The sequence below is a fragment of the Schistocerca cancellata genome, chromosome 3, assembly GCF_023864275.1.
Source record: "Schistocerca cancellata isolate TAMUIC-IGC-003103 chromosome 3, iqSchCanc2.1, whole genome shotgun sequence".
Taxonomy (NCBI): Eukaryota; Metazoa; Arthropoda; class Insecta; order Orthoptera; family Acrididae; genus Schistocerca; species Schistocerca cancellata.
Window position 1 is genome coordinate 830,054,338 of NC_064628.1, and position 1,153,433 is coordinate 831,207,770.

Consider the following 1,153,433-nt stretch of genomic DNA (forward strand, 5'->3'; position numbering starts at 1 on the left):
GAATGTAGCTTTCGTTACACGTTTTGTTCAACATTAATCACGTCAGTAAAAAAAAGAAACAGAAGGTATTAAATTAAAATAAAGCAATAAACCTATTAACGTGATACGATGTAAAGCTTTGCAAGTAAGTATTTCTTGTGCATCTATTTGAGTGATAGCGCTTTTTATTGGTTATTTTTGTCTATATTCAGGAAAGATTTTCTCTGTCTGTCTGATTCCCCTTCTGTTGAAGATATTTTCAGCGTCAACATAACATTATAGGCATATGAATAGCAATATATTTTGTGACTAGTACCCATATTTATTTCCTCAGTCGTGGGGTACCCTTGAATTAATTTTAAGATAATGTAATTTCAGATCATTAACTCAAAAAGATGACACCCATAACCACGTTAAAAAAAGTAGTCCCATACTCAGGGAATAAGCGTAGGGAAGGGGATGCGGAAATCCTACGTCGTCCTTCTAGGCAAGGTCCTAGTGGAGATGTTTTACTGTTGCCTTCTTGCGATCTCTTGTAGAGTCCCAAATGTGCATCTGTGTCGTGTGGATGACTATGACGAGTGCTTGTGCAGTGTAGAGTTGGGATTTGTGCTGTTTTCGTTTAAGGGAAGGAGAGCGTCAAACTCACTTCCGGCACATAGCCTGGATCTCTCGAATAGCACCAAGGGAGCCGCTGAGCATAGCGTCCCCGTTCGAAGGATGAATCACTCTTAACAGTGTCACATGCCCTCACTGCATGAGGCACTGGGAAGAGGTTTAGAATTTAATCCAGGACATTGGTGCCAAGGATCGGTAATCTGGAAGTTTACGCCACTATCCCTCCTCCTCACGTCCGCCAAATACTGACAGTGAACGTTTTCCACCACCAGGAGTCGAGTGGACGTGCCTCCAAATCGGGCGCCACCGCACAAGCGTGCGTTAGTGGGCTCATCTGTGGCGACGGTTATAATTACGATAATAATATAAAAAGTAATTTTCACATACTAATGAAATGGGCTTACGCTTTGGTTATCAAAGTAACTGACCTTAAAAAATTTACCGGGTGAATAACTATCGGCTGTATAAAGTACAATACCTTTATGGTACTTCCTATTATATTTAGTTATTGAGGCACCATATGTCCTCATACCTTCTGAATCAGTTAGGACTATATCAAAAATGACTATTTTATAATCTACATCTACATAGGCTACATACTTCGTAAGCCACCGTATGGTTTATGGCACAGGGTACCCTGATCCACAACCAGTTATTTCCTTTCCTGTTCCACTCGCAAACAGAGCAAGGGAAAAATGACTATCTATATCACTCCGTACGAGCCCTAATTTCTCTTATTTTTGTGGTTCTTAAGCGAAACGTACGTTGGCGGCAGCTGAATCATTCTGCATTCAGCTTCAAATGACGGTTCTCTAAATTTAATCAGCCTCAGTTCCACAAATTTTCTGGTCTTTACCAGGTTTCGACTAAATTAATCTAGCCTTCCTCAGTAATTGTGAGTAATTAATATGCGTGACCTATGTCGCTCGTTAGCATAGATGAATTTAACAATTATGTAACAAAGTAGAACTTAGCTACTCTAAATATTTCCCTTGTAATAATAACGGTAACGTTACACGTGAATCGCGTTACTCACAATGTTACCTATAGAAAATTTTAATGTTATTCAATCTGTATATTGAGCAAGCAGTAAAGGAAACAAAAGAAAAATTCAGAGTACGAATTAAAATCCATTTAGAAGAAATAAAAACGTTGAGGTTTGCCGATGACATTGTAATTCTGTCAGAGACAGCAAAGGACCTGCAAGAGCAGCTGAACGGAATGGACAGCGTCTTGAAAGGAGGATATAAGATGAACATCAACAAAAGCAAAATGAGGATCATGGAATGTAGTCGGATTAAGTCGGGTGATGCTATGGGAATTAGATTAGGAAATGAGACAGTTAAAGTAGTAAAGGAGGTTTGCTATTTGGGGAGCAAAATAACTGATGATGGTCGAAGTAGAGAGGATAGAAAATGTAGGCTGGCAATGGCAAGGAAAGCATTTCTGAAGAAGAGAATTTTGTTAACATCGAGTACAGATTTAAGTGTCAGGAAGTCGTTTCTGAAAGTATTTGTATGGAGTGTAGCCATGTATGGAAGTGAGACGTGGACGATAAATAGTTTTAACAGGAAGAGAATAGAATGTTTCGATATGTGGTGCTACAGAAGAATGCTGAAGATTAGATGGGTGGATCACATAACTAATGAGGAGGTATTGAATATAATTGGGCAGAAGAGGAGTTTGTGACACAACGTGACTAGAAGAAAGCATCGGTTGGTAGGACACGTTCTGAGGCATCAAGGGATAACCAATTTAGTATTGGAGGGCAGCGCGGAGAGTAAAAATCGTAGAGGGAGACGAAGAGATGAATACACTAAGCAGATTCACAAAGATGTAGGTTGCGGTAGGTACTGGGAGATGAAGAAGCTTGCACAGGATAGAGTAGCATGGAAAGCTGCATCAAACCAGTCTCAGGACTGAAGACCACAACAACAACAAGAACAACAACAGAAAATATTTCCCGTCTAACGTACATCGTAGACGATATTTTAGTGTACTTGACCTTGTAACCTCCCCACAAAAATACATGAAAATAAAAGGAATGGAATTAAATTGCAAATAGTGCCAAATGTTAGCTTCCCACAGTAATTAAACTCAATGATAATAAAAATGTGCAAAAAATGTTAAGTCCCCACAAAATTAACGTTAAGATCAACCTGATAAATTTATATAAGGGCAGCTGCGCTGACCTTAGGCCCTGTGCAATATTTAATCTGATAAATTGATTCAGGGAGGAAAAGCATAGGAAATATCGTTTCAATTGTAATGATTCTTTTCTTAAAAACGATTGCTTTGAAAAGGAAATTATTATTGGGGCATTTCTTGAACAAATTAATTACAATTACCACACATTATTAGCTGAGCGCAACGCTGCTTCATTACCTTATTTAACAATATACCTCGTCCTGAATCGTGACCAGAGACCCATGTCGACGCCCGCCGACTCCTCACACACGACTCCCTACATGCAACTCGCAACTGAACTACATGCTCTCGCGACTCGCTACGTACAACAACTGCGTCCAACTCGGAACTGCACACTCGCGCGGTTAAGCGCAGACTAGCAACGATAGATAAATAACTCTCTGGTCAGAGATTCTGTCATGCCTCGCCATCGCTGGTTGAAACGTTCGCGTTTCATAACCCTCCACTGGGGGGTCAAAAATTTAGCAGCGATGGTGAGTCATTTGGACTTGCCATGAGCAACAATTTTTTTCATAATTAATTAACTTTACAATTAGAGAATATACAGATGTAGAACATGAAGTAAATATGGTGCATATGCACCAAGTACAAAACATATCAGACAAAGACAAAATATATACAATGAGTACAAAACATATTCACAAATGGCAAAGGTGCACACGCACAGTAGTACAGAATATATCAGCAAATGACGAAATGTATATACAATGAGTAACAAATGACATAAGTGCATACGCACTGAAGTATTGAACATATCAGGAAATCACAAAATGTATACAGAATGAGTACAAATCATACTAACAAATAGCGAAAGTGCACACGCACTGTAATACAGAACACATCAGCGAATCAAAAATGTATAGACAATGGATAAAAATCACATAAACAAAATGACACAAGTGCACATGCACTGTAGTTTAGAACATATCAGCAGATCACAAAATGTAAAGGCAATGAATACAAATCATACTAACAAATGACACAAATGTACATGTACTGTATATACTTTTCTTCACTATGTTACAAGAATTAGGATAGGAAAGGGAAGGATTGGATCATGGTTGTAGCACTTTAGCACGCAACTGCACTGAAAGTCCATATCTTTCCACAGACGTACAACACCAAGTGAGACAATCCGAAGTTCTTTTCCCAGAAGTGTTTATCAGCGTAGCAAGACACTGAAATGTCGTAGTAATATTCCATGTTATCGTTTTGGCAGTACATCAGGTACACCAAACAGTGGGACCATAATAACGTTTCCATCGCTCACGGTGGTGGACAGCATGTCGTGTCAACACCACGCTCTTACAAGGCACACCAACGTAGACTTAGTGCAAAAACCAAATATAGTGCTCCATGATCAAGAGGATATACTGGACAAATGGATATTGCAGTAATTCAGGGTAGTTAGGTCAGAAAGTGAAGGACATTAAGTCACATACTAGTCTTCATTGGGAATTACATTAGTAGTCTGCGGCATTCATAGCCCAGTTATTGAACATTTCTGTACCATGTATGTAGTATTACAGAAAAATGTTCATTAATTGATTTACAGACAACATTGTCATTGGTCATTTCAATACCGTAATCAGTAGCATTCTTTTCCCAGTTACAAAGCATAATCAGGAGTATTCATTTCCTTGTTACAAAGCATTATTAGTAGCATTCATTTTCTAGTTACAAAACATTATTAATTAATCATTGGTCATTTAAATACAGTAATCATCTCAATACAGTAATCAGTAGCATTCTTTTCCCAGTTACAAAGCATAATCAGTAGCATTCATTTCCTAGTTACAAAGCATTATTAGTAGCATTCATTTCCTAGTTATAAAGCATTATTAATCATTGGTCATTAAATACCGTAATCAGTAGCATTCATTATTCAAGTGACATATTATTCATAGCTAATCAGCATTACTCAGAACTCTCTTAAACTGGTATCATTATTTGGGACTGGTAATACATTCTTTTTTTTTGTGTTAGCAATGCATTGCTTTCGGTAATTATAGGGGAAAACAAGAAAAAAATTGCTTCTGGGTTGTTGCTGCAAATGAAAATGTGTAACGTCATTCGTCATGAGTCCGCTGTTGCAAGATTATGAAACAAGTAGAGTATATGTAATCACATTCATAAATGATATAGATTTAATGAACAACTGCTATAAGCACATTAATCTCATAAATAATTTCTCCTGCGAAAATATATTAAAAATGGATCATTAAGCTGAAAGAAGAAATGCATTTTATGCTGAAAAGTAGTGAACTTCGAATTAACAGGTAGTGAAATATGTATAAAAAAGTGTTCCATAGCTATCCCTTCCAAAACCTTCATTCATCCTACTAAGCAATAAAATACCTACTGTCAAAACAACTGCAACAAATACTTAAATAACTACATAGCATAAATACATAACTTCAACATTATCCTCATCTGTAAAGAAAAAGACTTCATTATTCATCACTTTATTATCATAACTCCATTATTATCATCACCTGTAAAGAAAAACTTCATTATCCATATCGTCATCTGCAAAGAAAAACTTCATTACCCATATTATCATATTCTTCATCATTATTCATCAGCATTCATTATCATCTGCAAAAAAATCTCTTCATTACTCATTATACAACTGTTCCTTATCTCTAGCATATTTCATCACTAACACTAAGATGTGTAGTTCTGTCTGACAGCCTGCATCAATCGCCTCGTATTCTGAAAGAAAAAATTAGATAAGACTGCTATTCTACGATGTGTATTGTATATTCTTGTTAATGCTTGTTAATTCTGATCCATTTACTCTTCCTCATAAGGTTTTTGCATCTTCTTTCGTCTATTCCGTAGGTGAAATTCCCATTTCTGTTTAATTTATTTCCTTTACACGTTATTTCTTTCTGAAAATGATGAACAAAGATTAATGTCTTGCATTTAAATCATATATCCATTAGATAATGACTGGTTTATGGTAACATAATTAAGCATACAGCATAACATGACAGAAAACGTAATATGTCAAAAACATCGACAGTGTTCAAAAGCAAAAACGTACACAGAATATCACAATGCAGCAGCAAAAATGTAAAAATAGTCACGATGTTGAGATATCATAAGGCAAAAATGTCAAAGTCAACTGGTGTTTGCTATGTCTTAGTTATTTCATAATGCATACAAACAAAACAGGAAAACAATCATACATACAAAAAAATGAAAATGTGCACGGTCTGATGTGTAACGACAAGTAAAGCGACCTGCTAACCTTATCTTGCCGGGCACTTGCCAAGAAAAAATACAATCATCAGTAAGTAGTCGCATAAATATAATTGCATAAGTGGTCATAAAATGTGTAAGTTCGTCTGGAAAAATATGCACGGTCTGATGTGTAACGACAAGAAAAGCGAACTGCTAACCTTACCTTGCTGGGCACTTGCCAAGAAAAAATACGACAGTCATCAGTAGGTAATCACATAAATATAATTGCATAAATCGTCATAGAAACGTGTGAGTTCGTCTGAAAAAATATGCACGGTCTGATCTGTAACGACAAGAAGAGCGACTTGCTAACCTTACCTTGCCAGGCACTTGCCAAGAAAAAATGCGATAATCATCAGTAAGTAGTCATGTGAGTATAATTGCATAAGCGGTCATAAAAAAAATTAGGAAATGGCATTACACTGTGATAAATCATAAATTATCTTTATTCAATAAAGGGTTTAATATTGGATAAGTGGTGGTTTCCTTTGGATTTTCTGGTTCACAAAGTTTCGACGTGTACAACATTGGGGTGAGGAATGCTGCGAATCCGATATGGACCTGCGTATAGAAGTTCAAATTTACTGCAGCTACCTTTTATTTTGCTGCATAAATAGTGTGTACGTACTACTATCTTCTGTCCAATGTGAAAGTCACGGGGTATACAAACTTGTTTTTGCTGTCTTCTCCGGCGCTCTGCGACACGTTTGATGTTGTTCAGCGCAATGTTAATTATTTCATGGTGTCGTAGTCGACGAGATGTAGGAAAGTTTACTAATTCTGTAATTTTGTTAGGTGGTTCAACATTTTTCAGTATAACAGACGGAGATAGCATAGTGGATTCATTTGGAATGGAATTAATTACATCTTGGAATGAGAATATGTGTGTGTCCCAATTAATATGTCTTTTGTGGCAGTATATTCTACACAGTTTACCAATTTCTCTCATTAATCGTTCACAAGGGTTCGAAGAAGCATGGTACCTGGATATATAGATCGGAGAAATGTTTCTAGTTCGTAACATACGTGTCCATATAGCAGAACGAAATTGTGATCCATTGTCAGAAATTACTTTCAACACATGCCCTACATGAAATAGAAAATGCTTTACAAATGCTTTCGAAACGGTTTTAGCAGTAGCTTTGCGTAACGGAGTGAAAGTAACAAATTTTGAAGTGAGTTCAACAGCGACAAAGATGTAGTAAAAACCCCTATTAGTTCTGGGAATCGGACCAAAAATGTCTACAGCGGCCATGTGTCTTAATTTAACAGGTACAATGGGATATAATGGAGGAATATGTGAAGTGGTGTCTGAATTAGCTTTCTGGCAAATTTTACATGACGCTAAAACTCGTCGAATACGTTTCTCCATGTTGGCAAAATAACAGTTCTGTTTCAGTATAAGAAAACATTTTCTAGCTCCGTAATGTGCGTAACTTAAATGAGTATACCAGATTAATTTGTTAACCAGTTCGTTGGGAATGCATAATAACCAATTGTTGCTGTCAGGATGAGAGCGGCGAAACAGAATGTCATTGCGTACAGTGTAATGGTTTCTAATCGTAACATTATTCTTATCTTGCCAAAGGTGTTTAATTTCTTTCCACACGTTGTCTTTATTTTGCTCCCCCGCTATGTCCTGCAATGACGACGAAATAAAATTTTCAAATGCAACTTGCTGAATGTACATGACGCTGAAATTTGCTTTACAGAAGTTGGTTGCGATTTCTTGCTGATTGTTGCTGAGAGAACGAGATAGTGCGTCTGCTATAATATTTTGTGTGGCGGGAATGTGAACTATTGTAAAATTAAATTCTTGTAAATAAAGTTTCCATCTACTTAAACTGTCGTGAGTAAATTTAGCTGAAAGTAAAAATTGTATTGCTCTGTGGTCTGTGTGGTATGTCTTCCATAAAGAAAATGTCGAAGTCTCGTAAAAGCCCAAACAACACATAATGTTTCCAGTTCTGTAACGGAATAATTTCGTTCAGCAGGTGACAGAATGCGGCTTGCAAATGCGATGTTTTTAATTACTGTACAGCCATCTTCTTCAATTTCCTGAAAAATGTGTACGCCTAAAGCGGTGTTAGAACTGTCGGTGGCAATGGAAAAATTTCTGGTAAGATCTGGGTGCGATAAAAGTGGTGCATTCAACAAAGCATGTTTCAGGTTCATAAATTCAGAATGTGCTTGCTTATCCCAGGACCAAATAGTGTTTTTACCTGTCAATTGGCATAATCTAGGTGCGTCTAAAGCAGAGTGATGAATAAATTTACGAAAAAGTTAATTAAACCCAAAAAACTGCGTAGTTCTTTCTTCGTCGTAGGAACAGTAATGTCACGTAGAGCTTGAAGTTTTTCCGGATCAGGCGCAATGCCTTCTGCTGAAATTACGTGTCCAAGAAATTTTATAGAAGTTTTGCCAAAGTGCGATTTACTGAGATTAATTGTGAGTCCTTGCGCATGAAAAGTTTGCAACAGTCGTTCAAGAATCATATTGTGTTCAGACCAGGTAGCTTCTGCAATAAGAATGTCATCTACGTACGTCGTGATTCTGTCTTTAAGTTCTGTCGGAAGTATTGTGTTCAAACCGCGAATAAAAGCAGCAGAAGAAATTGTTAAGCCGAACGGTAATTTACGAAATTGATAACAATCGCCAAAACAGAGAAAAGCTGTATATTTTCTGCAATTCGGATGAAGCTGAATTTGCCAAAATCCCGATTTCAAATCTAGTGTGGAATAAATAGCCATACCATGAAATTTCTGTAGTAGTTCTTCTAGTGTCTGTGGTCGATCTGTTTCATTAATAATTATGTCATTGATGTGACGTGAATCAAGTACAAGGCGAAGTGAGCCATCCTTTTTCGTAACAATATGTAGCGGGTTTATGTACGGACTAACTGCTGGTTCAATAATTCCTTGGTCAAGCATATCCTGCAATTCTTTCTTAACCTGTTCTCTGTGGATACATGGAATGGGATAATGCTTGGCTTTAAATGTATCGTGCTGTTTGACTTGAAATTCATACATAAAACCGGACATCGTACCAAGAACATTGTCAAAAACTGGAGCTTGCTGTAAAATAATTTTGTGTAGTTGCGTGCGTTCGTCGTCTGTATTTGCACTGCTTTGTTTAACTTTATCAGAAATCATCTGTATCATGTCATAGTCGGCTTCGTCTGGAGTATTATAGTTATGTACGTACGTATCCGTGAACAATGTGGAATTACAATCTATGCTACGTGATACGGAAATGACCTCTGTGCGATTAATTGTCTGTTCTTCTGCAGATAATGAGTGCTGAAATTCCAAATCCAATTGTACATTCTCGTCCTTCAACATTAAATAGGAATTTTGAAAGTCTATAACTGCGTCGTGTTGTACCAGAAAATTAGTACCTAAAATAACGTCTGTTGTCAATAAAGGAACAATCCAAAAATTTGAGTGAAAGGTATGACCTGCAATACAAAATGATAAATGTGTCTGTAATTTAACATCTACTCCTTTACTCGATACTGCTCCTTTCACTTTCATTTTGCCTAATGGTAATGTAGGATAGGTATTCTCTTTGTTACACTCGTTAAACGTTTCTTCATTTATTACTGACATAGGTGATCCGGAATCAATTACTGCTGAAAATTTCGATGATCCAATTTTAATTTCGATGACAGGGTGTGAAATGGTTTTTTGCGCAATTGGTCTATCCTGCAAAAGAGTATCTCTGATATCGTCAAAAGTAATTACATTTTCGTGAACAACATTCTGCGTGTCTAAAGTAGTGCTTGTGTTATTGGAAGATGCGACCTGCACAGTATCTAGTCAGATTCTATCTGACGTGTTAGTATTATCAGGAGGATTCTGTGGCATTTCCACTATTTGAACTGTTCTGTTATTTCTTCCAGACGTATTACTCTCTGGATGATACCTACTGTCGGGTTCATTCATGAGAATATGTTGTTGCTGATCATTCTGCTGCTGGTAGGACCGACTGTTAGTAAACGTATGCTGAAAATTGTGTTCATTATTTTTACGTCTGTCATTTGTATACGGTACATTACGATAGGAATTGTAATAGTGTGTCTTCTGTACGTACTGATTTCCTTCTTGCTGTGCGTTACTATTTGTTGGGACTGAGACTATACGTGCACGCGGCGAAACATTAAAGTTTGGTTGACCTTGTAGACTGCATTGTTGGTTAGGTATGCTAACCAGCTGGCTTTGATGCTGTTGCGGAGAAAAACCTATATTGTTGCCAATATGCGTTTGCTATTGCTGATAATTTTACACATACTGATGATTACGATTTTATCTGTTATTATAATTACGGCGGTAGTTCTTGTAATTTCAAGAGTGTGTAATGAAACTGTCTCTTTCGGTAAATTTTTCACATCGGGTTTTTATTACTCTTTTCTCCTAATTCTAAGCAGAGCAATAGTTAAAGAGCTGTTTTGATAGATATAAAGGATAGTAGAAGAGAAGGCAGCAGTGCAGAAAACTAAAGATGAAACAGCACTACTACAGCTCGGGGCCCTATGCACGCTACGGCACATATTCATTAAAGCGTAGTGAATCCCTTGAGGTCTATTATGCGCTGCAAATAAATTTCAGCTTTTGTGTTACAGGCAATGTCGTTGAAAATTCGAAAGAAAATTGTAGTATCCAGTCCAAAGCTAGTTTCTGCATTACAGGTAATACTGTTGAAAGTACAAAAATAAATCGACGTATCCAGTTCAAAGCGTGTACCTGTGCTCTGTCATTATTAAATACCTTACATTTTATTACAGATAAAAATTGCTTATAATCAACGTTCTTGTCACTGAATGTGTGAACAGGTTCACGACTACATAAGAATCTGTTTGTCTGTGTCTTTTTCAGATTTTAAGTCGCGTAGCTTTTCGGATTTTAACTCGCGTATTCTCTGTAAATTGCTTAAGTTATACTGGCTATGAGAGTGCGACAAACGTTCAGAATGTGCCGCACGCTGTGACGCGTTAGCAACTGAAACCTTTTTCATTTCTGTTACTTTAATACGTTCGTCAATTTGGCTGATCTGTTGTTCAAATTTCTTATCGTTTTCCGTATCCAGCGTGTGTGACAGTTCTGGTGACTTTAAATTAAACTCGTCGTGTACCTGTGTTGCGTTTTTAGGACATTGTTCAGTGACTGCATTAACTTCGTCTCTATGTGATTCTGTTGTCCCTACACGTGTACTACTTGATTCTAATGCAACAGTTCCAACTTCTTCATTACTGTTGCTAGCACAAGCCTTAGTTGTTGTTGTTGTGGTCTTCAGTCCTGAGACTGGTTTGATGCAGCTCTCCATGCTACTCTATCCTGTGCAAGCTTCTTCATCTCCCAGTACCTACTGCATCCTAAATCCTTCTGAATCTGCTTAGTGTATTCATCTCTTGGTCTCCCCCTACGATTTTTACCCTCCACGCTACCCTCCAATACTAAATTGGTGATCCCTTGATGCCTCAGAACATGTCCTACCAACCGATCCCTTCTTCTGGTCAAGTTGTGCCACAAACTTCTCTTCTCCCCAATCCTATTCAATACTTCCTCATTAGTTACGTGATCTACCCATCTAATCTTCAGCATTCTTCTGTAGCACCACATTTCGAAAGCATCTATTCTCTTCTTGTCCAAACTACACTCCTGGAAATGGAAAAAAGAACACATTGACACCGGTGTGTCACACCCACCATACTTGCTCCGGACACTGCGAGAGGGCTGTACAAGCAATGATCACACGCACGGCACAGCGGACACACCAGGAACCGCGGTGTTGGCCGTCGAATGGCGCTAGCTGCGCAGCATTTGTGCACCGCCGCCGTCAGTGTCAGCCAGTTTGCCGTGGCATACGGAGCTCCATCGCAGTCTTTAACACTGGTAGCATGCCGCGACAGCGTGGACGTGAACCGTATGTGCAGTTGACGGACTTTGAGCGAGGGCGTATAGTGGGCATGCGGGAGGCCGGGTGGACGTACCGCCGAATTGCTCAACACGTGGGGCGTGAGGTCTCCACAGTGCATCGATGTTGTCGCCAGTGGTCGGCGGAAGGTGCACGTGCCCGTCGACCTGGGACCGGACCGCAGCGACGCACGGATGCACGCCAAGACCGTAGGATCCTACGCAGTGCCGTAGGGGACCGCACCGCCACTTCCCAGCAAATTAGGGACACTGTTGCTCCTGGGGTATCGGCGAGGACCATTCGCAACCGTCTCCATGAAGCTGGGCTACGGTCCCGCACACCGTTAGGCCGTCTTCCGCTCACGCCCCAACATCGTGAAGCTCGCCTCCAGCGGTGTCGCGACAGGCGTGAATGGAGGGACGAATGGAGATGTGTCGTCTTCAGCGATGAGAGTCGCTTCTGCCTTGGTGCCAATGATGGTCGTATGCGTGTTTGGCGCCGTGCAGGTGAGCGCCACAATCAGGACTGCATACGACCGAGGCACACAGGGCCAACACCCGGCATCATGGTGTGGGGAGCGATCTCCTACACTGGCCGTACACCACTGGTGATCGTCGAGGGGATACTGAATAGTGCACGGTACATCCAAACCGTCATTGAACCCATCGTTCTACCATTCCTAGACCGGCAAGGGAACTTGCTGTTCCAACAGGACAATGCACGTCCGCATGTATCCCGTGCCACCCAACGTGCTCTAGAAGGTGTAAGTCAACTACCCTGGCCAGCAAGATCTTCGGATCTGTCCCCTATTGAGCATGTTTGGGACTGGATGAAGCTTCGTCTCACGCGGTCTGCACGTCCAGCACGAACGCTGGTCCAACTGAGGTGCCAGGTGGAAATGGCATGGCAAGCCGTTCCACAGGACTACATCCAGCATCTCTACGATCGTCTCCATGGGAGAATAGCAGCCTGCATTGCTGCGAAAGGTGGATATACAATGTACTAGTGCCGACATTGTGCATGCTCTGTTGCCTGTGTCTATGTGCCTGTGGTTCTGTCAGTGTGATCATGTGATGTATCTGACCCCAGGAATGTGTCAATAAAGTTTCCCCTTCCTGGGACAATGAATGCACGGTGTTCTTATTTCAATTTCCAGGAGTGTATTTATCGTCCATGTTTCGCTTCCATACATGGCTACACTCCATACAAATACTTTCAGAAATGACTTCCTGACACTTAAATCTATACTCGATGTTAACAAATTTCTCTTCTTCAGAAACGCTTTCCTTGCCATTGCCAGTCTACATTTTATATCCTCTCTACTTCGACCATCATCAGTTATTTTGCTCCCCAAATAGCAAAACTCCTTTACTACTTTAAGTGTCTCATTTCCTAATCTAATACCCTCAACATCACCCGACTTAATTCGACTACATTCCATTATCCTCGTTTTGCTTTTGTTGATGTTCATCTTATATCCTCCTTTCAAGACACTGTCCATTCCGTTCAACTGCTCTTCCAGGTCCTTTGCTGTCTCTGACAGAATTACAATGTCATCGGCGAACCTCAAAGATTTTATTTCTTCTCCATGGATTTTAATACCTACTCCGAATTTTTCTTTTGTTTCCTTTACTGCTTGCTCAATATACAGATTGAATAACATCGGGGAGAGGCTACAACCCTGTCTTACTCCCTTCCCAACCACTGCTTCCCTTTCATGTCCCTCGACTCTTATAACTGCCATCTGGTTTCTGTACAAATTGTAAATAACCTTTCGCTCCCTGTATTTTACCCCTGCCACCTTTAGAATTTGAAAGAGAGTATTCCAGTCAACATTGTCAAAAGCTTTCTCTAAGTCTACAAATGCTAGAAACGTAGGTTTGCCTTTCCTTAATCTTTCTTCTAAGATAAGTCGTAAGGTCAGTATTGCCTCACGTGTTCCAGTATTTCTACGGAATCCAAACTGATCTTCCCCGAGGTCTGCTTCTACTAGTTTTTCCATTTGTCTGTAAAGAATTCGTGTTAGTATTTTGCAGCTGTGGCTTATTAAACTGATTGTTCGGTAATTTTCACATCTGTCAACACCTGCTTTCTTTGGGATTGGAATTATTATATTCTTCTTGAAGTCTGAGGGTATTTCGCCTGTTTCATACATCTTGCTCACCAGATGGTAGAGTTTTGTCAGGACTGGCTCTCCCAAGGCCGTCAGTAGTTCCAATGGAATGTTGTCTACTCCAGGGGCCTTGTTTCGACTCAGGTCTTTCAGTGCTCTGTCAAACTCTTCACGCAGTATCGTATCTCCCATTTCATCTTCATTTACATCCTCTTCCATTTCCATAATATTGTCCTCAAGTACATCGCCCTTGTATAGACCCTCTATATACTCCTTCCACCTTTCTGCCTTCCCTTCTTTGCTTAGAACTGGGTTTCCATCTGAGCTCTTGATGTTCATACAAGTGGTTCTCTTATCTCCAAAGGTCTCTTTAATTTTCCTGTAGGCAGTATCTATCTTACCCCTATTGAGATAAGCCTCTACATCCTTGCATTTGTCCTCTAGCCATCTCTGCTTAGCCATTTTGCACTTCCTGTCGATCTCATTTTTGAGACGTTTGTATTCCTTTTTACCTGCTTCATTTACTGCATTTTTATATTTTCTCCTTTCATCAATTAATTTCAATATTTCTTTTGTTACCCAAGGATTTCTACTAGCCCTCGTCTTTTTACCTACTTGATCCTCTGCTGCCTTCACTACTTCATCCCTCAAAGCTACCCATTCTTCTTCTACTGTATTTCTTTCCCCCATGCCTGTCAATTGTTCCCTTATGCTCTCCCTGAAACTCTGTACAACCTCTAGTTCTTTCAGTTTATCCAGGTCCCATCTCCTCAAATTCCCACCTTTTTGCAGTTTCTTCAGTTTTAATCTACAGGTCATAACCAATAGATTGTGGTCAGAGTCCACATCTGCCCCTGGAAATGTCTTACAATTTAAAACCTGGTTCCTAAATCTCTGTCTTACCATTATATAATCTATCTGATACCTTTTAGTATCTCCAGGGTTCTTCCATGTATACAACCTTCTATCGTGATTCTTAAACCAAGTGTTAGCTATGATTAAGTTGTGCTCTGTGCAAAATTCTACCAGGCGGCTTCCTCTTTCATTTCTTAGCCCCAATCCATATTCACCTACTACGTTTCCTTCTCTCCCTTTTCCTACACTCGAATTCCAGTCACCCATGACTATTAAATTTTCGTCTCCCTTCGCTATCTGAATAATTCCTTTTATTTCATCATACATTTCTTCAATTTCTTCGTCATCTGCAGAGCTAGTTGGCATATAAACTTGTACCACTGTAGTAGGTGTGGGCTGCGTATCTATCTTGGCCACAATTATGCGTTCACTATGCTGTTTGTAGTAGCTTACCCGAATTCCTATTTTCCTATTCATTATTAAACCTACTCCTGCATTACCCCTATTTGACTTTGTGCTTATAACCCTGTAGTCACCTGACCAGAAGTCTTGTTCCTCCTGCCACCGAACTTCACTAATTCCCACTATATCTAACTTTAACCTATCCATTTCCCTTTTTAAATTTTCTAACCTGCCTGCCCGATTAAGGTATCTGACATTCCACGCTCCGATCCGTAAAACGCCAGTTTTCTTTCTCCTGATAACGACGTCCTCTTGAGTAGTCCCCGCCCGGAGATCCGAATGGGGACTATTTTACCTCCGGAATATTTTACCCAAGAGGACGCCATCATCATTTAATCAGACAGTAAAGCTGCATGCCCTCGGGAAAAATTATGGCCGTAGTTTCCCCTTGCTTTCAGCCGTTCGCAGTACCAGCACAGCAAGGCCGTTTTGGTTATTGTTACAAGGCCAGATCAGTCAATCATCCAGACTGTTGCCCTTGCAACTACTGAAAAGGCTGCTGCCCCTCTTCAGGAACCACACGTTTGTCTGGCCTCTCAACAGATACCCCTCCGTTGTGGTTGTACCTACGGTACGGCTATCTGTATCGCTGAGGCACGAAGGCCTCCCCACCAACGGCAAGGTCCATGGTTCATGGGGGGAGGAAGCCTTAGTATCCTCACGTAATTGTTCTTTCGTATCGTGACGTTTCACGGTAACATCTGTAATCTGTTCACTAAGTTGTTTGTTCTGTTCGTTAAGGTTGTCGTGTTTTTCATTCGTCAGTTTGAAACTTTCATAGCACTGTGTGAGTATTTCACTAAGTTGTGTGAAATACTTGTCTATTATTTCATTAAACTGTTTCGAATTGTTGTCTATCATTTCATTCATCTTTTCGGAAAAGTTGTCAGGTTTTTCATTAAATGGTTTATTCGATTCTTTAAAGTTATCTTGTTTTTCATTTACCAATAATGCCTCAACTCGTTCCGTGCCAAAATTACCTAATCTATTCTCTGTGCTGTTTAATGGTGAATCTACAATTGTCACGCTTTGTGTAACCAGTTGGTTATTCTGTGATTCTTGAAAATGTTTGCCAATCGAATGTACACTGTTAGTCACTAAATCGGAATTAAATACATCCGACGCATTCTGATTACACTGTTCATTTTCATTAGAAAAAATTGTCTGTTTATTACGTAAATCCTGCAAACCGGGTGTGTCAAGCTGGGCAGCGCTCGTTGCAACAGAACGCCCCGCGTCATCAATTGTCGTCAAATTAACAGAGGACACAATTGAATTCGTCTGTTCATCATTAATATAAAAATCATCATTAGTGGTTGGAACGCACTGATTGTCAGTGAACGCACGATTGTCATCATTACACCGCGTGTCACAAGTACTATCGGTGAAGTTGTTTAAGTCGGTAATTTCATTCATTATACCTCGCGATGCACTATTAATAGACTTTCGCGGCATTTTAACACAAATCACAATTATTCACAAATGAAATAAAGACAATGCAAAATTCAACAAATACAAATACAACAAAGAGCAACGAATTGCCGATGATCTTTGGGAGAAAGTCACAAAATTAGTAAAAGCGTTGCGCTAAATGCTAATTATATTTAAGTAAACAAGAGCAGATATCTGACTACTTTTCAGAAGATTCTCAAAGAAATACGATCCTGGTCCGGATGTCGCCAAGTGTAACCTCCCCACAAAAATAAATGTTAAATATTTCATTGTTAATGAGAATAAAGCCAAAGTGTAAACTTCCCGTGAAAATAAAAGAAAATATTTAACTGAGCATTGGACATCATGCTAAGTGTAACCTCCCCACAAAAATATATGAAAATAAAAGGAATGGAATTAAATTGCAAATAGTGCCAAATGTTAGCTTCCCACAGTAATTAAACTCAATGATAATAAAAATGTGCAAAAATTGTTAAGTCCCCACAAAATTAACGTTAAGATTAACCTGATAAATTTATATAAGGGCAGCTGCGCTGACCTTAGGCCTTGTGCAATATTTAATCTGATAAATTGATTCAGGGAGGAAAAGCATAGGAGAAATCGTTTCAATTGTAATGATTCTTTTCTTAAAAACGATTGCTTTGAAAAGGAAATTATTATTGGGGCATTTCTTGAACAAATTAATTACAATTACCACACATTATTAGCTGAGCGCAACGCTGCTTCATTACCTTATTTAACAATATACCTCGTCCTGAATCGTGACCAGAGACCCATGTCGACGCCCGCCGACTCCTCACACACGACTCCCTACATGCAACTCGCAACTGAACTACATGCTCTCGCGACTCGCTACGTGCAACTGCGTCCAACTCGGAACTGCACACTCGCGCGGTTAAGCGCAGACTAGCAACGATAGATAAATAACTCTCTGGTCAGAGATTCTGTCATGCCCCGCCATCGCTGGTTGAAACGTACGCGTTTCAACCTATGTCGGTCAATAGCGTGTAAGCGTGATGACGGAGACGTTGTACCCTCCGTCACACTTTAATTAATACCCTCGACCTATGTCGGTCAATACTAGTTAAGTGTGATGACAGAGGCGTTGTACGCCCAGTTACACCCTAGTTAAAGTATAGATAATGATTAAAGTTTTAAATAAGTGAGACAAGTAAGGTCCTCGCTATTAAGCTTGTTCGGTGGGGATACTTTACACGATGACCATATGTGCTTAAAGTCGTAGAGGTTAGCCTTAAACTTTATATACCCAATTAAGTAAATCTCCTACCATTTAATACAATTTGCTTATAGTTAATACACATAGGGACTTCATCTACATAATGCCTAGTTTGCTTACAATTACGGTTTTCAGTTCCCAACACCTGCTGCTATACAACCTTGACTCTCCGTGTGCGCAAGCGCACGAGTCGCCATGTGCTCAGTGCAATTCCGCGTGCAACCGTCAGTGCCAACGTTAGTTGCCGCTGCCAACTGACCGCGTGGTGAAGAGGTGCCGCGGCTGGACTTCAGCTGTGTAGTTTTATTCGACATGGTACCACGGTTCTATAGGTTTTAATTTTAATGTTGACTGTGCCTTACTCTGGCATCTTATAGTAATGTTATGCTTCTGAAGAATGCTTGATTAATTTAGCCGAAACCTGGTAAAGACCAGAAAATTTGTGCAACTGAGGCTGGCTCCTGAAACTTTAGTCTATCACATTTACTGACGGGGCTGCAATATGCTAAAAATTCTTAGATTACTTTGTAGTGTTGCACCAGTAGAATGCCGTCCTCCCTCCAGGGACGCCCATTTGAGTTCCCGAAGCATGTACATAACACTTAGGAGTTGTTCGATCCTACCGGTAACAAATACGATAACACGCCTCTGAATTGGTTGAATGTCTTCCTTTAATCGGACCTCGTGGGGATCCCAAACATTCGACCAGTACTCAGCATTGGATCGCACTAGTGTTCTATTCGCAGTCTACTTCAGAGACGAATCCACTTTCCTAAAATCGGCAAATAAACCAAAGTAAATCATGCTGCTTTCCTGGTACCATTCTTACTTGCCTGTTCCCCTCCGTACCGCTTTGCAACGTTACACCTAGATGTTTAATCGACGCGACTGCATCAAGCACCACACTCCTAATACTGAATTCGAACATTACGGGATTGTCTTTTCTATTCATCCGCACTACTTTACATTTTTCTACATTAAGAGCTACTTGCCATTCGTTACACCAACTATAAATTTTGTCTAAGTCATCTTGTATGTTCCTACAGACACTCAACGACGACACCTACCCGTACACCACAGCATCATCAGCAAACATCAGACTGCTGCTCACTTTGCCCGTCAGATCATGTATATATTTATAGACAACAACAGTAATCCTGTCACACTTGCCTGGGGCACTCCCGATGATACCCTTGTCTCTGACGAACACTCGGCGTTGATGAGAGCGTGCTGGGTTCTATTACTTAAGAAGTTGAAACGTTCCCTTAGAAAAATTAATTAATTACTGTGCTGATAAACCTCTTACATTATTTGATTTTCAAATAGCTGAGCAGAACTGAACACACTCAGACATTTCGCTCTTTACCTATTCTGATCAACACTAAACTGACACAATATTTTTAGTGCAACGCAATCTGACTTTCAAAAATCCCTGGAAATGAATGGCCCTGACTAACATTAACCTATACCTTTCACAAATCACTTACCTCACCAAAAATCTTCGTTACTCGAACTACTGCAATACAGCGAGCGCCACTACTGCCAGCTAAATAAAAGATTCAAACTACTGAAGGCACTAACTACTGATAGGCATAGTTAGCAAATGAAAGATTTTGATAGAGAACAAACAAAGTATTTACCTTAATAGTGTTCAAAAGTCATAATATATATAGCAGTTCGTGACATCCAGTATTACAAATTTCAAAACTCCGCCATTTCTCTCCCCACGTCCACCACTGCTGGCGGCTCGCCTCCAACTGCGCAACGCTACGCGCTGTTAACATCCAGCTGCCCAACACTACAATGGCAGACAACAATGCAAACTAGCCACAGACTGCACACAGCACAGCCAGTGATTTTCATACAGAGCGCTACGTGGCGTTACCAATAAGAAAACCTAAATAGCCTACTTACATAGCCCCCATGCTCCCCACAAAAAATTTTACAAATTGTTTTGGGCACTAGCCAATACATATTTGTTAAAATTTTTTTCACAATTACAATAACAAAGAAATCAAATGCACACACTTATTGATACAATGTTGGTCAAAAGCTAAAATTTTCTCACAGTCCATAAAGACAGTCCTGATCGTTTATCACAGTAAAATAGCAGTGTTTTTCTCAAAGTCTGAGCAGTAAAAGAAAATGCACACAGAAGTAGTGGATTTCCATGCAGTCTTGAAGAAGTAGTGTTGTCCTTCCAACCCGTAGTCCTGGTAGAGAGTATGGTATTGGTGGGCCACCAGAGGTGCAGACCCACTGCAGTCCTTGTAGAAATAATGGTATTGGTGGGTCATCAGACATGCAGACCCACTGTAGTCCTTGTAGAGATGGCCAGCAGCCATCTGTTGCGACTGTGCAGGTGCACAATCACCATCGAAGAGTCTTGCAGAGAATACAGCAAGTCCATAAACCACCACTTGTGCACGCACAAAGTTTTTGAATTGTTCTTAGAAGTCTTGCAGACAATATAGCAAGTCCATAAACCACCACTTGAGCACTCACAAACTTTTTTGTGTGCCCTTAGAACCAGCAATGCTGTTAACCAGTCCCTTGCTGAATTATTAACACACGTGCAAACACTAACAGTCCTCTTTTTTTTCACATATTGTGCATATACTATGACCAACAGAAATGTGTGCAGTGAAATGAATGCTTACAAGTTACTTAATTTGATGAACTGGTGTCAATTACAATTTTATAACATGAGAATACAATAACAAAGGTACAAAATACATCATTAAGGAAACATAACAATACAGACAACATTTGTAGTAATACGGGATTTACAAAAGAATAGAAATAAACATATACATCAGTGTTACAGGAATTATGAAATAAGTAAATATATAAAATAATGAGAATAGTTTTCGAAATATTAATATCACACATGAGCATTGAAACAGAACAGAATTAATAATGTCTAAACATTTTTACAAAGTAAATAATATAGTATTTGAAAAATTCTACAACATAACTCTTATTAGCTAAACACATAAAGACAGGAAAAACACAAATACCCAAGGGTACATAAACACATAGGGGGATAACACAAAAGGAAGGGACAGGGTTCGTTTTCAGTGTAACATTTCGTACTGCAGTATTTTGCAAACAAAACTTTTTTTCCTTGGAGATCTCCCTTCATTCATCATTATTCCCAAAAAGTCCTATCTATACCTGCTTTCTGTACTTTTTTCGTATAACTTTTCAATGCATTTCTTGCAATTCATCGCAACTCATTCTCTTATATAGTCTACCCCCTCTTAAGCAACTTAAATCTACTGAGCTCAGATATATATACTAAGGGACGAGGCAATGCAGCAGTACAAAACAATTAACACAAACAGCAATGACAAAAAAATGGAAATTGGCAAAGCAAGCTACAGTAAATCTAAATTACCATGTAACTGCAACATTACAACTAATATGAGCCAATGTGCAGCAACAAGAAAAATAAATCAGTAGTAAAACTGGCTTAACAGAGTAATACAAAGTGAAATTTAGTAGCACTATGCCTGGCAAACAGCAGCAGCAAATGCACTAACTTATATCTAAACATGACAAAGCTCAAGCAGAAAAAATATTACACTAAAGACAACAATGCAGATAAGGGAAATGTCTATTAACATATTAATATCTATGTCATTAAAGTGGTGCACTACAAAAACTTATTCTATAAAAAATTACCGAGTAGTTAAAATGAAAATTATGTATGCAGTTACTGTTATTAATCTCTTCTTATTGTTCTTTCCATTCCAAGTGCTCCTTTTTCGAAGAATGTGGACCATAAAATTATTATTTAATACATCTGTTGGCAGAAAGTGTTCACATTAGCAAATACATTTAATTTTATTTTATAAAATCAATGCTGCAACACAGCTGGAAACCAGATATTAAACAAAATGAGCAATCTCTCAACTAGAAAGATAATAGATGTAAAATGTTTCTCAACATTTCATTAGGCATTTTAGTAAATATCATAAATTAAGAGCTCCACAGTGTAATCATATGTTTTCAAGGTTGAGTGTGTCGTATTTGCGATGCTTTCGACAAACAAATGTCAATAGCGAGGATAATGGCCTCCTATTTTTTCCACCTGTACCTCTGAAAGGCACACCCTAATGGCTTTTTTCCAGGCGACTGTCACGCAGCTGGGTGCCCACAACGCATTACGTGAATGTGGTCACTTAACTTTCTTACCGAAATATTTACGACACCAGTTTGCACTACAGTGACAGACTCATATAAAAAAATTCACAGGTCGAGAATTTGCGTTGCAAATGTGTAGAAACAAAATCCTATGAATATAACAGTGTCCAAAAAATTTTCGCCGGCATTGTGATACATTCACACATTTACACACATTTCATAACTCGTAAAGTACGATTCTTGGTTCCTAACATCCTTTTTCACAAGTCAGAGTCCCTAACCACTATTCATTACTCCTTACCTTATTACACATATACATATTCGTCGACACGTCAATCTAGCGACTCTTTCATCATAATAAATACACACCATAATCAGATTCCTCATATAGCATCATCACATTGATCATAAACATACCTCAACAGCATAATACACATCATCATCGTAATAATATCATAACAGATCAATCACATCTCAAAATGATTGTAGCTTTCAGAATATTTTAAAACCTAAAAAAATTCTCTGCTCATTTAAATAGTGTCATCTACCTCAAACATACTTTAAAAATCATGATCCCATTATCTCTCATATAGCAAATACATCATTCAAAGCTCTCATTGTATCACAATGGTTCTGAAAAAATATGAAGAGTTCACAAAGTACAGACAAAATACAATTTCATAAGTGTGAAGTTATCCAACTGTGTAACTGCGTAAACATCTGTCACTGACGTAGTATAAAAAATGTTTTTCTCTCTCTCAGTTAAATGGTCAGATAGCTGTGTAATTCTGTGTTACAGAAATATGGTACCGATGTGTAAAGTTGTATAAGCAAATACCATATTAGCTAGGGCTCCTTATGCTTGCCAAACACATGGTACACAAAGTAAGCATGTACCCCCCTGAGGATTTATGTTATTATACCCTCAGGTGTTACAGATTACAGCAATGGAATGAAATGTATCATGGAAAACCTTTGCATCATTGTACTTCAAATATCTTTAAAAATAAATGTTTTAAGTACAAAATCAATCACTCACATACATGTACTGTAGCGCTAAATTGTGCGTCTTGTTGTAAGATAATCTCTGTGGAAGTGTCGTAGTTATTGTCCTCCGAAAGCTAAGTTCTGCAGAAGTCAATGTACTTACCTCATGATAAACAAAAGCGAAATGCTTTGCGTATAGATATCTTAGTTATTACACTTATTGCCGTGATGAAGAAAGTATTGTGCTGTAATGTATTGTTGTGCCACGGAAAAGGCTGTCTCATTGTAGCTATACCACAAAAGTTACTACTAAAACACGTTTTACTTTCCAGAAGAATTCAGAAAAACTGTGCAGGTATAAAACAGATACACCGCAAAAGCAACATTGTAAATTGTGTCACACATTAGTAGCATCGTGATATAATCATGTAGCTGTCAAAGAAACCAAATGCTAAGTCATCTTTAATCTCACAGAAAGTACTTTAAATCCAGAATGTATTTTCAAGTAAACCAAAATGTTGCATTAAAATCTCATTAGCAGTACCAGTATATGTTCTAAGTATGTAAGCCTGATAGTCGTTATGTAATCGTGCAACTAACAAGCAAGAATGTACAAATAACAACATTGTGTTGTCTGTTCACTATAACAATGCATTCGTAATTTCTGTTTAAAAATGTTCCCTAGGTTCTCAACTAGATAGTTAACTTCACAACATTGTTGCATATTAACAGTTTCTCAGTGTGACAAATTGTACTAGTAGCGTGAAGTGAAAAGTTTTATGGCAAAGACTAAGTTAAAAAGCAGATTATCTTTCAATTAACGGTTTTACATGTGAAATGTGGTGTAAACCTTTACTCTTCCTAGTATGCAGAGTTTCAACTCCAACGCAATTATCATGTGGTATACGTCGGTACAGAATACTGGAATTTTTCTCAAGGTTAGCATCTATGTTATTTTTCTCTGAGCTAGCCGGCGCACGCGGCTGTCTGCGGTGCGAGTCATTGTCTGTCTCTTTGTTGGTGCGCGTCGTTATTAGGATTAGGAGACCTAACTTCTACAAATTCACCTTGTCGAGTGTGCCCTGCTCTGTTTGAATCCCGCCAGTTCTGATGAAATTCAGGTCTGTCCTTTTGTTGGTAGTTTAGATAGTTTCTTTTTTGTTGGTCATGTGGTGGAGATAATAATTGTTCTGGTTGCCATATTTTCTGTTTCTATGATTGTCTCTGTCATATTCATTACTATGGAAATGCGATCTTTCTCTGTAACTATTACTCTGCCAGTGGTTGTCATACGGGTGATGTTTGTTTTGGTCACGATTTACGTTGTAAGAATAGCCTTGTCGTGTCCAGTTATTATTTCTGTCGTCATGGATTGCGACGCATGTGACCTGTAATTGTTGTGCTCCTGTTTTCGCATCCCGCGACTGCCTGTGTCAATTTCTAATTCTAGTAAGAGTCCCTGAAAAGCTTCAGTGTCGTCTTTGCAACGTCCTGCCAAAATAATATGTCGTAAATGTTCAGGTAATTTGGTTAAGCAAATGCGGATGAGTTCTGAGGGGCTGTATTGGTTTGACAGGTACTGATTCTTGTGCAACATGTCTTCGAAATATTTGACAAGACTAGAAAATTCCGATTGTTCGAAATGTTTCATTATTATGATGCTATGTTTTACTCGGTCTTGTGTAGCTTGAGACCAATATGCTGAGAGGAAGGCATGATAAAATTCTCCTTCACTGTGACGATCGTGAATGACCGATCGCATTCTTACAGCTGGTTCATTCTCTAAGTAGCCACACATAAATTCTAATCTGTGCTCTAATGACCAGTTGGGAGGAAAACAATGAGAGAATTGATGGATCCACGCTTGTGGATGAATGTCGTTGCCAGAATTCTTAAATGTTTTGAATCTATGTGTAGTAATGAACAGCTTATAGTCAAAATCATCGTGTCGGCGGGTAGCATATCGGTCATTGTTACGTCGTGTCGGCGGTTCCATCTCAAAATTCGGTTCACCTTGCCAATTTCTTTCATAATTTCCGAAATGCCCTGTGTTATTATTTTGTAGCTTTTCCGTATTTCTAAGTCCCTCTTCCCGTGTTGGAGCGCGAGTGTCCTCTGAAATATGTAATTTTTGTATTACATGTGCCAACTGATCTTGTACTTCCCAGATTTCTCTTTTGTGTTGCGTATTAATTTGATTCTGATTTTGTTTGAATTTCTTAATTTGTTCATACTCTTCTGTGTCAGTGATGGCTACAGGTCTTGTGTCATTCAGATCATCATCTACCTTTGCAGATAAGTTAGTGAACTGATCCGAAAGTTCGGCTACTTTCTCCGATAGTGTACTTATTTCCTCAGTGTGTTTTTCTGAACCATTTGTGTTGAAATCGTATGTACTGTGTCCTTTAAGTTTTCCTGAGTTTTTGCAAGTAGCGTAACCGAATCGGTAGATGCAATTGAGTCAATTTTAGCCCACAAGGTCTCATGATTTTCATGAAAAATGGTTTGCAGTTGTTTTATGGCTGCTTCGTGATTCTGTAATGCATTTTCATGCCGCGAAAAAATAGGTCTAAAATGCTCACTAATTTGTGTTTTTACGTCATTACAGACTTTTTGACATTTCGATTCAACGTTATGTAACTCAGTAGTTAAATCTTCACGTGTTTGTTCAAGTGTGGTGTCTAACTTTTGAAGTTTTTGCTGTGTTTGTCGCTAATTTGGTTCCAGTGTGTCTAATGTTTGAAGCTTTTGCTGTGTTTGTCTCTGATTTTGTTCCATTGTGTCTAACTGTTGCTGTGTTTGTCTCTGGTGTTGTTCCATTGTGTCTAGCTTTTGAAGATTTTGTTCCATTGTGTCTAACTTTTGAAGCTTTTGTCCCATTTGTTGCATTAATTGTAATAACAATGCACTGGTGTCTGAAACAAGTTCCTCAGTGCTATTCGGCAATGCATTTGAACCAGCAATATTCGCATTTTGAAAAGCAGAAAATGTGTCTTGACTTGTTTGAGAAAACGGCGAGGACGCAAAACCTGAATCTATAGTATTTGCAAGATTGTGTCCTGTCATTTCGGATTCCTGAGGCAAGCTGTTGCCAACCGATCGATCGATAATGCTTCCCTGTTCACTAATTGTTTCACTGCCTACACCATTATTTGCAGCCCACTCCATTTCCCTATGCACAGTTACCAAATTACAGCTTTGAACATTAGTTAATTCATTACACGGTGGCGCTAACACACTGCTTTCGTCTTCACTGTCATTTCTCAGTTTACTTTGGAGCCTAGTATTATGTTTTTCACACACCATTATTGTCACAATATTTCACACAACAACACAGAAAACCACAATTTGAAGAGCAAAATAAGTAAACTCATTAACATAACATTGAAAATAATATATTGTTAATTGCAAGCGCAGCTGCAAAATACTTGGTGCAAATCTACATACATGCCACAACTGTTTTACTGTATGAGAATGAATAACCACAACTACAAAGGAAATTCTCTCTACAATTAAGTGCTAGCAATAAACAAAGGCTGCACTAATTACACAAACTACAAGAAAAAATCAGAAGATTCCAGTGAGGTATCCTGGCAGGGTCGCCATATGAAACGTCCCCTTAGAAAAATTAATTAGTTACTGTGCTGATAAACCTATTACATTATTTGATTTTCAAACAGCTGAGCAGAACTGAACACACTCAGACATTTCGCTCTTTACCTATTCTGATCAACACTAAACTGACACAATATTTTTAGTGCAACGCAATCTGACTTTCAAAAATCCCTGCAAAAGAATGGCCCTGACTAACATTAACCTATACCTTTCACAAATCACTTACCTCACCAAAAATCTTCGTTACTCGAACTACTGCAATACAGTGAGTGCTATTACTGCCAGCTAAATAAAAGATTCAAACTACTGAAGGCACTAACTACTGATAGGCATAGTTAGCAAATGAAAGATTTTGATAGAGAACAAACAATGTATTTACCTTAATAGTGTTCAAAAGTCATAATATATATAGCAGTTCGTGACATCCAGTCTTACAAATTTCAAAACTCCGCCATTTCTCTCCCCACATCCACCACTGCTGGCGGCTCACCTCCAACTGCGCAACGCTACGCGCTGTTAACATCCAGCTGCCCAACACTACAATAGCAGACAACAATACAAACTAGCCACAGACTGCACACAGCACAGCCAGTGATTTTCATACAGAGCGCTACGTGGCGTTACCAATAAGAAAACCTAAATAGCCTACTTACAAAGTCTTCGAACCACTCTGATATCTGTGAATCTATTCCGTATGATCGTACCATCGTTATCAGTCTGCAGTGTGGCACCATGTCAAACGCTTACCGGAACTCCAGGAATATGTAATGAGCCCATTACCCTTCATCCATTGTTCTCAGGATATCACTTGAGAAAAGGGCAAGCTGAGTTTCGCATGAGGCCTCCTATTGGATATTTTTCTGTGGAAACCCACCCTTACTCGTCTCCTAATCGGTGAATTGTTCGTAATAGTATCTTTAGCTAGCCATCAAGACCTTCGGACTTAACAGCGTTAGATTTGGCGCCTACTCGTATGTGCAACAGAATGGTTGAAATATTGAATGAATTTTTCTGTGGACACAATTGCTTCAAAAAGGGACGGAGATATGCACTGAGACAAGCAACACAATATATTATCCTGAGAGCTTACTCGTGGGATTTTAAAAATTTATTGCAGGTTGTGGTTTCGGACACAGATAAATGTAACATGTAAGTCCATATGATGTTTTTTAATTATCAATTCTGGCCGCGCGGAGTGTCCGCGCGGTTTTGGGCGCCATGCATGGGCTGCGCGGCCACGCCCGGCGAAGTTTCGAGTCCTCCCTCAGGCATTTGTGTGTGTGTTGTTCTTTGCATAAGTTAGTTTAACTTAGTTTAAGTCTAGGGACCGATGACCTACGCAGTTTGGTCCCTTAAAAATTCACACACATTTGAACATTTATCAATTCTGTCACCTCCAGGTGTCCAAACTTTTTCACCTTTCCTCCTCGGACACCTGAAGGAACAATAAGTCGAATAGAGGTATATGCAGGTCGTGGTTTGTGAGGGATTGTTTGATTTCAGAAATGATGATGTGTGACTAGGGCTTCCCGTCGGGTAGACAGTTCGCCGGGTACAAGTCTTTCGATTTGACGCCACTTTGGCGACTTGCTCGTCGATGGAGATGAAATGATGATGATTAGGACAACACAACACCCAGTCCCTGAGCGGAGAAATCTCCGAGCCAGCCGGGAATGTCCAGAATGAGTGTTCGAAGAAAAAAGTATAACGAACCAACCAAATTATCAACTGTGAAGTACTAGAATAAGTTACACGTTTTAATGTCTTGGATGTGAACTCTCTTACAGGTAAGATTCCGGCACTGAAGAGAAGGTACAGCTTAATCAGCAGCTTGCTGGGCTCCGATACAGGAATGTGACAAAGAACCGGGGCGTCGGGAAAAGTACGCTTGGTATGGTGCTGCAGCCAGCCTGAGTGCGGTTTCTGGCTTTCCCAGACTTGTCTAGTCATATGCCAGATATGTGCTCGTTTCCACTTCTGAAACACAACACCAACAGTTCCTAATACACACCACGCAGAACAAAGTTCATATGTCTCACAAGCTGATGCAGTGCACAATTTTACTACCTCAGTCTAACAATCAACTGGTACGATAATAAGGACACCTGCACTCAGATTTACATAAAAATGATTTCCACATTGTTTGTAAGATATTTTCTGTAACTAGTCAACTGTTCAACAGGTAGAACAACAGTAGAAGAAGAAGGAGAAAATTGAAGCCGAGGAACTGATTTTTCTTGCAGCGAAAAAAGATTTAAATTTTTAAAATTATGTCGGTCCAAAAATCGGTTGTTATATAGGGCTGGAACCAGTACTGAAAAACAAATACGAATCCTAGGTCAGAGTAAGAAAAATAATACTCCTGCGCTGTAACGGTGATCCAAATGAGACCATACAAGAAATGATGACATGAGAAACTAATTAGACATTTCTTAGGTAAAACAAAACGTAGACAGTGGCTCTAACATGTATTAAGTAAGTACGATGATCGAACCCATGACATGAGCTACCGTTTCTTTCTTTTTTTTTTAATTTCGGCTCTCCTTATTTCAGTAATGCGTAGTTTTCTGGCCGTAATGTTTAACTTTCGTTCACGTCACTACAACCGATGCCGGTAGGTCAACGCGCGGAAACGTTAGGAGATGCTTCCCACACTTAGGCACACCTACTGCAGCAGTTAGTAGGGAGATGGTATAGAGTGCGGTGAGGCTGCAGCGGAAATTTATGAGCTGCAGAACAGCAGAGGAAAGACGCTTCTCTTGTGCGCGCCAAACGCCCTGTTTCAGGTTATAAGTAAAGTCAAAATGGAAATTTTTCGAACTACACTTGAATGTCTCATTATATCATTACGTTGTACACTTAGTGTCAATATAAACAAGAAAGTAATATTTTCTTTTCCACAGAAAGCAATTGCTGACACCCGAATCATGGGCTTCATAAGTCAAGGTTTCCAAATGCTGAGAGGAACTGTTTACAGAAAACTAGAAAGTCAGGCGGAAGACGACCTCGAAGAAGACCAGTTTGCGTGTCAGAGAAATGTACAGAAGGTACGTTTGAAAAAAAGGTAACCTACAATTACAGCGTTTGTAGATTTACAGAAAAAAATTGGCGTCGTTGACTGGACTATACTCTTTGAAACACTCAAGCTATCGGGAATAAAATACGGAAGAGAATAAAAGTTTTTCAGATATGGTGCTGCAGAAGAATGCTGAATTTAGATGGATAAATCAGATAGCATAAAAAGGGATACTGAATGTGATTGGAGAGAAAATAAATTTGTGGCACAACTAGACTAAAAGAAAGGATAGATTCGTAGGACACATTCTGAGGGATGAAAAAATAGATTGGTTGGAGGGAAATATGGGAAGAGGGGCGGGGGTGGTAGGGAGAAATATGCAGGGAGACCAAAGCTTGACTATAGTTGGGAGATGGATGTAGGTGGCAGTAGCTGCACAGAGATGAAGAATCTTGCACAGGATAGACTAGCCTAGACAGCTGGATTAAATCATTCTTCAGACTAAAGGCCGCAATAACAGTTTATGTCATTAAGAGGTTTTACAAGGAAGACAACAAAGGATTTTTTTTAACGAAAACGAATCGAAGTCTGAGTTCTGCGACATCAGTTTCGTCTGGTGTGCTGGAATGACAGGTCATGCTAGGTCAGGGTACGCAGACGTGTGCAATAGTCAGGCCTATCAGGATCATTTTCTTTTTGTTAAATTAAGTCATTTTTTCTAAAGCTGGCCCTGTTGTGTAAAACAGTGGGTAACATATATATCTACATGTCTATATCTACATGATTACTCTGCACTTCACATTTAAGTGTTTAGCAAAGGGTGCACAGAACCACTTTCACATTATTTCTCTGCCACTCCACTCTCGAACAGCACGTTCGAGGACTGGACATCTCAGTCATTCCATGTGAGTTCTGGATTCTCTTATTTTACCACGATGGTCATTTCTCCGTACGTAAATGAAAGACAACAAAATAATTTTGCACTCGGTAAAGAGGGTTAGTAATTGAAATTTCGTGAAAATACCCTGCCGCAATGAAAAAGCAATGTTTTAATGGGTGCCACAGCAACTCGATAATCAGATCCGTGCCACTCTCTTCCTTATTTCGTCTTGAAACAACAAAAAAATCTGACCTCGTCTGAAGTTTCCGATGTCCTCCGTCTGTTCTATCTGGTAACGATTCCATACCGCGCAGCAATATGCCAGAAGAGGAAGGACAAGCCTGAGTTGTAAATATGTTGCGCCTTCTAAGTTACCGTTGGTTCGCCTTCCCCACAAAATTTTATGTGTAATGATCCCAATTTAACTTGTCCGTAATTGTAATCCCTGGGTGTTTAGTTGACCCGACTACCGCTAAACTTGTCTGATTTATCGCTAACTGAAATTTAACAGAATTTTTTTAATACTCATGTGGATGACCTCACACTTTATACTGTTCAGAGTCAATTGACATTTTTCCCGCCATGCAGATATCTTATCTAAATCATTTTCTAACTGGATTTGATTTTACGATAACTTTACTAGCCGGTAAACGACAGCATCATTTGTAATCAGTCTAAGATGACTGCTCAGATTGTCTCCTAAATCATAAGCGGATCAAGAACAACGGCTTCCTTGGGAAACCAAAGATATCACTTCGGTATCAGTGGATAATTTCCCTTCAGTTACAACGAACTGTGATTTATCTGACGGGAAATTGTCAATCCAGTCCCACACATGAGACGATACTTCAAAGACACACAATTTGATTAGATCCTGCTTGGTAATGTCGAACATCTAGTACCCTGGTGTATACGGGACGTCTACCTCCGGCTGTCAATCATGCATGATCGTTTTCTGCTCGTGGCGATCCAAACAACTATACGATGAGATCACAGAAGGTGTACCGGTCGAAGGGGCAGGAGGGTGCTCATCAAAAAACGCCATAGACCACTTACATAAAAAAGGAACAAATGATTGGGGACTGTGCAATGGGAACCGAAGCAATTAACATGTCAAATTTATTGGACGATTATTTCGGCCACAGGAGTACAGCATGATATGCACGCACCTTGCAGGCGCTGTGGATTTCCCTTCCCACTGTCACCTCCACCCAGCTCCGCCCCAAATGCATCCTCCACTAACATCCAGAGGGAGGGGTGGGGAGGGGAGGGAGAAGAGTGGCCGGCATTCATTCCGGCGTTCCCGCGGGGTTGCTTGTAACAATACCAGAAAATTACTCGCGGATTAGTTTCCCTCCCTGCCCGAGCGGGCGCGCGCTAGTGAATAATTCCCAGCAGTACACGCGGCGTGCGTGCGGCGGCCTTCAGGGGACACACTCCACCCAGCCAGTGCGAAATGCCGCCCGCAGTTTCTGCTCCAAACGGCATGCCGCAGCTTCCCGCTACAGGTCTCAGGCGGTAGTCGCAGGCGAGGAATCCTAGTAACAAAGTGGTCGTCCTAGGGCGAGTATATAAAAATCTCTTTATGTTCAAACAGCATCATATTTGAGTAGGAAATCGAGCTCAGGAAATATAACAGTATGTCCATCCACAGGAGATGTGTGCCTTTTATACAGGATGATTCTGGAAATGGAAATGAGCGTTTGGCGTCATTGGCCGGGAGGCCCCTTACGGGGCAGGTCCGGCCGCCTTGGTGCAGGTCTTATTACATTCGACGCCACATTGGGCGACCTGCGCGCCGGATGGGAATGAAATGATGATGGAGACAACACAACACCCAGTCCCTGAGCGGAGAAAATCCCCGACCCAGCCGGGAATCGAACCCGGGTCCCTTAAGACGGCAGTCCGTCACGCTGACCATTCAGCTATGCGGGCACAGGATGATTCTAATTAACATTTACAAAAACCCATGAAACGACGTAGATGACATTGAGACAAGTAATTTAATATGAGACACATGCTGTCGCGAATGTCGATAAGCACCCCAAAAATAGATGGGAAATGTTGATGGTTCAAATGGCTCTGAGCACTATGGGACTTAACATCTGAAGTCATCAGTCCAATATAACTTAGAACTACTTAAACCTAACTAACCTAAGGACATCACACACATCCATGCCCGAGGCAGGATTCGAACCTGCGACCGTAGCAGTCGCGCGGTTCCGGACTGCAGCGCCTAGAACCGCTTGGCCACCGTGGCCGGCGGAAGTGAACATGTGACGTCAGCAGATGACGCACCTCACCGCACGTGAAACGCTTGCGCCTGGGCGTGAAGGGCTGAGTGATGGAATTGTGTGTGTACTTTGTGTGTATTGAACCGGGGACCTAGAAACGACAGAGAGGCTTCGTTCCGCCGTAGCCCTCAGTGGTTCACAACCCCACAACAAGCCACAGCAGTCCACCCACCTCACCGCCTACCCACACCGAACCCAGGGTTACTGAAGTGATGGAATGCTTACATTCGAGCAAACGGTGCAAATTTCGAACACCTTTTGTAAGTGTGATCTGTTGTAAACGTAGAAGTTATAAAACTATTGTCCTCGCTGTTAACCAAGTGAAAGCTGTTCTTATTTTGTGTTTCTTTCCGTTTTTCCCTTCGTTTATCGCTTACTGACTTTATTTAGTAATGAAAACGTAGCTCATTTACTGGCAATGATGCAATTGGGAAGCTTATACTCTACTTGTGACGCAATACGGTAGGTTTTTGTCGTACTGTACTTTGCAATAAGCCAGTGGAGACAGGAAGACCGGTAAATAAAATAATAAATCTTACCTCAAAGTAAATACGTAACTGTCTTACGCAATAAAAAAATATTACCTGGCAAACGCAAGTCTCGAACCCAGATATGCACGTGCTGAAGTCGCGCACGTGGTTCCCAGAACCATCAGTGACGTTAATAGCTGATTTGGGATTATATAGGTGCGACAGACCTGGTGATGTCACATTTTTAACATTTTTCATCCACTTTTGGGATATTTCCCGACCTTAGCGACCCCATATATCTCAGATTTAATTACTTGTCTCAGCGTCATCTACGTCGCTTCGGAGGTTTTTAAACGTCAGTAAGAATAGCTGTGTATGGTGGCGCTCTGTCTCGCTGGAGGCCAGGGGTGGGTGTGGAAAGGATCACATAAATAGATGAATTGGGAAAAGGGGAAGTGCAGGAACATGCCCGGGGTGCCGCGGATGTTGGCAGGCCGATTCCGTGATTCGGAGATGCTCGCAAGCCCCCGATCGACTCCACCCAGCGGATTAACGACGTGGGTGTGGGTGTGATTCTTAGGCGGTTTCCTCCATGTGATGATGTGATAACCGAGCTGGTACCCACGTGCCGCCTCAGTTACACGATTTGCAAACATTTCGAAAACGTTCGCACACTTTCACGTGGGTTAACATTAGATGAAAACAGGTGGGGTCCGTCACAATTGGGTGACGAGGCGGAGAGGGGTGGTGGCAAGCCGGCAAAATGGGCACACAACCATCTTCTACCACTAACATGGCCAACTCTCAATTCCAGATTAACATCCGACCCCGTGAAGTCATGGGATAAGACCAGGAAAAGTAGAAAGAAGAATGGTGGCATTGAAGCCTTTCCCAATCCATACACACGCATCCTTTCCCTTGGTATGGATGGAATGATGCTGCACAAATTCTCCCCCTTGACATAAAATTTGTGGTCAGTTATCATGAATGCACTGGTGGGAGGATATAAGGGAGGTTAAATGACTGTAAAGGGCGTAGTAGAAAGTGCTTAGAAGATAACCACTTGAAGAGGTCAATATTATTGTCCCTTACTGAAAATTCCAATCAAGAACAACCGCCAAGATGAGAGACGTAGAAGTAGATATACTCGGTGTCGCAAAGCAGCTTAAATCGCTTAATAAAGGTAAGGCTTCTGGTCCAGATTGTATACCAGTCAGGTTCCTCTCAGAGTATGCTGATACAATAGCTCCATTTCAGCGATTACATACAACCGCTCGCTCACAGAAAGATCCGTACCGAAAGACTGGAAAATTGCTCAAGTCACACCAATAACCAAAAAGGCAAGTAGGAGTAATCCGTTGAATTACAGGCCCATATCACTGACGTCGATTTGCAGTAGGGTTTTCGAACATATACTGTATTCGAACATTATGAAGCCCCTCGAAGAAAAAGATTTATTGGCACATAGTCAGCACAGAGTCAGAAAATATCGTTCTTGCGAAACACAACTACCTCTTTATATTCACGAAGTAATGAGTGCAATCGACAGGGGATGTCAAATTGATTCCATATTTTTAGATTTCCAGAAGGCTTTCGACACAGTTCCTCACAAGCGTCTTCTAACCAAACTACGTACCTATGGAATATCCTCTCAGTTTTGCGACTAGATTCGTGATTTCCGGTCAGAAAGGTCAGAGTTCGTAGTAATAGACCGAAAGCCATCGACAAAAAAACAGAAGTAATATCCGGCGTTCTCCAAGTAAGTGTTGTAGGCCCTCTATTGTTCCTAATCTATATTAACGTTTTAGGAGACAATCTGAGTAGCCGTCTTAGATTGCTTGCAGGTGATGCTGTCATTTACGTTCTTGTAAAGTCATTAGATGTCCAAAACGAATTGCAAAATGATTTAGATAAGATATCTGTATGTTTCGAAAAGTTGCAATTGATCCTGAATAAAGAAAAGTGTGAAATATTCACATGAGTACTAAAAGAAATCCACTACATTTCGATTACGCGGTAAGTCACGCAAATCTGAAGGCTGTAAATTCAACTAAATACTAAGAGATTACAATTACAAATAACCTAAACTGGAACGATCACGTGGATAATGTTGTGGGTAGAGCAAACCCTAAGACTGCGATGCATTGGCAGAACACTTAGAAGGCGCAACAGGTCTACCAAAGAGACTGCTTACACCACGCTTGTCCGCCATATTCTCGAGTATTGCTGTGCGGTGTGGGATCCGCATCAGGTGGCACTGACGGATGACAACGAAAAAGTAAATAGAAGGGCGGATCATTTTGTACTATCGCGAAATAGGGGAGATAGTGCCACAGACATGATACGTGAATTGGAGTGGCAATAATTAAAACAAAGTTTTTAGTTGCGACGGCATCTTCTGATGAAATTTCAGTCACTAGTTTTCTTCTCCGATTATGAAAACATTCTGTTAGCACCCCTCTACATAGGGAGGAATGATCATCACGACAAAATAAGAGAAATCGCTGCTCGCACAAAAAAATTTAAGTGGTCTTTTTTCACGCGCGCAGTTCAAGAGTAGAACGGTGGAGAGAGACAGATTGAAGATGATTCACTGAACCCTCTGCCAGGCACTTTATTTTGAATAGAAGAGTAATCATGTAGATGTAGATGTAGAAGTTGGTAACATAGACTTAGCTGACACCAAGGTGTCATTTCGTCCATGTATGTGTCGGACAATTTATATCGGCCATCCACCGGAGATTGCACGGTGTAGGCACGTGACGATGTCAACTTACATAGGCAGCTGAGAGAGCAAGTACTATGTAGACTAGGGGGATTTTCCACGTGTTCATAGAAAATGATATATATTGCAGAAAACGTAATGTCAGTTACGAGGTGCCGCTACTGATGAAACGTTCGGTGAAACGAGAAACTGGCCACTAGTTGCCACTAGTGGCGTGCAGCCGACAGCCGGGCGAGAATGAGGCAATCGCCAAAGAGACGATAACGTCGCCGCGTTCAAAATTAAATTAACTTAAAATGTTGGAAGTAAAATCCTGTTGTGGTCTGTATGTGACTTTGTAAAGATCTCAACGCCCAGTGAACCTTGAACTATACTAAATTTAAAGGGATTTTTCCAGAATGAGATTTTCACTCTGCAGCGGAGTGTGCGCTGATATGAAACTTCCTGGCGGATTAAAACTGTGTGCCCGACCGAGACTCGAACTCGGGACCTTTGCCTTTCGCGGGCAAGTGCTCTACCAACTGAGCTACCGAAGCACGACTCACGCACGGTACTCACAGCTTTACTTCTGCCAGTACCTCGTCTCCTACCTTCCAAACTTTACAGAAGCTCTCCTGCGAACCTTGCAGAACTAGCACTCCTGAAAGAAAGGATATTGCGGAGACATGGCTTAGCCACAGCCTGGGGGATGTTTCCAGAATGAGATTTTCACTCTGCAGCGGAGTGTGCGCTGATATGAAGCTCAGTTGGTAGAGCACTTGCCCGCGAAAGGCAAAGGTCCCGAGTTCGAGTCTCGGTCGGGCACACAGTTTTAATCTGCCAGGAATAAATTCGAGGCAATATATTTGTGTAGAATTCAACCTGTAGTGGCTGATATTAGTGGTTGAGACTTTAACGGTGTTCGGATGGATTGATACAGCGATCTGTGAGACAGTTTAGAGTCAGCATTGAGTGTAACCGTACTTATAGAGAGGCTATGAAAGTTATATTGTGTTTATTCTACTTAAAGAGTTATTCTTAGAGAGTGGTGATTTATCGTAATCATTTATCCTCATGCGAGGAGTCCAAATCCCTTCTTTCAGACACCTAGTTTCCCTCACGAGACAATGTTTTATTTAATATGAGTTAACTGAAACATCGACATGGAACTCATGATTGCTTATCATACAAACAGGCTGGGAAAAATACTATTTGAGATCATATTGTTTAGATGAAATAATAGTGTATGAATATGTATAATCATCACATTCCATTTAATTTTTATTTAGATAACATTATGGTACCAATGATGAATTCTTCTCGGGTTATCAGCCGAGTGGTGGCGTCGTCTTGTCGCAACGTTTCAATGAGTTACGTACCCATCATCATTGGAATATGCCGAGGAAGACTGCAATCGCATTTATGGTACCACGTGTTTAAATTTGCGGCACTCGCAACTTATGCGCTACCGATCGAGTACATGTTGTAGGCCTTAGGAGATGCCTCACGAATATGTGGCCGAAATAGTAATAGCCGTAACATTTGCTGTCCCACGATGGTAATACTTCAGTCACAGTGGTATGAATAAAGAACCCCTATTCTGTGAGGGTCCCCGGTTCATATAATTAATCACTGAATTATGTTGTAAATTGGCCTTCAACTATGTTAACAGCAGCGTGGTTTGAGGCGCCATGTCACGGATTGGGCGGCCCCTCCCGCCGGAGGTTCGAGTCCTCCCTCGGGCATGGGTGTTTGTGTTGTCCTTAGCATAAGTTAGTTTAAGTAGCGCGTAAGTCTAGGGACCGATGATCTCAGCAGTTTGGTGCCTTAGGAATTCACACACATTTGAACTATGTTAACAATATATTACGTATCTCTTGACAGAGGAGATATGTGCTCATTATAACATGTTGCCCGATTTGTGTCCTAAAAGGAACATCACCAGCCACAGATATACGTATACTATATCATTAGTGTTATCCGGATACCGCTGTATAATGTGTAATTCACCACTATATGTCACGAGAGCGGATAGTTGTGTTGGCAGTGGGGGAGCAGTAACAGCAGAATCGAACGTCAGGGTACCGAGCGAAAAAAAAAAAAAAAAAAAAGAAAGAAAAAAAAAAGAAAAAAAGAAAAAAAGAAAGCTAGGTGGCGCAGTGGTTAGACACTGTACTCGCATTCGGGAGGACGACGGTTCAATCCCGCGTCCGGCCATCCTGATTTTGGTTTTCCGTGATTTCCCTAAATCACTCAAGGCAAATGCCGTGATGGTTCCTCTGAAAGGTCACGGCCGACTTCCTTCCCCATCCTTCCCTAATCCGATGAGACCGATGACCTCGCTGTCTGGTCTCCTTCCCCAAACAACCCAACCCCAACCATCGAACGTCAGGAGAGCTCAATGCCTTCGGGCGTGGGCTAGTTATAGGATGCCTCCTGAGCAGTAATATGATCAGGGACATTTCAGACCCTCTAAAGCTGTCCAAGATGACTTTGGTGATGTGATAGTGAAGTGAAAACCCGAAGGAACAACCATAGCTAAAAAAAGAACAGGCAGACCTCACGTACTGATGGGCAGGGACCTCAGTTCATAACTGAGGATGGTTGTAAGAAATCGCATGAAATCGGTGAATCACTTGAGAGTTGTAAAGTGTAACTAGCAGTCGAGCTAGCTCAATGACTATACGTGTTAAGGTAAAAAGAATGTGGTGGAACGATCGAGCAGGTCCTCACAATCCTAATCAGATGAATAGATTTGAATGCCGGAAGAACGTTGCTTGCGATATGTGTGGTGCCAACAATGAAGTGCGGAGGAGGTGGTGTCATGGCATGGGGATGTCTTTCGTGGCTAGGGTGTGATCACTTTATTACACTTAGGAAATCGTTAAATGCGGAGTGATACGAAAACATTTCACAGCAATGTGTACCGCGTACAGTAGAGGACGAGTTTTGAGTAGATGATCTTTTGTATCAGGTTGACAATGCACGCTGCCATAAAGCAGCATATATGAAGCCAGTGGAACACCTTTGGGATGAGTTAGAATTTCGACATCGCTCCAGACTCCAGCGCTGAATAAGACTCCTCTGGTTTCGGCTCTTGAGGAAGAATGGGCTGCCATTTCTCCACCGACATTCAAGTATCTGATTGAAAGCGTCCACAGCAGAGCTGTAGGCATCATTTAGGCGAACGGTGGATACACCCCATATTAATGTTCGCTAATAGGATTCTCTTTCTCAGATAGTGTATCGTTAATCACAAAATTATGTTCTAAATTAGGCTTCCTCCTAAATTAACGGTACATGATGTAGGCATACTTCTTGACAAAGTATTTTTGTCATCATTATTACATACAGCCCGCCTTGTGCCCTAAAAGTGACAACTCCAACAGCAGACATAGAAAAAATTAAATGAAACAACAAGTTTACTGTGAATGGTAAAAGTAAACTTGTTGTTTCATTTAATGTCAATAACAGTCACGGTAAAGCCTAGCCTAAAATGTTCGCATTTAAAGACATAGAAGAACCTAGTCCAAGCCAAGGAGTACATGCTTCCTAGACGATGTTGCAATGAATATTACTAATGTATCAATGCATCAAAGTTTTTATGTTACTAAGACTGTTGACTAGCCAGTCAAACAAACTAATCCGATCTGCTGCCCATGTTTATATGTAGCTATGAGCATAAATTAATAATTGGCTCAAATGGTTCAAATGGCTCTGAGCACTATGGGACTTAACATCTGTGGTCATCAGTCCCCTAGAACTTAGAACTACTTAAACCTAACTAACCTACGGACATCACACACATCCATGCCCGAGGCAGGATTCGAACCTGCGGCCGTAGCAATCGCGCGGTTCCGGACTGAGCGCCTGAACTGCTAGACCACTGCGGCCGGCTAAATTAATAATTATCTCAAGATGGGTGGCATGCTCGGCATTCAGTACTTCAGTACATACCTGCAGCCGTGAGGGGTGTTCTCCTTGTATCCCCCCCACCTCTCCGTCCTTGGGCGGGGCCGCCTCTGTGTTTGGTAATGGAAGGCAAAATGAAGAAAAATCATTATATCATTATAACTTTATTGTATCTAGAAAAAGTCTTCATCAATTTAATTTCGAATTGTAAGTCGACAATCCTAAGAAAACTGGGATTAAAGTTGAGAGACAGACGAATAATCTACAACATTCGCAAATATAGTGTGTAACTGGTATAAATGTACATTTTTTATATGTGGTATCTTAATGTGTACATAAATCAGCGTGTTGGTTCTTTGTTCTCTGCGTCGAACAGTCTCCCCAGAAATCCCTAACAAACTTTATGTTTTCATGTTTCCTACACGGTCATAACTGCACCACTAAGTCGATTATGCTCGTCAGTGTAGATTAACCATTTTAGCGTGTACTCGTACATACTTCAACACCAGACCTGCTGCATTACTCTTGCCACACATACTTGGAGGTGCTAACCAACCTAAAAACATATTACTCTTAATAGCTATAATTATTAGTCTACAAATGAAGTAAATACTCATGTAATTTTGTTCAGTACATCGTCCTCAGTCACCAGTAGAAATATCTGCACTTACATCTGTTACATCCTACAGTAAAAGTATTTAAAATATGTCTTTGCAACTAGGAAAAAAGGCGGGTCTGCCGGCTGGAGTGGCCGAGCGGTTCTAGGCGCTTCAGTCTAGACCGCTACGGTTGCAGGTTCGAATCCTGCCTCGGGCATGGATGTTGTGATGTCCTTAGGTTAGTTAGGTTTAAGTAGTTCTAAGTTCTAGGGTACTGATGACCTCAGATGTTAAGTCCCATAGTGCTCAGAGCCATTTGAACCAAAAGGCGGGTCTATATCGCGATACCCGTTTCTTTTTATTGGTATAAAATATCGTCAGTGACCTGGAATGAAAAATATTTACAGTTTTGATTTTACATCTAGATCTAACAGATTTAGTTACAAAAGAAACTGAGGTGTGCTTTTTATTTACGTCGTTTTTTGTGTGATTTCCATTTACATCTGGAAATCTCATCTTCTTTCACATTTTACAGGCATTCCTGTGTGAGACACGGATGTTTATAATTAAATGTCATGTTGATTGGCGACACAAAACATTTCTTGACAAGATTTAAGACGAAATATAACATGACTTTCACTTGGCAAAAGACGTATCTTTGTGTGTAATATTGCCAACTTAATTGTCAGTTGTGGTTTAAGATAAGTGTTGTATTGATATGTGATTTGCCATACGTCTGCTTCGTCACTGTTTTTATATTTATGTGTATTTATTTAATGTATTTATATCTGCATCTATTTATTTAATATGTACCTGGGCGGGAGGAGTACTTTCAATGTTAAAAATCGAAATGGTGACTGGCAGTGGGGAAGCAAAGATAACTAAAGACGGTGAATAGTGAATGTGGAGTAGGGCGGTGGGAAGAGTACGAATGTAACGATATGGCGGAGGAGGGGTGGGTAGGGTGTGGATGGGACGCTGGAGGTAGAGCTGAAGGGAAGCGAGGGTGAAAAGGGTTGGGTGGAAAACACGGGGAGAGAGAGAGGGGGGGAGAGAGAGAGAGAGAAAGAGAGAGAGGAATATTTTCTTTATTTTTTAGCTAAAGAGTCCACACTACTCCTTCATCCAATTGCATATTAAATAAATATACATAAAAATAAATGAAATGAGGTAACACACATGTGGCAAATCACGCTCCAATAGAATATTTTAAGGTAAATCGTGAACCACATCTAACAGTTAAGTTGGGAACGCTAGAGAGACTAAGACATCTCGCCAGGTGAACGTAAACAAACACTGATTGTGTTATATTTCGTTATCTTCTACGTTGTCCTACAAACCAATACGAAATTGAGCCGAAACCATCAGTGCTGTTGACGGACGTACAGGGCAAATGTAAGCGGAAATCGGCGAAAAAGTGATATCAGTAAAAATCAAGTGTCAGTATCTTTTGTGACAGTTTTAGATCTAGAAAGCATACTAAAATCATAAGTAGGTATCATTCCAAACTCTTGACCATGTCTGATATCAATAAATCCATCGCGTATGGCTATAAAAACATGCAGTTTCTTACCAGTTGCAAGATTTTCAACACCTTAAATAAGTATTGTGAATTAACTATGATCACTATAATCAGGCAAATGAAGAATTAAGCATCTGCGAAACCCATGTAAGAGTAGCAAAAGTGGAATATCGAGATGGACAAGTTGGTGTTTAGTGAGGTGCGGGACACGGTTGCAGCTTACCCACCACCACAGTCGTCCAATGTATACGTGGAACAATAATAAAGGAATTGTAGGAAAACGTTGGGAAAGATCGTGGAGAACAGGAGCCAATATTACGGCTCACAGACGACACAGCTCCGTTCTGCATGTACATAAATGGTCCACCAGCCAGGGCGGACAGCAGCCTTATACTACACTGGTGTGTAAACCCTAAGGGTGATCGTAGCTTTCGCATAATGTGCCACACTGAAGTAACACAGATCGATGAAACTTAGAGCATGCATAGAAAGAACCGCTACAGTCTAGTACAGAAAGCATCTGAAACGAATACGCAATCAGACGAACAGAAATGACATTTTTATTCAAGGACAGTAACTACTCTGAAGTCGCCGCGAATTATTATGCGCCCCTGGGAATTAGAAAAGACAGAGGATGGTCCTTAACAGGGTATTTGATTGCCATGGACGGCACTGCAAACTTTCCTGCGTGCTCCCGTGTTGGCTACAGCCAATGTTTTTTGCTCGGTACCTCTTACTAGTGACTGATTTTAGAATAACATTATGGACCGCCCCCTATAGACCACAGTAAGCAACTTCCACCGTTTCCTACAGTTTTTGTTGCTGTTCGACATAAGACAGTGTTTTGTGTATTATTTGGAAATATTTCGCGTCTACACATGTACATGCTGCATATGAGAACTCGGGGCGGAACGGGATACTTTGTATTTAACAATTTGTATAAAATAAGGGAACACAAGGAAACACTTCCTAAAGTTATAAAAAAAATACCTTGTAGTGTAACCTAATGTACCTTATTTTAAAATATTTTAAAATCACTTAAAACAATTAATGTTGCATTTTTTACAATTTTCCAAAGGAAGTCTTGTATATTTCCCGTTCCACCCCACCCACTGTGCAGAATGGGATAATACTATTTTTTGTTAAATTATTGCATAAACGTTGAATTTGAATTACGAATATCGTATTAATCTATGACAAAATGTTGTTATAAAAGGCAATTCAGACTAAGGAATGTGTAATTTAAACAATTAAGAAGTCATTCTTCAAAATAAGGGAATATTTTAGTGTCATTCTCAAAAATGTACAATGCTTAATAACCACCAAACCAATAAATACTAGTCCTTTCGACAATAGTTACAGATCAGTATTTCCTCTTCATCTTCACTGTCTGTACCAGCACATGAACTGTGTGCCCACTTGAAACACCTTTGGCATGCGACCCAGCCCTCATTAGAAACGGAGTAGAGCTCCTCACAGTAGAGACACTCAGCACCCTCTCCCTCTGATTGTCTCTTCTCCATCATCTTCTCCCTTTCATTTTTCTTAAGGTCTTTGGTTTCCTCTGTTTTGGTTTTTTTGGGTGTACAGTTTGCTATTTTTTCCTTAAGTTGCATTGCACCTGACGTCTCTATCCCGACATTGTCCATATTTGTGCACCCTCCTCCTTTCTGTAGGCCTACATTACGTGCGACAGAATTCTGCAGTTCCTTCTTGTAAGGAGTATCTGTTAAAAATACTGTTTTTTCTTTTCGTCTTGTAGTCCGTCGAGTATTTAGACGTATTAGTGGGATTGGAATGACAGCCTCGAGCGATACCTGGAAAGCTGAGTTGTTCGGCGAACATAGCTGGTTGGGAGAGAAACTGTGAAACTGCTACTTTGTTTAATCCCTTTGCTCGAGCACCAGAAGTATTTTCTGGCTTGCGAACAGACAGTGTAGGATGCCTCGTAATAAATCGTTTAATCCAGTCTTGTCGAACCAGACAAGTTTGTCTGTCAAATCTGTGTGGTAAGCCATTTCTTTCGGCTAGTTGATAGGCTAGTGATCTGAGACCTTTCATTGTTAGACCAAAACGTCTGCTTTCCATTGACTTGAGATATGTTACCAGCTCACGCTCTTGTTCTGCAGTGAGCACCTTTTTATATTTCCCATCTGATTTGTCAATTATGTAGTCAGGATTATTCGTAGCTTTAGGCACATATCTTTCCAATGTTGATTTCGGCACGTTGAACTGCTTAGATGCTTTTAAAAATCCCATTTGGGAAGATGAAACGGCTGAAACTACCATTTCCATCACTTTTACGTCCCATTGCTGTCTATCAGTCTTTTTCATATACGTTAGCACCATCTGGAACAGCAAGGGGGAAAGAAAAAAGAATACAGTTTGCTTTCTACTTGCATCAAAATATGACAGGGCAGAACGGGACATTATCCCATTCTGCCCCGTTCTGTTCCGCCTCAAGAGCACTTTTGAGATTAACAACATTTATGGAGTGTAATAACTGACGTATTAAATAACTGAAGTATAACAAATGCCATGCACTTTAAGGGAATGTGTCATTTTAGGGTGTACAATTAACAATTAACAGCTTACCTGGCGTTGAAATTCACCAAACATTAGAACAACGCAAGCGGTAACGTGACAGGCAACAATTAACTTATTCTCGCACTTCAAACCAAATAAAAACGGCTGCCCTAACTTCCCTTCCATTTTGAGAAGTAGTTACGTGCCCATACAACAGGTTACAGCACTGTGCAGCCTAGAAAAGAACAATTTTCCATTGCGCCCCGCTATTCCGTTCTGCCCCGAGTTACCCTATTTATTACGGCTGCATCGAATATACTGTTAATTCTTCAGGTACAGAATTTTGTAGTGAGTAAAATCCTATACATCGTTAGGATGTTTTATATAACATATCGACAGTTCAGCTCTACTTCGTCGGTATCACGGAACGTGTTATAATTTCAAATGAACTGAGATTCTGTAATGTCTTAAAAATTGTACCTGTCTTAAAAACCGAAATTTGCGTTAATTTCCAATTGTTCCCATTTTAAAATGTATTTCACTTGACACTGTATTTCATAATACTTCTACTTAATTTGATTTAACTTAGTGATTACTAGCTGAGTATCTCATGTTGCCTGGGTATGTATTTATCTCAATCTTCTATTAGTCCATCTCCTCCTCCCCTCTCTTTGTGCAGTTCCTCCTCCCCCTCTCCTCATTCATCTCTTCCTCTTTCCTTTCTCTGTTCATCTCTTCCTCTCAGTTTTCTGTTTTCCCCTTTCTCCATCTCTCTGTCCAACTGCTCCTCCTCCTGCCTTCTCCCTTCCTCTATTAGTGTCCACCTCCACTCACTGTGTCTCCCCCTCCCCCTCCTCTCTCCACGTTATCATGCTCTCTCCATTAAGTGGCTTGTGGTTTTATACCCACAGTATTTCTTTCCACATTGTGACTAACCTGTGTACCAAATTTCGATGAATTCGCTCCAGGAGTTTAGGATGAGGTTTATACTAATGGATTTGCCCATGTACATACTAGTCAAAAACATTTCACATATATTTAGCTTATTTCACACGCATTTGTACACATATACTACCTGTATTTCAAGTGAATTCCACGCTGCAGTTTCATTTTCACTCATCTCAATATTTATAACACTGTATCTCCTAAACTATCTGCTGCAAAATGATATCATTTTCTTGTACATGCAGTGGTATCTTTGAATACTATCTGCAAAATGTGTCACAAACACAATTTGCGGTAAAGAAGTAATTAATAGTCATCCTTCATGCAACAGTCTTACTGCATGAAAATGGAGAAGGTAGTAAGCGGTAAACTTTTTTTCCTATTGTCATTTTTTTGGGGCTGTCAATGAGAAAAAAATTCGTAAACGTTTAAATTGGTGTGTAAAATTTGTTACTAGTTTCCAAGTGCTCTCATTCTCAAGTACTGGGTGCCTAAAATATGGGTATTCATGCATCATGGGCTACACTGCATTTTCCCTCCTCCCCCACCCCTCCCTCCCCATTGCTTTGAGAGGTAGTTGGTTCTTACACTCACAGCAATGACTTGCAGTCAGTAATTCATATGTGTCCCAAGTTTGGTTGAAACCAGTGCACTGATATATATATATATATATATATATATATATATATATATATATATATATATATATATAAACTAAAGTATTGTCTGATTTTCTCAACTGCAATGCTTTCAAATTTAAGTTTGGTTGAAACCAGTGCACTGATATATATATATATATATATATATATATATATATATATATATATATATATATATATAAACTAAAGTATTGTCTGATTTTCTCAACTGCAATGCTTTCAAATTTCAACCGAATATTTGTTCCTTGTTAGATGATCATGTACTTTGGAACATGATTTCAAGGTTAGAAAATTCTTAATTTTTCAGAGGAATTTTTGTAATTCCTGGAAAAGACTGCAGCACATAAAATGCGTATGCCATCATTTAAAAATGGAATAACAAAATATATTAAACTTCTATTATAGGATTTGTTGCAGATGCAACTGAACAAAGCAAAAAATAGGAAGAACAAAAACGTCTGCAACAAAAATCTCAAAGTGTTGTATAAATGTTCTCCCAGCGAAATTCAATTTTGACTTATTATGGCTGAGATTTTGGAGAGTTATGAGAGATCTAATTAGCATGCTGATACTCTTTGAGTATTATCTCAAGCAAAAGCTCTTCTTGCACATGCAATTGCTCACTTGCTCCACGGCCATGCAACAGTGATTACAGTGCGGTGTACATGAACAGTGTGAGCACAGTGTAGGACGCCAGGTGTGCAGATGTCTTCGACCCTTTTGTCCACAGTTCGTGAGCATTTAGCTACCACAATAACAGACTACGGCGAATTTCAAACAGCGAGCACGCTCAATTCCCAGTCATTTAACTTCTGGCCGAATTACAGGTAAAGATTACGCTAAGCTCTTGAACTTGAGATCAAATTACAGAAGTAATTCCCCGGCGGGAAAGGCCGTCATTTGATGAACGGGTATAAAGCGGATGGCAGAGCAAGAACAAGAGGGAACGTCCCGGCCCGGCGGCGACGTTATTAAACATATCATCTGGCCCGGTCTGCGCGGCCGCGAGTCATTTAAGGGGCCGGGTAATTGCGGGGCGCCGTGATTGGGCGCGCGCCTAATTCCGCTGTGGTGGGGGAAGGGGCGGGCTCTCGCGGCCCGCTCCCAGCGGACGGCGCGGGTACTAATAATTCGGCTGGTCCACCCTCGCTGTCGGACACCGTACTGACCTCTCAGTGCAGGTGTGCCTAAAGGAAGGGTAACGCGGGTGCCACTGTTCACATTAGAGGTAAAGGATTTGGGCATAGACACATGACTTTGAATACTGAAAAGCAACATTTTGGTGCAAGACTTTCTAACAGTCAGCATATCGGAATGCCACACAGACTGACGCACCTCGAATTCCGATACTGACAAGTACATTTCCTTCATGAGGGTACTAGAACAGAAGACCCTTATGAGAAACGCCAAGGAGATACCTAAGGATTAGTAGTGTCTCCAGTCCGGAAAAAAATTGGAAGGTGCTAGTAGGACTCACGCACTGAGTATTCTGAGCAAACTTACGAGTAATTATGTATATAGGCATATCATTCAGTCGAGGTACCGAGAATCTCAATCATTTTTGCCTGCTATCGCAACATACAACGTCAAACGCAATGTCTACATGCAGTAGTCGCTCCTGTATACCTGATTATAGATACATTCCAAAACGCACTGTATGGGCAATAAAGTCATTGCTTGACTGATGTCACCTTGAATCTGGAACTACTGATTGTTTTAATTTCAAGTTTGACATCGGATAATAAAAGTTAAAAGAAATATTTTTCATGTGATACAATTACAAATTAACAATTTCTCCTTTACTTGTACTCTGAAACCTTGCTTCTTGTCAAATTTCATGATTCTAGGCCAACGGGAAGTACGCCATACGTTTTGATGACGGAGTTTTCGAATGTCTAAGTAAGTGACATAAATGGCGGTATCTTTTGACTGTCTTTGCTTAGAAGCTTCAGTTTTTTACACTGCTGAAGGCTTATAGACCTTAGTATGTGAAATTTCAACATGATACATCGACCCATTCCTGAAAAAAATGATTTTTAACAGTCGGTCGGACAGACGGACAACAAATTGATCCTCCAAGGGTTGAGTTTTTTCCAATTTAGGTTACTTGTAATTGTAACCCCTAAGTATTTAATTGAAATTACAGCCTTCAGATTTGTGTGACTTATCGCGTAGTTGAAATTTAACGACTTTCTTTTAGTACTCATGTGGATTACTTCACACTTTTCTTTATTCAGGGTCAATTGCCACTTTTCGCACCATGCAGATATCTAAATCGTTTTGCAATTAGTTTTGGTCATCTGATGACTTTACAAGACGGTAAATGACAGCATGATCTGCAAACAATCTAATAGGGCTACTCAGATTGTCTCCTATGTCGTTAATATAGATCAGGAACAATAGAGGGCCTATAACACTTCCTTGGGGAACGCTGGATATTACTTCTGTTTTACTTGATGACTTTCCGTCTGTTACTACGAACTATGACCTTTCTGACAGGAAATCACGAATCCAGTCGCACAACTGAGGCGATACTTCGTAGGCACGCAGTTTAATTAGAAGACGCTTGTGAGGAACGGTGTCGAAAGTCTTCTGGAAATCTAAAAATATGGAATCAATTTGATATCCCCTGTCGATAGCACTTTTTACTTCATGAGTATAAAGGGCTAGTTGTGTTTCACAAGAACGATATTTTCTGAATCCGTGCTGACTATATGTACTTTATAATGTTCGAATACAGTATATGTTCCAAAAACCTACTGCAAATCGACGTTCTTGATATAAGCCTGTAATTCAGTGGATTACTCCTACTTCCCTTTTTCGGTATTGGTGTGATTTGAAGAATTTTCCAGCCTTTAGGTACATATCTTTCTGTGAGCGAGTGGTTGTGTATAATTGCTAAATATGTAGCTATTTTATCAGCATACTCTGAGAGGAACCTGGCTGGTACACAATCTGGACCGGAGGCCTTGCCTTTATTAAGAGATTTAAGCTGCTTTGTTACACCGAGGATATCTACTTCTATGTTTCTCATCTTGGCAGTTGCTCCTGATTGGAATTCAGGAATATTTACTTCGTTTTCTTTGGCGAAGGAGTTCGGAAAACCGTGTTTAATAACTCTGCCTTAGTGGCACTGTCATCAGTGGCTTCACCGTTGTTATCGCGCAGTGAAATTATTAAAAGCATCTCACATTGAAGTACGCGCTATATTTCGAACTTCTGTAAAACTTTGCCAATCTTGGGGATTTTGCGTTCTTTTAAATTTGGCATGCTTTTTTCGTTGCTTCTGCAACAACGATCTGACCCGTTTTCTGTACCGTGGGGGCCGGCCGGGTTGGCCGAGCGGTTCTAGGCCCTACAGTCTGGAACCGCGCTACCGCTACGGTCGCAGGCTCGAATCCTCCCTCGGGCATGGATGTGTGTGATGTCCTTAGGTTAGTTAGGTTTAAGTAGTTCTAAGTTCTAGGGGACTGATGAGCTCAGCAGTTAAGTCGCATAGTGCTCAGAGCCATTTGAACCATTTGTACCTTGGGGGATCAGTGCCATCACTTACTAATTTATGTGGTATATATATCTCAATTGCTGTTGATACTATTTCTTTGAGAACATTTCACAACTTTTCTACACTTACATGATCAGAAGGGCACGTCCGACTTCCTTCCCCATCCTGCCCTAATCCGATGAGACTGGTGACTTCGCTGTTTGGTCTCCTCCCCAAAATCAACCAACCAATCCTTGGTCATCTCGTCGTTCTGGAAGACGCAATGGGTCAACAGTAGTTTGCATCCATCCTTGGGGAGCTCGCCCACCCCTACATGCAGTTTGTTTCTCCTGAGCACGATGTCATTTACCAGCAGGATAATGCAACGTCTCACACAGCCCACAGTGTACGTGTTTACTCCGAGGAGCACCAGGACGAGTTTATCGTTTTCCTCTGGGCACAAACTACCCGGATTTAAACCCAATAGGGAATCTGAGGGATAACCTCGATAGGGCTGTTCGCGCCATGGATCCTCAACCGAGAAACGCAGCGCAGCTGGTCACGGGAATGAAGTCGACAGGGTACCACATTGCTGCCGGTACCTTCCAGAACGTCACTGTTTTTTTCTCCTTCACGTCTCGCAGAGGTCCGTTGAAAGCTGGACGTTAACACTTCTTCGCAAGGTTGACCAATGATACTGCTGTGGTGTGCATAGACAATCTCTGAGTCTGAGATAATATTATAGGGAGTAGTAGCGAACGAAGGGTTGTTGAGAGGAATCGGAAGTGGTCAGACGCAGCGTGCGGTGGAGAGAAGCCGCGCGACGTAAGATGTCGCAGCCCGCCGTGATCGTGCTAGCAGGGGCTGAGGAGGCATTGGTATTAACAGAGGATTTTTGGTAATTTGCCTTTTTGTTGCACGTAGTTGTTGCTCACTTGCGCACTGGAGGGATTTTGTCAGATTGGTGTATGCATACATTCAGAGTAACATTCGTATCTTTGCTGTGGCCGGAAAAGTGTTTATTGAGTGTAGACTTTGAGGAATAATTAAAGTTTGTGTAATGTTTGTCAGTGTTTAAATAATCTGTTTTACGAATATAGCAAATCAAAATCTTTAGGGGTTTCTTTCATTATTTTACACCGCTTAAGGCTAGTTTGATCATTCAATTTATATATAAGGCAGTATTTGTTGCAGTTATTATGAGCAGGCATTGCACTCTGCATGCATCGCAGTATTGCTTTTGAAATAATTTTGGCATGTTGCTGATCACGCTATTGCAAAGGTAAGATTAAGGAAGTTGTCCGTTGCGTATGAGAGCATTGCAGTTGTTAGAGATTGTTAAAGAATATTTTTAAACTCGCAGTCAGATACTTGAGAACTGATTTCTTTACGTCCGCCTGCGTAAGGGTGGTGACATGTCTTTCACGAAAGTCGGCGTTCAAGTAATCTAAACATTGTATCTACACTCCCGGAAATGGAAAAAAGAACACATTGACACCGGTGTGTCAGACCCACCATACTTGCTCCGGACACTGCGAGAGGGCTGTACAAGCAATGATCACACGCACGGCACAGCGGACACACCAGGAACCGCGGTGTTGACCGTCGAATGGCGCTAGCTGCGCAGCATTTGTGCACCGCCGCCGTCAGTGTCAGCCAGTTTGCCGTGGCATACGGAGCTCCATCGCAGTCTTTAACACTGGTAGCATGCCGCGACAGCGTGGACGTGAACCGTATGTGCAGTTGACGGACTTTGAGCGAGGGCGTATAGTGGGCATGCGGGAGGCCGGGTGGACGTACCGCCGAATTGCTCAACACGTGGGGCGTGAGGTCTCCACAGTACATCGATGTTGTCGCCAGTGGTCGGCGGAAGGTGCACGTGCCCGTCGACCTGGGACCGGACCGCAGCGACGCACGGATGCACGCCAAGACCGTAGGATCCTACGCAGTGCCGTAGGGGACCGCACCGCCACCTCCCAGCAAATTAGGGACACTGTTGCTCCTGGGGTATCGGCGAGGATCATTCGCAACCGTCTCCATGAAGCTGGGCTACGGTCCCGCACACCGTTAGGCCGTCTTCCGCTCACGCCCCAACATCGTGCAGCCCGCCTCCAGTGGTGTCGCGACAGGCGTGAATGGAGGGACGAATGGAGACGTGTCGTCTTCAGCGATGAGAGTCGCTTCTGCCTTGGTGCCAATGATGGTCGTATGCGTGTTTGGCGCCGTGCAGGTGAGCGCCACAATCAGGACTGCATACGACCGAGGCACACAGGGCCAACACCCGGCATCATGGTGTGGGGAGTGATCTCCTACACTGGCCGTACACCACTGGTGATCGTCGAGGGGACACTGAATAGTGCACGGTACATCCAAACCGTCATCGAACCCATCGTTCTACCATTCCTAGACCGGCAAGGGAACTTGCTGTTCCAACAGGACAATGCACGTCCGCATGTATCCCGTGCCACCCAACGTGCTCTAGAAGGTGTAAGTCAACTACCCTGGCCAGCAAGATCTCCGGATCTGTCCCCCATTGAGCATGTTTGGGACTGGATGAAGCGTCGTCTCACGCGGTCTGCACGTCCAGCACGAACGCTGGTCCAACTGAGGCGCCAGGTGGAAATGGCATGGCAAGCCGTTCCACAGGACTACATCCAGCATCTCTACGATCGTCTCCATGGGAGAACAGCAGCCTGCATTGCTGCGAAAGGTGGATATACACTGTACTAGTGCCGACATTGTGCATGCTCTGTTGCCTGTGTCTATGTGCCCGTGGTTCTGTCAGTGTGATCATGTGATGTATGTGACCCCAGGAATGCGTCAATAAAGTTTCCCCTTCCTGGGACAATGAATTCACGGTGTTCTTATTTCAATTTCCAGGAGTGTATTAATATAAGGCTTGTACTTGATGGTTCAAGTTCCACGAATGGGGTCTTCGGCCATCGATACCATACGCTCATTTAATTTGATCATTATATGAATTGTAGGAGTAGTACATAATATCTATTTTATTTTGCTCTCAATCAGAATTCTTTTACTGTCAGATACGCAGCGTCATTTGTTTCCTAACGTCTTTCAGCAGAACAAACAATAATTACAAATATACACGAGTTAAAAAAAACTACGAACACGTTTAACCGTGCTGCAAAAGGTGGTTATTCAGATTTTCGTCTCGCTGTCACATTAATGTGACTGGACAGTGTAGATATTGCAGCACATGTTGTCTCCGGAGGGAATGCGAGTGTCTCTGGAATAAAAGAAAGAAGGAAGATCAAGATTTAACGTCCCGTCGACAACGACGTTATTAGAAACAGAGCACAAGGTCGGACTGGAGAAGGAAATCGATTGTGTGCTTCTAACAGAACCATACCAGCGTCCGAGTTCCAATTTAGGGAAATCACGGGAAACTTAACTCTCGATCGGACGGGGATTGGAAGCACCGTTCTCCCGAGTAAGAGTCCAGCACCTTGGCCTGTTCGCCGCCTCAGTCAATCTTCGTTCACATTTTAGACCGCAAAAAGCTTTCATCAGCAAAATGTATTGCTTGATGAGCAATTTGACCAGTGGGATTCCGGAGAGTTAAGCGTAGTTTAACTTGCCTCCTTGAGATCTGTGATACGAATGGCTGAAACTAAAAATTCTATTTGAAAAAAAAAAATGCGGTATACCGACATGTCAATAGTTTTCGGTCCCTCACTCTTGAGACACTGTGGGAGATCCAGACTGATCACTGATTGGTGTTGCAGCTTTAGGCGACATTCCAGATTTTCACGTTGTTGCTTCAGTTCCATCAACCGATTCTTGGTCTGCTTGATCAACAACATGTTTCGTAGTAGCTACAAAATCTTCTTTGGCGACATTGCTGTCACACGGCCACAAGCCTGTTGCCGTAAATCCATTTAGTGCTATGTCCGACCTGAATTATACATTGAAGCACCAAAGAAACTGGTGTAGGCTTGCGTATTCAAATACAGATATATGAAAACTGGCAGAGTACGGCGCTATATAAGACAGCAAGTGTCCGGCGCATTTGTTTGATCGGTTACTGCTGCTCCAATGACAGGTTATCAAGATTTAAGTGAGTTTGAACGTGGTGTTATAGTCGGCCCTCGAGCATTGGGACATAGCATCTCCGAGGTAGCGAAGAAGTGGGGATTTTCCCGTACGACCATTTCACGAGCATACCGTGAATATCAGGTATCCGGTAAAACATCAGTCTCCAACATCGCTGCGACTAGAAAAAGATTCTACATGAACGGGACCAACGACGACTGAAGGGAATCATTCAGTGTGACAGAAGTACAACCCGTCCACAGATTGCTGCAGATTTCAAAGCTTTGCCATCAACAAGTGTCAGCGAGCGAGCCATTCAACGAAACGTAACCGATATGGGCTTTCGGAGCCGAAGGTCCACTTGTGTACCCTTGATGACTGTACGACACAAAGATTTACGCCTCGCCTGGGCCCTTCAACACCGACACTGGACTTTTGATAACTGGAAAGGTGTTGTCTGGTCGGAGGAGTCTCGTTTCAAATTATATCGAGCGGATGGACGTGTATGGCTATGGACACAGCCTCATGAATCCGTGGAGCCTGCATGTCAGCAGGGAACTGTTCAAGCTGGTGGAGGCTGTGTAATGGTGTGAGGCGTGTGCAGTTTGAGTGATATAGGTCTCCTGATACATCTAGATACTCCTCTGACAGGAGACACGTACGCAAGCATCCTGTCTGATCACCTGCATCAGTTCATGTCCATTGTGCATTCCGACGGACTTTGGCAATTCCAGCAGGACAGTGTGACATCCCACATGTCTAGAATTGCTACAGAGTGACTCCAGGAACGCACTTCTGAGTTTAAACTTCCGCTTACCACTAAACTCCCCAGATATGTGCATTATTGAGCATATCGTGAATGCCTTGCTACGTGCTGTTTAGAAGAGATCTCCACCCCCTCCTATGGATTCATGGTGTCCATTCCCTCCAGCACTACTTCATAAATTAGCCGAGTCAATGCCAAGGCGTGTTGTGGCTCTTGTGTGTGCTCTCGGGGCCGTACACGATATGAGGCAGTTGTACCAGTTTCGTTGGCTCTTCAGTGTAGAAAGCCATGTACACTCACTGCACGTGGGATGTCTTTAACCTAATTTCGAATATAATTATTCCAAAACATTTAAATTTACTGTCTCAGATAGTTTCTCACCATTTTAGACATTACTTTACACAAATACTAACAACAGGTGTTACCACTTTACAGCTTCTAAACATCACCGGTTTCATTACTACAGTTGAATTACTCCTTGCCCCTTTTCTGAAAAAGAGGTGTTAAAAGGAGAAGGTTAAAACACCTAGGATACGATCTAATGAAGCAAAATTGGTATTCTCCAAATAATTTCATTTTTAAAATTTTTAATATCGTATTTAAATTTTGTAGTCTTTTTACTAACGTACAGTATTACAAAAATGATTCGTTAGAAGGTAGATGGGAGCAACAAAACGCTAATCTCAAAATTCAATTTGATTCTTATGTGTTGGTTTTGAGAAAGATGTCTTATATAAACGAAGCTGTTAGTTGGGGATACAGGCATTCAAAAAATTTACAAAATTTGAACATGAACTCTAAAAAAAAAATACCGTATTCATTGCCCATTGCTGAAAATTATCTTTCTTGTACCTGTTATTTCTTTTTCTTCTTGCAATGCCTTCTTTAGATGCTAACATCAAAATTTTTATTCACCTAACATTAAAGTTTTCTAGTGTTCAAAGCACCAAAACCATGCTTCCACTCTAATTCCTTTCAGAATTAATTTAGAAGATATATAGCCATAGCTGAAAGCAGAAATTGGATCCAACACCCGAGGACTTTATCCATATAACTGCACTGGGTGACTCATTTGTGTCTGAGGGTCTTCGGAATTTGACGGCAGCAGCGAGACGAAACTGTTGAAGCGGAATATGAGCACTTCGACTTTCATGTAAGACCCTATAAGCGATACGTACTTCACAGCAAATAACAAGTGTAACTAGTAGCTTCAACTCCCTTACTGTGAGTGTCAGTACCATAACTCAAAAACTTGAACATTTCCTGATTCAAGATAATACAAACTTTTCTTTTTTCATACATGGGCAGTATGATGCCTAAGTTCTGTCCAATATGCTCAACAGACACTGTGTAAGTGAGTAGGACGTTTGCTATGGTGACGATAAACGACGAAGAAGGTAACGGTTTTACTCTAGAGCCATTACACAGTGCTAAACATAATCAAATAAAACGTCGTCACAGCACAATTAGCTACAATCGTTGAGTTAGAGCAAATTACGGAGCCGGTAGGCAGGTACCGCTAGTTGGGAATCGCTGCCTCTCGTAAGGAAATGAAAGTTCTGGGAAGAATTAAAAAAAAAGGTTCATCGCAATTACAGAGGGGAAGTGTAGGGCTGCTGCAGTGCTATTATACTGCTGGGACAGCGGATAGGAGCTTCTTGTGAAGAACTTCATAAGATTGTTAGTTAAAACCACACACATCAATTTTTGTATCTTCCGGCCGACGGAAGTAAAAGAGAAGTTATTTTAAGAGACGCTACAGCAGTGAATGTCGAACTCTTTGGATTTTGATTAGCAATATCCTTTAACTCCGAAAGTAGCACAATTCGTTTTTGTACCAATGCGGACTGGATAAAGCAATGTTAACTTCCTGGTATAATGACGTAATTTCTAGAACTTATTCTCAGACTTATCATTCAAGCAGTAGTTTTCCACTTGTACTGTGATACACTGTCGGAAAAAAATTAGTACACCAGGAAAGGCGACGTCAATTTTGATCCAATGACGGCGTATGCCACGTGACGGGTAGCAGATGTAGTGATAATAGTTCCAAAGTCGTCCACCAACGGATAGCTTAGTGGGATAGCTACCAGGGCGCCATCTGTGTCTATCATTTAAAGGGGAATGCTCGTAGCCAGAAGGCTCTGTGTGGTACAAATGTGTATGGCAAGCATGCAAGCGGGCCACAGAGACACATTCGCGTTTCCTACAGCCAAATGAGCTAGTTTGAAATGGGTCAAATTGTGGCCTTCCGAGTGGCGGGATGCTCCTTTCAGAAAATTGTCACACAAGTTGGACCTCCTGCGTCAGTTGTGCAACGATGCTGGTATCAGTGATAATTCAATACTTCGCTTTAAACTTGCTACACCAAGAAGAAATGCAGATGATAAACGGGTATTCATTGGACAAATATATTATACTAGAACTGACATGTAATTAGATTTTCACGCAATTTTGGTGCATAGATCCTGAGGAATCAGTACCCAGAACAACCACCTCTGGCCGTAATAACGGCCTTGATATGCCTGGGCATCGAGTCAAACAGAACTTGGATGGCGTGTACAGGTACAGCTGCCGATGCAGCTTCAACACGATACCGCGTTCATCAAGAGTAGTGCCTGGCGTATTGTGACGAGCCAGTTGCTCGGCCACCATTGACCAGACGTTTTCAATTGGTGAGAGATCTGGAGAATGTTCTGGCCAGGGCAGCAGTCAAACATTTTCTGTGTTCAGAAAGACCCGTACAAGACCTGCAAACATGCGGTCGTCCATTATCCTGCTGAAATATAGGGTTTCGCAGGGATCGAATGAAGGGTACAGCCACGGGTCGTAACACATCTGAAATTTAACGTCCACTGTTCAAAGTGCCGTCAATTCGAACAAGAGGTGACCGAGACGTGTAACCAATGGCACCGCATACCATCACGCCGGGTGATACGCCAGTATGGCGGTGACAAATACACGCTTCCAATGTGCGTTCACCGCGATGTCGCCAAACACGGATGCGACCATCATGTAAACAGAACCTGGATTCATCCGAAAAAAAATGACGTTTTGAAATTCGTGCACCCAGGTTCGTCGTTGAGTACACCGTCGCAGGCGCTCCTGTCCGTGATGCAGCCATGGTCTGCGAGCTGATAGTCCATGCTGCTGCAAACGTCGTCGAACTGTTAGTGCACATGGTTGTTGTCTTGCAAACGTCCCCATCTGTTGACTCGTGGATCGAGACGTGGCTGCACGATCCGTTACAGCCATGCGGATGAGATGCCTGTCATCTCGACTGCAAGTGATACGAGGCCGTTGGGATCCAGTATGGCGTTCCGTGTTACCCTCCTGAACCCACCGATTCCATATTCTGCTAACAGTCATTGGATCTCGACCTATGCGAGCAGAAATGTCGCGATACGATAAACCGCAATCGCGATAAGCTGCAATCCGACCTTTATCAAAGTCAGAAACGTGATGGTACGCATTTCTCCTCCTTACACGAGGCATCACAACAACGTTTCACCTGGCAATGCCGGTCAACTGCTGTCTGTGAATAAGATATAGGTTGGAAACTTTCCTCATGTCAGCACATTGTAGGTGTCGCCACTGGCGCCAACCTTGTGTGAATGCTCTGGAAAGCCAATCATTTGCATATCACAGCATCTTCTTCCTGTCGGTTAAATTTCGTGTTTGTAGTACGTAATCTTCGTGGTGTAGGAATTTTAATGGCCAGTAGTGTATTTCATACCGGCCGGCCGAAGTGGCCGTGCGGTTAAAGGCGCTGCAGCCTGGAACCGCAAGACCGCTACGGTCGCAGGTTCGAATCCTGCCTCGGGCATGGATGTTTGTGATGTCCTTAGGTTAGTTAGGTTTAACTAGTTCTAAGTTCTACGGGACTAATGACCTCAGCAGTTGAGTCCCATAGTGCTCAGAGCCATTTGAACCATTTTTGTATTTCATACCAGTAGAAGAGGGTCTGGACAGAATCCCGCCATATCGTCGTATTGTAAGGGCAGCAGTGACAGATCGTACAGCTAGAACAGCGGAGATAAGAGGGCTTGTGAGTCCAGACGTGTCAACACGAACCGTTGCGAGCTGTTTATTAGCACCGGGGCTACAGGAAGCACACCTCTAGCCCATCTTCCACTCACGCCACAGCATCGACGAGCAATGCTCGAGTGGTGCCATCGGAGGATCACTTGGAAGATGGAATGGCGCGCCGTGGTCTTCGACAATGAAAACAGATTATGTCTGCATGCAAGTGATCGTCGTTTGTGCGTACGAGGTAGACCTGTAGACCTGGTAGGCTCTGTCTCGTATAGTGCATTCGTCCAGAGTCACTGGCCCCATCTCACGATTTACGGTCTGGGACGCGGTAAGCTACAACTCTCGTTCACATTCGGTGTTTCTGGAGGGGACGCTAACGAGCCCTCGGTACGTGTAGAATGTTGTTAGACCCGTTCTTTTGGCATTCTTGCTGCAGGAAGGTAATGTGTTGTTCCAACAGGATAGTGCTAGCCGACACGCTGCCCGCGATCTCAACGTGTTCTGCGAGACATACAGCGGCTTCCCTGGGCAGTACGGTCTCCAGACATGCTTCTAGTCGAGCACTTGTGATTTATGATGAGACGAGAAATGACTCGTGCGGCACGTCAACCAACAACTCTTAAAGAAGTAAGTGAACTGGTCGAGCAGGCCTGGTATGACGTATCCCAGGACAGAATTCGCCATCTGTACGATCGACTGGATGCTAGAGACACGGAGGCTATACCACGTTCAGAGTGTGTCGATACGTGGAACCATATAACCGCTTGTATTATTAATCTGTAAATGTAATCATTTCATGTACTCCATAAGCACCGTTGCAGCAATAAATTGTTAGTGAATTGAAAATCTCTGACCGTATATTTTACTTACTTAACGCTGTACCTGTCTACCTCACGGCATGCAGGATAGTTTTTAGTACCATGTACCTACACTTACCCCTGTGATTACTGCCTCTCTCCTCTCCTCCAATACTTCTTCTGTTACTCCCAGCCATGACCTTCGTGGCCAGTCTCGAACTCCTTCACGTTCTACCCTTACCTCCTTCATTAGCCTAGGCAATCAGTTTTGCTAAATTTACTGTGTATGTCCAGATAACTTCATGTGGGTGCCTTCTCCAGCGATCCTACATTAAAATTTTCCAAATCACTGTGTTTCCGATCTTGCTCTGTCAAGTGTTGTTTTCTGCTTTGCGGAATTTTCTTATCTTTGCTGTAAGTAAGTAAAAACTACAATACTGAGCCGTGGTAAAATTTGCTGTTTTGAAGAGCGCGCCACAGCGCGTAAAGCAGTCGTCTTCCGTTTCTGGCGGTGGCGTCGCTGTGGCAATCGCAGCTCTGGAGTCTCCCTCTGGTGGGATAGGGGAAAGGATGCCTGTTCAAGTGCATTTAAGGGACGCTATGAGTTCGGCAAAGGGTCAGTCTGAGTCGATCAGTCGGAGTGGGTCTGTGGGCACTCTGTCAGTCTCGGCGAGTCGGTCGATTGGTCAGCCGGGTCAGTGTGGGGCAGTCTGTCTGTCTGTCGTCCGGAGTGCTAGTATGTGTTAGGCCGCCAGTCTGCTCGAGTTTGTTCAGCCAGTGGTCTTTGGCGGTAGGATTGATCGGAGGTCGGTCTCTTCCCGGGGCAGGGATGTCGAGTAGCCTGAGGGCATGTTTCCTCTGCAGGGGTGGGTCCGACCGAGTGATCGCCTAGTCAATGTCAGTCTGCCGTCTGGAGTGCCAGGATGTCTGTCGTTCGGATCGACCTTTAAGGCCGGTTGGATCGATCGGTTGGTCGGTCGTGCACCGAGACACAAGATGCCTTGTCCGTCTTGAGCGTCGGCGCACGTGAGGTCGCCACGTGAGTCCAGTGGGCCACGCCGTATAGCGAGGGGTAGTGGCTTCGCGGCCCACACGAGAGCAACAGGAGCCAACCCACGACATCTGTCTGGCCGGGGCGAGCTGAGACGCCGTGAGACGGGAGATCGGCGCGCCTTCCTGCGTCCTTTGAAGCGGCTGGCAGCGGACGGTGCGGGAGAGCGTTTTGGGGGTGCTGCACCAGGTCTTCGCCAGCAATCGTAGTTATTAGAAGTTAAGTGATTTGTGATATGTTGTTTAATTTACTTGTTAAATTCTACTTGTTTTCTTGGTCAGTCTCTCGTCCCCAGTCCTTGCTCGTTTGTCTCTCGTCCGCATTTGTTAGGCAGTTAGTGACTGTCTGTCGGTCTGCCGTACGTTAATAGCTGCCTCTGTCATGTTTGTCGGATTCGGTGTTAACGAATTTATTGCTTAAGGTGTAAAGGCCGAATTCCTGAAATATGTTTTTATCTGGCCTATCATGTTGAGAGGCGGTATATGTGTAATGTAGAGCATGTTTGTACATTTTTTGGAAGACCGCATTTCTTGGGTTTTTATTTAAAAGGCTCATTTTAGTATATAAAGTTGCCACCCTTCCACCGTAAGAGTTTTCTTTAAAAACAAGTTGCACTTTCGGGTGACAAGTACTTTTTAATGTGAGTGTTTTGTACCATTTCCATCCCTCCTACGGGGTGCATAGTTTGTGTTTTTTGTGAGTTGTTAAAATTTCTGTTTTAAAGTAATCTGGTGTGTTGCAGATTTGCACCAGTGCAGTCTTTCAGAGATTGTTGTGAGCGGTCGTGACTACGGCCTTGTTAAAAGGGAACGGCAAGCTTCTCAGCCCGAAGGCTCTTACTGTCATAATAAGAAAAATTGTTATTCCTGCGTCTGAATGAATTGTAAGCTTATGTTTACAGGGTGCTTTCTGATTATAAGTTTAAACCTGTTTTTTTTTTTAAAAAAGGATTTTTGGAATAAAATTTCCATTTATTGAAAAAAAATTAATTTGTTTCTTCAGTTACCATTGGTAACTACTTCCACGCTCACATAGTGTGATTAAATGTGTTAATGTTCTTGATGAATCGGTAGTAAATAAAGTAAATTCTTTAAGAAAGGATTTTGAAAGTAAATTCACGGTTCAAATACATTAAATGACCAAAAGTATTCAGACATCCCTATGTAATGTGTAATTGACTACTAGATTTTACAAGAGACGGAACGACCATGATAAGAGAAGGCATGGTGTTTTGGCGGTAGAGAAGCAGTAACCTCAGAATGGGTCGGTGAGAAGAGCTCAGTGGCTTCGAACTTGGTGTGGTCAGTGGAAACCGACCTGTCATAAATCCATAGGGCACGTTGTAGCCCTTATAAAGTTCCCCATATCGACTGTGGGTAACGTGAAGTGGAAATGCGAAGGAACAACCACAGATAAACCAAGGCCAGGCGGATCTCATGTACTGACGGATAGGGACCGTCGAGTATTGTGATTGGTGGTTATAAGAAACCGTATGAAATCAACGGAAAGAACCACTCGTAAGTTCCGAAGTGTTACCAATTGTCAAGCTGCTGTGGGTAGGGATTTATAAGACTAGGTTACAGTGGTCGAGCAGCTCCCCTTAATATACAAATACAGATAGTCAGTGCTAAGCTACACCGAAGGTGGTGCAAAGAACGACGCTACTGGACAGTGGATGAATGGAAACGAGTGATTCGGAGCGATGAACCAAGCTGAACACTGGAGTAATCCGACGGTACTTGTGGGTTTTGCGAATGTCTAAGGACCGTTTCTTGCTACCACGTGTCGTGACAATTGTGAAGTATGAAGCAGCTGGAGTTACGATATAGAGTGCTCTCTTTGTTAGGGTGTAGTTCCATTATCAAGCTTAAGAAAACGTCAGTTGCGGAAGGATATGAACACATTTTACAGCATGGTGTAATGCGTACACTTAGGGGACGTCGACTATTTGCATCAGTATGAGACTGCTGCATCTGTCAGGCAATGGTTTGTGGACAATAGCCAGCCGCGGTGGTCTCGCGGTTCTAGGCGTTCAGTCCGGAACCGCGCGACTGCTACGGTCGCAGGTTCTATTCCTGCTTCGGGCATGGATGTGTGTGATGTCCTTAGGTTAGTTAGGTTTAAGTAGTTCTAGGGACTGATGACCACAGCTGTTAAGTCCCATAGTGCTCAGAGCCATTTGAACCATTTGATTTTTTTGTGGACAAATGGTTCAAATGGCTCTGAGCACTATGGGACTTAACATCTGTGGTCATCAGTCCCCTAGAACTTAGAACTACTTAAACATAACTAACCTAAGGACATCACACACATCCATGCCCGAGGCAGGATTCGAACCTGCGACCGTAGCGGTCACGCGGTTCCAGACTGAAGCGCCTAGAACCGCACGGCCACACTGGCCGGCTTTTGTGGACAATAAGTTCCTGAAATGGACTCACGTACCCAGCGTCCCAATGGAGACTTTGGGATGAGTTACAACATAGAGTTCGCTTCAGACCCCAGCGTTTAACATCACTTCTCTCCCTGGTTTCGGCTCTTGAGAAACAATGGAGTGCTATTTCTGCACAGGCACTCAGACACATCGTTGAAAGAGCCGTCAGCAGATGAACTCTGCTGGCGGCTCTTTCAACGTTGTGTCTGAGTGTCAGTCGTAACGTTAAGAGTTGGTATGCCCCATATTCATGTCCACTAACAGGTGTCCAGATACTTTTGATCAGATTGAGAGGTGCTCATACCGCTCATATAGGTATCGTCTATTTTGCGTTAGTACCTTGATCCAAGAGAAACTAGACAGTTCCCATTACGAAGAAATCATTTACCAAAATTTTCTGCGTTCCGCTGTCGCCAGGGTAATTATTTTTTCCATTCTTCTGTTAGTCCACATCCTCCTCCATCTCCTGTCGATCTCCTCCCCTCTCCACTCTCTGTCCACTTTCTGCCCCCCTCCCCCCACCCTTCTTTCTCGGACGCTCCGTTAGCACCTCCACTACCACCGCAATAGGAAGTTCATGGTTTCTAACCACACAGTATACCTTTCCAGATAGTAAGTAGTAAGTGTACCAGACTTGGTTGAAATCCATCAAGGGGCTTAGGAGGAGATGAACATTCGCTTATGTCACATATTGTGTCGTATATTATGATTCTCTGCTTTACCACTACAGTATGCAGCCTATGCTCCAGAAACACTGTGACAAAATTGTGTGTTGATATTGCTCGTGAAATGTGTTGCGAACAGAGTTAGTAACATATCTCGTGAACTACACTCCTGGAAATTGAAATAAGAACACCGTGAATTCATTGTCCCAGGAAGGGGAAACTTTATTGACACATTCCTGGGGTCAGATACATCACATGATCACACTGACAGAACCACAGGCACATAGACACAGGCAACAGAGCATGCACAATGTCGGCACTAGTACAATGTATATCCACCTTTCGCAGCAATGCAGGCTGCTATTCTCCCATGGAGACGATCGTGGAGATGCTGGATGTAGTCCTGTGGAACGGCTTGCCATGCCATTTCCACCTGGCGCCTCAGTTGGACCAGCGTTCGTGCTGGACGTGCAGACCGCGTGAGACGACGCTCCACCCAGTCCCAAACATGCTCAATGGGGGACAGATCCGCAGATCATGCTGGCCAGGGTAGTTGACTTACACCTTCTAGAGCACGTTGGGTGGCACGGGATACATGCGGACGTGCATGGTCCTGTTGGAACAGCAAGTTCCCTTGCCGGTCTAGGAATGGTAGAACGATGGGTTCGATGACGGTTTGGATGTACCGTGCACTATTCAGTGTCCCCTCGACGATCACCAGTGGTGTACGGCCAGTGTAGGAGATCGCTCCCCACACCATGATGCCGGGTGTTGGCCCTGTGTGCCTCGGTCGTATGCAGTCCTGATTGTGGCGCTCACCTGCACGGCGCCAAACACGCATACGACCATCATTGGCACCAAGGCAGAAGCGACTCTCATCGCTGAAGACGACACGTCTCCATTCGTCCCTCCATTCACACCTGTCGCGACACCACTGGAGGCGGGCTGCACGATGTTGGGGCGTGAGCGGAAGACGGCCTAACGGTGTGCGGGACCGTAGCCCAGCTTCATGGAGACGGTTGCGAATGGTCCTCGCCGATACCCCAGGAGCAACAGTGTCCCTAATTTGCTGGGAAGTGGCGGTGCGGTCCCCTACGGCACTGCCTAGGATCCTACGGTCTTGGCGTGCATCCGTGAGTCGCTGCGGTCCGGTCTCAGGTCGACGGGCACGTGCACCTTCCGCCGACCACTGGCGACAACATCGATGTACTGTGGAGACCTCACGCCCCACGTGTTGAGCAATTCGGCGGTGCGTCCACCCGGCCTCCCGCATGCCCACTATACGCCCTCGCTCAAAGTCCGTCAACTGCACATACGGTTCACGTCCACGCTGTCGCGGCATGCTACCAGTGTTAAAGACTGCGATGGAGCTCCGTATGCCACGGCAAACTGGCTGACACTGACGGCGGCGGTGCACAAATGCTGCGCAGCTAGCGCCATTCGACGGCCAACACCGCGGTTCCTGGTGTGTCCGCTGTGCCGTGCGTGTGATCATTGCTTGTACAGCCCTCTCGCAGTGTCCGGAGCAAGTATGGTGGGTCTGACACACCGGTGTCAATGTGTTCTTTTTTCCATTTCCAGGAGTGTATATATCGTACAATGATATAATTTCGCAGGAACATTTAGTGATACATGTAGATTCAGCCTGCAAAATGTGTTTCGAAGAAGTAAGGAATTAAAACGTTATGCCTGATACAGTTTCACTGCATGCACATGAAAAAGATATTAAGTGATAAACTTTTCTGCTTTCAGCATTTAGTGGGGGTTGTGACCGAGTGGAAGTTTCACTAAGATCTGCAATTATGTGTACAATTTTGTTGCAAGTCGCAAAGTTCCATCATCCTGCAATATTGGATGAATATAATCTTGGTATTTGTGCCCAGTGCGTTATGCTTCTTTTTCACCCCTACCACTTTGACAGGTAGGTGGCTCTTACCCCAACATCGCTTTTTTTTACAGATAGCAAGCGATGTTTGTGGTAAGTTTGACTGACTGATTGATTGTTGTTGTTGTTATTGTTGCATCAGCGCCCGTACATTTACAATATGAGACGAATGGGGCTAGAACACACAACGCGACGATAGCCTAAAATATAAACAACATAACACAACACACGCTCCCTTGTACTCTTTTATTACATGATCACACTCGACTCCTCCAGCAATTGGCGGATCATGAAAATAATAACAGGATGAGCCAATCGTCCTCTAACATACTAAAAGCTTTGACCTAAGAGTATAGGTAGAGGGGAATACGAAACACAAATTTCTAAAACACGTGCCACGTTCAGCTCATTGTCACCTAAACTTCAGAGCAGGTCTATCGCTAAACCATCTCACCGGTATATAAAATACAATTGGTGAGTATAGATAGAGGGGAATACGAAACACAAAATTCTAAAACACGTGGCACGTTCAGCTCATTGTCACCTAAACTTCAGAGCAGGTCTATCGCTAAACCATCTTACCGGTATATAAAATACAATTGGTGAGTATAGATAGAGGGGAATACGAAACACAAAATTCTAAAACACGTGCCACGTTCAGCTCATTGTCACCTAAACTTCAGAGCAGGTCTATCGCTAAACCATCTCACCGGTATATAAAATACAATTGGTGAGTATAGATAGAGGGGAATACGAAACACAAAATTCTAAAACACGTGGCACGTTCAGCTCATTGTCACCTAAACTTCGGAGCAGGTCTATCGCTAAACCATCTCACCGGTATATAAAATACAATTGGTGAGTATAGATAGAGGGGAATACGAAACACAAAATTCTAAAACACGTGGCACGTTCAGCTCATTGTCACCTAAACTTCAGAGCAGGTCTATCGCTAAACCATCTCACCGGTATATAAAATACAATTGGTGAGTATAGATAGAGGGGAATACGAAACACAAAATTCTAAAACACGTGGCACGTTCAGCTCATTGTCACCTAAACTTCAGAGCAGGTCTATCGCTAAACCATCTTACCGGTATGTAAAATACAATTGGTGAAAACTTGATGAACTGTAATCAGTACACCACATCCATCACAAATAGGTAGTTCTTCACGTCTGAGAAGAAAGCCTTGGTCATGGGGCTGTGTCTTATGTGAAGTCGTGTTAAACAAACTTCATTAATTCTAATTGGCCGGAAGGAGATGCGCCATGGCCCCATAGTCTCTTTTATTGATCGCAACTAATTTTCCATTGTTTGGTTGAAACGGATCCGGTAGTTTAGTAGGAGAAGTTGAATATATACACATTTTAGATATAAGACCTGCATTATTACACTACAGAGCCAAAGAAACTGGTACACCTGTCTAATATCGTGTAGAGTCCGCACGATCACGCATAAGTGCCGCAACACGACGTGGCATGGACTTGACTAATGTCTGAAGTAGTGCTGGAGGGAACTGACACCATGAATCCTGCAGGGCTGTCCATAAATTCGTAAGAGTATGAGGGGGTGAAGATCTCTCCTGAACAGCACATAGCAACGCATCCCAGATATGCTCAATAATGTTCATGTCTGGGGAGTCTGATGGCCAGCGGAAGTGTTTAAACGCAGAAGAGTATTCCTGGAACCACTCTGTAGGAATTCTGGACGTGTGGGGTGTCGTATTGTGCTGCTGCAATTGCCCAAGTCCGTCGGAATGCAGAATGGACATGAACTGATGCAGGCGCGCAGACAGGATGCTTACGTACGTGTTACCTGACAGATTCGTATCTGGACTTATAAAGGGTCCCATATCACTCCACCCGCTCACGCGCTTCATAATTACACAGCATTCACCAGCTTAAACATTCCCGTGCTGACACCCAGTGTCCATGGATTATCAGGTTGTCTCCATACCCGAACACGTCCATCCGTTCAATACAATTTTAAACGAGAGTTGTCCGACCAGGCAATACGTTTAGTCATCAACAGTTCAATGTCGGTGTTGACGGGTCCAGGCGAGGCGTAAAGCTTTGTTTCGTGCAAAAAATGGTTCAAATGGCTCTGAGCACTATGGGACTTAACATCTATGGTCATCAGTCCCCTAGAACTTAGAACTACTTAAACCTAACTAACCTAAGGACATCACACACATCCATGCCTGAGGCAGGATTCGAACCTGCGACCGTAGCAGTCGCGCGGCTCCGGACTGAGCGCCTAGAACCGCTAGACCACCGCGGCCGGCTGTTTCGTGCAGTCATCAAGGATACACGAGCGGGCCTACGGCTCCGAAAGCCCATACCGATGATGTTTCGTTGAATGGCTCGCACGATGACACTTCTTGATGGCCCAGCATTGACTCTGTAGCAGTTTGCGGACGGGTTGCACTTCTGTCACGTTGAACGATTCTCTTCAGTCGTTATCGATCCCGTTCTTGCAAGATCTTTTCCCGGCCGCAGCGACGTCGGAGATTTGATGTTTTAACAGATTCCTGATATTCACGGTACACTCGTGAAATGGTCGTACGAGAAAATCCCCACTTCATCGCTACCTCGGAGATGCCGTGTCCCATCTCTCGTGCGGCGACTATAACAACACGTTCACATTCACTTAAACCTTGATAACCTACCACTGTAACAGCAGTAACCGATCTAACAACTGCGCCAGACTCTTGTCTTATACAGGCGTTACAGATCGCACCACCGTACTCTGCACCTTTATATAGCGCTCTATTTGAATACGCATGCCTATACCAGTTCCTCTGGCGCTTCAGTGTATAGGGTACAATGATGTGGCGACATTTGTCAGTGTAGGGTGTTACATCAGCAAAGACCGTAACGTGTTTGCATACAACACTAACAAAGGACAAAAATGAACAAACAAATATCGAAATTACGAAACTTAGCGATTACAGTGGTACACTGAATCAATATAGAGAGACCAAATAACGTGGCCCCTGCGCAGGAGAGCATTCCCGTTCTGAGCGCTGGGCGAACCCACCCCTCTGTTCCAAAGGGGCGGCTGCTTCAGTCGCCTGTCGCTTGACGACATGTGCGCTTTCGGCGTTCTCATTGCATCACATTAACTACACAGCAGTAGCATAGTCCTTGAGCAGCATAGGTCCAGGAAAAGTGATTCATAATCAGGCCTGTGTGATTATACGCAAAGCCATTAAATTTTGGTCGGTAGAGGCAAATGGGAAAGCAGAAATTTCATTAAAAACTGTGCGGTCACACAATAAAGAGAATTGAGGAGGAGGGGGAAAACGGAGCTACAGATACTTGCCAAGGCTTCACGACCTCGGGAAACATGTGTAAAAAGGAGAACAAAATTTTATTCACTGATCAGCCACAATATTACGACCACTGTCCATCGCGTCATTGAACGCCGCCTGGTGGCGTTGAGGGCACGTGGCAACGTAACAAAAGTGTGTAAGTGGAGCAAACACGGACGAAGAATCGACCTACCGAATATGTGGGCTGTAAATATGGAAATCCACTTACAAGGGAACATCCCCATCGCATCCCCCTCAGATTTAGTTATAAGTTGGCACAGTGGATAGGCCTTGAAAAACTGAACACAGATCAATCGAGAAAACAGGAAGAAGTTGTGTGGAACTATGAAAAAATAAGCAAAATATACAAACTGGGTCGTCGATGCGTAAGATATGCAATATTAAGGGCGATGTGAGACAAGGAGCTCCGTGGTTCCGTGGTTAGCGTGAACAGCTGCGGAACGAGAGGTCATTGGTTCAAATCTTCCCTCGACCGAAAATTTTAACTTTTTATTTTCAGTTTATGTGAAAAACTCTTATGTTTTCATCTCTTTTTTTGGAGTGATTATTACATCCACAAGAAAACCTAAATTGGGCAAGGTAGAAGAAACTTTTCACCCATTCGCCAAGTGTACTAGTTAGGTGGGTCCACAACATATTCCTGTCATGTGACGCACATGATGTCACCAGTGTCGTATACAAAATATCAGACGTGTTTTCCTGTGGAGGAATCGGTTGACCTATGACCTTGCGATCAAATGTTTTCGGTTCCCATTGGAGAGGCACGTCCTTTCGTCAACTAATCACACGGTTTTGCGGTGCGGTCGCAAAACACAGACACTAAACTTCTTACAGTGAACAGAGACGTCAATGAACGAACGGACAGATCATAACTTTGCGAAAATAAAGAAAGCAAAATTTCCAGTGGAGGGCAGATTTGAACCAAGGACCTCTCGTTCCGCAGCTGCTCACGCTAACCACGGGACCACGGCGCTCCTCGCCTCCTATCGCCCTTAATATTGCCTATCTTACGCATCGACGACCCAGTTTGTATATTTTGCTTATTTTTTCATAGTTCCACACAACTTCTTCCTGTTTTCTCGATCGAGCTGTGTTCAGTTTTTCAAGGCCTATCCATTGTGCCAACTTATAACTAAATCTGAGGGGGGTGTGATGGGGATGTTCCCTTGTTAGATAAGCAACTTTGACGAAGGGCATTGTTACGCAGAGTCTGTGAGCGAGTATCTCGAAAACGGCGAAGCTGGTCGAATGTTCGCATGCTGCTGTCTTGAGTGTCTATGGAAAGAGGTAGCATTACAATGAAACTTCTACTAGGTGCCAAATGGCTGGATGTCAACGATTCTTCACAGGACTTGTAATTCTGAGGCTTGTCTCCTTCGTAAAATAGGATAGGTGGTGATATGTGGCATCTCTACCGAAAGAGCGCAATGCTGGTGCACGCAAAACTGTTTCGGGGCACACCGTTCATCACAAGTTGTTAAATTTGGAGCTCCGCAGCAGACCACCCCCACGTGTTCACATGTTGATCCAGCGACATCGTCAGTTACGACTGCTGTGGACACAGGGCCATCGGGTTTCGACCATTGATCAATTGAAACGTGTCGGCTCTTCTGGTGAATGACATTTTTATTATACTAGGTCGATGGTCGTGTCCACAAACGCAATCGTTGAGGTGAACGGCGGCTCGAAACGCTATGGGAGACATTCTCCTGCGCTTGCATGGGACCTGTGGCAGTAATCGAAGACACGCTGACAGCTGTGAAACAGCTAGATCTCTTCATGCTTGATCTTTTCCTCGACGACGATGCCATCTTCCAGCGGTATAATTGTCTGTGTCTCGGAAGCATAACCGTGATACAGTGATTTTAGGAGCTTTATAGTGAACTCACGTTGATGTCTCGACGATCAAATTCGCCTGATGTAAATCCTATGGGACCCATCACGGTCGTTATTGGATGCCATGAGACGGACGCAAATAAGTGACAAGTTATTTACGCAAATTACATGACTTGTGCTGGACATCAAATGTCAAATAGCTCCACAAACCTACCAACAAACGGTCGGGTACCTGTTAAACAAACAGGTGGTTCAAAATGGCTCTGAGCACTATGGGACTTAACTTCTGTGGTCATCAGTCCCCTAGAACTTAGAACTACTTAAACCTAACTAACCTAAGGGCATCACACACATCCATGCCCGAGGCAGGATTCGAACCTGCGACCGTAGCAGTCCCGCGGTTCCGGACTGCGCGCCTAGAACCACTAGACCACCGCGGCCGGCTTAAACAGGTGGTAATAATTTTTTTAATGTTTAGGTAATATTTCCGAACATGCTGTCAGGTGGCTGAAACAAAATTTTCTTGAGAAACGTGTACTTTATTTCACATTGTCAGTATCCTAGTAATCGACATTACCCCTATTTTGTTTTACGAGAATTCCTTCTGCTAGTGTGTGGTCGCGAGTGTTTTGCATTGGTTGATCTACTGTTCGTGTGACTATTTCCTTTTCGGTACTCTAGTGAGAAGCAGTTGAATTTGAACATCTACAATCGTCAAATCATTGCTCGTATTGCCATACTAACGTTTGTAGGCTCACTAGCTATAGTTTATGTGAGACCGCGTTTGTGTATAGGCTTCAGCTGTCGAACTGCAACTGCCCTACCACGCGGCTGACCTCTCCCGTATAATGCCGTAGGGACAGTTACAGGTCAAGTTATTTTGGCCCATTCTACAATCGGTATAGAAAGGCTTTTGCGACAGTGCTTGTGTTACAGATGTATAGATATATTTCAGATACTTAGTAGACGTCTTTAGAAAACAATAATGAACATGTTTTTCATTGCGATAGAAATGAGAGGTGTTACAATCTTCAACATATTTTTCCAAATTTGTAATGGCAGTCTTAACTGACACGAATAAGAACAACACCGTAAGATGCACTGAGTTGCTAGTATTTATAGTACTTTTTATTAGTCTATTGTCAGTGCTGTCGTAGCTTATGACAGTTGACTCACACTGTGCGGTCGTCACGATTAAGCTAGTATTTTAAAAAAGTTTCTTAAAGCTAGCTTGTAGTACATTTTTTATTTAGCAACAATATTTTAGGGGTTGGATAACTTGGTGGCTTCTGCTCATGCGCACCAAGTGAGCCTCACTGATTCAGTATACTTCTCTAACAATCACACTCGTAATTTTATTACTTCTCGCTTATTAACTTTTTCATCGTTAGTGTTGTATGTATTCTTTTCAACCACAGTTTGAAAATTACTTAAAAATCTGGACTGACAAATAGCGAAATATAAATAATAATGGCAAATGAAGATGGCAGGTATCCTCGTTCCACGTATTTTGTGCGACTGTGGTTACTGCCAGTAAAAAAGTGATTAAATTATTTGACGTGGCATATTAGAGCGCCTCTTGTCACTCTCAGTAGAATTAGCTTTTCTTCCACTACCGTGTTTAGCTGATGAAGATTTCCCGTGAACTAACGGGATCACAACACTACAGACAGTAACTACACGTACCTCCAGGGATTCTTGAATGTCCTTGCGGATATAATAACAAAACCAGTATCAAAAATTTGTCTTGGTTGGAAACTTCTAAAGGTTCCACATGACGATAGATGAACACGACTAGACAAACATCGCTGACGTAACGGCGGTTTCCAACACTTCCAGAGATGCCATAGTGCAAAAGACGAAGAATGAATCTTTCTTTTTGAAATAAAGTTTTATTACCTAGCTTCAGGCCTGATTAAAACTGTGTGCTGGACTAACGTTTCTCAACCGCCGCGAATACATGTCAGGAGTGTTGCGGGATTTTGAGTCTCATCTGATCTTTCGCAGATAAAATATCTAGAACATAAAAAAAATGTCGGCAAATCGTTTCTTGGTGTAGTCCAATTTGCAAGAAGTCACCCGTCATTATGCGTGATTATATCCATAATGATGAAAATAAACAAACTGTATGTAGTTGATATGTTTGCGGTTTTTCATCTATGAGAAAAATAACATGTAGAAGTGTCACAAAAGTTTGAAACGTACTTTTAAATTTTCGAAAGGAAAAAAAAAAAACACGATGCTGGACCGATTCTGGGACAGTTAACTGGCCTCTCGGGGCCAAAGCTCTTTTTTATTTCAGCAAATAAAGAATTACGCAAAATATCTCATATCTAATACAACGAAAGCACAATGAACAACGCATGAAAATTATGTAGTTGCAACGGTGTCTCTACATTCCAGAAAACTTGCATTGAATAATTAACATTCGTCGCTTGCCCTAGGGTTGTTCTCCCGGCCGCATCACTGAGAAACATCCGGTAATACCGTTCAGTTGTACTCGTAGATCTTCATGTTTGCCCTTCTACTTCCATTACAGTACAAGCTTTAGATAAATAATGTACATAGTAGAGCGGAACACAGCTTTGTCTTCGTTAGTGTTCGCAATAACTGTGTTTTCATAGGTGCCATGTGTTTCATACCATGAGAATTTGTTCTAAGGCTGGAGGTTGTATTCTATCACTGTTGCATCAGTTGACTTGATTATTGTGCTAGGGATAACACTGACTGTGATCAGGTGGCCGTCATATGTAATATATTGCCAAATGTTATCTTGTAGTTACTTCTTCCAGTTATCCGCCAAAATCCAGGCCTTGTATGAGACACACATTCAGCAAATGAAGCTTTTCGATTTGCAATGATATATGTGGCAATCTACTCCAGGATCCAAAGGGGCCGGCCGTGGTGGCCAAGCGGTTAAAGGCGCTACAGTCTGGAACCGCGCGACCGCTACGGTCGCAGGTTCGAATCCTGCCTCGGGCATGGATGTGTGTGATGTCCTTAGGTTAGTTAGGTTTAATTAGTTCTAAGTTCTAGGCGACTCATGACCTTAGAAGTTAAGTCGCATAGTGCTCAGAGCCATTTGAACCATTTGATCCAAAGGGCATCATTATGCTTTGAGCGTGGGTATCGCACACGGTCGGGTCGAATCAGTTCCCTTACACGCAGAGGGTAGCTAGGAAACGTCCGCACTAGTGATGCTGTTCCATAAGCAAGTTTGTGTAATAACGACTCATTGTTTCCACATATTTCAAAGGAGGCACTGGCAACAAGATGAAAACTGTGGAGTCATTAATTTGTGGATATTTTGTCATTCACAATCGTGTACCACAAAGAGCAGACCCATGGGCGACCAGTTGACTAGTGGTTCCTTCTGCTTGACCTGGTTGGCAGTGGCTTTACGAGTCATAATATCATATGTCATTTTATTCGAAAAATGATTTTTTCGCTGCCACAGCTATTCGCGTGTAACTGAATTCTAGATAATACTTAGAAGGAAGAGAGATATCGGCAGAATGTTAGCTACGACGTTGTTGCGCCTGGTTATCACAGTCGGCTATACTATTAAATGTTATGGAAACGGTTCGAGTTCGATTCCCGATCCAGAACACAGCTCTAGTCTATCAGCCAGTAATCTATTAGTGAAATCATATTATTTTGCAATACTCCTGTTAGAGTGCTGCAACGCTCAGTGTTTGACCGGTCACGGCTCGCCTGTTGACGGGGGGACCGAGCCGCTCGTGTCCGGCCCCACACGACTCGGCTCGGTCACGTACTCGCCCCATGTCTGATGTCCGGATTCCGGACACGCGGATAACCGAGCATGACCGGTCACCGCTGACGTCTCACCTCGCCTCGCCCCGGCTCGCTGCTCTGTACTTTACTGTACAAATGCAACGCCTCTCTTTCTCTCTCTCTCTCTTTTAATACAAAAGTAACATTTCCAAGAACGGGTACGTTACACAGCTAAATTCATAGAGCACTTTATTTTATAATATTTGCTCCCGTCTTCCTAACGTCCAGGAATTTTGTTGTAAATAAAACATTGATCACAAGAGACCAATCTGTGTTAATGTAATGAAATGTAAGCGTCAAATAGTGCACCTGATTATGCGAATCAGTCCACATATCAACTGTCGCAGCACATGTGTTATTAATAACTTCCGCAATAACAGAAGGCATTATACTGTTTCGTATTGCATCAGCTTGTTCTTTGACATGTCTGCTTATAGTAGAGGGATGTGGCATGGCATCTGCCACGTTAACTTTTCCATAATGCGCACCTAGATGTATTAATTCTTGGCCTAGTTCTCTGAAACCTTCACCGCAAACAGCATTAAAAGGTCTCATATCTTTAGCACACATTGCAACACACTTTGCTGTAATACTATTTTTTATTACTGCCGGTATTCCTCAAGGAGCTGTATCTTTGTGAGGTTTCTTGCAACTGTGTTTCTTTAAAAGAGTGGTTCGCGATTGGAAACACAATAATGTGGAGCAGTTTATGCACGATACGTACCCAGCAGACGCACTGTTTTCGTCTACAACCACCAAAAATATGCTCCGTACTTGGCTTTTTAGACCTTCCCGTCTCTTCAACGTGTAAACATTGATTTCAATCTTACGTCTTACTGCACTGGTTTCCTCGCACTGCATGATTGGAGAGAGAGAGAGAGAGAGAGAGACACCACAAATGAGAAGCCCGTACTGGCTGCAGTCTCACACGGATAATGACACGTGTAATGTGTTTGAAGTTGCGTGCTACGTATTCGGTCACGGCTTCTATGCTCGGTCACTAGAACTAGTGCGGGCAGCCTATCCAGTTAGGGTGTGCTCGCCCCATCTCGTATTTTGTGCTCGCTTACTCGGTCATGCAGGACTCTAACTCCTGTATATATAGGGTGAACATTAATAAAACCGACAAACGGTAGGGACGGATTCCTGGTCGAAAATGAAAGAAAAAAGGTCCTATGAACATGTGTCCGGAAATGAACCGTGTACGTGCAACGACAACAAATAGTCCCGGAGCAAAGTACAGAACTGCACCATACCCACGTCGCAACAGATGTTCAAAGTGGCCTCCATGGAACACAATGCACGCTCCCACACGGCGTATCATGGGTTGCTGCACTCTTTCGCAAGTTCTGGCCTCTCCCCGAACAGTGTCACAGCTGTTGTGAACACGCTGTTGGACGGTCTGCATAACAGGAACTGGTTCAGCATACACAATGCTTTTCAGATGCCCTCAGAGGTAAAAATCAAGAGATTTTAAGTCTGGTGATCTAGCAGGCCATGCTACGGGGCGTCCGCGTCCTATTCAACGTCCGGGGAGGACGTTGTTGAGGGGTCGGCGAACTGTAATGCGGAAGTGGGGTGGTGCTCCATCGTGCAGAAACCACTGCCTGTCGTACTTCCAAAGCCACATTCTCAAGCAGTCCAGGCAGAGTATTGCGCACCAAGTCCAGGTACGTTCCTCCGTCGAGGCGTTGTGCAATAGTAACCCGTCCATGTGTATGGTCACCAAGAATCCCTGCCCACACATTGTTGCTGAACCGATACTGATGAGACATCTCCCAAAAAATTGTCTCTAGCCCACAGATGACGATTCTGCAGATTGATGTGCCACACCTGGTAAAGGTTTCTTCGTCGGTAGAGTGGATTGATGACAAAAATCCCGTAATTGTGATGGTTTGGTGCAAAAACCATCGACGAAATTCTTCCCGTAGAGGGGAAACCGCTGCTGATTATCCTTGCAGCCGTTATAGGTGAAAGGGATAGTAGCAGTTGTCATGCAGGATACACGTAACCGTCGGCGGGCCATTTGCCTGGAGCTTGTACTAGGTTTCGTCTAGTATCCTATAGGACTCCGTCGTCCAAATCAAGTTTACGCTCAGTACACCGCCTTCCTGCACGTTCGCCTGTCAGAATGGACCCACGATCACACAAGCGCCCAAACAGGGGTTGAAGTGTTGTGTGATGTGGTTGGTGTATGTGAGGATACCTCTTTTGGTATAGTCATGCTGCCTCTCGATCGTTTCCGTCTGTTTGGCCGTGTACAGACACCATGTCGGCTTGTTCCCAACATGATTACCAGACCATTCTGCTGGTTACGATACGCTGTGTCAACGGCACAGCCTACAACACACAAGGAACACACGGCACATGGTCAAAGGAACTTTCATTCGTTAGCGCTATCTACCGCGGAAACAATGCATTTTCGGACACATGTTCATGCGACCTTCTTTCCTTCATTTCCAGTCAGAAATCCGTCCCTGCAGTTTGTCGGTTTTATTAATCTTCACCCTGAATATAACACAATTACAACCGTAGTAAGTGTGAACATAATTAGAGGAAAAGAAGCAACGAGGAAAGGATTTAGCGTCCGATCGGCGACGAGGTCATTGCACCCGTGTCTACATACTCTGTAAACTCGTGTGAAGTGCGTGGCATAGGGTTCCTCCTCATATTCCACGCACTTGCGTTTCTTCCCATTTTAATCCAGACTGAAGCGCAAGTAGAATGAACTCTTTAATTTCTTTAATTCCACTGCGCGCGCTGTAATTAAATATCGTCTCCGCGACCCCTCACTTAATAGTGGTTCCTGCGACCCAAGAAGTTTTTGTGGGATAGTTGGCTTCTATCTTCCCGCGTCTGCCAGTTTAGGCTTTTCAGCATTTCAGTAACGCTCTACCCTAGGTCAAACAAATCGATGACCTTCCGTGCAGCCATTCTTTGCATACGTTCAATCTTCGCTGTAATTAGAGACAATCTAAGCAGCCCTCTAAGATCATTCACAGACGATGCTGTAATTTACCGTCTCGTAAAGGCATCAGAAAGTCAAAACCAATTGCAAAATTATTTAGAAAACATATCTGTACAGCGTGAAAATAGTACGTGACTCTAAATAATGAAAAGTGTGGAGTCATCTACACGAGTACTAAAAGGAATACGCTAAATTTCAGTTACTTGATAAATCACACAACTTTAATGGCTGCGAATTCAACTAAATACGTAGGGATTACAATTACGAATAACTTAAACTGGGAAGATCACATACATAGTGTTGTGGGAATGAGAACCAAAGACTGTGTGTTACGGGAACAACACTTAGAAGATGCAACAGGTCTTCTAAAAGGGGCAGCCTACTCTACGCTCGTCTGTCCTCTTCTAGAATATTAGTCCTCTTCTAGAGTATTACTGGTCGATATAGTACCCACATGACATAGGGTTGTGAAGGACATCGAAAAAATTCAAAGAGAGCAGTTTCTTTTGTATCGTTGAGAAACAGAGAAGAGAGTTCACGGATATGATATGCGCGTAGGGTGGATATGATATGCGCGTAGGGTGGCATCACTAAAACAAAGGCGTTTTACGTTGCGGCGAGATCGTTTCACGAGTCTCAATCACCTACTTCCTCCTCCTAATGCGAAAATGTTTTGTTGGCGCTCACCTACACAGAGAGAAATATCGTAATAAAGTAAGAGAAATCAGAGCTCTCATGGAAACATTTAAGTGCTGGTATTTCCCACGCGCTGTTCGAGAGTGGAACGGTAGAGAAATAGTTTGAAGGTGGTTCAATGAACCATTTGCCAGGCACTTAATTGTGCATTGCGTAGTAGTCATGTAGATGTTGATGTAGATGTAGATGGAGTGGGGCAAGATTCCAGAATGGGTCACACGAGTGTTTTGACAGGAGCCTCCTTTGTACTCGCAGACTGATTATATTTCCTCAATAGCCTACCAATGAACCGAAGTCGGATATCTGCTATACCTGGAATTGATTAATAATTTCACTTCATATCCCCACAAAGTGCTATACCCAGGTATTTGTAGGAGTTGAGTCATTCCACATATGACTCACTGCCCTTGCCCTTCTTTAAGAGCATGGTTTTGGTTCAAATGGCTCTGAGCGCTATGGGAGTTAACTGCTGAGGTCATCAGTTCCCTAGAACTTAGAACTACTTAAACCTAACTAACCTAAGGACATCACACACATCCATGCCCGAGGCAGGATTCGAACCTGCAACCGTAGCGAGCATGGTTTTACTTTCACTAAAATTTAAAGTGAATCCGCAATCTTTGCGCCAATTTGAAATCTTATTAAGATATGACTTCATATTTATGGAGGTTTGTACAGACGGTAGGACGATGTAGATAACTGGATCCTATGTAAAAATTCTGTCCGGTTATTAACATACAACATGAGGAGAGTCTCAGTGAAATTTGTAGAGCACACCTGAAGTAGTTTATGCATGATTTCCCATCCACGTTAACATACTGCATCCGTCCTACCACGAAATTCTCAATCGAATTACTAATCCCGATTCATACGCCATATTTTGTACTTTACTTTAATAAGCATTGGCCTGTAACGAATCAAATGCTTTTCGAATGGCAAGATATATTGCGTCTACATCTCTTGCAAGCTACGATGTGAGAAATGCAAGTGTTGGGTTCCGCGTTACCGATGCTTCCACAATCCTTGTTGATTAACATGAAGGTGGTCATTCTATTCGGTTATTTCACAACGTTTCAACTCTCAGTATTATATTGGTGCATAAATTCGTAGCATTTTCGTTTTGAATGTTGGTATTTCAGTAACTATCGGTTTATTTATCGAGTGTCATTTTTTTATTTGTAGTTCACTGTTGCTATTTGAATTTACATATTGTCACTTTGTCATTTGTAGATAGTGATTGGTGCTGTGGTCGTTAGAAAATGGAGTACCAAGAGGAGAAATCGGAATCTTTTCGACATATTCTTTTGTTTGAGGTCAGTAGGGGGAGATATCAGTAGAGGCAGACAGAAACGTTTGGGCCGTCTAAGGGGATAATGCCATTGGACAGAGCATGATAAGAAAACGATTTTCTCTTTTTAAGGAGGATCTTGTTGACATTAGCGACTCCACACGTTCAGGAAGATCTTCGAGGTTTGATGAAGCTCGTTTAAACGCATTAAACCACAACGATCCACGTCATTGTAATCGAGAACTGGCAGATGTCATGAACTGTGATCATTTTACCGTCATAAGTCATTTTCAGGAAATGGGGAAGATTCAAAAATGGGGCTTAGTGGGTGCCACACGCTCAAAACCAATATTTTTTTCTTTAAAAAAGAAAGAAAACAGCGGGTGGCCATATGCGCAACTCTGCTTGCTCGTCATCAGTTGGCTCGTGAACGGCACTGACCATTCCTATCCTGTGTCGTTACTGGTGACGAGAAATGGCGTCTTTATTGTTACGACTTCTCACTACTTGTTACGTCTTCTGTAGCTCTTGTTAGCAGCAGACACAGTGGCTGCACCAAAGACTGAGACGGCGTGGAGTTTTACAATTATTTATTGAACTTTATTTACAATTTCTCCCTCGTCGTCGCTGCCCAGCCCTGTGGATTCCTCCGCCTGGCTGCTGCTGTATAGATTCTCCGACAATGCGCGCAACGCGCGCCGCTGCTGCACTCGGGAGCCCCAGGCCACCAGTGCTCCGCTGAAGCCAGGACGCCCTGTGGTTGATATGAACTCGTCGCCGTGACGTCAGCTGCTGACGCCTGCTGCACCGGCGGCTGGGAAGCCGTCAGTCGAGATGTCCGTGAGGTCCCGTCATGGACGGACCACGCGCCGTGGGCCGGGTCGCCGTGAAGTCCTGGCGTCAGTCCCCGGCGGCGCCTGTCACCAAGACCGCGCTGCGGCCGGTGTTGCTGGAAGTTCTCGCTGTAGTTAGTCAGCCATGGTGCCGACCGAATTCGGGCCGATCTCCAGAGCTGAAGTTGACATCTGGCGGCGAACGGATGACTCCTGCGAGCTGGAACAGACTGCCGGAATCGTCACCTACGAAGATTGAACATTCGGACACGGACAACGTCCGTTCGCAGATCCGAACTGCTTCCTAATGGCTTCTGTCTGTTGCTGCCTGCGGTCCACTATTTATATCCGGCAGGAGGACGTTTTTACCCTCGGTGGTAGCTTTTTGTCATTACTCCTGCAGTATACTGCAGCATAACTTAGCGTGCTGGCCTCACTTCTCCTTACTCAGCACTCTCCATGCTTCGCTCGGCGCTCGGTCTGTGAGCGTCCTTGCATCAGCTTGTTGGTAGATTGCAACTGTCACCAAGGCTATCTGTGCCGCGCTTACTTCGCAACGCCTCGATCGCCGGCGTGCGTCTGTTTTGCCATTCTCCACTGCGTGAAGCAACGCTTACTACACGTGGCCGCAACATTATGCTCACATAGAAAGAAGTGGTTGAGCCCAAACAAAGCAGTAAGTCTCTGTACGAAGACCTGCGGGCAACCACAAAGGACAATTTAAGCATCTAGTGGAATATCGAGGGTATTGGTGTACAATGAACTGCTTCCACAGGATGTAACCATCACTGCCAACATTTATTGTCAACAACTGAGAATCCAGGAACGACGACCAGGAAGACTGCGTGAAGTGACGCTACTCCATATAATGCCCGCCCTCATTCTGCTAGACTGGCTACAAAACATTATTCTGGAGTTGGATTGGGAAGTCATTCCATACCCAACTTATCCTACTGATATGGGCGTTCAGATTTTCACCTGTCCCACTCTCTGTCGAACAACCTTCAAAGAACTTCTTTTCCGTATGAAAATACGCTCCGAATATGACTCATGATTTCTTGGCTTCAAAACAGTTGTGGAATCAAAACGTTAACCCAGCGTTGGCAGACTGTTGTAAATAGTGAAGGAGAATATGTTATTGATGACCAAAGTCTCTGTTTTGTGTATATATTGTATTAAACTTACAGAGAAACGCAACGAACTTACGCACCAACCCAGTATGTTGTAGGGTTCTATAAGAGGAGGACGTGAACGAGACTGGGCGATAGTTTTGCATATCGTTTCTGCTACCTTTTTTGTAGAAGGCTGTACCTCGGATTGGGGACAGATGGGGAAGAAAATCGGTCGCGTCCTTTCCGGCATTAGCTTTAAGCGCTTCAGAGAAACTACAAAAATATAAAACCGGATTGCCGAACAGAGACTCGAACTGTCGTTCTCCCGAACGTGTATCCAATGTCTTGCCACTACGGTAGCTCGTTCCATGTGAACACAATTAAAATAGTTACTGTTAATGAGGCAGAACAGCCATTAAAATATCCAGTACGTATTTACAGTCTTACTCTCGTCGTCAGAAGGCAGCGATTTGGGTTGGAATTGCACCCTACAGGCGCTCCGCCACAAAGCTAATATAAAGAGAAAACCTTCGCCGACAGAAGGCCCTTGCCGCGTATTATGTTAGACTCTTCCCGTGAGCCCATCATGGGTCATAAACAGATTCGTTCCTAAATAGCAACCAGCTACCGGCACGCCATATAACAATAAAATTCGGGGTACTAATCGGTAACTGTAGACACGCAATGGAAACCTTAGCAGTGTGCGTGAGTGTGTGGTTCGTGTGTGTGGTGCGTAAACACATTTAGTTGCCCGGCTGTTAGCGTTCAAATTTGAAACGAATAAAAGTGACTTAGTGTATTTTATTACCGTGCTACTCAGAAAAAATGCGGAAAAGGAACTATGTTTTACATATGCTGCTACGAGATTAAATAAACATGCTACACTTCTTTCCGAAAATGAAAAACTAACTATATACTCGAACTGTTCATGAGGTCATGCACTATTTCTCAATGGTCGAGATTATAGGAACAAATACTTGGATATTCTGTAGTATTTGTTTATTTAGTCAACCAGTTTTCACCTTACAAGGCCACCATTTATATCGTCAAAAAACAGGATACAGTCCTAGCGAACCACGTTGGGAAAGATATTGCATATGGAGTGTTAGGTTAAAAAAAAAAGTTAATGCCATCTTTTACAGAAACAAAATTGAAAATTTTTAAGCTACTCAGTAAATGGAACGTACCAGAAAACAATAAGGCTATACACTGACTTAATTGTGTGTGTGTTGTGCGTTTATGATGCGAAAGAGGTTGGTACGCAACACGAGCAAAGAATCACATTCAGCAGGAGAAAATATGGACATGTGATAAAACATCAGAAACATCAGAACAGTTTCAATTAAAGTGAAACAAAATAAAATTAATACAAGAGTATTGGAGACCAACTTGAAAAGGTATCACATGTGGAAGCTGATGCAGAAACAGAGTAAAAAGTATCATTAAGAATTTAATATGTTTGTAAATACACTCCTGGAAATGGAAAAAAGAACACATTGACACCGGTGTGTCAGACCCACCATACTTGCTCTGGACACTGCGAGAGGGCTGTACAAGCAATGATCACACGCACGGCACAGCGGACACACCAGGAACCGCGGTGTTGGCCGTCGAATGGCGCTAGCTGCGCAGCATTTGTGCACCGCCGCCGTCAGTGTCAGCCAGTTTGCCGTGGCATACGGAGCTCCATCGCAGTCTTTAACACTGGTAGCATGCCGCGACAGCGTGGACGTGAACCGTATGTGCAGTTGACGGACTTTGAGCGAGGGCGTATAGTGGGCATGCGGGAGGCCGGGTGGACGTACCGCCGAATTACTCAACACGTGGGGCGTGAGGTCTCCACAGTACATCGATGTTGTCGCCAGTGGTCGGCGGAAGGTGCACGTGCCCGTAGACCTGGGACCGGACCGCAGCGACGCACGGATGCACGCCAAGACCGTAGGATCCTACGCAGTGCCGTAGGGGACCGCACCGCCAGTTCCCAGCAAATTAGGGACACTGTTGCTCCTGGGGTATCAGCGAGGACCATTCGCAACCGTCTCCATGAAGCTGGGCTACGGACCCACACACCGTTAGGCCGTCTTCCGCTCACGCCCCAACATCGTGCAGCCCGCCTCCAGTGGTGTCGCGACAGGCGTGAATGGAGGGACGAATGGAGACGTGTTGTCTTCAGCGATGAGAGTCGCTTCTGCCTTGGTGCCAATGATGGTCGTATGCGTGTTTGGCGCCGTGCAGGTGAGCGCCACAATCAGGACTGCATACGACCGAGGCACACAGGGCCAACACCCGGCATCATGGTGCGGGGAGCGATCTCCTACACTGGCCGTACACCACTGGTGATCGTCGAGGGGACACTGAATAGTGCACGGTACATCCAAACCGTCATCGAACCCATCGTTCTACCATTCCTAGACCGGCAAGGGAACTTGCTGTTCCAACAGGACAATGCACGTCCGCATGTATCCCGTGCCACCCAACGTGCTCTAGAAGGTGTAAGTCAACTACCCAGGCCAGCAAGATCTCCGGATCTGTCCCCCATTGAGCATGTTTGGGACTGGATGAAGCGTCGTCTCACGCGGTCTGCACGTCCAGCACGAACGCTGGTCCAACTGAGGCGCCAGGTGGAAATGGCATGGCAAGCCGTTCCACAGGACTACATCCAGCATCTCTACGATCGCCTCCATAGGAGAATAGCAGCCTGCATTGCTGCGAAAGGTGGATATACACTGTACTAGTGCCGACATTGTGCATGCTCTGTTGCCTGTGTCTATGTGCCTGTGGTTCTGTCAGTGTGATCATGTGATGTATCTGACCCCAGGAATGTGTCAATAAAGTTTCCCCTTCCTGGGACAATGAATTCACGGTGTTCTTATTTCAATTTCCAGGAGTGTAATTAAGCTTAAGTACATGTCACTCAATTACAGCGACAAACTCAGCAGAGAAGATACGTTCCACTGTAGCGAGGATGAACAAGGGCTCTACCTCTACATCGACATCTACATGATTACTCTGCAATTCACATTTAAGTGCTTGGCAGAGGGTTCATCGAACCACAATCATACTATCTCTCTACCATTCCACTCCCGAACAGCGCGCGGGAAAAACGAACACCTAAACCTTTCTGTTCGAGCTCTGATTTCTCTTATTTTATTTTGATGATCATTCCTACCTCTGTAGGTTGGGCTCAACAAAATATTTTCGCATTCGGAAGAGAAAGTTGGTGACTGAAATTTCGTAAATAGATCTCGCCGCGACGAAAAACGTCTTTGCTTTAATGACTTCCATCCCAACTCGCGTATCATATCTGCCACACTCTCTCCCCTATTACGTGATAATACAAAACGAGCTGCCCTTTTTTGCACCCTTTCGATGTCCTCCGTCAATCCCACCTGGTAAGGATTCCACACCGCGCAGCAATATTCTAACAGAGGACGAACGAGTGTAGTGTAAGTTGTCTCTTTAGTGTAGTGGACTTGTTGCATCTTCTAAGTGTCCTGCCAATGAAACGCAACTTTTGGCTCGCCTTCCCCACAATACTTTTTATGTGGTCTTTCCAACTGAAGTTGTTCGTAATTTTAACACCCAGGTACTTAGTTGAACTGACAGCCTTGAGAATTGTACTATTTATCGAGTAATCGAATTCCAACGGATTTCTTTTGGAACTCATGTGGATCACCTCACACTTTTCGTTATTTAGCGTCAACTGCCACCTGCCGCACCATACAGCAATCCTTTCTAAATCGCTTTGCAACTGATACTGGTCTTCGGATGACCTTACTAAACGGTAAATTACACCATCATCTGCGAACAACCTAAGAGACCTGCTCAGGTTGTCACCCAGGTCATTTATATAGATCAGGAACAGCAGAGGTCCCAGGACGCTTCCCTGGGGAACACCTGATATCACTTCAGTTTTACTCGATGATTTGCCGTCTATTACTACGAACTGCGACCTTCCTGACTGGAAATCACGAATCCAGTCAAACAACTGCGACGATACCCCATAGGCCCGCAGCTTGAGTAGAAGTCACTTGTGAGGAACGGTGTCAAAAGCTTTCCGGAAATCTAGAAATACGGAATCAACTTGAGATCCCCTGTCGATAGCGGCCATTACTTCGTGCGAATAAAGAGCTAGCTGCGTTGCACAAGAACGATGTTTTCTGAAACCATGCTGATTACCTATCAATAGATCGTTCCCTTCGAGGTGATTCATAAGGTTTGAATACAGTATATGCTCCAGAACCCTACTGCAAACCGACGTCAATGATATAGGTCTGTAGTTTGATGGATTACTCCTGCTACCCTTCTTAAACACTGGTGCGACCTGCGCAATTTTCAAATCTGTAGGTACAGATCTATAGGTGAGCGAGCGGTTGTATATGATTGCTAAGTAGGGAGCTATTGTATTAGCGTAATCTGAAAGGAACCTAATCGGTATACAATCTGGACCTGAAAACTTGCCCGTATCAAGCGATTTGAGTTGCTTCGCAACTCGTAACGTATCTACTTCTAAGAAACTCATGCTAGCAGCTGTTCCTGTTTCAAATTCTGAAATATTCCATTCGTCTTCCCTGGTGAAGGAATTTCGGAAAACTGCGTTCAATAACTCTGCTTTAGCGGCACAGTCGTCGGTAACAGTACCATCGGCACTGCGCAGCGAAGGTATTGACTGCGTCTTGCCGCTTGTGTACTTTACATACGACCAGAATTTCTTCGGATTTTCTACCAAATTTCGAGACAATGTTTCGTTTTGGAACCTCTCATTGAAGTCCGTGCCAAATTTCGCGCGTCTGTAAATTTTAGCCGATCTTCGAGATTTCGCGTTCTTCTGAACTTCGCATGCTTTTTCCGTTGCCTCTGCAACAGCGTTCGGACCTGTTTTGTGTACCATGGGGGATCAGTTCCATCTCTTACCAATTTATGAGGTATGAATCTCTCAATTGCTGTTGCTACTATATCTTTGAATTTGAGTCACATCTCGTCTACATTTACATATTCAGTTCGGAAGGAATGGAGATTGTCTCTTAGGAAGGCTTCTAGTGACACTTTATCCGCTTTTTTAAATAACATTATTTTGCGTTTGTTTCTGGTGGATTTGGAAGAAATGGTACTGAGCCTAATGGTACAACGACCTTGTGATCACTAATCTCTGTATCAGTCATGATGCTCTCTATTAACTCTGGATTGTTTGTGGCTAAGAGGTCAAGTGTGTTTTCGCAACCATTTACAATTCGCGTGTGTTCGTGGACTAACTGCTCAAAATAATTTTCGGGGAAATCATTTAGGACAATCTCGGAAGATGTTTTCTGCCTACCACCGGTTTTGAACAAGTATTTTTGCCAACATATCGAGGGAAGGTTGAAGTCCCCACCAACTATAACCATATGAGTGAGGTATTTATTTGTTACGAGACTCAAATTTTCTCTGAACTGTTCAGCAACTATATCATCGGAGTCTAGGGGTCGGTGGAAGGAGCCAATTATTACCTTAGTTCGGCTTAGTTCCACCCATACCAATTCGCACGAAGTATCTACTTCGACTTCACTACAAGATAAACCACTACTGACAGACACAAACACTCCACCACCAATTCTGCCTTATCTATCTTTCCTGAACACCGTCTGAGACTTCGTAAAAATTTCTGCGGAACTTATTTCAGGCTTTAGCCAGCTTTCTGTACCTATAACGATTTCAGCTTCTGTGCTTTCTATTAGCGCTTGAAGCTCAGGGACTTTCCCAGCACAACTACAACAATTTACAACTACAGTTCCGACTGTTCCTTGATCCAAGCACGTCCTGTATTTGCCATGCACCCTTTCAGATTGCAGCCCACCCCGTACTTTCCCGAGGCCTTCTAACCTAAAGAACCGCCCAATCCACGCCACACAGCCTCCGCTACCCGTGTAGCCGCCAGCTGAGTGTAGTGAACTCCTGACCTATTCAACAGAACCCGAAACCCCACCACCCTATGGCGCAAGTCAAGGAATCTGCAGCCATCACGGTTGCAAAACCGTCTGAGCCTCTGATTCAGACCCTCTACCCGGTTCTGCACCAAAGGTCCGCAGTCGGTTCTGTCAACGATGCTGCAGATGGTGAGCTCTGCCTTCATCTCGTAAGCAAGACCGGCAGCCTTCACCAAATCAGATAGCCGCTGGAATCCAGAGAGAATTTCTTCAGATCCAAAGCGACACACGTCATTAGTGCCGACATGTGCTACCACCTGCAGCTGGCTGCACCCTGTGCTCTTCATGTTATCCGGAAGGACCCTTTCCACATCAGGAATGACTCCACCCGGAATGCACACGGAGAGCACACTGCATTTCTTCCCCTCCTTAGCCGCCATATCCCTAAGGAGCCCCATCACGCGCCTAACATTGGAGCTCCCAACTACCAATAAGGCCACCCTCTGCGATTGCCCGGACCTTGAAGGCTCAGAATCATCCTCTGAAACAGGGCAGGCAGCTGCATCTGGCTCAGCCAGAGACAGTGCCTGCTCATAGCTCTTAAGGTATCCATTTTAGAGGACATGTTTACTGGACTTTTTTTCTTGTTTGGCGGCTTACTGCCACATCTGAAAGTTACCTGCCCTGCCATCTTAACAACAAAAGTAACAGTGTACCTAGTCCACTGTCAGAGGTATCAGAACGATTTTTCGATTCAAACTTTCGACTTGTTTGTTTCCGGACCAGGGTCCCTTAACTCAAATTGATACATTTATCTTTCTCTGTCATCCCTGAAAGTTTGTAACATCATCACGGAAGACCTGTAACGGGACACTTGTATCTTGGTAAGCTCCAGATGTGAGTGATAAGGAAATTTGAAGAAGACTCGCGAGATTTGAATTTCCAACAGGATGGAGCTCCACCCCACTTCCATAAAAACGTGGAAGGGCATCTCAACGAATATCTCCGTAGTGTTGAATGCGTCACACTGATTCTAATGTTAATGCGTTCTTTAGATGGTCCCCGAGGTCTCCAGACATGATACCACCACATCCTTTTATGGGGCTTTGTCAAAGACGTTGTTTTTGCCGACCCACTGCCTCGACATCTGACGGGGCTGTGAGAGCAAATTACAGAAGCATTGGCCGCTGCTACAAGAGACATGTTGATTAGAGTATGCGAGGAAATGAGAGATCGACTAGATATCTGTCGTGTCACTTGGGCGTTTTGTTATGATTTTTATGTCTGGGGGGTGGGTTGGGGTAAGCAGGGAGGTTACAATTAAAGAAGTGCATTTCGGCACCTAAAATTACACATATAAAGCACTGAAGGCATGTAAAACAACTTCGATACATTACCTTACATTTTGCTACAAGGTGATTGAGCTGCCGCTACGGCTGTCGTTATATGCAACCCGAAATGTTAAATCAGGCCTTCAAACCCAAGCGTGAGATTTTCATGATCTCTTGGTCACCACGATCAAACCATTAGTCCTACGGAAAAAATGAACAGGGCTTTTTGTGCGAAATTTAATATGGTTAAATTTTTTACGGGGATACGATTTTACCAGAGGCCACGGTTTTCGAGTTATTCAAGGAAAAGGTACAAAAGTGACCTTTAAACGCACCTCCACCACCACGCTCATCCCCCACTAGTCAGGATTCCTCTAGAACGTTGCTCGTGGCACTCCCTCCTACCACTGTACAAAAATTTCCATCTACACGAACTATTCCCCATAATCGACCTTTTCTGGTTTCTATTGATTGGTCTACTACAACACCAGCATATTCGGCTGTTTCTTTAACATTCCTAATTTAAACGTGTGAGAGATTATAACGAAGGAAAAATGACTTTTGACGAATGCAGCGATGTAATTGTTTATTTTTGCTGCTAATGTCCACAGCACTGTTAGGTAAACTTTACAGAAACATCAGTTTTACAATCTGTAAGCGCTCGACTAAGCCGGTGATGTAATAAGACCAGTCAATGAAGACCAAAAACGGTCAAATGTGGGAAATAATTTGTGTAGTCGTAATTTTTCGCACTGTGGTAGGACAGAGTGCCATGAACAACACACTAGAAATCCTGATCGGTGGGAGCTGAATGTGGGAATGGATACGCGTTTGACGTCGCTTTTGTACTTTTTCCTAGAATTACTCGAAAACTGCGGATCTTAGCGAAAAGGTATCCCGGTACAAAATTTAACTTCGTTAACTTTCTTACAAAAAAGTCACGTTTTCTCTGTAGAACTTGTGCACACAGCGAGCGAGAGAACATTAAAATCTCGCCCGTGCATTTGAAGGCCAGATATGACATTACGTGGGTTTGAAGGCCAGATATGACATAGACACAAAATGACAGCTTTAGGGGCAGCTGAATCGCCCTGTATAAACCATTCTAACATCACATCGGGAGGCCCGAGAACATATTTGTTTTTAAAAAAAGTACATTCTTTTTCGAACATCCTGTGTCTGATATTAGTAGAGGTCTTTTGCTGAAGAAGCTGTCTTTTTTTTTTTATCCAGTGCCAGCAAGTACTGATAACATTATCGCTTCCTTTTCTTGTGTCACCATATTTCCTAGACAGGAGCCTCCTTTCGCTTCTTCTCCTACTGTATATATCTCCCTACCAATGTGCATCACATTCTTCTTACCCTTTCTTGCCGTTTACTCGCATTCTACACTAAGCGCTAAGTATATTGTCTATGCCATGCTACGGGTAACGTAAATCTGCCTTGGTTTCAGACAAGTATGTTGCCTGAATGTTGGAACACCCGCTGATGTGCCAAAACAATACGACCTCATGCTTAATAACGTGGTGGTATATCTCAGGAAGGCAATATGTGCGTACCATGGATTCGACAAGTACTTGGTAGGTTTCCCGAGGTATGTAGCACCAGATGTCTGCGGACAAGTCACCCAGCTCCCGTAAATTACGCCCCCGTGATTTGTGGGCACAGGGCTGGCACCAGGTAGCGCCCAGATATGTTTCATCGGGTCCAGATCAAGAGACTCTGATGGCCAAGACTCGAATATCAGTTCACTGCTTTGCTCCTCGAACAACTGTGTCACGATTATCGCCTTGTGACGACGCCGTCGCCGTCAGGGAAGATACCACGCATGCATGTGGTCCGCAGTAATGTTCAATCTAGCCATACGTCAGTAGATTTACCTATTTGCTGCCGGTATCGTCTCTTGATTGATTATGCTTATGTACATTTCTTAGAGCGTCATGTACCCGCAACGCCAGGCAGTGTATATTCCACTGTGTGTTTCCATTTTAATTTATTCTCATTTGGGCTCCATGGGACTGCTTGTCCTCGGGGGGACTGGAGCATTCTAATTCAACGTGATTACTCCGCAATTCAAACTTAAGTGTTCATGAAACCACTTTCGGACTATTTCTCTATAGTGCCATTCTCGAATGGTACGTGGCAAACAATGAACACCTAAATCGTTCGATGCTAGTTCCGATAAAACGAAAAATGGCGTTGGTTTGATGATTGCCACCCCAACTCGCTTATCATGTGAGACTCTTTCTCCCATTTCGCGATACTACAAAACTATCTGCCTTTCTGTGAACTTTTCTGATGTTCTTCATCAATTCTGCCTATCAAGGATCCCATGCAGTGCAGCAGTATTTCGGAACAAGATGTATAACTGAAGTTTAGTCAGTCGTTTTAGTAGATCTATTGCATCTTCTAATTGTTCTGCTAACAAAACACCGTGTTTGGTTCGGCTGCCGTACAACATTTTCTACGTAACGCTTCCACTGTAAGTTGTTCGTAACTTTAATCCTTAAGCATTTAACTGAATCAAAAACTTTTATATTTGTGTGATACATCATGTAATCGAAATTTTGATACATTTTTAGTACTCATGTGGAGGACCTCACACTGTTTATTGTTTAAGGCGAGTTTTTACTTTTTACGCCATATAGGTATCTTGTCTACATCATTTGGCAGTTTGTTTTGACCTTCTGATGACTTTACTGGACGGCAACTGATAGTATCATCTACAAACAATCTAAGAGGGCTGCTCAGATCGTGCATTAAATCGTTTAGATACACTCCTGGAAATTGAAATAAGAACACCGTGAATTCATTGTCCCAGGAAGGGGAAACTTTATTGACACATTCCTGGGGTCAGATACATCACATGATCACACTGACAGAACCACAGGCACATAGACACAGGCAACAGAGCATGCACAATGTCGGCACTAGTACAGTGTACATCCACCTTTCGCAGCAATGCAGGCTGCTATTCTCCCATGGAGACGATCGTAGAGATGCTGGATGTAGTCCTGTGGAACGGCTTGCCATGCCATTTCCACCTGGCGCCTCAGTTGGACCAGCGTTCGTGCTGGACGTGCAGACCGCGTGAGACGACGCTTCATCCAGTCCCAAACATGCTCAATGGGGGACAGATCCGGAGATCTTGCTGGCCAGGGTAGTTGACTTACACCTTCTAGAGCACGTTGGGTGGCACGGGATACATGCGGACGTGCATTGTCCTGTTGGAACAGCAAGTTCCCTTGCCGGTCTAGGAATGGTAGAACGATGGGTTCGATGACGGTTTGGATGTACCGTGCACTATTCAGTGTCCCCTCGACGATCACCAGTGGTGTACGGCCAGTGTAGGAGATCGCTCCCCACACCATGATGCCGGGTGTTGGCCCTGTGTGCCTCGGTCGTATGCAGTCCTGATTGTGGCGCTCACCTGCACGGCGCCAAACACGCATACGACCATCATTGGCACCAAGGCAGAAGCGACTTTCATCGCTGAAGACGACACGTCTCCATTCGTCCCTCCATTCACGCCTGTCGCGACACCACTGGAGGCGGGCTGCACGATGTTGGGGCGTGAGCGGAAGACGGCCTAACGGTGTGCGGGACCGTAGCCCAGCTTCATGGAGACGGTTGCGAATGGTCCTCGCCGATACCCCAGGAGCAACAGTGTCCCTAATTTGCTGGGAAGTGGCAGTGCGGTCCCCTACAGCACTGCGTAGGATCCTACGGTCTTGGCGTGCATCCGTGCGACGCTGCGGTCCGGTCCCAGGTCGACGGGCACGTGCACCTTCCGCCGACCACTGACAACAACATCGATGTACTGTGGAGACCTCACGCCCCACGTGTTGAGCAATTCGGCGGTACGTCCACCCGGCCTCCCGCATGCCCACTATACGCCCTCGCTCAAAGTCCGTCAACTGCACATACGGTTCACGTCCACGCTGTCGCGGCATGCTACCAGTGTTAAAGACTGCGATGGAGCTCCGTATGCCACGGCAAACTGGCTGACACTGACGGCGGCGGTGCACAAATGCTGCGCAGCTAGCGCCATTCGACGGCCAACACCGCGGTTCCTGGTGTGTCCGCTGTGCCGTGCGTGTGATCATTGCTTGTACAGCCCTCTCGCAGTGTCCGGAGCAAGTATGGTGGGTCTGACACACCGGTGTCAATGTGTTCTTTTTTCCATTTCCAGGAGTGTAGATTGAGTACAGCAAGGGGCCTGTGTAGTTTTCTTTCGAAACTACAGATAAAGCTTCGGCTTCTCGAGATCATTTCCCATCAGTTACTACGACAGGAAATTATGAATCCTACAATGTAGACATACTTCATAGCAGGAGATTTGATTACAAACGCGCTTGTGTGGATCAGTGTAAGAAACCTTCTGGAAGTATACAGATATCGAATGTATTGAAACCCTCTGTCGATAGTAGGGGAGCGAGGGGCTTGTTGTAACAGTTTTCATGAAAACTAATATGTCTTGAGATCCATTGATGAAATTGCTACTAAATAAAGATGGATGGATGCTGTAACTCTTCCTCTACCAAATCAAGTAAAAATAATACCATAACTATTGGTCATTATTTTACAATCAATTATTTGCTAGAAGAAGTGCTGTGTTACAACTTACCTCATGCTTGGGGCACGTTGTAACGTCTACCGGGGCAAGTAGTAACGACAAAAAATAACAACAATAATACCTTTAATCATTTATTCTTTGTTTATTGTTAACACAAATGACATCTTTCTAAAGTAGGTATTATGTAATTCTTATCAAAAATCAACTTAAATACACTTTTTAAGTAATAAACACCTAAAACGTAAGTAATTAACAGTTCTATTTAGTTAAATACTACTTATAACCATCATGGCACTTTTCAGTCACAGTGAGTAATTAAATTATTTATATCTAAGGTATGCTTCGTAATTATCTCTTTTTAATATCTATCTAACAAAGTATTGCACTTATATACGAATCAACATTTGGTGGGTTTCATTATAATTAAATTCAGTCTTCATCTGAGCTACAATTAATACAAATAAAAGATACAGTGTCTCCTGTAACACATCCTACATGTGCCCACATCTTACAAATGCAACACTCGACCCAGTCTTCTTTATTTGAATCTGTGTAAGCGTCACCACATACCAGACAATACCATTCTTCTGATTCAGATTCTGAATCTGAACATAAAATCCTTTTTTTAGCTCTGTCCACTCCGGTTTTATGTTTTCTTGATTTACCTTTGCCTTTCCCCTTCCCCTTTCCTTTACCTTTTCCTTTAATTTTGTCATCTTTTTGCTGTTTTTTCTTCGTCTTTTCCTCATATTCCTTTTGTAAAGCTTCTATTTCAGGAGTGTTCGTCAATACTTTAGATTTACTTTTGCGTCTGCTATTTGTATTAGTTTTTCTTGGTGGCGCCTTTGGTAGAGGTCTAATCTTCGATGACGAAAAAGGTTTTTGTAGACTGGAGCAACTCGGTGTTGGTTCGTTCGCAGTTTCGATTTGGCTTATAATTTCCGTGGTGCTGATATCTAATTCAGGGGCAGAATCTAATAGTTCTGGATTTTGAAGATTCAATGATAAATTTGCTGTGGCAATTACGATATCTGGCTCTTGTGTAGGATCTGGACGATCAGTAACATAAGATGGCGCAAAATCTGAGTCTTGGAAAACATCAGCATTCAAAGGCCACACACCAGAAGTTTTAAATCCACTCATAATATTAGCAGGGTTTAAGGTAAGCGGTAATGACTCTTTCACAATACCTGGGATGTCATATATTGTCATAGTTTTCCCCGGATTGTTGTGCATCCATGCTGTCTGTGCCCTATTTATGTAATTTTTAAAAGGGACGTACACTCCTACGTCCAAAGGTTGCAAATTATACACCCTCATTCTAGAAGCAAGGAAAAAAATAAGTAGGTATCTACATCATAACGTGGGGCATGTTGTAACACGCTACAACAAGCCCCGGGATTTGGTTACAACTAACCCCACGGCATGATTTTTAACATTTATCAAGATAACTATTAAACCAATTTAGCAATCTGAAAAACTGTTACACATTATCAGAGGCAGATAAATTTGAATGTAAATAAGATATAGAAAGTTTGCAATTAGCCGATAATATTGACGCAAACCAAAATGTTACGACAGTACAATTTTATATTACCTGGCAAGAGTGAAGCGCGTGCACACTTCCGCTCACGTCGCCGGCCGGCGGGACACTGGTTATGGCAATATGATGCGGCGCGGTTTATAGGTCAAATCGAGTCAAAGAAATACGCTAATAAAGTTTAAGATCCTAGTGAAAAGAGCATGTTACTACTTACCCCTGTTACAACAAGCACCTCGCTCCCTACTCATTACTTCGTGCGAATAAAAAGCCACTTACGTTTCGCCGGCCGGAGTGGTCGTGCGGTTTTAGGCGCTACAGTCTGGAACCGAGCTACCGCTACGGTCGCAGGTTCGAATCCTGCCTCGGGCATGGATGTGTGTGATGTCCTTAGGTTAGTTAGGTTTAATTAGTTCTAAGTTCTAGGCGACTGATGACCTCAGAAGTTAAGTCGCATAGTGCTCAGAGCCATTTGAACCATTTGAACTTATGTTTCACAAGAACGATATTGTCTGTAACGTGGTTGATTATGCGTCAAATAGATCTTTTTTGAAGGAATTTCATAATCTTTGAATGTCCGCCCCCGTAGCTGAATGGTCAGCGTGACGGATTGTCAATCCTCTGGGCCCGGGTTCGATTCCCGGCTGGGTCGGGGAATTTTCTCCGCCCAAGGACTGGGTGTTGTGCTGCCATCATAATCCTATCATCATCATCGACTGCAGGTCGCCGAAGTGAAAGACCGACACTCGGCGAACGGGTGCCCGGCGGGGGGCCCTTGCCATGCGATTATATTAAAAATAATCTTTGAACACAGTGCATGTTCCAAAATCTTACTGTCGCTGATTGGATCAATAACTGAGCGGATAACTTCTGTTTCCTTCCTTGTGTACTGGTGTGACCTGTGCAACTTCCCAGTCTTTAGGTACGGACATTTCGCCCATGCTAAATATGGAGCTATTTTGTCAGCATACTCCGAAGGGAACCTAATTGCGATACACTTTGGACCGGAAGACTTAACTAAGTGACTTAAGCCGATTCGCTACACCGAAGGTATCTGCTTCCAAACTACTCACATTGGCAGCTATCCTTGATTCAATTCTGGTGGTGGATTTTCGCAAAACCCGGTTTAGCAACTCCGCATTAGTGTCGCTGTCATCGGTTACATTGACATTGTTATTGCCCAGCCTGGTTACGCCCCTGCATCCCATTGGGGGGAGGGGAGGGGGCGGGGGCGGAGGGACTAGCCAGGCACAAAAGACGAGGCACATCTCCCTGTGAAGTAGTCAGTAATCCGAAAGGCACTGTCCAGCCGGTTCTGTTCGAGTACATTAAATTGCGGAGTCCGCCTCCGGTAGGTGAGTGGTCAGCGGGACAGAATGTCAATCCTAAGGACTCAGGTTCGATCCACGACTGGGTCGGACATTCTCTCCGCTCAGCGACTGGGCGTTGTCCTAGTCATCCTCATTTCATCCCCATCGACGCGCCAGTCGCCGAAGTGGCGTCAAATCGAAAGACTTGCACCCGGCGAACGGTCTACCCGACGGGAGGCCCTAGTCACACGACATTTACATTTTAACGGCGGAAACTGTAAATCATATACTAACTCGTCACAAATAGCTCACTTGTCTGTAGACGTTCAGATGCGTAGATTAGTGTTAACGCTGCTGCAGGTCGCTGTCTTCCTCCCGGACGCCTCGTGTTCTCTCCCCCCCCCCCCCCCCCCTTCCTTTTGAGCCCGGACTCCTGCCGTGGCGCTGGTGGCATCCGGGGACAGGTGTGTACGCCCGAGCAGCGGTCACCCGCCTCCTGCGTCCTTTTTTACACGGCCTGCACCTTTTATCGCTATTACCGCACCGCAGAAGACCCTTTACTCAAATTGCCTCGAGGACTCTTAGGCGTATGTCATTACTGTGCAACGTGCCATTATGTCGTAGGAGGGGACCGGGGCGGTCCCGGCTGGATTTCGGAAAAAAAGTAAAGTCGCGCCAGGCGACGTCGAAATAAAATTTCGGCTTCCCCGGTGGAGCGAGAGTGAGGGAGGAGGAGGGAGGAAGGCCGGGGGGGGGGGAGAGGGGGCGAAAGGCTCGCTCTGGTTTGTTGGTTCTTGCGATGGCCGGCTGTTGCCGTGCGACGCTCTGTTGATTTACGGAGCGAAACGGAGCGTCTCGCCCGGGCAGAATTCGGCGGTCGGTGAGCGCAGCGTTTTTGCGTCCGGTGTCCGGGTGTCTGCGGTCCACCGGAGGAACGTGCTGATGGCTGCCGCGGTATATAAAATGGTCTTCATGCTTTTGCTTTCCGGGGGCGGACGACGTCGATCTCGTCCCGCAGCCCGCTGTTGTCTGCGAGTTCGTTACTCTGTCTTCCAGCCGCTGTGCATTTTCTTTTTCTTTTACCCTGAGATACAGTCTCTGTAGCGAGGAACGTTTCTTGTGGAAACCGCACGCTCTTGGATTTGCCCGTGTTAGCTCCTGCCTGCGACGCTCTAGCGTCTATCATTACAGTGCGGTATTTACTGTCGCTTCTCTCTGTACTTCTAACAGATCACTTAGGCAGTAGCGTGGCAGTTCATTTCGTCCGCTACTAAGTGTGGCTCTTCTCCTGTAGCTTAACTACATGACTGAAATCGCAAACAGATTTTTTTTTTTAGTAATGGTCACTGTTGTAACTGTGGTTCACGACCGTCATCTATATATTGTTATGAAGCGGCATCATTTAGCCTACAGATAGTTCATTCAAAAGCAAGTGTTATGCTGGCTAAGAAAGGAGATGAAAGGCTGTTGCATACAACTTCTGAGTTAATTCTTAACCTTGGAAACAACATCTCAGAGGACAGGAGCGAATTGGATACTCTATTTAGTGGCTATTAATACAGTCATTGCTTACGTCTCGTAGCTAGAAACATTACACCATGGGAAACAGGAATGGGTAAGAAGAAGACGAAGATAAATCTGAAAACAAGGAAGAGGAGAATAATAATAACAACAGAACGAAAGAAGAAAGTAAGATGAGCAGGATAAAGGTAAGTGTAAACAGTAGAAACACGAAACTGTGAAGAATAAAATAAGGTGGGGAAACAGGAGGAGAAATAGAAGCAGAAAGAGAGAGGGAGATGGAAAAGCTGAAGCAGAAGGACAAGAAGAGAAGCAGAAAGTGAAGGAAAAGGAGATGCAAGACGAGAAAGAGAAGGTGAAGATTGAAGAGGAGAAGGAATTGTTAATATTAGTTCAATCATAAAAGGAAAAGGACTCATCATGGAGTATATATCCGAAAGTAACGAGTACACTTCGTGCACTTCCGTGATAATGATGTATATGTAGAATGTGTAAATTCGGGTGTTGGGAACAGGGTTATACTCGTGCCTCCCACCCAGGGCAGAGGAGAGGGGGGGGGGGCAGGTGTGGGGCGGGGGCAAAATGTAAAGATCAGAGACCATGAACATCCTTTTTTTTTTTACAGAAATACTATTTCGACGTCGCTACAGGTGAGCCGAATCTGTGGCGGTCGCTTCCGGCCAGCATCATGTAGGACGTTGCATTTCGCGACTCGCTCTTACCCAATATCGCTACTATACCTCCGAAGGACTTAAAAATGTGTGGCCCCTATACGTTTCTTATATAGCTGTTTGTGATCAGTGATAGCAAATTGCTAATTAATTGACTTCAGGGTTGGTCCCTTAGGTTTTTTCTTTCCTAAATTTGCTCAGTTAGCAGAGTCCCAATACCCATGTCCTACCATGGGACACATTAGCCCCGCAACCTTCAGTGTTGACCAAGAGCAGACAAATGTTGATCGCTCACAGCCAGAACGGTACATTAATGCAGTGGTTGCTGTCCGTAAACAATATGCTGCCGATCAAGTGTGCTGCATGAGGTATATTGTCATTTGCATGGTCATCTATGAACATCATCTAGCCTTGCTCTTGGCTTGAATAATTCGTCATATTTCACACGTAATGGCTTTCTCGTCGTCCACTGCTTGATACCGCTGAGGAATTGTATCATCCCCACTGTACACCAGAATCTCTCCAAAGGATTACGCACAGGCGCCATTTGTTTATTCGATACAGAGGGATGTTTGTTTCATATTATATGTTTTTTCACAACAAATGTATCACCAAGCACATTCCGGTAGGAATACATGGTACTACAGTTTGTTCATTGTCTAGACCTCACTACCAACGCATTGTAGATCACTACATCTGGACCTATACTCCTCAAGCCACTTTATGGCGTGTGTCGAAGAGCGTCAACCACTGTCTTTTCCCCCTTTCACGAATACTTCATGGTAAGAACGAGTGTTAATGAGCCTTCGTGTGAACTGGAATCTCACTGACTCTTCTAGGAATGTAGCTCTTGGAATATTAATCTTGAATCTCTCTTGTAAGTCTGCCACAGGAGTCGGACGGACGTTTTCTCCGAGATGCTTTCAAGCTTATTAAATGAAAGTGTGATGAAACGAGATGGGTTTTATAAAATCTTCTCTATTTCCTCTATCAATCATTCTTTCAATGTATTGAGTGGTTACAATTAAAGTGCAGATACTCTCGAAGGTCCATTGTGGGCTGTAATTATCGCATGGCAGTGGAACTTGGTATATATGCTAATGCGTTAATGCGGAACCAATTTACACTAGAAATAAATTAATTCCAATTTTGGCCACCAGCTGCAAATGTAGCGCTGTACGGCGTCTCGCAGACGTCTCCGGTGCTCATGTTGAACTGTATAAGCAGCGGTTAGTAAAAAAATCAACATTATGCCTTTCTCACGTATTTGACCTTTTGTTCCTGTCCTAATACATTACATATGGAAACATTTTTATGCGTTTTCCTTGCATTCACAGCGGCAGATTTGCACCTGGTGGCCAAAATTTGTACTAATTTTTTTTCAGAGAAAATCCACCACTGTTGTTGTTGTGGTCTTCAGTCCTGAGACTGGTTTGATGCAGCTCTCTATGCTACTCTATCCTGTGCAAGCTTCTTCATCTCCCGGTACCTCCTACAGCCTACATCCTTCTGAATCTGCTTAGTGTATTCATCTCTTGGTCTCCCTCTTCAATTTTTACCCTCCATGCTGCCCTCCAATTCTAAACTGGTGATCCCTCGATGTCTCAGAACATGTCCTACCAACCGATCCCTTCTTCTAGTCAAGCTGTGCCACAAGCTCCTCCCCAATTCTATTCAATACCTCCTCATTAGTTATGTGATCTACCCATGTAATCTTCAGCATTCTTCTGTAACACCACATTTCGAAAGCTTCTATTCTCTTCGTGTCTAAACTGTTTATCGTCTATGTTTCACTTCCATACATGGCTACACTCCATACAAATACTTTCAGAAACAACTTCTTGACATTTAAATCTATACTCGATGCATGCCACTAATGTATTAGAATATCTAGCAAGTTTGCTGCTATAGGATAATTACAGCCCTCAGTGGACCTCTGTGAGTAGCTTTACTTCAGTTATAACCACATAGAATCTCAATCCGACATCTGCATTTCTTAGAATTAATTTTATGTGGTCGTTGAACTTTCAACCGACCGTACTCATATATTCGGATACTGCTTCCAGTGGTTGTTCGACAGTCGTGTAATAATACTGCAATGCATCTTTCCACCCACTTGAGCGCAGTCCGCTACATTTGTTTATGTTGAGACTCAACTACTAATCCCTACGCCATGCGACGATTCTCCGCAGGTCTTTCTCGATTTCGCTACAATTGCGATTTGTATATAAACCTAAGAAGAGACTCTGCTGTTTTCATCCTAGGAATCTCTTATTGACGGTTGCTACAAGTGCTTAGAAATACCCTGATTATCACATACGAATTGACATCAATAGTGTTTTATGCTGTCACCATGTAAGACCCTCCACTGGCAAAATTATGATAACGAAAATTTCTTCAGCCATCAAGAACCGAACCACATCGCCGACCTCTTCGTCGGGAGCCACTGCATTTACGAGGAACACATTGTAATAGTAGGCGAAGGAACTTACACTGAGTGCTGAACTACACTTCAAGATGAGTCAGATTCAAAATAGTCACCCCATTTTTGTGAAGAACGGCTGGAATGTTCTACCAGTAGTTCAGTTCCTCGGCGACAGATATCCACTCCTTGATCTTGGAGCCATTCGAGAAACGCTGTGTGAACGTCGTCATCGTTGGAAAATGTCTTACCACACCACCCCGTCCCAGATATTCTTTCAGCTTGCTGAAAAGATGAAAATCGCATGGGGCAAGATGTGGACTTCTTGATCAGCATCACCCACGTCTGTGCGGCCTTGGTCAAATTGTTGGCTCCATTTCACTGAGGCTGGACCCGACATTGCATTTGGTCCACATATCGCTACAATTTCGAGATAAATTTGTAGAAGTTAAACGTTTTGGTCGCAAAAATAGTACTGTCCAGCGTACATGAACGTCGGATCATGTTTCCAGTTGCCGCGCCACTTCACTTCCACAATGCGACACGCTTGTAACCGTACCACAGCTGAAATGTCTCTTCAGCAAACCCACAAAAGATGTAGTTACCTTCTTCCGACAATGCGCCACTCTTGTTGCGCAGCGATCTTAGGGTGGGACGACGTGTTGAATAAGGACTGCCAGCTGCGGTGGCCGAGCGGTTCTAGGCGCTACACTCTGGAACCCCGCGACCGCTACGGTCGCAGGTTCGAATCCTGCCTCGGGTATGGATGTGTGTGATGTCCTTAGGTTAGTTAGGTTTAAGTAGTTCTAAGTTCTAGGGAACTGATGACCTCAGAAGTTAAGTCTCATAGTGCTCAGAGCCATTTGAAACATTTTTTTCAATAAGGATTCCCTCCTTTAGATATATGACGAATGATTGTTTAAAACCACATTTTATGCCCTCTACATATGTCATCAGCATATATGTAGCACATGTCAGCAATTTGTGGAAGTACTTCAATTTTAATATTTACAATATTTCACTAAGCTTTTTCTGAAAGCTGTAGTCAGCTTCTCGTTGTCAGAGGGTTAATATGAGGTCCACACACTTTTTATAAAGCATGAAATAACACAAATTCTAATTTCAGAATGTGAACAATTTCTTCCGCTTGAATCAAGTCCACCGTATCACACATCATTCCGCCATCTTATCTATGCCTTATTTCACATACACCAAACGTCATCTTTACAGACACTCCACTTCTTTGACAAATGCGCGACACATAGTTAGTATATATCAGCTGTGACAACGTGTAGACAATACTGGACTGAATCCAGTTGGTTTCTCGAGAACAGTTGATACTGCTACTTATAACTTCACCAGAGATTCCAACAAAAACAGACATTCTGTAGTCGTCAGACGATTAAAATTGCAGTTCCGTTCTTTATCTGTGGTATTGTACGAAGCGTATTCCGAAAGTAAGGTCCGATCGGTCGCAAAATGGAAACCACAGTGAAATCCGATAAAGCTTTGCATAGGTGTGTTACACAGTGTCTCTAGTATGCCTGTTGATCGCGTCACGTCTGACTTTCCAGTTCTGATCGCACAGTGAGCACGTAAAGACGCCTAGAAAACAGTGTCTCCCGCCAAGTATGAGGGCCAGTGAGAGACTTCACCTGATCTGATGCAGCCTACACAACATAACTGTCATGCATTTCCTTCTTCACGACAGATCTCTGCCGCACTCTGCAGGAGCAATGAGAATGTCCCTGCAGTTTTTTCGACGGGAAGTGTTCGGTCGCTCTCCATACAGCCCGGACTTTGCTCCCTCCGCGCAGGCTATGAAGTCAACGTTTTGGCACACACAACGAACTGCAGATCAGAGTAGAGGATCGGCGAAAAGTGCAGGCGGTCGCCTTCTATGACGAGGGTATTGAATAGTTGGTACAACGCTACGACAAATGTCTCAGACGGAGCGTCGACTATGTAGAGACATTGCTGAAAGGTGTAGCTAACTGTTGCAGCCGGCCGGAGTGGCCGAGCGATTCTAGGCGCTTCAGTCTGGAACCGTGCGACCGCTGCGGTCGCAGGTTCGAATCGTGCCTCGGGCATGGATGTGTGTGATGTCCTTAGATTAGTTAGGTTTAAGTAGTTCTAAGTTCTAGGGGACTGATGACCTCAGATGTTAAGTCCCATAGTGCTCAGAGCCATTTGAACCATTTTTTAACTATTGCAAATAAAATACTTTTGAATTTCACTGTGGTTTCTATTTTACGACCGATCGGATCTCACTTTCGCAATACGCCTCGTATTCCAAATCAAATACAGCGTTGTGAATTAACATAGCTGTGAATACTTATTTCAGTCATGAAATGTATATGGGTTGCAAAACTGATATTCAAAGTAAATCGCTATTTTGATTTACTATTTTTTTACATTTAACATATCTAAAAAATATTGCATCAGTCTGAGTGCACTTTTTAGTGTTTAGTGTTTTTATGAATGAACTGTGCCGCGCGGGATTAGCCGAGCGGTCTCGGGCGCTGCAGTCATGGACTGTGCCGCTGATCCCAGCAGAGGTTCGAGTCCTCCTTCAGACGTGGGTGTGTGTGTTTGTCCTTCGGGTGATTTAGGTTAAGTAGTGTGTAAGCTTAGAGACTGATGACCTTAGCAGTTAAGTCCCATAAGATTTCACACACATTTGAACATTTTGAATAAACTGCAAAAACTGATACAGTGTATAATAAATCCTTCCTGGAATCGTAGCAATACAGAACTGGATATTTCGTGAGTAACAGCATATTTCTACTCACTTCTATTCTCGAATGTACGAAAAGTGCTTGTTTTAAGAGCGGTGTTAATGTCATTAATGACGTAATTAATCATGTAAATATTGTGAATAATAATGTGAATAAAACTTCCTGGCAGATTAAAACTGTATGCCCGACCGAGACTCGAACTCGGGACCTTTGCCTTTCGCGGGCAAGCGCTCTACCATCTGAGCTACCGAAGCACGACTCACGCCCGGTCCTCACAGCCTCACTTCTGCCAGTATCTCGTCTCCTACCTTCCAAACTTTACAGAAGCTCTCCTGCGAACCTTGCAGAACTAGCACTCCTGAAAGAAAGAATATTGCGGAGACATGGCTTAGCCACAGCCTGGGGGATGTTTCCAGATGTGAGGACCGGGCGTGAGTCGTGCTTCGGTAGCTCAGATGGAAGAGCGCTTGCCCGCGAAGGGCAAAGGTCCCGAGTTCGAGTCTCGGTCGGGCACACAGTTTTAATCTGCCGGAAAATTCTCATTCTGAATAATGTGAATAATTTTCTGTCTGTACTTGTGCTAAATACTGATAAATGTTATGAAACATCTGTAGACATACAAAGTAATTGTTTATAGTCCGATATCTTTTGTAAAATTAAATTTTATATCGGATATCGTAGTTTGCCTTACATTATTCCCCTTGATATTATCTTTTAGAATGTGTAACCCACTTTCTGGACTGCCTACAGAGTATGCATGTGCAGCATCAGCCAGAGAGGCTGGATTCTCCCCTGTTCGTGATGAAAGCTGAGTTAGTATTTCGTCCATAATGACGAAGGTATCGTGGTAACATGAAGCACCCAACACCGTAAGCATAGCTAACTCTCATACGCAGTTACGTGGATCAACAAGAATGTCGACCTGAATGTGGTCTTTTTCTTACAAGGCTCGGTTCTGGTCCAATTCAGCGAAACTGCTTGGCCCACCGAAAACAGCGTGGCGGAACTGACGTGCCAATAGAGAGCGGGCAGTCATGCCTGCAAGTTAGGGTAAGCAGAACACTACGCGCTGTGAATCTGTCCGCGTGATCAGCAGTGGTGAAGCGCATCTTCTCACCTCGCCACCAGCGAGGAAAACCAACTTGTTTAAATTTAAACATTGCACTGAGTCAGAGGCAGCTTTTCTGTCATCAGTAAAAATTGTTCTACGTCGCATTAATCTGAACGTTAAGCCAACTTTTCAATGCATCTCTTTTTACCTAAGATAGTGCACATTACCGAATAGGAACAAACCTCGAAGTGGAGCGTGAATGTTTATTTTTTGTACCACCCATAATGTCTTGTATCTCCTCTACTTACTGACTGCACCAAAACTCAATAGAAACGCTTCAAGGGTGCTCTTGACGTATTGACAGAATAAGAAATACACTCCTGCAAACTGAAATGAGAACACCGTGAATTCATTGTCCCAGGAAGGGGAAACTTTATTGACACATTCCTGGGGTCAGATACATCACATGATCACACTGACAGAACCACAGGCACATAGACACAGGCAACAGAGCATGCACAATGTCGGCACTAGTACAGTGTATATACACCTTTCGCAGCAATGCAGGCTGCTATTCTCCCATGGAGACGATCGCAGAGATGCTGGATGTAGTCCTGTGGAACGGCTTTCCATGACATTTCCACCTGGCGCCTCAGTTGGACCAGCGTTCGTGCTGGACGTGCAGACCGCGTGAGACGACGCTTCATCCAGTCCCAAACATGCTCAATGGGGGACAGATCCGGAGATCTTGCTGGCTAGGGTAGTTGACTTACACCTTCTAGAGCACGTTGGGTGGCACGGGATACATGCGGACGTGCATTGTCCTGTTGGAACAGCAAGTTTCCTTGCCGGTCTAGGAATGGTAGAACGATGGTTTCGATGACGGTTTGGATGTACCGTGCACTATTCAGTGTCCCCTCGACGATCACCAGTGGTGTACGGCCAGTGTAGGAGATCGCTCCCCACACCATGATGCCGGGTGTTGGCCCTGTGTGCCTCGGTCGTATGCAGTCCTGATTGCGGCGCTCACCTGCACGGCGCCAAACACGCATACGACCATCATTGGCACCAAGGCAGAAGCGACTCTCATCGCTGAAGACGACACGTCTCCACTCGTCCCTCCATTCACGCCTGTCGCGACACCACTGGAGGCGGGCTGCACTATGTTGGGGCGTGAGCGGAAGACGGCCTAACGGTGTGCGGGACCGTAGCCCAGCTTCATGGAGACGGTTGCGAATGGTCCTCGCCGATACTCCAGGAGCAACAGTGTCCCTAATTTGCTGGGAAGTGGCGGTGCGGTCCCCTACGGCACTGCGTAGGATCCTACGGTCTTGGCGTGCATCCGTGCGTCGCTGCGGTCCGGTCCCATGTCGACGGGCACGTGCACCTTCCGCCGACCACTGGCGACAACATCGATGTACTGTGGAGACCTCACGCCCCACGTGTTGAGCAATTCGGCGGTACGTCCACCCGGCCTCCCGCATGCCCACTATACGCCCTCGCTCAAAGTCCGTCAACTGCACATACGGTTCACGTCCACGCTGTCGCGGCATGCTACCAGTGTTAAAGACTGCGATGGAGCTCCGTATGCCACGGCAAACTGGCTGACACTGACGGCGGCGGTGCACAAATGCTGCGCAGCTAGCGCCATTCGACGGCCAACACCGCGGTTCCTGATGTGCCCGCTGTGCCGTGCGTGTGATCATTGCTTGTACAGCCCTCTCGCAGTGTCCGGAGCAAGTATGGTGGGTCTGACACACCGGTGTCAATGTGTTCTTTTTTCCATTTCCAGGAGTGTAAGTGTGTCATGTTGGGTCCAGAGAAGCAAAACTACAAAGTTGAAAGGGAAGGGCGGCCGGGGTGGTCGAGCGGTTCTAGGCGCTACAGTCTGGAACCGCGCGACCGCTACGGTCGCAGGTTCGAATCCTGCCTCGGGCATGGACATTTGTGATGTCCTTAGGTTACTTAGGTTTAAATCGTTCTAAGTTCTAGGGGACTTATGACCTCAGCAGTTGAGTCCCATAGTGCGCAGAGCCATCTGAACCATTTGAAAGGGAATCTTCTACTAACATGCGTTTGGAAATGCGTGGTTTCCAAATTATGAGACGGATAGTTATGCCTGCAGTCTTTTGCAGAGCGATGGAATTAAATTATTTATGACTAGTATGTGGAGGATGGCTATATCCTAATGAAAGAGTAGACACTTCACGTCAGCATACTCCATCAATAACTGGAGCCAATATTATGCCAAACGTTCTTAAAGGGTGAACTACGGACGTTCCTTGGGCAACAGTTTGTCTTGTTTTAGAACGACATGCCGTTAGCAGACCATCGAGGATCTACATCTACAGTTTTAGAACACAGCCGGCCGTGGTGGCCGAGCGGTTCTAGGCGCTACAGTCTGGAACCGCGCGATCGCCACGGTCTCAGGTTCGAATCCTGTCTCGATCATGGATGTATGTGATGTCCTTAGGTTAGTTAGGTTTAAGTAGTTCTAAGTTCTAGGGGACTGATGACCTTAGAAGTTAAGTCCCATAGTGCTCAGAGCCATTTGAACCATTCTTTTTTAGAACACAAGCCACCTTGCGTGGCGGGGGAACTCTATGTTCCAGTGTCGCTTCCCATCTTCCAGTCACGAGTGGGTCATTGGAAGAACGATTTCCGGCAATTCTCCTTGTGACCTCAAATCTCTCCAATTTTATCTTCAAGGCTTTGCGTTAGAAACACGTAGGAGGAAGCAATGTATTTGTTGACTCTTCTTGGAAAGCACGCTCTAGAAACCACACTGCGACGCAGAACGCTTATCTTACAGCGTCTGCCACTGTAAAAGTTACTACTGGACTGAATATCGCAGTCGCGAACCATGTCAGCAGCAAAATAAAACGAAGGGAGCTAGGTGAGCAAGTAACTACTGCTCGATCTGGAACTCCAAAACCACTCATCAGTGATGTAAATGTCTGTGACACGAGAACGTGGTGCTGAAGCCATGAAACGCGGTCTCTAGAGAAGTGGAAGAATGTAATGTGATCGGACGTGTCTTATTTCATACTGTTTCCAACTTCTGGGCGAGTTTACATCCCAAAAGCGAAACACGGGGGGGTTGGGTGGTGATTTGGGCAGACATATCGTGCCATTCCCTGGCTCCAATGGTTACTCTCCAAGGTCGCATTGCAATCAAGGTTTATGTGACCATTTTAACTAGTCAGGTCCAATGGTACAATGTTCGTTCCCCAAAGGTGATGCTTTGTACCACAGCGACAGAGTTCCTTTTTACACAGCTTGCTTCGTCCACATTCTGTTTGCGTATGAATTATCATTCACGAGCCATGTATCTTGGTAATATGGATTACTGGTCAGTTTTAAATCATGATTGGCTCAGAGAAGTGCATAAACAACGATCATACTGGCCTTACAAGTATCGTGTCATTGCTCCCTATTTTATTGACGTGTTTCGAAATGGCCACAGGTATCTACAGCTCCTAACAGATGTGCTGCACGAGATAGGACTGTCACATCTCTCTGACTACCACAGTTACCAGCTTTCAATATTATTGCGTTTTTGTGGTGTACTCTGAAGTGAAGGTTACGTGATCGCTATCCACCTCTATCTACGTCACCTGAACTTGCCACTGTTTTGCACGAAGAATGGTACAGTATAAGATTCACTTGAATATCATGTCGTATCTCTCCTCAGCCATTTAGAGACGACCGGAGGCTATTTCGAACGCCAATGTGTACCCTACACCACATTAGGCATGTTAATACACTATTGGTCATTAAAACTGCTACACCACGAAGATGACGTGTTACAGACGCGAAATTTAACCGACAGGAAGAAGATGCTGTGATATGCAAATGATTAGCTCTTCAGAGCATTCACACAAGGTTCGCCTCGGTGACGACACCTACAACGTGCTGATATGAGGAAAGTTTCCAACCGATTTCTCATACGCAAACAGTAGTTGACCGGCGTTACCTGGTGAAACGTTGTTGTGATGCCTCGTGTAAGGAGGAGAAATGCGTACCATCACGTTTCCGACTTTGATAAAGGTCGGATTGTAGCCTATCGCGATTGCGGTTTATCGTATCGCGACATTGCTGCTCGCGTAGGTCGAGATCCAATGACTGTTAGCAGAATATGGTATCGGTGGGTTCAGGAGGGTAATACGGAACGCCGTGCTGGATCCCAACGGCCTCGTATAACTAGCAGTCGAGATGACAGGCATCTTATCCGCGTGGCTGTAATGGATCGTGCAGCCACGTCTCGATCCCTGAGTCAACAGATGGGGACGTTTGCAAGACAACAACCATCTGGACGAACAGTTCGACGACATTTGCAGCAGCATGGGTTATCACCTCGGAGACCATGGCTGCGGTTACCCTTGACGCTGCATCACAGGCAGGAGCGCCTACGATGGTGTACTCAACGACGAACCTGGGTGCACGAATGGCAAAACGTCATTTTTTCGGATGAATCCAGGTTCTGTTTACAGCATAATGATGGTCGCATCCGTGTTTGGCGACATCGCGGTGAACGCACATTGGAAGTGTGTATTCATCATCGCCGTACTGGCGTATCACCCGGCGTGATAGTATGGGGTGCCATTGGTTACACGTCTCGGTCACTGCTTGTTGGCATTGACGGCACTTTGCACAGTGGGCATTATATTTCAGATGTGTTACCACCCGTGGCTCTACCCTTCATTCGATCACTGCGAAACCCTACATTTCAGCAGGTCCTGTACGGGCATTTCTGGATACAGAAAATGTTCGTCTGCTGCCCTGGCCAGCACATTCTCTAGATCGCTCACCAATTCAAAAGGTCTGGTCAATGGTGGCCGAGCAACTGGCTCGTCACAATGCGCCAGTCACTACTCTTGATGAACTGTGGTATCGTGTTGAAGCTGCATCGGCAGCTGTACCTGTACACGCCATCCAAGCTCTGTTTGACTCAATGCCCAGGCGTATCAACGCCATTACTACGACCAGAGGTGGTTGTTCTGGGTACTGATTTCTCAGGATCTATGCACCCAAATTGCGTGAAAATGTTATCACATGTCAGTTCTAGTATAATATATTTGTTCTATGAATACCCGTTTATCATCTGCATTTCTTCATGGTGTAGCAATTTTAATGGGCAGTAGTGAATGTTGTGTTAGTCATGTCCCACGTCTTTCTTCATCCCCTGTACGTATGGTGAGAATGCAGGCCACTCTGCTTCTCTGAATAGCCGATCTGTTGATCTCCAAATATTCTTTAAGAAGTCTGTAATTATCTGTGCGGGATGGGTGCAACATCCGTCATTTTGGTACCACGTGTATTTCTTTAAGCACAGTGAGATCCCTTGCAACAAATACGGCATCACATCTGTTACAACCGTAGATAGCTGTGGCCATTTCGAGTCATGTCAATAAAAAGCCCTCACAACGCTGAATGACTAAGATAGTTGTTTATGCACTTCTCTCAGCCACCAATCATTTTCAATTGACCAGTTGTCCATATTGCCAAGATCTATGGTTTGTGGATTATACTTCATACGTAAACAGAACCTCTTATAGAATCATCACAATGGTTGATATTGTCGTAAGCACGCTTGGAAAATTGTAACTGACTTTGGAAATCATTTCCATGAAGCTGTTGATGGAGCGAAATGTGTATGGGATGAAATGTATTGGAACGCAGAACACTCGCACGTTCGAACTGCGTCGTAGCCACCTGTGGGTTGTTTGTTACCGCTGCTGAAATATTAGCTGTATTTTTCTCATCAGCTGCTGTTCCCATTGGTTAGGTTATTTAATAGATCGAACTTCCAGTTTCCTGACCTTTTCTTATATGTTTGCAGATTGAAATTGTGATTGTGTGGCAAGGTCAAAATACCTTACAATATACAAGTACAGTCGCACCACTGCTCTAACGACTTGGCGACGTCCGTCACAAACGAAAACCATATCCTCTCGTTCGACTGACGCGTACATTGTGAAAGAGAAACAGGTTGTCTGATCGCAACAACAGCAGAGCACAAACTGGTCAGCTTGAAGCGTGCAAGTAAATTCACGTATAGGATCTGAGGTACGTATATGCTTGCACTTGATACGTTATTCAGGCGTTTGTGGGACCCCTTCTGCAGAGGTTGGACAGCGGTTAGCGCTCTGTCACCTTGTTACTATTTGAATACTTTCCACGCATTGAAAGTTGTCTGAGTAAAGTTCCTAGTTTATTTTTCGATACTCAAAGAAGATTATGTGAGCTCCATATTTTCATTTGATGCGTCATACTTGTCATTTGTACTCTGGACATTTTTCAAACAGAAGTTTTCAATAGCCGATATGTTACGGCACGGACGTTCTGACAACAAGCGACGTGATCTTTGGCTGTCAGTAGCATTGTCGTTGCAGTAGCATTCTGTGAAACGTAGGTGAGGGTGTCGGGAGTTAGTCACACTAACGAGTGGTCTGGAAGTAGCTTGCTAGCTTGCAGAGCATAGAGTTAAAGAAACAGAGGAAGATGAATTTTGGAAATATGATTTGGTAAAGATTAATGTGAGACGCGTGATGATAACAGGTAACACTGTTGTTGCATTGCTTTCCTGTGGGTAATTCAAGATGTGCTTATAAAACGGAAAGTTTTTAGTGGGATTTTGCTTTATTAGTTCTAGTAAGTTAGTTCTATTCTTTAGACGTGGTAAGTAAAGTTATCTGTTCACATGGCTTGCACTGTGAAGTTATAGATTTGTCACTCCTTTACCACTTCAATAATTAATTTCATGACAGAGTGATATTTTTAATCAGAAGTACTTTTTGTAAAGATGATTGTATTAGTCAAAGCATGAGTTTCAATATTTCAGTATACTTTTTCAGTATTAGTCTCTTTTACATAATTTAGTAAACGCAATCTCGTCCACTGTTTCCTCACAAAAATTTGAGTTTTTATTGTCTGTCGCCGCATTGCACTGAGTGGAGTACAGTTGCAGAAAAGTATAGCTGCAGCTTAATGTACTTAGCTAGGTTGCATATCCATGCATTGCATTCCGCAAGGAATTTCTTTTATTTAGCTGGTATACTACTGCGCTGCATTTTTCACATGAATCACTTTCGAGCAGTACCAAGTTTCCATTGCTAAAGGAAGACACATAAATTTGTCAGGGGCAGTTTAAAATTGCAGACAGGACACAGTTATATCATTCACAGTCAAGCGTAGCATTTCAGAATTAGTGGATTCAATTTACGTACAGATCAGGTTAGATTCCATTTCTTATGCAGACAGGCTTATTCTTAGAGTGCAGTGTTACATTCGCGTGTGTATTATCTAGCGTTTGTAATTTTATTTAGTCAGTTCCTTACGTAAAATCACAGGGCAGTTTTTGAGGAACGTTTTTGATTATTTATTCTTTCAAAATTCGTTTTTAACTTCATGAAGCATTTTTATTCTGTTAGGTTTGTGTTTTGGAACTTAAAGTCATGTGTTGTGACAACACGTACAGTAGGACTGTCCACAGCACTGCACAGTACAGAGTTTCACCGGAAAGTTTATTTATTATACAGTTTTACGTTTTAATTTGGCTAATTTTAATTCAAATATAGATATACACTCTGATATAATTTTGGCGACTTATTCTTATCAGCTATTGTTTCCGCGATTAGACCACTTGTATTGTGCAGCATTACAGTACAGACACACAAACGAAGGTAAAGATGGGAAACCAGATCAGTTCAAATGGTTCAAATGGCTCTGAGCACTATAGGACTCAACATCTGAGGTCATAAGTCCCCTAGAACTTAGAACTACTTAAACCTAATCAACCTAAGGACATCACACACATCCATGCCCGAGGCAGGATTCGAACCTGCGACCGTAGCGGTGGCGCGGTTCCAGACTGATGCGCCTAGAACCGCTCGGCCACACTGGCCGGCACCAGATCAGTCCATTTCGGTTTTTTAACCAGTTCACAACATTCACTATATTCATTTTTGTTCAGAAAAGTAAAATAGGTTATATTTTGATACGTTCTAAGAGACTCAGTTTGTTTAATGTTGATCAAGAATGACCTTTGCTCTTTCTTTGAACTCTCTGATGGACTTTCGTTACGGCGTCTTGAGGTTTTTTGGCGCATGAGTAGTTGGCCAATGAGGCACTTAGTTCACCATCCCTTGGCCATGCTTTTGAAAATTTCGAAGGAGAATAACGATGCCTTTTTCCTATTCGGGTTCGTGACTGTGATAGAGACAACACGGTATTTCTGACGGTACAAAATGGTGTGACTTGTGACGACTCTGGACAAAAGGTAACACTTTAGCATTACTAAATGCGGGCGAACCGTATTGGCGTACCAAAATTTACACGGTTCAAATATTGAATGTTGTGGCAGAGTGGCTCTCACGAATACGATTCCGTAGAGTAGTTTCCGGTCGGTTTATTAATTTCATTTATGTCTTCATCGGGTTTAGCAAGTTGGAATTTCATTCATGCGATAGGCTGCCTTTCACACGACTTTCCAAATTAATTGAAGGACTGATCTTTGTGTGGATGTGTACATGTTTCGTGTCAATTTAATCGATGTGGGCTATCTAGATTTTCAATCCATGAGGCTTGGACTATAACGGGGCTTGGATTATTATCCAAGTTAACATAAATCTTATGCCTGTTATTTTGAATCCATGCCGTTCGTAAATTCAGTTAAATGGAGTACTGTTCTTGTGACATAATACATGGGAGAACCTATAAGACCTTGGACGCAATCTTTGTGCGAAAGTGAAGAACTACATATTTTCATGGCCAATTCTATTTTTACTTCATTCAGCACCACTTTTCCTCTTAACGAAAATTCGGAAATAAACCACTCTTTGCAAAGTTTAGTTACTACTAGATCAAGCAAGGTAAATCATATCGCAAACTTCGAGAGGGCAGCTGCACCACATTCTGATTACATGCTTTGTGGTTAGATGGTATTACAATATCGCCAACGCGTTGCAAATGAATGCACAAACTTATATCCATGTCTCATTAATTAGAAAAAAAACTAGATGTTACGAAGATTCAGTCTGGTTTCAGTAGCAGAAACGTTAAGTAGTGGGCAATATTAAATAATTTCAGGTATCAAACATAGCTTCCGTTGCGCTATTTAAGTATCGGTGTCTGAGAACCATGGCCGAGAGAAGCCAGATTGCACTATATTAATTACGGCTTCTTTATTTTTGCAGAAAGGGCAGCCTTTATGTGGTACTTAATCAGCAGCAACTGTTGCACCTTAAAATACACGCGGACACCATGCTTGTTATGTAATTATTGTTATATTTCGGCCATTATAGAAGTTAAAAATTTATATTTGATGATGAACTGCAGTGTCAGTTCAGTGAAATTGGCTTCAGTATAATGGGTATATATGTATTGCCTGAAGCGACATGTGAAAATTTGTGCCGAACCAGAAATCAAACCCGTATTTCGCGCTTATCGCGGGCGGTCGCCTTACCACTTGGGATATCTGAGCACGCTCACCGGACCGACCTAAACTTCCATACGTCACACACCTATCTATTTCTCCTCACAGATTATTGATTCATTTACCTACACTCGTGGTTTTAGAACCACGACAACGACAAGTGATAGACTTTCGTTATCATTTTCGGCGCTTCCCCATCTTCCCTTATATATATTTATATTTGATGATGAAACACAGTTACAAATGCTGAAATTTATTCCTGAAACTATACTTAACTGTAATAGGAAAGATGTCGAAGTCCGACTGGTTTGGGTCGAGCCTGTAGCGCATCCACTGAAATAAGGTACCGGCGGGTTGCCTACAACACAGGTACCGCAACCTGCTGCTGCACTCCGCGCAGCTTCGGAGCCGTTGAGGTTAGCGAATTCCACGCATTGCTTCGTTCGAGAAACGGTGTCAAGATGGAGTATGGTTTATGCCAACCGAGTTTAAATCACTTCTTTTGTAATCGTGTTCCGTAACCCTCACGTCAGGGATATTCCTTAGTATAAGTAATGTACGACGACGTTATATCTCCGTTTACTGTTCGGCAACTGTAAGCTCACATAGCTGCCAATGGCGTATTTCCACAGTGCCAAACGAAGCTGTAACGATCGTCTAGCTAAATGTGCTACAATTTTGCAACATTATCCAACTGCGTATGAGAAAATAGTACGAAGGTGAGTCAAATGAAAACCTTAAATTTGTAATAACAAATCGAAATTTCGCGCCGTTATCCTGTAAGTTGGTAAGCGTGCTACAAACAGCGTGCAGAATTGCCTGTTGGTGACAGGATAGTGCAGATGCACACATACCGTCGCAGTATCAGTATAAACATGGTCGCCCCACTAGCGACTTGCACCAGGGAAGAACAGCGTTCTGTTATTCGGTTTTTGCGTAGTGAAGGCGTAAAACCTATTGAAATTCATCGACGACTGAATGTTCAGTACGGTGACGCATGTTTGTCACAGTAGCAAGTCTACGAATGGAGTAGGAAGTTCGCAAATGGTGTGACTTCAGTGGAAGATGCTCCTCGTCCAGGTCGGGCACAACGAGTTGTGACTCCACAGAACATTGCAGCAATTGAAGCCATAGTGAAGGAAAACCGCCGAGTGACACTGAATGACATTGCAGCATGTTTACAGATTAGTAATGGGTCAGCACCACATTGTGCATGATGTGCTTCAGTTTCACAAAGTGTCAGCAAGATGGGTGCCACGGCAGCTGACTCCTGAAACGAGAGAACGACGTGTTGAAGCTTGTGAACAACTTCTTCGGCGTTTTGAACGAGAAGGTGATGGCTACCTTGCAAGAATCGTTACTGGGGACGAAACCTGGGTTCACTTCCACCAACCGGAAAAGAAGAGAGCGAGCAAGGAATGGCGCCATTCCTCATCACCAAAAAGTAGATTCGAACAGAACCATCAGCAGGGATGGTTATGCTGACTCTCTTTTGGGACGAAAACGGCGTCATTTTGGATCATTACATGCCTAGAGAGACCACTGTCACCAGTGCATCATACACAGATCTCCTAAAAAAATCATCTGCGGCCTGCAATGAAATCAAAGCGACGTGGATTGCTGTCAGCAGGTGTCCTTTTGCACCATGACAATGCAGGGCCCCACACTGCCCTACAACAGTTGCAACAATCACAGACCTGCATTTTGAGAGTCTTCCTCATCCACCATACTCACCAGACCTTGCCCCAAGTGATTTCCATATGTCTGGACCACTCAAAGACGCAATGGGAGGAAGGAAATTCCGTTCTGGTGAAGAGGTACGCCACGTGGTGCATAAGTGGTGGCGCGGACTACCAAAAGAATTTTTTTCTAAAGGAATGTATGCACTTTGTAAGCGCTGGGGGACTTGCATTGAGCGTGGGGGAGATTATGTTGAAAAATGATACAGCTTTGTACCACTTCTGCACAATAAACTATATTTAAAATAATATTTAAGGTTTTCATTTGACTCATCTTCGTATAACAAATTCAACTTGATGGAAGACGACTTTCTGCCGAGGTGGCATTTGTAAAATCTTTGTTTACGATGATCGGTTTCGGTAAACAGAGTTACCATCACCTGGTCTGAGGATAGTGTACGTAAAGTGTAAAGCGTATTAGATTGTGAAAAATAGCGAAAATGTCATAAATATAATACATAGGGTCAATTATTATTACACATACCCCGATAAAGGTTATTAGAAGCGCCCATTTAAAGCTATAAATGTAACCCATATCTTAATTAGCTGGGTAGTTGACGTAGGATGCACTGGCATGCCAAAGTTAAAATCAGTATTTCCAATATGTTTCGTCAAGTGCATCCGTGCCATATTGCAGGGTGACAATTATTGAACTATATACAAAACGTAAGTCAGTTACAAACTACGACTTGCACACACTTTATTAAAGATGTAAATTTCACTACAGATATTCGGATTTAGTTTATGACATGTTCGATATGCCTGCCATCATTGGTGATGATATGACGCAGACGAATAGCGAAATTTTGCCTGACCCGCTGAAGTGCCGGAACATCGATGCTGTCGATGATCTCCTGAATGATTTTTTTTCAGCTGAGCAATGGTTTTGGGTTTATTGCTGTACACCTTGCTTTAATGTAGCCCGACAAGAAGGAGCCGCATATATTCAGATCCAGAGAATATGGCGGCCAATCGAGGCCCATACCAGTGGCCTCTGGGTACACCAGAGCCAGAATGCAGTCCCCAAAGTGCTCTCCTGCTTCGATGGGGTCAAGCTCCGTTTGGCATGAACCACATGTTGTCGAAATCAGTGTCACTTTGGATAATGGTAATGAAATATTCTTCCTAAACCTTCACGAACCATTCGGTAGCCACTGTGCCATTAAGGAATATCGCACCGATTATTCTATGACTGGACATTCCACGCCACTCAGTCATCCATTGAGGGTGAAGAGATTTCTCTATCGCGAATTCTCAGTCCCCCAAATGCGCCAGTTTTGATTACTGACGAACCCATTCCAATGAAAGTGGACATCGTCTCTAAACCAAACCGTGCATGCACATGCCAGTTTCCATCATGCCCCGCGGCTAACCGTGCAATTTGAGCGTCCTAACGCAAACTGTTCAGAACGATTTTATTTCATATAGTTCAATAATTTCTACCCTGTACACGTCACAGAGTAGATCACTCATACAGGATCGCCGGTGAATTGACGCGCAGTGACAGTTACCAGAGAACATGATGACATTTAGTGCCGCTAGAGGTTGCTTGTGTAATCATCTCTTAATCAACTACAAATATACACCTATAAAAAAATTTTCTGGGTAGAAACTAAAATATTTTCTAAAATATTTAACCATACGGTGGCAAAACTACAAGTCGAAAAAGACAGCATGTCGTTAACGCTGCATCCTAAGTCAGTTGCAAATATAAATACACAATTTCACTAAAAATGTGGTAACTGGGACAAAAATTTTACATTTTTTTGCAGTTAAAATGCTCTAGAAAATATTTAAGGTTCTACCTGCTATAGTTTTAATGTGACATGAAGTTTCATAAGAGCCCGCACTCCGCTGCAGAGTGAAAATGTCATTATGGAAACTTCTCCTTTAATATTTTAAAACATTTCGTTGGCGATTTTAAAATTTCACAAGCAGTTTGAGGTTAATGTTCTGCTTTACTTTTACACAACGATGTCCTCTGCGACCAGTGCCCAAAAGCAAACGACGTAACTGGAGTTGACAGTTCCGAAAGTATCAGGGTCACATACACTCTAACACTATCCTCGTCCGTTGTGGCTGTGATGTAGGATACGCGAAGTCTCGTTGTTTATTTGCCGCTCCTATTACTTTGTTGGGTGGGATACTGATTGAGACTATGTTTTACAACTATCAAAAATTGCGCAGATGTCATTCAAAGTTAATGTTTGATCGTCAGGGGCACTGCTTACTTGATTTTGCGATAATATAGGATATAACAACGTAATGCACGTTCTTTAGAAAAGCATAACAGCGCAAACTGATTCCGAAAACACAGACTTTCTCGGTATGATGTGCCTCGTCAGAATAATACATTCCTTTAGTCATGAAACCACTTCCGATTGCGAGACCAACCTTGGTTACCGTCTGCAATTGAAACTGTGCGGCGAACAATTACGTTCCATAGACTAAAACATCCCAAAACACCGACAACAGTGCCTGCCAATAAATGGCGCGCCTTCAGAAGGATAAAGAAGCTAAAGTGGTAAAGCAGCTTCACACTTACATTGGTGTACACTCATTCTGGTTTATACTTAATGTCTTATGATTAAACTTTATATTGTTCTTTAACTATTCCTATACTATTAACTATGTAAATACAATGTTAAAACAATGTACTCGTGTTAGAAAAAGCCTGTCTGGCAATCCAAATTTGTTTCCCTAAATCGCTTAACGTAAATGTCGGGAGAGCGGCCACGGAAAATAACACCGCCGATTTTCTTCCTCATTCTCTCCCAACCCAATCTAGTGGTCGATCTCTGATGACCTCAACACCATTCTATCACATATGGTGTAGAGATGTATGACTGATCATAACAAAATAAGCGCAGTTCTCTGCTACTCGGACTGTCTGACGTGTTCGTGGTTAGTTGGATAGTGTTAGCTCAACTCTGGAATCTCTTTTTACACTACAACACTTGACAGCAATAAACAGAAAGGAAAACACTCTCCTACAATGTGGTCTTAACATTTTCATAAAGTTTTGGTTAAAAGGACATCCGCAACTGAGCTTCATGGGAGAATCGGATAATTAACAGCTTCAGCTGTAAATAGTTTTGTTGGTTCAACCATGACCGGGTTCGGGAGATTATGAGTCCATCTTCAGAAGCAAGAGGAAGCGTTAGGCTCGTGGCCGCCGCACTCTGACCACGTGTCACACAGATCGCAGTGCACGTGCACGGTTCGAAGAGCACCAGGACGAGTTGGCTGTTCTCCTCTGGCCGCAAAACTCCCCGGATGTAAACCCAAGCCAGAATCTGTGGGGCAGCCACCGGCCCGCAGCCCCGTGTCCAGAGTCAGGGGACTGCATGCCTCACTGTTCCTGGACATCTGAGTATGGGCTTATCATCGCCCGGAAACGGTCGTGATTGAACCAACAAAACTATTAAACTATCTCCAACTCTAGCGTCTATTGATCTGCTTTTATAAAGAGTTACAAATTCCGTCTGCACAAAATTGCACCACTTATAATAAAGGGAACTAGGAGTAATCCGCTGAATTACAGTCCTATATCACTAACGTCGATTTGCAGTAGGGTTATCCAACGTATACTGTATTCGAACATTATGAAGTACCTCCAAGAAAACAATTTATTGTCACATAGTCAGTATGGACTCAGAAAATATCGTTCTTGTGAAACACAACTAGCTCTATATACTCATGCAGTAATAAGTGCTATCGACAGGGAATGTCAAATTGATTCCATATTTTTGTATTTCCAGAAGGCTTTCGACACTGTTCCTCACAAGCGTCTTCTAACCAAACTGCGTGCCTACGGAGTATCGCCTCAGTTGTGCGACGGGATTCGTGATTTCCTGTCAGAAAGGTCACAGTTCGTAGTAATAGACGGAAAGTCATCGAGTAAAACAGAAGTAATATCCGGCGATTCCCAAGGAAGTGTTATAGGCCCTCTATTGTTCATGATCTAGATTAACGACATGGGAGACAATCTCAGTAGCCGTCGTAGATTTTTTGCAGATGATGCTGTCATTTGACATCTTGTAAAGTCATCAGATGATCAAAACGACTTGAAAAATGATTTAGATAAGATATCTGTATGGTGTGAAAAGTAGCAATTGACCCTGAATAAGGAAAAGTGTGAAGTTATTCATATGAGTACTAAAAGAAATCAGCTAAATTTCGATTACGCGATAAGTCACACAAATCTGAAGGCTGTAAATTCAACTAAATACTTAGGGATTATAATTGCAAATAACCTAAATTGGAATGATCACATAGATAATATTGTGGGTAGAGCAAACCAAAGACTGCGATTCATTGGCACAACACATAGAAGGTGTAACAGGTCTACTAAAGAGACTACTTACACCATGCTTGTCCGCCCTATTCTGGGGGATTGCTGTGCTGTGTGGGATCCGCACCATGTGAGACTGACGGATGACATGGAAAAAGTACAAAGAAGGGCAGCTCGTTTTGTATTATCGCGAAATAGTGGAGATAGTGTCACAGACATGATACGTGAATTGGAGTGGCAATCATTAAAAAAAGGCCTTTTTCGTAGCGACGGGATCTTCTGATGAAATTTCCACCACCAGTTTTCTCCTCCGGTTGCGAAAACATTCTGTTGGCACCCACCTACATAGGGAGAAATGATCATCACGATAAAATAATGGATATCACGGCTCGTACAGAAAAATTTAAGTGCTCGTTTTTCACGCGCGCCGTTCGAGAGTGGAACGGTAGAGAGACAGTTTGAAGATGGTTCAGTGAACCCTCTGCCAGGCACTTTATTGTGAATAGCAGATTAATCACGAAGATGTAAATAAAGAGGGAAATTCTTTTGTCGTAATATCAGGTCTGGTACCCCTCCGACACAAAGTTTTATTCTGCCAGAAAATTTCAAATCAGGACTCTGAGAGATTGAATACTGATTCAACATGTGCGAGAGAAGACTGCCAACCATTTGTACAGCAAAGAAAGGTCTATTCAGTGGCATCTGAACCCCCGTATAACGATTCATGTGAAATTACTGAATTAAAATCTAAGAGCCTGCTGTATTTTAAACCAGGCTACGAGCACTTGTGATTTATAGGAACATAAAAATCAGATGATGACCCAATCGTCTCAGAAGTGCCGCAATTAGCTGAGCATAAATACCAAAGCTGTACGCACTAAAGACGTAATAGTTGATGTGGATGTGGAGCTGTACGAGTTTTGTGACTTCAGTTCCTGTTAGTTCATGATGAGAAAGCATTGCCGCGACGTGAAACGCGAAATTAGTTCTGCGACATTTCGGCAGCGTCCAACGAAACGTTTAACTAATAGGAGGCAAGGACGCTCTCTACGTCACGAGCAGAACTTGGGAGACGCCACATCGCAGTTCGTCGTTTTCACTTCAAGCCCATTTTGGAGGATTTTATATCGCAAATTACGTCCTATAAATTTATGTGCAGTTTCAGAGCATCCGCACACTTTGGCTCTCTCTAAAAAACGTCGTTATTAGTACCATTTGTAACAAAATGCTAGGGAACTTCATTTAGTAGATTAAAGAATTTTCGTAGATGATTGTTTTCGCATTATAACTGGCGTGTTATGAAAGTATGCCGTTTCAAGGCAATGGCACTTTAAATATCCACCATAAACGCTTTGTCGTTGGTACAGTTTGTTATAATTACACTTCCAGCCACATTAATGTGACGATCTGTCAGAAGCCTCAGAAACCAAATTTTGCAGCGCGTACAGCTCCGAGACGTCGAGGAAGAGAGTCAGTGAGGATCTGGAAGGTACCGACAGGGCTGTGGAGCCACGCCGACTCCAGTGTCGTGCCAGCTGCGCTCGGACCCAAGTCGCGAACTGCCCGAGCGAGGTGTCCTACAGATTCTCCATCGGGTTTACATCCGGGAGTACAGTAAACTCATCCTGTTGGTCTTGGAAACCACGCATATACACTGAGTTGTGTGATACGTTGCATTGTCCTGCTGGAATATGTCATCGTGCCGAGGAGAAAGAAACTGCATGTAGGAGTGGACATGGCCCCCAAGAATAGAGGGTACTTGTGTTCATCCATCTGCCTCCACGAATGACGAGATCATCCAGAGAATGCCAGGAGAACATTTCCCAGACCATAACACTCCTTACTTCGTCCTGGACCCATCCGATGGTTGTTTTAGGGTGTCTGCTTTCAGAGGTTTCACATCGTGGACGACAACAGCTATCTGCCCAATGGAGCATGTAATCTGATTCATCTGAAAAGGACGTCTGTCGCCACTCAGTGGACGCCCAGTTGCAGTATTGGAGTACAAATTCAGTCTTTGTTTTTGATGAGCAGCAGTGAGCACGGATGCATGAACCAGGCGTCTGCTGTGGATGCTCATACGTAGCAACTTTCGCCAAACAGTCGTGAGGAGACACGGTTGGTAGCCCCTTGATTCATTCGGGTGGAGAGTTTCCCAACGGCTACACGTCTGTTTCGCCGTACACACCTCTGCAGCCGTCATGGTCATTAGTGCACCAAAGTGCAACCGGTTTTCGATAGCGGCATTTTGCCATGACCGGTATACTTTAATAACTGAGGCACGCTAACAGTTTACGACCTTAGCGCTTCCGGAAACGTTTCCACCCTTGGCCCGAAAGCACATAATCATACCCTTTTGGGCGTCAGGTGAATCGCTCCATTTCCGCTTTACAACAACGACTGAACTGTTCTCAATGGTCAACCCCGCCCCCCCCCCCCTCTGCCCCATCCGCTAAGCTTTACGTAGCCTCCACTGTTAGTGCTGTGAATAAAAATGTCGTGTGACTAGGGCCTACTAGGGTAGACCTTTCGCCGGTTGCAAGCCTTTCGATTTGACACCACTTCGGCAACTTGCGCGTCGATGGGAATGAAATGATGATGAACACAACACCCACTCCCTGAGCGGAGAAAATCTCCCACCCAGCCGGGAATCGAAGCCGGGCCCTTAGGATTGACATACTGTCGCACTGACCACTCAGGTACCGGGGGCGGACACTGTTAGTGCTGTCACAAGAAAGCATGATGGGGTTTGTGGGCGGACACTGTTAGTGCAGTCACAAGAAAGCATGATGGGGTTTAACGTGCCGTCGACATAGAGGTCATTAGAGATGGTAGTGCTGTCGCCTCCGTGTACGAGTTTTATTCAACACTGACGTCGAACATAGGCGGTGTGACGGGACCGTCTAAATGTCAGTTTATAATGTATGGAGGAGTAGAGCCTTCAGGAGACCGCAACATAAAAGTACATTACAGACCTTCTGCGTATTGCAGTGTAAAAAGTCATGAAGACAAAATGGTTCAAATGGCTCTAAGCACTATGGGACTTGACACCTGAGGTCATAAGTCCCCTAGACTTAAAAATTACTTAAACCTAACTAACCTAAGGACATCACACACACCCATGCCCAAGGCAGGATTCGAACCTGCGACCGTAGCAGCAGCGCGGTTCCGGAATGAAGCGCATAAAACCACTCGTCCACAGCGACTGGCCATGAAGCTACAAAGTACTGCTCACGCTCTTTCTATAGCAGAAAAATTGAAAAAAAAATCACTTTGGCGTTTCCTAAAAGATTCTGGGCCTTCGTTATTAATTTGGTATAAGTATGTTCCGTAGTATTCGATGTTAACTAATATGAGTGAATTCTCTTTCAGGAGTAAGTTGGTTTGATTTTGTGAACATGTCAAGAACATGGACCTGCATTACCGCCTGATTCACGCCGGCCGGGGTGGCCGAGCGGTTCTAAGCACTACAGTTTGGAACCGCGCGACCGCTACGGTCGCAGGTTCGAATCCTGCCTCGGGCATGGATGTGTGTGATGTCCTTAGGTTAGTTAGGTTTAAGTAGTTCTAAGTTCTAGGGGACTGATGACCTCAGAAGTTAAGTCCCATAGTACTCAGAGCCATTTGAACCGCCTGATTCGCAATAATTCGGCGTTTATTTATTTGTTCATCAAAAAACATTCAAGAATTTGGAATGCATGATTCCTTGATGAATATTGTTATATTGTTTATGATTGTTTTCCAACAGGATAACACCAACACACACACACACACACACACACACACACACACACACATATATATATATATATATATATATATATATATATATATATATATATATATATATATACACAGACACACACACACAAAACATCTTTTATATATATATATATATATATACACTCCTGGAAATGGAAAAAAGAACACATTGACACCGGTGTGTCAGACCCACCATACTTGCTCCGGACACTGCGAGAGGGCTGTACAAGCAATGATCACACGCACGGCACAGCGGACACACCAGGAACCGCGGTGTTGGCCGTCGAATGGCGCTAGCTGCGCAGCATTTGTGCACCGCCGCCGTCAGTGTCAGCCAGTTTGCCGTGGCATACGGAGCTCCATCGCAGTCTTTAACACTGGTAGCATGCCGCGACAGCGTGGACGTGAACCGTATGTGCAGTTGACGGACTTTGAGCGAGGGCGTATAGTGGGCATGCGGGAGGCCGGGTGGACGTACCGCCGAATTGCTCAACACGTGGGGCGTGAGGTCTCCACAGTACATCGATGTTGTCGCCAGTGGTCGGCGGAAGGTGCACGTGCCCGTCGACCTGGGACCGGACCGCAGCGACGCACGGATGCACGCCAAGACCGTTGGATCCTACGCAGTGCCGTAGGGGACCGCACCGCCACTTCCCAGCAAATTAGGGTCACTGTTGCTCCTGGGGTATCGGCGAGGACCATTCGCAACCGTCTCCATGAAGCTGGGCTACGGTCCCGCACACCGTTAGGCCGTCTTCCGCTCACGCCCCAACATCGTGCAGCCCGCCTCCAGTGGTGTCGCGACAGGCGTGAATGGAGGGACGAATGGAGACGTGTCGTCTTCAGCGATGAGAGTCGCTTCTGCCTTGGTGCCAATGATGGTCGTATGCGTGTTTGGCGCCGTGCAGGTGAGCGCCACAATCAGGACTGCATACGACCGAGGCACACAGGGCCAACACCCGGCATCATTGTGTGGGGAGCGATCTCCTACACTGGCCGTACACCACTGGTGATCGTCGAGGGGACACTGAATAGTGCACGGTACATCCAAACCGTCATCGAACCCATCGTTCTACCATTCCTAGACCGGCAAGGGAACTTGGTGTTCCAACAGGACAATGCACGTCCGCATGTATCCCGTGCCACCCAACGTGCTCTAGAAGGTGTAAGTCAACTACCCTGGCCAGCAAGATCTCCGGATCTGTCCCCCATTGAGCATGTTTGGGACTGGATGAAGCGTCGTCTCACGCGGTCTGCACGTCCAGCACGAACGCTGGTCCAACTGAGGCGCCAGGTGGAAATGGCATGGCAAGCCGTTCCACAGGACTACATCCAGCATCTCTACGATCGTCTCCATGGGAGAATAGCAGCCTGCATTGCTGCGAAAGGTGGATATACACTGTACTAGTGCCGACATTGTGCATGCTCTGTTGCCTGTGTCTATGTGCCTGTGGTTCTGTCAGTGTGATCATGTGATGTATCTGACCCCAGGAATGTGTCAATAAAGTTTCCCCTTCCTGGGACAATGAATTCACGGTGTTCTTATTTCAATTTCCAGGAGTGTATATATATATATATATATATATATAGTGACAGTAATACTGAGGTAAATAAATATCTTTTTGCACTTTTTCCCTTCATTTTTAAAAGAGCTTGCACTAATCAAATTGCAGTAGGATGCTATGCTCTTTCTTATTTCATGTCTTATGTTTCAAAAAATTTCCAAATATACAGAAACAGTGATCGATTAAGAATGACCTTACAGTTTTGATGAATAGTGAGAATGACGAAATATACTGACGGAAAAATAATCGCAACACCAAGAAGGAATAGTGCGACATAAACAAAAGTTGGTAGGCTTGTTTCTACATCTGAAATACGACGTCCATTGAAATTTCGTGCCATTCACATAATAGTGGCACTTTTAACACCACAATGAGGATGAAAATCAGGTTTGCTTTAAGTACACGCTATAACGGTCTTGAGCGTTAGTTTCCTTTGGGAGTGGACGTGGTGAGTCGATGTTAGTGAAGAATGCCTTTAAGGCGACAGAGACGCTGTTACGGTGCTCGCTTATTTCCAAGTCCTTATCGATCTTAGTGCTGAGTTTTCACTCAGACGGCGCTTTGGCGTTAGGCGGTTGGTTCCGTGTGCAATCGCTAGCCGCAGCTTAGCTGGAGGCGTGTGAGGAGGAAAGGGGTGGCTGCCTTGGCGTGGAGACACTTCGGCTCGGCTGGGGTTGTTTGCGTCTGGACGCCGAGTGGGGCCCGATGGGAAGACCGCACCGTGATTTTACGGTTAATAGTGTGGACAGCGGCGTGGTGTGCCGTTTAACTTGATTCGCAAGGGGAGCAAAATCTCGCCTGTTGTAGTTTGTCGAGCCTGAGTTTGAAAGACCTTCTATGTGCGGCGGGATGTCATTTCGTCCTCCTGTCTCTCCGTCGCTGGGATTGCTATCCTCGTTTACCGTCCCACGGATGTATATCGATGAAGTACGCTGCTCTCTGTACACTACTACGCGCTGGTGATGGAAGTGCGTCGCTCAGCGGCAAGTTAGTCTGGGTGCTTTATGTTTGATCTTCAAGTGCATAGTCTTCGAGTGGCACTCCTCAGAGTTTGCCTTGCGCAGTTATATTGGAGTTTATTTTGTCTTGTGGTGTTTCCGCTTTCCGTTAACGAAGGTTAAGCTTGATTCGGCACTCCATACGACGCTTGGCACCTCAGCAGGCGGGTCGGAGCCACCTTCGCGGCTAGACGGAAGCCTTTGGACTGAGAGGTCTTGTGTTTTGCATATTGTTCATAAATTGTTGTTTTGATATTAAGTTGGCTGAGTTTTTTTATGGATTTCCCGGCATTTGGTCTGTTATCCGGCCCGGGCTAGGTCTCGTTATTTTAAAAGTCGGTCTTTGTTTTGGCTTAGTACGATTTTGGTTTATTGCCTGGTGGTTCTGGTAGTACGCCGGGTCGCTGTGGTTGTGTTGCATTTTGTATGGGGCTGTGTGCGCGGAGCCGTGGAGTACCACTTGTGTGAACTGCTTCACTGGGGAGTACTGATCGGGCCATCCTGGTCCTCGGCTGTATTAAATTATTTTATTATTATTTTAATCACTTAAATGATTTAATTCTTGTTGGGTTAATTGCAACTTGGGCACTGAGAAATTTAGTAGTGTAATTACGGAAGATTTAATAGTGGCAAGTGCCCTTTACCTGTTTCGTAATCTGTTAATTACCGAAAGACCTTAAGCTCATAGTCTTATGATGTGATTTTCTTAAATTATCGTATTTTTATGTCAAGTTATTGTTTTTTTTAAATTTGCTGATCACTGGTGTACTGTTCCAAGCATTAAAATGTTTCAGGTGGCTATTACTTGGGTGGAACGCGCGGAACCGCAACGGAGAGAGTAGTTGCGCGCCTTACGTGTCCGTTGTTGGCGCGGCCTGGTGTCCGTTGTTTGTTTTGGTGCACCTGAGTTAAGTATTGTGTTGCCTCCTCCTTTGCGGCCCCGTCGTGTTCTTCTCATAAACATATCTTTCAAGGTATTTTAGTTAATTTTATGCTAGTAATATTTTAATTTCTTACACTGGTAAAATTGTGCGGCCTTCATTATGCACACTGTGGGTCATAGCGGAGTTGATGTGCCATTGTAATTTCTTAAACTCCACTGTGTGTGCCGTTTGTGACACATATCATTTGTCTTAATAGATTTGAGTGTGCCAATTGTAATGTTTCATATATCAGGATGTGCGTGTGTAATGGTGCAATAAATGGATGACTGTTATTTCTGTTTTGGCGCCTTTCATGCTTCCTTTCTTGTCCCAATTGGTACGCTATACTTGTACTTGTGTTGGTAACCCAATCAGACGCCATTGTCGACTTCTCACTGGATTTGAACGAGGCCGTGCAGTAGGCCTACGAGAAGCTGGATGTTCCTTCTGTGCTATTGCAGAAAGACTTGGCAGGAATGCAGCCACTGCACGTGACTGCTGGCAGCGGTGGTCACGAGAATGTACGGTCGCAAGGAGACTGGTGTCTGGACGACCACGTCTCGGTACCAGAAGGGAAGGCCATCGAGTTCGGCGTTTGGCTCTGGGGGATTGCACTAGAGTCTTGCATGACCGAGTAAGCGAGCACAAAATACGAAATGGGGCGAGCACACCCTAACTGGATAGGCTGCCCGCACTAGTTCTAGTGACCGAGCATAGATGCCGTGACCGAATACGTAGCACGTAACTTCGAACACATTACACGTGTCATTATCCGTGTGTGTGTCTCTCTCTCTGCAATCATGCAGCGCGAGGAAGCCAATGCAGTAAGATGTAAGACTGAAACCAATGTTTACACATTGAAGAAACGGGAAGGTCTAAAAAGCCTAGTATGGAATAAATTTCTGTTGGTTGTAGACGAAAACAGTGCGTCTACTGGGTACGTATCGTGCATAAACTGCTCCACATTATCGTGTTTCCAGTCGGGAACCACTCATTTAAAGAAACACAGTTGCAAGAAACCTCACAAAGATACAGCTCCTTCACGGATATCGGCAGTAATAAAAAATAGTATTACAGCAAAGTGTGTTGCCATGTGTGCTAAAGATATGAGACCTTTTAATGCTGTTTCCGGTGAAGGTTTCAGAGAACTAGGCCAAGAATTAGCACATCTAGGTGCGGATTATGGAGAAGTTAACGTGGCAGATGTCATGCCACATCCCTCTACTATAAGCAGACATGTCAAAGAACGAGCTGATGCAATACGAAACAGCATAATGCCTTCTGTTATTGCAGAAGTTATTAATAAAATATGTGCTGCGACAGATGATATGTGGACTGGTTCGCAAAATCTGGTGCACTATTTAACGCTTGCAACACATTACATTAACACAGATTGGTGTGTTGTGAACAATGTCTTATTTACAACAAAACTGCCGGGAGTTAAGAAGATGGGAGTAAATATTATGATAGAAATTTAAGAGAGGATGGGTGATTGGGACATTTCGCCGGACATGTTTGCACAGTTTTGTTTTTGTCTCCGACCAGGGTGCCAATGTAATAAAGGCTTTGGAAAATCACGAAAGGATTCCTTGTGCTGCTCATTGTATAAACACACACTTAGCCATAGTTTCGATGAAGATAACTTCTTGCTAAATCATACCCCGAACTTCGCATCAACAATAAATACTGCAAAATGCATTATAAGGTACATTAAGAGAAGTATCCTCTGCTCGTCTTTGAAATCATCGTTGAAACTAGAGGCCTACACACGCTGGAACAGCTTGTGCACTATGCTGGAATCCTTACACACTCTACTATCATAGATCCTTCAAGTACTGTGTCATCACCACCCAGAAAGAGAGTTTGTTTCAAGGAATGGAGGAACAACAGATCATCCGCAGCAGATGAAGTAGATCTCTACATTTTAACGTACACCGGTGATGATGATGACATCTTAAAGTGGGGGAGCAGACATGAAACAGATCTACCAGGCCGGGCTGCAGTTGCACGACGTATTTTATGTATCCCAGCAACAAGTGCACCTAGTGAAAGATGCTTTAGTAAAGCCGGCATGTTACTAACAAATCGCCACAGCCAATTAAATGCGGAACGCGTAAGTGATTTACTGCTGATAAACAATAACTATAATTTTGTTTCTGTTGCAAACATGTGGCCGGCCGCGGTGGTCTCGTGGTTCTGGCGCTGCAGTCCGGAACCGCGGGACTGCTACGGTCGCAGGTTCGAATCCTGCCTCGGGCATGGGTGTGTGTGATGTCCTTAGGTTAGTTAGGTTTAAGTAGTTCTAAGTTCTAGGGGACTTATGACCTAAGATGTTGAGTCCCATAGTGCTCAGAGCCATTTGAACCATTTTTTTGCAAACATGTGAAAAGTACGACAAGTCACGTCTGTAAATGTTTAATGTTCTTTGTATGCTTTCTTTATGAAGATGGTTGTCTTCTAGATTACAGGGACAACACTTATTTAATGTTTCCTATTAATGAAAGGAAAAATATATCTTCTGTTTGGAAATGAGACTCTTCTTCTATCCACGATTGTATTGAAATATCATTTTACTTCCCAATTGCTTTATGAATTTAGCTGTGTCTCGTACCCGTTCTTGGAAACGTTACGTTTGTATTAAAAGAGAGAGAGACAGAGATAAATACATTGTGTGTGTGTGTGTGTGTGTGTGAGAGAGAGAGAGAGAGGGAGAGAGAGAGAGAGAGAGAGAGAGAGAGAGAGAGAGGCGTTGGATTTGCACAGTAAAGTACAGAGCAGCGAGCCGGGGCGAGGCGAGGTGAGACGTCAGCGGTGACCGGTCATGCTCGGTTATCCGCGTGTCCGGAATCCGGACAACAGACATCGCGCGAGTACGTGACCGAGTCGAGTCGTGTGGGGCCGGACACGAGCGGCTCGGTCCCCCTGTCAACAGGCGAGCAGTGACCGGTCAAACATTGAGCGTTGCAGCACTCTAGATTGCACTGCATCTGCAGCAGCTATCTGAACAGCGGTTGGCACCACAGTGACGCAACGGACTGTTGTAAATCGGTTACTTCAATGACAGCGCCAAACCAGACGTCCTGCAGCTCGCATTCCAGTGACTCCTAACCGCCGACATTTGTGACTTTAGTGGTGTCAAGCGATAGTAAACTGGAGGGCAGGTTGGAGGCCTGTCGTGTTTTCTGATGAAAGTTGGTTCTCAATCTGTGCCGGTGATGGCTGTGTGTTGGTTAAGAGGAGGCCAGTTAAGGGCCTGTAACCAATCTGCTGGCGTGCTAGACACGTTGGACCAACACCTTGAGTTATGGTCTTGGTTTCGATTTCGTGTGAAAGCAGGAGCACTCTCGTAAACACGCACTCTGCCCCATATTTGTACGTCGGTCTGGTGTGATTTCCAACAGGATAACCATCACCCACATACCGCTGTTGTAATCCAAATACTCTGCAGAGTGTCGACATGTTGTCTTAGCCAGCTCAATCACCAGATCTGTCTCCGATCGAAAACATGTGGGGTGTGATCGGGCGGCATCTCTAGTGTCATCGACAAACAGCATTAGCCGTCGCTGTATTGAGGGACCAGATCCAACTATCTGGAAAGCCATCCCACTAAGTGACATCCCGCACCTCTACAACACAAATCATGCACGTTTGCATGATTGCATCCAACATTCTGGCAGTTACACCGGTTACTAATCTACCAGCAGTCCACATTTCCACTGGTTTATCTCGCTCTTACATTAACATGTGATCTTAATTACGAGTGTGTTACGTAGACAAATATATGCCCGAAATTTCATTACTCTACATTAACTATTTTTTGGCGTTTCCACTTTCCCGTCAGTGTACTTTTTACCTTATGTGGGCGAGTAATGTAAATTTGAATGTAAATTTGTGCCGCACTATCTGCGACTTTTCCTTTATATACTTTTATGTCCGAAAGGAAAGACACTATTGATGTCCTGTAGCCGTCTAGAATGAAATTAGAATTATATTAGTACCGTCAGCTGCTCACGGGAGTTGATATACATCAACGGGGACAAGTGAAAATGTGTGCCCCCACCGGGGCTCTAACCCGGGATCTCCCGCTTACACGGCAGACGCTCTATCCGTCTGAGCCACCGAGGGCACAGAGGACAGTGCGACTGCAGGGACTATCTCCCGCACGCCTCCCGCGAGACTCACATTCTCACCTTGTATGTCCACACACTGCATTCGTAGTGTCCCACCCCAACACACTCATTACTCGTGGAAGACATTCTTCCCAAGTCCCGTAAGAGTTCGGGGAATATGTGTGCATCTGCACAGAAGAACAGACACCATATCCAGATAAGTATATACACTCCTGGAAATGGAAAAAAGAACACATTGACACCGGTGTGTCAGACCCACCATACTTGCTCCGGACACTGCGAGAGGGCTGTACAAGCAATGATCACACGCACGGCACAGCGGACACACCAGGAACCGCGGTGTTGGCCGTCGAATGGCGCTAGCTGCGCAGCATTTGTGCACCGCCGCCGTCAGTGTCAGCCAGTTTGCCGTGGCATACGGAGCTCCATCGCAGTCTTTAACACTGGTAGCATGCCGCGACAGCGTGGACGTGAACCGTATGTGCAGTTGACGGACTTTGAGCGAGGGCGTATAGTGGGCATGCGGGAGGCCGGGTGGACGTACCGCCGAATTGCTCAACACGTGGGGCGTGAGGTCTCCACAGTACATCGATGTTGTCGCCAGTGGTCGGCGGAAGGTGCACGTGCCCGTCGACCTGGGACCGGACCGCAGCGACGCACGGATGCACGCCAAGACCGTAGGATCCTACGCAGTGCCGTAGGGGACCGCACCGCCACTTCCCAGCAAATTAGCTCCTGGGGTATCGGCGAGGACCATTCGCAACCGTCTCCATGAAGCTGGGCTACGGTCCCGCACACCGTTAGGCCGTCTTCCGCTCACGCCCCAACATCGTGCAGCCCGCCTCCAGTGGTGTCACGACAGGCGTGAATGGAGGGACGAATGGAGACGTGTCGTCTTCAGCGATGAGAGTCGCTTCTGCCTTGGTGCCAATGATGGTCGTATGCGTGTTTGGCGCCGTGCAGGTGAGCGCCACAATCAGGACTGCATACGACCGAGGCACACAGGGCCAACACCCGGCATCATGGTGTGGGGAGCGATCTCCTACACTGGCCGTACACCACTGGTGATCGTCGAGGGGACACTGAATAGTGCACGGTACATCCAAACCGTCATCGAACCCATCGTTCTACCATTCCTAGACCGGCAAGGGAACTTGCTGTTCCAACAGGACAATGCACGTCCGCATGTATCCCGTGCCACCCAACGTGCTCTAGAAGGTGTAAGTCAACTACCCTGGCCAGCAAGATCTCCGGATCTGTCCCCCATTGAGCATGTTTGGGACTGGATGAAGCGTCGTCTCACGCGGTCTGTACGTCCAGCACGAACGCTGGTCCAACTGTGGCGCCAGGTGGAAATGGCATGGCAAGCCGTTCCACAGGACTACATCCAGCATCTCTACGATCGTCTCCATGGGAGAATAGCAGTCTGCATTGCTGCGAAAGGTGGATATACACTGTACTAGTGCCGACATTGTGCATGCTCTGTTGCCTGTGTCTATGTGCCTGTGGTTCTGTCAGTGTGATCATGTGATGTATCTGACCCCAGGAATGTGTGAATAAAGTTTCCCCTTCCTGGGACAATGAATTCACGGTGTTCTTATTTCAATTTCCAGGAGTGTAGTTCTGGCAACACCGGCCATGACCTTCTTCTTCTGTGCGGATGCACACATATTCCCCGAACTCTTACTGGACTTGGTAGCTTACTCTTCCACGAGTGATAAGTGTGTTCGGGTGGGACACTAAGAATATAGTGTGTGGACATACAAGGTGAGAATGTGAGTCTCGCGGGAGGCGTGCGCGAGATAGTCCTTGCACTATCCTCTCTGCCCTCGCTGGTTCAGACGGGTAGAGCGTCTGCCATGTAAACAGGAGATACCGGGTTCGAGTCCCGGTGGGGGCACACATTTTAAACTGTCCCCGTTGATATATATCAACGCCCGTGAGCAGTTCACGGTATTAATATAATTCTGATTTTCTTTTATAAGCTGATGTCCTTACTGCCTGCACGCGGAGCTTTCCATTGTTGCCTTACCACATGTTTATGGTGCTGAGACGATATTACTAGCATGTAAGCAAGAGAGGAGATGTGCAATTTTGTAAACAAGACGCTGCCGAGAACTGCCGCTGGAGAGCGCTGTTGGAGAAGATCATGATAAGAAGCACGTTTCGTGTGATGCACCAGATTGTTTCTAAGCGTGCACCAAACACCACGGCTAGCGCGCTCAATGGCGAGAAACAAGCGCCGTGTGAGCACGGCTTAAGCGAACTCTGGTTGTGAAGACAGTTTCAGCGGCTGGGGTTTGAACCAGCTACCTCGGTGTCCCAGCGCCAGGGTATCAGAGTGATTTAAGGGGGCTGTCCACACAGGCGTGTCGCGATCGTATCTAATAACACGGGATGCACGGACAGGGTTTTCCAGGCCGCTGTGGAGCGCCGGCTTCCGAGGTACAACTGGCGCCTTATCAGCGACCACTCTTTGCTCCGCTCGCGCTATCCGGGACGAGGTCGCCGCACGTCGCGGCGCTTGATTTAGGCGTTTTCACTCGGCCCGTTGTCCTCGCAGGCCCGCCGCCTCGGAGAAGTAATTAAGAACTCGCCGCTCCCCAGAAAGAACTGTTAATGGCGCCAATTAGCCTGCAGCGATCCGCGCTCCGTTTTATTCCGGGGACGTTCTGTTATTTTCTTAAGAGGAGGAAAATAAAGAAGCTGGGTGGGGGGTGGGGGGGGGGGGGGCGATGCGAGATGGCCGGCGCTCCCGGCGGCGACAAGTGTTTAGTGGTCTCCCGGGTAGCCCGGCCCGCGGGAAATATTACCCCCCTAATTGGCTTCGTTAAACAGAATCGCTTTTAGTGCCTCTTCACAGCCGCGGAAATGAAAACTTCGGTCCTTTTACATTATGCGGGGAAAATCTTTGTCCTGTAAGCATTTAAGGGGCGGGTCGTTCGCATCTTTATTGATCCTCTCTTGTAATCCATTATTTAAAAAGATGGCTGTTGATCAACATCGAAAGTGGCAAGTTCCAATCTCGGAACATCTATCTTCCGATAGATCATACGACGACAGCCGATACTACACAAGGTAATTCAGCTGCCCCTACCTGTGGGATTTATGCAACGCACAACGCCTTCAAAAGCCTCATGAGAGATTTTCATATTCTCTCGCCCAGTACATGCTAATTATTAGTCCCACAAAAAATGAACAGGGCCTTTTTGTAGGATATTTATTGTAGTTAAATTTTGTACTTGGATAAGTTTTCGCTGGAGGTCATGGTTTTAGAGTTATTAAAAAAAAACACCATTTGATGGTCATTTTTGCACATTTTTCTAGAATAGTTCGAAAACTATGGCCTCTAGCAAAAACGTATTTCAGAACAAAATTTAACTACATTAAATTTCCTACGAGAAAGTCCTGTTCATGTTTTCTGTTGGAGTGATAGTTTACAAGTACCGAAGGAGAGAATTTAAAAATCTTGCACATGATATTTGGAGGCGTTGCCGGTTGCGTAAAGCCAATCGGTAGGGGCAGCTGAATCACCCTGTATATTTATGCAGTACTTTATTTGTAATCGATTTCGGTGTTAAATTACATTATCTTCATGTCCCTCTACGATACCACATGATCATGTAAAAGCAAAGGTTCCCAGAGTGACCCTGACTGACTATTCAGTACCCAATGGTCGCCGTGTTGTTCTTTGCCAATACCGAAATTCAGATGTGTATGGAGAAGTATGGGGCAAGCACACTGCTGTGTGACCATTACAAATTTCCCAAACCATCGAGCCGCTGCTGTCGACGGGTTGTTAGACACTATTATCCTCCTCCTCTCGACCCGCGTGCTCGACATAGCAGTAGGCACGCTAGCGCTGACAGTTTTCCGAAAGCCCTTCATCAAAGAAGACGAAGTAAATATTCCAGATTTAAAATCAAGAGCATTTTTGAATATGAGTAACTCAGAAGTAGATGTCCTCGTTGTAGCAAAGCATCTTAAATCATTTAACACAGGTAAGTCTTTCAGTTCATAATATATACCAATACGGTTCCTTTCTTAGTATGCTTATATAATGTCTCCATACATAGTAATTATGTACAAGCACTCGCTCAATCTCAGATGTGTACAGCACAGTCTAGGCGCTACAGTCTGGAGCCGAGCGACCGCTACGGTCGCAGGTTCGAATCCTGCCTCGGGCATGGATGTGTTTGATGTCCTTAGGTTAGTTAGGCTTAAGTATTTCTAAGTTCTAGGGGACTGATGACCACCGATGTTAAGTCCCATAGCGCTCGGAGCCATTTGAATTATTTTTGAACAGATGTGTACTTGAAGACTCGAAAGTTGTACAGGTCTCATAAATACTCAAGAAAGGAAATAGAAATAACCCGCAGAATTACAGATCCACAGCACAGGCGTCGATTTGCAGTAGGTTTCTGAAACATACACTGTGTTCTAACTTTATGAATTACCTCGAAGAAAACCATTTATTGCATTTATTGACACACAGGCAGCAGGGATTCAGGAAAGATTATTTTTGTGAAACACAACTAGCTCTTTACCCACATGAAATAATGCTACCGACAGGGCTCTCAAGTTGATTCCATATTTCTACATTTTAAGAAGGCTTTTGACAGCGTTCCTCACAGGCACCTTCTAATCAAATTACGTGCCTATGGAATATTGTCTCAGTTATGTGACTAGATCCGTGATTTCCTGTCAGAAAGTTCACAGTTAATACTAAATGAGGGAAAGTCACGGAGCGAAACAGAAATGATATCTGGCGTTCCTCCAAGGAATTGTTATAGGTCCTCTGCTGTACCTAATTTGTATAAGTGATTTAGGACACAATCTTAGCAGCCCTCTTAAATTCTTTTCAGATGATCCTGTCATTTACGTCTTGAAAAATCAGGAGATGAAATCCAATTGTGAAATGATTTAGACAAGATACATGCGTATCGTGAAAAGCCGCAGTTTCCTCTAAATAACGAAAAATGCGACGTCATCCACATATTAGAAGAAATCCGTTAAATTTCGATTACACACAAACTAAAGGCTTTCAGTTCAATTAAATAACTAGGAATTACAATTACGAGTAACTTAAACTGGAACGATCGTTTGGATAATGTTGTGATGAAGACAAACCAAAGAGTCCTTGTTATTTGCGGAACACTTAGAATATGCAATAGATACTATAAAGAGATTGCCTGCACTACGCTTGTCCACCCTGTAACCTCCCCACAGTAAAATAATATAAATAATATTCTAATTTAGTGTAACCTCCCAAAAAAAAAAAAAAATCCGAAACCTCCCAACAGTAAAATTTCGTAACCTACCAATAATACCTTAATCATGGACCTCTTACAACCCTCATCTGGAGTATTGCTGCTCAGTATAGAATTCGTACCAGAGAGGATTGACGGAGGACGCCGAAAAAGTATAAAGGGCATGTCACTTTGTATTATTGCGATATAGGGGGAGGATGTCACGGATAAAATGCGTGAGTTGGAGTGAAAATCACCAAAAAAAAAAAAAAAGAGATTTCTTGTTGCCTCGAGATGTTCTGATGATATTTTAATCTGCAAGCTTCTCCTTCGAATGCGAATCTATTTTGTAGGCGCCAACCTCCATGCAGAAAAATGATCGTCGTAATAAAATAAGAGCTCGCACAGGAAGACTGAAGTGTTTGCTTTTCCTGAGTGGTGTGACGGGTGGGGGGGGGGAGGGGGGGAGTTATAGAAATAGTCAAAAAGTGGTTCGATAAACTCTCTGCCAGACACATAAGAGTTTTAATAGCTGAGTTTTAATAGAATGCCCAGGCGAAAGAAAAATCGATTTCCGCCATCCAGGACTTTCTTCCATACTTATGGTGTGAATGGCGGCAAGACATCGACTGAGGTTAGACGTCAACCGAAGATGGTGTCATGTAAAACCGAAATCAATGTCAAATTAAATAAGGCCTGTAAATAAAGCTGCATGTGCCATCCCTACTACATAAGGGCAAGTTAAATTGCCTTGGTCATGCTACTAACACGACGTCTTGCAAACAATGGACGCAAGTAAACAGGTAGATTCCATCTCCCTAGATGGACACTGACTTACTTCGTCGAGTACTAACGAAAATACGATCTTACGTAGTATCTTCGAAAAAATGTGATAGGTTCGATGGACACCTAACTAACGGTGTCTAACACGTTGTAGGGGGCGGCAAATATTTTACAGAAACCAAAGTACCAACGGGTGTGCCCCGAGCAGGAGTAACAGGACCTCTAATTTCCACAAAATACGTAAACCATTCATCAGATAGGATCACAAGCTCAGTAAAATACACTCCTGGAAATTGAAATAAGAACACCGTGAATTCATTGTCCCAGGAAGGGGAAACTTTATTGACACATTCCTGGGGTCAGATACATCACATGATCACACTGACAGAACCACAGGCACATAGATACAGGCAACAGAGCATGCACAATGTCGGCACTAGTACAGTGTATATCCACCTTTCGCAGAAATGCAGGCTGCTATTCTCCCATGGAGACGATCGTAGAGATGCTGGATGTAGTCCTGTGGAACGGCTTGCCATGCCATTTCCACCTGGCGCCTCAGTTGGACCAGCGTTCGTGCTGGACGTGCAGACCGCGTGAGACGACGCTTCATCCAGTCCCAAACATGCTCAATGGGGGACAGATCCGGAGATCTTGCTGGCCAGGGTAGTTGACTTACACCTTCTAGAGCACGTTGGGTGGCACGGGATACATGCGGACGTGCATTGTCCTGTTGGAACAGCAAGTTCCCTTGCCGGTCTAGGAATGGTAGGTCGATGGGTTCGATGACGGTTTGGATGTACCGTGCACTATTCAGTGTCCCCTCGACGATCACCAGTGGTGTACGGCCAGTGTAGGAGATCGCTCCCCACACCATGATGCCGGGTGTTGGGCCTGTGTGCCTCGGTCGTATGCAGTCCTGATTGTGGCGCTCACCTGCACGGCGCTAAACACGCATACGACCATCATTGGCACCAAGGCAGAAGCGACTCTCATCGCTGAAGACGACACGTCTCCATTCGTCCCTCCATTCACGCCTGTCGCGACACCACTGGAGGCGGGCTGCACGATGTTGGGGCGTGAGCGGAAGACGGCCTAACGGTGTGCGGGACCGTAGCCCAGCTTCATGGAGACGGTTTCGAATGGTCCTCGCCGATACCCCAGGAGCAACAGTGTCCCTAATTTGCTGGGAAGTGGCGGTGCGGTCCCCTACGGCACTGCGTAGGATCCTACGGTCTTGGCGTGCATCCGTGCGTCGCTGCGGTCCGGTCCCAGGTCGACGGGCACGTGCACCTTCCGCCGACCACTGGCGACAACATCGATGTACTGTGGAGACCTCACGCCCCACGTGTTGAGCAATTCGGCGGTACGTCCACCCGGCCTCCCGCATGCCCACTATACGCCCTCGCTCAACGTGCGTCAACTGCACATACGGTTCACGTCCACGCTGTCGCGGCATGCTACCAGTGTTAAAGACTGCGATGGAGCTCCGTATGCCACGGCAAACTGGCTGACACTGACGGCGGCGGTGCACAAATGCTGCGCAACTAGCGCCATTCGACGGCCAACACCGCGGTTCGTGGTGTGTCCGCTGTGCCGTGCGTGTGATCATTGCTTGTACAGCCCTCTCGCAGTGTCCGGAGCAAGTATGGTGGGTCTGACACACCGGTGTCAATGTGTTCTTCTTTCCATTTCCAGGAGTGTAGTTCGCTGGCGGTGTCGTCTACAGGAAAGCCTCGCCGTTAGACCATTTTAAGACAATGCAAAAACACATGGGAAATTTTTCATTTGATGTAGTGAGAAGCAGCTCTACTTAAATGTGACGAAGCCAACCCGAATCCTAACCTCATAAACTGACTGTGGTAACGGACCGAGCTGTAAGGTACTCCGAGTGGTAGTTCAGGAAGGAATGTGATAAACTGTTGTGGGGTGGCGAAGCAAACGAATGTACGCTGGAGTCCACGTTAGTCGCTATAGTCACATCTTGTGCGTTTTAGTTTTGAATCTGCCGAGGACGTGGTTAACTTGGAACTCATAGCACTAAATACGAGCTAACGTCAGGAAATTACGATTGGGTAATGTGATTGTCTACCCACAACCGAGTCATGATTTCTAGGGCTTCACTTCTCGTCATTCATCACGCAAACCGTTACAAAATCCCATTTCACACGTAACAGTAAGCTTAAGTTTCGCAAATGATCTGCGAGAAATAACACAGTCAGACAAGCTACAGAGATAATAGGGATTTTAAGCTACAAAACGTTTAATTATATTAACTGGTATATAATATAAAATATTTTTATGCCTAGCTATCCGTCTATCCAGCTGTGCATGGTTGTGTAGTATAATATTTTTCGTTCTGTTACACAGCTGCGTTGAATAAAGACTTTACCTAAGAATTTGTAGCGATATTCGAGAGGCGCAAATCATTCAGGTTAAGTGAAGTCAAAACAGGAGTTATTGTCATTATAAGTACAAAAATACTCATGTCATCATATTTTGGTGATCAATATTCTGAAGCTTGTGTCGGAGTAAAGTGTTTGATATTGTTATCATATTGTCATTCCATCAAGCACCAACGGAAAATTCAGTTCATTTTCTATGTTAAACATAATTTAACTCCACTTTCAATTATTGCACTTGAACGCCTCTGTCCCATCAACGGTTTGAAAGATAGATCACAGTCCTTACAATAACGGGCAAAAATGAAATGTGGAATGGAGCAAATGTTAATTCATTACCTTTCAGGCGAGGCTGCAAGCTGTCGATGTAAGGATGTCTGGTTCAACTCAATGTAAATTATTACCGTTGCTCTGCAAGACGGCAATGCGTGAATTCGTCATTTTCAATAAATTCACCCGATTCAATTCTGCATGCCTCCGTGCCTCCAGGGACCCACAATTCTCTGTTCCGCATTAACGGAAGTCGTCATCAAACAGCATTAGCGTGAGCCAGGAAAAATAGTTTTATTGGTTCACTGGCGTAACGTACGTAAACTTATGGAAAGTTTACCGACACAAGTTTTGTTGTAGGGCACCGCGAGCTTATTGACACAAATAAGAAAGGCACATTAGTATACGTCAGTGGCATAACAGATACTCTGCCGAGCATTACAAAAAAAATGGTTCAAATGGCTCTGAGCACTATGGGAGGTCATCAGTCCCCTAGAACTTAGAACTACTTAACCCAAGGACATGACGCACACCCATGCTCTAGAACCGCTCGGCCACCACGGCCGGCCGCCGAGCATTACATTTCCCGCCCTCTATCGATGGTACACTCAGCCAAGTTTTCTGTTGTCCGTCCGTTGGGGCTATCGATTAATGTCGTGCTACTACAATTTATTCCTTCGTGTTCAAAGTTTTATTTTTTTCCAAAGCATTACATTTAAAAAGGTGATTAATGCATGAACAGAACCGTAAACTCACCAAGTTTGCATTTTGTACTCTACAAACTTTCTATGAGGACCTCTTTGGTCAAACGACACACGTCCAAGAGATAGTCAAGTTCGTTCTATACCTTATGTAGCAATGTCCTGTCAGTGGTCACCACGAAAGTATTGATGCTCTCTCTGAGCCGTTCCACTTTTATTAGCAGTGGAGCTACGTAAACAGTGTCCTTAATGTAGCTTCTCACAGTAGTTCAGTTCTTCAATAACTATTAATTGTAACTTTAATGTGGGCCAGATGAAACGAAAAAAAAGCTGCACAACCATCTTCAATAACTAGATTTAACAAGTCGCACCTATATTGCCTAATATCACTGATAGTCAACCAGGCAGCCATACTGTGCTCACGAATCGCGTGGGCGATCCATTGGATTGCCATAGATTTCTGTGCGATCTGTGATCAGCGATTAGCGACCGATCGCTGCGATTTGCCCACACATGTGGGATATACGAAGCGATGGATCGCCAATGAGACTGACCACTGAGCTTTTTTCACAGTAGATGGCACTTGTGTCTGCAAATCGCAGGTCGCAGCGATCGATTGTTCGTAGTTCTGAAGCAGTCGGCCGAACTGCTGGCGACGTTTGTGGGAATTTGTGTGACTGACTGCAATCCGCTTGTCTAGATGTCAGGCGTCGATGTTTCATTTAGCTACGGCCATGTGGAATAAGGATATTACATTAGAATTAATAGCGTCGTTCAGAAAGCTCGTACCACTTCGATTAGTAAAGTTAAAGAAAAAGTTATCTTTAACATGTTAGAAGGCATAAAAAGCAATAGTACCGTCAGATTTCGTAGTGATCAGCGTTCTGAAGCTTGTGCCGGGGAAAATAGAAATTCATGGGAAGTTAACAGTACAAGGCTGATGATTTATAGGTTTTCATGGAACAAATCTGCTCTTTATTAAATTTTTCAAATTATAAGCATAATAAAGTAACATTAAGTGAAGGTTCACATTTAATATTTAATGAATGTTTATTCTACGACTATACTTAAGTCTCTTGCATCAAGGATTCGTTGGAATCAGCAGTGGTGCTTTTGATAACATTTTTACAGGCTCATCGAGGTTACGTATACAGTGTATAAATACTTGCAGTTAAACTACAAACCTAACATATCAAAAAGGAATTAAGGCCTTTAAGTTTTCTCTGCGAAATAAAGTCACGTATTCTGTAACGCAGCCTACACTTCCCAAGGAAAGCGCCGTAATACAAGTTTAATAAATTTCAACTCCAGCCTAGGCAAACCACCTGTGCGTGACGGGTCTGATGGGAGCTACCGTTGCACACGGTATCACTTCCGACGCTGTCAGCGCATATTGCTCGTATTCTGTTCCACATACCTGCCGAAATTCCCTTACAAATCATTACCACTACGACATTATTCTCAAAATAGTGACATTTTACATGTGAATCATATTTACAGTTTGATATCTGTAACTACTATGTTGGTGCATAAATTCGTAGCGTTATTCCATAAGTTTCATAAACGCAACAGACACACATTACAGAGACTTTAGACATCTATGATATACACTCCTGGAAATGGAAAAAAGAACACATTGACACCGGTGTGTCAGACCCACCATACTTGCTCCGGACACTGCGAGAGGGCTGTACAAGCAATGATCACACGCACGGCACAGCGGACACACCAGGAACCGCGGTGTTGGTCGTCGAATGGCGCTAGCTGCGCAGCATTTGTGCACCGCCGCCGTCAGTGTCAGCCAGTTTGCCGTGGCATACGGAGCTCCATCGCAGTCTTTAACACTGGTAGCATGCCGCGACAGCGTGGACGTGAACCGTATGTGCAGTTGACGGACTTTGAGCGAGGGCGTATAGTGGGCATGCGGGAGGCCGGGTGGACGTACCGCCGAATTGCTCAACACGTGGGGCGTGAGGTCTCCACAGTACATCGATGTTGTCGCCAGTGGTCGGCGGAAAGTGCACGTGCCCGTCGACCTGGGACCGGACCGCAGCGACGCACGGATGCACGCCAAGACCGTAGGATCCTACGCAGTGCCGTAGGGGACCGCACCACCACTTCCCAGCAAATTAGGGACACTGTTGCTCCTGGGGTATCGGCGAGGACCATTCGCAACCGTCTCCATGAAGCTGGGCTACGGTCCCGCACACCGTTAGGCCGTCTTCCGCTCACGCCCCAACATCGTGCAGCCCGCCTCCAGTGGTGTCGCGACAGGCGTGAATGGAGGGACGAATGGAGACGTGTCGTCTTCAGCGATGAGAGTCGCTTCTGCCTTGGTGCCAATGATGGTCGTATGCGTGTTTGGCGCCGTGCAGGTGAGCGCCACAATCAGGACTGCATACGACCGAGGCACACAGGGCCAACACGCGGCATCATGGTGTGGGGAGCGATCTCCTGCACTGGCCGTACACCACTGGTGATCGTCGAGGGGACACTGAATAATGCACGGTACATCCAAACCGTCATCGAACCCATCGTTCTACCATTCCTAGACCGGCAAGGGAACTTGCTGTTCCAACAGGACAATGCACGTCCGCATGTATCCCGTGCCACCCAACGTGCTCTAGAAGGTGTAAGTCAACTACCCTGGCCAGCAAGATCTCCGGATCTGTCCCCCATTGAGCATGTTTGGGACTGGATGAAGCGTCGTCTCACGCGGTCTGCACGTCCAGCACGAACGCTGGTCCAACTGAGGCGCCAGGTGGAAATGGCATGGCAAGCTGTTCCACAGGACTACATCCAGCATCCCTACGATCGTCTCCATGGGAGAATAGCAGCCTGCATTGCTGCGAAAGGTGGATATACACTGTACTAGTGCCGACATTGTGCATGCTCTGTTGCCTGTGTCTATGTGCCTGTGGTTCTGTCAGTGTGATCATGTGATGTATCTGACCCCAGGAATGTGTCAATAAAGTTTCCCCTTCCTGGGACAATGAATTCACGATGTTCTTATTTCAATTTCCAGGAGTGTATTTTCCTTCATTATTTGCCAACGCTGGTGCAACTTTTCGATTCCGCTTGTGTACAAATTGTGCGGTTTTGAACGGAGAACTCGTCGAACTCTGTACGGAGCGCATTTTCATCCGGAAAGGAAGTTCCTTGAAGGTTGTTCGATAGAGAGCCCAAAAGGTGGAAATCTGAGGGTGCAAGATCAGGTGAGTAAGGTGGGCGCGGAACGGCGCTCCAAACGAAGTATTTTTGTCGGTCTAACAGAATGTGGGCGGTCGTTGTGGAGTAGCATCGCTTCACACAGTCCTCCTAGTCGTCTTTCTTGGACAGAATCTTCAAGACGCCTCAGTTGTCGACCGTAAATGTTACCAGTGACGGTCACACCTCGGGGAAGCAATTTTTAGTACATAGCACAGTCACTGTTCCACCAGATGCATAATATTTTGTTGATGCGCGCAGGTATTTGTACGGGAAGTTGCTGCTTTATTTGGGCTCAACCATTCCTTTTTTCATTACGTTAGCATAAAGACAGCATTTCTCCTCACCAATAACGATACATAATGGGAGTGGTCGGTGTTGTTCACTAGCAAACTGACGATGAGAAAACAGAGATGCACATATGGTCATCTGCTGATTTTTGTGATTTTGGGTTAGAGCATCCAGTACCGTTCAAATATCGAACGATGCTGGAATGATCACAGTCCATTACATTTGCCATTTCTCGATTACACTGAGGTGTATCATTGTAGATTAATCCTTTTAAACGATCTTCATCAAACCCCGAATATCTTCCTAAAGACGGAGAGTCACTGATGTCGAAACGATCCTCCTTAAAACGAAAAAAAAAACATTTTCTTGCCGTGCTCTGTCCAGTGGCATCATTCGCATACGCGACGCAAATGTTTCTGACTCCGTCCGCTGCTGTCACTCCTCTAATAAATTCAAATAGAAGAATACAAGTTCCGCTATGTCCGTCCACCTGGCATTCTATTTTCAAGCGTCCACAGCTCCACCATATCAAAATGACAAAGTGTAAATTCAGAATGAATAGTGAACTACAAATAGACAATCGATAAATAAACGCACAGCAACCAGAGTCCCGACATGCAAAACAAAAACGCTACGAGCCTATGCAGCAACCTAATTATTAGAAACATTTGGGTCAGATTATGCTGTCGACCTCACTATGCCTTGCACGTTGTGTAGTTCAAATAGTTCAAAATTATATCAGTTTTTCATTCTGAAAATCAGTTAACACAAACGCAACACTGCCGATCGGTGTAGTCTTTTTGCAATACCAGCTCTACGTCAATTTAAAGTATACTTTACGCACACTGCAAGGTGGTTCGAAATGGTGAGGAAACGTTAACACATTTACTTTTTGGGTGGTTAAAATGTCAGTTTTTGACTGTCCAGAATCAGATTTTTATGTGACTATAAGATTGTATTTGGCTCAAGAATTTTTAACTTGGTCCATTTGTTCTTATACTCGTATTATCGTTTTTACGCATGCATGACAGACTAAGTGAATTTTTTTATTTTAATTTCACTGTGAGCGACGTTTGAAACCTTTTTTAACGAAATTTAAGTAATCCGATTCCAATATGAGTTGCCAAAATAAAAATTCTTGAGTATCATACTGAGATTATATTACCTGCTACTGAATCCCGGTCGTTTCACACGCACCACCACAAAAAATACGCGATAAAACCGGAAAAAATTAAAAGTATTGGTGTAGTAAACAAGTTCCCAGGTATGGTTCCGCATTGACACACAGCACTCTCATTTTCCTTATGCAGTTGTATTTCATCCACTGTAGTGAATAGTTCCCTCTCTCTTTTCAAAGCCGTCGTGAAACTACAAAAGGCGAGAGAGTAATGTGCATAAGTTCGATCGAGCTACGTAAGTCAAATGGGAGAGTAACAGACTGCAGAAAAAAGAATTGTGAACTTGAAGAGAGAACTGTAACAGCCTCAGGTAAACATGGATGAGATCCAGTACTTACCTGGGGTTGCATGAGTGCAAATGCTTTGGGAGATTTATGTTTTATTCATGTAATCATGGATTACAAGATTTACATAAACATCCTAAAAACACCTATATCCGAAGTGTGAATAATATGGCTCCTTCTGAGAACCGTATTTTTACACACGATAATGATCCAAAAGTACAGCTCTAGATGCAAGATTGTAGCACTCCGCGCTATATGCCAACATCACCCTCATCCCCAGATGTTAATCCCATATAAAAATTTTGGGATGTATTCGACAAAAATATGAGGAGTCATCAGAATCCAACAGAAACCATCTAAAGATCGCTCTAGTAGAGGAATGGTGTATAAGTACAGTGCATACAACAGAATCTGTGGTGAAATCTACGACAGGGAGAATGCGAGAGATTATAAAGAGGAAAGTAGGGCCTACTAATTACAAACCATAACATGATATGTTCGGAATGTCATTCTGAGTGTTGCAGACGAATACTTATTTTGTATCCGAAATTGCGTATCTTTACTTTCGAATATTTAACTATGTTCTTATAATATATATCTTTGTTCCTCTATTGTAGTCTCCTTTTCACTGATTGATAAGCAAATCCATGTCCCTGCTGTAGTACATTTTGACAATTTTCCACTTTCTGTACACCGTTAAACATAAAATAATGTGGTACACGAATATCTTTGGCGTAATTGTACAGCTCCGAGGCGGCGTGCCGTTCGCCTACAGTCGTGTTTGCGCAAGGCCTCGGTTGTACAGGATCCTCCGTCCTCTCTTTCTGTCTCTCTCTCTCTCTATCTCTGTCTCTCTCTCAACAGCGTTCCGAGGTACTGTCGACTGCGAAAGACTTCACGTGGTCGCCAGCATGCCCCCCCCCCCCCCCCACACACACACAAACGATGCTGTTTGCAAGTGAGACCAAGTAGAGAATCGCTGATACTGAAAGATATTGAATAAAATGTTTTCCTGGACGTCTGGGTGTTTTTTGGTGAATTCAGCGAGTTCCCAAGAAAGAGATGCACAGATGTTTCCCAAGATATTTTTCAAGTCATCAGTCTTTCACTTGTTTTGGTGATATCCTCCAGCTTTTCCTGTTTTAATGCTAATGTTCCAGTCTTTACGTAACTACATGTTCTTAGCGAAACGATGTTAAATAACTGGAAAATGTGATGAAAATGAAAACGACACACTGGCTTCTCTAGTGGTGCGTGAATATAACATTAAGGAACTGAAACTGAGAGGAAGTAAAGATGAAATACTACAGTTAGCTACGTAATCTGGGTCAAGCTGACATTGTTGGGTAGTAATCAGTGACCTGACATAGCTCTGTGTTTTTTTAAACCAAAGCAACAAAGCAAATTTGTTCTGGACAAATCCCGGTAACATAACAGCTAAGGTTATGAAGCAAAAACACGTTTTTAATTTAAAATTCCTTAAGCCTTTCAGAGCTGACTGCACCCCAGTGATTATGAACTGACACGAATCAATTAATCTACTGTTTTAGTCTGTCTTACGCTTCAGTCATGATCTATCTACCCTTCCAAAATATTTGATTCTGAATGCAACTGGGTGTTAGAAACAGAGCACACATCCTGCGAGAAGACATAACAAATTTTGAACTGTATCTAATATTCGCAAAACCAAATATTTCAGAAACTGTAGCGATGAAAAAAAGACGTAGCACACCTATAATAAAATCAGCCAGTATTTTGTTGTAATTTAGGTATAATCAAAACTCGACGAAAATAGTAAATGATGTAAGCGGTGTGGCGAATGGAAGAGAGATAATAGGTTTAAGTATTTTTAGATTAAAAAATAATACTTTGCACTCTTCCGCCCCGTGGATGTACCCTTCTCTTGTTCACAGCTATAATAAAATCAGCCAGTATTTTGTTGTAATTTAGGTATAATCAAAACTCGACGAAAATAGTAAATGATGTAAGCGGTGTGGCGAATGGAAGAGAGATAATAGGTTTAAGTATTTTTAGATTAAAAAATAATACTTTGCACTCTTCCGCCCCGTGGATGTACCCTTCTCTTGTTCTGTTGGTACACGCCCAGTTAGAATTGAGTCAGAAGTTTTCTTCAAATCTACGAATATCAGACAAAATTTACGTCCTGAAAATGGTCCGTTGCGGTGCCCTACATCTACAGGCAGACAGCAGTAACTATATTTAATGTCATGTACGTACATTAAAAAAAAGAGGTTTTTTCGTTTTACCTCTCTGTTTTCTTGTGAAGTAAAATGTTGTGACAGGAAGCATTCTGTGAACAGTTCTGCAAGTTGCTATTGTTTGACAACCGTGATAATTCGACAATAGCACACCCTGCCATTTTGAAGGCAAAATTGCCCTGAAAATGGTAGGGTGTGCGCCTGTCGAAATATGGACGACATCACCCGCATGCATTCACGTAAGTTATTTGAACACTGTGTGCGCCGGGAGAAACTAAGCTCTCACATTTTCATCTTTGGTAGACTTTCCTTTCTTCTTCCTCGCGAATGGCTTCTTACGTGTCACATGGCATTAATTATGAAGTGTAGATGTGCAAATATAATAGTCTAGTTATAGAAAAGTACGTAAATTACATGTTTATTCATCTTATGAAACGTGGTTATCCAGAAATATAATCTCCCTTTTATGCCGGTAAAGCATAACGTTTCCACGGCACCTGATAGCAGTATGATGTACGAGACAGCTGTACTCTTCACAAATCTGGCTTAACGTGCGGCGCACGGTTACGTGGGTGTTGCACCCGACGTCTGTCGTGTTGTTGCAGATTTACGACTGCTCCAATATTTTCTTCATGCCAAGCAGTACAGTTGAAACATTGGGGATGCCAGAATTATCAGTTTCGATGAAAAATGCAGTAATACTACTGTGCGAGGGACTATGGCGGGTAAATGGAGAAAACTGATTTCTGAACAGAACTATGCAACCTTCGGATTCAAGGCACTTTCATCGCAATCAAACAATTATCTCCACGTTGCGTGTAATTTCTGCCTCGCATGCTCTCTCACCTAAACTTCCGTAAAATTTTTACAACTATTCTTCGAAGTGACCGACAGGCGTCTTTTCTGAAATTCAGTATAATCTATACTGTTCACGTCAATTTTTTCAGCGCAGGAGAATAATAGAACACAACTATTCACCATCATGAATTGGAACGCCAACGGCGTTCTACAACGTCGAACTCTCTATTAATTCCTGAAAGCGCATATAGTGGACGTCGCTTTAGTCAATGAAACACATCTGCTACGACGACAACAGTTTTGAATTCTAAACTACATCACTTACAAGTACAATCGAACAAAGAGCCCCGGTGATGGTACTGCAATTCTAATCGAAAACCGAATTGAACATAGAGAAATAGACCGCCCCCCACCCCAAACTTAACCAGAGCAGAGGCTAAAGCGACAGAACTACATACTCACACCACCGTAGTACTCTTGATAGGTGCCTATAATCCACCGGCAGAGCCACGAATACTCAGAAATGATCTGGAAGCCCTCGGAGACCTTAGGCGTAATGTGATACTTGTCGATGATCTAACGACGAAGCACCCTTCCTAGCAATTCAGGGAAACAAACAGGAACAGGCTGCTACTTAAATATTTTATTCAAACATCTGGGAACATAACAGTCGGTATTCCGGACACACATACCGTTTTCACCACAAAGATCTCCTTCACCCAGAGATTGTAGATATAGTTCTGTTCAAGAATACTGGATGACATCCAAACGACTTGGACTCGGATCACAATCCCCTCCTCCTTACCTCGGGAGGGAACGCACAAGAAGATGGCGTGGAGAGAACCATTAAATCGACACACATACCAACAGGAGCAGCGTTTTAATACCTTGGTTCCATACAGAACTCCGGCGATACCTGTTTTAAACTCCAAAGCAGCCACCAATCGCGCCATCACATCATTTACAGAAATCACCACTGATTGTAGCAGAAAAGCAACTTCTACCATCACCCAACACAACTGCAGGAATTCACTCCCACATCATCTCCAGGAGCTCCTTTTCGACAATCGCTGTTACAGAAGACAAGGGCAAGTATGTAGAGAGCCAGCGTACACCCGCGCAGACGCGTGGACCAGCTTAGTCAATAGACCCTAACACAGCTCCAACAATACCAGAGTCGGTGTTGGGAGGAATCCCTCCACGAAGTCGCTCCTGCAGCATTTTCGATGGGAGATGTTTGATCACTCACCGTACAGCCAGAAATTGGCTCCCTCTGATTCTCATTCCTGCTCACATGAACTGGTGGCTATGAAGACAACATTTTGGCACAGACAACAAGCTGAAGACCAGCGTAGAGAATTGGCAGAATGCACAACTCTTTCACTATAGTGTACACCCATTTGTCTGAGAATTTTACATTGTCTAATTTTTTCCTAGATTGACAAATCCTTTGAACGTGTGTTGATTTGCTTCCATTATCAAGCACTACGTCAGAATTGCCTCTCTAGCGCCTTTATTTTCCCTAAAGCCAAACTGAACATCATCTAATAGATCCTCAACAATTGTTTCATTGTTCTGTATATTATTATTTTATCCATGAGATGATAAGCTGATAGTACAATGGTTGTCGCACTTATCAGCCCTTACTATCTTCGGGAATATGCGGATGATGGTTCAAATGGCTCTAAGCACTATGGGACTTAACATCTGAGGTCATCAGTCCCCTAGACTTAGAACTACTTAAACCTAACTAACGTAAGGACATCACACACACCAACGCCCGAGGCAGAATTCTAACCTGCGACCGTAGCAGCAGAGCGGTTCCGAACTGAAGCACCTAGAACCTCTCGGCCATAGCGGCCGTCTATATGGGGATGAAATTTTTCCGAAAGGCAGATGGTATGTATCCAGCCAGACTCATAGATTCTACAAATTAAATTGAGCAGTAATGTGGTTGCTACTTCCCTTAATGATCTGAGAAATTCTGAAGTTGTGTTATCTATCTCTTCTGCATTATCACTCCGCAAGCCTTCCAAAGCTCTGTTAAACTCTCGCTCTAATACTGGATCACGAATTGTCTACCATGCCGATTACCATTGCTTTTGCTATCACGTCCTAAGACAATGTTCCCCCTCGTAGACACCTACAATGCACTCTTTCCATCCGTCCGCTTTCTGCTCTGCGTTTATCAGTGTAATTCTTCTTGCACTTAATATTAACACCTTGGGCTTCCTATTTTGCTGACTGTTGTTTCACCTTTTCTATATGCTGAGTCAGTCCTAACAATCATTCCCTTTTTCTATTTTTTTCGTGTTTTTCCTGCGGTTATTTTTCCCTGGCTTCCCTACATTTCCTACTCGTTTCATTCATGAGTGACTTATATTGTTGTAATCCTGCTTTTTCCTGGACATTTTTGTACTTCCTTCCTTTGTCGATCAATTGAAGTATTTCTTGTGTCACCCAAGGTTTATTCGCAGTTACATTTATTGTACTTATACTTGTCTGTCCAGCTATTGTTATTGCCCGTTTTAGATGTATCCACTTCGCTTCAATTTAACTGCCCATTTTGTTATTTAATATCGCAGTATCTATGGCCTAAGAGAACTTCAAACACACCACATTATTTGTCAGTAATTCACTATACCACTTCATTCTACAGTTATTCTTCGGGACGATTCTCTTAAACTTCGATCTTCATCATTACTAAATAGTGATTTGAGTCTATATGTGCTCCTGGGTACGCTCTGCGATCGAATATCTGGTTTTGATATATCTGTGTAACCATGAAGTGTCCAAATGTAAGTGTACAATTTTAATTCTCTATGAATTTTTATGAGTTCCAAAAGTTAAATATTATGACTTCTCGTAATTGTTCTTTCCTCAATGAAATAAAACTGTTCAGTTTATTAAACTTCAATTCAAAGAACCGCACTGACTTACAAATTATAGAGTGTAGTAGTCAGTCGTCTTTTTTTTTAGATTTTATTACGCAAATCCAGATTTCGGCTAATAGCTAGTCATTCTCAATGCTAAAAATATAAGAAGTACATAGTCAGATGATATAATAAAAAGTTACAACTAATGGCATAACTTATAACTTGAGTCTTATAAATAATTTTAAAAAAGGGTTTACCCATCTGACATTATTTAGATGTTTAAAGAATAAAACAACTGATTCACAAGGAGTGAACCTGGAAATTTCCTTATATATATTTTCTATATTTACTGGCAAATATGAAATAAGTCGGACAGCAATGTAAAGAATTTTACTTATGTTTTGTTTTATGTAATTGCTACATAAATTTGAAGTGTTTTACTTCCCTTAAATATTATATATGTAGTTCATATAGAGGGCGCCATAGAACCAACCGATGTGTTCTCCAGACAGCCTACATTCTTTATACAATAGTATTCAAAAAACTGTGACTGACGCCCGAACAACAGGAGCTTACATGCACTGACAAGAGAAAATAGTGGTATGTAATATACAAGTCATATAAGTTATGCCGTTAGTTATTATATCATCTGACTGTGTACTTCTTGTACTTTTAGCATTGAGAATGGCTAGCTACTAGCAGAAATCTGGATTTGCGTAATAAAATCTAAAAAAAAAGACGACTGATTGCTGCACTCTATAACTAGCAAGTCACATAACAGTCGTTGAGTGCACCCACTTTCCGAATGAAAGGTACCCTGAATCGCACTGACATCATTTCACTTAAACAACACCCATCTAGATATCATAAAACGGTTAAATTCTGTAATGCAGCTCCGGTAAGTCATGAAAAACACATATTACAAGTAACGCGCCGTATTTCTCATTCTCTATCTTGAACGCATATATTCCACTTTATATATAACATTAATTACGAAAAAACTTTGTCTGGAACAGTATCAATTAATTACGTCTCTTGATCATGAATATAAACATAAGACTGGCGGTAAATAATTCAGTTCATTATTCTTTGTTCAGCAGCTGCAGAACCTCGACACTCCATGGTTGCCGGAGCATTGTTGCCTTGCTGTCGTTGCTCACGCAGTCCAGGGAAAGTAATTTTATCTTCGGCAGCACCTGCGGATACTCTGCGGCGTCGCAGTGTTCCTCCTGTGACGGTGTTCACACACATATTAGCGCATGACACATTACCGTACCTGTGACTCCCGTCAGGACGCTCGGCAATATTGTTCACTGCATACTCCTGTCGTAATTATTTGTACGAGGATTAGAGTTGCCTTCTACCAAAACTACTGTTCGGTACTTTTGGGGCGGTGCATAAATAGCGGTGCATAAATAGCGTAGTAAATGGTAATGCACTGAAGAGCCAAAGAAACTGGTACACCAGCCTAATATCGTGTAGGGCCTCAGCGAGCACGCAGAAGTGCCGCAACACGACGCGGCATGAACTAGACTATTGTCTCAAGTAGTCCTGGAGGGAACTGACACCATGAATCCTGCAGGGCCGTCCATAAATCGGGAAGACTGCGACGGGGTCGCGATTTCTTCTGAACAGCATGTTGCAAGGCATCCTGTATATGCTCAATAATGTTCATGTCTGGGAAGTTTGGTGGCCAGCGGAAGTGTTTCACTCAGAAGAGTATTCGTGGAACCACTTTGTAGCAATTCTGAACGTGTGGGATGTCGCATTGTCCTGCTGTAATTGCCCAAGTTTGTCGGAATGCACAATGGACATGAATGGATGCAGGTGATCAGAAAGAATGCTTACGTACGTGTCACTTGTCAGAGTCGTATCTAGACGATCAGGGGCTCCATATCACTCCAACTGCACATGCCCCACACCATTACAGAGCCTCCACCAGCTTGAACAATCTCCAGGTGACATGCAGGGTACATGGATACATGAGGTTTATAGTGCTCCGAGAATTTCGGGGTAAATTCTAGAAACACTTGGCTCTCCAACGTTTCGAACACCCGATATTTTAATGAAAAGACTGAGAGAACCTTTTTACTGCACCACACATGTCTGTGTGTGCCGGAAGGACAAATGGTTGCCGGCCAAGGTGGCCGAGCGGTTCAGGGCGCTACAGTCTGGAACCGCGTGACCGCTACGGTCGCAGGTTCGAATCCTGCCTCGGGCATGGATGTGTGTGATGTCCTTAGGTTAGTTAGGTTTAAGTAGCTCTAAGTTCTAGGGGACTGATGACCGCAGCAGTTAAGTCCCATAGTGCTCAGAGCCATTTGAACCATTTTTTGACAAATGGTTCAAATGGCTCTGAGCACTATGCGACTTAACTTCTGAGGTCATCAGTCGCCTAGAACTTGGACATAATTAAACCTAACTAACCTAAGGACATCACACACATCCATGCCAGAGGCAGGATTCGAACCTGCAACCGTAGCGGTCGCTCGGCTCCAGACTGTAGCGCCTAGAACCGCACGGCCACTCCGGCCGGCCAGGAAGGACAGCCAGGAGTTGCGTGAGATGAGCGGCCACGACAAGTGGTTACAGGCAGCGCCCTAGAAGTTATATCAGAAAGTCAAATAGTATCTGGATAAGTTCCATGGTGTGTGGTGTCATTAGGATTGCTAAAGAGACAGATGAAAAGTGTGTTATGTAGAAATTCTTACTTTATGTCTTGGTTCTGTATGGGGCAGAACGTATCTAACTGTATAAATGTATAGCAGATTCTAACATTTATCTTGGAACCAATTGGCTTGCTGGAGTTTGTACATAATAATTGTTACTTTGGGACTAGAGTCAAAAATATATTGTTGTTTAACTGACAAGAGCTAACGAGTACATAATTCATTACAAGAATATAGAGCTGGTTAATAATATTCCACTTAACCTGATACAGTCTTCGGAGAAGAATTAAACGGCGAGAGTGGCGTAGTTGATAACCCAAAGAAGAGGATCTGTTGCACGCACAATGTGTAAGTCAACTGGAAGAGACGTGTGAGTCATGCATCCCAACACCGCACTGTCTCTTGTCGTCCAAGAATGCGTTAGAGGTTGTCTCTATACCCGTACACGTCCATTCGCAGATACAATTTGAAGCGAGACTCGTCCGACCAGTCAACATCTTTCCAGTCATCAACAGTCCAATGTAGGTGTTGACGGGCACAGGCGAGGTGCAAAGCTTTGTGCCGTGCTGTCATTAAGGGTACACGAGTGGGCCTTCGGCTCCAAGAGCCCTTATCGATGATGTTCCGTTGAATGGTTCGCACGCTGGCATTTGTTGATGACCCAGAATTGAAATCTGCAGCAATTTGCGGAAGGGTTGCACTTCCGTCGCGATAAACGATTCTCTTCTGTCGTCGTTCGTCCCGTTCGTGCAGGATCTTCTTCCTGCGGCAGCGATGTGGGAGATTTGATGTTTTACCGGATTCGTGATATTCACGGTACACTCGTGAAATGGTTGTATGGGAAAATCCCCACTTCATCACTACCTCGGAGATGCTGTGTCCCATTGCTCGTGCGACGACTATAACACTACTTTGAAACTCACTCGAATCTTGATAGCCTGCCATTGTAGCGTCAGTAATCGATTTAACAACTACGCCAGACACTTGTTGTCTTACACAGGCGTTGCCGACTGCAGCGCCGTATTCTGTCTTTTTACATGTCTCTGTATTTGAATACCCTTGCCTATACCAGTTACTTTGGCGCTACCGGTAGTGTTAGTAGCGCTGGAGAAAAGAAACATAAATGAATGTGTGAGAGAAGAAATACTTTATGTTTGTTTGTTTGTTTTGTACGTAATTATTACCGCATATTGTTCAGTGTTAGTCCAATGTATATTTTATTTATAAATTTATAAATAAAGTAAGTTCTCACTTATATTCTACGCTTTTGTGTAACCAAAACATTTTCTTTTGATGCAAGAAGAGTTTAATTGCACAACAAAAAGTCTATATGATTATTGTTGTCATTTTACGCTCAGTAAAACTCTATTCATCGTGATCAAAGGCAAAAGTTAGAACCGATCAATGCGCAAGTCGTTTAACAACTTTTTATAAGCTGGACGAAATATCGAAGCAATGTTTTGAATTTTTTAATTTTAACTCCTTTGTGGAAGTTGCGTTACCTAGCGCTGTAAGATAAATCTGTACTGTTTTTATCATTATTTTTACTACAACATCCGACTGTTCCAAGTTACAAGTTAGCAGTACTTGAATAATACCTGAATCAAACAACGATAACAATAATGTTCTGTAGATTATGCAGCAATTTATATACTCATACTGAAACGTCTCCTTAGAAAAATTATAAATGACTGTGCTGATAAACCTCTTACGTTATTTGATTTTCAAACACATGAGCAAAACTGAACGTACTCAGACATTTCTCTCTTTACTTATTCTGATCATCACTAAACTGACACACAATATTTTTAGCGCAACGCAATCTGACTTTCAATAATCCCTACAAATGAATGGCCCTGACTAACAATAACCTATACCTTTCATGAATCACTTAGATAAAAAATCTTCGATACTCGAACTACTGCAATACAGCGAGCGCCAATACTGTCAGCTAAATAAAAGATTCTAACGACTGAAAGCACTAACTACTGATAGGCATACTTAGTAAATGAAAGATTTTGATAGAGAATAGCCGGCTGTGGTGGTAAAGCGGTTCCAGGCGCTACAGTCTGGAACCGCGTGACCGCTACGGTCGCAGGTTTGAATTCTGCCTCGGGCATGGATGTGTGTGATGTCCTTATATTACTTAGGTTTAAATCGTTCTAAGTTCTATGGGAATGATGACCTCAGATGTTAAGTCCCATAGTGCTCAGAGCCATTTGAACCATTTTTGATAGAGAACAAACAATGTATTTACCTTAATAGTGTCCAAAAGTCGTAATATATATATATATATATATATATATATATATATATATACTCGAATATATATATATATATATAGTTCATGACATCTAGTCTTACAAATTTACTCTTTCTGATGGACACACATCCAGATCATCGGCTCTCAAAACTCCGCCATCTCTCTCCCCACATCCACCACAGCTGGCGGCTCACCTCCAACTGCGCAACGCTACGCGCTGTTCACATCCAGCTGCCCAACACTACAATAGCAAATATTCCAACATTGCAAACCAGCCACAGACTGCACACAGCACAGTCAGTGATTTTCATACAGAGCGCTACGTGGCGTCACCAACATAAAAACCTAAACAGCCTACTTACATAGCAAACAGCCTACTTACAATACTAAGTTTCCAGACAGTTCACCGCTGGTTTCTAGAAGAATGTAGTTAGACACTGATAGCATAGGCAGACAAAAAGATCGGAATGAGGCAACGCCCGATAGGTATGCCACACACCTAACATACAGGTTATGCGGCTACCGTCTTAACCGACTAAAGCTACTAGGAAAACTACCACAGCCTGCACTTATTTACGATAATCTACGGTAGCCTACGGCAGTTTTACAGCTCTAGCGAGGTGTGAATTTACGTAATAATGGTCTTCATAGGCGAACCGTTATACATGTTCAATACCATTATTTACCTTGTTTATCTCTTCATCTTGTGCTTATGACATCGGCAGGTGCGCATGAACTATTGTTGATGGCGTTGGTTTGCGGTCGATTATGATGAGAATCAGTCTATCAGTGAAATGTTCACTGCAGAAGAGATTAATCACTTAATTTTATTTTTTCAGGGTGGTGATTATAACTGTCTGATCACCCCCCGCAAATACGTACCCAGAGCTACCTGCATATAAAAGCAGAGAATGTGCATCTTATTTACAGAGTGCGGAGTCCTACAGTGCTATCGACCATACGTGTAAGCTAGGTCGGCACAGTTTTAAACGACCACGTTTTTGACTACGGCGCCGATCGCAGCAACAGAATAACGTATCGGTGGCCAGCGGCACTTACCGCCAGGAATATCAGATGGACATTCTGGCTGTCACCAGCGCACGGCTGGACACACCGCACACCCACACCAGGCCCTGCGCACTGCAGTTTTTATCCCAGCTAAAAACGCCGCACCGGACTCTCCGCGCAGTACGTCGCGGGGCGCAGTTTGTCATTATTAATGGTTCATTTTTTTCGCGTTTTAATTTGGTTAGTCTGCAATCAGAACGCGAGCGCGCGGGCGTGGCACACAACCTCCCAATCCCTCCCCTCCCCCACTCTAAAAACCAACGTTTACCCCCTCTATCTCTCTCGTCCCCCTCGTTGTTCTACCTCGGCCTCTCTCACTCTCTCTATCTCTATCTCTCTCCCTCTCTCACTGCCACGCGGGCTACAAGCTGAAGCCATAACTCGCAGCTTTTATTGGCCAGAAGGCTGCAAAACTCCCTGGCCCCACCTGAATTTGATTATATCAAAATAAACTTTGCTGTCCGAAGCGGGCAATAATATAAACTTGCGTTACGGCCTTCATCGGGAGTTAAGATATAAGCAATTTACGATTTCATTACCTGCACCCGGATGTTCACCGCTTTTTTTTCCTAACCCCTTTTTTCGCGCTTTTCGCCTCGCATTACCAGTCCTGGACTCTCTCTCTCTCTCTCTCTCTGTCTCCTTCTCTCCCCCGTGGTCCGTCGGCAGCCCACCGTTTCCTTAGCCCGGCTGGCCCGTCTGCCGTTAAATTAATTACCCGACTTAACATAATACTCGAGCCCGCGACCGCACGGCTGCCCCCGTAAAGACGCCGCCCTTATTACTTAGCCCGACTTGCCGCGGGCGCTTAATCCTGATTTACGCCCCTCCAAACTCGATTAGCGAAATAAATGATTACTAGACTTTAATTAACGTTGATTATGCAATAGTTAGCCTCGGGGAAACAAATGACCGGCCTGACCACCGCGGCTGGGCCTGCGAGAGAACAGCTTGAGCCCGTGTCCGAAGTCACACGCGGCAACCATACAGGCGCGTTAATGAAGCAACGAAGGAAGCGAGGCTAGGCTTAATTTAGCGACGATATGCAGACTACTAGAGCAGGGATCGTGAAAATGCGGCCTGCCGTCCACATTCGTCCCGAATCAAGCATTCGCGCGGCCCGCTTTTTTTCCGGGAGGTGGAGTCCCTCCACGCCCACACGGGCATGATGGCCAACACAATAGGTCTACTGACATCTCTGCACAAGGGTTAGTATTTACTGAAGTGAGGTGTCGCAGGATGTGGGTATTGCAATGTTTGCATACGTCTGGTTAGGGTTAACCATTAATACGCGCTCATCTGGAGATACACTCCTGGAAATGGAAAAAAGAACACATTGACACCGGTGTGTCAGACCCACCATACATTCTCCGGACACTGCGAGAGGGCTGTACAAGCAATGATCACACGCAAGGCACAGCGGACACACCAGGAACAGCGGTGTTGGCCGTCGAATGGCGCTAGCTGCGCAGCATTTGTGCACCGCCGCCGTCAGTGTCAGCCAGTTTGCCGTGGCATACGGAGCTCCATCGCAGTCTTTAACACTGGTAGCATGCAGCGACAGCGTGGACGTGAATCGTATGTGCAGTTGACGGACTTTGAGCGAGGGCGTATAGTGGGCATGCGGGAGGCCGGGTGGACGTACCGCCGAATTGCTCAACACGTGGGGCGTGAGGTCTCCACAGTACATTGATGTTGTCACCAGTGGTCGGCGGAAGGTGCACGTGCCCGTCGACCTGGCACCGGACCGCAGCGACGCACGGATGCACGCCAAGACCGTAGGATCCTACGCAGTGCCGTAGGGGACCGCACCGCCACTTCCCAGCAAATTAGGGACACTGTTGCTCCTGCGGTATCGGCGAGGACCATTCTCAACCGTCTCCATGAAGCTGGGCTACGGTCCCGCACACCGTTAGGCCGTCTTCCGCTCACGCCCCAACATCGTGCAGCCCGCCTCCAGTGGTGTCGCGACAGGCGTGAATGGTGGGACGAATGGAGACGTGTCGTCTTCAGCGATGAGAGTCGCTTCTGCCTTGGTGCCAATGATGGTCGTATGCGTGTTTGGCGCCGTGCAGGTGAGCGCCACAATCAGGACTGCATACGACCGAGGCACACAGGCCAACACCCGGCATCATGGTGTGGGGAGCGATCTCCTACACTGGCCGTACACCACTGGTGATCGTCGAGGGGACACTGAATAGTGCACGGTACATCCAAACCGTCATCGAACCCATCGTTCTACCATTCCTAGACCGGCAAGGGAACTTGCTGTTCCAACAGGACAATGCACGTCCGCATGTATCCCGTGCCACCCAACGTGCTCTAGAAGGTGTAAGTCAACTACCCTGGCCAGCAAGATCTCCGGATCTGTCCCCCATTGAGCATGTTTGGGACTGGATGAAGCGTCGTCTCACGCGCTCTGCACGTCCAGCACGAACGCTGGTCCAACTGAGGCGCCAGGTGGAAATGGCATGGCAAGCCGTTCCACAGGACTACATCCAGCATCTCTACGATCGTCTCCATGGGAGAATAGCAGCCTGCATTGCTGCGAAAGGTGGATATACACTGTACTAGTGCCGACATTGTGCATGCTCTGTTGCCTGTGTCTATGTGCCTGTGGTTCTGTCAGTGTGATCATGTGATGTATGTCACCCCAGGAATGTGTCAATAAAGTTTCCCCTTCCTGGGACAATGAATTCACGGTGTTCTTATTTCAATTTCCAGGAGTGTAGATTGGGTCGAAATCGAACGAAGGGTAGCGGTTTGAAGGGCAGAGGAAAAAAAGTGCCAAGGCAAGAGCCAAGTGAAAAAAAAAACCTTTGCGATAGTTAGGTCGGGTGGTAAGAGCAGTAGCGGTTGTCTTGCTGCCTGCGATAGGTCGTGCAAGATTAGGCTTTGTTAGTAGTGGGTATCATGCATGTCGATACCTTGACGTTGTGCGGTTGCGCTGCTCGGCGGCTGGTGCAGAGTCCTCGTTCAGCGTCAACAACCTGCAACAGTTACGTTTATTATCGATCTTGTGTCAGATAGGTCATATACCGGAAGCACAGTGTGAGGGAATGTTGGCTGATTGTGCGTCTGTGTGGGCGAGCTCGTCGGTGTCCCTGCTGTGACCTGTTGGTCGGCTCTAATAGCAGCTGGTAGTTGCGAGTCAGTGTTGCCGGTATGCAGGGGCTTGCCGACGTTTGTCGCTTGTTTGCGTATGTTAGCTTACCATAGGTGGCTATGCCCTAGCTAGCAGTGTCTTTGGCCGCTTGTGCTTCCACCTGTGGTTGTGATGGTTCGCGCGGCCCGCGGTTCTCAGCGCTACTTTATTCTAACTGCAGTGCCCAGCGTTACCCTGCATGCATAATTTCAGTCACACAAAGTGGCTGAACCTGTGACTTCTTGATAATGTGGTGTCACCGCCAGATACCACACTTGCTAGGTGGTAGCCTTTAAATCGGCCGCGGTCCGCTAGTATAAGACGGACCCGCGTGTCGCCACTGTCAGTGATTGCAGACCGAGCGTCGCCACACGGCAGGTCTAGAGAGACGTCCCAGCACTCGCCTAGTTGTACAGCCGACTTTGCTAGAGATGGTTCACTGACGAATTACGCTCTCATTTGCCAAGACGATAGTTAGCATACCCTTCAGCTACGTCATTTGCTACGACCTAGCAAGGCGCCATTTATCTTTTGCTGGTTATCTTATAAAGCCTGTACCGTCAGACCGATGTTCACCAATTATGGATTAAAGTTATTCTACCAGTTACCTCCTTTTTGCTAGTCTCATTCCCTTAACTGTTCCAGACCTCACGCCAGCCTGCGTGAGCTTAAACGCGTGCCCTTCGGCCTCCCGTCCTAGTGGATTGGCTGTCTTGCCAGTCCACAACACATAACGAATGCAAACTGCATTGGAAACTGCAATCGCTTTAAATCGAAGGTTATACTTGAAACATTGGGTATCAGCGGAATGCGGCGAACGAATACGTCTTCACCAACGACATTCATACAAATCAAGTACCAGGCTTCCGAGTCTAGCTTTTACAAACTATACACCAATTCCACAAATAGAGCTTCGATATTTCTGTTAAACACCGATAGGAACTTAATGATTTTCTGTTAGTATTTTTAACTGATTTCTTCAAATACATTTTCGCAAACAATATATTTTCCCTGTACGAAAAGGCGATTATGTGCACCATCTGTTAGATTTTGCGATACGTGCCTCATTGTGTTTTTAGAGTATTCGTCTTCTATTGTTCCAGCTCAGTTTGCACTGTTTCAAGTGGGTTTGTGCTTGAACTCGACTCGAAATGTGCGAACAGTTTGCGTTACTGTTCGGGAAATCTCGGTTTCTGTTCGATCTTTTGATGGGCCAGTGATGTAGTGACTTTTGTTGCTACTGTATCCACGACCTGCCTTAGTGCTTGTATGGTGCTGTGGATTTTAATAATAAAAATAATTGTGAAACACAGACTAAAATAACTTCGAGGGTTCACATTGTAAGTAACAACGGTAACTATTCAATAAATAAGAGTTTGCAGTCATATTTTTTTTTCAAATTCGTGAGCTTTCGCTCGTACCGCGATCTACTAACAGGCGTCTTCTAACCAAACTGCGTGTCTACGGAGTATCGTCTCAGTTGTGCGACTGGATTCGTGATTTCTTTCAGAAAGGTCACAGTTCGTAGTAATAGACGGAAAGTCAGCAAGTAAAACACAACTAATATCTGGCGTTCCAGACATAGGAGACAATCTGAGTAGCCCTATTAGATTGTTTGCGCATGATGCTGTCATTTACCATCTTGTAAAGTCATCAGATGGCCAAAACGAATTGCAAAATGATTTAGATAAGATATCTGTATGGTAGGAAAAGTGGCAAATTCACCCTGAATAGAGAAAGGTGTGAAGTTATTCACATGAGTACTAAAAGAAATCCACTAAATTTGGATTACACGACAAGTCACACACATCTGAAGGCAGTAAATTTAACTAAATACTCGGGGATTACAATTACAAATAACCTAAATTGAAACGATCACATAGATAATGTTGTGAGTAGAGCAAACCAAAGACTGCGATTCATTGGCAGAACACTTAGAAGGTGCAACAGGTCCACTAAAGAGACTGCTTACACCACCCTTGTCCGCCCTATTCTCGAGTATTGTTGTGCTGTGTGGGATCCGCATCACGTGGGACTGACGGATGACATCGAAAAAGTACAAAGAAGGGCAGCTCGTTTTGTATTATTGCGAAATAGGGGAGATAGTGTCACAGGCATGATACGTGAATTGGAGTGGCAATCGTTAAAACAAAAGCGTTTTTCGTTGCGACGGGATCTTCTCAAGAAATTTCAGTCACCAGTTTTCCCTTCCGATTGCGAAAACATTCTGTTGGCAACCACCTACGTAGGGAGAAATGATCATCACGATAAAATAAGAGAAATCGGGGCTCGCACAGAAAAATATAAGTGCTCGTTTTTCCCACGCGCTGTTCGAGAGTGGAACGGTAAAGAGACAGCTTGAAGGTGATCCATTGAACCCTCTGCCAGGCACTTTATTGTGAATAGCAGAGTAATCACGTAGATGTAGATGTGCTGACGTCTGACGGTAGTATTTCGTAGACTTGTACTGCTATTGCAATTTATCTCGCGACAGGAATTACTGACAGTTTGCCAAAATATATTTATTTTGTTTTAGGCACTTAGTTTTTCATTAATTTTTTTTTTCATAGTTTCACCTGAATGTAATAACTTGAAATAAATCAGCCAATAACTTTGAAGTAAATCGGTCGAGTACTTTTCGAGATGTTTGGTGACGTTTCTGCTTTCGCCAAAATGTTCATTGGGAGATCGTGTGGAAATCTGAAATAAATCGGCGCCACGAACTTTCAGAAATTTTTTGTAACAGCCTTTTCCCTTGATATACCCGTATTACATACAGATATGTTTAAAGTCAGATTGCTAAATCTTATCTAGACAGTGAAGATCCTCTTCTCTTGTAGGTAAAGTGTTCAAAATTCATCAAGATCGGAATAAAACTAGATCTACGACAATTACGAGCAAATAAACCAACAAACGGACACTCTTCTTTATATGGATAGATAGTGGATTCTAGTAACGAACAGCCGAATGCAGAAACGTCAGCTGACGTTAAGAGCTTCCTAACGGTACAGTTTTCCTGCTCAGTAACAAATATGCTTACAGAGACACTAATATTTTAATACGTGTTTAATTTTAATTGACGTTTGTCAATTCAGCCGTGAACTAAGTAACGTAGGACGCCTACCACAGGTGCAGAGTTTTTAATAACACGGTCACCGCGGCGTTAGAGTATGTGCGAAGTGGAATGTTTTATTCTTTGTCTTCCAGTCCCGGCAACTCAAGGGCGTGCGCGATTCGATACCTGTTATGGTATAGATTTCGAAAGGAACTAACATGGATTCGAGAATGCGCATTATAGAGACGGTCATCTTCAAATGCTCTACTTATTTACCAAGGATCATTAAATTAATTAATGCTGTTGTAATACAAGATATCAGATAGATTATTTAATGGTAAGACAGAGATTTAGGAACCAGGTTTTAAATTGTAGGACATTTCCAGGGGCAGATGTGGACTCTGACCACAATCTATTGGTTATGAACTGTAGATTAAAACTGAAGTAACTGCAAAAAGGTGGGAATTTAAGGAGATGGAACCTGGATAAACTGACTAAACCAGAGGTTGTACAGACTTTCAGGGACAGCATAAGTGAACAATTGACAGGAATGGGTGAAAGAAAGTAGAAGACGAATGGGTAGCTCTGAGGGATGAAGTAGTGAAGGCAGCAGAGGATCAAGTAGGTAAAAAGACGAGAACTTGTAGAAATTGGATAACAGAAGAAATATTGAATTTTATTGATGAAAGGAGAAAATATAAAAATGCAGTAATTGAAGCAGGCAAAAAGGAATACAACGTCTCTAAAATGAGATTGACAGGAAGTGCAAAATGGCTAAGCAGACATGGCTAGAGGACAAATGTAAGGATGTAGAGGCTTATCTCTCTAGGGGTAAGATAGATACTGCCTACAGGAAATTTAAAGATACCTTTGGAGGAAAGAGAGCCACTTGTATGAATATCAAGAGCTCAGATGGAAACCCAGTTCTAAGCAAGGAGGGGAAAGCAGAAAGGTGGAAGGAGTATACATAGGGTCTATACAAGGGCGATGTACTTGAGGACAATGTTCTGGAAATGGAAGAGGATGTAGATGAAGATGAGATGGGAGATACGATACTGCGTGAAGAGTTTGACAGAGCACTGAAAGACCTGAGTCGAAACAAGGCCCCGGGAGTAGACAACATTCCATTAGAACTACTGACGGCCTCGGGAGAGCCAGTCCTGACAAAACTCTATCATCTGGTGAGCAAGATGTTTGAGACAGGTGAAATACCCTCAGACTTCAAGAAGAATATAATAATTCCAATCCCAAAGGAAGCAGGTGTTGACAGATGTGAAAATTACCGAATTATCAGCTTAATAAGTCACAGCTGCAAAATACTAACGCGAATTATTTACAGACGAATGGAAAAACTGGTAGAAGCCGACCTCGGGGAAGATCAGTTTGGATTCCGTAAAAATATGGTAACACGTGAGGCAATACTGACCCTACGACTTATCTTAGAAGAAAGATTAAGGAAAGGCAAACCTACGCTTCTAGCATTTGTAGACTTAGAGAAAGCTTTTGACAATGTTGACTGGAATACTCTCTTTCAAATTCTAAAGGTGGCAGGCGTAAAATACATGGAGCGAAAGGCTATTGACAATTTGTACAGAAACCAGATGGCAGTTATAAGAATCGAGGGGCATGAAAGAGAAGCAGTGGTTGGGAAGGAAGTGAGACAGGGTTGTAGCCTCTCCCCGATGTTATTAAATCTGTATATTGAGCAAGCAGTAAAGGAAACAAAAGTTTGGAGTAGGTATTAAAATCCAGAGAGAAGAAATAAAAACTTTGAGGTTCGCCGATGATATTGTAATTCTGTCAGAGACGGCAAAGGACTTGGAAGAGCAGTTGAACGGAATGGACAGTGTCTTGAAAGGAGGACATAAGATGAACATCAACAAAAGCAAAACGAGGATAATGGAATGTAGTCGAATTAAGTCGGGTGATGCTGAGGGAATTAGATTAGGAAATGAGACACTTAAAGCAGTAAAGGAGTTTTGCTATTTGGGGAGCAAAATAACTGATGATGGTCGAAGTAGAGAGGATATAAAATGTAGACTGGCAATGGCAAGGAAAGCGTTTCTGAAGAAGAGAAATTTGTTAACATCGAGTATAGATTTAAGTGTCAGGAAGTCGTTTCTGAAAGTAATGGTATGGAGTGTAGCCATGTATGGAAGTGAAACATGGACAGTAAATAGTTTGGACAAGAAGAGAATAGAAGCTTTTGAAATGTGGTGCTACAGGAGAATGTTGAAGACTAGGTGGGTAGATTACGTGGGTAGATCACGTAACTAATGAGGAGTTACTGAATAAGATTGGGGAGAAGAGAAGTTTGTGGCACAACTTGACTAGAAGAAGGGATCGGTTGGTAGGACATGTCCTGAGGCATCAAGGGATCACAAATTTAGCATTGGAGGGCAGCGTGGAGGGTAAAAATCGTAGAGGGAGACCAAGAGATGAATACACTAAGCAGATTCAGAAGGATGTAGGTTGCAGTAGGTACTGGGAGATGAAGGAGCTTGCACAGGATAGATTAGCATGGAGAGCTGCATCAAACCAGTCTCAGGACTGAAGACCACAACAACAACAATACAATGCAGTGAGTAGAAGACAAATGACATTCGCGACTATTGTGTAATACATTTTCATGACATACTAATTTATGTATGTTAACAATTAATAATAAGATCGGTACATATGCAACCATACAGTGACAGTATCGGTCCCTGAGCAAACACGTTTGACGGCCACTGCACTAGACACTGAGTACAAACCGAAATGGGCAAGGAAGAGCACCGAGTAGGTGGAAAAAAAGAACAGTTCATCCCCATCTTAAGACGGGTCCTCGGACAGAAGCACAAAAACTTTGGCCTTCAGTCGCTCAGTAACCATATTGGTACCTAAACTGAACATGACAGATAGAAGGACGAAATACTGAATTTCGTCTTCCGAAATTTTTTCACCCTCCAAGATCTTGAAACAATTATTCCTGTCAATTTTCGCACAAACAGCTCAACAGTGGAAAGACATCTAGACAGGATAAGATACCTGTGAGTTTCGAAAGAGATTACAAGAAATCACTTGTTCCCCTTGTAGCGTCAGCTTACCCCAGGAAGTACTACAAGGAAGCTTCATAGACAACTCTGTTTACAACATATATAAATAATCTATTGAATAAAATCGGAAGCTCCAAGAGGGTATTCGAAGACGATGCAGTATGGGAAGGTATCGACGCAAGGAGGCTGTAGCGATTTCTACGAGGGCTATTCGTTATTAAGGTACGATCAGTCGCGAAGCTGAAACAACAACGTAAAGCAGAAACGTTTTATTTTCAGCAGCTGCTTTTCTACACAGTCGCCACTCTGCCTAAGGCATTTATCGTAGCGCTGTACCAACATTCTAATGCCTTCGTCATAGCTTTCTGTCAATTCTCTATGCCGGACTGCAGCTTGTTGTCTGTACCAACGTGCTGTCTTCATAGCCAGCGGTTCATGTGAGCAGAGATGAAAACTTGATGGACGCTCTGTATGGTGGGTAATCAAACACCTCCCACAGAAAACGCTGCAGGAACGCCCTTAGTGGTCCTTCAGTGTGCGGCCGAGAATTGTCATGGAGAAGGAAATACCTGACAGTTACGCTGTATGGGCTGCATTACATTTGGCGAAACCTCTCTCATGCACTCATAGTTGACGGAAGCCATTATTTTCTAGGCATCTTTACGCTCTCACTGTGCGCTCACATCTATGCAAAGCTTAAATGGATTTTCACTCTGGTTTCTATTTCGCGATCGATCGGGCCTTACTTTTCGAATAGCCCTCGTACGTGTACATCTGCATAGCAGGAGGAGACTGGTGTTTAACGTCCAGTCGACAACGACGTCATTAGAGACAGAGCACAAGCTCGAATTAGGGAAGGATGAGTAAGGAAATCGGCCATGCCCTTTCGAAGGAACCATCTCGGCATTCGCCTGAGGCGATTTAGGGAAGTCACGGTACATCTGCCTACGGGCTCCGCAAGGAACCGTAAAGTGTGTGGCTCACATTATGCCACTACTATTCATTCCCTTTCCCGTTCCTCTCGGAAATGGAGCGAGGGGAAAACACCTTTCTATATGCCTCCGTACGAGAGCTACACTCCTGGAAATGGAAAAAAGAACACATTCACACCGGTGTGTCAGACCCACCATACTTGCTCCAGACACTGCGAGAGGGCTGTACAAGCAATGATCACACGCACGGCACAGCGGACACACCAGGAACCGCGGTATTGGCCGTCGAATGGCGCTAGCTGCGCAGCAATTGTGCACCGCCGCCGTCAGTGTCAGCTAGTTTGCCGTGGCATACGGAGCTCCATCGCAGTCTTTAACACTGGTAGCATGCCGCGACAGCGTGGACGTGAACCGTATGTGCAGTTGACGGACGTTGAGCGAGGGCGTATAGTGGGCATGCGGGAGGCCGGGTGAACGTACCGCCGAATTGCTCAACACATGGGGCGTGAGGTCTCCACAGTACATCGATGTTGTCGCCAGTGGTCGGCGGAAGGTGCACGTGCCCGTCGACCTGGGACCGGACCGCAGCGACGCACGGATGCACGCCAAGACCGTAGGATCCTACGCAGTGCCGTAGGGGACCGCACCGCCACTTCCCAGCAAATTAGGGACACTGTTGCTCCTGGGGTATCGGCGAGGACCATTCGCAACCGTCTCCATGAAGCTGGGCTACGGTCCCGCACACCGTTAGGCCGTCTTCCGCTCACGCCCCAACATCGTGCAGCCCGCCTCCAGTGGTGTCGCGACAGGCGTGAATGGAGGGACGAATGGAGACGTGTCGTCTTCAGCGATGAGAGTCGCTTCTGCCTTGGTGCCAATGATGGTCGTATGCGTGTTTGGCGCCGTGCAGGTGAGCGCCACAATCAGGACTGCATACGACCGAGGCACACAGGGCCAACACCCGGCATCATGGTGTGGGGAGCGATCTCCTACACTGGCCGTACACCACTGGTGATCGTCGAGGGGACACTGAATAGTGCACGGTACATCCAAACCGTCATAGAACCCATCGTTCTACCATTCCTAGACCGGCAAGGGAACTTGCTGTTCCAACAGGACAATGCACGTCCGCATGTATCCCGTGCCACCCAACGTGCTCTAGAAGGTGTAAGTCAACTACCCTGGCCAGCAAGATCTCCGGATCTGTCCCCCATTGAGCATGTTTGGGACTGGATGAAGCGTCGTCTCACGCGGTCTGCACGTCCAGCACGAACGCTGGTCCAACTGAGGCGCCAGGTGGAAATGGCATGGCAAGCCGTTCCACAGGACTACATCCAGCATCTCTACGATCGTCTCCATGGGAGAATAGCAGCCTGCATTGCTGCGAAAGGTGGATATACACTGTACTAGTGCCGACATTGTGCATGCTCTGTTGCCTGTGTCTATATGCCTGTGGTTCTGTCAGTGTGATCATGTGATGTATCTGACCCCAGGAATGTGTCAATAAAGTTTCCCCTTCCTGGGACAATGAATTCACAGTGTTCTTATTTCAATTTCCAGGAGTGTAATTCCTCTTATCTATCTTCGCGGTCCTTAAGCGAAATACACGTTGGCGGCAGAAGAACCGTTTTGTAGTCAACCGCAATTGCTGGTTTGGTTCAAATAGCTCTGAGCACTATGGGACTTTACATCTGAGGCCATCAGTCCCCTAGAACTTTAAACTACTTAAACCTAACTAACCTGGCGTGAGGTCAGTCGCTTGACGGCGCGTTTCGGCGCGGGCCCGCCCGTTGCCGGCGCGCCGTAAGGCACGTAAGCTCGCACTGGGCCGTATCGCTTTCAGTCGAGCGTGCCGCGGCAGTCCTCACTCGGGGAAGTGATGCGTCTCTTATAGCCTCTCCTTCCCAAGTGGCTCTTTCCGCCTTCCCGTGGTGCCAGACGTCAAGCTCGGCATTCTGTCTTGCGTCAAAAGGGAGAGCTGCGACCCAACCCGATGCGAAAGCGAAGGGTGCGTGGCACAGGGGGAGCTGTGTCAAGGGACCGAACACCAGTCCCTTTCTGTTCGCAGGGCACAGTCCAGCAGGTGCTCTGCATGCCGGCGATCTCGTTTGTCGGCGTGGGATCGCGGCGCGAGTCGGCAAGGGTGCTTCGCCGCGCCCCTGGGTAACCGGGGCGTGTTCTGCCAAACCCAGGAGGTGGTGACATCGCCTGGGCCAGGTTAGATGGGTCCAGACCGCCGAACGTCTGGGGGACCGGCCCGCCACCTGAGTAGGAGTGGGTCTTCGGCCGAGAGGTGGAAACTCGGGCAAGTAGGCGGCGAAGGGCGAGAGGTGCATCCGCCTCTCCGGAGTGCGGGGTGCAGTTGCCGAGGAGCGTCGCGTGAAATCGTCGACGACGGAGTCACCGAGGGGGACCAGTGCACTGGTGACGGTGCGCTGAACCCAGCAGCTCTGAAGTGCCCTTGACCTAGGGGCGAGGTCGGTGGGCGAGATGCATGAGTCCTCCCCCCCCCCCCCCCCCATGCCAGAGGAGCCGGTCCGGGGTAAGAGACGGGCACCCACTTCTTTTCATCACTCGTACATAATGGCGACAACAGAGACGAGTGATATTAGTGCGCCTTCGAGAGCTTCTTTTGCGCCTGATCCCTCTCCACAGGACGAGGCGGGACAGGCAGAGGAGGATTACTCAGTAATGCAGAGGCATTCAAAAATTACGCTGCTCCTGGAGCAAAGTATTAAAAATGGTAAGATAAGTCAGGCAGCAATCTTGCAGATAAAAAACGAATTGGCTGCATGGGCAATTGCTCATGCTAAATTTGAAGGAAGAGTAGAGGAGCTGGAGAAAGAAAACACCCGGATGAGACAACAGCAACAACAACCGAGTAAGACCTGGGCGGCGGTGGCAGCACAAGCCCCCACCAGACAAAACAACACGAAAGAGGCAATAGACAGGGTGACAAAGAAACAGGAGACGGCAGTCTTCCTTAGGACCCTGCCTGGAAAAGATACGAGCGTCAAAAGGATCCAGGAACTTCTGACCACTACAATAGACCCAGTAAAAGATAAAATAAAGATAAAACGTGTCAAACCAAGCCGCAACTCGGTGATTGTAGAAATTGCGTCTGAAGAGGACAAGAACAAACTTCTCGAAAATCCTAAACTGAACGCAGTAGTGAAATGTGAACCCCCAAAAAAGAGGAACCCCTTGGTCATACTATATGACGTTCCTACTGTAATGACTAATGAAGAGCTATCTGAGGCAATCAGAAAGCAAAATTTTGAGGATATAAATGAAAATGAGTTTCAAAACAGTTTTAAACTAACATTTAAGACGGGTCCTCGGGACGGTGATGTCGTACATCACGTCGCCGAGGTCTCCGCAACAATGTGGAGAAAAATAACAGTACTGGGCAGACTATACGTTTGATTCCACGCTATAAATACTAAAGATTACATCGTGGTACCTCGTTGTCATAATTGCGGCGACTTGGACCACATTCTAAGGCACTGCACCAGGGGGTCGGCCTGCTCAAAATGCGGTGACAACGGACACACCCGGAAAGACTGTAAGGCCACAGGTGTCTGCATCCCGTGCAAGAGTCGTGGCAAGAAGTCTTGTGGAACCACAGGACGAAACTGCCCTACCTACAGGATGCTCGAACAAAGATTGATTTCTCGAATCGATTATGGCTGAAACCGGCATACCATGCGGGATGCCAAAGCATAAATCCCCGAGCAAAAGGAGGAGGGATGCTATGAGAGCAAGTAGATTCAGGAATTTCCTGAAGTCGCTTATCAGCGCCGACGTACTAACAGTCGACAAATCCATACAAACTGAGTCCCCCACCAGGGACATTGGCATTCAAACCGTGCTCCCCTCAGAGGTTAGAGCACCCTCCTCCCAATGCCGGGACACGCTGCCGACTAAAAATCCACAACGGCAAGAGCATCCTGTGGTAGTGACAGATAAAGTTGCAAAACCCGTCCAAGAAAGCACGATAACGAGCTCCACCGCCAACACCAAAGACAGCCCGGTGGTTAGGTTGCCGCCCGTGGACCCGGTGAGGGTGTACCCAAACCTTGAGTACACCATGCAACTAGCTAGACTGGAGCAGCCGACTACCCTGACCACTGCCTTACGTCACGTGGTCCGAGTAGGACATGAGTACGGACGAAGGGTAACCTTCTCGGTGATGGAGGCTGTGGACAGAATACAATTAAAGTCGGTGAACCTCCCCACTGACTTCAGAGCACTGCGGGACTTACTAAAAAAAGTGTTTGAAAGACGAGGTGAAAAATTTGACCTGGATGACATTTACCATCAATCAGTGATAGCAAACGGACGACTGGCATATGATTGGAATAAATCCTGGCCACATGACCACATACATACTTACTTTCCATGACGACCAGAATAAAAATAGGACAACTCAACACTCATAACAGTCGACTAGTGATGCAGGAGCTCCGAAAGGAAGTGGTGGAAAAGAGACTGGACGTACTCTGTTTACAGGAGCCGTACTCTCTGGCTGGAAAAGTCGCGTTCACTGCCGCAACATGGCAAACTGTTAGCAGTGGGGACATCCCCAGAGCGCCCATTCTGATAACTAACGCTGCACTGCGTGCAACACCATTGTCACAGTTCTCCAACAGTCACTGCAACGTCGTGGAGATACAATCTCCTGCGGGAATTGTTATCATTATTAACATGTACTTTCAGTACGGAGATAGAATTGAGCAACACATAGATCATCTAGTGAGAGTGGTCACGGCGTTGCGGGGGCGCAAAATCATTATAACTGCTGACATCAACGCCAAATCTCCCCTATGGTACAGTGGCAAAAGGGATGAAAATGGTGCAAAAGCAGAAGAAATGATAATGGCTCTTCAACTAGTGGTGGCAAACAGACCAGGTAATCCCCCAACCTACGTAGCTGGAGGAGGACAGGGCACCAACATTGACGTGACGTTGGTCACGCCAAACGCAGTGAACATACTCCAAGTGTGGAGAGTGGAAGATAATGCCACCACTAGCGATCACAATCTAATCACCTTTATTATTGGAGGCAGAGAGTGCCGCTGGGCCATGGGGTGGGAGGTGCAAAGGAATTTTAGGAAAACAGACTGGGAACGCCTAGCCAGAGAGTGCGACATTCCTCCATCACCAGAGGGAGACGAACGACAGGACCTCAACGTGGACGACAGAGCCGAAGAGCTGTACATGCAATAACAAGGGCGATTAAGGCGGCCGTGCCAACCAGGAGGAGAGCCGTGGCGCCCACACCGGCACCATGGTCAGCCGAACTGCAACAACTACGTCAGTCTGTTAGGAGACTGAGGAAGCACTACCAGCGCAGTGTCGTCTGGTGGGAAAAGCAAAGATGGCTGCAGCTATACCGGGAGGCAAAAGACAACTTCCAAAAAGAATTACATAAGACCAGAATAACTAGTTGGGAAAAGTTCGTTATCGATCAGCTGGCCCTCGATCCTTGGGGTGTGCCATATAGGTTCGTAAAGGAGAAGATTCGCTCCCCAACAATGATATCATCGCTCAGGCACGGGGACAGGATGACGGAATCCTGGCAGGAAACTGCTGAGGTCCTCCTCCGGTCGCTGTTGCCTGACGACGATAGAAATGACGACACCGAAGAGCAGCGTCAACTACGAGAAGAAGACCTTCATAGGTATGCAAATGACGTGGCGGTCCTCCCCTTCTCTGAGGAGGAAGTTGCTGCTCATATCAAGTCTTTAAAGAAAGGAAAAGCCCCCGGGCCAGACGGCATTGTGGCGGAGGTGGTGCAGTTCTTAGCCCCACAGCTAGTCGCACCGCTTACACATATCTTTAACGCATGCCTCAGGCAAGGCAAATTTCCAGAAATATGGAAAGCTGCAAACGTGGTGATTATAAAGAAAGGCCCCGAGAAAGACCCCGCAGAGGCCAAATCCTACAGGCCCATCTGCCTGCTGGATGGCTTTGGCAAACTTCTGGAAAAGCTATTAGCGGACCGCATGCTGCACGGGATGAGCGACAGGCAATTTGGTTTTAGGTCGGGGCGATCGGCATCTGATGCTGTCGCCCTGGCAGCCGAGGTCTGTGGCTCAGCCCCGTGTAAGTATGTTGTTGGCATCATGGTGGATATCAGTGGCGCCTTCGACAACCTGTGGTGGCCTTCGCTCTTCACCTGCCTTCGGGAGAAGGAGTGCCCAGGGCTGCTATATGGGTGTTTGAGGAGCTCTTGTGAAGATCGGGAGGTACAGCTATCATCCCCTAGCGGAAATGTCCGGAAAACTATCACCAAGGGTTGCTCCCAGGACTCCGTGTTGGGTGCCCTATTTTGGGACATCCACATGGAGCCTCTTCTGGATAGCCTGCAACAGAGCGAAGATGTGCTAGAGGTGATAGCCTACGCTGACGACCTCCTCCTGCTGGTCGGCGGCCGAATTCGCGAGGACATAGAACCGAAAATAGAGGGAGCAATAAACAAATTACAACTATGGTGCCGAAAGACCAAAATGACTATCTCACCATCCAAGTCGACCTACCTACTACTTAAAGGACAGTTAATAAGAAACCCGACTGTGAGAATTGACGGTACGCCCGTTCTTCGGAGACGAGAAACGCGCTACTTAGGAATCATCATCGATGAAAGGTGGAACTTAGCAAAGCACATAGAAACAGTAACCCAGAAAGCACTACAATTACTAAATAATCTAATTTCCATAGGACATAAGAGATTCCAACTCCCACCTCATTTAATCAAACTCTACCATAACAGCATACTGACGTCAATAGTGGGTTACGGCTCGGGAGTCTGGGCTCACAGGCTCACGAGGGTGGTGCCTGCTGTGGCGGTGAGAAAAGTACAAAGGAACATGATATTAAGGTCCGTGGGAGCATACAGAACATCTCCAGGGGGAGCCCTGTTACTCATAATGGGGCTCTGTCCCCTAGATATAAAGATTAGGGAACAGGCTGCGTGGTACTGGGCTAAAAAGGGTTTTATCACCAAGGTAGAAGAAATTATGGGGGCACGAGTCAGGGAAAAAGGGGAGATTAGGGAAAGAGGGGTAGATCTGTGGCAGGAAATATGGGAGTCGGATGAAACTGGTAGAAGAACCTTCCAATTTCTACCAGATGTAAAGGACAGACTGAAAATGAAGTACTTCGAGCCAACTCGGGGATTGTTCCACTTTCTCACCGGTCATGGCTCCCATCCGACTTATCTTTGTCGGTTTGGGAAAAGGGCGACGCCTGCGTGCGACTGTGGCGCACCGGAGGGTACTCCCGACCATGTGGTTTACGAGTGCCCCCTTTTCGATGATGTAGCCGGGACATTGAGACGACAACTACCACGCACAGACACCTATGACCTTTTAAGACGGGAGGAGACATTTCAACTACTAAACACGCTAGCAAACGAGGTATCACAAAAAGTATTGACAACTTTTTTGAGAGACCTTCATGCTTAAATAAATAGACAACACCGAATGCGACCACTGCCCCAATCCCGTACCGCTGTTCGTGGATAGGTCGACTTCACAGTTGGAATCCGCCACGACCGGGACCAGGGGGACTGGGGCGATCCCGAATTAGGAAAATGCACCAATTATGACATAGAATAAGAATTAGATTTAGTTAATTAGAATAGGATAATAAGTTAGGAACCTGCAGCGATGAGTTACCCCTTGCCTTCCCTGTGCCAGGGGCTTGCTCATAGGGATTAGCTCTATGAGCAAGGCATCTAAGTAGGTTTATATTATTAAAAGTGGCACACTTGTAACGCAGCAGGCAGTTCATACTAATCAATCGTAGTAACTAGAAATTATGTTAGCTAGTAAACCAGAAGTAGTCTGCCTAGTAGAACTCGTAGAACTGTCTGTGGTTAAGAAAAAATATTAAAGCTGCTGAGTAAAAATTTCTCGGTGTACATGCCGCGTCAAATCAGGATAAATCTCCGAGCTTTCGACCACTACCTCCATGGTCGTCGTCAGGGCTAAAACTGACTGTCGTGAACTAGCGAGGTTCCCACTTTTATATGCAAATGACGGCTTCTTATTGGCTGGAATACGTCAGCGATATGGCGCGTAGCGAAGTGGTGCCCTCTACTTCCATAGATGTAGTTGCTATCCCGCGTTGCTTGCAGCGCCATCCCTTAAAGCAACGCGGGATAGCAACTACATCTATGGAAGTAGAGGGCACCACTTCGCTACGCGCCATATCGCTGACGTATTCCAGCCAATAAGAAGCCGTCATTTGCATATAAAAGTGGGAACCTCGCTAGTTCACGACAGTCAGTTTTAGCCCTGACGACGACCATGGAGGTAGTGGTCGAAAGCTCGGAGATTTATCCTGATTTGACGCGGCATATACACCGAGAAATTTTTACTCAGGAAATACGTCGCGAAAGACTTCGTAGCCACATTAAAGCTGCTATTGTAAATTTAGAAATATAGGACCTACTAATCACTAAGGTGGTGGGTCATTATTGTATAATTATGAAATGAAATAAAGATTTTTGTTTAAAAAAAAAACCTAACTAACCTAAGGACATCACACACATCCATGCCCGAGGCAGGATTCGAACCTGCGACCGTAGCGGTCGCGCGGTTCCAGACTGAAGCGCCTAGGACCGCTCAATTGCCGGTTTGCTATAGACCTTTTTTCTCAGTAGTGTTTCGCGAAAAGAACATCGTCTTCCGTCCAGACACTCCCATTTGAGCTCTCGAAGTATCTTCGTAATATTCGCATGCTAGTCGAACCTGCGGCTCCTTTGTGGGAGAGCTACCGTATCTTGTATTCTCCCAAGTCGACTATTCGCTTTTACTGCTGTTGATCTTACGTGATCGTTCCATCTCATATCCCTTTGCAGCGTTACGCCTAGGTATTTAATCAACTCTGTCACACAGCACACCACTAATACTATATCCTAACATTACAGGATGGTATTTCCTGTTCATCTGAATTAACTTGCATTTCTACATTTAGAGCAAGTCGTCATATATCACAGCAAACAGAAACTCTGTCTAAATCAACATGCCGGCCGGAGTGGCCGAGCGGTTCTAGGCGCTACAGTCTGGAACCCCGCGACCGCTACGGTCGCAGGTTCATATCCTGCCTCGGGCATGGATGTGTGTGATGTCCTTAAGTCAGTTTGGTTGAAGTAGTTCTAAGTTCTAGGGGACTGATGACGTCAGCAGTTAAGTCATATAGTGCTCAGAGCCATGTGAACCATTTAAATCAACCTGTATACTCCTACAGTCGCTCCACGACATCCTTTTCCTGTACACTTTCATCAGTTATGGGCGACGCAATTTAAACTGCCTTATTATATTCTTAGTAATAAAATGAAATATTTAAGGTCAGTAGTATTTAAATACATCTACTTCTACATCTACACCTACATGATTACTCTACAATTCACATTTAAGTGCTTGGCAGAGGGTTCATCTAACCACAATCACACTATCTCCCTACCATTCCACTCCCGAACAGCGCGCGGGAAAAACGAACACCTAAACCTTTTTGTTCGAGCTCTGATTTCTCTTATTTTATTTTGATGATCATTCCTACCTATTTAGGTTGGGCTCAACAAAATATTTTCGCATTCGGAAGAGAATGTTGATGACTGAAATTTCGTAAATAGATCTCGCCGCGACGAAAAGCGTCTTTGCTTTAATTTCCATCCCAACTGGCGTATCATATCTGCCACTCTCTCTCCCCTATTACGTGATAATACAAAACGAGGTTCCCTTTTTTGCACCCTTTCGATGTCCTCCGTCAATCCCACCTGGTAAGGATTCCACACCGCGCAGCAATATTCTAACAGAGGACGAACGAGTGTAGTTTAAGCTGTCTCTTTAGTGGACTTGTTGCATCTTTTAAGTGTCCTGCCAATGAAACGCAACCTTTGGCTCGCCTTCCCCACAATATTATTTATGTGGTCTTTCCAACTGAAGTTGTTCGTAATTTTAACATGCAGGTACTTAGTTGAATTGACAGCTTTGAGTATTGAACTATTTATCGAGTAATCGAATTCCAACGGATTTCTTTTGGAACTCATGTGGATCACCTCACACTTTTCGTTATTTAGCGTCAACAGCCACCTGCCACACCATACAGCAATCTTTTCTAAATCGCTTTGCAACTGATACTGGTCTTCGGATGACCTTACTAGACGGTAAATTACAGCATCATCTGCGAACAACCTAAGAGAACTGCTCAGATTGTCACCCAGGTCATTTATATAGATCAGGAACAGCAGAGGTCCCAGGACGCTTCCCTGGGGAACACCTGATATCACCTCAGTTTTACTCGATGTTTTGCGTCTATTACGTCTACGATTTGCGTCTACGATCTGCGACCATCCTGACAGGAAATCACGAATCCAGTCGCACAACTGAGACGATACCCCATAGGCCCGCAGATTGATTAGAAGTCACATGTGAGGAACGGTGTCAAAAGATTTCCGGAAATCTAGAAATACGGAATCAACTTGAGATCCCCTGTCGATAGCGGCCATTACTTCGTGCGAATAAAGAGCTAGCTGCGTTGCACAAGAACGATGTTTTCTGAAACCATGCTGATTACGTATCAATAGATCGTTTCCTTCGAGGTGATTCATAATGTTTGAATACAGTATATGCTGCAAAACCCTACTGCAAACCGACGTCAATGATATAGGTCTGTAGTTCGACGGATTACTCCTACTTCCCTTCTTAAACACTGGTGCGGCCTGCACAATTTTCCAATCTGTAGGTACAGATCTATCGGTGAGCGAGCGGTTGTATATGATCGCTAAGTAGGGAGCTATTGTATCAGCGTAATCTGAAAGGAACCTAATCGGTATACAATCTGGACCTGAAGACTTGCCCGTATCAAGCGATTTGAGTTGCTTCGCAACCCCTAACGTATCTACTTCTAAGAAACTCATGCTAGCAGCTGTTCGTGTTTCAAATTCTGGAATATTCCATTCATCTTCCCTGGTGAAGGAATTCCGGAAAACTGCGTTCAATAACTCCGCTTTAGCGGCACAGTCGTCGGTAACAGTACCATAGGCACTGCGCAGCGAAGGTATTGACTGCGTCTTGCCGCTTGTGTACTTTACATATGACCAGAATTTCTTCGGATTTTCTACCAAATTTCGAGACAATGTTTCGTTGTGGAACCTATTAAAGGCATCTCGCATTGAAGTCCGTGCCAAATTTCGAGTGTCTGCAAATTTTAGCCAATCTTCGGGATTTCGCGTTCTTCTGAACTTCGCATGCTTTTTCCGTTGCCTCTGCAACAGCGTTCGGACCTGTTTTGTGTACCATGGGGGATCAGTTCCATCTCTTACCAATTTATGAGGTATGAATCTCTCAATAGCTGTTGCTACTATGTCTTTGAATTTCTGCACCCGGTGACACTACTAGGACGAAAAGAACCACGAAAATCCCAAGAAAGAAATTACAAGACCTACTGCCAAATACGACAAGACGAGACTAAACCGGCTTCAGTAGTCTCTAAAATTACTAAGCAAAGGAATGAAGGAATGTTATGTCTAGATTGCTTCGCACACGACATGTTAACTCACTTCTTTTTCTCGCTAGCTCCAGTTATTGATAGCTGTTGTTGCTAATATATGATTATTTATTTGATTCCTGGCATGTTAACTGAGACGGCTGTAAAAGTTTTACTTATTTGTGATGTGTAAAGAAAGTAGTGAAAGTAAGACAAAGTTTATTTTAAGCAGTGTGCGTTCTTCAACCAAAGATATCCTTGCGTCAAGTGAGCGCTAAATTATTACTTCTCAAAGTTGAAACTATGGAGAGAGAGAGAAATAGTCATTTAGTGTTTATTAAAGGAGAATTCATTAAGAAGTGGCTTTCAACTACACTCCTGGAAATTGAAATAATAACACCGTGAATTCATTGTCCCTGGAAGGGGAAACTTTATTGACACATTCCTGGGGTCAGATACATCACATGATCACACTGACAGAACCACAGGCACATAAGCACAGGCAACAGAGCATGCACAATGTCGGCACTAGTACAGTGTATATCCACCTTTCGCAGCAATGCAGGCTGCTATTCTCCCATGGAGACGATCGTAGAGATGCTGGATGTAGTTCTGTGGAACGGCTTGCCATGCCATTTCCACCTGGCGCCTCAGTTGGACCAGCGTTCGTGCTGGACGTGCAGACCGCGTGAGACGACGCTTCATCCAGTCCCAAACATGCTCAATGGGGGACAGATCCGGAGATCTTGCTGGCCAGGGTAGTTGACTTACACCTTCTAGAGCACGTTGGGTGGCACGGGATACATGCGGACGTGCATTGTCCTGTTGGAACAGCAAGTTCCCTTGCCGGTCTAGGAATGGTAGAACGATGGGTTCGATGACCGTTTGGATGTACCGTGCACTATTCAGTGTCCCTTCGACGATCACCAGTGGTGTACGGCCAGTGTAGGAGATCGCTCCCCACACCATGATGCCGGGTGTTGGCCCTGTGTGCCTCGGTCGTATGCAGTCCTGGTTGTGGCGCTCACCTGCACGGCGCCAAACACGCATACGACCATCACTGGCACCAAGGCAGAAGCGACTCTCATCGCTGAAGACGACACGTCTCCATTCGTCCTTCCATTCACACCTGTCGCGACACCACTGGAGGCAGGTTGCACGATGTTGGGGCGTGAGCGGAAGACGGCCTAACGGTGTGCGGGACCGTAGCCCAGCTTCATGGAGACGGTTGCGAATGGTCCTCGCCGATACCCCAGGAGCAACAGTGTCCCTAATTTGCTGGGAAGTGGCGGTGCGGTCCCCTACGGCACTGCGTAGGATCCTACGGTCTTGGCGTGCATCCGTGCGTCGCTGCGGTCCGGTCCCAGGTCGACGGGCACGTGCACCTTCCGCCGACCACTGGCGACAACATCGATGTACTGTGGAGACCTCACGCCCCACGTGTTGAGCAATTCGGCGGTACGTCAACCCGGCCTCCCGCATGCCCACTATACGCCCTCGCTCAAAGTCCGTCAACTGCACGTACGGTTCACGTCCACGCTGTCGCGGCATGCTACCAGTGTTAAAGACTGCGATGGAGCTCCGTATGCCACGGCAAACTGGCTGACACTGACGGCGGAGGTGCACAAATGCTGCGCAGCTAGCGCCATTCGACGGCCAACACCGCGGTTCCTGGTGTGTCCGCTGTGCCGTGCGTGTGATCATTGCTTGTATAGCCCTCTCGCAGTGTCCGGACCAAGTATGGTGGGTCTGACACACCGGTGTCAATGTGTTCTTTTTTCCATTTCCAGGAGTGTATGTAGGTTGTGGGAGTTTAAAGAGTGATTTTAATTAGAATTTTTTAGCGTGAACGGTTTGCTACGAACCACAAAGATATTAACAGTAACAGTCGTATGTTAACTTCAAAGTCCAATACGACGCAGATAACAAAATCTCTGGGTAGATTAATCGGAAATTTTTCTGATAATTAATTAAATCATATTTCCGGGCTTTGCATATCGGGAAAGATTAGAATGTTTAGCATGATAAAGTTATTTAACTGAATCTTAACTCTGGCCATCTTAAATATTCGACGCAGTCCGTTATACAGAGTGTGAATAAACAGTGCGTTAGGAACGCTTCACACGCAGTGCATATTAAAAACTATTAAAACAATATGCCATAACTAACCGTGCTGCTTACGTGACGCATCAAGATCGCTGCACCCGGTGACACTACTAGGACGAAAAGAACCACGAAAATCCCAAGAAAGAAATTACAAGACTTACTGCCAAATACGACAAGACGAGACTAAACCGGCTTACTCCACATACGTCTTGTGAAATGACCCCGATGAGAAAATCGTACACATACGGAATTTACGGACGGTCGTTTTTCCTAGGTACCATTCACGAGTGGAACAGAAAGGAGGTGGTCCCTACAGTACCATCCTTCGCACAGCATATGGTGACTTGCAGACAACAGACGTAGGTGGAGGATAGGTTAAAAAACCTGCCATATTCTCTTCGGTGGAAGCATCTCCAGCATGCTTAGAAACGAATTAAGGTTGGCGCAGAAACCTAAATCTAAATCGTTAGACATGGGTTTCCAATCATCTCCTCAGGAACGAGATCAAACAACTTCTCTGTTCAACTAAGAATCTGAAGTAGATCTCTAGTGACCCCTCAGGAAAGTTAATGAGTTTTTTAACTACTCCAATACGAAGCCCTCTGAAAGATGAAAATTCTATTTTGGACAGGGTTTCGAACCCAGACACTGGCTCTTCAGTCTGGGACCGCGCGACCGCTACGGTCGCAGGTTCGAATCCTGCCTCGGGCATGGATGTGTGTGATGTCATTAGGTTAGTTAGGTTCAAGTAGTTCTAAGTTCTGGGGGACTGATGACCTCAGATGTTAAGTCCCATAGTGCTCAGAGCCATTTGAACCAGACACTGGCTCTTAACTAGGCAGCCGTTAGTTACACTTGGAAGGCTCCAGATGACAAGTATCGGCCTTATTCTTGTCGAACATTTGGTTTTAATCTGAAATGAAGTAACGAAACATATAAATATTACAATGAATAACTGAATAACGCAAGTATCTCCCCCCCCCTCTCCCTTCCCAGAAAACTGTGGTTGTTCACTTAAGACTAAATTGCCTCATGATTTACTCGTTTCTAATATTTCCAACAGTGTCGTCATCCTGCCTTTCTTAGCCGTGTGTAAAACACCAAATTTTGCATCATAAACAGGATTTTTCAAATTTAGAGCTGAAACTTAATCAAGGTTTTTATTGTGTCCAGCTTCTGCCATGTTCAAGTATCCGACCACCATATCTTTTGTCTCACGAACCTTGTAAACATCCTTTGTTCATGACAGCATTTACTTATTGAGCAGTTTATTTATTTATTTAATTATTGATGTAGTCTATTAATGTTGCGCAGGAGTAATCCAGAACAGCAGCGGGCGAGCGAAATCAGTATCCACTGTTAACAATACGGGCTACTTTTATACAAAAGCGGCATCTAGACGGCCAATATTATTGTCCAATATTTCAGGATGCGCAATAGTGTTAAATGTGCAGTGGAGAGATTGAAACGTTGCATATTAATATTTAGCACATGAAAAAATTTTGAAATATTCTAACATTCTGCGTGGTGTCTGTTGTTCTAAGTCGTGTCTCCCTACCACTTTCACGCAACGACGCTCTGAGCGTGTTTTTTAGGGAATTGACTAGTTTGAACCTGGGACCTGTTGCTGGTAAGGAGACGCCAGACCACACATGACATGTAGAGTTGAGAAGAGTTCAGTGAGACTAGCGATGATATAACCAAATACTTAATGATTTCAGCGTCAGCTCCACTGCACTCTCTGTAAAGGAATCTTAATACTAACTAAATTTAGTGGAAGGGGTTCAAGGCTATCCTATTTTTAGTGAGCTGGTAAAATAACGTCGAAAAAGCAGTTAAGTTTACCATTGGAAATTTTATTCTACTCACAAAACATTGTTTATAAATTGCACTATTGATAAAAGGAAATGTTTTAATACAGGATGATAAAAACCAACTGCGTTCAACAAAAATGTGAACGAATATTCCCTGTATATGGATCGAAGGATGACCTATGCCATATCACATCTATAATCTAGGTTTAAATTAAGTTTCACAAAAGAGAAAACTATCAAAATGGTCTACAGTGACCCTCAATTATCTTTAATTACTTATCTAACTTGTCGTAAATTACAGTGGCTGATGTGGCTTCTCAATAATTATATAACAGAAAAATCATCGTGTTTTAGTTTTTAACTTACGTAGCAAATGTGAATACCATGAGCTTCAATTGACGATCGACACTAGTGTTATGTAAAAAGGGGATGTAACAGATGAGACTTCTGCAGTTCTTAGTGAAGCCTTATGCGCTCAAAAATGCGGCATCGCGTGCGTTCATTACCTTGTCGGTGTTCGTCAGGGGGCGACAGGCAGCACAGCTCCGCTCACCTCGCCGTCTCGGAAGCAACTCCTCTCCTAACTTCTCCTTACTACAATTTACCGAAGTTGGTTTAAAAAAACTATCTGGCTGTGTTTTCATCTGACCAATCAGGATCTCAATGTTAACCTTAAGCTCTGCCTACAAAAATTCTGTCTATCCAATGAGAAACGCTATACTTTTCGTGGTGGGGCAATGTTTTTAACGTTTGCAACGTAACAGAGACGCGAAAAAGCCTCACGCTAAATCTTGCGGCTGGTGTGGCCCTTTTAGTGTTATCGTAAGATCTATACTGTTCTTCTGGAGGGCTCTAGCTTTTAACATGGGCTGGGGGGTGGTCCTGTCGGTTAGCTGGCGACGTGCGTGTCCGTCCCTTATCGTAGGGACTTCTAGCTTAACACGGTTCTGCTCTCGGCTTCTGTTCTCGTTTCTCTCCTCGGAACTGCGTCTGTCTCACGGTGGGAAGGTATGACATGCATTTAGGCATTCTTGTGTTAGTCTGTGGTATTCCATTTGCCCACTCATTACTCGTATTACTTTGGTTAATTTAATGTCACGATTTATTCGGAGCTATGTGACATACTACTGGATTTGCTTATCATGTCAGGTTTTTCATGGAAGGTGTTGGATTTGCCTGACACCTTACAATATGTTGCATTGTCTCGAAATATTGTGCCATTTGTGGCCAGTACTGACAATACACTCGCCTATCTTTCCCTCGCTACAGTCTCTGGATATCTTTGTGTTTGCTGTTCTTTGTTGTTTTGTTGAAAATTGAGTGCGTTCTTATTAGGGTGCATCGAAATGTATAAATCATTGGCGGCATTGTGGGGTGTTAGGCACGTGAGTACAAATACAGAAGCGTTGATAATGAATAGTATGATATGTCGCTCAGAAAATGCAGGGAACGGCACCATAGAACTAAGAAGGATTTTGTCTTAATAATTTAATTAATGTAATGTTATGAACGAAAGTATAAGTAAATATTTATAGGTGTTTATACATTTATTACCGGAATATAGTCCTTTAATGCACGCATTACTGCATGACACGTTTCCATGTCACAGATACCTCGACGGAACCTGCCACTTACAAAAACCACAGAAAACTTGAATCTGCTTCGCAGGACGAAGATTTGAACCCTGTTCCACCTGAATTGAGTCCTTTGTCTCACCACTCCTGTGCCTTCTCTATGTGGGTTACAGGAGATATTTCAACCGCCTGACGAGCAACTTTAAGGTGATGGGTGTTCGCGTTCCTCCTCTTTCCCACGGGGCGCTTCCTCTTAAATATTCTTTGAAAATAAACTGTTTCACGTATGTTTGCATTCAACGTTTGTCACAAAGTGACTACCTCCACTCTAACAACCACAGAGAATTAGCTATTATTATGTGTGTGCGACAAGCAAACGTGAAGTATGCAACTGTTCCTTCACGGGTAGCGTGACACAATTTAAGGGAATAATGCCGCAACAGCAGACCTGGAAAAGGTCGACATTAAACTCAACAGCTCGTGCACAAATCAATTCGGCTATAAACCACGTAACATCAGACGCTTGCTATCATCTTTGCGTGCCTCATCTGATTTAGTGCTTGGCAGCTGCAAACAACAGACGCTGGTAACAATGAAGCAGCACCCTATAAACGAACCCGGTTATATTCATTTTTTAAGGCTTACCGAATTGTGGGGAAGTTGTGGGAATTTCGTGATCTCAAAAGGCAAGTCAAAATTCAGATGCCTAGTTTCATTTTTCCTGTTCAAGTGAATAATTCACCATAATAAAACAGAACAAAGTTTTTAAAAAATGCAGTAAAATGAAATGATGCTAACCACTGTGGGATTTGCGCCCAACTGGAAGAGTGCAAGTAGAAAAGTGAACCCGACTTCCACATCTGACCAGCTCACAATTCGAGATAAACAAGACACATATTAAATATGACAAATTTGGCATACAAAATGGTTCAAATGGCTCTGAGCACTAAGGGACTTAACATCGATGGTCATCAGTCCCCTAGAACTTATAATTCCTTAAACCTAACTAACCAAGGACAGCACACAACACCCAGTCATCACGAGGCAGGGAAAATCCCTGACCCCGCCGGGAATCGAACCCGGGCGTGGGAAGCGAGAACGCTACCGCACGACCACGAGCTGCGGACATTTGGCATACAAGATGTGCTACAGCTTGAGCGAAACTTACATCTCCCAATAACAGCAAGTGGGTACCAGTCTGGACGAGATGAGTGCCAGGCAGCAACTGCCCAGACTTCACTTTCTCTCCAAGCCAACTGACCATTTTCCAAGCTTGACTTGGAGAGGGAAAAATGAATGCTGCTGCCAATGTGATGAATGAGTGAATGAATGTTGTGTGACTAGCGCCTCCCGTCGGATAGACCGTTCGCCTGGTTCAAGTCTTTCGATTTGACGCCACTGCGGCGACTTGCACGCCGATGGAGATGAAATGATGATGATAATTAGGACAACACAACACCCAGCCCCTGAGCGGAATCGGGAATAGAACCCGGGCCCTTAGGAATGACATTCTGTCACGCTAACCACTCAGCTACCGGGGGCGGACAATGTGACGAATGGCAACGTGCCTTAAGACATGCAAGAACAACGGATCATAAGCAAAACTTCCCACTGACGTCGTACAGAAATCTATATTACAATTCATTAGTTTGGTACTGGTTTAGAATAGTCTCTTCCCATTGGTTAGCAACGTGTGTACCAAGTCTGAAGTGGGGGCAATACTTTGATTATACAGACTGTAAATATTGGAGGGAAAGCAACAAACTTCCTCGTGATAACGTAGATTTTCCCGGCGTATCAAATACTGATGATTTTCACGGGTTTGCAGCCGGGTTCCATCGTCCTGACGACAACACGATATTTCGGCGGACCATCTGGCTGCCATCGTCACGTGAGATTGAGTTCCGGGGTGATTGTGCACTCAATCTCACCTGAAGATGGCGGCCAGATGGTCCGCCGAAATATCGTGTTGTCGTCAGGACGATGGAACCCGGCTGCAAACCCATGAAAATCAACAAACTTCCTCGCCGGCCAGTGTGGCCGAGCGGTTCTAAGCGCTTCAGTCTGGAACCGCGCGACAGCTACGGTCGCAGTTTCGAATCGTGAGTCGATCATGGATGTGTGTGATGTCCTAAGGTTAGTTAGGTTTAAGGAGTTCTAAGTTCTGGGGAACTGATGACTTTAGATATTAAGTCCCATAGTGCTCAGAGGTGATGCAGATACTGCCTTCGTTTCAGAATGGCATTAAAGTGTGCCGAATAGGGCTGGAATCACAGCGCTTTATAATGCTTGTGCGCAATTTCTTCTGTCCCGCGGTTGACCGGTACAGTTTTGTAACATCTACCTCAAACTCTGCGAACGTTGTGCACTGTGTTTATCAACGGTAGGACTCGCACAATTCCTTCGCCGCTTATATGGCGGCTCATAAATTCCAATTCCCGTTCTAATGGCCAGGAATTTCATAGGCAGTCCTTGAACTGTTTGATCCTCGTTTTTATCTGCAAATTCCACCTGCAGTGTACGATAGAAATTTTCTCAATGAAAATACATTTTTGTCGTCGAAATCTTGCCTGGTGATGGACACGAACTCAAAGGCAACACCTGTTTCTCTTGCCATAGGTCTTGCCTGCGTTGGCGAACGTTCTTCGCTGCACTGCGAACTTTCGCAAGTGCGTTCTTTTGTTTGTTACCGTGGAGTTCTTTCTACATCCCTCACCATTAGCGCCGTGATTTAGAGTCTGGCCCTCTATTGTTTTAATTTGTCCACGTCTCGTCGAAGTGTAAGAAATTCTTCTGTTTCTGAGAAGTGAACTGCTTCTGTGATATCGGATACAGTCCACTCCTCCAAAACCTCCACTCTTAGCAAAAGCGAGGTGACGCTTCATCGACTTCCACCTCTAGCGAGTCTGATTCCTTCCACTCCAGCCTCACACGTTATTCTCTACCGTCTTTGTTAATTCGTCCACGTTATTGTTTGTAGAATTAAAGCTGGTATCGAATTTTCTATGTAGTGTCTCCATTTTTTCCCTGAATTATTTTATGTCAGCCTATATTTCGTTTCCATCTGCTTCTGTTTGTTTTTCTCGCTCTTCTGTTCCCTTTCTGTCTGCTTCTACTTTCTTCCTATCTGCTTCGCCTCATTTTTCCCGGCCGCTCATCCTTCATTCTAACCACTGCATGGTCCAGAGTAGACTGTCCGGCGGGAATACGCTTGTGGCAAGCGGATTAGCACCAGGAACTGACCACAAAAACAGTTCGGGGAACAGAACTTGTTCGATTTTGTGAATCCGCTACCAATGTCCTTTTATAAAACAAAGTGTATCTCATATATAAGTAAATTTTAAAACCACTGACAATTATGCGCCTGACGGCTTAAATTAAGACACACAATATTTCTGACTAGTCTTCGGACACTGAGAACTGATGTTTTCAAAAAAATTTACCTAAATAACAACCTGCTAGGGATGCACCCAATAAATAGCAGGATGAAGTTAATACAAAGGCACTTATTTCACTCTCAAGAGTCAGTCAGTATCACTAAGGCTTACTAAGGTTTCAAACTTCACCACCAAGGCCCAGTTAGACAATTAGTCAGCGTAAAGACTTACTAAGAGTCGCACAGCAACAAACTTTCACAGTTGTATGTTGCCCTTGACACAAGGTTTAATAAATACAATAAATACCCAAATAAATATAATTAGCTCCAGAATTAATGAGTGAGGAGTGACGTCAGGTCGCTAGAAGGCAGAACGAAAACTTAACTTGGAGAAGCCAAGGCGAAAGGCGGAACGCGGCAGTTCGTACGAGACCCACTTCTCGAGCTTCAAGCCGGAGTCACCGCCCGCTACCCAGGATTTCACAGCCCCGGGTACTCACAGGTGGAAAGGTAGCAGCCCGCCGCTGTGGCCGAGCGGTTCTAGGATCCTACGGTCTTGGCGTGCATCCGTGCGTCGCTGCGGTCCGGTCCCAGGTCGACGGGCACGTGCACCTTCCGCCGACCACTGGCGACAACATCGATGTACTGTGGAGACCTCACGCCCCACGTGTTGAGCAATTCGGCGGTACGTCCACCCGGCCTCCCGCATGCCCACTATACGCCCTCGCTCAAAGTCCGTCAACTGCACATACGGTTCACGTCCACGCTGTCGCGGCGTGCTACCAGTGTTAAAGACTGCGATGGAGCTCCGTATGCCACGGCAAACTGGCTGACACTGACGGCGGCGGTGTACAAATGCTGCGCAGCTAGCGCCATTCGACGGCCAACACCGCGGTTCCTGGTGTGTCCGCTGTGCCGTGCGTGTGATCATTGCTTGTACAGCCCTCTCGCAGTGTCCGGAGCAAGTATGGTGGGTCTGACACACCGGTGTCAATGTGTTCTTTTTTCCATTTCCAGGAGTGTATTTAACACCTGTATTAAACCCATTAACTCTTCATAGGCACACATTTACTTCCATGGCAATACCCATGCGCTTACAGTTACCAGAAGTGACGTAGCAGCCCTCAACCTCTTCACACACGTGTCGTAAGTACAACCTCATTTAACTCTTCGGTGGACGACCGATATGGCTTGCGTCGGCTACAGCAGGCGGCAATAGGTCAGCGGACGACCGTAGACAGCCGTGTCCGGAACTGGTAGTTCGCAATCCAAGGCAGCAATGAGCCTCCTCACAGGCGACAGGAAAGGTTCTCCACCAAGCTGCCCCATACACGGGTTCGGTTCCCGCTCCTCTACAAGCGCACTTCGGCCTCGGGTAACATCGAACGCCAACTGTCCACGTCCTTGGCGAGTGCTTCCAGTTAAATTTTCTGACAAAGGCGTAAATGGCTCTGACCACTATGGCACTTAACATCTGAGGTCATCAGTTCCCTAGAACTTAGAACTACTTAAACCTAACTAACCTAAGGACGTCATACGCATCCATGCCCGAGGCAGGATTCGAACCTGCTACCGTAGCGGTCGTGCCGCGCGGGATTAGCCGAGCGGTCTGGGGCGCTGCAGTCATGGACTGTGCTGCTGGTCCCGGCGGAGGTTCGAGTCCTCCCTCGGGCATGGGTGTGTGTGTTTGTCCTTAGGATAATTTAGGTTAAGTAGTGTGTACGCTAAGGGACTGATGATCTTAGCAGTTAAGTCCCATAAGATTTCACAGACATTTAAACATTTTTGTAGTAGTCGCGCGGTTCCAGACTGAAGCGCCTAGAACCACTCGGCTACACCGGCCGGCCACAAGCAAATAGCGCCAAGGCGAGGTACATGCAAATACGTTTGCTCGCCAGCAAAACTCCACGGCTCACGGTGAACTAATCTCCACCCAGACGACTTCCGTTCGCCGTTTTTGAGATTCAATGAAAGCCTTCTGCAGACACTGCAGTGAACTGATACACAACAGTGCACTAAAAAATGTAAATGTCGTGTGACTAGGGTAGACCGTTCGCCGGGTGCAAGCCGCCGATTTGACTTCACTTCGGCGACTTGCGCGTCGATGGGGGTGAAATGATGATGATTAGGACAACACAACGCCCAGTTACTGAGCGGAGAAAATCTCCGACTCAGCCAAGAATCGAACCCGGGCCCTTAGGATTGACATTCTGTCGCGCTGACCACTCAGCTACCAGGGGCGGACAACAGTGCACTGCAGACCACTCAGCCTCACTCCCTGCCTGCGAGAAATCGAATAACTCTTCGCTCCCAGTAAAAGTACCAAGCTCACAGAATAAAGTATTGAGTAACCGTAGCAGGGCTGAAACAAATCGTGGAATGATATCTGACAGTCAAGTAACACTCCATATGACATTTACACGGAGGACGGGAGAGCGCTATTGATTGCAAAAGTTCAACTTTTTGCGTGGAATGCCACATCGTGAAATACGCACTTCAGATGCATGGCGAAAAATTCCAAGTATCGCTCTTCTACATTGTCACAGTATACAGCACATGATCGTCGGTTCCTTGCTCATACAACTTTGATGCTACGTTGATTGATACGAAGAAATGAACTAATTGGCAGTTGGAAGTTATTTTTTAAGTTATGATTTCGCATGGCAGATAGATATTTTTATTGAGCGTGAGAACGTCTCAAACATCTGCTGAAATGAATAAAACCGTTGCCAAACATCGTGACGACTCGTATAACACGAGTAATTGACAAAATGACAGTATATTATGCAGTATAGTTATACGCGATGAGAATACTTCTACGCTTTGTTCGCACCAAACACTAGGGCTGTTGATATATTTTAAAACATCTGGAATCCGATATATCGATATTTATACATATATCATTATCGGTCCTCAAAAATTTGGCTCTGAGCACTATGGGACTTAACATCTGAGGTCATCAGTCCCCTAGAACTTACAACTACTGAAACCTATCTAACCTAAGGACATCACACACATCCACGCCCGAGCCAGGATTCGAACCTGCGACCGTAGCAGTCGCGCGGTTCCGGACTGAAGCGCCTACAACCGCTCGGCGACCGCGGCCGGCTATAGGTCTTCCATTTATCGAAAAAGCGTCTATTTATCGACAGAATAAATATCGACGTACCGAACAATTAAAGTATTGGCTGTACATTGTGAATATACTGCAGGTTTTAAAGCTACAGATTTAAGTACTGATTTATTATTAGGTATTCTGTACACCAACAAGGTAGCAGTCGGCATATACCCCACAGAGCAAAAGTTGAAAGGAAAACGATGCACATTTACGCTCGCCGATAACCACTTTCCTAACAATAGTAACAGCATGTAAGTGACACGATAAAAGGTGTCCGACGGGTCCGTCATTCGGTTTCGTCATATATCGAACTTGTCGGGAACTCTTTACGTCGTCTTCCCCGTTTTTTCAGTTCTGCCAATGCCAACAACCTAGCAGTCGTAGTGTCAGAACTTCATAAAGTTAAACGTTGCAGTTTCTGTTGGCAGCGCCGATTATCTACATCGATATATCGTGTAGAAAAGTATCGCCGATGTATATTGATATCTTTTTAAATGAATGTCGATATATCGATATATCACCAGTAGTTCTACCGAACACATCCGTATCTGTGGCCGACGAACTTGTTACGTGCATCGCGTTTCATCAACTTATCAGGAGTCTCTGCTGTGTCTTACCAAAGCAATTAGAAGCCATGAAAAAAGCCACACTACGTTACAAGGTAATGAGGTACGTCTTTGTTACAAGGTAATATGTCTTTCTTTGTGCCTTCGAATCTGCCAATGGGCTGCAAGCAAACGTGTTGTTATTTTAATCTAAACCATGTGTTTCACTAACCTGAAAGCTCGTGATTGCGAGTAGAAGTCTCAGTGCAAAATTCTACACCTTAAAGGCGGTTACACACAAACTCAAAGCTTGACTAGGATGCATGCGCAAGCCTGAACAGTTCCCTTTTGCCCTCACCAAATCCAAATATACACTCCTGGAAATTGAAATAAGAACACCGTGAATTCATTGTCCCAGGAAGGGGAAACTTTATTGACACATTCCTGGGGTCAGATACATCACATGATCACACTGACAGAACCACAGGCACATAGACACAGGCAACAGAGCATGCACAATGTCGGCACTAGTACAGTGTATATCCACCTTTCGCAGCAATGCAGGCTGCTATTCTCACATGGAGACGATCGTAGAGATGCTGGATGTAGTCCTGTGGAATGGCTTGCCATGCCATTTCCACCTGGCGCCTCAGTTGGACCAGCGTTCGTGCTGGACGTGCAGACCGCGTGAGACGACGCTTCATCCAGTCCCAAACATGCTCGATGGGGGACAGATCCGGAGATCTTGCTGGCCAGGGTAGTTGACTTACGCGTTCTAGAGCACGTTGGGTGGCACGGGATACATGCGGACGTGCATTGTCCTGTTGGAACAGCAAGTTCCCTTGCCGGTCTAGGAATGGTAGAACGATGGGTTCGATGACGGTTTGGATGTACCGTGCACTATTCAGTGTCCCCTCGACGATCACCAGTGGTGTACGGCCAGTGTAGGAGATCGCTCCCCACACCATGATGCCGGGTGTTGGCCCTGTGTGCCTCGGTCGTATGCAGTCCTGATTGTGGCGCTCAGCTGCACGGCGCCAAACACGCATACGACCATCATTGGCACCAAGGCAGAAGCGACTCTCATCGCTGAAGACGACACGTCTCCATTCGTCCCTCCATTCACGCCTGTCGCGACACCACTGGAGGCAGGCTGCACGATGTTGGGGCGTGAGCGGAAGACGGCCTAACGGTGTGCGGGAGCGTAGCCCAGCTTCATGGAGACGGTTGCGAATGGTCCTCGCCGATACCCCAGGAGCAACAGTGTCCCTAATTTGCTGGGAAGTGGCGGTGCGGTCCCCTACGGCACTGCGTAGGATCCTACGGTCTTGGCGTGCATCCGTGCGTCGCTGCGGTCCGGTCCCAGGTAGACGGGCACGTGCACCTTCCGCCGACCACTGGCGACAACATCTATGTACTGTGGAGACCTCACGCCCCGCGTGTTGAGCAATTCGGCGGTACGTCCACCCGGCCTCCCGCATGCCCACTATACGCCCTCGCTCAAAGTCCGTCAACTGCACATACGGTTCACGTCCACGCTGTCGCGGCATGCTACCAGTGTTAAAGACTGCGATGGAGCTCCGTATGCCACGGCAAACTGGCTGACACTGACGGCGGCGGTGCACAAATGCTGCGCAGCTAGCGCCATTCGACGGCCAACACCGCGGTTCCTGGTGTGTCCGCTGTGCCGTGCGTGTGATTGTTGCTTGTACAGCCCTCTCGCAGTGTCCGCAGCAAGTATGGTGGGTCTGACACACCGGTGTCAATGTGTTCTTTTTTCCATTTCCAGGAGTGTATTTTACAAGCGCCAGTTTGTGCTTCGAATACTTGGAGCTGGGACGACTACGATTCATTCGTTGTGTTGCGTAAGCATTGGTTAATGAATTAAACTTTTTCTCGGTTACGCCACTCTGCGAGTTGAGGAATTGCCCACATATTTGGTTGAAATGTTACAGCACCAATGGAAAAACGTAGTTGATCCTTCTACCATTATTAAACCGCTGATTAAAATGCAATATATAATCATGAAACAAATTGTATTAATTTTCTAGGCTCTAGGTCGATTACAAATTTAATTCTGAGCCCCCATTCACAGGCGCCAGGAATCTATCTTATGGATTTCATCAGAACTAACGATGAATTAAACTGGTTGCAGTCTTTTGCAGAAGTTTGGTGCAAGGGTCCTCTTACTCTACGCGTTATGTTCCATGAATCGATCAGTAAATCAAAACATATCTGCATGTTACAGCATTTGTTATGTGCGAACTGTTCACGATACACATTCACGGTAACAACAGCACCTTTGGCCATGTTTTCTCAATGGAAGATGTTCATAGAAATAGAAGTACTGTAAGTGTACACGACCTGCCCCAAGTTACCTCACTCTGAACTGCCGTTTGGCGCCTCTCAGAAATCTGTTTACAGACATGCTTCTCCCCACCAGGTTAAGGAATGTGAGGTCTCAAAAACGAAGTATAAATATGTACATCAAAGAAGACTTCAGCTGCCTGACGGCTAGCACTATTTTAATTTACATTAGTTTTAACTCAGATCGTTTTTCATTCGTATATTAACTTACTGGGGACGTACATTAATGTGATAGCGAACACGTTTGTTTCCAATAATCTTCCCACAACTCGTCCTGCCATCTTAGCAAATCTTTACGAAATTTAAAGCGACTCCAGAATGATGTGTAAAGTGCCTTATCTTAAAGAGATTTTATAAATGACTCTAAGCACTATGGGACTTAGAACTACTTAAACCGAACTATCCTAAGGACATCACACGCATCCATGCCCAAGGCAGGATTCGAACCTGCGACCGCAGCAGCTGCGCGGTTCCGGACTGAAACGCCTAGAATCGATCGGCCAAAGCGGCCGGCCGGATTTTATAACTGATTCCAGAAGTAGTCTTAGATTTTGCTAGTCTACAATATTTACGAGGTTATGGAACATTTAATAGAATGGTTAATATTCTAATTAGCAGTCTTCGAAAGGGAGGTAAGAAGGAAATGACAAGTATTTTGGACAGGTCAGGAAAACTGCTGGTGAACCTGTGGATGCCTTGGGCAGATGGAGGGAATATTTTGAAGAGTTGCTCAGTGTAGGTGAAAATGCGATCAGTAATGTTTCAGATTTCGAGGTAGAATGGGATAGGAATGATGATGGAAATAGGATCACATTTGAGGAAGTGGAAAAAATGGTCAATAGATTGCAGTGAAATAAAGCGGCTGGGGTGGATGAAATTAAGTCGGAACTCATCAAATACAGTGGAATGTCAGGTCTTAAATGGCTACACAGGATAATTGAAATGGCCTGGGAGTCGGGACAGGTTCCATCAGACTGGACAAAAGCAGTAATCACACCAATCTTTAAACATGGAAACAGAAAAGATTGTAACAACTACAGAGGTATCTCTTTAATCAGCGTTGTGGGTAAAATCTTCTCAGGTATTGTTGAAAGGAAAGTGCGAGTATTAGCTGAGCACCAATTGGATGAAAATCAGTGTGGGTTTAGGCCTCTTAGAGGTTGTCAGGACCAGATCTTTAGCTTACGGCAAATAATGGAGAAGTGTTATGAGTGGAACAGGGAATTGTATCTATGCTTTATAGATCTAGAAAGGGCATATGACCGGGTTCCTAGGAGGAAGTTATTGTCTGTTCTACAAGATTATGGATAAGGAGGCAAACTTACGCAAGCAATTAAAGGTCTTTACATGGATAGTCAGGCAGCAGATAGAGTTGACGGTAAATTGAGTTCATGGTTCAGAGTAGTTTCAGGGGTAAGACAAGGCTGCAAGCTGTCTCCACTGTTGTTCATATTATTTATGGATCATACGTTGAAAACAATAGACTGGCTGGGTGAGACTAAGATATGTGAACACAAAATAAGCAGTCTCGCATATGCGGATGACTTAGTTGTGATGGCAGATTCGATTGAAAGTTTGCAAAGTAATATTTCAGAGCTAGATCAGAAATGTAAGGACTATGGTATGAAGATTAGCATCTCCAAAACGAAAGTAATGTCAGTGGGAAAGAAATATAAACGGATTGAGTGCCAAATAGGAGGAACAAAGTTAGAACAGGTGGATTGTTTCAAGTACTTAGGATGCATATTCTCACAGGATGGCAACATAGTGAAAGAACTGGAAGCGAGGTGTCGCAAAGCTAATACAGTGAGCGCTCAGCTACGATCTACTCTCTTCTGCAAGAAGGAAGTCAGTACCAAGACTAAGTTATCTGTGCACCGTTCAATCTTTCGACCAACTTTGTTGTATGGGAGCGTAAGCTGGGTGGATTCAGGTTACCTTATCAACAAGGTTGAGGTTACGGATATGAAAGTAGCTAGGATGATTGCAGGTACTAGTATGTGGGAACAATGGCAGGAGGGTGTCCACAATGAGGAAATCAAAGAAAAACTGGGAATGAACTCTATAGATGTAGCAGTCAGGGCGAACAGGCTTAGATGGTGGGGTCATGTTACACGCATGGGAGAAACAAGGTTACCCAAGAGACTCATAGATTCAGCAGTAGAGGGTAGGAGGAGTCGGGTCAGACCGAGGAGAAGGTACCTGGATTCGGTTAAGAATGATATTGAAGTAATAGGTTTTACATCAGAAGAGGCACCAATGTTAGCACTGAATGGGGGATCATGGAGGAACTGTATAAGGGGGGGCTATGCTCCAGACTGAACGCTGAAAGGCATAATCAGTCTTAAATGATGATGATGATGATGATGGTTAATATTTTACTAATATCGTATTAATTCAGCTGATGGCTTTTGGTTACAGTCGTGCGTGTAAGACATAATCTTCTGTCCTCTAGCATTAGCTAAATGCACGCTACTTTTAAAAACGATTGTTTAATTGAATTTTAATATTGGTCCACAACTTCATTCATTAATACGTGACGCAGTATTAGAATTAGCGAAATAAACATGTCCTCACATGAAACCCATTATCCTATCATTATCCTTAGTTACTATAGATCCTCATTACGTAGTTACATACAATGGCGTGATAAGTGTAAGTGGTTACAACATTGGAAATATGGATTTATTATAGAAATCCTAAAATACAATGTCAGTATGATTGTATGCTACTTAAGGAACCAGTAAGCAATCAGCCAAATTGTGTGTAATTATAAATACGTCTCATAGATAAAAATGGAATTTATATGGTATCAATTTAGATTAGGGTCAAAGAGACTGTTACTAAGTGTCGTTATCGAAATAGCTTCAATAATTATAATCGATTACGAATTTGTATGTCAAACTCCACCTGAAAGACTGACGGCAAGTTGAAGAGACTAAGAAATCTGTGTATGAGTATATCTCTTGTAAACATGCATAACTGAAAATCGATCAAGCTTCAAAAAGTAGAAGGGTCCTAATGCTTGAACAAAGTTTTGCAATAGACGATGAAGCACGCTTGCACATAGTGCTTGATCATATAGGCTTGTCAAATTTGCACCTACGTGCGTGGTCGCCTTAAAAGATAAGCTTACTCGAGAAACAGTTCTAATTAAGAATTAACGTACAGGGCTAATTAGCTATGAACATTACACTACCACTATGTAACTGATAGGAATTGCAGGTTGTTTTCAGTCTGGCAGGCGTATGAGTGATTTGTTCGCATGACATTTCCACTGAGAGCGTTTGACCTTCAGATCAGGAGCTAGCTGCTGACCTCAGCTGTGAAAAGCGGTGGGGTCTGTGCGATACCTGATTCACAGCCCAAATACGCAGGGGTACAATTACGACTGATGATGGGGTATTACTATACTGAAGAGCTCGCAGATTGCTGTTACGTCTTTCTGATAACGCTGAAGTCAACACGTTGTACCCGCAGGAATTACATCTTTTTATTTTAGCGTTGCTAAGCCTTAAGACTTCTTGTAATGAAACTATGCGCTCAGCTCTCAACGAATTGTGGGTTTGCGATAATGGATGCAAACAGCCGTGCAATTTAGAGCCACAGAAAGAATTGTGGAAGGGAAAACAAGCGACGCAAAGAACCACAATAGATGATGATGATGGAGTCCCATACTCCTTGCCCGCATCTCGTGGTCGTGCGGTAGCGTTCTCGCTTCCCACGCCCGGGTTCCCGGGTTCGATTCCCGGCGGGGTCAGGGATTTTCTCTGCCTCGTGATGGCTGGGTGTTGTGTGCTGTCCTTAGGTTAGTTAGGTTTAAGTAGTTCTAAGTTCTAGGGGACTTATGACCACAGCAGTTGAGTCCCATAGTGCTCAGAGCCAGCCCATACTCCTTGACAGAGCGTAGGGGACGAGGCGGGAGACCCGCACCGCTGTACTAGGCAAGGTCCTAGCGGACGTGGTTTGCCATTGCCTTTCTCCGACCGTGATGTGGATGAATAATGGTGATGAAGATGACACAATAACACCCAGTCATCTCGAGGCAGGTGAAAATCCCTGACCCCGTCGGGAATCGAACCAGTGACCCCTTGCACGGGAAGCGAGAACGCTACCGCGAGACCACGAGCTGCTGACAACCACAAAAGAAGAAAAAAAAAACGCGACCATAACTAAGAGGAGAATAATTTACTCTTTGAGTATAACGTTGCTATAAACTGAGTTTCTTTGGAAGCACTCGGTATAAATCAAACCTCCATAGAGTGGTAAATGGTTTATTTGAATGTGGGAAGCCGTCAGGGAAGAATATTTTTGAGATTACAAATAAATGTACTTTTATATAGATGGGCTAACCACTAACGTCGTTGGTTTCCTCAAATATGCACAATGCAGTGGCTTGCGAATTGTATACGCGCTATGCACAATTGCTGATGCACATTTATGGAAGTTGAAGAGGGGTCTTACTAGTGCTTTTTTCTACATCGGAGCATGTAATTAGAAATGGCAAGGAGAACAAAATCAAAACTCTCACGCTGTAATTATATTTCTTACGTATGGTGAGAGAACTTTACTTTTAAGACTAGCAGAGTCACACCCAGGCTGATATGAGGACCAACTGTGGGAAAACAGGTGTTACCTAAGGTGAACAAAAGAACACGTGGGTTCAAACTCACTTCACAAACGATAAAATAGAAAATTTAATAACCGAAGGAGACGGTAAAATAGCCACATCACGAATAATTGAGTGGGAGACTTTGTTCATAGGACAAACCAAAGAATGATGAAGAGCATCGCAATGAAGCCATTATGCCTCATTCCACACGCTGCGCTCCTCCAGGACGTCTGGTCGGGTCGGTAAACAGTGGCAGAGCGCCTAGTCAGCCACGCTGGAGTCCAGATTCATTTGCTCGTATCACTAAACTGCAGTTTCGCTGCTTCTTGGCGAAAATACATGGAATGGACAAAAATGTGGAGGCTAGCCAAGTCTGTAAGTTGCGCTGTTGTTACATGTCCACGAAAGGCATTTTTGCAGTGATGTCAGTACGTTGAAAGTGTCAAATCGGATCAGAACAGTATTGTATGTAATGCTGGGTGCATTATGTCGGAGCTAAGTGACTTCGGACGGGGGAAAACTGTTGGTGCTCGTATGTTGGGTACTTCCGTAGCCAAGGGAGCCGAAGTGTACGGTGCTTCAAGAGCCTTCGTATCGAAGATTTATACCGCATAGAGGGAAAGCGGAAAATCGCCATCCACTAAGTTACAACGCCGACGAAAGTGTGTGTTGAGTGATCATGTTGGACGGTCATTGAAGAGGACTTGACGAAAAGTAAGACGACAGCTGCAAAAGTCACTGCAGAACTGAATGTCGCACGCTCGAATCCTGTCAGCACGAAAACAACACGAAACGAGCTCCTTAAGCACGGAATTTCAAGGCCAACTGGAATACCAAAACCACTCATTAGTGATGCAAATGCCCGTAATAGCAACATGTGGCGCCGAAACTACAAAACGCGGACTAAGGAGTAACACAAAATAGTCGTTTGGTCGGATGAGCGTTCCTACACAATCTTTCCAATTTCTGGACGAGTTCATGTCCCAAGAGTGAAACACTGCTGGCGTTAATAGGGATGTGGCGATTTGGATAACCACATCGTGGTACTCCATTGGACCAAGGTTATTCTGCCATTTCACATTACTGCCAAGGGTTATTTGTCCATTTTGGCTGATCAGGTCCATTCCATGACGCAACTAACTTCGATTTGCAGTAGGGTTTTAGAACATATACTGTATTCGAACATCATGAAGTACCTCGAAGAAAACTATTTATTGACATATAGTCAGCACGGATTCGGAAAATATCGTTCTTGTGAAACACAACTAGCTCTTTACACTCATGAAGTAATAAGTCCTATCGACAGGGGATGTCAAACTGATTTCATATTTTTAGGTTTCCAGAAGGCTTTCGACATCTTTCCTCACAAGCGTCTTCTAACAAAACTGCGTGCTTACGGAGTATCGCCTTAGTTGTGCGACTGGATTCGTGATTTCCTGTCCGAAAGTTCACAATTCGTAGTAATAGACGGAAAGTCATCGAGTAAAACAGAAGTAATATCCGGCGTTCCCCAAGGAAGTGTTACAGGCCCTCTCTTGTTCCTGATCTATATTAACGACATAGGAGACAATCTCAGTAGCCGTCTTACATTGTTTGCAGATGATGCTGTCATTTACCGTCTTGTAAAGTCATCAGATGAGCAAAACGACTTGCAAAATGATTTAGATAAGATATCCGTATGGTGCGAAAAGTGGCAATTGACCCTGAATAAAGAAAAGTGTGAAATTCTTCACATGAGTACTAAAAGAAATCAGCTAAACTTTACGCGATAAGCCACTCAAATCTGAGGGCTGTAAATTCAACTAAATATACGGGGATTACAATTACAAATAATCTAAATTGGAACGATCACATAGATAATATTGTGGGTAGAGCAAACCGAAGACTGCGATACACTGGCAGAACACTTAGAAGGTGCAGCAGGTCTACTAAAGAGACTCTTTTACATCACGCTTGTCGGCCCTATTCTGGAATACTGCTGTGCGGTGTGGGATCCGCATCAGGTGGGACTGACGGATGACATCGAAAAAGTACAAAGAAGGGCAGCTCGTTTTGTATTATCGCGAAATAGGGGAGATAGTGCCACAGACATGATACGTGAATTGGAGTGGCAATCATTAAAACAAAGGCGTTTTTCGTTGCGACGGGATCTTCTGATGGAATTTCAATCACCAGTTTTCTCCTCCGATTGCGAAAATATTCTGTTGGCACCCATCTACATAGGAAGAAATGATCATCACGATAAAATAAAAGAAATCAGGGCTCGCACAGAAAAATTTAAGTGCTCGTTTTTCCCGTGTGCCGTTCGAGAGTGGAAGATAGAGAGACAGCATGAAGGTGGTTCATTGAACCCTCTGCCAGGCACTTTATTGTGAATAGCAGAGTAATCACGTAGATGTAGATGTAGAATTGTTTCTTTGACACTGGTAATGCTGCATTCCAAAACGACACGGCCCGTGTTCACACACCACGCATCGTCCAGAACTCCAGAACTGGTTTTGTTAGCACGAGGATGATATGTCGCATCCCCCAGTATCACCACAGTTCCCAGATCTCAATGTTATTGAGCATTTATGGTCAACTCTGGAGAAAAGCGTGCATGATCGCTATCCACTTCCATCATTATTACCTGAATTTGCCACTATTTTGCGGAAGGATTGTATAAGATTCACTTGAAAACCATACAGGACTTGTATTTGACCATTTAGAGAAGACTGCAAGTTGTTTTGAATGCCGATGGGTTTTCTACACCCTATCGAGTATGATAATGTGTTGTGTTTTTTGGTGTTTCCATATTTTTGTCCAAACCATGTATATCGCCGTCTGTGTCCAACAAGTCGTGAAAGGCCCATCAAATTACATGAAGTGAACGCTACTGGGGACCAAAATTAATTTGATTTAGTGGGTAATCAGTGAAAGATTCCTGACTGGTTATCCTTCACACCGAGAGGGCAATACTCTGACCTTCATGTCCTGTGATGCGTGCATGCTCACCGAATGCCGCCCATAGCACCTGAAGATAGTCATTGTAGACCGAAACCGTTATGATTGTGCAGTTGTGTTATGTATAAATAGTATAAATAGAACTTTGTAATTAGTCAGTCACTGTCTCCTTAAAGGAAATGTGTTTTCTTTCTTTTTTTTTTTTTTTTTTTCAAAAGCATTTTCACCTACTCGTGGGTTCAACGTCTTTCAAACACCATCCACAGATGTTCAAGCGAGAAGACGACCAGCTTCGACGATGCTCGTTCGAAGGCACCGATCCATAACATATGCCCTCGGTCAGAGTCGGCAATGTAATGAATTTCTCCACACGCGACTCGCATTGTTTCTAGAACGATTCCGCATTCGTCTCTACTCGAGGGGCGTTCAATAAGTAAAGCAACGCGTTTTTTTTTCTGAAAATTTCGTTAGAAAAAATGCGGAATTTGTTGTGGGACATCATGGAATATTCCTACTTCAGCCCCCCGTCTGTAACGGAGGTGCGTTCCTAGCAGAGAGCTGACATTAAGATTCATTTGGCGGAAAACCAGAGCATCGCAGACGTTGTCAGGCGTTTGCAGAATATCTACGGAGACATGGCAGTGAAAAAATTCACTATGAGTCGTTGGGTGAGGCGTGAGTCATCTCCTGCGTGTGACCGGCAGCACACAGATGTGACTCTGGCAATGTTGGAACGAGCGGACACTATCATTCGAGGTGATCGACGGATCACAATCAAAAACCTGGCTGCACAACTTGACGTCTCTGTTGGTAGTGCTGACGCAGTCGTCCACCAGCTGGGGTACTCAGAGGTGTGAGACCGCTGGGTTCAACGTCGCCTGACGGAAGACCATAAAGAGCAACAGGTTTGGCCCAAAGATGGAGCACTTCGCAGGAAGTATGTGGATGATGAGGAGGTTTTGATCCAGCAAGACGTTGGCTCCGACGTAGATCAGCAGAGAGGGCGTACAGCCCTTTCTAGTAAGACGGCGTGAGGCAGTCGGATTGAATGGAAACTATGTTGAAAAATACGGTTTTGTAGCCAAAAGAGTGGAGTATAATATGGTATATTGGAATCCTGACTATGACCAACCTACTTTCAGTAAACAAGTGTGTTGTGTTACTTATTGAACGCCCCTCGCACATTCCTTACCTTGTCGACTTTCCTTGCCTTGTCGCAAAGCCAACAGGCAGCGTGCAACCTCGCCGTGGGCAATGGTAAATAAGTTTCGGGTCATCAATGCATTAGACAGTTTATGGTTCAAAATGGTTCAAATGGCTCTGAGCACTATGCGACTTAACTTCTGAGGTCATCAGTCGCCTAGAACTTAGAACTAATTAAACCTAACTAACCTCAGGACATCACACACATCCATGCCAGAGGCAGGATTCGAACCTGCGACCGTAGCGGTCGCTCGGCACCAGACTGTAGCGCCTAGAACCGCACGGCAATCTCCGGCCGGCGCACAGTTTGTGTAAAATATGTTTAAGTGGAATCCTCAAAATACACTACTGGCCATTAAAATTGCAACACCAAGAAGAAATGCAGATAATAAAGAGGTATTCATCGGACAATTATACTAGAACTGACATATGATTACTTTTTCACGTAATTTGGGTGCATAGATCCTGAGAAATCAGTACCCAGAACAACCAACCACCTCTGGCCGTAATAACGGTCTTGATACGCCTGGGCATTGAGTCAAACAGAACGTGCATGGCGTGTAGAGGTACAGCTGCCCATGCAGCTTCAACACGATACCACAGTTCATCAAGAGTAGTAACTGGCGTATTGTGACGAGCCAGTTGCTCGGCCACCATTGACCAGAAGTTTTCAAGTGGTGAGAGATCTGGAGAATGTGCTGCCCAGGGCAGCAGTCGAACATTTGCTGTATCCAGAAAGGCCCGTGCAGTACCTGCAACTGCGGGCGTGCATTATCCTGCTGAAATGTAGGGTTTCACAGGGATCGAATAAAGGGTAGAGCCACGGGTCGTAACACATCTGAAATGTAACGTCCACTGTTCAAAGTACCGTCAATGCGAACAAGAGGTGACCTAGACGTGTAACCAATGGCACCTATACCATCACGCCGGATGATACGCCAGTATGGCGATGACGAATACACGCTTCTAATGTGCGTTCACCGCGATGTCGCCAAACACGGATGCGACCATCATGATGCAGTAAACAGAATCTGGATTCATCCGAAAAAATGACGTTTTGCCATTCGGGCACCCAGGGTCGTCGTTCAGTACACCATCGCAGGCGCTCCTGTCTGTGATGCAGCGTCAAGAGTAACCGCAGCCATGGTCTCCGAGCTGATAGTCCATGCTGCTGCGAACGTCGTCGAACTGTTCGTGCAGATGATTGTTGTCTTGCAAACGTCCCCATCTGTTGACTCGTGGATCGAGACGTGGCTGCACGATCCGTTACAGCCATGCGGATAAGATACCTGTCATCTCGACTGCTAATGATACGAGGCCGTTGGGATCCAGCACGGCGTTCCGTATTACCCTCCTGAACCCACCGATTCCATATTCTGCTAACAGTCATTGGATCTCGACCTACGCGAGCAGCAATGTCGCGATACGATAAACCGCAATCGCGATAGGCTTCAATCCGACCTTTATCAAAGTCGGAAACGTGATGGTACGCATTTCTCCTCCTTACACGAGGCATCACAACAACGTTTCACCAGGCAACGCCGATCAACTGCTGTTTGTGTACGAGAAATCGGTTGGAAACTTTCCTCATGTCAGCACGTTGTAGGTGTCGCCACCGGCGCCAACCTTGTGTGAATGCTCTGAAAAGCTAATCATTTGCAAATCACAGCATCTTCTTCCTGTCGGTTAAATTTCGCGTCTGTAGCACGTCATCTTCGTGGTGTAGCATTTTTAAGGGCCGGTGGTGTATAAGTAGCTGGACAATGATTACGACGTTGCCATCTTACAGTCCTGTTCCATTACGTTGTATCAGAGACTTGGGGAATGTGAGCACCGTGATGTATTTTTATTCGTCATTCACAGTGTTACGTGAAATGGCACCGTTGTGGGGTGCTCCGCTGCCCAGAGGTGCGTCTCCGTGTTGTCAGGCGGGGAACAACAGCGGTGCTCCGTGCTCCGGCTTCCAGGAGGAACAATATCTCCAGCGCCAGCTCGCGTTTCGTGGTGGCGCTCTGCTGGAAGAGGAGCCGGCAAGGAAGCGCGGGAGGCAGGGGAAAGAAAAGGCGGCCGCATGTATCTTACAAATGGTGATAGGCCGTAACTCGGTTAGAAAGGAGGCCGGGGGCGGCGCGGGCCGCAGCGCAGCCCCCCGGGGGCGCGGGGGTGCTAAGCCAATTACGGCGCAACTCGCTGCTCGCTGCCCCGATTTGTATTCCGCCATTGTCGGCCGCGTCCCAAGATTCCCCACTTCTCCTCCGCGGCATAAATTCTACAGCGCGCCGCCTCCGCCGCCCCCAGCTGCTCCGGCTGTTGCGGTCCGCCCTCTGCACGGGAAAAACACAGCAGCAACAGACTCGCCCTGATCGACCGCGTGCTTCGGGACTGCTCAGCTGGTCCTAACGTGCTTCAAGCTAACATTACTGTCTCTATGCTCACATTGTACTGAAATAATTGTATTGTCTCAGGTATAGGAAGGTTGTACAATAAGGAATGCTCCAACAAATCTCTGCCAAAACTATCAGAGGTCTCAAGAGAAAATATGAGAAGGAACCCTTAACTCAAATAGGACTTCCGAAAGAACAATACACGGAACTTTTATAGAGCTTTCGAGACGGACTTGAGTAGATGTGACCCTCAAATCTCAGCTTTATTAGCGAAGAGGGAAAGGTAGTAGGTGGAGGCATGGAAAAGAGTGAGATCTTAGCTTAGTACTTCGAAGAGCTCTTGAATTTGTAACACGCCCGGGAGTACAAAAGGGTGGGGTACTTTTAAACTGGTTGTCGTTTCGCGACCGTGCGCCCTATCCACACCGCGTACCTGATAATCCCGCGGCGGTCGTACTGTTCTGCTCCACACTGCCGCTTGCTTGCCTGAAATTATCCATCGAAATTCCAGGCTGGTTTAGGGGAGCCACTCATAGTCAGAACACAACACTGTTCTACGTCTCGTATGATCCACTATATTCTGAGACGATTAAAGAAAATAGCAGGTTGCATTGTTTACATTCTAAGTCGTAAATATTTATCACAATTAACAATCTTGATGATTATCTGTCCACAATATCACTCAGACGAGCGTACGCGTAACCGACACGACGCGGGTGATGGTTGATGATGTGGTAGCCGAATGATCGAATGAAAGTTCTTACGCTCGTCACACATACAGATATCTGGTAATAGTCCTCCTTGACACTAGTAATGATATAACACTGTTCGTAAAGTTAATTTTTCAGTTCTCAGTTCTCACTTCTACGTGCGTGAGCGTAACCGTTGCGGCGCGGCTGTTTGTTGATAATGCGGAGATGCGATGATCGAACGAGCGTTCTCACGTTCGCTACAAGGCACTGACACTTGACTGCACTCTTTTAGGGTAACTAATTTCTACTGATTCACATCAGTTCATTCTGGGAGACCGAACACGGCGCGGATGATTGATACAGTACGGTACGACACGCAGCGAGAGGATACACAAATACGTTATCAGCAGCACTGCACATTTTTAAATTACTTCTTCACGCACTTTCCTCTGAATCATTTGCTTATTTTATCACTTTAGTGTAATAGCATTTGTAGCAACACTTCAACTTACGCACTAACAATGCCTCTCATATGCAGAGCTACACACTACACAACATAACAGTTCCGTGTCCCGTGCTCGACTCGACAGACGCGGCTGCCCGCAAAGATACTCCACGACTAAGTCAGCGATATGACAATAAGCTTACAAAAATTGTGAAGCGGCACCTGAGACAGTCGGCTACAATGAGAAAGGACGAAATCCTGATTCAGAACCACCAGCTGTAGAACAGGTGAAAAGCATCAGCAATATCTTGAAGAATAATAAAGCTCCTGGGGAAGATGAGATCACTGGAGATCTCTTTATTTTGAGTATGTGAACAAGAAAACGATCATATACAGAAATAAGGGGGCGATCAAAACTTTCCCATTTAAGGGCGTTGCTGCAACATATATGCAATATGGGTATACAGGGTGTTACAAAAAGGTACGGCCAAACTTTCAGGAAACATTCCTCACACACAAATAAAGAAAAGATGTTATGTGGACATGTGTCCTTAAACGCTTAATTTCCGTGTTACAGCTCATTTCAGTTACGTCGTCCACCTACGCTCAATGGAGCACGTTATCATGATTTCATACGGGATACTCTACCTGTGCTGCTAGAACATGTGCCTTTACAAGTACGACACAACATGTGGTTCATGCACGATGGAGCTCCTGCACATGTCAGTCGAAGTGTTCGTACGCTTCTCAACAACAGATTCGGTGACGGATGGATTGGTAGAGGCGGACCAATTCCATGGCCTCCACGCTCTCCTGACCTCAACCCTCTTGACTTTCATTTATGGGGGCATTTGAAAGCTCTTGTCTACGCAACCCCGGTACCAAATGTAGAGAATCTTCGTGCTCCTATTGTGGACGGCTGTGATACAATACACCGTTCTCCAGGGCTGCATCAGCCATCAGGGATTCCATGCGACGGAGGATGGATGCATGTATCCTCGCTAACGGAGGATATTTTGAACATTTCCTGTAACAAAGTGTTTGAAGTCACGCTGGTACGTTCTGTTGCTGTGTATTTCCATTCCATGATTAATGTGATTTGAAGAGAAGTAATAAAATGAGCTCTAACATGGAAAGTAAGCGTTTCCGGACACATGTCCACATAACATATTTTCTTTCTTTGTGTGTGAGGAATGTTTCCTGAAAGTTTGGCCGTACCTTTTTCTAACAGCATGTATAAGCACGTGAGATAAATGCAGTAAAGTGAACTGTGGCGACGTTATTACCAAATGCATCCAAATTCAAGCAACGTGATGTTAATTCTTTTCTTGGCTGCCGAAGGACAAACACCGTTAGACATCCATCGGAGAAAGAAGAATCCGTATGGGGCAGCATGTCTGTGAGAACCACCGTTATGGAATAGTGCGCCAATTTCCGTGCTTGTCCCAAGACGCCGGTCGACCTGGTAGGCAACAAGCGGGCGGTTGACGTTGGGATTAGAGCGAACTGGCGCATAACCATTCGTGCGCTAGCGAAGTATCTCGACATCAGCTTCGGTAGCGTGCAACACAATATCCAGCACAAGTTAGGATACCGTAAGGTCTGCAGCCAGTGGATACCGCGGGTGCCGCATGCCGAACAAAAAGTTTGACTGAGGCACCTGGGAGTGTTAAATTTTATTATTTCGGCTAAAAAAAGAAGAGCAGATACCTTCTTATTCACCGTCATGCTTTGAGACATCCAGTGTATATAGGAAGACTTTAAATTTTACTGTTTCTTCTGCACCTGCGCCAACTCCCGAACAATTCCTACAGATGGCGAAGCCGTAGTGAACTATCAAAACGGCGTCTACGCAACGTGCTTTAATTCAGTTATTGGTTCCGGGATAAGAAAATGTGATGGACGTCCATAAATGTTTGTGTGCAGTTCATGATAATGATTCAGTAGCTAGGAGGACTTTTAAGTGATGGGTAAGAGAGTTAGAGCGCCAGAAAGCGCAGAAACTTATTTCTATAATCGATCACGTTCGTAACGCACTGTCACACTGCTCCCGACATGGTGAATCGTGTCGATTCCTTTATTCGTGCAGACTGGCGTGTTACAGCTAGATAATTTCCTCTACAGCTATCGGTAAGCACTGGATATTCAAAGGAGGGCTCAAGACGGGTTTCACGAGTGCTTGCAACAGACCACAAGATGCATAGACAAACCATGTCATCTGAACTGCTGGTGTAGTTTGAGGCTAATGGACAGGGCTTTCTGTCAGCTTTCTGAAACCTGGATGCTTCACTTTGAGCCAGAAACAAGAAGGCACTCACGGGGGTGGCACCAGCTGCAACCAGCAGAAAAGAAGGAATTCAGATGAGCTCCCTCTGATAACATAGACATGATGACAGTCTTTTGGGATAACGATGGCATCATTTTCGCAGATGTATTACCAAAATGGTTAGCTATTAATTCAGAGGAATATGTGAAGACTCTGATGAAACTCCAAAACCGCTGCCGATGTGTTCGGTCTGACAAGAACCTAAGACAAATCTTGCGTCAACACTTCAGTACACGGCCACACACAACTCTCAGAAGTCGCAGGACACCCCATAACTCAGATTTAGCGCCCACGGACTTCGACCCGTTAGCGCCACGCAAGTATCTACGTGGGACACTTTTTGAAGATGATGAGAGCGCAGGTAAAGTAACATGGCTATGAGCAATGTACAAGAAGTTTTACCAACAAAGAAATACATGTTCTCACACAACCCTGTCCTAAGGCAATAGAATGTTATAGAGGCTATGTAGCAAAATTGTACATGCGAAAGAAATATTGACTGACAGTGTAATGAAATTCCAACAATCACAAAAAGAAGAAATTCTAAGGCCTTTTTTATTGATCATCCCTCGTAATCATTATATATACTGTTTCTCAAGTCAACATTCCTTTTTCCCAACTCATATTAATCGTACAAGAACGAATGAAACATCGTTATAAAGCATTTTTATCCAATTTCTGACATTGCATGCTGATTTTAAGTTAAAACTTTTATTCGTGGGAAATTTTGACATGAAAGAGACTTTTAACTATCATAGGCAAAAGGGCATGACGGATGCCCACATTCATACCTATATTTTACGAAGTTAACTTATGTTCGCGAATAAGAGATTCTCTTTTCATATTTTCTTATTACAAATACCGTTTCATAAATTTTAAAGTACCTATTAACTGGATAATTTGAATACAGCGTTGTCATAGATAATAGCCGTGACTACTGGGGTAGTCCATAATCTATGTCTGTCGTACAAACAGACTTTTCTGAAAGAATATGTTTTCCGAAACGACTAAAATATTTGTCATTGTCACCTTTAATTTTGCTTTACCTATTGCTACTATGACCGAACGTGCTTACATAAAATACGATGTACAATTAAAATTTCAAAATACTATGAGAAGTTACTGTGGTCTTAGTGATGTACCAGGGAAGAAGCAAACACTACGTTTTCACCTACACATTTCGCATTGATCTACTTCTTCGTATTTCTCTTCAACCGGTCAATGGAAATATTACGGTCAAAAGCTAAAAATTAGAAGCATACAACAATCACCAGTATGGTCGTCAGCTGAAAAACGATAACTTACTAGAAACATGCGCAAAGTTGATCGAGAACACAGTACTTGGCTCCTACAACTAGATAACAGACAACTTGACATCCAACAAACAGTTCACCGAACAATGTCAAGATTCCAAAAAAATTCTACTGCGAAGAAGAGAAAATTGTACAGAAAGTATTTGCACCCAACGGCATTAATGCCGAAAATGTGAAGGAATTCATCAGCACATCAATATCATGGCCAAAAAATTAAGATTGCATTAAAATGAATGAAGAAACTGTGAAGAACATTGTGGAGGGAAATGGACAGATTCACTACAGTTGTTACTCCGCACAATCCGACAAGAGGACTGACAACCACTTGTATCCTGCAGAATTCTAACATTCATTAGATCCGTCAGGATTACCGCTACATAAACTTATAGTACAGAAAAACGCTGTTGAAAAGGAAAGTGAACGCTAATCAGCGCTTAGACAATGAAACACGCATGTTTGTAAAAAAAACCTCAATGAATTTACAGTTAATGCTCAGCGGGAAAGGTGTTGCAATAGCGCGGATAAACTTAACACTATCTGATCCAAGCATGCATTTTCAGTTGACAAGAAGACAGTCGTCAACTAAAATTGCATTTGCTGTCACTATTAACAAATCACAGGGACAAACGCTTCAAAGAATATTGCATCTACCAAATCCCATCTTTCTTCAAGAACAACTGTATGTAGCCTTTTCAAGGGTAACTAATATCTTTGTATCCCTTAAGGAAAATGGAAAACAAAAAGTACATTAAGATTACATTCTCAAGTCAAATATCGTTTACACTGAAGTATTGTAATACTCTGTAATGGATTTTGTTCAATATTATTCGCATGCAAATATATGTACAAGGATGTATCATTAATTTATGGTTATTATTTCACGTTCAGTTTTAAAGATGTTTTCCCTTCATTCGCAAAGTACCCTTATCTCAGCGATTACACTTATTCCGTATACTGTCATTATTAACTATAAGAGTGCGAAAGTTTCGCACGTGCCGCTTGGTTTTACTTGAAACGGCTATAAAAAACATATAAACGTTTGTAGCCAACGACATAGTAAATCTGTAACTTTGTTATCTATTTATTTGAGCAAATAAAGTACTGTGAGAGCGTGAAACTACCTTTAAAGAAATTATTCGCTATGTGCTTCGATAAAACTCTAATTGCGGCAGACAAAGTTCGTTGTTTATTTTTCTTTCAGCCGGACCAGTACGGTGATGTATGCCAATTTTTAACGGTTCTACGGAAGACACACAATAATACAATACATAAACTATATATTGTGGGAATTCGGATGTGTTCAGAATTTTGCATTGTTTTTTCCAACACTTCCATATTATTTATTATTTTGCCTTCACGGAATTTCTGTAGTTGGTCCTGAAAATTTAATTTCAATTTTTTAGTTGATTTCCAGCTCGTCCTCGTTGTATTATATGAGACAGCGTACTTTACAATACCAGCGACGTATTTCGTCTTCAAAAGTGTTCAAGCGTATTTTTGCTGTGATTTAGGTGATGTGTATAGTCGTTTTATTTAATAACTTTCCTAGTTCCTTTTATCAGTAATACAGTACATGATATAAAAGACAATTATACAGAATTGCATAAAATATAATTGGTGAAAATTCTGTTGTGTTTAGTTTGGAAGGTTGCTTCATTCATAGACGAGTATACGCGTAAAATCTACGAAACTTCTATAGAATTTAAACGGAGCTATAATAATAAATTACAAGAAAGTACTAGGCGGATTAACACAAATCAGTGAACACATACCTTAAGTCCCTTAGTATACAGAATTCTGTATCCTAATATTGTGTATCTTCAGTAGAACCGCTAAAGAGGAGCATGTAGGCCGATATTTGTCCACCTAAAACAAACAAACAAACAAAAAGCAACTTTGTCTATATATAAATATGTTATGTATCGTCCTTTTACCGTCTTATATTTACTAGGTTAGGATCTAAAGGTACAGCCATAAAAGACTTCGAAATCGATTGCAATTAAAGTAAATTTCAAACACACCACAAAGAAAGTTGTTATGAAAATGGACTGCTTGCTCCATAACTTACAGCTTAAGATCGTTCATGTAATTTTGTCCACTCCAGGCGCCCTAAATGTGAATCAGAAAGACACAGCTGTGACTATCGATAAGTTCGAAAATTATGTTTCAGAACTTCTTTGGCTATGATTACATTTCGGTTTGGATTAATTGGAAGAGCTACAATTAACGTAGGAGCCGTTACTTCCCTTCCTAGTTCGTGTTCTTGTTCCACCTTCCCGTGTCGCCTCCTCCGCCTTAGCTTCCAGGCGGCAGCAACCACAGCTGGGCCTTTGCGCGCAGGAAGAGGAGGAGAGGAAGGGCCGGGAGATATATGGCATTGTTGCGGCCGTACGGTATTGTTGCCGCTGTCTATTTATCTGCCGTGCGGTTGGTTGCTCCGTCATTTCTTTTACTCCCCTCCCCTCGCCGCCCAGCGCGGCCGCTGCGGGGTTTCTGAACGCATCAAAGTTTCAGCGCGCGCCGCCAGGGGCCGCGAAACAAATGAAAGGCAGTAAAAAGGAGACTGCGCGCCCGGTGATGTTCACTTGTCTTGCCGCTCCACGAATAATACAGCAGCATCAATGAGCAGTAAATAAAAGTCGGCTTTCGCACGGCGCCGAGGCTGGCGAAAACCCCCTCTGGCAGCTTCTTAGAGATCAGTCCGAGTCAGCCGCACGGACGCCGCCAAGACCCTGCCGCGAAGCTGCAACGTGGTAGGCAATTTACGCTACAAATTCATTAAACTGGTTGGAAACACAGCATAGAATTCTGGAACACAAGTTTCGCTTTTAGTTTGGGCTATTGAGTTCATCTGCTAAGACAATTTCTGTATTAATTTCGAATCTACCAAAATCCATGCACTGCGGCAAGCGGTTGTAAAGTAAGCTGTTAAGAGGAAATTAAATTAATAACAGTGTGCAGATCAGCAAGCAATGAATAATCATTTAACTACATTTTAAATTTTCACTATTATAGTGCAATATATGGGTTACACCACAAAAAAAAAAAAAATGCGAAGAAACGAAACTGGCAGTTTTTTTGCGCTATTCTTGTAGCATCGTTCATAAACCACGCATTCATAGGATGAATATATGCATCAGAAATTGAATTTGGATACCATCGACGCAGTCCTGTGTCCAGTCAGTTTCTTTCCTCAGTCTTTGCACAAGATGTAGACTGCCGTAGGAACAGCTATGCCTAGAATTCAGTGTGCCCGAATCCATAAATGTGATTGATGTGTATGATATTTGCAGAGACTGCACGAAGAGAAGAGATACGAAAACGTAAAGTCTTCATGGAGTTGCATGTACCAGCCGACAGCGTCAGAACTCAACTAACAGAAATATGACATTACAAAGCTTAGCTAACACAACTTGCCGTCATGTGGCGTGAATGCATGAGAACAGTGACGTCGTATTGCGTCCACAGAAATAATTAAACAACCTGACATTGAAACCAAAAAGTGCATAATAGGAACAAAGACCTAAGTGTGAACCTAAAAATATTTTAAAACGTGGGTGTATAGAACAGTGCATAAAGCACACAACATACAACTAGCGGCTTTACAAAATTCAGCTGATTGGAACGGCAGCGAGACGGTAACCTGAATTGGAACACTGACGCTGTATACAACCACATAAGTAAATGGACAAGTGAATTAAAGTAAATAATGGCCAAGAATAAACGGTGACTTAATTCCGAATCTACATATACTTAATGAGAACAAGAGTGTAACAACAGTACATAAAGCATGCAACATACAGTAAGAGCTGGGTAGGGAAAGTGAAGAAAGGATAGAGAGAAGAGAAAGAGGTGCAGGAACAAGAGTGCTAAAATTACACACCACTCTTAACACAAATTTTGAAAGTATTGGTGCTCCTTACCAGGCGTCAAAAGTACTGAAACCTATAAAGTTGCTATTTCATTGTAGGAAGAATAGACATTTTTGCTAGTATAACTAGTAATAGTTTTGTGCAATGATCAGTCAGAACATCGCTACCACCGACCTACTATCGATATAAGCCCGTGTAGGTGATAGCAGAGTCACCTGGTAACTCAGGGCCGGCCAAACGCTGCACAGTGTGCAGACGTGCGGAAGTGCTGCACATGTGCGCACGTGTGCGACAGCGACATCTGTTATTAGACATGCGTCCTAAATGAACGGCGGCAGCTCCACTTCCCTGTTTATGTGGTACAAGCAAGAGCGTAACATACCCAGTCTCGTTTACCCCTGGTAACCGTAACCTTAACAGAAAAGTACTGGGAAGTGGCAGGTACTGTGAAAAAGCAAAGGACGGGAGATCTATGTTCTCAGTCTTTTAAGAATGACTGGGAACTGCAATTCTTTTTTGTAGCCGTTGGTGAAAACTCAGTGTTTGCTGTGCCGCCGAATAATAGGCGGCCAGTGTAAGTTTTCAATTGAAAGACATTACAGTACATATCACAAAGACGAATGTAGTGTACTCAACAGCGAAGAACGGCAAGCAAAATTAAATGTCCTTAAGAAAATGGATGAGACACATCAACTCGATTATCATTTCTCATGACGAGTGATAAACGTGTTTGGATTTATTCCTTTCATAATTAAAAATTATTGTTTACTAACTGTGCATTATTGCCTCATTCTGCTCCATGTTACATTATTATCAGGAAAGTTGGTCATTAAACCGATTGTTCCAATGTATACTTACATTTAGGGTGCTTTTTTGGTTTTTTTTAATGTGTGAAGGGCTACGCTCAGCTGAAGTCGATAAAACGTGACATTCATCTAATTGTCGGTTATTATGCAGATTTCAGACGTAACTGATGAAAGATGTAGCAATAATGGTATTGAAATAACAGGTGATCATCGAGAGGTCTGCGGTTATGATTCTGTTCAGAGGTCAGTGAGACAGAAATTATGTGGGTGTAACTGAGGGCACCGAGAATTAGTTATAGGAAACCTTGCATTAGTTTAATGTTATTTGAAATCATGAATAAGGTTCGTTGGAAGTCGCTAAGTGCTCTCTTTCTTAAATACTAGATCAAAAACATTACGCGTATTTACGTGCCGTCAGTCAAGCTGCCTTAATAAAAACCCACGGTTGTTAAGTGTATTACTTGTCTCACTGGGTTAAACTGTTACCATAAAAGTAGACGTCTCAATGAGTAGACTGTGACAGTATTTTAAATCTTTGATACGCGAAATACCTTCCCATGGTTGGCTTGAAAGCTGTGGAAAGAGCACTAGAATGCGCCGGTACAGAGTATCCCAGCAAATGGATAAAGCGACATCTGTGCGTAGAAACATGCACTACATGAACGCTGACGGCTGCGGGGTGCACACTATGACCCGGAAGTTGCACGCGTGCAGGAGCACCGCACGCGTGCAGAATTTCTGGCCGGCCCTGTGGTAACTTATGACTGATAGAGGCACGGTGCATTTAATTTCAGTGAGCGTGCTCTCTCTGTGTAGAATGGGGAAGGCGCGCGGTGTGTCAGATCGTCATGGTCCGGAAGCTCGGCATGAGCATTATGTAAACTGCCTCCGCAGCCGGATACCCATCTATGCGCCAATGTTAATGCCACAACACCGGCAACTACTTCCGAAATGGGCACGTGACCATCGGTACTTGATTTGGCGCGGTGGCAGAGCGTTGCAAGGTCTGATGAATCCCGATACCTTCTTCGTAATGCCTATGAGAAGGGGCGAACCGTTGTCTTCCAGGGAAACTGATTCTTGGCACCTGTATTGCGGGCCGGAGACAAGTTGGTGGCATCTCCATTATTCTCCAGGGAACATTCACGTGGGCATCCATGGGTCCAGTGGAGCTCATGCAAGGCTCCATGACGACCAAGGAGCGTTGTACACTAGTCGAAGACCATGTACGCCCCTTCATGACCATCATGTTTCCTGACGACAGTGGCATTTTTCAACAAGATAATGCACTATGTCACAAGGCCAGGAGTGTAATGGAGTGGATCGAGGAACTCAGTGGCGAGTTGCACTTGATGAGCTGGCCCTCAAACTCGTCGGATCTGAACTCGATCGAACACATCTGGGATGTGACAAAGTGGCGTCAGAGCTCATCGTTCCCCTCCCCGGAATTTACGGGAATCAGGTGACTTGTGTGTGCAGATGTGGTGCCAACTCCTTCTAGCGACCTACCAACGCCTCATTGCTTCCATGCCACGACGAGTCGCTTCTGTTATTAGGACCAAAGTTGGACATATCGGCTGTTAGATAGATGGTCATAATGTTCTCGCTGATCTTTGTATACTTCAAACACTTAATGATGAGAAACAGTGGTTCGAAAGAAGTAGAAAAAAACATAAATAATGACACTTAAACTTTGTGAGATCCTGTAGGGAAAAAAATAAATAACTTTCTTTATAATACAGTCATGAAAACCCAACGCTGTCAATATGATAAATGCTAACTACTAAGCGATAGCCACTGTGTTACAGTTTTCATTTTTTCTTTAGTTTTCTTGCAGTCTTGTTTAGAAAATAGAGTCTGAGCATAATACACGGGGGAATTATTCTCAACAGCTTTCAGTATTTACATGTATGAAATCTTAGCAATGGACAGGTAAAATATTATAAGTATTAAATTGCGAAGACTATCCCACCTATTTGACGTTAATGAATCTTTGACAACGCTAGCCTCTCTTGCTGACGAAGCTTCAGAAAAACCGCAAAGCTACCTTCGGCCGAAAATCGCTAGACGAGCCCCAACAGGCAACAGGTCAAGTCGATTAGGTAATAAACATAACGGGAAAGTGGAAAGCTCTCGACGTGCGAAGTGATGGGTTTGACAAAATGAGTTTTTATTTGTGTTGCGTTGGTAGATGCTGCGTACTAAATTAATTGTCGACGTGATCAGTGAAATTTTTCCTATTTATTTAACACAAGACCTTTTTTAAGTACTCATGGAGTATGCGTTCCAGTGAAAACGTTCAAATTGAAATACCGTGTCGTCGTCTGTTTCTGTGTCTTCTGCTGTTTATCCTCAACGAACATTCACCTAACGTTATTAAAATGTTGTAAGGAATCCCTTTCTTCAGGTTTAAGAGTTAACATAACAATACTTGAGATCAAAGCTGGTTACACTTCCCTGAAGAAGATGCACATGAAAAGGATATCCCAGAATGCAATCCCAGGTAAAAACGTAGACAATGTGAACAACGTGGTGCTGGGGGATAGGCGATTAAACGTGTTATATTGACAGGCTAGGGTACTGACAAGGATATTTTGGGATTCAGAGTTATTTGACATATCGTAAGCACACACACAAAGATATCAATACGCAACATAACAGGTTTACACGAGAAAAAGGAAAATAAGTTGCAATATTCAATATTCACTATAATATATACTACAATTGTCTTTGAACGTCGCATAAGTTCATTCGTATTAAGAATACTTTTACTTTATATGTAATCAGACACATAGTCCGCAAATCACATCTATATTAACTTTCTTTTGTGTAGATATGAGATTTTATTCATTCATCCTTGTCTTGATCTTGTCTCGTGGAAAACCTGGGAAAACCACAAGCAAAACCTTCAGCCTTATGTGATACTTGATTTTTCAGTATATTTCATATTCACCAAAATACTATTGTTTTTGGTGATTGGTCTCTTTCATAACATCAGATAAGGGGATTTTTACACTTTTTTTATCTGTATGTCTTTAAAGTATGGTTCTTTTCATTTTACAAATCATTTAATTTGGTCAGTTTTTCTCAATATTACAATTAATATTTTTCGGGTAGTTTTCCTCCACTCATAACATCCGATTCACTTTTCATGTAACAAAAAAAACAAAAGTTGTAATTAAAAATCAATTTACATTCTTAGAAGTGCTGTATTTCAACTTATTTTCTATAACTTACTAACGTCCTGTCCTGGTTCCCAAATGTATTGTGAATATTTGGCTGTACTACCTAATGACCGATAAAAATGAAATATAAATAATTATGTGTAATTTAAAGTTAGTATAATCTTCAGAAAATTGTCATGATGATGAAGGTTAGTAAATATGTTGAAATGAATAACGAAGGAAGGAGCATTCGACGTCTACATTGGTTTTATTGTCAGACACAAGTATTTCGTCACACCTGTACTCTCAAAGTCGATCGTGAAACAAAAATATATATGTTAATATCAGTTGAATCAGTTCAAGGAAGTAATGAGAATGTTAATGGATTTAGCTGGTTCACCAACCGAGATGAATAATTTTGTTTTTACAGTACACACTACAGTATGGTGTATGAAGGTGCCCATCATACATACATGTAGACTCTCCAACTCTCGAAGACAAAATCGGTGTTTTCTCATACATAATTAGCTTTTATATGCTTCATAACAGTGCGACAAGAAAAAGAAAAAAGAAAAGAAAGCTGACAAAGATTGAAAACTTGCGCACAGAGCTTCTGTGGATTATTACGACCACTGCGTCGCAGATTATTACTGTCTCAAGATTCCGAGATTTAATTTAAGTGATATTACAGTACATAAGATAAGAAAGTGCAAAGGTGTACCAGTGAGAAGGTATGGAACTTTTACATAAGGGTTTAACTGTCAGAAAGACTTCTGTTAGATGGATGCCACACTTGAGTGTTGACCGAACCCAAATGTGTAAACGATGTTATCAGTTAAGTTTGGAACAATTTATATAGAATTCACTTGACTTTATGTACCGATTTATTGCTGTGGGAGAGACGTGGATTGATCACTTCGCCCCAAAAAGGAAACAACAAAATTTCATGCAATAAAAAGGCTACTTTCATTGCTTTTTTTGTACTTATTACTGTGCAAAATGAGGGACAGCTTACCAAACCGACTGAATGAAAGAAGTACGCAAGAGAAAGAAATCATCTTTCACCAGGGTGATGCACTTGCCCCTAAAGGTTCATTGAAAATAGGGAAGCTGGGGCATTTGAAGAGGGAAGTGTTGGGACATCGATCCTGTCCACCACATTTAACACCCCCTGACCACCTTCTAGCCCCATGTCGAGAGGAATATTGTGGCTGGAAAATAATTTACGTCCAATGAAGAAATTACAGCAACCCCAACCCCCTGCATTGTTCACTTTCCAGGGTCACACTTTTGGATGGGATCTGAAATTCGATTAAAATAACTTTGTGAGGGACGCAGCAGAGAATCGAAGTTAGGGCCAGTCGTCAGATTACTGAAGTTCTTTCTCAGGTGCCAAGCGATCACTGTGTTGTCTATCACGCCGAATAAAATTTCACTTTGCTCTTACAAATGAATTCCAGTTTATAATTTAGTGTTTCCCTTTACAATTCAAATTGCACCAACTTCAATGCTGTTTTGAGGTCTTCTGGAGTAATGATGCATTGTTAATCGGATCTGTGGTCTGATTACATATTAATGAACACATAAGCGTTTAAAAATTGAATACGTTGTTACCTCTTCCTTTATAATTTTTGCCCATCGATTTCATTCTTTCATTGACCTTAGATCTAATGGCAAAGCAGGTATGGATGGAGGAGAAATTCTAGGAGTATGGAAAAATAGACATGATTTGGCCGAGCGGTTCTAGGCGCTTCAGTCCGGAACCGTGCTGCTGCTACGGTGGCAGGTTCGAATCCTGCCTCGGGCATGGATGTGTGTGATGTCCTTGGTTAGTTAGGTTTAAGTAGTTATAAGTCTAGGGAACTGATGACTTCAGATGTTAAGTCCCCTAGAGCTTAGAGCTATTTGAACCATTTTTTGAAAAGTAGTACTGCTTAAAGGAAAATTAAAGAGACCGATGGAGGAAACAGAGAAAGCTATTTAAACATCATGAAATGAGAAGGCAAGCCAGTAGTAAGCAACGAAGGGACGACTGAAAGTTGTAAACAATATATAGACGGTTGATACAAAGAAAATTAACTCCAAGACAATATTATGAAGGAACAGGACGTTGATAAAAGTGATGCGATACAAGGGAGGAATTTGACAGACCACTGAAAGACCATTGAAGGCTTCTGGAGTAGATGTCATTCTCGCAGAATTATTGACTGCTTGAGAAAAAATACCACAATAAAACTATTTCACCTGATACTCTCAGACTTCAAGAACAATTTGATAATTCCAATTCCAAAGAAAGCAAGTGCTGACAGGTGTGAATATTATCTAGGCATCAATTTAACAAATGAGGCTGCAAAATAGTGACACGAATTATTCACAGAGAAATTGAAAGATCAGTTCTGGCTCCGGTGAAATGTAGGAACACTAGACGGTATTGAACCTTTGACTTACCGTAGAGGATAGATGTGGAAGGGCAAACCTACATCTACATTATTTATAGATTTAGAGGAAGCTGAAGAAAATCTTGAGGGGAATAAACACCCTAAAATCTGAAGGTATCAGCTGTAAGCTTCTTTTTGGTTTGTATCTTTATTGTTTTGTCATACACGATGGCACATGTTGTCGCCGAGAGTAACACCGCTGTGCGTCTCCAAAGCGCTGAAAGAGTGAGATATCCCGCTAGGTCGACGCTACACTCGCCTCATAGGGTGTAGTACATAACTGCGAGTCTTCGCTAAACACAGTGCGACGCCATTCCTCAGCAGTCCATGCTTCCTGGTGACGGCGCGACTTCAAACGCAGCTGTTTGTGTTGTGGCGTTAACAGCAATCCACAAATTGGACGTTAATTCCCTAGTCTGGCTGTTGCTAGTCTCCAACCAATGACGTGGGAAGCCACAGAATGTTGTAGCTAGTCCATTACTTGTGCTCGGATGACAAACGCAGATGTGAACCACTTACGAATTGCTTGGTGCGCACTACAGCTGACGAGTATACTCACTCCTGCGTTCTCGTGAAGTCGAACTTCGAGTCACTTTCTTTTTCCTTTATTGAGTTTCGATTCCCCCCGAAGGGGATCGGCTAGCAGCAGCTTAGTACGCCGCTCTTCAGCCTACAGAATTTTTAAAACGTAAGAAGAAAATAATAAACAATAAAATCAGGCGATAAAAACGGTGACTTAAATTGTAAAATGGCGGAAAATTGTGGAAGTTAAAACATAAAACAAAGGTTTGGCGATGCAAATAAAATACACAGGAAACAGACAGGTAAATTAGTAGACAGACAATTAAAAAAACACGGCGCAGTCTAGTTTCTTTTCGCAAGAGATATAAAAAGCACACCCAGCGACAGTGTGATTTCCGTTCGCAACACTTAGGAAAAGACGCACAACACGTAACACTGACTTGAAACACTGCACTAAAAAGTTGGCAGCGAAGATGACATACCATGGCCAAGGGCAGATGGGGGGGAACTGGACAGATGAGAGGAAAAAAGGGAGGGAGGAGAGGAAAAACGAAGTGGGGGGGGGGACCAGCGGAGTGAGAGGACTCATAAGGGGGGCAGGGCAGATGCGAGAGGGAGTGGGGAAAGGCAGAGGAGGGGAATGCAAAAGGACTCGGGGGAGAGAAGGGAGGCAGAGAGAGGGTGGGTGGGGAAAAAACAGGATGGAAGAGGGGGGAGAGGGAGCCCAGGAAAAGGACAGAGGAAGGGGAGGTGAGGATCAGAGTTGATAGGAGGGATAAATGGAGGGAGAGAGGAAATCATCCAGGAGGGGGAGTTGACGGAAGCCACACTGGGAAAGGAGATGAAGGGTGTAGAGGTGGACAGTATGGGGGATGCAATGGTGAAGGCACGGCAGAGGGCAGGGGTTGGAGATGAGAGGAGCAACCAGGGGATGAGGGGGATCAAGGCGGCGGGAGGTGTACAGGACATGGAGATGTTTGAGGAATAGGAACAGATGGGGGAATCAGGTCATAGAGGATCCGCATGGGGGACGGGGGGCATATATGGAAGGCGAGGTGGAGTGCATGGCGCTCGAGGGTGGGTGGATATCCAGGTGGGACTCACGTAACAGAGGATGGGATGGATTAAAGATTTGTAGGTATGGAGGATGGTAGAGGGGTCCAACACCCATGTCCGCCCAGAGACGAGCTTGAGGAGTTGGAGGCGGTTGTGCACTTTGGATTGGGTAGAGCGGAGATCAGGGATTCAGGTGAGGTGACAGCCAAGGTAGATGAGGGTAGGGGTGAGGTGGACAGGACGGGTGCAGATGGTAAGGGAGAAATCAAGGAGCAGGAAGGAGCGAGTGGTATGACCTATGATGATTGCCTGGGTCTAGGAAGGATTGATTTTCAGGAGCCACTGGTTACACCATGTGGCAAAAAGGTCAAGGTGATTCTGGAGAAGGCGTTGAAACCGTTGAAGGGTAGGAGCAAGGGCAAGGAAGGCGGTGTCTTCGGCATACTGCAGGAGGTGTACTGGAAGGGGGGGAGGGGGAGGGTAGGGTCATGTCTGCCGTGTACAGGATGTAGAGGTGAGGGGAGAGTAAAGAGCCCTTTGAGCCACTGTCACATCTAAACGTCCGACAGCTGTTTATTTTGCACAACCAGCCTGCTAAATGGGGAGGCATAGAGAGACCCTTTTCAAACCCTGTTTGGCGCTGTTAATGCTGTCTCACGTGAGTACACGGTAGCTCTATATCACTCAGAGTGATCACTCGACATCTGATGCTATTTATATCTCTTATATACCCTACCAGACCTAGAAAAACACTAACGCATGCACTCTGGCGGCCGTTCTACCTGTTACACAGAGTTGTAACTCTTTTTATTTACATACCCGCCAGTGGTGTGTAGGGGAGAGCCGGAAAAAAGGGCCATGATGGGCAAACTGGCCATTAGGGTCCTGGGGGCTTTAAGGTGCTGAAATGGTGCGGGAAATGCTTTAATTTAATTCTCCATTGAAGGCCCCATGAAGTCTAACTCGTTTGCTGTGTCGCTCCTCAGAGTTATAATATTTTTTGTGATCTTAGTTATCCTGCTGTTAGGTAAGTGCTCAGTTTGTGGACTTGAGAGAATGCGATTTGTGTATTTTAATGAAATTGTATTGGAAGTGTCGTATCTCGACACTACAATCCTACTTTAGCATTTGTGTATAGGCGTCAATGCCGGCAAAGTGTTCATCTCGGCGGTGGCTTCTGTAGGGGGAAAACGTAAAACCAGCTGCCGAAAGAAGGGCTCAGCGTTTATACTTAAAGCAAGTCCTTGTAACAGTGACCTAGAAGCGGCAAACAAAGAAAGAGGAGAAGAATAAAAAAAAGAAGGAAAAACGGGAAGCAACCGAAGAGAAGAAAGGCAGTAAAAAGAAAAATGTGAAGAGCAGGAAACCCAATTCTAGAAGAGATCTTTTTGACGACAGCGATGACTACATGGAGTGCATGTACAGCGAAGAAAAATTTTCAGATTGAAGGCGAGAAGAGCAGTGGATTAAGTACCAATTGTGTTCCCTCTGGATCAAAAAACTCTGTACAGGCGTTGAGGAACACATTTTGACTTTCATTTATGAAAAGTGTAATTAGAATCGTGTACCACAATAAAATACATTTACTTCTTTCTTAAAACAGTTTTTATCCATTTTGTTGAGTTTAAAAGCTAAGTGATCACTTTTCCCGCTCACGTGGTGAAAACTGAATTGTTTAAATTACTTAATTTGATCCTAAGGTAACATAACTATTCGATATTACACTTCGATAATCACAGATTGTAATGATTTATATGTGCATTCGTCTATTGATACTCAGTTTAAAAGGAAGAAATACCTTAGTGTGGCCACTTTGCCCGACTATCCCCTACATGTACGAAATTGCATTGACCTCCGACCATTTTCTCTGAGTGCTTCACATTTTTTGTCAGGTAGTCTTGGTTCAAATGGCTCTGAGCACTATGCGAATTAACTTCTGAGGTCATCAGTCGCCTAGAACTTAGAACTAATTATACCTAACTAACCTAAGGACATTACACACATCCATGCCCGAGGCAGGATTCGAACCTGCGACCGTAGCAGTCCCGCGGTTCCAGACTGCGCGCCTAGAACCACTAGACCACCGCGGCCGGCTGTCAGGTAGTCTATTCTATTTCTTTACACAAATCATTTTACAAAAATTTAACTTTTTTCAACTCATTTTGTCCGTATTTAATAAAACTGACTAATTTCACTGAAGTATCGTAATATACAAGGCTGTACGAGGTGTAGTTATGAAGTTACAGTTATCACGTTCAAAAAATGAAGTTACGTAATTAATTTTAAGTATTTGTTTGTATGCAGATACTTGGCAGTTTTAATATGTGTTGAAATCCACGCGACACAGTGACGTAGTAGGTCCTTAGAACAGCCGAAATAAAATGATATTTACTGATAATATGGGATATCGTGCGATAATTCGTTTTCAGTATTTGAGAAGCAACAACGCAGCTGAGTTGATGGAATGGTACAGCAACAACTTGCTGTCATATAAAACAGCAGTTAGCTTGTTCAGACTTTTCCAGCGTGTTCGCCGGTGTTTGAGGCCGAGCGGTTCTAGGCGCTTCAGTCCGGAACCGCGCGACTGCTACGGTCGCAGGTTCGAATCCTGCCTCGGGCATGGATGTGTGTGATGTCCTTAGGTTAATTAGGTTTAAGTAGTTCTATGTTCTAGGGGACTGATGACCTCAGATGTCAAGTCCCATAGTGCTCAGAGCCATTTGAACCATTTGAGCCAGTGTGTTCAGATAAGTCTCAGTGACGAAAAACGAGGTGGCTGTTCATCCCTCTCGATCAGTTTCAGTACCTTACACTCCATGTTGAACGTGACAATGGTCACCAGCCCTTGGGTTCCACGACTACTCACTCCCATTTAAAATGTCCGCCGAGCAGAGGTTCAAATGGCTCTGAGCACTATAGGACTTTACATCTGAGGTCATCAGTCCCGTAGAACTTAGAACTACTTAAACCTAACTAACCTAAGGACATCACACACATCCATGCCAGAGGCAGGATTCGAACCTGCGACCGTAGCAGTCGCGCGGCTCCGGACTGAGCGCCTAGAACCGCTCGGTCACATCGGCCGGCCTGAGCAGAGGCAACAGCGGAAAAGTCATAGATGTGTGAAGCCAATCCATGTGACTTCTTTAGCCACGGACGAATGCTGAGTCTGCCACTGTAACCGCTGATAACCACGCAGTTGAGCGCCCCACAAACCAAACCAAACCACTGTAACGACGAGACGAAAGAGCAAAGTTAGTAACAGAAAAATGTGGATTTACCAGCTCCTAAATAGCCGAACACAGAACCAATGTGTGGCAAGGTGCGTTGAGCGTTTTCTAGGACTTCCATGGTCTGGTATTAACAACTCATGTTCATAACAAGCCGGCTGTTATACAAGGAGTATACAATTGAAATGACCTGATGATGTTACAGGAAACTGGAAAGATGAAACAGGAAGCGTTCCAACAGGGTATTTTTGCTAATTCTGCGCAGTACACTATCACAAACGCTGCTTCTTTGCGCAATAAGATTTTGTCCCATTTTCATGTATTCTCCTCACAAGGCACCCTTCCTCTTTCGTCAGATGAAGAAACATGTGCATGGCAGGCATTTCCAAGATAGCGGCGAGATAATTTTCAGGGTGGAACGTTTCCCGAACGGCTGAAATGCAGACTTTTACAACAAAGGTCTCTGCCAAGAGATCCATCTTTGAGAAAAACGTGCTATTTCGAGGGTTGAGTATGTAGGAAAGACGAAATACCATCACCAAATTCCAGATTGCGGCTTGATTTTTGTTTGTTTGTTTGAGGTGATAGTGAAATTTCTGAACTAGTGGGACATTATTTTAAACTTTACATCCTAAGACGGGTGCTCACCGCCTGCTCTCCAATATTTCTCAAACGATTTTAAAGGAGGTAGTCAGTAAAGAGCTTGATTCCCTCCCATCTCAAAGCCTCATCCGTCAGCTTCTTGACGAAATCCCAATCATTTCGTTAATGGTTTAGTTATTACGATATTTCGCTATAAGTAAACGCTGTACAAGATTCACGTAGTCTGAAATGAAAAACTAAGTCGATATGAGTTTTCATGTTAGATCATACACCGCTACGTAAGAACTGTGATAGCATATTGAAATTTTCTGCAAATTTGACTCGAGAGCCACATCTATAGACACAACAGAGCAGTCTCTGTATTTTACAGTTCCTGTATAGTTCAATACATGCAGTCCAGAGCAAAGCAATATGACGAGTAAAAGCAATGTCTCTCCCTGTGTGGGAATCATACGATTTGTATTCGAGCATTATTGAATAAAGATACTAGAACAGATGGTAGTTTGGATCAGGCCATTAATCTTTCACGGATAGCCAAATCGGTTATAGGGACCGCTCGCATAAAGCGTGAAATCCGTGTTCCAGTTCTGGTCCGGCACAAATTTTCGTGTTATTAGTAAACTGTATAGCCGGTGTACAATTGTATTTGCAATTTGCGAATACATTTCATAACCATGTATATCTCCAATCTTGAAAAAAATTGATTGTATGTAGTGGACTCATTTCCATTCACATGCACAAACCATAGAGTGAAAATGTATTATTCATAAAGTCCCTCAAATCTCACATATTGTCCGAAATATGGAAACAAGTTTTCGACAAATGATAGCACGTAAAGTGGAGAGTATTTTGCCGTACAATTATCATGCGAAATTTTGTTATGTAGGTACTGCTATACAGGGTGTTACAGAAAGGTACGGCAAAACTTTCAGGAAACATTCCTCACACACAAATAAAGAAAAGATGTTATGTGGACATGTGTCCTGAAACGCTTAATTTCCATGTTAGAGCTCATTTTAGCTTCGTCAGTATGTACTGTACTTCCTCGATTCACCGCCAGTTGACCCAATTGAAGGAAGGTAATGTCGACTTCGGTGCTTGTGTTGACATGCGACTCATTGCTCTACAGTACTAGCATCAAGCACATCAGTACGTAGCATCAACAGGTTAGCGTTCATCACGAACGTGGTTTTGCAGTCAGTGCAATGTTTACAAATGCGGAGTTGGCAGATGCCCATTTGATGTTTGGATTAGCACGGGGCAATAGCCGTGACGCGGTACGTTTGTATCGAGACAGATTTCCAGAACGAAGGTGTTCTGACAGGAAGACGTTCGAAGCAATTGATCGGCGTCTTAGGGAGCACGGAACATTCCAGCCTATGACTCGCGACTGGGGAAGACCTAGAACGACGAGGACACCTGCAATGGACGAGGAAATTCTTCGTGCAGTTGACGATAACCCTAATCCCAGCGTCAGAGAAGTTGCTGCTGTACAAGGTAACGTTGACCACGTCACTGTATGGAGAGTGCTACGGGAGGACCAGTTGTTTCCGTAGTATGTACAGCGTGTGCGGGGCACTATCAGCAGCTGATTGGCCTCCACGGGTACACTTCTGCGAATGGTTCATCCAACAATGTGTCAATCCTCATTTCAGTGCAAATGTTCTCTTTACGGATGAGGCTTCATTCCAACGTGATCAAATTGTAAATTTTCACAATCAACATGTGTGGTCTGACGAGAATCCGCACGCAATTGTGCAATCACGTCATCAACACAGATTTTCTGTGAACGTTTGGGCAGGCATTGTTGGTGATGTCTTGATTGGGCCCCATGTTCTTCCACCTACGCTCAATGGAGCACGTTATCATGATTTCATACGAGATACTCTACCTGTGCTGCTAGAACATGTGCCTTTACAAGTACTACACAACATGTGGTTCATGTACGATGGAGCTCCAGCACATTTCAGTCGAAGTGTTCGTACACTTCTTAACAACAGATTCGGTGACCGATGGATTGGTAGAGGCGGACCAATTCCATGGCCTCCGCGCTCTCCTGACCTCAACCCACTTGACTTTCATTTATGGGGGCATTTGAAAGCTCTTGTCTACGCAACCCCGGTACCAAATGTAGAGACTCTTGTGGACGGCTGTGATACAATACGCCATTCTCCAGGGCTGCATCAGCGCGTCAGGTATTGCATGCGACGGAGGGTGGATGCATGTATCCTCGCTAACGGAGGACATGGTGAACATTTCCTGTAACAAAGTGTTTGAAGTCAGGCTGGTACGTTCTGTTGCTGAGTGTTTCCACTCCATGATTAATTGATTTGAAGAGAAGTAATAAAATGAGCTCTAACATGAAAAGTAAGTGTTTCCGGACATATTTTCTTTCTTTGTGTGTGAGGAATCTTTCCTGAAAGTTTGGCCGTACCTTTTTGTAACACAGGAATGAAGATATTTGAACGAAATTATTTTAAGGGTCATCAGCAGTTGATGAAATGAGTACTGTTACGGGTTTAGATCAACATAAATGAAAATATCGTGCTTGCGAAGTCGTCATGTATCCCTGAACTGTTGTTATCGATGTAGGTTTGCTGTCGATTCTGATGCGAACAACACTATCATTGAACTGCTAACAGTAACTCACTCTCTGTCCTGCTTTCCCATTCGTAAAGAATTCTCCTTCCGTTATTGCAGTTTCTGCTGGTGTTGATATTACCCTATACACCTCTGAACAAAAATCATAGTCTTCTTTCTGTTTCACTTCACTGACACCCACTGTATCTAGATTGAGTCTTAGCATTTCGCTTTTCAGATTTTCTACCTTCTCTATTACATTCAAACTTCTGACATCCGTTCTCTAACTTGTAGAACGTTACATGCTCATTCTTATACTGAGTATGAGCATTTCATAAGCTGCTGACCTGACTTGTCCTCAATTGTTTGTTTAATAATAGACTGTTTCAGGATTCTGTCACAAATGCAGCTGCATTATCATGTTAGTGAGGAGTGAGGTGAGACTGTGTAAATGTAGCTGTGTTTTGCAAAAACAAGCTAATTTTAACTAGTCACGTAAAAATAAAGCGCTTCTTCTGTTGCACTTTCAGTGTAATCCTGTAACCGATCGTGTCTTTAATATTAAATGGCTGACTTGTCGAATTATTGGTCGTTTGCAGTCCTGCTAATTGTAATTTACAAGTTGTGTGCGATAAGAGTTTGTATGAAAGCTTCAACTGCAGAATTAAACCTCCCCTACTACGCTGCACTCGTCTGCAGATAAACCCCCACCACTACCGCAGCCCCTCCTCTTCCGCGCTGTCTGTATAGCTAGGAGCCAAGTAGTTTTGTACGCGCTCTACAGTAATGTATCTTTGCAGTAACCCTGCGGTACATAATACACCTAATAATTATGTACTGAAAGCTGCAAATATAATGGACAACTTCCAAAGTGTCAGTACTACCGTATACGAAGTGTGGCTATAAATAGCGGAATTGATGCTGCACAGAGTAAGTACGTATGCGCCGAAGTTCAACTACCATTAGCTGTGAAGCGTCAAGCCTTCTCAGTCGATTGTTGCATCTCTGATGTCTGTAGACAAATCAGTGTGGTCTTCGAATGTGTAAGAGCTGTTACTTTGTTTTGGCAGAAAAATTATAAGCGTAATACTAGAGCAACGAAACTGCTATTTTGCTAAAAGGAGTGTATGGCGAAAACTGATTACCACGTATGCAAGTTTTTTGCTGGTTCAAGCGTTTCCAAGAAGGCCGAGAAGACGTTGAAGATGATTCACACATGGGACACCATTCAATATAAAAAACGGATGAAAATGTCGAAAACGTAGGCAATTTGATTCGATCTGACAATCGGTTGAATATTCGATCGATTGCTGGAACTATAGGACTTAACAAAGAATGCGTAAGACAAATTTTACGTAGCCAATTTAATATGAGAAAATGTGTGCGAAACTGGCGCCGAAAATTCTCTCAGTCGAACAAAAAGAAGCTGGTTAAAATGTTTGCACTGTCACTTTGAAGACCACTGAAAACACTTGAGAGAAGATAAACTTGTTTTCCAAGATCGCCAAAAATATCCTCTATTCTCTGTAACTGGTTTCGGTAATAACAGTTACCATCTTCAGATCTCGACAGACAGATTATTGCATATCTGTTGAAATACCAGTAAGTGTACTCATTCTCATGACTTGGCAGGTACGTAACTGACCAGAAGACTGGTGCATTGGCATGTCAAAAGTAAAACAACTATATACACGGCTCCTCACTACACACATCTGTCTCATGCCACTCACAACAAAGCACATCATTGCAGTGGTGTCCCTGCTGCCATGATGTGCTCTGTTGCGAGTGGCATAAGACAGATGTATGTAGTGAATAGCTGTGTATATAGTTGTGTTAATTTTGACATGCCAATGCATCAGTTTTCTAGTCTGCTGCGTACCTGTCAAGTCATGAGGAAGAGCAGTCTTACTGCTGACTGAAGAATTATGCAATAACCTGTGTGTCGAGATCTGAAGATGGCAAAATTGATTACCGAATCCAGTTGTCGAGAATAAAGGTTGTTATTAGCGATCTTGGCAAAGAAGTTTTCTTCTCTAATCTGTTATCAAAGATCGCACATTGCGGCTGAAAACGAATAAACTAAAACCATTGAAAATTATCTCAGTTTCTTGGAAAGGGTGGTAACACCTGTCGAAGCTACGTTTTTTACTTATGATCGAGAAACTAAGCGGCAATCCAAGCATTTGGAGGGGCCGAACTTCACCCAGACCGAAGAAAGCTCGAATGAGCAAATCAAGTTTCCAAGTGACCATTAACTTTTTTCTATATTAATGGAATTGTATGTCTTCACTGGGTTCCTGAAAGCAAACTACTAATCAACATTACTATCTTGAGGTTACGGCTCAACGCAGTGATAAAATCAGGAAAAAACCACCATAATTGTGGGTTTTGGATCACTACAACGCAACATGTCGTATTGCATTGTCTGTTACGAGGTTTCTAACGAAGGTCAGTGTCTCAGTGATAGACCACCCACCTTATTCGGCTGACCTAGCACCGCGTGACTCTCACCTACTCCCGGTCAAACTGCTTTAAAAGGAACAAGATTTTAGTCCGCTGAAGCAGTGAAAGAAGAAGCGACACGCGTCATCAAGACAGAAGGAGACTTCCAGCACTGTTTCCATCAATGTTAAATTCGCATGGAGCGTTTTATGGATAAAGGAGGTAGGGGTGTATGTTGAGTGCGAGAAAAACTAAATATGTTTATTTTTTAAATAAACAGTTTTACAGCAGTAACCCGTTGTTTTATTGCCAAATCTCGTATAACGGGTAATGCACCGCTGTCAGTAATAGCGCATCATTCGGAAAATTCGTATATGCCCAGTGTAATTCAGAGCTGATTGGAGTGACAGCTGACGTTGTAGCCAGCCGCAGCACAGGAATACAGGAGGAGCTGCTTAATTGCCCGGGCCGCGCGTGGCGAGCGCGATAATTCCTGCCAGCCGCCACTGCCCCAGCTAACGACAACGCCGGCAGCCGACTGGAGGACCACCCCCGCCGCCGCCGCGCCGCCACCGCCACCGCCACCGCCACCGCCACCGCCACCGCCGCCCCCACCCGGAACGGACGCGTCCGGCGCTGCGACTGCATTATTCACGCGCCGCAAGTGGCATTCCTAATACCGGCGCGCCGTCAATGTTTCAGCGACAAGAAATCCCCGCGGCTCGGCCCCGTTTGGTGACGTTGCGCTCTCTCAACCCCTCTTAGCGGGGTCAAACGGCCAATCCGGCTGCAAATCGACTCTGCGGCCAGCGGCGACCCGCGGCAGCCACCCGCGCAGCCTGCGGTCTGCTAAAACGCCGGCGCGGCCGGAGTCGATAGGCGGGCGCGGACGCTGCGACATCATAGCGGGGCCCACGCGTCTGGGTAGCTGGATGTGGCTGGACACGGTTCTTCCATAATGGAGGACGTCAGAAGAGCCAAGTTGCCTCTCATCCGGATTCTGAGAGCTTCATTCACGTTTCACGTATTAGTTATCACCAGTATCCTTGCAGTCGTGACATTCAGGTAGCTAACTGCAATGCATAACATTCGTATGTTTAGAGGTAGGTTCGACAGTGTTGACTGGAATACACTGTCTAAGATGCTGGAAGTAGCTTGGATAAAATACAAAGAGCAAAAAACGAGGGTGTAAGACGTCGTGGTCTCCTGACCCTCATTGCTTACATATTCCCCTTCACAATCATATTCCGCACGTCAAGACGCTTCATCCGAATCCAAACTCAATAAGATAAAGTCATGTAAACGATATGCAATTAACAAGTAAGCGCACCGTGGTTGAAATACTCGAGGCTGGCGTACACACATAGATTCCAGACACGACGGTCACAGGAGATTTTAGTTCAGGAGAGAAACCGCACAACGGGACGCCGGTCCCTTCAGAGGACGACCCAGCCTATGTCGGCCGGTAACCGCCAGTGGAGCAGACAGCATGGGCCTGAGTGAAAACGGGGAACGACCCTGTGTTTAGCTTAAAAGCAAATTCCGCTACATTGTGTGGGAGTGGCCAGCCTACGCATTCTTAACACACAGCATGCAGTTTCAGAGATTTTCACAGGGAGACAGGAAACGGCAAACGCCGATGATACAGGTTTCCGGATTGGTCGCCTTAAATGAAACGTCATTCTCCCATTTTAGAAGAGCAATGCTGATTGGCAGACGATGTTTCTGACGCCTTGAGCTGAAGGAATAATGGAAGAGACCGAAAGATATACTCCTTCACATCTGGCGTGGAGAGGCGCCGTTCCGTTGTCGCTCTTGGAGCGAGGAACAAGTCTCTCCTCAGTACTCCACTGGGAGAGCACCTCTGTCGAGAGCGAATCGAAGTGCTACTCTATATTGAGTCCTTGCGATTAAACGTTGTTCACTGTGTTGGCTGACACACTTATTGTGTGTTGTGAACGGACAGAGTTATAGTTAAACGCCTGCGAGCGAATTTTTGAGTGGCATCGTGGTGGACTGGTTATCTGACCGGTGTACCACACCAATAGTTAGACTAGGGGCGAATAGGAATCCTTGACTTCATCAAGGCGTAGGGAGAGTTTGATTGGCGAAGGTCAATCCAGATAGAACGAGAGTTATCTTATTTGACAGCAGCGAGCGGCACAGACAGCAGTCATCCCAGCTTACGGTATTGTGCGCTACAGCTATTGTGAGCCCCATATTTCCTCCACAACAGTACACTTCGCTGCATTTCACACGCGACAGCCTCGACCGTACCTAGCAACATTCTAGAGGGAAATTATTCAAGTTGAGTAGGCGCGCCTCTCAGCCATTCTGCCAAGTCAACAACAATCTTAAACTTTGTATAGAAATTTCATTAGCGAATCCTATCCTTGAGAGGTAACTTCACATTCCGAAAAGAACCAGGATATATAACTTGTTCAATTCATAACTAAAAGTGCCATTGTGATTTCTCAGAATTTTTGCAAAAATAAATAATAACTTTCGTTAGTTTCATGTTTTTCTTACACTAACTAGCACTACTCCAGTACCCAAGTATCCCTCTAGTTACGTAAGAATTTTTGTGAATTTTTGTGTCATTCTCTTACAGCGGGCGACTCCAGAAGATTTTTACTGCTGAAAGTTTTTCAGGCATTTCTCTTTAGAACGTTAGGAGCGTCTGTCTGACTTCTGTAGTAGTGTGGGGTTGGAAATTGCATCTTGCAGGAGCCACAGGGTAAAGGGTATATCTCAGATTAATCCGTTGCGCAGAATAACAGAATAGCAACCCCACGCTCACAAGGGTCACTCCAAAAGAAATGCACACTATTTTTGTAAAAATACAGTTTTCATTCTGCATGTGTGAAAGTTTTACAGTATGTAGATACATCCTTCCCGCTTGTTTTCAAACTTAGTTCAACCTGTTCCCGTGAGTGGCGCCGTCACAGCATGTCTTCAAGATGGCTGCTACACTTGACGTTCGTCAGAAGCAACGTGCTGTCATAGAATTCCCGTGCTGTGAAAACGAGACAGTGGGAAACATCCATAAGAGGTTGAAAACGGTGTATGGAGATGCTGCTGTCGATCGCAGTACAGTTAGTCGGTGGGCAAGCAGGTTACGTGATGAAAGCGGGCACGGCAGTGTTGAGGATTGTCCTCGCAGTGGCAGGCCTCATACTGCACACACTCCAGACAGTGTGCAGAGAGTTAATGAATTGGTGACTGCTGATAGACGCATCACAGTGAACGAATTGTCACGCTACGCTGCGATAGGGGAAAGTGTTGCGTTAAAAAAGGTTTGTGCTAGGTGGGTTCCCATGGTGTTGGCAGTGGCTCACAAAGAAACAAGAAAAACGGTATGCAGCGAACTTTTGGAACAGTACGAGAATGGTGGAGATGAATTTCTAGGAAGAATTGTGACAGTGATGAAACATGGCTCCATCATTTTTCACCACAGAGGAAAAAACCACACCTTCTGCTGGAAAAGTTATGGCTACGGTGTTTTTCGATTCCGAAGGACTCTTGCTTGTGGACATCATGCCAAGTGGAACCACCACAAATTCTGATGCATATGTGAAACTTCAAGCTCGACTGAGTCGTGTTCAACGACATCGGGAAAAGTAGGATGTTTTGCTGTTGCACGACAATGCACGGCCACATGGCAGTCAAAAAACCATGGAAGCGATCACAAAACTCGGATGGACAACACTGAAAAACCCGCCTTACAGTCCTGATCTGGTTCCATGTGACTATCTTCTCTTTGGGAAACTGAAAGACTCTCTTCGTGGAACAAGGTTTGAAGATGGTGACTCCCTTGTGCACGCTGCCAGACAGTGGCTCCAACAGGTTGGTCCATAATTTTACCGTGCGGGTATACAGGCGCTGGTTCCAATATGGCGTAAGGCAGTTGAGAGGAATAAAAATTATGTGGAGAAATGAAAATATTGTTCCCAAAGGATGTACCTACACACTGTAAAACTTTCAAACATGTAGAATAAAAGATGGATTTAAAAAAAATATATATTGTGCATTTCTTTTAGCGGACCCTCGTATTATCTGTAACTGTTATAACCCGTAATAACACAATAAATACATCACACTTCTACAGTTTATTAACACAACACTGACACAAATAACTCTGTTGTCAAGCACCAAGTGGTAGATTAACACTTTATGAAAATGATACAAATTGATGGGGTTTTAATAATGTCCAGTAAGTCCCAGTGGAATGTGGAACTCCGGCGGAGATCGTAAGTCCGTTGGCATACGAAGCCTAGTGAACATTGAAGTTCAAGTTCCAGTATGGCAGCCAGATTAAGCCGAGGGAACGTTGAAGTCCAAGTTCCAGTAAGGCAGCTATATTCGAAGTCTAGAGCGCTGCATAGTCAACGTCGAGCAGCAGGTACACCAGTCCACGAGACAAAACAGTCCACCGCAGCCTAGCCCTTCCGGGTTGTGGAGTAGACGATAACACGACGAGAACTGGCTCTTAGACGTCGGTGGCAGCGTTAAATAAGGCTCCATAATTATTGGAGCCGGCGGCTGGGGTCGCTCTGTATTCTGGGCGGTCAATCGTTGTGTGTTCTGGATGGCCAATAGCTGTTGTTTGAAGCGCGCGCGCGAAGGCGGTCTGCGATGTTAGAAGCGGGCCGCGCATGGAGAGCGGCCAACGATGAGTTTCTCTCGGTGCAGAGAGTTAATATTGCCGTGTACCACAGCAACTTCTACAGACTAAATTTATAAGAGTCGGAAGGCCTCATGGGGATTATTATTCCATTTGTAAGTTGAGAAAGCAGTAAGGGAAACAAAGGCGAAATCTGAGAAAGGAATTAAAGTTCAGGGAAAAGAAAGAAAAACTTTGAGGTTTTGCTGATGACGTAATTCTGTCAGGAACAGCAAAGGGGCTGTAAGTGCAGCTGAACGGAGTGGATAATGCCTTGAAGAGAGGCTATGTAGTAAACATCGACGGTAAAACAAAGGTAATGGAATGCAGTCCAAATAAGTCAGTCGATAATGCTGAACGTGGTTCAGGAAATGATACACTGAAAGAAGTAGACAAATTTTATAATTTGAGCAGCTAAGTACATGAAGGCGGCTGCAGTAGAGAGGATATAAAATGCAGACTGGCAATGCCAATGAAAGTAATTACGAAAAGGAGGATCTTGTTAACATTATATGTAAATTTAACTGTTAGGAATTCTTTCGTGGAGGTATTTATTTGGTGTATAGCCTTATATATAACTGAAATGTGGACGATAGCATTTCAGACAAGAGGAGAGCAGAAGTTTGTAAAATATGGTGCTACAGAAGGACACTGAAGATCAGAGGTGTAGATCGAGTAAAGGTGAAATGGTGAAATGCTTCGGTACTGCGCTTGAATTTAAGTCACCTTTACTTTAGGAAGAATATGAATGCATAATAACGTGAATACCTAAGTTTGCACTGAGGAGCACATAGGTGCGAAGCCGGATGTATCAAAGCTCATAAAAGTTACACGGGCAAAATCTGTAGTGACTCGCCCACTATGAAATAGAAAAAATGTTGCTTGGTCGTCTACTCGGAATCAACTGGCTGAATCCGGAGCGGCGCTCATAGAGCTGCACAGCGCCGGCTAGAGGGCGCTGTCGTCGGTATCGGTGTCTTAGTGCCAACCTAGCAGAGCGCACCTACGTTGTGGCATCGTAGCTATCGATTTCACATAATTGATGGTAGCACATGACTAAAAAAAGGTATCACTTGACAGAATAGATTCTTAGCCATCAAGGAATCGTCAGTTTGATAATGAAGGGAAGTATGAAGGCACGGTGGTGGTAAAAATTGCAGGAGTCCAAGAGATGAATACAGGAAGCAGGTTCAAATGGATGTACGTTGCAGCAGTTTCAAAGGGATGTAAAGGTTGCACAGGATTAACTAGTGTGAGAGCTGTATCAGACCAGTCTGTGGACTGAAGGTCCCGACAACAAATGTAATGCATTGGTACATATCCGATCATTCTCTTGAGTCCTGCTACTTCTGGAGGGGGAAGAAAACAGGAAAAAATTACTTTACAGATACTGAGCCATTGTAATTTACATAATACAGTAATCTAAGTAATAGATTTGCAGCCGGCCGCGGTGGTCTAGCGGTTCTAGGCGCTCAGTCCGGAACGGCGTGACTGCTACGGTCGCAGGTTCGAATCCTGCCTCGGGCATGGTTGTGTGTGATGTCCTTAGGTTAGTTAGGTTTAAGTAGTTCTATGTTCTAGGGGACTGATGACCACAGATGTTAAGTCCCACAGTGCTCAGAGCCACTTGAACCATTTGAATAGATTTGCAGACTAGGTTCCCGCATATGTCATTTTCAATAAAAACTTCTTGGTCGTGTGACAACATCGTCAAGCTGATCGTCAAATAAGCTGTTACATATTTCCTGGATTCACTTGTGAGCTCGACCTATTGCTAGAGCTGCAGGTTACGAGCCAGTATTTCCCTAAACTTCCTAACAGGCTTGTGGAAGGAGCCTACTTGGCTGGCTTGTGAATTTCCAAGGGTCCTAATGGTTTTCAGCACCTGTCGTGAGGTGGCTAATCACTCTGGCAAATCACATCTCATCTACGTAAGCAGTATTGAACGGATTATTATGTTAATGAGAATTAAACCTGCTAACTGCACTTAGCGTCTTAAGGAGTGATATGAGAGAGATTGTAAGAGCAGTACGAACTCTCTGTGCTTTTCAAAATGGTTCAAATGGCTCTGAGCACTATAGGACTCAACATCTGAGGTCATCAGTCCCCTAGAACTTAGCACTACTTAAACCTAACTAACCTGCCCGCGGCAGGATTCGAACCTGTCACCGTAGCAGTCGCGCGGTTCGGGACTGAAGCGCCTAGAACCGCTCGGCCACAGCGGCGGGCTGTGCTTTTCTATTCTGATCGGTTTTTATGCATCTGGTACAGAATTACGTACGGAAGGACACTTGTACGTCAGGGACGAGCGAGTGCTAAAGAGAATAAAGAGCTGCCATGGGTATCATTCCATTTGTATACAGGGTGAGTCACCTAACATTACCGCTGGATATATTTCGTAAACCACATCAAATACTGACGAATCGATTCCACAGACCGAACGTGAGGAGAGGGGCTAGTGTAATTGGTTAATACAAACCATATAAAAATGCACGGAAGTATGTTTTTTAACACAGACCTGCGTTTTTTTAAATGGAACCCTGTTAGTTTTGTTAGCACATCTGAACATATAAACAAATACGTAATCAGTGCCGTTTGTTGCATTGTAAAATGTTAATTACATCCGGAGATATTGTAACCTAAAGTTGACGCTTCAGTACCACTCCGCTGTTCGATCGCGTGTATCGGAGAGCACCGAATTACGTAGGTATCCAAAGGGAACGGTGATGGACCTTAGGTACAGAAGAGACTGGAACAGCAAATTATGTCCACATGCTAACACCTTTTTATTGGTCTTTTTCACTGACGCACATGTACATTACCGTGAGGGGTGAGGTACACGTACACACGTGGTTTCCGTTTTCAATTACGGAGTGGAATAGAGTGTGTCGCGACATGTCAGGCCAATAGATGTTCAATGTGGTGGCCATCATTTGCTGCACACAATTGCAATGTCTGGCGTAATGAATGTCGTACACGCCGCAGTACATCTGCTGTAATGTCGTCGCAGGCTGCCACAATACGTTGTTTCATATCCTCTTGGGTTGTAGGCACATCACGGTACACATTCTCCTTTAACGTACCCCACAGAAAGAAGTCCAGAGGTGTAAGATCAGGCGAACGGACTGACCAATTTATGCGTCCTCCACGTCCAGTGAAAGGCCTGTCGAACATCCTGTCAAGGGTCAGCCTAGTGTTAATTGCGGAATGTGCAGGTGCACCATCATGCTGATACCACATACGTCGACGCGTTTCCAGTGGGACATTTTCGAGCAACGTTGACAGATCATTCTGTAGAAACGCGATGTATGTTGCAGCTGTCGGAGGTTTCAAGCGTCAACTTTAGGTTACAACATCTCCGGATGTGATTAACATTTTACAATGCAACAAACGGCCCTGATTAAGTATTTGTTTATATGTTCAGATGTGCTAACAAAACTAACGTGGTTCCATTTAAATAAACGTAGGTCTGTGTTAAAAAACATACTTCCGTGCATTTTTGTATGGTTTGTATTAAACAATTACACTAGCCCCTCTCCTCACGTTCGGTCTGTGGAATCGGTTCGTCAGTATTTGATGTGGTTTACGAAATATATCCAGCGGTAACGTTAGGTGACTCACCCTGTATAGGAAGCGGTGTCCTTTGCGAGCTCGACAGTGAACCCGAGACTGATGAAAAGCAGAAGAACGGGACTTTGTGCTGCCGGCTGGGCCGTCGTCAAGCCAGCGCCACGATGCAGACTGGCTGGCCAGAGGACAACACAGCGAGACGCGGTCGTGGTGCTAACAACGCAACCTCCACTGTTCCCCCGGTATACCCTCTGGACGGTGCAATTTTCCCTCAGGTTAACGACAGAAACACTTCCGGCAGTGTGAGGAGTTTCTGTGAGACGCTAGTCTAAGTGTGCAGAGGCGTAGGATCTGATCGCAGATAACATCTTTTGAAAATATACCAGAAATAAAGCGTGCTGTAACGTCATTGCTTGGGTGTTGGTTCGCCATACTGACGCCGAGAGAGAAGGAAGTTTTAACCTTCTTCGCAAAGATTCGAGCGCAGAGTGCAGAATAGGACGTTTTGTGGAGATTCCGTCTTGAGTCTGGAACAAGATTTATTCTGAGTCAGTGTTTTGGATCCAGAGATTCGGAGATGGATGGATTCAGAGGATCACACACCCGCCTGGCAGAGACGAGACCACCTTTGAGTTACGCCCACGCCTACCACCACAACATATGGTAAGAATACATTGCATCACCAGCGCGACAGGGATGCATAGCAGCAACAACTACTTAATCTGTATGGGAATGGTGAACAGTCTATCGGTCGCTATGCGCCAGTAAGACGCTTGTCTTTATTTACTGTCATAACTTGCAATCACAGCATACCTCTCATGCAACTCTGCCATTTAGTACCATGATAGTGAATCATCGTAACCAAACTGCCACCTCTGTCTATCTCACAACCTTGACAACAACTTACTGTCATTACTATAAGCACCTATGTGCTTCTGGAATTGAAACTATTTGCAATGAATGTCTAATACCTTCGAGATTTAATGTATCAATAATCTATAATTATAATTATCATTTACATTTCATAGTCCATGAATCATATATGCATGCTTAGCAGTAACAGACAGTTCAGTAAGACGCTCTTAGGATACTGAGCTCAGGGCCCCACAATAAATCACGTTATATGAAATTCTGTTGAGTAACTTAGTTAATCAGCACTGACTCCTGCGGAGTGATCTGTCACCGTAACTGTATTGGTCAGTCAAGTAAGGTCTAAAATCTGATAACTCATGTCATCTCGCATTTTTGGTGTACTCTGCTTAGGATTTGATATCATGTGGTCGCAGTCAGAAATTTAGAAAGTAATATAGAGAGGCAGGCAAGTGTTTGCTCCGTGAGAATTTTAGACAGTAAAAAATAAGAGCAAATAGTAATTTTTTCAGTTACAGTATAAGACAGCAATTTCGAAATAAATAACAGGTACACTCCTTCTTTGCGACTTGAATTCCACTGCGTGGATATGTTTGTGATGGATTGTGTTGGGACAACTACCTGTCGATTTTAGTACGGCGTTGACCACCATTGTCATATTTTGGAAGGGTATACTAATATATGTGTGCATTATGTAGAAAATAATCTGAGAGCTATCTCTTAAGAAATATACTGTGGCAGTGAAAAAAACTGGTATTATTTGGGTAGTAAGTTACACAACAAATAATACAAGAAGCTTGATACGTATGTTAAAAATCGTTGCTACGGGCAAATCAGCAGAAAAGATAGATGGAGAGGGAAATACGAGAATAGAAGCAAAGATGGACAACCTGATGTGTCAGATTGCAGTGAAAATAGAGAATATCGTAAACAGAGAGGATAATGAATAAAGGAGGGAAATAGAAGATAGGCATTTCCATCAACATGATGAAGATGAAATCAGTTTTGGCGAAACGGGCCGGCCGCGGTGGTCTAGCGGTTCAGGCGCTCAGTCCGGAACCGCGCGACTACTACGGTCGCAGGTTCGAATCCTGCCTCGGGCATGGATGTGTGTGCTGTCGTTAGGTTAGTTAGGTTTAAGTAGTTCTAAGTTCTAGGGGACTGATGACCACAGATGTTAAGTCCCATAGTGCTCAGAGCCATTTGAACCATTTTTGGCGAAACGGACATTTACTTTACAAATTCAGAACATGGCGAATATGTTGAGAAGAATCTTCATGAAAGAATGGAGACAATTGATTGTACTAAGTAAGTCAACCAGAAAGACAGAAGAGGGAAACGAAATGGCAATGCACGAATACATGGATTTTATTGCAAAAATGGAAGCTATAAAGAAAGGGACCCATCATAAAATGAGAAGGACCTAGACAAGAAGGATAGGAAGAGAGAAAACGAAACAGCCGAGGAAACAAGTGTGAAGAAATTAGAGGAGTGGATGGGGCAACTATTGATGTAACGTTAATGTAGTAGAGGTTAGGCAGAAAGAACAGAAAAAGAAGATAGAAGAGGTGAAAAGATGTATAAATACAGAACAAAATCGCGTAGGCAGAGGTGAAGATCGTACTAAACTACAGCTGTCTAAGGCAAAGGATGATTTGCATATAGTGAATAGAAATTTTGTTTGGAGAGAAGTTCCTAATGAGCGTACAGAAACAGAGAGGACAACCTCGGTTCGAACAGGCGAGAAGCAGAAAGTAAGTTTGGTGCAGGAATTCAAAGATAAGCAGGAGGGAATTAACAAGAAACAACAGAGACAAGCAGAGCAGCTATCAAAACTGTACAACAGATTGAAAACACTAGAGATGGGCGTGATGGCTACAAACAGTAGAATGGAGCAGATCAACTACTGCGCGCCACATAGAAGAGTTACTGATTCTGAAGAAAGCTGAGATATAGGACAGGAAAGCGTGGAAAGACTGATCATATTGAAGTTGCAAGGAACAGTGTAGAGTATGAAGCAGAGTCATCCTGCCAGGCACAGAGATACAGGCTTAAGCAGTCTGCTTACAAACACTACATGTCAGTACGTAAGTACCATGTGTTCAGGAATGAAAGGAACATGCTCAGTCCCAAGGTTTGGACTGAACAGTTAAACAATTTAAATCTATCTTCATGAACCTTATTCGAGGGAGAACTTAACCATGAAGATGGAGCCAACAACACTAAAGTGCCCATCATATCGCGAGTACAAGGAGGCGTTTTTGGCAACTACTGGCCCAAAGAGAAGCAAGCATGAGTAAAAAATGAGATTGTTATGAGATGTGACAGTGAAGGGTCAGAATTGTGGCGTTCGGTGAAATTTTTCGAAGAGATACTGCTAAAGAATCAGTTCTTTGATATACCTTGTTGGGTAGCGGAGATGGTTAGGTTTTGTTCCCAATGACTAAACTGACAGTACCAATATATTCTGATTTAAGGCCACAAGAGTGACATATACGAATATGAGGAGCTTCTGCAGGGCATTGAACGTATCGTGGCGATCACAGATCAAATCAGCCAGTGGCTCAGGGATGTAACTTAATCAGATGACAGCTACCTCACCATGAACGGAGAAATAACAGTTACATTCCAACAGAGGCAGACATTTCAGGCCTTATCAATTTAGCGCTGGAGAATAAATTCGGGTGGCCAATGAAGGGCCAGCCGCTGTCGCCGAGTGGTTCTAGGCGCTTCAGCCCGGAACCCCGCTGCTGCTACGGTCGCAGGTTCGAATCCTGCCGTGGGCATGGATGTGTGTGCTGTCCTTAGGTTAGTTAGGGTTTAGTAGTTTCTAAGTCTAGGGGACTGATAGCCTTAGATGTTAAGTCCCATAGCGCTTCTAGCCATTTGAACCATTTTTTTTGCCAATGAAGGAACGGTTGCAACAGTTACAGTGACAACAGTAATACAGATAACAGATGGAAAGTATGGCCTTGTCAAGTGGTGGAAATCATAGGACTGTAAGAACCTGACCCATGCATGAACGCAATTGCGAGCTGTCATCACAACAAAGACGAGACTGATTCAGGATTCATCAGTGCAGTGGAACAAGTTGCCAACACACTTTGACAAAATGTGGCAGAATAAATTCTCCGGGAGACCTGCACGACACTCAGCAAGACAAAGCCTCCAAAATCTAACATCTTAAATGACGAGAGGCTTGTACTCAATAGGCCTTGGAAAGCATCGTAGGGTTCCCAGCAGACAAAGGGAACTCTAATACCGTTTTGCAGCAGGCTTCTTATGATGAGAAAGTGCACCAACATCTATAGGAACTTGCTTACAGACTTTTGGAATGTGACCCTACGGAAAAAGTGGACAAGAAGACCAGTGCTGTCTTGAAGGAAAGCGATTTGCCTGATAAGGTCATTAAACACCAATTCCACCTAGACTACACTCCTGGAAATTGAAATAAGAACACCGTGAATTCATTGTCCCAGGAAGGGGAAACTTTATTGACACATTCCTGGGGTCAGATACATCACATGATCACACTGACAGAACCAGAGGCACATGGACACAGGCGACAGAGCATGCACAATGTCGGCACTAGTACAGTGTATATCCACATTTCGCAGCAATGCAGGCTGCTATTCTCCCATGGAGACGATCGTAGAGATGCTGGATGTAGTCCTGTGGAACGGCTTGCCATGCCATTTCCACCTGGCGCCTCAGTTGGACCAGCGTTCGTGCTGGACGTGCAGACCGCGTGAGACGACGCTTCATCCAGTCCCAAACATGCTCAATGGGGGACAGATCCGGAGATCTTGCTGGCCAGGGTAGTTGACTTACACCTTCTAGAGCACGTTGGGTGGCACGGGATACATGCGGACGTGCATTGTCCTGTTGGAACAGCAAGTTCCCTTGCCGGTCTAGGAATGGTAGAACGATGGGTTCGATGACGGTTTGGATGTACCGTGCACTATTCAGTGTCCCCTCGACGATCACCAGTGGTGTACGGCCAGTGTAGGAGATCGCTCCCCACACCATGATGCCGGGTGTTGGCCCTGTGTGCCTCGGTCGTATGCAGTCCTGATTGTGGCGCTCACCTGCACGGCGCCAAACACGCATACGACCATCATTGGCACCAAGGCAGAAACGACTCTCATCGCTGAAGACGACACGTCTCCATTCGTCCCTCCATTCACGCATGTCGCGACACCACTGGAGGCGGGCTGCACGATGTTGGGGCGTGAGCGGAAGACGGCCTAACGGTGTGCGGGACCGTAGCCCAGCTTCATGGAGACGGTTGCGAATGGTCCTCGCCGATACCCCAGGAGCAACAGTGTCCCTAATTTGCTGGGAAGTGGCGGTGCGGTCCCCTACGGCACTGCGTAGGATCCTACGGTCTTGGCGTGCATCCGTGCGTCGCTGCGGTCTGGTCCCAGTTCGACGGGCACGTGAACCTTCCGCCGACCACTGGCGACAACATCGATGTACTATGGAGACCTCACGCCCCACGTGTTGAGCAATTCGGCGGTACGTCCACCCGGCCTCCCGCATGCCCACTATACGCCCTCGCTCAAAGTCCGTCAACTGCACATACGGTTCACGTCCACGCTGTCGCGGCATGCTACCAGTGTTAAAGACTGCGATGGAGCTCCGTATGCCACGGCAAACTGGCTGACACTGACGGCGGCGGTGCACAAATGCTGCGCAGGTAGCGCCATTCGACGGCCAACACCGCGGTTCCTGGTGTGTCCGCTGTGCCGTGCGTGTGATCATTGCTTGTACAGCCCTCTCGCAGTGTCCGGAGCAAGTATGGTGGGTCTGACACACCGGTGTCAATGTGTTCTTTTTTCCATTTCCAGGAGTGTATATGGGCTGCCAAAAGTAGACAAAGAGGGAGTGCAATTGCTCCCAACTGTAAGCAACATTGGTGCATCAACAAATACAACAGTCAAATACCTGAAGAAACTGCTGTTCCCGTATGTGGGGAAGTCTATTCACGCATCTGAAGCAACTTGGGGGACTTCTTGCAAAGTCTCACTCAACTACATATCAAATAATCTGATGTAATGGTACATTTTGGTGTGGTATCTCTGTTTACCTGGGGAGCCACTGAAAGACTCTTTGGAACTGAATGCAGAGAAATTTGACGATGCTCTTCTGGGCCTGTCCAGTCATACACTGACCTCAACCTATGTGTTAGGGCCAATATTACGAGGAGACAGACGGCGTAGCCATCGGCAGCCCTCTGTCCAAAGGCACTGACTCCATGGAGCCGGAGGGGGCCCGAGCCCCCTCAGAAACTCGATTTTAATAAAATTATCAGTTATATTATGCTTTGTAAAATCACAAAATCATGTTAGATTTTTTTTATTTTCCTTGTTTGACGATAGTTACCTTTCAAAATACATCCAGTGACGACTTAAAACAAATTATTTTTATGGTAGGAAGCAGGTTAACTGAAAACGAATGGTGTTACTCATGATAGCGTTACCGTACTGCGGGCGCACTTAGAATTTGTCCCGGTACACGAACCTTTGAGTGAAGTCTGGCGCCGGCGGGCCAGCTATGCGGCCTTGGCGACATCAAAAGGACTGGAGTAGAAGCACCTAGAACCCCCCACCTCGCGTTGCCTTGACGCTTCGAGACATTAAGACGCCGCGGCTATATAAAGCCCACCCTGCTCTCGCAGTCATTCAGTGTAGATAGTTTCGTTCAGTGCATGCCGCACACGTGTTTAGTGTTCCGACTTAAGTGTCTAGTGGACTATTTTGTATGACTACATTTTATTCGTTTACTTTAGTCTCTTAATGTATTGTGAACTACGTTTGCAATGGATAAATTTGTTACTAAAAAGACGCGTTTGGAAGTTGATGATACTACAAGTCAATCTCCAACAATCACTGTGTCGTCAAGAGCTTCGTCGTCTTCAGGTGAGAACCGTTCACAGCCGAAACCTGGACAATCCGGTAAGGGAAGACCATTCCAGAAGTCTTTGTTGATCAAATATACATGGCTAGAATATGAAGCATCTACCGAAAAAGTTGTTTGCAAAACCTGCAAAGAGGCATATGCAAAAATCTATTACAATTTTGTTAAAAAATGCATTTACTTCCGTAGTACTTTCTAACTGGAAAAAGGCTTTGGAAAAATTCCGTCTTCATGAAAATAAGTTTACCCATAAAGAAGGTATTCTGAAACTAAATTCTATCACTGACGAAAGTGTGGCCTCCCAATTGAATGAACAGTTAGATAGTGATATGATGAAAGGCCATTTAGCTCTTCAGACAGTTTTTACTACCCTGCAATTTCTATGCCGACAAGGGCTAGCAATTAGAGGGCACGAAGATGTAAACTCAATTTTTTTTTCAATTGTTCGAACTTCAAAAGAATGACATGCCTGAATTTAAAGATTGGTTAGGGCGTTCGGGGTATAAGTGGACGCCCCACGTTATTCAAAATGAGATCATTGATCTACTGTGTTGAGAAACGTATTAGCTTCAATCAAGAAGACTGAACTTTTTCTGTTATGGTTGACGAAACAAGTAATTCTTCGATTCACGAACAAGTGTCATTTTGTATTCGTACTGTCGACGATTCCTTAATCATCAACGAAGACTTTGTTGGCTTATACGAGACCCCCAACTATAAATCACAAACTCTGTTTAGAATTTTAAAAGATGTTTTCTCGTCCTGATTTGTCAGTGGATAACTTAAGAGGACAGTGCTATGATGGTGCCTCGAATATGAGAGGTAAGCTAAAAAGACTAAAGAAGTTAGTTTCGGATATACAACCAAAAGCACGTTATGTGCACTGCACTGCTCACAGTTTAGACTTGGCAGTCTATGAGGGATATTATGGCTTTAAAAATGGTTTAAATGGCTCTGAGCACTATGGGACTTAACATCTGAGGTCATCAGTCCCCTAGAACTTATAACTACTTAAACCTAACTAACCTAAGGACATCACACACATCCATGCCCGAGGCAGGATTCGAACCTGCGACCGTAGCGGTCGCGCGGTTCCAGACTGAAGCGCCTTTAACCGCGTGGCCACACTGGCCGGCTATTATGGCTTTAGCCAAGGACTTAATAAACACCGTAACGGAATCCAACAAAAGGATGGGACTTTTCAGAAGCATACGCTGTGAGAGCACCAACGACAAAGCTAGTCTACGACCCCTTTGCCTGACTCGATGGACTATGGGAGCTTCTAGTATCTTGAGAATATTGAAAAACTTTGAAGAATTTCTAGAGTTGTTTGAAACATTTTCTGCAGAGGACAAAACAGAGGCAGGTTACAAATGTGCAGGCTACCTTGAGTCAATGTTACAATTCAAAACTTGTTTCTTTTTACGTCTTCATTGCCATGCAATGAACCCAGTAGAGGATGTCAATGGAAAAATTCAGTGTCCTCGTCTAAGTGTTGCTAATCCATAAAAAAATATATGAGGGCTTGATTTGTATATTGAATGGAAGGCATGGTAGTTTTGAACACTTTTGGGAATTGTGTATAGAAGAAAAACCTTCACAAGTTGACGATCCTTCGCTTCCTCGGAATCGAAGTATACCAAAAAAGTATGAAAACAACGAAGACAGCTCACCGCATACTTTCAAATCACCAAAGGAATACTACAAAGCGACTTTCATTGAAGTTTGTGAAACGGTGCAATCTTACATTACTGAGCGGTTTGCTTCAACTGGACTCACACAGGTCATTTCAGCTGAACAAGAGTGCTTGCTTTTAGTAAACAGAGGTGAAACAAATTTGGAAAAGTTAACTGAGTTCTTCATAAATGACCTAGACATTGAGTGACTTTGAGAGACTACTCTTACACTTGAATATGTTAGCCGATATCGCTAATGAGAAACAACTGGTCTTAAAAAACATACATGATGTAAGAAAGTACATTACATAAGAGCCTGCAGTTGGAGTAATGTTATGTGAAGTAGTGAAGTGCATTAAGCTTCTCCAAGTAGTTCCAATACGACAGCAACAGCAAAACGTTCATCTAGCGTCCTTAGACGTCTGAAGTCAAATCTCCGATCAACAATGGAACAGAAGCGGTTGAATAACTTAGCTGTTCTTCATGATCACCGAGATGTTTTGGATGAATTGGATATCCTACCAGTCATCAGCGACTTCATATTCAGTAATCCAGTCAGACGGCCGACATTTGCACCTTTCTAAAGACACTAGTCCTAATAATGGCATTTAGAGCTCTATTAAAAATCTTTATAAACTAGAGAATTAAATACGTACATAATGTTAAATTTTCAGTTTCGAAATATTAACACTAGTTTAGTACTGTATTACTATATTAATACAGTACTGTATTAGTTATTTTCAAATACTTAAGTATTTTTAGGGTGTAAGACCCAATTAAAACCCGCTGTTTACATACTTTTTGACTGAAAGTATTAGGCATAGTGTATTAATTTTATTAACTGTATTAAAGCATTAACTTTGAGATATTGTTTTTATTTAATGAACCCTGAGCCTTATTCAAGGTAAGCTTAAATTAGCTATTTCACTTATTAATCAGAGTGCTATTACTGTGCGACAGAAATATTTTATGTTTTATTCTTTTAATGATAGTTTAGGTTTTATTTAAATATAATTTGAGTCTTTTCAGTGCTATATATTCACTGCTCTGTAATAGTCTAATGATTGTTACTGTAAATTAAATTAGCTTTTGACGAAAATATCGGGTGTGTCTTGTTTCCTTTTTCAAAGCCAAGAAATGTGTCAGGGTTGTGGAGTTTCCTGGAGTGTCGAGTTATCGAGAGTCGAGTTTTAGGGGTTCTAATGTTCATCATATGACTCTTAAATGCTTAAAAGACTGTAAAATTCACTATTTTTCATCTAAAATTTAGAAAATTTGTCGGGCCAAGACCCCCAGTATGGGCGCTTCCAATATTTTTTATAAGTCGTCGCCCCTCAGCTAGACCTCGAGCTAGACCACAGATGACTATCTGCACCGTCAGTCTTCGACTACTAACGACTGACTGACGTGAAACTTAATCATTCTACACCCTTACACTTTCACCTTGAAACTGATTGGATACGCATCTCACCACTGAACACACACACTTACGAGTACCTAAGGCCATGCTTACACTGCCCAATTACAATCGTGTTGCGAGTATTTTCTATGTTTGATGTTAGTTCTTTTGCTATTTGCTTATTTGGAGTTGTGCACTTGGTCTTATTGCTGGTGTGGGATGCCGTGTCTAATCCTCCTCTATTTGAGGTGACATCATTTGCAAAAGCAAAACATAGATCTAAACTTGTCATGATTGTAAGTGCTGTAAATATTGTAAACTTATGTAAAGCTACATGAAAAATACTACTATGTGACCAATCATACTTGTGTGAATACAAGAGAAATATGTTTCTATGTTTATGTAAAGGCAATATATAATATGTTTGTATGTATTTGTACCTATGTTAAAACCTATATGTAACATGTTTTATGTATTTATCTGTATTTTGCTAAAGCTAAATGATATATGCTCATTTGTATATGTTATCTGTACTTGTTACATGTGGCCATATGGGAAAAGTTATGAGACTTGCATAACCTGAAACTATTTGTGGACGTTTACTGTACGTCGCTGAACTTGCAACTACGAGGAAACTGGTGTGCAAAACCGCATAATTGAAAAAGCCTATTCACGATATATTGCTATGTATATAGACGTTATGAACTATTTATGTTTGAAATTTGTTTACAAACTGTTAATGTAGAATCGTGTTACGAATTGTTCGCGTATAGACTTGTCAACGGACATTTGTTCTACATCACAGCTACTTGTGTACGAATATTTGTACATCGCTCGACAAACTGAGTACGTGAAAAAAAAACTGACATAGTGAAGTGCTCCGACACTTCTGAGCGCATCGCAGATTGACATTTACTGCGCTGCATCTCTTTATCTCTGCAAGTCTGTGTACTCCACCTACGGTCGCTTTGTTCCAAAACGATGAAGACCACTCGACGGGTGGAGGAATTTTGGACGGGTCCTTAGGGAGCAAAATGTTCTCAGAAATGGCAGACACTCTTACCTGGTCTAAACGAGGATCGACGCCAGCATCCTGCCGTCCGAGGTCCTGCTTCCATGCCTTCACGAATTTATGCTGTGGAATGGGGATCCACCAGTCTTCTATCAGGCGATGTACGACCTAGGGCAAAAGACAGTGACATATCTAAATAAACAGTGTAACCAGTGCAAAAACATAAACTGTGCCAAGAGTGATCGCGCACACGCATCTACAGAGTGTTACAAAAATGTACGGCAAAACTTTCAGGAAACATTCCTCACACACAAAGAAAGAAAGTATGTTACGTGGACATGTGTCCGGAAACGCTTACTTTCCATGTTAGAGCTCATTTTATTACTTCTCTTCAAATCACATTAATCATGGAATGGAAACACACAGCAACAGAACGTACCAGCCTGACTTCAAACACTTTGTTACAGGAAATGTTCAAAATGTCCTCCGTTAGCGAGGATACATGCATCCACCCACCGTCGCATGCAATCCCTGATGCGCTGATGCAGCCCTGGAGAATGTATCACAGCCGTCCACAATACGAGCACGAACAGTCTGTACATTTGGTACCGGGGTTGCGTAGACAAGAGCTTTCAAAAGCCCCCATAAATGAAAGTCAAGAGGGTTGAGGTCAGGAGAGCGTGGAGGCCATGGAATTGGTCCGCCTCTACCAATCCATCGGTCATCGAATCTGTTGTTGAGAAGCGTACGGTCACTTCGACTGAAATGTGCAGGAGCTCCATCGTGCATGGACCAGATGTTGTGTCGTACTTGTAAAGGCACATGTTCTAGCAGCACGGGTAGAGTATCCCGTATGAAATCATGGCGGTGAATCGAGGAAGTACAGTACATACTGACGAAACTAAAATGAGCTCTAACATAGAAATTAAGCGTTTCCGGACACATGTCCACATAACATCTTTTCTTTATTTGTCTGTGAGGAATGTTTCTGAAAGTTTGGCCGTACCTTTTTGTAACACCCTGTATATCAAAACTGCGAACTGTGACATTGAACTGCCATAAACAATGCTCACCTTTATAATGTTATTGTATGTTTTCGATTCATGGGACTGTGAACGACGACACGTCATGAAAAGACGTTATATCTGAAACAAAAAGACATTTCAAGGGCAATATTGTGCGAAAGAGACTATAAGCAGTAAGAATTTGTAATTTCATGTTAACGAATGTTGTAACTTGAGGATTTTGTACCTGTTTTAAATTTTAATCCACATTTGTGAAATTCATGATGATAAATATTGTCTCTGAGACGTCTTGTGCACATGGACACACGTACTGAGTATAGACTATGTATCTGTCGTGTGATGAGCTCACTTCGCAACGGCGGCGCTAGTACTTAAATTTAAGCGACTGCGCATGAACGTCAGGTGCCACATTCAGACATTGAAAATCTGATTTCTGTAAATATAATGTTATGACATGTATGTTATATATGATATGTATGTGTATTTGTAGAGTTATATATGCAATGTGCTTTAGAGTGAATTGCTCGCCTGCAAGTGTGTCCTTTCGCCTCGCAAGCGGGCAGTTTAAAGACACATTTGAATGCTGAACTTTTATCAGCCAAAAAAAGTTAATTATAAGTAATGGAATAAACAAAAATTTGAGCCATATATATAGTCCACGGCTGTATAAATATTGTATGCAGCCGATGGAAACATTTGAAGATTTTTGATCGTCATACTATTGGCGAAAGAGGAAGAGAGTCACATTTTGTTCTTTAGGTCTTGTCCAGATCGGACGTATGTGGCACTCCGCCATTAATACTAAATTATTTTATTTACATATTCACGAGTTGCAACCAAACGGCTCTCGTAATTCAAGTCACAATGTAGGTGTAGTAATTTGAGTTTTATTTCAGAATATATTGTTACTATTAACCTAAGTATTTTTCATTTTGTGTCATTAGTCATTGTAAGATTGTTGGGTGACTTGAGATGGCAGTAGGTTCCGTACCTTTAAGTAAAAAGTCGTCCAGCTCGAACCACCGTCGTCTTCGGGTGCTGTTCGATAATAAAGTCCGACTTTAGTGAAAATACAGAGAGGAAAAACACGGTTAAAAATACATGAACGGACCTTTAATGAAAATGCCATGCTCAAGCGCCGAGATTCTCTATGAAACATATTTTACCAGTGCCTAAACTTGATTGATATCTATATAATATTCATTACTATAATTCATTGTATGGTCTCGATCCAGGAACGAATGAGTTAAAAAATTAATTAAAGTATGTAAGCATAATTGATCATTTTATTTGTCATAATTTGCCGTCAAATGAACAGTTCTGTTCTAGAAGTGGTTTAACAACTGAAAATGCTATGTTCTTTTTCCTCTCTGAGGTACTCGATGGATTAAACAAAACGTTTCGAACGCTAGGCATCTATTTTAGTTTAACTAACGCGTTTGATTATTTTGATCACAAAATATTGCTCCAGAAGTTGGGCCATTATGGAATACAGGGAGTAGCTCACAACTGGTTCGCCTCTTAAACAACAAACAGCAAAAGAATATTATCGACAATGTTAAGAATGGCTATGATGTGGGGTCTCAGTGGGGCACGGTTAAATGGGGGATGCCCCAGGACCAGCGCCAGGGCCACGCTCGTTCCTTATTTACACAAATGACATGCCCTCTAGTATTACAGGTTATTCCAAAATGTTTCTGTTTGCTGATGACACTAGCTTGATAATAAAGGATTTTACGTGCAACACTGGCACCGTTTCAAACAGCGCAGTTCATGACATAAGTTCACGGCTTGTAGAAAATAAACTAACGCTAAACACAGTAACGCTCAGTTTTTACAGTCTCTAATACACAACTGAACAAAGCCCGTCGTTTTAATTTCACAGGATGGATATACGATTAGTCAAACTGAACAGTTCCAATTTGTAGGTGTTCAGATAGATAGTAAACTGTCGTGAAAAACCCACGTTCAGGAACTTATTCAAAGACTTAATGCTGTCATATTTGTATTCCAGCGGTATCCGAACTAAGTGACAGTTCGACACGAAAAGTAATCTACACTCCTGGAAATGGAAAAAAGAACACATTGACACCGGTGTGTCAGACCCACCATACTTGCTCCGGACACTGCGAGAGGGCTGTACAAGCAATGATCACACGCACGGCACAGCGGACACACCAGAAACCGCGGTGTTGGCCGTCGAATGGCGCTAGCTGCGCAGCATTTGTGCACCGTCGCCGTCAGTGTCACCCAGTTTGCCGTGGCATACGGAGCTCCATCGCAGTCTTTAACACTGGTAGCATGCCGCAACAGCGTGGACGTGAACCGTATGTGCAGTTGACGGACTTTGAGCGAGGGCGTATAGTGGGCATGCGGGAGGCCGGGTGGACGCACTGCCGAATTGCTCAACACGTGGGGCGTGAGGTCTCCACAGTACATCGATGTTGTCGCCAGTGGTCGGCGGAAGGTGCACGTGCCCGTCGACCTGGGACCGGACCGCAGCGACGCACGGATGCACGCCAAGACCGTAGGATCCTACGCAGTGCCGTAGGGGACCGCACCGCCACTTCCCAGCAAATTAGGGACACTGTTGCTCCTGGGGTATCGGCGAGGACCATTCGCAACCGTCTCCATGAAGCGTGGCTACGGTCCCGCACACCGTTAGGCCGTCTTCCGCTCACGCCCCAACATCGTGCAGCCCGCCTCCAGTGGTGTCGCGACAGGCGTGAATGGAGGGACGAATGGAGACGTGTCGTCTTCAGCGATGAGAGTCGCTTCTGCCTTGGTGCCAATAATGGTCGTATGCGTGTTTGGCGCCGTGCAGGTGAGCGCCACAATCAGGACTGCATACGACCGAGGCACACAGGGCCAACACCCGGCATCATGGTGTGGGGAGCGATCTCCTACACTGGCCGTACACCACTGGTGATCGTCGAGGGGATACTGAATAGTGCACGGTACATCCAAACCGTCATCGAACCCATCGTTCTACCATTCCTAGACCGGCAAGGGAACTTGCTGTTCCAACAGGACAATGCACGTCCGCATGTATCCCGTGCCACCCAACGTGCTCTAGAAGGTGTAAGTCAACTACCCTGGCCAGCAAGATCTCCGGATCTGTCCCCCATTGAGCATGTTTGGGACTGGATGAAGCGTCGTCTCACGCGGTCTGCACGTCCAGCACGAACGCTGGTCCAACTGAGGCGCCAGGTGGAAATGGCAAGCCGTTCCACAGGACTACATCCAGCATCTCTACGATCGTCTCCATGGGAGAATAGCAGCCTGCTTTGCTGCGAAAGGTGGATATACACTGTACTAGTGCCGACATTGTGCATGGTCTGTTGCCTGTGTGTATGTGCCTGTGGTTCTGTCAGTGTGATCATGTGATGTATCTGACCCCAAGAATGTGTCCATAAAGTTTCCCCTTCCTGGGACAATGAATTCACGGTGTTCTTATTTCAATTTCCAGGAGTGTATTTTGCTAATTTTCTTTCGCTTATGACGGATGGCGGTATATTTTGGGGTAATTCTTCCCACTGCGTTAACATAAACTTAGGGCTTGTCTTTTTTTGGGTTTATAAACATTTATTTTATCTATTATTATGTTGTAATTTCCTGTACTGACACGTTCCGTGACCTTTTAGATTTGCTCGTCAAATCGGTCTTATGGAACTAGACGTGTAAAATAAAATAAAATAAGAATCAACCGCCTATGTTTCCGGTATATTTGTTCTTTTCAATTTTCACCCCATTTTGTTAACAGTATTACAGCTTATAATTGTGCAAACAACGAGAATTACGTTCAGATAATCAATTTAAGTACACTAATTCAGCAAAAGGCAGAGGAAACAGAGAATTGTGATCAACATGGGAGGAAAAAACTTGGCGAAATTTTACAAGAACGTGCGGTAGTGTTTACACATTGACCTAACACCATCAAGGGATTTCAGTACCACTTTCAGGTGCGAGAATACAACAAATTCTGTGTAAGACCTTATGTAATATAGGTTCATTACCGAGAAAAGGTAAAGGATGAGATACAGTCGATGTTAGAAAACGATGCTATGGAGCCAGCTGTCAGCACCTACAACAGTTCATTGCACGTCATTGAAAAAAGAGAATGATCAGTTAGGTTGGTCTTGGATTCGCATCAGATCAATACTATCATTCTTCTGGAAACCGAGAGATCCCAGACACTTGATGAATTGTTATAAAATTTCTGTGACATACAATCATTGTCATCTGTGGATTTACGCTACAGGTTTTGGAAAATAGAGTTACATACCGATTGCAGGAAGTGCATTGCCTTTTTATGCTTTAGGATATGTTACCAATTCTGTAAATAACCTTTTGGTTTAAACATTTCATCAGCAGCATTTATTCATGGAGTAAACACTATTATTCCAGGCCATCTAAAGAGACACATCACCACCAACGTCGATGATATGTTGATAATGGAACTAACTTGGTCAAAACATAATAAAATCTTAGACAATTTATTGGACGTTTTTGAAGATTCAGGTTTGACAGCAAACTTAGAAAAATCATATCTTGCTAAGACGAGTGTAAAATTTTTAGGACATATAATTTCACCAGAACGTAATGCATCTGACCCTGAAAAACTTGAAGCAATCCCAATACCTATTACTGAATGACAAGGCAGAAGCTTCTTAGCAGTAATAAATTTTTACTGTAATTTTTGAAATTGAAAATTTTGATTACACAGGTGTTAGGTTTCTTCAGAGGCAAAACACCATTTGGCATTGGTATGATCAAGCACAGTTCGAAATGCTGAAAGAGGCACTGCTCACTGCACCTACTTTAGCTCATCCTGATCTCTCAAAAGATTTCTACTTATCTACAGATTCTTCCAAAACAGGACTCGGAGCTCATATTTTCCAAGAGTACATTGAGAATGGAATCATTGTTCAAAAGAGTATTTCGTTTGCCAGTAGAGTGTTAAGTAAATCAGGAAGTAACTAATCACTCGCAGAATTAGAGGCCTTAACCATTGTCTGGGCGTTTTTCGAAAATTGTGTACTACTTACTTGGCAAGCACACAAACGTTTATTCAGATAACAAAGCCTCACAGTTTTTAATGACCTCCAAGTCAAACGATGAAAGATACGTCATTGGACACTGACCATTCTGGAATATAATTGCTCTGTCTGCTACATTCCAGGAAAAGGCAACATTATTGCTGATGCGTTATCTGGTACCCCAACTGGTTTAGCTGATAACAACAGAGATAACTTACAGGATACAAATTTTAGCTTGCTTTATCTGCAAAAAGTAACTTTCGAAAACTTTATCTCAAATTCATTACTTCACATATCAGAAGAAAAAAAAATAAAGATCCCATTTGGAATAACGTTAAGGAAAATGGAAAGACAGGTGAAATCCAGCAATCTGACAGTATTATTTGGTCAGAAACGGTATCCTCTTTAAACGTAGTGCTGTTAATTGTACACTTTGGGTGCTGTGTATCCCAGAGCAATTTGTCACTAAGATGATATGGTACACGCACTTGAGTTACTCGCCTTTCGGGCCACAGAAGTATTTTCACAGATTACAGGACCACGTGCTATTTTAACAACAAAGAGAAAAGAATATGAAATGTACTTGTGAAGAGTAAACTCTGTCAAACAGCCAAACTTTCGATCATCTCACGTTGTACCCTAATATCCAGTCATACCATCCAAGCTAAAAGAATTAGCAGCCATAGATTTGCTAGGACCACTAGTTACATCCAGAAAAAAGTTTTTCTTATGTTTTCTTTGCAGAGGAATTGACGTCTCAATTTGTATCACTCACCTCTTTGCATAAAGCTTGTGCTCAAACAGTGTCCAAAGCTTTCATTAAGAACTTTTTACACATTGTAGGACTTGTTAATAAGGTTATACCAGATAACGGTCCTCAGTTTCGATCCAGTGTTTGGCTATGCCCATTAAAAAGATACAAGGTCCCCCCAATATTTCATTTCGTTACATTCTCCACATTCAGACACATCAGAACGCATAATGAAAAAGTTTAACAAGTTGTGCAGATTCTGTTGCCACCGTCGACATAGAAACTGGGACAGAAATATCACATTATTTAAAAGATATCTTAAATCAGCTTCCTCACGACTCAACTTATTTGCCACCAGTCGTAGTATTAAAGAATCAACAACTGCCAGACAAAATCAAAGAACACCTGCAGTTTCCTCAAACCAAAAAATTATGTCACAAAGACATAATACAAACAGCCTTATTAGATATTGCAAATACAAGTGGAAAACGTAGGAAATCTCATAATATGAAAGCACAAGTCAGGAAATAGGACAAAAAAGTTTGGCCAAATCTCATCCAATATTCAGTAAAAGTAAGTCTTCTAGTCAGAAATTCTTCCTTCTCTACAACGTACCCCAAAGAATTAAAAGAAGTGTTTGAGAATGCAATTGAAGTTGAAATACCATGTACATGAAAATCCAAAGAAATACACCACGTATCACACATAAAGCGATTTGTTGAGTAAATACTATGTTGGCAGTATCTGATACTGTAGCTAGTGATATATATGGAATTGTATGTAACTCATGTAATGAAATTTTGTTTTCTTCTAATCTGGTACCTGATAAACAAGTATATTGAAAATGTTGTATACAATTCCATGAAGTATGTAAGATAACAGCGGTAAACATTATTCAGATTTTTAGGCTTTGATTGAAGAATGGAAGCAGTACTGTAAGTGATTTTCTTAGTAAGCAGCTAATGATGTAGTTATTCTTATCTGCCAATTTGTGAAGACTAAGCATTATACTGGAAATGTAATGAAGTTTTATGAGATTTGAGGATACTTGTGCATTGAAGCCATTTGTGCTGTACTCTGATGATGTATTATGAAGTTTATTATGAGTAGTATGATGATATATGCTGACAATGTTTGAGGTAGTGATGAATAGGGATTGTTTAGGGACTCCGTTTTGTGTTGACAAATGTTGTATGAAGAAGATTACATTTAGTAGGTTGCAAGCTAAGAAGCATATGAAATTCTGGCTATTCTTGAATTATATGAAGCGATTTACACACTCTATATGAAAATTTTTCCTTGAACACCTGAAAGAGTTAATGTGTGAGTTAGTAAAATGTTAGATGGAATACTTTTTTCCCCTTTCTTGTTTTTACTGACCATCAGTACCACATTTCTTCTGAATGATTTTTGCATGCATGACAGCAGCATTTCTTGTAAATTTCCTTTAGATACTATTGGAACTTTAAAATAGTTTTACCACTTTGTACCAATCTTTAATCTTTTTTGTTCACCAGACCTCTTAAAAGTTCATGATGAGAAATTTTACATTCTGAAACATCATCGGGAGAGACTTACTCAAAGACTATGAGAAATGAGAGGGGAAATCTTTCACAGAGAAGAAAGAGCAGAATTCTAATAATTACTAAGAGCCTTTTTCAGCAGACACTTTTAGCTTATTATGTAGCACATATTTAGTATAAGCAGTACCATGGTACACCAGTCTAAGTAAGCTAGCGTAGCTAATCATATATTTATTCTTGTTTTGCGTTTCAATGTTATATTTCTTCACTTGACAGACAGGTTGATTTATATTGCTATGCAATACATTTTGCACTGATTAAACCAATGTTTGCTAGGATGTTATGCAGTGTAGCATGTTCTATGACAACTTACTTTTCTATGATTTTGTGTTTTCAATGTTTCTTTGTGTGCAACTGCATTAGTGATGAAATTTCTGTAAGATGTCATGTTGCATTCTTTTTGTCTTTTGTTCCTATGTTGTGTGAATGACTGTGATATGCTACACTAATTTTAGGGAGGTCTCCATACTTTAAGTAATAGAGTTAGCAATAAGTTTCCAGAAGTATACGTTTCAGCTGGCGCTATTTCATCAAGCTGTGCTGTTGCTGCTGATTATGGTGTAATTTTTCAGGTGAGATTCTTTTCATAGTCTGTTGGTTCTTTCATTTCTCATCTCACGTTTGCATTGCGCAATTTCTAAACATTTTTCTCGTAATTCAGATTTTTAATGCGCTAGTGAACAGTGTGTGTTTCATAGTGTTACCACGTAATTTCAGTGTTTCAATTTTTTGGGCAGTACATAGTTTGACTTTGGTAGTGGTTTTAGAGTAACGGTTTTGCTTTAATTTCCTGCACAGTGAACGCCAGTTCAACGTAAATCTGTGCACTGAGACATGGTGTTCGCAACAGTAAATTCAGTTCAACATTTTTATAACAGAGGACAGTACATTCAATTTTATGGAAAAACCCGGCAAATATTTTAGCGCCAGCCGAAGTGGCCGTGCGGTTCTAGGCGCTACAGTCTGGAGCCGAGCGACCGCTACGGTTGCAGGTTCGAATCCTGCCTCGGGCATGGATGTGTGTGATGTCCTTAGGTTAGTTAGGTTTAATTAGTTCTAAGTTCTAGGCGACTGATGACCTCAGAAGTTAAGTCGCATAGTGCTCAGAGCCATTTGAACCATTTGAACCAATATTTTAGCGCTCATGAACGAACGAACGAACGATCGAGTCAGAAATATTGTGCAAGAACGACGCTGATATCCTACAGAGCATCTGACAGCTCAAGAAGTCACTCGAGAACTTCATGGGCGCAAGAAATGTGAGATCAGTTAACGAACTCTGAACAGAAACCATAAATTATATCGTACATAAAGAAAAAAATGGTTCAAATGGCTCTGAGCACTATGGGACTTAACATCTGAGGTCATCAGTCCCCTAGAACTTAGAACTACTTAAACCTAACTAACCTAAGGACATCACACACATCCATGCCCGAGGCAGGATTCGAACCTGCGACCGGAGCGGTCGCGCGGTTCCAGACTGAAGCGCCTAGAACCGGTCGGCCACACCAGCCGGCTGTACATAAAGATCTATGGAAAGTATTATTAGAGGAGAAAGAGACTACATGGACGCAAAATATTCGTCTGGCAGAAAAAAATATGTTAGTAGGGGAAGTAGGTTATTAAGCCATTCTCGATAGTGTCAACCAAATTTCGGCGGTGTCGGGCGGCGATTTCAACAGTGTAAACAAGAAAAGAAATGGCTAGTACCAAATTTACACAGTATGAAAATAAAAGATGCGTCAGAAAGAAAGAGCACAGATGTGGGCACCTAGTGTGATAATAGTGTGTGTGAAGGCATTGCCGCGGAGTGAAATTTTTGATCGTACTTAACCTCCGCAAATCTATGATTTTAGAAATGGAATTTATGCAAACGTATCACGTGGTGATGGACCTACGTAGAGATGAGATCATTTTACAGATGGACCAAGAAATACACGTATGTTTTGAAGTACATACAGTATGGGAACAACTACCGCAGAACTTTTTAAAACTGTGTCGAGTCACACAAAAGAGGGGAAGCAGATTTTCGACTTTACCTCCACAAAAAAAGAAGACGACATTAAGGGACGAATTGTGGAAAAGCTGGAAGGGGATATTGGTGGTGGAGTTGTGTACCAAAGGTGAAATAGAAAACACTCTAAACCACGATGCGGAGGTATTTTTACACGAGGGAAATACCTTACACAATTTCCAATGTAAGTTTTTGGTGAAGTCTCACACCAAATTTTTTGTAAGACCCACACCATTCTACTGATGTACAAGAACCAGGTACGTAATTAATTAAAGCGGACGACGGAATTAGGAATAATTCACCTGGCGGTATCCTCATATAGCAAGCCCTTGGGAGCAGTAGATAAAAAGAATGGGACAATTCGTCGGGTACTGGACGCCACGTAAATTAATACAGTTATTTAAATGGAGACAAAATGGCCAGAAATTGTAGAGAGGTTGCTACATAAGTCCCATGTCGTGAGAGTGTTCTCTTCCATGAACTTTTGTGCCAGTTATTGGCAAACTTAGTTGGAACGATCATGCCGACAATATAACAGATTCTCAGTTTTGGTCACCGTTAACAGTTCAGGTGCCTCCCTTTCAGCCTTAATATATCGGTAGTTGCATTTATTAGAGCTTTAGACAGCATCTTGGGCGGCTTTATACAGCACTGCACCATGAGTTACGTAGAGGACATGTTAATACCAGAGTCTTCACAGGAAGGGCATAACCGTGCACTGAATGTCCTGTTCACAACATTAAAATACCTTGCAATAACAGGCTGTATTGACAAATCACAATCTGGAGTTGCCACAGTCAGTTTCTTAGGACAAACAATAGGCAGCAATAGCATTTCACTATATCTGCAGACGTTAAATATAGTACGATGTTATTTAGTTTGCGAATTCAATGACAGCTAGAAAGATACCATGGCCTAGCAAATATCCATAAGCGTTTTGTGGACGCTGAGTAGCTGGAAACACCAAAACTGTGTGAACTGACACGGCAAAAGGCGAATTGGGTATACAGTATGGATTCTGAGGAAGAATTCGAGGCACTAAGGAAGGCACTGGTAGCGGCGCCGATTTTACCTCCCCCCCGCCGCCGCATATCTGTCCAAAGAGGTTTGCATGATACCTGACCGTTCAAATACAGGTTGTGGTTCAGTATCCCGAGATATCGAAAAAGCGGGGGGATGAGACAAAAGATAATATCATTTGTCAATCGGGTGCTTATGGATGAAGAAAGAAATTATTCAATGATGGAACTAGAGGCATTCACCGTGGTGATTTAAGAAACTTAGATATTTTGTACATGGAAGGAAGATGTGTGTGTTCCCAGACCACAAGGCATTACAGTTTTTAATTAAAGGAAAGATAATGTGTGGATGGTTAGCGCGATGGGTGCTATAATGCCAGGAATTACAATTCACCATTAGCACTGTCTTATGCTCTGGTAGGATTAACATAAACCAAAGAGGAGGAATTAGAAGAAAAAAAATACCGGTTTTACTAGATGATCAAGTAGCATTTATTATGTCGTCTCTGGAGGACATCGTGATGGAAAAGGACTGTGTCCAGATATTGAAGGAGGTAAAAGGCGGTCAAAGACAGGGAACAGACAGCTGTATGACAGTTTTACTTACTTACTCCGAGGAGCGTATGGAACGATGCGGGAGACCCTCTCCGCAGACTAGGCAAGGTCGTAGAAGAAGTGGTTTACCATTTCCTTCCTCAGATTGTAATGGGGATGAATGATGATGATGAAGACAACACAAAATCCCTGACCCCACCGGGAACCGAACCCGGGACCCAGTGCGCAAGAAGCGAGAACGCTACCTCAAGACCACGAGCTGCCGACCTACTTAAGAAAGGAGTACTGTATTGGTGCCAGAACTTCAATGCGACTGGATAATTATTGTGCATACTGGAATTCTAACTCCTCTGATGTCTCTAATATGGTACACTTATGTGAGTCACGGACATTACGCAATTAGTAAGTGTTACTTGAAATTACAGGTGACATGTTAGTTCAAGAATACAGAAAAAAGAATCGGAAACATATCACCAATTTGTAAACCGTGCCAAAAGTCAGAACCGTTAACGATGCTGAGCAACTGCACCTCTTTTCCATTGTACCAAACAAATTAAGGTAATTTGTGGTAACAGACATCATAGGACCATTACCTCATACGAGAGGGAACTATAGTTACTTTTTCGACCAACAGATCTGGCCTCAAAGTACACGACCTTGGTGCTATTGCGGAAACCAACAGCCAGGGCTGTTTTGGACGTGTTCCAAAAAGTATTCCTGAAGCAGGCTGGGTGAGTGGAAAAGGCTGTTTCTGACAATGGCTTCCAATTCAGGTTGCATATATGGAAAGGAATATTAAAGAAGCACAATTTCTGGCCGATACTTACACCAACTGACCACTCCTCGTCAAATCTGTCTGAAGGATTATGATATAATTGGGATCACTCTGCATTTACATTTCAGTAAACAGCCTGCATCATGAGATATCTTCTACAACGACTTTCAGGAGGCGATGAACAGTTTGCTAAATAGTGGAACTGCGTTCACACCAATAATGGTACTAAGGAATAAGGTAGCAGCAAATAAAATTACAGAGATAGCAGAGTTCCTGGACAAACAACTCCAGCGACACTGGGAAGTGACCGAGTCTGCCCTGAAGAATATAATAACAGTGATAGCGAAGTGCAAGGAAAGAACGAATAGAAACACGAAGATAAGAAACTATGAAATAGGGCAGTTAAGGTTTTGATACGGTCACAAAGAATATAAAGCGGACGAAAGGCAGTTTCTCATTAATTCTTTATTTTGTTTTGTGGATCAGCGAAGATTCCACACATTATCCATACCAATGCTGTGGAGGTGGAAACACAAAAATCAGGCATATATGTTGGAATCACCATATTAGCAACATTAAACATTTTAGAGTATGACATAAGATGGGAGCAAAGCCTTTGGGTGATGAGACTAATTGGAACCACGTAGGTTAAAAAAGGAATAATTAATTGGTTACCCAAATGTGTGCCATTCATATCCTATTACATTGGTGGAAGTAGAGTTGATGTGAGAAAAGATTAGACCAACTTGGGAATTTGTTGTGTGATTTCAGATATCTTATAAAAGAAGTAACAATATAAAGAAAGAGGAATATTAATTAAGTTGGTATAAGTTGCAAAGAGGATTATAAGATTATATATGGGATGGTAGATGATACAGCAAGACAGGAGATAAAAATCTCGGATGTAAAGGAAAGCACATGTGTTCAGGCAAACTTAGAAAGTGAAATGGAGAAGAAATGGCATATGTGTACACGTGAAGTGGATATGAGGACGTGATACATGAGATTAAATAGAATGGCTCATATCCAGAGTGAGTGTGGTAAATTGTTGTTGTATAGCAGAAAGAAGGGGTGATGTCGTTTGTGACGCATATTTAGCACCAATGTAATTGTAGATGGTAAGAGACAAATGTTTTGCATTAAAAGCAGTTGAAGGAAGTGGAGGATTAAATGATAAGTGGACTTGTAAGTTATGTGCATGAATGGACATCCAACAAAAGGAGTAAGATCTCTGAACATGACGATAATTTCTTGAAAAATAAATATTTTTCGTTACGTGTAAGTAGAAGTGGTAATGCCCACCGTGGCCAGAAGAGAAAGAACTTATAGAGACGGGAGAAGAGCACACACTGTCCATGACTCCCCTTATGGCTACAGAAAAATGTAAGGAGGCCAGCAGTAGCCGACATCAGAGCGTGAACTGAACCCCTTTTCAATATCTACAAGTGTTGCTGTAGCTTCAGCCATTTCCTTTTCATTGTAATTTCTGTGCATAAGCCATGTAAGTAAGAAATGATTTTATATTCCCGTCAACTTGGAGTCTTGTAAGGGACTTAGAAACTATCTCATCTGTCTTAATTACGGACTTCTTTCTTCTTTTCCCACCTAGATTTAAAACTAGTCGGTGCTCATGATATTCTGCGTCTTCTCTGAGAATTTTTACTAAGAACAAAGAATTTTGATGAACCTTCGAAATTAATGTATTTATCCTCCGATTCCATCCTTCTGAAACATTGTTGGTGTGGTGACGCCTTCCTGCGCAGTTCCATGTATCTCTTGGCATGTCTTCATTATCCAGCCATTGTTCAACAAAATAGTCGTAAAAATCCTGCAGCTTTTCATTATCTGGCGTGCTCTCCTGAATGCATAGCCACCCATCGTCTAACATGTCCAGGGGAATGTGAGCCAAAGCGGAACACAGTCTTATGTGAAAACGAATTTCTTCGTTTTCCTTGTAGGCCGCAATTCTGCACTTGCCTCCACAAGCACTGATTGAAATGGTAGTTGCAGCCATTAATCTTTGCGTCAGGAAACAAATGTGTTACTGATTGGACGATTCCAGCTTCAAAATCCATCTTGATAGCTGTAGGATTCCATCCAGGTACGTTACTCTCAACAGCTGTGAAAAAGTGATCGTACGTTTCTCGCTTTTAATTGGGTAGCAAGGCCTACACGGTTGGAAATGTGTTTGTTTTCTCCTCATAACTAGAAATATCGGCATGAATAATAAATAACTGTCCAAACTGCTTGCTGGAGCTTTTGAACGTTCCATCGACAAAGAACAAATTGCAGTCTGTTAAACAGAATTTTTCCCTTTCTCTGGCGAACACCAATATCCTGTCATTTGGTCCTCTGTCGGCATCTGCAAGTAAAAATTTGCTCCCATCATTCATTAGCAAATGATGTTCTTGCAGGAACATTCCTGCAGCGTCGGTCGGATCTTGTGTAGATCCCATGCTTTTTGCCTGATGCGTTGCAGCGATCGTTTTGCACTCCTGTGTGACGGCAGTGATGTGGCGATGCAGTACTGAACTGCGGTGTGTTACCTGTTTGGTGTCCCTGTGGACCCCACGCTACCTATTCGGCCGGGTCTCCTCACAAATGTCGCTCCTCACAAGTATCGCAACCCCGAAGCTGGGCCATCTAGTGTGGGTAAACACTAAGGAGAGTAAAGAGCTACTCTAGGGGGAGAGCGGGCGGGCAGGGTAGGGGGGGGGGCAGGGGAGGAGGTCAAATCCTTGGGACATGGGAGGCAGTGTCCTTTAGAAGCTCGACACTGAACCCATGGATGAGGGGGGTGGGGGGTGGGGGAAGCAGAAGAATGGGGCTTTGTGTTTGTGGCTGGGCAGCTGTAACGCTCGCGCCATGCTGCAGACTGCCTGGACTGAGGACAATATAGCAGGCCGCCGTCACACTGCTGAATATACGAGCTCCACTGTTCCCGAGTATAGCCTGTGTGCAGTACAACGTACCCTGAGGTTAATGATAAAAACTAAGGTGGTCTGAGGGATTTCAGAGAAACGCTACTCTGGGTGTACGAAAGCATAGGCTCCAGCGACAGATTACATGTTTAAAAAGTGTAAAAAAAATACCACTAACTATGACTTTATTGTGTTGGTGGTGGCCCGACAAGCCAATGCTGAGACAGTAGGACTTTCTTTTTGTTTCTAATGACGGCTAAATCACGTGTAACGTCCCCTTAGAACAATTGTACAAGACTGTGCTTAAACTGACATACAATATTATTTAGCGCAACGCAATCTGACTTTCAAAAATCCCTACAAAAGAATGGCCCTGACTAACATTAACCTATACCTTTTAGAAATCACTTACCTCACAAAAATCTTCATTACTCGAACTACTGCAATACAGCGAGCGCCACTACTGCCAGCTAAATAAAAGATTCAAACTACTGAAGGCACTAACTACTGATAGGGATAGTTAGCAAATGAAAGATTTTAATAGAGAACAAACAATGTATTTACCTTAATAGTGTTGAAAAAGCATAATATACATAGCAGTTCATAATATCCATTCTGTACTCAAAAATCCGCCATCTCATTTCCCACATCCACCACTGCTGGCGGCTCACCTCCAACTGCGCAACGCTACGCGCTGTTCACATCCAGCTGCCGCTGCCAACACTACAATGGCAGACAACAATGCAAACTAGCCACAGACTGCACACAGCAGCCGGCCGCGGTGGTCTAGCGGTTCTGGCGCTGCAGTCCGGAACCGCGGGACTGCTCCGGTCGCAGGTTCGAATCCTGCCTCGGGCATGGGTATGTGTGATCTCCTTAGGTTAGTTAGGTTTAAGTAGTTCTAAGTTCTAGGGGACTTATGACCTAAGATGTTGACTCCCATAGTGCTCAGAGCCATTTTTTTTTTTTTTTTTTTTTTTTTTTTTTTTTTTTTTTTTTTGCACACAACACAGCCAGTGATTTTCATACAGAGCGCTACGTAACGTTGCTAATAAGAAAACATAAACAGCCTACTTACACACGCTTGTGGGAGAAGCACAGCTTGTCGTTGGTAAATGTGCTGGACGTAGGACCTGAGTTCCACGTTTTAGATTGTGAAGAGCCGTAACGAAGTTTATTTGGAGAGGAGTTCTTATACAGCCACTGAATGTGGGATGAAAAACACTACAAAATTATAACATTGGCCAACGTTGGCGGGAAACTGGGTAACTGGCCGAAAAATTTAGGTGCGCGAGAAACTGTCGCCAAGCATGGAGGAGTGCATTCTGGGGACTCGCAAAGATTTGAGTATAGAGTACACAGGAGGGCACTTAGCACACATTCAGCCTTGGAGCCTGGAACAAGATTCATTTGACGTCAGGCTTTTGGACCCAGAGATTCAGAGACGGATGGATTCGGAGGAGCACGCACCTGACTGGCAGAGATGGAGACCACCCGTGAGTTACGCACTGCCGACAACTGATGCATATGGTAAGAACGTTGCATCACCGGCATCATATGGGTTCACAGGCACGATAACTTGCTAATTTGTACAGAAGTGGTGATCTCTCTCCCTGTATTGGTTGCTCTTCCCCAGTACGAAGCTTATGTTCATTTACTGTCATCTTCACGCCTTGCGGTCACAACATATCTGTCATATAGCTTCGCGATTTTGTAACAATGATAGTGAATGATCGTAACCAATTTGCCATCCGCGTCTATCTTAGAACCTTGTGAACAGCTAGTTACTGTAATTATTGTCACCATCTATGTCATGTACTAACGAAACAAACTGCTGGCGATGAATGTTTAATCTCTTAAGGATTTTGTTTTTCAGTTATGGAATAAACGATAAATATATTTTACTGAACGACTTTCTTTTCATAGCCCATTAATTACAAGTCAATAGGTAAGAGTAGTAGAAAGTTCGGTGAGACGCATTCAGGATGCAATGTCAAGGCTTCAAAATAGGTCGTGTTCTATTAAATTTTGTTGCATAACTTACTGAATGAGCACAGGGTCTTGAGGAGTGATCTGTCGCTGTAACTCTATTGATCATACCAGTCATGAGTAAAACCAGAATTCTCGTGACATCTTGCACTTGCAGAAATAAACTTCTAAAAGGATTAGTCAGAAGCGTAACTTAATAGCAGGTGCTGTTAGCGTTAGCATGAAATGGCCAATTCTAGTGCCTACATTCTGCTCGGGCGGGTGACTCACTGAAAGGCCTGAATGTTAAAATAATTTTGTTGATCGTTTTTGGAACTCATGAAATAGGATCGCTCGAAGGGTTGAGGTGCCAAGTCGTGGGCTCAATGTGGTACGGTTGGCATGTGAAATTATTAAGTGGTCAGGAGTTACTTATCTTTGGTGACAAAGAAAGTTATTTTTCAAGTTCATTCTCGTGCGTGTGCGCTGAATGCTGCTTGGACTTCTTCCGACTTTTCTAGGCGTCCTTTGCCCTTCGTTGAAGCAGCAAGTGCTCTATAACAAGAGTCATCTTGCATCGGTTTGTGGAACCGAGTAGGTAGCCGAACGGTGCTGTTTTAGGAAATGATACGGACTGTACAAGGTTCGCCGTGCATGGCGCTACTGAGTTGCTCTTTTGCCTGACCGTCATCGGCGCTAGTAGCGCGTATCGATATATCCCCTCTGATAGGATCTTTGCTCGGCTGCTATTACTTCCCGGTTGTCATCTGTCGTGGAGATGTTCCTTAAACCTGGCAAACCGCCGTCCGCCGTCTCCTCCTACCGTCCCATCAGCCTTACCTCGGTCCTCAGCAAGGTCCTGGAATCTATCCTCACCCGACGCATCCACCAGCATCTCCGCCTGCATCGCCTCCTTCCCGTTACCCAGTGTGGCTTTCGGCCGTCCTTCTCTTCCGACGAGCTTCTCCTTCACCTCACTCATCTCCTTTCCGACCAGCTTAATTCCCGTCGCTCCGCAATCTTCCTCTCCCTGGACCTCGAACGTGCTTATGACCGCATCTGGCATTCCGGTCTCCAAACCTTCGCCCTTCCCATTAACTACGTCCGTCTGATCGGCTCCTTTCTCTCCCACCGTCCTTCCTACGTCACCATCCAGAACACAGATTCCTACACCTTTTTCCCCTCCGCCGGTGTGCCCCAAGGCTCCGTCCTCTCTCCCCTTCTGTACCTTTTGTATACGGCGGACATGCCGCCGCCGTCACCCCCCGTCCACCTTCTCCAGTTTGCCGATGACACCGCCTTCCTTGCCCTTGCCCCTACCCTGCAGCGCTCCCAACACCTTCTCCAATCCCATCTTGACCGGTTCACCGCTTGGTGCAACCAGTGGTTGCTCAAGGTCAATCCCTCCAAAACCCAGGCGATCATTGTAGGCAAAACCACCCCTACCTTCCGCCTCCTTGATTTCTATCTCACCATCTATGGCCGTCCTATCGCCCTCACTCCACCCTTAAGTACCCTCGCGTCACCCTGGACTCCCCGTCTCCGGACAATCCAAGCTCCTTTCCGGCCGTACATGGGGTCTGGACCCCTCCACCATCCTCCACACCTATAAATCCCTCATCCGCCCTATCCTTTGTTACGCCCATCTGGCCTGGATCTCGGCCCCCCCTAACTTTTATAAATCTCTCCAAATCGTTGAACGCCATGCTCTCCACCTCGCCTATCGCATCCGTCTCCCCTCCCCCACACGGATCCTGTACGATCTCATCCCCTTCCCCCACCTCCTCCTTTTCCTTGAAAGGATACGGATCCTGTGCACCTCCCGCAAACTCGATCCTCCTCACCCGCTTGTCTCACCCATCCTCTCCCACCCCCGCCCGCTGCCGCGCCTGTATTCGCATGTCCCACCCGATCTCCATCTCTCCACCCTCCTTACCCTCTTCCAAGGTGGCTTCCGCCAGCTCCCTCTCCCTGATGATGCCCTCCTCCCCTCCATCTACCCCTCCTACCAAATTTGATCCTCCCTCCCTCTTCCTGTTTTTGCTCCTTTGGGCACCCTCCCACCCTTCTCTCCCTCTTCCCACCCTCCTCCATTTCTCCCCACTCCTCTCCTGGGCTTCCCCTCCCCTGTCCCTCTCCTCCTCCCCCCCCCCCCATCTCCTCAGCCATTGGCATCTTTGTTCTACCCTCTCCCCCACCTCCCCCTTCTTTCCCTCTTGGCAGGTCCCCGGACTCGCACACGCCAAGTGGACATTCGCGCGCCGGAGATCATCGCCATCAGTGTCTCGTGTGTGCCGTCGTGTTTAGTGTTCAGTGATCACCGTCACGCTCCATCGTTCACCTGTGCCATCGCCATCTTCAGTGTTAGTGCATCGTGACAACAGTTTGTAGTGTGGATTATCGTCGAGTGTGAACGGCTCCGTGTTTGTCTTTATGTCTACTGTTTTATTACACACCGCTATGTAACTTATGTGTATTCTTTCTGTTGTTCTCCCATTGTCTATTCTATGGCTGAAGAGCAGCGTAGAATGCTGCTGACAGCCTGCCTGTTGTACAGGTTTTAAAATAACAATAAAGAAAAAAAAACTGTCGTGGAGTCAGTCGGAACGTGCGAGGAGGAGAGTTCACGGCGGCAGTTCGGGTCGTGAGTTGGGCCCTGGCAGCCAGTTGAAACGCGTCTGGAGCGCAGCCCGGGCCAGCCAGTCACCGGCTTGCAGCAACAGTGAGCCCCACGTGTACATCGCCCGCCCGAACTTTGCCGCCACGCATCACTTCAGCCGGGCCTGACTTTGGGCGGGTTGGTGGTCGGTCGGTTGGTCCTAGGACATCTCCGTGCGGCGTAGTCGACTGGGCCGCTGGCGGTCTTTGGGCAGTGTCGGAGTCTGTCTGGAGCTGTCCGATCAGTACGAGCATCGTCGCTCTCGGGCCCAGGACGTGAAGGTTGAGTGGTTTTGAGCATTACGTTGTTGGTTCCGGCGTTGCTGTGGTGGAGGTTTACCTGTGAGCAACAACGAGTGAAGTGTTCGAGATAGCTGCCGTCAGGCGGAATTGATCAAATTAATTTACCCATAGTCAAGTGCACCAGTGGAATTCTCTGCCTTGTGGCCGTTAGTGTTCTGGTTACTTGCCCTGGCCGCTATCGCAGTTTCAGGCGGTGTCTTTTCCTCACCTGTTGTTCCTGCCCAACACGGTGTGTAGTTGTGGCAGCTCAGTTCACTTACACGTTTGTTTGGGGATAGTGAGACTTGTAAATCTTTTGGGCCCTTGAATTCTCGCGTACTCCGTCGGTCGGTAGTTCGGTCCGTGACTGTCCCTTGGTTGGGTTCGCACGAATTAAGTGTCGCCTAAGTGAACGAGGACAGACCGATCCACTGGAGGCTCCTGAGTGCCGTTCTCTTAATTATCCTTTTGGCAGTGTTAATGTTGATGTAATTTAACTGAATTTTATATTTTTAATTTAGAAAGGTTAGTTGTGGGACTTCAGCCCACGAAACATGTTCTCAGAGTTTCCTTAAAGTCGAAACATTATCGGCTCCTGCTCTTGAAAGGTTATTGTAATTTCCTCTGAAAGATTTTACAAGTTAATGTGGCCCTTCCGCAGTTGGTGTTGCTAAAAGGAAATATTAAAACTTAATGTATTGTTTTACCGATTGTTGCAATATATATATTTCCTTAATTTGCAGAATTTAACCTTGCGGCCTTCAGCCATCTTATTGCGTTTGTTTATCTCTTTCTGTGCAGCTTGTGGGCCGTCAGCCCTGTTAGCATCTTAAAACATTGCGGCCTTCTGCCTTCAGTAATCATCATAGTATATACGGAATTTTGAAGATTTAATCTGGTGGCCTTAAGCCGCTCTGCGTGCTGATTTCATGTATGCATACGATTTATCTTATTCGTAAATTTAACTGTGTGTCCTGTCTTTTCTAAATTGAACTTATTCTAAAGCATCTGTTTGGAGGCATTCAGCCGCTAAACAAATTTTATTCTTTCAAAAGTGTATTTGTGAACTGTTGTTGTTGTGGTCTTCAGTCCTGAGACTGGTTTGATGCAGCTTTCCATGCTGCTCTATCCTGTGCAAGCTTCATCATCTCCCAGTACCTACTGCAACCTACATCCTTCTGAATCTGCTTAGTGTATACATCTCTTGGTCTCCCTCTACGATTTTTACCCTCCACGCTGCCCTCCAAAGCTAAATTTGTGATACCTTGATGCCTCAGAACATGTTCTACTAACCGCTCCCTTCTTCTTGTCAAGTTGTGGTACAAACTCCTCTTCTCCCCAATTCTATTCAATATCTCCTCATTAGTTATGTGATCTACCCATCTAACTTTCAGCATTCGTCTGTAGCACCACATTTCGAAAGCTTCTATTCTCTTCTTGTCCAAACTATTTATCGTCCATGTTTCACTTCCATACATGGCTACACTCCATACAAATACTTTCAGAAACGACTTCCTGACACTTGAACCTATACTCGATGTTAACAAATTTCTCTTCTTCAGAAAGGCTTTCCTTGCCATTGTCAGTCTACATTTTATATCCTCTCTACTCCGAACATCATCAGTTATTTTTCTCCCCAAATACCAAAACTCCTTTACTACTTTACGTGTCTCATTTCCTAATCTAATTACCTCAGCATCACCCGACTTAATTCCACTACATTCCATTATCCTCGTTTTGCTTTTGTAGATGTTCATCTTATATCCTCCTTTCAAGACACTATCCATTCCGTTCAACTGCTCTTCTGTCTCTGACAGAACTACAACGTCATCGGCAAACCTCAAAGTTTTTATTTCTTCTCCATGGATTTTAATACCTACTCCGAATTTTTCTTTTGTTTCCTTCACTGCTTGCTCAATATACAGATTCAATAACATCGGGGATAGGCTACAACCCTGTCTCACTCCCTTCCCAACCACTGCTTCCCTTTCATGCCCCTCGACTCTTATAACTGCCATCTGGTTTCTGTACAAATTGTAAATAGCCTTTCGCTCCCAATATTTTACCCCTGCCCCCTTTAGAATTTGAAAGAGAGTACTCCAGTCAACATTGTCAAAAGCTTTCTCTAAGTCTACAAATGCTAGAAACGTAGGTTTGCCTTTCCTTAATCTTTCTTCTAAGATAAGTCGTAGGGTCAGTATTGCCTCACGTGTTACCATATTCCTACGGAATCCAAACTGATCTTCCCCGAGGTCGGCTTCTACCAGTTTTTGCATTTGTCTGTAAAGAATTCGCGTTAGCATTTTGCAGCTGTGACTTATTAAACTGTTAGTTTTGTAATTTTCACAACTTCAACACCTACTTTATTTGGGATTGGAAATATTATATTCTTCTTGAAGTCTGACGGTATTTTGCCTGTCTCATACATCTTGCTCACCAGATGGTAGTTTTGTCAGGACTGGCTCTCCCAAGGCCGTCAGTAGTTCCAATGGAATGTTGTCCACTTCCGGGGCCTTGTTTCGACTCAGATCTTTCAGTGCTCTATTAAATTCTTCACGCAGTATCGTATCTCTCATTTCATCTTCATCTACATCCTCTTCCATTTCTATAATATTGTCCTCAAGTACATCGCCCGTGTATAGACCCTCTATATACTCCTTCCACCTTTCTGCTTTCCCTTTTTTGCTTAGAACCGGGTTTCCATCTGAGCTCTTGATATTCATATGAGTGGCTCTCTTTTCTCCAAAGCTCTCTTTAATTTTCCTGTTGACAGTACCTGTCTTACCCCTAGTGAACTAAATAATAATAAATTGCAATGCTGAAATGAATGAATGAGCGCAACTCCCTTGGCCCTTTCCACAATCCTAATTTCTTGTTAGCCCTGCGTGTTTTAGCTGGAGTTTCACAAGGTTTTAATAGAAGTCAGTAAGTTATACTTGATTCTGTGGAGATTTGAGTGTGATGTTTTAGTGTGGCTTATTTCTTATTTCCGTTTATTGTTGGAGATTATCAGCGGAAGTGGGTAGGAACCAGCTGAAGGTAGAGTAGCAAGTGTTGGCTGTGTATGCAATGTACCATTTGGACAATTTATTATGGCTCTGAGCACTGTGCGACGTAACATCTTAGGTCATCATTCTCCTAGAACTTAGAACTACTTAAACCTAACTAACCTAAGGACATCACACACAGCCATGCCCGAGGCAGGATTCGAACCTGCGACCGTAGCGGTCGCTCGGTTCCAGACTGCAGCGCCTAGAACCGCACGGCCACTCCGGCCGGCTGACAATTTATTAACTCCTCTCAAAATGACGGCAGACAAGGCGTTCTTGGGAGGATTCGTAACACGATGTGTTATAAGGTAACAGGACAGGTTTGCATCCTGGAAGTGGGTGGGGAAGTAGCAGAGACGGGTGCGGACCTCTCCGCCGGCACGTGTCTGAACCTGCGCTGCCACTTACTGCGCCGTTCCAGCCCAGACCGGGGGTCGATGCGAGCGTCACCGGCGGCGTCCCGGAAGCAGATGCCAGCAGTTTGCGCGGTTTCTGCCGCCCCACGCCACCCAGCGCCGACTCCCCCCCCCCCCTCCCACCCCCGCCTACCCCGGCCTGAGTGCGGCCTGCCGCCGGCGGAAATGAAAGCGGCCCGCCTAGGCGACGCTAATTGGCCTCGGCTCTCCGGGGTGCGCGTGAATTTTTCACCAGGACTTTGTCACTCCAGGGCCGGGCGGCCGTTGCTCTCGCCTCGCGGCGCCACTTAACCGCCAATCCTCTGCGCACGGCTTTCTTCTCTGCTCCCCGGCGCCCCTTCTCAGCCACCCCTTACCCCTCCACATACACACATACTCTCTCACCACTCTTTCATTTTTCCTCGCGTTTCCTTTTTTTTCCCCCACTTTTTTTAATTCTCCCCGCTCTGTTGCGGGCGTCGGGTCTTTTTTAAACGCCTGCCCCCGCCGCAGCCGGCGTCTGAATGTTGCAGTGCCTGTCGCGGGTTCCCGGCGCCCTTTCGCGGTGCTATTATTAACCCATCCGGCAGCCGTCCCCCTGCGACTTGGCCGCTCTGATTGAGACCTGCCGCCAATATATTTAGCAGCGCCGCCGAGGAACGGACTGCACGGACATTATTCACAGGCCGTTTGACAGCGCGTCGCGGCGCACCTTCGGCAGCAGCCACTGTGCACTGTGCTCCACCGGCCGGCCGCGGGACGTTTTGTTTCGTGTTTTATTCCTCGCTGCCAGGTCGGTGGCAGCGGCCCTCCCTTGGCCCACCGGCGGCGGAGCGAGACAGCCGACGGCCGCTGTCAGCTCCTCGGCCCTCCGCCGCTAGCTGTGCGCTGCGCCCCCATGCGGAATAAACGTACCCCGCATCTCGTTGGGCAGGGCCGGCCAAACGCTGCACAGTGTGCAGACGTGCGGAAGTGCTGCACATGTGCCCACGTGTGCGACAGCGAGTGACAGCGACATCTGTTGTTAGACATGCGTCCTAAATGAACGGCGGCGGCTCCACTTCCCTGTTTATGTGGAACAAGCAAGAGCGTAACATACCCAGTCTCGTTTACCCCCGGTAACCGTAACCTTAACAGAGAAGTACTGAGAAATGGCAGGTACTGTGAAAAAGCGAAGGACGAGAGATCTATGTTCTCAGTCGTTTAAGAATGACTGGGAACTGCAATTCTTTTTTGTAGCCGTTGGTGAAAACTCAGTGTTTGCTGTGCCGCCGAATAATAGGCGTCCAGTGTAAGTTTTCAATTGAAAGACATTACAATACATATCACAAAGACGAATGTAGTGTACTCAACAGTGAAGAACGGCAAGCAAATTTAAATGTCCTTCAGAAAATGGATGAGACACATCAACTCGATTATCATTTCTCATGACGAGTGATAAACGTGTTTGGATTTATTCGTTTCATAATTAAAAATTATTGTTTACTAACTGTGCATTATTGCCTCATTCTGCTCCATGTTACATTATTATCTGAAAAGTTGGTCATTAAACCGATTGTTCCAATGTATACTTACATTTAGGGAGGTTTTTTTTCTTTTTTTTTAATGTGTGAAGGGCTACGCTCAGCTGAAGTCGATAAAACATAACATTCATCTAATTGTCGGTTATTATGCAGATTTCAGACGTAACTGATAAAAGATACAGCAATAATGGTATTGAAATAACAGGTGATCATCGAGAGGTCATCGGTTATGATTCTGTTCAGAGGTCGGTGAGACAGAAATTATGTGGGTGTAACTGAGGGCACCGAGAATTAGTTATAGGAAACCTTGCATTAGTTTAATTAGTTGGAAGTCGCAAAGTGCTTTCTTTCTTAAATACTAGATCAAAAACATTACGCGTATTTACGTGCCGTCAGTCAAGCTGCCTTAATAAAAACCCACGGTTGTTAACTGTATTACTTGTCTTACTGCGTTAAACTGTTACCATAAAAGTAGACGTCTCAATGAGTAGACTGTGACAGTATTTGAAATCTTTGATACGCGAAATACCTTCCCATGGTTGGCTTGAAAGCTGTGGAAAGAGCACTAGAATGCGCCGGTACAGAGTATCCCAGCAAGTGGATAAAGCGACATCTGTGCGTAGAAACATGCACTACATGAACGCTGACGGCTGCGGCGTGCACACTATGACCCGGAAGTTGCACGCGTGCAGGAGCACCGCACGCGTGCAGAATTTCTGACCGACCCTGTCGTTGGGCCTACCGGGAACGGTTGGCATGCCCTACTGCGTTTTGGATGAGGGCTACCATCGTGGGCGGGCTGTGCAGCCAACAGCCCTTTCATACTTCGGTTCGTCCCCGGGACGCTTCAGATATCTACGAAAAGAGCTCTTGAGCCGTGTATTGACTCGTGCTAAACCTTGTGTTTAAATTGCATTGGTTTTCCTTTTCTTCCCCTGACGTGTTTGTTTGATATGCTGTCAGTCATTAAGTGGCTGCTTGGTTGTCTTTTCCCTCGGCTATCGATATCTGCGATTTTGCTTCCGGGAAACTGCTATGGAGGAAGTGAGATCTTTGACCGGTGGTGACTTCGTGCGGTGGCGCGGAAGTAGGAGCGTGCTCTCAGAGTCTGGTGGACACGGGAGGGCAGTGGGGCTCGCCAGCGCGGACAAGACGTGGTCGGTTGTACCGAGTCGCCACGACCTACAGACCTATATCATTGACGTCGGTTTGCAGTGGGGATTTGGAGCATATACTGTATTCAAACATTATGAATCACCTGGAAGGGAACGATCTATTGATACTGTAAGTAGGCTATGTAAGTAGGCTGTTTATGTTTTCTTATTGGCAACGTTACGTAGCGCTCTCTGTATGAAAATCACTGGCTGTGCTGTGTGCAGTCTGTGGCTAGTTTGCATTGTTGTCTGCCATTGTAGTGTTGGGCAGCGGCAGCTGGATGTGAACAGCGCGTAGCGTTACGCAGTTAGAGGTGAGCCGCCAGCAGTGGTGGATGTGAGGAGAGAGATGGCGGAGTTTTGAAATTACATATATTATGACTTTTGATGATATTAGGGTAAATACATTGTTTGTTCTCTATTAAAATCTTTTATTTGCTAACTATCCCTATCAGTAGTTAGTGCCTTCCGTAGTTTGAATCTTTTATTTAGCTGGCAGTAGTGGCGCTCGCTGTATTGCAGTAGTTCGAGTAATGAAGATTTTTGTGAGGTAAGTGATTTGTGAAAGGTATAGGTTAATGTTAGTCAGGGCCATTCTTTTGTAGGGATTATTGGAAGTCAGATTGCGTTGCGCTAAAAATATTGTGTAAAGACAGTCCTGATCATTCAACATAGTGAAACTGCCGTTTCTTTTCTCAAAGTCTGAGCAGTAAAAGACAATGCACACGGAAGTAGTGGATTTCCATGCAGTCTTGAAGAAGTAGTGTTGTCCTTCCAACGGAAAGACAGTGCTGACTCTTGACATATAGACAGGTAATGGGCCACAACAGAGCAAACCCACAGCAGAGTCATTCGACGTTTTGAAGAAGACTGGTAGGCAGGTCATCACAGAGTAGACCCACTGTAGTCCTGGTAGAGAGTATGGTATTTTTGAGCCACCAGAGATGCAGACCCACTGCAGTCCTTGTAGAAATAATGGTACTGGTGAGTCAGCAAAGGTGTAGACCCACTGTAGTCCTTGTAGAAATAATGGTATTGGTGGGTCATCAAAGAGGCAGACCCACTGTTGTCCTTGTAGAGATGGCCAGCAGCCATCTGCTGTGACTGTGCAGGTGCACAATCACCATCGAAGAGTCTTGCAGAGAAGATAGCAAGTCCATAAACCACCACTTGTGCACGCACAAAGTTTTTGGAATTGTCCTTAGAACCAGCAATGCTGTTATCCAGTCCCTTGCTGAATTATTAACACACGTGCAAACACTAACAGTCCCTACTTCTCACATGTTGTCCATATACTATGACCAACAGAAACGTGTGCAGTGAAATGGAACTTACAAGTTAATAATATGATGAACTGGTGTCAATTACAATTTTATAACATAAGAATACAATTACAAAGGTACAAAATACATCACTAAAAACATAACAATACAGATAACATTTGTAGTTTGAAATTACATATATTATGACTTTTGATGATATTAAGGTAAATGCATTGTTTGTTCTCTATTAAAATCTTTCATTTGCTAACTATCCCTATCAGTAGTTAGTGCCTTCCGTAGTTTGAATCTTTTATTTAGCTGGCAGTAGTGGCGCTTGCTGTATTGCAGTAGTTCGAGTAATGAAGATTTTTGTGAGGTAAGTGATTTGTGAAAGGTATAGGTTAATGTTAGTCAGGGCCATTCTTTTGTAGTCAGTTCTTTTGTAGTAGTTCTTTTGGAAGTCAGATTGCGTTGCGCTAAAAATATTGTGTGTCAGGTTAAGCACAGTCTGTCAGGTTAAGCACAGTCTGTCAGGTTAAGCACAGTCTTGTATAAATTTTTCAAAGGGGACGTTTTAATACGTAATCAGCATGGTTTCAGAAAACATCGTTCTTGTGCAACGCAGCTAACTCTTGATTAGCACGAAGTAATGGCCGCTATCGACAGGGGATTTCAAGTTGATTCCGTATTTCTGGATTTCCGGAAAGCTTTTGACAACGTTCCCCACAAGCGACTTATAAATAATCAAGCGGCAGGCCTATGGGGTATCGTCTCAGTTGTGCGACTGGATTCGTGATTTCCTGTCAGGATGGTCGCAGTTCGTAGTAATAGACGCAAATCATCGAGTAAAACTCAAGTGATATCAGGTGTTCCCCAGGGAAGCGTCCTGGGACCTCTGCTGTTCCTGATCTATATAAATGTCCTGGGTGACAATCTGAGCAGTTCTCTTAGGTTGTTCGCAGATGATACTGTAATTTACCGTCTAGTAAGGTCATCCGAAGACCAGTATCAGTTGCAAAGCGATTTAGAAAAGGTTGCTGTATGGTGTGGCAGGTGGCAGTTGACGCTAAATAACGAAAAGTGTGAGGTGATCCACATGAGTTCCAAACGAAATCCGTTGGAATTCGATTACTCGATAAATAGTACAATTCTCAAGGCTGTCAATTCAACTAAGTACCTGGGTGTTAAAATTACGAACAACTTGAGTTGGAAAGACCACATAGATAACATTGTGGGGAAGGCGAGCCAGAGGTTACGTTTCATTGGCAGGACACTTAGAAGATGCAACAAGTCCACTAAAGAGACAGCTTACACTACACTCGTTCGTCCTCTGTTAGAATATTGCTGCGCGGCGTGGGATCATTACCAGGTGGGATTGACGGAGGACATCGAAAGGATGCAAAAAAGGGCAGCTCGTTTTGTATTATCACGTAATGGGGGAGAGAGTGTGGCGGATATGATACGCGAGTTGGGATGGAAGTCATTAAAGGCGCGTTTCGTCACAGGGTTATTTGGTAACCGTGATAGCGTTACGGAGATGTTTAACAAACTCAAGTGGCAGACTCTGCAAGAGAGGCGCTCTGCATCGCGGTGTAGCTTGCTCGCCAGGTTTCGAGAGGGTGCGGTTCTGGATGAGGTATCGAATATATTGCTTCCCCCTACTTATACCTCCCGAGGAGATCACGAATGTAAAATTAGAGAGATTAGAGCGCGCACAGAGGCTTTCAGACAGTCGTTCTTCCCGCGAACCATACGCGACTGGAACAGGAAAGGGAGATAATGACAGTGGCACGTAAAGTGCCCTCCGCCACACACCGTTGGGTGGCTTGCGGAGTATAAATGTAGATGTAGATGTAGAAAGACTTTTTCGTCGCGGCGAGTTCTATTTACTAAATTTCAGTCACCAACTTTCTCTTCCGAATGCGAAAATATTTTGTTGAGCCCAACCTACATAGGTAGAAATGATCATCAAAATAAAATAAGAGAAATCAGAGCTCGAACAGAAAGGTTTAGGTGTTCGTTTTTCCCGCGCGCTGTTCGGGAGTGGAATGGTAGAGAGAGTATGATTGTGGTTCGACGAACCCTCTGCCAAGCACTTAAATGTGAATTACAGAGTAGTCATGTAGATGTAAATGTAGATTATGTATGTCGGTTGTGTGTAACGAGCGGGCGAGTTGACGGAAGAGCTCCCTGCGGGTTGCTTGTATACAGAATCGCCCCACGAGTAGTTGCTGTTCATTTCACCTTGGTGGGACGTTATCAAGCTTCGTTAAGTCCTCCATTTCAACAGTGCAGTTTAAAAAGGAGACACCTAACATGAAGGAGCGGTCACTATCCGTCAACGTTGCAGAGAAGACGTGAAATCCGGTGACAGAGTATGTTGTCGCGTGACCGTGGCGTGTTGGGTACACTGGCGACGCGTGCGCGGTCGGATGTGTGGATCCTTGCCATCGGTGGTCATGTACTACGTGTTCGAGCATAATTGTCCGCAGCTCGTGGTCTTGCGGTAGCGTTCTCGCTTCCCGCGCGCGGGGTCCCGGGTTCGATTCCCGGCGGGGCCAGGGATTTTCTCTGCCTCGTGATGACTGGGTGTTGTGTGTCTTTCATCATCATTTCATCCCCATCGACACGCAAGTCGCCGCAGTGGCGTCAACTCGAAAGACTTGCACCAGGCGAACGGTCTACCCGACGGGAGGCCTTAGCCACACGACATTTCCATTTTTCTTTTTCGAGCATAATTGCAAGTTAAGTTAGTGGAAGGTTTAATCATTAAGTAATAAGTTTGCGTAACCAGTGTCTCTTCTGCCTTGTGGCCTCCAGCGATCGGGTTTCCTGTCCCCGGCACCGGTGTAATTGAAGACAGTGATCTTTCCTCCTCCTCTCGTTACTGCCCCATGGGAGGTGTAGTTTTGGCAGTGTAATTGTTTCGCTATTCTGTCGTGTGTTATGAGTAACCTGATGCTTCTTGTTGGTTGATCATGTGGTCGCTCATTCAGGACTGTGTGGTGCAATGTTTCCTTGCACGAGGTTAGCTCTAATTCTGTCAGCAAGTTCAGCCATCTTATTACAAGTTTTCGCTGGCTAAAAGTCGGTGCAGCGACCAGGCTGAGAGTGGCAATTGTGTTTACGGGCGTATTTAAATTGGTCAGTATTCTGTCTAGCCTGAGCATCCCTGAGTTGGTGACTTGTGGCTGCCTTACACGGGTCCGTCATATCTGTTATGTTCTAATGATATTCCAGGACACTTTTGTTTAAAAACTTTTTTTAAATTCCTCCATTCCTTTATTGCCATTAATCGTGTGTTTGCTGAGACCTTTGATTTTTTTTTTAATGGCGATCTTGGTAGCTTCACTACCTCACCGTACTTTATTAACAAATCTCTGTATTTACTTTAGTAGCCTGTTTACTAATGTTCTTTAATTTTTTTTTAATTGTTGTATTGCTATGAATTACTTGATTGCCGTTAGCGGCGTGTTTAAAAGGCTGTTTATTGCCGTACTGCTAGTTTCTGTAAGATATGAGTAAAACATTTCTGTGTGAAAATCTCAACTCGACAGTAAACTACTAGAAATTTGGCCCCGTTTCCCAACTTGTGGTGTGGCTTGTAGTAACCGTAACCACTGTGTGTGTCAGCTCTGTTTCTTTTACACGTAATGTGACTGCAGTTTCGGTCGTCCACAAGATGGTATCGTATATACTGTATGGGGTGCATGTCACCTTGGTCAGTACAGAACTGTTAACTTTTTACGAGGGACTTCGTAAATAATGTACAGGTTGGTATCACTGTGGATTGTTTGATGCCACAACAGTGAAAATTACGTCAGATGTACCTTGATCAGCCTGAACATTATGACCATCTACCTAATAGCCGGTATGTCCAACTTTGGCACGGATAACAGTGGCAAGGCGGCGTGACATGAAAGCATTGAGGCGTAGGTAGGTCGGTCGAGGGAGCAGGCAACACAGTTGTACACACAAGTCACCTAATTCCCATAAATTTTGGGGAAGGGAGGGGGATGAACTCTGAGACCACGTTCAGTTATATCCCTGATGTGTTCGGTCATGTTCAAATCTGGCGAAATGGTAAGCTAGAACATCAGTTGTGTAAGGTGCCAGGATATGGGCACTTACACGTTAGCCTACCAACATTAGTATTAATGATAAAGGGACTGGCAAGGGCACCAGATCATGACTCTATTGAACTATGGTAAATATGATTCATTCTCGAGCAGTATTCCCTGCATGGCTGCGTGATTAAGTCACTAACTTAAAGCGTTGGTGAAAAATGTCGGAAGATAAGAATTGTGGAATATAAAGTCTGCACTTGGTCGTAGCTCGCCGGGCCGCCGTGGGCGGCAGGTAGCGGTCACCGGAAACGCGGGACAATACGGCGCTTTTGGGGATAGCCCGACATCCGGAGCCACCTGCGCTGGGCAACACGTGGCGAAGACGGAATTTCGTTTGCCTAGGGGCGATATGACCTACTCGAACATTGAGTAAACCTCAGAAATGCCGTTGCAGGGATTTCGGCAATGATAGAGCGTTAGACATTGGCCGAAACTGAGTATTCTTCAGCCGCGTTTCCGTACGCGTGGGACACGGGAGAATTGTGGAGAGAGAGGTCTTCGCCTTCAGTCATCGAGCGGTACGGACGTGGAGACGGCGTCTTGGCCATCGTCTTCGAAGGGAGGTACACGGTCTGTATCGCAGCACTGCACCAACGCGTTTTCCGTGCAGAGTTCTGCGGTTAGAGCTCTTTGTGTGCTCAGAAGCGAGATTTTCACCAACGCTTAACCACTTCCAACAACTTACCTAATATTCTTGATCTGGTAGTTATCCTTGCGAGGTGCAGAATATTAATCAACGTAGCTGCCGGTAACAGGGGCGCGTAATTGCAAATTGTTAATGTAACATTCTCAGGAGTGTGTGGGTGGACGAAGAAATTCACTTTTTTTTTGTAAATTTTGTCAGTTGTGGGGAATATCAAATTAAAATGCCAGTATTACAATCGAATTATCGATTTCATTGTAGCTAGCATTTACCCTGTCCCAGCAAGCTTTACATGTACTCTAGTCACTGCACAGCTTGCCCAGACTGGAAGGAAGGAAAGTTTGCGGTCTTCTATGTCAGCGACGGACAAATAAGCCTACAGTTGGAATTCGCCAAACCACTCCGTCACACATCTGACCTTGTGAGAGAGCGAATTATCTTGCTGAAAAATGCCACTGCTGTCGGGAAACATGATCGTCAGAAAAGTATATACTTGGTCTGCAACCAGTGTACGATTCTCCTTTGCCGTCATGGTGTCTTGCACGAGCTCCGCTGAACCCATGTATGTCCATGTGAATGTTCCCCAGGGTGTAACAGAGCTCCGTCCTGCAGTATAGATGTCAAGGAGCTGTTCCTCTGGAAGACAACAGATTGCCGTCTTCGCATCGGCTTGATGAAGGAGATATTTGGATTTATCCGACCCTGCAACGCTCTGCCACTGCGCCAACGTCCAGTGCCGATACTCACGTGGCCATTTTCGTCGTCGTTGCCGATGTCATGGTGTTAACATTGGCACATGCATGGGTCGTCGGCAGCGGAGGCCGATCTTTAGAGGTGTCCAGTGCACTTCGTGTTCAGACACACTTGTTCTCTGCCCAGCATTAAAGTCCGATGGGCTGGCCGGGGTGGCCGAGCGGTTCTAGGCGCTATTATCTGGAACCGCGCGACCGCTACGGTCGCAGGTTCGAATCCTGCCTCGGGCATGGATGTGTGTGATGTCCTTAGGTTCTAGGGGACTGATGACCTCATAGTGCTCAGAGCCATTTGATTTGAAAGTCCGATGCTATTTCCACCACAGTAAGCCGCCGGTCCTGTTTTACCAGTCTGCCCAGCCTATGACGTCTGAAATGTAACGAGGGGTGGCGGCCCAACGCCACCGACGTCTGGACGTAGTTTCACCTCGGTTGAAGACACTCGTCACAGAGCTTGGTTCAAATGGTTCTGAGCACTATGGGACTTAACTTCTGAGGTCATCAGTCCCTTAGACTGAAGGGCCTAGAACCGCTCGGCCACTCCGGCCGGCGTCACAGAGCTCCTCGGACACCCAACAAGTCGTGCAGTTTGCGAAATGGCCTTAGGGCATTCACAATCTGCCCTCTGTCAAACTCAGATAGACCGCGCGCCTTCACCATTCTACACGTGGACAGCAAGCTCACTGATACTTCATGCACCGTGTGTCTGTCTGACTAACAGTCATTCTCGCTAGATGACGCTGCCATCGCCTGGACGGGTTTATATCGATAGTAGGTCAGTGATCATAATGTTCTGGCTGATCAGTGTAGCTGGGAGATTGAGATTGAGGGAGAAGCATGCGTTTTTGTTTCTTTCGCCACGTAAAATTGCCGAAGATAGAAATGGACCTTGTGGGTTTCTCGCGTACAGTGATTATTGAAGATCAGGGGTCGTACATCAAGATTTAAACTCTACGCGGTAAAAACCGACATAAATCCACAGGGCGTTAAGTGAAGACTGTGGTGAATATACAGTAGGCCGTAGCACAGTTTAACGTTGGTTTAATTGCTTTCGTGGTGGTCGGATGAGCATAGACTATAATCCAATACCCGGAAGGCCAAACGATGAACGATATGTGAAACTTGTGACAGATGCTGTTGAAGATCGCAGTGTGACTTGTGAGGAACTCTCTGAAACCGTGGGAATTACCCAACATTATTGTTCCATATTCTTACAAATGATTTGAAGAGAAATTTTCTGCGGGATGAGTTCCACAGTGTTAGGCTGATGAAGTGAAGCAGAAACGCTTGGGCATTGCAACCTTGATGAAATAACAATTCGACCGTGAAGGTCAAGCATTCTTGTGTGGAATTGTCGCTGTTGATGAAAAGTAGATTAGAGAGTTTGAACCGTAGTTGAAGTTACAATCCAATGGAGCTTCAGATTCTCCACGTCCAAAAAAATTTCGACGCTCTCCATCAAAGCTCAAGCAAATGTTGACTTTTGCTTATCATCAAGGAATCATCTTGACAGTCCCATGTGGAACAAATGTCACTGCAGTCCATTATCGTAACTTTATGCAAAATCTGAGCAGAAAAATGACAAAAGCCGATCTCAGTTGCTCGAGACTGGACCACTTATTCTCCTCGACAGTGCTCGCTCGCACATCCGAAGTTTTGTAGCCCAAAAACTGCGCGAATGCCGATGGGAACTATTTTCGCACCCACCCTACAGCCCGGACATGAGTCCACGAGACTTCGAATTGTTCCTGAACTTGGAAAAAACCTATGTGTGGATGTCGTTACGTTTCTCTGGAAGAGCTTTCTACCACCGTTACCCACGCCATTCCTGGATGGAATAATAGAGTTTCCGAGACGTTGGAATTCAGTCATAGAGAAGCAAAGAGACTATATTGAAGGAATATAAAGAGATATTGAAAAAATTAAAGTGTAAATAAAAAGTGTGCAGTATTTATGAATTGTCCCTCGTACTTTCATACATCGATATACTCACATCTGAGGACAAAGAATGTGGATCCGTGATCTCTGATGTGTTGTTACACTGTGTCTGCATGAGTGATATGCGCCAAAAGCACCTAGGTGGAAGGGCCGAACAGCTGCCTGAGCTCGAATTTGCGACGTCAGCGACAAGCGACGAAAATCAGTAGCTGCCTTACGTTGTATCAACAACGTGTTGGGCACAAAAAAGCTCGTTGTGCTGGGTAATCCTTATGAGAGAGTTATTTAAGCACACAGAAATCACATTGTGCGACTTTGACTAACATAATGGCTCTAAGTACTATGGGACTTAACATCCGAGGTCATCAGTCTCCTATACTTAGAACTACGTAAACCTAACTAACCTAAGGACATCTCACAATTCATGCCCGAGGAAGAATTCGAACCTGTGACCGTAGCAGCCGCGTGGTTTCGGACTGAAGCGCCTAGAACCGCTCGGCCACAACGACCGGCCTAAACGTAATAATCGTTTATGCAGTTTCATCTTCATTTCGGTTATGAAGTGTTGCGTACCAAAAGCTAATGGAAATTACACAGCAGGAAACAAGGTTCGTGTTTTGAAATTTTCTAAAGACGATGTAATGGGACAGAAACGGCTGTATTCAATTCAAAGGCAGGATTTCACAGTTAATAATTATTCATTGATAAGTTTAGTTTTGAATGTAATTAGTAAACATATTTTAATTTATAGTAACTTATTCTTCGCCCTACCTTGGCTTGAATGTGTTGTTGTTAATATACTTCACTCATTTTTCAGCCGTATCACAGGCATTTCAAAGATAGCGACAATATCTGGTAGTAAGTGCCATAGACGGAAAAACCATACCTACTCCACTTTCAAAAGTATGGCGTGACTGAAGCGCCTTGTACACACTACTTCAATATTTAGAGCAACCACAGTCGAAATATTCCATGACCTGAATGAACAAGACCGCTGCGGCCGTTAGAATTCTTTATTGGAGAAGACGATCGATTTTGCAAATTAAACTTGCATCTCCAAGTGCTTTACTGTAAACAAAGGGAAAAAAGAACTTGAGAGAAATTTAGCCATTCCAATTAACAAGTAAAAGTGATAAGATCTATGTTTATTTACAGTCAAAAGATTTAAGGTTCTATTTAAACATGATAAAGCTACTCCCAACATTTAACCACCTGGATATGTCTTCAAATTTATACAGTTGCTGAATCGCAGCCATGATTAAGATTTTGAAATCTAACAAATATTTATAGTATCAGAATTTATGAGCGCTCTTCAAATTATAGGACCATAGATTTTTGAGGTTGTGGTTTTACTTTAAATTTTTTCGGTGTACTTGGTGCTGTGTAAATGACTAAGGACGCACGGAGATTACCCATTGCAGTGTAGATGTTTGTTACAACTACAGCTGGATTGAAATTACTTTGCACTTGACAGTTAAGCGCCCTTGTTCCGTGATATCCGACTGGACAATAAAATGTTGCGGTCTGGCGTATGAACGCAGTATGGTTGCCATCTGCCTAACATGCACTCTGTTCCAGCTGAGCAGCGCCAAGTGACAATGCAGGGCGTCCCTTTCGTTGGCTGTCAGTCGGTAAGTAACTTGAATCACTCGATAATGCTTGTCAATCGAAAACAAGGCCGGCACATATGCGACCCAAAGTGGCACCCCACAATGCCAGTATTGGCTCTTTAACATAACAGCTTGATGATCACTGGTATGGAGCAGTGCCCTTTTGATAACCGAATTCCAGAACCCGTTGGTGCTGAGAAGCACCTCTGTCTATTTATAAACGCCCATGTATTGTTTTTTGATGCTTTACTCTGTCACTGCAGATTTTCCGAGTTGACTGAGGCGAATGCTCCTCATTTGTTCTGAACATTGTTACGAGATGCACGCCTAGAGATGCGTTCTACCAAAATTACGGTTCGGTAGTTTTGTTACACTATATAATCGACGTAGTAGATTAGGGGGGAAGGCGGCGGGAGCTAACTAGTAATGGGGGAAAGAAGCCAGGTTATAACGTTGTTGCTTTATTTTACTATGAAAGCGGTGCTGATCGCCAATAAAAGCGGTTTAAAAGCTGTGAGCTGTCTGGGGAAGTTAACCTTGCATTACTGCGCAACTGTTTCACCAGGTATCCAGTCTAGCTTACCAAATTCCCAACCAGACTAACATTAATTATAATCTTTTAATAGTCATACGACAACCGGTGATGTATATATACAAAAAAAGAGAATTTAAATAAAAAGAAATAAATCAGTTTATATTTGGAAATTTATTTTAACATTGATCATTGAAATTTCAGCATATTAAACTTGATTCCTAACTAAACTGGTGTCTTATTTAGGATTGTGAAAATGTGAGATTGTAATCTTACGGAACACATCAAATATGGAGCCAAGATTGGGAGACTGCATACAACACTGCATTCATAAAACAACACACAAAGAACGTTGAAACATATGCAAGAGAAAATTAACCACTACCAACGGATTCAATTTTCACCCAAAGAAGTTACGTTCGTAGCACAATCCTGTCCGTCATGTAATTACCACACACTGGTATACTAAATTCATATTAACTCTTTGTGAAATCTTCGCGAAAAGAATAGCTGAGGGCTACTTTGATTATTACACGACATGCTTCACGTGGTCAACTTGGTTTACACAAAGAGTGTAACTCCACAATAATTTTGATAATTAAAATAAATTAGATCGAAAAGCAATTAACAAAAGAAAAACCTCGAACTGGTTACTATCGTCTTACTATTAACCTGATGGGTCAAACAATTGTATAAGCACGTGGTACTGGTTTCACAAAGTACACCCCACATGGGTTGAACATAAAGAAAAGTTGCTATATTGAAAAATATTGTGAAGACGAGACGTTATAATCTCACGCACATTCGCATTTAAGATTGATGATCTTAGTTAGAGTTACTGATCAACACGTGGTTCCACTTTACTCACAAAGTAGTGACAAAGCAACTACCGGAAAATAATCTGAACTTCACACTCGAATTACACTGCGTTGCAATTTAAGATAACATTAGATATTTTAGAGCTAAACCTGAAATAAAGGTGATTAAATTTTCAGTTAGGCTGAACTTAAGAAATCTATTGTCCTACGGACTTAGCAGACACGCGCTTAGCCGGAGATCTTACCACTTCAGACACTCGCCACGGACAGACTGACCTGGTCCCTTCCTGAGGGTGGCTCACAAATACAAACGGAAGTGGCCAGAGGGGCAGCTTCCTAAACCAACGTGACAAGCGACGGACAGGACCATACTAAGGATAGAAACCTCTTTGCTTTTAGAAAGCGTAGCTACCTGTTTCGACGTTGGTCCTACTGTTCTCTAGCAGACAGGCTTGTCTGCTACCCTCAAACATGCAACTAGAAATACATTTGCTCATTCATCCTCTCACACAGAAGGGAAGGGGGATGACAGTATCTTATCATATACAGTATATAAAAGAAAGCGGATGTAGGTTCCGTATGAGACTGTGTGACATGAATTACATATAAACTGTGTTTTAAAGTGTAGTAGTGTGACAGATCGTTCTTGTTTATGTGTAAAAGTAACACGTTCCACTACTCAGTCTCCTCCCAGATAGTCAGAAACGCCACAGTAAATTTAGAAGAGGAATTTATGCCGTAAATGGCAACATGTTTCAGAAATCAACGTGAAAGGAATCCAACAGAGACCTTTCAAGGTTAACAGAAATTCGTGGAAGGAATAGGCCCCAGTTTATGACATCATTCATTATTTTCAAATGATTCACGTTTGTTTAACATTCTTCTAAAGCAGCAATAGTGAAACACAATTAAATAACCTTTTAGAAATGAGTGCCAACGGTCTTACCGCATTAGTAACACCGGTTCCCGTCAGATCACCGAAGTTAAGCGCTGTCGGGCCGTGCTAGCACTTGGATGGGTGACCATGCGGTCTGCCGAGTGCTGTTGGCAAGCGGGGTGCACTCAACTCTTGTGAGGCAAACTGAGGAGCTACTTGATTGAGAAGTAGCGGCTGCGGCCTCGGCAGTTGACATACGGCCGGGAGAGCGGTGTGCTGGCCACATGCCCCTCCGTATCCGCATTCAGTAATGCCTATCGGCTGAAGATGACACGGCTGCCTGTCGGTACCGTTGGGCCTTCAGGGCCTGTTCGGGATGAGCTTTTTTGTTTAGGTTTTTAGAAATCAGTAGCTCTTAAAACAGTGAGTGGAATACTTTAAATTCAAAGGAGCGCAATGGTTTAACCAATTTAACAATGAGAACTTTTTAAAGAAATATGAGACTTCAAATGTCCCAGGCTAAGACAGTGGTATGAAATCAGAGACCCAACATTTAACACTGTCCTTTAAGAGACCTTGCAAATTTAAACCAAGATATTTGAAGGTGAGATGAAACAACGACTAGCACAAATTTAGTAACAAGTAAAATACTTAAACAAATTTAAGTGTCCAAAGTAACAGAATGGTTTCAAATTACAGATCAGTATTTATAACACGGTCCTGGAGCTGACATATTTAAGCAAATACAAGGGCCAGCAAATGGTCCGGCTGACTAGGGAAAACTTGATACAGAAAGCGTACAGCACCAAACCGGATCCAAGCTAAAAGGCAAGATTTTTTGAAGGACATCATCTTTACGCCAGTGACTGTTATAACTTTTTATTACACTATTGCAATTTCGGCCTTAGGCCATTATCAAGTACTGCTGAAAAATACAGAATGTTTAAAAAATTATTTTACAGATTGATTATGTATCTCGACGTTGTGCCAATTATACAAGACATTTTGTAAGCTGTCAGCTTACACCAGTAAGTAACATGGCTACATAGTAAAATGTCTTGTATAATCGACACAACGTCGAGATACATAATCAATCTGTAAAATAATTTTTAAACATTCTGTATTTTTCAGCAGCACTTGATAATGGCCTAAGGCCGAAATTGAAATAGTCTAATAAAAACTTATAACAGTCACTGGCGTAGAGATGATGCCCTTCAAAAAAAATTTTATGATAAGTTTAAAAATACGCGAACTCTCAAAAGATTTAGTCCCACGTGAACCAGTCAAGAAAAGACTTACACAGCAGTCATCGTGCCGTAGAGGAACTTCACAACGGTAACGGCAGCGGCGAATCCCAAGTGCCGGCCAGTAATGTCGTGCCTCAGATGCGCTCACCCATGTCAGGCCGGGCCAATTGCAAGCATAGATTGCAGAAACAGTCGCTGACCTATCAGATAATAACAGGGTGCTCGTAACATAAGCCTCATGCGACAAGAAGATGACTAGAAACACCAACATATTATATAGTACGACAACACACTTCCAGCAATTGCTTCCTGAACAAGCAATCCAGAATAAGGTACAACAACAGCCGGCAAACGGCGATTAACACAGTAAACTTAGAATAGTGTAACTTAAACACTGGCGTGAACCAGAAATAAGTACACTACTGGCCATTAAAATTGCTACACCACGAAGATGACGTGCTACAGACGCGAAATTTAACCGACGGGAAAAAGATGCTGTGATATGCAAATGATTAGCTTTTCAGAGCATTCACACAACGTTGGCGCCGGTGCCGACACCTACAACGTGCTGACATGAGGGAAGTTTCCACCCGATTTCTCATACACAAACAGCAGTTGACCGGCGTTGCCTGGTGAAACGAAGTTGTGATGCCTCGTGTAAGGAGGAGAAATTCGTACCATCACGTTTTCGACTTTGATAAAGGTCCGATTGTAGCCTATGGCGCTTGCGGTTTATCGTATCGCGACATTGCTGCTTGCGTTGGTCGAGATCCAATGACTGTTAGCAGAATATGGAATCGGTGGGTTCAGGAGGGTAATACGGAACACCGTGCTCGATCCCAACGGCCTCGTATCACTAGCAGTCGAGATGACAGACATCTTATCCGCATGGCTGTAACGGATCGTGCAGCCACGTCTCGATCCCTGAGTCATCAGATGGGGACGTTTGCAAGACAACAACCATCTGCACGAACAGTTCGACGACGTTCGCAGTAGCATGGACTATCAGCTCGGAGACCATGGCTGCGGTTACTCTTTACGCTGCATCACAGACAGGAGCGCCTACGATGGTGTACTCAACGACGAACCTGGGTGCACGAATGGCAAAACTTCAATTTTTCGGATGAATCCAGGTTCTGTTTACAGCATCATGATGGTCGCATCCGTGTTTGGCGACATCGCGGTGAACGCACATTGGAAGCGTGTATTCGTCATCGCCATACTGGCGTATCACCCGGCGTGATGGAATGGGCTGCCATTGGTTACACGTCTCGGCCACCTCTTGTTCGCATTGACGGCACTTTGAACAGTGGACGTGTTATAGCCCGTGGCTCTACCCTTCATTCGATCCCCTCGAAACCCTACATTTCAGCAGGATAATGCACGACCGCATGTTGCAGGTCCTGTACAGGCCTTTCTGGATACAGAAAATGTTCGACTGCTGCCCTGGCCAGCACATTCTCCAGATCTCTCACCAATTGAAAACGTTTGGTCAATGGTGTCCGAGCAACTGGCTCGTCACAATACGCCAGTCACTACTCTTGATGAACTGTGGTATCGTGTTGAAGCTGCATGGGCAGCTGTACCTGTACACGCCATCCAAGCTCTGTTTGACTCAATGCACAGGCGTATCAAGGCCGTTTTTACGGCCAGAGGTGGTTGTTCTGGGTACTGATTTCTCAGGATCTATGCACCCAAATTGCGTGAAAGTGTAATCACATTTCAGTTCTAGTATAATATATTTGTCCAATGAATACCCGTTTATTACCTGCATTTCTTCTTGGTGAAGCACATTTAATGGCCAGCAGTGTATATTAATGTAACCAAGGTTAAAAACAGTTAAATTAGATTACAAATAACAGTTTTGAACTTCCCTTCCGGATTGAAATCCTGATTTTATTAATAATATAACGGTCAGCTATCAGTACAAGACGGCCCACAGGCCCAATAAAGCTTCAAGAACCAGGTAAGGAATCCCACCTTACTTCACCCAAGGGCGCCAACACAGAAAATAATAGAGCTCTCTGACTGTGTACCAGGTATCCTAATATATCTGGTCAGATGAGAACCTAAAACATAATTAAAAGTCCACATTAATCATAAACCTACATGACAGCGCCAGTAGCCGCTGTGACGGCCATCACATTCACTCTGCTTGCACGGGTGGTGACAGTAATAATGTTAGCCATCGCTTGGCAAGCAGAAACACACTATTAAGGGAGAATGTTCGCCACGGCTCAAATAACTCTGCTCTCGGAGGTATCTTAAAACCAAGCAGTAAAAAACTGTCGCTGTAGGATCACAACTAAGTTACTTTTCAGGAAAGCAAGACAGGGGGTTTAGCGAACACCGAGGAGGGCAGCCTCAAACAGTCTTAAATACTCGTAGTCCATTGTGTATTTTATATACTTAACAAATATGAATTGCATTTTGTAACTAACAAAAACTTGTGTGATCGCGTACCTTCTACGCTTTTGTGTAACAAAAGCAATTACTTATGATTAAAATACAGTTTACAAGAACAAATATGTCAGGTTGTTGTTATCAGTTTTGTTACTGGTAATATTATTATATAGCAGACGCGGAAAAAATTGGCCGTTGGCCACAAACTACTGAACGCTACATGGCGCTACCATTCGAAATACTTCGTGTTGATAGTGGTCTGTTTCAGATTGCTGCTAAGCTCAGCGATCTAACAGTTGCGACACCGTAGTTGCGTGTTGAAGTGTTGTTAGTTGTACTACGTGTTTCAATGACTCTGATTAATAATAGTATTTGTACTTATATTTAAATGCACTATTGACTATGACACATTCACGAAAGTTTAATAAACGTGTTAAATGCCAGATTTCTTCTACTCACTGCGCCGTTCTACCACAGCCTAGATTAATTTGATGTTCCTTGTTTCAAATAAATATGCACTTGTACGTCTTTATAATGCACAGTCACGAATCTAAGTTACTTTTGTGTAAAAATATATATTACAGCATCTGATCGGTACGACTTATACACAGCTGTGACTTGTCGGTACTGGAAGAATAACAACGAAACATCCCCCCCCCCCCACCTCTCATATCGTCCAGCCCATTAGTGGCCGCAATGCTTACCCCTCTGCCCTCGAGGTAAGCAGCCAACTTTTCTCTGCTCAGGGACAAATTCACCAACGTCAATTAAAATTATGCACATCTTAAAGTATAACTGTCTTTGAAAGTATTTTCATTTGTTACTGACAATGAGAACACGGCAAATCCTATAACCCGATTTCCAAGGAATTTCGCTCAGCATAAGAGGGGTCAAAATAAGCCAACACGTGTCTCAGCTTATCTATAGATACTGAACCGTTTCTGAAAAAACAACGGTCAATTTTTTCGAGGTTCTTACTGGTACTTTATGTGCCCCCAGGAATCATGGACCTTGCCGTTGGTGGGGAGGCTTGCGTGCATCAACGATACAGATAGCCCTACCGTAGGTGCAACCACAACGGAGGGGTATCTGTTCAGAGGCCAGACAAACGTATGGTTCCTGAAGAGGGGCAGCAGCCTTTTCAGTAGTTGCAGGGGCAACAGTCTGGATGATTGACTGATCTGGCGCCGCCCGCGGTGGCCGAGCGGTTCTAGGCGCTACAGTCTGGAGCCGCGCGGCCGCTACGGTCGCAGGTTCGAATCCTGCCTCGGGCATGGATGTGTGTGATGTTCTTAGGTTAGTTAGGTTTAAGTAGTTCTAAGTTGTAGGGGACTGATGACCTCACATGTTAAGTCACATAGTGCTCAGAGCCATTTGAACCATTTTGACTGATCTGGCCTTGTAACACTAACCAAAACGGCCTTGCTGTGCTGGTACTGCGAACGGCTGAAAGCAAGGGGAAACTACAGCCGTAATTTTTCCCGAGGGCATGCAGCTTTACTGTATGCTTAAATGATGATGGCGTACTCTTGGGTAAAATATTCCGGAGGTAAAATAGTCCCCCATTCGGATCTCCGGGCGGGGACTACTCGAGAGGACGTCGTTATCAGGAGAAAGAAAACTGGCGTTCTACGGATCGGAGCGTGGACTGTCAGATCCCTTAACCGAGCAGGTAGGTTAGAAAATTTAAAAAGGGAAATGGATAGGTTGAAGTTAGATATAGTGGGAATTAGTGAAGTTCGGTGGCAGGAGGAACAAGACTTTTGGTCAGGTGAATACAGGGTTATAAATACAAAATCAAATAGGCGTAATGCAGGAGTAGGTTTAATAATGAATAAAAAAATTGGAGTACGGGTAAGCTACTACCAACAGCATAGTGAACGCATTGTTGTGGCCAAGTTAGACACGAAGCCTATGCCTACTACAGTAGTACAAGTTTATATGCCAACTAGCCCTGCAGATTACAAATAAATTGATGAAATGTATGATGAGATAAAAGAAATTATTCAGATAGTGAAGGTAGACGAAAATTTAGTAGTCATGGGTGACTGGAATTCAACAGTAGGAAAAGGGAGAGACGGAAACGTAGTAGGTGAATATGGATTGGGACTAAGAAATGAAAGAGGAAGCCGCCTGGTAGAAATTTGCGCAAAGCATATATTAATCATAGCTAACACTTGGTTCAAGCATCGTGAAAGTAGGTTGTGTACATGGAAGAACCCTGGAGATACTAAAAGGTATCAGATATATTATATAATGGTAAGACAGAGATTTAGGAACCAGAATTTAAATTGTAAGACATTTCCAGGGGCAGATGTGGACTCTGACCACAATCTATTGGTTATGAACTGTAGGTTAAAACTAAAGAAACTGCAGAAAGGTGGGAATTTAAGGAGATGGGACCTGGATAAAGTGAAAGAACCAGAGGTTGTACAGAGTTTCAGGGAGAGCATAAGGGAACAATTGACAGGAATGGGGGAAAGAAATACAGTAGAAGAGGAATGGGTAGCTTTGAGGGCTGAAATAGTGAAGGCAGCAGAGGATCAAATAGGTAAAAAGACGAGGGCTGGTAGAAACCTTTGGGTAACAGAAGAAATATTGAATTTAATTGATGAAAGGAGAAAGTACAAAAATGCAGTAAATGAAGCAGGCATAAAGGAATACAAAAGTCTCAAAAATGATACCGACTGGAAGTGCAAAATGGCTAAGCAGGGATCTCTAGAGGACAAATGTAAGGATGTAGAGGCTTATCTCACTTGGGGTAAGATAGATACTGCCTACAGGAAAATTAAAGAGAACTTTGGAGAAAAGAGAGCCACTTGTATGAATATCAAGAGCTCAGATGGAAACCCAATTCTAAGCAAAGAAGGGAAAGCAGAAAGGTGGAAGGAGTATATAAAGGGTCTATACAAGGGCGATGTATTTGAGGACGATATTATGGAAATGGAAGAGGATGTAGATGAAGATGAAATGAGAGATATGATACTGCGTGAAGAGTTTGACAGAACACTGAAAGACCTGAGTCGAAACAAGGCCCCCGGAGTAGACAACATTCCATTAGAACTACTGACAGCCTTGGCAGAGCCAGTCATGACAAAACTCTACCATCTGGTGAGCAAGGTGTATGAGTCAGGCGAAATACCCTCAGACTTCAAGAAGAATATAATAATTCCAATCCCAAAGAAAGCAGGTGTTGACAGATGTGAAAATTACCGAATTATCAGTTTAATAAGTCACAGCTGCAAAATACTAACGCGAATTCTTCACAGACGAATGGAAAAACTGGTAGAAGCCGACCTCGGGGAATATCAGTTTGGATTCCTTAGAAATGCTGGAACACGTGAGGCAATACTGACCCTACGACTTATCTTAGAAGAAAGATTAAGGAAATGCAAACCTACGTTTCTAGCATTTGTAGACTTAGAGAAAGCTTTTGACAATGTTGACTGTAATACTCTCTTTCAAATTCTAATGGTGGCAGGGGTAAAATACAGGGAGCGAAAGGCTATTTACAATTTGTACAGAAACCAGATGGCAGTTATAAGAGTCGAGGGGCATGAAAGGGAAGCAGTGGTTGGGAAGGGAGTGAGACAGGGTTTTAGCCTCTCCCAGATGTTATTCAATCTGTATATTGAGCAAGCAGTGAAGGAAACAAAAGAAAAATTCGGAGTAGGTATTAAAATACATGGAGAAGAAATAAAAACTTTGAGGTTCGCCGATGACATTGTAATTCTCTCAGAGACAGCAACGGACTTGGAAGAGCAGTTGAACGGAATGGAAGGTGTCTTGAAAGGAGGATATAAGATGAACATCAACAAAAGCAAAACGAGGATAATGTAATGTAGTGGAATTAAGTCGGGTGATGCTGAGGGAATTAGATAAGGAAATGAGACACTTAAAGTAGTAAAGGAGTTTTGCTATTTGGGGAGCAAAATAACTGATGAAGGTCGAGGTAGACAGGATATAAAATGTAGACTGATAATGGCAAGGAAAGCGTTTCTGAAGAAGAAAAATTTGCTAACATCGAGTATAGATTTAAATGTCAGGAAGTCGTTTCTGAAAGTATTTGTATGGAGTGTAGCCATGTATGGAAGTGAAACGTGGACGATAAATAGTTTGGACAAGAAGAGAATAGAAGCTTTCGAAATGTGGTGCTACAGAAGAATGCTGAAGATTAGATGGGTAGATCACATAACTAATGAGGAGGTATTGAATAGAATTGGGGAGTAGAGGAGCTTGTGGCACAACTTGACTAGAAGAAGGGATCGGTTGATAGGACATGTTCTGAGACATCGAGGGATCACCAATTTAGTATTGGAGGGCAGCGTGTAGGGTAAAAATCGTAGAGGAAGACCAAGAGATGAATACACTAAGCGGATTCAGAAGGATGTAGGCTGCAGTAGGTACTGGGAGATGAAGAAGCTTGCACAGGATAGAGTAGCATGGAGAGTTGCATCAAACCAGTCTCAGAACTGAAGACCACATCAACAACAACAACATCTGTAATCACTACATAATGCAATTATCGTATAACATAAAACAGACACGTATCACCGGAAACTGAAGATGCGTCACAAATAAAAAGAAGCGAAACGTATATGGCACAAAACAAACAGACCTACATTTAGTTTGAATATATTTTAGATATTAAGTCACATCATTATAAAAAGTTGAAGGTCCTGCAGTGTGGAAAATGGTTGTGGAGAGAGGAAACCAGATGGTATTCTTAAGAGGGACTGGCGTGGGTGCAAAAATATAGGCTCCTGGAACATGTCTGTGGTAATGGAAGTAGATCCAAGGTTGGACAGTATGAAGACGGAAAATGAGAAAGAGTTTGCTGCATAGACAAAAACGTGATATCGTGAGGGGAAGGGATGGAGAGTGATGGAGAACACTGATGTGGGTTGGGATAGTTGGTGAAGAGTTATAGTCATTAGAGGGGAAGTAATAGTGTTATTGGAACCTAATTTGTGGGTAGTGTTTGACAGGGGCAGGTAGGGGTATGAATCTGATGAGATGGTGTGTGTCTAGGGGGAGCGGGGGAGGTAAACTAATGCAGAAAGCAAGGCAGAGTGCATGACGTTAAAGGATTTGGAGGAACTTTTAGAAATAATCACCAAGTTCACGCAGATAGTAGTTTTATTTGTGTTAGTCTATTGTGGATATTCTGTTAGATATTTAGTGGGTGAAGTTTTCGTGTTAGCCGCCAGTCAAGGTTTAGTCAATAGTATTTTAACGTATTAGATTACCGGATAGGAGGGTCGGAAATGGTAAGGTAAAAATCATGGGTATGGGAGATATTGGGCGTTCGTCCTACAACTATTGCCTGGGTTTTGGAGGGTTGATAGTAAGGGGCCAGGAAGGATCTTTTTGATTTATGGGGTGTAGTGTAGACAAGGAAAGCGATGTCATCAGCATACTGAAGGAAATGTATTGGCGGAGGTACTTTGGCATATCAACGGGGTAAATGAGATAAAGGAGAGGAAAGAGGATGGAGCCCTGGGCCACACCTGCAGTGGGGTTGAAGGTGCAGGGATTGGTATTGTTAATAATGACAAAGGATGGGTGATTAGATATGGAGGATGCAGTAAGGCAGACAAAGTTAACTGGATGTGAATATGTCGGGAGTTTGAACAGGAGACCAGAATGTCACACACAGTCATATGCTTTCTCAGTGGCATGTGAGTGTATACTGGTCATGAGTTCATAGTAAAGTGAGGTATAAGTGAAAGGATGTTCAGTGGCGGAGTAGGGCTAGTGGAGGGAGGGAGATATGATGAGGATATGTAGTCTTGTTAGGAATGTGGGAGCATAAAAGGTCTGCTGTAGGAAGGACATGAAATGAGGGATATTATCAGCTGGCTCAAAGGTGAGTGGGTGGCCTCCAGTCAGCGTATCTATGGATTCCCTGTAGGCCTTCCAGTTGATGTGGGAGATATCTTGTATAATCCTTGGATACCAATTTAAATGGGGTGCATGGACAAAGGTAGAGTGAGGACGATGGTGATGAGAAGAGGTTGATGGCCACTTCCAACTGTATCGAGGATTGCTACATTGATGCATCAAAGTGAGTTGGGAGAAGCTAATATTATAACAGGAATTGTGTGCTGGGGGATGCAGACAATGTCACCCTGGAGAGAGTCTGTAAACTGAAGTCACCACTGGGGTTCTGCAGGGTATTGGCTGTGGTTTTTAAGGTCAGTAGCAATAACAAAATGGTCAAGGTACAGTCTAAATGGGAAAAGAAGTCTTTGGCGATGGGATCATTAGGCAGGGCACATGCACAGGCAGTGGCTAAGATTTTGAATGTGTTTGGTGGGAGTATTGTGTTAGGGTTGTGCCTAAACAGGGATGTCCTTCTGGTGGACCATTGCAACTTTACTCTGGCCAGGGGAATGGTATTATCTGTGCAGTGTAGAATATAAACAGAGGTTTGGATGGTGTGACAGGGTTGGAGGAAGGTTTCATTCAACTGAAAAGCATGGATTTTGTATTGGGATGAGTTATGCACAAAGAGGGGTTTGTTTGTTAGGAGGGAACAGATGTTGTGGAATAGAATGATGTAGTGCTATCACACCATGATAAGAGACTGGGGTTGTTTGTGTGGGTGATAACTAAGGGGGGGGGGTTAGACTAAGGTATCGAGGTGGGTGCAAAACAAATCGACCTGATTGTAGGAACAGGTGGCTTCAATGTTGAGGTGGAAAATGGAGCAGACAGCAACGGAGATTAATAGAATGGTATGTGGGTTTTGAGCTTGCTCGACAGTTTCAAGGAATTTTACGATATCTTCATCATTGGGAGGAGGGTTGAGGGAATTGTTAGGACTTTTCATTTCATGGAATATTTTAGGAAGGAGTCGCTGCTGGTGTCGGAGATATGAGGGAAAGTAAGGTTAGGAAATTTCTTAAGAAAATGAGAGGCTTTACAGTGTGGACAGGTGTGTGGGTTTTGGTAATCAGCTGTGAAATGATAGTTGTAGTGGAGATACTTTTGGCAGTGGTAGGATTGACAAAGGGATTTAAAAGGGTCAGCCTCGTGGTGATGATGGAATGTCAGGGACGTGATCTGTGGTGTAGATGAATTCAGTAAAAACACAAACAAGGTAAGTGGGAGCAGGTCATTATTGATCCAAAGGGCGGTTTCAGACTTCTAAATCAGTTCAGATTCCACTTCCTCATCAGTGATCTCGAGGTTGGCCTTGGTGATTACAGCAGTGAGGGTGAGAGGACGGCAGCCAGGTTTGGGTTGTTTGGCCAGAGATGTGGTGGCGAGATGCGCAAGGGAAGCTTCAGAAACTCAAGTAATGCAGTGGATTTTGGTGGGGAGGGCAGTATGGAATTTAGGATTCTGGGACTTCAGTAGTATTGAGGCTTTTGCTGGGATGGTTTGTTCAATTTTGAGGTTTGGGAGGTATTTTTTGATTTCGAATGTGAAAGGTTTGGGTCTGCATTGGAGAGGACGAAGGTGCAAAAGGCAGGGGAAGATGCCGCATGATGAGGAGTTTTATCTATATTCACACGGTTGTCAGATTTGAGTCTGTGGTTTTTTTGGTGTGGGACTGAGTACTTTGTTGGTTTCTTAATAGCTGTTGGGGCGAAGAACGTTTGTGGGATGGTGGGATATGACATTGTTGATGGTTACTTTTAAATTGTGCAGGTCGTTCAGCATGACTTGCATCATTTGGTGCAGTGCAACTTGTGGAAGGGATACTCCTGATGTATCTGTTGCTACTGTTGCTCAGCAGGTTGTTATGCAATGGTAGATGTATTGGCTGATGAATCACAGCTGAAAGAGAAATGGCAGGGAGATGTGGCAAGGGAGAGAGTTGCATGTGTTGGAATACTTGTTTATTTTGGAATACGACACAGCACCTTGCCCTCATTTTCACTGATGCAACAAGAGGCAGTTCTTCTCTTCCTATTGGATTTCCAGCTATTCCTGATTCATATATCTCTTCGATTACTGTGTTTTGGTTTTCTTCCTCCAAGAGCAAGACAGTACGCAGCGCAAACCTTGGTGGTTGTTCAGCCGAGGTAGCCTTCCGCGAAGGAACTATATTTCCAACATTCGTTAATAGTGATGCAGCTCAACAGAAGAAGAGAGCACGTCACAACAGTGGCGCAGTCAGTTCTGTGACTTGACACCTATGCTTCAGTCAGAACTGGGACAAGGTACCAATGCATCAATTGCATTTCTGCAGGTATTTGGCATATTTATGGACAGCTACTGAAACAGTTATACTTCAGTGTATTTTGGACGTATTGCTATGTCATGTAGCAAGTATATGGAACAGGGTAGTTTTAGATCTTCTAGTGTTTACTTCAGAACTTTCAGCGTCTTTTGGACATAGTGGCTGACACAAATTTTTCTTTGAACTCTGGTGGTCATTAATTGAATCTGGTTTTTTGTCGGACATCAGGCCTGGGGTCGAGCATATGTTTTTTTTGCGAATTATAGTTGTGTATGATCTCTTCCTGATGATGCAACGAACTCATTTCACGATTCCAATAACTAACGTCCTCCAGAACCCTTCTTCCTTGGAAAAGTGCGGCTCAGGAACAGTTGTTACACTAGATGGAGGATTGGGAACAGCACCACGTAGATGTTTGGCGCCCGCCAACATGTTCTACCCCTTTGTTCCGGCACAGGAACAATGGCCCATTTACATGGAGCGACTGGAAAAACACTGTATTGCACACGGAACGTCAGGAAATATAGGTAAACGTGCAGTTCTCTCATCTAATGCTGGAGCTTATTTCTGTGGACTGGTTAAAAAACTTTTCCCAAGGACTTGAGATGTTAAGGGCAGGTCAGATAAATCTTTTCAGAGTAAACTTGTTGCGTCGGCGTGCCATAAATATTAACGTTCTTATAAGAATCCAGACTAGTCGTTTAATGACTGGGTTGCTGCTTTGCGAAGCCTTACCTGAGGCTGTCATTTCCGGCTGAAAGCTATGCCAACAATGCGGCTGCAAAGCCGTCAACACCCAAACAGAATCCAGTAAAAGAGCTGCAACCTAAAGTCCTAATGATAAAACCAGCAGAAGAAATCCAGAAAACTGAGAAGGAACTTGAAGAAACTGTAAAGAACCTCGTTGCAACATCACTGAAAGACGTGCGGATATCCAAATCCAAGACAATAATGGGCAAAGGTATTGTTCTTGAAGTCCCAAATGATCAGGACGACGAGAAAATAATGAAGTGTGATGACATTTCACGATCAGGCATCGCTGTTTTTGACCCAAAAATAGAACCCCGAAATTATTAACCCAGAAGATTATTAATTTTGGTGTAGCCAGAAATACAAGGGAAGATGAACTGAAAATAGAACTGTTTGAGAGAAATCTCTCCAGGATGATTGTGACGTAGGGAGAAGCTATGGATGGCATAAGGGTGCTGTTCAAGATTGGCCCAAGAAATCGTGAAGAAGTAAACCTGGTACTGGAAGTGTCATCAAATCTACATCTACATCTACATTTATACTCCGCAAGCCACCCAACGGTGTGTGGCGGAGGGCACTTTACGTGCCACTGTCATTATCTCCCTTTCCTGTTCCAGTCGCGTATGGTTCGCGGGAAGAACGACTGTCTGAAAGCCTCTGTGCGCGCTCTAATCTCTCTAATTTTACATTCGTGATCTCCTCGGGAGGTATAAGTAGGGGGAAGCAATATATTCGATACCTCATCCAGAAACGCACCCTCTCGAAACCTGGCGAGCAAGCTACACCGCGATGCAGAGCGCCTCTCTTGCAGAGTCTGCCACTTGAGTTTGTTAAACATCTCCGTAACGCTATCACGGTTACCAAATAACCCTGTGACGAAACGCGCCGCTCTCCTTTGGATCTTCTCTATCTCCTCCGTCAACCCGATCTGGTACGGATCCCACACTGATGAGCAATACTCAAGTATAGGTCGAACGAGTGTTTTGTAAGCCACCTCCTTTGTTGATGGACTACATTTTCTAAGGACTCTCCCAATGAATCTCAACCTGGTACCCGCCTTACCAACAATTAATTTTATATGATCATTCCACTTCAAATCGTTCCGCACGCATACTCCCAGATATTTTACAGAAGTAACTGCTACCAGTGTTTGTTCCGCTATCATATAATCATACAATAAAGGATCCTTCTTTCTATGTATTCGCAATACATTACATTTGTCTATGTTAAGGGTCAGTTGCCACTCCCTGCACCAAGTGCCTATCCGCTGCAGATCTTCCTGCATTTCGCTACAATTTTCTAATGCTGCAACTTCTCTGTATACTACAGCATCATCCGCGAAAAGCCGCATGGAACTTCCGACACTATCTACTAGGTCATTTATATATATTGTGAAAAGCAATGGTCCCATAACACTCCCCTGTGGCACGCCAGAGGTTACTTTAATGTCTGTAGACGTCTCTCCGTTGATAACAACATGCTGTGTTCTGTTTGCTAAAAACTCTTCAATCCAGCCACACAGCTGGTCTGATATTCCGTAGGCTCTTACTTTGTTTATCAGGCGACAGTGCGGAACTGTATCGAACGCCTTCCGGAAGTCAAGAAAAATAGCATCTACCTGGGAGCCTGTATCTAATATTTTCTGGGTCTCATGAACAAATAAAGCGAGTTGGGTTTCACACGATCGCTGTTTCCGGAATCCATGTTGATTCCTACATAGTAGATTCTGAGTTTCCAAAAACGACATAATACTCGAGCAAAACACATGTTCTAAAATTCTACAACAGATCGACGTCAGAGATATAGGTCTATAGTTTTGCGCATCTGCTCGACGACCCTTCTTGAAGACTGGGACTACCTGTGCTCTTTTCCAATCATTTGGAACCTTCTGTTCCTCTAGAGACTTGCGGTACACGGCTGTTAGAAGGGGGGCAAGTTCTTTCGCGTACTCTGTGTAGAATCGAATTGGTATCCCGTCAGGTCCAGTGGACTTTCCTCTGTTGAGTGATTCCAGTTGCTTTTCTATTCCTTGGACACTTATTTCGATGTCAGCCATTTTTTCGTTGGTGCGAGGATTTAGAGAAGGAACTGCAGTGCGGTCTTCCTCTGTGAAACAGCTTTGGAAAAAGGTGTTTAGTATTTCAGCTTTACGCTTGTCATCCTCTGTTTCAATGCCATCATCATCCCGGAGTGTCTGGACATGATGTTTCGAGCCACTTACTGATTTAACGTAAGACCAAAACTTCCTAGGATTTTCTGTCAAGTCGGTATCTAGTATTTTACTTTCGAATTCACTGAACGCTTCACGCATAGCCCTCCTTACGCTAACTTTGACATCGTTTAGCTTCTGTTTGTCTGAGAGGTTTTGGCTGCGTTTAAACTTGGAGTGAAGCTCTCTTTGCTTTCGCAGTAGTTTCCTAACTTTGTTGTTGTACCACGGTGGGTTTTTCCCGTCCCTCACAGTTTTACTCGGCACGTACCTGTCTAAAACGCATTTTACGATTGCCTTGAACTTTTTCCATAAACACTCAACATTGTCAGTGTCGGAACAGAAATTTTCGTTTTGATCTGTTAGGTAGTCTGAAATCTGCCTTCTATTACTCTTGCTAAACAGATAAACCTTCCTCCCTTTTTTTATATTCCTATTAACTTCCATATTCAGGGATGCTGCAACGGCCTTATGATCACTGATTCCCTGTTCTGCACTTACAGAGTCGAAAAGTTCGGGTCTGTTTGTTATCAGTAGGTCCAAGATGTTATCTCCACGAGTCGGTTCTCTGTTTAATTGCTCGAGGTAATTTTCAGATAGTGCACTCAGTATAATGTCACTCGATGCTCTGTCCCTACCACCCGCCCTAAACATCTGAGTGTCCCAGTCTATATCTGGTAAATTGAAATCTCCACCTAAGACCATAACATGCTGAGAAAATTTATGTGAAATGTATTCCAAATTTTCTCTCAGTTGTTCTGCCACTAATGCTGCTGAGTCGGGGGGTCGGTAAAAGGAGCCAATTATTAACCTAGCTCGGTTGTTGAGTGTAACCTCCACCCATAATAATTCACAGGAACTATCCACTTCTACTTCACTACTGGATAAACTACTACTAACAGCGACGAACACTCCACCACCGGTTGCATGCAATCTATCCTTTCTAAACACCGTCTGTGCCTTTGTAAAAATTTCGGAAGAATTTATCTCTGGCTTCAGCCAGCTTTCTGTACCTATAACGATTTCAGCTTCGGTGCTTTCTATCAGCGCTTGAAGTTCCGGTACTTTACCAACGCAGCTTCGACAGTTTACAATTACAATACCGATTGCTGCTCGGTCCCCGCATGTCCTGACTTTGCCCCACACCCGTTGAGGCTGTTGCCCTTTCTGCACTTGCCCGAGACCATCTAACCTAAAAAACCGCCCAGCCCACGCCACACAACCCCTGCTACCCGTGTAGCCGCTTGTTGCGTGTAGTGGACTCCTGACCTATCCAGCGGAACCCGAAACCCCACCACCCTATGGCGCAAGTCGAGGAATCTGCAGCCCACACGGTCGCAGAACCGTCTCAGCCTCTGATTCAGACCCTCCACTCGGCTCTGTACCAAAGGTCCGCAGTCAGTCCTGTCGACGATGCTGCAGATGGTGAGCTCTGCTTTCATCCCGCTAGCGAGACTGGCAGTCTTCACCAAATCAGATAGCCGCCGGAAGCCAGAGAGGATTTTTTCCGATCCATAGCGACACACATCATTGGTGCCGACATGAGCGACCACCTGTAGATGGGTGCACCCTGTACCCTTCATGGCATCCGGAAGGACCCTTTCCACATCTGGAATGACTCCCCCCGGTATGCACACGGAGTGCACTTTGGTTTTCTTCCCCTCCCTTGCTGCCATATTCCTAAGGGGCCCCATTACGCGCCTGACGTTGGAGCTCCCAACTACCAGTAAGCCCACCCTCTGCGACTGCCCGGATCTTGCAGACTGAGGGGCAACCTCTGGAACAGGACACGCAGCCGTGTCAGGCCGAAGATCAGTATCAGCCTGAGACAGAGCCTGAAACCGGTTCGTCAGACAAACTGGAGAGGCCTTCCGTTCAGCCCTCCGGAATGTCTTTCGCCCCCTGCCACACCTTGAGACGACCTCCCACTCTACCACAGGTGAGGGATCAGCCTCAATGCGGGCAGTATCCCGGGCAACCACAGTCGTAGTTCGATCGGGGGATGCGTGGGACGAGCTGGTCGTCCCCGACAAACCCCCATCCGGACCCCCACAGTGATGCCCATTGGCAACAGCCTCAAGCTGTGTGACCGAAGCCAACACTGCCTGAAGCTGGGAGCGAAGGGATGCCAACTCAGCCTGCATCCGAACACAGCAGTTGCAGTCCCTATCCATGCTAAAAACTGTTGTGCAATGAACGTCTGAACTAATCTACAGAGAGCGCAAACAAAACGACACAAAATTGAAACGGTTATTAAAATACAAGATGGCCTAGTAAATGCAGTAATGCTGCCACTTGTGCACTGCTGACACACTGCTCGGCGGCGGAAGGAGACTACGCGATTTTACACTATTCGAGTACTAAAACGCGATGCTACAACTCTCAAATACTATAATACGCCCGAAATTTATGAATTAAACAATGCAAGTACCAAAAACACGCAAAGAAATTAAGAATTAAACTATGTAACAAATGAGTGAGCTAGGAGTATACGACTTGCTGCTGCAGCTGCTTATCCAACGGCGGCAGGGAGCACACTGACTGTGACCAACCGACACTGGCCGTTCCAAACAAAAACAGATGACAGACGACTACGCGAATTTACACTATTCAGGTACTAAAACGCGATGCTACAACTCTCAAATACTATAATAGGCCCGAAATTTATGAACTAAACAATGCAAGTATCAAAAACACGCAAAGAAATTAAGAATTAAACTATGTAACAAATGAATGAGCTAGGAGTATACGACTTGCTGCTGCAGCTGCTTATCCAACGGCGGCAGGGAGCAAATCTCTGGAGCAACCTAATACAACGGGGTCGGGTCTACATCAAATCTTCTTCACACAGGGTACAAAACTTCAGCAGTGTAAGTAGGTGCTTCAAGTGCCAAGGTCATCGCCACACAGCAGCAAAGTGCAAAAATGTAGAAACCATCCGTGGCCACTGTGCAGCACCTGGGCATACTTTTAAGAAATGCTCAAAGAAGGGCCAACCAGCCCAATACACAAACTTTAAGCGGGCAAACAAGCCACATACCCATGCAGTGATGGACAGATCTTGTCAAGAGTACAACAGAATAAAGGCCATAATAAATAACAGAATTGACTATGGACTGTAACAACAACGCAGCAGTACAACCTGGAAGAAGACCACGGAGAGTCACACAAAATAATGCAATAAGGATCCTTCAAATAAATGGGCAAAGGGCGAAAATCGTCCCAGATCAATTGGCACAGCGATTCAGAGAAGAATATATAGATGTGCTATTGATTCAGGAACCATACCGTGTAAATAATAAAGTATTTAGACATCCTACGAACTTCCAGCTGAGCTGCAGCCCCAAAGATGAAGCACCTAAGGAAGCCATAGCAGTTAAGTCAAAAACAGTACCGGCTATGAAGCTGACAAGCTTCTGCAATACGCACATAATTGCTGCCAGCATAAATGGAGTCATTTGTGAGATTTACACAGTGAGCACATGCTGCCAATATGGATCACCCATTGTCCTATTTCTCCATCAACTGGAGATTATCTTGGACAAACTCCCAAGAAAACCAGTTATTATAGGGATGACACAAATGCCAACCCACCAGTTTGGCACAGCTCAATGATGGACGCGGCAGGCAGGATGCTTGAAGACTTAATCTCACAACATGGACTCATAATAATGAGAGGTCAGAGCTAATAACGTTTTCTGGCCCAAATGGGGAGAGCAATATTGACGTCACAACTTCGCCTGGGGTCAGTTGCCTTGCAACAGCCACTGCCTGTCCGAAGCCCTGATAATGGAGGAGGGTTGGGCATTGGGCTAACAACCCAGTCCTTTAAAAAATTCTTTGTTGCGAAACACAAATTTTCCTCGGACATGGATGGATACAATGGAATACGAAAACTGCAAAGAAAAAACGGTATACGATTCAGAAATTTTAATTTTGGGTATTGGAATGTTCAGAGCCTGTATAGGCCAGGAACCAGCCAGACTATGGTCTCAGAAATTAACCGATATAAACTGAACCTGGTGGCGGTACAAGAGACAAGATGGCTAGGAGGAGGAAAAGAGGATGGATACACACTATTCTACGGCGGACGTGTAGACAAACACGAATTCGGCACTGGTTTTGTAATTCGATTAAAGAATTCAAAGCTGTTCACAGGAGAATATCCTACATAGTACTTGGAATCCAAGTGCCAGACATCACATTCATCAAAGTTCATGCCCCGACTGAGGATAAAACAGATGAGGAAAAGGAAGAGTTCTATGACCAACAACAACAAACAATTGAGAGCACACCAACTAGAAATATCAGGATAGTGCTGAGCGATTTTAAAGGAAAAGAAGGAAACTATAGTAAGGCACAGTTTGCATAATGAGACCAATGAGAATGGTCAGAGTATGATCAACTTAGCTATCTCAAAGAACCTGAGAGTAATTTCGACTTACTTCGAACACAACAGAATACATCAGGGAACATACTGTTCACCGGATGGAAGAACCACCAACCAGATAGATCACATCTTGGTGGAACAACGCTATAGCCATAGAGTCATGGACGTCAGTTCGAATAGAGGATCCGACTGTGCGTCAGACCACTTCACCATTTTGATAAGTCTTAAATTCATGGTCACCTACGTGCATAAGAAGAAGGGGACACTAGAAACTGCTTTGAATGTTGAGAAACTACGAGAAAGTGCCATTAAAGAACAATATGCTATAGAAATCAAAAACTATTTTGAGGTCCTAGAGACGCTGGAAGTTAGAGAAAAGGTGGAGAAAAAGTGGAAAGAAATAAAGTCCACGGTCCTAAGTCTAGCGGAGGATATATTGGGAAGAAAGGAGATAATGAAGAAGAGGAAATGGTTCAACGATACATGCCAGAAGGCTACAAAAAAGAGAAGGAAGATGAGGGAGAAGCAGCTAGCTGACAGGGAGAATGAGCAGAAAAGGGAACATTTTATGAACGTCAGAAGGGAGACAAAGCGAATCCTAAGAGGAGAGAAGAGAATATATCTAATCAGTTTGCTAGAACAAGTGGAGGCTGAGAGCCAAAACAAGAATTCAAGGCAATTCTTCCAATACATAAAAAATCGGAAACGTGGATTTCAGAGCCGAACTGTTTTCATTAGAGATAAGAACGGCAACGTGATAAATGTCAAGGAAAGCATTGTAGAAAGAAGGAAAGAATACTCCTCAGAACTGTTGAATCGCCCAGACCCAGATGAGATGTTACCTGCAGACACTACGGAGGAAAGGAAAGATGAAAAATGCGGAGTTAGTGAAGAAAACGTGAAAATCGCAATCAAATTACTCGGAAACAACAAGGGGAGGACAGCGTAACATCAGAATTAATCAACGAGGGAGGTTAGAGCTTACGCTTAGAGATATATAAACTGATTCAGTTGATACAGGAGAAGGAGACACTGCCAGAAGAATGGAAATTGGCTATAGTATGCCCAATATACAAGAAGGGAAGCAAAATTGAACGTGGTAACTACAGAGGAATCAGCTTGATGAATGTAACGTATAAGGTACTGTCCATCATTATCCTCAGAAAATTGCAGCCATTAATAAAGAACAACATACAGGAGTACCAAGCTGGCTTTCGACCAAACCGATCGACAGTAGACCACATTTTCACACTAAGACAATTGACTGAAAAACACTGGGAATATGATGAAGATATCTACAGCCTGTTAGTTGATTTTCAACGTGCATATGACAGCATCCATAATGCAATGCGTTACTTCAGAGTCCCTGAGAAGCTAGTGAGAATGGTGCAGACTTGTATAGAAGGGTCAAAGGCAGCAGCACGTTTCCGAGGAGCCACGTCTGAAACATTCGAGATTGAGACAGGCCTCAGACAAGGGGATGCTCTCTCATGTGTTCTACACATTACCATCTTAGAGAAAGTAATAAAAGAGTGTAGGCAACAGAACTTCAATTGTCTCGCATATGCAGATGACATAGTACTTCTAAGTGAATCAAAGCATGAATTGAAAGGAGTGTAACAGAAAATGGAAAATTATGCACAGAAGGTAGGGCTCAAAGTGAACCAAGACAACACAGAGTTCATGCAATTAGGAAGGAGACAAGTTCAGGAAGAATTTCTTGAGATAGATGGCAAGAGGTTCAGGAGAGTACACCAGTTCAAATACTTGGGATCTAGGTTTACCACGGACAAAAAAAAAAAAAAATGGACATCAAGGAAAGAATACCAGTGTGAATGAAATGCTTGCATTCCCTCAGAGAGACGCTCGGCTCTAAATCGATCTCAGTGAACACTAAGATGTAAATCTACAACACAGTGATATGCCCTGCCGTAAAGTACGGTTCACAAACATGGAGCATGACTAAACGAGAAAAGGAAAAACTATTAAAATTTGAAAGGAGAATAATGAGTAAGATATGGGGACCCGTTTTAGATAACTGAGAATGGAGGAGGAGGAAAAACGAGGAAATCAGCCTTCTGATGCAACAACCAACTAACCTACAGAAGAAGAATACAATGGGTGGGCCATGTAGCCCGTATGCCAAGTGGAAGACAAGCGAAGATGGCACTAGAGGGGAAACCAAACACCAAACCAATGGACGACCAAGGCAGCACTGGATGGACGACCTGACGGAGGACCTAGCAGCCCTGGGGATTGAAAACAACTGGAGGAACCGGGAACAAAACAGGAAGGAATGGAGGCAGTTTGTGGAAGCAGCGCATGGTCTGCAGGACCTGTGATCGCTGCATACCTATCTAATATTGACGTCACACTCTGCACGCCTTCTGCTGCCAGAGCGGTGTTAAAATGGATGGTTTCATGAAGAATGGGAGGCAAGTAACCACAGGGAAATAACATATGAATTCATGGCACCTCAATGATGGAGAGATACTGTGGAACTTGTCACTTACAATACAACCTTCGCAAAGTGGCCCACTTCTGACCGGCACCTCATCAGATCCACAGCCCACTGGCCACACAGCCCAAATGAAGGAGTCAATGAAATGTTCACAAGGCTACAGGGGGCAATCCATGAGAGCTACAGCCGATCGATGACAAAGAGGACACAGGTACGGAATCCAGTGCCATGGTGGAGTGCAACACTTGCTTACCTGCGACGTGACACCATGTCAGCACGACGAGGATTGCAACGTGCACGTAGAAATAATAATGAGACTGACCTAGAAGAAGCAAAACAAACTTACAATAGAATGAAAAACAAATACAAAAAGGAAATTGGGAAAGCCAAAGAGGAGACCTGAAAAAATGGATCATCGACTGCGACCAGAATAATCCCTGGACCATAGTGAGAAAGATTATCAGGCCAAAATATAGTACGGAAAATGTGCTCAGCAACTTAAAAACAGAAGACCAGACTCCTACAATGACATGGGAGGTGACTGTACGATAATCACTACAGAGCCTGCCTCCTGATAATAACCCAGCACAGGACACAGATGACCAACAATCTGTGAAAAGTGAAAACAACAGTTACGACAACAGGGAACTTGACCCAGAACTCAAACCAAAGGAAATAGAGACCGCTATAAAGGCTTGCAAACCAGGGAAAGCAGCAGGTCCTGATGGTATTGACGATGCAATTATAAAAACAGTTTGGTACACCAGTCCCCATATTCTCTCAGATTTATATAATAAATGTCTGCAACAAAGAAGGGCCCCAGATATGTCGAAGAAGGGAAACGTCTGCATATTGCTGAAATCAATGGACAAACCTAGGGACGAGCCAAAATATTACTGCCCGATATGCCATCCCTCTATTCTAGGGAAAGTTCTGGAATAGCTAGTAGTTGGTCGTCTCGAAAAACGTTGTGATGATTCAGACCTCAAGGCTCACAACCAGTTTGGGTTCAGAAAACGTGCATCAACAGAAATGGCCATCAGGCAAGTGTTGGGTGGTGTGAATTGTGAAGAGAAGTATGTTGTGGTAATATTCCTGGACATAGCAGGAGCCTTCGATAACATATTGTGGCCCAGTGTTATGAGGTGACTGAGAGCAATACAATGCTCGTGTAATCTGTCTGACCTAATGCCAGATTACTTTAAGGACCAGAAGGTGATGGTCAAAAATAGGGCTGGCTCTGTGTAAACAATGGTCACAAAGGGTTGCCCATAAGGCTCCATTTGAGGCCCATTCCTGTGGAATCTTGTCTTTCATGAGATTGTAATTGAAAAAGAAGGCGATCAAAGCAAAAGTGGCATATGTGGATGACCTCGCAGACCAGCAACAATCCAATTCGAGGTAGGGAATATAAAGTTCGTTTCAGAGTTTACATATTTCATTGTAAGTCTTGATGAAAGACTCTGGTTCACACCTCACATGAGAAACATCCATAACAGACCAAGTGCTGTCTCAGGTTCCCTGCTGAGGGTAAATAGAATAGAGTGAGATCTACAGAAAAAATCATTAGGGCTAGTTTATCAGGGCTTGTGTGTGTCTGTTTGCAAAGCATGGTGCAGCAGCATGGGCAGATCGGACAAAGCACCGATATGTTAAACGAATAATCGATACAATTCAAAGGCCATTTTTGCTACAGATGACCAGAGCTTGTAGGACTGTATTGACAGAGGCGCTGCAAGTATTAACAGGGTGCATGCCGCTTCACCTGGGGACAGTGAAGGCAGCCTTGCTGTGCTATACGCGACATGGTGTGGCTGGCATTGTCGCTGGGTTCCAGGCTCCAAGAGTCACTGCTGGGAAAAACCCTATATGTGACATTCGTAAACAAATATACATCATGTTGCAGCAAGAGTGGCACAAGAGATGGAGCCAGACACAGAATGGTAGGGACACCTACAGCTGGAGACCAGAAGTGGGAATATAGCAGGCAGGTTGGTGGAGGGCGACACTTCCGCCATACTCCCTAACGTGCCTCCTGACAGACCATTGAAGAAGTGCCAGATGTACATGTGGTGAGGAAGAGGATTCCAATCATATACTCTACACTTGCACGCAATACACAAAGCCCAGAAGTCAGCTCATAGCAGCAGTTGGACCTGTATCCTACCAGAGAAAGGAAACACGGCTCCAAACAATAGCTAGCTTCTCAGCAATAAAGGCATTTGCTGAGGAAGCGTTTGAAATCAGGGAAGTAGCAAGGATAATCAGTGAAGGAATCCAAAAAGCTACGATTGCGACCAAAAACAGCAACAAGTACCAACTGGAAACAACACAGTACTTTCCTTGAACCAATGATTCCGAAACAACCCTCAAATCGTGCGCACTTTGAGGAATCATGACTAATTGTGGGGCGGGGAAGAGCTGTCTCTCAGAACCACCGATGATGCCTCTACATGGATCCTGGGACACCAGTGGCGAGAAGGGTATGTTGGAGGGCAAGAAAATAAGCATATGTATAGGGATTGGCCACGATCCTAGGAAACTGGTGATCGACAGCATGTAGGCGTGGCCAGCCCAGAGACTACAGGTTGTCCCCCTGAATAACTCCGTATTTACGAACATGCTGTAAGCAGATGCTATACTGCTGGCAAAAGGGTCGCTATGTGCAGTGGCGGCACGGCCTCCATATGGGTACCTGTGAGCAGCCAATAGGGTGGCTAAAGGCACTCTTCAATTGGAAGGTAGGGGGTAGTTTTTCCAAGCTGGTTCCCTTCTTGATGGTGGAGTTTGGGTAGGGGATACATGGGTGGACTTGAAGGGACTATGATCGAAAGCTTGGGGAAACCCAAAACAGACAAGCCGTGTACAATACTGTCATTTTCTGTGTGAAAATAACGAGATATTCAGATACTGGTGTGAGGGGCATGTTAATTGTCCATGCTCAAGACCTATGGCTATGTAGGGATCTTACCTGTTCGAATAATCCTGTATTACATGAGTGATTAATATGTAGTTATTTAGGCTTTCGAACAGACCAAGCAAATAGAGCAGGTACTTGACTAAGAGGTAACTAATCTTCTTCAGGCAAAATTTTAGAGGTTGGATGTTCATAAAGAGAAATAGAATGGTAAACATCGCCAGGAACCTAGACCTCGGGCTGCACCTCAGAACAAGGATACATCTTGAGCTGGTAACTCTTACCAGGTTAAATATTACTTTTAGTGTTTCCTGACCCACAGCAGACAGTCCTGCAAATACCAATGCATCAAGTGCTTATATTGTCAGAAGCTGGATCACCTGGCTGAAGTTTGTTAGCATCAAGTCATCCACTTGTACTTGTGACACAAACTCTGGATCTAAGATTAAGATTGTGATACTCCAGTTAAGTGTATTACTACATTGTACTTCCACAGAACGAGGTGGCGCATTGGTTAGCACACTGGACTCGAAATCTGGAGGACAACAGTTCAAACACGTGTCCTGCCATCCTGATTTAGGTTTTCCGTAATTTCCCTAAATCGCTTCAGGCAAATGCCGGGATGGTTCCTTTGAAAGGGCACGGCCGACTTCCTTCCCCATCCTTCCCTAATGCGATGAGACCGATGCCCTCGCTATTTGGTTCCCTCCTCCATATCAACCAGCCAGCCATTATACTTCTACTAGTGATGGTTCTAAAAATAATGTATATAGTGTTCTCTCACCTGATCAGTTCGATTCTAATTATGATGAATTTTAAAATAGTATGTGCATGGTTTTTTCACATAACAACAACGCTGTGGATGTGACTCTCATAATTAATGGTCAAATGGTTCAATTTCACATAGACACTGGTTCATTTAAATCTGTTATCAATAGAGACGCTTACGCTTTAGTTGGATCTCCATGGTTGTTCAGATTCCACAGAACTCTGAAATCTTACAATAGACAGTCAGTGCAAATCGAAGGACGTTGTCATGTGCATGTTTAGTATAAAGACAGTCAGGTGGAAGCTCCTCTTTTAGTGACACAGCGGGGGCAGCGGCCAATATTTTGGGACTAGGTCTGTTTCAGTTTTTGCATTTCTGGTTTCACGATTGAGATGTCCACACCTTGAACATGGATGTGGTCTTGATCGTAGCCACTATAACCCTGGAGTTGGCGCCACCTGTGTTTCGTTGGTCTTTCCTGGAAGTGCATTGGCTCGTACTGCTGAATGCCCACTAGTAGTACCCCTTTGTGGTACAGTTAAACAATGCGGGTTGGTCCCACAAAAATCTGGGCGTTACAGCGTATCTTCACTGTTGAAGGTGTTCCTTGTGGAACTGTGACGAATTATGTTGTCCCCGTTGTAACTCAAGAATTTTTCTCTTTCTGCATACAGCACCTCCAAAGTACGACCAAACGGCCCACCAACCACTTAATCTAACATTCAAGGGGCAAATACGGAAGTTAGTGGCGGAGAACCCTCGAGAGGAAGCTCTCATGTTTCTCTTTGCATACACAAGTACCACACATAAGGATGCGTCCCCAGAGGAAACGTTGCACAGCCGTCAGAAGAGCAACCGTCTGTATTGGTCAGCGTTCCACCTCAGGGACACTCCAGTATTACCGGACTGCGTCATGGGAAATGGCAGCTCAGCATCGGGGCTGCAGTCTCCAAGTTTCTGACTCGATTGGGATAGCACAGAAACACAAGCTGATTTCATGTCATCAGAAACTGATGACATGAAAGCGCTTTTTCAGATGCATGTATCGCTGACCCATCTTCTCATTTGCTAGAAGTGGGAGGTTCAACACAGCATAGTCCTTCTGTCATTAACACCTGGCCATCACTGGTGCAGTCGGGATTTAGTAAGCGCAGCGACAGCATGGAGGCAAGGATGCAGATGGAAGCCATCCACAACCTATGGTAGTGTCCAGAAAAGAAGAGGGTTCACCGCCCACTCTCTTGGGGGCGGGGGGGGGGGGGAGGTGAAGGATGTTTGATCTCCCTCATCGATACATCCCTTCCCACATCACTGTGTTCTGGCAATACGTAACTCAAATCTCAGCGGCTGATCAACGGAGATCAAAGGAAATATTTTACGACACCTCCCACCCACACGATGTTTTAACCTGAAGCCCAGGGCCTGTAGAGGCTGTCACTGTCGCATTCTGGAGTCGCATCCTACAGCCAGCGGTCGTGTCCTGGAGTCGACGGTCGCAGTTACGAAGTTACATTCATGTGCGGTGGACTAGTGAGTGATGTCGTACCGGAATACGCCATTTTCATAACGCTGCACTGCTGCAGACGTTAATAGTGACGTAACTCAAGATAAGTAGAGAGCACGTCACAAAAGTGCCCTTGTCTGTTTTATCTTCACTGTACCTCATATCTTGTTGAATGTTCTTGTTGTTATATCCATTAACACGGAATTTTGTGCAGAGCTCGTTCAGTATAAGGCATGAAAGCGCAGTGCATTAGTAGAGCTGTCATTTCTACTCTGGGATGAGTCATGTGGAAAGGTATTCGACGTGATAATGGGCGTACAACAGCAATTAACAGATTTTGAATGCGGAATAGTAATTGGAGCTAGACACATGACACATTCGATTTCGGAAATCTTTAGGCAATTCAGTGTCCCGAGATCCACAGTGGCAAGAGCGTGCCGAGGATACCAAAGTTCAGGCATTACGTCTCACCACGGACGATGCAGTGGTCGGCGGCCTTCTCTTAACGATCTAGAGCGGCGGCATGTGTGTAGAGTTGTCCGTGCTAACAGACAAGCAACACTGCTTGAAATAACTGCAGAAATCAAAGTGGGAAATCCGACGAACGTATCCGTTAGGACCGTGTGGCGAAACATGACGTTAATTGTCTATGGCAGCAGACGACCGACGAGAGTGCCTTTGCTAACAGCACGACATCGCCTGCAGGACCCCTTCCTCCACCCCCCCCCCCCCTTGCCCCTCGTCTCGTGACTATACCTTTTGGACTGTTAGACGAGTGGAAAACTATAGCCTGGTCAGATGCTTTCCGATCTCAGTTGGTAAGGGCTGATGACAGGGTTCGACCGTGGCGCAGATCCCACGAAGCCATGGACCCAAGCTGTCAAAAACGCACTGCGCTAGCTGGTGGTGTGGGCTGTGCTTACGCAGAATGGACTGGGTCCTCTTATCCAACTGAACCGATCATTAACTGGAAGTGGTTATATTCGGCTACTCGGAGACCATTTGGAGCCATTCATGTACTTCATGTTCCCAAAGAACGATGCAATTTTTATGTATGACAATGCACCATGTCAGCAGGCCACTGTTGTTCGCGATTGGTACGAGGAACATTGTCGACAAGCGGGCGAAATGAGCACCCAGATAGTCCGAACTGAATCCCATCGAACATTTATGGGATATAATCGAGAGGTCAGTTCGTGCACAAAATACCGCACCAGCAACACTTTCGTATTATGGACGGCTATATGGCTCAATATTTCTGCAGGGGTCTTCCAACGACTTGCTGTGTCCATGCCACGTCGAGTTGATCCACTATGACGGGTAAAAATAGGCCCGACACGACATTAGAAATTATCCCATGACTTCTTTCGCCTCAGTTTAGTCTGTTTTAATTAGAACGAATATTTTTGTTTAGAGTACTCAGTCACGCACGTGACTCATGGTTTTACCGGCAGAAGACAAAGAGGGCCCCAACTCCACCATCGTACATCCCTGAAATACTTTTCTGTTATCTTATAACGTGTTCTCCCGGCAACTATCCGGGGATATTTTCCAACTCGTTGACACGATAGTAAAAGGAAATGATTTTTTCCTTCTAGGTCAGTTCCCTTTGGCGTTCTTAGTCTGTGTTGATATACGAAATGAAAGCAAGTTGTTAAATATCGCCAGGAACTCAGGAAACGAATGCGCTAGGAGCAGGCTCGGCAACCACCTTATCAACGCCCAGACACTAGAAGGCCGTGGCCTTGAATGACGCAGTCAGGTCGACATGTAAGACACAAGGTGCCTCTCACCACGCATGAAGCGTCACCATAAAGATCATAATATCTACAGAAGTTCAATACAATAAACACATCAGGTTGGTGCGCAAGTTCGTAGCGGGTTTTTTTGCATGTTGGTATTTCGGTTAGCCGCGCGGGATTAGCCGAGCGGTCTGGGGCGCTGCATTCATGGACTGTGCGGCTGGTCCCGACGGAGGTTCGAGTCCTCATTCTGGCATGGGTGAGTGTATTTGTCCTTAGGATAATTTAGGTTAAGTAGTGTGTAAAGCTTAGGGACTGATGACCTTAGGAGTTAAGTCCCATAAGATTTCACACACATTTGAACATATTTCTGTTACTATGGGTTTACTTATCGACTATAATTTTTTATTTGTAGTTCACTGTTGCTGTTTGAGTTTACATATTGTCATATTGTCATCTAGAGATAGTGAGTGGAGCTGTGGACGCTAGAAAACGGAATGCAAAGTGCAGGAATCGGAACGTTTCCGACATATTCTTGTGTTTGAGTTCAGTAGAGGGGTGATAGCAGCTGAGTCAGCCAGAAACATTTGCGGCGTGTATGGGGATAATACCATTAAACACAGCGCAGCGAGAAAATGGTTTTCTCGTTTTAAGAAGGATCGTTTTGACAGAGAGACTTTCCACGTTCGGGTAGATCTTCGGGGTTTGATGAAGATCATTTAAACGCATTAATCCACAATGACCTAGTCAGTATACTCGAGAACTGGTGGATGATGAAACGTGATCATTGCACCATTGTGCAACATTTGCGCTAAATGGGGAAGGTTCAAAAACTGAGTGTATGGGGACCGCCAAAATAACAAAAATCAGTGGGCGCTGGTCAATAATTAGCTATTGAACAACAGAGACCTTTCCCGTCCTGTATCGTTACTGGTGGCGAGAAACGGTGTCTTTATGTTAACATAATGGAAAGAAAGCAATGATGGTGCCCAAACAAAGCAGCAACCCCCTGTGCAAAGGTCTGCGCGCATCCACAGAAGATAATGCTGGGCATCTGGTGGAACAGCGACGATGTGGTGAACTACGAATTGCTTCCGTGAGATGTAACTATCATGCTGACATTTATTGTTAGCAACTGAGACGTCTTGCACATGCGGTCTAAGAACAACGATCAAGAAGACTAAGTGATGCTACTCCACGATAATGCACGCCCGCCCTAAAAACAAAAAAAAACAAAAAAAAACAAAAAAACAAAAATAAAATAAAATAAAAATAAAAACTACACAGCCATAGAGTTGGGACGTCATGACGTCATACCGCATCCACCTTAATCACCTGATCTTGCACCCTCAGATGTTCGTCTTTTTCGTCTTTTCACTCTCTCGGCTGGTCCCGGCGTAGGTTCGAGTCCTCCCTCGGGCATGGGTGTGTGTGTGTGTGGGTCCTTAGGATAATTTAGGTTAAGTAGTGTGTAAGCTTAGGGACTGATGACCTTAGCTGTTAAGTCCCATAAGACTTCACACACATTTCACTCTCTCTCAAACAACCTTGAAGGAACTTCCTTTCCAGATGAAAATACGCTCCGAACATGGTTCAGGGAGTTGTTCGCTTCAAACTCATATGATTTCTACAGTCGCTGAATCGGAAAGGTACCCAGCATTGGCAGACTGTTGTAAATAATGAAGGAGGATATATTACTGATGACTGTAGTACCTGTTGCCAACGGTCTTGCCACAGTGGTAACACCGGCTCCCGTCAGACCACCGAAGTTAAGTGCTGTTGGGCTTGGCTACACATAGATGGGTCACCGTCCGGTCTGCCAAGCGCTGTTGGCAAGCGGGGTGCGCTCAGCCCTCATGCGGCCAATTGAGGAGCTACTTGACTGAGATGTAGCGCCTCCGGTCACGAAAATTGACAAGGCCAGGAGAGCGGTGTGCTGACGACATGCCCCTCAACATCCGCATGCTGTGACGTCTATAGGCTGAGGATGACACGGTGGTCGGTCACTACCGTTAGGGTCTTCAGAGACCTGTTAGGATGGAGTTTAGTTCAGTTTAGTTTCGTAGTATCTGTTATGTACATCTATTGTGTTTATTAAACTTATGGAAAAATACTACAAACTTAGAGCAGCGTTCTTGTCGCTTTGTGACAGTTTCCGATAGTTAGGCAACTATGTTCACGCAATCAAAATACACTCCTGGAAATTGAAATAAGAACACCGTGAATTCATTGTCCCAGGAAGGGGAAACTTTATTGACACATTCTTGGGGTCAGATACATCAAATGATCACATTGACATAACCACAGGCACATAGACACAGGCAACAGAGCATGCACAATGTCGGCACTAGTACAGTGTATATCCACCTTTCGCAGCATTGCAGGCTGCTATTCTCCCATGGAGACGATCGTAGAGATGCTGGATGTAGTCCTGTGGAACGGCTTGCCATGCCATTTCCACCTGGCGCCTCAGTTGGACCAGCGTTCGTGCTCGACGTGCAGACCGCGTGAGACGACGCTTCATCCAGTCCCAAACATGCTCAATGGGGCACAGATCCGGAGATCTTGCTGACCAGGGTAGTTGACTTACACCTTCTAGAGCACGTTGGGTGGCACGGGATACATGCGGACGTGCATTGTCCTGTTGGAACAGCAAGTTCCCTTGCCGGTCTAGGAATGGTAGAACGATGGGTTCGATGACGGTTTGGATGTACCGTGCACTATTCAGTGTCCCCTCGACGATCACCAGTGGTGTACGGCCAGTGTAGGAGATCGCTCCCCACACCATGATGCCGGGTGTTGGCCCTGTGTGCCTCGGTCGTATGCAGTCCTGATTGTGGCGCTCACCTGCACGGCGCCAAACACGCATACGACCATCATTGGCACCAAGGCAGAAGCGACTCTCATCGCTGAAGACGACACGTCTCCATTCGTCCCTCCATTCACGCCTGTCGCGACACCACTGGAGGCGGGCTGCACGATGTTGGGGCGTGAGCGGAAGACGGCCTAACGGTGTGCGGACCGTAGCCCAGCTTCATGGAGACGGTTGCGAATGGTCCTCGCCGATACCCCAGGAGCAACAGTGTCCCTAATTTGCTGGGAAGTGGCGGTGCGGTCCCCTACGGCACTGCGTAGGATCCTACGGTCTTGGCGTGCATCCGTGCGTCGCTGCGGTCCGGTCCCAGGTCGACGGGCACGTGCACCTTCCGCCGACCACTGGCGACAACATCGATGTACTGTGGAGACCTCACGCCCCACGTGTTGAGCAATTCGGCGGTACGTCCACCCGGCCTCCCGCATGCCCACTATACGCCCTCGCTCAAAGTCCGTCAACTGCACATACGGTTCACGTCCACGCTGTCGCGGCATGCTACCAGTGTTAAAGACTGCGATGGAGCTCCGTATGCCACGGCAAACTGGCTGACACTGACGGCGGCGGTGCACAAATGCTGCGCAGCTAGCGCCATTCGACGGCCAACACCGCGGTTCCTGGTGTGTCCGCTGTGCCGTGCGTGTGATCATTGCTTGTACAGCCCTCTCGCAGTGTCCAGAGCAAGTATGGTGGGTCTGACACACCGGTGTCAATGTGTTCTTTTTTCCATTTCCAGGAGTGTATATTACAGCTATTATTTTCAAAGTGACGAAAAAGAAATAATATTTATTTAACTTCGAAACAAATAATACCCATTTTTGTAGGTTATTATTAGTAAAAGAGTGAGTAAGACTGTCTGTGGTACTTATATCTGACCTTTTGTTCTTTGTATCTGGTGTCGGCCAATGAACATTGTAAGTCTTTTTCCAAGCTGAAACAGGGCTGTGTACTGTGCAACCTTCCATTTATCTCGTTGTCGGCAGTAGACGATAGTTTTCCAGTTTACCGCACAAATAAATACCCTGTCTCATCAAAAGTATGCGTACACGTATTAATGGACACTAATTTGGGGCGTGTCCATCCTTCGCCTTTATGAATCGTTTGAACTCTCCTGAGGACACTTTCAGTGAGATATTGAGAGGTGGCATGAGCCCCCTCTCATATTTCTATCTTACTCTGAGTAATTCGATTTTCCTCTCTAATTGCATGCGGTGAAAAGTTGCTATTCCTTCACACGCAGACTTCCCAAGCAGCGTCTCTCGTCACCTGAGTGGTCTGGTGACAGGCGGGTTCTGTTGAAAGGGTTAAGCCGACGGGTGTGAGGGAGTCGAGTGGATGCTTTCCAGACGCCGACATTGTCATAAGAGCGGCGGCGACACGCCCACAGGGGCCTGACGGAGCAGCTGAGCTAGAGATTCCGTTACTTCGCAGAAACTTAGTGAAAACACTTCACTTTCTGGCGGGATACCAGCGACGCATGGGAATGACTTGTGTTCCCAGCCAGTCTTGGCGGGCAAATTCCCGCGTTTTCTGCAAAATCATAACTGTGATTGGCTTGCTCAGGGCATAGCTCCGTGACGTAGCAAAATCGGCGCAGAAACTGGCGCCAAGTATCTCGATTGGTGGAATAGTAGTGCGTCGGCAACAGAGTGGAATTTTCCGCCGGTTTTCGAGTTGCTGATTGGAACGTTTAACCACGGCCACTGTCGTTGGGGTGGGAATGTTTTGTGTTTGGTGTGTACGGGGGCTCTCAAGGGGAGTCGGCTCTCGCCTTTCGGTCGGAGTAGGTTACAAGACTGAGCTCTCGCTGCTCTGGACAGCCTGCCTTCCGTTGGCTGTCTAATATACTTTTATTTAATTGTAACTGTTTATCAAAGTTGCTGAAGTTTCGACTTCAACGTAACTTTCTGAGTACAGTTGGCAATTGGGTACAAGCGACCTATGTTGTCCGTCTTGAACAGTTTTGGCTAAAGTTGACTGTATCGGAGTTACTGTGTGACTTAGCTTGTTAAAATCACGCACTGTACCATCAGTGATTGTGTAGCGAGCCTTCTTCGTCTCCCTCAGAGGCGCATTTGTGTTGGTAGGAAGTTTTTAGCCTGGAACAACCAGACCAGGATAATTTGTTTCAGGCTATACTCGCGACATTATCATCACCACGACGGGACATCGGAGCAACAAGCCATCGCTTCCGGTATGCCAGATCGTGTCCTTGCAGTTAAGAAGACAGCTTGGTGATGTATGTCCGCAGCACTGGCATATTAGGACATTTTACTAGGTAATAATCAGAGCTCAGCAGAGCGCGCCTGTTCGTCTTTTCTAACTTTGTTCTGTCTTGGGTGTTCATTGTCTGAGTTCTCACTACTGTAGCAGCAATTAATGTTCACCTTCACAGCATTTATTTGCGTATCCAATTAGATCCAATTTGATGTATTGTAAATGTTTCATGTATTTTTTTTTTATTATTTTGAGTTTAGTCATAATAAACCAAATTGTTATTTTGGGCAGAACTTTCATTCTGTTAATCGGTAGAGCAACCCTTTCATTTCTCACTACGTTAATGAAACTTTCCTTTACCTAAGTAATTTTTATCCAATTAAATTATTGCAGGTGCCAAACTCTTTTTCTACTCCACTTGCAGGGTCGATTACAGTCAGTTCGCGTTTCTTCTTAATCCATGTGCAACAGCAAAAGTCGGAGTTAGAAAAGGGGGGGCTTAGAGCATCATTTCCATATGAAGATTCGAGAAGAATTTAGTGTTAAATACACTGCTAGCCCAGGCACCTCGCAAATCTGTAAGTCTGTAGAGGAATGGCAGGCCGTTGTTCCTCAACAGCTGAAGTCACAGAAGGTACGAATGTTGGAAGTTTACGTCTGGAGCTAAGTCGAAGTTCTAACTCATGTCAAAGGTGCTCCAGTGGGTTCAAGTTGGGACTCTGAGTAGGACAGTCCATTTCAAAAATATTGAAGTTCACAAACCATTGCCTCACGGACGCTGATTTATGACATGGTGCGTAGTTCGTTCTGATACGGTCACAGCCTCTGAACACTCCCTTTATTGTTCGCAACGCATAATGCTGAAAAATGTTTTCATATACTTCAGCATTTAGCGTTCTCTTAAGCGCAATAAGGTGACCACACCCTAACCACGGAAACCACCCTCATACCGTAACACAGCCTCCTCCGTCCTTCACTGTTGACACTACACCTGACGGCAGGTAACGCTCTCCAGGCTTTCGCCAATTCCAAACCTTACCATCAGATTGCCACAAAGCACAGCGCGATTCATCGCTCCAAATCACTCGTTTCCATTGTCCAGAGGCGTCGCATTTTAACCCACCTCAAACGTAGCTTAGAACTGCCTACAGATATGTGTGGTTTATGAGGAGCTATTCGACCATTACACCTCTCTCCTTTTCACTACCTACGCGTAGTTAGTATGCTAGCTGAACTGCTAGCAGCACTTCGGAATTCACGAGTGATCCCCTGCGCTGATTTCGTGAGTTTCCTTTTGCAACTACACTGTACAGTGCTCAACGGTCCCTGTCCACCAGTACATGACGTGTGCCTGGTCTTGATTTAGCAGTGGTTTTACCTTCGCGTTTAAACTTCACAGTCACATCACCACCAGTCAGGCAGCACTGGAAACACTAAACTATCAGCAATGGGTCTCTTACTCAACTGTCCTTCAATGACTATTCAACTTTCGAAGTCACTGAGCACTCCCGACAGATCCATTCTGCTGTTTCTGCCACTCTACTGACAAAACAGTATAAATAAGGATGTGCGCTTACGCTTGATCATCCTTCCGCCTGCCGATATCGGCTATCACGACAGGTGTCAAGCATCTTTGCGAAGTTCACAGTTTACAAGTTACGGTGTTCGGTGTATGCTTTGCCCGTTGGAAGAGACTTCGTGGGGCTTCCGAGTTCAATCCGTTATAAAGGCGAAGGATAAATAGACTCCACCTTAATGTCCTCTAATAGGTTTCCGGATACTTTTGATCTGACACCGTATTTATTTGTGAGATAAACTGGAAAACTATTGCCTGCTCCACGACAACGAGATAATTGAAAAGTTTGGCAGTATACAGCCCTATTTCAACTTTCAGTAGCAGTTACAATGTTCATTGACAGACACCAAATACAAAGAAAAACAGGACAGGTACAAGTACCACCGACGGCCTTACTGGCTCTTTTACTAATAATTTACAAAAATGCGTGATCATTATTTGTTTCGAAGTTAAATAAATATTTTTATTTTCGTCACTTTGAAATCGGAAGGATTGCCATTAATATAGGTCTACCCGGAAATCCGCATTGGTATTGTTTCAATGTTAAATAAATATTACTTATTTTCCGTCACTTTCAAAATAGTAGTTTTTGATATATTTCGCTCCGCCTGAAGTGTTGTTAGGCGCGAAACTTTGTTGTGAGTACTTCGGCAAGTAAAGGGGCCTATTTATGGCCACAGAACCACAGATAGTGGCAGAGGTGGTTGCGCGTTCCTATGTCCAAGCACAGATAATGAGGAATTGGTTTCACTTCCCAGCGATACTTATACTTCTTCTGTTGACACTACTTGCAGCTTTACAATACTTGAAGAACCACACAGTAGAAAAAATTACTTTGACGGATTCTAGAAGCTTGCTCCTTGCTTTGAAACTCCACTACTTCAGGAGAAAACAAATCCACTGGTCACGTGCAGCGTGAAAGTGTAAATACCAAAAAGGAAATCGAAAATTTCAGGAGAATGGTAAAATTTATGTGGATTAAGGAACAAGTTTACACGAAATATGAAGTGAATGGGTTTTTTCTTTTTTTTCTCGGGACTGGAAACAGATAGAAACATGCTGTTTGTTTTAAAATTTTCTTGCACCACTCGTCGCGAATGCGTCACAGAGATGACAGAACTGTACGGCACGCAGGACTCTAGCGGCAATGATGAGAGTGAGGATTGTTTCTGATGCTTAAAAGGGCGGCGTTTCAGTAACGAAAATGGGGTGTATTCGTATGTTTTGTCCATTTGTGAGGTGTGACACCGACTGAATTTCAACGCCAGGTGAGTGACGCATGTGGTGATGGTGTCATGGATGTATGTAATGTGTGTTTGTTGGGTTGCAACAGTTAAAAGAAGGCAAATATGTCGTGCGACATCAAACCAAGACAACCTCGGCCTCGTACAAACCGGTCTGACGACATGGTCGAGCGAGTGGAGAGAGCTGTTTTGGGCACCCCCAAAGTTGGCATTTCCCTGCGATCTGTACACACAATCCAGCACAACGAGCTGAAAATGTGAAAAATGGCCTCGAGGTCGGTGTCACGAATGCTGACATGGAACCTAAAGGCTGCGTGGGTGCCACATTGCTAGGCAATGCTGACGCATGATGACGGCACGAATGGGACTAACTTTCCATCGATTGTCACAATGGATGAGACATGGATGTCGTTTTCAGTCCTGAAACGAAGCGTAAGTAATACCAAATGAATATATGTATGCCAGTAATGGCCAGTGCTGAAAAAATTACGGTGGTCGTTTCATGGGACAGCGATGGCGTAATCCTTGTTCATTGCGTTCCAAGGATACTACAGTGACAGTTCTTTTGCGAAACAAGCTTCTTCCAGTATTCTGTGAAAAACGGCTTGCAAAGGCTGTACTTGTGCTCTTTCTCCAAGACTGTGTACCATCGCACCGGGCGAACACGACACTACAGTTTCTTCTTGACAATAGCTCTGAAATAATGTCCTTTGCTTCCTATTCACCTGATCGAGGTCACAACAAATTTTGGCTGTTCCAAATGATGAAAGACAGTCTTCGTGGCCCCACATTCACTAGTCGTGCCACTACTGCATCAGCGATTTTCCTGTGGTTAAACCAGACTCATAAAGAAGCGTCCGTAGCTACCATGGAATCATAGTGTCCACATTTTAAAGAATGTGTACCGCTGCAGGATGATTACGTCGAAAAGTGACACAAGTTACACAGTCTTCGTGTGATTAGCTTGTGAGAAAAAAATCAGAGGTATTATGACTTGTATGAACCTCGTACAATGAAATAACCGTTGACTTAGCGTAGAACGCCCTTCGAAATTGAACATTTAAAACATTATTACTGCTATACGACCTGAAGGCTTTATTATATAGATGAGCAAGACGCCAATGAGAAGACCTGATGCCACACAACAAAGGGAACTGAAAAGTTTAAAAATGCCTTAATTCACATGAGATTTTACAGTTCATTTCCCAGCCATCTTCACCAAGTAGACCTGCGAGATAATCCTTTCTGTGAATGTGATGGAGTGCTTAACAATAGCCAGAAGCCGGCACTGGGCAGACTGACAAATAGGGTTTCAGAACGCATTTCTCACATTAACAAATGCTGGAGATGAACTAACTGATATGTGACAGATAAAAGCCCTAGACGTGACCAGGGATCGAACCAGAGACCGTTCCAGCAACAAGTTAGCACTCTACCACGTTACTGATACTACCATGTAAACAAGCTACCATTCAGACTCCGATTTTATCAATTTTTCTGTTGCAGTCATAGGGGAGAGTTGTGCAGTATCAGCTGGCTTATGTTTTGTAGCGTTACTGTGTAACTGTGGTGGTTAATCGGAATATTAATATACTCTTCTCCTATCTCAAGACATGTTCTATGAATGGCTCAGTGTAATGATTTTTGTTTTTAATTTCTAGTGCTTAATTACACAGAAGGGCAACGACCTTACCGCAGTGGATACACCAGTTCCCGTGAGATCACCAAAGTTAGCGCTGTCGGACGTGGTCGGCACTTGGATGGGTGACCATCCAGGCTGCCATGCGCTGTTGCCATTTTTCGGGGTGCACTCAGCCTCGTGATGCCAATTGAGGAGCTACTCGACCGAATAGTAGCGGCTTCGGTCAAGAATACCATCATAACGACCGGGAGAGCGGTGTGTTGACCACACGCCCCTCCTATCCGCATCCTCCACTGAGGATGACACGGCGGTCGGATGGTCCCGGTATGCCACTCGTGGTCTGACGACGGAGTACTACTTCAATTACACAGAAAGTAAAGGAACTACAATTACAAAACTTCTAGAAACTGTCTCGCACTATTGGCCATTGTCTTTCTTGTGATAATTTCCGTTGTTAACGATACAGTGCACTGATACTTATACAGTAATAACAGAACAAATGAGAACGGAAACTTACTGTACTAGTTCAGCTCATTTCACCAATGTTTAGCTCACCGCTTTAGAGAGATCGCAAATAAAATGGAAAATATTCTCCTGATCCACACACCTACCATCCGTCAGCATGGTACACAGCAGCTAGTCTTCGAATGACGCTCTTTTCAGTCTCCTCTGTTGATCCATTACTTAGAGTAAATTTCAGGTCTATTCGCCGCTTTGTAATTGGCTGTCCACAGCCACAATTTGGGAGTTTATTTTTTGTACAAGTCTGTTTCAGACTTTATTTTTCTACTTTTACTCTCTTCAGTGACTATTTTATTCTTTTCTAATTGTTAAAAACGCTTCAGCTACCTCTTTCGTGGTCTTTTGTTAGACATAACCTTGCTTACAGCCATTTTCATGCACTCTTCTTTCCATTTTCCTCTTGCTCTTTTCTCATTTTCCGCCATTTCAATCAGAGAAGAAATAAGAGAAGAAAATACAATTTAAAAGTTGAAATTACTTCTGATCGATACTGAAAGACAGTCGGGTGGCCGGTAATGCACGACAAAACACGCAGCAGGATCTAATCACATTGTACGTTCTTATTGTACGTTCTGCTTTAGATGGATGCCGAGTTAAAACATCTAAGGCAGGCTTTTGAGAAAAATGGACGCTCTAGTAAGGAAATAAATAGAGTTTTGAGACCGAATAACATGAGGCCTAATGACAACGATAGGACACAGCGATGGGAAAACACGGTTTCTCTACCCTTCATCAAAAAAGTAACGGATCAAATCGGCAAGATTTTAAGGAAACATAACGTTCGACAGATTTTCAGACTAACTAAGAAAACAGGCCAAGAACTTCGTTCCGTTTAGAATAAACGTCCCCCTCTGTCTGCAAGTGGTGTATACAAATTCCATGTACATGTGGTAGGTTCTACATTGCAACTACAAAGAGAAGTGTGAATACATGGTTGAAGAAACATAAAGTCTTTGCCCGACGAGGGAAAACAGACAAGTCAGCCGTGGCGGAACATGCTCTTCAGTCGGGTGATCACGTAGTGAAATTTTCGGAAACAATTTTTATGTACTATGACGAACTGTTATCCTCGGCTATATAGAGAAGCCACCGAAATATATAAACACGTGGATAATTTTAACAGAAAAGAAGAACCTATGAAACTCAGCGATATATGGACAGTGGCGCTGCAGAATCGATGAGAAGTTTTTATCTTTGACATACTTTGATCAATAGTTATATTTTATCTTTGACAAAGTTTATCTCTGCTATCACGTGAAATCCAGACCACACCCATTTTCCACAGTATTTAGGCCGTTCTTCGACGTCTGACTCGTCAGTGGGCAAGACTCAGCACAATCAGGAGCACCTCCGAAGATGTCCAACGTAGCTTTGGACGAAACGTCAGGGATAGAAGAGTTCCATGGACCACGGCCATACAACCCAGAAGAATTCTCGGCAGCTGAAACATCCGGTCATGAAAGCCCAATCTCAAAACGAAACTTCACACAGACACGCTACTCTTTCAGGTCAGCCATTGCAAAAGTTCGAACTCGCTGAAACATGGCAGTGGAAATATGCTCACCAACATCTAACCGATTCACTCAGCTCGCAGCCACATGACACACTGATTCAAGAAGGACGTATCGCCAGACACCTACAGTATTTGAGTGCATCCTTAATCATTTATAATTTCTGGAAATTCTAGATACCAGCTGGTAAGTACGGTGTAATGGATAAAATAAATCAATAGAGAAAGCTTTGAGGTAATCATTTAATCATTTTGACAGCATCGAACGGAGTAGCGCAGTGGTTAACACGCTGGACCGTCGTGTGGGAAGATAACGGTTCAAATCCCTGTTCGTCCACACAAATTTAGGATTTCTGTGATTTCGTTATATCGCTCCAGGCAAAGGCAGAAATGGTTCCTTTGCAAGGGCACGGCCGATTTCCTTCCCCAATCCCACTTCGTGCTCTGTCTCTGATGACCTCGTTATCGACGGGGCATTAAACTCTAATCTCCTTTCATTTTGACAACGAGTCTTTTCCATGAGAAGTTTTGGAGTTAGCGACCTACCACAAAAGTCTAGTGCAGTTCTTAGTCATTACAGAACTTAACCTCCCATACAACACATTGCTTGTCTTCATAGAATATGGTTTGAGTACAGACATATACAATGATTTTAATGTTCTCCTATGGCTGGGAATCAGGTAAGGAGTTTCCCTGTCAGCAAAATTGTTTTCAGTGGTCCTTCTCGAAGTTTACAAATACTTAAACCAAGAAGACGAAGAATTAATTCATGTTTACGGAACACTTCAGAAATATATTTCTTTTGCTGATGACAGTCTACTGTTTGCCCCTAGTGCAAATAAACTTCAATAGCAAATGCAAAAACGTAGCACAGGCATTTAGGAAATACACCTGAAAACCAATTGCAATAATAGAGACATTTTAAATTTGAAAGTTCTCTTTAAATAATAAAAATATGGCTGACGTACTCTGTTTTGAATAATAAGAGCTGTGCAGAAGTAATAATGAATCGTAATAGAAACTGTCTTAATGTGAAAACACAGCTGTATTGTAATAATAATTAATTGTTGTAATGTAAAGGGAAGTCTTGTATACTGTAAAAGTTGGCAACCTGACTCCAAGAATTTTGAACAGTATAAACTGCATAAATAATGAACTTTGACATAAAATCTACGATAATTACTTTTGCAAAACTGATCCCAGAACCAAGAACTAAAATTGATACACAACACACTGTCTCCGAATGACATAATTTGGCCCTGACTGGAAAAAAAAATCAAAATATTTAGTCGTTACCTCTGTTCTGCGCAAATCTGGATAAGGCGTTGCAGTACTGCTCTATATTGCGCGCCGCTATGCTAAATCGGCAAATTACTATATCTACACAGAGATACTAGTGACGTGCAATGAGTTCTCTGTTAGTTGTAAATCGAAATATTTTCCGAACACACTTGGTTCCTTTTCTACTTCTGAAAAACCCATGATCGATTAAAAATTGTAAGAAAAAGGTGAAAAATGGAATATGGGCATAAATGACAACACTAAGTTTTCTTGCATATTGTGAAAAACTGCTCAAGGCTGATTTTAAAAATGGTTCAAATGGCTCTGAGCACTATGGGACTTAACATCTATGGTCATCAGTCCCCTAGAACTTAGAACTACTTAAACCTAACTAACCTAAGGACAGCACACAACACCCAGCCATCACGAGGCAGAGAAAATCCCTGACCCCGCCGGGAATCGAACCCGAGAGGGCTGATTTTAAATTTAATGAACATCTTAACACACAAACAATACACTTTCGTATCCTTCAAATGTAGCAACTCGCAGTACAATAACCAAGTTAGTCCAGTGGCGTCTTAACATCCGAACAATACACTTTCGTATCCTTCAAATCTAGGAACTCTCAGTACAATAACCAAGTTAGTCCAATGGCGCAGCAATAATGAAAAAAAAAGTAATAACGTAAATATATTTACTTCTGAAATTACACTTCTGCTATACACTTAGATCAACTGAACTTCCTCCTCCACAAATCAGTTTCTGTTACAATCTTGATATAATCATGTTCATTAATCACGTTGATAAATTGAGACTTTACATTTAAAACGTAACATTACAGTTTCTTCCTCACTCCAACATAGCTTAACGTTATGTGACCCTGCGCCTCCGCGAGCACCAAAGATAATTACCTAACTTCTGATACAGCTTTACATCACCGCTGCTCGCTCACGATCGATTCAGATACCACAGTTATACATGAAACCTACGAAATTACCATCACATTACAAATAAAGCACAAAAATTTGACGGTGAACTATAAGAACCAGGCAACGAGTTCATTTATTTCGGGTGCTTTAAGACAATGCTGCTCGGACAGCAAAATAAACTTACAGAAGAGTCAAAATCAGTGGCAGTGGCGTTGGTACACCACTCTTCTTTTTCCTTGGCCCTTATCCCGTGCCTTCACATGGCCAACATGTTAATGTTATTGAAGTTGGCAATGTTAGTGGTAGCGGATGATCGGATGCTCTTCTTGTCGCTACCCTATCTGCCCCCCTCCCCCCCTCCAAATAACCCCTATCACACCCCCATGGGATAGAATTTGTGAATCCCATCAGTCGTCTAACATTATCTCATGTGAAAACGTGAGAACGTTCTCTAAATATTTGTGAATCACGTAACTGAGGTGGGAAGTGGGAACGAGCACGGCATTCACCTAGGCTGGTGTGGCAAATCGTCAGGATGGCCTACGCCCCGGCCTTCGTCGAAACAGCGCCGGGCGGATTCGGTCCAAGATCGGCGTTTAAGTCCTGGAATCCCGAAAGTGGCACATCGGCGCGCATCGCTTCTTGACCTTTTGGCTAAGATCAAAGCGTAGACAGTAGGTACTTCCCGGGCGGATCGACTGGTGTTGGTACATTAAATACAGTATCGACAAGCTTTTTCTCGATATTAGAACTTCTAAATTTAAGTGGAATATTTGTCCCCAGGTACATAACCACTTCATACCCTGGATGAGTTTCTGATATTTGGGAAACCCTTACTTTTTCCGAGTAATTTTTGTAATAAAAAAATTCAGCACACATAAAGCGATTGCTACCACTTCAAAATCTTATCAGAAAATGTACCTAACGTCTATTGCAGAGCTATCTAGACGCGAAGGTCCGAAAAGTGTTAAATTATATAAAACTTTCCCCTAGTGTTTGCCACAATAAAACTAATATTTGTCCTAGCATTGGGCTGCAGCATTAAAAATACAGCCCGTATTTTCTCACTCTAAAGATCGAGCAAATACACTAGTTAAGACAGAGACTGTTTTTACAAAATACTATTATTGGTGCCAAAGGTATGAACTGAATTTTTCATCCAACTCGGCATTGTTACCTTTTTCCGGCGTCAGTATTCATTATACTTCTAAAGGAATGAACCAAATACTCTTATGTGGATAATACGCTGACAATGGGTGAGTGTTTTGCGTACCGCAGTTTCATTCGCATTATGTACATTGTTGAGTCTTTCACTCCAGTCTATCTTCTGAGCCAACTGATTACTTCCTTGTTCTGTCATTAATTAGCAACATGCATCTAGAATGAAATTTTCACTCTGCAGCGGAGTGTGCGCTGATTTAGAAACTTCCTGGCAGATTAAAACTGTGTGGCGGACCGAGACTCGAACTCAGGACCTTCGCCTTTTGCAGGCAAGTGCTCTACCACTGAGCTATCCAAGCACGACTCGCAACCCGTCTTCACACTCACTTCCGCCAGTACCTCGACTGCTACCTTCCAAACTTCACAGAAGTTCTCCTGAGAAACTTGCAGGACTAGACTACTAGAAGAAAGAATATTGCGGAGACATGGCTTAGCCATAGCCTGCGGCTGTTAAGGTGCTGAACTCTCACTGCGGAGGTGCAGCATTCAGATCTCTGTTCGGCCATTCAGATTTAGGTTTTCCTAAGTAGACCGAGGTAGCCGCCGTGACGATTCTTTTGCAAAAGTCACGGCTGGTTTTGTTCCCCATCCTGGAACGATACGGAATTGTGTTCGGGTACTAACGATCTCTTCGTCTACTGGATGTTAAATCCTAGTTTTTTGGGCAAATCATATGAAGGGAAGGATATTGTATGTCGACGATATTGAACCTAGAGACACATGACATTTCTTGGCTTGCGTCTCAATAGAGTGACCGATTTTAGAAGTGATGTGCCCTAGAGAGCGCCATAAGCAGATTCTAGCATGTTCTGCTGTTCCCGTTATGAGGCGTGAGTCTGTGTTTTGTACAGTGTTCGTAAGTACGAAAGTCGTCCAATAAGTAACGGAACACCTTTTTTTCTGAAAACGGGTTGGTTTTATTGAGGATTCCAGTACACCATATTATTCCCTACTCTTTTGGCTACAAACCTGTTTTTCAACATAATCTTCACTCAATATGACGACCTTATGTCACCTTACTGGAAGGGACTGTACTACTCTCTTGGTCGACGTTGGAGGCAAGGTCTTGCTGCACCAGTCACCTTCGCATTATCCACGTACTACTTCCCGCAGAGTGCAAGATATCCCATAAAGGTGGTCCTTCGTTGCTCTTTGCGGTCTTCTTTTAGGTGGCGAGGAATCCAGCAGGTGCACATCTTTGAGCAACTGAACTGATTTATGAGTGTGTCAGCACAACCAACAGAGACATCCAGTTGATCAGTGAGGTGTCTGATTGTATTCTGTCGATCACCTCGAATGAGAGTGTTCGCACGTGCAACATTGCAGGAGTCACAGCTGTATGTGGCCGGTCGGCATGCGGGACTTCGAACAGATTTGCGCGACGTTGTTGCAATGATGGCAGACAATCTGCCCAACGACTCACCGTGCTTTTGTTCACTGCCTGGTTTCTGCAAACATTCTGCAAGCGCCTATGAATATCTGTGTTGCTTTGGTTTCCTGGAAAAAGAAACACAATGACAGCTCTCACCGAATGCACCTCCATTACAGACGCCATTTTGAAAGCTACCTAGAGCGCCGCCACCTGTCGTATCTTCATGAAACTTTAGGGAATGAAGCGAGAAATTGGACGAGAAAAGAATGTATTGCTTTACTTATTGAACACCCGTCGTAGTATGAGTCCTACATATTTAAATGCCTTATAATATGTTAAATATATTTGGAGGACTTTGTTAATTCTTCAATTACGGATTTTTATAGTGAGTAAAGTTTAGTATATTTTTAAAACAAGTTGCGTAAGGTTTGGACGGTTAAGCCGTTCTTCGTCAGTCGTGCGGCATCTTAACAGGACGTTTGTTTAACATGGAATACGTGACATTTGCAAACGCATTGAGTTTCTATAATGTCTTAACAATTTACCCTCTCTCGAAAACGGAAATTCGTCCTACTTTCCAATGGCTTAGATTTAAAAATGTTTTAACTTGTAACTGTATTTTGGTAATAGTTCCCTTTAATTTGATTTCACTTACTCTTTATTAGTACCTAGCAAAGTAGTAATGTTACACATAGATTACTAAATACAGTATTGACAAGATTTTTTCGATTGCAAAACTTTTAAATTTGAATAGCGTATTTGTCTCCAGGCACATGACTATGTCGTATCTTGTAAGACATTTGGAAAAGCCTAATTTTTTCGGAGTAATTTTCGTAATTAAAAAGAAGTCTGCGGCACACATCTCACATGAAGTGAATGCTATCATTTTTAAGTGTAATATGAAAATATATTAAACTTCTATTCAACTGGCTACAGGGGAAATTCTGAGAAGTTTCCAAGTTACAACATTCTCTCCTGTTACGCAGAAAGCACATACGTTGGTGCGCCGTACTTGTTTAGTGGGTAAAGTAGAAGTATTTCAGTATATCAGTTGTGTAGTGTCAAAGAACTGGATTTTTTTTCGAATAATAGAATGTAATCAGCTGTATAATGGTTTAGGAAGTTCCCTTGACTGCAGAACGATAGACTAATATTCCGGAAAGAGCAGATAATGGTGACCGTCAACTAGTGTTGAACCTCTCATGTCTCATACTGACAGCTCTACGTTTTCCTTCTCTCTTTTCCTAAAGCCAACTTTCATTGTGAGATTAACGTTATCGGTCTCTATCAGTTGGTTTCATGGTCAAGAAAGTAAGGTTACAGTTTAACGACCCGTTGACAACAATGTTTTTAGATAAAAAGAACGAATTCGGATTTTACGAGCATGCGGAAGGAAGGTGTTCGCCTCAAGCGATTTATGAAAACCATGAGGAAGGTAAATCTAAATGATTGGGATGGAATTTGATAGTTCATAGGTGTCTTAACTACATTGTTACTTCTCTTGGTGTATCATGGCCAAGATAATATAGTAACGTTGATGACCAATACGGACAACTTTTTATTGTAAACTTCGGAAAGCTTGTAAATTGGCCTTCATAGTAGTTCCAGCTCACAGACTTGAAGAAAGTACAGCTTTTTTAAACTAAATAAAGAATATTCAGTGTGTACTTAAAACGAGATGAAGTGGTATTTGGTCTCAAATAATATTCAATTCTTAATTGCGTATAGTATAAAAGAAACAAAAATTATTCCGCTGGAAAGGTAACCAATGCATAAAAGTAACTAAAAGGAAATAACAACGTTATACGTATTAAAAGAATATGAGGCAAAGTATGCCCACGGTTCCAGACAAGGGTACTTACGAACATAATCAGCATAAAGGCACGGATATCTGTAGGAAAATTAACATTTTCGGTTGGAATAGTTGCGCACACTGTATATGCAATAGTATAAGATCCAATGTACTGACAAAAGCAGTCATCAACGATTCAGGTGGTAGTGGGTGGAATTCGGTATAAATGCAGACGGCTTTGTTCGTCGTTAGAGATAGCGTTCGTGCCTTTTTGCGTACGTGCCTTTTGTGCAGATTGGAAAACACATCATTAGTGACATAAACTACTATTCTGACAATGCCACATGGGAAACAGTCGTCACGTGATGAAAAAACAAAAATAGGTGCGTTGAAGGAAATGGGACTCTCTCATCGTCAAATCCCTAAGAAGATGAATCATCCAAGTACAGTGTTTTATAATTTCGGCGCATGATATGGACAGAATGGAAAACATGTGAAAAGTAGTAAATTATTTGAGGCATCGAAACGGATAATTTTGCGCAAAGCAAGGGCCCAAAACCGTAATTCTTCTCAATTTGTTGCCGATTTTCAGTTACCGATAACTGCCAGACGTGTACGACAAATTTTGTTAAATGAAAACATCTTGCATTCAAGAATCGACGGCAGAAGCCTGCTCAAACACCCAAACAAAAATAGGCTAGATAAACATATGTCGTGGACTAGAGAATGGGATAAAGTGAACTTCAGTGATGAGAGAAGATTAATCTGAATGGTCCGAATGGATTTCAACATGATTGGCATGATCTGAGAGCAGAGTAACAAGCAAGAATGACCAGAAATTTTGGTGACAGAAGTCTTATGATTTGGGCAGCATTCTGTACTAAAGGTAAGTCATACACGGCTTGGGTGAATACCAGAGTGAACTCTAGTATGTACACTGAGGTACTAGAGGCAGAAAGGATTAGAATGTATAAAGACTTATGGCACGAAAGTCTAATGTTTCAACAAGATAAGGCATATGTGCAAGTTTCTGCACAGCAAAAAGGTGGTTTGAAGATAAAGTTATCGATGTATTGCCCAGGCTTGCACTTAGCCTGGATCTGAACCCCATGGAAAACCTTTGGGGAATACGTGCAAGTCGTATTTATAGCAATGGAAGGAAATTTGAGGCTTTATGTGGTATTGAAACAACGATACGAGAACAGTGCGCTACAATTTAACTGCAAGAACTGCAAACATTCACATAATCAGCGCCAAAGAGAATTTCTAAGGTAATTAGGAAGAACGGAGGTTGGAGAAAATACTAACGATGTAATAACGCAACAGGACAGTGAATGTCTTTATACTAATTTCCATTCAGGACATGGCTGGCTCTGAGCACTATGGGACTTAACATCTGAGGTCATCAGTCACCTAGAACTTAGAATTACTTAAACCTAAGTAACCTAAGGAAAACACACACATCCATGCCCGAGACAGGATTCGAACCTTCGACCGTAGCGATCGCGCGGTTCCAGACTGAAGAGCCCAGAACCGCTCGGCCACACCGGCTGCTTAATGAAATGCAAAGCCCTTATTTTGTTGCCGACCTGAGTGGCCGAGCGGTTCTAGGCGCTACAGTCTGGAACCGCACGACCGCTACGGACGCAGGTTCGAATCCTGCCTCGGGCATGGATGTGTGTGATATTCTTAGGTTAGTTAGGTTTAAGTAGTTCTAATTTCTAGGGGACTGGTGAGCTCAGAAATTAAGTCCCATAGTGTTCAGAGCCATTTGAACCATTTTTGAACCTTATTTTGTTACTCGTGTTTTGGAGGAAGTTATGTAATTACATCATGATTGTTTATGTATTATACTACCATAATAAATTCGATACCTTTTTACTTCAGACCTCGTGTATTACGTTCGTAGGAACCCTGTCTTTATACTGATTTCCATTACTGTAAACATGTGGAATATGGTACTAAGTAGAGATAAGTTTAGAGAGTTATGAAAAGAGTGGATAACGATATCAGCAACCAACAGTATATGGAAACGGAACAACGAAACAGAAACGTGGCCAAGATGACCAGTACCCAGCCCGGCATTGAAAAGGCTTTGATTTGGATGGAACCGTTGCTGAGCAGTTTGCCTCCTTAGCAGACAGCCTATAGCAGCTAAAGAAGGAAACAGAGGGAATTTGCACGAAGGCCTGAAAATCAATTACAATAAGACATAAATAATGTTATAATCGCGACATTGAAAAGAGGAGTTGTACCACTTGTACAGTTGACAAGCCGTATACTGCCAGTAAGAACAATATACACAAAAGCTTAAGATACTTAAGTCGAATCAGAATGTGAAAGTTATTCAGGAACACATATTTTCAATAATTTTTCAGAAATTAAACATTGTTTACTTATTTATTAGGCATAGTTCGGAAGAAACCTATTTGATTCGTTAATGGCTCACTCCACCTGTCAGTCCCACTTTCTCTTAGCAGAACTATTCGATTCCCGGATATCATTAACATCACGTAATATGAGTTCCACGTGATAATCGACTTTTGCACAGCTTAAGTACAGTAGGACATCCAATATAAGAAAGCACTGTGAAGTAACATCTTTTGACAGTGCTTGGTTACAACGCAGTCAGTATAAACTACACCGTGCACTTCCGAGGGTTGCTGCACCACCTTAGACGTCAGCACCCTCTGATTTACTGCCTATATGAACATGGCCAATTTGTAACGCTTACTTGCGATATCGACTTACCTCTTTAATGTAGCTTATGTTTTGTCTTATGCATATGTGATATTTGTGTCACTATATTCTTTGGTTTACATCATATGTAAATATTTGTTCATATTCTCAGTAAAGTTATCTAACAAGAATTAATCTGTGCATAAATTAAAGAACTAAGTTCTGTTAAAATACAAACTTAGTATGATAGTATTTATAGAACTGGTTAATGCACGTAGGTTTATACTTATATAGAACCTGGAAGAAAGCCCCTCCGCTACGAGGCACGAGGCACGTTAGGCAGGAATAGAGCCGGCCGCGGTGGCCGTGCGGTTCTAGGCGCTCCAGTCCGGAGCCGCGCTGTTGCTACGGTCGCAGGTTCGCATCCTGCCTCGGGCATGGGTGTATGTGATGTCCTTAGGTTAGTTAGGTTTAAGTAGTTCTAAGTTCTAGGGGACTGATGACCACAGCAGTTGAGTCCCATAGTGCTCAGAGCCATTTGAACCATTTGAAGGCAGGAATAGAAAAGTTGGATTTGGTAGTAGAAACGCTAGGAATGTTTGTGGCACGATACAGTCGGAGGTTAGCTTTCAAATTGTTCACATCCCCTATGTTGAAGGAGGCAGGGAAAGCAGCAAGACTGAGTATTATGGCCCATATGTGGAAGGTTAGTGGGTAATTAACCACAAAACCCAGCTCTTGTGTTCCTGCCTATCGTGCTTCGTAGCGGAGGGACTTTCCTCCAGGTTTAAGTGCAAACCTACGTGTCCTGTGTATTAAGTAATGGCATTTATTGGTTAACTCTGAATCATTAAAATACAAGGCCAAGAAGATAATTTTCACAGAAATTATACTTCAAGAGCCATGATTACCTTTGCCGCCTTTACTTTAGGTACAGAGGATCGCCACAGCCACCACCTGCAGTTTAAGTAAAAGTTTTGTATTATATTTGTTTCCTTCGACCAGTTATTTGCTTCAGATATAAATAATAAGCTCTTTACTTCCAACTTTTTGTTGATAACATTGATTCGTCTCTTCTCATTTTACCTGCACAGGAACCATATTCTGGTAATGCAGTATATCCTAGTGTCCTATTACTGAAGCGTTGATTATGTGCAGCAATATAAGTGATCATTAACTTTTGTGGAGTCGCAAATTTCTTAAGCCTTCAGTTGGCTTTGTTTCTGAAATACTCCATGCGATTTACATAGGTGAATAGCTAAAGTTTTGCAAAAGAGTGAAAGCTAATTACTTTATTTGATTTCCATTATTACCAAAATATTACTTATCTCTAAAAGTAGCTCGATACAACAGTAATCATCAAAAGTGATTACAGGTCATCACAGTTTAAGGACCTACATGATGATTACCTGCCTCACACGGTTTTAAAAGTGCTGTTTTATTCACGTATTTGTGTTTATATGTGTGTGTTTAGTGCGACTTGCCAGAAGTATTTGTTCTCACTCCTTTCAAGAGACAGAACTGTTTCTGGTCCCCATGTTAATGCGGCACCAGTATTACAATCAGTATTACGCTGAAAGTGCTAGCGTAGTGCAGCAATAATTTTAGTGAATGTTGTGTTCCTTAAAGATGAACCAGCTATAATTTGTTCAGAATTTAATAGTTTCAGTGCCCTCGTGCTTCACTTATGCTCTACTAAATGAAAAATGTGCTACCTTTGGAAACATAGTAATCACATCATTCAATGCAACAATTTAAAGATTATTTTTATGTCAGTGTTTTGCAATGTTAAGTGGTAAAACCTTCTCATGTCCAAATTAGTTGTGTTTCTCCTTTATGCAGTGACCTTGTGTAATGAATATTAGCTTTCTTGCTTTGAATATTATATGTTAATGAGAGATAGTTTGTTGCCGGAACATACTTGCTAGATTGTGGTACTTTTCCGTATCTTATTTGCAAAAGGGATTTGATTACCAAGTAAAGTCATATACAGCATTTTCGTAACAAACATTATAACGACTCGGTACCACTTTACCTAATTCAGAAGACAACTGCTTTCCTTTTTGCAAAATTTCTGTTTGCTTAAAACTTCTGTAGCCTTTGTTCCATTTCCGCTAATTCAACTACTGCTCCGTGTCAAAAGTAACTTTTGAGTAACAAAAAATAATCCGATATCTTAACCTTTACCACACGTTACGCTCAACTACAGATCTTCCTGTAGGAGTAAGTAACATTATAGGCGAATCGCTCATGTGGTAATAGCCGGTAGTGTTATACACTGACCGGTCACATGTTCGTTTTCGATATCAAATACTGTTCATAGTCATAAACAGGCAAAGAAGTACCGGCTGGTCTTAATTAAACTGCAGCTGCTCACATAGGTCCAGTGTAGGATGTAATTATCGAATGACAGAGAAACTTGGTAAATGCTTTAATGTGGAACCGATTTACTCCGGAAAAAATTAGTTCCAATTTTGGCCACCTGGTGCAAATCTGGCGCTGTACAGCATCTCGCAGACGTCTCCGGTGCGGTGCTCATACTGAACAAATTGTTTTAATGATAAAATCGACATTATGCCTTTCTCACTTGTTTCACCTTTTCTGCCCATGACCCGTTCCTATTTCATTACATACGGAAACTTTTCTATACGTTTTTCTTGCATTCAGACGGCTATGTTTGGACCTGGTGGACAAAATTGGAACTAAAACAGCGTAAATCGTTTCCGCATCGTTTCCACAGTTCGGAATATCTACCAAGTTTCGCTGCCACAAGATAATTACAACCCGCATTGGACCTATGTAAGCAGCTGCACTTTAACCCTTAACTCACGAGGTGTGGTCTCTGAAACCGCGCAAAGGTTTTCGAACTCGCTTCCCAATGCTACTTGTGGTGGAATGCTTCTATACTCCCCGTACCCTCCTTAAACTGCCAAGTCTACGGTGTTTTGCTGTCGGTTGCGTTATCGCTTTCTGTGTTTATTGGTGACACGCGTTATTGATAGGTGTTGGAGTCTCCTAGACCGCGCCTCGTGAAGTACCTACCTGTTTTCTTCAGTACGGTATCCTGTAGCTCAAAATGTGTTCTCACAAATGTGTCAGTTTTAACTTTCTCGAGTTTGATGAAATTGTTAATCGGTCTATGGAGGAAAGTGTCAGTGATATGGATGAAAGAAATTTGGAAATTTTTGGTACGTTCCTATGGGACCAAACTGCTGAAGTCATCGGTTCCTAGGCTTACACTACTTTAATCTAACTTAAACGAACTTACACTAAGGACAGCTCGAGGGAGGACTCGAACCTCCGACGAGGGGAGCCGCGCGAACCGTGGCAAGGCGCCCAAGTCCGCTCGGCTATCCCGCGCGGCTATGGATGAAGAAATAAACGAAAAAGACGACGAGTTTTCATTAGCCAGTGATCACAGTTCTGCTATCGAACAAGAGTATCATTCAGAGGAAGAACTTCATGAAAGTTGTGTTGGGCATCTGTCTGTTTCTTCAATGAAAAAGTGTCAATGAAATACTTAAAGTGTGTTCTGAGTGGTGATAAGAAAAACGTAGTTCCCAGCAATGATTGTCAATTTCATAGACTTTCTTTTTGTACCTATCGTGTAGGATTTGTATGCGCAAATTTAAACCCTGGAATTTTAATTTATTTGAAAATTTATTTGCTACAGAGATTATATAATTTTTCAGAATGTAAAATTCAGAACTATAATAGTTCATTTATGTGTACTAATTAAAATAACCACACAAAATTATGTGCTTTTGTGTGATAAATATTAAAATGCTGCAGGCCTTCTTTATTGCGATAAAATAAACTAGAATCACACAAACAACACTTAAATAATTATGAAAATAAATGTTAAATAGCATAAATTGAGAATTTCATATTCACTTTGCCTTAAATCTCGGTTTAAACATAGGGGTCACAGAGATCCGACCTCAAGGTACACGTTACTAAAAAGTCATCTCGCGAGCACCAGGTATTACGACAGCTGTATTCGGACCCTGCCGTTTACGGCCGCGTACGGCCCACGCTACCTCTCCGGACTTCTGGTGGTGTAGTTGAACTACAGCTGTGCTACGCCCACGTTGTACTTTTCCCAACGTGCACATTTCTTATAATGGGTGTTAATTATCGTCTGACGAACAAAAATTTTGTTATCTAGACGCTACTATCACGAGCCCGTTTGCAAAACCGAAGTTGCTCTATTAGAAAAATTTCAGTCGTCAATTTCCGATGCTCAGATTTTCAACGTCCTGCTACGTAATTTCATTTACTATCATTCTGCCTTATTCAGCGATGAGTATCGCTTCAGTTTCTTGCAGTTAGACCGATAGGAAGCAGCTAGTCCTCTCCAACACCTGGAATCACGGTGTGTGCAGTTACTGGATTTGCAAAAATCTATACATATACATAAATACACATATACATATACATCATTATTCATCAATTAACAGTGAAGTGCTTGGCAGAGCATTCCACGACCCACCTTCAAGCCATTTCTCTACCGTTTGAACACCACGCGAGTAAAACAAAACTTAACCTTTCTCCATCTGAGCACTGATTTATCTTATTTTATTATGAGATCATTTATCCCTACGTAAGTGGGCGTCAACAAAGTACACTACTGGCCATTAAAATTGCTACACCTCGAAGATGACGTGCTACAGACGCGAAATTTAACCGACAGGAAGAAGGTGCTGTGATATGCAAATGATTAGCTTTTCAGAGCATTCACACAAGGTTGCGCCGGTGACGACACCTACAACGTGCTGACATGAGGAAAGTTTCCAACCGATTTCTCATACACAAACAGCAGTTGACCGGCGTTGCCTGGTGAAACGTTGTTGTGATGCCTCGTGTAAGGAGGAGAAATGCGTACCATCACGGTTCCGACTTTGACAAAGGTCGGATTGTAGCCTATCGCGATTGCGGTTTATCGTATCGCGACATTGCTGCTCGCGTTGGTCGAGATCCAATGACTGTTAGCGGAATATGGAATCGGTGGGTTCAGGATGGTAATACGGAACGCCGTGCTGGATCCCAACGGCCTCGTATCACTAGCAGTCGAGATGACAGGCATCTTATCCGCATGGCTGTAACGGGTCGTGCAGCCACGTCTCGATCCCTGAATCAACAGATGGGGACGTTTGCAAGACAACAACCATCTGCACGAACGGTTCGACGACGTTTGCAGCAGCATGGACCATCAGCTTGTAGACCATGGCTGCGGTTACCCTTGACGCTGCATCTCAGGCAGGAGCGCCTGCGATGGTGTACTCAACCACGAACCTGGGAGCACGAATGGCAAAACGTCATTTTTTCGGATGAATCCAGGTTCTGTTTATAGTCTCATCATGGTCGCATCCGTGTTTGGCGACATCGCTGTGAACGCACATTGGAAGCGTGTATTCGTCATCGCCATACTGGCATATCACCCAGCGTGATGGTATGGGGTGCCATTGGTTACACGTCTCGGTCACCTCTTGTTCGCATTGACGGCACTTTGAACAGTGGACGTTACATTACAGATGTGTTACGACCCGTGGCTCTACCCTTCATTCGATCCCTGCGAAACCCTACATTTCAGCAGGATAATGTACACCGGGTGTTGCAGGTCCTGTACGGGCCTTTCTGGACACAGAAAATGTTCGACTGCTGCCCTGGCCACCACATTCTCCAGATCTCTCACCAACTGAAAACATCTGGTCAATGGTGGCCGAGCAACTGGCTCGTCACAATACGCCAGTCACTACTTTTGATGAACTGTGGTAACGTGTTGAAGCTGCATGGGCAACTGTACCTGTACACGCCATCCAAGCTCGGTTTGACTCAATGCCCAGGCGTATCAAGGCCGTTATTACGACCAGAGGTGGTTGTTCTGGGTACAGATTTCTCATGATCTGTGCACCCAAATTGCGTGAAAATGTAATCCCATGTCAGTTCTAGTGTAATATATTTGTCCAATGAATACCCGTTTATTATCTGCATTTCTTCTTGGTGTAGCACTTTTAATGGGCAGTAGTGTATTTTCTGGTTCAGAGGACAGACCTGGTGATTGAAATTTTATGAGTACTTCATGCCGCAGTGAAAAACGGTTTTGTTTTAATGATTGCCACCATAATTCGCGTATCAAATCCATGGCACTCTCTCCCCTATTCCGCGATAGTAGAAAAAGAGCTTTGAACCTTTTCATTGTTTCCCGTCAAACCTATCTGATGCAGATTCTACATCGCACAGCATTACTCCAGAAGAGGACGGACAAGTGTAGTTAGGCAGTTTCTGTATTAGATCCTTTGCATCTTCTAAGTGTTTTGCCAATAACATGCAGTATTCGTTTCACTTTTCCCACATTTTATCTATGTGATATTCCAATTTATATTATTCTTTATTGTAATCTCTATTTATTTAGTTGAATTCACAGCCTTCAGATTTGTGTGATTTATCGTGTAACCGAAATTTAGCGGATTTCTTTAGTACTCATGCGAATAACTTCACACTTTTCATTATTTATAGTGAACTGCCGCTTTATCCATAGGACAGATAATTTGTCTAAAGCATTTTGCAATTGGTTTTGCTGTTCTGATCACCATACTAGACGGTAAATAACAGCAGCATCTGCAAACAATCTAGGAGGTTGCTCTTATTGTCTCCTAATTCGTTTATACAGATCAGGAACAGCCGAGGGCCTATAACACTTCCTTCGGAAACTCGAGATGTTATCTCTGTTTTCCCCAATGCCTTCGGGTCATTTACTACGAACTGTGACCTTTCTGATAGGAAATCATGAATGCAATTGCACAACTTAGACGATACTCCATAGGCACGCAATTTAATTAGAAGTTTGAAAAATGACATGATTCCACCAGATTGTATTATAAATTACTCTGTTGACTCTACTAATTTCAGACAGTGCCCATTTTCCAGTGCATCTAATAGTTACTAATGTGGAGACCTCGTCGTCAGTTGGTTAAAAAATCGTGTGACATCTATATTTGTGCCAGCAAACTAGTAGTGTCAGTAAAGTCTTTTAAAACACATCCTGGTGGAATAATATTATTTTTCAAATTTATTGACGCTGTGGGACCCACCCAGAAGAAAATAATTGATTAGAAAACTCTTCTTAGGAACAGTGTCAAAAGCCTTCTAGAAATCTAAAAATGAGAAACCAATTTGACATCCCCTGTTGATAATGCTGATGATTTCGTGTCAAAAAGAGTTACTTGTATTTCACAGAACAATGTTTTCTGAATCCGTGCTGACTACGTGTTAACAGACTGATATGGTCGAGAAAATTTAGGGTGTTCTAGCACACTATATGTTCCAAAATCCTACTGCAAATCGACGTTACTGATATGGATCTGTGATCAATGGATTACTCCCATTTACTTTCTAACCTATTCGTGTGACCTGTACAACTTTCCAGTCTTTAGATAAGGATTTTCCCCCCCCTCCCCCCAAGAAATATGGACCTTGCCGTTGGTGGGGAGGCTTGCGTGCCTCAGCGATACAGATAGCCGTACCGTAGGTGCAACCACAACGGAGCGGTATCTGTTGAGAGGCCAGAGAAACGTGCGGTTCCTAAAGAGAGGCAGCAGCCTTTTCAGTAGTTGCAGGGGCAACAGCCTAGATGATTGACTGATCTGGCCTTGTAGCACTAACCAAAACGGCCTTGCTGTGCTGGTACTGCGAACGGCTGAAAGCAAGGGGAAACTACAGCCGTAATTTTTCCCAAGGTCATGCAGCTTTACTGTATGGTTAAATGATAATGGGGTCCTCTTGGGTAAAATATTCCGGAGGTAAAATAGTCCCCCATTCGGATCGCCGGGTGGGGACTACTCAGGAGGATGTCGTTATCAGGAGAAAGAAAACTGGCGTTCTACAAATCGGAGCGTGGACTGTCAGATCCCTTAATCAAGCAGGTAGGTTAGAAAATTTAAAAAGGGAAATGGATAGGTTAAAGATAGAGTTGGTTTAATAATGAATAAAAAAATAGGAGTGCGGATAAGCTACTACAAACAGCATAGTGAACGCATTATTGTGGCCAAGATAGACACGAAGCCCACGCCTACTACAGTAGTACAATTTTATATGCCAACTAGCTCTGCAGATGACGAAGAAATTGAAGAAATGTATGATGAAATAAAAGAAATTATTCAGATAGTGAAGGGAGACGAAAATTTAATAGTCATGGGTGACTGGAATTCGGTAGTAGGAAAAGGGAGAGAAGGAAATGTAGTAGGTGAATATGGATTGGGGCTAAGAAATGAAAGAGGAAGCCGCCTGATAGAATTTTACTCAGAGCACACCTTAATCATAACACTTGGTTCAAGAATCATAAAAGAAGGTTGTATACATGGAAGAAGCCTGGAGATACTGACAGGTTTCAGATAGATTATATAATGGTAAGACAGAGATTTAGGAACCAGGTTTTAAATTGTAAGACATTTCCAGGGGCAGATGTGGACTCCGACAACAATCTATTGGTTATGAACTGTAGATTAAAACTGAAGAAACTGCAAAAAGGTGGGAATTTAAGGAGATGGGACCTGGATAAACTGACTAAACCAGAGGTTGTACAGAGTCTCAGGGAGAGCACAAGGGAACAATTGACAGGAATGGGGGAAAGAAATACAGTAGAAGAAGAATGGGTAGCTTTGAGAGATGAAGTAGTGAAGGCAGCAGAGGATCTAGTAGGTAAAAAGGTGAGGACTAGTAGAAATCCTTGGGTAACAGAAGAAATATTGAATTTAATTGATGAAAGGAGAAAATATAAAAATGCAGTAAATGAAGCAGGCAAAAAGGAATACAAACGTCTCAAAAATGAGATCGCCAGGAAGTGCAAAATGGCTAAGCAGGGATGGTTAGAGGACAAATGTAAGGATGTAGAGGCTTATCTCACTAGGGGTAATATAGATACTGCCTACAGGAAAATTAAAGAGAACTTTGGAGAAAAGAGAACCACTTGCATGAATATCAAGAACTGAGATGGAAACCCAATTCTAAGCAAAGAAGGGAAAGCAGAAAGGTGGAAGGAGTATATAGAGGGTCTATACAAGGGCAATGTACTTGAGGACAATATTATGGAAATGAAAGAGGATGTAGATGAAGATGAAATGGGAGATACGATACTGCGTGAAGAGTTTGACAGAGCACTGAAAGACCTGAGTCGAAACAAGGCCCCGGGAGTAGACAACAATCCATTAGAACTACTGACGGCCTTGGGAGAGCCAGTCCTGACAAAACTCTACCATCTGGTGAGCAAGATGTATGAGAGGAATAGAGGAAGATGGAGAGGAAAGGGGAAAGGTGAAGTAATAGTGTGGGTTGGAACAAATGTGAAAGAATCATACTGGGAGGTCAGAATAAAACGCTTCTGTAAATATGTCATGCACCTTAAGATATGCAACCCAGCTTTGATCATTCAGCCCAGGTGTGGAAAACGTAAATTGGGTTTTCTATCTTAAAGCGCATGAAATATTTTCCAAACCAATTTTACTTTGTCCACACTGTATTTCAGGGTCGGCCATGGCGTACAAAACGTCTTGCATGCACCATGTACTGCACGCGTGTGGTCTGAGTTTCACCATGCTCAGCACTCTACGGAACAACAGTTTTAATGGAAGTGAACAAAGAGCATGGGGACGATTTCTACATAAATAAAAATGTTAATGTTCGTTTGTTCAAAATCATGTATTTCACCAGTTGTTTGACAAACGTTGAATAATAATACAGTTATGTTTGCAAGTATCTATTTATTTAATACATACATACATTTTTTTACAGTTATCAGTCTTCTGACTGGTTTGATGCGGCCCGCCACGAATTCCTCTCCTGTGCCAACCTCTTCATCTCAGAGTAGCACTTGCAACCTACGTCCTCAGTTATCTGCTGGAGGTGTTCATATATGTGTCTTCCTCTACAGTTTTTGCTCTCTACGGCTCATTGTAGTTGGTTCAAATGGCTCTGAGCACTATGGGACTTAACATCTATGGTCATCAGTCCCCTAGAACTTAGAACTACTTAAACCTAACTAACCTAAGGAGGCAAAGAAAATCCCTGACCCCTCATTGTAGTACCATGGAATTAATTCCCTAATGTCTTTAACAGATGTCCTATCATCCTATAGCACTTCTTGTCAGTGTTTTATATATACTCCTTTCCTCTCCGATTTAGCGCGGAACCTCTTCATTCCCTACCTTATCAGTCCATCTAATTTTCAGCGCGCTATATATTTCAGATTATTTGCAACGTTTCCCTATTATTAAATTTCTAAAAAAAGTGTCCAGATTTCAACGCATTGGTCAAAACTTTTCAATATTTGCGGTTAGGAACAGTTACAGTTTCTGTGAGAAAATTTGGAATACATTTCACATAAATTTTCTCAGCATGTTATAGTCTTAGGTGGAGATTTCAGTTTACCAGATAGAGACAGGGACACTCAGATGTTTAGGACGGGTGGTAGGGACAGAGCATCGAGTGACATTATACGGAGTGCACTATCCGAAAATTACCTCGAGCAATTAAACAGTGAACCGACTCGTGGAGATAACATCTTGGACGTACTGATAACAAACAGACCCGAACTTTTCGACTCTGTAAGTGCAGAACAGGGAATCAGTGATCATAAGGCCGTTGCAGCATCCTTGAATATGGAAGTTAATAGGAATATAAAAAAAGGGAGGAAGGTTTATCTGTTTAGCAAGAGTAATAGAAGGCAGATTTCAGACTACCTAACAGATCAAAACGAAAATTTCTGTTCCGACACTGACAATGTTGAGTGTTTATGGAAAAAGTTCAAGGCAATCGTAAAATGCGTTTTAGACAGGTACGTGCCGAGTAAAACTGTGAGGGACGGGAAAAACCCACCGTGGTACGACAACAAAGTTAGGAAACTACTGCGAAAGCAAAGAGAGCTTCACTCCAAGTGTAAACGCAGCCAAAACCTCTCAGACAAACAGAAGCTAAACGATGTCAAAGTTAGCGTAAGGAGGGCTATGCGTGAAGCGTTCAGTGAATTCGAAAGTAAAATACTAGGTACCGACTTGACAGAAAATCCTAAGAAGTTCTGGTCTTACGTTAAATGTGTAAGTGGCTCGAAACAGCATGTCCAGACACTTCGGGATGATGATGGCATTGAAACAGAGGATGACAAGCGTAAAGCTGAAATACTAAACACCTTTTTCCAAAGCTGTTTCACAGAGGAAGACCGCACTGCGGTTCCTTCTCTAAATCCTCGCACAAACGAAAAAATGGCTGACATCGAAATAAGTGTCCAAGGAATAGAAAAGCAACTGGAATCACTCAACAGAGGAAAGTCCACTGGACCTGACGGGATACCAATTCGATTCTACACAGAGTACGCGAAAGAACTTGCCCCCCTTCTAACAGCCGTGTACCGCAAGTCTCTAGAGGAACGGAAGGTTCCAAATGATTGGAAAAGAGCACAGGTAGTCCCAGTCTTCAAGAAGGGTCGTCGAGCAGATGCGCAAAATTATAGACCTATATCTCTGACGTCGATCTGTTGTAGAATTTTAGAACATGTTTTTTGCTCGAATATCATGTCGTTTTTGGAAACTCAGAATCTACTATGTAGGAATCAACATGGATTCCGGAAACAGCGATCGTGTGAGACCCAACTCGCTTTATTTGTTCATGAGACCCAGAAAAATTAGATACAGGCTCCCAGGTAGATGCTATTTTCCTTGACTTCCGGAAGGCGTTCGATACAGTTCGGCACTGTCGCCTGATAAACGGAATATCAGACCAGCTGTGTGGCTGGATTGAAGAGTTTTTAGCAAACAGAACACAGCATGTTGTTATCAACGGAGAGACGTCTACAGACGTTAAAGTAACCTCTGGCGTGCCACAGGGGAGTCTTATGGGACCATTGCTTTTCACAATATATATAAATGACCTAGTAGATAGTGTCGGAAGTTCCATGCGGCTTTTCGCGGATGATGCTGTAGTATACGGAGAAGTTGCAGCATTAGAAAATTGTAGCGAAATGCAGGAAGATCTGCAGCGGATAGGCACTTGGTGCAGGGAGTGGCAACTGACCCTTAACATAGACAAAAGTAATGTATTGCGAATACATAGAAAGAAGGATCCTTTATTGTATGATTATATGATAGCGGAACAAACACTGGTAGCAGTTACTTCTGTAAAATATCTGGGAGTATGCGTGCGGAACGATTTGAAGTGGAATGATCATATAAAATTAATTGTTGGTAAGGCGGGTACCAGGTTGAGATTCATTGGGAGAGTCCTTAGAAAATGTAGTCCATCAACAAAGGAGGTGGCTTACAAAACACTCGTTCGACCTATACTTGAGTATTGCTCATCAGTGTGGGATCCGTACCAGATCGGGTTGACGGAGGAGATAGAGAAGATTCAAAGAAGAGCGGCGCGTTTCGTCACAGGGTTATTTGGTAACCGTGATAGCGTTACGGAGATGTTTAACAAACTCAAGTGGCAGACTCTGCAAGAGAGGCGCTCTGCATCGCGGTGTAGCTTGCTCGCCAGGTTTCGAGAGGGTGCGTTTCTGGATGAGGTATCGAATATATTGCTTCCCCCTACTTATACCTCCCGAGGAGATCACGAATGTAAAATTAGAGAGATTAGAACGCGCACAGAGGCTTTCAGACAGTCGTTCTTCCCGCGAACCATACGCGACTGGAACAGGAAAGGGAGGTAATGACAGTGGCACGTAAAGTGCCCTCCGCCACACACCGTTGGGTGGCTTGCGGAGTATAAATGTAGATGTAGATGTAGATGTACAAGTACAGACATAGATGTTCCTTTCTTGGAGATCTCAGAGCTCCTGAAGTCCTTCATGGATTGCTTCGAAATTTTGACACGCTGCATTCGAGTATACAAGTGTCTGATATACCTGCTGGAAAACCATCTGGTATGTATGTGATAAAAGGGAAAACGTTATAAAAATGTAAATGGTGGTTTGTTGAAAATCGTTGATCTCGGAAAGTTTTTGACCGACTGCTTTGAAATTTTAACACAACATTGAATTCTAGTATGAGCATGTTTTAATATATATTATTTAATACATATTGTATAGTATATGTATACGTAATTTCTTGAGAATTTTTGTAAGAACGTTTCCCTGTTATAAAATTTATATAAATTTACGTATTACATATATTTAAAAAATAGGCAAATAAAAACATGCGCGGGGTAGCCGCTCGGTTGGGGGCTCAGTGTCACGGTCCGTCGGAGGTTCGTGTCCTCCCTCGGGCATGGGTGTGCGTGTCGTCCTTAGCGTACGTTAGTTTAGGTTAAGTAGTGTGTAAGCTTAGGGACCGATGATCTCAGCAGTTTAATCCCAAAGGCCCTTACCACAAATTTCCAAAATAAAAACATGTGCGTTTACCAATGGAACGTTGTATCAAAATTTCAAAACAATCAGTCAAACACTCTCAGAGATTTGCTGTTAGGAACATCTACATTTTCTATATAAGCACAAATACAGATGTTCGTTTCTTCAAAATCTCAGATCTCCGAAAGTAAGACATGGATTGCTGTACAATTTTTACACAACGTTGGATTCCATTTTATATACCTACAGGAATGCCATCCGGTCTCTATTTGTCGGTTTGTTCAAAATCGTTAATCTGCAAAAGTCCTTCACCGATTGCTTTTAAATTGTAACACAAAGTTGAATTGTAATATGGGCGTGTTTTTAGGTACCTATTTATTTAATGTATGTATATTTTTAAGACATACAATATATAAATATATGTGTAATATACTAGGGCTGACTGGAAAGTAATGCTTCCACCTTCGTAACTCTTCAACAGTTGGCAGCATTGGTATGCGGCAGGTACTGGCTTGTTCCATAGTCTCTTCTCTACAGCTACAGTTGGCGAGAAGCCTTAGCATTGAACAATTGTGTTGTTACAGTGTAAAGCATGGAACCCTTCACAATCGGTCGGTCAATGCGATTTAAGCAACGTGCAGTCATTGAAATCTTAACGGCAGAAGATGTCACGCCAAAGCAGATTCATCAGAGAATGAAAGCAGTTTATGGTGATTGTGTTGATGTGAGTACTGTGCGAAGTTTAAAGATGTTGAACGGGAACATCTGACCAGCGTGACAGACAAAGATTTGGACGTCCTGTGACAGCAACCACCGAGTTTCACAAGCAAAATGTTGACAGATTGATTCAGGACGATCATCGTATCACTCAGGGAGAAATTGCGAGCACAATCGGCATTGCATAAGAACGTGTGGGTCACATTATTGCTTTGCTTGGCTGTCGGAAGATCCTGCAGCATGACAATGCCAAACCACACACTTCAAGTTCCACCACAGCAGAATTTCGGAGACTGAATTCACCACTGTATGGCTTTCTCCATACAGTCCAGATTTAGCACCGTCTGACTTCCACCTGTTCCCGATAATGAAAGACGATCTGCAGGGACATCATTATGCTTCTGATGAAGACGTTGAGAGAACTGCGAGACTGTGGTTGCAGACTTCTTCCGTGACGGCTTCAGAAAACTTGTTCATCGTTGGTAGAAATGTATCCAACTGGCTGGTGATTATGTAGTAAAGTGAATATTGATAATTAAAGATTACATTCTAAGGATTATTTCTGCAATTTTTTTTTCTTTTTTTTTTTTTTTTTAATATTCGCATCCAAACCCAATTAACGAAGGTGGAAGCATTACTTTTTTCAGCCCTCGTGTAAGGGGAAGACATTGTTACCAAAAATCTCAAACTGTACCATTCCAATTAACTTCAGATTTTTACGTGTTACTGTAATAAACGTTTAGACACATACAGGCTACATACTTTTTAATATATAAATATACATGTCAATTATACAATAATGAGATATTGTTCCCAAATATGAAATTTGTATTTATGGCTTAATGGTTTATGATTAGAATGCTGTACCAGAATCTGAACTTGCAATAACAATAAACAAGGCTCAAGGTCAGAGAAAGTGGGGAAGAGGAGATGGACAGAGGGATGGGAGGAAATAGACACAGAAATTCGGAAGGAATAGGTGGACAGAGAGAGGGGGCATGGGGAGATCGAGAAAAAAGAGGAGAAGAAAAGGACAGAGAGAGAGGGCAGGAAGAGATGGAGAAACAAGAGAAGAGGAAAAGAAGGACAGAGAGAGGGGGCAGGGGGAGATAGAGAAACAGGAGGAGAGGAAAAGATGGACAGAGAGAAGGGGCAGAGAGAGATGGAGAAACAAGAGGAGAGGAAAAGATGGACAGAGAGAGGGGGCAGGGGGAGATGGATAAACAAGAAGGAGAGGGAAAGATGGACAGAGAGAGGGGTCAGGGCGAGATGGATAAACAAGAAGGAGAGGAAAAGATGGACAGTGAGGGGTCAGAGGGAGATGGAGAAATGAGAGGAAAAGATGGACAGAGAGAGGGGGCAGGGGGAGATGGAGAAACAAGAGGAGAGGAAAAGATGGACAGAGAGAGGGTTCAGTGGGAGATGGAGAAACAAGAGGAGAGGAAGAGATGTACAGAGAGAGGGGTCAGGGGGAGATGGAGAAACAAGAGGAGAGGAAGAGATGTACAGAGAGAGGGGTCAGGGGGAGATGGAGAAACGAGAGGAGAGGAAGAGATGGACAGAGGGAGGGGATGGACGTGATGGACACTCAGAGGAGAAAGGAGGAGAAGATGGACAAGGAAAGGAAGAGGGGGATATGGAGAGGGACAGGAAAGAGATGGAGATTAGGACGTATATCCAATATCCATGTGTATTACAAACGAGCGCTTTCTCTTTTCATTCCTTTCCCGTTAAACATCTTGAGCCACAGCAGAGTGGGGCCAGCTGCAGCTAGTGTATTACTGGAAGAACGTGGGTTAAGTCAAGGGAACGATTTTCCGATTTAAGACTCCTATTGCGAGTTCCTGAAGGGAAAAGGAAAGCAGGAACGAAAATTAGAGTATCCAGAGTCGATTGCAGATTTCTCATTTTAAATGGACTTGACTGCACACATTCCACAGTAAAACGTTGCAAAGTGAGAGGCAACTTATTTCTGATTCGTTGGGAATGAATTTAAAAAAGACGAATTGGTTTGTGGAGCGTGGAACTTGTGACAAAAAACAGTCCACTTCCCTGAGCTCACTGGCGCTAAATAAAATACAAATTTTGAATTGCTCGCTTTGCGTTGAAACAACTACGAAGATAGTTTTCTAAACATTTTGAGGACAATGTTATTTTATTATATCTCATTCTGAGCCATTTTCGAGACTGTTTTCTGATGCAGTACAAAACTTCCTTTTTTATGTGGAGATGGAACTGATCGATCTGCAATATAGTTCCTTTTTAAAAGACACATTCTATTACGTTAAATCTGTCCGAGGAATTCTACATTGTTTTCCTAGAGAGGAATTTCCACATCTTCATAACGAGGTTGCAAATGTGAAACCGTATTTCGATTAATATATGTACATGAAAGGATTTTTTCGGCTATGAAACTAAGTGAGTCACAATTATGTCGCAAGTTGGTTGACGCAAATCTGCGAGATTGTCTGCATCTGTGAAATGGCGACAGTTTGTACCAGGAAAAAATTTAATTATTTCTTCAGCATGCGAAAAATAACTAAAAAATACTAAAAATTTGTTTTGTTTGATCCATGTTGTTGAGGAATTTTAAAGCAAAGCCACACACAAGCTGTTCCACGTACTTTGCGAGAAGGCAGTTCCATTTAAACACGGTGAGCTACCACTTTCCCCGTTTTCGCCATCCGTACAGAATGGTGCGGTAGTGGGGGAAGTGTGCAGTTAGGCGACAGAGCTCCGCACGAGGGTGAGATGACTGCATGTGTGCAGAATTGTTGGCCACCCCTGCTGTAGTTGATACGCTGCATAAATGTTGGTGTAGATTTCATTATCCAGGAGAGGGAATCAGTTGAAGTTTTGTTTGCCCTTGCAGCTATGCATCACGCTTGAACAGCTACAAAAGACGAAAGAAATTATGCAGAAACTGAAGGCATGACACTATTGTGTACAAGAGTGACGGAATAGCAGTGCTCTGTATAGAGTAGGCTAAGTCGTCTCTCATACAGAATTTCAGCGCGTCCGAAGAGACGCATAGCGGCTGCAGGGCAGCAGGACGCCAGCTTTCTTCGAGTGAGAGACTTGTGGCGCTCCTGGCGGCGGGCGCAGAGACGAGAACAGGGGCCGGTAAACTGCGGGAGGGACGGCGGCCATTGTGGGGGGCATGTTTCATGCATCGCGCGCGCCGGCGGTGATGGACTGGAGCACTTCAATCCGACTTTACGGCGCCTGCCGCTCTGCGCCCATTCAAATATTTCCGCCGTCGCGGGCGCGGAGGAAGGCAGTGTCACTCCAGCTGCCGATACGTCGCTGAGTGCCTGCCCAGACACCGAGGAGGCCGATTTCTGACGCGCGCCTCCCGACTCACAAGCGAGCGCGCTTAGAGGTCGCTTTGTTCAAAATTTACGCCCTGCCTACACTCCAGGCTGACGCGGATTTCGAGTCCCTGGACACAGCGTCTACACTTTCTGCACCAGCGTAGCACTTCAATTCCAAAAGACGATGGGCTACAGCTGTCCTGTGTTTAAAACGCAAATACTCAAGTTACTACAAAATCCTATTATCAGTCTGCCAAATTGTAGGTGGCTGATTAAACACGATTACTGTAAATGAAACTGTTAATAACTAGCTAATATAATTTCACAGTTCGCTCCATCTGCGTTTCTCTTCTTTACCTCTCCTACCAAGCACATTTTCGCATACATACTAACCATCTGTTTGGTCATATGAGTGTACTTGTCCATTTGTTGAATTTGGCCTACTGCGGAAGACATAAAACCATTGCGTAGAAGAATTGTTCGTTCGAACGAAGTTCTCTGTACCTGCTGTTGTTTTTGTTTGTTGGTGAACATTCTTTCACGTTTCGTCTCGTTTTACTGAATACCCTAGAGATTTTTCATTTTGATTTTGAAGTTTTCTCCGTTTTTAATGTTTACTTTAGCTAAGTTCCTCCCTCGTAAATATTTCTAAGTATCTCTGATTCTTGCTTTTTTTTCGTTCTTGAAATGTTGGATGCTACTTTTAGTCAATCTCTTGTGCATTTTTTTTAATTGTCATTTCATCCCCCTCGCCTCACATGCGCGGGAGGATGGGTTGTCAGCAGATACAAGTCGCCGCTCTTGAGCCATATGAGAGTAAAAGTTCTAAAAAATAACATAAATATGGACATGGTGGTTGACAAAATGAAGATTAACGAATTAAAAAAGACAGACTTTCAGTTGCATAAGTTAAAATACAAAAGGCTGATATGCTGAGTAAGTAAAATATTTACATACATGAAATGGTAACTGAGTGTTTCACAAAATATAAAATGGACAGCTGCATAAGTTAAAAGGTAAGAACCGACGTGTTGATTGATTAAGATAGACACACACATAAGTGAAGTGATACATGGGCCTAGACTGCCAGAGAGAGGAGTATCAGCGGAATGTAGCAGTTAGGGTAGTGCTAAGGAGGTGTTTGTGTGGGCGAATGGTTAGAGCAGGGATTTGGGAGAGTGAAGGGCGGTGCAGTTACCGACCAAGCCTTAGGATGTGGGTGGAAACGAGTGGAAACGAAGGGAGCACAGACTGGGGAAGTGGGGTGGGTTCTTTTACGTCTGGTAGGATCAGCATATATGGTATATACCAGGACGGACTTGACGGTCGGGTAAGGGAAGGCGATTAAAAATACATTGGGAGAGAACGTGGAGTGTGTGGAGGTGTATGGGCGAGTTTGGTGGTGGAGGCACGACAGGGTACCACGACCAGTGAGCAGGCGGGATGGGTAGTGTCGGTAATGTGTTCAAGATGGAAGGAGGGGAGTCTTATAAGTTCGTATAGGATGCGAGTGGGACGAGGTAACAGGATCCGAAAAGCTAGGCGGAATGAATGGCGTTCGGGGATATGTAGGGCGTGATAAAATAAGGTAATACTTGGTGTTCATGTTACTAATTTAAAGCGTGAGAGAGAGGTTGTACGTTAACAGTGATACACAACAGTAAGGATAAGTTTACTAATCGTCCGATATGCATCTCGTCTAAATGAAGTTAATTCTGGTAACAAAACCAGTCAAGTCATAATTACATCATTACCTTGTAACGAGCCACCGGAGCCACTGTTCTTTATACCAAAATACTCAGAAAATACGTCTGAATAAACTCAGAAATATTGTCAGTGGAGTTTTGTTTCATCCTTTAGAGATGACATGTGTTGTACATAGTTTCATCTCCCAAGCCCAGTTCTACACGTTCCCGACTTCTATATGTGATTTACAATCATAAAAACAATTTTCTTCATAATGACAACTTTACATTCATATTGGGCAAACCACTGTTAAGTGTATGGCAGTGAGTACTTCCCATTGTACCAGTTATTAGGGGTTCTTCCCGTTCCATTCACGTATGAAACGCAGGAAGAAGGACTGCTTAAACACGTCAATGGCGCTGTAATTAGTCTAAATTTGTCCTCACGATTTCTAAGGGACCGATACGTGGAAGGCTGTAGTACAAGGGCGCCCACACCCTGGGGTAACAGCAATTTCTTTAATGGAAGCAAATTATACAGTGTAGCCAGGTGTTTTCCTGTCAAGGAAACGATTTAAAAATTTGTGTTATTTAGGTTATTTAGGTAACAGTGTCGCAACTGGAACTTTTCTGTGGCTACTTGTAAGTCGCCATTCGTCTTCCAGAACATTAAAATTAGTTGGTTCCCTTCCTCCCTACAAACTATCCCATGAGCGCTCTTGTTGTACTGTATTCACAGATTCATTAGTTAAAGCTGGGGAAACTTACTAACTAGGCTTTCTCGGTATAGTTTGCCAGTGTCTTCAAGTGCCTGTCACTTCAGTTACATCAGCATCTTCGTGACACTCTCCCACTGGTCAAATGAATCTTCGGCCCTTAGTGCTGCCTTTCTTTTTCGTGTAATATCCCCTGCTACTCCTGCTTGGTACGGTATCACACACTTGACCAATATTCTAGGATGGATCGACGACCGATTCCAATTGTGAACTGCACAGTTTTACATTTCTGAACATTTAAAGCAAGTTATCATTCCTTGCACCACTTTGCAGTCTTATCAAGATCTAACTGAATATTTTGTAAGTAGGCTGTTTATGTTTTCTTTATGTAAGTTTGCTGTTTATGTTTTCTTATTGGCAACGTTACGTAGCGCTCTCTGTATGAAAATCACTGGCTGTGCTGTGTGCAGTATGTCGCTAGTTTGCATTGTTGCCTGCCATTGTTGTCATGAACTGCTATAGCTGGATGTGAACAGCAGATAGCGCTGGGCAGTTGGAGGTGAGCCGCCAGCAGTGGTGGACGTGGGGAGACAGATGGCGGAGTTTTGATAATCTGTAAGACTGAATGTCAATTATGAATATTAAGGTAAATACATTGTTTGTTCTCTATTAATATCTTTCATTTGCTAACTATCCCTATCAGTAGTTAGTACCTTCAGTGGTTTGAATCTTTTATTTAGCTGGCAGTAGTGGCGCTCGCTGTTTTGCAGTAGCTTGAGTAGCGAAGATTTTTGTGAGGTAAGTGATTTGTAAAAGGTATAGGTTAAAGTTAGTCGGGCCATTGTTTTGTAGGGGTTATTGAAAGTCAGATTGCGTTGCGCTAAATAATATTGTGTGTCAGGTTAAGCACAGGCTTGTATAATTGTTCTAAGTGGACGTTTCACATGTAAAATTGTTCAAAGGGGATGTTTCATATGTCGACCCTTAGCCTAGGATACCTCACTGGAATCTTCTGATTTTTTCTTGTAGTTTGTGTATTTAGTGTAGCTTTTGTTTATAGCTAGCGCGTAATTGTAGAGAGAATCTCCTTTGTAGTTGCAGTCTTTCATTGTTGTACTGTAAAACAGTTGTGGTATGCATGTAGATTTGCACCAAGTATTTCGCAGCTGCAATTAACTAGATATTATTTTCAGTGCTATGTTAATGTGTTCTCCTATTTTTGCTCTTCAAATTGTGTTTTTCTGTGTTATCGTGTGAAATATTGTCACAATAATGGCGTGTGAAAAACGTAACACTCGGCTCCAAAGTAAACTGAGAAACGACAGTGAAGACGAAAGCAATGTGTTAGCGCCACTGTGTAATGAGTTAACTAATGTTCAAAGTAGTAATTTGGTAACTGTGCATAGGGAAATGGAGCGGACGTCAAACAATGGCGTAGACAGTCAAACAGGTAGTGAACAGGGAAGCATTATCGATCGGTCGGTCGGCAACAGCTCGCCTCAGGAATCCGAAATGATAGGACACAATATTGCAAATACTGTAGATTCAGGTTTTGCGTCCTCACCGTTTTCTCAAATAAGTCAAGACACATTTTCAGCTTGTCAAAATGTGAATGTTGCCGGCGCAAATGCACTGCCGAAAAGAGTAGAGGAACAGATTCCAGACACTAATGCATTGTTATTACAACTAATGCAACAAATGGAACAAAATCAGAGACAGATGGGACAAAATCTTCAAAAGTTAGACACAGTGGAACAAAATCTTCAAAAGTTAGACACAATGGAACAAAATCTTCGGAAGTTAGACACCACACTTGAACAAACACGTGAAGATCTAACTACTGAGTTACATAACATTGAATCGAAATGCCAAAAAGTCTGTAATGACGTAAAAACACAAATTTGTGAGCATTTTCAGCCTATTTTTTCGCGGCATGAGAATGCATTACAGAATCACGAAGCAGCCATAAAAGAGCTGCAAACTATTGTTCATGAAAATCATGAGACCTTGCAAGCTAAAATGGACTCAGTTGCATCTACCGATTCGGTTACGCAACTTGCAAAATCTCAGGAAAACTTAAAGGACACAGTAGAAAGACGCATGGGGGAAATTAGTTCATTATCAGAGAAAGTAGCCGAACTTTCGGATCAGGTCACTAACTTATCTACAAAGGTAGATATTGATCTGAATGACACAAGACCCATAGCCTTCACTGACACAGAAGAGTATGAACAAATTAGAAAATTCAAACAAAATCAAAATCAAATCAATACACAGTACAAAAGAGAAATCCGGGAAGTACAAGATCAGTTGACACAGGTAATACAAGAATTACATATTTCAGAGGATACTCGCGCTCCAACATGGGAAGAGGAACTTAGAAATACGGAAAAGCCACAAAATAATAGCACAGGGCATTTCGGTAATTATGAAAGAAATTGGCAAGGTACACCGAATTTTGAGATGGAACCGCCGAAACGACGTGACAATGACCGACATGCTACTCGCCGACACGATGATTTTGACTATAAGCTGTTCATTACTACACGTAAATTCAAAACATTTAAGAATTCTGGCAACGACATTCATCCACAAGCATGGCTCCATCAATTCTCTCATTGTTTCCCTCCCAACTGGTCATTGGAGCACAGGTTAGAATTTATGTGTGGCTACTTAGAGAATGAACCAGCTGTAAGAATGCGATCGGTCATTCACGATTGCCACAGTGAAGGAGAATTTTACCATGCCTTCCTCTCAGCATATTGGTCTCAAGCCACACAAGACCGCGTAAAACATAGCATCATGATGATGAAACACTTTGAACAATCTGAATTTTCCAGTCTTGTCAAATATTTTGAAGACATGTTGCACAAGAATCAGTACCTATCAAACCCATACAGCCCCTCAGAACTCATCCGCATTTGCTTAATCAAACTTCCTGAACATTTACGACATATTATTTTGGCAGGACGTTGCAAAGACGACATTGAAGCTTTTCAGGGATTGTTACAAGAACTGGAAATTGACACAGACAGTCGCGGGATGCGAAAACAGGAAAACAATCACTACAGGTCACATCCGTCTCAATTCCGTGACGACAGAAACAATAAATGGCCACGACAAACCTATTCTTACAACGTAAATCGTGACCAAAACAGACACCACCCATATGACAACCACTGGCAGAGTAATAGTTACAGGGAAAGATCACCTTTCCGCGGTAATGACTATCACAGAGACAATCAGAGAAACAGACAATATGGGAACCAAAATAACTATTATCAAGGGAGACAGAATAACTTTAGACGCAACGGTCCAGCGCGTAGTTACGATTCAAGGAGAAATTCTCCACCACGTGACCGACAAGAAAGAAACTATCGAACCTACCGACATGACGACAGACGATATGATCGTAACGACAGACCTGAATTGCATCAGAACTGGCGAGTTTTAAACAGAGCTGGGCCCTCTGGGCAAGGCGAATTTGTGGAAGTTAGGTCTCCAAATCCCAATAACGACGCGCGCCAACAAAGAGACAATAGGCGATGACTCACACCGCTGGCAGCCACAATATGTACTTATGAAACTGATGACGCTGCTGCCGTAGCTAGTAATTACGTAAAAATGGAAGACATTAGAGACATCTTACTCCAGGAACACGACGTAAAACATAACAACATTGCATATCCTGTGATCCACATTACTGTAAATGACGTAAAATTTACGGCAGTACTTGACTCTGGCAGTCCCATTTCAGTAATTAGTGAAACAGCTTTTAGCAAATGCAACAAATCGAACGATTGCCCCACACTTCCGTTACGTAAGATTAAATTACAAGGTGCAATCTTTGGAAAAAGTGTAGATGTACGCCAACAAACCAATTTAGAATTCTTTTGCCAAAGCCACAGCTTCTCTATGAACTTCCTTATTGTTCCATTATTGTCGACGGAAATTATACTGGGAGTAGACTTTTTGAATGAATATAAAGCAATCTTAAGCTTTCACGATGCTGAAATAAGTTTAGAGAAAGAAGGTATGTCAATAGCTTTGAAATTTGAAGACTGGCTCTCAAACCATGATGTGGAAATTAATCGGCTTTACCTTCTGTTAGATAACAGTTCGGAATTTTCTACGGAACTAGACACTAACAATCACTCTGCAAGTACTGACAGGGATGACATCGACGGCATATTTGAAATTAATGAGTTAATTCAGAATAAAATTCAGACAATTGAGAATTGTAATGACACTGATAGGCAGGACCTTTTTGAGATTTTACAAGCACATTCCACAGTTTTTACTCACAAAACAGGAACAATCAAGGGGTTTCAATACCAATTTCGTGTTCGTGAGCATACTAAATTTTGTGTTAGACCATACGTAATTCCAGCACATTATAGGGACCGTGTTAGAACAGAAATACGATCTATGCTTGACGAGGGCATTATTGAGCCTGCAGTAAGCTCATACAACAATCCGTTACATGTTGTTGAGAAGAAAAATGGATCGATCAGACTTGTCTTAGATTCGAGACAAATCAATACTATCATTATTCCTGAAACAGACAGGCCGCAGACGATGGAAGAACTTCTTCAAAATTTTAATGGTGTAAAAGTGTTGTCTTCCATTGATCTCAGATCCAGCTTTTATCAGATCGAACTTCATCCAGAATGCAGAAAATACACAGCTTTCCTTTGTTTCGGCGTTTGTTATCAGTTTCGGAAACTTCCTTTTGGGTTGAACATTTCTTCAGCAGCATTCATTCGCGGGTTAAATTCCATATTACCTGAGTTCTTAAAACGTCACATCACCTTATATGTGGACGATATTCTAATAGCAGAAGCTTCATGGGAACAACATAACCGCATACTCAACAGTTTGTTACGTATTTTTGCAGAATCTGGAATTACAGTTAACTTGGAAAAGTCTGAATTCGGTAGGACAAAGGTGAAGTTTTTGGGACATATTATTTCTTCTGAAGGCATTCAGCCGGATCCTGAAAAGTTAGAAGCAATTAGAGCCATTCCAGTTCCATCCACAAAAAAACAAGTCCGCAGTTTTCTAGGTCTCGTAAATTTTTACCGTCGTTTTCTGAATATGCAAATTCTAGTTACACCAAAACTTTGTTCTCTCACTGGAAAAAATACTATTTGGAACTGGGACGAACAAGCACAGTTGGAATTCAATTCTTTGAAAGAAGCGTTACCTCACGCGCCAATACTAGCTCATCCAGATCTGTCACAAGATTTCTGCCTTAGCACGGATTCTTCCAAAGTTGGTCTTGTTGCCCATTTATTTCAAGAAGCCATAGAAAATGACACTACCATACAGAAAACCATTGCTTTTGCTAGCCGAGTGCTAACAAAATCTGAAAAAAATTATTCCGTTACTGAATTAGAAGCTTTAGCTATCGTTTGGGCATTTAACAAATTTCGTTTCTTTCTTTCTGATAAGCACGTAAAAGTATACAGTGATCATCGTGCATTACAGTTTCTTATGTCTTCAAAATTAAATCATGATAGGTTAAAACGTTGGGCATTGTTTCTGCAAGAATTCCGCTTCACAATAGTCTACATTCCCGGCAAGGAGAACATTGTTGCGGACGCGCTGTCACGCGCACCGGCTGGGCTTGAGAAAAGTAACACAGAAGGCAACCTCGAGAAAAATTTCAGTATTCTTTACATTCAGAAAGTCGCCTTTGAAAACTTCATCACCACATCTTTAAAGGACATTGCTCATGAACAAGATAAAGATCCGATTTGGAAAGATATCAAAAGCAAATGGCATGAAAAGACACACACTCAGATTCGGCATTATTACCTGGTTAGAAACAACATACTTTTCAAACGCTGCACTGTTGATGACAAGCTATGGGTACTTTGCATTCCAGACGATTTTGTTAATAAGCTCATTTGGTACATTCATTTCAGCTACGCACATTTTGGTCCACGAAAATGTTATCATATTCTTCGAACGACTTGTTATTTTAACAATATGGAAAAGCGAATTCGAAGAGTCTTGTCTATTTGTAAACTTTGTCAAAAGGCGAAACCATCTACTATCTCACATCGTGCTCCGTTGTTTCCTATTATTCCTTCCAAATTAAAAGAATTTGCTGCTGTTGATCTCTTGGGACCCCTTGTCACAACATCGAATGGATTTTCGTACGTTCTAGTCGCTGTTGAACTTACTTCAAAATTTGTTTCTTTCACTCCGTTACGTAAAGCCACTGGACGGTCTGTATCCAACGCCTTTGTTAAAAATTTCTTACGTGAAGTGGGACACGTTAGTAAAGTCATTTCAGATAACGGACCGCAATTCAGATCTGCTGTTTGGTCATGCATGCTTCGGAATCATAAAATCAAACCTGTTTTTATTTCATTGTATTCACCACATTGTAACCCGTCTGAACGGATTATGAAAGAAATCAATAAGCTTTGCAGACTTTATTGTCACAGAAAGCATCAGCATTGGGACAGATATTTACACTTATTTCAAAATGTGCTGAATGAAATGCCTCATGATTCCACTGCTTTACCACCTACTCTTGTACTGAAGAATGTAGAACCTCCGAACAGAATCAGAGAGCTTGTACCTTTCCCGAATACACGTGAACTTCGACACAAAGACATAATTGATTTGGCTCTTAAAAATATAAAATCTGCAGCAGACAAAAGGAGAAAACTACACGGTAAAGCAAATGCAAAGAAATTATGTATTGGTCAGAAAGTTCTCATTAAAGCTCATTCATTGTCACATAAGAAGAAACACTTGAGTCACAAATTCTTTCTAGTTTACAATGGACCTTACAGAATCCGACGTATACCACATGATAATTGCGTTGAAGTTGAAACTCTGCGTACTAGGAAGAGTAAAGGTTTACACCACATTTCTCATGTAAAACCATTTATTGACAGATAATCTGCTTTTTAACTTAGTCTTTGCAATTTTCACTTCACGCTACTTGTACAATTTGTCACACTGAGAATCTGTTAACATGCAACAATGTTTGAAGTTAAATATCCAGTAAGAACCAAGAGAAGTTATTTAAACAGAAATTACGAATGCATTGTTATTGCGAACAGACGACACAGTGTAATTGTGTGTGTACATTCTTGCTTGTTAGTTGCACGATTAGAACATTTACCAGCACTGCTAATGAAATTTTCATGCAACATTTTGGTTTGCTTACGAGTGGATTCTGGATTTGGTGCTTTCTGTGAAATGCCAGATGACACAGTGGTTGGTTTGTGTGACAGCTACACGATTATATCACGACGTTACTAATGAGTGACAATTTACAATGTTGCTTTTGCGGTGTATCTGTTTGATATCTGCACAGTTTTTCTGAATTCTTCTGTAAAGTAAAACATGTTTTAGTGGTGACTTTTGTGCTATTGCTACAAGGAGACAGCCTTTTCCGTAGCACAACAATACTTTACAGCACAGTAATTTCTTCATCGCAACAATAAGCATAATAACTAAGTTATCTATACGCAAAGCATTTCACTTTTGTTTATCATGAGGTAAGTACATTGACTTCTGCAGAACTTAGCTTTCGGAGGACAATAACTACGACACTTCCCAGAGATTATCTTACAGCAAGACGCTCATTTAGCGCTACTGGACACGTATTTGAGTGATTAATTTTGTACTTAAGACATTTATTTTTAGAGATTTTTGAATTACAAAGAAAGTTTTTCGTGACACATTTCATTTCATTGCTGTAAGCTGTAATACCTGAGGATACAATTACAATAAACCTCAGGGGGGTACACGCCTACTTTGTGTACCATGTGTTTGGCAAGCACAAGGAGCCCTAGCTAATATGGTATTTGCTTATACAACTTTACACATCGGTACCATATTTCTCTAACACATAAATTACACACCTATCTGATCATTTAACAGAGAAACAAACATCCTTTTACTACGTCAGTGACACATGTTTACGCAATTACAGAGTTGGATTACTTCACACTTAAGAAATTGTACTTTGTCTGTGCTTTGTGCACTGTTCATAATTTTTTTGAAACCATTGTGATACTATGAGAACTTTGAATGATGTATTTGGTAAGAGAGTATGATTTTAAAGTACGTTGGAGGCAGATGACACTTTTGACATGAGCAGAGAATTTTGTTAGGTTTTGAAATTATTGGAGGAAGCTACGACGTTTTTGACATTTGACTGAGGTGATATGATGTTATTTTTACGACGACGATGTGTATTATGCTGTTGCGGTAAGTTTATGATCCATAAGCTGATGCTATATGAGTTATTTGATTATGCTATGTATCTGTTATGATGAAATATGGAAAAAGTGTCGACGAATAAGGTAAGGAATAATGAATAGAAGTTAGGGACTCTTGACTTGTGAAAAAGGATGTTGGAAACCAAGAATCGTACTTTAAGAGTTATGAAATGTGTGTGTAAATGCGTGAATGTATCACAATGCAAGCGAAAATATTTTGGACACTGTCATATCAATAGCATTTTGTTTCTACAGATTTGTAACGCAAATTCTTGACCTGTGAAATTTTTCTATGAGACTGTCACTGTAGCGAAAACTGCTGTCGTAAATATTTCCGTAAGAAAGTTAAGTGACCACCTGCACATAATGGGACGTGGGCACCCAGGTGTGTCAGACACCTGGAGAACAAGCCTTTTCAGACGCTCAGGTAGAAAAGAAAGCCATTAGGGTGTGCCAGAGGCACAGGTGGAAGAGAAGGACAAAGAGAGGCCTATACTACTGTTAATGACATTCCTTTGTAGAGGGCATCGCTAATGCGACACGCTCGCTACTTGAAAACATATGATTTTTGTAATGCGTTGTGGGCACACAGCTGTGTCAAACACCTGGAGAATAAGCCATTAGGATGTGCCTTTCATCGCTAATGCGACACCCTCGTTACTTAAAAATTTATGATATTTACTGAAATGCCTAACAAAATGACAAGAAATATTTTTACATCTGCACACCTGATTATGACAAGAGTCTTTGTACGAGAGTTGAGAGCAATTAACTTATGAAATGAAATGTCACATGACTACTGAATGACATTTTTATGCTTTGGTTTGCGTAATTGCTTATTTCATTTGATATCTGGTTTCCAGCTGTGTTGCAGCATTGCTTTTATAAAATGAGATGCATTTGCTAATGTGAACTCTTTCTGTCAACAGATCTATTAAATGATAATTTTGTAATCCACATTCTTTAAAAAAGGAGCACTTGGAAAGGAAAGAACAATAAGAAGTAATTAGTAACAGTAACACTTAATTTTCTTTTCAGGTACATGGTAATATTTTTTTACAATCAGTTGTTATGGTGCACCACTTCAATTACATAGACATTAAGATGTGAATATGCATTTCCCTTGTCTGCATTGTTGTTTTTACTGTAATATTTTTTCTGCTTGCGCTATGTCATGTTTAGGTATAAGTTGCTGCTGTTTGCCAGGCATAGTGTTATTGAATTTGACTTTTGCTAATTTATGCTGCTAGCTTTGCCAATTTGCATTTTTTGTCATTTCTGTTTGTGTTGATTTGTTGTGATGCTGCATTGCCTCGTCCCTTGGTATATATATCTGAGCTCAGTAGATTTAAGTTAGCTTAAGAGGGGGTAGACTATATAAGAAACTGACTATGGAGAATAGGTAAAGAATGCATTGCGAAGAAAGATTTGGGCCCCAATGAGTATTGTACAATCAGAAATAATTATTTTGAAAGAAATATGAATAGAATACAGGAAGGAGGTATAGGTAGGATTATCTTGGAAATAAATAATGAGGTAAGAAATATGTGAACACATAAATACAGAAAGCATGCTTGGATAGGATTTTTTTGGTGGAAGCAAAGGTTGAAATAAGACGAACGATCTATGGAATGAAGGGAGATCTCCAAGCAAAATACTGCAGTAAACCAAACCCTGTCCTTTCCTCTTTGCTGCTTTTTCCAAATATGTAATTGTGTGTTGTCCTTTCCTTTTGGTGTTATCCCACTATGTGTTTGTGTACCCTTGTGTATTTGTGTTTTTTTCCTGTCTTTGTGTGTTTAGCTGATGAGAGCTATGTTGTAGAATTTTTCTAATACTCTGTTATTTTCTTTGTAAAGATGCTTAGACTTTATTTATTCTGTTTTGTTTTAATGCTCATGTGTGAAGTTGACGTTTCAAAAGTGATTCTGATCTTTTATGTATGTACTCATGTCATCATTCCTGTAACACTGATGTATATGTTTATTTCTATTCTTTTGTAAAGCCTGTACTACAAATGTTATCTGTATTGTTATGTTTTTAATGATGTATTTTGTATCTTTGTAATTGTATTCTTATGTTATATAATTGTAATTGACGCCAGTTAATCAAATTAAGTAACTTGTAAGCATTCATTTCACTGCACACATTTCTGTTGGTCATAGTATATGGACAATATGTGAGAAGTAGGGACTGTTAGTGTTTGCACGTGTGTTAATAATTCAGCAAGGGACTGGATAACAGCATTGCTGGTTCTAAGGACAATTCCCAAAAACTTTGTGTGTGCACAAGTGGTGGTTTATGGACTTGCTATCTTCTCTGCAAGACTCTTCGATGGTGATTGTGCACCTGCACAGTCGCAGCAGATGGCTGCTGGCCATCTCTACCAGGACTACAGTGGGTCTACACCTTTGCTGACTCACCAATACCACAATCTCTACAAGGACTACAGTGGGTCTGCACCTCTGGTGGCCCGCCAATACCAATACTCTCTACCAGGACTACAGTGGGTCTACTCTGTGATGACCTACCTACCAATATTCTTCGAAACGTCGACTGACTCTGCTGTGGGTTTGCTCTGTTGTGGCCCATTACCTATCAGCATGTCAAGAGTCAGCACTGTCTTTCCGTTGGAAGGACAACACTACTTCTTCAAGACTGCATGGAAATCCACTACTTCTGTGTGCAATTTCTTTTACTAATGAGACTTTGTAAAAAAAACTGTAATTACTATTATGATGAACAATCTGGACTGTCTTTATTGACTGTGAAAAAAATTTTAGCTGTTGACCAACATTGTATCAATAAGTGTGTGCATTTGATATCTTTGTTATTGTAATTATGAAAAATTTTTTCAAATCTGTATTGGCCACTGGCCAAAAACATTTCGTAAAATTTTTTGTGGGGAGCATGGGGGCTATGTAAGTAGGCTGTTTATGTTTTCTTTATGTAAGTTTGCTGTTTATGTTTTCTTATTGGCAACGTTACGTAGCGCTCTCTGTATGAAAATCACTGGCTGTGCTGTGTGCAGTATGTCGCTAGTTTGCATTGTTGCCTGCCATTGTTGTCATGAACTGCTATAGCTGGATGTGAACAGCAGATAGCGCTGGGCAGTTGGAGGTGAGCCGCCAGCAGTGGTGGACGTGGGGAGACAGATGGCGGAGTTTTGATAATCTGTAAGACTGAATGTCAATTATGAATATTAAGGTAAATACATTGTTTGTTCTCTATTAATATCTTTCATTTGCTAACTATCCCTATCAGTAGTTAGTACCTTCAGTGGTTTGAATCTTTTATTTAGCTGGCAGTAGTGGCGCTCGCTGTTTTGCGGTAGCTTGAGTAGCGAAGATTTTTGTGAGGTAAGTGATTTGTAAAAGGTATAGGTTAAAGTTAGTCGGGCCATTGTTTTGTAGGGGTTATTGAAAGTCAGATTGCGTTGCGCTAAATAATATTGTGTGTCAGGTTAAGCACAGGCTTGTATAATTGTTCTAAGTGGACGTTTCACATGTAAAATTGTTCAAAGGGGACGTTTCAATTTGTGCAGCTCTTTTCAGATAGTATCTCATTACAGACAACTTCATCATTTGTGAAAAGTCTGAGGTTGCTGAAACACTATCTGGAAGGTCATTCCTATACATTATTAACAACAGGTGTCCCAACAAACTTCCTTGTGGCGCACTCGAAGTCACTTCTACATCTGTTGATGTTACCATCCAAGAAAAATTGCTGCATCCTCCCTACGAAAAATTCCTCAATCCAGTCGCGAATTTTGTTAGATACCACCATACGATCGTACTTTTGATAGTAAGCGTAGACGTGGCACTGAGTCAAATAATTTATGGAAATAGAGAAATACTGCATCTCTCTCACTGTTCTAATCCATGGCTTTCAAAAAGCCATGCGAAAATAAAATGCGAGTTGAATTTCATTACGTTTTAGCTCAGAGTATATTCTAAGATTCTGCAACAAATGGATCTCACGGATTCTGGACATTATTTTTGTGGTTTACTTCTGATACGCTTCATTTAGATTGATGTGACCTGTGGTTTTTCCCCTGAGTGGGCACATTTTTTTGTTCGATGGGTCTACATTATTATGGTTTTTCATGGGGCTAACTCGGACGGAAATCTGGTAAAGAATCTGACAGTGATTGCTTCGGCAGCTGAAGTTTTGGAAAATTTTAGTTATTTCATCTGTTTCTCAATGTCACTCACACCAATATGTTTGTATTACTTCTCTTTGCAGTGATACGACAACTGTGGAAGAGCAAACGTTCTGGATAATTCTGCATATAATTGTCGTTATTGTGGAGTGGAAGATACATGACCACTACAAAGTTCTGTATTAAGTAAGATACTCTTTAATATAACAGAGTATTCATCATAACTTATGTAAGATCTTAACTGGCGTAAGAAATGAACCAAAAATTTTTTACGTGACAAAGCAAAACGATTTTTCGCATTTGAACAGTGAATGCATGGTAATATTGTCGACAACAGTACCACTAAAGCAGAGTTCATAAACATGGTTTTCCAGAATTCCTACATCGAAGAAGACGAAGTAAATATTCCATTCCGAATCATGAAAGCTGCTAACATGAGTAACTTAGAAGTAGATATCTTGGGTGTAGCGAAACGACTCAAATCACTTAATAAAGGCGAATCTTCCCGTCCAGATTGTAAACCAATTAGATTCTTTTCAGAGTAAGCTGAAGTAACGGATCGGCATATTTAGCAGTATATACAACCGCTCTCTCGACGAAAGATCCATACGTAAAGACTGGAAAGTTGCACAGATTACACCAATATTCAAGAAGGGAAGTATGTGTGATCTGCTGATTTACAGACCTATACGACTGGCATCTGTTTTCTGTAGGATTTTGGAACACACATGAAGCAAACGATATATTGACACGTAGTCAGCACGAATTCAGAATAATTTATTTTCATGAAATAATGAGTGCGTCGACAGGGATTTTTAAATTGATTCCATATTTCTAGATTTCCGGAAGGCTTTTGATGCCGTGCTTGTCACAAGCGACTTCTAATTAAACTTCGTGCCTAAGGAGTATTTTCTTAGTTGTGCAACTGGATTCCCGTGATATCCTGTAAGAAACATGACAGTTCATAGTAAGTGACGGAGAGCCATCGAGTGAAGCACAAGTGATATCTGGAAGTGTTATAGGCCCTCTGCTGCTCCTGGTCTATACAAAATATTTAGGAGACAGTCCGAGCAGCCATCTTACGTTGTTTGCGGATGATGCTGTGATTTACCGTCTAATAAAGTAGTCGGAATATCAAAACCAACTGCAAAATGATTGAGACAATATACCTCAGTGGTGTGAAAAGTGATAACTGGGTGACCCTAAATAATGAAAAGTGTAAGGTCAACGACATGAGTTCTAAAAGGAATACGTTAAATTTCAGTTGCACGATAAATGACACAAACCTAAACGCTGTCAATTCAAGTATACAACTATGAGTAAGGCTTACGAACACCTGTAACTCGAACGATCACATAGACGTTGTTGTGGGGAAGGCGAACTGCGTATCATTCTCGGAACGTTAGAGGAAGCAACAAATCCACTAAAGTGACTGCCGACACTACTCTTGTCCGTCCTCTGCTAGAGTATTGCTGTGCGGTATAGGGTCCTTACCAGATAGGATTGATGGAGAACATGGAAACATTTCGAAGGAGGGTAGCTTGTTTTGTATCATCGCGAAATAGGGGAGAGAATGTCACGGATGTGATGCGCAAGTTGAGGAGGCAGTCACTATATTTATTTATTCATTTTATTTATTTATTTATTTAACCTGAACAGATTAGGGCCATCAGGCCCTCTCTTACATCGGACCAGTGTTCCACACATGCAGCATTTCACAGATCAGAGTTACATCAGACAGTAGTTTAAATACGAACATTAGATTAGTGACAATATGAATAAAGAGTAATGACTAAGACCTAATTAAATAATTGCTGGCAGTATTTTTACGTACATACAAATTCTAATAAAAGCAATAATAATAACAGTAAAAAAATCAAATAATAATGATAAACATGAGAAAAATTGGCAATAATAATGAAGATTTGTGCAGATGTACATTAATATCTTTGTGTGTAAAGTAGATGTTTACTAGTATAGCGAGTTTGGGGGAAGGGTGATTTAAGGAGGGGGAAATAGGGAAGTAATGAGGTGAAGTGCATTCATGTACAGAGGAAGGCATTACTGTTGCTTAAGAAGATACGTCATTAACTGTTTTTTGAAGCCGGACATGTTTTTAAGTTCTCTAACATAACGAGGGAGGTTATGGTTGGTTGGTTTGGGGAAGGAGACCAGACAGCGTGGTCATCGGTCTCATCGGATTAGGGAAGGATTGGGAAGGAAGTCGGCCGTGCCCTTTCAGAGGAACCATCCCGGCATTTGCCTGGAGCGATTTAGGGAAATCACGGAAAACCTAAATCAGGATGGCCGGACGCGGGATTGAACCGTCGTCCTCCCGAATGCGAGTCCAGTGTCTAACCACTGCGCCACCCCGCTCGGTGAGGGAGGTTATTCCAGAGTCGGGTTCCCGCTACTGTAAAGGACTTGGAGAAGGTGACTGAGCGATGCAGTGGAACAGAGAGGATTTTATTATGATGGGGACGTGTGTTTCTGTCATGTTGTTCCGACTTAAGCGTTAAGGACGAGGAGAGATATGAGGGCAGTGTACATTTATAAGGCAGTAGATGAGACAGAGTGTATGGAAATCTCTGCGTTTGTCTGCACGCAGCCAGGACAATTTTGCATATGCTGGTGAAATGTGATCAAAAAGTCGTACGTCACAGATATATCGGACGCAGGCATTCATGACCAGTTCCAGACGTCGCGAATTTTTCTGAGAGAGGCCTTGTCGGATAATATCGCTGTAGTCAATGATTGGGGGTATAAGCGTTTGTACTAATTTCTTTTTCAGATCGAAAGGGAAGAGTATTTTATATTTTGTAGGACATGAAGAGATGCTGATGCTTTTTGTACACTGCAGTTACGTGCTCTGTCCAATTTAGATTTTCATCTATATTTCTCCCAAACCTTTTGCTGACGTAGAGAAGTTAATATTTGTTCCATTTAGGATAAGAGATGGAACGGATTCCCGATGTTTTGGGCTAATGAGCTTAGGGTGATCAACAAGTACCGCTTGGGTTTTAGTTGGGTTTAGTTTTAGTCCTATGTCCTGTGCCCATTTTGATAGTGCATCGAGGTCAGTACTGAAATTTTAATAGCTTTCTTAAGATTGCTTGGTTTCGCACTTAGATACAACTGAAGGTCATCAGCATACATATGATATTTGCAATAGGTCAGAACCGATGACACATCATTAACGTACAGAGAGAAGAGTATAGGACCTAATACTGAACCTTGGGGAACGCCTGACACTACCTGCCGCCATTGTGATTTTATATTCCCGGACAGGACGCGTTGCTGACGAGACGTCATGTATGAGCGACACCATTGCACTGCACTTGGTGATAAATTTAAACCGCTAAGTTTGGCTAGTAAGATGTCGAAGTCGACAATATCAAATGCTTTGCTGAAATCTAAGAAGCAAATGATAGTCGCTTCTTGTCTCCGTTTCAGTGAGGTCTTCTCATGAAATTTCAGTCTCCAACTTTCTACCCCGACAGCGAAAAGGTGGCGCCTACCTGCGAAGGGAGAAAGTAAGGCTCGCACGGAAAGATTTAGGTGTTCGCCCTTCCCGCGCTCTTTGTAGAGTGGTACGATAGAGAAATAGATTAGAGGCTCATATTCGTAAATCGCTGAGTAGTCAAGCAGATATAGATGTAGAAGTGCACATGCATCATAAAAGAAGGAAAACAAGAATATAAACTTGAAAACAGGTGGAAACAGTAACGTATGCGTATGTTAGAGGGATTGTCGTAGACCGTTATATAGGCAGTTGATGGCGTTCTTGATCTTCTTCCGGCAGTAGGATAATTTAGTTCACGTTGGTCATTTGCGTGGCGGCGTCGAGATAGTTCAAATGGCTCTAAGCACTATGGGACATCTGAGGTCATCAGTCCCCTAGAACTACTTGAACCTAACTAACCTAAGAACGTCACACACATCCATGCCCGAGGCAGGATTCGAACCTTGCGACCGTAGCAGGCGCGTCGTCGAGATGGCTGTGACAGTCGCGCAGCATAGCGAGGACTCGGTGTGGAGGTAGGCTGTGACTTAGTGAGTATATAGCTTCCAGGTAAGCTGGGTGCAGATTTCATCGATATGTGGTTGCGTGCAAATTTCACTGGGTACAGTTTTCATACATCTGTCGTGTAAACAGGGCGAGCGTAGTAGGCGCGACCTTACTATTGCGACGCGACCAAGCTACTGAAACGTCCCCTTAGAAAAATTAAGAATGACTGTGCTGTCAACTTCTACGTTATTTGATTTTCAAACAGCTGAGGAAAACTGAACGTTCCTCTTTACTTATTCTGATCATCACTAAACTGACACATAATATTTTTAGCACAACGCAATCTGACTTTCAATAATCCCTACAAAAGAATGTCCCTGACTAACAATAACCTATACCTTTCATGAATCATTTACCTCACAAAAATCTTCGTTACTCGAACTACTGCAATACAGCGAGCGCCAGTACTGTCAGCTAAATAAAAGATTCTAACTACTGAAAGCACTAACTACCGATAGGCATAGTTAGCAAAAGAAAGATTTTGATAGAGAACAAACAATGTATTTACCTCAATAATGCTCAAAAGTCATCATATATACAGGGTGAGTCACCTAACGTTACCGCTGGATATATTTCGTAAACCACATCAAATACTGACGAATCGATTCCACAGACCGAACGTGAGGAGAGGGGCTAGTGTAATTGTTTAATACAAACCATACAAAAATGCACGGAAGTATGTTTTTTAACACAAACCTACGTTTTTTTAAATGGAACCACGTTAGTTTTGTTAGCACATCTGAACATATAAACAAATACGTAATCAGTGCCGTTTGTTGCATTGTAAAATGTTAATTACATCCGGAGATATTGTAGCCTAAAGTTGAATTGAGTACCACTCCTCCGCTGTTCAATCGTGTGTATCGGAGAGCACCGAATTACGTAGGGATCCAAAGCGAACGGTGATGGACCTTAGGTACAGAAGAGACTGAAACAGCACATTACGTCCACATGCTAACACCTTTTTATTGGTCTTTTTCACTGACGCACATGTACATTACCATGAGGGGTGAGGTACACGTACACGCGTGGTTTCCGTTTTAAATTACGGAGTGGAATAGAGTGTGTCCCGATATGTCAGGCCAATAGATGTTCAATGTGGGGCCATCATTTGCTGCACGCAATTGCAATCTCTGGCGTTATGAATGTCGTACACGCCGCAGTACATCTAGTGTAATGTCGCCGCAGGCTGCCACAATACGTTGTTTCATATCCTCTGGGTTTGTAGGCACATCTCGGTACACATACTCCTTTAATGTACCCCACAGAAAGAAGTTCAGAGGTGTAAGATCAGGAGAACGGGCGGTCCAATATATGCGTCCTCCACGTCCTATGAAACGCCCGTCGAACATCCTGTCAAGGGTCAGCCTAGTGTTAACTGCGGAATGTGCAGGTGCACCATCATGCTGATACCACATACGTCGACGCGTTTCCAGTGGGACATTTTCGAGCAACGTTGGCAGATCATTCTGTAGAAACGCGATGTATGTTGCAGCTGTTTGGGCCCCTGCAATGAAGTGAGGACCAATGAGGCTGCATTACCCATCATGATTTGATTCACGAGACAACTATATTTAGGTAAAATGGAAAATTACTTTGAGTGCGTGTTATCGTAATTTTAGCAAATGTTGATATACGTCCTCAGTCTTTGCAAGTGTCTGTTCTGGTCAGAACAGTGTTCTGAATAGTTGTGAATGCATTATGTACGAGCTAAGTGACTACTAACGTGGGCAAACTGTCGGTGTTCGTACAGTAGTGCTCCCCAAGATACACTCCTGGAAATGGAAAAAAGAACACATTGACACCGGTGTGTCAGACCGACCATACTTGCTCCGGACACTGCGAGAGGGCTGTACAAGCAATGATCACACGCACAGCACAGCGGACACACCAGGAACCGCGGTGTTGGCCGTCGAATGGCGCTAGCTGCGCAGCATTTGTGCACCGCCGCCGTCAGTGTCAGCCAGTTTGCCGTGGCATACGGAGCCCCATCACAGTCTTTAACACTGGTAGCATGCCGCGACAGCGTGGACGTGAACCGTATGTGCAGTTGACGGACTTTGAGCGAGGGCGTATAGTGGGCATGCGGGAGGCCGGGTGGACGTACCGCCGAATCGCTCAACACGTGGGGCGTGAGGTCTCCACAGTACATCGATGTTGTCGCCAGTGGTCGGCGGAAGGTGCACGTGCCCGTCGACCTGGGACCGGACCGCAGCGACGCACGGATGCACGCCAAGACCGTAGGATCCTACGCAGTGCCGTAGGGGACCGCACCGCCACTTCCCAGCAAATTAGGGACACTGTTGCTCCTGGGGTATCGGCGAGGACCATTCGCAACCGTCTCCATGAAGCTGGGCTACGGTCCCGCACACCGTTAGGCCGTCTTCCGCTCACGCCCCAACATCGTGCAGCCCGCCTCCAGTGGTGTCGCGACAGGCGTGAATGGAGGGACGAATGGAGACGTGTCGTCTTCAGCGATGAGAGTCGCTTCTGCCTTGGTGCCAATGATGGTCGTATGCGTGTTTGGCGCCGAGCAGGTGAGCGCCACAATCAGGACTGCATACGACCGAGGCACACAGGGCCAACACCCGGCATCATGGTGTGGGGAGCGATCTCCTACACTGGCCGTACACCACTAGTGATCGTCGAGGGGACACTGAATAGTGCACGGTACATCCAAACCGTCATCGAACCCATCGTTCTACCATTCCTAGACCGGCAAGGGAACTTGCTGTTCCAACAGGACAATGCACGTCCGCATGTATCCCGTGCCACCCAACGTGCTCTAGAAGGTGTAAGTCAACTACCCTGGCCAGCAAGATCTCCGGATCTGTCCCCCATTGAGCATGTTTGGGACTGGATGAAGCGTCGTCTCACGCGGTCTGCACGTCCAGCACGAACGCTGGTCCAACTGAGGCGCCAGGTGGAAATGGCATGGCAAGCCGTTCCACAGGACTACATCCAGCATCTCTACGATCGTCTCCATGGGAGAATAGCAGCCTGCATTGCTGCGAAAGGTGGATATACACTGTACTAGTGGCGACATTGTGCATGCTCTGTTGCCTGTGTCTATGTGCCTGTGGTTCTGTCAGTGTGATCATGTGATGTATCTGACCCCAGGAATGTGTCAATAAAGTTTCCCCTTCCTGGGACAATGAATTCACGGTGTTCTTATTTCAATTTCCAGGAGTGTAGGTAGTTGATGTGTTTCAAGAGGTAGCACATCGAAGATTTTTAATGCATACAGGGGAAATGGAAGGACATCATCTGCTAAGTCGTAACACGGACGAAAGTGTGTGTTGAGTGATCGTGACAGACGGTCTTTGAAGAGGATTTCAGGAAAAATATAAGAGGAAAACAACTGCAAAATTCCCGAGAACTGAATGTCGCACTCGCGAACCCAGTCAGCACCAAAATATTCTAATGATGACCATAAGCAGGGAAATGGAAGGCGAGTTGGAATTTAAAACCTACTCATCGGTGATGCAAATGTTAACAGGAAAACGTGGTGCCGACGCCATAGAAGCTATACTAGGCAGTAATGGAAGAAAGGTATTACGAGGGCAGTTCAATAAGTAATGCAACACATTTTTTTTCTGAAACAGGGGTTGTTTTATTCAGCATTGAAATACACCAGGTTATTCCCCAATCTTTTAGCTACACAACACTATTTTTCAACGTAACCTCCATTCAATGCTACGGCCTTACGCCACCTTGAAATGAGGGCCTGTATGCCTGCACGGTACCATTCCACTGGTCGATGTCGGAGCCAACGTCGTACTGCATCAATAACTTCTTCATCATCTGCGTAGTGCCTCCCACGGATTGCGTGCTTCATTGGGCCAAACATATGGAAATCCGACGGTGCGAGATCGGGGCTGTAGGGTGCATGAGGGAGAACAGTCCACTGAAGTTTTGTGAGCTCCTCTCGGGTGCGAAGACTTGTGTGAGGTCTTGCGTTGTCATGAAGAAGGAGAAGTTCGTTCAGGTTTTTGTGCCTACGAACACGCTGAAGTCGTTTCTTCAATTTCTGAAGAGTTGCACAATACACTTCAGAGTTGATCGTTTGACCATGGGGAAGGACATCGAACAGAATAACCCCTTCAGCGTCCCAGAAGACTGTAACCATGACTTTACCGGCTGAGGGTATGGCTTTAAACTTTTTCTTGGTAGGGGAGTGGGTGTGGCGCCACTCCATTGATTGCCGTTTTGTTTCAGGTTCGAAGTGATGAACCCATGTTTCATCGCCTGTAACTATCTTTGACAAGAAATTGTCACCCTCAGCCACATGACGAGCAAGCAATTCCGCACAGATGGTTCTCCTTTGCTCTTTATGGTGTTCGGTTAGACAACGAAGGGACCCAGCGGGAACAAACCTTTGAATATCCCAACTGGTGAACAATTGTGACAGCACTACCAACAGAGATGTCAAGTTGAGCACTGAGTTGTTTGATGGTGATCCGTCGATCATCTCGAACGAGTGTGTTCGCACGCTCCGCCATTGCAGGAGTCACAGCTGTGCACGGCCGGCCCGCACGCGGCAGATCAGACAAGCTTGCTTGACCTTGCGGCGATGATGACACACGCTTTGCCCAACCACTCACCGTGCTTTTGTCCACTGCCAGATCACCGTAGACATTCTGCAAGCGCCTATGAATATCTGAGATGCCCTGGTTTTCCGCCAAAAGAAACTCGATCACTGCCCGTTGTTTGCAACGCACATCCGTTACAGACGCCATTTTAACAGCTCCGTACAGCGCTGCCACCTATCGGAAGTCAATGAAACTGTACGAGACGAAGCGGGAATGTTTGAAAATATTCCACAAGAAATTTCCGGTTTTTTCAACCAAAATTGGCCGAGAAAAAAAATGTGTTGCATTACTTATTGAACTGCCCTCTTAGGTCGCGTGAGTTTTGTTTCTTATAGTTTCCAATTTCCGGCCGGGTTTACGTCGCAAGAGTGGACCGTGCTGGGGATTCGATGATGATCTGGGTAGCCACATCGTGGTGTCCCATAAACCCATGGTCGAATTACTGCCAAGGATTATTCGACCATTTTGACCAATCAGGTCCATCTCATGGTACAATGTTTTGTTCCCAATGGTGATACTGTGGTCCAAGACGATGCGCCGCTATTGACACAGCTCGCATTGTCCATGACTCGTTTTGTGAGCACAAGGCTGTATTGTCGCATCCCGTCTGGTCGCCACAGTCAACAGATCTCGGTATTATTGAACCGCTGTGGTGCACTTTGGAGAGGAGTGCGCGATCGCTATCTACTTCCATCAACGCCACCTTAATCTGCCACTATTTTGCTAGAAGAATGATATAAGATTACCTTGAAAACCATAAAAAAAGCTGTATTTACCGATTTCGAGACGTCTGGAAGCTGTTTTGAATGCCAACTGAGTTCGTACACCGTATTGCGCTTTTTGGTGTTTTCATGCGTTTTTATCCAACCCCTGTAGTTCATAGAGCCACCGTTGCCAGCCCGGAAGTGCAGGTAATTCCTTTGGCTTTTAGCCGACCGGAGTGGCCGTGCGGTTCTAGGCACTACAGTCTGGAACCGAGCGACCGCTACGGTCACAAGTTCGAATCCTGCCTCGGGCATGGATGTGTGTGATGTCCTTAGGTTAGTTAGGTTTAAGTAGTTCTAAGTTCTAGGCGACTGATGACCTCAGAAGTTAAGTCGCATAGTGCTCAGAGCCATTTGAACCTTTGGCTTTTAGCCTTCGGGGCAGCAAGACGCCCTGTTGTTAAGGCAAGGTAACCTGTTGTGGTGCCAGCAGAACAACCACGCGAGTAAAGCGTCTACATCCGCGACGAAATGTGCGCAGTCCTCATCTGATCGCAACGGCTAAATTCAACTGATCGATGAATATTAAAAATGACCCGTCTCCACCATCCGATCGTCCTGCACCAAGACAACACATCCGCGGGTCCAGATGGCTGACGAAAATTGATATTAACGGATAAATTCGCCAGTTAAATTGTTACCTTCCTCGTTATTACCTTTCCTTTCTCTCTCCCAATCTATGTTAGAGCGTGCCGGATTCGTGTATGCCAAGGCATCTCATATACACGCTGCTTACCCGCTTGATTGAATGCTCGAAAGGATTCATAGGACCGGCTCGAAGTTAGTATTTGACTGCTTAGGTGATTATCAGATTAATGTTTCGCAACGGACAACGAGGGGGAGGGTTCAAGAAACCAAGTGGGCAAGTAACTAATTACCACGCTCTAACATGATAATGGTCGTAAAAACATGCTAACTACACTCCTGGAAATTGAAATAAGAACACCGTGAATTCATTGTCCCAGGAAGGGGAAACTTTATTGACACATTCCTGGGGTCAGATACATCACATGATCACACTGACAGAACCACAGGCACATAGACACAGGCAACAGAGCATGCACAATGTCGCCACTAGTACAGTGTATATCCACCTTTCGCAGCAATGCAGGCTGCGATTCTCCCATGGAGACGATCGTAGAGATGCTGGATGTAGTCCTGTGGAACGGCTTGCCATGCCATTTCCACCTGGCGCCTCAGTTGGACCAGCGTTCGTGCTGGACGTGCAGACCGCGTGAGACGACGCTTCATCCAGTCCCAAACATGCTCAATGGGGGACAGATCCGGAGATCTTGCTGGCCAGGGTAGTTGACTTACACCTTCTAGAGCACGTTGGGTGGCACGGGATACATGCGGACGTGCATTGTCCTGTTGGAACAGCAAGTTCCCTTGCCGGTCTAGGAATGGTAGAACGATGGGTTCGATGACGGTTTGGATGTACCGTGCACTATTCAGTGTCCCCTCGACGATCACCAGTGGTGTACGGCCAGTGTAGGAGATCGCTCCCCACACCATGATGCCGGGTGTTGGCCCTGTGTGCCTCGGTCGTATGTAGTCCTGATTGTGGCGCTCACCTGCACGGCGCCAAACACGCATATGACCATCATTGGCACCAAGGCGGAAGCGACTCTCATCGCTGAAGACGACACGTCTCCATTCGTCCCTCCATTCACGCCTGTCGCGACACCACTGGAGGCGGGCTGCACGATGTTGGGGCGTGAGCGGAAGACGGCCTAACGGTGTGCGGGACCGTAGCCCAGCTTCATGGAGACGGTTGCGAATGGTTCTCGCCGATACCCCAGGAGCAACAGTGTCCCTAATTTGCTGGGAAGTGGCGGTGCGGTCCCCTACGGCACTGCGTAGGATCCTACGGTCTTGGCGTGCATCCGTGCGTCGCTGGGGTCCGGTCCCAGGTCGACGGGCACGTGCACCTTCCGCCGAGCACTGGCGACAACATCGATGTACTGTGGAGACTTCACGCCCCACGTGTTGAGCAATTCGGCGGTACGTCCACCCGGCCTCCCGCATGCCCACTATACGCCCTCGCTCAAAGTCCGTCAACTGCACATACGGTTCACGTCCACGCTGTCGCGGCATGCTACCAGTGTTAAAGACTGCGATGGAGCTCCGTATGCCACGGCAAACTGGCTGACACTGACGGCGGCGGTGCACAAATGCTGCGCAGCTAGCGCCATTCGACGGCCAACACCGCGGTTCCTGGTGTGTCCGCTGTGCCGTGCGTGTGATCATTGCTTGTACAGACCTCTCGCAGTGTCCGGAGCAAGTATGGTGGGTCTGACACACCGGTATCAATGTGTTCTTTTTTCCATTTCCAGGAGTATATATATATATATATATATATATATATATATATATATATATATATATATATATATATATATATATATACACGGTGAGTCACCTAACGTTACCGCTGGATATATTTCGTAAACCACATTAAATACTGACGAACCGATTCCACAGACCGAACGTGAGGAGAGGGGCTAGTGTAATTGTTTAATACAAACCATGCAAAAATGCACGGAAGTATGTTTTTTAACACAAACCTACGTTTTTTAAAATGGAACTACGTTAGTTTTGTTAGCACATCTAAACATATAAACAAATACGTAATCAGTGCCGTTTGTTGCATTGTAAAATGTTAATTACATCCGGAGATATTGTAACCTAAAGTTGACACTTGAAACCTCCGACGTTCAGTTGCGTGTTGTAACAAACACGGGCCACGGTCGGCGACCAGCATGTGCAGGCACATGTTTACGATGACGACCGTGTTTACGAGTGTGGCTGTAGTGCACTGTTGTGGTTTGGCCTAGCTGTCGCAGTGTCCGCATGTAGCGCTTGCTGCTATTGTTATTTTTGTTATTCTGCATTCGTCTCCGCACGCAGACCAACTGTAGTACACCGTGTTACCAGACGTCTGTGATAGTGTAGTGTTGTAGGAACTGTGACCATGTTGTATTCGAACTCTGAAAAGGCGTAGATGATACTCATCTATGGCGAGTATCGACGAAATGCAGCTGAAGCCTGCAGGGTGTATGCAGAACGGTACCCGGACAAAGAGCATCCAACGTGCCGCACATTGCAAAACATCTACCGCCAACTGTATGCAACAGGTATCGTCGCAGCACGCAAATGGGTCCGTAACAGGCCCGTCACAGGAGAAGGGTTATCATTTAAATGAGTAAACGCTGATAACCCATGGTACACCATCCCCCTTATATCGAACAAGAGGAGTTTCGTGAGTACTTCACTGAAGATGGGACTCTTGATTACTGTAATACCATTGAAGGAGTAGCATAAACATGTAGAATCACATACAACAAGAAAGAATGGAGGTTATTTATCGATGGAACCCAAATAGGTATCAAAGCTGTACTCCTACACATTACTAATAAGTTTGGTTTGATACCAGTGGTCTACCTTTACGTCTTGAAGAAAAACTACGAAACCCTTGCAATGGTATTAACGGCAATAAGGTATTCATTGCAGGAATGTGTTGTGTGTCGGGCTCTAACGGTTATAGGAATGCTTCTTGGACAACAGTCAGGCTACACAAAATATGCCTTCATCCTCTGCCTGTGTGATAGTCGTGGACCTGAGTTGCAGTGGGTTGGAAAGGAATGAGCAGGTAGAACATATCTGAAACCAAGAGACAAGAACGTTAGCAGAAAAAGTTTGGTGATACGAGAGAAAATCATTCTGTCACATGTACACAAAAAAATCAGGATCATGAAATAATTCGTAAAAGGAGTGAATACAGACGGCGAATGTTTTAAGTATATCTGTCAGAAATTTACTTCCTATGTGTTGTTAAACTGAAAGGAGAAATCTTTGAGTGACCATTAATAAAGAATCTAATGACAGACGTAAGATTTGAAGATTTGGTCCGGGTAGGATTCAGGATTTGCGATAAACCATTTTCTGGGAAACAGAAAGCGCCCAGATTAGAAGAAATCTGTGGAAGATGCGTTGATGGCTATGAGAAATTTAGGTTGTAATACCGAGTATCAAGCTGCACTTTCTTCACAGCCATCACGACGTTTTCCCTAAAAAGTCGAGAGATTTTAGTGAAGAACGAGGGAGCGGTTCCCCCAGGACACGAAAGAAATAGAAAGGCGTTATCAGATGGTAAGGATTTCTGTGACGTTAACTGTGTATTGCTAGACTATGAAGAGGGACAATATGGTCGCAACACATAAGGAAATTTCGAAGATTGCATTTCTGTACAAAAGGAAGCGAGTTTAAACCATTAAATGTGTATCCTTGACTTAACCACGCGCCGAAAATAATGTCATATGTTGAGAAACAATTTCAATATAGTAATGCTTACTTTTCCACGCTAAATTTCCTAAACTGATTTTATATACTGATCAGAAAGAACATTATGACCACGTACCCAATAGCCGGTATGTGCACCTTTGGTACAGATAACAGCGGTGATGCGTCGTGGCAGGGAAGCAATGAGGCCCTGGAGCGAGTTGGCACCACTTTTGCACACACAGTCACGTAATTCCGGTAAATTCCGGGGAGTGGGGCAATAAACTCTGACGCCACGTTCACCCACATCCCAGATGTGTTCGAACGGTTCAGATCTGGCGAATTGAGGAGCCAGTGCATCAACTGGAGCTCCCCACTGTGTTCCTCGGACCACTCCGTAACATTCCTGGCCTTGTGCCATGTTGCATTATCTTGTCGAAGAATGCCACTGCCGTATGGAAAAATAATCGTCATGGAGGTGTGTACGTGGCTCTGCAACCAGTGTACGATACTCCATGGCCATCATGGTGCCCTGTACAACTTCCATTGGACCCATGGATGCCCAAGTGCATGTTCCCCAGAGGTTAATGGAGCCGCTGCCAACATGTCTCCGTCCCGCAGTGCATGTGATAAGGAGCTGTTCCCAAGGAAGACGACGGATTCGCGCAATCCCATCAGCACAATGATGGAGGTATCTGCATTCACTAGACCATGCAACTCTCTGTCACTGCGACAACTTCCAGTGCCGATGGTCACATGCTCATGTCAGTCGTTTACCGAGCGAGGTGGCGCAGTGGTTAGCACACTGGACTCGCATTCGGGAGGACAACGGTTCAATCCCGTCTCCGGCCATCCTGATTTAGGTTTTCCGTGATTTCCCTAAATCGCTTCAGGCACATGCCGGGATGGTTCCTTTGAAAGGGCACGGCCGATTTCCTTCCCCATCCTTCCCTCACCCGAGCTTGCGCTCCGTCTCTAATGACCTCGTTGTCGACGGGACGTTAAACACTAATATCCTCCCATGTCAGTCGTAGTTGCTGATGTCGTGGCGTTAACATTGGCACATGCATGGGTCGTTGGCTGCGGAGGCCCATCGTTAGGAGTGTGCGTTGCACTGTGTTCAGACACTCTTTTAGTCTGCCCAGCATTAATACACTCCTGGAAATTGAAATAAGAACACCGTGAATTCATTGTCCCAGGAAGGGGAAACTTTATTGACACATTCCTGGGGTCAGATACATCACATGATCACACTGACAGAACCACAGGCACATAGACACAGGCAACAGAGCATGCACAATGTCGCCACTAGTACAGTGTATATCCACCTTTCGCAGCAATGCAGGCTGCTATTCTCCCATGGAGACGATCGTAGAGATGCTGGATGTAGTCCTGTGGAACGGCTTGCCATGCCATTTCCACCTGGCGCCTCAGTTGGACCAGCGTTCGTGCTGGACGTGCAGACCGCGTGAGACGACGCTTCATCCAGTCCCAAACATGCTCAATGGGGGACATATCCGGAGATCTTGCTGGCCAGGGCAGTTGACTTACACCTTCTAGAGCACGTTGGGTGGCACGGGATACATGCGGACGTGCATTGTCCTGTTGGAACAGCAAGTTCCCTTGCCGGTCTAGGAATGGTAGAACGATGGGTTCGATGACGGTTTGGATGTACCGTGCACTATTCAGTGTCCCCTCGACGATCACCAGTGGTGTACGGCCAGTGTAGGAGATCGCTCCCCACACCATGATGCCGGATGTTGGCCCTGTGTGCCTCGGTCGTATGCAGTCCTGATTGTGGCGCTCACCTGCACGGCGCCAAACACGCATGCGACCATCATTGGCACCAAGGCAGAAGCGACTCTCATCGCTGAAGACGACACGTCTCCATTCGTCCCTCCATTCACGCCTGTCGCGACACCACTGGAGGCGGGCTGCACGATGTTGGGGCGTGAGCGGAAGACGGCCTAACGGTGTGCGGGACCGTAGGCCAGCTTCATGGAGACGGTTGCGAATGGTCCTCGCCGATACCCCAGGAGCAACAGTGTCCCTAATTTGCTGGGAAGTGGCGGTGCGGTCCCCTACGGCACTGCGTAGGATCCTACGGTCTTGGCGTGCACCCGTGCGTCGCTGCGGTCCGGTCCCAGGTCGACGGGCACGTCCACCTTCCGCCGACCACTGGCGACAACATCGATGTACTGTGGGACCTCACGCCCCACGTGTTGAGCAATTCGGCAGTACGTCCACCCGGCCTCCCGCATGCCCACTATACGCCCTCGCTCAAAGTCCGTCAACTGCACATACGGTTCACGTCCACGCTGTCGCGGCATGCTACCAGTGTTAAAGACTGCGATGGAGCTCCGTATGCCACGGCAAACTGGCTGACACTGACGGCGGCGGTGCACAAATGCTGCGCAGCTAGCGCCATTCGACGGCCAACACCGCGGTTCCTGGTGTGTCCGCTGTGCCGTACGTGTGATCATTGCTTGTACAGCCCTCTCGCAGTGTCCGGAGCAAGTATGGTGGGTCTGACACACCGGTGTCAATGTGTTCTTTTTTCCATTTCCAGGAGTGTATTTCATGTTAATTTAGCCCCAGTTCGCCGCCTGTCTTGTTTTACCAGCCTGCCCAGCCAGCCTACAACGTGCGACATTTGTAATGAGGGGTGGCCGCCCTGCCCCACGACGTCTGGACGTGGTTTCACCTTCTTTTGGCCACGTGTTGAAGAGACTCACCACAGAACTCATTGAACACCAGACAAGTCATCATACACTTTCCGAAATGCTCGTGCGAAGCCCCAGGACATCACAATCTGCTCTCGGCCAAACTCAGAATCAGATAGATCGCGCGCCTCCCGATTCTACACACGGACAGCACACTCACCGATACTCCGTACACCGCGCGTGTGTCTGACTAGCAGTCGTCCTTGGCGAGGTGACGCTGCTGTCGCCTGGACAGGCTTATATCTATAGTAGGTAGTTGGTCATAATGTTCTGGCTGATCAGTGTACATTAAGTAAATACAGGGCTATTACAAATGATTGAAGCGATTTCATAAATTCACTGTAGCTCCATTCATTGACATATGGTTACGACACACTACAGATGCGTATAAAAACTCATAAAGTTTTGTTCGGCTGAAGCCGCACTTCAGGTTTCTGCCGCCAGACCGCTCGAGAGCGCAGTGAGACAAAATGGCGACAGGAGCCGAGAAAGCATATGTCGCGCTTGAAATGCACTCACACAGTCAGTCATAACAGTGCAACGACACTTCAGGACGAAGTTCAACAAAGATCCACCAACTGCTAACTCCATTCGGCGATGGTACGCGCAGTTTAAAGCTTCTGGATGCCTCTGTAAGGGGAAATCAACGGGTCGGCCTGCAGTGAGCGAAGAAACGGTTGAACGCGTGCGGGCAAGTTTCACGCGTAGCCCGCGGAAGTCGACGAATAAAGCAAGCAGGGAGCTAAACGTACCACAGACAACGGTTTGGAAAATCTTACGAAAAAGGCTAAAGCAGAAGCATTTCTTGAACAGGAGATTGGAAACCGATGGATCGGTCGTGGTGGAGATCATGATCAACAATTCATGTCATGGCCTCCACGCTCTCCCGACTTAACCCCATGCGTTTTCTTTCTGTGGGGTTATGTGAAAGATTCAGTGTTTAAACCTCCTCTTCCAAGAAACGTGCCAGAACTGCGAGCTCGCATCAACGATGCTTTCGAACTCATTGATGGGGACATGCTGCGCCGAGTGTGGGAGGAACTTGATTATCGGCTTGATGCCTGCCGAATCACTAAAGGGGCACATATCGAACATTTGTGAATGCCTAAAAAACTTTTTGAGTTTTTGTATGTGTGTGCAAAGCATTCTGAAAATATCTCAAATAATAAAGTTATTGTAGAGCTGTGAAATCACTTCAATCATTTGTAATAACCCTGTATTTAAATTGAAATTCCGTAAAATCCTAGCGTGATGAAATCTGACTTCAGATTCATGAACAGGAGACAAAAATACATAAAAATCACCCATCATAAATAAAAGCCCTGACAAAAAACTAAATTTTGTAACTCTGTGTTATTATTATTATTCAGCAATGTGATACAGTATGGAATGCCTTTCAGAAATTTAGGAGGACGGAATCTACCTGTTGATCTACATCTCCTATTTCCAAGACATCACTTGTAAACCATGCAAGGTTTGCCTCACACTTAAGCTCTTTCATGAATCCGTGCTTATTCTTTCAGCTAAGTTTCTCTTCATCCAGAAACGTCGAAGTATTTAAGCCTAGGGTATGCTCTAGGAGAAGAATATTTAATCACGAGCCGTGATGATCACATTCCATTATAATCTTTACATCGCAGTTGTGTTGTTACTTTCTTGTACACCCCGGTGAACCCAAAGAATAGTGTAAGACGATAGATACATCAGCAAAATCTCCCTCAAACTTCGCTGGATGACCTATAGTACAACAACAGAAAATTATTTCGTTTGGCTCTTTGTCATCTCAGTATTGTCCCCCTTATAGCACTCAGTGAACGAGACAGACTTTATGCACGCCAAGTTATTAACTTCTTGTTTGCCCCCTTGATCCACGTCTGACCGCCACTTAAAGGCACTGAAAAGGCTGATTATGCCATAATATCTCGAGTTGAAATGACATTAATCACTGTCATTTTTCGAGCGTTATATGTTATCAGTACTGTAATTCTCTTTCTTCGTAATGTTAGCTGGTTCGTGCTCTTTCGACAGGTTTTGTAAACCTTGTATGGCGTTAAAAAAAGTCCTCCAAATTATATATTCATTTCAAGATCTACTTAAGCAAACTGTAGTGCTTGCAGACTGGTATTGAACAGTATCTGTCTGACGATAGTACGTATCTGGGAATTTCGCATAGACATTCTTTACGTTTTGAGTCGAATTTTATGCGCACAGAGAAAAAGAATACAATGTAGATTTATCACTTTATCGTTGGAATGCTAATTATCTGAAAAGCGTTGTCAATACACTGTATTAGTTAACCTTGTGCTAAATTTTCGTCGAAGCAAAAGCTAAAGACTCGATTCCGTGGACAGTACACTGATAAGGCTAGGTAACTGAAAAGGAGTTGTGTGCTTTGCCAGACAGGTTTTCGAATCTTTCGTTGCGGCAAGTGAACCTCCTCTGAAACCCCTATAGTGTGACATACATCAGGCTTTTGTCTTTGACTACTAATCGGCTGCTTGCATGTAAATGCCGCTAATTATGTATTCAGTTCTCATTTGGCCTCATAGGGTTGAGCGAAGCACATTCCAGGCTTCTCTATGTGAGAAATATTTAGAGTGATAACTGGGAAACGAACACGGAACATCAGTATCGGTAACCAGAGATGCTAAGGACAAGAAAATAGTAGCGCGTACCTTAGCTACTTATATCATACTGAATTAATATTAGACTATGTCGTACCTTTACTTAAAACTGCGGAAACTATGGAGACGAGTATTATAATTTTTGTGGTTCTAGAAGATTTTTTTATGAGAATAAAGAAGACTAGTTTTTAACGCACTGTAGACAATGAGGACGACAGAGAATGAAGATTGTGTTGGACACAAATCGAATAATCACAGCATTCCTTTGAAGTCATTTGAGGATACCATGGAAACTGTGATTCTACATAGTCTGTCGGATATCTGAATCCCGCTTTCCATTGTGTTACCACTGCGTCACCTCGGCCATACAGTGCTGGAAGACCATCTCATTGGTGATTTTCTGTCTCTAAGAGAAAATGATCTATCGTTCACACAGCTCACTGTTAAGAATTTCTCTTACAAGAAGGTTCCATAGCGGTACCTGTCCTGTTCAAGCATGAAATTTCCGTCATAGTCTCGGAATTAGGGGAAAAGACATCTATATTCCATCAACGGAAAAATTCAGTTTACAGTGGAAAGAGAAAAGGAGGGATGCCTTCAAGTTTAGAATATTTTGGTATGTCAAAAAGATGGTGGCACCTTGGGCATTCAGTATACTGGAAGTCGACTGGTACGAACTTACGTTTACGTGCAAATAGCTGCCACCACCCTTCCGAGGCGATGAGTTTTCTCAGAACTTTGATCACAGAGCGCATAAAATTGCTGATGAGAGCACTCTGAAGAATGATCAGCTACGCTAAAAGGGAGGTTTTTAAGCAAGTAGGTGTTATGCACAAGTGCGCTAGGCGCTAAGAAGAAGGAACATAAGGAACGAGGAAGAAGACATAAAGCGATTTTAATCAGTGACTTTCCTGTAATTTATGACAATCCTTTCGACAAAAATAGGTCTGATCCTCACCAAGAACAAAATTCCAAGTGATTTTTCGTTCTCCGCTGAAGACAGCAATACATTTCGGTTCAGTTTGCAAGCTCCATTGAGAGAGTAGCCTTTCGCACATCGGGCGGACGACTCGTACAGTCCATGAAAGATGCACAGAACTCCCAAGGTACATAGGCTATTACAGCTCAACGAATGTACTGTGATAGGGAACTACATCAACACCGGTTACTCTATGCAGTATGAAAATCTCGACGTTCTAGCGTTGATTTCATACTATTAGGACTCAGTGATGAAAGACGCAATTTAGAAATAGCGTTTTCAACCTGAACAATTCATAGAATACGGCGCTCTCTTAACTAAATCGCAAAGACGTCGCTACAACGCAGGCTGAGAGGGTGCCTGAAGGCCGTGGACGATGTTCCGATAAGTCATAGTATCGACACCGGGTTATGCTGACCGGCGGTCCAGATCAGCATCTGTAAAAGTCTGTACGGGTTGCTGAGACAGTGAGAAGGCTTAACGCGACCTGACGTCCTGTCTCTACTCTCTGTCTTCGCTCTCCGGCAGTCCAGAATAGAATCCACTAGGAAATTCAGTTCTCTACACAAACTTCAAAAAGTTGAGATGCACAGACGGCAGCAAGCTGCATGACTGCCAACAGTAGCTGGTCGAGGATGTTAGCGCCTATCACTCCTATATGAACCGCTACGCAATCACCCTTCCGGAACCCTACGAAAAATCCTACCCCAATTGCGGGGCTTACGCAAAAATTAGCAGCTCCGTCTTACCTCAGCAAGTACCGCCCATTGTCCGCCAATCGGTTTGCTTTTTAAAGTTGTGCGTGGGAGGACCTCGGTGTGAGAGGCGTATCCAACATAGAAAACTCTGTGAGGCGCCAGCTTAGCGGACACCCTGCTGTCACCGAGTGGCGATTCTAAGAACTCATCGATACAACACCCGTCTGCCCTAACATAGGCACTTCGGCGTCGCACTGGAAGATTCGACGCTCGCTCGGGATGACAGCCTCGGGTTGTAAATCTATTAATACAGCGCCTTGTTGACGCGCTCAGCGGTCCATGCAATCATCGTTGCCTTTCATCTGGCCAAGAGAAAGCCGATGGTGACCGGCTGCTGAGGACGCCTTTGATATAAACCACCGCTAACCATCACCACTGTCACTTGGACTCGCTTTCCTGGAACTCGGCGGAGGAGTTCGCTTAAAACTTCCCTGTCCCGCGTACCTCTCCCAAAAACATTGTCCACTAACAGACCTTGGAGAGTAGAACAAATGAAGTACGACTAACCTAGTGATTAAATTCGAGCAAAGAGTAACTAAAGCCCTCGATATTCAATCACCTTCCTTGTGATACCCCTGATAGGATAATTAAAAAAATAAATGAGAGAGAAGAAGCTAGAATGGTTTGGCATCTATCATATCCTCATCCCCCCCCCGCCCCCCCTCCCCCACTTACAACAGATTTTTTTCTCCCATTGAATAATTCACTTAGGATTCAGTTAGTGTGTTATGACCACAGTGAAACATCTGAACAATCTAACATCTAAATGAGCCATCAAACATTAGAGTAAAGCAAAGAAAGGGTGGGTTGCTTTCTCCAGTGCCAACCCATTATTTTTACTAAAACTAATACAGCTCATCGGACACAGAAGCAACTCAGGAGAACCTCCAGTCACACCCACATATTCTCACTCACTTACACGATGGTTGGGCTTGAGGCTGACATTAGTGCTGAAGTTGGTGATACTTTAAATCTCAGTTCTTGGTCTCAGGAAACCTCAGAAACGAACTATACGATGATAAATTAACTGTTAAGTGCCCGCCGGCCGCTGTCGCTAGCGGTTCTAGGCGCTTCAGTCCGGAACCGCACTGCTGCTACGGTCGCAGGTTTGAATCCTGCCTCGCGCATGGATGTGTGTGACGTCCTTAGGTTAGTTAGGTTTAAGTAGTTCTAAGTCTAGGGGACTGATGACCTCAGGTGTTAAGTCCTATAGTGCTTAGAGCCATTTGAACCATTTGATAAGTGGCCCCAACTCAACAACATTTAGGCTTTTCTGTAAAAATAAACACTAATAAAACGGTTATCTCAGAAATATTCTGTGACTATCATGCAAACTGTACTCCTGACCAAAACCGAGGACATATAACAATTAGTGAAATGACAGAAGGTCCTTTCATCGGTCATTCAAACTTTGTAATATGATGATTTGCACGATCTTACTGTTCTCATACACGTAACAAATGAAACGTGTTTATGAAGGTGAACTGTAGTGTGACCTACTGGCACATGTTATTTAAAGGTGTTCAAAAATGGTTCACATGGCTCTAAGCACTATGGAACTTTACATCTGAGTCATCAGTCCCCTACACTTAGAACTGCTTAAACCTAACTAACCTAAGAACATCACACACATCCATGCTCGAGGCTTGATTCGAACCTGCGACCGCAGCAGCAGCGCGGTTCCGGACTGAAGCGCCTAGAACCGCTCGGCCACAGCGGCCAGCCGTTAAAGGAGTTAAAGGAGAACGAAATGAGAAAGATGTGTACCACATTGAGTATGAATTATTTCACGTTCAAACACTGCACAATGCACAAAAAGTATGTGAAGATCATTTTGTATTGTATTAATTATAACTATGAGTCACTGAACATGTGTAAAGCACAATAATGGAAAAACAACTACAGACACCGCAATTGCTTGAATATCATTACAGCAGTACAGTAATGAGCAGAAAGTAATGTAGTACTTATTCTGCAACACCAAAAGAAACCACGTCAATTGAAAGCGTTGAGGCTTGTCTGAATGCCAGAAGCAACAATAAATGAGAAGACAGAAACATTTTATGAATAGTGTACACGTTGCCAAGATGTAGTGTGTTGACAGTGGTGTGATAGCAATAATTGGTTTCTTATTCAGGTGAGACTTATATACACTCCTGGAAATTGAAATAAGAACACCGTGAATTCATTGTCCCAGGAAGGGGAAACTTTATTGACACATTCCTGGGGTCAGATACATCACATGATCACACTGACAGAACCACAGGCACATAGACACAGGCAACAGAGCATGCACAATGTCGGCACTAGTACAGTGTATATCCACCTTTCGCAGCAATGCAGGCTGATATTCTCCCATGGAGACGATCATAGAGATGCTGGATGTAGTCCTGTGGAACGGCTTGCCATGCCATTTCCACCTGGCGCCTCAGTTGGACCAGCGTTCGTGCTGGACGTGCAGACCGCGTGAGACGACGCTTCATCCAGTCTCAAACATGCTCAATGGGGGACAGATCCGGAGATCTTGCTGGCCAGGGTAGTTGACTTACACCTTCTAGAGCACGTTGGGTGGCACGGGATACATGCGGACGTGCATTGTCCTGTTGGAACAGCAAGTTCCCTTGCCGGTCTAGGAATGGTAGAACGATGGGTTCGATGACGGTTTGGATGTACCGTGCACTATTCAGTGTCCCCTCGACGAACACCAGTGGTGTACGGCCAGTGTAGGAGATCGCTCCCCACACCATGATGCCGGGTGTTGGCCCTGTGTGCCTCGGTCGTATGCAGTCCTGATTGTGGCGCTCACCTGCACGGCGCCAAACACGCATACGACCATCATTGGCACCAAGGCAGAAGCGACTCTCATCGCTGAAGACGACACGTCTCCATTCGTCCCTCCATTCTCGCCTGTCGCGACACCACTGGAGGCGGGCTGCACGATGTTGGGGCGTGAGCGGAAGACGGCCTAACGGTGTGCGGGACCGTAGCCCAGCTTCATGGAGACGGTTGCGAATGGTCCTCGCCGATACCCCAGGAGCAACAGTGTCCCTAATTTGCTGGGAAGTGGCGGTGCAGTCCCCTACGGCACTGCGTAGGATCCTACGGTCTTGGCGTGCATCCGTGCGTCGCTGCGGTCCGGTCCCAGGTCGACGGGCACGTGCACCTTCCGCCGACCACTGGCGACAACATCGATGTACTGTGGAGACCTCACGCCCCACGTATTGAGCAATTCGGCGGTACGTCCACCCGGCCTCCCGCATGCCCACTATACGCCCTCGCTCAAAGTCCGTCATCTGCACATACGGTTCACGTCCACGCTGTCGCGGCATGCTACCAGTGTTAAAGACTGCGATGGAGCTCCGTATGCCACGGCAAACTGGCTGACACTGACGGCGGCGGTGCACAAATGCTGCGCAGCTAGCGCCATTCGACGGCCAACACCGCGGTTCCTGGTGTGTCCGCTGTGCCGTGCGTGTGATCATTGCTTGTGCAGCCCTCTCGCAGTGTCCGGAGCAAGTATGGTGGGTCTGACACACCGGTGTCAATGTGTTCTTTTTTCCATTTCCAGGAGTGTATATATACACTACTGCCCATTAAAATTACTACACCACGAAGATGACGTGCTACAGACTCGAAATTTAACCGACAGGAAGAAGATGCTGTGATATGCAAATGATTATCTTTTCAGAGCATTCACAAAAGGTTGGCGCCGGTGGCGACACCTGCAACGTGCTGACATGAAGAAAGTTTCCAACCGATTTCTCATACACAAAGAGCATTTGACCGGCGTTGCCTGGCGAAACGTTGTTGTGATGCCTCGTGTAAGGAGGAGAAATGCGTACCATCACTTTTCCGACTTTGGTAAAGGTCGGATTGTAGCCTATCGCGATTGCGGTTTATCGTATCGCGACACTGCTGCTCGCGTTGGTCGAGATCCAATGACTGTTAACAGAATATGGAATCGGTGGGTCCAGGAGGGTAATACGGAACGCCGTGCTGGATCCCAATGGCCTCGTATCACTAGCAGTCGAGATGACAGGCATCTTATCTGCATGGCTTCAACGGATCGTGCAGCCACGTCTCGATCCCTGAGTCAAGAGATGGGGACGTCTGCAAGACAACAACCATCTGCACGAACAGTTCGACGACGTTTGCAGCGGCATGGACTATCAGCTCGGAGACGATGGCTGCGGTTACCCTTGACGCTGCATCATAGACAGGAGCGCCTGCGATGGTGTACTCAACGACGAACCTGAGTGCACGAATAGCAAAACGTCATTTCTTCCGATGGACCCGGGTTCTATTTACAGCATTATGATGGTCGTATCCGTGTTTGGTGACATCGCGGTGAACGCACATTGGAAGCGTGTATTCGTCATCGCCATACTGGCGTATCACCCGGCGTGATGGTATGGGGTGCCATTGGTTACACGTCTCGGTCACCTCTTGTTCGCACTGACGGCAATTTGAACAGTGGAAGTTACATTTTAGATGTGTTGCGACCCGTGGCTCTACTCTTCATTCGATTCCTGCGAAACCCTACATTTCAGCAGAATAATGCACGACCGCATGTAGCAGGTCCTGTACGGGCCTTTCTGGATAGAGAAAATGTCCTACTGCTGCCCTGGCCAGCACATTCTCCAGATCTCTCACCAATTGAAAACGTCTGGTCAATGGTGGCTGAGCAACTGGCTCGTCACAATACGCCAGTCACGACTCTTGATGAACTGTGGTAACGTGTTGAAGCTGCATGGGCAGCTATACCTGTACACGCCATCCAAACTCTGTTTGATTACAATCATCTAGAAAAAACATAATTGTTCATGACGCTGTAGCAAGAGTTAATATTTTGGTGGGAACTGATTGATTTTTCACGAACAGAAATCGGGCTCAACACTGAAGGTGGTGGATCACTAGAGCGTCACATGCTAGCAGTGAGTATTTCATTAAGACTTATCACACACAGGTCTTCTTAATCAGACTCTGCTGATACGGAGGCGTGTTGGCGTCAGTGTGTTTGCGTGATCGCTGGAATGTGCAAGCAGTGGCAGGTGGTGGGAGGGAGGCGGGGGGGGGGGGGGTGCAGCTCAGTGGTGTACCACATGACATGGAACCAGGAGAAATCAGCAGTAGGCAGCACCCAGCATCCCCTGTCACGGCCATTGTGGGGACAGCTGGACCACGTGACTGTCGTGGTTGGAAGACGCCAGGTAATAGTAGGTCACTCGACAGTGACATCTCGAGAGGCAGTCATAGATGCATATAAGGGTGACTCTTTCTGGTATGTTGGACGGTAGATGCACTCCTACTAAGGTCGACCACATAATTGTCGGCCCTTAGTCAACTCTCCAGAGGCAATGCCATCCAGGGGCCACAGAAACTGGTAAGCTGATCTATCCATATTCATGGTCGATATCACGGGTGTGCTCTCTCTAGGAGAGGAGAAAGACAATAAAACTTGGGGCCCATAACTGCTGAGCGCAGAGCTGCATTATGCTTGCAGTCTGGATGGTTGCCTAAGTACTTTGACTCGAAAAAGGGTTTTTTGATGCACAGGTCTTTGCGTGACAGTAAAGGAGTAGTTGCCGCAGACGAAGTACGTGAGATTATCAGAGAAGAGCATCTTCCATCCGTTTGTCTTCGTCACCGTGATGGGGCATCTCTGGATTGAGTGCCTCCAGAGGCGCCAAGCAGTCTGTCCCATGACTGCTTGTGATCCGGCCATTCGCCACTGCAGGAAGTCCTTTCCCGTCAGCTGCCTTGGTCATGTAGACTGGTAGACAGACGTGGCTGCCCTCTTAGGGGCCCCTGGTGCACCACGTGCCGGTGAGTCCCATCAGAATGTGGGGTGGCTCTCCGCCCACTCATCTCGACCACTGCCCGTCCTTGACCACCGATTCGGCGCATTGCTTGCTGCAGACGACATCCGAAATTGGTTCCCACGCATTGTGCTGTGCTCCTCAATTCACCACCTGTACGTTACTAATGCGAACCCTATCGGTTGTCTTCCCAAAGTGTCGACTGATATAACAATTGTTCAACAACACTGCACAAAAATTATTATTGCAAAGACATACGGGAGTTTTCTTTGACTTTATAGAAATCCCAACTGGTTTACATAGAAAAATAAAATAAACAATGGAATTCCACATTCTCAGGGATTATATAATATCTAGAATTCTTTCTCTATGAGACATAGGACAGATAACTATTCATAAACGATTAATAGTCTTATGAACTTCCAATGACGTATAATTATTTAATGGCTCTTTTAGACAACTAGTCACGTGTATACAGACTTTTGGAAATTATACTGTCGCGATTACCACCACCAGATAGAAAGAAGAAAATAAAGAACATGGATATGACTGTGTATTCTAAAAGAAAAACTGATTTCAGTGCAGGTATTTATCCTAGCACACACACTAGTTATTGAAAATTTTAAGAAACTGTACCCATCACCAAATCTTCTGTCTAACTACAAGCATTGAATCCGATGGCTAACTATTGTGCTTAGTGTGCCCTCTGTTTCAATGAGGTCGTCAAGGATTTCCTGCACTCGTCCTGTCAACATTTTGAAACCAAACACAAAACTTAAGGCGACAGCATGATAGCTACATATCTCACGAGACTGAACAAAAGAAACGATAGAGAAAAATACTGGCAACACATATACTTTTGGGAAGTACACTTTTCGCTGTGTGTGCTGACGTGCTGATGCGGTGTCTCGCCGCAGGGCTTGTGGCAGCTGTCAGTGGGGGTATGTGCTCTGGGTCGCCATCTTGCTTCTGAACGACCATTTTATTGTACTGTGTGGAACTGGGGACCTAGAAACGACGGAGAGGCTTCGTCACCGCTGTAGCTCTCTGTGGTACACAACAGGCTACAGCAGTCCACTCACCCCACCGCCGTCCCACACCAAACCCAGGGTTATTGTGCGGGTCGGCCCCCAGTGGACCTTCCTGGGAACGTCTGACACAAGACGCGTGTAACCCCAATGTTTGCGTGGTAGAGTAATTATGGTATACATGTACGTGGGGAAAGTGTTTGCGCAGCAATCGCCGACATCGTGTAACTGAGGCAGAATAAGGGGAACCAGCCCGCATTCACCGAGGCAAATAGAAAACCGCCTTAAAAACCATCCACAGACTGGCCGGCACACCAGACCTCGACACTAATCCGCTGGGCGGATTCGTGCCGGGGATCGGGAAGCCTTCCCGCCCGGAAAGCAGTGCGTTTGACCGCACGGCTAACAGTGTGGGCTGAACGATAATTACTGAAACTTACAGATATCCGTTAGACGATCGCCAGGCTTATACAAAACAACACATCCTCTCCCTATTAATGTATCACCTTTTGGGCGAGTTTACAGGAAGACCTTGTTTTGCTTCTGCCTCTTAGTCGACTTCTAGTCACGACGTTATCGAAGAGATGTAATTCACACGCACCCACATGTATTCGCTGCATGATGTCACTCTATCGAACAGTCACGTCCGCAGACGAAGCGCTGTTGCGAATAATTCTCGATTGAAACGAGGATAGACCCAACGCTACAGTCCCGTGGGACGGTACAGTGGCCTCTTTAGCATCATAGTCTTATAAAATAGGAGTACAACGCTACCCACGCGTGGCCACGGCAATGTGAGACTCTCTCTAAAACTGGCACAACGCAACAGAGGCGTGCCCAAATTCACTCAAAAGAGCAAGCTCCTCCCCAATGTCATCAACGACTCAAACCTGTCCGAGATTCCACACACAATAAAGCAAATCTGGAACCTTCATACTTAGATAAGATGGCAACGCTCCCATGTAACAGTAAGCCGTTAGTTGGGAGTGATAAGCCATCCCACAGATACTTATGTATACCGCACCACTAATGACTTCTAAGTCTTGAATAACAACATGTTGAGGATGGCCGTTATTGTCGACCGTCCGAACAGTAAAAATATAACTCACATAAAAATGTAGTACTACTTATACTTCATTATTATTTAGACCTATTTGCAAAACTAATTAATTTAATCCTAACATATTTCAGCGAAGAAAATCTTATTGTATGACATTTTTATATGTGATGTCTGGTCTTCGCCGACTCGACACCGCATATAGCTTGATCTGACAGCGCAAAAGAAAGTTCCATGCGGCTTTTCCTTACTAGTCACACACTAATAGTGCCTAGAGAAACGATCAAAGCATCGTCCCTTGTCACGTCCATCGGACACGCTCCAGTCTCGCCTCCTATCCGAGTCCTGTCCACTATAATGTCGTCCTCCAGCACAGCACCATCTTGGTAGGATGTAATTGCGCATATGCTCTCTGTTGGTTCCACATCATGTACCCTGCTGCCAGTTTCTTTGCGGGAAACTCTTGTACATCGTTCCTTCTGACGCTGCCTCAATTCTGTGTGCGATCTGTCCCTGTATGGGCTTGCTAGTTTTTATGTTACTTACACTGAGAAATAAACTGAAATAGTGCTACATCAAAATGCAGTGACTTGTACAACAGGTGCTATCTTCCCGAATATTTGGCGAAATGATTCGTTAAGTGAGGTTTACTGCCAAACTGCGTGATGACAGGCAACTTCTCATGAATGTAATCCAAGTCTGTTATTCTATAGAAATTTTAAAACAACCATATAATTACAAAAATGCGACGTCTATAACGTGTTCAAGATGCCGACAAAATTGCTTACACCGTTTTTACGACGAATATCATCCCACCATTTGTAGCTCATCGATTGTTAAAAAAAAAAGCATTTAATTTTATATACAGAGTTCTCATCTATACCCTGTTAATTACAGTCGATTCCTGGAAATTTATTTGCAATTCCAAATTTTCCTGTGCCTTTCCTTTCCGTTTCTTTTATGAAAATATTGATAAGCACAATCCATTGAGCAGTATTTCGGTTCTTCCTTGGTGAAAGGCGTGTATGAAGCGTCTCTCGTGCACTACTATGGTATGTGTTCGCCCTGTCTGCAATATTTTTACGCTGTGGCGGTTCACTTTCCCACTTACATGATATGTAGCCTAATCACGGAACACTAAAGGTGAAAGCAAATCACTATCATCGATCTCCACTCCCAGAACGATTTCACAAAGCTCTACACGTTGTTATTGATCGCCATCATGAATGGTTTGGAGTAATTTCAATACTGTATAGATTTAAACAGAATCGCTGCCACAAAAGCGCCAGAAAGGCACTATACTATTGGTTAAATGTGGACAATGTGCAACTCAGTTTGAGCTCACTGAGTGTCTTAAACGACGACATGGGAGCGACCTGTGATTTCCTATTACACCAAACAATCAGTGCCTAGGAAGCTGAAACTCCCCTGCTGATGCCAACGACGAATGGTCTGAACTGCACAACTTGTAGTGCTGTACTTTCAACGAAATTCGTACTGCACGGTTACAACTGAGTTGTTCCAATTGAAAGAGAGAAAGAAAAACGCATTTTGTTACCTTGTTATAGTCATCTAGACTCGACGCACAGAGGGCAATGAACGAGCGAGCAAGCTAACTGCGCCAGGGAGACTTCTACCGGCAACCACATGAACCGGAAACTTATAACTTGCGCCAAGATAAACTTTTAGCTACTATACCTGGGACCATTGCCTTTCTCGAACAAGTGCTCTACAACTTTATCTACCCAAGTACTACTCACGACCCTTCCTCACATCTTTACTTCCGCAAGTACCTCATCTCCTACCTACTTTGGTAAAGCACTTGGTCGCAAAACGGAAAGGTCCCGTGCTCGAGTCAAGGTCTGACACACTGTTTTAATTTCCAAGAAGTATAATATCATTGTTTACACCGTTCAGCGTGAAAGATTCAATCTAGAAACAATCCCACGTGCTCTAGCTGAGCTATGTCTCTGCAACAGCCTTCTTCCAGAGTGCTGGTCCTGCAAGTTTCGCTGGATAACTTCGGTGAAGTTTGGAAGGTAGGCGATGAGGTAGCCGCAAAAGTAAAGCTGTTAGGACGGGCCGTGAGTATCGCTAGGGTAGTTCATTTAAGGAAATAGCAGTAACTTATATGCTTTTCTGCACGTAACAGAGTTATGAAAGTTGTAAAATGAAGTCAATGGAATTTCGAACAGAATTCTGGAGATTTCTTCTGATTTAATAATTAATGTTATTAGTGATACATTTAACATTTTATTAGCAAAACCGGTTTTCCATCCTTATTAAAAATCCATCTCAGTTTGAAAACAATAGCAGCATCCTCACATGTAGCCTGTCAACGGCCGTGGATACACCGGTTGCCGTCAGATCACCGCAGTTAACGTCCGCCGGGTGTGGCCAGTACTTGGATGGGCGACCGCCCGAAACGTCTCGCGCCGTTGACAATTACTCCTTTGCCTTTGCGACAGAGGGGACAGGGCGGGTGGTGGTGTGAAGTCTCTGACCACCAGTCTTTGTGCCAGTGTTCTTTATTGAATTCCAAGCACCTCCTCGGAGTCTCAGGATGCGAGCGCGTTCGACACTATTGACAGTGATCTGTCCGTCGGATGGGGACGTTAAGATAGGCCGACGCGTGGTGTTCTTCGAGTGCCTGGTTGCACCTTCTCCTTTATCTTATCACCTTCGACATGGACATGACACTACATTACGCACACACAATTACAACCATCTAAACGTAACAGATACGCTTCGCAGGCGCAAAGGATAGGGAAAACCTTTCCAGTTAGGCAGCTAAAACCTGCCGTTCGGGTGACTGATGTTATTCGTGCATGAAGCTGTGAATAGCTCAGAAAAACTCTGAATATGTACCCACACAATTTTTCCTATTTGCTCAGTAACATCAAATGTGTGGCACGTACTAAAATAAATTTTAAATGTGAATTAAAATAACGTCTTCTTGACAACTCATTCAATAACAGAGGTGAAATTGCGAGGTGCCGGGGCTAGTAGTGTATTTAACACTAAATTCTTCTAGAATCTTCATATATAAATGATTCTCTAAGACCCCCTTTTCTAACTCCGACTTTTGCCGTTGCACGTGGATTAAAAAGAAACGCGAACTGACAGTAATCGATCCTGCAAGTGGAGTAGAAACGAGTTTGGCACCGGCAATAATTTAATTTGATAAATAAGTTAAATAAAGGAAAGTTTCATTAGCGTAGTGAGAAATGAAAGGGTTGCTCTACCGATTAACAGAATGAAAGTTCTGTCCAAAATAACAATATGATTTATTATGACTAAACTCAAAATAATAAACAAAACACATGAAACATTTACAATACATCAAATTGGCTCAATTTGGATACTTAAATAAATGCTGTGAAGGTGAAGTTGGCCCTAAACTAGATTGTGACATTTATGACGAAGTGGTATATGGAGCCAATTCCTTGCAACTCAAATATTAAGAGAAACACACAGCCAACGCAACATTAACTGCTGCTACAGTAGTGAGAACTCAGACAATAAACACCCAAGACAGAACAAAGTTAGAAAAAAGACGAACAGGCGCGCTCTGCTGAGCTCTGATTATCACCTAGGAAAATCCCTAATCTGCCGCTGCTGCGGACATCCATTACCAAGCTGTCTTCTTAACTGCAAGAACACGATCTGGCGTAGCGGAGGCGATGGCTGTTTGCTTCGACGTCCCATTGTGGTGATGATAATGTCGCAAGTATAGCCCCAAACAAATTATCCTGGTCTGGTTGTCCCAGACTAAACGCTTCCTAGCAATACAAATGCGCCTCTGAGGGAGACGAAGAAGGCTCGCCACACAATCACTGACAGTACAGTGATTGATTTTTAACAAGCGAAGTCACACAGTAACTCTGATACAGTCAACTTTAGCCAAAACTGCTCAAGACAGACAACATAGGCCGCTTGTACGCAGAACGCTCAATTGTCAGCTGTACTCAGAAAGTAACGTTGAAGTCGAAACTTCAGCAACTTCGTCAAAAAGTTACAATTAAATAAAAGTATATTAGACAGCCAACGGAAGGCAGGCTGTCCAGAGCAGCGAGAGCTCAGTCTTGTAACCTACTCCAACCGAATGGCGAGAGCCGACTCCCACAAGAGCACCCGTACAAACTGAACACAGAACATTCCTGCCCCCACGACAGTGGCTGTGGTTAAACGTTCCAATCAGCAACTCGAAAACCAGCGGAAAATTCCACTCTATTGCCGAAGCACTACCATTCCACCAATGGGGATTCTTGGCGCCAATTTCTGCGCCGATTTTGCTACGTCACGGAGCTATGCCCTGAGCAAGCCAATCATAGTTACGATTTTGCAGAAAACGCGGGATTTTGCCCGCCAAGACTGCCTGGGAACACAAGTCATTCCCACGCCTCACTGGTAGCCCGACAGAAAGTGTTTTCGCTTAGTTTCTGCGAAGTAACGGAATCTCTAGCCCAGCTGCTCCTTCAGGCCCCTGCGGGCGTGTCTCCGCCGCTCTTATGACAATGTCGACGTCTGGAAAGCATCCACTCGACTCCCTCACACCCATCGGCTTAACCCTTTCAAGATCAGCATTGCCCGCCTGTCACCAGACCACTCGGGTGACGAGAGACGCTGCGTGGGAAGTCCACATGTGAAGGAATAGCGACTTTTCACCGCATGCAATTAGAGAGGAAGATCGAATTACTCAGACTAAGATAGAAATATGAGAGGGGGCTCATGCCACCTCTCAAAATGAAACTAGAAGGTAGTTATATGTCTTATTACAAGACATGTTTCCTTTTATTGGTAAGTTTCCGAACGTTTCTCAGATAACGTCTCTAATGCCGAAGTCTAATACGTTCAGCTTTAAACCACTGTCCTATCCACTAATCTGTAGAGGAGCAGAACAGATAGAATTCATGTAGACACAGCTGAATGAGTGACTCAATCTACAACATTTCAATAGATACCGTACAAAATATCTGTGGAACACATAATTAAACAGTTCAATTCCTTAACGTCAACGTAGTTACTAAAGATAAGCAAGAGGCATTGTAGTCAAACAGCACACCAGTGAGCCCACTCTATCCTAAGTCTGAGTGATTTCTGTTTATTTTCTAGGGTGGTGTTCAGAGCGAAAGGACTGTTTGTTGGTCTAGCTAACTGGCAGAAAAGTCACCAACTGAACTTTGTGACAGATGCTCTCTGTGAACCCAAACTGTCGTTCATCCTAAAGTGTAAGTACCACTCAATTGTGAAATGTGTGATAGGGAATTCCTCAGGAAAAATAAAACGACTCTTTTATTCGGTTTCATAGCATGCGGAAGATCTAATTTCAGTTCTTCGTAAGGTTTTTAAATGGTTAAACCTTATATCAGTACTGATCAAACGAGTAGGCTCCGTGACCGAGAAAACGGACTCGTATTATAGAGGACAGAGGTTAAAAGTCCGATATAGCCATTTTTATTTATAGCATTGAAGTTTTGCTTATTGCATGAGAGATTTTTGCGTCAAAAATACCTCGGCCAACAATCCCTCGGCCAATTCCTTTCGTTGCTCTTTCTTTTCCTGACCTAGAGGTTGGTCCCTAAAGTCCTCGATTTCGACAGGATTCTTGATCTATCGAAATTCTGTGCCTAGTAAAGTGGCGCAGTGATTAATGCAATGGAGTCGCTTTCGGAAGGAGCAAGACTGTAATCCTTGCTTAGTCATTAGTCCTGAACTGCTTAATGTCTTTGTCGGTATGGTTTAACTGATAAGAACGTAGACTGTTTTCTTCCTCAATCCGAGTTAGAGTCGCGTCGCTAAAAACCTTATCGTCGCCAGGACTTTAAACCTTTATCTTCCTTCCTTTCGAAATTTTGTATCACATATTATAGTATTTGCTTTGTAACGAAGATAGAAACGTAAATCAGCAGTGCATATGCACCGGTTCTGGTATCGCACAAAACACTTTTCCTGCCTCTGATAATGAACAGTACTTTACACATTCCTTGTCTAACGAGATAGCTTTACTGTTTGCATAAGTTACCAGGTTTTTCCTGTATATGTCTACCGCGACAATGCAAGTTGCAGTGCTGTGAAGACCACTTGGCCAGCTCAGAAAGAGAACAGGTTACTGATTAGTTACACTTGACCCCACGATGTATCGCCACACGTGAATATGAAAGAAGCTATTAACACTAAGTTCAGATTATGATTTCTTCGACTCCAACAGACACGTTCACATAATATAAAAAAAGTGGAAAATATCAACGAATAAGTGCAACGTGAAATGCGCAAACACAATATTGCTAAAATATTTACCAGTGAAACTGTGAACTGTGCTCGAAAGACTCTCCTTTCATCCTGTTCCCTACTGCAGATGTTTTTACAATGCTACACGCCCCTAATTAAAGTATTATACTCCTTCTCGCTTCTATTCTTATGTCTCTAAGGCTTCTCGAAACCGTTTCCTTCTCATTTACTATAAAGAAGTTTCTTCTAAACCAATTTTCTGCTTCTTCTGTTGTCGCAGGAACCATCTACCGGGTATCAGCATCACTGTGTCTTTAACAAAAGTGATAATATTATTTGCAAACACCACTGCCCTTGCTTCTGACGAGTGGTATGATAAACTACTTCCGAGAAGTGGTAGGGTAAATTATTTATAAAAATGAAGATTGAAAGAGGGAGTAACACAGAACCATCACGTACCAAGTAAAATAAATTTTAAATATTGCTATGGCAATTCTTCTCATTGCAGACGTGACTGTGAGTTCAGTTCCAGAGAACCCGGACGAAGAGGCGTTAGTCTCGTTCTGCCGTAAGTTGTGTAGCTTAAAGAATCTACATGTGAAATACTCTGATTGCTCACAGACTGGAGCCGATAACCCGAATCAACCAGACGTTACACGACGTGAAACGGAGCTTTTAACATGCTCGACACAAGTGAACATATCGTGCAGGCAACTAAGCTCTAGGGAGTCTTCTGAACACCTATTCATTCGAACTTACTATTAATAAATCAATTTTAATCAATTCCCAGACTCTCAAGCACATAGAATGCGTACAACTTATAAGCGACTAGCCAAAAGGTATATGTTACCTTAACAATAAAGTCTTACTGTGCAAGATCTGTCTTCCGCAATGTTTGGCAATGTGGTCCTTCAGTATCCTGTATGCCTGAAGTCGTACATAGCATTTTCGTTAGCGCTTTTGGAGAGAAACTGAAAGTGTAGAAAAAATTCAAAAGATAGTAACTCCTAATCCATAAACTTTCCTGATAATCACGCATTCCAAAAAATCACAATATTCCGACAACTATCATCAACGTGTACTAACATTGCATTGTCATCAGTCTTACATCCTGCTCATTTTATTAGATTTCCTAACATTCATAAATAGGCACTTTGAAAAAAATCCAACTTCGTTTCAAGTGATAGTGCTGTCCATAACTGGAAAACGTCACAAAAGAAATATTTGTTTCCATATGGAACATTTTACTGTTGTACAGAATGGGTAACAGTTGTGTAGGTTTCCTTCTGTTGACGTTTATTTCTTAGTGGCTGTGCTTCTTTTATTTAGTCTAGTATCTGTAACAATGTAATCAGGCATATCACTTAAAACTATCCCCAGTTTTTCTTCAACGGATCTTCGGCATGTGGTGGTTACAACTGGAGGTAACTCAGCTACGAATTCCGTATAGAATCTGACAGGAATCCCGTCAAGTCCTGAAGCTTTGTTCAATTTCAGCGATTTTAGTTGTTAGCGCCACTGGTAGTAATATCTATATAATTGATTCCCAACCTGGGAGTAATTAGCCTGCCTTCTGACAGATAAAATTAAATTTTGTAGGTGGTGAAAACAAAATAGTTCAGCTGTGTTTCAATCGGGAAAAATTTTTTTTTATTACTGTTATCACTATTTCGTAGAACTCTAATACTGATTAGATAAATTACATTTTTTACAAATACCAGCATTAACACAAGACACTTTGCACTTCATAGCATGAGCCTATGATAGCAAAATTGAGATACATACATAACGTAGGCTTAAGGAGGAATACAACGGGAAATATAAACATTTATTTAAAAAATCTTTACAGCCGTATTTATTAATATAAAAACTAAAATTTTGCATGCGTCAAGCAAAAGAGCTGTGTTTTAACGAAAAAATACAAGAAAATATCCAGGATTAATATTTTGCCAGAAATTTGAATTTTTAATGTTTTTATCGTCTTTTTTATAAAAAGCCATAACTCAAATTCTAATCATGAAATTAATCTGAAACATTTATTGTAGTGTTCTGAGAAGGTTATAAGACCAATGAACTATAGTTATTAATTTATGGTACAAATTGTATCATTAACAGAGCTTTTAATTTTGCAGTCCAAAATTAATTTTTTAAACATAAAATCATCTAAAAAACAGAATGTAATTGCAGGAAACGTATTTTTTAGTTCCAGGGAGACAACAACATGTTGCGAACAGTTCCTGAAAATTTCATAGCATTAGCGCATATACTTTTTGAAAAAAAGGTTTCTAATAACGTAAAAAATGAAAAAAAATGAGGTGAAAAGATTTTCTTCTCATACTTCTACATGTAATAAGCTTACCTCAGTTTTAAAATCCTACATAATGATACTCTTCATCCTCCAGGTTTCTCTTCTCTCCTCTTCTAACCTGCTTGGCCTGCCGGACGGTGTGGTCGTGAGGTTCTAGGCGCTACAGTCTGGAGCCGAGCTACCGCTACGGTCGTAGGTTCGAATCCTGCCTCTGGCATGAATGTGTGTGATGTCCTTAGGTTAGTTAGGTTTAAGTAGTTCTAAGTTCTAGGGGATTGATAACCTCAGAAGTTAAGTCCCATAGTGCTCGAGCCATTTGAACCTGCCTGGCCTGTATTTGCAGGTAAGACACCGATCTATTAGCTTTCTTGGTCCTGCTTTCGTCGATGATGTAAAATGCTTTTGTTGTAAACACACCAGGATCTATACTAACTCTCTTCAACAATTCTGCCATTATTTCGTTACTATAACATTATCACAGACACCTATTTTGAGTAATTTAAGTCCACAGAATGTCCTTTTTGACCATCTAATCCAAATTAAATTATTGACGCTTTCATTTGCATTTTGTGTCTTCCCGTGAAAACATTTCCACAGTAAATCAGCCTTTGCAAGAAACCTGAATGTGGGCTTCATTGAATTCGTAACATGTTCTGGTAATGAGTGTTAATGTGAATACGTTTCATTTCTGTTGTTGAACTTACATAATCGTCTTTCGGACACAGATTCTACGTTGGTGTTTGGTCAGTGGACAGTTTGTGGAAAAAAATTGCCCACACAGCACGCCTCATTGCCTCTAAATTATGTGTTTTTCTCCTGATAGCTCCCCATAAAATAACTCAAGAGAATCAACTTATTTCAGAGTAAGCCTGCCTTTTTTCTTCTCCTAGCGATTTTCCGTTATCAAGTACTTCACCTTTCTTCTCTTTCAGCAAGCGACGAAGCCTACCATCAAATCTCTTTTGGATGTGGTCAACACATTACAACTTTTCTATTGTTGTATTGTACGGATTTTTATCTGTTACAGCTCTGAACGAAGAGGAGTCCCCATCACCAAGGTATTTAGTATATCTAAGACCATACTGGTCCTCAGATCTGGAGAACATCATCACAACTGCAGCAGTCTCCATGCCCCCACTTGAGCCACTATAATTTTTAGAGCATGCTACTGCATACTTTTCTCGTCACAGTTTCTCACTGTCTTCATTGTTGAACATTTTCCTTGTTGCACACTGGTGGCAGTATTTAGACAGAATTTCTACATGTAAAACTTTACCTAGGTCAATACCAATAACAGATGCAACTCCATACAGAGATGTGTGACCCCTTTTCATCCACATCCCATCTACAGACACACACAGGTCAGTAACATTTGTAGGAGATTCACTGTCATGAATATCTACCCCAGGATCTGTTTCTTTTTGGTTTATTTCCACCAGTTCCTTCACTGCTTTCTTTATAGAAACTCTGTCTGTATTGCATACAACATCAGACATTTCTTTATTTATTTTTCAAACTTTGCACAAGGTAGAGAGAGGCACGTTCAGAAAACTACACAATATATTACCTACTTCCCTGTCCTGTACAAGGCAACTCAGAGCATACGCTAACGTGAAATTGCTTTCATAGGTACCAGCGTCAGTTTTTTTGGAGGAGTAAAATGAAAATTCATAGCCACGAATTGCAGATTAATAAGTCTGAATCCGATGGAATCCATATCAACGTCATTCACGCACCTGTACAATTTTTGAGCCACAAGTTTCGATGCTGAAGCTGAGAACTTATGTTCTTCATTTCGAGCTGTTTCCTCTTTTTTGTTGGTAAACCTATTTCCATGAAACCTCCGTTTCCTAAACACAGTTTTTCCACCACCCATTATGCATAAATCTTGACTTCCACGTAAAGGTTTGCGAATTCAACCTTCCCCCTACTAACATGTATTCGCATTGTCAAAACGTAAATCAACCACATGCAAGAAGGTTTTCAGGCAGAGATAAAGATGTTAATCAAAGATATAGAAAGAAAATAGCCTTCAAACTGACAGAAATTCAGCTAAAGCAAGCAGGTTCCCAAATGTCGGAAAAGTCCTTCAAAGCAGAGTCAATCAGTTTAACAATTTAAAGGCATTCCTAAAGCTGCTATCAGGATAAAATTCACACACAACATAGATTAAACTGTGTAGATCAAGAAAATAATATTTTTGAAAAATCGATTTTTTGGACCAAAGTCCATTACATCCCCCCTTAAAAATCTCATGAAAATATCTTCTCCTGGTTGTAGGCAGTTCCCACAATAGTCCCGAAAATGCTTCGTAATTCATTTTACAACAAAAACTGAACCAATTGACAGCACAACAAAACACAATTAACCTGCTGCAAGGCCTATACTGTATTATTATTATTATTATTATTATTATTATTATTATACCAAGCAGGACATGCATACTCTGCTGCAGAATAACCTAGTGCCATTTCAGAGGTTCGTAGAGTTTCAGGTTGACTACCCCACTGTGATCCAGCCAGTTTATGTAGAAGATTGTGTCTGGTGGAAAGTTTTGACTTCCAATTCATTTAGTGTTTCTTGAAAGTAAGAGATCTGTTAAGTATGGTTCCTAGATATTTTGGGGCTTCATAGTGTTCCAGTTCAAGACCTAACCATACTATTTTCAATTTGCGACTAGCTCTCCTGTTTCTCAAATGAAAAGCACACACTTGTGTCTTTTTGGGATTTGATTTAACATGGTTTGTGATGTATTGTCTCAAAAGTTGTTTAAGGGCATTCGTGAGGTTGTTTTCCAGTGATTCAAAATCTGTGCTCTGGGTGGCTAGAGCAAGTTCATCGGCATACAAGAAGCTGCTAGTATTGAGTGCTTTGGGTTAGTCATTTGTGTATATGCTGGATAGAACAGGACCCAGCGCACTTCCCTGTGGGAGGCAGTTTTCTCTGTAGTCTCCATCGGCTACGCTGATCTTGGCAGTCGGCGAAGAACCTGCTTTTCTCCAAAAGAGTGTGTGTGAGCCTAGTTAGATTAGAATCGTTGGTCAGTTTGTAGACCCTGGCTAGTAATAGCTGGTAATAAGTCGAAAAATACCACTCTTGTCACCTTACGAGCTTCAAACCCAACTTCTATACACAGTGTGAGGTTTAGCAGCTGTCCACTACAGCTTTCGCCACGCCGAAATGCAGATTGCTGAGATATATATATATAAGGGTTCAGTTACAGGTGATAAGTGATTTAGAATCAATCTTTCCTGTTTCGTATAATTCAGCACATGCCAAATAGGTGGACATGTCAAATAGATGGACATAACTCTCAAAGACAACTGCAGAATCATATCAGGGTGTTTCACACCTATCGAACGGCTTTACCACCTCATAGGAATAGCACCACCTCCCGTTTGAAGAGAAATGGCCGTGAATAAGGAAAGAAAGAAAGTGGAGCAGGAGAGAACGTATCCTCTTTATAGGCACCCGCAGCGAATGAAGCGAAGGAGGAGTGGCCTGAGAACATCGATGGCATTTGGGACCATTTCTGGGAAAGCTAAGCTGCAGCTACGAAACGCTACGACCTGGCTCCCCTCTTGCTGGAATAGAGTTTCAGAAATCCTGCCTCATGACTACGGTGAGAAATAAATGATTTGGAAGTTCCTGAACATAGTGAGGTTTGGAATTGGCAGATCCAAGGCAATTTGGCAAGATAAGGCTGTGTTGATCAACATGATGTTCAGTCCAGCTGTCGAGAAGACCAGATTGTGCATCACATGCTTCAGTGGCAATTGTGTCCAGCATCCTGCACAGAATATGAACTTCATCAAGGAGCAGAAAATGTGTTGGAAGTGGCCAACAACTTAGTCATAACTGTGTAAATAATATGTATCTTTCTGATACGAGAATAAATAATAATAATAATAATAATTATTATTATTATTTCTCTTCCCTGGCTCAGGCGTTATGTCTGGTCAAAAATGGAGAGTGATGCAGACCTTGATCAAGCGTGACTTCCTTTTAACTGTACGGTATATGTTACATTGCATTTAGGAACTTTTGGGTAATTGAACATGTATCAATAATTACAGATTTCTGTAGTTGTATATATAAGTTTGGATGTAGCTGTATTGCGTTGATGTACTGGTGGATACTGTGTGGTATGACTCCTGTAGTTGATAGTATAATTGGTATAATGTCAACTTCATCCTGATGCCCCGTGTCCTTGACTTCCTCAGCCAGTTGGATGTATTTTTTCAATTTTTTATCCTGTTTTCTTCTATTTTTTATAAGTTGTTTTATAAGTTTATGTTGTAAGGCAAGCTGTTGATGTATTATTCTTGCTACATTGTCATGTCTTCTGAGGTATTCTGTATTTGCTAGTATTGTACATCCGCTTGTGATGTGATCTACTGTTTCTATTTGTTGTTTGCGAAGTCTGCATTTATCTGTTGTGGTATTGGGATCTTTAATAATATGCTTGCTGTAATATCTGGTGTTTATTGTTTGATCCTGTATCGCAATCATGAATTCTTCCGTCTCAATGTATATACTGCCTTTTCTTAGCCATGTGTTGGATGTATCTTGTTCGATGTGTGGCTGTGTTAGATGATACAGGTGCTTGCCATGTAGTGTTTTCTTTTTCCAATTTACTTTCTTCGTATCTGTTGATGTTACGTGATCTAAAGGGTTGTAGAAGTGGTTATGAAGTTGCAGTGGTGTAGCCGATGTATTTATATGAGTGATTGCTTTGTGTATTTTGCTATTTTCTGTTCGTTCTAGAAAGAATTTTCTTAAATTGTCTACCTGTCCATAATGTAGGTTTTTTATGTCGATAAATCCCCTTCCTCCTTCCTTTCTGCTTAATGTGAATCTTTGTATGTGATGTATTCTATATTTGTGGCATTGTGATCGTGTAAGTATATTGAGTGCTTCTAGGTCTGTGTTACTCCACCATTTCACTACTCCAAATGAGTAGGTCAATATTGGTATAGCATAAGTATTTATAGCTTTTGTCTTGTTTCTTGCTGTCAATTCTGTTATCAGTATTTGTTAGTCTTTGTCTATATTTTTCTTTTAGTTCTTCTTTAATATTTGTATTATCTATTCCTATTTTTTGTCTGTATCCTAGATATTTATAGGCATCTGTTTTTTCCATCGCTTCTATGCAGTCGCTATGGTTATCCAATATGTAATCTTCTTGTTTAGTGTGTTTTCCTTTGACTATGCTATTTTTCTTACATTTGTCTGTTCCAAAAGCCATATTTATATCATTGCTGAATACTTCTGTTATCTTTAGTAATTGGTTGAGTTGTTGATTTGTTGCTGCCAGTAGTTTTAGATCATCCATATATAGCAAATGTGTGATTTTGTGTTGGTATGTTCCAGTAATATTGTATCCATAATTTGTATTATTTAGCATGTTGGATAGTGGTTTCAGAGCAAGGCAGAACCAGAAAGAACTTAATGAGTCTCCTTGGTGTATTCCACGCTTAGTCTGTATTGGCTGTAATGTGATATTATTTGAACTTGTTTGGATATGAAGTGTGGTTTTCCAATTTTTCATTACTATGTTTAGGAACTGTATCAATTTAGGATCTACTTTGTGTATTTCCAATATTTGTAGTAACCATGAGTGGGGTACACTATCAAAAACGTTTTGGTAATCAATGTACGCATAGTGTAGTGATCTTCATTTAGTTTTAGCTTGATATGTCACCTCTCCATCTATTATCAGTTGCTCTTTACATCCTCGTGCTCCTTTGCAACAGACTTTTTGTTCTTCATTTATAATTTTGTTCTGTGTTGTATGTGTGATTAATTCCTGTGTAATGTCTGAAGTTAATATTTTGTATATTGTTGGTAGGCATGTTATGGGGCGATATTTAGCTGGGTTTGCTGTGTCTGCTTGATCTTTATGTTTCAGATAAGTTATACCATGTGTAAGTGTATCAGGGAATGTGTATGGCTCTGCAATGTAACTGTTAAATAATTTAGTGAGATGTGAATGTGTTTGAGGCGAATTTCTTTAGCCAGAAATTTGCTATTTTATCTTTTCCAGGGGCTTTCCAATTGTGAGTAGAATTAATTGCTCGGGTGACTTCATGTTGCAAAATTATCACTTCAGGCATTTGTGGTATCATCTTGTATGCGTCTGTTTCTGTTTGTATCCACCATGCATGCTTGTTATGCTGTACTGGGTTTGACCATATGTTGCTCCAGAAGTGTTCCATGTCTGTTATGTTTGGTGGGTTGTCTATTTTAATGTGTGTGTTATCTATTGTCTGATAAAATTTCTTTCGGTTTGTGTTGAATGTTTGGTTTTGTTTCCTTCTATTTTCACTTTTTTTGTATCTTCTAAGTCGTTTGGCCAATGCCTGTAATTTCTGCTTTTTGTCATCTAATTGCTCTATCGCTTCTTGTTGTGAGACTTTACCTAACCTTTTCCGTTTTTTGTCTGATATTTAATTTCTTATAAACTGTGTTAGCTGTCTGATGTCTTTTCTCAGTTTTTCTATTCTGATCTGTAGCCTGTGTTGCCATGCTGGTTTTGTGGGTTTCATCTATGTGTTGGTTTGTTCTGATCTCTGCCTAGTGTGTATATTAAGTGTAGTGAGAGCTCCTACATAAACCAGTAGTTGTAACTCTTCCATAGTTGCATTTTCATTTATTTTGTTGTGTATGATTGTGTTGATAGTTGTTATTGTTGTTTCGACTTGTGGGTTATTTGGTGATCTATGCAAGAATGGTCTAATGTCTGCATTTGTGTCTTTTTATTCTATATATGTTAGCTGAAATTTTTCTTCTATATCTAACATGTGTGTCACTTCATGTTCTATTTGTGCTTGTTCTGGAGGCTGTCTTAAGATTTCGTTTTCCTCTGATTGTTTAATTGATGCGTGGTGTTCTTTGTTTATTTGTTCTGGGATGTTTGAGTCAATTACTGTATTTTCTTTTTCTTCTGATTGCACATTATTTTGTTCCAGTATTTGTTATACTTGTTGTTTGATGTTTTCTAATTCTGACTGGGGCATCCTGTTATTTTTTTATTATTACACGGATCTGATCAGCTAGTTGTTGTTCTGTTAAAAATTTTAATTCTGGGTATCTGGTAATAAATGTTGTGTATACTTGTGATCTGTATCCAGTTGTGTTGGTTGCTAAGTTTGTTGCTTGGTAATAACAGAACATGAGGTGTCGGTTAACTACATCTGACGATCTCATCCTCTGTCTTTGCTTTCCTTCTAGGGTGGTTGCAGGAAGAGGAAAACACCTCTATTTGGATTTAAATCATTTTCCGTGTGGCTAGCAGTGTCGTTACCATTGTGGACGGGCATAGGGTTCAAGTGTCGTCCCCAACCATGACAGCGCTTGTCCGAGGCTTCATTAGTTCTATCACACTAAAAGGGGGGTTAGCCCTATTAGTGGTTTGTTCCTTTCGTCGCCTTTTACGACTGGCAGAACATACAGAAGGCCTATTCTTTTCCCGGGCCTCCACGGGTTTTATTATTATTATTTCATCATTATTACTGGCAGTGGTCAGACATAAAGCACTGGCAGTATGAAGTCTTCCAAATTCCACCAGTCTCAAAGTAAGGAGTCCAGAAATTAAATGATGTTTAATGCACACATTATAACGTAGTTAATTTTTAATGGGGGTGCTAAGCATGGGTGAAATAACTGTCACTAGACACCGGAGTGGTGCAGAGGATGCATGTTTTGTAGCAAGTGTGTACTCCTTTCTGAGAAGGAATTGTAAGTAGCACTCGCGATACACTGAGAATTACTTCATCATTCTGTAAAACAGATTGCTATAAATAAACACCCCCCCCATGAACCATGGACCTTGCCGTTGGTGGGGAGGCTTGCGTGCCTCTGCGATACAGATGGCCGTACCGTAGGTGCAACCACAACGGAGGGGTATCTGTTGAGAGGCCAGACAAACATGTGGTTCCTGAAGAGGGGCAGCAGCCTTTTCAGTAGTTGCAGGGGCAACAGTCTGGATGATTGACTGATCTGGCTTCGTAACATTAACCATAACGGCCTTGCTGTGCTGGTACTGCGAACGGCTGAAAGCAAGGGGAAACTACAGCCGTAATTTTTCCCGAGGACATGCAGCTCTACTGTATAATTAAATGATGATGGCGTCCTCTTGGGTAAAATATTCCGGAGGTAAAATAGTCCCCCATTCGGATCTCCGGGCGGGGACTACTCGGGAGGACGTCGTTATCAGGAGAAAGAAAACTGGCGTTCTACGGATCGGAGCGTGGAATGTCAGATCCCTTAATCGGGCAGGTAGGTTAGAAAATTTAAAAAGGGAAATGGATAGGTTAAAGTTAGATATAGTGGGAATTAGTGAAGTTCGGTGGCAGGAGGAACAAGACTTTTAGTCAGGTGATTACAGGGTTATAAATACAAAATCAAATAGGGGTAATGCAGGAGTAGGTTTAATAATGAATAAAAAAAATAGGAGTGCGGGTTAGCTACTACAAACAGCATAGTGAACGCATTATTGTGGCCAAGATAGACACAAAGCCCATGCCTACTACAGTAATACAAGTTTATATGCCAACTACCTCTGCAGATGATGAAGAAATAGATGAAATGTATGACGAGATAAAAGAAATTATTCAGGTAGTGAAGGGAGACGAAAATCTAATAGTCATGGGTGACTGGAATTCGTCAGTAGGAAAAGGGAGAGAAGGAAACATAGTAGGTGAATATGGATTGGGGGGAAGGAATGAAAGAGGAAGCCGCCTTGTAGAATTTTGCACAGAGCGTAACTTAATCATAGCCAACACTTGGTTCAAGAATCATAAAAGAAGGTTGTATACCTGGAAGAATCCTGTAGATACTAAAAGGTATCAGATAGATTACATAATGGTAAGACAGAGATTTAGGAACCAGGTTTTAAATTGTAAGACATTTCCTGGGGCAGATGTGGATTCTGACCACAATCTATTGGTTATGAACTGCAGATTGAAACTAAAGAAACTGCAAAAAGGTGGGAATTTAAGGAGATGGGACCTGGATAAACTGAAAGAACCAGAGGTTGTAGAGAGTTTCAGGGAGAGCATAAGGGAACAATTGACAGGAATGGGGGAAAGAAATACAGTAGAAGAAGAATGGGTAGCTCTGAGGGATGAAGTAGTGAAGGCAGCAGAGGATCAAGTAGGTAAAAAGACGAGGGCTAATAGAAATCCTTGGGTAACAGAAGAAATATTGAATTTAATTGATGAAAGGAGAAAATATAAAAATGCAGTAAATGAAGCAGGCAAAAAGGAATACAAACGTCTCAAAAATGATATCGACAGGAAGTGCAAAATGGCTAAGCAGGGATGGCTAGAGGACAAATGTAAGGATGTAGAGGCTTGTCTCACTAGGGGTAAGATAGATACTGCCTACAGGAAAATTAAAGGGACCTTTGGAGAGAAGAGAACCACTTGTATGAATATCAAGAGCTCAGATGGCAACCCAGATCTAAGCAAAGAAGGGAAGGCAGGAAGGTGGAAGGAGTATATAGAGGGTTTATACAAGGGCGATGTACTTGAGGACAATATTATGGAAATAGAAGAGGATGTAGATGAAGACGAAATGGGAGATAAGATACTGCGTGAAGAGTTTGACAGAGCACTGAAAGACCTGAGTCGAAAGAAGGCCCCGGGAGTAGACAACATTCCATTTGAACTACTGATGGCCTCGGGAGAGCCAGTCATGACAAAACTCTACCATCTGGTGAGCACGATGTATGAGACAGGCGAAATACCCTCAGACTTCAAGAAGAATATAACAATTCTAATCCCAAAGAAAGCAGGTGTTGACAGATGTGAAAATTACCGAACTATCAGTTTAATAAGTCACAGCTGCAAAATACTAACGCGAATTCTTTACAGACGAATGGAAAAACTGGTAAAAGCCGACCTCGGGGAAGATCAGTTTGGAATCCGTAGAAATGTTGGAACACGTGAGGCAATACTGACCTTACGACTTATCTTAGAAGAAAGATTAAGAAAAGGCAAACCTACGTTTCTAGCATTTGTAGACTTACAGAAAGCTTTTGACAATGTTAACTGGAATACTCTCTTTCAAATTCTGAAGGTGGCAGGGGTAAAATACAGGGAGCGAAAGACTATTTACAGTTTATACAGAAACCAGATGGCAGTTATAAGAGTCGAGGGGCATGAAAGGGAAGCAGTGGTTGGGAAAGGAGTAAGACAGGGTTGTAGCCTCTCCCCGATGTTATTCAATCTGTATATTGAGCAAGCAGTAAAGGAAACAAAAGACAAATTCGTAGTAGGTATTAAAATTCATGGAGAAGAAGTAAAAACTTTAAGGTTCGCCGATGACATTTTAATTCTGTCAGAGACAGCAAAGGACTTGGAAGAGCAGTTGAACGGAATGGACAGTGTCTTGAAAGGAGGATATAAGATGAACATCAACAAAAGCAAAACGAGGATATTGGAATGTAGTCAAATTAAGTCAGGTGATGCTGAGGGAATTAGATTAGGAAATGAGACACTTAAAGTAGTAAAGGAGTTTTGCTATTTAGGGAGTAAAATAACCGATGATGGTCGAAATAGAGAGGATATAAAATGTAGACTGGCAATGGCAAGGAAAGCGTTTCTCAAGAAGAGGAATTTGTTAACATCGAGTATAGATTTAAGTGTCAGGAAGTCGTTTCTGAAAGTATTTGTATGGAGTGTAGCCATGTATGGAAGTGAAACATGGACGATAAGTAGTTTGGACAAGAAGAGAATAGAAGCTTTCGAAATGTGGTGCTACAAAAGAATGCTGAAGATAAGGTGGGTAGATCACGTAACTAATGAGGAGGTATTGAATAGGATTGGGGAGAAGAGAAGTTTGTGGCACAACTTGACTAGAAGAAGGGATCGGTTGGTAGGACATGTTTTGAGGCATCAAGGGATCACAAATTTAGCATTGGAGGACAGTGTGGAGGGTAAAAATCGTAGAGGGAGACCAAGAGATGAATACACTAAGCAGATTCAGAAGGATGTAGGTTGCAGTAGATACTGGGAGATGAAGAAGCTTGCAGAGGATAGAGTAGCATGGAGAGCTGCATCAAACCAGTCTCAGGACTGAAGACCACAACAACAACAACATAAATAAACAATACCAGTTGTGTCACAGAATCATTAGTTTGTGGTTTAATAAAATACAATAACTAATAATCGCTTATCTTTCATCATTTCAATAATAGAAGTGTTCAAAGAAAATTCTTTTTCTTTATAACGTTTAGTTATGCAGTAATATTGATGGTAGGGAGGGAAGAGGGCCGTGAGGTGCCAGCTAATATCTGGTTGGTCTTAGGGATAATGGTCTCTGAAAGGTTGAGAACCACTGCCTATATCACTCACCTTTACAGTGGTACGAAGTGTAAACTGAGGCAATGCGTACGTATCTTTCTTAGTAGATGGACATTTAAAAACGGAGTGCACTTTTTCTTCTACGCTCAATTTTAGTCACTTTTGGAAGTAGGTTGACAAAGTCGTTGATTATTAAACTCAAAGATAACAACCTTGGTGCATGGATTACGAATAAAGGTTTATCTCAAGAATCAATATTAGGTCTGCTAATCTTCAACATACAGCTGGTAGTAAAAAATATGTCCCGTATCTTTACAGGACATGGCAGAACTACTGGTCAAAAATAGAAAAATCCAGGAAGCCAGTATATCTGGAAACATGGGCCATTTTGTCCAATGAGAGCCACCTGTCTGTTGACATTACAGGAGATGCTGAATGTGGTTACCATTCATTTTTCAAGATCATCATACCTCTTACAGAATCACGAACTCGTGCGAATGTACCTGACAGTCATATTTTGCTCAAATGCATGCGTGGGGACACGCACCTTTAACGTGTGCTTGTTGTCCATGAATGCGGAATATATGTAATTCTTTAAAAGTCCACACGAGGAGGAATTGAGGTCCGGTGAGCGGAAATGCAGCCCGACAATATACCAAAGATCCCTCAAACAAAAGAATGTGCCCAGTGGTCAGAAGAAAACACAGGTCACACTCATCTACAAGAAGGTCAGTAGAAATTCCTTGATATACATTTGTTGTACAATCTTAGAACATATCCTGGGGTCAAATGTAATGAATATCTCGAACATAATGACCTCCTCCATGCCAACTAGCATGTAATCCACAAACATCGATCATCCGAAAACCAACTAGCGCCGCTCTCACATGGTATTCTGAAAGCCATAGATCAAGGCCGTCAGATAGATGCATTTGTTCTTGAGTTCTGAAAAGCATTTGACTCATTACCACACCTGCGCTTATTATCCGAAGAACGACCTGTGTCGTATCAAGTGAGTTTGTGACTGGACTGAGGATTTCTTAGTGTGTTTATTTATTTTTTTTTTTGGGGGGGGGGGGGGGGGGGGGAATACACGGACATTTGTCTTCGATGGAGAGTCAGCGACAGATGTAGATGTAACTTCAGATGTGTCCCAGGGAAGTGTGTTGGGCCCGTACTTGTTCACGCTATTTATTAATGACCTTGCAGACGGTTTTAACAGTGACCTCAGAATTTTTGCAGATAATGCAGTTATCTACTGTATAATGTGATACTGCCTGAAAAATGTAGCCGAAATATTCAGCTAGATATTGATAATATTTCTAAGTGGTGCAGTGATTGGTAACTTGCTTTAAGTGTTCAGGGATGTAAAATTATGCACTGCACAAAACGAAAAAACTTAATATCCTACTATTACAATATGAGTGAGTCTCAGTTGGAATGGTTCAAGTCATACAAATACCTATGTGTGACGGTTTGTAGGGGTATGGAATCGAACGATCACGCAGGCTCCGTCGTAAGTCAAGCAAGTAGCAAACTGGTCGACTACTAGGGAAATACAATCGGCCTGCAAAGGAGATTACGTTACAAACCCTCGTGCGAACACTCCTACAACATTGCTCAAAAATGTAGGATCTGTACAATGTCTGACTAAGAGGGGATGCTGAACGTGTACTGTACAGCGAAAGGCAGAACGAATGGTTGTAGACTTGCTCGATCCATGGCATAGTGACACAAAAACGCTGATGAAACTGAACTGGCTGGCAGCTGAAGATAGACGCATACTATCCTGTGAAAACCTACTTACAAAGATTCTAGAATCAACTTGAATAGATGAATCTAGCCGTATACTACATTCCCCTAGACATCGCTCCCATAGTGACCACAAAGATAAGATTAGATTAATATCAGTAGTCACTCTTCCTGATATCCATTCGTGAATGTAACGGGGAAAATCCCTAATAACTGGTACAATGGGCCGTAACCTCTACCATGTTGTTGTTGTTGTTTTTGGGGAAGGAGACCAGACAGCGAGGTCATCGGTCTCATCGGATGAGGGAAGGATGGGGAAGGATGTCGGCCGTGCCCTTTGAAAGGAACCATCCCGGCATTTGCCTGGAGTGATTTAGGGAAATCACGGAAAACCTAAATCAGGATGGCCGGACGCGGGATCCTCTACCATGCACTTCACAGTCGCGTACAGAGGAACGTATGCACTTCGCAAAACTGAAGCTTGGTGTTACAATTTGTGGAGATATGGAATTGGATGATTACAGAGACTCCGTCACAGATAACACAAGACTACCGTTCACTGGTAGGGAACTGGGAAAATGCAGTGAATCTGCAAACTAAATCGCTTGCAAGTCACTTGCCCCCTAGATCTCAAATATTGCTCGGTTGTCCTAGACCAGGGCGTATACGCGGACAAGTAAAAAGAAAATCCCCGATTTTTCCCGGATTTTCCGGTCAAAAATACACATTTTGCCAGGAGAAAATACGCATTTTCCCGGGTGAAAACACACTTTTTCCATGTTCTGTGATACTATACATTCCCTCGGAACTGTGGAACTTATCAGTCCATTGATTGGTTAAGTTTTATACACCAGCGTTAAACTTCCCGGCACTTTAGGTAACGAAACCCAGCAAAAAAAAAAAAAAAAAAAAAAAAAAAAAAAAAAAAAAAAAAAGTCTCACGTCACGTGATCTCGCCAGCCAATGACAGCAGATATTCGGAGCATGTGACACGTGATGTATTCAGCCAATAGTGACATCACTATTAAGTAGTTCGAACATTCAAATAGGAAAAGTTAATGGTTTAAATTAATATACATATAGTATAGCTACAGGAAAATCTAAGCTTTCACATATAAATTGGCCTCTCTTTGCATGTGTTACCGTTTAAGATATATCGAATACGAAGGTGCCAGCAAAATTTTAAAATATCATAAATGTCTGGTCTTCTGAGCCCGAAATTTTTCTAAGTGGCTGGCACTCAAAGTGTTAAGTTTTGAATGAGAGTCAAACGGTTTGTGATTTAAGAATTTCATCGCACATTCTCACATAAAGATAACTCATGTTGCGTAAAAGCAAATTTAGTTTGAAAGTAACGCTTCTCAAACCACCATTCGCAATATTTCCTCGCGACCTGTTAAACAATTGTGACGTCACGCTCATCGGAAGCAGTTTGTGTTACGAAGTATGGCATAGTCTTCGTCCTAAGGTATTTGACCTTTTTGCGGTGTGCGCCCTGTGATTTGTCTTTGTAAGTGACGCATTTTCTTTGCAGCTTAAGTTTCATTTTGGTGTGTTTTACTCGTTTATGTTTTATCGTTCCAGTATTATTCTGCAGTTGCAGGCCAAAGTAAAATTATTTGTTAGAGTATCTTCCAGTGAAAATTACAAAAATTTAACTTAAAGTAAAATAACGAGAAATTCTTGGAATTCTAAAAAATCCCCGGTTTTTCCCGGATTTCCCGCTTGCCCCTGGTTGTATACACCCTGTAAGCCCATACCACGAAGGACTAACAGGGGATATTGAACGTATAAAAAAAAGGGCGGAACGAATGGTCACAGGTTTTTCTGACTCCCGGCAGAGTCGAAAATCCCTAATTGATATATGCTTGAAAATCTATTCAAATTATCCTGCATAGGACAACTTACAAAATATCAAGAACCATTATTATGTGAACAATCTAGAGACAGACTCAAGCCCTATGTGTACCGCTCCCGCAGGAACTGTGAAGATAAAATTAGACCAATTACTGCATGTGGCGACGTTTTTAAGCAGTAATTGTTCCCACTGCCGCACAGCAAATTTAAACCCTGGTGCGTGCATAATTTTTTTAGGTTTCTGCTTGGCGCGGATGACAGGGAAACAAGTCTGACGCATACCATGTGTCACAATTGGTATCTGCAATACGCAAGGATGCTGTGTAATGGAAAGCAGGCCGCCATACGTAACACATTGGCACATCGAACTGTGCCGTACTCGAGAACCGCAAACGGGCTATTATGACTGTATCCAGTACATCATTTTCAGAAGCTTGCACTACGGAGCCATCTCATCAAAAGTGTCAGGACACTCCTATGTAACGCAGAATTCATCACTAGATGTCACAAGAGGCGGATCCGACATTATTAAACGAGGTGGAGTCAGTAGCAAAAGGGGGAGAAGAGTATTGTGTTGTCAGCAGAGAAGCGGTAACAGGCGGATGGATAGTCCAGGATAGCTCAGTGACCTCGAACGTGGACTAGTCACTGCATGTCACCTGAGTAACAAATCCAATAGGCGCATTTCACTCTCCTGAATCTGCCAAATTTAAATATAAGTTATGTGATTGTAAAATGGAAACGCAAAGGAAGAACCACAGCTTAATCAGGACCAGGCCGACCTCATGTACTGACGGACGGATCGTCGAGCATTTTGGAGTGTGGGTCTATAACATCGCATCATGGTTGACAGGTCTTAAGGGTCCAACAGGACGACTCGCCAGGTGGGCACTACGTCTTCAAGAGTATGACATTACCATAGTGTACAAAAGTGGAAGAAAACACCAATATGCCGAATGTCTCTCAAGAAACCCTGTGCAAGACCATCAAGACTTTGATGAAAATAGTGACAGTCTCGCTCACTCATGAGTTCAAAAGAGCTACCAGCAGTCCAGGCAGCACGATGACTGTGCTTAGGTAATTACAGGAAAGCGGTACAACGGTTGAACAGCCCCTGATAAGCCATACGTATCTGTAGTCGATACTAAATGCCGCTTGGGACGATGTAAAGAGGGATTAGGAGTGATGAATCACGCTGTTTCCTATGGAAAGGGTTTCGGTTTGGGAAGTTCCTAGAGACGTTGCCTGCCATCAAGTATAGTGTCAACAGTGAAGTATGGAGAAGGTTATTTTATGATATGAGGATGTCTCTCGTAGTTAAGGCGTTGCCTCCTTACTGCGATTAGTAAGACGCTAAATGCAGAAGGATATTAACACATTTTGTAGCACTGTGTACTGTGCACAGTTGAGAAACAGTTCGGAGACGATAACAGTCTTTATCAGCATGACAGTATACCCGGTGATAAGGCAGCATCTATGAGGCAGTGGTTTGTGGATAATAACGTTCCTGAAATTGACCTGCCTGACCAGTGTCGTGATCTGAACCCAATGGAACACCTTTGGGATGTGCTGGGACATCGACTTCACTCCAGACCCCAATGTCTAACATTACTACATTCTAAGGTTTCAGCTCTTGAGGAAGAATGTGGTGCCATTCCTCCACAGATATTCAGAGATATCACGGAAAGTGCCCCTAGCACAGATCAAGATCTCATACAGCGAATTAAGGGTGGAAACATCCCATATTAATGTCCACTAATACGTATCCGGATAATTTTGATCAGACGAGGACCGTGTAAAACGGCTGGTAATCAGGAGCAACAAGAGCGATATTTCGATGGCCCGGTCAGTGACGAGCGAGCCGCGCGCTCCGCTGTCGGGAATCGGGCCTTTTTGCGCGGAGAACAACCGCAGCCGCAGAAGTATTTATCACCGTCCATTTGGGCGGCAGACTGTTTCTTACCGGCGCGCCGTTACCGGGAAGCTCCGCCCCTGGCAGCGCGCCGTAGTGCCTCCATCCGTCATTAAGCCCGCGGCAACGGACGAGCGCGCTCGCGGCCAAAAAACGATCCCTCTAGGCGCGGATGGCGGCTGCGCTGTCTTGAGCGCTGGACCAATGAACCCTGGTAGTGGATCGAATCATTCAGGCAAGAGCCGCAGACAGCATCGACGGGAAATTCGGAGTTCAGCGGCTGCCCCGACCGGGCTGCAGCTGTATCAACATGGCTGGTGGCAGTGAGAAGCAAACACTGCTGTCGTCTGTAACGTATTATTTCCGGCTAGGAGTGGTCACAAATGTGAGCGACTGCGCCAGTTTTACAGCTTCTGGGAGACAGATTCTCCAGTCTGGAGATATTTTCCCACCCAATGGCTTGTGTCTCGTAATACGGTTCGGGAACAAACTATTTACAGTGATGGCAACCAGCACGACATTGCAACAGTACTATGAACTTTATTAGGTTGTGGTCAGTCGAAGTGTCTACTGTCTGGTCTGGAGTCTGTATAGTAAACGTCTGTATAGTAAAGTAATTCGTGGGGCGTGCTGGGAGCTGTTGATGTCTAGTGGAGTCAGTCAGTAGTTCTCGCGGAATGCAGGCGGCTAGTTTTGGGCCCTCTGGGACGGTGGGGTGTGGCAGTGTGTATTTCTGAATTTGGAATCAGGGATCAATATACATTGAAGCACGAAAGAAACTGGTATAGGCATACGAGATACAGAGATACGTAAACAGGTACAATACGGCGCCGCGATCGGCAACGCCAATATAAGACGACAAGTATCTGGCGCAGTTTTTAGGTCGATTACTGATGCTACAATAACAGGTTATCAAGATTTAAGTCAGTTTGAACGTGGTATTGTAGTCAGCGCACGAGGGATGCAACACAGCATCTCCGAGGTAGCCATGAATTGGGGATTTTCCCGTACGAACATTTCACGAGTGTACCGCCATTATCAGGAATCCGGTAAAACATCAAATCTCCGACATCACTGCGGCCGGAAAAACACTCTCCAAGAACGGGACAAACGACAAATGAAGACAATTTTTCTACGTGAAAGAAGTGCAAAGCCTTCAACAAATTGCTGCAGATTTCAGTGCTGGACTATCAACAAATGTCATCGTCCAAACCATTCAACGAAACATCATCGATATGGGCTTTTGGAACCGAAGGCCCATTCGAGTACACTTAACGACTGCACGACACACAGCTTTACGCCTCGCCTGAGCTCGTCAATACCGACATTGGACTGTTGATGACTGGAAACGTATTGTCTCCTCGGACGAGTCTCGTTTCAAATTGTATCGAGGGAATAGACGTGCACGGGCATGGAGACAACCTGATGAACCCATAGAATCATGGGGACTGTTCAAGGTGGCGGAGGCTCTGTAACTGTGAGGGGCGTGTGCAGTTGGAGTGATATGGGACCCCTGAAACGTCACTCTGACAAGTGGTGGTGGTGGTGGTGGTGGTGGTGGTGGTTAGTGTTTAACGTCCCGTCGACAACGAGGTCATTAGAGACGGAGCGCAAGCTCGGGTTAGGGAAGGATTGGGAAGGAAATCGGCCGTGCCCTTTCAAAGGAACCATCCCGTCATTTGCCTGAAACGATTTAGGGAAATCACGGAAAACCTAAATCAGGATGGCCGGAGACGGGATTGAACCGTCGTCCTCCCGAATGCCTCTGACAAGTGACACGTACGTAAGCATCCTGTCTGATCACCTGCATCCATTCATGTCCATTGTGCATTCCGACAAAAATGGGCAATTCCACCAGGACAATGCGACACCCCACACGTTCAGAATTGCTACAAAGTGGTTCCACGAACACTCTTCTGAGTTTAAACACTTTCGCTGGCCACCAGACTTCCGAGATATGAATATTATTAAGCATGTCTCGGATGCCTTGCAACGTGCTGTTCAGAAAGGTACCCCCTCGTACTCTTGCGGATTTATGAACAGCCCTGCAGGATTAATGGTGTCAATTTCCTCCAGCACAACTTCAGAGATTACTCGAGTCGTGTTGCGCGGGGGCACTACACGATAGTAGGCAGGTGTACCAGTTTCTTTGTCTCTTCACTGTAGATATAAATCTCCTCCCAAGTTGAAAGAAAAATGCAATACTCGACTTAGATTTCAAGAGGCTGTGGTGCTCTAGCGGATAGAGCACTAAATACCGACCCTAGAGGTCCTGGTTTCAATCGTGGGCAGTAGGGAAGTTCTTTTATATTCTGGTCCCTACAGGATGGCCCCAGGTCAACTCAGCCTGCTATCAGATGAGTACCGTACATCTTTTCCTGGGGTAAAAGGTGGCCAGAGCGAAGGGCACACCACCTCCCCGTTCCCAATGATGCAATCAAACAAGGCTGGACTAACAGGCAGTTGGGTCAGTAGCTCATTCGTAGGTCTGTGCCACAGATTTTACCTGTTAGCTAGTAACATCCAGTAAACGTAAACTTATAAGGACTCTAGTTTTCCTATGGGAACTATTCGAATTTTCTGTGATGGATTACTTATTTTCGAAATATCACATTAATTATGACCATTAACGAAAAGACAGAAAGTTCACCAGGCAAATGAGACTATAAGAATCGAATAAATCGTTTTTACTTTACCAAACAGTTCCTTTAAAATCATTTGAGAAACTGTTTTAAACAGAGAAACTTTTTTAGCCAGGTGGCACGTATGCGACTTTCTACGCGTACCGCCACTGCTTCACCTTATTTGGTAGATTAACTAGCAGTCTCTGTGTACACCTGCAAGAACATATAACTGTTCTATCGCGGTGGAATCGGCAAGCCGACTACTGCCTGTCTTTATGTTATTATACTCAGCTAGCCAGCAGTGGGGACACCTGACTTCCCTGCTAAAGCTGTTACAAGATAAAAGTCTGCGGTGAATTGTTGGTGGCAAAATTCTGTTTCGAATGCGAATACTTGTTCTAATGATAGGGAGTTTGCTCAGCATATAAACACTACTCTTCACAGTAAGCATCAATTGACGGTATAATGCGTGCTTTATACCATTGTAAAACTATCCGTGGCAATTAAAAGGCACTGTGTCGTTAAGTTTTAATCGAGTGCATCCTTCGCCTGATCGGACTAGCGGCCTGGCCACACCTTGTATGTTGTGACATCAGAGGCCAGCAGGATTTCAGATTGCCCAGTGGAGGTAGTGTCTTAACACTCTTAGAAGGGATACACCACTGGAGAAATCACCCGAAAACGTGCGAAACTCCCTACAGACGGCTTAGCAGTCAACGTTTCCTGCTTAGAAGTCGTCACACGAGCCATCAGGTAAACTTACAACAATACCACTACCTAAGACACGGGTTAAGCGTTCACCAGAGCGCGCCGCAGAACCTGAACAACTGTTCTGTCTGAGAGGGGAGCGCTAACTGACCAACATCAACAGCTCTGCTTAGCGAGCGGTTGCTCCGTTCTCTCGCCATATACAGTTTGAAGCTAGACGTGATTTTTTACTTCAGTACTGTGTCACAGTGAAGAAATGAGTGATATTGATTAAACTACAATATTATTACTTGCATGCTGTTTAACCAACAGTATAATAATAATTTCAATGGCCTATTTAACCCGCCTCCACACCTGATATCGCTAATGCACTCCTGCGGTGGCGCTCGATTCGGGTGTCTGTCGGTTCGAATCCTGACGGTGGAAAATTTTCATTGCCAATATTTGGTCGGTAAAGTGAGGAAAGGTGGTCGCGTCAGGTTCCTAATCGCCAGAATTTGCGCCAGTGTCCAGGATTAATTCGAAATCTTTTCGCAGTGTGTAATGAAGAGAGACCATGTGATACCCCCTAGATGCTATTCAGAAGGAGCAGACTCTTTGCAGGCATTGTGTTTCACCTTCTGCCTTCCCTTTATCCATTATACTGTGCAATCGCTCACCACAGCCATCCACACGACAGAGATACACACTTAATACTTCGTTACTGGTTGGAGGAAGGCAACAACGAACCAATTTCACTATGTCGTTGCCTAGAACAGCGATGTAGGATTCCTGCCTCTGCTTTCCTTACTCTCATTCCCCGAGAGTTGGACTACTTTGATTATTGAACAATACGCTCTTAGACAAAAGAAAAACGACACACCACGAACGAATTATATGATCGAGAAGGAAATCGCTAGATGTGATGTACAAAACGATTACAATTTCAGCAAACTAGTATGATTTATACAAGAGAAAAAAAAGCGCTCCGTCTTCAGACCACGAGTGGCCTACCGGGACCATCCGACCGCCGTGTCATCCTCAGAGGAGGATGCGTATAGGAGGGGCGTGGGGTCAGCACACCGCTCTCCCGGTAGTTATGATGGTATTCTTGACCGAAGCCGCTACTATTCGGTCGAGTAGCTCCTCAATTGGCATCACGAGGCTGAGTGCACCCCATGCAAGAGAACGAGCTTCACAAATTGAGAAAGTCAAGAAAAGTCAATAGCTCGTTGGTCCAGCTCTAGCTCTTATACAGGCTATTATTAGGCTTGGCATTTATTGATAGAATAGTTGGATGTCCTCCTGAGGGATATCGTATCAGTCTCTGTCCGACTGGCGCGTTAGGTCGTCAAACTCCCGAACTGGTTCGAGGGCCCTGCCCATAATGCCCCTAACGTTCTTAATTGCTGAGAGATCCGGCGATATTGGTGGCCAAGGTAGGGTTTGGCAAGCACGAAGACAATCAGTAGAATCTCTCGGTGTGTGCAGGCTGGCGTTATCTTGCTGAAATGTAAGCACAGGTGGCTTACCAAGAAGGACAAAAAAACCTGGAGTAGAATTTCGTCGACTTACCGTTGTGCTTTAATGGCGCCGCTGATGACAACGAAATGGGGGTCCTGCTATGAAAAGAAATGGTAACTCGGACCATAACTCCTGGATGCCGGGACATATGGCGGGTGACAGTCAGGTTGGTATCCCACAGCGCTCCAGAGCATCTCCAGACTCGTCTTCTCTGCACATCGGGGCTCATTTCGAAGCGGGACTCATCACTGAAGACAGTTCTACTCCAGTCAATGAGAGTTCAGACCGAATGTGCCCGACGCTACTGCAAAACGGCTTTTTGACGTACAGAGGTCAATGGTAGTCGGCAGAAGGGGCACTGTGACCTCAGCTTCCTTTCTATTAATGGCCCTTGAAGCATCAGTTGCACGTCGGATCGATGATAATGATGAACTCGGGATGTCTCTCTGACGATTGTTCAGTCCCTACGTTCTGTCGTCTCTCTAGGTTGACCGTTTACTTCTTGGCGCTATGTTCGGCCATGGTTCACCCATTCCTGTCAACATTGTCGAATAGTGGCATTGCTCCTCCTCAAATGTCAAGCCATTCGCCGATTTTTCCAACCGGCTTCTTTGAGCACATCTACACGTCCTCTCTCCAATACTGACATCTGCGTATATTGTTTATGCGCCCGTCTGCGAGGCATGGTGACTGTCCAACTGAGTACACGGGATGAAATTCGCAAATACTTTATGCCCTGTTATCGACATGTCCCCAGTTTACCATCCTTACCAGCTGCAAGATGAAATTTCGCTGCAGCGTGACACATTAATCCATCGGCGGCCATATTTACAGTTCTGCATTTTCCGTTGATACCTATATGAATATGAGTATGAATTTGTGACCAAATTTCATAACTCCTTCGTGATGCCTGATTTTGTTTTCATACACTTGCTTTTGCCTGATCTAACTAGTTAGTTAAAATTTCATTTGACCCAGTGGCAGAGTGCCAGTCTTTCAACTGGACACCAATTCGGCATCTTACGTGTCCCTAATCTATCCCACTTATCCAATAGGGGGAAAGAGGATCTGCAGTTTAACGTGGAATACGAGACACTTGTCGTTCCTGGCGGATACTCTCGTATCTGAGAGGTGAAGGCTAGATTACAGGCACACTGAAAATTTCCATGGTCTGACGGATTCCATACCGCAACTGCTCGGTTGTCAGACATACGATTTACCAATAGACCACCTAGCCCAACATCCGACTGGTCCTAACAAGTGACACAGAAAGGATGCTTCGTCAAAAGAAAGATCATTAGATATGTATAAATACCAACAGTATAAATCGCAACTTTTGCTTTCTATTGATGGTGCTAGGTTTCGGTTATTATAGCCATCATCTATTCAAAATTAATTTAGACAGACAACATTATTACTTACTTTAAGTTAGATATATTCGTTAGGTACTAGTAATTATATTTCACTTTCACATGGAACAGCTTATTGCATGTTTATTTGCAATCACTCATCATCATAAACTAAAGGCTATGCCTTGTCGATTTAGCCACGTCCCTCTCTCCATTGTCATCCTCTTCAATTCTTCATACGATTTTATCCCCATATATTATTTGATGTTATTAAAATACGTTGCTCTTGGCCTGCCTCTTGGTTTTTTCCCTAAAACTTTTCCTTCAAATACATTCTTTAGCAAATGGTTGTGTCTTACTATGTACCCTATCGCTTTTGATTTTCTTCTCCCTATATAATTTAGCAGTGTTCTGTTCTCATTCACTTCTCTTAAGACCTGTTCATTACTTTTTCTATCTACTCAGCTTGTTTTTGTCATTCTTCCCCATATCCACATTTCCATTGCTTCCAGTCTCTTTTCCTCTTCGTTTCTCCTTATGTTAAGACACTCCAGACAAAAGTTTTGGCAAACTTTTTCCTACTTTCTAGGCTTATATGATTGTCTGTTAGTAAATTCCTTTTATTTTGGAAAGCTTGCTTGGCCAAGGCTATTCTTCTCTTTATATCTGTGGTACATTTATTGTCGTCAGTGATTGTGATTCCCAAATAACAAAAGTTCTCAACCTGCTCTAGAACATCATCTTCTAGTATAACATTAACTTTACCATTTTCTTTTGTCTTCTCTACTACCATAGTTTTTGTTTTCTTTTTATTTATTTTTAAATTAAATTCTCTTAGGATTTTTGGCAAATTTTAGTAACATAAACTCAATTTCCTTTACTGAGTCAGCAAGCACTACTACATCATCTGCAAAACGGATACAGTGTATTCGTTCCCCGTTAACTTTAAATCCTTTGTTTATTATTTTCAATTTTTCATTTTCAATGGTTTTTCAATAAATAAGTTGAACAAATATGGTGATAACGTACATTCCTGCCTTACTCCCCTCCTTTCACGTTAAATGTAAAAATTCATTGGAACTATTTATGATTTAAATGAATAACCAGTTATTTTCGATACATGTGATGCTACAGAAAGTACCACCTTTTATTAAGTCTTGTAGCTTTCTTGCAGCTGCCACTTCTACCCAAATGCAGTCTGATGATTCTTTACCAATCTCTATTTCTGTTGCAATTACTTAGGCAATAACCTTTCGTTTTATATCAATTTGATTTCACATTTGGAAAATTTGACCGTTGTACTGACGAAGGTCATATACTTTTCACTTTCCAAATATTCTCAAAGAACAGCAGATATGAATTTTTAATCTTCTTCACGGCGTGGGCTTTTGTATTTCCTGAAGTATTGATACCTGACGGAGTGGCAATATTACTAGGTACGTCGCCGGCCTGAGTGGCCGTGCGGTTCTAGGCGCTACAGTCTGGAGCCGAGCGACCGCTACGGTCGCAGGTTCGAATCCTGCTTCGGGCATGGATGTGTGTGATGTCCTTAGGTTAGTTAGGTTTAATTAGTTCTAAGTTCTAGGCGACTGATGACCTCAGAAGTTAAGTCGCATAGTGCTCAGAGCCATTTGAAGTAGGTACGTCGCCGTACAAAGGTTTTATTTTCAGTTTATGGGACGAAGGGGACGTATATTTTAATGAGGAGCACATTCTTCTCGGAAAAAAGAGATATAAACGGCAATTCCTGCTCGAAATTCAAAGCCGAATGCCTCGTTGCTACATAAATTATTTTTTAAAAACCACAAAACCTCTCGTTGGTTGCCTCATTATCGTTGCTATATCTTCCGTGATATTGCCTGCTCATTGATGATGGCCATCTTCTGACTCTTCAGATATAATTTCGCGGTTCGAGATGGTATGTTATGTTATATGGGTGATTACAAAAAGGAATCAAGTTTACAAAGAAATTGGTAGTATGAGCCACCGTATCAGTATGACTTTGCACCCCCTGTGGCCTGGATGTATGTACTGATTCGGTTGGGTAGGCTGTAATAAAGAAGTCGTATCCTGTTCTGAGGCACTGTGGCCCGTAAGTGTTGTGACTGGTCCTTGGTATCCTGGATTCACACTCTGCTACCAAATTTTGTGCCGGCGGTTAGACTAAGCACCATGCGCAAAATACAGTGGCTCACTGCGGCTTTAGGACAGCACTACAACGCAAACCAACTACATGACCGTCGAGTCAATGAGACTGACGAAGAGAGTAAACAGCGTTTGGAGGCGAATCGAATAAGAAACTCTCAAGCGCGATCTATATGTTATGACTCTGGAACAATTGATACATTCGACTAGCTCAGTCGGAGCTTACGCACAAAATACTTTGGAGCGTCGACAAAACAGAGGGACAAACGGGTGACACCGGTGGTGATCCAATCTTTGGTGTGTTGCAAAGGAGGAGTCGTAATATCGGACGGCATACGGGCAAAGCAAGCCAACTACACGAAGGTCGAGTCAATTATCCAGTTGAATTCCTGAATTCATTGTTTTTACAGGAATTACACAACACAATTTGCAACTCGGCTCGGAGACTGTGGTGTCACCGCCAGACACCACACTTGCTAGGTGGTAGCTTTAAATCGGCCGCGGTCCATTAGTACATGTCGGACCCGCGTGTCGCCACTGTCAGTACTTGCAGACCGAGCGCCACCACACGGCAGGTCCAGAGAGACGTACTAGGACTCGTCCCAGTTGTACGGACGACTTGCTAGCGACTACACTGACGATGGCTTTCTCTCATTTGCCGAGAGGCAGTTAGAATAGCCTTCAGCTAAGTCCATGGCTACGACCTAGCAAGGCGCCATTAACCATTTCTAGAGAGAGTCTCACTTGTATCATCAAGAATGCTGTATACAAATGATGGATTAAAGTTAAGTATTCCAGCAGCTACGTACTTTTCTTTATAGCATTCATTACGTATCCTGTTTCAGACCTAGCGACACCTGCGTGCGTTGACGCGTGCATTTCGGCCTCCTCTTGCAACACAGTGTTGGCTCTTCTGCCAACACTACAGAGACCAACATGTTACACATTCTGAACCTCGCCGAAACTACTCAATGGATCAAGACTCGTTGTTAATATTCTCACGAACAACGTGATTTGACGAACGATAAATATAGGAAAATTCAAAGGCGAGGACGTTCTGATTCCAAGAATACAACTGATTCCGACCGACTGGCCGTTTCATTTTAAGCGTGTCCAGTTCGCGGTTCGCCTTGCATTCGCTATGACGATTGATAAATCACTGTCCGCAGCTCGTGGTCGTGCGGTAGGGTTCTCGCTTCCCACGCCCGTGTTCCCGGGTTCGATTCCCGGCGGGGTCAGGGATTTTCTCTGCCTCGTGAAGACTGGGTGTTGTATGATGTCCTTAGGTTAGTTAGGTTTAAGTAGTTCTAAGTTCTGGGGACTGATGACCAAAGCTGTTAAGTCCCATAGTGCTCAGAGCCATTTGAACTATTTTTTGATAAATCACTAGGCCATTTGTTAGAAGTGTCGGGAATAAACCTAGAATTGCCATGGTTTTCCCATGGGCAGTTGTACGTGGCGTGCTCGAGGGTTGTAAACGTCGACACTATTACTTTTCTTTCCGGATGGAAAGACAAAAATACCGTTCATCACCAAGCATTGTGATGAACGAATAAAAAACACCAACTAAGCTGTGGTGTGATAATGTGCACCTTTGTTTTCCTTTTCGCAGTCATTTTTAACAGAAAACGGGAAAGTTGTTTTCATTCCTAACTTCATAATCCCACGTGTCTGTAGATTAGACCCATGAGAAATACTGTCTTTAAAGCTACTATCCTAACAGATCCAGCAGCTGGAAAGATGTCTCTCATTTCCTGTGTACTAATGATTCCAACCAATTTACCCATTCATTTTGACTTTTATTCCCAGTCAGGGTTCCGTGGCGCAGGGTAGCCGTGTGGTCTAGGGGCGCCTTGCCACGGTTCGCGCGGCTGCCCCCGTCGGAGGTTCGAGTCCTCCCTTGGCCATGGGTGTGTGTGTTGTCCTTAGCGTAAATTAGTTTAAGGTAGGTTAAGTAGTGTGTAAGCCTAGGGACCGAAGGCCCCTCCCCCCGCCGGCCTCTGTAGCCGAGCGGTTCCAGGCGCTTCAGTCCGGAACAGCCCTGCTGCTACGGTCGCAGGTCCGAATCCTACCTCAGGCATGGATGTGTGTGATGTCCTTAGGTCTGTTAGGCTTAAGTAGTTCTAAGTTCTGGGGGACTGATGACCTCAGATGTTAAGTCCGATAGTGCTCAGAGCCATTTGAACCATTTTGATCACCCCCGCAGTTTGGTCCCATAGAACTTGCCACAAATTTCCAATTTTCTCACTCAAGGTTCCGTTTGTAATTACAATAAATAATATCAGACAGAGGGCGAAGGAGGCAATGGGCGGAGAAGGGGGAAGGAAATATTTGTAGAGAAGGGGGAATAGGATATGGACAGAGAGATGAGGGAAGGTTCAATCCATACCAACTCAGGTAATTTCCTTTAACAGCACCAGTATAACTCTCCGATAAAATTACCAAAGTACCTTTTATTCTTCACGGAATTCCTCTTTTTGGATATCAACTTATCTTCTCAGCTAGTTAAGTTTTTCTGTTGGTGACCTAGGCACAAATCATGAGTTATGCAATCCTAACATCTGTTAAACATCCACTACATCTCCTGTCTTCTGATGTTTCTTCTCTACCTGCGTCCCAATATAATATTTTTGAAAGCTACGCACCTGCCAAGTACCCTCCGTTTTAAATATAACCATATTATTCACCCGGGGAAAGAAAAGGAGTTGCTGAGACACTACTGAACACATCAACTAGAAGACGTTTCATCGTCTTTGTCTAATAATTCACACTTACATAGATTAACAAAACATACGTATAGGTAACCCTCTAAAAGTTTCCACTCTGATTTAGCAACGCCGTGAAACAACAGACTCCACGAAGAACACCATAATACAAAGACAGAGAAAAAATTACACACATGGATAAAAGAAACTCACATAGCAAGAAAAAAACCTGGGAAGAAACATATGATTACCTGATGCGCGCCAGAAAATAAAATTTTGAAATTTTTTTACGCTATTTGCCCTATTACAAGCCGCGACTTGCCCTCAGAAAATTTCGCGCAGTCGAATCGACATATCGTGCAAGTTCCAATCGAAAATCAGAAGATTCCAAATAGGTGAATCCTGAGCAGGGTCGTGATATTACGTGAAAGACCGATGTAGACCTTGACTTGACAGGTCGGTTTATGGCTGATCCCGTGTGGACTGTTGGAAATCAGAATACCCCGCCACCCCCATGTGTTCAGATGCATATCGTTAAAATTTTGCTACAGATAACGCAAGAAAGATCTCACAAATAAAAAATGAGTGCCTGTCTTGCACTAATTATTTAAATTATATGGGGCAGGGTGTCTCTAGCTTTGGAAAAGATTCCATGAGTCTAGATTTACTCAGTTCAGCATATCACCAGTAAAAGAAATCTACAGGATATTCACATACGCTGGACAAACGAAACATGGTAAAGCATCACTTGGATTAGACATTAAATGCTTATGGGTAGGCAGCTTCGAAACGGGAAAGGAACGGATGAATGTTAACAACTCTGAGGATCTCAATCTGTTTTTCGTTCATCGGTGGAGCAGGAGCAATCGGCGCTACACTATTTCCAAGCATCCGCAAACATACAACACTGAGGAACTATAGTGCGAAGACAACAATAGGATGACTCTTGTTACTATAATCAAGTCTTGGTCTCCCTCTGCAATTTTCACCCCCCACTGTTAGTCCCATTACCAAATTACTATTTCTTGATGTTTAGGGATATGTCCTATCACCTGATCCATTCTTTTAGGCAAGTTGTGTCATTCACTTATTTTCGCTCCAATCTAACGCAGTAACTCTTAATTAGTTATCTTATCCACCCATCCGATTGTCACCATGCTTCTACAGCACTGCATTCTCTTCTTGTCTGTACTGTACATTGACTGGATTTCGCTTCCGTATAAGGCTACTCTCCAGACAAATATTTTCAGAAAATAATTCTTATAACATAAATTTAAATTCGACGTTAAATGTCTCTTTTGCAAATAAGTCTTTCCTACGTTGCCATACTGGATTAAATATCTCCTCTAATTCGGTAACGGTCAATTTTTTGCTTCTTAGGTAGCAGAATAGATATACTTAGTGTCTCATTTCCTAACCAAATTCTCTCAGAACGCCTTGATTTAATACAATTACATTCCATTACCCTAGGTTTATTTTTGTTTTTCTTACAAGCACTTTTCAAGACACTATCGATTCCGTTCCAGGATCCTTGCACACTCGAAGGAATATTCGCCAAGAAGAGGCCGCTAGAGATCATAAATGAGCTCCGCGTACTTACTTCAAACTCGTAAGACGTAATCTTAGAACTCTGCATCTAAGTACGCTGGCAAGTCTCCGGTGCTGCCAACGTAGTACTAATCTCGTCGCTTTAGTCTTGCCGAGTGGGAGTAGACTCGCCCAGCGCAGTAACGAGAGGGAGTAAACGTGTTCGCAAGTATAACCAAGGACTTGTTATATACACTGAAAAGCCAAAGAAACGGGTACAGGCATATTCAAATGCAGAGACATGTAAACAGACAGTGGCAACGCCTACATAACACAACACGTGTCTGGCGCAGCTCTTATATCTGTTACTGCTGCTAGAATGGCAGATTATCAAGATTTAAGCGAGTTTGAACGTGGTGTTATAGTCGGCGCACGAGCGATGGCATACAGTATCACCGAGGCAGCGATGAAGTGGGGAGTTTCCCGTATGACAATTTCACCGTGAACATCAGGAATCCGGTAAAACATCAAATCTCCGACGTCGCTGCAGCCGAAAAAAGATCCTGAGAGAATGGGACGAACTACGACTGGAGAGAATCGTTCAAAGTGGTTGAAGTGCTACTCTTCCGCAAGTTGCTGCAGATTTCAATGCTGGACCATCAGCAAGTGTCACCGTGTGAACCATACAACGAAACATCATCGATATGGGCTTTCGGAGTTGAAGGCCCACTCGTGTACTCTTGACGCCTATCCGACAAAAAGCTTTACGCTTCTCCTGGGCTCGTCAACACCGACATTGGACTGTTGATGACTGGAAACATGTTGCCTGATCGGACGAATCTCGTTTCAATTTGTACCGAGTGGATTGACGTTTATGGGTATGCAGAAAACCTCATGACTACATAGATCCCGCATGTCAGCAGGGGCTGTTCAAGCTGGTGGAGGATCTACAGTGGTGTGGGGCGTGTGCAGTTGGAGCGATATCGGACCCTGGATAAGTCTAGATCAGACAGGTGACACCTACGTAAGCATCCTGTCTGATCACCTGCATCCATTCATGCTTATTGTGCATCCCGGCGGACTTGGACAATTCCATCAGGACAATGCGACAACACAAACGTCCAGAACGGCTCCAGAGTGGCTTCAGGAACGCTCTTCTGAGTTTAAACATTTCCGTTGGACACCAAACTCCCCAGACATGAACGTTATTGAGCATATCTTGGCTGCCTTGCAACGTGCTATTCAGAAGAGCTCTCCACATCGTCGTACTCTTACGGATTTATGGACAGCCCTGCAGGATTCATGGTGTCAGTTCCCTCCACCACTACTTCAGACATTAGTCGAGTCCATGCCACGTCGTGTTGCGGCACTTCTGCGTTCTAGCGGGGGCCCTACACGATATTAGGCAGGTGTATAACTTTCTTTGGCTCTTCAGTGAAGCACTGGTGTAACAGCGGCGTCTTCATTTCTTACGTACTGAGCCCTCAATATTGGACCCATACTCTTTCCATTTCTGATCTCTAGGATAAGAGGTGGCAAAGTGCGCACTTAACAATTTTCTAATTTTCCCTTCTGCTTTTTTGGTTACATAACATTAAAAATCACACGCAGTTCATTTAGGATCATAGTTTAGTCGATATCATATGTTGCGTGTATGACGTATTAAAATTATACTTAACAAAATGTTACAAATGAAGAAAACAAATCTTTACCGCAGGCCTGACCTAAACAAAATGCTGTTATTGATCAAAATTCCACACAAAAGGAATTATTATAACAGAGTACGGGAGATTTACAGTATTTGTTATGTACTATCATTATCAATGTGTATAATGTTTACTGTATCAAAATCATCACTTTCATCACAATCGTCATCATCAATGTCTCTATCATCGTTATCGTGTTAAACACTCAAACATGAGACTAACACATCACTTGTTTAAATACAAAACATTTTAACACATGGAAACCAACTGTATTATTATTATTATTATTATTATTATTATTATTTCTCTTTCCTGTCTCAGACGTTATGTCTGGTCAAAAATGGAAAGTGGCGCGGACCTTGATCAAGCGTGACTTCTTTTTAACTGTATGGTATATGTTACATTGCATTTAGAAACTTTCGGGTAATCGAACATGTATCAATAATTACAGATTTCTGTAGTTGTATATATAAGTTTGGATGTAGCTGTATTGCGTTGATGTACTGGTGGATATTGTGTGGTATGACTCCTGTAGTTGATAGTATAATTGGGATAATGTCAACTTTATCCTGATGCCACATGTCCTTGACTACCTCAGCCAGTTTGATGTATTTTTCAATTTTTTCTCCTGTTTTCTTCTGTATATTTGTTGTATTGGGTATGGATATTTCGATTAGTTGTGTTAATTTCTTCTTTTTATTGGTGAGTATGATGTCAGGTTTTTTATGTGGTGTTGTTTTATCTGTTATAATGGTTCTGTTCCAGTCTAATTTGTATTGATCATTCTCCAGTACATTTTGTGGTGCATACTTGTATGTGGGAACGTGTTGTTTTATAAGTTTATGTCGTAAGGCAAGCTGTTGATGTATTATTTTTGCTACATTGACATGTCTTCTGGGGTATTCTGTATTTGCTAGTATTGTACATCCGCTTGTGATGTGATCTACCGTTTCAATTTGTTGTTTGCAAAGTCTGCATTTGTCTGTTGTGGTATTGGGATCTTTAATAATATGCTTGCTGTAATATCTGGTGTTTATTGTTTGATTCTGTATTGCAATCATGAATCCTTCCGTCTCACTGTATATATTGCCTTTTCTTAGCCATGTGTTGGATGCGTCTTGATCGATGTGTGGCTGTGTTAGATGATACGGGTGCTTGCCATGTAGTGTTTTCTTTTTCCAATTTACTTTCTTCATATCTGTTGATGTTCTAAAGTGTTGTAGAAGTTGTTATGAAATTGCAGTGGTGTAGCCGATGTATTTATATGAGTGATTGCTTTGTGTATTTTGCTAGTTTCTGTTCGTTGTAGAAAGAATTTTCTTAACTTGTCTACCTGTCCATAATGTAGGTTTTTTTCATGTCGATAAATCCCCTTCCTCCTTCCTTTCTGCTTAATGTGAATCTTTCTGTTGCTGAATGTATGTGATGTATTCTATATTTGTGACATTGTGATCGTGTAAGTGTATTGAGTGCTTCTAGGTCTGTGTTACTCCATTTCACTATTCCAAATGAGTAAGTCAATATTAGTATAGCATAAGTATTTATAGCTTTTGTCTTGTTTCTTGCTGTCAGTTCTGTTTTCAGTATTTGTTAGTCTTTGTCTATATTTTTCTTTTAGTTCTTCTTTAATATTTGTATTATCTATTCCTATTTTTTGTCTGTATCCTAGATATTTATAGGCATCTGTTTTTTCCATCGCTTCTTTGCAGTCGCTATGGTTATCCAATATGTAATCTTGTTTAGTGTGTTTTCCCTTGACAATGCTATTTTTCTTACATTTGTCTGTTCCAAAAGCCATATTTATATCACAGCTGAATACTTCTGTTATCTTTAGTAATTGGTTGAGTTGTTGATTTGTTGCTGCCAGTAGTTTTAGATCATCCATGTATAGCAAATGTGTGATTTTGTGTGGGTATGTTCCAGTAATATTGTATCCATAATTTGTATTATTTAGCATGTTGGATAGTGCGTTCAGAGCAAGGCAGAACCAAAAAGGACTTAATGAGTCTCCTTGGTATATTCCACGCTTAATCTGTATTGGCTGTGATGTGATATTATTTGAATTTTTTTGGATATTAAGTGTGGTTTTCCAATTTTTCATTACTATGTTTAGGAACTGTATCAATTTAGGCTCTACTTTGTATATTTTCAATATTTGTAGTAACCATGAGTGGGGTACACTATCAAAAGCTTTTTAGTAATCAATGTATGCGTAGTGTAGCGACCTTTGTTTAGTTTTAGCTTGATATGTCACCTCTGCATCTATTATCAGTTGCTCTTTACATCCTCGTGCTCCTTTGCAACAGACTTTTTGTTCTTCATTTATAATTTTGTTCTGTGTTGTATGTGTCATTAATTCCTGTGTAATGTCTGAAGTTAATATTTTGTATATTGTTGGTAGTCATGTTATGGGGCGATATTTAGCTGGGTTTGCTGTGTCTGCTTGATCTTTAGGTTTCAGATAAATTATTGCAATTGTAAGTGTATCAGGGAATGTGTATGGGTCTGCAATGTAACTGTTAAATAATTTAGTTAGATGTGAATGTTTTGAGGCCAACTTCTTTAGCCAGAAATTTGCTATTTTATCTTTTCCAGGGGCTTTCCAATTGTGAGTAGAATTAATTGCTCGGGTGACTTCATGTTGCAAAATTATCACTTCAGGCATTCTGGTATCATCTTGTATGTGTCTGTTTCTGCTTACTATTATTATTATTATTATTATAAGGCTTTTTCTTGTCACACTTTTCTGCAGTTTTCCCGCTGTGGTCGGTATTCCTGTTTCGTCTTCATTATAGACACGATGGGAAGGGAAATTATACTTAAACTGCAAAGTTTCGAAGTTGCAGGGAAAAAATTCCATTTGTGTTTTTTTGAGCCCCATTATACTCCGAATACTGATTTTCTCCGGTTACCTCAAACTTAAATTATGACGAACGATGAATGAGCGACCCCAGTTTTCCCTGCCACTTGAGTTTCTTTCTTCAACGTGTGGTTTACGCCATTACTTTCGCCAAATGGATACGCTAAATGCCGGAAGTGTTTAAACGTAAGGCTATAGAACACACATCCAGACCGTTACAGTACTCGGTCAATTCAGTTTCCTCTGTCTCAGAACAAACTCCTTTGAAACTCAGCAATGATGCCATTTCAAAGCCTGCTATAGTCTACTTCAAATCTTTTGTGTAGTGTGAATTCATTAAATCCAAGCCTTTTAGCTGTATTTCTAATGGAAGGTCCACTTTCTATTAGAGTCTTAGCCCCCTCTGACGTTTTGGAAGACAGCGGCGTGGAGGACGTTTTTCTCACGTATTTTCTGTAACATGAAGTTGAACTAGCATTATTAAATACTGAATCAGTCGATGCGAAATAGTGAACTATAAATTAAGATCCATTAACTGTGTTGAACAAACATACGCGTTCAGCTGTGAAACGGAAGAAAGGAAAGACAAACGTTTTGGGACAAAGGCACGGCTATGGACATTTGCCCCAGCTATGTCGTAGGAACTTTGCACCGTGCCACTGATTTCTGAACTTCTGGTATCAGCTGTCATATATGGCAACTTGTTTAACTAACAGCTAAGCTTAAAGCGTGCGTTAGGTTGTATACTTACATACAACATATCGGTAATTCCTTGGGATTTTGTAATAGCAGACATACAGTCATCAACTACTTGATAAACACTTAGTTCGAAAGTACCAAAGAAGTAATCCACCTTATATCTCGAAAGCTTCAAAGTGCAAACCACTAACACAACACACCTGAATCTTCCACCGTAAAATCTCTCAACTGAAGATGCAGGGCTGCCACTCTCCACTAACAAGCAGGAGAAATGCTAGATTCGGGCCGGCCGCGGTGGTCTAGCGGTTCTGGCGCTGCAGTCCGGAACCGCGGGACTGCTACGGTCGCAGGTTCGAATCCTGCCTCGGGCATGGGTGTGTGTGATGTCCTTAGGTTAGTTAGGTTTAAGTAGTTCTAAGTTCTAGGGGACTTCTGACCTAAGATGTTGAGTCCCATAGTGCTCAGAGCCATTTTTTTTGCTAGATTCGGATCTTCGCCCCGTGCGAGTCTATGTCGCCCTATCCCCCCACCTCCCTTCCTCTACTGTCCACATTCCCACTGCTACGCTCCGAAGAGTCGACGGGAGCTTCAGAATTCAGAATTAGAATAAATCAGACGAAATTTTCCAGATATCATTATTAAAAGTACCTGCCTTCGTAGCCGAGGTCGTTAACGTACGCCGTTGCGGTGGAACTCGACTCGGAAGTAAACCGGTTCTAATTCCTCCAGTAGTTGGCGAGATAAGCCGTTGAAAATACGAAATGCTGCTGCATTAATAACCGGTGTAAGCACCAGAATGTTGAATGCAAGCATGCAAACGTGCATGCAAGGTGTTGTACAGGTGCCGGATGTCATTTTGTGGGATGGAATTCCAAGCCTGTTGCACTTCGTCGGTCGATGCAGCGGCGGTTAATGCTGTGTGTCGTCCGATAATGTGCCATATGTGCTCGTCTGGAAAAAGATCTGGTGACTGAGCAGTCCATAGTAACATGTCGACACTCCGTAAAAGCGGTATGTAGTCTAGCGTTATCCTGTTGGCAAAAACCCCCTGGAATGCTGTTAATGACGGGCAGCACAAAAGGTTGAATCACCAGACTGACGTACAAATTTGCAGTCAGGGTGTGTGGGATACTCACGAGAGTGTTCCTGAAATAATACGACTTCGCACACCAGATCATAACTCCAGGTTGTAAGTAGGCTGTTTAGGTTTTTATGTTGGTAACGTCACGTAGCGCTCTGTATGAAAATCACTGGCTGTGCTGTGTGCAGTCTGTGGCTGGGTGGCATTGTTTGAATATTCGCCGTTGTAGTGTTGGGCAGTTGGATGCGAACTGCGTGTAGCGTTGCGCAGTTGGAGGTGAGCCGCCCGCAGTGGTGGATGTGGGGAGAGAGATGGCAGAGTTTTGTAATTTGTCATGAACTGCTATATATATTATGACTATTAAGGTAAATACATTGTTTGTTCTGCATCAAAATCTTTCATTTGCTAACTATGCCTATCAGTAGTTAGTGACTTCAGTAGTTTGAATCTTTTATTTAACTGGCAGTATTGGCGCTCGCTGTATTGCAGTAGTTCGAGTAACGAAGATTTTTGTGAGGTAAGTGATTCATGAAAGGTATAGGTTATTGTTAGTCAGGGCCATTCTTTTGTAGGGATTTTTGAAAGTCAGATTGCGTTGCGCTAAAAATATTGTGTGTCAGTTTAGTGATGATCGGAATAAGTAAGGAGAGAAATGTCTGAGTACATTCAGTTTTGTTCAGCTGTTTGAAAATCAAATAACGTATGGCGTTTATCAGCACAGTAATTCATTAATTTTTCTAAGGGGACGTTTCAAGGTGTAGATCCAGTGTGTCCAGCACGCAGACAAGTTGGTTGCAGGTCCCCAGCCTGCCTTCTCCTAACCAAAGCGCGACCATCACTGGCACCGAGGCAGAATCAGCTATCATCAGACCCTCACCATGCCCATCAATGAAAATGGTTCAAATGGCTCTAAGCACTGAGGTTATCAGTCCCCTAGACTTAGAACTACTTAAACCCAACTAACCTAAGGACATCACACACATCCATGTCCGAGGCAGGATTCGAACCTGCGACCGTAGCAGCAGCGCGGTTACGGACTGAAGCGCCTAGAACCGCTCGGCCACAGTGGCCGTCTCCCACCAATTAGATCTTGCTTGACATCACTGAAGTAGCAAATGGTGGTGGTTTGCAGTCTACATCTACATCTACATCTACATCCATACTCCGCAAGCCACCTGACGGTGTGTGGCGGAGGGTACCTTGAGTACCTCTATCGGTTCTCCCTTCTATTCCAGTCTCGTATTGTTCGTGGAAAGAAGGATTGTCGGTATGCCTCTGTGTGGGCTCAAATCTCTCTGATTTTATCCTCATGGTCTCTTCGCGAGATATACGTAGGAGGGAGCAATATACTGCTCGACTCTTCGGTGAAGGTATGTTCTCGAAACTTTGACAAAAGCCCGTACCGAGCTACTGAGCGTCTCTCCTGCAGAGTCTTCCACTGGAGTTTATCTATCATCTCCGTAACGCTTTCGCGATTACTTAATGATCCTGTGACGAAGCGCGCTGCTCTCCGTTGGATCTTCTCTATATCTTCTTTCAACCCTATCTGGTACGGATCCCACACTGCTGAGCAGTATTCAAGCAGTGGGCGAACATGCGTACTGTAACCTACTTCCTTTGTTTTCGGATTGCATTTCCTTAGGATTCTTCCAATGAATCTCAGTCTGGCGTCTGCTTTACCGACGATCAACATTATATGATCATTCCATTTTAAATCACTCCTAATGCGTACTCCCAGATAATTTATGGTATTAACCGCTTCCAGTTGCTGACCTGCTATTTTGTAGCTAAATGATAAAGGATCTATCTTTCTGTGTATTCGCAGCACATTACACTTGTCTACATTGAGATTCAATTGCCATTCCCTGCACCATGCGTCAATTCGCTGCAGATCCTCCTGCATTTCAGTACAATTTTCCATTGTTACAAACTCTCGATACACCACAGCATCATCTGCAAAAAGCCTCAGTGAACTTCCGATGTCATCCACCAGGTCATTTATGTATATTGTGAATAGCAACGGTCCTATGACACTCCCCTGCGGCACACCTGAGATCACTGAGTCAGTGAAATGCACGCTACAGGGGATCTGATTCGGAGATGTCTTTGAAGTAACCGATTTGAAACAGGTCGTTGTGTCACTGTGGTGCCAACTGCTGCTCAGATTGCCGCTGCAGATTCAATACGATCTGCCAGAGCCATACGCCGAAAACGATGATCTTCCCTCAAGGTAGTGCCAAGTTGACAACCGGAGTCCGGTCTTCTTGCGACCGTACATTCTCGAGATCATCGCTGCCAGCATTCTTGTATAGTGGCTAAATTTCTGTCAAGTTTTTCTGCATTATCGCAGAAGGAACAGCCAGCTTCCCGTAGCACTATTACACGAACTCATTCAAACTCAGTGAGGTATTCGTAGTGGCGTCTTTATCACCTTAAAGGCGTTCATACATAACATCGACTCACCATAACCAGTCTCAAAGGTAATGAACGCCCACGACCGTTACAGCGCCCGTTCAAGTAAACCTGATCTGCGTCTTCATGGTGGCTCTACTAACACCACACTGATGCGACTGGTCCGAAATCTGAATGGGCATCATCTTTCAGGTGCAGGAGCATGCCTACCAACTTCCCTTTATGTCACACAAGTCCTTGTTGATGTAGAGATTTTTTTCCGTCAGTGCGTTAATGAAACACAACACTACACTATACACGCATCCATTACACTCACTTTCACTCCACAAATACACATAAGTCACAATTCTCACATATTCTCAAAGCAAGGGAGGAGAACACCTTTCCACTGGGTGGCTGAACCCGTCCGGTGAGATTTTTCCAGCCAATAGTGTCAAACGACATATGCATTTAACGTTATTACAGACTTGTGATTCTAAATTCCAGTTGTTTAGAAACACAAAAAAGAAATTAAAACCACCATCAAAAATACTTTTTGTGTTTTCAACCCATCAAATCAACAAGTTTCATAACCACACGGCGTAGCAGGCGTTTGTTATGGTGTCACGGTAGAAATGAAAGAAATGCAAAGCGGTAAAAAATCAGGGAGAGACTAATGACTAAAATAATGTAAAAAATGACGATGATGACTTCCTGACTGGTTCCACGAAGATCCAGCGCACGCTACGACCATACCGAGGATAGGAGCATTGGGCTAGGCAGATCGCCTGCTGCTATTGAGGACGGATTTGGCTATCTAGTGGCTGCAATTTTCTGCCTCTCCAGTCATTCAGTCTGAGTGGTAATTTTAAATAAAACCAACCGTACATGGCAAAAGTCAACCTCGGCACGCACTTTGACGAGGAAGGAAGCCAAACCCTCCTCCTTCAGAATTTCATAGTTTGATAAGAAAAGGCACCAGTAAGAAAAGGGAATCATGTTAAATAATTCTGGAAACGTCGGCAATTAATCGCATGAAGCCCTGTGGTGCAATTGGTGAAAAGCATAGCGTTCGACGCAGGGACGGCAAGTTGCAGGAAGCGACGCCAAGAAAGCGTCACAATACAACACGAATGTGTCCTCGTCGTCGTCGAGAGAGGTAGGCGTACGTGCGAACGACGGCTAAAAGTATGGGAGTGCTCTAGAAATATTGAGACAGTTAACAAATCTTAGACAGAGTACTGAGGACACGAGATCGGAGTGATTACTGTAAATGTATGTACATACAGTGTGATAGGATGATGGAGAAAGGTAAATGTACCAGTTTGAAGTAGGGGTCTCTATACTGGAAACGAACGAGTAGAAAGTTATAACCGAAAACCGTTCTAATACCTCTGACAGTGGAATACATGTACCGGTGCTGTTGTTGCCAAGATTGTAGGGTGGGCTACTTCCAGAGGTGATAGTGTGGACCGAAACAAGGAAAAATTTTCAGTAAACGTGGGCTCTAAAATGTGTACATGAGGGACTATGAGCATTTGTTCGTCTTAGCTAGCGTGAAACCCGTCGCCGCTATTGAAGATGTGCTCATAGCTCTTATGGTATGAATTTTAGAGCCCGTGTTTACTAAAGCTTTTTTCTTACTTTGGTCTGCACTATCAGTTACGAAAGTTGCTTACCCTTCATTCCTAGCAACAACAGAACCGGTACATGTATTCCACTGTCAGAGGTATCAGAATTATTTGCCTTTGTTACAAGGGGGTTTAATTAAAAAGAAATAACTAATATTAATGAATAAATGCAATAATTTTTCTAGCTGTGTGACCGGTTACGAAGTCGCGTAACCGGTTGGCCCTGACTAGTATTAGCACGCAATCTGACTGCATAAAATAAAAATAAAGAATGACAAGGAATTTCCATTACACAACTGATTAATTAAGTCCCCTGCAACTATAAAAGCTACGAAACAACAACGGACAAGTGTAACTGTTCTGTGTGTGGTAGTGTGACTCAACGAACATGTATCTGGCTCGATTCTTTCTCAATACGACAAAATATTTTAAACACCATTTAAAATGAACTAATTGAAAAACCAGAAATACTATAGTTGCACATAGAAACCAGAATTACAAGTCTAATAAATGAACACGAGCCAGATGCTTTGCCGGCTGGTGTGGCCGAGCGGTTCTAGGCACTTCAGTCTGGAACTGCGCGTCTGCTACGGTCGCAGGTTCGAATCCTGCCTCGGGCATGGATGTGTGTGATGTCCTTAGGTTAGTTATGTTTAAGTACTTCTAAGTTCTAGGGGACTGATGACCTCAGAAGTTAAGTACCACAGGGCTCAGAGCCATTTGAACCATTTTTGAACCAGATGCTTTGTTGGCTGTACCTGTGAGCAAGAGGGGTGTTATTAAAGAAAACTGTAATACCTTTTTACCTCATTATATATTCCATTACACCAGCTTCATAAATCAAAAGCTCATCTCCTTTCTCAAATATATTCTGACAATTGCATCTTCTTCCATCTATACATTACACCAACTGAACAGTACATTTCAGTCAACACTCAGATCGTCTATTCTCTCGCCCAACAGAACAATGTCTGCTCTCGACATCCTCTGAACTATTACTGCGCCCAGTGGAGGCGGCAGAATAATAATCTTTAGCGCAATCTCTGGCGCTGTGACTCAGTGTAGCCACCTTTCATTGTAACTTTCGATTCGTTCATTCTCGAACCAGGGACCCTTGCCTCAAATTTATACATTTATCCTTCTCTATCATCCTTGAAAATTTATAACATCAACACGGAGTCAACCGGTAGAAACATACATTTACAGACGCCGGCAGCTGTAACTCTGACGCTCAGTAGCGTCGTTTGATAACGTTTCCGTACATGGGCTCGTAAGTAAAACTTGATCTAGTAAATCACCTCTACAGCCTCTAGAAGTGTGTAACATGAATTGTGAAACACCCTACATAGCAACCCTTCTACATCCCCTACCCTCCTTAAGGGAAGTTAGAACGGAAGATTTTTTTTTTTTACATTTTCGGATTTTTATCTCATTATAAAATTTGGAATTTTTCGAATAAAGTGATACATATATCACTTATAAACTTACATGGAAAGTATTTTATCTTACTTTTTTAAATATAATCTACACTGGTTTAAAATGTTAAAATTTTTAAGTGTCTAACTTCAGAATCTAATAAAATCGGTATTTTTATGTAGAAAGTTGTGGATTTTTGTGTTATAAAGGTCATGTCCAGAAGAGGATGGGCACCAGGTTGAGGAAGTTGAAACAAAGTTTGAGGGACAAGAAACTTTCTGATGGTAAACTCATAAGAGGCAGGCTGACAGACAAAAAAAAAAAAAAGGTTCAAATGGCTCTGAGCACTATGGGACTTAACATCTATGGTCATCAGTCCCCTAGAACTTAGAATTACTTAAACCTAACTAACCTAAGGACAGCACACAACACCCAGTCATCACGAGGCAGAGAAAATCCCTGACCCCGCCGGGAATCGAACCCGGGAACCCGGGCGTGGGAAGCGAGAACGCGCTGACAGACAAAAAGGTTGATGAATTACAACAGTATTACGGGATGGTCATTAGAAATAATACTGAGGAGTTGTAGAAAATGAAGCAGGCAGTATGGGCTACCTTCTTTCACAGACTGTCAACTCATGAAAAACCAGTACACCACATTTGCTCTCCTGGACCTGATTCATAATGCAATTACCGCAATGCCCAGTACTCAAACAGTTCATACATCCATAAACATTCCATCCCAGCAGCAGTCATGGATATCATAAAACCTCTTTACAGAGACCTGGCAAATCCTAAATTACTGAAGAAGTGTCTGCATGGTTAGACTCAAAATCCCAATGAGTCATTCAATAGTTTTATATGGACTCGATTACCAAACAATGTTTTTGTTGGAATGAAGACACTAAAGTGGGGGGTCAGTTATGCTGTTATTGCTTTTAATGATGGCAACATTGGTAGGGTGAAAGTGCTACAGCACATGCGAATTAATCCTGGCGCAAAATGCATCAGAGAACTAGAACGGATAGACAAGTTTCGCAGTGATAAAGCAGAGTATGTAGCACAGTTGGCCACTAACGAGCCCAGAAAGAAGAAAAGAAGAAAAAACTTGGAAAAAGATCACGAGGATGATATACAGTATGGTGCAGGGTGCTTCTAAGTGACTAAAAATAAAAAATTAAGCATATATGAAGTAAGTTACAGTCTTCTGAAACTTTAGAAGCCGTTCCTGAAAATTTACATTTTCTGTTGCATTTTTTCCTAAATCTCGGAAACCACTTCGAGTAGAGTTTTCAAATTGTCATGGAGTAATAACATACATGTACCGAGTCTACTGAACTAAAAGAAAAACGTAATGTTATATATAATTAAAATTATTTACGATAACGTACAGAAAGTACACAAAACTTTAACCGTGTAATTAAAAAATTGTATTTCCGAAAGCAGTTATTGTATGTCATTAGACTCAGAACATGCAGTTTCATGTCCTGTAAAAGTTTCATGTAAATGGCTACAGTGGTTCCTGAAATATAGGGAAGCCAAGTCACTAAATTTAACTTTGTTACCAAATTTAACGTTTCAACTCACCCTAAATCGCATGCCCTACAACGTTTTGATATCTATTGCATTATCGCCTTCTACGATTGTTGTTGACACATGTAGTTCTCACATGCTGGGGTTCCCAAAACAGCGACTCGTGAATTACGCAACTGTTTTTCTCGGTACAGTACAAAATGTATTTGCAGGAACGTGTCAGTTTTAAGGATCCTAAGTTTGACGAAACTGTTAGTCAGTGGATGGAGGAAGATGTGAGTAATCTAGATCAAGAAATAAACGAAAAAGGTTACGACTTTACAACAGCCAGTGATCATAGTTCTGCTAGCGGGGTAGAATTCAAAGGAAGAACTTCAAGAGGTTTGTAAAGGGTACATACTTTTTCTCTAATAACATATTTAAACTGTTAGTTCAAATAAAATGTGTTCTGAGCGGCGATATAGATAACTGTAGATCCGAGCATTGAATGTCAGTTTTGCGAAATTAGTTGCTACCTACAAAGATTTCTGTAACTTTTCAGAATGTTGAATTTCATTCTCTAACAGTTCGTTTATATGTACTGTTTAAAAGACCGTGCGAAAGAATGTGATTTTGGTGATGAAAAGTAAAACACTCTACGCTTAATTCAGTGCAATAAAATCAACAAGAGTGTTTAAATAACAACATTTAAATAATAATTTAAATAAAAGTTAATTACCTTAAATTAAAAATTCAAATTATTTGCGCCTTTATTCTCAGTTTAAACATGAGGCTCCCAGAGACCACATCTCGTAGTTTACCTTACAGAAAAGTCATCTCGAAAGTTAAAGGTTAACAAGGTGATAAACTTAGTGAAATAGCAGGATGCAATAGATGTCCAAAATGCTACTCCAGATGGGTGTAAAAATGAATGTGCGAAACGGAAAATACTGAACGCGAAAATGAAGATTTTGCCTCGTCTGAAGCAGATCTTAGGATCTCTTAATGGTGACATTATTTCCTCCTTCTTGCTCTTTAACATATAAATCATAACATAAACATAAATTAATGATTAAGGGAACTATTTTTGTTTCTGCTTATACAATTATTGTAGATTAAAACCCCTTTATATATTACAAACGTTTATATATCAATGTGAATGGCATAAAGAGATACAAATGAATTTCCTAACTAATCTTACTGAAAAGTTGTCCAAATCTGCCCCTTTTTATGGCTACGCGATCTAATATAAATAACGCGACATGACTAACATCATCTACGTACGAAACAGTAGAAGACGCTACTTTCAAAGATGGCCTACAGTGGTGTGCAACCTCAGTGGAAATAAAACTTACGTGATCACAGCCGTTTAGCTTTATAGACTAATAAGCCGAAGCAATTAGCAATATCACCGTATGTACTGCGTCCGGTGCGTTGGAGTGATGGTTCTCGTACACGTCTGCGACGATGGAAGAACTCCAGCCACAAAATAAAAACTCATACACTAGGACAGCAGAAGGCGGTCCTCTGACTAGTATAATCTAATACTGTCTTCTCCTTTCTGTGTTCTGCAAGCAAGAAGCGCGAACTGCTAGCCACAAGGACGGAATTTAGATAACGTCTCAACGTGAGTATAGACAGAAGAAGTGCTCTCAATCAGTGAACGCTGCGTACTCAACGCTTTTCGAAATGTGTACATCTACCTCGTTCTGGGGTATTAAACGTAGCTGGAACAAGTCGCTTTTCTCGAGAATTCTTGAGAGTTGCATCGATCTGGCATGAAAGAGGTATATTTGAGTTTTGAGCTTCACGTCTCATAAACACAAAAAATTACAAAACTGCGATTGTCTTCTGGCCCCCTTGTCAAAGAAAAACAGCCAATGTGCTCACATCTGGAGTACCAATTTGATTCTGTTCCTGGTAAGTTTGATTCATAACTCAAACTTCCTTGGCTCGTCTTAGGAACAGGTATATGCTGCCTTGAATCTGTATCAGTACATCGAAACGCGCCGCCATATTAATACCGTATGCTTATAAAAACCTGGTCATCTCGAGAAAATCCCGCGCGGTCTGGGCGCCTTGTCACGGTCCGCGCGGCTCCCTGCGCTGGAGGTTCGAGTCCTCTCTTTGGCATGGGTGTGTTTATTGTCCTTAGCGTAAGGCAGTTTAAGTTAGATTAAGTAGTGTGTAAACTTAGGGATCGATGACGTCGGCAGTGTAGTCCCATAAGATCTTACCACAAATTTCCAATTTCTCGAGAAAATCACGATAACATTTAACTGCGGTCAGCTCCCTCGTTTAAGTGTGATCGAGATTGATGCACCAGAATTTTGCGTTGAACATCATTAAATGCTGACTTTGTCTTGTATTGTATGGAACTGGCGACCTACAAAAGACGGAGAGGCTTCGTCCCATCCGTAGACCGCAGTGGCACACAACCCCACAACAGGCTACAGCAGTCCACTCACCCCACCGCTGCCCCACGCCAGACACAGGGTTATGGTGCGGTACGGCCCCCAGTGGAAACCCCCGGGAAAGTCTCACACTAATCCGCCGAGTGGATTCGTGCCGGGGACAGGCACGCCTTCCCGCCCGGAAAGCAGTGCGTTAGATCGCACGGCTAACCGGGCGGCCAAATTACGACTTTACAACAGTCAGCTTTTAATCAAGGTCGTGCAGTCGGCCATGAGTCTACTACAGTCTGTCTACTACAGTGGTACAGTGAACATGGCAGCCCGTCACGAATTAACGAAGTATGAACGTGGTATGATTATGGGTGCTGGATGCCCGTAAACCGCAGTACGGGACGACGCAAGTGATTCACTGACGGGTATCTCGTCGCTTCAGCAGAGCGATACTGGGTTATCGACTGTCTACTGTGATTCAGACTGTCACCTGTTTGAATGTGGGGCGTCAGGAACCTCTCCTACCAGGTTATTACGGAGACGAATGTACCGCATAGGCTTCAAGGGGCGACAATGGACACGAAGGCTTTTTGGTGACACCTCGACACAGAGCTCATCAACTGACATGGCCCGTCAACATCATCACTGGAGCATGGAATGGTGAAAGCGTGTAACATGGTCCATTGATTTCCGGCTCCAGTTGTAACGAGTTTATGGGCGCATCGGAGTGCTGGCGATTCGCTTATTCAATGGTGTTGAAGCGATTGGGTTTAATAAACAACTGTCCTAACTTCCCGTTCACGAAAACTTCACATTAAAATTCTGTCCCGGGTGAACTGTCCACCACAAAGGGCTCTGCCGTACGAAATTCCCAATACCGTACGTCGGATGAAAGTCTTTTTGTGGCTGTAGATGTTTATGTGACTGCCTGCGCACTCGTGGTTGCTACCAACGTGAGTATTCAAAAGTCAAGGAGTAAGCTGTATTTTCCAAGAGTAAATAATTCTCTTCATTACAAGATCTTCATCAAATGACTGAAACGCTGCACTGCGCTTTGGATTAGTAAATTGATCATCATTTATCAGTCGAATACCCTCGTCAAATAAAAGCCCTATCTGGTAACAAACCTAGTGACATGTGTTCTGGAACAATAGAAATGCGCAATGCGCCTCGTAATGCCCAACTGACTTTCAGATGATTTACTCAGTATTATTAACAAATTCAGTCAATGATTCTGACCTTGCGCAACCGTTATAGCATTACGTCAGTCTCAGAAGAATACAATGCTATAAACGACGTATTACGACATATTTTTCATAGACGCTCTCTTCTTTGCTTTTCGGCCTCATTTTCCGCAGTCGGAGTTATACGAGTAACATACGTCGACATCGTCTTTTGCGACTGTAATAAAAGTCTTATTAACGCCATACGCTTTTCATTTTATTACAAACCAACTTCATTGGTCAGCATTTTTTGTTTCTTACGCATTCTTAATGTTCTTCTTCACCTATCTGTTATATTTTTGTACACAGCACTTACTCTGACACAGAATGTATTTACATTTTTATTTTGTGTAGGTCCACTGTCATCTCGCCATATCGTGTACGATAAAGAAAGTACTGTGTACAAAACTCTAACACATATGAGTAGAAAAATATTAAGAATAAACTAAGAATCTAAAAAACCTGACCACTGAAGATGCATTAAAATAAAGCGAAACACTTATAGGCTTAATAACAGTTTTATTTCAGTATTAAACTGTATATCTTATATATTTTCTTTGTTCATTAGTCGTCCATGGCTTCAAAACACTCTTTGATGGTCGCCCAACTGTGGGATTTCCGTTACCACTCACGCTGCTTAAGACCAGCCACTCCGTTCCTGGCTGATTGAATTACTACGCTGCGGTCGCTAACTCATTGAAAACAATTTTACAGACACATTAAAGGAAATATTGTCTCCCACTTGCAGCTTAACTCCATCATTCAGCAAGTATTTTTTCCAGCATGGCCTCTTTCCAAGGAGAAAAAAAAGGCGCATATACGGCCGATATATTCGAGGATCCTAAGTCTCAACATTATGTCCAGGCAATTGGTTTCTGAGTTATGATCTGAAGGTCGAAATTAAACCCAATGTCCGGCTGCAGGTACCAGTGAAAGGCGTACGTTATTGGACAGCTGTTTCATTTTCTCGATTTGGGTTATCATGATGGAAACTCCATAATTTTCATTTTATTTACATTCAACGAAGGCTGGACTTACGTCAAATATGGCGAGCGGTTCTAGGAGCTTCAGTCCGGAACCGACTGCTGCAGGTTCGAATCCTGCCTCGGGCATGGATGTGTGTCACGTCCCTAGGTTAGTTAGGTTTAAGTAGTTCTAAGTCTAGGGGACTGATGACCTCAGATGTTAGGTCCCATAGTGCTTAGAGCCATTTGAACCAATTTGATGTCAAATATCGGGAAAACTAAAATTATTCCAACTACGCCTATTACTTCATGCCACGTGGGAGAAGAAACAATGGAAGTAGTTTCTACTTTCAGCTATCTTTGCTCCCAGATTTCTGCCGACAGTGACCAGTGACTGCAGCCACGAAATCAAGAGACGCTTGTTATTTTGTAGAGAGGCCGTCTCTAACACTAACAATGTTTTAAAGCGTACAGGCATAATTACCTTATTGTAAGGGCTACCGTCTTTCCTGTGGTGATGTGGGGATGTGAGACGACCATACCAAACGCTGAACGCCGTAGAATACACTGCTTTGAACTGTCGTGCTGGAAGAAACTCCTTAGAGTTCCACTGACAGCAAAAAGCACGAATAGCTCTGAATCACGATAAATGAAACCAGACTCTACCTGTCAATGTCTCATACTGAAACAAAAAATGACCTGCTCTGGGCACATCACGAGAGGGCATAATTCCGTGCAAAAAACCTTAAATGTTGGGCAAGGTCGAAGGTTTTGTGCCATCTCTTTGTCACTGTAGGCTTGTACCATGGAAAGCAATGAGGGGATGTTGTTTGGTGGCTGATATCCTCTTCCTACAATACAACTTCAGGCACGTATTAACAGGGTTCTTTATCAACGTAAACAGGAAGGTAATTAACTTAAGGTAGTCCAGGTGTTGTGGCACAAGCTCTTCCGTAATATTCCACGAAGTACAAGTCCACTATGTATACTGCTCTGGTCGCTGTGTGGTGCCTGAGACTGAGACTCTGATTACGACTTGGCTCTTACTGGGCTGCGACTGATGACTCGACTCGTTGACTCACTGGATGACTGACTAGGTCCTCCGGTCCGCGGCAGCGATCTAAATATTTTCGAACGAGGGGCGTTGGCGGCACGTTCCTTGCGAGTCTGTCCTTGGTCTCTCTCTTGATAGGCTCGCTTGCTCTGGCGTCTATTATCGATCTTCTCGCAGCCTCTTTGCCGATTAGAGTGCTGTTGACAGCTTACACCAGAACAGAAGGCAGAAGGAGAAGAGGGTGGCAAAGCATAACATGGATCGATAGCATCACATAAGTAACGGAGAGGGAGAGAGGAGGGGGGGGGAGAAGATAAAGGGAGATGGAAATGTCCTGTTTCAATAGACCAGTGTGATATGTCACCACTCTTTGGTTACACACATGTGGCTTGATGAACAACACAATATACGACCATATCTTCCCCACTCCAGCCCCATCCCTCCCCCAGTCTCCCAGATCATCTTGTTTTACTCCAAGTGCACATTTATGATATGCTGTCGATTCCCTAGTGCTCTCGATTATCCCAACGCCAACCAGGTGGGGAGCCAAGAAGGAGGTCAGGAGGTCAGGGGGCATGTTGACCACGCCATAGAACGCTTCACTTAAAGAATTATTATTTTGGAATGTAGGCCTATCATTACCAAATTTTTCAGCCTACTTTCGAAGTATGAAGTAGCGTCAAAACTAAGAGTCTAAAAAGTGGCAAGGAATTACAGATTATAACACAGGAAACTTTCTAGTTGCCTTGTGGTTGGGCTTTCGGCGTGAACCTCGTTCGATCAGTACTTGAATATTTTTTATCAGTCTGAGATCCATACCAGACAGGATTGTCTGAGGAAACAGGTTTATTCAAATAAGAGCAGCACGTTTCGTGTTAGGTTCATTTAGTAAGCACGAAAGCATCACGGAGATGTTTAGCCAACTCCAATGAGAGAATGTGCAAGAGAGGCGTTCTGCATCACACAGTGATCTACTGTTCAATGTCTGAGAGCGTAGGCTCCTGATATCATCACCAAGTATCTGAAACAACAGTCGGATCATTCGACCAATCGCTCCAGCTCCTCTAAGATGGAAATCCGGTCATTGGTCAAGCAGCTACACGAAAAACGCTCTGTGAACGTCCTCATCATCAGGACTGCTGTAACTCATTTCCTCGATTGCTGCAGTGTCGTCCGTGATGGCCTTTTATCCTGATCTGCATCGACCACATGTGTTCAATCTTAGTTAAATTGTTGGCACGATTTCAATAGGGCAGAACAGGACATTGCAATTTAGACATTTTGTCGGCAATAGTCATACTTCCTTACATACACAGAAGCGCCATAGAAACTGATATAGGCATGCGTGTTCAAATACGAAGATATGTAAACAGGCAGAATACGGCGCAGTGGTCGGCAGCGCCCATATAAGACAACAAGTGTCTGGCGCAGTTATTAGACGGTTACTGCTGCTACAATGGCACGTTATCAAGATTTAAGTGAGTTTGACTGTGCAGTTATAGTCGGCGCACGAGCGATAGGACACAGTATCTCCGAGGTAGCGATAAATGGGGATTTTCGCGTACGACCATTTCACGAATGTGCTGTGAATATCAGGAAGCCGGTAAAACATCAAATCTCCGACATCGCTGAGGCCGGAAAGAGATCCTGCAAGAATGGGACCAACGACGAGTGAACGTTGAACGTGACAGAATTGCTACACTTCCGCAAATTTCTGCAGATTTCATGTGGTGCCATCAAGAAGTGTCAGCATGCGAACCATTCAATGAAACATCATCGATATGGGCCCATTAGCGTACCCTAGATGACTGGACGATACAAAGCTTTACGCCTCGCCTGAGTCTGTCAACCCGACATTGGACTGTTGATGACTGGAAACACGCTGCCTGGTCGGACGAGTCTCGTTTCAAATTGTATCAATTGGATGGACGGGTACGGGTATGGAGACAACCTCATGAATCCATGGATCCTGTATGTCAGCGGGGGATGTTCAAGCTGGTATGGGGCGAGTGCAGTTGGAGTGATATGCCTAGATATGTCTAGATACGACTCTGACCGGTGATACATATATAGGCATCCTGTCTGATCACCTGCATCCATTCATGCCCATTGTGCATTTCGATGGACGTGGGCAATTCCAGCAGGACAATGCAATACCCCACACGGTCAGAATTGCTACAGAGTGGCTCCAGGGACATTCTTCTGAGTTTAAACACTTTCTCTGGCCACTAAACTCCCCAGACATGAACATTATTGAGTATATTTGGGATGTCTCGCAACGTGCTGTTCAGAAGACAGCTCCATCGCCTCGTACTTTTTCGGATTTATGGACAGCCCTGCAGGATTCATGGTGTCAGTTCCCTCCAGCACTGCTTCAGACATTAGTCGAGTCCATGCCACGTCGTGTTGCGGCACTTCTTTGTGTTCGCGGGGGCCCTACGCGATGTTAGGCAGGTGTACCAGTTTCATTGACTCCTCAGTGCATTTAAATTCTGGACTCCGTTTCCAGTTGACCCACCAGTTCATTCCCACTCTGCATATCGCTGCAGAACAATGTCTTCAGGAAACACGTAACATGTACTCTCTTCTGACAATACGCCATTGTTGTTGGACAGTGGTCTTAGAGTAGGATGACGTGTGACTTGCTTCTTTGAACCACCTCGTATATCTCTCGAAAATACCATGGAGCTCAGACGGAGGCTTACGAGCAATCGTTCTGCCCGCGATCTATTGCAACTGGAACAGGAATCGTGGGATGTGACAGAGGCACACAAAGTACCCTTCCCCACCCACCTTAAGATGTCTTACAGAGTATAGATGTAGATTTAGATGTAGAATCCGCAGTCCGCCCCCTTAGCTGAGTGGTCAGTGCGTCTGCCACCCATGCAGCTGGCCCGGTTCGATTGCCCGCTAGGGGACTTGGTGTCATGTTGGGAGAGACCGATAGCCAGTTGCGCCAAAACCTGTTGAATAATTTGCTGATGGGTTGGCTGAGAATGATGGACGCAACATGTGATCTTCAAGCACTGAACGAAAGGCGTCACGACAGTTGAACATGCCATGATCCGATGTTCGAAAAGAGTTGCAAACAATTGTGAAATGGTACACGCACAAACTATGAGGTTGTCGTGGACGCAGATGGTTGTCACACTTGGAAACATTATTAGCCTGGAACGCAAACATGGGACTCAATCAACAAATGTTACCCTCTCATGGGGAAATTACAATGTGTTCCTTTGAATGAGCCGGCCGGGGTGTCCGATCGGTTCAAGGCGCTACAGTCTGGAACCGCGCGACCGTTACGGTTGCAGGTTCGAATCATGTCTCAGGCATGGATGTGTGTGATGTCCTTAGGTTAGCTAGGTTTAAGTAGTTCTACGTTCTAGGGGACCGATGATCTTAGAAATTAAGTCCCATAGTGTTCAGAGCCATTTGATCCATTTCAACCTTCGCATGAGTTATTCGTTATTTCTCTTCCACATGTCTTTACAAACGGTCCCACGATATTTCATTGTCCTAAGATCACTCTTTTTTCATAAGGGCCCCCTCAAGCAGCGAAAGTTTAATTACAATCAATATTCATTTTAAAATCTCCCCTATAATTGCAGAACTGAACCTGGGCACCGCGTCTGACACCAAATACACAAGAAAAATTTTGGGTAGCTTTGCAAGAGGAGTGGACCAATGTCAATGTCTCTCCAGAAAGATTCCAACACTTCGTACTACCCATGCCTTGACGAGTTATTACAGTTGATGACTCGCGGAGAAGCGACTCACAGTAAACATAACATGCATCACAACTTCATGTCTTTTGGACAGTCAAGGTAGAATCTATAAAATCTTTGCAGCATCGGCGGGCTGTGTAACAAGCAACACTCGTTATGTTAACCAGTGGCTGTAAACTGTAGCCGCAGCAAACCTCGAGATGAGAGCAGAATTTTTTTTTTCCAGGAGCTGGCTCTTTTACGCGCTGACGTGCGTAATTCGTCAGTAAAGACGACGGTTTTATCTCGTTACTCGCGACAGCGCTTTAGCCTCGGCGGGAAGAAAGCAGGCAGCATCATTTCGTAACGTCGGCTAATGGAAACTGCTAATTAAATCCTCGTTTTACAGCGCGTCTTTAACTAGCGGCCCAGCTTCCGCCGTTGTGGCGGTTTCTGGCGAGCGGCTTACAAGCCTCTTCTCCCGCTTTGCCAAAAGAGATTCTAAGAGACGCGGGTACATGGCTCCACCGTTGTTAAAACAAGCGAGAGCCGCTATCATGCCTTCCTTTTTCTTTTGTCTGCCTGCTTTCCGGAGTGGGAGAATGTGAGCGGAGAAAATAAAAAGTAGAGCGAGGAATAAAACAAAGAAAAGCCGCAGAGTAGGAACAAAGGAGAGGAGTAGGAGGTGGGGGCAGCCGGGGTGTAAAAGGGAAAGAGGGGCATAATTAATTCCCGACGTAATCCGACAGAGCGGCGCTGGCGTCGTCTTTTCCCCAGTACGGACTTCTCCTCCAAGTTAAATGTGTTTCAATTTGTGTATCTTTGACGGTGCAGGTTTTTCCCGGAGCCAATGGGCGCCGCGCAGGGGCGTGGGCGCGGGTCGCAGTGGCGCACCGTGATTGGCGGAGAAAGCGCCTACGTGGTGGGAGGCGGCGCCGGCCCGCCCAGCGCGGACCGGCGCTCCACCCCACCACCGCCGCTGCCGCCCCCTCCACCGCGCGTACACACAGCTGAGCGGCGCGGCGCGTGCATTGGCGCACTGTCCGTCCGTCTGTCGGCTGAGGCGGGGCGCAGCGTCGGCAGGAGAGCGTCCAGAGCTACGACCACGCGGCGGCGCAAACAGCAGCTGACGCTTTCGTAAGGACATACTGATGGAAGCGAGGCATCACACAGCTGTTAATTCATCTTTAACGAATGTCAAGGAGCAGAATATAGCTTGAAGGTTGTAATACCCGTTGGCAGACTCCACTGACTCAAAGAGTGGTTGAATCTACGCAGTGAATGGAGTGCTGTTTTGGTAGTGTTTTACTGAGGGACAAACGATCATAATAAATATGTCTGTTCACTAGTGGTAAAAAGAAAGTTCTGTACCACTGTACATGTTATCACAGTATCGTTTCTTCAAAGGACAACGTTGAATTTGGACGGGTAAAGTGACAATCGTCTGGGATGTCACGTGCGCACGTCATGGCAGAATATCCGCACGTAAACATTTATGAAGAGTGATTTAGTAGTTGGTTAATTGTGACGGGGAGGTACGTTCTCCTGTGTGTTGTGACGTTCGTAGTAGTGAGGATGTGCCACTGAGTTGCCCCTGCGTAAGAAGCGAGCAGACACTATGAGCACGTCGGACGTGGAGGAAGATCGCGAGATCAACGTAGACACGGACAGCCGGTGCAGCGGCGACGACGACAGCTACCGCAGCAGCGACGGCTCGTCACCGCCCCCGCCGCCCGCGCACGCGGCGCCGCTGCCGCCCCCGCCGCCCCCGGCGTCCTCGTCCCCGCCGCCGCAGCAGTCGGCGCCGTCGCTGCCGTTCAGCATCTCGCGCCTGCTGGGCACGGAGCCGGCGCTGCCGCTGGCGCTGCCGCCCCCGCAGTCGCCGCTGCCACCTCCGCACTCGCAGCCGCCCCCGCAGCCGCAGTCGCTGTTCCCGCCGCTGGTGCGCGTGCCGGCGGCGCTGGTGTACGCGGGCGCGGCGGGCGTCATCCGCGTGCCGGCGCACAGGCCGCCGCCCCCGCCGCCCCCGCACGCGCACGCGCCGCCCTTTCCCTGGCTGGACGCCGCCGCCCTGCAGCGCAGCGCCGCCGCCGCCGCCTTCGCCTCCCACGTCGTCAAGGAGCGCCTCACAGGTAACGCCTTCTGCCCCGTGTTCCTAATATATATACCGCAAAGGAACAACGGCTCTAACAACGAGAGATTATTTCAGTGTCGGAAGTATGCACAGTGATATTTTTCTAAAACTTGTCATACAGTCTTGACACACGGTGTTTCAAAAAGAACGACGTGATTTCAAAACTCCATATTTATTGATCAAAATACACTAAAAACATGGGATAAATAGCAAGATACTCACAAAAAATTAAAGTTTTAGCTATGCTATTACAAATGCCCTGTGTGTCCACCAGCTGCAACACGAACAGGGAAGATGAGCGCACTTTCCTTCACATATCCCCACATGAAAAAATCGCATGGGGTCATGTCTGGCAATCATGGTGGCCGAGAATGAAGTGCAGAGTCTCGGCGTCCCGTGTGCCCTTATTCAGGCAGAGTATCACTGAGAAACGTTGTTATGCCAGTGCGATGATGCTCCATCATGTTGGAAACCAAATCATAGGAGTCCTCCTGAAGTTGTGGAAAAAGTCAGTTCTGCAGCATTTGAAGACAGCTCAACACTGGACAGTGGGCATGGGAACCCGAGACACTGCCCTGCACTCTTTGCCTCCAACGTCGCCAGATGTGACCCCATGCGACTTTTTCTTGTGAGGATGTGTGAAGAAAAGTGTGTTCATCTCCCCATAACCTAGTGACATAGAGAAAGTGAAGAACAGAATAACAGTTCTGTAAATGTGGATACGTTGTGTAATTTATGACAAATTTAGCTATCGTCAAGACGCTGTTCGTTGCTACTGCTGGTGGACACGTAAGGCATTTGTAATAGCATAGCTAAAACTTAAAGATTTTATTAGTATTTTGCAATTTATTGCATGTCTGCAGTATGTTTTTATCGAGTATTGAAATCAGGACATTCGTTTTGAAACACCCTGTAGAATTGGCTTTATTTTTCAAAATTATGAAGTACCAGTAAATTCCCACCACCTATTCTTTAAAGAACCCAAATCCGTCGTATAAAACGTCATGTCTTCTGAAATACACGTCGTACAGTGACAGAACTCCCTAGCATAAAAGTCGGATCTCACGAACTATCGATGTTATTTCACAAGTACATTCAGTGGCAGGAGCGGACTATGCCAAATTTGTTGCGAATGGAGTTAATACTTAAGAAATAACAAATTTTAAACATTGAGTCTGGTAAAGCAGTTTTACTGCATGAACAGTGACAATGTAGCAAGCAAAAAACTTCTCTCCTTTTGTTATTTTGTGCGGGGTGCCGGCGAGAAAAAATTTCACAAAGGTTCGAAATTATGTGTAAAGTTTGTTGGAAGACGCTAAGTGTTGTCATGTTGAAATACTGGATGAATGTATTCTGGATAATGTGCGTGCCTTGAATTACGTTGCCTCAAGATATTTACAAGTTTATAACTGTAATAATTGACTTACTGTACTAAATCTGTAATGTAGGCGTATAGTATCAGTATTATATTAAGTTGCTGAATTCAGTCAAGAACAGCGTCAGTGTAGTAAGCTACAGAATTTTTTCCTTCCATCATTTTGTGAGGGAAATCAGCGAGAAAAAATTTCACAAAGGTTAGAAATTATGGATAAAGTTTGTTGGAAGACGCTAAGTGCTCTCATTCTCAAATACTGGATGAGTATATGCTGGATAATTTGTGCGCTTTGAGTAAAATTGCCTCAAGATATAAACTCTGTCCGAAAAGACCTCGGAAGACCCAAGGGTACCGACCGACCGCCGTGTCATCCTCAACCGATAGGCATCATTTAATGCGGGTATGGAGGGGCATGTGGTCAGCATACCGCTCCCCCAGCCTTGCCAGTTTTCGTGACAGTAGCCGCTATAGTAGCTCCTCAATTGGCCTCAGAAGGGCTGAGTGCACCCCGCTTGCTAACAGCGCTTGGCAGACCCCCCACTCAAGTGCTAACCAAGCCCGACAGCACTTAATTTCGGTGATTCGACGGGAACGGGTGTTACCACTGCGGCAAGGCTATTGGCTGCCTCAAGACGTATATCCAGTGTGTAGCTTTAATACTCGACTTATTGTTTAAAATCTGTAACATAAGATTTTAGCTCTTAATGAGTGGATCATAATATCATTTTAAAGTTTGAATTCGTCAGGAACTGTATGAAATATTGAAGATCAATTTTTTCTCATCATGGAAATCGGTAGACAGGCAAGCTGTAACGGGGACTTTGCCCAAAGTTAGCCGTTTAGTTTTATAGGTAGGCCTATGATGATTAGTCATGAACACGCAAATTTCAGTTGAAACGACAAGCTACCGTAACCAGTCACAAATTATTTAAACTCCGCTATAAACCAACCACAGTTGTTTTTTTTTTTAAAATTTCCGTTACACGTTTCGGTAGGTTAAACTCCATCATCAGGTCTTTTTCATTTGCTTTTTTTTTCGAAATATTGCTACCTAACTGGTTACCCAAAAATAGTACACAAATAGTGTTTTGTTTTGTTTTTGCTTTCTGCTACCACACGGTGCCACAGGCTACCTATAAGTCACATGTCTCAGTCCATCTGATAGTGGAGGTTTCACCCTCCGAAACGCATAGTGGTATTTAAATAATTTTTTTTACAAAGCAGTTGAGGCTTTCGTGGTCACTTATTGATGTTTTGCCTGTTGGCTTCTGCGTCAGTATCTTCGCCCGAAGTTGGTTTAACAACTTTTCTGACGCTTCGCCAAGACGAGCAGCTGGCATTGTCAAAGGTTCGTACTCAACTCATGTTCGTGGATGGATAATGAATCTTTGATGATGTCAGCCACTCCTGCTTGCGAAACTTCAGAAAAATTATTAAACAAACTTCGGCCAAAAATCCCGAACAGGCAATACTAGGTACACTCACTTGTAGACCCAAATGATATTCATAACAGTCGTAGTAAAGGCGAACCTAAAGTGTTCGCATTTAAAGCTACATAAATTTATCGAAACAAATTTTTACACACAATGTTCAAAATAAAGAGTTGATAAGTTGTACAAAGTAACATATCGAATTACATAAATTTATCAAAGTACAAATTCTCACGTAAATAAACAGTGGATAAGTTGAAGGATGTAACGTAGGAGCCTTTATAACTAAGGAATAACTCGGTAAGTAGTTACCCCGTTTACCACACAGACAATAATTATCTCGCTCCAGTTTACATGTTCTTGAACTATACATTACGCTTTAGTATAATACACGATTGCACTGGTTAAATGTTCCGTCGGTCGTTGATAGAATATTTTACACATTTTGAATAAAACACACACAACTGTAATGTTCTACAATATTGGTTTTTCATTCAAAATGTAATACACAATTCTATTAGTTTTACGACTATAGCCACGTGAACTTTCAAATGACATTTTCGTATTAACAGTACTGTTTATTATAATTTCCACAGTTACAGTTGCGGCTTTTCAGTCATTTTCAAGTGGGTAAGCTGTAATAATTTATTTTTTTTCCGTCAGTGGTCTGATTGGTTTCATACGGTCCGGCACAAATTCCTCTCCTGTGCCAACCTCTTCATCTCAGAATTGCACTTGCAACCAATGTAGTCAATTATTTGTTGGATATATTCGAATCTCTGTCTTCCGATAAAGATTTTATCTTCTATACCTTCCTCCAATAATATGGAAGTTATTCTCTGATGACATAACACAAGTCTTATCATCTTGTCCCTTCTTGTCGTCATTGCCCTCCATATTTACTTTCCTTGCCAATTATGCGAAGAACTTCCTCCTTTCTCATCTTATCATTTCACCCAACTTTCAGTATCTGTTAGTACCAACATATTTCAAACGCTTCGATTCTCTTATTTTTCAGTAGTGAACACTAAAGTTAGAAATTTCGCAGGCAAAAAGATTACACGTTTAACATTGCTAGTTATTTTACTAATCTTGATAACTGCAAGTGTTTTCAGCACGTGAGTATATTTTCTCGATTATTAATCCAGATTATTTTATGAAAATGCTGTAAAAACTTATATGTTTTTTGCCTGTAGAATGTCTAACTTAAATGTTTTTTACTGACTGCAGCTTAATTTAAATTAAAAATGACCTAAAAATCTAATATCTAACTGTGAAAAATCTAACACATACCAGTACAAAACTTTAATACAATGTTCTTGCTTCAGGAGCTTCGTTAAATTTACTATCACATGCTTATCTCAGTGTGATGACGCTGGTAGTGATTTAGAGTGGATTTCCATCGATAATTATGTTTCGGCAGTTGCTTTTGTGAAACCCTTCTCGTTCTCAGTGCGGATTTTTTGAATAGACAGCAATGTAACTTTAGGAAAGGCCCTAATTTACATACTCAACGATAACATGTACACAATCTCTTGTCTGAGCCGGCAGTAGTAGCATAGCAAAGGCCAAGAAACATTTAGGTTCAAAAGCCAGTTCGACTTTTCTTTACGTAATGATATTTTTTTAAATTCACATTAGAAGAAGTAACTTATCAATTAATCGATTTGGAACTCCCATTGACCAGATCATTGTTAATTTTCATTTTTATCTGAAGGCGAGCGGGTGAAGTTCTTAAGAAGCAGTCGGCGGGTTTTGTGATTTGTCATATAACGTCTATGTGAAGCACACAACTGCACCAACTTTTTTAAACTAATACTAACTGCAGTACCACGAAAGTGATATGAACCGGTCAGCTGAATGGACTAAAAATACCTTTACTTATAAAATAATTAACTTTGCATGTCTTATTTTCGGCTATTGGCTGATTATAAATTTCGAAACAAATGAAGTTGCGGGACGACGGTCTGCTATTCGCTAACTCCTTCTCTCTCCTCTCAAATGTCCCAGATATTAGTATCTTCAGTGCTCTTTCGTTGAAGAAATTATAATGTACTGGGCGACGATGTTTCGCTTTTGTTTAGCTGCTCTAATATTCCAGGAAGCGGTTCGTGTTCTGTGCTGTTCGTAAACTTTATTTATCTTATTTGTTTCGTCTCGATGTAACGTTACGGAAATTAATGCTCTTTCTAATGCGTTCTTGTAACAAATTGTGAACATAAGCGCATCCTCACACTGATACACCCATTACCTTTACAAGGATTACTCCTTCATGGGCATGTACATCTCCTACTACCTTCCCACCAGCGTCTGTTGTGAGAAGCTCACATTTTTAGTTGGAGAATAACTTATTTGCTTCGCTGATTTTAGATCAAAGCATACGTCATCCTCTATTAATGTATATTTCGTGTTCACGTGCCTTTTCGGTCAGCTGCGCATTGTTTTGGCTGTAGCTGTTTTAAGACTCTCATTCGTCACACTGTTTAGCTGTTGTGTCCGATAGAAGCTTTCCTTCAAAAACGTTTCCCTTTACATCTTTACGAGTGGTGAAGAGACGTTATACCAATTATTTTCATGGAAAGTTTAATTCTTTGTAACCTTAGTTTTAGATTGTTGCCTACATGCAGTGCAGCATTAATTTTCTTTCACCTACTAGTGCCAAGTATTGGAAAATAATATTTAAGAGTGAAACTGTTCTTGTATCTGTACTGTAGATCGGATGTTTCTGTAAAACTTTGTTATCGGAAGATTACCTTCTCTTAACAGATGAAATAGAAGCGCTGAGATTTGTATCATATGATTTCATCCGTTTGGCTTTTGCAATCGTGTACACAGTTTTGGCATTGCTAAATTTTTACTACACGCAAACAAATACAGCGGATGTTGGTAGCTATATAAATAACTCATTACTACTTAGTTGCTGATTTAGAACAATATACTTCACAAACCAATATTGCAGTGCTTGTGTTATTCAGAAATACGATGCAATGTTCCTTCGGACATGCGCGTACTTCCGAAGGAACCGGCAACGCGGCGGCTACAGAAGTTATTTATTAAATGTATTCGCAGTTGCGAATATGGAAAGCCATTAGCTGTATAAATGGAAATACGGCAATGAAAATTTGTCCCGATAAGGAACTCAATCCTGGATTTCCGTCTTATCGCGAACCGTACCATACCATTAGGCTATCCGAGAACGACTTCACGGCCATACCCAATCTTCTATAAGTCGTCGACCATGTGTCTACAACTGCACTCGTACATTAATATGTATAGCCCTGTACAGGGAAGACAGTTTTAATTGAAAGTCGCTTGCCCGGTGTGGCGGGTAAATACGGTATTGCAGTGCCTGTGTTACTCAGAAATAAGATGCAAAGTACCTTCGGACATGCATACACGCATGCATAATTGATGTACAAGCACAAGTTGTAGACACGTGGTTGACGGGATATGGAAGTTTGGGTCTGGTCGTGAGTCGTGTTAAGGTACGGCTCGCGACAAGTGGGAAATCCGGGTTCGAGACCCGATCCGGGACAAATTTTCCTTGGCCTCATTGCATTGTACAGCTGATGGTTGTTCATATTCGCAACTGCGAATACATTTAATGTACTTGCCAATTCTCAACCCCAACCTTATGCACAAGCAGGGGCAGTGGCAAGGGAGGTGAGGGGGGGGGGGGGGGGCTATGGGGGCTATAGCCCCTCCTAATGGGCTACACAGTATAAAATGACTTCAGAAATCAGCGAATATATTACGCCAACAGATTCAATCTTTTTTTATAATTTTGTAGCTGTATAGGTTGCAATGTATTTTAAACACATTTCAATAAAAGAATAACAGCTGCAAATAGCTTACTGTCTAAACCAATAAATATTATTTAACTTAAAATGGGCGTCTTATTATTTTTGATACACATTTTTTACGCTGAACTCCAAAACAGTTACCAAAAACTACTTTAAGCAAATCCAAATTTTACCAGTTTGTCGGTGGAGGACCCCAACTATCCTTTTGTTAAGCGATATTCCACTCCCCCAAAAAACACTCCCCCCCATTAGCCCCCCCCCCCTCTTGACCGACTTCTAGAATCGCCCCTGTGCACAAGCCATTTGGTTAAATTCCCGGGTGCGATCAGAAATTTGACTATCCAATACCATTGGGAACTCGTGAAAAAGCAAAATATAAGAGGAGATCACACATGTTGGTGCTTATGAACCCGCGTAGGACTCGCACTAGGTTGCATAGGCCTATACTCTCCTCTTACAAGATAACTGTGATGCAAACGTAATTTAATGAAATGTATCTGTTACGGTTCCTGTTACCAAAAGGCAGGTCGTTCTGATCAAGTGATTTAATTGCTGACAACCATATACCATTACACCGGAGTGACTCCTAGGCATCCGTCAATGGAGGGCAGTGAATTCGCAAGACAAGACAATCGTACCGGTGCTCACATGTTCAGCAGTCCCGTCGCTACAGACCCTGATACCTCAAATATGCTTAACAGCGTGAGTGAACATGCCTCAGCTGGAGACAGTTTCGTTTTGTCCGCATATTAACAGCATTTTTTTTAACTTTTGTTTGCGTTTATTTTACGTACCTCGCAACTTGTAAAGTGTGTCGGCGTCCGGAATACATTTCAAATATGTTCTTACGTAGTGCTGTAGATATTGTTTGCAAATACGACTCTGTACAATGTGAGAATGTTAACCCCTGTTTTGTGATTGCCAGCACCCGTATATACACCACTGGCTACGACGATTAAAAAACTACTGTGAAATACGATCTCGTTTGTTTTATTTCAGGAATATTGTCTTGAAATATTACTCAGTTATATGCTGCGTTTTTCATGTCCACAGTATAATGCTTTGGAACTGGATGTAACAATGTAATTACAGAAATAGGCTAACACACTTCCACAGAGATTGATATTTATGTTTACATTAAACGTAAAAGATTACTACGCAAGCGTAACTTCTTTTTAAAATTATTCATGTTGTTCACAAAATCTTCTGTTCACTATCAAAGTAGCCGAACATTTTGTTGTGTGCTTAAGATTACGCCGAAAAAATTGTGGTTTAATCTAAGCGTTAAATGTATGAATGCGATAGTTGTTTTCAAACCAAATTTGCATGCTGACAGAAACTTCGTAATAGCAAAACTGTTCTGTTATCATGTTCGTAGCAAGCCTATTTTTTAGACTGCTGTATGTAGCGTGTTTCACAGCGTATTCTTAGACATATTTTTTTTTCCTTCAGAGCAGCGAGGTTTATATGGATTGTGGTGTATGTCATCTTTCTCTAAACTTTCAGTATTTCTTAACAGATGTCACACTTCGTGCTGTTCGCTGACATCGTTAATATTTGATTTAACATGCCTATTTTTCTTCTCCTTGCCAGGAACTGATACCTCCGGATGCATGCATTTTTACAACAACTACCTATCCGTTCCTTAGTTTTTTGTTCAACATAAATTTATTTTTAGTATCGAAGACCCGTGCGAGCTGTTGCAATTTTTCTCAAGTACATCTGTACTTGCATTTATTAACCCACGTGCTACTTGTTTCTCGAATAATATCAGAATATCAATACTAGTTAAAGAACAAGTTACAACTTATCGCTATAAATGCCAGCTTTTGCGAATTTTTTAGTAGTAAAACCATGATGAGCTAATATGACACATGACACATCTCCATGCAGCAGTTCTTGTGATGGATATGAGGGAAAGGAGAAATGTGCGTCTCAGATGATGCAGAAAGACGAGCTCTACGTTCACTAACTCCGTAATTGCAGAACACAATTAATCTAAAACCGACGCTTCACATATGGTCCAGGAGCGTTTGTCAAATAGAATAGCAAGAGCTTCTTATTAGCTTTAGCGACATTGCGCACCACGTGATGGAAAAGGATTCTTGAATCGATGCGCTTCCGTCTCGCATTCGAACATCAGTACTGACGAAATGGTAGGTAAAATAAAAGCAATCGTACAACAATCAATGTGTAACGTGTTCCATAAAATTCTGTCATTACCTCTGTCACACTGCTTTTGACATGCTGAATTAGGAGCAGTTATTCACAGATTATTACGTTACACGACAGACATCACCAGCAACTAACGCGGGGGAATACTCGTTGTATGCACTAACGAACTAGCGTATAAATTGCACAGTATGGTGATGGACTATAATTATAATTTCTGTGTAAAGAGCATTCTGGAGCGTCTCATAAAGTCATTATTCATTTTTGTTGTCGCACTAAATTTCCTGTTAGAGCAACTACATTCCGTCTGAGTAGGTATCGTTTGCAGTATCCCCTACCTCGAACGGTCATTACCTCTGTCTTTGGTAAAAGCGTCTATTTTTCTTGTGAAATACGCTTTAATTGCGAAATATTTCTGATAATTAGACTTGTTGCGTGACTAAGAAACTATTTGTCGTAGCGCGTTTGTAAGCTACTTCCTCACTTCTTTCAACTGTCTCCTTCAGTAATAACAAGTTTCAGCTTTCTCTAGTAAACTGAGTAGAGGTGGACGATCACATTACAATAGACGGAAGATAAAAGCTCATGAATCACGGCGCGCAGAAATGTTTTGAGCAGCGGCAGGAACGAATGCTGATATATGTAGACTTAAGTAGGTGATCTCCACTAAATGAACACATTTACAAGCATTCCGAATTGAATATCAACTTAGTTTGCAGTTTTACAGACATATTATTAGCTTTATCAGTTTACCAAACTTTTTTCTCTATATCTTATAAGATTCTGGATCTTCGACGTACTCGTATTGACCAAATATCCAACTGATCCTAATTCGTGGGGAAGAGTGCTCCAACTTCTCTCGAAGCCTGTATCACTTGACAGTCATTCCTCGGGCAATGCAATATATATTTATAATTTTACTACTCTAAGCAATGTTTTTCTTAGAGCAACTACACACGTTCTTCCAGTGCTCTGTACATCAGACGTGATCTGAAACAGCTTTTTTACATTGTTCTTATTGCTTTTGTCTCTCAGTCAGAATGTTATCTCCTTTACCTCGACGATACTAAAAGAACGGAGATTATGGCATAACGTCCCATCGACTGGGACGTTATTAGAAGAACAGCACAGGCGCGGATTTGTGAAGAACGGGGAAGTAAAAGGATCGTGCCCTTTCAAAGGAACTATCCCAGCACTGACCTTAAGCGATTTAAGAGACCTATAGGAAATATGGATGGCCAACCCGGGATTTGAACCGCCTTCCTCCCGAATACGACTCCAGTGTTCCCATATGCCATCTCACGTAGTCTGTATTACTTATTGTCACTTATGATAACTATTATGGAATGGTCGAATGCTACTTCTGAAAGCTCAACAGAACGGCGAGAAATGGTGCACCGGGGACTTTGTTTTATCTGCCAGACAACAACCTTACGCACACAATGCATCACACAGGAACTGTTTTGCTCCGCAGGATCGATGGTTTGGACGCATCTACCGAGCAGCCCAGCGACTGCCCGTTGTTTATGCAGCTGGAGGAATAAGTAGTGGACGTGCGACAGCACTGTGCCACCGTTGCAGCGTCGCAAATTGCAATGGAGCAACGAACGGAACTTTCTAAATCAAGTGTTAAGCACATTCCCCGAAATGTTCTGAAGAAGAGAAAACAGAGTGCAAAGTTTGTCCCGTACACTTTGACTTCCGAATGAAAAGCAACGATGCATGAACACCTGCCGCGGCTTAACTGAAATGAAAAACGCAGGCCGTTCTTTTCTGAAAAAAAACACCACTCGTAACGAGGTCCGGTATTATCAGAATGCATCTACCACAAAACGACAAAGTGCAGAGTGGGCCTCTGTTCGCCAAGACCGAAGAAGTTGCGAATGTGACGCGCGTGATGAGAAGAACTTTCCTGGCAGTTCCACAAGGTTGTATGACTGTTCTGTGCGTAGTACTCAAGTGGAGAGTGAATTTGTAGAACACCCGAAGCATTAGAAACCACCATCTTAACTTTTCTCAATTTTTTATTAATTCGGTCTCGAAACAGTTTGGACTGAAGGTTCGCCGCATAAGCATATACCATACTCACTGTGGTAAAGACGGCGCCAAATATACAGTCTTCGACTGAAAAAGTTACGTGAATTCACGAATGCTCCACTGAGAGATATTCTAAAACTGCACTATCCCTTTAGACTTCTACAGTGGCGTCAATCAAAATGTTCAAATGTGTGTGAAATCTTATGGGACTTAACTGCTAAGGTCATCAGTCCCTAAGCTTACACACTACTTAACCTAAATTATCCTAAGGACAAACACACACTCCTATGCCCGAGGGAGGACTCGAACCTCCGCCGGGATCAGCCGTACAGTCAAAGACTGCAGCGCCTCAGACCGCTCGGCTAATCTCGGGCGGCGTGGCGTCGTTATGACAGGGAACTACTAGTTTTACGGTCTCTCATATTCGGAGGGCGATAAAGAAAGTAACGGGATTTTTTTAATTTCGCGGGCTTTATACATCAGATTTTCAAAATTCTTCTTATTTTGTTGGTAAACATGATACTGATGTATGTTTACATTTTCAGCTGTTTTAAATATTTGATTCATCGTTGACAGTTGGAAAGATTGTATGTGTTTTCGAGCGCTCGGCGAATTTTTACTTTCGAAAAAGATGGATCAAATAATCTGCATTAAATTTTGCTTGAAAAATAAAGTGCAGCAACGCATTCGAAATGTTGACTGTGGCTTTTGGTGAATCTATTACGAGTAAGACAAGAGTTCAAGAGTGGTACAAACGTATCAAAGAGGGTCGAGAACACTCTGAAGATCATGACCTTCCTGGACGCCCTAGCACGTCGATTACTGACGACGATGTGGAAGAAGTCACGAAAATAGTTCTGGGAAATCGCCGAATCACCATTAGAGAGATTGCTGATGATGTCGGCATATCCTTTGGCTCATGCCAAGCACTTTCTCAGTTGTTTTGGGCATGAAACGTATGGCAGCAATGTTTGTTCCGAAATGGTTGAATTTCGACCAAACGGTTTCGCATAGACATCGCTCAAAAACTGTTAAATTAAGTCTACAACGATCCCGAACTTAACATGAGTATACGTTTATGACGTCGAAACCAAGACCCTACAGCCCCAATTAAAACTGCCTGAAGAGGCAAGACCGAAAAAATTCGACAAGTTCGATCACATGTGAAGGTTCTTATTGTTGTGTTTTTCGATTACAACGGGTTAATGCATCATGAGTTCCTACCTTATGGTCGTGCGCTCAATAAGGATTACCACCTAGAAGTTATGCGCCATTTGCGGATAGCAATCCGAAGAAAGCGACCAGAAATGTGACAAAATCACTCGTTGAAAATGCATCACGATTATGCTCCCGCCCACACCTCAATGCTTGTTCGTGATTTTTTTGGCAAAAAAGAAAACTGCCATGTTTCCTCGGCACAGTATTTTCCGGAATTGGCCACATGCGACTATTTTGCATCCCGAGGCTGAAGAGAACCAAGAAAGGACGTCGTTTTGCCACCATTGATGAGATAAAAACAGAACCGCTGAAGGAGGTGAACACCATAACGAAAAATGAGTTCCAGAAGTGCTTCCGAGATTAGTAAAAGCTCACCCAAGTGTACGAGGTGCATTCAAGTTCTAAGGCCTCCGATTTTTTTTTCTAATTAACTACTCACCCGAAATCGATGAAACTGGCGTTACTTCTCGACGTAATCGCCCTGCAGACGTACACATTTTTCACAACGCTGACGCCATGATTCCATAGCGGCGAAGGCTTCTTTAGGAGTCTGTTTTGACCACTGGAAAATCGCTGAGGCAATAGCAGCACGGCTGGTGAATGTGTGGCCACGGAGAGTGTCTTTCATTGTTGGAAAAAGCCAAAAGTCACTAGGAGCCAGGTCAGGTGAGTAGGGAGCATGAGGAATCACTTCAAAGTTGTTATCACGAAGAAACTGTTGCGTAACGTTAGCTCGATGTGCGCGTGCGTTTTCTTGGTGAAACAGCACACGCGCAGCCCTTCCCGAACGTTTTTGTTGCAGTGCAGGAAGGAATTTGTTCTTCAAAACATTTTCGTAGGATGCACATGTTACCGTAGTGCCCTTTGGAACGCAATGGGTAAGGATTATGCCCTCGCTGTCCCAGAACATGGACACCATCATTTTTTCAGCACTGGCGGTTACCCGACATTTTTTTGGTGGTGGTGAATCTGTGTGCTTCCATTGAGCTGACTGGCGCTTTGGTTCTGGATTGAAAAATGGCATCCACGTCTCATCCATTGTCACAACCGACGAAAAGAAAGTCCCATTCATGCTATCGTTGCGCGTCAACATTGCTTGGCAACATGCCACACGGGCAGCCATGTGGTCGTCCGTCAGCATTCGTGGCACCCACCTGGATGACACTATTCGCATTTTCAGGTCGTCATGCAGGATTGTGTGCACAGAACCCACAGAAATGCCAACTCTGGAGGCGATCTGTTCAACAGTCATTCGGTGATCCCCCAAAACAATTCTCTCCACTTTCTCGATCATGTCGTCAGACCGGCTTGTGCGAGCCCGAGGTTGTTTCGGTTTGTTGTCACACGATGTTCTGCCTTCATTAAACTGTCGCACCCACGAATGCACTTTCGACACATCTGTATGTCCATCACCACATGTCTCCTTCAACTGTTGATGAATTTCAACTGGTTTCACACCACGCAAATTCAGAAAACAAATGATTGCACGCTGTTCAAGTAAGGAAAACGTCGCAATTTTAAGTATTTAAAACAGTTCTCATTCTCGCCACTGGTGGTAAAATTCCATCTGCCGTACGGTGTTGTCATCTCTGGGACGTATTGACAATGAACGCGGCCTCATTTTAAAACAATGCGCATGTTTCTATCTCTTTCCAGTCCGGAGAAAAAAAATCGGAGGCCTTAGAACTTGAATGCACCTCGTATTATATCTGAGGGGGATTACTTTGAAGGGGACGAAGTCGATGTTGATGACTAAACAGGGATTTTTTTAAGAAAAACAAAAATACCTTTTAATTTTTTGATCACACCTCGTACGCTTTTATCGAACTTGGATTTCCACTTTCGAGATGAAGGTGCTAGTGGAAGGTATGCAATTGCTTTACAACTGCCAACATGTCAGTTAGTTACTTGACTGCAGTGTATCATTAGATACTAGTGTCAAAGCGCTGCCTGAAAGTGATATTTCAGTCGAAAACAAAAAAAAGTCTTGAAGAACACGATGAGGTGAAAATCGAGATGATAGAAGCGGCTAATAGAGCAGATGAAACACTTTTACGACGTTTAAATAAAATAAAGCTCTTACTAAGGCTTGCAGCATGACGGACATCATATTAATTATGTTCGAGCCACGTAACTTAATACCGAAACAGCATTTCCGAAAAAACTTTTTTCCGTCTTTTTCCTCTGCTTCGGACTTCGCTTGCAGCGAGATTTACGTACCATTAAATTTGATCTGTTTTGTAAAATCACTCATACAACATCTTTTTTCCCTTTTTTACCTTACATATCAGACGGCAAAGTTTCCAGTTGCAAGTATACTGGCGCATAGAAGCAAGATCTACCACTACTACTACATATTGAAAGTGCCTGTCAAGATTTTCGTTGTTGTGCAGGTGTTTTCCGTGCAGTACAAAGACAAATGTGGGTAACATATAAGTTGAAATGCAGTGGTATGTCCAAGGGCGTCCATACGATGGTCTGCAGTGAGCAGGATGGGGGGGGGGGGGAGGAGGAGGGGGGGAGGACTGGACCTGGAGGTATGGAGTACTTTTAACATTTTGGAAGACGGATGGCTACTTGTAATTACACATAAAAAAGTTTCATTTCCGATCCTGTTAAAAACATGCGTAATGCCGACTTTAAATCATGTTCTTGAAAGGAAAACTATCTGATGCGCAATTTTTTTTCTTTCCCTGAGAGCTACGGGGTTTGGGATCGCGCTCTTTCCCCCGAGTATGGATGCCCTTGATTAGTCCAAATCTGAAACGAAACACCGAAGATCTCTGATTCCTTATATTAAAATACTCAGAAAATATCCCTGAGTGGCGTTAAAAATTTTGTCGGTGCATTTCGAGTTCTTCCCGAATATGTGTTACCTAATAATGACGACGAAAACACTAGGGAAATTAAGATACTTCTGAAACTTCCGTAACAATACGCAAGCGAAATTGACACATGATACGTGCAAAAGTTGCCCTCTGCCAGCCACCGTACGCTGGCGTGCTAGCTGCAGACGCAGGTGAAGACGTAATTATCGCTGTCACCGTTTCGTTCGCAGAACACAATCAGCCGGAATGGCCGAGAGGAGAGCGCCCTGTTGGTGTGTGTCGGAGCTGCAGCTGCTGCGGCCGCGACCACACAGATTGCAGCGCGTTGCATTGGCGGTTTTCCATAATTACGTGTGTAGCTGTGAGCTGGTGCCCCGTGCCCTCCTGGAACAGCCATTTCATAAACGTAATTAACGTGATAAAACGCCGTTAGCGCGATTCATAAAGGGATGGCGGAATCGCCGCGTTTCAGCAAATCGAGATTAAGCGCTGCGCAGGACGCGATAGCGGCAGGCCGAACTGCCAGTCCGTGGTACGAGCAGTACGGGTCGTTACGTACGCCTTACAGCGGCACTCAGCGGACTGCACTTAGCTCGCCGTAATGGAACTCGCTCCCGTTCTTTCTTTTCCCTTCTGAAAAGCTGCAGTGTGCAAAAGAATGAAAAGTAGCTGTAAGGACGCTACGAGCAAGTACCCGTCACATGACTGCTCTAGTTGCCCCATGAACGGAACGGTGAAATGTAATATTCTGACGGGTAAAAACAAAAGGATTCAAATGTGCTGCGATCACAAAACTAAATTATCTTTAAAATATCACAATCACGGAAGATCCGTACCTAAAGAATAGAAAGTTGTCCGAGTCACACCAATACCCAAGAAAGGAAATAGAAATAAGCCGCTGCATTACAGCCCCACATGCCTCACGTCGATTTGCAGTAGGATTCTGGAACATAAAATGTATTCGAACATTATGAATTAGTTCGATGAAAACTATTTATTGACAAACAGCCAACACGGATTCAGAAAATATGGTTCTTGTGAAACACAACTAGCTCCTATTCTCACGAAGTTGTGCTATCAACGGAGGATGTCAACTTAATTCCATATTTTTAGATTTCATGAAGACATTTGTCACCGTTCGCCACAAGCGGCTTCTAATGCGTGCCTATGGTGTATGGCCTCAGTTGTGCGACTGAATTCGTCAGTTCCTGTCAGAAAGGTCACACTTCGTAGTAACTGATGGAAAGTCATCGAGAAAAACGGAAGTAATGTCTGACGTTCCCCAAGAAAGTGTTACAGCCTCCCTGTTGTTCCTGATCAACATAAATGATCTGGGAGACAATCTCAGCAGCTCTCTTAAATTGTTTGCAGGTGATGCTGTCATTTACCGTCATATAAAGTCATATAAATTCCAAAACGATTTGGACAATATGTCTGTATAGTGTGAAAAGTGGCAGTTGACTCTAAATAATGAAAATTGTGAATTCATCCACACGAGTGTTGAAAGGTATCTGCTTAATTTCGGTTGCACCACAAAACACATAAACCTAAACGCTGTAAATTCACCTAATTACTTAGGAATTATATTTACGAATAACTTAAACTTGAGCTATCACATAGATAATGTTGTGAAGAAAGCAAACCAAAGGCTCCGATGTATTGGCAGAACACTTAGAAAATGCAGAAGGTATACTAAGGAGACAGCATTCAACTAGCACTTCCGCCCTCTTCTGGGGTAATGCCGTACGGTGTGGGATCTACATCAGATTGGACTGACGGAGGACATCAATAACGTTCAAACAAGGGCAGCTGGTTTTGTATTATCGCGAAATAGGGAAGAAACTACCACGAACTTGATACGCGAAGTGAGGCGACAGTCATTAAAACAAAGAAGTTTTTCTTTGCGGCAGGATATTCTTCTGAAATTTCAATCACCAACTTTCTCCTCCGATTGCGAATATATCCCGATGGTGACCATTACGTAACGAGAAATGATGATCATGATAAAATAGGAGAAATCAGACCTCGCACATAAGTGTACGTTTTTCCCGTGCACCGTTCGAGTGTGGAACTACCTTGAAGGTAGTTCTACGAGACCTCTTCCCGGCACTTATTTGTGAATTGCAGAGTAATCATTTAGATGTAGATTATATTATCACTATTTCGTAAGAGTGCAATACTGGTTACATTAGTTACCAATAATCACACTTCTTTGCAAATATTAGCATTAACGCGACGCAATGTGGAGGATATTACATCTTGTGAAACTAATTTATCAATATCTTCCACAAATAGTCATCCCACAACAATTTACTTTTTAGTTTGTATCATGTATCTATGACAGTAAAATTGAAACATGGATATCACATATGCTTAAATAGCACAACAGTGATTATGTCATGGCTGCCACGCTGATGCACGACCTACACTGCAGAGGTATTATTATGATTACTATTATTATCATTATTATTAGTGGCGGTGGTCAGACACAGTGCGACGACAGCCTGAAATCTCCTAAATTCGGCCGATTCAGAAGTAAAGAGTCCAACAGTCAAGTGATTTACGAACTACAGGCCCAAGTGTAGTTCACACATTTTAGTTTGGTTGATTTCAAATAGGGGTGCAGGATGTGAGCGAAGTTAGTGAAATGGTACAAAGGACACGTCTTTAGTAACAAGTGTCTGCCCTCTATGTGAATAATTGTCTTTCTTTTCTGAGGAGGAGTTGCTAGTACCACACGTAATACACCGAGAATTGCTTCATCATTAAATAAAGACATTATTAGCAATAAGTTGCACCAGTTGTCTCATCGACTCATTAGTTCATGGTTTAGTAAAAAATTACAAAAATTGAAAGTCGTTTATCTTTCGTTATCTTAAAAACAAAGTGTTCATAGAAAATTATTTTCATTATAAAATTAAGTTGGGCGCTAACGACTGGGGTGTGAAGCTACTATCCAATACCTGATTGCGTTCAGGGGTAATTGTCTCAGAAAAGGAAGGCACTTAGCGCCCAAACACAAGGATATTTCCAAGGGCATGTGCAGGAAAACTTAAGAAACGTGCAACAACAATAAATAAATGGACGACTGAAGTGCAAAAAAATACAGTACGAAAATGATGAAACATTATTATCAAGCAATATAAAAATAGAAGACGCGATGAATGGCAATGTAATAGACGGGTGCTTGTATAATTCACATTTCACCATCTAAATCAGCGATGGACTCACTTGCTGCAAGGACTGATTCAGTATTACTGCTCTTTCGGCGAAAGAATGTTGAACACATTGAGTGTTGAGTACATAAGTAGTGTATAAGGTAAACAAACAACGTAGATTCCTGCTACGCGTAAAATGGTTCTTATTTTGATTCAGTGTTTAAGTAGACCAAACAGCTATGATCAATAGTCCACTGTTCATCTCCCACGACAGAAGGAGTGTGCATTATCTGTCTGCATACGGAGCAAATTCTATGTGCAATAGCAACAGAGTTTTGTAAATGTTTCTGTGACGTGCATCTGAAGCACAATATGGGAACCAACCCCCTATTCACCTAGCGGGATGTGGTAAACCGCCCAAAAATCACATCCAGGTCGGCCGATACGCCGACCCTTAATCGTTTATCCGCCGGGCGGGTTCGATACGGGGCCGGCGTACCTCCCCGTCCCAGGAGCGGTCGCGATAACTGGCGAGGCTATCCGGGCGGGTAAGTCATAGGAAAGGTTTTCAGCAAAATATGTGTATATGTTATAGAAGAGACCCACTGTGTGTCAGTTCAATTCTTCTATGATCCGTAACATTTGTTTATGAAGATAGAGTAGTGGGCTGGTGATGACATAAATGTAGGCCACTGCAGAGACCGTTCTGCAGAATTAGCAGACTAAATCGACCAGTTTTATGCACAAAAGTTCACGAAAAATTAATGTTGTAAAAAAAAAATACAGAGAACTGTTTCCGTGCTACACTGATGCTTTCTTTAAAGAGAACGAAAGTCTGTCGACTAAACAAATGTTGTAGTTATATCTAAAAACCAGGACAGAAGCAGTGTATCCATCCATCTGCGTAGAGCGTAAATTCTCTCTGCAAGTGTGAGAAAATGTTCTAAATGTCTGCGTAACGTTTACCTAAGGCGGAACATAAAAAAAATGGTTCAAATGGCTCTGAGCACTATGGGACTTAACATCTGAGGTCATCAGTCCCCTAGAACTTAGAACTACTTAAACCCAAGTAACCTATGGACGAGACACACATCCATGCCCGAGGCAGGATTCGAAATTGCGACCGTTGCGGTCGTGCGGTTCCAGACTGAAGCGCCTAGAACCGCTCGTCCACTCCTGCAGGCTGGAACATAAAAAGTTCCATATTATTACAGTTCATTGTCTCTGACACTGTAATTTTGCAGCAGGTGCTGGCAGTCACCTATCCCCAAAACGGTAGTAACTCCACTTTACTAATAAGCAGGATTTAGATAATGTTTTCGCTTCAGTAGGAGACCAGCTGTACTTCTATACAACCACAGCCACTTGACGCCAGATTTCTGCACGGTAGAAAGCCAACACAAGGATGTAATAACTCAAATATGAACTAAAAATCTTTGAAAATCTATGATAACATCTGTACTATATTCCTCCTAAAGGGATGCGATTGTGTCTAAAGGAAACTTCTGTTGCCGGCCAGTGTGGCCGAGCGGTTCTAGGCGCGTCAGTCTGGAACCGCGCGACCGCTACGGTCGCAGGTTCGAATCCTGCCTCGGGCATGGATGTGTGTGATGTCCTTAGGTTAGTTAGGTTTAAGTAGTTCTAAGTTCTAGGGGACTGATGACCATCGCTGTTAAGTCCCATAGTGCTCAGAGTGATTTGAACCATGTTTGAAACTTCTGTTATTTTTTCCTTTGTGTCGTATCTTGACAATCTTTTCTACTCTTGTAGTACTTACTTCTGGGAAACACCATCGTAGTTTATTCTTAAACTTCCGTTACTGATGTTAGTTACCATGCACCTAATAATCTGTGAGCAAAACATTCTTATATTCCTTGCCTGAGTGTCTTTCCTGCCTGCTCTGGCCTCGGCAGTTGCAGTTCCACTGGTTGAACTATACACGTTCTCGCCGCTCTGCAGATCGGCCATCAGCAAGCCGTGTTCGGAAGCGTGCATCACGCCACGCCATCGGGCGATGTGCCTCGTGAATATGGCACAGGAAATGCAGTAATTACTCTTGCGCTGGAAGCTCGCCACCTCAACAAGTGTACATTCGCATTTCTATCTGTGGATCTTTTGTTGTCGGTCAGTTTTCCTTTACTCATATTATTCACCTTACTCGCACGCATTTTCTTTCTCTACAGAAAAAATTTGACCTTCACGTTCTGTCTCAGCGGCTAGTTACCAAGAAAGAAAATTCTTACGTTTTATCACCATTCTGCGCTGTTAGATAACAGCAATGCTTTCTCTGCGAAGAACGGGGAGCTAGTGATTAAGGTGCAGGCCAGCGTGTGTTGTTGGCAGAGAACAGGGTAACGCAGCGGAAAATTAGCACGTAAAATCAGAACTGTTGGTAATGGTGCCTTTCTCCATGCTACAGTGAACATCCGTTGCAAGTGCTTCAAGGGGAAGCAAATACAGCACTGAGTAAACTTTCAAAAAATGCGAATCAGTGTCAAGCTTACAGTTGTCTATGACCGCGTTCAAAAACGTTGCAGAACTGACTCCCACAAGATCTTTGCTGCCTACTGTTATTTTTGTACTCTCTATACCTCAATGATTCGCAACGGAAATTAAAGAAGAGCGTCGGCATATCGTCGCTTTTTAGGATTCCGTAGCTCAGTCGGTAATAACGGAATCCTTATAGGATCACATTGTCAATAAATTCGTTTTCCCTAGACTAGAAGTAAAATATAAATGAAGTAGTTTCGACAAGTTCTTAATACACAAAGCGAAATCAGTAACCCCTATATCCTACTCAAAGAAGTTAAATATTGGTATTGTGTTGGTGAAGATGTGGTTGTGGCGCTTATTTCTCTCACGTAAGCTCTCGAAAATACTTCTGTAAACTAGCTAAAAAAATTAAGAGAGACATCTTTTATTTCTTTCGTGTAATACGCCTCCACTAAAGTAAACATCCGAGTTATTAAATCAAACAATGGAAACTCCATGTTGAAATATCAGCGATATTAGGAAAAGGATAGATTGCTACTCACTGTAAAGTTGACGCATTGAGTTGCAAACAGGCCCAACGAAAACACTGCCACAAATTATAGCTTTCGGCCAAAGCCTTCTTCAGCAAAGAAAATACACACACATAAATCACACAATCAATCACATCTCAGACACAGATGATCGCTACCACCGGAGCTGCTGGTGGTAGCGATCATGTGTGTGTGTGAGGTGTGACTGTTTGTGTGAATGTGTGTGTTGTCGTTGCTGAAGAAGGATTGGACTGAAAGCTACATAATTAACTATTTTTTCGTTCGACGGACCTATCTGCAACTCAACAGGTCAACTTTACGGCGGGTAGCCATCTACCCTTAATATACTATCGGCTCAGGAATTTTTTAGTGAATAGTTAGATGCACCGACAGAAGAGGGTTAGTTCATATTTTTATGGAACGGTAAAAGTGGCGGTGCCACATAGGGGTAACTCTCATTTTAGTCTCACCTTTTTAAAGATAAAACTTAGATAAGTACAAATAAGTAGATACTAAAGGGAAAAAGAATAAAAGTCTCGTACACATTATGATAAAAAAATAAAAAAGTTGCGAAGCGCGTGCTTCGAAACCCTGAGGCAGCCGTATCGAATCTCGGTTGGTCAGGATTTTTTTCAGTTTTTGTTTCAACCTGGTCTTCACCTCTCGACATCGTGAGGAGTCGCCGAAAACACGTGGTTCTGATTCCACGTTAAACTGTGTAGTCCCTTTTCCACAAATGGGTAACTGGGGTAGCTTAGTAACACGCAAGTCGCCTAAGTGGCGTCCAGATGAAAGACCAGCACCAGGCCACTGAGTTACACGAAATTGTTATTATTGGCAATCAAGCTACTATAACGAAAAATTTTATGATAACTTGCTGTTGCAGTTAGTTCAACACTCAAACACAAATATTTTCGAAGTCTTATAAACGAACTACTCGGCAGATTAGGTTGACACTTAAATTTCTTTATTGTGTAACGCATACTATCACAACAAAAGCCACGTTTGGTACATTCAGCGCCACCTCTGTTCAGTAAATTCGAAACACGGGACATAGCGCAGTCCTAATGTGACACTGGGTACTCGCCTTTTCTGAATCCTCTTTTCTTTTCTGCTCTTCCTAAAATTTGTAGTCGAGCTAAGCTACATTCCGTGTTGCCTTTATCATGCATGAGGCTAGCTGTATTTGTCACATCGTAGAGAAGGCTACGCCGACAAAGTTCCGATTGCGTGGGGAAAACAGCACGAGGAACGCGTCACCGGCAGCTAGCTGTGTTAAGCGTGAGTCCGCCCGCGGCGCCGCCAGGCACTCGGCGACAGAAGCCGCTAATTTGTGCGCGATAGCCGTGCACCTCATTTTCGACACGCAGCTATTACTTGCGGCCTGAACTACATACGTATTTTAAGATTAGATTGCGCCTGGCTACGTTTTAAAGCAGAAAATTTACTGTTCTAGACTGGCCATTAGCAACGGCGACACAAGTACCAAATAGGTGTATGTTGTAAGCTGAACACGCTTTAAAAGCAACCCACGAGTTGTTGTAGCATTGTTTTAGAATGTTGTCGGCAACATATTAATAGGAACTAATAATCAAATTGAAATTAAGTACTTCATATTTATCATTAATTACATGTTTTAGTTCTCGCTGCGAGACTGCTAAATTTTTTGATAAACTTAATGTTATTTTTCAGTTTTCGCCTTGTGTGCAATCAAATTTCAAGCCTTTACATTTAAGATGTTCATTTCTCCCCTCTATTTATCTTCAGACATTAAGGTAAGCAAAGTCTGCAACTTCCATTCCGCTCCGCGATCAGACCCTGGAGACTGGTATGGAAGGACATGTGGTTAGCACTTAGATCCCGCAGTCGCCAGTTTTCTGAACCTAGGAGCCGTTACTAGTTATTCAGATTTCTGCTCAAGTGGACCCAAAAGGCTTAGATCACCCTGTTACAATCCTCCCACCAATGAAAAATCCTTGGCGCAACTGAGAACTCAACATAGGTCTTCCACGCGGCAGTCCGACACGCTGACATCTCACATTCGCTTTTTCCTTTCCTCACGGAATATTTTCCTTGTGTTCCAAGAAAACCGCTTCTGGCCACAGCATTTCTTAGTTACATCTGTTTGACATAATCTTAAATGTTAAATTGAAACTTATTATTAAAAGAAGGAAATAAAAACAAGAAACTGTTTACTAGCGTAGTTACGGAATCAAACTAGCGTAAGCGCTACTTTGTTACATTTATAAGTCAACTGTTAACTTCGCTGTGCCGGCAGGGGTGGACGAGCGGTTCTAGGCGCTACAAAAAATGGTTCAAATGGCTCTGAGCACTATGGGACTTAACTTCTGAGGTCATCAGTCCCCTAGAACTTAGAACTACTTAAACCTAACTAACCTAAGGACATCACACGCATCCATGCCCGAGGCAGGATTCGAACTTGTGACAGTAGAAGTCGCGCGGTTCCGGACTGAAGCGCCTAGAACCGCTCGACCACCGCGGCCGGCCTCTAGGCGCTACAGTCTGGAACCGCGCAACCGCTACGGTCGCAGGTTCGAATCCTGCCTCGGGCATGGATGTGTGTGATGTCCTTAGGTTAGTTAGATTTAAGTAGTTCTAAGTTCTATGGGACTGATGACATCAGAAGTTAAGTCCCATAGTGCTCAGAACCAACATCACTGTCAAATTTTCAGTGCTGATTTACTACATAGCAGAATCCACTAAACATGTGGCTTATAAGGCGCTTGTTCGTCCGATTCTTGAGTATTGTTCATGAATCTATGACCCCTGTCAGGTAGGTCTGATAGAGGAGATAGAGAAGATCCAATGAAGAGTGGCGCGTTTCGTCACGGGATCGTTTAGCTGGCGAGAGAACGTTACGGAGATACTAAGCAAACTCCACTGGCAGACGTTACGAGAGAGGCGTTGTGCATCACGGAGGGATTTACTATTAAAATTTCCGGACAGCTCATTTCAGGATGAGTCGGGCAACATATTACTTCCCCCCACATACATCTTGCGTATTGACCAAGAGAAGAAAATTCGAGAAATTAGAGCCAATATTGAGGCTTACCGACCATCGTTGTTCCCATGCACTATTCGGGCTTGGAACAGGGTTGGAGAGATCAGATAGTGGTACTGAAAGCACCCTCCGCCACACACCATTGCGGAGTATGATGTAGATGAAGACGTTTGACTGGCAACGAAACAGCACCAATCTAAAATAGTAGCATTCACGGTGCTTCAGAAGATACTCTAACTTGAATACACTTGACACTTCAAACAAAGTGTTCAAGACCCCGAATCAGTTTCATATTAGCCAGCGAAGGGAATGTTTTTTTCCGCGGTTCATTTTTCTAACTTTTGGATCTACTGAAAAATGTTTTCTTAAAATGGTTCGAAATTCTTTTTTCTCGGCAATAGAGAGCTCTTTAAGGGTGGCTGTTAAACTTCGAAGCGATTTCTTTAAAATAAGTACTGGACAAAAACGAAAAAGACAGTGGATGAGAAGTAGCAAAATACTCTCCTCTTAGCGTGCTATCCGCCATCGAAAGCTTTCTTTCTGTATTTTCCTCCAATGACAATGTATCAGGGATCTTCATGTAACGTTAGAGCCCCTATGCAAACCAAAACGTGGCAACTACAGAAGTAAAGGTTCTCGTATACAGCAAAACACTATCGAAACAGTTTGTATTATCTGTTTGTACCAGTCACATTACACAACACTAATTTGTGTAATTCGTCTTTTGATTTGTTTAGTCTCCAATCGTTTAGAGCCAAGTCATATTTCTGGTAACCGGTCAGTAGGCTTCAAGTGGCCAACGTATTATCGCTGCCTTTGTCTAAGCTGATAAATTTCATTCGTTGCTCATGTTTTTTAAGTGTTTTCTGAAGATGGTCTTAGGTTGGAAACGCTAGTGACGTAGCAGATCTGCTGTGCAATACTGTGCTGAGAAAACTTATTAGTTGATTCTTCTGCCGTAAATGCGCATGTCTTACCGACCTACTCTCATCGCTGTAAATTTGGGTGGACCCAAACACGTCAACATGCGAGAGAATAGCCTGCAGATGGAAAATTTGTGATAAATTAGTATTTTGCCACATCGTTACTGGAGCCGAGATCCTTATCTTTCGCGGAGTTCGATCTAGTAGTTGCGATGCTCAAGCACGCTTCACGGACCGACTCAGAACTTGAACTTGAAACTTTTTTCTCACCATACATAACAAGCTCCACAGAGCTTCTCCTTCTAGCGACGCGAGGAGCAGCGATGTGAGAAAGCATATTGCGGAGGGGGCGACTTAACCACAGCTTCCAAGCTGTTCTTCATTTTTCTGCACGTTCGCGGTCTGCTGTTCTTGTTACTGGGAGTCGTTGACATTATTAAGAGTGTGTGAAATAATGCTACGTCATTGACAACGTCTGCGGCTGTCAGAATTGTGACACAGCTAGCGAAATGATTTACGACATATTAAGCACACACAAGAATTTTTTGAAAGTATGAGTTCTTTGGGAGTCAGATCTTGGTATGTGCCTTTTCAGAGAGAATTATTTTTTTGACAAGCACTAGCTTGCTAGCGGCATAAAAGCATATCCTTGTACATTTTTCGATTATGGTGTGGCATGCAAGGGAAAACCGAAAGGGGTGTAGGTCATTAAAATGTAGAGCACGAGATCGAACTGGGGAAAAATAGGAAAGGAAATAAGCTTTGTCGTTTCAAAGAAACCATCCCTGCGTTAACCTTAAGAAATTATGGGAAACCACGGAAACCTTAAATCTGGGTGCTCGGAAAAGGTTTGAAACGCTGTACTGGCGAATACGACAGCACTGTCTTAGCACTGTGTCACTTCGATCTGTGCGACGTACGGGTGAGAAGTAGAAAAGTGGACTATTCCTTTCAATTTTAAATGCAGTGTTTGAAAATTACGTTAAAAAGTGGTACGGACAGACGGTTGATGACAATATTACCGTACTGAAAGGAGGAGGAAGCAGCGTTTGGACAAAATCCGACGCCTCCTTAGGTTAATTAGAAACTGGAGGAAGCAATGTACGAGAAGACTTGGAAGCTTGGAATTAATATTACTGAGAACGTTTGGACTTGAGTATATGGAAGTGAACAAGAAGTAGAATTAGAGGACGCAAGAAGTTGATAGTCTTGAGATTAATCAACAAGTTTGACAAAACAGTTTAGCACTTATCTGTAGGAGTGCTGAAAATCACTTCACACTCGTATCACGGCTGCCATCACATCGGTTCTGTCTGCTTTCCACTCCGCAGTGCTCATATGAGACAAACTGGGCTGTAACAAGGAAACTAGGAGTCGGCCGCAACATTTGTGTGTCACGAACTGCGTGGGACGCAAACTCATCAAAGGGCGGTGGGGTGCGGTGCCCCGGGCGCATCAAGTATTAACGCCCGCGTCAGAGGACTGCGCTCCTGTTGATGACTCGGTCAGCACCAGGGGGAGCTGCGCGCCGCTCACAACTGCCCCTGCAGTCTGCAGTCGGCCGCAAGTGCACTGCGTCCTGCAACGCACTCGCGAAACTCATTATCAAATATTCTTCTCTTATAGTCTTTGAAGAGGCTGGCCGACAATCGCACTGAATGGAGAGCTGCTGCAAATCAATCTTAGGATTGGCAACTTAAGAAGAAGAAGAGAATGCTTACACGACCTTGTATTTGGTTTTATTTTACAACAGGTTTTCGTCAGAGACCTAAGCATGTTTCTTACGGAATTCAGTACGGTGATATGCGACGTCTGTGGCACAGCCGAAGAAGCATTTAGAGGACAGATTCACAAAACGTACGTTCTTGTGCAACACAGCTAGCTCTTTATTCCCATGAAGTAATGAGTGCTGTCGACAAGGGATCTCAGATCGATTCCATATTCCTAGATTTCCAGAAGGCTTTTGATGCCGCTCCTCACAAGCGACTATCAATCAAATTGCGTGCATATGGAGTATCGTCTCAGTTGTGTGACTGGATTCGTGATTTCCTCTCAGAGAGGTCACTACGTAGTGATAAACGGCTAATCATCGAGGAGAACAGAAGTGATATCTGGCGTTCCGGAAGGTAGTGTCATAGGTCCTCTGCTGTTCCTGATTTATATAATGATCTAGGTGATAATCTGAGCACACCCCTTAGATTTTTGCTGATGACGCTGTAATTTACCGTCTAGTAAAACCATCAGACGATCAATTCCAATTACAAAATGATCTAGAGAGAATTTCTGTGTGGTGCGAAAAGTGGAAATTGGTACTAAACAAAGAAAAGTGCGAGGTCATCCATATGGGTACTAAACGAAATCCGATAAATTTAGGGTATACGATAAATCGCTCAAATCTAAGGGTTGTCAATTCGACTAAATACCTTGGAATTACAATTACGAGCAACTTGAATTGGAAAGATCACATAGATAATATTATGCGGAAGGCGAAACAAAGACTGCGCTTTGTTGGCAGAACAGTAAGAAGATGCGACAAACCCACTAAAGATACAGCCTACATTACACTTGTCCATCCTCTGCTGGAATACTGCTGCGCGATGTGGGATCCTTACCAGATAGGATTGACGGAGGATATCGAAAAAGTGCAAAGAAGGCCAACTCGTTTCTTGTTATCGCGCAATATGGGTGAGAGTGTCACTGATATGATACACGAGTTGGTGTGGTACTCACTGAAACAAAGGCGATTTTCTTTGCGGCAAGATCTATTTACGAAATTTGAATCACCAACTTTCTCTTCCGAATGCGAAAATATTTTGTTGACACCCACCTACGTAGGGAGAAATGTTAATCATAATAAAAATAAGTAGAGAAGTAGTATGAAAATGGTTCGATGAACCCTCTGCCAGGCACTTAAGTGTAAATTGTGGAGCAACCATGTAGAAGTAGATGTAGGTTTATCGTTATTAAGTTTTAATTCTCACCTCAAAAAATAAAATCACGAACTTATTTATTTATTTTTTGATTCCGTGCACGTACACGTCTGCTTTCCTGGTATACTTTTAAAATTCCTTCGCCCCTCTATTGAAGTTCGACGCTGGAAGAGCCAGAACACAATGGAGCAACCCAGCTCCACTTTGCGGGAGAGCTGCGAGTGCGTGCGTGTGCTTGCGTGTGCGTGCTACGGTATTGTGCTGCAGGAATTTTAAAGTGTACCAGGGAAGCAGAAGTGTACCTGCAAGCAAGCATACAATTAATTATGTAATTTCGACTATCCCTTTCGTAGTCGACTTTTTTTGTCTTCAGGTAGAAGACGGCTAGTGGAGAATTGAGAAGATTTATTCAGACATCATTGTAGCTGATGAAAATTGAAAAAGAAAGGTTAACGTGGGCCCCTGAGAACGCCCAATGCTTTAATTTTTTTGAATAATTCGCTGAACTATACTGACGTCCCTTTACTGCCGGATAATAGAACATATTTTATTGTCAAGTTACAAATCGAGAAGTTCAGAGTTGACTCTTGGTTCGCCCTAGAATTTTCGCACTCGGTTATTGCTCCTTTTACCTCTCACTGCGATTTTTCTGTGTGAAAAATATTGAATTACACCATTTGGATTCCATATTAAACTGTAAGTCTCCTTGTAACTGGCTAAGTAAATGGGTTTGCAGGTTGCAGGAAGACAAGAGTATACCACTCCCTAGAGGAAAGTACTGTGGTGTTGAAATCAACCCAAGGATCGAGGACAGCTTCACTTTCACGCTGTTTTGTACTCGAATGATCTCACCATTTTGTAGAGCAAACAAGGCCTGAAACTCAGCTCTGTTCGTTTGCATAACGGAGAAGGCTGTATATAGCAGAGTCCAGGTTAATGGAAGGTTTCATGACTCTCGGAAAATATTTTAATACTCTCCCACATGGTCGCGTAATAGACAAAGTTTGAGTGCAAATGGAAAGAGTTGGTGTATTTGCTGAAAGACAGCGAACAAATTATTGATTAACACAGTTGGTACCTCGCAGAGATATTATCGAAACAAATACCTTTTCTGCAAAATATCTGAATAGACATTGGAAAGAAGGAAGATTAGAATTTAACAGCCTGTCAATATCGAGGTTATTAGAGACGGAGCACGGTTACGAAAGGATGGGGAAGGAAATCGGCCAAGCTTTTTCAAAGGAACCATCACGGCATTTGCCTTCAGCGATGTAGGGCAATCACGGAAAACCTAAACCTGTATGGCCGGACGGGAATTTGAGCCGTCGTCCTCCCGAATACAAGTCCAGTTCAAATGGTTCAAATGGCTCTGAGCACTATGGGACTTAACATCTTAGGTCATCAGTCCCCTAAAACTTAGAACTACTTAAACCTAACTAACCTAAGGACATCACACAACACCCAGCCATCACGAGGCAGAGAAAATCCCTGACCCCGCCGGGAATCGAACCCGGGAACCCGGGCGTGGGAAGCGAGAACGCTACCGCACGACCACGAGATGCGCCCGCAAGTCCAGTGTGGTAACTACTGTGCTCATATGTTGGAGTAGAGTGGACAGTGCCCAGCAAGGAGAAACCACTACGCCGTTCTCAATGGAGACACGTCATCAAAGCGAAAGTATCACCGGTCGTGTCAGAATGAAGTTCCTACTTATGATACGTGCAAATTAGGTTGTGGTGAAAGTCAACAACCCAATGATGCTGTTTACAGACTACTCAGTACTACATAAGTGGTCGCATCATTAGCAAATTTTATAAAATGCAGGAAGAGACGCAGTTGATTATTGTCTCGTGCAAAGGCCGGTAACCAACACTCAACATTATCAAATGTAATATAATGCTAGTGATGGGACAGAAATTTCCGATCAGTCGGGGAAACCAGTCACAACCGTAAAACATATAGGAGCATCTATCAGAAGCTACTCAAGGTGCAATGGTTGGATGGATCTACTAGTGAGGAATGCAACTGCCAGAGTAATATTTGCGGGATGAATATGAAACGGATCCTTATAAAACCTTCTTCCGAGCGTTTATTAAGTATTCGTCGCTTTCAAATACCTTCCAAGTTGGCTTTGTGGAAGGGATGGAAGCTATTGTAAGAAGCGATGCACAGTTTGTGACAGCCAACAGAAGAGCATCACAGAATAGCTTAACAGATTCCAGTGAGATATCCTGCAGGAAAAGTGTTCATCACTTGAAATATTATTCTTAGAAGTCTGTGGCCTCATAATACGAGGAGAGTGAAGTATCTTATTACTTCCTCCAAGATGCGTCTTGCGGAGTGAGTAGCGTGATATATTTTCTTTAAAATCTAGTTTTTACGAAGGCTTATGTCCAGTCTCTGTTGCTTTACACTATTTATGGAGTATGAAGAGCACGGAATGGTTCAAATGGCTCTGAGCACTATGAGACTCAACATCTTAGGTCATAAGTCCCCTAGAACGTAGAACTACTTAAACCTAACTAACCTAAGGACATCACACACATCCATGTCCGAGGCAGGATTCGAACCTGCGACCGTAGCAGTCCCGCGGTTCCGGACTGCAGCGCCAGAACCGCTAGACCACCGCGGCCGGCAGCACGGAATGATGTTTGTACAGAATGTGCCTTCCGGTGTGAGCACTCTGGTGGATTGCGGAGTATAAAAGCATTCATATAAATGTAGCCATTCGTCTACATGGATAGCAAATTGTAGTTGCGCTGCCTACAATTGCTTTCAAAATCTCGACGTAACTTGATTTCTTCGGATGATTTAGTTACTGATAAAAATATTAGTAAGTTTTATTTGTGATATAGTCCGCCTCCATAGCTGAGCGGTCAGCGTGACGGATTCCCGTCCTACGGGCCTGGGTTCGATTCCCGGCTGGGTCGGGGATTTTCTCCACTTAGGGACTGGGTGTTGTGTTGTCTTCATCATCATTTCATCCCTATCCGGCGCGCAGGTCGCCCAATGTGGCGTCGAATGTAATAAGACCTCCACCAAGGCGGCCGGACCTGCCCCGTAAGGGACCTCCCGGCCAATGACGCCAAACGCTCATTTCTGTTTCATTTGTGATATAAATCAAATTATTACAAGAAAAGAAGATTGCTGCAGTTGCACAATTTGGTCAAAAAAAATCGTATTAGGAGCAGGTTGACACTATAGGCGTACAAAATAAAAGGGACGATCAAAAAATTTCAGTTCTACGGTTGTACAGTCCAGAATCGGTATGCCAATCAGGCAAACTCGCCGTCAGCATTGCGGCAGTCATCCCATCGATGCACCACGTTGAAGATACCCATTTGGAAAACACCGTGTCCTCCTACGTGAAGAAGTCCGTAACTGCCTGCCGCACGTTCTCGTCCGACAGGAATCGCTGACCCTTCAAGGTTTTTTTCAAGGGACCGGAGGCGTGACTATCGCATGGGGAGAGATTAGGACAGAGGGTGCTCGAGTGTATCCCACTTGAGTTGTCTTAACTTTTGCGTTACGACTTTTGCAATATGGAGACGTGCTTATCATGGATCAGCAGCTCCCCTTGGCTGCCATTCCACGTCAGTGGTTTTCGACATACATGGTTTCCCAGACAAATTCTTCTCACGTGGGTAACATACGAATGCCACACGAATCTCTTGACTATATGTTGTTGCTTATATACACGCCTCGGATCTTTTTGATCGCCCCTTATAAGTATGCGACGAAGTAATCGATGTATTATTGAGTAACTTCCTCCGTAATTAAGTCTGTTTTTGCTTCATCTCCTGCCAGAAAAAGTGTTCTCCATGAACTACTTGACATATTACTCCATAATTATAGAAGAAAAGACTGTTGTGAAAAGCACCTGATAGTATTTGAAATGAAGTACATGAGGAGGAAAAATTAATGACTGGCTTCAGAGAAGGTAAGAGTAATATGAGCGATGTTTTTTTTTTGCGAACAGAAGAGCGTTGTAGCACATACCTTTTTTGCGCCAGTGGTTGGTTGTTTTGGGGAAGGAGACCAGACAGCGAGGTCATCGGTCTCATCGGATTAGGGAAGGATGGGCTAAGGATGTCGGCCGTGCCCTTTGAAAGGAACCATCCCGGCATTTGCCTGGAGCGATTTAGGGAAATCACGGAAAACCTAAATCAGGGTGGCCGGACGCGGGATTGAACGTCGTCCTCCCGAATGCGAGTCCAGTGTCTAACCACTGCGCCACCTCGCTCGGTTTTTTGCGCCAGTGCTATCCTGTTGGCAATAAGAACGGTTCCGATTACAGTTCACAAAAATAACGTACTTATGATAAGAATTTATTCAAACAAAATATCTTTGGAATTGTAAATGTCGTGTGACTAGGGCCTCCGGCCGGGTAGACCATTTGCCGGGTGCAGGTCTTTCGATCTGACGCCACTTCGGCGACTTGCGTGTCGATGGGGACTGAAATGCTGTTGATTAGGACAACACAACACCCATTCCCTGAGCGGAGAAAAATCTCCGACCCAGCCGGGAATCAAACCCGGGCCCTTAGGGTTGACATTCTGTCACGCTGACCACTCAGCTACCAGGGACGGATATCTTTGGAATTATGGTGAGCAGTTCGTTGATTACTGTTCTCTTTGCATTCTGCTCAACGCAGAACCGTTAATTACTCTTTGAAATCATTTTTTTCCGAAAACTATTAATCCTACTTCCTCACTGCTTCACACTGTTTGCCCACTGTTTAATATACAAACTTGTATGAGGGACAACCGTAACCGTAAGCAGACATCTTGAATAATAACCGCTTGGCTGCTCTTGTAATTTATTTACAAGAGCATCCAGGCCGTTATTATTTAAGATGAACCCTTAAAATGTTGTAAGAAGTATGTAAATAGCTTTATCTAATACATAAAGAGTTTATTCTTCCTCCGTTTTTGCAATATTCGATTGTTTGTTGTAGTGATCTGATCGTTTTGTAGAGAAATGCGGTTCAGTCTGCACACCTGTGAACACATGTTCTTTCTCGGAGAAACTGAAGATCTCGAGATTTTCTAGTTTGCAGTCTAGTTAATGTTGTCATTTATACGAGGTTTCGTCACTTCCATAGTAATATACTTCAGATGTGTTGAGTGCGTATCAGGCAGCGACGAATAGGGTGAAGCTTTGTGGACACACGTGAAGACATTGCGATAACTGTTGAAATATAGTGTAAAATAACTTCATTAACTTCGCTGCGAATCTGAAAATGTGGAGATAATCTGCAGTTTTTACATTTTCAAAAATTTTTTATGTTAAAATAACTAATGTAGATGCGGCGAATTTTGAGCGATTTATCCAAACGTAAGTATAACAGATAAAGGAGAAAACTCGTTTTTCCCAATTTGTGGTACCTTCTTTTTTCTGTTGTGTGATTGGGATGCCACAGTTCAATAGTTCAGTTAAGCACCTGTTGTGTAAGAAAAGTGGACTCAAAATCTCCGTTCCATTTCCAAGTCACATCTAGGTGCCAGTGCACGTTTCGTGGTTCAGTTTCTATGCGCGAAAGGGAATACAGCTGCTGTATTTAATCACCAAATCGTTTGTCTGCTTGATGAAAAAATTATAGACGAAACGTTACTACAAACTGCCGCATAATTCAAGAGTGCAGAAGGACTGACGTTTCTGAAGTAATTTTCTAGAGAGTGAAAAATAGGTCTTCAAATTTCAACGAATTTCATGGCCGGAATGCAGAAGTGTCATGAAATGTGTTTCTTGAAGCGGGTTCAGGATTGTGTCTATGCTATGCGTGGCATGGTGGAACTGCTGTAGCAAGAACGCCTCATCGATGACGAAGTCATTATAGACTGGCACAGAATCGAGACTGCAGTTTTGGCGGGTCCATCGCACAGCTTAGTTTTGCAAGTCTTTCACTTGTCTCTAAATTTGAAAAAAAAGAAAATACCTGAGAGTAAACACTTTGGCAAAAGATGATAAGATTCGAGGGATAAGAGCACGGTATAAATAGCAGATACAAAACTTCTATGATATTCGTACAAAATCCAGCATGTATAAAAAATTAATACGGAAGGTAACACTTCGGAAATATTTTCATTCCTTTCTATCTTTATTTTCTAGTTCTTAAATCTGTTATCTTCGTCATATTTGCTATAAAGGTCTGAACGTGCGCAAGAAGTAATCTATTTCTATGTCCTACCTTTTACGGCATTCTGAAATGTGTAATCGACCTGAAAAAAGTATGTAGTGCGACAACTTTTTCTTCAAATTATGTAATCAGTAATGTTTTGCCCATCACCCAACGCTGTCTGTAAGTCGTTCTACGTCACATGACAAAAAATTGATAATAATAAATGGGCTAAACTGTTGAGATAAGTAGCACTAGAAAGTAATATCTGTTAGGTAATTCGCGCTTAATCATTTTAGCCAAATAACAAAACCGCGTACATTTTATTTTCGCGTAAAATTAGCTTATTACCGAAGTAACTGTAAACAACATGTTCAAACGGTGACTACGGATCACAGGCACAATTTTAAGTCCATAATTATCTCTTGCTTTTTCTACAAGTGTTTCGTGCTCACGTCTTATCTACTGGAAATTTTCTTTGTCTGCTGTAAAAAATGACAGTGTTTCCATCTGTTTACGGCTTCAAGTTAAGTTACTTTTTGCTATCACTGTTCATATATCCTTTTACGCGTCCCTATTAGACACTGGAAACGGAAAGTAAATTGGATACCCCGGGCGGTGGTTACGAAGACAATATAAATTATTCATCTTCAGGTTTTTATTTATTGGTTTTTGTTGTGTTAATACCCACTGGCCGGACTGATTTATTAATATGCAGTGTTATAGAATGATGCATTGTAACTCATTAGCTACTGCTTTAATTCTGTTTAGGCCTTATAGCAGAACTCGGGCTTTGTCATTATCTTTATAAAATTTTTGTCATACATTCCGCCCTGCTGCTGATCCCGTTTACGCGCCCCCCTACCCCCCTCCCAATCCACTCTCTACTGCGGCACAAGTGTCATTACTAGGAGCTGATTCCAAAGTAATACTCTCCATTCTTGTTGAGGACAATGCCCGATAGATCCAGCAGTTTGTAATGTATCGTGTAATGTGTTTCACATATCATGAAGCCTCATGATATCTGAAATACGCTACACGGTGCGTCCTCAAATTTATAATCCCCTTCGAAATTATTGTTGTTGTCGCTGTTTTTGTGGTCTTTCGTCCATACCTACTGCAACCTACATCATCTATTTGAACCTGTGTTTCAATATTGAACCCTTCAAGGTTTTCACTGTTTGCTGCCCCCCGCCCCCAAATCCCGCCGCTCCACACCCACACACACACTTCTTTCGATGCCAGATTGACATTTACTTGAAGCCTCAGAATGAGTCGTATCAACTGACCCCATTTTTCAGTCAAGTTGTGTTACAAATTTCTTATCTCCCCAATTCTATTTAGTAGCTCAACACTTTTTACGCGGTCCACTCATCTAATCTTCAACAATCTTCTGTAGCACCACATTTAAAAAAGCTTCTATTCTCTTCTTGTCTGGTTTATCGTCCACGTATAATTTCCGTACAATGCTACACTGTAGAAATGCCTTCACAAAAGACTTCCTAACCTTTAATCTCACATTCAATGTCAGTAAATTCTTCTTTTTCATAAATATTTTCAATACATTAACCATTCTGCATTTGCGGTCATCATCCGTTGCTTTGCTGCCCAAATGTCAAAACTTATCTACAACTTTAAGCGTTTCATTTCCTAATTTAATTCTCTCAACATCGCTTGATGTAACTGGACTACGTTCCATTACCCCTGTTTTGCTTTTGTCTATAACCTTCTTTCAAGAAACTCGCCATTTCGTTCAACTACTCTTCCATGTCCGTGACAGGATTACAATGTCATCGGCAAATTTCAAAGATTTTATTTTTTCTCCGTGAACTTTTATTCCTTCGCCAAATTTTTCTCTGGTTTTCTTCACTGGTTTCTCAGTGTACAGACTTGATAATACCAGGCACTGGCTACAACCCTGTCTCACTCCCTTCTCATCTACTGTTTCTCTTTCACGTCCTTCGACTTTTATAACTACTACCTTTAGCTTATTTGCTTATGTTCGTTTTTGACCGATATCCAACCTGATTTTTCTATAACGATCTCGTTGGTGTTGGGATGTTATACACTAATATTCGTTGAGTCGAGTCTCATTAACTCATCGTTTCAATTTATTATCCTTTTTTCTTTGATCTTACGACAGAAATCAACTTTAGGCTATTCACTTTCCTCTGTGCTGTGCTTCTCCCTTAATCTGCTGGTAAGTTCGTCCTTTTAGAATATCATACAGCGTTCCAAGTACTCCTCTTTCTCTCGCTGTCCCTGCACTGGAGTCTTTCCTTCAATGACTCTTCCGTACAGGCAATTTCTTCGCAGTATCTGTCTTCATTCTTAAATTTTCCACTTGTTTTCTTTTCTCTCCTATTCTTAGAAATACTTCTCCTTTTGTCGACGAACTTACAAGTCGATAATATTAGTCACAGGTCAGAGGTTCAGTTATTTGAATGAAGCAATTATAATTACGTAGTTACTACTCTTTTTGCGTTTTTGTGTTCCTTGCGAACTCCGGGCTTACTCTGAAAAGTCTGGTGAGCCTATAACTTAACGGGACTTTTTCACAGCCACCGCGTCTTTTATAAATAGCGATCAAGATGGCGCAGTGGTTATTTACAAACCGTCGCCTGGCCACCCAGATGTACGTTTTCCATGCTTTCCCCCAAGTAGTATAAGGCAAATTCTGAGATGATTCTTTTTAAAATGACACGGTCAATTTCTCTCAATATCTTAGCATCCTTCCCCAACCCGAGCTTGTGCTCCATATTTCATAGCCTCGTCGTGTATGGGATCTTTAATCCTAATCTAACTTGCTCGCATTTTCAAGACGTCTTTAGGGCGATAAGTTTCACACTTGCTCTGATTACATTAGCATCCTACAATAATTGCAGCACATGTACACAGCAGAGAAAATGGTCCAGCTGATATATAGTCAGCTGTACGTCCTACAAAGCAGAGGAAGCAAGTATCGTTCCTCTGGGTAACAAGGCACGTGGGATTTTGAGGAAATGAACTAACGGATTCAAACCGCGTAGGAAGCCTGCAGGGAACATGATGTGACACAATGTGCCAGTAACTTGTAGGTGTCATTTCCATGGTGAGTCCGAGAACCACGCATTTGTGGGAGAACAAGAGGCTGGGAGTGAGGGATAAGTAGGTGCAGTTGGTGCAACCAGCTATCCGACGAAGCAGCCCTGAACCGCCTCCGAATTGGGCACTGCCCCCTAACAGGTTGCTTCCTACCCCACTGTCTGTGATGCCTGTGGCGCGCAAACCACTGCATATCACATTTTAATTAGTGCATTTTTGATTATGATAAGTGGACACAAGTAAATTTAGCTGATGATCTGCCTTCTACTTCAGCTGATGACGAGACGAGTGTGGTAAAACTTTTAAAATTTTGTGAATTGTCAGAAATTTGGCCAGAGTTTTTAAGCTATCTGCTACATTATTTTAGTTCTTTCGAATGCTTTTCCCTTTTTATTGTAAGTTTCAAACCTGGCAAAGTAATTTTCGTTGTGTGCGCGCGCGCGGGCGTGTGTGTGTGTGTGTGTGTGTGTGTGTGTGTGTGTGTGTGTGAGCATGTTTTTAGGACATTATTTATGTTTCTCTCTGCAGTTCAGGTTTTCATAATTTTGGAACCTTAACCGACACTCGTTTCATAAAATTTTAGTGTGGACCCTAAAGACCTTATTGTCATGCGCCCATGATCAATACTGTTTCATCATGTAATCATCATCGCGGCTCCTCATAAGCCGTAGTCCGTGCGAAGCGACGTTGCAGATGGTGTAAAGAGAGATGTCACTGAATGCGAGTGAAATGGAGTGATGAAACTCGCTATACCGTGTGGCAATCCGATGGTAAGTTTTGGGTCTGGGGCATGACTGGAGAGCGTTACCTGCCATCGAGTATAGTGCCAACAGCAAACTGCTGAGGATGGGAATGTTTCTCGTAGTTAGGGTAAGGTGCCTTTATTGTGCTTAAGATTAAAATAACTGTTGGGGAATGAGAAAATATTTTACTGCGTACATGATTGTATCGGCGTCATAATGGATCCTGTCATAAAATAGCATCTATGAGGCAATACTTTGTGGATGATAATGTCCGTGAAATGTTCTAGCCCACACAAATTTCCGACCTGAACCCAGTGGAGCACCATTAGTATGAGTTACAAAGGCTTCGCTCCAGACCTCGGCGTCTCACATCATACCTTCTCTGGTTTTAGTTCTTGAGGAAGAGTGGGTTGCCGTTCCTACAAAGATATTCGGCACCTCACTGAAAGTGTTCCCTGCTAAATTCAAGTCCTCATAAAAGCGAAGGCTGGACACACCGGATATAAACATCCGCTCACATGCGTCCAAACACTTTTCGTGAAATAGTGTATACCGTATTAGACTAACGTTTAAAACGCTGAAGTCTTACTTCGGGATCTTGAAGACGTTGGCCAATGATTTCTTTGACATCGAGGCCACCGCAGCCGCAGCTGGGTTTGAGTTTGCAGGGAGTAATCATTCCATATTTCACTGATTACTCGCCTTGAAAAGATACCGCATGGTTCTACACATATGAGCACGATACGGGATGTACCGAGTCTTCATTCTTGTTGTTGTTGTTGTTACTACTACTGTAGATCCATAATTCTGAAGTCCATACATTTTATTACCATACTCTATGTGCAATTCATCGGCTCCGCAGTGCGCCTGTACCCCAGTACCATACATGAGAAAATAAGTACCTCTCGGTTCTTCGTAATCATAACACTAGTTCTCACTCCTCTATTTTCCTAGCTGTGCTCCTCGATTAAACAAAACCATACGTAAGCTCTTTCGCTATTGCTGCTGTTCGTCTGTGAATTAATGAAATGTCGTGTGGTTAGGGCCTCCCGTCGGGTAGACTGGTCGCCTGGTGCAAGGCTTTTGAGTTGACGCCACTTCGGCGACTTGTGCGTTCATGGGGATGAGAAGATGATGATGACAATACAACATCCAGACGCTGAGCGGAAAGAATCTCCGTCTCAGCTGGGAATCGAGACCGCTACGGTCGCAGGTTCGAATCCTGCCTCGGGCACGGATGTGTGTGATGTCCTTAGGTTAGTTAGGTTTAAGTAGTTCTAAGTTCTAGGGGACTGATGACCTCAAAAGTTAAGTCCCATAGTGCTCAGAGCCATTTGAACCATATTTTTGTCTATCCCTTTACGTCGTGAGTCACGGATGTGGAAGTAATGTATTTACAAATTAAGAAAATGTTATTCCGATAGTCGCTTACATTGTGTGGACGACAAGCGCCGTATTACCGAGACCAGTCCGACTGCAAAAAACCGGTCGGATCGGCCTCTTTTTGCACTGCGGAAACGACAGCGCAGCTTTCGCTGCTATCTACGGATACGCGCGCTCGTCTCAAAACTGGACAAAGTTGCGAATGCCTTCGAAGAAAATGACTGAGCGTAGTCTTGCATCTGAGGTAGATCTCGCAGAGTTGCCTACACTTTGGCCCATTTGATACTGGGAAATGTGTTAAGCATCACAGTTTCATATGGTTACATAGCACGCGACAACTCTATATTCCAATATAGAGTCCCTTCACTGATGAAATCGACAGCTGGAAATATGATGAGCTTTTCAGATTTCAGAGTTCTTACTAGCGTAAGTCCAAGTAGAAAACTCGATTTGATTGTGCAGTTCATCACAATGGCGTACCTGAGTGAATCCCTAAATGAATGTTTTCGTCAACCAGTACTCAATATTTAACATCGAGGTTACTTTGAATTGACGGTTTAGGCTTGTTTAATATCATCAAATGGTTCAAATGGCTCTGAGCACTATGGGACTTAACTTCTGAGGTCATCAGTCCCCTAGAACTTAGAACTACTTAAACCTAACTAACCTAAGGACATCACACACATCCATGCCCGAGGCAGAATTTGAACCTGCGACCCTAGCGGTCGCGCGGTTCCAGACTGAAGCCCCTAGAACCACTCGACCACACCGGCCGGCTAGTATCATCATTAAACTTTTTCGATCGCTCCTCTGCAGCGTCACGATGCAACTTCATAACAATGTAGCGTACTTCCAGAAACTACGAGCAGTTGGAATTGTTTAATTCCATACGGGTGTCCTTGCTATAAAAATGTAATTATATGAATAATCACACACTCCAGTCGAGCCGAAAGTAACGGTGTATAAATGGCGTTTGGAAGCTATTTCTACGTGTAATATCTCATTTTACGAGAATTCTCCGTCCTAGAGAGTCATAATAAATTACAAAGATTTTGTGCTACGAAAGACAGAATTTCCGATTGTCACAACTTCATTAGTACTTAAGTTATAACTATCACTAGAAGTCAGAATTTAGTTATGCTACGCAAGTCATTGGTTATAGTCACAAATTTATTAACAAACCTGTCACTGAGGTTCGATGTCATCTGTGTCTAAGTATCTTTCTTAACAGTCTAAAGTATGTAACACGAACAGATGTAAAAAGGTAAATTGACTGGTAGGTTTGTCACACTACCATCTAAAATGATAAATTTTTGTTTTGGTTTGTCATTTGTTATTATTTCACCAAAAATAAACGATACACTCTTATGAGTGCTGTTACTGAGTCATATTGTCTGTTGATTTCATCTACTCTTTCGGCTGTCTTTATTAGGTTCAGCAATTTTGTCGTCTTCCAATTTTTAATTTCTGTTGAAACGTTTTTCACCCGGGCTACACACGTCTGTGTCACAAATTTTGCAGAGCCATAACTTCATTATTAAGATTACGCTGACAAATGCCGTTGCAGAGAGTCGCCAAGTCGGGGGTATGTTGCACGGTGACTAAACAGGAAAACTGATTTCGGACAGTTTGCTTAAATTTCTCAAACGGATAGCGGATGATTCATCATTAAGGCGAGATCTCATTTCTTGTGCATTCCTTGTTTCAGCGCGTTAGTGCTATGGATAACGTTCTCCAAGTAAAGACGGCCACGACAAATCGTAAACAAATTAATGATTGAGTTTCCAGATTCAACCGACTAGACGTTAGTAAATGCCTCTGATAACGTTTTTGAGCTTCTGCTTATTTAAAAACAAAAACATAAAAAACTGGCTACTTCATAAAAGCTTATTATTTATGATTATTTGTTTCTCAGAATTACCAAATGTTGAGCCTGACTTGCAGACTCCGCAACTCTTAGTTGCTCGGTAGACACTGATATTATATTACGTTCATTATGTAATAAGATGATATACGCTTCCCCTCGTATATCAGATAAAATCACTCCCCAAATATCATACATATAGCTTGCGATTATGTTCTACCTTTCGTTCTATTACCTTTATTATAAAACACTAACTCATTCCTTTCACCATTTAAAGCTGCGTGGACTTCATTCTACATACAGATGTTGCTTTTAATTAGGTATTAAGTTCTTGACGCAAAACGACTTACACCCATTCAGAAACATGACAGAGACCAACTAAGTTACTTGAAACATGTCGATGTGTGGTTATGTAAGTACTTGCCGCAACATGCGAAAGAAAATTCCATACACATTAAACAAGCCAACGTTTTAGTACTCTGAAAAAACCTGTTAATTAAGCTTTCAGTTTTTTTCGCCTTGTGATGCGACTTCTAACAGAAACATCATATTACATCATGGCTTACTGTTAATGAGTGATCCGATGAAGTTAGGAAGAAAGTATTAAATTATCATACGTTATTACGAAATGATGTAACACAATATGAATTATTTACATGTTCAGAATAAGGACATAAAATAAAGGAAATTTTGATTAAATATTCAATTTTATATTTTTGGAGACTGATTTTACTAAGTTTACTATTTTAACGCAAACATACTGGTGCCAATAGCACTATTTGAGTCGACCAGTTGTTCAATAACTATTAATACTAGTTTAAGGATTTGTTATTATATTACTTAATTTTCAAGAAAGGGATATACAGTCTCTCGATAAGCAGTTGGTTTTGAATAGACTAAAACGAAACTTTCGTTCGTCTCTCTTGATATGTTAAGTTTTTACCTGTAACTAGTTCGTCATCTTCATTTCCTTGTATTGAGTGAGCTCTGGACCGAACTGACACATTGTGGGCTTGTATAATCTATAGGGGCACTGGGTGGATATAATTAGGCTTTAAACGATAATTAGTTGAGTTCTGTACCGTAAGACAGCGGAGTGGAAACTACCACCGCTGATCCATGTATTGTAGGCGTGTTGTAGTTTTCAGGGTAGCCGGAAAATGTCCAAATTGTAAGTCTTTATATAACAAAACGCTGTCACCTGTTGCGAAACAGATCGCATGGTCATGACGTTTGTGCTATCTAAATAAGGAACATGTAAGCGCAGATAATTTGCATAATGGCGTTGTGCCTGTAATTAACTACGTTTGTCGCCGATAACCTCACGCATGTGCCTCTTCGTTGAGCATTGTACACGTTCGACTCAGTGACAGACGAACAGAAGCAGTTACAAAATACGCAAACGGAACCGGTTCATTCAACGTACGCAAATGTTTCTTTCGAGCCTAGTGCTCGCCCGAGAATTTTGCCGACGAATATTACAGGCGATCCAGTTCGACGTAGTCTCCGGAACAGAAACCGTACATAAAGCCCTGCCAGCTGGTATCTCACCAACAGCGTACTTATCACGGCAGCGATCAGTTTGGACGTTTATGTTGGAAATCAGTGAGAACAGAAAGAAGACAGGCTTTCTACACTGTATTTGGCAATACGTCGACAGACATTTCGTGATCTTGGCCGTAACACTTCGTCACAAAGTAAAACCGATCCTGATAATTATATTATCCACATTTTAATTCTTTATCGAAATATATAAAGATAAGATAAGATAATTTTCTGTTTCCTTGCCTATCAACCATAGTTTAATCATGGGCTCATGACAAAATAACTAAAATAGCAACCCGTCAAGAATATTTAATGCTTTCCACTCCCTAAAAAAAATGGTTCAAATGGCTCTGAGCACTATGGGACTCAACTGCTGTGGTCATCAGTCCCCTAGAACTTAGAACTACTTAAACCTAACTAACCTAAGGACAACACACACATCCATGCCCGAGGCAGGATTCGAACCTGCGACCGTAGCGGTCGTGCGGTTCCAGACTGTAGCGTCTTTAACCGCTCGGCCACTCCGGCCGGCTTTCCACTCCTACAAACCGCCTCTGCAAAAGCTGCCATTCATGTTAAAGTGCTGTCTCAACCGCACTGGTGAAGTATTTGAAATGCTGTATGTGCGGGAGATGGTAATCAATGACTGTGAAATTTGTAGTTGATCTATTGTGTCCAAATGCGTTGTACTTTAAGGTCTCGTGAATGAATGTATTACTTGCGTAAATGGCAAGCGTAACATTAAAATGCTTGAAAAAGTTCATCACATATGCCCGAGAAACATTTGATTATTCTAGAACGATTTTTTCTTTCTTCAGCGGTGTGCGCACTGGTATTAAACTTTCTGGCTGATTAAAACTGAGAGTTCCTATACTTCGAAGAGCTCTTTCCTAGGCTGAGCTGTCAAAAAAGACTGCTTCCCATCTGGTAGTTGTTGTGTTTTGAGCTAGCTTTGAACAGACTTTCCAACTGTTCTTCCGACTTTCATCTCGAACTCGGGACCTTTGCGTTTCACGGCTAAGTGTTCTACCAACCGAACTACCCAACCACCACTCACGAACCCTCCTCACAGTTGTACTTCCACACGTCCCTCATCTCCTACCTTCCAAACTTCTGATTATTATTTGGCACAAAAACCACACATATTTCTGCCCAGCGGTTTTGGTTGTCTTTATGGTCTGTGAACGTACAGTACCGCCAACTAACCAGCAGTGATCGCCTTGATGAAAGTCGGAAGAACAGTTGGAAATTCTGTTCAAAGCTAGCTCAAAATACCATAACTATCAGATGGGAAGCAGTCTTTTTTGACAGCTCAGACTAGGAAAGAGCTCTTCGAAGTATAGGAACATCGTACCGCAGTGGTAATGTCATACAAAGAAAATTCAGCTAAAAAGAGGGAAGAAATAACATTGTCCGTTAGCCCCGTCATATTTACTCGGTAACCTCCGTGGTAGAATGTGTATGTATTATCTCCTTTTTGGAGAACGAAAATCTCCTCTATTAAAATCAGCAGTGGTTCCATAAACAGCGATCTTAGGATGCTCAACTAGCTCTGTTCGTTCTTGATATCTAGAACGCCCTAGACATTGGCTTTCAGGTTGATGCCGTGTTGCTTGACTTCAAGATGGCATCCTATACAGTTGCGCACTGTTGTTTGGTAAAAAAAAATACGAGATTACCGAGTATCGGACCAGATTCGTGACTGGATTCAGGACTTCCTTCCATATAGAATTCAACACGTCGCTCTTAAAGAATCAACGTAAAGGTAACTTCAGGAGTACTCCAAAGAAGTGTGATAGGATCATTTCTGTGTACAGTATACATAAATCATGTAGTGGATAAAGTCGGTGAGGATGTTGGCAGGTGATGCATTTGTCTATAAGAAACTAGCAACACCACAAGACAGTATCGATTAGCAGAAAGACCTAGAGAGGATTAATCAGTGGTATAGGCTCTGGCAGTTGACCCTCAAAGTAAATAAACGCAGTAATTTATATAGCTCATAAAGAGGCAAAGAAGCCGACTACTATACATTACATTATTGTTTTCAAGTCACTGGATGCACTAACTACATATAAATACCTAAGAGTAATGATCTGGAGCGACCTAAAGTGGAATGGGCACATCAAACAAATAGTAGGAAACGCAAATGCCGAAAGAAAGGAAAACCAAAACACTTGTGCCTTCGGTTCTTTGGTATTGTTCATCAATATGAGACACTTACCATATTGGATTAACGGAAGAAATAGAGAAAATCCAACGAAAAGGGGCGCGTTTCCTCACGGGATCGTTTAGTAGATGCTCCACAAACTTCAGTGGCAGATGTTACATCACGGAGAGGTTTCCGATTGGAATTCCCAGGGAGTACAATCCGGGAACATACTACTTCCTTCCACATACACTCGTCAGCCCTAACAAACATAATAGCCGGTATGTGCACCTTTGGCCGGATTACAGTGGCGACGCGTCGTGGCATGGAAGCAGTGAGCCCTTGGTAGGTTTCTGGAAAGAGTTGGAACCATATGTGCACACACAAGTTACTTAATTCCCATAAATTCCTGGGAGGGGGAGATGAGCTCTGATGCCACATTCAGTCACATCCCAGGTGCGTTCGATCCGGTTCAGATCGGACGAGTTGGGGGGGCGAGCACATCAAGTGGAACCCCCCACTTAGCCGGCCGGAGTGGCCCAGTGGTTCTAGGCGCTTCAGTCTGGAACCGCGCGACCGCTACGGTCGCAGGTTCGAATCCTGCCTCGGACATTGATGTGTGCGATGTCTTTAGGTTAGTTAGGATTAAGTAGTTACAAGTTCTAGGGGACTGATGACCTCAGATGTTAAGTCCCATAGTGCTCAGAGCCATTTGAACCATTTGAACTCGCCACTTCATCACACTCCTGGCATTACGATGTAGCGAATTATCTTGTTGAAAAATGTCACTGCCATCGGAAAACGTGATCTTCAAGAAGGGGTGTACGTACTCTGCAGCCAGTGTACTATACTCCTTGGCCGTCATAGTGTCTTGCACGAACTCCTCTGGACCCATGGATGTCCATGTGAGTATTCCGCAGAGTATAATGGAGCCGCAGCCAACTTTTTTTCCATCCTGCAGTACAGGTGTCAAAAAGCTGTTCATCTGGAAGACGACGGATTCGCGCCTTCCCGTCGGCATGCTGAGTTACCAGACCATGCAATGCTCTGCCACTTCGCCATCGTCCAGTGCCGATGGTTACGCATCCATATTAGTCATAGCTGCCGATGTCAAGCTGCTAACATTCGCTCATGCATGGTTCGTCGGCTGCAGATGCCTATCGTTAGACCTGTTCGGCGCGCTGTGTGTTCAGACACTCTTGCATTCTGCCCAGCATTAACATCTGATGTTACCTCCGACCCAGATCGCCGCCTGCCCTGTTTTACCAGTCTGCCCAGCCCACGACGTCCGACATCTTTAATGAGGGGTGGTCGCCCAACCCCACGTCTGGACACATACGGACAACACCATCGCATGCACCGTGCGTGTCTCTGACTAGCAGTCATTCCTCGCCAGGTGACGCTGTTATCTACTGAACTGGTTTATATCGATAATAGGTCGGTGTTCATAATGCTCTGCCTAATCAGTGTACATCACGCGACGTGCCCACAACGAGAAAATCCTAGAAATTAGAGAGATCGTTAAGATTTATCGGCAATGATTATTCCCACAGGTCATTCACGAGTGGAATTGGGAAGAGGTAATCAGAAAGTAGTTTCAAAAGTACCCTTAGTCTCACATCGTAAGGTGTGTTACGAACTATAGATGTAGAGCTGGATTTTTTTGATTGGGCTAGTCAAACACAAATTTATTTACAGAGAGACACTAAGCTTCTTCGTCATAAATCACCCAATAAAATGAAATAAGAGCGAACTGATAGTGCGTGGGGCAGAAGAAAACATATTAAATTACACACTGACTTCGTAAAGGATGAGTTCCACCCAAGGAAGGTAATTATTGAGTCTGAGAACACAACTTCAAGCAATGAGAATCAGATATTCAACGCTATGTTTCACAGTAGAAAAATGTAAAGCCGTGTACTTTATGAAACGTGAAATTGTATCATAATCCTTTGACTCCACAGTTAAGAAGTCTCAACTGAAAGGCAGGAAGGTTAGAAATTAACTCACGGCAGATGTCAAGATCATTATAGACGTCAAAAGAGCTCATTCTGGCTACGGATAGGGAAAGTGAACGGTTGCGACTCTTTTGGTGGAAAGCCTAAATGGGGAAGATTGATAGTATTTCCACATACGGCCCAGCTTCTTTACTAGGCCGCCGCGTTGGGTTACGACTTGAGGCAGCCATATCATGCAAATGTCAGGAAGTTGCAATGCGTTATACACTGGAGAACCAAAGAAACTGGTACACCTGCCTATAGTCCCCAGCTAGCACGCAAAAGTACCGTAACAAGGCGTGGCATGGACTCCAATAATGTCTGACGTAGTGCTGGAGGGAACTGACATCTTGAATCCTGTAGGGCTGTCCATAAATCCGTAAGAGTACGAGGCAGTGGACACCTCTTCTGAACAACACGTTGCAAGGCATTCCAGATATCCTCAATAACGTTCATTTCTGGGGAGTATGGTGGCCAGCGGAAGTGTTTAAACTCAGAAGGGTGTTCCTGGAGCCAATCTGTAGCAATTTTGAACATGTGGATTGTCGCATTGTCCTACTGGAATTGCCCATGTCCGTCGGAATGCACAATGGGCATGAACAGACGCAGATGATCAGACGGGATTCTTACGTACGTGTCACCTGTCAGAGTCGTATCTACGCGTATCACAGGTCCCATATGACTCCAAGTGCACAAACGCCTACACCAGCGTGAACATTCCGCTTCTCACATGCAGGGCACATGGATTCATGACTTTGTCTCCATACCCGTACACGTCCATCCGCTCGCTGCAATCTGAAACAAGACTCGTCCGACCAGGCAACATGTTTCCAGTCCTCAACAGTCCAATGTCGGTGTTGTCGGCCAAGGCGAGTCGTAAAGCTTTGTGTCGTGCAGTCATCAAGGGTACTTCGAGTAGGCCTTCGACTCAGAAAGCCCACATCGATGATATACCATTGAATGGTTCGCACGCTGTCACTTGTTAGTGGTCCAGCATTGAAATCTGCAGCAATTAGCGGAATAATTGCACTTCTGTCACACTGAACGATTGTCTTCAGTCGTCGTTGGTCCTGTTCTTTCAGGATCTTCTTCCGGCCTTACCGATGTCGGGGATTTGGTGTTTTGCCGGATTTCTTATATCCACGGCACTTTCGTTAAATGGTCGTACGGTAAAATCCCCACTTCATTCCTACCTCGAGAGATGCTGCGTCCCATCGCTCATGCGCCGACTACGAGCGCCACGTTCAATCTTGATAACCTCCCACTGTAGCAGCAGTAACCGATCTAACAACTGCATCAAACACTTGTCTTATATAGTGTAGGCGCTCCGACCGCAGCACCGTATTCGAGGTTTCACCAACATTACATAATGAAGTCTTAAAATCACGGGAATAATTCTTGTGATCACTAGGTGGTACTGTCAGTGTGCGTCGAACAGGTCAGTGGCGGCTTTTTCACTGCATGTTCAATCGGAGTTAGTGTACCCAGAAATGTGGCTAGAATTGAAAGTGCAGAGTTGAAAGCGTGTGCGGGATTGAAATGGATCGAATTAAATGACGAACATGAAATCCAATATAAAAAGCTTCACAAGATAAAATATTAGATGAACGAATGAATAAATCCTAATCAAGCGGATGCGTAGCAAAAGGAATATGCCAACAGGGCACTTGCGAAGAATATCGAGCGCATTCCACATGCTATCCTTTCTTGCTCATCGAAAGTCGTCTTGGAGGAGTACTCCAAAAGCTACGTAGCCACAAGATTCAGCATAGGCGCGAGGTAAAGGCTGAGGAAAGATCACAGCGACTTGAATTCGCAGTTTGATGCCGGACAAAAGACGTCATTATTATGATGTTAATGATGACTATAAAGACGAAGAAGAGGAGGAGAAGGAGGAGGAGGAAAATAAAGGCTATTGCAGCATATTGTTTTCACTGAGAAGCCGACGTTTCTTACTAGCGGAGGGATCAATCGGCCTAAGGCCTTATTTATGGAGTACAGTAACCATAGGAAATATACCGGACCATCTTAGTTTCCCCATAGTGAATGTTTGGTGTGACCTACTTCACGTTGACGTAACTTGGTTTCACTTCATCCCAGAGAACGATGAGACCTGAGACTTTATTTCCTATTAGTTTTAATCCCCTCGAACTGAAGATGAAGATGCTATAACTGGGAATAAGTTTATTTGGATGTGGTAATGAGCTCCACCATATATCACCCTAACTTTGGATGCAGTCTTAATGAGAAGTCTACCAAGTCAGGGACTGAACTGGGTGTTTTAATTCTGTATCCCCCACAAAGCCGTGTTTACAATTCTGGATTGCTTCTTCTTGCGAAATTGCCTTAAACTTCGAACCATAGCTGCAAATGAAACTCCAGAGATACTTCACTTTATATGATCTCAAACTGACTATCGTCTTGACGTATATCTAGCAGTTACTGATACGTACATCCAGACGTACTGAAAAGGATGTAGAACTACGTACCTTTCTGAATACTGTAGTAAAAAAGCTCTTGGCTATATTGAGTGCTATTTTTCATAATGCAGTTTTGTAATCCAAGCATCCTTTTTTTTTTCGATACGATCGAAGCAAGATTACAATGCGCAGAAACAGAGTAAAGCCGGCCGCGGTGGTCTAGCGGTTCTAGGCGCTCAGTCCGGAACCGCGGGACTGCTACGGTCGCAGGTTCGAGTCCTGCTCGGGCATGGATGTGTGTGATGTCCTTAGGTTAGCTAGGTTTAAGTAGTTCTAAGTTCTAGGAGACTGATGACCACAGATGTTAAGTCCCATAGTGCTCAGAGCCATTTGAACCATTTTTTTTAAACAGAGAAAGAAACAAAATAAATACGTAGTCTTTACACATTAAATCCAGTATATTTGCAGTTTCTTTCGCACAACTGCGCTCCACATAATCGAGAGTTTGCTCTAAATTCTTTGTAACTCTGACAAATCTTTCCTACCTATTCCTAAAACATATCTTTTTATGGCAGTTTTTACAAACGGTCTACACTTCACTTCGCTTCGCTTGCATGGGGGCTGTGACAATAAAATTAGGCTAACGACGGTTCACATACACATTCATCCCACAGGCCATCTATGTACGACACAAGAATAAACTGCATTACTTAGCTCAAGGAAGATATAACCTTACGTGCATTTTGGAGGACGGATGTAGATGTTATTAATCGTTGACAGAGAATATGTTTGCTAGAGTTTTATTGAGAGTGCACAACACGATTGGTGGTGTTATTTTTTTTATATAGCACGATCTTTTTGTTGCCCATAGATTGCTGCAAACGTCTCAGGCTTCCATTGACACTGAGCCCACTTCATAACTTTTGGAATCAGGCTGATTCAACAGACGCCGACATCTGTGAGTGTTAAGACTGTCCATTTTTTTACTGTTATTCTATTCAGATATCACAATCAACAAGCCTATCTAACGATTAAACATTAAGTTTTATCCATTGGGTTTTCGTGGGAATGTAGATTCATCCATTTTGCTGTCCAATAGAAACAAACTACTCTTTCTTCAGTCTATATTCTAAGACAAGTCATTCGGTCAGTATTGACTTGTATTTTCCTGCATTTCTCTGGAACCAAACTGATTTTCCCCGAAGTCGGCTTCTACCTGTTTTACCTTTCTTCTGACAATAATACTGTCATTATGTTGAATTAATGGTTGGGTAATATTCACATTTGTCAGTTCCTGTATTATTTCGGAGGTAAATACGCAGATATGAACCCCTCTTTTAAAACAGGTGCATATGCTGCAATCTTATTTCTTCTTTGGGGGACATTTGAATTAGTGTGGTCTTAATTTACGGCTTATGACGACTTTTCGCTTATTTCAGAGATGACTCATTGTGGGTGCACTAACCCCGACAGGTTTCATGTTGGAAGTTGCTATCGTTACGACCATAAATGGGTGGACAAACAAACAATTTTCGCTTCGGGAAGAGCTGGAAAAATCTACCTCGAGAATTGTCACTATCTAAGTTCTTACACAGCGCAGTGGTTACGTTTTACTGAAATTTTTGTTGACTTCTGAAGTAATGTTTGAAATGGGGCATGCCACAGCGTACAAAATTAGAAGACAGTGGAAGATTGCATATCGTAGCTCGCCTAGGAGAACTGAAGTAATGCAAAGTACAAACTAAGGAACTACGCTAAGTGCTTCTTCTAAACTTACATCTGGTAACCGGCGGGGGTATCAGCATGATTCTACTGATGCAAAATGAGGTGAGTTGCAGAGCCAGAGACGTTTGTTTGTCGACTTACGGTCTTAGACAGTCAGAGACATTCTCTGCTATTGGATAAGAATGTGTCAACTACAGTCTGGTTTTCTGCTGCCCGAAGTTTCTATAAGCGGTGGCCGTGATCTTTCGTGTTACTCGTTTGCAGAACTACTCTATTGACGAAAAACCTATAGTTGAAATTACAGCTATGGCTGACGTTTGAGTACATGGCGAGAAATGAAAGTGATTACTATTTCAAAAAAGTTTTTGATTCACCTCAGAAAACTTGGTTTAGTCAAGTATCACACCCTCTTCTACGTCTCAGAAGACTGTTTCTTAAAAGGATAAACCACACATGGAATAAAGTCCTACTTTACTAAATATGGTAAACAAACTATTGGAAATATCAGTGTAGGCTATGTTAGAGATTTTTTTCATTGTTCAGTAATGCAGTATATGAAGAGCCCTAATGTTTCACTGATATTTCCGGATTCACAAATAATGTTTGCAACAAGTGATAGACGCAAACAGTTGTTTTTGCAGTATACATAATACTCTCAACTTTCTTATCTGTCAAGCTATTGCAGCAACTAAGGTTTACATAAATGGAACGATGTGTCTCCGTTAAACCACTAGCGTGTCGGTCAAACAGCCTGAAAATGTACTAGATGTAACGTAGAACTCTGCTAGCACGTCTCCATTACAAGCTAAACTTTGCGTAACATTCACTCGCGGTAGTCTTACTTCTTAAGAACATCTGAATGCCGCTCAGAAATTTATCATTATATCATGTCTAAATAGCATAGTCCTGTAATTTCAACATGTCACAACTCCACCAAGATCTGCCTTTATTTTGTTTCTTTTTCGTTTTCGTTCAAGCTGTAGACAAATGTACCACTGTGGACTCAATTCTACATTTGTCTTATCCATCTTCTGTCTAATCTCACAACCTTTCTTCTCCCTTGTGTGCAATGTAGAGCATTATTTTAGATTACCTACATCAACTAGATATTAGCCGGCATTCTCCGGTTACATTTACCCTACTCTGTCATTAGCTAGAGAAGGGAAGCGTAAAAACAAACTAAGTTCATTTATATCAGTAAAAATGTAAATACATTTTCAAACTTAAAAAGTAATATCCAATGTAAAATTGCTTTAAGAAAAAACTTGATTATCCCTCTCTTAAGGCCAGCCGCTGTGGTCGAGCTGTTCTAGGCGCTTCGGTCCGGAATCACGCGGCTGCTACGGTCGCAGGTTCGAATCCTGCTTCGGGCATGGATGTGTGTGATGTACTTAGGTTAGTTAGGTTTACGTAGTTCTAAGTCTAGGGGACTGATGACCTCTGATGCTAAGTCCCATAGTGCTTAGAGCGATTTTAACCATTTGAACCTCTCTTAAGCAAGCAACATAAAATGGGATGAATATGACGAACAAATCCATTCAACACTACTTGATAGAGTGCTCCTCTGATTTGATTCGAGACTAGTAATGTTTATCTTACATTATTTTTGGGTTGGCTCGTCCTGACCCCTCAAACAGGCTAGGTGTGAGATCCCGGAATTACTTTTTACATGTGGTAAACCGTACATTGCAAAATTTGATGAAAACTGTTCCTGGAATCCCAGAATTATGATCATGTATCATAACTTCTCCTCTACACTCCTACCCCGCAAGTTGGGTTCTAAGGGTGTTGTGCTATCCCAGCAGTTATTGTCTCGTAGAATTAAGTAACTTGTGTACCAAATTTGCTTGTAATTGCTCCAAGTGATCCACATCCATTATGGGGCACACACACAAACACACACACACGCCAGAGAGAGAGCGCACGCGCGTATACACAAGCACAAACCATCTTTTTATACATGTCGATATCATTGTGGATGAAAAGATTGAACGTTCAAACACGCTGCTAAAAATTTGCTCCTAGCGTTATCGATTTATCATAAATGTAATGTTGCTGTGATATTACGAACACTTTATTAAGTGTTACTACTCACACGGTAAATAGCAGTTGTTAAAAAAGTAGGTTTTGAAATGCGAAAATGAATAGTAAATTGTGTATATATTGTAGCCACACGTAAACCTCAGACCATGAAGTGCCATGCAAATAAATTTCTAGTCTAACATTTGAGCGAAAGGATAGAAATTCATCGTTTACAATTATGATGCGCAACTATACTTTAAAGGTTGCACTATGACTCATTTTAAAACAAGTTTCTTCATGTTTCTAAAAATTGTGCGTCCTTATTCAAATGAATTGCTTCATACAAATCACCACATGCAGTTTCCTTCCATAAATTTGGTCTTTAATAACATTCCTTCTTATACTAAAATGTAGACTTTCACGGCCGGAAATATCATGTCCATTATAATTATCCGGGCTGTTATGCCGTGGTCGGTTGACGAATTCTGTGGTGATTCCCAACGTTTCGTCTCCGACTGCGGGAGACATCTTCAAGGGGGTCCGTAGCTTGATGGAAGGTCCAACACACACACTGGCTCGCTACTGACTGTCAGTAGCGAGCCAGTGTGTGTGTTGGACCTTCCATCAAGCTACGGACCCCCTTGAAGATGTCTCCCGCAGTCGGAGACGAAACGTTGGGAATCACCACAGAATTCGTCAACCGACCACGGCATAACAGCCCGGATAATTATAATGGACATTCCTTCTTATGCCGCAACACGACGTGGCATGGACTGCACTAATATTTGAAGTAGTGCTGGGGGGAATTGACGCCGTGAATCCTGCAGGGCTGTCCATAAATCCATAAAACTTCGAGGGGGTAGAGGTGTCATCTGAACAGTACGTTGTAGGGCATCCCATATATGCTCAATAATATTCATGTCTGGGGAGTATGGTGGCAAGTGGAAGTGTTTAATCTAAGAAGATTGTTCCTGGAGCCACTCTACAGCATTTCTGGACGTGGAGGGTGTCACAGTGTCCTATTGGAACTGCCCAAGTCTGTTGGAATTTTAATGTGCAAACTAAATTTTTGATTCGCATGCTTTCTTACTGTTTACCTGCAAATAGATAGCCGTTTCATCAAGCTATTCCATCAGATTGAGATTTTATAAATGGGCACCACGTCTGCACACAAATCACCTAATTCCCGTAAATTCCGGGAAGGGTGGTCATGAGCCCTGACGCCACGTTCAGTCACGTTCTAGATGTGTTCTATCGGGTTCAGATCTGACGAGTTGGGGGGCCAGCCTCGAGCCACTCGATCACACACCTAGTGATGGCGCATTGTCGTATTGGACAATGCCACTGCCGTCGGGAAACGTGATCGCCATGAAGGGGGGTACGAGCTCTGCAACCAGTGTGTGGTACAATCTGGCCGTCGTAGTTCCTTGCACGAGCTCCCCCGGACACCCGGATCCCCGCTTGAATGTTCCCCAGAGCATAATGGAGCCACCGCCAGCTTGTCTCTGTCCCGCACTACAGGTGTCAAGAAGCTGTTCCCCTGAAAGAGACGGATTCACGCCCTCCCATCGGCATAATGAAGAAGGTATCGGGATTCACCAGACAATGCAACGCTCTGCCACAGCTCCATTTCAGTCGTAGTTGCCGATGTCGTGGTGTTAACATTAGCACATTCACGGGTCGTCGGCTGCGGAGGCCCATCGTTAGAAGTGTTCGTTGCTAGAGATGGGCAAAACTGTTCTTTTCAGAGATTGGATCTGAACTGTTCACTCCCTGAAATGAATTAGCTCTTTTTCATGACTCACCACTCATTTACAATAGAAAATAAATGGAAGGCACATTGCCCTTTAAACTTGGTTTATTCCAGTACTATACCTGTATTTTGATCTTATTTGATCCTATTTTGAAGTAACACAGATAATGAGTAAGAATTTTGTATTGTTTATTGAAATTTCCACGATATGACAAAGTTTTTGATTATTGATTTATTTTGCAGTATCGTGGTTTTTTGGGTGATCAGAAAATGTTGTAACTTGAGATTTACATTAACAATATATTTGGCTATAACGTATTAAAATTTCATTAACCTCATACAAATACATCGCAAGCCATATATTTTTAAAGTGAACGTTTCCTTCCGAAGACGCCTAAAATCGCAAAATCCGTACCAGAATAAGAAAAAAATATATAAATTTGACTGTAAAACGAAAGTGCTGCATATAGCCTTACGCAGAATAAAACAAGGAAAATATTGGTGTATCACATTTTGCGATACGTTTATCGGTTCGCTCGTAATTAAAGCGTAAATTCGAGTGTCCATAATAAAAATCCTATAGTAAGAGGAGTCATCAGGAACCTAATCTAATCAGTTTAAACTAATAAAAATAAAATAAAAACCATTGATGTATACATAACATAATAATGTAATATACATAGCGGTATTACTACGAAGAACAATATCCAGTAGGGACGAACTCCGATGCAGAGGCGATGAGTCAAGCAGGTCGAGCCGCGAGCTGTATTACTGCGTGAGCTGAGACCGCAGAGACCACAGTGACACCTGAGTCGCTTTGCTCAACGCTCTGGCTAGAGTCGAGACAGTGGGGTGAGCGTTGAGTGGGCGAGTTCCGAGGGTGGGGGGAGCGGTGAACTCACCTGCTCCGAGACAAATCGTCCGTTCCCTTGCGAGCAGGTTGTTGCAAGTAGTTCCTATGTTATCCGCTAGGTGGCTCTCTGTCCTATTGCTCGCATCAACTGCCCAGAGGGCAGGACGTGCGACTGAAACGATCGCTGACAGAGTGTGATGCGAAGTTACGCTGCGCCAGACACTGCACGGCAGATGACGCACAGAGAGGGCACGGCATATGTGAAACACAAAATCCAATGGGGCACTGCACAATGCAGGCAGCCAAGGTAGAAGCTGGGCAGAGGCCGGCGCTGGCTGTGTTGTGTGGCGTGCACTGTGCTCTGACTAGCAGAGGCGCTGCTGATATGCTCCGTCTCTCTCTCTCTCTCTCTCTCTCTCTCTCTCTGCCGTGGGAAACGTTTGGAGCTACTGTTCTTTTTTTCTGAATCACTGATTGTTCACTCCTTTGAAAGATTGAACTCCATGAATTAGTTCAAGAGCGGATCCCCCATCTCTATTCGTTGCACTGTGTGTTCAGACATACTTGTACTCTGCCCAGCATTAAAGACACATGTTAGTTCCGCCCCATTTCTCCGCCTGTCCTATTTTACCAGTCTGCCCAGCCTGCGATGCCCGACATCTGCCTAACCCCACGACGTCTGGACGTAGTTTCACCTTGATTTCGCCACGTGTTGAAGACACTCCTCGAACGCCCGACATGTCGTGCAGTTTCAGAAATGCTCCTGCCGAGGCTCCAGGCCATCACGATCTGCCCTCGGTCAAACTCAGACCGTGCGTCTTCCCCATTCTACACACGGACAGCACGCTCACTGACACTATATGCCCCGTGCGTGTGTCTGACTTTTGAAGTGAGTAAGCCTAAAATTTGGAAAAATGAGGAGTTGGTGAAGAATCTCTTACATGATGTTTGGAAATGGGTGAAAGAAGCAAACAAAAATACGGTCAGAAATCAAGCAGAAATGGGCAATGTGCTGGTGAATTAGCTGAGTATAGTACTAGCCAATGGGTCATGCTGGCGAATCCATACACGCCAAAGGGTTAAAGATAAAACGTCCTTTTAAGATACAATGGCATTGTCAAGTGATAGAAATGACACCACCCATGAAATCTAAGTTGCAGTTATCAACAGGAACCTCTATTATTCATGTAGGGCACAAGGAACTGCGCATGCTTTGCCAGAAGTGCCATTGTCAGTACCTGTAAAGGACATTAAGGCTAAGAAGGGAAAAAGTATAATGGGAGATGATGATTTTTTTTCCTTTATTGAATTTCGGTCCTTCCCCCCCCCCCCCCCCCCCCAGAGAGATGATGCTGATTAAAACACATAGTAATTAGACAGGCACAATTTAAAAAAACATGGCGACAGTCTAGTTTCTGTTCGCAAGAGTTAAAAAACACACCTAGTGACAGATGATTTCTGTTCAAAACATGTAAAAAAAAAGAAAACGGGACACACAACACTGCCACATCACTGAAACACTGCACTATAAAGTAGACATAAAGGCAGTTGGGGGGGAGAAGGACCCAGGTAACGCCGCTACCGCCTGGACGGGTTTATATCGATAATAGGTCGGTGTTCATAATGGAGTAGCTGATATATATGTTTCCTAAGACAAAAAAAGACGACGAACCATAAAGGAGTTATCCGAATGGGACAGAATGACGTGATTTATATGTACACACAAACAAATGTCTAGAATTTCATTAAAAAAATTATAATTTTTTCACGAGAAACAGCTTCACAAATTGAGCAGACCTCGTTGGTGCACCACTGCCCCTTAGGGAAGCAGTTATTCGGGTTTGCACTGATTCATGGAATTGTTGGATGCCTTCGTGAGTTATATTGTGCCAAGTTCTGTAGAATTGGCGCGTTAAATAGTCAATAGCTCAAACTTGTTGGAGGACCCTTCCCATAATGTTTGGGGAGAGATCTGGTGACTTAGTTGGGCATGTTAGGATTTGGCAAGCGGAAAGATAAAGAAATGGAAAGTCTCACTGTGTGCGGGTGGGTATTATATCGCTGAAATGTGAGGCCAGGATGGCTTTCTATGAAGGGCAAAAAAAACGGGGTGTAGAAAACGTCGAGGAACTGCTGTGCCGTAAGGGTGCCACGGTAGACAAGCAACGGAGTCCTGCTGTGAAATGAAATGGCAGCCCTCACCATCATTCCTCGTTGTCGAGCTGTACGGCGTGTGGCAATCAGTTTGGTATCCCACCACTGTCGGGGGCGTCTAGAGACATATCTTCTGCCTGTTATGTCATTGACTGGAACAGAATTGTCTTCAGTGATGAGTCCATCTTCGGACTGAGTTCCGATGAGAGTGAAGAATATTATGGACAGGTCCCTCCAACCATTTGGGGATTCTGACGATCTGACGCACCAATTGGACAGAATCTAGCAAAATTGTTCAAATGTGTGTGAAATCTTATGGAACGTAACTGATAAGGTCATCAGTCCCTAAGCTTACATACTACTTAATCTAAATTATCCTAAGGACAAACACACACACCCATGCCCGAGGGAGGACTCGAACCTCCGTCGGGACCAGCCGCACAGTCTATGACTGCAGCGCCCCAGACCGTGCGGCTAATCCCGCGCGGCAGCACTATATCCCTCAGAAGGATATGCAACTAGTCTGTCAAAGAACGCCAAGTCGGATAACTGCTTGGATAAGGGCCAAAGGTGGACCAACACGTTGAAGCTCTTTCTATTAACTAAATCATCGATTTTTTCTGGAAGTGTAATCATTTTTTTGAACATGTGCATCACATCTACTATTTTTCGCCCCTTTGGATAATTCCTTAGTGGTGCGTCGCTTTTTCGCTTTGTCTTAGTTTAGAGCATAATTTTCTCCTGAACACCTCTGAAATGGGTGATCTCTTGTTGTCGGTAATGCGATGCGCGCTGTCCAGCTATATATATTTTTATCACTAATAGTTTGTTTTCTGCTGTCTGAATGAATGTCATATCAGTGAAGTTATGTTTCTCTTATATAATTCAAAATATGGGGCATTAGTTAACTGAATAACAAATATCGCAAAATTTCATTGGGGTTTTACTCGATAAGCAGTCCCTAAATCAACCTGCTGATAATAATTAATTAAAATTGAATTTTTAAGTGGCTCGCTTGTCATTCCTGCATCTCAAAACGACAATGTCTAAAAATTTCAAACGGCATCCTGTAAACTTACAAAAATTTAGCTGCCCTATGCTCGCTGATCCATCGTGTCCTTCTCTTTCGATCAGCGAGAGCTTACAATGGTCACAACCTAAGTGTTCTAGACTAGCTACGTTTTTGTTATTTTTCTCCTCACTTCCGTAACGAGCATCCTGTCATCAGCATTGTGGCGGCTGCTGTTAATGTGGCCAGACGACAGAAGGCGCGCCGAGCAGTCCCCCGCGGGGCGGCGTCCCCGGCTGCCCCTAGCGCGACGCGGGCGCGCGGTCGTAAAGCACCGGCCACACCTCCGCCGTGGCCGGAGGAGCTGGAGGGTGGCCGCCGGCCATAAATTACCCGCCTGATTCCGCTTTTCGCCACACGGGACCCGCGACCCGCGGCCCGTAGCTCACCAGCCCCGGGCTGGGGCAGGCGGGCTATCGGCGTGGGAAAGCCGAGCGGCCGCCGATACGGAAGAGCAGAAGCGTGTCACCCGACCGGGGTCCAATTCCGAGGCGCCCCATAAAGATTTCACCGGCGAGTCGGATCCCGTTGCCCAGAACTGTTAAGTGTTCTGCTATAACAAACTTATTACGAGCTCCAAAGTCCGGCAATTGCATTCCTAGTAGTAATCAGCAATGCGCGGTGATGGCTAAGACTCCGCACTCGTGAAAGGACGGAAAGGGGTTAAAATACCTACACGGCCTTAGTGATTTAGGTTTTTCGTAGTTCTCTGTGTGTTCCATAAATCACTTCAAGCGAACCGCGTGAAGACTTCAGAGGTAATCCCAGAGCCGATTCGCCGGCCGGAGTGGCCGAGTGGTTCTAGGCGCTACAGTCTGGAACCGCGCGACCGATACGGTCGCACGTTCGAATTCTGCCTCGGGCATGGGTGTGTGTGATGTCCTTAGGTTAGTTAGGTTTAAGTAGTTCTAAGCTCTAGGGGACTGATGACCTCAGATGGCCGGCCGCAGTGGCCGTGCGGTTCTAGGCGCTACAGTCTGGAGCCGAGCGACCGCTACGGTCGCAGGTTCGAATCCTGCCTCGGGCATGGATGTGTGTGATGTCCTTAGGTTAGTTAGGTTTAACTAGTTCTAAGTTCTAGGCGACTGATGACCTCAGAAGTTAAGTCGCATAGTGCTCAGAGCCATTTGAATCATTTTGAACCTCACATATTTAGTACTGAGAGCCATTTTGAGACAGAGCCGATTCACTGCTTAATCCTTACCCAACTGAGATACAACTTTAACCACCGACAGAACTTTGGAAAAAATGGTTCAAATGGCTCTGAGCACTACGGGACTTAACATCTGAGGTCATCAGTCCCCTAGAACTTAGGACTACTTAAACGTAACTAACCTAAGGACATCACACACATCCATGCCCGAGGCAGCATTCCAACCTGCGACCGTAGCAGTCGCGCGGTTCCGAACTGAAGCACCTGGAACCGCTCGCCACCGCGTCCGGCGGGAACAACAGGTACTAGTGTGTTAATTCTAGATGCAATGTCAACATCACGTCACGTGGCTCCGCCCCGGACCGAACGGTGAAAGAGAAATTATGAGGGATGGACAGTTGCTGATATTTGCCACATAAGCCATAACGTCATTAAATAGCCAAAAGTCTTAATGTTTTCTCAGTCAAGTTACATTTTGACTAATTACAGCATGTTCTCAAAACCTCTAAAATTATTAGAGATGAAACGGATAGCTGTTTGGCCGGATACCGGATGTCTCATCGTCCTATAAGCCGTACAGGCGGACATTCGGCAGCAGGAATATTCGGCCGGACTTTGACACGGATCATGTCATAAAGTATCGGTCCAGTCTGACGTAGCAGGAATGATCACTACTGACAAACATGTTATTACGCTCTACCTAGAGAAAAACTATTGGCTGTTCAAAAGGAGCTATACTTACCGGAGGATCACTTGATACAAGATATCAGTATGGGGTGGAAATCCTCCTTCTATATGGTAGAGCGCCTGTTGGAACAAAAACGGTCTATGTCACTGTACGCTTATTAATTTAACATCTCATCAGTAGCCTTTGATACAACATTGCTTTAAGCTTTTGAAGTCCTTTGAAGAAGTGACAGAAATAATTTCTGGTCTCTGCTGCATACAGGAATAATATCACGTGCTGCACCATTAATTAATTATTTAGATCATCAGAGAGCACAAAGGTCCCCTGACGTAAAACGTATGAGAGGCTCGTTGAAAGCTGACTTAGAAAGTAGTTTCAGCTTCTTAAATAAAGATCCAAATTACTTCATTGCATCGTTTCTAGACCCAAGATTCAAGACAGAATCACGTGTGCTATAGAGGTTTCGCTGAGAAGCCCTTACACATCCTCCATACAGTCCGGATCTCTCCACATGCGATTTCCATATTTTTGGAACCGTGAAGAAAAATATTCGCGGCGGCCCGTTTGCTTCGGACGATGAGATGCACGTCACAGTTTTCCATGCGGGCATTGGCCGTCTTATCTCATAGTGGGATAAACGTATTAACAGTCATGGCGATTACTTTTGCAATAATGAACAGTTTAACCTATATTTTTCATCTGTCTCGATTTTCCTTGACTGCCCCTTATATGAATAACTGTTTCAGTAATGAAACAATATCCGCCAATGAGGGAGAAAAATACAGTTTCTTGGTTTTATTTTGGAATCTGAAAGAGAACGTGACACAAAGAGTAAAGTAAAAAGAGGCAGCATACTGTCTCCTAATTACTGTCGTTCCATGTGTCTGTGTGCATATTTTCCCAGTGAAGGCAATGCTTACACTCAATGCGTATTACCAGAATTGGCTTAAGGCAATGAAATGTGGAATGCAGAAACCATTCATAAACTTTGGACGGCTCAGTCATGAATGCAGGAACGCTTGTTGCACAGAGGAAAACGAACTAATGAGTCAGGGAACAGAGTGAAGTGGGAGAATATTTTCTTTTTACTGTTCTGAAAACAAATTTTAGTGGGTGGTATATGCGGACGTAGAGGGAAGGAAATTGTTTCTCGATTCGAAGCGATAAGAGAAGACCGAGTCGGCGACCTAGTGGAAGATTGGTAAATAACGTCCGCCTGCTTAGCTGCGTGGTAACGTGCTTGCTTCCCATGCAGCAGACCCTAGTTGGATTCCCAGCCGGGTTGGAGATTTTCTCCGCCCGTGGACTGGGTGTTGTGTTGTCCTCACCATCTTCTCATCATCACCGACGCGCAAGACGCCCAATGTGGCGTCACCTGCAATAAGACTCGCACCTGGCGGCCGAACTTCCCCGGACAGGGCCTCCCGGCCAACAGTGCCATACAGTCATTTCTTTTGTTGGTAAATGACATCAGAAAACATATTAGAACTGAGTGTATGCTTATTACCGGAGACCTTAGATCACAGAACAGTCTAAAGCAGGTCTTTATCCAAGCAGTGGTTCTCACATGGCTGCTGGTGTTGTGGATGATGATGATGTGATGATGATGACCATGATGACAGTGATTCTCTAGAAAAAAAGTGTCACACATTCCACGGAAAACAGTATTGGTCAAAAGTAGAAGAAATCCTCCTATAATTATATCCGGAAACCACTGTCCATTGAAATGTGAGCTGCGCTACTTGTGACGATTCGCCGTTCACAGACTACATTCAATTTACAGACGAGGTAGGATTCACAAGAGATGGAATAGTAAATTACCACGGCACTTACTTGTGGACAGCTGCAAATCCTTGAGCAAACATGGAAGTGAGGCATCAGGATCGCTTCGGTAACGTATGGGTTGGAAAATCGATGACAGACTCGTAGGGCCACATGCTTTAGCAAACAGATTAACAGGTGCTCTTTATCGCCGAATTCCGTGCAGTGAATTACCAGAACTATTGGAGAACTTACTGGTGCAGAAAGACAACGACTGTCGTTTACGCACGACGGGGCACCGTCCTATTTGCTACGGATCGTGCGACAGTACCCCATCACAACGTTTCAAGGGCGACGGTTTCTTTGAGGATATCCGGTAGCGTGGCCTTCCAGTTCACCAGACCTGAATTCATTGGATTTCTGGTTATAGAGACATTTAAATGCACTTGGTATACTACCCACCCCTCGATAAAGTGCAGCCGTTACAAGAGCTCGTGACAAACGCCGTGTGACGCTATCCGAATGGTGCCAAATTGATTGTTTTTAAGGAAAATGGATAAACAGAGAAGCAGATTCGTTGGGCTATGAAGTTTGGACCATCTCTGGAGGTGTACGAAGAGGAACATAGATCTGTTGCCTTTCTTCCTTATGCTGGCGGCTTATCGTTTAAGATTGGACGAATTTTAAGGAATTTTAACATTAAGAGTGTGTTCCGTCCACCTTCTAAGATTAGGGCTCTGCTCGGCTCTGTGAAGGATGATTTGTGGCTTAGGAAACCCGGGGTGTACAAAATTCCGTGTCAATGTGGGAAAGCTTACATTGGTCGTTCTATTCGCACAGTGCATGACAGGTGTGCGGAACATCGTCGTCATACGAGGCTACAACAGCCGGAAAATCGGCGGTAGCAGAACACTGCCTAAATGAGGGACACAATATGAAATTTGAGGAAACTGTTGTGGTTGCCAACATTTCAGGTTTTTGGAACAGTGTATATAAAGAGGCGATTGAAATTAGGTTGGCTGATAATTTAATTAACAAAGACAATGGGTTTCCTCTTAGCAAGACGTGGAATACTGTATTATCTCGCATCAAAACTGAACGTTCTTCGGTGCGGCCTTGATTGCGATATATCGTTGGCAGCAGTGTTTCACTAACGGCGGCGCCACCTCCCTGTTTTGGAAGGCAGAAACCGTGATGGGCGGCGCATGCGCCATGTACTGAACGGTGGCCTATATAGGACGTTGATTTACAACCTGGCGTCAGTTCTCAGCGGGACTCATCAGCAGAAGCAGCATTTTCCTGAAGATGGCGACCAGTTGGATCGCCGAAATATCGAGTCAAGTTGATTTTAGGATCCGGCAGCAAACCCGAAGAGACTTTCAAGGCTTATTACGCCGGGAAAGCCTACGTAATCATAGGTGCCAAATTTATTTGAAAGAATGCGAGATGCACTGCGAGGAAGGGCTGGGGATGTGTCAGGATACGTGCTAAGGTAATCGCATGCGGCACTGGCTAAAGAGACTACTTCTCGACAGCTATAGGTTTTCGGACGAATCACCGTAAGGAGCATTTCTTCTAGTTTTGACCAGTTTCCTCGATAAATATGAGACAGTTTCTTTAAACACACTGTATATCCTTTCAATCCCCTGTATTAAGTAAAGAATTTAACATACGACGTCAGTCAAGAACACTACACTGAGAAGTCAAAGAGACTGGCACACCGGCCTAATATTGTGTAGGGTTCGCGCGAGCATGCACAAGTGCCGCAACACGACGTGGTATGGACTCCACTAATGTCTGAAGTAGTGCTGGAGGGTATTGACACCATGAACCCTGCAGGGCTGTCCATAAATCCGTAAGAGTACGAGGGGGTTGAGACCTATTCTGAACAGCACGTTGCAAGGCATCTAAGATATGCTCAATATTGTTCATGTCTGGGGAGTTTGATGGCCAGTGAAAGTGTTTAAACTCAGAAGAGTGTTCCTGGAGCCACTCTATAGCAATTCTGGACGTGTAGGTTATCGCATTGTCCTGCTGGAATTGCCCAAGTCCACCGAAATGCACAATGGACATGAATGGATCGAGATGATCAGACAGGATGCTTACGTATGTATCACCTGTCAGAGTCGTATCTAGACGTATCAAGAGTCCCATATCACTCCAACTGCACACGCCCCATACCATTACAAAGCTTCCACCAGCTTGAACATTCCCATGCTGACATGCAGGGTCCATGGCTGCACGAGGTTGTCTCCATGGCCGTACACGCCCATCCGCTCCATACAATTTGAAATGAGAATCGTCCGATCAGGGAACATATTCCCAGTCATCAACAGTCCAATGTTGATGTTGACGGTCCCAGGCGAGGCGCAAAGCTTTGTGTCGTGCAGTCATCAAGGGTACAGGAGTGGGCCTTCGGCTCCGAAAGCCCTATCGATGATGTTTCGTTGCCTGATTCGCACGCTGACACTAGTTGATGGCCCGGCATTGAAATCTGCAGCAGTTGGCGGAAGGATTTCACTTCTGTCACGTTGGTCCCATTGTTGCAGGATCTTTTCCCGGTCGCAGCAATGTCGGATTTATGATGTGTCCCCTCAGTCGTGTGCCGAATGAACACCACATTCAAACTCACTTAAATCTTGGTAACCTGCCATTGTAGCAGCAGTAACCGATCTAACAACTGCGCCAGACACTTGTTGTCTTATATAGGCGTTGCCGACCGCAGCGCCGTATTCTAGATGTTTACACACCTCTGTATCTGAATACGCATGCCCATACCAGTTTCTTTGGTGCTTCTGTGTATATACTGACATTTTTTTCTGTATACCGACATTTTGTAAGGCGGGCGGTCGGTTGAAACCTCGCTTTCGTTGTTCTCTATGACATTATGAAATGTTGATGATACGTCAGTGGTGAGCTAACGGATAAAATTTTACAAAGCATCTGAGATTGGAGCCTAGCGATCGGTGTAAAATGTTAAAAATCAAATAAAAACAGTCTCGACCACGTTTTCAGAATTTTGTATTTGTTAGCACCTGATTTCTGCCCTTTCCTCAGACCATGGCTTTTCACAGGCATTATGGCTGTTGCTGGCGGCAGACGGAGCGTCATCGGTTAAGTACGATTGTCGCTGCTCACACTCTACGGATCTCGCTACATATGCCGCCACCGGCAGCCATAATGGCTGTGAAAAGTCATGGTCTGAGCAAAGGGCCGAAACCGGTTGCTAACAAATAAAAAATCTGAAAACGCGGCACAGACTGTTTTTATTTGATTTTCAGCTAGCAGATACTTCAGACATTTGAAGAGACGTTGCTATTACGTGACGTATTGCTGCATTTACGTCCAGTGAGAATTGACATCTGGCGTGTAGCAATTTCGTCTTATGGGAGGCTCGAGAAGGGAAGGGTAGTAGCTTTCGGAAAGTACTTCGCACCTGCGACGCTGCGGCCGCGGTGAGTGCCGCGTCGGCTGCGGGTAGTCCGCTACTCGCTAGCCCGAAGCAGTCGATTGCACTCGGCGCGGCTGGCTGCGAACTCGCCGTGTGAGCGGCAGCGCTTGGCGGCCGGTAAGCGTGTTTAGCGGCTAATCTGGCGTGTTTAGCGGCTGTTAGCCGCCGGAATTTACGGCGCCGGGGTCGCGCCGAACGCGCTACGCACGCGCTTCGCTGCCGCAGTACGCACGCACGACACGCAACGCGCGCGTGTTGGCGGGGGAAAGACCCGCGTCCACGTTCCTTGCGCAACATCACACGGGACAGCTCCGTAATTACGCTGAAAGTCGCCCGTGTCTTCCGCAGTGTCACTGATTAAAAAGGATTCTGAGGAAAAAATCCTCAACCTCCACACAGGCCAACGGCTAGAATTTACAGATCAAAAAGGTCTCAAGATACAGTTCCACTAACTGCGTGCAAGAATATTAAATCAAAGACCTAAATCTATTATGGATCTCTAAATATCTGGAGTGAGTCTTTATTTATTTATTTATTTTTCCAGGGAAGAACACTGCCATCAAGCCTACTCGTACATCACATCGGGCATTTATCTGTCTATTTATCTATCTATCTTAGACTAATACGAAAAGAATAGTTGCTACTCACCACACAACTGAAGCTGCCAGAGACTATGGTCATGTGCGTGTGAGCTGTGCTTGCGTGAGTGTGTGTGTCTCTGTCGTCTATTTTTGACAAAGGCCTTGTTGGCCGAAAGCTTATTTTGTGACAGTCCTTTTGTTGTGCCTATCTGCGACTCAGCATCTCCGCTGTATGGTGAGTAGCAACTATCCTTTTCATAATATTGTTACATTCCATCCTGGATTTTCGATTGCTTGATTGTATCTATCTTTCTATCTTCTTCTTCTTCGTCTTCTTCGTCTTCTCCTTCTACACATACGTAAGTTAAAGTCCTTCGCTATACTTTCTCTCTCTGTATGGTCAAACTAATCTCAGGATCTACTGCAGGGATTTCAATAAGGTCTTCACTAAGACATAGACTGATTCCCGAGAAGTTTTGTGTATACAATTAATCAGGGAACCCTTTCGAAACTTCGTACTGTTACAGTTTTAAATAAGGACAGTATTTGGAATAAATGTAGTCATTGGCCTAAGAGTAGTTGCTGGAATTAAGAGAAAACATTCTTGTAACTGAAACATCCTAACAACGTGAAAGAATTTTTAACATTCTGCAGCCTTGACAGCAACTGTGATAAATTAATATGTCAAAAATCCGCCTCAATTACGAAATGTTACTGGTCTTTACCCAGGTTTCAGTTAGAGTAATCTAGCCTTCTTCCGAAGCATAAAATAAACTAATACATGCCAGAATAAGGCACGGTCAAACATAAAAAGCTAAAGTACCGTGGTACCATGTCAAGATACGTTACTTAGCTGAGGAACAGCCTTCTATGTTTGACCGTGCCTTATTCTGGCTTGTATTAGTTTATTTTATGCTTCTGAAGAAGGCTAGATTACTCTAACTGAAATCTGGGTAAAGACAGTAACATTTCGCAACTAAGGCGGGTTTTTGACATATTAATAAACATGAACTTGTGATACATTCTTGTACATAGATTTCCATTTGTCCAAAAATTTGTTTTACATTCGGAATGTTTGTGCTGACTTGCACAAAGGAGAGAGATCAGGAACTGTCAGTAGGGGCACATAACCTGTTGTCAATATGAATGAAATTCTTCAACAGCCGTACAACTAAGGTGTTCTTTTATTTCATTTTGACGGCAACCAGTTTTGGCATTCCACTATGCCATCTTCAGGTCCCATATGCATCTTTCAAAATAAACGATAATGCCATACAGTGCCATATATCCATGGATTTCGTGAATTCAAACCGTTTCACAAGTACTTCATTCGAAGACCTGATAGAAAAAAAAAACTGAGGCATATGCGGCCTGAAGATGGCGTAGTGGAATGCCGAAACTGGTTGTCGTCGAAATAAAATGAAATAAAATAACATCTTAGTTACACGGCTGTTGAGAATTTCATCGATATTGACAATTACTTAACTAGCTGACCTCCCCTGTCCACGATGAATCAACGGAGACATAACCTGTTGGTTGGTTGGTTGATTTGGGGGAGGGGACCAAACAGCGAGGTCATCGGTCCCATCGGGAAAGGGAAGGATCGGGAAGGAAATCGGCCGTACACTTTGAAAAGGACCATCCCAGCATTTGCCTGAAGCGATTTAAGGAAAACACGGAAAGTCCAAATCAGGATGGCTAGACGCGGGTTTGAACCGTCGTCCTCCCGAATGCGAGTCCAGTGCGGTAACCACAACGCTCGGTCACACAAGCTGTAATTTTAACTCTGCAACAAAAGGAAGACAAATGGAGGAATTTCGATCAAACTTTCATAGCAGGACCAAAAGAGCCTAACAATAAAATAAACGAGGACAGAAGTCAGTATGAACAATTTAAGAAAAGTTATGTTAGCATCGCGGATAATTTTGACTTACCCTCGTATATTTAAGGTTTGTAGGTAAAAAGTGTTTTGCTCCACTAGTATGTTTTTATTATTTTTTAGACCATAACCAAATAACAACTCTCTAGCATCCGCAACAGACACTAGCATGTAGGAAATCAAACCTTTGGTAATGTCTTTAGTTGTCATGGTATGGTTTCTTGCACATTAATGTCTCTTGTGAGACAAAACACAGTTTGTTTACGTTACAACCTCATTAATATGGTGCCTAATGTGGTTTCGTGAGCTGCAGGTATTGCTCCTGCTTGTACCTTTGCGTGTTTTCTCTCATTTTTTTTTATATCTCTCCTGTGGGTGACGTGACATTTTTGTGTTTTCTTTGGCGCTGTGTTGCTTAAATATCGTTCAGTTTCACCAATATTACGAACTATAGAACATGTTTCATGGGCGACTTTGTAATCTAATTTTTTTATGTAGTCTACGTTGTGATAGTTGGCGCTCGCAGTGAAACTTTCAGCGTCTCTTTCATGGTGTAATCTCGGTTCACATTTTTTTTTTTTTTACATTACTTTCACTAGCAACTAGTAGTGCCCTACATTTCGCAGACATATTACATCACATTGGTTGAAGCACCGTTGCTTTGTAGAGCGTTAATGAGATTTTGATTTTCAAGTCATCGTTGATGAACAATGAAATCAGCTACAGCACCACTGCTGCGTAATATTTCCTTTTCTGTGACACGTTTTTGATGTACCGTCTTTTTGTCGACATTAGTTTACTTCAAATGCGAAAGTTTCAGGTTACGCTCGGCTGTACTCACTATGAATATCAATTGAAAATACAAGTTAGTATAATCTCACATTGCCGGCCGGAGTGGCCGAGCGGTTCTAGGCGCTACAGTCTAAGTTCTAAGGGACTGATGACCTCAGAAGTTAAGTCCCATAGTGCTCAGAGCCACCATAATCTCACATTTATTGCTCTCCCCACTACGTGTTTCGGGGGACTATTCCTCAATCATCACAAAGCCGTGTTTCAATTAATGAGGGATAGACGATTTGTATGCACGAAATAGCTTTCAACCTTGTACTGAAATAGTTTTTATTTCTCGTGTGGTACCAGAGAGCGTCACACAGGTCGCCGACAAAAGGCTGAACATACAAACCATCAATGGCTTGGTAAATAAAACAAAGCCTCCTCCCGTACGCAGCTCGTGGTCGTGCGGTAGCGTTCTCGCTTCCCGCGCCCGGGTTCCCGGGTTCGATTCCCGGCGGGGTCAGGGATTTTCTCTGCCTCGTGATAACTGGGTGTTGTGTGCTGTCCTTAGGTTAGTTAGGTTTAAATAGTTCTAAGTTCTGGGGGACTGATGACCACAGATGTTAAGTCCCATAGAGCTCAGAGCGATTTGATTTTCGATTCGAAAGCCTCCTCGCGCCTCGTAAAGCGTAGGCGGAAGAACAATGAATGTGACTGGTTCCACTAACGTATATTTTTACAGGTAAGTTACTTCGTCAATGCAAGACAAATTTTGTGCATTGATTTGAGATAAGTATCACAATATTGGTCTTTTTCTTGTGAAATTCACTTCTAGGTTTCCGCCGTTGATAATATCATTTTACAGTCTTCAGCAAGTTTCAGATGAAGGTCCTGTCAGGTACATTAGCGCTGGAATGTCTCGGACACGTACTGCCAGAAACCACCGACATCAGTGAGAAGTAAAGATAGCCATGTTGTGGAATTTACATCTTTTTTTCAATGAATTGTCAGTTTGCGAGGTCATTTCAGGGCAGACTAGATGGGACGTTTAGAGCCAAGACCGTTCTGCAAGATATTAACTTTAACGGTTACAGGTTGTTGATACGCCTAGACTGCCACAAACAAAGAAGGCAGAATTTGTATGCAGTGGCTGTTGTGTGCGCGTGACTTTCCACTTAGTTGCCGGCTCTTGTCTCCGTACGTGACACAGATAAAACGAGCGCATAACAGGTTTTTCAACTCCACATCACTGTTCGCAATGCTCGCTATTGCTGGAAAAGAACTCAATGTCAGCAGAGCCTCTTCAGTCAGCTGCCATTTGTTTAAAACGTCAGTTCCGTTTGATTAAGGATTACTTGTCGCTGCTTGTTTAACACCGGAGTGGAAACCCGTACTGCGCCTCCTCTTTCAGTCCTGCTGCCACTAATCTGGGGCAACGTGGTCGTTAGAATCTATTGCGCAGCACTTCGATATCTATATGTCGAAACAGCTTTGTAAATCGTCGCTCTTTATTGCCCGTAGCAATGGACAGTCATAAGAAACAAGTTAGTACTTTGTGTTACACCGAGCACTATAAACGGAACAGTACATTCTCTGAAGCCAACGGAATACCAACACTGCAATAGACACTCTTGGGCCTTCAGATGCTGGGTGAAGCCGAACATAAGCGCTGTTTATGAACTGGACACGCCATTGATGCTTCCACACTACTCGAAATTGGGGGATGATTTTACAGTCACATCGTAGTAGTCCCCATTCACAGTAATTCGGCTTTCGGTGCCTACTGTCAATCTATAATATCTAAGGAACTTCGGCTTGAGTTATTTAACACACAAAGTTGTATTGTAAGGCCAGCTGTGGCAGATGCTACAGCTACCACAGCATAGATAACAGCGTTTGTGAGCGCAGGCGAGGGAATGCTAATTGTTGTGAACCGGTTATTAGCAGTCGGTCTGCAGGCACGCAAATCTCTAACCCGTCTTCCACTCAGGCCACAGCATCGACGTGCAAGGCTCGCCTGATGCCGTTAGCAGACCACTTGGAGCATGGAACGGTGTGCTGTGGTTTCCAGCGATGAAAGCATATTGTGCCTGCACATAAGCGATATTCGTTTGCACAAACCACGGGCACCTGGTGAGCCCTGTCTCGTAGGGTGTATTCGCCCACGTCACACTCGCCCATCCCAGGCCTTATGGTCCGAGGTGCAATAAGCCACAACTCTCGTTCACCTTTGGTGTTTTTGGAGGGCCCGCTAATCAGGGCTCGATACGTGCAGAATGTTGTTAGACTCGTTCTTGCAACAGGAAGGTGATGCGTTGTTCCAAAAAGATAATGCTCGTCCATACATTGTCCGTGAAGTTCAAAGTGCTCTGCAAGACGTGCAACAACTTCCCTGGCCAGAATGATCTCCGGATCCGTCTCCAGTCGAGTACGTGTGGGATATGATGGGACGAGAAGCGATTCGTGCGCCTCGTCAACCAACAACTCTTACAGAACTACATGAACAGTCGAGCAGGTGTGGCATAACGTAGGCTTATCCCTGCTGGACAATATTCGCCATTTGTACGATCGACTGGATGCTAGTCCACAACTACACTGCCGTCCGTACAGTCTACACCACGTGCTAATATGAATGTTTCTTGGTTCCTCAAATCAGCTTGTGATATTCCTCTGTAAATGTAATCATCCAATGTACTCCAACAGCACTGTTGCAACAATAAAACTTGAATGAACTGTAAACCTCTAAAAGGGTGTACTATTTTTTCCGGCAATGTAGCTTAAGAACAGGAGATGGTCTATAATGTTTCCTTGGGCACTATCAGATATAAAATCATACAACTTCACGGCTGTTCGGTGTGGCCGAGCGGTTCTAGGCGCTTCAGACTGGAACCGCGCGACCGCTACGGTAGTAGCGCTAAGTAGTTCTAAGTCTAGGAGACTGATGACCTCAGATGTTAAGTCCCATAGTGCTTAGAGCCATTTGACCCATTTGAACGTCACGTCAGTTACTACCAACTGTGACCTTTCTGACGAGAAATACGGTGTCGAACACTTCTCTTGGCTGAATCAGGCTACAAGTATGTCACTCTCTGATAATGACTTATAGAACTCTGTTCGCTTGCTATATGAAAATCCTAACCCAAAGTGGACAGTTCTTCGACGTATATTTTATACGACAAGAAAAATTTATTCTAAATCAAGTAACACAAATTAAAGGCTTGAAACACAATGTTATACAAAAAGGCTCCATTGAAACGTACTTTTCCCTTGCTCTCCCTTGACTCATCGGAGCTGGTGTTCTATGCGTTAATGATCTCTGCTTTTTCTTCAATAATCAAGTCTCAAGTAACATCATCGAAATAAATGAGAGCGTTACCCTGCTTCTGCAGTACGGGAATGATGTGTGCCAAACGCATACTGTTGCGTTGGCAGAAGAGCCAACACCGTGTTACTAGTGGAGGCCGAAATGCACGCGTTTTAGCTCACGCAGGCTGGCGTGAGCAGGTGAGGACTATACTGACGTGAGGTCTGGAGCATGACAAGGAATTAGAATTCAGAAAGCGGACGTAATTAGTTTGATACTTAACTTTAATCCATTAATGATGAACGTCGCTCTCGAAGGTACATGATTCACAATATTAGGTGTTCAGGATAGTAACTGAATATGGCGCCTTGCTAGGTCGTAGCAAATGACGTAGCTGAAAGCTATGCTAAACTGTAGTCTCTGCAAATGAGAGCGTATGTAGACAGTGAACCATCGCTAACAAAGTCGGCTGTACAACTGGGGCGAGTGCTAGGGAGCCTCTCTAGACTAGACGTGCCATGTGGCGGCGCTCGGTCTGCAATCACTGATAGTGGCGACACGCGGGTCCGACGTATACTAACGGACCGCGGCCGATTTAAAGGCTACCACATAGCAAGTGTTGTGTCTGGCGGTGACACCACACATACAATACCTAGACAATAGCAGCAGTGCATTCAAGAACTCTGTCGACATGCATTGTTGCAGCCACACGAAACGGCATCGTTCTGGCGCCTCATCTGTCTCTCAGGATCTATGCTGCCCTGTCACAATTACGTCTGCATCAAACAATGTTTCTTCATGGAACTGTAAGAGACTTTTAACTTACTGACTCGAGTCGCTACTACGACATTAGCAGAGAGAACCGCTGCACTTCGCACGTATAGCAGGCGCCCTCGTCTGGCAGCTGTACCTGTCACTCTACGATAACGCCCGCACGGAAGTGGTTGGTTCGCTTTGTCCCGGTGCCGGGTAGGCGAGCTGCTGGCACCTGCGAACGCGCCTCTGCGCAGTCCATTTCATGCCGACGTTTCGGAGAAGCTGTGTGCTGCGCGGGGGACGCAACTGCGGAAAAGCACAGAACACAAACGACAGGTTCGATGTCGAGCTCAGTCTTTCGATGTTACGAGGGCAAGGTGAAAACTGCTCGGCCTGGCATAGTTTTTCGACGTATGTTTCCTCCAGGCAAGTCATAAATCAGGGGTCAGCAAACATTTTAGCAACCGCTAGTCGCATTCTCAAAACCTGAACATACAGTGAGCCACACATATTTCCAACATAATAGTGCGAAAGAGCTGTCTCATTTTAGAACTAGTCCAACTTGATTTCCTACCATATTTCTAACTCCATTAGTAATCACATTTTTTAAATTGGTCCAGTACAGTTCTTCTTGTCAGTTTAGCATATTTTTAGGCTACCATACGTGAATCGGTCAAATACAACCCTTACAGCACTGGTTTGTTGTCCACCTGTCTGGTTGTCCAGCAGTTTAAAACCCTTATAGCAGGAACTTGTAAACGTATCAAGTTGAAATTTATGTCACATATTAAAGTGTACGGTACCTTGGCGACGCAAAAAAATGGAGGTTCTAGGTAAATAGAATTAAAAGATACGGCCATATACACTCCTGGAAATGGAAAAAAGAACACATTGACACCGGTGTGTCAGACCCACCATACTTGCTCCGGACACTGCGAGAGGGCTGTACAAGCAATGATCACACGCACGGCACAGCGGACGCACCAGGAACCGCGGTGTTGGCCGTCGAATGGCGCTAGCTGCGCAGCATTTGTGCACCGCCGCCGTCAGTGTCAGCCAGTTTGCCGTGGCATACGGAGCTACATCGCAGTCTTTAACACTGGTAGCATGCCGCGACAGCGTGGACGTGAACCGTATGTGCAGTTGACGGACTTTGAGCGAGGGCGTATAGTGGGCATGCGGGAGGCCGGGTGGACGTACCGCCGAATTGCTCAACACGTGGGGCGTGAGGTCTCCACAGTACATCGATGTTGTCGCCAGTGGTCGGCGGAAGGTGCACGTGCCCGTCGACCTGGGACCGGACCGCAGCGACGCACGGATGCACGCCAAGACCGTAGGATCCTATGCAGTGCCGTAGGGGACCGCACCGCCACTTCCCAGCAAATTAGGGACACTGTTGCTCCTGGGGTATCGGCGAGGACCATTCGCAACCGTCTCCATGAAGCTGGGCTACGGTCCCGCACACCGTTAGGCCGTCATCCGCTCACGCCCCAACATCGTGCAGCCCGCCTCCAGTGGTGTCGCGACAGGCGTGAATGGAGGGACGAATGGAGACGTGTCGTCTTCAGCGATGAGGGTCGCTTCTGCCTTGGTGCCAATGATGGTCGTATGCGTATCTGGCGCCGTGCAGGTGAGCACCACAATCAGGACTGCATACGACCGAGGCACACAGGGCCAACACCCGGCATCAAGGTGTGGGGAGCGATCTCCTACACTGGCCGTACACCACTGGTGATCGTCGAGGGGACACTGAATAGTGCACGGTACATCCAAACCGTCATCGAACCCATCGTTCTACCATTCCTAGACCGGCAAGTGAACTTGCTGTTCCAACAGGACAATGCACGTCCGCATGTATCCCGTGCCACCCAACGTGCTCTAGAAGGTGTAAATCAACTACCCTGGCCAGCAAGATCTCCGGATCTGTCCCCCATTGAGCATGTTTGGGACTGGATGAAGCGTCGTCTCACGCGGTCTGCACGTCCAGCACGAACGCTGGTCCAACTGAGGCGCCAGGTGGAAATGGCATGGCAAGCCGTTCCACAGGACTACATCCAGCATCTCTACGAACGTCTCCATGGGAGAATAGCAGCCTGCATTGCTGCGAAAGGTGGATATACACTGTACTAGTGCCGACATTGTGCATGCTCTGTTGCCTGTGTCTATGTGCCTGTGGTTCTGTCAGTGTGATCATGTGATGTATCTGACCCCAGGAATGTGTCAATAAAGTTTCCCCTTCGTGGGACAATGAATTCACGGTGTTCTTATTTCAATTTCCAGGAGTGTATGTTCCATATTTTGATATACGGAAATTCACTCATCAGAACCTACAGGGGACTTCTCGTGGACATAGAATCATGAAATTTAGAAAGAAGCGAGGTTTAATCCTACAATCCAAGAAAAAAATCCCAAAATTGATACTCTGTAATTATATCACACACAAAAAAAAATTTTTTGTCGTTTGTTATCATACTGTCTGTCTGTCCGTCCGCCTATCAAGACCCCTTTTTCTCAAAAATAGGACCCGTATAAAGTTGAAATTTATAACACTTACTGTCGGCCGTTGTGGCCGAGCGGTTCCAGGCGCTTCAGTCTGGAGCCACGCGACCGCTACGGTCGCAGGTTCGAATCCTGCCTCGGGCATGAATGTGTGTGATGTCCTTAGGTTAATCAGGTTTAAGTAGTGCTAAATCTAGGGGACTGATGACCTCAGATTTTATGTCCCATAGTGCTCAGAGCCATTTTAACCATTTTTATAACACTTGCTGAGGTCTGTAGTCCTTTGGTGGTGTAAAAATATCAAGCTTCTAAGTCAACGCAGTCTAAAGATACGGCCATTTATTCATTCATTATTCATTAAAACGCCTGGGATAATATCCCTTGCCGTAGACTCATGAAATTTGCACAGTAGAAGTAAAGAAAAAATCAGAAAGTTACTAATTCTTAATTATATCACACGATACATTTTTCTTTTGACATTTGTTATCCGACTTCGAATTTGAAATTAACATATTCTCAAAAGTCATAGTATCAGTGGGACCGAGATTTTGGATGAACTGTGTATATACATAATTATGTTTGTACGGCGAATTTTTTTCAAATAATCATCCTCACTTGGCTGTTAATTTCAGACTCTGAAGAGCTGCCTACTCTTCAGTTATTACAAAGTTATCGCCAATATCAAACTTGTCAATATATCGAGAGAACAAGTTGATGTTCATGTATGAAATGATGTAGGTTTCAGTGGCTGGATGTAAAAATACGTACTTAAGCTATATACTACGTGAATGCATGATAAACGTTCTGTTCCTATTTGATACTGATCGTGTTAATGTTCATGTCAAATGAAACTGTATGCTCCTAGACACCATTTCAAGTGTCGGGCATCTAGCCGACTGAAGCGACAAATGAAAATTTGTACCAGAGCCAGGATTCGAACTTGGCACTCTTGCCCACTACACAGATACGCTACCCACTATAAAACCTGGACACAGGGGCTTTGCACAACTGCGTGAACTACTTTAGCACACTTCTCTCCTCAATCCAAATTTCAGTTCACACCTCAGCCCTCCAAAACTCGAGCAGCATTGCAGAGGCTCTCCAGCTGTATTGGAGTAGCACTTCATTGTCGAAAGAAACGGGGATCCTACCTGAAACCCAGACATAGGTGCTTTAAGTTCATGAAACTATATGGAGCCAGAGACCATTTCAAATCTCAAACGTCTGTGATGTACATGCGCATACTGAAGCGACAAATTAAAATTTGTACCAAGGCCGGTATTCGAAATGTGGATCTCCTGCTCTCTAGCAGATGCACTGGCCACTACGGCCCCTTTTGTTCGATGCTGAGGTGTTATTCCAGTACAGCTGGAGAGCCTCTGCAACGATGTTTGAGTTTATGGGGTATACCGAGCAGGACGAGGCGTGAATGGAAATTTGGATTGAGGAGGAAGCCGTGCTAGGGTAGTATGTGTCGTTGTGCGACGCCACTGCGTATCTGCCAAGTGAGCAGGAGACCCGGGTTCGAATCCTGACCTTGGTACGAATTTTCATTGCTCTCTTAATTCTGCATATATACATCATTAATGTTTGTAAGTGGCTCTACATGTGGTCCGATGGATTTATTTGTATGTTACATATGTTGCAACGTGTTGCATAGAGATATCTGAATGTTGCTCTAAAATGACTAAAAAATCGAAATTGACCAATCATAAATAAAGTTTACAACCAATAACCGACAATGCTATATTTTGAAACGTGAAAACATACTGCTGGTGAAGCACAAAGAAGAATAAACGAAAAAGAACCATGTCACTGTCGTGCAATGCCTTCTAAGAGGTCATGATTTGATAAAGCAAAAGCTAGCAGCCTGACGAAGCCCAAAGAAAAAGGATTATGAAAAAGTCGTACAGAGATACGGACAGGTAATGCAAAAGAAAATTGTAAGACTGTCTTGGTAAAATGATAAATGATAAAGAAGATGATGTCGTAGAAAGATTCTAGGGACGGCTTCGTGGATTGCGGGGGGAGGGGGGGTAGGGGGGGGAGAGGTAATGATGATAAATGAGCAAATGAGCCTTTGTAATTGCTTTATTTATGTTTGTCGGCCGATAAATAACTTTAAAATGGTTGACTTGCTTCTGTGCCCGATACATTATTTTATTATTTGTATTGCCCGTTTATAAGGCAATGATGACATGAAATCGTGAATTCGTCCAAGTCTACTCGATAGCTGCCATTGCAGCTATAGGTAAAACTGTTCTCTTGCTAAGTACGTTTCTTATAAAGTGTAACCTGATTTTCTTTTATAGCGGGTAAAACTGAAGAGTACTAGTTAATTGACGTTTATGTTCGTCTCGTTATTAACCAATGAAAGAGCAGTAACTGTTATAACTAATCTACGATGAGTCTTTATAGCGTCCTTGTTGCAATAAAAGTGGTACAACAAGTCTAAAAAGACCAATGAAACCAATGGACAGTGATCAATTCTTAAGTATTCTATATGGAATCAGTGCAACTACAAGAAATGGTAGAGACATGCCTCCTACACCAACTTCCGTTGGTTTTAATACACTGGTGGCCATTAAAATTGCTGGCTGGTGTGGCCGAACGGTTCTAGAAGCTTCAGTCTGGAACCGCGCGACCTCTACGGTCGCAGGTTCGAATCCTGCCTCGGGCGTGGGAGTGTGTGAAGTCCTTGGGTTAGTTAGGTTTAAGTAGTTCTAAGTTCTAGGGGACTGATGACGTCAGATGTTAAGTCCCATAGTGTACAGAGCTATTTGAACCATTTTTGAACCATTAAAATTACAACACTAGTGAATCCATGAACGAGACATGAAACAAACGTCGAACTGGTATGAAGTGTACGAAATGCTTTGATAAGCAATGATTAATGTTTCGATGTAACCGCGCGAAGTACGGGGGACGTTCAGTAAGTCAACACTTTCTTCTGAAAGCAGGTTGGTTTTACACATGATTCCAGTGCATCATACTCTTCCCCATTCTTTTGCCTACGAAATCGTGTTTCACACATAATTCCGTTCAATGTGACGGCGTTACGGCACCTTATTGGCACGACCTGTATGCCCGCAAGGTACCACTCTACTGATCGACGTCGGAACCAAAGTCTTGCTGCGTCAGTAACCTCCCCATCAGCCACGTACCGCTTCACGCGGAGTGCATCCTTCAGTGCGCCAGATAGATGGAGGTAGGAGAGTACGAGATCCGGGTTGCAGGGTGGGTGAGGAAGAACAGTCCAATGAAGTTTTGTGAGCTCCTCTTGGGTGTGCAAGTTTGTACGAGGCCTTGCGTCGGGATGGAGAAGGAGAACTTTGTTTGCTTTTTTGTGGCGACGAACACGCTGAACTGGTTTCATCAGTTTCCTGAGGGTAGCACAGTACACTTCAGAGATGATAGTTGCTCCATGAGGGAGGACATCGAACAGAATAACCCCTTCAGAGTCCCAGCCGACCATCGCCATGAATTTACCGGCTGATGGTGCTGCTTTCAAGGTTTTCTTCGGAGGAGAGGTGATATAGCGCCACTCCAAGGGTCGCCCGCGACGATATTGTACAAAAAATTGTCACGATCAGCCTCGTAAAGCGCAAGCAATTCTGCGTAGTTGGTCCTTCATTGCTCTTCATGGTCTTCTGTTAGGCGGCAAGAAATCTTTGAGTAGCCTGACTGGTGGACGAGCGTCCGCCATCAGGACTAAGCGGAAAAATTGGTGTGTAGATAAGACACCATACTTTCGTATGTGTGATTCTTGTAATGTTTAATAAAGAATAGTTGAAGAAAAAAATGCGGTGCATTACTTTCTGAGCAACCATCGAACTTGTGGACTCTCTCCCTCACCAGATGTAGGTCATTATAAGACCAGTGTTACAAGGAATGCCGGACTTTTGCCACGCCGGACATTTGCCACACTTGCCCCTTCGCCGGGTAGCGATCCCTCAGGTAAGGGACGCCCTTCCTCGTACTTCTTCTGCCCGCTTTCAAACCGCTGCCTCCACATCTTACTCGATACAACCAGTACGTAAGGGACCTTCTTCTTCGACGTCTTGACGAAATACAGAGCTTCTTTTCCGAAATCGAAATATTTATATCTTTTGGGAAACGAAAGCAATTCCGACGATTATGTCAGTATTTAATTAGTTCTGCCAAGTATAAATATAGATCCCTCTGTCTGTACGGTAGCTTCCTTTCACGCTTACTGATTGCGATAGAAACAGTCCATCGCCATGGGAGCAACAAGAAAGGTGTAAAGAGAATGCGAATGTATGCTAATCATTTCTTTTTAATCGCTGCATTTGTGCCTACTTTAATTACTACAACTGCATGCCCAAAAGACAATAAGGAAAGAAGAAATGGGTATGTGAATGTTTGAAAAGAAAAACGACATACTCCATATAAATTTACTATCTAAAATCCGATATCCCTTCCGGCGAAACATTAGTTAATAAAGTGTAGCGGGACAATGTTAAAAAAAAAAGTTGAAAGTACGTTCATAAACAGAGATAAGAACATTTGTGATTAACGTGTCATCTAATGTCGATGTACAATTTTAAAATATTAGAAATAAGGAAATGAAGTAATACAGAATGCTATGCTTGTAACGTACGTTGTTGTTCTGCCTTGTTTAGCTCTAGTATTAACAGGGTCACAGAGAAAGCATCCTAGGTTTTGGAGGGAAAAGCCGTAATTGTAATGATCTCCACTACAACGGAAACAAGAAGCACAACTTAAGGAAAAGTAATGTAATGTGTGTTCCAGCGACATTGAAGCAGGTAGTTCCTGTGACTTAGTATGGACAGAGGTTATATTTGGCAACCAGAATAAATTAATAACTTGCTCCTTTTACCAACCCCCGGTCTCAGATGAAACAGTTGCTGAACATTTCAAAGAAAAATCGAGTCTCATCGCAAATAGGTACCCTACTCATACAATTATAGTTGGCAGTGACTTCAGTCTACATTCCATATGTTGACAAAAATACATTTTCAGACCCTACTGTAGATAGAAAACAACTTCCGTAATTGTTCTAAATGCTTTTTTAAAAATTAATTCAAACAATTAGTTCACGAGGCCATTCAAATTGTAAATGGTTTAAAACACACTTGACCTCTTAGCCACAAATAATCCTGAGCATCATGACGGATACAGGGATTTGTGAACACACAGTCGTAGCGAGCCTCAATTCAGTAACAAAGAAATTCACCAAAACTAAACTCGAAATATATCTGTTTATAAAAGCAACTAAAAATTCGGTTGACGTCTTTCTAAGAGACAGTCTCCAATCCTTCCAAACTATGTAAGTGAAGACCATACGTGGCTTAATTTCAAGGAAATAGTATCAACAGCACTCGAGAGATTCATATCAAATAAATTAGTATCAGACGGAACTGATCCCCCACGGTACGCAAAAAACGACAGAAAGCTGCTGCAGGAGCACCGAAAAAGGCACGTATAATTTATACGAGCGCAAAATCTCCAAGATTGGCGAAGTTCTACTGTGGCTCGAAATTTGGTGCGGATTTCAATGCGAGATGCATTTAATAGTTTCCACAACGAAACTCTCTCTAGGAATGTGGTGAAAAATCCATAGAGATTCTGGACCTATGTTAAGAAAAGCAGCGGAAAGGCTCAGTAAGTACCTTTACGCGGGTCGGGGGGCGAGTGAGGAGGAGGAGAAGGAGCAGGACGATGGGGAGACAAGGGGCCCAACCATTCGGAGCAGGTAAAATCGTGGCAAATGTCCGCCGTGGCAAATATCCGCACACCGTTACAAGATCTTAGCGAGATTTTTCCTAGGGATGACTAATTTGTTTATCGAATTTACGTGTTGTTGGTGTCGCGTTTATATTTACAGCGGATTTTGACTTCCAGCGCCGAGTATGCCCCTCATGCGCGTGTTGTCTTTCCGTACCAGTTTCGTTATTTGTGAAAAGCTATCCCTTCGACGCTTTCGACGCATCATGTGACGAATCATTTAGTGAGGCTTTATTCTGAAGACATCGATAATCTCCACCAGCTACCTTGACTGTAAGCAGATTATCTCCTTGGGTAACGGTCTTCGGCAAAAGAGTGGGAACGACGCATATAATGCGCATACATAGGGGCAGAAATCCATTCCAGTACGATTATGCCATAGGTGGTAAATCATTGGAAGCGGTAACGACCGTAAAATACTTAGGAGTTACTATCCGGAGCGATCTGAAGTGGAATGATCACATAAAACAAATAGTGGGAAAAGCAGGCGCCAGGTTGAGATTCATAGGAAGAATTCTAAGAAAATGTGACTCATCGACGAAAGAAGTAGCTTACAAAACGCTTGTTCGTCCGATTCTTGAGTATTGCTCATCAGTATGGGACCCTTACCAGGTTGGATTAATAGAAGAGATAGACATGATCCAGCGAAAAGCAGCGCGATTCGTCATGGGGACATTTAGTCAGCGCGAGAGCGTTACGGAGATGCTGAACAAGCTCCAGTGGCGGACACTTCAAGAAAGGCGTTACGCAATACGGAGAGGTTTATTATCGAAATTACGAGAGAGCACATTCCGGGAAGAGATGGGCAACATATTACTACCGCCCAAATATATCTCGCGTAATGATCACAACGCACAATTCGTGAATGGAACAGGGAAGGGGGGATCAGATAGTGGTACAATAAGTACCCTCCGCCACACACCGTAAGGTGGCTCGCGGAGTATAGATGTAGATGTGTAGATGTAGATGTCGCGTGCCTGGGAAGCTAGAAGACTGGCTTGCGTAACGCTGGGTGAAGGTGCTCTGGGAATGCCGGATACAGCAAACCTGACCCGTTCTTGGCAACGTTTGGTACGTAGCCTACACGACTGTTATGGGAACTCCTAGGCTATGTTGAAACATCGAACGGAGGTGAGTCGGCAGCTGCAAAGTGCTCTGCTTTCCAGACGATAGCTGTGCTGAGCAAGTCACCTAGGAGGAGCTGGCAAGGCGGCGGGGTAGCAGGGAGCCGTGTGAGCAATGTGACCACGTCTCTATCGATGTTTGTGAGACAACCGATCAAAACAAGGAACAGTATCGGGGAACGGGAACTGGACGGGAGTGTAATCAGTGGGTGCTAGGATGGTGTTGGCCGCCGAAGGAAGGACGGGGCAGCGTGGAATGCGACTGAGGACATTCATGCGCCGAAGGGTATGTTGCACAAAAGAAGCGACCGGGAGTACGCAGAGTGGCTTGAAAGCGGGGAGATGCCATCTGCGTAACTCAAGGTACAATTCTAAAGGGAACTCGCAGTTAGTTTACAGGCGGGAAAAAGTAATTCAAAGAACTCGAGGAACCGTAGTTTCTGTTAATGCGACTAGTTTCCAGAAGAACATGTGAGTTGCTAAGGAAGTTACTGAGACTTAGCAAAGATTTAGCAACTACCTGAGTTAAGACAAAATGTCAGTAATTTCTTGACATTACTCTAAAAATGTAACTTTGGATTTAAGTTTAAAATCTATTACTTTCTTAAAAATAGTTACAGGTATTTTTGTTGTCTGTGCATTTCAGCGTGTCCTGTTGTATTTGTTTGTGGGAGACGTAAGTGAACAGAAGAGTTGGTCATTTAACTGGGTTTATTGTTGTGCAATTTCTGGCGTTTCTGTTCCTTTGCCGGCCGTTGTGGCCGAGCGGTTCTAGGCGCTACAGTCTGGAACCACGCGATCGCTACGGTCGCAGGTTCGAATCCTGCCTCGGGCATGGATGTGTGTGATGTCCTTAGGTTAGTTAGGTTTAAGTAGTTCTAAGTTCTAGGGGACTGATGACCTCAGAAGTTAAGTCCCATAGAGCTCAGAGCCATTTGAACCGTTCTATATTCCTTTACATTGCAGTCCTTTGAACGAATGTTGAGTCTTTGGTAAATGAGTCGTTAGAAGAGTCTGATTTGTCACAGGTAGTAAATTTCTCTTGAATCTCAGAATCAACATTTTATCGTGAGTCTGACAACCCAGTTTTGAGGGGCGTTCAGTAGATAATGCAACACTTTTTTTCTGAAAGCAAGTTGGGTTTTATTCAGGATTTCACCACACCATGTTACTCCCCACTCTTGTGACTACAAAACCCTATTTCTCAACAAGAACTCGATCTGATGTGATGACCTTAGTTCACCTTGCTGGCAGGACATGTATGTCTGCATGGTACCACTCTACTAGGAGATGTCAGAGCCAACGTCTCGTTGCATCAACAACTTTATCATCATCCACATACTGTTTCCCACGGAGTGCATCCTACATTGGGCCAAACAGATGGAAGCCGGAAGGTGCGAGATCCGGTCTCTAGAGTGGATGAGCAATAACAGTCCAATAAAGTTTCGTGAGCTCCTGTCGATCTCGCAGATTTACGCTGTCGTGGAGAAGAAGCTCGTATGAATTTTTGAGGCGACGAACACGCTGAAGTCGTTTCTTCAATTTCTTGGGGGTAGCACAATAAACTCCAGAGTTGATCGTTGCATCACGATGGAGGACATCAAACAGAAAAACCCCTTCAGACTTCCAGAAGACCATGGCCGTGGCTTTACCAGCTGAGGATGCGGCTTCGAACTTTCTCTTCGTAGGAGAGGTGATGTGGTGCCATTTCGTGGATTGCCATGTTGCTTCTCGTTCGAAGTCATGAACCCGTGTTTCGTCGCTTGTGACGATGTTCGACAAAAATTGTCACGATCAGCCTCGTAACGTCCAATCAGTTCCGCACTAAAGCCGGCCGGTGTGGCCGAGAGGTTCTAAGCGCTTTAGTCTGGAACCGCGCGACCGCTACGATCGCAGGTTCGAATCCTGCCTCGGGCATGGATGTGTGTGTCGTCCTTAGGTTAGTTAGGTTTAAGCAGTTCTAAGTTCTAGGGGACTGATGACCTCAGATGTTAAGTCTCATAGTGCTCAGCGCCATTCGAACCATTTGAGTTCCGTACCTTTATGGTCTCCTGTTAGGGGACGAGGAACCCAGCGGACACACACCTTTGAGTGCTCCAACTGAGTGGACGATTCTGTCACCACTACCAAAACAGACGTCCAGTTGCGGAACGAGATGTTTGATTGTGTTCCGTCGATCACCTCGAATGAGGGTGTCCGCACGTTCCAACATTGCAAGAGTAACGGCTGTGCGTGGCAGGCCGGCACGCATATCGGACAGGTCTTCGTGATCTTCTTGCGGTGATGAGAGACTTCTCACCCAATTAATCACCGTGCTTTTGCTCACAAACAAGTCTCCGTAGACATTCTGCAAGTGCCTATGAATATGTGCGATGCTCTGGTTTTTCACTAAAATGGAACCCTATGACAGCTCTCTGCTTTTAACGTACCTCCATTAGAGACCCCATTATGAAGGCTACGTATAACGCCGCCACCTATCGGAATTTGATGAAAGTATAAACATTAAAGAGGGAGTATTCCAAGTAATTCCACAATAATCTCCATATTTTTTCAACTGAAATTGGCCACAAGAAAAAAAGTGTTTCGTTACTTACCGAACGTCCCTCATATTTACAGTTATCGGTCTTGGAAAGGCAACAAAAGCGGTTAACTTTTACATAGCTCAGTATCAGGATGGTACGTCACAAGCTATTTTACCAAATGTGGCTACTGTCCACTCGTAGAGGATATGGTAATTTATTTCTTGTAATGCATGGTTTCTTGCGACTGCTGTTGCCGCGTTGCGAAGCTAGCAGAGGACGGGCGGTACGCATCAGAGAGTAGACCGGCCAGCGTTTTGTGCGTCGCGCCGCTGTAAAGAGCGTGTCGCGCATTAGCGCGCGCATGCTCGCGATAAGTGGCGCTGCCGGCCGCATACATCGGCTGCGTGCGGGGCGGCGCAGAGGGGGGACGGGGACTCCCCTGCCAGTGTACGCGGGTAACTCGGCAACTTGAGGCGCAGTAGCGGCGACTTCTGGCGTTCTGTCTCTTTTCGATAGTGTAGGCGTGACCAGTGCTTGGGGCGTGGAGAGGAGGCGGGGCACGGAGCGGTATGTGGAGGATGAGGACAGCTAAAGAAGCCATTTGAATTGTCCTGACTCGGCTGCAACATTCCCATTGATGCCGGAAACGGATCACCACATGATACTCCACTTTATCAGTCGGCTGTGCCATGTTGATTAGGCCCTTCCGATGACATATTATGGTACTGTGCCGCAGTGATTTTATAGTCTGCTGTGCTACAGACACATAACCTGCAAACAAATTAAAAAATTGGCTGCGTAATATAGTATTATACAGTCCTTTGCGAATTGGGTGAATGAAGAAGAGATACGTGTTAATGGAATTCGTTTGGATATCTAGATTTTGTAGACGACACTGAACGATTTTATGTAAATTGAAGGTGAAGAGGGGTAGAATGGAAAGGAAAGGAGCCATTGATGTCAGAGATGCATCGGAACCTTACGTAGAATCAGCGACATCCAATGAAAATGTGTGCCGGCCCGGGACTCGAACCCGCGGTTTCATGCTTACTGTGTTATCGAAACTCGCGGACTATCTGGGCACGCCCACATGGTGCCATCTCTGGGCACGCCCACATGGTGCCATCTACCCGAAATCACCGTCCATGTCCTCCATGCTCGTTTCTTTGAGATTCCCACAAGAGCTCAAATGTATTTGTGCACCCGCACTGAAGGTGGTGAAGTCATTCACCATCGAAGCGAGTAAACTATATGAATGCATGGTGTCTATTATTTGGGAAATGTCCGAAAGAAAAGACACAACGCCTTCATATAACTGTGTGATTTGCTTCTAGAATAGATAAACTTTATGCAACGACTGTAATAAATTAATACATAAAATTTGATAATAAATTTTAAAATTAATTGTAGTAATAAACCAAAATAATATACAAACAGCATATCGAAAACTAAATTGTACAAATTAATATTTAAATCATCGAAACAACTGAGGAGCTTTGTAAATAAAATCTTATTTAGACCATAAGCCTTCCGTTAGTTTCAAAGCATCTTCAATGGTATTGTAACTGGTCTACCCAACTTAACAGTGAGTTCATCTGTCGGTCATCCCTTGTCTCTTTGAATCCAACGAATAATTTCCTTGCTCCACCTACTATCTGTCCGCTTATTTACATGTCACAAATCATTTTCATTATAGGCATTATCAATCAAGTTTCCACTCCACTCAGTTCCTTAAGGCTTTAGTTTGTTTTCCTGTCTCTCCTAATAATTACCAATGTGCATCTCTCCAAACTAGCTGTGCAACCACAGCTTTTTTAATGGTTTTCCACATTAAAAGTCCGTGATTGACTACCACACATAAAAAATGATAATACATTCTCATTGCTGAGTTTTCCTTTCAGACACGCGTTGGCTGTGCAATCCTTGGATTTCCGTATTAATAGTCCATGTCTTAACATTACATGTCAAAAACGGCAATACCCATTGATAGTTAAGTTTCCGTTTCAGACCGTAAGGAAGATTAGTTCTCAGAACTCTTACTTAGTTTACCTAAATACACCAAAGCGTTGTTTCTGTTCGACCAGTTGTTTTAAATTGTCCGAAATACAAAATCTCATCGACTGATTCAACGCTTTATACAATTTAATTTTCGATTTGCTGATTATATATTACTTTAGTTTCATTATATTAATTTTAAAATTTGCTTTCTAACTTTATGTATTTATTTCTTTCATTCGTTGCATACATTTTGTTTTTACTAGAACCAAATTGTACAGCGTCACCTACAAAATCAAGTTGATCCAAATGTGAAACTTCCTCGCAGATTAAAACTGTGTGCCGGACCGAGACTCGAACTCGGGACCTTTGCCTTTTGCGGGCAAGTGCTCTACCAACTTAGCTACCTAAGCACGACTCATGCCCCCTCCTCACAGCCGTACTTCTGCCAGTACCTCGTCTCCTGCCTTCCAATGTGTTCCAGCAACACGTATTCCTTCTTCATTCTCCCAATCTACGCATCTAAATACTACGACTAGGTCTGCTGAGATTAGTTTTGATGATACGAAATCTCCCAGGTTGACTCCCCATACAATTGAGAATTTGCTATAATCTTGACGACTGCAATGGAATGTTGACGTATTTATTCTTTGGTACTCTAATATAGATTGAATCGATTCCATGCTTCTCAAAGGGGGTATGAATATCTTTGGTCGAAACTGATTCGAAAGCTTTTTTTTCCTTATCTTTTTTAAATCTGTTAATCTTAGACAAAGTGATAATGGATACTCGTTGCACTGGTCCATACTTTCATTCGCGGCTTGCAGATAGTCCTTGATAATGTACTCGTTTTAATATCTGCTTCGTCCTTTGCTTCACTAAAATTCAATATCTTTTCTTTGTTTGCTGATAATTTTAGTGAACATCTTGTACGTATATGTACTCTCTGACATCCAATTACAAAGAAGAGAAATTTTCTCTAACCTGTCCAGATTTTGTTTTTAGGTCCAAGGAATGAATCTACTAATTTTAGAGTTCCTTTTTCGAATCTAAATCCCTAACTGTTATCCAATTTCATTCGGCTACATTTCATTACCTTTGTTTTACTTTTTTTGACATTCACCCTGTAACTTCTTTTCAACGCACTGTACATTCCCTTCACCTGATCTTCCACGTCCTTTGTCGTCTGTGTCAGAATTATAATGTCATCGGTAAACCTCAAAATTTTTGAGGTGTTGACTTTTTGTGGAAATATTGCATCACGAAAAGAACGTGACATTCTTTCTGCAGACTGGAGCACTCGGACGAAACCAAGTGGAATGCACATTCTTCTAAGTTACTACGCGAGCGCAATCGCTACACAGTCTTGGCTCGGGGTTAATTAGCGCATGAGTGTTATCCCTGGTATTTCTATTACGGCGATACCTGTGGCGTGGCTTTGTACTCCACGGCGATTTAGATACGCTTGCCCGGCGTTATCTCTCTTTGTTCCGGAAGAATTATGGCTTTACCGCTCACCATTTAAACATAAATTCCCTTTTACAGTGGTTTCTACTTTGCTGCGCACATTACAGATATTTTAAAGTAAGAGAAATGTCCTTTCAGATTATTTGGGAAGAGATGGAAGATTACAATTGGAAGCTGCTGCACATTTCTACATCAAACAAACGACGTACGGTAATGGTTATTAAGCGTCACGGGCTTGTTACAGATTTCCTTTCGTAAATAGCATTACGCTAACCGCTACAGTTAAATAACAGTTTGAGACTATTCCTAAGTTAACTGTTCGAAGTTAAATAGATTTTTTTAAATATATTCAGTACGCTTTGGCTTGTTCAATCAGATGATCAAGACTTTCAATAAAAAGTCCATGGTATCTATAGAAATGCTAGAAATACAAATTTTATTGCTAAAGGAAAACAACGAAATAAGGGTATAAATTAAGAATAAGTACCAGTGTATGTTGGCAATGGTAAAGAAGGAATCTTCCCAGCATTCACATATAGTGGTTTAAGGAAACTATGGAAAATGACAAGCGGTATGTTAGGTCCTTTTTGTATAAAATGTCAGCACCAGTTGCACCGTAATTTTTAGTTTAAAACCAGGACCTGATTCGATCCCCAAGGCCATTATCCAGTGGTATCTACACTCCTGGAAATTGAAATAAGAACACCGTGAATTCATTGTCCCAGGAAGGGGAAACTTTATTGACACATTCCTGGGGTCAGATACATCACATGATCACACTGACAGAACCACAGGCACATAGACACAGGCAACAGAGCATGCACAATGTCGGCACTAGTACAGTGTATATCCACCTTTCGCAGCAATGCAGGCTGCTATTCTCCCATGCAGACGATCGTAGAGATGCTGGATATAGTCCTGTGGAACGGCTTGCCATGCCATTTCCACCTGGCGCCTCAGTTGGACCAGCGTTCGTGCTGGACGTGCAGACCGCGTGAGACGACGCTTCATCCAGTCCCAAACATGCTCAATGGGGGACAGATCCGGAGACCTTGCTGGCCAGGGTAGTTGACTTACACCTTCTAGAGCACGTTGGGTGGCACGGGATACATGCGGACGTGCATTGTCCTGTTGGAACAGCAAGTTCCCTTGCCGGTCTAGGAATGGTAGAACGATGGGTTCGATGACGGTTTGGATGTACCGTGCACTATTCAGTGTCCCCTCGACGATCACCAGTGGTGTACGGCCAGTGTAGGAGATCGCTCCCCACACCATGATGCCGGGTGTTGGCCCTGTGTGCCTCGGTCGTATGCAGTCCTGATTGTGGCGCTCACATGCACGGCGCCAAACACGCATACGACCATCATTGGCACCAAGGCAGAAGCGACTCTCATCGCTGAAGACGACACGTCTCCATTCGTCCCTCCATTCACGCCTGTCGCGACACCACTGGAGGCGGGCTGCACGATGTTGGGGCGTGAGCGGATGACGGCCTAACGGTGTGCGGGACCGTAGCCCAGCTTCATGGAGACGGTTGCGAATGGTCCTCACCGATACCCCAGGAGCAACAGTGTCCCTAATTTGCTGGGAAGTGGCGGTGCGGTCCCCGACGGCACTGCGTAGGATCCTACGGTCTTGGCGTGCATCCGTGCGTCGCTGCGGTCCGGTCCCAGGTCGACGGGCACGTGCACCTTCCGCCGACCACTGGCGACAACATCGATGTACTGTGGAGACCTCACGCCCCACGTGTTGAGCAATTCGGCGGTACGTCCACCCGGCCTCCCGCATGCCCACTATACGCCCTCGCTCAAAGTCCGTCAACTACACATACGGTTCACGTCCACGCTGTCGCGACATGCCACCAGTGTTAAAGACTGCGATGGAGCTCCGTATGCCACGGCAAACTGGCTGACACTGACGGCGGCGGTGCACAAATTCTGCGCAGCTAGCGCCATTCGACGGCCAACACCGCGGTTCCTGGTGTGTCCGCTGTGCCGTGCGTGTGATCATTGCTTGTACAGCCCTCTCGCAGTGTCCGGAGCAAGTATGGTGGGTCTGACACACCGGTGTCAATGTGTTCTTTTTTCCATTTCCAGGAGTGTATATTGTATCGAACAACAAAATTTATCAGGATTAGCCAGAGGGAGAAGAACATAGTAGCAGGCATCGTTAACAACATAAAAGCAGCAAATTAAAACGTAATGTAATGTCAGCTTACCTTCTATTAAAATAGATACATGTTACGTAAATCCAATAATGTTGAAAAATAACTTGTCACTAAACATCGTAGTAACATGGATACTGTATTGTATGAAGTTATTTACAATTAACTGACATATGTCACCTGAACTTACATGTCAGGTGTCCTGAAGGGACACAGAACTACTGCTGAGACGTGCCAGGGGGTGACAAATAGAGGAGAGACAAGTTACAGGCGGGACCTGCAGGGGGTAAGTAGGTAAGCAGGCGGAGGAAAGTGATGACACAGAAGCTAATAAAATGCTTTAAAAGTTAAGTAAAGTAACAAATACTTAGGAATTTATAATACTGACATGAGCGAATAACGGAAAGACGTCGAAAAAGTATTATTACCAAAAGAGACAAAACTGTAGACGACTCTCGCAGACCTTGTGACAAGCGAACGGTTGATCTGGAAACCAACGATAGTACACAAATATAACCAGCAAAGGAATATCTCTACACGCAACACGATCTTAATACGACGTGATGAACTGAGCATGGCCTGCTGTTTACATTAAGAGAACGCTGAGGATCATCTTTGACATCAGCAGCATTAGTGGCTAACTGGCATTCTTTGATGAATTAAGGCAAGCTCTAACTTTAACATTAATTACGTTCTTCAGCGATACGCGATGATTCCAGGCTTATAAGTTTTGTAACGTCATTTATCCACCTTCCATTAAGTCTACACCTAGATCTTTTCTCTTTTCTTGGAATTCAGCAGACAACCTTGTCCCATCTACTGTCCTTTCGCCTGATTACATTTTCCTTAATAAATCTACAAATGCAATTTTAATTAGTTTTGAAAAGTCTGGAAATAACTAAACAAACCTTTGCAGTGTCTATATTTAAATTTCTTGGGACAGCTTCTAGGCCCTTCCGTATTGTATCAGGAGTCTCATCATCACCATCATTTAAGACTGATTATGCCTTTCAGCGTTCAGTCTGGAGCATAGCCCTCCTTATACAGTTCCTCCATGATCCCCTATTCAGTGCTAACATTGGTGCCTCTTCTGATGTTAAACCTATTACTTCAAAATCATTCTTAACCGAATCCAGGTACCTTCTCCTCGGTCTGCCCCGACTCCTCCTACCCTCTACTGCTGAATCCATGAGTCTCTTGGGTAACCTTGCTTCTCCCATGCGTGTAACATGACCCCACCATCTAAGCCTGTTCGCCCTGACTGCTACATCAATAGAGTTCATTCCCAGTTTTTCTTTGATTTCCTCATTGTGGACACCCTCCTGCCATTGTTCCCATCTACTAGTACCTGCAATCATCCTAGCTACTTTCATATCCGTAACCTCAACCTTGTTGATAATGTAACCTGAATCCACCCAGCTTTCGCTCCCATACAACAAAGTTGGTCGAAAGATCGAACGGTGCACAGATAACTTAGTCTTGGTACTGACTTCCTTCTTGCAGAAGTGAGTAGATCGTAGCTCAGCGCTCACTGCATTAGCTTTGCTACACCTCGCTTCCAGTTCTTTCACTATGTTGCCATCCTGTGAGAATATGCATCCTAAGTACTTGAAACCGTCCACCTGTTCTAACTTTGTGCCTCCTATTTGGCACTCAATCCGTTTATATTTCTTTCCCACTGACATTACTTTCGTTTTGGAGATGCTAATCTTCATACCATAGTCCTTACATTTCTGATCTAGCTCTGAAATATTACTTTGCAAACTTTCAATCGAATCTGCCATCACAACTAAGTCATCCGCATATGCAAGACTGCTTATTTTGTGTTCACATATCGTAATCTCACCCAGCCAGTCTATTGTTTTCAACATATGATCCATAAATAATATGAACAACAGTGGAGACAGGTTGCAGCCTTGTCTTACCCCTGAAACTACTCTGAACCATGAACTCAATTTACCGTCAACTCTAAGACCTTTAATTGCTTGCAAAAGTTTGCCTCCTATTCCATAATCTTGTAGAACAGACAATAACTTCCTCCTAGGAACCCGGTGTTATGCCTTTTCTAGATCTATAAAGCATAGATACAATTCCCTGTTCCACTCATAACACTTCTCCATTATTTGCCGTAAGCTAAAGATCTGGTCCTGACAACCTCTAAGAGGCCTAAACCCACACTGATTTTCATCCAATTGGTCCTCAACTAATACTCGCACTTTCCTTTCAACAATACCTGAGAAGATTTTACCCACAACGCTGATTAAAGAGATACCTCTGTAGTTGTTACAATCTTTTCTGTTTCCATGTTTAAAGATTGGTGTGATTACTGCTTTTGTCCAGTCTGATGGAACCTGTCCCGACTCCCAGGCCATTTCAATTATCCTGTGTGGCCATTTAAGACCTGACATTCCACTGTATTTGATATGTTCCGACTTAATTTCATCCACCCCAGCCGCTTTATTGCACTGCAATCTATTGACCATTTTTTCCACTTCCTCAAATGTGATCCTATTTCCATCATCATTCGTATCCCATTCTACCTCGAAATCTGAAACATTACTGATCGTATTTTCACCTACAATGAGCAACTCTTCAAAATATTCCCTCCATCTGCCCAAGGCATCCACAGGATTCACCAGCAGTTTTCCTGACCTGTCCAAAATGCTTGTCATTTCCTTCTTACCTCCCTTTCGAAGACTGCTAATTACACTCCAGAATGGTTTTCCAGCAGCTTGACCCATAGTCTCCAACCTGTTTCCAAAGTCTTCCCACGATTTCTTCTTGGATGCTGCAATTATCTGTTTGGCTTTGTTTCTTTCTTCAACATAACTTTCTCTGTCTACCTGAGTTCTGGTATGTAGCCATTTTTGATACGCCTTCTTTTTCCTTTTACAGGCTGCCTTGACTGTATCATTCCACCAAGCTGTTTGCTTCATCCTACTTTTACACACTACTGTTCCAAGACATTCTTTAGCCACTTCTAGTACTGTGTCCCTGTACCTTGTCCATTCCTTTTCCAATGACTGTAATTGACTATCTTCAACTAACTGGTACCTTTCTGAGATCGCTGTTATGTACTTGTGCCTGATTTCCTTATCCTGAAGTTTCTCCACTCTTATCCTCAAAAATGGCTCTGAGCACTATGGGACTCAACTGCTGTGGTCATAAGTCCCCCAGAACTCAGAACTACTTAAACCTAACTAACCTAAGGACATCACACACATCCATGCCCAAGGCAGGATTCGAACCTGCGACCGTAGCGGTCGTGCGGTTCCAGACTGTAGCACCTTTAACCGCTCGGCCACTCAGGCCGGCTCTTATCCTCCTACATATGAACCTGACCTCCTGCACTTTCGGCCTCACAATCCCAATTTCACTGCAGATTAAATAATGATCAGTGTCATCAAAGAATCCCCTGACTACACGTGTGTCCCTCACAGCCTTCCTGAATTCCTGATCTGTTATTATATAGTCAATGACAGATCTGGTTCCCCTGCCTTCCCAAGTATACCGGTGAATGTTCTTATGTTTAAAAAAGGAGTTTGTGATTACTAATCCCATACTGGCACAGAAATCCAAGAGTTGTTTCCCGTTCCTGTTTGCCTCCATATCCTCTCCAAATTTACCCATAACCTTTTCATACCCTTCTGTTCGATTTCCAATCCTGGCGTTAAAATCACCCATGAGCAGAACACTGTCCTTGTCCTTTACTCTAAAAACTACATCACTGAGTGCCTCATAAAAACTATCCATCTTATCTTGATCTGTCCCTTCACAATGCGAATATACTGACACAATCCTAATTTTCTTACTAGACACTGTCAAGTCTATCCACATCAGTCGTTCGTTTACATACCTTATTGCAACTACGCTAGGTTCCATTTCTTTCCTGATGTAAAGCCCTACACCCCACTGTGCTATTCCTGCTTTGACTCCTGACAGGTAGACCTAGTATTCTCCCACTTCCTCTTCTTTCTCACCCCTTACCCGAATGTCACTAACAGCTAAAACGTCCAGCCCCATCTTACTTGCAGCCTCTGCCAGCTCTACCTTCTTCCCAGAGTAGCCCCCATTGATATTAATAGCTCCCCATCTCATTACCATTTGTTTGCCAAGTCGTATCTTAGGAGTCCCTGGTTTGTCAGTTAGAGGTGGGACTCTGTCACCTCCAAAGGTCCGAGGCATTTTGCTCTGATTGTTGCCAGCATCATATTTAAAGTATCAGGGAAGCAGGTTGCTAGCCTTACTTACCCCGAGTCCCATTGGGTTTTACCCCTAACGGCTGAGGGACTAACCGGTGGATTTGATAGTCTTTGCCGTATGAGCACAAAGGTGACCACGACTCAGAATATGTCCGAGATGCCCAGCCTTATTCCAAAGTAACTGGTATCCCGACTGTCGGGACCACTTACTTGGCCACTCATACATTGTCCGTGGTTCATGAACTAGGACATGACTACAGGAACCCACACCATGAACCATGAACACAGGAGTCTATATTATGTAAATTTAAGGAGAAGGGAGAACAGAGAAAAGGAAAGGGAAGGGACAATTGCTATCAGCTGCATCAGGACTTCGTGCAGCATCAGCGGCGACGAGCACAGATTCCGCACAAAACCCTGATGAAGCTGATATCAGTTGTCCCTTCGCTTTCCTTTTCTCTCTTCTCCCTTCTCCTTAACTGTACATAATACGTAACACAGCTGAGGATTCGGAGTGGTGTCTGTTCTTTCGGAAATGTCCGAAAGAACAGACATGACGCACTCATATACACTCCTGGAAATTGAAATAAGAACACCGTGAATTCATTGTCCCAGGAAGGGGAAACTTTATTGACACATTCCTGGGGTCAGATACATCACATGATCACACTGACAGAACCACAGGCACATAGACACAGGCAACAGAGCATGCACAATGTCGGCACTAGTACAGTGTATATCCACCTTTCGCAGCAATGCAGGCTGCTATTCTCCCATGGAGACGATCGTAAAGATGCTGGATGTAGTGCTGTGGAACGGCTTGCCATGCCATTTCCACCTGGCGCCTCAGTTGGACCAGCGTTCGTGCTGGACGTGCAGACCGCGTGAGACGACGCTTTATCCAGTCCCAAACATGCTCAATGGGGGACAGATCCGGAGATCTTGCTGGCCAGGGTAGTTGACTTACACCTTCTAGAGCACGTTGGGTGACACGGGATACATGCGGACGTGCATTGTCCTGTTGGAACAGCAAGTTCCCTTGCCGGTCTAGGAATGGTAGAACGATGGGTTCGATGACGGTTTGGATGTACCGTGCACTATTCAGTGTCCCCTCGACGATCACCAGTGGTGTACGGCCAGTGTAGGAGATCGCTCCCCACACCATGATGCCGGGTGTTGGCCCTGTGTGCCTCGGTCGTATGCAGTCCTGATTGTGGCACTCACCTGCACGGCGCCAAACACGCATACGACCATCATTGGCACCAAGGCAGAAGCGACTCTCATCGCTGAAGACGACACGTCTCCATTCCTCCCTCCATTCACGCCTGTCGCGACACCACTGGAGGCGGGCTGCACGATGTTGGGGCGTGAGCGGAAGACGGCCTAACGGTGTGCGGGACCGTAGCCCAGCTTCATGGAGACGGTTGCGAATGGTCCTCGCCGATACCCCAGGAGCAACAGTGTCCCTAATTTGCTGGGAAGTGGCGGTGCGGTCCCCTACGGCACTGCGTAGGATCCTACGGTCTTGGCGTGCATCCGTGCGTCGCTGCGGTCCGGTCCCAGGTCGACGGGCACGTGCACCTTCCGCCGACCACTGGCGACAACATCGATGTACTGTGGAGACCTCACGCCCCACATGTTGAGCAATTCGGCGGTACGTCCACCCGGCCTCCCGCATGCTCACTATACGCCCTCGCTCAAAGTCCGTCAACTGCACATACGGTTCACGTCCACGCTGTAGCGGCATGCTACCAGTGTTAAAGACTGAGATGGAGCTCCGTATGCCACGGCAAACTGGCTGACACTGACGGCGGCGGTGCACAAATGCTGCGCAGCTAGCGCCATTCGACGGCCAACACCGCGGTTCCTGGTGTGTCCGCTGTGCCGTGCGTGTGATCATTGCTTGTACAGCCCTCTCGCAGTGTCCGGAGCAAGTATGGTGGGTCTGACACACCGGTGTCAATGTGTTCTTTTTTCCATTTCCAGGAGTGTACATACATGAAAAAAAGTTTCGCATCACGCCAGTTCCCAGAATTCCTGAAGACAGACGCTGACTGTGGATATTTTATCACAGACACAGTCCCTTTGACTGTGCAGAGATGCCACTAAACGCTCCCAAAGATGTAAACAACCATGCATGAGCAGCGCCTAGTAGACGGAGGGGGTCCGACAACAGATCAGTTCCAGTCATTCCACCAGGAAGGGGGTACACAGCTCGTGTTCTCTGTAGTTCAACCGTGCCTAGACGGTCAACACCGCGGTTCGATCGCATCCGCATTGTTACTTTGGGCCAGGAAGGGCTCTCAACAAGGAAAGTGTCCAGGCACCTCGGAGTGAACCAAGAAGATGTTGTTTGGACATGAAGGAGAAACAGAGAGAGACAGGAACTGTGGATTACATGCCTCGCTCAGGCCGCCCAAGGGCTACTACTGCAGTGGATGACCGCTGTCTGTGGATTATGGCTCGATGGAACCCTGACGGCAACGCCACCATGTTGAATAATACTTTTCGTGCAGCCACATAACGTCGTGTTACGGCTCAAACTGTGCACAACAGACTGCATGATGCGCAACTTCACTACCGACGTCTGTGGCGAGTTCCACCTTTGCAACCACGACATCATGCAGCACGATACAGATGGGCCCAGCAAGATGCCGAATGGACCGCTCAGGATTGGAAAAACAGTATATATACACATAAGAATGAAAAATAAGCGTTTAAAATAAGAGCTGAACAACTTACAAGTTTACTCTTTCAAATTACCTGTATCTATATATCTTTGTAATGCTACTCATTCGGCTACAATAAAGTTTTTGAAGTGTTACCGGACTTTTTAAACACGCTGTATTTAAGTAACATGATGAAAAATGTCGCTACAGCTGTGTGACAAATATTTATTTGTAGTCCAACTAGTTTGGCGGCGTAAAAGCCACATCTTCAGGGATACATATTTATCTCATAATTTAGCTCAAGCTGTAACCAGTAGATGAACCTACATTCTCTGTGAAATTATGATAAAAATGTTCAACCGCCAAGAGGTCGGTAGTCCAATTTAGAATACAGCATAAATATTTATCATACAGCTGGAGCGGTGTTTTTCATCATGATACAATTCTACGGCTGTGGATACCCAAAAACAGAAGTTGCTGCAGTAATATTTAAGACCAAGTTTGAATAAATTCGTGAGTATACATCATGTTGTATCAAGTGAAGCGTGTAGTCGCGACATTCGTAGGTGTAGCTTTGGTGCGTCAAGACACGTTCTATACGAGACTCGTCAATTGCATCCTTTTTTTTTTGTGGAAGCCACAAAGGAAATAAAGCAGCTATGAAAGAATAATTTTAGATTTTTATTGCCGATAGTCTGTTCTCTCCGATGTAATTTAGGAACGTAAATGGAGTCGCTTGTAATGGAATACAGCGAGTAAAGCCATTAGCATTGCGGCCACGCCTTCGCTTCTTATCTGAATAACAAGAGACGAAAATTGCCTTGCTCGTTCCCCTACTGTGCGGTCATTCTACGTGGTCCTTCCTGCTGCGGTGCTTCCGCTGCGCCTATCAGAGGGAACGTGGGAGGCGTGCTGATACCTCGTGGAACGGACCGAGAACACGCCGCACCGCGTTAAGTGGCCCTCGCCATGCGAGCGCAAATCACCGTCTCAAATTGGCCGTCGGCTCTGGTAGGGAAATGGCCTCTTGTACTGCAGACGACTAATCCCGCCCATCAAACACTGTCACAGACAACCGCATGGAAGGCAGGCATCGATTAGCTTTGAGCAAAGATGGGGCAACAGCATATAGTATTAACTACAGTGGCGGATAAAAATTAGACACAACGGAAAGATGTTCCTCAACTGTTTCGTAAATGCCACTGCAGTACATAAAAAATTATGTATATTTCAGTTTCTCCGTGGAAAAACTAAATTTCCCTAGAGAACAACGGACTGAAAACGAAGGTGATGAACCATACCAGAGATTCTTCATGAGAACCTAGTTCTGAAGTAGATTCGAGACGATGCGCTATTTACGAGTTATTTAAATACATCCTGAAAAGGACCTTCTTCGCTTGGTCGTTTCTTATATGTTTTCTGAACTGAAAAAAAATGTAATCTCATTTATATAACACGTAACTTAATCAAAGCATATTCTTATAAAGTAAATCCGGAGTTCTGCTTCCGGATGCAAAGACGAATTAGTTTTGTACTTGGCCAAAATGCTGCGTATAATATCCGTTCGACAAGCTGGATTTTTTTTTAAATTCACTCCACAACATTGGAATGTTCACCCTTGGGCTTTACTGATAGTAATAGGAGTATTATACACTAACCTAACCGAATTGTAAATTTGTTGAAATGAGTGACATTCGCGATATGAATACTTATTTGCCCTTTTCCTTACAGGTAATACTTCCGTTTCGCTGATGTACAGGAAGTTTTTTATAACGAGGGCATATCAGGAACATCGAGAGAATTTTCGAATTCTGTTGCATTAATGAATTTAAATGTTTTTTCTCCCCCCAGTACCATATTCTGTATTTTCTGATTTATTTCTCGACCTGTGCCTTCTTTGTCGCTAAAATTATTCTATCGCACAAACATTCTTTGTGTACGTAATTTCTCTCAATAGGTAGATATACTTTTTTGATTCTTGTTCATCTATCTTTATTACGTTGCGCAACACATCGAATCAGGTGCTTTTGTCGGAATACGGATCAATGCGATATGTGTTTTTTCCAAGTTGTACTTTAGAACATTTGAGAATATCTAGAGCTTTCGAAAACATTCGTTGACATTCGAAAATATTCGTAACAGATGGAGAATAATGTAACAGTCTAGAATTTTTCCCCTTGAAAAATTCATTGGTGTGAAGGAGGCAGATATGATGGCTACCACTTCAGACGATCATATCACAACTACCATCGTACAACCATTATAATGCGCAAAAGGAGGACCGAGGATATGGCTCAAATGGCTCTGAGCACTATGGGACTTAGCTTCTGAGGTCATCAGTCCCCTAGAACTTAGAACTACTTAAACCTAACTAACCTAAGGACATCACACACACCCATGCCCGAGGCAGGATTCGAACCTGCGACCGTAGCGGTCGCGCGGTTCCAGACTATAGCGCCTAGAACCGCTTGCTCACCCCGGCCGGCTGGACCAAGGATAGCATCAGACACAAAAATCAGGACGGACGGAGGTTTCGGAGATATCATCAACTTCAACCATAAACTCACCCGTCAAGACTGTTAGTGTTCTTCACAAATAATCTTTGGCCGAATGTGTTTTTGAGAGGGGGGGGGGGTATTTTTTCTGAGGTTAATATACTTCCTCCAAAGTAACACCGCGTTCAGACCGCTGGGATAATGTGAGTTGACTTACCTCCTTAATTTATCTTCTGGTGAATAGCTGATAGCAGAAGACATTTGCTATTTTGTTACTAGATTATTTTTAAGAAAATGGGATTTCAGAAGGCATTAAGTGACAAATCATCAGCAAATCGTACTGTTGCTTTGATCTGCTTGTAGTTCTGCTTTTAACACTACTCATGAAACTTTCGCCATATATTGCCTTATCAACTATCAAAAATACAGCTGACAAAACTTGCAGAACGACAACTTGCAGAGACATGACTCTGTTGATAAATTACACACGAAGAGTTTGATTGATCGAGATACACTATGCTTTATTTTATCCAGTAATGAATGAGAGCCACAGGGGCCCACTTCACTGCATATTATGAACACGGCAAATTAATTACCGCTCAGAATTTTATATTAATAAATATTCTTGTAGTAAAAGAGCACTTAGGTGTACCTAGACTTTTACCGGCGCAATAAGTTATTCACAATTAACAAGTAATTTATTGAAATGATTGTCAAGTGAAATAGCTACCATGCCGGATGTTGGTTTCAACATCACATTGTTTTACTAAGCTCTGTTCTGTTTGAGATGGTGTGTTATTAGTTTCATTTAATCCGATAACAGCCTCATCCAGCCAGCTAAACTCTCAGTTTGACGTGGAACCGCAACTACGTTGTAATTATTTGTTATTCATTGCCCTCGGCATTTGTCCCCTTTGTGGCAGGGTCCGCTAGCTTGGAAAATGGTTCATTCGTGGTTTGGCAGTTAATTTTAATTATGGGGCCACAAGTCCTTCCTGTCATCTCAAGCGTCTATTTCGCGAAGAGTGGAGAGTTATGTCGGCCATCTGTCAATGAGTCGTTTCACTGTAAAACAGATTTCTACAAGCAACATTTGTAAGGAGTTAAAATTATACGCCCGATCAGTAATCGAGAAAAGACATATGTTGGCCTACTGCTTTCGAAATCATGACTCGCTGTTTCTCGTTTCGGCCTCCTTCCTTCCCTTCTACATACCTTGCACCCGCCGTAAATGAGCATAAACTAACATTTGTGTCGTCGTTGCTACTGTAGATTCTTCTACCATGAGAATGAAGGGATAGTATGTTGTTTGATGGCCGATATCCTCTTTCTACAACACAACTACACACATGTATTAACAGGGTTGTTCATTAACCGCAACAGAAAGCTACTTATCTTTAAGCTAGTCCATGTGTTGTGGTATAAGCGCTTCCATAATAGTCCACGTTAGCTTCACTGCTGGTGAAGTACAAGTCCCGCTATAAATACTACACTCTCGTAGCCAGTGACGTGAATTGACAGACGCCAACTATAGCAGTTGAGCTAGTCACCGAGACTCCAGTCCACGGCGGTGATCTAAGCATTTGCGGTCGAGAGGGCGTTGGCGGTACGTTGCTTGCGAGTTTGTCTTTGGCCTCTCTCCTGATATGCACGCATGCTCCAGTGCCTACTATTGATCTTCTCGCAACCTCTTTGCGACCGGTGTGCTGGCGACAGCTTACACCAGCACACTAACCATCTTGTCTGGCAAAAAGAGGGATATTTATTGACAGTGGTTCATTGTTTGCACGTTGATGATGATGATGATGTTTGTTTTGTGGGGCGCTCAACTGTGCGATCCTCAGAGCCTGTACAAAGTCCCAATTTTTTCATAGTCCAATTTTTTTACACAGTCCAATTCAGCCACTGTCACGAATGATGATGATGATGAAATGCTGAGGACAACACAGACACCCAGTACGCAGGCAAAGAAAATCCCCAACCTGGCTGGGAATTGAACCTGATACCCCATGATCCAGAGGCAGCAACACTAGCCACTAGACCACTGAGAAACTTGAGTAACTACAATGAGCTTTACTGTCCACATTCTAAAATTCTCTTTAAAGTGTAATTGCAGGTTATGATGTAACAATGCTTGTCCGAGTTCATATTAATTTTCTGTGTGAGAACAGCTTTCAATACACCTTAATGAAGAAGGCCATCCAGGATTAGTCATCAGTCAAGATTCATATACTTCTCTAATCTCAATAAATGTTTATTCTCATTGAAGAAAACAGGATGGAGATATCGGTGAAGCTGAATTTTTCATTGCAGAGTCGAAACATGTGAAGTCAGAAACATCTGCATGTAGAAACGTACTCTGTAAACCACTGTGACGTGTTTGGCATAGGATGGTGTGCTTGTATGGCATATTATTATTATTATTATTATTATTATTACTATCATTATTATCATTCTATTCCATGTATGGAACGCGGATAGAATGACTCCCTACATGTCTACGTGCGCGCTGAAATGACTCTACCCTAGTTTTCTCGTGCCCTCCGGGAGCGATACGCAAGGAGCTGCAATATGTTACTAGACTCTCCACTTAATATTGGCTCTTGAAACATTTATACTAGTATTTTGCGGAATAATTGGCGGCCACCATTAGACATCTGCAGTTGACGTTTCTCGGCATATCATTGACGGCCTCGCGAGTGTCAAACGGACCCGTGTCTATTTGTTCTGTCCTTCTTCGAATATGTTCAATATCCCCTGTTGGACCTACTTGTTATGGGTTCTACATACTTGAGCAGTTTTTTTAGGATTACGCACGGATGTTTTGTGAGTAGATTGACTACATTTTCCCAGTTTCCTATCCATCTGCTGTATCTACGGTTGAGTCTGTGTCATCATTCCATTTCATATCATTCTGTGACATTATTGTCATAATGTGGCGTTACTGTCGTATATCTCTATACGATATTACATGATTTTTTGCGGCTATTTCGCAGTTATGTAGTGAGTATTCTGCAGCAGTGTGTCTGAGAAGGTAGCCCTGCACTGTCCACCGTGGGCGGTGTGCCGCCGGAAGAGTCTCTAGCCTCCTTTGTCAGCAGACAGGCAGTCGCTAAATCTAATTAGGTCGAGGAGTCTACATTGGGGAGGGGGAGGGGGGGGGGGAATGGGAAGTTCATTGAACTCGGGCAGTGGCACGCTCCGCGGCTATTGAAAGCTGGGCTGCCGGCAGCACACGTGGGGTCAATGTACGCCATAGGCGCACCGCAGCCCCAGAGGGTAATGGAGCGCAATATTCTTTCTTTTCTGCGCGACTTCAAAGGTTCAGATGCCGCTACTACACCTCGCCAGCTTGGGAGAATCTGTTGCATTCGTTGAAAAAATTTTGTGCACCCAATGGTATTGCATTGCTCTGGACAGAGTTCTTGGCACATAAGATTGACCAATCAGGAAGACACTGCTTCATCAGAGTGCCGACTTTGTGTCTAAAAATGTGCGTCTTGTATGCAAAAGGAAGAAAGCTGTGTGCTTTCCCCTGCTTTTTCATAAAATTAGGAAGAGTTATCGCCCATCGCATTGGCAACAACATCCCCTACTCTTAGACTTCTTTTAGAGAATGGAGAGTCGAGGGTTGTCTTGTCTTCTGGGCATTCTGTTCCGGGTCGTCGTGAGGAAACCGTTCTGGGCGGATAGAGAGGGCATCATCTCTGGCCGCTGATTGGTGATGGTCGGCGCTAGGTAGCTGTTAAAGGGAATGTAAGAGACATAATCGGTGCACCTCGCTATTTGCTGACTTTGTCACGCAACTTGTCATGCTTATTTTGGTTCACTCGCAGTTTCTTGCTGTAACGGTGACTTTGATTACGCGAGCTGCCCAGACAAGCATATCACGTCGCGCCAACTCCATACAGTCTTCCACAGTTTCTGGTAACTCCCACAGTATTAGCGCCATTTTGTAATTTCATTTGAATTATACAGAACATCGTTATCTGTTGATATGGCTGTGGTTTATGTCAAGCATCAGGCCAGATAAATAGCTGTTAATCTCCGTCTTTAGTTATATTTCAAGACCCTTTAACTTCTGCTATAAGTTGTCCTGATTAGGCAACCCATTAAATAAGAGATTTAACCGGTTTTATTCCCAGTTGATTGACTTCATGGTATCGGCATTGTCCTTGTACACAGTGGGCTGCCACAAGGATAACTTAGTTATTATTTTGTCAAAGCGACGGGCTATATCAGTACGACTTAGTTTCTCCTGGCACTCAGTGTAAAAGCAACGTGAATTGCACTTGCTCGTCTTGCATCTGTACACCGCACTCTTAAGTGTTATTGTGCGAAAGCAACGAGCACTGCAGGGGCCGGTACAGAAGCTACACTACAGGCCATTAAAATTGCTACACCAAGAAGAAACGCAGATGATAAACGAGTATTCATTGGACAGATATATTATACTAGAACTGACATGTGATCACATTTTCACGCAATTTGGGTGCATAGATCCTGAGAAATCAGTACCCAGAACAACCACCTACGGCCGTAATAAGCCTGGGATCTGAGTCGAACAGAGCTTGGATGGCATGTGCAGGTACAGGTGCCGACTCAACTTCAACACGATACCACAGTTCATCACGAGTAGTGACTGGAGCATTGTGACGAAACAGTTGCTCGGCCACCATTGACCAGACGTTTTCAATTGGTGAGAGGTCTGGAGAATGTGCTGGCCAGGGCAGCAGTCGAACTTTTTCTGTATCCAGAAAGGCCCGTACAGAACCTGCAACATGCGGTCGTGCATTATCCTGCTGAAATGTAGGGTTTCGCAGGGATCGAATGAAGGGTAGAGCTATGGGTCGTAACACACCTGAAATGTAACGTCCACTGTTCAAAGTGCCGTCAATGCGAAAAAGAGCTGACCGAGACATGAAACCAATGGCACCCCATACGATCACGCGGGGTGATGGCGATGACGAATACACGCATCCAATGTGCGTTCACCGCGATGTCGCCAAACACGGATGCGACCATCGTGATGCTGTAAACAGAACATAGATTCATCCGAAAAAATGTCGTTTTGCCATTCGTGCACCCAGGTTCGTCGTTGAGTACACCATCGCAGGCGCTCCTGTCTGTGATGCAGCGTCAAGGGTATCCGCAACCATGGCCTCCGAGCTAATACTCCATGCTGCTGCAAACGTCGTCGATCTGTTCGCGCGGATGGTTGTTCTCTTGCAAACGTCCCCATCTGTTGACTCAGGGATCGAGACGTGGCTGCACGATTTGTTACAGCCATGCGGATAAGATGCCTGTTATCTCGACTGCTAGTCATACAAGGCCGTTGGGATCCAGCACGGCGCTCCGTATTATCCTCCTGAGCCCACCGATTCCATATTCCGCTAACAATCATTGGATCTCGACCAACGCGAGCAGCAATGTCGCGATACGATAAACCGCAATCGCAATAGGCTACAATCCTGGTGAAGGTACGCATTTATCTTCCTTACACGAGGCATCACAACAACGTTTCACCAGGCAACGCCGGTCAACTGGTGTTTGTGTATGAGAAATCGGTTGGAAACCTTCCTCATGTCAGCACGTTGTATGTGTCGCCACCGGCGCAAACCTTGTGTGAATGCTCTGAAAAGCTAATCATTTGCATATCACTGCACCTTCTTCCTGTCGGTTAAATTTCGCGTCTGTAGCACGTTATCTTCGTGGTGTAGCAATTTTAATGGCCAGTAGTTTATAATGGTTCAGTCGTGTTTCATGTACCACAAATTGCTATACCAAAGTATTTTTATGATTCCATTTGTGACGTGTTGTTGTCATGCGCTACTACGTTTCTACTTTTTTAAAGTGCACAAATTTACATTAATGAACATTTAACGCAACTTTTTAGTTGTTGAATCCTGCCTAGTCGTCGAATATGGGGTGTCTAGGAAACACGCTTTCTCGGATCGCTAGACAACAATTCAAGCAAATCGTATTAATGAGTTATATTACGAAACGTAGTTGTGTTAAACAGATGTGTCGCAAACAAAGGGCGACAGACAAAATGAGAAACCCTTTCAGTATAACAATTCCAAATTTGAGCTACATAGAATGTACAAGGAAAATAATGAACTTTGACGCTTCTATCTAGTTACTAGTTTTCAAGCTGCTGCAGATGTGGCCGCGAGGCGTCGGCGCGGTACTTGTGTCCGCTTCGCATATAGGCCACTGCCACCGCGTTGTCGTCCTGGAGAGGGGTCGGTAGCGTGCAATTGGTTGACGTCTACCCCTCAACCCTCTCTGCTCTCCTGTTTCCGACTGGCGTGCCGGCGCTTGAGTTTACGCCATAACACTAGTATTTGTACGTATTTGAAATCTTTTCAGATCTGGCTGAATATTTATGTAGATCCTTTTTTTCTATACAGATAACTCTATCATCTGCAAAAAGTCTGACGTGACTATTAATATTGTTTCTAGGTCATTAACACACAACATAAACAGCAAAGGTTCCAACATAGTTCCCTGGGTCACAACTGAAATTACAAGGGCCTTTCAATAAGCGACGCAACACATTTTTTTATCTGAAAGCAGATTGGTTTTATTCAGGACTCGAATACACCATATTACGCGCTACTCTTTGGCTGAAAAACCCTGTTTTTAACATAATCTCCGTTCAACGTGAGGCCTCACGCCACCTTACTGGACGGACCTGTATGCCCGCATAGTACCACTCTACTGTTCGATGTCTGAGTCAACGTCTCGCGGCATCAGTTGAAAGCTCCCAACGACTGGTATTTAGATCGTAAATGTCGTTAATTCTCCCTGTCTGTGGCAGGATGAGAAGGGAGTTTGCTTAACTTTATCAGCAGGGATTACCTTTATTCATTTTTATATAAGCCCGCTGTGGGGAAGGATCTTATGCACACTTTTTCCCTCTCGGCAGCGTGACCTTCCATGACCATTCTGCCAACTTCAGAATTGATGTTTAGGCCCATCAAAGTTCAGAATACAATCTTATCGATTGAATTTGAAGTAGCAACGGATAACGCAATTGTAATTTTTGGGATGGTCAGAGAAAACTACATCCTGCACGAATCTAGTCTTGTGCCCTCTTTTCTTAGGCATGGTTTAAATGAGCAAGCCGAGAACGAAAATTACTTCGAAAAACAAAGTTAATTTTATTTTAACCAACATTAGACAAATTTACGAAGTTTCTTCTTAACAATCTTTTGAATACACATTTCACTAATTCTGCTTTGAATTTTTATTTAACTATGAACAAAGATTATTTAACTATGCACTTAGATTATTTCTCCTTAGAAGCCGTGTTGCCTTTGATTTGCATCGTCCTGTGGGGGCAAGGAAAATCTTGGAGAGCACGTGGTCACTACTACTATGCTGATACATGCACATGCACTAAGTTATCACTGAAATGCAAATATCGTAACTATTTCTCTATGTAGATTTTCTATGTGCAGTGACTGGCATCGAGCAGGACTCGTGGCTGGTATCTCCAGCGCTAAGTGCTTGAATACGAAACGATTCATCTTAGAAAAGCTACACTCGTCACTAAATTTTCAATAAGTTGTTAAACATCGACACACGCTAGCATAAATGTTGAGCAATCGCAAAAACTGGCTACAACTCCCTCTATTAGCTTTCTCGGCGGTTGCAGTTTGAAACTATGCACCACGTGGCGTAACAGAAATATCGAACGGAGAAGATTACTCTTATACCGGATAAATTGAACAAAAATCAATAAATGGTTCTTAATTAATCAATCGCGAAAAAGTCTCTGATAAATAAACTGTTAACATTAAACATATTTAAACATTCAAATACCTTTGTCCTGATTTCGACGCAGCGTTCTGAAGGAACGTTTGGTCGCTTACCTGTCTTCCAAAAAACTCCCCCTAACCGTTGCGCGGCTCTTTCTCCTGAGCAGCGCGAGGTGCTGGGGGAGGCCCATGACCAACCTCTGGTAAGAAAACTTTTTTTTTTAGACTCTCGCACCTCTGGTCGAACCATCCTGTTCCTGCTCTTTGCCTTCCACTGACTGTTAAGGTTGGCAGAAGATTCTGAGACCCACTACATCTCTGGTTTGTCTGCTACCACACTCAAAACATTCACACATGACCACGTGCTTTAAGGAGAGGTGGGGAAATTTAAATAGGGACACAGGACGTGCATATTGTAATGAGAATAAAAGACTTTGATCCGTAATTGTTTCTACATGCATGTAATTTGGGGCTGAGATTATTTCACTGTTCATTAATTATGTAAAGTAATTGAATTTACACTGATAATGTCATCAGCTGACAGCAACATAACACTGATTTTAACTTTGTAACGAAACCTATTGTGACGTTACACATTAACCTCCCCATCATCCACGTACTGCTTTCCGTGGAGTGCATCCTTCGGTGGGCGAAACAGATGGAAGTTGGGAGGAGCGAGATCCAGGGTGGACGAGGAAGAACAGGCCAATCAAATTTTTTGTGAGCTCCTCTCAGGAGTGCAGATTTGTGTGTGTCCTCGCCTCATTACGGAGAAGCAGAAGTACGTTTGCATTTTTGTGGCGACGAACAAGCTCATGTCGTTTCCTCAATTTCCTGAATGTAGAGCAGGTGTGTGAGAGAGGCCGGCACGCGGGAGATTGTGAAGATTTGTGCGACGTTGTTGCGGTAATGACAGACGCCTCGCCCAACTACCCACCGTACTGTTAGGTCTCCGCAAACATTGTGCAAACCCCTCCAAATGTCTGGTTTTCCGCCAAAAGAAACAAATCACCGATTCAAATTGGTTGTACGCGCGGCACTGTTAGGGAAATGGCCTCTTGTACTGCAGATGATTGATCCCTCCCATCAAGAAATCTATAACAGCTCTGTGCTTGATAACCACCTTCGCTACAGACGCCATTTTAAGGTTTTGTAGAGCGCCGCCTCCTATTAGAACTTCATGAAACTTTAAGAGCTGATGCGGGAATTTTCGTCGATGTCCCACAACAAACTCCGCATTTTTAAACCAAATCTGACCGAGAAAAACCTGTGTTGAATTACTTATTGAACGCCCCTCGTAAAATTGTCAATGTCTCTCAGTCCAACGAGGCATCCTATGTCGTTCTTACGAAGAAATTCTCAGTCGAGTCACAGATTTCGTTCGATACTCACTGAGGAGCAGCAGCTCCAGGGTCTGGAAATCTGGTGTGCTAACCCCGTGCCCACTCACCCGATTGATGCAATATGACAGACAGGAAAAGAGGGAGGTTTTCTAGGACTGATCGCAGAGTTACTTTTTTTGCCCCATACGATATTACATTCCTTAATAAGAGCTGGTGTGATAACGAGTCAAATGATTTTCAGAAGTCACTCTATCTGCTCGCTCCGACTCATGACTTTCAGGCTTGGGGTGAACGCGCTATTCTCACCAAGGAAAAACTGAAGTGCTTTAGACCCTGGGAGTTTTTTCCAGGAGAACAACACGCTTGACCAACCCAGCAGGTCGATGTAGCCTCTGGCTCGTGACAGTCGGAGTCTAAGAAACGGTCCGCTAGCCGCAGTCGAAGATCTATCAAGAGTTGGCTACACAGTTGCTGTCAGAAGACGAGAAACCACCGAGGTTTTCTATGTTCATCATCGTGCTCACACACCGTGGACGGCAGCAGTTTTGTTAGGGGAAGGTACAATGACACTATTAACCGATGCTACTGATGCGAGACAAGTGTTCAGTAAAATCCACCTAGACAGCGCTTACTAGACAAAGAAATCCGTCGGCCACGGACGGACGGAGAAAACAGCTTGCCCGCAAATAAATTGAGCCATTCACCGGATGGAGATGATGAACCTTATGTCTGTCCACTTGCAGACGGATCACAGACAGATGCGGAATTAGCCGCTAATGCTTCTTCTCTGTCTTCTTTCTTTTTTTAGGCAACAACGAGCGTTTTCGGAGGTTCTACCCTTACAATTGCAACCGAACAGTGTTTAAAACAAAAGTCCCGTATTCGGCAGGAACAAGGATCAGATTCAGTCCTGCCACATGTATCTAGGGTATTTTATGAACTCTACCCGCAATTTTGAGGTAAATTATAGAATTATTGGTAGAACTCAAACACTTCTACTTTCAGGTGAGACAGTTATCTCTAATGATAGTGACAGTAGGAGGAAAGTAAAAATTTTTGCAGTGCGCCATAACAGGTACAAATCCGCATTGGCCTACCTCGATGTCAGCACACACTAATGATTAAATGACAATGCCACAATGCTGTGAAAGTATACAAAGAGAGAAAGATCGCCCGCATCTCGTGGTCGTGCGGTAGCGTTCTCGCTTCCCACGCCCGGGTTCCCGGGTTCGATTCCCGGCGGGGTCAGGGATTTTCTCTGCCTCGTGATGGCTGGGTGTTGTGTGCTGTCCTTAGGTTAGTTAGGTTTAAGTAGTTCTAAGTTCTAGGGGACTCATGACCATAGATGTTAAGTCCCATAGTGCTCAGAGCCATTTGAACCATTTTTTTAGAGAAAGATCCCTTAGCGGACCAAAACGAGAGAAAGATTTCACAATTAAACGGTTTCACAGTGAGTTGTTTTAGGAGATTGTAAGGTCACTGCTGCAATTCGGAGGAGTGAAGTTACACATTAACATAGGATCTACATTAAATGCAAAAGTGCACTTAGGATGTCCGCTACTGTTCGTTGCGTGTCAGTGTTGGTATAATTCGCGTGTTCAACAATGGGAACTAAACACGACGAACGGTAAGCAGGTCGTCGGTAGCCAGTCAGTAAACTCGTTCATAATTTTCAATGGTTCGTAAGCAAAGTTAGCTGTTATTTTCTTCTACTTAAGTTAGAATTCAACAACGTCGTCGGAATTTTCGTGAAAAAACATACAAGTATGTTATTGCTATAACGAACATGTATATCGCGCTGCGCTACGTATCAGTCTATTATGGCAAACGTATTTTAGTTCTGAGATTCGTTGGCTTCGTCGACTCAAAGTAAATTATCGCATTCAAACCCAGTCTAGGCATCGGTCTACGCTGCAGAACAGTCTGTTAGCATGTCTAGTTTTCTTCCACTCTCATTAGCTACCTTCCCAACTCGCAACCAAACTGTCACATTCCAACCTAACCTAGATCTATGGCTACGTAGTAAATCTGTCTGTCAGACCTTTTTCCAGTCACCAAAAAAAGTATGAAAATCAGTAATCAGTGAAAAAATTCACAATAACCAGTTCAGCAAAAGTTATTCTGGCGCTCTCCATATCGAAAAAAAATCAATTCGTACCTTCTCCCGAAATGAAGCAGCAGATTCAACAATATCACACGATTGGCTACGACCAGCGCCACCAAATTCTCACCTCAGCATGAAACACAATAGCCGCCGTCACCGTAGGAGTACTTTAGCAACACGAAGCGGTAGTTGAGTACACTCCTCAGATTTTAGGTAACATGAGGAAACCTCTAGCCATAATACACTATGTGATCAAAAGTATCCGGACACCTGGCTGAAAATGGCTTACAAGTTCCTGGTGCCCTCCATCGTTAATGATGGAATTCAGTGTGGTGTTGGCCCACCATTAGCCTTGATGGCAGCTTCCACTCTCGCAGGCATACGTTCAATCAGGCGCTGGAAGGTTTCTTGGGGAATGGCAGCCCATTCTTCACGGAGGAGAGGTATCGATGTCGATCGGTGAGGCCTGCCACGAAGTCGGCGTTCCAAAACATCCCAAAGGTGTTCTATAGGATTCAGGTCAGGACTCTGTGCAGGCCAGTCCATTACAGGGATGTTATTATCGTGTAACCACTCCGCCACAGGCCGTGCATTATGAACAGGTGCTCGGTCGTGTTGAAAGATGCAATCGCCATCCTCGAATTTCTCTTCGACAGTGGGAAGCAAGAAAGTGCTTAAAGCATCAATGCAGGCCTGTGATGTGATAGTTCCACACAAAACAACAAGGGGTGCAAGCCCCCTCCATGAAAAACACGACGACGCCATAACACAGCCGCCTCTGAATTTTACTATTGGCACTACACGCTGCCAGATGACGTTCACTGGGCATTCGCCATACCCACACTCTCCCATCGGAACGCCTCATAGTGTACCGTGATTCGTCACTCCACACAATGTTTTTCCACTGTTCAATCGTCCAATGTTTACGCTCCTTATACCAAGCGAGGCGTCGTTTGGCATTTACCGGCGTATGTGTGGCTTATGAGCAACCGCTCGACCATGAAATCCAAGTTTTCTCTCCTCCCGCCTAACTGTCATAGATTTTGCAGTGGATCCTGATGCAGTTTGGAATTCCTGTGTGATGGTCTAGATAGATATCTGCCTATTACACATTACGACCCTCTTCAAACGTTGGCGCTCTTTGATAGTCAACAGACGAGGTCGGTCTGTACGCTTTTGTGCTGTACGTGTCCCTTTGCGTTCCCACTTCACTATCACATTGGAAACAGTTGACCTCGGGATATTTAGGAGTCTGGAAATCTCGCATGCAGACATATGTGACCTGACCACGTTGGAAGTCCGTGAGTTCCACGGAGCCGGCCGAAGTGGCCGAGCGGTTCTAGGCGCTACAGTCTGGAACCGCGCGACCGCTGCGGTCGCAGGTTCGAATCCTGCCTCGGGCATGGATGTGTGTGATGTCCTTAGGTTAGCTAGGTTTAAGTAGTTCTAAGTTCTAGGGGACTGATGACCACAGCAGTTAAGTCCCATAGTGCTCAGAGCCTTTAGTTCCACGGAGTGCCCCATTTCGCTCTCTCACGATGTCTATTGAGGTCGCTGATATGGCATTAGGCGGCAGAACAATGCACCTAATATGAAAAACATATGTTTTTGAGGGTTTCCGGATACTTTTGATCACATAGTATATGAAGCAGGAATACAAGGATATACGAGAATAAATTGGTGTAATATGAAAAGACATCTGAGTCAGGACACTATTCATACACTTTGCACGCTGAAATAATGTAGCTAATCTACGGAACACTTCGCCGTAGTAACAACTAGAGAGAAAAGGGAGCCTTCGGCAAAAATTAATTATGGAAGGAATACCCCTGGGAATCAAAACTGCAGACGGTAGATCATATATGGCTGTATCGGGATAAATCAGTTTTTTAACTCACGAGGAGAAATACAAATTAGTTACCTCAGTAGCGAAGATATCTGAAAAAACCTAACACCCCGTCGATATGCTGATCATTACAGGTAGATTCGAAATAGGAGAAGTAGAGCGTTGGAATATATTCCTAGATGCATCACTTGATACTGATTCTTGCAACTTTGTACCGAGGCTGTCTTCGACGTCCGCCAGTTCGTGTTTTTTTAACATTTCCGTGATGCTTGTCCGTTGATCAGAGAAAACTGTGACCATTCGTAGTTCCCCTCTTTGTTTACGTTTAGTATCCTCAATACGTCCTGTTCCTTTTTGCAAATCGCATAGAATACCCATGTGGTCGGTAACTTGGCTGCCACCAGGTAAAACAACTTACCTAGAGCTCCTGGAAGTTCTTAGTATTCACAGAAACGGTATTTATGCATATTTACGCGAGGTAGCTCAGGACCTGTGCTATCTGCCTGGTTTTCCCCGTGGCTTGGCAGCAGGGGGCGCCAGAGGCGTGCTCTGCATAGCTGGATAGGTCTAAACGGGCGATAAGGGTGTCCCATATGTCGCGTGAAAGTGGGCCCAATGCTGACAAATGTGTTTGACACTATGCCAACGAAAAAGCCTTTGTTCCTACTCCTGCATTATCTACCACGATGCCGCCCTTCCCCCGCCCTCTCCTCAAACTGTCAAACCCACACACTTCGTCAAGTGTTACCAGTTCCGACCCTGAGCGGCATAAACAATTTGTTTCGTATGATAAAAATTGCTTTGTTAATGGTACGATAAAGGGAACGTGCTCAGAAATATACAGCAACAGACTGTTGCATTATCTGTCGACAAAAATGGTGTCGCAGTGCCGTGGCAGGCAATATTTTGTACTTCCAAAGATAATTTCAACGATGAATTGCTTTCCTGGAAGCTACAAAATACGCCTTTCCCCTCCTAAACGCCTTTATTTCTGTTCTGTGGAGGCAAAGAAGAACGTCTTACTTTTAAACTGCTAGATGAAAAATGAACTTCGCATCTGTGAGGGGAATATCTGAAACTCGTAAATTTTATGACACGTAAGGCTACTGTTACAGATATTAGGATCGAGTCATGCAGCTACGTTACTGCTAAAAAGTGGATATTTGTGATGCAGCTCGAGCTCCTGTTCGATTTCCTGAACCTTTGGGGATATTCACATTTTTTTTTCGGTAAATGCATGTTGCATACTTGCTCATCCCGGATTTGTCAATTATAGTCGAACTTCGTTTATGAATCGGGATCTCTGGCTCATCCGAACCATTATTTTTATTATTTTATTTTGTACAGTGACTGTACAGTATCTCAACTCCAGAAATAACAATGGAACGCTCGACGGAGGCAGTGAGTATATTTAAATGGCGCAGTGTCAGTCAACAAGTTAGTATTGAGTTGCTCTGTACTGTATTGCCTCCGTTTGTTGCCACTGTGAAATTTCATCAACGGGAAGCAAGGTGGCAGTCTCCTAAGACAGCAAGTTAGATGCACTATGGGCAGCCATTTCTGAGTCCCCTATCGCATTTTTAACATTAAATAAAGAAACTGGCGACAATTTCGACCGTCTGCATCCGATGAAGCGTTTGCAAACTTTCCACGATGCTCGGACATGGGTGTCAACCCTGTTACGCACGATTTTCTCTGCAGTGAACAGCTTTCAGTGGTCACTTCTCTGACGTTTTCGGCGAGTCATGAGGCAGCAAATACACGCAGGGAACAACAGCAATAGGGAGTGCCTACTGCAATACACTGTGTGCATTTGCAGCGTCGGGACTGATTGACTGACAACAAAGCGACCATTAACGGCTGTCCACTGCAGCTGACGCTATGCGTCACAAGTGACGGCATGATTTCTGATGATGAAATTATCACTAGTTGTTCATCTGGGCAAAGTGACGGTAGTGACGGTGGTTTAGCTGACGAAGTTTGAGCTCAGTCTGAAGACACTGAGACACGACGGAGGCAACAAAGTAATGATTTATTTGGAACGCCAGGCGGAAATTACTTCGGCCGAAATAACGCTGGGCAAATGCCTCATGATAGTGATGCTCATAAACAAAATACAAATGTGGCTCGAAAGAAAAGGAAACTTTCTGCAAGATTAAAATTGTGTTCCGGACAGAGACTGGAACTGGGGACCTTTGCCTTTCGTGCGTAATTGCTCTACCATCTAAGCTAACCAAGCACGACCCACGACCCGTCCTCACAGCTTCAGTTTTGCCAGTACTTAACCTCACTCCGTCTTCAGGCCACAAGCAGCCCATCGGGACCATCCGATCGCCGTGTCATCCTCAGTTGAGGATGCGGATAGGAGGGGCGTATGGTCAGCACACCGCTTTTCCCGGTCGTTACGATCGTTTTCTTTGACCGGAGCCGCTACTGTTCGGTCGAGTAGCTCCTCAATTGGCATCACGAGGCTGGGTGCACCCCGAAAAATGGCAACAGCGCATGGCGGCCAGGATGGTCACCCATCCAAGCGCTGGCCACGCCCGACAGCGCTTAACTTCGGCGATCTGACGGGAACCGGTGTATCCACTGCAGCAAGGCCGTTACCTTCCAAACTTCACAGAAGCTCTCCTGCAGATCTTGCAGAATTAGCACTCCTGGAAGAAAGGATATTGCAGAGACATGGCTTAGCCACAGCCTGAAGGATGTTTCCGGAATAAAATTTTCACTTGGCGGCGGAGAGCACTGGTCGTGAGTCATGCTTGAGTAGCGCAGATAGTAGAGCAGTTTCCACGAAAGGGAAAGGCCCGAGTTCGAGGCTCGGACCCGCACATTATTTCAATCTTCCAAGAAGTTTCATATCAGCACACGCTCCGGTGGAGAGTGAAAATTTCATTCTGTAAACATCCCCCAGATTATGGCTAAGCCATCTCCCCGCAATATCTTTTCCTCCAGGAGTGCTAGTTCTGCAAGGTCTGCAGGAGAGCTTCTGTGAAGTTTGCAAGGTAGGAGACTAGATACTGGCGGAATTGAAGCTGTGAGGACGGGTCGTGAGTCGTGCTTGGGTAGCTCAGATGGTAGAGCACATGCCCGCGAAAGGCAAAAAGGTCCCGAGTTCGAGTCTCAGTCCGGCACACAGTTTTAATCTGCCAGGAAGTTTCATATCAGCCCACCCACCGCTGCAGAGTGAAAATTTCATTCTCAAAAGAAAGTAACTGTTTTTTTCAGCGTATACAATCATTGTATGCACTGAATACCTCGTAAAACGATATACGGTCATAATACGTAAAAATAATGTACAGTTTCTGTTTAAGTAGCAATAACCATAACAAGTTTGATTACGGCATCGTCTGGTTTATCCGGATTTCTGATAATCCAGATGATCTAGATCCCAATGTATTTTTTGCGGTCGTGTTGTATAGCGTTCCGCATCTTGCGAATTTTTTAAATATAACACGCTAAACTTCTAAAATACGAGTAGTACAGGGACTTTCTGCCAGCATTAAATTACCTTTTCTTTTTGTTGGGGCCAGCCAGCCAGTCGATGCAGTATGCGTGGCCACCTGTAACTCTTAGTGCAGGGGTCGGCAAACGACCAGTGACCCCGAGACCTGAATGTCTGCTGGGCCGCACACGTTTCCAAATTCATCTGTTTTAGAGGCTTAGAATAAAGAACAAGTTAAAATTCAGCAATTTTCTTGTAAGGCTACAAACGCTGTTAGCCTGGTTGGTTGGTTGACTTGTGCGGATGGACCAAAAAGCGAGGTCATCGGTCCCATCGGATTAGGAAAGGATGGGGAAGGAAGTCAACAGTACCCTTTCAAAGGAACCGTTCTGATATTGCCTGAAGCGATTTAGAAACGATACGGAAAACATAAATCAGGGTGACCAGACGCGTGTTTGAACAGTCGTCCTCGCGAATGCGAGTGCAGTGTGTTAACCACTGCTCCACCTCGCTCGGTAAACGTTGTTATAAATTAACTAAAATGGTATATACATAGCAATTTACTGTAAGAAACATACTGAATGTTTTTAAAGCACAATTTTATGCAAGATATTAAAGAACAGGCATTAGCTTTCTTTTAACTATGCAAAGAAGATACACGTTAAGTGTAAGGAAGTATTATTGCAATTAATAACAGACGAACTTGACAATTGTGCAGTTCTGAAAATGTTATTCCGACGCGGCATGAATACGGGAAGTACGTACCGCACAAGAGCATGGTACTAGAATATAGACAGTGTACTAAGATTATTTTGCTGTAGTAACGTATTTTACTATTGACGGCAGTTTCAGCGAATCACGATGTTTTATGTTACCTGATGATGACAACTACGTAGTACGTGATAGTGAATAAACTTTTCTTTAATTAGGAGCTCTTTGTGCTTGCTCGGATGACTTCCTGCAAATATTTGCGATCTGTGAGGAATCACCTGCGCAAAATTGGTCTTGTAGGTTAGAGAAACCAGTTATAAATTAAACTCAGTGGCAGATAAAAACTGTATGCCGGACCGAACCCGGAACCTTATGTTCCGCGGGCAGTTCTCCTCCGAACTGAACTAGTGTGTATCAAGGAGTTTGAAAATAAGTGTGCCTTACGCTGCAGAGTGAAAGATTCATTTTGTTTGATGTCTGACCAGGGGATAGGTAGTAAACCCATAGAAATGAAGTGTTACTTCTTTTTAAATCATGACTATTATTCCGGAAACACTGTCGGTAACTGTGTCAACAGAATAGTTGCAGCTGACGTTTCTTTCCTGAGCCTTTGTCCGTTATGTTTCAGCTATCCTTCGGTAATGATTCGACTGTTGTTTTTATTGTAGATGTGATGTAAATGCATAGCTATACTCAAGAAGTTGGACGTCATGTCTTCATGTAAAGAACGAAGAATAATGTCGCAGCTGCAATCCATTTGCCACGCTTTCTAGCTTCGACGAGCACTTACAGGAGACGTCTTTATCACTCGCCGTGCTGGTTTCTTCTCCGTCTTGTCACGGTGGCTGCGTTGCACAGAAACCACAGCTGCAGCTACCAACGCTTCTTACAACTGTCACAGGTAATCTCGCAAGGCAACATAAAGTAATATACGGGCTATACCAGAAGTACTTTAACGAACCTTTGAAGCAGATTTGTCGCACCAAACCAAAGAAAATCTATGTAATGTTGTTTCCTAAAATCCCCCGTTCTCGAGTTATTAATGAAAGCACATTTCACAGGGTTCTCACAATCTTCTCCGCTTGCTGCTACACACGAAAACACTCGGCTCATGAACTCCTACGGCCGGTTTCGAATGATTTCGAAAGCTTATGTCACATGCTGATGAAGCGTCTCTGCATTATGAATGTCTCTGCATTAGAAAAGTTTGCTACATAAAGTATCCGTTTTAAGTGAACCCCAAACATAAAAACCCATGAAACATAGTTCGTGGGAATGGGCAAGCCATGACACTGCTCCTTCCCTATCTATCCAAATCTCATGATAGAAGTCACTCAGTGCATCTCGAAGAACGTGACTGAAATGTGTTGGAACCCCATAACGTACTAACTATACGCCTCCTTTTATTTTCAGAGATACGTCGTGTAGCAAATCAGGAAGTGTGGTGTTCTGTGTGTTGGGAGTCACGTCAACTGCCACAAGTTACTGCAAAATGCACTAATACCTGCACAGGATTATCGCTTTTTGGCAGAGATTGGCAATTGACACTGGACGTAAATAAACGTGACATATTACACATAAAATTATCAAACGATAGGTGATAAATCACTGGAAACAGTAAAAACCGTAAAATATCTTGGACTAACAGTCTGGAGCGACGTCAAGTGAAACTATCCCACAAAAAAGAAACAAATGTCCCGTAAAAATGAACTCTAAAGAGGTATGAGAACTTGTTCGTCTTCTCTAGCGTGCAACACATCTCTTCGACTGAACAAGTGCCCAAAGCTCTTAAGGTATGCAAGTTAGAGCCCATGTTTACTAGACACCTTTTTTATTTTGGTCCATATTACCACTTTTGTAAGTTTTCGGTGGAGTTCTGCTTCACCCTGTCCAGAAATGTATGTGACGTACTGTGTTGTCCCTAGCCTTATATTAACATGACGTTGAATTATCGCCTTATGATAAAAGTAGATTCAGATTATTCTAGATGTCACGATTATATGCATGTGTGTACTATTGCTTAACGATGTGACTGTTCCCCAGTTACACAGCTACCGTCACGATATCATCTAATTCTACGCCGTGTCGATTGTATTGAGCAGAACTATCGTTTTTGTACAACAGCAGAGCTGGTGGATAACGAGAACATTATTTCTCGGGTCTGCACCAGCATCCCATGTTGACAGAGGCGTAAGTTTCCAGGTCGATGTTTTTTGCCACCTAGGGGCGCCACCGAACTGGTTGCACTAGACGCGATTAGCGCCGCAACTGATTCCGTAACCTAAGTTTGTTAGGTCCACAGACTGGTGCATTCTGGGCGGCGCGATGGGGTAATGGGTTCGTACATCCTGAAACAAAACTATCCTTCCGGCTGTTGCCTATTACAAATATCTCTGTACGTCCCTTATGACATTATTAAATTATTATACACAGTGATATCTGTTACCAGCACACGACCTTCGTTACTGAGGGCGCCACTGTATACGACAGAGACATGCAGTTCAATTCTTACTTGAAAAACAATTTTACTGTCGGAACTGGAACGTAAAGCAGAGCAGAGTTGACGATGACTATTCCTAATCAACACATCGAGCACGAATGTCATGGTTTAAATTCCAAACCTCTCTACTTTGCCTCTTAGTAAGAGAGTCGAAGCCACGCTTGTTGGTTGTTTATTCGTCCAATGACAGCCGACCTTAGACTATTCGAGAAGATCGATCTGTGTGGCGCAAAGTGTTTGCCATCTCTCGTCTCCCTGTTATCAGCTCTGCAGAAAGGAAGATGAAAATTCAACGTTTCACTGACAGCGAAGTCTGAAGAGACAGAAGAGAATCTTAGATTGCTGAGGAAAGCCTTGAGGACAGTAATGTAACAGCGGAAAGGTTGTTTAAAGTAATTATTTCAGACTCTGTCAGAGAACTGTACATAACCTGAGTAGACAGGTTTAAGCATTCTCCCCCCCCCCCCCCATCCTCCTCTCTCTCCTTTCTTCACCATTACGCCGCTTTGCTCGGTGACGTCACTACAGTCTACACGCACAACTGTCATCTGAAATCAACAGAAGCACACAAAAGAAAATATTAATACTTGGCTAGGAAAGGTACTACAGAACGCTTCTTCTTCCTCCTTAGAGGGCTAAAACAAAATACCTGATCCTGTTTCATATGATATTATTTTTACTAATCACTTCATCGCTTCCACTGGCGTAGGTGATATTTTTTTTCTAGGCTGATTTGCATATCAGCATTTGCCTGCTCTAGCTCAGATGCTCCAGTCTATCGATGTGGTCCTTCCAGTCCTCTCTGTACTTCAAAACCCTCACATTTATGAAAAAGAGGTCAGTTCCAGTTTATTATCCAGTCTGGACACCCCTAAACTATTTCCTAGGAAATCTCGGGTAACTAAATCGTCGATTCCATTTTGCTGAGGGAGCCTCGTTCTTACTGTCGTACAGTCGGACAGAAACAGCCATTACTTAGTAAAATTGAATTCTGTCTATGTGTTACATTTTAGCTATAACGATGGATAGTACAGCAAATGTGTTCGAATGTCTTAAAATTTTGACTTCTTTACGTTGTTAGCTGGGATCACAAATCAATAATGAGCCGAAAAAGATCCCTAACGACAGAAATAACCAATGAACACAGCCTAAGTGGAAATTTGAACCGCCAAGGTCTCGTAATGCGGCTCAGTTTTGCTTTTCCTTTGCTCCTGTCAATCAAGCTGACAGATCCAAGCAGTTACACTGTCGGCCAAAAAAGTGAAGTACCCAGCAGGAGAGAAGCAAGCAAAATGATACTTCACAGATTGAGACAGTACGTGCAGTTACTGAAATGGTTACAAAACCGAATCCAATCTACAAAGAACTTGGTAGTAAGTGTCCAATACCAGTATGATGTTACATCCCCTCTCGTCTGGATGCACGCACTGATTGGGTTCCGAAGGGTGTCATTAACGCGTCTAATCCTGAGGCAAGCCATTCCACAACTGTTGTAACTTGTTGATTTCCTCGACTTGTCACTGGGACAGAGTTGACGCCGCTGGTGACCCACACGTGTTCCGTCGTAAGCAGATACGGGGACCTTACTGTCCACAGGGTATCTTAACATTATGCAGACACTTCATAGATATACGTGCCATATCTGACAGGCATTGTCCTGTTATAAAATGGCATCATGATACCGTCACATGAGAGGTAACACATGAGGATGCAGGATGTCCGTGACGTAGCGCTGCCCCGTCAGAAATCCCTCAATTAGTGACAGCCTTTACCTGAAGTTATACCCGATGGCTACCCACTTCTCGACATCTTTGGTACCACCGCTGTGCCTCTCCAAAACATCAGAAGAGTGGTACCTCTTCCAAGATAATTCAAAGAAACGCAGAACTGCGGTGCGTCTCTGAACACAATGCGACTCAAGTCATCAGCAGTCCATGCTTCTCAGACACGGCGCCACTCAAACGAAGCCGGCCGGCCGCTGTGGCCGAGCGGTTCTAGGCGGTTCAGTCCGAAACCACGCGGCTGCTACGGTCGCAGGTTCGAATCCTGCCTCGGGCATGGATGTGTGTGGGGTCCTTGGGTTAGTTAGGTTTAAGTAGTTCTAAGTCTAGGGGACTGATGACCTCTGATGTTGTTAAGTCCTATAGTGCTTAGAGCCATTTGAACCATAAACGAAGTCATTTGTAATGTGGTTTTATCGGCAGCCTACGCATGGGACGGTAATTTCCTAGTCTGGCTAATGGCACTCTGCGACCATAGGTGCGGAATGAAGCAGAACGTTGCAGGCAGTCGGTTACGTATCCTGAGATGGCACGTACAGATGTGAGTGGGTTACCATGTAATTGGTACACAGCACGGTGATCCTTACTTGTGGTGGTCAGACGTTGTCGACGGGAACCTTGACGAAAGGTATGCTAGCCCTCACGTTTCCTTGTAATCCACCATCGAGCCATTGTCAGAACAGAATCCTCAAAAAATCTCAATATTGCGTGATTTCATCTACAAACCAAATGGAGACTCATAATGATTCTCTTTGAAACTCTGTTATGTGCTGATGACGCTGTCTCAGTACGCAGCAACTTCGTGTCCACCATATTGATTACTTAAGATCTGGCGCCGTTGACGTCCCTTGAATATTCTAACATGTCTTGTAACGAAACACGAACAACAGTAGTGCACTCTTGTGGACATTCTACCTTTCGCAGAGTATTGCAGTTATAATCCTTTAAATACTTGCTGATGGAGTGTACACTGACACCGACCATGTTCTCTGGATGCTTCAGTTTATTGTCAAGCAATGCAGTTACAAAAATAGGAATCATGCACCAATGAGCCAAAACATTATGACCACAAGTTTAACAGCGCGTTGGTCCACTTTTTCTACAAGTCCGTCATAGGTTTCCAGAAGTATGTGGCACCAGATGTGTACTCACAGGTCACTAAATTTCCACAAATTACGGGACAGTGATTTGTGGGCGCGCAGTTGGCGCACGATTTGTGTTCCAATAGATACAGATCAGGGGCATTTGCTGTCTAAAACATCATTGTGAATTGACCATCATGCTACTCAAGCCACTGCAGCACGATTCTGGCCTTGCAACACGGGCAGTTATCCTGCTGAAAGATGTCATCTCCATCAGAGAAGACTTCAGCCATGAAAGGCCCGCAATTATGTTCACGTAGTTCACTGCTGTTATGGTGTCTTCGAGTAATACCACAGGTCCCACAGAAGCCCGCAGCGTAATTTTGCCCTCACCGTCCTACCTATGTGGCGCGGTACACATTTCAAGCAGTCATTCGCCTGAATGGCGGCGTGTAAGGACTCAACCATCGAAGTTGTATCACAAGAAACGCGATTCATTCGACAGGCAACTCGGTTCTATTGATACACGGTGAAAAGTCAGTGATCTTGTGCTCACTGCAGTCGCAGCTGACTATGCCGATCGGTCAACACAGGAACACTTAGGACACGTGTGATGTGGAGCAACCAAGTTGAACAATGACCTTTGAACGGAGTGCTCAGAAACATCTGTTCCTGCACCAGCACTGTACTCTGTCGTTAGATCTGCCTCAGATCGCTACCTATCCCGCATTACACATACATTTCGTGATGTAACGTGGGCGTCCAGTACTACGCCTTACTCCGCCATCCTTTAATCAGTTTCCATAGCTGCTAACGATGGTAGAACGCTAACAACCAACCATCGCCTCCATTCTCTTTTTCCAGCCGCAGCGCCACAACGACGTGCCCTTTGTCAAAACCGCTTATATCAATGGATTTCCGTGTATGTCGCCAAACACGGATGCGACCATCATGATGGTGTAAACAAAACCTGGATTCATCCGAGAAAATGACGTTTTGCCATTCGTGCACCCAGGTTCGTCGTTGAATACACCATCGCAGGCGCTCCTGTCTGTGATGCAACGTCAATGGTAACCGCAGACACGGTCTCCGAGCTGATAGTCCATGCTGCTGCAAACGTCGTCGAACTGTTCGTGCAGATGGTTGTTGTCTTGCAAACGTCCCCATCTGTTGACTCAGGAATCGAGACGTGGCTGCACGATGCGTTTCAGCCATGCGATCTCGACTGCTAGTGTTACGAGACCGTTGGGATCCAGCACGGCGTTCCGTATTACCCTCCTGAACCCACCGATTCCATATTCTGCTAACAGTCATTGGATCTCGACCAACGCGAGCAGCTATGTCGCGATACGATAAACCGCAAACATGATAGGCTACAGTCCGACCTTTACCAAAGTCGGAAACGTGATGGTACACGTTTCTCCTCCTTACACGAGGCATCACAATAACGTTTCACCAGGCAACGCCGAACAACTGCTGTTTGTGTATGAGAAATCGGTTGGAAACTTTCCTCGCGTCAGCACGTTGTAGATGTCGCCACCGGCGCCAACCTTGTGTGAATGCTCTGCATATGACAGATTGCTCTTGCATATCACAACATCTTCTTCCTGTCGGTTAAATTTCGCGTCTGTAGCACGTCATCTTCGTAGTGTAGCAATTTTAATGGCCAGTAGTGTGTTTGTAGTTATTCTCTATCTCAATTATACGCGAAAACAAACAAGTATTACATGTCACAGCAGATGCTTCAAAAGTAAAAAGAAGCGAAACGCGTTGCTACGATAAAAGAAAAAAGTCTTTCATTTCGTTGCATTAGACGAACCACGTAGCATGGATATAAGAGTCACTTACGAGATAAAAGGGACGCGCCAAAGAAGAAAGATCTCGATACCGCAAGGTAGAGAAATGAAGAGTAGCCAGATTGAGCAAGATATAGTCACGAATGGCCGGGCAGTATTGCTGGGCGAAGCAGGCGGCTGAAGCCTCGGACGGCGATCCGTGTCTGGATGCCAGGAGGTGGCGCCGGCCGCAGGTAGCAACCGGGCGGGCCCGGCGTGCGTGCGTGCGGGGCGCTGGCGGCTCGCGTGCGCCGCCCGGGGCCGCTGCTACCGGCCTACGCGCTCACCTCAGCTCAGCCCAGCCTCCCTGCCGCCGCAGACGCCGTACAGGTAGCGACGCGGCGCCCCGGGCACACGGCATCCACTGCCGTCTTCATTCACCACCTCATTCGCTAGCGTGCTTCCTGCCCTCCTACATAGAGAATCTACCACAATATTAAGTTCAGAGAGCGTCCAATTGCTCCACTAGCTACAAACTAAAAACTGCAGAAGCTCAGCTTGTCGTACAGGCTGGGACTGTTGATATTTTTTAAAATATCAGGAATACGATATATCGATATTTAAAAACGTCGCTTCTGGCCATCATCGAAGAGCTGTGTCGGTATACCGGCGGAATAAATATCGATGTACTGGCCTATAAAAATATGGGCTGCACATTGTAAATATACTGTCGGTTTTAGAGCTGTATGTTTAGGTACAGATTTATCATTAGACTTCCTGTACATCAACTAGGTAGCAGCCTGCCTATGTCCCTTACAGCAAGAATTGAAAGAAAAACGATGCGCTTTCACGCTTGATGATAACCACTTTGCTAACAATGGTAACTGCATATAAGTGGCACAATAAAAGGTGTCCTACGATGTAAGTAGGCTGTTTATGTTTTCTTATTGGCAACGTTACGTAGCGCTCTGTATGAAAATCACTGGCTGTGCTGTGTGCAGTCTGTGGCTAGTTTGCATTGTTGTCTGCCATTGTAGTGTTTGGCAGCTGGATGTTAACAGCGCGTAGCGTTGCGCAGTTGGAGGTGAGCCGCCAGCAGTGGTGGATGTGGGGAGAGAGATGGCGGAGTTTTGAAATTTGTAATACTGGATATTATTACATTCACTATGATGAGGAATACTGTTATCCTCAAATATAATTGGCATTAATAATATGTTATTTACCTTGTAAATATGCTTAGACATTATTTATTCTGGTTTGTTTTAATGCTCATATGTGAAGTTGATGTTTCAAAAGTTATTCTGATCTTTTATGTATTTACTTATGTCATAATTCCTGTAACACTGATGTATATCTTAGTTCGATTCTTTTGTAAAGCCTGTACCACAAATGTTATCTGTATTGTTATGTTCTTTAATTATGTATTTTGTACCTTTCTTATTGTATTTTTATGTTATAAAATTGTAATTGACACCAGTTCATCACATTAAGTAACTTGTAAGTTACATTTCACTGCACACGTTTCTGTTGGTCATGGTATATGGACAATATGTGAGAAGTAGGGACTGATAGTGTTTGCACGTGTGTTAATAATTCAGCAAGGGACTGGTTAACAGCATTGCTGGTTCTAAGGACACACACACACACACACACACACACACACACACACACAAAAAAAGAAACTTTGTGAGTGCACAAGTGGTGGTCTATGGACTTGCTATATTCTCCGCAAGACTCTTCGATGGTGAATGTGCACCTGCACAGTCGCAACAGACGGCTGCTGGCCGTCTCTACATGGACTACAGTGGGTCTGCATCTTTGACGACCCACCAATACCATTATTTCTACATGGACTACAGTGGGTCTGCATCTTTGATGGCCCACCAATACCATTATTTCTACAATGACTGCAGTGGGTCTGCGCCTCTGATGGTCCACCAATACCGTAATCTCTACCAGGACTACAGTGGGTCTACTCTGTGATGACCTACCTACCAATATTCTTCAAAACTTCGACTGACTCTGTTGTGGGTTTGCTCTGTTGTGACCCATTACCTGTCTGCATGTCGAGAGTCAGCACTGTCTTTCCGTTGGAAGGACAACACTACTTCTTCAAGACTGCATGGAAATCCACTACTTCTGTGTGCAATTTCTTTTACTAATGAGACTTTGTGAAAAAAACTGTAATTACTATTATGATGAATGATCAGGACTATCTTTATGGACTGTGAGAAAATTTTAGCTTTTGACCAACATTGTACCAATAAGTGTGTGCATTTGATTTCTTTGTTATTGTAATTACGATTATGAAAAATTTTAACAAATATATATTGCTCAGTGCCCAAAACAATTTGTAAAATTTTTTGTGGGGAGCATGGGGGCTATGTAAGTAGGCTGTTTATGTTTTCTTATTGGCAACGTTACGTAGCGCTCAGTATGAAAATCACTGGCTGTGCTGTGTGCAGTCTGTGGCTAGTTTGCATTGTTGTCTGCCATTGTAGTGTTGGGCAGCTGGATGTTAACAGCACGTAGCGTTGCGCAGTTGGAGGTGAGCCGCCAGCAGTGGTGGATGTGAGGAGAGAGATGGCGGAGTTTTGAAATTTGTAATACTGGATATTATGAACTGCTATGTATATTATGATTTTTCAACACTATTAAGGTAAATACATTATTTGTTCTCTATCAAAATCTTTCATTTGCTAACTATGCCCATCAGTAGTTAGTGGCTACCGTAGTTTGAATCTTTTATTTAGCTGGCAGTAGTGGCGCTCGCTGTATTGCAGTAGTTCGAGTAACCAAGATTTTTGTGAGGTAAGCGATTTGTGAAACGCATAGGTTAATGTTAGTCAGGGCCATTCTTTTGCAGGGATTTCTGAAAGTCAGATTGCGTTGCGCTAAAAATATTGTGTGTCACTTTAGTGAATGTTTGAGTACGTTCAGTTTTGCTCAGCTGTTTGAAAAGCAAATAGTGTAAGAGGTTTATCAGCACAGTAATTCAGAAATTGTTCTAAGGGGACGTTTCAACGAGTCCGTCGTTCAGTTCCTAACATATCGGATTTGTCCACAACAGTTCATATAGACTTCCCTGTTTTTTCATTTCAGCGAAAGCCAGCGTCCTGGCAACTGTAGCGTCAAAATAAAATTGCATACTGAAGTTAAACGTTGCAGTTTCTGTTGGTAGCGCCAACAAGTACGTAAACATTTCCCCTCATACATCTCCGCCCACCGCAAAAACCAATCTTGCCAGTGACATTTTTGTTCATCATTTTCAATAATTGTTTTCCAAGAAAGCCGATATGAAGAAAAAGCACACTACTTAGTTAAAAAAAATTTTTTTTGACGCCACTGGTGTGCTATTTCTTCGCATCGGATGTTTTGTTATTCCATTCGCATCGCCTATTAGTTTAATATAATACAGACCGCGAACACAGCAGTGGTAGTACACGGAAAGGAAACAGCTACACAGTTAGTGTGAAATGGTCATGTACTGTTGTCATAAAACCATGTGAAGTCTCTTACTTTCAAGACACCTTATTGTGTTCAAATGGTTCAAATGGCTCTCAGCACTATGGGACTCAACATCTATGGTCATAAGTCCCCTAGAACTTACAACTACTTAAACCTAACTAACCTAAGGACAGCACACAACACCCAGCCACCACAAGGCAGAGAAAATCCCTGACCCCGCCGGGAAACGAACCCGGGAACCCGGGCGTGGGAAGCGAGAACGCTACCGCACGACCACGAGATGCGGGCTTTATTGTGTTACATACTACATCTACATCTACATGGTTACGCTGCAATTCACACTTAAGTGCCTGGCAGAGAGTTCATCGAACCATTTTCATACTACTTCTCTACCATTCCTTTCTCGAACGGCGCGTGGAAAAAAAGGAACACCTAAATTTTTTTGTTCGAGCTCTGATTTCTTTTATTTTATCATGATGATCATTTCTCCCTACGTAGGTGGGCGTCAACAAAATATTTTCGCATTCAGAAGAGAAAGTTGATGATTGAAATTTCGTAAATAGATCTTGTCGCAAAGAAACCCGCCTTTGTTTCAGTGACTACAACCGCAACTCGCGTATCATATCAGTGACACTCTCACCCCTATTGAGCGATAACACGAAACGAGCTGCCCTTCTTTGCAATTTTTCGATGTCCTCCGTCAATCCTACTTGGTAAGGATCCCATACCGCGCAGCAGTATTCCAGCAGAGGACGGACAAGTGTAATGTAGCCTGTCTCTTTAGTGGGTTTGTCGCATCTTCTAAGTGTTCTGCCAACAAAGCGCAGTCATTGTTTCGCCTTCCCCACAATATTATCTACTTGTACGATACTAACACTGGTCGATCCTTCCAGAATGAGATTTTCACTCTGCAGCGGAGTGTGCGTTGATATGAAACTTCCTGGCAGATTAAAACTGTGTGCCGGACCGAGACTCGAACTCGGGACCTTTGCCTTGGTCGATCCTTGTTATTAAAGCAATTTATGCAGGAGACAGGAGTGCGCATTCTGATCTTAGGAGTCTTCCTCTCGCTTCAGTGACTGAAAGAAAATTGGATCACCGCAGGGCAGCAGTGATCGCCGACCGCGGCGGTCCTCCACTAGGAGTCCTGCATGAAGAATGCAAATATATGTCTAGCATATTATAAGCTGCATACGCTGAGGGCCCAAAACATTACAATCACTGCCCACAGCGAGGCTGAATGCATTCCGGTGGTTTCGCGGCCACGGGATGCAGTAAGGGAAGAATGTAAGCTGAAGAGAGACGAATAGGCAGTCATAATAGCGAACGCACATTGGAAGCGTGTATTCGTCATCGCCATACTGGCGTATCACCGGGCGTGATGGTATGGGGTGCCATTGGTTACACGTCTCGGTCACCTCTTGTTCGCATTGACGGCACTTTGAACAGTGGACGTTACATTTCAGATGTGTTACGACCCGTGGCTCTACCCTTCATTCGATCCCTGCGAAATCCTACATTTCAGCAGGATAATGCACGACCGCATGTTGCAGGTCCTGTACGGGCCTTTCTGGATACAGAAAATGTTCGACTGCTGCCCTGGCCAGCACATTCTCCGGATCTCTCACCAATTGAAAACGTCTGGTCAATGGTGGCCAAGTAACTGGCTCGTCACAATACGCCAGTCACTACTGTTGATGAACTCTGGTATCGTTTTGAAGCTGCATGGGCAGCTGTACCTGTACACGCCATCCAAGCTCTGTTTGACTCAATGCCCAGGCGTATCAAGGCCGTTATTACGGCCAGAGGTGGTTGTTCTGGGTACTGATTTCTCAGGATCTATGCACCCAAATGGCGTGAAAATGTAATCACATGTCAGTTCTAGTATAATATATTTGTCCAATGAATACCCGTTTATCATCTGCATTTCTTCTTGGTGTAGCAATTTTAATGGCCTGTAGTGTATCTTACTATACAGAGTGTATCAGAAAGAATCATCCGACTTTGCACGTCTGTATTTCTGAAACTAATAAACACATACAAGTTATTTTGTGTTCTGATGAACGGGAAACTCAAAATATTTTTTTTCTTTTTCATACCTTTTCGTAGGTGTTCAACATGCTCCCCTTGAGATGCGCGGCATATCTCAATGCGGTATTAAAATTGTTACCACACTGCAGCGAGCATGTCTTGAGTTACAGCTTCCGAAGCTCTTGTTATGCGATGTATCAGTTCATTCATTTTTGTTGGTAACGGAGGGACCTAAACAGAGTCTTTTAGAAACCCCCACAAGAAATAATAACATACGGTCTGGTCCGGTGAACTTGCATCCAGTAATGTAAGGCTGAATCAAATGATCCAGTGGGACCGATCCATCGTTCAGTAACCCTTTGATGTAAAAATTGCAGCACTTCCAGATGCCAGTGTGGCAGTGCCCCATCCTGGAGGTAAAGTTGCTGATTCCTTTTTTCTAAACCATATATGACAACAGACCGAGTCTCCTTTGTCGGATATAGCAAGCTATGGCATTATACGTTTTCACTGTCTGGACTCCTGCCACACTACGAAGTATTGTTTGTGTCGTCCAATTTTCTGCAGCCAAGTTCGTCACCCTGCGAACGCTGCTCCATTTGTTGCTCAGTCTTTTTCTTTTCTTTTTTTTTTTTTTTTTGAAGGCAGCGCTGGTATTCCGTAAAAGGTATATTCTCTCGGCACTTTCCAGCTCTGATGGAATTAGTGGCTGGTCAGATCTTAATAAATTGGGTGCCGAATCTCAAGTATTGTTTAAAATGAAACTTCCTCTCGGTTTCTTAGGTTATCGGGACCTGTATTTCGATTGAATACTTACTTACGCTGTTCCCAGGAAGACAACGAGACCGGTATCACGGTGCAAACACCACGTAAGTGTCTGCCGCAGTGTAGTTAAGGAGTTGATCGAAATAAATATGTCGAAAATGATAATAAAGCGGGATGGGGGTTTCAACTTAAGCAAGGCTTCTGACCCGCAAATTTCATCAGTGAGAGATGGAAAACGCTAAGAGAACGTGCGTTTCAAGGAGTACTAGTGCGAACTCGGAAAAATCAAACGAACAGCACATCAGCTTTAAATGGCGTGGCTTATACGCCAACCAAGGGTGTCTGCAAGGGTGGGGAGGGAGAAAGGAGGGGCACAAGAAGGAGCAAAGGCTTCTTCCTGGAATCTGCGGGTACAGACTTTTTACATTTACTACAAATTCTTGCTCATTTCTGCAGTGACTGTCTGCCATTCTTACAGATCGCATATGCCGACTGCGATGAGAAATATTGAATTTTATAAATCTTATTTCTGCTTCTCCAGTATAGGAGCATTAATTCGACATTTTCATTTGTTTTTTTGTTGCTATCCAGCAGGAGTTTCTCAATTTTCTTTTTGTGTTTCAGATTTTTAATTTTCAGTGTAAAACTAGCATTATCGTCTTACGAATACAAATTTTTTTGTGAATAACTCGTTGCATTTTCATGATCATAAGCAGGTAATTTCGGATCGTTGAATCAAAACTGTGGCGTTCATACAAACTAATAATATAAAAAATATGTTCTTAGTGTACATTAATCAATTATGCTAACAATTTCGGTGTCGAAATAATCTACCTGAAACAACGAGTGGACAGCCATTAATCGTTTGAGACACAATAAGTTTTCTGTGATTCCTGTCAAGTTTGATTTTCGGGCTACTCACGTTTTCAGACACCGAATCCCTTGTATTGAAAACGACGATTTGAGAGTCTTGCCCCTCTTGGATAAATTTCTGGGGACGCTCATGACTTCAGCAGACCATACTACCGACCATCAGATGCACTGTTGACGAAGCCAACCACTACCTTAGTGTCAGTTATTTTCAATTATTCTCATTTCCGGAGGACAGCATTTTTGTGGCGCAATAATTTTCCCTTTCAGGAAATAACGTACGGCCCGTCTCTTTCTCAGAAGCGTTCATTGCGAACCTATTTCGTAGGAGGAAAGACCCGAGCGGAGAACTGCTCTTTCGCGGAAGGCGTGCGACTTCGCGTGACTGCCGCGGGCGAGCCGGCCGAATTGCAACGGCTGGAGTCCAGCGTTCACCCGGCTCCAGAGCCGTGCTGGAGGCCTTGCGCGTGACGGCCGTCGTGCCGCGCTGACAATCAGATCCCATACGAGTGCGCTATAAACCCGGGTCGCGCAGTCCTGAACGTGTAATTAAGGCGATTACCGGACAATCTCCTCGACCGGCGGCCTAACTCCATTTGTTCGCTTTACAGCGGCACTTACACCCAACGCCGTCAGCTCCCTTTCTTTGAAGGGTTGTCTTCTCAATAGCGGCGGAGCGTGGTGGCACGTTTAGAACAGGGCAACGCCGGGTTAACGCGATTCTTCGCCACTCTTTACTGGAGATCATAAACGGTGCTCTGCGTAACTCTACATGTTCAATTAATACTCTACAAGCCCTATACATGAGACGAGTAAGATTCCTCTTGTCATGGCAACTTTTATCACCTACTTCCATAATTTCGATGTACCTCGTTTTTTTCTGAACGAAATTACACCAATCTTGCTTCTCATCTGTCTTGTTTCCTTCTCACAGCAAAGAAATACAGTCCTAAAGTCAAACAAGTAATATGTGCCGAGAATCCAAGCGGACTGTTGGTTCCCATGTGGTAATTTTGTGTATCACTGTGTTGCGTCACGTGTAGAGGGTGGGGACGTGCAGCCCTAAAACAGTAAAGAACAGTGGCACAACTTTAAACGAACTTTTTATTAATGAAGAGAAACCCCCAATTCGTATAGCAGATGCGATCCTCCCGTGGGACGGTACAACAGTGAGAGAAAATCCACTATTAACACAAAACACAGTGTCCAGTTCACTGGCAGTACAGTACAGTGATTAGGCAGAGACACTGCAAATAGACTACACGGACAATACTTTGTCTATTTTGTGTCGTCTCATTGTCGATGTAAGCTTGTACCATGGGAAGCAAGGAGAGGATGTTGTTTGGTGTCCAGTATCCTCTTTCTAAAACACAACAGCATGCATGTGGTGACAGGGTTTTTTATTCATAAGAATAATAAATTACTTATCTTTAAGCTTGTTGTTGTGGTACAAGCTCTTCCGCCTTTAGCCTCACTGCTGGTGAAGTACAAGTCCGCTATGTACACTATTCTGGTCGCTAAGTGCTGCCAGATTCTGAGCTAGAGGCTGAGCTAACTGCGACTTTGACTTCCACTGATGGCTCGACTTGTCGACTCACTGAATGACTCACTGGAACTGACTGGATCCTCCGGTCCACGGCGGTGATCTAAATACTGGCGGTCGAGAGGGCGTTGGCGGCGCGTTGCCTGCGAGTGTGTTTTTGGCCTCTCTCCTGACAGGCGCGTTGCTTGCGCCTACTATCGATCATCTCGCAACCTCTTTGCCGCCAGGAGCGCTGGCGACAGCTTACGCCAGCACAGTCCCCCGACACTTGCTGACACTATAATGCTAGACTCGAGACCAAAGACAGACTGAGCTTAGAATTTTAAGGCTAAATGTAAATAGCAGCTGGCTGCAGTTGTGCTGCAAAGCTTCCTCGTAGATGTGGCCCTCGGCCACGTCGTGGTAGACCACGCTGGCTGGCTGCTATGCTTCTAGTAGTCTCTGTGGTGGTGGCAATGCTGGTGACAACCTTGAGCCTCACAATGCGAGATATCAATGACACAACACACTGTTGCACGACGAGAAGCCAAAAGTCGTGCGAGTCCCTTGGACGTGAGTCCTCAAAACTGCAGTAAAACGTGAGACAGAGACTCTTACGTGTTGTCGGCATCGTTCTAGAGAGATACTGATCGACGCGATTTGCGTTGGTACACCTCAACTATTGTGTAGTTATGACAAAAAGTTACAGCACAACTGCATCTTGTGAATGTCTTTATTCTACCACACGGCTAGTTTATGCGGCACACTATCGCCATCCTCAGGTCCCACCACTGCCAAAAGAGTATTTGAGTTCCCTGGCGTATTTACTGTGGGATTCATGTCACTAGAACACGTGGGATAGCTTTCATCAGGAGTTTATACTCGATACCATTTTGTCTCCAACGCCGAAACTAGTCATGTGATAGAGTAAGGCCATTCTCAAGATACAGCTATGGTGTACTTTTTGTCATGTACAGGGGTCCCAAAATAATGTATACACTCTTTGAAACTGAACATCTCTTTAACTAAAGGGGTTAGAAATACAATTTCAGTGGTGTTAGGTGCCTCATGGTCCGTCTTAAAGTGATAAATGTTCAAACTGGCGTCCGTCCATCGCAATACACCGTCGACAACGACTTACGACCGAGCGACGTACCAACTTTATTATTTCCATCGGGATGACAGCACAGGGTTGTTCAATTTGCTCTCTAACATCTTCCACTGTGTGTGGTCTCGCAGTGTAAACTGTGTTCTTGAGAGTACTCCACAGAAATAAGTCTAGAAGAGTCAAATCTGAAGATCGAACGGGATACTCCACACTCCCTCTTCGTCCTAGCCATCTGGCAGGGAATGTACGATTGAGAAATGCCCTCACATCCGAGTGAAAGTGAGGTGGCGCCCCATCCTGTTGAAAGTAATAATCTTCATTTCCAAACACAACTTCAATGCCAGGAGTTATTTCCAACTACGAGTCGCCTGTGACAGTGTTGGCAAAGATGTACGGCCCGATTAACACTCTAGAAGACAGACCACGCCAGACTGTTACTCCTGGTAGATTAACATGCCTTTGTTCGGTTACGTATGGATTCTCCCTGGCACAGTTCACGCAATTATGCGGTTAATTGTTCCATCAAGTTTAAACGTCATTTCACCTGACCAAAGAATTCGATCTAGGAAATGTTGCTCTTCTTCACATCTATTAACGAACCAGTCACAAAATTTGCTTCGCCTATCAGGATCATCCTCATTAAGAGCGTGGAGAAGTCTTGGAATGTAAGACTTAAAGTTCTGAGACCGCAAAATTCTATGAACACTGCTTCTGCAGATTCCAGTCTCACGAGAGTATTGCCTCACAGATTTCTTCGGGGATCGTGTGTACGCCTGGACTACTGAATCAACACTCTCATTGTCTGTTGAACTTCTCTTTCGTCCGCTATGTCCCTTCATCATATCGCGCACCGTTCTTTCGACTTCAAACTTATCTCTGATGGTTGTAATTGTTACTCTTGTCGGTGGTGGTGTTCCACATTCAATTCTCCAACTTCGGCGTACCGCACTCACATTCTCTGTTTACAAGTAACACTTTAGCACCCGTTTCCGTTGTTCAAAGGACAAACCTGAAACAAAAGAAAGCATTGTTATGTTTTTCACCGCCTTCTAAATTATTACGCATAAGAATTGTATTTCTGTCTACTTTAATTAAAGAGATATTCTGTTTCAAGGAGTGTATACATTATTTTGGGTCACCCTGTATATCATCAGCAGAAGTCCGTCGTCCATGCAATAAGATAGACATCCATATATTGTGTAGCTGGTGATGAGTTCATCGAAGGTATACAAGTATGGACGGCATCTCATGAATGCTCTATTGGGTTAAGGGGTGGTGATTTGAGGGACCAAACCACACTCGCTAATTCACTGAAGTGTTCATGAAGCAACCGTCTTTCAAGCAGAGTGGTGACGTGTAGCGTTGTCCCGGTCAAATACGGCATGTCAATCAGGGTACTCTAGTGCCAGAAACGGACACATGTACTCTGCAAGAATCAATATAACGTGCATCTGTTATTGGTCCCTGGAACCATAATGTGACTACACAGCCCAGAAGATCTCCTGTATGGGCACAACCTTGTTGACACGCAAGACTCATAGCTTCATGCGACGCCAACCACACTGTCACGCGTCCAGCAACTGGGAATTATCGGACCGTGCTACACGGCCGTCAGTGTTTCAGTGTCCAATGACGATGATCGCAGGCGCACGTCAGCTGTTGAGCTCCGTGTCGAGATATCAGAAAGAGAGCGCCAGTCGGCTGTCAGTTATTGGAACCTGTGCGGTGCTCTTGTCGTCGTATAATCCTGTTAGAAAGTGGTTCTTGTTGTACCATCACAGGGTCGGCTCTATGGGGGGTCGGGGGGGAGGGGGGGCGAATTGTGTTACTGCCCAGGGTGGCAGGTTTTTGGAGGCGGAAAAACGTTAAATTTTAATGTGGTCCGGATGAATGACAAGACAGTGACATTTTTCAATAAGTAATGGCGTTTCAGAACAAGTTTGAGGTACAAATCATTCATAAAATCTAGTGTCTTACCGGAAATTATCTACGATGTAGTTGAACAAATGAAAAATGAAGCGCTCGAGATTTTCACCTTGGCTGCGTCTTTCAACATACCAAAACTTGCTAATGGCATAGTGGGCAATTCATTTTCTACCACGCACCTACACAGCACTGAAATGTACCTACGTCTACTTGAAAGGCCCTCCAGAAGAGCAAAACTTAATAATAAAGATAGACGTCAGCACATGATGGCTCAACAGTCCCTATTCAGCAACTTTAAACACCTATAGCTGCATAGCTAAAAAAATACTTTCTAAGAAATAAATACAAAATAAGTAAAATATGCTCCGCCCGTCACATACCATAGTCTTTTGAATCCAGACACTGTGATTAATCAGCGTTTTGATGTGACAAGACGCATGGAATCTTTCGCCCCCACTCCTTCCGATTTGGATCTGCCACTGATACAATTTGCATAACTCTCCTCCTTGCCACAAACCTGTAAATTATTTTTCTGCTTTGTCTGTAACTTCTTTTTAAAGTTACGTCATTCCCTTTTCTGTCTCGGTATCGAAATCGTAGTCAATAGACATTAATAATAAGATCATGTCTATCAGCCCTTCTTTTGTAGCTGAAGCAACTAAACTGCACCACATTGTCTCCTGTCCTGTTGTATTTCACACCGTTTGCTTTTCAACAACTTTAGGATTTAACTATTACTTCTTGCTACAATAAATAAGAGTGTTTTAAAAACTGCCGGAAAGCACATTTTCTCGACAACCCACCTTAACTTTTTTTCCTGCATGTACTACTGATACAGTAAATAGGCACTGGCGACTTATACACTTTTTTTCAACAAATAAATCATTTATATTTAAGTCACTCGCAGTCCTTTAACTTTCCAGAGGTAACGCCACTGATACGGCTGACAAGTTCTCAGCTGTGCTAGTTACTACAGGTCCCTCCGCACAGCACGCTCCCCTCTAAACAGGGAACGAGAAGAACTGAAAAGATTTTGCTTATATACTCTGCGAGTAACATAACTTATTGCGGTTGAGGTAACTGATTTCGAACTATAACTCGGAATTTGTTACACTGGAAACGTTTCACTTCTGTTTCACTGACGGGTGATCCTTCCCAGGCTCTGGTGTTAAAGACGTATTCATGCCAAAAAGACGTACGAATAAATATGATATACGAAAACAAGACATCATGGATGAAGGATATTCTGATAAAGGTTGACTGAGTCTGAAAATGGAAGAGAGGAATGGGAGGGGCCCGGCGCTTCAAATTTACACACAAGGGGGATAAAATCCTCGGATTAAAAAGTTCGCCTCACATGGTTCAGCGCGGATGACGTACCTCCGTTCGTCATATATTTGTGGTCGTCCTGTATGATTGTATCTCTGAATGGAAACATTATCTCTGCAGCAATGAAGCTCACTCTTCACACTGCTGACCTAGGAAACTCAAATTCTTGTTCAATCTCAGATACAACATGAAACATGCGTTTTGCTGCGGTCGTAATCCTACGTTCGAAGTCGGTTAACGAGCGACCTGTTGTCTTGTTTACTATATACTTTCAAACCTGTCTACCCAAAACTTATGCTTTGCCAAAATATAATTTTGTAACAAACCTCGCAAATTATTTCTTTGCATATCACTGTGTGATATGTTCTCCCACTGAGAGCAAATACGAGCAAAGGTTGAATTATTCATAAAATAAAGATTGTGATAAGATTTAATTTGGTAATTTTCATCACTTAATTTATTGTCTTCAGTCAATGGATTTTTTCGTCACTATTGGCTCAACAACAAGAAGTATATTCCTGCTTGCAGGAGGATATTCGGGATTTAGTTCAAAATACACTCCTGGAAATGGAAAAAATAACACATTGACACCGGTGTGTCAGACCCACCATACTTGCTCCGGACACTGCGAGAGGGCTGTACAAGCAATGATCACACGCACGGCACAGCGGACACACCAGGAACCGCGGTGTTGGCCGTCGAATGGCGCTAGCTGCGCAGCATTTGTGCACCGCCGCCGTCAGTGTCAGCCAGTTTGCCGTGGCATACGGAGCTCCATCGCAGTCTTTAACACTGGTAGCATGCCGCGACAGCGTGGACGTGAACCGTATGTGCAGTTGACGGACTTTGAGCGAGGGCGTATAGTGGGCATGCGGGAGGCCGGGTGGACGTACCGCCGAATTGCTCAACACGTGGGGCGTGAGGTCTCCACAGTACATCGATGTTGTCGCCAGTGGTCGGCGGAAGGTGCACGTGCCCGTCGACCTGGGACCGGACCGTAGCGACGCACGGATGCACGCCAAGACCGTAGGATCCTACGCAGTGCCGTAGGGGACCGCACCGCCACTTCCCAGCAAATTAGGGACACTGTTGCTCCTGGGGTATCGGCGAGGACCATTCGCAACCGTCTCCATGAAGCTGGGCTACAGTCCCGCACACCGTTAGGCCGTCTTCCGCTCACGCCCCAACATCGTGCAGCCCGCCTCCAGTGGTGTCGCGACAGGCGTGAATGGAGGGACGAATGGAGACGTGTCGTCTTCAGCGATGAGAGTCGCTTCTGCCTTGGTGCCAATGATGGTCGTATGCGTGTTTGGCGCCGTGCAGGTGAGCGCCACAATCAGGACTCCATACGACCGAGGCACACAGGGCCAACACCCGGCATCATGGTGTGGGGAGCGATCTCCTACACTGGCCGTACACCACTGGTGATCGTCGAGGGGACACTGAATAGTGCACGGTACATCCAAACCGTCATCAAACCCATCGTTCTACCATTCCTAGACCGGCAAGGGAACTTGCTGTTCCAACAGGACAATGCACGTCCGCATGTATCCCGTGCCACCCAACGTGCTCTAGAAGGTGTAAGTCAACTACCCTGGCCAGCAAGATCTCCGGATCTGTCCCCCATTGAGCATGTTTGGGACTGGATGAAGCGTCGTCTCACGCGGTCTGCACGTCCAGCACGAACGCTGGTCCAACTGAGGCGCCAGGTGGAAATGGCATGGCAAGCCGTTCCACAGGACTACATCCAGCATCTCTACGATCGTCTCCATGGGAGAATAGCAGCCTGCATTGCTGCGAAAGGTGGATATACACTGTACTAGTGCCGACATTGTGCATGCTCTGTTGCCTGTGTCTATGTGCCTGTGGTTCTGTCAGTGTGATCATGTGATGTATCTGACCCCAGGAATGTGTCAATAAAGTTTCCCCTTCCTGGGACAATGAATTCACGGTGTTCTTATTTCAATTTCCAGGAGTGTACGTACGCGAAGTAACTTGTAGCAGTCACTTTATCTTCTACAGAGCATTTGACTCTTATCGTTCCGTCACAGCACCATTTCAAAATTCAAATATGTCTGAAACTCAACATATGACATGACACTCACAGTACAGTAAGTTCCCGTCAACCACAAGCAAGAACTTCAAACTATTACCCAAGAAGAACAAAGATAACACATACATCAAAAAAAGTCTTTTATGTATCTGAGTTCCTTATCCGAATAGCTTTCTGTGGAGGGCAACCACAGCTCAGAGACATAATGAATAATAGTAATAACAACACGCAATAACCATTCAAATTATCATAAAAATTATGTTTGTTGTTATGGTCTTCAGTCCTGAGACTGAAGAATTAAAAAAATCAAGAATGATGAGGCGTTTACAAAAGCCGCATACCTGTATGAAAGTGTATTATTCGCAACTACAAGTTTCACGTCAGTATAGACGCATTTCAGGTGCATCTGTCAAGAATAGAAATCGTTGTGAGAAATTTTTGAAACGGTAGGCTGCGCGGACTGTCCGCGCGGTTTTAGGCGCCATGTTCCGGACTACGCGGCTTCTCCCGCCGAAGGTTCGAGTCCTCCCTCGGACATGGGTGTGTGTGCTGTTCTCAGCGTAAGCAGTTTGCTCCCTTTGGAATTCACACACAACTGAACATTTTGAAGCGGTAGATATAGAGAACCGTGGTGTTGACATTCAATAAGAAACAGTGACGATACTCACAATGGTTATATTTCCATAATGTAGATGGACAGTTACGGAGTCTCAGGTTTCGGGAATTTATCCCCGTTAAGAGTAAACACAGAACAGTAGGTTGATGATGTCCCATACTCGTTGCCAGAGCGCAGGGGAACGTACGGGAGACCCGCACCGCTGTACTAGGCAAGGTCCGAGAGGAGGTGGTTTGCCATTGCCTTCCTCCGATCGTAATGGGGATGAATGATGATGATGATGAAGACGACAACAATAACACCCAGTCATCTCGAAGCAGGTGAAAATCGCTGACCACGCCGGGAATCGAACCTGGGACCTCGTGCTCGGGAAAAGAGAACGCTACCGGGAGACCACGAGCTCCGGACAACGGTGGGTTATCATAATAAAATTGAGTACACCCGATAGATCGCTGGCTCTGAGCACTATGGGACTGAACTGTTAAGGTCATCAGTCCTCCAGAACTTAGAACTACTTAAACCTAACTAACCTAAGGACATCACACACACCCGATAGATGCTTATTAAAACGTACAAAGCATGAATGCTGAATGAGCCAGGCGTAGAAGAAAGCAGGGGAAAAAACTAACAATGAATGGGACACTACTGTGAAGGGGGATAAAATGCCCAAAAATCAAGCAAGGTCTGGGGAAAGTGCTATAAGTGCAAGGAAAATACCATCCAAAAAAGTAATACTCTAGTGTGGAACCAAAAAATAGCTTACCGGATAACACCCCGTAGGATATATTATAAGACCCTGTAGACACCAACAGTATAAAACCAGTGAAGCAAATCTTAAAATTCCGTACTTCCGCTTTATTGCTAAAGTGACCTGCACTCTTGACAAAAAAATCTGAAGGTGCCTCAGTACTGACGTAACCAAGCTGTTGCGAATAAAGCACCTTCATATAGCTACGTGGCTATTGGAAAAGCCTCATTATTGTTGACTTTTTAACTGTTGTAATTTTTACGATAAGTTGAACGGTTTTTGAGTGTTGAGTGAGAAGTCAATAATATTTGCTAACTTTATTTTGAAAATCTATCATTAACAATTTCAATATCAGTGACTTCAAGTATGGTTACACTTGCATAGCCAAATTTTGAATAAATCCAATGCATGAAAAAATAATTAAGTTTTTTGAAAAATAATGAAATTAATATTACATATGTTATACTTACGTTTGAACACATATTTTGTATGTAAGTGTAAAAAATGTTTTATTTGTGACATTAAAACTGTACGAAATGTGAGATTATAGCCGGCCGGGGTGGCCAAGCGGTTCTAGACGCTACAGTCTGGAACCGCGCGACCGCTACGGTCGCAGATTCAAATCCTGCCTCGGGCATGGATGTGTGTGATGTCCTTAGCTTAGTTAGGTTTAAGTAGTTCTAAGTTCTAGGGGACTGATTACCTCAGAAGTTAAGTCCCATAGTGCTCAGAGCCATTTGAACCATTTTTTGAGATTACAACTTTTAACTTACCTTTACCGTATAGTAAATTTATGGAGTGTAACAGATTGTTTAGTACATAATGAAAGTGGTTCATTGGTCCGTTCCATTACCATCTGTCTATAATCGACTGTGTAGCTTCACCGGCGCTCTACGCCACATCTAACGCCACATCAGAGCTTCGTAGGTGGCACATTTTCAAACCTGACAACCCATCCGTAACTTTTGGCCACTCAGTTTAGTAACCACGTATTCAACTGCGGTATCTGTTGTGTGGTTCGTAGGTGTCTTCTCACTTCGACCATAGATACTAGTAGACTGGCGTTGCTGTGCAGAAGCTATAGGGCTGGCGTGGCTCCAACATAAACCACGTGACTATTGGCAAAACGTGGCGGGATTTCAAATCAGCGGTCTGCCATCCTATGTTTGTATCGTATTTTACCCACATTTCTCAATTGACTGTCAAATGCTTCAACAAAAATTAATTTTTTATTTGCGAAAAATTATGTCAGAACTACATTTGACCTGGATTTGTTCACAGTACCATTTACAAAATCTAACAAATACATCGAACGCCCCTCTGGTGGGCACCGGGACGAAATTAGTATAAACTATCAATTAAAGTAAAAGTCGTTAAAATTCTTTTAAACAGTAAGAAGGGGCTCGTGTCAAAACTTTAAACATTGGATTCGCCGCGTTTTGAGCTCTACTCACTTTTAAAAGAAAATGTGATATGGGAATTATGTCAACTATAGGTGCCAAAATTCTCGACTTTAGGAGCAGGTCCATTTTAAAGTATCAATTTTAGGTGAACTTCAAAGGTTCAGTTCCTACTATTTTTACAAAAGTTTAAACTATCAGTTTAAAAAAAATTATATTTTAGATGAAAGGTGAGACTTTGAAGTTCCAGAAAATAATTTTGGAGCCTACATTTATTTAATAGTATTAGAAGTTAGAAAAAAATTATCTTCATGTGTCGACTATAGGTGCTCTTCCCTTATTATAATCTGAGTTGTATATACAAAACGGCGCGTATGTGCAGATGGCTTAAAGTTTTTCCGTTTCAGGGCCCGTATCCAAAGCTGCCTTCGGTTTTCATCCTTGGGGAACCTATGAGTAGAAACGAGAAACAATTATACTTACTTCTGTAACCGAATTATCACAGATACCTTCCAAAATGTAATATGAGTCTGACTTTACAGGCATCACTTTCAACACTTTAATTTACGTGATACTCTTTTCAAGTGTAAAAAACATATAAAAGTCACGTCAGCAGATTTCAATAAACGCATCTACACTATCATAGAAACAGTTACACGTGAAATGTAATGCCATTTCCCCCGACAAAACGCTGAGTACAGGCATAAGCGCAACACGAAACAACGATGTTTTGCCAACATTCACGTGACTTTAGCCCAGAGATGTTGGAGACACGAAAATGACGTCAGGGCTAGTCTATTATATTTATGGTCGAAGTCTTGTCATTGCTGGCTGATCGACGGGGAACACCTGCAGAAGGGCTGCAACTCCCCTGGGTTAACATAACAGCTACGGTCGTGGTGGGCGCTCTGTCGCCCTCTCAAGGCCGGCAGGCCTGGCTGGCAGGGGCGGCGCTGCGGCCACGGCTGCTGCCAGCCGCTCGCACGCACGCTGCCGGGGAGCATCGGGCGCCGCCACCGCCGCCGCTGTCGTCGATGCGGCCACCACGCACGTACCACATAAATCTGTTTACGAGCCGCGGTGCACAGTTTTTTATCGCTCGCGCGCGCCCCCGTCTTTAAGAAATTCATTGTGTGCCCAGGGGAGAGCGCAACGGTGTCGCAAACCAATCGTCGCGTCCTCGTGAGCCTACGGGCAGGCTGGTCCGCGACAGGACTCACACCATCTCGCGCTCTACCCTATCCACAGACACTCTGCACTTATTTGCCCTGTACACAAATGAATTGGAGTAAATAATGTTCAGGCAGCAGTATAAGAACAGCTGTATTTACGACATACACGGTGATTCAGCTGCCCCTACTCATGTCGTTTTATGCAATCCTCAGTTCTACACTGAAGAGCCAAAGAAACTGGTACACCTGCCTAATACCGTGTGGGGCCTCCGTGAGCACGCAGAAGTGCCGCATGGACTCGACAAATGTGCTCGAGAGAAGTGACACCATGAATCCTGCAACGCAGTCCATACATCCGTTAGAGTACGAGGGGGTAGAGATCTCTTCTGAACAGCACGCTCCAAGGCATCACAGATATGCTCAGTAATGTTCACGTCTCGGGAGTATGGTGGCCAGCGGAAGTGTTTAAACTGCGAAGAGTGTTCCTGGAGTCATTCTGTAGCAATTCTGGACGTGTGGGGTGTCGCACTGTCCTGCTGGAATTGCCCAAGTCCGTCGGAATGAACGTTGGACATGAGTGGATACAGTTGATCAGGCAAGATGCTTACGTATGTGTCACCTGCAGGGTATCTAGACGTATCAGAGGTACCATATTACACCAACACCACACGCCCCACACCATTACAGGGCCTCCACCAGCACAGCCACTGCTGACATGCAGTGTCCATGGATACAAGGTTGTCTCCATACCCGTGCAAGTCTATCCTCTCGTTACAGTTTGAAACGGGGCAACATCTTTCCAGTCGTCAACCGTCCAATGTCGGTGCTGACGGGCTCTGGCGAGGCGTAAAGCTTTGTGTCGTGCAGTCATGAAGGGTACACGAGTGGGCCCTCGACTCCGAAATCCAATATCGATCATGTTTCGTTGAATGGTTCGTACGCTGACACCTGATGATGGCCCAGCATTGAAATCTGCAACAGTTTACCGAAGGCTTGCACTTGTCTCACGTTGAACAATTCTGTTCAGTCGTCGTTGGTCCCGTTCTTGCAGGATCTTTTTTCGGCCGCAGCGATGTCGTAGATTTGATGTTTTACCGGATTCCTGATTTTCAGGGTACACTCTGAAATGGTCAAACGGGAAAATCCTCCCTTTATCGTTACCTCGGAGATGCTGTGTCCCATAGATCGTGCGCCGACTGTAACACCACGTTCAACCTCACTTAAATCTTGATAACCTGCTATAGTAGCAGCGATAACCGATGTAACCACTGTGCCAGAGACTTGCTGTCTTACGTAGGCGTTGCCGACCGCATCATCGTATTCTGCCCGTTTTACATGTCTCTGTATTTGAATAAGCATGCCTACACCAGTTTCTTTGGCGCTTCAGTGTATATAAAGCATTTAAAAACTAAGCACGAGATTTTCATATTCTCTCGCTCACTAGATTCAAACTATTAACCCTGCAGAAGAAAGAAACGGACAATACATTTTTGTACGAAATTTAATACAGTTAAATTTTGTACTAGGATACCAGAAGCGGAAGTTTTCAAGTTATTCAAGAAAAACGTACAGAAGTGACATTCAATCGCACCTCCGCTCCCACACTCAGCCATCATCTGCCGGATTTGTAGTACATTGTTCATGGCACTCCACTGTACAAAAATTTTTGACTGCGCAAATTACAGTCACATTTTTTTCTTGGTCTTCATTGATTGGCCTTCTTATGCCAACGGCTTAGTCGAGCACTTACAAATTGTAACTTGGACGTTTGTGTAAATTTTACCTTACAATTGTCCCACTGGTTAATTTACAGATAGGTCCTGCATTGTGTATTGTGTGTGTATTGAACTGGGAACCTAGAAACGACAGAGAGGCTTTGTTCCGCCGTAGCTCTCAGGGGCTCACAACCCCACAATAGGCCACAGCAGTCCACCCGCCACACCGCCGCCCCATACCGGCCCCCAGTGCAGTCGCCCTTCCCCAGGAACGTCTCATGCCAGACGAATGTAACCCCAAGCGTTCGGGTTGTATAATAATTATACTGTACGTGTACATATGGACATTGTTTAGACAGCAATCGCCTACATAGTGTAACTGAGGCGGAATAAGAGGAATCAGCCCGCATTCGCCGAATCAGATGAAAACCGCCTTAAAAACCATCCATAGACTGGCCGGCACACCGGATCTCGACACTAATCCGCTGGGCGGATTCGTGACGTGGACCGCCACGCCTTCCCGCTCGGGAAGCAGCACGTTAAACCGCCTGGCTATCCGGACGGGCTGATAGCTCCTGTAGGTTTCATTGTTAACTCTCTGTTCCGCTCCGTAATCACTAAATTAGTTTGCGCCTGCAGATAGGCAACACAGCGAGCAGACTTGCTAAGCGGGCTGCTGTTGCATTTTCTCGGACAACTCGTATCAGTTAATTGCACGCATGTGTGACGTTTTGGGGGACTGGAATTCGATAGTAGGAAAAGGAAGAGAAGGAAAAGTTGTAGATGAATATGGAATGGGGGTAAGGAATGAAAGACGAAGCCGCTTGGTAGAATTTTGCACAGAGCATAACTTAATCATAGCTAACATTTGGTTTAAAAATCATGAAAGAAGGTTGTATACGTAGAGGCCTGGAGACACTGGAAGGTTTCAGGTAGATTATATAATGGTAAGACAGAGATTTAGGAACCAGTTTTAAATTGTAAGACATTTCCAGGGGCAGATGTCGACTGACCACAATCTATTGGTTATGGACTGTAGATTAAAACTGAAGAAACTGCGAAAAGGAGGGAATTTAAGGAGATGGCCCTGGATAAACTGAAAGAACCAGAGGTTGTAGGGAGTTTCAGAGAGCGAATTAGGGAACGATTGGCAAGAACAGGGGAAAGAAATACAGCAGAAGAAGAATGGGTAGCTTTGATAGGTGAAGTAGTAAAGGCAGCAGAGGTTCAAGTAAGGAAAAAGATGAGGTCTAGTAGAAATCCTTTGGTAACAGAAGAGATGTTGAGCTTAATTGATGACAGGAGGAAATATAAAAATGCAGTAAATGAAGTAGGCAAAAAATAGTACAGACGTCTCAAAAATGAGATCGACAGGAAATACAAAATGGCTAAGCAGGGATGGCTAGAGGACGAATGTAAGGATGTGGAGGCATACATCAAGATAGATACTGCCTACAGGAAAATTAAAGAGACCCTTTGGAGAAAAGAGAACCACTTGAATGAGTATCAAGAGCTCAGTTGGAAAACTAGTTCTAAGCAAAGAAGGAAAAGCAGAAAGATGGTCTGAACAAGGGAAATGTACTTGAGGGCGATATTATGGAAACTGAAGAGGACGTAGATGAAGAGATATGATACTTGCTGAACAATTTGACAGAACACTGAAAGACCTAAGTCCAAACAACTCGCCGGGAGTAGACAACATTCAATTAGAACTATTGATAGCCTTGGGAGAGCCCGCCCTGACGAAACTCTACCATCTGGTGAGCAAGATGTATGAGACAGGCGAAATACCCTCAAACTTCAAAAAGAATATAATAATTCCAATCCCAAAGAAAGCAGGTGTTGACAGGTGTCAAAATTACCGAACTATCACTTTAATAAGTCACGGCTGCAAAATACTAACGCGAATTGTTTACAGGCGAGTGGAAAAAGTGGTTGAAGCCGGCCTCGTGGAGAATTAGTTTGGACTCCGTAGAAATGTAGGAACACGTGAGGCAATACTGACCCTACGACTTATCTTAGAAGATAGATTAAGGGAAGGCAAACTTACGTTTCTAGCATTTGTAGACTTAGAGATGGCTTTTCACAATGTTGACTGGAATACTCTCTTTCAAATTATGAGGGTGGCAGAGGTCAGATACATGGAGCAGAAGGCTATTTACAATTTGTACAGAAATCAGATGGCAGTTATACGAGTCGAGGGGTATGAAAGGAAGCAGCGGTTGGGAAGGGAGTGAGACAGGTTTGTAGCCTCTCCTCGATGTAATTCAATATGTCTATTGAGCAGACAGTAAAGCAAACAAAAGAAAAATTTGGAGAAGGAATTAAAGTTCATGGAGAGAAAATAAAAGCTTTGCGGTTTGCTGATGACATTGTAATTCTGTCAGAGACAGCAAAGAACCTGGAAAATCAGTTGAACGGAATGGATGTCTTGAAAGGAGGATTGAGATGAACATCAACAAGCCGGTCAGAGTGGCCGGGCGGTTCTAGGCGCTACAGTCCGGAACTGCGCGACCGCTACGGTCGCAGGTTCGAATCTTGTCTCGGGCGTGATGTCCGTAAGTTAGTTATGTTTAAGTAGTTCTAAGTTCTAGGGGACTGATGACCTCAGAAGTTCCCATAGTGCTCAGAGCCATTTGAACATCAACAAAAACAAAACGAGGATAATGGAATGTAGTCGAATTAAATCAGGTGATGATGAGGGAATTGGATTAGGAAATGAGACACTTAAATTAGTAGATGAGTTTTGCCATTTGGGGAGGAGAATAACTGATGACGGTCGGAAGTAGAGAGGATATAAAATGTAGACTGGCAATGGCAAGGAAACTGTTTCTGAAGAAGAGAAATTTGTTAACGTCGAGTATAGATTTAATTATCAGAGAGTCGTTTCTGAAAATATTTGTACAGAGTGTAGCCATGTATGGATGTGAAACATGGACGGTAACTCGTTTAGACAAGAAGAGAATCGAATCTTTAGAAATGTGGTGCTACAGAAGAATTTTGAAGATTAAATGGGTAGATCACGTAACTAATGAGGAAGTACTGAATAGAATTTGGGACAAGAGGAATTTGTGGCACAACTTGACTAGAAGAAGGGATCGGTTGGTAGGACATGTTCTGAGGCATCAAGTGCTCACCAATTTAGTACTGGAGGGCAGCATGGAGGGTAAAAAGGGAGACCAAGAGATAAATACGCTAAGCAGATTCAGAAAGATGCAGGTTGAAGTAGTTACTTGGAGATAAAGAAACTTGGGGAGGATAGAGCAGCATGAGGGGCTGCATCAAACCAGTCTCTAGACTGAAGACCACAACAACAACATGACGTTTCCCGCGTCACAAACGATGCCCATACTGAACACCATTAGTTTTGAGTTACAAGCTTGGAGAGGTGCTCTATCCACAGATGTATGTCTATTTTCCGTATGTTTTGTAGCTTTTGCGCATTCATTTTCTGAAATCGCAGTTGTTCGTAAAAATAACCCTGTATGTGCCTCCCCTCTCCGCTATGGGAGATTTCTTTTTTTCATACTGTTCGTTCTACTACGACATTACATCAAAGAATACTACATTAATGTCTTTCAGTCTGAGAAAAAGGTAGTCAAAGGGTTAAGTTGCTGCAGTGTGCGACTTGCAGGGGAGGATGGGGGAGATTTCCCCCCCTCTGCTTCAGACCATCCCCTCGTCTGGTTTTAGTTTATGCATCCCAACCTGGAATGTTTTTCCCACGCACTGGAGTAAAACTTTACATGTAATTTAAATTTGTTGAGCCGAACACTGAAAGTTTTTAATAAGTCTTACTATTAATACTATTAATATGTTTCAGTTTTCTATCATCAGAATAAGTACAACTTTTCACAAATGTGCCTTATAATGTACTTTTAAAGATATAACAAGGGATGGCTTATCTGATAGTGCATACGCGTCAATAGTGAGTTTCGGCATTAACATCTATTTATAAATAGCTGTTTAACTATATGTAACGCCACGGTCCAAGCTAGTAACATATATAATTCTACTGACCCCCTAAGACATCTCCCCCACTGGTAAAAGCACGAAACGCACCCTGAGTTGCTGCCACCGCTCACGCTTCTTCCGTCCACGACCTCTGTCGCCTGGCTAGTAGAATTACTGCGTGGTGGCTCCTTGTTCAAAGCGAAACAGATTGTTAAAGAATTAACATAATAAATTTCTCGTTCTTGCAGACCTAATTCTAACACCCATCAAATAGCTTTATTGCATCAGCCTAGTGTTACTACTTAAAGGGGAAAATAAAAAAGCGAATGAACGTTCGACATAGCCACACCGTTATACCCTCAGGGCGATACGTCGCGTAACTTGCCTCGCGGCGGCAAGTGAGATATCGCGCGACGCGAAAGACCCTTTCACTACTTGCGCTCAGCGACCGGTAAGCAGGTACTCCTCGTCTTTGCCACGCGTTCTCTGACTAGAAGTTATGAAGCCGTCTTTCTGAGAGAGCAACTTGGCGAAATGTTAAAAAGATAGGAATCTCGGTAGGCCAAAAGGTAATCGTACCGACAGCATAAACACGTTCGCTGCGCGACCATTTCGCCCGTCAGCCTGAAAGCAGTTACAAGCCCGGTTAGTACCCGCCCCACTGCGAGTGAGTCGTAATGCCAAAGAGTGAGCCGGTGCACTTTTACAGTTACGGCCGGCGCTGTTTAATTACGCGCCTTTTAAATGGCGGAGCCCATTCCGAGCCCGCTTTCCGCATTAGCCGGCGCTAAGGACCGCTATTCCGCGCAGGACCACCGCCGCCGGGCGCACGCACCGCGCCGCGCCGCGCGTATCGCAGCAGTTGGCAAACCTGCGACCTCAGACCTTCCGAGGCGTCACGGGTTGTTTACAAGACGCCTCGTTTTCTGTTTGGCTTGCTTCGCCTTTTTGTCCCGCCGCTCAGCTCCCGCGGCTGTGTGGGAGCCGTTCATTTTACACTAATAAGTATAGCCCAGCGTCCCGCTCTTTCTTCGAATTGTTTCTTTCTTTTCCCTTTCTCTTCCCTCCCCGTCGAAAGTTTTTTGCCTCCCCAGTCTGAGTGTTTTAAACTGTCGCTCTCTCTCCAGTCCGTGTGTGTGTGTGTGTGTGTGTGTGTGTGGTGTGCGTGTGTGTGTGTTTGTGGCCTGGCAGCTCTCGAAATGACCAAAGTTTTATGGGCGGTCTGTTTAAGGCGCTGATAAAGAGCTATTAAATCGTGTCCGCCGGGATGTGTTTTAGCCGTATCGGGCGCAGAGTGAGACGGACGCCTCTCGGGGGCGCGTAGCCCCCCTCATCCTGAAGACTCAGTTTGTGGGACGAGATCTTTGCTCGGACGCGATAAAGGGCTGAGTACCGCCGTGTTCCCGTATTAATTGACGTCCGCACCGTTCACGCAGCTGGGCGCCTGACTTTTCGCCGTTTCCGTACTCGGCACTCCGCCCGAATTAGGAACGCGGCTAGGAGGATAAGGACCAGACCTTAAAACAAGCGGAGAGCTGTAAAACACCGACGAGAGTGGACGGTCCGAGTTGTAATTAACGTTGTAGAGGAATCAGACAGCCGTCTTTCTACTCGGGTGCGTTCAATAGGTCGAGCCGTAACGCTAGACCGATGTCGCGATAAGCCGTCGAAATGTCTCTCGCTACCAAATTCGTCCGGCACGAGCCTATAAAATCGCTCGACGATGCGGGCGCATAAGAGCCGAAAGATGTCTGTGTTAATTGATAGCTGCTGAAACGTTATTAACTACAGCTCGAGCACCACCCAGTATCGCTGAGCGGGGCTCTTAAGAATTGTCCACCAGTTCGTCGCCTAGAAGAATGGGCAATTCCGCTGTTGGCTGTGTCGTTCGCGCAGCTTTTATTGGGCTTGAAATCGGAACAAAGACTTTCTTCTGAAACATATTGTGGAACAAATTGATAGTTTTATAGTCAACAGGTTGTCAGGCTCGTAATGCCTTCATGTCACTGTGTTCCACTTTCAGGACTGTTAAAGATAGGAACGTGCATCTCGCGCATACTGAACTCAAGCAAATCTAAACCTTATTTTACACTTGAATTGTATGATATGCGAAAGACAGGGCGTTCAAGTTACTGAGATTGTGACACGTGTGTGTTCTTGCCTTTTGTCCATGTGTCTGTCTGAGCACAGCTACTTACCTAGTCGTACTTAATTTCTTTCTCTTTTTGGAGTAACTAGCCTTCTGGTTGGTCTGATAAGGCGACGCCAGCCCGAATTCCTCTTCTATGCCAACCTCTTCATCTCAGAGCAGTACTTGCATCCAACGCTTTGATTTATTCCAATATATGTCCTCTCCGACAGATTTTGTTCTCCACAGCTCCCTTCAGTACCGTGAACCTCCCGACGTCTCAAACCACATGCCTTACCTCTCTGACTCTTCTTCTTGCCAACGTTTCCTACGTTGTTTTCGCTGCCGAGTCTGTGGAGAACCTCCTCATTTCTTATCTTACTAGTCCACCTAATTTTCAGCATCCTTCTGTGACGCCATATCTCAAAACGCTTCGGTCGTCTTCGTGTTCCGTTTCACCCCGCTCCATGATTCTCTTGTATTCAGTGCTGAGCTCCAGACGTACATTTACAGAAATTCCTTCCTCAAATTAAGTCCGACGTATCATACTCATAGTCTGCTTTTGGCGAGAAATGAAATCTCTGTCTGTCCTAGTCTAGTTCGCATATTCTTGTTGCTTCGTCTGTTATGCGAAATTTTACTTCCAAGGTAGCAGAAGTCTTTCATTTCATCTACTTCGTGGCAACTCATTTCCCTTGGTCTTCTTTATTCTCCTTACTCTCAATTCACTTTCTGTGCTCATTAAACTGTTCACTTCAATAAACATAACCTGCAATTTTTCCTCACTTTTATCGAGGATAGAAATGCCATAAGCAATTCTTATCATTGATATCCTTTCACCCAGAATGTTAAGCCCACTTCTGAACTTTTTTTATTTCCGTCATTGCTTTTTTGATGTACAGATTAAATTGTAGTGGACAAGGACTGCATCCCTGTCTTACACCCATTTGACTGTAGCACATCATAGGCCTTCCATTCTTTTTGCTCCGTCTTGGTTCTTTTCATCAGATGGACAAAATGATCAAGCTCGTAGAGCAGAGAGCCCCCGGAGGGAAGCGAATGATGGGAAGCTCATCAGTAAATACTTATAGACTGAAACTTTCCGGCAGATTAAAACTGTGTGACTGACCGAGACTCGAATTCGGGACCTTTGCCTTTCGCGGGCAAGTGCTCTACCATCTGAGCTACCCAAGCGCGATTCACGACCGTCCTCACAATGGTGAGTCGTGCTTGGGTAGCTGAGATGGTACAGCACTTGCCCGCGAAAGGCAAAGGTCCCAAGTTCGAGTCTCGGTCCGCACACAGTTTTAATCTGACAGAAAATTTCATATCAGCGCACACTCCGCTGCAGAGTGAAAATTTCATTCTGGACTTACAGATTTTTATTGTACATAAATTTCAATTAATAGGGCGTAGTGTAACATGTCGTCACGTGGCCACAACAAAAAATGGGCCAAGAATATTACGTGGAAATTATCCGCGTCAAACCATTAAAAAGAGGCTAGCAGAAATAACTATTGTACGAAAATAAGTTGTAATGTAAGGCAAATCTTTAGGCATTAAGTCCAGACAACGTGTTCCATCAGCATGACTACGAAATAAACTGCTTGACACACAAAAGTTTAAGAGATGACATGCAACTTTCGAATACATTTATAGTTAATATAAGCAGAGGAGATTTTAAGCCCCAGACGCAGCGAGGAAAATTAATTCTCTCTCTCTCTCTCTTTGTTACTCAGTGGACCAAATAGTTATTAAGTTTGCCAAAGTCAAATTACGGGTGAAGAAAACCTAGGAAACGACGAGATTCGGCAGGAACAAATAACTGAAAATACGGTATGCATGTGCTTCTAAACGTAGCATACTCTATTGTAGTCGCCGCATGATGTTGACAGAAGTAGGAAATACTGAGACCAAATGTGTGTTCACTGAGCACGCATCGGAAACAAGGACCAATGTTACCCTGGCCGCAATGTAGTTCTGTTACTAACATTCGGTATGCCTAGGCGCAAAGTGTATTCAGTGTAAGGACATGAGTCACGTCGACAGGAGATGGAATAGACAGAAAGACGTTGGTCGAGAATATACAAGTCGTGTTAACCTGTAGCAAGCATTTCTTCATCACCGACGAGCGAACGGACTATTGTTATGCGTTTGGTCATAATGTAGTCATATCATGTAATGTCGTTTACTTCACTGGCACAAAACCTGAAAAATTACGAAACGTCAATAAGCGATTAATGCACCACAGGTATCAGATGAAAACTGACACTTGGGTTGCTAGCTGAGCGCTCTTTGCACTTTGGCATTTACTCCATGAAAACCTAATCTTTTATATAGCCTAGACATTGTAATTTTGAGCTCATGTTCACTTTATGTAATTACTGTGAACTAATTGCGAAAGAAATTTCAGCGAACCGTAGGGCAAAAGTGTACTGCTTCTTCGAGAATACATTTTGTTATTATTCGACAAGGTGTGTTGGAGTTCTAATTGCGTAGATCAAACCTTATGTATCGTACGCAGTTCGGCGATACATAGACATTGAGGATCGGTGAAGAATGGGTGGATTGTCAGAACCCGCAACACCGTCATAGTTTTGAAGAGTATTATTATTTCTAGGATTGCTTAGCTTACGGCAATATGACGAGTACCATCAATTCTCCATAGGGAGTGCCGTATTAGCACTCGTGAGGACGTTCTATGAAGGTGAAAGCAACTGTTTTACGGATATTCTAGTAAAAGATGATATAGTTTCAGAACGAGACTGCAGAAACGCCGGAGAATGAACTACGAGACTTCCTCAGAGAAGTTCAACAGTAAATCAAGCAAACTATAAGTAGAATTTCTCCTGAAATCGGAATTAATATCTTTTCAAGCAACAGTATTAAAAGCAATAAACAACAGTTGTAACTTCGTGAATCAAAGAAGCCTCGACAGTGCGCAGTCGTGAAAAAGAATAGCCTCCAGCTTTAGTCGCTGCAATTTTCAATTCAAAGACATTAAGTATTCAAAGCTTTCATAATATTCCTCTTTTAATTAGATGTATTATTGTAGTTTATTGATCTATGACCAGTAGGGAGAATTACATGTGTTAATGTAATATACTGCTCTATGGCCAGTGGGGAAATACTCGTATTTCACCAGTACCAGATTCATAAAGGATAAACGTTGGAATAGACGGTTTTTGGACAATGGAATTGTGTGTAAACGTATAAAGGAGGACGGCACATTTATAACAAACATCTAGAGGATGGTCGAAGAGACGCGCAAACCTGTAGTCCTATATTGCTGACGTCAGCATGTTGCACGCATCTGGAACACAGTTTATCGCTGGCGTCAGTATGTTGTAGAAGGTTGGAATGAGGCTTATGGTCACGTATTATGACATCTCTGGATACCGTAAATCTCCTCTGTAGGAAACGACATGGATTCCGCAAATGACGATCGTGTAAAATCCAGCTCGCTCTGCTCGTGCACGAAACCCAGATGTCGGTGCCCAGGTTGATGCCATGTTGCCTGACTTTCGACGAGCGTTGGGTACAGTTCCTAATAGTCGGCTGTGCCGGCCCCTCGCTAGCGCAACCCAGGGGGCGGCTAAATAGCAAAACCTGCTTCTCCCAGCTAGCGGAGGTGTTAAAGCTCAACAGGCGTCCAGCAATATGATTATCTCTTCAGCCTCTGACTGTTTAAGGCGCAGAAAATGTTACTGATTGCAGAATGCCCTTGGTTACTTGATTAGTGTTAGGTTTAACAGAGATTGTAGGTTCACGATATTCAGCAGTTCGCTAATGGTAAGCATTACTAAAGAAGTTTAAAACTGTAATGGAGCTTCTCTGTGCCTCGACTTTTGTTGCATACTGTATCACTCGATACACTCCACAAATTTACTGTACGATACAGATAATTTCAAAATTATAACATTGCATTTTGCCAGTTTTAATGATATAAATAAAAAAGTTTTGTATGTTTATATACGGAATATGTGTTCAAACATCAATCTAACATAAATAATATTAATTTTATTATCTTTCAATAGAATTAATTATTTTTCATACACTCGATTTATTTCAAAATTTGCTTATCTGGCTTTTAATTTAATTTCAAGTCACTGTCAATAAAATTGTTATTTATAAGTTTTCAAGATAATTTCACAAAATACAATCGATATCTAACTGATTTGTTGTGTAAAAGACTCTCATTGATAGATGTATTACATTAGCACTTCTTGGCTAGTTGTTGGAAGTCATTTGTCGGAGTGAAGTTGTGAGGTAGCGGTTGAGCTCTTTAGCATACCCATAAGATGCTGCAGATCCGGCTCCCGGTGACCCACACGACTGTGAAGCTCCCATACAATCACACAAGTTTGAAAGAAACAAGGTCATGCAATTGATAACGCCTTATTAATTGAAAATTATTAACTGTGGTCCAGTTAAGCCTGAAAGTACTGGTATCACATGAACGTAATAATGAAGGGAAAGGTAAAAATTGGGCACTATAATAATATGATTTATTGCCAAAGGCTTTAAACACATGATTTACCCACTGAATCAGGCATATAAACATTTAATATTTGGACAAGCCATTGCAGCTACGATCTACAGCCTCGGCATGCATGGGTGGATACGCAAAAGCATAATCTGAAACTATGTCACAAACACAGCCGATTATTGTGTAAAAGATTAGTGATTTAAAGAAATTTTTCCGAAAAAAAATGAACGAACACCAATAAACTTGGTTAGGGGCATGCTAGGTGCAACTAGATGGCTCTTAAAATTGAATTTCAGAAATGAAATACTGATGTTAATTAACTACCTTTGCGCTCTCATCGTCTCGGTGGTTGCAACAACGACGCATGCTTACCACTCTTAAACAGTGCGAGTGTAGGAGTTGGCTGCATAACGGCTCAAATCTCTAAGTTAAGCTCGGCCTCTGTAATCTGCTTTAAGTAGGAGACTTCTCTCTCTGCAAGTATCTTCTACGGCTGCCTAAAACGAAGCATGTTCTCAGTGACGACCCAAAGCGAAGTGTGTTTCAACTTTACACTATAGAACTTAGCTGGTTCTGCCAGCGTTAAAATCTTGCTTGCCAACTGCAGCAGAGGTTTGGCAGTGACAATTTTATAAACAAGTTTAAGAATTTCCTATTCTTGGGGATACCGTTACTGTTAACCAGTAAGGCGTGACACAGGAAAGAGGGCAGAAAATCTCTCTCATTACATGTAAGACTTTCAGTCAGAGCCGAACAAAATTCCTGCACACATACACACTTGAGGACTTGCCCTTTCTACCAAAATAATTACTATTAGAACCTCTTATTAGCATGTGAACATACATTCCACTATGCCACGCCAAGGCTTAATGGCTGCTTTCATGATATGAAGGCTTCTGTTTGCAACTGGCCTTCAGATTCTTATCTTAGTTAAAAAGGATTCCTTTACGCTTCTCACACGTGGCATTTTTAAGGCACATCAATAGGCCTTCTTGACACCCCTGCCAGTTGGACACAGCATGCTCTTTACCTGTGGGGGAGCAACTTCCAGCACCAAACAGTTTTATGACTCTTCTGTTCCCGTAAGTCAACTTTCCTTTTGTGAGCTAGCTAAAAGCTCCCAAGGCTGCCGAAATAACAACACTACGTCACCGTATCAAGAGGGAAAAAAATTGAAATAATTAGTAATGTATCATTGGAAGTAATGGATATAGATTGGAGTTTTCATGCAGCATTAGTGATTTAACTTGGCTGACTATTGGGATTTATTTATCAATAATTTGGCTCGAGCTTTAGTCCATACTAAGATTGTCGCATTCATTTCTTATATAATTTATTACCCTTCTCACGTGGGCAGTTACCGTTTATCCGTCCGAAGCGCCACACTGACTCTCAAGACAGCCATTGATAAAATTCTTCCACTGCCGCAGCCATGAATAAAATATTTAACATACCCTATGTGATCAAAAGTAACCGGACACCTGGCTGATAATGACTTACAAGTTCATGGCACCCTCCATCGGTAATGCTGGAATTCAATATGGTGTTGGCCCACCCTTAGCCTTGATTACAGCTTCCACTCTCGCAATCATACGTTCAGTCAGGTGCTGGAAGGATTCTTGGAGAATGGCAGCCCATTTTTCGCGGAGTGCTGCACGTCGGTCGGTGAGACCTGGCACTAAGTCGGCGTTCCAAAATATCCCAAAGGTGTTCTACAGGATTCAGGTCAGGACTCTGTGCAGGCCAGTCCATTACAGGGATGTTATTGTCGTGTAACCACTCCGCCACGGGCCGTGCATTATGAACAGGTGCTGAATCGTGTTGAAAGATGCAATAGCAAACCCCGAATGCTTTTCAGCAGTGGGAAGCAAGAAGGTGCTCAAAACATCAATGTAGGCCTGTGCTGTGATAATGCCACGCAAAACAACAAGGGGTGCAATGCTCCTCCATGAAAAACACGACCACACCGTATCACCACCGCCTCCGAATTTTACTGTTGGCACTACACACGCTGGCAGATGACGTTCACCGGGCATTCACCACACCCATACCCTGCCATCGGTTCGCCACATTGCGTATCGTGATGCGTCACTCCACACAACATTTTTTCACTGTTCAATCGTCCAATGTTTACGCTCCTTACACCAAGCGAGGCGTCGTTTGGCGTTTATCGGCGTGATGTGTGGCTTATGAGCACCCGTTCGACCATGAATTCCAAGTTTTCTTACCTCCCGCCTAACTGTCCTAGTACTTGCAGTGGATCCTGATGTAGTTTGGAATTCCTGTGTGATGGTATGGAAAGACGTCTGCCTATTACACATTACGACCCTCTTCAACTGTCGGCGGTCTCTGTCTGTCAACAGACGAGGTCGGCATCTTGCGTACAGACGTATTGACACATATGACACACAGTCACCTGACCACGTTCGAAGTCCGTGAGTTCCGCGGTGCGCCCCATTCGGCTCTCTCACGATATCTAATGACTAATGAGGTCGCTGATATGGAGTGCGTGGCAGTAGGTGGCAGCACAACGCACCTAATATGAAAAACGTATGTTTTTGGGGGTGTCCGCGTACTTTTGATCACATAGTGTAGATAGGTCTGCGTTTCGAAAACGTTATCAACCACAAAATTGATGGTATATTTTTAAAACATTTGAAATACTCTAAATAGAAATGAAGTTTGAAGGCAAACTCAAATTAAAAGGAACGTGTAGGCCTACTTAAAATGAAACTTGAATTTCCCGTGTAGCACAAAGTACGACGATGATGTAATTTTCATTGTATTGCACGCTTTTGGAGCTAAAATGCATGTACACTTACGCAATGAACAGTCTGGTATTCATTAACACTTCATGTTTTAACATGCACTGACAAAAGATAAAGATGCTACACTGTAAAGATATACCTTTCTTGCATTAGGCTTCATATACAGACTTTTATGGACCAAAACAAGAAAGAAATAAGAAATGTCCAGTAACAAGTGCCCAAAGCTTTTAAGACATTTTGGAGCTCATATTTAGGGCGCAGCCTCGAATCCTCCCGAAACCAGGTAGGTAAGCAGGTAACAGGACCGAATCCTCCCAAACTGACAAAATGCGACACAGCATTGTGTTCGCTAGTGACCACTGCTGCCTGCGGCCACTTCGCAGTTCACGGCAGGTCGTTGTAGAGTGAACACGTCCTCAGACGAGCTTACAGTTTCAGTAAGTAGGAAGGGAAGGAACATGTTGGTTTTGAAAGGTAACACCTTCAGTTTTCAAAAACTGCTGAAACGTGGTCTAGCGCGATGTACGTGCAACATTAATGGCTGTAGAAGTTTTGTTAAAACTATTTCTATTGAGGAGCTGGATGTAATGGAGTGTCAAGAAGAGCACAATCATGAAGAAATGCCTCATAACAAAATTCGGAGGCAAGAAATCATTTGTGACCTAAAGAGAAAAGCCATAGAAGATATTTGTGAGAGACCGTCAAAAATAATTTACCAAAAGTTAAAAGGTGAAGATACGCAAGATATAACTACGAGAGATGTCAACAATTTTCGTAAATCTGTTTACAAAGCTAGGCACAAAATTCTGCCAAAACTGCCCACGAATGCTGAAGATGTTCATGATGTTATCAACACGCTGAATGTGGAAACCACAGACGGGACAAAGCGTTTATTAGAAAATAACATCGAGAAAAAAGTGATCGTATTTTGTGACTCTGCAAACCTTAAAACATTAACGTCGTTTGAATCTATATATGTTGATGGTACGTTCAAGTGCTGTCCTGAGTTTTTTTGTCAGCTGTTTACAATACTTTGGTTACTTAATGGCTATTACATTTCATTGGTCTTCTCTTTATTGAAAGACAAGAAAACTTCGTCGTATCAGTATGTATTGCAAAGCGTTGTTGATAAATGTAGTAATATTGGTTTGAACTTTCCGCCATCAACAATGTTTTCTGACTTAGAAGAGAGCATATCTCAATAAGATAAAAGATAAAACTTTTATACATACAATACACGCGAAAATTTCTTACATCTTCTGCTGTAACTCCATATGTTTTCCTTTGCCTGTTTGGAGTATTCATAACTTTTAGAACTGCTACCTGCTTCAAACGGGGGGATTCGGATTCGGTCCCATCGTTTTTCAGAGCTTTGCAGGATTGGGAGGATTCGCTACCATTTTTCTGACCGCGGGAGGATTCGGGGCTGCGCCCCATATTTACTGGCCTTTTTCCTTGTTTTGATTCACACTTCTTCCTCCAAAAATATGGAAACCAAGAGCTTGCAGTAGAAGAGATGTGTTTCGCAGCATTGAAGACGAAGAATTGCTCATACTGTAGCCAATGTTTACTTGGCTTTTTTTTCTTGTTTCTTGTTTCATAGAATGGATGGGTAGTTAGGGACCCTTACTGTTAGCCAATAAACAGATTATAATAATACTAATAGGGTGTTTTTTGTGCAAACTTACACTTTTTTAAATGGTACAATGCCTATTGACATTAACAAACTAAAAGTAGTGTAAATTAGAATATCAGTGGTGTTTGTTGCATGATTCTAGTGCGAGTCGTTTGTGAGATATCATATTACGCAAAGTTTCCACATCGACACTTCTTTGTGCCATTCAACCTGCGTAGTTGTTTGGTACGATATTGTTATGTTTACTTACAGTGTACTTGTGTGTTCCTTTAGTGGACTGCGACTTATAAGTCAGTTAGTGCGTGACAGTCTAAGCAGCAGATTGCGAGTGGACAATGGGATTTGCCAGAAAAAGCCGACATCCTCATGGAGCCTGCAGAGTGTAGCAAGAATGCAGTTAGCTTTTGTATGGTGTATGCGGCAAGATATCGCAATAGACGTCAACCATCTCGCCGATTATTTATCAAACTCTCCAGCCATTTATGGGAAAGTGGTAGCATAACATCCGGTTAACGTAACAGAAGGAAACAAGTGACGGTAGAAGAAGGGGACATTAATAATCTTGCTGCTGTTGCCGTTGATCCGCACGTTGGCTCCAGCACAACCGTACAAGAAAGTGGTATGAGTCAGGAAAGTGTTCCAGGCATTCACCATCGACATCGATTTCATCCCTTTCACGTCTATCTCCATCAAGAGGTGCATGGAAACCATTATGGGAATCCTTTTAACTTCTGTACGTGGACATTAATACAGTGTACGCCAGATGTATCATGTATCTCGTCTAGTGATGAACCCACGTTTACAAGTCATGGCCAGGTAAATCGCTGAAACATGCGCTATTGGTCTGTTGACAATGCCTGTTGGCTTCGACAGGTGGAACTTCTACGTCCATGGAGTGTAAACAAGTGGTGTAGGATAGTGAACCATCGTCTCATACCCCGTTTTTCATAGACGGAACACTGAACGTTCACAAATATTGTAGCCTCCTAACTGACCATCTTCCACGGCTGCTAGAAGACATTCCTCTGCAGACTAGGAGGACCCTGTGGTACCAACATGACGCCTGTTCAGCCCATAGTGTACAAAGTACTACGGTATGTCTTCACGAATTGTTTCCAAATCGTCAGATTGGACGCAGAGGACTTGTACCTTGCCCAGCTTGTCCGGATTTGACGAGTGTAGACCTTTCTTCTGTAGCGAAAGCTGAAAGACGTTCGCTTCAAGCACATACCAACTACACCCGATGATATGCAACAACGTATTACTGCAGCCTGCTGGGACATCTCCGCTGAAATGCTAGCACCTGTGCAGCAGTCGTTCCATACCAGACTGGAGGCGTGTATTACCTCAGCCGGGTGTCATTCTGAACACGAGCTGTGATTGTCAGTTGTCTCGTTACTGGTTAGAATCCACACTCGTGTTGCTCTTCAGCGTGTGTTACCACAGATATTGTACAAGTGTCGGTGTGGGAACTTTTCAAAATGCGGTACCTCGTTCCCGACTCGCACTAGAATCATGCAACAAACACAAGTGATATTCTAATTTACCCTACTTTTAGTTTGTTAATGGCAATAGGCATTGTTCGATTTAAAAATGTGTATGAGTGCACAAAAACACACTTTCTAAGCATCATTACAATCCGTTGATTGAGTAACGAGCCCCTGACTACCAATCCATTCTGTGAAAACCACATATCAACAGCACTTTCCATTTCCACAATAGTTGTGCTGCAAGTTTTAGACGATTCACCCCGTATAGTGTAACACCATCGCTAAATTTTGGGCGTTACTAAACTGTATAAGCACCATAGCAGCCGTGTGTGAGGCAAACAGGAGGGAACAGAGGCACTAAAATGTAATTTCACAAGCGTGTCTATTTGTACACCGAGCGAGATGACGCAGTGATTACCATTCGTATTCGGCAGAACGACGTTTCAAACCCGCCTCCGGCTATCCAGATGAAGTTTTTTCGTGATTTCCCGAAATCGCTTCAGGCAAATCGCGGGAAGGTTCTTTTGATAGCGCACGATCGGTTTCCCTCTCCATCCTCGACACAATCCGAGCTTATGCTCCGTCTGTAATGACCTCGATGTCAACGGAACGTTAAACCCAATCTTCCTTCCCTTCCTTGCTTTTGTACACGGCGAGGCGGCCAAGTTAAGCCGCGCAATCATGGTGACATCGCAGATAGGCTTTGCAACACGGCCTGGACTGCGGCATATTTCAACACTGTTGTAACACCGAGATTTGATCTGTACGTGCCTGGAACCAGTGTAACGGCATAAGAATGCTACTAGTCGCCACAAATACTCTCTGATTCTAGCACAGCTATGCGCAGTCTGGGAGCTCCCTCCACAACATCGGGTCCTCGTTGGTTTCCAGCATGCTATGGGCCAGCCAACAGCCAATGCCAGTCTGGGCAGCCAGCTCCACAAGACCAGCTCACGATTCCAAGTCCACTGCCGCGGATTTATGCGACAAAGGGAAATCATCCTTTAGGGGCCACAACAGCACCGAACTTGTGCCTGGGAGCGCAATGGTTCGTAGCCAAGGCGGTTCTTCCGCCTTCCCTCCACACCAGGATTCAGCGGAGTTACGTGTTGCTGGCATTGCTCACTTGGGGCTGCATAGTGCTAACTCGGGCACGCACCGCTGGGTGAGGTAAGCAGTGTCAGCAAAGCTGGGCGCAGACGTCAATCAGTCATCACAACGCCTCGGCTTTCCAATGTCATGTGCATTGCCTATGGATCACGTGCCTGCAGAGGGTGTATCAAGGGGCGAAACTGCAGTCCGATATTGTAATTTAGGACAAGTAAAATACCTCGTGGTTATAATTAAAGTACAGCTACTCAGGTAGGTCCATTGTAGGCTGCGATTATTCTATGGCAGCGAAATTTGGCAGATGTTCCATTGCGTTAGTGAAGAACCGATTTGCACTACAAAAAATTAGTTCCAATTTTGGCCACCAGGTGTAAATCTGGCGCTGTGAATGCATGAAAAACTTATAGAAATGTTTCCATATGTAATGGATAAGGAACGGAACGCTGGCAGGAAAGGTCAAACAAGTGAGAAAGGCATAATGTTGATTTCATTATTAGCCACCACTCGCACAGTTTGTTCAATATGAGCACCGGTGACGTCGACGAGATGCCATACAGTGCCAGATCCGCAACTGGTGTCCAAAACTGTAATTAATTTCTTTCCAGCGTAACTCATTTCCACATTACGGCATCAGCATATCTACGAAGTTTCACTGCCATACAATACTTTCATCCCACACCCAGACTGGGCCCGCTTGAATAGCTGCACTTTAATTGTAACAACCTGATATGTTGAACCTTGCAGCGGAGTTTCCCTAGCCATCTGCGACCAGCAGTTCCGCCTCTACAACCCGCCAACCCACCACCTCTGCAGTCCCATTCATCCCCGGGTCACTATAAAAGTATGTAACGGGAGGAAGAGGAAGAAAGAATAGGGTACACTCATTCCGCAATTTGATTTATGAGGCACAAATATCATTGTCACTCTTTTTTAAAGAATATACGTTATACCTGCATATATCATCATCCTCCCCATCATTCCTGAAAGTTTGTCATCACAGAATCATCAGATTTAATAAGGAGTTCAGTGTATTTGCGTATACTACGATTTCAGGAGTGCATCCAAGACCTGAGCTAGAAAGGACAACTCGTGTTATCTTCGCGACGAAACAGTTTTGAGAATCTACCGCAAATGGATCCGGGTACATTTGCTTCTATTCAATGTTAATTGCATGTCCTGGCTTTCTACAAACGTAAATTGAACTGTAATGGGGTCGACGATACGGTCACTGATTAATTGCCAGGATGGCCATCTCTGAACCCAGGGTGGCGTGTGGAAGGTCATGTGTTGCTGAACACCATCAACTATGCCGTCGTGGAATCAGAAGAGCTCAGTCGGAAAGTACATTGTCGTGGTTGGCAGGAGAGCCAACACCGTGTTACTAGAGGAGGCCGAAAGGCACGCGTTTTAGCTCGCGCAGACTGGCGTGAGATCTGGAACAGGACAAGGAAATTAGAATTTAGAAAAACGGACGTAGCTGGTGGAATACTTAACTTTAATCCATCAATGATGAACGTCGCTCTTGACGGTACATGATTCACAATATCAATAGTAACTGAATATGGCGCCTTGCTAGGTCGTAGCAAATTACGTAGCTGAAGGCTATGCTAAACTTTCGTCTCGGCAAATGAGAGCGTATTTTGTCAGTGAACCACCGCTAGCAAAGTCGGTTGTACAACTGGGGCGAGTGCTAGGAAGTCTCTCTAGACCTGCCGTGTGGCGGCGCTCGGTCTGCAATCACTGATAGTGGCGACACGCGGGTCAGACGTATACTACCGGACCGCGGCCGATTTAAAGGCTACCACCTAGGAAGTGTGGTGTCTGGCGGTGACACCACATACATCCTTTTCTCAGTAGGGCGCTCACACGGTGGTTGATGCCAGTGACTCGACGGCGTTCATTGATCCCCAAGCAGAAGTGACTACCTCAGCATAGCACAAGGCGGTCTGTTTGGCCACAGCAATGCGTGGTCGCCGGGCAGTAGTGTTGGCTCGGCGAAGTGGCATTGCTGGTGCGGGTGAGTTTCCTTTACTTTGAGCTGCACTGTCCCTCATGTTTTCCCCAAAGTCTAAGATATTTATACTTGTTTACATGTGAGACATGATGCGAGTGGAGATGACTAATTAAATGTATTGAAAAATCCCTTTCAAATATGTATTAGATTTCCAAGTGATACCGAAGGAAGAAAAATATGAGCCATAAACACCGGAGAGACGACTGACAATCAGGACCAGGCGGTCATTTGTGTATTGTAGATATAGGATAGTAAAATTAGTTACAAACATGAAACCAAATACATACAATTGCGTCCCCCCCCCCCCCCCCCCCCCGTCGCCCCTCCGGTCGAAGACCATACTGAAGCAGTTCGTATCAAAATTGTTCGATTCCTGAGATATTTTTTCAACTGGCAAAGTGAGGAAGAATATTTATGATGTAGTTATACGTCGTTATCATACACATACAAACACAAACTGTATAATACTAACCACATCTCTTGTATAGATACGGTAGGACGAGTGATAATGAAGATATTTTTATAGCTGATTCGTCATTGTGAAGGAACCTGCACAAGTGACGTAATCTATAAAGACTAAAGTTTGATAGACGAAACTACCAATAAAAATTCGTTTCACTGTAACATGAAATTGTACTTTCTCCCCTTCGTACAATAAAAATGCTGCATTTCTTAAAGTTCCTATTTATGCTTAAAGAACAAATATCACTTTTACAGGTGCCTATATATGGGCAAAAACTAATACATAGGCAAAGATTGTTACGGCATAACAGCAATATTTAAGACACTGGTACAGAGTTCTTAACTCATTGTATTTCTATAGCTGTGCAATACACTGAAGAGCCAAAGAAACTGGTACACCTGCCTAATAACCGACCTGCCTAATAACCGCGAACACACAGAAATGGCGGACCACGACGTGACATGGACTCGACTAATGTCTGAAGTAGTGCTGGAGGGAACTGACACCATGAACCCTGCAGGGCTGTCCATAAATCCGTAAGAGTACGCGAGGGGGGGGGGGGGGAGATCTCCTCTGAACTGCACGTTGCAAGGCATCCCAGATATGCTGAATAAGTGTTTAAACTCGGAAGTGTGTTCCTGGAGCCATTCTGTAGCAATTCTGGACTTGTGGGGCATCGCATTGTCCTACTGGAATTGCCCAAGTCCGTCGGAATGCAAAGTGGACATGAATGGATGCAGGTGATCAGACAGGATGCATAAGTACGTGTCACCCGTCACAGTCGTATCTAGACGTATCAGGGGTCCCATATCACTCCATCTGCACACGCACCGCACCATTACGGAGCCTTCACAAGCTTGAACAGTTCCGTGCTGATACGTAGGGTCCATTGATTCATGAGGTTATCTCCATATCCATGCACGTCCATCCGAGAATCATCCGACCATGCAACATGTTTCCAGTAATAAACAGCCCAATGTCGGTGTTGACGGCCCAGCCGAGACGTAAACCTTTTTGTCGTGCAGACATCAAGGGTACACGTGTGAGCCTGCGGCTCCAAAATCCCATATCGATAATGTTTCATTGAATGGTTCGCTCGCTAACACTTGTTGATGAACCAGCATTGAAACTGTCACGTTAAACGATTCTCTTCAGTCGTCATTGGTCCCGTTCTTGCAGGATCTTTCTCCGGCCGCAGCGATGTCGGAGATTCGATGTTTCACCTGATTCCTGATATTCACGGTAAAATCGTGCAACGATCGTACGGAAAAGTCCTCACTTCATCGCTACCTCGGAGATACTGTGTCCCATCGCTCGTGCGCCGACTATAAAACTACTCGCAGACTCACTTAAATCTTAATAACTTGCCATTGTAGCGGCAGTAATCGACCTAACAACTGCGCCAGACACTTGTTGTCTTATATGGGCGTTGTCGACCGCAGCGCTGTATTCTGCCTGTTACATATCTCTGTATTTGAATACCCATGCCTACACCCGTTTCTTTGGCGCTTCAGTGTATAACATTTCATTTTTTATGTTAGATGAAAAGAGCATTATAAATATCTCTATACACAGTAATTACTCTTCGTATCAAATACGAGGGCGGTTCAGAAAGTAACCTCCGATCGGTCACAGTGCGGGTTGTGGGGGGAGTAGCGACGCCATCTGTGCGTTCACGCACTCAACAGGACAGTCGGCATCAAGCCGTGGTCGAGTGAACGTCGTACCTGCGCTAGTTTAGTTTTTGTGGCAGTTTTAAATGTGTGCTGCAATAGAAAACCCCGCCAAATGTGAAGTGCGTGCTGTCATAAGGTTTTTTACAGCCAAAGGATATTCTGCAGCAGCTATTCATCGTGAGCTTTGTGCCGTGTACGGACCAAGAGTTATGAGTGAAGGAGTTGTCCGTGAATGGGTACGTTTATTTAAAAGTGGACGAGAAAACGTTCATGATGAAGAGAGGAGTGGTAGACCATCATTGGTGACTGACGAACTCGTTCAGACAGTTGATGCAAAGGTTCGTGAAAATCGACGTTTCTCAATGTCGGAGTTGTCTACTGGTTTTCCACAGATTTCTAAGACTCTCTTGTACGAGATAGTGACAGCAAGATTGGGTTACCGTAAGTTCTGTGCACGATGGGTGCCCAAAATTCTTACCGACCACCACAAAACTCAAAGAATGGCCTCTGCATTAGACTTTCTGTCACGTTATGAGGACGAAGGAAAACCATTGTTAAACAGAATCGTGACCGGTGACGAAACCTGGATTAAGTACGTGAACCCTGAGACAAAAGAACAATCAAAGATGTGGGCACATTCAAATTCGCCTACCAAACCAAGAAAAGCCTCGCAAGATTTTTCTGCCAGAAAACTGATGGCAACGGTGTTTTGGGATGCCAAAGGGGTGTTGTTGGTTGAATTCATGGAACGTGGTACGACCATTAATCAAGACGTGTACTGTGAAACAATAAAAAAGTTACGACTGGCTATACAGAACAAACGCCGTGGTATGCTGACTTCCGGTATCGTTTTTTTGCACGATAACGCCCGTCCTCACTCTGCTCGCAGAACAACGGCCCTTCTTGAGTCCTTCAAGTGGGACGTTATCAACCATCCACCTTACAGCCCAGACCTGGCGCCAAGTGATTATCACCTCTTCATACATTTGAAGAAATGGCTCGGGTCACAGCGGTTTGATGACGACGAAGAGCTCAAAGATGCGGTCACAGGCTGGCTCCAGGCACAAGCGGGTGATTTTTATGCAGAAGGAATTTCAAAGCTTGTGAAGAGATACGATAAGTGCCTCAATCGCTATGGAGACTATGTTGAAAAATAGTGCAAAGATGTAGTTGTAAGATGTATATATTAAAATATTTTTATTTAACTTGGTGTATTTTTTTAAATCGACCGGAGGTTACTTTCTGAACGGCCCTCGTATTTTATGAGGAATACTGTAAAAAAAGTTGCATGGTTAGGTTAAGCACACACAAAGTAAATACTGCCGAATCTTCAGAATTGGGGAAGACATGGCAGACGACTCAGCTTGCTATATAGGAGTTCTAGGTGCGGGGCTGACGCCGGGGATCGGTAGGCAGAAGGCGCGCTTGTATATGGCTAGCCAGCTTCTCTGACAGTCGATCAAGCACTGGCTCTGAAACAGATGCCCCTCGGAGACCTGATGAAATCACCCTGAAAGTGCACCGTCTTGCTGGCTTCGGCTCAAGCACCGGTATCCTTACGTCTAGCAGTAGCTCGTGGACTGGCAGCTATCACACGAAGCGTTTAGATGTAAGCAAAATTGGCTGGCCCACATAGGATCGCCGGCTGGCGTGGAATATGTCTTTGAGCCGGTAGTAGCCGAAGACAAGATAATGTTAGGTCTGGGGGGGCGAGTGTTTACAGTGGCTTTGCGCAGCTTTGTTATGATCAGGCCCCACCTTCAGTCACGTACGGGACCAAGGCAATGCCGAGTCATACCACCGCATGCAGGTAATTCTGCCCCACACTGCGACGAACTGTGGTCTTGCGCCATGCTGCCTCAGCAATATTCTGGCCCCGGAAACAGGATTTCATAGGCATTTAGCTTGCCAGACCCATCTACGTGGAGGAGCGTTGCCGCAACAGACTGATTCGACTGTTTGTTCGGCGATACAGAATGTGATTTCGGTTAGGAAGATCTTTTCCATGCACTTATCTGCAGACGCCTTTGTACGAATGCTTGGAGTTTATTCTTTTTGAAAAATCTTATCTAAGTTTTAAGAAGACTGGCTGTCTTGCAAGAAATGCCGGCCGATGTGGCCGAGCGGTTCTAGGCGCTACAGTCTGGAACCGCGCGATCGCTACGGTCGCAGGTTCGAATCCTGCTTCGGGCATGGATGTGTCTGATGTCCTTAGGTTAGTTAGGTTTAAGTAGTTCTAAGTTCTAGGGGCTGATGATCTCAGATGTTAAGTCCCATAGTGCTCAGAGCCATTTGAACCATCTTGCAAGAAAGCCTTGCTAGAAATGGCTATGGTCACAAGTTTGTGATGGCATCGGCAGGTTCTGTTGGTGACATGGTGGTGGTACACATGTTCTTTCTGTTGAGCCTCGGATAGTCACAGCAGTAATTTGTAGACTAGGAAGCAGGAGATAGACCACAGATAGACCAGAGATAGACTACAGATTATCAGTTCTGACTGGAGATCTTTTTATTTTTGTACAACTGGCAGGCTCGTTTCTCATTTAAAATTTATGTGAGTTTTTTTTAGACGTTCAAAAGACATAAAACCTGTAGCTCCGAGAAGAATAGTCATTCAGGTACTTTAAATTTGATTTAAAACGAATTTGAATAACAACAGTCATTAAATATATCAACACAGTTGTGAAATAATGCATACATTTATACCTTTTGACGTATAAAAATTTATATCACAGTTTATATTTTTTCATACCAACGAAACGTCTTGGAATCCAATCTTTGGTATAAGGCTATCTTTACTTTTTGGAAGCTGAGTCGAGTGTACATGTTTGTAATGAAATATGAGCAATAAACTGTATTAGCGTGCTTGTAACTCGGGACTAATTGATTTTCGGATGAGAACAGTTGTTGGATTATAAAGAAAAAAATTTGATTTCACTGTTTGTATGATGAAAGTGGAATTTACCGTCTATGTCAAAAATATACGAAGTGACTTTTCTTGGGTCGAATAAACAGCAAGAACCTTGGGCTCTGAGCACTATGGGACTCAACTGCTGAGGTCATTAGTACCCCAGAACTTAGAACTAGTTAAACCTAACTAACCTAAGGACATCACAAACATCCATGCCCGAGGCAGGATTCGAACCTGCGACCGTAGCGGTCTTGCGGTTCCAGACTGCAGCGCCTTTAACCGCACGGCCATTTCGGCCGGAAAAAAAATAAATAAAAAAAAATAAAATAAAAAAAAGAGAATCTTATGTTTTATTCAAGCAATTGATGAAACTCTGGACCATTATTGACACCAAGTCAATAGAAGAAATCATCCTCGAGACAGTGTTGCCAAAGTTAAGTATCTGCAATCATTTATTGGATGCACTCCTAATTAATCCGAAGTGCAAAACAGATGCTGTATGCTTTAAAATGCCTTTAGTAACTAACTGTTCTCAGTAATATCATTCTGGGAGCGGGATGCATTTGACCTTCTACTCCGAAAATTATCGGTTTAAAACTGTTTTTCTCTGAAGTCCGCCGTGGCACATAAAATATATAATGGCCTTATTTCAATAGTGGTACACCTCCAATTTTATTCATGAGTGATGGCAATAGAAAGAAATGGTGATCCTCTGCAACAAGCAATGGACTGCAATATTTCAGGTATCACAGTCAGAGAATTGTCATCACGCAATTATGTTTAAGCCTCAGTATCTCGAAATGAACAAAATTAGAAGTGGCCCACTACTGAAATAAGGCCTCCATATATTCTAACGACTGGTTAGTAGTTCGTCTCGTAAATGCAATGCAGTCCACTTATGAAAATGTTCGAAACCAGTAATGGCAAGAAATATCTTTAAAAAATTTAGTGGTCACCGGCAGTAACTTTTTAAAACGTATCTTACTATACAACCGCATTATCCTCATAATATAATCTATTGTCAAACTGGCTGAATAACTGATAAATCTTCAATATTGTCGTATAATCCAAGTGTTGCCACTTGCAAACCATATGTGTAAACAGCACAGAGTATTTGCTTCATGCGGCTTCATTACACATGAAGTGATCAGACTTCTTATGCTACATCGCCTTAATCTAGAAAATGATGCCCCCCGACGATTGCGAAATACGCTACTCCACATGGTGTACAGGGGCGTCTTTCGAAACACACCCAATAAATTGCAGTACACTGAATGTAATACAAATAATTTATAATTGAGCTCGTTACCCTTCGATTCAGACTTTTACAGCACTCCGCCACATGTTCACATTCAAAGAATGATCGCCGGGGGAACGTTAAACTAATCAACGAGGCTTTCGGGCTCCTTTTTAGCCTTGTAGCTGTAAAATCTCTTTCGCTTTCAAAAATTGATGTCAATCAATCGCGTGCATTATTCGGCGACTGCCAGAAGCGGCCGATATGTTCTGTAGCGAACCCTTCACTGGCCCGTCCCCCTCCCCATCCCCCTTCACCTTCCCCTCCCCCTTTTCAGTGTTCGACAGGCGGGCGCTAGCTGTCGCGCTGATTTTGAGGGCGACGCTGGCGCCGCCGGCTGCTGCGGCGGTTCTCGCAACTGCCGGGGGCGCCGACAGTCGCTTGTCAGCGGCGCGGTGTCCCTCGTCCATAATGCAGACGGGACACGCGGCGCGCTGCTCTCTTGTTTAATCCAGCGCGGGCACGCCATGTTGGATGCGCGGCAGGACACGCTGTCGGGCCCGCTCGTGAAATATTCGCGCGCTGCGCCTGCGCACAACGCTTCTCGGCGCCGCACCGGGCATCGCTCGCTGGTTCTCCGCGTAATCAATCTGCTGCGCAAAGGGCATTTACCGGCTCTCCGTCAGCGCCGAATTTCATTCGCCCGTGTTGTTCTGTTCGCGGGCAATCTGTGAGCAGCTGTTCGAGAGACCAGAACAGCATGCCCACGCAAATGCAGTCTACGTACCGCAGAAGAACTTCCCTCGGGATTCTCATTTTAGCAACCCGCTTCACGGAAATAGGGGAGCGGTTTCGTGTTTTCCATTTGAGACATTAATGATATCCATATCAACGAAATGAACGTCGTCATTGTCATACATTCCTATCATGGAACAGATTCTAGGGATGTAATAACATGGAAAGTCTCTCTAGAAACGGTGAAAACTTCAAGAAATGGTAATATAGACAGTTCATAATACAGGGCATTCAAAATGAATATAACGTCTTCATACGGCTAGAAACTGCTTAATGTGTATGCAGTGGTCCCCATGGTCCCAAACCTGGTGATAGTTACCCCCTGATAGGTAGGCTAATTTGTGATTTTCTGAGATGTACAGACAAAAGAATTCAATTGAATTTCGGTTACGAAACTAAATTATTTTGAAATTACAGTTTTTTTTTTCGAATGCTAGCATTAACCACTGACACAAATGGTAGAGGTATGGTAGAGGTTACAGTTTTTGAAACGAATTTGTGAACAACGTCTTCCTCACATAGTCCACCCACTGCGCACATATCTTGTGCTATGCATCTACGATAGAAAAACTGAGACAAATACATCACACATGCTTAAATATCTCATGAAAATGGTTTCTCCGAGCTGTAGGCAGTTCCCGCAATAAAACTGAAATTCGTTCACTATTCATTTCGCAATAGTAAACGGACTAATTGACAGCACAACACAACAATAACTATGTAATGGCTACTACACAGCTGTTGGACCCACACTGTATATTATTATCATTAATGGCAGTGGCCAGAAACAAAGCATTTGCCACCTGGAGTCTTTAAATTTCTGACAGGTCAGAAGTAGTTTCTCCAGCATTTCATTTGATTCCAGCAATCAAGAGGTTTACTGGTTGTAGGACTAGTTTGTTTTTTTAATTGCCTGATTTTTTAAATAGGGTTGCGCGGTTTGGGTGAATCAAGTATCTAGGGAGGGGAGTGATGCAGGGGAAGCATGTTTTCTGAAAGTCTCTACCCTCAATGTGGTTAGTTGGCTTTCTTTTCTGAGAAGTCGTCAGTAGCAATCGTGATGCACTGAGAATCGCTCATCGAAAAAAAGTACTAATTTTGCACTGAATCATTAGTTCGTGGTTTAATAAAACATCTACAAAAACTAAATATCATTTATCTTTCGTCAGATTATAAATGAAAGTCCTGAAAGAATTTTTTTTTTTTTTTTTCATTTTAAAGTTTAGTTGGGCGCTAATGTTAATAATGGTTGGAGGGGAGATGAGGGTGTACCAGCTAATATCTGATTTCACTAGAAAAATGGTTCAAATGGCCATGAGCACTATGGGACTTAACTTCTGAGGTCATCAGTCCCCTAGAACTTAGAACTACTTAAACCTAACTAACCTAAGGATATCACACACATGCATGCCCGAGGCAGGATTCGGAACTGCGACCGTAGCGGTCGCGCGGTTCCAGACTGTAGCGTCTAGAACCGCTCTGTCACCTCGGCCGGCTGATTTCACTCGAGTAATGGTCTTTGAAAGGTTGGAAACTACTTGTTTAATGCACAGCGACACATCGATGAGAATAACAAAGAAAGTAAAATAAATTTCAAACGCAGTGCATCGAATGTCGACGCATATGCGGTGACGCAGAAGTGAAAATTTCCGTCTCATAAGTAATGACAGCAATGCCGGAAGCCATAGGGTAAGAAACAATTGACACACGTCTCGTTTTTAACGATGACGCTACCTCCAGTATATGTGGTCAGGTTGACCTGCAAAACATTCGCATACCTGTGTAAATGAACACGAATTCCAGCGAGACTCACCGAAACTTAATGCTGCGCAGTGTCGGCATAACAACTGCATAGCACATTTTTCGTCATACAGCAAAATGTTGCAACAAACGTTTACCTGGATATGCTTGATGAATGGCTCATACCACAGCTTGATACAGATATCACGATATATCAGCAATATGGAGCAGCTCACTATTGATGTATGGAGGTTTGCACATTTTTAAATGAAGATCTTCCAAATCGTTGGAACGTTCGTACTGAACGTGACGCCACTGTGTTCTGCTTTTAGCCACCTAGACATTCGTCACTGAGACCCATCAGTTAGTTATGTGAAAGAACCTGTGTTTGTGCCCTCTTTGCTGAAAACAAAACCAGAATTCTAATGTGCTAGAGTCGATCACTCAACACATGTTTCAACATGTATTATCGCTTACTTAGAAGTAATCCATGTGATCTAATGGCTTCAAATGGCTCTGAGCACTATGGGACTCAACTACTGAGGTCATAAGTCCCCTAGAACTTAGAACTACTTAAACCTAACTAACCTAAGGACATCACACACATCCATGCCCGAAGCAGGATTCGAACCTGCGACCGTAGCGGCCGCGCGGTTCCAGACTGTAGCGCCTAGAACCGCTCGGCCACTCCGGCTGGCGATCCATGTTATCAAACGCAGTCATACAGAACATCTATAAAATGTGTAAAAAAGTTGTGCTTTTTTTTAGTCTCTTATTTCTTATCGAAGTATAGCTATGCATAAAATGCAGCCCTTTGTAATCACTGTATTTATTATGAACTGCCTGGTCTTTAAAGAATATAACTAAAGAAAAAAAAAAGAAAAGTGATGTCTCTCTCGGCACTTATTCTTGTTACTGATTGCTAGTTGCATATAAAAGAACTTTAGACAGTGTAAAAACACAAAAATTATTTTTTAATGGCAAGAGGCTACTCGAGAGCATAAGACATAAAAAACGAAACTGCCCGGCAGAAGATAGAAGTAGAGCCAGTAAAATAATTAAATGTTCCAGCAACTGATTCGAACACGTAAAGAAGTTGGGCGACACACCGATTGTGGTGTCACCGACAGACACCACACTTGCTAGGTGGTAGCCTTTAAATCGGCCGCGGTCCGTTAGTATACGTCGGACCCGCGTGTCGCCACTATCAGTGATTGCAGACTGAGCGCCGCCACACGGCAGGTCTAGAGAGACTTCCCAGCACTCGCCCCAGTTGTACAACCGACTTTGCTAGCGATGGTTCACTGACAAAATACGCTCTCATTTGCCGAGACGATAGTTAGCATAGCCTTCAGCTGCGTCATTTGCTACGACCTAGCAAGGCGCCATTACCAGTTACTATTGATACTGTAAAACATGTACCGTCAAGAGCGACGTTCACCATTTATGGATTAAAGTTAAGTATTCCACCAGCTACGTCCATTTTTATAAAGTCTAATTTCCTTGTCCTGTTCCAGACCTCACGCCAGCCTGCGTGAGCTAAAACGCGTGCCTTTCGGCTTCCTCTCATAACCGGTGTTGGCTTTCCTGCCAACCCACAACACCGATTTCCCATATTGGCATTTACAAAGCGCCTATTAGAAGATAGCTTGGAAGATCTAAGAAAAAGCGGGAGAGACTTTTTTTTTCGTAGCGTTCCTGTCACCAACCCCCTCCCCGACGCAATTTGTGCAACCCAACTGTAAATGACTAGTCTTACCTTATGTGAATGCGTGCGAACGTTTCCTAAAGGTTTGCATGTAGTATAGCATAGGAGCGACGCGTACGGGAATGTGGGAAAATGCCTAAAGACAGCATCCAGTCATAAACCGCCAGGCGTATTCGATCCGGGGTCTACGCGCCTCCCGAATCCTGTATGAGGCATGTTAACGTGTGCGGCAAAAGACGTTAATTCTTGAGAGAAAGCCATGACCTACAATTTTCAGGGTAACTCTGTTCGTAATTTGTGCGACTGATTCGTCTCTTCTATTAGCATCGACTAGTAAAACTTCTTTTTTGATCCATTTTCAGAGGCAGTAATTTGTGGAATAGTCCGGGAACGTACGTGGTCAGTGAATGTAATAAATACCTCGCTGACAGAATGCTGGAGTTAGGTAATGTATAACATAAAGCCCCTTTAAACGAACCACTTTTTAGTCACAGTAAACAGCTCGTGATTAGCAAGACTATCGCAGCGTCCCTGCGTTATTATTCCATGCTGACTTTCGGAGTGATCGTTTTTGTTTACATATCGCCGCCAAAATTGCGTGTGTTGTGAGTGCTGTCTGCTGTGCAGTTCGGCTTCCGAAAGGTGAGTTTATGAGGAACTACCCTCCTCATCAAAAGCCGAAATATAGTAACAGAATAAAGGAAATAGCAATGACAATAGAATCTGTTAACGACAGAAACAATATTTATAGTGGATTTTCTTGACAAAAATCCTGTGGTAAATTCTCCACACTGCTAAGAACTGAAAGAATTGTAAAAACAGTCGTCGAACCATATCAAAATATAAACATTTATTTGCTCTAGAAATTACACTCTAAGAAAAAAAGAAAAAGACACGCACCACGAAGGAGATATGCAAACTGGCCACAGAGTGTGAAACTTCTTTATTTAAATGTGTGTGTCTGTACTTAAATTGCTGAATGACTGAGAAAATGAAACTTCTACGTTATTTGATTCTTAAACAGCTGAGTAAAGCTGAACGTACTGAGTCTATTTTCTCTTTACTTTTTCTTATCATGTCAACACTGACCCACAATATCCTAGCGCAACGAAATCTGATTCCTCAAAAAAAAAATTACAACCTGACTTCAAATAATTAATAAAAAAGAATGGCCATGAATAAGAAGCAATCCTGACAATAACCTATACATTTCATTAAGCTCTTACCTCACAAAAATCTTCATTACGCCAACTACTGCAATACAGCGAGCGTCAATACTGCGAGCTAAACATAGATTCTAACTACTAAAGCCACCAGCTACTAATAGGCATGTGGTTAGCAAAGGAAAGATTTTGTTACAAACCAAATAATGTATTTTTTACCTTAATAATGTGACATCCAGTTCAAACACGAATATAAATCGTCATTGACATCCAGTAGAAAGATATACACTCCTGGAAATGAAAAAAAGAACACATTGACACCGGTGTGTCAGACCCACCATACTTGCTCCGGACACTGCGAGAGGGCTGTACAAGCAATGATCACACGCACGGCACAGCGGACACACCAGGAACCGCGGTGTTGGCCGTCGAATGGCGCTAGCTGCGCAGCATTTGTGCACCGCCGCCGTCAGTGTCAGCCAGTTTGCCGTGGCATACGGAGCTCCATCGCAGTCTTTAACACTGGTAGCATGCCGCGACAGCGTGGACGTGAACCATATGTGCAGTTGACGGACTTTGAGCGAGGGCGTATAGTGGGCATGCGGGAGGCCGGGTGGACGTACCGCCGAATTGCTCAACATGTGGGGCGTGAGGTCTCCACAGTACATCGATGTTGTCGCCAGTGGTCGGCGGAAGGTGCACGTGCCCGTCGACCTGGGACCGGACGCAGCGACGCACGGATGCACGCCAAGACCGTAGGATCCTACGCAGTGCCGTAGGGGACCGCACCGCCACTTCCCAGCAAATTAGGGACACTGTTGCTCCTGGGGTATCGGCGAGGACCATTCGCAACCGTCTCCATGAAGCTGGGCTACGGTCCCGCACACCGTTAGGCCGTCTTCCGCTCACGCCCCAACATCGTGCAGCCCGCCTCCAGTGGTGTCGCGACAGGCGTGAATGGAGGGACGAATGGAGACGTGTCGTCTTCAGTGATGAGAGTCGCTTCTGGCTTGGTGCCAATGATGGTCGTATGCGTGTTTGGCGCCGTGCAGGTGAGCGCCACAATCAGGACTGCATACGACCGAGGCACACAGGGCCAACACCCGGCATCATGGTGTGGGGAGCGATCTCCGTACACCACTGGTGATCGTCGAGGGGCCACTGAATAGTGCACGGTACATCCAAACCGTCATCGAACCCATCGTTCTACCATTCCTAGACCGGCAAGGGAACTTGCTGTTCCAACAGGACAATGCACGTCCGCATGTATCCCGTGCCACCCAACGTGCTCTAGAAGGTGTAAGTCAACTACCCTGGCCAGCAAGATCTCCGGATCTGTCCCCCATTGAGCATGTTTGGGACTGGATGAAGCGTCGTCTCACGCGGTCTGCACGTCCAGCACGAACGCTGGTCCAACTGAGGCGCCAGGTGGAAATGGCATGGCAAGCCGTTCCACAGGACTACATCCAGCATCTCTACGATCGTCTCCATGGGAGAATAGCAGCCTGCATTGCTGCGAAAGGTGGATATACACTGTACTAGTGCTGACATTGTGCATGCTCTGTTGCCTGTGTCTATGTGCCTGTGGTTCTGTCAGTGTGATCATGTGATGTATCTGACCCCAGGAATGTGTCAATAAAGTTTCCCCTTCCTGGGACAATGAATTCACGGTGTTCTTATTTCAATTTCCAGGAGTGTATAATCATGAATAATTTTCAATCTCCAAGTCGGATACTTCCATATCGTTAATCTACGCTAACACTACAGACCTGTACCCTCCATCACTGCTAACTTCTCACATTTAGCCCGCATCTCGTGGTCGTGCGGTAGCGTTCTCGCTTCCCACGCCCGGGTTCCCGGGTTCGATTCCCGGCGGGGTCAGGGATTTTCTCTGCCTCGTGATGGCTGGGTGTTGTGTGCTGTCCTTAGGTTAGTTAGGTTTAAGTAGTTCTAAGTTCTAGGGGACTTATGACCACAGCAGTTGAGTCCCATAGTGCTCGGAGCCATTTTCTCACATTTAACATCCCTCACTGCTGGCTGTTCATCTCCAACTGCGCACCAGTACGTCGATCACTGCTGGCGACTAACTTCCAACTGCCAAATACCACTGGCGATTAACTTCCAACAACGAGTCCAACCAGCCACAGAGTCTCTTACAAAGAAAGCGCAGTCAGAGATCCAATGCAAAGCGCTACACAGCGCTGCCAACACATAAGCAGCTGACTTACAATTGATATTCGTACAGGTATGGCTACAACGTGCAAAACTGTAATCTTCGGCGGCCCATGGAAGAATGTGTGACGCTACAGCGCAATTTCACCGCACAGCTGGCGAGGATGGTAAATGGGACGTGTTGATACCAGGGCATAAAGTCTTACGAATTTCATTGGTGCACTCGGCTGGACAGTAAGTGTGCCTCGCAGACTGGCGCATGAACAACATTCGCACACGCAGATATCCTCATTTGAAAGAGGACGTGTAGTTGAGCTCAGAAAACCCGATCGGAGTAAGTGTGCGAATCGCTCTACATTTGAACAGTAATGATGCCCCTATTCGACAAAGTTGGCAGCAATGAGTGAACTATGGTCGAACAGGGCGTCAAGACGGAAGTGGTCGACCTAGAGGAACGACAGAAAGTGAGGACCGACCAACCGTCAGAGACGTACTCAAACACCTGACTTATCATTATCATCGATCCAAAGTGACAGCGGTGCCTCAGTGACCGTGAGGACCTCAACAGGCGTCTCACAGAGAGCCCAGCCCACAGCGCCCCTAGCGCTGACTTCCAGTGCTCTCTGTATACCAACAAGCGCGTCCGCAGTGATATAGGGCACATTTGGCGTAGAATATCACTATCTGGAGTAGAATAGTCTTCAGCGATCAGTTGCGCTTCGAAATAAGGCTGAGAACGAGCGAACACGCGTCTGGAGATGACCCGGACAGCGATAAGATAGCAACATGACTGTCGTCCACCATACGGTCCGATAACCAGGAGTGACGGTTTTAGACGCCATTTCTTTTCATATCACGATTTTCGCTTTGGGAAGGGTGTGTTGCTAGAGGTATGGCAGTCTCAACGCTTTGCACAGCGTAAGTGGCAACGAGATGCGAGCCGTCAATGCTGGGCTCCAATTGGTGTACTTCTGGCGAAATTTAAATCGAACAACAGTACTTGGGCTACGCTGTGGATCAGTTTGTCATCACACTTAACATTTCATTTCAACGGGAAATCAGGGGACGGTGACGGGGGGGGGGGGGGGGGGGGGGGGGTTGTATAGCTAGAGAAGGCCGAAATGCACGCGTTAAAATCAAGCAGGCTGGCGTGAGGTCTGAAACAGGATACGTAGTGAATGCTATAAAGAAAAGTACGTAGCTTCTGGAATACCTAACTTTAATCCACATTTGTAGAACATTGCTCTTGATGATACAGAAGTATTATAGTAATTGAATACGGAATACGGCGCCTTGCTAGGTCGTAGCAACTGTAGCTGAAGGCTATGCTAACTATCTTCTCGGCAAATGAGGGCGTAATTCTCAGTGAACCATGGCTAGCAACGTCGGCTGTACAACTGTGGCGAGTGCTAGTACGTCTCACTAGACCTGCCGTGTGGTGGCGCTCGGTCTGCAATTACTGACAGTGGCGACACGCGGGTCCGTCGTATACTAGCGGACCGCGGCCGATTTAAAAGCTACCACCTAGCAAGTGTGGTGTCTGGCGGTGACACCACGGGGGGGTTAGAGGAAACATGAAAGTATGCTGCTGATCCAGCTCCAGCTCATTCGAGAACGACGAATCGCCGGTTCCTTCGCTGTGCCTTCTGCACCATCTCTCGCTCCGTCATCAGCTGGTGAATTACTTCCCACGACTGTCAGCGGTAACGATTCGTAAGACGAGCTAACCAGACAGCGAAGCGGTGAGATCGCCCGGTGGCTGGGTCGGTCCTCGTGTATTTCGGACTTCCCCCCCTGAGTGGTTGGGCATTGCGCCCCTGCTGTGCTCAGATGGTATCAGAAGCAATCCTGGCGCGATTAGGCCGCAGCCGCCGGCGGGCTCCGCGGGCAGAAGCAGAGACACACAGCAGGCCGGTGCCGTGTCTCTGGCTTTGGCCGGACCGGGCCGGTCGGGCGCGGCTGATTGAGCGGCTCGCTGATTGCAGCCGCGTCCTGCACAATTAGGCTGATGCCCATCTTCATTTAGCGGCGTTACCCGCATTAAGGGACCGGCCTCAATTTTCCGGTAATTCCATTCGCGGGCGGCCGCCGCAGCGCGGTGGAGCGAGAGCGCTTGCGTTGTGGGCAGTGCAGCCTATCGCATGTACTTGTACTGTACTGCGGCAGCGACCCTCTGAACAGCAGCGTGTCCAACTTCGCGCGTACGTCGCTGCGCTGCCTGTGAGGGCCCTGCGATCTGTTGCGAATTTAAAACTCGAGCTTTCCATGTTCTCTTTGATATGCCCACACAGCGAAACCCTCTAGGCTTATAGCGATTAGTTATAATTAAAGTGCAGCTACTCGCCGAGCTTCGGTGCGGGCAGTAATTACCGTACGGCTTCGAAACTTGTAGATATTCCGATGCGTCAATATGGAACCGGTTTAGGCTAGAAAAAATTAGTTCCAATTTTGGCCACCAGGTGCAAATCTGGCGCAGGGATTTCAAGAAAGGCGTACAGAAATATTTCCATATATATATATATATGGGTCGAGGTTTTGGCTCATCTTCTTCATAGTTTGCGTTTTCTATCAGTAGCCTGAAGTGATTCCAGTCACGTATTATTTCTTCTGTAACACCTATTTTGTTGGCGTCTTTCTTTACGGCTTCTATCCATCCTATAGTTTCTTCAGCTTACTAATATATATATATATATATATATATATATATTAGTAAGCTGAAGAAACTATAGGATGGATAGAAGCCGTAAAGAAAGACGCCAACAAAATAGGTGTTACAGAAGAAATAATACGTGACTGGAATCACTTCAGGCTACTGATAGAAAACGCAAACTATGAAGAAGATGAGCCAAAACCTCGACCCAAGAGAGTGTGGACAGATGAGCAGAGACAAGCAGTTGGCGACAAAATGAAGAAGTACTGGGAAGAACGGAAGAAAAAGAAACGCCATACGTCTTGAGTTGTATGCGGTCCATAGCTGGCCAAATTCATATATATATATTACGTACAGGACGTGGGCAGAAAAGGTCAAACAAGTGAGAAAGGCACAATATTAATTTTATTATCAACAGCCGCTTACACAGTTAGTTCAATACGAGCACGGGGGCGTCCACAAGATGCTGGAGAGTGCCACATTTGTACCTGGTGGCCAAAGTTGGGACTAATTTTTTTCCAGCGTAAATCGGTTCCGTATTAACGAATTATCATGTCTACCAAGTTTCGCTGTCATGCGATTATTACAGCTCAAACTGGATCTCTGTGAGTAGCTACTCTTTAATTATAACCACCCAGTTCTTGTAGACCGATTTTGGTGGGGTTGAAACACTTCTGCAGAGGAACGTTCCTGCGTAACCTGGGGCACTTAGTTTATCCCGACGTTCGGTTAGGTAGGAAGGCGTAGATGCTTTTGTTTATTGCTAATTGAACGTGGCGATATGGGTGGTGATTTACTGCAGCTGCTTGCCGTCTCATTCCTAATTAGCTAGACCACTTGGTCTCAGCATGTAATTTTCCTGTCGTCTTGACCATAGCTGTAAATGCACTTCGTATCATCTAGCAGGTGTTTCTGATAGCTAAAAAGAACATTTATAGGAGGCAACGTTTCATCTAGCAGGGGTTTCTGATAGCTAAAAAGAACATTTATAGGAGGCAGCTGGAGAAACCTCCATACCAGAATACAGACGAATTGGGTAAAAATAGAAATATTTTGTTTCAAAAACACATAAATTAAAAAATTTAGAAACGGTCATTCCACCCGTCATCAAATCAAACCCGGCATTGAAAATCTCTTGCTTCAGGTCGAGACAAATAAAACAAATAACTGAAATACGCACTAAGATCTGAATAACTCGTCCATCCCCTGTTCAGATAGATACTGCATGAGAATTACACTAAAATGATTGGTAGCCAAGATAATTGAGATGACTGAAGCCCAGGCACAGACATCACAAATTACGTATAGCGAAACCATGCTCAGCTTCATCACGCCTACCGATCGGGATAATAACAGTTGCATCACCATGGAATCACAGCTGAAATAATAAAAGCCATGTTACTTATCAAAACTTCACTAGCAAGGCGGCGAGATTTTCCCACGATCATTCTTTTCGATTTGTGTTCACATTAGATCATTGTTTATGGTGCGCAATCGAATTATTAATCATTTTGTTGGCTGATACTGGCTAGCACGACATACTAACAATTTCTATAGTACTGCATATCTGGGAGTTAATTAGAGCTGAGCACTGACAGAAAGGACGACATTGGGATCCGGCCGCGGTGGCCATGCTGTTCTAGGCGCTTCTCGGGCATGGATGTGTGTGATGTCCTTATGTTAGTTAGGTTTAAGTAGTTCTAAGTTCTAGGGGACTCATGACCTCAGATGTTAAGTCCAATAGTACTCAGAGCCATTTTAACCATTTGACGACATTGGCCATGGATTCCTCAGAAGCTGCTGTCGGCTAAAGATGGGCTGGGAAGAGAGTTGTCATGTTCTGCAGTAGAGGACATTTACTGTCCGGAGAGAGTAGAATGAGGAGCCGGGATTTATAACGCTGGAGGCTGCAGAACCCCAGAACCCTCGTAGTGCGTACAATGTGGCCAGGAGGTTGCAGTTCTGTGGAACGTAAAAGTGTCAGAATAGTGCACTTAGAGAAAGAGCGTTGTGGGGAGGCACAAGGCGCAAACACATCTTTCTAGTGTAAAGGAACGCACAGGATCACAAACGTTGGTCATGAGCTGGCGTCTGGGGAATCTTTTCAAGGGAAGCACGGGCCACGCTCCCAATCGAAAAGCAAAGACGCGTATTTGATTGGCAGAGTGCTAAGGATGTAGGAGGAGAAATGGAAACTTTCAGAAAATCGTCTGAGTAACTACCGTGATTCGTCGCCTGAAGCCAAACATAGGTTCCACACGTGCAGGAGGGAGCTGTTTAGACGTAGAGAGGCGCCTCCCTGCAGGGTTAATCGAAGACACTTCCCTCGAGGGATCGAACTAGAGGCTTCGCTGGCGAGAGTCACAATGGAGAATCCAGCAGTTAAATTCTGAGAAGTGTTCCTCGTGACACTTGGAGTGCCTGAAGTCGTTTCTCGTTGAACGAAGTTGTTATTCTGTTTACTAGAGTGACGATTCTTAAGCTCTCACTGGAGTCTGATACACACTGAAGTGCTTCTTTATGGGAGAATACTTGAGCGTAATAACTGTTCTTGGATAGTGAGCGAACAGAAACCATGACTCGTGTTCTGTCTTTCACTGAGATAATTTCAGCCTTAGGAGTTTGCGAACGGCATATTGCGTGCACTGTGTAACCAGAGAAGTGCAGGCACACAACGCACGTCATCTGCACGGCGGCCAATGCCGCAACGAGCAAGTCATCGGTGCCGTACACTGCTGTCCGTACTCCAATAGGGGATCTGCGCACTCCGGTTCGGCAGATAGGGAAACACTCAGAGTAAATGTGTTGAGTTCCATTTGCTTGACCACTAGGTCTTTTTCTGAAAGTGCGATCCAGGGTGTAGGTCTTACGTTACTCGCCGCTAACCAGAATCAACCAACTTTATGTCCATCTAATAATGGGGGTGATAAGGGGAGGGCGCGGTCTAAAGAAGGTCAAACACATGTTCTGCCAACCTCGAAATTACATGTAGGGTAGAATCCGACATTTTGTATTTCATACTTAACCAGTTTCTTGCAACCTACTTTTTTAAAATAAAATAAATAATTTACGGTACCAAGTTCTGATTCATTCTAGTAGCATTCCGATAGGAATGATTGGTTTGATGTGCTAAACTACAGTGGCTCAACCTAAGCGCCACCCCTCTATGTGTTTGTGGAGAGGAAGGAGATCCAAATGATGTATTTCTACATTATCCTCGGAACGCGTGTCACAGAGACGCCCTTGCAAGGATGGATCCTTGGTCATCAGTTCCCAAGCAGCCTTCAAACCCTGTTAGCATCCAGCGATATAACAACAAATAAACTATAGTACGAGTTCGTCAACAGTGCTAACATCAAGATACCTGTATGTCTCCCTGAACTGCTAATGTAATGTTCTCGGTAATTGGAATTCCCTGTGTCGCTGTTTTTCACCTGTATGTAGTGTAACTATACATATGGCTGTAATACCCAAATTTGGTTCTTGTAAACTGTTCTCTTGTGCTGTCTGGATGGTACTTGTAAACCTACACAAATATTCATTTCTCTCTCCGCAGTTTTTAAAATAATTCTTGCAGGACGTAGAAAAGAACATTTTACTGTTAATTTAGATATATGGTCATTACTATGGATTGAACTGGTAATATCACAAATGTCTGTCAAATTTGTCATTTCTTATTGCGTTACCGGTAGGATTTTTATAGCATACTAACTTTCCTTTTCCTGTGCTACATTTTCATCTTGTTTAGTCGTTTCAGTATAATGTGGTTGTAAAACTTGTTTTATGTCGGAATCTGTTCTGTGTTACACCTACGTAACTTCGTACCAGGGTACGACTTAAACTATTGCCTACTTCGAGTTGTCAAAATAAACCGTAATCTGTAATACAACATTTCCAGTGTTGAGATGGCTGTATGAGCACGTTCCGAAAGCCATATATATATAAGAAAAATAAAAAAGAAGTGCAGAATAATTGACTCCTGTGTGTTCGTTCTTTGGCTGTTCAGGATGGTTCTTTTGGTGACCTTAGATCTCCAGTATTTCAAGCGGTGACAGTTCCTTCACACTGCAACCAGATTGCAGGATTTTTACACGTATCACATAACTGCGTTTGATTTCCAGACAATGCTGCACCATGTTGGAGTCTTTTCTACTGCTTCCACTCCTGCGGTGTTCTTTTAAGTCTGCTGCACACTGATCTAAGTGTCTTTCCTATGTAGTACAAGTCCCTCTCTTTGCAATAATAAACGCATTCCGATCCAGACAAATTCAGTGTGTTGCCCAAGTGCTAAGAATGAGCACCGAGCTCTGTAAGGATTTCTCCTCCTACGTAGTGGCGAAAGACTTTTGAAAATAGACTTTCCTCCAGAAATCTGTTTTTCAAGTGTACTTCACGAACGTCCCCTTTTCGGAATACCCCGAAGTCCCTTGTGGTGCTGTCAAGACCTATTGTCATATAGGACTAATTTTGCGCGGTACGCATTACAGTATTTTTCTTTCTTTCTGAAACAAGAGTAAAATAAAGCACCGCAGGACTCTCTACTATTTAGTAGCAGGCCGCGATTCGTACGAGACTTTGCTACTGGTCGCTTAAAAGCATAATTTGTCGCTCATTATGCCTCAGCGACCACGATTAATATCCGAGCGAGGACGAGACTGCGCGCTCTCCTAGAGGGGACATCGGTGATGGCTCATTAACGACCCGTCATCTCCACTTATTACCCACAGCGCCCTAATCTCTGAACAGGCGCAAGTTTTCACATCCGCGCCGGGACGCGTTATCGAGACGAAGATTAATGGCCCCTGTAGTCTCATGAAAGCGTTTTATCAGCTTTAAGCGTGATTAAACGGGTTATGTATTCCGCCACCAGTTTCCCACCGGTGAGCAGATGGATGGACCTTCTGGATAAACATCGTAAGGAAAAGGTTACTTTATAAACGACTATCTGGTCCACCCGCACTTATCCTTGACAATCGTGCCGTAAAACTCGTTCTGAAGATATATATGTTCCGATTAAAGATGGAGGGCTGTAGCGAAATGTGTCTGATAGGGTCCGAAGCAAGGTAAATAATGATATTCACGAGTGTTTTCACGCAACGAACTTCACACTTAGTCACTTTATCAAAGCTGCGGCATGATTCCAAACAAGTTTTGCGTACCGGTCTGAGTGGGAGTTCCATTAACCTCGTTGCTTCTAAATAGTTGCTTTGTATTTTTCGTTTCAGTGCGCTATGCCCTATCTAAGTGGGTAGCTCATTCACTCAAACCAGAAATCGCAAGTTTCTCGTTCCGTGAATTTTTGTATGGTTTAAAATTACTTCAACCTCTGTGAAAACTCCCAAGCTGCTTTGTGACCTGCCTTACAGTCTGCTTATACAAAATAAGATGTACACAGTGCGATCCATACGATGAGAGACACTTTTTACGATCTCGTACCTCAATCGCTAAAATATTAACTGTTACAGCATCATATTGTTATCCATCTGTCTGTCGGTCCGACTCTTGAGACTCCTTTCCGTCAGGAACTATTAGCGGTATCAAGTTGAATTAATGGTTCATATTGAGATCTACCGTTCCTTGGTGGTGTAGAATGCCTCTAACTGAATGCAACCAAAAGATACGGCCATATAAGTCGCATATTTTGACACTCGCAAATTCTCTTAACAAAATCTATAGATCAACTATTTACATGCGTGTAGGGCCTGGTAGTCTAGCGGTAACACCGAGCGGGGTAACGCTGTGGTTACCAGACTGGACTCGCGTTTGGGAAGACAGCGATTCAAACGCGTGTTCGGGCATCCTGATTCAGGTTTTCCATGATTTCCCTCAATCACTCAAGGCAAATGCAGGGATGGTTCCTTCGAAAGGGCACAGCTGCTTTCCTTCTCCATCCTTACCTAATCCGAGCTTGTGCTCCGTCTCTAATGGTCTCGTTGTCGACGGGACGTTAAACGCTGATCCTACACCCGACACAGGAACCAATCTGAGTAGCCCTCTTAGATTATTTGCAGATGATGCTGTCATCTACCGTCTTGTTACGTCATCAGATGACCAAAACGAATTGCAAAATGATTTAGATAAGTTATCTATATGGTGCGAAAAGTGGCAATTGACCCTGAATAAAGAAAAGTGTGAAGTGATTCACGTGAGCACTAAAAGAAATTCGCTAAATTTCGATTACGCGATAAGTCACACAAATCTGAAGGCTGTAAATTCAACTAAATCCTTATGGATTACAATTACAAATAACCTAAATTGGAACGATCACAGATAAAGTTGTGGGTAGAGCAAACAAAAGACTGCGATTCATTGGCAGAACACTTAGAAGGTGCAATAGATCTACTAAAGAGACTGCTTACATTACACTTGTCCGCCCTATTCTGGAGTATTGCTGTGCGGTGTGGGATCCCCATCAGGTGAGACTGACGGATGACATCGAAGAAGTTCAAAGAAGGGTGGGGAGATAGTGCCACAGACATGCAACATTACCGCCATCTGTATATGTGCATATCGCTTTCCCACGACTTGACGCTTCAGTGTATGTTTCCTTTCTCCGTTTGGAGACACGCAAGACCCAAGTCGCCAAAATGGTGCCCAAAAGAAAGACTTTCACCACGCCATTAAACGAAGCTAAAATATTATTATTGTTATCATTTATATACCCTCAGAGCGCGAGTTCTGATTGCAGTTGTCCGTATTTTCATTATTTATTTATTTATTTATTTATTTTCCTATGACTCTTATCAGTATACTCCTTCCAAATACTTTGACCCGCTTCGAACATACATGTTGAGTGGTATGAATCTACTCTTTATTACTGAAGCGCTGGGGCGTAGATTTTTATGTATCTATGGGAGGTTTTGTGTGTGTGTGTGTGTGTGTGTGTGTGTGTGTGTGTGAGTGTGTGTGTGTGTGTGTGTGTGTTTGTGTATCAGACTCGGGAACAGAATTTACTATTCCTGCCACGTACTAGCGAATATTCAGCTTCCCTTCAAGAATTACCATGTCAGTCCTGTTGTTATAGTCAATAGCTGTCCTCGCTCCACGATTCCAGGGATTGAAGAGGTATGGATCGTGAGACTCGAAACTTCTTGTGGTGTGTGACTAGGTCGTCAACAGACACTGTGACGTCGATCTCATCGCCAGAAACAGACTGAGAATCGTTGCTGAACACAAAGAATGCAACTCAGTATCCACTTGACTCTGGCTCTACTCCATAAAGACCCCATTATGTGTGGTATCGTCTCAGCAGAAAACAACAAATCACAAACTGAGACCTCACCCCAGCTTCCAGTCATCTTTTCCGACGGTTCGTGGTGACACTCTGCCCGTAATCTCTACCAAGATTACAGCTATTGTCGTCCGTCTGTCGGTCACATTCCTTCGATCAATCACGGGATGCTTATGTGGGTGTGCCCGTGCCTTTTCACATGGCCACACAGTACACGTACGTCATCTCGTGAGCGTCGTCCTGCAGTTATTGCACAACAATCAACTGTCTTTACAGTCTGTCGGTGTGATGCTTAAGGCCTCCCTGCCAAAGATTTGACCGTCTCAGAGTACGAACGAGGATGATAAGCTGCATGCTGTATTGCTAATGTTTGACACAACCAATATTCATCAAACTTCCTGGCAGATTAAAACTGTGTGCCGGACCGAAGTTTGGAAGGTAGGAGACGAGGTACTGGTGGAAGTACAGCTGTGATGAGGGGGGCGTGAGTCGTGCTTGGGTAGCTCAGATGGTAGAGCACTTGCCAGCGAAAGACAAAGGTCCAAGGTTCGAGTCTCGGTCCGACACACAGTTTTAATCTGCCAGGAAGTTTCATATCAGCGCACACTCCGCTGCAGAGTGAAAATCTCATTCTGGAATATTCATCAAGCACTCATACCGTCCTTTATTTGGAGAAATAGGATTGAAATACTGGAGAATCAAGATATTCGTGGTGTAGAACCTTTCATTTCCGTCAGAGTACCAGGCGCCACCAACATTTCCGAGAGTTTCAACATTCCGCCCAGTGAATTAAAAGTATAACATTCCGCGGCTAGTTGACTCCAGTTGAATCTTTCAACTGCCAATCTGTCATGCGAAGTCACTGTAAGTGCAGTGGTGTAAATGTTGTCGTTGATTTCCTTAGACAGTGTGTTACTGTGTCTGCGACTTTCGAAATACACTGAAGAGCCAAAGAAACAGGTACACCTGCCTAATGTTCTGCAGGTCCCGCACGAGTGCAGCAGTACGACGTGGCATAGACTCGACTAATGTCTGGAGTACTTCTGGGCTGTCCATAAATCCATGAGTACGGGGGGGTGGAGATAGGTTCTGAATAGCACGATGCAAGGCATCCCAGATATGCTCAAAAATGTTCATGTCTGGAGAGTCTGACGGCCAGCGAAGTGCTTAAACTCTGTAGCAATTCTGGATGTATGGGGTGTCGCATTGTCCTGCTGGGATTAACCAAGTCCGTCGGAATGTACAATGGACATGAATGGACGCAGGTCATCAGGCAGGATGCCTACGTACGTGTCACCTGAGAGAATTGATTCTAGACGTATCAGGGCTCCCACATCACTCCAAGTGCACACGCCCCACACCATTACAGAGCCTTCACCAGTTTCAACAGTCCCCTGTCGACATGCAGGGTCCATGAATTCATGAGACTGCTCCATACCCATACACGTCCATCCGCTCGATACAACTTGAAACGAGACTCATCCGATCAGGCAACATATTTCCAGTCATCAACAGTCCAATGTCGGTGTTGACGGGCCCAAGCGAGGCGTAAATCTTTGTGCGCGCAGTCATAATGGATACACGAGTGGGCCTTCGGCTCCGAAAGCCCATATCGATGATGTTGATGGCCCAGCACTGAAATCTGCAGCAATTTGCAGAAGCATTGCACATCTGTAACGTTGAACTATTCTCTTCAGTCGCATTGGTCCCGTTCTTGTAGGATCTTATTCCGACCGCAGCGATGTCGGAGATTTGATGTTTTATCGGATTCCTGATATTCATGGTACACTCGTGAAATAGTCGTACGGGAAAATCCCCACTTCATCGCTACGTCGAAGATTCTGTGTCCCATCGCTTGTGCCCCGACTACAGCACCACGTTCAAATTCACTTAAATCTCGATAACCTGCCATTGCAGCAGCAGTAACCGATCTAACAATTGCGCCAGACACTTGTTGTCTTATACTGGCGTTGCTGACCGCAGCGCCGTAATGTATACCTGTTTACACATCTCTGTATTTGAATACGCATGCCTACACCAGTTTCTTTGGCAGTTCACTGTAGTTGTCTTAAAGAAACAAAGAATCTGTATTAAATTTTGCTTCATGCTGCGCAAAAGTCTAAGGAAAGCTTTTGGTGAGCAAGCGTAAAGCCAAGCAAGAAAACCTGAATGGTTTAAGCTACTTAAAGATGGTAAGGAATCTGTCTAGAGTGTCACACTTGGGCAGACTCTCATCATACATAACTCCAGAAACGATCTCGAACGTGCGTGAAGCGATCCACAAGGATTGTCGCAGACAATACATGATGTTTGTGAAATCGCTGGCGTTTCATATGGGACATGTCAACACATTCTAGCTGATGAACTGAACATGAAGTTTGTTCATCGTTCTTTGATCGCCGACCAACGAGATCGTCGCGTTCGGTGTGCACTGAACTGCAGACAACAATTAGAGATAATCGAAATTTCCTGTTCAGGGTCATGAAAGCCGACGAATAATTAATGTACGGTTATGACACTGAAAGATGGCTGCAACGTTCGCAGTGAAAGACGACATCCATCCGCTACAAATTCGCAGCAACATGAAAACGCTAATTTTTTTCTTTTCTTTTTATTTAATTCATGGAACTGTCCATAAGCAATTTCTTCCGAATGGTCAGGCACCCTCAGAGAAGTTCTAGTGCGATACTTTGACGGGACTGAGGGAGGATGTTAGAAGCAAACTGCCTGAGATATGGTTTCTGCATCATAAGGGAACCCCTGGAAAAAAGCAACTTAGTAAAAAATAAATGTGTGTGAAATCTTATGAGACCTAACTGCTAAGGTCATCAGTCCCTAAGCTTACGCATTACGTAACCTAAATTATCCTATTGACAAACACACACACACACATACCCGAGGGAGGACTCGAACCTCCGCCGGGACCAGCCGCACAGTCCATGACTGCAGCGCCCTAGACCGCTTGCTAATCGCGCGCGGCAAGCAACTTAGTAACTGTTCCACACCCACCCTGTTAACGTGAGCTAGTCCCTTGCGATTTCTTTATTTTTCGAAAGTGAAACTGAAGTTGAAAGATTTACGTTTTGACTTCACAGAACAAATTCGAACTGTTTTGCAACTAATTTTGAATACGATGCAGCCAGAAGACTTTCAGCACTGCTTCCATCAATGGGAAAATAACTGGAAACCCTGCATACAAGCGCGAAGAGACTACTTGGAATGTGACGGAGAAAATTAGAATTTGAAGCAAGTTTTATGGCTTTTACGGTGACATTTTCGGAAATTTTGGGTCACATCTTTTTGGGTAGCTATCGCTGTAGTGATTATCGCTGTGCAGGGCCGTGCCCAAAGCATCCAGCTGCACTTCGCCCTTCGTTATTGCCATATCTACCGTGACCATCATTCGCACTTAGGAGTTTCCCCGGTCGGGAGACCGTCATCCTGGCGTGCCCTCGTTCCTTGTCTGGAGCCAGCAGCGGCCGTGCAGTTGTGAGAGGCGCCGGCACGCCCTGGGGACAAGGAAAGGCTCTTCTGCCGCTGCAGCCCCCGGCCGGGCCTCTGATAACGAGTCTCCTGAGGCCGACATCCATTTCTCTTTCTGCCCGGAAGGCGTTGGCATTTCCAGGTAGAGCTTCCTCCACACGCCAGGCGTGTGCTCGCCCGCCGTCCGAAAGAAGCGAGCCCTATGGCGCAGCGCTAGAATCACTACACACGTACGTTAACTAGGCGCACTGCCAGAAGAAAACTCAGTGTTAGGGACTGGGTGTTGTGTTGACCTCACCATCGTATCGTCATAATGGACATTCCGCTATTGATATGACCATACCGGTGCGTCCAGAAGCCAATACATTAAAAAAAATGTAGCAGTCTTGTAAGCAAAACTGTTTTATTGTATTTCCAGCCTCGGGCAACGCAACTGATTTAGACTTCTTAGAAACATGACACGATATTTTGGTTTGAATTATTTCCCGTCTGACACTTGAGGTCTGAAGTTACAACGATGCGATAATCAGGCAGCTACCGCCGCACTCCGTTTTCTCTGATAGAAAATCGCTTTAAAATCTTTATATTCTACAAATATTACGTAAAAAACTGAAACTGACGTACAGTATATAGAGTGTTCGGAAATTCCCGTTAGAAACTGCTAGAACATGTAGAATGGAGTGAGTACATAATATTTTGAATAGGAATCCATATCCGTACAGCCGGCCGGAGTGGCCGAGCGGTTGTAGACGCTACAGACTGGAACCGCACGACCGCTACGGTCGCAGGTTCGAATCCTGCCTCGGGCCTGAATGTGTGTGATGTCTTTAGGTTAGTTAGGTTTAAGTAGTTCTAAGTTCTAGGGGACTGATGACCACAGCAGTTAAGTCCCGTAGTGCTCAGAGCCATTTGAACCATATCTGTAAAGCCATTTGAAAACATGTTTGCTGCGTTGGTTTGCAACAGGGCAGTCATGGTAGGGAGTGGTAACGTCAGGTCGGCTGATGTCATTTCACTTCTGTCTTACCTCTCTGACCTGGTTCGAGCCTCATTCCAGTGTCTGTAATTATTAGAGCAACAAGTCTGAGTACACGTTTGCAGAATACACCGAAATGACCCTTCTGTATGGCGAAGCTCATGGCAATGGAAAAGTTGCTCGTAGCCTTTATCAAGATCGTTCTCCACAACGTCCGACACCATTGCATACCTTTTTTGTCTCAATTACGCAACGCCTTCGAGAAAGGGCACCTTCACCGTCAGCAGGCGCGACTTTGGTGCTCCAAGGGCAACCGCACTCCCCAGCTGGAGGGGCCGTACTGTGCATGTTGAAGAGAACCCGTCAATGAGTACACGAGCAATTGCGCGTGCAATGGATGTTGCTCCCATCACCGTTAGGTAGGTTCCTGATGACCAACAACTACATGCATACCGCCTCCAAGACTCGATACCACCTCTGAGACCCAGAGACACTTGAATGAGGCTCGAACCAGATACGACAGACGTCAAATGACATCAGCCCATCCGACGTAACCATCCCTCTCCACCCCACCCCCCTGCCCCACCATGACTACCTTGTTGCAAACGCACCTGGCAAACATGTCTTCAAATGGTTGCAGCACAGAAATGGTACGTTTCCGGACATGCGTTCCTGTTCAGAACATTATGTCCTCACTCCCTTTACGAGTCCTAGATGGCTGTAACGGGAATTTTCGAACACCCTGTATATCTGTATGATGTCTCCAAGCATTTCAAAATCGTATTTTAGCAGTTTCCTACTTCAGAACTGACAGACACAGCGCTTTGCACTGCGGAAATGGTAACACAGTGGGACCGACGTCGCCAGGCTCCCATTATGTAGTGCTGGCTGGTGCAGTCCAGCTTGCTCGCTGTCAGTCTCCAACTAATTTAAATACAAATACAGGAGCGGCTCAAATGGCGCTTCCTACAGACGTGATATGTGTAGCTGTAGATCGCGTATGTAGTATCATCAGATGGCTTTAAAGAAATCTAAACCGATTATGTTAGTATTTTTGTGACGTGAGGCTAGAGATACAATAAAATAATTTAGTTGAACACACTTATACACCAGAAACGTTCGTAATCCATATAAGAACCCTTTTGTTGATACAAAGCGTTTATTTATCAGATATGGGTATCTTTTGTTCATATACAGTGTAACCACTCGCCGCCCCACCCGATTATTTAACGAATCGAGCTCCCATATATGAAATGCTATAACTCCAAAACTATGTGCAGTAAAATTATATAATTTTGCATGTACGCGTAGTGGCATATGTCTGTGCTGTCCAAAAAATGAATCACGAACGTCATGCCTGAGGCTGAAACTTTACTGTACGAACAGCGAATATGTAGCGAGCGATAAGTTTTTTCCCTTTCATTATTTTGTTGGCGTGTTTTGTTGGGGGTGGGGACAATGTCAGAGACAAAAAGTTTCTGTGGGTTTTGAAATGGGTTATGAGCAAAGTTTGTTGGAAGTCGCTAAATACTCTCATTCTCAAATACTGGATGAATGTATTTGGGTTATTTGCGGGCCATGAGTACACTGTCTCAAGACGCATACGTAGTGTCTAACTTTAATACTTGACTTAATGCGTAAAACCTTTTACGAAATCTTATACCTCTTAATGAGTGGGCTATAACAGCATTTTAAATTTTTTTATTTCGTCAGCAATCACACAGGAAATAATGACATTTAAATTTTTGTTGCCCCTGAAAACCATTAGACAGGCAACCTGCAACTCGGGCCGTGAACAGTCTTAGCCGTTAAGTGACATACATTTCATTACTTTACTGTACGGAGGTCATAGTAAAAACCGTGAGCAAACCTATGTTACTCCTGCAACTCCAACATGTACAAACCTTACGCTGTACATCAATACAGTGAGACGTCATTAACTTTTATCGCGGTGCCAAAGGGTATACTTTCAAAATGACGAACATCAATGATTCGTTTCGTAATACCATTGAGAACCCTCATAAGGAGGTCAAATCTGCTGTTTAATTTTATCGAAAACTTTAGCGTACATATTGAGAAGTGTATATGTGAGGGAGAAGAAAGATTCTGTTTAAGCGGACGACGAGTTCCTTACGTGTGGTACACAGACTCGGATTGACGATGGATGAGGATGAGAAACTGTCGCGTTCTTTCAAAGGAACACTCTCGGCTCTTACCTTAAGCAGAGTAGGGAGATCACAGAAAACCCGTCTGGGTGACCAGGTGGGGATCTGAACAGCCGTCGTTCCCTATGAAACTCCTCTGGCAAATACACTTGTCAGATTTGCCGCACGATAACATTGTGTAAATCCTACAATATGTACACTCCTGGAAATGGAAAAAAGAACACATTGACACCGGTGTGTCAGACCCACCATACTTGCTCCGGACACTGCGAGAGGGCTGTACAAGCAATGATCACACGCACGGCACAGCGGACACACCAGGAACCGCGGTGTTGGCCGTCGAATGGCGCTAGCTGCGCAGCATTTGTGCACCGCCGCCGTCAGTGTCAGCCAGTTTGCCGTGGCATACGGAGCTCCATCGCAGTCTTTAACACTGGGAGCATGCCGCGACAGCGTGGACGTGAACCGTATGTGCAGTTGACGGACTTTGAGCGAGGGCGTATAGTGGGCATGCGGGAGGCCGGGTGGACGTACCGCCGAATTGCTCAACACGTGGGGCGTGAGGTCTCCACAGTACATCGATGTTGTCGCCAGTGGTCGGCGGAAGGTGCACGTGCCCGTCGACCTGGGACCGGACCGCAGCGACGCACGGATGCACGCCAAGACCGTAGGATCCTACGCAGTGCCGTAGGGGACCGCACCGCTACTTCCCAGCAAATTAGGGACACTGTTGCTCCTGGGGTATCGGCGAGGACCATTCTCAACCGTCTCCATGAAGCTGGGCTACGGTCCCGCACACCGTTAGGCCGTCTTCCGCTCACGCCCCAACATCGTGCAGCCCGCCTCCAGTGGTGTCGCGACAGGCGTGAATGGAGGGACGAATGGAGACGTGTCGTCTTCAGCGATGAGAGTCGCTTCTGCCTTGGTGCCAATGATGGTCGTATGCGTGTTTGGCGCCGTGCAGGTGAGCGCCACAATCAGGACTGCATACGACCGAGGCACACAGGGCCAACACCCGGCATCATGGTGTGGGGAGCGATCTCCTACACTGGCCGTACACCACTGGTGATCGTCGAGGGGACACTGAATAGTGCACGGTACATCCAAACCGTCATCGAACCCATCGTTCTACCATTCCTAGACCGGCAAGGGAACTTGCTGTTCCAACAGGACAATGCACGTCCGCATGTATCCCGTGCCACCCAACGTGCTCTAGAAGGTGTAAGTCAACTACCCTGGCCAGCAAGATCTCCGGATCTGTCCCCCATTGAGCATGTTTGGGACTGGATGAAGCGTCGTCTCACGCGGCCTGCACGTCCAGCACGAACGCTGGTCCAACTGAGGCGCCAGGTGGAAATGGCATGGCAAGCCGTTCCACAGGACTACATCCAGCATCTCTACGATCGTCTCCATGGGAGAATAGCAGCCTGCATTGCTGCGAAAGGTGGATATACACTGTACTAGTGCCCTTGTCTATGTGCCTGTGGTTCTGTCAGTGTGATCATGTGATGTATCTGACCCCAGGAATGTGTCAATAAAGTTTCCCCTTCCTGGGACAATGAATTCACGGTGTTCTTATTTCAATTTCCAGGAGTGTATTTGAAGTGCTGTCCGACATCTTCAAATTAGATCTGAAAAAAGTGCAACAGTTACTTGGAATAAATATTGTGTGACTTGTACAACGCTATCTGGCTGCATCCGGACGAAGCGTTTTTGCAACAGATCCACCAACAGAGACTGGGAAGTGACACGACTTCAGCACCTCGCCCGGTATGTGCATGGGCCCCGCTAGTCTCAGACACGTTAGAGACAGCAGCACGAGCATCTAAGATGAGACTCATTACAGAAGACAGACATGCCACAGTGAAACAAGTCGCAACAAAACTGTAGAATGTAATGCACTGCACGAAACTATTCAGTGCTTGGATTATCGAAAGGTTAATGCTCGTTGGGTCCCTTTTAGTGCCACAAAGATCGGGGTATACCCGTCATCAAAACACTTCTAGAAATGAGGACAGGATTTTTTTATGAGTGTCGGCAGAGTATTATAAGCCTGATACAAAACGACAGAGTATGGAATGATTCCATTTGGATTCGCCATCAAAAAGTAGGCAAGGACAGCGCGATCTGTTGGGAAAAACAGTCATCCTCATCTGGGATGCAGACATTCTAGTGAGTTTTCTTGGACCTGGACAGACCATAAGTATTGTTCACTAGGTCCAGACTCTCTCGAGGCTCCGCCGTGCACCGCACGATAAACGGCGCGGGGATGAGGTCATCCTGCAGCACGGCGATGCGCATCAGTATGGGGGAAAGAAAGTTATGATTTTCGCAGTTCCGAACCACATCCTCCACTGCCACACGGACAAAGGTATCACTTGGGTAACATTAAGGCCTCAACATGTAATAGGTATCTACATCTACGTTTATACTCCGCAAGCCACCTAACGGTATGTGGCGGAGTGTACCCTGAGTACCTTTATCGGTTCTCCCTTCTATTCCAGTCTATTGCCTAGTAGACAGTGTATTCAAAGCTATCTGTCGTGAAATACGTATCGAAACTATTTTGCGAGTCGCCATTATTTTCTTTAGAACTCAAAATGTGGAATGACACTAGGTTTTAGAAGCTTCCACCAGTGTTACACCTTCAACTCGCTAGATTTTTTTTCTGTCATGTTGCTGGCCAACCTAAAAAAATTACCAAAAGCATAGATATAGGAAATACTCGCATGTATTTGAATGTTACTTGCCTGATAGCAAAACAATTAGTAGGAGTCTCATACGAATCTCGCACAAACCAAGCACTGTCAGTTAAGTACATTGTAGGTAGTAGGTATCTATTTCCGAGTCCTAGCATTTTTTTGTGGTAAATAAACATAGTTTTTCAGTAGTTTTGAGTTTTAGGGAAAAAATACTTTCTGTAGTCTACTCGTATTTTATCAGACGACTGCCGGTTTCGATACCAAGTACCATCATCAGCCCATGCCGCTATCATAAACATCACAGTGAATAATTAAAATACGCTTAAGGAAATAGAGGTATACAGTATTTTTCTCTATGAAAGCTAAAGTGTGATACAAAGTGCAACCTTAAAAATTATGGTGCTCTCTCGTAACTTTTGACGGCAATGTTCATTTATTTAACACGTAGCATTGACCTTTACTTATTAGTAAAATGTGCTACGTACTTGGGTAAGCGACATCGACTAGTGCGCGGCACTTTGTATCATATCATATACATTCCACGTCACTGTTTTCTAAGGAGTATTTTTACTGTAAACTGTGATTTTTTAATGGTAGAATGGTCTGATGACAGTACCTGGTGCCGAAACCGATATCCATTTGACAAAATATGAGTCCAATTGTACATTAATGGAAATACAAAATTCATCTACGTATGTACTTCGCAAGCCACCATACAGTGTGTGGCTGGTGTTCCTTGTACCACTGCTAGTCATCCCCTTTCCTGCTCCACTCGCAAACGATGCAGGGCAAAAATGACTGTCTATGTGCCTCCGTACGAGCCCTAATTCGTCTTATCTTAGTGGTCCTTAAAGGAAATGCACGTTGCGAGCACTACAACTGCTCTGCAGTAACCCGCGGAAGCAGGGTCTTTAAATTTTCTCATTTGAGTTTCGAGAAAACAACGTCGTTTTCCCTCCAAAGATGCATTTCCATATTAATCGCATATTGATCTAACCTACCAGTAACAAATCTAGAAGCACGCCTTGACCTGATGGTGATCTTAAACATTCGAGCAGTACTCAAGAAAGGGCGGCAGTAACGTTCTGTATGTACGTGGTCTCTTTTGCAGCTGAACCACACTTTCCGAAAATTCTCCCAGCAAAGCGAAGTCGACCATTCGCCTTCCCTACTGCCGTTCTTACGCGCTCGTTCTATTTCATACTACTTTGCAATGTTACGCCTAGATATTTAATTGAGCATCCTCCTACAGCACTCAACAATAACAGCTTCCCGTACACGATAGCGTCATCCGCAAACAGCTGCAGTTTGATGCTCGCCCTGTTGGGTTGGGTTGGTTTTTGGGAAGGAGACCAGACAGCGAGGTCATCGGTCTCATCGGATTAGGGAAGGATGGGGAAGAAAGTCGGCCGTGCCCTTTCAGAGGAACCATCCCGGCATTTGCCTGGAGTGATTTAGGGAAATCACGGAAAACCTAAATCAGGATGGCCGGACGCGGGATTGAACCGTCGTCCTCCCGAATGCGAGTCCAGTGTCTAACCACTGCGCCACCTCGCTCGGTAGTGCTCGCCCTGTATTTCATATCATTCATGTATACATTGTGGTCTCTCCTGTGAGTCGTCAGGCTTATTTCTTCTGGTGTTTCAACAGATGCTTGCAGTTTCGTTTGTGCACTATGTAGCCAGAGTCAACCGAAACAAATAGTGCTCATCATGTCTTTCATGCGACTCCCAGTGTCAATAGGAAGCGTAGGTTTGTTTCCCGTTACAAACAAACTGATTTTTATAGTGGAATTTTATGTGCCCATTCCATAGAGTGGTCCCAGATTAGTCTCGTGCAGTATTCGTTTTATCAGTATACATTAACAGGGACAGTAAAAGCTCGAAGAATAACCAGCACTTATCGCAGTACTCGGGACTGGCAGTTTTGTTAAATTCTGTAGACAGAGTGATTAATCAAAAAAATAAATACAGAATACTGCAATATTATTCACTCTGTACTGCAATATTATTTACTCTGTTAAATATTGTGGGCTAGCATGAGACTCTGAAATAACCCAATATAACGATATCATTCGTATGGACTTCAGCTATTCCGAAGTTCGCACGAAAAAATTTTTCATATACAGCGCGCGACTCACCGCCTTCTAACAGATAGTTCGGGTGAACGCTGATATTATGGAGAGAAAATATGCGTGCTTCTACGCAAACTGCAATGATTAATTTGGTTCTCAGGGGCTATTGGTCATTTACGTACCAGCTTTCACAAAGAAACTGAGATATTTTTAAACTTATTAAACGGAATATTTTTCTGTATTTACAATTCGTTATCTGCAAGGCAAAAACTGAGGAGAATCTCATCTGTCGTTAAGCGGCCAATCTTGAACATATTGAACTCGTTCAGTACGAAAACATTAATGAATGGAATTTGTCTTTACTTTACTAGCTTTGAAACTATTAAAAGATCAAAATAGAGAAGTCTCCCACATTTACATTTAATATTACAGACTGAATTTCTAACTAAAAATATCGTCAGCATAATGGCCGACTAAATACTGCTAGGGAAAGAGAGCTCCCCGCAACACGAAGTTCTGAAATAGAGTTATTAATTACAATTAATGGTGGCTATTATGGGAGGTGCTCACTACTTCAACAACCAATACTTTCTAATAACAATGGGACATACATTCTGATAACTTACAGTCAGACTTACATTAAATATCAGACTGTGATACAATGGCGGCCTTCCGTTAGACGAAACAAGCTAGGAAAAAAAGTCTAACCCAAAAAAATTATCTCTGTTCTTCTTCATCTAAATTACACACATACTATAAACTAAAGGCTGTTTGCAAGCTTTACAGATAATAAACTACACTTTTTAGGATTTGATATTCATAGCGCACACGGACGCAGTCTTTCAGTAATTTATAATTCACACATCACTATTTTTTAACAAACAGGGACAGTAAAAAAAATGGTTCAAATGGCTCTGAGCACTCTGGGACTTAACAGCTGAGGTCATCAGTCCCCTAGAACTTAGAACAACTTAAACCTAACTAATCTAAGGACATCACACACATCCATGCCCGAAGTAGAATTCGAACCTGCGACCGTAGCGGTCGCGCGGTTCCAGACTGTAGCGCCTAGAACCGCTCGGCCGCCCCGACCGGCAGGGACAGTAAAAACTCGAAGAATAACCAGTACTCCAGCAGCGACAGTACTGCCCTGCTATCGCCGAGCAAGCAGCGCTACTGACTCGCCGCTTCATTGCTGTTAGTTCTTCCGTGTTTCGCTGTCCCTGTTAATACCTATCTATGAAACGAATATCGGACGAGAGTAATTTGAGAGCGCTCTATCGAATGAGCACGTAAAATTCCGATCTAAAAGTAATCTTACATTTAATGAGAAACAAGTCGACGCTTTCTATTAACACTGAGCGTCGCATGAAAGACGTGACGGGCAGTAATTGTTTGGATTGACTCCAGCTACACAATGAAAACACGAAACTGCAAACATCTCTCGAAACACAAGAAAAAATGTGCCTGGGGACTTTTAGAAGAGAAATCGGGTACAGAGGATATAAGCGGACCTTTTGCACTTTCAGGGCCAGTCCTAATGACTTCCTTGCCTCCAAAATGCATTCGCCGTCGAGGATTCTATTGCTTAAAAAATATTCGACTCGAACCTTCGTTAACATTATGCAGTGATTCTGACTGTTCCTGGTCGCTGTTGCATCCTACAGTACCTCGGGATTATTGTTGTGAGTTTTGTACTATAAGTAACGTTATATCTTTTCCTTCACACTTCCCCTTTTCACCAAACAGAGGTTCTCCCTCCCCCGCTACCCCACCCTCCTCCCCTTTACACTGCTGAAAGTCTGATCCTGGATACGCTCTTGAAAGTAGGAGCCGCATAACAAAGTCGGGTCAGTCCTTAATGGAGCGTTATTTGGTAGTGAATGTTGGCGAACTACAGTGCAGCAGGTCCGGCTGGGAAGCCTCTTCGATTGCTGGTAGCTTCTGGGACTGTGAGGAGGAAACCGTGAGCCTCGTTTGTGAAGAACGACGGCGAGGGAAAGGTGGACGCGCCGTTTTGTGTTTGGGCGCTTGCCGTGGTGGACACGCCGCCGTTGTCGCGCCTAATGGTACACGGCCGCGTACAGTCCGCTCCGACTAACACGGTCTGGGGCGCTGCGCTTGAATCCACGCTCTCCGCTCGCCGCTTCCACATGACTGGAAATAACCTTACTCCCTACAAGCCTTCAGTGTCTCTCCGGGAGGATACCAGTAGTAGCCTAGCTCGTTCGTGACTACCTCATTCGTCGTGCCCTGTTACCCAGTTCAACCAACCGCCCTGTAAATGAATTCCTGCGAAATCTGAACCACCTTGTCTGGGTGCCGGATGGAGAATCCAGGTAGTAGCGTGAGTACTGCCACGAATTTCTCCTTGGAGGAAAAACATGGATGTGGCCAATCTTCTTCGCGAGGACAGCTCAGGAACTATTTAAAATTTTGAAGGATGAGTAGGTACTCCAGTTACAAAACCCCACATCAGCTACGGAGATCGCAGCGTGTTAAACACATACCACTCGAATTCAAAGATGAAGCATAGGTATGTTGATAGCGCGTGGCCTCACTGTTCCAAATCCCTGTGTTTGTGTGTGTATGTGTGTGTGTGTGTGTGTGTGTGTGTGTGCGCGTGTGTTTGTGTGTGTGTGTGTGTTTGTTTTTGCGTGTGTGTACCTGTGTACAGTCTGACACATTTTTATTGTGCTAGCAGAAGTAGAATAGGACAGCTACTTGTCTTTTTCTACCTAAGAAATTAATAAAAGCCGCTTCTTAAGAGACAAGTGGCATTCATCACGAATACTCTACAACGAGATATAAACCTACGATGGGTGTTCAATAGGCAACGCAACACATTTTTTTTTCTGAAAACAGGTTGGTTTTATTCAAGATTCCATTACTCCATATTATTCCCCACTCTTTCGGCAACAGAGTCCTATTTTTCACAATAATGTCCGTTCAATGCGACAGCCTTAGGCCACCTTACTCGGAGGGCCTGTAAGCCCGCATGGTACCATTCTACTGGTCGAAGTCGGATCCAAAGTCTTGCCGCATCGATGATATTCAAATCGTCCATGTACTACTTTGCGTGGAGTGCATCCTTCATCGCGGCAAACAGATGGAAGACGGGAGATGCGAGATCTGTTGTACAGGGTGTAAATTTTAAGTTGACAAACCAGAATGACTCGAAAAATAAGCTCCACACGAAAAAAATGAGTAGAATCCAAAGTTGATTATTTTCGATTGGGACATCTGCAGGTGCTAAAATTAGCCCGCCACCCAAGCCCTCTGGGGATGGGGCGGGAGGCGAGGCAACTATAAAATTTCAAATGGAAACCCGCATTTTTTATTGGAGAATCAGATTCTACATAAAAAACTACGTATATTTTGTCCTAAACATTTGTTTCGATTTTTGGTAGTTGGCGCTGTAATTCAAGAAAATCCATGTTCTGATTTTTGGGTGGAAAATGGTTACTGATAAATAAAAAATACTTATTTCCTTCGAAAATTTTAATTCCCTAAAATTAAAACTCCCCCTCTCTCCCCATAGAGTGGGGTTTGCGAGAGAGGAGTTAGAGTTTTACAAATGTTGACCCAAATATTAATTTTTCCGTGGATTCGGATAAGTTTTGTTTGTTGCGTGGTCATGAGGCCACACAACTTTTAGTTATCAAGCAGATCATCTGACTAGCTAACTAACTAACGAAACATCCTACTTACTAACGAGTGAACTCATTAACTAAAAAACTAACTTCCTCACGAACCTAATGAGAACATGGATTTTCTTGAATTACAGCGCCAACTACCAAGAATCAAAACAAATGTTCAAGACAAAATGTACGTAGTTTTTTATGTAGAATCTGATTCTGCAGGGGGCTGGGGTGGCGGGCTAATTTTAGCACCAGCAGATGTCCCCCTTGAAAATAATCGAGTTTGGATTCTACACATTATTGCGTGTGGAGCTTATTTTTCGAGTTGTTCTGATTTATCAACTTAAAATTTACTTCTTGGAGTGTCACGCACTAACAAGTCGTCATGCACTCAAGGAACACGCAAGCATATTGTAAGAAAACATAACAACATCGTACCTAGCAACTACGCAGAGCCGGCCGCGGTGGTCTAGCGGTTCTGGCGCTGCAGTCCGGAACCGCGGGACTGCTACGGTCGCAGGTTCGAATCCTGCCTCGGGCATGGGTGTGTGCGATGTCCTTAGGTTAGTTAGGTATAAGTAGTTCTAAGTTCTAGGGGACTTATGACCTAAGATGTTGAGTCCCATAGTGCTCAGAGCCAACTACGCAGATGGAATGGCACAAAGAAGTACGGCTGTGGAAACTTTTCAAAACACGATCTCTAATAAACGACTCGGACTGTAATCCTGCAACAAACACCATTCATATTCTCATTTTTACACTTTTAAAGTATTATTACAATCTGCGTATTGGCTAACAATACGAGCCCCTCACTCCAATCCATTCTGTAAAAACGGCAAATCAATAACACTTTCCGTTTCCGCAATGTCTGCGGTGCATGTTTTAGGTGACTCACCACTTGTATATGTGTGACTTTGGGAAACATGCTAGATACTTGTGACGGATAGTACAATTAAATGTTTCAATGTATCGCAATATGTTCTGTTGCAGAACGTGAGCTTGCATAAGTACGACGGTGCGCGGAAAAACAAAGAAAGCTTATCATAAACAGGAACATAGACACCAGATTTGTTAATTAGTGCTATATTAGGAAACCACTCCTTTTACGGAATAAGCAGATTACGCTGAAGCTCATTAATCAACTTCGAAATTCAGACCAAGTACAAAATACATTAATCACTTATCAGGATTGATCAAATAATGATATTAAGGGATAAAATTTATTTCTTACTGAACGAGAGAGTGGATTTAGTATTCAACATGATCATGGATGGTCTACGATGCATGGATATTTTGGTTCACATGGGCACACGACTCGAATGTGTCCGAAAAGAAGTTCCATTTTCAGTCAGAATGTCAAGCAAAAGTGAATGATTTACTTCAACAGCTACATCGGAAAAATAGTTTGTCGTACATGAATGTAGCAGACCATGTTTGAAAAGCGTTGCTGAAGCCTGTAGCATGTAGCGGTCTCATCAGTATATTTGCAGCAACATAAAGTGAAACAGCAAGCGACTATCGCATCGTTGAATACATACAAGACAGGCACAAGAGTATCACAGCCAATCCTCGCGGAAAGCGCCTGACGGAAGGTCACATACCAAAGACCTTCCTGTGAGACAAGTCACTAGCCCGACTAGGTCAAAAAGCTAAGCAATACAGTGCACTATCGATGTAAGAGTGTCTACGAGAAAGCAATTTACGTATCTTAATAATTAAATGTCAAGTTATATTTAGCTTTTCAATAACAAGGGAAAACAGCTTTCTGTAATACAGTTTATTTTCATAAACAGTTTTTATCTTACACTGATTATACAAGGTGACTTATCCACCGTGTTCAAAAAAATGGTTCAAATGGCTCTGAGCACTATGGGACTTAACATCTATGGTCACCAGTCCCCTAGAACGTAGAACTACTTAAACCTAACTAACCTAAGGACACCACACACATCCATGCCCGAGGCAGGATTCGAACCTGCGACCGTAGCAGTCGCGCGGCTCCGGACTGAGCGCCTAGAACCGCTAGACCACCGCGGCCGGCACCGTGTTCAAACTCTAAGTATTGATACGTGAGACGATATTAAACAAAAAAGATCTAATGAACTTATGCTCGGAAATGCATGTTTTCCATGAGAGATAATTTATTTAGTCATACTATGTTACAGAGACTGCGGTCTAATACGCGCTGTACCATGCAGCCACAGTTACAGTAAGCATGGTTTCCTCCTAGTGGTTGGTGCTGTTCCTCATACGTCAGGCCCTAGCGCCCTCTACTGTCACAGTAATTGGTAATGTTGTGTCCGATTCATTTCTCTTGCTAGCTCACCTTGTAGTGGATGTGATACAGCGTTGTACACATTGGTTCCGTATTCCAATCGTGCTTGCCGACATGGTGTTTACTTACGGAAAGGCAAGTGGCAACGGGCGGCGGGCAGCAAGGTTGTATCGGGAGACCTATCCCAGCCGACAACAACCATTCAATGTCTGCAACACTGTTTCGCCTTTTGTCTGAGACAGGGTCGTTTCAGGAAGCAGGAAATCATGAAGGACGTATCTGAAATGGTCGGACACCAGACTTGGAGGAAAATGTGATTAACTCTGTGGAAAACGACCGCCGGGTCAGTACCAGGCAGCTGGCCCGCCAGTATGCGGTATGCCAGACGACAATGTGGAGCGGCCTCTACACTCCTGGAAATGGAAAAAAGAACACATTGACACCGGTGTGTCAGACCCACCATACTTGCTCCGGGCACTGCGAGAGGGCTGTACAAGCAATGATCACACGCACGGCACAGCGGACACACCAGGAACCGCGGTGTTGGCCGTCGAATGGCGCTAGCTGCGCAGCATTTTTGCACCGCCGCCGTCAGTGTCAGCCAGTTTGCCGTGGCATACGGAGCTCCATCGCAGTCTTTAACACTGGTAGCATGCCGCGACAGCGTGGACGTGAACCGTATGTGCAGTTGACGGACTTTGAGCGAGGGCGTATAGTGGGCATGCGGGAGGCCGGGTGGACGTACCGCCGAATTGCTCAACACGTGGGGCGTGAGGTCTCCACAGTACATCGATGTTGTCGCCAGTGGTCGGCGGAAGGTGCACGTGCCCGTCGACCTGGGACCGGACCGCAGCGACGCACGGATGCACGCCAAGACCGTAGGATCCTACGCAGTGCCGTAGGGGACCGCACCGCCACTTCCCAGCAAATTAGGGACACTGTTGCTCCTGGGGTATCGGCGAGGACCATTCGCAACCGTCTCCATGAAGCTGGGCTACGGTCCCGCACACCGTTAGGCCGTCTTCCGCTCACGCCCCAACATCGTGCAGCCCGCCTCCAGTGGTGTCGCGACAGACGTGAATGGAGGGACGAATGGAGACGTGTCGTCTTCAGCGATGAGAATCGCTTCTGCCTTGGTGCCAATGATGGTCGTATGCGTGTTTGGCGCCGTGCAGGTGAGCGCCACAATCAGGACTGCATACGACCGAGGCACACAGGGCCAACACCCGGCATCATGGTGTGGGGAGCGATCTCCTACACTGGCCGTACACCACTGGTGATCGTCGAGGGGACACTGGATAGTGCACGGTACATCCAAACTGTCATCGAACCCATCGTTCTACCATTCCTAGACCGGCAAGGGAACTTGCTGTTCCAACAGGACAATGCACGTCCGCATGTATCCCGTGCCACCCAACGTGCTCTAGAAGGTGTAAGTCAACTACACTGGCCAGCAAGATCTCCGGATCTGTCCCCCATTGAGCATGTTTGGGACTGGATGAAGCGTCGTCTCACGCGGTCTGCACGTCCAGCACGAACGCTGGTCCAACTGAGGCGCCAGGTGGAAATGGCATGGCAAGCTGTTTCACAGGACTACATCCAGCATCTCTACGATCGTCTCCATGGGAGAATAGCAGCCTGCATTGCTGCGAAAGGTGGATATACACTGTGCTAGTGCCGACATTGTGCATGCTCTGTTGCCTGTGTCTATGTGCCTGTGGTTCTGTCAGTGTGATCATGTGATGTATCTGACCCCAGGAATGTGTCAATAAAGTTTCCCCCTCCTGGGACAATGAATTCACGGTGTTCTTATTTCAATTTCCAGGAGTGTATATGACAGTTATTACTACCCTTAACGCTCAAAGCGTGTGCAGGGCTTACTAGTAACAGACTTTCCATATCGGGAGCAGTTTTGTCATTGGTTTCTTCACCAGGCAACGATTCCGGGATTTGTGTCATTCACCCTGTTCACAGATGAGGCCACCTTTACGCGGAATGCTACCTTCAACTTCCATGACAGTCATCTGTGGGATACTATGGAGAACCCCCATGGCGTGGTGACAGCAAGTCATCAGCACTGGTGCAGCCGGAATGTGTGAGCCAGGATAACTGGCGACTGTACTTTGGGATCAGGCTTCCTTCCATGTTGCCTAACAGGCCGGAACTATCGGCGTTTCTTGCGGGTGACTTTGCCTCCGCTGGTGGAAGAAGAGCCATTGACGATTCGAAGGGTTATGTGACTGCTACATGATGGTGCTCCGGCCCATTCGCCATTAACATCCGGACGCATCCCAATCGTGTGTTCCCTGTTCGATGGATCGGACGAGGGGCCAATTTGTATGGCCTGCTCGTTCACCGGATCTCAATCCGTGCGATTCTGGTTACGAGGCCATCTCAAATGTATGCTCCCACTACAGATTTGGGGACACTGGAGCAGCGTTTTCATGCTGCCTTTGATACTGTTGGGACGCAGCTTGGCCGGTGCGAACGTACGAGACATAACGTGCTACGGCGCATTCACGCATTCACATGTAAACCATTTTCAACACATACTGATTGTGGCTGCATGATACAGCGCGTTATTAGACTGCAATATCTGTAAGAAAGTATGATTTAATAAATGGACTCTAGCATGGAAACCATACATTTCCGGATATAAGTTCATTAGACCTTCTTTGTTCCATATCATCTCATCGATCAATCACTAGAATTTGTACACAGTGGAAGAAATCACCCCTTATATTTTCCTTCAAGTACCGATAATTTTAGGTTTGATTTTTAGAGTGAGTGAATTGATACGTATGATATATGTGATATGTGAATATTTTTATTGGTATTAACTGAGTACATGGTAGCGTGGGAATATGTCTAAATCAGCTGTGTGAATCGTATACATAGGAGAAATCTGTGCCATGGGATCCGCCAGTTTATGGTACTGGGGAAATGAGGAACATACTGCAGTAGTTCAGTTACGCAAAGAAGAAATTATTTTGTTACTATTAGCAGAGGTTGAAAATACCGCTTCAGTTGTAAGTAACTTTATTTTCACAACTGAAGCGGTATTTTCAACCTCTGCTATAATGCTCAGTTGTGGATGTTCCTCCAACAAGATTGTTTGTTGTTACTATTTGGTTTTCCGAAACTGCTCATTGAACACAACGTCCTAAAGTAAAATTTATAATGTGAGGAGAGAGCAATCGCGCCCATTTTGTTAGGAACAGAATTGCTTTTTGGACTCTGAAGGAATTCTGAGCTCAGACATCATGTCGATCTGTTAACATTGAGCTCTGGACAGAGTTTTAATTTTGAGTAATAGCGATCATAAAAAGATCGTGGAGTGTCATGAAGCATTAACGAGCGAACTGTAAAGACAAAAGTGCGAATTTCGTTTTTTATGTGTGAACTTTCCCTTTTTGAATAACTTAAATCCGTGTAGGGTATTGTACAGAACGTGACCTAGAAGTGATAGTTCAAAGTGATCGACCCGCAGAATACTGATCTGTCAGCTTACGATCCGTATGTAACTTTTCCGTCAACAGTTTAGGGTTTATAACGTAAGCTACCTATTTTAAGTAATTGTCCTTACACGTGACTGCCATAATGTAACTTCAAACTTAGTCGGACCTGGTAGTCGACATTGCATTCATGGTCTCCTTCCCCAAACAAACCAACCAACCAACTGACGACATATTGGAATTTTCATACGATGAGTTTCTCTTACTTAACAGTTAGTAAAACCTTGAACTAGAAAAATTAATTTTGCACCCTGTGGTTATTTTCGCGCGGCTAGTTTCAACGACAGTTTCTCTAGCCGACCACCATTGGTGATTTTCTTCAGGGAAGGTGTATGATGCAGAAGAATATCAGTGTAAGGTGTGCGGAACATTCTTGTGTACGTCCGAGATCGCATCATCGCAACTGTTCATTTGGAGCAGTGGAAACCCACAGCAAATCTTGGAACATGTTCGTGACAGCCCAAAACTCTAAATATTTTGCACATTGCTGGCCTAGACCTGAGGGTATGGAGTATTTTAATATTTTGAGAGATGAATGGCAACTTGTAAATTGCCATAAAAATTGCAAGTTCAGAACCTGTTAGAAACCTGTGTAATATCGAATTTTAAATCATTTTCTTGAAATAAAAACACCTGACTACACTATATATTTTCCTTTCTCTGAGAGCTAGAGGGGGTGGGAGGTGGCCTCCCCTCTTCAGCCCCGAGCTTTGGCACCCTTGTCTCCGATGACCGGGATTTCCTTAGTTACCGCTTCCCAGGTAAATGGATTAGTGTGTGTGCGCCAATTGCACGGTTTCAGCGTTTACAGGACCTGTCACCTCTTGATATTTGCTTGTGGCGATACATTGAGAATACTTTGTAGCACCCTTACAGGAAAAGCTGAGAGCGAGAATATACACCGCAGCTGAACAAATTACGCCTATTGCAGTGCAGTGAGTTTGGCAAGAAGTCTACTTCATATGGGATGTGTGCGACATAACCAATGGCCGGCTTTTGGGTGGTCGAGAGGTTCTAGGCGCTACAGTCTGGAACCGCGCGACCGCTACGATCGCAGGTTCGAATCCTGCCGCGGGCATGGATGTGTGTGATGTTCTTAGGTTAGTTAGATTTAAGTAGTTCTGAGTTCTAGGGGACTGATGACCTCAGAAGTTAAGTCCGATAGTGCTCAGAGCCATTTGAACATAACCAATGCAAGCCACATTCAAACTATTTAAGTATAACCTGAAACATCTGACGTATTTTGCTACAAAAAAAATAGTGTCGTCCGTAAATCATAGGAACAAATCTGCATAACAAGTGTGAAAGTCCGATTTACGAACCTGTATAATTTTTTAAAGTTGTTAAGTCCTTTTAGAAACACCCTATACTAACATGTCATGAAACTTTACTTTTACTAATAGCGATGTTATGATAGTAAATTGTATGCCATAGGATATACGAATTTTAAAGATTGTGATATTAAGATCTCAGGACAGTGACAGCAGTTTAGAGAATGCCATTGGCTTAACATGTACAATTTAACGAAAGAATGGAGCAGAACACATCACTCCTTATGTAGCAAGAACTAATTACACGCGCAATGGCAGCCGTACCGCAAGTGTTCATCATTGTCAACATGATGCTAGCTGAAAATATTACTTGTTGTTCGTATTTAGTTATTCCAATTACAAGTGCGCCGTATAAATGAATATCACGCCATTTATGGCAAACCCTCATGAATGTTGAAGCACTCATCAGACGTAAATGTCAGACAGCGGCACTAACTTCGAGTTGCATTACGCTGCTTGTTGTATCATTGTCCTTACGCGGCGAGAAATCGTTAATTAACAGTGGAGAGGAGGAAATTAAAGGGGCATTTTAGCTTCGACTGTAGCCAAGTGTTTCATTATTCACCGCACCCGCAAATGTTACCATCTTCACTGCTCAACCAACTACTTTACTTGCTTGGTAGAGCACTTGCCCGCGAAAGTAGAAGGTCTCGAGTTCGAGTCTCGGTCCGGCACACAGTTTTAATCTGCCAGGAAGTTTCATATCAGCCTACACTCCGCTGCAGAGTGAAAATCTCATTCTGGAAACATCCTCCAGGCTGTGGCTAAGCCATGTCTCCGCAATATCCTTTCTTACAGGAGTGCTATTTCTGCAAGGTTCGCAGGAGAGCTTCTGTAAAGTTTAGAAGGTAGGAGACGAGGTACTGGCAGAAGTAAATCTGTGAGGACGGGTCGTGAGTCGTGCTTGGGTAGCTCAGTTGGCAGAGCACTTGCCCGCGAAAGGCAAAGGTCCCTAGTTCGAGTCTCGGTCCGGCACACAGTTTTAATCTGCCAGGAAGTTTCAACTACTTTACTTGTCGGTACTGGAACGGAGTTTGGCTCGGTGACCAAGAGATTTAAGATCACAATACAAACACAAACGTTTGGGGTACAGTACTTTGTCAGTCTCACGAGTTTTTTAGTTACTTACCACTTCTTTCACCCTTCCGGAGACCCATGTTAGCAACGTGCTGAGGTAACGGACGTTATGGAATATCTCCTGATATCGTGCCGGACCACCTTTTACCCGGCGTAGTGCAGCGAATCGACGTGGCATGGACTCAACAAGTCGCTGGAAGTCCCCTGCAGAAATACTGAGCCATGTTGCATCTATAGCCCTCCACAACGGCGAAAGTGTTGCCAGTGTAGGATTTTATGGACCGCTCGATCATGTCTCATAAATGTCCGATGGGATTCATGTCGGGCAGTCTGGCTGGCCAGATCATTCTCTCGAATTGTCCATAATATTCTTCAAACCAGACGCGAACAACTGTGGCCCAGTGTCATCCACAAAAATTCTATCGTTGTTTGGGAACTGAAGTCCATGAATGCCTGCAGATGGTCTCCAAGTTGTCGAACATAACCATTTACAGTTAGTGATCGTTTCAGTCGGACCAGAGGACCAAGACCATTCCATGTAAACACAGCACACCATTATGAAGCCACCACCAGCTTTCAAAGTGCCTTTTCACAACTTGGGTCTATGGCCTCGTGGGGTCTGCGACACACACTCCAACCCTACCATCAGCTCTTACCAACTGAAATCGGAACTCATATGACCAGGCGACGGTTTTACAGTCAAATGGGGCCCAAGTGATATGGTGAGTAGCCCAGGAGAGGCGCTACAGGCCAGGCCATGCTGTTAGAAAAGGCACTCGTGTCGGTCGTCTGCTGACATAAACCATTAACGCCAAATTTCGCACTGTCCTAACGGATACGTTCGTTGTACGTCCCCCATTGATTTATGAAGTTATTTCACGCAGTGTTGCTTGTCTGTTAGCACTGACAACACAACGCAAACGCCACGGCTCTCGGTCGTTTAGTGAAGGCCGTCGGCCATTGCGTTGTCCTTGGAGAAAGATAATGCCTGAAATTTGGTACTGTCGGCGCACTCTTGAAACGGAGGATCTCGGAATACTGAATTCCCTAACAATTTGCAAAATGGAATGTCCCTTGCGTCTAGCTCTAGCTACCATCCCGCGTTCAAAGCTCTTAATTCCCGTCGTGCGGCCATACGTCGGAAACCTTTTCATGTGAATCAATTGAGTACACATGACAGATCCACCCATGCACTACCGCCATTTGTACATGTGCATATCGCTATCCCATGATTTTGTACCTCAGTGTGTCTCTAAAAGAATATTCATCAGACGGCACTTTTGTGATATACACTACTGGCCATTAACATTGCTGCACCACGAAGATGACGTGCTACAGACGCGAAATTTAACCGACAGGAAGAAGATGCTGTGATATGCAAATGATTAACATTTCAGAGCATTCACACAGGGGTGGAGCCGGTGGCGACACCTACAACGTGCTGACACGAGGAAAGTTTCCAACCGATTTCTCATACACAAATAGCAAATGACCGGCGTGGCCTGGTGAAACGTTGTTGTGATGCCTCGTGTAAGGAGGAGAAACGCGTACCATAACACTTCCGATTTTGATAACGGTCGGATTGTAGCCTATCGCGATTGCGGTTTGTCGTATCGCGACATTGCTGCTCGCGCTGGTCGAGATCCAATGACTGTTAGCAGAATATGGAATCTGTGGGTTCAGGAGGGTAATACGGAACGCCGTGCTGGATCCCAATGGCCTCGTATCACTAGCAGTCGAGATGACAGGCATCTTATCCGCATGGCTGTAACGGATCGTGCAGCCACGTCTCGATCCCTGAGTCAACAGATGGGGAAGTTTTCAAGACAACAACCATCTGCACGAACAGTTCTACGACGTTTGCAGCAGCATGGACTATCAGCTCGGAGACCATGGCTGCGGTTACCCTTGGCGCTGCATAACAGACAGGAGCGCCTGCGATGGTGTACTCAACGACGAACCTGGTGCACGAATGGCAAAACGTCATTTTTCGGATGAATCCAGGTTCTGTTTACAGCATCATGATGGTCGCATCCGTGTTTGGCGACATCGCGGTGAACGCACATTGGAAGCGTGTATCCGTCATCGACATACTGGTGTATCACCCGGCGTGATGGTATGGGGTACCATTGGTTACAAATGGCTCTGAGCACTATGGGACTTAACATCTATGGTCATCAGTCCCCTAGAACTTAGAACTACTTAAACCTAACTAACCTAAGGACAGCACACAACACCCAGCCATCACGAGGCAGAGAAAATCCCTGACCCCGCCGGGAATCGAACCCGGGAACCCGGGCGTGGGAAGCGAGAACGCTACCGCACGACCACGAGATGCGGGCATTGGTTACACGTCTCGGCACTTTTGAACAGTAGACGTTGCATTTCACATACGTTACGACCCGTGGCTCTACCCTTCATTCGATCCCTACGAAACCCTACATTTCAGCAGGATAATGCACGACCGCATGTTGCACGTCCTGTATGGGCCTTTCTGGATACAGAAAATGTTCGACTGCTGCCCTGGCCAGCACATTCTCCAGATCTCTCACCAGTTGAAAACGTCTGGTCAATGGTGGCCGAGCAACTGGCTCGTCACAATACGCCAGTCAATACTCTTGATGAACTGTGGTATCGTGTTGAAGCTGCATGGGCATCTGTACCTGTACACGCCATCCAAGCTCTTTTTGACTCAATGACCAGGCGTATCAAGGCCGTTATTACGGCCAGAGGTGGTTGTTCTGGGTACTGATTTCTCAGGATCTATGCACCCAAATTGCGTGAAAATGTTATCACATATCAGTTCTAGTATAATATATTATCCAATGAATATCCGTTTATCATCTGCATTACTTCTTGGTGTAGCAATTTTAATGGCCAGTAGTGTAAAAAAGTCATTCGTTCTAGCTCCTCTGTGTGCTGAGGGGAGGCAAGAAAAGCTGTGCGAACAACTGATAGCGGCGGCCGGACGGGAAACGAGCCACTCGCCTGCTGCGCTACGCTAGCGCGACAAAAGCTAAAGACTGGTTCCTGATCGCATTCCTTATTTATCGCGGCTCCTCCGCTACACGGCTTGGGCTTCCCTTGTCGGCGCCGCTGACTCTGGGCCCAAACAGCCGCAAAATAAAAGTCGCTTCTCCTCTGCTCCAGGCCTCTGCTCCCCCGGCGGGGTTCTGTTGCCTTTCTCTACAAAACGAGACACTCGTCTCTTCGCACAAGACCTCTCACATCGTTCTTTTTATCCCACCCGAAAACTGAGAAACGCCCGTGAGAGACCTTCGCTAGCGATTTATTTCTGCTTCCTCTCCACTGTCGCGAAGGTAACATCAAAATCCGTCTCTTCTTGATATTTTCTTCGTTCTTCAAAGTTTATTTCTCATAATCTTAACTGTCTAACTAAATACTAACCTTTTCTCACAAATTCACGAGCTAAGAAAGGTCAGAAACTGGTGCAACGAGCGAAGTACAGAGACGACCAAATATGTAATCACAGAAGTTGCAAAATCTGAGCAGCGGTTTACAGCTTTCGGAATTACTTTGGGTTTTTTGGAATTTAGTTTTCGCCAGACATGCATCTTATTCTTACAAGGGAACCTCCCCATCGCACCCCCCTCAGATTTAGCTATAATTTGGCACAGTGGATAGACCTTGAAAAACTGAACACAGACCATTCGAGAAAACAGGAAGGAGTTGTGTGGAACTATGAAAAAAATAAGCATAATATACAAACTGAGTAGTCCATGCGCAAAATAGGCAACAACAAGGATAGTGTGAGCTCAGGAGCGCGTGGTCCCGTGGTTAGCGTGAGCAGCTGCGGAAAGAGAGGTCCTTGGTTCAAGATTTCCCTCGAGTGAAAAGTTTACTTACTTTATTTTCGCAAAGTTATGATCTGTCCGTTCGTTCATCGACGTATGTTCACGGAAAAATTTGAAAACGTTAAAAACATATGTTTTGACAGAGCATAGCGAAAACTGTGCGACTGTGAAACTGTTGCATTCATTTGTTGCAGTTTATGTGAATGCGACTGTGAAACTGTTGCATTCATTTGTTGCAGTTTATGTGACAAACTCTTATGTTTTCATCACTTTTTTGGGAGTGATTATCACGTCCACAAGAAAACCTAAATCGGGCAAGGTAGAAGAATCTTTTTACCCATTCGCCAAGTGTACAAGTTAGGTGGGTCGACAACATATTCCTGTCATGTGACGCACATGCTGTCACAGTGTCGTATAGAATATACTAGACGTGTTTTCCTGTGGAGGAATCGGTTGACCTATGACCTTGTAATCAAATGTTTTCGGTTCCCATTAGAGAGGCACGTCCTTTCGTCTACTAATCGTACGGTTTTTCGGTGCGGTCGCAAAACACAGACACTAAATTTATTACAGTGAACAGAGACGTCAATGAACGAACGGACAGATCATAACTTTGCGAAAATAAAGAAAGTAAACTTTTCACTCGAGGGAAGACTTGAACCAAGGACCTCTCGTTCCGCAGCTGCTCACGCTAACCACGGGACCACGCGCTCCTGAGCTCACACTATCCTTTTTGTTGCCTATCTTGCCCATGGACTACTCACTTTGTATATTTTGCTTATTTTTTTCATAGTTCCACACAACTTCTTCCTGTTTTCTCGATTGATCTGTGTTCAGTTTTTCAAGGCCTATCCACTGTGCCAACTTATAACTAAATCTGACGGGGGTGCGATGGGGAGGTTCCCTTGTTAGTAGTAGACCATAAAGTTAATTTCTGTCTTATGTATCAATAATTCACCTTCTACGCTTATCGTGTTGGTGTTAGATACGGATGTCTACAGCAACAGTATAGAAAAATGTTTCTACTGTTCTCAGGTGTCCAGTCGTAACATGATATTTCGACAGCGTACCTTGCCGTTATCTTCAGGTAATACCTGTGGAATGAGCGTCATCGCCACATCTCGCCTCTTCTATACTGTGCTCCCTCTGGGGTGGGTAGATCATGTTTCTAGATCAAAGGAAAGTACCGTGTAGGTTTTGACGACTGAGTTTGGGAGTATCAAAACATGTGGCATATATGGCCGTATCTTTTGAATGCATTGACTTAGAACATTTTTTTATGTCGTCTAGGACCCGAAGTCCTTAATACCTTACATAAATTTCACTTTGCCGGCAAGTCCTTGAAGGAAACACTTGAGGTACGAATTCACAACAACCAGAAACATACGGCCCAGTATTCCAACATCGATTATTTTTGAGAGGTGCATATTGGGCCTGAAGATGGCATAATGAATTGCCGAGACTGGTAGCGAAAATAAAATAAGTTCTCAGTTGCACTGCCGTTTGGCGAACTTCATTGTTAAATAAATATGGATCCAAGCTGTCAACAAGGCACTGTGCAAGCTGGTGGTAGCTCCATAACAGTATGAGCTGCGTTCACATAGAATGGACTGGGTCCTGTGGTCCGACTGAGACCGTTTGCAGCCATCCATGAACTTCATGTTCGCGAACAACGACAGAAGTTTTATGGATGACAATGCGCCAAGTCATCGGGGCACTATTGGTCGCGACTGCTTTGAAGAAGATTCTGGACAGTTCGAGCGTATGATATGGCTACCCATATCCCCCAACATGAATCGCATTGAACAGTTATGGGACATAATTGAGTGGTTTGTCCGTGCACAAATTCCTTCACTGGAAACACTTACGCAATTATGAACGGCTGTAGGGGCAGTATGGCCTAATATTTCTGCAACTGGCTTTAAAAGACTTGTTTTCTCCTTGAAACGTCGAGTTGCTGCAGTTTACTGGGCAAAACGAGGTCCGACACGCTATTCGTAAGTATTCCATGATTTGTATCACCTCAGTGTGGATGCCACATTTCATTACATGTATTTTTGCAAGGGCGTTAAACGAAAACGCCGTTTTGTTTTCCTTTGTAGAATCGTTGCCATTGTGATTTACAAGCTAAGCAAACCCATGTCTGGTGCATGTACCGCATCGTATCTTTGGACGTTTGACGAGCATCTGTCTTTACGTGTCTGGCTTCATAGCACCAGTGCTTACCAGGCTCAGAACATCTTGGACTCTCAAGCATAACTGTAATCATAACTACTTTTTAACGCAGTTTACGGTGCGTGGAGCAGATCGCCATCTCGTCTCGGTAGCTGACTGTTCAGCGTAAATAACTGCCATGCCTAGGGCGTCGGTTCAAGGCACGGTACAGCTAGGGAGTGTTTCTTGGTTAGAGGACGGGGAAAGGGTCGACTCAGAGAGGCAGCTGATTCAAGGTCTATAAAGCGGACAACGACGGGGACTACGGTGTGCCGACCCCTTGCCATTCCATAAGGCACCCAAATGACGCCATTGTCTGAGGATGACAGGGTGGTCGGTCGATGCCAATTGAGCCGTATGTGGCCTCAACAGCGGAGCTTTCCTTTTTTGTAGCAAATAGTGTTAAGTAATTGTTTTATTACTTGTCAGTCACAGGGTTGTTCGAGTAATGACCCGTTGAAATGGCAGGGAATTTTCAGCCAAATACCAGGCGAGATGGTACTGGCACAGAGATAATACCAGCAGGGAAATTTTCCAAAGGATTGCTAGTTCTGGAATTTGCCTTACTGCGAAGAGTAGCCTTCCGAAAACTTTGGTCCGAACTGGTTGTTGAGAATATCTTTAATTTTATTCTGGGACGTTATGCCCAGACAACAAATAGGGAAGCCCAGTGTTTGTGGAAGTGTATTTTTTTGTGCATACAGAGTAAATTCTATGACTTGTTTTCATATATGTGGCATACTTAACGAACGATGTAGATCCATGCCGAACATAGTTAACTTGCTAATGTTTTGACTACCACTTATATTTAGGTATATCAGTGTTTTAGAGTGACTGCGATTTATCTCGTACAAGTAGTGTCAATACAGTTATTTTATTATATCTTTTTACGCGTATCTCTCTATCAGGTGTTTTTCACATGCAGCAGCGCATAACACGGTTGATCTATGACAGTGTAGAGTACACTGGGAGCCTCATGCTTGGCATTTACCACGTTCGCAGCACAATACTCGCTAGCCCTCGCAGCTTGCTTTTTGTGCAACTGTTAATTCCCGCTCTGTTCTGTCATGATACTACCACCTACAAATTATTCAGACTGATGGAATTGATCGCTGATGCGTATTAGTCAGAAATCTGAGGCTCTGTTTGGTGCCTTCCCTGCACCGAGGTAATTAAACGTGTCTGCATTGTCATTCGACAAGGCAACGCCAATTAATCGGAGCACAGTGGAACCATGTTTAATAGATTAAATAGGGATGAAACGTTCTTTAGTCTCCTCTGTGTTTCAGTTTATGTGTATATCAATCCACCTACAACTGATGCAGGCCGCTGTCACTGCCTCTGTTCTCTCTTCTGTTACCCCTTTTTCTGAATCTTAGACAGAGTTTTAATAAAGCATATGATATCATTTAGTCAGAAATCAACAAAGCAGGGTTTCCTTGCATATCCCAATATAGAAAACATGCTTAAGTAAACGACACTTAATTGATTTTCAAAAATGCCACATGAAGTTTTCTCCAAGGAAACGCATGAAATTTAATTTTAGAAGTACACTGCGGAACAGAGATCCCATAATTACCAACCACTGCGACGCATAAGCCTAAACTCGGGCTTAAAAGTGCCTAAAACCTTCCTGTGGAATGGTGTAAAAGTAGTAGTGTTACCCTCGATTCGACGACGCTTCAGACAACAGTGTGTCGACACATGCGAAAAAAAGACCTCAGCACGGACATCGACATTACCAAATCGTGAATAGAACGGTAAAGACTCTCTCTAAGACCTTCTAGTCCGGCTAAACTGTCGGTGACACCCGCCCACCTTTATTGAGAATATTAAAAATGTACCTGTACACACAGAACCCGTGAGGAGATTACCGGACGCCTGCAGGCACGCTACGCTGCTGCGCTTTCGAGGCTACAGTGCTGCTCTTGCGCCTGATAGTAGGCCAGCCGGAATTGGAAGGTGTCGAAGGGGTTGTCTGTGATCCTTTAATTCTGTTGCACATTGTATATTCTACCGCTAGGTGGCTGTACAGACACTTGATATTTATTAGTAATTTTGCTGCCTATTGACAACACTTTAAATATACCAACAATAACGTCTTCACAAACAGTGTGACGAAAATCTGGAGCATATAAGTTCACATCATTGTGAGAATGAATGAATCATCCAACCTGATTTCTGTTGAGAGAATTATTTTACAGTCATTTCGTAGGTGCGATTAGGCCATACATCGTTTAAGCAATTTTTTTGTCGGTGTGGCTGCGATAGTTGTTCAGCAGTTCTCAGCTGGAAGATGTACCAGGTCCCATCAAACAAGGTAACGGTACTCATTATATGGGCATCAAATGTCAATAACACTCACCAGCCACCAAAAACGTACAGTTGATGCACCTTTAGATGACATAACCATAAGTGTACTACATGCTTGGGCATGAAAACTACCTAGAAGCATTCAAGCAGAATAGTGCACAGTGTGTAAATGTAGTGTCATTATGCAGGGTGATTCAGCTGCTCCTACCAATTTTATATCTGTCCCGAAAATATCTGTTTTGTACGGTCAGCCGGCCGCTATGGCCGAGTGGTTCTAGGCGCTTCAGTCCGGAACCGCGCTGCTGCTACGATCGCAGGTTCGACTCCTGCCTCGGGCATGGATGTGTGTGATGTCCTTAGGTTAGTTATGTTTAAGTAGTTCTAAGTTCTAGGGGACTGATGACCTCAGATGTCAAGTCCCATAGTGCTTGGAGCCATCTGAATTTTTGGAACGCTCAGCAAACACAAACTTGATATACACAATCTTGATATTTACCACCTTATCAAAATAAGAAGCCATAATGTTATAACATTATTAAACAATGGAAATCATGAGTGTGCTCTCTGGAGAACATGACACTGAAACGCCGGCAAAACACTAAGGTGATAGCGTGACTACGTTGAAACTAATACGTGCTATTATCTGCACCATTTGTGTCGAACTCAACTGTAGCGTAGTTGGTAAGGGCAGACCGAGCGATGTGGAAAGACTTCCGTGTGAGGTGCAACCTTCCAATCCAGGAAGAGGATTCCATTTATTTTTTATGTTTATTTAGTTTTTAACACACATAATGTACGTGAAATATCCTCTTTTTAGGAAGATTGCCTGTGAATGGAAGTGTTTGTGGCCCTAAGAAAGAATGATTTGTCAGCAGATCGGAAAAATGTGTGACAGATCAAGGGAAGAAAACTACACTGACTGCGTTTACTGTGTCAGAAAAGGCTCGAAGCGATACGGTTTTCGTTTATGCACATTTGGGCCCGCTGCTGAATAGATCTTATTGCGCGTCGAAGCATTCCCGGTGTTATTGGCCTGCAGGTTTCTGTGATGAGTTGCTCGAGGTGGTCAAGATACTTGTTCGAAATTTCCCCACAGGAAGAAGTCTAGTGGTGCTAAATCCGGTGATCCGACGGGCCAAGAGGTCCTCCTCTTCCTATCCATCTTCAAAAAAAATGGTTCAAATGGCTCTGAGCACTATGGGACTCAACTGCTGTGGTCATAAGTCCCCTAGAACTTAGAACTACTTAAACCTAACTAACCTAAGGACATCACACACATCCATGCCCGAGGCAGGATTCGAACCTGCGATCGTAGCGGTCGTGCGGTTCCAGACTGTAGCGCCTTTAACCGCTCGGCCACTCCGGCCAGCTATCCATCTTCCTGGAAGTTCCTAATTTAGATGGTTACGAGCAGGTGAAGTTGAATATGGCGTAGCTGCATCCTGTTGAAAACACATCGTCAAACGAATAGCACAGCATCCAGCAGCAGTGGCAGTTACTGACATAGAAAGTGCAGGTAGCTTGTGCCCGTGAAATGGCCCTCGAAGATATACGGTGCCGTGAGGCGATCACCCAACACTCGACACCGAACATTCACTCCTCATCGCACTTTGGCTGCCTGTCGTGCCCAGAAAGTATTGTCGGTACTCAAATAATGGACGATATATCGACTGATGGGCCCATTATTCTGGAATCGCGATTCGTCCATGAACAAGTTGTACGATAGGGACGCTGCGTAATTTTCCAGATTTTGTAACAGCCACTGACAGAAATTCATTTAAGCTTCGACATCCTGTCCGTGGAGCTGTCCGTGTAGCCGTAGATGATATGTGTAACATTTATGTGACAGCAGTATCTGCCATACGGACGACTAGTTGTTGTTCATCTGTTGTGCAACTGTTCTTGTACTCGTCTATGGATTAGTACGAGCTGCATTGAGGAAGGCGCCTTTATATTCTTCAGATGTTACAGTCCTCTCTCGGACAAGTTGTACTTTTTGAATCATGTCTGTTGTCCCCACACGTCTTTCAACACTACAGAATGTCTCTGCAGTTGGAACTCGTCTGTCTGGAAACCATTCCTGATACATAAGTAGTGCCTCTGACGCATTTTGCTTGCTTCCCCATAAATAAGGAGCATGACAACGTATTCTTCAGTGGAAAACATGACGACTGACAGCAGAGACTACATTAAAGACGTATACCAGTGCAGTTTGCGCACGGCATAACGTCAATAAAAATGTCATTCTCATGCTTGAATGGGACAAACATTGGCCTCCGCTTACCTATTAACACTTCATACCGACGCAAAAATTTTTGAACGATGCACGAGTCGAATCATCGATAACGCGTTTAGTTGACTGGCTAACGCCTAACCACAAGTGCCACTCTACACTATTGGAAACATGCTCGTATTACGAATAGATTAGAGTACATAATCCGTCAGTTCGGAATTAAATACATTATTTACTTCACTGTTACCTCGTTTTGAGCATTGATTTCGCTCTTCGTTACGTCCGACCACTAAGCACGACATATTAACACAGTTACATGGTTGACGGCCGTAGATAAATGATTTAAAGGATTGATGTTTTGCGAAAGGACTATACCACTTGTCAGGTGTGTTCAGAAACGTTTGCAAGATGAGCTTACCGGGAATTTGTACCATACAGTAAGCCATCAGGGGATTATCGACCTTATGATGACTTCACACGTTTGTAGGGTTGCATCAGACAATTTCGGTAGGGGCAACTGAATCACCCTTTATAGATTCTGGATATAAGGAAAAACAATACGTAGTTGGTTTCTTATTCAGGAATCACATTTGCATTTTTGTAGTTTGTGAGAAGATCGTGTTATGCCTCGGGCAAGAAGGAGATACATTCATCAGTAACCTACGTGTCGAAACTCGACAGTGCAGCAATAGATTCGTGGCCTATCGAGTGTTTGGTTTACAGTGATCTTGCTGCCCACGTTGGTCGGCATCTCACAACTGTCACGCGCACATGTAGCCGATGTAGAATATCAACGGCGCCACTCGATTAGCGCCCGAGAGGACACACATTGTTCACTCGACCGCGCAGGATCGCACAGGCACGTCACGTACCTTATGTCAAAAAATTGCTTGTTCGCACGGACAGTGAGGCATGAGCAGTACCACAGCCTGCCATCAAGTTGAACACTGTTGTGGGTTCCTTTGAGACGGCAGCAGGGAGCAGTGAGACGACAGTGGTGCACCCACTGACATTTGATGCGGGAGTGACTTCATGACGCCTTTTCAGACGATCCCCCGTTCTGCATACAGAAACACGATGAACTTACCCTACAGCTGCTGTGATAGTTCAGGGTGTCAATGGATTATCTACAGTAACACCTTCGATCGGCCTAGCAGGTAATTTGGGCAGCAGACGTATTTCTGAAATATGAAAGCCCTGTCTTCAAGGTCTCCGTGACATTTAATTTTCGATGAGACACTACAGGATCACATGTTACCCTTACTGCCGTGATCTACCTCAATACAATGTTTTGACATACTGACTTACACGTTCTTCAGATGTATCACCCGAAAACATCTGGTCTTGGGTTGCCGAGAGACTGGCACAATACCACCCACCAGCCACTACGATTGACGCATCTCTTGCATAGAGTTGATGTAGAATGGAATGATGTACTCGTATCTGTCGTAAAAGCTCTGTTGGATGGCTAGGTGAGTTAGAGCCATTATTGCTGTGAGGTGTGGCATCCTGTACTCCTCAAAGTACCTACAAATTAAATGATATATACTTCCTGCTGTACTGTTTAAGTACGATAAGTGAAAGTTCGTTATTTTTAATCTTTCCTGTTGTTGCAGTTTTTATGGCAGTGTATTTGGACTGCTTTTTCGATTAACGTAAGTATATCTTTCTAACAATTTTATTTGTTCGCCTCGGTAGTTGCAGGATCAGTAAGGCACCCAGGCTCAGTTCGTCGCCGGGTTGGAGATTTTCTCCGCTTGGGGACTGCGTATTGTTTTTTCCATACCTTCGTATTGTCATAAGTGGGACGAAAAGCACCTGCATATCGTCAAATGACAAGCCAAAGCTTATGTAACTTCGTACCAGCACACTACTTGACCCTAATGAATATCATAAATTTTCGAAGTACAATGTCGTATCGTATTTCCACTGTTCGGATGACCACACGAGCACGTACAGGAGACTAATAATTTAAAAAAAGTTTTACTTAACTTTTATTTTTTATTTTATTTTACAGTATTTTTTATTCTAACCACTGGCAATTTTAGGACCGTAAGACTGAAGACACAAATAATAAAAACAGATACTGGTAGAGCAGACTGTCAGCTGTAGGAGCAATGGATGTGGGAGAACATACTGATAAGCCAAAACATTACAACCACTGCCCACCGCGACGTTGGATGCCGCCTGGTGGCGTTGCGGGCACGTGACGCGGTAACAGAAGTATGTAAGCGGAGCAGACACGGACGGGGGATTACCCTTGCGAAGACATGGGCTGCAAAGGAGGAAATCCATTGAGATAGGCGACTTTGACAAATGGCAGATTATTATTACGCAGAGCCTGTGAACGATTACCTGTAAAACGGCGAAGGTGGTCGAATGTTCACGGGCTACTGTAGTGAGCATCTACCGACGGAGGTAGGACGACAGTGGAGCTGCCACTGGGCGCTAACTAGTTGGACGGCCACGACTCTTTACAGAGCGTTGGGTTCGGAGACTTGTCTGCTCTGTGAAGTAGGACAGATGGTGGGTGACCTGCGGCATGTCTTCCGAAAGAGCACGATACTGCTGCACGCAAAAGTGTTTCGGAGCACACCGTTCATAGAACGCTATTGAACAATGAGCCTCACATCAGATCACCCCTAAGTGTTCACATGTTGACCCAACGATTGCAGTGAACACGGGACCATCGTGATTCGACCGTCGATCAATGGACACGTGTCGCCCCGTCGGGGGAATCACATTTTTGCTACACGAAGTCGCTGGTCGACTACACAAACTCAGTCATCGGGGTGAACTACGGCTCGAAACGTGCAGCGACCAACGGACGCAGGCTGGTGGGAGCAGTATTATGCTATGGCAGACGTTCTCCTGCGCTCGCAAAGAATCTGTGGTAGTAATCGCAGGCACGCTGACAGCTATGAACCACATGCATCCCCTCGTGGTTGACGACTTCCCCAACGGTGATGTCATCTTTGAGCAGTATAGTTGTCCGTGCCGCGGAGTCAGAACCGTGCTACAGTGGTTTGAGGAGCATTATAATGAACTGTCGCTGATGTCTCGGTGACAAAATTCACCTTATGTAAATACACTCCTGGAAATGGAAAAAAGAACACATTGACACCGGTGTGTCAGACCCACCATACTTGCTCCGGACACAGCGAGAGGGCTGTACAAGCAATGATCACACGCACGGCACAGCGGACACACCAGGAACCGCGGTGTTGGCCGTCGAATGGCGCTAGCTGCGCAGCATTTGTGCACCGCCGCCGTCAGTGTCAGCCAGTTTGCCGTGGCATACGGAGCTCCATCGCAGTCTTTAACACTGGTAGCATGCCGCGACAGCGTGGACGTGAACCGTATGTGCAGTTGACGGACTTTGAGCGAGGGCGTATAGTGGGCATGCGGGAGGCCGGGTGGACGTACCGCCGAATTGCTCAACACGTGGGGCGTGAGGTCTCCACAGTACATCGATGTTGTCGCCAGTGGTCGGCGGAAGGTGCACGTGCCCGTCGACCTGGGACCGGACCGCAGCGACGCACGGATGCACGCCAAGACCGTAGGATCCTACGCAGTGCCGTAGGGGACCGCACCGCCACTTCCCAGCAAATTAGGGACACTGTTGCTCCTGGGGTATCGGCGAGGACCATTCGCAACCGTCTCCATGAAGCTGGGCTACGGTCCCGCACACCGTTAGGCCGTCTTCCGCTCACGCCCCAACATCGTGCAGCCCGCCTCCAGTGGTGTCGCGACAGGCGTGAATGGAGGGACGAATGGAGACGTGTCGTCTTCAGCGATGAGAGTCGCTTCTGCCTTGGTGCCAATGATGGTCGTATGCGTGTTTGGCGCCGTGCAGGTGAGCGCCACAATCAGGACTGCATACGACCGAGGCACACAGGGCCAACCCCCGGCATCATGGTGTGGGGAGCGATCTCCTACACTGGCCGTACACCACTGGTGATCGTCGAGGGGCCACTGAATAGTGCACGGTACATCCAAACCGTCATCGAACCCATCGTTCTACCATTCCTAGACCGGCAAGGGAACTTGCTGTTCCAACAGGACAATGCACGTCCGCATGTATCCCGTGCCACCCAACGTGCTCTAGAAGGTGTAAGCCAACTACCCTGGCCATCAAGATCTCCGGATCTGTCCCCCATTGAGCATGTTTGGGACTGGATGAAGCGTCGTCTCACGCGGTCAGCACATCCAGCACGAACGCTGGTCCAACTGAGGCACCAGGTGGAAATGGCATGGCAAGCCGTTCCACAGGACTACATCCAGCATCTCTACGATCGTCTCCATGGGAGAATAGCAGCCTGCATTGCTGCGAAAGGTGGATATACACTGTACTAGTGCCGACATTGCGCATGCTCTGTTGCCTGTGTCTATGTGCCTGTGGTTCTGTCAGTGTGATCATGTGATGTATCTTACCCCAGGAATGTGTCAATAAAGTTTCCCCTTCCTGGGACAATGAATTCACGGTGTTCTTATTTCAATTTCCAGGAGTGTATTATGTACCCCATCTGGTTTGCTATCGGGCGCCACCACTGCGTACGCAAATCAGTGTCCCATTATTTACGCCAGTTACGTGACCTGTGCATAGACATCTAATGCTACATACCTCCACAAACCTACCAACGAACTGTCGGATCCCTGATACGCAGAGCGACGTATTTTGTTCCAAGGAGGAACAAACAAGCTATTAAGCGGGTGGTCATAATATTTTGGCTCGTCAGTGTAGGTGGGAGGGAGAGAGAAAGATGGAAAAAATGAAGTGTGAAGTGATAGAGCACAAGTAGTGAAGCAGAAAAAAAAGGTTTGGTCAGACATAACTGAGTGGAAAATGAAAATACAAAAAGGTGGCTTGGAAAGGAAATGAGACTTTTCTGTGACATAGCTTTGGTTTACCTGTGCTCCAGCTACTACACTGGACAGATCAACACGTACGTATAACATTTACGCGTTTGTCTAGTTTGTTACTGAATTGTGAGTAATTCTTCGCTTCATGAGGTTGTGAGTCGAGATCCCGTTTTAAGTGACTTCCTCTCTGTGACATAAACATGCAAGCACACGTGTTTCGCCAAGTAGAGAAACGGCCTGTGATCCATCATTCGAATGTGATAGACGCATGGCTTCAGAGACGTAAGTTATGACGAAACCAAATGTGATATTGTTAAGGGTAACATCTCCAACTTTGTCGGGACATGTACTGGAAGTGTGCTTGGTTTGTGACTGACAGCAGGGTCATCAGCACAAACTATTTGCAACGTCTTTCTCCTAGACATCTGTTTACCTTGGACGCGTCGAAAACTAAGGTAGGAAAAAAGTTGCAGGAATTCGGATTTCTTGAACACAGATGGGAAATCTATTTGTTTTTACGCTTAAAAAGTCGAAAGGATTTGTCTCAGAAATTTTTTATGAAGTGGGAGGCTTCAGAAACGTCTCACGTCCTTGTGCGTGAATCACTAAGCTATGCGATTTTTAAGAGAGTAGCCAGGGTGACGCTCGATTTTAAAATCTATATCTGATCTTTTCCGATAAAATAACAAACAAATCATAAAACTGACTTTATATCTTCATTGTACCTTCTTAAGATTATTTTTTTAAGTAATAAACTTGCACCCGGAGGACACTACACGACATCGACGAAAGGCATTGGCGGACTGCACGGGCGATTGGTGGGAGCTCTGAATGTCACTGTTTTCAACCTAAAACAAAATTTCAATAACTGCTTCAGAACTTATGATATTGTCTAAAAAATACGAAGGGATTTTTAAAAATGCTTTTAACAAAGTAGCGGGAATCTAAAATAAAAGTCAATATGTTCGACAAAATTATCGTTGTAAAATCCTGCACCAAAGATCGAATTTAAAGCTTATAGCAAAAATCCTACGTACTACCATAGAAAAAACGTCAACTCACTCGTTATAAAAAGGTATAACGTAATTTCATGTTATAGCACTCGTCAGTTGGAAAAGATGTTGTTTTGAAAAAGCATGCGGTCAAAGTTTCAACTTGTGTTTTTTAATACTGAAACTGAACAAACCTTTAATCGGCAATGCCAGTACCGTACAGATGGCCTTTGTTTCGCCGATGTCGAAACGCTCTCACTTTGACGAAATTATATCGATTAACTTTCTTCTGCCAACCAGCCGAAGCGTTTTCTTTTTCGCGATTGAGGTTACCTTTCGAACCTTTTCTGTTCATATAAATACGTTTGTTTCAAGCACTCACGTTTTGCTTCGTATAAAAAACAAACGAAATGACTAGTTAAGCAGACGTGAGATAAGCACGTGCTTTCAGACTGTTTATCGTAGACGAATCACGTTACGAAGAGAAATATTGTCGCGAGTAGTATTTTACTTGATACGAATGTCCTCTCTGACACTATCCGAAACTAACGGGACCACTATTCCGTTCATTTCTGTTACAATATTACGCCGGTTGCATTCGAACACTCGGAACATCGCGGTTTTAACATATTTGAATATATATGGCACACTTTACACTAATGAATCTTAAAAATAGACACTAAGTAACATTTCAAGCCAATAAAAAAATTAGGCTCAAAAAATGTTCGACGCAGCCGCAATCACGTACTACTTCAACAAAGCGACATGACGTAAAAGATTCCCACCCAAGAAACAGTCCAGTGATATCTTTATAGGAAACGCTGCTTCTTATGCATGTGTGAGATGCAAGCGTTGAGCTCCCAAAATACGCAACTTGTACTTATTGACGAGCCCATCAACATGGAAATGTGCTCCGTTTTGATTGACGGCAGCATCACCAGCATCAATTATTCGCTGTGCGTTTCTCGCAGAGGCCTGTCTGTCTTGCACAGCTGATGCCGCAAGCGAGTGACGCGTTTTGCATTGAGAATAGGAACAACTCCACACACGTCATCAGAGGAGCGCGCGCGCCGCGACTCGCTCCAGTTGGGGGCTGGTCGCAGTCACTCTGATTGACTGCTGACGACTTCCGTCATTTATTCAGCGAACAATCTGCACATACGGTACTTCACTGGCTGACGACCGTCAACTGGCTTTCCGAAATACAGCATGTGCGACACTTCCTACCCATACCCAATCGAGTTTGCGCGGATAAGGTCGTTGTCATCTTCTGGTCAGCAAAAATGGCTCTGAGCACTATGGGACTTAACATCTGAGGTCATAAGTCCCCTAGAACTTAGAACTACTTAAACCTAACTAACCTAAGGACATCACACACAACCATGCCCGAGGCAGGATTCGAACCTGCGTCCGTAGCGGACGCGCGGTTCCAGACTGAAGCGCCTAGAACCGCTCGGCCACTGCTGCGGCCTTCTGGTCAGCAATTCGGGCCTCAGCAAATTTGTGTCTGGGTTGCTTCTGTGCCTTCTTCGGTGTATCCTCATCGTTGGAGGTACAGAGCGATGAAAGAGTACAACGCGTTTTGTGTCAATTTCGCTCATATTGACATCAGCACAGTCGAGATTTTGATGGGTTTTTTTTATCCGTCAGATAGGTCGTACGCCTTTTTCTTCTACTTCATGATAAGCACTGTGCTACCTGTGCCAAACTGTGTCTAGTTTACTTCATTACTACTTCTTATACACACATCACTCGGATTTTTGTAATTTTTTTATATTTATGGTACGTGAAGTTTAGAACTCAAATATCGGTCAGTCAAAGTAGTTGGATGCAAGTCTAAAAAATTGTCGAGGAAACCACATTTGAAATTTTCCGACCTTCTTTAATAAGCTGAAGTAAGGAAGATGTTTCGACAAGCAGCGCCTCTCTTTGGTAAAATGGTCGCTTACCTTGAGAGGCCTAGGTTCGATTCCCAGCAGGTTCAAGTTTGTAAACAGAGGTTTATGTTTTACGATCATTTCCGTGAAGATTAGAATTTTTATTTATTTATTTATTTATTGTTCCGTGGGATCAAATTAAGGAGAAGTCTCCATAGTCATGGAACGAGTCAATACATGAAGTTATAACACGATAGTAGAAACAGATAAAATGAAATATAAAAAACATATTCAGGTGAGAAGTCGTAAGTTTAAATGAAGAAAATCAACAAAGTAACACTGGAATTTACTTAATTTTTTAGCTCTTCCAGGAGCTCCTCGACAGAATAGAAGGAGTGAGCCATGAGGAAACTCTTCAGTTTAGACTTAAAAGAGTTTGGGCTACTGCTAAGATTTTTGAGTTCTTGTGGTAGCTTATTGAAAATGGATGCAGCAGAATACTGCACTCCTTTCTGCACAAGAGACAAGGAAGTGCATTATACATACAGATTTGATTTCTGCCTAGTATTAACTGAGTGAAAGCTGCTAACTCTTGGGAATAGGCTAATATTGCTAACAACAAACGACATTAAAGAAAATATATACTGTGAGGGCAATGTCAGATTTCCCAGATTTTTGAATAGGGATCGACAAGAGGTTCTCGAACTTACACCACATATAGCTCGAACAGCCCGTTTTTGAGCCAAAAATACCCTTTTTGAATCCGAAGAATTACCCCAAAAAATAATACCATACGACATAAGCGTATGAAAAATGCGAAGTAGACTACTTTTCGTGTTGAAGTGTCACTTATTTCAGATACTGTTCTAATGGTAAATAAAGCAGCATTTAGCTTCTGAACAAGATCCTGGACATGGGCTTTCCACAACAGCTTACTATCTATCCGAACGCCTAGGAACTTGAACTGTTCCGTCTCGCTTATAATATGCCTATTCTGTCAGATCAAAATATCGGTTCTTGTTGAATTGTGAGTTAGAAACTGTAAAAACTGAGTCTTACTGTGATTTAGCATCAAATTATTTTCCACAAGCCACGAACTTATTTCATGAACTACATTATTAGTTACTGTTTCAATATTACACACAAGATCCTTTACTATCAAGCTGGTGTCATCAGCAAACAGAAATATTTTTGAATCACCTGTAATACTAGAAGGCATATCATTTATATAAATAAGAAACAGCAGTGGCCCCAGCACCGACCCTTGGGGAACACCCCACTTAACAGTGCCCCATTGGGACTGAACATCACTACCACTCTCAGTATTGCGGAGAATTACCCTTTGCTTTCTGTTCTTAAAGTAAGAGGCGAACCAATTGTAAGCTACTCCCCTTACTCCATAATGGTCCAACTTCTGCAGTAATATTTTGTGGTCAACACAGTCAAAAACCTTCGTTAAATCAAAGAAAACACCTAGCGTTCGGAACCTTCTATTTAATCCGTCCAAAACCTCACAGAGAAAAGAGAATATAGCATTTTCAGTTGATAAACCATTTCTAAAACCAAACTGAACATTTGACAGCAAATTATGTGAATTTAAATGCTCCAGTAACCTTGTATATACAACCTTCTCGATAACTTTAGCAAACACCGATGGCATGGAAATAGGTCTAAAATTGTCAACATTATCAATGTCTCCCTTTTTATAAAGTGGCTTCACTACCGAGTACTTTAATCGGTCAGGAAACCGACCACTCCTAAAGGAAAAGTTACAGATATGGCTGAGAACTGGGCTAACATACATAGAACAATACTTCAGTATTCTGCTAGATACCCGTCATATCCAAGAGAGTTCTTGGTCTTTAGTGATCTAATTATTAACTCAATCTCCCTCTTGTCAGTATCATGGAGGAGCATTTCAGGTAACAGTCTCGGAAAACTTTTTTCTAAGAGCGCTATATGATTCCCTGTTGGGACTAGGTTTCTATTTAGTTCACCTGCTATATTCAGAAAGTGATTATTGAATACTGTACATATATGCGACTTATCAGTAACACGGACATTCCCACTACGCACTGATTCTATATCCTCGACCTGTCTCTGCAGACCAGCAACTTCCTATACGACTGACCATATGGTTTTAATTTTATCCTGAGACTTAGTTATTCTATCTGCATACCACATAATTTTTGCCTTCCTAATAAAATTTTTAAGTACCTTACAATACTGCTTGTAATGGGCTGCTGCATTTAGATTTTGACTGTTTCTAACGTTTTGATATAATTGCCACTTTGTTCTACAAGATATTCTTATCCCTCTAGTCAGCCACCCAGGCTGCCTGTTTGTGCTAGTACCCTGTTTTAAAAGTTCTAACGGAAAGCAACTTTCAAAGAGCATGAGAAATGTCTTGAGCAAAGCATTATATTTATCGTCTACTGTATCGGCGCTATAAACATCTTGCCACTCTTGTTACTTTATAAGGTTTACAAAGGTCTCTACAGCAACTGGATCAGCTTTCCTGAACAGCTGATGACTATATTTAACACGTGTTGCAGCACAAAAATCTTTTAAAGTTAAAATTTGTGCATCATGATCTGAAAGGCCATTCACCTTTTTGCTAACAGAATGCCCTTCCAGTAATGAGAAATGAACAAAAATGTTGTCTATGGTTGTTCTACTGTTCCCTTGCACTCTCGTTGGAAAGAATACGGTTTGCATAAGATTATATGAATTAAAGAGGTCTACCAGCATCCGCTTCCTTGCACAATCACTTATACAATTAATATTGAAGTCACCACATATAACTAACTTTTTGTATTTCCTATAAAGTGAACCAAGATCCTCCTCTAGCTTTAGCAAAAATGTTGTGAAATCGGAGTCTGGGGATCTATAAATAACAACAGTTAGAAGTTTAGCTCCGTTAAATTTAACCACACATGCACAACATTCAAACACCTTTTCAGTGCAGAACTTTGAAACATCAATTGACTCAAATGGGATGCCGTTTTTCACATACATGGCTACTCCCCCACATCGCAAAGAGCTCCTCGAAAAGCTGCCAGCCAACCTGTATCCTAGTAAAGGAAGCCTCTGAATTATCTCCTTATTTATGAAGTGTTCAGATATACCAATAATTTCAGAGTCAACATCTATAAGCAGTTCACTAACTTTATCTCTAATACCTTGTATATTTTGATGAAATATTCCCTCATTACTCGGATACCTAAGCTTTGTCAAAAGTGATTCCCTTGTTAGAGAGACTTTCCTTAAGCAGGAATACCTATCAGCTGACTTCAATCTAAAAAAGGTGCAGCTCTAACACCCACTACTGCAGGAATTTTCCCATGAGTGATCCCACCAACCCCACCTATGCTGTCACCTATTAGCTTTGCCAACCTCACCTTCCCATACCTGTTGAGGTGCAGGCCATGTCTAGTGAAACCCGTCCTGCTGATAGACTCCACCGACACCACTGAAATGTGACCCATGCTTTCTGTCATCAGCGCACCCCCAAGTCTCATGTTATTACGCCTGACGGCTGTATTAAGATGAGGCCGATCGTGACGCTGAAACAATTCCACGAAATGCACATTCGTGTTGCCAGTCTGAGTGGCTATCTTTTCCAGGTCACCATCTATGTTATACTCCCCATCCCTATCAATACTATTACCAGCCCCACCCACAATCACTACCTGATCCTCTTTAGTAAAATCCGTACATAACCCCCCTATGTTAACAGTCACCTGAGCCAACCCTGCATTAGGCTTCACAATGCTGGTGATCTGGTACTCACTCCCCAGCACTTCCTGCAACTGCTGGCCTACACCTCTGCCATGAGAACTACCTAACAGCAGAACCTTCTTCTTCCTCTTCGACTTTGCAACTGTTCTAGGCACAGTAACTACTGAGGTCTGCTGCATACTTCCTACATCTACAGCTACTAGAGATTCCTCTCCACTAGACTCTGACAGTTGGTCATATCTATTGTAAACACCAATGGTAACACTATCTGAAAATCTTCTTCTCTTAGCAGATCTCTTGCCAACAGCCAGCTCCCATTCCCCAACCCCCTTCTTCCTCCTCATCCTATCTAGCTCCTCCTGTGCGTTTTTCAACTGCACCTGAAGGGCACAGATCTTACGCTCCTGCTCCTCTATCAACTTACTCTTGCTACATAACCTGCAGTTCCAGGAGAGAGTCTCACCAGAATGCCCACTGACTTCCCCACTGCATTCCCCCCAGTGAAAGAACTTCGAACAAGTCTCGCACCGCGATCCACTACTCACGAACCTACGGCAAAGCCCACACTTCTCACTCATGGTAAAATTTTACTTTTTCTAAGTTCCGCTACTACAATAAGAAGATGTTAAAAACCTGACTACAATAATCACAAACTTACTCTACAAGGGAAGTAACTACTATTATTAACAGTATTAATAAACAACAAATGTGAATATAACAAAAGACTAATACAGAAAGAGAATCAAACGTCTAATGACACAGTAACGAAGCTGAAAACAGTTCCCAAAAGGTTCTTCTGAAATTATTTCACCAGAAAACACCAGGAACACCGGTTGAAGACTACTAAAGTTCCTAAATAAACCACTATACACCAACAATTAATTAGTACTTAGCTTTCGATGCGCCGCTACAGCTGCAACTGGTCAGCGCGGAATGTAAACACAGGCAAGAGGTTAAGTTGCTCGATACGAAACACTCACAAATTTCAGGTCACAACACAAGAAAGGCAGAGGTGAATGAAGCAACCACTAATACGTCACTTATATAGTAAATATTATCACAAAAACCGTTAAAATATGTATCTGAAACCTGAAAATATATGAAAACTTAGAGAGCGATCTCACACGCAGTCACTCGCTTATGACGTCACACCAAAGACCCAAAGCCCCAGGTAGCATATTACAAGAATACATACAGATACTAAAAAAAGATGGGTACCACTCGAGACTGGCAGTCGGTGGTTCGAGTCGGTCACTATTTTTTTTTTTTTTCCTTTCAGTTCGAATACCTACGTCACTTAAATACGTTGGTCCCATTCTTGTAGGATCTCCTTCCGGCCGCAGTGATGTCGGAGATTTGATGTTTTACCGGATTTGGAACGGTCGCTCGAGAAAATCCCCACTTCATCGCTACCTCGGAAATACTGTGACCCATCGCTCGTGCGCCGACTATAACACCACGTTCAAACTCATTTCAATAATCTAGAATGATATTTTCACTCTGCAGCGGAGTGTGCGCTGATATGAGAGGTACTGGCAGAAGTAAAGCTGTGAGGACGGGGCGTGAGTCGTGCCTGGGTAGCTCAGTTGGTAGAGCACTTGCCCGCGAAAGGCAAAGGTCCCGAGTTCGAGTCTCGGCCCGGCACACAGTTTTAATCTGCCAGGAAGTTTCATTTCAATATTGATAACGTACCATTGTAGCAGCAGTAACCGATTTAACAACTGCGCCAGACACTTGCTTATAAAGGCATTGCCAACTGCAGCGCCGTATTCTGCCTGTTTACACATCTCTGTATTTGAATAAGCATGCCTATATCAGTTTTTGGTGCTTGATTGTACTAAGAGGTTGAAACCGGTCGTGATAGCATTTATCTAGCCAGAGGTAGATGTATAGAATAAAAAGGTTACGTAGCATGTAATGTGTCTTGCAACTGCTCCGCATTTCGGAAAACTTAATATTATTTTTCTAAAATACGCGAATCGGTTGTATAAGGTAAACGTCCGGCAGCCAAGAGGCCCACGAGCGCATCGGGAAGTAAGCAGCCAGCTACGTCTATATTAGCCGATACGAATGCGGGTTCCGGCGGCCCGAGTCCATTCCATCGTCAGTAAGTAACGAGGCAACGGCGGGCCGCGAGTTACTGGAGACGGCGGCGCGTGTCGTCATATTTACGAGATGCGCCCAGACGGACGCGGCCGGCGCGCACTAAATCAATATAGCGTTTAGCAGAGGCGGGCCCGCGCTGCGCCCCGAATAAATTTCTACCGCTGCCGCGGCGAGCGGAACACTTTGCCTAAGAGCCGGGCCGGCGCATTTTAAAATTCATTACTGCCTAAGCCGTAACGTTACAGCAAGGGGGCGCGCGCTCGCCGCCAACGACGTCGCAGTTAGTGCGCTCGAAACGGTTTACGGCGCGGCGCGGCTCGGCAGCGCTAGCGCGGACGCGGTCGTAATTGTGACCCGCCCGCGCCAGTGCGTCCCCCTAGGGAAAGGTCAAGTAGCTCGCTCTAGCGGGGCAGTCTCGTTTGGTTATTTCATCGTGGCAAGCGGCTGCCTCTGTGCTGTGGGAACGCTTCAGGGGCGTGCCCAGAAAAAATAAAAGTCTTAAGTTTGTAGCACTTCAGACAAAAAATTAGTCCGCAGCCGAGATGGCTAACGAACGCCTGTATGGTGGAGCACGACTGGGTGATAAGCCGGTTTCAATCCTGGTCGTGAACTAAAATTTCACTGCCAGCATTTGGACGGTAAGGGGAGAGGTTCTAAGTTCCTCATCAACAGTCGGCGCCACTGTACTGGATTAAATTCCAAACCTCTCCATAGTGTTTCATGAAGCGAGGGAATAGGACTTCGCGTCGGGTTCTACATGAAAAACAGACGTCCAGGTAGACTGTGAGCAACACGTTTATTGAAACTTCCTGGCAGATTAAAAAATGGTTCAAATGGCTCTGAGCACTATGGGACTTAACTGCTGCGGTCATCAGTCCCCTACAACTTAGAACTACTTAAACCTAACTAACCTAAGGACATCACACACACCCATGCCCGAGGCAGGATTCGAACCTGCGACTGTAGCGGTCGCGCTGTTCCAGACTGTAGCGCCTAGAACCGCTTGGCCACTCCGGCCGGCGCAGATTAAAACTGTGTGCCGGACCGAGACTCGAACTCGGGACCTTTGCCTTTCGCGGGCAAGTGCTCTGCCATCTGAGCTACCCAAGCACGACTCACGCCCCGTCCTCACAGCTTCACTTCTGCCAGTACCTCGTCTCCTAGGCTGTGGCTAAGCCATGTCTCCACAGTATCCTTTCTTTCAGGAGTGCTAGTTCTGCAAGGTTCGCAGGAGAGCTTCTGTTAAGCTTGGGAGGTTGCCCGCGAAAGGCAAAGGTCCCGAGTTCGAGTCTCGGTCCGGCACACAGCTTTAATCTGCCAGGAAGTTTCATATCAGCGCACACTCCGCTGCAGAGTGAAAATCTCATTCTGAACACGTTTATTGATGGTAACTTAGAAGCTTCTCTTCTACACAGGAGAGCCAAAGAAACTGGTACACCTGCCTATATCGTGTAGGGCCCCACGAGCAGAAAGAAGTGCAGCGGGATGACGTGGCATGGACTCGACTAATGTCTGCAGCAGTGCTGAATTGACACCATGAGTCCTGCAGGGCTGTCCATAATTTCGCAAGAATATGCCTGGGTGGTGATCGCTTCTGAACAGCACGCTGCAAGGCATCCCAGATATGCTCAATAATGTACATGTATAGGGAGTTTGGTAGCAAGCGAAAGTGTTTAAACTCAGAAGAGTGTTCCTGTAACCAAGGACGTATGACCTGTCACATTCTCCTGCTGGAATTGCCTAATCCGTCGGAATGCATAATGGACATGAATGGATGCAGGCCATCAGACAGAATGTTTACGTAGATGTCACCTGTCAGAGTCGTACCTAGAAGTATCATGAGTCCCATATCACTACAACTGCACATTTGTCACACCATTACAGAGCCTCCATCAGCTTGAACAGTCCCCTTCTGAAATGTAGGGTCCATGGATTCATAATTTTCTCTCCATACCCGTTCACGTTCATCCGATCGATACAATTTGAAACGAGACTCGTCCGACCAGGCAATATGTTTCCAGCCATCAACAGTCCAATGTCAGTGTTGACGGACCCAGGCCCTCAATCAGGCCTTTGCATTAACGTGGTTGACAGCCGGTAAGTCTGGTGGATCGTCAGCTACTGAGACCAATTTAAATTTCTTAAGTTACAGTTAATGTCTCACGCAGTGCACTAATATCATCTATTTGCAGAGACACGGCAAAGCGAAATAATACAAAAGTTCTGGAAGTCCAAAGTGGTTTAGGGCAAGTCTTGGTGCAGCACGGCAAAGTCTGCTGGCGGCTGCACGTAGTGTTGGGGGGCCAAGGTGTGAGGTTGGCAGACTGTTTGGTATCGGAGAGCAGGCCGCCGAATATATAGCCTACAGCAGCGGTTGGATTAAGGCCCAGAGAACACATCCATGGAGAGCTCGATGTGATTTGGCGTTGGCGTTCCATCTTTGTGCGCTGGTATAAATACTGTCACAGTACATACATATGGTGTGATCTACTTGCAGGCACTTGAAACACAGAGTTGAAACAGTGCCCACTATTACATCGTCATAGTCGCGGATGCGCGTACTGCTGTCAGTGAACGAGGTGGCTGCTGAAGATTATGTGGACGATAAACCAGCCCTTTTGGTTGCTGTCTGGGATACTCGTATTTACTAGCACGGAAGACAGTTGCGGGACAGTTTTGGGCTCACCAGCGTGAGATCTGGCTGCAAAGTATGTCACCTAACGCTTTGCCATCCTTAGGACTTAGCTGTGTGATTGGTTTCTGTCTTTTAGGCGGCTAGCCACAGAAGCGGCATGTCCCTTGGCGCTATCCGAGAGGATGTGGCTACGTGCCAGCTTTGTGTATTCCCTTCATCTATGACAACATCACACTGTACAAACACTCATCATATTCATCCATGGGACACAGATACACACTTGACGCTTTATAACAGGTCGCAGGAAGGCAATGGCAAACCACTCCAGTAGGATCATAGCTGGAATGGCTATGCAGGATACCTCACCTCCTCCCTGACATTAATTGTATGAGTGTGGGACTGCTTCGACATGAGACAACACGCTAATACCATGAAACACCGCTTCCAGAATAGATAATGGCCTAACTTCAGTGAGGAAGACAGTCTACAACTTTCTTCAGATGTGACGTAACCAGGAGAAGCCACTCATTGGTGATTAGGTAGAGGCACCATATTGCGAGGACGTTAATATGAGAGGCGTTCAATAAGTAGAGCAACACATATTTTTCTCTCGACCAGTTTCTGTTGAAAAAGTAAAGAAATTGTTTTGAGACATTTTCGAATATTCCCGCTTCATTGTCTATCGCCACATAAAGTTCTGATAGTTGGCAGCTCTGTACACAGCCTTCAAAATGGCGATTGTAAGAGAGGTGCGTTCCAAGCAGAAAGCTGTCATTGAGTTTCTTTTGGTAGAAATCCATCACAGACGCTTGCAGAATGTCTACGGCGATGAGGCAGTGAACAAAAGCACGGTGAGCCGTTGTGCGAGGCGTCTGTCATCATCGCAACAAGGCCACACAAACCTGTCCCATCTCCCGACCGAGCGAGGTGGCGCAGTGGTTAGCACACTGGACTCGCATTCGGGAGGACGACGGTTCAATCCCGTCTCCAACCATCCTGATTTAGGTTTTCCGTGATTTCCCTAAATCGTTTCAGGCAACTGCCGGGATGGTTCCTTTGCAAGGGCACGGCCGATTTCCTTCCCGATCCTTCCCTAACCCGAGCTTGCGCTCCGTCTCTAATGACCTCGTTGTCGACGGGACGTTAAACACTAACCACCTACCCATCTCCCGCATGCCAGCCGGCCGCACACAGCTGTAACTCCTGCAATGTTGAAACATACGAAGACTCTCATTCGAGGTCATCGATGGATCACAAACACCTCACTGCTCAACAGGACGTCTCTGTTGGTAGTACTGAAACATCCATCAACCAGCTCGCAAAATTTTGTTGGAGTGTTCTTTCTTGCCCACTCTACAGCCCAGACCTAGCACATTCCGATTTACATCTATTTGGCTCAATGAAGGATACATCCCACAAGAAGTGGTTTCTGGATGATATGTAGGTTACGGGTGCAGATAGACGTTGGCTCCAACGTCAACCAGGTACCGTGGCATACAGGCATTCCCAGAAAGACGTGGATTGAAGGGAGATTATGTTGAAATACACAGTTTCGTAGCCAAAAGAGTGGGGAATAATACGGCGTATTGGAATCCCGAATAAAACCAACCTGCTTCGAAAAAAAATGTGTTGTATTACTTATTAAAAGCCCCACATAGTATCATTGCATTCGTCTTAGAGGTGTTAAAAGATACTTCCATTTCTTTCTCTTCTTTCGACTGAAAGTATTTTGTGTATCACTGCTAATTCAGTTATTGAGCAGTATATGGGAAGAATAATCATTGGTAAGCATCTGTATTAGCTGAAACCTCTTTTTTGGCTTCACTGTTGAGTCACCCCATGGTTCTCTTGTGACGGACTCGGTAAAACGACATCATAAGGTGAGGTATCGCAAGATGCCTCACCAACTATGCATTCTGCCACAAGAACACAAATCCAGTGAGCTGATGTTGCTGCAGATGCCATCCAGAGCCTCTGAAAAGGAGGAGTTGCACATTACGGTACCATCAAGAATATTGGAGCTGGTGACATGACGGGAAACTAGGACAACTAATGTCATGATTGTCCAACGATTACACCTGGTGCCAGAGTCCAGGACTGTTGCCATTTTAGTAACGCTAGCTGAACAGACTAGTACATATACTCTCTAATTCAGACTGACATTATGTAACTTCCTGGCAGATTAAAACTGTGTGCCGGACCGAGACTCGAACTCGGGACCTTTGCCTTTCGCGGGCAAGTGCTCTACCAACTGAGCTACCCAAGCACGACTCACACCCCGTCCTCACAGCTTTACTACTTCCAGTACCTACCTACCAAACTTTACACAAGCTCTCCTGCGAACCTTGCAGAATTAGCACACCTGAAAGAAAGGATATTGCGGAGGCATGGCTTAGCCATAGCCTGGAGTATGTTTCCAGAATGAGATTTTCACTCTGCAGCTGAGTGTGCGCTGATATGAAACTTCATGGCAGATTAAAACTGTATGCCGGACCGAGACTCGAACTCGAGACCCAGGCTGTGGCTAAACCATGTCTCCGCAATATTCTTTCTTCCAGGAATGCTTGTTCTTCAAGGTTCGCAGGAGAGCTTCTGTAAAGTTTGGTAGGTAGGAGACGAGATACTGGCAGAAGTAAAGCTGTGAGGACGGAGCATGAGTCGTGCTTGGGTAGCTCAGTTGGTAGAGCACTTGCCTGCGAAAGGCAAGGGTCCCGAGTTCGAGTCTCGGTCCGGCACACAGTTTTAATCTGCCATGAAGTTACATATCAGCGCACACTCCGCTGCAGAGTGAAAATCTCATTCTGTGACATTATGTAGTCATCACCAGTTGTTAACCGACGGCGGGTCCACATCCCTCGTCAAGCCAAAGTGAAGCAAGCTGCCTCCCTCGGACTGTCTTCAGTAACTGTAGTGCTAACTCCTGTGCTAAATCTAGATGCTACTGACTTCGCACCTTTCCACTGATGGGTCTGCCGCTATGTGACTGTATAGTGCTGCTGGTCACCTTCTGGTAGACCGGGATTCGAGCCTAGGTGAACTAGCTATCGAGCCATCACTGCTCAAACAGGCGAACAGTCGCTGTTCATGGCCCCATGCAGGAGAATGCTGTCGCTATTCGCTATTCACCTATGCGAGGACGCACCACCATCATCATCCATGCAGGGGGTCTAGTTCTATCCTGTCTGCCCCAGCACACTTTGTGCAGAGCAACGGGATCTGGCCAGCTGCTTCAGACCACGCACCGTCCATCGGACATGCATCACGTTATTCCTTTCCTGAGTCAGTGCTGCTGCCGCCGTGCTGACAGGAGAACTTCGCCGGCTGTCTCCATTGCCTGAGGGAAGACGTAGCGCACCATCCTTCCGACAGTCCACTGCTGATGCCAGCAGGTTTCAACTGGCCGAGGTCACGTGCATCACAGAGGGCTCTACCCCAGTATCGTCCACTGCTCCACTTGTTGTGAAATAAATGAATCATTCAACCAGAACTGTTTTCTTGATGGACCATTGCTGATGCCTGAACCGCATCTTACAGCTACACCCAGGGGGGTGAATCGCAAACATCCCATCGCAGCCAGTCTCATCAACCGCCATAGTAGAGGTCACAACCCAGAGCTCTACAACAGTTTCGCAAGATATACGTAGCAGGAAGCAATTTCTAGAGGCGCATGCTATCGGAATTTTAATATTAAACCACACCGTGGTGCATAATCCCTCTGCCGACGGCGCTGGCTGAGCATCTTCATGGTACTTTCGCTCTTACTAAACGAATCTATGAAGATACTTACTCTTATTCATTGAATCTTCTCTATTACCTCTATCAATCCTATCTGGTATGGGCCGCAGACCGACGAGCAAATTCAAGCAGGATTGAACGATGGTTTTCTGAGTTGCGTGAAGTACACTTTCTGATGATATTTTCAGTGGATGTCATTCGGGAATCTGCCTTTACTGCGATTAGTTTAATAAGGTAGTTCCCCTCTAACTCAACAACACTAAAGGGGGGAAAAGTTACATTGCTACTCCACATTTTATCCAAAGGAAGTCATAATATATAGGTTATGCATTAGTTAATTACCACTATTAGATCTCCAATAGTATGTTACACACCAGATTAAGTACAAAATATTCTACTCAATCGAAAATTTTGAGGGTTTGGTACTCAAGGGTTAAATCACTCCGGACGCATACTCAATCGAAAATTTTGAGGGTTTGGTACTCAAGGGTTAAATCTCTCCGGACGCATACTCCCATATACTTCATGGATATCACTGATTCCAGCGATTTTTCACAATCGTGTAGTCACACAGTAAGAGCCTTTTCCGCGATACCTCAAGTTTGTTTAAAAATGGTTCAAATGGCTCTGAGCACTATGGGACTTAACATCTGAGGTCATCAGTCCCCTAGAACTTAGAACTACTTAAACCTAACTAACCTAAGGACATCACACACATCCATGCCCGAGGCAGGATTCGAACCTGCGAGCGTAGCAGCAGCGCGGTTCCGGACTGAAGCGCCTAGAACCGCTCGGTCACCGCGGCCGGCAAGTTTGTTTATTCTGATGGTAGCTACGAATTTATGCATCAAGTGTCGACCCTCTGGAAACCGTCCTTTCCTGGAATTGTCTACAGTTGCGACTTCTCAGCGTGTAACAGGGCAGCAGCCATGAAAAACCTCATGGAACTTCCGACTTTATACACTAGGTCATTTACATAAATTGTGGACAGTAATGGTCCTAAAACACTTTTATAGGGCACATTCAAAGTTATTTTTAAGTCAGAAGATTTCTCTCCGTTAACAGTTGCATGCTGTATTCTCTTTGTTAGGAATTCGTCAATCCTATCACAAAGTTGGTTTGTTACTTTGTTCATCACATGGCTGTGCGAAACAGTATCGTGCGGTTTCCTGTAGACAGTAACACAATATAAACCTACTGGCCCGTATCTACTGACTTCTGGGTCCTAAGAATGAGTAAAGTGAGATGTGTTTCACACGATCCATGATTGCAGAATCTATGTTAATTCATACAGAGATGATTTTTCAGACTCCAGAAATATCATAACACACGAACATAAACTGTGCTCTAAATTGTACAACAGACTGACGCCAGTGATTTAGGCGTATAGTTATGCGGAACGCCTATCTTAAACAGGAGTGACCTGTGCAGTTTTCCAATCGCTAGAAAGTCTTCGCTCCTCCAGCTGCTCAGTACAACCCTTTACTCGTGTGCTACATCGACCCTTCGTCGAAGTGCACCAAAGTGAAGTAGGGCTGTCTCCTGGTTACACCATAGTATTAACTCATTCGCTTACGAATGGTGGTCGGTAAGTTCGAAGCCTATCATCAACGACACTGTCTGCCAACGACTGTATTGTCGCGTGTTGTGCAACAGATAAGAATGTTTTTCTAGTTTGCGGGAAACAATTAGTTCTGTAAATGCTTTCAAAGAGGTAATAAGGTAGTTAGCGCACACACACTCGTCTGCACTATAATTATATTTTAACAGTTTTCCAACGGCAGTTTGTTGCTGAAACAATGTCGCAAAGCCAGCGGGAACACGTGCATAGCCTTCTACTACATATGCATGAACGTTACGTAGTGCGTTCACCCATTTCAAGTGAGTGTAGGACGTTCCTAGTTATAATGCCGACAAGTGTTCACTGCAAATGAGAAAGGCTCAAGTGCATTTAAATCGTTCTCCAGTCTGATAGGATGGGCTACGTTTCAATTTGCTGCTCCTCTCAGCGTCTAGAGATTTTGAGTATAAATAACATGAACACTTTCACTGCAATCGTTTTCACTTTCGTGTATTCGATAAATTGTAGACGAGCTATTTATGTACAAATAAGATAGCTCAAGATGGCTGGTTAGTTATTTAACAACATTCTAACAATACAGGTAAATAAATACCTGACCATTCTCTCTTTTTAATGATAGGTTGTCCCTTTAGCATTCGTGCTCAACCTTTTTAAGAAACATCATGGCGTTAGTGTGTACCTTATATTAGAATTATATACCGTGTTTACGAATAATCTTATTACATATCTGAGCTAAATAAGCCGGCAGGAGTGGCCGAGCGGTTCTAGGCGCTTCAGTCTGGAACCGCGCGACCGCTACGGTTGCAGGTTCGAATCCTGCCTCGGGCATGGATGTGTGTGATGTCCTTAGGTTAATTAGTTTTAAGTAGTTTTAAGTTCTAGGGGACTGATGACCTCAGAAGTTAAGTCCCATAGTCCTCAGAGCCATCTGAACCATTTTTTGAACTAAATAATAAATAATAAACTAGATTTTTGGAATTGTAATTGACAAAAAGTTTAATTTTGCTCGCTCTTAAGAAAATAAGCAGTTGGAAGAAAAGTAATAGCCAAAATACACAAGAAAAATAAATTATAGAATGTTCTGTTCTTTTTACTTTTTACGACATACCAAAGAGAAACGTAATACATGAAAAATTTTCTCAATTGTACCGGTACTTATTGGATGTGACAGGCCCAGTACGTTTACCATTAATCTTGCAATCAGATACTATACGGTTGTTTCGTTTTGTTATAAATATTATATTACAATTAACGACATTTTAAAGTGGTTGCCATTCAGTACACGAAGTGTGCGGAACAGAAACTGTGATGAGAAAACGTTCCTATAACTCGTTTAACCTCTTTCGGGTTGGAAAGAAAACTGTTGTAGATGCACGAGTTTCGTGTCGACTACACAAAACAACGAGTACGTTGGACAGGTCCTTACACAAAATGAGTTAATGTCTCTGAAATTCATGTCGCCATTCACAAAGAGGCTTGTCTGATCCTGATGCGTACTGTGTAAAGTGATTCGCAAATAGATACTAATATGGAAGGAGAGTGTTAGAAATTTCATGGAAACTTAGGACCGAAAACAATCTTTTCTGCAAATCATCATCACTTTGTAACAGACGTGGCGCTGACAGTTCGATTCTGTGTACGGTAAGCAACCCTCAAATTCGCAGATCGCAGCTGTCTGCATAAGACGTTTGACATTAACACTTCCACAAGATGCCCTCGCTAACACATTCCACCACCGTTATAAGCATTACTAAAAATAATTTGTAGTCAATTGAGATTCCTTTGAGCAAATATACACGTATTTAGTTAGTCTCTTGTGCTTTATTTATTTTACGGAATCTCTCAGTGAACTTCTTAGACGCTCCTTGTATTATGAAGGCCTCAAGTACCAAGTCAACGACAGTAACAACGATTGTTATTGTTCCATCAAATGGACAGAATTTCTTTTTTACATTGTGTGCGACTTTTTTGTAACGTACAAACTGCCAGCAAGGCGAAGGATTTAAGTGCCTGCGACGTCCGAGGTATTCTGCTTTGAACAGAAAGTCTTGAAACGAATGTTTTCGTTTGTTTCGCAGATAAGCGGCTGTCATGTCGCCTTCAAGCACAGTATGAAATATTTATCGACGCATGTGACACGTATCAACTGCAGAACCAGTTTACTTCCTTTTTACTTTCTTATCTCTGCTCATTACCCAGAGAAGTCTCATTTAGCACTGTGTTTATCAAGGTGAGTTACCTTACTGCTTACAGCGTGGTTAAAAAAAAAATTAAGCGGATTTTCATACTGTCAGCGCCCACTCGGACAATGTTTGCTATCCTGTTTAAACAAAGTGGACTCTTCATGAGTCTCTTGTGTATGAGGTTAAATATGTTCGTATGTGGTGCAGATGACTGTAGTGACTGCGTATTTCTGTGGAAAATATTGTACGTTACTGTTTATAATATAATTTTTTGTAACCCAAATATTAATGTGAAGTATGTTATTCTTCTTGTGTTCGGCTATTCTCACGATACCAAAAATGGTCTAGAAGTTGAAGAAGTCATCGACGCAATCTTCATACGTACCATCGTCGTTAAAAAATGTTCTCTGGCGATTACTGAGCATAAAATGGATAATGCCTAAGTGCACGGGCTTGTCAGATTATGCGGGCTGTGAAATCACTTCCCAGTCGATTCCAGGATAGCTACTCTCATGTTAGCGGTACACGGACATGAAATATTGTGTTCCCTCGAAATGCTCTGACGGAAAAAAGTCGCAACACTAAGGAGGAGTTGTGAGACATAAATGAAAGTTGGTTAGCGTGTTTCTATACTCATGCTCATAAATTAAGAATAATTGCAGAATGTGGTGCCACACAACGTGGCACTACACAAAACTGGCGCTAATAGCATAGGCACATAGGGAACACACACGTCACAGATCTATAAGTCCACGGTATTGGTGATAAATTGCGAAAAACTTCCCGAAACACATGTGCTACAAATCGCCACTGTTTCCTGCTCATGTACCCCGATATCAATATGAGATATGATCACCATTCACACGTACACAGGCCGCACAACGTGTTGGCATACTCTGGATCAGGTGGTCGAGCAGCTGGTGGTATATAGCCTCCCATTCTTGCACCAGTGCCTGTGTGAATTCCTGAAGTGTCCTAGGGGATTGAAGACGTGCAGCGATACGTCGACCGATAGAATCACAGACGTGTTGGATGGGGTTTAGGTCTGGAGAACAGAGAGGCCACTCCATTCTCCTGATATCATCTGTTTCAAGGTACTCCTCCACGATGGCAGCTCGGTGGGGCCGTGCGTTACCATACATCAGAAGGGCCCCTGAAAAGGCGGACATACTGGTGCAAAATGACGTCCCGATATACATGACCTGTTATAATTCCTCTGTCAAAGACATGCAGGGGTGTACGTGCACCAGTCATAATCCCACCCCACACCATCAAACCACGACCTCCATACAGGTCCCTTTCAAGGACATTAAGGGGTTGGTATCTGGTTCCTGGTTCACTCCAGATGAAAACCCGGCGAGAATCACTGCCTGGACTCGTCTGCGAACATAACCTGGGACCACTGTTCCAATGACCATGTACTGTGTTCTTGACACCAGGTTTTACGGGCTCTCCTCTGACCAGGGGTCAGTGGAATGCACCTTGCAGGTCTCCGGGCGAATAAACCATGTCTGTTCAGTCGTCTGTAGCCTGTTGTCTGGAGACAACTGTTCCAGTGGCTGCGGTAAGGTTCCGAGTAAGGCTACCTGCAGTATTCTGTGGCCGTCTGCAGGCACTGTTAGTGATATAACGTTCTTCTTGTGTTGTGGTACACTGTGGACGTCCTGCACTGCAGCGCCTGGACACGTTTCCTATCTGCTGGAATCGTTGCTATAATCTTGAGATCACACTTTGCGGCACACGGAGGGCCCGTGCTACGTCCTACAGTGTTTGACCAGCTTCCAGTCGTCCTAGTATTCTACCCCTCATAAAGTCATCAGTATGTGTTCTTTGAGCCATTTTCAACACACAGTTACCATTAGCACTTCTGAAAACGTCTGCACACTTACTCGCTGCACCGTACTCTGACATGCACCAGCACACCTCTGCGTATGTGGACTGCTGCCAGCGCCACCGTGCGACGACCGCAGGTCAAATGCACCGCATGGTCACACCCCGAGGTGATTTAAACGCTCAAATACCGCCCACCACAGCGTTGTTTCACCATGTATCAGCATTATCCTTAATTTATGAGCGTAAGTGTATATCTGAAAGATGCTATCCATTCAGATTTCGCGCCAGTCGCGGAAGAGTGGCGCTAGTAATGCCACTTTGAGGACACAAATCAGGTTTGCTTTAAACATACCCTGTAACGATCGTGAGCGTTAGTTACCTTTGACATTGAACGTGGCGAGTGGATGTTAGACGAGAATGCCTTTGAGATGACAGAGACGCCATTATCAACATCTCGCTGAGTTCGAACGAGGTCGTGTAATACGGCTACGAGAAGCTGGATGCTCCTTCTAAGATATTGCAGGAAGAATTGTCAGGAACGTTACAACTGTACGTGATTGCTGGCAGCGGTGGTCACGAGAATGTACAGCCGCAAGAAGGTCGGTCTCCGAACGGCCTCATGGCACTACCATGAGGGAAGACCGTCGTATTAGGCGTATGGCTATGGCGCATCATACTGCGTCTATTGCAAAAATCTGAGGAGCAGTTGGCAGCACAGTGACACAACGAACTGTTACAAATCGGTTACTTCAAGGACAGGTCCGAGCCAGACGTTCTGAAGTGAGCAGTCCACTGACTTTGGTGGTTTTAAGCGAGAGCACATGGGAGGGCAGGGTGGAGGTCTGTTGTGTTTCATCAGTTTGGTGATTCGACTTGTCGTCCTGCCATTTGTTTTCCAACAGGATATCGCTCGCCCTGATACCACAGTCGTAACCCAACATGCACTATAGGGTGTCGACATGTTGTGTGTCGGCCTACTCGATCACTAAATCTGCCCCCAATCGAGCATATATGGGACATCATCGAACGACAACTCCAGTGTCATCCACAAATAACATTAAACGCCTCTGTATTGGCCGACCAAGTGCAACAGTTACTGAGCTCCATCCCACAAACTTGCATCCGGCACCTCCACGACACACAATGCATGCACGTTTGCATGCTTGTATTCAACATCTGGAGATTACAGCGATTATTAATGTGCCAGCATTACACCTTTTCAATAGCTTATCTCGCACTTATATTAACCTGCGATCTTGCAATGTTAATCACTTGAATATGTTACCTAGACAAATGTATTTCCGAAATTTCATTACTCTACATTAATAATTTTTTTGTGTCGCGATTTTTTTTCCGTCAGTGTATTATTCAGTGTCCCCAGTGTCTTTCCTTCCACTGTGGCTGGAAAATATCTCAGTTGATGTACTTACTATTTTATTCTTAGTACTTACTATTTTATTCCCGGCAAGCAGTTCGTATTGCATAACTATTTCGATACACCTCCAGAGACATAATATTACGTCCTTTCTTCATCTTCATCATCATCATCTTCTTCTTCTTTTCAATTGTTCGGTGAAAGTCACTAACTTTGGTCACCAGTAATCATACTGCGAAGGAGGAGTTAACAGAGTGCGAAAAACTATAACGTGCTAATTTGTGTAGTTCGACTCGACATATGTAGTAGTCATTGACAAAAAATTTTAATCATAGTTTTAAAATTCACTAGTCGCACAATGATTTATCAGTTAATACTAAGTTAAGAAATTTAATTGAGCAGAATCATCGTGGATTAAAACGTTCAGAAGATCTCCAACGCTGATAAAAGACAATATAAGAAATAAATATAAACTATGCTTTGCAAAAGTGACTTTGTTCATATCTGCGACTACGGCAAAATAGAATTAATGAAACATATTGTCTCCGCCATAAACCATGAAAACCTTGTACTGTAGATACGACGTGCACTATGTCGATGTCCGTTGAAAAGTAACTGTAAACTCCCAAGAAAATAAGTTCATGCAAAAACATCTTCTTCAGATACATGTTAACTAACAATAAAACGTTATGCTACGAATCACACATACGTTTCTCATACGTTTAACGCCAACAAATTGTTGTAAAACTAAGTGGTAGCAGTTTTATTGTGAAACAGTACGAAATTTACCCTTCATATACAGTAGCCACATACCGATAAGAATGAGTGCCTTCGCTTCGACAGACAGAAAGTTTAATTGGAAGAACTCTCACGAATTTGGAACAGTTTATAAAACCCTCGTATGATACATAAGCACAAACCATAAGGCGTCTTGCAAAGGATTGAGCTATCCACCATGTAGAGAGTCTATAAATATATATAGAGAGAGAATGTGACCAATGATGGTATCGATGTGAGTGGGTGAAGCTTAGGACGTCATGTTTATACGTGTCTCGTGCTCACTGTGGCTGGAGTAGCGTGCGCGGTGCTGTTGCAGGCCGATTTTAACGCTCCAAACACCTATTCCGTGGCATAATTATTTCATCTGAAATTGATTTCTTGGCAGAACCGCTGCAGCATGTCAGGCGTAACTTGTTCAGTTGCGAGGTATATTCTAGTTCTGAGCTCTGACAGAGAAGTTGGTAAGGGTGGAACAAAGAACGTACCGTTAACGATTCCGCAAAATAAAAAGTCAAGTAGTGTCAGGCCCCGTGAACTTTGGTGCCGTACAACTGGCGCAGCTCGGCGTATTTACTTACGTTGAAAACGGACATTTACGAAATCCCGAACGTCCTAACAAACGGTCAAAATTTGATCTATTTTACTTAAAGATAACACCAAGACTAAGTCTGTTAGTCATCTGAATAAGTTTCTACGAATTTTCGAAGTTGTGAAGTCCTTTTTGGTACACCCTATATTTGCAGATAACATTAAAATAGGTCTTGGTACACATCTGCATATCAATTGTCGGTTCATTTTACATAATTTAACGTCGATAAAAGAATCATATTGTAAGTCAAATCTACTGCTATGATTGTCGCATCTGATTTCTCACCATCTGTTACAGCTTAAATTTTGATGCATGGAGGATTTAATTTACCCTAGAAAACTAAAGGCGGCAAAATGTTACATTGCTAGTAAACCACCGTAAATTTTACGACTCTTTATTTTATTCAAAGGAAGTCAGAGTTTATAGTCTACTCATCAGTTAATTACAATTAAAAGGTCTCCAATGATATATCACATACAAAGTAGGTACAAAGCGTCCTATTTTATACCTAACACTGACAAAACCAGATTGACGGAACCGTGACTTTGTACCAACTGCATACTAAGTTTTACGAGGGTTTAGTAATCTAGGGTTAATGAAACTAATACGACTTACGTAATTTTTAAGAAGATTAAAGTTTAATTTTGAGTGGCTGCGCTATTGACTATAAAAATTGTACTGTTGTTGGCTTCTTGACAAACTTCCGATAAATGAAGTAAGAGTCAAACAGTGGGCAGTTAAAAGTTTACCCGGACAACGGGAATCGTAATGGCGGTTTGTGGAAATAAAGACGGTTTGTAGAAATCGACAAATTATTTCTTTGTATATTAAATACGTAGTTTGTGCTGTGATATGCCACTGAGTTGCCTAACCAATTAAATTTCTTTGTATGTACTATATTTCGAAGAATTCTTTGTTGTATATAGTTACACAAGTTTGGTAGTGGGAGCGCTAGCTGGGTGATGAAGTGCTGATTGACTGCTCAACATTTATTGAGTATTACGAAATTCTGAGAATCAAAATTACAGACCTTCCTGCCACAAAAGTACTCAAAACAACTAACTAAGTTAACTAGGGAGTTTACATTAAATGCCATGGTAGTCGCTTTCTCTTCTTGGATGTGAACGTTGCTCCACAGTTTATATGTATATGATCCCAGCCAACAAGCTACCAAAACATTATGCAGGACGGAATATCTGCTCGTCTGGAAAATAGGTCACATTAGAATCTGGGAAAGATATAAGATTACAGTCCCAATCGCATATCTTGCTCTCCGGCTTGTAATATACGCGGTAAATAAGACACTCCCACATGGGAGATAAAATTTAATAAGCCATGCCAGTCAATAAACTTATGGTACTCTTCATAAATTAACTAACGTGAGTTGCACAACAAAAACTTTCAGACCCCGAGAGAATGACACATATCATTCAATAAACGCTTAAAATATCTACTTAAATTGTTAATGACAGATCTGTTAACGTTTCCTGGCCACTCTGCGATCCAAAATTTTGAGGTTTAGCTCTTACCCAGTATACACTGCCTTACAAGTGGGCACTGCAGCCTTCACTCACGACACCCACACCGACAACAAGTTCCTTCGCACAACTGACATCAGTGCGACGCTAGCAGCGTTTGTTATAAGCCCTGTGCGGGGCCGCTTGCGAGCGCTGATATAAACCCCTTGAACAAACAACACCAAGAGACTGGTAAAAAAGTCCGGTCCACCCAGACAAATCCAAATTCATATCTGCAAAGAGGGGACAAGCCAGAAAAACAGTCCACAATTAAGAACTCATATGAAGAAAACAGCCAGAAAGTACCAATAGCGTTCCATATGCGGTTTAGTGGAAGGCAGCTATTCACGGCATATTTCCACCAGAAAATTAGAGTAGACTCAATTACATGACCTAAGATTAACGTTGAATAGCTTGGTTTGAGACATCCACAGTGCAGCTTACTACGCCAAACTTCAAGGCAGATGAACACAAACGACGTTCAGCAGGTACCGTCACCGTCTCGCACTACGCCACCCCTCTTCCTACATACAGAGTAATTTTTTCCACTGTGTACAAACCCTAGGGATTGATCGATGAGAGGACACGGAACAATAAAGGTCTAATGGACTTATCTCCGGAAATGCATGGTTTGCATGCTAGAGACCATTTATTCAGTCAAACTTTGTTACAGAGACTGCGGTCTAATGCGCGCTGTACCATGCAGCCACAGTTCGGTACTCTCCGTACCATCAAGGAATATCGCACCAATTATTCCGTGAGTCGACATTGCACACCACGTAGTCAACCGTTGAAGGTGAAAAGACTTCTCGATCGCAAAATGCGGATTCTCAGTCGTCCAAATGCGCAAATTTTGCTTACTGATGAACCCATCCAAATGGAAGTGGGCTTCGTCGTTAAACTAATCCATACAACGCATACTAATTCTCATCATGTCCTGCAGCCGACCGTGCAGTTTGAACGTCCTAACGCAAACCGTTCAGAAATTATGATTCAGAAGTTATGACGATTTTATTTCATATAGTTCAATAATTGTCACTCTGTCTAGCCGCATACCAAACAATATGTTAGATGTGCTGCTGTGATGTCATCTGTTAGACAGACGCCTTCTTACAGTCAATAGGTGACTTCTTTTCACAATATCTAGTTATACATGTTTCACATCCTGTGCACAGTCTAAGGAAAAAAAAAAGACTGTTCCCTCAGAATTGGCCGGTCTCTGTCTACACAGTCTGACAAAAGGATGAAGCACGCAGTAGGGGAGCAAGAAACGAAATGGAACTTCATGGGTTGAGAGGGTATGTGATGTTATTTCAGCGATTACAAAATCGAGTCAAATTTATATACAACTTAGCGATATGAGTCCACTTATCAGTCCCATATGAACGCCCTCTGGCCATGATACATGCAGTCATTAGTATGAGGAGGGTGTCATAATGGCATTCTACTCTCTTATGGTGGAAGCTGACCCACAACTGCTGCAACTGGTCATTGATATGACTGGGACGAAGATGATGTCGGAGCTGGTCCCACACATGCTCCTTCTGTGACAGTTCTGGGGAACTTGCTGGCCACGGGAGTAGCACAACATCGCGCATGTAGTTCATAGAGACACTGGTCACGTGTGGAAGAGCTTTGTCCTGTTGAAAAATCATGCTACAGTACTGTCGCATGAGAGGTAACACCTGAACACAAGATGTTCATGACGTACTTTTGCACCGTCAGAGTATCTTCGATCAGTACCTGAAGTCATACCCGACAGCTCTACAAGCAATGAGGACAAGAGTAACACGCTGCGCCTCTCCAAATCATTGGAAGTTAAGGACCTTTCCTCAGGTCGCAACCATATTCGCCGACAATGGTCGTCTGGGGTTGTACAGAATCGCAATTTATCGCTGAACGCAATGCGATACCATACGCAAGTAGTTCATGCTTCCTGGCGACAGTACCACTCCAAACGCAGCCGCCTGTGTGTGGGACGGGAATTGCCTAGTCCGGCGGATGTTAGTCTCCGACCCGTAGTGCAGGATGACGGTGAATGTTGCAGGGAATCCATTACTTGCTCTATGATGGCAGCCGCAGATGTGGAGTTACGATGTGTTTGGTGCTCAGTATGCTGATCGTCCCTTTTGGTGGTCAGACGTAGTCACCGGAACCTTCCACCGCGCGGGGTAGCCGAGCGGTCTAGGGCGTCTTGTCACGGTCCGCGCACTTCCCCGTCGGAGGTTCGAGTCCTTCGTCGGGCATGGGTGTGTGTGTTGTCCTTAGCGTAAGTTAATTTAAGTTAGATTAAGTAGTGTGTATGCTTAGGGACCTATGACCTCAGCAGTTTGGTCCAAAAAGACCTTACCACAATTTTCCAATTTCACCAGAACCTTGACGACGAATATGCCCATCCTCAATTTCCCATGCAGTCCAACTTTAGGCGACCGTCCCAAATGCCCCACAAATCTGGATATTGCGCTATTCGAACAGCCAGCCAAATGGAGATCCACTGTGTCACTCCTCTCAGACTCCGTCGGTGCTGATAACGCTGTCTCACACGTATACGCTGCATCTCCATGTCCTTCGCAGAGATCACTCAACCCCTAAAGCTGTTCATGCCCTTAAGTACTCTCATAACAACGCTAGACAGCAACAACACTAATGTAATCTGGTGGCCGTTCGACATGCCACAATGAATTGCAACTCTTTATCATTTACATACAATGGTGAGTATGTGTACGAAGTTACATTGACATCCAGTTGTGTCTGCTGATGCTTCACTTTTCTTGTCAGGCAGTTTATACAGGCTCTCTACCGCTGTGTGGCACGTAGCAGTCTTCGGGCCGGAGCGGCCGTAGTATGAAACATTGAGCAGACCGCGGCGGCGAGGCCGGCAAATTAATAACGCCGGCGACGCAAAGTAGTTGCAGCTTGCACACATCTGCATTATTGCTTATGAATATTTGAGCGCAATGTTTTTAGCCGCGCACTTGTGCGACCCTCGCCGCCGCCTTCCTCTCCTTTCCCCGAGCAGTTATTCTCTCTGCCCGCGCCGAGCGCGCAAGGGGCAGACGGCGCTGGATGCCGCAGCACCCTGTAACAGGCTGTTCCACGGGTAGCGAGTGGCGCGTCTGGAGGCACTCGCGTCCCAGAAACTGGTGTAACGTACTACAGTAAACAGCTCAAAAGTTCGTGTACATACCACGAGGAATGAAATGCCTCGAAATGATACGGTTTTACGTTCACCCCAAACTATGGCACTTAGCCAATAAAGCAACAATATTCATACTTCTATAGCTGAAATGGAGGACAGTGGGGCGTCAGCTGGTACAAATTTATATTAAAAATTAAGAAATTCCTCCAGCTGTATTTAAGGTATCGATTTTATTTTGGTAACTAGTTTCAACGTTGTAACAACATCACCTTCAGGCCCATACACTTGTTGACGTCAACTGCGTGCGGCTGATACTAGAAGTTAGTGGTGTGAAACGAACGTGCTCCGTGTGGAAGGTGGTTAGTAACTAGTTACATATGACCACATGCTCACAGCGATTCCGCAAGAAGCCTTTGACAGTTTCCAACAGCTTTACAACCGATGTTAGAATTGTGTTGTAGCTAACGGTGACCACTTGTAAGTAGGCTGTTTAGGTTTTTATGTTGGTAACGCCATGTAGCGCTCTACATGAAAATCACTGACTGTGCTGTGTGCAGTATGTTGCTGGTTTGCATTGTTGGGATTTCCTTTTGTAGTGTTGGGCAGTTGGCTGTTAACAGCGCGTATCGTTGCGCAGTTGGAGGTGAGCCGCCTGCAGTGGTGGATGTGGGGAAGAGATGGCAGAATTTTAAGAGCGGACGATCTGGACTGTGTCCGCCAGAAAGAGTAAATTTGTAAGACTGGATGTCATGAACTGATATATAATGACTTTTGAACACCATTAAGGTAAATACGTTGTTTGTTCTTTATCAAAATCTTTCATTTGCTAGCTATGCCTATCAGTAGTTAGTGCCTTCGGTAGTTAGAATCCTTTATTCATCTGGCAGTATTGGCGCACGCTGTATTGCAGTAGTTTGAGTAACGAAGATTTTTGTGAGGTAAGTGATTCATGAAAGGTATAGGTTATTGTTAGTCAGGGCCATTCTTTTGTAGGTATTATTGAAAGTCAGATTGCGTTGCGCTAAAAATATTGTTGGTCAGTTTATTGTTGATCAGAATAAGTAAAGAGAGTAATGTCTGAGTGCGTTCAGTTTTGCTCATCTGTTTCAAAATCAAATAACGTAAGAGGTTTATCAGCACAGTAATTCATTAATTTTTCCAAGTGGACGTTTCACACTTTAAAGACCAGTAAAAGAATTGTGTGTAACACTCGTTTCTTTTAAATTCTGAGATCATTCACCAAATGAACCTCTAATGCATCTACATCTATAGTCCACACCTTACAGTGTGTGATGGAGTTACTTCCGGTATTAGCGTCAGTTCTCCACTTCCCTCTTCCGTTCTCTAGTGGCGCTAGGAAAGAATGATTGTCGGTAATGCTCCGCATTAGCTGTGCTTTTACTCGTTGCGTTCATTTCGTACTATTTGTGTGGGATGAAGAAATATGTTTTGGTACTCTTGCCGGAACGTACTCTCTCGGAATTTCAATAGTAAACTTCTCCATGATGCGCAGCGCCTCTCTTGTAACTCCTATCACTGGTGTTTGCTGAGCATCTCCGTAACGCTCTCGCGCTGACTAAACAAATGGTTAAATATTTAAGCGACTGGCCGTGTCTACCAGTTTTCAGAATTTGCGTCCTTGCACAGTTTCTGAGACACCCTTAAACGAATAATGGTACCATAGCGTAACAGAGAAAAATGTTCAAATGTATGTGAAATCTTGTGGGACTTAGCTGCTTAGGTCATCAGTCCCTAAGCTTACACACTACTTAACCTAAATTATCACACGGACAAACACACACACCCATGCCCGAGGGAGGACTCGAACCTCCGCCGGAACCAGCCGCACAGCCCAGGACTGCAGGGCCTAAGACCGCTCGGCTAATCCCGCACGACGGTAAGAGAGAAATCATTCTTGAATTACAATGCGGCTGCGTGTCAGCTTATAAGGTCTCTCCTTTTACGGGAATGATTTGACTTCGCATTACTTTTTTCTACGTTCTGGCGTCCCGCCGCTTGATAACCGTGCACCTAGTGCCTCTGTACAGCACGGGTTCTTCATTGTCCGTGCACAGGCACCAAGTCAAGTTGATTTTGTCTCGTGCTTGCACCGATACAGTGCAGGAACAGGTAGGCGAGGAGTGATTAGTGCACACGGAGAAGAGTGAGCGACATCTTTAGGCAAATACGAGGGCTATTCAGAAAGTAAGGATCGATATGTCACGAAATGGAACCCACAGTGAAAATCAAAACTGTTTTAATTGCAACAGTTAACTACAACTTCCAGCTACTTAACTCCATAGTTGCCGATCCGACTTAGACGTTTGTCGTAGCGTTGTACCAACTTTCCAATACCCTCGTTATAGAAGGCAGCCGCCAGTGATTTTCGCCAATTCTCTGTGCCGGCCTACAGCTCGTTGTCTGTGCCAAAATGTTGTCTTCATAGTCAGCGATTCTCGTGAGTAGAGATGGAACTCAGAGGGAGACAATTACGGGCTGTATTGTGGGTAATCAGACATTTCCAATTGAAAACGATGCGTGAGTATCTTCATTGCCTCTGCAGAATGCGGCTGAGAATTGTCTTGAAGAAGAAAGCGCACGACAGTTATGTAATGTTGGCTGCATATCTTCTGGCGAAATTTCTCGCCAGGCACTCGTACTTGGCGGGAGACACTATTGTCTTAGGTATCTTTATGTGCTCCCTGTGTGCTCAGAACTGAAAAGAACGATGTAACGCGATCGACGGGCATACTAGAGACACACCTGTGCACCTGTGCAAAACTTCATCGGATTTTCACTGTGGTTCCCATTTCGCGACCGATCGTTCCTATTTCCGAATAACCCTCGTACATCGTCATTTTTAAAGGCCACTGGACACTAAGGATCCGGTAGGTCAAACGGCCTCACGCCGAGTTAATGCTCCTCATACATCGGGAAAGTCGGATGGACACAAGACTCTATTACCAAACGTTTTGTTACATTAAAAATAATACTACAGCTGCCAGTAGTATTATCGAGGGACAATTTATAAGCAGCGCATAAAAATGAATAACACACACCCACACACACACACACACCCACCCACACCCACACCCACACCCACACACACACACACATATATATATATATATATATATATATATATATATATTACATGGTCAGCTTTGAACACTTATATACAAGATATTTTTCATAGAATACTTAGTTGAGATTTACATAAAAACACATAACAGTTGTAACACTTCTGTTCAAAATACTAGTTCGGATCAAAGGAAACATTTAACTTAAAATACTATTGACATTGACTATGTCACATAGTATCAACATAATACATGAATATAATTATTTGCTACTAGGTCGAGGGAAATACTCGTCTACACTGTAACACCAGTTGGTCATTAAAAACTTGAATATTGCTTTCTTAAATGTAAACAATTTTTTGTATATGTGCTGGATGTTTGTTACATAGTTTTGTACCTTTAACATGTGTTTGTTCCTGTGCAACAGCCTTGTTTACTCTTTTTACATGGATATCATCGCCCATTCTTGTATTACGTGAATGCAGATTTGAGTTGGAATTGAAATTTTCACTGCACTTTTTTTTATGTTAATCACACTTTTTTGAGTGTAGGGGTGTGGTAAATGTAGAATAATACTTAGTTGTTTCAAGAATGAGATTTTCACTCTGCAGCGGAATGTGCGCTGATATGAAACTTCCTGGGAGATTAAAACTGTGTCACGCAAATCGATAAAAATGGAACCCTACTAGTCTCACATTCTTGACCGTCTATCTGTCTACCCAACCTTTAAAACCCGTTTACCTCGAGTACAGGTGTACACAATAAGCGGAAATGTATCGCACTTCCTGCGGTACACGGTTCCTTGGTGGTGTGAAAAAGTGAGCTATGTCAATGCAATCTAAAGATACGGCAGTTTATGTAAAGAAAATTTACACGAAACGTCAAAAAATGGCTCTAAGAACTATGCCGCCAAACTGCTTAGGTCATCAGTCCCCTAGATTTAGAACTACTTCAACCTACCTAACCTAACACACGTCCCTGCGCGGGGAAGGATTCGAACTGACGGCGCAAGGAGCCGCGCGGCCCGCGATATGACGCCGTTGAGCGCACGGCTGACCCTCGCCGGCAAGCTGTTAGTATCATCTGGTGTTACTAAAAAGTTATTCACTTCTGGTGAATGATTTTATGCGCAGTCCATTTAAGAAAGAATAACTAAAATATATTTGACGTTACGGAAGAGGAAGGACGCCTAATTCATTTCCCCTTGTCTTTAGTCATGATGTTAGATTCCCAATCTGAGCATATGTACTATCCATAACCACACTTTAGATCCAAGTCATAGTCAACACATTGGCTTATACTTGAGGTATTTCGTTTCCCACGAAATGGTGGCAGACGATGCTGTGGCGTCTTCGAAGTTCGAGTTTCTCCAGTGCTAGCTATCTCAGCACATCAGCTGAGCGAACTTGCATAGTATGTTGGTAGCACTTCGTCGCCTTGCCTGTTATGCTGTGTAGCAGACTTTAAAGCTGTGCGGATCAGCATAACGAAAAGGCGAGGGGTCCCTCTCGTTTATTCCACGACTGTACCTACTGACCTCCAAATATTTTTAAACTTTACACTCACCGGTCAGTGTTATTGTGACACTGTGCTCCTTCCCCGCGTTCGTCATTTCAGGGGTTACTTTATTTAAATTCTGCACAACGGTGTACGATGTTTTGAAGGTTCTGGAAATGTGGAGGGGAGGGAGGAGGAGATTAGTGTTTAACGTCCCGTCGACAACGAGGTCATTAGAGACGGAGCGGAAGCTCGGGTGAGGGAAGGATGGGGAAGGAAATCGGCCGTGCCCTTTCAAAGGAACCATCCCGACATTTGCCTGAAGCGATTTAGGGAAATCACGGAAAACCTAAATCAGGATGGCCGGAGACGGGATTGAACCGTCGTCCTCCCGAATGCGAGTCCAGTGTGCTAACCACTGCGCCACCTCGCTCGGTTTCTGGAAATGTGTTAGGTGAACAGCGTAGTTGAGTCACCCTGCATACTATGGAAGCAGTGCTATGCGGTGATTATATGGAACTTCATGTGGACACAGTATGGAGCTACGTCGAGAAATAAATACACTTTTTGCCTAATAAACGCTGTCCTGTATGGTAAAAGTAAAACCTCGCTGGAGTAAAATAAAAGAAGCAACAGAAAACGTTTCGAACATTTGCTGTTTGGCTCGAAAACGATGGAACGAGCATTGTCCTTGTCGAATCCTTGTAGAGGAGAAGAAACAGCATCAACGACGCCTTAGCGCACTGACCGCCCTTCCTATTGTTTCCAATCAGCGCTGTTTGACAGTATGTGTGTGTGGTGCCGTCCACTTGGCGGCGGAGTTAATTCTGCGTAATGCAAAGTTCCATCACTCCCCTCCCACCCCCACCCCTCCCACTGCCCCCTCCCCCCCACAGATTGCATAATGGGTGAGAGTGATAGATTAAAAAGTCTGGGCGCCAAAGTGGATTGGGTTAACACATCCCTTACCACTCTCTCCTCCTCCTCCCGGTTCTTGTTAGCGTGTCACGCTTGCTCTTCTCCTTCACCCCCCCCCCCCCGTCTTCGCCCCCTTCGTTCACGCACCTCTCTTAGTATTCCTCCTCTCCCTTTCTTCGCGTACGGTTCTCGCTTATCGCACCGCGCAGCGCCAGCAAGAAGCCGACCAGGCCCGTACGGAAAAAAAAAAACTTGAGGCCATCAAATTGGATTTGTGCACGCAGCCGAGTTCCTCCCCCGGCTTTTTATACGCGTATGTGCGCGCGCGTAACTCCGCCGCGTCCGTGTCTCGCGGCGCGGGGTGTTTTCGGCGAGGGAGGAGATGGCGAGGGTACTTGAGGCCGGTTTAGGCTGCCGGAGGGTGTGAGAAGGCAGAAGTTTAGGGAAATCCCAGGTGCCTTATGAATGATACGCTCTCAATCCAAAATGAAAAAGCCGGCGGCTGGAGGCGGCCGCCTTGCGGGCACGGGCCCGGCCAATGAAGTTGAGTATGGGGACCCGCCCACGCGCCTGCCCGCCCTACGCCACACTTTTCTCTCCTCCTTGAGCCGCGCGCGCCGCCCTTGGGGAAATAAAAACGTACGGCGAGCGCTTTACTTCAGCCGCGCCGCGCCGCGACACTTTAAATGATGGCGGCACAAGTTGAGCCGCGCCCGACAACTTTCCCCACAAGAAGCGGGCGAGGGCGCTGCGCTGTGCAGACTGCAGGCACAGCAGCAGCAGCCGCAGCCTACGCGTCGCGTCAGGAAGCACGAGCGGTGGTGGCACACTCGCTTCCTAGGCCATACAGGGTGTTACAAAAAGGTACGGCCAAACTTTCAGGAAACATTCCTCATACACAAAGAAAGAAAATGCTATGTGGACATGTGACCGGAAACGCTTACTTTCCATGTTAGAGCTCATTTTATTACTTCTCTTCAAATCACATTAATCATGGAATGGAAACACACAGCAACAGAACGTACCAGCGTGACTTCAAACACTTTGTTACAGGAAATGTTCAAAATGTCCTCCGTTAGCGAGTATACATGCATCCACCCTCCGTCGCATGGAATCCCTGATGCGCTGATGCAGCCCTGGAGAATGGCGTATTGTATCACAGCCGTCCACAATACGAGCACGAAGAGTCTCTACATTTGGTACAGGGGTTGCGTAGACAAGAGCTTTCAAATGCCGCCATAAATGAAAGTCAAGAGGGTTGAGGTCAGGAGAGCGTGGAGGCCATGGAATTGGTCTGCCTCTACCAATCCATCGGTCACCGAATCTGTTGTTAAGAAGTGTACGAACACTTCGACTGAAATGTGCAGGAGCTCCATCGTGCATGAACCACATGTTGTGTTCTAGCAGCACAGGTAGACTATCTTGTATGAAATCATGATAACGTGCTCCATTGATCGTAGGTGGAAGAACATGGGGCCCAATCAAGACATCACCAACAATGCCTGCCCAAACGTTCACAGAAAATCTGTATTGATGACGTGATTGCACAATTGCGTGCGGATTCTCGTCAGACCACACATGTTGATTGTGAAAATTTACAATTTGATCACGTTGGAATGAAGCCTCATCCGTAAAGAGAACATTTGCACTGAAATGAGGATTGACACATTGTTGGATGAACCATTCGCAGAAGTGTACCCGCGGAGGCCAATCAGCTGCTGATAGTGCCTGCACATGCTGTACATGGTACGGAAACAACTAGTTCTCCCGTAGCATTCTCCATGCAGTGACGTGGTCAACGCCCTGTACAGCAGCAACTTCTCTGACGCTGACATTAGGGTTATCGTCAACTGCACGAAGAATTGCCTCGTCCATTGCAGATGTCCTCGTCCTTCTAGGTCTTCCCCAGTCGCGAGTCATAGGCTGGAATGTTCCGTGCTCCCTAAGACGCCGATCAATTGCTTCGAACGTCTTCCTGTCGGGACACCTTCGTTCTGGAAATCTGTCTCGATACAAACGTACCGCGCCACGGCTATTGCCCCGTGCTAATCCATACATCAAATGGGCATCTGCCAACTCCGCATTTGTAATCATTGCTCTGACTGCAAAACCACGTTCGTGATGAACACTAACCTGTTGATGCTACGTACTGATGTGCTTGATGCTAGTACTGTAAAGCAAAGAGTCGCATGTCAACACAAGCACCGAAGTCAACATTACCTTCCTTCAATTGGGCCAACTGGCGGTGAATCGAGGAAGTACAGTACATACTGACGAAACTAAAATGAGCTCTAACATGGAAATTAAGCGTTTCCGGACACATGTCCACATAACATCTTTTATTTATTTGTATGTGAGGAATATTTCCTGAAAGTTTGGCCGTACCTTTTTGTAACACCCTGTATAAACCCACAACGAGTGCTACGCAGTTTATAATCTACCAGGAATTTTGGAAACATTAATCATCTTGCTGGAGTTAAAAGCTCCCGTAGGCATTTTTTTTCTGTGTTTGCGAATTCAGACTGGGTTTTCAGAGCTCCATCTTCTGAAAAACGTATTTACATATCGTCATTAAAATGCCGTAGTATACTCCTAGGCTCTTCGATAAACGAAAAATATTCACGCGAATACAGAGAAAAGAATTATTATTGAGCTATAGTGGAGCAAACCACTAGGGTTCCCTTTATGCAGAGCAGAGAATATACAAAGGAGTTGCACCTCCATTGGATATGAGTGCTGAACGGAAGTCGTCACTTGCTGTGGTGAACGTGTTATTCCGTGCAGCCGCTGACGGAAGATGTTACGGTGACCCGCCACAGAGCCTGTATTAGCAATTAACGTTATGTAAAATGTAATGTATTTTGGCTTATTTTGTTGGAGTGCATACCGACCAGAGAGAAGGAAGGATCTTGTGGTCATCGTAAAGTACATTTTTTCAGTGGTTAATTTGACACTATGTGGTTGAAATGACGGAATGCTTTACGCTGTTTGAGGAGAGAAATACACTCCTGGAAATGGAAAAAAGAACACATTGACACCGGTGTGTCAGACCCACCATACTTGCTCCGGACACTGCGAGAGGGCTGTACAAGCAATGATCACACGCACGGCACAGCGGACACACCAGGAACCGCGGTGTTGGCCGTCGAATGACGCTAGCTGCGCCGCATTTGTGCACCGCCGCCGTCAGTGTCAGCCAGTTTGCCGTGGCATACGGAGCTCCATCGCAGTCTTTAACACTGGTAGCATGCCGCGACAGCGTGGACGTGAACCGTATGTGCAGTTGACGGACTTTGAGCGAGGGCGTATAGTGGGCATGCGGGAGGCCGGGTGGACGTACCGCCGAATTGCTCGAACACGTGGGGCGTGAGGTCTCCACAGTACATCGATGTTGTCGCCAGTGGTCGGCGGAAGGTGCACGTGCCCGTCGACCTGGGACCGGACCGCAGCGACGCACGGATGCACGCCAAGACCGTAGGATCCTACGCAGTGCCGTAGGGGACCGCACCGCCACTTCCCAGCAAATTAGGGACACTGTTGCTCCTGGGGTATCGGCGAGGACCATTCGCAACCGTCTCCATGAAGCTGGGCTACGGTCCCGCACACCGTTAGGCCGTCTTCCGCTCACGCCCCAACATCGTGCAGCCCGCCTCCAGTGGTGTCGCGACAGGCGTGAATGGAGGGACGAATGGAGACGTGTCGTCTTCAGCGATGAGAGTCGCTTCTCCCTTGGTACCAATGATGGTCGTATGTGTGTTTGGCGCCGTGCAGGTGAGCGCCACAATCAGGACTGCATACGACCGAGGCACACAGGGCCGACACCCGGCATCATGGCGTGGGGAGCGAACTCCTACACTGGCCGTACACCACTGGTGATCGTCGAGGGGACACTGAATAGTGCACGGTACATCCAAACCGTCATCGAACCCATCGTTCTACCATTCCTAGACCGGCAAGGGAACTTGCTGTTCCAACAGGACAATGCACGTCCGCATGTATCCCGTGCCACCCAACATGCTCTAGAAGGTGTAAGTCAACTACCCTGGCCAGCAAGATCTCCGGATCTGTCCCCCATTGAGCATGTTTGGGACTGGATGAAGCGTCGTCTCACGCGGTCTGCACGTCCAGCACGAACGCTGGTCCAACTGAGGCGCCAGGTGGAAATGGCATGGCAAGCCGTTCCACAGGACTACGTCCAGCATCTCTACGATCGTCTCCATGGGAGAATAGCAGCCTGCATTGCTGCGAAAGGTGGATATACACTGTACTAGTGCCGACATTGTGCATGCTCTGTTGCCTGTGTCTATGTGCCTGTGGTTCTGTCAGTGTGATCATGTGATGTATCTGACCCCAGGAATGTGTCAATAAAGTTTCCCCTTCCTGGGACAATGAATTCACGGTGTTCTTATTTCAATTTCCAGGAGTGTATTTCCAGCTAATTCAAGAAAGCTTCGGAGAAGAGAATACGAACACGGTGAAGGAGATTACTAGGTGGGACTGAACATCAAGGTCAGTTCTATAAGACAAATTTATCCAGAAGATATTGGCAAGCAAATCGAATCTACAAAAGTCGTGTGCTGTTCTGGGAGAAAGTAACTGGTAGGTTCGAGGTCTCCCTGCGAGCACTACACACAAGACACACTATTGATGCAAACGTGTTTCAACACATAGTTCTCATCTTCAGTGGGACTCGTTCTATGTCTGTGAAGTATTGAACAAATATTTAATTACTTTTCTATTTTAAGCCTAAAAACTATAACATATGCAGCTTTATTTTGTATTGGTTGTTTACCTGAATCTCTCCCTCTTCTCTCTTGTCTCTCCCTTCTCTCTCTGTCCGTCTCTCTCTCTCTCCATTTACATACAGACACATGCACACACACACACACACACACACACACACTAATATCTTTGCCTCTAGCCGATGCACCACAAAACTCACATCAAGCATTCAAAACTAGCGCCACACTGGACAAACAATGAAGAAGTAAGCAGCGACTATACGCTATCTGATCAAAACTATTCGGAGAAGTGTTAATCGGCATTAATATGGGGTTTGGCGGCCTTTCGCCTTTATGTTCTAACTCATTCCGAAGGCGTTCCACTGAATTAACATTGGGATTCTGAGCAGACCGGTATATTTCAGGAATGTTACTGCCCACAAATCTTTGCCTCGCAGATGCTGCTTTATGATAGGGTGCATTATCATGTTGATACAAACAGTCGCCATCTCCGAACTGCTCCTCTGCTGTACGCAATACACAATCTTGTAAAAAGTGTTCATAACCTTTCACATGTAGCATTTCCTTAAGCGCAATAAGGGGACAACATTCTAATCACGAAAAACACTCCCATATCGTAACACCATCTGATCCGTATTTCGCTACTGTAACTTACAAGTACATTATGTACACGGATGCTCTGCAAATCACGCTTAGAGCCTGGCAGAGGTTTCATCGAACCACCCTCACAATAATTCTCTATTATTCCAATCTCGAACAGCGCTCTGATTTCCCTTACTGTATTATGATGATCGTGTCTCCCTATGTAGGTTGCCGTCAAGAAAACATTTTCACATTCGGAGGAGAAAGATGGTGATTGAAATTACGTGAGAAGATTCCGCCACAACGAAATATGCCTTTGTTTTAATTATGTCCACCCTTAATCCTGTATCATGTCGGTGACACTCTCTCCGTTCTCGATAATAAAATACGTGCTGATCTTCTTTGAACTTTCTCGACGTACTCCGTTAATCCCATCTGGTAAGGATCCCACACCGCGCTGCGTTACTCTAAAAGAGGCCGGACAAGCGTAGTGTATGCAGTCTCTTTAGTAGATCTGTTCTGCTAATAAAATGTAATCTTTGATGCGCCTTCCCCACAACGAGTGCTGTTGGCATTACACATGATGGGAAGTAATTTTCCGCAGACGTTCGCCATCGGACCATGATGGCAGGTAACTTTCTCTAGACATTCACCAAAACAAAATCCTGCCATCGGATTGCCACAGGGTATAGCACGAGCTATCAGTCCACATCACTCGTTTCCAATCATCCACTGTCCAGTGGCGTCCCTCTTTACACTACCCCAAGCGTCACTTAGCTATGACCACTGGAAGCAACGACTAAGAGAAGCTGCTGGTCCGTTGTACTCCACCCTTTTCAAATCCCTGAGCACAGTCACTGTGCTCGTTGGACTGCTGGCAGCACTCTGGATTCCTTCCGCTGGTTTTTTATAAACACTCTTCAGCAAGCCTCGACGGTCCCTTTACGTCAGCTCATGAGGCCTGTCTGGTCTTGGTTTAGCTGCTGGTGTTCCTTTGAGTTTCCACCTCACAGTCACAGCACCAATAGCCGGCTTAGGCAGCCTTAGAAGGATTTAAAAGTCGTTGATGGAGTTGTTACTGTGTGAAGTGGTCGCTCAGACCATGGATTGTTTGCTTGAAAGGGCGCGACCGAATCCCTTTCCAATCTTTTCTTAATACGATCTTGTACACTATCTCTAATGACTTTATCGTCGACAGGACTCTGAAGCCCTTACCTTCCTTCCTTATTTTCCTAAACTAGTTCAGGTATGTGTCGTGATGGTTCCACAGGCAAGTATCTGACCCATCCTTACCAAACTCGGCCTATAAGATAATATGCCTAGCTAAATCACTACTCAGAACACGAGTAAGGCCGTTCCCTGGAGCCAGTTTCAGGTTGCCTGTCCAATGGCTTCCAGGAGCAACAAAAAATAATTTTCAGTGTTTAATATAACTATTGACCGAGTTTAAAAATTTAACATGCTGTCATAACTTACTCATCAAGAGGTAAAACCTTACAATAAATCCGGGCGGAGTGACCGAGCGGTTCTAGGCGCTACAGTCTGGAACCGCGCAACCGCTACGGCCGCAGGTTCGAATCCTGCCTCGGGCATGGATGTGTGTGTTGTCCTTAGGTTAGTTAGGTTTAAGTAGTTCTAAGTTCTAGGGGACTGATGACCTCAGAAGTTAAGTCTCATAGTGCTCAGGGCGATATGAACCATTTTTTTGAACCTTACATTAAAATTTTAACAAAATAAATCACGTATTAAAGTTAGAAATTGTGTATACATCTTGACGCCGACTACATTTTTCCACTACTTCAGAATGAGGTCACGTAACGATTCCCAACAAACATTACACATTATTTCAAACCATTTCGAAAGTTTTCCTCGCTGAGATGACGAAATCGGTGAGATAGGTGGTGCAGGAGGGAGACGGAGATGGCCGATTCCCATGCCAGTTGTTGATGAAGTTGTTGTAGTAGCTATAGCAGTCCGTGGAGCATATCCCTCGACTTCTGCAGCCAGTGCTCGAGTTGTGTCACTGGTGTTGTTTCTCCCCTGGTCAACAGTTCAAAAGACTTTGCGGCGCACTTTACACTGGCGGTGAACAGTGTGGCGTGTTGATCACCGCGGGAACAACACGAGTCCACATGAATATGCCAAGTAGGAAAGCGAAAGGAAAGATGGGAATATGAATCAAACTCAGATAAGGGACTTACCAGCGCAAAAAAATCGGAACTGAGTTAATGAATGCCGACAATTGCTTTTCATGGGATGAACACTGGAGCTGCGAAATTGAAAAGTGATATTATGATTAGCCTTGCGAAATCCCGTCAGCAAAGAAGAAGCAAATATTTCAAAATTAGAATCAAGAACAGTTGCCAACATGAGTAACTTAGAAGTAGACATCCTTGGAGTAGTGAAGCAAATTAAATAACTTAATAAAAGCAAGTCCTCCGGTCCAGACCGTATACCAATTAGGTTCCTTTTAGAACATGCTGATGCAATAGCTCCATACTTAACAATCATGTACAACTGCTCGCTCGACGCAAGATGCGTACCCAAAGACTGAAAAGCTGCACGGATCAAGCCAGTATTCTAAAAAGACAACAGGAATAATTCACTGAATTACAGGGCCTTATCATTAATGTCCATATGCAGCAGGATTTTGGAAGATATATTGTGTTCGAACATAATGAATTACCTTGAAGAGAACGGTCTATTGACAAACAGTCAACACGGATTTAGAAAACATCGTTCTTGTGAAACACAATTAGCTCTTTACTCGCACGAAGCGTTGAGTGCTATTGACAAGGGATTTCAAATTGATTCCGTATTTCTAAATTTCCATAAGGATTTTGACACTGTACCACGCAAGCGGCTTGTGGTGAAACTGCGTACTTATGGTTATGCGAATGGATTCGTAATTTCCTGTCAGAGAGGCCACAGTTCGTAGTAATTGAAGGGAAATCATCGAGTAAAACAGAAGTGATTCCTGGTAATACCCAAGATGGTGTTATACGCCCTCTGCTGTTCCTTATCTATATAAACGATTTACGAGACAATATGAGCAGTTGTCTTAGGTTGTATGCAGACGATGTTGTAGTTTATCGTCTAGTACAATTGATGAAAACCAATTGCAAAACAATTTAGATAAGATATCTGGTTGGTAAGAAAACTAGCTCTTGACGCTAAATAATGAAAAGTGTGAGGTCGTCTACATGAGTGCTAAAGAGAATCCGTTAAACTTCGGTTACATGATAGATCAATCAAATCTAAAGGCCGTAAATTCTACTAAATACCTAGGAATTACAATTACGAACAACTTAAATCGGAAAGAACACACAGAAAGTGTTGTGGAGAAGGCGAATCAAAGACTGCAATTTATTGGCAGAACCCTTAGAAGATGCTACAAATTTACTAAAGGGGCTGCCTCCACTACGCTTATCCGTCTTCTTCTGGAGTACTGCTGCTAGGTGTGCGATTCAGATTATCGGAGAACATCGAGAAGGGCAGCACGTTTTGTACTATCGAGAAATAGTGGAGGAAGTGTCACGGACATGATACTGGATTTGGGATGGACATAATTAAAACAAAGGCGTTTCTCGTTGTGGTGGGATCTTTTCACGAAATTTCAATTACCAACTTTCTTCTCCGAATGCAAAATTCTTTTGTTGCCGCCGACCTACATAAGGAGGAACGATCATGAAAATAAAATAAGGGTAATCAGAGCTCACACAGAAAGATATAGGTGTTCGTTTTCTCCGCGAGGCGTTCAGTAGTGGAATAATAGAGAATTATTGTGAAGGTGGTTCAATGAAACCTCTCCCAGACACTTAAGTGAGATTTTCAGAGTATCCATGCAGATGTAGATGTATATCTAAGAGTTGTCCGTCTGACATAGACGTTAAAGGTGGCAATCTCCTTGTTGCTGCAAAAACGAGTTAAAAACGTGCCACCACCCTGTTTGCCCTCTCTCATCTTCATCATCACAACCGCCGTCAGAAGCTGCACGAATACACAACTACACAAGCCACGCAATCGTCAAAGCCATTTATACAAGACTGTTTCAGTTAACACATTTGATGTGAAAGACGACCAACTGGCAGCATCTAAAACGACTTCCAGTAGCCCGTGAACCACAGATGTAAATCGAATAAATAAACTGAACAAACTGTGCATCATTACATTTCAGTCTGATAAGATGTTGTTTGAAAAATCCTCATATTTTGTGGTAATCAGATGTTGGGTACAAATGTGATAAGGGACTGCAGGGGAAAGCATAAAATTTTTAACATAATGAATGTGAAACTTACGGCCACATGATAGGAGCAGAGGCTCTCAAGATTTCCAGATTATTTACGCATGGGCCAACGGAGTAGGATTTAAATCCAAGGAGCTGCAGATAAAGGCACTCAGTTTTACGTCGTGTTCAGGAAAACATTCGACACGTTCCGCGGTGTTGTATCGGACCAGCTTTGGGAATGAATTCGGAACTTTACACTAGACAGAACTCAATATTAGTCCGTGCTCGACAGTGCAGTACACGCTACCAATATGTTCCGAAGACCCACGCCTGAAAATGCGACTTTTCAGGGGATCATATCTCTGCTTCTGTTGATCACAGAATTAAGGGGTCAAATTTCTGGTATAGCCCTTGGCCTAGCGACCATTTCTACACCTATCGGAGAACGAGCGTACCGTAGCGATTCTACAGTACAGGGTCAAAATTTGAACAATATACACTTCCTACAACCCAGGCAAACTGAGCAAATCGATTCGTTCTTTTGCATTGGTGGACCTCAGGCGCATTATAAAAGGACCATTTGTTTGCGAACGGTTCCTGAAAAAACCTCGAAAAACCATGATTTTTGTGTACGGGAATTACAAGTTGGGGTGATTTGCCACTTTTGTAATTTTATATTTATGGCGGATCGTCCATATTATTACCGGGTGTTTTTAAGATGATATTCTGGCGAAAATTAGATACTCTTTTTGGTATAATTATCCTTCAACAATGTCACAGCACTTACGCACGTAAAAGATGTACGTAACATCTGGTCTGAAGCATAAAATTAGATTTAACTGACGTACTGAACATATGCAATGGTTCTAGGCTCTTCCAATCGTTCTGACGTCACCAAACTGTGTTTTAGTCAGAATTTTTTTCACCAATAAAACTTTATAGCGCGCTTCACATGTAAACAAATACGCCCGAAGTGATCTTTCAGTGACAAGAAACGAGCTAAAAAGGGTCTTCATATGCCTGAAAACAACTTATAATGACTGCCAAAAATCATGTAAAACTAGAAAGACTACAAATTCAGTAAAATATTTCTAACAACATGTTTACTCTTTTAAAACACAAATAATAAGCCGAGCAATTTCGATGAACTGCGATCTATGAGAAAAGTATTCAGCAAAAATGAAAAGGAAACGAATTTGTGTCAGGGTTATATTATGCCTTCTCATTTGTTGTTTACATGAGTCAAAATATATAAAAGCGTCGATGTATATAAATAAACTGTAAAAACTTTAAGAACCTGTAGAGTTCATTTTATACAAGTAACACACACAGGTGTAGCAAGGAAAAGAAAGGAACCAGCAGAAAAATGCTGCTGTCAGAACACGAAAACCTCGAATATGTTCCTCTTTAAAAGACTCCGGCAGAACCTAAAGCCGCCTTCCTCACCAAAAATTTTGGAATGCGAACATATTCTCACTTTTTTGTACTGAAAGAGCGTAGCTAGGAGACAGTGACGGTGGAAAAGAGAAGAGACAGTACCACTGGCGGAGAAAGGCAGAGGGGACAGCGATGGTAGGAAAAAGTGGCAATGAAAGAGAGAGAAATGAATGACAACAATAGCAGTGGGAGCCAAAATGACAGGAGATATTGTGGTCAGTGAGAGACGGTGGCAGTAAAAGAGAAAGAGAGATGGATGTAGACAGAAGCAATAGTAGCAGAAGAGACATGAGTGGAGACCATACATAGACTTGGGGTGAAGGAGGTGGGGAGGAGGGGCAGATTTGGACTCTCCCAGACCAGTGAACTTTTAACGTTTATGTACAGGGAAGGACGCAGTTTTGACCGAAATTTTAAATAAGTAGGTATAAAGGATAAAGTAAGTTGGACGCTCTCCCCCCACCGTCAAATGGTGGAGACAGTGGCAGTTGGAAGAAAGGCAAAACAAGACGAAGCAAGTGAGAGAGTAGACAGTGGCAGAGGGATATACTGTGAATCAGTGGGAGAAAAAGGACACAACGGGAAGGAGACATATTTAGACACTGAGAGCGACATGCTCATTATGAAGACTTAACTACAAAGAGAGACTGAGTAAAATGTTTTAGAATGATCTGTGTTAAAAGAGAGCAAATGTGTTCGTACGCAAAAATTTTGGTGAGGAAGGCGACCTGAAGATGGAGGCAGCTGAGCTGGTTCTCCACTTTTCTGTCTGAGTTGTTTAGTGAGGAACACATTCGCCTTTTTTGTGCACGAACAGGTGTATTTTTCTGCTAGTATTATCCTTAACGCAGTGGTAGCACCGGTTCTTGTCAGATCACCGAAATTAAACACTGTCGGACTGGGCTAGCCCTAGGTTGGGTGACCATCCGGTCTGTCGAGCGCTGTTGCAAGCGGAGTGCACTCAGCCCTTGTGGGGCAAACTGAGGAGCCACTTGATTGAGAAGTAGCGGCTCCCACCGTGCGGCCACAATCACGTCCGAATCCTTTTCGCATGAATCATCTGAGTACAAATGACAGATCCGCCAATGCACTGGCCTTTTATGCCTTGTCTGCACGATACTATCTTCCTCTGTATAAGGGCGTATCGCTGTCCCAAGACTTTTGTGACGTGATTGTATTCATAGTAAATTTAGATACCAGCCTGCGATTCATTGGAGGAATTCTCAGGAATTATATTCCACCCACAAAGGAGGTAGCTTACAAAACCCCTGTTCGACCAATACTTGAACAATGCTCCTCAGTGTGGTTCTCGTACCAGGTCGGACTCATAAAGGAAACAGAGAAGATCCAAAGAAAAGTAGCGCGTTTGGTTACAGGTTCATTCAGTAAACGCGATAGCGTTGCGGGGATGCTTAATAAACTCCAGTAGCAGACGGCGCAAGAGAGGCGTTATGTAACGAGGAGCGTTGCACTGCTGAAATTTCGAGAATGTACGTTCCACGGATAGTCAGGCAGCAAATTGCAGCTTACACTGAAGTGTAGCATAAGCAAAGTCGGTCTTTCCACGCACCATTCGCTAATGGAACAAAAAAAGGCAAAATGGTAATGGTAAAAGAGGTACCCTCCGCCACACCCCGATGTTGGGTTGCGGAGTGGAGATGTAGACATACATCTACAGCTGCACCCTGCAAGCCATCATGCGGTGTTTGGAGGAGGACACTTCGTATACCACTGTTAATTCCCCAGTTTCTTGCTCCAATCGCGAATGGTTCGTGGGAAGAACGATTTCTGGTAAGTCTCCTCGCGGGCTCGAATCGCTGTAATTTTACGCTCATAGTCTTTTCGCGAGATACACGTAGAAGAAAGCAACATATTAGCTGACTCGTACAGGAACGTAAGTTCTCAGAACTTTAACAGTAAATCAAACCGTGATGCAGAACGTCTCTCTTGCAGCGTCTGCAATAGGTTGACATCTCCGTGACGCTTGTGCGTTATCTATATGAACCTTTAACGAAATGCGCTGCTCTTATGTGGACCTTCTCTATGTATTGGTCGAACTAGGGATTTGTAAGCTACCTCCTCTGTTGACGCATCGCATTTCCTTAAGAATATTCTTGTGAATCTCATTTAGCATCTGCCTTCCCTGAGAATAGTTTTACACGGTCGTTCCACTTTGAATCACTTGTACGCTTACTCCCAGGTATTATTTTGGAAGCAAATGCTTCCAATGAGTGTTCCACAGTTGTAACATCATACAACAATGGGCCCGTGTGTCTATGTATACGCTATGCGTTACATTTATTTATGTTGAGGGTCAATTGCCATCCTCTGCACCAAGCGTCCATCTTCCGCAGGCCTCCCTGCATTTCGCTAAAATTTTCTAGAAGTTTCTAGACTTCTCTGTATACAACAGCGTTATCCGCGAAAAGCCTGATGGAACTCGACCTGTAACACTCCCTTGGAGTGCGCCCTCAGTTGCTTTTACTGCTGAAGACTTCTCTAGGTTGAGAATGATGTGATGAGCTCCTTTCACGAGAAACTCTTCAATCCAATCACACAGTTTGGATGGTATTTCTCACGTTCGGAGAAACTAAACCTTCGCAAGCAATCTTTATAGTTCACCATCGAAGTCTTTCGACACATAGCACTTGGGAATACAGAAATCTTTTTCCGTTCCTCAGGTGTGATATTGGATAAAGCCTTCACTTGGACTAAAAATACAGTTCTTGCGATGTGAAAGGTAAATGTCGCACTTCGTTTGGAAATTTGTGGTGAGATCTTATAGGACCAAACTGCTGAGATCATCAGTCCCTAAGCTTACACACTACTTAGACTAACTTACGCTAAGGACGACACACACGCCCATACCCGAGGGAGGACTCGAACCTCCGAAGGGGGGGGCCGCGCGGACCGCGACAATACGCCCAAGACAGCGCGGCAACCCCGCGCGGCGCACTTCGTTTCTTATAAAAGCAGAGATCTAGCTTTTGGAAACGTAAAAATGACAAAAGCGTGTTATCACTCACATTCGATTACTGTGATGCCCTAGCGTAAGGTTTTATCATGTTCATCGTATTCCTAGAGTATTTACGTACGCGACACATTCCCTTGTGATCACACTTGTTGTGTACATAGTTCCGCGTAGTCAGCGTGTACACAACTTTCCCAACAGAGCGCGCCCCGCTAAGCACAACAGCTCAGGCGCAGCGCTCGTCCGTCTCCGCACTACGAGATGGCGCTGTCTTAGAGACGGACCAAATTCTGCTTCCGACGATCAGCGTATTAATATGTAACGCAGCCAATGAGATTGCTGCTAACGTAGAACCTTCTCACCTCGCGGATCACACTCGCGCAGTGATACCTGAACGCTCGAGGTATTATAACGAGTGTACAGATCTCCGATGAGTCAGTCTGCATTAGTCTGTACCAGTCTACATTAGTCAAGTTTCAGTCTGCGCCTAATAAGATTATCATATTCCTGTACATAGCCATGAAGATAAATGTACAGACACTTTGTCAAGTATCAGAGATATGTGAGAATAAGATTAACGTACCAAGACCAAAGGAACTTCAGATTGTCAATTGTGAATAGCATCCAGAATCAAGTTAAGTAAGATTTATGATTATTATTATTTTAATAAATGTGTGTGCAAATTAATCAAGTTCTGTTTAAATTTGGTCACCGTCAATCTGCTACTCTAAGCGTGCAAGTGGCATTTCTATCGTCTGACCTAACGGCAGAAGATAAACACGCCACGATAAGACCACGAGACATATTGCTGACACTCGCTTACTTCGTTAGAGCGACAAGTCAAATCTGATCAATTCAAATCAAATCTGATGGTGTGTGTACCGAAGGTCTTACAGTACGCACACCACAACGCTACTACTTCTTGCAGAGCATTATTGTAATTACATACAGTCCAAAGGTGTCAGTACCACATGCTACACTTGCTCTAAAGTATTCTGACTACTTACTTTAAAATATAACCCACAAAAACACATGTTCTCAAATACAGGGTGCGGGTATTACATCTGCTTGCACAACAATACAATCGTAGTGGAAGGAAACCCTTTGTTCTAAGACTTCCAGCAAACTTATTCACTGTTTGTGGTCTGTTCTCCTCTATAGAAGCAACAGGTCTGATTTAGTCGTATCTTACTTGAAATTACTTATTTTTCACCTTTGCTTTAACTGAACGATGTAGTAACTTGAAAACCTGCATTTTTTCGCGCATTTGCGAATGAATCCATGTTTCTTCGACCTGCCTACAAGACAGATTTTTTATTATCATACCCCTGGACAACATGCTCTTCGTCAGGACGACATTTTACTATATTTTTTAGAGCAGGAACTAATCGATTTCACAGTAGTCCAGTTCTTTTTTCTCCTTATCATTAATCCAGATTTATTTTAGTCAGATAACGTGCATGTAGTTTAGTGTCTTATTTCGTTCAGAGCGCCACAATATTCTTGGAACTTAGCCTAATAGTACACTTATTCGCGTCACATACTGTATAAATATAACTAAGTGGAATTACCCTTCTTTTTCTGGGATGTATGATCTTTAATTGAAATGCACAAATTATGCAAATATGTGTGAACAATCTTAAGGCGCCATGTTAGTTCCACTGATGAACAGTAGTGAAAAAGCAAAATGCGCTTCCTTCATCGTTAAGTTAACGCTCCGCTGGTAGAACACGACACATTTATGTTACCATTAGCGGTTCTTCCGCCTCGGCTAACAGGGTGCCGACCTCCCGCTGAAAGCCTTCCGCTGACGCCGGCCATGCGTCACCCGTCGCCTGCAGTCGTTCATCCAGAGCTGACGTGCGGCTCGCCGCACACCGCACCTCATCGCCTAATTGAACCGCAAGATGGCAGGCGCGGCGCCAGCGCGTCCAATATGGCGGCCGGAGCTGGCGTTTTTTCCCCACGAGTGGAGGGGAAGAAGCCGTGTTATATCGCCGAGGAAGGGCAACAACATCGCAGTTTATTGAATTAAATGTCTTTCAGCCTACGCTCCCGCCTTTCAACAACTTCAATGTACAGAGTCTCTGGCGTTATGGAACTCTATCAAACAAATTTGGATCTGACAGAGGAAAGGAGATACACTCACACGTTACAATCTTCTTTAGTTTTTTTCTGCAGATTTCAATCAGGCTGAGTGCTAAGATGCACGACGCAATATGTTATATATCTTTCCTGGTGTGGTGGGGTAACTGACATGGATGGCAGCTAAAGGCATTTCATCATCTTTGCAGAACAGCAGCTTTGCGCTACATCTGCGCCATAGCCATTGAAGGCAATTAGCGTTATTCACTGGAATTGTTCACTGAAATTCATAACACTTCACAGGAACTATTTCTTAGCGGAAGACATATTAAGAAGAACCGACAAAGACCGTTCTTTTGATATTTGAAATCATGGAACACAGTAAATCTTAAATTCTTTTTTAGAAATTTAACCAACGAAGCTACTGAATGAATAGCATTGGCCGATTGTATATGGTCTGACCAGTTCTCTGAAACAAATTTACCTTTGGTTTTCATAACTCAATATACTTCACCTTTCAATGATTGAACAAAGTACCGCGCACATTTTTTATGGATAACAGTCAACTGACACAAAACTGATGACACAATTTCTCTGTGTCCCTACGGATGATTCACAAAGACAAGAGTATGACTTGAACATTTGGCTGGTAAAACACGTTGCTCAAACTAGAAAATTCTCCACAAATATGACAGTGCATTTTTCACTCTTTCTTCCATCTTTAATTACTATATGAATAGTGTCTTTCTAAACATTATTTTCTCATTTGCTTGAACACTCTCAATACTGTTATTATATTCAGCGTATTTCTACTCTGCCGCATCACTGTCCATTGCCACTTCTTCTGTTCAAATTGAGTAACCATGGTTTATGTTTGCCAATATTTATTGTTCAAAAATGGTTCAAATGGCTCTGAGCACTATGAGACTTAACATCTGTGGTCATCAGTCCCCTAGAACTTAGAACTACTTAAACCCAACGACAGCACACAACACCCAGCCATCACGAGGCAGAGAAAATCCCTGACCCCGCCGGGAATCGAACCTGGGAACCCGGGCGTGGGAAGCGAGAACGCTACCGCACGACCACGAGATGCGGGCAATATTTGTTGCGATTAGGCATTTATCTCAAGCTATAGGGCAACATGTTAAGCTCATTTTTTGCCTAAATTTGATTCCTCTTCACTTACAGTGCACCAATCTTTTATTTCGCTATTGGGAACTCCATAGTGTAATAATATTTACATGTATTTACATCAAATCTTTCTCTTATTGCTCCGTTCAGCTCAAATAATAGTTAAACAATCATTCTTATATGTTAGTGTGTAAATTATTTTTTTATCATTTTTTACTTAGCATTCGTTACTTCCACGTCATACAGCCATCGCAATGACAGTCATCGCAATGACAGAGAGGAAGCCGAAGTCTTTCGAAACTGTTTTATCGCGGAATATTGTAATACGGTGCCTCCTTTCAATCACAAACGCCGAAATAGCAGATATAAGTGTTCACAGAATAGAAAAGCAACTATAGTCGCTTAGTAATGGAAAGGCATCTGAACCGGATGAGATATCTGTAAGATTCTACAGAGGTCATGCGAAAGAACTTGCTCCTCTTCTAGCAGCAGTTTATCGTAGACACTGGATCATCGAAGGGTACCTGGCGTCGGCGATATACCGCAGATAATTTCCGTTTTCAAGATGGGCCGTAGGGCAGATGAACGTAATAATAGGCCTATTTAGCTCAAGTCACTCTGTTGTAGAATTATGGAACATGTTTGTGCCCACGTATTATGATGTTTTCAGAGAAGTAAAATTTCCCCTATAAAAACCGTCATGAATTGCGCAAAAACAAAGTTTTTGCGAAACTGTACTTGCTAAGTTCTTCCATTGAATCTAGAGCGCTGTAGACGTCAGCGCTCAGATTTATGAAGTGTTCCTTGTGAAGGAGTTTGATGCAGTTCCACACTGTTGTTTAGTGAGAAAAAAAAAGCGGACCTACCGAGAATCGGACCAGATTCGAGACTGTATCGAACACTTCCTTCCAGACTGAACACGTCGCTCTTAGAGGAACAAAATCGTCAGACGTAAAAGTAATGTCAGAAGTGACCAGGGAAGTGTGGTAGGAGTGTTACTGTTTACAATTTATATAAATGATCTAGGGCATAACGTCGGCAGATCCATGAGGTTGTTTGCAGATGATGCAGTTCTCTGTAAGGAAGTGGCAATGCCAGGAGGCTGTAGCAAACTGCAGGAAGACCTGCAGAAAATTGATGACTGTTGCAAATACTGGCAGCTGACTGTGAACGTAAATAAATGTAACACATTGTGCATAGATAGTAAAATAAAATCACTACTGTGCAATTACACTCTCGGGAAAAAATTGCTGGAAGCTGTAGCTACCGTAAACTACCTAGAAATAACCATCCGGAGCGACATTAATTGGAATGAATACATAAAACCTATGGTAGGAAAAGCAGATGCCAGAATGAAATTCGTAGGAAGAATCGTAAGGAAATTAATCGGTGAAAGAAGTGGCTTACAAAGCAATAATTCAACCGATTCTTAAGTATTGTCCGTCAATGTGTGATCCTTAGCGGGTAGGGCTGATAGAAGAGGTACACAAGACCCAACAAAAGCGGCGCGTTTCGCCACAGGATCGTTAGTCGGAGCAAGAGCGTTATGAAATTCTCAACAAACTCCAGCGACACACACTACCAGAGAGGTGTTGTGCATCACGGAGAGGTTTACAACTAAAATTACAAGACGGTACTTCCCTCCACATACGACCCGCAAAACAATCACAGCGTGAAAATTCCAGAAATTAGAACTAATACGGAGGTTTACCGACAGTCATTCTTCCGTAGCGCCAATCTTCGTGGACCAAAAATGGGGGTATCAAGTTGGGTTGGCTTCAAATGGCTCTGAGCACTATGGGACTCAACATCTTAGGTCATAAGTCCCCTAGAACTTAGAACTACTTAAACCTAACTAACCTAAGGACATCACACACACCCATGCCCGAGGCAGGATTCGAACCTGCGACCGTAGCAGTCCCGCGGTTCCGGACTGCAGCGCTAGAACCGCACGGCCACCGCGGCCGGCTATCAAGTTGGGTTCAAATGGTTCAAATGGCTCTGAGCACTATGGGACTTAACTTCTGTGGTCATCAGTCCCCTAGAACTTAGAACTACTTAATCCTAACTAACCTAAGGACATCACACACATCCATGCCCGAGGCAGGATTCGAACCTGCGACCGTAGCAGTCCCGCGGTTCCGGACTGCGCGCCTAGAACCACTAGACCACCGCGGGCGGCTATCAAGTTGGGCACAAGAAGGATCCACCGATACACATTGTACAGTGTCTTAAGTAGTATTTACACTGAAGAGCCAAAGGAACTGGTACACCTGCCTAATATCGCGTTGGGCCCCCTCGAACACGCCGAAGTGCCGCAAAACGACGTGGCATGTAGTCGACTAATGCCTGAAGTAGCGCTGGAGGGAAATGACGCCGTGAATTCTATAGGATGGAGATCTCTTTGACTATCACGTTGCAAGGCATCCCAGATATGTTTAAATGGCTCTGAGCACTATGGGACTTAATATCTATGGTCATCAGTCCCCTAGAACTTAGAACTACTTAAACCTAACTAACCTAAGGACAGCACACAACACCCAGCCATCACGAGGCAGAGAAAATCCCTGACCCCGCCGGGAATCGAACCCGGGAGTGGGAAGCGAGAACGCTACCGCACGACCACGAGATGCGGGCCAGATATGTTTAATAATATTCATGTCTGGGGAGTTTGGTCGCCAGTGGACGTGTTTAAACTCACAAAGGTGATGCTCCAAAAACGAACAGTAATACTGTGCACTGACGGTCTGCCGTGGAGGATAACACCATCACAGTCGTACATGAGAATCACCAAACTTTCACCATACTGAGGCTCTGACGCGCTTTCGGCTTTCGCGGCGACCCATAATGACGTCATTCGTTGGATTGGCGTTTCAGTTTTAGCTCGTACGATGTGGCTCATTTCCCATCCAGTGTTACGATACGGCGTACGAAAGCTTCTCCTTCGCGCTCATAGCGCTCCAAGTGAGTCTGAGCAGCGTAGTAACGCATTCATTTCTGCATTTCCGTCAAGTAATGTGGAACCCACCGTGATGCAATTTTTCGCATGCCCAGGCGTTCCTTCAGGATGCGAAGCACAGTCGTATGCACTAATCCCGTTTCGTGGGTGAGCTCACGAATTGTATGGCGTCGATCACTGTCCACTAATGCGGCACTTCTTCTTCAGAGACGCTAGGACGACCTGCCCGATGCATGTCTGCCACAGTTTTCCGACCTTCGTTGAAGGCTTTTACCCAACGTGCCACTGTTCTGTATTGCAATGCCAGATTCCCCGCAAGCCTCTTGAAGACCTTGATGACACTGTCGTGCTGTACGACCTCTGGCACATTCAATCTTCATCCATCTCCGTTGTTCCTGTTTCTAAAACATAGTGACAGCGTTACGTTAGACCGCTCGCTCACAAGTGACTGGATGATGATGATGATGATGTTTGGTTTGTGGGGCGCTCAACTGCGTGGTTATCAGCGCCCGTACAATTTCCCAACCTTTGCTCAGTCCAATTTCGCCACTTTTCCTGGATGATGATGAAATGATGAGGACAACACAAACACCCAGTCATCTCGAGGCAGGTGAAAATCCCTGACCCCAAGTGACTGGATTTCCCCCGATTGTGCGCACGCCCGTGACGTGGGGCGGGCGAGTCCATTTGCTCGGAGGTAAGGTAGGTATGCCAACAACGTGTGCTGTGAGCGACAATAGTAGATTCCACTGCATAATGTCTCCACAGCAGTGTTGCCACTATTTAAGTTCCAACGTACGTAAAAATATCCAGTTGTTTGAATTAAAATTTACCCCCCCCCTCCCCTCCCCGTCTTAAAAATGGCCACATATACTCGATGCCGTGGGATACCTATCTTTACCTTACTTCACAATTGCAACCTCTTGATGTCTCAAGCCATTTGAGGTGTAAATCGATGATGGATGAAACCCCCCCCCCCCCCGTTTAGTTGCCACGTTTAGTTGGTTGGTTGGTTGGTTGGTTTGGGGAAGGAGACCAGACAGCGTGGTCATCGGTCTCATCGGGTTAGGAAAGGATTAGGAAGGAAGTCGGCCGTGCCCTTTCAGAGGAACCATCCCGGCATTTGCCTGGAGTGATTTAGGGAAATCACGGAAAACTTAAATCAGGATGGCCGGACGCGGGATTGAACCGTCGTCCTCCCGAATGCGAGTCCAGTGTCTAACCACTGCGCCACCCCGCACAGGGAGCTTTAAAATGTCCTAAACAGGTGTTTTTTAGTGGATAAAACAGTCATGATCTAGAGTGAGAAAAGACATTACTGTTAAATATTTCAAGAAGTGCGGCGTAAATTACGCTCTCCATGGCAGTGAAGACCGTCTTATAAATGAAGAGGACAACGATGACGACGAAGAGGAAGAAGAAGAAGAAAGTTCAGACGACGATTTTCAAGAATTTTAAATGTCAGGTCGGTTTTATAAACTAATAATTCACTTTAGACTGGCTTTGCAATCTAATAATAAAAAAGGTAAAAACGTTATTTAAAAAAATTGCTTAACAATTAAGATGCTTCTTATAGTACATAGCGTCTTATACTCTGTAAAATAGGTGATCATTCTATAATGTTACACTTTAGGCCTCTGTAGCTCGATTCTGGTAGCAACAAATATTTCAGAAAAGACTCGGTCTGTATTCCACACTTTTGGACCAACCAGAGTTAATCTGTTACTGGAACATAGAATAAAAGAAGTAGACGAAAGTTTGAATTGTTACTGCCCGAGTAGCTCTTGAATATGCATTAATTTGCTCTTGTAGGACATTTTCGAAGATAGTGGTACCTAAATTCATGAACAATGCCAGAAAAATCTGAAAAAGAAGGAGATACAAAAACAATGAAACTGGTTTAGAGCGACAATTTACAAAGATAGTTTTGTTGCTTTTGCCGGGAATGCTATGTTAATTCACTGGGGTTCGAATGAGAACAACTTATTTTACATCCACATACACTGAAGCGCCAGGAAACTGGTATGGGCAAGCATATTCAAATACGGAGATATGTATACAGGCAGAATACGGCGCTGCGATCGACGACGCCTATATAAAACAAGTGTCTAGAGCAGTTGTTAGATCCGTTAATGTTGCTACAATGGCATGTTATCAAGATTTGAGTTTGAAGGTGGTGTTATAGTCGGCGTACGAGCGATGGGACACAGTATCTCCGAGGTAGCGAAGAAGTGGAAATTTTCCCGTACAACTATTTCACGAGTGTACCGTGAATATCAGCAGTCCGGCACAATATCAAATCTCCAACGTCGCTGTGGTCGGCTTGCAAGAGAATCATTTAACGTGACAGAAGTGCAGACCTCCCGCATATTGGTGCAGATTTCAATGCTGGCCATCACCAAGGGTCAGAGTGCGAACCGTTCGACGTACGGGCTTTCGGAGCCGAAGGCCAACTCGTGTACCCTTGATGACTGCACGACACAAAGCTTTACGCCTCGCCTCGGCCCGTCAACAGCGCCAATGGACTGTTGACTACTGGAAACATGTTGCCTGATCGGACGACTCTCGTTTCAAATTGTTTCGAGCAGATGGATGTGTATGTGTATGGAGACAACCTCCTGAATCCATGGACTCTGCATGTCAGCAGGAGACTGTTCAAGCTGGTGGAAGCTCTGTACTGGTGTGGGGCGTGTGCAGCTGGAGTGATTTGGTACCCTGATACGTCTAGATACGACTCTGAGAAGTAACACGTAAGTAACCATCCCGTCTGATCACCTGCAGCCGGCCGCGGTGGTCTAGCGGTTCTAGGCGCTCAGTCCGGAGCCGCGCGACTGCTACGGTCGCAGGTTCGAATCCTGCCTCGGGAATGGATGTGTGTGATGTCCGTAGGTTAGTTAGGTTTAAGTAGTTCTAAGTTCTAGGGGACTGATGACCATAGCTGTTAAGTCCCATAGTGCTCAGAGCCATTTGAACCATTTGACCACCTGCATCCATTCACGTCCATTGTGCATTCCGACGGACTTGGGGAATTCCAGCAGGACTATGCGACACTCCATATATCCACAATTGATACAGAGTGGCTCCAGGAACGCTCTTCAGACAAGGGAACCTCCCCATCGTACCCCCTCAGATTTAGTTATAAGTTGGCACAGTGGATAGGCCTTGAAAAACTGAACACAGATCAATCGAGAAAACAGGAAGAAGTTGTGTGGAACTATGAAAAAAATAAGCAAAATATACAAACTGAGTAGTCCATGTGGGAGATACGCTACATGAAGGACAGCGTGAGCTCAGGAGCGCCGTGGACCCGTGGTTAGCGTGAGCAGCTGCGGAACGAGAGGTCCTTGGTTCAGGTCTTCCCTCGAGTGAAAAGTTTAATTTTTTTATTTTCAGACAATTATTATCATCAGCTTTGCAAAAGAAGCGGCGACACATTCTGCGCAACCCACCCATTATTTTGCACGACAATGCGCTGGAGCATACAGCGCAAGTTGCGACTCTTTTGTCCGGTCAATGGGACTGGGAAGTACTTACCATCCACCATACTCCCCAAAGTCCTTGTGACTTTGATTTGATTCCGAAGACGAAGGACCACTTCGTGGCATTCGCTTCAGAACTGTTCCAGGGATTCGACAGGCAGTGACCGCTCCAATCGCACCATCAACAGAACAGGCTCTGCTAACAGTATACTATGCCTTCCACATCGCTGGCAACAGGTTTTACACAATGCTGGTGACTACTTTGAAGAACAGTAACAGGTGCAAACATGTAACTCTTTTGTATCGGTTGTGAATAAATAGTTGCCACTATTTAAGTCCCAACCCTCGTATATTAATTTCGAGTATAAGACGCACATGAATTTTGGAGGGAACCATTTGAAGAAAAAAGGGCGTCATAGTGCGTAAAATACGGTACCTGCAATGCGCAAATCTGAAAGTCAGTTTCAACGCCGCATTGCATTAGCAGGGCTGGTCCTACCGGGAGTAGCATGTCCTTGTCTTCCTCCGATCTTTAAACTGACTTAACCAGTTAATTCTAGGGAAGACTGCAGTTTAACGTGGGCTACAAATCACAGTGGAGCATGACATTCTTGACCTTAAGAAATCGCAGAGAGACGAAAGAAGCAGTAAGGAACAACAAATGGTGGACACCCTACTCTGACACCCCTCAGAAACACCTAATGTACGTGTATGCCGCTATATTATTGTTTTAGTCATGGCACCACACGTTTTTCGAAGAGCTACCACACGTATTTGAATCTAATAAGAAATTTCTTCAGTTACAAAGCGACCACGTTTGTAAATGCGAGATGGTGCAATAGTTGAGATACTGGAATCGCAAGTTTATGTGGCACAGCAAAGTGAATTAGAGGAAGATATAAATGAGTTTAAAAGGAGAACTGCGTGGTCGACACGATTTCAATTAATTAGCATAAAAACGTCACACAAACGTTCAACAATGGGATACTGACATGGTAAACCGAATTCCACCAACAAAATTTCTAAGACTGTTCAGGGAGAACCATGGTCTCTCGTGACTCGATACAGAGTATCAGGGAGACCCATGGTGTCTGTTGGCTCGATACATGTTACTGACATTTCGTTTGCTAACTATGGATCGATCGAGGTGGACGTGTTCAGTACCTGTAAGGGAACAGCTCGCACTGTTATGTATTGTATTGTACACTGAAGGAACGCACTGAACATATTGTGATAAAAGTGTGCGTGTGTAGTCAGAGCCCTGAAATGGCTCTGAGCACTATGGGACTGAACATCTTAGGTCATAAGTCCCCTAGAACTTAGAACTACTTAAACCTAACTAACCTAAGGACATCACACACACCCATGCCCGAGGCAGGATTCGAACCTGCGACCGTAGCAGTCCCGCGGTTCCAGACTGCAGCGCCAGAACCGCTAGACCACCGCGGCCGGCGTCAGAGCCCTGAGGTTGCTTCATTCCTCTGTGGTTTGTGTGAATGTTTTGGTGATAGCACATCACGGGTTGTTTCACCGTTGTGGAAGAGTCTTCGCCAAAGCAAATGTAACTGGAGTAACTGAGCCATTGTAGCAAAAAACTAAAAAAAGTGTTAGTGAACGATCTCCACAATTTTCTCAGCAAGGTTGACCTGTAGAAAAGACGTCCTACGTTACTTAATGGTTTACTGCTAAAACTATCAAAGCATACATTAGAAGACGAGACAAGAAATACACCCACGCACCGTGTGCAAATGGAGTAGGAATGGGATTAAGGAACTGATATTGAAACGCTAAGTGCTCTCTGTCACAGAGCGTATGGTGTCCTGTGATATACAGATGTACACAAACACTGAAGTGACGGAAGTCATGGGATAGCAGTATGCACATATACAGATGGCGGTAGTTCCACGTACATACGGTGTAAAAGGTCAGCGCATTGACGGAGCTGTCCTTTGGACTCAGTTGATCCATGTAAAAAAGTTTCCGACGTGGTCATGGCCGCACGACGGGAATTAACAGACTTTGAACGCAGAATGGTAGTTGGAGCTAGACGTATGGAACATTCCATTTCGAAAAACGTTAGGAAATTCAATATACCGAGATCCACATTGTGAATAGTTTGCCGAGAATGCCATGGACAACGCAGTGGCATATGGTCTTTACCTAACGACTGAGAACAGCGACGTTTTCATAGAGTTGTCAGTGCTAACAGACAAGCAACACTCTGTGAAATAACCGAAGAAGTCAATGTGGAACGTACGACCAATTTAACGGTTAGTACAGAGGGGTGAAATTTGGCGTCAGTGGGCTATGACAGGAGACGATCGACAAAAGCGCTTTTGTTAACAGCACAGTATCGCCTGTAGCGCGTCTCCTGGGCTCGTGACTATATCTATTGGACCCTAGACGAATGGAAAACCGTGACCTCGTCGGATGGGTCTCCATCTTAGTTGGTAAGAGCCGATAGTAGGGTTAGAGTGTGGCGCAGACCCCATGAAGCCACGGACCCAAGTTGTCAACAAGGCACCGTGCAAGCTGGTGGAGCCTCCACAATGCTGTGGGCTGTGTTTGCATGGAATGGACTGGGTCCTCTGATTCAACCTAACCCTTCATTGACTGGAAATGGTTATGTCCGGCTACTTGGAGACCACTTGCCATTCATAGACTTCACATTCCCAAACAACGATGGAGTTTTTATAGAAGATAATGTGACTTGTTGCCGGGTCACAGTTGTTCGCAATTGGTTTGAAGAACATTCTGGACAGTTCGAGTGAATGATTTGGCCACCAAGCTCGTCCATCATCAGTCCCTTCGAACATTTATGGGTCATAATCGACAGGTCACTTCGTCTATAAACTCCTGCACCGGCAACACTTTCGCAATTATGGCTGGCTATAGAGGCAGCATGGCTCACTATCCCTACAAGGGGCTTCCAACGACGTGTTGCGTCCATACCAAGTCGAATTTTGCACAATGCCGGAAAAAAGGAGGTCCGAAACGATATTAAGAGGGATCTGATGACTTTTTCCGCCTGAATTTAAGCTACACTTACTAGACTGTAAATTTGTATTCAATGCTAACAAATTTCTCTTTTTCAGGAGCACATTCTTTGTTACTGATAGTGTACATTCATATCCTCCCTATTTCCGCCATCGTCATTTATTTTGCTGCCCACGTAGCAAAACTCGTTCACTACCCTTAGTGTCACATTTCCTAATCTAATTTCCTCTTCGTCATCTGATGCAATTCGGGTGCATTCTGTTACCCTTTTTTCAAAATGGTTCAAATGGCTCTGAGCACTATAGGAATTAATATCTGAGGTCATCATTCCCCTAGAACTTAGAACTACTTAAACCTAACTAATCTAAGGACATCACACACATCCATGCCCGAGGCAGGATTCGAACCTGCGACCGTAGCTGTCGCACGGTTCCAGACTGAAGCGCGTAGAACCGCTCGGTCACAGCGGGCGGCTACCCTTTTTTACTTGGGTTGATATTCATCTGATAACACCTTTTCAAGACACTACCCATTTGTTTCACCTTATCTTCCATGTTCGTTATTGTTACTTTCAGAAGTACAATGTAATCGGTAAAACATCGAAGTTTTTCTTCCTACTCCTTGAACCTTAATTCCCTTCCCAGTTTTCAGTTTGCTTCCCTTACTGCTTGCTTCTGCGTACTAACTGAATAAAATAGGGTTGGACGCAAGCTTGTCTCCCTCGCTTCTCAACTACTGCTCCCGAAAAATGTTTAAAATTATGGATCCGTCACTGAAGCCCACCTCTCCCGAGACCGATCGGAAGAGATGGTGCGATGACGTCAGAACAGAAGCGTTTCCATGTCCCGAAATCTCAATAATTCTCCGGCCCTGGGCACATCTCCTTTGCGTCGAAATTCCGTACGCTCCCTTTATTTATTTAATTTCAGAAAAAAAAGGTCCAGCTGGTAAAATTGCCCGTCCCTTTCCCCGTTTGTCATCTAACAGTCGCCCTCTCATGACAAATCGAGTAATTGCCTCTTCACGCTCCGGAAATAATACGCGTCACTGCCGGCCGGAGGAGCGAGGCGGCAAATTAAAAAAGCGCCGTTTCTGGACTGGGCTGTGCTGTGCGCGCCTTCACACACGATCCGGTTCGCCTCCGCCCCAGCCGTACACAAGTTGTGCAAGCGGCGCGCAAGAGCGGCCAAATGAAGTCACCCCGGCAGGCGAAGGACGGCGCGTTAATAATTCACCGGCTAATTTCCAGTCCTTTCTCCCCCCCCCTCCACTCCCACTCTTTACCCCTCACCCCCGCTCGCAACCCCCTCTAGACCGCCTCCTCACGCGGCAGCAGGCAACGCGAGCGAGAGTCTCTCTCTTTTGATTCGAATTAAACCTTAATCTGAAAGGCTGCGATTAAAAAAAAAAAAGTCAAAAGAGGTAGAAGAGGAGTTAGTCGTGATGGGTTTTGACAGTGCTCCGGGGGATAATTCTATCTTTAGGTAAACTGATTACTTTCCAATAAAGCAAAATGGATTTTCCAGAAGATATTCTTTTGTCTGGACGGCTGCACCGCCTCCCCGTTCCACTCTCCCTCCTTAGCCCCCGTACCACCCTGCGTCGCTCCCCCTCCTGCCCGCCCTCCCCATACCGATGCTAATGCTGCTCCGCGTTTTTCGCAGCTGATTAATTTACAGTCGGACGCAGGGAGGGAACGACCGCTCCACCTGGCGTGGCGAGGATTAGAAGGGCGTGTTGTTACTGCGTAAGACAGGCGGCAGAAGAGGCCCGCTGCCGAAGCCTGGCGTCACAGCGGATTTTTCCAAACTGGTTTTCCGCTCGTCGAGGAGGATACGGTCGTAACTCGTGTGACACGCAAATAATTCGCGTCTCTTCGTGTTACGTCAAAACATCCGGAAATGAAACCGTATCAGACTGTTTTGCGCAGAGTGTGCAGAGAAGCACCAGGATTCGCTTCATGCAAATCTGCACCCTGCAAGCCAGTTTGTAGCGCTGGCTACAAAGTACAACAGTACAATTTTATCCCCTCCTTGTTTCCTTCGTGGATACTGCACCGAAAAAACTATGTTTGGAAAAACTTTGCGTAAGCCCCAGTACACGGGGTGATCAGCTTCTCCTACCGACGTTATTTTATGCAGCCCGCAATGACGCATCTAGCTTCCAAAAATGGCGCGCGGGATTTTTCACGTTCGTTCGCTACGTGCAAACTATTACTCCAATAGAAAAAGTTAACTGGTTCTTTTTCTAGGAAATTTAATATGGGAAAACTTTACGTTTTCGCTAGAGCCCGTAGTTCCCGAGTTATTCAAGAAAAAAATACAAAAATTACCTTCAAACGCAGCCCAACTCTCGCACTCAGCCCCCACCGGTAAGGATTTCTAGTAGGCTATGTTGTTCATGGCACTTCCTCCTATCACCGTGCAGAAACTTGCGACTGCACGACTTATTTCCTACATTCGACCGTTTTTGGTCTTTATTGACTGGCAGTGTTACCCCATCGGCTTATTCGAGAGCTCCACGTTGTAAAATATACGTTTGCATAAATTGTATCTAACAATTTTGTGAACTTCAATAGCATAAAATAAACAATTACATCGTTGTATTGGTCACGACTTCTGACTACTAAACTATTGCGCTTGTAAAAGTTAAATTTTCAACGTAATTCGTTTTAGTGTAACGTTTACACAGGACGTTTTTCTTTCATTTTCCTCAAAGGCACGTTAAAACTAATAATGTTAACGAAACAGCAGACTGTTGATGACGTAACGTCCCAACCAATACAGACAAAATTCGTTCGGATATTGGGAATGGTTCATGTACTTCCATGAACAAAATACTGGAATTCCTTTTTGAAGGTCACTTTTGTTCGTTTTTCTTGAATAACTCGGAAACAGCGGCTTACAGATAGGACGAATTTATTTTTTCTGTAGTACTAGTAGTTCGCGCCTAGCGAGCGAGAGAATATGCAAATCTCGTACCTGGTTCTCACAGGTTCAAAAATGGTTCAAATGGCTCCGAGCACTATGCGACTTAACTTCTCAGGTCATCAGTCGCCTAGAACTCATAGCTAATTAAACCTAACTAACCTAAGGACATCACACACATCCATGCCCGAGGCAGGATTCGAACCTGCGACCGTAGCGGTCGCGCGGTTCCAGACTGTAGCGCCTAGAAACGCACGGCCACTCCGGCCGCCCTCACAGGCCAGATATAACTTTACAGGTTGCATAGAACGGTATCGATAGCGACAGCTGAATCATCATGTATATAAATTTATCGTTAATGTCATTACGTGATTTATACTGTTGACACGAAGTGAATGTGAGATGGCCGTTGTGTTGCAGAGTAAGAGATCCTGTAGCTGTGCACATTAGTGTGTCAAGCGACTGGAATGACGTCAGACACTGTATTGGCCACTGTCAAACCACTCCAGCATAACGAGCGATATTTGCGCATTTCATCGATGTCAGATCTTAGAGGTCGTGCAGTCATTGGTCTTTTAATGTGTACCATGAGTCAGAGGATTCGGTGAAGGCAATCGGTACTACAGGTAACTACCGAGCAATTCGACGTATTAATAACAATATCGTGGTCATCAATTATTGCACTTTGAAATAGTGGGTAGAATGACCACAGTGCAGAAAATGACTCGTCATTTCAGTTAATAACCCGCCATTTCAATTATGGAAGTGAACAACAACCGCTTAACATCCATACTATTACCGAGCGAGGTGGCGCAGTGGTTAGACACTGGACTCGGATTCGGGAGGACGATGGTTCAATCACGCGTCCGGCCATCCTGATTTAGGTTTTCCGTGATTTTCCTAAATCGCTCGAGGCAAATGCCGGGATGGTTCCTTTGAAAGGGCACGGCCGACTTCCTTCCCTAATCCGATGAGACCGATCACCTCGCTGTCTGGCCTCCTTCCCCAAACAACCCAACCCCCGTCCATACTAAGCAGAATCACCTCATCACCAAGGGGTACAGTCGCCCGAACCATGAAAATCAGTCGCCTAGAATGATAAGATCCCTCCTGTGTGTGTGTGTGTGTGTGTGTGTGTGTGTGAGGTGTTAAACAAAACATCAAATAATCGCGTTTTCTAAATATCTGCCGATGTGCCAAAAGAGTGTGACCACTCCCCAGCAGGAGATTAAATGCCACCTGATGGCGAAACTGCGCAAGTTGTCAACTGTTTGCGTGCTACTGCCGTAAGCATCTATGGAAAGTAGATGAAGGCCTGTTAAACCACGAGTAACGGGTTGGACATCCATGCCTCATCACAGAGCGTTGAGATCTGAGGATTATCCGTTCTGTAAGGCAGGATGGGCTGTGATGTGTGGACCTCCACGCCTCGTTACAGGACGTGGCCAGCGCAGGCTTGCCCGCTCTACAGTGTATAACAAAAATGTATGACTAAACGCTCAGGAAACGTAGAGGAAGAAAATACAAAGGACGTTCAATAAATAATGCAACTTTTTTTTCTGGAAGCAGGTTGGTCTTGAAACTTCCTGGCAGATTAAAACTGTGTGCCGGACCGAGACTCGAGATCGAGACCTTTGCCTTTCGCAGGCAAGTGCTCTACCAACTGAGCTACTTAAGCACGATTCACGACCCGTCCTCACAGCTTTAATTCCGCCAGTACCTCGTCTCCTACCTTCCAAACTACACAGAAGATCTCCTGCAGACCTTGCAGAACTAGCACTCCTGGAAGAAAGGATATTGCGAAGACATGGCTTAGCCACAGCCTGGGGGATGTTCCAGACTGAGAGATCCCTTTACAGAACCGTAAGGAAATAATTTCTTCAGTATTTTTCTCTCATTTTCTCGTTCAAGCCTTACCGACCTGCAGAGAGGAGCCGGTTTAACACTATGACGTACGGATTCTGTGGCCATAAACAAGGCATCAGTATACGTGCCGGTTACAGTCTCTAATTCTCGTGAGGGAACCCTTACCCGTTAGTGCACAACAGAATCAGAACAGTAGTTCACCATTTGCCTGTGAGAAAATCAAGACCAGGAAGGCTTGCTGATTCTCCTCTAGTTTTACACGACATAGCTACTGTGGCTGACTCGAAAGGATACAGCCATGCTGTACTGCAGATCTGTACGTCAGTACTTAATTCAAAAAACATCAATCAAACCAAAAAACTTTTTTGCGCTAGAACAAAGAGAAAAAAATGTGTGCTCTAGGATAGGGGCCTTCTCAAAACCCATGGGTGTAAACAAAGCTCCGCTCACAGTCATAGAGCTACAGCATTCTACTTCCCAGTTGGTATGCTTCACAGTAATGTGACGAACTGGAGACACGAGGATTATGGTGGTGCAGTCCTAGGCTGCTAAATGTTGGTTCCATAGGCCAGTTTGAGGATGATCTTAAGAGGTTTCCCACACTTGCCTAATCGTATACTGACCGTGGGCTACACTTTACCTAACCAGCACAAAAAAACGTAACTTTAAAAATACATTTTGCTCAACTCGTGCTATACCAGCGGATATTAAAAAACATAAAACATGATACTAATGCAATAAATCCATTAACTAGACAGAAGCGAAGTATTAAAAGCAAACAAGGCGTTGTACGCATCATCAGATTTGAATAAGCCTTTTTAAAATTTATCTCCTGTTTTGCCACTTTGAGGGGTATTAATGTGCCACTTTTTTAGATGTCCAAGAGGATTTTCTTATATAGTCTGATATTTTTTCCTGCTTCAGATCTTTAGTCTTCAGTTTCGACCTATAATTATGAGAGAGTTAGTAAATTATTTTTTCGAATATTTTGTATCTTTATGTCATAACTCTTTGGATACCCTGGAGTCAATCATATGAGAATGTAATTTTAGATCGTTTAACCAAAGAGGTGGCTTATATGTTCATATAACGTAATAAGATGTAGTTTGCATATACCAGTGAAATATTACTGTTTAAGCACTAAATTAATATACCTTTAAAATACTGACTAGGTAAATATCAACGACTAGGTAAATATCAACCTTTTGAGATAGAATTAATTTTGTGCACTTCTTGTTAAATTTAGTTCTCAGAGCTTGACACTCTTTTAAACTCGCCGTATGAGCTTTATTCAAACTGGCACTTCTTGAATCTTGGCCGCTCCAGGAAAAATTTCTGCGGATGTCCCTGTAGCTGTATGATAACCGTGTTGTACTTCTTTGAACAGACTGCTAGATTTCTTAACTATACGACCCTCAGCTGAATGCTCAAGCTTCAATACTCAGTCATTAAAAGTTTTTCGAGGATCACAGACGCCATTAAGCTACGCGGCTTTACCTAAATCTAGCGTCCATTATCCACATTAGCAACACTGAAGTTTTTACTTGCGACCACTTCTTCAGCACTCATGCGACCAACGCAGGGACCTGGATTACACGGTAAACAGTCGCACAAATGACAAACCACATTTAGTGTCCCTGTTTGCTCGTTTTGTTGCGGATCTTAACGCGCAAAACGAGCCGTGTGGTGTTATCTGCGGCCAAGATCTAACGCCGTGTGCACTCTTGACGACGTGTTTTGCTCGTGTGAAACATGACATTATGCTTAAATCGACGACACCGTGTGTTTGTTGTAGTAACAATGCCTACAATGATGGCCACGGCTCGCTAATGACCAGATGGTATCAGCTCTAGGCCACTGATGAGTTGCAAGTCATCACGGACGCCCGTTTTTCCCAGTGCTCTAAATAGCATTGAGAGGTGTACAGCACAGATATGAGTGAAATGAATAATTTCCACGCAGCATGCAAGCAGACATTACGTCCTCGAAAAATATTCTTAGCACGATAACATCTGCTAAAAATGGGTGTGGAAGAACTTTCATCGTTTGGTAAGTGAACGACATTCGACCCGGCACCACACTATTGACTGATAACAAAACTACGATCATACAGAGTTGCTTCGCGAACATGGGATCAGATCGAAGTATATGTTACTGCGAGAACCCAGTGCGTCGTTACAGAGGCAAGCGTTCAAGGAAAACGAAAGTAACACAGGATATCTCTTAAGAATCTCCAATGTTCTCTGTTGCAGCACGGTGGAACATGCTACGTGCAAACCCAGTATAACGTTTTGGAGAACGAAAATCTGCTCTATAAAATCGACATGGATTGCGCAAAACAGAGATCTTGTCAAGCATATCTCGCTCTGTCTGTCTATACTCGATGCACTTCTGCACTGTGGCCTGCTCAACGAAACAATCGCTTACAGACTACTGGACCTTATTTGTGACTCAATTCAAGTGTTGCTAGCAGACAGAACCCAACACGTTATAAGGAACGATATCGACACACGTACAAGTAATTTCGGCAGTACCCTACGGCAGTGTTACTGTGCCGCTACTTTCTTTTATATATGAAGAGTGGAAACGCGTTTTCAGTACTGTTGTGTTCTCGATACAGTATTACATGTCCCTAGACTTGTTCCAAGTGTCAAATCAGGGAGAAAGTGTAAAGTGTTTCAAACATTCAGTAGTAGAAGGTGCATGGTTGTTGCGCCGAGCAGTGTTCTTCACCCCCCCCCCCCCCTTATCAATGCGGTCAACTGACTTCTTTGATTTTAAAGATGCAATGTAGACGTGTAAGATCTGCAGATGTAGTATAATCAAGTATAATCTCAAATAGCTATTAAAATTTATTACTTTGAAACAGAAAAATGGAAAAAATGTCAATGTAGTCCGTCGTGGACTCGCTTATAGTGTCCATCTCTTCAGTGGATGTAGGCCCCTACTGTAAAGAGGAAATCAGTGGCGGATGTATGCCACGCCGTACCGATACGTCATTTGAGAAATGAGCCAGGTTACCAATTGCAAAAACAGAAAGACCTGTTGGAGATGATGTTGTCGTTTCTTCCTCAACAGCACAAGGGTTTTACACTGAAATTCGCAACATCTGATCCCAAGAATGGATTTGTGCAAGAAACGGAAGTCAATAGGGAGAGATTTTTTCATGAGTTTAATTTTGTTCTTCTCTCATAAAAAATGTGAAGGAAATGATAAAAATATCATAGTTTTTGTTGCCTACAGTTCTGCTAGTTAAAATATTTGTGCTGTATTTCTGTACTTACAATCACAAATAAAATAAAACCACTTCTGTATTAATGGCACTTGGAACAAAAACTTTCTTATTGGCAATTAGAAGTAGTCAAGTTTCCTGGTACATTACTTAGAACGTTTTCAATAAATTATTTGTATTCTAATTTGTCAAATTATTCTTTGGAGTGATAAGGTGGGAAACGTAATTCTGTTGTATCACCCCTTCACAATGAGTTATGCACAAAAAGAGATACCTAGTTTGATTCTGTGGAAAATGTGAGATCTTGCAGTTTGAACGTTTTCCTCTGTCACTCTTCATGTATAAATGATCTAGCGGATAAAGTCGGAAGCTTACTGAAGATTTTCGTAGAGATTCTCTTGTCTATAGCAACGTTGAAACGCCAGAAGACAGCACTGGAATTCAGAAGACCTATGGAGGATCGATGGTTGGCGCAAGAACCGACAGTTAACCCTGAACGTAAATAAATGTAGTATATTACGAGTAAATAGGCGAAGAAATCCATTAATTTTCGATTGTGGTATCAAGTAGAACTCACTGGAATCAGTAACAACTGTAAAATACCGAACAGTAACCGTCGTTAGTGACCTAAAGAGGAATGACCACCTAAAACAAATTGTAGTGTCAGCAAGTGCCAAGCTAAGACTCACTGGAAGAATCTTACGGAAATTCAGTACCTCTACGAAGGACATGGCCTTCAAAACGCTCCTAAAGGCAATTCTTAAGTACTGTTTATCAGCCTGAGAGCTTTATCAGGTCGGATGAATAAAACAGAGAAGATCCAACATACAGCAGCACGTGTCGCCACAGGATCTGTATCAGACAGATGTGTAAACAGTAAGTTCAAATGGCTCTGAGCATTATGGGACTCAACTTCTAAGGTCATCAGTCCCCTAGAACTTAGAACTACTTAAACCTAACTGACCTAAGGACATCACACACATCCATGCCCGAGGCAGGATTCGAACCTGCGACCGTAGCGGTCACGCGGTTCCAGACTGTAGCGCCTAGAACCGCTCGGCCACACCGGCCGGCAAACAGTAAGTAAACTGATTATCATTTCAAAAGTAGATGCCATAACTGTTAAACCATTTATACCACTGTGAAACAAGATGGTCAGTGAGTTCACGGAAAAATGTTTGTTATTGTCTACGTAACCATGATTGTAGGCACGCGTTCACTTGTTCGTCCGAAGCAAACGAATGACTTCAGGGCTCCAAAAATATGGAAATCGTACCGGAGAGAGATCGGGACTGTATGGAGGATATGCAAGGGCTTACCAGTGAAGTATGTTTTCTATCCAACGGTTTCCAGGGGCAACGAAAATCGGATTTTCAATATTTCATATAATTATTGACCGAATTTAATAATGTAAAGTGGTCTCATAATCTACTCTTCAAGAGCTATAATCTTACGTTAAAAGTTTAACACTATAAGACAAGTATCACAGTTAACAACTCCGTGTTTCTCTCGAGAAAGCTTTATCGACGGCGCGCAAAAACCCGGATTTTATTCATCCAGTGTTTGAGGAAGAGAGCACACGTAATTTCAGACCTTTGCGAAACTTTTCTGCGCGCAAAAACCCGGATTTTATTCATCCAGTGTTTGAGCAAGAGAGCACACGTAATTTCAGATCTTTGCGAAACTTTTCCTCTCTGACGCCCCCCCCCCCCCCCCAATCAAAATGATAAAAGGATAAAGGTTTATTGCTTACTACATTTTAGTTGTTCTTCCAATTCAGCTTCAGCATCAGACATGAGTTTTAATTTATTACTTCTTTATTACTAACGCTACTTGCAACGCAATTTATGTACAATATCTATGTATATCACTCATGTACATGCAAAATCATATCTTTGTACGACACATAGCTCAGAAGACATAAAGTCATCAACATTGAGATCCGTGAAAAACTAAATTTTCCTTAAAATAGAACGCAAAGTACACATACTATATTCTGCCAGTGCTTCATAATGAGAAGACTTAGCGACTTCCAAGAGGCTTTGAGAGTAATTCCAGACCTTCCTCAATATTTTTCTCACTTACACGCTTAGCGACAAGTATTTAACGCATTACCTCATTTGTTAAGTAATCAAAGTTTGAAACTATATTATACAAAGGGTCTACTGGTCGCTTACTAAGCGCAAGAGCGTTATGGAGATGGCGTTATGGAGATACTGAACAAACTCTAGCGGCAGTCGCCACAAGTGGCTCTGAGCACTATGCGACTTAACTTCTGTGGTCATCAGTCGAGTCGCCACAAGTCCAGTTGTGTATGCGTATTGCGGAGACGTGTATTAAACTGTGAGAACGTGCGTTTCGTGGATTCTAAGGCAATACATTACTTCTCCCATATCACGACGAGAAAATCAAACAAGTGCTCATACTGAAGTTTATCGACCGTCGTTCTTCCCATGAATCATTCGGGAATTGAACACAGAAGTGTGCATCTGCTAGTGTACCAGAAGCACTCTCCGCTACATGCCTTTTAGAGGCTTGCGGAGGGTGGATGTAGATGTAATATTCATAAATGATTTATCAGACAGGATCTGTGGCGATGCTGTTGTGCACAGAAAGGTGCCGTAGCTGTGTAGGGGTAAGGAAACGGGATAAAATATACACAATATTTGCATCTGGTATTGCGCTGGATGACAGCCTTATCTGCAGGGCTTTTGTTGAATACTGAAGGACCTTCATTGCGTTGTAAACGAGACTGAAGCGCGTGCCTGTGGAACACTATCGCGAATATTAAATGAAGACTTCTACAAACGCCTCCTTACAAATGACACCGTAATGTGGCTTCTACTTCTTCTCATTTCTGTTGGAGATGAGCTGCTTTTGTACAGTGTTTCCAGATACGAACTTGTTCTCTAATTCCCGAAACTATAATACATTTACACGATCTTACACACAACTGTGCATATTTTTGCGATCAGCCTGTAACTCAACATTCTTCACAGAGTCGCACCTGGTCCGTGGTTCTCCTCTTCTCGATTAGTGCAAGTACCATGTCTTTAGTATTACTCGTCATTCTGGTACTCACTCCCCGTAATATTAATAAACAGAGTAGATTCAAAGAAGAGTTGCGCGTTACGTCCTGACGTAATTTAATCAGTACGAGGCCGTCTTGCGGACGCTTAACTACGTTCGGTGTCAAACGCTACAAGAGAACCGTTGTACGTCGTGGAGAGGCATGTTGTCTACGTTCGCAGTACGTATGTTGCCCGTAGAGACAAGTAACATATTACTTCCTGCAATATACGCAGTTTTCAATCGTTATGCTTTAATCTGCAGTGAGTAGACTCTTTAAGAAAAGTGAAAAGGCAAACACATGCACATTATAGAATCTAAAAGCGGTTTTACAGGGAGCTATTACATTATAAGGAGCTGTCTTGGAATGTGATATTCAACGATACATTGAGAACTGTTTGCATTAAAGCAACCGGTTCACACAGCATACACAGCAGTAATATGGGTTCTCCAACTCCTAGGCAACGAGCTATTCGTTTTCCACATAATACATGTGAAGTCGACGTTGCCGTTTACTATGCGTTTACTTTTCTACAGATCTCTCTCTCTTTCTTGTCTCCGTTTTATTTATTTATTTTTTTCTTGCAGTTCCCTTGCTCGTCTCGTAAAATCTTGTTAAGTCCGGAATTATAAAGTTATAAGCAATTTTAGGGGGTAAAATCCTATTTAATGCACAAGGTGTGTGTGTGTGAACGTTTACCAAAGAGTAATCCAGGACGATTTATTTTTATTTATTTATTGAACCTGATTTTATTAGGGCTATCAGGCCTCCTTTTACATTGTACGAGGGTTTCACAGATATAGTACCTTTTTTACATCATAGTAACCTAATAAATAACAATTTTAATGTGAAAAATAGTACATAAATTTTTTGAGTTTGTGTAGTGACAATATAAGTAAATAACGTTGTCAATTAAATAATAAAGTTAATAATGTCAGTGCTTGTGCTACTGCTGCTGCTGCTACTGCCGCTAATAGTGATAATAGTAATGATAATAATAATAATAATAGTGACAGATATAAAAAGAATTAATAGGTGTACAAAATAGGTAAGTGAAGTCTGTGTTATGGAAATTTAAGGAGACTACACCAGTTAAGAATACTGGGAAATGATCTGTTTCTGATTCCTCCTTGGTTTAGTCGTCCTGGTGTTGCATCAGTTACAACCCTAGTGCAGGTACTGGTTAGGAATGTAATACATTAGTAATTGATTAGGAAAGTAATACATTAGTGGTTCTAGTTAAAAGTCAGACTTCTGTATTTATAGATAGAATTGTTCGAAATACATCCATTCTCTGTCTTGCATTATGAAAGTACCGAATTCCCCGTCTACAAAGCCCGATTATTCAAAACATCAGCATCACTGTCGTCGACTGCAAAATCAGAGAAAATGAAGTCTCTGCAGTGGTTCACCGACAGTAGCGTTTAACGGGCACCATTCTCCTCTGTGGTAGGAACGGATAAAAATGACGGTAATAATTAAAGTACGCTTGGCTACATTTCATTAACCGTGTATGATAACTTGCGGTATTGAAGCGAAAAAGATGTAAAAAAGAGTTATATAATCACAATGGACAAAAAAATACACCAATGCTGTAAAATATGCCGGAAAACGTGAGAGAAAAACATTGACTTTTGCTGCTGTCGGAAAAGTACGAAAAAGTGATTACTCTTTGAAGAAAGAGACATATACTTACGATTTCTCTGCAGATAACGTTCTGTCAAGCCATAAAACGAATAAAAGCAGGCCAAATAATACGAAACGTGTTTAAAATTAATCGCAACAAAGTTAAAAATGCACATATTACAATTTCTTGGTCTAAACTGGAAAACCAACCTAATGTTTTGTATAATATTTTACAGAAATAAAACGAGAACTACTGAAGATGACACACTGGTATCGAAACATGTTCGGGTAAAGATAAAAAGATGGGAAAAAGCGTTTTGAGTTGCAGAATCTGGAGGATATAAAAATCACACCGTTAAGATGGCATGACGTACGTACATGCATATGTAGATTTTTTAGCCGTCACACTGCATATCTACTAACAATGGTTTAAGCTCTTTAGATTGCCATCTCAGTCTAGATCTGGATCTGTATTCTGCAAACTACTGTGAAGACAAGGCAGAGGGTACTTCCCATTGTACCAGTCATCATGGATTCTTCCAGTTCCGTTCGCGTGTGAAGCACGGGCTGCTTAACGTCTGGCCGTGCAGTAAATAGTCTGTTATTCCTAGATTCCTCACTTAAAGCTGGTTCTTGAAACTTTAAAACTAGGATATCATGGGATGGTTAAGTGTCTGCCAGACCAATTTCCTCTGATCTTCTCGACGTTCTCCTATTCCTCAAACCAGCCAGTGATAATTCGCGTTGCCCTTCTTTGTGTAAGTTAACGTGCCACAGCAATGCCTCGGCGACATGCATGGCGACGTCGCTTGCGGCACAGCGTTCCTGTGTATTGTGCATTGAAGGCAATTGGTATTGACTTGTCTGGACAGTTCAATAAGCAACAACTGATTGGAGGTCCGAATGTGTTTCGAGGACTCCGCCTGAACTTCACATGTGATGTACAAGCTCTGTTTGGAGGTAGTACGTGGCTTACACTTGCTGTAGTGTGGGGCAATCACTGTGATTATGGTGGCCTTGAAGCGTTTCCAGATGCTAATATATTAGCCTGGGAAACATGGAGTATAGCTGAGACAACAGGACTCTTAGCTAAAGTTCCATATGGTACACTTGTTCCCAGTATGCCATTTGTGTTGACTACTAGAAGAAAGAAGAAATTGAATGCTGACGAGTACTTGTTTATATGGGCTAAAGTTGGTAATGGAAACTGTAAAATAAAAATCAATGGTGACTGTATGTTGTATTATAGACAATAAAGTTTCAATCCTAATTGATGCGGATCCCACGCATTTTTCTGTAAGCAATCGCTCCTGTAGACTGCCTCCAATCTCGTAGTAACCTAACAAGGATGCAAAGTCTAATTGAACTTGCGTGGTCGTTCGACTACAATCAATATTCCTAGACATTGTTAAACTATATATATTATATGGTCTGATTGTTTGTTCAAAATGTTCAAATGTGTGTGAAATCTTATAGGACTTAACTGCTAAGGTCATCAGTCCCTGAGCTTACACACTACTTAACCTAAATTATCCTAAGGGCAAACACACACACCCATGCCCGAGGTAGGACTCGAACCTCCGCCGGGACCAGCCGCACAGTCCATGGCTGCAGCGACTCAGAGCGCTCGGCTAATCGCGCGCCGCTGATTGCTTGTAACTGTGCCTCTTTGGTATTATAATCTTTCGTTTTATGAGGTGAAAACTTTTAATTCCTAAACATTTAAAGCAAGTTACCAATTCTTGCATGACTAAGAGATGTTATTAATATCTGACTGAAAATGTGGGCAGCGTTTTTTCAGAGAGTCCTTCATTATGGATGACTCTATCATACGCAACACGAGCAATTGAAGCTTCTTCTATATTTAAAACGTTTATACATTATGGATGTGGAACACTGCAACTGAGATGAATAGAGGTTGCCAGATGTTACTGCAACCCGTCGTCTTTTCTTTTATTTTTCAATTTTTATTTTCCACTAGCTTATCTACCGCTGCTTCGCTCGTTTAGACTCTTATGGTCTGCACAGATTTATTTTTTTTTCTTTAACCGAATTTTTATGTTTTTCACAAACTGCAACGCCCTCTAAATTTTTCACGCTAATTAAAGCCATAGAAGCATGGTCTTTTGCGAATGCACTTCTGGTCAAAAGGCGATTCTGGTAGTTGGAGTCCATTGTTTTTGTTAATCATGATTTTTGCGATCTTGCGGTGGTATTTCCATTGAAAATTTCATCCCCTAACACATATTTCTTTATATCTAACCGAGAACTGAAATACCTGTCTTCATAGACTTAGCTTCAAAAATTTTTTAATATAACGGAATATTATCTTAAAAATTTTTATCTCCTATTTCATCCTCTTTGGAACTGAATTTCCAAAACCAGTGAAACGAATATTTTTCTGTTTCTAACAGAGAAGCCAAATACAAATTTTCATAGATTTAACTTTGAAAATGCTTTCATAATGAAATAATTTCATAAAATGTTTCATCCTCTATTTCGCTGCTTAAGGAAGCTGAATTTCCAAAAACACCGAAACAAGTATTTTATTTATTTCTGGGTGAGAAGTCAAATATCAGTTTTCTCAGACGTCGCTTAAAAATGCTTTAGTAGTTTTTTAATAACGATTTATTTTCAAAAAACTTTCACCGACTATTTTATCCAGTTAGAGGTTGAATTTCCGAAAATGTTGAAACACCACTTCTTTTATTTCTCTCTGAGAAACCAAATACCAATTTTCGTAGCTTCAAACTTGTCTTAATAGCTACATAGTTTCAAAAAGTCTTTCATCGTCTGTTTCACCCCCTCAGGAGTGGAATTTCGAACAATCCCTTCTTAAACGATGTCTAAAGTATAAGATCAGCACCATGTCCAAATCTCAAGTTTCTATCCTTAGCAATTTGGGCTGGGTGATGATGAGTCACAGAATACGTCTCTCCCTATTTCACCCCTTATAGGTTGAATTTCCAAAAACAAAGACACGCTTTCTTTCATTTCTAAACGAAATATCAAATACGAATTTTCAAATATTTAATATTAAAAACGCTTTCACAATTAAACATTTCCATACAACATTTCACCACATGTTTCACCCCCTTACGGGTTGTATTTCCAGAAATAGTGAAATGTGTATTTTTCTATTTCTAACAGAGAAGCCAAATACGAATATTCGTAGACGTGGCTTCAAAAATGGTTCCATAACGAAATATTGCCATGAAAACTTTCATCACCTATTTCTCTAGATTAGGAGCTGAATTTCCAAAAACAATGAAATGTGTATTGTTTTATTTCTAAACGAGAAGCCACATTTAAATGTTTATATGTTTACTTTAAAAATTCTTTCATAAAGAAATTGTTTCACAAAACATTTCATCGCCTGTTTCACCCACCTATCGGTTGAATTTCCAGAAAAATGTATTTCTTTATTTGTAACCGAGAACTCAAATGCCAATTTTCATAGACTTAGCTTTCAAAAAGCTTCATTAGTTCTTCAATAATTTATTTCCACGATACCTTTTACCCACTATTTCATCCCCACTGGGGTTAAATTCCCAAAAATACTGAAACGCGTGTTTCTTTATGTCTGACGGAGGAAAAATGGTTCAAATGGTTCTGAGCACTATAGGACTTAACATCTATGGACATCAGTCCCCTAGAACTTAGAACTACTTAAACCTAACTAACTTAAGGACATCAAACAACACCCAGTCATCACGAGGCAGAGAAAATCCCTGACCCCGCCGGGAATCGAACCCGGGAACCCGGGCATGGGAAGCGAGAACGCTACCGCACGACCGCGAGCTGCGGACTCGGAGGAAACAAATACCAGTTTTCGTAGGTCTAGTTTCAAACCTGCCGTAACGACGGCCTATTTTCAAAAATCCTTCATTTTCTATTTCACCCCCTTAGGAGATGAATTTCCAAAACACCCTTCTTGAACGACGCCTACAGTGTAAGATCAACACCCTCTGCAAATTTCAAGTTTCTGGCTTAGGGGCTAGTTAACGAGGCCTTTAGAGAAAAGAGAACCACTTGTATGAACATCAAGAACTCAGATGGGAAACTAGTCCTAAACAAAGAAGCGAAAGCTGTAAGGTGGAAGGAGTATATAGAGGATCAATACAAGGGAGATAAACTTGCAGGTAATATTATAGGAATGGAAGAGGACGTAAATGAAGATGAGAAGGGAGACATGATACTGCGAGAAGAATTTGACAGAGCACTGAAAGACCTGAGTCGAAACAGGGCTCCAGGAATAGACGACGTTCGGTCAGACCTACTGATAGCCTTGGGAAGGCCAACCATGACAAAACTCTTCCATCTCGTGTGCTAGATGTATGAGACAGGTGAAATATTCTCAGACTTAAAGAAGAATATAATTATTCCAAACCCAAAGAAAGCTGCTGCTGACAGGTATGAATACTACCGGACCATCAGTTTAATAAGTCATGGTTGCAAAACAATGAAGCAAATTCTTTACAGAAGAATGGAAAAACCGGTAGGAGCCGACCTCGGGGAAGATCAGTTTGGATTCCGGGAAAACGTAGGACCACGCGAGGCAATACTGACCCTGCGACTTGTCTTAGAACAAAGGTTGCAGGAAGGCGAACCTACGTTTATAGCATTTTCAGACATAGAGAAAACTCTTGACAATGTTCACTGGAACACTCTCTTTGAAATTCTGAAGGCAGAAAGAGTTAAATACAGATAGCGAAAAACTATTCACAACTTGTACAGAAACTAGGCGGCAGTTGCAATTATAGAGGTGCATGAAAAGGAAGCAATGACTGAGAAGGGATTGAGACAGGGTTGCAGCCTACCCCCGATGTTATTTAATCTGTACATTGAGCAAACACTAAAGAAAACTAAAGAAAAACTTGGAGTAGGAATTAAAGTTCAGGGAAAAGAAATAAAAACCTTGAACTTTGCCAATGACGTTATAATTCTGTCAGCGACAGCAAAAGATTTGGAAGAGCAGTTGAACGGAATGGATAGTGTCTTGAAAAATGGATGTAAGATGAACATCATTAAAAACAAAACATGTAGTCGAATTAAATCAGCTGATGCTCAGGGAATTATATTGGGAAACGGGACAGTTAAAGCAGTAGATGAGTTTTACTATCTGAGCAGTAAAATAACGGATGGTGGCCAAAGTAGAGATGATATAAAATGTAGACGGGCAACGGGAAGAAAAGCGTTTCTGAAACAGAGAAATTTGTTAACATCGAATATACATTTAAGAGTTAGAATGTCTTTTCTGAAAGTATTTGTATGGAAGTGAAGCATGGACGATAAATAGTTTATATAAGAAGAGAAAAGCAGTTTTTGAAATGTGGTGCTACAGAAGAATGCTGAAAGATGCGTAGATCACATAACTAATGAGGAGGTACTGAACAGAGTTAAGGAGAAAAAAAAATTGTGTCACAACCTGACTAGAAGAAGGGATCGGTTGATAGGGCACATTCTGAGACATCGAGTAATCACCATCTTAGTATTGGAGGGAAGTGTGGAAGGAACTCGTAAAGAGAGACCAAGAGGTGAATACGTTAAGCATATTCAGACGGACTTGGGTTGCAGTAGCTATTCGGAGATGAAGACGCTTGCACAGGATTGAGCAGCATGGAGAGCTGCATCAAACCAGTCTTCGGACGGAAACCCACAACAACAACAACAACATCCTTAGTGGTTTTGGCTGGCTATAATGAGTCAGTCAGTGAGCCGGGACATTGCCTTTTACAGGGTGTTTCAAAAATGACCGGTATATTTGAAACGGCAATACAAACTAAACGAGCAGCGATAGAAATACACCGTTTGTTGCAATATGCTTGGGACAACAGTACATTTTCAGGCAGACAAACTTTCGAAATTACGGTAGTTACAATTGTCAACAACAGATGGCGCTGCGGTCTGGGAAACCCTATAGTACGATATTTTCCACATATCCACCATGCGTAGCAATAATATGGCGTAGTCTCTGAATGAAATTACCCGAAACCTTTGACAACGTGTCTGGCGGAATGGCTTCACATGCAGATGAGATGTACTGCTTCAGCTGTTCAATTGTTTCTGGATTCTGGCTGTACACCTGGTCTTTCACGTGTCCCCACAGAAAGAAGTCACAGGGATTCATGTCTGGCGAATAGGGAGGCCAATCCACGCCGTCTCCTGTATGTTTCGGATAGCCCAAAGCAATCACACGATCATCGAAATATTCATTCAGGAAATTAAAGACGTCGGCCGTGCGATGTGGCCGGGCACCATCTTGCATAAACCACGAGGTGTTCGCAGTGTCGTCGAAGGCAGTTTGTACCGCCACAAATTCACGAAGAATGTCCAGATAGCGTGATGCAGTAATCGTTTCGGATCTGAAAAATGGGCCAATGATTCCTTTGGAAGAAATGGCGGCCCAGACCAGTACTTTTTGAGGATGCAGGGACGATGGGACTGCAACATGGGGCTTTTCGGTTCCCCATATGTGCCAGTTCTGTTTATTGACGAAGCCGTCCAGGTAAAAATAAGCTTCGTCAGTAAACCAAATGCTGCCCACATGCATATCGCCGTCATCAATCCTGTGCACTATATCGTTAGCGAATGTCTCTCGTGCAGCAATGGTAGCGGCGCTGAGGGGTTGCCGCGTTTGAATTTTGTATGGATAGAGGTGTAAACTCTGGCGTATGAGACGATACGTGGACGTTGGCGTCATTTGGACCGCAGCTGCAACACGGCGAACGGAAACCCGAGGCCGCTGTTGGATCACCTGCTGCACTAGCTGCGCGTTGCCCTCTGTGGTTGCCGTACGCGGTCGCCCTACCTTTCCAGCACGTTCATCCGTCACGTTCCCAGTCCGTTGAAATTTTTCAAACAGATCCTTTATTGTATCGCTTTTCGGACCTTTGGTTACATTAAACCTCCGTTGAAAACTTCGTCTTGTTGCAACAACACTGTGTTCTAGGCGGTGGAATTCCAACACCAGAAAAATCCTCTGTTCTAAGGAATAAACCATGTTGTCCACAGCACACTTGCACGTTGTGAACAGCACACGCTTACAGTAGAAAGACGACGTACAGAATGGCGCACCCACAGACGGCGTTGTCTTCTATATCTTTCACATCACTTGCAGCGTCATCTGTTGTTGAAAATTGTAACTACTGTAATTTCGAAAGTTTGTCCGCCTGAAAATGTACTGTTGTCCCAAGCATATTGCAACAAACGGTGTATTTCTATCGCTGCTCGTTTAGTTTGTATTGCCGTTTCAAATATACCGGTCATTTTTGAAACACCCTGTATATATAGAGATTATCGGTTTCGGATCAGCTAGCGATTCATCATCAGATAATCTATACATTTATTGCGTGGTTGCAGAATTGTCGGGGTCGTGTAGCTGTGGCAAAATATGTAAACGAAACATGTAAGCTCTGAATCTGGCAATAATTATTCACATTTGGCAGCGTTACTAAATAAAATTGAAGAATAAAAGTAAAAAAGACGCCTGGTTGCAGTGTAGGTTTTACTGCTACAACTGTTGACGACCTTCTATCCAAGATAACATATTGATTCATCCTTACCAAGAAATACTTAGTCCAGTTGCGAATTTCGCTTTCCGTGTAACATCGGCTGTTTATCGGCGTTTTAGTAGGTGCTATGAGGCCCTTGCGTCATACGACGACAAAGAACGAAAATTAATACATTGGATTTCAACAAGAATCAATGGGTCTGCGCTGCTTCGGGGTTTTTCTTTTCCAATTAGTACCGAGTTGCGTTTAGGTTTTTACGAGGTGTAACCGAAGTAATGAATTACCGTCTGCGCGGATCCTGTCGTTCTTGATGAATACGCAGGGGGATTTGAAGAGGGTAGGGCGCGTTAAAATTTTTACTGCGCCGCCGTCTCTCTGATACCCTCATCACCGAGCGACCACACGCGAACGGCCGTCCGCACTGAAGCACAATTGTCTCAGACAACGGCCGGAAAGATGAAAGTCAAGGTTGGGGAAAAAGATCCCTTCCATTTCCTCCTCTCCTCCCGAGCTCCGGAATTAATAACGCGATCTGCGAGATAGCAGGCTCTCTTCTAGACGTGGAAACGGCGTTATTGCGCTTCTGTAAAGACGGCGCGACCGAATATTAAAATGCGGGAGGAGGAAAGCGGGGACGGGCCTTCCCGAAAGCTCGGAGTTGCCGGCGTCACGAGCGCCGGTAATTAAAATGGCCTTGGCAATAACCATTACCAGCGCACCCCGCACGGCGCATCATTTTCCCCGGGATGGGCGCCGGCTTCTAATGATGGGTTAATCTACTCCCGGCCTAAACCTTCCATTTTCGTGCCACCTGCCCCTCTTCCTCCCCTTTCCGTAACCCCCTCCCACCACTCCCACGCCAGGCAGAGGCGCACTCGGAGTCCCCTCCGACCGCCACAACATCGTAATGTCAAGGTGCACTAGCCGTGCCAGAAGGATGGGAGAGGCGCGGTAGGACGCGAACAACAGTAGGGAGGGGGAAATAAAATTATATTAATGAGGTCTTTCCCTCGCGTGCCCTCTCCCCTTGCCTTCTCTTCTGCTTCTACTGCCGTCGCTCGTTCCGTTGCTTTGAAAAAGAAAAAAGAAAAATCCCTCCAGGCACTCTAGCCAATGGTGGTACGTTTGCGTAAGCGAGCCTTCTCGATAGCAATCAGGGGAGAGAGAAGGAAGATGCGACGGAGACAGCGGTAGACAGAGAGTGAGAGGGAGAGAGAGAGAGAGAGAGAGAGAAAGAGAGAGAGAGAGAGAGAGTCATGGCCGACAGAGTACAATGTAGCGAGTCCGTGTCTGGGGCAAATGATAGAGGCGCGGCTGGGCGCGACCAATAGGGCACCGGAATTAAATTGGGTTGCCTTTTTTGTGGAGCGGGTGGGAGGGCTTGTGTAATATGCGGCCGTCGTCGCTGCGGAAGGGGGCGCCTCTCGGACAATGCCGGTGCGCAGAGTCCTGCACAACAAAGCCGCGTCTGTCATTACCGACGGCTCTTTGCGGCCACGCGATAACCAATAACGCATTCCGCCGCCGCTTCTAGCCATTAGGGATCGAGCGGCGGGCGAAGCCGCCGCTGAGGCTGTCGTATTACTGCCTCCAGACCATCTATAAGGCGGTGAGCGCGCCTTCGGTCTTCAGCTGAGAGCATTACTTTCGTAACCACTGGGCAAGTGATGTGTCTCGTTGCCACAACGGGAAGAAGAAATTGAACATCTCTATGGCGCCGTTTCTTTTTGTGTTTATTGTATTCACTCCTTGCTCCATTCTACATAACAGGTGTGTTCCTTTCTCTAACAATGCCATGCACAATCACTAACGTGGCTGTTCCTTCTATGCTCTTCTCTACCTTTTAAGCGACTGACGTCGAGGCATGAAATTGCAAAATGCTTTCGGAATAGTCACATCAACCATGTTGTTTCTACCCACAAAAGAGTACGGCAATTGCTAGCATGTCACTTAGACAGTGAATTGACAACACTTAGCTCCAGTAAGATGGCCATGGAATTACGGGCAAAATTTAAATAGATTATAAATCGTAGCCTGGAAAATTATGCGACTAGGAAGTGGATTAAAAAATGGTTCAAATGGCTCTGAGCACTATGGAACTTAACATCAGTACCCTAGAGCTTAGAACTACTTAAGCCTAACTAACCTAAGGATATCACACACATCCATGCCCGAGGCAGGATTCGAACCTGCGACTGTAGCGGTCGCGTGGTTCCAGATGGAAACGCTCGGCCACACCAGCCGGCTGGAAGTGGATTAAGGACGGAAGAGATCCGTCATTGTCTAATGACGAAATTCGGAAAATGCTGACGAAGCAGAGGCTGTTGCACTTTCGATTAAAAAAAGACAGCGCAAATTACGATAGTTAGTAGAGGCTCGTGCGTCTGTGAAAAGACCTACGCGTGAAGCATACAACTACCACTGTCATTCTTTAACAAAAGATCTGGGAGCGCCGGCCGCTGTGGTCGAGCGGTTCTAGGCGCTTCAGTCTGGAAACGCGCTGCTGCTACGGTCATAGGTTCGAATCCTTCATCGGGCATGGATGTGTGTACTGTCCTTAGATTGGTTAGGCTTAAGTAGTTCTAAGTCTAATCGAATGATGACCTCAGATGTTAAGACCCATAGTGCCTAGAGCAATTTGAACCATTTTTGATCTGGGAGCGACGAGAGAAAATTTTGGTCCTATGTAAAACCGCTTGTTGACCAGTATGGTGTGACAGTTGAAGACAGCAAAACGAAGGCCAAAGTTTTAAATTTTTCCTCCAAGAAATTGTTCACGCAGGAAACTCGTATAAACATACCGTCGGTTGACTGTCGAACTGACTCCCGTATGGACGACATAGTAATAAGCAACCCTAGCGTAGAGAAACAACTATGAGAGTTGAAAACGAGTAAGTCACCAGGTCCGGATGGAATCCCAATTCGGCTTTACGAAGAGTACTTTACTAAGGCATTGGCCCCTTACCTAGCTTACATTTATCGCGAATGTCTCACTCAGCACAAAGTTCAATGCGAATGGGGAAAAGCACAGGGGACTCCTGTGTATGAGAAGGGCAAACGAAAGGACCCGCAAGATTACAGACCAATATCCCTCACATCGGTTTGCTGCAGAATCTTGAAACCGGGAAGCTTAGTTTCCCGAATCAGCCTGGTTGTAAAAAGCATCGCTCATATGAAACTCAACTTGCTCTTTTCTCACGTGATGCAATGCGAACCATGGATGAAGGTTAACAGACAGATTCCATATTTCTAGATTTCCAGAAAGCATTTGACTCTGTGCCCCACTGCAGGCTGTTAACGAGAGTACGAGCATATGGAATAGGTTCACGGATATGCAGATGGCTCGGAGATTTCTTATATTATAGACCCAGTATGTTTCCTCCCCGGCGAGTGTTCATCATATACAAGCCCATCGTCAGGAGTAGCCCACGGAAGTGTGATAGGGCAGATATTATTCTGTATGTACATAAATGATTTGGCGGACGGTGTGGCGAGCAAGCTGCGGTAGTTTGTTGATGCTGCTGTGATGCCCAGTAAAGTGCCGAATTTGAGTGACTGTACAAGGATACAAGATGACTTAGACAAAAAAATGTTCAAATGTGTGTGAAATCTTATGGGACTTAACTGCTAAGTTCATCAGTCCCTAAGCTTACACACTACTTAACCTAAATTATCCTAAGGACAAACACACACACCCATGCCCGAGGGAGGACTCGAACCTCCGCCGGGACTTAGAGAAAACTTCTAGTTGGTGTGGCGAATGCCAGCTAGCTCTAAATGTAGAAAAATGTAAGTTAATGCGGATGTGTAGGAAAAACAAACCCGTAATGTTCTGATACAGCATTAGTAGTGTCGTGACTGACACAGTCATGTCGTTTAAGTATCTGGGAGAAGCGTTACAAAGCGACACGAAATGGAACGTCCATGTGAGGATTCTGCTAGGAAAAGCTAATGGTCGACCTCGGTTTATTGGGAGATTTTTAGGAAAGTGTGTTTCATATGTAAAGGAGACCGCATACAGGACGCAAGTGCTACTCGATTGTTTGCTATCAGCACCAGATCAGATTAAAGGAAGACATCGCAGCAGTTCATAGGCGGGTAGGTTCGAACAATACGTAAGTCTTACGCAGATGCTGAATCCCTGGAGGGAAGACGACGTTCTTTTCGAGAAACACTGTTGAGAAAATTTAGACCAACGGCATTTGAAGCTGACTGCAGACCGATTGTACTGCTTCCAACATGCTTTGCGCGTAAGGACCACGAAGATAAGATACGAGAAATTAAAACTCGTATGGAAGCGTATAGACAGTCATTTATCCCTCGCTCTGCTTGCGAGTGAAACAGGAAAGGAAATGACGAGCAGTGGTAGAGGGTACCCTCCGCCACGCACCGTACGGCGGCTTGCGGAGTATCTATGTAGATGTAGATGCTCGGACTTCCCTCGAAGTGAACATTCGCGGATCACGGGGAGGGGGAGGGGGGCTGGTCACGACACCTCTCTTTCTTTATTTCGTTGGATCCATGTAGAACACGTATGAAGTCTCATTACATTCGGCAGTGAACTTTAATTTGTTTGTAGCCCAGATCTGCTTCATACTCTATGGGTGGCCTACCTACGCTCATCAGTCCAAGGGGTTCCGCGTCTTCTTTTTGGCTGCTGGTCCTGTTGTAGCCCATTTATCATGCGCTCTGCAGAAACTTTTCCAAGCGGGGGCAAAATTTTGAAATAACCATTTTCTCGTGTAGGTCATTCGGTGATTTACGAAACATGTTGTGCCCCGTGGCAAAAAGTTGCAATACTTATTATACCTCTGACGACTGATAGTTATCTAATTTTTTTAAGAAATATTACTTTGATATCTTAGCGGTAAGAACACTCAATTGTATATGTCAACTGCATGTTTTACCATCAACGAATTTTTCGCTCTACAGCGAAGTGTGCATTAATATTAAACTTCGTCGCAGATTAAAACTGTTTGTTGGACACAGGAAGTTACTTTTTACATTTTTATGTTATTAATATGAATATGGATCCCACCTTTAGGATTCAATGGTACAAAATTTCATCCTCATAGATTTAATCCAGCACATCCAATGAGTTATGAAATATAGCTTGAGACTGTTAACAAAAAAATTACTGCTAGCCTTATAATATGTTATGAAATGAAAACTAAAAATCTGAAAGAGAAGAAAATCAGAACGATTGAGAAAGTTCTGTTGAATGTCTGTAAAATAACCAACATTAATGCTCCACAAAGCAGAGGAACAAGTTATAAACTTTTGAAAAAAAAGTAAAAAGCTCATTAGCTTTGACGTCATCTTCAATACTTTCTCCTCTGACAAAACTCATCTAATCCGCTAATGGCTTCATTTTATCATTTTCAAGCTTACTTTTAATTCTGATTGGCACAAATAAAATTGATCAATTTCTGTTCTGAAAACTACAGTTTTTGGTTAGGTGATGTAAAGTGTAGATTAGGGCCTGTAACCGACTGGATCAACGAGAGAAATCTTCGAAAATCACCCTCAGTTTGGCCAGTAAAATCGACTTTTAACAACCTAACACTGAACGAAGGCAGTCCTCATCTCTCCAAGTTGTCACACTAGTATGCAGTCAGGCCAACTGGACAGCACAATTCGTAGCTCTGTGACTACATTTAGAGCTCTGTTACACCTCATAGAGTTGAGAAGGTTCCATGTCCTGGAGAGGATATTTTTTTGAACTGCAAAACTAACACTTTTTTATTCTCTTCTACGGGACAAAATGGGATCTCCTGCTTGAACTGAAGCGTTCTGACTCACAGATTACGCAAAGCCTTATGTGTCATTCAGAATCTACTGCAACAGTTCTGCAACGTAAAACTGAATGCCTTTTTTGCAAGCCATGAAGGGTCCTCTTTTTGCCCAGATAAACGATAAACTGCTATTAAAATTCCATTGTGCAACAGGGGGTTGGGGAGTTTTTGACGAAGTTGGCGGCAGATGACGGACATGCATACTGCTGCCGTGGTTTTTTTCTGGACTCCACGCTCCAGGGTATTGGATCGAATGGTTCAAATGGCTCTGAGCACTATGGGACTTAACATCTGTGGTCATCAGTCCCCTAGAACTTAGAACTACTTAAACCTAACTAACCTAAGGACATCACACACATCCATGCCCGAGGCAGGATTCGAACCTGCGACCGTAGCGGTCACGCGGTTCCAGACTGAAGCGCCTTTAACCGCACGGCCACACCGGCTGGCGTATTGGATCGGATCTTTTCTGCAGCTCAAGAAGAGTTTTATGCAGAAGAGACACGGAAAAGATCAGTGACAGTAATTCAACACAGCCCTGTAAACCTTCGTATCCATTTAGATTACAAAATAGCGCCGAAAACGCCGCCGTACAAGGAATTGCCTTAATTTCTAGTGAACGGCGTGAAAACCTAAAAATTAAGTCACTGTATTTACCGTCGTGCCAAGTAATATTAATCTGCAGATCTCCAGTTAATAACGCCGCAGACAGTTATTGTTAGAAATTCGAGAGTCTTCAGTGGTGAATAACAGCCTGTACCCAGTTTCCAGGAGGGGGAGATGTAGCCCTCCCTCCTCCCCCCCCCCCTATTTTAGTAGGCTCCTATACCGTCCATAGCTATGTTATTGTGGTGGAAGAAACCCTTGTCACAGACGTCTTCGGGTTTGATTTGGAGGAGGTGGAGGTTTTCTTTGGCATGGCATTGTGGTTTTGGGTATGGATCATAAAAGTGGAAGATCTTCTTTGTCAAGCAGTTCCAGTCATTGGAGATGACAAAAGAATCGCACACGTCTTTTGCGGATTGTGTCTGTGATTTTATCTGTCCTCTCGAAGTGTAGTCTACTCACGAAGAACGTAGCTTGCAAAACCCTCGTTCGATCAATACTTGAGTATTTCTCGTCAGTCTGGGATCAGTACCAGAGACGATTGATTGAAATACAACAGATCCAAAGAAGAGCATCACATTTCATCTCAGGTTCTTTCAGTAAGCACGAAAATGTTATGGAGATGCTCATACAGCTTCAGTGGCAGACGCCACAAGAGGCGTTATGTATAACGGGATAGTTTACGGCTGAAATTCCGGGAGCGTACGTTCCTGGTAGAGTCAACGAATATGATGCTTCCTCCAAGGTGTATCTCTTGAAAAGACAACGAAGTTAAAATTGGATTCGAGACTTACCAAAAACCGTTCTTGCCACGGACCATTCGCGAGTGAAACAGGAAAAGGGGTCGTCCGTTTCTCCGAGGCTTCTGTACCAGAATGTGTTGCTAGCGGGACTCTCTATAACTTCTACTTTACCCGTCTTCTTTCTTTTGTTTTCTGAAAATCAAACAGTTGTTAATTCAGTACCTGTCTTACATTTCATTTACTATAGTTTTCATAAAATGTTACAAATAAAAATACAGTTTTAAGATACATCTACATCTACATCTACATCCATACTCCGCAAGCCACCTGACGGTTGTTTAACGAACAACGAATCAAGATGAGCCTTACGAGATGTTACCTGTAAAATTTACAATCTGTTCTACAACGCGCGTAACAAATCGTAAAACTTCAGCAATAAATAAATAAATATGCAACGAACTGCCTGAAACTACTTGAAAAAATTGCCATAGTTTAATGCATTTGGCGACTGTCAAAATGCGCGCAACGACACAAGCCTGATCACACAAACCGTATATACACTCAAAAAAAATCTGTTCGAGGACGTTGGCAGGAATTTCTGAGTCAGTGCCGAAGACAGCGTCTTGATGGAAGCAGTCGACCTAGTGAGATATCAGAACATGAGGACCGAGTAATTGTCAAAGATGCACTCAGAGTCCTGGAATCATCATCATAATCGATCCGACGTACAACTGGTGCTTCAGTGACCACGAGCTCACGGCGCCCTATGCGCCGACTACCATTGACCTCTGTACACCAACAAACCCATTTGCGGTGGTATTGGGCACATTCAGCCTGGAATCTCGTTGACTGGAGTAGAACTGTCTTCATAGTCGTGTCCCGCTTCGAACTGGGCCCCAGCGTCCAGTGAAGATGTGTCTGGAGATGCCCCAGACAGCGGTGGGGTGCCAACTTGACTATCGCCCGACGAGTAGGACCCTTTGAAAAGATAATGTACGCCCTCAGTCGGAGAAAGTTTCTACTGCTTGTCTTCGTACTTGCCAAAATCTACCTCTGCCATCAAGGTCGCCTGTTTTTTAACATTATGGGCAGGGTCTTCCAATCACCTCGGGATTTTGACGATCTAATACGCCAGTTGTACACATTTTGGCATGCTGTTCCTCAGGGGGACATTCTAAACACTCTAACAATCAGTGCCAAACCGAATAACAGAATTGCTTACGTATGTGCTCAATTCGTGAAGTTCTTTCTCTTGAATTCAAATCATCCAATTTTCTGAAACTGCAATCATTTGTTTGTCTGTACATGAGCGTCTATATTTGTTTCCTTAGGGGGTATCTGAATGGCTTAAATAGGCTCGAGACCAGTGGACTATTAAAAATTAAGTTACTACGAAACATTCAAATTAGTAGAGGGGACATAAGCTAACAGAGGAGTTTCGCGAAACATATATTTAGCATTCCATTGAAAGTAGAACTTTTAAAATTTTAAAAATATGGTTCTGGAAATGAAACAACTCAACATTCTAAGACAATAGTCTCACCAGAATAGTAGTATGCTTAATATGCCCTTGTCTTAGAATCGATGGACGGAGGCGGAGAGAGCTGTAGAAAAGAAAGAACACCAGCACAAATAATGTCTGACGTCGACAGAAACGTATGTCTTGTATTATGTAGCAATTATCGTCTTATGTAAGGCTTATGTTTAAATGCAGTAAGCAGCTTCATAGTAACACCTTTCTACACAGTTCTATCACCTTTGCATATAACATCAGTAATGGTTTTATCGCGTAGTGTCCTTGGACTAAGTGCTGCTGTTTGGAACTTTGTTTCTAGAGGCTTCTTTTCACGCTGAAAAGTATGCCCTCGACAGTTAATAATAATCAACTATTTATTTTCATTTTACACATGTTCTACATACGCCGCAGTTTAAAGAACAAATGTAAATACTGTAAAAATGTTAGCACATGAGCATATAACCACAGAATAGGAAATGTCATCGTGCATAATTTACAATGAAGCTGTCGTTGTGACTGAAGGCCGAATTCACACGTTCAGCTATATTGCGTATTGATTTCTTTAGGGCAGTTCGAAATTAATTTATTTATTTATGTGTTATCTTCTTTTAGTTTGTTTACTGGCTACAAATGTAGACCAAATGCAGCACATGAATTAGAATGAATACACCGAATAATATTTTAATGCAATTTCAAATGTGTTAGCATAACTTAGTTTCCAGTTAAGCTAGCGAATCTAATAAAATCGACCACGCTACACCAAACAGTAAACAGCGCGATATGATCATGTCACGTTCCTCTGTCGTTATCCGAAATGATTTATGTGTTGCAAGTTCCTTGGAAAGGTTAGCTTAACCTTCTAAGTCCCCTTAGAACAATTTATACAAGACTGTGCTTAACCTGGCACACAATAATTTTAGCGCAACGCAATCTGACTATCAAAAATCCCTGCAAAAGAATGGCCCTGAGTAACATTAAACTATACCTTTCAGAAATCACTTACCTCACAAAAATCTTCGTTACTCGAACTACTGCAATACAGCGAGTGCCACTACTGCCAGCTAAATAAAAGATACAAACTACGGAAGGCACTAACTACTGATAGTCTTAGCAAATGAAAGATTCTAATAGAGAACAAACAATGTATTTACCTCAAGATTCATAATATATACAGCAGTTCATGACATTTTTCAAAACTCCGCCATCTCTCTCCCCACATCCACCATTGCTGGCGGCTCACCTCCAACTGCGCAACGCTACGCGCTGTTCACATCCAGCTATAGCAGTTCATGACAACAATGGCAGACAACAATGCAAACTAGCCACATACTGCACACAGCACAGCCAGTGATTTTCATATAGAGCGCTACGTGGCATTACCCATATAAAAATCTAAACAGCCTACTTACATAGCCCCCATGCTCCCCACAAAAAATTTTACAAATGGTGTTGGGCACTGGCCAATACAGATTTGAAAAAATTTTTCATAATTACAATCACAAAGATATCAAATGCACACACTGATTAATACAATGTTGGTCAAAAGCTAAAATTTTCTCACAGTCCATAAAGACAGTCCAGATTGTTCATCACAATAGTAATTACAGTTTTTTTTTTCACAAAGTCTCATTAGTAAAAAAAATTGCACACAGAAGTAGTGGATTTCCATGCAGTCTTGAAGAAGTAGTGTTGTCCTTCCAACGGAAAGACAGTGCTGACTCTTGACATGCTGACAGGTAATGGGCCACAATGGAGCAAACCCACAGCAGAGTCAGTCGAAGTTGATGAATATTGGTAGGTAGGTCATCACAGAACAGACTCACTGTAGTCCTGGTAGAGATTACGGTATTGGTGGGCCGCCAGAGGTGTAGACCCACTGCAGTCCTTGTAGAAATAATGGTATTGGTGAGTCAGCAAAGGTGTAGACCCACTGCAGTCCTTGTAGAGATGGCCAGCAGCCATCTGTTGTGACTGTGCAGGTGCACAATCACCATCGAAGAGTCTTGCGGACAATATAGCAAGTCCATGAACCACCACTTGTGCACTCACAAAGTTTTTTGGAATTGTCCTTAGAACCAGCAATGCTGTTATCCAGTCCCTTGCTGAATTATTAACACACGTGCAAACACTATCAGTCCCTACTTCTCACATATTGTCCATATACTATGACCAACAGAAACGTGTGCAGTGAAATGGAACTTACAAGTTACTTAATTTGATTAACTGGCGTCAATTACAATTATATAACATAAGAATACAATTACAAAGATACAAAATACATCATTAAAAACATAACAATACAGATAACATTTGTGGTAATAGGGGCTTTACAAAAGAATAGAAATAAACATATACATCAGTGTTACAGGAATGATGACATGAGTACAAAAATAAAAGATCAGAATCACTTTTGAAACGTCAACTTCACACATGAGCATTAAAACAAAACAGAATAAATAATGTCTAAGCATCTTTACAAAGTAAATAACAGAGTATTAGAAAAATTCTACAACATAGCTCTCATCAGCTAAACACATAAAGACAGGAAAAACACAAATACACAAGGGTACACAAACATGTAGTGGGATAACACAAAAGGAAAGGACAGGGTTTGTTTTACTGCAGTATTTTGTATGGAGATCTCCCTTCGTTCATCATTATTCCCAAAAGTCCTATCTAAGCCTGCTTTCTGTATTCTGTTCACATCCTCTGTCAAAAATAGTTTTTCTCCACTGTACAGTATCGTTTTTTTTTTTTTTTTGCCCAAACCATTTTCATATAGCTTCTCAATACATTTCTTCCAAGTCATCATAGTTAGTTTCTTATATAGTCTACCCCCTCTTAAGCTAACTCAAATCTACTGAGCTCAGATATATATACCAAGGGACGAGGCAATGCAGCATCACATAACACAGTTAATATAAACAGCAATGGAAAAAAACGCAGATTTGCGAAGCAAGCAGCATTAAGAAATTAGCAAAAGTCAAATTCAATAACACTATGCCTGGCAAACAGCAGCAACTTATACCTAGACATGACATAGCTCAAGCAGAAAAAATATTACAGTAAAAACAACAATGCAGACAAGGGAAATGTCTATTCACATCTTAATGTCTATGTAATTAAAGTGGTGCACCATAACAACTTATTGTAAAAAAAATATTACCATCTACTTGAAAAGAAAATTATGTGTTACTGTTACTAGTTCCTTCTTATTGTTCTTTCCTTTCCAAGTGCTCCTTTAATTAAAGAATGTGGATCATAAAATAATTATTTAATAGATCTATTGACAGAAAGAGTTCACATTAGCAAATGCATCTAAGTTTATTTTATAAAACTAATGCTGCAACACAGCTGGAAACCAGATATTAAATGAAATAAGCAACTATGAAAAGCAAAGCATAAAAATATCATTCAATAGTCATGTGGCATTTCGTAAGTCAGTAGCACTCAACTCTCGGAGAAAGACACTTGTCATAATCAGGTGTACAGATGTACGAATATTTCCCATCAATTCATAAGCATTTCAATAATTAGCACAAAGTGCGAGTAATCATATGTTTTTAAGTAACGAGGGTATTGCATTAGCGATGAAAGGCACACCCTAATGGCTTGTTCTCCAGGTGTTTGACACAGCTGTGTGCCCACAACGCATTACAAAAATCATATGTTTTCAAGTAACGAGGGTGTCGCATTAGCGATGAAAGGCACACCCTAATGGGTTGTTCTCCAGGTGTTTGACACAGCTGTGTCCCGACGACGCACGTGCAGGTGGTCAATTAACTTTCTTACGGAAACATTTACGACAGCAGTTTCCGCTACAGTGACAGTCTTCACAGGTCAAGAATTTGCGTTACAAATCTGTAGAAACAAAATCTTATGAATATAAGTGTCCAAAAAATTTTCGCCGGCATTGTGATACATTCACGCATTTACACACACATTTCATAACTCTTAAAGTACGATTCTTTGTTTCCAACATCCTTTTTCACAAGTCAAGAGTCCCTAACTTCTATTCATTATTCCTTACCTTATTCGTCAACACTTCTTCAATATTTCATCATAACATACGTAGCATAATCAAATAACTCATATAGCATTAGCTTATTGATCATAAACATACCTCAGCAGCATAATACACATCGTCGTCGTAATAGTAACATCATAACACCTCAGTCAAATCTCAAAAACGTCGTAGATTTCTGCAATAATTTCAGAATCTAAAAAAATTCTCTGCTCATGTCAAAAGTGTCATCTACCTCAAACGTTCTTTAAAAATCATGATCCCATACCAAATACATCATTCAAAGCACTCATAGTATCACAATGGGTCCGAAAAAATATGAAGAGTTCACACAGTACAGACAAAATACAATTTCGTAAGTGTGAAGTTATCCAACTCTGTAATTGCCTAAACATGTGGCACTGACGTAATAAAGAAGATTGTTTCTCTGTTAAATGATCAGATAGCTGGGTAATTTATGTGTTAGAGAAATATGGTACCGATGTGTTAAATTGTATAAGCAAATACCATATTAGCTAGGGCTCCTTGTGCTTGCCAAACACATGGTACACAAAGTAGGCGTGTACCCCCCTGAGGTTTAATGTAATTATACCCTCAGGTGTTACAGATTACAGCAATGGAATGAAATGTATCACGCAAAACCTTTGTATCATTGTACTTCAAATATCTTTAAAAAGTAAATGTTTTAAGTACAAAATTAATCACTCAAATACGTGTCCTGTAGCGCTAAATGTGCGTCTTGTTGTAAGATAATCTCTGTGGAAGTGTCGTAGTTATCGTCCTCCGAAAGCTAAGTTCTGCAGAAGTCAATGTACTTACCTCATGATACACAAAAGTGAAATGCTTTGCGTATAGATTTCATAGTTATTACGCTTATTGTCGTGGTGAAGAACGTACTGTGCTGTAACGTATTGTTGTGCTACGGAAAAGGCTGTCTCATTGTAGCTATACCACAAAAGTTACTAATAAAACATGTTTTGCTTTCCAGAAGAATTCAGAAAAAACTGTGCAGATATAAAACAGATACACCGCAAAAGCAACATTGTAAATTGTCACGCATTAGCAGCGTCGTGATAAAATCGTGTAGCTGTCACATAAACTAACCACTGTGTCATCTGGCATTTCACAGAAAGCACCTCAAATCCAGAATCCACTCTCAAGCAAACCAAAATGTTGCATGAAAATTTCATTAGCAGTGCTGGTATATGTTCTAAGTATGTAAGCCGTATATTCGTTACGTAATCGTGCAACTAACAAGGAGGAATGTATAAATAACAACACTGTGTCGTCTGTTCGCAATAACAATGCATTCGCAATTACTTGTCTAAGTTACCTGTGTTCTTGACTGGATGGTTAGTTAGCTTTAAAACATAGTTGCATGTTAACAGTTTCTCAGTGTGACAAATTGTACAAGTGGTGTGAGTCATTGCCTATTGTCTCTTTGTTGGCGCGCGTCGTTATTGGGATTTGGAGACCTAACTTCTACAAATTCACGTTGCCCAGAGGGCCCAGCTCTGTTAGAAACCCGCCAGTTCTGATGAAATTCACGTCTGTCGTTTTGTCGGTAGCTTACATAGTTTCTTTCTTGTCTGTCACGTGGTGGACAATTTCTCCCTGAGTCGTAACTGCGTGCTGGACCGTTGCGTCTAAAGTTATTCTGTCTCCCTTGATAATAGTTATTTTGGTTCCCATATTGTCTGTTTCTCTGATTGTCTCTGTGATAGTCATTACTGCGGAAAGGTGATCTTTCCCTGTAACTATTACTCTGCCAGTGGTTGTCATATGGGTGGTGTCTGTTTTGGTCACGATTTACGTTGTAAGAATAGGTTTGTCGTGGCCATTTATTGTTTCTGTCGTCACGGAATTGTGACGGATGTGACGTGTAGTGATTGTTTTCCTGTTTTCGCATCCCGCGACTGTCTGTGTCAATTTCCAGTTCTTGTAACAGTCCCTGAAAAGCTTCAATGTCGTCTTTGCAACGTCCTGCCAAAATAATATGTCGTAAATGTTCAGGTAATTTGATTAAACAAATGCGGATGAGTTCTGAGGGGCTGTATGGGTTTGACAGGTATTGATTCTTGTGCAACATGTCTTCAAAATATTTCACAAGACTGGAAAATTCAGATTGTTCGAAGTGTTTCATCATCATGATGCTATGTTTTACTCGGTCCTGTGTGGCTTGAGACCAATATGCTGAGAGGAAGGCATGGTAAAATTCTCCTTCACTGTGGCAATCGTGAATGACCGATCGCATTCTTACAGCTGGTTCATTCTCTAAGTAGCCACACATAAATTCTAACCTGTGCTCCAATGACCAGTTGGGAGGGAAACAATGAGAGAATTGACGGAGCCACGCTTGTGGATGAATGTCGTTGGCAGAATTCTTAAACGTTTTGAATTTACGTGTAGTAATGAACAGCTTATAATCAAAATCATCGTGTCGGCGAGTAGCATATCGGTCATTGTTACGTCGTGTCGGCAGTTCCATCTCAAAATTCGGTGTACCTTGCCAATTTCTTTCATAATTACCGAAATGCCCTGTATTATTTTGTGGCTTTTCCATATTTCTATGTCCCTCTTCCCGTATTGGGGCGCGAGTGTCCTCTGAAATACGTAATTCTTGTATTACCTGTGTCAGCTGTTCTTGTACTTCCCGGATTTCTCTTCGGTGTTGCGTATTAATTTGATTCAGATTTTGTTTCAGTTTCCTAATTTGTTCGCACTCTTCTGTGTCATTAAAGACTACCGGTTTTGTGTCATTCAGATTATCATCTACCTTCGTAGATAAGTTAGTGACCTGATCCGAAAGTTCGCCTACTTTCTCTGATAATGAACTAATTTCCTCCATGTGTCTTTCTGAACCAATTTTCAGAGTATCTACTGTGTCCTTTAAGTTTTCCTGAGTTTTTGCAAGTTGCGTAACCGAATCGGTAGATGCAACTGAGTCCATTTTAGCTTGCAAGGTCTCATGATTTTCATGAACAATTGTTTGCAGTTCTTTTATGGCTGCTTCGTGATTCTGTAATGCATTTTCATGCAGCGAAAAAATAGGCTGAAAATGCTCACAAATTTGTGTTTTTACGTCATTACAGACTTTTTGACATTTCGATTCAATGTTATGTAACTCAGTAGTTAAATCTTCACGTGTTTGTTCAAGTGTGGTGTCTAACTTCCGAAGATTTTGTTCCATTGTGCCTAACTGTTGCAGCTTTTGCTGTGTTTGTCTCTGATTTTGTTCCATTGTGACTAACTTTTTAAGATTTTGTTCCACTGTGTCTAACTGTTGCTGTGTTTGTCTCTGGTATTGTTCCATTGTGTCTAACTTTTGAAGCTTTTGTCCCATTTGTTGCATTAATTGTAATAACAATGCATTAGTGTCTGGAATCTGTTCCTCTACGCTTTTCGGCAGTGCATTTGCACCAGCAACATTCACATTTTGACAAGCAGAAAATGTATCTTGACTTATTTGAGAAAACGGTGAGGACGCAAAACCTGAATCTACAGTATTTGCAATATTGTGTCCTATCATTTCGGATTCCTGAGGCGAGCTGTTGCCGACCGATCGATCGATAATGCTTCCCTGTTCACTACCTGTTTCACTGCCTACGCCATTGTTTGACGCCCGCTCCATTTCCCTGTGCACAGTTACCAAATTACTACTTTGAACATTAGTAAATTCATTACTCGGCGGCGCTGATAAGCTACGCTCGTCGTCACTATTATTTCTCAGTTTAGTTTGGAGCCTAGTGTTACGTTTTTCACACGCCATTATTGTCACAATATTTCACACGATAACACAAAAAAGCACAATTTGAAGTACAAAAATAGGAGAACACATTAACATAGCACTGAAAATAATATCTAGTTAATTGCAAGCGTAGCTGCGAAATACTTGGTGCAAATCTATATGCATGCCACAACTGTTTTACTGTACAACAATGAAAGACTGCAACTACCAAGGAGATTCTCTCTACAATTACGCGCTAAAGCTACACTAAATACACAAACTACAAGAAAAAATCAGAAGATTCCAGTGAGGTATCCTAGGCTAAGGGTCGACATATGAAACGTCCCCTTAGAACAATTTATACAAGACTGTGCTTAACCTGGCACACAATAATTTTAACGCAACGCAATCTGACTATCAAAAATCCCTGCAAAAGAATGGCCCTGAGTAACATTAAACTATACCTTTCAGAAATCACTTACCTCACAAAAATCTTCGTTACTCGAACTACTGCAATACAGCGAGTGCCACTACTGCCAGCTAAATAAAAGATACAAACTACGGAAGGCACTAACTACTGATAGTCTTAGCAAATGAAAGATTCTAATAGAGAACAAACAATGTATTTACCTCAAGATTCATAATATATACAGCAGTTCATGACATTTTTCAAAACTCCGCCATCTCTCTCCCCACATCCACCACTGCTGGCGGCTCACCTCCAACTGCGCAACGCTACGCGCTGTTCACATCCAGCTATAGCAGTTCATGACAACAATGGCAGACAACAATGCAAACTAGCCACATACTGCACACAGCACAGCCAGTGATTTTCATATAGAGCGCTACGTGGCATTACCCATATAAAAATCTAAACAGCCTACTTACATTATTTGCAAGAACTTTCTGCCAGAGATATGCGAGGAATATTTATGAAACTGGTTGAGATGGAGTTGCTTTCAGTGACAGCAGCAATACCTGTGGGATTTTAAACCGACTGTCCTCGACAAGACGTGATACACATCTTCGGTCCGTGTCGGTTAACATCCTTTCACCATCACTGTTCTTACGCTGTCCTATATTGCTCCAAGTGTTACACCGTTCTTTATATATATGTTCGACTTTGGTACACCAACAAATCGACAACTTTATGTACGGTATGGTAATGGAGATGTCGAAACATGATAGCTTCTTTCTGTCGCGTCTCGACGTCGACCTATTTTACAACGCTGATTACATAGTTGTATAAACGAATGGTGCATACACCACCACTTCAGTGCAATGACTTACGTCAGCCCCTAACTTCTGCATCATCTTCAGCAGTCCAGAATGTCAAGCGCGCTCTTTTAAGGGCTGACAAATATTTTGTGAAGTGAGTTATCTTTCTAGGTGTCACAGCAAATGCCACTGTACGAATTTACTTTTTAATCTATTCTATTTCAGGTCTGAACTTCGGAAATTACGACTCTCCTATTGAAACAAACAAAAAAATTCACTGTTGGCTAAGTAGGATAAACGTATGCGAGGGGATATCAAAATATTTCGGGACTATTCGCGCATCGTAGTTCCGGTCGCTTTCGCTGAATGTCCTCACTCAGACACTTTAAAACTTGGCAGTAGTGGCTGCTGTTGACAGTCACATCCCTGTGGACGAATTCGTGATGCATTGTGCCACGAATGTCGAACAAGACGATGAACATGCACTTGGCCTCGCTGCAGACCTGCTTAGCCTTTTGCGGTCGTGGAGATGACAGGTTCTTCACTTTTGACGTCTGCTGGTTTGTCTTAGGGTCGTGCCCGTAAACCCAAGTTTCGTCACCCTTGACTTTCCTCGACATGAAGGACCGGACATCCACGGCACGCTGAACCGTGTTCTTGGTAGACATCGACGCTGTGCTCCTTCTGCTTCTCGGTCAGCGGCCTAGGTACGAACACCCCGCGTGTTGGAATCACGCGTCAGTGTTGACTGCACTGTTCCGTACGATAAACGGACAATGGCAGTATTGTTGTTGATTGTTGTCCTACGGTCCTCCTGCACAATGTTTCGACGTTCCCGGGTATTTTGCTCGTGGGAGGTCGTCCTGATCTCTCGTTGTCATCCAATGATGATCGTCCCATCTCGAAGCACGCGTGCCATTCAGAACACCTCGCAGGACTCACTGCAGCATCCCCCTTCGCGTTTTACAGAGCTAGTCTCGAAACGTGTCGATACCCCGCCGTACATGTGTGATGTAAGCCGCAGTAGAGTAGGAAACAAACGCTGATAGCTCGCACCCGTGTGTGTTGCAGCGACGTTCCCGATCACCAGGCGGATCGGCCACCCGTACCAGAACCGGACGCCGCCCAAGCGCAAGAAGCCGCGCACTTCGTTCACGCGGCTGCAAATCGCCGAGCTGGAGAAGCGCTTCCACAAGCAGAAGTACCTGGCGTCCGCCGAGCGCGCCGCGCTCGCCAAGACGCTCAAGATGACGGACGCGCAGGTCAAGACCTGGTTCCAGAATCGCAGGACCAAGTGGAGGTGAGTCTCACTTCTGGCTCGGCCAGCACCCTGCACCACTCGGGATAGTTCTACATCTCAATGTAACTTTACAGTTTCATGAGGTGCCCACTTACATCGGGTGAGAAGGCTCCCCACGCAGCCCACGTTTAACGGCTCCCTCCCAATCCAGGAACGTCGTGCACTTCAACTCATTTCCCGTATCTGACTATCTTCACCCACACACCTCCCATAAACTTAATCACAACTCCGAAAACTCTGTAGGCTCTCCTAGTCTGTCAACACATTCCACCTTCCCTTCTTCTCTGAACACTCCATGTCCTTCCTTGTCGTAAATTCAGTCACCTTCCCTACCAGACCATGAACTCATCCCTGAGATCTACCCTTTATTCCAAATGTAACCTCTCCTACCTATTCCAGTCCACCACAAATGACAGCTCAAATCCACTCTTTCCTTCTCCAGCTGGTATCCCAGTCATCTCTAGCACCTCGTTCCTTCCCATATAGAAATTCCACATAATATCTTCCCCATTTCTTTACTGTGTGACTACATCACTAAAAATTAATATTCACAATTATCTCAGATTACGAACTAATATCCACGCCCCTCATGTAATCTATTGATCTCTGCGTCATTATCACCAGGGGAAGCCAGCAGAGGACATTTTTGAACCAGATGCTAAACTGTCTGCTTTTCAGCGCTGCAGTCGCAACTAGGAGAAGTTATTTTCTTGCACTTGGCTAGACAATCGGCAGACGTGCCGGTGTTGGTTGTTATTAAGTTTAAACCCGACGAGATCTTGCGTGGCAATTCGATGCAGGTAGCTTGGTTGATATATACAGCATCTTAAGCTGTTCTGTCGCAGCATTAATTTACCATATATGTCTCCAGCAGTCAGTAGTATTAAAGCCGTTGGCAACTAACATCTTTGCACTTTCCAAGGGTGGGTGACGAGAGCAAGGTCTTCGTTTACTGATGGTTGGAATGTCTGCGTGAACAGCAGGGCACGATTTGAGCTTTTAGCAGTGGGGGGGATGTCTTAGGGGGTTAGTAGAATTATATATGTTACTAGTTTGGACCGTGGCGTTACGCTATTTATAAATAGATGTTAATGCCGAAACTCACTATTCACGCGTATGCACTATCAGAAAAGCCATCCCATGTTATATCTTTAAAAGTACATTATAGATAAAGCTTATTAACAAAATCATCTACATACAGGTATACGAGGGGAATTCAAAAAGTAGAGGGACATTTGTGAAAAGCTGTACTTATTATGATGATAGAAAACTGAAACATATTAATAGTATTAATAGTAAGACTTATTAAAAACTTTCAGTGTTCGGCTCCACAAATTTAAATTATATGTAAAGTTTTACTCCAGTGCGTGGGAAATAAACATCCCAGGTTGGGACGCATAAACTAAAACCAGAGGAGGGGATGATCTGATGCAGAGGGGGGGAAATCCCCCCATCCCCCCCTGCAAATCGCACACTGGTGAACAGTGAGGTAAGGATTTTTCTGTAGTTTTTTGTTCTCCCGTATAAGTGTATATTCCGGCCATAGACTTGGAGGTGGTACGTGGCTGAAAATGGACAGTCACAAACTAGGGTTAGGTATGATTGTATCAGTTATAAGACCCATGCTACGGCTGAGCTGTGTGTCACACATCTTGTGTGAGATTTATTCACTCAATCTGGGCATCAATATTCCGTAACAGGGTAGACCAATCCCAGATCTGAAGTACGGAGAGTCGATGCAGAGGATCCTCATGATGTGCCAGAGTTTCTGGACAATGTTATATCGGGATCTGATTTTGGCAGCTTTTCTTAACAGATGTTGTTGTAACTGGGCTTTCTATCAAGCGCTTTCCCTAGATATTTCGATTTTCTGTTACGTATAAATACTCTATCTTCAAAATAGAACGTGAGCTCTTTGCTGGACAACATGTTGTTTAGGCTCTACAAAGAGTTAACAGGAGACCACATCATATCACCCTCACAATATAGAGAATATTACTTTCTAAATCGTTTTTACGAAAATTGTATAATGTTATTATGATACGACTAAACAGTGGCAATTTGGCGCTTAGAAGACTGGTAAAAAAGTAGAGAGATATGCTCCCTTCATTGTGATGCATATGTGGCCATTGATGCTTCTATCAAATGACATGTGCTATCTTTTCATACATAGAACGATTACCATTTAGTCGTAAAGGAAAAATCAAATTATCCCGTACTCGATGTCTCTCTACATCTAATGATTTCAGCTTCTGTACGTATTGGATTTTACTAAGTGCTCGTTATGGGTCATTGTAAAGTATTCCACACAGTCCTTCATTGCGTTCCTCGAAGTGCGTAAACTACAGCTTGTGTGTTTGACTAGTGTTCGGCTTCGCGCACAGCTTCAACAATTTTTTGAGACTTCCTCTTCTAGCATGTGCCTCCAGATGCCCGTATCTTGAATACTTTTGATAAACTCTTTTAATAAAGGACTAAATATTAATCCAGTTCCATAACTATATGAGTAACATGTCGTGCTTAGGACGGCCGTTCAGAGCGTGGTAGTGAAAGACTAGTCCACAACTGCCATACTTCATTTTGCAAGAAATGTTTTTTAGCGACAGTTGCAGTTATATATGGGAATGGGTTAATAATTAGTATTCAAGGTTCCTCCGTTTTGCCATTTCTAAAGGACTTTTGTGTGAAAAACGCCTTGCTCTCATGAAATATTTCTTTTGCATCCCAGTCCTAGAGAACACTAGACCTAACGTATCCAGAAGCGGAAATCCACTTCTCGATGTTTTGTGTACAGCTACAAGCTTTCACTCACTGTCCTCACTAGTGCTTCTTCACTGGTATGAAGCGGTGGACCTGTTTATCATCCACAGTAACAGGCTGACGTACAAAACGGCTTACGCATGTATGGCAAAGAACACATTTATCCGCATCCACCCTTCTTCTGATATTTGCATTTCATTCTTTAAGTAAGTATTATTATACTCACTTTGACCCCCTGCACAAGGTTAAGGAGTCTCTTCGCACCTATTATTTGCATAAACTCTGTTACTGTCCGACTGCATTCAGAAAACAACAAAAGCTTGGCGGTCAGACACCACTTGCCGTCTCCACTTAACCAGCGACTGGTTTCGGTCAAGATCCGTGATCTCTGTGAAGAAAAACGCTAGAAAATAATTAAAAACAAGAGAATTCACTGTAACTCGCATGTAAACTCGTTAGTATCAATGGGAACCACGCAGTTCATTGCCATTTTCATCAATCTCGGATAGTTCGTTTTTCAACCAAATCCTCCTCCAGCCAGTTGTTAACTTTTCCTCAGTCCCTGGAATTCTCACACAAAGCTCACTCAGTTCTCGAGTCGAGAACAGCTTCGAAAGGCTACTGAACATATGACCTTTCAGAATGAATTTTCACTCTGCAGCGGAGTATGCACCAGGTTTTAAACTTACGCACACTCCACTGGAGAGTGAATGTTCAGTGTGGAAACAATCCCTAGGCTGCGACTACGCCATTTATGCGCAACACCTTCTCTTTCAGAAGTGTTAGTCCAGCAGGGTACGCAGCAGAACTTCTGTGAATTTTTGGCAAGTAGGAGACAGGTAGTGGCGGAAGTAAGGCTGTGAGCGCGGGTCGTGAGTAATGCGTGTATTCCTCAATCTGTAGAGCATTCGCCAGCAAAAGGCAAAGACTGCGTGTTCGAGTACCGGTTCGGCACACTATTGTAATCTGCCAGGAAGTTCCATTTGTCGTCTCCATTCGGAACTACCACTTGGTGGAAGTGTTTGCCGCTATTATTTGCACCTTAACGGCCAATGGAATGTGCGGAAGTTTAAGGCCTGAGCACACTACGGTGCTGAGTGGAAATTCATTCCAAAAATTCATATATTCAGCAGACTTTGTAACTGTTCTCGCCTCAAGAATTTGGCGAGTTTCTTACAGGAACTCCAGAGACTGAGGCAAAGCATATCTGGCACCATGATTCCACGCCCATTAACGTCATGGGAACCCTCTTACCTTTATATGCCTTTATATGTTTTTTCGGTCCTATTACAGCGATATTTTATTTCTTCGCGTTACAAAAGCTCCTCTCTTAGACCTTGAATAATTGATCATTAAAATGTCTCGAGTGGTTACACGGATAGTTTTGCATGCGAATATAGTATATTTTCGTGCGATTGTGTGGTGGGTATTTCTGTTTCTGTCTAGCCTCACAGAACTTCCTGCGATGTGGTGGTCCCACCTCGGAGTTCATGAACCACGTCAGATATGCTTTTAGTAGCATGTCAGGTCAAACTGTTGATGGTTGCTTTTATCTGAGAGGTGTGTTACCTGCAGGCTGTTAGGCGGGAGGCCCAACCATGTAGGCTGTGTTTCAGTCAAGCACTGTAAATTATGCTGGGTTAAATACCGCTTGTAATTTTCTATAACTCCCTGCCATTTTCGAGATCTGTTTTCATGTTACCATCTCCTCCGAAAGTTAGCTGAAAAATCTGAAAGTGATGTACGTAAAAATACACTAAATAACCAAAGAAACTGGTACAACTGCCAAATATCGTGTAGGACCCCTGCGAGCACACATAATGCCCCAACACGACGTGGCATGGACTCGACTAATGTCTGAAGTAGTGCCGTAGGGAAGTGACACCGTGAATCCTGCAGAGCTGTCCATAAAACCGTAGGAGTGCGAGGGGTTGGAGATCTCTTCTGAACAGCACGTTGCCAGGCATCCCAGATATGCTCAATAATGTTCATGTCTGGAGAGTTTGATGGCCAGTGTTTAAGCTCAGAAGAGTGTTCCTGGAGCCACTCTTTAGTAATTCTGGACGTGTGGGATATCGCATTGTCCTGCTGGAATTTCACAAGTCCGTCGCTATGCACAAGAATGGATGCAGGTGATCAGACAGGATTCTTATGTACGTGGTACCTGTCAGAGTCGTATTTTGACGTATCATGCGCCCCATATCACTCAAATTGCAGGCGCCCCACATCGTTACAGAGCCTCCGCCAGCTCGAACAGTCCCCTCTTGACATGCAGGATCCATGGATTCATGAGTTTGTCTCCATACCCGTACACGTCTATAAGCTCGACACAATTTGAACGAGACTCGTCCGACAAGGTAACATGTTTCCAGTCATCAACAGTCCAGAGTCAGTGTCCACAGGCCCAGGCAAGGCGGAAAACCATGTGTCGTGCAGTCATCAAGCATACACGAGTGGGCCTTTGGCTCCGAAAGCCCATACCGCTTATGTTACATTAAATGGTTCACACGCTGACACTTGTTGATGATCTAGCATTGAAATCTGCAACAATTTGCAGAAGGGTTGCGCTTCTGTCATGCTGAACGATTGTCTTCAGTCATCGTTGGTCCTGTCCTTGCAGGATATTTTTCCCGTTGCAATGACGTCGGAGATTTGATGTCTTAGCGGATGCCTGATATTCAAAGTACACTCGTGAAAGGATCGTACGGGAAAATCTAAACTTCATCGCTACGTCGGAGATGCTGTGTCCCATCGCTCGTGCGCGGACTATAACACCACGTTCAAACTCACTTAAATCTCGATAATCTGCCATTGTAGCAGTAGTAACAGATCTAACAACTGCGCCAGACACTTGTCTTATATAAGTATTGACGGCAGCAGCTCCGTATTCTGCCTGTTTACATATCCCTGTATTTGAACGCGCATGCCTATACCAGTTTCTTTGGCACTTCACAGTAAAGTAAATGTAAATGTCGTGTGACTAGGGCCTCCCGTCGGGTAGACCGTTCGCCAGGTGCAAGTCTTTCATTTTGACGCCACTGCCACTTCGGCGACTTGTGCGTCGATGGGGATGAAATGATGATTGGGACAACACAACACCCAGTCCCTGAGCGGAGAAAATCTCCGATCTAGCCGGGAATCGAACCCGGGCCCTTAGGATTGACATTCTGTCCCGCTCACCACTTTTTTTTTTCCTCGTTGTTGATCGTTGTGTTTGCGGACGTCACATTACATCCGTTCAAGTTCATTTATTGGTCCTTCCACTCAGTTTTTTTTATTGCAAAGGCCAACCAGCTCCCTGACCGAACACGCTGAGCTACAGTGCTGGCGTTCGCTCAGCTACCAGGGGCGGACGGCACTTCAGTGTATAAACCATTTTAGTGAAATGTTCTTTGGAGGGAGTGGTCATGATCCACATTATTACTGCCTCCTCCTGCTTGGTCCACGCCCTAAGACCCCCCCTACCCCTACCCGCCCCGTCCCCTGTTGCCCCTTGCCACCTCTCGGTTGGTAAGCGGTTGACAGTGCTGTTATCTGAGTCACGGATACACGAAGACTCCTAAACAGCATCCGTTATGTTTTTGAACTGAGGGAGAGACCTTAGTATGCTGCCACGAAAGACTGTAACGATGGCCAGAACTCAAAGCTCGCTCGGCGCCTGGGAAGGCGTGGTGGGAGCAGGGCAGAACAGAGCGGCGCGGCCGGCGCGCCTTGTCTTTTAATTAGCGCCGCCGAGATGGCGGTTCCGTGTCGGCGGGTGGGCGCGGGGCCTGGAATGCGGCGCCGCTCGCCTCCGGCAGAACGCTGCCTCCTGGAGTCCAGGCGTCTGTCTCCAGGCGCTGACGCGTGTCACGCGGCTGCTGCGGCGAAACACCGGCGTAAATACCGCCCTCCGGCAGTAAACTATCCCACACTGGCTGTTCTAGACGCAGCCCGCTATCCGCTGAGCGATTCAAGTCGTGGGACTCAGCTATGCCTCCGACCAATTCTCGACAATTTTCTTCAATCCTGGAAAAGCCCAGGCAACAATGATAGGAAAAGCCGCACATTCCCTCCCAGAGACCTGTACCTGAGAATCCACAATCGTCTAATCCACCTGTCTACAAAACCACAACATTTTCTATTAACACTCGATCAAAACCTAGGCTGAAACACTCACCTAATAACCATTCATAAGAAAGCGTACGATAAACTAAAACATTAGAACTACTGACTGGTCTAAGATGGGGATAACATTCCACGGCCATTATCCATACATACAGGGTGATTCATGTGGCCCAACCTATGGGTTTTACGCAGCCTGCAATGCCTCCAAATACCACGGGCAAGATTCTTATATTCTGTCCCTCAATAAGTGCAAACTATTAGCCCTACAGAGAAAATGAAGACTTTTTCATAGGAAATATAGTGTTGTTAAATTCTACAATGAGATATATTTTCGCTAGAGACTGCAATTTTCGAATTATTAAAAAAACGCAAAATAGTGACCTTGAAACGCGTTTTTCCTCAATAACTCGAAAACTGTGACCTCCATCGAAAACGTATCTCACTACGATATTTAACAGCATTGCATTTCCTACAAAAACATCCTGTTCATTTTTTCTGTAGGGCTAATAATTTTCACATAGCGAGCGAGAGAATACAAAAATCTCGCATGTAGTTTTTGAAGGTGTTGTGGGTTGCATAAAACCCATAGGTTGGAGCAGCTGGATCACCCTGTATAAAACCCTCACCTGTCTTAAGCTTACCTATGCCAATTTAGCATGGACACCCCCTCCTCCCAAGTTTCATCGCTCTCTAACAACGGCATGCAATCCTCCTCTTTTTCAGTATCCAACTACCTCCTCCCACTTGTGTTCTAAACCAGCTCATAATACTGCCATACCTCCTCAAATACCTAGAACACCTTCAGTTTACCTACAAATCTCATAAACTTGAGTCAGAACAGCCTGTGATCTCCTTCACCCTTGAGAGCCCGACCTATTTCCACTCCTCTATCAATACGTCCCATTTTCCCTCATCTGCGAACATTCACTGTCCTTTCAGAGTGTAATTTTCATCACCTTCCCCTCCCCAACCGTGAACTCATCCCAGAAATCTTCTCCTGCTTCCACCCATAACCTATCCTGCCCATCCTAAATGAACTGTTCCTTCGGACAGCGGCGCTGATCGCATCGCCTGTGATCAGGTGCCACTCACGTACACTGCACATGCGGAGCACGTCATCTTCTTTGTATATAGAAACAAATACACTTACACGTACATAAGCATCTAATTTCTTTGTGTGCACGTCCGTGTCTTAGCCAAATTGCCCGAGAATTAATACAAGTTAGGTCCCATAGGCCGGTTCTTACCGATGTTTTCGAGAGGTATTCCTTGGTTGTAAGGCAAATACCAGAAATGGATTTCCTCTCACAAAATATTCTCTCATCTGCGACGCCCATATGCCCCAGTACCAGGTGCCACGCGGGGTAGCCGCGCGGCCTAGGGCGCATTGTCACGGTCTGCGCGGCTCCCTCCGTAGGAGCTTCGAGTCCTCCTTCGGGCATGTGTGTGTTGGCCTTAGCGTAAGTTAGTTTAAGTTAGACTAAATAGAGTGTAAGCTTAGGAACTGGTGACCTCAGCAGTTTGGTCCCATAAGATTTTACCACAAACTTCCAGATTTTCCCCAGTACCATCTCGCCTAGTGTTTGTTTGAAAAGACCTTGACTTACAACGAATCAGCACTGGGGACAACCCGTTTTGCCTTTAGGAGTAGAGAACGAAATGTATTAATGGAAAACAAACTGTCACTTTCCTCTGTGTGGTCCAATAGGTACGCTGGCGACCTTCTACAGCGCACCGCGAGCTCTACCTCCGGCAATACCGAGCGAGTTGGAGTACTGTAGAACACTTAACTCGTATGTCATTCCGGACACCTGTATTTGTTTGTGTTTTCAATGTTTTCCCTAAATCGCTTAAGGCGGATATAAAGATGTTTCTCTTGAAAGAGGACAGCCAGTTTCGTTTCCCATCCTTTCCCGAATTGGAGCATCATTGGAGGACCTGTACTAGAAATCAAAGGAATAAAGCTCATATTCTTGGAAGGAGTCAGAATAATTACTGTTACACAATGTATGTCGTTACTAGCCTGAAGCTATTCATGGAGGCTGCACTAGCATTTGGTATCATTAGAAATTTGCTACGAAATTAAGCCAGAGCTATAGATGACAAACGCTTTTTGCAGAAACTATCATGAGAACCTCAAGGTTAATAAACGCGATGTAGTGCATATAAAGAGACAAAAGGTCTCGATATTTATTATTAGATACCAGTCCTCGGAAAGAAGGAACGTACCGTCGACTCCAATCGTCAGATATGCAGCGAAAGCTCCAATTCGGGCAAAGACGAGGGAAGGAAATCAAATGTGGATAAGATCTTCACAGCTTTCTCGCCGTATAAGATCGCAGCGTGAGCGCCATGTTCCGCAAAGGTACTCTACCCTTCCACTTTGTAGCGAAATACTCGTGCTTTTTTTCATATTTTCGTTCCCGTTGTTGGAAGTCGCATCACTTCCGTGTGCTATACTTCCTAGGTGGCGCAGTAAGTGATTTAATTCTCTTTTATTAGTTTCTTAAGGTGGGCTTTAGAGGCCACGGAGTCCGCAAGTCGTTGTTTATTGAATCGTGTATATTTTCTGCATTTGTAGTAAGTCGTGTTGTTAGACCAGCAGCAAGATATTTTGTATCTTTGCCAAAGTCGATAGCTCCGACGTCGTGAAAATGTTTGATTGAAACTTCCTGGCAGATTAAAACTGTGTGCCGGACCGAGACTCGAACTCGGGACCTTTGCCTTTCGCTGGCAGAAGTAAAGCTGTCAGGACGGGGGCGTGAGTCGTGCTCGGGTAGCTCAGTTGGTAGAGCACTTGCCCGCGAAAGACAAAGGTCCCGAGTTCGAGTCTCGGTCCGGCACACAGTTTTAATCTGCCAGGAAGTTTCGTATCAGCGCACACTCCGCTGCAGAGTGAAAATCTCATTCATGTTTGATTGAGTTTCTAAGTTGAAATAATCTTTTGTCTATTGTGATGGTTATCTTCTAAATATCTGCTCTATAGTTTCTACGTTGGTTTCTGTATATAAACCTATTATTCTAGTGTACCTGGATTCTCCCAGGAGCCAGCTGAGACACTTGTTCTGTACGGCTTGCATGTTTCTTCTTTACGTGTCTCTGTCCAGATCCCAAGAGGTGCTACCATTTTTGATTGGGGAGTAGCACGGTATAATAGTCCTTTAACCTTGGAAAGAAGTTCAGTTGTTTTGCCGTCCCTGAAGCCTTGTGCTAGAGGTCTTGTACGTGGTTATGAAGTAAGAGCTGTCTATCCACAGTTAATCGCAAATATTTGACTCTCGGATTCCATGGTATCTTTGTCCTCAGATAGTTGTTCGGTCAAATTTAGGGCGTTTCCTCTTAGAATGTAGAGATTTTTTCTTTTGAGGGTTACCAGTATGTCAAAATCCGCTTCCTTATGTAAATATCGGCGGTGGGCATTAAAATCTCGCAATGGCTGCTGCACTACAGTTTAGCAGCAGCCCTGCCGATTGTTTCCGCTGCTGGTGGTGTCTCGCGTCGATTGTACGCCGCTTCTACACGCCAAACGTCTTGTATCCCGCCTGGATAGACGGCACGTGGATCTGCTCTTGTGAACCGCTTCTGCAAAATAGGCCGAGAGTGAAGGACGCGAGTAGGAGCAAAAAAAGGTGAAGTACTTCGGTACTGCAAGTAAAGTTAAAGCACCTTTACTGGTGTATAAACATATACAAACACATTACTTAACGTTTGGTACAGATGAGCACGTAGCTGCGAAGCCGTTCATGTATCGAAGCTAACAGTTACTAGAAGTTAAAAAGGCAAAGTGTATAATGGCTTGCCCCCCTACCAGTAGAAGCTAAGTTGCTAGGTCGTCTGCTCTTGATCAAATGAACTGAATCTCTCCACAGTGTCGGCTAGAGGGCGCTGTGGTCGGCGTTGTTCGTCCGCTCTCGTAGTGCCAACCTACGAGAGCGCACGTACGTTGTGGTACCGAAGCTATCGATACCACAAAACGAACTGCTGCCTCTCCCGGCTTATGGCTAGAAATGCTGGTTGTTAAACTGGGTTAAGGGCGAAACCCTTACCTCGGCTGACGAGATTCGTCGGCGGTACTATCTCGATTGCCTCCTTAATAACGCTGTCAGAGAAACCATGAGCTGAGCAGATGACAGTCGTCTTTTCAAAATCGAATATACGCTTTTCCGTTAATTTACCCTTTGCCAGTGCAGACTTATTTTACTGCCACGGTCCTTCGTTGTGTATTATTTGGTGCAACATAGGGAATTTGTCCGGTGAAAGATTTTCTACATTCGCACGCAATGTGCTAGACTCCAGGAGTACGATGTCCAAGGTTATCTCTCATGCTGCCCAGAGTATTCATTATTTTTGCAGGCGGTCAAAACATGGTTGGTTGGTTGGTTGTTTTGGGGAAGGAGACCAGACAGCGTGGTCATCGGTCTCATCGGATTAGGGAAGGATGGGGAAGGAAGTCGGCCGTGCCCTTTCAGAGGAACCATCCCGGTATTTGCCTGGAGTGATTTAGGGAAATCACGGAAAACCTAAATCAGGATGGCCGGACGCGGGATTGAACCGTCGTCCTCCCGAATGCGAGTCCAGTGTCTAACCACTGCGCCACCTCGCTCGGTCAAAACATGGGTTCGATACCTTTTTTAGACAGATGTCGGTAGGTTCTTGGGAAGCTGCACCACCTTACGTCAGGAATGCAACCTTCTGTTCTCTTTCACTGTTTTCTCCTTCTTTGCTCCTTCCTCTACGCATATGTGCCCCCAGCACCTTCTTCATTTCTTCACTTAGTCAGCCGTTGGAAGCAAAAATCTCTTTTACGCGGTCCAACCCTGTCAGTAAGTTGCCATCATCACATATGGTCCTCACTCTGTGCACCGGCGTCTTCAGACAGGAGTACCGCTGCCTTGAATGGTGGCAGCTAGTCGCTGAGACATATGGATCCGTGTGAGTTGATTTCCTGTATGCGAGATGCGTGAGAAAAGAAATCAGACTGATTTTTTATATACAACAGCTTTTTCTTTCAAATAACAATTTGTCCCCTTAAAATAGTTGCATTCGGCAGTTACGCACAGGGGGAGTCACTGTTCCCAGTCATGGTAGCAGCGCTGAACGGCTTCAGCCGGTAGGTCCCTTAAAATATCAGTTACATTCTTTTGAATGTTCTCAAGAGTCCCAAAATGACGACCTTTTAATATACTTTTCTATTTCGAGAAAAGAGAAAAGTCTCAGATGAGATGAACAGGAGGCTGGCTGTGTAACGACAGAAATGCCGTTTGAGGTCAAAACACCTGCGATGAAAATGGTCGAGTGACATGGGGGATTGTCATTATGCAGCTTCCACTTGTCTGAAATGTCCGGTCTCACTCGATTCACCTCTTTCCTGAGCCTTTCAAGGACATCTTTGTACAAGACTTGACAATTTGTCCTGGTAAAACAAATTCTTTATTTACAATACCCATACTCTCAAAGAAGCAAAATGGATTTGTTTTGATGAATCATTTGCTCATTTGGGCTTCTATCAGTCGATGAAATGTCTGAGTATGCCGTTCCTTACTTTTCTGCGCTAAGGATCGTATTAAAAAATTCCGGATTCATCACTTGCGATCACAAGACTGAAGCACTCGTAGTCTTTGACAGTCCTCTCAAGAAGATCAACACACACGGTTCTTCGATTGTCCTTCTCTTCAATTGTGAGGTATTTCGGCACCATTTTGTCACAAACGTTTGACAGGTGCAAAACTTCGGTCAACATTTGATGTACGGCGAAACTGTTAAAGTTGAAAGGTCATCCATCATCCTTACTGTTAAACGTCGGTCTGATCTCTCAAGAGCACGCACAGTTTCGACGTTTTTGTCTGTTTATCAAGTTGGAAGTCTCCCTGAGAGAGGTTCATCTTTAACGTGTTCTCAGCCGTCCAGAAGCGATTTGTACCGGCTAAAAACTTGTGATTTTGGTAAGCAATGTTTCCCATAGGCCCGTTTCAACTTTTCAAAGGTCACATTCGTGGACTCCTCAAGTTTAATATAAAACTTGAATGCAAAAGGTTATTCCGAATTCCGATGATCCATTTTCGTAAAACACAAATTCGCTGAAGGCGCTCTCAAAAATCACGTGATGGCTGTAAGGAGATGAAACTCGGACTGGGCATCTACAAGCGATGAACACTCCGGTCAATACAAGCAGACCAACACTGTGGTGGCAGATCGCTAACAATGTTGTCAGTCACTTTCGTCACACACCTGTTACTCCATGCCCCAGAATGCCAACAATGCTGTCATTTGTACTCAGGTGATTCATGTGGAAATGTTTCCGACGTGATTATGGCCGCAAGACTGGAATTAAAAGACTCTGAACTCGGAATGGTAGTTGGAGCTAGACGCATGGGACATCACATTTCGGAAATCGTTAGAGAATTCTAATTCCCAGATTCACAGTACCAAGAGTGTTCTGAAAATACCAAATTTCACGGTTTACCTCTCACAACGGACAAGGAGGTGGCCGACGGCCTTTATTTAACCACCGGGAGCAGCGGCATTTGCGTAGAGTTGTCAGTACTAACAGACAAAGAACACTAGGTGAAATACTCGAGGAAATCAATGTGGGACGTACGACGAACGTAGCTGTTAAGACAGTGCGGCGAAATTTGGCGTTAACGGGCTATGGCAGCGGACGACCGACTCAACTGCCTTTGCCAACAGTACAATATGGCCTGCAACGCCTCTCCTGGGCTCGTGACCATACTGGTTGGACCCTAGACGAGTAGAAAGCTGTGACCTAGTCAGACGAGTGCCGATTTTATGTAGTAAGAGCTGGTAGTATGGCTCGAGTCTGGTGCAGATCCCATGAAGGCATGGACTCAAGTTGTCAACAAGGCACTGTGCAAGCTGGTGGTGGCTTCATAACTGTGTTGCTGTGTTCACATGGTATGGGCAGGGTCCTCTTGTCCAACTGAACCAGTCATTGATTTTAAATTGTTATGTTATGTTGTATTGTATGTGAACCGGGGAGCTAGAAACGACGGAGAGCCTCCGTCCCCGCCAGAGCCGCAGTGGTCCACAACCCCACGACGACTACCGGAGTCCACTGCACCCCTCCGCCGCCCCACACCGAACCCAGGGTTATTATGCGATTCGGCCCCCGATGGACACCCCCGGGAACGTCTCACACCAGACGAGTGTATCCCTGTGTTTGCGTGGTAGAGTAATGGTGGTGTACGCGTACGTGGAGAACTTGTTCACGCAGCAATCGCCGACATAGTGTAGCTGAGGCGGAATAAGGGGAACCAGACGGCATTCGCCGTGGCAAATGGAAAACTGCCTAAAAACCATCAACAGACTGGCCGGCTCACGGGATCTCGACACAAGTCCGCCGGGCGAATTCATGCCGGGGACCAGGCGCTCCTTCCCACTCCGGAAAGCCGTGCGTTAGACCGCTCGGCTAACCGGGCGTACGTTACGGTATGTTATCTGGAGACCATTTGCAGCCATTCATGGACTTTACGTTCCCAACGATGATGGAATTTTTGTGGATAACAATGAGCCATGTCACCATGCCACAATCGTTCGAAATTGGTTTGGAGAACATTGTGTACAATTCGTGCAAATGATTTGGTAACCATGATCGCTCGAGATGAATGCCATCGAACATTTATGGAACATATTCGAGAGGTCAGTTCGTGCAAAAAATTCTGCACCGGCAATTACGGACGGCTATAACGGCAGCATGGCTCAGTATTTCTGCAGGGGACTTCCAACGACTTGTTGAGTCCATGCCACACTGCGGCGGGAAAAAGGAGGTCGAACAACATATTAGGAGGTATCCCATGACTTTTATCACCTCAGTATGTATTTTAAAGTACACTACTGGCCCTTAAAATTACTACACCACGAAGATGACGTGCTACAGACGCGAATACTAACCGACTGGAAGAAGATGCTGTGATATGCAAATGACTAGCTTTTCAGAGCATTCACACAAGGTTGGCGCCGGTGGCGACACATACAACGTGCTGACATGCGGAAAGTTTCCAAACGATTCCTCATACACAAACAGCAGCTGACCGGCGTTGCCTTGTGAAACGTTGTATGATACCTCGTGTAAGGAGGAGAAATGCGTACCATCACGTTTCCGACTTTGATAAAGGTCGGATTGTAGCCTATCCCGATTGCGGTGTATCGTATCGCGACATTGCTGCTCGCGTTGGTCGAGATCTAATGACTGTCAGCAGAATATGGAATCGGTGGGTTCAGGAGGGTAATACGGAACGCCGTGCTGGATCCCAACGGCCTCATACACTAGAAGTCGAGATGACAGGCATTTTATCCGCATGGCTGTAACGGATCGTGCGGCCACGTCTCGACCCATAAGTCAACAGATGGGGCCGTTTACAAGACAACAACCATCTACACCAACAGTTCGACGACGTTTGCGGCAGCATGGACTATCAGCTCGGAGACCATGGCTGCGGTTACCCTTGACGCTGCATCACAGACAGGAGCGCCTGCGATGGTGTACTCAACGACGAACCTGGGTGCACGAATGGCAAAACTTCATTTTTTCGGATGAATCCAGGTTCTGTTTACAGCATCATGATGGTCGCATCCGTGTTTGGCGACATCGCGGTAAACGCACATTGGAAGCGTGTATTCGTCATCGCCATACTGGCGTATCACCCGGCGTGATGCTATGGGGTGCTATTGGTTACACGCATCGGTCACCTCTTGTTCGCATTGACGGCACTTTGAACAATGGACGTTAGATTTCAGATGTGTTACGCCCCGTGGCTCTACCCTTCATTCGATCCCTGAGAAACCCTACATTTCAGCAGGATAATGTACGACCGCATGTTGCAGGTCCTGTACGGGCCTTTCTGGATACAGAAAATGTTCGACTGCTGACCTGGCCAGCACATTCTCCAGATCTCTCACCAATTGAAAACGTCTGGTCCATGGTGGCCGAGCAACTGGCTCGTCACAATACGCCAGTCACCACTCTTGATGAACTATGGATCTATGCACCCAAACTGCGTGAAAATGTAATCACATGTCAATTCTAGTACAATATATTTGTCCAATGAACACCCGTCTAACATATGCATTTCTTCTTGGTGTAGCAATTTTAATGGCCGGTAGTGTACTTCTTTTTAATGATGCGGAACAACATGCAGAACAGTTTTAGTTATCTTGCAACTTCTGATGGTTGCACATCACTCTTTTAGGTAGGAATTTATGTCGTTTTGTCTATGCGTAGAATATTTAGCGGACGCTACGACATCAGGCTACTTAAAGGTGGTGTGGGAACAAGCAGAGGTTATTTTGAAAGACGTTACTTAGACGCTAACGTAAGGTGGGTCCGACGTATGGCGTAATCAGTCTTTTAACCAGCTGCATTCTTCAGAACGAGGACTAAACCTCGCCGTCACAGGACACACGCTCTCTCTAAGAGGGTGGAACAGGGGTGAGCGAGTGCGGGCTGGATGGAGTGTACGGCGGCTTTAGAAAGCCTCCCCTCTCGCGTGCGGGCGGCGGTCGTCGGCTAATCTGACAAAGTAGCGGGCCCGTTAATGAAGACGACGGCGCTGCGGGACCGGAGAGCGCGGTCGCATTAGCGGAATGGCCGGCAGGGCGCAGCAGCCGGCCGGCAAGGAGAAGACAATTCAGTTAACTAAGTGCTCCCTGCCGCGGTCGCGCCGCTTTATAGCGCACCGACAATAACGACGCTCTTTTATTAGCGGATTAGGGAGGGTACGGCGTGGACCTTGCGGGTACGAGGCAGTGTCCAGCTCTAAGGGACACTCCAGCTGGACCGCCGTTGAGGGCTGACCACCGAGACAGGTGCAGCACGCTGCGGGGTCTGTCTGATCTCTGGAAGTGACTAGCTAGGAGTGTTTAAAACGTTCCGTGATGGAGCGATAGCTAAGCGACAAACTGTGCAAAGAATATGCATGTGTGCATAATGAGACACGTCTAGACTTGCAAACTGTCATCGAACAGAATACGCAGAAACGGATTTGCTGCTGCGTTCAGTTGAACGCAAAAAGTGTGCGTCTTCGTGCCTTGCTGCAATGTGCAGCACATTTCAAAAAGATCCATCCGATTTAAAAAGGGTACGTCTTCTACATGAATGAAGATAAAAAATCAGTTTCAGTTTTAACTTAGCGATTAAAATTACACTGAAGAGTCAAAGAAACTGGTACACCTGCGAGCACGCAGAAGTGCCGCAGTACGACGTGGCATGGACTCGACTAATGACTGAAGTAGTGCTGGAAAGAATTGACACCATGAACCCTGCAGGGCTGTCCACAAATCCGTAAGAGTACGACGGGGTGGAGATATCTTCTGAACAGCACGTTGCAAGGCACCCCGGATATGCTCAATAGTGTCTGGGGAGTTTGGTGGCCACGGAGCCACTCTGTAGCAATTCTGGACGTGTGGGGTGTCGCATTGTCCTGCTGAAATTGTCCAAGTCCGTCGGAAAGTACAATGGATCTGAATGGACGCAGGTGATCCAACGGGATACTTACGTACGTGTCACCTGTCATAGTCATACCTAGACTATCAGGGATCCCATATCACTGCAAATGCACACACCCCAAACCATTACAGAGCCTCCACCAGCTTGAAAAGTCCCTGCTGACATGCAGTGACCATGGATTCATGAGGTTGTCTCCATATCCGTACAAGTCCATCCGCTCGATACACTTTGAAGCGTGACTCGTCCGACCAGGCAATATGTTTCTAGTCATCAACAGTCCAATGTCGGTGTGGGCGGGTCCAGGCGAGGCGTAAGGCTTTGTGCCGTGCAGTGATCAAGAGTACGTGATCATGATGTTTCGCTGAATGGTTCCTGCGCTGACACTTGGTCCAGCATTGAAATCTGCAGCAATTTGCGATAGGGTTGCGCTTTTGTCACGTTGAACGATTCTCTTCAACTGTCGTTCTTCACGTTCTTGCAGGATCTTTTTTCGGCCACGGCTGTCCGGGATTTGATGTTTTACCGGAGTCTTGATATTCACGGTACAATCGTGAAATGATCATACGGGAAAATCCCACTTCATCGCCACCTCGGAGATTCTGTGCCCCATAGCTCGTTCGCCGACTGTAACATCACGTTCAAACTCACTTAAATGTTGACAATCAGCCATGGTAGCAGCGGTAACCAAACTAACAACTGCGCCAGACACTTGTCATCTTATATAGGCGTTGCCGAACGCAGCGCCGAATTGTGTCTGTTTAAATATCTCTGTATTTGAATTCGCATGCCTGTACCACTTCCTGGGCGCTTCAGTTTAAAAGTTTACCTTGGCGCCATTTATAAGTTACCGTTCCTGTGGTTTTCTACAGTACTGCACGGCACCTCCTACATCTCAAAGCATTCAACGATGGCACCAGCGGTGTCAAGACACTGCTTATTGATATAGGTTAATTCAAATGTAACTGTTCACACTTCGTGGGTTAATGCACGGATCAAAATAACAATAAAACGTTACATCAAGTTTGGTCTCAAACTGCTTTATATTCGAGTTACGATGCATAATGTGATTCGTGGTAGGCATTACACAATGGGTCAGTACAGGCCTTTGACGTGTCTTGTTTGCATGCGTATCGACTGATGTTTTTTCGACTGTGTCACTGCACGTTTCAGTTTGGAGGCAAGAGATCGTCTCAAAGCTGCTTATCTCGATAAGTGGACAGGTCGCCAGATCTCCGGATTTCAACTCCTGGACTTCTACCTTCGGGGCCGTCTCTAGCAGCTCGTGTATGACGCTCCAATTAAGAGTGTAGCATAACCACAGCAGCGAACTGTAAATAGCTGCGCAACTGTGCAGAATGAGATGAACGGAGCCTGGACCATTCCGAGACCACGTCACTGTCTTCATCTACACGGACATCATCTAGACACGTCCTGGATAAACGTACGGTGCATGGCTGAGTTGAATTTCGTGTCCCTTCGTGTCGTTGCTTTCTGAGAAGAATTAATTTTGTGTTGTTTCTGTTGCTCAGTTGGTTCCAATGGCTCTAAGTACTATGGGGCTTAACATCTGAGGCCATCAGTCCCTTAGACTTAAACCATCACACACATCCATGCCCGAGGCAGGATTCGAACCTGCGACCGTAGCAGCAGCGCGGTTCCGGACTGAAGCGCCTAGAATCGCTCGGCCACAGCGGCCGGCTGTTTCTGTTGCACTTGTGACCCTAATCTACTGCATAAATATGAAATAAGGCAATTTCATACAGAATTTTTGTAACGTTTTACTCTTACTTCGTTTGATACATACATTTGATTTGAATCATCCATCCAGTTTTCCACGTACACTGTCTGATGCAAAGTACACTACCGGCCATTAAAATTGCTACACCACGAAGATGACGTGCTACAGACGCGAATTTTAACCGACTGGAAGAAGATGCTGTGATATGCAAATGATTAGCTTTTCAGAGAATTCACACAAGGCTCGCGCCGGTGGCGACACCTACAACGTGCTGACATGTGGAAAGTTTCCAACCGATTTCTCATACACAAACAGCAGTTGACCGGCGTTGCCTGGTGAAACGTTGTTGTGATGCCTCGTGCAAGGAGGAGAAATGCTTACCATCACGTTCCCCACTTTGATAAAGGTCGGATTGTAGCCTATCGTGATTGCGGTTTATCGTATCGCGACATTGCTGCTCGCATTGGTCGAGATCCAATGACTGTCAGCAGAATATGAAATCGGTGGGTTCAGGAGGGTAACACGGAACGCCAAACTGGTTCCCAACGGCCTCGTATCACTAGCAGTCCAGATGACAGGCATCTTATCCGCATGACTGTAACGGATCGTGCAGGTACGTCTCGATCCCTGAGTCAACAGGTGGGGACGTTTGAAAGACAACAACCATCTGCACGAACAGTTCGACGACGTTTGCAGCAGCATGGACTATCAGCTCGGATAGCATGGCTGCGGTTACCCTTGACGCTGCATCACAGACAGGAGTGCCTGCGATGGTGTACTCAACGACGAACCTGGGTGCACGAATGGCAAAACGTCACTTTTACGGATGAATCCAGGTTGTGTTTACACCATCATGATGGTCGCATCCGTGTTTGTCGACATCGCGGTGAACGCACATTGGAAGCGTGTATTCGTCATCGCCATACTGGCGGATATCCTGACGTGATGGTATGGGGTGCTATTGGTTACACGTCTCGGTCACCTCTTGTTCGCATTGACGGCACTTTGAACAGTGGACGTTAGATTTCAGATGTGTTACGACCCGTGGCTCTACACTTCATTCGATCCCTGCGAAACCCTACATTTCAGAAGGACAATGCACGGCCGCATGTTGCAGATCCTGTATGGGACTTTCTGGATACAGAAAATGTTCGACTGCTGACCTGGCCAGCACATTCTCCAGATCTCTCACCAACTGTAAACGTCTGGTCAATGATGGCCGAGCAACTGGCTCGTCACAATACGCCAGTCACTACTCTTGATGAACTGTGGTATTTTGTTGAAGCTGCCTGGGCAGCTGTACCTGTACACGCCATCCAAGCTCTGTTTGACTCAATGCCCAGGCGTATCAAGGCCGTTATTACGGCCAGAGTTGGTTGTTCTGGGTACCGATTTCTCAGGATCTATGCACCCAAATTGCGTAAAAATGTAATCACATGTCAATTCTAGTATAATATATTTGTCCAATGAATACCCGTTTATCATCTGCATTTGTTCTTGGTGTAGCAATTTTAGTGGCCAGTAGTGTAGCTGGAAGTCCTTTTGTAGAGCTGCAATTGACCACTGATGTCAGGAGGGGCGAATCCATCAGTATTCAAGGAAGCGAGGAGTACTGTGTTGTCAGTAGAGGAGCAGTGGCAACAGAATGAGGCGGTCACGAGAGCACAGGAACTTCGAACATGGACTATTCATTGGATGTGACTCGACTAACAGATCAGAGTAATTTCAAACCGTCCAAAGCTGCTGATATCGACTGTCGATGACGTGTAAACGCGAAGGAACAACCGAAGCTAAACTAAGATGAGACAGACCTCATGTACTGACGAGCAGATACCGTCGATCATTGCGGAGGGTGGCTGTAAAAAAATTCTATGAAATCAGCGGAAGGAATCACTCGTCAGTTCCAAACTGCTGCCAGCGGTCCAGCTACCACAATGACTACGTATAGGAAGTTAACGTTTTCGTGATTGATGGGGTACACAGGTTCCACTAAAGTAACACGGAACATTGGGCGTTTGGACGTCTATATCTCATATCTGTTTAATGCTAGCAACTAGCGCGGTGTTTTCGTAACTTGAAGGAAGAAAAACAAACTACGGACCACGGGATGGATATAAAGAAGCCTGTGAGCGATTAAATAGAGCAGCCTGTGTTTATAGATGCAACAGAGTGTCTGTTTCACGCAAATTAGATTAAATCAACATCTTCTCCTTCCCAAGAATGACTTACCTAACTACTTTTGTTTTCTTACACAACACAGACATTGTTTTGAAACATCAGTACCCACTTCAATAATTCTGCTAGTTTGTACATAATTTATATGGATTTTGACGAATATGCTGCAGAAAACTTCACAAAATGTAGGAAACATTGGTACACTATGTGATTAAAAGTATCCGGACACCCGCAAAAACAACCGTTTTTCATGTTAGGTGCATTGTGCTGCCACCTACTGCCAGGTGCTCCACATCAGCGACCTCAGTAGTCATTCCACATCGTGAGAGAGCAGAATGGGGCGCTCCACTGGAACTCACGGACTTCGAACGTGGTCAGGTGACTGGGTGTCACTTGTGTCATACGTCTCTACGTGAGATTTCCACACTCCTAAACATCCCTAGGTCCACTGTTTCCGATGTGATAATGAAGTGGAAACGTGAAGGGACACGTACAGCACAAGAGCGTACAGGCCGATCTCGTCTCTTGGCTGGCAGGGACCGCAGACAGTTGAAAATGGTCGTACTGTGTAACAGGCAGACATCTATCCAGACCATCACACAGGAATTCAAAACTGCATCAGGATCCACTGCGAAAACTACGACAGTTAGGCGGGCGGTTAGAAAACTTGGATTTCATGGTCGAGCGGTTGCTCATAAGCCACACATCACGCCGGTAAATTCCAAACGACGATTCGCTTGGCGTAAGGAGCGTAAATATTGGATGATTGAACCGCATAAAAACGTTGTGTGGAGTGACGAATCACGGTACACAATGTGGGGATCCGATGGCAGGGTGTGGGTATGGCGAATTCCCGGTGAACGTCATCTGCCAGCGTGTGTAGTGCCAACAGTAAAATTCGGAGGCAGTCGTGTTATGGTGTGGTTGCAATTTCATGGAGGGGGCTTGCACCTCTTGTTTTACGTGGCACTATCACAGCACAGGCCTACATCGATGTTTTAAACACCTTCTTGCTTCTCATTGTTGAAAAGCAATTCGGGGATGGCGATTGCATCTTTCAACAAGATCGAGCAGCTGTTCATAATGCACGGCCTGTGGCGGAGTGGTTACACGACAATAATATCCCTGTAATGAACTGGCCTGCATAGAGTCCTGACCTAAATCCTATAGAACGCCTTTGGGATGTTTTGGAACGCCGACTTCGTGCCAGGATTCACCGACCGACATCGATACCTCTCCTCAGTGCAACAGTCCGTGAAGAATGGGCTGCCATTCCCTTAGAAACCTTTCAGCACCTGACTGAACGTATGCCTGCGAGAGTGGAAGCTGTCATCAAGACTAAGGGTAGGCCAACACCATATTACCGATGGAGGGCGCCACGATCTTCCAGTCATTTTCAGCCAGGTGTCCGGATACTTTTGATCACATAGTGTATGCGGTACGTCAAAGCCATCTTCAAATGTTCTGTAGAAAACTTGTGTATGATACTTCATATTTTTCATTGTCAGCAAAATAAATGTGTTTCGGCACTAATTCGTCATACTTCTTTCCATAATCGACATCCTGCTGAAATCATTCTAAAATTAAAACTTAACTGTGAAAATCCTAGGTTCACATGAAATCATGGATCTAGCTACATTCGCGGGACACTAGCAATTTTCAAAATCGGTTAGCTTAAAAACTGTTTGGTAGTGAAAGTGTATTATTTACCACAAATGAAGACAGTTTTTGACCCTTCGTTTTTCAGATATATGCAAAATAAATTTTATCTGTGAAAGAGTTACAAAGAATAAGGTACAATGGTCAAACAGCTAATCATAAGCCACACATTTCTGCAGTCAACGCTAAGCGACGCTTGGATCGTGTAAAGAGTGCTTCAGATGATGTTAAATTGGTTACCTGTCTTAGGGAGCATGAAATATTTTCCAGACCTGTTTCATTTTGCCGACCTTGTAATACGGTATGGGCTTCATAATGAAAGCTAGACATGTTGGTCCTCCCTAAGACCACAGAGGTACAGGAATGGAGCATTGGCAGAACGAAAACATGTTCCGGGTTTCCTGCATATGTAGTTCTGCTGCAGTACAGGTAAGAGTTGCATCGCAGTGTGGCAACGAAATGGTACGGCAGCTGGAAACGTACTTTAAAGTTTGAGTACGTGATACAGTAAGATTCTTATAGGTAAAACTTCGAAATTGCACACAGACTCTTCGCACAATTCTGGCGTTGTGTGCACAAATGGAATGGAGCGAACAGTTTTAGTGAAATGGCGCCAAACATTTGACAAGGCCGCACAGATGTGGGCGATGCTTTTCGAGTAGTGAGACCATCGACATCTACTACAGACGGCAATGTCCAGACAATTGAGAGACTGGGGGAAAGAGATTTACAACAGTGAGGACATCCACACAGCGATTCCCGAATCGCTCCTTGACCAAAGAGCAGATTTCTATCGTTGAAGGACAGAACGAATGGTAGAACGTTCCGATCATTGTTTACAGAGATTCTGTGACTACTTTGAAAAGCAGAGTCATTTATCAGTTTCACTTTGAGGTGTGGTGTGGCATTCAATAAATGTTAAATGGCCGATCATAATAGTGAGTATCCTACTTTCTGATGTCCTCTCGTATACGAGTACATTTATTGTGGTGTATTAACGAGTAAATGACAGCCTGTATGGACATACAGGGCTAATGAAAAATAAGGAAAAGATTTAAAACATTTATAGCTTCCAAATTACAAAAAAAGTAACACAATTGCAACATTCCTCGAAAAAGAAAAGTTCAAATTTTTCATGCATTCAATGTGAGCACCATATGTTACAAGAGAAATTTCAAAACGGTGGCTCATTTTCTGCCACAAACGAAGCAGCTGGTCTCTCGTTATCGAATTCACAGCTCCATCCATGCGATGTCACAGACTTTCAAGAGTGTCAGGCATAGGGAGGACAAAAACGCGGTCTTTTAGGTAACCCCACAGATAAGTCACAAGAGACTGTCAACGCTACACTTGTTCGTTGCCGCGCAGGATTAGCCGAGTGGCCTAGGGCGCTGCAGTTACGGACTGTGCGGCTGATCCCGGCGGAGGTTCGAGTCCTCCCTCGGGCATGGGTGTGTGTGTGTTTATCCTTAGTATAATTTAAGTTAAGCAGTGTGTAAGCTTAGCGACTGATGACCTTAGCAGTTAAGTCCCATAAGATTTCACACACATCTGAACATTTTTGAACTTGTTCGTTCTCTTTTGGAGTACTGCTGCGCGGTCTGGGATGCTTACTAGATAGGATTAATGGAGTATATCGAAAAGTGCAACGAAGAGCAGCACGTTTTGTATTATCGCGAAATGGGGGAGAGAGTATCACGGACATAATACAGGATTTGGGATGGAAACCATTAAAACAAAGGCGTTTTTCGTTACGGCGAAATCTTCTCACGAAATTTCAATCATCAATTTTCTCCTACAAATGCGTAAATATTTTGATGAAGCTGGCCTACATAGGGAGAAATGACAGCAAAATAAAATAAGGGAAATCACAGCTCACACGGAAAGATACAGATGTTCGTTTTTTCCGCGTGCTGTTTGAGAGAGGAATGACAGAGAATTATTGTGAAAGTGGTTTAATGAACCCTCTGCCAGGGACTTAAGTATGATTTGCAGTGCATCCATGTAGATGTAGACGTAGATGTAGGTGTGAGGTCGGGAGACCAAGGAGGCCGCCGGCCGATGTGGCCGAGCGGTTCTAGGCGCTTCATTCTGGAACCGCGTGACCGCTACGGTCGCAGGTTCGAATCCTCCCTCGGGCATGGGTGTGTGTGATGTCCTTAGGTTAGTTAGGTTTAAATAGTTCTAAGTTCTAGGGGACTGATGACCTCAGCAGTTAAGTCCCATAGTGATCAGAGCCATTTGAACCAAGGAGGCCACCGGCGATGAAGTTCATCTTTTGCTCCTCCTCGCCCAATCCACCCTCCTCAAATCGTGTCATTCAGGTCACGCCAGACGTTCTTAGAGAAATGAGGCGTTGCACCATCTTGCATGAAGATGAAGTCATCTGACTCATCTACAGGTTGAGGAAATAACCAATTTTAAAGCACGTCGGAGTAGGTTAGCCATGTCACAGTTTTCTCCATGAAGAAGAAAGCAACAGCACCAATAACGCCGTGACTGGAACGTATACCGGGACTGTTTAAATTTTAAACTATTCTCTGTCCAGGAATGTTGCAATTATGGTGCTACCTTTTACAATTTGGTGGATATAAATATTTGAAATCTGTTCCTTTTTTTTTAATAGCCCTGTGTTTGGTTTCCAGCAGGATTTATCCGAGTTGGAGATGGGACAACCACCAACTTTCGGACAAAAGTTTCGCTTTACTACGTAGATCATCAGTGACTGTCTTTTGTACTCAGTGTCAGCGGAAATCGAAATCAGTACGTAATAATCACAGTCAATTGACATTATACTCGGCATGCACCTCGATACACTGGCGAAGGGTTCACAAAAACGACTGTGATGAGTGATAGTTATCTATCAGATCCTGTAAGTGTTGATTTCAGTTTAAACTAAATAAAGAACTGGCGTCGCAATTCATCCTAACTGCTGTTCCACTGAGTGCTATATTCGTAAACTGTACGTCGGCTAATACTCACAAAGATGACAAATCAGTTTCGCTCAATTAACTCCCTGTTCATCGCATTTAGTGATTTGTTACGGCATATTTTAACAAGGTATTGTAAATATGAATTCAGTTTGCTGAATCATATACTTACCGGCAGGTCAGTCAAGCTGAGTTTGAATGGCAGAGAAGTACGAATTTCCCTTCGTCACGTCGAATTACCTGCTGGAGCTAAACACCCAGTATATCTCAATAGCGACGACCGTAAATATTTTACGCCAGTGTTTATAACGGAAGACGTTAACCACAAAACCACCTCATTAGTGCTGCAGACATCCTCTCTCCTCTTTTTCTCTTTACACACTGGTTCTGACGGCGAATAACGCAATTAAACATGATCCCCCGCAATATTTTTACGAGCGCCAAGTGTTGGGAGCGAAAAGAAAACGAAGTCATTAGTAAAACAAATGGCCGACTAGCGAATTTACGATAATGAGGCCCGCGAAATCCGCCTTATGTGTTTTTAATTGCCGCTGCGAGATTTAATGACTGGTTTGTGGTAATCTGCTGGAATATTTGTCAGGCGACTGGAGGACGACCTTTTGTCTGGCCAAGTCGGAGCGGTTTTGATCATTAGCCGCCGACACCCACGCAGAAACCAGGAAACGATCCGTAATGAGGTCATTATTTTTATCTTTTCTAGGTGAGCACGCGGGAGGAATCGCTTCTCATTGACCTGGGTACATTCGCTCTGAAGGGGTGTGTATGGCACAGGTGAATCACCTCAAAAAATTTGAAAAACCGTAAGGCCAAGTCCTTCTTATAAGTGTCACCTGACATAAAATTAGTCACCCTTAGGAGACATCACGCTATTACCGTGCAACGGCGCATCTAGAGACAATAATTTATTTTTATTTATTTAACTTGATCTCGTTAGGGTCACCAGGCCCTCTCATACATAGGACCAGTGTTTCACATATACAGTATCTATTACATCATAGTTACTTAAGAAATAACGATTCTAATATGACAAGTAGTATTAAAATGATTTGAATGTCTGAAGTGGCAGTGTGAGTAAATTATACTGACTATGACCTAATAAAGTTAATAATGGCAGTACATGTACTACAGCAGCTTCAGCCACTAATAGTGATAATAATAATAATAATAATAATAATAATGTAATAATGATAATGGCAGGTGTAATAAGAATTTGTTGGTGTACAGATTAGATGTTTTCTAACATAGGGAGTTCTGGGAAAAGGGAATTCAAGGAGACTACATCGGCCAAGAATACTGGGAAATGAAGAAGATCACGTTGGAAAGAGGTAACTAGTGCGTACGGGGACAATGTGATCTTATTTTTGTTTTAGCAGGTATGTCACTATCTGTCTTCTAAAGCTGGAGATGTGGGATCACGTAAACGCAGCCCACACCATTACTGAGGCACCACCAGTTTGCACAGTGCCTTGTTGACAACTTGGATCCATGGCTTCGTACGGCTGCATCACACTTGAACCGTAAAATCAAATCTTACCAACTGAAATCGGGATTAATTTGACCGGGCCACGTCTAGGGTCCAAGCGATAGGGTCATGAGGCCAAGAGAGGCGGTGCAGCCGACGATATGCTTTTGTCAAAGGCGCTCTTCTCGGTCGCCTACTGCCGTAGCCCGTTAACGCCAGATTTTTCCCCTCTGTGCTAGCAGATACTTCCCACATTGATTTCTGCGCTATTTCTCGTCTGTTACCACTGACAACTCTATACAAACGATGCTGCTCTCGGTCGTCAAGTGAAGGCCGTCGGCCACTGTATTGTCCGTGGTGAGAGGTAGTGCCTGAAATGTCGTACTCTCGGCACACTCTTAACACTGTGGATCTCGGAATAATGAATTCCCCAACATTCCAGAAATGGAACGTCCCATGTGTCTAGCTCCAGCTACCATTACCCGTTCAAAGTCTGTTAATTACCGTCGTGCGGCCATAATCACATGGGAAACCTTTACGCATGCGTCACATGAGTACAAAGGAAAGCTCCGCCAATGCACTGGCTTTTTTTGTACCTTGTGTACGCGATACTACGGCCAGCTGTACAGGGTGAAAAGTATTTAAACCGACAAACTGTGGGAGGTTGTAGGGGACATCAAAACAAATATTTTTCCCTAATGTCATTTTTTCCTATGAGGAGTATTTAAACCGGTAGAGGAAGATTTCTCTGGCGGCAAATTAATTAAACAAACAAACAATTTTCTATTTTTTTGACCAAGGGACAACACATTAACACAATCCAATTTCAATTGCAGTAGATTTTCAAAAATGCCTCCATTGACATGTAAACAAAGATTACACCATCGGATCATGTTTTGTCTGACACGGGCAAAAACCCTAGGAGTATCGTGAATTGTTCCTGCTGCAGTTACTATCCGGGTAAACAGATCCTCTTCTGATGCAAGATGAATTGCGTAAACAAGGTTGCGCATCTCTCCCCACACAAAAAAGTCCAGAGGGGAGGCTATGGTACAGGACCACCTCTGCAAATCCACGTTTCTGGGAACCGTCGGTCCAGGAATCGACGCACACGACGACTGAAATGTGCCGGCGCCCCGTCATGTTGGAACCACATGCGTTGTCTTGTAGGGAGCGGGACATCTTCCGGCAATTCTGGCAATGCTCTGGCGGGAAAATTGATATTGCCTGCCATTTAATGGCCTAGATAGCAGATATGGCCCAATTAAACAGTCCCCAACACCGACCTACACATTAACAAAGAACCGCACTTGATGAGCGCTAGTAACTGTGGCATGTGGGTTATCCTCACTCCAAACATGCGAATTGTGCATGTTGAAGACTCCATCACTCCCGAACGTTGCTTCATCAGTAATCTACACAGAGGATGGAAATGTAGGATGCATTTCACACCGTTCCGGGTACCACTGCGAAAACTGTTCTCTGGGTGGATAATAAACTGGTTCCAGGTTGTGGACAAGCTGTACGTGAAATAGACGTAAGAATTGCTCTCGAAGTACTGTCCTTACATTCGTCTGATTCTTCCCCATGTTACGTGCAATTGCACAAGTGCTGATTGAAGGATCCCGCTCCACATGCTGCAAGACAGCTTTCTCAAATTGGAGCGTTCTTACTGTGCGACGGCGTCCCTGTCCAGGTAATCTGCTAAATTACCCGGTCTCACGCAGACGCTGGTACACAGCAGCAAAGGTCGTATGATGCGGGATACGGCGACTAGGATATTATTGTTGATAAACCCGCTGTGCAGCTCGTCCGTTGTGGTGCGTTACGTAGTATGCACCAATCATGTCAGTGTACTCACTCCGCGTGTATCGCTCCATTAGTAAACACAGACAATGCACTACAAAACAGGTGGACAGCAGTTGCCTACAACTGAAGAGCGTAATACGCCCTCTAACAACTGAAGATCGTAATACGGCCTCTAACAACTGAAGAGCGTAATGTGACCTCCACCGGTTTAAATAATCCTCATAGGAAAAAATGACATTAAGGAAAAATATTTGTTTTGATGTCCCCTACAACCTCCCACAGTTTGTCGGTTTAAATACTTTTCACCCTGTATATGTGCATATCGCTATCCCACGAGTTTTTCCGCCTCAGTGTGTACAGGGTGTTACAAAAAGGTACGGCCAAACTTTCAGGAAACATTCCTCATACACAAAGAAAGAAAATATGTTATGTGGACATGTGTCCAGAAACGCTTGCCTTTCATGTTAGAGCTCATTTTATTACTTCTCTTCAAGTCACATTACTCATGGAATGGAAACACACAGCAACAGAACGTACCAGCGTGACTTCACACACTTTGTTACAGGAAATGTTCAAAATCTCCTCCGTTAGCGAGGATACATGCATCCACCCTCCGTCGCATGGAATCTCTGATGCGCTGACGCAGCCCTGGAGAATGGCGTATTGTGTCACAGCCGTCCACAATAGGAGCACGAAGAGTCTCTACATTTGGTACCGGGGTTGCGTAGACAAGGGCTTTCAAATGCCCCCATAAATGAAAGTCAAGAGGCTTGAGGTCAGGAGAGCGTGAAGGCCATGAATTTGGTCCGCCTCTACCAATCCATCGGTCACCGAATCTGTTGTTGAGAAGCGTACGAACACTTCGACTGAAATCTGCAGGAGCTCCATCGTGCATGAACCACACGTTGTGTCGTACTAGTAAAGGCACATGTTCTAGCAGCACAGGTAGAGTATCTCGTATGAAATCATGATAACGTGCTCCATTGAGCGTAGGTGGAAGAACATGGGGCCCAATCAAGACATCACCAACAATGCCTGCCCAAACGTTCACAGAAAATCTGTGTTCATTGCACAATTGCGTGCGGATTCTCGTCAGCCCACACATGTTGATTGTGAAAATTTACAATTTGATCACGTTGGAATGAAGCCTCATCCGTAAAGAGAACATTTGCACTGAAATGAGGATTGACACATTGTTGGATGAACCATTCGCAGAAGTGTACCCGTGGAGGCCAATCAGCTGCTGATAGTGCCTGCACACGCTGCACATGGTACGGAAACAACTGGTTCTCCCGTAGCACTCTCCATACAGTGATACAGTGACGTGGTCAACGTTACCTTGTACAGCAGCAACTTCTCTGATGCTGACATTAGGGTTATCGTCAACTGCACGAAGAATTGCCTCGTCCATTGCAGGTGTCCTCGTCGTTCTAGGTCTTCCCCAGTCGCGAGTCATGGGCTGGAATGTTCCGTGCTGCCTAAGACGCCGATCAATTGCTTCGAACGTCTTCCTGTCGGGACACCTTCTTTCTGGAAATCTGACACGATACAAACGTACCGCGTCACGGCTATTGCCCCGTGCTAATCCATACATCAAATGGGCATCTGCCAACTCCGCATTTGTAAACATTGCTCTGACCGAAAAACCACGTTCGTGATGAACACTAACCTGTTGATGCTAGGTACTGATGTGCTTGATGCTAGTACTGTACAGCAATGAGTAGCATGTCAACACAAGCACCGAAGTCAACATTACCTTACTTCAATTGGGCCAACTGGCGGTGAATCGAGGAAGTACAGTACATACTGACGAAACTAAAATGAGCTCTAACATGGAAAGTAAGCGTTTTGGACACATGTCCACATAACATCTTTTCTTTATTTGTGTGTGAGGAATGTTTCCTGAAAGTTTGGCCGTACCTTTTTGTAACACCCTGCATATGCAATCACTAAAATGTTATTACTCAATGTCCTTCCTTGTGTTGCAGCTGCGTATTGTTCCGTATTTCACAGTAACCGGAGCTCGAATAACTTGCTATTTCCGCAACCGCAAGTACGTAGTTGTGTCAAGTGTCTGGATAGGCTGGATTCCCGTCACCAAGAGAGCCTGGCGGCCAAACGAGCGATCGGTAATTACTCGCTGGGCACCCCGTGGCTTGTGAGCGGGGACTACACGTGCCGGCGTCTCCTTGCAATAACGGAGAGTGAGACGGCGCACGCAGCACGTGTGACGTGGTGTCTCGCCTGCCGCAGCGCGACGGATTTATGGCGTCTTCCTGCGCCTGCCTGCTACCAACGGCCCTGCTGTTCTTCACAGACCTTCTCGCCCCATCTCAGCCTCTGGTATTAATACAACAGCGCACATGGTGCCTATGATTCATCCGCTAACAGGCCACGATAAACGGCCCGACGTCATCTCCTTTACCACAGCGTGTGAGTCACTGCAGGTCAGTACCCTTGCGGCAGAAAGGTAAGACGGAAGCGAGTGGTTCGCATTCCATAAACGTGTTATGTCTTGATGACGGGAGATACAGTCACTATCTTGTGTATACGGTGTATTTTCCAGCGAATTTATGTGGTCCAGTCACATTTATGTGACAGCAGCCCATGTTTGACGTTAACGTGCAATAACTACTCACAGACGACAGGTGGCAGCACTTGCAATGGACAGTACATACGCAGAAAAGAGTGCAGTCGTTGTCGTAAGCGGAAACGAAACGTTTTATCTGGCGTCCAAAAGGGCATGACCATTGGCTTTCGGATCACGGTTGGAAGCATTTCCGAAACAAGTTTGTAACCTGTGCGCGTGCCACTGTCGTTAAAGTATGCCGCGCACGGCAAAGTGCTGCTATCCAAAACTGAGGCCGAGGCAACTGCGATGCAGCACAGGCCATAGATGACACAGGTAAACGACGACTAGAGCTGTGTACGGGCAAGTAGACGTGCAGCTGTCGAGATTAGATTAGATTAGATTAGATTAGATTAGATTTTCGTTCCATAGATCCGTGCTGAGGAGATCCTCGTGGATGTGCAACATGTCATTTTTTTAAGCTGAAATAACAATACTAATAGTATGAATATATACAATACCTCATTTGTTTCTATTAAAAAATTCGTCAATGGAGTAGAAGGAGTTGGCCACTAGTAAGTCTTTCAGGCTCCTTTTAAACTGATCTTTATTTGTAACTAATTTTTTTTATGTTTGCTGGCAAATGATTGAAAATGAGTGTTCCTGAATAGTGGACCCCTTTTTGAACTAAAGTAAGAGCTTTTAAGTCCTTGTGCAGATCATTTTTGTTCCTGGTATTGTATGTATGAACTGAGCTGTTTGTTGGAAAAAGAGATATATTGTTTAGGACAAATTTCATTAAGGAGTAAATGTATTGAGAGGCAGTAGTTAGTATACCCAGTTCTTTGAAGAGGTTTCTACAGGACGTCCGTGAATTTACTCCACAAATAATAAGTATTACACGTTTTTGGACTCTGAAAACTTTTGTTTGACTTGAAGAGTTGCCCCAAAATATTATACCATATGACATTATGGAATGAAAGTAGGCAAAGTATGCAAGCTTTTCCATTTTTATGTCGCCTATGCTGGGTGGAAACCTCATACAGGTTCTGAACTGCATATAGTGAGTCTTTTCGAAGTTTAATGTCAGTGAGTTGGCCTTAAATCTTTTGTTAATATCCATGAAAATATCATTAGCAGATGTTTCTAGAACTACACTCGACATACTATTTATTGCAATACTTGTGTCAGCTGCAAACAAAACGAACTCTGCTTCTGGCAGTGTAACTGATGAGAGATCATTAATGTACACAAGAAAAAGCAATGGCCCTAAGATGGATCCTTGTGGGACACCACATGTAATTTCTTCCCATTCTGATGATGACTGATGACTTAATTCACTAGTCCCTTGCACTGACACCCTTTGTTTCCTGTTAGCGAGGTATGACTTGAACCATTTTGCAGCACTGCCCGTGACACCATAGAATTCTAATTTATTTAAAAGGATCGCCCAGATGAACTAAGGGGTTAACAGCAGCGTCCCATCAATGACCGTTCAGAGAACATTGCTGTGTATGGTCCTCCGTAGGAGGCCCTGGTAGATGAAATCATGCTGCCTGCCGCACAACGGCGACGACGCCTGGAATTTGCACGCCAGCGGTGCAAGTAGACTTCCACTGAGTGGCGACATTTTGTCTTTCAAGATGACAGATAGCCGTCGGCGTGAACAGTGTGGAACGTCTGAAAGCAAAGACTCTGCAACAATCGCCAGAAGCGTCCAACCCGGAGGAGAGAACGCTATGGCCTGGGGAATGTTTTCGAGGCATGCCTTGGGTCATCTAGTTATCCTTGAAGACAGAATGGATCAACACAAGTCTGCAACTGTCCTTCGGGACCATGTCCACCCCTACATGCAGTTTGTTTTCATCAGCGTGATAGCATCTACCAGCAGGACAGTACCACACTGCTCGCAGTATACGTGTGTGGCCCGAAGAGCACCAGGCGAGTTTATCGTATTCTCCTTATCACCAAATTCCCCAGATTTAAACCCACTCGAGAATCTGTAGGACCTCAATTGGACTGTTCGTGCCATGCCTCCTCAACCGAGACACCTAGCATAGCTGGCCACGGGACTTGAATCTGCGTCGCTCCACATCCCCACCGATACCTTCCAGAACCTCCAGTGACTCTCTTTCTGCACGTCTCGCAGCAGTGCGTGTCCCCAAGGACAAAAATGGTTCAAATGGTTCTGAGCACTATGGGACTTAACATCTGTGGTCATCAGTCCCCTAGAACTTAGAACTACTTAAACCTAACTAACCTAAGGACATCAAGCACATCCATGCCCGAGGCAGGATTCGAACCTGCGACCGTAGCAGTCGCGCGGTTTCGGACCCAAAGGACAGTCGCACACTTGTTCAGGCTCTTAACAGGTCGTCACATTAATGTGTTTGGAATGTGTAGTATTCGGATTTTCAGACGGCTGCTTTATTTTCACGATATTTTGGCTCACAACTAGATATACCCATTGTCAAATGAGATTTTAGCGGACTCTGCGCAAAGTGAACACGAACCACACCGACAAAATCTGGCAGTTTGTTTTTCTCGGAATTTTCATACGAGGGACTCTTGGTTTCCGGAGGTCCATTACAGAGTGATTGAATTTCATATAGACACCGAGAAATTGGTCGTTGTAATACAATTCCATGGTCACTCCAGTCAACAGACATAACACCACATTCTTCTGGGGGCACGTGGAGACCCTAGTATACGAGACTTGCTACATATTGTACTGTACACTGAAAGAACAGAGTGAGCTGTAAGTGCGCTAGCCAAGACTAAGGCTCTTTTCTGCTAAGCGTACTATTCGTCACAAGACGCTGGCGCAGCCTCACACCGCACCATCCGAAAAGGAGCTGCAGCATAATTGTCCGGTCAATGACCACTGAAGTTACCTTGACCTGGTATGCTTCGGCTGCGGTATGGTGGGCGGTGTACTGACACCTGTGGTGACCACTCAACAACAAACCTGATGTGGTTGACTAACATTCTACAACAGTCATTCTGACTTGACCGCCTGCCCGGGGAGTTCAGCTGCACCACTGATGGACCGAGGGTCGAACTGACGGACTCACAGCTGCCCAACCACTAGGAATCCACCGACGCCAGACGTGGCCTGCCAGACTTCCAAGCCAGGGTTTGCACCCCGAATGTCTATGTTCCTTCCATTCGTCACGGTTGAGGCAGATTGCCAGTATACCCTGCTCTCGGCTTAGTTGTGCCAATCTGAGATGCCATCTGTTGACACGTTCTCGACGCCTAGTCAGGAATTGTAGCGTCTCAAGGTCGTGCCGCTGTCAAGCTGAGCTGGACTTAGCGACAGATGTTTACTGTAATATCTCGTTCGATGTGACTTGCGTTTACTGACTGAACTACTCCACTTGGTGTGCATGATGTACGAAAATGGTGAAATACCCTCAGACTTCAAAAAGAATGTACGAATCCCAATTCCAAGGAAGAGAGTTGTCATCAGGTGTAAACACTATGGCACCATATGTTTAACAGGTTGTTGTTGTTGTTGTGGTCTTCAGTCCTGAGACTGGTTTGATGCAGCTCTCCATGCTACTCTATCCTGTGCAAACTTCTTCATCTCCCAGTACCTACTGCAACCCACATCCTTCTGAATCTGCTTAGTGTATTCGTCTCTTGGTCTCCCCCTACGATTTTTACCCTCCACGCTGCCCTCCAATACTAAATTGGTGATCCCTTGATGCCTCAGAACATGTCCTACCAACCGATCCCTTCTTCTCGTCAAGTTGTGCCACAAACTTCTCTTCTCCCCAATCCTATTCAATACTTCCTCATTAGTTATGTGATCTACCCATCTAAACTTCAGCATTCTTCTATAGCACCACATTTCGAAAGCTTCTATTCTCTTCTTGTCCAAACTATTTATCGTCCATGTTTCACTTCCATACATGGCTACACTCCATACAAATACTTTCAGAAACGACTTCCTGACACTTAAATCTATACTCGATGTTAACAAATTTCTCTTCTTCAGAAACGCTTTCCTCGCCATTGCCAGTCTACATTTTATATCCTCTCTACTTCGACCATCATCAGTTATTTTGCTCCCCAAATAGCAAAACTCCTTTACTACTTTAAGTGTCTCATTTCCTAATGTAATTCCCTCAGCATCACCCGACTTAATTCGACTACATTCCATTATCCTCGTTTTGCTTTTGTTGATTTTCATCTTATATCCTCCTTTCAAGACACTGTCCATTCCATTCAACTGCTCTTCCAAGTCCTTTGCTGTCTCTGACAGAATTACAATGTCATCGGCGAACCTCAAAGTTTTTACTTCTTCTCCATGAATTTTAATACCTACTCCGAATTTTTCTTTTGTTTCCTTTACTGCTTGCTCAATATACAGATTGAATAACATCGGGGAGAGGCTACAACCCTGTCTTACTCCCTTCCCAACCACTGCTTCCCTTTCATGTCCCTCGACTCTTATAACTGCCATCTGGTTTCTGTACAAATTGTAAATAGCGTTTCGCTCCCTGTATTTTACCCCTGCCACCTTTAGAATTTGAAAGAGAGTATTCCGGTCAACATTGTCAAAAGTTTTCTCTAAGTCTACAAATGCTAGAAACGTAAGTTTGCCTTTCCTTAATCTTTCTTCTAAGATAAGTCGTAAGGTCAGTATTGCCTCACGTGTTCCAGTATTTCTACGGAATCCAAACTGATCTTCCCCGAGGTCTGCTTCTACTAGTTTTTCCATTCGTCTGTAAAGAATTCGTGTTAGTATTTTGCAGCTGTGGCTTATTAAACTGATTGTTCGGTAATTGTCACATCTGTCAACACCTGCTTTCTTTGGGATTGGAATTATTATATTCTTCTTGAAGTCTGAGGGTATTTCGCCTGTTTCATACATCTTGCTCACCAGATGGTAGAGATTTGTCAGGACTGGCTCTCCCAAGGCCGTCAGTAGTTCCAATGGAATGTTGTCTACTCCGGGGGCCTTGTTTCGACTCAGGTCTTTCAGTGCTCTGTTAAACTCTTCACGCAGTATCTTCATCTTCATCTACATCCTCTTCCATTTTCATAATATTGTCCTCAAGTGCATCGCCCTTGTATAGACCCTCTATATACTCCTTCCACCTTTCTGCTTTCCCTTCTTTGCTTAGATCTGGGATTCCATCTGAGCTCTTGACGTTCATACAAGTAGTTCTCTTATCTCCAAAGGTCTCTTTAATTTTCCTGTAGGCAGTATCTATCTTACCCCTAGTGAGATACGCCTCTACATCCTTACATTTGTCCTTTAACAGATTATGCTTGCAAAATACTGACACTGCTTATTAACAGATATATGGCAAAACTGGTAGACGCCAGCCTACGGAAAGATGAGTTTGGATTCCGGAGAGATGCAGGAACACAAAATGCAATGCAGATCCTACGACTTTGTCAGAAGTTAGGCTGAAGGAAGGTAAATCTATGTTTATAGCATTTGAAGATTTAGAGAAAGCTTTTGGCAGTGTTGACTGGACCAATTTCTTTGATATTTTGAACGTAACATGAATAAAATTCAGAGAATGAAAGGTTACTTACAACTTGTACAGAAATAACAGTCGGAGGGTAAGAAAGGGAAGCAGTATTTTGGAAGGGGTTGAGACAGGGCTACACCCTCTCCCCACTGTTGGTCAATCTCTACATGAAGCAGGCAGTAAAGGCAGCTAAGGAGAAATCTGGAAAGGGAATTGAAGTTCAGGGAGAAAAAATCAGAACTTCGAAGTTTGCCGACGACATCGTAGTTCTGTCAGCGACTACAGGATTTCGAACAGCAGTTGCACGGTACCGATAGTGTCTTGGAAGGATATTGTGGATTAACATCTACAAAAGTAAAACATTAATGGAATTAATTCAAGCAATGCTGAGGAATTTACGTTAGAAAATGAGACACTAAAGCTAGATGATGGCGTTTGCTATTTGAATAGCAAAATAACTGATGATGGCCGAAGTGGAGGGGATATAAAATGCAGACTAGCAATAGCAGGAAAAGCATTTCTGGAAAAGAGAAGTTTGTTAACGCCTGACACCAATATAGGATAAGGAGTCTTTTCTAAACGTATATGTCTGGAGTGCAGCCTTATACGGAATTAGCAATTCAAACATGATGCGAATATAAGTTTTTGAAATGTCGTGCTACAGTAGATTGCTGAAGATTAGATGGGTATACGGGGTAACTAATAAGAAGGTATTGTAGCGAACTAAGGAAAAAAGGAATTTATGGCTCAACTTGACCAAAAGATTTATTTGGTTAGTGCGACACGCCCTAAGGAATCAAGGAACAGTCAGTCTGTTAATGGAGGATAGTTTAGGAGGTAAAACTGTAGAAGGAAACCTAGGTGTGTATAAAGTAAATAGGTTCCGGCGGATGTAGGTTGCAGTAGTTATTCGATGAAAAAGAACCTTACTCAGGATAGACTAACGTGGACAGCTTGTAGACAAAACAGTATCAATAATTCAGTAAACGACTCGTAATGGCGTCTAAAGTTTACAATGAGAACGAACTACAAAACGAAACGCTCGAAAACAAGTGATTGCTCATGTACTTTGGGAGACTGTGTTTCGTTTGCGGCGCAGAAAGATCCTACATTAGCCTGCCTTCAAAGACCAACATAGTTTCCACTAAGCTGTTAATTTAAGTGACTAATTTATTACTAGCCGTTGCAGTTGAAAGCACGTTCTCATTCTCAAGCGCATAATGCATTGATATTATGTAAAATAAATCATGAGCCATGCAGAGCTACTCATGTCAGCACATACTGTGCTCTTGAGTATGAACAAGGCCTTTAAATTGGCTAGTAGTATCTAAAGCAGTACTCATTTAAACGATGTTCTGTAAATCTATCGGAACAGCGGTGCCCATTCAGAAGAAGTAAATCGTCTGCATTCTTTCATGAACTCTTCTAAAATACCGACTTCATCGTTTTCACATAAGGCACTGTGCACTTGACGTCCGCAGCACCCACTTCAGAATCGCGACAGTTCAGTCCCACTCACATCTACGTCTATAATCCGCAAGCTACTTATGGTGTATGCCGAGGGTACTTCTGGTACGGCCACCATTTACCATCTTACGTATACTATTCGCGAAAGGTACGAAAGAATAACATCTTACGATGAAATGAATACCCCTAGTTGCATACAGGCGTTGATATAAGTCAATGGGGACAGATGAAAATGTGTGCCCCTACTGGGCCTCGAAACCGCGATCTTCTGCTTACATGGCAGACGCTCTATCCATCTGAGCCACCGAGGACACAGAAGATAGTGCGACTGCAGGGACTTATCTCAGGCACGCCTCCCGTGAGACCCACATTCCCAACTTATTGTCCCGCACTATATTCATAGTACCCCTGCCCTTTATACTCATTACTAGCGGGTTTTTGCCGATTCCCGTGAGAGGAGTTCGGGCACTGTTTGTGCATCCGCACAGAATAAGGTGGTGAATGCACAAATAGTGCCCGAACTCTTACTCGAATGACTGTTTCTCTGACCAGGCGCTGTGTGTTCCTTTGTGTTGCAGGTGATATGGATAGTAGCAGTTGTCACGCAAGATACACACATTATCGTACTTAAGCTTACACACTGTTGCCGGGCCACTTGCCTGGAGCTTGTGCTAGGGTTCGTCTCAATATCCTGTAAGCGCAGTCCACCGCCTCCCTGTACGTTCGTCTGTCTGAAAGGACCCGTGATCACACAAAAACCCGAAAATGGCTTGAAATGGGGTGTAATGTGGGTGATGTCTTGGTACAGCCGTGCTGCCTGTCAGCAGTCTCCATCTGCTTGGCCGTACACAAACACCATCTCGGCTTGTTCCCGACATGAACACCGGACCATTCTGCTGCTTACAGTATGCTGCGTCAATCACAGCCTGCAACACACATGGTTTTGTATCCCGCCTGGAAGGCGGCGCGTGGGTGTGCTCCTGTAAACTGAAGGGTAGGCCGAATATAGGAAGTGAGTAGGAGCAGGAAAAGATGAAAATCTCTCGGTACTGCTCTTAGAATTGGTTTTACTACACTCCTGGAAATTGAAATAAGAACACTGTGAATTATTTGTCCCAGGAAGGGGAAACTTTATTGACACATTCCTGGGGTCAGATACATCACATGATCACACTGACAGAACCACAGGCACATAGACACAGGCAACAGAGCATGCACAATGTCGGCACTAGTACAGTGTATATCCACCTTTCGCACCAATGCAGGCTGCTATTCTCCCATGGAGACGATCGTAGAGATGCTGGATGTAGCCCTGTGGAACGGCTTGCCATGCCATTTCCACCTGGCGCCTCAGTTGGACCAGCGTTCGTGCTGGACGTGCAGACCGCGTGAGACGACGCTTCATCCAGTCCCAAACATGCTCAATGGGGGACAGATCCGGAGATCTTGCTGGCCAGGGTAGTTGACTTACACCTTCTAGAGCACGTTGGGTGGCACGGGATACATGCGGACGTGCATTGTCCTGTTGGAACAGCAAGTTCCCTTGCCGGTCTAGGAATGGTAGAACGATGGGTTCGATGACGGTTTGGATGTACCGTACACTATTCAGTGTCCCCTCGACGATCACCAGTGGTGTACGGCCAGTGTAGGAGATCGCTCCCCACACCATGATGCCGGGTGTTGGCCCTGTGTGCCTCGGTCGTATGCAGTCCTGATTGTGGCGCTCACCTGCACGGCGCCAAACACGCATACGACCATCATTGGCACCAAGGCAGAAGCGACTCTCATCGCTGAAGACGACACGTCTCCATTCGTCCCTCCATTCACGCCTGTCGCGACACCACTGGAGGCGGGCTGCACGATGTTGGGGCGTGAGCGGAAGACGGCCTAACGGTGTGCGGGACCGTAGCCCAGCTTCATGGAGACGGTTGCGAATGGTCCTCGCCGATACCCCAGGAGCAACAGTGTCCCTAATTTGCTGGGAAGTGGCGGTGCGGTCCCCTACGGCACTGCGTAGGATCCTACGGTCTTGGCGTGCATCCGTGCGTCGCTGCGGTCCGGTCCCAGGTCGACGGGCACGTGCACCTTCCGCCGACCACTGGCGAAAACATCGATGTACTGTGGAGACCTCACGCCCCACGTGTTGAGCAATTCCGTGGTACGTCCACCCGGCCTCCTGCATGCCCACTATACGCCCTCGCTCAAAGTCCGTTAACTGCACATACGGTTCACGTCCACGCTGTCGCGGCATGCTACCAGTGTTAAAGACTGCGATGGAGCTCCGTATGCCACGGCAAACTGGCTGACACTGACGGCGGCGGTGCACAAATGCTGCGCAGCTAGCGCCATTCGACGGCCAACACCGCGGTTCCTGGTGTGTCCGCTGTGCCGTACGTGTGATCATTGCTTGTACAGCCTTCTCGCAGTGTCCGGAGCAAATATGGTGGGTCTGACACACCGGTGTCAATGTGTTCTTTTTTCCATTTCCAGTAGTGTATATCACAATATTAACTGAATACATAATAGCGTGAATACCTAACTTTGTACTGAGGAGCACGCTGGTGGGAAGCCTTAGACCCGTCGTAAGTAGTGCAAAGTCTCTATATGAAGCGAAACTGAAGCGAAGTGTCCCGGCCGTCTGCTCTTGATCAAATGGGCAGAATCTGCAGCGGCGCTCTTAGAGCTGCAAGCGCCTGCTGGAGCACGCTGTCGTCGGTGTCGGCGTCGTAGGGCCAACCTATGAACTTGCACCTACGCCGTGGTATCGTAGCTATCGATACCACACATGGAACTCACAGCACGTGGTCAGTGAAACTGTCTTTCGTCAGCGGCATCTACTATGGCAATGATGCATTTCCGGACACATGTTCATAGGACCTTCCTTACTCCATTTACATTCAGAAATTCGTCCCTACGGTTTGTCGAAGTGCTGCAAGCAGGATATGAATTATGCTCATACTTGTGTTATTAACATGGGCCGGCCGGAGTGGCTGAGCGGTTAAAGGCGCTACAGTCTGGAACCGCATGACCGCTACGGTCGCAGGTTCGAATCCTGCCTCGGGCTTGGATGTGTGTGATGTCCTTAGGTTGGTTAGGTTTAAGTAGTTCTAAGTTCTAGGGGACTTAAATGACCACAGCAGTTGAGTCCCACAGTGCTCAGAGCCATTTGAACCATTTTTTTTATTAACATGGTGTTTAGTTTCATGCACGTGGTTAGCTGATGAGTGATTTTGTTTTCTTAGTGCTGTCAAGTGTTTCTGAAGGCTGTCTGCAGCATACTTATTCCAAGCGTTCTTCACACTGAATGTTTCTAACATACTATCCTGATGACCATGGCGTAAATGTGTACGATCTATTAAGTTATTCAGACTCGACAGTGAAGAATCTCTCCGTACCGGAGATATTTAGATTTATATTTCTGTTCATCGATGCAACCAAAAATCTTGACAACCCTTTGTGACTTATTCCAAAAGTAATTTTTCACCTGCCTAGAGATGACTGGGTGTTTGTGATGTGCTCAACATTTCATCATCATCATGAAAGTGGCGAGACTGGGCTGAGCAAAGGTTCTGAATTTGTACTGGCGCAGATAACCGCGCAGTTCAGCGCCCCACAAACCAAACATCATCATCATCGTCTAAAGTAATGTCTTGTTTTGTTACTGTTGTATTCTACAACCCATCTTTGTTCTCTTGTAAGAGAATCTGAAACTGTTTACCCAAGAAAGTAGTTAAATCTAATTATAAGAAACTATGCAAAAAACCTTGGCTTACTAAAGGAATAAAAATATCTTGTAACCACAAAAGGGTACTGTATCTAACAACAAGAAAGAGTAATGTCCCATAAACAGCCAAATATTATAAAAACTACTGTGCTACATTAAGAAAGGTTATTAAAAAGTCCAGAAGCATGTGCATCACGTCTGAGATTAATACCTCTGATAACAAAATCAAAACAATTTGGAACATTATTACAAGGCAGGCAGGACAACCAAGAGAACAGGATGATGGCATCACCATCAAAGCGAATGGAAACTTGATAAACAACAAGCCGGAAGTCGAAAACATTTTGAATAATCATTTTTAAATTTTGTAGAGAAAATAGGATCTAAATGTTCATCAGAAGAAGCAAGACAGTTAATGGAAGAGGCCTTATCCACACCATTTGATACAATTGAAATTCCACCCACCTCTCCATCTGAAATTAGGAAGATAATAAACTCTCTCAAGAATAAAACCTCATATGGGATTGATGGCATTTCCAGCAGGATAGTAAAAGCTTGTTCCCAAGAAATAAGTGGGATTGTTAGCCACATATGTAATAGAAGTATGCCATTGTTATACCACTACATAAAAAAGGGGATACGTCTGATGTCAACAACTACCGCCCAATCTCTCTTCTGATTGCCTTATCCGAAATTCTTGAAAAAGTAATGTATTGTAGAGTAGCTTCACACCTTTGTAAAAATAAAGTGTTAACAAAATGTCAGTTTGGTTTCCAGAAGTGTTTTTCAACGGAAAATGCTATATATACTTTCACTAATGAAATATTAAATGCTCTGAGTAACCGGAAGTCACCCGTTGGGATTTTTTGTGATCTATGAAAGGCTTTTGATTGTGTAAATCATGGAATACTTCTAGATAAGCTCAAGTACTGTGGTATGAATGGGACAGTACTCAAATGGTTTAAATCATACCTAACTGGAAGAGTGCAGAAAGTTGAAATGAACAGTTCACATAATATGCAAAAAGCTGGTGATTTCTCAAACTGGGGAACAATCAAGAATGGGGTGCTGCAAGGTTCGGTCTTTGGTGCTCTGCTGTTCTTAATATATATTAATGACTTGCCATTCTATATTCACGAAGATGCAAAGCTGGTACTTTTTGCCGATGATACGAGTATAGCTATCACACCCGACAGACAAGAATTAACTGGTGAAATTGTAAATGATGTTTTTCAGAAAATCATTAAGTGGTTCTCTGCAAATGGGCTCTCATTAAACTTTGACAAAACACAGTATATACAGTTCCACACAGTAAATGGAATGATCCCATTAACAAATATAGACTTCGATCAGAAATCGGTAGCTAAGGTAGAATATTCAAAATTTCTAGTTGTATGCATTGATGAAGGGTTGAACTGGAAAAAACACACTGAGGATCTACTGAAACGTTTGAGTTCAGCTACATATGCTATTAGGGTCATTACAAATTTTGGCGATATACATCAATTAGCTTAGCACGCTATTTTCATTTTCTGCTTTCGCATGGCATCATATTCTGGGGTAACTCATCATTGAGTAAAAGAGTGTTCATTGCACAAAAGCGTGTAATCAGAATAATTGCTGGAGCTCATCCAAGAACATCCTGCAGACACTTATTTAAAGAGCTAGAAATCTTCACTGTAGCCTGACAATATATATATTCACTTATGAAATTTGTTATTAACAATCCGAACGAATTCAAAAGGAATAGCAGTGTACATGGCTACAACACTAGGAGAAAGGATTATCTTCACTACTCAAGGTTAAATCTAACTTTGGCTCAGAAGGGGGTAAATATTATGGTGCCACAAAATTCTTTGGTAACTTACCTAATAGCATCAAAAGTCTGACAGATAGCCATATAGCATTTAAAAGGAAATTAAAAGCATTTTAGTAAGTTGGTAATTTCCCAACCTCCACAAAAAATTATTGAGTGTCATGTAATACTTTGTCTAATGTAATATCTTGTATAGACACCTTTTATTAACCTGACACGTTCCACATCATTACGAAGTGTCGTATTCATGATCTATGGAACAAGTCCTAATCTAATCTAATCTAATCCCTTCAGTGTTCTCAAAGTGTGATGGGTATGTGATAACCATGTGACCGCTGGATGCATTTTTACATTTACATGTGTATTTTCGCACATCCTTTCAACCAAAGGCTTCCCAAAAATTTGAGCTAGGTAGTGAAATAGTGTTTTGTTTTTGTCTTCTTCTTCTAGAGAGTGCCATGGGCTACACCAAAGTCTTAACACAACCTACATATGTCGTGTAAATCCACATGAGTACATCTGATGATGGAATTTAAACCGATGAAACGCGTCTTGGAAATAATTAAACAGTAGCTAGCAACGGTAAACTCGTTGTTTCATTCAGTAAGCATACGCCTTAGAGGGATGTCTAGGAAGTAGCTTTGGTGTACATTGAATCTACAACGTACCAGCTGCTTATGAATCGCGAAGTGATTTAAACTTTAATAGAAATAACTGGTAGTAACTAGTTGTGTACGAAGATAATGGCTACTCTCCGTGTTACAAAGACTGTTATCTGGACATGAGAATTTCTTTTGTGGATTTCTCTCGATTGAGTCACATTAAATATTTTTCAATGTAATACAGAATTACTGCAGAACGTTGAAGAGGGGGACGTTATTGGCCAAGATTAGGCTCTAATCTCGTTTCGCGGATCTTTAAATATTCCGTGTTGTGCTGTGGCCTGCTCGTTGCTTTAGCCTGTGTTTTGAATTAAACTCGCTCCTGCTGCAAATCCGGGCCTTAGCGCCCGCCCCAGGCGCCGTGTAAACCAGCGGGACGCAGAAACAGGCAGCGAACGACTTGCTTTGTACTGAACTGCGCCAGGCCGCGGGGTGAAGCGCACACCGTTTCCCAGATACTCGTTTACCGATCCCCGAGATTAAACATTTAATTCCACAGCTCAGTCAAACTACAGTCACTGTGCTTAAATAATGATGTTCACCCAGAGAATATCTTCCTTTCATAGCAGAACTGCTTAAGCAGGTAATTCTGGTGCTCCCTTTCCCCGTCTTCTTTTTCTCCTTGTGTACACGTCACCAAGATTTTATGGTTTTTGACAGTGTCATATTTACGAGACAAATGAAATGTGGACCTTCTTCCAGTGAAATTTTCTGCTAAATTTCGCGATACTGAAATGAGCAGATTTGTAAGTCATTTCACGTTCTACTGTTGACCTTAAAAGATTTGTGGTAAGATCCTATGGGCCAAACTGCCGAGGTTATCGGTAACTTACTCTAAAGCCGACGCGCACACCCACGCCCGAGGGAGGACTCGAACCTCCGACGGGGGCAACCGCGCGAACCGTGACAAGGCGCCAAAGACCACGCGACTCTGTTGACCTAATTGTAAGTTTTGAGCTCCTTCGGTACATAACTAATGTGTAGTCATGGAGGGCACATACAAGGTCGTAAGCGTGTACGAGGGATATTGTATTCTGCGATAGCCTTTCGAATTTTTAAAAAAATTTAGTACAGAGCCGAACAGTGCGTGCTAAACTCCACGCATGCAGCGTGCACTCGCTGTAGAGGGCCAAGGCCGGCATGTTAATGGGCTTTGCTCAGTCCTTCTCAGGAGTATACGGAACAGTGCGACATTTCACTTAGGTCGGCCCAACTCTCCAAGTTGGCAGAATCGCGCTGCCAGCGTTGCTTAAGCTTCGCTATTTGTTCGTGATATGAAGGACGTTCACAGGTCCAGTGGCTGTTTTCACAAAAGAAGCAGTCTATCGATCTATTGCCGTAATCCTTTAAAATGAATGGGAATGACAGACGAGAGGGATGAGAATTCTCAGTTCACATAAGCGGCAGGTACTTCATACTTGCTATGAAATGACCTTACAATATCATGCAGAAAGAGTTTAGAGATTTAGTTGACAATGAAACAGCAAAAAATTAAAACGATCGACAGACGGTATTCGTATATTTATTATGGTACGGAAGCAAATAGCTTCCGAATGCCATCTTGAGGAAATTCTTGCCTTACCTGAAAGATACGCTGTGTCAGTTCATGAAGATTGCTACCTGGGGAGTGGTATGAAACTAAACGTCATCCCATCGTATCACAGACATTCTGTAAAGTTGACAAATCAGGGGAGAAGGCAGGCCCGTCAAGGCTCAGTACATAACTGAGGCGATTGTTGTGTTAACTGCATGTGGGGTCTTGCAATACCCTGGTGGAATGTGCCAGTATTTACTCTAGCCATGAATTGTATAATATCATGGTTTACCATATTCCCATATACTGGTGCGCATTTTGCCTCGCTTCCATAGTTACCAACTCAGCCCCGTTTTAATATCCAATACCTCACCACACCATAATTCCAGTATTTGGGGAAGTATGCGTTTCGAGAACCACTGCTTCCCCTGACTTTTAATCATGTCGTCTACGGAACAGTTGGCGTCGATTTGACCGCCACAAGCAGAAGCAAGACTCATTGTTGAACACCTCAGAAGGCCACCCAGTTTTCCAGTTGCCGCTGGCCCTACACCATGCAAGCCTCTATTGTCTGTGGTTGATGTAAACGACGCATAACAACTCGAGATCTCAACGCAGTGTCCAGCAATTTGTTCTCGACGGTTCATGATGAGAGTCTGTCCGTAGCCGCCTCCCAAATTACAGCTATCGTCATCCATCTGTTCATCAGAGCCATTCGAGAAGTCCTACGATATTCTCGTAGTGTAGTCCTTCTTGAAGGGCACCTGCCTATCATACTGTTATCCTGAAACTTTCTCATTACCACTCGTTTTGGAGTGACTTGCACTACAGCCAACTGTCTGTATGATCCTTCGGTATGACTTCCCTAAATCCCTCATGCCAAAGATTCGACCCTTCTCAGAGTCCGAAAGACAGCAATAAGCTGCACCTCCTCTGAACAAACTGTGTTCCGATCTGCACATTAGGAGTTCTAGTAATGTTAAACACTCGGAATAGCCGTGTTATACCATTCTTCATCCGTAGTGATGGCATTTTTCAGTACTCAAAAGAAGCTCGCATCAGGATGATATTTCAATCAACATAATCCACAGGAGTGGCGATACTGGAGTATCTGTCATGGAGTTCATGGTGTAACACTCTCCAATTACGTCAGTCTATGTGCTGGTGGGAATTTAAGGAGTTGTGATCTGGACAAACTGATTAAACCAGAGGTTGTACAGAGTTTCAGGGAGAGCATAAGGCAACAACTGTCACAAATGGGGGAAAGAAATACAGTAGAAGAAGAATGGGTAGCTCTGAGGAGTGAAGGCAGCAGAGGATCAAGTAGGTAAAAAGACGAGGGCTAGTAGAAATCCTTGGGTAACAGAAGAAATACTGAATTTAATTGATGAAAGGAGAAAATATAAAAATGCAGTAAATGAAGCAGGCAAAAATGAATCAAACGTCTCAAAAATGAGATCGACAGGAAGTGCAAAATGGCTAAGCAGGGATGGCTAGAGGACAAATGTAAGGATGTAGAGGCTTATCTCACTAGGGGATACTGCATACTGCATACAGGAAAATTAAAGAGACCTTTGGAGAAAAGAGAACCACTTGTATGAATATCAGATGGAAACCCAGTTCTAAGCAAAGAAGGGAAAGCAGAAAGGTGGAAGGAGTATATAGAGGGTCTGTACAAGGGCGACGTACTTGAGGACAATGTTCTGGAAATGGGAGATACAATACTGCGCGAAGAGTTTGACAGAGCACTGAAAGACCTTAGTCGAAACAAGGCCCCGGGAGTAGACAACATTCCATTAGAACTACTAACGACACCGAGCGAGGTGGCACAGTGGTTAGGACACTGGACTCGCATTCGGGAGGACGACGGTTCAATCCCGTCTCCGGCCATCCTGATTTAGGTTTTCCGTGATTTCCCTAAATCGATTTAGGCAAATGCCGGGTTGGTTCCTTTGAAAGGGCACGGCCGATTTCCTTCCCCATCCTTCCCTCACCCGAGCTTGCGCTCCGTCTCTAATGACCTCGTTGTCGACGGGACGTTAAACACTAATCTCCTCCTCCTCCTCCTCCAATTCCAAGTTCTGGATAAATCCGATTAGATTCTACAATCATTGAAAGATTCTACTTAGAACTACTGACGGCCTCGGGAGAGCCAGTCCTGACAAATCTCTATCATCTGGTGAGCAAGATGTATGAGACAGGCGAAATACCCCTCAGACTTCAACAAGAATATAATAATTCCAATCCTAAAGAAAGCAGGTGTTGACAGATGTGAAAATTACCGAACAATCAGTTTAATAAGCCACAGCTGCAAAGTACTAACGCGAATTCTTTACAGACGAATGGAAAAACTAGTAGAAGCCTTGGGGAATATCAGTTTGGATTCCGTAGAAATATTGGAACACGTGAGGCAGTACTGATCCTACGACGTATCTTAGAAAGCAGATTAAGGAAAGGCAAACTTACGTTTCTAGCATTTGTAGACTTAAAGAAAGCTTTTGACAATGTTGACTGGAATGCTCTCTTTCAAATTCTAAAGGTGACAGGGGTAAAATACAGGGAGCGTAAGGCTATTTACAATTTGTACAGAAACCAGATGGCAGTTATAAGAGTCGAGGGGCATGAAATGTAAGCAGCGGTTGGGAAGGGAGTGAGACAGGGTTGTAGCCTCTCCCCGATGTTATCCAATCTGTATATTGAGCAAGCAGTAAAGGAAACAAAAGAAAAATTCGGAGTAGGTATTAAAATCCATGGAGAAGAAATAAAAACTTTGAGGTTCACCGATGACATTGTAATTCTGTCAGAGACAGCAAAGGACTTGGAAGAGCAGTTGAATGGAATGGACAGTGTCTTGAAAGGAGGATATAATATGAAGATCAACAAAAGCAAAACGAGGATAATGGAATGTAGTCGAATTAAGTCGAGTGATGCTGAGGGAATTACAATAGGAAATGAGACACTTAAAGTAGTAAAGGAGTTTTGCTATTTGGGAAGCAAAACAACTGATGATGGTCGAAGTAGAGAGGATATAAAATGTAGACTGGCAATGGCAAGGAAAGCGTTTCTGAAGAAGAGAAATTTGTTAACATCGAGTATAGATTTAAGTGTCAGGAAGTCGTTTCTGAAAGTATTTGTATGGAGTGTAACCATGTATGGAAGTGAAACATGGACGGTAAATAGTTTGGACAAGAAGAGAATAGAAGCTTTCGAAATGTGGTGCTACAGAAGAATGCTGAAGATTAGATGGGTAGATCACATAACTAATGAGGAGGTATTGAATAGAATTGGGGAGAAGAGGAGTTTGTGGCACAACTTGACGAGAAGTAGCGACCAGTTGGTAGGACATGTTCTGATGCATCAAAGGATCACAAATTTAGCATCGGAGGGCAGTGTGGAGGGTAAAAATCATAGAGGGAGACCAAGAGATGAATACACTAACCAGATTCAGAAGGACGTAGGTTGCAGTAAGTACTGGGAGATGAAGAAGCTTGCACAGCATAGAGTAGCAAGGAGAGCTGCATCAAACCACTCTCAGGACTGAAGACCACAACAACAACAACATGTGCTGTTAATTAGATGTATTCTCGAGGATTGCTGCTACATTTTGTCTAGACCAACAGCGCGATTTCGGTCACACTTGCGCGCGACAAGTTCCCGCCCGAACCCCAGCAAGGAGCAAGCCCTGCCAGGGGACCACCCACCATTAGGCTAACGCGCCGGCCGCCATGTGGGCTGCGTTGTGTCCCTGCGCGGTTAACAGGCGCTATTACCGTAATTGGGCCGAGTGGATGACGCCCCGCGTCCTTGAGGCAGGGAGAGCGGGCCGAAGATCACGGCCCGGCACAAGAGCCGCCGCCTCCGAGCCGCGCGTCCGCCGAGTCACAGCACTGGGGACCAACAACCCAGCTCCGTCGCAACCACAAAGTGTGCGCACTAGTCTGCTGCAGCCACTCTTATCTGTCCTCTTGTTTAGTACAGGATTACCTGACTGTTGAGTGCACCATGAAGTGATTCGTCCCTCTCAGTTGATGGACAGTTCGTTATTTCAGCTGCCTGATTTACCGGCATCAACAATGGCGCAGTCGTTGAGGCACTAGACTCACGAAATGACGATAACTGTTCAACGACTCCATTTGCATACATATTCCGTAAGCCCTTCTGTTGCTATCGAGCGAGGTGGCGCAGTGGTTTGCACACTCTACATCTACATCTACATACACACTCCGCAATCCACCATACGGTGCGTGGCGGAGGGTACCTCGTACCACAACTAGCATCTTCTCTCCCTGTTCCGCTCCCAAACAGAACGAGGGAAAAATGACTGCCTATTGCCTCTGTACGAGCCATAATCTCTCTTATCTTATCTTTGTGGTCTTTCCGCGAAATATAAGTTGGCGGCAGTAAAATTGTACTGCAGTCAGCCTCAAATGCTGGTTTTCTAAATTTCCTCAGTAGCGATTCGCGAAAAGAACGCCTCCTTTCCTCTAGAGACTCCCACCCGAGTTCCTGAAGCATTTCCGTAACACTCGCGCGATGATCAAACCTACCAGTAACAAATCTAGCAGCCCGCCTCTGAATTGCTTCTATGTCCTCCCTCAATCCGACCTGATAGGGATCCCAAACGATCGAGCAGTATTCAAGAATAGGTCGTATTAGTGTTTTATAAGCGATCTCCTTTACAGATGAACCACATCTTCCCAAAATTCTACCAATGAACCGAAGACGACTATCCGCCTTCCACACAACTGCTATTACATGCTTGTCCCATCTCATATCGCTCTGCAGTGTTACGCCCAAATATTTAATCGACGTGACTGTGTCAAGCGCTACACTACTAATGGAGTATTCAAACATTACGGGATTCTTTTTCCTATTCATCTGCATTAATTTACATTTATCTATATTTAGAGTTAGCTGCCATTCTTTACACCAATCACAAATCCTGTCCAAGCCATCCTGTATCCTCCTACAGTCACTGAACGACGACACCTTCCCGTACAGCACAGCATCATCAGCAAACAGCCGCACATTGCTATCCACCCTATCCAAAAGATCATTTATGTAGATAGAAAACAACAGCGGACCTACCACACTTCCCTGGAGCACTCCAGATGATACCCTCACCTCCAGTGAACACTCACCATCGATGAGAACGTACTGGGTTCTATTACTTAAGAAGTCTTCGAGCCACTCACATACCTGGGAACGAATCCCATATGCTCGTACCTTAGTTAGGAGTCTGCAGTGGGGCACCGAGTCAAACGCTTTCCGGAAGTCAAGGAATATGGCATCCGTCTGATACCCTTCATCCTTGGTTCGCAAGATATCATGTGAAAAAAGGGCGAGTTGCGTTTCGCAGGCCGATGCTTTCTAAAGCCGTGCTGATGCATGGACAGCAACTTCTCTGTCTCAAGGAAATTCATTATATTCGAACTGAGAATATGTTCGAGAATTCTGCAACAAACCGATGTTAAGGATATTGGTCTGTAATTTTGAAGATCCGTCCTTCTACCATTCTTATATACAGGCGTCACCTGCGCTTTTTTCCAGTCCATCGGGACTTTACGTTGGGAAAGAGATTCGCGATAAATGCAGGCTAAGTAAGGAGCCAATGCAGTAGAGTACTCTCTGTAAAACCGAATTGGAATCTCATCAGGACCTGGCGATTTATTTATTTTCAACCCATTCAGCTGTTTCACAACCCCAGGGATGTCTATCACTATGTCCTCCATACGGGACATCTAGCAAGTGAGAACCCTGCACTACATCTACGACTGGCAGCGCCCTCGGAGTCCGGTTTCTTTTGGGTCTCCCCTCGTATGTCTACGAGGGCATGGTCTAGAAATAAAACTAAAACAGCCTGAATAATCGTAGTCACATTTTAAAAATGCGGTACATAGGTACGAAGTCACCACCAAGACTTAACTTAAGCTCCGGCGAGCGGCTCGTCTCCATGGACGCCGTGCGGTGTGCCTCAGGAGCTCACGTGAAACGAAGTAGACCTAGATGACGCGCTGCATATCAGCGTGTATTTGCAGCAAACCTGGTTTGCATCCTCATAGTGGAGCTACTAGCGCGACTGGCGCGAAATTTGAACAGAGATCGTTTTTCAGTTGTAGTAACACGCCTACGAACTTTCGTTTATGTCGCACAATTCCTTCTTGGTGTTGCGATTTTTTTTCCGTGAGTTTATTTTATTCATATCTGTTTCCTCTTCATCTGTTTTTGTACATACCAACATTCAGACATCTTCGACAATCAATACGAGAGTGCTGTGGTTGTGCAGATGATATTGCGACCTTCATTGACAGAGAAACCATATTAGGGTGTTACGCCGGCTCCTGTTGTGCACGTGATCCCTGTGCATGCAAAAGAAACTCCTGGGCCGTCTATCATTTTATACACTCGTTGTACAGCCGTGGGCGGCGCCTTGTCGATAGCAGCTGGGTGATTACCGCGGCGCTAACCCCTCCCTAACCCCCTTCCCGGTCCTATACCACCGCTTTCTCCCGCCACGCCTACACAGCCACTTCCTCCGCGACTGTTATTACGAATAATTGAGCTAACTTTACATAATGAACTGTAATAATCCATTACCATGAAAGGTCCGTAATGGCGCAGGGGCATATCTGAGAGATTTGTATTTGGAACTGGACGGCAAATTGCTCTCCGGCCTTCAGGTAAATTACTTTGTCCCGGCTACAGCAAGGCCCCTTTCATATTTAGTGCGACTGCTGAAGATCGAGTGTTGAAATGGTATGAATAAAACAGGAGCTATTTTAAGATAGATCTCGTAGAATAAGTATCGACGTGAGCTAAAGGTGAAACAATATTTATCACCGGGCAACAAGCTTATTAAATAATTGTAGTTTAAAGGTCAATGCGCTATGTGTAAAGATAATGTCTTGCTTGTATTAATCAAAAACCTTGTGAACAAGAGAAACATAGTACAGTGGATCTAAGGGATAGAAAGTGATCTAGGAAACAATGATTAACAACACTGTGAATTTCAAATAAAATATCCAGGCTGTCATACGTTTCAGGGAGAGATTTAGTCCCAGGATAAATCGTCATTGCAGTGTAGTGTCTGAGGCATTGCGTTGACGATCAGCAGCCGCATCCAGTTTAGAATGACACCGCATACTGCGATTATGATTCCACATTAGCTGTACTATATTTCAGAACAAGTGTAAGTTTGTGGCGGAGCTGGACTCGAACCCCGATTTCTCGCTTGCCGCGAGTGGTCACCTTAATAACACTGGCTGTCCGAGCATGCTTCCGGGAGTGGCCCAAACCTCTATTTCTCCAGGTGCCTACACTCCCAAGTGCTCGCACTATATTACTGTGTTTTCTCTCGTCACTGCATTGGTATGGCATGAAATACTGCAGTGCAGTGCCTGAGACACTGTGTTGGCGATCCACATTTGCATTCAACTAGACACCAGGGCAAATGGAGATGTAGTCCACTGCTGGAAGCAGGCCCAGTTAAACACAAATTTTCATTTGTTCTGAAATATTCTACAGCTGATGCGGAACCACAATCGTAATTTGCGAGTTCATTTAAAAACCATCATGAACAGAAAAGCGAAGAAAATGGCAAAGTATGAGAATGGAAAAATATTGAACAAAGATAAAGAGCAGAAGAGACGAAGTGAATCTGAATTAACGTGGCTCTCAGATGGCCAAAAAGTGAAGAAGTAAAAAACATATATTTTAGGAACAGAATGCACTGATGTCATGAAAGTCACATTTACCTGTTTATGATCATTTTATTTAGAGTTATATCCTTATACAAATTTGTTCACAGCCGTTTTGAAAAGAATCCCTGAAAAAATATTTTCGGAAAACACTAGGTTATATTGGTAATGTGCTCAAAAGGAACTACGTTTTCGGAGAGTTGACTTTGCTTCTTATTGAACTAAAAAGCCAGGTGTACAAAACGCATAATACTCTTACTCCATAATTTGCCTACAACAATAGAACTTTCAGTGCCTTCACAAACCTTGAAGGAATGTGCTATTTTGCTACTCTTTTAGAGGTTTCCAATTCACTGACGATTTATTCTCGCAACAGTTCGTATGGAGTACATGAAATGTTTACACTAACAGACCAACAGCACAAACGGTTCTGAGTTACCAGGTATCGGCCTATGCTGAAACACCCACATTAGTACGTGGTGATCTCTACACGGGCGGCAATGCAGGTGCTGACCCTGTCATGCAGTCGATCGTACAGATAGCGAATACTGTCCTAGCATACGTCATGCCACGCCTGCTTGACATGTTCCCGTACTTCATTAAGAGTTGTAGGTTGACAAGTCGCACGAGTCACCTCTCGTCCCATCACATCCCACACGCGCTCGATTGAAGGCTAGTCCGGAGATCATGCTGGCCAGGGAAGTTGCTGCAGGTCTTGCAGGTAAGAAAAATTGGATGATCGCGTAACCAAGGCCATTACTTTTGATGTAAGTGCAGTTTATATGCACAGAAACAAAAAGGCTGTATAGTTATTGTTATTTTGTAACCATTGAAACGGTCTGCATCATGATCAATGGCAATAGCTTCCTGTTATTCTTGATAAGTGCTAAAGTTTTTTATAAATAACAAAAATATGTTTTATATAAGGTGAGCGAAGTATTGAAGCGATGTTTAATATGTTTTCGTTTTGCACTTTTTTAATTTTTTGTTTTGTTTGGAAATGGCGTTTTCTTGCACTACGTGATAAATTTGTATTGTCTCTTTTTTTTTTTAATTTTTGCAGCAACATCTCTCTGTTTCAAGTTACAAACCAACAGTTTACGACTAAAGCCTGAATCAAACATTGAAAATTTCGACTTTTCTATAAATACTGATTATTTTTAAGTAACAGGCAGGAAGCAAACTATGTAGCGCAAAAATGTTCCATAGAATGTGCGGCTCTTTATATATCCTCACTCAGTTTCTAGACGGTTCACCGCTTCTTGTTTCTAGGGCAATCTAGTAAGACACTGATCGCATACCCAGACAAAGCTGAATAAATGAGGTAACGCCAGATAGGTATGCAACACTCTTAACGTACAGGTAACGTGGGTAGGATCTTAGTTGACCAAATCTACTGGGAAAATTACCGTAGTCTACGCTTATTTATGAAAGTCTAAGGTAGCTTGCGGTAGCTTTTCAATTCTACTCGTAGCTGTCCTCCCTGTTCGTACTGTTGTAGTTTATTTATTTCAGTAACCTCTCTTATTTTCAGATGCTGTGCTTACGGCTATCGAGTAAGCACATGAGATTCTTGAAACCCGACAGAGCGGCCACAACATACTGCTGTTCAGCTATAGCAGATTTATTGTGTTTCCTCATTCGTACATAGCTTTCATGCTAAATGGTCTCAGGTTTCACCAATGCTGATGTCTTCGCAGTCACATCCAAGTACGTAAACGCCTGCAGAGTAATTAGCATATGCGGAATCCTTGCTGGGCCTCAACAGATCTCGGATCTTGCGTTCGCTCTCAAATCCTGACTTAGTTTTACGTGACGCAGTACATTGTCCGACGCCTCTCTCGTACGGTAAGCGGCAGAGAGCTGTTATTCTGTTCCTATACATCTATCTTCGCTGTACTTCTTAGCTTGTCGTTATTGCTGCACCCATTCACACGGAATGCCGTTCGAAGCTCGAATAGCTGATGATGTAAATCTGCCAGGAAGTTTCATATCAGCGCACACTCTGCTACAGAGTGAAAATGTCATTCTGGAAACATACCCCAGGCTGTAGCTAAGCCATGTCTCCGCAATATCCTTTCTTTCAGGAGTGCAAGTTCTGCATGGTTCGCAGGAGAGCTTCTGTAAAGTTTGGAAAGTAGGAGACAAGGTACTGCCAGAAGTAAAGCTGTGAGGAGGGGGCGTGAGTCGTGCTTGGGTAGCTCAGTTGGTACAGCACTTGCCCGTAAAAGGCAAAGGTCCCGAGTTCGAGTCTGGGTCCGGCACACAGTTTTAATCTGCCAGGAAGTCTCATATCAGCGCACACTCCGCTGCAGAGTGAAAATGTCATTCTGGAAGCTGATGATGTAATTTTTTACGTCGCTCATCCGGTGAGATCGGACTGTCAGAGTACGCAACACTGCCCTCTTTTGCTCTGGATGATGGCGCGACTCTATGTGTAGATACGTGTTCGTTTGATTTCTTTTTTATGTACGATATATCCTAACTCTCTGCAGGGAGATTTGTACATTTTTTGCATCCAGGAAGGAAATTGTGCGAGTCTTTTCTACTTCCAGCGTCAATTGCATGTTTTTATGTGGGTTGTTGAAGTGTTGATGAAACTTTCATGGTTCTGCTTCTCCATGCGGCCATATAATCTGAAAGTGTTGTTCCATCAACACAAGAGGATCTCATGAAGCGACTGTATCTCTACTAATCACTTTACATGTCGTTTCATTGTTCGATATGCTGTCATATAGAATTTGGAAATTTGTGGTAAGACTGCTGCGGTCATCGATCCCTAGACTTACACACTACCTACTCTACCTTAAAATAACTTACGCTAAGGACAACACAAACACCCATGTCCGAGGGAGGACTCGAACCTCCGACGGAGGGAGCGGGGCGTGGCGCGAACCGTTTCAAGACGCCGGAGACCACGTGGCTACCCTGCGCGGCGCATTTATAATATAATATAATGACTGTCCTGTACGTGGCTCCACAGTTCGGATATGCTAATATCGCCACAGTAGCGTTGTTAATATGTTTGCTCTACTTAACACATGCACTGAATAATAACAATGTTCTTTCATTTGATTTCTGAACAGTGGAGATGAGAAGTAAACGTACTCTGTGTCGCCGACAGGATAAAAGCCTGCCAAGCAACTACTGCTTCATCCCCTATTTACAGTGTCCTTAGGGCGGCTGTACAGGAGTGGTGCATTGTTTGCTCTCAGCTCCCGCGGCCGTTACTGTTGCCACTCGAAACCATAAGCGTTCCTTCTCCTTCGAGTAACTGCTCGGCCGTTACTGTTGCCACTCGAAACCATAAGCGTTCCTTCTCCTTCGAGTAACTGCTCAGGTACCATCACGAGGCAAAGTAGACACCGTTCCAGACCTATCGTCACGATCGATTCCATCACCTCAAACAAATCACTGCAGATGAGGATCGACCGATCAAGCAACCCAATGTTACTCACACACGTTACACAAGCATTTCGAGTCCCTGGAGTTTTCGCTATTTGTGTCCTGCCGAATTATTCACCAGGGATAATGAAATGACTAGTTTTTGTCTTATATTTGGTGGAAATACTTGCCCAAATATTTTGAATTTCATACAGGCAATAATTCAGAGATTCGCTCAAGATAATTCCCCGATCTTTTGCCATTTTAATAGGATAACTGGGTAGTAATGAGGAGTATGGGACGAACTTTTTAACAAATGTGAGTCTTATAAAATTTTGTGTGATATGAAGATCACTTGTGACTTCTTAGGAATTATTTTAAGACTGAGGATTTGTCCCCACCCGTTACTGTTGCCACTCGAAACCATAAGCGTTCCTTCTCCTTCGAGTAACTGCTCAGGTAAGGTCATCGCTCATATCTGATATTGTAGAAGCACTCATACCTGATATTGTAGAAGCAATGTTTTTAGGACTAGTGCTTGGATACAGCCAGATGAAGTTAGCATAAAGTGATAGAAAAATGCAATACAGATCAAATATTTACATACATACAGATAGAAAATCAAAGGAACTAAGAATTAACTCGGGGGGAAATCTCAGAGCAGATATTTTCGTGGTGACTCCTCCGATCCACAGTCGACTCGCTGATATATATTTTAATGTAGACTTCGAACTACACTACTCGAGTTTTTGAGAAATTGAACTTATTCAGTTTCATACGTAATATATCTAAATCTACAGCGTCAAAAGACTTGCTGACATGAAGCAGTATTAAAATGGTGTCTTCACGTCCGCCATGGCATGTTTGAAGTCATGAATAGTCAGAAATAAACGCCAGAAAGTCATTTAAAGAAAACACTAAAAATATATAGTGTTATTCAAAAAGATACAACCAGTTTCTTAAAAAAAGATTATTTCATGAAATATGAATTGAATATGAATAATTTGCACACCGTCGGAGACAAGAGTAACTAAATTTGCTGTTACCAGTCCTAGACTGTTGGCACTTGTGTAAACGACGGTACAGTATTCGCTCCAACAGACAGCCATCTCGTACCAGTTGTGAGTAACATGCATACCATAAAGCATAATTGTTTGTTTGTTCTTTAGTTTGCAAGAACTGAGAAAGAAATTTCAGTACAGAGGGATTTCGTCTCTGGTTTAACAGTGATCCACCAGATACGAAAAGCATAAACCGTTGTTTAAGCAATTTCAATAAACTGAGTGTCTGCCAAGGACGAATCATGGGTTGATCACGAGTGTCAGATGGAGGACAAGTAACTCATGATAGTTTCGTGAATGATGGGGCTTAGTGAAAGAGGTTGTCAACATTTCAGTTCTACCGCGAACTCCGACCGACCAACGGAGCCCTACAACAACTGCGGTGAACTATGTATCACAGGCGGTCATTCTTCAAGTGCGGGAGGAGTTAAGTTAGCACTAAGACTTTTGCAGTGGAGCAGGAAGGCGACACGTTAAAGATTTATAGCCTGTCTTCATATATTTTAGAATTTTCCTCTTTCCATCTGTGTATAGATTATTCGTATTCAATGTATACTTCAATAAATAAACATTAATTAAGTTGAATCCATCTTTTTTAATTACCCTGTACGTAAGGATGGCTGGTGGGGTGTTTAATACCACTTATCTCGACTGCAAAGCAAGTGTCTTGACCACTTTTCAACCCTACTCGATACAACGTAACACTTCAAAGAAGCGTTCGTCATATCATGACAGAAGCAGACAGTCAGTAGTGTTGGCTCGGCTGAGCTGCGACAAGGTCGATGATTCGTCCGTCTGATGAAGGAGTGACACGAATCCGTCGGTCAGGGGTTTGAGACCACCCGGAGTGAGACTCAGCGCCGGCGCCGCCGTCGCGACAGCGACTGAGGAAAACCGCGGGACGGTGAGTCAGGGCGCAGCGCCAGCCATGGCCCGCAGCGACGCCGCCGCCTCCTTGAATAGTGCACGCCGCTAAACAGCCGAATGCTGTCCCGTGCATTATTCAGCGCGCCTGAATTATGCAGCCCGTCAGGCGGCAGGAGCCGTCGCGACGCCGGCGTCGAAAGGCGGCGCCCTCTCTCTGAGGCAGAGCCGTCCCCTGCTACGCGACGCCGATGTTTCCCCCTCCCTACTATTCCTCTCCCACTCTTTCTCCCCCTCTACGCTGCTCCCTGTTGCAGCCACCGGCGCCGCCGCGATCTCGCACCCGACACGTTGACAGGTTGCGCCTACCGTATAGGCTTTTCCGCCCGGCACTACAGTAATGGGGGAAGGTGAGCTTTAGGCGTATATGTTTTCAAGGACAAATCTGCGCAGGTAACCACTACTTCCTCAGCTACAGGAAAAGGGTGATGTTAACTGCCCGTCGATGTCTGGAATATTACGGATGGTCCATCACTGAAACCCTTGTCTCCTTATTTTACTCTTTCATGAAGTTGATCATTTACGAATATACGTCTACATCTCCATAGGAAATTCTAAATAACAATGTCAAATGAATTAACGACGTAATTTTTGTAGACAGTAATTCCATGCTGCACATCAGGTGGTTCAAAATAATGTTTAATTTGGTACTCGTCCAAGTGAATTCTTACGGAAAGCACCAGCACCAGTCACTTCTTCAGACGTCTGGGAGTGTGTTTTTCATAGGAACAGTCTTATACAGTCAGCTGTCGAGAAATCAGTACGTGAGGAAGACTGAATAAACAACGTAGAACATTCAAAATTTTTAATGCACAAACTGATAATAAATTAAAGTAGGAAATACTCATAGAGCTTTCTAAAGAACTCAGTTGAGACGCATTTGCAACGTAAGTCATTTCAACACTCGGTGAGAAAAAAAATAGTAAGATAACACGCAATGCTTGCTTCAGTTCAATTATGTCCCATCGAATTACCTACTGCAGTTATTGACTAAGTATTAGTAAACGCAATTTTTTTCAAAAAAAGTGTATTTAGAATAAAATATATTCACACAAATTATCTCGCAGACAACTGTTCGTGCTAGTCAAATGCTTCAAATGGCTCTGAGCACTATGCGACTTAACTTCTGAGATCATCAGTCGCCTAGAACTTAGAACTAATTAAACCTAACTAACCTAAGGACATCACACACATCCATGCCCGAGGCAGGATTCGAACCTGCGACCGTAGCGGTCGCTCGATTCCAGACTGTAGCGCCTAGACCCGCACGGCTACTCCGGCCGGATTCGTGTTAGTCATTATAAACTGCTGCATCATAGCAGTATAGACATTCTTGTAAATAATCGATCACAGCTGAGAGAGAAGAATGGTGTCTACAAATACAATACTGTATGAACTAATAATATTTATTGCTCCCGACGAAAACTGATCTTAGTGTAGGAAGTGATAGGTATGTTCCTACCAAAACCATTGATCACTTTTAATTAGATTGGAATCCATATGACCCCGTTGTGTGCAACCAACATTCAATAAAGACAATGCGATCGATTGGTATTTTTTCTCCATTGTCTTTGATCACTTGCCTAATTATTTGGTGTATGAGTATGCATTGGCTTTCTTTCTGGTACCATAGATGTTGAGAACGTCTTTACTCGACTTTCAATAAAATCAGGACAACAACCTCATGAGAAACAAAGTCTTGACTCCATCTATGTTTCTAAACTGTAGGACACACCATAGGTAATTCTGCTGAAGCTTGCATTAGACTTCATCACGATATCTCGAAATTCAAAATGGCAATCTTATAAGAAGATTTTATATCGTAAATACTAATCCCAACGGAAAATTTCCAACAGATAAATATCTTTTAATGAAACGTATTTAAAGTACCTCCTCTCCACTCACGGAGCAGTGCAAAAACTAAAACTGACCAAGTCAGATATTGTTGCACAACGTCAGTACTGTAACTGCATACTGCAGTCTGTTTCTGATGTACAGCTTCGTCCTGAAATGCTATCTTTTTCTCATGAATTATTTGGAGTTCTGGACTCTTCTGTCATCAAAAACGTCTCCTGAAACTGTCATAGAAGCAATGTCAGTGGACCCTCTTGCACTGTCCGGCAGGAAATATCAGAATGTCTTTTGGTAGTTGTGAGTCCTCTGAAAAAAGTTCGCAATATATTACTCCTCATATACCTGTCAGAAGTTCTATCTAGTGTTAAAACCGCTCCAATATTTCGTGTTGCACCAAATGCACACCACTCACCAGTTCTCACATCATTCGAATACTCTTAATATAACTGATAAGGGTTTTCAGAACTCCAGCGTCGGTATGTTGGCGAAGTCAAGTGCCCCAAAAGAAAAAAACCACAGTTCATCAGAAAACAAGCATTTCAGGATCAAACCCTCGATCAACCACGGAGTCTAATAGGCAGTTGCAGTACTGGCGTCTAGCAACAGTATTCTAATTGGTTCGTGGATGCACCTACCTTTACTTTGCAATGTTTCAGTTTGGATTTGTGAGCAGCTCCATGAGCAGATCGTACTCACAAATCAGTCTGAAGCGCTAAATGGTGCACCGATTTTCTCCGAATTCTTTCCAAGGCCGCTCCTAACTCATCCAGTTCGACTAAATGCGATACGACACCTGTCAAGAGTCCGAGGAACGTGCTCTTTATGTGCAGTCAGCCCACTAGCTTGGTCACGCGCTGTACGCCACAGACTTAGAATTCTAGAACACTGACGCTCATGGTGATGTGATTGCGTACTACGGCTAGAGCTGTAAAACCACCGTAGGCACCTTAGACTATCACAAATAAGCGTAGACTAGGTAGTTTTCCCAGTAGACTTGGTCAGTTAAGATTCTACTGGCGTTACCTGTACGTTAGCTTTATTGCATAACTACCGTGCGTTACCTCATTTGTATCGCTTTGTTTGTGAGATGATCAGTGTCTTACTATATTCCCCTAGAAACCGGAAGCTGTGAACTGTTTAGAAACTGACTGACGATATATAAAAGGCCGCGTATCCTATGGAACGTTTTTGTTCCACATAGTTATCTCCCTGTCTGTTATTTAAAAAGAAACAGTATTTGTAACAAACTTGAAATTGTCGATGTTTTATTCAAAAAATTGTTGATTTATAACGTGAAACAGAGAGATGCGGCAGCAAAAATTGAAAACCCATACTTTCCTTTAAAAAAAGATAAACAAAAACACGCCAAACATGGCTTCAATAATTTGTCGAGCTTGTATAAAACCTTTTTTGTTGTTCATAAACAACCTTTGCAGTTCCCAATAATTTTTTAACATACGAAACGCTTGCCTTTGATCATTATGGAGAAAATTCTATTGAGTACAAAATGATTACAATAATTATGCAGATTTTCTTATGTTTGTGCGCGTAAACTGTACTTGCATCGAACGTAATTGTTTTGGTTACATAAAATCGCTGAAATTACGCGATCAGCTAATTTTTATTACTTATAAAGTGCAACTATAATTTCTAAGGATATAAAATACACAGTGGGCTAACACTGAAAGATATGCGGTTCTGTTTATGTGCAAAACAAAGAAATAAACAAAAAACAAAGAGAAGTCGTCGGCTCCCAGTTTGTCTCTCACAAATTCGTTTATGCTTCGTTCACTAATAATGTTACCAATACTACTGGTAATCCTACCGTTTGCTACGTCATTTATGTGTTACATCACAGCTACCGAACCGTAGATCTGTTAGAGCGAAACTCTAGCTATGGCATTATGCCATCCCAAATTTAATACATTTTTCTAAATAATGACACGAGCTCAAGCTTTGTGAGTCGTAACCATAAATTTATACGCAACTGTAACGTTGTAATATCTTTATCGGATCATTCTCCGTTATTACGTGAAGAGCAGAAACTTTGTTTGGCCGGCGGATGTCTTTTATTAGCATAAGTTATCATCATGGGAAGGTAAGCAGGGCAGTCCAGTACTTTACAATAAGAGCCCCGAACCCCCCGTTACGCAACGCTGTTGCACACAGCATGATGATTTTCGCGGTTCTCTCTACCGGTGCAAGGACCTTACGGCCTTGACCCTGGTGAGAGAGCTACAGCCCCGCTGCCAAACTGCGGTCGAGGCCTCTGAGGTAATGCCCGCGCAAGCTGCGGTCTGGCGCTGTTACTGCGGTCTAAATTACTTACGCTCCCAAGCTCGCGGCTTGCCAGGAGAGCTGTCTCGTCTTTACTTGACGTTTCTAGCAAACGTAATTTTGCTGGGTACTCATTAAAGAAAACGGAACTGAAAAGGGGGGACCTTGCCGGAAGAGAACAAATTGATTTCCCCAACGATTTTCAATGGTGTTCGATAAAGGATATTAACATCAAAGCGGGAGTGATTTAGGTTTTATTCCGATTCACACCAAACTTTTACTGGGAAATGTGCTGAAAAAGCGTTAATCTTACATTTCAAGCGAAACTTTCATTAGCTAGTTATCTAGATACTTCTGCCTGCACTTGAAGACGAATGACCCTTTACTTCTTATTCTCCCTTCTTCTTCACTCCCAAATTAGAGAGCGTGCTGAAGTAGTGCTTCCGATTATTTAATCTGAATAACCTTAAAACGTGTTAAATGAAACAGACGTAATTTACATCCTATACCTTTATTCTTAATGTCTACACATTTGCACCCCTCTGCTACAAATTGTAGCGTGTGACACAGCGGTGTGTAACGTAACTATGTCGGAGCGCGAGAACAGCGTGCTGTATTGGAGTTTCGAATTCGAAGTGTTCGTCCACAGACGGAGCACCCTCTACTTCAGCTTGACAAAAGCGACATTTTCAACAATGTGGCCTGGTGTTCACTGACATCCCTCAGCCTCCATACAGCCCCGCTTTGGCCCCATCCGATTTTCAGCTGTTACCAAATCTTAAAGAACGCATCCAACGACTTCACTTTGATAGTGATAAAGCGATGCAAGGAGGGGTGAGGTTGTGGCTCCGTCAATTAAGTCAGACATTTTACAATGACGACATCAAGAAACTGATCTCTCGTTTGGAGAAGTGTGTTCGTTGCGAGGATGACTATGCTGAGGAATAACAGTAGTTCGTGTGGTTATCCAGACTTGCAGGCAGAAACTGAGTCGCGGGATTTAAATTTATACACACTGACGGAAAAAAATCGTAGCACTAACTAGAAGCTGTGACATAAACGAAAGTTGGTACGCGTGTTTCTACACCTTGAAAGGTGGCTACACTGAGCCACAGCGCCAAAAATCGCGCCAGAGAGTATTGTTCCGCCGCCTCCACTGGCAGTGATTATTGAGACGCAGCGACAGGCAGTTCTTGCCGAGAAGTTGTGGTGGACACTGCTTGTAGCTGAAGTTGGAATGAGATGGGGTAGTAGTGAGTGTTTGTTCGATGTTTTATGCAGCTATGTGATGGGAGAGATAGCAGATGTTATTCCAATGGAGATATTGTAATGGTCAGAGTGCTTTTCGTCAATATATATGAAGGTAATAAATATTATGTTGTCTATTTATTTGTGTGTCCTGAATAATGTGTCATTACAGGTTCAGTCAACAAAGCATCTGGCTTGTGTTCTTGTATTAGAGTGTAATTCTGGGTTTCTTGCACAATTATAGTATTTCTAATTTTCTTTTATCACGTCAGTATAAATGATATTTAAAAATTGTTGTCTTGTTGAAGAAGAACCGTGCCAGATGTGCGTTGAGTCATACTACCACATACAGAACAGCTACACTTGTGCTTTGTTGGATTCGTAGATTTTATAGTTGCTGGGGACTTAATTAGTTAATTGTGTTAACAGAAATTTTCCTACATTCTTTGTTGTCATTCTATGCAGTCAGATAGCGTAACAATTAGTTGTCAGGGCCAGCCGTTTACGAGACTTGCGTAATCGGACATACAGCTACTAAAAATATTTGCATTCATATTTAATTATAATTAAGCCCCCATGCAACCTGAAAGGCGATGTCTATTCAAATTTCGCTCCAGTCGCGTGAGATTGGCGCTAGTAGCGTAACTATCATAATGCAAATCAGGTTTACTTTAAATCATGTTGTAACGGTCGTGAGCGTTAATTACGTTTATCATCGGACGTCGTGAGTTGATGTTAGTCAAGAATGCCCTTAAGGTGATAAAGACGTCATTATCAACACCTCACTGAGTTAGAACGAGGCCTTATAATATGGCTACGAGAGGCTGGATGTTCCTTCTGCGATATTACAGGAAAACTTGGCAGGAAAGTAGCCACTGTACATAACTGCTGGCAGCGGTGGTCAGGAGAATGTACGGTCGCAGGAAGAATGGGCTCTGGCCGACCAGTGGCACTACTGAGAGGGAAGACCATTGTGTTCGACGGATGGGTTTGGCGCATCGTACTGCATCTGCAGTAGCAGTCTGAGCAGCAGTTGGGACCACAGTGATACGGCGAACCGTTACAAATCGGTTACTTCAAAGACAACTCCGAGATAGACGCCCTGTAGCGTGCATTCCACTGACCCGAAACCAGCACTTCTTGCGACTTCTACATCTACATCTACATTTATACTCCGCAAGCCACCCAACGGTGTGTGGCGGAGGGCACTTTACGTGCCACTGTCATTATCTCCCTTTCCTGTTCCAGTCGCGTATGGTTCGCGGGAAGAACGACTGTCTGAAAGCCTCTGTGCGCGCTCTAATCTCTCTAATTTTACATTCGTGATCTCCTCGGGAGGTATAAGTAGGGGGAAGCAATATATTCGATACCTCATCCAGAAACGCACCCTCTCGAAACCTGGCGAGCAAGCTACACCGCGATGCAGAGCGCCTCTCTTGCAGAGTCTGCCACTTGAGTTTGTTAAACATCTCCGTAACGCTATCACGGTTACCAAATAACCCTGTGACGAAACGCGCCGCTCTTCTTTGGATCTTCTCTATCTCCTCCGTGAACCCGATCTGGTACGGATCCCACACTGACTTCACTGGTTTCAAGCGAGCGTTCATTGGGTATTGAATTTTCTGACGAGAGCTCGTTCTCCCTCGGTGCCAGTGATGGCCGTGTGGTGGTTACGAGGCCAGTTGGGAGACTGCGACCAACCTGTCTGCGTGTTAGGCAAACTAGAGCTACACCTGGAATTATGGTCTAGGGTGCGATTTCGTATGACAGTAGCGTGGTTACCCACCGGACCCTACCTGCAAATTTGTACGTCAGTCTGGTGATTCGACTTGTTGTGCTGCCATTCTGGAATAGCATTCTTTTATATCTCGCCAGGAAGGCGGCGCGTGGGTCTGCTCCTGAAAACTGAAAGGTTGGCCGGATGACGAAAGCGAGTAGGAGCAGGAAAAAGTGAAAACCTCTCGGTACCGCAGTGTGAATTGTAGATGTTTACTACAAAAACAAGTTAATAAATGGTTACATAACTTTGCAGCAACGTGCGAAGCCTTAGACCCGTCGTAAGTGGTGCATAGTCTCAATAGCACGCCAACACCCTCTGAGGTTGAAGCGATCTTTCCAGGCCGTCTGCTCTTGATGAAATGGTCCGAATCTGCAGCGGCACTCGTAGAGCTGCACAGCACCTGCTAGAGGGCGCTGTCGTCGGTGTCTTAGTCGTAGTGCCAACTTAAGAACTTGCACCTAGGCCGTGGCATCGTAGCTATCGATACCACACATTCCAGGGGATATGTTCCAAGAGGATAACGCTCGCCCACATACCGCTGTTGTAAGTCAACATATTGTACAGAGAGTCGACATGTTGTGTTGGCCTGCTCGATCACCAGATTTGTCTCCAGTCGAAGACATGACACATCGTCAGACGACAACTCCAGCGTCTTCGTCATCCAGCACTAACCGTCGCTGTATTGACCGACCAATTGCAACAGGCATGAAACTTCATCCCACAAACTGACATTAGCCACCAGTACCACACAATGCATTCTAGTGTCCTTGCTTGCTTTCAGGTCTGGCTGTTATATCTGTTATTAGTGTACTACCATTTTCCAATTGCAAAAGCTTATCTCGCGTTTCTATTAGCCAGTGATCTTGTGATGTTAATAACTTACGTGTGTTACTTAGACAAATTTATTCCAGAAAATTCATTGCTCTACGTTAATTCCTTATTTTCCGGTCAGTGTTCGTATAGGTTAAAGAAATGTTAAATGTAGTACTTACATATTATACACAGCTAGTTGATCGGGGAACAGATGGCACTGCAATACTGTCAGCTATCCCATACGCACAGTTCGTAAAAGCAACGAAAGTGTTATTTACGTGTGAAGCCCTAGTATTACACTGCGACCCTGTGAATGCAAGTACACTACTGGCCATTAAAATTGCTACACAAAGAATAAATGCAGATGATAAACGGGTATTCATTGGACAAATATATTCTACTAGAACTGACATGTGATTACATTTTCACGCAATTTGGGTGCATAGACATCAGTACCCAGAACAATCACCTGTGGCCGTAATAACGGCCTTGATACGCCTGGGCATTCAGTCAAACAGAGCTTGGATAGTGTGTACAGGTACAGCTGCCCATGTAGCTTCAACACGATACCACAGTTCATCAAAAATAGTGACTGGCGTATCGTGACGAGCCAGTTGCATGGCCACCTTCGGCCAGACGTTTGCAGATGGTGAGAGATCTGGAGAATGTGCTTGCCACGGCAGCAGTCGAACATTTTCTGTATCCAGAAAGGCCCATACAGGACCTGCAACATGCGGTCGTGTATTATCCTGCTGAAATGTAGGGTTTCGCAGGGATCGAATGAAGGGTAGAGCCACGGGTCGTAGCATATCTGAAATGTAACGTCCACTGTTCAAAGTGCCGTCAACGCGAACAAGAGGTGACCGAGACGTGTAACCAATGGCACCCCATACTATCACGACAGTATGGCGATGACGAATACCCACTTCCTATGTGCGTTCACCGCGATGTCGCCGAACACGGATGCGACCATCATGCTGCTGTAAACAGAACCTGGATTCATCCGAAAAATCGACGTTTTGCCATTCGTGCACCCAGGTTCGTCGTTAAGTACACCATCGCAGGCGCTCCTGTCTGTGATGCAGCGTCAAGGGTAACCGCAGCCATGGTCTCCGAGCTGTGTCTTTCAAACGTCCTCATCTGCTGACTCAGGGATTGAGACGTGGCTGTAGGGTCCGTTACAGCCATGCGGATAAGATGCTTGTCATCTCGACTGCTATTGATAGGAGGCCGTTGGGATCCAGCACGGCGTTCCGTATAACCCTCCTGAACCCACCGATTCCATATTCTGCTAGCAGTCATTGGATCTCGACCAAAGTGAGCAGCAATGTCGTGATACGATAAATCGCACTCGCGATAGGCTACAATCCGACCTTTATTAAAGTCGGAAACGTGATGGTACGCATTTCTCCTCCTTACACGAGGCATCACAACAACGTTTCACCAGGCAACGCCGAACAACTGCTGTTTGTGTATCAGAAATCGGTTGGAAACTTTCCTCATGTCAGCACGTTGCAGGTGTCACCACCGGCGCCAACCTTGTGTGATGCTCTGAAAAGCTAATCATTTACATATCACAGCATCTTCTTCCTGTCGGTTAAATTTCGCGTCTGTAGCACGTCATCTTCGTGGTGTAGCAATTTTAATGGCCAGTAGTGTAACTTTCCTCTTTAGGTACGCCTAATTAAAAGTGTCCGTCCGGCTTACGTTACGCGGTTGATAATGTCAATGGCCGCGACTCTCGTCGTGTGTGGCTTCTGCCGCAAACGTACGCTTAGCCGAGCCGCTGTGGAGTCCTGGCGGGGGTGGTGGGTAATGCACAGGACAAACGGGCTGTCGCGCAACCCTCAGACAGCGCCCGCCCCCTGGCGAGGGTGGTTGCGCCCGTCGGCAGGTTGTGGACGCGGGGGCTGGAGTGCCACCGTGAGTCCTACGCCGGGGGCAGAGGTAGGGGGCTCCATTATTGAGGCGGCGCTGTCGCCGGCGCTGGCCTAAGAGGACAACGCCTGGCAGCCGCCGCGAAAAATTCAAACGCTCCCTGCCCTGTACGGCTAATGGCCACGCCTCACCTCACTGCGCCCAGCCAACTCGACGTAAATTGCTCCCGGGCAGCGCCACACCCCATCCAATGCGAGCTGCCTGCGTAAACTCACAACGGGTAATCTCTTACTGAAACTAAGATATCGTTCGGATTCCGTTATTAACTACACTGTTGAGCACTGCGACACCAAGAGGACAGAAAATGACGAAATTTTTCTTTTTATGTGTATAGAATACAGTAGGAACAATACATGATTTTTACCTCCCAACTCTCCCAATTAGGGGGGAAACTCCCCATTTTCTAATTTTTATCCCGCCTCCCAATCATTCCGTTATTTCTTTCGACTTGTATCTAATTATCGTCAAAGTTAATACATCTGTTTTGAAATCCCGCGATTTCAGTCCTTCTGTCAATGGTCGGAGATCTTACACACATTAGCCGTTTTTCATCGATATACACTTCGAAGTTCACAGAAATCAGGAATTCGCGCGCGACCTGTAAATCAGTTCTTATTTTTGCTCACTCTCGCGCTTTTTGTAGAATATATACTCGTACGGCTCAGCGTCGTGGTCTGTTTAGACTTTTCTTGTGTGTTGTCTTTGTACTTAAGTGAAGTCGTTATCCAACGTTTTTAAATCGGAATAAATCTTTACTGAGCGATTAAAGTGTTATTTTGTTCCCTGAATCCCTGTAAGGCTTCATTTTTGTGGAAGCCGTTATTTCATGTATACCATATTCCTGAGTTGCATAGTATTTTGATTCGATGTTTTGTTTCTCATTATGGCAAAAAGTATACGACTGTTTTCTTGAAGAAATATTTCGAACAGTTTCCGTACATTACCGAGTCTAGGAAAGGTTTGTCGATTGCATTTTGTAGTCTTTGCCGATGTGGCATTTGTGTATGACATGGTGGAAAAAACGATGTTTCAGAACATGTAGAAAAACTGAGAAAATGTTAACTGTGTGGATAACAACAAAAATCTGTAATTCGGTGTTAGAAGTGGAAATGACGGAATGATAAATGCTCAATGCTTATTTACATCGTCTATTTTAGAACACGGTTTGCCAATCAACTGGGCTGAACAAACGAGTCACTTGTTCTGGAAACTGTCCGCAGATACAGTACAGTGAAAAAATACAGTTGTCCAAGAACCATAAGTATAAGGTAAGTGGTTGCCTTTCCCTTGTTTTCCGAATCAGCGGTTTGTTTAAAAGCTGTACACTCAGTAGTTCATAACTACCTATTATCATAATTATGGTCCTCATTTTCTAGTGGGAACGATAGCTGAGGCTGATACCTTGAAAGTCTGCATTTTCCTCCTTAAAATTTAGACGTGATGTTTCCTAGTTACATGAGGTAATCACTATGTTCTCAAAACCAACCAAAATTCTAAAGCATTTCCTGAGTGAGGGACCTCTTTGTAATTTTTCCTCATATACAGGATCAAGATGGCTCCACTCCTCCCTACTTTGTGCGCTTGCACTGAAATGCTAATCATCTGCTTATCTGAGAATACAGTACAGCTCATGCATAATTGGCATTCGTTGCACGCCACCTTCTTCGAATTTCAGTTTTAACTGTCAAAAGTCCAGATTTAACTTATTAGAATATAGCAGCCATCAATTTCCGCTATGAAAATTCATCTTCAGAAAGTAGTTCGCTTTGCTCACTGACGTGATAACCAACACTATGAAGGTATGGAGAAAGTTATCGGCTTGCTCGTGAAAGATTGGTTATGGATGAAAATTCCACTTATTTTCGACGCTGTCTCTTCTAATGTCAACGCATCCCATTGAGTTGGTTCTATCCGTAAGGTGCGATTCTGAAAGTAATGAAGAACTCCGTTACACAGCCTCCTCACTCGATTCAAAGTATCCTCCAGCTGCAAATTACTCTGGATATGGAAGGAGGTGGAAGTCATACGCTGCCAAATTTGACGAATAGTATGCACATTTCGTTTTCCAAACTAACAGTTTTTCTTTTACCAAAGCACTTTTGTGTACAAGTGCAGTTGATCGAGAGGCTTTGCGTAGAATTCGTTCCTGTCGTCTTATCCTTTGTAAGTTAACCAATAAAGTGAATCAGTATTGCAACACCGGTAATCGCTTACCTTAAATTGGACATTCAGTTGTTCACACGTCCGCAGCTCGTGGTCTAGTGGCTAGCGTTGCTACCCCTGGATCACGGGGTCCCGGGTTCGATTCCCGGCCGGGTTGGGGATTTTCTCTGTCCGGGGACTGGCTGTTTGTGTTGGTCTCATCATTTCATCTTCATCAGCATCATTCGTGACATTGGCTAGATTGGACGGTGTAAAAAAAAAAATGAACTGTGTATTAAAAATTTAGACTTTTTATGGGCGCTGATGAACGCGCAGTTGAGCACTCCACAAACCAAACATCATCATCATCATCAGTAATTAAAACTTCCGGGCTAAGTGGCCGTGGTCCAATAGTAGAAATACTTCTCCCTGACATTTCGTTGCCAGCTGCGGGCAACATCATCTGAGGTGAGTCTACGACTGGCTGCTAGGCCGTGGAGGTTCTGTTTATATAGAGCGTGTAGAGGGCGCCACCACTCGTCACGTGTTGTCAACAGTTTTTAATTACTGAAGACGCCGGCCGTGAAAGCCTACACGCTATCATCATCATCAGTTTTTCACACCCTCACATTTATGATTTTATTCGACCGGCTTAAGCCGTCACAAACGGCCAACTTTAGACCTATAACAAAAAAAAAAAAAAAAAAAAAAAAAAACACACAGTCGCTATAAAACGTTACATATGACATAATAACTATCTTTTGTACTGTAAAATAATAAAAGTCTCATACCAATATGGAGAGTTTGCATTGACACTAATTTAGGAAGATTATCAGCTAGACTTTATAGATATGGTGACTCCTTTTCTTAAAAGAAATTAGCGCTCGGGATCCAATCCTTAGAGTTCAGTACAAACTCAAGTTATTATACTCTGATTTGAGTGAAGCACGGCTACAAGCGGCGTACAATAAAAGAATCCCTGGAAAACTTGAATCACCAGTATAAGAATCATAACTGGCGCTGCAGAATGTGCATCCGAGTGCTTTCCATCACTTCGTGGCCGCCATGCACCAAATAGTGTTAAATGACAAAGTAAAGAGCAATAATTGCCTAAAATTCACGCAGCGATTAAAAAACTGGACACTGCACTAGATTACTTGAAACAAAATTAGAATATATTCGTTCCATTGTAAAGGAACGACGGACTACTCAGAAAAAAATAGAATATGTATTCTTGAGATAATATTACAGGAAATGTGCCTCTTAGTAGTAACTTCCCAACAATCTTTTAAAATCATGTGAATTATAACTGCAATAACTCTGACACAAATGCATATCTGGCAGTCCAGATCGAATAGAAAGCAGTAACTGACTAAATAATTCGGTTATTTTCTTATTTCTGCGATACAACGGCGGCTTGTGGATTCCATGGCGTTTGGTTCACTGCTCCGCGCCCAACATCAGTTGTCTGAGTACCGTGTTCCCGGGAACTCGAAGCTGAGTGGCGGCTCGTACTTTCTTCCCTTATTACATGAAACAAACTGTTTCAAAAACCATTACCAAAAGCATATTTCCCCACTTTTCGCCCTTTTCCCATCACTCAGCAATGGTTTTAAATTAATATTATCCTAGCTACGCATCTGAAATTCATATCTTAACGGGGAATAGAAAAATGTATGTATGTCTACTGTTACAGGCAGAATCGACACAATAAAAAGTATCTGTAGTTGTTGCTACTAGTATTAAGTTGATCATTTTGCTACATAAAGTGGCGCAAAACGTTTTCTAAGTTGATGACAATGCATGGTCCTCAAGGAAGGGGCAACAGACAGCTGCACTGCCATGAAAATTTTATTATTTTACAATTCGTAAGCAAACTATGAATGTTACAGTGGCTGGATGTAAATAAATATTTTTTACGAACGCACTATTATAATGTCTTTCTTCGTGACACAACTTTCCTGACAGGTGAGGTTGACTTTTGATTAAAACGAGGCCTGTTTATGCAGAAGAGACATCGACGTATTGCACACTTAGTTTTACTTTGGACTTTTCTGTTTCTACATTTATACTCCGCAAGCCACCTTTCGATTTGTAGCGCAGGGTACTTTGTGTACCAGTATCACGTCCCTATATTCCTGTTCCAGCCGCGTACGGTTCGCGGGAAGAACGGTTGCTGGTAAACCTGCCTGTGGCCACGAATCTCTCTAAGTTTACTTTGTTGGTCTCGTCGCAAGATATACGTGGGAGGAAGCAATATATTGGTTGACTCTCCCAGGAGCGTACGCTCTTGGAACTTTAACAGTGGAGCGTTGTAAAATCAAGCTGATATTTTTATTTTAGGCATAATGACAGAACATAGTAAGAATCGACAGGTATCCAGAATATCCTGGGCACCTTCAGATTCCGCACTTTATAGGTGCCATACCGTCAACTCTTTGTTCGCGAAATGGTGCCCATAACGTCGTAAAATCTGAAGATAGACAACGTGTGTCCTAAGCCGACTTATTATATGATTGGTCTATGAGGCTTTTCGCGAATGACACCGTTGTATAAAGAGAAGTTGCAACGCTGGAAAATTGCAACGAAATGCAGGACGACCTGCAGAAAATCGACTGATGCACAAGGCCTCTCTCTCTGCGTCTGCGACTGGAGTTGCCTGAGCGTCTCCTTGACGATTTCGCGCTCACTGAGCGAACCTGTAACGAAACGCGGCGCTCTTCTTTGCATCTTCTTTATTTCCTCTATCAATTCTCTCTGGTATAGATCCCGGACTGAACAGTAACATTGAAGTATTGGTCGAACGAGTATTCTATCAGTTACTTCCTTTCTTTTTGGAATGTATTTCCTGAGAATTCTTCCTATGAATCTCGGTCTGATATCTGTCTCACCCACGATTAATATAATTTGGTAGTTTCACTTCAAATCGCTCCGTACGCGTACTCCTAGATCTTTTATGGAAGTAAACGCTTCCAGTGATGGTTCTGCAGTCGTTTAATCATGCAGTAAAGGGTATTTCTATCTATGTATTTGCAATTCCTTACATTTTATGTTGAGGGCCAATTGCCACTCCCTGTACCAAGGGTCGATTTTCGGCAAGTCGTCCTTCAATTCGCTACAATTTTCCAATGTTGTGAGTTCTCTTTTTACAACGGGGTCATTCACGAAAAGCCTCATAGACCAATCATATAATAAGCCGGCTTAGGACACACGTTGTCTATCTCCAGATTTTAGGACATTATGGGCTGCATTTGGCGAACAAAGAGTTCACGGCATGGAATGTGAAGGTGCCCAGCGTATTTTGGAAACCAGTCTATTCTTATCATGGTTTCTCATTACGTCTAAAATAAAAATATCAGGTTGACTTTGCCGTTGTTCACAGGGCTCCATCCCCTGCTTTGGTTGCTGTTTCGTTTCTGGTGTGGAGCGATGGACGCACGTCTCATCCACATGTATAAATCAGCTGACAAGACCAGTTGGAATCCTTTTGAAACAATCGAATAGGCCTTCAGTCGGCTGAGAAAGTCGTTTTCTTTGTTTATTATCAGTATTCATCAAATGCAGTATCCGGCTTTCACGAAGCTGTCTTGTACGTAATTCATCGTATAAAATGTAATATATCCTTTCTTTTAATGTGGCATCACCCAGTTTAGATTGTCCAGTAACACACTGCTGATTTACTCGGGACTTTTCATCTCATATTGCAGTTCTGGGACTTCCTTTACGCGGATCATCTTAAGGGAAATATGGCCATTTTAAAATTCGACTGTCGAGTAGTTAAATGCTGAAAGTAACTCCTTATAACCCTTCGCAAAGTTTTGTTACACTCCCTTTGGCGAGCAACAGGCAAAAATAAAGTATAAATGCATAAGCAAATCTCCGCCTTTTAGACCTGGTAGGCCAGTCGTGGCCGACCGACCGCCGTGTCATCCTATACCAGTGGTGTCATTGGATGTGGTGCGCAGGGGCGTGTAATCGGCACACAACCCACTCGGTCGTTGTCGGCTTTCTTGACGTTGGGACCGCTGCGTCTCGCTCAAGTAGCTCCTCAACTGCCCTCACAAAGCTGAGTGCACACCGTTTCAAGTTTCCCCTCAACGGAAAATCCCAGGCAGCACGGTAATCGCATACGGGTCCTCCGCACACCAACCAGCCACGTGGCTGCGAAGGCGGACAAAAATAGTACGAGAGCCACGGGGAAAGCAAATTCCGATCGGCCGTGCAACGTAAACCATTGTGAAAAATCAGAACTAGTTTTTTTTTCACCTTCCAGATACTATGTATAGTCGCTTCTCCGATTTAGCCACTTGTCGTAGCGTTATACCAACTTTTCAATAGTCTCGTACTAGAAGCTAGCCGCCTGTGCTTTCCACCATTTCTCTATACTGGTATGAAGCTCGTTGTCTGAGCCAAAATGTTGCGTTCATAGCCAGCGGTTCAGGTGTGCAGAGACGAAAATCAGAGGGAGCCACTGTCGGGCCGTATGGTGGGTGATCAAACACTTTCCATCGACAACGCTACAGGAGCGTCCTCATTGCCCTGCAGTGTGCTGCGTAGAATTGTCATGAAGAAGAAGTTACATGACAAGTACGTTATGTGGGCTGCATGAAATCAGCCGAAATCTCCCGGCATGCATACATACTTGGCGGGACACATTGTTTTCTAGGCATCTTTACGTGCTCACCGTGCTCGCAGAACTGAAATGAGCGACGTGGCACTATCGAGGAGCATACTAGAGACACTGGCAAACACATATGTGTAAAGTTTAATCGGGTATTCACTGTGGCTTCCATTTCGCGATCCATCAGACCTTACTTTTCAAATAACCCTTCTATGCTGGCACGGTATTTATATTTATCCTTCTGGACTAAACAACACGCCAAAAATCCCAAGCCGATATGTTCTGCCTAAATCGTCGTGGGTGGTTGTATTGGAAGTTTAAGCGGTTAACACAGCGCCCTCGGCCGGCCGTTTCGATTTTCGAAACGAGGACGCTATTTCTTCTTCATCTGTATTCTGAAGGCCCAGGGAACTCTATTTTTCCACCAAGGAAAAAGCACAAACACTCAACGAGTACCGAACCCAGGAATTACGCTCTGCCGTGCGGTTCTAGGCGCTTCAGTCTGGAACCGCGTGACCGCTACGGTCGCAGGTTCGAATCCTGCCTCGGGCATGGATGTGTGTGATGTCCTTAGGTTAGTTAGGTTTAAGTAGTTCTAAGTTCTAGGGGACTGATGACCACAGATGTTAAGTCCCATAGTGCTCAGAGCCATTTGAACCATTTTTTTTTAATTACGCCCTAGTAACTTGTAATCATACCTATTCGTCCATGAAGGCGACATTTGTTCGGCTGAAGTAAATATGAATAAAAGTGGACTGGCTGCTGTCTTCGTTTCAGACTGGTAATCTGTTTTTTTTTTACTTTTCAGTCACTTTTCTGGCGTTTTAATGGCCAAGGGTTTGAAAATAGGAAGTTCATTCTAACAGGACAAAAGTGCTAGAAGAGTAGTCAGATGACAAACGTTTTACACCAACATTATAGTCTTTTTGCTTTGCTTTGCTTGTGCCGTTTTTCCCGCGGATACGCAGGGTCGGCATGTTTAATCGGATGTGGCAATGTTAGTTGAAGGGGTGGCCGGATGCCCTCCCTCCACCACCCCGTACCCCCCGGTAAGGAAGTAGTGTACCCCAATTGTATGCGACTGGTGGAATCCATGGAATAGTGCGAAAGTTGGTTCAAATGGATCTGAGCACTATGGGCTTAACAGCTGAGGTCATCAGTCCCCTAGAACTTAGAACTACTTAAACCTAACTAACCTAAGGACATCGCACACATCCGTGCCCGAGGCAGGATTCGAACCAGCGACCGTAGCGGTCGTGCGGTTCCAGACTGACGCGCGTAGAACCGCTCGGCCACCCCGGCCGGCCAGTGCGAAAGTGTTCAGATGTCTGAGAGCCATGTAACTGAGGCAGGACGTGGGGACCAGCCCGGTATTCACCGAGGGGGATGTGGAAAACCGCCTAAAAACCACATCCAGGCTGGCCGGCACACCGGCCCTCGTCGTTAATCCGCCGGGCGAATTCGATCCGGGGCTGGCGCCTACCCGAGTCCAGGAAGCAGCGCGTTAGCGCGCTCGGCTAACCTGACGGGTCGACAACATTATAGGCTGCCACTATAAAAAGATAGATTAGCGTTATCATCAACCTCTTCTCGTCCACTGGTGGCCAACTAAATCTACATCTCGTGTGGCATTTTACAATATGTTTTCCTCAGACGCTTTCTTACTGACAGAAGCTCGTCACATAATTTTCTTAGCCCATCTGCCAGTACTTCGTCGTGCTATATGATCCGCATCAGTGCAACCACCTAAGAGCCGCAGCTCCCATCCTCTATTTTAGCCTGTCACTCAACTTCCTATCTCTCTCCGTGATTACCAAAGGCAGCTATCCATTTCTCGTAAGGTAACTCTCTGTTTGTGACCAATTTTGGCGGCGTGGTGGCTAACGTACTGCTCTAGCATTCAGGAGTGGTGGGATTCAAATCTACTTCCGGCCATCTAGATGTAAGTTTTATGTGTTGCTCATAAATCAGTTGAGGCGAATTCCTGCAAGGTTCCATTGAAAATGACTCAGTCGATTGCCGGCCGCGGTGGTCTAGCGGTTCTAGGCGCTCAGTCCGGAACCGCGTGACTGCTATGGTCGCAGGTTCGAATCCTGCCTCGGGCATGGATGTGTGTGATGTCCTTAGGTTAGTTAGGTTTGAGTAGTTCTAAGTTCTAGGGGACTGATGACCATAGATGTTAAGTCCCATAGTGCTCAGAGCGATTTGAACCATTAACTCAGTCGATTTCCGACTCCATCTTAATCCAGCTTCTTGTCTAGTAAGTTCGTCTCCGACGGCGTTCTAGGCCCTAACCTTCCTTCAAAATGTTTTACTTCCTAATGGTCTGCACATTTAAGGTCCATATCTAATCTCCACGACACAATGTCTTCAGCCATGTTGATAATTTCGGATATAGTACGGCAACTGAAGCAAAGCCATGTTTAGTGCACAGTTTATTCCTTTCGGCTATCACGCTCTCGTCGTTTTCAGGTTTTTCAAGTACAAGAATTGCCAGCAGATTCAGTTACATCAGTGTTAACTGCAATGGCTTATTTTTGGGCGAGAGAAGATAATGACAATTATTAATAGTTTCTCCTAGATCGTGGTAGCGGGTAACAAAAATGGACAGTAAAGCACTGAACGTAAAAATTACAACTCATCTCGAGCTAGGAAAACAAATAAATAAAATAAAGCGCGTGAGATAGCAAAGCATAGATGAGATTAGACAACCAGAAGTATTCTACATAACATCGCGTCTCAAAAGATCTGAACATGAATAATGCAGCTGACACCAACGACGATAAAATAAATCGTTGACAGATCGATTTATTACTTCAATCCTACTCCGCAAGAAGTCAGAAGCTGTGTTATCATAATAAATCCATACATATTTTAAAAATGGATGTATGTATGAGTATGTGTATATGATCCACATTTCCTCCTAAATCACTGGACCGATTTTAGCCAAACTTGGGACAAATGTCCCATAACGTCAGTCAACAATCTTTGTGATAGTAAGAGTCCCCTAAATATCACAGATACGAGATATGACGACGTAAACAACGAGATGTGTGAAAAACTGCCTCATTGTGCGTGACGTTTAAGTTTTTAACTTCTGTGCTGCTAATTCTATTCGAAACACATTTTGCTGACAGTATCCACATATGCCGTTGAATGTACGTACACAAATATAACATTGTACGACACATCGTTCAAGAGATATGACGTCATAAATGCTAAGATGCGTGAAAAAATGCCGCATCATGCACGAAGTTTTAATACATTTATTCTTTACTGCTAAGACACTCATAGAGTCCAGTCAACTTCAGGAAATCCCTGACTCCTGGCAGCGCTTTTGACAGCTTTCAGCTGCGAAGTGCAAACGGCTGTACGCGAAAGCAGTAGCCAGCCGTCTGTAGAGTTATGAAGAAACGTTGCCATAGAGAAGTTTACAAAATCACGTTGTAGACACGCGAAGCCTCTGAGCCCTTTTTTTCTACATTACGCTACAAACACATTTCATTTTTTGTTTTCATTTCTAATAGAAAATTGGTAAAATAAATACTTGAACAATGCCAGGTTTGTCAGCTAGTGAGTAACTGAAATTCATTTGCAGTTCTGTGAAATGCAAAACTAACGACGGTCTCGCCCGCATACCGAACTGTCATAAGCTTTGTCTTCTTGTAAGACTTTTGCTGCGTCCGTCAGTTGCCGAAAGAATTGCAATAATAACTCACATCGGTGGCCCTTATCTGCATTCTTCCCTGTCTCACATACACTTGGTCACGTTCACATTTTTTTCTGTTTTGTATTTTGAACATTTAACAGTGTGTTGAAACCCCTACTCGTGGAAGCAATCTTCAGAAGCTCAAGAAATATGCCCACTTCCATAAGTAATAAGGCGAAACAAATGACACTATTGTGGAAAACACAGCGCGCCCTTTCCCAGGCGGTGTCCTGTCAGGAAAACTACTTAGTATGGTTCTCTCCCAAGTGTATCCCTGCTCCTGCGACCTTTAGAAAATGGCGTCATGACATTAAACTCGCCATCTTGACCCTTTGTTTCCCCAGTCTGCCTAGACACCTTGAATAATGAAAACAGGTCGCTAAATGCTTGACAGTTTCCTTTTGGCTCGCTAAAATGGTTTGCTCCACGGGGATTCAGTGAACGAAGTATATTAAAAGCTTCATTAAAAAAAATAATAGTTACATACCGAGTAATAACACACGCCGTCGATCCAAAACGTTCCACAACTTATTTTATTTCCAGCGTGTAAGTGACGTCAGCACAGCAACTAAGACGGTAGCTTGAACTAACAACTGTAAACAACAGACGTGCATTCTGTCAGTCAGTTGTGAGGAGGCAGCGTGAAGTAGTGGACGTGCGATCGTAGTGCGTCATTGTTGTTCTGTCAAAACTCGCAATGGTGCAAGTATCTAAATCAATTGTTCCAAGACATTCTCCAGAATGTTTTGAAGAAGGTAAAAGTTTGTGCAACGTTTGTCCCATGCACCTTGACTCCCGAACAAAAACAGTGACGCGTGGCCACCACAAAACAATGAAGTACAGAAAGTCACATATTCATACTCCACGCTTTAACGACACAATCAACATTCAAGCTAATGTGACGCGGGAATTGAACAACATCACGAGGTAGGACCTTTCTGACAGTTTCCATGATTGTACCAACATTCTGTACATTTTACTCAAGTGGGTGGATATAATATAGAACACCTGCAGCATTAGAACTAACTTCTTAACTATTATATAACTTTTATTAATCCAGTATCGAAACTCTTTCAGGCTGACAGGGTCATGTACATTTGACACAATCATTACATCTTGTAATGGTACTTGAATTACGTAACCACTACGGCACCTCACCTCAACCTCTCGATACCAGCAATATTCTACTGTGTTTCTGTAAAATAGTTAACATATTTCTGTGACAACGTTCAGATTTGATTTCATTAATGTAGAGGTACTTCGATACAGCGATATGTATATATTGCAATGATATTATTCTTATATGTATTCTTTTTTTGTCACTATTATCTTTGACGTACTTGTAACTCTGGGCGCGTAAGCCGTTATTAGAGAGTCAAGCTTTGGTCGTCATGTTAAAAAGACGCAAATTGTAGTCAGTTTATGAAATGTGAACTTTAACAGTGAGGAAGATATTTTCAAGTATGTTTTATATTGTGAAGTGATGTTTTGGAACGAGATACGTGGTATTGCAACAAAAGTAATAAAAAAGAAGTGTAAAATTCGGAGTGCTGATTACTTTTTTACATCACCATTGTCCTAACCTGCAAAAGTTTAATCTTCAAGAATGGTGTATGAAACACATCTATAAAACTTTTGAATATCGCAGAATAACACCTAGGCCTCTTTGCATCCGAGCTTGGAATCATCACTACCTAATTTTCGACGATTGAGCCATGAGTTCACAACGAGACCAGCGTGGGAAACACGAAAAGATGAGTGCCTAGTTTATCCATTATTTCAAGAAATGACTTTATTAACTGTGCTCTAATGATACCTGCCACATAATATAACTTTGTTGTTGCCCGAAAATGCAATATTTAGCAGCGTGAGCAACACTACAATCAGAATTAATTTTTGACCTTTGTTGTGGTGGGGTTGTTAGAATCTGAAGCTAGTTTCGAATCTTGGCGGAGTCTGAATGTTTTTATACCAAGATCTCCTTCATTGTCATATGTAATAAACGGAAGTGAGCAAAAACCATGTTAAGTACAAAGTCTTACAGGCAGAATCACGTTGTTTATTACAGTTTAAAGTACGACTTTTTATGTCACGTTTTCTGGCATTTTAAGGCACTGGTGTCGGGTGAAAACGTAAACAACGCGTACAAATAAGATCGCACGCTCATTAAATCACAGTCTAAGATTAATTGTGTTAGCGCTTTAAATGTGAATAATGCGGCAGAATTGGCCAAATTAGATTTCACCGGAGAATGAAATTAAACTCCGCTCCGGAACTGAACTATCCGTTATAAATTCAACAGTCGGGCGGTCCCGCGTACCTTACTTAACGCACGCGGATCAGCGAGGGGCGTTTCGGCGCTGCACGCGGGGGGCTTTTGGCTGGCGGCCACCTCGGCCGCTAAAATTTACATTCGCCCGTGCGGCGTAATTAATTTCGGGCCATAACAGCGAAACGTGCCATTTTATTCCGGCAGGCAAGCCGCAGGTCGGCCACGCACACACCAAACGCTTACCGATATCGGCCGGCAGTGCGCGCGCACCTCGCATGAAGCGCGACCCGCGCATGCGCAGTGCCGTTGCCGTGTCTCCCTCAGCTATTAGCCCCCACCACCACCACCACCGACGCCTGCACAGCGTACACACTGACACGTAAACTCGCTCCACAGCGAAGCATCGCAAACAAGCTCGCCCTGTCTCTCTCCCTCTCTCTCACTCACACACGCGCACGCACACACCTTTCCGCGCTCACACGCACCTTGTCACAGCTCATAGCCATTTTAATTAATTAGAACCGCAATTTTCGTCCATATTGATGGAGCCTGCCAACATGGCCGCGCCGCATGTTAATAATGGAGTGTCGGGTGCGATTAGCGGGCGGCGGCGTTGCGCCGCCACGGAAAACAGCTGCCTGGCGTAGCCGGTGCACCGTCCGTCCGCCAGCCGGCGCTGCTGTTGCCTGCTTTCCGTGTCGCATAGGCGCCTGCCTACGTACGCGCACAAACGTAGAACCCGGCCTCCCCCGGAGTTTAATTAAGGTTTTAATTAATTATGAAAGCTTTATAGCTCACCGCGCGCGCTGTACGCTCAGTCGAGCGAGGACGGGCGTGGGAGAGAAGACAGCATCGGCAAGCGTTCTCATTAGCAGTCACGCCTGTTAATAATTGTACTTGTTACATTGCACCGGCGCGAAGTTAACTGATGGCCCATTTCGCCGGTAATTATTTGTTAATAATAATGCAACCAACAGTCGCATTAACAAGTGCTACTTGTGTATCTGCAACTATTGTTCCTTGAAGTGTTGTCATAAACTGACTGGGACTGTGTTATTACTAACAGTGTATGAGAACGGCTATAGGTGAAAGGTGCAGTAGTTGTATTCTTACACGTTCAGTTTTAATTATTTTCTTGTGGTTTCCTTGCTATCGTAACAATTAAATACTTCTGTTTAGAATGGCATTACCGCGTCATGAGGTACTGTATTCTGCTTCGAATGCGAGCAAACTTTATGCTGCAACCAGTCGTGGTTCAAAATGGTTCAAATGGCTCTGAGCGCTATGGGACTTAACACCTGAGGTCATCAGTCCCCTAGAACTTAGAACTACTTAAACCTAAGGACATCACACACATCCATGCCCGAGGCAGGATTCGAACCTGCGACCGTAGCGGTCACGCGGTTCCAGACTGAAGCGCCTAGAACCGCTCGGCCACAACGGCCGGCACCAATCGTGGTTAAGAAATTAAAAGGAGTCATAGTTGTGCTGAGCCTGTATCTTAACTGAAAGAGATATTTTATCTACCCATACTGACCAGTATCAACCAGGCAGTCAATTAAACATCTGCGTCACATATATGCTATTAGTAGATCTTACACAGAGAAGAAAATGAAGAATAAATGCCGAGGCATGTTCCAGTTACATCGTCGATCTAGTTCCATTATCGTCCACACAGGAAAAAATTAAATCAGGTAACTATGCTTGTACTGGGCTATTATACTTTAGTCCGCCCCGATAGGTGAATGGTCAGCGTGAAGGTCTGCCGTCCTACGGGGCCCTGGATCGATTCCCGGCTTCGTCGGTGATTTTCTCCGCTCAGAGACTGGGTGTCGTGCCGTCATCATCATCATTTCATCCCCATACGGGGTGCAGGTCGCCCAATGTGGCGTCGAATGTAATAAGACCTGTACAAAGGCGGCCGGACCTGCCCCGTAAGGGGCCTCCCGGCCAATGACGCCAAAAGCTCATTTCCATTATAATTTAAGGCACAGCTACTCACAGAGGTATAGCCAGGGCTGTAATTATCCTATGGTGGAGCAATTTGTTAGATATTCAGTTGCGTTAATTTGGAACCTATTTACGCTGAAAAAAATTAGTTTCAGTTTTGGCTGTCACGTGCGAATCTGACGTGAGAAATATATCCATATCAGAATTAACGCATTAGCATATCTACAAAGTTCCGTTGCCATACGATAATTACAGCCACACTTGACCTATGTGAGTAGCGGTGTACTGCCAAATGAAATATCAACATAAATACACTAACGAATCAAAAAAATTATGAGCACTTTCTCAGTAGCGTGCTGGTGCATCTACGGAAAACAATACAACGTTTCTGCGTGGTATGGATTGAACAAGTCCTTGAAAGATCTCTGGAGGCATGTGGCACCAGATGTGTACCAATAGTTATACAGTTCTCGTAAATTACGTGCCGATGGTTTTCGGGTGCCGAGGCGAGTTCACTGTCATGTTCCTCGAACCACTGTCGCACGACTGTAGCCATATGTCACAGACAATTATCGTGCCGAAAGATATCAACATGAAGATAAGCAACTGGTCTGTAGTAATGTTCCCACCGCCAACAGCTGTCATGGTGTTACTATCACAGGTCCCATGTAAGCATGTTTCCGACGGCACAATACCGTCACCATTGCCCTGCATCCCTGCCACGGTGAATGTTTCGAAAAGCTGTTCGTGTGGGTGTCGACATATGGGGATACAACAGTGGACCTGGTGTAAGAAGAGACGTTATTCGTACGAGCAGGCGACTCGTTTCCAGTTGACTCACGATGCAATTTCTATGATCCCGTGCCCATTGTATTCGTAGCTGACGACATCTTTGGGTTAACATGGAAACATACAGGGGTCTTCGTGTAGCGGAGGCCCATGTTCAACAATGAGCTCTGAACCGTGTGCCCCGAAACACTTGTGCATGCACGACCATTGCAACACCGTCGTCAGCTCTTTCACACATAGTCGCGTATTTTGATTTACAGTGCGGGCAAGTCTACGACCTCCACGATCTGTGATGAGGCGCGAACGTCTATCACCTTTTAAGAAAGAATAGGAAGAAATGAATCAGTCGCGATTCCATTGGTTCTTTTTTATTCTTGTATGTCCAAATTTCAGTTATAAATAGCCATGTCCAATACACTGCTGGCCATTAAAATTGCTAAACCAAGAAGAAATTCAAATGATAAACGGAAGTTCATCGGACAAATATATTACACTAGAACTGACATGTGATTACATTTTCACGCAATTTGGGTGCATAGATCCTGAGAAAGCAGTACCCAGAACAACCACCTCTGGCCGTAATAACGGCCTTGCTACGCCTGGGCATTGAGTCAAACAGAGCTTGGATGGCGTGTATAGGTACATCTGCCCATGCAGCTTCAACACGATACCACAGTTCATCAAGAGTAGTGACTGGCGTATTGTGACGAGCCAGTTGTTCGGCCAACACTGACCAGACGTTTTCAGTTGGTGAGAGATCTGGAGAATGTACTGGCCAGGATAGCAGTCGAACATTTTCTGTATCCAGAAAGGCCCGTACAGGACCTGCAACATGATGTCAAAATGGTTCAAATGGCTCTGAGCACTATGGGACTCAACTGCTGTGGTCATAAGTCCCCTAGAACTTAGAACTACTTAAACCTAACTAACCTAAGGACAGCACACAACACCCAGCCATCACGAGGCAGAGAAAATCCCTGACCCCGCCGGGAATCGAACCCGGGAACCCGGGCGTGGGAAGCGAGAACGCTACCGCACGACCACGAGATGTGGGCAACATGATGTCGTGCATTATCCTGCTGAAATGTAGGGTTTCTCAGGGATCGAATGAAGGGTAGAGCCACGGGTCGTAACACATCTGAAATGTAACGTCCACTGTTCAAAGTGCCGTCAATGCGAACAAGAGGTGACCGAGACGTGTAACCAATAGCACCCCATACCATCACGCCGGGTAATACGCCAGTATGGCGATGACGAACACACGCTTCCAATGTGCGTTCACCGCGATGTCGCCAAACACGGATGCGACCATCATGATGCTGTAAACAGAACCTGGATTCATCCGAAAAAATTACGTTTTGCCATTCGTGCACCCAGGTTCGTCGTTGAGTACACCATCGCAGGCGCTCCTGTTTTTGATGCAGCGTCAAGGGTAACCGCAGCCACTGTCTCCGAGCTGATAGTCCATGCTGCTGCAAACGTCGTCGAACTCTTCGTATAGATGGTTGTTGTCTTGCAAACGTCCCCATCTGTTGGTTAAGGGATCGAGACGTGGCTGCACGATCCGTTACAGCCATGCGGATAAGATGCCTGTCATCTCGACTGTTAGTGATACGAGGCCGTTGGGATCCAGCACGGCGTTCCGTATAACCCTGCTGAACCCACCGATTCCATATTCTGCTAACAGTCATTGGATCTCGACCAACGTGAGCAGCAATGTCGTGATACGATAAACCGCAATCGCAATATTCTACAATCCGATCTTTATCAAAGTCGGAAACGTGATGGTACTCATTTCCCCTCCTTACACGAGGCATCACAACAACAACGTTTCACCAGGCAACGCCGGTCAACTGCTGTTTGTGTATGAGAAATCGGTTGGAAACTTTCCTCATGTCAGCACGTTGTAGGTGTCACCACCGGCTCCAACCTTGTGTGAATGCTCTGAAAAGCTAATCATTTGCATATCATAGCATCTCTTCCTGTCAGCCATATTTTTGCGTCTGTAGCACGTCAACTTCGTGGTGTAGCTATTTTAATGGCCAGTACTGTACATTTGAGTGAGTTACCATCGAACATACACGCAGCAGTACATGTCGCCGCATGAGTTCACTAGTGTACAGGTAGAAGCAAATAGTTCCTTATGGAATCAAAGTTTGTCAGACACGTTGTCGCCTGCTTGAAGTTTCGCAGTGCTGCAACCACCTTCCATACATGCTCGAGAGTATCACGTGAACAACTGATCAGCGTCTCCATCTGCGAGATGCGCCCTCCCAGGCACCGGACCATAACAATCAGCCCTTTGTTAAAGTCGCGCATATCAGTGGATTTTCCCATTACAGCCAGTATCATCGCTAGAATAACTTCCCACTCGTCTCTGCTCTTGCAAATGTGCTTCCCTTCCGTTACCACGTGCCTGCAACGCCTTCAGGCGGCGTAGATTCCGACGTTGGAGAGTGGTTATAATGTTTCGCTAATCGCTGTACGATATCCTCCCGTTGTACTGGTCAGCGAAACCATGTTTCATAGCTGCAGATCCTAAAACGATAAAATCACGGCTACATTTTTGAACCGTTGAGTTCCGAATGTGAGTCCAGTGTGCTAATCACTGCGTCTACAACAGTTTGGTACTTACTAAGAAAAGAATCAACTCGCACCCAAACCTAAGAAAACGCAAGTGTGTTCATTCCCCACCTGAAACATAAACAAGCTGACAAGAAACTTGAAATATTCTGGAATGGAGTTGCACTAGAATATTGTTCCCAACCCAGGTATTAGGGTGTCACTCTCGACCGTACACTGGCCTACAAGGAACATTGGCTGAAGCTGAAGCAGGTAGTATCCTCCAGAAACTGCCTTCTTCGGAAACTGGCGGGATCGAACTGGGGTACACATTCACAAACATTAAGAACAACAGCTCTGCAGGAGAGTATGCTAGCGCAGTGTGGTACAATTCAGTACATGCCAGTACATGCAAAGCAGGTCGATGTAGCTTTAAATGACAGCTGTAGGATTGTTACAGGCTGCCTAAGGCCAACCCCCATGGACAAAGTTCAATGCCTCACTGGGACTGCTCCATGTGACACCAGAAGAGAGGTCGCCGCTAACATCGAGAGGCATAAATCAAATACAGTGACCTCACATCCACTCTGTGCACATCAACCTGTCAAGCCAAGACTGAAGTCCAGGAAGAGCTTCCTAACATCCTCACAGCCCTTAGAAGGATCAGCAGCGGCTACCCGACTCACCAAGTGGAAAGAAAGATGCCAGCACCTGTCAAACTGGATGACACCACAAGAATGCCTGCCGCCTGGACACACGGAGAAGAGGGTCATCTGGAAGTCCTTCAACAGACTTCGGACCGAAGTCGCAAGATCGAGGGACAATCTCCTTAAATGGAACTTCCAATTGCCAAATGCCAACACAACACCGTGCGAATGCGGTGAATTGCAGACAACCCGGCATCTCTTCAAATGTAACTCATGCCCAACCAGCTGTAGCATGAAGGACTTAACGTCTGCAGCACCTAATGCTATCAAAGTTGCCCAATACTGGGTGAATACTGTATAGTTTTTTTGGTATGTATTGTATATGTGTTCATTTTAGTGTACCTATGACACGAATAAAGAAAGATCACTGCGTCACTTCGCTCGGTCGCCGTGGTGCAGATAAGCTTCGAGACATTGCAAGCCTTACTTAATCACCACGACCGAAAACAAGAAATTACAGTCCGTTTAAAATTACTTGATAGTTGACGTCTGTCACTTGCCGCTACGATATTGCCAAAACGGCCGCCGACTGTCGCTCGGCAAAAGTTAAAACACAAACACGTGCGAAAGCAAAGAGAGCTTCACTGCAAATTTAAACGCAGCCAAAACCTCTCATACAAACAGAAGTTAAACGATGTCAAAGTTAGCGTAAGGGGGGCTATGCGTGAAGCGTTCAGTGAATTCGAAAGTAAAATTCTATGTACCGACTTGACAGAAAATCCTAGGAAGTTCTGGTCTTACGTTAAATCAGTAAGTGGATCGAAACAGCATATCCAGACAATCTGGGATGATAATGGCATTGAAACAGAGGATGACACGCGTAAAGCTGAAATACTAAACACCTTTTTCCAAAGCTGTTTCATAGAGGAAGACTGCACTGCAGTTCCTTCTCTAAATCCTCGCACGAACGAAAAAATTGCTGACATCGAAATAAGTGTCCAAGGAATAGGAAAGCAACTGAAATCACTCAACAGAGGCAAGTCCACTGGACCTGCCGGGATACCAATTCGATTCTACACAGAGTACTCGAAAGAACTTGCCCCCTTCTAACAGCAGTGTACCGCAAGTCTCTAGAGGGACGGAAGGTTCCAAATGATTGGAAAAGAGCACAGGTAGACCCAGTTTTCAAGACGGGTCGTCGAGCAGATGCGCAAAACTATAGGCCTGTATCTCTGACATCGATCTGTTGTAGAATTTTAGAACATGTTTTTTGCTCGAATATCATGTCGTTTTTGGAAACTCAGAATCTACTATGTAGGAATCAACATGGATTCCGGAAACAGCGATTGTGTGAGACCCAACTCACTTTATTTGTTCATGAGACCCAGAAAATATTAGATACAGGCTTCCAGGTAGATGCCATTTTCCTTGACTTCCGGAGGGCGTTCGATGCGGCGCCGCACTGTCGCCTGATAAACAAAGTAAGATCCTACGGAATATCAGACCAGCTGTGTGGCTGGTTTGAAGAGTTTTTAGCAAACAGAACACAGAAGGTTGTTCTCAATGGAGAGACGTCTACAGACGTTAAAGAAACCTCTTGAGTGCCACAGGGGAGTGTTATGGGATCATTGCTTTTTACAATATATATAAATGAAATAGTAGATAGTTTCGGAAATTCCATGCGGCTTTTCGCAGATGATGCTGTAGTATACAGAGAAGTTGCAGCATTAGAAAATTGCAGCAAAATGCAGGAAGATCTGCAGCGGATAGGCACTTGGTGCAGGGAGTGGCAACTGACCCATTACATAGACAAATGTAATGTATTGCGAATACACAGAAAGAAGGATCCTTTATTGTACGATTATATGATAGCGGAACAAACACTGGTAGCAGTTACTTCTGCAAAATATCTGGGAATATGCGTACGGAACAATTTGAAGTGGAATGATCATATAAAATAATTGCTGGTAAGGCTGGTGCCAGGTTGAGATTCATTGGGAGAGTCCTTAGAAAATGTAGTCCATCAACAATGGAGGTGGCTTACAAAACACTCGTTCCACCTATAGTTGAGTATTGCTCATCAGTGTGGGATCCGTACCAGGTCGGGTTGACAGAGGAGATAGAGAAGATCCAAAGTAGAGCGGCGCGTTTCGTCACAGTGTTATTTGGTAAGCGTGATAGCGTTACGGAGGTGTTTAGCAAGCTCAAGTGGCAGACTCTGCAAGAGAGGCGCTCTGCATCGCGGCCAGGTTTCGAGAGGGTGAGTTTCTGGATGAGGTATCGAATATATTGATTCCCTCTACTTATACCTGCCAAGGAGACCACGAATGTAAAATTAGAGAGATTCAAGCGCGCACGAAGGCTTTCCGGCAGTCGTTCTTCCCTCGAACCATACGCGACTGGAACAGAAAAGGGAGGTAATGACAGTGGCACGTAAAGCGCCCTCCGCCACACACCGTTGGGTGGCTTGCCGAGTATAAATGTAGATTTAGATGAAGACACGTCAAGTCACTTCACAAATGCTGTTAATGAGTAACGCGGAGCAATGCTGGAAAGTGGCCGCCGCAAAGTATGTCGCAAACACAAGACGGAAAATGTTCAGTTTCAGAGCTAAAAGCCAACCAATTTCTTGATATCACTGGCTACCTGAAACTATCCCCTCAGCGGCTACACGAGCTGCCGCGTTATGACCAATGAGCAGTCCACGTTGGTACTTGGTTGAAGATTATAGACGACACAGGCAGATTGCAGACGAAGAAAAAGTTATTCTCAGTAACCAAGCGAGGTGGTTAGTACACTGGACTCACATTCGGGAGGACGACGGTTCAAACCCGCGTTCGGCTATTTAGATTAACGTTTTCCGTGATTTCCCTAAGTCGCTCCAGGCGAAAGATGGAATGGTTCCTTTGAAAGGGCACCGTCGATTTCTTTCCACATCCTTAACACAACCCCAGCTGGTACTCCGTCTCTAATGACCTTGGCTCTGAGCACTATGGGACTTAACATCTATGGTCATCAGTCCCCTAGAACTTAGAACTACTTAAACCTAACTAACCTAAGGACATCACACAACACCCAGTCATCACGAGGCAGAGAAAATCCCTGACCCCGTCGGGAATCGAACCCGGGAACCCGGGCGCGGGAAGCGAGAACGCTACCGCACGACCACGATCTGCGGACTAATGACCTTGATGTCGACAGAATGTTAAACCAAATCTTCCTTCCTTCTTAATGATAAGTAGAGAATAAAAGCAAATAAAAAAGTCAGTACGATGATGAAAAAGACATGGCAAAGAATTAGAAATAAAAAATGGTTCAAATGGCTCTGAGCACTCTGGGACTTAACAACTGAGGTCATCAGTCCCCTAGAACTTAGAACTACTTAAACCTAACTAACCTAAGGACATCACACACATCCATGCCCGAGGCAGGATTCGAACCTGCGACCGTAGCGGTCACGCGGTTCCAGACTGAAGCGCCTAGAACCGCTCGGCCACAACGGCCGGCACCAATCGTGGTTAAGGAATTAAAAGGAGTCATAGTTGTGCTGAGCCTGTATCTTAACTGAAAGAGATATTTTATCTACCCATACTGACCAGTATCAACCAGGCAGTCAAGTAAACATCTGCGTCACATATATGCTATTAGTAGATATTACAGAGAAGAAAATGAAGAGTAAAATGCCGAGGCATGTTCCAGTTACATCGTCGATCTAGTTCCATTATCGTCCACACAGGAAAAAATTAAGTCAGGTAACTATGCTTGTACTGGGCGATTATACTTTAGTCCGCCCCGATAGGTGAATGGTCAGCGTGAAGGTCTGCCGTCCTACGGGGCCCTGGATCGATTCCCGGCTTCGTCGGTGATTTTCTCCGCTCAGAGACTGGGTGTCGTGCCGTCATCATCATCATTTCATCCCCATCCGGGGTGCAGGTCGCCCAATGTGGCGTCGAATGTAATAAGACCTGTACAAAGGCGGCCGGACCTGCCCCGTAAGGGGCCTCCCGGCCAATGACGCCAAAAGCTCATTTCCATTATAATTTAAGGCACAGCTACTCACAGAGGTATAGCCAGGGCTGTAATTATCCTATGGTGGAGCAATTTGTTAGATATTCAGTTGCGTTAATTTGGAACCTATTTACGCCGAAAAAAAATTAGTTTCAGTTTTGGCTGTCACGTGCGAATCTGACGTGAGAAATATATCCATATCAGAATTAACGCATTAGCATATCTACAAAGTTCCGTTGCCATACGATAATTACAGCCACACTTGACCTATGTGAGTAGCGGTGTACTGCCAAATGAAATATCAACATAAATACACTAACGAATCAAAAAAATTATGAGCACTTTCTCAGTAGCGTGCTGGTGCATCTACGGAAAACAATACAACGTTTCTGCGTGGTATGGATTGAACAAGTCCTTGAAAGATCTCTGGAGGCATGTGGCACCAGATGTGTACCAATAGTTATACAGTTCTCGTAAATTACGTGCCGATGGTTTTCGGGTGCCGAGGCGAGTTCACTGTCATGTTCCTCGAACCACTGTCGCACGACTGTAGCCATATGTCACAGACAATTATCGTGCCGAAAGATATCAACATGAAGATAAGCAACTGGTCTGTAGTAATGTTCCCACCGCCAACAGCTGTCATGGTGTTACTATCACAGGTCCCATGTAAGCATGTTTCCGACGGCACAATACCGTCACCATTGCCCTGCATCCCTGCCACGGTGAATGTTTCGAAAAGCTGTTCGCGTGGGTGTCGACATATGGGGATACAACAGTGGACCTGGTGTAAGAAGAGACGTTATTCGTACGAGCAGGCGACTCGTTTCCAGTTGACTCACGATGCAATTTCTATGATCCCGTGCCCATTGTATTCGTAGCTGACGACATCTTTGGGTTAACATGGAAACATACAGGGGTCTTCGTGTAGCGGAGGCCCATGTTCAACAATGAGCTCTGAACCGTGTGCCCCGAAACACTTGTGCATGCACGACCATTGCAACACCGTCGTCAGCTCTTTCACACATAGTCGCGTATTTTGATTTACAGTGCGGGCAAGTCTACGACCTCCACGATCTGTGATGAGGCGCGAACGTCTATCACCTTTTAAGAAAGAATAGGAAGAAATGAATCAGTCGCGATTCCATTGGTTCTTTTTTATTCTTGTATGTCCAAATTTCAGTTATAAATAGCCATGTCCAATACACTGCTGGCCATTAAAATTGCTAAACCAAGAAGAAATTCAAATGATAAACGGAAGTTCATCGGACAAATATATTACACTAGAACTGACATGTGATTACATTTTCACGCAATTTGGGTGCATAGATCCTGAGAAAGCAGTACCCAGAACAACCACCTCTGGCCGTAATAACGGCCTTGCTACGCCTGGGCATTGAGTCAAACAGAGCTTGGATGGCGTGTATAGGTACATCTGCCCATGCAGCTTCAACACGATACCACAGTTCATCAAGAGTAGTGACTGGCGTATTGTGACGAGCCAGTTGTTCGGCCAACACTGACCAGACGTTTTCAGTTGGTGAGAGATCTGGAGAATGTACTGGCCAGGATAACAGTCGAACATTTTCTGTATCCAGAAAGGCCCGTACAGGACCTGCAACATGATGTCAAAATGGTTCAAATGGCTCTGAGCACTATGGGACTCAACTGCTGTGGTCATAAGTCCCCTAGAACTTAGAACTACTTAAACCTAACTAACCTAAGGACAGCACACAACACCCAGCCATCACGAGGCAGAGAAAATCCCTGACCCCGCCGGGAATCGAACCCGGGAACCCGGGCGTGGGAAGCGAGAACGCTACCGCACGACCACGAGATGTGGGCAACATGATGTCGTGCATTATCCTGCTGAAATGTAGGGTTTCTCAGGGATCGAATGAAGGGTAGAGCCACGGGTCGTAACACATCTGAAATGTAACGTCCACTGTTCAAAGTGCCGTCAATGCGAACAAGAGGTGACCGAGACGTGTAACCAATAGCACCCCATACCATCACGCCGGGTAATACGCCAGTATGGCGATGACGAACACACGCTTCCAATGTGCGTTCACCGCGATGTCGCCAAACACGGATGCGACCATCATGATGCTGTAAACAGAACCTGGATTCATCCGAAAAAATTACGTTTTGCCATTCGTGCACCCAGGTTCGTCGTTGAGTACACCATCGCAGGCGCTCCTGTTTTTGATGCAGCGTCAAGGGTAACCGCAGCCACTGTCTCCGAGCTGATAGTCCATGCTGCTGCAAACGTCGTCGAACTCTTCGTATAGATGGTTGTTGTCTTGCAAACGTCCCCATCTGTTGGTTAAGGGATCGAGACGTGGCTGCACGATCCGTTACAGCCATGCGGATAAGATGCCTGTCATCTCGACTGTTAGTGATACGAGGCCGTTGGGATCCAGCACGGCGTTCCGTATAACCCTGCTGAACCCACCGATTCCATATTCTGCTAACAGTCATTGGATCTCGACCAACGTGAGCAGCAATGTCGTGATACGATAAACCGCAATCGCAATATTCTACAATCCGATCTTTATCAAAGTCGGAAACGTGATGGTACTCATTTCCCCTCCTTACACGAGGCATCACAACAACAACGTTTCACCAGGCAACGCCGGTCAACTGCTGTTTGTGTATGAGAAATCGGTTGGAAACTTTCCTCATGTCAGCACGTTGTAGGTGTCACCACCGGCTCCAACCTTGTGTGAATGCTCTGAAAAGCTAATCATTTGCATATCATAGCATCTCTTCCTGTCAGCCATATTTTTGCGTCTGTAGCACGTCAACTTCGTGGTGTAGCTATTTTAATGGCCAGTACTGTACATTTGAGTGAGTTACCATCGAACATACACGCAGCAGTACATGTCGCCGCATGAGTTCACTAGTGTACAGGTAGAAGCAAATAGTTCCTTATGGAATCAAAGTTTGTCAGACACGTTGTCGCCTGCTTGAAGTTTCGCAGTGCTGCAACCACCTTCCATACATGCTCGAGAGTATCACGTGAACAACTGATCAGCGTCTCCATCTGCGAGATGCGCCCTCCCAGGCACCGGACCATAACAATCAGCCCTTTGTTAAAGTCGCGCATATCAGTGGATTTTCCCATTACAGCCAGTATCATCGCTAGAATAACTTCCCACTCGTCTCTGCTCTTGCAAATGTGCTTCCCTTCCGTTACCACGTGCCTGCAACGCCTTCAGGCGGCGTAGATTCCGACGTTGGAGAGTGGTTATAATGTTTCGCTAATCGCTGTACGATATCCTCCCGTTGTACTGGTCAGCGAAACCATGTTTCATAGCTGCAGATCCTAAAACGATAAAATCACGGCTACATTTTTGAACCGTTGAGTTCCGAATGTGAGTCCAGTGTGCTAATCACTGCGTCTACAACAGTTTGGTACTTACTAAGAAAAGAATCAACTCGCACCCAAACCTAAGAAAACGCAAGTGTGTTCATTCCCCACCTGAAACATAAACAAGCTGACAAGAAACTTGAAATATTCTGGAATGGAGTTGCACTAGAATATTGTTCCCAACCCAGGTATTAGGGTGTCACTCTCGACCGTACACTGGCCTACAAGGAACATTGGCTGAAGCTGAAGCAGGTAGTATCCTCCAGAAACTGCCTTCTTCGGAAACTGGCGGGATCGAACTGGGGTACACATTCACAAACATTAAGAACAACAGCTCTGCAGGAGAGTATGCTAGCGCAGTGTGGTACAATTCAGTACATGCCAGTACATGCAAAGCAGGTCGATGTAGCTTTAAATGACAGCTGTAGGATTGTTACAGGCTGCCTAAGGCCAACCCCCATGGACAAAGTTCAATGCCTCACTGGGACTGCTCCATGTGACACCAGAAGAGAGGTCGCCGCTAACATCGAGAGGCATAAATCAAATACAGTGACCTCACATCCACTCTGTGCACATCAACCTGTCAAGCCAAGACTGAAGTCCAGGAAGAGCTTCCTAACATCCTCACAGCCCTTAGAAGGATCAGCAGCGGCTACCCGACTCACCAAGTGGAAAGAAAGATGCCAGCACCTGTCAAACTGGATGACACCACAAGAATGCCTGCCGCCTGGACACACGGAGAAGAGGGTCATCTGGAAGTCCTTCAACAGACTTCGGACCGAAGTCGCAAGATCGAGGGACAATCTCCTTAAATGGAACTTCCAATTGCCAAATGCCAACACAACACCGTGCGAATGCGGTGAATTGCAGACAACCCGGCATCTCTTCAAATGTAACTCATGCCCAACCAGCTGTAGCATGAAGGACTTAACGTCTGCAGCACCTAATGCTATCAAAGTTGCCCAATACTGGGTGAATACTGTATAGTTTTTTTGGTATGTATTGTATATGTGTTCATTTTAGTGTACCTATGACACGAATAAAGAAAGATCACTGCGTCACTTCGCTCGGTCGCCGTGGTGCAGATAAGCTTCGAGACATTGCAAGCCTTACTTAATCACCACGACCGAAAACAAGAAATTACAGTCCGTTTAAAATTACTTGATAGTTGACGTCTGTCACTTGCCGCTACGATATTGCCAAAACGGCCGCCGACTGTCGCTCGGCAAAAGTTAAAACACAAACACGTGCGAAAGCAAAGAGAGCTTCACTGCAAATTTAAACGCAGCCAAAACCTCTCATACAAACAGAAGTTAAACGATGTCAAAGTTAGCGTAAGGGGGGCTATGCGTGAAGCGTTCAGTGAATTCGAAAGTAAAATTCTATGTACCGACTTGACAGAAAATCCTAGGAAGTTCTGGTCTTACGTTAAATCAGTAAGTGGATCGAAACAGCATATCCAGACAATCTGGGATGATAATGGCATTGAAACAGAGGATGACACGCGTAAAGCTGAAATACTAAACACCTTTTTCCAAAGCTGTTTCATAGAGGAAGACTGCACTGCAGTTCCTTCTCTAAATCCTCGCACGAACGAAAAAATTGCTGACATCGAAATAAGTGTCCAAGGAATAGGAAAGCAACTGAAATCACTCAACAGAGGCAAGTCCACTGGACCTGCCGGGATACCAATTCGATTCTACACAGAGTACTCGAAAGAACTTGCCCCCTTCTAACAGCAGTGTACCGCAAGTCTCTAGAGGGACGGAAGGTTCCAAATGATTGGAAAAGAGCACAGGTAGACCCAGTTTTCAAGACGGGTCGTCGAGCAGATGCGCAAAACTATAGGCCTGTATCTCTGACATCGATCTGTTGTAGAATTTTAGAACATGTTTTTTGCTCGAATATCATGTCGTTTTTGGAAACTCAGAATCTACTATGTAGGAATCAACATGGATTCCGGAAACAGCGATTGTGTGAGACCCAACTCACTTTATTTGTTCATGAGACCCAGAAAATATTAGATACAGGCTTCCAGGTAGATGCCATTTTCCTTGACTTCCGGAGGGCGTTCGATGCGGCGCCGCACTGTCGCCTGATAAACAAAGTAAGATCCTACGGAATATCAGACCAGCTGTGTGGCTGGTTTGAAGAGTTTTTAGCAAACAGAACACAGAAGGTTGTTCTCAATGGAGAGACGTCTACAGACGTTAAAGAAACCTCTTGAGTGCCACAGGGGAGTGTTATGGGATCATTGCTTTTTACAATATATATAAATGAAATAGTAGATAGTTTCGGAAATTCCATGCGGCTTTTCGCAGATGATGCTGTAGTATACAGAGAAGTTGCAGCATTAGAAAATTGCAGCAAAATGCAGGAAGATCTGCAGCGGATAGGCACTTGGTGCAGGGAGTGGCAACTGACCCATTACATAGACAAATGTAATGTATTGCGAATACACAGAAAGAAGGATCCTTTATTGTACGATTATATGATAGCGGAACAAACACTGGTAGCAGTTACTTCTGCAAAATATCTGGGAATATGCGTACGGAACAATTTGAAGTGGAATGATCATATAAAATAATTGCTGGTAAGGCTGGTGCCAGGTTGAGATTCATTGGGAGAGTCCTTAGAAAATGTAGTCCATCAACAATGGAGGTGGCTTACAAAACACTCGTTCCACCTATAGTTGAGTATTGCTCATCAGTGTGGGATCCGTACCAGGTCGGGTTGACAGAGGAGATAGAGAAGATCCAAAGTAGAGCGGCGCGTTTCGTCACAGTGTTATTTGGTAAGCGTGATAGCGTTACGGAGGTGTTTAGCAAGCTCAAGTGGCAGACTCTGCAAGAGAGGCGCTCTGCATCGCGGCCAGGTTTCGAGAGGGTGAGTTTCTGGATGAGGTATCGAATATATTGATTCCCTCTACTTATACCTGCCAAGGAGACCACGAATGTAAAATTAGAGAGATTCAAGCGCGCACGAAGGCTTTCCGGCAGTCGTTCTTCCCTCGAACCATACGCGACTGGAACAGAAAAGGGAGGTAATGACAGTGGCACGTAAAGCGCCCTCCGCCACACACCGTTGGGTGGCTTGCCGAGTATAAATGTAGATTTAGATGAAGACACGTCAAGTCACTTCACAAATGCTGTTAATGAGTAACGCGGAGCAATGCTGGAAAGTGGCCGCCGCAAAGTATGTCGCAAACACAAGACGGAAAATGTTCAGTTTCAGAGCTAAAAGCCAACCAATTTCTTGATATCACTGGCTACCTGAAACTATCCCCTCAGCGGCTACACGAGCTGCCGCGTTATGACCAATGAGCAGTCCACGTTGGTACTTGGTTGAAGATTATAGACGACACAGGCAGATTGCAGACGAAGAAAAAGTTATTCTCAGTAACCAAGCGAGGTGGTTAGTACACTGGACTCACATTCGGGAGGACGACGGTTCAAACCCGCGTTCGGCTATTTAGATTAACGTTTTCCGTGATTTCCCTAAGTCGCTCCAGGCGAAAGATGGAATGGTTCCTTTGAAAGGGCACCGTCGATTTCTTTCCACATCCTTAACACAACCCCAGCTGGTACTCCGTCTCTAATGACCTTGGCTCTGAGCACTATGGGACTTAACATCTATGGTCATCAGTCCCCTAGAACTTAGAACTACTTAAACCTAACTAACCTAAGGACATCACACAACACCCAGTCATCACGAGGCAGAGAAAATCCCTGACCCCGTCGGGAATCGAACCCGGGAACCCGGGCGCGGGAAGCGAGAACGCTACCGCACGACCACGATCTGCGGACTAATGACCTTGATGTCGACAGAATGTTAAACCAAATCTTCCTTCCTTCTTAATGATAAGTAGAGAATAAAAGCAAATAAAAAAGTCAGTACGATGATGAAAAAGACATGGCAAAGAATTAGAAATAAAAAATGGTTCAAATGGCTCTGAGCACTCTGGGACTTAACAACTGAGGTCATCAGTCCCCTAGAACTTAGAACTACTTAAACCTAACTAACCTAAGGACAATACACACATCCATGCCCGAGGCAGGATTCGAACCTGCGACCGTAGCAGTCGCGTGGTTCCGGACTGAAGCGACTAGAACCGCTCGGCCACAACGGCCGGTGATTAGAAATTAAAAAAAAATATTTAAACCAATTAACTGAATAAAAATTACAATCAATCTCTTTTGACTAGTTCAGAAGTAAAAAAAAAAAAATCGCAGCAGTTGAGGAGATTGGAGTCTACGACCTTCAGAATGGCAGATTTAAACGCTATCCATTGCATCAGACTACAACCGTAACTCACGTTCTTGTCTGTTTGACTGTGATCACCCAGTGGCAATGATGAATTGCAGTGTTCAAAAAGTCGGTTTCACGCAATGTCGTACGAAGCTTATCTAATGTAAGCCGATCTCTGTGATTATGATAACCGGATATGTCCACTGAATCGCGTCTTGTGCGGAAGTATCCAGTAGGGTTTAGTAAGTGCTGAGCATGAAACGGCCGGCCGTGGTGGCCGAGCGGTTATAGGCGCTACAGCCCGGAACCGCGCTGCTGCTACGGTCGCAGGTTCGAATCCTGCCTCGGGCATGGATGTGTGTGATGTCCTTAGGTTAGTTCGGTACAAGTAGTTCTAAGTTCTAGGGGACTAATGACCTAAGATGTTAAGTCCCATAGTGCTCAGAGCCATTTGAACCATTTGAGCATGAAACGGGCGTAGTTCACTAGTTTCGCTATGTGTGTCTGTGTGCTGTTTGTGGCGTGGTTATCATTTAGGATGAAATACAAAATAAAAGTGCCAGATCCATGATTCGGGATCGATATACATCAAGAAAGAATATCGGACAAGGAACTGGAATTGAATTGGGCAACTGTTGTGGCAGTTTGGCAACGCAAACGGTTCGTGCGTGACGTTGCGCGCTCTGATTGGAGCAAACCAGCTCCAACGCGTAAAGTGTCAGCCAGCAAGTAATTTTAATCATACTGCAGATGAGAAACAGCGTAAAAGTTACTTCGATTTTCGACATGAAGTGCATGGTTCATCAAAAATTTGTCTCACAAGGTAGCACAGCTAACCAGTGTTACTACTTCAAGTGTTAAAATGATTCTATAATATCGAACAAACGGCCTGCTTTGTTGATATCTAATGACTTACCACAAGGACATTCTGGTGCAAATAAGGTTGAAGGTCACGCACTTTTTACCAAAAGCAAAATGACAACATTTTCACATCCACCCTACTCGTGGGATCTGTCGCTTTTTTCTGTTCCGCTGACTGAAACAGAAGATGATGACGATACTGAAGAAACGTAGGGTGAGATAAAAGAAATTATTCAGGACTTTAAGGTAGGTGAATATTTGAATATGATAAGGGACTGGAATTGGATAGTGAGAAAATGAAGAGAAGGAAAAATAGTAGGGAAAAATGGAATGGGCGAAGAAAGGAGCGAAAGAGGTAGAATTTTGCACAGAGCATGGTTTAATCGTAGGTAACACTTGGTTTGTTAATGAGTAAAGACGATTGTTGTATACGTGAAGGATACTGTAGGCACCGGAACATTAGAGATACATTTAACAATGGGAAGACGTATTTTAAATTGTGAGACCCTTCCAGGATCAGATGACTGTGACCTTAGTTTATTAGGTAAAAATGCAATTTAAAGCTGAAAATCTCAGAAAGATATTACATGAAGGAGATGTGACCCAGATAGGTTAAAACTAACAAAGTTTTCTAGAGTTTCAAAGAGAGCATTAGACAACGACTCACTTAAATAGACGAAACACAACAGAAAGCCAAAGTGTAGTTTTTTGAGACAGGCAATCCTGTCAATAATGCACAGGTTGACATCAGTGTCTCAGCGACGTCTGAAACTAAATCCATCACGGCACGCAGCGAGCAGCGTTAACTCGAAGCTCGTTGAGTATCAATATTATCTCTTTTTCTTCTGTCACGACTTCAAAAGGTAATGACAGAAGGGAACGGTCTCGGTCTCGTAATGCTAGGAAATTAGTCTTGTTCAGTGCTAACGGACGCGCGAGAGCAAGTTTCCTTACTGAGCAGCCAGTAATAAGTTCTGATGGTCGCTGGCATTGCACTTCCTGCAAATTGTAGGCTAGTATGCCTCAGAAGTACTGCCTCACTTACAGAGAAACGGGCATCGGAACTATAACCGCGGTACATACATTCATAAACTGCTCTTCTGAGAAAGGTCATTGATCGCAAAAGATGGATTTTGAAATAAAAATATGTGTAAGCTACACTCCTGGAAATGGAAAAAAGAACACATTGACACCGATGTGTCAGACCCACCATACTTGCTCCGGACACTGCGAGAGGGCTGTACAAGCAATGATCACACGCACGGCACAGCGGACACACCAGGAACCGCGGTGTTGGCCGTCGAATGGCGCTAGCTGCGCAGCATTTGTGCACCGCCGCCGTCAGTGTCAGCCAGTTTGCCGTGGCATACGGAGCTCCATCGCAGTCTTTAACACTGGTAGCATGCCGCGACAGCGTGGACGTGAACCGTATGTGCAGTTGACGGACTTTGAGCGAGGGAGTATAGTGGGCATGCGGGAGGCCGGGTGGACGTACCGCCGAATTGCTCAACATGTGGGGCGTGAGGTCTCCACAGTGCATCGATGTTGTCGCCAGTGGTCGGCGGAAGGTGCACGTGCCCGTCGACCTGGGACCGGACCGCAGCGACGCACGGATGCACGCCAAGACCGTAGGATCCTACGCAGTGCCGTAGGGGACCGCACCGCCATCTCCCAGCAAATTAGGGACACTGTTGCTCCTGGGGTATCGGCGAGGACCATTCGCAACCGTCTCCATGAAGCTGGGCTACGGTCCCGCACACCGTTAGGCCGTCTTCCGCTCACGCCCCAACATCGTGCAGCCCGCCTCCAGTGGTGTCGCGACAGGCGTGAATGGAGGGACGAATGGAGACGTGTCGTCTTCAGCGATGAGAGTCGCTTCTGCCTTGGTGCCAATGATGGTCGTATGCGTGTTTGGCGCCGTGCAGGTGAGCGCCACAATCAGGACTGCATACGACCGAGACACACAGGGCCAACACCCGGCATCATGGTGTGGGGAGCGATCTCCTACACTGGCCGTACACCACTGGTGATCGTCGAGGGGACACTGAATAGTGCACGGTACATCCAAACCGTCATCGAACCCATCGTTCTACCATTCCTAGACCGGCAAGGGAACTTGCTGTTCCAACAGGACAATGCACGTCCGCATGTATCCCGTGCCACCCAACGTGCTCTAGAAGGTGTAAGTCAACTACCCTGGCCAGCAAGATCTCCGGATCTGTCCCCCATTGAGCATGTTTGGGACTGGATGAAGCGTCGTCTCACGCGGTCTGCACGTCCAGCACGAACGCTGGTCGAACTGAGGCACCAGGTGGAAATGGCATGGCAAGCCGTTCCACAGGACTACATCCAGCGTCTCTACGATCGTCTCCATGGGAGAATAGCAGCCTGCATGGCTGCGAAAGGTGGATATACACTGTACTAGTGCCGACATTGTGCATGCTCTGTTGCCTGTGTCTATGTGCCTGTGGTTCTGTCAGTGTGATCATGTGATGTATCTGACCCCAGGAATGTGTCAATCAAGTTTCCCCTTCCTGGGACAATGAATTCACGGTGTTCTTATTTCAATTTCCAGGAGTGTATATATCCTTCACGTTACTGTCCGAGGCAAGGGCTGGCTTCCGCTTCCTCTTACCTTTCACTAACAGTTTTTCTAAGGAATATTATTTATAGCGAGCGATAACAATAACTTTCTAAAAGGAAATATGTTTCGTATGGCTATAAAGTACACTGAGGCAACAGGAAGTGTTACTCCACACATACACTAAGTGATCAGGAGTATCAGGACACCCCCAAAACATACGTTTCTCATATTAGGTGCATTGTGCTGCCACCTACTGCCAGGTACTCCATATGCTATCAGCGACCTCAGTAGTCATTAGACATCGTGAGAGAGCATGGTCAGGTGATTGGGTGTCACTTGTGTCATACGTCTGTAAGAGAGATTTCCACATTCCTAAACATCCATAGGACACTGTTTCCGAAGTGATAGTGAAGTGAAAACGTAAAGGGACACGTACAGCACAAAAACGTACAGGCCGACCTCGTCTGTTGTCTGACAGAGACCGCCGAGAGTTGAAGAGCGTCGTATTGTGTAATAGGCAGACATCTATCCAGACCGTCACACAGGAATTCCAAACTGCATAAGGATCCACTGCAAGTACTATGACAGTTAGGCGGGAGGTGAAAAAATTCGCTTTCATGGTCGAGCGGCTGCTCGTAAGCCGCAGATCTCGCAGGTAAATGATGCCAAGCGACGCCTCGATTGGTGTAAGGAGCGAAACATTGGACGAATGAACAGTGGAAAAACGTTGTATGAAGTGACGAATCACGGCACACAATGTAGAGATCCGATGACAGGGTGTGGGCATGGCGAATGCCCGGTGAACGTCATATGCCAGCGTGTGTAGTGCCAACAGTAAAATTCGGAAGCAGTCGTGTTATGGTGTGGTCGTATTTTCATGGAGGGGGCTTGCACTCCTTGCTGTTTTGCGTGGCGCTATCACAGCACAGGCCTACATTGATGTTTTAAGCACCTTCTTGCTTCCTACTGTTGAAGAACAATTCGGGGATGGCGATTGCATCTTTCGACACTATCGAGCATTTGTTCATAATTCATGGCCTGTGGCTGAGTGGTTACACGACAATAACATCCCTCTAATGGCCTGGCCTGCACGGAGTCATGACCGGAGTCCTATAGAACATCTTTGGGATGTTTTGTAATGCCGTGCGAACCGTGGCAAGGCGCCCAAGACCGTTCAGCTACCCCGCAGCGAAATTCTGAAGACAGCATGGATAAAATAACAGGAGCGAAAGGTTATCTATAACTTGAACAGAAACCGGACTGCAGTTATAAGAATCGTGGAACATAAAATGGAAGCAATAATTGAGAATGGATTGACCTAAGATTGTAGAATATGCTAAACGTCAGTTATTGAACTTGTACGTTAAAAAAGCAGAAAAGAAAAGAAAGAAGAATTTTGGAAAGGGAATTTAAATTCAAGTAGAACAAATTAATGACTGGTTCAAATGGCTCTGAGCACTATGGGACTTAACATCTTATGTCATTAGTCCCCTAGAACTTAGAACTACTTAAACCTAACTAACCTAAGGACATCACACACATCCATGCCCGAGGCAAGATTCGAACCTGCGACCGTACCGGTCGCGCGGTTCCAGACTGAAGCGCCTAGAACCGCTCGGCCACACTGGCCGGCAACAAATTAATGTTTTTACGTTTGTTGATGATGTAATTCTGTTAGAAACGGCAAAGAACTTGGAAGAGTAGTTAAACAGAATGGAAGCTGTTTTGAAAAATCGTTATAAGATGAACATGAACGAAAGTAAAAAGAAGGATAATGGTATGTAGTTAAATTAAATCAGGTGAATGCTGAGGGAATTCAATTAGGTAATGAGTCACTAAAAGTAGTAGATGAGTTTTGGTTTGTGGTCAGAAAATTAACACGAGGGCCTAACTTCAGAGGGTATAAAATGCAGACTGGCAATGAGAAGAATAGCATTACTGACAAAGAGAAATCTGTTACTGTCAAACACAAATTTAAGTATTAGGAAGCCTTTTCTGAAGATATTTGTCTGCACAGGGAACATGGATGATAAATAGTTCAGAAAAGAGAGAGTACAACTATTGATACTTGTGCTACAGAAGAATGCTGAAGATTAAATGGGTAGACTGATTAACAAGTGAGGCGGTACTGAATAAAATAGGGGAAAAAAGATTATGGAACAATGTGGTCAAAAGAAGCGATAGGTTGACAGGACACACGCTGAGGCATCAAGGAATCGTCAGTTGGGTAAGTGTGGCTTATAACTATAGTGTAGGAAGACGACAGCTTGAATACAGTGAGAAGTTTCAAATGGATATGGGGGGGGGGGGGGGGGGAGGACGAGATGTGAGCGTATTTTCTGTATAGGAAGAACCCATTCACACAGACGCAAAATGGTGTTATGTACAACATGACTATCGGGTGTGTCTGGTGTTAATGGAACTTTTCAGGTGGAGACTGAAAGGATCTGATCGATCTTGAGCCTGCGAGATTCTTACGTATTTTATAGTTTGCAGCCTGTCCTTTTTCTGCGAGAATCACTGCGGGAGACAAAGGAGCGTGAGGAGAAAAAGACAAGTGGAGACTATAATTAGCGGTAGCGGTGGCTGCCGGTGGGTTTAACGAGAGGCCGCTAGGAGCGCTGCGCGCGCCGTAAAAGATCGTCGTCGGCAGCGGCGGTCGTGTTAATGCGTCGCGCAGGAATTAGCCGACCTCCCTGTCTTGCGTTAAATAAACAAACAGCAGATGGTCCGAAAATTTACAGCAGTCATTAGCGGCTTCTTCTCTCGCGTAATGCGAGAGCAATTACCGGGTGGCCCGACGCTTCTGCCGGCTAGGCGCAGGCTGCCTCGCTCAAATTGCAATAAGAGGGACTCCTGCTCTGGTGATGAGCACACATCGTATTCGGCTTACTACCTTTTATTGACGGAAACCAATCTATACTTTTACCATTTTTCAGACCGACTGATTTTCTCCGATCTCAATGACCACAAAGTACCAGAACGTCCCGCAAACGCGTTCCCCGTGGAAAACAACGAGGCTCCACTTGCCCTCGGATGACAATACATTGCAACGCGTCGTTTTCTGGCCACGCCTGTGTGCTCGACTTGTTCGAGATTGTGGACGATGGAGCCGGTTTCCAGTGTCCAGCTTGGATAAATGGACCGTTTGAATGGGTTGGACTGGACTAGGCTGGCTTATGTCCTGCCGCCAGATGTTTTCCAGAACGAATCAGAAAGAAACGTCTCAAAGTCCTGGCAAGAATCAGTGTTTTTGGAGAGTAGCGCGAATAGTGGGGGAAGGGCAAACTCAAATGCCAACCAGACCTGAATGTGAAAAAATTTGGAAATTTGTGGTAAGTTCGCAAGGGCAGTCTGAAGATAATGGGCCAGCTCTCCTATAAACCAGCTAAATGTTGGAGGCCAGGGCCGAAACTGCTGTTTCAAAATGCGGGTGATTATCACGCGGCTGATGCTGGCTGGTGTTTCCTAACAGCCTTTGGAAAATAAATTTCTCAGGGGCCTGGCAGACTATAGCACATTACAACAAGTGCTATGAGATGGCGCAGTGGTGAGCTCACTGGACTCACATTCGGGAGGACGACGGTTCAAATCTACCGCCAGCCATCCTGGTATAGGTTTTCCACTATTTCCCTAAAATCGCTTCAGGCAAGTGACGGGATGTTTCCTTTGAAAGGGCACTGCCGATTTCCTTCCCCATTCTTCCCTAATCCGAGCGTATGCTCCATCACTAATGACTTCGTCGTCGACGGGAAGTTAAACTCTAATCTCCTCCTCACCCATTTTGCACCCGTCGTTTACCACTCAAGCAGCTTCTCAATCGGCACGACGAGGTTGAGTACACCTCGTTCCAGTCCCTCCACCAATGAAAAATCCCTGGCAGTACTCTCCGTGTGAGAGTCAGATGCGCAGACAACGTGATTTATTTTTCTGTGTCCTCTTATCGAACACACGGAGCCAATGAGCACTGGGCTACGGAGGTGGACACAGTGATTTCTACTCTACTACGATTATGCTATCTGTTATCACTTGCATTGGTCACTTAGCCCCACTAGACTAATCCCAGCAGGTTAACGCCTTAGGGGTGAGAACCTGGCCCTCTAGTACCAAAAACTGCCGTCAATTAATTAAATAATTTCCGTCACCAATAATTTACAAAATGGTTCAAATGGCTCTGAGCACTATGGGACTTAACATCTGTGGTCATCAGTCCCCTAGAACTTAGAACTACTTAAACCTAACTAACCTAAGGACATCACACACATCCACGCCCGAGGCAGGATTCGAACCTCTGACCGTAGCGGTCACGCGGTTCCAGATTGAAGCGCCTAGGAAAGCAGGGCCACACCGGCCGGCTATAATTTACACTACAGCTACAGAAGTCATGCCAGTACATTACTTGTTACAACAACTATTCGGCGCTAATCAGTTATTCAAAACGACAGTCACAATCGCATTATGCCGGCCGCGGTGGTCTAGCGGTTCTAGGCGCACAGTCCGGAGCCGCGCGACTGCTACGGTCGCAGGTTCGAATCCTGCCTCGGGCATGGATGTGTGTGATGTCCTTAGGTTAGTTAGGTTTAAGTAGTTCTAGGTTCTAGGGGACTGATGCCCTCAGATGTTAAGTCCCATAGTGCTCAGAGCCACAATCGCATTATTTATTTTTGCCGCCAATCGGTTTCAACCCGTGATAGGGTCATTTTCAGGGCAGTTTACACCATTTGGTCGCTCGCTGGAGTCGTCGCACTGCTTGTGCACGATTGATAATTACCAACCGTTCACAAGCAGGGTGACGACTCCAGCGAGCGACCTAATGGTGTAAATTGCCCTAAAGATGACCCCATCGCGGGTTGAAACCGGTTGGTGGCAAAATAAATAATGCGATTGTGACTGTCGTTTTGAATAATTGATTAGCGCCGAATAGTTGTTGTAACAAGTAATGTACTGGTATGACCTCTGTAGTTGTAGTGTAAATTATTGCCGGCCGGTGTGGCCGTGCGTTCCTAGGCGCTTCAGTCTGCGGTAATTTTGACATCGAAGACCGGCATGGTTGTGAAAGAGAGAAAGCTATAGATGCTACTGCAACCGACGGGAACAGTCACAGGAGATCGTTATCGAAAGCAATTTATGTGTTTGAGCCGATCACTGAAAGACGAACGGCCACAGTACAGCGATAGACGAGAAAAGGTGATTTTGTAGCATGACAGTGCTCGACCCCATGTCGCAAAACCCGCCAAAAGGAAACGTTGAAAGGTGAAGTCCTACCCCACCCGCCGTATTCCTCTGACATTGTCTAACAACTTTTTAGTTCAATGGTACACGACCTGGCTGCCCAGCGCTTCCTGTCATATGAACAATTGCAAAATTGGATCGATGGATGGATCTTCTCGAAAGACGCCCAGTTCTTCCACCGCGGCATTCGTTTACTGCCCGAAAGATGGGAGAAAGTAGTGGCCAGCAATGGCCAGTACTTTGAAAAGTAAATTTTTTGGAAGATGCTTACAATAAAGTCTCTAACTTTTAGAAAAAACGGCGGAAGCAAAGTTGTAGCCCCAGTAGTAAAGTTAATACTGGCGGTACTTCTACAATTGCTTCCATTAATGATAATAGTAATAATAATAATAATAATAATAATAATAATAATAATAATGGTAGTGGTAGGTATAAAAAGAGTTTATAGGGGTATGAAATAGATATTTAGAGATATAGCGATTTATGGGGAAAGAAAATTTAAGGAGCTAAGAACACTGGGAACTGTGGAAGATCTGGTTGGAAAAGATATACAGGTATAACGAGAGCGCACAAGAACATTGTAGTCGTTATTGTTGCTTCAGCTGATGTGTCAGGAACTGTTTTGTGAAGGTAGAGATGTTATTCAGTTCTCTAATATAATGCGGAAGGTTATTACAGAATCGGCTTCCCGCTACTGAGAACCACTTCGACAAAGTTGCTGAACGATGGAGTGTGATAGAAAGGATTTTGCTCTGGTGGGAATGGGTGCTTCTGTCATGTTGTTCAGACAAGAGCGTTAAGGTCGAGGAGAGATATGAGACATACTGTACGTTGATACGACTTAGGATATGGAAATCTCTGCGCTTGTCTGTTCGCAGCCAGGACAGCTGTGCGTGTGATGATGAACATCATAGCTATAACGAAGAGAGGCATTCATAACCACTTCCAGGCGCCGTGAGATTTTCTGAGAAAGGCCTTACAGGATAACATCGCTGTAATCAATAATTGGAAATTGAAGTGTTTGTAGAAGTTTCTTTCTCAGGTCGAGAGGGGAGGACTTTTCATATTTTTGTCGGATATGGAGAGGTGCTGATGCCGTCTTGTACGTAGCAGTTATGTGCTCGGTCCAATTTACATTTTCATCTATTATTACTCCTAAACTCTTTACTAGGGGAGAGAACTTGATATTTGTCCCACTTAGCATTAAAGATGGTAGTGAATCTCGATATATGGGGCTAATGGGCCTAGAATTACCAACCAATACCGCTTAGGTTTTTGGATGAATTGACGTTTATGTACGGTCTACCAAATCTGATCTGATCTGAATCCGATGTGACACACCTGGGACGCTGTCGGACGCTAAACCACCAGTCGATAATTTGCGGGAATTTCGTGACCTGTGTGTAGACATCTGGTGCTACATACCTCTGGACAACTACTAAAAACTTGTCGAATCTATGCTACACAGAATTGCTGCTGTATCGCTGCTGTATTGAATTCTAAAATTGGACCAACACACAATTAAGCAAGTAGCCATAATATTCTGGCTAATCAGTGTGTTATTGAATTTAAGAATAACGCCGCATCTTCGAGATAATCTGAAATCGTGGGCTCTGCATGCTGTGACTAAAAGCCATCGCAAATGACTCAGATGTACTTCGCAGGCATCTCTTTTAACATACCCACACTAGATTTAATTATGAGTGCAGACAACAGAGAAACACACACAGCCTTCTCAACCTCGCAGCCTAGTTGTATTAAGCAATAGTTGGCTTCCGCGGCCATTGTCACATTCAGTAAATTTTTTCTGGATTTGTGACAACATTGTCAATACATAAAACTACCGACGTTTCGGTCCCTGTTGTAAATGTCCTTCTTCAGGGTGCTTTTGTTTACCCCGATGAAGAGCACTTGCAACAGGGACAATGCGGTCACAAACCCAGGAAAAAAATCTTATTGAACATTGTAGTTGGCTTTCCGCTCCCTAGACAGACGAGTGAAATTTTACTATAAAAATACAGCAACCAGCCACTTTTTTTAATGCGTTTCATTTATGCCAATATGCATTTCGGATTTGCACCCATCTTCGGCTGGCAAATTACATGTATCTTCAGTTTCTACAGTGGTACAATATCGACAGCAGTTTGGATGTTGCAGCTGGCCTGTGCAAAAGCAACGATTCCAATCATTTACTTCAATTTCGCGAGTTTAAAGTTACGCACTCTCAGTTGTTCATTTGGATGCTCTTCGTTTAAAAAACTTAAATAAATCCACATTTGCCCAACATTTAGCAGAAGAAGAACATCAAGTAACAGACATATCCCATTACCTACAGTTTCTCCACCTAGCCAACAAAGGAAAGAGAATGAACCTCCTAGAAGAAATCGAAATTTATTCACATAAGCATGCATCCCCTTCTGACATACTTAACGACCAAACAGAGTTACCAAACCGAATATTTCTGAAAAACTTCCACACTCTACTTATCAAACCACTCAGTAAGCACAATCAAGAAATAACATAATCTAATATAAACCCAACAAATGCATGTAATAATATACAACATAAAAAATCTTAATTCTATCTTTATTATATTGTAAATGTATGAATTACTGCTTTGTATAAATGTGTTATGTTAATTTATTACCTTCAATACTGACTAAGTAACCAAAAAAATTGTAAATGTATGAATTACTGCTTTATACAGGGTGTTACAAAAAGGTACGGCCAAACTTTCAGGAAACGTTCCTCACACACAAAGAAAGAAAATATGTTATGTGGACATATGTCCGGAAACGCTTACTTTCCGTGTTAGAGCTCATTTTATTACTTCTCTTCAAATCACATTAATCATGGAATGGAAACACACAACAACAGAACGTACCAGCGTGATTTCAAACACTTTGTTACAGGAAATATCAAAATGTCCTCCGTTAGCGAGGATACATGCATCCACCCTCCGTCGCATGGAATCCCTGATGCGCTGATGCAGCCCCGGAGAATGGCGTATTGTGTCACAGCCGTCCACAATACGAGCACGAAGAGTCTCTACATTTGGTACCGGGGTTGCATAGACAAGAGCTTTCAAATGCCCCCATAAATGAAAGTCAAGAGGGTTGAGGTCAGGAGAGCGTGGAGGCCATGGAATTGGTCCGCCTCTACCAATCCATCGGTCACCGAACCTGTTGTTGAGAAGCGTACGAACACTTCGACTGAAATGTGCAGGAGCTCCATCGTGCATGAACCACATGTTGTGTCGTACTTGTAAAGGCACATGTTCTAGCAGCACAGGTAGAGTATCCCGTATGAAATCATGATAACGTGCTCCATTGAGCGTAGGTGGAAGAACATGGGGCCCAATCAAGACATCACCAACAATGCCTGCCCAAACGTTCACAGAAAATCTGTGTTGATGACGTGATTGCACAATTGCGTGCGGATTCTCGTCAGCCCACACACGTTGATTGTGAAAATTTACAGTTTGATCACGTTCGAATGAAGCCTCATCCATAAAGAGAACATTTGCACTGAAATGAGGATTGACACATTGTTGGATGAACCATTCGCAGAAGTGTACCGGTGGAGGCCAATCAGCTGCTGATAGTGCCTGCACACGCTGTACATGGTACGGAAACAACTGGTTCTCCCGTAGCACTCTCCATACAGTGACGTGGTCAACGTTACCTTGTACAGCAGCAACTTCTCTGACGCTGACATTAGGGTTATCGTCAACTGCGCGAAGAATTGCCTCGTCCATTGCAGGTGTCCTCGTCGTTCTACGTCTTCCCCAGTCGCGAGTCATAGGCTGGAATGTTCCGTGCTCCCTAAGACGCCGATCAATTGCTTCGAACGTCTTCCTGTCGGGACACCTTCGTTCTGGAAATCTGCCTCGATACAAACGTACCGCGCCACGGCTATTGCCCCGTGCTAATCCATACATCAAATGGGCATCTGCCAACTCCGCATTTGTAAACATTGCACTGACTGCAAAACCACGTTCGTGATGAACACTAACCTTTTGATGCTACGTACTGATGTGCTTGATGTTAGTACTGTAGAGCAATGAGTCGCATATCAACACAAGCATCGAAGTCAACATTACCTTCCTTCAATTGGGCCAACTGGCGGTGAATCGAGGAAGTACAGTACATACTGACGAAATTAAAATGAGCTCTAACATGGAAATTAAGCGTTTCCGGACACATGTCCACATAACATCTTTTCTTTATTTGTGTGTGAGGAATGTTTCCTGAAAGTTTGGCCGTACCTTTTTGTAACACCCTGTATAGATGTGTTATGTTAGTTTATCATCTTCAATACTGCCTAAGTAACAAAAAAAACTTAGTATACATTGTACTTAGAATACTTCTATCACCCAAGTCGATGTTTAGTAAACAGTAGCTTAGCTAGAACCTCAAAACTTTCGTAAAATATAACTCTGTCCATAGATAAACTGCTTGTATGTAAACAAAACTGTCAGTCGACAACATGGCGGATAACGCAGTGCGCCTGTGTAAGATATGTGACAAAAAGTGTTTGTGATGTTACAAAAAAGAAGAAAAGCCAAGAAAAACAAGGAGAGAAGAATGTAAGTAAAATGAACAACTGATAGTGCGTAACTTTAAACTCGCGAAATTGAAGTAAATGGTTGGAATCGTTGCTTTTGCACAGGCCAGCTGCAGCATGCAAACTGCTGTCGATATTGTACCGCTGTAGAAACTGAAGATACATGTAATTTGCCAGCTGAAGATGGGTGAAAACCCGAAATGCATATTGGCATAAATAACACGCATTAAGAAAAGTGGTTGGTCGCTGTACTTTTATAGTAAAATATCATTATCCACGGCCACGGAGCTCAACAGTCCAAATAAAATGGACAAATTGTTATAGACGAGTGAAACCTTTTCTTCTTGAGGAATGAGTTCAGCATCTGCGTATGAATTAAACGTGTGATCATACTTTATAAAGATGGCACACTACATTGAATACACCGAGGCAGGCGCTCCAGTAGTGCAGTAACTGGCGCAGTGCTCGCAGCGGCGGTAGGTGTGTCACCTCGGCCACCCAGAGCGGCAGTGAAACAATTGCCCGGTGGGCATGCGGCCGGCCGGATAATCCAGCGAGCACGTACCAGCGCGGCGCGGCCTGCAGTTTTCATTACCGCACGTGTCACCTCCGGCCTGCACTTTTATTTATTACACCCGCAGCTGGAGCCGGAACGTAAAAAACTGAGCGGCACGAAACGAAAAAAAAACGACGAAAAAAAAATACGCAACAGAGGCGGACGCGAAATTGTCCCCGCTCTTCTGGACCGGGTGGGGCGCTAGGGTGTGCTGGTCGGTACACCGTGTCTAGTTACTTATTCACAGCCAGGGAAAATTACCTGTTAAATTTGGATCATTAGCAGCAAATTCTATGTTGTTCTCCGTGGCTGTTTTTTTTTTACCCTCCCTTTACTTCGCAATTTTTTAACAGTTGGGGCGATTTTACGGCTCAGTCTGTCCCCTCTCTCCTGCCCCCCTCCCACACTTCTCACCATTTATTCAATTTTTTAAAATAATATACTGATGAGGGTCTTGCTGCAGTAAGGGTGTGTTTGCCGAATTTTCGAGGATTTTTTTGCGAAATAATAACGTGTAAATACGTTACTGGCCTTAATTAAAAAGTAATTATGTTACACGGAAAAATGTGATAATCGCTGGTTGGAGTGTTAATGCCTGCCACAGCGCCAGAGAACGCGAGACTGCAGCGGTTCTGCTGAAACACTGAACGCCGATATCGTCCTTGTCTGAGACGCATTTCACAACACGAGGAAGACCAGCCCCGCCGATGCCACTGACGCCTTAGGTTTGCCTCTGGGGATTCGTACTGGACGGCTTGTGTTCGTACATCGTGTAATCGTGACACAGAGTAAAATGGTTAAGTATGCTCCGTAAACACAAAAATCTCTTTTCTGTGGAACACTCCGCTTTTCATAAATATGCCACTGCTCTACTGAAGTACATCAAAAATTAAAATTTTTTTGCGCGAAGCAAGACTTCTAGTTCAAAAGCTATAAGAAGCTCCGCGCTTAGTATTATCCTTTGTGGAAGTCCGCCTGTCATAACCTCATTGTCGACGGGACGTTAAGCCCTAACTCTCCCTTTCCGTGTGGAAGTGTGAGAACGTTTTCTAAATGGTTGAGAATCGCGTAACTGAGGCGGAGTGCGGATCTAGGCACTTCAGTCCGGAACAACGCGGTTGCTACAGTCGAAGGTTCGAATCCTGTCTCCGGCATGGATGTGTGTGATGTCCTTAGGTTAGTTAGGTTTAAGTAGTTCTAAGTCTAGGGTGCTGATGACCTCAGATGTTAAGTCCCATAGTGCTTGGGGCCATTTGAACTTTTGAGGCGGAGTGTGGGTACAAGAGCGATATTCGCCTAGCAGTATGCGCGAAACCGCCGAAAACCACATCCAGGCTGGCCGGCACCAAAGAGCGTATCGAAATCGTTTATAATGGTGGAAGGAGAGTCATACCTCTTTCCATTCACGAGAAATTACATGAAATATACCAGAAATCGTCCGCGACAAAGTTGGCACCTGCGGGTCACACGCGCCGCTATTTCCGCCTGCTGTGCGGAGTACGGAGACGTCTCGTATTTCTCTTCTTTGTATGCAGCCTACCGAAGCTGGAAATGAAAGAAGAACTTAATGGAATGAAATTACACCGGGAGTTATCAGTTCATGACACTGATGTTTTTTAGTCAATGTTGCCTGATTTCAGGATACAATGTTACCAATATTACTTTATTCACATTATCCATAATATTGAATTCATCCGCGAATTTATGTATAACCTGTTAACTTTACAGTTGCCGTTTCAGTCGATTGCGCTGAGAACTGCTGACATGTTCTGATATTCGTTGCTTTGAGTGTTGTCAGACGCCTTATGTCCCGCCTTACGTAAGCATACACTACTGGCCATTAAAATTGCTACACCAAGAAGAAATGCAGATGATAAACGGGTATTCATTGGAGAAATATATTATACTAGAACTGACATGTGATTATATTTTCACGCAATTTGGGTGCATTGATCCTGAGAAATCAGTACCCACAACAACCACTTCTGGCCGTAATAACGGCCTTGCTATGCCTGGGCATTGAGTTAAACAAAGCTTGGATGGCGTGTACAGGTACTGCTGCCCATGCAGCTTCAACACGATACCACAGTTCACCAAGAGTAGTGACTGGCGTATTGTGACGAGCCAGTTGCTCGGTCATCATTGACCAGACGTTTTAAGTTGGTGAGAGATCGCGAGAATTTGCTGGCCAGGGCAGCAGTCGAACATTTTCTGTATCCAGAAAGGCCCGTACAAGACCTGCAACATGCCACCGTGCATTATCCTGCTGAAATGTAGGGTTTCTCAGGGATCGAATTAAGGGTAGAGCCACGGGTCGTAAACATCTGAAATATAACGTCCACTGCTCAAAGTGCCGTCAGTGCGAACAAGAGGTGACCGATACGTGTAACCAACGGCACCCCATATCATCACGCCAAGTGATCCACCAGTATGGCGATGACGGATACACGCTTCCAATGTGCGTTCACCGCGATGTCGCCAAACACGGATGCGACCATCATGGTTCAAATGGCTCTGAGCACTATGGGACTTAACATCTGAGGTCATCAGTCCTAGAACTTAGAACTACTTAAACCTAATTAACCTAAGGACATCACACACATCCATGCCCGAGGCAAGATTCGAACCTGCGACCGTAACGGTCACGCGGTTCCAGACTGAAGGGCATAGAACCGCACGGCCACCACGACCGGCGCGACCATCATGAAGCTGTAAACAGAACCTGGATTCATTCGAAAAAATGACGTTTTGCCATTCGTGCACCCAGGTTCGTCACTGAGTACACCATCGCTGCGCTCCTGTCTGTGATGCAGCGTCAAGGGTAACCGCAGCTATGGTCTCCGAGCTGATAGTCCATGCTGCTGCAAACGTCGTCGAACTGTTCATGCAGATGGTTGTTGTGTTGCAAACGTCCCCATCTGTTGACTCAGGGATCGAGACGTGGCTGCACGATCCGTTACAGCCATAGCCATGCGATAAGATGCCTGTCATCTCGACTGCTAGTGATACGAGGCCGTTGGGATCCAGCACGGTGTTCCGTATTACCCTGCTGAACCCACCGATTCCATATTCTGCTAACAGTCATTGGATCTCGACCAACGCGAGCAGCAATGTCGTGATACGATAAACCGCAATCGCGATAGGCTACAATTCGACCTTTATCAAAATCGGAAACGTGATGGTACTCATTTCTCCTCCTTACACGAGGCATCACAACAACGTTTCACCAGGCAACGCCTGTCAACTGCTGTTTGTGTATGAGAAATCGGTTGGAAACTTTCCTCATGTCAGCACGTTGTAGGTGTCGCCACCGGCACCAACCTTGTGTGAATGCTCTGGAAAGCTAATCATTTGCATATCACAGCATCTTCTTCCAGTCGATTAGTATTCGCGTCTGTAGCACGTCATCTTCGTGGTGTAGCAATTTTAACGGCCAGTAGTGTAGTTCCATGTTCAGCCGTCCGCAGTTATGAAATGAACAGGCTATAATTAACTTGAAAAGTAACAGATCTGAAGCAAATCCGATAGAAAGGCGAAATGAGGGGTGAGCAGTCAAGCAGACAGTGAGAAAACAGCGGCGAGTCTGGTGCTGCGCTAGCCGCTGTAAGTACCTAAGGGGTAGGGGGTCGGGGCGCACGCCCTACGATCCTTAGCCACGGCAAAGGTCCCTCTACTTACTTCAGTGCTCTGTAGACACACCGGTCCTCGCCGTTAATCCGACGGGCGGATTCGATCCGGCGCCGGCGTGTCCCCCTGACCCCAGTAGTGGGGTGCCAAGGCGAGCGGCTGTCCGGGCAGGTCGTTTAACAGAAAGAAACGATAGAACTGAAAGATCAAGCTCTGATTTGTAGATGCGATTTTTATTATTCCTCTGGTGTTGCACTACGCTTACGTAGGAAGTGCCCATAATACTATGTACCCAAGTCTTCCCTAGAAATCACTCGGATAGCCGACATCATTCGGATAATTTCACTGTACGCTCCCTGGGTACTCCATGATCCTACGTCATCTGTGATATTGTTAAAAAAAACGCGGTTGCAGCTCAGCCCGTTTGTTTTATTTTATCATTTAAATTTTTAGCGATGAAATTAAAAAATAAATCTTCGGATAACCACAGGGTGTTCAGAGGTAAAAATTACTTGTTGCAACGTCCTTCTATTGATTTTGTTACATACTCCGTTGGTAGTGTAGCTTATTTAACTGGCAGAATAATATCCGACAGAAAAACATATTTCTAAAAGCGTTCATAAATTTTTGCCGTCATTTAAAAAATATTCGATCATAATCTGAGAAATGTGTTTGTGGAATGTGAAGCTGCCTGCCACTTATCCCGCACAGATATCGTTAGCTGTTGCAACGAAATAGCCTCAGTATTCAGACTGTGTCGTTATGTAGGCCCCACCGAGTTTGAAGTTCGCAGGCGATTAAGTGTCACCTGTGTAGCTAGTTTGTGCGTAGGGTCTCAGCCAACTAAACATAGCTATTTATTTTTGCAGGCGATGTCAAAGGAGGGATGGGAAAACTGACCTGTTAAAACCGATACCGGTATAGTTTTGAATAAATGATATTTTTCGATATTTGTTTGGCCGCTGTTGTAATAGGTGTCTTTTCGTTCTATAGTAACCACTGGGTAATAATCCGGCATATCATTTTGCCTAACAGCAGTGCTAAACTTTTTGGCTTTCATATAAAACTTTCTGTAGAAACGAGTATTCCCATTGCTTTGAAATATTGGGCTATTATGGAAAGTGGGAAGAAACGATCACTCCTATTTTAATAACAATGACGACAGCTGTAAACTAGAAATAGACACGTGACATAAGAATCAACACAGTATTGCTGGGACAATTATAATATACCTGCTCCGAGTGGCATGCAAAATGGCACCATCGTTCGTTTGGCAGTACAGTGTGAGTCAAAAATAATACCACAACTACGAAAATCTGTCTTTAATCAACGAAGCATGATTAATCCTTGGGTAATTAATCAAAGTAAAGAGTATTTAACAAAGTATTTTCCGGAGAAAACACGTTCATAAATGTTCATGTCTCTTATAGACTCTCGAGTGACATCAACCCTATACTCGAACTCGTTCCACACACTCTGTAGCATCTCCAGCGCAACAAGTTGGATAGCTGCAGTTATTCCTTCTTTTAGTTCCTCAATGTTAGCAGGTAGAGGTGGTCGAAACACCACATCTTTGACTTACCGCCATAGAAACAAAACACAAGGACTGAGGTCAGGGCTTCTTGGAGGTCAGTGATGAAGTGATCCATCATAAGCTGTCTGGCGGCCGATCCACTGCTGTGCGTACCTGTCATTCAAATAAGTGTCAATGGCGTAGTGCCCTATTCTGCTGCAATATGAACTGACCTGCTTCTTCTTCGAGTTGAGGAAACAGCCAGTTCCGCAACACTTCCCGATAGGTTTTCACGGTTACAGTTGCAAAGTACCAAAAACTATATTGGCTGAAATGGCACAGAAATTCATGCTGAATTGTTTCCGGGGATTCTCAGTGCCCCGTATACAGACATTGTGCCAATTGACTTCTTCCTGTTGTGTGAAAAGTTGCTTCGTCGCTAAAGACTATCTTCCAAATGAAACGATCATCTGTTTCCATTTGCTCAAGGACAAACACACAGAACTCGATTATTTTCATCTTACCAGCTTCGGAAAGGGATGGAACCAATTGTAATAGATAAGGTTTCATTATTGACCTTTTTATTAGAACTCTCCAAATGGTCGGTTGTGGAATTTGCGGCTCTCTGCTACCTCGGCGGGTTCATTTTCCTGGACTGTGAGCAAATGGTTCCGGAATGCCGCCAACGTCTTCTTCACTCGTGCGCGGCCGTCCGGAACTTTTCCCCTCGCACAGACACCATTTTTTTGTGAATTGTTTATACTAGCGTACGATAAACTTCATATTAGGAGGCTGAACACCGTACTTGGTTCGAAATACACGTTGAACAACTGTCGTCGATAACAAAAAAAACTTTTTGTTGAGAAGTCTCCATCTTGGCACTGACAACGGAAATGAAGGTTACGTGACAAACAGCGCTCCTAGCGACGAAATGGGCAACTAAAGGAAATTTCAGAGCTTCCTTCAATCGACGACAAAAAGAGCGTACGTCTCCTTTTCTGCCGGTGGCTGTAGCCGAGCGGTTCTAGGCGCTTCAGTCTGGAAACGCGCGACCGCAGGTTCGAATCCTGCCTCGGGCATGGATGTGTGTGATGTCCTTAGGTTAGTTGCGTTTAAGTAGTTCTGAGTTCTAGGGGACTGATGACCTCAGAATTTAAGTCCCATAGTGCTCAGAGCCATTTGAACCATTTTCTCCTTTCCTTCTTTGCAGAGTTCTCGATTTTCAAAGCTGTGATATTCTTTTTGAATCACCTTGTACTATACGAAATGCAGTAGCAATGAAGTACAATGCTCCATTTGTTTTGAAAGATTAAAAACGGGAGAAGGCACAACAAACTTGTGACATTACATAAAGAGAAAACATCCAAAATATCCCTTGGAAGAGTACGTAAATTTGACTGACATAACTTGGAATTATAACTGAACCCTTAATTTTGCGGATGCTTCAGGGTGAGAAATTGATGCCATCCACAAGTGACGATGCAAGAAAGTCGACGACTTGCGACCTCTCGCTCTCGGCGTCGCTTCACGAACCTCCGACATCTTTACTGGACGCACTGAGACTGATTTCTGTCACAGCCTCAATCTCATATCGATCGAGCTCTTCTACTCCTTCACCTTCACCACAAATTTCCTATCTCTGTTCTTAGTTTATGTTTATTGCTGGAAATAATAGAAATAAAAAACCGAAATTTGGTCATTTCAGAAAACGGTTTAATTGAGTGGTTTTAACATTCAGGTTAAACTGCAGACGAAAAAAAAATGGTTTAACCGGTAACTGGTTATTTCTGCTAGAACCGCCATACCTGCGTCAAACAACACGTAAATATTGTCATTTTTTATGTGAACTGCAAGTAAAACAAACCTGTGTTTCCTACTAGTTTTTATCGAGCTGATCTTCATGAAGGCAACATAAAGTTGTTATAAAGGCCTATAAGGCACAACTCGTACTATTGATGAAAATAAAATTATAATAATACATCCAGTGTCACTGAGTTCAAGGCGTAAAAGGAATTTATACAATTAACAGTACAGTAAGATTCGTTGCGTAAATGCATTTAACCTTGACGAATGACCTTTTCTAACGTTATTGTAATTACTGGTCAGTTCGGTTGAAATGGGTAACAGCCGCGCGGGATTAGCCGAGCGGACAGCGTGTTAGGTCAGAGAGCCGGTTGGTCTCTAATAAAAAAGTGAGTGGCAGGATCAACCACCGAGCTTGAACAGAACGTCTTGCGATGTACGCAACGACCAAACACAAAAAAAGCGGTCTAAGGCGCTGCACTCATGGACTGTGCGGCTGGTCCCGGCGGAGGTTCGAGTCCTCCCTCGGGCATGGGTGTGTGTGTTTGTCCTTAGGATAATTTAGGTTAAGTAGTGTGTAAGTTTAGAGACTGATGACTTTAGCAGTTAAGTCCCTTAGGATTTCACACACATTTGAACATTTTTGAAATGGGTAACAAATATGGTTTACTTTTTACTAGCTCTTCCTGTTACATAAAAAATTCACTTTCAATACGTATACATAGGAAAAGTAACTCAAGATGGCTTGTCAGTACCACTACAGTTCACAATTGGCATGAACAGTTTATCAGGCAGGCAGAGCACTCACAGGGAGTTAGCTGGCGATATTGCTGGCCGCAAGAAAAGATCGACGCTGGATGATTGTCAGAAAACACGGAACGAACTGAGTATTTCCACTTGGAAGCTTTCCATAAATAAGTGCATAAGCAAGAGAAAGAACCCGATACCATCTGGTAAGTGAGTTGCTGGTAAATCTTTGGAGCCTGTTACTCACTGAAATACCTTACTGCACTAAAAGCCGTAAACAACGCCTGAAGTGGGACTCACAATCCCCACTTTTCGATGTAACACGGAGAAAGTAGCTGCTAAATTTGCTAGATGTAAAGCTGAAGACTACCAGTCCACTGCAGTTGAGGATCCTTCATTTCCATATCCATGAAAACTTGACAAGACGGAACCTGCCTGCGCTCTGCCGGCAGACTTCAGCGTTACCTTCAGCTCACTTCCCGGCTATATTCTCGAAAAGTTGCTCTCTGGAACGTTATAATTGCTGTATCAGTGTGATTATCTTTTCTCGAGATGTTAAATGTCGCTGAAAGACTGCACATCGTTCCGTTTTCAGGATCGTAAGTTGTTTGAATATCTCGTCGGGCGAAACATGTGTAATTATTAGTAGCTACTATGTGCAGTACTTGCCGCGAAACTTAATGAGTTATGCAGCAAAGCTTGTTTCTATATCTCCAACACTTAACGGCAACACGCATCGAACACAGCCCGGAGGGACTTCAGAAAGTACGGTACACAAGTCGTCCCACGTAAGACCAATACACAACAAGAGTGGCACATTGTCAGAAGAGTGTGTGCTCCGAGTTTCATGGAGAGACAGTTTTGTTGCGGTGCATCACAATGCGTGAGTCAAACGGCGCGGCAACTGGAGCATGCGGAACAGTACGAATTTCGTGAGCAAACCCAAACAGACTCACCGTGAAATTCTGGCGGTATGTGGACCAAATGTACTGTCGCCTCCAACCGTAGTGAAATGGTGCAAGTAATTTGACCAAAAGCGCACAGACCGTGGGAAGTGCTAAACCGCCATACCATTACCACCTTTCAGCAAGTTGAAAGAACATTTTCCAACAACAAGGACATTCGCGCTCGGTTCTCGAATAGCTCCATGTCGAAGGCGTGGACTTCTTTCACAGAGTAAATGAAGTGTGGTACAACGTTCTGACTGTTGTTTACAGACATTTGGTGACTTGAAAAATATTGTCATGTATCTGTGCCACTGTGAAGTGTACTACAGCATTCAATAAAAGTTAGTTGGCCTGTCCCATATTTGTAACTTCCTTTTTGACTAGCGTTGGTCAACTCTTGTGCGCACTTGTCGCTTTGGAGCTATGTGGGTGTTTAGAACTCACACTGTTGACGTAAATGATGACAGGGAAATGATATGCGTTGTGTTCAAACTGGTTGTGTTAGCAATAAGATGAGTCGACGTGAAGGCGAGACAGAATAGAGTTTGGACGTGCCGCCAATGACCACACAATGAATGAAATTGCCCGATTCGTTGCTTTATCAATGTGGAGTGTACAGTACGTCAACAAGGCATGCTGTGCCACTCTTAGCCATGTAACATGGCTTAAGGACATTGGAGGTAAAAAGACCCTAGCCGACAGGGATCGCAAACGAGTGTCACGTCTTTTCAATGTCAAACTGTTTCAAACACGATAGGAGTTGCTGCTGTCAGAGAATGCAGGTCCATCTGAACCTGTTTCCTGGCGAACAATGCGAAGGAAACTGCATGCAATGGACATCTGGAATCAGATACCTCGCAGAAGGCCATTGCTCACAGCGACGCATGTAGCTGTATACCTTCAGAAGGCCAAGCAACTCAAAATTGGACAGTAGCTGACTGGCAGCGTCCACAGATGACAGCAAACGTTATGACCTCCTTCTTAGTAGCTGATTATGCGTGTCAGGGATCCGACAGTTTGTTGGTAGGTTTGTGGAGGTATGTGGCATTAGATGTTTACGCATAGGTCATGTAATTCGCGTAAATAACGGGCCGCTGATTTGCGTACGCGGCGACGCCGCCCGACAGCGACCCGGATGGGTTCCATCTCATTTACATCAGGCGAATTTGGTCTCGGAGACACGAACAGCAGTTCACAATAATGCTCCTCGAACCGCTGTAGCACGGTTCTGGCTTCGAGACACGAACAATTATACTGCTGAAAGACGACATGGCTGTCGGGGAAGACATCAAGCATGGCGGCACGCTGTCAGCGTGTCTTCGATTACTAACACAGGCCCCATGCAAGCGCAGGAGAATGTATCTCATAGCATAATACTGCTCCCACCGATCTGTGTCCGTGGCGGGCTGCACGTTCCGAGATGCCGTTCACCTCGATGACGGCTTTTGTGGAGACGACCATCGACCTAGTGTACCAAAAATGTGATTCTCCCGAAGAGCCGACACATTTCCGTTGATCGACGGTCGAATCCCGATGGTCCCATGTCCACTACAATGGTAACTGACGATATGGTTGGGTCAACATGTAAACACGTACTCGTGGTCTGCTGCGGATTTCCACGTTCAACAATGTATGATCAGCGGTGTGTTCCGAAACACTTGTGTGTGCACCAGCATTGCGCTCTTCCGGCAGAGATGCCACAGATCACCATCTACAGTGCAGACAAGCCTCCTAACCTCACATTCTGTGAAGAGTCGTGGGTATCCAGCCATTTAGCGTCTAGTGGTATTTCACTGCCCTTCTACCTCTTTCCCTAGCTGATTACGACAGTAGCACGTGAACATTCGACCAGCTTCGCCGTTTTCGATATACTCGTTCACAGGCTGTGCGTAATAATAATCTGCTCTGTGTCAAAGTTGCTTATTTCAATTGATTTCTCCATTTGCAGCCTTCATCCTCGCTAGGGTTATCCCCCGTCTGCGTCTGCTCCGCTTACATACTTTTGTTATCGCGCCTCTCGCCCTCTACGCCAACAGGCTGCATGCAGCGTCGTGGTGGGCAGTCGTCATGATCTTTTGGCTGATCACCGTACAGCGTCACATTTAGCTTTTCAAATGTGCAAGGCATTAAGGACACTATCTGTTCAAGGAGGTGTTTGCCCCATGGTGTGAGGAGGGTGATGTAGTTCAGACCGGAGGTGGTTCTATTCTATTTTGGAGGTGTTTTTAATACCACAATATGGATCCACTCAGTTAAGGTGCTGTGAACATGAAAATAGATATATGAAATAATTTCCATTGCTCCAGTCACGTTTTTACTTGTATTTAATTAGTACGATACGTTTCGGCAACATGCTGCCATCACCATGTCCATTCCAGTTAAATGTTCATTATATTAATCTGAAGTGTGATTCGTACAATAACTGAATTACAGCTATATATCTGATGTAATTCAAAGGTACATAGATGTGATTCAGTTATGGTAAATTGTCAAAGAGTGTTTAAAACAATCATGTATAATTTGTAAATTTCTGAACATATCATGGTATTATCCTTCCATGAAGAAGATCTTGACGGGTGCTAAACTAAGCTTCCGAAAACAGTAAATATCAGAAACTTTATTTGCTACTGATGACTGAAATTTATCCTGAAAATATAATAATACAGTTGCTGGAAATTACAATCATGAATAAAGTAAGAAATTATTACAGCATCGCCAGTCATCAATGACTGTCTTCCGTTGGAGTAGATCTGAAGAAAAGAGTGGACTGTCTTCCTCACCGAATTGAGGCCAATATCAATCCTAGAGACTGTATTACTCATTGTTAGTGTAATGTCTCCAAGGAGGTGACTGAGTTTTGTCGGGTGTGATTATTAAGGGCTGCTACCTTACGTGGAATCACTTGTACTATTAGTTTGTTTTACCTGGCTTTTACACAAGAGTTCGAGGGGGTGGCGATCTCTTCTGACAGTACGTTGGAAGGCATCCCAAATATGCTCAATAATGTTCATGTCGGGGAGTTTTGCGCCCAACAGAAATGTTTGAACTCAGCAGAGAGTTCCTGGAGCCACTCTGTAGCAACTCTGGACGTGTGGGATGTGATGTCGCATTGTCCTGCTGGAATTTCCCAAGTCCGTCGGAATACACAATGGACAATAATGGATGCATTACGTACGTGTCATCTGTCAGAGTCGTATATAGACGTATCAGGGGTCCCACACCACTCCAACTACAAACATCCTACACCATCACAGAGCTTCCACCAGCTTGACAGTCCCCTGCTAACATGTAGGGTCCATGGATTCATGAGGTTGTCTCCATAGCCGTACACGTCCATCCGCTCGATACAATTTCAATCGACACTCGTCCGACTAAGCCATATGTTCCAGTCATGAAGCGCCCAATGTCGTTGTTGACGGGCCCAGGCAGGGCGTAAAGTTTTGTGTCGTGTAGTCATCAAGGGTACACGAGTGGGCCTTCGGCACCGGAAGCCCATATCGATAATGTTTCTTTGAATGGTTCGCACGCTGACACATGTTGATCGCCCAGCGTTGAAATTTTCATCGATTTGCCGAAGGGTTGCACTTCTGTCACGTTGACCGTCGTTGTTGGTCCCGTACTCGCAGGATCTTTTTTCGGCCGCAGCGATATCGGACATTTGATGTTTTAGCGGTTTCCTGATACTGACAGTACACTCGTGAAATGGTCGTACTGGGAAATCCCCTCTTCATCGCTACCTCGGAGATGCTGTGTCCCATCGCTCGTGTGCCGACTATAACACCACGTTCAAACTCCCTTAAATCTTGATAACCTGACGTTGTAGCAGCAGTAACCGATCTATTAACTGCCCCAGACACTTGTCTTATATAGGCGTTGCCGAACGCAGCGCCGTATTCTGCCAGTTTACATATCATATCTCTGTATTTGAATACGCATGCCTATACCAGTTTTTTTGACGCTTGAGTATATCAGCTTCAAAGAGTGATTAGAAATTTCTTTCTCTCTCTCTCTCTCTCTCTCTCTCTCTATCTCTCTTTCTTTCTGTGTGTATGTGTGTGTTTTTCGTCAGCCATGTTACTGGCGTGGAAGATGTTTCTGAGGTAAGTCTGACGTCACGTAAAGGAACAAGTGCCTCGCCTTCCTGCTGCGCGTTACGAAGCAACAAGGCTGCGATTCTGTCCGGAGAAAGCCGTGTGGTAACGCTGCCCTGTAAAAGGAGCAGCAAGGCGGACATGACTGTGCCGTCCGACATATCACGACATGAGGCAGCGGGACTGGTTTTTGTAAAAGCAGTGAGAGCGCATGTCGGTAATGATCCACGGTGTGTAATGTCTCGGCAAAACCTGTGACCCCGCGTCTTTTTCTGTCCGCAGAGGACTTAGGTCGCTTCCCGAGTTCCGGCGGCGTAATCACCTCCCTGTGGATTGCTCCTTTGTTCAACTGTCCTGCCTGCTACTCGCAACTCATGATACTCCTGGTACAGAGCAGCTCTTTTCCTTGATTACTACATCATTCCTTGACACAGAGAGTAGAGGAGAACTCGTAGTATCTCTTTTCAGCCGAAATGAGTTTAAAGAAGTGGCCAGGTGCAAGTAAGACTCGTGCTCTGAGGGTTCCGTAGAAAATTAATTATTTATGTAGACATTTCATCCGTGCGGGAATCGAGAATCCCCACGATTTTTGTCTGTTATCGACATTGATTTTTTTGTGTGATGTGATTACAAATTAAGAATTTTCTGACTTTCTCTTTAATTGCTCTGTGGAACCTCGCTTCCTTACCGAGTGAGGTGCCACAATTGTTACCGCACTGGACTCACAGTCTTGAGGACGACTGTTCAAACCCGCGTCCGGCCACCCTGATTTAGGCTTTCCGTGATTTCCCTAAATCGCTTGAGGCAAATGCCGGGATGGTTCTTTTAAAAGGGCACGCATCCTTCCCTAACCCGATGGGACCTATGACCTCGCTGTTTGGTCCCCAACCAACCTTGCTTCCTGTCAAATTTCATGATTCTAGGTCAACAGGAAGTACCTCAAATCTTTTAATGGGTGAATTTTCGAGTATCAAAATATGTGACGTAGTTGGTCGTACGTCTCTATTCCGTTGGCTTAGAAGCTTACATTTATTACGCCAGAAATGGACTTTAATCTTAGTATGTGACATTAATTTCAACTTGATACGCCTACCTGAGAAAAAGGGTTTTAACAGTCGGACAGAGAGAGAGAGAGAGAGAGAGAGAGAGAGAGAGAGAGAATGACGGACAATAAAGTGCTCCTATAAGGATTCCGTTTTAATCGTTCGAGGACACAAGAATAAAGATAGCTTTAAGGCATTTAAAAAAGGATAAAATAATAATTTCGTTCTTGAAAAATACCAATTTTAGTAACATTGTTGGTATTCAAAATTGCATAAGCCCAGAGTTAACCTTTAAGCATTATACTAGCGAACCGATGAGGGCAATGTACGTAGACTATTCTCCTGTCTGGTCATTGTGTTTTTCTTTCTCGCAGATTTTCTTCGAGTGTTCATAGGACTGGAACATCTGGTCACGGTAATGGAAGGATTACTGTGGATATAGTGAGATTTATATCCGTTGCTTTAGCTGGACCTCGGAGTTTCAAAGAGAGAGATGTAAAAAAAAAAAAAAAAAAAAAAAAAAACATATATCTGAGACTGTTAATAACGACTTTGGTAAATCATGTTATTCTAGTGATAAGCCTACACGGAGTAGGGAAAGGAACGGGTCCAGTAGAAGGCATTTTTATTCGGATGAAAGGACCTCACCGACAAATTATGAGAAATAATCGATTACACAAAGACGATCATTTTTTGTGACGCAACATATAGTCTTTAACGCATCCTTAAGTTATAATAATGAATAACTTCAAAAATGGTTCAAATGGCTCTGAGCACTATGGGACTCAGCTGCTGTGGTCATAGGTTCCCTAGAACTTAAAACTACTTAAACCTAACTAACCTAAGAACATCACACACATCCATGCCCGAGGCAGGATTCGAACCTGCGACCGTAGCGGTCATGCGGTTCCAGACTGTAGCGCCTTTAACCGCTCGGCCACTCCGGCCGGCTAATAATAACTTCAACTGCACAAAAATTACGGTTCATTTTTATTAGGGTTTTCTGACAGTTCTTTTCATGTGAATGATTCAAAAAAATCCGCCCTGTGCCCCAGCATACGACGTCCGACATCTGTAATGAGAGGTGGACGTGGTTTCACCTTGGCTTCGGCACGTATTGACGACGCTCCTCGAATACCCGACAAGTCGTGCGGTATACGAAATGCTCGAGTCGAGCTTCCCAGCTATCACTATCTGTTATCGATCAAACTCAGATACATCGCGCGCCTTCCCCATTCTACATATGGACAGCACGCTCACTGATACTAAATCCACCGCGCGTGTGTCTGACAAGCTGTCATTCCTCGCCAGGTGAGGCTGCTAAGGCCTGGACGGGTTTATATTGATAGTAGGTCGGTGATCGTAACGTTCTGGCTAATCCTTGTAGGTTCCGTAACAAAAAATGATCGATTTTGTATGTTCTCCGTCCCTCAAAGTTCGTCATTGACTTCCTGAAACACCCTGTACGAAACATTGTGGTGCACTGAATTGGAAACATAGTACTTGGAAAGCTGCAGAATGGAACGACGATGAAACAAGGTATGCGTTGTGCAAGCACCGTTAGAACAGTAAAATATAGCCTCTCTAGCGTGATAAAATTATAGTGAATGAACAAAATTCGCTGCAATTTTCTAATGCAAAGGATAAATACAGTGCATTTTAGCGGGAATAGGTCTTGGGAGTGCTATTTTCCAGCTTCAAGGCATCTGAGAGTCGCCGAGAATGTCTTGTACTGAGGTGAAATTTTTCACAGAGCGCTTTTTGTCAGCTGGCGGTGGGAGAAGCAAAATTCGAACATTAAAAAATTTGTGTACAACTATGGGCCACCCTGTTTGTTCTCCCATCAAGTGATCGGGCCTTTTTGCTGTGTTGCAGGCGGCAGACGGCGGAGGAGCGCGAGGCGGAGCGGCAGGCGGCCAACCGGCTGATGATGTCGCTGCAGGCCGAGGCGCTCAGCAAGGGCATGTACCCGCCCCCACACCCGCCGCCACCCCCGCCGCCGCACCCGGGGGCGGACGCGCCCGGCGCGCTGGCGGCCGCGGCCGCGGCTGCCGCAGCCGCCTCCGTGTCCGCGGCGGGACAGCCCCCGCAGCCGCCCCCGCACCTGGCTGTCTCCACGGCGGGCGGCGCCGCCTCCACGACGGCGCTGAGCGCGCTGCAGAACCTGCAGCCCTGGGCCGGCGCAGACTACGGCGTGCACCCGCCTCCACCGCCCCCGCTCGCCTCACCCATCTGCTAGGCCGACGACCCCGTCAAACGACTCCTACTCATCCAGTGAATCTCGACAGATCGACAGTCCCCAGAAATCTCTGTCGCGCGGCCGGTGAGCGTGGCGACTGCTCTGGATACGACATCCTCACTCAGCAAGACATCCCGATGCTTCAAACGGCAATCGACGGAGAAAAATTGCAGAAAACTGGCTTCGCCTATACCTGTCTCTGCTATATGTTCGTGATTGAAGTTGGACTGGCGTAACTGACTCTATGTTTTACTAGCGGGAAAGAACCTCACAATTCTATGAGCGAAAGAACACTTTCACTAACGAGACAGACTCGTAACCTCCTCAGATTCTGTTTCTCCCGTAGTATTACGAGCTTATATCGCCATACGAAGCTTTAGCGCACTTGTTACTGCTATGCTGTGATTCGAGAGGACACCAGTCTTCTAGCTTCATAACGTCAGAGTGTTCACATTATACTGCAATAGTATTTCGCAGTACTGTGAAGCTTTAACATAAGAGCCTTAAATTCCAAACATCAGAAGCGTGAAAGACGATCCGCTTCTCGTATAAATGTGAAAATGTGATGTATCTACACGTCACCGTGACATACAAAATCAAGAATGGACCGAAGAACGTAACGAGGAGTTTTAAAAAAATGAAATAGCGTACGCTGAAACCGTACGCTGTATAATTCCATGGATGTAAACGCTCGGTCACTGTTACGCGGCAAAGCCCGTAATCAAGGGTCGGGAATAACTGTAATCCTCCAGGACCAACATGTGTGACAGTCGTTAGCGAGGAGCGGCGCAAAAACCAACTCATCTGGAGGACTCTTGTGCTCCCACGATGCACCTGAGACCGCATGTGTGTGTGTATGTGTGTGTATGTGTGTGTGTGTGTGTGTGTGTGTGTGTGTGCGGATGCGAGAACGGGAACGAAGAGAACCCCCCAAGAGTGATGAAAACATTCACAAGAAAAGGATTTCGAACGATTGCAAGGAAATGTAGTAGTTATTTTTTGCTTACGCAATTCCACTGGAGGAGCTGCAATCAGAGAGGTGCAGGAACCGTTAGCTCTGATGCCCTACTGGCATATAACTGACAACGGTGAGAAGAACAGGCTTGGAAACAAACCACACATGTGCTGTAGTTTTCTCCAGATCCTCTACGAACAAAGTTAGTACCTCGTTGGTGTGCCTCATTGGCAACGCTACAGTGAAGTGAGGAGTGTGACGAACGATAATGAGACAGCTCCGGGCGTAACCGTGTTCTTACAGACCTTTACTAACACAGTTTCGTCGTTATGTACAGTACACATGTCCTGCGTTATCAAATGTTTCCGTTTATTTTATGTGTGACGTTCCTACACATTTTTGCTGTAAATTACGAAGCACGACCTCTACGAAATGTTTTCATAAGATTTTTTTAAAGGAGTTTCCTTTAGGTTTGAAAAGCTTCGTAGCAGAAGCTGGTGGCATAGAACGAATTATACGACTGAAGGTAAAGTTCCGCTGTTCTCATTTTTGTTTATGCTTACAGTGTTTCTGTAGAGTTTAACTTCCATGAGAGTCATTTCACCTACGGAGAGTAACATCGATTATACATATACTTGTAATATTTATGTACATTTTCAGACATAAATATCGAGACCACAGTTAGAAGTGACTGCCGAAATAAAGTAGCACGTAACACTGCATATTTTGTATAAATTTGGTTTCTTTTACCCAGTCTTTCTTCCCTCAGTTTCCTTCCTTATCCTCTGTCACTACTGAGGGTTATAGACCTACATACTGGCTGCCATTAAGGTGAGGTATTCGGTGGACCACATTTCTAAACAGTTGGTCCTCTGCGACTTGGGCTGTTGGCGAAAGAATATTAACACACTGACTCCCGTGTGAGTTAAAAATAATTCACGGAAAATTTCTTCTTTGGACCACGTGAAATAAATACAACTTACACATATATTTTCATTTAGAGCTCCGACATGCCGTGGCAACTCAAAATAGCGTGATCTGACACTGCGTTAAGTGGAATAATTGCTCCAGTAACAAATCACGTTCATAGCCTATGGTATTCAGGAGCTCAAGGAAAGTCAAAAGGAACTAGTAATCGTCAGTTATATACAACTCACGTGGATCAGTTTTCTTGGAGTTCTCTTCTTCTGATGATTTATTTGTTATTTACTTTTATACATTACTTACAATGTACAATATTTGCATTCTCAAAATGACATTGTAAAAAACTTAAACTGAAAAAAATCATTTATAATGGCGATTTGTATTCCTAACACCTGTTAGTGCTATACTTTTTAACAAAACAATCTTTACAGAAATACGAGTCATAATTATAACATTTCCATGCAATTCCTTTTTTGCGTTTCTTGATGGCTCGTTCGCAGTTCACTTTTTCGTGGCATACTGTGTACCTACGTCTGACTGCTCCCAAGTTTACTTTCAGATTGACTTCCAGACTCGACTGATAACACTAAGTAATCTGCACTCATGTCCATTGCTTCATTCAAAAGTTTCTGCAAATGCCTTTGCTCATCTTCATAGCTACTGCGAGACATTTTATTGCTTCTTAGTATCGACAGATTATAGCACAAGTTACATCATACGAAGAATGGAACAACAAGGAAGAGAGCCAATAACGTGACTGTAAACAAATAATATTATAGAATGAAAGACTGACAGGAGAACCAATCTATAATTATTAGGTGCGTAGTAAATACATAATACTAACTCTGGTAATGTGTAACTCACACAAAAAACTGTAATGTAAGATACTAAACTGAAATATTTTCAACTTGTTTACGCATAAATAGATTGTTTAGTGATAAATCAGACGATGAAAAAAGTGCGAAGGTCCCAGAAATAGGTTACACAAGTGTGCCATGATGACAAGCCAAAGTGTTAGATACCATAGGGCCAAAAAGATTAAAGATTAAAAAATACAAAGATAGTCGGATTTCAATGAAAGCGAATGAGACACATAATACGACGGAAACTCCGTCTCGTATATGGTTTGAAATATACTGTGGTGGTAACGTAATTCCACCATTCATTCCCCTACAGGTCTTTGTACTGAAACTAACGACAAAAAGAATAGATAAGAAAAATAAGAAACACAGTTGTCACAAACCATTGCAACTAATGATTAAGGTCGTCACTGAGACTAGTGGTTCTTAAATGGTCTTCCACTCTGAAAATAATATATGAGAGTTAGTCATAAAGTTTAAATTACCATCTCAGAAAAATCAAGCTGTGACCATGACACTTGGGACGGTGTCAGCCCTTCTCTAAGCAGACCCAAAAACAATTAGCGTCACCCTGCCCGGTAACGGTTCGATTTTTGCTTTTTTTTTGCGAATTTTATGGAAGTGTGGTTCACCTGTAAAAGCGACTGCATATAGGACGCTAGTGCGACGTGTTCTTAAGTACTGGCCGAGTGTTTGGGATCCGTACCGGGTCGGATTGAAGGTGGACATCGAAGCAATTCAGAGACTTGCTGTTATATTTGATACCGGTAGGTTCGAACAACACATAAGTGTTACTGAGATTCTTGGAGAGATCAAATGCGAAGTCCTGGAGGGAAGACGAAGTTCTCTTCGAGGAACACTATTGAGAAAATTTAAAGAATCTGCATCTGAAGCTGACTTCCGAATGATTCTACTGCTGCCAACATATGTTTCGACGAATGATCATGAAGACAAGATACGAGAAATTAGGTTTCATGCAGAGGCATATAGACTGTCATTTTTCCTTCGCTCTATTTGCGAGAGGCATGGGAAAGGAAATGACTCATAGTGGTACAGGGTACCCTCTGCCACGCACTGGACGGTGGCTTGCGGAGTATCTATGTAGATGTAGATAACGGAGATGTGTTCATTGCTTGCTATGCTTCTTTGTCTCAGGTTTATAATGACTCATCCAACTCTCATCTGGCTAAGGAAGTCATCTGGATTGTCCTGACACAGCTGCATTTCCGCTGCTGCCTCGATTTTGTGAGCTTTTTGAATGGTTGAGAGCAGTCGCGGAACTCAGCGAGCGAAGAAGTTCTTTGTCACGTTCAAAATGATCAATATGTTGACAACTGACTCATGATTAAAATAAAAAATGGCTCTGAGCACTGTGGGACTTAACATCCATGGTCATCAGTCCCCAAGAACTTAGAACTACTTTAACCTAACTAACCTAAGGACATCACACAACACCCAGTCATCACGAGGCAGAGAAAATCCCTGACCCCGCCGGGAATCGAACCGGGGAACCCGGGCGTGGGAAGCGCGAACGCTACCGCACGACCACGAGCTGCGGACAACTGACTCATGACTAATTTTCATTTTTCCACTATCGCTGCGATTGTGATACGACAACCTCCATTTCTTTTGCAATTCTCAGTTATTCACAGGGAGATGGTCTGTCACTTAGCCCTTCACATTTAAACTTATTTGACTACGATAGAAGCATCTGCCGTATCTAATCACTGCGTCATATGATGATCCATTGTTTCTGTACGCTTTCAACAACTCGCCGTGAATTATTGCTGCATTGTTCCCTTTCAAATGCAAAAAATGGATAACTGTTTGATAACCCACTTTACCAACGGACTCCGCCACTTCCAGGATTTCCGTATGTAACAGGACTGAAGGCAGGACCTGCAAATTCCCAAAAAAATATTTACGTAATTTAATTTTTTTGAGGTGATAATTAATATTTTATGACAACCCTTCTTTCAAACACAGTATTTGTATTGGAACATATGTATAGCACGCAACTGATAACATGTTCACTTCCTCTCATAACTGGCTGCATCTTCGAACACACGCAGGAGAAGCCTATCTGAGTATTACCCTCAGGACGAGAAACAAAGTTCTTATAAACTGCCAGCGACTTGTATCTCTGAAGACGTATGCTGAAAACCATCTGAATACTATTCTTGTCATCATGAAGCGTGTAAATTACACAGGCTGAAAAGGAACACATCAATTGTACGATAATGATCGAAGCAGAAGAAATGAATTAAAATTTGTGCTGTGGCCAGGACTCGAACCTGGGTCTTTTATGTTGCTATGCAGAAATGTTAACTTTTACCCCACCACAGCACAATGCACAACATTGCTGCACGAACTGCCCAAGTTGAGTGCCCTCTCCAACACAAACTTCAATTTATATCATCTGCTTATTTTCCTTTAAAATGAAGTGCTGTGGTGTAATGGTTAGCATTTCTGCCAAGCAAGAAGACCTGGGTTCGAGTCCCAGCCGCAGCACAAATTTTAATTCATTTCTTCTGCTTCGATCATTATCGTAGATAATTTAATTATAAGATCTATAACATCAATTGAAATTTAACAAAGCAACTCAAAAGGGCACAACAAATCTCTAATTGTTCCTACATTCCAACCGAAAGCCTTTTTACTATTGAACAAAACCCAAGAGAAGGTCATGTCACAACGCCAAACCTTACGATTTCAGACGCAACATCCAACTGAACAACAAAGAGAGCAGAACAACTTTCCTACTCGATTGACACAAAGATATTTCTTCAGTCAATGAAAACGACGATTTCTCCTCACGGCGTTTATCACTAGTACAATTTTTAAACAATACTTTCTCACTTTTATTCACCAGACAGAACGCTGATCTCTCTTAAAATGCCAATATATGCAGGGTGAACCAGAATTCCACTGACAAAATTTTAGAGCTGGTAGTGTGGATCACAACAAGAAAAAAATGTTTAATAAACATGGACTCTAAAACGCATACCTAAAGAGGTCCGAGCACTAGCTCAATAGAACAGATGCGTTCCACACTAACAAAGATGAACAAGTGTTTGTAGCTTTTAAGATAGAGCCCATGTTCATTGGACACCACTGAAAGTTTGTCGGTGGCGTTTTGATTCGCCTTGTATACAGGGTGAGTCACCTAACGTTACCGCTCCATATATTTCGTAAACCACATCAAATACTGACGAATCGATTCCACAGACCGAACGTGAGGAGAGGGGCTAGTGTAATTGGTTAATACAAACCATAAAAAAATGCACGGAAGTATGTTTTTTAACACAAACCTAGTTTTCTTAAATGGAAACCCGTTAGTTTTGTTAGCACATCTGAACATATAAAAAAATACGTAATGAGTGCCGTTTGTTGCATTGTAAAATGTTAATTACATCCGGAGATATTGTAACCTAAAACTGACGCTTGAGTACCACTCCTCCACTGTTCGATCGTGTGTATCGGAGAGCACCGAATTACGTAGGGATCCAAAGGGAACGGTGATGGACCTTAGGTACATAAGAGACTGGAACATCACATTACGTGCATATGCTAACACCTCTTTATTGGTCTTTTTCACTGACGCACATGTACATTACCATGAGGGGTGAGGTACACGTACACACGTGGTTTCCATTTTCAATTACGGAGTGGAATAAAGTGTGTCCCGACATGTCAGGCCAATAGATGTTCAATGTGGTGGCCATCATTTGCTGCACACAATTGCCATCTCTGGCGTAATGAATGTCGTACACGCCGAAGTACATCTGGTGTAATGTCGCCGCAGGCTGCCACAATACGTTGTTTCATATCCTCTGGGGTTGTAGGCACATCACGGTACACATTCTCCTTTAACGTACCCCACAGAAAGAAGTCCAGAGGTGTAAGATCAGGAGAACGAGATGGCCAATTTATGCGTCCTCCACGTCCTATGAAACGCCCGTCGAACGTGTACCTCAGACCTCATGGTAATGTACATGTGCGTCAGTGAAAAAGACCAATAAAAAGGTGTTAGCATGTGGACGTAATGTGCTGTTCCAGTCTCTTCTGTACCTAAGGTCCATCACCGTTCCCTTTGGATCCCTACGTAATTCGATGCTCTCCGATACACACGATCGAACAGTGGAGGAGTGGTACTCAAGCGTCAACTTTAGGTAGCAATATCTCTGGATGTAATTAACATTTTACAATGCAACAAACGGCACTCATTACGTATTTGTTTATATGTTCAGATGTGCTAACAAAACTAACGGGGTTCCATTTAAAAAAACGTAGGTTTGTGTTAAAAAACATACTTCCGTGCATTTTTTTATGGTTTGTATTAACCAATTACACTAGCTAGCCCCTCTCCTCACGTTCGGACTGTGGAACCAATTCGTCAGTATTTGATGTGGTTTACCAAATATATCCAGCGGTAATGTTAGGTGACTCACCCTGTATATGAAACTTCCACGCGTAGCTCAGCATCAATGGAAAATAAGTGTGTTTAGTACTTATTTCAGACAAAATACCTAACTTCTATCTGAGCGAGGTGGCATAGTGGATAACAGACTGGACTCGCATTTGGGAGGACGACGGTTCAAACCCGCGTCCGGCCATCTGATTTAGGTTTTCCGTGATTTCCGTAAATCACTTCAGGCAAATGCCAGGATGGTTCCTTTGAAAGGGCACGGCCGACTTCCTTCCCTAATCCAATGGGACCCGTGACCTCGCTGTTTGGTCCCCTCCCACAAATCAACGAACCCAAATTCTAATTTTGTGTGTGAAATTGATCAGTAATTTTAGATTAGGTGGGCGTGTTTTTTACACTTCAAGAATATTTACTGACAGTGACAATAAACACAAAGTGCGATGCTGTGACGCACCATGTTGCTGTCTGCACACTCACCATACTCCTCCTTTACAGGGTCAAACACAAATTTACCTGTGTTTCTTTGGATAACTCTCCATCTGGTATAATCTGTTGTGTTCTAATTGTTAAGCACTTTCACCAGTCCCAAATAGCGTCAGATATTCCATTCGAGTGTGTTTTCTCCACCAAGTGCTAGTCTGGTGTTATATTAACACTTATTCGAAAGTTATCAAACAACTGATTACTTTTTTAATAGTTTTAAGAATATGCATGTGAAATAGGGCAGTTGAATCTCCCATCATCACTGGGTTCCAAATACATCTGACTACCACGGAGAAGTGATTTTGTACCAGGTAAGTGGAAATGAACTGAGAAAATTTTCACAATTTCAAGTGTGTGATAAGAGTGGCAGTGTTGAGTATTCACTCTGCTACCCTTTTTTAGTGATATGCATTGCAGTACTGTTCAAATATTTTCCTCTTACCATAACATGGCCGAAAAATGTTTGCGCTAGGGAAATGAGATTGCCTCTGAGATTGTCCATTATCTCTGCGAATGAGTCTGGTGGCTTCCAGAAGAATTCAACTACAAATTATATGTTAGCGTACGGAATTTTTGGCCAGGAGTCCCCTATCGGGAAGTTGGACCACCTGGTGCAAGGCGTTTTATTTCACGCCATGTCGGCGACTTGCATGTCAACGATGATTATGTGATGATAAAGCCAACACACATACACGACCATGAGCGAAGAGAATCCTGTACCTGGCCGGGAATTGGTCCCGGGGCCCTGTGATCAAGAGTCAGGAATGCTAACCACAAGATCACGAGCTTGTCACAAACCCATAATAGTTAATCTTGCCCAGAAGAATGCGTACACATACTCCATTTTCTCGACTCTTGAAATGAAATCATCATCTTCTATTCGATTGGTTCATAAGTTGGCCATAAAGACTTAAAGGCTGTGAAATACGATATTTATTTAGACATCTTCCCGTACTGGTACGTATGTTAATCACTCTATTGTCCTGGTGAGTATCATACTTTCGTGAATGTTTACAGGAGTTGCCACTAGTACTTAAATATAACCGATTTCAGTGTCTTATGTGAGCTCTGAGACGAGTATGTTGAAGTGCTTTGCTGGTCTGTACATTCAAGATGGTCGATCAGTCAGCAAATCTTAAAGAAAACTTAACACACGTATTGTGTGCATCCAAGACACATTGCACTGTTGAAGTTGTTATATATACGGAAATATTCCACTCTAGTTTTAGATCTATCGATTCCTTAGATCGCCTCCGTAGTCTGTTGATTAGAGTCGCTGGTTATTAGTGAGGAAGTACAGCATTCGATGCTGATAACGACCTCCGATTTTTATCGGCTGAGAATGTCTGAGGTCCACTACGTTCCGAAACCAAAAAAGACTAAAACTAAGCAGCAAAACTGACGTGCAAACCATTGAAGTGGCCTCAGATCGAAATGCTAACGTAAGGGTGGGAGTCTCACGAACTGAAAAAACAGTAAAACAGAGAGAACAATTCTTTACAGAATAAGCTTCTTCATTGTGGTCAAAGAATAAGATGAAATCTTCATTTAACGGACGGGAAAATGTGCGAGTCGTAATTCACAGGCAGTGTGGATTTTTAACAATAATTTCGCAGATGTTAAGAGAAGTACGAGAAGAAGAACAGAATTCAGCTTTCCAACGACAAAGATGTCATCAGACTGAACTCAAGTTGAGATTGGGCAAGGATGCAGAAGTAAATGGCTCGTATTCATTTTAAAGAAAGCTATCTAACGTTTGTCTCAAGCAGTTTAGGAAAATCGTGCACACCCTAAACACGGTTAGCCAACTGGTATTTTGAACCCTGATTTCCCTGAATGTGGGTGTGGTGTCGTAACAAATACGGCACTTTTCTCCGTTTCTTAAAGATATTAGAGATAGTAAGGTGACAGAACAGCAGGAATTTAAGGCAGTATGCAGAAAAACTACAGTCTCAGCCATCTGCTCTTCTGAAATTACGAAAATTAAAAGATGCCTCAAGAACAGAAGTTGAAATGAACTTTATGTTATGTTCAACGTAATTCTGCACAGCTGGTATGAGGAAAGAAGAACTTTCCTTATCGAAATCTGTTACACGTCACTAACTCAGAGCGCTTATACACAGAGATTAAAATTCGGAGCTGTTAAACCCTTTCTAACGAAAGTTTCTGGAAAATGTTTGTAAATAGTTATAGCTTTCACTGGTGTAATCATTGTCTAAATATTTTGAGGAAAAACGTTCCAAACATTTGTAATAACAATATGTGTAAGAAATCACAACTGGATTTCAGAAGGGTTGTTCAGCTGATAAATCTATTTACACGTGCACTCGTTAATTAACAAACATTAAATACGTTACACCAACAGAGGTTTTTGTGGTTGACCCAACAGTTATGAACATTACAACAATGTGTTAAAAATAAGTGATGCATTACATAAGTAATGCTGCAGCTAGAAAAGGGCTTACGTTACTGGAAGGAATGAATCAAGCTGTGTTGCATAATGAAACAAACGCACACGTGGGAGATCTTTCTTACTGAAAAATCATTAAGGGTATTCTATAAAATTCAATCTTATTTAAGTCAAATGTTGTTTATCTCTTGTATTATTAAGGTACTTCCATTTAATATACTCGGAACAGAATAATTTTTGCGTAGACGAAACTGTAAACAATATGTTCAAAGGAATCACTGATTTAATATCGGCAAATAGTTTATATTTTTGATACAACGCACATTTAGTTCTGCACATTAAAGGATACGACACCAACTCTAATATATATATTAATGCGAATTTAAATAGGAAAACACATATTTTGTTATTTAAACAACACTGTTCAGTCAGATTTTAATTTTCTATTATGACAGGTCTTGAGAACAAAGTCATCTTTGAGTTAATGTACTATGCTCATTTTTAACAAATAATGTCCTGTGGAAGTGAATTCTTGGCTAACTCAACCTCAAAAAAAGATAATTTTCATCATACTAAAATGTGGTATAGAAATACATGAGGGTTCACTAATAATTATAGCGTAGACAACTGTCTAAGAAGTTAATTAATTAAGTACAGACTGACAGAGCATTACGTCTTTCGTGAAGGAATAATGATGTCACAATAATTCAAAAAAATTATCTTATTTACTCTTCACTGAAACGACTTTTAGCTCATCAAGAGGAAATAATACTGCTACCGAAAATTTTAATCACTCAGCCCGTGATGCGGACCTGAAACTGAAAGCAAGCTGTAAAAATTCATTATAAGCAACTCCTTCTATTCTATAGAAGAGCTTTGATTCAGAAATTTCTAACTTACGGAATTCAAAGGTCTGTGTACTTACTCTAATGATTGAACTAAATATACACTGAAAGAAAAAAGCCGCAACACCAAAAAGTAATTAATGTAGAATACATTTCTCTAGGTAACGTATTTAAGTGATTAATATTGCAAGATCACAGGTTAATGTACGCATGAGATAAGCCATTGCAAATGTGAAATGCTGGTACGTTAATAACCGGTGTAACCGTCAGACTGTTGAATGCAAGCACGCAAACGTACATGCGTTGTGTTGCACAGGTAGGAGCCGGATGTCATTTTGTGGGATGGAGTTCCGTGACTGTTGCAGTTGGTCAGTGACAGTAACACTGTTTGTGGATGACGCTGGAATTGTCGTCCGATGATGTCCCATACGTGCTCGATTGGAGACAGAGCTGGTAATCGAGCAGTTCAAGGCAACAAGTCCAGACTCTGTAGAGCATGTTGAGCTACAACAGCGGTATGTGGTTGAGCGTTATCCTGTTGGAAAACACTCTGTGGAACGCTGTTCATGAATGGCAGCACGACAGATCAAATCATCAGAACGACGTACAACTTTGCAGTCAGGGTGCGTGGGTTAACTACAAGAGTGCTCCTGCTGTCATACGAGATCGTAGCCAAGACCATTGCTCCATGTATAGGTCCAGTGCGTTTAACACGCAGACGGGTTCGTTGCAGTCCATCAACTGGCCTCCTCCTAACCAACAAACGGCCGTCGCTGGCGCAGAAGCAGAACCAGCTTTCCTCCGAAAACATAAAAGACCTCGACCCAATCATCTAGTGAGCTCTCGCTTGACTCCACTAAAACGCAAATGGTAGTGGTTCGGGGACGGTGCAACGTACGCTATAGCGAGTGTGACTCTGACATTTGTTGTGTCCCTGTGGCACTGTCGCGTACCGGCACAGCCTCACTATACCAGAATGAAGTAAGTGCGAACTGCGTAGCGCAATCGGGACGTTAACAACAATGGGTTCGTTACAAATTGCTGTCAACCTTGATATCGGAGATGAGAGGGAGAGAATCTTGTTGTGGATTGGCAGGAGAGCCAACACCGTGTTACTAGAGGAAGCCGAAAGGCGCGCGTTTTAGCTCACGCAGGCTGGCGTGAGGTCTGGAACAGGATAAGGAAATTAGACTTTAGAAAAAACGGACGTAGCTGGTGGAATACTTAACTTTAATCCATTAATGGTGAACGTCGCTCTTGACGGTACATGATTCAGTATCAATAGTAACTGGTAATGGCGCCTTGCTAGGTCGCAGCAAATGACGCAGCCGAAGGCCATGCTAACTACCGTCTTGGCAAATGAGAGCGTATTTTGTCAGTGAACCATCGCCAGCAAAGTCGTCTGAACAACTAGGGCGAGTGCTAGGAAGTCTCTCTAGACGTGCCGTGTGGCGGCGCTCGGTCTGCAATCACTGATAGTGGCGACACGCGGGTCCGACGTATACTAACGGACCGCGGCCGATTTAAAAGCTACCACCTTGCAAGTGTGGTGTCTGGATGGTGACACCACAAATCTCTTTGGTTTGAAGCAAATAAGTTTCCTGAAAATAGGTTACAGAATTGCAATAGGCAGAAAAGATTGGTTAGTTTCTATCAAGTTTATTCTCACATATACTTATGAGAGGTGTTGGACCATAAACCCCTTAGTAAGATTCAGTCTATTTATTCGGACTTGCTACTTCAAAGCTAATTGCTGGTACATATAAGAAACAAGTACAAAGCAATCACTTGTTCTTGGTTAGCACTGAAATCTCTCTAAGTAATTGAGACAAAAACTGACAGCCTCTGTTCAACACTATTCCAATGAAACTCTAAAAATCCTACTTGACCTGCAGTTCCTGAGTGTCCACCAGAGTATATCACCGTCTTCTCGTAGTTGAAGTCTTTATCAGCTGCATCGGCTGCTATGGGCCTACTCGGCGTCTTGCTGCGGAATCTCCAAACTGCCGGCACTGGCTCTGAATCTGCATCTGTATCTCTGCTTCTAGCTATTCCGCTGCCTGGCCTTTTATTTCGTTGCTCGTGTACTTGGGTGCACACAAGTCAATTTGTTTCACATGACCCTTTCATTTCTAAGTGATCGGATTGCACAAGAATGTCTATGGTTCCACACAACACTCGCGTTCCTAATTGGTCGGCTTGCGCAAGAATGCCTTCGGTTCCACACGGCACTTTCGTTTCTAGCTGCACACAACTTAATTTGGTTCCACACGAGTCTTTTCCGCACGTGACTGACACTCTCTCTTGCTGTATTATCGCCCTGGTGTTCGCGTCTTCCGTTGCGCAAGTTTGATTCATGCTGCTTCCTCTGGCAGGAAGTCAAACACTAAGTTATTTGATCAACAAGCCATACTTGGCAGCCTCCGCCGCTTATCTTGTCCCTACGTCCTGGTGGACTATTTCTTAATGTCGGCTGGATGTTTGCCTACGGAGCCTGGACTCTTATTATGGTCACAAAAGCAAGAATAAAAATTAAAATTTTCTACGGTCACAACAGTACCAATCGCTGCTTAATTTCCTGCTGCAGATGTAGTACGAGCCGCCAGAGCCATACGTCGAACACGATAGTCTTCCCCCTCAAGGGCCACATGACCGACCGGGGCCCTCTTTTCTTGCGACTGTAGATTCTCGTGACCACCACTGCCAGCAATCACGTACAATGGCTACACTCCTGCCAAGTCTTTCTGCAATATCGCAGAAGGAACATCCAGTTCCTCGTAGCCCTGTTACATAACCTCGTTCAAATTCAGTGAGCTGCTGACAATGGCGTCCTAGACTCCTTAAAGGCCCTTCTGCTAATATCAAATCGTCATGTCAGCTCTCAAAGATAAGAAACGCACACGACCGTTACAGCGTGTATTTAAAGCAAACCTGATTTGCATTCTCATACTGGCTCTACTAGCGCCATTCTTATGAAATTAGGGAGAAATTTGAATAGGCGTCATTTTTCAGATGTAGAGACTCGCCTACCAACTTTCGTTTATGTTTGCACAACTCCTTCTTGGGCGTTGCGGTATTTTTTTCCGTCAGTGTATATTTTTTACTGTTACGTAAAAATATCACATGGTAAGCATGAAGCCATAGTTGAATGAAAATCAGTTTAATTGACTGTAAGTTGAATTGTTCCATATCATTACGATATTTTAACTCATGGCCCAAACTACACGTAATTAATTAGCTAACTAAAAAGCCGGAGTGCTACAGTATGAGGACAAGAACATGCACGTGGTATCAACTGAAAAAAAATTAATAAGCCAAACTTAACAACTGCTCAAAACTAAAATTATTTAAAAATTTCAATACGTTTTTAAACACTCTTGTCTAGGAGTAGATCTCCCGTACCATATAAATTACAAAAAGGCCGTCATTTTCATAACGTGGTTCATATTATTCTCTTGTGACCAATGACTGTTTGTGACTCTCTAATTGTATTTATATTTTTATATAAGTCGGTCGTGATGCCGTCTAATACACTGACACTTGTTTTCTGGTGTATTTTGTGAAAATCATGTCTCCTTCATGTCACAAAGTAATTCCAGCCTTTCACCGTTTCTTATATAACGAATCAATAACACTAAGAGAAACATGACTTTTCTGTAGTCGCCTGCCAAAATTCAGGGCTTCATTTGGTACACGATATCAAAAAAAAAAAAAAAATGGTGCAAATGGCTCTGAGCACTATGGGATTTTAAAATCTGAGGTCATCAGTCCCCTAGACTTAGAACTACTTAAACCTAACTAACCTAAGGACATCACACATATCCATGCCCGAGGCAGGATTCGAACCTGCTACCGTAGCAGCAGCGCGGTTCCAGACTGAAGCGCCTAGAACCGCTCGGCCAGAACGGCCGGCTTACATGACATCCCAAAAGCTACAAGGTTGCTACCATTGATATATCTCATTATTTTAAAGAATGTGTGTAAAACGATGAAAGAGAAGTGTCTGTACTCAGAATTCCTTTTTCATATTTTCTTCAGATCCTCACAGACAAAGAAGGACCCGCAGGTGGTAATCAGGAGCGCAGGAAAGCACTCTTTCGTAGGACCATGTCTCTGCTCACACATTGGCTGCTGACATAGCAATAATGGGCGAGCTGGTTTTGAAAGAATTATCCATTGACTCTGTTACTAAGATTTGGGGCTCATGTGGCATGTTTCTGATTCCTAAACCGAAAAGGTCGATTACAGGGACGAAATTCTCGTCTAATGGAGAGTTCATCTTTCATTTCAACAAGATTTGTACAGAATTTGAAACTAAAAATCCTAAGAAGTTTTGGTCTTACCTTCAGTCCGTAAACGGAACGAAAACTTCCATTCAGTCGTTCAGTGACCGCAATGGCACCGAAACGGAAGATAACATAGTAGCACTCAACTATGAGAAATTATTTCGCCACGGAAGATCGGAATATGCTACCTCGATTCAACCATCCCCAGAGACCCACAATGGCAGTTATTGAGATAAATGACTGCGAAACAGAAAATCAATTAAAATAATTCTGTAGTGAAGGACAAAGGCATCGTCGCATCGTACGACGCATTATGACGATTTTGGAGAACGAAAACACCACCATGGATTATGGAAACAGAGATCTTGCGCAACACAGAACACTCTGTTCGTCCGTGGAATTGAGAGAGCCGTGGGCTAAGGCATCACGTTGATACCACGTTCCTTGATTTCCGGAAGATACTCGATGCAATTCGACATTATTGTTTAGTTAACAAAACACAAGCTTATCGAGTATCGGATCAGATTTCTGAATGGATTCAGAACTTTGTAAAACGTGGAGCTCAATACAGTAGCAGCGGATGCAAATGTAATTTCTGTAATATGCTAAGAGCGTGTTACAGTGTCATTACTGTTTGCAACATACATATGTATTTGCATATACAGGGTGGTCCATTTCGTGACCGGGCCAAATATCTCACGAAATAAGCGTCAAACGAAAAAACTACAAAGAACGAAACTTGTCTAGCTTGATGGGGGAAACCAGATGGCGCTATGGTTGGCCCGCTAGATGGCGCTGCCATACGTCAAACGGATATCAACTGCGTTTTTTTTTAAATAGGAACCCTAATTTTTTATTACATATTCGTAAAGAAATATGAATGTTTTAGTTGGACCACTTTTTTTGCTTTGTGATAGATGGCGCTGTAATAGTCACAAACGTATAAGTACGTGGTATCACGTAACATTCTGCCAGTGCGGACGGTATTCGCTTCGTGATACATTACCCGTATTAAAATGGACCGTTTACCAATTGCGGAAAAGGTCGATATCGTGTTGATGTATGGCTATTGTGATCAAAATGCCCAACGGGCTCACAATTTTAGACGAACAGTTGGTAACAGGTAGGTTTTTAAAATTAAAATACAGAACGTAGGTACTCTTGAACATTTTATTTCGGTTGTTCCAGTGTGATACATGTACCTTTGTGAACTTATCATTTCTGAGAACTCATGCTGTTACAGCGTGATTACCTGTAAATACCACATTAATGCAATAAATGCTCAAAATGATGTCCGTCAACCTCAATCCATTTAGCAATACGTGTAACGACATTCCTCTCAACAGCGAATAGTTCGCCTTCCGTAATGTTCGCAAATGCATTGTCAATGTGCTGACGCATGTTATCAGGCGGTGTCGGTGGATCACGATAGCAAATATCTTCAACTTTCCCCACAGAAAGAAATCCGGGGACGTCAGATCCGGTGAACGTGCGGGCCACGGTATGGTGCTTCGACGACCCATCCACCGGTCATGAAATATGCTATTCGATACCGCTTCAACCGCACGCGAGCTATATGCCGGACATATATCATGTTGGAAGTACATCGCCATTCTGCCATGCAGTGAAACATCTTGTAGTAACATCGGTAGATCATTACTTAGGAAATCAGCATACATTGCACCATTTAGATTGCCATCGATAGAATGGGGGCCAATTATCCTTCCTCCCATGATGCCGCACCATACATTAACCCGCCAAGGTGGCTGATGTTCCACTTGTCGCAGACATCGTGGATTTTCCGTTGCCCAATAATGCATATTATGCCGGTTTACGTTACCGTTGTTGGTGAATGACGCTTCGTCGCTAAACAGAACGCGTGCAAATAATCTGTCATTGTTCCGTAATTTCTCTTGCGCCCAGTAGCAGAACTGTACACGACGTTCAAAGTCGTCGCCATGCAATTCCTGGTGCATAGAAATATGGTACGGGTGCAGTCGATGTTGATGTAGCATTCTCAACACCGAAGTTTTTGAGATTCCAGATTCTCGCGCAATTTGTCTGCTACTGATGTGCGGAATTAGTCGCGACAGCAGCTAAAACACCTACTTGGGCATCATCATTTGTTGCAGGTCGTGGTTGACGTTTCACATGTGGCTGAACACTTCCTGTTTCCTCAAATAACGTAACTGTCCGGCGAACGGTCCGGACACTTGGATGATGTCGTCCAGGATACCGGGCAGCATACGTAACACACGCCCGTTGGGCATTTTGATCACAATAGCCATACATCAACACGATATCGACCTTTTTCGCAATTGGTAAACGGTCCATTTTAATACGGGTAATGTATCACGAAGCGAATACCGTCCGCACTGGCGGAATGTTACGTGATACCACGTACTTATACGTTTGTGACTATTACAGCGCCATCTATTACAAAGCGAAAAAAGTGGTCCAACTAAAACATTCACATTTCTTTCCGTACTACACGAATATGTAATAGAAAATGGGGATTCCTATTTAAAAAAAACGCAGTTGATATCCGTTTGGCCTATGGCAGCGCGATCTAGCGGGTCAACCATAGCGCCATCCGGTTTCCCCCTTCAAGCTAGACAAGTTTCGTTCTTTGTAGTTTTTTTTTTTTTTAGTTTGACGCTTATTTCGTGGTCACTGTCAATGGACCACCCTGTATATCTACACTGTGAGATACAGAAAACGACGCACCACGAAGGAATTATCAGAATGGGACGGGATCGGTAGATGTGATGTGCATGTACAGACAAATAAATGATTACAGTTTCATAAAAAATATTGCATGATTTATTCAAGAGAAAAAGCTTCACAAATTGAGCAACTCAATAACGCTTTGTTCCACTTCTGGCGCTTATGCTAGCAGTTATTCGGCTTCGCATTGATTGGCAGAGTTGTTGGATTTCCTCCTGAGAAATATCGTGCCAAATTATGTACAATTGGCGTGTTAGATCGTCACAATCCCGTGCCGGTTGGAAGGCACTACTCATAACTCTCCAAACGGTCTAAATTGAGGAGATAACCTGCGACCTTGTTGCTCAATGTAGGGTGTGAAAAGTTCGAAGAAACGCAGTAGTAACTCTCGCTGTATGCAGGCGGGCATTATCTTGCTGAAATGTAAGCCCAGGATGGCTTGCTACGAAGTGCAACAAAACGAGGCGACATCATCGTCGACGTGCTGGTTTGCTGTAAGGGTCCCGTGGATGAGAACCAAAGAAATACTGCTGTGAAAAGAAGTGGCGCCCTAGACCATCACTTCTGGATGTCGGTGTGACGGGAAAGAGGAGAGTCAGGTTGGTTTCCCACCCCTGTCCGAGGCGTCTCCAGACACGTCTTCGGCCTTGAATCTCACTGAATGGAGTAGCATTGTGTTTAGTCATGGGTCCCGCTTCGTATTGAGCCCCGATGACCAGTGAAAACGTGTCTAACATTTCAGGAAAATGATGCCCGCCCGCGCACAGCGAAAGTTTGTGCTGCTTGTCTTAATGCTTGCCAAACGCTACCTTTGCCAGCGAGGCCGCCAGATCTCTCTCCAATTGGCAACGTTTGGAGCATTATGTGCAGGGCCCTCCAACCAGCTCTGGATTTTGACCATCTAACGCGCTAATAGACAGAATTTAGCACGATATCCCTCAGGACGACATCCAACAACTATACCAATCAATACCAAGCAGAATAACTACTTGTGTAAGGGCCAGAGGTGGACCAACGCATTATCAATTGCTCAATTTGTGAAGCTCTTTCTCTTGAATTGATCATCCACTTTTTCTGAAACTGTAATCATTTGTTTATCTGCACATTTGTATCACTACTACCGATTTCCTTCCCATTCGGTTAATTCCTACGTGGTGCGTCTGTTTCTTTTCATTTATGTCTGTGTCTTAGAACGTACATATAAATGATATAATAGATAACGTCGGAAACTCCAAGATGCTTTTTACAGACGATACTATTGTCTACAGGAAAGTAGCGACGTCAGAAGACTGCAGCGAAGACCAGCGCAAGCTAGATGACTGGTGCAGGGACTGGCGGTTGCCCCTTAACCTAAATAAATGTGACTCAGTGTGCGTAAATAGACGAAGAGATCATTACTTTTTAATCATTCTATTCGCGATAAATCACTGCAAACAAAACAAGCGTAAAATACCTAGGACTGACCTTCCGCGGCGACCTACAATGGAATGACTAAATAATAGAAATTTTAGGGAAAGCGGCTGGTTGAGATTCACTGGACGAATCTTATGGGACTGTAATTCATCTATGAAAGAAGTGCCTTATAAAACAGCTGTTCACCATAACTTGAGTATCGTCTGTGACCCTTACCAAATAGGTTTAACAGAACTGATCCAACGAAGAGCGACAGATTTCGTCGCAGGATCCTTTTGCAGAGGCGAGAGCGTTACTGAGATATACAACTGAATCTAGCGCTAGTCGTTGCGATACTAGTGTTACATATCACGGAAAGGACTACTTTTGAAATCCAAAGAGCGTCTGTTCGGATAAGAGCTCGATTACGTATTGCTTTCTCCCACGTATATCTCGTGAAATGGCAAAGACGAGAAAATCAGGCAAGTTGGAGCTAATATGGAAGCACATCGACAGTCGTTCTCACCATGAAGCATTTCCGAATGGACCAGAAGACGGGGAAATGACTGAGTTAAGACAGGTGCCCTTCGCTATACACTGTAAGGCGGCTTGTGCAAAACGGATGTAGAACAGAAGTATATTTATTTTCTAAGGGAGTAAGGGTATTGGAAATATCCCAGAACTAATGCACTGACTTCAGTGGGAATTAGGTTCAGAAGTAATTGTTTCATCAATGCTATTTTGTCGTTTTATCAATAATGTTAGCCAACACCAGTAAGCTTTCAGGACTTTCTCGGTATTTAATTTTTTTCGCCATTATTAACCCGATTCTGAATACATTTAACGAGTGCAAACTTTTTCCGCCAGTATCAGTTGTTGGCCGACGTTAACAATGAATACAGTAGTATGAATAGGTTTATTGATGAAGATCAAACAACGGAAAATCCAGGATAGAATGTAACAGTAATTTGAAAAGGTAAGTTACCACTCACCATGTAGCAGAGACGCTGAGTCGCAGAGAGGCACAACAAAAAAACTGTTACAAATAAAGATTTCGGCCCATAAAACAGACGACACAAACACACGCACACACACATACAAACACGCACACACACACACACACACACACACACACACACACACACACACACACACGCAAACGCATCTCACACACACACGCATGATTGCCGTCTAGGGCAACTGCAGCCACTGGCAGTGTGTGTCTGTCTGTCTGTAGTCTATTTTTGATGAAGGCCTTACGGGCTGAAAGCTTTATTTGTAACAGTCTTTTTGTTGTGCCTATCTGCGACTCAGCATCTCCACTTTACTGATGAAGACTTGGCCAATTTACGCCATTTATACACTTTCTGATCAAAAGTATCCGGACACCCCTATGTAATGTGGAACTGACTACTAGCTATCAGGGGAAGTGGAGCCGCCAGTATAAAAGGATGTGGGGAGCGTTATCACCAGTCTCCTCGACTGTTACATCAAGCTGAATGATGGCTTTGTGCAGGACTGGCGTCTGTTTATACAAATAGATGGGAAGAAGTCATCACTGACAACTGTCTCTGCTGGCATCCAACAGGGAGGGGTGATATCGCCATGCATGTTTAATTTGTATATTAACGTCATTCCCTCCATTTCACACGTTACCGCCAGTCTGTATGCCGATGAAACGGCCTTCCTAACCTCTGGAAGGAACATAAACAACTTATCAGCAGGATGCAGCGGCAACTTGACGTCACCGAACAGTGAGCGAAGAGAAATAAAATCACCCTAAACTCTACGACAACTGCAGCAATACTGTTTCTGAAGAAACCGCCGGAACTCAGGATGCTACTTGCCATCAATGTACTATGACGACGAAATACCTGGAAGTGATGCAGGATAAAGGGATTACTTTTACCGCACACGTACAGCATAGAAATTTGAATACTATGAAGATGATCCGGGCACTCACCCCGTTTTTCAGGAGCAGGAATCTAAATCCATCAACGAAATTAAAACTTTATAGAGCGGCCGTACAAACCTCCCTGCTGTACGGCTCGACTTCTTGGGGAACAACATGTGATTCTAATATTCGAAGTTTGCAACCCCTATAAAACAGGTGTTTGAAGTGGAGACTAGGCACCCCAAGGTGGGACAGGACGAAAGAAATGCACGAGCTGACTGGAGAATAATACGCCTCTACATCTACATCTACATCTACATCTATACTCCGCGAGCCACCTTACGGTGTGTGGCGGAGGGTACTTATTGTACCACTATCTGATCCCCCCTTCCCTGTTCCATTCACGAATTGTGCGTGGGAAGAACGACTGCTTGTAAGTCTCCGTATTTGCTCTAATTTCTCGGATCTTTTCGTTGTGATCATTACGCGAGATATATGTGGGCGGTAGTAATATGTTGCCCATCTCTTCCCGGAATGTGCTCTCTCGTAATTTCGATAATAAACCTCTCCGTATTGCGTAACGCCTTTCTTGAAGTGTCCGCCACTGGAGCTTGTTCAGCATCTCCGTAACGCTCTCGCGCTGACTAAATGTCCACATGACGAATCGCGCTGCTTTTCGCTGGATCATGTCTATCTCTTCTATTAATCCAACCTGGTAAGGGTCCCATACTGATGAGCAATACTCAAGAATCGGACGAACAAGCGTTTTGTAAGCTACTTCTTTCGTCGATGAGTCACATTTTCTTAGAATTCTTCCTATGAATCTCAACCTGGCGCCTGCTTTTCCCACTATTTGTTTTATGTGATCATTCCACTTCAGATCGCTCCGGATAGTAACTCCTAAGTATTTTACGGTCGTTACCGCTTCCAATGATTTACCACCTATGGCATAATCGTACTGGAATGGATTTCTGCCCCTATGTATGCGCATTATATTACATTTATCTACGTTTAGGGAAAGCTGCCAGCTGTCGCACCATGCATTAATCCTCTGCAGGGCTTCCTGGAGTACGTACGAGTCTTCTGATGTTGCTACTTTCTTGTAGACAACCGTGTCATCTGCAAATAGCTTCACGGAGCTACCGATGTTGTCAACTAAGTCATTTATGTATATTGTAAACAATAAAGGTCCTATCACGCTTCCTTGCGGTACTCCCGAAATTACCTCTACATCTGCAGATTTTGAACCGTTAAGAATGACATGTTGTGTTCTTTCTTCTAGGAAATCCTGAATCCAATCACAAACCTGGTCCGATATTCCGTAAGCTCGTATTTTTTTCACTAAACGTAAGTGCGGAACCGTATCAAATGCCTTCCTGAAGTCCAGGAATACGGCATCAATCTGCTCGCCAGTGTCTACGGCACTGTGAATTTCTTGGGCAAATAGGGCGAGCTGAGTTTCACATGATCTCTGTTTGCGGAATCCATGTTGGTTATGATGAAGGAGATTTGTATTATCTAAGAACGTCATAATACGAGAACACAAAACATGTTCCATTATTCTACAACAGATTGACGTAAGCGAAATAGGCCTATAATTATTCGCATCTGATTTATGACCCTTCTTGAAAATGGGAACGACCTGCGCTTTCTTCCAGTCGCTAGGTACTTTACGTTCTTCCAGCGATCTACGATAAATTGCTGATAGAAAGGGGGCAAGTTCTTTAGCATAATCACTGTAGAATCTTAAGGGTATCTGAGAAGATAATAGACCAGGAAACTCGTCTTTTTCATAAATTAGTATTAGTATTAGTATTAGTAATTAGAGTATTGGGGAAATGTCCGCCAACTTGCGAAAGTAAGCCAGGCCCTACCACGACAATGTCACAAATACAAGGTGCCTCGAGCCATTATTGCACTCTCACAGGACCATCAAATATTATGCAGTGTTCAGTTACCCTGGTATCTTAAGTGTAAATAGTTACTGTCAATCGCTCGTACGACTACCTAACCAACTTCTTCAAAGGACTGAAAGACCCACAAAGAGTCCAAGTCCTTTTGCAAACGAATACACAATAAAGTGAAACTATTTCCAATAGCTTGCCACCCGAGAGGAAAAAAACGCTTTGGACACAACATGCCAAAAAGAAAGGAAAAAAACGCGTTATCAGTAGAGAAGCAGGAAGGCAGAATGGGACGGACAGGAGAGTTCAGTGACTTTGAACATTTTAACCATTCAAAAGCCGCTCAGCCCAAATGTACTGCTAGTGGCACGACTGTGACGTAAAAACGCGTGGGAGCAACTAAAGCTAAACCAAGACCCGGCGGACCACATGTACTGAAGAACACGGACAGTCGAGCATTCCGGCGGCTGGTTAATGTGCGTCGTGAGTTAAAAAGAATGGGGTACAACGTACAAGCAGCTTATCATAAGCTACATAATTCTGTAAGTATTAAGCGACACATGCGATGGCGTAAAGAGCGACGCCTCTGCACAGTGGATACCTGGAAAAGAGCGATTTGGAGTGACGAAACAAGCTCTATGCTGTGGAAATTGCATGGAAGGGTTTAGGTTTGGAGAACGTCTGAAGAGCGTACGTGACCTGCCATCATGTGTAGTGCCAGCAACGAAGCACTTAGGAGTTGACGTTACGGTATGAGCGTGTTTTTCGCTGTTAGGGTGGCGTCTCCTCGTCGGGCGGAAGAAAACGTTAAATGCGAAAGGATAGGAACACATTCTACGGCACTGTTTACTGTTTACAGTAGAGGAACAGTTCGGATACGATGACTGATTACATGAGCATGACAGTGCACCCTGTCATAAAGCAGCAGGCTGGCCGGTGTGGCCGTGCGGTTCTAGGCGCTTCAGTCTGGAACCGCGTAACCGCTACGGTTGCAGGTTCGAGTCCTGCCTCGGGCCTGGATGTGTGTGATGTCCTTAGGTTAGTTAGGTTTAATTAGTTCTAAGTTCTAGGCGACTGATGACCTCAGAAGTCGCATAGTGCTCAGAGCCCATAAAGCAGCACCTGTGTGGCCATTGTTTGGGCCAACAACACTCCTGAAATGGACTGGCTTGCCCAGAGTCACGGCCTGGAACCAATGGAACACCTTTGGGAGAAGTTGGAGGTCGGCTTCGCTCCAGACCCCAGCGTCAATCTTCCCTAGCTTTTCTGTTTTCGGCTCTTGAGGAACAACAGGCTGCCATTCCTCCACAGACATTCAGACATGTAAGCAGTGTTCAGGCAGCCATAAATGTGAAGGCCGGGGTGGACGTTCACTATACATTAATGTCCATTTGTATGCGTCCGGATCTTTTGATCACATAATGTATGCCTTCACTGAAAGCAATGGAAGGGCTGCACACTGCAATGACGAGTTGCGATGACAACCATCACAGTACTTTTGCAACTGCCTGTGGGTTGTTGCATTAGTATGTCTTTTGTGTTGTACGTTTTGTTGATTGCATATTACAAATTTTTTCACTGCTATGAAAGTAATCCGGGTAACAAATTATAATCACAGCATTATTTTGTTACGAGCCGATGGCCAAGGGTCTCTCGTACAAAAATACTCAGAAAATATCCCTGTCCTACCCCCGAAATTTTGTAGGTCGAATTCACGTTCGCCATACCTTTCGTTCATAAGGTGGAAGCTAAGAGATGAACGTTCGTTTTACGCGTTTCTTGAAAATCTTCTGAATTTTGTAGGCAGACTACGTGGGAAAAATTGTATGATCTCACCGGGTGTAGACATATAAACCCGATTTTGTGTGGTTTTTATCTCAGTCCTGTGATTTTGCTCTTGGCTTTATTACTTTTACGTCACAGCTGCTTACCATATTCAAATAGGTTTATACGACATCGAGTGTGTGATTTGCTGAGCAGCAGACAACGTACTGATTAGTCACTCATATTCATGCAGCTTTTTTCGTGTTACTTGCCAGTCCATCTATCGAGGTACGTCGTGAGTAGACAGGTAAACAGAGTAGGCCATATAGGGTCACCTCTACAAAATGCTCCTCTAATTTTTAAGGAATTTCAAGCGCCTCAAGTTCGAAAAAATCTGCGCTGTTTGTCTCGTTACACCACTCAAGAGGCACGAATGTGGGCCGCATATTACCAGCGCAGCCATTTTCCTGCTGTGTCGGTCACAGAGTCTTCCCACAGCCATATACAAGCACAACCCAATCAGCTTCCATTAGGGATGCGAGCGCCCTCGGCTCCACCATAATGCCCCTAATCCCCTCCCCTGCAAACAGCCAATTGCGGACATGCAATTGACCCGGCTAATGCACCTCCTCATCGCGCTGGAGTGTCCACTAACGCGAGCGTCTAGTGAACCCCTCTGCAGGCGAGGTCGCTAGCGCAAGCCAGTGCCGTGGCGTTGACCCGGAGGTAGCCAGTTCGAGTCCCAGTTATGGAAGAAACTTGGCTGCCAGGAGGGGGAGGGGGGCGGTGATTTTCCGTTTACGATCACCAGACTGTGTGGCAATGCTCTGGGCACAACTCCAGACGTAGCAGTAGTCTTTCGCGGAATGCCGAAATGTGACAGTGTTGACGGTGATCCGTCTGTCAGATGGAGATGTTAGACCCCCACATACAGAGCAGAATCTTAGCAACAAACCAGATACGCTGCATAGCGTTCCAGCCAATTACAGCCTATTACAGGCCTATATCACTAACGTCGATTTGCAGTAGGGTTTTAGAACATATACTGTATTCGAACATTATGAAGTAACTCGAAGAAAACGATTTATTGACATATAGTCAGCACGGATTCAGAAAATATCGTTCTTGTGAAACACAACCAGCTCTTTATACTCATTAAGTAATAAGTGCTATCGACAGGGGATGTCAAATTGATTCCATGTTCTCAGATTTCCAGAAGGCTTTGAACACCGTTCCTCACAAGCGTCTTCTAATCAAACTGCGTGCCTACGGAGTATCGCCACAGTTGTGCGACTGGATTCGTGATTTCCTGTCAGAAAGGTCACAGTTTGTAGTAACAGAAAGTCATCGAGTAAAACAGAAGTAATATCCGGAGTTCCCCAAGGAAGTGTTATAGGCCCTGTATTGTTCCTGATCTATATTAACGACATAGGAGACAATCTGAGTAGCCGTCTTAGATTGTTTGCAGATGATGCTGTCATTTACCGTCTCGTAAAGTCATCAGATGATCAAAACGACTTGCAAAATGATTTAGATAAGATATCTGTATGGTGCGAAAAGTGGCAATTGACCCTGAATAAAGAAAAGTGCAAAGTTATTCACATGGGTACTAAAAGAAATCAGCTAAATTTCGATTACGCGATAAGTCACACAAATCTGAGGGCTGTAAATTCAACTAAATACTTATGGATTACAATTACAAATAACCTAAATTGGAACGATCACATAGATAATATTGTGGGTAGAGCAAACCAAACACTGCGATTCATTGGCAGAACACTTGGAAGGTGCAACAGGTCTACCAAAGAGACAGCTTACACTACGCTTGTCCGCCCTATTCTGGAGTACTGCTGCGCGGTGTGGGATCCGCATCAGGTGGGACTGAAGGATGACATCGAAAAAGTACAAAGTAGGGCAGCTCGTTTTGTATTATCGCGAAATAGGGAAGATAGTGTCACAGACATGATACGTGAATTGGAGTGGCAATCATTAAAACAAAGGCGATTTACGTTGCTACGGGATCTTCTCATGAAATTTCAATCACCAGTTTTCTCCTCCGATTGCGAAAACATTCTGCTGGCACCCACCTACATAGGGAGAAATGATCATCACGATAAAGTAAAAGAAATCAGGGCTCGCACGGAAAAATTTTAGTGCTCATTTTTCCCGCGTGCCGTTCGAGAGTGGAACGGTAGAGAGACAGCATGAAGATGATTCACTGAACCCTCTGCCAGGCACTTTATTGTGAATAGCAGAGTAATCACGTAGATGTAGATGTAACCTTTTTTTCACGTACAAGCGCAAGGAAATATATTGAAGCTGTGCTACACACAGTCGAGTTTTGACGCCGACAGAGGAAGGTGGTGTGACGTTTTCATCACAAAAGCATTTTTATTAAAGCATTTTTATTAATAGTTATTGCACTAAGTCAAGTCGTCTTGACCACAAGTAAGTGAGTTGTTTCAGGCGCAACGCACAGAGAGCTGGTGTGGTGTGGGCGTCTGGCGGAGACATGGCCCTGTTTCAAGCCACATTCAGGTTAACAAATGAAGCAATTTACACAAGGAGGCGTGGCAGGGACGTGTCACTTCGTGTTACTTCGTTTGTAGCCACGAGTGGCGCAAACGGTGACGCGTGGCGGAGACGTTCAAGTGGCGGGACGCTGTTTACATTAATTCGAAGGATCAAAGTAAGAGATGATTTAGAGTTTAGCGAGAAGTTTTGTGCAATATATGAAGAAGTATCCTCAATTAAACGACCATAATCTCTAGACTACCGCATTTGCAATGTGCAAGACAAAGCACGGCAGAATATTGCTGGAACTTTAAGGAGCAGCTAAACCGCGTAGGCTTCAGCGGCCAAAATCTGTAACACAAAAGCCTTCTGCGTATGGTACACCTACCGCTGGCTTGAGTCAAGCCGTGGGCCACACGGCACACTTATTACTTATTTGAACTAAGTAACTGAATAAGGTTTCTACTCTCTGTCACACACACTTCTTATAGTGTTATAAAGAGAAGCAGCCCAGGATTTTCGCCCAAATCCTGTCCGCAATTAACAGGGACAAATCATAAAAGCAGGCCACTGTTTCGTATCCACGCTGCTCGGACATGTGATTACATTTTTTTAAATTTTCCTTTGCAGGGTGTATAGATCAGAGAGACAAAGAATAACGACGAAAACGATCACGTATGAGTGACAAATATAATACGGCTGAAGTAAACACGATGGTAACAAGAGGTGGTTTTATAGCCACGTTGCCAAATATCAATATCGACCCCCCCCCCAACCTCCCACTACAACGCATAAAAAAAGAAAAAAAGACAGACAAATGACGGTTCATTATGCGATAATTTTGTTCAGCGTGATTTCCAATGAGCATCTGTTTCTGAAGTCCATTTTGTATGCCATCATTACATCTGAGAAAGAACGATGAATGTCCACATCTGTTGCTTTCTCCGCATTAGAGTAATAAGACCAGCAAAAATAATCAATAACTGATTAGAGAGTACGGAAAATAGTGGGAAACGTTAACGGGTCAGATCTTCATGTAGAAATAAGAATAAAACGGCATATGAATATGGGTTCAAAACTACCGTTTTCGTGCAGTGAGACAGCCATATAAGAGTACGTTCTCATTTTCGTGAGTGTTTCAGTCATTTCTCAGATGTTCATAATCTGATTATTTGTATGAGGTAGCGATACCGGTCTTTCTAAGGATTAGCTAATGCGGGAAGGCCACATTTCGGCATTGCGCCTAAACGCAGGTTATTCTGTTTAGCAGTTCCTTTACCTACACATTCCACTGTCTTCAGAGCCATTTATTTCTTTTCGTGGATCTTGGCAAGGTGACGCAGCAGCGAAAATAGTCGCTCCATATTCGGTGTAAGCAAGATTCAAATTCTCGTCTGGCAATTCAGATATTATTTTTCCATGTTTTCCAAAAATTAAAAAAGAGTGTAATCTTACCAACAGTACTCGAAGCGACATTTCGTTAAAGTTTAGGTACTGAACTAATTAACCAGGAAAGGGGCTCACAACCGCAGACCACACTCGTTTTAGCAACTTTCGTGTTCCCTAATACGATCTTTAGGTGGTTTGCTCAATAGTATGCATTATTAATGAGTGGAAAACTGGAATTGACAACGATTTCAGCATTTGGTTTAACTGTTTTCAGGTTTATTTCAAAATATCAGTTAATTTTGCTATCAGATCCAAATCACACCCACACTCAGTTTAAATATCACAACTATGCCTTTTCATCTGGGTAAAAGAGAGATAAAACATTTAGTTCTCTCGAATTAGTTAACGTGAGTTCAATATCCTACATAAATCACTAGCAGTTGCACAAATTTGTCTAGTAAACATCCCAAGTCCGCCCAGCAGCCAGTATGGCCGTTACAGGTGAGCATCTAGATGAGAATTTCAAACGAAATTTGCATTACCTAAACTCCTGCTATATTTGACGCTATCAGGAGTACAAAACTACGCTAAATTTAAGTTATTACGAAAGTGCTCGCTGCTTTATTGAGCGCCTCCCACAAATATCGACCACACTCTGTGAAATCAACTCATAGACCCCTCTACGCCATCGCGATTGCGAGCCTCGCACTTTAATCCTTTTGAGGGGCAACAACATAAAAAAATATGATTTTGAAAATTTTCACCAAATTTATCTTAATTATTATAGTGAACAAGGAAAACAGGAAGGAATTGACAAAAAGTAGCAATCAATTATTTCAAGGAAGTGATTTCACTTTGGGATAAAATTTTAAAATTTTTCACAAAATTAACGTTTATTAGCCTAATGAGCAACGAATACAAGCAGAAATTGGCAAAATGAAAACAATCTGTTGTGTTAAGGAGATAGTTTCATCTTGGGACATCCTACACCCATCATTTCATGTGATGTATTTGGAAGCAATTTAGCATTTTTCCTAGACACAGTTCCACATCTCGAAACTCCCATAACTCATAATGCCTAAAACAAATTATACTCATAAATAACAAACAACAACGGGCCTAAATTTTAATAAATTTATAGCAAACGTACATTCTGCTCCACTGCTTTCATTTCGAAACCACTCATAAAAGCATTAGAACAAACTGAGATTTACATCACAGTAACTCTAGACACACTTACGCCCACAGTCAATTATCTCCTCAATATGATCAAAAGCTTATCACAATCTCCTACAATCACGTGGCACAATCTTCGCACCGACTGTTACTTTGAACACACTGGGTGCTACGATGCACTACATTCGCGGAAGTAACCTAGTGACCCACTAGATGTCTCTGTCTTGCACTAATATCGGTGGTTTCACGCGAAAGGCACCGGTACATCAAAACAAATCTAATAAAATGGTCGTTTAAGGCAGAAACCACTGGTACCCGAGATGTTAAATCCGTATTGTCGTTCCGCGCCGTGACAATGCCCAAGTCATGCGGCAAACCAAAGAGATCTACCGGCGGAAGAAAAACTACACGGATGGACGTTAGCGTACGCGAAACGCTTACAAGGGAAATGCTGGAATGGTTCCTTCGTTTAGGGTAAGGCCAATTTCCTTCCCCAGCTTCGCCCTGTTCAAGCTGTATTGCTTCCCCAACCATGTCGCCGTCAACGAGGCGTTAAAACTAATCTTCCTTTTTGTTTCTGTGACATTATGGAAGCATGTGAGACGTAGTACACACTACGGCACATGTGCCAAAGCATGTAGTGACGAGTTTAAGCCTGCAACCGTACACGAAATCCCCATAATAACAAACTGTAATGTACTACTGCGTGTACTGGCATACTATTCGTAACAGCTCATAATTCAAGGACGAAACAAATCAAAATGTTCAAATGTGTGAGAAATCTTATGGGACTTAGCTGCTAAGGTCATCAGTCCCTAAGCGTACACACTACTTCACTTAAAACTATCCTAAGGACAAACACACACACACACACCCATGACCGAGGGAGGACTCGAACCTCCGCCGGGACCAGTCGCAGCGTCTGAGACCGCTCGGCTAATCCCACGCGGCAAGGACGAAACATTTTTTAATCCAATTCAATATGGACTTTCCTTCTTTGAACTTTCTCTATGTACTCCGTTAACCCTGTACTCTAAGGATCCCACAACGCGCAGCAGTACACCGAAAGCGGACGGACAAGCTAGTGTAGCAGTCTCTTTGGTAAAAGATATGTTGTATCTTCAAATCGCCAATGAAACGCACTCTTTTGTTCGCCTTCCCCACAACATTATCTATGTCCGTCTTACAATTTACGTTGTTCGTATTTGTAATTCCTAGGCATTTAGTTGAATTTACAGCCTTCTGATTTGACTGATTTATCGTGTAACCGAAGTTTAAGGGATTCTTTTTAGCACTCCTGTAGACGACCTGACACTTTTCATTATTTAGGATCAACTGCCAATATTCGCGCCGTAGAGATCTCTAAATCGTTTTGCAATTGGTTTTCATCGTCTAATGACTTAGCTAGACGATAAACGACAACATCATCTGCAACCAACTTAAGACGGCTGTTCAGTTTGTTTCTTAAACCGTTTACGTAAATATGAAACAGCAGAGAGCCTACAACACTACCTTGGGGAACGCCAGAAACCGCTTCAGTCTTACTCGAAGACTTTCCGCCAATTACTACGAACTGTGACTTCTCTGACAGGAAATCACGAATCCAGTTACATAACTGAGACGATATTCCATAAGCATGCAATTTGATTACGAACCGTTTGTGAGGTACTGTGTCAAAAAACCTTCTGAAAATCAAGAAATACAAAATCAATTAGAAATTCCTTGTCGATGGCTCTCAACACCTCGTGTTGTGTTTCGTAATAACGATGTTTTCTAAATCCCTGTTGACTACGCGTCAGTAGACCACTCTCTTCGAGGTAATTCATAATGTTCGAACACAATATATATTCCAAAATCCCACTGCATATCGACGTTAATGACACGGGTCTGTAATTCAGCGGATTGCTCCTATTGCCTTTCTTGAATATTGGTGTGACCTTTGCAACTTCCCATCCAGTCTTTGGGTATGGATCTTTCGTCGAGCGAGCGGTTGTATATGATTGTTAAGTAAGGAGGTATTGTATCAGTGTATTCTGAAAATAGCCTAACTGGTATACAGTCTGGACCGGAAGACTTGCTTTTATTGAGTGATTTAAGTTGCTTGACTACTCCAAGGATATCTACTTCAAAGTATCTTATGTTGGTAGCTGTTCTTGACTCGAAGTTGGAATATTTACTTCGTCTTCTTTGGTGAAGAAATTTCGGAAGGCCGTGTTTAGTAACTCTGCTTTCGCAGAACTGACACAGATAGTACTTCCACTGCTGTTGCTCGGAGAAGGCACTGATTGTGCCTCGCCGCTAGCATACTTTACATACGACCAGAACTTCTTTGGGTTTTCTGCTAGGTTTCGATGCAAAGTTTCGTTGCGAAAACTATTATAAGCGTCACATTGAAGTCCGTTCTCCAATCCTTGTTCCGTTCTGATGCTCGTTGTTAGCTCAGGATTATTTGTTGCTAAGAGTTCAAGTGCGTTTTCACAGCCGTTTACTATACGAGTGGGTATATGAATTAATTGCTCAAAATAATTTTCAGAGAATGGGTTTAACACAACTTCGGAGAACTTCGTTTTATGCGTACCTCCAGGTTTAAACATGTATTTTCGTCAACACATCGAGTGAAAATTGAAGTCACAACAAACTATAATTGTATGTTTCGGGCACGAGTTTGAAATTAGACACAAGTTTTCTTTGAACCTTTCAGGAATTCTGTTGGGAGGTCGTTAAAAGGAACCAATTATTATATCTACACATACTAACTCACAGGAACTATCTACTTCAATTTCTCTACAAGATAACTTCTAACAGCAACAAACACGCCTTCGCCAACTGTATGTAGCAAAAATTTCGGCTGAACTTATCTCAGACTTAGCCAGCTTTCAGTGCCTATAACGATCCAAGCATGAGTGCTTTCTATTAGCTTGTGGAGCTGTGGTATTTTCCAAAACAGCTACGGCAGTTTACAGCTGTTATACCGATGGCTTCTAGATCTACTAATCTACTAGTTTTTAAAAACCTCAGTATTTTTCTTTATTTTCGATACAACATGTATTAACCTATCAGAATAACAAACTATGGAAAAACAAGTAATGCAGCCGTTGTGAATTTAACACGATAGTGCCACTACTTCAAGTGCATGAATTATGACATATGAAACTGTTTTCATGGCTAAGTATTTGTTTATTATCATTAATCAAGGCTCATAAAATGGTAAAGAGAGAAAGTTGTAATATAAAACTTTTTTATCGAGAGTAGTTGTATATGATTAAGTTAGCTATTTGTTGACAGTTGCCGACAGTTTCAACATCAGCGTAGAAAGACAGACCAAGGATTTCAAAGGAATTCGAATAATTAAAATTAGCAAATAGCCTACTGCAAAAGGCATGTCGTAAAAGCGTTACAAAATGGGTACACATTTCCTCAAGTAGTCAGTACAACATTACTTCGTTATTGATAATAAATTGTGGCTAGCGGTGCCATAAATATTACATCATTGACAGACACAACAATTACTAATCAATATGATTTTAACTGGTTGCGTAGATAAAAATCGCTAGAGATTCTAGTAATTTAGCTTAGATTAATGCTATCAGTGAAACTGATTTCTTTGATTCCAAAATCTTCACGGATATTTATCCTTGAGTGATACAACAATAATTTCGCAGAATATAATATGTTACTTACCAACATCTGCTTTTCGAATGGAAATATAGGTCTCTTCGTAAGTAGGATTTCTGCAGTTCAAATTGTTAAGAGCAATAACCAGCTGCGACATTCGTATGCTTCATAGTAGGCCTATGTCGCACCATGTTTCTCCCACAAACAATCTACCTCACGTTTCCGTGGAAACTGCAAGAGATGCACAATTATAGTCACATCCACCAGAGAAGTTACGTTTACTCCAAAGATGCGATAGCTAACGGTTAAAGACGTCAGTATCGTCAGCTCTCCATTGATGCAGCGGAGTTTCTGCTTGTAGCGTAGTCAAATGGTGCCAATGGAGGTAAGTAATGCAACCTTCAGCTGGTTCAAATATTTTGTGATGACTTCGGTATTTAGTACCGAACATAATGATATTAGGTAGTTAACAATTTAACACTGTAGAGGTGACTGGGGAAACATTTATGTCCAAAACGTTCCCGTAGCGTGGGTCTCTGGTGCCGTTTACTCATTTTGACTTAGTCGAACAAGGTTTTGTACACCATGTCCCGCTGTATGTAGGTGAGAAATTACGTTTCTTCTTCCGATATTTTCAATTCATTGTTTGGAGATTCTTGTGTTTGTTCGTATATTACCGGAACAAAATCACTACACTGGAGTCTAATTCCTTGCTACTTGCCTTGTATAATGTTTCTTAAGCATTTTTGTCTGTTTTTTCTTTTTTTTTCTTGTGATTTTCATGTCTACTTCGACCCAGATAAAGTTAACGTGAATATTCACACTTCTTTTTGTACCAAGTAAATTCAGTAACTCATATAGATAATGTGGTCACATTTCAGTCATGTTCAATAATTACTAAGGTTTCAGCGGTTTCGGCAATCTAACGGAGGTCCTCTACCGTGGAAATGAAAACCAAAAATAGCTGATATAAAAGTGAAATAGCTAATATGCGGCGCTCTCTCTCTCTCTCTCTTTCTACTTTCAAGATCTCTATTAGTGGGGGGTGAGGGTGGAAAGGTGGTGAAATACAAGCTAACTATGGAATGCCTGGGGGATATCTGCCAAACTTACTGTTTAGGAATAAATATCCTGAGAGTAAGACGACCTTCCTCCGTTAAGATAAGCCTGAGAGCGAGAAGAAGTTGACGAATAAAAGTAGTCGGAAAAGATCTATAATGTTGTCGAATATGTAGTTTTCGGTATTACTAAGCTGATTGGCGAGAATCCCAATCTCATTCTACCCTTAGGAGGGTGAGCAGGAGTGGAAAAAGAATGCCACGTCAAAACAATAGAAAAGAATTGAGATTAGTATGAAATTAGTAATTTTCAGGGTTGATAGGGTGATTAGTGACAGTTCAAATGAGATTTCAGCCGTAGCGGTAATGAGGCCGGAGAGAAGTGACGTAAAACAATCGAAAAACGATGAGTATTTAGATCGCAATATTTCTCACACTGGCAATTTTATATTACATGTTCAAGAGTTGGTTAACCCAAAAAATTTTTTATTCTTGCATCTGGTGGAAAAACTGTTATAGGCCTACATATAATTAAGATTTGAATTACAGTAGTATTATAACAAATTTTTGATAGATATTTTTATATATTACATTCTGCAAAGTTTGTTTTTAGAGTACAGACAGATTTCATTCCTTTTACAACCGACAGATATAGAAGTAACTTCAGGGGTGACCTAGGAAAGTGTTCGAGACTCTTGTTGTTTATGTGGCACTATTATGTTAGTGGCCTGTCAGACAATATTAATAGTCACCTCAGACTATTTGCAGATAATGCAAATTATCTGAAAAAGCTGCATAAATACCCAGTCATATCTTCGTAAGATTGGCAACTTTATTTAAATTTCATAAATGTAAAATTGCCATTTGACGTATCCTACGACTACAATATTCATGAGTCCCAATTCTAATCAGTTGTTTCATGCAATTATCTTGGCGTAACACGTCGTGTCGATATGAAACAGAATGATCACATAGCATCAGCCACTGATAAAGAGGGCAGTAGACGTTGCTTTCTTGGCAGCGTATTGGGAAAATGCAATCAGGAGATTCCTTACATAACATTCGTACGACCCTTTTTGTTTAATGTATGGGACGTTTACTAAATAGGACCACAAGGGGAAGTTGGAAGTACACAAATAAGAGTTGCACGAATGAGTACAGGTCTGTTTGACCTACAGGAAGGCGTCCCGGAGATGCTAAAAAGTATGAACTGGAAAGTGCTTTATGCGCGTCTCTCTTTGTTTCTTAGAAGCTCGTAGGTTGCTACGAGTACCGTGTTAAATCTGTTGACTTCCTTTTTTACGGACATATCGTAATCGAAAGAATTTTCATAGGCACATAAAATGTTTTGTTTTGTTTTGTTTTGTTTCTTACTGTCGTCATTGTAAAATTAGCAGATTACCGGAAAAGTCTCCAGGGTACCTACTTGTCAATATCGTCATCTGCACTTCAGAAACTACTGCGCAGTGTATCGCAGGGGACGCTATCCTTTGAACCACAAAACTTGGCGGTCCCTACCGAACTTAGAAAATACAAAGTATTCCCGCACGTGCCCCCCCCCGCCCCCCTCCCCAACGCCCCCCTTCCCAGGACGATAATTTGGGCACTTTTAATATTTTGTAAGACGAATAGCGACTTTTAAACTGCCCCTAAAAAAATTACAGTTCCGGCGCTGTCAAAAACCTGCGTAAAGCCTTTTAAATCATTTTCACGAAAGAAAAACACCTAACCACACTACATTTTTAACTTTTCCTGAGAGCTAGAGGGGAGGGGAGCGAACCGATGGCTGAACGGTCTCCCCCTGCCCCCAAGTATGGGTGCCCTTCTATTCCCGGATTTTTCACGTATACCGTGTCTGCAGATTTTTTAGCTAGGTGTCCCCGATAAACGCGTTCTTGTAGATATCCCCAGAGCCAAAAGTCATAGACACTGAGATCAGGTGATCTAGCACACCATGCATCTGGAAAGCCATAGTGGTAAAATACTCGTGGAGGATTGTATTAAGCAGATCTTTCACTGGGCGAACGACGTGAGGTGTTACCTCATCTTGCATGAAAACACTGATTTCCACACAGTTGCGTGCTTCCAAAGTAGGAATCAAATGCTGTGCAAGGAGGTGTCGACAGTGTGCAGAAGTAGCGGCCCACCTGGCAGGCCCTCTGGGTGTATTGTTTTCACAGTAGAACGGACCGAGAATAAAGGTGGTTGTAAATACACGCTATACAGTCACATACGGCGAGCGGAATAGCTCTTCATGCACAGTGCGTAGTTTAATAGCACCCCACATTCGGTAGTTCTGTGTATTCATTGCACCCTGTAGTGCAAAATGTGCCTCGTCGCTCCACAGAATAGTGGCCGGCCACATGTCATCAACATCGATCGGTACCAGAACCCAAAGAGCATACTCAGAAAGTTGCTGCCGATCATGAGATTTCAAATGGTGCACCAGTGTACTATAGATCGCAAAACTTTCTCTACTGTTCACCGTATGATGGACAATTCTCGTGACACTGCACGAGCACTGGTACTATCTCAGACACGTGCTGCATGGTCAGCTACAGCAACAGCAACCTCGTCAATAATTTCCGCCGAGAGTGTACGCCTTACGCTTCCCTGTGCCACACCAAGCTCAGGCGTGTTTTCGAATTTCATTATCTCTTTCTTTAAACCATTTAATGACATCTGGCCTTTCCCCAAACCTTTCAATTGGCGGTACTCTGTCAATGCAGCACAGCAATTGCTGCCGTTCACATGAAACAGTTTCGCTAACAGCGGGCGGTCTCTCTTCTCGGTAAGTCTACTGTTCATAGTGTTATAGCTCGTCTGATGACAGTGAGGATGTCATACTATCATGCAAACAGTTTCAGCGCCATATTTGCACTTGGTGGCTGCTGTGTCTATACAAGACAGTCTAGACACAGGGTGAGGTTACCGATAGGCACGCGTACACACACGCCGGCTGGCGTGAGTTCTGGAACAGGATACTTGATGAATGCTATAGAGAAAAATATGCAGCTCCTTGAATACTTAACTTTAATTCATCCTTGTGGTACATCGCTATTGACGATACAAATGAGTCTATCTCCAGATACGGTTAATTACAATCACTGTAAGGCTAATGGCACCTTGCTAGGTCGTAGGCATGGACTTAGCTGAAGGCTATTCTAACTGTCTCTCGGCAAATGAGAGCAAGGCTTCATCAGTGTAGTCGCTAGCAAAGTCGTCGTACAACTGGGGCGAGTGCTAGTCCGTCTTTCTAGACCTGCCATGTGGTGGCGCTAGGTCTGCAAGTACTGACAGTGGCGACAAGCGGGTCCAACATGTACTAATGGACCGCGGCCGATTTAAGCTACCACCTAGCAAGTGTGGTGTCTGGCGGTGACACCACAGTGGCCACATTTGGAACTAGTTGTTTTCTGTCATGAATTGGTTCCACATTAACGCATTAGCAAATCTACCAAGTTTCGCTATCGTTAGATAATTAGAGCCGACTGAGGACCTTTGTGAGCAGCTGCCGTGCGGTTGGAATTCACGTACGACATCTACTAATAGCATCTCTAAGTATTCCCGACGCTAATTTGCCTCCATTTATTGTTCGAAAACTGTTAGTAGTTGGTGGGTAGTGTTGTATCCCTTTCTGAAGCCGAATTGTCCCTCAAGGAACAGGCGCTCTGCTCCCACACGATGAATGCACCACCTGTGATACAGTCTTTCGAAATTTTCGACAGTGCAGCTGTGGTGGCATTATCTGTGTCACTAAACGGCTAGCATGAGGCATTAAGCCAGTTGCAGGTTGCCTATCTAACGACTACAAGGGGCAACAAAAATTTCGTTTTCAATATTTGACAAAATTATTGAGGTAACTTCAAAATTTTTAATGTTATCATAATCCACTCATTAAAAACTATAATCTTATGTTAAAGGCCAATAGCCAATAGCCAAAATTACAATTATAAGGGGTGTTCAAAAAGAAACGAGCCGGAGGCATAATTACAAATTGGTTCAAATGGCTCTAAGCACTATGGGACTTAACATGTCTCATAAAATTCCCGAGTCTGCGATGTTGACCAGTTTCGCACGTACAGCTGGGCATCGTCGTCCAAGGTGAATCGTTTGTCCCTCAGAGCCTTTTTAAGGGGAGAGAGATCCGGACATTCTGCAGGAATCCAGCGACTGTGTTGGCCGTATGAGGCTTTGCATTGTCGTGGAGCAGAATGACCCAACAGGTGAGATTGCCTTTTCGTTTTGATTTGATCGCTTGGCGAAGGGTGGTCAAGATTTGCAATTAACGCTGGGCATTCACTGTTGTCCCTTGCTGCAGCGAGTGAATCAGAAGGGGGCCATCTTGGTTAAAAAAAGAACTTCAGCATAACATTTCCTCCGCTCTTGTGGATGGCTTGGCTTTTTTGGTGAAGGTGATCCTGGATGCTTGCACTGGAGACATCGTTTTGCTTCTGGTTTGAAGTGATGACACCATGACTCATTTACAGTCACCACTCGTGATAGGAACGCATTCCCTTCCCGAGCATAGCGCTGCAGATGAGCAAGACAGTGGACCATTCGACGTGCTTCCTGGCTTGGTTGAAGACTGTGGGGCACTCATTGTGAACACACTTTGCACATGTGCAGTCGTTCCTTCATGATGTTGTGAACACTTCCGACTCTCAATCCGACCACGGAAGCCAGAATCGTGTTCCTGCTACTGAGAAGGACTTCGGGAAGGTGGCTGAACGATAGTGTGTGACAGAAAGGGTTTTGCTCTGATGGGGACGGGTGTTTCTGGCTTGTTGTTCCTGCAAAAATGTTAAGTTCGAGGAGAGATACGAGGGACAGTATTCATTGATAAGACATTAGAGAAGACAGAGGGTATGGAAATCTCTCCGCTTGTTTGCACGCAGCCAGGATAGCTGTGCATATGTGATCAAAGAGTCGACTATCACAGTTGTAAAGAACAGAGACATTCATAACCAATTCCTGGCGCCGCGAGCTTTCCTGACGAAGGCCTCCCAGGATAACGTCGCTGTAATCAATAATTGGAAGAATAAATGTTTGTACAAGTTTCTGTTTCAGGTCAAGAGGGAAGAGCTTTTTATATTTTTGTAGGGCATGGAGCGATGGTGATGTCTTCTAGCACATTACAGCTACGTGCTCAGACCAATTTAGATTTTAATTCATGATAACTCCTAGACTCTTTGCTGAAAGAGAGAAGTTGATATTTGTCCCATTTAAGGTTAAAGATGGTCGAGATTTCCGATATTTTGGGCTCATGAGGACGCTTCAGTCTGGAACCGCGCGACTGCTACGGTAGCAGGTTCTAATCCTGCTTCTGGCATGGATGTGTGTGACGTCCTTAGGTTAAGTTAGGTTTAAGTAGTTCTAAGTTCTAGGAGACTGATGACCTCAGATGTTAAATCGCATAGTGCTCAGAGCCATTTGAACCAATCAGTACCGCTTGAGTTTTGGATGGGCCTGGCCCCCATTTTGATATGGCACACAAGTCGATATTGCGATTATCGATAGCTGTCTTCAGGTTTATAGGTTTTACACAACTAGATGTCAACTGCGTGCATCTTGTATTTGCAATAGGGCAAGATTGGTGACACTCCATTTTCGTACAATGAAGAGAGTATAGGACCTAATACCGAACTCTGGGGGGCGCCATACACTAACCGCCTCATTGTGTGCTCATAGTGCCGGACGTGACGCATTGCTGTCGAAAAGTCATGTATGAGCAAAACCATTGAACAGGACTTGGCGAGAAATTTAGGCTGCTACATTTAGCAAGTAAAATGTCATAGTCGACAGTGTCAAAGACAGTAACGGTTCTTTAAAACTGGAGGTGACTTTACATACTGCATTTTAAATATGGTCAATAATTATATGAAAAATTTAAAAATAAATTTTTCTTGCTCCTGGAAGTCGCTGGATAGGCAGCAACGGGGGATGAGGGGTTGGGGGGAGGATTAAGGGGGAGGGGGAACGTGCACCAGTTTAGTCGTCTAGTAATACAAATCAGTTTTTAGTAGACTGCGTCCTTGCCAGCTTACCTGCCATCCGTAGAGCGTCCAGCAGCAGAGACGTGTCGACGAGTGCTCGTGTGCGGCCTGTAGCGGCGGAGCCTCGGCGCCTCGTCAGCGGTACCTCCCACGTCTGGCGAGGCAGTTAGGGCCCCGTAATGAGATGGGACTGCTTAAACGCTCGGCTCGCTCGTAAAACCGGCGATTCCGTCTCTCTCAAACAAAGAGCGCTTGTCAGAGGCGCGGGTCAACCGAGCCCAAAAGCCTCGCCGCGTTCGCGGAAGGCCGTACGCACACACGCACGCACGCACACACACACACAAACACACACGATATCTGGAAGGTGGGCAGCAAAAAGCGGCAGCGCCGCAGAGCGGGTTTTACGATCGGCAACGAGGGGACGCATTGCCCCAAATTAGGCGCTGCTGCGGCCGGAAACGGCAGATTGTCCACTAATAGCCGCCCCCACGCGCCACCGCCGCCGCCGCCATCTCATGCCGACCTGTGCGTGTCGCCTGGTCTGGCTTCGCCAGCGAATCTCTGCGCCCTTCGATCGTCACACCACCAGCCGCGAGCTTCCCCGCACACCTACACTGCTTTGATTACCTTGCTTTACCGGCACAAAATGAATATAAGCCTCAAAACAGTATTTTCTACCCAGGAGGGCACGCCCATCATTGTCTAGCGTGGTATTTATGCTGTGAGGAGGTATAATGTTATACGGGCGTACTGAACTCTAAATCTTTGAACACATTACACTCAGCAGTCAACTTTATTGTGACGGTGTACGCCTTTCCCATGTGCGCTTTCCCAGGGATGCATCCATCCCTGACGTTATTTTTGTGGATAACAATTAGGGGTGCCAACTGAGGACTTTAGCACACCCCTAGGGTGCTATTAACTACCATCTCTGGTGACGTACAGAAAAGGGAAACTTCCCATAAGGTCTTGCAAATTTTAAGGAAATGATAAAGTTGCACAAATGGAAACGTCTTATTGAATAATTAATAGCGGTGCTCCAATCAGGCATTAAAATTTACATACCACACCACCCATGGATATATTAATGAGAATAGGTATCATCTATCTATAACAGAAAGAAATGGTGACTATAACCAACAGGATTATTACCATAAAGTACCAGTACAAGAATTACCCACCAAGATCATCAAATTAACATTTAATAAAGGAACAGTGACACAGGTGGGCAATCATTATAAAAGCATAAGTAAGAGAATAATTCGTGGATATAGGCAGTGACTACAAGAGTGGTTAGTGGATTAGAGAAATAACACGGAAAACTAAGTATGAAGATCGTCAAGGTGCATGATGGCAGCAACTACAAAACTAGCGTTAAAACTGTACGGTTAGCTCCTGGTGGAAGTTAACTGCCAGCACGTTCTTACCAAGCTGGCAATTTCACTGCTAGACTATTCTTACCACACGCAAACAGTGTGAAGGTGGAAGGCAGCAGTATTAACGAATGGAGATTCTGAGTCCAGACCAGCCTCCGTACACAGTACTCAAATGGAGACATCCTTTTATATGGCTACAAGACTCATCTCATCGATCTTTACTCTTTGGTCCCCCAGCGGCAACTGTTCTTCTTGGTCACCTACCACCAAGTGCTTTCTTGGATCGTCTGTCCACAAGTGATCTATGTCTTAACGAAAAAAAAAAGGCTCTGAGCACCATGGGACTTAACATCTGAGGTCATCAGTCCACTAGAACTTAGAGCTACTTAAACCTAACTAACCTAAGGACATCACACACATCCATGCCCGAGGCATTATTCGAACCTGCGACCGTAGCGGTCGCGCGGTTCCAGACTGAAGCGCCTAGAACCGCTCGGCCACTACGGCCGGCATGTCTTAACGCCTCAGAACTGTCCGCCCTTGGTAGCTGAGTGGTTTTAGTCGGCACGGTAGCTCAGCATGTTCGGTCAGAGGGTTAGCTGCCCTCTGTAATGAAAAAACTGAGTTAATTGATCAACAACGAACTTAAACTGGTGTCTTACGACGTCCGCCCCGAGCAGATGCAACGAACGAAAGCTAACAAAATGAGATTAAAAAAAAGAGGTCAGCGCGACAGAATGTCAATCCTAAAGGCCCGGGTTCGATTCCCGACTAGGTCGGAGATTTTCTCCACTCATGGACTGGGTGTGTGTTGTCCTAATCATCATCATTTCATCCCCATCGACGAGCAAGTCGCCGAAGTGGAGTCAAATCGAAATACTTGCACCCGGCGAACGATCTACCAGACGGGAGGCTCTAGTCACACGACATTTACATTTCTATTGCCTCAAAATTTGGCTATTTCTCCCAGAGCAAGAGTCTTGCTAGCCAGTAGTGACAGACGTTGCGAGTTCTGTCCAGTAACAATTATGTAAAAAGGTTAAACAAACCCCTATTCCTGCAGATTTTCCTATATTTATCCAATAGTTTTGTGGTGTGAGGAGGAAGCCAGAAATGCCCTCTCACTCTTTGGTACAATTCTGAAGCTGACAGGTAGGAAGGCTCACACGTAGACACACACCAGGAAGCACGCGTCCTACAGAAGTGAACACTATGAAGCAAGGATTTGAAGTGATAGTTCTTCCGTGGCGTGTCTGCCAAGGCAAATGGCGGTCCTCACATCACAGCATCTCTGAAAGGCTGCACCTGAATTAGGTTTTCAGATTTTCTAAAAATGATTCTTCCCAGGGTCTCAAACAATATTGTTTATTTGGCAGAAAGCTGGCCGTCTGTGCAGCCCGAAGTGTGGGGCTGGGCGAACGAATTCTTCTTTCTATTGCTGTACTGCAGTCAGCCCCAGCTCTGAAGATGTTTATGGCTGCTCCTGGCCCTTTCAAGCAAACTTCTATGTTGGCCCAACTGTCTGGGAAGCTTGCAACTCTGCCGCAACTTAACAAGGAAGCAATTAATTGGGCAGTCACTGGGAGTACTAAATATTGTCTGCAGTTACGATGCAGCTTAAGCGATCGACTATACAAATCAAGGGGATGAGCATATAATATCATAAAATACGTTGGTTCACAGTTTTGGGGCAAAGCTGCCACGTAACACAATGCCCGGCCACATCAAAAAGTGGAGGTGGAGAAGATATTGGAACGAGAGGATATTTGGCGAATGGACTGGTGTGCTCGTTCCCCCTGCTTAAATTCCATTGAGCATGTATCAGATGCATTGGGGAGATGAGATAAAAACGACTGTCCATGTGCCTCCGTATGACCTCTAATTTCTTGTATCTCATATTCACAATCTCTTCGTGAAATGTAAGATGGTGGCAGTAGAATAATTCTGCAATCAGATTCAAATTTCGGTCCTTGAAATTTTCTCAGCAATGTTCCTCGAAAGCAACGTCGCCATCCCTCCAGGGACTCGAATATGAATTCACGAAGCATCTCTTGGTAGTAGGTTCGAACCTACTGGTAACAAATTCGAGAAGCACCAGTGTCCTACCGAGCGGGGTGGCGCAGTGGTTAGACACTGGACTCGCATTCGGGAGGACGACGGTTCAATCCCGCGTCCGGCCATCCTGATTTAGGTTTTCCGTGATTTCCCTAAATCGCTCCAGGCAAATGCCGGGATGGTTCCTCTGAAAGGGCACGGCCGACTTCCTTCCCTAATCCGATGAGACCGATGACCACGCTGTCTGGTCTCCTTCCCCAAACCAACCAACCAACCAACCAGTGTCCTATTGTGGTTTTCTTTGCAGATGAACCACACTTTCCCAAAATTGTCCCAATAAACCGAAGTCGACCATTCACCCTCCCTGCCACAATCCTCACACGTTCGTTCCATTTCATATCGCTTTGCTAAGTTGCCCCAGATATTTACACGACGTGATTGCGTCAAGGAGGACACTGTTAATGCTCTATCCGAAATTAAAGTGTTTGTTTTTCCTATCCATCGGCATGAACTTACATGTTTCTACATTTAGAGCCTCCTGCCATCCATTACACCAACCAGAAATTTTGTCTATGTTATCTAGCATCATCATACAATCACTCAAGTTCGACACCTTCCCGTGCACAACAACATTGCTGCCTACCCCGTTCGCCAAATCTGTTGTATATGTAGGGAGTAATTGCGGTCGTATCACACTCCCATGGGGCACTCGTTACAATACTCTTGTCTCTGATCAACACTTACCGTCGAAGACAACATATTGGGTTCTATTACTGAATAAGTCTTCGAACCCCTCACATATCTGGGAACCTATTCCACATATTCGTACGTCCGCTACATTGGGGCATCATGTCAAATGCTTGACTTTCATCGACAGTTCGCAGAGTATTATGGAAGAAAAAGACTGTTCCTGCTTGCTTCCCATGATTAAAGTACGACGAATAGTTGTAGAAACTGAGTTCTAACATGGAAATAAAGCATTTACCGACCCACTTTAATATGACACATTTTCTTCTCCTGTGTAGGTAGGATGTAATTCAGTCAGCGCACTGAGCAATCATTGAAGGAAACCAAGGAGAAATTTGGAAAGGAAACTTACGTTCAGGGACAAGGAATTACAACTTTCAGGTTTTCCGATGACGTCGAAACTCGATGAGCAACGATAAAAGACTTCGAAGACCAGTTCAGGGGAATGAATAATATCTTGAAGAAAGATTATCAGATGCACATCAACAAAAGCGAAACAAGAGTAATGGAATTAAATCAGGTGAGGTTGAGGGAATTGTTTTGCGAAATGAGACACTAGGAGTAGTAGACAAGTTCTGCTATTTGGACAGTACAGTAACTGACGATGGCAGAAGTAGAGAGGATACTCAATGCGGACTAGCAACAGCAAGAATAGTATTTCCGAAAAAGGTTATTTTGAGGTTGAGTAACAAGTACACATGTGTGTTCTATCAAACGATACCTTCTTTTAGTCAAGTTGTGCCATAAACATCTTTTCTTCACAGTTCAGTTCAGTACCTACTCATTAGTTCCCAGATATATCGATCTAGCCTTCAGCATTCTCCTACAGCACCGTATTTCAAAAGCTCCTGTGCTCTTTACTAACTGGACTGTTTATCGGCCACGTTTCACTTCTGTGCAATGCTACAGTGCTACACTCCAGACAAACAGCTTCATGTAAGTTTATACTCGATATTAACAAGTTAATCTTTTTCTTATTTATGTATTCTTCTGTAACTTCTTGGTAGAAAAATTCCATATTTAAGGTTGAATAACAGGTACAGTGCTTTTGCTCTATTGATTTTTGTTTTTAGCAAATCATTTTGCGACTTACTACGCCATTTTCAGGAACAACTGACTACCCTCTGTTAGTTCTTAGGTAACGAAATATTTCAGGCAAAGATACAAGCACTTGCATAGAGTGTTGTTCACAAAACTTGTTTCTTAACATAGAAATTACACTTTAAACAATGGACAATGTTGAACACGATAATAATTAAACTATACAGTTTTCCAGGTAAAATGGTAGTAATGCTAAATTTTTTAATGTCTTGACATTCGATGACGAGTCCGCAACTCGTGGTCTCGCGGTCGCGTTCTCGCTTCCCGAGCACTGCGTCCCGGGTTCGATTTCCGGCGGGGTTAGGGATTTTCACTTGCCTCGAGATGACTGGGTGTTTGTGTTGTCCACATCATTTCATCATCATTCATGAAAGTGGCGAGTTTGGACTGAGCAAAAATTGGGAATTTGTACGGGCGCTTTTAACCGCGCAGTTGAGTGCTCCACAAACCAGTCATCATCATCATCATCATTGGATGAGGTACTGTGAAACAAAACACTCTTCATTTATGTTGCGCAACAAACAGTTTTTTAGCATTCTAAACTAAACTTTAGGCAATGGACAGTACTATACACAATAATTAAAAAAATGGTTCAAATGGCTCTGAGCACTATGCGACTTAACATCTGAGGTGATCAGTCGCCTAGAACTTAGAACTAATTAAAGCTAACTAACCTAAGGACGTCACACACATCCATGCCCGAGGCAGGATTCGAACCTGCGACCGTAGCGGTCGCTCGGCTCCAGACTGTAGCGCCTAGAACCGCACGGCCACTCCAGCCGGCACCATAATTAAAATACATAATCTTACATTATTACAGGTTATACGGTTATGGTGCCACAACTTGCAACGTCGTGCCATTGGTCGAGAATTATCTAAAGAGCACTAGTAACTGACGTTGTGCAACAAGCATGTTTCACATTGTAAATAACACTTTTATTCAATGGACAACATTAAACAAAGTGCTTTGCTAAAATGCAAAATATTAATGTACTAAACATTATATTGTTGAAGTTGGTAGGGTGAATAAGGTAAGGAATAGGAAATTCTACTGTGATTTTAATTAATAACACAACAGAATTTCCTACTCCTTACCTTACTAAATTCACAAAATTCAACAATATAACTTGTACATAACTATAATTAAAAATTTCGGCAGGGGTCTTCCAGCGACTTGTTGAGTCCACGCTACGTCGAGTTGCTGCACTTCGCTGGGCGGAAGGAGGTCCGACACCATATTAGGAGGTATCCCATGACTTTTGTCACCTCGGCGTGTATGCGAGGAACATCTCCTGAAAGTCTGGACTTGTATTTTTCTTAGACTCGATATATTTGAACTACTTTCAAATCTGCGGCTGCAGCACACACTTAACTGAACGATAAAAGGTACTTCATCGGACATTTTTGTTTTTATTGGTAGAGTGTAAATAATAATCAATATACCATTTTTCAACGTTATATTCAGCGCATGCCATAGATGCAGAATTTGGGAATTTGGGCTTAAAAAAGACTGCAAAATAGCACCAGATCCAACTATTCTTGCTAAGTCAATGGTCATTGATTTGTTACAATTATTTTCGTGTTTTCGTGGTGCATACTTAATTACTTAATGCAGATACGTATGTATCTACGTGATATACACTCCTGGAAATTGAAATAAGAACACCGTGAATTCATTGTCCCAGGAAGGGGAAACTTTATTGACACATTCCTGGGGTCAGATACATCACATGATCACACTGACAGAACCACAGGCACATAGACACAGGCAACAGAGCATGCACAATGTCGGCACTAGTACAGTGTATATCCACCTTTCGCAGCAATGCAGGCTGCTATTCTCCCATGGAGACGATCGTAGAGATGCTGGATGTAGTCCTGTGGAACGGCTTGCCATGCCGTTTCCACCTGGCGCCTCAGTTGGACCAGCGTTCGTGCTGGACGTGCAGACCGCGTGAGACGACGCTTCATCCAGTCCCAAACATGCTCAATGGGGGACAGATCCGGAGATCTTGCTGGCCAGGGTAGTTGACTTACACCTTCTAGAGCACGTTGGGTGGCACGGGATACATGCGGACGTGCATTGTCCTGTTGGAACAGCAAGTTCCCTTGCCGGTCTAGGAATGGTAGAACGATGGGTTCGATGACGGTTTGGATGTACCGTGCACTATTCAGTGTCCCCTCGACGATCACCAGTGGTGTACGGCCAGTGTAGGAGATCGCTCCCCACACCATGATACCGGGTGTTGGCCCTGTGTGCCTCGGTCGTATGCAGTCCTGATTGTGGCGCTCACCTGCACGGCGCCAAACACGCATACGACCATCATTGGCACCAAGGCAGAAGCGACTCTCATCGCTGAAGACGACACGTCTCCATTCGTCCCTCCATTCACGCCTGTCGCGACACCGCTGGAGGCGGGCTGCACGATGTTGGGGCGTGAGCTGAAGACGGCCTAACGGTGTGCGGGACCGTAGCCCAGCTTCATGGAGACGGTTGCGAATGGTCCTCGCCGATACCCCAGGAGCAACAGTGTCCCTAATTTGCTGGGAAGTGGCGGTGCGGTCCCCTACGGCACTGCGTAGGATCCTACGGTCTTGGCGTGCATCCGTGCGTCGCTGCGGTCCGGTCCCAGGTCGACGGGCACGTGCACCTTCCGCCGACCACTGGCGACAACATCGATGTACTGTGGAGACCTCACGCCCCACGTGTTGAGCAATTCGGCGGTACGTCCACCCGGCCTCCCGCATGCCCACTATACGCCCTCGCTCAAAGTCCGTCAACTGCACATACGGTTCACGTCCACGCTGTCGCGGCATGCTACCAGTGTTAAAGACTGCGATGGAGCTCCGTATGCCACGGCAAACTGGCTGACACTGACGGCGGCGGTGCACAAATGCTGCGCAGCTAGCGCCATTCGACGGCCAACACCGCGGTTCCTGGTGTGTCCGCTGTGCCGTGCGTGTGATCATTGCTTGTACAGCCCTCTCGCAGTGTCCGGAGCAAGTATGGTGGGTCTGACACACCGGTGTCAATGTGTTCTTTTTTCCATTTCCAGGAGTGTAGATGGCTTTGATGTGTATGCATTTGTTATAGAGCTTATGGATGTTCGTTACAGACGAGCGTTGTGTGATAGAAAGTGGGACCATAAAAGCAAGCCAATACGTAGTGAGTACTTTCGTGCAAAGACGCCGAGTTTAACATTCTTATCCCCCGGATATATCATTATCTGCAATGTCACCAGCTGCCACTCCGTTTGAAAGTTATTCACGTACATGCTATAAACTCTAGTCTGTTACTTAATAGTAGGTGGCATTATCAAGACATTTACGACAACTGTAAAAAGAGAAACACAATTTCTTCTTCTTCTTCTTAATTGTCGCTCTGGCTAGGGAGACCACATTCCTCCAACAACTATTTATGCGCCTGGCTTTCGTGGCTCATTCTCCGTTTCTTGACACGTAACACAGATCATGCATTATAAAGTTATGGCGATGCCCATAATTTTGTATGGTAGGATAGTTTGGATAACAAAAGCCAAAGAAAGAGGCAAAATCTGGATTGAAATGAAATTTCTCAGAAGAACTCACGGATCTATACGCCATAATAAGCTCCGAAATACGACCTTTTGCAGTGAGTTTATTATCTTGGAATGTGGCTAAACACTTTTGTAAATTTATAATTCTTGATATAAAATTGCAGCAAATTAAGCAGGCGAAAGGGAACAGACACGTCTAAAACTGAGATTGACAGCAAGTCCAAAATGGCTAAGCAGGAATTGTATATATGCACTGAATTGTCTGTTAAACCGGGGGCCTAGAAACGACGGAGAGACTCCGTCCCCGCCGCAGACGCACTGGTCCACAACCCCACGACTACCGCAGTCCACTTCACCCCTCCGCCGCTCCACACCGAACCCAGGGTTTTTGTACGGTTCGGGCCCAGGCGGACCCCCCCCCCCCTCCCCTCCCAGGGAACGTCTCACACCAGACGAGTGTAACCCCATATGTATACGTGGTAGAGTAATGGTGGTGTGGCAAATGGCTCTGAGCACTATGGGACTTAACGTCTGAGGTCATCAGTCCCCTGGAACTTAAAACTACTTAAACCTAACTAACCTAAGGACATCACACACATCAATGCCCGAGGCAGGATTCGAACCTGCGACCGTAGCGGTCGCGCGGTTCCAGATTGTAGCGCCTAGAACTGCTCGGCCACTATGGTCGGCAATGGTGGTGTACGCGTACGTGGAGAACTTGTTTGCGCAGCAATCACCAACATAGTGTAGCTGAGGCGGAATAAGGGGAACCAGTCCGCATTCGCCGTGGAAGATGTAAAACCGCCTAAAAACCAACCACAGACTGGCCGGCTCACCGGACCTCGACACAAGTCCGCCGGGCGAATTCGTGCCGGGGACCAGGCGCTCCTTCCCGCCCGGAAAGCCGTGCGTTAGACGGCACGGCTAACTGTGCGGGCAAGCAGTGATAGACAGAGGACAAATGTACGGATTTAGAAGCATACCTGTATTTCACAAGGGAAAGATAAATATCGGCTACAGGAAAATTAAAGAGGCCTTTAGAGAAAAGAGAAGCAGCTGTACGGATACCAAGAGCTCAGATGGAAAACAGGTTATTATTTATTATTCTGGATTTACAATGTGAGTACATTTTTCCAGCACCTATTCTAGATTACAGTAAGTCACTAATTATTGTTCTCCACTCTTCTCTATTTGACCATAAATCTTCAGGAATGTTGTTCTTCCTCATTGCTGACTGAACTCCCTGTTTCCATGTATCAGGTGGTCGTCCCCTTTTTCTTCTTCCAATTGGTACCCAGTCGATTATGCATTTTGGTAGCCTTTCCTGTTCCATTCGTCTGATGTGTCCATACCATTTAAGTTGTTTGTGCTCGATGAAATCAATAATTGACTTTTTACATTTCATCTTGTCTCTGATTACTTCATTTCTTATTCTTTCTCGTCTTGATATTCTTGCTGAACGTCTCCAGAAATCCATTTCTGTGGCTAATAATTTTGATTTCAGTTGCCGTTTTGTTGTCCACACTTCTGAACCATACGTAATAATGCTCCTAACTATTGTTTTAAAAATCCTTATTTTGTTATCAGTTGTTATGTGTTTGTCCCAGAGAATTCCATTCAATAAAGAGATTGTCGTCTTTCCAGAATTTATTCTTGATCTAATTTCTTTGTCCTGTTTCCCATCATTTGTAATTTTCACACCTAAATATTTATATTCCTCAGTAGCTGTTATTGTTCCCATCCCTTCTTCTAATATTAAGTCTCCATTCACTCCACCAATTACCATGTACTTCGTTTTATTCATGTTTACATTTAGACCTGATTTTTTATATTCTTGAATCAATTTTCTGGTCATATACTCTATGTCCTCATAGTCTTGGGCTATAATCAGTTGGTCATCTGCAAATTGTAACGAGTATATTGTTCTATCATTTATTGGTATTCCCATAGCGTGACATTTTTTCTTCCAGTTCTGTAAAGTTACTTCTGTATATGACTGGAATAATCTCTATGAAATTATGAAGATAGTGGGGCTAAAATACAGGGAGCGAAGGCTATTTGCAAATTGGACACGAACCAGACGGCAGCTATAAAACAGGTACTAAGCAAAGAAGGGAAAGCTGAAAGGTGGAAGGTGTATGCAGAGGACCTGTACAAGGGAGATGAACTTGAAGGCAATGTTAAAAGATTGGGGACAGGACGTAGATGAAGATGAGATGAGAGATTTGATACTGCGAGAAGAGTTTGAAAGAGGACTGAAAGACCTAAGTCGGAACGAGGCCCCTGGAGCAGATGACATTATCAGTATAGTAAATCATGGTTGTGAAATAATAACGCTCATTCTTTGTAGAAGACTGGAAAAATTGGCAGAAGCAGCCTCGAGGAAGATCAGTTTGAATTCCGGAGAATTGTACGAACACGTGAGGCAATACTGACCGTACGACTTCTGTTAGAAGACAGGTTAAGGAAAGGCAAAACGACGTCAGTATATTTGTAGACTTAGAGAAAGTTTTTGACACTGATGACTGGAATAATCTCTACGAAATTATGAAGATAGTGGGGCTAAAATACAGGGAGCGAAGGCTATTTGCAAATTGTACACGAACCAGACGGCAGCTATAAAGCAGTCGAGGGGCAGCAAAGGGAATCAGTGGTTGAGAACGGAATGACAGAGGATTGTACCCTAGCATCGACGTTACTCAATATGCATATTGAGTTACCAGTAAAAGAAACCACAGAAAAACTAGGAGATGTAATTAAGAATCTAGGAGAAGAAATAAAAACTGTGAGATTTGTCGATAACATTGTAATTCTGTCAGAGACAGCAAAGGACTCGCACGAGCAGTTAAACGGAATGGACAGCGTCTTGAAAGGAGGATATAAAATGAACATCAAGAAAAGCGAAATAAGGATAACGGAATGTAATTAAAACAGCTGAACCTGAAGGAATTAGATTATGAAACGAAACACTAAAAATAGTAGACGAGTTTTGCTATTTGGTCCGCAAAATAACTGTTGATGGCCGAAGTAGAGAGGATATAAAATGTAGTCAATCGCAAGAAAAGTGTTTCTGCGGAAGAGAAATTAGTATCGAATTTAGATTTAAATGTTAGGAAGTCTTTTTTGAAGATATTTCCCTGGAGTGCAGCTACACTATTTGATCAAAAGTATCCGGACACCCCCAGAAACACACGTTTTTCATATTAGGTACATTGTGCTGCCACCTACTGCCAGGTACTCTGTATCAGCAACCTCAGTAGTCATTACACATCGTGAGAGTGCAGAAAGGGGCGCTCCGCGGAACTCACGGACTTCGAACGTGGTCAGGTGATTGAGTGTCACTTGTGTCATCATCTGTACACGAGATTTCCTCAATCCTAAACATCCCTAAGTTCACTATTTACGATGTGATAGTGAAGTGGAAACGTAAGGGACACGTACAGCACAAAAACGTGCGGGCCGATCTCGTCTGTTGACTGACAGGGACAGCCGACAGTTGCAGAGGCTCGTAATGTGTAATAGACAGACATCTATCCAGAACATCACACAGGAATTCCGAACTGCATCAGGATCCACTGCAAGTACTATGAGAGTACGGCGGGAGGTGAAAAAGCTTGGATTTCACGGTCGAGCGGATGCTCATAAGCCACACAACACGCCGGTAAATGCCAAACGACGCCTCGGTCGGTGTAAGGAGCGTAAATATTGGCCGATTGAACAGTGGAAAAACGTTGTGTCGAGTGACGAATCACGGTATACAATGTGACGATCCGATGGTAAGGTGTGGGTGTGGCGAATACCCGTGAACGTCATTTGCCAGAGTGCGTAGTGCCAAAAGTAAAACTCGGTGGTGTTATGGTGCGGTCGTGTTTTTATGGAGAGGGCTTGCACCCTTGTTTTTTGCGTGGCACTATCACAGCACAGGCCTACATTGATCTTTTAAGCTCCCTCTTGCTTCCCACTGTTGAAGAGCAATTCGGGGATGTCGATTGCATCTTTCAACACGATCGAGCACCTGTTCATAATGCTCGGCCTGTGGCGAAGTGGTTACACTACAATAACATCCTAGTAATGGACTGGCCTGCACAGAGTCCTGACCTGGATCCTTGTAAGACGTATGTGTTGCCGGCGATGGGCGAGGCATGGCAGAGTCTCTGACCAGAGAGTAGTATATAGTTAGTTGTTGCTTGTCGCTAGTCGGCGTCTGTCGGCATTAGTCTTCAGTCCGTGCTAGTAAGCAGTAGTCTTGAGTAGTCTTCATTAGTCTGCAGAAGTCGACAGTAGTCGGCGCGTGCCTGCGCGCGTCGGCAGTCTGCTCTGGTCGGGACTTTGGACGATGAGTATTATTGTAGAAGGTAAAGAAGCAGCGTTGCGCATATCTAGTAATGTATGTTAACTGTCATAAATTTCTTTTAAAAAAATGCCCCCAATAATAATTTTTATAATATAAAGTAATTCTTTTAAGAAAAGAATTCATTTCAATTTAAAGAATATTTCCAATGTACGATCATTCCTTCCAAGAATCAGAAAAAAATATACGCCAGCATTGCACGAAGCTGTGCCGAAAAATTTCTACATAAGAGCAGATATATTCGCAGTTTTTATTGAGGTAAGAATTTTTCCTTTTTTTATTCAGAATACAGGGCCGAGGCGCAGCGCTGCTGTCGTCATAACATTTACCAGGTTACTGAATTTTTTTTATTATTTCCGGGTTTAGGAATTGAATTTTGTGGTTACATTAAATGTGAATGCAATTCTGCACAGAGATTATAAATGGGAGCCAATTTTGTTCAGAGGTTACATTAAAATTAGTTTTGTTCAGAGATTACAATGCTTTAAAAATTCATTTAGTTATTATTTTTGTGCGGAGGTTACACTTGGCTCATGGTTCATAATATAAATATACACTCCTGGAAATGGAAAAAAGAACACATTGACACCGGTGTGTCAGACCCACCATACTTGCTCCGGACACTGCGAGAGGGCTGTACAATGATCACACGCACGGCACAGCGGACACACCAGGAACCGCGGTGTTGGCCGTCGAATGGCGCTAGCTGCGCAGCATTTGTGCACCGCCGCCGTCAGTGTCAGCCAGTTTGCCGTGGCATACGGAGCTCCATCGCAGTCTTTAACACTGGTAGCATGCCGCGACAGCGTGGACGTGAACCGTATGTGCAGTTGACGGACTTTGAGTGAGGGCGTATAGTGGGCATGCGGGAGGCCGGGTGGACGTACCGCCGAATTGCTCAACACGTGGGGCGTGAGGTCTCCACAGTACATCGATGTTGTCGCCAGTGGTCGGCGGAAGGTGCACGTGCCCGTCGACCTGGGACCGGACCGCAGCGACGCACGGATGCACGCCAAGACCGTAGGATCCTACGCAGCACCGTAGGGGACCGCACCGCCACTTCCCAGCAAATTAGGGACACTGTTGCTCCTGGGGTATCGGCGAGGACCATTCGCAACCGTCTCCATGAAGCTGGGCTACGGTCCCGCACACCGTTAGGCCGTCTTCCGCTCACGCCCCAACATCGTGCAGCCCGCCTCCAGTGGTGTCGCGACAGGCGTGAATGGAGGGACGAATGGAGACGTGTCGTCTTCAGCGATGAGAGTCGCTTCTGCCTTGGTGCCAATGATGGTCGTATGCGTGTTTGGCGCCGTGCAGGTGAGCGCCACAATCAGGACTGCATACGACCGAGGCACACAGGGCCAACACCCGGCATCATGGTGTGGGGAGCGATCTCCTACACTGGCCGTACACCACTGGTGATCGTCGAGGGGACACTGAATAGTGCACGGTACATCCAAACCGTCATCGAACCCATCGTTCTACCATTCCTAGACCGGCAAGGGAACTTGCTGTTCCAACAGGACAATGCACGTCCGCATGTATCCCGTGCCACCCAACGTGCTCTAAAAGGTGTAAGTCAACTACCCTGGCCAGCAAGATCTCCGGATCTGTCCCCCATTGAGCATGTCTGGGACTGGATGAAGCGTCGTCTCACGCGGTCTGCACGTCCAGCACGAACGCTGGTCCAACTGAGGCGCCAGGTGGAAATGGCATGGCAAGCCATTCCACAGGACTACATCCAGCATCTCTACGATCGTCTCCATGGGAGAATAGCAGCCTGCATTGCTGCGAAAGGTGGATATACACTGTACTAGTGCCGACATTGTGCATGCTCTGTTGCCTGTGTCTATGTGCCTGTGGTTCTGCAGTGTGATCATGTGATGTATCTGACCCCAGGAATGTGTCAATAAAGTTTCCCCTTCCTGGGACAATGAATTCACGGTGTTCTTATTTCAATTTCCAGGAGTGTATATTTCGTGTGGGGAGGTTACATCCTATAGAACATCTCTGGGATGTTTTGGAACGCCTACTTCGTGCCAGGCCTCACCGACCGACATCGATATCTCTCCCCAGTGCAGCACTCCATGAAGAATGGGCAGCTATTCCGTAAGAAACCTTCCAACACCTGACTGAACGTATGCATAGGAGAGTGGGAGCTGTCACAAAGGCTAAAGGTGGGTCAACACCATACTGGATTCCAGCATTACCGATGGAGGGCGCCACGAACTCGTAAGTCATTTTCGGCCAGTTGCCCTTATACTTTTGATGACATAGTGTATGTATGGCAGAGAACTGAGGCTTTCGAAATGTGGTACTGCAGAAGGATGCTAAAAATAAGATGGGTAGATCCCGTAATTAATGAGGAGGTACTGAATAGAACTGGGGAGCCAAGAAATTTGGGGCATAACTTGACTTAGAGGGATCAGCCGATAAGACGCATTCTGAGACATCAAAAGATCAACTGTTTACTATTGGAAAGAAGTGAAAGAGGGTAAAAACTGTAGAGGGAGATCAGTGCAGTACAGTAAAGTACAGGGAGATGAGTAAGTAGGTTCAAATGGATGTAGGTTGCTATAGTTATTCAGTTTGCGTAGGATAGAGTAGCTTGGAGAGTTACATTAAAAATTCGTCGGACTGAAGACCAATAACAACAACGGTATCACTGAACTATGCTGATGATGATAAGGCTGCTATCCTACTCCGAGGCGCAATCACAATGTTGTGTGTGTTGGGCCCATTGTGACCGAAAAAAGTACTGCCGAAGTGTGTGGTGATTAAAATGAAGGCGGAACACCACGGAAAATTCTGGGCATACATTCGAAGTTAAAGCAACGCTCTCAATTGAATATTAGGGGCTATTTGAGTGTGGTGTCGTCTACACGTTGGTAGGAAGGATGCAGTTTGTTGCCCCAACTGGTTACAATTAGTTGTCTTTTCGCATACTGATGTGGGTATAAGTGTGAAGTCTAGTATTATTCCTTTTTTGCATTGCGATGTACACAAATTCATTCCCTCTTACGCCGTCGTACACTCTGACCCACACAATCGCGGTCTACTAAGCACTAAGAAATAATTCTGACTCGTGTCTTATTCTATGATACACGAAGTAATTGTGAGTGCTATTGACTGCATGGTTCATCATTGAGCGGGAGTTTGGTAGGATAATGATAATGCCCTCTTCTGTGTTGTCAGAATATTTAGGTATGACAGTAACTGTTAAGACAGACACCACCGAACGGAATCGGAATCGCCCACTCTGATGTGCCTTTCCATTACACTACGCACTAGCGACCCCATCAGACACGTGCCACGCATCGATATGGTGGCATTATGCTTTTCTTAATTGAGTTTCAAAATGCAAAAAATCATATCCACATCAGAATTAATGCATATTGCGCACTTGTTTGAATGTACAAACCCATTATTGTATTCCCATGATTTGTAAAAAAGAGTAGGCTCTCTCCCAAATCATACAACAAGCTTCCACCTCCATAACTGAAGTCGCTTAGAAAGTGATGCAGCTCTCTCCACTAGTCCAATCTGTGCAATCCCCTCCATCTCTTCATAACTACTGCAACCTACTCCATTTGAACCTTCTTACAGTGTTCAAGCCTTGGTCCTCCTCCACGACTTTACCCACCCTCCCTCCCCCACGAAAACACACACTTTTTTCTATTGCGATGAAAGGCAGCGAGCCTTTCGGCTTGTCTCTTTTCATTTATCGCGGTAATCAGTTCCAAGTAGAGGATAATGAGGAGACACCGAAACGTCCCCTTGTTGTTGTTGTTGTGGTCTTCAGTCCTGAGACTGGTTTGATGCAGCTCTCCATGCTACTCTATCCTGTGCAAGCTTCTTCATCTCCCAGTACCTACTGCAACCTACATCCTTCTGAATCTGCTTAGTGTATTCATCTCTTGGTCTCCCCCTACGATTTTTACCCTCCACGCTGCCCTCCAATACTAAATTGGTGATCCCTTGATGCCTCAGAACATGTCCTACCAGCCGATCCCTTCTTCTGGTCAAGTTGTGCCACAAACTTCTCTTCTCCCCAATCCTATTCAATACTTCCTCATTAGTTATGTGATCTACCCATATAATCTTCAGCATTCTTCTGTAGCACCACATTTCGAAAGCTTCTATTCTCTTCTTGTCCAAACTGTTTACCGTCCATGTTTCACTTCCATACATGGCTACACTCCATACAAATACTTTCAGAAATGACTTCCTGACACTTAAATCTATACTCGATGTTAGCAAATTTCTCTTCTTCAGAAACGCTTTCCTTGCCATTGGCAGTCTACATTTTATATCCTCTCTACTTCGACCATCATCAGTTATTTTGCTCCCCAAATAGCAAAACTCCTTTACTACTTTAAGTGTCTCATTTCCTAATCTAATTCCCTCAGCATCACCCGACTTAATTCGACTACATTCCATTATCCTCGTTTTGCTTTTGTTGATGTTCATCTTATATCTTCCTTTCAAGACACTCTCCATTCCATTCAACTGCTCTTCCAAGTCCTTTGCTGTCTCTGACAGAATTACAATGTCATCGGCGAATCTCAAAGTTTTTATTTCTTCTCCATGGATTTTAATACCTACTCCGAATTTTTCTTTTGTTTCCTTTACTGCTTGCTCAATATACAGATTGAATAACATCGGGGAGAGGCTACAACCCTGACTTACTCCCGTCCCAACAACTGCTTCCCTTTCATGTCCCTCGACTCTTATAACTGCCATCTGGTTTCTGTACAAATTGTAAATAGCCTTTCGCTCCCTATATTTTACCCCTGCCACCTTTAGAATTTGAAAGAGAGTATTCCAGTCAACATTGTCAAAAGCTTTCTCTAAGTCTACAAATACTAGAAACGTAGGTTTGCCTTTCCTTAATCTTTCTTCTAAGATAAGTCGTAAGGTCAGTATTGCCTCACGTGTTCCAGTATTTCTACGGAATCCAGACTGATCTTCCCCGAGGTAGGCTTCTACTAGTTTTTCCATTCGTCTGTAAAGAATACGTGTTAGTATTTTGCAGCTGTGGCTTATTAAACTGACTGTTCGGTAATTTTCACATCTGTCAACACCTGCTTTCTTTGGGATTGGAATTATTATATTCTTCTTGAAGTCTGAGGGTATTTCACCTGTCTCATACATCTTGTTCACCAGATGGTAGAGTTTTGTCAGGACTGGCTCTCCCAAGGCCGTCAGTAGTTCCAATGGAATGTTGTCTACTCCGGGGGCCTTGTTTCGGCTCAGGTCTTTCAGTGCTCTGTCAAACTCTTCACGCAGTATCGTATCTCCCATTTCATCTTCATCTACATCCTCTTCCATTTCCATAATATTGTGCTCAAGTACATCGCCCTTGTATAGACCCTCTATATACTCCTTCCACCTTTCTGCTTTCCCTTCTTTGCTTAGAACTGGGTTTCCATCTGAGCTCTTGATATTCATACAAGTGGTTCTCTTATCTCCAAAGGTCTCTTTAATTTTCCTGTACGCAGTATCTATCTTACCACTAGTGAGATAAGCCTCTACATCCTTACATTTGTCCTCTAGCCATCCCTGCTTAGTCATTTTGCACTTCCTGTCGATCTCATTTTTGAGACGTTTGTATTCCTCTTTGCCTGCTTCATTTATTGCATTAGAACAAGTTATATACGACTGTGCTTAAACTTAGATACAATATTTTTTAGCGCAACGCAATCTGACTTTCAAAAATCCCTACAAAAGAATGGCCCTGGCTAACATTAACCTATACCTTTCACAAATCACTTACCTCACAAAAATCTTCGTTACTCGAACTACTGCAATACAGCGAGCGCCACTACTGCCAGCTAAATAAAAGATTCAAACTACAGAAGGCACTAACTACTGATAGGCATAGTTAGCAAATGAAAGACTTTAATAGGGAACAAACAATGTATTTACCTTAATAGTGTTGAAAAATCATAATATACATAGCAGTCCATGACATCCATTCTGTACTCAAAAAACCGCCATCTCATTTTCCACATCCACCACTGCTGGCGGCTCACCTCCAACTGCGCAACGTTACGCGCTGTTAACATCCAGCTGCCCAACACTACAATGGCTGACAACAATGCAAACTGGCCACAGACTGCAGCACAGCCAGTGATTTTCATACAGAGCGCTACGTAACGTTGCCAATAAGAAAACATAAACAGCCTACTTACAACACGATCTATCGATAACAGCTTCGAAGAGTAAATATGACTGCAGTAAGTGTACATGCTGACTTCTCAGTAAATTCTTCTCTTAACTAGCGTTTTCACATTTAACGTAGTGTGGGACTGTTCTTTGCTTTTCTGAGGGAGTTTGGGAATCACATCCACAATGGACTCAGGACAGGTGACTTGGTGTCTGGCAGGAAAACGGGAGTTGGTATGCAGCAGGGACACATGAGTTCAAAGAAATGGCACAGGGCCATGTCGCAGGAAGGCAGAAATGTGGTGGCCAACGGAAAGTCGCGTTGTCAGGTGGCCACCTAGTGGGCAGCAGCTTTTGTTTAGCTTTATGACACGTTACCACCGAGGCCAGGTGAGCGGAACTCTGGGATGAGAGAAACAACTTGTATCACCAGGAGCCCTCCGCTCTGCCATGTTCTGAATAGGGCCTTCAGGAGATAAGAATGTCCAGATTTCCAAAAAGTATGAAGAAGCCACAGAACTAGTGGCTAGCCTTGGATACAGTTTTAAAACTTTTCCAAGTCCTGGGGAGTGAGGCTAACTGCTCGACCAAAAATCGCCAACTGGTAAAAATACATGTGACGTAATTAGGCCAGATCACGCAGAGGAAAGCTTAATTAAAGAGCAGGAGAAGTTAGAGAAGTCACTGGAGCTTTTGCATGATGAACTTTTTCAGTTGGATTTCTACTGAAGAAGCAATTACACCACCGGCAGACGGAATCATGGGTTGATCACTTCGAACCGAAAACAAAATGGCAGTCTATGAAGTGGCGCCACACCTCCGAAGAGACTGTTCAAAGCCGCATCCTGATCCGTTAAAATCATGGCGAAGATATTCTGGGACTCTGAAGTGGTTATTCTGTTTCATGTCCTCCCTCATGATTCAACCATCATCTCTAAACTGTACTGTGCTACCCTCAGGAAATGGAAGAAATGACTTCAGCGCGTCCGTCACCACAAAAATGACAACGAACTTTTCCTTCTCCATGACAAATCTCAGGCCTCACACAAGTCTGCTCACCCGAGAGGAGCTCGTAAGGTTCAAATGGCTCTGAGCACTACGGGACTTAACTTCTGAGATCATCAGTCCCCTAGAACTTAGAACTACTTAAACCTAACTAACCTAAGGACATCACACACATCCATGCCCGAGGCAGGATTCGAACCTGCAACCGTAACGGTCACGCGGTTCCAGACTGTAGCGCCTAGAACCGCACGGCCACCCCGGCCGGCGAGCTCGTAAGACCTCATTCAACTGTTCTTCTTCATCCACCTCCCTACTTACATCTGTTTGGCTCAACAAAGATCGAACTCCGCCGGAAGCAATACGTAGATGATTGGGACGTCATTGATGCAGCAATTTACTTCGACCAGTAAATGGTACTATGCGGGCATACAGCCTCCCATCCCCCCCCCCCTCCCCACCCGGTAAGGTGGTGTAAGGCAATCACATTGAATGGATATTATGCTGAAAAATAGGGTTTTGTAGCCGAAATAGTGGTGAATAATATCGTCTATTGGAATTCTGAATAAAAACAGTCTCCTTTCAGAACCTATTAGTACGAAGAGTTTGTTAGGAGCAGATAATAGACCGGTACACAGGCAGAGTGAATTCAGGTTTTTCCTCCAAATAAACGGATTGGTTAAAAATCACGGGAAAGGTTGTCCCGCTTGATTTTACGACGCCCGAATGTTGCGGATGGATGCCGCAATGGCCCGAGAGTAAACACAACGTCTGATCAGACTGCTACAAATAAGCGACTTTGAACGAGGGATTATAATCAGTGCAAGGTGTATGGACCGTACATTATTGGAGAGTATATAAGAACTCGGATATCCAAGGTCAGTAACGCCTAGGGTATATCTTCATTGTTGCAAAGGCACACACGTAATCCGACGCACAGGAATACCACAAGTGTATGACGAACGGACGTCACGTCATTACTGCAGAGACATATGGAGGAGCGATGGTCTGCTGTCAGTAAGATAGGCGCCGATTTAAATATGGCGGGGGGAGGGGGAGAGGAGGGGGCGTCAGGAACTTGCTTGGACCACGATTGCACACTAACAAATGCAGCAAGCGTTACAGCCTTGCGGCTCACCTCACTTAATGACACATCGGTGGTAAAAACCGTCGAGAGATACTAAGACGAGCACAACCAAAGTTGAAGAACGTATGTTTTTTTCCTAGCGTAACGGTTAAGGTCGTGGGTTATGGAGTGAGAGGAAGCTGGCCTTTGACTCTGTGTTAATTCTTTTTTCATCTTAACGTTTTCAACACATTCTGAGACTTTCTTATGAATGTAATACAAGCAGGGGAGAGCCAAGCAAAGTGGGGATGGTTGTCAAAGTGGCCACTGCGGTCTGGAGGCTATAAGATGCTGGCATAGCGCGGGGAACGCTTAAACTTATTCTCCCTGGAGAGCTCAGTCGCCCCAAGAGGTCTAGCCAGTTTTCTGTACCGCTCTTCAGTGTTGTACTAATTTTTGTGGATTTTAGTTATCCTGATGGGAGGTAAGTGGTCGTTTTTGTATTTATTGTAGACAGGAAATGTGGCTTATGTCTTTTAATGAAATTGTGTTGAAAGTGCTCATATTCTGACTTGGTAATCCTACTGAAGTTACTAAAATTTCGGTCATGCTATTAACGGGATTGTGTGTAATGGCGTCAATGAAGGCTAAGTGACCATCCGGTGGTGGCTTCTGTGCACATTGTGTAGGGGGAAAACGTAAAAGCAGCGGCCGGAAGAAGGGCTTCGTGGCGATACATGCCTCAAGTCGTTATGACAGTAACCTAGAAGCGGCAAATAAAGAAAGAGAAGAAACAGAAATAAACATAAAGAAAAACAGAAAGCAGCCGAGGAGAATAAAGTTTGTAAAAAGAAAACTGCGAAGAGTAGGAAAGCCAACCGTAGAAGAACTCTTTTTTTGACGACAGCAATGAAGACACGAAATGCATGCAAGTTTTCAAATTCAATCCCAGAAGCGCAGTGGATTAAGTACCAATTGTGCTCCCTCTGGGCTCACGAACTCTGTGCAGGAATTGAGGAACAGTTTGACTTTTATTAATGAAAAGCGTAATTAGAATCCTGCTTCACAACAAAATACGTTGAGTTCTCTGTTAAGGCAATTTTTATCCCGTGTTTTTTTAATTTAAAACTAAGTTGTCACTTTGTCTGCTCATTTCTGGTAAAGAGGCCGTTTTGGCACCTTGTGAAACGTCTAATTGTTTAAAGTACTTAATTTGATTCTAAGTGACTACCATTCTTTATTATACTTCAGTACTTGTAGAATATAAGCAATGTTATTTATGCATTTCTGCCAGTTGTTAATCAGCTTCAAAATAGGATTACCTTAGCCTGGCCACTTTGCGTGATTCTTCCCTATGTCCAATATTCGATGTTATTTACATGTAAGAGCGCGCTCTCTCAGAAATGAGTTTCTTCAATATTGTGACTTCTGTCTAATCAGAAAACGAAAGATTAAATTCCTGCTAGTGCAACCATCAGCAACAACACTTAAATTCCTTGCTTTTCACAAATATTTGGCTGTTATTTCCGAATATGACGCAGTTTCCGACACTGTGGTTAGGCAGGAAACTAAGAGGACAACTTAAACTGCTGCCAGTGGAACGAGCAGCAATAAAATTCCTATTATTTCTTGACACAAATATTTGATTGCTTATTCATCTACATCTACATCTACATGGATACTCTGCAAATCACATTTAAGTGCCTGGCAGAGGGTTCATCGAACCACCTTCACAAATCTCCATTATTCCAATCTCGTATAGCGCGCGGAAAGAATGAACACATATATCTTTCCGTACGATGTGATCGTTCCTCCCTATGTACGTCGGTGTCAACAAAATATTTTCGCATTTGGAGGAGAAAGTTGGTGATTGTAATTTCGTGAGAAGATTCCGTCTCAATGAAAAACACCTTTCTTTTAATGATATCCATCCCAAATCCTGTATCATCTCTCTGACACTCTCTCCCATATTTCCCGATAATACAAAACGTGCTGCATTTCTTTAAACTTTTTCGATGTACTCCGTCAGTCCTATCTGGTAAGGATCCCACACCGCGCAGCAGTATTCTAAAAGAGGACGGACAAGCGTAGTGTAGGCAGTCTCCTTAGTAGGTTTGTTACATTTTCTAAGTGTCCTGCCAATAAAACGCAGTCTTTGGTTAGCCTTCCCCACAACATTTTCTATTTGTTCCATCCAATTTAAGTTGTTCGTAAGTGCAATACCTAGGTATTTAGCTGAATTTACTGCTTTTAGATTAGACTGATTTATCGTGTAACCGAAGTTTAACGAGTTCCTATTTGGCACTCATGTGGATGACCTCACACTTTTCGTTATTTAGGGTCAACTGCCACTTTTCGCACCATTCAGATGTCTTTTCTAAAACGTTTTGCAGTTTGTTTTGATCTTCTGATGACTTTATTAGTCGATAAACGACAGCGTCATCTGCAAACAACCGAAGGCGGCTGCTCAGATTGTCTCCAATATCGTTTGTATAGATAAGGAACAGCAAAGGGCCTATAACACTACCTTGAGAAACGCCAGATATCACTTCTGTTTTATTCGATGATTTTCCGTCAGTTATTACGAACTGTGACCTCTCTGACAGGAAATCACAAATCCAGTCACATAACTCAGACGATATTCCGTAAGCACGCAATTTCACTATGAGCCGCTTCTGTGGAACAGTGTCAAAAGCCTTCCGGAAATCCAGGAATACGTAATCGATCTGAAATCCCTTGTCAATAGCACTCAGCACTTCATGTGAATAAAGAGCTAGTTGTGTTTCACAAGAACGATGTTTTCTAAACCCGTGTTGACTGTGTGTCATTAGACCGTTTTCTTCGAGGTAATTCATAATGTTCGAACACAATATATGTTCTAAAATCCTGCTGCATATCGATGTTAACGATATGGGCCTGGAATTTAGTGGATTACTCCTACTACCTTTCTTGAATACTGGTGTAACCTGTGCAACTTTCGAGTCTTTATGTACGGATCTTTCGTCAAGCGAACGGTTGTATATGATTGTTAAGTATGGAGCCAATGCATCAGCATACTCCGAAAGGAACGTAATTGGTATAGAGTCTGGACCAGAAGACTTGCTTTTATTAAGTGTTTTAAGTTGTTTCACTACTCCGAGGATATTTACTTCTACGTTACTCATGTTGGCAGCTATTCTCGATCCGAATTCTGGAATATTAACTTCGTCTTCTTTTGTGAAGGAATTTCGGAAGGCTGTGTTTAGTAACTTTGCTTTCGCAGTACTGACACAGATAGTACTTCCATTGCTGTCGTCCAGAGAAGGCATTGATTGTTTCTTGCCGCTAACATACTTCACATACGACCAGAATCTCTTTGGATTTTCTACCAGGTTTCGAGACAAGATTTCGTTGTGGAAACTGTTATAAGAATCTCGCATAGACATCCGTGCTAAATTTCAAGCTTCTGTAAAAGATCGCCAACCTTAGTGATTTTGCGACTGTTTAAATTTGGCATGTTTGTTTTGTTGTTTCTGCAACAGTGTTCAAACCTGTTTTGTGTACAAAGGAGGATCAGCTCCGACGTTTGTTAATTTATTTGGTATAAATTTCTCAATTGCTGCCGATACTATTTCTTTGAATTTAAGCCACATCTGGTCTACGCTTATATTATTAATTTGGAATAAGTGGAGATTATCTCTTAGGAAGGTGTCAAGTAAATTTATATCTGCTTTTTTGAATAGGTATTTTTTCGCTTATTTTTCGAGGTTTTGGGGATTACAGTATTCAATCTCGCTACGACAACCCTATGTTCACTAATCCCTGAATCGGTTTCGATGCTCGTTATTAACTCACGAATATTTTTTGCTAAGAGGTCGAGTGTGTTTTCACAACCGTTTACTATTCGCGTGGGCTCATGAACTAACTGCTCGAAATAATTTTCAGAGAATGCGTTTAGCACAATTTCGGATGATATTATATGCGTACCTCCGGAATTAAACATGTATTTTCGCCAACATATCGAGGGTAAATTAAAGTCACCACCAACTATTGTCGTATGAGTTGGGTAAGTGTTTGAAATCAGACTCAAGTTTTCTTTGAACCTTTCAGCAACTGTATCATTTGAACTGGGAGGTCGGTAAAAGGATGCAATTATTATTTTATTCAGGTTGCCAACAATGACCTCTTCCCATACTAATTCACAGGAAGTATCTACTTCAATTTCGCGACAAGTTAAACTACTACTAACAGCAACAAACACGCCTCCGCCAACCGTGTTTAGTCTAGCCTTTCGGAACACCGTTAGGTTCTTCGCAGAAATTTCGGCTGAGCTTATATCCGGCTTTAGCCAGCTTTCAGTGCCTATAACGATTCGAGCGTCAGTGCTTTTTTTAGCGCTTGGAGCTCTGGTACTTTCCCAACACAGCTACGACAATTTACAACTATTATACCAATGGATCCTGTCTCTACGTTTTTCCTGTGTTCATCCTGCACCCCTTGTGACTGAAGCCCTTCTTGTGTTTTCCCGAGATCCTCTAAACTAAAAAACCGCCCAGTCCACACCACACAGCCCCTGCTACCCGTGTAGCCGCCTCCTGCGTGTAGTGGACACCTGACCTATTCAGCGGAACCCAAAACCCAACCTCCCTTTGGCCCAAGTCGAGGAATCTGCAGCCTTCAGGTCGCAAAACCGTCTGAGCCTCTGATTCAGACCCTCCACTTGGCTCTGTACCAGAGGTCCGCAATCGGTCCTGTCGACTATGCTGCAAATGGTCAGCTCTGCTTTCATCTTGCAAGCAGGACTGGCAGCCTTTACCACTTCTATTTGTTGTAACTGCGACCAGGACGGTCGAGGGGTAGCAATGACGGAAGGCGCGGCAGGATCCGCGGAGAGGCCCGCGAACAACCACAACGGAAGAGGACGGACACGACCAACGTAGGACAGAACGAATACAACAAGACCGAACAACAGAGTCACAAGGAAACAAACACGTCCACTCGTACACGAACCAGGAAGTAAGCTGTCTAGCGCAAAGCGTGGTGTAAACCGACGTAAGCGAGATTAGACTGATTGGCTGCGCTTTTTTTTTCTTTATTGTTATTTTAAAACCTGTACAACAGGCAGGCTGTCAGCAGCATTCTACGCTGCTCTTCAGCCAGAGAATAGACAATGAGAAAACAGAAAGAATACATATAAGTTACATAATGGCGGGTAATAAAACAGTAGACACATAAATACAAACACGGAGCCATTCACACTCGACGATAATCCACACTACAAACTGTTGATACGACGCACAAACACTGAAGATGTCGATGGCACAGGTGAACGATGGAGTGTGACGGTGAACACTGAACACAAAACACGACGGCACACACGAGACACTGATGGCGATGATCTGCGGCGCGCATATGTCCACGTAGTGTGTGCGAGTCCGGGGACCTGCCAAGAGGGAAAGAAGGGTGGGGGGGGGGGAGAAGAGGGGAGAACAAAGATGCTAATGGCAGAGGAGATGGGAGGAGGAGTAGAGGGACAGGGGAGGAGAAGCCCAGGGGAGGAGTGGAGAGAAATGGAGAAGGGAGGGAAGGGGCAGAGAAGGGAGGGAGGGTGCCCAAAGGAACAAACACAGGAAGAGGGAGGGAGGATCAAAGTTGGTAGGAGGGGTAGATGAAGGGGAGGAGGGCATCATCAGGGAGGGGGAGCTGGCGGAAGCCACCTTGGGAGGGGGTAAGGAGGGTGGGACGTGGGAATACAGGCGCGGCAGTGGGTGGGGGTGGGAGAGGATGGGGGAGACAAGTGGGTAAGGAGGATCGAGTTTACAGGAGGTGTAGAGGATCCGTATCCTTTCAAGGAAAAAGAGGAGGTGGGGGAACGGAATGAGGTCATACAGGATCCACATGGGGGAGGGGAGACGGATGCGATAGGCGAGGCGGAGAGCATGGCATTCAAGGATTTGAAGGGATTTGTAAAAGGTATGGGGGGGGTGGGCGGAGATCCAGGGCGGATGAGGGATTTATAAGTGTGGAGGATGGTGGAGGGGTCCAGACACCACGTACGGCCAGAAAGGAGCTTGAGGAGACAGAGTCGGGAGCGTGCCTTGGCTTGGATTGTCCAGAGATGGGGGGTCCAGGAGAGGCGACGGTTGAGGGTGACGCCAAGGTACTTAAGGGTTGGGGTGAGGGCGATAGGACGGCCATAGATGGTTAGATAGAAATCGAGAAGGCGGAAGGAAGGGGTGGTTTTGCCTACAGTGATCGCCTGGGTTTTGGAGGGATTGACCTTGAGCAACCACTGGTTGCACCAAGTGGTGAACCGGTCAAGATGGGATTGGAGAAGGTGTTGGGAACGCTGCAGGGTGGGGGCAAGGGCAAGGAAGGTGTCATCGGCAAACTGGAGAAGGTGGACGGGGGGCGACGGCGGCGGCATGTCCGCCGTATATGAAAGGTACAGAAGGGGGGAGAGGACTGAACCTTGGGGCACACCGGCGGAGGGAAAAAAGGTGTAGAAATCCGTGTTCTGGATGGTGATGTAGGAAGGACGGTGGGAGAGAAAGGAGCCGATCAGACGGACGTACTTAATGGGAAGGGCGAAGGTTTGGAGCTTGAAGAGGAGATCGGAATGCCATACACGGTCATAGGCACGTTCGAGGTCCAGGGAGAGGAAGATTGCGGAGCGACGGGAATTAAGCTGTTCGGAAAGGAGATGAGTGAGGTGAAGGAGAAGGTCATCGGAAGAGCAGGACGGCCGAAATCCACACTGGGTAACGGGAAGGAGGCGGTGCTGGCGGAGATGCTGGTGGATGCGTCGGGTGAGGATGGAACTGACTGAGCGAGAGGCCGAAGCTTAAGTGAGCTATCGGGGGCGGCGCTATTGGCCGCTGCGACCACATGTTCCCCTGTGGCGCCCACACACTAAAAGCGGGCCAGGAGGCGCGCGCCGCCACAGCTTACGGCGCGATGGTGCAGAGACCTCTATGGGTCTTCGACGTCAGTGACGTCTGGCGCGGATTTAAATTCCGCGGCGAACGGTAACAGACTATTAGCCGCTCGAAACCAGAGAGAATCTCTTCTGATCCAAAGTGACACACATCATTGGTACCGACGTGAGCCACCACCTGTAGTTGGCTGCACCCTGTGCTCTTCAAGGCATCAGGGAGGACCCTTTCCACATCTGGAATGACTCCACCCGGTATGCACACGGAGTGCACATTGGATTTCTTATCCTTCTTGCCAGCCAAGTCCCTAAGGGGCCCTATAACGCGCCTAACGTTTGAGCTCCCAACTACCAATAATCTCATCGTCTGCGATTGCCCGGATCTTGCAGGCTGAGTGGTTTCCTCTGAAACAGAACAGGCGACAAATCTGGCTCGGCGACAGTGTCAGCCACAGACAGCACCTGGAACCTGTTTGCCAGACAAACTGGGGAGGCCTTACGTGCCGCCGCCTGGGAAGTCTTTCGCTGCCTGCATTCGCCCCAGGGCGACCTCCCACTCGACCACAGGTGAGGGGTCAGCCTCAGTGCCAGCAGTAACTGGGTTGGTCACTGGTGAGGACCGATCGGAGGACTCTGACGTGCTGGACGTCCGTTGGATCCTCACGTTGGCCCACAACAGTGGTGCCCATCCACTGCAGCCTCAAGCTGTGTAACTGAAGCCTTCACAACCTGAAGCTGAGAGTGAAGTGTCACCAACTCGGCTCGCATCCGCACACAACAATCGCAGTCCCTGTCCATACTAAAAACCGTGGAAAAATAAACTATGCAGGTAAACGGACTATCGGCACGTGCTGCGCAACTCTACTGTAGACCCTGACGAAAACGCACGAACAGTGTATAGTAATACACAGATATTCAAAAACGTATCTACCGAAGCACTCAGGTGAAACAAAATAATTTGCCCCTGATTATGAACTTTTAATATGTAAGAAAATTGGTTTACTTTCCGACACAAACGAAAACGCGACAACTGTGGCTATTAGATATTAAATTTACATGCAGAAACACAAGAAACTGAACTATTAAAGCATACAGATGATATAATAAAATTCGCTCCTGTTTAGGAACTCTTAAATGACAAATGCGGTTACTTCCTTGTTGTTGCGTCTGTCTCGGTCAGCTACTACTGCCTGACTGAATATGTTGTAATTTCCGAAGGTGTGGATAGGGAGGAACGTAAGATAATAGCTTAAATTTCTGCGAGTGAAATATTTAACTGCCGTTTCTGCGATTTTCGAGAGTTCGCTCAGCCACGGAAAAAGCTGGTGTCAATGGCAGTTTCGGCTTATCCGAAATATGCGGCTGGACACGTACATGTCATTTTGACGTCACATCCGAATAAACCGAGCATGTGAATAACTTCTTCATCCCAGATAACCTCAGTCTACGTTCTGGAATCGCGCAGTCTTTAGGCTCATGTGACAAACGCATCGCATAGGTTACAGCGGCTGACGACCGACTCGTGTACGTTTGCTGACACCTCGACAGAGAGCTGAAGGACGGGCCTTGGCTTACAATCATCATCAGTGGGTCGTGGCGGTGTGCAGCATAGCCCCTGTTTCAGATAGATAGAGCCAATAGGTGGGTGAGAGTGTGACGTATGTCCAACGAAGCCATGGAGCCTGCGTGCCACCGAGGCTGTAGGCAAGACGTGGCTCACATACGGTCCGGGATGTGTTCACGTGGCCCACATTAGGCCCCATTGTCAGGCTTCAGGGACCAATGAGAGGTGTACGTTATGTGACGTTCGTGTAAACCATCTACATCACTTTCCGCCATTAGAGTGCCCTGGTGGAGGTACCACTTCAACACGACAATGCGACAAGTTGAAACGTCCCCTTTCAACAATTATACACGACTGTGCTTAAACTGACACACAATATTTTTAGCGCAACGCAATCTGACTTTCAATAATCTCTACAAAACAATGGCCCTGACTAACATTAAACTATACCTTTCACAAATAACTTACCTCACAAAAATCTTCATTACTCGAACTACTGCAATACAGCGAGCGCCACTATTGCCAGCTAAATAAAAGATTCAAACTACAGAAGGCACTAACTACTGATAGGGATAGTTAGCAAATGAAAGATATTAATAGAGAACAAACAATGTATTTACCTTAATAGTCATAATATATATAGCAGTTCATAATATCCAGTATAACAAATTTCAAAACTCCGCCATCTCTCTCCCCACATCCACCACTGCTGCCGGCTCACCTCCAACTGCGCAACGCTACGCGCTGTTCACATCCAGCTGCCGCTGCCCAATCTGGAATCTTTTATTTACCTGGCAGTAGTGGCGCTCGCTGTATTGCAGTAGTTCGAGTAACGGAGATTTTTTGTGAGGTAAGTGATTTGTGAAAGGTATAGATTAATGTTAGTCAGGGCCATTCTTTTGTAGAGATTTTTGAAAGTCAGATTGCGTTGCGCTAAAAAATATTGTGTGCCAGTTTAAGCACAGTCGTATATAATTTTCTCAAAGGGGACGTTTCATATGTCGACCCTTAGCCGAGGATACCTCACTGGAATCTTCTGATTTTTTCTTGTAGTTTGTGTAATTAGTGTAGCTATTGTTTATTGCTAGCGAGTAATTATAGAGAGAATTTCCTTTGTAGTTGCAGGCTTTCATTCTTGTACAGTAAAACAGTTGTGGCATGCATGTAGATTTGCACCAAGTATTTCGCAGCTGCGCTTGCAATTAACTAGATATTATTTTCAGTGCTATGTTAATGTGTTCCCCTATTTTTGCTCTTCAAATTGTGTTTTTCCGTGTTGTCGTGTGAAATATTGTGACAATAATGGCGTGTGAAAAACGTAACACTAGGCTCCAAAGTAAACTGAGAAATGACAGTGAAGACGAAAGCAGTGTGTTAACGCCACCATGTAATGAATTAACTAATATTCAAAGTAGTAATTTGGTAACTGTGCATAGGGAAATGGAGCGGGCGTCAAATAATAGTGTAGACAGTGAAACAGGTAGTAAACAGGGAAGCATTATCGATCTATCGGTCGGCAACAACTCGTCTCAGGAATTGGGAATGACAGAACACAATATTGCAAATACTGTAGACTCAGGTTTTGGGTTCTCACCGTTTTCTCAAATGAGTCAAGACACATTTTCCGCTTGTCAAAATGTGAATGTTGCCGGTGCAAATTCACTGCCGAAAAGCACTGAGGAACATGTTTCAGACACCAGTGCATTGTTATTACAATTAATGCAACAAATGGGACAAAAGCTTCAAAAGTTAGACACAATGGAACAAAATCAGAGACAAACACAGCAACAGTTAGACACAATGGAACAAAATCTTCAAAAGTTAGACACAATGGAACAAAAGCTTCAAAAGTTAGACTCAGTGGAACATAAGCTTGAACGAACACGTGAAGATTTAACTACTGAGTTACATAACATTGAATCGAAATGTCAAAAAGTCTGTAATGATGTAAAAACACAAATTTGTGAGCATTTTCAACCTATTTTTTCGCGGCATGAAAATGCATTACAGAATCACGAAGCAGCCATAAGAGAACTCCAAACTATTGTTCATGAAAATCATGAGACCTTGTGGGCTAAAATTGACTCAGTTGCATCTGCCGATTCGGTTACGCAACTTGCAAAAACTGAAGGAAACTTAAAGGACACAGTAGATACGATTTCAACACAAATGGGAACTCTGAAACTTGGTTCAGAAAAACACACTGAGGAAATAAGTACACTACCGGAGAAAGTAGCCGAACTTTCGGATCAGTTCACTAACTTATCTGCAAAGGTAGATGATGATCTGAATGACACAAGACCTGTAGCCATCACTGACACAGAAGAGTGCGAACAAATTAGGAAATTCAAACAAAATCAGAATCAAATTAATACGCAACACCAAAGAGAAATCCGGGAAGTACAAGATCAGCTGACACAGGTAATACAAGAATTACGTATTTCAGAGGCCACTCGCGCTCCAATACGGGAAGAGGGCCATAGAAATACGGAACAGCCACAAAATAATAACTCAGGGCACTTAGGAAATTATGAAAGAAATTGGCAAGGTACACCGAATTTTGAGATGGAACCGCCGAAACGACGCAACAATGACCGATATGCTACTCGCCGACACGATGATTTTGACTATAAGCTGTTCATTACTACACGTAAATTCAAAACGTTTCAGAATTCTGCCAACGACATTCATCCACAAGCGTGGCTCCATCAATTCTCTCATTGTTTTCCTCCCAACTGGTCATTGGAGCACAGGTTAGAATTTATATGTGGCTACTTGGAGAATGAACCAGCTGTAAGAATGCGATCGGTCATTCACGATTGTCACAGTGAAGGAGAATTTTACCATGCGTTCCACTCAGCATATTGGTCTCAAGCTACACAAGACCGAGTAAAACATAGCATCATAATGATGAAACATTTCAAACAATCTGAATTTTCCAGTCTTGTGAAATATTTTGAAGACATGTTGCACAAGAATCAGTACCTGTCACACCCATACAGCCCCTCAGAACTCATCCGCATTTGCTTAATCAAACTGCCTGAACATTTGAGACATATTATTTCAGCAGGAGTTTGCAAAGACGACATTGAAGCTTTTCAGGGACTCTTACAAGAATTAGAAATTGACACTGACAATCGCGGAATGCGAAAACAGGGACACAACAATTACAGGTCACATCCGTCGCAATTCCGCGATGAAAGAAATAATAACTGGACACGACAAGGCTATTCTTACAACGTAAATCGTGACCAAAACAGACACCACCCATATGACAACCACTGGCAGAGTAATAGTTACAGAGAAATATCGCATTTTTGTAGTAATGAATGTGACAGAGACAACCATAGAAACAGACAATATGGGAACCAAAATAACTATTATCAAGGGAGACAGAATAACTTCAGACACAACGGTCCACCACGCAGTTACTATTCCGGGAGAAATTCTCCATCATATGACCGACAAACAAGAAACTATGTAAACTACCGACAAAACGACAGATCTGAATTCCATCAGAACTGGCGAGCTTCAAACAGGGCAGAGCCTTCTCGTCAAGGTGAATTTGTATAAGTTACGTCTCCCAATCCCAATAACGACGCACGCCACAAAGGAACAGACAATGACTCGCACCGCAGGCAGCCGCGTGCGCCGGCTGGCTCAGAGAAAAATAACATAGACGCTAACCTTGAGAAAAATTTTAGCATTTCTCACCGACGTATACCGCATGATAATTCCGTTCAAGTTGAACCTCTGCGTACTAGGAAGAGTAAAGGATTACACCACATTTCACATGTAAAACCGTTTATTGAAAAGTAATCTGGTTTTTAACTTTGTCTTTGCCATAAAACGTTTCACTTCACGTTACTAGTATGCTTTAGAAACTGTTACCATGCAACAATGTTTGAAGTTAAATATCCAGTCAAGAACCAAGAGAACTTATTTAAACAGAAATTACGAATGCATTGTTATTGCAAACAAACGACACAGTGTTATTTTGTGTGTACATTCTTGCTTGTTAGTTGCTCAATTACATAACGACTATAAGGCTCACATACTTAGAACATATACTGGTACTGCTAATGAGATTCTAATGCAACATTTTGGTTTACTTGAAAATACATTCTGGATTTAAGGTACTTTCTGTGAGATACCAGATGACACAGTGGTTAGTTTATGTGACGGCTACACAATTATATCACGACGTTACTAATGAGTGACAATTTACAATGTTGCTTTTGCGGTGTATCTGTTTTATATCTGCACAGTTTTTCTGTATTATTCTGGAAAGTAAAACATGTTTTAGTAGTAACTTTTGTGGTATAGCTACAATGAGACCGCCTTTTCCGTAGCACAACAATACGTTACAGCACAGTAATTTCTTCATCACAACAATAAGCGTAATAACTAAGATATCTATACGCAAAGCATTTCACTTTTGTTTATCATGAGGTAAGTACATTGACTTCTGCAGAACTTAGCTTTCGGAGGACAATAACTACGACACTTCCACAGAGATTATCTTACAGCAAGATGCACATTTAGCGCTACAGGACATGTATTTGAGTGATTAATTTTGTACTTAAATCATTTATTTTTAAAGATATTTGAAGTACAATGATACAAAGATTTTCCGTAATACATTTCATTCCATTGTTGTAATCTGTAACACCTGAGGGTATAATTACATTAATCCTCAGGGGGGTACATGCTTACTTTGTGTACCATGTGTTTGGCAAGCACAAGGAGCCCTAGCTAATATGGTATTTGCTTATACAACTTTACACATCGGTACCGTATTTCTCTAACACATAATTACACAGCTATCTGATCATTTAACTGAGAGATAAACATTTTTTTTACTATGTCAGTGACACATGTTTACACAATTACACAGTTGGATAACTTCACACTTACGAAATTGTATTTTGTCTGCGAAATTGTATTTTGTCTGTACTTTGTGAACTGTTCATTTTTTTTCGGAACCATTGTGATACTATGAGAGCTTTGAATGATGTATTTGGTAAGGGAGCATGATTTTAAAGTACGTTTGAGGTAGATGACACTCTTGACATGAGAAGAGAATTTTTTTTAGGTTTTGAAATTATTGCAGAAAGCTAAGACGATTTTGAGATTTGACTGAGGTGTTATGATGTTATTATTACGACGACGATGTGTATTATGCTGTTGAGGAATGTTTATTATGATATGTATTTATTATGATGAATTGTTGAAGACGTGTTGATGAATATGTATATGTGTAATAAGATAAGGAATAAGGAGTAGTGGTAAAGGACTCTGACTTGTGAAAAAGGATGTTGGAAACCGAGAATCGTACTTTAAGAGTTATGAAATGTGTGTAAATGCGTGAATGTATCACTATGCTGGCGAAAATTTTTTGGACACTGTTATATTTACAGGATTTTGTTTCTATGCATTTTTAACGTACATTTTCGACCTGTGAAATTTTCATATGAGACTGTCACTGTAGCGGAAACTGGTGTCGTAAATATTTCCGTAAGAAAGTTAAGTGACCACCTGCATGTAATGCGTCGTGGGCACCCAGCTGTGTCAGACGCCTGGAGAAAAAGCCATTAGTGCGTGCCTTTTCAGAGGCACAGGTAGAAAAGAAAAAAAAGGGAGGCCATTATCCTCGCTATTGAAATTCCTTTGTAGGAAGCACCGCAAATACGACACGCTCATTACTTGGAAAGATACTTACATCTGCACACCTGATTATGACATGTGTCTTTCTCGAGAATTGAGAGACTTTTTACTGCCTTATGAAATGCCATATGGCTAATGAATGATGTTTCATGCCGTCCTTTGCACATATTTGCTCATTTTCTTTAATATCTAATTTCTAGCTGCACTGCAGCATTGGTTAAAATTAAATTTTATGAATGTACTAATATAGATATTTTATGCCTACAGATCCAGTAAACAATAACTTAAAAAAAACGAAGGAGCACAAAAAGACATTTCCCTTCCTTTTCAACTACTTGGTAATATTTTTCGTAGAATAAGTTGTGGTGCACCACTTTAATTACATAGACATTAAGATGTGAATAGACATTTCCCTTATCTGCATTGTTGTCTTTCGTGTACTATTTTTTCTGCTTGAGCTTTGTCATGTTTAGGTATAAGTTACTGCTGTTTGCCAGGCATAGTGTTACTGAATTTGACTTTGTGTTACTCTTCTAAGCCAGTTTACTACTGATTTATTTTTCTTGTTTGCTGCACAGTGCCTTATATTAGTTGTAATATTGCAATTGCTTTGCCAATTTGAATTTTTTGTCATTGATGTTTGTGTTAATTGTTTTGTGCTGCTGCATTGCCTCGTCCCTTAGTATACATATCTGAGCTCAGTAGATTTAAGTTAGCTTAAGAGGAGGTAGCCTATTAAGAGAATGAGTTGCGATGAATTTGAAGAAATGCACTGAGAGGTTATACGAGAAAAATACAGAAAGCATGCTTGGATAGGATTTTTTTTGGTGGAAGCAAAGGTTGAAATAAGACGAAAGATCTATGGAATGAAGTTTTGGGTTGGACTGCAGTACCAAATGCTACACTGAAAACAAACCCTGTCCTTTCCTTTTGTGTTATCTCACTATATTTTTGTGTACCCTTGTGTATTTGTTTTCTTCCTGTCTCTGTGTAGTTTCATAGAATTTTTTCTTCTTCTAATACTAAGCTACATTCACTATGATGAGGAATACTGTTATCCTCAAATATAATTGGCATTAATAATATGTTATTTACCTTGTAAATATGCTTAGACATTGAAACTTCCTGGCAGATTAAAACTGTGTGCCCGACCGAGACTCGAACTCGGGACCTTTGCCTTTCGCGGGCAAGTGCTCTACCAACTGAGCTACCGAAACACGACTCACGCCCGGTACTCACAGCTTTACTTCTGCCAGTACCTCGTCTCCTACCTTCCAAACTTCCTCCGCTGCAGAGTGAAAATCTCATTCTGGAAACATCCCCCAGGCTGTGGCTAAGCCATGTCTCCGCAATATCCTTTCTTTCAGGAGTGCTAGTTCTGCAAGTTTCGCAGGAGAGCTTCTGTAAAGTTTGGAAGGTAGGAGACGAGGTACTGGCAGAAGTAAAGCTGTGAGTACCGGGCGTGAGTCGTGTTTCGGTAGCTCAGTTGGTAGAGCACTTGCCCGCGAAAGGCAAAGGTTCCGAGTTCGAGTCTCGGTCGGGCACACAGTTTTAATCTGCCAGGAAGTTTCATATCAGCGCACACTCTGCTGCAGAGTGAAAATCTCATTCCGGATGCTTAGACATTATTTATTCTGTTTTGTTTTAATGCTCGTGTGTGAAGTTGAAGTTTCAAAAGTTATTCTGATCTTTTATGTATGTACTCATGTAATAATCCCTGTAACACTGATGTATATGTTATTTCGATTTTGTAAAGCCTGTACTACAAATGTTATCTGTATTGTTATGTTCTTTAATGATGTATTTTGTACCTTTGTTATTGTATTTTTATGTTATAAAATTGTAATTGACACCAGTTCATCAAATTAAGTAACTTGTAAGTCACATTTCACTGCACATGTTTCTCTTGGTCATAGTATATGGACAATATGTGAGAAGTAGGGACTGTTAGTGTTTGCACGTGTGTTAATAATTCAGCAAGGGACTGGATAACAGCATTGCTTGTTCTAAGGACAATTCCAAAAACTTTGTGAGTGTACAAGTGGTGGTTTATGGAATTGCTATATTCTCCGCAAGAGTCTTCGATGGTGAATGTGCACCTGCACAGTCGCAACAGATGGTTGCTGGCTGTCTCTACAAGGACTACAGTGTGTCTGCATCTTTGATAACCCACCAATACCATTATTTCTACAAGGACTGCAGCGGGTCTGCAGCTCTGGTGGCCCACCAATACCATAATTTCTACCAGGACTACAGTGGGTCTGCTCTGTGATGACCTACCTACCAATCTTCTTGAAAACGTCGAATGACTCTGCTGTGGGTTTGCTCTGTTGTGGTCCATTACCTGTCAGCATGTCAAGAGTCAGCACTGTCTTTCCGTTGGAAGGACAACACTACTTCTTCAAGACTGCATGGAAATCCACTACTTCTGTGTGCAATTTCTTTTACTAATGAGACTTTGTGAAAAAAAACTGTAATTACTATTGTGATGAATGATTAGGACTATCTTTATGGACTGTGAGAAAATGTTAGCTTTTGACCAACATTGTATCAATAAGTGTGTGCATTTGATTTCTTTGTTATTGTAATTACGATTATGAAAAATTTTAACAAATATGTATTGCCCAGTGCCCAAAACAATTTGTAAAATTTTTTGTGGGGAGCATGGGGGCTATGTAAGTAGGCTGTTTATGTTTTCTTATTGGCAACGTTACGTAGCGCTCTGTATGAAAATCACTGGCTGTGCTGTGTGCAGTCTGTGGCTAGTTTGCATTGTTGTCTGCCATTGTAGTGTTGGGCAGTGGCAGCTGGATGTGAACAGCGCGTAGCGTTGCGCAGTTGGAGGTGAGCCGCCAGCAGTGGTGGATGTGGGGAGAGAAATGGCGGAGTTTTGAAATTTGTAAAAATGGATGTCATGAACTACTATATATATTATGATTATTAAGGTAAATACATTGTTTGTTCTCTATTAAAATCTTTCATTTGCTAACTATGCCTATCAGTAGTTAGTGCCTTCAGTAGTTTGAATCTTTTATTTAGCTGGCAGTAGAGGCGCTCGCTGTATTGCAGTAGTTCGAGTAACGAAGATTTTTGGTGAGGTAAGTGATTTGTGAAAGGTATAGATTAATGTTAGTCAGGGCCATTCTTTTGTAGAGATTTTTGAAAGTCAGATTGCGTTGCGCTAAAAAATATTGTGTGCCAGTTTAAGGACAGTCATGTATCAATAGTTCTAAGAGGACGTTTCAAGTGTAACTTTAAATCTGTCAACAATGTGGCCTACTAATATCTAAAACAATCGTATATAATTTTATTGCAATGAGGTGACAGAAGTCATGGGACACCTCCTAATAACTCGGCGAGGCATGGACTCAAGAATTCGTTGTAAGTCCCAAGGTGAAACGCTGAGGCGTGCTGCATCTATAGGCGTCCATAACTGCGGAAGTGTCGCCGGTGCAGGATTTTGTGTACGGACTGACCTTTCGATTGCGTCCCATAAATGTTCAATGGGCTTCACGTCGGGAGAGCTAAGCGGCCAGATCGTTCGTTCGAACTGTCGAGAATTTTCTTTAAAACACTCGCGAACAATTGTGGTCCACTGACGTGGCGCATTGCCACCATAAAAATTTCATCGTTGAATGGCTGCAAATGGTCTCCAACTAGCCGAACATAACCGTTTCCAGTCAATGATCGGTTCATTTGGACCAGATGGTCCGGTACACTCCATGTAAACGCAGCCCGCACCATTGTGGAGCCACCACCAGTTTGCACAATGCCTTGTTGCCGACTTGGATCAATGGCTTCGTGGGGTCTGCGCCACACTCAAACTGTACCAGCAAGTAACATCGTGACTCGCCTGACCAGTCGTCTATTATCTACCCGATTGGTCACGAGCCCAGAAGAGGCGCTGCAGGCGATGTTGTGCAGTTAGCAAAGACACACACGCCGGTCGTCTGCTGCCGCAGCCCATTAACGCCAAATTTCGGCGGACTGTCCTAGCGGATACTTTTGGCGTACGTCCCACATTGGTTTCTGCGGTTATTTCACGCAATTTCCTTGTCTGTTAGCTCTGATTACTCTACCCAAACGCCGCTGCTCTCGATCGTTAAGTGAATAGCGTCATTGTCCATGGTGAGAGGTGATGCCTAAAATTTGGTATTCTCGGCACTGTCTTGACACTGTGAGTCGCAAAATATTGAATTCCTTAACGATTTCCGAAATGCAATGTCGTTAAGGGTGGGAGGGGGGGGGGGGGGTAGGACGTGGGCGACTTGGAGCAGGAGAGACACCACAGGACATTTTTATTTCCACTGTCTATACTTTTACGAATAAATTCATAAGACTTTGTCAGAATGACCAGGAAGAATTCAGGATTCACAATCATAGCAGTGGATGTTCAAAAACGTAACAAAATAATTTTTTTTACATGTGAAAGTTCATCATTTTTTTCACTTCTATTGGCTGCATTTGTTGCTGTAGGTACACGTTTCTTCATAAGTAAGAGAGATTCTTCAATGAATTTTGCACGGCATAACAACCATACTCACAGGTGCATGAAACTCTAGAAATTATTTAATTTATGAAAAAGTGAATGTGCTGTTATACACTCCTGGAAATGGAAAAAAGACCACATTGACACCGGTGTGTCAGACCCACCATACTTGCTCCGGACACTGCGAGAGGGCTGTACAAGCAATGATCACACGCACGGCACAGCGGACACACCAGGAACCGCGGTGTTGGCCGTCGAATGGCGCTAGCTGCGCAGCATTTGTACACCGCCGCCGTCAGTGTCAGCCAGTTTACCGTGGCATACGGAGCTCCATCGCAGTCTTTAACACTGGTAGCATGCCGCGACAGCGTGGACGTGAACCGTATGTGCAGTTGACGGACTTTGAGCGAGGGCGTATAGTGGGCATGCGGGAAGCCGGGTGGACGTACCGCCGAATTGCTCAACACGTGGGGCGTGAGGTCTCCACAGTACATCGATGTTGTCGCCAGTGGTCGGCGGAAGGCGCACGTGCCCGTCGACCTGGGACCGGACCGCAGCGACGCACGGATGCACGCCAAGACCGTAGGATCCTACGCAGTGCCGTAGGGGACCGCACCGCCACTTCCCAGCAAATTAGGGACACTGTTGCTCCTGGGGTATCGGCGAGGACCATTCGCAACCGTCTCCATGAAGCTGGGCTACGGTCCCGCACACCGTTAGGCCGTCTTCCGCTCACGCCCCAACATCGTGCAGCCCGCCTCCAGTGGTGTCGCGACAGGCGTGAATGGAGGGACGAATGGAGACGTGTCGTCTTCAGCGATGAGAGTCGCTTCTGCCTTGGTGCCAATGATGGTCGTATGCGTGTTTGGCGCCGTGCAGGTGAGCGCCACAATCAGGACTGCATACGACCGAGGCACACAGGGCCAACACCCGGTATCATGGTGTGGGGAGCGATCTCCTACACTGGCCGTACACCACTGGTGATCGTCGAGGGGACACTGAATAGTGCACGGTACATCCAAACCGTCATCGAACCCATCGTTCTACCATTCCTAGACCGGCAAGGGAACTTGCTGTTCCAACAGGACAATGCACGTCCGCATGTATCCCGTGCCACCCAACGTGCTCTAGAAGGTGTAAGTCAACTACCCTGGCCAGCAAGATCTCCGGATCTGTCCCCCATTGAGCATGTTTGGGACTGGATGAAGCGTCGTCTCACGCGGTCTGCACGTCCAGCACGAACGCTGGTCCAACTGAGGCGCCAGGTGGAAATGGCATGGCAAGCCGTTCCACAGGACTACATCCAGCATCTCTACGATCGTCTCCATGGGAGAATAGCAGCCTGCATTGCTGCGAAAGATGGATATACACTGTACTAGTGCCGACATTGTGCATGCTCTGTTGCCTGTGTCTATGTGCCTGTTGTTCTGTCAGTGTGATCATGTGATGTATCTGACCCCAGGAATGTGTCAATAAAGTTTCCCCTTCCTGGGACAATGAATTCACGGTGTTCTTATTTCAATTTCCAGGAGTGTATTTTAAGTTTCATGTTAAAAAAAACTCAAATTTTATAGTTAATTATCGCAATTTTTACCATAGTTTTTAACAGATTTGGAAAATTCTAGAGTTTAATACACCTGTAAGTATGGTTTGTATGCTGTGCAAAATTCATCGAAGAATCTCCCTTACTTATGAAGAAAAGTGTATCTATAGCAACAACTGCAGCCAATGGTAAGTGAAAAAAAGGTGAAATACAAATGTAAAAAAAATAAATTATTTTCTTATATTTTTGAACTTCCACCACTATAAGTTTAATCCTGAATCCTTTCTGGTCATTCTGAGAAAGTTTTATGAATTTATTTTTTAAAGTATAGACATTGGAAATTAAAATGTCCTGTGGTGTCTCTCCTGCTCCAGGTCGGCCCGTTTGACGTCCTACCCCCCCCCCCCCCCTTAATTCCCATCATCTACATCTACATGACTACTCTACAATTAATATTTAAGTGCTTGGTAGAGGTTTCATCGAACCACAATCATACTATCTCTCTACCATTCCACTCCCGAACAGAGCGCGGGGAATACGAACACCTAAACCTTTCTGTTCGAGCTCTGATTTCTCTTATTTTATTTTGATGATCATTCCTACCTATGTAGGCCTTCGTCCGGCTATGATGACGTAGTAAACCTTTTCACATGAATCACCTGAGTACAAATGACAGCCAATGCTCTGTTCTTTTATACCGTGTGCACGCAATGCTACCGTCATCTGTATATGTGTATATCGCTATCCCATGACTTGTCATTTCAGTGTATTCATTTGACGCACTGTTGATACTAACATTAAACCAAACGAGAGCCTCATCTCAGATGAAAGCTGTCCGTGCACTTAATGAGCAGGAAGAGGCGAGCGGCAGGAGTTACTCATCTCGGAGCAAACGACGCCGCGCAGCGCCTTCTCATCTTCCGGTAAGGCACGCCGCGCGGGGAAAAACCGAGGCGAACGTGTGAACGCCGGCGGGGCGGGGCGGCAGGCAGGTGGTTAGGAGTATTTTTGCGGTCGCGCTGGAGGCCTTTAGCCGTCATTACAGCGGGACAGGTGTCCCCGTGGGTGGGTAGCGCAGACGGGCCGGAAGTGCGAGATTCTAGGCGGGCCGCGCCGAGCCGAGCGCTATGGTCGCTGCCTGATTGAGACCGTGCGGCCGGAAGCTCCGGCGCGGGTTGTCGCCGGGTTTTTTTTTTGGACCCGTGCGCTGCGGTCGTGGCCGCGTAATGATGATATTTTATGTGGCGACTCATCCCGTCGTGCCCAGGTCCTTTGTACTTCGCCGAAATGCCAGGCGCACCCACCGACAATGACACAGAACAGGCCTGGATAAGCCTTGCGTCGACCCACCAGCATTCCTATTGCGATAGACAATTGTGACAAGATAAAAATACTGCGTTCATAGGCAGCGACTTTAATCTGGCCACCTGCTCTCAAAGGCACTTTCCTTCAGTTCAGTCTTCCGAATACGTTATCTGATTCTTCTTCTTTCTTTTAGTGTTCAACCCTGAGGTTGGCTTGCACCAGAGCGCCATTCCTCTCTTCTGTCTGCCTTCCTCTTCATTTCCACGTACATCTACATCTACATTTATACTCCGCAAGCCACCCAACGGTGTTTGGCGGAGGGCATTTTACGTGCCACTGTCATTACCTCCCTTTCCTGTTCCAGTCGCGTATGGTTCGCGGGAAGAACGACTGTCTGAAAGCCTCTGTGCGTGCTCTAATCTCTCTAATTTTACATTCGTGATCTCCTCGGGAGGTATAAGTAGGGGGAAGCAATATATTCGATACCTCATCCAGAAACGCACCCTCTCGAAACCTGGCGAGCAAGCTACACCGCGATGCAGAGCGCCTCTCTTGCAGAGTCTGCCACTTGAGTTTGTTAAACATCTCCGTAACGCTATCACGGTTACCAAACAACCCCGTGACGAAACGCGCCGCTCTTCTTTGGATCTTCTCTATCTCCTCCGTCAACCCGATCTGGTACGGATCCCACACTGATGAGCAATACTCAAGTATAGGTCGAACGAGTGTTTTGTAAGCCACCTCCTTTGTTGATGGACTACATTTTCTAAGGACTCTCCCAATGAATCTCAACCTGGTACCCGCCTTACCAACAATTAATTTTATATGATCATTCCACTTCAAATCGTTCCGCACGCATACTCCCAGATATTTTACAGAAGTAACTGCTACCAGTGTTTGTTCCGCTATCATATAATCATACAATAAAGGATCCTTCTTTCTATGTATTCGCAATACATTACATTTGTCTATGTTAAGGGTCAGTTGCCACTCCCTGCACCAAGTGCCTATCCGCTGCAGATCTTCCTGCATTTCGCTACAATTTTCTAATGCTGCAACTTCTCTGTATACTACAGCATCATCCGCGAAAAGCCGCATGGAACTTCCGACACTATCTACTAGGTCATTTATATATATTGTGAAAAGCAATGGTCCCATAACACTCCCCTGTGGCACGCCAGAGGTTACTTTAACGTCTGTAGACGTCTCTCCGTTGATAACAACATGCTGTGTTCTGTTTGCTAAAAACTCTTCAATCCAGCCACACAGCTGGTCTGATATTCCGTAGGCTCTTACTTTGTTTATCAGGCGACAGTGCGGAACTGTATCGAACGCCTTCCGGAAGTCAAGAAAAATAGCATCTACCTGGGAGTCTGTATCTAATATTTTCTGGGTCTCATGAACAAATAAAGCGAGTTGGGTTTCACACGATCGCTGTTTCCGGAATCCATGTTGATTCCTACATAGCAGATTCTGAGTTTCCAAAAACGACATGATACTCGAGCAAAACACATGTTCTAAAATTCTACAACAGATCGACGTCAGAGATATAGGCCTATAGTTTTGCGCATCTGCTCGACGACCCTTCTTGAAGACTGGGACTACCTGTGCTCTTTTCCAATCATTTGGAACCTTCTGTTCCTCTAGAGACTTGCGGTACACGGCTGTTAGAAGGGGGGCAAGTTCTTTCGCGTACTCTGTGTAGAATCGAATTGGTATCCCGCCAGGTCCAGTGGACTTTCCTCTGTTGAGTGATTTCAGTTGCTTTTCTATTCCTTGGACACTTATTTCGATGTCTGCCATTATTTCGTTGGTGCGAGGATTTAGAGAAGGAACTGCAGTGCGGTCTTCCTCTGTGAAACAGCTTTGGAAAAAGGTGTTTAGTATGTTACATCCAGCGTCATTCATGATCTGTTGCATGTACGATATCCTTGGTCGCCCCCGCCGATTCCTTCCTTGTTCCAATGATGCTGTTGTGTCGTAGGATGTGCCCTACAAGTTTGTTGTTTGGACGTGCCTCCACAGAGATCTGGTTTCCTGTACTCTTCTAAACATCTCTTCATTTGTTACTTTGTCTCTCCAGTTGAACCTCATCATCCTTCTATAGCACCACATCTGCAGGGCCTCTAGCCGCCTTCTCTCTTCTCTTCCAATTGTCCAAGTTTCACAATTTTGGCCTTTTGTATTCTGGTCGCAATTTATTTCCGGCTTCTACCATCTTTTGTGATTTTGCTTCACATGATAAGTAAATTCCTCGCACTTCCAGTTCCTCTCTTCCAATTCTCATTATCATAGGTTCATATTCTGCTCCTGTACTACATACCATCACTTAAGTCTTTTTCTTGTTTATTCTCATTCCATACTGATTGCACAGAATTTTTTCCTTTGTTCTGAGGATTTCCTCTAGAACCTCTTTTATCATCTGCATAACATAGCATGTCTCTCTTCTGCCCATTAATTTTTATCCCCACCTCAGTAGTTTCTCGAACTTGGTCTATAGCTTCCTGGATGTAAGTACTGAATATAAGAGGAGAGAGAGCACATCCTTGCCTTAGCCCTTTTCTAATATTTGCTTCTTGTTCATGGTGACAGTTCTTAATCACTGCCACCTCTTACTTATAGAAACCGAGTATCACACGGATGTCTTTGTACTTTATTCCACTTTTCCTCAGTACTCTGAACATCTCTTGACAGATAACGTTATCAAATGCCTTTTCCATGTCTACAAAGGCAATATAAGTTGGTTTATTTTTCTGTAATTGCTTTTCGATAACGAGTATCAGTGCCAGAATCGCCTCTCTTGTTCCCAATCCCCTTCTGAAACCAAACTGATCTTCACTCAGCATATCCTCCACCTTCTCTTCAATTATTATCAGATTGAAAGCCCTGTGTACTGCGGAATAGAACGCTAGATGTTATTAGACATGTACCCACCAGTATAAAATAACTTTGGGATTATTGTGTTGCCAGCAGAGAAGCAGTGAGAGCAGAATCGGTCAGTCAGGAGAGGTCAGTGAAGTGGACTGTGGATTAGTCATTGGAAAGTCAAATGGTTTAAATGGCTCTGAGCACTATGGGACTTAACATCTGAGGTCATCAGTCCCCTAGAACTTAGAACTACTTAAATCTAACTAACCTAAGGACATCACACATACCATGCCTGAGACACGATTCGAACCTGCGACCGTAGAGGTCGCGCGGTTCCAGACTGAGGCGCCAAGAACCGCTCGGCCACACCAGCCGGCCATTGGAAAGTCACCTGAGGAACAAAAATCCACCAGGGACACTTCAACCCATCTAAAATTGCCGATGTCAGCTGTTGATGATGTGACTGTGAAGTGCAAAACCGAAGGTAGAACCGGTGCTAAACCAAGACCAGACACTATTGCGGAGTGTGGATGTAAAAAATCGCACGAAATCAACAGAAGAAATCACTCATCGGTTCCAGAGTGCTACCAGCAGTCCAGCTACAGTGCATACGGAGAGAGAAGAGCTCTGACAGTTGACGCAGCACGTACTTCGCGCATCCACGATGGCCCATCAGATCATGAGCTTTTGTTTGCGTTACCGTGGAAACGCCCCAGTGTTGCCGTAGTGCTGGGCGACCGCTGCTGGCTCGTTGGCTGTCGGTGTCGAATACTGACAACAGTGCTGCCAGCTGTCAAAGCTCTTCTCTCGACGTACGGAATACAGTACAATGACTGTGAGTAGGGAATTAAAGGGAATGGTGAACACTGGTCGACTAGCTCCTCATAAGCCCTAGTTTTTTGTTGTAGTTATTTATATGCGACCTTGTGGAGCTGTAAGGAGTAACGCCACTGGACAACAACTGATTTGGTGTGATGAATCATTCTACACCCTGTGGCAAATCGATGGAAGGGTTTGGGTTTCTCGAATGACTGGAGACAATTACTTGCGACCATGTGTTGTGCCAACAGTGAAGCACAGAGGCGATGGTGTTACGGTATTGTGGCATTTTTCGTTGTTAAGGTGTTGTCTCGTTATGCGCTAAAAGAAACGGTAAATGTGGAAGGATATGAACACATTTTTACACCATTGTGTAGTGGGTATAGGACTAGTTTCGAGACGATAATTGTTGGTATCAGCATGATAAAGTAGCCTGTCATAAAGCAGCGTCTGTGAGACAATGATTTGTGATTGATAACGTTCCTGAGTGAAATGGCCTGCCCAGAGTCGTGACCTGAACTCAACGGAACACCTTCGGGATGAGTCAGAACGTTGACTTCGCTCCAGATCCCAGAGTCCAACCTCACTACCTTCTCAGGTTCCCGCACTTGAGAAAAAGTGGGCTGCCGTTTCTCCACAGACATTAAGACTACCAGTATCCCCAGAAGAGTTCAAGCCGTCATAAAGACACTCTTTGACCTTTGTTGGTTTATAAATAGTCTTTACGCCGTGTTCGCGCACTACACGGCCGAATATGACCGTCACCCTGGGAATATACGGCAGAAAGGTCGTAATCCTATATTTCTTTTTCCGATGTGTCACTTCGTCGAGACCGAAAACATAACGAAATTCGCCGACAAGGAAGTTCTTGCTGCAGATCAAATGGTTCAAATGGCTCTGAGCACTATGGGACTTAACTTCTGAGGTCATCAGTCCCCTAGAACTTAGAACTACTTAAACCTAACTAACCTAAGGACATCAGACACATCCATGCCTGAGGCAGGATTCGAACCTGCGACCGTAGCAGTCGCGCAGTTCCAGACTGAAGCGCCTAGAACCGCTCGGCCACACCGGCCGGCCTTGCTGCAGAGTAAAGCTACAAGTGTAACACCTGCTTGTTCGGAGAGTATACAGAAATACACAAATATGACAACGGCTTCAACAAGAAAGAAGAAAGCCTCAAGGTGAACGAATCCTGGATTCCTCTGCCGCAGAGAACGACGGCTGCAGGTCGCAAGGGAAGAACCGCAGGCGGTAATGATGACGGACAGCCCCTTGGACGTTGGCGCGCCAGGTACGCGTAATCTACAGCCGCGAGCTCGATTCCAGTCCGTCACCAGCAATGATGGATGAAGCGTTGACAATGTCGGCCACTGTAGCTAGCGAATCATCAGAAAAAGCGTCAAATAAACGTCGGCTGAAGAACCGGAAACTTAAGCTAACTGGTAATTTGTGAGCAAATGGCGACGATATACTTAACAATTTTATAAAATTCAAAGGCACCGTGCTGGGCTCGTAGCAGGTCTGTGTAGCACATACGAAAGTGTAACACAATGGTCCAAGGAATTTGAATGGATACTCTCGTAAAAACCTGTTGAATAAAATTGATGTAGATTATGCAACATTTTTCTTCTTCCACGATACATTTGACATAAGGATTGTAGGAATAAATAAGAAGGATTACGTCGCGTGAGAAGGTGAAACATACAGAAAGTTTACATTAGTATGAAGTACTATCACCGCAACTTCTGCATATTGTATTGCTTTCAATCTATAGCCTGCATCTTATGAATACCTCCTACTTCTTCCATTACGAAACTTGTTATTAAAAAAAATATTGTACGTTTACCGGTAACACAAATCACTTTCCATTCAAGTTCACTGGCACCGTAGACTGCTATGACTCATCATAGGCTAGAAAGTATCGTGAGTTTGTGATGGCAGGGCGGAAGGGAGACAGTGTCAGCAAACTTGTGAATCCCCGCAACTCCAGTTCGTCGCATCGGTGCACTGCTGCTGCCAGTTGAATCCAATGTTGGCAGATAGAGATAGGTTACTCGCGGCATCGAATATATGGCCATTTTTAAAACTGGCGCAAACTTTAAATCCAGACAGTGGTTTTACCTGTTCTTTATTGACACAATGTCATTAATTTTATGCTCATGATAGCCATCACGTTGCATCCTATGCAGACCAACAACCGTAACGGTAATATAGCGCCTACTTTATAAAATTTCTGTAAGGTTCCACTACTGATTCGCATATCAGACGTAGTAACATTTCTGAAGTTATTTTGACGAGACGTCTTTTAATTAAAATTTTAATGGTAACAGTAACTCATGTGCGTATCACTCATGTCATGTACTGATCGACCTTCGTTGGGTCTCCCTGGCAACCTTAGAGCGACCAGGACGCTTTCTCCACAGGTAGCCTCTTTGGCCCTAGTAAGACGAGTAGGTAGCCATGGTTACTACAGTGGCGTCCTTGCCATCACCTTTGCTTTGGTCGATAACAGTACATGATAGAGGGCCACACTGTTCAGGTTGCAGAAATTACCTTTTTACACTATATTTTATAATCTATAAGATTTTAACGTGTTTTATAAGTCCTATAGATGGTAATAAAGACTTACAGTAACTACCACGTAACTTTCTTAAGCGGCAGAAATGCAACTTACGTGATTGGCTATCCATGACGTTATGCCGGAGACGGTGGTCGGGGCTTCATGTATTTAATTAGCGGCTGGTGTTCTTCACGCTGCAGAACACCACCAGCCACAAGCAAGAGGCTTGCCATGCGCCACCGCCTCCGGCAGACATTCACGGTATATCAGTGTTATTTACTATTTTATGAATATATGGTTTCGTCCTTTATATGCTTATGTCAATTCCCTTGTAGGTCTGAAGATGATCTTATAAAAAGATCGAAACCGGTCACCACATTGAAAGAGTTACGCGATCAAGACTGCTTCCTATTTATAATAATTACCGATCGCTGTTTTCCTATATAAGAACTATGTCCTTTAAAATGTTTAAATCAAACACTGGAATTTTTATAATAATTTCGAGTATAAGAAGCACCTGAATTTTGGAGGCAATTTATCAAAGAAAAAAGTGCTTCGTATAGCCCGTAAAATACGCTAGTAGCGTGCAACTGAGTTTTTTAAAGCATGAGATACGTTTTCTGTACATTTGGGGGAATATGTCTACAATAATTTATTACGGAGATAAAAAAACTGATTTATTGTAATTTTTTCCTTATTTTGACGAAAAGTTTGGAGGAATTTTAATGACATGTTTGTAATTTTTGTAATGAGAGAATTTTGTAACTGCTAGAGTCTCCTTAACGTAAATAAATAACTCAGTTTCTTCTCAAGTTATTGCGTTTTGTATTATTGTAAGTTTAATCCGAGCACACTGTACTTTTAATTCGTGTCACAGAGCTAGTTAGAGATGAAAGTCGGAAAATTGTTCCAAGATGCAGCACTCTCCTATACCAAACGAAGAGTGTTACAGGACCGTTTACCTGAGTACTGCTCTTAAGTATGCAACCCTTGCCTGATAGCACTGATAGGGGAAATGGAGAAGATCTCAAGCATAGCGGCGCGTTTCGTCACAGATTCATTTAGTAATCGCGAAAGCGTACCGGAAATGTACATCTAACTGCAGTGTCAGACGCTGCTTGGGAACCGTTGAACTTTATGGTTTCGTCTATTATTAAAATTTTGAGAGTGTGCGGTTCTAGAAGAGACAAACAATATATTGTTTTTTCCTACAGGTATCCCGCTTAAAGACCACAGATGTAAAATTAGAGACGTTCGAACTCATACGGAGACATATCAACAGTCGTTCTTCCCGCGGACCGTTCGCTACTGGAACAGATATAAGATAGAACACGAACTAGTACTCTGTGCAACACCCCATAAAGTACACTCATGCTAGTAAATTAAGAATAATGCTGTTACATGGTGAAACAACGCTCTGGTGGGGAGTTTGCGGGTTTAAATCACCTCGGGGTATGGCCATGCGGTGCATTTGACCTGCGGTCGTCGCACAGTGGCGCTGGCAGCAGCCCACATGCGCAGAGGTGTGTTGGTGCGTGTCACAGTACGGTGTAGCGAGTAAGTGTACAGACGTTTTCAGACGTGCTAATCGTGACTGTGTGTTGAAAATGGCTCAAAGAACGCATATTGATGACGTTATGAGGGGTAGAATACTAGGGCGACTGGAGGCTGGTCAAACAGAGCAAGTCGTAGCACGGGCCCTCTGTGTGCCACAAAGTGTGATCTCTAGATTATGGCAACGATTTCAGCAGACAGGAAACGTGTCCAGGCGCTACAGGACGGGACGTCTACAGTGTACAACACCACAAGAAGACCGATATCAGTGCCCGCAGACAGCCACGGAGTACTGCAGGTAGCCTTGCTCGGCATCTTACCGCAGCCACTGGAACAGTTGTCTCCAAACACACAGTCTACAGACGACTGAACAGACATGGTTTATTCGCCCGGAGACCTGTAAGGTGCATTCCACTGACCCCTGGTCACAGGAGAGCCCGTAAAGCCTGGTGTCAAGAACACGGTACATGACCTTTGGAACAGTGGTCTCAGGCTATGTTCACGGACGAGTCCAAGCATAGTCTGAACAGTGATTCTCGCCGGGTTTTCATCTGGCGTGAACCAGGAACCAGATACCAACCCCTTAATGTACTTGAAAGGGGCATATATGGAGATCGTGGTTTGATGGTGTGGGGTGGGATTATGATTGGTGCACGTACACCCCTGCATATCTTTGACAGAGGAACTTTAACAGGTCAGGTGTATACGGACATCATTTTTCACTTGTATGTCCGCCTTTTCAGGGGTGCAGTAGGTCCCACCTTCCTCCTGAAGGATGATAAAGCACGGCCCCACCGAGCTGCCATCGTGGAGGAGTACCTTGAAACAGAAGATATCAGGCGAATGGAGTGACCTGCCTGTTCTCCAGACCTAAACCCCATCGAGCACGTCTGGGATGCTCTCGGTCGACGTATCGCTGCACGTCTTCAAACCCCTACGACACTTCAGGTGTTCCGACAGGCACTGGTGTAAGAATGGGAGGCTGTACTCCAGCAGCTGCTCGACCACGTGATCCAGAGCATGCCAACCCGTTGTGCGACCTGTGTACGTGTGAATGGTGATCATATCTCATATTAATGTCGGGGTACATGCGCAGGAAACAGTGGCGTTTTGTAGCACGTGTGTTTCGGGACGTTTTCCCAACTTATCACCAACACCGTGGACTTACAGATCTGTGCCCTGTGTGTTCCCTATGTGCCTATGCTATTAGCGCCAGTTTTGTGTAGTGCCACGTTGTGTGGCAACACGTTCTGCAATCATCCTTAATTTATGAGAATGAGTGTACATTGTGGAATATAGAAAAAAATTCTGTGTCGCTCAAAGGCCTGGTGAAGTCTTTAAATCGGACGCCGCTTCGGCGACGTGTGTGTCCCTAACCTACCCTTCCTCGGAAGGGGGCCTGTGGTTTAGCGAAGACTCCGAGCCACTTTTCGTTGCTGGAGAATGTTAACGTAACTGAGAGGTGATGACTAAGTTAAACAAAACTGAAGTATTCTGTGGTCTGAGTGGGATTCGATCTTGCGATCTTTATATCCTTCAAACTCTCAACCTACACGATGTACAACATGGAACGAGCGCCCATGTGTTCTAAAAGGGATTTTCTAAGTTTTTATTTTAGTTGTATCTGTGGTAACAAAGTTTTAATATGGTACACGCTCACTTCTTGGTATCAGCCATCTTATTAATAATCAAAAATTGTGGAACAATAAGTGAATACTCGCAATTAAAAAAGGCTCAGAGTACCATAATAAGAAATTTTGAAGTTTTATGTGAAATGGGTTTACAGGCCAACCAACAGTAATGTATAAAAGTCTCAAACTGTCACGAATAAAAATTTAGTACCCAGTGTACTCAACAGATGGCATGTGATATTACAGCTGCTTCTGTTAACATATGAAGGGCGTTATGTTCCGCGCGCCTACTCATCAGTCTTACAGAAAATGGTGAAGGCAGCAGATTTTTGTAACAGTTTGACTGGAAAGAAACGACGCATTAAAGAAGAAGGTCTGTGGTTTCAATCGGAAAAAGTTAAAAATGGAAGAAATCAATACAACAGTTCAATCAATAAACGTATTCTTGCAAGAGCTCGTCCAGCACAGAATGTTGGTTCCATTACTGATCGCTAGCCTACATCATACCTAGACAGCCTGTTTACTCTTCTTCTTTTTGCATGAAAGCAACAATAAAGTCAAATACAGCTACGTTGCACAGGGTTCTCCTTGCTTTCAGAGTCGGTCTGCATAAATGCAAGCACCTCAGTTGTACACACAAAGTCGTATTGTTTGAAGATTTTTACGATTGGAAGATACTGCATGTCAAGGGAGTTGCTTGATGGGACTGATGCAAGTATCGCATGTTACTACCGACGATGGCCCTCGCAGATCAGGACACAAGCAATTATTCGCTACACTGCTCCAGATGGGCGAGATGACTTCATGCAGATCTACAGGGTAACATTTGCCGAAATATTTTCACTAACTCAGAGGAAAACCCAGCAACTAAATGGTTCAAATGGCTCTGAGCACTATGGGACTTAACATCTATGGTCATCAGTCCCTAGAACTTAGAACTACTTAAACCAAACTAACCTAAGGACAGCACACAACACCCAGCCATCACGAGGCAGAGAAAATCCCTAACCCCGCCGGGAATCGAACCCGGGAACCCGGTCGTGGGAAGCGAGAACGCTACCGCACGACCACGAGATGCGGGCTAAAAACCCAGCAACTAACTAAAAAGAAGAAGAAAGGCTTTATCACGAACAAGAAGACAAAAGTACGAAAACACATCACAGGAAATTCGGTGAAGAAATAGAAAATCAAGTGATACAACATATGCAAACATTTCCACAAAAGTGATGTCACTGTATCAATCGCGATAAGAAATAGCTCAGTCCCGATCTCGAAGTACAACGAATGTTCAAAGCCTGCAAGAACATCAACAGTGACTCACAAGTGAGCTGCAGTTTTTTATTGTGATACTTTTAAGCATTTCCTCTATCTCTCTTTTCACCATCCTTGTTCAGATACAAGTGGCACGTGTGATTGGTTTCATGCGCAAGTTCTTATTAACCCGCATGATAAAAAGGAACGCCAGCTCGTCTGTGGTTACATCAACACTAGGCCGAGAAAGGTATAGCTATGACAAAAAAGGAGCAGAGTGTTATCTGTACAGCAGCCATTGATTTGCTGCAAGTCCTTTACGATCCAACTTTACCACACAGCCTCAGGCAGCTTACAATTTACAGCTGCGGTGTGCGTACTGTTGGCAACAACAACGCGTAAATGACTCTGCAGGAAGAAGGATTGACAGGATGCTGTGTTAACGAAACTGTTTCATGTTTCTTTAAAATCTTTGCAAATTGCGCACCTTTAAAGAAAAACCCGATAATCTGGAGGGACAACTTTTGTGGCCAAAACAAAAACAGAGTCATTCTCTTTCTCTGGATTTCCCTACATATAATTGGTGTTTTTGAAGAAATGAACCACAACTTCCTTATATCAGGTCACTCCTTCTTAAATTGCGTCAGTGATTTCGCCCTTGTTGAGAAAAGAAAAGAAACTAAGGAGTGTTTTATTCCTGAAGCTGTAAAGGACAGAAACACAAATCAACAAAAAGACAAACAAACCCTTATATTGTTAGTAACATGTAAGTATCTGACTTCTTAGATTTGACGAAAACAGCAGATTGTACTCGTAACATAAACACAGCAAAACTCAACTTTTCTTTAAGTACAGTGGTTATGGTTGGACAAACATAAGTGTCGCGTAGTTAAGACCAGAAAAAGCTTAAATGGAATTGAAGCCTGTGAAGATATCACAGTTTTGAAGAAAAAATAACGTGTACGAGTACAGGATATCAGGAAAACCCAACTACCTGCATCGGATATTGCAAGCCACATCTATGAATGAAACGAGAAGAAAGGCTTGACTGAAACAATACAGTACCTGACCAATGACAACCACGAACAGCTTTACTCAAACGTTAGGGAATGAACCTTTAGTGGGTGAAAAAAAAACATATTTTTTGCATTCTTTTGTTCGTTTTTTCCTCCTCACTAGCTGAGCGGTCAACGCGGCTGACTGCTATGCGGAGGACTGTGCTTCGATTCCCGGTACTGTCAAGGATTTCTCCTTGGTGGGAGAATTTGTCAGCCTCGTGAGGCCAAATGAGCAGCTACTCGACCGATTACTAGCGGTTCCAAGTGAAGAAACCCGTGAATGAGTGGGAGAGTGGTTTGTTGACGAAGTACCACTCCACACCGCATCCAGTGACGCTATTGGCAGCGGGTGACACGGCGGTCGGTCGGGACCAATTGACCCGACTAGGGCCAGAACGCGGGACTTTTCTGTCCTTTTCACCTTTCACTGCATTTCCACTTCCAGCAAGTTTTTCGTACTATTACATCATAATGTTTGTAAGATCCACATTATCCTGGACTTTCAAATGCAACACATTAATACTAAAATTACAATCATTAATTACCTCGTACATTTAAAACCCATTTTCATCAACTTCGTGATTATTGCGCTGAGAGGTTTTTCCTTTATTTCAAGTCTTCAGTTTTGCTGTACAGACACTTACGTCATACACACCAAACATCCAATGAATCTTTCTGAGCAACTTTTTTTGCGATGACAATGGTAAAACTCTAGTGACTTTAGTCACCGTCACAGGTGTAATTTTTTAAATAGCGTTATTCTGCCGTGCTTCTTCCATGACAAGCAGCTTATAATTGACGACTTCATCCGAGTCTTCAGTGGTGACTTCCTTTAACAGATACGTTACTGACTGTCTCGACTGCAGACAGCGTAGTTTTGTTATTCTTGCTGAGACAGCAGACTTCGCTGTGGCTCCACATTAGTTTTGTTGGCTTGAAACGGCAATAACGAGGTAGCAGCCTAATGACTGTATGCTCAAATGTTTCTGCCAGCCCGTCGATTTTGTAAATGGCAAACGGTGGTTTATGAAAATTTATTACATCCATAAACTCATGTTTTTAAATTTTACCACTTACTTCGACGTTTCAGCTCTGAACCTGTCTTTCCTTTTTTCGCTTAGCCGTGGTAGACGTCAACTAGAGAACGGCTGGGAGCATTATGAAGATCGTGTAGCATGAAACACGCAAAACTGTGTCTCCCGACTGACTTCGTACGGTGATCTCCTGGAGAAGAGAGCGACATCGAAATATTACTGAATAACATATGATGAAATTTCTTCTAACATTATTCATTATCTTCTAGAACATAACAAAAAATAGTAGTGACAGACAGAATATTAACCCCACAACTTTAAGACGTGAAAACACACAAATCTCAGCGCACAACGAACGGTCTCACAGATCAGAAAGTCTCACAAACTGCAGTATAGAAAAAGCAGGAATTGTTGTGCTGGGGAATTAAACTGTAAGCCGCTGAAGGTCAGATGAATCCGAGTGATTGTTGCGGCTACAAGCCTTGTGGAATTGGCTAAATGGTTGCCGTGTCTACTTCGAGAGGCTCATCTTGCTATTTCCTCATACATGTCAGTTATAAAGCATTACGTTGTTGGATAAGTTTGTGGCCTTTTTGTTTTGCGTGTTGGTATTCCGGTTTCTATGGAATTATTGATCGACTGTCATTTTTTATTTGTTGTTCACTGTTGTATTTGGATTCACATGCAGTAGTGTCATATTGCCATTTGGAGACAGTGAGTGGAGCTGTGGACGCTAGAAAATGCAGTGCCAAGTGGAGAAATCGGAACATTTATGACATATTCTTTTGTTTGAGTTCCATAGACGAGTGGCAGCAGCGGACGCAAACGGAGACATCTGCGCTGTGTGTGAAGAAAATGCCACTGGAAAGGGCACGGTAAAAAATGGTTTTCTCGTTTTCAAGGGGGTCCTTTTGACATTAGTAACTCTCCACGTTCAGGAAGACCTTCGGTGTGTGATGAAGATCGTTTAAACGCATTAAACCACAGTTGGCAAATGTGATGAACTGTAATTATTCCACCATCGTGCGACACTGCATGCAACGGAGAAGGTTGAAAAATCGGATGTACGTGTACCGCATGCTTTAAACCAAAATCGAAAATATCATCGGGGCCATATGTACATCTCTGATTGCTCGTCATCAATTGGCTCATAAACTACAGTGTCCATTCCTATCTTGTATCGTTACTGGTGACAAGAAATGGTGTATTTGTGCTAACATAAGGAAAGGAAAGGAGTGGTTGAGCCAAAACAAAGCAGCAACTCCACGTAGAAGGACCTGGGAGCATAAAAAAACGATAATGTTACACATATGGTGGAACGGCGAGTTTGGTATGCTACGAATTGCTTCCCCGAGGTGTAACCATCACTACTCACACTTATTGTCAACTACTGAGACATTTTGCAGACGCAATCCAAGTACAACGACCAGGAAGCTTGTAATGTCCCCACAGCAAATACCTTCTATCACGCACCAATTAATCATTTTCAATCAAACCATCCACATTCATTCACTTTGGAAAAGTTATCTGATCTGATTTTCTCGTAATATATGCGGCGACAGCTCGACGACACCAAAGTAGTTTCTAGTGCGTTTATTCTTTGAAGTAAAAGAGATGCATATATGCATTCTCCATGGTTGTTAGAGTGGTAACTAGGACAGCTTCTGGAGTATCTGTTGAGGGATTGACGTGTTTCTGAGAGAAACATATTCTGTTTTTCTTCTCGCTAAAACGATCCAATTAACATTTGTGCCGCTAGCGGTTTGTTTGAAGAGAAAGAGACTGTAAACGGAAAATAATTAAGGCGTGGAATCACCGGAGATCTGGACATGTAATGGAGATGGAATTAATACACAATTTCATCCATAAATAAGGTTTGTGACTTTTTTGTTCTGGAGTGAATGAACGAATGAGTTTTTTCTGAATCATTTGATGATCACGTTGGCCCTGTAATTAGTGGGGAAGTTTCAGCTGTGTCGAAGAGAGCCTGCAATCACTGAGTCTGTGTTAAATCGTCCAAAAAGGCTCCGTACACATCTGGAATTCGCAATCTTTCGTAAAAGGAACAAATTGTCCAAACGATTGATTCTCCCGACTGACTGCAGTGTTTAACAGTAATAATAAATGTAAAGATCTCTTACAGCAAGCCAGCCGCTGATTACCAAGACGAAGGACTCCACCAAAGATCCTATTTGGCTGATTTCACGTAATGAAATATTATATTAAAAACTGTACACAGATAAAGGAGAGAAAGAGAGAGAGAGAGAGCGAATGAAACTAGAGATAATACTAATAATCCTCCTTTAGTCTAATTTTTCGCCTGTCTTATCACGGATCAGCCAAAAACGGGGAGGGCCTTACTTTACTGTATATATTTATGTGTGAAGGTGAAGTGATCTTAAAGACAACAGATACACGTCTATACAGACGACCAGGAAGCTTGTAATGTCCCCACAGCAAATACCCTCTACCACGCACCAATTAATCATTTTCAATCAAACCATCCACATTAATTCACTTTGGAAAAGTTATCTGATCTGATTTTCTCGTAATATATGCGGCGACAACTCGACGACGCCAAAGTATTTTCTAGTGCGTTTGTTCTTTGAAGTAAAAAGAGATGCATATATGCATTCTCCATGGTTGTTAAAGTGGTAACTAGGACAGCTTCTGGAGTATCTGTTGAGGGATTGACGTGCAGAGATAGCGGCTAGCTGCATTCATCATCTATTCTTAGATAAAGAGACGGCAACTTATTATCCGAACATTTAAAAAATGTTAAAATGGCGACCGTGACAGGACACGTTTTTGGACGTTGCTAAAATAATTTTGTTCTCCGTTTCATGTCAGCTACGACGAGCTAACCTAACTGACGCTTGGAAAAGAGAGGAAAGACTCGCAGGTGATATAATCATATGTACAAATAAAGCCGAAAGACAGCATGCTGGGCGCCGAGAAATTTTATTTTTACAATGAATTTAAATATTGTAAATAATTTAAATAAATTTAAAAATTTAATTTTAATAATTTTATTATTAAAGCTTGTTAGTACACTTGAATCATACGCTTCTCTGTTTAGTGTTACTTGATATTTGAGCATTGATTAATTGTGTTCATGTTAGATATAGGAAGTGTTTTCATTGACCTGTCCTATTTGATATTGGAACAATGATTAATCGTGTTCATGTTAGATATAGGAAATGTTTTGATTGACCTGTCTCAGTTGCATTTGTCTGTATATGTACATTAAGAAAGTAGACACAGAAGTACTCTTGTGTGAAGGGTGTTAACATATAGTGACAGTAGAACATTTATATGGTTTTAACTAGGGCAATGTTTAGGACGAGTCAAGCAGAGCAAGGCAGCATGCATCAGCCTTCAGCTGTTAGCACTGATAATAATGATGCAGTAAGAAGTCTTGTAGGACCGATGGCTACAGATAGCGCAACAGAACGCCCTGCAGACACGGCTGGAGGTGTAACAGAAAGTACGCAGCAGGGATTAGATCCATTGGTAATTATCATGAGACAGATGCAGATGATAACCGAGAGCATGAATACTCTGAAAACCGACATTAACGCGAAATTAGCCTCAGTTACCGAAGGGCAGGAAAATCTGAAAACCGATATTAAAGCACAATTAGTGACAGTCACTCAAACTCAAGAAGAGATGAAATTAGTCCAGACTGAGATTAAGCAGCAGTTACAAGACAGTTTTTCAGATTTAGAGCAGCGGATAGAGGCGAAGACCAAAGAACTCAAAGATCAGGCCGAAGAGACGGAACGAAAATTAACTGCACAAATAGAATTGCTGAAAGCACAATGTGAGGAATCTACTCACCGCGTACGTGTCTAAATGAAGGAGTATGTGGCTATTAAGATAGATACTGTACGGGAACAAGTGGAAATGGTTCCGCAATTAGTACAAAAGCAAGACGCCATGTCATGTGCAACTGAGCAACTTCCTAAATTGGCACGTACAGACTAGCCTAAAGGAAAGCGTTGAACATCTGACAGAGCGTCAAGACGTTATAGACCACCAAATTAACGTATTAACGGGTAGATTATCCGAAATCACATTAGAAAACAGACGGCTAATGCGTGAAAACGTTGAGCAAAATGTTAAGGCAGCATTCCAGAGTTTATCTGGCAAACCGGAAGAGATTTTGTTTGCGTAAGGATTTGAGGATGTGCGACAGCAGTTAGGTGCTGATTTGGAGCATTGGAAACAAACGATAGAAGAGTCGATGCGCGCTTCACAACAAAGCTCAGAACAAATGAAGACAGGGCAGCAGCAGAAGTTGGCAGCGACTATAGAGCCAGTTACTGTCCATTCGCACACAATACCGACTTGTGCAAGTAATTCAAACATTAAATTGCCGCAAGCTGGTTGTTCGCGTAAATTCTTATCTAACGGAGATTACGAAAGCCTTTGCCATGCCGGAGAAAAAATGATAAAGCATCGGCAATTCCAGATTTTTAACCCTGACAAAATGGGGGTCCATCCAATTGTTTTTATTCGAAGTTTCAGAGGAGTGCTATCCAGAAATTGGTCGGAGTGGCAGAAGATCAGTTTTGTTACAGTATATACACAAGGTTCGGGGGCGATCTGGGCCTCGGACATGACTTCTGTTTGCCCGACACATGACGATTTTGAGAAGGCGTTTTTAGCAAAGTTCTGGTCAGAAGGGGTACAGGAACGCCTAAGGCAGGAGGTGCTCTACCCAGAGCATTTCTCCTTTTCGAAAGGAAGCCTTAGAAGGTATTTCGAAAAATATATAAATAAAACGAGATACTGGGACAGACCTATGCCCTTGCCAGACATAATAAACATACTTAAGGCAAGACTACCAACTAGCATCCGGAATCAATTGATTTACGGCAACGACAAAGACTTGGAGTCGTTCCTCACGACGTTAGACCATATAGATATTATCGAAGAGAACAACCAGAAAGCCCGTGATAACATATTCCAATATAGGGCGATAGAACCTCCGCCAAACGGTAGGCAAGGTGGAAGTATGGGTTATACCAATGGCGATCAATCGACACTTGGAAGGAATGAACAGAGATCGTTAAATAATGGAGGAACCCCTCAAAATCTCAATAGTAATCCCGGCAATGGTCTTGCGAGGGGCTATTCAAGGAACAACAGGAACGGGAAAAGATACAACCACGAGTGGGGGAACGAAAGAAATTTCAGACCCCAAGCCTGGAATAATAACAATAATAGAAAGTGGAATCAACCGGGAGGAATGAATTCAAATAGCCAACATCAGTGGGGACGGACATCTACGAATCAACCGGTAATTACCGAAGTGACGGATGATGTCAACCAACAGACGAATCAAAATCCAACAAACTTGTAAGGACCCACTCGTGCCCCGGAGGAGCGGTCAACAATTGGTTGAGGGGCAACAGGATATGTGTACCCATGCTAACGCATAATGATGGACGATTACTGGCAGATGAACTGACCGAGGACTTAGAACCACAAGATGAGGATAAGGAACAGGTGGCAGTAGCTGAAGTGCAAGTCATTGTGGAGACGGTACCTATAGTGGCGGTTTTAGACACAGCTGCAACCACAAATGTTATTTCGGAGGCACTATTCAACAGGATCAGAAATATAAGACGAGTACCAGTTTTTACAGTTCAGAATTGCAGAATAATAGGCGCTGTTGGGGCTCGATCGGCTAATGTAAAGGTGCAGTCACTTCTTGGTGTGGAATTCGGAAATGTTGCAATATTAAGCACATTCCTTGTTGTGAAAAATTTGGTGGTAGATTGCATTATCGGAGTCGACAGCCTACGTCAATACGGATGCAGAATAGATTTTAAAACAGGAAAAATTTGTTTGAATGTTAATAAACAAGAAATTGAGTTGGAGTTGTTGAAAAAAAAAGCCTTACGAGAAAATATAATTGTGGGATCAGTGTACAAGTAATCAGGACGGCCCAAAATTCTAAAGAGCACGTAATTAATGAGTTCCAAGTCAAAGACGATTTCGGTCAATTAGTGTTTGAAAAGTTAAATGAATCCGACTTCATTATCAAAGATCGGAAGAAGCAGCTCAATGAATTATTATTAACGTATGAAAATGTTTTTGATAAAAGGCCAGGAGTTATTAAGGGATACATATGCCATCTCTATGTTAAGCCGCACGAAACGTATTGTAGAACTTTCTATCCTGTTCCCTAGAGGTTAAAGGCTCAAGTTCAAAAGGAAATAGATCGCATGTTGAAATGGGGTTTGATCGAACCCTCTACAAGCCCATACTGCTCCGCATTGTTAGTCGTGCCAAAAGCAAATGGGACTGTTAGACTGGTACTCGACGCCAGAGAAATAAATAAAATCATAATTCCAGTGAGAACACATCCGGAAAACATAGACGAACTTATACAACGGTTCTAGGAATCCCAATATTTGACGAGCATTGATTTGAGGAGCTCTTATTGGCAAGTCAAGCTGGATGAGTCATCAAGGAAGTGTACGGCTTTCATTTATTCCGGAAGAAGTTACCAATTTACCGTAGTTCCTTTCGGACTCAACATTAGTGCTGGAATCTTTATAGCAGCTCTAGATTATGCACTAGGCCCAGAACTCAGAAGCAGGATAACAGTGTTTGTTGATGATTTGCTTATTGCATCGAAAACTTGGGAGGAGCATATTACCTTACTGAACCGAGTGTTGGACGTGTTCAAAACCACGGGAATAACTGCTAACCTACAGAAATCCCATTTTACAGTAAACAGAATCAAGTTCCTGGGGCATATAACTGACGCAAAGGGAATTTTACCAACCAAGGAGAAGCTAATTGCAATTAGTAAGTTTCCAACACCCAGGAATAGGAGGCAATTAAAAGGGTTTATGGGCCTTGCCTCATTTTTTAGAAGATTCATAACAAATCAGGCGATGAACGCAGCAGCTCTAAATAGTCTGTTGAAGAAGGATGTGCCCTGGCACTGGACATTAGAGTGTCAGGAAGCATTCGAAGAGATAAAGAAGCAATTAGTAAATGCACCGCTTTTGTACCATCCGGACATGCAAGAAGAATTTTACTTGTCAACAGATTCGTCGAATGTGGGTATTGGAGCGTGCCTTTTCCAAGTACGCAAGATAAATGGACAACTCACCTTCTGTCCTATTGCGTTTGCTAGTCGTGTTTTGTCCAACTGTGAACGAACTTACACGACGACAGAATTAGAGGCTCTTGCGGTCATCTGGAGATTTAAAAAATTTCATTATTATCTATATGGGTCAAAGACTATAGTATATTGCGATCATCAATCATTAACGTTTTTACAAACGTGTAAACTGTTACACCCCAGACTGGCTAGATGGACTCTCGCTCTGCAACAATACCAATTTAAGGTCGTGCATGTCTCAGGACAGCAGAACATTATTGCTGACGCTCTATCAAGGTCACCACAGGGTTTGACCAAAGAGATTGAAGTAAATAATAACCCAGAATTCCCTGTTTTGCTGCTGCAGGAAAATCCATATAAGATGTATTACGTCAATTTGTGTGCGCATATGGCACAGTTACAGAAAAGAGGTGCTCAATGTGGAAGTGTCATTCAAAGGTTACAACAGCAACCTTCGAATCAGATGGCAAATTATTACAAGCTGGTAAATGGCGTATTATTTTTCCGCTGTGGAAGGCCCAACAAAGTCCGTTGGTGTGCTTGTACACCTGAGGCGCAAATAGAGAAACTCGTATGGTTCACCCATTTAACCTGGGGACATTTCGATGCGACAAAATGTGCAGACAAGATAAGTGTGTACTGTTATTTTCCCAACATAAAGCGCAGAGTGCATGAGGTCTTGAAGAAATGCATAATCTGTCAAAAAGCAAAGCCGGATTCAAAAGGGAGTAAGAACCCATTATGCTCTATATTAGTCCGAGAACCAAAAGAATTAATTTCGTGCGATCTGTGTAGACCGTTACCTACTTCAAGAGGAGGTGTTAGATATGAATTGGCATTTCTCGATGTGTGTACGAAATACGTAAAGCTATACCCGATAAAGGCGGCTACAACCGAAGTAATTGTATTAAGATTGACAAGGGATTATCTTCCACATGTTGGTATACCTAAGGCCATAATAACAGACAATGCTAAGATATTCACGGGACTCCGATGGAAACAGGCTTTGTCTCAAGTCGGTGTGAAACACATACTAACATCATTTTACCACCCACAAGGCAATTTGGTTGAGAGAATTTTTAGAGAGTTCAATCGATTTATGAGGACCTATTGCCATAATAAGCAGACTGCGTGGGCAAATTACGTGGAAGAATTTGAGCAGATATATAACAACATGCCCCACTCCTCCACTGGATATACATCTCATGAATTGATGTTCGAGGCAAAAGAAGAAAACTTCTGGACTGCATATATGCCCAAAACTCAGGAAACGGAGATGCCTTGGGAAGAAAAAAATAATACAAGCCATCATAAATATGACGCAAAACGCTGATCAGAGAAAACAACAATATGACAAATTAATCAAGAGGGTACAGGCGTACCACGTCGGAGAGAAGGTACTGGTCAAAAGACATACCAAATCATCCTTAATAAAGAAGAGTACAAAGAAATGGGAGTTATTATATACTGGCCCATACATCATTCTATAAATTCGGAACCCTGGGGCTTATCTGTTAGCATACCCGGGATCTAACAAAATTAAAGGGTTATTTTCCCATAACGACTTGAAAAAATTTAATGAAGGTTAGAAGATAGGGAGGAATGGTGTTGCGAGTGACACAGATGAACGCTCGTAAAAACATAACAATAAACTGTGTGTGTTTAGTGTTCGAAAACTTTAAACTGAAATAATTAATCAGTGACACAGATTGTAGAAATAGTGACTAACTATTACTATCGAGTGCTGCAAAGAAGATAGTGGAGATAGGCTTCACCTGTGTTTGGGTAAACATAGAACTTTAGCATTGCTAATGTCATCAAGAATTATAAAGGATCTGAATGACCTTCAAGAAGAAAGAAATATTTCCCGAAAATGACGCTGCATAATCAACAGAGGTTCCCAGTGAATGTTCATATATAATTTCAAGTGCACGCTTAGATGTGTAAAGGTGTGAAGTGAAGTTTTGCGATTAAGTAGTGAATCATGAGTGACGGTTAACGCCGCAAAGATAATTTACCGCGCAAAACAATTGACGTCGGCGCGAGAGTTAGAATCGATATAGACGACACAGATATGCTTTGTAAGAGACTCGCATTAAACGCGAGGGGAAACTGATTGATGTTGAACTTCAATAAAGTATCATAATTAGACGTTAAGAGTTCTTGATTTATTGTTGAATGTCAAAAGAAAGTAATATTCATAGAATTAGTAGTTATTTAATGGGTCTTGTTCACTTTGGAATTTTGTTTGAAAATCCATTTCCATATATGTGCATGTATGAATGCCGGATGAATCAGAGAATAAATGAAAGAAGTGAATCCACATTCCTCACTACTAATAACTTTTACATTACAGCAATCAAGCGGAGAAATATATGTATTTAGGATAAAATTTTTATGAGTATAGATAAATGATACGACTTTTCAAGGAAATGATGGATTATGTCTTTGTATAAAATAAACCACACTTTCCATTATTCGATGATTTGAATCCAAAATCTACTGCAAGCTGCATGAATCCTTTAAATTACGAAGAATAAATCATTGACAGAAAATGTGTCAGAATTTTTGGAGTTATAAGCACAAATGGTGATGCGAAGTCCAAAAGAAAATTCAAACTAGAGTAAATATTATGATGTTTTCGGCAACAGCATTAGTCAATCGATAAATGGGAACCTTAAGTCAATGGCTAAATTCCTTGCAGTACATCGTAAGAAAAAGGATGCATGAAGCCATAGGGATTTTGTTTTCAAAAAGGAGAATCTTGGACGGTGCAACCTAACCAGTTCTTTTACAGGAAGAGTTTCCCTTTCGGTCATTGCTAATTCTTCTGGAATGAATGTTGCATGTAAAATCTGGTATCCCTGTCCCTTCTACTCTTCCCATTGTGGGCTGCGTAGAAGACCGACTATAAATGTGGACGTCGGGGACATGCAAGATCCGGGGGAGTTTCAGCACCGCAAGACATTGTCCTGGGAACAAGATTGTAAAAAACAAACTCGAGTTGTTGATTGTAAAATTTTTTTTAGCTAGAGGCACAGATCACTCTTCTCCAAATCGTTATATAAATCGATCCCTATCTTTCCTTTAGAGATCAATTTCAAAATCATTTTTTCTGTTCTGTAGGCTATCCTATCTTCTATGTACCGTACGCTGGGGGTCTAGGCTTAAGAGGTTTTCCAAGGTTTCCCTGCTTAAGAAAGTTCCCGAATGGGTAGACCCTGATAACAGTTTCATGAAAGATCATCTACATTGGTTGTGCACAGCAGACATAACACCTTGATGCACGTAAAAGCAATACAGCCGCGGTACCTGTCTCTTCATTTCTTCTGTTTTCAATGATTCTTTTCTTCGTCTTTCTTAAACATAATTTTTTTTTTCAGTCGGAGGACTGACACTCATCACTTCTGGGTTACCCACACTAATAGATAGCTCGCGAAGTGTGTTCGGTAAATCAAAATAGGCTCACAACTTCCCTCGCTGCGAGGGGCATTGTAATGTCCCCACAGCAAATACCCTCTACCACGCACCAATTAATCATTTTCAATCAAACCATCCACATTCATTCACTTTGGAAAAGTTATCTGATCTGATTTTCTCGTAATATATGCGGCGACAGCTCGACGACACCAAAGTAGTTTCTAGTGCGTTTATTCTTTGAAGTAACAGAGATGCATATATGCATTCTCCATGGTTGTTAGAGTGGTAACTAGGACAGCTTCTGGAGTATCTGTTGAGGGATTGACGTGTTTCTGAGAGATACATATTCTGCCTTTCTTCTCGCTAAAGCGAGCCAATTAACATTTGTGCCGCTAGCGGTTTGTTTGAAGAGAAAGAGACTGTAAACGGAAAATAATTAAGGCGTGGAATCACCGGAGATCTGGACATGTAATGGAGATGGATTTAATACACAATTTCATCCATAAATAAGGTTTGTGACTTTTTTGTTCTGGAGTGAATGAACGAATGAGTTTTTTCTGAATCATTTGATGATCACGTTGGCCCTGTAATTAGTGGGGAAGTTTCAGCTGTGTCGAAGAGAGCCTGCAATCACTGAGTCTGTGTTAAATCGTCCAAAAAGGCTCCGTACACATCTGGAATTCGCAATCTTTCGTAAAAGGAACAAATTGTCCAAACGATTGATTCTCCCGACTGACTGCAGTGTTTAACCGTAATAATAAATGTAAAGATCTCTTACAGCAAGCCAGCCGCTGATTACCAAGACGAAGGACTCCACCAAATATCCTATTTGGCTGATTTCACGTAATGAAATATTATATTAAAAACTGTACATAGATAAAGGAGAGAAAGAGAGAGAGAGAGAGCGAATGAAAATAGAGATAATACTAATAATCCTCCATTAGTCTAATTTTTCGCCTGTCTTATCACGGATCAGCCAAAAACGGGGAGGGCCTTACTTTACTGTATAGATTTATGTGTGAAGGTGAAGGGATCTTAAAGGCAACAGATACACGTCCATATAGACAAGACATTACACAGAGATAGCGGCTAGCTGCATTCATCATCTATTCTTAGATAAAGAGACGGTAACTTATTATCCGAACATTTAAAAATGTTAAAAGCTGGCCGGAGTGGCCGTGCGGTTCTAGGCGCTACAGTCTGGAGCCGAGCGACCGCTATGATCGCAGGTTCGAATCCAGCCTCCGGCATGGATGTGTGTGACGTCCTTCGGTTAGTTAGGTTTAATTAGTTCTGAGTTCTAGGCGACTGATGTCCTCAGAAGTTAAGTCGCATAGTGCTCAGAGCCATTTGAACCATTTTTGAACGACCAGGAAGACTGCGTGAAGTGCTACTAATCCACGATAACGACTGCCCGCTTTCTGCTAGGTTGACAACAAACGATACACAAAAGTTGGGTTGGTCATTTCCGCACACACCTCATTCACCTGATCCTGCGCCCTCAGATTTTCACCTCTTCCGCTCTCTATAGAACAATATTCAGGGAACTTCCTTTCTGGATGCGATCCGAACATGCCTCGAAGAGTCCTTCGCCTCAAAAGCACATGCTTTCTACAGGCGCGTTATCGAAAAATTATCCCAGTGTTGGCATATTGTTGTAAACAGTGAAGGAAAATATACTGTTGATGATTAAAGTCTCTGTTAAGTGTATCTGTTGTGTTTATTAAAACTTACGAAGAAACGCTACGAACTTACGCAGCAACGTAATAACTCCGGAAAGGCTACAGACCGGCAACCCCGACGGAGTGCGGATGTAGACAGTACGATGAACTGACAAACTGCTGCTAACGATATGCCATATCACCCACTGTGCAGTCCCACGAGGCGTCTTCAGACCGGCAAGCAGGTACGGAGTGTGTTCAGCAGGTCGCTAAGCGCTTAGCGGTAGGCACGGGCCCTGCCGCCTCCCGCAGATTCCGGAATCAAATGAGTGCTTGCCTGCCTACCGGGTGGGGGGTGGGGAGTGAGCACATGCGCCACCCTCCTTGGAACAGCGCCGCCGCAGCGCCCTCAATCATTGTCACCGGTCCAAACGAGAACTTAATTCAATTGCCGCCCCCACTGCAGCGCCGCCCCCGCTGCCGCCCCCGCCGGACTCGGCGCGTGCGGTGGAGACGCGAGAGCCGACGCGGGCGGGCCTAAGTGTATTAACGCGCTGGCTAATTTGATGTGGTGCTACGGCGGGCACCGCATGAAAAATGGCCGCCCGGAGAATTAATTAGCTTATCCGTAACAATGGCAGTTTATATGGCAGCCCTGGGGCCCGATTGCCGGCTCGGGTGCGGAGCCTGTCTCTGCCGCACTCACTGGTGCGCGCACACACACAAATACACACACATGCACTCGTACGCACAGCCTCCACATTCCCGCAGCGGCCGAGAGCCGCCGTTTGTCTGATTCGCCTGAGGGCCGCTCTTGTCGCGCTGTCAGTCTTCTATCGAGTGCCAGTCGAAGCGACAGGAATCACGGGCGGACAAAGAGTAGCGTAACAAATGCGAAAGAGACGAAACGAGAGCGTGACACAGAGAGAAGGAAAATGGGCGGGGGGAGGGGCAGATAGCGAGAGGACAGGTCGCAGCAAGGAAGGCTGAAAATGTTACATCTATGAAAAGAAATCCAAATATGCCCTCAATTTAAGAAAAGCGCCCTCTTATATACCGCGTGGTTATACCGGGTGATCAAAAAGTCAGTATAAATTTGAAAACTGAATAAATACGGTATAATGTAGATAGAGAGGTACAAATTGACACACATGCTTCGAATGACATGGGGTTTTATTATAACCAAAAAAATACAAACGTTCAAAAAATGTCCAACAGATGGCGCTTCATCTGATCGGAATAGCAATAATTAGCATAACAAAGTAAGACAAAGCAAAGATGATGTTCTTTACAGGAAAGGCTCAATATGTCCACCATCATTCCTCAACAATAGCTGTAGTCGAGGAATAATGTTGTGAACAGCACTGTAAAGCATGTCCGGAGCTATGATGAGGCATTGCCGTCGGACGTTGTCTTTCAGCATCCCTAGAGATGTCGGTCGATCACGATACACTTGCGACTTCAGGTAACCCCAAAGCCAATAATCGCACGGACTGAGGTCTGGGGACCTGGGAGGCCAAGCATGACAAAAGTGGCGACTGAGCACACGATCATCACCAAACGACGCGCTCAAGTGACCTTTCACGCATCTAGGAATATGGTGTGTTTTTTTGTTTTTGTTCTAATAAAACCCCATGTCATTCCAAGCATGTCTGTCAATTTTTACCTCTCTATCTACGTTATTCCGTCGTTTATTAAGTTTTGAAATTTATACTGACTTTTTGATCACCCGGTACACTAAATAAATAAATGTCTTGTGACTATGGCCTCCCGTCGAGAAGACCGTTCCCCTGGAGCAAGTCTTTCGATTTGACACCACTTCGGCGACTTGCGCGTCGATGGGGATGAAATTATGATGATAAGGGCAACACAACACCCAGTCCCTGGGCAGAGAAAATCTCTGACCCAGCCTGTAATCGAACCCCTGCTCTGAGGATTGAAATTCTGTCGCGCTGACCACTCAGCTACCGGGGGTGGACTGTTTTACACTGAAGAGCCAAACAAACTGGTACACTTGCCGAATATCATGTAGGGCCACCGTGAGAACACAGAAGTGCCGCAACTCTAGTTTTAGCACAACTTACAAGCGTTATTAACGAAAAATGTCAGCTGTCACTATCATATTGTCGTTCTACAGATTATTTTTCAAAAGGTTTTGGTCTTTTTATCCCAATATTCCTTTTTCTCATTCATCATTCGCGCAATGCACAAAAGACTACCAATCATTCGGTCGAGCCCGCTGTAATGCATACGTGCATTCCCTTCACATGTTTATGCTAATTATTATGCACATTTATGAACCTTTGCGAGACCTAAACGCTCGAGAATGCTCTGTAGCAGCCAGGATGCTTGTCCATGTGACAATTATGCGTCAGAAAGGAGCGTTAACGAGAATAACTTAAGAGGCAATGTTGTGCAACCTTATTAGGGACAAGATCCGACTATTCGGGAGAAAAAATGTAGACTTTCACGGCCGGATATGTCATGACCATTATAATTATCCGGGCTGTTATGCCGTGGTCGGTTGATGAATTCTATGTCAATTCCCAACGTTTCGTCCCCGTCTGCGGAGGACATCTTCAAGGGGGTCTGTAACCCGATGGAAGGTCCAAGACACCCACTGGCTCGCTACTGACACAGAATTCATCAACCGACCACGGCATAACAGCCCGGATAATTATAATGGACATGATATTCGGGAGAAAGTGTTCCGAGACAAACTTCCGTCACACTGCCCACAAACGTGACGTCAGATCCGCCTGGCAACAGCGATCTGGACGCCCACTGGCTGAGATTTTTGATACCTATATCAGGAGACGAGAGGAGTATCCCTATTGGCTGAGAGAGAAAGGTGTGGTCTCTCTTGTGCGTCGGGAAGACGATGCGAAGTTAGTAGGAAGGCGCCACTCAAAACGCACGGTCGAGTAACCGGAGGCAGCTCCGAAAGGACGTTCGCGAGTAGGCAGTGGCAGCAGCAGAATGCACCACTGACCACAAATATAGAAGTGATAAACAAGATATAAAGTTAAAGGTAACGGTACTAATTATCAGTGAACGCCACGTGTCGTGCGTGGGCAGCATCTATAGCGAGTGTTGAAAGTGATGACGGTGTTGTAAAGCGCAGCCAAGAGCTGCCATATTGGAAAGTCTGTGACCCGTGTTTTAAAGTCTTCTTCATTAAAACGATGATATTACAAACCGTTGTTAACCTTTAACAACTGGCATTCCGATACACGCCATTTCAGCAGGAGCACAAACGTACATTGAACGTGGCGCCTGAGCGCTATTACTGCGACGAGAGACAACCGAAGCAGCAAGACACCAGCTTAGTAATAAAGAAAGCCGGCCGCGGTGGCCGTGCGGTTCTGGCGCTGCAGTCCGGAACCGCGGGACTGCTACGGTCGCAGGTTCGAATCCTGCCTCGGGCATGGGTGTGTGTGATGTCCTTAGGTTAGTTAGGTTTAAGTAGTTCTAAGTTCTAGGGGATTTATGACCAAAGATGTTGAGTCCCATAGTGCTCAGAGCCCTTTGAACCATTTTTGAATAAAGAAACAAGAGAAAGAAGGCAGAGTCGCTTCCTTCTCGCTACAGTGCCACACATTAAAGAAGGAGAGCACTTTACCGCGCATCATCAGCGCAGGCAAGCTGTTTACTTTCGTGCCTGTACGCGGTTCCGCATAGATCGAAGAAGCGGTAAGAACTTTTCAGACTGTACTTTTCCGCTAATATCTATTTACTTGACGAATTTGTCTAGGTAGAACATCCCACCATTTTGTGGCAGCCACTTGTGTGTTTCTCATTCTGACCGAGTTTTCATTTCTATTTTCCTTACCGATGGATCACTATAGTACGATTTGTTTAGGACCCATCCACTATATTGGAATTCGGCTGTTTTATTCCATGACATACCGGCTTTTAGCCGTGTTTAGTACTGATGGACAACGAATGTTCGATAAAAAGATTCCGAGCTTTTCCGCTCCAATGTTTTAGTCATGTGAGTACCAACATTTTGATATTCTCATATAATAGTTTTCTTTTTAAAAAGTTTAAATCCTAAAATTTATCATACCAGTGTACATCTCAGGGCTATTATTCCTTCTGGATTTATCATTGTACAGATGTTCACCTGAAGATGTGGCTTTTAGTGCCTCGAAACCGGTAGTGATCCAATAACAAAGGAGCGGTTATTAATGCCCAAGATACCTCAAACGTAATTAAGTTGTGTGAAGTCAATACCACATACAGAATTGCATTTTCGCGGTAAGCCTGCAGTAAGTACTACGCGAAAATGATTCAGTTGCAAAAATATCAAAGCAAATATTGAAAAACGCAATTTAAAAGCAAACTTTCACAATTAAGAGCAGCCCGTACACCCATGGACTAGACAGCGAAGGTTTTGGCTAGTTTATTACGGTTATACTCAGTGCTGGCGACGGAAACAAGCAGAGGATGTCAGCTGCCAGCAGCACCACCTGGGGAAAAAAGTATTTCGCAATCCGACCTTGTATCGTACCCTGTCAAACAGACGAAGTATATGTTCAATCCCAGTTTGAAGAATGCCAGCACTCATGATCAATACTGCCTACTAACAAGTGTACACAGAGCCATTTGACCTGAAGTTTCAGAACATTTCGTCGTTCACCGTGGAACTAGTATGAGTGGTGTCAGTAGTAATACAGAATACCGTGCAACCGTGGGCAGATATTTTCACATACAGGGGAAGGCGTCCGTCCACTAGCATGTAACTTCTGCAAATAACGCCTGCTAACATGTTCTGAGGTGTTTAGATTTGAACAAAAACTTGCGCAGGTTTACTTCTGTAAGTCACTTGCAGAAGTTAATTTCAGGAGCCTGCTCCAGCCACTCGCAGAAGTGTTGCCACTAGAACCGCGTTGTGAGATAGGCAAGTGGAATTTTACAGTTTGACAGGTGTAAGCTGACGGCTGCGCTGATACATTTCTTGTAGCATTTTAGCACCGGTATATGGAAATCTTTTTTCTTTCTTTCTTTCGCCTGTGCCTTTGTCCCGCAGGTACGCAGGGTCAGCACGGTTAATCGGATTTGCCAATGTTAGATTAGTCTGCAACTAGTGTAACCCATGGAATAATGTGAAATTGTTCAGATGTCTGCGAGCCATGTAACTGAGGCGGGACGTGGGGACCAGGCCGGTATTCAGCTAGGGGTATGTGGAAAACCGCCTAAGAACCACATCCAGGCTGGCCAGCACACCGACCGTCGTCGTTAATCCGCTGGGCGGATTCGATCCGGGGCTGGCGCCTACCCGAGTCCACGAAGCAGCACATTAGCGCTCTCAGGTAATGTGGTGGGTCCGGTATATGGAAATCTGTGTGATGACTAATTCGAGCGGCCGGCCGCTGTGACCGAGTGGTTCTAGGCGTTTTAGTCCGGAACCGCGCTGCTGCTAGTGTCGCAGGTTCGAATCCTGCCTTGGGCATGGATGTGTGTGATGTCCTTAGGTTGGTTAGGTTTAAGTAGTTCTAAGTCTAGGTGACTGCTGACCTCAGATGTTAAGTCCCATAGTGCTTAGAGCCATTTGAACCATTTTGAACTAATCGGATTTATAGAAATCTGTTTGTTAGAATCATCGGTAATTCTAATGATTGTGAGAACTGAGGCGATGACAACCATCTAATTTCATCTCCTTATCAGATTGTCGAATTGCACGTGTCTTTGCCGGCCGGGGCGGCCGAGCGGTTCTAGGCGCTACGGTCTGGAACCGCGCGACCGCTGCAGTGGCAGGTTCGAATCCTGCCTCGGGCATGGATGTGTGTGATGTCCTTAGGTTAGTTAGGTTTAAGTAGTACTAAGTTCTAGGAGACTGATGACCTCATAAGTTAAGTCCCATAGTACTCAGAGCCATTTGGACAATTTGCACGTGTCTTTATCAGATGAACAGTACATATACGCAGAAGAAATAGATGAGCCACGGAACAGGCAGCCTGGAAACTTGTCTGTGAGCGACAGGCATGTTCTCAGTGATGAAGCGAATTCTAAAGGAAGGTCCACCAGCAGAGAGGGCAGCGTCCCAAGCTGTCACCAGCAGGTAGTCCCTGTCGACCACGACGTATTGTCGCTGTGCACCAGACGGTCGTGTGCAGCTACAGGTCCTTAGAATTACGGATGTCAACCAGCACGGCAGGGGCGACGCTCTAAATAGCTCAATTTGGAAACAGTACTGTGCATCGAGACACGTAGCGATATCGCTGTTTTCTCTTGGAAAGTTATGGGGAAGCTACTTTTAAAGTTTTTTTCTCCCTTTGAGTGGAGGGGAATGGCGTCATCTAGACGCAAAATCACGTGAGCAACAATTTTTTTCTCTAGCACCTTGTGAAAGCACGCCATTGGGTGGCGTAAAATATATCTGCTACGTGGTATTTGGAGCCCCGTTTTCAAACCTTTCATTTGACAGTTTTTGGCCGAATCTCCCCATCGGTACTGCAGAGTTGGCACTGTAAGGGTCTACAGATTGCACGCAGCCGTACGGTACGTAAGACGCATCGCCAGCCGACCTGTCTGGAATGCTGACAATTCGTCTAATTTAGCGCCAATGAGTCACTCAAATGTACAATAAAATTCCATCAGTGCCTTTCGTATTCTAGCCAAACTGGAGTCGACCAACCTGAATTCCAGCGTTGGATGTCCCACGTAGTCGAAAGATGTTCATGCTGCTGCTGCTCGAAACTCACGTTGTGCTGCACCTCTTCAGGACTGTAGATTTTCCATAATTATCCCACTTCTGACACCAATTCTATAAGGGGGGTTGTTTGTGTTGTTGCTCCGGATGATAATTAGACGAAATATTTGTCGGGATTTGTAAGCGGTGGGTCCTTGGGGTACGACAATACGTGAACACCGAGAAGAAGTTTAAACAGTTTTATTAACAAAGGCTGATTACAAAACAGGCATGCTACGCGCACCCATCATCACTGTGTCTGATATCCTAAATTACGGTCGTAACGAAAGACTCCATGGTGAGTTAAGGAAAGAGACATATTCGCGCCTGAGGTCACGCAAGTTAATACTGCGCGTTGCGGATGGCGGCCAGTGGCTTACTACCTGCGTCGCACTGTGGCCGAACATACATGCACTGACCAAGCAAATTGTCAGCATTCCAGTCAGGTCGGCTGGCGAGTGCATGTTACGTACAGTATGACTTCGTGCAACCCGGACTATTGCGAGAGAAAGTGAGAGAGAGAGAGAGAGAGAAATAATATTTTTGAGAAACACACCTGCTCCGGGGGTGCAGACGAATACGCTCGATTAGAAAACACATACGAGTGGCGCGGACTTGCATTCCAGAATCAGCCCGTCACTCCATGACTGATGAGTTGTTGCTGTCATAAGGCTGCAGGAGATGCATGTCTTGTCACTTTGAACCGTCAGTTCTTGTGAGAACGTCTTTTAGCCTGGGCTATCATGAGAGGACAATGGTTAGATGTTTCCGATTCCTCTCCTCTAAGCTCGATTAGGCATCGCGGCCCTAGCCACACGATTAAATAAATAAACCTTCGCGCATGTGTCACTCCGCTGAACTGTCACAGACTCCATCGAACTGTGGAAACAAATGGATTGCTTGCCACGTTGTCCTAAGCGCTTGCTGGCAGAAGCAACGGCGAATGAACGCTTTAAAACCGCCAAGCACAAGTATACCTGAGAATTTGGTGAGTCAGTGCGTCACTGATGTGGTTGCTGCAAACTTACAGAGGTAGAAACTCAATTCGTACGTTATGGAATGATGTGAGCGATGATGAAAAGAGGAAATTTATCATATCTGTTGCACATATTCAAACTCTTGAGCAGGATAACAATCCTGGCATTAGATGATAGCACGTGGTCGACATTACAATTGAATTTTTTCTTCTTCCTGGAATATTTTCTATAAATGTGAAACAACGCTTTGGATGACATTCCAACGTCATTCTGATTGTGGCTGGCCTTTAGTCTGCCATTTGACGTGGCCACAATCATCAAAATATATTTGTTGTTACCATCCTACTTCCGAACGATTCTAATATTGTATACCCAATCCACACAGCGCACACTATACCCACGATCTCTCTAGACAATAATTGCCAAGGGTATCATATTTTCCCATGTTCTCGTCCTAGAGAGAATACATTTACATCTACATTTACGTAGATACTCCCCGAGCTACCTTACGGTGCGTGGCGGAGGGTACCCTTCACCACTACTAGTGTTTTCCTTTCCTGTTCCACACGCAGATAGAGCGAGGGAAAAACGACTGTCTAAGTGCATCCATCTGAGCCATAATGTGTTGTATCTTATCTTCGTGGTGCTAAAGCGTAATGTATGTTGGCGCCAGTAGAATCGTATGGCAGTCAGCTTCAAACACTGCTTCTATAAATTTTCTCAATAGTGTTTCTCGAAAAGAACGTTGCCTTCCCTCCAGAGATTCTCATTTGAGTTCCCGAAGCACTTACGTGTTGTTCGAATCTACCGGTAACAAATCTAGCGGCTTGACTCTGAATTGCTTCGATATCTTCCTTCAATCCGAGCTGGTACGGAATCCAAACACTCCGGCAGTACTCAAGAATAGGTCGCACCAGCGTCCTATATGCGGTCCCCTTTGCATTTGAACCACTCTTTCCTAAAATTCTCCCAATAAACCGAAGTCGACCATTCGCCGTCCCTACCACAGTTCTCACACGCTCGTTCCATACCATATCGCTTTGCAACGTTATGCCCAGATATTTAAACGACTTGACTGGGTCAATCAGGACACTAGTAATACTGTATCGGAACATTACAGATTTGTTCTCCCTATTTATCCGCATTAGCTTACATTTTTCCACATTGAGAGCTAGCTGCTATTCATCGCATCAACTGGAAAGTTTGTCTAAGTCGTCTTGTATCTTCCTACAGTCAGTCAGCTTTTCGTGTCTCAAAATTCTCTCAGCGAATGCATATCAGTGTAGAATTTCTGGCAAAATAGACGGCTCATCATAAATTTCGATTACACTAACAGCAACGATTATCCAGATTGAGGCAGTGTCTCATCCGCCGAATATCTACATACGCGAGCGGACAGTTCCATTGAACACTGCTTCTGCTCGGGATGTACCGTGCCAAAACGGCGATGCGCACACTGCGCAAACCGGTAGCCAAATGATCTTGAAAATCGTGGTCCTCCATTTTTTTCTTCTTTTGAGCTTTTCGCCACAAAACATCTTCTCTGGGAAATAATCATCATTTGCATATAAACACACATTCCACAATGTACATTGTACCACTATTACGTATTCCTTTTCCCGTTCCTATCGCAAATAGAACGAGTGAAAAACGACTGTCTGTATGCCTCCGTACGAACCGTGATTTTTCTTACCATGTCTTCGCGGTCCTTACGCAATATGTACGTTGACGGCAGCAGAAACGTTCTGCAGTCTGCCTCCAATGCAGGTTCTCTCAACTTTATCAGTAGTGCTCCGCGAAGAGAATATCTTCTTCCGTACAGAGACTCTCATTGGAGTTCACGGAGCATTTATGTGGTGTCACCGCCAGACACCACACTTGCTAGGTGGTAGCTTTAAATCGGCCGCGGTCCATTAGTACATGTCGGACCCGCGTGTCGCCACTGTCAGTAATTGCAGACCGAGCGCCACCACACGGCAGGTCTAGAGAGACGTACTAGCCCTCGCCCCAGTTGTACGGACGACTTTGCTTGCGACTACACGTACGAAGCCTTTCTCTCATTTGCCGAGAGACAGTTAGAATAGCCTTCAGCTAAGTCCATGGCTACGACCTAGCAAGGCGCCATTAGCCTTACAGTGCTTGTATTTAAAGAGTCTCAATTGTATCGTCAAGAGCGATGTACCACAATGATGGATTAAAGTTAAGTATTCCTGGAGCTACGTACTTTTCTTTATAGCATTCATTAAGTATCCTGTTTCAGACCTCACGCCAGCCGGCGTGTGTGTACGCGTGCATTTCGGCTACTTCCGAGTGGCGTGGCTGTCTTGCTACGCCACAACAATTTACGTAATACTCCCGTGGTAATCGAAACCATTGGTGACTAATCTGGCAGAATGCCTCTAAATTGCTTCGATGTTTTCCATTAATCTGACATAGCGGAGAACTCACTCGAGCAGTACTCAGGAATGTGTAGCGTTCTGTACGCACTCTCCCACACGCTTTCCTAGAATTCTTCCAGTAAACCGAAGCAGATCGTTCGCCTTCCATACAATCGACCTTATGTGCTCGTTCCATTTCATATCACTTTGCAACGTTAAGCATCGATATTTACTCGACGTGACTCTGTCAATCAGCACACCAGTAATACCGTATTCGAACGTTACAAGACTGTTTTTCCCACTCGCTTGTTCCATATCCATGAATCCTACTAACTCACTTTCCTACGACCTCTTGGTTTTTTCGTGGAAAAGAAAGAAGAATCAACAACTCTCTGTCACTGGCAGGTATTCTACATCTTTCCAGTCAATAGAAAAGGAACAAATCCATTCCTTACTGTGAACAGTCTAACTTACGAAGGAATTAACGCAACTCGTCTTTTCAGCAGAACACAAAATTGCTACTACTTTTACCGCCATAAAATAGCACGTTGGTCGTTTTGGAACTCCGTATTTGCCATAGAAATGGCACCTGGTGATCACACAAACCTCCATTGCAGACGTAAGTCATGTCATTGAAGTGGTGTGTATACGCCAGTAGGTTGTAAAACGAGTCGATATAGAGACGTGACAAAATGCCAGAAAAGGATCTATCGTGTTTGGGCACGCCCATGACAGCACTCCGAATAAAGTTTCTCAATTTTTAGTGCATTAAAACAGGCTGTCTAAGGTTTCTGCAAGGAACGGTGCACCACTCCTAGCGCTGTAATCCGCTGTAAGAACAGTGGTCGTAAATAGATAAAAATCGAAAGGGAAAGAGTCGAGTGTGTCGCTTTGCCAATGACAATCGAGTTGAGAACCGACAGGACTTTTTCTTTTCAATGCTTTTCAGGTCCATCTCAATTAGTTTAGGGGCTATCAATGTGAAATGAACTGCATACAATGCTGGATATCTTATACAGGCCAAACAACATCTGGACAATATCTGTCTGAGGTCTTGTAGTGAGGTCAACAAATAGCTGTTTTATCTATTTTCACATGATTCAATGTATCAAGTGCACCAATGGTCCAATGAGGTCCAAATGGCTCTGAGCACTATGGGACTTAAGATCTGAGGTACTCAGTCCCCCTAGAACTTAGAACCACTTAAACATAACTAACCTAAAGGCATCACACACATCGCTGCCCAATGCAGGATTCGAACCTGCGACCGTAGCAGCAGCGCGATTCCGGACTGAAGCGTCTAGCACCGATTGGCCACAAGGCTGGCGGTCCAATGAGGAGTTTGCAGTATAAGGTGAGTGTAGTTCAGGCTAGAGGTGGTATTTTTAGTGCCATTATTCGGGCCCACTCATTCTCGTTACCATGAAAGTGAACCACGATGATTATTTCAACATTCTCAACAAGTGTTGCACTTGTTTCCGTATTTCCATGGTGAGTATGCTATGGACGCTCACGTCTTCCAGGATAACGTTAACTGTGTTCACAGGGCCGCCCGCATATGTTTCTGATTTGGCAAAGACTCAGGCAGTCTGTCGCACCTTGACTGGCCCGCTAAATCACCTCGTCATTACACCAAAGAAAGTAGGTGGGAATATTTGAACCAGTGGTGAAACTTAACAAATAAAAGCTCTACATTTCGGTAGCTCTTCGGGATCTAATCACAGATTGTGTAATATTATGTCAAATAATCGGTACCTACTATATTGTAATGTTGTGCAATACAGTGAAAGCCTACTGTAAGAGAGAGAGAGAGAGGGGGGGGGGGAGATGCATTGAGATGACGTGGCACTTCCAGGGTGGCAACGGGGTAAATGTCGCTTGTCGTCAGCAAAGTAAGAGAATGCTATTGGTTGGACTAGACAACAACATGTATACAGTCAAACAAAATTTCTGGGACGCTGATTGGCCGAAAGACAAGGCAGCAAATTCCTACATTGTGTCGCAGCTTGGAGGTCAGAACCGGTGAGTTAGTCACGGAGGGAACACGTCAGGAGCAGAGACATCCTGCTCATTACATTAGTTGTTGAATATTTTGCATTAAGAGTAGGAGCAGTAACGGTGACCTCTATGATTAACAGATCGCAAGTGGCAGCCAGTCTTCGTGTTTATATTTGGATATTATCTGCATAAGACGTGTCTTCAGTGTAATCTCCCACAGTTGTAGAATGATGTACGCTGAAGAGCTAAAGAAACTGGTACAACTGCCTAATATCGCGTAGGGCCCCTGCGAGTGGCGTGGACTCGACTAATGTCTGAATTAGTGCAGGAGGGAACTGACACCATGAATCCTGCAGAACTGTCCATAAATCAGTAAGAGTACGAGGGGGTGCAGATCTCTTCTAACAGCACATTGCAAGGCATCCCAGTTATGCTCAACAGTGTTCATGTCTGGGATTTCGTGACCAGCGGAAGTGTTTAAACTCAGACGAGAGTTGCTGGAGTCAATCTGTAGCAATTCTGAAGTGTGGGGTGTCACATTGCCCTGCTGGAATTGCCCAAGTACGTCGGAATGCACAATGGGCATGAATGGATGTAGTTGATCAGAGAGGATGCTTACGAACGTGTCATCTGTCAGAATCGTATCTAGACGGTTCCCATATCACTCCAACTGCACACGACCCACACCATTACTGAGCCTGCACCAGCTTGAACAGTCCCCTGCTGACAAGCAGGGTCAATGGATTCATCATGTTGTCTCCATACCAGTACACGTCCATCCACTCGATACAATTTGAAACGAGACTCGTCCGACCAGGCAACATGTTTCCAGTCATCAACAGTCCAATGTCGGTGATGATGGGCCCAGGTGAGACGTAAAGCTTTGTGTCGTGCAGTCATCAAGAGCACACGAGTCCTTCGGCTCCGAAAGCTCTTATCGATGATGTTTCGTAGAATTGTTCGCACGCAGACACTTGTTGATAGCGCGTTGAACGATTCTTTTCAGTCGTTGTTGTTCCCGTTATTGCAGGATGTTTTTGCGGCCACAGCGATCTCGGAGATCTGATGTTTTACCTGATTCCTGATATTTACGGTACACTCGTGAAATGGCCCACTTCATCGCTGCTTCAGAGGTGCCGACTATAACACCATACTCGAACGCACTTAAATATTGATAACCTACCATTATAGAGGCAGTAACTAATCTAACAACTGCGCCATACACTTGTTGTCTTGTATAGGCGTTGCCGACCGCTGCGCCGTATTCTGCCTGTTTACATATCTCTGTATTTGAATATGCATGCCTATACCAATTTCTTTGGCACTTGAGTGTATTAGTATGTAAAGAATGGCGTGTAAAGTGTAATGTATGTGGCGACACTACAGGATAATTGGATAATTCTACAGCATCCATATTTACATCGTTGTGTGCTCTTTACTGGCAAAATTAGCAGTTGAGGATTCCCTTCACAATAAACCACTGTGCACCTATACTTCCGTATCCAGATCTGATGATCCCACCACCAGTGCTCCCACTGCAGCGAAAGGGGTATCATCTGGAAGAAGCAGGTTAGTGGATTTCAGATCAATTACCACAGGGGGTGATAGACTTGGATATTTCCAACGATGACCTCGTTGTGTACAATTGCTTCAGTACAAATAGAGGCTGCAATGCAATGGGAGTGCTGTAGAGATTCTCTGGCAAGATGTGACATACCAGGAGAAACGAGTGGGCTCCCTTCATCGCCAAACTGAGACCATTATCAAGGGTATGCATGCTGTTATGCAGTTTTGGGATGATGTCTCCTGGTGGCGGTTAGCGTAAATTAATAATAATATTGGGTTCATATCATTTTTCCATATGTTTAATAAGCACAACAGATACACATAACAGAGATTTTGGTCATCAACAAAATATTCTGCCTCACTATTTAGAACAACGTTGGGGTAACTTCTCAATTCCGTGACGGAAGAAATCGCTTGGTTTTGAGGGGACGAAGACGTCGAGGCATGTTCAGAGAACGCTGTTTGATAAAAAGTGGAAAAAGTGAAAATCTGAGAGTGCAAGATCAGGTGAATAAGGTGGGTGCGGAATGACTTCACAAACCAACTCCTGTATAGTGTCTTGTGTCAGTCTAGCGGAATGCGGGCAATTGATATTGTGGAGTAGCATCACTTCACACACTCTTACTTGTCGTTGTTCTTGGACTGCATCAACAAGACTTCTGAGTTGTTGACAGTAAATGTCGGCAGTGATGGTTACACCTCAGGGAAGCAATTCGTAGCACACCACACCGTTACTGTTCCACCAGATGCATAATATTATCTTTGTTGAATTTGCACAGGTCTTGGCACAGTTAGATGCTGTTTTTTTTATTTTTGAGCTCAAACATTCCTTCCTTTCCCTTATATTAGCGTAAAGACCCCTTCCTGGTCACCAGTAACGATATACAATAGGAATGATATGTGTTGGTCATGATCCGATTGATGACGAGCAAGAAGAAATGTCATGTGTCCACTTGCTGAGTTTTGTGATTTTGGCTGGGAGCATATGGCACCCATAAAATCGATTTTTGAACGTTCTTTTCCCACAGCATACAAATATTGGACGATGGTGGAATAGTCACAGTTCAACCCATTTGCTAGTTCTAGGGTACACTGACGTGGATCACTGTGGATTAATTCGTTTAAAAGGTCTTCATCCCGAACATGGAGAGTCACTAATGTCAAAACAATCCACCTTAAAACGAGAAACCCATTTCTCGCTATGCTATATTCAATAGCGTTATCCACATAGACGGCGCTAATGTTTAGGGCTGCCTCCGCTGCTCCCATCCCTCTTTTGAACTCAAATGGATATGACGGAAATGGTCCGATTTCTCCACTTGAGACTGCATCTTATAGGGTCCACAACTCCACTCGCTATCTCCATATGACAAAATGACAGTATGTAAACTCGAATAGCAACAGTTACTACAAATAAAAAATGACAATCAATAAATAAACACACAGCAGCCGGAATATCAACATAGAAAAAAAACCCTACGAACTTATGCACCAACCTTTTACCTACATGAATGTATTAAATTATTTCCAGTAAGGGCTCGATTAACAAGAAAGTTAGAATACATGGAAATTTTACTCGTATTCACATGGTGTACGAGACACACACTTCCAGCCGAGATGAGCATTTTCCTGTTTGCATCACCAGCAGCAGCCAGCAGTGTGAAGCGCCACTCAACCCACCCCGCCACCCCCTGACGTTGCTCCCGCCTATATAGGAGCTACCCTATATTCAATTACCAAGTCTGTTTTAGGTTTTCAAATTTTTCGGTTATTTAGTTAACCGTCAGGTGAAATATTAAATAAAGTTTAAATTAACTGCGACACCGCATCGGCAATGAAAAACGAAGGGAAAAAGAGGAACTGTACGCCGAAAAGGCTAGCGGCCGCGGTAATACGCGGGTTAATTTCCGGCGCGCCGCGGCCGCAGTGGATTTCTGGCGCCTAATTTGGCCGACAGCTGCCGCTTCGCCGCTGCGTCACACGGCACGATACGGCCTGACGAGGCACTAACACTTGGCCGCCGAAACGTTTTAAAAGCGCCGGACCCAGCGCCACGGATACGTTAGTGACTACCGCAATAAATCTTTTGCTTAGCCATTACAAAAATACATGATGCTTCAGTAACTCCTTTTCTTTTTCTTTTTTTTTTTTTTTTTTTTTACATTTCTGCAGCTGGATACAAATTTATTCCGATGGCTTAGGGGCCTAGTTCTGGTGTATTTGTTTATCAAAATACACTAATGGCCACAAAAATTGCAGCACGAGGAGGGGGATTAAATAACGAAATTTTACTTGTTGTCCGTATACAGTTTATTCGGGAGAATACATGATTAAATTTGTAGATCATTCTGGAGTTACAGAGTACAAAATTTAGTTCTCAGACCTGCCAGTTCTGGCAGTAGCAATGGTTCTTAGCTTACTGGAGTCCCCTCGAACTGATCTTTGATGACACATACACTACCTGATAAAAAGTATCAGGGCACCAATTAATAGTTGTTAATGTGGTGTGTATCCACCCTTTGTCTTTATGATGGGTCGAACTTTGTAGGGGACACTTTCAGTGAGGTGTCTGAACGTCTGAGGCAGAATAGCAGCGCATTCTCACTTAAGAGCTGAAACCAGAGATTGTAGTGATCTATTAGTTTTTTGTTAGACTGCCAGAAAAACAATTAATACACCTGGGAAGACGACGTCGATCTTAATTCGATGTCGGCATATGCCGCCTGGGGGTTAGTAGCACCCTCTGTGTCTACTTTTTAATAAGGTGTGTTCACAGCCAGAAGGTTCAGAGTGGTGCAAACCTGTGAAGTAAACAGGTAACCATGCCTTGGAGATGCACTCCTGTTTCCTACAGCCAACTGAGCGAGTCTGAAAGGGATGAAATTGTGGCCTTCCGAGTGGTGGGACGGTCCTTTCGGAGAAATGCCACACAAGTGGGACGTGCTGTGTCAATTGTACAACGATCCTGGTATCAGTGGTCACGTGAACGTTCTCGCACCCGTAGACGAGGTTCTGGACATCCACACAGCACAGACGTTCACCACGATCGTCGTATTGTAAGAGCAGCAGTGGCAGATCGTGCAGCTACCACAGCACAGATAAGAGGGCTTGTGAACCCAGACGAGTCAACACGAACTGTTCTGAACCGGTTATAAGAGGTGGGACTACGGGCACACCCCTATCCCGTCTTCCACTCTCGCCACAGAACAGACGTGCACGGTGTGATTGGTGCCATCAGAGGATCACTGGGCCGATGGAATGGGACACCATTCTCTTCAATGACGAAAGGGGGTTCTGTCTGCATGCAGTTGTTGGTCGTTTCTATGTATGACATAGACCTGCTGAGCACTGTCTTGTAGAGTGCATTCGTCCAAGACACACTTCCCAGGTCTAGCGGTTCTGGCGCTGCAGTCCGGAACCGCGGGACTGCTACGGTCGCAGGTTCGAATCCTGCGTCGGACATGGGTGTGTGTGATGTCCTTGGGTTAGTTAGGTTTTAGTAGTTCTAAGTTCTAGGGGACTTATGACCTAAAATGTTGAGTCCCATAGTGCTCAGAGCCATTTGAACCATTTTTGAACACACTTCCCACCTCAGGCCTTATAGTCTGGGATGCGTAAAGTTACGACTGAGAGCTGCTTCTGTGTTGGCAGCGCTGTGTAGCACTTTGCATTGGCTCTCTGACCATGCCGCCGAAAACCATTAGACCACGAGCTGCGGACGTTGAAAGAGATGGGGCATTACCCTAAATAATGATATAACTGTGACAAAGTTGCATCAACTATGTGATGAACATGCGGCGACAACAGAAGTAGTGACTGCCTTATGAAGACTTTATGTAATTAATCAATACTTTCGATACAGTTTGGAGATACAGTAACACACAGAAAAGGTAGAAACAGCAGCAATAGTGGACCGACACTGCAGACACATTTTCGTAATGGACGTAAATGCAAAACAAACATTGTGGTATAGTAGAGTAGCCCTAATTGATGAAAGAGTACCCTGCCTTCAGGACACTATGAACGAACTTGGGCTTCGTGTCATGAATAGATAACTCAAGTCTCCTACTTTGCAAAATCGCCCAGGTGCAAATATAGTTATCACCTTCAAAACTCGAAAGTCAGTGACTACATTGCAAACTGGAAGGTCTCTAAGATTATGGTCACTTGTTGTAAGATCATCATTTACTTCTCAATTACAGACACAGATAACGATTTAGACGCTAGCATCCAACCTGGGCGACTGTACAATCTACTCAAAGCGAACTGTAGAATTCAAGGTACAGCCACTGCAAGGAAGTGGATTTGATGTTGAATTCTAAGCCGACGAATTGGTGTGAACATTGAAGATGGCTCAAGACAAGGCAGCCCAAATATTTGTCAGGAAGTCAAACGCGTTTAAAATTCCTTGAAATCTCGCCCTCGTCTCTAACACGCAGAGAAAGGTAAGTGAGAAGATACTACCAAAGAATCTGAGGAGAAACAGACCGACAAAGAAGACTGCCTTTCTGTCGATAAGATAACGAATTATTACAACAAACAAGAGCATAAAAATGGGAGATATACGCCAAGAACCAATGTACAAATCTGCAACAAACAAGGTTCGATGTTCCACTGTATTAACGACTCTGAGGCAAACCCGTGCCACAATGACGACACACTGGGAGACATCAGTGCAGTACCTACTCAGAACTCTGTTGCTGGGCAACACGACGATGGAAGACACAGAGTACCATCAGCATCTTCACCCTGAATTACTAGGACAGCATGTGAATAATAGTGCTATGATGCCATTTGACCAGGAGAAAGTGAGGCTGGCTATAATGAAGTTAAAGAAGAAGAAAGCGCCAGGGCCTGATAGAATTATGATAGAAGAGTTGCATCAGCTAGGGAACGAAACTGTACCGTATAGAACAGTGCTATTAATGACTTTTGCAGGAACTGGTGCCCAAAAGAAAATCTCTCTACCACAGACAGGCAGGTGCAGTTGGAATGTTCAGGAAATAAAATTGTGAAAACAATCACCAAAAGCTGTCTGTAGGGCTCTGTTTATGGTCCAGTGTTTTGGTTTGTTGGCATAAACCCCTTACTGAACCAGCTTCAGAGTATGACAAACACGAGAGGCTGCATCACATATGCAAATGATTTGCTGATTACAGTAACTGCTGACACAAGGACTAAATCAGAGAAAAATAGTAGAGCAGTTCGTGAAAGACTAGGTAACTGGTGCGTAGAAAACAAACTAACTCTATCAGTACACGAAATAGTTTATATGTTACTATAAGGGACATTATGAAGATCTAGGAAAGCCTCAATCAAAATAAATGACCAACTTGTGAAAAGAAGTATATTGGTACCTCGGTATAAACATCGGCGAAAAGCAAAACTTTCATGCACATGTAGAGATCTTCTGCCAGAGAGAGAGACACTAAAATCCTGAACAAAATAGTAACAATTGGGCAAAGAAGTTTTCAGCCGCCATTAAGCGCAATAAGGACGTATCAAAAAGCAATCTTAATCGCAATTGTGGGCTACAGGTCGAGCTTTTGGGAAGATAGAGCCGGAAAGCTAAGTACAGCACAGGCTATACAGTGAGCACACAGAGATGTACGCCCTGCCTGACAGGCACATACAGCACAACACCGACTGAAGTGCTGCTGGTGATATCAGGCTTGCTGCCTCTACACTTAGCAATAAGAAAGAGAGGTGTACAATATTGTCTCAAGAAGAACAAATATGATAATTTAAATGAGGTACTGGTCACACGAGCCACATCGAATAAGGAAATAAGGCAATGCATTGACAGAAAATGTCGAGAAATCTGCGATATGGCAGAAACAGTGAGGAGAACATATCAGTTCCTTCCCAACCTAAAAGAAAGCTCCATAATGTCATCTTTGCGACCAACGGAGCTATACATTTTCTGCCGCGACACGGTCCATATGGCAGCTACTTACCGAAAGTACGACAATGTGCCACAGAGACTTATGAATGTGGAGCAATCAGCACCCCGGACCACATTGATTGGCACTTTGGATGGCATTACACCACGGTCACTCTGAATCCTTTAAAGTTCCTCAGCACACCAGGGTCCAACTATCTAGACAAATGACAAATCTAACTTGGTTCTGATACCAAGTGTAGTAGTTTAACGTAGTGTGATCCTGTGTAGTCTCGTCTTGTGTAGCAGAATACAAGAATTATAGTTAGAAAATTTGTGATCTAGAAATGCAGCATAGTACAGTGGGACCGCAGCATGTGGCTTCTGGACTCCTGATGAACATACATCCGCGTGCAAGATTGTCAAAGAGTAGTATGTAGATTTTTTTTGTTTTAAAAATTAATATTTTTAAGTTGATATTTTTTGTGGTTCATGGTGTGGGTTCATGTAGTCATGTCCTAGTTCATGAACCACGGGCAACGTATGAGTGGCCAAGTAAGTGGTCCCGACAGTCGGGATACCAGTTACTTTGGAATAAGGCTGGGCATCTCGGACATATTCTGAGTCGTGGTCACCTTTGTGCTCATACGGCAAAGACTACCTAATCCACCGGTTAGTCCCTCAGCCGTTACGGGAAAAACTCAATGGGACCCAGGGCAAGTAAGGCTAGCAACCTGCTTCCCTGGTACTTTAAATATGATGCTGGCAACAATCAGAGCCAAATGCCTCGGACCTTTGGAGGTGACGGAGTCCCACCTCTAACTGACAAACCAGGGACTCCTAAGATACGACTTGGCAAACAAATGGTAATGAGATGGGGAGCTATTAATATCAATGGGGGCTACTCTGGGAAGAAGGTAGAGCTGGCAGAGGCTGCAAGTAAGATGGGGCTGGACGTTTTAGCTGTCAGCGACATTCGGGTAAGGGGTGAGAAAGAAGAGGAAGTGGGAGAATACAAGGTATACCTGTCAGGAGTCAAAGCAGGAATAGCACAATGGGGTGTAGGGTTTTACATCAGGAAAGAAATGGAACCCAGCGTAGTTGCAATAAGGTATGTAAACGAACGACTGATGTGGACAGATTTGACAGTGTCTAGCAAGAAAATTAGGATTGTGTCAGTATATTCGCATTGTGAAGGGACAGATGAAGATAAGATGGATAGTTTTTATGAGGCACTCAGTGATGTAGTTGTTAGAGTAAAGGACAAGGACAGTGTTCTGCTCATGGGTGATTTTAATGCCAGGATTGGAAATCGAACAGAAGGGTATGAAAAGGTTATGGGTAAATTTGGAGAGGATATGGAGGCCAACAGGAACGGGAAACAACTCTTGGATTTCTGTGGCAGTATTGGCTTAGTAATCACAAACGCCTTTTTTAAACATAAGAACATTCACTGGTATACTTGGGAAGGCAGGGGAACCAGATCTGTCATTGACTATATAATAACAGATCAGGAATTCAGGAAGGCTGTGAGGGACACACGTATATTCAGGGGATTCTTTGATGACACTGATCATTATTTGATCTGCAGTGAAATTGGGATTGTGAGGCCGAAAGTGCAGGAGGTCAGGTCCATATGTAGGAGGATAAAAGTGAAGAAACTTCAGGATAAGAAAATCAGGCACAAGTACATAACAGCGATCTCAGAAAGGTACCAGTTAGTTTAATGTAGTCAATTACAGTCATTGGAAAAGGAATGGACAAGGTACAGGGACACAGTACTAGAAGTGGCTAAAGAATGTCTTGGAACAGTAGTGTGTAAAAGTAGGATGAAGCAAACAGCTTGGTGGAATGACACAGTCAAGGCAGCCTGTAAAAGGAAAAAGAAGGCGTATCAAAAATGGCTACGTACTTGAACTCAGGTAGACAGAGAAAGTTATGTTTAAGAAAGAAACAAAGCCAAACAGATAATTGCAGCATCCAAGAAGAAATCTTGGGCAGACTTAGGAAACTGGTTGGAGACTATGGGCCAAGCTGCTGGAAAACCATTCTGGAGTGTAATTAGCAGTCTTCGAAAGGGAGGTAAGAAGGAAATGACAAGTATTTTGGACAGGTCAGGAAAACTGCTGGTGAATCCTGTGGATGCCTTGGGCAGATGGAGGGAATATTTTGAAGAGTTGCTCAATGTTGGTGAAAATACGATCAGTAATGTTTCAGATTTCGAGGTACAATGGGATAGGAATGATGATGGAAGTAGGATCACATTTGAGGAAGTGGAGAAAATGGTCAATAGATTGCAGTGCAATAAAGCAGCTGGGGTGGATGAAATTAAGTCGGAACTCATCAAATACAGTGGAATGTCAGGTCTTAAATGGCTACACAGGATAATTGAAATGGCCTGGGAGTCGGGACAGGTTCCATCAGACTGGACAAAAGCAGTAATCACACCAATCTTTAAACATGGAAACAGAAAAGATTTTAACAACTACAGAGGTATCTCTTTAATCAGCGTTGTGGGTAAAATCTTCTCAGGTATTGTTGAAAGGAAAGTGCGAGTACTAGTTGAGGACAAATTGGATGAAAATCAGTGTGGGTTTAGGCCTCTTAGAGGTTGTCAGGACCAGATCTTTAGCTTACGGCAAATAATGGAGAAGTGTTACGAGTGGAACAGGGAATTGTATCTATGCTTTATAGATCTAGAATAGGCATATGACCGGGTTCCTAGGAGGAAGTTATTGTCTGTTCTACGAGATTATGGAATAGGAGGCAAACTTTTGCAAGCAATTAAAGGTCTCTACATGGATAGTCAGGCAGCAGTTAGAGTTGACGGTAAATTGCGTTCATGGTTCAGAGTAGTTTCAGGAGTAAGACAAGGCTGCAACCTGTCTCCACTGTTGTTCATATTATTTATGGATCATATGTTGAAATCAATAGACTGGCTGGGTGAGATTAAGATATGTGAACACAAAATAAGCAGTCTTGCATATGCGGATGACTTAGTTGTGATGGCAGATTCGATTGAAAGTTTGCAAAGTAATATTTCAGAGCTAGATCAGAAATGTAAGGACTATGGTATGAAGATTAGCATCTCCAAAACGAAAGTAATGTCAGTGGGAAAGAAATATAAATGGATTGAGTGCCAAATAGGAGGAACAAAGTTAGAACAGGTGGACGGTTTCAAGTACTTAGGATGCATATTCTCACAGGATGGCAACATAGTGAAAGAACTGGAAGCGAGGTGTAGCAAAGCTAATGCAGTGAGCGCTCAGCTACGATCTACTCTCTTCTGCAAGAAGGAAGTCAGTACCAATATTAAGTTATCTGTGCACCGTTCAATCTTTCGACCAACTTTGTTGTATGGGAGCGAAAGCTGGGTGGATTCAGGTTACCTTATCAACAAGGTTTAGGTTACGGACATGAAAGTAGCTAGGATGATTGCAGGTACTAGTAGATGGGAACAATGGCAGGAGGGTGTCCACAATGAGGAAATCAAATAAAAACTGGGAATGAACTCTATAGATGTAGCAGTCAGGGCGAACAGGCTTAGATGGTGGGGTCATGTTACACGCATGGGAGAAACAAGGTTACCCAAGAAACTCATGGGTTCAGCAGTAGAGGGTAGGAGGAATCGGGGCAGACCAAGGAGAAGGTACCTGGATTCGGTTAAGAATGATTTTGAAGTAATAGGTTTAACATCAGAAGAGGCACCAATGTTACCACTGAATAGGGGATCATAGAAGAATTTTATAAGGGGGCTATGCTCCAGACTGAACGCTGAAAGGCATAATCAGTCTTAAATGATGATGATGAAGTAGATATTTTATGTAGACTTTTTTGTTCCTGAACACCACAATGCTTAGTTTTACTGACACATTTGAAATTTTGTTGAAATATTAAGTGCTGACTTCATGCCAATTCATATGAAACATTTGGTCTGTTATTGTACATAGACAGCAGGCTAAAAGAAATTACACTTCCAGAAGAAAGTTAGTACATCCTTCTAGAGGTTTCCAATTCGCTCAAGATTTATTATAGCAGCAGCGCATACGGAGCACATGAAATGGTAACGTCTACAGATCACTAGCACAAGCTGCTCTGAGGTTCCAGGTACCGATCCATTCTGAAACACCCTTATTAGTACGTGGTGTAACCTACATAGGCGGCAATGCAGGCTCTGACTCTGACATCGAGTTGATCCTACAGATGGCGAATACTGTTCTTGGATATGTTATGCCACGCCTTCTTGATTGGTTCACGTAGATCTGTAAGAGTTGTTGGTTGACGAGTCGCAAGAGTCATGTATTCTTCCATAAATCTCACACATGCTTGACTGGAGACAAGTCCGGAGATCGTGCTGGCCAGGGAAGCTGCTACATATTTTGCGGAGCACGTTTAGTTTCACAGGCAGTCTGTGGGCGAGCACTATCTTGTTGGAACAACATATCACTTTTCTGTTGCAAGAACGGCAGCTTTTTCTGAATTAGAGTGTATTTTCTTCTTTAAGTCTGCTTCACTTAGAGGTAGACATGCTGTCCGTTCCTCGTTTTCCTGTCTTCTTAACCACTTACAGAAACTCCACTCCTTCCCTCTATCATTCTTACTGCAGGATTTTTAATTGTCCACCTTGCGTATCGCCGTTGTCTGTATGGTCAGTCAGGTTTTCGGTTTGTGTCGCTGTGCCTCTCCTCTTTCTACAGTTGACAATGAACCACAATCTTTTGGCTCATCCTGCACCCTGTTTTTTTTTTTTTTCTATGGAGGCGTCCGTTCCATACGAAGATGTGATTTTATAATCTCTTTGATCAATATACTGGGAATTAGTAGGTTTCTTCCTAAAAAGTGTTTCACTTTCTTCTACTGGAACCTATATTTGTTGCGTTTGTATTTACTCTGTGGTTCCCTGTGATGTTCGTTGGCAGATTGTTCAATAATTCAGGATCCATATTCCGTTCTTTGAATTTCCTGTTCTAATCTTTACCTCGTCGGTTGCAAGATTTTTTCCTATTCGGACATGGAACGGACACTGGGACTCGCTTACTGTTTTTACAGTCTTTTGTCAGATACTCCACAATGGGAGCTTATTAGGTTATTTTTCTTGTAGTACTTTCCAATGTGCTCTTAATCGTGGCAGCTTTAGAATTTGGCGACGGCAACGTAGTTCTTCACAGTGGTTAATCGAAATCCAATGTACATTCTTTTTTGTGTCACCAATTGTGCTTTGGTTTACCTCTAGCACATAATTTACTGTCAGCATCTCACTTGGACCTGTTTTAAACCCGACTTTTTTTTCTTCTAAGAACTGCTTCCTGTCTGTGGTTCCCTCCAAATTTTGTTCCTATATTGATTTTCTGGCATGCTAACTAGGTCATCATACACTATGACTTTCGGCCACCAGCTCCTAGGCGACTATCATTTCTCTAATTAGCTCTGAATTTTATTTCAGCTTACTAATTTCCTCTTCTGTCCCTGTTTCAGCTATGATTACATTGTTTCCTGTGTTCATTTTCTTGATCCAGATCTTTTATTTCTTCAGATCAAATAGCTCTGTGAGATGGGTCCGTATTTGTTTTGCGTCTGGCTTGTCCTTTGATTTGATGAACAGTGTGCCGCCTTGCTAAGCTTGTGTGGCCTCGGTCTTTGATTTTGTGGCGACCGTCTGTGCTAGTGGAGCCACGCTAGCGAACAAACGGACCGCTTTTTTATTCCGCCCTAACTGTGGCATTTTCTTTTTCTATTTATTTTGTGCGTCCAGTCAATTTTTCATTTGGTGTTGCCCAGTGAATGGATTTGGGTTTCAGTTCTAGCTTTTTGGCGGAAGTAACCTTCCTGATTACATGGAATTCCTTATCAGTGTATTGTATTATAGTCTCATATTCGTCTGACTCTACATTACGTGTTTCTGAATGTTCGGAAGTTTTTTTTTTTGTGGACGGCGCTGTACATAAAATCTTCTTGATACTGATATTGTGAATATGGCGCCATGTCGCGGACTGCGTGGCTCCTCCCGTCAGAGGTTCGAGTCCTCCCTCGGGCATAGGTGTGTGTGTTGTTCTTAGCATAAGTTAGTTTAAGTCTGTTTAAGTAGTGTGTAAGTCTAGAGACCGATGACCTGACCAGTTTGGTCCCTTAGAAATTCACACACATTGGAACAATATCCCGCGTTTATCGTGTGAGCAAGCGACGTGCACCAGTCTGCAGTTCCAAACATGTACGTTTGGGGCGCTACTGCAGAGGTGTGCACCTTAGGTGTATCGTGTAACATGGGCTTAAGGGATGGCGAGGCAGCTGGTTGCGCCTCAGCCCAGATCACGCCATCTGGATGACACGTGGCGGCCATCAGCTCATCTCAGCTCAGCTCAGCTGATGAAGCGTGACACGCTGACGTATCATGAGCAAAGAGCTTAACACTGTGGCCCAGAGGCGATCCGTCTACGCTGGTGGCGACCCGTCACACATGTAATAAAAATTTAATTACTCAAGCTGTCTTATTCGCACTCTGTACTGCTTTCGTTCTTACCCTACCGACGGCTACGGACAGTCCTACGATGTCTGGAGCACTCTGGACTACGAGCACGGCGATGTTGTTGGGGCTTGCTTTGACGCAGCAGAAGCGATAGGCGTGCCGACAGTGGAGCGTCCAATCACAACACGGATGAGTGCAGCATCACGATGGATGGGAATGGAAATGAGCGCTCGGCGTTATTGGCCGGGATACCCTTATGGGCAATCACGATGGATGATTTTGTGTGTGTAGGTACTGAAGGGAATGAACGTTGCCAGACTGCACACACCTAATAGGCCCAGTTCCCGCAGGTGCCATCTGGTTCACAGCACCATCACCTCTGGTTCTCATAGCCAACAATTTGAAGAACGGGCATCACATTTCGGACACTTTATGCACTATCTTGAAGGTTTCCGTGACGTTGTCCTTCAACAAGCTAATGCAAGCCAGCATGCTAGCTGACCTGCTTTGATAAACAGGTTGTTCAAAAATGGCCCTGGCTAGCTCTTTCTCCGGGTCTCCCACATTTAAATATTTGGTAATGGGTTGTCGAGGAAATGGCACGTCCTTACTAACTATAGTTTGATTGAAACTTCTTCATAGTTAACGTATGTCAGTTGCCGTTACAGTGTTGCCGGCTACCGCTCGGTTGTAGGTGACACACAAACGCGGCAGATTACTTCACAAATGCTGTTAATGTGTAAAGCGGAGCAAGCTGGAAGCGGCCGCAGCGGGGTATGCCGGAAATGCGAGATACTCTGTCGACAGATGATTCTGAGTGACCAATGACGGAATGCGGCAGACTATACATTTTGTAGGCCTTAATTTCAACTATGTCGTAAGCTAACCACAACCCCGTGATGTGCAATATATCCGAGAAAACGGCGATCAACAATCTGCGGCAAAACGAAAATGACGATCGCTTTGTTCACGGCAATTAAAGCTAACCTTTACGAGCAAACTCAGTGATAAGAGTAAACTGTAATTTCTAGCTATCATCGGTTACTTGAAACTATTCTCACACTGGCAACACGAGCTGCCGCATTACCATCTTCGGTGGACATGATATGAGACTATAGGAGGCACTGCCAGATTCAAAACGAAAAAAGAATGATAGGAAGAAAAATAAGAGCAAATGGAAAGATCAATACGACGATGAAAAATGGTGCAATAAGGAATTAGAAAATTACGTTGAAACCATGTAACTGAATAAGAATGATGATCAAACTCTTTTGACTAGATTTATAATTTTAAAAAAAGTTTTTGCTACCACTGTCGGTATTGAAACCTACCACCATCTACACATATAGTTAATACTCTAACCATTACGCCATGTCAGTTCGTCATATACCTCTCTTGTATTTATGGCTAAGATGACCCACCTGCAATGATGAATTGCAACCTTAAAAAATTCGGCTCCAGGCATGATAACTCTACACATGACGCTAAATCGTGTCTTGTGTGGAAGTATCCAGCAGTGTTTGGTTAGTGTTGTGTATGAAACGTGTGTATTTCATTAGCATCCTTGTGTATGTGTGTTGCTTCAAATGGTTCAAATGGCTCTGAGCACTATGGGACTCAACTGCTGTGGTCATCAGTCCCCTAGAACTTAGAACTACTTAAACCTAACTAACCTAAGGGCATCACACACATCCATGCCCGAGGCAGGATTCGAACCTGCGACCGTAGCGGTCGTGCGATTCCAGACTGTAGCGCATTTAACCGCTCGGCCACTCTGGCCGGCATGTGTTGCTTTTGTTGTGGCTATCACGTGTGATGAAATACGAAATAAAAGTGGAAGGTCTATGATTCGGGATCCAAACATATCAAGAAAGAATGCCGGACAAGGAACTGGAACTGAACTGAGGAACTATCGTGACAGTTTGAGAGGCACCCGCATTCCTTGCTCATACTGTGGCATCAAGCAGTCAGGCCTGCAAGATATGTGGTCTGCCAAGCGAGTGGATTCCTTTTTTTTTTATCAAGTAACATGAACTCTAGTACTCACAATTAAGTTAAAAGTTATTCTCCTGCTTGGATATTACGCAACGGAAACGCACATCTGACTATTAGTAATTTACACAACTCTGACTGTTCACTACCCACTGGCAATACCACATTTTCGTTCTTATTCAACGGCTTTGATCAACACGTAGCCATCGCACTGCATATGAATGGCGCACACATTATAAATTCTGGGTATCATGGCAACACACTATTCGAAAGAAAAGGCCACCAATCTTTTTCTTTTCACTATTATTTATTCCGATAAATTCTATAACCTAAACACACAAATTCTAAAACCTACAACAATAACACATGAGAAATTCCGCCCAGTGGGCATGGCTTTACATTGGTGATTCTCTATCTTATGGTCTCGTAATTATTTAACGCTACAGTGCACTTTCTGGATAGGATGGTGGATCTCTCACTTCGACTCTCACACCCATCATTACGAAAATTTCCTCCAGACCGAGCGGTACAAAAGGAACATGCATAACCCACTACCTCTGAAACTACCTTGCTACTCTCCCATGCAAACCACACATACTTAAATGACATGACATACACCACACTGCAACATGGAATACAACACAAGGAATAGTCACAACATTATCATTTTCAGCTTTACCACTTCAATTAGTATTTATCCCAGTTTCACAGGACACTGCCCCACTTCGTAATTTTTCTTTCCTACTATGAACTCTTGAGGATATATGCACGTCTTCCTGTGCAATGCAAGCCAAGTGGCGTTGCTGGATAGACGGCTGACTCACCTTGCTTCTCTCTCAGAGTATTTTAGTTTGAATCAAGCGTCACATGGAAACATAACACGCAAAGTAATATTAAGAACATATTCATCACACACGCGAGTCCTCAACTGATACCATGGATGAGTACTTCTCTTTATCCTTTGTCTCATACACAGATTGAGACTCACACAGTACTCACCACGTGGAAGTACTCGTCTCTAATTTCAAGTCCTGCACATGCCATTTCTTAAATATTCCCAGCTTACAGTAGACACGCTAGTAATTCAGCTTAACTTAAGCACTCGGAAGTATTTCAACTTATTGCTACACATGGTTTCATTGTCACTTCCAAAGATTACTACGAACCCCTTAATATTACCTGCCTGACATTTAATTCTCCCCACAAAAGTTCCTGAAATAGAGAAATTATTATTCCAAACTACTCTTAAGTATTTCACATGCATACCATGTGTCCACTCTTTTGTCTTTACGGAGCACACCTAAGACAGGTCTTACCAACACTAGATCCCGAGGCAGAGTGCTGAAACATGGCCGTTCTTCAGGTCCTCTCGCACCTCTGCCGACGTGGGGGAGCACCTTGCTACCGTATTGGTCAGCCACATTTCAGGTGCTCAAAGCTCCGGTAAATTTCATCTCTTTGGTTCTACCAAAGGTGACCAAAGGATCATCTCAAAGATGATCATATATTCACATTCACTATCTGCGGTTAGCAGACGACCATACATTCATTCATTTCACAGATCTCACCAAACTGGATGTAGGGATTTATTTTGTGGGAGTGCACATGTGATCAATTAAATAAATAAATTGTCATTCTTCCCCACATTGGTACCCGGCTTCGCTGTATTAATTGAAATTGAGTTATTATTAGAAAAAATATGTTGTACAGACAAGAATAACGAAGAATGTTGTACCTATTTTCAGTGTCGGGCGGTACTGTACCCTTTCAAGTTTGACAATGACGGAAGTTTCGGGCGTGACGTTGAGTGGTCTGACGGGAGAAAACCAGCTCCGATACGTGAGGTGTCAAGTAATTTTAATCGGACTGTAGCCAGTATTATTGAGCCACTCTGGCGTAGAGATGAAGCAGCGTGGAATAACGTACCCATACACTGACATCCCTCAGGTATGCGGAGTTGACCACTAGTTCTCACGAGAGGCCACCTGCCAGAATAAAAGTAGGAGGGGAGTATTGTGTTGTCAGCAGAGATGCAATAACAGCAGAATGGGTCAATCAGGAGACCTCAGGGACTTCGAAATGCACTACTCACTGGATGTTGCATGAGTAGCAGATCCGTCAGGGTCATTTCAACACTTCTAGAGCTGCCACAGTCGATTGTTGGTCACATGAATGTCAAGTGGAAAAACGAAGAATTAACAATAGTTAAACCTTGTATGAGGTATCAGTTGAGCTGTTTAGCATACCCATAAGATTCTACGGATCCTATATCCAGTGACCTACAGGTGAGGGAAGCTCCTTGTAACATTACAAAGCTTTAAGAGAAGTAACGTTGCACAATGGCTAGCGTCTTGTTAAAAGATGATTACTAGTGGTGGCCTAATGAAGCATGAAAATATGGGTACCATACCTCACAACGATACATCATTGAAAGGTTTCACCAAAGTATAAAAGGAAACTAGAGGTCAGTATAACAATTTGGTTTATTACCATAAGACATGAAACAATATCGTAAATGGACAAGATATAGCAAATATGAACTATAGCCTTGGCACCAGTGAGTGGATACAGGAAATGATATAATGAAACTATACAGTGGATATGGCCAATGATTGCAAAAATGGTTAATGTTTCAAAGAAAGTTCCCTGGAAAAAAAAGAAAGATCGCCAATACTCTTGCCAAAAGCTCGGTCTCTGTACTTTTCTCTCTCAGAGACGTCTCTCTCTGCAAATACCTTCTACGGCTGAAGTCCGCCCTCGATGGCATCCCTGAAGCAAGTGTACTCTTCGAAGTCTTTTACGCAAGTCTATTCTTTGACATCTCTGAAGTGTGCTCTGACCTTGCTCAATGAAGCTTAGCTGGTTCTGTCGGCATCGGAATCTCGCCAGCCAATTGCAGCAGACCTTGCAAGTTCTGACCAATAATAATTTTATGAGCAAGTTTAACGATTTCCTCCTTTCACCGATTTTGTCATGATTAACCAACAATGATGTTGTGTGGGAAATAATGCGGAAAATCTCTCTCACTGCGTAACAGATTTCCAGCCACAGCCAATCAAAAGCCTTGCACGTACACACTTAACAGGATATCGCCACTTATACCAAAAAAATTATGTAAGCCAACTGCAGAACCCGTCACTTGGATTTACAAGAACATTCCTGCACAACACAGCAGTGTCCAGTGGCTAATCCCACGGTCTGAAGTTCCGTGTTTCCATCTGGCCTTCAGATCTTATCTGGCCAAAAAAGGATTCCTTTTAGAACCTCAAACAATGCAGTTTTTATGGAACACAGTCCACCCTCTCGTATGCTCCAGCTGTGAAGACACCGGGGACTGCCACTCCCCTATTCCATATCTGCATGGAGATGGCTTTCAGCGCCAATTAGTTTTCGACACTCCAATCCTTCTAAGTTAACTTCCCGGCTGCACGCCGGCTAAGGAAAGCCCCCAAGGCTGCAGAAAAAATACATCTCCGTCACTGCATTCAAAGGAAAGCAGAAGAAGGATTAATTAGCGCTGTAATAATTGGCAGTAGTGAATACGGTCTGCAGTTTTCGTGCAGCGTTAAAGAATTGACTATACTGACCATTGGGATGTGCATCTTACATCATAAAAATATATTACGTGACTGTTTGGGCATAAATTGTTACGTAACTTCGCCTTCTCACCATTTTCAAAACAGCTGCTGATGAAGTTGTGCTGAGATCAATCTGTACCTCCAGTTCACCAAGTTGGGTTACAGATACTTTTTCTTTTTCTTTTACACCATCATCGACTGATGAGTGTCACGCTGGATATCATGGGTGGAAAATGTTAACCTGGTACCAAGTTGACATCATGGAAATACACTCACATACTTACAAGTATCCTTATACTCACTCGTCACATTGGCGCAAGGGGTAAATTTATTTGGAATACATATAATAAATGTGGAAACATCAGCTAAAACAATACTACAAGTGCATACTAATTGGTTTTACCATGTTTATGAATAAAGAAAATGCCATGACAATATACATGTGGATGGCTTGTGTTCAAAATATACATGTACTCGAAATCAATTTAACAGTTCATTTTGAGATTTAAACTTACTGTATTACAATACCAAATCATTCATTCCCATAGAAACATATCCTACTAATGGTATATCACACTGAACAAGAAGACCCATAAAGATGCACTGGCATATATGAAAGCACATGTACATGGTAGCAAAAATATAATGAAAGGAAATTGACTAAACATATGTTGCTCTATGATTAGCTTGAGGTACACATTTGTAAACAATCAAAAAATGTAATCATAGCTACATACGAAGTGAGTATATACAAAGAAAACATCCTGAAACTTAGAACCATTAGACAACTCTCATGTAAGAATACTTGTGTCACTGTATAAGCAGGATGTGATACGAATCGGTAAATAAGTGTCGAAATTGTGACATTACACATTGACAGACTCACATAAAAGAATAACACTATTATAGCATAACTTGATAATAAAATACCATAAGACTTCAGACACATACAAATTGAAACACCGTTGATGGTCGACATCAAGATTACTTAAGTATTGTCTTTGATCAACAGAATAACATAAAGTTATAAATGTAAACAAACTGCAACGACACTGATGGTGCATGTCAAGATGGTTACGTTTATGAGTTTCTATTGATTGTACCTAAAGGCCTGTCTTTGACGCAAATTAAAATATCCACATCGTATCTAAAAATGTAGAAATAAAAGCACAGAAGAAACATTAATATGCTTCACTGTTTTCGGGCAAACCTACTGTTCATCACACGAGTTATTCTGATGAAAACCTCGATAACGAAGGTGTTAATGTTTACAGTTCTTGCAGAAATTCTCGCAGGAGCATGGGACGACTCATAAGTTCACGTTAGAAGCTCGTTCAAGTAACTGGTGGCACACCGAACTGTAATTAATGGGCTAGCCAGCATAAAAGTCCATGTCGATAGCCTGCTCGTGACAACAACTGTTTCCCCCTCATATCACATACAGTGTCTATCATTATTGAAGTTCGCTAGTCCCTGCTCTACTATCTGGCCTGTAAACTAATAATTATAGTGAGCAGCAGTAAAAGTTTATTTCCTTGATCGCAAATAAATCGATGCTGTGGAGACTACCATAATAATGCTTATTCTCACACAGAAATAACGAAGAAATACGTCGTCCTCTGCAGCTTCAATCTGAATAGATCTGTATTACAGTCCCATGCCTTACAGGTGTAAGTAGGCTGTTTATGTTTTCACTATGTAAGTAGGCTGTTTATGTTTTCACTATGTAAGTAGGCTGTTTAGATTTTTATATTGGTAATACCATGTAGCGCTCTGTATGAAAATCACTGGCTGTGCTGTGTGGCTAGTTTGCATTGTTGTGTACCATTGTAGAGGGGCAGCTGTATGTGAACAGCACGTAGCGTTGCGCAGTTGGAGGTGAGCCGCCAGCAGTGGTGGATGTGGGGAGAGAGATGGCGGAGTTTTGATAGTTTGTAATACTGGATGTCAATTATGAATATTAAGGTAAATACATTGTTTGTTCTCTATTAAAATCTTTCATTTGCTAACTATCCCTATCAGTAGTTAGTGCCTTCAGTAGTTTGAATCTTTTATTTAGCTGGCAGTAGTGGCGCTCGCTGTATTGCAGTAGTTCCAGTAACGAAGATTTTTGTGAGGTAAGTGATTTGTGAAAGGTATAGGTTAAAGTTAGTCAGGGCCATTGTTTTGTAGGGATTATTGAAAGTCAGATTGCGTTGCGCTAAAAACATTGTGTGTCAGGTTAAGCACAGTCGTGTATAAATAGTTCTAAGGGGACGTTTCACAGGTAATACTAAGTAATAGTTCAAAGCATGTGTCAAATGATAATTGTTCATATGTGTAGCATGACGTTCTGAACAGCACAATAACAAATTCATAAGCAGTTCTTTCTGCAGTCTCCGCATATAGGTTCGCTAATGACTTAGGTCGACTTACAGTCTCCTTGATAATTAGTGTTGTGGAAGTGGATTTGATGTCCTCTGTAGCATCGCTTACTAATCAGACTGTCAACTGTCACCAAAGTTGTCTTAAGTAGGATAATCATCAGATTGTAATCTTTTGCGGCGGTGCACTCAGTGAATGGCTCGGGTAACACGGAGTTAGAAAGCAGCCGTGCAGGTGTGGCTCTTGCGCTAGCCTGTGGTGGTGACAGGCGTGTGCCGATAGGTAGGCGCACTCGAGAGCTCAGGCCCACCTGGGGTGAGGGAGGCAGGAGCTGCACAGTGAAATGTGCACCCACATCCAGCACTAGTGTGTTAACGTCACCTCGCTCTCTCTAGACAGCTGCCTTTATGGTCAAGTAGTCCATCTTGCCTTCTCGTAGTGTGTTGCGTTTGTCGATCATGTTGCTCTCGAACAGTGTTACATGGAAACATTAAACACAGAGAAATAAAATTCACATAATAACCATGACACTCAATGTCCTTGCCTAATAAAACTCTCAATTGGCAACACACAAATAGTATATCAAAGTATTAAAGCTCCATGGACTTTCCGAATGAATGACTAATAAAGTATCGTTGCTCTTTGTCCTTCAAAACCTACAACTTATGAAGCGCAGTAAGGTCAATATATCTTTACGATTGCATCTTAGCCCCAAGGCCTCTTAAAAGCGAAGAAATAAATTCAGGCTCCTAGGTCTTCTAATAAGTAACCAATCAAATTAATAATTAATATAGAAACATGAATGTACAGATGAACATAGTCGCACCTATTAAACTTTAAAAAAATTGCCTTAAGATGGTCACTGGAAGACAATAACAAATTATCATTTAGAATCTCGTATACGTCTCAATCAAGTGCTACTACACTCATGCTCATAAATTAAGGATAATGCTGATACATGGTGAAACAACGCTCTGGTGGGCGGTTTGCGGGTTTAAATCACCTCGTGGTATGACCATGTGCTGCATTTGATCTACGATCGTCGCACGGTGGCGCCGGCAGCAGTCCACATACGCAGAGGTGTGTTGGCGCATGTCAGAGTACGGTGCAGCGAGTAAGTGTGCAGACGTTTTCAGACGTGCTAATGGTGACTGTGTGTTGAAAATGGCTCAAAGAAGTCATATTGATGACGTTATGAGAGGTAGAATACTAGGGCGACTGGAGGCTGGTCAAACACAGCAAGTCGTAGCACGAGCCCTCCGTGTGCCACAAAGTGTTAACTCACGATTATGGCAACGATTCCAGCAGACAGGCGCTAGGGGGGACGTCACAGTGTACAAATCCACAAGAAGACCGATATCTCACCATCAGTGCCCGCCGACGGCCACAGAGTATTGCAGGTAGCCTTGCTCGGGATCTTACCGCAGCCACTGGAACAGTTGTCTCCAGACACACAGTCTACAGACGACTGAACACACATGGTTTATTCGCCCGGAGACCTGCAAGCTGCATTCCAATGACCACTGGTCACAGGGGAGCCAGTAAAGCCTGGTGTCAAGAACACAGTACATGGTCACTGAAACAGTGGTCCCAGGTTATGCTCACGGACGAGTCCAGGTATAGTCTGAACAGTGATTCTCGCCAGGTTTTCATCTGGCGTGAACCAGGAACGAGATACCAACCCCTCAATGTCCTTGAAAGGAACCTGTATGGAGGTCGTGGTTTGATGGTGTGGGGTGGCATTATGATTGGTGCATGTACACCCCTGCAGGTCTTTGACAGAGGAACTGTAATAGGTCAGGTGTATCGGGACGTCATTTTGCACCAGTACGTCTGCCTTTTCAGGGGTGCAGTGGGTCCCACCTTCCTCCTGATGTATGATAACGCACGGCCCCACCAAGCTGCCATCGTGGAGGAATACCTTGAAACAGAAGATATCAGGCGAATGAAGTGGCCTGTCTGTTCTCCAGACCTAGCACGTCTGGGATGCTCTCGGTAGACGTAACGTTGCACGTCTTCAAACCACTAGGACACTTCAGGAGCTCCGACAGACACTGGTGCAAGAATGGGAGGCTATACCCCAGCAGCTGCTCAACCACCTGACCCAGAGTATGCCAACCCGTTGTGCGGCCTGTGTACGTGTGCATGGTGATCATATCCCATATTGATGTCACGGTAGATGCGCAGGAAACAGTGGCATTTTGTAGCACATGTGTTTCGGGACGGTTTTCTCAACTTATCACCAATACCGTGGACTTACAGATCTGTGTCGTCTATGTTCCCTATGTGCCTATGCGATTAGCGCCAGTTTTGTGTAGTGCCACGTTGTATGGCACCACATTCTGCAATTATCCTTGATTTATGAGCATGAGTGTATTTCCTGAGACAACCGCAAATGCTTTGTGGAATCCTCTCTCCTTGGTTGAGCATGCACATTACTCTAATAATTCGCTAGCTCTCTAGCTAAATACTGCGCTGGCACTGCACAGACATACTCCCTTATTTTGATGATGGGTTTTACTCCCCCTCACGAATACTTTTTATCTCTTAATTTCGGGAATTCTGAAAACGGTTCGTGATTCTATCTCTCGCCTATCGTTCTGAAACACGCATAACTCAAAAAAAAAAATGGTTCAAATGGCTCTGAGCACTATGGGACTCAACTTCTGAGGTCATCAGTCCCCTAGAACTTAGAACTACTTAAACCTAACTAACCTAAGGACATCACACACATCCATGCCCGACGCAGGATTCGAACCTGCGACCGTAGCGGTCGCGCGGTTCCAGACTGTAGCGCCTAGAACAGCTTGGCCACCCCAGCCGGCACACGCATAAGTCACACATGCATAAGACTTGACAAACACAAAACACTTTATTATGGTACTCGTTACAACATTAATACATTCACATAGTCTAGTTTCCGTACCGGTGGTTTGCCATCAAGGGCAACAAAACGGGGCGTATAATATCGTCGACGTGTCGTTGTGCTGTAAGGGGGCCGCGGCTGACATACAGAGAGCTACTGCTACGAAAAGAAATGGTACCTCAAACCAACAGTCCTGGTTGTACGGTGGATGACAGTCGGACTGGAATCCCACCACCGTCTGGGGCGTCTCCAGACACGTCTTCGCTGGACATCGGAGTCAGTTCGAAGCGGGACTCATCACTGAAGACAATTCCACTCCAGTTAATGAGGTTCCAGGTCGAAGGCATTTCTGGTGACGTCCTGGTCAGCGGTGGGATATCAACAAGAATTTCGCCCGCAATTGCGGCTCAACAATGAGTGATGGCCTGTGTTGCTATTTCATTTCATAGAGGGATCCCTTTTGTTGGCATCCGCGACAACCTTACAGCACAGCGATACATCGACAACATTTTACGCCCCGTCTTGTTGCCCTTCGTGGCAAGTAAGCTGCGTTGACATTTCAGCAAGGTAATTCCTGCCCACACACAGCAAGAGTTTCTACAGCTTGTACCTGTGTTTCCAAACCCCGCCACGGTCAAGGAGGTTACGGCATCTCTCCCTAGCTGAGAATGTTTCAAGCATTATGGAAAAACACATCACATTAGGCACAATATAAGCTGCATTTTTCTCCAAAATTCGGTGTCGAAAAATTACACTGAAGCGCCAAAGAAACTGGCGTAGGTATGCGTGTTCGAACTCAGAGATATGTAGACAGGCAGAATACGGCGCTGCGGTCGGCAACTCCTATATTAGACAGCTAGTGTCTGCCGCAGTTGTTAGATCGGTTACTGCTGCTACAATGGCAGGTTATCAAGATTTAAGTGAGTTTGAACGTAGTGTTATAGTCGGCGCACAAGCAATGGGTCACAGCAACTCTGAGGCAGCGATGAAGTGGGGATATTCCCGTACCACCATTTCACGAGTGTACCGTGAATATCAACAATCCGGTAAAACATCAAATCTCGGGCATCGCTGCTGCCGGAGAAAGACCCTGCATGAACGGGACCAACGACACTGAAGAGAATCGTTCAAAGTGACAGAAGTGCAACGCTTCCGCAACTTGCTGCAGATTTCAGTGCTGGGCCAGCAACAAGTGTCATCGTGCAAACCATTCAACCAAACATTACCGATATGAACTTTCGGAGCTGAAGACCCATTCGTCTACCCTTGATGACTCCACGACACAAAGCTACACGCCTCGCCTGGGCCCGTCAACACCGACATTGAACTGTTGATGACTGGAAACATGTTGTCTGGTCGGACGAGTCTCGTTTCAAATTGTATCGAGCGGATGGACGTGTACGGATATGGAGAAAACCTCATGAATCCATGGACCCTGCATGTCAGCAGGGGACAGTTCAAGTTGGTGGAGGCTCTGTAATGGTGTGGGGTGTGTGCAGCTGGAGTGATATGGGACCCCTAATACGTCTAGATACGACTCTGATGAGTGACGTGTACGTAAGCATCCTGTCTGATCACCTGCATCCATTCATATCCATTGTGCATTCAGACGGACTTTGGCAATTTCAGCAGGACAATGCGACACCCCACACGTCCAGAATTGCTACAGAGTGGCTCCAGGAACACTCTTCTGAGTTTAAACACTTCCGCTGGCCACCATTCTCTCCAGACATGAACATTATTGAGAGAATATCTGGGATGCGTTGCAACGTGCCGTTCAGAAGAGACCTCCACCCCTTCGTACTCTTACGGATTTATGGACAGCCCTGCGCGATTCATGGTGTCAATTCCCTCCAGCACTATTTCAGATATTACTCGAGTTCATACCATGTCGTGTTGTGGCACTTTTGCGTGCACGTGGGGGCCCTACACGATGTTAGGCAGGTGTACCAGTTTCTTTGGCTCTTCAGTGTAGATTGCTGCTCATCTGCACTTGCCTACAATTACCAATGATATTTTCACGTCATAGAAACGTCGACTGTAGTGCTCGTTCCACAAGCCGAAATGGAGCAATAATATCGCTTGTGTTTGGGAAACGATCGTCATGTATGAGATAGGACTGTAACGGTTTTCGAATGCTGACATTTCATTTACATACTGACTATAATTGTGCACAAAGTTCCGCAATTTTACACGAAAGGACAGGCAAAGTTTTTATCTAACTGAAGAGTAAATTTTATCCTCGCTTATGAGTTTTGTTGTCGAAAGAAGATCGTCGATAAATTTTGGAGCTCGACGAATTCATCATTCATATTTTAAAGTTGCAATTATTCGTTGTGTGAAAAGTACATCTAATAGAGAAGCCTTCAAACGTTATTGTGTACGAAGTACTGCGTGTCCAATGCTGCTGACAGTAGCGACGACAACGCACTTTGGAAGGACAGTAACTGAAATCCTAATAGTGATAAAGTAAATTCCGGTAGTTAAGTCAGCAGTGGCATCATTAAATACTGCGGTAAGAATGCTGAGATTTCTCTGGATTTACCTTCATTATAACTTAAGAAATGTAATTAAGTGTGACCATATTGTGAATAGTTTTTTAAGTGGGTATGTGACATAATTTTATCCCTACTCAAGTTCTTTCCTCTTCCCTAAATATTAACGGTGCCGCTCATATTTGGGCCAACACGGTTGTTATGAGGCGTTTTCTGAGAGTATGTCCCTGGAGTCACCCCTTTTACAGAAGTGAACGATAAGGAGTATAGAGAAGGAGATAATAGAGGTCTTCGGAAATAAATGTAACAAAAGAAGGTTAAACAAACTGGGTCAGTATGCTGGCTGTTAGTGTCCAAAGTATACTTTGGACGAGAGTGTAATATATTACATACTCCGAAATGGATCATAACCTCTCTATTGTCGTCATGAAGACGTGACATAAACAAATGACATACCCAGTATTAAATATATGTACATCGTGTTTCTCCTGCGCATTCTTTGTGTATTGCACGCCAATTTGAATTTGGTTCTCATAGCAGCAACCTGTGAAACAGAACTTTCAAACATTTCTACGACAGAAAATTTTGGTACAAACGAATAACAAAGAAAATTGCTATTCTCGCCAAATGATATCGCTCCCGCACAAGCCTTGAAGACAGAAATAACCCACAAACTTGTTCACAGTAAACAACGCGCGAAAACGTTACACCCGCACGTTGTCGTAGACTGGTGGCAGGAGCCGCTGAAACGGGGCCGGTAACTTTATCTATTGACTTTGCCGCTGGAGTGTGCAGAAAGGCGACAGCAGGTCCTATGCCAGTTGATGTATGGCCTACAGCTAAGCAACACGAGGCGAGAAAATATAGTATCCCGCGGTATGTAACACTGTTTAACAGAATTACACAGTCAGCGGGCAGTTCTACGAATCGTCAACGTACCTAGAGGTCCGTCACTTTTCACTGCCTGTTTTTCACAGTTTCGACTGGCAGCAGGAACTTAATGATACCGATATACGCACTGTATACTGTTTACAGTACAGGACCAGTTCGTAGACGATGATTTTTGTATAAACGTGATAATGCACCCTGTCATAAAGCAACATCCTTGAGGCACTGATTCGTTGACGGTACCATTCCTAAAATGAACTCGCCTGCCCAGAGTCCCAAACACTTTGCTTCAGACCCGACCGTCCAACATGATTAACTTCTCGGGTTTCATCTCTTGAGAATTAATGGGTTACCATTCCTCCACAGACATTCAGAAGCCTCACTCAAAGTGTCCGTAGAGTATGAATTCCTCTTTGAGCCCCTTGCCCAATCTGAAAAAGTTAATCAACACGACGCCCCAAAGAACAAGATGTTGAGCTCAAGAAAACGGAAAGATTTTAGAATTACCAATCACAGATCCCCAGCACAAAATTTTACAGAAGTATTCTTTACGCCAGCCGTTGTGGCCGAGTGGTTCTAGGCGCTTCAGTCTGGAACCGCGCTGCTACTACGATCGCAGGTTCGAATCCTGGCTCGGGCATGGATGTGTGTGATGCCCTTAGGTTAGTTAGAATTAAGTAGTTAGTTCTAAGTCCAGGGGACCGATGACCTCAGATGTTAAGTCCCATAGTGCTTAGAGCCATTTGAACCTTTTTTTTTTTTTTTGACAATGTTATTCATTAACCGATTTTAACTGTAGGTATGTCTTGATGTGATGGAAACTTAATATGAGTGTAGACGAAAGTTAACCTCCGACCATGCTTCCAGTAAACATAATGTGACCTAATGTCAGGCGACTGTAGTTTTAAGTGATCCCTCATATGAAATATACGTGTTTTACGTTCTACATAAGACATCTGACATTTCCCGCAGATTTATATCCACCACTCACCTGTAGCGTCCAGGCTTCCTAACCATCAGGAATACATTAGAACAGCATGCAGAACTGTTTCCAGACAAGCTCCATGGTAGATACAATTGTTCCCAGACTTTTGAGATTCCACTGTCTCCATCGTCTAGACACGTAGCAGCACACAGTGCGCGAAAGAAGATGGTATTACTCTCTGCAACGTTAAATGTGTTGTTAGAGAATTGTCGTCAGATCGTGAGTTCAATGTAATGTTAATTTATAAAAATTCACAATTTACTGGAATGAAAGTAGCGATGCCAGATTATGATTAATATCGGTTATAATGGAATTCATCACAAATGACTGCAATGTTCAACTCTTAGGCACTGATAGTGTTACTGGATTACAGTGTGTAAGAACTACCCAAGAACAGTGAAAATATGCATCAACAAAGAGAATACCATACAGTGCACTCACTTTCAGAAACCTAATGCATGTCAGCAAAACTATCCATCTTGTGACATCCTTACATTTACAGATTTTATGGAATTGTCAGGTGAAGCATTATTAAGGTCACCCATCAGAGCACATCATAAGTCTGTGTCACGAATTTCCAGCGTGTTATTCAAGTGTGACATCCCAGCAGAATAAACCACTGAGTGGGGAAACTGTTTTTGTATGATGTAGCTCTGCAGGTACTAATCTGCATGGTTCTAAGTTTAGAATCTAAGATGACCATCCATCATGTCGTCAGTGACGTCAAATTCCAAAATGGGTGACCTGGGGATATGGTTGCAGTCGAAAATATTTGTTTCAGTTTCTATGGCACTGTGATCGTCTGCTGTCACCACACATCCTCCACATCCGGACGTAATAGCCGTCAAGCGGACCCACTAATTATACTCTGTACTTGTATAGTGAAAGGGTGGTCATCATCATGAAGCGCCATCAAAGATGTACCACCTCCAGACAGAAAAAAATGACTCGTACAATCAATTGTAAGTATTAAACTAGTCCTTCGTCTCAGTGTTTATTATTAGTTAAGTGTGTGTGTGTGTGCGTGTGTGTGTTTTTCATGGTTTTCTTTTATTTCTCCCTCAGCACAACAGCTCCCCGAATTCTTCGATTTAGTTATGCGGTATGAGCTAGACACTAATTTATTTCTGGAGTCTTTGTCGCTGGAATTATGTTAACTTAAACTATACTCGAGGTATTTAAAAACAGTGATTTGTTGTACATCGTTTGTCTTTAGATACGACCCCAAAAGTAAGGTCTGCTATTTTTATAAGTACATAGACCTGTTTATTTCTACAATGATTTACATCAGTTTACACCTTGAACATTCAGCTATTTTTCGACATAATCACCATTTCTGTCGATGCATTTTTGTAGACGCTGTGGCAGTTTTTGTATGCCCATGTCATACCAGCTCGCCGCTATGCTGTTCAGAAAGTTATGAACCTCTTCTCTCAACTCGTCGTCGGAGCTGAATCGCTTTCCGGCCAAATGTTCTTTTAACATAGGGAATAGGTGGTAGTCACTGGGCGCCAAGTCAGGACAACAGGATGGGTGGATGATTATGTTCCACTGAAACTGTTGCCGGGCGAAGTGTGGGCGAGCGTTGTCATAGAGAATGTGTACGCCCTTGCTCAACATTCCTCTTTTCCGGTTCTGAATTGCCTGTTTGAGTTTTTTTCATAGTCTCACAGTACCTGTCAGCTTTAATTATGGTCCCAGTGGGCGTAAAATCGACGAACAATACCCCTTTCCGATCCCAAAAACCGGTTGTCATGACTTTACCGGCAGACTGTGTTTGTTTGAATTTCCGCGGCTTTGGCGAAGAAGGATGCCGCCACTGGCGTGATTGTTGCTTGGTCTCAGGTGTAAAGTGGCATGACCAGGTTTTGTCACCCGTGACAATTGAGTCCAGAAAGTTGTCCTGTTCGGCTACAAGGAGGCGAAGAAATGCGCCGGAAGCATCAACTCGTTGCCGCATGTGGTCCTCAGTCAGCATGCGTGGCACCCATCTTGCGCACGCCTTCCGGTAGTTGAATGTTTCCGTTAAAATTCTGTGATCGGTGCTTCGGGAAACCTCAGGAACCAACGTGCAGAGATCATCCAGGATGATCCGGCGATCTCCACGCATGCTTTTCTCAACCTTCATCACTGTCTCCTCAGAAATTGGCGGTCTCCCGCTCCTTTGTTCGTCGTGAATTTCGGTCCGACCAGCTGCAAACTCCCTACACCAATTACGAGCATTTTTGACATCTATGCATAACTTACCATACACTGATGTCAATTGGCGATGGATTTCAATCGGCGCAGTGCCCTTTGCGTTAAAAAACCGAATAACTGCGCGCCACTCGCACTTAGCGGTAACATCCAACGGGAGCTCCATTCTCAACGGCTGCCAAGCCAAGACAGCGCCTCAGCGCGGCCGTGCTCATGTTTACACACAGCGCGTGAAGCACTCTTCGTAACAGTGTGACCAACTGTCACACAGAGTTCTGTAGGAGACCTAACTTTTGGGGTTACCCTCGTATTTACTCTCTTAAACCGCTTCCTGGTGAATACTTGTACCTTATAAGGGGCGTTCAATAAGTAATGCAACACATTTTTTTTTCTGAAATCAGGTTGGTTTTATTAGTCCCCACTATTTCAGCAGCAAAACCCTATTTTTCAACATAATCTCAGTTATCTTATCTTACTGGGAGGGCCTGCATGCCAGCTGGTACCACTCTGATGAGCGAAGACGGATCCAACGCCTTGCTGCTTAAGTAACCTCCCTATCATACACGTACTGCTTCCGTACAAGTAGTTTTTCGCAGCTCTTTATGGTCTTCTGTTAGGCGGTGAGGAACCCAGCGGCCACACACCTTTGAGAACTCCATCTGTTGGACGATGGTGTCAGCACTACAACACAGACGTCCAGCTGTGCAGCGAGGCGTTTGATTGTGATGCGTCGATCACCTCGAATGAAAGTGTTCACACGTTCCCACATCACACAAGTCACAGATATTTGCGGCTGGTTGGCACGCGGGAGATCAGACATGTTTGCGCGAACTAGCTGCAAAGATGACAGACACCTCGCCCAAGGACACGCCGTGCTTTTGTTTATTCCCAGGTCTCCGTAGACACCCTACAAGCTCTTATTTTCGGCCATAAGAAACTCGATGACAGCTCTCAGCTTGTAACGCACCTCCGATACAGACGCCATTTTGAAAGCTACATATAGCGCCACCACCTATCGGAACTTCATGAAATCATAGGGACCGTAGCGAGAATAATCCATGATGTCTCAACAAATTCTGAATTTTTTGCAATCGAAACTGGCAGAGAAAAAAATTTGTTGCATTACTTACTGTGGGCAACGGCCTTGCCGCAGTGGATACACCGGTTCCCGTCAGATCACCGAAGTTAAGCGCTGTTGGTCGTGGCCGGCACTTGGATGAGTAACCGTGTAAGTAGGCTGTTTAGGTTCTTATATTGGTAACGCCACGTAGCGCTCTGTATGAAAATCACTGGCTGTGCTGTGTGCAGTCTGTGGCTAGTTTGCATTGTTGTCTGCCATTGTAGTGTTGCACTGGACTCGCATTCGGGAGGACGACGGTTCCATCCCGTCTCCAGCCATCCTGATTTAGGTTTTCCGTGATTTCCCTAAATCGTTTCAGGCAAATGCCGGGATGGTTCCTTTGAAAGGGCACGGCCGATTTCCTTCCCCATCCTTCCCTAACCCGAGCTTGCGCTCCGTCTCTAATGACCTCGTTGTCGACGGGACGTTAAACACTAATCACCACCACCGCCATTGTAGTGTTGGGCAGCTGGATGTTAACAGCGCGTAGCGTTGCGCAGTTGGAGGTGAGCCGCCAGCAGTGGTGGATGTGGGGAGAGAAATGGCGGAGTTTTGAAATTTGTAAGACTGGATGTCATGAATTGCTATGTATATTATGTTTTTTCAACACTATTAAGGTAAATACATTGTTTGTTCTCTATTAAAATCTTTCATTTGCTAACTATACCTATCAGTAGTTAGTGCCTTCAGTAGTTTGAATCTTTTATTTAGCTGGCAGTAGTGGCGCTCGCTGTATTGCAGTACTTCGAGCAACGAAGATTTTTGTGAGGTAAGTGATTTGTGAAACGTATAGGTTAATTTAGTCAGGGCCATTCTCTTGTAGGGATTACTGAAAGTGAGACTGCGTTGCGCTAAAAAAATATTGTTTATCAGTTTAAGCACAGTCATGTATAATTTTTCTAAGGGGCGTTTCAACCGTCCGGGCCGCCATGCGCTGTTGCCATTTTTGGGGGTGCACTCAGCCTCATGATGCCAATTGAGGAGCTACTCGACCGAATAGTAGCGGCTCCGGTCTAAGAAAACCACCATAACGACCGGGAGAGCGGTGTGCTGACCACGCGCCACTCCTACCCGCATCCACACCTGAGGATGACACGGCGGTCGGATGGTCCCGATGGGCCACTTGTGGCCTGAAGACGGAGAGCCCATTACTTATTGTACGACCCTCATGGTTTCACATACAGGTATTTCAAAATTATACGTTTCTTGCATTTTATGCACTTCGTGGCCTGACATTGGAGATTGATCTTCTGGTTCCGTTGTAATTACGTGCTCATGGTTACAAGGACCACCTACATCTTCGGTAGCTCGTTATTTTCAATTCTGAATCATGTCGTCTTTGTAAAAGTTAAATACTGCAGGAGGTATAAACACATTCGTGTCTGACACATTGGTCTACAATAAGCTACCCATTTACCTGAAAGATGTAGTTTTCGACTACTAGTTCAACAAACTTAATTCAACGGAAGCATGATCTTCATGTTGGCAGTAAACTGCATTACAAAATTATAGAGAATATTTCAGTTTTTTCCGCTGGATCAGTGCGTAAGTGCCAGACTACAAATCCAAAGTTCTCATCTTCGATCCCCAGTCAAGCCTAGGACTTTTATCTGTCACTTATAACTTCTATCACGTCTGGCAGTGTTTGTTCACGCGAAAAATAACAAGTTACAGCGTGGTTCAGAATCCACGTTAAATTGTAGGCTCCCCTATGAATGGCTGGGTAAGTGAGTTAGAAGGTCAGAGGAAGGCAACAGCGTACCGCTTCCCACAGAAGTATGCTTAGGATTGCATCGCAGACTTAAACAAAACATACAGATTTATGACTCTTTTAGATGTCAACATTATCTTAAAAAATCAATTTCCAGAGGTGAAAGACGAGATAGATGGTAGATAAAAATCCTAGGATTGAGCCCAAGACGTTTGGATCTATAGTGCGGCATTTTAATATTTTCTTTTTACTACAAAATCTTTTATTACACTGAAATACAATGAACTACAAGGTTGTGGAAATGTTGATGAAAAACTTGCCCATTATCATTACATCGTTCAAATTACACTGAAGAGCCAAAGAAACTGGTACGCTTACCTAGCACCGCGTAGGGCCCCCGCGAGCACGCAGAAGTGCCACAACACGACGTGGCATGGACTCAACTAAGTAGTGCTGGAGGGAAATGACACCATGAACCCTGCAGCACCATCCAAAAATCCGTAATAGTACGAGAGGGTGGAGATCTCTGAACAAGCACGTTGCAAGCCATCCCAGATAAGATCAATAACTTTCACGTCTGGGGAGTTTGGTGGCCAGCGGAAATGTTTAAACTCAAAAGAGTGTACCTGTAGCAATTCTGGACGTCTGGGGTGTCGCATTGTCTCGCTGGAACTGCCCAAGTCCGTCGGAACGCACAATGGACATGAATGGATGCAGGTGATCAGATAGGATGCTAACGTACGCGTTATCTGTCAGACTCCTATCTAGACGTATCATGGGTCCCATATCACTCCAGCTACACGCCCCACACCATTACTGAGCCTCCAACAGCTTGAACAGAGTCCCCTGCTCACATGCAGGGTCCATGAATTCATGAGGCTGCTCCATACCCGTACATGTCCATCCGCTAGATACAATTTGAAACGAGACTCGTCCGATCAGGCAACATATTTCCAGTCATCAACAGTCCAATAGCTGTGTTGACGGGCCCAGGCGAGGCGTAAAGCTTTGTGTCGTGCAGTCATCAAGGGTACACGAATGGGCCTTCGGCCCCGAAAGCCCGCATCGATGATATATCGTTGAATAGTTCGCACGCTGACACTTGTTGATGATCCAGCAATGAAATATGCAACAATTTGCGGAAAGGTTGCACTTCTGTCACAATGAACGATTCTCTTCAGTCGTCGTTGGTCCCGTTGTTGCAGGATCTTTTTCCGGCCGCAGCGATGTCGGAGATTTGATGTTTTTACCGGATTCCTGATATTCACGGTACACTCGTGAAATGGTGGTACGGGAATATCCCCACTTCATCGCTACCTCAGAGATGCTCTGCTCCATCGCTCGTGCGTCGCGCGCATCTCGTGGTCGTGCGGTAGCGTTCTCGCTTCCCATGCCCGGGTTCCCGGGTTCGATTCCCGGCGGTGTCAGGGATTTTCTCTGCCTCGTGATGGCTGGGTGTTGTGTGCTGTCCTTAGGTTAGTTAGGTTTAAGTAGTTCTAAGTTCTAGGGGACTGATGACCATAGATGTTAAGTCCCATAGTGCTCAGAGCCATTTGAACCATTTGCTCGTGCGTCGACTATAACACTACGTTCAAACTTACTGTAAATATCGCTAATCTGCCATTGTAGCAGCAGTAAGCGATCTAACAACTGCACCAGACACTTGTTGTCATATATGCGTTGCCGACTGCAGCACCGTATTCTCCCTGTTTAGTTATCTCTGTATTTGAATACGCATTCCTATACAAGATTCTTTGGCGCTACAGTGTATTTACATTAAGCAAGGAATTAAAATAAAATACTCACAGAATCAGTGTAGATTCGTATCGACAAGAATGTAATGTTTGTGAATATGACAAATTAACTTCGCCTTGCAGGTCATTGTCTCTATGCCGTGTTAATATATTCCATTGAGCCACCGAGAGGCAACAAATTCTATAGTAATCCTAGCGTACATTTAGTCACCAAATGAGATTATCGTAGCCGTCTTCAAACGGCACCACCAGAACCTTAGTGCGTGCGCTGTCGCCGTGCTCTTTCCCACCGCTGTCGGCGCCGGTAAACAAACCACCTCACCCACTGCAGTGTAGAGTTTCACTCAGCGCATGCATCTACGAGATAATCTCTGGCGATAGCCGAGCTGCTCCCGCGGGAAACAAACGACACTATTTGCGACCTGTTTTTCCAGCACGCGCCGCCGGACAGGGCGCGTGGCCGCGTAACTGGAGAAGGCGCCGCTGGAGGGTGACGACGGCGGAACGGTTAGAGCCAAGCGAGCGACGACACGGTCCCGCTTCCCTCCACTCACCTCCTGACGTCACAGCGGAGGCACAACTGCAGAGCTCAACTTTTATGTAACGCGCTGTGAGAACTTACGCTGCTCGCGCAATTGAGGATGTGAACGCGCTAAATGACTCATTTGTATCGGGATAGTGGTTGTTTAAAACAGGCAAGCGTTGCGACTCTGTCAAATAAAATTAATACATAATACATTGAGAACTACTGACCAGCTTCCCTGCTGTCGTGTTTCTCAAAAATAAATGGAATCGGTTATGAAAGATAGATTAATGGTGAGGTGTGGATGGCTGAGGTTGATCTCCTTGTATCAAAGTAATCGATCTCGCCGTACCAAAGATCTTCGGGAAACCGTGTCTCACGAGCTTTGCTTCTGACCGCAAAAGAGCAGTGCGGCTGAGTCTGCGGGAGAAGTGTGTGTGTCTCCCACTAGGAGGAGGCTCTGACAGCCAGTATTAGAGACCCTGTATACAGTAGGTGAAGTTGCCCTCGATTGGTTGATTAGCTTGGGCAGAAAAATGGCGCCAAACGTCTCCCGCGCTTCCTATGTTCGCCGTGCTTTTGAGTTGAAATTCAGAGGACTTTTGGAAACGATTAAAAGGTATTTGAATTATGGAGAGACTTGTTATGCGTTGTGCATGCATGTTCGATTTAGTTGCATATCGTTTTTAGTACGTAATTAGCGTTTGCGATCTTAAATACGAGTTGAAATAATGAAGCGTTTTGTGATGAAGTCTGTAGGCCTACATGTTTGAATTAAACACGTTAGTAATTGTACAGTATTGTTTTTGACATCTGTAATTTGTTCTGCAGATGTTCGTAAACGATGCCAAGTTGTGCTGCATTTGGTTGTTGCAATAGAGGCGAAGGTGGATTTCGCATGTTAGCATTTCCACGCAATGAAGAAAAACGAAAGCAGTGGGCAGTCGCAGTCAACAGGGCTGACATAAATCAAACAGGAGACTTGTGGAAACCAACCAAGTAGTCTTACCTATGCGAAGTAAGTCGTTTTTGCTTATTACTACATATAAAACAACTTGTAATATACGTAGTTAAATTTGAAAACAGACCTGTAAATTGGCTGTGTGGAAAGAATACGTCTCACACTTTTTGCATATCACAAGTAAACAACTGCTTACGACTTTCATTCATCTGACGTAATACAGGTACGTTAAATCTTTAGCGTTATGCACTTCCGATACAAAACAAATGCTATACACTTTTTTTATTTACGTTACTTTCATTGTAATATGCCTAGTAAACGAACTTTCAACGAGATAAATGCAATTAATGAATAATTTTTACAGCCACTGTATCAAACTTGCCTGTGCTGTACGTAGTAGGCTACTATGAGTATATTATAGCTGTAAAGAAAGGCATTTAACGAATGATTTCGCCATATTGTCTTGTGCTTTTGATTCGGTGAGTGTGTACTCCACTGCTCCACTACTGGCCATTCAAAAGTCCCGCCCGCAGAAAAATGGCCGCCGTTTCGTCCGGTTGGCCACTCTCTCCCTATACAGGCTCTCTACCAGTACGGCTAGACGCAGCAACGTATGCGCAGCGAGTGACTGTTGGAAGTGGGGCACTACATGAATGTGAAGTCTTGACAAGAGATTTTGTTTTCTGCTATGCATTCCCCAGGTCGCTTGGAGTTGATTCGTTGCTGACATAAGAACCATGTTGAACGTCAAGGACTACATCCGCTTCAGAGCGACTGCAGCCTGGCAGTTGTTACTGCTGAAGATTTGCGTTGAAAATATTGAACACTGTGTCCCATTATATCTATTTGGCTACTGGCCGTGCTCCGACCATAGCCACACGAGGGTTGTGGTTACAGTTAATTTAGATACTCCTTCTCTGTGAGTTGTTGGTATTATTGTTTAATCTGGAGCATACTTAGGTTACGCTTATGTACGCCCAGTTATGTTTTCTGGTCATGATCTGTTGTCCGTTGCCGGCCGCTATGGCCTAGCGGTTCTAGGGGCTTCAGTCTTGAACCGCGCGACCGCTACGGTCGCAGGCTCGAATCCTGCCTCGGGCATGGATGTGTGTGATGTCCTTAGGTTAGTTAGGATTAAGTAGTTCTAAGTTCTAGGGGACTGATGACCTCAGATGTTAAGTCCCATAGCGCTCAGAGCCATTTGAACCATTTTTTTTTTTTTTTTTTGTCCGTTGAAGTTCTTTTTCAAAACTTCGCTCTAGACTTCACGGAATGAAACTAACTGCAGTGATCCAGCTGATGTTATTACTAATTGTTCTCAATCGCTATGTCACAGATAACTTAACTGTATATTTATTATCGTTATCGATGTGTTCTAATGTCAAGAACTATTCTCACTTTGTTTGTAAATATCATTCTGTTATTTTCTGTACTATGTTTCGCTGGTTCGTGTGGTGGCGGAAGAATCTATTCGTTTCCGTTCTGTCGAAAGTGATTTGTCTACAGTTATTTTCACTTTAAAAGATAAATCATTCGCAGAATTTCCATGTTGTAAAATACGTATCTTATATTTGTCAATTGTTAGTTTATTAGCTGCAATCTTTGTAAAATAAGGAAGGAAACAACTTTTTTATATTCACGTAACATGACTCTTTCGATTCAATAAAATTAATTTTTGCTCTTTAATTCTGCCAGTATAAATTTTGATTCAATTAAGATTCAAATTTAGTTACAAGAAATTGAGGCATTTGTGCTTTAAGGTTTATTATGGTATCAGATCAGATTTGGTGTAAATAAAAATGAACTTAGTATGATCATTTTTTTAATTTTGCAAACGGCATATAGTTTCATCTGTTGCGCTCAGTGGTTGTTGTCACAAGTCAAATTTCCTTGAACATGTCTCTGGGGTAAGATAAATATCTTATGAAAGTTTTAAATTTGTTTTCTGGGCTGCCAGACCTTACCACTTCTGAGCTCTTGCTAACCTTGCCCAACAATTAACTGGGTACAAATGGCTTACTTGAAGAAATGCAACATTATAAGCGAAATACAGTTTGGGTTCCAATATGGTAGTAGTTCAGGACCATCGCTAGTATAACGAGAATTAAAAATGCTCCTATCGTAGCACAAAACGAAGTAAATATCTCCTGGGCAGACTAGAGATGTAAAGGAAAGGAACTGGCTTTTAGACTTATTTGGCACCTTCAAAGACATTTAAATCAAAACAGCTGGACATATTTGAGCTTTTTACTTGTTAGTATTACTAGTTGTGTCATGTAACATAAAATGAATCGTCTTAAGTAAAGTAAAATGATACACAATGTCATGTCGTATAATAGAGCCACGTCAACATACAGTCCGACACGGCAAATGTAATGTCGGGCAATATGACACAATGTGTCATTAAAGTTTAGGATGCATGCATTGCGACTCTGGGATACTTATTATAGATGCAACCCACTCTCCAGAAGCACATACATTTGTGTCTACACCCATCACCATACATGTAACAGGGGCGGGTCTAAGAGACCTAAGTACGCCGGGGATGCTGGATAAACTCATAAAAAATCAGGATTGTATCAATATATTTTGATTCAAATCCCTTTGAAGTAGCCGGATAAGTCGAAAAGCTTGTTCCCTTCTTTTATACCCCTAACTCTGCCCAGTACATATTCGCCTTTTCTTGTCCTACGGTAGGAACATTTTTCATTCTGGTTCACATTTTTTACTCTTCCACAATTTTCACGTTATACCACAATAACTTGGCAATTATTGTGGACTTTTGTTGAATCGGGCGACGACTTATTCAGTACAGGCTTTTTTTTTAATGTCTGTCGAACCATGTCGCTTTCATCGTGGCAACGGATAAAGCTTTCACCGAACAACAGCACGACCATTTCATGTGTTCGTCTATCTTCTTACAAAATCTGAAACGATTCGCAAAAGTTTAAAACATTTGATAAATTTTGCTCGTAAAATCCGAATGAAGCTAAATTTTTGAAAGTGAGTTTTCAATTTTATCGTAAGAATGCACTTCTGTATTTATTTCAAACCGTTTCTGTTCATTCAGTTCACGTAAGAACGAATTTTACGTGCTACACTTAGCTCGACTTTAGACCATCCTATCTCGACAACGGGTGAAAATCATTGGATAAAAAAATCGTTATGACTTAATCCATTTATCTACCTTCTTGCGAAGTTTCAACCGATTCGTACAAGTTTAAAGTATAGAAATTGTGTGCTTCAAAACTTCCCAGCAAAACGTATTTTTTGAACGTAAAATCCAAACGAAACAAGATTCTTTCAAGCGGTTAAAGTTTATCTTACACTTAAGGTACGATGCGATGGTTGACCAAATTTGTACCATCAGTCTCCCTCCAGTATGGAGTTATTTATAGGTGACCGTTTTTCCACATAAAATCCTATCGAGGGTGACTGTTTATGCTCGTAAAATCCGCATTAAATCAGCCTAATTAAAATCTTTTGCAAAAGGAATTAATCAGTTCGTACTATTTGTCTGGGCACCAGCTCCAGTTTTTCGTTCAAACCTTGCTTACTATTCTGTAACATTGCTACAGTGAAACAGATGTTTGACTGGCTATACAAATGAATGTGTCACAGGCAAATTTTTACATGTTCCTACGGCTTTTGATACTCCTGACCAGAAGACTCTACTAAATAATATACAATAATTACGAATAAGAGGCGAAACTAATAGCATCCTAGGAGGTGAGATAAGACGAATAGAGATAACACAAACCTCAAATAACGCTAAATTCCTAGTGAAATACTTGTCACAACCACAATCGCAGATCCTCAGGGTAGCATATGGGACCAATATTGTTCCCGACATACATACGCGATTTTTCCATTAGTGTTAGTCATGAGAGAAAACTTTCCATGCTGATGACAGCATTAACATAGTCACAGAGAGTGAGACGACTCCTTGCAGAGAAAGCAAATAAAACCTTCAAGGAAGTACACCCCTGACCAATATACAAAAAAGGTACTCTGATCTTAAAGAAAACAACGGCTAAGTCTTTCAGTTTGAAGAAAGAAAAAATGACAATAGGCCTATTACACTACTGGCCATTAAAACTGTTACACCAAGAAGAAATGCAGATGATAAACGGGTATTCATTGGACAAATACACTCCTGGAAATTGAAATAAGAACACCGTGAATTCATTGTCCCAGGAAGGGGAAACTTTATTGACACATTCCTGGGGTCAGATACATCACATGATCACACTGACAGAACCACAGGCACATAGACACAGGCAACAGAGCATGCACAATGTCGGCACTAGTACAGTGTATATCCACCTTTCGCAGCAATGCAGGCTGCTATTCTCCCATGGAGACGATCGTAGAGATGCTGGATGTAGTCCTGTGGAACGGCTTGCCATGCCATTTCCACCTGGCGCCTCAGTTGGACCAGCGTTAGTGCTGGACGTGCAGACCGCGTGAGACGACGCTTCATCCAGTCCCAAACATGCTCAATGGGGGACAGATCCGGAGATCTTGCTGGCCAGGGTAGTTGACTTACACCTTCTAGAGCACGTTGAGTGGCACGGGATACATGCGGACGTGCATTCTCCTGTTGGAACAGCAAGTTCCCTTGCCGGTCTACGAATGGTAGAACGATGGGTTCGATGACGGTTTGGATGTACCGTGCACTATTCAGTGTCCCCTCGACGATCACCAGTGGTGTACGGCCAGTGTAGGAGATCGCTCCCCACACCATGATGCCGGGTGTTGGCCCTGTGTGCCTCGGTCGTATGCAGTCCTGATTGTGGCGCTCACCTGCACGGCGCCAAACACGCATACGACCATCATTGGCACCAAGGCAGAAGCGACTCTCATCGCTGAAGACGACACGTCTCCATTCGTCCCTCCATTCACGCCTGTCGCGACACCACTGGAGGCGGGCTGCACGATGTTGGGGCGTGAGCGGAAGACGGCCTAACGGTGTGCGGGACCGTAGCCCAGCTTCATGGAGACGGTTGCGAATGGTCCTCGCCGATACCCCAGGAGCAACAGTGTCCCTAATTTGCTGGGAAGTGGCGGTGCGGTCCCCTACGGCACTGCGTAGGATCCTACGGTCTTGGCGTGCATCCGTGCGTCGCTGCGGTCCGGTCCCAGGTCGACGGGCACGTGCACCTTCCGCCGACCACTGGCGACAACATCGATGTACTGTGGAGACCTCACGCCCCACGTGTTGAGCAATTCGGCGGTACGTCCACCCGGCCTCCCGCATGCCCACTATACGCCCTCGCTCAAAGTCCGTCAACTGCACATACGGTTCACGTCCACGCTGTCGCGGCATGCTACCAGTGTTAAAGACTGCGATGGAGCTCCGTATGCCACGGCAAACTGGCTGACACTGACGGCGGCGGTGCACAAATGCTGCGCAGCTAGCGCCATTCGACGGCCAACACCGCGGTTCCTGGTGTGTCCGCTGTGCCGTGCGTGTGATCATTGCTTGTACAGCCCTCTCGCAGTGTCCGGAGCAAGTATGGTGGGTCTGACACACCGGTGTCAATGTGTTCTTTTTTCCATTTCCAGGAGTGTATATTATACTAGAACTGACATGTGATTACATTTTCACGCAATTTGGGTGCATAGATCCTGAGAAATCAGTACCCAGAACAACCACCTCTGGCCGTAATAACAGCCTTGATACGCCTAAACATTGAGTCAAACAGAGCTTGGATGGCGTGTACAGCTTCAACACGATACCACAGTTCATCAAGAGTAGCGACTGGCATATTGTGTCGAGCCAGTTGCTCGGCCACCATTCACCACACGTTTTCAATAGGTGAGAGATCTGGAGAATGTGCTGGCCAGGGCAGCAGTCGAACATTTTCCGTACCCAGAAAGGCCCGTACAGGACCTGCAACATGCGGTCGTGCATTATCCTGCTGAAATGTAGGATTTCACAGGGATCGAATGAAGGGTAGAGCCACGGGTCGTAACACATCTGAAATGTAACGTCCACTGTTCAAAGTGCCGTCAATGTGAACAAGAGGTGACCGAGAGGTGTAACCAGTGGCACCCCATACCATCACGCCGGGTGATACGCCAGTATGGCGATGACGAATACCCGCTTCTAATGTGCGTTCACCGCGATGTCACCAAACACGGATGCGACCATCATGATGCTGTAAACAGAACCTGGATTCATCCGAAAAAATGACGTTTTACCATTCGTGCACCCAGGTTCGTCGTTGAGTAAACCATCACAGGCGCTCCTGTCTGTGATGCAGCGTCAAGGGTAGCCGCAGCCATGGTCTCCGAGCTGATATTCCATGCTGCTGCAAACGTCGTCGAACTGTTCATGCAGATGGTTGTTGTCTTGCAAACGACCCCATCTGTTGACTCAGGGATCGAGACGTGGCTGCAAGATCCGTTACGGCCATAGCCATGAGATAAGATGCCTGTCATCTCGACTGCTAGTGATACGAGGCCGTTGGGATCCAGCACGGCGTTCCATATTACCCTCCTGAACCCACCGATTCCATATTATGCTAACAGTCATTGGATCTCGGCCAACTCGAGCAGCACTGTCGCGATACGAGAAACCACAATCGCGATAGGCTACAATCCGACCGTTATGAAAGTCGGAAACGTGATGGTACGCCTTTCTCCATTTTCACGAGGCATCACAACAACGTTTCACCAGGCAACGCCGGTCAACTGCTGTTTGTGTATGAGAAACAGATTGGAAACTTTCCTCATGTCAGCACGTTGTAGGTGTCGCCACCGGCGCCAACCTTGTGTGAATGCTCTGAAAAGCTAATCATTTGCATATCACAGCATCTTCTTCCTTTCGGTTAAATTTCGCGTCTGTAGCACGTCATCTTCGTGATGCAGCAGTTTTAATGGCCAGTAGTGTAAATTAAATGTAGACGGTACCTCTATGGAGTGAGTAGCAAACACAAAATTTCTGGGAATGAAAATCAATTCCCAACTGAAGTCGTGTGAACACACGAATATACTTCCAAACAAAATTTCATCACCATATTGTGCCTCTAGAGTCTACAGTGTGTAAAAGACAGTGTCTTTCAGTTACATACTATTAATATCTACAACGATTCCTTCGATATGGGATTATTTTCTTGGAAACAAATGTACAAAATGTTAACATATTTTGCAAACTACGGAAGAGAGCCAAATAGTGAAACCAAAAATAGTAATCGGATTAATTGAAAAGGTCTACCCTAAAAGCACTATGTACACTCCTGGAAATTGAAATAAGAACACTGTGAATTCATTGTCCCAGGAAGGGGAAACTTTATTGACACATTCCTGGGGTCAGATACATCACATGATCACACTGACAGAACCACAGGCACATAGACACAGGCAACAGAGCATGCACAATGTCGGCACTAGTACAGCGTATATCCACCTTTCGCAGCAATGCAGGCTGCTATTCTCCCATGGAGACGATCGTAGAGATGCTGGATGTAGTCCTGTGGAACGGCTTGCCATGCCATTTCCACCTGGCGCCTCAGTTGGACCAGCGTTCGTGCTGGACGTGCAGACCGCGTGAGACGACGCTTCATCCAGTCCCAAACATGCTCAATGGGGGACAGATCTGGAGATCTTGCTGGCCAGGGTAGTTGACTTACACCTTCTAGAGCACGTTCGGTGGCACGGGATACATGCGGACGTGCATTGTCCAGTTGGAACAGCAAGTTCCCTTGCCGGTCTACGAATGGTAGAACGATGGGTTCGATGACGGTTTGGATGTACCGTGCACTATTCAGTGTCCCCTCGACGATCACCAGTGGTGTACGGCCAGTGTAGGAGATCGCTCCCCACACCATGATGCCGGGTGTTGGCCCTGTGTGCCTCGGTCGTATGCAGTCCTGATTGTGGGGCTCACCTGCACGGCGCCAAACACGCATACGACCATCATTGGCACCAAGGCAGAAGCGACTCTCATCGCTGAAGACGACACGTCTCCATTCTTCCCTCCATTCACGCCTGTCGCGACACCACTGGAGGCGGGCTGCACGATGTTGGGGCGTGAGCGGAAGACGGCCTAACGGTGTGCGGGACCGTAGCCCAGCTTCATGGAGACGGTTGCGAATGGTCCTCGCCGATACCCCAGGAGCAACAGTGTCCCTAATTTGCTGGGAAGTGGCGGTGCGGTCCCCTACGGCACTGCGTAGGATCCTACGGTCTTGGCGTGCATCCGTGCGTCGCTGCGGTCCGGTCCCAGGTCGACGGGCACGTGCACCTTCCGCCGACCACTGGCGACAACATCGATGTACTGTGGAGACCTCACGCCCCACGTGTTGAGCAATTCGGCGGTACGTCCACCCGGCCTCCCGCATGCCCACTATACGCCCTCGCTCAAAGTCCGTCAACTGCACATACGGTTCACGTCCACGCTGTCGCGGCATGCTACCAGTGTTAAAGACTGCGATGGAGCTCCGTATGCCACGGCAAACTGGCTGACACTGACGGCGGCGGTGCACAAATGCTGCGCAGCTAGCGCCATTCGACGGCCAACACCGCGGTTCCTGGTGTGTCCGCTGTGCCGTGCGTGTGATCATTGCTTGTACAGCCCTCTCGCAGTGTCCGGAGCAAGTATGGTGGGTCTGACACACCGGTGTCAATGTGTTCTTTTTTCCATTTCCAGGAGTGTATATTAACTGCAGCATGTAAGTATATTTACTAGATACTTATGCACATCAAAAATAGCGTTGATAATTATTGCACTAACAAAATTTATGACCAGAGAACGAGCCTGCACTTACATTTAAGAAGACGGAATAAAAATAAAACACAATACACTACTTTCTAATAAGCAATAAAACTGTACAATAAAATGTCGAAGCAAATTAAATTGATTACTACAACCAAGTTATTTAAAAATTCACTTACAAATATATATTAACGAAAACATTCCATGTACTGAAGGATTGCTTAGATAAGATCGATGTGGAATTTGGTAAAAAATGAAACCAAGTTAATAATAACCGTAATAATAACAACAATGATGATAATAGTAACAATAATAATAAGAATAGAACATCTATCATTTCGAATGTCATATTGAGAATGCTTACTTTTGTTCTTTTTTCTTTTCTGAAAAACTTTACTCCGAAAACTATGCAGTACATAATACTAACACTTTGTTCCTCTTAGCTCGATACCTCACACATTCTAGAGGAATGCTGACTTATTTTTTCAGATTAGTAAGCGGGAAACTGTGGTACTCAATATTGACACGTAACGCCTTCGGTATGAGCCTGAGATCAGCTGGTAATGCGTGTGTGTAGTGCTACATTATGAAATAATGCATTTGTATTAAGTATAGTGTGTGCGGTGACTGATAGTGTCTAACGAATGAACAGTGTAGCACTAGTCCCTTACATTATTAAATAACGTCTTTGCCAATCAGCATTGCGCACTAGAGGTAAAGAAAAGGACGTTAAGCTGCTTTGAAAAGTCGGATTCGGAAGTATGAGGCACCACTCTCTATTTGGTAATCACATTTTAAGATATCAGAGGTTTCCCTAAATCACTTCAGGCAAATGCTGGGATGGTGTGTGTTATAAAACCAAGGCCGAGTTCCTTGTAGTCGGACTATACCTGTAAGTGTGTAAATGCCTGTAACAGTACAGCCTTACATACTGCGGAACTGGCCCGCCAGTTTACAAGGAGGTGGGGAGAGACACCCCCATGTAATGCGTAACTGACCACTAGATGCCACGACAGGAGGAATGACCACTGTAAAAGGAGGTGGGGGAATTGTGTTGTCAGTATAGAAGCGGTAACAGCAGAATGAATCGATCAAGATAGCTGAGTGACTTCAAACGTTGACTAGCTATTCAATGTCACGTTAGTAACGAATCTATCAAAGACGTTTCAACCCCTTGAAAACTGCCCAAGTCGATGCTAATGTGACTTTGAACTGGAAACGCGAAAGAAACAGCTAAACCAAGACCAGACACATCTCATGCACTCATAGACGGCGACACCGTGGAGGTGTGTGGAGGGCAGTTGTGAAAGGGAAACCGCATGAAATCACTGAAAGGTGTTACTCCCAAGAACTACCAACAGTCCATCTGAGGCAATGAGTGTGCGTGGCGAATTAAAAATATTAAGGTAACTTTACATTTCCATCTACATCTGCACGATTACCCTGTCATTCATAATTAAGTGTGTGGCAGAGGGTTCTTCGAACCACGTTTAAGGGAAGCCGGAACGATGAAAATGACGTTTTTTGTTTTTCTCATTATAAAATTATTTGGAGTTTTCTGAAAAAATCACGTTTCACCCTTCTAAATGAATTCTAAGTGTGTTTTTATCGCTACAAAGTTGACGAGCAGCGTAAACGGTTGTAGCGACTTGGTGTGTCACCTCTGACGGCGCCGCTCGCTGGCTGCAAACAGGGTATCTGTGCGGAATTAGACAGTGTTTTGTTTTCTAACGTTGTATGGCTAATGTGATCAGACGGGTTTACTCACCTACTAATTTGAGGATTAAATAGAGTAGCGTTTACCGATATGAGCAGTCACTTGTCACAGAGATAAACGCTATACTGAGTGTGTTTACTTGTGGAGTTAGCTTTGTGTTGTTTAGCTGTTCAATTTTGCGTATTTGACGAATTTTGCTCGTACCTGTAGCATTGAACAAATGAGGAGAGCAGTATGGGCATAATTTTATACTGCATCAACAAATGAGCACCCACAACATGCACTGTGCCACCACAGGTGATGACTCACGGTGTCAGTACCAATCAGGAAAGGAATATGCCCATAAAACAGTTTGCCAAAAGCTGTAATTGATGTAATTAAGCCCATATGCAGAGATTTATCACAGCCAAGTTTATTGGATAAGTGTTTACATGGGAAAAAACAATATCCAAATGAAAGTGTAAATAATTTAATTTGGATTAGGATTCCCAAAAGAGTGTACCGATAAAAACATTGCATTTTGGAGCGTATGATGCAGTTGCAAGATAAAATGAAGGAAACATTATCAAATGTGATGTGCTGAAACGTTTAGGTTTCCAACCAGGACACAACACCATTTCCACAATGAAGAAAGACTAAGAGGTGCAGGAAGGAGAGACAAAATCCTACAACATGCATCAAAAGGGGAGAAAAGACCGGTGAAAAGGACACTAACAGTGGATAAAGAAGAGGATGCTGATAATCCATCATATGGGGCAGGAATGTATTAAAAAACTTGGGAAGCCATTTCCCCTAACTTTAAAATTTTCATCTTTGAGGAACATTTTCTCAAAAACTGCTAACAGTATATCAATGAAACTCATACACAATATTGTTTACTTCTTTTCTTTCATTTTTATAACAAATTGTAAAATTTTTTGTATAATTCAAGAGTTATAGAAGAAAAAGTGCAAAATTTTAGAGAAAAAAATAAGCATCTGTTTAGAAAAATTGTAAAGCAAAAACCAATAAATATTTCCTAACATGGCATTATAACTTTGTAGAGAAATATTCACTGAACATGTAGTCCAAATTTCAGAGCAATATGTTTAATTGTTTTAGAAAAAATGTTCCTTCTATTTGCTAAAATTAACATGGAGGAGATAGATCGTTCCGGCTCCCTTAAGCTGCTTCTTTGCCGTTCCACTCTCGAACAGCGCGCGGGAAATACGAACATTTAAGTCTTTCCGTGCGAGCTCTGATTTATTATATTATGATGATCATTTCTCCCAGTATAGGATGGAGCCAACCAAATATTTTTACACTCTGAGGAGAAACTTGGTAATTGAAATTTCATGAAAAGGTCCTGCCGCAGCGACAAATATTGTACCTTTGTTTTAATAACTGCCACACCTGTTCATTTATCTTTTCCTTCTTTCGCGAGTTGCCCTTTCTTGGACTTTTTCAATCTCCTCTCTGATGCGGATGGCACGCCGCATAGCAAGACTCCAGAAGACAAGCGAAGTATAAACAATCTCTTTAGTAGACCTGTTACATTTCCTAAGTGTTCTACCAATAAATCACGGTTTCGGCTTGCTTTCCCCCACGACAATATCTATGCGATCGTTCCAATTTAAACTGTTCATAATTATAATACCCAAATATTAATTGAGTTTACAGCCTTTTCATTTTTGTGGTCAATGACTTCAAACTTTTCACGATTTAAAACCGATTTCACTTTTTGCACCATACAGATATCTTGTCTACAGCATTTTGCCGCTCGTTTTGATCATCTGATGTCTTTACATGACGGCAAACGACAGCATCATCTGCGAACAATCCAAGTAGGCTGCTCCGATTACCTCCTAAATCGTTTATGTAGATCAGGAATAGCAGAGGGCCTATAACACTTCCTTGGAGAACTCCAGATATTACTTCTGTTTTAATCGATGACTTTCTGTCAATTTTTACGAACTGTGACCTTTCTGACAGGAAATCACGAATCCAGTCACACAACTGAGACGATACTCCATAGGCATGCAGTTTAATTAGAAGTCGCTTGTGAGAAACGGTGTCAAAAGCCTTCTGGAAATCTGAAAACGTAGAATCAATTTGACGTCCTCTGTCGATAGCACTCATTAATTCTTGAGAATAAAGAGCTTGTTGTGTTTCGTAAGAACTTGATCTTCTTTTGTGAAGGAATTTCGGAAACCCGTGTTTAGTAATCTGCTTTAGTGGCACTGTCATTAATAACATCACCATCGTTATCGCGTAATGAAGGTATTGACTGCGTCTTGCCACTGGTGTACTTTATATGGGACAAGAATATCCTTGGGTTTTCTGTCAGATTTCGAAACAGAGTTTCGTTGTGGGAACTATTAAAAACATCTCACACTGAAGTTCACGCTAAATTTCAACCTTCTGTAAAACTTCGCCAATCTTGGATATTTCGCGATTTTTTAAATTTAGCATGCTTTTCTGTTGCTTCTGAAGTAGTGTTCTGACCTATTTTGGGTACCGTAGGGGATCAGTACCATCTCTTATTTGTTTATTTGGTATATAGCTCTCAGCTGCCGTCGATACCATTCCTTTGAATTTAAACCACATCTGATCTGCAGTGAAATTGGAAGGAGTGAAGACTGACTCTTAGGAAGGTGTCAAGATAATTTTTACCTGCCCTATTAAATAAATGTACTTTGCGTTTAGTTTTGTAAGTTTGAATGTTACGGTATTCAGTCTAGCCATGACAACCTTGTGGTCACTGATCCCTGTATCTATCATAATGCTCCTTTATGATCAGGTTTAATTGTTGCTAAGATGTCAAGTATGTTTTCGCAACCATTTATACTTCGAGTGGGCTCCTAAGCTAGTTGATCAACATAATTTTCCAAGAAGTCCTTCAGTACGATTTCGGACGACGTTTTATGCCTATCACTGACTTTAAACATTATATTTTCGTGAACATATCGTGCTTAGACCGAAGTTACCACCAACTATAATTGTATGAGTGTGGTATCTATTTGAAATGACATCCAAGTTTTGTTTGAAGTGTTCAGCAACTGTATCAGCTGAGTTAAGGCGTGGGTAAAAGGAATCAATTATCAATTTATTCCGCTTGTCAAGTATAACCTCTACCCATACTAACTCACATCTACTTCAATTTCGCTACAAGGCAAATTACTTCTCACAGCAATAAACACTCCACCATCAACTGCATTTAATGCATCTTTTCTGAACACGGTTAGGTCCTTTGTAAAAATTTCGGATGGACTTATTTCCGGCTTTAGCCAGCTTTCCGTACTTATAACGATTTCCGATTCAGTGCTTTCTATTAGCTCTGGTAACTCTGGTTCTTTTCCAACACGGCTACGACAATTTACAAATGCAATATTGATTATTATTACGTCTACCCTCATCTTGTGTTCGTCCTGCACCCTCTTTGACCGAAGCCTTTCTGCACTTTCTCGATACCCACTAATCTAAAATACTGCCCAGTAACCCACCATCCTATGGTGCAAGTTGAGGAATCTGCGACCTACACGGTCGCGAACCGTCTGGGCCAGTGATTCAGACCCTCCACTCGGCTCTATACCGAAAGAAAACAATCGGTTCTGTCGACGATGCTACAGACGGTGAGCTTCGTCCTCGTATCACAACCAGGACTGGCTACAGATGATAAGCTTCGCCTTCATCTCACAACCAGGACTGGCGTCTTTACTACTTCAGCTAGCCGCCCGAAACCAGAGAGAATCTCTTCCGATGCAAGGCGACACACATCGTTAGTACCAACATGAGACAGCACCTGCAGTTGACTTCACCCTGTGCTCTTCATGACATCTGGAGGCACCCGTTTCACATCTGGAATGACTCCTCCCGGTATGCAGACAGAGAACATGCAGGTACAGTGGTTGAGCAGTTCCTCATAAGCCTCACATTTCTGTAGTCAATGATAAACGATGCTTGAGGTGGTATAAAGAGCTGTGCAGGGGATGAGTGATTTGGAGTGATGAATCACGCTACACCTTGTGGCCAATCGATGGATGCTTTTGTCTTTGGCAAATGTGTGGAGAGCGTTATCTGGCATCATGTGACGGGCCAGCAGTGATGTACAGAGGAGATGGTGTTACTATATGGGGGCGTTTTTCATGGTTAGGTTGTGGTCCCGTTTTTCTGCTTAAGAAAATGTAAATGTGGGAGGATATGAACACCTTTTGGAATATGGTATGCTGGGTACAGTAGAGCAACAGTTTGGAGACGACGATTCTTCGAATCAACATGACAGTAAAAGGATCTTTTATAAACCAGCATCTGTAAGGTAGTGGATTGTGAGCAATAAAGTTCCTGAAATAAACTGCTTGCCCAGAGTCTCGACCTTATTCCAAAAAAACACATGTGGTATGAGTTAAAGCATCAATTTGGCTCCAAACTCTAGCGTACATCATCGCTACCTTCTTTGGTTTCCACTCTTGAGGAAGAATGGATTGCCATTCCTCTACAGGCATTAAGACATCTCATTCAAAGTGTTCCCACCAGAGTTCAGGCTGCCACAAAGGCAAAGGGTGGACACACTACTTCCGAACACGTAGTGTATGAATTACTTTTTCATTTGTTTTTTCGCAAACTATAATGGTCAAAAATGTCCACCATGCTTCATCCTTGTGAAGGTGATCACTGATCAGTCTGGCCTGGCAACGGAAGACAGCAAAACGAAAGCTGAAATTTTAAATTTAGCATTTGAGAAATCTTTCACGCAGGAGGATCGTACAAACATACCGCCGTTTGAGTCTCGTACAGATTCCCGTATGGAGGACATAGTGATAGACATCCCTGGGGTTGTGAAGCAGCTGAATGGGTTGAAAATAAATAAATCGCCAGGTCCTGATGGGATTCCAAATCGGTTTTACAGGAGTAGTCTACTGCATTGGCTCCTTACTTAGCCTGCATTTATCGCGAATCTCTTGCCCAACGTAAAGTCCCGAGCGACTGGAAAAAAGCGCAGGTGACGCCTGTATATAAGAAGGGTAGAAGGACGGATCCTCAAAATTACAGACCAATATCCTTAACATCGGTTTGTAGCAGGATTCTCAAACAAATTCTCAGTTCGAATATAATGAATTTCCTTGAGACAGAGAAGTTGCTGCCCATACTTCAGCATGTCTTTAGAAAGCATCGCTCCTGCGAAACGCAACTCGCCCTTTTTTCAAAAATGGTTCAAATGGCTCTGAGCACTATGGGACTTAACATCTTAGGTCATCAGTCCCCTAGAACTTAGAACTAATTAAACCTAACTAACCTAAAGACATCACACACATCCATGCCCGAGGCAAGATTCGAACCTGCGACCGTAGCAGTCGCGCGGTTCCGGACTGAAGCGCCTAGAACCGCTCGGCCACCTTGCCGGCGCCCTTTTTTCACATGGTATCTTGCGAACCATGGATGAAGGGTATCAGACGGATGCCATATTCCTTGACTTTCGGAAGGCGTTTGACTCGGTGCCGCACTCCTAACTAAGGTACGAAAATATGGGATTGGTTCCCAAGTATGTGAATGGCTCGAAGACTTCTTAAGTAATAGAACCCAGTACGTTGTCCTCGATGGTAAGTGTTCATCGGAGGTGAGGGTATCATCTGGAGTGCCCCAGAGAAGTGTGGTAGGTCCGCTGTTGTTTTCTATCTACATAAATGGTCTTTTGGATAGGGTGGATAGCAATCTGCGTCTGTTTGCTGATGATGCTGTGGTGTACGGGAAGGTGTCGTCGTTGAGTGACTGTAGGAGGATACAAGATGGACAGGATATGTGACTAATGTAAAGAATGGCAGCTCACTCTATATATACACTCCTGGAAATTGAAATAAGAACACCGTGAATTCGTTGTCCCAGGAAGGGGAAACTTTATTGACACATTCCTGGGGTCAGATACATCACATGATCACACTGACAGAACCACAGGCACATAGACACAGGCAACAGAGCATGCACAATGTCGGCACTAGTACAGTGTATATCCACCTTTCGCAGCAATACAGGTTGCTATTCTCCCATGGAGACGATCGTAGAGATGCTGGATGTAGTCCTGTGGAACGGCATGTCATGCCATTTCCACCTGGCGCCTCAGTTGGACCAGCGTTCGTGCTGGACGTGCAGACCGCGTGAGACGACGCTTCATCCAGTCCCAAACATGCTCAATGGGGGACAGATCCGGAGATCTTGCTGGCCAGGGTAGTTGACTTACACCTTCTAGAGCACGTTGGGTGGCATGGGATACATGCGGTCGTGCATTGTCCTGTTGGAACAGCAAGTTCCCTTGCCGGTCTAGGAATGGTAGAACGATGGGTTCGATGACGGTTTGGATGTACCGTGCACTATTCAGTGTCTCCTCGACGATCACCAGTGGTGTACGGCCAGTGTAGGAGATCGCTCCCCACACCATGATGCCGGGTGTTGGCCCTGTGTGCCTCGGTCGTATGCAGTCCTGATTGTGGCGCTCACCTGCACGGCGCCAAACACGCATACGACCATCATTGGCACCAAGGCAGAAGCGACTCTCATCGCTGAAGACGACACGTCTCCATTCGTCCCTCCATTCACGCCTGTCGTGACACCACTGGAGGCGGGCTGCACGATGTTGGGGCGTGAGCGGAAGACGGCCTAACGGTGTGCGGGACCGTAGCCCAGCTTCATGGAGACGGTTGCGAATGGTCCTCGCCGATACCCCAGGAGCAACAGTGTCCCTAATTTGCTGGGAAGTGGCGGTGCGGTCCCCTACGGCACTGCGTAGGATCCTACGGTCTTGGCGTGCATCCGTGCGTCGCTGCGGTCCGGTCCCAGGTCGACGGGCACGTGCACCTTCCGCCGACCACTGGCGACAACACCGATGTACTGTGGAGACCTCACGCCCCACGTGTTGAGCAATTCGGCGGTACGTCCACCCGGCCTCCCGCATGCCCACTATACGCCCTCGCTCAAAGTCCGTCAACTGCACATACGGTTCACGTCCACGCTGTCGCGGCATGCTACCAGTGTTAAAGACTGCGATGGAGCTCCGTATGCCACGGCAAACTGGCTGACACTGACGGCGGCGGTGCACAAATGCTGCGCAGCTAGCGCCATTCGACGGCCAACACCGCGGTTCCTGGTGTGTCCGCTGTGCCGTGCGTGTGATCATTGCTTGTACAGCCCTCTTGCAGTGTCCGGAGCAAGTATGGTGGGTCTGACACACCGGTGTCAATGTGTTCTTTTTTCCGTTTCCAGGAGTGTAGATAAATGTGAATTAATGCAGATGAAAAGGAAAAAGAATCCCGTAATGTTTGAATACTCCATTAGTAGTGTAGCGCTTGACACAGTCACGTCGATTAAATATTTGGGCGTAACATTGCAGAGCGTTACGAAGTGGCACAAGCATGTAATGGCAGTCGTGGGGGAGGCGGATAGTCGTCTTCGATTCATTGGTAGAATTTTGGGAAGATGTGGTTCATCTATAAAGGAGACCGCTTATAAAACACTAATACGACCTATTCTTGAGTACTGCTCGAGCGTTTGGGATCCCTATCAGGTCGGATTGAGGGAGGACACAGAAGCAATTCAGAGGCGGGCTGCTAGATTTGTTACTGGTAGGTTTGATCATCAAGCGAGTGTTACGGAAATGCTTCAGGAACTCGGGTGGGAGTCTAGAGGAAAGGAGGAGTTCTTTTCGTGAAACGCTACTGAGGAAATTTAGAGAACCAGCATTTGAGGCTGACTGCAGTACAATTTTACTGCCGCCAACTTATATTTCGCGGAAAGACCACAAAGATAAGATAAGATTAAATGCTCGTACAGAGGCATGTAGGCAGTCATTTTTCCCTCATTCTGTTTGGGAGTGGAACAGGGGAGAAGATGCTAGTTGTGGTGCGAGGTACCCTCCGCCACGCACCGTATGGTGGATTGCGGAGTATGTATTTAGAAGTAGATGTAGATCGATGGATGAATGACACTGCCGTTATTTATACTCTGGAGGAACATGATCACTGCAGAAATTATATTTGGCGTTCAGTCGACCCCTGCTTTAGGCACGCGGCTCGTATTTAACTGGAGGGAAATTCTGGGAAACGCGTAAACAAATGCGAGGCTGAGCCCGCTAAACCACTTGCTGCGCTGACTGCATTCCCCCGGCGGGTGGCCGCGGTCCTGCGGTATGAAGCTGCAGCGGCGACACGCGGGCGTTCCACGCGGGATGAGTTGGGACTAGGCGGGCCGGGATGAGGCGGGCGGCGCGTCGGCGGCCACAAACGCGCTCATCCCGCGCTAAGCGCAGCCGCCTGATGAAAACCCCAGCCCTCGCGCCAACCAGCTCAGGCGGGACCAGCAGCGCGCCCACGCTCCGGCTCACGCGTGCCTGCTTTCCGCCGCGCAGCCGGAGTGCTCCCTTTGTAAGTGGTCCGAGCTAGTCCGGCATTTCATCAGTTTCCAGACCCCCAACAGAAACCATTCAGGAATAAACTTGTGATAGTAGACTGGAATGCCCTCTTTCAAATTCTGAAAGTGGCAGGGGTAAAATACAGGGAGCGAAAGGCTATTCACAATTTGTACAGAAAACAGATGACACTTATAAGAGTCGAGGGGCATGAAAGCGAAGCAGTAGTTGGGAAGGGAGTGAGACAGGGTTGTAGCATCTCCCCGATGCTATTCAATCTGTATATTGCGCAAGCAGTAAAGGAAACAAAAGAAAAATTCGGAGTAGGAATTAAAATCCATGGAGGAGAGATAAAAACTTTGAGCTTCGCCGATGACATTGTGATTCTGTCAGAGACAGCAAAGGACTTGGAACAGCAGTTGAACGGAATGGATAGTGTCTTGAAAGGAGGATATAAGATGAACATCAACAAAAGCAAAACGAGGTTAATGGAATGTAGTCGAATTTAATTGGGTAATGCTGAGGGAATTACATTAGGACATGAGACACTTAAAGTAGTAAAGGAGTTTTGCTATTTGGGGAGCAAAATAACTGATGATGGTCGAAATAGAGAGGATATAAAATGTGGACTGGAAATGGCAAGGAAAGCGTTTCTGAAGAAGAGAAATTTGTCAACATCGAGTATAGATTTAAGTGTCAGGAAGTCGTTTCTGAAAGTATTTGTATAGAGTGCAGCCACGTATAGAAGTGAAACATGGACGATAAATAGTATAGACAAAAAGAGAATAGAAGCTTTCGAAATGTGGTGCTACAGAAGAATGCTGAAGATTACATGGGTAGATCACATAACTAATGAGGAGGTACTGAATAGGATTGGGTAGAAGAGGAGTTTGTGGCACAATTTGACTAGAAGAAGGGATCGGTTGGTAGGACATGTTCTGAGGCATCAAGGGATCACCAATTTAGTATTTGAGAACAGCGTGGAGGGTAAAAATTGTAGAGGAAGACCAAGAGATGAATACACTAAACAATTTCAGAAGGATGTAGGCTGCAGTACGTACTGGGGGATGAACCACCTTGCACAGGATAGAGTAGCATGGAGAGCTGCATCAAACCAGTCTCAGGACTGAAGACCACAATAACAACAACAACAATAGATCGCTGACGTAACTGTAGGTGGACACTATCAACTGGATCGCGCAGTCGTATGGTACCATAAAGACACTACAGCAGCATCTGCGTTTTCGAAAAAAGTCACGAGGGTCCTCCAAAAACGTAATTTGTTGTAATTTATACTTGTTTTGGTTCTCAGGGAAATCAGTTTAATTTTATACTTTATACAATCTGATCGAATGTAATTGGACTTCTATTAGAGGACATTAATACGGGGTATGTTCTTTCACCCTGCTCGGTCCCGTATGAATGTTGGGGTTGGGTTGATTTGGTGGAGGAGACCAAACACCGAGGTCATCGGTCTCATCGGATTAGGGAAGTATGGGGAAGAAAGTCGGCCGTGCCCTTTCAAAGGAACCATTCCGGCATTTGCCTGAACCGATTTAGGGAAATCACGGAAAACCTAAATCAGCATGACCGGACGCGGGACTGAACCGTCGTCCTCCCGAATGCGAGTCGTTTGAATGTCTGTGGAGGAATGGCAGTTCACTCTCCCTCAAGAGTCGAAACCAGAGAAGATAGTGATACCTGCAGCGAAGTCGACATTCTAGCTCAGCTCCAAGGTGTTCCGCTGATTTCAGGGCGGGACTGTGGACAAACGAGTTATCGTCCACAAACTATTGTCTCACAAATGGTGATTTATGACAGGGTGCATTGTCATCCTGATACAGTCGTCCTCTCAGAAGTGTTCCAATGTTGCATACTGTGCACAACGCTGTAAAATATGTTCAGATCACCCGTATCGTAACACAACCACCTCCATACTTCACCTCTGGCGCGGCGCACGATGACAGGTAATATACTCCAGGCATTAATCAAAGCCAAACTCTTCCACCGTACCGCCATGTGGTATATCATGAGTCATCACCTCATATCACTTGCTTCTAGTCATCCACTGTCGAGCGGTATCGCTCTTCACCCCACCTCAACCGTCGCTTAGCACTGACTACAGAAAAGTATGGTTTAAGAGGAGTTGCTCGACCTGTAACGCCGCAAATGCATATCCTCCTATTTCCATCTATTGTACTATAAATTTTTTCCTTATTTTGTTACCTGAATATATGACATTTCTGTGCCTTTATATATTGTAATTGTTTTACTGTTTGTATATATATGCATTTATGTTGGTTTGTTTTGTGAATATTATTTATATTTATACGCTGGGTCTGGCCTAGGGAAAACTATGCTATCGAACGAATACATCGATAGGTCGTGTGGAGAACCAAAGTGTTTAGGATCTTTGGTAGTGTTAACTCTGTCGCGTGGAGCGCGGGCAGAGAGAGGGTCTGGCTGGGGTGGTGCAGTTGAGCAGGTGTGGTGTGTGACGCTCCCGCGAGTTGCCGCGCTTTCGGGGTTTGGCAGCATGTAATTGCGCTCGACTTGCGATGATAGTTTCTGACATGGTGTCGCGGACGGGAAGCATTAGCTGGCGCACATCAAGAGCCCGTTTCGCCTGGTGACCGTGTCGAGAAGAAGGCGCGCCAACATCCAGCTTCTGCAACAGCGACGGCCGACATTGAGTGACTGTCGCCACCTCCTCGATCGACGGCTTCAAACCTTCAATCAACCAACAAGGAAGACTGGAAGCACGTAAAGTTTTAGAACTGTATGGCAGACCTAAGCTTTTCAAACTTTTAAAATTGTTGCATCACAAAATTACAGCAACTTAGCATGAACCTTTGTTGCTCATTGTCCCAATTGCATTACCAAGCAGGGTCCCTTCCTTTTCCGGAATGAAACCGAGTGTCGTTGAAATTCAAACGCCAGCATCATTCGATTTCACTGCTTTAATTTCAAAGTTCAGTTAAGGTATTCATAGCTGGCTACAATATTTAGATTACACAAGCACAAATTAAGAGTGCGAGTTTTGTTACCGTATTTTAGCTTACCTGTGACTGCAGCTCAGCTTGGTACGTACTAAATTTTACTACTGTTAATTGTTCAGAATCATTTAATTCAAGTTCAAAGTTAAATCTCTTATTTCTAAATTGCGTAGATTCAAGTAGCTTTTGAAATGATTGTTGAGGTAGTCCAAGACCAACCGTATTTTACTGAATTTCGATGTGCTTCAGAAAGAAAGCTCACTATTAACTTCAGTCACTAAATTAACTTCCGATTTTCCGGTTTTATTAATTCTTTTGCTAAATTAAGTCAGAGTGTAGCGAAATTTATTACTTCTGACAAACTTTCAGTTTTCACACTACATGTGTTAACCTTCAGTTGCCACGCTTCTAGTGCTAATTATATGTGTAATAACCTTTCTTTTTCAGTTACTATAGTAATTGTCCTTAGGACTGGCGACCGTAATTTCCCCCAAATCTCAAATATCTAATTGCCGCTAGTTAATTGTTAACGTAACGGCCGCACATTTACTTTCTTTATTAACTTTACCCCTTTTCAAAATTAATTTCCACCAGTTTCATTTGCATTTTTCCTTTCATTTGGATGTAACCCTTTCCTCCCTCTTTACCGACAGATTAACTTCGGTGACGATTGCTTTTCCCAAATTTCCATTAGGTACACGCGGTTTAATTTTTCACTGTCATTAAGGTCGATAAGTGAGGGGCAGGTTACAGACCGTTCTACCCCATTCTTTTCAGCTCCAGCATACTATGCTAGGTGGACTGCTGGTGTCACTTTAGGAATCACGAGTAATTCCTAACGTTGATTTTGAAACATGTACACTCCACAATGCTCGACGCTCCTCTCTGTCAGTACGTAAGCTCTGACTGGTCTTGGTTTAGCTGTGATCGTTTTTCCGCATTCGAACTTCTCAGCCACATCATCAACAGTCAGCTTCGGCAGCTTTAGAACGGAACATACATCCGTGATGGATGTCTTACTCAGGTGACATCTAATGATTAGTCGACGTTCGCAATCATTGAGTTATCCTGACTGACCCAAGAAACGTCGTTGCCAATTACTTAAATTACTGGAGGAAACAAACATTAGCTACTGCTTAATAAACAGAGTGAGTTTAACTTGTATGTCTATTTTGCTGTACATTCTAAAAAAAAAAAAAAAAACACCACGAAGGAATTATCCGAATGGGACGAAAATCGGCAGATGTGGTGTAGATGTACAGTCAAAGAAGTAATTACGATTTCAGGAAAATTTATTCAAGAGAAAGAGCTTCACAAAGTGAGCAAGTCAATAACGCGTTGGTCCACCTCTGGCTCTTACTCGGATTGTGCAGCGACTGACAGAGTTGTTGGATATCCTCCTGAGGGATATTGTGCCAAATTCTCTACAGTTGGCTTGTTAAATCGTCAAAATCCCGAGAGGCTTGAAAGGCCCTGCCCATAATGCTCCAAACGTTCTTAACTGGGGACAGATCCGACGACCTTGCTGGGCAAAGTAGGGTTTGGCAAGATCGAAGACAAGCAATAGAAACACTCGTCTTGTGTGGTGGGAATTATCAAACTGAAATGTAAAGCCTGGATGTCATGCCATCAAGGTCAGGAGTGATGGTCTGGTATACCATTCCATTCGACAGCAGGATCCGGTACGTCGGCGATATTCTACGCCCTGTTTTGTTGCCCTTCGGCGAAAGCCATCCTGGTCTTACATTTCAGCAAGACTATACCCACCCGCACACGCTGAGAGTTTCTACTGCTTCTCTTTGTGCTTGCCAAACCCTACTTTGGTCAGCAAGGTCGCCGGATCTCTCCGATAATGAGAACGTTTGGATCATTATGGGCAGGGCCCTCCAACAATCTCGGGATTTTCACGATTTAACACGCCAGTTGGACAAAAGTTGACACGGTATCGCTCAGGACTACATCCAACAACTTTGTCAATCAGTGTCAAGTCAATAACTGTTTGAATAAAGGGCAGAGGTGGACCAATGCGTTATTAACTTGCTCATTACGGAGCTCACGTGCCATTCGAATAATTCCTTCATAGAGCGTTGTCTTTTTTCTTAGTTTTTCACTCTTCACAACACATATTCTTTTGTTTTTTTTTGATATGCCAAAAGATGTATCTATAAGCAGAGTTTGAAGCACTTTACCCTCCTGGATAGCCGCTCTGATTATCACGCCACTTGCCGGACTTGGACAGATGCGCTTGTCTCGGATCGAAACCGCTATGCGGATTAACGACGAGGGCCGGTGTGCCGGCCAGTCTAGATGTGTGTTTCCCACTGGTAGAATAACGGGCCGATACTGGTCCGGATCCGCGCTGCTGTTACGGTCGCAGGTTCGAATCCTGCCTCGGGCGTGGATGTGTGTGATGTACTTAGGTTAGTTAGGTTTAAGTAGTTCTAAGTCTAGGGGACTGATGACCTCATATGTTAAGTCCCATAATTCTTAGAGCCATTTGAACCATCTGAACCGGGCTGATAACCAAGTTCCTACTCAGTTACGCGACTCACAAACATTTTGAAAACACACACTTTTATGTGGACAACATTATATGCAGACTTTTTGGGGTACACATATTCCGTCCCAGGAGGTAACAGTGGTTGTAACAATTAGGGAAATTAACTATACCATATGCTACAGTAATCATGCCGTCCTGCATAGATGTGGGTCAAGGGCAAAAGACAAAGAAGAAAAAGAATAAGATTGTAAACCACTTTCACACATCATATTCGGATTTTAAGTAAGACTTTTGTGGCTACATATTTATTAAATCTCACTCTTTACTATTATACACGTACTTTAACCACGCGAAATCGTTTAATTAATAAGTACGAACATTCTATTTTAAACTATTGAATCTGTGATTTTGGACACTTACATTACGTTGTCACTATCTCTCTCCCTCTAATACAGTTCATTTTTCCGTAAGTATAGGACGCCCCCAGACTATCCCCAGCACACGTTCATGGTACCTGTGCGTACAAAGCATTTCATTATGATAATCGTACCAGAATACTCCTAATGGTCTATTATGGCCGTCCGCCATGTTAGCCTTATTATCTGCTGTTAGATTTTTTTCTGTAGACCTGAGCTTCAGCCAATTGAACCCATTATTGCTACATAAGGTACTTTTCTTTTTAATTTTTGTACAGATTTGATGATGGCACCGAACTGAAATCAGTCATACCGTGAATTATATGATGACGTGCGACCAGGACGGACAATTACGAACAAACTGCCAAATATGATCAATGTCTCATATATGAACTACAGGCTGAAATGTAACCATTATTTTCCCTTTCTTCCGCAAAATGGTAGCTATCCGACTTTACTTACAATATCATCAATAACAAGCTAGATGAGCGAGTGCAATGCTCATTAAGCGTCAATTAAACAACTCACCACCGTATCTGTGTATAAACTGAAGCATCAGAAGATTTTTTGTTCTGAGTCATCAGTTTTCTGACTGGTATTATGCAGCCTGCCACGAATATCGGACTAGCAGTTGTAGTCTACATCCTCAGTTATTTGCTCGATGTATTCCAGTCTCTCTCTTCCTCTACAATTTTTACCGTCTACAATTCCCTTCAGTGCCATGGAAGTTAGTCGCTGATGCCTTAACAGATATCCTACCAACTTGTCCCTTCTTCTTGTCAGTATATTCCATATGTTCTTTTCCTTACCGATTCTGTACAGAATTTTCTCATTCCTTACCTTATTAGTTCACACTGCATCAAATCTCAAATGCTTCAATTTTCTTCTTTTCCGCTTTTCCCACAGTCCGTGTTTCACTATCATACAATGCTGTGCTCCAACATACATTCTCAAATATTCCTTCCTTGATTTAAGGTATACCTTTGAAAATACTAGACTTCCCTTGGCCAGGAATGTCCTTTTTGTCAGTGCCAGTCTGGTTATTATGCCATAACAGTTGACGTCTCTTGATCAGAAATGCCCTTTTTCTCAGTTGCAGTATGGTTATGTCCTCCTTGCTCCCTGCGTCATGGATTATTTTTCTCCTAGGTGGCAGAATTCCTTAACTTTGTCTGCTTCGTGATGTCCAATCCCGATGTTAAGATTCTCGCTGTTTTCATCTCTGTTACTTCTCATTAATTTTGTCTCTTCGATTTACTCCCAATCCATATTTTGTACTCATTAGACCTTTCATTCCATTCATCATATCCTGTAATTCTTCTTCATTCTCACTGAGGATAGCAATGTGTTCAGAGAATCTTATCGTTGATGCCCTGCCACCTTGAATTTTAATTCCAGTCTTGAATTTTTCTTTTGTTTCCGTCATTTTTTCTTCGATATATGGATTGAACACTAGGGGCGAAAGACTGCAGCCCTTGCTTACAGCCTTTTTGATCCGAGCACTTCGTCCTTGGTCTTCCAGTCTTACTGTTGCCGCTTGGTTCTTGTAAATATTGTATATTGCCCGTCTTTCCCTACAGCTTACCCCTATTTTTTCAGAATATCGGACATCTTGCACCATTCTCTATTGTTGAACGCTTTTTCCAGGTCGACAGAACCTTTGAACGTGTCTTGATTTTTTTTAATTCTTGCTCCCATTATCAGCTACAACGTCAGGATTGCCTTTCTGGTGCCCTTTCCTTTCCTGAATCCAAACTGCTCGTCATCAAACACATCCTCAGTTTTCCATTCTTCTGTATATTATTCTCTTCAGCAACTAGTATGCTAGAGCTGTTAAGATGACTGTGCGATAATTCTCGCACTTGCCAGCTCTTTTAATCTTCCGAATTACCTGGATGATGTTTTTTCGGAAGTTAGATGGTATATCACTAGACTCATACACTCTACACACCAACGTGAATAGTCGTTTTGTTGCCACTTTCCTAAATGATTTTAGTCGTTCCGACGGAATGGTTTCTATACCTTCTGCCATATTCGATCGTAAGTCTTCCAGAGCTCTTTTAAGTTCCAATTCTAATACTGGAACCCCTATCTCTTTTACATCGACTGCTGTTTCTTCTTCTGTCACATCATCACACAAGTTTTCCCCCTCACAGAGACCTTCAATGTACTCCTTCCACTCTCCTCTGCATTTAAAAGTGGTATTCCCACTGCACTCTTAATGTTACCGCACACACTTTTACTTTCACCGAAGGTTGTTTTCACATTTCTAATGCTGAGTCAGTCCTTTCGACCATCATTTCATTTTAGATTTCCTTATATTGTTCATGCAGCCATTTCGCCTTAGCTTCTCTACGCTTCCTATTTATTTCATTCGTAAGTGACTTGTACTTCTGTATTTCTGAATTTTCCAGTACATTTTTGTACTTCCTTCTTTCATAGATCAACTGAAGTACTTCTGTTACGCATGGTTTCTTTGCAGTTACTATCTTTATACTGACGGTTTTCTTTCCAGCTGTTGTGACTGCCCTTTTTAGAGATGACCATTACTCTTCAACTGAACTGCATACTCAGCTATTCCTTATCGCAGTATCTATAGCCTCTGGGAACTTCAAGCGTGCCTCTTCATTCCTTAGTACTTCTGTACCCCACTTCTTTGCGCACTGATTCTTTCTGACTAGTCTCTTAGACTTCAGCCTGCTCTTCATCACTACTAAATTGTGATCTGAGTCTATATCTGCTCCTGAGTCTGCCTTACAATCTAGTATCTGATTTCGAAATCACTTCGTGACCATAACATAATGTAACTCAAATCTTCAGGTCTTTTCCAGGTAATCCTCCTCCTATTGTGATTCTACTAGCAGAAATTTATTACAGAACTCAATTAATCTTTATCCAAGCACCAAGCCCATATTCTCCTGTGGCCCTTTCTTCCACTTTTTCCCCTACAACTGCATTCCAATCCCCCAAGGCTATTAAATTTTCATCTCCTTTTACATTTGAATTACCCGTTCAATATACTTATATATTTTCTCTATGTCTTCAATGTCTACTTGCGACGTCGGGATGTATACCTGAGCTGTCGTGGTCGGTGTTAAAACTATCTGCTGTAAAAAAGGACAGAGGAGGGAACAACAACTTGCTCTCTGCGCTGTCTTCCTATTCATAATGAAACCTACCCCCCATAATATCATTTTCTGCTGTTGTTGATATTACCCTGTAATCATCTGACCAGAAATCCTTGTCTTCTTCCCATTTTACCTCACTGACCCTCCAGTGCATGTAGATTGAGGCTTAGCGATTCATTTTTCAGATTTTCTAGCTTCCCTACCACGTTCAAACTTCTGTCGTTCCACGCCCCGACTCGTAGCACGTTATTCTCATGTTGGTTATTCAATCTTTTTCTCATGGTCACCTCTCCCTTGGCTGTCACCTCCTGGAGATCCGAATTGGGGCACTATTCCGGAATATTTTGCAAATGGAGAGTCCATTATGACACTCTTTTTCAGTTATAGATCACATGTCCTGTGGATTTAATGCAGTGGTTTCCACTGCCTTCCGCATCCTCATGCCGTTGGTCAATTCTGATTCTTCCGCCCTTAGGGGCTGTTTCCCACCCTAAGGGCAAGATAGTGCACTGAACTTCTGTTCCCTCCTCTGTCCTTTTTGACAGCACAGTTCGCAAAATGGGAGTGACTTCTGATGCCGGAAGTCTTCAGCTGCCACTGCTGGTGATTTTTATTCAAAATTTAAGCAGTGGCGTAGTTAGAACACAGTACTGAGAACGTTATGATTACAAGTCAAAGACACTACCCCTAGACCACGGCCACTGTATTGCAACGAAACACCTTCACAATGGGAAAAACAAATTAGAGATGCAGGTAGATTGTTTATTTTTATAACTGAAAGGTCACCTAACGAGGAAAAGTTGCAAGACCTATGTTGATTCTGAAATATAAATTAAATATGAATGGGCAAATGCAAAATTATCTTAAAGTTTTCTCCATCCAGCGCCTGGGCAAGTCAAACCAGGCCTGAGCACCACGTAACAACCAGAATGACAAACAGACAGGGAGCTAATACTGCAAATAGTATGGCACACTCTGGAAGCTGCTGCTTCACCTCGCTTGATCGAAAGGTCTGAATCATTAATTCAGCAACATTACCTCACTGAGAAGGGATCATAACATTCCGACAGCACAGCTGGATGCCGCAGGAACAAGTAGATCTTCCATAAGAACATCGGAAAATCACCAAGCTAAAGCACTGGAAGCCACTGTTGTGACACTAAGGCGTGACAAAGAACGTTGATGAGCCTAGAAAATGAGAACACATGGTGACATCCTCAACAGGATATAACGTCATTGCTGCAGATGTACAGCAATAAAACTCAGGCTTTCAAACTCATATGCTATTCAGTTACAGCGAGCCGGCGACGATGTACTCTCTGTGGTATACTGCCTACCATTCAGAAGAAGAGTTCTGCTTTCAAGATTGCTGCCTGACCGGTCAGCCGGACCTAGTTGCTGTGAGCTGCCAACATCTCATCTGCTGCTGTCAAGCTCGGGGATTCTACCTCCAGCTTGCTGAGAACTGAGCTGATGGTGGCTGGCCCACTGACAACTTGTCACCACGTCTGAGAGGTGCACTAAACACTGCTGCCCCCCAGCCTTCATCTGTGAGGAGACAATGGCATCCACGACTTACCTCTAGTGGAGAGACTATACCTCAACTCTGCACTACTATCTACATTCAGTCAGGCACATCCCTTTTAACATCTACAAGAGTCCCCTAGTAACAAGCAGTCACTTCTCTGCTGGTTGACGCCACTGTGAAAACTACACCTGCTGTCCACTATCCTTCAGGGCACCGAGATCTTACAAGAGACGCCTTGACCGCGAGAATCTGCTGAGGTAGATAAGTCAGCTTTTTTCAAGGCTGTTTGCTGCATCCACTGCCTTCGCTGCTGCAGTGGAGAACATGTTTCAATTGTAACACTTAAACTGAATAAATTGTCTTGCTATTGCTGTTTCATTAGGGCACAGAGTGCCAACTGGCCTTCACCACTGTACTCCGTGCCCCTATCCTGCAACCCTAAGGGTCTCAGCCCATGCTCTTACAAAGTAGTAGATACTTATTCACTCAAATAACTGAACGCAATTCACACTTAATGGCGGAGACTTCATTCCTGTGTAAATGAGTAAAAAAACAAGTACAAGATTGGAGCACAAGGCTCTCTAGAATGTCAATTGAAATTGCAAAATCTCCCTAGCACTGTGTGGAGGTAACAGATTATTTGAAAGACAGCTGGTAGAAATGCAACAAGATTTCCTAATCTGTGGAACACGTAAATGTAAAGCCAGCGAGTAAAGAACTGACACAAAAATATAACTAGTCAAGCAACGTAAGTTGCGTAGCAAAATCGGAAAAATTATAAGCTGCTCAGAAAGAGGATTACACTTTCAAAACGAAGGGTGACACTTAACAACTCTCTGAACTCAGAAAGCGTGCGTTGAACAGCACCAGTTAGGACGGGATAAAGACGGCTGCTATGGCAGCAGGAAACGGCCGACCCTGACGATTCAGGACCGCGAGTGCTCCAGACAGCGTTATCATGACTCCAACTGCCATTATCAAACTCCACTCATCACTTTTTGAAAAACTGTACATGGAGGGGAGGATTCCTAGCCAAAGCCAAAGTGACCAGCGAGATTTGTCGCTTTATTTAAGTGAATACAGGGGAATCCTGCAGAAATTTCCCATCTTGGCTTACAGAATGTATTTTAACATGCATGAGGTGGGTATTGACTGCTAGCCCTGATCCCCCCATTCGTTGATCTCTCTGCACTAAAGTGATGTGGTGGGCAAGACGCATTTCATTGAATAACAAAATGTGGAGTGTAAGGAAACGAATTTTCTCATGACGGTCGAGCAGAGCCGTAGCGGCCGATTCTTATACATGCATGCAGGGGGCTGAATTGGTCACACTCAGTGATACACTAGGGACTGAAGTGGTTTTGCGCCATACTGGCTTCAAAGGAGAAAACCGCTGGCATTGGCTGACAAGGTGCGGAGCAGGGGCTTTCTGCAGCCGACTTCTCCAAAATAGAGTGCCCTGGGAAACCAAGTCCCTTTACTAGCCACTAAGACTGACCTCCTGCGGTCGAACCACACCATGAGACAGACATCTTGGCCTGCTCATTCCTAACAAGATAAAGGCGTTCTTCCTGAATTAGAAAGCCTTGTACTCCCCTCAAAAATATCCAAGAAATAAACAGAAAAATAATCAAATATCATGCAGCGATATGTGACTGTCACGTTGCAAAGTCTTCAGTTGAAAAGACAGTAAGAATTATTGCCTGTTTCCTCAGACATTTACATTAGTTTTTCATCTGCGAAGTGACGACAACGATGAGTTTTAGTACAGATGCTGCTGCTAAGACGGGCCAGTATGACGGATTAGTAAAGATTTCCCCTCAACGTTCTGTAGTGTTGGAAGTGGTTCATACTCTGATGTGCGGTCATGTGCTTTAGGAGATGTAGTCATAAAGTTTTAATTATTAGCTTGAAAAAAATTGAAGCTGCGATCATGAAACTTGTTTTTGATGATAGTCCTTCTCTATCTCCTCACTCAACGATAGAGCAACAAGTCCTGCAGTTCCATGTCAGAAGAATACACGGGTGAGGCAAAATTTGATAGTTCAAAGGAGCAGCACATATGTGTTCTGCGTAGGAAGAGCTGTGTTGTGGTAGCTGTCATTTGGCAACCTTTATCATGTTCAAAAAGTCATACAAGATTTTGAAAACTGATCCATGTCTGAATTTCATTTTTTCCTCTGTCACCTCTGGTCCTGCATCACCACTGCTCTTGCGATTTCAGGTTCCCGTATGTCACTTTGTTCAGCCTCATTCAGACTTGTTTAATAACTCTGTAACTTTCTATGTCACTTAACCACCGTGTCGTATGATGGTGCATCGTAGTAATACACTTCCACCAACTCAGCTTGGATTGTTGCATCAATGATACATGCTAGGTTTTGTGACAGCAATAGGCTAAGGTTTGGGAGTGACTAGCGGTTGTGGCGGCGGAAACATATTTTAGTCGTGAACACAACGCTATTATCAAACCTACGTCAGCTCTAGCTCGAAAGTTTTTATACACAAGTAATGTTATAAGGAAACGACAACAATTTAAAAAATGGTTCAAATGGCTCTGAGCACTAGACTATAGTGTCCAGAACCGCTCGGTCACCCCGGCCGGCCGACAACAGTAAAAGAATAAGGTATACACACGGGCTAACTTACAGGCAAAGAAATCCCTAAAAAAGAAAAAAAATGGAAGCAATGTGTTCAGTAACTTGAATAGAAAACCAGCAGTATGCTACAAATGCACGTCAATATGTGAATTAACGTTCATGAAATTCCATACGCTACTGGGTCACACGATCTGGCAGTTCAGCGTCTAAATAGCAAAGCAAATGGTGGTGTCACCGCCAGACACCACACTTGCTAGGTGGTAGCCTTTAAATCAGCCGCGGTCCGTTAGTATACGTCGGACCCGCGTGTCGCCACTATCAGTGATTGCAGACCGAGCGCCGCCACACGGCAGGTCTAGAGACACTTCCTAGCACTCGCCCCAGTTGTTCAACCGACTTTGCTAGCGATGGTTCACTGACAAATTACGCTCTCATTTGCCGAGACGATAGTTAGCATAGCCTTCAGCTACGTCATTTGCTACGACCTAGCAAGGCGCCATGACCAGTTACTATTGATGCTGTAAAACATGTACCCTCAAGAGCGATGTTCACCATTTATGGATTAAAGTTAAGTATTCCACCAGCTACGTCAGTTTTTTCTAATTTCCTTGTCCTGTTCCAGACCTCACGCCAGCCTGCGTGAGCTAAAACGCGTGCCTTTCGGCTTCCTCTAGTAGTACCGGGTTGGCTCTCTTGCCAACCCATAACACAAATGGCTGTTAAATATGAGAGTTTCATTTGGTAAGTTGTGCATATGGAGCGCACTGCACAAGGCACTACCCGTGCATTACAACCACAGAGTTCTCAGACACCACGTCAACACCGTCTGACCCCTTCTCCACCCAGGGATGCAACCCCAAATGTCCTTAGAAGAGGACTGAAACGTCCGAGGTTGACGGCAGGATCAAAGGGCGCAACTGCCTCTATGTTCTCCTTCCTCTATGCTTGCAGCCGCCAAGCATCTTCTTCTGCCGTCGTTCCAAATTTACCTCTTGTTCTGCTCCCCCAACAGGTCAGCACACAGTCGAACCAATCGGTTGCTTCTAGAGACTAGAGATCAGAATGTATAATCGCTTTAAACGCGCCAGTGGGTCCTATGACATCATCTCCATATGACTGGAGACTCGACTTGCCACTCTCCACTGCTACCCATTTAACCGAAAATTGTTTTGGAGCTCAACAAAGTTGCGTCGGTGGCAACGAGTTTGTTGTCCAACTCGGGGGGCTTACACGGAAGTTTTGTTGTTTTATTTACGTACATGTTAATGTTGCGCTTACGAGTGATCGCGTCACGGGAGGGCGGAAAAAGCTTCGGATCATGTTCAAATTTTGTCGAATGGTTTTGAACACTCCCTAGCGGTTCCAGCCTGTAGCCCTAAAAGAGAAGAATGGGTGCCATCACGTTCAATAGGGATGCAGCCCCACAGTGTCCTTAGAGAAGTTTGAAACGTCCGAGGGTGTCAGAAGGGTCAAAGATTGCCAAGAACATCTTCCTGTTGCTCATCGCACTGCGAACAGTCGTTTTCGACCGCAAAGTGTGTGGGAATCAATGCCTCAAGGGAAGGGTGTTTCCATTGAGACCCTTTATGCCGCCTCTTTTCATGTCTATTCCGAGCGACGTTATGTCTAAAATATTTTCCTCGGCCATTCATACGACAAAGGCGTGATTTTTACGCTGGGAGTCTCTGTTCTGACCCCCAAGGCAGAGACGTCAACAGAAGGGGTGAAATGTGGGTAAGAGGTGCTGTGACGTCTTCATTGTGTGACACGCCCAATGTGCCGTTGGTCAGAATTGTGGTGAAATTTGGTTTCAATGTGACATCATTAACCCACCTGACAACTCAAACGAACTTTTTAGCTATGGCCTTTTTTTCAAGTGTCGACACCTGCTGTTTGTAGCGATGGAAAACGTTCTTGGTGTCGAATGCCGGGTGTTGGGTTGCTGTATGGCGAAGTGGTAACATGTAGCTTGGCTGCGTGTAAGAACACACTTACATTACGATTTTGTTAACCATTTACGACGTACATGTGCTTCAAGGTTTACTTTTTCTTGATTCGCTTCGTGAAATTACTATGACTTTCACGTGCTGGACTTTTTGCCTCAGAAGTGGTTATGAGGCGAATATGTTTCCTCAAGCTCCGTACGGAATTTACTTGTTATTAATTCATCCGAATGGTGATACAGTCAGTTTAGTCACACTCTCTATTAGTGAACGTTTGTGATTTGCGATTTATACTACGGCTAGTAGAAATCCTTGAGTAACAGAAGAAATATTGAATTTAATTGATGAAAGGAGAAAATATAAAAATGCAGTAAATGAAGCAGGCAAAAAGGAATACAAACGTCTCAAAAATGAGATCGACAGGAAGTGCAAAATGGCTAAGCAGGGATGGCTAGAGGACAAATGTAAGGATGTAGAGGCTTATCTCACTAGGGGTAAGATAGGTACTGCCTACAGGAAAATTAAAGAGACCTTTGGAGATAAGAGAACCACTTGTATGAATATCAAGAGCTCAGATGGAAACCCAGTTCTAAGCAAAGAAGGGAAAGCAGAAAGGTGGAAGGAGTATATAGAGGGTCTATACAAGGGCGATGTACTTGAGCACAATATTATGGAAATGGAAGAGGATGTAGATGAAGATGAAATGGGAGATACGATACTGCGTGAAGAGTTTGACAGAGCACTGAAAGACCTGAGTCGAAACAAGGCCCCCGGAGTAGACAACATTCCATTGGAACTACTGACGGCCTTGGGAGAGCCAGTCCTGACAAAACTCTACCATCTGGTGAGCAAGATGTATGAAACAGGCGAAATACCCTCAGACTTCAAGAAGAATATAATAATTCCAATCCCAAAGAAAGCAGGTGTTGACAGATGTGAAAATTACCGAACAATCAGTTTAATAAGCCACAGCTGCAAAATACTAACATGTATTCTTTACAGACGAATGGAAAAACTAGTAGAAGCCGACCTCGGGGAAGATCAGTTTGGATTCCGTAGAAATACTGGAACACGTGAGGCAATACTGATCTTACGACTTATCTTAGAAGAAAGATTAAGGAAAGGCAAACCTACGTTTCTAGCATTTGTAGACTTAGAGAAAGCTTTTGACAATGTTGACTGGAATACTCTCATTCAAATTCTAAAGGTGGCAGGGGTAAAATACAGGGAGCGAAAGGCTCTTTACAATTTGTACAGAAACCAGATGGCAGTTATAAGAGTCGAGGGACATGAAAGGGAAGCAGTTGTTGGGAAGGGAGTAAGACAGGGTTGTAGCCTCTCCCCGATGTTATTCAATCTGTATATTGAGCAAGCAGTAAAGGAAACAAAAGAAAAATTCGGAGTAGGTATTAAAATCCATGGAGAAGAAATAAAAACTTTGAGGTTCGCCGATGACATTGTAATTCTGTCAGAGACAGCAAAGGACTTGGAAGAGAAGTTGAACGGAATGGATGGTGTCTTGAAGGGAGGATATAAGATGAAAATCAACAAAAGGAAAACGAGGATAATGGACTGTAGTCGAATTAAGTCGGGTGATGTTGAGGGTATTAGATTAGGAAATGAGACACTTAAAGTAGTAAAGGAGTTTTGCTATTTGGGGAGCAAAATAACTGATGATGGTCGAAGTAGAGAGGATATAAAATGTAGACTGGCAATGGCAAGGAAAATGTTTCTGAAGAAGAGAAATATGTTAACATCGAGTATAGATTTAAGTGTCAGGAAGTCATTTCTGAAAGTATTTGTATGGAGTGTAGCCATGTATGGAAGTGAAACATGGACGGTAAACAGTTTGGACAAGAAGAGAATAGAAGCTTTCGAAATGTGGTGCTACAGAAGAATGCTGAAGATTATATGGGTAGATCACATAACTAATGAGGAAGTATTGAATAGGATTGGGGAGAGGAGAAGTTTGTTGGCACAACTTGACCAGAAGAAGGGTTCGGCCGGTAGGACATGTTCTGAGGCATCAAGGGATCACCAATTTAGTATTGGAGGGCAGCGTGGAGGGTAAAATTCGTAGGGGGAGACCAAGAGATGAATACACTAAGCAGATTCAGAAGGATGTAGGTTGCAGTAGGTACTGGGAGATGAAGAAGCTTGCACAGGATAGAGTAGCATGGAGAGCTGCATCAAACCAGTCTCAGGACTGAAGACCACAACAACAACAATTGGATCATATTTCTTTAACTTTTCTTAGGCTTTGGCTATCTGTCCGCCACGTGTTCCCTAGACGTAATACATCTATCCTTGTGATATATTCACTTTTCTGAGATCAGTTACAGAATTTAGATTTAAACATTCTTTACAATTATTCTCCGTGTCATGCATTTTCCTAACTAAACGAATCAGGCTGATTTGTACTTAACAGCTGATATTAGATAACTTGATCTGATTGTCTGCCCGCATCTCGTGGTCGTGCGGTAGCGTTCTCGCTTCCCACGCCCAGGGTTCCCGGGTTCAATTCCCGACGGAGTCAGGGATTTTCTCTGCCTCGTGATGGCTGGGTGTTGTGTGCTGTCCTTAGGTTAGTTAGGTTTAAGTAGTTCTAAGTACTAGGGGACTGATGCCCGTAGCAGTTAAGTCCCATAGTGCTCAGAGCCATTTGAACCATTTGATCTGATTGTCTACTTCGCGTGATTGAGCTTTTCACGATTTTCTCATTGCAAATCACGCCAACATTAATAGTAATCACTACGAACATTATACATCACATTTCTGTTCATGTTTTCAGCAGACAAGGTAGGTTTTGGTGCCGACGCAGGTGGCATAGGCGCAGAGCTTTGTTCTACAGAAAGTGTGTTTATTCGATATCTTATGTTCTGTGGATCACTACAACAAACTGGGCGTACAAGAAACTGGGCGTACAACAAACTGGGCGTACATTCCCATTCCACTGGAAATGGCTAAAAGTCATATTGCTTACACACCTTTTTTGCTTGGTGAGATATCTGATAAAATTACTCCCATTCAATTAAACTCAGTTTTCAATTTTCTAAGCGCACCGTGGGTCGCTGAACTAATAATGAACGTGTTAGCTGCTTAGGTAATTTTGTCTAATCTCTTAGCAGTCAGATAACGTTCCAAAATTTGATTCACGGGTCAAAATTTTGTATGTGAGAGGGCATACTTTTCAAATCAGAGCATTTTCAGGCTTGCTTTCAAAGGCAATCCAAATTCAGAACCTAGCAGTAACCTTAAAACTGTAAACCATTGACTGCTACGGTCGCAGGTTCGAATCCTGCCTCGGGCATGGGTGTGTGTGATGTCCTTAGGTTAGTTAGGTTTAAGTAGTTCTAAGTTCTAGGGGACTTATGACCTAAGATGTTGAGTCGCATAGTGCTCAGAGCCATTTGAACCATTTTTGTAAACCATTTTTTTTGTGAAATTCTAGAGTCTTCCATTTTAAACGTATTCTCTTTACTGCGTGGGAAGCTTTATCTCGAAAGTAGCTCCACTACTGGCACGGTGAACACGACCTGTCTAGCACAGTATACAAATGGTCTGCTGTATTTCACTGTCTGTCTGTAGTTCCGCCTGCGTCCTTTCACCTTTTCACTGCGCGCTGGCATCGCATGCTGCCAAAAGGAAACAGATCGCTGCCCGGGACGGAGGAAACAGCTGCAATTTTCTCTGGGGTCGGCCGCGGCCAATTTAAGATGGATTTGCAGGTACAGCGACTATTACCCGTCTGTTCCGACTATTGGTAATCCGTGATATCCGATCTGCGTCATTCCGATCCTAGTCGATGGATTTCTTAGCTTTCGCAACGGTGCCGTGTCACGTTGCTTCGTAAACTCGACAAGCGAGCAGAACATATCTCGTGTGGCAGTGAGTGAACTGATACCTCTCACTAACGAGTAATACAGGAAGTCACTTAAACACTGTTACAGACATCAGAGGAAACACATCACATTCACACATGCACAAAAAGTACACACACATACAAGAAGTTTTAATTCATGTCTGGTACGAGGCCTATTCGGAAAGCAAGGTCCGATCAGTTGAAAAATGGAAATCACTGTGAAACTCAAAGATGTTTCATTTGCAACAGTTAGCTACACCTTCCAGCTACTTCTCTACATAGTCGCTGCTCCGATTTAGATATTTGTCGTAGCGTTGTACCAACTTTCCAATACCTTCGTCATACAAGCAAGCCGCCTATTCTTCCTGCCAATTCTCTACGCTGGTATACAGCTCGTTGTCTTTGGCAGAACGTTGTCTTCATAGCTAGCGGTTGATGTGAGCAGAGACGAAACTCAGAGTGAGTCAATTATGGGTTCTATTGTGGGTGATCAAACACTTCCCATCGAAAACGCTGTTGGAGCATCTTCATTGCCCCTTCAGAGTGTGGCCGAGAATTGTCATGCAGAAGTAAACGTATGACAGTTGCGTTATGTGGGCTGCATGACCTCAGGCGCAATCTCACACCAGGTCCTCATACTTAGCGGGAGACCCTATTGTTCTAAGCATCTTTAAGTGTTCACTGTGCGCTCAGAACTGAAAAGAGCGACGTGACGCGATTGGTGGGCATAATAAAGACACTGCCCAACACATCTGTGCAAAGCTTCATCAGAGTTTCAGTGCGGTTTCCATTCGCAATCCATCTGACCTCTTTCCGCATAGCCCTCGTATCTACATCTACATCTACATCTACATTTATACTCCGCAAGCCACCCAACGGTGTGTGGCGGAGGGCACTTTACGTGCCACTGTCATTACCTCCCTTTCCTGTTCCAGTCGCGTATGGTTCGCGGGAAGAACGACTGTCTGAAAGCCTCTGTGCGCGCTCTAATCTCTCTAATTTTACATTCGTGATCTCCTCGGGAGGTATAAGTAGGGGGAAGCAATATATTCGATACCTCATCCAGAAACGCACCCTCTCGAAACCTGGCGAGCAAGCTACACCGCGATGCAGAGCGCCTCTCTTGCAGAGTCCGCCACTTGAGTTTGTTAAACATCTCCGTAACGCTATCACGGTTACCAAATAACCCTGTGACGAAACGCGCCGCTCTTCTTTGAATCTTCTCTATCTCCTCCGTCAACCCGATCTGGTACGGATCCCACACTGATGAGCAATACTCAAGTATAGGTCGAACGAGTGTTTTGTAAGCCACCTCCTTTGTTGATGGACTACATTTTCTAAGGACTCTCCCAATGAATCTCAGCCTGGTACCCGCCTTACCAACAATTCGTATATTCGTTAAGACTGTCCCAGATATATACTATCTGATCGAAAGCATCTGGACTTCCGTATGTAATACAGAATTGACCACAAGATGTCAGGAGATGCATAACGACCAGCATAAAAGGAGGCGGGGAGTATTATGGTGTTGTCGGTAGAAAAGAAGTGACAGCAGACTGAGTCGTAAAGGGGAGCTCAGTGATTCGTCTGAGTCAGGGGATGTTTTAGCACTTCTAAAGCTGCTCAAGTCGACTGTTGGTGATTTGATTGTGGATGTGGGAACAGAAAGGAGCAAATAAAGCTAAAACAAGACGAGGAAGTTCTCATGTACTGATGGACAGGGAACGTCGAGCATTGCGGAGCGTGGTTGCTAAAAATCGGCGAATGGAATCACTCGTGAGTTCCAAACTGCTAGCAGCAGTCCAGCTAGCACAATATCTGTATGTACAGAGTTGAAAAGCACAGCGTACAATGGACGAGCAACTTCTCATAAGACAGATAGTTCTGTAGTCGATGCTAAGCGAGGCTTGAAGAGGTGTAAAGATCAACATCATTGGACAGAGGATGATTGGGAACGAGTAATTTAGAATCATGAACCACGCTGTACCTGTGTCAATCCGATGGAAAGTTTGGGTTTGGCGAACGCCTGTACAAGGTTGTGTACTGCGTCCAGTAGAGGTACAGCTAGTACATGATGACCGATTTGTCAGCATGACACTGCACCCTTCCATAAAGCAGCATTTGTGAGACAATGGTTTGTGGACAACAACATTTCTGAAAAGAACTGAACTATCAAGAGCCCCGATCTGACCCCAATGGAACATCTCTGTGATGATAGAGCGCCGACTTCGTTCCAGACACCTGCGACCAACATCACTACGTTCTGTGGTTTCGGCTCTTGAGGAAAAATGGGCTGCCATTCCTCCTCAGACATTCAGACACCTCACTGAAAGTATCCCTAGCAGAGTTAAGGCAATTCTAACGGCGAAGGGCCATGCGGTTCTAGGCGCTGCAGTCTGGAACCGAGCAACCGCTACGGTCGCAGGTTCGAATCCTGCCTCGGACATGGATGTGTGTGATGTCCTTAGGTTAGTTAGGTTTAAGTAGTTCTAAAGTTCTAAGTTCTAGGCGACTGATGACCTCAGAAGTTAAGTCGCATAGTGCTCAGAGCCATTTTAACGGCGAAGGGTGAATTCATACCTTCAATAAGGGATGTGTCCACTAATAGTTGTCCATATGCTTTTGATCAAAGAATAAAATATTCCAAATCCCCCAGTCACGAGCAAGGTTTGTGGGTGGTTTCCTTCGGTTACTATACAAACGCCGTAGCTGGAAGTGCCTTCCCAAATACACTGACGGAAAAAAATCGCAACATCGAAAAATGATTATTGTAGGGCAGTGAATTTCTGGAATACGTTGGTATGGGCAATAAATTTAATCGATTAACTTAACAAGATCACACGTTAATATAAGCGCGAGATAAGCCACTGGAAATGTAAAATCCTGGTACATTAATATCCGCTAAAATGTTGAATGCAAGCGTGTAAACGTGGATGCATTGTGTTGTACAGGTGCTGGGTGTCAGTTTGTTGAATGGAGTTTCATGCCTGCTGCCCTTGTTCGGTCAATAAAGGGACGGATAATGTGGATGAAGCTGAAGTTGTCGTTCGATAGTGTCCCGTATGAACGCGATTGGAGACAGATCTGGTAATCGAGCAGGTCACTGCAACATGTCGACACACTGTAGAGCATGTTGGGGTACAATAGCGGTATATGCGATAGCGTTATCCTGTTGAAAATCACTCCCTGGAATGTTGCTCATGAATGACAGTACAACAGGTGGAATAACCAGATTGACGTATGAATTTGCAGTCTGGGTGAGAAGGATTACGAGAGTGATACTGCTGCAATACCAAATCGCACTCCAGACTATAATTCCATGTGTATGTCCAGTTTGTCTAGCACTCAGACAGGTTGGTTGCAGGCTCCCAGTTGTCCCCCTTCTAACCAACACACGGCAGTCACTGGCACCGGCGTAGAACCAGCTTTCACCAGAAAACACGACAGACCTCCATCCTGTCCTCCGATGAGCTCTCGCTTGACACCGCTGGATTCGCAAATGGCGGTGGTCTGGGATCAGTGCAAAGCACACTACAGGACGTCGGCTAGCTCGGAGCTGTCCTTCAAGTAACTGATTTGTAACAGTTTGTTGCGTCACTGTGGTGCCAACTGCTGCCTAGATCGCTGCTGCAGATGCAGTCCAACTCGCCAGAACCGTACGCCGAACACGATGGCCTTCCCTCTCGGTAATGCTACTTGGCCGTCCGGAGCCCGATCTTCATGCTACCGTATATTCTCGCGACCACCGCTGCTTGCAGTTATGTACAGTCATTACATTCCTGCCAAGTGTTTCTGTAACGTCGCAGAATGAACATTCAGCGTGTCACAACTCTATTAGACGACCTCGTTCAAACACAGTGAGGTTTTGGTAACGCCGTTTCTGTCACATTAAAGGCATTCTTCACTAACATCAATTCACCACGACCAATGTCAAACGTAACTAACGCTCATGCACGTTACAGCGTGTATTTAAAGCAAACCCGAGTTGCATCCTCATAGTGGCGCTACAAGCAACTTTTGTTTTATGTCGCACAATTCCTTCTTGTTGTTGCGCTTTTTCCCCCGTCAGTGTATTTCTATGGGATGCTCTCTGCCTGCTGGGACACTGGTTGTAATAAACTGCGACTTATTTAGGGGCCGTATCTCAAACAGACCGCTCTGCTCCTTGCGGCAAAGAGTGCAACATGCAGAAAAGAAAAGTCAGTTAATAGGTCAGGTAACATAAGTTCAAATGGTTCAAATGGCTCTGAGCACTATTGGACTTAACATCTGAGGTCATCAGTCCCCTACACTTAGAACTACTTAAACCTAACTAACCTAAGGACATCACACACATCCCGCGACAGGATTCGAACCTGCGACTATAGCAGCAGCGCGGTTCCCGACTGATGCGCCTAGAACCGCTCGGCCACAACGGCCGGCATGTCTTAACGCCTCGAAACTGTTAATAGGTGCGCTGCACACGTACAGCGAGTCATGTGTTTCACTGTGTATACTCGTAAACAAACACCACTAAACATAAATCAAGGTTTTATAAAGTATAAGAATTGCAGTAAGAATGGTCCTAATCTCCAGTTCTGACCAATGTTGCAGCAGGTTTTTCTTGGTTGTAATGCAAATGACGCAACTGGAAATTCCCTTCCAAACTAAAGTTCTTTCGTGCCTCACTAACAGCCCATCTGGTATTTGGCTGCAAAGTCACTGATTGTCCAGAGCGTCATTTCTCGGACAGCCCGCTCTACCTTCAGGAATAGAGAATGAAAAGTATTTAAAAAATCAGGGGAACATTCTTGTAACAAGGGAAAGAGAAGTCTGTATAAACATGAGGTCTTAAATCTTATTTGCACACATCGGATAATTCCATCGCCTTTCCTCTGAGTACTCATAAGCAAATACACTTTTCACATAAAGTAGGTTTTAAGTGTTGCCTGGAACATTAGGAATAGTTCTCATCCCCCAGTCCTGATCAAGGTTTTCGGTAGGTTTCCTTGGCTATAAGGCAAATTTTGGAACTGGACTCCCCCCCCCCCTCCCCAAATATTCCCGAGTGTAATACCCTCTCCCACACTACCTTCTCGATCGGTATCTTGCTGAAAAGTCGTTGACTGTACGTGGGTGCTCGTACAGCACACTCTAACTAGAAACTGGAAGAAAAACTTCTGTTTCTTCCGTGGTAGTTCTAGCGAACTCCGTGCTTCTTTTAGAGGCAATATTTCAAAGTATCTGTTCGAAACGCATCTCATTACCTCAGTGAAAGCTTATAAATTCCGCAATGTCATTGCTTTGAGTAATGTATCTCACTACTTTCGAAATGCAACTTAGTTTAGCAGATAATACACGATGTTCTCTGAAGTAATATAAATGATGTCTTCACTCAATAAAATACAGTGCGTTGACAGTTATAATCAGCACGTCGTTCTATAACAGTCGCTGTATTCGTACTGAAAGTGTTATACTTAGGATCATAGGTCAAGTGCCTCACGATGAAACAGCGGTAATAATCAGACTGGCGAAGCTAATACCAGAGGTACTAGATGATCTAGAACGAATTTTCACTCTGCAGCAAGTGTGCCCTCATTTGAAGCTTCCTGACAGATTAAAACTGTGCGCCGGACGGGGCCTCGAACGTGGGACCCTTGTCTTTCACGGGCTCACGGGCAACAGCTCTGTCGACTGAGTTATCCAAGCACGACTGACTACTCGCCCTCACAGCTTTCGAAGGTAGGGAGGAGAGAGGTGGTAGCGGAAGTAGTGAGGACAGGTCGTAAGTCGTGTTTAGATAGTTCAGTCGGCAGAGCACTTGGTAGCTAAGGACGAGTCTCTGTCGGACACACCGTTTTAATCTGCCAGGAACATTACAACATAATGGGCGAACTGTAATATGATTCGTGTTCAATGAACTTTGTGCTATAGACAACCATTGAAACGGTCGCCACTAGGGATCAAATCCAGTGGTACCCTAACAGTACACAATACCGTTGCAACACAAACAAACTGACAATCGCAACACACAATACAACCTGCATATTACTGAAAGGTACGTTACAGTGACACTCATCGATTAAAGTATGCAGCATTAAACATTCATGACATCTGGGAGTACATACTGAGATATTTCACAGTTTCATCCAATACATACGCATAACTACCGGTAAAGCAGAGAAAATGCTCTACAAATTTGTACGGATTAACACTGCATCAGGGCATAACTATGAATCAGTGGTGAGCTTCGCAGCAAGTGTAATGGCACATAGGCTTGCTCTAGTGACCAACAGGACAGTACTGAGGCGTGGACGAAGGAGTGTACTCCTGAGGCTGTCGGTGGCATTTCGCACTACCTCCACAAAGGTGTTCGTGGTGGTCGATGTCTTCCCGATAGATTGTCTCTAGAGGAACAGAAGGTTCCAAATGATTGGAAAAGAGCACAGGTAGTCCCAGTCTTCAAGAAGGGTCGTCGAGCAGATGCGCAAAACTGTAGACCTATATCTCTGACGTCGATCTGTTGTAGAATTTTAGAACATGTGTTTTGCTCGAGTATCATGTCGTTTTTGGAAACTCAGAATCTACTATGTAGGAATCAACATGGATTCCGGAAACAGCGATCGTGTGAAACCCAACTCGCTTTATTTGTTCATGAGACCCAGAAAATATTAGATACAGGCTCCCAGGTAGATGCTATTTTTCTTGACTTTCGGAAGGCGTTCGATACAGTTCCGCACTGTCGCCTGATAAACAAAGTAAGAGCCTACGGAATATCAGACCAGCTGTGTGGCTGGATTGAAGAGTTTTTAGCAAACAGAACACAGCATGTTGTTATCAACGGAGAGACGTCTACAGACATTAAAGTAACCTCTGGCGTGCCACAGGGGAGTGTTATGGGACCATTGCTTTTCACAATATATATAAATGACCTAGTAGATAGTGTCGAAAGTTCCATGCGGCTTTTCGCGGATGATGCTGTAGTATACAGAGAAGTTGTAGCATTAGAAAATTGTAGCGAAATGCAAGAAGATCTGCAGCGGATAGGCACTTGGTGCAGGGAGTGGCAACTGACCCTTAACATAGACAAATGTAATGTATTGCGAATACATAGAAAGAAGGATCCTTTATTGTATGATTATATGATAGCGGAACAAACACTGGTAGCAGTTACTTCTGTAAAATATCTGGGAGTATGCGTGCGGAACGATTTGAAGTGGAATGATCATATAAAATTAATTGTTGCTAAGGCGGGTACCAGGTTGAGATTCATTGGGAGAGTCCTTAGAAAATGTAGTCCATCAACAAAGGAGGTGGCTTACAAAACACTCGTTCGACCTATACTTGAGTATTGCTCATCAGTGTGGGATCCGTACCAGGTCGGGTTGACGGAGGAGATAGAGAAGATCCAAAGAAGAGCGGCGCGTTTGGTCACAGGGTTATTTGGTAACCGTGATAGCGTTACGGAGATGTTTAACAAACTCAAGTGGCAGACTCTGCAAGAGAGGCGCTCTGCATCGCGGTGTAGCTTGCTCGCCAGGTTTCGAGAGGGTGCGTTTCTGGATGAGGTATCGAATATATTGCTTCCCCCTACTTATACCTCCCGAGGAGATCACGAATGTAAAATTAGAGAGATTAGAGCGCGCACAGAGGCTTTCAGACAGTCGTTCTTCCCGCGAACCATACGCGACTGGAACAGGAAAGGGAGATAATGACAGTGGCACGTAAAGTGCCCTCCGCCACACACCGTTGGGTGGCTTGCGAAGTATAAATGTAGATGTAAATGTAGATGTAGACATAACTATAAAATATAGAGCCATAGGCTACTGGCTTAAGAAGGGAAGAGACGATAAGATCAGGAAAGTAACAGGAGAAGACATCGAACACAAACGTCTACTAAGCACTTGTTTGGTCGTTGGATGTTTGGCAACGGGAGTGGGACCAGAGTGATAAAGGCCACCTTTCTCCCGAACATCGGAGAATGGTGACGGAGGCATCATACCAACTCTGGCCGTGGTACGGTTCACTTCCTGGTTTGACATAGCTGATATCCAGCGCTTCTACAGCACGTCTCCCTTTCGACGGGCAGCAACTGTCAGTGCTGTCAACGCGGACCTCTGAACACATCGTGCTGTGCTGTGAGCGGTACTCATAAGCGCGGCGAAACATAGCAGAAATCATAACAGAAGCACTATACACTCAGGGACTCACACAAATGGGATCAGTTAAATGAACTAAAGTACCACATTTCCAAGACGGAAAACTCAGTCCATAAATAAATGAGACCTTACAAGCATCGCAGCAGACGCCGAAGAAACGATTTTGTTAGTTCAGATGAGCAGTACAACGGACTCCTTCAGTATCAGCACAGAGGACATAATACACGAAGAAGTACGTGTAGACTCATAAATATAGGAGCCTTAAAAACAGATCAAACCAGAGAGACATATGTTATCATATAATCGTGGCCAGTTACAGCACAAGACGCCATGTTTGACGTGTTGCTACGTATAATGACGTATACTTTTAGCTTAAAGCGTAAGCTAGAATAAGAGAACACACAGTATACACAACACCTTCAACAGAAGTCCTTTATCACATAGTAAGCGAACACCTTGTAGAACCTAGAATTAAGTGGGCTAGTATATCAAAATACCCTAGTAAGTAACCTTGGGAGGCACTGCATGTGAATGTCGGGCCCAAGCTCACATTCCGAAATCTCCTCCATGGGAAGCGCAGGTGAAAGGACATCTACTACTCGGTTCGTCCTATCCCCTTCTGTCTCCCTTCTCAAAGAGCAATGTCTTTTCCTTTTATAATTTTCTATTTCCAGTGTGATGCATAGAAGCTTTATAAGTATAATATAGCTGCCATTTACACAAAGAAAGAGGACGAAAGATATCCACAAGGCCCCACCTCCATGTGGTGCTGCATGGGCAACACAGCCCGCGGCCTCGCTTGCATAGCGTAAAGAGCTGCGTAGTGGGGTCACTGGTTCCGGCTAATTGGTTTGAGGGCAGCACTGCGACCCGCACAGAACTTATTAGATGGCGGCCCCTAGTAGTCCAAATATAGCATGGAAACAGCTGCGTACGAGAGCTATGAATATCGCATGACGGGAGTTTTCAGACCAGAAACGTTTTACTTCAACACGACAAGAAGAAACCTAGGAAAGTTGGAGCAAAGTATCATCTCACGTATTACAAGACTATGAATCTTCTTATGACCTTGTGTGCATTTAAAAACGGATCAAGAGTAATTAAGTTAGATATTCATAGCGATATTGACAGAGTAATGATAGCTAAAAGCCATTTCCAACAAAATGTTGATCGCATTTGATGGAACGGAACTTCAGTACATTTTCAGAACACGTTTCAACAGGCGATATTCACACAAGCTGTCAACGGAGCGGTACGTCGACGTCAACGTTTCTCGAGACGACTACGTTGCCCGCAAACATCGTAAGTTAACTTGTTACGCTTGTTGTAGTAGTGAATTTCGTGCTTCAGTGACTTCCTAGTCTTCATTTTTATTGTCTGGTTTGTCTTCGTGATAAATTTCAAAAGGTTCCACGACAACTTGGATGTTATACCTATAAAACGTTCTTCCTCAGAGGATGGCAGATATCTGAAAGCAATAAATTATTTGCGTTTTAAGATGCGTGGAAAATTAAGTCTACATTGTGCATAAACACTGAAGAGCCAAAGAAACTGGTACATCTGCCTCATATCGCGTACGGCCCTCGCGAGCACGCAGAAGTGCCCCAACACGACGTGGCAGGGATCCGACTAATGTCAGACGTAGTGCTGGAGGAAACTGACACCATGAATTCTGCAGGACTGTACATAAATCCGTAAGAGTACCAGGGGGTTCCTGGAACTACTCTGTAGCACCTCTGGGAGCGCGGGGTGTCGCATTGTCCTGCTGGAATTGCAAGAGTCCTTCGGGGTGCATAGTGGCCATGAATGGATGGAGGTGAACAGACAGGAAGCTTACTTATATGTCACTGTCAGAGTCGTGTCTAAACGTATTAGGGGTTCCATATCACTCAAACTGCCCACGCCCTACACCATTACAGAGCCTCCACCAGCTTGAACAGTCCCCTGCTGACATACAGGGTCCATGGATTCATGAGGTTGTCTTTATACCCGCACACGTCCATCCGCACGATACAATTTGAAACGAGATCCGTCCGACTAGGCAACATGTTTCCAGTCATCAACAGTCCAAAAACGGTGTTGACTGGACCAGGCGAGGCGTAAAGCTTTGTGTCGTGCAGTCATCAAGGGTACCCGAGTGGGCCTTCGGCTCCGAAAGCCCATATCGATGATATTTCGTTGAATAGTTCCCGTGCTGACACTTGTTGGTGGTCCAGCATTGAAATCTGCAGCAATTTTCCGAATGGTTGCACTTCTGTCACGTTGAACGATTCTCTACAGTCGTCGTTGTCCCGTCTTTCAGGATTTTTTTTCGGCCGCAGCAATGTTGGAGATTTGATGTTTTACCGGATTCCTGATATTCACGGTACAATCGTGAAATTGTCATACGAGAAAATCTTCACTTCATCGCTACCTCGGAGCTGCTGTGTCCCAGCGTTCGTGCACCGACTACAACACTATGTTCAAACTCTCTTAAATCTTGATAACTTGCCGTTGTAGCAGCAGTAACCGATCTAGCAATGCACCAGTCACTTATTGACTTATATAGGCGTTGCCGGCCACAGCGCCGTATTCTACCTGTTTACATGTCTTCTGTATTTGAATACGCATGCCTATACCAGTTTCTTTGGCGCTTCAGTTTATAGGAAAATAAATTCAAGAAACAGTTCCCATTAAATAATGTTTTGTTAAAAGTGAAAAATTCAGCCCTATAAAATGAGAAAAATAAAATTACATCATACGATATTTGTTATTTAGAAAGAAATGTGATGGATAATATAAGGCAAAAGAGCTCTACGTATTTCCTTCTAAAGTGGTTTGATGTGTTTCTAGTTACTTTCGCACGATGTGCCATTGTCCAGTAACATAGCTCGAAGAAACTTGGACAATACATAGAAAGGACTATAACAGTCAAGTACGGAACGTAACTGAAAGAGAAACGCAGCAAGACGAACAGAAATGGCATTTATATGCAAAGATAATAACTACACCCAAGACTCCGCGATTCATGGTGGTTCCCTGGACATTAAAAACCGTGGGACATGGTTAATAACAGGATGCGTGATCACCACGGACGGCAATGCATGTTCTGCAATGTACACCTATCCTAGCCTCAATGTTTGTAAGGAGTTCTTGTGGTAGTGTATTCCATTCCTCCACCAGCGTTGTCCACTGCTGGATGGTCGTTGGTGCATGTGAACGTGCTAAAATATGTTTTCCCAGTGCATCCAACTTGTCTTCAATAGAATTTAAGTCGGGGAACGGGCAAATTAGTCCATTCGCCGAACAACCTCTCGTTTTAACACCTCCTCCCCACCAGTGCTGTTCGATCCTGACGTACATTGTGATTCTTAAAAATGAAGTCAGGACCGAATGCACGCCTCAAAAGACTCACGTGGGGAAGGAACACAGTGTCACAATAACGTTGACCGGTGAGTGTGCTGTATTCAAAGATCTGAAGGTCAGTAAGCTCATGCAACATTATGTCTCGCCACATCGTCACACTTGGACCACCGTCATGTTCGGCGGTAGAGGGCATGCCCGCATATGGCGAGAGGTGGGACCACGTACTGCACCCAGAAACATTGTCAAACGTGGTCGTTTTGGTGATACAACTGTTATGGTATAGGGACGCGTAATGTTGCACGGTCCTTACTACCCCCATATTTTTTATCACCCTATATTCACAGGTGAACGCTATTGTGACACTGCACTCCCTCCTCATATGCGTCATTTCAGAGGATCATTTAGCCCCGTCTTTTTTTTTTTTTTTTTTTCTTCCAATCACACCACGCGACAGCATCGAAAACAGTCCAAGTGGGGAGGAGCTCTGGGAACGAGAAGCGACTCGGTGAAAGGACTGGCCTGCCCATTGCTCCGATTTACATCCTACCGAACACATGTGACATCCGCTGGGGAGACGTATTTCGGCACGTCGACATGTACCAACAACCATTCGGTAGTTGTCAGCCGCGCTTATGGAGGAATAGAACGCCCTACCACAAGGACTCCTAACCAACGTTGCGCCCAGCATGGGATCACGTTGCAGAGCATGCAACGTACTAACAACCAGATCCCGACGTTTTCAGTGTCCAGAGAACCATCATGATTCGAGGAGACTTGAGTGTAATTATTGTCTTTGAATAAAAGTATCATTTCTGTTCGTTACTGCGTATTTCTTTCATTTACACTCTGTACTGTAGCAACTCTATGTATGGTCCAAGTTTCATCGAGCTTTTTTACTTGACAGTGATGCATCATGCCAAAGTAACGTTCGTTCTGAAGTTTTGCACATAGTGTATTTCCTCTAACAAATAAATGTCGATGTTTTGAAATGTTGCGACGATATTTTTCCTATTACTTCACTTCTTAGCAGTTTACCATAGCAAACTTTGCCGAGAAAATCCGTTTCGAATTTTCTTTTAGCCGTTAGTAAACATTGCCAGCTCTCTCATTCTGATGGTATATTTTTACGTCTTGACGTTCCGTCTAGTGTCAACACACTGCCCTTTGCAGGTGACGCCGCCTTCCGTTCCGTTCTATTCCGAAGACGTCTTATGTGAATAGAACCTAAAGCGAACACTTGGGAAGGATGCGTAGGGACCTGTAGTGTAAGGAAGGCATTGCCGCCCTTCTGAGAAAACGGGCAGGGAGAGCTGCCCTTGCGGTCTGCAGTGTGCGCTGTGTGGTTGGGCCGGCCCTTCAGAGGGCGCGCCCTGTCATTAGGCTCTGCGCCACGGCCGGTGGGCCGTCGTCTCCAGCTCACGACTCGTGCAGGACGGATTCACTGGGCGGGGGTATCGTACGTCATTACGGCATACGATTTAAGCACGCTAGGTACGTCGTCGACGCCCTCCTCCTAGCAGCAAGTGGGACCTTCAGAACGTGATATACTGAGCGTGATGGTGACGTGATCAAAATTCTGGTTTCATATCACCATCCGACCGTACTGATTCAAGCTTTCTGTAGCTTACATAAGTACTAACTGTTGCTTACAAGGGAGGCCTTACACACGGCCAATTGAACTAAGGTAGGGCCACTTCCTCCTCGATTTTTGCGGAAAGCACCGCTAAAGTTCATGACACGCAATCTTTGAAACTGACGGTATTAATAGACAATTGCCGGCCGGAGTGGCCGAGCGGTTCTACGCGCTACAGTCTGGAACCGAGCGACCGCTACGGTCGCAGGTTCAAATCCTGCCTCGGGCATGGATGTGTGTGATGTCCTTAGGTTAGTTAGGTTTAAGTAGTTCTAAGTTCTAGGGGACTGACGACCTCAGCAGTTAAGTTCCATAGTGCTCAGAGCCATTTGAACCATTAATAGACAATTGAAAACTGAAACTGTTATGTCCGCACTATAACACAACAGATATTCCTTGATAACCAAATTTATTTGACCTGTCACTCAAAACAAAACTTAAGTTCGACTACACAACACTTCGCTGGCTGTAGCGCCAAGGAGAAATCAGAGTCACTAGTAGAGAATACAAGTCCAAACCACTGCCAAACAGTCGATACCGACGCGTCGCGAGTTTCCAGCCAGGGAGGCCACAGTACGATTCGGTCCTCGTGAATCCGGCAGCCGGGTAGTAACACAGTCATCGGCGAAGATTGAACTGATTAAACGCAGACGCAGACGCACATGACTGAGGGCTGAACCCTCTGCTGGGGACGAGGTTCTAGCGCTTTATGCGCTTCGTCTTCTTAAATTTCTTAAATGGTGTGGTGAGAATGTGGGATGACATGGTGGTTGTTGTTGTTACTTGATTTTTGTGCTGGTGGATTTTTTTTTTTTTTTTTTTGAAAGTTGAAAGGATAGTCAGAGTGATAGTGGAAGAAGTGGGAAAAGGAATGGCCCAATTGACTGGCCAGTTTTTTTTTTAATAAGGAAAGAAGACAGGACAGTAGAAGGGACAGTAGAAGAGTGGGGGAAAACGAACGGCCCATTGACTAGCCGGGGATTACGACAAAGTTACAGAATAAAGGAGAGGAGGAGGAGGAATAGTCAGAGATAGTGAAAGCGAAAGGCCATTATCCTGGCCCCTTCTTCTTCATAGCGGCGTCTTGATGGTGGTGGCAGTCAGTCTTGGAGTGGTGGGTTGGGGGGGGGGGGGACGGGGAAAGAGAAAGAGATCAGAGGGTGACAGATGAAGAAGTGAAAAAAGGAAGGGCCTGTCATGATTAGGCCAACATTGGGGATAGTGTGGGTGTGGGGGGGTGGCGTGTTGAGGGGAGTGAATGACATGACATGTTGGGGGGGATGGTCTATGGTGTGAGGGAGAGTAATTGTCATGAGGTGAGGAGGCTAGTGCATGCGAAGTCATGGGGGGCGAAATAAAAGGTCAGGCCATCGAGTGGTGGCTAGACGGTGAACACAGGTACCCAGGGAAAGGAATAAGGGATTAGGAGAGTGACGGGTTTGTTGGTAAAAGGAGTTGGCTGCAGATAGGATGCGGGTACGAAGGAGCGGCACTTCAGCCAGGATGTGGAGCTCTTGGGTTGGGAAGTCGAAGGGGAGGCGGAGGGCACGCCGGAGAGCCCGGTTCTGGACGGTTTGGAGTCGGCGGAGGTGGGTGGGGGCACACCACACCACCGCATATTCAAGGATGGGGCGAACAAGGGAGGTGTACAGTCTAACAGCAAGGTGTGTGGGAAGTGAAGAGGTTGGGTTGATGAGAGGGTAGAGCAGGCATAGCCGCCCCATTGCCTTACGACGCACGTCATCGATGTGGGGGCGCCAGGTGAGCTGTTGGTCCAGGGTAAACACCCAAGTACTTTGCAGTACGAGTCCAGGGGACTGGGGTACCAAGGACCATCACCTGAGGGAGCCGAATGGGAATACGGCATCGGCAGATGATGAGGGCTTGGGTTTTGGAGGGATTAAATGCCAGACGCCAGGTCCTAGCCCAATCGGTTAGGGAATCTGTAGCCCCCTGGAGCCGCTGTTGAAGACCTGCCTTCTGATTAAACGGGTTCAGGGAGCTCGCTTAAATCCGCAGGTCCGGCCAATCAGAGTGTTGGTAGATGGCGCTCTTATACGGTTGCTCACTCTGGTGGCAAGGGCAGCGCCGCCAGGGTAATCCGTATCGATAGTGGTGTGTACGCTGGCGCTAACCCCGCGACGACGCGTTCACTGGCGCCAGTTGTTGACATCGTGTGCGGCGCCAGCGGTACTCGCTGTGTGCCGCGCGTGTTGTAGCACGCCGCGCCGCGTTGACTGCTGCTGTGCGGCGGCCGATACGACAGAAACCTTTCCTCATTTACTTTGTGTATCGAGCAAGAGGTACACAGAAAATACCGCAAGAGACCGCCATCATTCAGGCACAACCACTCGCCTGGGGTCTCTCAGTTCTGTGCACCAGCGTCCAGACAGCGCTCATAAACCTGCGCCTCTTCCTCCTTCTGCGCCACTGCGTTCAGCGCATCGTATGTGTTTGCCGATAGTGCGGATAGCCCATGGGGAGTGCTGTCAACCGTGGTCTACATTACTTCCGCCTTGTACCGGCGGACGTGGAAACCCTTCTGCCACCAGGCACCAAAATATAATGTGAGGCAGACAGTCAATTACGATTCAGTCGATAGACAAATCCGTTCAGTATCTGCGAGCAACTCAGTACAGTAATTTTAAGACTACCTTACAACACAGCAGTCGCTATTTTTGGAGCTCTAGAACCATTAACAGAGTGTCTTCACAATTACTGTCAGTTATAGTGGCCAGATTATAGACTGTCAAGAGAAAGCAAGGTTATTTAGATTTCGTCGTATTATGTTTAGGACATGAATTGCCATGTATCAAATTGTACGAAAGTTAAGTAACATTTCCTAACATACACTTAAAATGTTATTTATTATTTCTTACTGTGTCTCCACATTTGTATTATAGTGCCGTAATGTCACATGGGTTTTTAATTAGCAATAGTGCAACCCGCCGCCTTTAAAGAACTGTAGCAGGGAATTACTTTTCTGCCACTGTGGATGTCTGGGCTGAATTAATAGTACCGTTCAGTTAGTACATTCACAACGATATGGGGAGTCTGCAAAAGAAACTTTTACAACTGCCACTTATATACCCTTAAGGTTAATGCCTTTCAACGAACGCGGCACTGGTCGATCGACCAAAGCACCTGCGTAGGAAGTGAAGGACGTGTGTTCGATCCCTAAATGAGCCCGGTTTTATTCAGTTTTTGCATTCATCTCTAAGTAATTCGTGTCAATATTTTACAGCCATGACGTCTTAAACTGAAGGCTCGGCCGTATTAATACCTGCCAGCACCTACGCTCTTTGGAATTCGAGTTATTACATTCTTCTGAGAATATTTCTACTGTCTCTTATATCTTGCACACAAGGCGAAGTTGTTGTGTCATGGCTGGCTCTCCCAAACATCTCACAAGGGAACCTCCCCATCGCACCCCCCTCAGATTTAGATATAAGTTGGCGCACTGGATAGGCCTTGAAAAACTGAACACAGATCAATCGAGAAAACAGGAAGAAGTTGTGTGGAACTATGAAAAAATAAGCAAAATATACAAACTGAGTAGTCCATGAGTAAGATAGGCAACATCAAGTCTAACATGAGCTAAGGAGCGCCGTGGTCCCGTGGTTAGCGTGAGCAGCTGCGGAACGCGAGGTCCTTGGTTCAAGTATTCCCTCCAGTGAAAAGTTTAATTTCTTTATTTTCGCAAAGTTATGATCTGTCCGTTCCTTCATTCACGTCTCTGTACACTGTAATAAGTTTAGTGTCTGTGTTTTGCGAGCGCACCGGTAAACCGTGCGATTAGTAGACGAAAGGACGTACCCCTCTAATGGGAGCCGAAAACATTTGATCGCAAGGTCATAGGTCAACCGATTCCTCCACAGGAAAACACGTCTGATATATTCTATACGACACTGGTGACGGAATGTGCGTCACATTACAGGAATATGTTGTCGACCCACTTAACTTGTACACTTGGCGAATGGGTAAAAAGATTCTTCTACCTTACCCGATTTCGGTTTTCTTGTAGATGTGATAATCACTCTCAAAATAGTGATGAAAACATAAGAGTTTGACACATAAACTGAAAACAAAAAATTAAACTTTTCACTGGAGGGAAGACTTGAACCAAGAACCTCTCGTTCCGCACCACTGACGCTAACCACGGGACCACGGCGCTCCTGAGCTCACAGCAGCCTTGATGTTGCCTATCTTGCGCATGGACTACTCAGTTAGTATATTTTGCTTTTTTTATCGTAGTTTCACAAAACTTCTTCCTGTTTTCTTGATTGATCTGTGTCCAGTTTTTCAAGGCCTATCTACTGTGCCAACTTATAACTAAATCTGAGGGGGGTGCGATGGGGAGGTTCCCTTGTCAGTAATTATGTGGGAATGCCATCTACTCTGGGGACCTTGTTTCGTCTTACGTCCTTCATCGTTCTCTCAAATTCTTCCTGTAACACCGCATCTCTCATTTCAACTTCATCTACTTCCTCTATGTTTTAAACAAAATTGTCTACTTGTCTAGCACTTTTGTATATTCTGTTTACCCTTTAGCCTTCCCACACTTGCTTAATACTAGGCGGACATCTGAACTCTTGATGGTCATACAGCTACTTTTCCATTCTCCAAAAGTTTCTTTAATTTTATAGTAGACAGCGTCTGTCTTTCCCATAGTCATAAATACTTTTGCAACTTCGTATATCTCCTCTCTATATTACTGATTTGCTATTTTCCGATTCCTGTCACTCTTATTTGCCTCTTGTTTGCTTCATTTGCTGTATTTTCATATTTTCTCCTTTTGTAATTATGTTGCTCCTATTTCTTGTATATAACAACCGCATACAAGTATCATAGGTTTGTGTCTGCATGGCATGAAAGGAAAAATGACACTACGGGCGCAATGTCACATGCGATAAGGCAGCACACCGTTCACAGGTACTATTGAAAGGTGAGCCCCAGTTCTGGATCAGATTCGAGGAGCGTAAGAGCAATGCTCGTTATAAAACAAATCTTTGATCATACTAGTCGAGTAACGGCAATGTTGGTTCTTTTCCCTGACGTCTTAATGTAACTGATCCTTGAGTTTTGGCGCGGTGGATGAAAATAACGCTGTCATAATGAGAACAACAAGCTTTGGTGCGCACCACGTTATACATGCATTGACGGTAGGTCTCTTAGCCGGGGAAAAGTTTTAGAACAATGTAAATGATCACGGAATCTAAGTCACGGCTGACATTAACGGATATTTATTTCCTCTAATGATTAACAAAAATCACAATAAAAATCCAGTTCCAAACTGACGCTATCACTATGAGGAAGTATCAAAAAGTGTGGAAGACTGTATGGAGAAAATTCAACAAGACCTGCTCATCTGGGCAGCTCGTGAAATCAAAGTTAAAGACACAACAAGCTGCCACAAATTATATAGCGAGCAACACAAGTTGCGTGGCAAAGTAAGCAAGTAACATGCAGCTCAGAATATGGACCACGCTATCGCAGTTGCGACACTTACGAGGCCTATTCAGAAAGTAATGCCCATCGGGCACGAAATGAAAACCACGGTGAACATCCGATGAAGCTTTCGACGTGTGTGTTGGGCAGTATCTCTAGTATTCCTGTCGATCGCGTCACGTCAATCTTTTCAATTCTGAGAGCACATTGACCACGCAGAGATGCCTAGAAAATAGTGTCTCCCGCCAAGTACGAGGGCCTCGTAAGAGATTCCGCCTGATGTCATGCAGCCCACATAACGTAACTGTTATGCGTTTCCATCTTGATAACAGTATTGGCCGCACTCTGCAGGGGCAATGAAGATGCTCCTGCGATTTTTCGATTGGGAAGTGTTTGATCGCCCATAGTACAGTCCGTAATTTTCTCCCCCTGAGTTTCATCTCTGTTCACATGACCCGCTGGCTATAAAGAAAACATTTGGCACAGACAACGAGCTGAGACCAACGTAGAGAATTGGCGGCAAGAACAGGCGGCTCCCTGCTATGACGGGGGTATTGGAAACTTGGTAAAACGCTACGACAAATGTGTAAGTCGGAGCGGTGACTATGTCCATTTCGTGACCGATCGGACCTTACTTTCCGAATAGCCCTCGTACATTTTCCCACAGTCAGCAAAGCGTGAACCCATCAGCACCAGACTCCGACTGGGAGATAGTGACCCTCATGGTAGGCAGCGATCGAATGATCCGGAAACATAGATGTCCCTCCACAATTCTCCACTTCCAAAAAAATTCTATATGATGGCATGACTCAATGCTGATGCCAATGTGATGGATAAGAATATCGCTTATTGCACGAAAAAATGGGGGAATGCTACAGATACTTCCCAATCTCGGCATACAAAACACACCTTAACAAATGAGAGGTTGACACTGGATAGGAGCAGAGTCCCATCGATTGGTCGTCTTCTTCGCGCTAACGATGGTGGCGAGACGACTCGATTTGACTGGATAGACCAAATTTTGGAACGAAGCAACAGACCTACCCACTCTGGTCGGGCGGCGTCTCTCCTCCTTTGATGTCCAAACAGAATAGGCACAAATTTTGTTCTCAATTATTCTCTGCGGACGGCAGAGGTGGCAGCAGGGCGTCTTCCCCTTAGGTATAGGAGAGGCACCGGTCTGGCGACAAAAACACAAAGCAGGCCGCAGCCTTACTTCCCCAAATCCCGCTACTGATATAAAATCCAGAATGAAGTGGCAAAGCAGACTGAAATAATTAATCCCCTCAGTAAATGAAATACATATCACTATCAGTAATTACTTAATGTACGAGACTCGGAACTTTAATAGTGGAAACTGTTTATTTACAGTCCGTACAAAATAGACACGTGTTTCAAAGTTTTACTGACCTTCGAAGTAGTCACCAGACCAGAAGTCGTGGGATACTCTTAGCAGTGCCAGTTGTGTGGGCAGTTCGAGTGGCGCGGTATATTACCCGACGAATTTGTAGCATTCTGAAGCGAATGCCGTGAAGTGTTTCCTTCAGTTTAGAAATGAACTCACGAGGGCTTAAGTCAGAGGAGTGCAGTAGGTGGTATAGCACTTAGCAGCCTCAACAGTCACACAAATCAGTAACAGCTTGCACTGTACGTGCTTAAGCAATGTCCTCCAAAATGATGGTCAGGTCCTGCAGAAAGTGTCATCACTTCTGTCTCTAAGCTGGTCGTAGGTTGTGTTCCAAAAATGAACAGCAAAGAGACAGAAGTGATGACACTTTCTGCAGTACCTGACCAACATTTTGCAGAACATTGCTCAAGCACATACAGTGAAAGCTGTTACTGATTTGTTTGACTGATGGGGCTGCTAAGTTCTGTACCACCTATTGGACTCCCCTGACTTAAGCCCTCGTGAATTCAACTCGATTTCTAAACTGAAGCAAACACTTCATGGCATTCGTTTCAGAAATGCTACAAATTCGTCGGGCAATAGACCGCGCCGCTCGAACTGTCGACACAGCTTTTAAGAGTATCCTATGACTTTCACATCACTGACATCGGGTTATACACAATGCTGGCGACTACTTTGAAGGTCAGTAAAACTTTCAAACACGTATCTATTTTGTGCGAGCTGTAAATAAATAGTTGCCACGATTAAACTTCCAACCCTCGTAGATTACAATGTCCTATCTTGAGCTGTACGTTCACCAGAATAATTAGCATCCATGAAACCATCTTGCACTGAGCTGTGAGTGAGTGGACACTGTAGGTCATAAAATCCGGCGAGGTAAAAAGCCCGTAGCCAATGTCACACAAATCCCACAACCTCACGGACGAAGGTCCCTCCCGGGTGGTCGCACTGACCTTGCTTTAAAGAGCCGCTGTGGGCACGGGCGGCTAGAAGTCGCAATGCAGATTGTATCTCCAGATTATGCTACGACAACAGAGTCTGTTTCAAACGAGCTGTGTGTGGAAGGAAGATGTGTGTCATTTATGGCAGTGTCCCGAAAGAACGTTATAGCGAACAGAATGGTAGAAAGCCAGATTTCGTCGAAATACACATACAGCTATAGATAACATGCGAGACTGGATTGGGGAACAGGAAAGTTAGGACGCCTTAGAAGAGTGTGGGATACAGCCACCGGGCTGAGGACCTGAACACAAAATGTGTAATGCAGTGTGAGAACCGCAACAATTAGAAAACTTACATAATTTAGAAATGAGAGAGAGAGAGAGACATCGCTGTACTTTCAGCGGCCATAGACAGAGAAAGAAAGAGAGGAGGGCACACTTTTTCGGCGCTAACTATTACGAATCTTATTACTGGTTAAACGCCTGAAATAAAAATAATGGATGGAGGCCAGCATTCATTAAGATAACTTTTCACCGGTCAGTGCTTGTAATATTTATCGCTCAATCAAAGTTACGTGATGCAAGAAAAACGCAAACATGCAAGTCTTCCTTGTAAGAAGGACGTGGCACAATATTATTCTGCAGCCATCGCGGAGAAGTCTCTTCAGACGAGCGCCTCCCCAGCCGGGCTCCTCTTCGAGCAGACTTGATGAGCCGGCGACAGAGCCACTTTTCCAGCTGACCTGAACTAGCAAGCGTTGATAGGAAATTAATGACTGATTCTGCAGTCATTTCACCTAAGGATTAACATGAAGAGATCTGGCCACAACAGCGAGACTAAATATAGGGAAAGTCGAGCCGTTTTTAACGAGATTCAGTAATTTCTAACTTCATTCTGAACACTTCCCTGCAGCTAGGGGTTGACTATGCTTTCAAGTCTGACAATAGATGCTGTCTTTAAACGCAAATTCTTTGAGAATAATCGTATGACTTCCGCGAATATAATCATTTTATGTTGATACTCGTTACTGTGACTCATATTTCGGATACCTTGTCCATCTTTTCCAAGACATTATCTTATAATTGTCAATTATTGTCAAACCATTATCATGTATTTTAATCTAATAAACTCAGTTAATTGTGATTGTTGTTTAATTTCGTAGATAACGAATTCATTGATCATTATTTTGGTGAGCAGCGGTGTAATTAGCGTATGTTAGATAAATAGGGAGACTTTTATACAATGAACTGACAGAACAAGCATCCTCAAGCCCTACCATTTACAAGTCGTGACAGTAACATCACGAAGTACAAACTTAGACTCTCACTGGATAGGTTGAAAAAATTCAAACTTATGTTTATAGCATTTGTATATTTAGAGAAAGCTTTTGATAGAGGAGGCTGGAATGCACTCTTTGAAATTATAAAGGTAATAGGGATAACATACAAGGAGTGAAAGGTTATTTAAACCTTGTACAGACACCAGATTACGGTTATAAGAGTCGAAGACATGAAAGGGGAGTCCGTACTTGAGAAGAAAGTGAGACAAGGTTGTAGCCTATCCACAATGTTACGCAGTCTATACAGTGAGCTAGCTGTGGAGGAAAACAAGGAGAAATTTGGAAACGGGAATGCACGTCCAGTGGAAAGAAATAAAAAGATTGTAGTTTACCGATGACAGTGTAAATCAGTCGGAGACGGCAAATGAGTTGAAGATCAGTTGAACGGAATGGATGTCTTGAATAGCGCTTGTAAGATGAGCGCCAACAAAACTGAAACAAGGATGATGGAATGTAATCGAATTCAGTCAGGGGGTTCTAAGGGGATTAGATCACGAAATGAGCCACTGATAGTGGAAGATGAGTTTTACTATTTGGATGGCAAAAGAAAGAGATGATAACCGAAGTGGAGAGATGTATTACATGCAGCCTGGCAACAGCAAGAAAAGCGTTACTGAAACAATGTTAATATCTAATAAAAATTAAGTGGTAGGAAGTGTTCTGAAACTATTGGTCTGGAGTGTAGCATTGTGTAGATGTGAAACGTGGGCTTTTGAAAAGTGGTGCTGTAGAAGAATGCTGAAGATTAGATGGGTAAACGAATAACAAATGAGAAGGTGCCGAACCGATCTGGGGAAAAAAGAAATTTATGGCACAACTTGACTAAAATATGGGATCAGCTGATAGGAGACATCATAAGGCATAGAGGAATTGTCAATCTGGTAATGGAAGAAAGCGTGTGGGGTAAAACTGTAGAGGGAAACAAAGACTTGAAACAAGTAAATAGGTTTGGACGGATGTAGGTTGCGGTTGTTTTATAGAAATGAAAAATCTTGCACAGAATAGACTAGCACGGAGAGCTACATCAACGCAGTCTTTGGACTGAACCCGCGAGAACGTCGCTGTCTTTAAATTATGTGCTATTTTATTATACGACCAAGTATCTTTGGTTTTCGTGATCCCGTGGGACCTAATAAGCAAATAAAAAATATTTTATAGATTTTGGTGTATTTATACATCGCTTATTTAACTCGCAGCTCTTTCTAAAATGGCGTATTAGGCTGAAACTGCTCGGTTGGGTATGCACACTGAATAAAAGTTACCAGATTGCAGTAGAGTTGGAAATAACGACTTTAGACTTTTCCTCTTTCGTTGGTACTGGGACGTTGTTCCCTCACTAGTTTCCGAAGCTCTGACTGTCTATCTTCACTTCGAAATGGGCAGTATATTAATAAATAAATGTTATTACTGAGCTAGTCGATGAAATATGTTATTTAATGTTACATTAATTTAATATCTCAACTACCATTAGGAAGTTTATTTCTGTTTTCTTTTCTTTCTAGTGTTGTTCCAATGCAGAAACACAATTGTTCTTCATATCTTCGTTTTTGGCTTTGTAACTTACAATTAGGGACAAAATTACTCCGCCATGTGCATTTCATGGTTAAAATGTAATCTCGACTCTAATCTTTTAGAGTTGCCTTGTGACTGTTCATCACCTTTACTGCACTAAATGGAAAAAGAACAGCGTAGTTAATGGTTAAGCGCTGTTCCGGTTAGGGGAAAGGACACGAGCTAATTAAATCACCCGAGCGAGTTCACCTGGCGGTACCGATATACACTATCAGCAGAGTGCCACACTTTGCGTGAGCGCAGCCACGTTTCAGAGTCGTGCGTGAAACAACATTTGGCTCGGGCCGTATGCACTCGCGATAAATGGCCATTTCTTTCGGTGCACGGCATGCTGAAATAGTCCTCCCAACGCGAAGTTCCCAGTTTCGGCCAGTTCGTGGGCCTTATTATTGTTGTTTGCTTTTCTGCCACCGAAATTGCTGCCGTGATCGCGTATGGCGGCACGCCACACGCACAGCATGTCCGCGCAAAATATGGCCCTGTTATTCGTCTTAAACCTCGCAACGATGGCAAACCGCTTAAAGCCTGACATTATCAGCTGTGTTGCACGTCATAACATTTAATTTTTTTAGCTTTTATTTTTGTGCTGTAAAACGAAAGGTAAAGTTCCGCCTTTTAAAGGGAATATGTTCATTGGTCATACGAACTATAGTGGCGATTATTGCCGAAAATTGAGACTGTGAAATAAATGGAAAACTTAATAATTAAAACCAAGGTGAAATTAATGAACCATTTGAAATCTGAACAGGAGTTTTGCACTCTTTAATTGCAATTCGGAAAAAAATCAGTTTAGGGCTTGAAAGTGTACTGTAAAAAGCTATACTAAAACAACAAATAACTTCTACATCCATACTCTGCAAACCACTGTGAAGTTCTTGGCAGAGTGTACTTTGCATTGTGTCAATTATTAGCGCCTCTTCCCGTTCAATTCATCTATGGAGCGAGAATAGAATGGCTGTTTAACTAGCTTAATGCGCTCTGTAATGACTGTAATCTTATCCTGCTGATCCCTTCGCGAGCGATACGTAGGGAGTTGTAGAATATTTCTAAAGTCATCATGTGAAGCTGGGTCTTGGCGCTTTGTAATCAGGTTTTCTCGGGATGGTTTGGCATATCTTCAACTGTCTCCCAGTTCAGTTTTTACATTTCCGTGACACTCTTCCATGGGTCAAACAAACATGCGATCATTCGTGCTGCCATTCTCTCTCTCTCTCTCTCTCTCTCTCTCTCTCTCTCTCTCTCTCTCTCTGTGTGTGTGTGTGTGTGTGTGTGTGTGTGATCACAATTCTGAAATTACTTACAACTGCGTTGTTCTACAAATAACCACTAAAACGGGCGCGTCCTCTCGTAGGAGAGCGATGGACTCATTCTAGTGCACCATGCAGACGCTAGGTGCCAGTTGTGAACAGTGTGCATAGTGAAAGGACAGCATTTGTCTGTTGTTAAGTAGAGAAAGCTGTGGACAAGACGGTCTAAGGTGCTGCAGTCATGGACTGTGCGGCCGGTCCCGGCGGAGGTTCGAGTCCTCCCTCGGGCATGGGTGTGTGTGTGTTTGTCCTTAGGATAATATAGGTTAAGTAGTGTGTAAGCTTAGGGACTGATGACCATAGCAGTTAAGTCCCGTAAGATTTCACACACATTTGAACATTTTTTTTTGTGGACAAGATGAAAGAGGCTATCATGGACAAAGATGGACTGTATAGTTTTCGTGGAAGGAAGGAGTCAAAACAACTGATATTCATAAACGTTTAATTGCGGTGTGTGGTCAAGAAACTCCTGTTTATGAGACACATCACGGCCATCAGCAGTGATATGCCGAGGAAAGTTGACATCATTGATGTTCATTGTTGTGCCACACCTATCATGTTCACCGGATGTCGCTACATCTATGCTTTACTCGCTAACATAAGGGACGCGCTGAGGGATGAAAGGTTCGCAACAACGAATAACTGCAGGCAGCTGTTCACGAATGCTTGCGTAGTCACGAAGTCCAAAAAAAATACATGACAAATATCTTAAGTGCCACCGAATGGTTGATAACAGATAACAAAAAACAAAAAAATTCACAAATTTAAATACCTCGAAAGCATCATTCGGAAATATGAACTGATCAGAGAAGCAAACAAAGACGGGTCCCAGTAGGTGGAAATGGCGTATCAACTCTCGAAAGTCACCTTCAGTAAAAAAGCAATCTCCATTAATGTGAAAATTAGACACTATGAAACAGGTATAAAAGCGAAAGCGCTCAATGCAGCAGAGTCTATTGCCACACTTGAAGTAAGAAAAGTAAAAAAAATTGACAAGAAAGAGAGTACAATCCTTAGAAATTCTGGGGCCCACCATGGACGAAAATAGCAACTATAAACTGCGAGGCAACAAAGGACACTATGAAAATAGTCTCAAACTCGCAGACACAACCTGGAGAAGGCGGATCAGTTTCTTTGAACACGTGAATGTAGGAAGGACAACAGATAAACTAAGGGCATGTTCCAATATTTTAGTAACATATAGAACAAAAACGAGCCGATTAAAGATACTCAAAAAGACTTGGAAGAGATGAACACAACTGAAAAAGACATTCAGAACAGAAAAAAAACTTTAAGGTTTTTCAAGAATAAGAGGAGAAAAGTGGAATAATCTTCACCCAGGAACGAAAACAACATCGGAGGGAGATAACGAAAACTACTGCGAAGACTAGAAGAAGAACCGTATTCGAAAGAACGGTTCATCCGAGTATTTGTTTTACGAGATACACAGCAGGCCGCATTCGGCACAAGAAGAAGAAGATCGTATTCACTCTTTTCAATAGCGCTTTTTTACTATGACAATATACTTTTTAAAGTCACAGATTCATTATCAGGGCTTCAGTTCTTACAAAAGAATCTTCACAGCGATGTCAGCACGCGAAAAATATACACATGTATGTGTGGCAGTTTGGTGCCTTCCTAAATGCGATTTACGAAATTAAGGTGGAATATACAGCGTGATCCAAAAGTCTCGTCCAATAGGACAAACTGCACGTTGTCGTTGCAATAATCTTGGCCCATTCGACAAAGTCGTAATTAGAGGATATAGTGAAAATACAAAGCGACAAGCGCAGGCGATAGATGTGCTTTAATAGTACAAACAAAACATTACATCATCGGTCAATGACGACCTGAAACTTATCTGTACAACGCACCCGCCATCACCTTTTAGTTATTCGTACTTACCTCTAGTACAAAAGGTGGTCAAACTGGCTGCCATGCCGCAGACGACACATCTGAAAACGGCAACGGACACTGCTGGACACTGACCGTAACACCGCTGTTGGTGTTTCTGTACAGGCTCTGGTGATATTCCCCTGCAGGTCAGTTAATGTTTTGGTTTGTTGGTTTATACTGTAGACTTGAGAGTCCTCCAAAGCAAAAACTCCAGTCCAGGGCTCAGGAAGAACCTCATCCAGGAATCGACGAATGTTTCATCCCAAGCGTGCAGGTGCGCCATATTGCTGGATGAAAAATCTACGAGATCGTGCTGAAAAGAAATGCTTCCGAATTTTTTTTTTGAAAGCTCTTAAGGCTTTGTTTAATAAAACAAACATAATTAACATTCTACACATTTATTCTACATGCGTACAGATTTCCATCTCTCTGCCCCTAACCGAGCGAGGTGGCGCAGTGGTTAGCACACTGGACTCGCATTCGGGAGGACGACGGTTCAATCCCGTCTCCGGCCATCCTGATTTAGGTTTTCCGTGATTTCCCTAAATCGTTTCAGGCAAATGTCGAGATGGTTCCTTTGCAAGGGCACGGCCGATTTCCTTCCACATCCTTCCGTAACCCGAGCTTGCGCTCCGTCTCTAATGACCTCGTTGTCGACGGGACGTTAAACACTAATCACCCCCCCCCCCCCTCTCTGCCCCTAGAGGACTCCGAATTGTAGCGTGTAATATGCCAGTGTGTAAAGTAATTACGTCAGTGCGTGAGGAACAACGTGTTGTAACCGAGTTTCGAATTCGAAGAGTTCGTCCACACATGGAGCACCCTATCCTTCAGGATGTCAACGCCAAACCGCACACGAGCGCTGCGACATCTGCAACAATCCGACGCCTTTGGTTCACTGTCATCGATCGTCCTCCATACAGTACCGACTTGGCCCCATCCGATTTTCATCTGCTTCCAGAACTTAAAGATGTTCGAGGATTTCACTTTGATAATACGAAGCAGTGCAAAAACAGGTGACGTTGAGGCTCCGTCAATAGAGTCAAACGTTCCACGGTGACGGTATCAACAAAATGGACTCTCTTTGGGAGAAACATATTCGTCGCCAGGATGAAATGAAGAATAAAGATGTAGAATGTTAATGAAGCTTGTTTCATTAGAAAGTGAAATCTGGTTTCACGGGACAGAGGGGATCAGGTTTTAGTTGTGGAAAGAAGCCGAAAGCAGTTACTGTTAGTTAGACAAAACTCACAAACTTTGTATTCCTAAAACACTTCATCACACATGCCCTTAAAAGGATTCAAAAACAATACGGCTGAAGGCCCGAACACAAGTTATTAGGACCCGCGCGACCGCTACTGTCGCAGGTTCGAATCCTGCCTCGGTCATGGATGTGTGTGATGTCCTTAGGTTAGTTAGGTTTAAGTAGTTCTAAGTTCTAGGGGACTGATGACCTCAGAAGTTAAGTCTCATAGTGCTCAGAGCCATTTGAACCAAACAAGTTATTAAAATTTCCTTAAGGAATAGACACAGCTGAAGGCCTTAGTTACCAAAAATTTTACATAAATACTCGGCTGAAGGCTCCACATTAGACATAGAACTGAGGGCTTAAGCCCTGGATAACAAGAATTTCAGATAGAGAAGAAAATTTTAAAAGGTTTTAAACAAGTGAATTTTGAAATTTAAATTTAAGATGTCTTAAGGCCTTATCTTAAAATATTTGACATAAAAGCTAGGCTGAACGCCACATACTGAAGATCGAACAACTCAAGGCTTAAACTCTGGCTAACAAGGATTTGCAATAGAACAAAATTCGCCCTCTTTTTTTTAATTAAAAAATGTTGAAAGAAGAATCTTCAAAGTTTTAAGTTAAGACGGCTGAAGGCCTTATTTTAAAATTAAAACACACTAAATTAATAGGCGGCTCAAAGCCTTGCACACTACTTGAGACAAAATCACATTCTAAAAACAACAGAACAGTGGTGCTCAGAAGTTTTCCAAGCGTCGGCCTGAGGAGGTAACTCTAACGTAAGGTTAGGTCAGATAGGCAGCCAAGAATAAGATTAAGTAATCAGATGGCAACCCGACTCAGGGACGGCTGAAGGACCTAATCAATTCCCTTCCGTCGAACAACGGCACGACAACGGAAAATATCAGCCGAGGACGAAGATACCAGCAGCACTACGGCTTCAAATTGGCGTCAAACAACAGCCAAGTCAAAAATAACCACTCAAAAATATGAACAAACACAGAGGTTGTCAAACTACACGCCGTCCCGGACAGCACCAAAATGGCGAGGACACACACACTCGCTACTCTGTCCCAACCGACGGACTGCCTACTCCAGTACGCAGAGAGCATTCATAACTGCTCAGTCGAAATTACACAGTCTAGACACAGTTGCACATAGAACTCCGACAATCCTAAAACCAATCACTGCGGAACAACAAGGACGAATAGGTCGACACAGGCTGAGTTTCCGTAAGCGGTCGGTGACCAAATACACGTCGTCCGATGAGACATACGATCGAACGACCAACCAAGGTCGTCCCCATTCAAGTTCATCTACATCTACATCTACATTTATACTCCGCAAGCCACCCAACGGTGTGTGGCGGAGGGCACTTTACGTGCCACTGTCATTATCTCCCTTTCCTGTTCCAGTCGCGTATGGTTCGCGGGAAGAACGACTGTCTGAAAGCCTCTGTGCGCGCTCTAATCTCTCTAATTTTACATTCGTGATCTCCTCGGGAGGTATAAGTAGGGGGAAGCAATATATTCGATACCTCATCCAGAAACGCACCCTCTCGAAACCTGGCGAGCAAGCTACACCGCGATGCAGAGCGCCTCTCTTACAGAGTCTGCCACTTGAGTTTGTTAAACATCTCCGTAACGCTATCACGGTTACCAAATAACCCTGTGACGAAACGCGCCGCTCTTCTTTGGATCTTCTCTATCTCCTCCGTCAACCCGATCTGGTACGGATCCCACACTGATGAGCAATACTCAAGTATAGGTCGAACGAGTGTTTTGTAAGCCACCTCCTTTGTCGATGGACTACATTTTCTCTCCCAATGAATCTCAACCTGGTACCCGCCTTACCAACAATTAATTTTATATGATCATTCCACTTCAAATCGTTCCGCACGCATACTCCCAGATATTTTACAGAAGTAACTGCTACCAGTGTTTGTTCCGCTATCATATAATCATACAATAAAGGATCCTTCTTTCTATGTATTCGCAATACATTACATTTGTCTATATTAAGGGTCAGTTGCCACTCCCTGCACCAAGTGCCTATCCGCTGCAGATCTTCCTGCATTTCGCTACAATTTTCTAATGCTGCAACTTCTCTGTATACTACAGCATCATCCGCGAAAAGCCGCATGGAACTTCCGACACTATCTACTAGGGCATTTATATATATTGTGAAAAGCAATGGTCCCATAACACTCCCCTGTGGCATGCCAGAGGTTACTTTAATGTCTGTAGACGTCTCTCCGTTGATAACAACATGCTGTGTTGGCAACGGTCGGGCGAGTCATGACTGTCCAGAGCTCACTGCAGCTCCATCCCGACTCCCTTGATGTCCGTTCGGAACTCGGAAACACGGCGACCTGGACACACTGGCTCGGACCCAACCATGCAGAGAGATAACTTGACCATTGGTGACCTCACCATCTCTGTACAAGGAAGGAACCTAGCCACGTTCGTCAAGATGGCCAACTGACGAGGCCCAGGAACGGTCAAAAGACGCAATACACGTCGCCCGATAAGACGACCGACCTAACGACCAACCAACGGGGGTCGTCCCCGCTCCAGTCTCCTTCCGTCGAACAGTACATGTTTGTCGCCAGCGGTCGACGAGTACTGGCTGTCTGCGCCTCACTGGCTCTCCGTCCCGTCCTCCAGACGCCGACCCGGAAAACACTCCCGGTCGCTCCAGAGACAGTACGACAGTGCACTTATCGATAAGCGCTGCTGCTGCCACTCGCGGGCAAGCAACCAGCAACTTAATGACGCCAGTAATACGAATAAGAAACGATGTGACATTTCCGTAAAGACAACTGTCAAGCTGGAAACGACGTGAACACGAGCCGCGCACGGCTCAGAAAGCATAAAACATTTGGAGGCATTTCTTTTCAGTACGCCACCGTACATCTCCGTTCGAGAGGCAGATCGTCCAAACAGGGTAGCAACGGTTCTTGAAGTTGATGTCTGGAGCGTGCTGCACTAGCCTGCGGTTAAAAAATATGGGAATTATGCGGACATCCCCGTGTATGCAACACCACACGTTCATCGCCGAAAAAAGTGTCAGTTTCAAGGTTCCGCAGGTGTGTGTGCGTGTGTGTGTGTGTGTGTGTAGTTTTTCAAAGTGCTCACGGAACTGTACCCGCCCGTAGCTATCATTACCGTGAAGGTCTTGCACAAAGTGGATGTAAATAATTAGAGGACAGCCTTGGCTGATGCTGCGTTCTTATGCTACCTTCCTAGTTGACCGAGTTGGACTCACTGTCGCCTTAGGTTCAAATGGTTCAAATGGCTCTGAGCACTATGGGACTTAACTTCTGAGGTCATCAGTCCCCTATAACTTAGAACTACTTAAACCTAACTAACCTAAGGACATCACACACATCCATGCCCGAGGCAGGATTCTAACCTGCGACCGTAGCGGTCGCGCGGTTCCAGAGCGTAGCGCCTAGAACCACTCGGCCACTTAGGCCGCCACTGTCGCCTTAGCTAGTATGCCTGTTGCTGTACATGGTCGTCCGGAGCGTATTTAGTCCTGAACACTGCCTGTAGGCTTGAACCGTTCCATTGAACGGCCAATCGTTCTGTGATTAAGTTCACGTTGGTTTGGATGGCGCTTGTGGTATTCCGCTGGTACTTCCCGTTGACTCATGCCTGCCGCATGGATGAGAACAATTTTCATCTAGTCCTAACGTACGTGTCGCTACACTGCAGACCAGTCTCTTATTCTGCCGCTGTGGTAAGTGGCGCACCATTAATACCCTTCGGTCGGACTACGTAAATCCGTTGCCTCACAGACCATGGGCCATGTGATACTACGCCCTGCACGAGACTAATTACTTTGACGGTGTGTTTGCAAAATGGTTCAAATGGCTCTGAGCACTATGGGACTTAACATCTGTGGTCATCAGCCCCTTAGAACTTAGAACTACTTAAACCTAACTAACCTAAGGACATCACACACATCCATGCCCGAGGCAGGATTCTAACCTGCGACCGTAGCGGTCGCGCGGTTCCAGAGCGTAGCGCCTAGAACCACTCGGCCACTTAGGCCGCCACTGTCGCCTTAGCTAGTATGCCTGTTGCTGTACATGGTCGTCCGGAGCGTATTTAGTCCTGAACACTGCCTGTAGGCTTGAACCGTTCCATTGAACGGCCAATCGTTCTGTGATTAAGCTCACGTTGGTTTGGATGGCGCTTGTGGTATTCCGCTGGTACTTCCCGTTGACTCATGCCTGCCGCATGGATGAGAACAATTTTCATCTAGTCCTAACGTACGTGTCGCTACACTGCAGACCAGTATCTTATTCTGCCGCTGTGGTAAGTGGCGCACCATTAATACCCTTCGGACGCACTACGTAAATCCGTTGCCTCACAGACCATGGGCCATGTGATACTACGCCCTGCACGAGACTAATTACTTTGACGGTGTGTTTGCAAAATGGTTCAAATGGCTCTGAGCACTATGGGACTTAACATCTGTGGTCATCAGCCCCTTAGAACTTAGAACTACTTAAACCTAACTAACCTAAGGACATCACACACATCCATGCCCGAGGCAGGATTCTAACCTGCGACCGTAGCGGTCGCGCGGTTCCAGACCGTAGCGCCTAGAACCGCTCGGCCACCCCGGACGGCGGTGTGTTTGCAGTGGGTCATTCCTCTACTTGTAGTTTTCGATACCTCCACTAATTCCGAATTTCTCTTTTGAAACACCCTGTACATATAATTATAAATAAATATAAAGGATGTTTGGTAGCCGGCTTTTGTGGCCGAGCGGTTCTAGGCGCTTCAGTCTGGAACCGCACTACCGCTACGGTCGCAGGTTCGAATCCTGCCTCGGGCATGGATGTGTGTGATGTCCTTAGGTTAGTTAGGTTTAAGTGTTCTAAGTTCTAGTCCGCAGCTCGTGGTCGTGCGGTAGCGTTCTCGCTTCCCGCGCCCGGGTTCCCGGGCTCGATTCCTGGCGGGGTCAGGGATTTTCTCTGCCTCGTGATGACTGGGTGTTGTGTGATGTCCTTAGGTTAGATAGGTTTAAGTAGTTCTAAGTTCTAGGGGACTGATGACCATAGATGTTAAGTCCCATAGTGGTCAGAGCCATTTTTCTAAGCTCTAGGGACTGATGACCTCAGATGTTAACTCCCATAGTGCTCAGCCATTTGAACCATTTGATGTTCGGAAATTCCCGTTACAAACTTCTAGAACTTGTAGGTCCACCTAAACCATTACATAATTACAAATTACCTACCAATGGCACTGGTTAAAATTTTAGCGAAAATTATTAGACCCCAATTTTAAGCAATGCAGAGCAAGGTTTACGAACCTGGCTAGTGTACACACTTTCACAAAACTGCGTTCACTGTTTCTGTTGCATCATAGTAGGCTGTATGGTTAGTTCCCTTTCAAAGGCGTGTTTCAAATGCTGGAAGCGCCTCGGTAAAACTTTAAAAGAGCATGAAATTTCTAAAAATCATATTCAGGCCCAAAAATCGTGGCTAGAAACGAATCGAAGGTTAAAGTTTTGTAAATCTAGAGGCAGGCGCTCAAAGAATTATTAATGCCGAAACAAATTGTTGGAACGAAGAGCTTCTCAAAATGTTAGCAACTACTAAAATTTTTGGTAAAAGTGGTACAATGGATGAGTTATTAGTGAGGAATAATGGTAGTTTCTTCAAAATAGTTGAGTTGCAATCTGAATTTGGTCCCATTATGGAAGAGCACGTACGTATAGTGCTGAAGAAAGAAGAGACTGAAGATCACTACCTCGGGAGAAATATACAAAACGAGATATATATCTGCTGCTTCAAAGTATAAAGTCTCACATTATTCAGGAAATAAAAGAATTCCAAGTAGTTTTTCGAGAATTTTAGAGTGTACTCCTGACATAAGTAAGTTCGATCTGATGACTCTTGCAATCATATATGTTTCAATCAATAAATGGTGTTGAAATTAAAAATGATGAAAGCTTTTTAGGTTTCATCTCAGTCGAAAGATTCACAGGAAAATATATTGTAGTACTTAATGAGTCGGTTAACACTTGCAGAAGGCAGAGTTACGAAAACGGGTCCCATACGAGGGGCGTTATAGTGGGAGTGGAATCTGGAATTTAACAATGTAATTCGTGAACATTACAGTATATGTTCTCTATTTAGATGATGTGGCAAAAGCATACTTGGAAGCCGCTAATTTCTTCAACATGGTGCAAAAAGTATATATTAATTTTTTCCGCAGATATCCACGTGGTGAGAAAAGTTTAAACTCAAATGTGGAAATCAGATCGCATTATAGAGGAGAGAGAAGAGTGTCTTATTGTGAACCTTAATGAAAGTAGTTCAATTTTGACTGAGTGAACTTAGTCTTATCGTTCCTTTAGCATTATTGTAACTAGTATTGTTATTAAAATCGCTTGTTTCAATCTGCTATGGTCCTGTCGGTTTTCTACGCTTTCTTGCATTACTTGTAGCCCTAGTTTGTAACACAGGTGTTTTTTCACGAGCGTCGCAGGCTCCGCTGTAACGTCAAATGGTTCAAATGGCTCTGAGCACTATGGGACTTAACATATGAGATCATCAGTCCCCTAGAGCTTAGAACTACTTCAACCTAACTAACCAAGGACATCACACACTTCCATGCCCGAGGCAGGATCCGAACCTGCGACCGTAGCAGTCGCGCGGTTCCAGACTGTAGCGCCTAGAACCGATCGGTCACGGCGGCCGGTCTGCTGAAACGTCAGCCCAGACGCCAACTGCAAAGCGCTCACGAAGGATTTTCGATACCCCTGCTTTCACTGTAACAGCTGGTGGTCGGCTATGTGAAACTTTTTAGTTCTAGGTCAGTACGAGTACATTATAGGTATGCTGTGCTGCGGCCTCCAGGCACACCCAATAGCTGTCATGTACCTTGGGACTTGAAAAAGTAAGTTACACATTATTATCGCAGACCAGGTAATTTTTATTCATTCGTGCACTATACTTCAAAATGACTGTAAACCATGATCGGAACGTTCGTTCGTCGACGATAATAGAAATCCGCTCCTTGACCATGGAGACATTTGAGAACAGCTGTGTGAATGTCCTTCCCGAAGGAAAATCTCTTCCTCCCTTATCGCCATCCCAGATATTTGTCATCTTGCCGAAAAAGATGGAAATCGCTTGGGGAAAAATCTGGACTTTCCCATCAGTACCACCCATGTCTGTGCGGCCTTGGTCAAATTGTTGGCGCTATTTCACAACGGCTGGACGCATCATCGCATTTGGTCCACGTACCACCATAATTCCACGTTGATTCGGTGCGCAGTTTAGACGTTTTACCTTTAAGAATCTTAATCTACTTCAGCCTCGGAATACATTTCCAGTTGCCGCGCTATTTCAACCGCAGGCACTGCGATAAGCAACTGCTGTGCGAACTGTGTGTGGAGGAAAAAGCGGAACGTGTACTCCCTCGTGACAATGAACCACTCTTATTGCTCAGTGGTCTTAGCGTGGGACGATGTATGTAACTTACTTTCTGCAATCCCTAAGTCCTCAGATCACTCTTCATCTTCAGGAATGGCTTTCTTCTGTACTGAAAATAACCTCGCATAAGGTTTTAATCAACATATTCCAGAGGAATCGAAATAATGGCATATCACCTTGGTAACGTTCGCTCAAGGTACTCATGGTGTCACACTTTCCATTTTCGTGTGTGACTGTAATGAAAGTCTTATTAAGACCAGATGCATTTCGCTTTTCCGACTGGGAAAAGAAAGGGAGAGAAAGAGAGACGCTTATCTGTAAAGCACTTTTTTACCTTCCTGTAAGGTACTATTTGTTGTTTTTTAATTTTTAATTTTATTTATTTAACTTTTATAATTGGGGGTAATTATCTCTCTCTCTCTCTCTTTCTTTTCTTTCTCTCTCCGTCTCTCTCTCTCTCTCTCTCTCTCACTGTTTGTGTGTGTGTGTGTGTGTGTGTGTGTGTGTGCGCATGTGTGTTTGTGTGACATGTCCTGGCTACTGTGTGTGTAAGTTATTGCCTTATTATGATACAGTGGTGTATGATCTGAGGTGGAGATACTGCCTAGTTTATGATATTATTTTGTGGTGTATATGGGGGTTGTTCTTGTTGTGAAGGGACTGTCCCCATAGACCCCACAAAATAATGTCTCAGCCAAGCCAATATTCTCACAATATATCATCCACCACTGCACCCTAATAAAACAATAACTTAGACAAACAATATCAATTTTGAACCATTTTCAAGTGACTATAGTAGGCTGATAATAATTTGCAAATGGTTCTACATGTCAGTACAATGCAAAGTTTTGTTAATGTTATCCACCTTATACTTACTTCCAACACATTTTAAAATTGGCAATAGTACTTTCATTGCAGTTTCCAAATGTTCATGAGTACTGAATTGAAGAATTCTGTACATACTGACTTCAGCGTAAATGGGACGAAGATATTAAACACTCTGGAAAAATAATACATGGCATGCTATGCCCTTCTACGTCTAAGAGAAACACATTATTTTTCGGGTGTCAGGCAAAACTATGTTGTTTACATAGGCTGTCATTAATCATGACCTAAGTTTCAGTGTTGTGCTGAGTAACTGTTACTTGGGAAAAAAAGTTCTTTCGATCTACTGTTTTCAGTAAAATTACTGTATCTGTAATGTACACGGGAACGAAATGAGAAGTTAAATTTAACATTAGATGTGACCAATGACCTCCCTGGCGTCTCATGCAGAATAAGTGAGACTGGCACCTGTCTTTCTCCCTGGTAAGATTGAAAATCTCAAAAGTGTATTTTAAGGTCATAATGCTTACCGGTAGTAATAAAATGCTAGAACAACTTCAGACACACTGATGCAATTCTTCAACGAAACGGGTAGGGGTAATTGGTTGACAATAGGGAGGATATCTGTCAAATTCTGCTTGGCATCCGACATTTCTGTCTTTTATTTGAACAACCGAATCATTCCTGAAGGTACACTACTGGTCATTAAAATTGCTACACCATGAAGGTGACGTGCTACACACTCGAAATTTAATCGACAGGAAGAAGATGCTGTGATACGCAAATGATTAGCGTTTCAGAGCATTCACACAAGGATGGCGCCGGTGGCGAGACCTACAACGTGCTGACATGAGGAAAGTTTCCAACCGATTTCTCATACACAAACAGCAGTTGACCGGCGTTGCCTGGTGAAACGTTGCTGTGATGCCTCGTGTAAGGAGGAGAAATGCGTACCATCACGTTTCCAACTTTGATACAGGTCGGATTGTAGCCTATCGCGATTGCGGTTTATCGTATCGCGATATTGCTGCTCGCGTTGGTCGAGATCCAATGACTGTTAGCGGAATATGGAATCAGTGGGTTCAGGGGAGTAATATGGAACGCCGTGCTGGATCCCAACGACCTAGTATCACTAGCAGCCGAGATGACAGGCATCTTATCCGCATGGCTGTAACGGATCGTGCAGCCACGTCTCGATCCCTGAGTCAAAAGATGGAGGCGTTTGCAAGACAACAACCATCTGCACGAACAGTTCGACGACGTTTGCAGCAGCATGGGCTATCAGCTCGGAGCCCATGGCTGCCGTTACCCTTGACGCTGCATCACAGACAGGAGCGCCTGCGATGGTGTACTTAACGACGAACCTGGGTTGGCGACATCGCGGTTAACGCACAATGGAAGCGTGTATTCGTCATCGCCATACTGGCGTATCACCCGGCGTGACGGTATGGGGTGCCATTGGTTACACGTCTCGGTCACCTCTTGTTCGCATTGACGGCACTTTGAACAGTGGACGTTTCATTTCAGATGTGTTACGACCCGTGGCTCTACCCTTCATTCGATCCCTGCGAAACCCTACATTTCAGCAGGATAATGCACGACCACATGTTGCAGGTCCTGTACGGACCTTTCTGGATACAGAAAATGTTCGACTGCTGCTCTGGCCAGCACATTCTCCAGATATCTCACCAATTGAAAACGTCTGGTCAATGGTGGCCGAGCAACTGGCTCGCCACAGTACGCCAGTCATTACTCTTGATGAACTGTGGTATCGTGTTGAAGCTGTATGGGCAGCTGTACCTGTACACGCCATCCAAGCTCTGTTTAACTCAATGCCCAGGCGTATCAAGGCCGTTATTACGGCCAGAGGTGGTTGTTCGGGGTACTGATTTCTCAGGATCTATGCACCCAAATTGCGTGAAAATATAATCACATGTCGATTGTGGTATAATATATTTGTCCAATGAATACCCGTTTATCATCTGCATTTCTTCTAGTGCATTTAGAATATTAATGAAGTGTATGGGACACATACGAAATAGGACTTACTAGGGATACTGAAATTACGCAAAGAAAGGGAGCACAAAGGGTCACAGGTTTCTTTCATCCACGAAAGAACGTCACAGACACGCCGAAAAAACCCACAGAGAGTCTGAGAAAAGCTTGCTTACAAATTCTAAAGAACCAGTGTTAAGGGAAGAATCTAGGAATATACCACAATCTCCTGTCTTTTCAGTGGAGGTCGTGGAGACAAGACTAGACAAATAATAGTGCACTCAGAGGCATCTGAACAAATATTCTCCCCACGCTCCATAGTCGCATGAAACGGGAAGAAAACCTAATACGTAGTTCAATAGGAAGTACTTCTGTCAGGCTTTTCACAGTAATTTGCCGATTGTAGATGGAGGCGTAAAGGTGTAAACAAAGTGCTTGTATCCAGAAAAACAAATCTGCACAGGACGAACTGCAGGTATACAATACGAGTTGCGCAGGCGTCCTTCATCTATTGTAAGCTTCTCGTGGGGTATGTGTTGGCATGTCTACGGCGTCAAATAGTTAAATGAGTATAAAACTATACATAAACATACTCGTCCCAGAATCACTCAAAGGGGTTCAAATCAAATCCCATAAAACATAAAAAGTTATCTTTGCTTGAGCCATTTGAATTCATAGACCTGCTTGAACCAACACTAAGGTTCAACTACTTCAAATTTAATAATAACATTTAAACGCAGCATAAAGATCTCCTAACGGGTTCAAGTTTATCAGGTATAACTGCCAATATATAACCACCTGAAGCAAAATATCTGTATGCACTCAATAAACAGGAGTTAAATATAAAATTCACTGTTGAATATCAAAATAGCGTTAGCATCAACTATCTAGACTTGAACCTCAGTAGAGAAAACAATTTACGCACCTTCAAAGATCACGATAATACAACAGCAGCAGGTGCCGCCATATGCAGCTCATCTGCCTCACCCCCGTTTACAACACTTAAACATGCTTCATTCATAGCACTAGTTAACAG

General features: G+C 43.9%; 1 protein-coding gene, 1 non-coding gene and 1 pseudogene across 2 annotated transcripts; 2 read left to right on the forward strand and 1 right to left on the reverse strand.

Annotated features, from left to right (window-relative positions):
- Window positions 1-396,662: 396,662 nt before the first annotated feature.
- Window positions 396,663-918,158, forward strand: LOC126176597 (homeobox protein B-H1-like). Its single transcript, XM_049923758.1, has 5 exons — window positions 396,663-396,765; window positions 406,199-406,258; window positions 512,263-512,349; window positions 788,437-788,665; window positions 917,795-918,158. Exons 1-5 carry the CDS (start codon window positions 396,663-396,665, stop codon window positions 918,156-918,158), a joined length of 843 nt encoding a protein of 280 aa, XP_049779715.1.
- LOC126177857 (5S ribosomal RNA) lies at window positions 577,770-577,887 on the reverse strand (annotated as a pseudogene).
- Trnas-cga (transfer RNA serine (anticodon CGA)) lies at window positions 697,490-697,564 on the forward strand. The gene has a single exon. It is a non-coding gene; the product is annotated as a tRNA-Ser (tRNA).
- Window positions 918,159-1,153,433: the final 235,275 nt, after the last annotated feature.

Coding starts and splice junctions, on each gene's coding strand:
- LOC126176597 (XM_049923758.1), top strand. CDS start 396,663: ATGGAACCAGGAGAAATCAGCAGTAGGCAGCACCCAGCATCCCCTGTC. Junction 406,259..512,262: donor GGCGTTAGTCTCGTTCTGCC/GTAAGTTGTGTA, acceptor TGTTGCCCATAG/ATTGCTGCAAACGTCTCAGG. Junction 512,350..788,436: donor TTCAACAGACGCCGACATCT/GTGAGTGTTAAG, acceptor TGTGTGTTGCAG/CGACGTTCCCGATCACCAGG.